Source organism: Ciconia boyciana, chromosome 33, assembly GCF_034638445.1.
Source record: "Ciconia boyciana chromosome 33, ASM3463844v1, whole genome shotgun sequence".
NCBI lineage: Eukaryota > Metazoa > Chordata > Aves > Ciconiiformes > Ciconiidae > Ciconia > Ciconia boyciana.
This window is the reverse complement of record NC_132966.1, coordinates 410,033-1,434,000: the sequence shown is the minus strand read 5'-3', so window position 1 is coordinate 1,434,000 and position 1,023,968 is coordinate 410,033. Positions and strand designations below refer to the sequence as shown.

Below are 1,023,968 nucleotides of genomic sequence, written 5' to 3'. Positions count from 1 at the left end.
TGGGCACGGATCCAAAGGTTCTAGGTCTGAAAATGACCAGCCTTTCCAGCACAGCCGTGTAACCTCCGCTCCCCTGTTTTTCAGAGGCTGTGTTCTTTCCATGGTGGTCTCTTGGCACCGTCCATCCCAACCTATGGCTCTGGTTACACTTTGGCTTTCCTGCAGGCTGCGGCTGCTGAAGTCACCCCCGTTGCGCCCCCGGAAAAGGGTTGGTGTTCAGCCAGGTCAAGTCCCTGGTCCTCCTCGCTGCGTGACCTCATGGCCGTTAGCTCTGGCGCAGAGAGGGGACGGTGAATGGGGGTGGTCTTTGGGCTGCAGGGTTGGTTTCTGCCACAGCCTGAGAGAAGAGTAACAACACTAGGTTTGTCCTTGGGAGCCGATCGGCAGGGGACGCGTCAGGGACGCTCAGCAGCTGTGCCCAGTGTATGGCCAGCAAGGACAAGGGACAGCCCCCTGGGCCCCCGGGGCACAGGGACTGCCTCGGGGCCAGCACCCCAAAGGCCTTCCTCCAAAGGACGCTGGGCAGAGGGGCGGCGGGCGGGGCTGCACATGGGTGGGTGGTCACCCCCATGGCACGGTGCCACCGCCCGGCAACGCCACAGTCACAGTGCCCCGGGGCAGGATAAAGGGGGCATCCTCCCGGCGCCACAGAGCTGGCCCGGGGGCAGCCCGCAGACATCCAAGAGGAAGTCCTTGAAGAGCTGGCAGAATGACTTGGAGGGGGCTGAGGGAGGAAGACAGGAGGCCGGATGAGGCTGCTGGAGATGAGAAGAACCAGCAAGAGTTGGCGGTGCCCGAGGCTATCGGGCCTTTTCAGCTGGAAAGTGGTGGCAAGAGCAAGGGAGTGTCTTCTTGAGGAGCACTGCAGAGCTCGCCGTCCTCATCCCCTGCGGAGCCAGTGGCAGCAGCCATAAGAAATGGGATGCAGAGATGTTGCCAGGGGTCCCAGTGCTTTGGAGCACGCACTGGTCTCCTGCCAGGTGCGGGAGGGATTCTTGCCCCCAAGATCGATCGGGCCGGGGGCATTTGGCCACTCTGGGAAGCCCCGGAGATGGCTCCAGGTTGAGGGAGAATAGGGCTTGGGCATCTCCTGGGAGGCGTGACCAGCCTGTGGGACGAGGAGGCAGGTCTTGCTCACATGCTCAGGGAATAGCCGATCGCCAGCTCTGGGGTCAGGAAGGAATTTTCCCCCGGGGCAGATTGGCACTGGTCCCCGGGGGTGTTTTGCCTTCCTCTGCAGCATTGAGCATGACCACTTGTCAGGCCAGGGCTCCTCCGGTCCTTTTTGGCTAGGTTACTGCCTGCTGCTCCTGCACCACGAAGATGGCCTCTCGTGCTCTGCAGCTGGGGGGAGGAAGGCTTTTTTTTTCCCCCAAGGTAGGCTAGCAAGTGTCCCCAGGGGTTTTTTGCCTTCCTCTGCAGCACTGAGCACACGGCCCCTGCCAGGGCTTCTTTGGGCCATTTTGGCTAGGTGCCTGCTGCTCCTGCTCCACTAAGGTGGCCCTCGTGCCCTGCATCCGGGGGGAGGAAGCTTTCTAGAGTCCCGGGTGGGCCGCCAGGGTGGCCCCCGGGGGTTGCTTCTTGTCCTCTGTAGCATTGAGCACAGCCCATTGCCAGGGTCCTCTAGGCCCTTTCGGCGAGGTTCTTGCCTGCTGCTTTTGCACCTCCACGGTGCCACTTGCGCCCTGGCTCCCTGGGACTCTCTTGCCCATTGCAAGTTTGCAGTGGGAGCCAGCTCTGCTCTTCCCTTGGCTCCGTTTCCCCAGGGGTTCTTGCTTGTGCAAAACAGCCCGTGCTTGGAAGGGCTGCAGGCTTGCTGCACCATCAGGAGCTGCCGCTTTGCAGCTCTCCCTGCATGCAATACAAGCGCGGGGCAGGCACGAGAGTGCTCGTCGTGCATCACTGGCCAAGAAGCGCAGCGGAGCAAGTTTTGGAAGGCAAAAAGGCTGCTTGTCATCGATATGGGTCCTGCTTTGGAAAATGCCCCACGGTACCACGCACCTCTTCTTCTTCGTCTTCTTTTGTGTGCGGTTGGTCCTGATCCTCATTCTTCAAGTCTTCACTCTTCAGGAAACAGGCGCTGCTTGGCCTGTATTCCTGCTGCCACTTTCTGTAGCTCTGTGACATGCCTTTGCCACACTGCAAGTCATCTTTTTTCAAGCAGAACTGAAGAATGCATCAGCCTGCTCCTGGCTACACCTGTGCCAGGTGTTAATGCTTGTGAGCATCAGCTCTGAAACAGATTCCGAAAAACACCATAAAATACCCTAAAAAACCAGAAAATGACAGAAAATAAGAGACAATGACATAAAATAAAATAAAATCTAAACATAAACCCCTGTTTCCACTTGTAATCTTTGTGATTTGTGCCCTTGAAAGTGTTTTTGGAGCTGAAATCCCCCTGGCATTTCAGGCAAATAACAGTCTCACTGTTACTCGACTCACGCTGAGCGCAGGCAATAGCATAGAATAGACTGGAACAGAACAGAATAGAATAGTTCTGCTCTGTTATGCATCTAGTTCTGCATGACAAGCTATGACCTAGGTCTGAGGGGCCCATCCAGGAGAGCAGCTCTCTGCAGTGCAGGTCCCAGGCCCATGCAGGAGAGAGGGGCAGAGACGGGCACAGCCACAGCATTGCTCAGGCAGGACCCGAAGGGCCCAGGCTGAGCTGAGACACCACGTCCCCTGGGCCCTTGGCAGGAGATGGTGTGGGTGGGGATCCCAGGGGAGGCCGGTCCCAGCCCTTGAGGCCTATGAGCACCCCCAGGACCCCGGCAGAAGTAGACCTGCACTGCTCATATGCTCTCCTTTAGACATTTACGGTGGGCCACCTGGGAGACAGAGTATTGGGCCAGATGGACCTTTGCTCCTCTTGTGCAGGAGTCCTGTTGTTCTCTGGCTCTTTTGTTTTAGTATCTTTTTCCCAGGGAAAGAGCTCAGGCATTTCTAAAAATGACTCCAGGGAAAAAAAAAAAGAAATCCATGGGGAAATGAACAGGTATTGCTCACAGCAAAGAGGCTCGCGACCATTTAGTTCAGGAGGACTTCATGCAGTTCAGACTGAGGGCTTGATCTTTGAGCCTCGCTAGTGTCAGAGATGTGGTTTTTTGCCATCCTGTGGTCACCCAGCTAAACCGGGTGAACACAGAAGACTTTCAAGAACCGCAGTTCCCACATGCTTTTTGCAAATTTGTTCAGGTGGTCAAATTATCTCGAGACCATCCGCAGCTCTCACCCCCATCAGAAGGTACATGCCTCCTTGCCACAATGTGACAGAGCCAACGCCTAGGATGGGACAGGGTTACCCATTCAGTCCCTTCTGTGAGTGCAGGCCTGGGAAGAAATGTCATCAAAAGTCATCACTTTGCCTTTGAGCAGAGGCTGAAGGAGCTGAGTTTGTTCAACCTGGAGAAGAGAAGGCTGAGGCGGACCTCATCGCAGCCTACCAGTAATTACAAGGAGGGTATGGACAATACAGAGCCAGGTTCTCAAACATGGTGCATGGTGGGAGGATGAAAGACAACAGGTGTTGGGTGAAAAAGGAGATATTCAATCCTGAGATAAGGAACAGACTTTTCACCAAGGTCAGGGTTAGTCCAGGTGCCAGCATGGAAAACTGTAGTTGGTTCTCACTGTCTCCTGGAACTGCCTTCACTGCCGCACAGACACGTGCGCTTTGCACTTGCTTAGCTTCGTCAGGCTGCAACACTCTGTATCTCACACTCTCAGAGCCCAGCTGCCAACTTTGAAACATCCAGCGATTGCGCCCACTACGAACGGTGCCACCACAGAAATCTGTAGCTGGTTCTCACTGTCTCCAGGAACTGCATTCACTGCCGCAAAGACACTCGCGCTCTGCACTTTCATAGCTTGGTCAGGGTGCAACACTCTCTATCTGTCTCCTGCACACCCAGCTGGCAAATACGAAAAGTCAAGCGATTGCTCCCACACAAAAGGTGCCAGCAGGGAAAGCTGTAGCTGGTTCTCACTGTCTCCTGGAACTGCCTTCACTGCAGCACAGACACTTGCGCTCTTCACTTGCTTAGGTTCGTCAGGATGCAGCAGTCTGTATTTCACTCTCGCAGAGCGCAGCTGCGAAAGTCGAAACGTGCAGCCATTGCTCCCACACGAAAGGTTCCAGCACTGAAAGCTGTGGCTGGTTCTCACTGTTTCTTGGAGCTGCATTCACTGCGCAAAGACATTCGCGCTCTGCACTTGCTTAGCCTCGTCTGGGTGCGGCAACACTCTGTATCTCACTCTCGCAGAGCCCAGCTGCAAAATTTTAAACATCCAGCGATTGCACCCAATAGGAACGGTGCCAGCACTGAAAGCTGCAGCTGTTTCTCACCGTCTCCTGGAGCAGCATTCAGTGAAGCACAGACACTCGCGCTCTGCACTTGCTTAGCTTAGTCAGGGTGCAACACTCTCTCTCGCACACCCAGCTGCCAAATCCTAAAGGTTGAGCAATTGCGCCCACACGAAAGGTGCCAACACGGAAAGCTGTAGCTGGTTCTCACCGTCTCCTGGAGCTGCCTTCACTGCAGCACAGACACTCGCGCTCTGCACTTGCTTAGCTTCGTCAGGATGCAGCAGTCTGTATTTCACTCTCGCAGAGTGCAGCTGTGAAAGTGGAAGCGTGCAGCCATTGCGCCCACACGAAAGGTTCCAGCACCGAAAGCTGTAGCTGGTTCTCACTGTTTCCTGGAGCTGCATTCCCTGCCACACACTCACGGTCTGCACTTGCTTGTCTTCGTCAGGGTGCAACACTCTCTATCTCACTCTCGCAGAGCCCAGCTGCCAACGTCGAAACGTCCAGCGATGGCGCCCACTACGAACTGTACCAGCAGGGAAAGGTGTAGTTGGTTCTCACTGTCTCCTGGAACTGCCTTCACTGCGGCACAGACACTCACGCTCTGCGCTTGGTCACGGTGCAACTCTCTCTCTCTCTCGCACACCCATTTGCCAAACTCAAAACGTCCAGGGATTGCGCCCACACGAAAGGTGCCAGCAGGGAAAGCTGTAGCTGGTTCTCACTGTGTCCTGGAGCTGCATTCACTGCCGCACAGACACTCGCGCTCTGCACTTGCTTAGCAAGAATACAGACCTTTCCTTTACGACTTCACTGTGGTTTGAAGTTGTTTTGAACACAGTGAGATGTAAACCAACACAATATTCTCATGATTAACTCCTTCCAATGAACTGATCATTTTGGCATTCTCAATATCTCCAGGGCAATAGACACCAAACAATAGCGGGACCACCTTTTTCCTCTCCAATATTACTGTCTGATCAACAAACCCCTTGTCTGGAGAGGTTGGATCCCTCCTCTGCCCTCTCTGGGTGTCTCGTCCCACTCAGTGGGTTGCGATAGGGGTGAATCTTTTCGATTCCCCGACGGTTTGTGTACCGACAAAGCCGATCTCTGCTCGGCAGAGCCACGTGGTCGGTAGAGTCACGAGAATGACTCAGAAGAACAGGCTGGCCAGCATCTTTATTAACTGGCGAACTCCACAAACGGACAAACTTAACGAACTGGCGAGCTTAACGAACGAACAAAGGCAATTGGGCAACAGAGCTGTTTTCTGGGCAACGCGTCACAATTTATCCCAAACTTGCATATATATTGGAAGAGCAGAGGAAGAGAGAAGCAAGAAAAGGAAAGGAAAAGAGAGGAGGAAAGAGAAAGAAAAAGTATCACCACCCTTGGATCCCACGATGACAATGACAGACGTGGCAATCCTCCAGTGGTGGGCGCGCGCACACTTCCCTGGGGGGGCATGTCTTTTATAAGCTAATCCCCGCCTCCAGGTACGCCCCATCAGGACTTACATGGTTCTTGTTCTAGAAAGTTCTCAATCTTCTGCGCAGGCGCTGGGGGAGGCGGGTGGTCACGAGGGGTCTCTTGGGCAGTTGCAAGCCCCCTTAAGGTCCGGCGGAACCTGGAACCGCGCGTCCTCCGTCGCGCTCCCCACGTGCCGCACGTCCTGCTCCCGCTCTTGCTCTCCCGCCCCGTGCTCGCCGACCTGCCGTCGCCATGCAAATAGCGCCTCAAGTCGCCACAATATTTGAGACATTAACTCTTTCAGTCTCTCACACTGGGGTACCCCCTGGCTGACGTTGGGGAGCGCTCCAGGTCCGCCTGACTACAGAAGCCAGTCAAACACAGGCGGTACAGTCAGGGCAACAGGCTTATTGTCCTGCTGCAGGCTGCTCTGGGCAGGTACAGGGCTGCTGGACCGGGACCCCCAGGAGTCCCAGCCTCATTCTTAGCTGTACCTTCTATCCCCTCTTTCCCCCTTTTTCCTGATGCTCCGCTTTCATGACTTTTGTCTGGTCGTTTTCCCCCTTAGTGTCTTACTAGCTTAACCCCACGCCAACTAGATTTCTTCTTTCGTGCTCTGCCAACTCCCAACACTTTCTCACTTCGTTACATGGTTAGTTTAACCTCGAGCCAGTGAGAGCTTCTGTAAGCAGTGAGACAGCAGACACCATTAAAAAAGCCTATCCTCGCTGCTGCCCACGCTAGAAATCCCGAGAAATCTCTAAAGGCGCAGAAAAGGAATAGCTTTGCTGCTGTTCAGATCAGTCAACCAAGTGAACACAGGGCTCAAGGACACACCGGAGGGCAACAGGGAGGCCCCCCATGGGACATGAGGGCAAAGGGGGGCCTGGAGGCACTCCGAGAGCACCCAGGTGCCCAGGGCTGAGCCGGGCCTGGGCCCGCCCAGGGGATGCCCTGCCCCTCCCTGCCCGGGCAGCCGGTCACAGTGGGGCCCTTTGTGACCTCACTTTGTGACAACCCACTGCCCTGCATGTGGTTGGCACAGCCACGGCCCCCAGCCCGCAGTGTCCGTCAGGACGGCAATGGGACAGGGCAGGAGCACGGAGCTGGCGAGGAGCCCCCGAGCGCAGCCCACGTCTTTCCCCGCCGCCCCTGGCGGCCCTGCGGTGCCGAGGCGTTTTGCCAAAGCTTCCCCCTCCCCCACCCCTACCCCTTTCCTCCATCCTGCAAGATGGCAGAGAGGCCCCCCAGCCGCCCCAAGGTGGCCTGGGAGGAGGATGAGGCTCCCCAGGAGAGCAGCTCTCCACCGGAGCCCAACGAGGTGGACATGGTCGAACCACTGCAGATTGGTGAGTGAGGGGTCCTGTTGCTCTGAGCATGGCTGGGGCCAGCGAGCGCACCCTGCTCAACGCCAGGATCACGCAGCGGGGGTCCCATGGGTGGTGGGCATGCTGCTGCCTAAATGCCGGGGATGCTCAGGCCTGAGACCTGGCCCCAGCACAGCCTCTCCCAAGGAGGGAGAGAGCAGAGGGGACCCAGTCCTGCTCCGGGGCATGGGCAGCGAGAGGCTGCTGGGCTGGCAGGAAGGAGCAATGCTGTGGGACAGGGACCTTTCCTGCCCGTCTGCAAGCAAGTTCCTCAGCCCGGGGCACTGGGGGCTTTCCCCGCCACGCCGTGCTCCAGCATCGCAGCCCATCTGCCGGGCTCCCTCCAGCCCTGACATGCACGGGAAGAATGCGCCAGGGGAGCAGGCACGGGGCTGGACGGAGGGCAGAGCTCCTTCCTCTGCTCTCTCCTGCTGCCAGACCCTCTCTACAGCCCTCCCTGCTCTCCTCCTTTATTAGATGCCACCTGGTTAGATCTCTACCAAAATGACGTTCAGGAAACCATGGACTTCATCCAGGCCTTTGTCAGCAGCCCGGAAAAGGTAACCGCAGCCACTTCCAACGTGACTGTGCCAGCGTCTGCTGACGGGGGCTCTGCTGCCGGGCTGCTGGAGGTGTGCTGGCTGGGCAGAGCCGCTTCTCCCAGGTCTCCCACACGGCACTGCACCCCCAGTGCTCCAGTCCCGCTGGCCGTGTGTCCCCCATCTCACGTTTGCCCGTTTGTCTCTCTGTTTCCCCGGCTGCCAGGAGGAGGGACAGAAGATGGAGTTCCTTCAATGCATCTGCATCCTATGCAGAACCACCAAGCGCTATGGCTTCACACAGCACCTACATGTCTTCTGCCACAGATACGAGCTGGCAGAGAATATCAAGGTGAGGGGACACCCGGTGGCTCTGGGGAAGGGGGCAAGGACCCCCAGCACTGGCACCCTGTGAGGACAGCGCTTGGGCAGGGTGAGGGTCTGGTGGCACTGGGTGCTGGCAGCTGCCAGGTCCCATCCCGCTTGTGCTCTGCAGGTGCTGCTGGAAGAGGAGCCCAGCGACCAACTGTGCACGGCGGTGCGGATGTATGCCATGCTTGCCATTGCCGAATTGAGGTACCCGCACATCCCTCCTGGGGACCCCTGCCCCAGAGGCCCGTGTCCACCTGCAGGAGGCCTTGAGGCACTGCTCCCAGCACCAGCGTCCGACTGGCCCCCCTCTCTCTCTGCAGCTCAGTGCAGACAGTGCTGGAGGGCAAAGAGAAAAGCCTCCTAGAAGCCTGCTTCTCGAGTGTCTTCTTGCTTCCTCCAAAGGAGGAAATGCAGCGCCTGGACACTTACCTCTACTTCACTGTAAGTGCTGGGTCAGCTGCAGGAGCGCCCAGTCCCTCTGGGCTGCTCCCTGGCCATCCCGTGCTGCGATATGACCAGAGATCCAAGGCAGGGCAGGGTCTCGGCTTTGCTTTCCCACCCTCATCCCTTCATCCCCTTCCCGTGGGCCTGGCCACATCCAGTGTCACAGGCTGCTCTGCCTGCAGCAGATTTTCTGCCCCTGGCTCTCTCCTGGGCACCACGAGGCAGCACGGGAGTCCTCCCTTGGCTCTGGGAGTGCAGATCAGTCTCCTGGGGGTGAGAGGGACAGCAGGAAACACTGCCACAACTCTGTCTTCCTTGCAGACCCTGAACGCCATGGACACCATGCTAGAGACGATGGTGCTCAGCTTTCCTGCCTCCAGAGTCAGCGAGGAGCTGCAGAATATCTTGCAGGTCTGGCATGTGCAAAGAGTGGGCTTCACAGGGGCTGTTCCTCACCCTGGGGGGAAGGGGGTGTCCACTCTTGCGTGGATGGTCCCTACCCCAGTGCCATGCAGAGACAGCATACCGCAGGGAGGGTGCCCACCTCCCTTGGGTAACCAGGGGCTGCCCACCAGGCTCTTCCGGAGCACAGTGGCTGCAGAGGGTGGCATCTGCCTTGCTGCCTGGCCACAGGGTTGGCCCGGGGCATTTGTCCCAAGCCTGCAAGCCTGCAGGCCCCTCTAGGAAGCCCACTACAGGCTTTGCTCGAGATCAGAGGAAGCCTTGACGGACTCTGCGAGTCCAGCCCAGGAGCTGAGCAGTGCTGCTTCTGCTGGAGCAGGTGTCTGCTCCCAGGGCACACCAGCAGCTTCTCTCTTCCCAGATGCTGCTGAACTTCACCCACTCTGAGACAGTAGCTGTGCGGGAGAGGGCCCTGGGGAGGATTAGTGCGCTCAGCTATTTGCTGGCCACCAATTCCACACTGGAGGTAAGGAGCCCGGCACCCTCCAGCCAGGCCATCTCCCCCTCCCCGCACACCAGAGCAGCCTGCAGCTCTCCCCGCGGGGGGCTGCTGCCCAGCTAGCTGCTTTGGGAGCCGCGGCCGGCATGGCCCCGCAAAGCCCTGACTCACCAGGCATCCAGACCTGGACACCCGCTTGGGTTCAGGGCTTTGGCACCAGCTGCCTGCCCTCAACCCTTCTGCTGTTCTGCCTCCCTCACCCAGGACTGGAACAACTTTGGAAGTGACACATACGACTCTCTCTGCAATGCAGACATCCAGATCCCAATCCTGGGACAGCTCCTGGGACGTCTCCTCCTTTTCCGATCTTCCAAGGACGAGACACTCTGTCAAGCTTTGGATGCTCTTTATTTCCTCTATGAATTCATCCGTAAGCAAAAAAGTAAGAGAAGCTGTGGTGGGCTTCACCCCTCCGCAACACGGACATCTCCTGATAGGTCTTCTTCTCTTCCTGACCTCCTTTGTCCCTCACAGCTGCTTCCCGTAGCATCGCAGCTGTCATTTTGCTGCAGAAGCTGAGTGCTCTCCTGAAGTCCAGGATCTGTTCTCTGCTGCTCTCCTTCCTCCCTCTTTCAGGATCTTGAACCCTGCTGTTTCGTGGTCCCCACAGCCAAAGCTACCATTGGTTTCCATGTCCCAAAGCCACGTCTTCCCTGGTAGCGAAGAGCAGATCCATCTGCGCATCACCCCAGCTGGTCGCAAGAAGTGCTTGTAGCAAGAAGTTATTCCTGATGCCCTCCAGAAATCTCCTGGACCGCTTGTGTCCTGCCATCTTGCAAGCAGAGCTCAGGACAGTTTGGTAAGCTTGCTGGCAAAGCTGCTGTGTCTTATTGACTCTTCTGTGTTTCCCCCGCTGTTTAGGCAGGTCAGTGTCAAAGGATGAAGCACAACAGCTCCATTGGGAACCTGAGACCACCTCCTGGCTGTATTCACCATCTGCCAGACTCTTTACCATGGTAATGAGCTCCCTCCTTGCTGGGACTCTTGTCCATGGCATCAGCAGGGGACTTGTGTGTGCAAAGGCATCCAGAATCAGTGGGGCTGGCGTGGCCTCACCGTCCCTGGTGAGAGGGTTCCCGCTGTCCCCGAGCGGGGACAATGCGAGGGCTGCACTCCAGTGTCACAGCAGCAGCTCCAGCCCTCCTGGCCACCAGCAAGCCCTGGTTCTCTGTAGGGCCAGCACACTGTGCCCACGAGCCCAACCCTCCTCCCTCACCCTGGGGGCCCTCTCTCCTCATCCTCCCCCGTGCAGTGACTGCAGCCCCTGCTGCCAGCTCTCCTGCGGGCACCGCCGCCAGCATTGCCGGGCATCTCTCGCCAGGGCTGCTCGCACTGCCTAGCTAAGCAGCACCATCAGGGCACTCGGCGTGACACGTCTTCACTCCCTTCCTTCCTCCCATAGGCCTTTGCAAAATACCTCCAACCTTCTGAGAGGACAGACATCGTCCTTGTGGCCATTGAGGCGATGAGAGACTCCAGCGTCTTTGACAAGGAGGCAGCAAGAAACATGCTGGATCTGGTCATGAGAAACCCTGACTTCTGGCTGGCGGATGTAAGTGGCTTGTGGCTGGATGGCCCTGCCCTTGAGCCCTGGCAGGCCTTGTTCCTCCCTCCATCCCTCCCTCCCAAACCCAGGTGTCTCGGGCACCTGAAGCCACCTGAAGCCAGCAGAGAGGGATGATGGGAAGGGCAGCTGAGGAAATGGCTGCACTCCAGTGGCAGCACCATCCTCACCTGTGTCCCCTCCAGGTGCCAAAGATCATGAAGTGCATGCACGAAAACCTGGAATGCATCAACAGGGAGTCAGCCCGGCAGAGCGTGCAGTCGCTACTTCTCCTGCTGACCGACCAGTACACCACGCAAGTGGTCGTCAGCCTGTTGAAGTTCTCTCCGCCAGGAGACAGGTACTGGCCCCAAAAGCCATGAGGCCTTGTTCCCTCAGGGGAGAGGGGCCTGGACGCTCTCTGGCTGCCAGACCCAAGGAATACTGCAGGACACCCCCGCAGAGCAGGGCTCTCCATCCCACCACGCTTTCCAGCCCTGCTGGGTCGGCCAGGCCCGCAGCAGCCAAAGCTGGCCAAGGCGGCCCAGAGCCACCACGCTCCTCCCAGCCCCACGGGGAACACCACCTCAGCCCTCTCCTGCCTGCCCAGGGCATCCCAGACAAGGGGCAGGGGCTGCGTAATGCGGGGCTGTCCCAGGCCATGCTGCTGTGGCTGAGGCAGCCCTGCTCACAGAGCGCTCTGGCTTGCAGCACTGGCATGGCCGTCTGGGAGGTGATGCTTTCCGTCCCCCAGACTTTGGAGAAGATCTTAAAGGAGCTCCTCCGCTTGCTCCGGGACCAGTGGTTGCGCAAGCTTCTCAGCTCCATCACAGAACCCACCTGCATCCCTACCTTGGCTGTGAGTTCTCAGAAAAGGCCTTGATCTCCCCCAGCGAGCCCTGCAGGCTCTGCCACTATCTCACTGCTGTGGTTGTTTCAGCTGATGGCCTCCCGTGAGTTTCAGTCAGAGGATCTTGGTGACGAGTCCCACGTCAAGAGCTATCAGAGGCATCCAAACCTGGTGATGGTCTCCCTGGTGCTCGGAGGCCTCATCACACTGTCAGAGAGACCTGACATGGTGAGCAGGGCATCGTCACGGGGAGCCACGTTAGCAGCTGGGAGCTGGGGCAGAAGGTAAGGCGGTGGCTTGGCCTTGGCTGGGAGTCAGGCGGTGGGGTGACTGCTCCAAATGCCCTCCCTGCCATGGTGGGCCTGGTGGCTGCCTGGGGAGCTTTCCAGGCATGGAGGGTTACCAAGCCATCTGCCCCTTCGGGCCTGTGGGAAAAGGGGGTGGCTGAGCAGGGGACAGGGAGGCTTTGCTGTCCTGCCCTCCCTGCCCTACCCCTGCTCTCCTGCGTCCCCATCAGTGTGCCCATGGCCACCGCCTGCCAGGAGGCTGCCACAGAGACTCCTGTGCCACCCCCTGCCAGGAAGCCAGACAGGAGGCTGGTGCTCGGTGACCAGAGCATTTTTGCCAGCGTGGTCTTTGACCGTTTCACAAAAAGGAAACTCTGCCTTTCATACAGGCAAGACAAATGCAGGTCCTCCTGCCACGCATCATGGAGGTGCTCCAGGATGGCAACACAGATATCAAGACGAAGGCCCTGGTGGTCTTCAGAAACGTGATGGGTCACCTGAAGAGGAAGGAGGCCAGCCCCTTCGCTGTGCAGCTGGTGGAGGAGCTCCTGCCCCTCTTTGACGATGTAAGGCTGATGTGGGAGACTGACCCCGCAGAGGGGCACCCTGCAAGGACAGCTGCCCTTCAGCCCAGCCCTGTGGGCAGCACTCGGAGCAGGGTCTGCTCCCCTGGGCTCTCGTGGGATGGCTTCGGGGCTTTGCAGCCCAGCAGGGCTTCTCCCTGCTGCAGGATCTGACCCCGCAGCATCTCCCCTCGCATCAGCCACAGTAACGCCCCTGCTCACCATGGGCAGGGAGCCGCTGTTTCTGAAGTCCACCTTTCCTCCTTCCTACCAGGAGTCCAGCCAGCTGCGAGAGCTCTCCATCAGCCTCTTCAGAGACCTGGTGGAGTCAGTGGTGGGGAGCAACAAGAGGAGGATGAAGAACGACATGTGGCGTGTACTGGTCCCACTCGTCCTTCGCATGAGCGACCAGACCGACAGCGTGGCCAAGGTACAGATTTCAAAGCTGACCACTGACACAGAGAAGGGCGTGCTGACACCACCACGGGTGGCCTGGGCATCAGGGGCAGGGGCTGCTGGCAGCTGGCAGCCCTCCTCCAGTGCAGCCCATAGGAAGGGTGCCTGCAGACCCCGTGCGAGCAGGGACAGAGAAGCTGGAGGGACATTTCCAACACCTGCCCTACCTGGTCCAGCAGGGCTCTGCAGCAGCCCGTGGCCACCGAGGCCTGAACACGCGTGTCCCTACAGGCTTCTCAGCTGTCCCTGCAGGTGCTGAAGGCCAGGGCTTTCAGCCTCAAACCCTGTCCCACCAGGCTGTGCCCAAGAGACCCCCAGATGTTTGGGCCAGGGCATGTCCCGTGTCCTAAGGCCAGGAACACCCCAGGAACAAAGCCAAGAGGAGGGGCACGCCAGGTCTCCTTCCCCAGGCTGTGGTGCCATCTCCCAGCTTCTGCTCTTCTGCAGGCCTCCGGGGAAGCCCTCCTTGCTGCAGCAGAGCTCCTCAAGTGGAAAGAGCTCAAACACCTGGTGCAGACACAGCAGACATGGAGGATTGGAGAGTGCTTGGTGAGCACAGCCCCCAAGCCCTGGGCTCCAGGCCTGTCCCCCCGCGCCTGGGCTGTGGGCTCTGCAGCTGTGCCTCACCTGCCCTGCTCCAGCCCGCAGCCCACAGCCTGGAGCTGCATCCTTGTTCCCTGGCCTCAAGGACACAGCCCCCAAGGGCTCTTCTCCACAGCCCTCTCCCCGCCCTGCACCCAGTGGGAGGGAGGGCTCTCAGCAGTGCGGGGTGCTGGGAGGAGGGTCTGCTCTGGCCATCTGGGGAGGCTCTGTGACATGCCCATACCCTTGTGCTCTCTCCAGCTGGTGCGGGACAGGAGCAGGGCTGAAGAATACTTGAATCGGAGCCTGCCCTACCTGAAGGATGCTCAGGCCACCTTGCGAGAGGCGGCCGTGAGGTTCATCGGTGAGCCACAGCCCCCGGGGTCCCTCTTTTGGCAGCCTGGCCCCACTCCCCGCCGCTGCACTGGCAGCAAGGAGCAGCCCTGTGGCTGCCAGAGCCCCCCGGCCGCCCCGTGCGGGGCCTTGGCCTCCCTCTCCCTCCCCTGCCCACGCAGGTGGCCCTGCTGGCCGCCTTGCTCTGTCCCACCCCCCTCGGCTACTGCTCTTCCCTGGGCTCAGCCCTGACAAGGGCGAGGAGGGCGTGCAGCCCAGCCGGCAGGGCCGGGGGCTGTGCTGCGGGGAGCGTGCTGGGGAGCAGGGGGTCTGACGAAGCTCTGTGCCTAGGGCTTGCCGCGCGGCCCCTCAGGGACCAAAGCAAGGAGAAGCTGTCTGAGATCTGCAGCGGTGAGTAGGGGCAGCGCTGTGCTGGCCGGGGCTGGTGGGGCAGGGGACAGAGCCTGGGCAGGGTGCTGCCGTGCCTTGCCCTGCCCCAGGGAAACGCTTCAGGGGCAGGGGAGCGTGTCAGGGGCACGTGGGGCATTCCTGCGCAGCAGCTCTCTCCTGGCCCGGGAAAGAGGCGGGTGGGCCTGGCATGGTAAGGAGGGGACGCCTGTGGGTCTATGCAGACACAGCCATTCATCTCGGCTCCGTTTCTTTCTGGCGCAGCCCTTCGGACCTTGGAAAAAGACAGCACGGCCTCGATCTGTTCCCTGGCAGCTCAGACCATCCTCATCCTGGGCCCTCCAAGGGTGCAGCGGACATCAGGACGCATCCTGCGAGCACTGCACTGCTGCTGCTGCTGCTGAGCCAGGCGGAGGTGCAGCTCTTCTCGGGAAAATGGCTGTATTTTAATAAAGCTGGAACAAGAAGCTCAAACCCATGGTGTCCTTCAGACGTGTAGCACCCTGATCGTGCTGAGCAACAGCGTCATTCCTGGCCTCTCCCGCTGCCTGCAGGACAGCTCCCCCGTCAGCACACCCTGGCCCCAGGCTGGTTTTACACCTTTACCCCTCGGTGAGGCTTTCCCCAGAAGAAGCCACATGTGTTCACCCCCTGGGGAAGTCTTTTCTTTAGGGAGGCAGAGGGCAAAGGGGAAATGGCAGCCCCCAAAGGAATCGGGCTTGCCCGGAGAGCTGCCTGACACCCACGCTTTCCAGCAGCTCCTGAGGCGAGGTGAGATGAGGCGAGGCGAGGGGAGGACCTTTAGCCTAACCTGCCCCTCCAGAGACATACCAGGGCAAGAAAAGATGCCCGCTCTCTACCAAGTTTGCAAGTCATCATTCATCATGGTATTCAGAGGTGGCCACCTTTGGCACGCTCTGGGCTTGCACGTCCTTGCTTGTGAGCCAGGGGAGAAGTTTCCCTGTGGAGAGAAAGGAGCTGTGCCCCTGTGGCCTGCCCCATCTCCTCTGGGGTGCTGAGACCAAGCTCCCAGCCCTGTGAGCAGCCAGGCAGCTCTGGCTGTGCCCCGTGCCATCATTAGGCAGTGGGGCCATCATGTGCCAGACACTCCGCAGCCACCTCCAGACAGGCTGGGTGGAGGGAGGACATCAAATCCTCAGCAGCAGAGAGCTCTTCACAACCCTGGCCAGCAGCTCCCTGCTCTGCCATCAAGCCCTTGGGTCCTTGGGAAAGCTCTGCTCTGCCGGCGCGCGGTGGCCAGTGCTTCAGCAGGGAGAGTAGGAGATGACGGACTGGGAGCCCCAGCGGGGCAGGGATGCCCCGTCACTCCGCTCTTCCCAGCAGCAGCAGCAGCAGCGCCAACAAACCTCGTCTGTGCTGGAGTCCAGCCCCTCTTGTCACCTGCACAGAGAGAGACAGCATTTTCAACGACAGCGATGGCCCAGCAGCTTTGTCTCCAGCACCGGTCTTGAGTTTCCATCAGGCTGTCAGAGCAGAAGGAAACTATCGCGTGGTCCAGAGCCCCTGAACCACGGGCTCGTTAAAGGCTTCAGTTAAAGCCTTCTGAGCCCCTGAACCACAGTTAAAGGCTTCGGGAAACACCTACAAAGCCCAAATGTTTCTGTTTATACCCAGTTGCAGAACTTGGAGAACGATGAGCTCTTCTTTCAAGACACATCTGGCTATTTCAGTCAAGATGTAGTTTTAGCTCCTACCGCATACTTCTCTTAAAAATGTTGTGTTTCTACAGTCTATTTCCTCTATCAGTGTTTGCCCTAAAAAAAAGGGGGGAAAAAAGACCAACTAGCACAAACACAAGCTGAAGAAGCCTGTTATGCCCAAGACAACAAAGGTTTTGCAGTATGGACAAAGTCTTCCAGATTGAAATGAAGGAATCTTATAAAACAGACAACTCAGCAGTTAAAACATAATGCTAAACAACCGTGATATCCAGCACGCTGCACACGTGCTGCAGAGAAGTGGTAGAAAATGCTGTAAGACAAAAACATTTACCTTCGCTAGTCTGCTTTTGTCATACTCTCCCAACGACGAGATTTCGCTGGAGAAAACGAGCCAGCGCTTCAGCAGCTGGTATTGTCAATTTTAACAGCTGACATTTAGAACAGAATAAAATAAAATAGAATAGAATAGAATAGAATAGAGTAGAATAGAATAGAATAGAATAGAATAGAATAGAGCAGAGCAGAATAGAATAGAGTAGAATAGAGTAGAATAGAATAGAATAGAATATTTCCATTGGAAGGGACATACAACGACCATCTAGTCCAACTGCCTGGCCACTTCAGGGCTGACCAGAAGTTAAAGCACGTTATTAAGGGCATTGTCCAAATGCTTCTTAAACACCGACAGGCGTGGGCATCGACCACCTCTCCAGTAAGCCTGTTCCAGGGTTTGACCACCCTCTCTGTAAAGAAATGCTTCCTCGTGTCAAGTCGAACTCTATTTTACGAGTCCCTTTCAGAGCACCACCAGCACCCCGCTCCCTTGCCCAGCTGGCGTACGTGAGCCCATTTGACTGAAAGGCTCCTCTCCCTTGTTGTCCTTTCCTCTCGGCTTCGCTTCCCTTCTGGGTGGCCACAATGCAGTTTTCCCGGTGGGATGGTCTGGAATCACAGGGCTGCTTCCCCGTTTTTGCTCATCACTCGCACTGCTAAATGCCTTGCTGGACTGACAGCTCTTGTCCCGGGGGAAACATGACAGGCGCTGCCCAGCCTGAGGGCTCTGGCAAACCTGACCACCACAGGGTCTGCAGCTCTGGTCCCTGGCTCCAGAAGCACCTGGAAGGGCAGCCCTGCATTTGCGCCCAAAACCCAGCAGGTATCGGCAAGGCGCTAATGGCAATTTCTGCACTCGAGGGAATGACGTGCGAGGCGGGGCAGTAGCTTTCCTAGATTTCTTCTTCTGAGGTGTTGGTGATGCTGGGCCAGTGCTTGAGCCTGGCAAAGCAGACGGACCTGTGGACAAAACGCTCTGTGCAACTACGAACTGTGGGAGAGTGGTTGAGTGACAAAGGGCACAATTTGATTGATGTGAGCATTCCAGCCTTTGATATGGCTGAAGAACCAGATGTCACGGTGGAATGTCCTTGAGATAAGGAAGAAAGCGGGAGGAGCACTTGGTAAACAAGATAAGCAGAACCAAGCCTGGGAAATGTCGACGGACCCCCTTCGCGTGAGCAGCGCGTGAACAGCAGCTTTGTACCAACCAAGTAACTGTTTTAGGTGCATGGACAAATGTAGTTATCCAATAGTATAGTTGTTATTAGCGCGTGCTTTGCTTGGTTGTCTATATAAACCTGTCGAATAGTCTAATTAAAGGAGAACGACCATACTCATATTGAGACTCATCGTTACTCCGGGTCCGTCTCCCACTCCGGCAGCGAACTATGGTCTGAAGTCCTCAGCAAAGACCTGGCTGTCCACCCTGAAGCTACGCTGTCAGGTTTGTTAGGCTGTGGAGCTCCACAGCAGCTGCCAGTGCCTGGTGGGCACAGAAGAGGACTCTTCAGCCAGGGGACCAGTCGCTGGCACTCGGCAGCTCGGTGCTGGCACAGAAAGGCTGCTGAGCTGTCAGGGTGGCAGCCACCACGGGGGAGCGCTAAGGGAGGGGGCTTCTCCACTTACCGCAGGTGAGCAGCTTTCATGGATGTGAGTAAAAGAAGTGTTTCCCGTTAGCGTTACAGCAACGGGTGGATTAAGAGTCCTGTTCTGCAGCTATGTTTTGGGAGGGCGGAGTGGTTTTTGGTTTTGTAAATACTTTCCCAAAGACTTTCTCAGGTGGCTATTAGATCGCAAAGAAATGCTTACACTCATCATCATTAGTAGTAGTATTATACCGCTGTCATCACCATCACAATTATCAGTCAAAACCTCCAACAGCTCAGTTGTAGAAGGCCCCAAAGAACATGCCAGAAAGAGCATTTCCAGCTGACGAGGGGTAATTCTGCTCCTGGGAAACACCATAGACCTGTTCCTTGAGGAGATACTGCAGCCACTCGACATTAGGTGCTCTGTTTGTATAAAAAGTCAATGTTACCACACGCAAGGCAAGCTCTTAGGGAAGGGCTGGGTGATTTCACTCCACAATACCTTGAAGCAAGTTGATTCGACCCTCCCACGCCTTCTCACCCACCTGTGGACAAGAACCACACCACGAGCGCGCACGTGGTCTGCTCAGCACCACGGAGATTTCTAGCAATTCTACAGCCTATGGTTTGTTTTTGCATGTTCGCAGTTTCTTAGCATTACAGGCTCTTTTGCTGGTGGGCTAGCAGGAAAAGCGGTGACACGTGGGGTGTGCCGGAGCCTTGTGGCCATCCTGCTCTTGTCATCTTCTGCCGATGGATCAGCTGTTATTAGCAGAGTTAATTATTAGCAGAGTTATTATCAGCTGTTATTAGCAGAGTTATTACCACCACCAATCTTGGTGGAAGCAACACATTCCTCAATTTTACTGAGGACTGGCTAAGCTTACAAAATTAAGCCCGATGAACCCTGGAAGAAATTTAATGCGTCTAACTCCAGAGCAAAACAGTAACCCCCAGGTCTCTTCAACAGAAATAGCTGGCTTTATAACAGCTGTTACTGGGAATCAGCTTCACCAGTCCCCCTTCACAGGAGTTGGCTACAGAGCAAGGGACGAACCCCCATGTACCCAGAGCAGGGGTGGAGGGTCCTGGCTGGTCAGGGCCGATGTCCGATTTCCAAGGCTGGGCTCACTGCCGTAGCCCCCGAAAAGAAGTCTTCCAATTCATTTCCTGACAGTGCATAGTACTCAAGACATCGCCAAGGAGGCAAAGTTTCGCACAGTTTAAGTGTATCTTGACTCCACAGCCTCCTCCTGGGGCCACCGTGGGGAGGAAGGGGAAGGGGAAATTCAAATTGTCCCTGCTCAGCCACGGGCATTCATGACCAGGGAATGATCTGGCATGGAGGGCCAGAAGGCCCAACTGCCGAAGGGCTTCAGGGATGCCAGGGACGGAAGGACTCCACGTCAGGGAGCAAAGTTTCCCTTGGTGATGAGATGAGAAAGGCCACGGCGTTGTCTTGGAGCAGCGGCGCAGGGCAGACGCCCAAGGGCCACCTTGGGCAGCAGAGCTGGCGCTGGGGGGTGATCCCAAGGCTGGGCTGAGGCGCCCCGTGATGATGCTCACAGGATTGGTGCAGGTCGGCCAAAAAGGCCTATAAGGTATATAAGGAACATGTAACGCATCAGCTCGACGTGCATCTTCGCAGACTCCTTGTACAACTGCTTATGGCGGTAGGACCCTGCCCGATGCATTGCTCCATCAAATCGTTTTATATTTAGCACCAATGTGTGTTTGATTTGCCTCAATAGCTAAAAAGACCGGCCAAGGACGCGGGGTGCTCTGAGGGCAGCAGCGTCCCCTACGAGCAGTACCCCCGATGACCCACCCAGTCGCAGAAAGCGAGATTATTGAAAAGATACACGCACTGGGAGTTAACGAGGAGGATTCTGATATTGATTATGATAACGAACCTTTTGCCCCTGCCCCAGCAACGCCGTCACCTGAGCCTAATCTGGATGAGGTACCTTGTAGTCTGTTGTTAAAACAACTCCCAGCGCCTGTCGGAGCAGCGGGAGATGCCCCCCCACCTTGGGTTACAACCCCCACTGTGTCATGTAGAATATAATGGAATGGAATGGAATGGAATGGAATGGAATGGAATGGAATGGGATGGAATGGAATGGGATGGAATGGAATGGGATGGAATGGAGAGAGTATTTCAATTCTCTTCAATAATAGATGCTGCCAGGCAACTGGAAGAACCGGGGGGATATAACCTTCCTCCTCCTTGGGTGGATACTGAGCCTGGCCTTATGTGACATGGTGGAACCCATGACTGGAAGACCACGATGGCTCGAGGGCTCCAGAAGCGGAGGGGCTTTATGGGAACCCCTGAGATGGCAGGCCACTGGAAGGAAGAGTGGGTAAGGATGGTCCCAAATGGCAAAGACAGGTCAGAATCATAAGAAACTAAGGGAGGAACAGCCAATTAAGGCGAACTAAGGGAGGAAATCCCAGCTGCCAGCCCAGGCAGGTCCGACGACCCCTCCCAAGTGGCCAAAATCTTTGGAATTAACAGTAGTAAAAGCCCTCGTATACCATTAGTGGCGAACGATAAACATTCTCTTTACTCATAGCCACAGGAGTCTCCGTATCAATGATTAAAGCTAAGGACAAGCCTGGCTTCACCCGGAAACCTTGAGAAAGGGTTTATACAACCAGGACTGCCGGAAAAGCTCCCAGCTGCTAGGATAAAGTTAACCCTGCCGAACCAAAGAACACAAAGGCCCACAGTGGCGCTCGGGCCCTTCCATATATTAGGCACGGATACAGCAAAAGTCCAAACCACGAATGCTCTTTTAGGCGCTCGGCGACCAAACCCTCAGATTCGAAACTCAACAGTCTCTATAGACAAAATGCCAACCGAGGGCTCGACTGTGGCTTTATTACAGGCTGCAGCTATATTGCCTAAAGGCAGCCAGGATTAAAGCAGCGACATCGCAGACCCTATGGCCTCGTGCTCAGCAATAAAAGCTGGGGGGAGGAGGAAGGGGCCGTGTTCGGAGGGATAGCGTTTGTCTGCCCAAGTCACCGTTAGGCTGACGGGACCCACCCGCGTCACCCCTCCGGTCCCGAAGTGTCCCCACCCATCTCAACCCACCCCCAGTCTGACACAGGGTGTCCCCACCCGTGTGTCCCCCCCGCAGTTCTGAGTGGAGCGTACCCACCCATGTAACCCCTCCGGTCTCGAGCAGGGCGTCCCCACCCGTGTCCCTCCAGTCCCAAAAAAAGTGTCCCCACCTGTGTCACCTCCCCCCCCCATATGATACAGGGTGACCCCACCTGTGTCACCCCCTCCAGTCCCAAGCGGGGTGTCCCCACCCTTGTCACCACTCCGGTCACTAGGAGGGAGTCCCCACCCATATCACCCCCCAGTCTGATGCAGGGTGTCCCCACCCGTGTCACCCTCAGTCCCCAGAGCCCCCACCCACCTCCCCGTCGTGCAGAGGACAGAGACCACCAGGCGCAGCCGAAGGCTCTTTACTCCCCAAAGAAGCCAACACCATGGGGTGACACCCGCTGTCACCAGCCGGGGGTACATGACACCGGGGGCGGGGGGTGGACCCCGGTGCCTTGCTCGGATGCGGGGGGACGGGATAGGGGGGCAGCTGAGGCGGTGCCCACCGGCAAGGGGGACCCATGCATCCGAGCGGCTGGGGGGCCAGGGCTGGCTCAGGGCCCCCCCATGTCCTCAGGGCCCCCCTCAGACCTTCTTCCGCTGCGGCCGCACCCTGGGGAAGAGCTGGGGGAGGGGGAGGCTGTCAGGGAGAGGGTGGCCCCCCCAGCCCCCCCACCCCCCCAGGACTGCAAGCCATGGAGGGGCCAGGGAGGCCATGAGATCCACTCCCAGGGCCAAGGAGGGGCTGTGGAGCCCATGGGTGCTGTGGGACCCCCCCGGGGGTTCATGGGTGCCGTGAGTGCCCCCCTGGGGCAGTGGGGTGGTGGCCATGGGTGCTGTGGCACCCTCTCGGGGCTGCGGGTGCTGTGGCTGCCCCCCCAGGGCTGTGGGGTGGCCGTGGGTGCTGTGGGACCCCCGCTGGGGCTGCGGGCGCTATGGCACCCCCCCACTCACCCCGAAGTAGTTCCGGGGGACGTAGCCCTCGTGGCCGTAGAGGGACCCCCACCACCAGTCGAGCTCCTCCTGGGGCTGGCGGCGCAGGACGGTGACAGGCTCGCCCTCGCGGAAGGACAGCTCGTCCCCGAACTCGGCGCTGTAGTCCCACAGCGCGTACACCACCCCGCTGTTCAGCACCCCCATGCTCTGCTCCACCTCTGCAGGGATGGGGACGTCAGCACCCTGGACCCCCCCCAGACACCCCCCTGTGGCACTGCACCCCCAGCACCCTCTTGCCCTGAGCCCCCCAGCACCCCGTATCCCCCAGCACCCCCACGGCACTGCACCTCTGGCACCCCATTGCCCTGAGCCCCCCAGCACCCCATATCCTCCCCAGCACCCCACGGCACTGCACCTCTGGCACCCCATTGCCCTGAGCCCCCCAGCACCCCGTATCCCCCCAGCACCCCGTGGCACTGCACCTCTGGCACCCCATTGCCCTGAGCCCCCAGCACCCCATAACCCCCCAGCACCCCCGTGGCACTGCACCTCTGGCACCCCATTGCCCTGAGCCCCCCCAGCACCCCGTAACCCCCAGCACCCCCGTGGCACTGCACCTCTGGCACCCCATTGCCCTGAGCCCCCCAGAACCCCGTAACCCCCAGCACCCCCGTGGCACTGCACCTCTGGCACCCCATTGCCCTGAGCCCCCCAGCACCCCGTATCCCCCCAGCACCCCCACGGCACTGCACCTCTGGCACCCCATTGCCCTGAGCCCCCCAGCACCCCATAACCCCCCAGCACCCCCACGGCACTGCACCTCTGGCACCCCATTGCCCTGAGCCCCCCCAGCACCCCATAACCCCCAGCACCCCCGTGGCACTGCACCTCTGGCACCCGCCTGCCCTGCACCCATACCCGAGCTGGTATCCCCTCCCAGTACCTGCACCACTCCCAGTACCCCTTCCCAGTATCCATATCCCCCCCGTACCTCCTCTCAGTACCTGCTCCCAGCACGTGTATACTCCCAGTACCCCCTCCCAGTACCCATACTTGCCCAGTACGCTTTCCCAGTACCCACACCACCCCACTATCCCCTTCCTACTCATATTCCTCCTCCCAGTACCCCTACCCCGCAGTACCGCCTCCCAGTACCCCCATACCTCCTCCCAGTACCCCTACCCCACAGTACCGCCTCCCAGTACCCCGTACCTCCTCCCAGTACCCCTACCCCACAATACCGCCTCCCAGTACCCCCGTACCTCCTCCCAGTACCCCTACCCCACAGTACCGCCTCCCAGTACCCCCATACCTCCTCCCAGTACCCCTACCCCGCAGTACCACCTCCCAGTACCCCCATACCTCCTCCCAGTACCCATACCACCCCGGTACTCCCTTCCCAGTACCCATATCCCTCCTCCCAGTACCCATACCACCCCGGTATCCCCTTCCCAGTACCCATACCACTCCAGTATCCCTCTCCCAGTACCCATATCCCTCCTCCCAGTACCCATACCACCCCACTACTCACTTCCCAGTACCCACATCCCTTCTCCCAGTACCCATACCACTCCAGTATCCCCCTCCCAGTACTCATCTCCCTCCTCCCAGTACACATACCACCCCAGTATGCCCCTCCCAGTACCCATACCCCCCACCCCGGTAACCATACGTGCCCAGTACCACCCCAGTACCCATACCACTCCAGTATCCCCTCCCAGTACCCATATCCCTCCTCCCAGTACCCATACCACTCCAGTATCCCCCTCCCAGTACTCATCTCCCTCCTCCCCGTACCCATACCCCCCGCCCCAGTAACCATACCACTCCAGTATCCCCCTCCCAGTACTCATCTCCCTCCTCCCAGTACCCATACCCCCGCCCCAGTACCCATACCACTCCAGTATCCCCCTCCCAGTACCCATATCCCTCCTCCCAGTACCCATACCACTCCAGTATCCCCCTCCCAGTACCCATATCCCTCCTCCCAGTACACATACCACTCCAGTATGCCCCTCCCAGTACCCATACCCCCCGCCCCGGTAACCATACGTGCCCAGTACCCCTCCCCGCACCCATATAGTCCCAGTGCTCCCAGTGCCCCCCATGCCCCGGTACCAGTGAGGTAGTTGTAGCAGTCGGCGTAGCCCTCCCGGTACGGGTCGCACTTCTCCACAGCCAGGCTGCCGTCGCTGGTGGTGGTGGCGAAGATGGCGGCGCCGTGGCGCACCAGGGCCACGCACACGCCCGTGTCGTTGCACGAGGCCGCGCAGTGCAGCGGTGTCCTGGCACCATCGGGAGGGGGGGATTTGGGGGGGGGACGACAGGGGGCAGAGGATGGGCTCCCTTGGGACCCCCTCCAGCGTCATAGGGATGAGGGAACCCCCGTGCCCGTCCCCGTCCCTCAGTTTTGGGGGGGGCGGGGCCCCCCGTCCCTCCCCATCCCCAGTCACCGAGGGCTGTCAGGGGATTACTGGGGTCCCCGATGGGGGATAATCCTGTCGATAATCCTGACAAGGATTTTTGGGGTGCCCGTCCCCAATCACACCGGGCTGTTGGGGTAACCGGGGTCTCCATCCCTGTCCCTGCTCACCCAGCGTCGTTGGGGGGGTTATTGGGGTGCCTGTCCCCCTCTGTCCCCAACCCCAATCACCCCAGGCTCCGGGGGATTATTGGGGCCCCCATCCCTGTTCCCCATGGCTGTGGGGGTCCCTGGGGTGCCTGTCCCCATTCCCTCTGGCTGTGGGGATCTGGGGGTCCCAGATCTCCCCACCCCTCCATGTCTGTGGGGTCCCCGTACCCCCACCCCATGCCAGTGGGCCCCCGTCCCCATCCCGCCAGCCGTGGCTGTGGGGTCCCCCGTCCCCCCACCCCCACGTGGGTGGGTCCCCATCCCCGTCCCACCAGCCGTGGCTGTCAGGGGAGTTGACGTTGGCCCCGCTGGCGATGAGGAAGTCGACGATGCTGTAGTTGGCGCCGCAGATGGCGTTGTGCAGCGCCGTGATGCCCTCGTCGTTGGGCTGGCTGGGGTCGTTCAGCTGGGGACACGGATGCCTGTCCCCACACCGCCACCCTCTGCCACCCCACTGCTGACCCCCAGCCCCTGCCACCCCTGAGCACCAGCCACGTTGCTCTCCCTGTCGCCCTGTCCCCCATCACCTTGTCCCCGCTGTCCCCCAACCCTTGCCACCCCAGCCCTCGTCCCTGCCACCCTCTTCCCCATCACCCTGTCCCCGTTGTCCCCCAGCCCTTCTCCCCGCCTGTCCCTACCACCCTGTCCCTGCTGTCCCCCAGCCCCCGCCCCCCCAGCCCTTGTCCCTGCCACCCCCTGTCCCCTTTCCCCCGTCCCACCTCAGCCACCGCCTGCTGCACCACGTCCAGCTCCCCGGTCAGGGCCGCATCCAGCAGCAGCACCAGGGGGTTGAGGCGCACGCGGGCCCCGGGGCGCCTGCGGGGCGAGGAGGGGTCGCGCAGGGCCGAGCGCCGCTCCTGCGGCAGCCGGGGGGTCAGGGGGGCCGGGGGACGCCGCCGGGGCACCCGGCGCCGTACAGCACCCGGGAGACCCTGGGGACACCTCCCGGGGCACCCGGTACTATACAGCATCCAGGGGACCCTGGGGACACCTCCCGGGGCACCCGGCGCCGTACAGCACCCGGGGGATCCTGGGGACACCTCCCGGGGCACCCAATGCTCTGTGGCACCTGGGGGACCATGGCAACACCTCCCGGAGCACCCAGTAATACATAGCACCCGGGGGACCCTGGGGACACCTGCCGGGGCACCCAGGCAACCCTGGGGACACCTCCCAGGGCACCCAGCGCTCCACAGTACCAGAGCCACCTTGGGGACACCTCCCAGGGCAGCCAGTACTGTACAGCACCCGAGAGACCTTCAGGACACCTCCCAGGGCACCCAGCACTCAGGGGACATTGGTGACACCTCCCGGAGCACCCGGTATTATACAGCACCCAGGGGACCTTGGGGACACCTCCTGGGACACCCAGCACTCTATAGCACTTGAGGGACCTTGGGGACACCTCCCAGGGCACGTGGTGCTGTACGGCACCCGGAGGACCTTGGTGACACCTCTGGGGGCACCTGGTGCCATGTGGCACCTGAGGGACCTTGGGGACACCTCCCGGGGCACCCGGTACTGTACAGCACATGGGGGACCTTGGGGACATCTGCCTGGGCACCCAGTATTCTACAGCACCTTGGGGACCACGGAGACACCTCCCAGGGCACCCGGTGTCATACAGCACCCAGGGGACCTTGGGGACACCTCCCATGGCACCTGGTGCCGTGCGGCACCTGGGAAACTTTGGAGAGACCTCCTGTACTGTACAGCACCTGGGGGACCTTGGGGACACCTCCCGGGGCAGCCGACGCCATAGGGCACCCAGGGCTCCTTGGGGACACTTCCCGGAGCACCCGGTGCCATACAGCTCCCAGGGGACCTTGGGGACACCTCCTGGGGCACCCGGTGCTGTAAGGCACCCGGGGCACCCTGGGGACACCTCCCAGAGCACCCGGTGCCGTGTGGCACCCGCAGAACTCTGGGGACACCTCCTGGCACAGCCGGTGCTGTACAGCACCTGAGGGACCTTGGGGACACCTCCCGGGGCATCCGGTGTCATACGGCACCCAGGGGACCCTGGGGACACCTCCCAGGGCACCCGGCGCTGTATGGCACCCAAGGGACCCTGGGACAGCTCCCGGGACACTGGTTGGCACCGCAGGGCACCCAGGGGGACCGCAGGGGCACCTGCAGGGCACGTCTGGTGACACCAGGCATTGCTTGCCATCTCTGGGGACACTGGGGGAAGCCCTGGGGACACCGGGCACCCCAGGAGACAGCACCCACTGCCTGGCACCCCAGGGGGCTCCAAGGGACACGGGGGGACACCAGGCACCGCCTGGGGACTCCAAGGGACACCGGGCACCGCGTGGCACCTCGGGAGGCCCCAAGGGACACCGGGCACCGCGTGGCACCCCGGGAGGCTCCAGGGGACACCGGGCACCGCGTGGCACCCCAGGGACCCCGGGGACCGCAAACACTTACCGGGGTGGGCGCGGGGCTGCTGGAGGACTGCGGCGGGGGGCTCTGGTGGGGTGGCCGGGCTTCGGGGGCCACCGGAGCAGGGGGTGGCAAGTCGGGCGAGGCACCGGTGTCGCCGGGGGCCGGGGGCTCGTCACGGCGGGGCGGGCGATGCAGGAGGCGGGTGATGAGCTGCTGGTACTGGCGGGTGCGAGTGGGCGGCAGCGCCGGCCCCGGGCTCTGCTCCATGGAGCCGCGGCGCTTGAGGGGCCGCGGCATCTCGGCCAGCACCCGCGCCACCTCCTCGAACTCGGGGACCCGCTGGGCCTCGGGGGGCAGCAGGGGCTGCAGCCGCGTGGGGCTGAGCGGCCGCTCCAGCCCTTCCGCCTCCGCACCCTGCAGCAGCCGCTCCAGCTCCGGCTCGCCCTCCGGCTGGACGGTCTCGGGGGGCACGGGGCGCCCCGATCCTGCGGGGGGGGGGCTGGGGTCAGGGCGCTCCAGCACCCCAGCGCCACGACCCCCCGCCCCGGGTGGGTCAGCACGTCGGAGCCCCGCAGGCCCCGCCGAAGCCCCCCACATCTCAGCATGCTGCAGCCTCGCTGCCCCCCCACGAGACGCCATGCCCCTCGTGCCGCAGCCCCCCGGTCCCCCCCAAACTCACGTCCCGCTGCCCGCTCGAGCCCCACAGACCCCCCCCCGCCCCGTAACCCCTATGTCTCCCCACCCCAGAACCGCACCCCCCGGCCCCCACCCCACGAGCACCTCACCTTCACCCCCGGGCAGCGCCGGGGGGACCTGGGGGAGCGCCGGGAGCTGGGGCTGCTTTTGGGGTGCACGGGGGCCGGCGGGGGGGGCCAGGGGAAGCCCCCGGGGACCGCCGACCCCCTGCTCCCAAAAAGCGTTTTGCAGCTTGAAGATCATGGAGAGGGGCAGGGGCTTGTGGCGGGGGGGTCGCCCACCCTGGGGGGGCACGGGGATGCGGGAGACGGGCTGCTGGGAGAAGTGCCAGCCGCGGGGCAGGGTGCCGGGTCCCGAGTGCCGAAAGGATCCCTCTGCCCGCCGCTCGCCCGCCAGCGGGGACACCTTGTAGTTACGGGGCAGCGTGGCGCTGTGCCCCCCGTAGGCACCATCCTGGGGGGCGAGGAGGGAAACAAGGCGTCGGGGAGGGAGCCAGCCCCCCGGCCCATCCGCCCCGGCCTCAGGCACCGGGGCTGGGGACGGTGGCCGGACCCCCCCGCCAGCGCCCACCTTGCCGTGCCCGCCGGCTGCGTCCAGGCTCGACTCCCTCCAGGGTGCCAGCGCCAGGCCCAGGGACGGCCGCAGCCCTGGCTGCCCCTCGCCGCTGCCTGGGGGGGGGACGACACCTCAGTGCCGTGCCAAGGTCGGGGGGACGCAGCCCCCGCCCCAGAGGCACCCCGACACACGCCCGCGTGGCACTCGCAGCACCCGGCACCCCACACCCGGCCCGGCAACCTTGGACCCCACCTCCCCCGGCAGCCCTAGACCACCCCCCCCGAAAGCCCTGGACCCCCCTCAGCACCCAAACCAACAGCCCCAGACCCCCACACGGTGCCCCCCAAGGCGTGGACCCCCAAACCAACAGCCCCAGACCCCCACACGGTGCCCCCAAGCCATGGACCCCCACATCTGCACCCAAACCAACAGCCCCAGACCCCCACACGGTGCCCCCAAGCCATGGACCCCACATCTGCACCCAAACCAACAGCCCCAGACCCCCACACGGTGCCCCCAAGCCATGGACCCCCACATCTGCACCCAAACCAACAGCCCCAGACCCCCACACGGTGCCCCCAAGCCGTGGACCCCCACCTCTGCACCCAAACCAACAGCCCCAGACCCCCACACGGTGCCCCCAAGCCCCCCAGCAGCCCTGTCCCCCCAAGCCCGCTGTACCCCGACGAGCACCCCCAGACCCTCCTGATCCCCCCCCAGGCCCAACCTGCCCCTGGACACGCCAGCAGCCCCTCAAGTCGCCTCGGGACCCCCAGCCCCACTGGAAGCTCTGTCCCCGCCCTGCCCCTCAAAATAGCCCCCCAGCCCCAAACTTTCTTAATACCCCTAAGCCACTTCAGATGCCAGCCCTGGTTTCCCCCAGCCCCCCAGGTCCCCCCCAGCCCCCCGGCTCACGGTCGTAGCCCCCCGAGCCGGGGGGTTTCTTCTCGTAGGCCACGTCCAGGTCGGACTCGTTCCAGCTCTTCTGTGGCCGCCGCTTGATCATGAGGTCATCTGGGGGGGGGGGGACACGATGACACAGGGACGGGGGCTGAGGGGACCCCCCCGGCACGGCCCAGACATACCCCACCCCCCAGGCCCTCAAGCTGGGGTACGGGGGATGGATGGGAGCACCCCAGGGTGGGGCGGCAGCACCCGGTGACAGGGACACCCTGGGACGGGGACAGCCCGGGGTAGGTTGGTGACACCCAGGGATGGGGACAGCCCAGGGTGGGACAGAAGCACCCCGGGACAGCTTGGGGACACCCCGAGATGAGAGATACCCCATGACAGGGGGTCACGCTGGGATGGGGACAGCCTGGGATGGTGGGGACACCCTGGGGTGGGGGGGACAACCCATGACAAGGACGTTGCAGGATGGGATGGGGACACCCCGAGATGGCGGATACCCCATGATGGGGTCACCCTGGGATGGGGACAGCTCAGGGTGGGTGGGGGACACCCAGGGATGGGGGACACCCCATGATGGGGTCACCCCGAGATGGGGACAGGAGCACCCGGGGATGGCTGGGGGACACCGGGGGATACCCCATGATGGGGTCACTCTGGGATGGGGACAGCTCAGGGTGGGTGGGGGACACCCAGGGATGGGGGACACCCCATGATGGGGTCACCCCGAGATGGGGACAGGAGCACCCCAGGATGGGGACAGCCCAGGATGGACTGGGGACACCCCGGGTGGCTCGGGGACCCCCTGGGACGGAGCACTATCTCACGGTGGGGCTTCCCGAAGAGGGACAGGAGCACCCCAAGACGGGGACACGTGGGGACGGGGACACCAGCCCCCCCTCCCCCCCAGCCCAGGGACTGTCCCCACCGCGTCCCCCCGCCACGGTGGCCTTACCCTGTGCCCTGAAGGTGACGGCGGGGCTGCTGATGGAGGGGTACAGCCCGTGCGCCTCGTAGGGCGGGGGCGCGGGGGGCCGGGGCGAGGGCGCCCGCTCGGGGAAGAACACGGGCCCCTCGCCTGGCCGGGGGGACCCCCCGAGCCCCAGGAACTCGTAGGGGCGATGGGGGCGCGGGGAGGGGGCTCGGCCCCCCGGGCTGGGCAGCGCCAGCCCCTCGTACGGCACCGCCAGCACCTTGGGGCGGGGCGAGGGGGCCCGATCCTCCCCCGGGAGGTAATGGGGGGTCCGGGGGGAGCCGGGGCGCCCCAACGGGTCCCCCGACAGCTCAGGGCTCTCCGGTGCCAGGCTCCTCCGGCCGAGGGGCGAGCGGGTCCGGCTGGGGCTGTACGGCTCCTGGGGGGGGCGGGGGGGCACCGGGAGAGGCGGGTTGGGTATGGGGGGGGGCAATGGGGTGCCCCCCCCAGTGCCCCCAGCCCCAGGTCCTACCTTGGGGGGTCCGGGGCCGTCGGTCCAGAGGGACTCGAGCTGCCGGGAGAGCTCGTCCACCTTGGCCACCGCCGTGTCCAGCTCCACCTGCTTCAGGTCCATGTGCTGCATGGCCAGGGCTGGGGGGCACGGACGTGGCGGGGGGGGTCAGGCTGCACCCCCAAGGGGGGTCCCCCCCCCGCTGCCCCCCCACTCACACTGGAAGGTGAGATCCAGCAGGTCCTGGGCGCCGCGCAGCCGCTCGCTCGCCATTCTGTCACCTGGGGGGGGGGACGGGGACACCCACGCAACGGGTGACCGAGGGTGGGGGGCGATGGGTGGGCACCCATGGGGGGGGCAGCCCTTCATCCCCACCCTGCGCCCCCACCCTGCGCCCCAGTCCCCTGGGAACGCGGGGAGCGGGGACGTGTTTCGACCCGCTCGGGGATCATCATCATCATCATAATTACTGGTAATTAATCCATCGCGAGGAGCGGGCGCCGCCCGCCCCCCCGGGGCAGGGCCATGGGTGGGGGGGGTGCACCCCACTGCTAGAGGCAGGGTGGCAGGACCCCCCCATTTCCACTGGGGTCACCCGGCGTGGGGGGCAGGAGGGAGGAGGCTCTGCCCCCCACGGAGAGGGGACCCCCGCCCCCCGCCCCACCGTGGGTGCCCCAGTGCCAGCGCGGGGGGGGGGATTTGGGGTGTCGGAGGGGCACCCTGTGTCCCCCGCGCCTGGGGACAGCAGAGGGGGGTTGGGGGGACCCCCCCCCAGCGCCACGGCCCCACCCAGGCGGCCCCACCCGGCCCTCGCCCCCGGGGAGACGGGGACGAGCCCCAGCTCGCCCCGGGTCGGGCGGCGAGACGGGAGGGGAGCTGGGAAAGAACCCAGGCGTCCGGGCACCCAAGGGTGCTCCCCCCCACCCAGCACCCTCGATCAGCCCCAGGCACCCAAGCACTCCCTGACCCCCTCAGCACCCCAAACCGGACCCAGGCGTCTGGGTGCCCAAAGGTGCTCACCCCCCCCCCAAGAGCGCCCTGAATCGGACCCAGGCACCCAAGGGTGCTCCCCAACCCCCCCGCACCCCGAACCAGACCCAGACATCTGGGTGCCCCAGGGTGCTCCCCATGCTGAGCACCCCGAACCAGACCCCAGTGTCCAGGCACCCAAGGGTGCTCCCCAACCCTCCCAGTACCCCCAAATCGGACCCAGGCACCCAAGGGTGCTCTACCCGCCCCCCAGCACCCCGAACCAGACCCAAGCATCCGGGCACCCAAAGGTGTGTCCCCCCAGCACCCTGAACTGGACCCAAGCATCCGGGCACCCAAAGGTGTCCCCCCCAGCACCCCGAACTGGACCCAAGCATCCGGGCACCCAAGGGTGCTGCCCCAGCACCCCGAACTGGGCCCAGGCACCCAAGGGTGCTCCCCAACCCCCCCCCAGCACCCCGAAACCAGACCCAGGGGTCCGCCTGCCCCCCCCCAGCCCCACGGGCCCCACGGGGGGGTCGGTACCTGGTGGGGTGCAGCGGGGTGCTGGCGGGGTGGGGGTCAGGGTGCCGGTGCCCGTGCAGCACCCGCGTCCCCGCGGCCTCTACGCCCAATTCCAGAGCGCTGGGTCACGCGGGGAGGGCGCTGAGCGGGGGGCCGCGCCCTGCGCCCCAGGGTGCCGGGGGTGGGGGGCGGGTCCCACGGGGAGGGTTCCCACGAGAGGGGGGCAGATCCCACGGGGGAGCGGGTCCCACGGGGCGGGGGGAAGATCCCACGAGGGGGGTCCCACGAGAGGGGGCAGATCCCACGGGGGTGGGGTGGGATCCCACGAGAGTGGGGCAGGTCTCACGGGGGCGGGGGACCCCACGAGAGGGGGGCAGATCCCACGGGGGGGGTCCTACGAGCGGGGGCAGGTCCCACGGGGGTGGATCCCACGACAGTAGGGCAGGTCCACGGACGTGGGGGGGGCCACGAGAGGGGGCAGGTCCACGGGGGTGGGAGGCGTCCTACGAGAGGGGGCAGGTCCCACGGGGGCGTCACGGGGGGGGTTGGGGAGTGCAGGGCCCCGGGGCTCCCCGCGCCCCCGGTACCTGCAGCGCGGGCGCCTCCCAGCCCCGCTCCCGCCCTCGCCCCGGCCCGGCCCGGCGGGCCCCGGTGCACGCCCGGAGCTGTGATCCGGGCCCACGCGGTGCCCCCGACCCGCGGGTGCCCCCGGTGCCCCCCCGCCCCCCCCCCGCCCGGTGGGGGCCCGGGGGGGGGATTGGGGGGGGGGGGGTTCTGCACCTTTAAACGGCGCCGCCAGCCGACGGCATTCCGGCCACGCCCACTTAAGGGCGGGGATAAGGGCGTGGCCCCGCCTTAGGTCCCGCCCCCCCATGTTCCCGCCGCCGGCCCGCACCAACTGCCCGCTGGGGATAGGGGGGGAGGGGGGCGCCGCTCCCGCGCTGAGCGGCTGGGTGGGCGCGCCCGGGGGCGGGGCGACGCGGTGCACGCGGCGGCATGGAGGGTGAGCGGGGGGGACGGCGGGGGGGACACGGGGGAGACAGGGGGACACGGGGGACACGGGGGACACGGGGGGACACGGGGGCGGGGGATATGGGGGTACCTGGGGTCGGGGGCTGGAGGGGATGGGGGGATATGGGGGGCAGGGGGGACACAGAGGGGACATGGGGGTGGGGGATATGGGGGCACAGGGGGTCGGGGGGCTGGAGGGGATGGGGGGACATGGGGGGCACGTGGGGTCAGGGAGGGGGAGGGGACGATGGGGGACATAGGGGTCGGGGGGCACACGGGGACATGGGGGGCCAAGGGACAATGGGGGGACATGGGGGGCTGCAGGGGACAACAGGGTCCAGGAGGGGCACACGGGGGCACATAGGGTCGGGAGGGGGTCTGGGGGCACACGGGGGGCCACGGAAGCAGGAGGGGGACGTGGGGGTCGCAGCGTAGCCCCTCCCAGCCCGTGACCCGGCTGTCCCCAGGGCCGATGCGGTTCCAGTGTCCCCCCGAGTTCGAGGCAGTGACCCCCTCGCCCCCCCCCGGGCTGCGGGGGGCGGCCCTGGGGGGTCCCTCCACCGAGCTCTGGCTCATCCGCGCCCCCGCTGACTTCTGCCCCGAGAGGTCAGCCCGGGGGGGGACGCAGTGACATCGGGGGGGGGGGAGGTGACAGTGCCATCGGGAGGGTATGGGAGGGCAGGGACAGCGGGGGGGTCACAGTGCCATTGGGGTGGGCACGGGGGGGGGTGGCAGGGCTGGTGACAGCAGGGTGGGCTCGGGAGAGGTGGCAGCGCCATGGTGGGGGGTGACAGCGTCAACGGCCGCGTCCCCCCCTCACCGCCCCGTCCCCGCAGCCTGGAGGGCTGCACGGTGCCGCTGGACGGCTGCGGGCAGCTCCAGCCCCCCGGGGACGGTGACAGTGACGGGCGGCTCTACGGGCTGCGGGGGGTCCCGGGGGGGGACGGCGGCCCCCTCCTTCTGGCCCCCCACTCCCCCGCCGGCCCCCTGGCCTGCGCCCCCCCGCTCCGCGGCTGCCTCGCCATCACCGAGAGCTTCGGGCCCCCCCCCGGCGTCCCGGTGACCGTCCCCACGCCCGACCCGCCGCCGGCCAAGAGGAAGAAGAAGAAGAAGAAGACGATGAAGGAGCTGCCGGAGGTGCCCGAGGTGTTGACCCCGGGGAGGGCAGCGCCCGGCGAGGGGGGGGAGCGCGGGCCGGGACCCCCCCCAGACATCGAGGTGACCCCCGGGGAGCCAGAGGTGCCCAAGAGGAAGAAGAAGCACAAGCGGGAACGGCCGGAGTGACCCCGGGCGCAGCGGGGCGTCCCCGTCGCCGTCTCCCCGTCCCTGTCCTCGCCCCCCCCCGAGGCCGTGTCACCGATAAACGCCATTTATTATAAAAACGGAGATTTGGGGGGCAGCCGCTCATTTGGGGACCTTGAGGAAGGGCTCGTGCAGGACGTCGAAGAGCCGCTTGGCCTGGGGGGGGGAATGGAGGGAAAAGCAGGGGGCGTGAGGGGGGCTGGGGTCGAGGAGCCGCGTCCCTGTGTCCCCTCGTCCCCGCGCCGCTCACCTTCTGGGGCCCGACGCCCGGGCAGAGGGACAGGTCCTCCCTGGAGGCACCCACCACGGCCGCCAGCGACTGCGGGGACGGGTGGGAGGGTGAGGGGCGAGGGGGGTGGGCGAGGGTCTCGGGGGGTGGGTGAGGGGCGAGGGGACGCGTCCCCGTCCCCGGCGTGCCCCAGGAAGGGCGGCGGGTCCCCACGGTGACTCACCCCGAAGGTGGTGAGGAGGCTCAGCGCGTCCGTCTTGTTCACCGACTTGACGCTGGTCAGGCAGTCGGTCATCTGGGGGCGACGGGGGGGGGTCAGGGGACCCTCAGGGTCCCCAAGGTCCCCAAATTGGGGTGCGGGGAGGGGGCGTAGCTCACCCGGGAGAGGAAATCCTGCTCCACCCGCTCCTTCAGCAGGTCGGGCGGCTTCTGCTCGTAGGCCTTGTAGGTCTCCAGGTACCGCCCGGCCTCCTCGGGGCTGGCGAGGGGAGAGGGAGTGGGTGGGGGGGCCACCCACGGGTGACAGCGGGGTCCCCCGCGGGGGAGGCAGGGACAGCCCCTACCTCCAGGCCAGCAGGAGGGTGCAGTCGGCCAGGATGCAGACCTTCGCCAGCTCCTTCAGCGCCTGGTGCGGGTCCTTCTGCGGCGGGGCAGAGCCGAGGGGCGCGGAGGGGACAGGGACCGGAGGTGAGCAGGGGACAGAGGGACGAGGACAGCCAGGGGACAGGGACGGAGGAGACAGAGGAGCCAGGAGAGCGAGGGGACAGGGACAGAGGGGACAGGGACCGATGGAACAGAGGAACCAGGAGAGCAAGGGGACAGAGGGACGAGGACAGCCAGGGGACGGGGACGGAGGGGACAGAGGGACGAGGACAGCCAGGGGACGGGGACGGAGGGGACAGAGGGACGAGGACAGCCAGGGGACGGGGACAGGGAGCCTCTCACCACGTCGACCTGGAGCAGCAGCAGCTGCAGCCCGTAGCTCCGGCCCAGGTGCCGCAGGCGGTCGTGGATGTAGCCGGGGTTGAGGTGGTGGTACCGCAGGCTGGGGGGGTGACAGCGGGGTCGGGGTGACGCCGAGGGGACCCCCCGGGGGACCCCCAGGAGCCCCAGCTCACCTCAGGAAGAGGGCGCAGGTGCTCTGGCCCAGGACGTAGTCGGGGACGATGTCCCCAAACTCCCAGGGGACGTTGCGGACGAACTTCAGCACCGGGTTGCCCCGCTGTGGGGAGAGCGCGGCGGGTCGGGGGGGGGGACGGTCCCCCGGTCCCCCTCCTTGCCCGGGGCCACCAGGGGCCCGCCCCTCCCGTGTCCCCGGACGCCGGGGGACGGTTCCCCCGGGATTGTCCCCGCGTCCCCTCCTCACCTGCCGCGGGCTGACCACGATGCTGCTGCTCTTGGCGCCCGGCTTGAGCGCGGGCAGGGGGGGCACCTCCCCGGGGCTGCCCCCGCCCGGTGCAGCCCCCCCCGGGGGGCCACCGCCAGCCTCGGGGACCGGGGGGGGCCGGGGGGGCCCTGCCGCGCTGGGGGGGACCGGGGCCGGTTCGGCGGCCCCGGGGAGGGCCGTGACGGCCGACGACTGCTGCACCACGTACTCGGCGTAGGAGCTGGGCCCCGGGGGCGGCGGGGGGCCCGGGGGAGGCCCGGGGGCCGCGGAGGGTTTGAAGAGCGACGGGACCTGGGGGGGGGGGGGGGTTGGAGCTCTGCGTGGGGCCTCCCACGCCTCCCCGGCCCCCGAGGCTCCCGTGGGGACCCCCCGGACCCCCGTGGGTTCCCCCGCGCTCCTCCCGGCCACCCACTGCCCCCCGCCCCGGTCACCCGTGGGCCCCCCCGCCGCAGCCTGCCCCGGCCGCCGGTACCGCGGGGTCGGCGGGAGCCTCCTGCCGCAGCGTGAACCGCCTCCGCTTCCCCGCCGGGGCCGGGGCCGGGGCCGGGTCTCCGGCCGCCTCCATGGCCGGGACGGGGGTCGCAGGCCCGGGCCCGGCCGGGAGCGGGGTCAGGGGTCAGGGGTCAGCGCGGGGGGCGCCGGAAGGGCTCCGGTGCCGCGGCAGAGGCGTGGCCACGGCGCAGCCGCTGCGCCCGCCACGCCTCCGCGCAGCGATTGGTCGCCGCGCGGTCAATCAAAAGGCGTGGCTCCGCCTTCTCAGGTGGTGCTCGCGCATGCGCACTGCGGCGCTCCCCGTACGCCCGGCCCGGGGCCGCTCTGGTCGCTTCGGTCCTCCAGTCTCGATGGTGGTGGGCGGGGGTTACGACGCTGGGGCCACGCCCCTCGGCGCGGGGCGCACGTGGGCCCGGTGCCGCGGGTGGGGGGGTGTGACAGCCCCGACCCCGCGTGTCCCCCGTGGGGGGGGGGTGTCCCCATCCCAGGCCGGGGATGTGGCAGCGGGGAACCCCGGGGACACAGGGACAGGACACGGGGGGGACCCCGGGGGACACTGGGGACATGGGGGGACCCCGGGGGACACCAGGGAGGGACTGGGGGGAACCCCGGGGGGACCCCAGGGGCCACTGGGGAAGGACACGGGGGGGAGAGACCCCAGGGGCTACTGGGGACACAGAAGGGGACCCTGGGGGCCACCAGGGTGGGACACATGGGGGACCCCAGGGACCACTGGGGGTCTGTGGGACCTCTGTCCCCACCCAGGGACAGAGGGACAGGACACGGGGGAGGGAGGACCCGGGGGGACCCCGGGGACACAGGGATAGGACACGTTGGGGACACTCCAGCACCTTTATTCCCCCGCACCCCTACAGCCCCCCCACACCCACCCCCTCCCCAAAAGCTGGGGGTTGCTGGCGGGGGGCGGGGGACACCGGGGGGACACCCCCCCAGGGCGTCGCGCAGGCGAGGCATGGCGGGGGGGGCGCGGGCCAGCACCTCCCGCTGGGTGCGCCGGTTCTGCCGGAGCGGGGCCCCGGTGCGCAGAGCCCCCCCCAGCAGCCCCCCGCCCCGCAGCAGCTCCGCTGTCATCCCCAGCCACCGGCTTTGGCACCCTGAGCTCCCTACCGGGGTGGCCATCGCGGTGGCGTCGTGGCGGATGGCGGTGGCATCGTGGTGGGGGACGGCGGGGGGCAGGGGCTGGAGTAGGAGAAGCTGAGCCGGGTGCCAGGGCCCCGGGGCGGCTCCAGGGGGCTGAGGGGAAGGGGGGGGTGAGCGAAGCCAGAGCCGACGCGGTGCCAGAGAAGTGCGGTGCCAGAGCAGCCCGGTGCCGGAGACACCCCGGTGCCGGAGCAGCCCAGTGCCAGAGCCACCCAGTGCCAGAGCCACCCAGTGCCAGAGCAGTTCAGTGTCAGAGCCACCTAGTGCCGGAGCAGCCTGGTGCTGGAGCCACCCAGTGCCGGAGACACCCAGTGCTGGAACAGCCCGGTTCCGGAACAGCCCGGTGCTGGGGCCACCCAGGGCCAGAGCAGCCCGGTGCCGGAGCAGCCCGGTGCCGGTGCTGCAGTAGCCTGGTGCCGGAGCAGCCCAGGGCCGGAGCCACCCAGTGCTGGGCTACCCAGTGCCAGAGCAGCCTGGTGCCGGAGACACCCAGTGCTGGAGCCACTCGGTGCCGGAGACACCCAGTGCTGGAGCCGCTCGGTGCCGGAGACACCCAGTGCCGGAGCAGCCCGGTGCCGGTGCTGGAGCCACCCGGTGCCGGAGCAGCCCGGTGCCAGAGCCGCCGGGTGCCGGCGTTGCCCGGTGCCAGACCCGGCCATGCGGTGCCATTACCTGGTTGTGGACGAAGCAGACGGGTGCAGGAGGGCGAAGGGGCGGCCGGGTTCCGGGGCGGTGAGCGGGTGCTGCGGCGGGGCCGGCTGGGTGCCGGGAGGCTCCTCCGTGTCCGCCTGCTCCGGCCCGCTCGGGGGCTCCGGCTCTGCCGGGGTGGGAGCGAGCCCCCGCTGCGCCCCGAGCCGCCCTGGGGACCCCCGGCCCGGGGGCCGGGGACAGGGACCCCCGGGCCGGGGACAGGATGGGGCCCCTACCCGAGAAGCCGGAGTCCTTCCCGGAGTCGCTGGCCGGGGGGGGAGGGGGGCTGTGGCCCCCGCCCGCCCCCCGTCTTTTTTGGGGCGACCCGAGGGGGGGGGGGAGCTCGGTGGCCACCCCCGCGGGGCGACACGGGGGGAAATGGGGGGGGTCCTGGGGGCACACGGTGACTGGGGGGGCCTGGGGGGATGTTGGTGTCCCCCAATGTCCCCATGTGTCCCCCCAATGTCCCCATGTGTCCCCCCAATGTCCCCGTGTTCTCCCATCCCCCCCCCCTACCCGCCCGGGTCGGGAGCCGGGGCCGGTACCGGGCCGGGGGCGGCGGCCGGGCCCGATCTGGGCGGTACCGGTGAGGGGGAAACCCGGTAACGGGCAGGGGGCTCCGGTACCAGGGACCTCCGGTACGGGCTGGGGCCTCCGGGCCGGAGGTGGCTCCGGTACCGGGCAGGGGACTCCGGTATCGGGGTTGGGGGCGCCGGTACGGGCTGGGGGCCTCCGGTACCGGGCAGCGGGTTCCGCTACCGGACTCGAGGGCTCCGGTACCGGCGGGGCCCCGGGCGCGGGTGCCAGCGGGCGGTGCCAGCTCCGTCCCCACCGAGCGCTCTCCGTGCCCCGCCCCCGCGGCGGACGGACGGCGCCGACGGCCAATGGGCGCGGCCGCGGCTCGGTGACGTGGCTACGGGCGCCACGTGCGGCCGCCGGGCCGGTGCTCCGCCACGTGAGGGGGCGGAACCTCCGCAGCACGTGGCCGCAGGGCGGTGCCGCCACCGGAGCCCCGTGACGGGCGGAACGGGACCCCCCCCCCCCCCCCGGGGCACCCCCAAAATCCGACCCCGTCCCGTCCCCCCCCAGGACCGAGCCGCCCCCTCCGGTAAACACGGGGAGGGACCCCCGGGACCGGGACCCCGCCCCCCTCCAAGCCCCAGGAGGGACCCCAGGGGGAAAGGGGTGCCCCCCCCATAGGGGAGCCCCCCAATAGGGGGGTTCAGGGTTCATCCCTGGGGGGGGGGGGTATGCCCAAAGGGGGAACCCCCCACCCTCGTCGGTGGGGGGGCACCCCCAATGGGTGGGGTGTTATCCAGCCCGTTAGACTACACTGTTAGACTGGGGGGGGGCACCCCAAAACAGGGGGCACCCCAAGGGGGAAGGGGGCCCAGAGGCGAAGCGGGAGGGGGGCTGTTGGGGTTCAATCAGCTCTTTATGGAAGAGGCGACGCCGTGACACTGTCCTACACACCGGCACAATGGGATGGAGCGCACAACGCTGACGGGACCAGGGGGACGTGAAACACAGCGGGGGGGACCCCGACCGCTCTCTGGGGGGGCCGGGGGGCCACCCCCCCACCCCCCAATCCCGCGGGTGATGGGGAGGGGGGGGAAAAATACACCCGGCACGGCCGCTCCCCCCATCCGGTGCCCGGCGAGGACGCCGGGTTTGGTAAAAACCGAGCGAGGGGGGGTTGGTTAATCCTTCTTCTTGTCCTCTGGTGGTTTCTCCTCCCCGGGGGCTCGGGGGACCCCGGCGGGCAGCGTCGTGGGGGGCTGCCGGGCAGGGGGGCCGGGGGGAGACCTGGTCCTCCCCGCTGACGCCGAATTCGTTGACGCGCGTGAGGTCGACCCGGTAGATCCAGCGTTGGTAGAGGTAAATGAAGAAGACGACGTCTGGACAGGGAAGGGGGAGGAAGAGAGGGGTGAAGGTCGGGGGGCGCAGAAGTGGGGTGTCCCCCCCAACCCTGGAGAGCTGGGGGCAACGGGGCGATAAGGGGGCGCAGGGGCCAGCGTGGACCCCCGGGGATTGGGACCACCCCCATAAGCACCAAGAGGGACCCACAGGGACCAGGTCCACCCCCATCAGCACCAAGAGGGACCCCCAGGCCCCCCCGGGGCCCCCGACCCCCCCAGGCCGCGCCGTACCGTCCCGCAGGCAGCCTATCCTGTACATCATGGGCATCTTGATGACGAAGGCGAAGAGGTCATCGATGAAGGTGTTGAGGGCTTTGTAGGTCAGCATCCGCCAGGGCAGGTGGGCGACCGACTTCAGCTTGTAGTTGATGAAGAGTTGGGGGGTCATGGTGATGAAGCCTGCGGGAGGGGGGGGGGGCTCCTCGTTAGCCTAACGAAGCCGTGCCGGTACCGGTGAGACACCCCACCACCACCACCGGAAACCGGGGAGCCCAGGCGGAGCGGGAAGGAACCCCAGAGGAAAAGCTGCACCCCCAGGGTGCAACCCGGCCCCCCCGCTCCTCTTCCTCGCGTCAGGGGGGATTTTCGGCGTCTCCCGGCACGAGTGCGGCACTCACCGAAGGTCAGGAGGAAGCCGTAGAGCATGCTCAGCACCCACGAGTACCAGCCCTTGTGCTCCAGGTAGAGCAGGCTGTACACGGCGTAACAGCCCAGCAAGGGGAAGAGAATCCACGAGAGGTACCGGAAAGCCATCTGGAGAGGCAGCGACACCCAAAAATTAGCCGGGAACGTGCCAGAGCACCGGCCCGGCGCTTCCCCGGCTCCCAAATCTCAAACCGAGGAGGGGCTGGGCAGTGCCGGCGGCTCATTTCACCGCCTGCCCCGCCCCGGGTGAACCCCGGGGGAGTTGGGGAAGACGAAGCGAGGAGACGCGTGCCGAGACATTCGGCCAAGCCGGCAGCCAGCTGGAGCCGGGCTCGGCAGCGCCGCACTGTCCCCGGCACTCGCCCCCCCGACTCACGTCGTCGTACACCTTCGTGGAAGACTCGATGTAGGTCGATTTGTCTTTGAAGGTTACGCGGGGAAAGACTCCTGCCACCTTGTTCTCGCGGTCCAGCTGCCAAAGGAGAGGGGAAAGGCGTCACCGAACAGGACTGGGGGCACTGCCGGAACCCTGCTGCGGCCGCGCCGGCTGCTTACCCGGACGTCCATGACCTTTGTGATCTTCCAGAGGTCGATGAGGAGCCCGATGAAGACGCTGACTTGCACCACGAAGTTGGTTTCGTTGTCCAAGATGTAGAGGAGGACGACGAGGGACTGGAAGACGCCGAAGAAGACGGAGCGGACAGAGAGCCCCTCCAGAGATTGCCGGCTGTTCCAGAACTGGATGTCTGTCGGGAAGGGGTCCAAGCCGTCACCCCGCCGGAGCAGAAGGGGAACCCCCCCACCCCACGCTGGAAGCTCCGGAGAGCTACCGTGGCACATGGCACGGCGGAGGGAGCGAGACAAGCAAGCGGTGCGATTGCCAGAGCCGAGCAGACACCACAAAGCGCCATCTGGCATCAGTGCAGGCAGCGGGGACCCAGAAAACCACAAGTTTCCGTCTTTCTGCCCTCAAATCGGCTCTGCGGCACGGAGGAGCGCGGCCGAGGAGTGCCGGATGCCTCGCCGCGCACCACAGCGGCCGCAGCCTGCCCAGGAGGCGGTTGGATTTGGCTACGGCTGCTGAAGATGTCGCAGCCGGGGAGAGGAAGGCTCGCGGCAGCACGTGGCGTTCAGCCAGCCGCAACCGCGCCGCAGCACGAGGACATCTGCTCCGCCACCGCCGCGGGAACGAGACGAGGCGGAGGCAGGAACGGGGAGAGGGTTTTAGGCCACGCCACCGCCTTCGCGTCCTTCCCCTCGCCGCAGATCCCCGAGGTTCTGCCGCGGCGCTCACCGTTTTTGAAGGCCAGGAACTCAAAGATGCTGTGGACGATGGAGACGACGATGGTCAGCGCCAGCAGGTAGGGGTTCGTCTCCAGGAGAGCAACCTGGAAGGGGCACCGAAAACCTCTCCGAGGCTCCGTCCCAGCCAGCACGCCAGGGTGAACAGGGAGGATCCAGGAGGATCCAGCCGGTCACGGGGCACTGGAGCACCGAGGAGGACGAGGGGTTTAATTCCTCTCTATCGTTACGGCCTCCAAGCTGCCTTCCCCCTAACGTAGCCGAGACAGGCAGCAGGCAGGTGCCCGCGCACCCCCTCCCTCTTCGCGTCGCAAAGGTAGTTAATAAGGAGCGGTCACAACGAGGAACGGGCATCGAACGCTCTTCCAGCGAGGCCAGGGACGGTCGTGACACGTGGGGGAAGGAGCTGCTACGAAAGAGAGGTCCCCATCTACGGGGGCGAGCAGGAGAGGAGGGAGGCTCACGAGCGGCTCTCACCTTCACCGAGTCCTGCTCCTCGTCCGACTGCTCGTAGAGATCCTCTCCCAGGAAATTCCAGGGGGATTTGGTGCTCTGGGCGGCGTAGAGCTGCCAGCGCCACAGGGAGAGCGGGCAGAAGGAGAGGCGGAAGGGCAGGCGCTGCAGGGTTTCGTTGATGGGGAAGTAGTCCTTCTGCAGGTTCCAGTAGTCGTTGAAGTAGAGGATGGGGTAGTAGTCGCCGCTGATGGCATCGAACTTCACATCTGGAGCCGGGGGAAAGAGCAGAGGGAAGGGCTGAGCAGGCGACAGGGAGCCGCGAGAGCCGTCGTCACCGTCATCCCCCTCGGCAGCCACCTGGGAGAGACCGAGAGGCTGCCGAACCCCGGCCCGGCCCGGCGCAAGCTCCCGGAGAGGTAGGGGGTCAAGCTGACGATGGAGAAACAAGCCCCCGTTCCCCACAGGAAGCCAAACACGTCCTCCGAGGAGAGGGGACAGCAGGGCCAGCCCCGGAAAGCCGCCCTCGGAGCAGGGGAGCCCTGGCGCGCCCCGGCCCTTACACTGGTCCAGGGGGGGCGGCACGCTGCCCTTCACCCAGGGCGTGTGGTCGTCCACCATGTTGATGGTCAAGTTGGGGTGCCAGTGCGAGATGACTTCCACGGGACCGTAGTCTTCCGCCCTCTGCAACGAGAATACCGCCGCCTCCGTCACCGGCACGGCGGCTGGCATCCCCCCACCTCGCCCAGCGTCAGCCCTCGACCGCCGTCCCCCCCTTAGACAAGGCAGCAAAGGCAGGGAGCGGGAAGGGGCAGAGCCAACCCTCCCGACCCAGAAATACTACGTGAAAATCATCCTCCTCTTCCTCCTCTGCGGAGCAGGAGGGACGTGCCCCAGGCAAGAGGAGTGTGCTGGTTTTGGCTGGGATAGGAGTTAAACCACGGGTTTAAACCCCGACTGAGGGGGGGGCGGGGGGGGAACCAACCAACAAAAAAACCCCCACAACACAAAAAGGAAGAGCTGGTTACCTTGATCATTTCGGGGTCTGCCTCCGTCTCACCCGTCAGGAGGTTCTTGGTTTTCTGGAACCGCCGGCGCTTGTATTTGTTGATCACTGGAAGGGAAGAGGAGAGGAGAGCATTTCCAGCTCCGCCCAAGAAGGTAGGGAAGGAAATCTAAGGAGGTTACGGCCTGCCAGGAGGGGAGCGGGACGTTTTATGACGGGCACGAGCTGATGGGAGAAGCCCGTTTCCCTCACATCACCCCCCCAGAACAAATTAATCCGTCCTGTCTCACAGATCTTCCAGTTATCAAAGGGAAAGGCTGTGTAGTTTGGGGACGACGAACCAGATTTAACAGCCAAACCTTTGGGATAATCGCATCGCTGTTGGAGGAAAGCACCTGAGATGAAGCGTCCGGATCTTCCTGTCCTGCAGGAAGACCTGAACGTGGCAATTCCTTCCTCTTCTCAATGCTGACGTGGTTCCGCACTCCCCGTACAGGTAGGGACCCCCCTCCCGCCCAACGTGGACGGAAACCAAGAACTCGCAGAGATTTAAAGAGGTTTTTCCTCCGTAGGTTCACAAAAGACAAATTCCAAGTGCGGAAAACGTCCAGCTCGGGGAGCAGCCGAGCCAGCGCGCCGGAGGCCGCAGGGAGTCAGATATTTGCCTTAATCTTCCCCTCCAGGCACCTGCCTTCGCTGAGCCAAAGACAGAGCTCAGCCTGACTCCTTCGGGCTCCCATTTTGACACGAGAACTGGGGTGCCCCTTTCCCCAGCACCACCCCGGGGCCGCCCCGCGCTGTACCCCTCCTGCCCCGGGGCCGTACTTCGTGACGTGTGGACCGTGGCGAGGCGCCTGTACAGGTTTTTCTGCCTGGGGTCGGGATGGAAGCCGCTCTTGGTGAAGTACACGTGGATGTAGATGGAGCCGTTCTGCTGGACGCTCTGAAATCACACCCCGACAAGGCGGTCACGAGTCGGATGCGGTCACAGCACGGCTGTCGTCTCCCAGCCGCGGTCACCGCCTCGGCGCCTACGTTCGTACAGCGCCCAGCACCGACGCCAACATCCTCCCGCAGCCATCGACCCCGTAGGAAACCAAAGCGTGAAGAAGCAGCCGCTCCCTCACGGCATCCGGAGGGCAGCACGCCTACGGCTTGCGCCCTGCGACGGAGCAGACCTCAGCTGCTGTACGGCTCGGGGCAAACCTGAAGCCTTTAACGACCGGTCACCAAAACGATGGTTTCGAGCCCCGTCACCTCCGCAGCCCGCCTGGAGAGACACCAGCCCGCTCCACAGGGTCTCACCCGCCGCCCGAAGCGAACGGGATATGGATAAAGGTGACGGCAGGGACACGCTGCGGCAGCCAACGCTGCTCCACGCCTCAGCTGCACTCGGAGCTCCCGGGATGGCTTCGAGCACGGTCCTGGCAATCCCCGCCAGCTCCTCGACGATTCCCCACCCGGCCTCAAACCTCCCAGAAAGAGTAGCGGGTGCACCCACCTGCGAAATGTCGACTTCCCCGTAGTGTTCGTAGCAGCCGTCGGCGTTCTCCCCGCTGGTCCAGTCCCCGTAGACAAGATCCCGCTTCTGCCAGAACAGCGCCGAGCTGACGTTGAAGTCCGTAAAGTGCTCGTGCTCCGAGATATAAACGTAGAGGTCCTGCGGAGAGAGGAGGACGTCGGCTGCCCGTGGACAACTCAGCCCGACGGCGAGATACCGGCGCCCGAACCGCTCCCGCTCTGCCGTACGGTGCCACAGCATTCCCTCCCAAACCGGCTCGGCACTCCGGTGAGCCTGAGAAATAACTCTTGGCTGACGCCGCACCGCCGGGACACCGCAGCCACAGGCAAAGCTACGATTTAGCTCCGTTAGATTTAAAATCTAGCTCGGCGCTAGAGCAGCAGGTCCAGCAACAGAGCCACCGCGCGGTCACCACGCTGCCGGTCACCCAGGACGGGATGGCGCAGCTTCTGCCGGCGTTACCATTAAAGTGTCCTTGGGGAAGAGGTTTCGGCTCGGGGCTCGCGGCGTCCCGCCCGCACTGCTCTGCTCCTGCGGCGCCGGCCCGCGGCGGAACCAGCTGCTGATGGCCCAGATGATGAAGATCCTGCAGGAGGAAGGGGGAGAAGCCGCTCAGGCGTTTTAGCCGCCCTCCCCAGCCGAATCAGACACGGCCTCCTGCGAACAAACCCCCTCCCCATTCCCTGGGGCGGGGAGGGGGGAAGTCGTTAGTGCCGGATGGACGAGTCCGCGTTTCAAAACTCGCCTTCTGTCACAGCAGGCGCGTGCCCTCGCGCGAGAGGTGCCGGACAGAGCAAACCGTTCTGGGCCAGTTCAGATCCAGCACGAGGCACGGCGGGAGCGCGCCAAAAGCGAGCAAAGGCGCCGGGAGCTCGCCTCAAAGACACAGCGGGAAAGTCACGCTCTGAGGTATCCCGGAGAAGGCTGCTAACGGGTGTGCAAGGCGTCCCTGGCACAGGATGGGGACACCGGGGCGTCCCCGGGTCCCGGCAGACACCCCGAGTCACGCACGTGAGGTGCTCAGCCCTCCGTAGGCAAATCGACGCCGAACCAAGGGGACGCCGAAGCCACAGGGCAAGGCTGGCTCCCACGCACGCCTGGCAGAACCAACAGCGTCACCTAACGAGCGAGGGGCAGAGCCCGGCGTGCTCCCGGCCATGCAGAGACCTTCCAGCAGAGCCCAGAGCAGCCCCCGGCTCGCTCGGCACCTCCAAACCCGCAGCCGTGACGGTTCCCGACTTCCGGCACGCAGCCGCAATCGCTCTCCAAAGCTCCCCGGGCTGCTGCCAGCGCAGAGACCGGGACAGGTCCCTTCCGCACGCTCTCCGCAGCCCTCTGCGAGCCAAGCCAGGCACCAGCGTTTAAGTGTATTAAAAGAAATCGAGCCTTCTTCCCCCATTTTGGAAGGTTTTCAGTAGCGCGTCCCGAGGTACAAGGGTTTCCGGCTCTGTTTTTCTTTGCGGGTAAAGCGTGAAGAGCCTTTCATACGTGCCCCAGGTGCCGTTAAATCAGACTTCCCCCTCCTGGCCTGCGCACAGACCGACCGGGTAACGAGCTTGGGAACGGTGAGCAGCACCAGCGACCGACCAACGTCCTGGGACAAGTGACGGGCACGGCCGTGCTTCCGTGCCATGGGCGGAAGACTCCGGAGACCCCAGGTCGAGATTTAGTTCAGTATAACTCTTCGTTAGGCCAAGCCGCAGCGTTTTGGAAAGGTCGAGAGCCCAAACAAGTCTCCCCGAGCGCTCCTGGACATGGCGCCGAACCGGAGGGAGCACGCAGGGCTCGGCACAGAGCCCGTGCTGCCGGCTTTTCTGCAGCCCCATCAGCGGTCGTAAATCCGTGGCTCAGAACATCGCCATTTGCTCAGGAAAGGCTTGAGAGGACATTTCTTCTTCTGCAGGTTTCGGGAACCAAACCGTCACGCTCTGCCTGCGGCACGTGGACGTCACCCGCTCGGGGTCAGGCGACGGGGCTGCCGTCCCCCGTGGGTGTGTGTTTTCCCTCACGCCTCCTCTGCCAGCCGACCGCGACGGGTGGAATACTTCCAAGCGCTTCCGAAGGCACGGCTCTGTTGGTGAGGAGACGACGTTGTGCTCTTCCCTCTGGCTTCGCCGGCCACAACACCGGATCTGCCGGGGGAGACGGTGCTTTGGAAAGGAAGAAACCTGCCCTAGGCGGGATGGGAAGGAGGAGAAGGACAGAGAAGAAGCGGAGCGGGAAGGCAGCTCGTAGATGCGAGGAGGAGTCACGGCTTCCGGGAAGGGATTCACAACCCATTCGGCAGCACCGGTCCGAGAGCTGAGACCTGCCAGCTCCGGCATCGGCCTCCTCACCGCAACGTAGGCGAGGCCAGGAACAGCGCATCCAAACAGCACGACGCCGGCTCCAGGCGTGCCGGCGAAAACGCCCTGACCTTCCCGTTCCCCGCGGGATCGGGATCCCCTCCTCACGGAAGCGGGAGCGACCCGGGGCAGGGGCTCAGCACCACGCTGGCAGCCGCCCGTGCCACGGCGCGGACTTTGGATCCCCTGCGGCGAGGTGCGGGGAGAGCCGGGAGCTCCTCGGAGGAGCCCAGGACGCGTCGGCTGCCCCTGCCCGGGGCGAGCCCGACCCCGGGCGTCCGGGGAAAAACCGGGAAGGAGCTCGAGAGCCCGGAGCTCTGGGAGAGCCCCCGGGGGGACAACAGCCCCACAAGGGACAGCCCCACGGGCTTCCCTCCTCCCGGCGGGACCCCCAAGATGTGGGGACGGGCAGCAGCGGCCTCCCACGCCCCGGGGACCCCGCCGCGCCCCCCGGTTTTGGGGCCCCGGTGCCACAGCGGGCTGGGGCACAGCCCCGGTGCCACGGCGGGGGAGGACGTTGGGCCGGTGGCACCGGGGGGGGGGCTCACCTGAAGAGGACGCCTTTGATGACCTGCCAGGCGTTGGGCGCCGGCTGCTGCCGCTGCGTCTCGGCCGCCGCCGCCTCGCCGCCACCGGCGCTCCCATTGCTGGTCACCTGCGGGGAGGAGGAGGACGCACGGTACCGTCAGCAGAGCGGGATCCGCCCCCCCGGGCCCGGCCTCCCCAGCCCCGGGCTCGGCCCGCCCGTACCTGCCCCGGGCCCGGCGCGGGCCCCGCCGCCGCCGCCACCTCCGTCCCCGGCGCCGCCATCTTCCTGCGCCGCCGCTCCCGCCGCTCTCGCGAGACCGCCGCGGCGGGCACGTGACGGCGAGGGGCGTGGCCGAGGGTGGGCGGGGCGAGGAACCTCTCCCCCCCCGCCCTCCCTCCGCAGCTCCCGGCCCCGCCCCCGCGGCGGCGCCGTCACCGCCGGCGGCCAATGGCAGCGCCACCCGCGCGGGGTTTCCCGGCCCCCCCCGCGGCGGTGACCTCAGCGGCCGCAGCCAATGGCGGCGCCGCCCGCGCGGGGATTTCCAGCTACGGCGGCCGCGCGGCCTCGGGCTCCGGCGGCGGGCGGGGGCGGGCGGGGGGCACCGGCACCGGCACCGGCGGCGGCCCCGGCGGGACATGGCCCTGCCGCTCGGTGAGCGCGGGGCCCGGCCCTGCCCCGGGGCCGGAGGGGGAAGCGGGGCCTGCCCTGGGAAGGGGGGCCGGGTCCCGCCTCGGGGGGACAACCGGGACCTGCTGCGGGGAGGGATCGGGGCCTACCCGGGGAGGGGCTAAGGTAGCCGCGTCTGCGGCAGGAGGGTCCCGGTCCCTTCGAGGGGGAGTGACCCCGGGGACCCCTGATCCCTGCCCGGGAGGGCGGTGACCGGCGGGGGGCGTGGTCCGGGGACCCCCGGTTCCCGCCCCGGGGGGTGGAGGGGCAGGTACTTGTTGGGGAGGGGTGGTCTTAGGGATCCCCTGACACCTCTTCGGGGGCGAGCCCTGTCCCCGGCGGGGTGTCATGGTCCTGGGGACCCCCTGATCCCGGCTGGGGGGCAGATCCCTGCTTTGGGTGGGTCCCGGTCCTGGGGATCGCCTAATTTCTGTCGGAGGGGGGGGGGTGATCCTGAGGATGCTCCGATCCCTCTTCTGGGGGGGCTCTGATCCTTTAATTGGGGGGGGAGGGGGGACAGTGACCCCAGTCCTGCTCCGTGGGGTGACGGTCGCGTGTCCCCACAGGAGCTGCCCTCCAGGATCCCGGCCTGGCCATGGCGCACGCCGCACCCGTGACCGGTAAGACCCCCCCCTCCCTGGATCCCGCTGTCCCCTCCCGGTCACACACCCTGGGGTGGGGGGGGCTTCACAGGGGGCTGGGACCCCCGGACCAGAGGAGATCCCAGCTTGGCCCCTGGGGGTCCCCCTCCAGGACCCCACGGCTCAGGGAGGTGCTGGAGGGGGACTGAGGGGGCGTTTTTTGCCTTTGCAGATGATTTAGGTGAGTGGATCCCGGGGTACGCGGGCAGCCGGTAAGTTTTGCCACGCGTTTTTTGGGGCGCCTCAGCTAGAGCAGGATCCCGGAGCCTCAGGTGCCGGAGCCGGCAATGGGGTCCATCTCCCCGCCGTGTGCCTGGACTGGCCAAATCCATCCTCCCCGGGGCCGTGAGCCGGATTTGGGGTGCAGAGCTGTGTGCCGTGAAGCAGCGAACCCCCCACGGGGGTGCGATGAGGTCCAGGGGCGTCTTGTCCCCCCCCCCAATGGCTGCTCCGTCCTCTGTCCTGAGCACAAAGGAGGCATTTGAGGGTGGAAACGAGGCAGGATCCGGCCGGTCCTGTCCCGTCCCCTGGCAAACGGGGGCTCGCGGCAAGCCCAGAGGGGTCTCACCGGGGACTCGGGGTCCTCCCCGTCCTGGGGCTGCCCTGACGTCCTCCTCGTCCCGCAGAGATCATCGAAGAGGTCATGAAGGAGGACGGTTTCCAGCCGGACCCGGCCCCCGTCCTGCCCAAAGCATTGTCCAAAGGCCCGGCCAAGCTGGTGGCCCGTGGCTCCAGCCCTGTGGTAGCCACCCGGCCGCTGCACCCAGCTGAGCCCTGTCCGCTGGCGGCCGGACTGGCACCCTACGGCACCACAGTGCTGCCGGCCGACACGCGGTCCCCGCAGCTCGCCCAGAGCCTCAGCACCCTCTCGCTGTCACCCAAGCTGGTGCCGCGGGACACGACGGGTGCTGGCGGGCGGCACCGCTGGTCTCCGGCCGCCGGGCACGGCAAGGACCAGCTGGAGGAGCTGCTGGAGCCGCCCAAGCTGGTGATCACGGAGCAGCCCAAGCAGCGCGGCATGCGCTTCCGCTACGAGTGCGAGGGCCGCTCGGCCGGCAGCATCCTGGGCGAGAGCAGCACCGATGCCAGCAAGACGCTGCCGGCCATCGAGGTGAGCGTGCCGCGTGGCCGGTGCCCGGCTCGAAGGCAGCCCAGGGCGGGCAGGCTGAGGCTTGGGGATGGCAGAAGGGTGCTGGGGGGCTGCCAGAGCCCCGTGGGTGGCAGGAGGATGCGGGACCCACGCAGGTGTTGGGGTGCTCGGTGCCCGTCCTTGGGCGTAGGGGTCTCCCGTGTTGCGGGGTGCTGATGGCTCGGGTCTCCCTGGCGTGGCGGGTGCCATCTGGGTACTGAAAGGTGCCCGACCCCCGTGGGGTGGTGCCAGAGCCTCGTGGGTGGGGGGTGGTTGGACCCGAGCAGGTGCTGGAGCCCATCCTGGGGTGTTTATTCCCCCCCCCGCCACGTCTCTGGGCATGGGCCCCCCCTGTGTTGGTGTACCCGGTGTCGCGCTGACGGCTCGTGTGTCCCCAGCTGCTGAACTGCCACACGATCCCCGAGGTGAAGGTGACGGCGTGCTTGGTGTGGAAGGACTGGCCCTACCGCGTCCACCCCCACGGCCTGGTGGGCAAGGACTGCAGCAACGGGCTCTGCGAGGTCGTTCTCAAGCCCCAGACCAACCCCAAGCACAGGTACGCGACGCCAGGATGAGTCCTGCTGCCAGCAGGGAGTTGCGCCGGGCCGGGGCAGAGACCTTGCACCGGGTCACCGGCATCGGCTCATGCTGAAGCCGGCGCCGGCAGGACGAGGGCTGTGTTTTGGGGGGTTCCCTGGGCAGCAGGAGGCTGGGAGGGGCAGGACACCTGGGTCTCCTGGGGTTTTGGATGGGGGGAGCCGCTTCCCCAGCACGTCTCTGCTCCCCGGCAGCTTTAGCAACCTGGGCATCCAGTGCGTGAAGAAGAAGGAGATCGAGGTGGCGATAGAGAAGAAGCTGCAGTTGGGCATCGACCCCTTCAAAGGTGGGGGGGCTCAAGCGGAGCCATTCCTGGGGACCCTATCGCTGTGGGGGATCCGTGGGGATGTCCCTAACCCCGCCATGTGGGACCGCTGACCGTCCCCTCTCCTCTCCCCTAGCCGGTTCCCTCAAGAACCATCAGGAGGTGGACATGAACGTGGTGAGGATCTGCTTCCAGGCCTCCTACAAGGACAGCTCCGGGCAGACGCGGCACCTCAGCCCTGTGCTCTCGGAGCCCATCTTTGACAAGAGTACGTGGTGGTGGGGGGGGCTTCATGTCCCCGGTGGGGCCACGGACCCCCCAGAGCCCTCCCTGCTCCGGGATGGGAAGGGTGGTGAGGCTGCACCAGTTGGTTTCTCACCGGGGCCCGGCTCAGGCCGCAGGGTTTGGCCAGGGTTGGTCCCACGTGGCCGGTGGGGATTTGTCGCCCATGCCCGGGGTGGGATGGTCACCTGCGTCCCACGGGGCTGGTACCCTGTTGGGAAGAGATGCTGCCGACGGGAACGTCCCCGGTGCCCGAGCCGGGTCCTGGTGCCCTGTCCCGGTCCGATGCCTGGTCCCGGTGCCATGCCGGGCGGTTTGGGAGCCGCCTTGCCGGCTCGCGGCCTGAGCCGTGATGCTTCCCGCAGAGTCCACCAACACCTCGGAGCTGCGGATCTGCCGGATGAACAAGGAGAGCGGTCCCTGTACGGGCGGCGAGGAGCTCTACCTGCTCTGCGACAAGGTCCAGAAAGGTACCGGGGGCGAGCTCGGAGCCCCGTGACCCAGAGGGCATCTTCGGGGGCCAAATTACCCCCCGGGAAGCCAGGATGGGGGTGAAGGAGGGGGAGGAATGCTGGAGCTGCTGGGAAGTTTTGGAGATGGGTCTAAATGGGGTCGGGAGCTGGGAGTTGCCACCTCCCCTGGGCTCCTAAACACCCCCGGGTGGCGGAGGAGGAACCATGGGTGCTGGAGGGGGGGACCGAGGGGGTCCTGCAGCCTCCCAGCCGCTCTGCTGTAGGGGAAGGGCCCCTGGGCTGGAGGGGGAGGACCCCAGCACCAGAGAGAGGACACCAAGTCACGACGGAGGGATCTTGGGTGCTTGTGGGAGGTGTAGAGGAGAGGAAGGGGGGACCTGGGCGCAGGAGAGGGGACCTCAGGGTGCTGGAGGGGGGACCCCAAGTGTCGGTAGGTGACTTTGAGGGCTGGAGGGGGGGACACCCCGCTGCCTCGCTGACACCACCCCCCAATCCCCGCAGAGGACATCGCGGTGGTTTTCCGGAAGGAGACGTGGGAGGCGCGGGCGGACTTCTCGCAGGCCGACGTGCACCGCCAGGTCGCCATCGTCTTCAAGACGCCGCCCTACCAGCACCTGGAGCTGGCCGAGCCCGTGGAGGTGGAGGTCTTCCTGCAGCGGCTCACCGACAGCGTCTGCAGCGAGTCCTTCCGCTTCACCTACCTGCCCAAGGACCACGGTACCCGCGCGGCCATGTGCCCGGGGAGGGGGACAACAGGCCACCGGGATGGGGACGGGACCCCAGGGTTGGGATGTGGCCCGGGGGATGGGGACGGCCCACGTGGGATGGGGACGTGCCACTCGAGAGTGGGGTGAGAGGGACTGGGGACACACTGTGGGTGATGATGATGATGGTGACAGCCCACAGGACTGGGGATGGGTCCCCAGGATGGGGACACGGAGTGGGGACAGGACCCCGGGGTTGGCATGGGGATGGCCCACGTAGGATGGGGACGTGCCACTTGAGAGTGGGGTGAGAGGGATTGGGGACACACTGTGGGTGATGATGATGATGGTGACAGCTTACAGGACTGGGGACAGGTCCCCAGGATGGGGACACGGAGTGGGGACAGGACCCCGGGGTTGGGATGTGGTCCGGGGGATGGGGACGGCCCACGTGGGATGGGGACGTGCCACTCGAGAGTGGGGTGAGAGGGATTGGGGACACACTGGGTGATGATGATGATGATGATGACAGCTTACAGGACTGGGGACGGGTCCCCAGGATGGGGACACGGAGTGGGGACAGGACCCCGGGGTTGGGATGTGGCCTGGGGGATGGGGACGGCCCACGTGGGATGGGGACGTGTCACTCGAGAGTGGGGTGAGAGGGATTGGGGACACACTGTGGGTGATGATGATGATGGTGACAGCCCACAGGACTGGGGACGGGTCCCCAGGATGGGGACACGGAGTGGGGACAGGACCCCGGGGTTGGGATGTGGCCCGGGGGATGGGGACGGCCCACTCGGGATGGGGCCAAGGCCCGCGGGACGGGGACGTGGGATGGCAGCGTCCCTGCCTGGGACAGGGACGAGGGCTGCGGGATGGCGACGGCTCTCTCCAGGCTGGGGACAGGCTGGGGACAAGGCTAACGGGGGAGACCCGGGGTGGGGGGGGACCCTGGCGCTCACAGCCCCCCCCGCCGCTCCCCGCAGACGCCTACGGGGTGAACGTGAAGCGGAAGCGGGGGATGCCCGACGTCCTGGAGGAGCTCTCGGGCTCAGGTGGGTGCCGGCAGGGACCCCCCAGGGAGGGGAGACGGCTTCATGGGGGGCACCCCAGCATCAGGGATCCCCCTTCCCAGGCCAGGGTGGGGGGTAGCCCCATGCCGTGCTGCTCCCCCTCACCCCGCGTCCCCCTCCCCGGCCCCGCAGACCCGTACGGGATCGAAGCCAAGAGGAGGAAGAAGCCGCCGGGATACATGGATCACTTCGCACCGCTGCCGGCGGCAGGTGGGTCCCCGGGGAGGGGGACGCGGTGGGGGGCGGAGGTTGGGACCCTGTTGGCGCCCGGGGCTGGGGGGGGGAGGGGGCTTGGCCGAGGTCACCCTGGGGTTGGGAGTGTCCCCTGCCCCCCCCCCTTGCGTGGGTCCTCCCAGACTTGGGACTTGTCCCTGGGGACCCCCACGACTCCAGGGTCACCCCCAGGGTTGGGAGAGGCCCCCCAAGACTCCGATGCCCCCCAGCCCCGCTGTTCCCCCAGGAGGGTGTTGGGGGTCGGTAGGACCCCCAGAGCCCCCCGGCCCCCCCCAAAAAAACCCTTCTCTCCCCCCCACAGAAGACGCCTTCGCCCTCTTCGCTGGGGAAGCGGAGCCCTTCGACGCCCTGGCCCAGCTCTACGTCCCCTTCGCCCCCGGGTCTTCGCGAGGGGCTGCCCCCCTACCCCCCACGGACTTCCCGCCCTGCCTGGGCCCCGAGCTGCTGGCCGAGCCCTACGGCTCGCCCCCCGCGCCCCCTTTCCCCCGCCGACCCCCACCCCACCGCCAGCCTGGTGGGCACCCACATGTTCCCCGGGCACTACAAGGAGGCCGACCTGCGCCTCGGGGACGTCTGAGCCCCCCACCCCCCAAAACCCAGCACGGACTTGGGGCACCCCAATACCCCCCTCCCCGAGCTGGGGGGGCTCCCCGTGCCCACACCCCCCTGCCCCGGGCCGGCTGGCCCCGCCGGGGCGGCGCGGAGCCCCCCGGGAAGGACCCCCCCCCCTCAGTTCAAGCCGCTTTGCACTATATTTATAGGGGGGGGGACCCACTGGTGGCCCCGGGGGGCTCGGGGTGGCCCCCGGGGGGGGGGACACACGTGCCACCGCCCCGGTCCCGCGGGTCCCTGTGCGCCGCGGACGGGGTGGAATAAAGCCATGGACACCATCGCCGGCCTGGTGCTGCCCCGGGGGGGCTGAGCGGGAAGGGGACACTGGGGCTACTGGGAGAACTGGTTCCCAGTGGAAGTCCCCGCTGGGAAGCCCCGGCCCCACCCCGGCACTGGGACTGATCCGGCAACAGGATGGCACCGGGACCAGGCTGGCCCAGTACGGCCCGGGGACTGGGACCAGCACCGGGACCAGGCTGGCCCAGTATAGCCCACGGACTGGGACCAGGCTGGCCCAGTATGGCCCGGGGACTGGGAGCAGCACGGGGACCAGGCTGGCCCAGTATAGCCCACGGACTGGGACCAGCACCGGGACCAGGCTGGCCCAGTATAGCCCACGGACTGGGACCAGCACCGGGACGAGCACCGGGACCAGGCTGGCCCAGTATAGCCCACGGACTGGGACCAGGCTGGCCCAGTATAGCCCGGGGACTGGGACCAGCACCGGGACCAGGCTGGCCCAGTATAGCCCACGGACTGGGACCAGGCTGGCCCAGTATGGCCCGGGGACTGGGACCAGCACCGGGACCAGGCTGGCCCAGTATAGCCCACGGACTGGGACCAGGCTGGCCCAGTATAGCCCGGGGACTGGGAGCAGCACCGGGACCAGGCTGTCCCAGTATAGCCCACGGACTGGGAGCAGCACCGGGACCAGGCTGGCCCAGTATAGCCCAAGGACTGGGACCAGGCTGGCCCAGTATAGCCCACGGACTGGGACCAGGCTGGCCCAGTATGGCCCGGGGACTGGGAGCAGCACCGGGACCAGGCTGGCCCAGTATAGCCCACGGACTGGGAGCAGCACCGGGACCAGGCTGGCCCAGTATAGCCCAAGGACTGGGACCAGGCTGGCCCAGTATAGCCCGGGGACTGGGAGCAGCACTGGGACCAGGCTGGCCCAGTATAGCCCACGGACTGGGACCAGGCTGGCCCAGTATGGCCCGGGGACTGGGAGCAGCACCGGGACCAGGCTGTCCCAGTATAGCCCACGGACTGGGAGCAGCACCGGGACCAGGCTGGCCCAGTATAGCCCACGGACTGGGACCAGGCTGGCCCAGTATAGCCCTGGGACTGGGAGCAGCACCAGGACCAGGCTGGCCCAGTATAGCCCACGGACTGGGACCAGGCTGGCCCAGTATAGCCGAAGGACTGGGACCAGGCTGGCCCAGTATAGCCCACGGACTGGGAGCAGCACCGGGACCAGGCTGGCCCAGTATAGCCCACGGACTGGGACCAGGCTGGCCCAGTACGGCCCGGGGACTGGGAGCAGCACCGGGACCAGGCTGGCCCAGTATAGCCCACGGACTGGGACCAGGCTGGCCCAGTATGGCCCGGGGACTGGGAGCAGCACCGGGACCAGGCTGGCCCAGTATAGCCCACGGACTGGGAGCAGCACCGGGACCAGGCTGGCCCAGTATAGCCCAAGGACTGGGACCAGGCTGGCCCAGTATAGCCCACGGACTGGGACCAGGCTGGCCCAGTACGGCCCGGGGACTGGGAGCAGCACCGGGACCAGGCTGGCCCAGTATAGCCCACGGACTGGGACCAGGCTGGCCCAGTATAGCCCTGGGACTGGGAGCAGCACCAGGACCAGGCTGGCCCAGTATAGCCCACGGACTGGGACCAGGCTGGCCCAGTATAGCCCACGGACTGGGACCAGGCTGGCCCAGTATAGCCCGGGGACTGGGAGCAGCACCGGGACCAGGCTGGCCCAGTATAGCCCACGGACTGGGACCAGCACCGGGACCAGGCTGGCCCAGTATAGCCCAAGGACTGGGACCAGGCTGGCCCAGTATAGCCCACGGACTGGGACCAGGCTGGCCCAGTACGGCCCGGGGACTGGGAGCAGCACCGGGACCAGGCTGGCCCAGTATAGCCCACGGACTGGGACCAGGCTGGCCCAGTATGGCCCGGGGACTGGGAGCAGCACTGGGACCAAGCTGGCCCAGTATAGCCCACGGACTGGGACCAGGCTGGCCCAGTATAGCCCTGGGACTGGGAGCAGCACCAGGACCAGGCTGGCCCAGTATAGCCCACGGACTGGGACCAGGCTGGCCCAGTATAGCCCGGGGACTGGGAGCAGCACCGGGACCAGGCTGGCCCAGTATAGCCCACGGACTGGGACCAGCACCGGGACCAGGCTGGCCCAGTATAGCCCACGGACTGGGACCAGGCTGGCCCAGTATAGCCCGGGGACTGGGAGCAGCACCGGGACCAGGCTGGCCCAGTATAGCCCACGGACTGGGACCAGGCTGGCCCAGTATAGCCCAAGGACTGGGACCAGGCTGGCCCAGTATAGCCCGGGGACTGGGAGCAGCACCGGGACCAGGCTGGCCCAGTATAGCCCACGGACTGGGACCAGGCTGGCCCAGTATAGCCCGGGGACTGGGAGCAGCACCGGGACCAGGCTGGCCCAGTATAGCCCACGGACTGGGACCAGGCTGGCCCAGTATGGCCCGGGGACTGGGAGCAGCACTGGGACCAGGCTGGCCCAGTATAGCCCACGGACTGGGAGCAGCACCGGGACCAGGCTGGCCCAGTATAGCCCAAGGACTGGGACCAGGCTGGCCCAGTATAGCCCACGGACTGGGACCAGGCTGGCCCAGTATGGCCCGGGGACTGGGAGCAGCACCGGGACCAGGCTGGCCCAGTATAGCCCAGGGACTGGGACCAGGCTGGCCCAGTATAGCCCACGGACTGGGACCAGGCTGGCCCAGTATAGCCCACGGACTGGGACCCGGCTGGCCCAGTATAGCCCGGGGACTGGGACCAGGCTGGCCCAGTATAGCCCGGGGACTGGGAGCAGCACCGGGACCAGGCTGGCCCAGTATAGCCCGGGGACTGGGACCAGGCTGGCCCAGTATAGCCCACGGACTGGGACCAGCACCGGGACCAGGCTGGCCCAGTATAGCCCTGGGACTGGGAGCAGCACCGGGACCAGGCTGGCCCAGTATAGCCCACGGACTGGGACCAGGCTGGCCCAGTATAGCCCGGGGACTGGGAGCAGCACTGGGACCAGGCTGGCCCAGTATCCCCTGGGGACTTGGACCAGCACCAGGACCAGCCTATCCCAGTATAGCCCAAGGACTGGGACCAGCACCGGGACTAGCCTGGCCCAGTATCATCCTGGAACTGGGACCAGCACCGGGACTAGCCTGGCCCAGTATCCCCCAGGGGCTGGGACCAGCATGGCCCAGTATAGCCCTGGGACTGGGACTGGGACCGAGACCAGCTGGGACCAGTATAGCCTGGGGACTGGGACCAGGCTGGCCCAGTATAGCCCGGGGACTGGGAGCAGCATCAGGACCGGCCTGGCCCAGTATCACCCTGGAACTGGGACCACCCCTGGGACCAGCCCGTCCCAGTACAGCCCGGGGACTGGGACCAGCCCCCGCTGCCCCGCCCAGCCCCAGGCCCCGCCTCCACTACCAGGCCCCGCCCCCCGGGGGCGGTACTCGGGGACCGCGCACCTTCGCCACTGGCCCCTCCCTCCCTTACGTCATCCGCCTGCCCCAATGCGCAGCGCCCTGGCCCCCTCCTCCGCCCCCTTCCCCGCCGCCTCACTTCCGCTTCCGGGTCGCTGTATGGCCGCTGGCCCGGCGGTGAGTGCTTAATGGCGGCGGGGCCGCCTCCCCCCGTGTGTCCGTTCCCCCCAGCAATCCTCCGGCGGGTCCCCCCCCGCCCGCCGGGGCAGCGGCCGCCGCTCACGGAGGGCGCGGTAGGGGGTTCCTCGCCCGGCCTCCTCCGCGGGTTGTGCCCCCGGCTCTCCCTTCCCCCCGCCCCGGGGGTCTCCGTGTCTCCCCCCTCCCCAGCCCCGAGAGGTGTCCGGTGTGTCCTCTCCCCCCCCCCCCCCGCCCCGGGAGATCTCCGTGTCCTCCCCAGCCCCGGGGGTGCCCGGTGTCCCGGCCCCCGGCCCCCCATCCCCCGCTGGGTGCCGGGGCTCCCCCTCCCCCGTCCGCTGCCCTCCCCCTCCCCGGGGTGCCCGGTGTCCCCTCCCCGTCACCCTGGGGTGCCCCCCCGTATCGCTGCCAGGTGTCCCCAGGCCACCACGTCCCGCCCTGTCCCCTAACGCAGCCCTCCACCCCCAGGCAGGGAAGAGCCGTCCCTGCTCCAGGAGCTCCTCTTCCTCCTCCTCCTCCTCCTCCTCCTCCTCCTCGGGGCCCGGTGGGAGCTCCCCCGGCCCGGTGGCAGCCGGGGGGACGCCAGGATGTGGCACGAAGCCCGCAAGCACGAGCGCAAGCTGCGGGGGATGATGGTGGACTACAAGAAGCGAGCAGAGCGTCGCAGGGAGTACTACGAGAAGATCGTGAGTGTCCCCGGCCTCGTCCCCTCCCCGGGGACAGCGGTGGCCCCCCGCACGCCGTCCCTCGATGGGCCCTGATTCGGGGCGCACCCGGGGCGTTTGGGAACCGTCCGGGCGCTTCGCGGCTCGTTCTGGGGTGGAAGAGGGATGGATGGATAAAGGAGCTGCGGCGCTCGCTGCCGGCTGCCTTCCCGGGGGACCCCACGGGGGTGTCCCTGGGTGGGTGCCCTAAACCCCCACAGGCAAAACAGCCCCCCTGTGTGCTCCCCGCTTTCTCCAAGGCTCAGGGATCCCCCTTTTCCCCGAGACGCGGGGCTCCTGCTCCCCCTTTTCCCCAAGACTCCTGCGCTGCCTTTTCCCCAAGGTTCAGGGCTCCTCCCCCCCTTTTCCCCGGGTCTCAGGGCTCCCCCTTTTCTCCAGCGCTGGAGGCTCAGGGCTCCCCCTTTTTCCCAAGGCTCAGGGCTCGAGCTCCCCCTTTTCCCCAAGGTTCAGGGCTCCCCTTTTTCCCCAAGACTCCCCTTTTCTCTGAGGCTCAGGGATCCCGCTCCCCCTTTTCCCCAAGGCTCAGGGCTCCCCCTTTTCCCAAGGTTCAGGGCCCCCCTTTTCCCCCAGACTCCTGCTCCCCCTTTTTCCCTGAGTCTCAGGGCTCCTGCTCCCTTTTTTCTAACCCTCGGGGTTTTTACTCCTTTTTCGTTTTTCTTTTTTTTTTTTCCCCCCCTAACCCTGGGGGGTTTCTGCTCCTCCTAGAAAAAGGACCCGGCCCAGTTTCTCCAGGTGCACGGTCGGGCCTGCAAGGTCCACCTGGACTCGGCCGTCGCGCTGGCCGCCGAGAGCCCCGTCAACATGTGAGTAGCCCCGTGCGGGGCGGGAGCCGTCTCCCGCTGCTCCCCGGGCAGCCCCAAGGGGTTTCGGGGGGAGCCGTCGGTGCCTCGCCGAAAGCGTCACCTTTTCCCGGGGCTCTCGCGCAGTCGCAGAGTCTTTGAGAGGTGCCGAGCCCGCCGGCGAGGGTTCAGGGGTGAATGCGGGGGGGTTTTGCCCAGCCGACGGCACGTCCCCGGCTGCTCGGCTCCTCGTAGTGCAGCCGGGTCCCTTCCGCACTGGGAAATAAAATCTGGGCCGGTTTCTGCTCGTCAAAGCTCTCTAAAAAGGACTCGGCTCCTCCTCCGCCAGAGCTTCTAGGAGACGCTGCTGCGGCAAACGAGTTGCTTCCCCCCTCCCCGCTCGGGAGTGACTAATGCAGGAGAGCCAAGCGTGCCCATCAGTGCTCGAAGGGGGGGTTTGTGCGGGTCTGGGGGGGCCCTGCTCCTCCCGGGGGGGGGCTTCCCAGCTGTCCCCCAGCCCTGACGACCTCTCTCTCCCCGCAGGATGCCCTGGCAGGGGGACACAAACAACATGATCGACCGCTTCGACGTGCGGGCGCACCTGGACTATATCCCCATGTACACCCCGCCCCTGCTGAACCCCATGTAAGCCGTGGGGCGCCGGGGCACCCCGCTTCGACGGGAGCTGCCGGGTCCGGATCAGGCCTTCTCGGGTCTGTTTTGGAGCGGTTGGCCGAGGTTTTGGAGCCAGCGTCACCTGCAAGCCTGGCCGGGGTCGCTGCAGAGCGGGCAGGGCTGCTTTTTAGACTGGGACCAGTGTAGAGATCCCAGTACAAGGAGGATAAGCTGGAGCGAGCGCAGAGGGATGGGTAGGGCTGGAGCACGGGGCGAAGGGAAACCCGACAGCAGCTTTTCCGTACCTAAAAAATTAGAGAGGATGGAGCTGAGCTCTTTGCAGTAAGAGGGTGCGATGACAAGGCCAAAATTTGAGCAAGGGAGTTAATTAAGCACCGACACGACCCCCAGAGGCCGGTGGGGTGTCTCTCTCTGGAGAGAGCGATGCTCAGCTGGAGCGGGCTGCTGTAGTCAGCCCTGCTTTGAGCAGGGACGGGGCAGAGGGCGGATTTGCCCCCAGGGCTGGGGCTGGGTCCGTGGAGAGCAGCCGCGTTCCCTTCCTGCCCCTGCTCGCCGCTGCTCTGGCACCTCCTGACCCTCTCCGGCCTCGGCGCAAGCTCTGGAGAGGAGTTTGGTCCCTTTGCTGGGTTTTTGAGGGAATCCCGGACCGGGATGTGATCCCCCGCCTGCAAACCCCAGCCCCGGTCTCTTCACGCAGCGAGGGATCTGATCTTGCTAATCCGAGCAGAAAGGGGCTGTGGTTTCTCCACCGTCCAAAATCCCTCGGGGAGAAGGGGAACCTCCATCTCCCCAGAGGCTCGTGAGCACCAACGGCTGCGATTTCCTCCTTTCCAGCTCCCCCGAGCAGGAATCCGATGAGAGAAAGTGCAACTACGAGCGGTACCGAGGCCTCGTGCAGAACGACTTTGCTGGCAGTAAGTGTCTCGTGCGGGCGGGAGGGTCGGGGCTGCGCCGAGACAGGGCGAGCCCCCGCGATTCCAGCTCATCCAGGGCACGGCTCGACGTGGCGCCAGCCGAAGGGCGAGGGGACGGTCTTGTCCCCGCTCTGGGGGTGGCGGAACGCTGGGGGAGCCGCGTCCCCGCTAACGAGCTGCGGTTAATCAGCTCTCTGAGCTGTTCTCTCTCGAGTGGGCGTAAAGCAAGCTGGTAACTTCTCTGTGTGGTTGCAGTCTCGGAGGAGCAGTGTCTCTACCAGATCTACATTGACGAGCTCTACGGGGGACTCCAGAAGCCAAACGAAGATGAGAAAAAGAAGTGAGTGTGACAAGAGGTGACAGAGGATGGTTGTCACGTCCCTGTCCTTGGGGGCTATGCTGGGACCGCGGCTCCACGGCCTCGGAAACACCCACTGTTCAACCGGTCCCAGTTTCCCCTTTACTGGGGTGGGACTGAGCAGCCACCGGCTGCAGTCCTCCCTCGGCTGCTCTCGGCGACGCTCTGAAGTTGTCCCCTGCGTCTCCGCGCTGAAACGTCCGTCCCGTCCTTGTCGCTGCGGCCGCAAGGCTGCCCTGGGGCCGAGCGGAGCTGTGGTGGCTGAGGAGGGAGGCAGAGGAAGGGCCGGTTTCTTCCCGAGGAAACTTTCGGTCCTGATGCCTTCTTGCCCGGCGTGGAGCTGCTGCGCTGGAGGGGAGAGGCGGGCAGGGGCTAAGCGTGTCTGTGCCCAGGCTGGCGGAGAAAAAGGCTTCTATCGGCTACACGTACGAGGACAGCACCGTGGCTGAGCTCGAGAACTCCTTGGAGAAGCGGGGGGAGGAGGAAGACTCCGAGGAAGACAGCAACACGGACGAAGACGAAGTCATCCCCGATATCGGTAACGGCCCTCCCTTGCCTCCCCCGGTTCGGCAGACGTGCCGAGCCCTGCCTTGCCGCCCCGGCGGGCTCGGGGTGTGCTGAGCTGCCCGCGCTCTGCCTGCAGATGTGGAAGTGGACGTGGACGAGCTGAACCAGGAGCAGGTGGCCGACCTGAACAAGCAGGCCACCACGTACGGCATGGCGGAGGGGGACTTTGTCAGGTACGGCTGGTGGCTGAGGCAGCCGGGGAAAGCCCCAGGAACTCAGCAGAGCCTCGCCGGGGCCTCCCCTTCTCACTGGGGGCTGAAGCCTTTGTGGACGTGCCTGTCTCTAGGATGGGGGCCCCCAAAAACCTCTCCCCCGAGCACAGGCTCCCTTTCTGGGTGCTGGCCGATGGGCTCTTATTGAGGGTCTCTCTTTTTTTGGCGGGGGGGGAAAAGGATGTTGCGGAAGGACAAAGAGGAGGCGGAAGCTATTAAAAATGCCAAAGCCCTGGAAGAGGAGAAGGCGATGTACTCGGTAAGGGGAGCTCCGGCACGCTCTGCCCCGTCCCGCGGCGAGCTTTCGCTGGCCGGGAGCCTCCCAGGGCACCGGGCTGGGCCGAGCGGGCGCCTTGGTCCCCCAGTGCTCGCAGAGGCACCTCTGCCTCCCGAGGGGGGGCCCGTAAACACCCGGGGTGGCTTCCCCCTGGCCGGTGCCATCTCTTAGCTCAGGCTGCTCTCCTAGGGCCGTCGCTCTCGCCGCCAGAGGAGGGAGTTCAGGGAGAAACGCTTGAAAGGGAGGAAGATCAGCCCGCCCAGGTGAGCTCCCTGGCCCGGCAGCAGAGACGGGGCTCCCGGAGCTCGGCCACGGCCCTGGTCTGCTCGGATCCCTCCCAGGCTGCTCCTCCCTGCTCCGTCCCGGGCGTCGTCCGTGCCCGTGCCAGCCTGCGTGGGGTCGCGGGGCTCCGTCCCCTGGTGCCATCCCGCCGATTTCCTGATTTCTCCTTCCCTAACGCTCGCTCCTTTCGCAGTTACGCACGGAGAGACAGCCCCACCTACGACCCCTACAAACGGTGAGCGGCCGCAACCCTGGGACGAGCGGGTTCTCCAGGCTGGGGACATCCCCTTCCTGCGGGTCCCTGTGGCCGGTGGGGAACCTGGCACCCGCGGTTTTTGGGAGGGAGCGTTTTCACCAGCTGACGCTGCCTCCCTCCTTGCCACCTCGCAGCTCCCCCTCGGAATCCACTTCCGAATCCCGCTCCCGTTCCCGCACCCCATCTCCCGGCCACGAGGAGAAGATCACTTTCATCACCAGCTTCGGCGGCAGCGACGAGGAAGCGGCAGCAGCATCCGCGCAAGCCGGCGGCGTCTCCGGAAAAGCCACCGCACTCGGCAAACAGCGCTCCGCCCCAGGGCAGCCGGGCAGCGCCGCGGCAGGTCATAGCACCTCGTCCCGGTCGGTAACTCTCCCATCCGGCTCGCTTTCCCAACCCTTACCCGCAGAGGCGCGGTGGCGGTGGGCCAGGCGAGCTGCCCGGCCCCTCGCGGGCACGGAGCCGGGCCGGCACTGCGTGGAGACGCTGGCAGGGGATGTTCTCGATGCCGTGGCCTGGCTGCTGGCGCTTCTCGAGGGGGCAGGGGGGAACGTGGTGGGAGGGAGCGGGTGGGTTCTCCGTCACGGAACCGTGCGGGACGTGTGCCTGCCCCGGTTCTGCTGCGGTGCCGGGGCACGGCTCGCCAGCTCAGAGAGGGTCTTTGTGGCATCTCCGGGTTTTCCTGGAGACGGGCAGGGTTGGGGGGCTGGAGTTTGGGTGTGAGTCAAGACACCTCCTGCCCTAAAAGAACGAGAGTGTCTGCCGGCTCCTGGAGAGCTCGGGGGGGGAGTCGGGGTGGCCGTCGTGGCTCCTTTCCCGGCACGGCTGGGGGTCCGGAGGCCTTGCTGCCCCCCGAGAGGAGGCCCTTGGCAGAGGGCTGAGCGGCTCTGGGGCCGTTCCGGCTGTGCCCGGAGGCAGGCTGCTGGCGTGGGGCAGGGGAGAGGTGCCCGCTCTCTCCTCGTAGCTCAGCCCCCGGCACCCACGGGTCCGGCCGTGCCCCTGCCGTGCGGTGCCACCCAGTGCTGGGGACAATGAGGGTCCCGGCCCCTCCTCGCTCGTCCTGTGTGCCAACAGCTCGTCCCGTCTGTCCCTTCCAGGAGACGCTCCTCGTCCTCCTCCACCTCCCCGTCCTCCTCCTCGTCTTCCAGCTCCCGCTCCAGCTCCCGCTCGCACCGAGGCGGCGGCTACCACCGCTCCAGCCGCTACTGCCGTTCCCACAGCCGCCGGTACTCGCGCTCCCGCAGCCGCAGCCGCCGCTACTCGGGAGGGGGCTCGCGGGACAGCCGGCGCCGCTCCAGATCCTATTCCCCCGACCGGGGGTATCGCTACAGCTCCCGCCGCCGCTCCAGGTGAGCTCTGCCCTCGGCTGTCCCAGTTTCTGCCCGTTTCACCCCAGTTCTTCACTGGGCTCCTCCGCGGTGAGTTTTGCCGGTGGCTCGTCACCCTCCCGCTCAGCCGGAGGCGGCGGTACCGTCCTCTCTGCCGCCTCTTCGGGCTGAACAAGCCCATGCGTCTCGGCCTCTCCCTTCCGCTTCGTGCTCCAGCCATTGCCAGACTGGTCCCAGTTTGTTACTGGGAATCCCACGCTGGTCCCCGTATCCAAAAAAGGTCTTGCCAGCGTTAGATAAAGGGGAAAATAATCCCGTTGCTCACCCTGCTAGCAGGTGGCTTCACCCCGTGGGCTGCGGGACGCGGTGCGCTCCCCCAGCACCATCTCCGCTCGCTGCTGGGGTGGGGGGGGGCCCCCAGTCAGCCTTTGGGAGCCTCCTGACACCCCCCTCCTTGAATCCCCATCCACAGGAGCCGTTCCAGGTCCGGGGAGCGTTACCGGCGAGGCGGCAGGTCCAGCCGACACTGGAGCAGCAGCCGGAGCAGCCGAAGCCCCAGCGATTCACGGAGTCGCAGCAAGTCGGTGTCTCCGGTGCGAGAGAAACCGCCGAGGCCCGCAGCGTCGCCCGCCGTGGGGGAGAAACTGAAAAAGTGAGGGAGGGGAAGGGCAGGGGGCACCGGAGGGGGGTGAGGGCCCCCCGTGCTGATCCCCCCGCTCTTTATTCCCCCCTTTTAGGGCTGACACTGCTGCTGGTAAAGAGACAGGAGCTGCCAAAGTCAGTAAGAATTTAACCTCACCTGTTTAATTGGCATCACTGCAGAGCAGGCTAAGGGACACGGTGGTGGACGGGCTGGCGGAGGTGCCGGGACTGAGGCCGGGTCCCCCCCCGCGACCCGTTGCGTCCCCCTCCTCGGCCGGGCGCAGGTCCCGCTCCCTCCTTGGAGCTGGGGGGCTGCCGGGCGGGAGCGGGGCCACGGCCGCTCGGGGCAGTCCCGGCTCCGGGCGGGTGGGGGGGAGCGGGGACCCCCCGGGATCCGGCTGGCGCTGGGTGCCGTCTGCGCCGAAGCCGGGGGCTGCCTGCCCTGCTTTGCTGGGTCCAGGCTGTCACCGGTGGCTGTCCCTGCGGCCGGTGGCTGTCCCCGCGCCTGGCGGGTCCTCATGCTGCTCTGGGGGGGGGAAGGCGGAGGCGGTGGCAGGGGGCTGGGGGAGCCCCTCGCCCCCCTCGGAGTGGGGCGGCCGGGCTGCTGACGGGGCGAGGGCACGGCTGTCCTCTCCGGCTCCGTCAGCCTCCCCGTGCCCTCGGGCTGTCCCCAGCCGCCCTCTGTCCCCAGGCCACCCTGTCCCTGGGGTCCCCAGGTGCCTTTGGGCCGTGCCCGCGTGTCCCCCAGCGTCCCCGGGTCGCAGGTGCCGCCTCCCGGTGCCGCGGGCGCTCTGGTGGGGAGCGGCTCACGCTTCCAACGCCGCCCTCAACCGCCAGCGTTTGTCCCCACAGCACCCACGGGTGACGCGCGAGGTCCCCGCTGCTCGGGGACAGGGTGCGGGGCATGAGCAAAGCCCCCAGCGACGTGGGCAGGGACGCCCGGACCCCCGCAGAGGGGCTCAGGGGGCGCACAGAAATGTCGCTGTCACCGCGGCAAGGCCGGCCGGCGCTCGAAGCCGGTGTCTGCCGTGGGGTGGGGGGAGCCTGGGGGGGCCCCCAGGCCGGGCCGGCGTGGCTGCACCGTGTCCTCGTCCCCCTCCCTTCACACGCGGCTCCGGTTTGGTTGCAGCCCAAGCTGACGCCGCAGGAGAAGCTGAAGCTGCGCATGCAGAAGGCGCTGAACCGGCAGTGTAAGCAGCACCCGCGTCCCCCCGCTGCGCCCGCCCCCCTCCCGGCCTCCCCCCATTTTATTTTATTTTTTTATATAGTTAAAGCCGATAAAAAGGCGGCGCAGGAAAAAATGCTGCAACAGGAGCACGAGAGACAGGTAGGGGAGGGCACGGGGAGAGCCGGGCTGGCACTGTGTGCCGGGACGGAGCCGGTTAACGGGAGATTCTTCTCTTGCAGGAGAGGGAGGACGAGCTGCGGGCCATGGCCCGGAAGATCCGCATGAAGTAAATCCTCTCCCGCCCCTCCGGTGGGATCTGGTGGGATCCGGTGGGTCTGGGCCGCAGCGTACCCCCCCCCCCCCCCCCCCCCGCCATTTTATTTCTCGACAGGGAGAGAGAGCGCCGGGAGAAGGAGCGGGAGGAGTGGGAGAGGCAGTACAGCCGGCAGAGCCGGTCCCCCTCCCCGCGCTACGGTGAGTGCCGGCGTGAGGGGGGCGGCGGAAAGGGGCTTGGGGGAGCCCCCCCCCATCATCAGGGCTTTGAGGGGCGGGAAAGAAAAGCTGGGGAAAAAAGGGTGGAAAAGGGGGGGCTGCGGTGGGTCCCGGCGTCACCTGAGTGCGTCCCCTCTGCCTTGCAGGTCGGGAATACAGCTCCTCCCGGAGGTACCGCCCCCCCCTCCCCCCCCACGGGTGGGGGGTCCCCGTGGCCGGGCTTCCCCGGGGACCCCCACTCTCAACCCCCCCTCTTCGCCCCTCCGCAGGCGTTCCCGGTCCCGCTCCCGGAGCCCTCACTACCGGCACTGACGGCGCCGGTTCCGCTGACGGCAAATAAAGATGGAAAACCTGAATCCTGGGCTTTTTTTTTTTTCTTCCCGCTCCTCCAGAGCAATTGTAATTCTGGTCAGAAAAGGGCAGAAAAAGGGGTTTTGGTTGGGTTTTTTTAATAATTAAAACCAATTCCTCCTCAGTCGAGGAGGAAGGAGTAGGCGAGGACGTCGGCGCAGCGCAGCAGCGCGGCCGCCTGCACCCCCAGGGGGGTCCGCAGGGCGTCCACCTGGAAAGCCACGGCCTCCACGTCGGCGGCACCGAAGATGGCGTCCACGCGGACCCCGGCCCGCAGGCAGAACCGCGTGGGGCGGCCCCGGGCGGCCGCCAGCCCCCGCAGGTACCGCTGCCGCAGGGCTGCTCGTACCCCCTGCGCCGCCGTGTCCCCCCCCAGCAGCGCCTGGAAGCGGGGTGAAGCGGGGCTGAAACCCCGGCTGCAGCCGTCGGGGCCCCGCGGCAGCCGTAGGACGCCCACCGGTACCGGTACCGGCATGGCGGCTCCTGGGGGGGGGAGAAAAGTGGGGGGTGGTCACCTGCAGGCCGCCCATGCCCCGTGTTTTCCTTCCCCCTTGAGGGGAGCTGCATCCCTGTGCCACCCCCCTTGTAGAGCCCCTGAACCCCCAATTCTGCCCCCCACAGCCCCCCAACCGCCTGCTACCCCACACATAGACCCCCAGGGCGCTCCACGGAGCCCCAAGACCCCCCAAAACCCCAAGCCGCCCCCACCCCAACAGCCCCACGCACCCCTCTGTGCCCCCCCATTGCCCCACAGAGCCTCCAACCTCCCCTCCCCCGAACTCTCCCTCCCCACAGGTCCCTGCCCCCATACATCCCCCAAGACCCCCTATAGAGCCCCCACAGCCCCATATGACCCCACAGCCCCGCTCCCCACAGGACCACAGTGCCCCTCGTGGAGCGCTCCCGCCCCTAAACCCCCCACGCCCACTGGGCCCCCACAGAGCCCCCACAGCTCCCCACGGAGCCCCCCGCCCGTAGGGTCTCCCGCTGCACCCCCACTCCGCTCCCACGGGGCCGCCGTACCGCCGGGCCGCCTTCCCGCTCACGCGTGGGGCTGCCGCGCATGCGCGCCGCGCCGCCACCGGAAGTGCGCCACGCTTCCCCGGGCCGCCCTTTACCGTCGCCGCAGATTCGTCTTAACGGGCGAGGGGGCGCCGGGGGGGGGGGCTGGGGGCTCACGGCCGTTCCCCGCGTGTCCCCGTTGCCGCCGCCGCTCCCGGTTGGCGCTGCCGCCTCCTCTGCCTCCTCCTCCCGCCCCCTCCCCGCCGTGGCGAAAGTGCGGCGGCGAACCGAGCGCTGCTCCCGCCGCCGGCCTGGACCGATTCGCTCCCGCAGATTCGCCACCGCCGCCCGCGCGGGTCCCGGCGCCGGAGCGGGGCTGAGCCCCGCGGCGCCGCCGCCTCGTCCCGTCCGCGTTTTTTCTCCTCCGCTTCCCCTTCCCTTCCCCGCTTCTCTCCGTCCTTCCCCGGCTCGCCTTCCTCCCCTCCCCGCGGCCGTGGCGAAAGTGCGGCGGCGGAGGCGCAGGGCGCTGGCGGGCGGCGGCGGCGGCTCCGCTCCGGTGCGCGGCGGCTGCGCCCCCCCCCGCCCGCCCCGCCCCGCCGCGTCGCGGCCCCTCAGCGCCGGGCGATGCCCCCGGGGCGGCGGTGAGGAGGGAGAGCTCCGCCATGGAGGCCCCGGGGCAGGGCTGCGGGCCGGCGGCCGCCCCCCCCGAGCCCGGCAACGAGGCCCCGCCGCCCGCTGAGGCCTCCCCGCCCGGGGCGGCCCGGGGACCGGAGGACGGGCGGTTGCGGCCCGGCGCTAAGCGGGTGACGTTCCCCTCCGACGAGGACATCGTCTCCGGGGCGGTGGAGCCCAAGGACCCCTGGAGACACGGTAACGGCCGGGGAGGGGGGGGTGGGCACCGGGCTGGGCTCCGGGGTCGGGGCCGGAGAGGCCGGAGCAGAGGCCCGGCTGCGGCCCCTCGGGCCCGGGGGAGGGATCCCCGGTTCCCAGCTGAAGCCGGGGTCGGGGGCCGGAGCGTGGCCTTCGGGACCCCCCAAACCCGTGGGCCCGGCCAAGCCACGGAGGCGAATCGGGGCCGACGGCGGGGAGCGGCCGCCCCCGTCCTCGCAGCCATCGCAGGCTTCGGCCGCGCTTCGGCCCGGAGGGGAGCTCCCGGCTTGGCCACCCTGCACCGGCATGGTGGTGATGGTCAGGCTCCGCCGGCGCGGTGGGAGAGCCCTGCCCGGCGCCCGGCTCTCCGGCCGGGGTCTGTGCGCCCACCGCCATCGAGGAGGGCGATGGTTCCGCGGCAGCAGCGTGGAGAAACCGGCGTCTCTTCCCCAAAGCGTTACCGGAGCTTCAGCTGCCCGAGGGAGGAGAAAGGGGATGACCTGGAGCTCCATCCCTCGAGGTCCCGAGGGTTTCGGTAACGCCACCGGATGCCAACGTCCACCCCAGCCCCTCCGGCAGCGCGGGGAGCTCGGCGCAGCGAGCGGACGAGCGTCGTGTTCCCGGGAAACGTCCCCGAATGAGGGGCACGGCCAGAACCTGAGCTCCGGCAAAGCACCGGCAGCCATTCTCCCGGTGTTCGTCAATCCGCTGCCGGTGGGTGCCAGACCCATCGGGGGCTCCGCTCGAGGCCCCTCTGCCGGGCTGGGTGAGGGGGTTTGGACCGGGATCCCGAGAATTGCGTGACGTGACCGGCTGCAAATTTCAGGACGTTCTTTATCCCGTACTGAAACACGGGAACTGGCTGGAGATACGGTATAGGACGTCGCGCTGCGCTACGAGCGTGGCCATCCCAAAAGCTCCTCGCAGGCCGCTGCTCGCCAGGGTTTGCGCCGTGAGCTGCGTTTCTCTGTCCCAAACCGAACCGCTGCGGTACCCGCCACCAAAAATCATCAGTCGCCGGCAGCCATGCCTCCTTTTTGGGAACCAAACAGGCCTTTCTTTTTATTTTTACTATGTCGCAAGCCAGAAATTGGGTTTTTCCTGAGTTTTTTCTAGTCGTGCGCCTCCCTGGGTGACGAGACCCGTTCCGGTTTCACCGCGCAGACATCGGACGTGGCCTAAAGGGCGCTGGATCTCGTTCTGTAGCACCAGTTAATTCTGGTTTTATTGCTCGGCGTTAGCCGGCTCGTCCCGAGGCAGTAACCCGTAGCCAGATGTCTCCGGCAACGGCGAAAAACCGCTCGCTAACACGATGTTGTTGTTTGTGTATCCCGCCGGCCGTGTTAATATGAAATTTCTGCCGCTCTGATCCTGCTCCGGATGGAGACGTGGTGTTTGCCTGGCAGAGCAAGCCCGGGGCTCGTCCCCCAGGCCCTTCTCCGCTGCTCCAGCAAACGGACGTCGTTTAGCGCTCTCAAACGAGCCGCTCTGTTTCCGCACGGCCGTATCCCAGAGGGAGATCCCAGATTCCTCAGCCGAGCTCGCCTTTCCCGAGGCTCCGGGCGTGCTGGCTCGGAGCTAAAAGCTTTCCCCGAAGGCATCGCGCCTTTTGGGTGTTGGGGACCTTTTCTTGAAAGCCGTTTAACCTCAGACTTCAGCCCCCGAAGGTGCCCAGCGTGAAGGGCCCGAAAGCAAATTTTCCCTCTGTAATTAGAGAGGAATCCCGTACGCTGCTGATCGTCCCGGCGCTGGGATTTGGGGAAGCCGGCGTCATCCGGGGCAGAGCCGGCATCCGGGACCTGCCTTTTCCTTGACTTTAGGAGCACGTTGCCCGTGACACCGCTTTTATTCTTCCTCTCACGTGTGGATAATAACTGTTTTTATTCGGGGCTTTATTTATCTCTCATTCATCATTCGTCGGCTGAAATTGCTCCGGCGGACGCGCCTCTGCTCGTTTGGCTTCCTTCTGGCTACTTGAATCCGAGCTCTCCTTCCCCGCCGGTACCGGCAGAGCCGGTTTTGCTGGGTGGCGAGAGGCTCGGCACTGCCGCTCACGCATCGGTTTGGGTCCTCCTCTCCGGTGCGCTTGCCACCCCGAAGCCCTCGAGGGCTTGGAAGAGGAAGGTAAGGACGGCGTATGGTTTACCACGAAGCTTCGCGCTACGCGACGCGAAGGAGGAGACGTGTTGACAGCATCGGTAGCGTCATTTACCAGGCAGCGGGGCTGTCTGCTCCCCGTTTCTCACCCCACGAGGCAGACGCTCGATTATTTTATAAACCGGCCATGTCCGAACGTCAGCAGTTCCCTCGCCTCTCGCAGAAACGCTGTGCTTGTACGCCGTGAGGCGGTCAGTGGCTTTATAGCATCACGTTTCTTACCGCATCAAGCACCGTGGCTTTTTTTTTTTAAATATTTCTCTTTTTTTACCTTCTTTTCCCGCCTTGGGACCATTGCACCTTTAAAGCATCCCGATCCGACAGCGCTACCTGAGCTCATAGATCAGTGGCCTCTCGACAGACCCGTGTCGGGTTCCGTTCGTCACTCCTTTCTGTGAAACCTTGCCGATTAGCATTAATTATTTCTACCTTTAATTCTTTATTGCCAGGCTGCGGTACCGGCCTCTCCGCCGCCTCGCCCGGATCGACGTCAGGTTAAATTACGACGCTTTCTGCTCTGACCTTGCTCTCCGCTCCTTCCCTGCAGCGGCCGCGTGGCCGGTGGCTCTCCGCCGGCCCCGTACCTCCGCCGACGGAGACCCAAAAGACCCAAAAGCTCGTCACATTTTTTCCCAACTTGTTTTCTGACAAACCCTGTCTTGATTTAAGCCCGCGCGAGTCCAAGGGGTTGGCTAGGATGGGATAGCTGCCGTCCGGCACCCCGCAGGCACGTGGTTTGTGGTGGTGCATTATTCGTTGGGAAATGAGCCAGAGCACAAGACGAGGGGGGGAAGTGCCCCCTTATTTCCTTTTCCCCCCCAACTCCTACGGCTTGGCCAACCGCTGTGTTAGAAAGCTCAGGAGCTCCGCGCTTGAGGAGAGGAGCCAGAGGGTTCCCTGCCGTCGAGACATGTCTTCTGCCGTCTCCGATGGAAAGCAGGGGAGGGGGGAGACATCCCCTTCGCCGGAGGAAGAGCGCATCCGGGTGTCGGGGTGACTCTGGCACTGCCTTCCTCTCCCTGCATCGGGACCCACCGGACCGAGAGCAAAGGAGCCGCTTGATTGCCGGCAAATTCCTCTGCTGGGGTGGGTTTTTTTAATGCTTCCCTAGAGAAGAAAATAATTTTCTTCCCGCTGCTGTTCCCCCTGCGTGGGAAGACGGGACGCAAAGCCTCGCCCGGGAGAAGCGGCAGCGGGATGCTCCCGAGCGGAGGCAAAGAGTGAGAGATCTCAGCTGGTGACCTCGGGGATGGAGGTAAATAATTTGATTTAAATCGTGTTAAAGTCGCCGCCTGATCGGATTTTGGGACGTACTCCCCGAGCAGCGCCAGGACAGGGACGTCCCGGCTGCCTACGTTGGCTCTCGCCTGCTTTTCCTTACGCTCTGCCTCGCAGGATGCGGCTCGGAGTCAGCGCAAACTACACAAAGTGCGGCCTGAGCCTGTGAAAAATCAGTTTTTCTCTTCCGTGGTGCGCAGGCCGAGAAGACGAGCTGACCGCAGCCGGCAGCTAATGCCGCCTGTTAATAAATAACGACCTGTTTGCTTTGGCGTCACGTCGTCCCGGGCTTGGACGTGGACGGAGGAGCAGGCGAAGCAAAACCCGCTGCGGGCAGAGCGGTTACAGGGCATGGAAATGCCGGGATTTAATAGGATTTAACGGTCGGTCCCCCCTCGGTGCCGCGCTTCCTCGCAGGCAGCGGGGCCTCTGCATCATCCCGATCCCCCAGGGGATTAAGTGCCTTTCGGGAGAGGTAAATCCCGAGGGATTTGGGGATCCTTTCCGGAGGATCCAGGTTTGTTGCTGCCTGAGTTGCAGCACCCCGGGGGGCTCCTCGTCGAGAACCGGAGCAAAAAAAAAAAGCCCCGAAGAGCTCGTAGTTAAGGGCAAAACACGTAAACGGTGCTTTTGGTGCCTGGGAAAAGGAGAGTGGCACGAGGCCACTGTCATCTCTTGCAGGAAGAAGTGTTATATGCATTTTAAACTTTATCCATGACTGTTTCTGGGTTTTCTTCTAAATTTTCCAGGCTTTCTCCCAGTGCTTCGTCAGCTGAGCGGCCGCGGTTTGTGTTTTCCGGTGCCCATGCCGTCACTGGAGCAGCTCCCGGTGAAGCCGGCGGCTGCTCTGCCAGGAGCCGTGGGCGAAAATTAGTAGAAAATTATCAGATGAAACACATCGAGTTACACAGGAGGCTGGGAAATACTCTCGTTATCGCTCTTCGGATCTTAATCCACCGAGCAATAATAAAGAGATTAATTACTAAGGTAGTTAACTCTGTTTGGGGATGTTAGCGCAGGGTTTTAAAATGGCAGCGGGGGTTAGGACGTGAGCGGGGTCAAAGCCGGTCGTGGTTTGAGTAGTAAATCTTAGTTCTTCGTCAGGGAAATGCGTTGACGTCTTGTGCAGCCGCTCTTCTCCGGGGGGAACCTGAAGCACCATGAGATGAGCTCTGGTTTCCATCTCATTTTGTCCTTTAACGTGGTTATTTTTGGGGCAGACTTTAAGGAAGGAGGGATCCAGGACGCTGTCGGGGGTGCTCCGAACGGAAACCTGCGCGGTCTCCAGCCTGCTCTTTCTAAAACCAGATATTTGAAGCCGCGGGTAATTCCACCCGAGCTAGGAGTCAGCCACGCTTTGCTTGCTCAGGTCACCCGCCCAACTGTGTGTAAATATGTATTTTATCAAACCTGTTTGCAGAACAGCTCTGCTTTTGTTTTACGGACGGCGTCGGCAGCGTAAAGCCCTTCTGCCAGCTCCGGAGCAGCTGAAAAACACGTGCCGTCCCGCCGGATCGGCCTCGGCCCTCGTCTGCCAGCCTGCTCTGCCAAAAAAAAAAAAAAAAAAAGCTTTTCCCAGAAATTTCAAGGGTTTTTAGAAGGCGGGTGTTACAGACACTGCAAATATTTGCTGGTGAGCCGCAAGACAGAGCTCAGGCAGGAAATATTAATACTGACTTGCAGGCTTCGTTACCACAAACGGGCAGGAGAGCGGCCCTTAGCGAAGGGGGAGAAGAGAAACGAGCAGGGATGGGACGCTCTAAAAAGCAGCGTGAAGATCCTTTTTAATTAAACCCCCTGATATCTAGCGAGGAAATTCCCTCAGAGGGTCTCGGTGCCGATCCTAAGGATGGATCGTTGGGGCAAAAGTGAGAATGTTTTTCATGGATCTGAGTTTTGGAAGAGCGAGGTGGCCTCAGAGCGAAGCCCGAGCTTTGCCGGAAGAACCGCCGCTGCTCGGTGTTGGCGTTGAACCTCCTTAACGGCTTCACGAGAGCAAAACCGAGATCAAATCCCAACCGCTCCTACCAGCAGCCCCAGCAAGATGATCCGGAGCCGCCGCGGAAGGGTTATGGACCAGCTGGGTGATCTCCTGCGGGGATCGCCGGTTACGGGGACGTGCGGAGCAGGTGCCGGGCTCGCCGGCGTTCTTGGTCTTGCCCGTACGGTTACGTTGCGACTCGGGGGGTAAACTCGGGGCGTTTTCCAGCACCCGGCAGATGCAGGAGCTGCGGGCGGGAACAGATGCGGCACTGGCGGTGAAGCCCGGAGAAGATCTGGGAGCAGCAGGTGAAAGATTCCTGCCGGTGATCTGGATCCGCTCGTGAGCCTCTAACCGCGTGGATGAAATCGTGCCGGGATGTTCTTCGGAAACAGGGAGTCGCTCCGGCCGCGTGGACCGCGCAGCGTCAGCACAGCTCTTGGCTCGCGCGGGACGGCGAGCTTCTCGGCGCACGTCTCTGCGTGAAGACGGACGTTGGACGCGGCTCGAGGGGACCACGAGATCCGTTACTTCTTCCCGCTGGGCTTCCAGCGAGGCTCGGCGAGCGCCGAGATGTGCCGGCACGTGCGCAGAGGGAAGCGGAAGCAAATCGCCATCCTCCAGCAACGAGGGTTGTTAAAATTTCGGACTTCCACCCAGGAGAGGGCAGAGTGAAGCATTTTACCGCCGGGAACTAATAAAAACTAGATTAGCGAAGCGTGCTTGAGTTCAGATTTGGGGAGAAATCCTTCAACCAGGACGCTTTGGAGCCGGGTTCGCAGACGCTTGGATCACCCCGTGCCCTTGCGCTCCCGGGGTGCTCGACCGCATTAGGACAGCGGCAACTCTCCTTCGCTCTCCTCGCTTTCCCAAAATCACGCTTGATTTTTTTTTTTTTTTTTGAGGAAAGCATTCACGTGGCAGATGGGATCCGAAATGTCGCAGCATGCTGCTAATCCCCTCGCTAACCTTAATATTTCTCTTATTTTTTTAGACGCGGGGCTCGCTCGGCCTCGGTGGATTTTTTTCCCCGGTGCCACCTTCAGCTCCCGGGGAATCGGCAACCCGGCGCATCCCCGCATCGCTTCGGAGGAGCGAATGCTTTCTGTCGCGTGGGGCTTTTGGGGTGTGAAAGCGGGTCTTAGGCTTCGCCTACTTAAGTGCTGGCTTGGGGTGCATTTAAACCTTTGCTGCTTTGCTCGGCCGGGTGTTAGTTGTCCCCGCAAACCTCGCCACGGTGGCCTGGAAAGGGTCATAGGGCTAAAAACTGCCGAAAAGGCATTTTTTTGGGTGGTGCAGCTGAGCCGGGGCACGGCGTTGCCTCTGCCACGTGTCGCTCTGACCACGTCCCGCTGCAGAGATGCCCGACAGGTTTGTTGTGAACAGGGAGAAGATTAAAATAGTCTTGTTGTTGTTGTTGTTATTTGGTTGGTTGTTTTGCAGCTGGCAGCGTGTTTAGGTTTTTATCGAGCTCTCTGGATGTCGTAATTGTCGGGGATGGGAGGGGGGGGTTGCTTCGTGCTCTGCCAGATGAGGTTCCCGGGGAATCTGGTTTCTCCAGATCGTCTTCCGACCGAGGATGGCCTTAGTGTTTATTCAAGCCGATCGCCGAACCGAAATCGCGCCAAAAGCGGAGGTGGGCATCGCCTCACGTGGCTAATGATCCCGCAGCAGCTCCCGCCGCCCGCGTCGGCTTCCCCGGCATCCGGAGCGGCGGCATTACCCGTGATTCAGGGAAGGCAGAAGCGGTGAGTAAATGCCGCTTGGCTGCTTGGAGCCGAGCTCGGCGGCGCCGAGGCGGTGACGGCAAAAGCACCCATCCTGCGGCTTCCAAACGAGGAGCTGAATTTCGAGGATGTATTTACCAAAGGATGACAAACTCTCGGAGATTTTAGCCGATGTCTCGCTGACTCGGGCTGACCCCCCAGTCCGCCGCACGCTGTTCCGGCTGTCTCCGGAAGCCGATTAGGGAAAATCTGGAGTTATACGTGGGGGTGGATGTTCCCTGTCTGGCTCCGTGCCCACACAGCGATCGCAAAACGATCGAGTGAAAAACCAAAGTTGAGTGAAACTAAAAGCAAGAGGAACGTATTTGACAGCGGTTTATTAACCACCGCAGCAACCTGCTGAGGGGGGTCGGGGTTTGTCGTCCCGTAACTCGTTCTACTCCCGAAAGAGCAGCTCTTGTGCCAAAACGCGGCTGGAGGAGGCAGGAGGTGCCGGCTACGCTCCTCCGGCCCCTCTTCTGCCCGAGCAAGACGGGGCTTGCTCCCGTAGACGTGTTCGAGCAAGCTCTGCTCAGGTTTTCCTTCATTCTGTTGCGTTTGAACATCCTTAATCCTTGTAATCCCCTTGCAGGCTCCTCTCCCGGCAGATAGTGGCGTCCGACGGGGAAACAGGGCCGTGTCGATCCCTGCGAACGCCGCCGTAACCTCACTTCTTACCCTGTACTTTTTCAGCCCAGAACGTGACTGTCGATGAAATCATGACCGCCTACAAGCAAGCCTGCCAGAAGCTGAACTGCAAGCAGATACCCAAACTACTGAAGCAGATACAGGTATAGCCGGTGGAGGTGCTGTCCCAGCACCGAATGATCACGTACACCCCTTGATTACACGACTCACCGTAGACTTTTACAGTCACCGGCGTGTCACACGGGAGCAAAAGCTCCCCTTTTCATAGCACGAGCAGGTTTCTGGGCAGGTGAAGCTTGCTGGAGAGAGCAAAAGTGAAGGAGCTTGCTCGCAAAATATTACGCGTAATTTAATGTGCTACCAGGCCCTGGTTTTTTCCCTGCTGAAGCTGCGTCCATCTCCTCGGGCTGCTGTGCAGGGGTAGCTCCAGCCCGGCTGGCAGCGGCGGGTGCTGGAGGTGGGCTCCGACGTCCCCGCTGCCCCCCTCCCGGCACGCCATCGAGCCAGGGGACGAGACTCGAACGGGCTCGTTTGCAAAGCGGTTTATACCTCGGATGTTATTTTAAATGGAAATCTGCGCACGCGGTCGGGGGCAGGAAGCCCGCAGGGAGACCGCGACGAGGGCTGTGGTTTTCCCTGCTCACATGGGGTGAATAAAAGTCCCATTGAAACGCTCAGGCCTGAGAGCAGCACGCTGGAGCACGATGTTCAGAGCTCTTCCCTTGGCCTGGGAGGGGAGAGTTTTGCTTTTTCACCCGCTGTGCCTTCCCCAAGCAGCTCCGGTGCCTTGACAGACCCTCATCTTCATCAGCCACCCTTCCTCAGAGAGCTCCAAGACCTTGTCCCGGGGAGAATCGCCAGCTCTCCCCGTGCATCCAGCCTGCAAAGCGCCGTAGGTGGCAGCTTTGCTTTCGAGTGAACCACGGGCTGGGAGTTCCCATATCCTCTCTTCATCTGGGGGAGGATTTGCCCGATTTGTCGCGTTACCTCGTTATTCTGGCACATTCATTCCCCTTCCCCCCCGCCCTCCTCCTCCTCCTGAGTATGAAATGCTGCGTTTTTTTTCTTTTGCAGGAATTTAAAGATCTGGCTCCCAGGATAGACTGCTTAGATCTGAAAGGTAAGCTCCTTTTCCATCACCAGGGGATTTTCTTTCTCTTCTGGGCAATCCCGGTGTTTCATTCCGTCGGTGCGGCTCTTGCTGGAGTCGCGGTCCCAGCTGGGGCTCTCGCAGGCTAGGGCGGGAGAGAGCCTTAATCCCAGCAAGAGCAGAAAAGTGAGTACCAGAGGTGTTTCTGTATGAGGAGTATTAACGTCCTGGTCGAGGAGCACCAAAACAGCAGCAGGATAGCTTCAGCGGCCCCTCGAGCAGCGGACTGTCCCTCACCACCTCCGAGCACCGTCCTCATCTACCCCCTGCCTCCCAAAACGGCTCATTCGGGGCACGAGTTAGGGCTGAGCGGAGCAGGTTTGGTGGAATACTTCTCCAACTGATATATCGAAACTCCTCGCCCGATGGGAAAACCGGAAAGGTGTTCCAGTTAATTCTCCTTACGGCAAACATCTTCGGGAACGATGGCTTTTGTGGAGCATCTCCCCTAGGTCCAGGAAGGAGAGGAAGAAGAAGGTCATCTTCACTTCCCTGCAAGGCAAATATTTTCCAGGGGGTTCTTCTAGCAGGTCGCTGCCTCTCTCCTCCTGCCTTCTGCTGGTCTCCTTCCCTTCCTAAAGAGCCTCTTCTCCCCCTCTGCGCTGGGGGCTGCCTCCCAAAAACAACCTGGCAGACCGGCAGCGAGAGCAGCCGCGGAGCAGGGATGCTCCCCAGCGCAGCCAGGGAGGAGATGGAACGGTCAGCGTTGGCCGGAGCGTTCTTCCTTCGTGGAGCGATGGTGTTGGCGTTGCTCCTCTCAGCGTCTGCCTCCCGCTGAGGTCCCGCCCGGGCTGTCCCCGTTTCCCACGACCCTCAACGGGTGTGTGAGTGGTTGGGGTTTGCTCCGGCAAACTCCAGCTTGGCTCTGGGGACAGAAGCCGTCTGCGGGGGCTGCAGCCTTGGGGTTTAATCCGTAGCACTTGGTGCCTGTTGTCGCTTATTCAGTGTTGGGGGGGGGGGAAACCCAAAGGTGGGGAACCACTTGGGAGCTGCTGTTATTGAACCCGAGAAAACACCTCGGGAGCCGGGCTGTCCGTGTCCTGAGCTGATTCGCCTGAAGGAGGACAGACGTGCTGCTGGAGGAGTAACAACACGAGCTTGCCCGAACGCCTCCCCACAAATAAAATCTTTTACAGGCCCCGTCACCATCATTTGGACTCAACTTTTGCCAGACGGGATTTTATCTTGACTTCTTACAAATTCCAGAGTCGTCGGCTGGCTGGGCAGCCGGAGCCCGCGTCCCCCTTCCCCTAGAAGCGGGGGTTTCTCGGAAGACCCCAAGCGATGCTGAAGCCCGGCTGCTGGTTGCTTTCTGCCGTTACACGCCACAGGACGCCGGCACAGCCCAGGCTCAGCCTTTAGCGAAGGGACCGTAGTCCCCCTCCGCAGCGCTTGCTTTGCCTGACCGTTTCCCCCCCCGGCACGCAGCCGCTTCTCCCCTGCGCTGGATCCCCCTCGCGATGGTTATCACAACAGAAACAAAGCTCTAGGTTTATTTTAAGCTGCGTTCCACCTTTTTCGCTCGAGCTGGCGTTGGACGTGGCCTCCTCTCGCTTTGAGACGTTGGAGGGAGCTGACGAGGGACCGCAGCTCGCCCCGGTCTCGTTGAGTGAATTCCCAGCTCCGCAGGGTGGGATCGGCCCGGGGCTTGGCTCCGGCGTGGAAAGGGCGATCCATTTGGGAAGCACAGGCTGGTTCCCCATCGCCGTCGCGGCTATACCAGCCAGGGAGGTGCCGGTGGGACGCGGGCCGGCGGGGCTACCGGAGACCCCAACGGGCCACCGTTTGCTGCTGCGTTTTCGGCTTTCGATGTTTCGGAGGGGATGGGTGGGGTTGCAGCGCGGAGGCGATGGTGCACCAGCCCGTTCTTCCTACGGCGGACAGGATCTGCTGGCGTTAGGAGGAAAGGTAGAGCTTCCACCGCCGCGTTTGCAGGTCCTCTCCTCCCCAAATACAGTTTGCCTGGCAGAATCACTCACTGGCAATCGATGCGGCGTCTAAAAGCAGCCAGCACAGATGGTTATTGGGGAAAAAGCCCCATTTTTCAACCAGAAGGAGCTCGTGCAGTGGTTTTGGGGGAGGCCAAGCCCCGTAAGCCAGCGGGGATGAGCTATCGTGGCTTGTCTGTGGGCTGGCCGGCACCTCGGGCCTCGGAGACTTGCTGCCGCGCAGGGCTGGTGAGGACGGTCCTAGGAAATAAGCAAATAAATAAGTAAATAAAAGCTCAAAGTCTTGGGAAATGTTCTCGGAGCGGCTTGTGCCAGCGCTTCCCTAAATTGAAACGTGAATAATTTAATTTGTCAGAGGCAGCAAACCAGCGTGCGTATTTACAACGTGCGGGTAGGGATTTAATTTCGCCCTCGTGGTGCTTTTATATAGCAAAAGGAGTAATCGGCCGGCCGTAAGTTCGTCGGCAGAGATGTTGGTAGCGTAATTCCAGCTGGACTGAAGCTGGCGAGGGGCTGGCTCGTTGGGAAGACGACTGTCTGCCCAGCGGCAAGGCAGAAATCCTGGCTTTCGCAAGCGTTGCCGCTGTGGCTGATCTGTGTTGGGTGAGCAACCGCGCTGGTTTTTAGGTGGGTTTCCAAAATCCTCCGAGCTTACCACGTGTAACCGAGCGAGAGACGTCCTTTCCGAAGTCTCCCTGTGGATCCCTCTCCCGGCTGCTGGCGAGCCCCGGCACGGCGTTCGGGGCTCCCTGCAATGGCCGGTCCCCGTCTGTTAACGAGAAATACCCATCCGAGGTGATGCCTTCCGCGCTGGGCCGGGCTCGCGTGAATAAATCAACGTGAACGCCCAAAATTGGGTTTGAATTTCCCTTCAGGCGGGGTGTTTGAAAGGTGCGCTGCCTCCGAACGGGGGAGAAAGCCGCCTTTCCACGTGTCCTCTGTCCTGCGGCTTGGGGCTCTCGAGTTCACGGCTGTACGTGCCCTGCGCGTTACGTGCCGAAGCACCCAAATTCACCTTATTCTGCTCTTTCCCCAGGGGAGAAGCTGGATTACAAAGCCTGCGAGGCGCTGGAAGAAATTTTCAAGCGGGTCCAGTTCAAAATCGTTGATTTGGAGCAAACGAGCTTGGATGAAGATGTAAGTGGCCGTGACCTCTCCCGGCTTCTCGTTCCTGTTTCGCAGCTAACGTGAACCTCACGGGTTTTGTTGTCGGTCCTTAGCTCCTCCTGAGCACTGGCTTATTTTTTTGGGTCTGTACTGTGTCACTGTACCCATTCCCTTTGTACCCGCGCTCTTATTTAGCGTGGTTTTATTAGTTTAGTAGACTATTATCTGTTGGTGCGGCATTTGCTGCTCCAAAGGGAAGAGGTTGACTGCTGGCTTTGAAGCCCAGATGGCCACGAAGCTCCGAGGCATTTTAAAGACGTATTTTAAAAGCTCTTCTGAAAGCTGAGGGGGTTGTGAGTAGCTCTCAGACGGCTTTTCAGGGCCGAGGACGAAGTTCAGGCTCTCTTCTGCACGTCCCATCCCATCCCGACTTGCCTTCCTCCTCCCTCGCAATGCCTGGGGCTCTGAGTTCAGGTCCCAGCGGGTAAGCGGAGGAGGTTAAAAATTAAGGAAGTGGTTAAAAATTATTTTAGCCAGCTCCGATCCTGAGTTCGCCTTGCCCCGGAGCATCCCCTTTCAGTCCTTGCGTCTCCAAGGTTCGTGTTTTTCCCGCGTCGTCCATCCCTACCCCGAACCTGCCTTCAGACCTGTCTTGTCCGTGTTTGCTTGGAAGCCCGTGATGCCTTTTTTTTTTCCCCCCCACTGCTTTTTCCCACTCGAGCAGCACTTTGGGAAGGCTCAGCAGCCACGAGCTTCTCGGGACCACTGCCCATGCAAAGTGGGGAAAAATGTGACTTGGACGGTGGCTCTGGTCCCACCCCGTGACGGTGCTGGCTCCGAGCCGTGGCGGTTTCTCGCTGACCCCGTCCCGTGCTGACGCAGCCGGCCGGCGTCCCGCCTGACTCGGGCACGATCCCGCTGGGCTGCCGGGGTGGCCGCAGGACGGGGCTGTTTGGGGGATGGATGAGGCCCCCGACGGCGGCGCGGACGTGCGGCCGCAGAGCAGGGACGGGCTGGCTGAGCTCGTGACATCTTTGGCTGTAAAACGATCCTGTGCTTCGTTCGACTCGTTATCTTGCGGGAGGAACAATTATACGTTAATAATTTAAACGTATCCCGTGGCTTCAGAGACGGACGGTGCGGGCAGAGGTTGTGTTAGAGCGAGGCCGTCTGCAGAGCGCGAGCTGTCCGACGTGTCTCCGCGTCTGCTGCCGGGGCAAAACATCCACGGAGGGTTAACACCAGCCCCCCGCAGCCCTGAGACCTCCCGCTCCTGTCCCCGTCCCCCCGATCCACTACGCAGCAGCAGTCTTTTTCCTCCGGGGACTTAATCACCCAGTACCCAGATTCTTCTCCTCCTCCTTTCCTGAGCACCCTCCTCTCTCCTGAGCACCCCGTTTCCAGCAGAAAGTCCTGTCGTTCCCCGAAGACCTGTTCTTTCTCTTGTTTGCCTTCATGCTGGTGTTTTCCAGTCCTCCAGGTCCCTCCGCATAATTTTTCGGGAAGCCTTGCAGCGCTTTTGTGGCTCTTCTCTGCCCGCTCCAGCATACGTTTCAGCTAATTTTCTCCAAAGAGGCTCATTATGTAATTAAGCAAATTGTTCCGCTTCTGCCGTAGGAGCTTTAGACATTTCACAGGCAAGAGTCCTGCTCTGCTAATCCCTTTCGCTCCTAACCCTGCTATAAGTCTTGGGTTTTATACCTTTTTTTTGGCCCGATCGGATTAGCGGGCGATTTCTTGGCTGGGGAAACGTCGCTGCTGCCTGCGGAGCTGGCCAACCCCGCAGGGAGCGGACAGGCGCTGAGCCGATAGCCCTGCCTCAGCTCAGGTTGAATATCCAGAAAAAATCCCAAAACAAAACCATTTTTCCATGTTCTTGGAAGCGTCGTTCCAGCGCCTGCGCGTCCCTGGTGCCGTAACCTGCTCCGACCGAGTTCGCTTTCTCTCCCGGTGCCGAGAGGGGCAGGGTGGGGGTTGAATCCCTCCATAAGGTGCCATCTCGGGTTCGCTCGTGGAAATCTTCACCCGCAGGCTTTACCCCGCGGGGCGGCTCTGCCGGCACAGCCTGCAGCGGGAACGGCTACACCGGAGCCGTCATCCCATCCCAGGCCTTGCTGGGTCCCTGTCTGCCCAGGTGACGGTCCCCGAGCACGTGCTCGATGGCGGGGGCACCGGGAATATGGCGAGATGCCCTTTTTTTTTGTCCTCCTGGAGTATCTGTGGGCAGAGAGACGCGGGGGGACCCAGCACCGTGGCCGGGGGAGCACAGGGGCTGCCGGGGGCTGGCACGGGGTGGGGGGAGACGCAAAGCCTGGTGCCAGCGGGCACGGGGACGGGCGGACTCGTCACCCGAGGTGCTAATTTGTTTGCGCTTGAGGTTGAAGGAAGGGCTGCCTTGGGGAGGGGGAATGCGGACTTTGTCTGCAAGAGCTTAATGGCGACGTACCGGAGCGGTGACGTGAGGTCGTGCGAGAGGCGTCCGGAGGAACCGGCCTGTGCCTGAGCCTCTTGCATCCCAGCCCAGCAAAACCTCTATTTTTTTTAATTTTTTTTTTCCTTTCAAATCTCGCTCAGCCTCTGCCCATGTGCTTAACGCAGCTTTTCCATCTGCCTTTGTTTTGCAGGGCGCCTCGGCGTTATTTGACATGATCGAGTATTACGAGTCGGCGACGCACCTCAACATCTCCTTTAACAAACACATCGGCACCCGAGGCTGGCAGGCAGCTGCCCACATGATGAGGAAGGTTTGTGCTCGCTCACGAATATTTTCAGCACCCACTTTAACTCCCTCTCGGGTGAGTCTCTCGAAAGACTCCTGTGTGCTTCCCGAGACCGTACGTGTGGTTTTGTGCTCGCCTGTCCAGAAAACCACCCGATTCAGAAAGACCTGGTTAGTCCAGGCTCGGAGGCAGGGAAAAAAAAACCTCACCCTTCCCACTTGCCACGGGGTTGCTTAATGCCTCGGCGAGCACCCCGAGCAGAGAAAATGGAAATGCAGATCCCAGCAAAAAAAAAAAAAAAAGAGCAGGCTGTTATTAGTGGTGTGCTTGCAGGGTCAGCCTCTGGAGCTGAGTAGTCATTATCTTTACGGCAGGATGACTAGTGCCGGTGTTTGACTTTTGCAGGGCTAATTAACCTCATTGTTCAGCGCTTGAATTCGCTCTGAAAGCCGAGCGCAGAGGAGGCAGCGTCCCGCGCCTCCTGCTCAGGGCGCGGCGCAAAAACCACCCTCGATCCGCAATTACCTCTCGACCTGCTAATTTGAATTTCGGCGTTACCGATGGTTCACCCGGCGCGTTGCACAACTCCGGTTGGAAAGCTGCGTCCCCGTAGCGTTCCCCGCCACGCAGGCGTCTTCCCGGTGGGGCTGATATTGGGAATTGGAGCTCACGCAGTGCAGGCAATGCCCACCCCGTGTTGTGGAAAAGCCAAATGTCACCAGGCGGTGCTGGCCGACCCCGTAGTGATGCTTTAAAACCGGCTGCGTGTACGGTGGTGCGGTGATTGAGCTCGAGACGCCCTTGGTACGGCTGCAGCTTGGGCCTCTTAATTTCTGGGTAGGCGAGGGAGAATCCAGAGGTGTGAAAGGGCTTATGTTAGGACGGAAAATGGTAAATCAGCCAAACGGAGGCCGTTGGCGTGCTGCAGATCTCGAGCAGGAACAGACGGCGTGTGCAAAGCCAGGGAAGGGTCTTAGGGCTTGGAAGCCAACCCCAGACAAGGGACACGTGGCTCGATGCCTTCCCAGACCCCGGATCCGGAGAGCTCAGGGCAGCACATCCTCGGATGTGTAAGGACGAGGGAAGCTTTTCTTTGGAGAACGTGAAGCTGCTACGGTCACCTGAAGCACATCCTCCCCGGTGCCGTAGCTCGAGGGTGACGGCAGACTCGGCACGGAGGCGATTCTCCGGGAGATAAGGTGTTTATCTGGAACGGTGTGGTTCGAGCGTGGAGCTCGGTGCGGGCTGTCCCAGCCCGTGGGGTTATCCGAGCGGTTCCTTCTGGCTCTTTGGCTTTTATCTGAAGCCCGTAGGGTGACCAAAACAATGTTTCGGATTAGCGTAAGTCATCCCAGGAGCTCTTACCTGAGCGGCCCGGTGGCCGGGATGGGACTTGGCCGGGAAAACAGCTTGGCCTTAAGCCCGACCTAGAAAAACAGCCAAAAAACCAGCAGCCGAGGCTGCGCGGGGCCGAGCGCCGATCCCTCTCGTGTCTTCCCCTCCGCAGACGAACTGCCTGCAGTACCTGGACGCCCGAAACACGCCCTTGCTGGACCACTCGGCACCCTTCGTGGCACGTGCCCTGCGCATCAGCAGCAGCCTGGTCGTCCTGCACCTGGAGAACGCCAGCCTCTCGGGACGCCCGCTCATGCTGCTGGGTGAGTCACCGGAGAGCGGGCACCGAGTTCGGGCATCCGCAGTGCCCGCCCGTGTCCCAGGACAAGGCGGGAATGCCGGGTGCACGGGGCAGAGCAGTGCCGACGCCGGGCTCGCCGTCCTGGCGACGCAGAGCGAGGTCTCGGGGCGGTCAATGCCAGCGCGGCGGCACCGGCGTCTGTCCCGGGTGGGAGGTCGGGTGTTTCTGTGCCAGCCCAGCCTGCGGGCAGTGGGTGTAAGGCAGCGCTGGGCAGCCCCCGTCGTTAAGCTAATGAATTAGCAATAAATCACGGCCGGGCTGGAGCGAATGGCAGTGTTGTGATAGCAGCGATGAGCTAAGGGCTCTGGCAGGGGAGCGTTTCTGGGGTTTAAGTGTTTATTAGGTTGGCCTAGCTGGAAAAAGGCGATGTGCTGGCGAGGGCACGTGCCGTGCGTGAATTGACAACGTCTCCGGCCACGGGCAGCCCCTTCGTGCCGGCACGAGCCGCCGCCGCTTCCCTTTGCGGGTGGGAGGGCAAACAGGGGCTTGTGCTGCTGGCCAAACACCTTGGAAATCCAGCCGGGGATTTCAACCGGCATCCCGACTGCGACCGCGGTGGGTGGCGAGGCAGCCGCGAGTGCGTGCACACGCTCTGTGGCACCGCCTTGGGCTCGGACGGGCGTGAGCGCTTGTAACGGCACGGCCAGGACGCTCCCGAGCCCGCGCGTTGTGACCGCTGGGTGACCGCGCGGGCACGCCAGCCGGCAGCGCCTCTTCTCCCAGCCCATCCCGGTGCGGGATGCGGGTTGAGGTGTTGGTTTTTTGCCTTTTCAGCCACGGCTCTGAAGATGAACATGAACCTGCGGGAGCTCTACCTGGCCGATAACAAGCTGAACGGGCTGCAGGACTCGGCTCAGCTCGGCAACCTGCTGAAATTCAACTGCTACATACAGATACTTGACCTGAGGAACAATCACATCCTGGACTCAGGTGAGGGCCCCTCGCCGCTCCTTCGGGCAGAGCCCCGATTCCCTGGAGTTTTCACCCGGTTTTAAGGCGGGGAGGAACTCGGCTACGAGACGCATTGCTCTGGGGGGGCCCCAAGCTGAGCCGAAGCAGGAGGGTTGCGCAGAGCAGCTTCAAAAGGATTTTGGCAGGGTAAAACTCTCGGTTTTTTAAAGCTAAGATCGTTGGAGAAACTTTGATTGCTTCCAAGGCCGGGCTGCGAGGTTCACGGCCGCTTCCGAAGGTAGGGAGAGATGGGGATGCCTCGTGCCTCGGAGTCACGTCTTTCAGCTCCCTCCATCTCTCGCTCCCATCTGGTTTTTCTCCTCCTCGCTCCCCAGAGCCAAACGAGCGGCCAAATCTAATATCAACCCAGGAATTGCGAAACAATTCCAGCCCGGACTTCAGTCCCGGCTGGTTCTGGTCGGCGATGCCGATTACTCAGCCGAGCGCAGCGGTTTGGCAGAGGAGCCGTGGTTGCTCCGAGCGAGCTGTGCCGGCTGCCTCCGGGTTGGGTGTAAAGGTAACCGAGCGTGACCGAGTCGGATGTCGCCGGCGCTGTTGTGGCCACCCATGCTCCCGGATGGGTCCCACCCTAAAGTACAAATATTAATTTGCCACCTTCCAGGTCAGCTGCCACGTCCCTCGCATCTTTGGGTGCTTAATAACGAGCGGCGCCGGGGCTGTACGTGTCGGAAGGCGCTTGCTGGGCGTTGCTGCGGGTTTCTGCAGCATCGCTGGCGTCGGGGTGCTGCGCGCTTATCAAATAAGTATGTTTGCAGCGATTTAAAATGCCTCGGCCTGGGCAGGATTGGACCAGGGAGGTGTACGGAGCGGTGGAGGATCCGCCTCTGCAAACCGCTCCGCAACCCCAATGTCTGGCGAAGAGGGGGGACGGTGACCCAAAGGAAGGAGCGCCCACCCTTCCTCCGGCCTCCGCCCGCGGCCGGGTGCCGCCCCGCGTCCCCCCCGGTGCCGCGAGCGGGCGCGGTGGGCAGGGGGTCACCCTGCGCGCAGCGCCAGCCCCAAGCGTCCCGTGTCCCCACGCCTCTGGCTGCCTCCCCGGGGGTTTTGTTCCCTTCTCCGAAGGCTCCGGCCTAGCGCCGGTTGATTTTATACGCCGAGAGGTTTAATTGCTTCTTTGCGCGCAGGGGAGCGATGCGCTTTGCCCGCGGCCGAGGTCAAACCAAGCAATTGGGGGAAGGGGTTTGGAGGGGGGACGGTGTTGGGAGGCGCTGCCGGCGCCGGAGCTTGGCGTAACGATGCCGTGGCTTTCTCCGTCGCTGCCTGGGCGCTGTCGTCCTGCCCGTCCGTCGGATCGGGCAGCGCCGGAGCAGAGGGACGGATCAGAGGAAGCAAGGAAAGCGCTGTTAGAGCTGGCAGGGGAGGGCTGACCCCCCCGGCTGTTTTCCAGGCTTGGCGTATATCTGCGAAGGGCTGAAGGAGCAGCGGAAAGGGCTGGTCACTCTGGTTTTGTGGAACAACCAGCTGACTCACACCGGCATGGCCTATCTGGGGATGACGCTGGTGAGTAGATCTCGGCACCTTCCTGGGGGTGATGGCTTACCGACGGGCGCTCGGCTTTGCTCTCGGTGACCGCCGGGGCCAGATCCGGGCGGTGGTGGGAGCGTACCGGCCGAGCGGGTCGGCACGACGTGTGCCCCTGGTGCTGCGTCAGAGGAGAATCTGTCCCTTGTCCCCCCTCCGCTGCTGCTCGGGCTCGGTTAGAGGAACAACCATGAATTAAACCCGCTCGGGCTTGGGACGGACCCGCCGTCCCGTCCGCCTCGAGCTGTTTTTCCCCTGGGTACCCGCAGCCTCACACGCAGAGCCTGGAGACCCTGAACCTGGGCCACAACCCCATCGGGAACGAAGGCGTCCGCAACCTGAAGAACGGGCTGATCGGGAACCGCTCCGTCCTTCGCCTGGGCTTGGCGTCCACCAAACTGACCTGCGAAGGTGGGTGGAGGCCGGCACCCGCCGGCTGTGCCGACCGCAGCCCCGGTTTGGCTGGCAGCTCACCCGTCGGAAGCTCTGCACGCCCCGCAGAGCTTCCCTTGCTCTAGACCAGCACGCTCTGGTCCTTGAGGAGGTGGCTCGGTCCGGCTCGGCTCAGCCCTGCGGCTGCGTGGGGTCTCTGCGGGGGACACGGCGCGGCTCTAACCAAAATGCCGCAGCCGGCCTGTCCAAGGCTGTCTCCTCCCGTGGGTTTGGTGCCTCTGGCGTCTCCTACGCCCCGCGGAAACCTTTTTGCTGAGCACGCAGGGTGCCTGGGAGCTGGCACCCAGCTCCCGCTGACATCCACCGTCCCTCCCAAAACACCGAGCTCCGCTAGACGCCACCCCGAGGAGCACCGTCAGGGGACCGGCGGTGTCACGCCTTGTTCCCTGCCCTCACCGGCGGCTCTCCTGTCCCGCAGGCGCTGTGGCGGTGGCGGAGTTCATCGCCGAGAGCCCGCGGCTGCTTCGCCTGGACCTGCGAGAGAACGAGATCAAGACGGGCGGTCTCATGGCGTTGTCGCTGGCTCTGAAGGTCAACCACTCGCTGCTGCGCCTCGACTTGGACAGGGAGCCCAAGAAGGAGTCGGTGGGTAACGCACCCCCTCGCCCACCCCTCTCTCGTTGAGTCCCCCCCGGCAGGAAAGCGCCATCCTCGAGGGTGACGCCTCCGGGCTTCCGCTCGGCTCCGCCGCTTTCCCGTTTTTCAGCTGAAATTAATTCCTGCCCAGCCTGCGGCCACGTGGTTTTGTGCAAAGCTCGGCCTGTAAGATATCGGCTGCTTCCCGGCCGGCAGCCCTGCACTGGGATGCTGAACGCACCCCGACACCACAGCTCGGGTCGGGGGGATTTCGGGGGGGTCTCCGATCCAGCCCCCTGCTCCGAGCCGGACCCGGCCAGCACCCGTCACTCGGGGTCCTGCTCCACTGAGTGTCGAGCATCCCCCGGGATGAGAATCCCACCATCCTGGCGGCGATCGCTTTGAGAAGCCCTTAGGGAACTCGATTCTCGGGCGATTTAATTGTTTCTTGGGGAAATATCAGTCACGTCTTACAGGGGTGGAGATAAAACCCACCCTGTTACCGCGTGCCTGGCTGGAAAATACACGTAAAGCCGATTGTTCCCAGACCGCCGATTCCTGAACGTTCCAAATAACTGAGAGTTTCTCTTCCCTCGCAGGTAAAAAGTTTCATCGAAACCCAGAAGGCTCTGCTGGCCGAGATCCAGAACGGCTGCAAGCGCAACTTCATCCTGGCCAAAGAGAAGGAGGAGAAGGAACAGAAGCTGCAGCAGTCGGCCTCCATGCCGGAGATCACCGTGACGGAGCCTCTGGAGGAGGGTCCGGCAGAGGATGGCCAAGACGACAGCGCCGCCTCCACTCCGGAAGAGGGGGAAGAAGCCGGGGAGACCCCGATGGCCTCGGAGAACGGGGATGCAGAGCCGGCGGAGGACGACGACAGAGGCGACGTGACGGACTCCGATTCGGACACGGACGAGGAGGCGGACGCTGGGTTAGAGACGAAGGACTTGAGCGAACCGCCGCGACGCCCCGACTCCACCGACGGTGTTACCGCGCCCCAGCCGCTGCTGTCCCCGGAGAGGCCGAGGGACCGGCCGCCCCCGCTGCACATCGCCGAGGAATCTCAGCGTGACGCCGGCACGGGGAGTCCAGCCGCCTCTCCGGCCTCTGCGCCCTCCCAGGGAAACGAGAGGAGGATTTCGGTTTCCAGTCCCGGGCGAGGCCATAAAATCTTTGTGGTGACACGAGTGGAGAGCCTGCCGGAGCGAGCCACCGATGCCGCGCGCCCACGGGAGGATGCCGATGCCGCCGCAAAACCCGCTGAGCTCCAGAGCCCGGCTCTGGCCACAAAACCTGAACTGCCGGCACCCCGGGCAAACAGAGCGGTTCCCGAATCCGCTGCCGGCTCGGCAACGGCGCCAGCAGCGCCGAGCGCCGGCTCCAACCCCGAGCGGGGCGACGCCGCGGCCTGCGAGAGCGCGGCCCACGACACTCCCCTCCCCAATGGGCTGAAGACGGATTTTGCGCGAGCGCTGCCGGAAGCGTCCTCGGACGGCGACGGGAAAATGGGGAGCTGCGCCGCCGAGCACGGTAAGAGCTCCAGAACCGAGCACCCCTCCGGCCGCTCTCCCCCAAAATCAGCGCGGCGGAGCCATTCCCCGTGCCGGCTCTTCCCGGGGCTTTAAATCCCCTGCTGCTTTCCCGAGGGGGGTGCCCACGGGTGCAGTAATTTGTTGCTGGGGGGGGGGCTTTTCCTGGGGGAGCTTTAACCCGAAGTGAATCTCCCCACACTTAAGAGCTTCGTTCTTTGAAGCACGCCTTAATTAGGCTCCCGAACGAGCTGAGCCCGTTGAGCCTCTTCGTTAGCGATCGGGCTAACGCGCCGCGTTCCCCCGTGCACATTTTTTTGGGGGGGGGAACGGGGAAGGCGGGCAGGCGAAGGAAACGGCGGCCTTTTGCTTGCAGAGCTGAGCTGCTGCAAGAACGAGCAGGAGCTGGAGGAGCTGCTCCTCGAGGCCAGCCAGGACGCGGGGCAGGAGCCGCTGTGACCGCAGGTGAGCGGGGACAGGGGCTGGGGACAGCCCTGGGAGCGTCCGCGGGGCCGGGGTCCCCATCGCCGCTCTCTCTCCTCTCTCTTTGCAGGTCCTCGGGGCCGCTCGGCGTCGAGGGGAGGCTCCGGCGTAGCTTTATTCTCTTCCCACTCCACGCAACGATTTAAGAAACCAACCTCGGGCTTCAGGACAAAGGGTTATTTTACAAATATTCCCCCCCCCCCCCCCCCCGAACAGTTTCCTGCCCCCAGACTCTTCCCCAGGCGCCCGACTCGCCTCCCCCTGCGCCGAGGGACCCTGCTGTGGCCCCAGGGCGACGGAGGGAAGGGAAGGAGAGCAGAGAAAAATGACCCAGACGGGGACGTCCCGGCTCCCAGCCGTCCCTGCCCTCGCTGGACACTACCTGACACCTTCGCCTTTTCTTTTTCTATCTTTCTCCGAGGAGGAGATCCCGCGCCGGGGCGAAGGCGCCACGGCCTCGGTCCCACCGGGGAGGTTAAAACCGCACACTACAGGGACCGAGGCGCCAGCGGCATGGTGGCACGTGCCGGGAGAAGGATGGAGGGCTGCGCGGTCGCGTGCCGTCGCCCGCGGGGGAGCCTCTTGTCACTAAAGATACCCAGGACAGGCTGCGTCCGCAGCCGCAATGGTTATTTATTTTTAAGTTCCTTTTTTTTTGTTTGTTTGTTCGTTTGTTTGTTTTCGGTATATATTTATCATCAGCTGCAAAGATACTGGGTGGGGATTTAGAGGATGGTGGTAGAATTAATTAATTCCTTCGGGGCTAACCTGCAACTGAACTCCTGCTCCTGGGCTGCCGGAAAAAAAAAACAACCCAGAAACACAAAAAGCGGCATTGGGGGAGCCCCCCCCTCCCCATGCAAACCCCCCCGCCGGGGGCTGCGGCTTCCAGAGGGGCCGGGGGGCTGCCAGGCCACGAGCCGCTTCCTCGCAGCCGGCTGTGCCGGCATGCCGTCTTCCCGGCGCGGTGGGGACCCCCCCCTTGGCTGGGGGGGGGGGGGGGTCCAAGGTGGGAACCCCCGGCCGTGGCAGGAGCCGGTTCCCGGCTGGACGGCGTCACCCGCGGCGTCCCCTCCCTCCCGCCTTCGGGAAATCGGGCCGGCGAGGGGCTGCCGCGGCCCCGGCGTGGGGTGGGCGTCCGCTTGGAGGTGACACCCGGGGGGCACCCCCCCCCCCCCACCTCCCTGCCCTCCCCAGGGCTCCCTCCGGGCCGGCGGCCGGTTTTCTCAGGGAGGGTGCGGGGTGGGGGGTCCTGCCCGGCGTCGCCGCCGAGGAGGAGGAAGAGGACGCATCGCTTTTCTTTCTTAAGTGCAATAAATCTATCAGGGAGCTGGGGCGGGGGGGGCTGCGGCGCTGACACTACGGCGGGGGGGGGCCGGCGGCCATCGATCTGCTGGTGTTCGTCATTTCTTTCTGTCGTGTATTTTTGTTAACACTGTTTTCTATTAAACGAGATCTGCATTCGTCACCGACTCCCCCCACCTCCCCCTCTTTTGGCTCATCCCGTCTCAAAAATCAGCTTTTTTTTTTTTATTTGGGGGGGGGGGTCTTTATGCCTCATCTGTCTCCAAAGTAAGAAATTAAACACAACACCCCCCACCCCCCAAAAAAAAAAAACAACCCCCCCCCCCCGGGGAGGATTTTCGGAGCAGGTGGGAGACGCCAGCCCTGAGCTCGTTGGGAATTAATTAACACCCAGCTCCTGCGCTGCTTTGGGCTGATTTCCCCCAAAATTGGCACCCACACCCCCCCCATTGTTTTTTTCCAGCCTCTTGCCCCCCCCCCCCCCAGCAAGGAGGACACGGGACCCCCAAAAAAAGCCTATTTGAGCTGAGACGCGGAACGGGAGGTTTAACTGGTTTATTATGGGATGACCCCCGCAGTCCCGGGGGCTTCACCAGCAGCTCCCGGGGGACGCGGCTCTGGGCCCCCCAGCACTGACCCCCGCTGCTGCTTTTTGGGCCCCCCATATTCCCCCCCCAGGGACCCACTCACCAGGGGACGGTCACCAAAGGGTGTCAGGGGGGTGGCAGCGGGTGCTTGGGTGCTGGGGTCCCAGGCCTGGGGGGTGTTGGGGTCACCCGGATGCCGGGGTCCCTGGGATGGCAGCGACCCCCCTCCCCCCCGCATCATCTCAGGGCTCCCCTGGTCTCCTCCAGTCTCTCCCAGTCCTGCCCAGTCTCTCCCAGTCAGCCCAGCTCCATCCCCCAGTGGCATTTTCACCCCCTGCAACGTCTTCTTGGGGACTGGGCGGGAGAGGAATTGTCCCCATCCCGTCCCTGTCCCCAAACAGGTCCCAAAATATGCCGGGGGAGGACAACAGGTCACGGGCATCCTCAGGCCACCGACCACGGGGACACCCCGGTGTCACCGATGTCCAAGCCTAGTCTGGGGACCCGACGTCCAGCAGCATCAGACCCGACGCCGGCATCACCGTCGCTCAGGGTGGGGACACGGGACGCCGCGGGACACCGGGGCGGCGGCGGCGGCTTTCTGCAGGCGGTCGAGGCCGCGCAGGAGCCCCATCTTGTGCCGGATGGAGTGGTCCAGGTTGACGGTGACGCCGAGGAAGGTGCGGGCGTCGTGGGCGGTGAAGGGGAAGTCGCAGGCGAGGAAGGTCTGGAAGAGCTCGGGGTCCCCGTCCAGGCTGAGGACGTTCTGCAGGGGCTGCCGCAGGGCGCTCAGCTCCCCCACGTTCTCCTGGAAGACGCTCCACAGGGATCGCGTGCCGAAATCCGGCGCCGGCTGGCTCTGCCAAGCGTCCTCCAGGCACTGCAGCGCCCAGCTCAGCCGGCACGGCCACTGGTCGGCCAGCACCACCCAAGCGGCGGCAGCGCGGGGCGAGGGGGCGTCGGGGGTGCCGGCGCGGTGCAGGAGGAGCCGTAGGGTGATGGGGATGGTGTTGACGATGCGGCGGACGTGGGCGCCGTTGGTGGGGAGGTAACGGGTGAGGGGGTCGGTGCCGTCGTGGAGGCAGCGGAAAGCTTCGTGGATGCAACGGACGGCTTTGGCGTCCGCCTCCCGCCGGCTGGGAGCCACCGGGACGCCTCGGCACTTGGCTTGGCGGCGTTCCACGTTGCTGGTGATGATGCGGTACATGAGGTCCTCCCGCGTCTGGACGGCGGCTTCCAGGCACCGCAGGCGGGAGCGGGCGCCCATCTCAGGGATGAAGAAGGGCAACGTCACTGTCCGGTTGAGGTAGAGGTAACCGTTGTCGGCCAGGCCCTTCATGCAGCCGGTCTGCTCCAGGCAGGGGACGATGACGCTGGGGTCCACGGCCAGGATGAAGATGAAGGGGGCGTTGGTGGTGGAGAGCAAGGTGTTCATGGCGTTGAGGACGCCGGCCACCTTCTCCGGGTAGCAGATGTCCAGGCTGGTGATCTCCAGCACCACGCGGAGCCGTCGGCGCTCAAAGATCTCCATGAAGGCCAAGAAGTCGACCAGCACCTCCACCTCTCTGCGCACCTTGCTCATGAAGCCCAGCTGGCTGGCGAACCTCTCGCTGTTGGTCAACCGCTCGATCTTCTGCTTCTCGCTGACCAACAGGTTCTTCAGGACGGAGAAAGCTCCCAGCACCAAACTGGAACCGGAGAGCGAGGTGATGGTGCTGCCCACCACCTTCAAGGCGTGGTGGTCCTTGATGCCGGGCACCAAGAGGGCCACCAGCAGGATGCTGAGGCCGGCGCCCAGGACGAAGAGCATCCCCCAAAGCTTGAGGCAGGTGCCCCTCTTGAGGACCCACTCCTTCTGGCTGAAGCCCGAGGCGAAGCGGGGCCGGGTGCCCATGACGTGGTAGACGCTGAGGGGCAGAGCCCCAAAATGGTGGCGGATGCTGTCGCAGAGGGTGGTGACCAAACCGGCCCAGAGCTTGTCGCAGCCGGCGTATTGCCAGGCGCTGAAGCGGATGAAGATGAACTCGATGTTCTTCCTCCTCAGGTGGCCCTCGGTGATGATGGGCTTGTAGAAGGCCAGGTACCAGAGGGCCAGCAGCAACCCCCAGCCCTCGGGGCTCCGCGGCTTCTGGTGGCTCCGGCGCAGCTCGGCCGCCTCCCGCTGCGCCATCTCCTCCCGCATGAAGCCTGGGGGGGACACGGGGATGAGGGACCAGGGGGTGGAGGTGCCCTGAGCTGTGGGGGGAGTGGGAGGGGTGCTGGTGCCGCCGGGACCCCGAATGGAGGGGAGAATGGGGTGGGGTGGGTGCTGGTGCAGTGGGGACCCCAAACGTAGGGAGACGGGGGATGGGTGCTCTGCAGGAGGGGCTTGAAACCCAGGGGAGAAACTGGGGTGGGGTGGGGTGGGGTGGGGTGGGGTGGGGTGCGATGGGGTGGGTGCCAGTGCAATGGGGGACCCCAAATCCGTAGAAGAAAACGGGGTGGCAGGACAAGCAACAGGGACCCCAAATCCGGGGTGCCAGCGGGCGGGGTGCTGGTGCCGTGGGGACCCCCAGCGCCCGGCCGGGGCTGGCTGGGAGGCTCTGGGGGGGTGACCCCTGGTGGCCCCGTGTCCCCACACCCACCGGTGACCTTGTCCATCAGGGAGTAGAGGCGGTGGCCGCAGGGGGCATAGAAGCCGACGGTGACGGGGGTGGCCGTGTGGCACAGCGTCTTGGAGAGGCAGCGGCAGTAGATGTCATCCTCCGTCAGCGCCTCTGGGGACAGGGAGGGGACAGTCGGGGTGACCCTGCGCCCCCGCCATGTCTGCAGGCACCGGGGAGGCCACCCCCCCCGTGGGGACAGGGGTGCTGCAGCCAAGGGGACCCCAAATTGGGGGGGGAGGGGCAATTGACTGAGGTGGGATGGGGATGGGGTGGGGTGGGATGGATGGAGTGGGATGGGATGGATGGGATGGATGGGATGGGATGGGGTGGGATGGGATGGGGTGGGGTGGGATGGGATGGGATGGGGTGGGATGGGATGGGATGGATGGGATGGATGGGATGGGATGGGGTGGGATGGGGTGGGGTGGGATGGATGGGATGGATGGGATGGGGTGGGATGGGATGGGATGGGATGGATGGGGTGGGATGGGGTGGGATGGGATGGATGGGATGGGGTGGGATGGGATGGGATGGGATGGGGTGGGATGGGGTGGGATGGGGTGGGATGGGATGGGATGGATGGGATGGATGGGATGGGATGGGGTGGGATGGGGTGGGGTGGGATGGATGGGATGGATGGGATGGGGTGGGATGGGATGGGATGGGATGGATGGGGTGGGATGGGGTGGGGTGGGATGGGATGGGGTGGGATGGATGGGATGGGGTGGGGTGGGATGGGATGGATGGGATGGGATGGATGGGATGGGATGGGATGGATGGGATGGGATGGGGTGGGATGGGATGGGATGGGGTGGGATGGATGGGATGGATGGGATGGGGTGGGATGGATGGGATGGATGGGATGGGATGGGGTGGGATGGGATGGATGGGATGGGGTGGGATGGGATGGATGGGGTGGGATGGGGTGGGATGGGGTGGGGTGGGGTGGGATGGATGGGATGGATGGGATGGGGTGGGATGGGATGGGATGGGATGGGGTGGGATGGGGTGGGGTGGGATGGGATGGGATGGATGGGATGGATGGGATGGGATGGGGTGGGATGGGGTGGGGTGGGATGGATGGGATGGATGGGATGGGGTGGGATGGGATGGGATGGGATGGATGGGGTGGGATGGGGTGGGGTGGGATGGATGGGATGGGGTGGGGTGGGATGGGATGGATGGGATGGGATGGATGGGATGGGATGGGATGGGGTGGGATGGATGGGGTGGGGTGGGGTGGGGTGGGATGGGATGGGATGGATGGGGTGGATGGGGTGGGATGGGATGGGGTGGGGTGGGGTGGGGTGGGATGGGATGGGATGGGATGGATGGGGTGGGATGGGGTGGGGTGGGATGGGATGGGGTGGGATGGATGGGATGGGGTGGGGTGGGATGGGATGGATGGGATGGGATGGGATGGGGTGGGATGGATGGGATGGATGGGATGGGGTGGGATGGGATGGGATGGGATGGGGTGGGGTGGGGTGGGGTGGGATGGGATGGGATGGGATGGGATGGATGGGATGGGATGGGGTGGGATGGGGTGGGGTGGGATGGGATGGGATGGGGATGGGACGGGACGGCCAGGCAGGGCAGGAGGGCCCCGCTCCCCCGCCGCCCCCGTACCTTGGTGCTCCCCGGGCTCCACCTCCACCAAGGCGCCGTCGCGGCAGGCGCAGGCGTCCCCCCCCGGGCCCAGGCAGGCCAGCCGCTCCTCGCAGCACCCCGAGGGTCCCGCCGGGCTCCCCCCACACGCCTGCGAGGAGGCACCCTGCCGGAGGGAGGGACGTGTGGCACCTGCTACGCACCCCGGGGACACCCCGGGGACAGGGGGACACGGGGACAGGGGGACGTGGGTACCCCACGGGGAAACGGGGACACCACAGGGACACAGAGACACGGGGACACAGGGACATGGGGTCACCATGGGGACACAGGGACATGGGGACACCGTGGGGACACAGGGACGTGGGGTCACCATGGGGACACGGGGACATGGAGACACCATGGGGACACAGAGACATGGGGACACAGGGACATGGGGTCACCATGGGGACACGGGGACATGGGGACACCGTGGGGACACAGGGACATGGGGTCACCATGGGGACACAGGGACATGGGGACACCATGGGGACACAGGGACGTGGGGTCACCATGGGGACACGGGGACATGGGGACACTGTGGGGACACCATGGGGACACAGAGACATGGGGACACAGGGACATGGGGACACCATGGGGACACAGAGACATGGGGACACCGTGGGGACGCCATGGGGACACAGAGACATGGGGACACAGGGACATGGGGTCACCATGGGGACACGGGGACATGGAGACACCATGGGGACACAGAGACATGGGGACACAGGGACATGGGGACAGGGTGACATGGGGACACCATGGGGACACAGGGACATGGGGACATAGGGATGTGGGGACACCATGGGGACAGAGCCACCTCATGGTTTTGGGGTGGTTTGGGGGGGTCAGCACCAAAACCCTGCCTTGAACTGGGTGACCCCAAGGGCCTGGGGGACCCCGTGTCCCCTCCCCGGGTGCCCCTGTGGGGACGATGGGGGGGACCTGGGTGACGGGGGTCTGGGAGGGGTGTGAGGGGGACTGGGCCAGACTGGGCCGCACTGGGCCGGACTGGAGCGGGGCGATGGGGACTAACCAGGACAAACTGGGGGGCCAGGCTGCAACCGGTGCTGGGGACACTGGGGAGCACAAGACAGCCTGGACTGGGAGCACTGGGGGCCATGGGGCAGGCTGCACTGGGGACACTGGGAGCCATGGGGCAGGCTGGACTGGGGACACTGGTGGCACTGGGACATCCTGAACTGGGGACTCTGGAAGAGCCTGTACGAGGGACACAGGGTGAGCCAGGACTGGGGACACCAGTGGCCATGGGCCAGCCCATACTGGGGACACCAGTGGCCATGGGCCAGCCCATACTGGTGACCATGGGCTGGCCCATACTGGGGACACCAGTGACCGTAGCCCAGGCTGTACTGGTGACCGTGGGACAGGCTATACAGGGGACACTGGTCACCCTAGCCCAGTCTATACTGGGGATACTGGTGACCATGGAACAGCCTATATAGGGGACACTGGTCACCATAGCCCAGTCTATACTGGGGATACTGGTGACCGTGGGACAGGCTATACAGGGGACACTGGTCACCCTAGCCCAGTCTATACTGGGGATACTGGTGACCATGGAACAGCCTATATAGGGGACACTGGTCACCATAGCCCAGTCTATACTGGGGATACTGGTGACCGTGGGACAGGCTATACAGGGGACACTGGTCACCATAGCCCAGTCTATACTGGGGATACTGGTGACCGTGGGACAGGCTATACAGGGGACACTGGTCACCCTAGCCCAGCCTATACTGGGGATACTGGTGACCATGGGACAGCCTATACAGGGGACACTGGTCACCCTAGCCCAGCCTATACTGGGGGATACTGGTGACCATAGTCCAGTCTATACTGGGGGATACTGGTGACCATGGGACAGCCTATATAGGGGACACTGGTCACCCTAGCCCAGTCTATACTGGGGATACTGGTGACCGTGGGACAGGCTATACAGGGGACACTGGTCACCCTAGCCCAGTCTATACTGGGGACACTGGTCACCCTAGTCCAGCCTATACTGGGGGATACTGGTGACCATGGGGCAGCCTATATAGGGGACACTGGTCACCCTAGCCCAGTCTATACTGGGGACACTGGCCGCCATAGTCCAGTCTATACTGGGGGATACTGGTGACCGTGGGACAGCCTATACAGGGGACACCGGTCACCCTAGCCCAGCCTATACTGGGGGATACTGGTGACCGTGGGACAGGCTATACAGGGGACACTGGTCACCATAGCCCAGTCTATACTGGGGATACTGGTGACCGTGGGACAGGCTATACAGGGGACACCGGTCACCATAGCCCAGTCTATACTGGGGATACTGGTGACCGTGGGACAGGCTATACAGGGGACACTGGTCACCATAGCCCAGTCTATACTGGGGATACTGGTGACCGTGGGACAGGCTATACAGGGGACACCGGTCACCCTAGCCCAGCCTATACTGGGGGATACTGGTGCCCATAGCTCAGCCTATACTGGGGACACCGGTCACCCTAGCCCAGTCTATACTGGGGGATACTGGTGCCCATAGCTCAGCCTATACTGGGGACACCGGTCACCCTAGCCCAGCCTATACTGGGGGATACTGGTGCCCATAGCTCAGCCTATACTGGGGACACCGGTCACCCTAGCCCAGCCTATACTGGGGGATACTGGTGACCGTGGGACAGGCTATACAGGGGACACTGGTCACCATAGCCCAGTCTATACTGGGGATACTGGTGACCGTGGGACAGGCTATACAGGGGACACCGGTCACCCTAGCCCAGTCTATACTGGGGGATACTGGTGCCCATAGCTCAGCCTATACTGGGGACACCGGTCACCCTAGCCCAGCCTATACTGGGGATACTGGTGCCCATAGCTCAGCCTATACTGGGGACACCGGTCACCCTAGCCCAGCCTATACTGGGGGATACTGGTGACCGTGGGACAGGCTATACAGGGGACACTGGTCACCATAGCCCAGTCTATACTGGGGATACTGGTGACCGTGGGACAGGCTATACAGGGGACACCGGTCACCCTAGCCCAGTCTATACTGGGGACACTGGTGCCCATAGCTCAGCCTATACTGGGGACACCGGTCACCCTAGCCCAGCCTATACTGGGGGATACTGGTGCCCATAGCTCAGCCTATACTGGGGACACCGGTCACCCTAGCCCAGCCTATACTGGGGGACACTGGCAGCTGGGGCCCCGCACCCTCCCCCCCCAGCACCCCCCAAACTGCCCCAGGGCCACCCCCCCCCCAGGCCTCATCCTGCCCCGTCCCCGTCCTACCCCGGGCAGCGCTGGCGGCTCCATCCCCGCCTGCCTCCGGCCACATCGGTCCCTGGGGCCGGCTCGGCGCCGGATTTATACGGAGTCAGGATCCGGCCCTGCCAGGATCGGCCGGGACGGAAATAATTAGGTGTGGATCGGGCAGAAATTCCGGCTGCGCCGGCGGGAGCTTGTCCTGAGTCAGGGCCCAGCAATGCCCGGCCAGATCCAGCCCCACGGAGGGACTGGGGTGTGGGTCGGGGTGGGGAGAGGGGGCTGGGGCCGGGTCCTGCTGGAGACGGGGGCTGGGGAGGGGCGATGGGGACGGGGGACATGGGGACAGAGGGGATGCAGGGACGGGGGGCTGGGGGGGTGCAGGGGATGGGGAGACTCAAGGGGACATGGGGATGTGGGGACAGGGGGATGCAGGGGACAGGGGGGGACAGAAGGGGTGCAGGGGACATGGGAGACCTGAGGGGACATGGGGATGCAGGGGACAGGGGGGCATCAGGGATGCAGGGGACGGAGATGCAGGGACAGGGGACATCAGGGATGCAGGGGACAGGGGCATGCAGGGACAGGGGGACATCAGGGATGCAGGGACAGGGGATGCAGGGACAGGGGACATCAGGGATGCAGGGGACAGGGGATGCAGGGATGCAGGGGACATCAGGGATGCAGGGGACAGGGGATGCAGGGACAGGGGACATCAGGGATGCAGGGGACATCAGGGATGCAGGGACAGGGGACATCAGGGATGCAGGGGACATCAGGGATGCAGGGACAGGGGACATCAGGGATGCAGGGGACAGGGGATGCAGGGACAGGGGACATCAGGGATGCAGGGGACAGGGGGATGCAGGGACAGGGGACATCAGGGATGCAGGGGACATCAGGGATGCAGGGACAGGGGGACATCAGGGATGCAGGGGACAGGGGGATGCAGGGACAGGGGACATCAGGGATGCAGGGGACAAGGGGATGCAGGGACACGGGGACATCAGGGATGCAGGGGACAGGGGATGCAGGGGACAGGGGGACATCAGGGATGCAGGGGACGGGGGGGATGCAGGGGACAGGGGGACATCAGGGATGCAGGGGACAGGGGATGCAGGGACAGGGGACATCAGGGATGCAGGGGACAGGGGCATGCAGCGACACGGGGACATCAGGGATGCAGGGGACAGGGGCATGCAGGGACAGGGGACATCAGGGATGCAGGGGACAGGGGGATGCAGGGACAGGGGACATCAGGGATGCAGGGGACAGGGGGATGCAGGGACAGGGGACATCAGGGATGCAGGGGACAGGGGATGCAGGGACAGGGGACATCAGGGATGCAGGGGACGGGGATGCAGGGACAGGGGACATCAGGGATGCAGGGACAGGGGGATGCAGGGACAGGGGGACATCAGGGATGCAGGGGACGGGGATGCAGGGACAGGGGACATCAGGGATGCAGGGGACAGGGGGATGCAGGGACAGGGGACGTCAGGGATGCAGGGGACAGGGGCATGCAGGGACGGGGGACATCAGGGATGCAGGGGACGGGGATGCAGGGACAGGGGACATCAGGGATGCAGGGACAGGGGGATGCAGGGACAGGGGACATCAGGGATGCAGGGACAGGGGGACATCAGGGATGCAGGGACAGGGGACATCAGGGATGCAGGGGACAGGGGACATCAGGGATGCAGGGACAGGGGGATGCAGGGACAGGGGGGACATGGAGGATGCAGGGACACCGGGGACACAGGGACCCCCGCCGCAGGCAGGGCCAGCCGCCGCGGGCAGAGCTGAGGGGACAGCCGCTGCCCACGACATGGCCACGCCACCGTCGCCGTGACATCACCCTGCCATCGCCGTGACATCGCCGAGGTATCGCCGTGACATCGCCGTGACATCATCGCCCTGCCATCCCCGCTTCCTGTGGCCGGTGGCTCCTGCCAGAGGAACCTGCTGGCCCGGGCACAGACGGCACCTGCCGGCCACCAGCACCGGTGACACTGCCCGGCCACCCGCCCTGCTCCCAAAAGTGGGGGTTTCCACCCCAAAACCAGCTCCAGCCCCCCCCGACCAGGAAAGGGTTAATGGGGGGGGGGGGGTGTGACTGGAACGGTCCAGGGGACACGGGGGACACCAGGGACATGGCGGGGCGAGGAAGACACGGGGCAGGGGGGACAGGGATGCAGGGACACGGGGACAGGGAGGGCACAAGGGGGACACAAGGAGCACAGGGGATGGAGAGGACACGGGGGACACGGACATTGGGGACACGGGGACACAGGGGACATGAGGGACAGAGAGGCAGGGACAGGGGGGATGCAGGTGACACGGGGACATGGAGGGCACAGGGAGCTCAGGGAACACAGGGGACATGGGGGATGCGGGGACAGGGGGACACAAGGGACAGGGGGACAGGGGGACACAGGGGACATGGGGGATGCGGGGACAGGGGGACACAAGGGACACGGGGACAGGGGACACAGGGGACATGGGGGATGCAGGGACAGGGGGACACAGGGACACGGGGACAGGGGGACACAGGGGACACTGGGGACACAAGGGACAAGGGGACAGGGGGACACAGGGGACATGGGGGATGTGGGGACAGGGGGACACAAGGGACACGGGGACAGGGGGACACAGGGGACATGGGGACACAAGGGACAAGGGGACAGGGGGACACAGGGGACATGGGGGATGTGGGGATGGGGGCACAAGGGACAGGGGGACACAGGGGACATTGGGGGATGCGGGGACAGGGGGACACGGGGGACACGGGGCCATACTGGGCCGGGTTGGACCCTGCCCGGGGGCGGGTGGCAGCGGTGGCATTTCCTCGCGGTGGCCTTGACACCCTGAAAAGGGTTGAGCAGCCACGTGTGTCACCAGGAGGGGGTGACCGGCGTGTCCCTGGGTCCCTCTGTCCCAGCACCCCCCAGACCACCCCCCCCGGCCCCACAGGGGACACTGGGGACACAAGGGGACGTGGGCGACACGGGGATGGGGAGTCCTGGCAGGTCCCCAGGGGGACACGGGGACAAGGGTGGCTGGTGGGTCCCCACGGGGACACGGGGACAAGGGTGACGGTGCCACCTCTGCGCAGGTGTCGCCGTGGAGAAACGAAAGTGAGGGTGGGGGAGGACAGAGGCCACCTGGGAGGGGCTGCACCCGCCCGCAGGATCCGGCCCGAGGGAGCACCGGCACCCAGCAACCCCCGCCCGGCACCCGCCATGGACCCCCTCCTCCCCATCGTCAACCCCGTGCGTGCGGCCCTATGGGGTCTATAGGGCCCGGGGCGGGGAGGGGGGATATGGGGCCAGAGGAGCTATATGGGGCCAGGGAGACCATATAGGGCCGGGGGGATTCTATGGGGCCAGGGGGATTCTATGGGTACAAGGGGGGACCCTATGGGGTCAGGGGTAGCCTATGGGGCTGAGAGGGATCCTATAGGGTCAGGGGTAACCTATGGGGCCAGGGGTATCCTATGGGGCTGGGGGACTCCTATGGGGTTAGGGGTACCCTGTGGGACTAGGTGTATCCTATGGGACCAGGGGGATCCTATGGGGACGGGGGACCCTATGGGGCCAGGGGTAGCCTATGGGGCTGAGGGGGATCCTATAGGGTCAGGGGTAACCTATGGGACCAGTGGTATCCTATGGGGCTGGGGGGACTCCTATGGGGTTAGGAGTACCCTGTGGGACTAGGGGTACCCTATGGGGCCAGAGGGGACCCTATGGGGCTGGGAAACCCTATGGTCCCAGGGGTAGCCTATGGGGCTGAGGGGGATCCTATGGGGTCCGGGGTACCCTATGGGACCAGCGGTATCCTATGGGGCTGGGGGATCCTATGGGGTTAGGGGTACTCTATGGGGCTGGGGGAACCCTATGGGGCTGGGAAATCCTATGGGGCAAGGGTACGCTATGGGGCCAGGGGGGACCCTATGGGGCCGGGGGTTCCTATGGGGTTAGGGGTACCCTATGGGCCCAGGGCTACCCTATGGGCCAGGAGGGACCCTATGGGGCTGGGCATCCCTATGGGGCTGGAGGATCTATACAGGACTAAGGGGAGGGGGCTATATAGAGTGGGGGGTGCTGTATGGGGCTGGGGGGCCAGCAGTGCCCTCTGGGCCCGGCCTGTCCCCCCCGGGGCCACCGTGACCCCCCGTCCCCGTCCCCACCCAGAGCGTCCCCTTCCTGGGGTACATCTTCGGGGGGCTGAGCACGGGGAGGATGGTGATCATCCAGGGGCAGGTCCGGCCCCAGGCGAAGAGGTGGGTACCCCCCCAGTGCCCCCCAGTATCCCCCAGTGCCCCCCAGTACCCGCCCCAGCAGCCAGCACCACAAAGCTGGCCGGGTGCCATGGGGAAGGGCAAAGGTTCGGTGCGGGCAGGTGGGGGAGAGCACGGGGGGGGTGCCCCAAACTGGGGGGGCTGGTGGTGTCCCCAAGCCGGGAGGGGGCTGAGGGTGCCCCCAAACTGGGGGGCTGGGAGTGTCCCCAAGCCTGGGGGGCTGGAGGTGCCCCCAACCTTTGGGGTGCGGGGGTGCAAGGGGTGCCCCACCCATGGGGGGTGGGGGTGCCGGGGGTGCCCCCAAAGTGGGGGGGCGGCTGGTGGTGTCCCCAAGCCGGGGGGTGGGAGTGTCCCTAAACCGGGGCGGGGAGGGCTGGGGTTGCCCCCCAACCTTTGGGGTGCGGGGGTGCAGGGGGCGCCCCCCAACCCACGCAATGTGGGGGTGCAGGGGGGGCCCCCACCCATGGGCCGTGGAGTTATTGGGGTGCCGGGGGTTCCCCCCCCCGGGCTGCGGGGGTGCTGGGTGCCCCCACCCACGGGTGCCGCTGTGCAGGTTCACGGTGGCCCTGCGCTGCGCGGGGGGGGACGTGGCCCTGCAGCTGAACCCCCGTTTCGTGGGGGGGCCGGTGCTGGGCTGCACGGCGCGGCAGGGGGGGCTGTGGGGGCCCGAGGGGCTCTGCCCCTCCCCCCGCCTGACCCGCGGGGGGGCCCTGGAGGTGATCATCAACAGCCAGGAGCACGGCTACCAGGTGGGACCCCCCCGCAGTGGGTGCTCGGACCCCCCGACCCCGGCTAGGGGTGCTCGGACCCCCCGACCCCGGCTATGGATGCTCAGACCCCCAGACCCCGGCTATGGGTGCTCGGACCCCCCGACCCCGGCTATGGGTGCTCGGACCCCCGCAGTGGGTGCTCGGACCCCAGACCCCGGCTATGGGTGCTCGGACCCCAGACCCCGGCTATGGGTGCTCAGACCCCAGACCCCGGCTATGGGTGCTCGGACCCTGACCCCGGCTATGGGTGCTCAGACCCCCAGACCCCGGCTATGGGTGCTCGGACCCCGACCCCGGCTATGGGTGCTCAGACCCCAGACCCCGGCCATGGGTGCTCGGACCCCCGCAGTGGGTGCTCGGACCCCCAGACCCCAGCCATGGGTGCTCGGACCCCGCAGTGGGTGCTCGGACCCCCAGACCCCGGCTATGGGTGCTCGGCCCCCCCGACCCCGGCTATGGGTGCACAGACCCCCAGACCCCGGCTATGGGTGCTCGGACCCCGCAGTGGGTGCTCGGACCCCCAGACCCCAGCCATGGGTGCTCAGACCCCCAGACCCCGGCTATGGGTGCTCGGACCCCGCAGTGGGTGCTCGGACCCCCGACCCCGGCTATGGGTGCTCGGACCCCGCAGTGGGTGCTCGGACCCCAGACCCCAGCTATGGGTGCTCGGACCCCCGACCCCGGCTATGGGTGCTCAGACCCCCAGACCCCGGCTATGGGTGCTCGGACCCCCACAGTGGGTGCTCGGACCCCAGACCCCAGCTATGGGTGCTTGGACCCCAGACCCCAGCTATGGGTGCTCAGACCCCGCAGTGGGTGCTCGGACCCCAGACCCCGGCTATGGGTGCTCAGACCCCCGCAGTGGGTGCTCGGACCCCCAGACCCCGGCTATGGGTGCTCGGACCCCCACAGTGGGTGCTCGGACCCCAGACCCCGGCTATGGGTGCTCGGACCCCGCAGTGGGTGCTCGGACCCCCAGACCCCAGCTATGGGTGCTCGGACCCCCGACCCCGGCTATGGGTGCTTGGACCCCCAGACCCCGGCTATGGGTGCTCAGACCCCCGCAGTGGGTGCTCGGACCCCCAGACCCCGGCTATGGGTGCTCAGACCCCGCAGTGGGTGCTCGGACCCCCGACCCCGGCTATGGGTGCTCGGACCCCACAGTGGGTGCTTGGACCCCCAGACCCCAGCTATGGGTGCTCGGACCCCGACCCCGGGCTATGGGTGCTTGGACCCCAGACCCCGGCTATGGGTGCTCAGACCCCCGCAGTGGGTGCTCGGACCCCAGACCCCGGCTATGGGTGCTCGGACCCCCATGGCGTGCACAGCCATGCTCCCACTGTCCCCACTGTCCCCTCCGTCCCCTCTGTCCCCTCTGTCCCCCCATCCCTGATGTCCCCCCTCCCTGACGTCCCCGCCGTCCCTGCTGTCCCCTCTGTCCCCAATGTCCCCGATGTCCCCCCATCCCTGATGTCCCCTCTCCCTGATGTCCCCGCTGTCCCCGCTGTCCCCGATGTCCCCGCTGTCCCCCCGTCCTTGATGTCCCCTCTCCCTGATGTCCCTGCTGTCCCCATTGTCCCCGATGTCCCCGATGTCCCCGATGTCCCCGATGTCCCCGCTGTCCCCACAGGTGGCAGTGAACGGGCAGCACGCGGTGGAGTTCCTGCACCGCCTGCCCCTCACCAGCGTCCAGGCCCTCGAGGTCACCGGTGACGTCACCCTCACCTGCATCACCTTCACCAGCCCCGTGAGCACCCCCAGCCCCACCCCGGGGTGCTGCAGGGCCCTCCAGGGGTGGGGACATCCAGGGCTTGGGGACATCCAGGGCTTGGGGACATCTGGGGGGATCAGGGACCCTGGGGCATTGGGGACATCCAGGGCTTGGGGACCTCAAGGGGGTTGGGGACCTCAAGAGGGTTGGGGACATCCAGGGGTTGGGGACCTCAAGGGGTTGGGGACCTCCAGAGGGTTGGGGACATCCAGGGGTTGGGGACCTCAAGAGGGTTGGGGACATCCAGGGGTTGGGGACCTCAAGGGGTTGGGGACCTCAAGAGGGCTGGGGACATCCAGGGGTTGGGGACCTCAAGAGGGTTGGGGACATCTGGGGGGATCGGGGACCCTGGGGCATTGGGGACATCCAGGGCTTGGGGACCCCAGGAGGTTGGGGACCTCAAGAGGGTTGGGGACATCCAGGGGTTGGGGACCTCAAGGGGGTTGGGGACCTCAAGAGGGCTGGGGACATCCAGGGGTTGGGGACCTCAAGGGGTTGGGGACCTCAAGGGGGTTGGGGACCTCAAGGGGCCTGGGGACATCCAGGGCTTGGGGACATCGAGGGGTTGGGGACAACTGGGGGAATCAGGCATCCTGGGGCACTGGGGACATCCAGGGGTTGGGGACATCCAGGGGGGACAGAGACCTCCATGGAGACATCTCAGAGGGTTGGGGACATCCAGGAGGTTGGGGACATCCATGGGGGGTTGGGGTCATCCAGGGCTTGGGGACCTCAAGGGGGTTGGGGACACCCAGGGGGTCAGGGGACACGCAGGGGTGGGTGACAGCGGTGGGTGACGTCCCCGAGCCGCGGTGGCCCCGTCCCCAGCTCCGTGTCCCCCTGCTCCCCCAGCACGCGGCTGCAGGTGTCAGGGTGCCAGCGCTGCCACCCCCGGCGACCCCCGTGAGTGGGGGGGGGTCAGGGGCTGGGGCACCCCAGGGTGGGGGGCTGGGGCGGGGGGGCCTCAGGGTGGGGGTGCTGGGGCAGGGGCACCCTGGGGTGAGCCCATGTGGGGTGCTGGGGGGGGCAGGTGGGTGTTCGGGTGCACAGGGGTGTGCGAGCACCCACGGGTGGGTGCACGGGTGCCTGCGAGCACCCACGGGTGTCTGCGTGGGTGACAGCGGGTGCCTGCGAGCACCCACGGGTCTCTGCGTGGGTGACAGTGGGTGCCTGCGAGCACCCACGGGTGTCTGCGTGGGTGCACGGGTGCCTGCGAGCACCCACGGGTGTCTGCGTGGGTGACAGTGGGTGCCTGCGAGCACCCACGGGTGTCTGCGTGGGTGCACGGGTGCCTGCGAACACCCACGGGTGTCTGCGTGGGTGACAGTGGGTGCCTGCGAGCACCCACGGGTGTCTGCGTGGGTGCACGGGTGCCTGCGAGCACCCACGGGTGTCTGCGTGGGTGCACGGGTGCCTGCGAGCACCCACGGGTGTCTGCGTGGGTGACAGCGGGTGCCTGCGAGCACCCACGGGTGTCTGCGTGGGTGCACGGGTGCCTGCGAACACCCACGGGTGTCTGCGTGGGTGACAGTGGGTGCCTGCGAGCACCCACGGGTCTCTGCGTGGGTGACAGCGGGTGCCTGCGAGCACCCACGGGTGTCTGCGTGGGTGCACGGGTGCCTGCGAGCACCCACGGGTGTCTGCGTGGATGACAGCGGGTGCCTGCGAGCACCCACGGGTGTCTGCGTGGGTGACAGCGGGTGCCTGCGAGCACCCACGGGTGTCTGCGTGGGTGCACGGGTGCCTGCGAACACCCACGGGTGTCTGCGTGGGTGACAGTGGGTGCCTGCGAGCACCCACGGGTCTCTGCGTGGGTGACAGCGGGTGCCTGCGAGCACCCACGGGTGTCTGCGTGGGTGCACGGGTGCCTGCGAGCACCCACGGGTGTCTGCGTGGATGACAGCGGGTGCCTGCGAGCACCCACGGGTGTCTGCGTGGGTGACAGCGGGTGCCTGCGAGCACCCACGGGTGTCTGCGTGGGTGCACGGGTGCCTGCGAACACCCACGGGTGTCTGCGTGGGTGACAGTGGGTGCCTGCGAGCACCCACGGGTCTCTGCGTGGGTGACAGCGGGTGCCTGCGAGCACCCACGGGTGTCTGCGTGGGTGCACGGGTGCCTGCGAGCACCCACGGGTGTCTGCGTGGATGACAGCGGGTGCCTGCGAGCACCCACGGGTGTCTGCGTGGGTGCACAGGCCCACGCGAGCACCCTGGCTCTCCCACCAAGCCCGCGGCACGCAGCACCCAGCAGGCTGGGTTGGGGGCACCCACGGGTGACAGGGGTGACCCAGGGGACACGGCCCCCCCCAGCACCCACTCTCCTCTCCCCACAGCCCTACACGCCGGTGACCATCAGCAGCCCGGTGAGCGCGGGGTGACAGTGGGTGACAGTGGGTGACGGCGGGTGGCAGTGGGGTGACGGTGGGTGGCAGTGGGTGACGGTGGGTGGCAGCGGGTGGTGGGTGGCGGTGGGTGACGGTGGGGTGACGGTGAGTGACAGCAGGTGGCAGCGGGGTGGCAGTGGGTGACAGTGGGTGACAGTGGGTGGCAGTGGGTGGCAGTGGGGTGACGGCGGGTGATGGCGGGTGATGGTGGGTGGCGGTGGGTGACGGTGGGGTGACGGTGGGTGGCGGTGGGTGGCAGTGGGTGACAGCAGGTGGCCGTGGGTGACAGTGGGTGACAGTGGGTGGCAGTGGGGTGATGGCGGGTGGCAGTGGGGTGGCAGCGGGGTGGCAGTGGGTGACAGTGGGTGACAGTGGGTGGCAGTGGGGTGACGGCGGGTGATGGCGGGTGACGGCGGGTGGCGGTGGGTGATGGTGGGGTGCGAGTGGGTGGCGGTGGGTGGCGGTGGGTGACAGTGGGTGGCGGTGGGTGACAGTGGGGTGACAGCGGGTGACGGCGGGTGGCGGTGGGTGACAGTGGGTGGCAGTGGGGTGACGGCGGGTGGCGGTGGGTGGCGGTGGGTGACAGTGGGGTGACAGTGGGTGGCGGTGGGTGGCGGTGGGTGACAGTGGGGTGACAGCGGGTGACGGCGGGTGGCGGCGGGTGGCGGCGGGGGTCCCCCCGGGGCCTGACGGGTGTCCCGCAGGGGGTCCCCTTCCACATGGCGCTGAGCAAGGGTCCCCTGGGCGTGATCCAGCCCATCACCATCGTGGGCACCGTGCACCCCAACGCCGACAGGTCGGGGGGCGGGGGGTCAGGGGGTGGGGAGGGGGTCAGGGGGTGGGGAGGTCAGGGGGTGGGGGTCAGGGGGTGGGGAGGGGTCAGGGTGCTGGGGGGGCTGGGGGGTCGGGGGGTGGGGAGGGGTCAGGGGGTGGGGGGTCAGGGGGCGGGGGGTCAGGGGCTGGGGGAGGGCAGGGTGCTGTGGTGGGGAGGTCAGGGTGCTGCGGGGAGGGGTCAGGGTGCTGCGGGGGTCTGGGGGGGTCTGGGGGGCTGGGGGAGGTCAGGGTGCTGCTGAAGGGGGTAATGTGGATGTAGGGGTCAGGGTGCTGCAGGGGGGTCAGGGTGCTGCAGGGGGGTCAGGGTGCTGCAGGGGGGTCAGGGTGCTGCGGGGGTCTGGGGGCTGGGGGAGGTCAGGGTGCTGCTGAAGGGGGTAATGTGGATGTAGGGGTCAGGGTGCTGCGGGGGGGTCAGGGTGCTGCGGGGGGGGTCAGGGTGCTGCGGGGGGGGTCAGGGTGCTGCAGGCTTTGGGGTGCCTGGGAGCCCAGGGCCGGGTGCCGGGTGCCGGGTGCCGGACGTGGCCCCCCCGGCGCAGGTTCCACGCCAACCTGTGGAGCAGCGGCTCGGGGGACGTGGTGCTGCACGTCAACCCCCGCCTGCGCGAGGCCGCGCTGGTGCGCAACACCAAGGAGCGCGGGTGCTGGGGCACCGAGGAGCGGCACGTGGCGGGCGCCATGCCCTTCCAGCGCGGGCAGCCCTTCCAGGTGAGCCGCCGCCTGGGCGCCTCCGCCGCCGGGGAGGTCCCGGTCCTAGTCCTAGTCCTGGTTCTGGTCCTAGTCCTGGCCCTGGCCCTGCTCCTGGTCCTGGACATTGTCCCAGTCCCAGTCCTGGTCCTGGTTCTGGTCCTGGCCCCAGTCCTGGTCCTGGACATTGTCCCAGTCCCAGTCCTGGTCCTGGTTCTGGTCCTGGTCTTGGGCCGGGGCCCAGTTCTGGTCCTGGTTGCAATCCCAGTCCTGGTCCTGGTTCTGGTCCCAGTCCCAGTCCTGGTTCTGGTCCTGGTCTTGGTCCAGGGCCCAGTTCTGGTCCTGGTTGCAGTCCCAGTCCCAGTCCTGGTCCCGGTCCTAGTCCTAGTCCTGGTCCTGGTCCTGGCCCCGGTCCTGGTCCTGGACATTGTCCCAGTCCCAGTCCTGGTACTGGTTCTGGTCCTGGTCTTGGTCCTGGGCCCAGTCCCAGTCCTGGTCCCGGTCCTAGTCCTAGTCCTGGTTCTGGTCCTGACCATGGTCCCGGTCCTGGCCCTGGCCCTGCTCCTGGTCCTGGACATTGTCCCAGTCCTAGTCCTGGTCCTGGTTCTGGTCCTGGCCCCAGTCCTGGTCCTGGACATTGTCCCAGTCCCAGTCCCAGTCCCGGTTCTGGTCCTGGTCTTGGGCCGGGGCCCAGTTCTGGTCCTGGTTGCAATCCCAGTCCTGGTCCCAGTCCCAGTCCTGATCCTGGTCCCAGTCCTGGTCCTGGTTCTGGTTCTGGTCCTGGTCTTGGTCCTGGGCCCAGTCCCAGTCCCGGTCCCGGTCCTAGTCCTAGTCCTGGTTCTGGTCCTGAACATGGTTCCGGTCCTGGCCCTGGCCCTGCTCCTGGTCCTGGACATTGTCCCAGTCCCAGTCCTGGTTCTGGTCCCAGTCCCAGTCCCGGTTCTGGTCCTGGTCTTGGTCCGGGGCCCAGTTCTGGTCCTGGTTGCAGTCCCAGTCCCAGTCCTGGTCCCGGTCCTAGTCCTGGTCCTGGTCCTGGTCCTGGCCCCGGTCCTGGTCCTGGACATTGTCCCAGTCCCAGTCCTGGTCCTGGTTCTGGTCCTGGTCTTGGTCCTGGGCCCAGTCCCAGTCCTGGTCCCGGTCCTAGCCTAGTCCTGGTTCTGGTCCTGACCATGGTCCCGGTCCTGGCCCTGGCCCTGCTCCTGGTCCTGGACATTGTCCCAGTCCTAGTCCTGGTCCTGGTTCTGGTCCTGGCCCCAGTCCTGGTCCTGGACATTGTCCCAGTCCCAGTCCCAGTCCCGGTTCTGGTTCTGGTCTTGGGCCGGGGCCCAGTTCTGGTCCTGGTTGCAATCCCAGTCCTGGTCCCAGTCCCAGTCCTGGTTCTGGTTCCAGTCCTAGTCCTGGTTCTGGTCCTGGTCTTGGTCCTGGGCCCAGTCCCAGTCCAGGTCCCGGTCCTACTCCTAGTCCTGGTTCTGGTTCTGGTCCTGGCCCTGCTCCTGGTCCTGGACATTGTCCCAGTCCCAGTCCTGGTTCTGGTCCCAGTCCTAGTCCCGGTTCTGGTCCTGGTCTTGGGCCGGGGCCCAGTTCTGGTCCTGGTTGCAATCCCAGTCCTGGTCCCAGTCCCAGTCCTGGTTCTGGTCCTGGTTCTGGTCCCAGCCCTAGTCCTGGTTCTTGTCCTGGTCTTGGTCCTGGGCCCAGTTCTGGTCCCGGTTCTGGTCCTGGTCTTGGGCCGGGGCCCAGTTCTGGTCCTGGTTGCAATCCCAGTCCTGGTCCCAGTCCCAGTCCTGATCCTGGTCCCAGTCCTGGTCCTGGTTCTGGTTCTGGTCCTGGTCTTGGTCCTGGGCCCAGTCCCAGTCCTGGTCCCGGTCCTACTCCTAGTCCTGGTTCTGGTCCTGGCCCTGGTCCTAGTCCTAGTCCTGGTTCTGGTCCTGGCCCTGGTCCTAGTCCTGGTCCTGGTTCTGGTCCTGGACATGGTCCCGGTCCTGGTCCTGGTCCTAGTTCTGGTCTTAGCCCTGGACATGGTCCTGGTCCCAGTCCCAGTCCTGGTGCTGGTCTTGGCCATGGTCCCAGTCCTGGTCTGGAATACGGTCGTGGTCATTATCCCGGCCTCAGGCCTGGTCCTGGTCCCAGTCCTGGTCCTGGTTCCAGTCCTGGGCACCGTCACCACCTTGGTCCTGGTCCCAGTCCTGGTCCTGGTCCCAGTCCTGGTCCTGGTTCCAGTCCTGGGCACCGTCACCACCTTGGTCCTGGTCCCAGTCCTGGTCCTGGTCCCAGTCCTGGTCCTGGTTCCAGTCCTGGGCACCGTCACCACCTTGGTCCTGGTCCCAGTCCTGGTCCTGGTCCCAGTCCTGGTCCTGGTTCCAGTCCTGGGCACCGTCACCACCTTGGTCCTGGTCCCAGTCCTGGTCCTGGTCCCAGTCCTGGTCCTGGTTCCAGTCCTGGGCACCGTCACCACCTTGGTCCTGGTCCCGGTCCTGGTCCTGGTCCCAGTCCTGGTCCTGGTTCCAGTCCTGGGCACCGTCACCACCTTGGTCCTGGTCCCGGTCCTGGTCCTGGTCCCAGTCCTGGTCCTGGTTCCAGTCCTGGGCACCGTCACCACCTTGGTCCTGGTCCCAGTCCTGGTCCTGGTCCCAGTCTCTGGTCCTGGTTCCAGTCTCTGGGCACCGTCACCACCTTGGTCCTGGTCCCAGTCCTGGTCCTGGTCCCAGTCCTGGTCTCTGGTTCCAGTCTCTGGGCACCGTCACCACCTTGGTCCTGGTCCCAGTCCTGGTCCTGGTCCCAGTCCTGGTCCTGGTTCCAGTCCTGGGCACCGTCACCACCTTGGTCCTGGTCCCGGTCCTGGTCCTGGTCCCAGTCCTGGTCCTGCCACCAGTCCTGGTCCCAGTCCTGGCCTGGGACTTGGTCCTGGTCCTGGTCCCAGTCCTGGTCCTGGTTCCAGTCCTGGGCACCGTCACCACCTTGGTCCTGGTCCCGGTCCTGGTCCTGGTCCCAGTCATGGTCCTGGTTCCAGTCCTGGGCACCGTCACCACCTTGGTCCTGGTCCCGGTCCTGGTCCTGGTCCCAGTCCTGGTCCTGCCACCAGTCCCGGTCCCAGTCCTGGCCTGGGACTTGGTCCTGGTCCTGGTCCCAGTCCTGGTCCTGGTTCCAGTCCTGGGCACCGTCACCACCTTGGTCCTGGTCCCGGTCCTGGTCCTGGTCCCAGTCATGGTCCTGGTTCCAGTCCTGGGCACCGTCACCACCTTGGTCCTGGTCCCGGTCCTGGTCCTGGTCCCAGTCCTGGTCCTGCCACCAGTCCCGGTCCCAGTCCTGGCCTGGGACTTGGTCCTGGTCCTGGTCCCAGTCCTGGTCCTGGTCCCAGTCCTGGTCCTGCCACCAGTCCCGGTCCCAGTCCTGGCCTGGGACTTGGTCCTGGTCCTGGTCCCAGTCCTGGTCCTGGTCCCAGTCTCTGGTCCTGCCACCAGTCCCGGTCCCAGTCCTGGCCTGGGTCTTGGTCCTGGTCCTGGTCCCAGTCCTGGTCCTGGTCCCAGTCCTGGTCCTGCCACCAGTCCCGGTCCCAGTCCTGGCCTGGGTCTTGGTCCTGGTCCTGGTCCCAGTCCTGGTCCTGCCACCAGTCCCGGTCCCAGTCCTGGCCTGGGTCTTGGTCCTGGTCCTGGTCCCAGTCCTGGTCCTGGTCCCAGTCCTGGTCCTGCCACCAGTCCCGGTCCCAGTCCTGGCCTGGGACTTGGTCCTGGTCCTGGTCCCAGTCCTGGTCCTGGTCCCAGTCCTGGTCCTGCCACCAGTCCCGGTCCCAGTCCTGGCCTGGGTCTTGGTCCTGGTCCTGGTCCCAGTCCTGGTCCTGGTCCCAGTCCTGGTCCTGCCACCAGTCCCGGTCCCAGTCCTGGCCTGGGACTTGGTCCTGGTCCTGGTCCCAGTCCTGGTCCTGGTCCCAGTCCTGGTCCTGCCACCAGTCCCGGTCCCAGTCCTGGCCTGGGACTTGGTCCTGGTCCTGGTCCCAGTCCTGGTCCTGGTCCCAGTCCTGGTCCTGCCACCAGTCCCGGTCCCAGTCCTGGCCTGGGACTTGGTCCTGGTCCTGGTCCCCATCCCTGTCACCACCCGGGTGCTCGTCCTGATCCCGGTGCTGGTCCTGGGCCCAGTCCCAGACCTGAGCTGGTCCCAGTCCAGTCCCAGTCCTGGTCCCAACGCAGCTCCTGGCCATGGCCCCGGTCTGGGGTGGGTGTCCCCGGGGTGGGTGTCCCCCAGGGGTGTCCCTGGGGGGAGGGGGTGGGTGCCTGTCCCCAGGGTGGGTGTCCCTGGGGGGGTGTCCCCGAGGCGTGGGGGACCCCAGGAGGTCCCCGTCCCCCGCGGTGACACCGGGGCCACCCAGCTGGAGATCCAGCCGCTGAGCCAGGCCTTCGCCCTGTGGGTGAACGGGCGCCACGTCTGCGACTACGGCCACCGGCTGCCACCGGCCACCATCGACCAGCTGGAGGTGGCCGGGGACGTCACCCTCGCCTGTATCAAGTGCTGAGCCACCCCGGGGGACACCCGCCACCGCCACCGGCCACCGCCACCGGCCACCGCCACGGCCACCGCCACGGCCACCGGCCATCGGGCACCGGGCTTGGGGACGGGGATGAGGGTGGGGCTGGGGACAATGGTGGGGAGAGGGACAAGGACAGGGGGGGGGACAAGGAAGGGGTGGCTCTGGGCACAGGGATGGGGACAAGGACAGCGATGGGGACAAGGACAGCGGTGGGGACAAGGACAGGGATGGGGACAAGGACAGGGGTGGCTCTGGGCACAGGGATGGGGACAAGGACAGCGATGGGGACAAGGAAGGGGTGGGGACAAGGACAGCGATGGGAACAAGGACAGAGGTGGGGACAAGGACATGGTGGCTCTGGACACAGGGATGGGGACAAGGACAGGGGTGGCTCTGGGCACAGCGATGGGGACAAGGACAGCGATGGGGACAAGGACAGAGGTGGGGACAAGGACATGGTGGCTCTGGACACAGGGCTGGGGACAGGGACAGGGATGTCTCCGGGCAGGGGCCACCCCAGGCCTGTCCCCCCTCGGTCCCCGCTGTCCCCGGGAGGTGCCACCAGGGGCCAGCGGGACCCCTCGGGGTCCCCATTAAACCGGTCGCCAGCGCTCGCCGTGTCCCCGTGTCCCTGGGGCGGGGCGGGGACATCGGGGCCTCTCTGCGACGGGGGACGTGGGGGTCCTGGGGGTTGGGGACACCAGGGTCCCCCCAGTGCCCCCCAGTCCCCTCCCAGTCCCCCCAGTCCCCCCCAGTGCCTCCCGCCGCAGCGCTCCCCCTCCCGCCGCCAGGGGGCAGAGCGCACCCACTCCCCGCTGCCCGCCCCGCGCATGCGCCGCCCGCTGGCAGCGCCCGGCCCGCCATGCCGAGTGAGGGCACTTCCGGGTGGCGGCCGCCCGTCACACGTGACGCGGCGCTCGCCCGTCATGTGATCTGCGGCGGCGGCAGGCAGGAGGTGGGGGATCCCCGGAGGTGGGGGGCTGAGGGGGTCCCCGTGGGGCTGGGGGGTCACTGTGGGGGGGTTGGGGGTCGGCGTGGGCGCGGGGGTGTGGGGGTCCCCGTGGGGCTGGAGGAGTCACTGTGGGGGGGCTGGAGGGGTCCCTGTAGGCGTGGGGGCGTCTGGGAGCGTCCCTGTGGGGCTGGGGGTCCCTGTGGGGGGCTGGGGGTCGGCGTGGGCGCGGGGGGTCCCCGTGGGCGTTGGGGGGTCACGAGGGGGGACTGGGGGTCCCCGTGAGCGTGGGGAGCGTCTGGGGGGTCCCCGTGGGGCTAGGGGGCTCACTGTGGGGGTGGGGAGTCACTGTGGGGGCTGGGGGTCCCTGTGGGGGTGAGGGGGTCTGGGGGACCCCATAGGGCTGGGGGGTCATTGTGGGGGTCTAGGGGGTGCCCGGGGGCTGGGGGGTCTCCGTGGGGCTGGAAGGGGTCACTGTGGAGGGCTGGGGGCTGCCCGTGGGGTTCGGGGTCCCCGTAGGGGTGGGGGGTCACTGTGGGGGTCAGGGGTCCCCGTAGGGGTGGGGGGTGTCACTGTGGGGGTCGGGGTCCCCGTAGGGGTGGGGGGGGGTCCCCGTGGGGGCTCCACGCATGGAGGGGGAGCAGCGGCCCGGCAGCAGCCCGGGGCCCAGCCCCCAGCGTGTCCCCCAGGTGGGGGCCACGGGGGGTGCTGCCCTTTGACCCCCCCGACCCCCCCCTCCCCCAGCCATGGCCACCCCCCGCCCCCCGCGGGTGGTCCCGGGCGAAGCCTCCGAGAGCGACTCGGAGCCGGAGCTGCCGGGGGGGGCGGCCGGGGGCACCCCCGGGGCCGGGCTGAAGGTCCCGGGCGAAGCCTCCGAGACGGACGAAGAGGAGGAGGAGGAGGAGGAGAGGCCGAAGACCCCCCCGGCGGTGCCGGAAGAACCGGCGGCGGTTTGGGGGCGCAGCCGGGGGGACCCCTCGCTGCTGCAGCAGCGGCTGCGGGAGGGCTCGGGGCGGCTGCGGGGGGCGGTGGGCAGCGCCCTGCGGCAGAGCTACGGCCGCGCCGCCCGGCACCTGGGGGGGCTCGGGGGGGCCCTGGGGCGAGCGCAGGCCGCCGCCGCCGCCGCCGCCCACTGCCTGCGCCTGGCTCGCCGCGACCTTCGCGCCGTAGCCGCCGCCGTCGACATCGTCACCGCTTGCCGCCTCCTGCCCGACATCCGGGAGCCGTTGCCGGCGCGTTGAACCGACGTCCCCGCGCCGAGGCACCCGACGCCCCGAAGCGGCACCGCGGCGGTTTCGGCGCAGAGACGCCTCGCCTGGGTCGCGTGCGGTGACGTCCTCGCCGGTGGCCGCCGTCGGCGCCGAACTGCGGGCCCCCCCCCCCCCGGGCCGGCTCCAGCCGCTCGTCGTCCCCAACCGCCGCCGTTTTGTGTGACGTGGAGCTGAATAAAGCCCCGGCGGTGGCACCGCCGCAGCGGGGACGGCCATGGGGACAGCGGTGTCACCGGAGGGGGGACGGGGACGCCCCGGGGTGTCAGGCCATGGAGCGGGTGACGTGGATGCGGTGGCCCTTGAGCTCGGTGGTGGTCCAGGGCCGTGTCCCGCGTCCCCCGTGTCCCCAAGCCCTGGCACTGTCATCTGGCCACGTCCCTCCCGCCGTGTCCCCAGCAGCAGGACACAGGGGAGGGGGACAGCGAGTGGGGACAAGGGGACAGTGACAGGGGACACACACGCAGGGGGTCCCCCCGCAAGAAGCAGGACACGCCATGGGGCCACACGAGAGTTTAATTGGGGGGGGGACACACGACACTCGCCCCACACCAGCTCTGTCACCCTCTGGGGACACAGGGAAGGGCGAGCGTCCCCGGGGGGAGTACGGGGTCCCTGGGGGTGACATGGGGGTCCCCAGGGGGGACACGGGGGGTCACGTGCGGGTGTCCAGCCTGTCCATGTACTCCTGCAGCGCCTGCAGCCGGGCGTCGATCTCGGCCAGGTCAGCCGAGGGCTCCTCGTGGCGGTTCTCTGGGGGGGGATGTTAAAAAAAAAGGCCTGAATTGGGGTGGGGGCACCCCAAAAATGCAGAGTGGGGTCACAAAGTGGGGGGCTCACCTTTACCGGGGCGCTTGTCAGCAGCGGTGCCCACAAGTGGCTTGTGGCCGGCGGGCGGGCGAGGGCCTGGGGGTGGAGGGAGGAGGTGGGGTGGCACCGGTGTGTGTCCCCCACTTTGGGGGTGCGGGGGGGGACACCCCAAAGAGAGGGGAGGGGGGTCCCAGGCTTCTGGGTGGCCACTCACCGCGCCGGGGCCGTTGCAGGACGAGGCGCTGAGGGGTCTGCGGGCGCGGGTCACCCTCTTGCCCCTGCCCGAGGGGGTGGGGGGACGTTAAGGGGTGCTCTGGGGGGGGGGGGCTCGGGGTGCCCATGCGGGGGACCCAAGCGCCCTGCCCTCCACCCCGGCGGTTACCTGGGGGGCAGGGGCTGGGAGCGCTCATCGGCTTCGCTGCCGGAGCTCACCGCCGAGCGCCGGCTCCGGATGCTTTCAGCTGTGGGGAGAAATTTGGGGGGGGGGGCAGGGGGCTCAGGGAAGGAGCCCCAGCACCCACTGGGTGCCCCCCACCCACCCCTGGCGCTCCCCACTCACCTGAGGAGCTGCGTCCGCGGCTCCTCACCGGGCTGGCGCTGCCGAAAGCCGCCCCGCGCCGCTGGCTGCGCCCAAGGGAGACAGCGGTGAGGGGTGAGGGGTCCCCCCCCAGCGCCGGGGGAGGGAGGGGACGGGGACGGTGACAACGCCGGCGTCACCGCTTACTTTTTGAGCTCGGCCTCCTTCTGCCGGCGCTGCCGGGCCCTGACGAAGGCGGTGGGGTCGAAGCGTGGTGGGCGGGGGCCTGGCGGGGAGGGGCCGAGGGGGCGGGGGTGGGGAGGGGGCAAACTGCGCATTCCCCCCCCTCTCTGTGCGTGTCCCCAAGTGTCCCTCACCTGCGGGCGACGGGGACCGGCCCCGGCTGCCACCGCGGCTCTCCCGGGACGCCGAACGCAGCCGGGTGCCGGAGGGGGAGCGTCTCTCCTGGGGGCGGAGGGCTGCGCCGGCGGGCGTCCGGTGGCTGCCGAGGGGACCAACGCCGTGAGGGGGTGACTGTGGCGGGGGGGGACACCCCACATTCCCGGGGGCCGTGGCCCCCCAGCCCAGCCTCACCCCCTCCTGCAGGCAGCCAGCTCGGCCGTCAGGCTCTGCACCCGCAGCTGCAGCCTCCGCTCCGACGCCTTCGCCTCCGCCAGCTGCGAGGAGGAGGAGGAGGAGGAGGAGGAGGGAAAACCACGCTGCCGGCAGCCCCCCCAACACCGCCACCGGCAGCCCCCCAACACCCTCGACCCACCTCGGCGGCGAGCTGCCGCTGCTCGCGCTGGTGCCGGGCTTTCTCCCGCAGCAGCTCGTCCTCCAACCGCCGCGTCGCTCGCCGCAGCGCCGTCGCCTCCACCGCCCGCTTCTCCTCCAGGGCCCGCCGCAGCCTGGGAAAGGGGGGGGTTTGGGGGGGGATGTGACGGCAAAGCGGGGGTCCCCCCAACCCCCCCCCAACCCGCTCACTCGTCCCGCAGCCGCCGGATCTCGGCGTCTCGGTGATCCTCGCCGTGCCGAGCCCGGAGCTGAGCCAGCTCCTCCCTCAGCTCCCGCACCAGCCTGCGCAGCGCGGCAGGATCCGGCCTCCCGGCGTAGGACAGCGGCAGCGGGTAGTGGATCCTGGAAAGGGCCGGGGGGTGAGGCCGGTGTCCCCCCCATGCCGCGTCCCCCCCGCCCGCTGTCCCCTCGTCACCTGTCGAACTCGACAGAGTAGACGAGGATGAGGTAGCGCTTGGCGCTGAGGGGGGACGCGGCGGAAGGGGGGGGCCGGGGGATCCCCCCCACTTTCCGGCTGCGCAGGGTCTGCAGGTCGGCGTAGGTGAGGAGCTCCAGGCTGACGGAGTCGCTGCTCTGCGGAGGAGAAAAGCGGGGGGCAGGGGGGGGCTCGGTGGGGACCCCCCGAAATGCGGCGGCGCTACGGGGGGGGTGGGGAGCCGTGCCGGCCTCACCCGCGTCAGCGCCGACTCCAACATGCTGCAGAAAACGCCAAACTGCTTGAAATTCCCCGTTTTGTGGGTCAGCTCCTCGATGACTGCGAGAAAAGGAGGGGCAGGGTCGGTGAGTCAGCGTCTGGGGATGGGGGTCCCCTCAATCCCCCCCCCCACCCAGGACTCACAGGCGGCGTCAAACTCCCCCTTCCACTGGTCGGCGGTGAGGGGGGCTTCCACTTCGACCCCCAGCGCCGAGGGGGCGAGGGTCAGCCGGACGGCGTGCCCCCCGTGCCGGAAGGCGTAGTCGGCCTGTAGGTACCGCGGCTCCCCCATGGTGCTGGGGAAGGGGGGGGGCACCCATGGGAGCCCCCCCAGAAGATGGGTGGGGGCACCCCTGGGAAAGGGGACCCGGGTCCCAGCAGCTCGGGGGGAGGGGGTTGGGGGGTGAATTTTGGGGGAGCAGGAGGGGAGGCCGCAGCACTGAGGGGGGCCAGCGGAGGGGAGCCCCAGGGATGTGGGGGGGGGGGGGCACAGAGGGACATGGGGAGCCCCGGGCTTTGGGGAGGCTGCTTGGGGGAGTGGGGGGGGCCCAGGGCTTTGGGGGCTGTTGGGGGGCTGCTTGGGGGACCCAGGGATTGGGGGGCTGCTTGGGGGAGCGGGGGGCAGGGTTTGGGGGGCTACTTGGGGGCACCCAGGGCTTTGGGGAGGCTGTTTGGGGGAGAAGGGGGGGTTCAGGGCATTGGGGGGGCTGATTTGAGGGGCACTGGGGGGCCGGGGGCTGTTCTGGGGGTACCGGGGGGGGGTCCGGGCCTGGAAGGGCTCTTTAGGCGGCAGATACCGGGGGAAGCCCGGCCTGGGGGGGCTGCTGGGGGCCGCAGAGCCCCCCCCGGACGGTCACCGGGCCGGAGCCCCGGGGACAGCCCGGGGGACGGCGGGGACAGGCCCAGGGACCCCGGTGCCGGCCCCGGTCACTCACCGCCCGCCGCGATCCGCCGCCGCCTCAGCCGCAGCTCCGCCCCCCGCAGCCCTGCCCCCGCCCCATTGGCCGGCCACGTCCCGTGCCGCCTTCTTATTGGCTGTCCCCGCCGCCTCTCACTTCAGTCCCCCCGCCTCCTTCCGGCTGAGGCTGCAGGCCGTTACTTCGCCGCCCTGCAGCCTCACGCTGCTATTGGCTGTCAGGCGGGGCCCGCCCCCACCTCCGCGGAACCATTGGTTGATGCGGCTGTCAGTCATTCCCCCTGAAAAAGGGGAGGAGCGACCCGCGCCTGTGGTGCCCCCTGCTGGGAAGGAACCGCGACTCCGCCCCGGGGAGGCCCCGCCCCCTTCAATTGATCACCGCGTGGCCCCGCCCCTTCCATTGATCACCGCGTGGCCCCGCCCCCTCCCATTGATAACTGTAACGCCCGCTTCGTTCACGCCCGCGGGGAGCAGGAACGGGAGGGGGGAGGGGGGGGGGGGGGACATGGAACAGGGGGCGGGGCATGAGGCGGGGCTGGGAGGGGAGGACACGATCAGGGGGCGGGGCACAGACCGGGGGGCGGGGCACAGACAAGGAGAGAAGCAATGGAACCTCGAACCAGTTTAATTAAGCAGGGACAGAGCGGGAGGGGGGCAGGACCCGCGACCCCCACCCCCGAGCACCCCAATATTTGGGGGTATCCCCTAATTGCAAAATATCCCCTGAAATGGGGGTGGGGGTGGGGCAGCCCCAAGGCCCCGAATCCCCCAGAAGGTTGGGGGGAGGGCAGCCCCCCCCCAAAATGGGGTGGGAGCAAATATAAACACCCCCAGCCCCCTCAGCGCACCCCCAAACTGCCCTGGGGTCTCCCAGCAGCCCCTCTCAGGCAGGACCCGGCCGTGGGTCTGGCCGTGGGGCCGTGTGTGGCCCCACAGCCCCGCACCCCCAACCTGGAAGCCGCGCACCCTGCACCCCCAAACCCCCACCCCTGCACCCCCAAACCATCACCCCTGCACCCCCACCCCTGCACCCCCAGGGGCACCCCGAGGACCGGACCCATAGGGGTCCCAGGACCCCCAGCGCCCCCAATCCAGGGATCTCCTCCCCCACCCCCGCGGCAGCGCTGCATTGTGGGAAACTCCCCCCTCCTCCCCTCCCGCCGCAAAGGCTGATGGGAATTTCCCTCAGCATCCCGCGCCCGGGGCATTGTGGGATAGCTCCCTCTCCCCGGGGGGGGGCTCAGGGGGGACATTGGGGGGGTCCCCCCCCGCCGTTACCGGGGCCATGACCCCCGATGCCCCCCCGGATGTCTCCTGGTCCGTCCCCGGTACCGCCGGTGCCCCACCCGGCCCCAACCCCATGGCGAGGAGGTCCGCGACCGGTACCGGGGATGGTCCCGGGGGCAGCGGCGGGTCCCGGAGGTGTCCTAGGGAGGGTTCCCGGTGGTCCCGGGGGGGGGTCCCGGGGCGTCCTCACCGCCGGTGTGGGAGCGCTTGGTGCTGGAAGCCTCCGGAGGGTCTCGAGCGGCCGCTTGCGGGAGACGGGCGGGTCGGGATCCACGGGGAACCGGCACCGGCACCGGCACCGGCACTGCCCGAGCGGCGGCAGCTGCGGGGCGGGGCCGGGGAGGGGGCGTGGCCATGGGGGCGTAGTCAAAGGGAGGGAGGCGTGGTCCGACAGCGCCCAGGGACGGGCGAGATCGCCCCGCCCCGCCGGTCCACGGCGTGGAGGGCGGGGATTGGGGCGGGGTCTGTGCCAAGGGGGCGGGGCCAGGCAGGGGTAGTACCCACCGGGGCGGGGGGGCGCTCCGGGAGCCCTGGGGGCGGGGCACGTGGGGCCCCGCCCACCGCGGCGGCAGGCGGGGCGCTGTAGCCCCGCCCCCTCTCCCTCGCACACGTGCGCGCCCTCGCGCGGGGGCTGCCGCCCACATGGGGGCTGCCCCGGCCACGCCCCTCCCGCTGACGGCCACACCCACCTGCTCCCGCGCACGCGCAGTCCCCCCCGCCCCGCGCCCTCCGCTCCGCGCGCATGCGCCACCCCCCCAGCCACCTCCCCGCCTTGCGCGCAGGCGTGCGCGCAGGCGCACTGGTCGCCGGCCCGCCCCGCGCAGGCGCACTGCTGTCCCCCCGCCTCGGTCCTCCTCCCGTCCCGCCGCGCTCCGGCGGCCCCTTTAAGGCGCGCGCGGCCGGTATGTAAACGGGGGGGGGGGACGACACACGGGCTGAGGGGACCCTGTGAGGGGGCTGAGCTGTGGGGACAACCGGTGAGGGGGCCCCGGGGGGCTGTGTGAGGGGAAGCCTCTGAGGGGGCTGTGCTGAGGGGGAACCACCGAGGGGACCCTTTGAGGGGCTCTGGTGTGGGGGACCCTCCGAGGGGACACTCTGAGGGGTCTTTGCTGAAGGGGGACTCTCTGAGGGGGTTCTGCTGTGGGGCGACCCTCCAAGGGGGGCTGTGCTGAGGGGGGGACCCTGTGAGGGGGCTCTGCTGTGGGGGGACCCTCCAAGGGGACACTCTGAGGGGTCTTTGCTGAGGGGGGGACCCACCGAGGGGACCCTCTGAGGTGTCTCTGCCCAGAGGGCCCCGCCCGGGGGTCCCGCAGAGGAGCACCCGCCGAGGGAGACCCCTCCGGGAAGGGGCCGCGCCGAGGAGGGGTCCCGGCGACCCCCCCTGCCCCCCCCGCCATGTCGTGGCGGCGGCAGTGGTGCTACCTGTGCGACCTGCCCAAGACGCCCTGGGCCGTGGTGTGGGACTTCAGCGAGGCCGTCTGCCGCGGCTGCGTCAACTTCGAAGGTGCCGACCGCATCGAACCGCTGCTGGAGGCCGCCCGGCGCCTCCGGCACAGCCACGCCGAGAGCCGGCACCGCGACGTCCCGCCGAGCCGTCCCGAGGAGACGACACCCGAACGTCGCGGCCCCCCGCCGCCGCCGGTGCCGGTGCCGTGCCGCCCGCGTGGAGCCGAGTGCTTGGCGGAGCTGAGCGAAGCCATGCGCGGCCGCGCCGAGGACTGGCCGGGAAAGCCACCGGCGGTGCGGGAACGCCTCGCCGCCCTTGCCGGCTGCGCTCCCTTCAACGTCCGCTTCCGGAAGGATCACGCCTTGGTGGGACGAGTCTTCGCCTTCGACGCCGCGCCCCGGCCCGGCTTCGAGTTTGAGTTGAAGCTCTTTGCCGAGTACCCCTGCGGTTCCGGCAGCGTCTACGCCGGCGTGCTGGGCCTGGCCAAGCAGATGTTCCAGGACTGCCTGCGGTCGCCCGGCAAAGCCATTTCCTCCGGCTACAAGTACCTGGAGTACGAGAAGCGCCAGGGCAGCGGCGACTGGCGGCTGCTGGGCGAACTCTTCACCGAAGCCGTCCGCTTCTTCCGCCACCCGCCGGCACCCGAAGCCTTGCCGCAGCAGCACCCGCCGCCGCCGCCGCGCCGGCGTCGCAAAGCGTCGCCGGAGCCCGAGGAAGCGCCCGTCGCTCGTCGCCCGGCAGAGGATTCGCCGGCGCCGCCGCTGTGCTGCGGGCTGTGCCGGCAGCGGTTGGAGGACACCCATTTTGTGCAGTGCCCCGCCGTGCCGGCGCACCGCTTCTGCTTCCCCTGCGCCCGCCGCGCCATCCGGGCGCGGGGGGCCGGGGCGGAGGTGCACTGTCCCAGCGGGGGCCGCTGTCCCCTGGCCGGCTCCGGCCTCCCCTGGGCCTTCATGCAGGGCGAGATCGCCGCCATCTTGGCCGGCGACGTCCGCGTCAAGAGGGAGCGGGACCCCTGAGGGACGCCTGCCCCCCGTGCCTCAGTTTCCCCTCCCCCCGTGCCTCAGTTTCCCCCTCCCCCCCCTCAGTTTCCCCTCCCCCCATGCCTGTCCCCCCTTCCCCTGTGCCTCAGTTTCCCCCCCCCAGGCCTTGTTTTGGGAGCCCGACCGCAGCCCGGGGAGGGGGTGACAGTGCCTGTCCCCTGCGGGGTGGGGTGGGGGTCCCCAAAACTCTGTTGGGTTTTTTTTGGTGGGGGGAGGGGCGGCTTTTGGGTCAATAAAGCGATGGTTTGGTTTTGGGGGTTGGGTTAAGCCGTGGTTTGTGGGGGGCGAGGGGGAGAACTGGGGTGCGGGGGGGGGCGTGGGGCAATTGGGGTCCCCCAGCGCGCCCCCGCGCATGCGCGCTGCGCCCCTCCCCGCGTCCTGGCGGGGGGCGGAGCCGAGAGAAGCCCCGCCCCTCGGCCTACAGCTCCCGGCGGGTCCATTCGCGCTGACGTTAGGGCGGGGCGTGGCTGCGCGTGCGCAGGGGCGAGCGGAGGCCGCCGAGCGCGCGGGTGGCGGTGAGGGGATGGGGGCTCTATAGGGGAGGGGGCTCCATAGGGGCCTGCAGGGCGGGAGGGGAGGTCTATAGGGCCCCGGGGGCTCCATAGGGCCCGGGCCGTGTGTAGGGAGCGGTGGGGCGCGGCGCGAGGCGGTGGGGCTCTATGGGGAGGAGGCCGTGTGGGGCTGGGGGGTATAGGCTCCTATAGGGGAGTCGGGGGCGGGGGAGAAGGGGCTCTATAGGGTCCTGGGCAGTGTGTGGGGGTGGGGGGACGTGGGGTGTGTGGGGAATTGGGCTCGGGGGGGAAGGGGAGGCCGTGGCGGGGCGGGGGCTATAGGCGCCTATAGGGGCGGGGGTAGGTGTGTCGGCACTATAGGGTGTGTATGGACACGGGGTGGGTGAAGATAGGGCGCCATAGGGGGTGGAGGTGTTGGGGGGGGGCTATAGGGCGTAGAGCTGTGTGGGAAACAGGATTCTATAGGAGGTGGGAGCCCCTGGGGGGATGTATGGAGGGAGGGCTTTCTATAAGGTGCTGGGGGGGGGGGGGGGGGGCTCTGTAGGGGCTGGGGCTGCGTGGGAATGGTGTTCTATAGGGTGGGTGTGATGGCAGGGCCCGGGGCAGGCGCTGCATAGGGGCCTGGGTTAGCAGTAACTTGGGGAGGGGACGTATGGGACATCCCAGGAGCTGTATAGGGCACTGCGGGGGCAGCTGGAGTATCCCAGGGGCCATATAGGGGATCCCAGGGGCTGTATGGCGCCTTTCTGTGCTGTATAGTGCAGCCCAGGAGCCATATACAGCAACCTGGGGCTGTACAGGGCAATCCAGGCACCATATAGGGCATGCGAGGGGCTATAGAGGGCATTTCTGGAGCCATATAGAGCATCCTGGGACCACACAGGGCATCACAGGGGCTGTATGGGACATCCCTGGGTCATACAGAGCGTCCTGGGGCCGTATAGGGCATCCCAGGGGCTGTATGGGGCATGTGTGCGCAGTATAGAGCATTCTGGGGCTGTATAGGGCATCCCAAAGCCTGTATGGGGAGTCTGTGGGTTATATAGAGCATCCAGGACCCATACAGAGCATGCCAGGGGCTGTATGGTATGTGTCTGTGCAGTATAGAGCATCTGGAAACCATATAGGTCATCCCAGGGGCTGCATGAGGCATCTCTGGGCAGTATAGAGCATCCTGGGGCCGTATAGGGCATCCCAGGGACTCTATGGGATGTCTCTGGGCAGTATAGGCCATTCTAGGGCTGTATAGAGCATCACAGGAGCCATATGGGGCATCTCTGGGCCATATGAAGCATCCTGGAGCCATATAGGGCATTCCAGGGGCTGTATGGGGCGTCTTTGGGCAGTATAGAGCATGTTGGGGCCATATAGGGTATGCCAGGGGCTATATGGGATGTCTCTGGCCTGTATAGGGCACCCCAGGGGCCATATGGGGCATCTCTGGGCAGTATAGAGCATCCTGAGGCCATATAGGTCATGCCAGGGGCTGTATGCGGCATCTCTGTGCAGTATAGAGCATTGTGGGGCCGTATAGGTCATCCCAGGGGGCTATATGGGGTATCTCTAGACAATATAGAGCATTCTGGGGCCTTATGGGGCATCTCTGGACCATATAGAGCATCCTGGGGCCATATAGAGCATCCCAAGGGCTGTATGGAACATCTTTGGGTAGTATAGAGCATGCTGGGACCACACAGGGCATCCCAAAGGCTGTATGGGGAATCTCTGGGCAGTATAGGGCATGGTGGAGCCATATAGAGCATGCAAGGAGGGTGTCTCTGGGCAATATAGAGCATCGTAGGGCCGTATAGAGCATCCCAGAGGCTGTATGGGATGTCTCTGGGCCGTATAGGGTATCACAGGGGCTGTATAGGGCATCTCTGGGTAGTATAGAGCATTCTGGGGCTATATAGGTCATCCCAGGGGCTGTATGGGGTGTGTCTGGGCAGTATAGAGCATCACATGACCCATGTGGGGTATGTCTGGGCCATATAAAGCATTCTGGGGCTGCATAGGGCATCCCAGGGGTTGTATGGGGCATCTCTGGGCAGTATAGAGCATGCTGGGACCACACACGGCATCCTAAGGGCTGTATGGGAAGTCTCTGGGCAGTATAGAGCTTGCTGGGGCCATATAGGGCATGCCAGGGGCCATATGGGATGTCTCTGGGCCGTATAGGTCATCACAGGGGGCGTATGGGGCGTTTATGGGCAGTATAGAGCATCCTGGGGCCATATAGGGTCACCCCAGGGGCTGTATGAGGCATCTCTGGGCAGTATAGAGCATCCTGGAGCCTTATGGGGCATGTCTGGGCAGTATACAGCACCTAGGAGCCATATAGGGCATCACAGGGACTGTATGGGATGTCTTTCGGCAGTATAGAGCATTTTGGGGCCATATAGAGCATTGCAGGAGCCATATGGAGCATCTCTGGGCCGTATAAAGCATCGTGCGGCAGTATAGAGCATGCTGGAACCACACAGGGCACCCCAAGGGCTGTATGGGAAGTCTCTGGCCAGTATAGAGCATTCTGGGGCCATATAGAGCATCCCAGGGGCCGTATGGGATGTCTCTGGGCCGTATAGGTCATCACAGGGGCTGTATAGGGTGTTTTTGGGTAGTATAGGGTGTCCTAGGGCCACGTAGAGCATCGCAGGACCCATATGGGGTATGTCTGGGCAGTATAGAGCATCCTGGGGCCATATAGGTCATCCCGGGGGCTGTATGGGGCATCTCTGGGCAGTATAGAGCATGCTGGGACCACACAGGGCACCCCAAGGGCTGTATGGGAAGTCTCTGGGCAGTATAGAGCATGCTGGGGCTGTATACAGCACGCCTGGGGCCGTATGGGATGTCTCTGGGCCCTATAGAGCATCACAGGGACCATATGGAGAGTGTCTGGGCCGTATAGAACATCCAGGAGCCGTACAGGGCGCTTGGGACAACCCAGGGCCCCTATAGAGCATCCCAGGTGCCGTATGGGGCCTTTCGGGGCCCTATAGGAGCCGCTGGGAGCCCTATACGGGGCCGTATAGGGTGTGACGCGGTCGTGCCCCCCAGGCAGGGCCATGGCGGGGCCGGGGGGGGCCGAGGGCCCCAGCCCCCGCATGAGCGTGGCCTCCCAGTTCTTCAGCGAGGAGGAGTGCGGCAGCGACGGCATGAGCACCTCCGAGCGGGTGGGGATCCACTGGGGGGATCCGCTGGGGGGGGGATCCACTGGGGGGGGCTGGGATGGGGGGGAAGGATCTGGGAGGGAGAAGGGAGGATCCCTGGGATCCAGGGGAATGGAGGGGGGATCCCCGGGATCTGGGGAGGGGCACGGTTGCTGGGATCCAGCGCGGTGGGGAGACAGGATCCCTAGGATCCCCGGGAGGGGGGGCAGGGTCCCTGGGGATGGGGGGTGGCAGGGTCCCTGGGATCTGGGGAGGGACAGGGGCCCTGGGATCCAGGGTGAGGGGGCAGGGGCCCTGGGATCCCCAGGGAGGGGGGGCAGGGGCCCTGGGATCCACTGGGGGAGACAGGGTCCCCAGGATCTGGGGAGGGACAGGGGCCCTGGGATCCCCAGGGAGGGGGGGCGGGGGCAGAATCCCCAGGATCTGGGGAGGGACAGGGTCCCTGGGATCCACTGGGGGATAGGGTCCCCCAGGATGGGGGCAGGATCCAGGGACGGAGAGGGTCCCTGGGATCCCTGGGGAGGGGGGCCATGGTCCCCTGAGATTGGGGGGGGCAGGATCCCCAGGATCTAGGGAAGGGGGGGAGTGGATCCCCAGGATGGGGGGAGGGAGAGGGTCCCTGGGATCTGGGGAAATTGGGGGGTGGATCCTGCCCCCCCCCCCCCCGGGGATCCACTCCCCTGGGGATCTGGCTGTGGTGACTTCCAAGGGGACGTGGTGGCTTTGGCCAAGGCGGGGGGGGCAGAGATCCAGTCTGGGGAGACGGCGGCCACCTCGAGGGGATCCAGCGGTGGCCCACGGCGGGGGGAGGGGGGTGGGACACGCTGGGGACGCTCGGGGGACCCCCCGCCCCGCAGGTGGTGGATCTCCTCAACCAGGCGGCCTTGATCAGCAACGACGCCAAGATCAACCTGCTCAAGCAGGTGAGCGGCGGGGGGGGGTGGCCCCGTCCCCGTGTCCCTGTGCCCGTCCCCGCGTCCCCACCGCGTCCCTCTGTCCCCAGGTGCAGGAGCTGATCATCAATAAGGACCCCACGCTGCTGGACAACTTCTTGGATGTGAGCGGGGGGGATCGGGGGGGTTGGGGATGGATCTCGGGGGGTTGGGGATGGATCCGGGGGTTGGGATGGATCCGGGGGATTGGGGATGGATCCAGGGGGGTTGGGGATGGATCTGGGGGGTTGGGATGGATCCGGGGGGTTGGAATGGATCGGGGGGTTGGGGATGGATCGGGGGGTTGGGATGGATCCAGGGGGTTGGGGATGAATCCGGGCAGGTCAGGGATGGATCTGGGGGTTTTGGGGTGAATCACGGGGTTTGGGATGGATCCCAGTGGTCTGGGATGGATCCGGGGGGGGCTGGGATGGATTTGAGGGGGAGTTGGGGATGGATCCGGGGGTTGGGGATGGATCCGGGGGGTTGGGATGGATCCGGGGGGTCAGGGATGGATCCAGGGGGTTTTGGGGTGAATCACGGTGGTTTGGGATGGATCCCAGTGGTCTGGGATGGATCCGGGGCGGGGGGTGCTGGGATGGATTCGGGGGGTTGGGGTGGATTTGGCGGGGGTTGGAGTGGATGCAGGGGTTTGGGATGGATCCGGGGGGGCTGGGGTGGATCCAGGGGTTGGGGAGGGATCCGGGGGGGTTGGGGATGGATCCGGGGGGGCTGGGATGGATTCGGGGGAGTTTGGGGTGGATCCGGGGGGTTTGGGGTGGATCCAGGGGGGTTGGGATGGATCTGGAGGGGTTTGGGATGGATCCAGGGGGGTTGGGATGGATCTGGAGGGGTTTGGGATGGATCCAGCCCGGTGCTGAGCCCCCCGTGTCCGTCCCCGCAGGAGATCATCGCCTTCCAGGCCGTCAAGTCCATCGAGGTGCGGAAGTTCGTGGTGGGCTTCATCGAGGAGGCCTGGTAAGGGGGGGTGGGGGGGTGTCACCCTGCGGGGGGCCGAGGCGGGCGGGTGGGTGGGTGCTGAGCACCCGCTCTCGGGCCCTGGGGCGCACACCAGCGTCCCCCGTGTCCGGATGTGCCCCATCCAGGGTTTTGGGGACACCGAGCGGATGCTGAGCACCCCTTTTTCCCTGGGAGACCATCTTGGGAGGTGGGGGGCCATGTGGGAGCACCCATTTGTGGCCCCCCCCCACCCATTTGTGTTCTCCCCCACCCGTTTGTGTCCCCTCCCCTCCAGCAAGCGGGACATCGAGCTGCTGCTGAAGCTCATCGCCAACCTCAACATGCTGCTGAAGGACGAGAACGTCAACGTGGTGAAGAAGGCCATCCTCACCATGACCCAGCTCTACAAGGTGGCCCTGCAGGTGAGGCACCCGCTGGAAAAGAGCACCCATGGGTGCTGGGGGATGTTTTAACCCCTCTCTCCCCGCAGTGGATGGTGAAATCGAAGGTGATCAGCGAGCTGCAGGAGGCTTGCTGGGAGATGATGGCGGCCATGGCCAGCGACATCATCCTCCTCCTCGACTCGGACAATGACGGCATCCGCACCCACGCCATCAAGTTCGTGGAGGGGCTCATCATCACCCTCTCGCCCCGCATGGCCGACTCCGACGTCCCCAAACGTCACGAGAACGACATCAGCCTCGAGCGCATCCCCAAGGATCACCCCTACATCAAATACAGTGAGGCCGCGGGGGCGGTGGGGTCTCCTCCGAGAGCCGGGGGGGGGGGACGCCCAATGAGCGCGCGTCCCCCGCCGTGTCCCCGCAGACGTCCTGTGGGAGGAGGGCAAGGCCGCCCTGGAGCAGCTCCTCAAGTTCATGGTGCACCCGGCCATCTCCAGCATCAACCTGACGGCCGCCCTGGGTTCCCTGGCCACCATCGCCCGCCAGCGGCCCATGTTCATGGCCGAGGTCATCCAAGCTTACGAGACCCTCCACGGTAAACACCATCTCACCGGCTGTCACCGGGTGACGGTGACGCAGGGTGGGGGGGGGTCCCGGGCTCGTCCCGCTCCCCTGGGGAGCCCTGGATCCCCAAGGTCCCCACGGCCACCTCCCAAGGTGGACCCAAACGTCCTCGGTCCCGGTTCCCAAGCACCCACCTTCCGTCTCACCGAGAACCCCGCTGCCACCCAAATCGGGGTGTCCCATGTCCCCAGGCGTCCCTAACGCAGTGTCCCCATCGTGTGTCCCCCCCAACCTTGCAGCCAACCTGCCCCCCACCCTGGCCAAGTCGCAGGTGAGCAGCGTCCGGAAGAACCTGAAGCTGCATCTCCTGAGCGTCCTGCGGCACCCGTCCTCGGGGGACTTCCAGCCCCAGATCACCACCCTCCTCGTCGACCTGGGCACCCAACAGGCCGAGATCGCCCGCAGCATGCCCAGCCCCCGCGACGCCCGCAAGCGACCCCGCGACGAGCCCGACGCCGCCCTCAAGAAGATGAAGATTGGTGAGACCCGGCGTGTCGCCCTTTGTCCCCTCCCCGGTGGCACTACGCACCCTCGGGGCTCTCCCAGCTCCCTCTGGGGCATTAAATGCCCCTCAGGTCCTCCCGGTGCCCTCCTGGGGACATTGGGGACAGGCGGTGACATTACAACCCTCCCCACCAAAGTCCTCCCAGTGTCACCCAGGGCCCTCCCAGTCCTTGCTGGGGTCGCACAGTGGCACTAGGTACCCTCGGAGCCCTCCCAGTCCTTTCTGGGGACAGGCGGTGACATTAAATACCCCTCGGGTCATCCTGGTGCCCACCAGGGTCCTCCCAGTCCCCGCCTGGGGACAGGTGGTGACATTACACCCCCCTAAAGTCCCCCTGGTGCCACCCGGGGTCTTCCTGGTTTCTCCTGGGGATGGGTGGTGGCATAAAATGCCCCCCAGGTCCTCCCAGTCCCTCCTGGGGTCCTCCCAGTTCCCCCCCCAGTGTCACTGGGGGTAGCTGTTGGTGGCACAGCACACCCTCGGGGTCCTCCCAGTCCCTCCTGGGGTCCTCCCAGTCCTTTCCTGGTCACACTGGGGATGGGTGGTGGCATTAAACGCCCCCCAGATCCTCCCAGTGCCTCCTGAGGTCCTCCCAGTCCCTTCCTGGTCACACGGGGGGTGGGTGGTGGCATTAAACACCCCCCAGATCCTCCCAGTGCCCTTCAGAGTCCTCCCAGTCCCTCCTGGGGTCCTCCCAGTTCCCCCCAGTGACACTGGGGGTAGGTGGTGGTGGCACAGCACACCCTCAGAGTCCTCCCAGTCCCTCCTGAGGTCTTCCCAGTCCTTTCCTGGTCACACTGGGGGTGGGTGGTGGCATCGAACACCCCCCAGGTCCTCCCAGTGCCCCTCAGGGTCCTCCCAGTCCTCTCCTGGACAAGGGTGGTGGCATTAAGCACCCTCCCAGTCCTCCCAGTCCTCTCCTGGGAACCACTGGTGGCACAACAGCCCCCCCCCCCCCCCCCCATGTGGGGTCTCCGCTGCCTGGTGGTGGCCGATCAACCCCCCGGGGACCTCCGTGGGACCCTGACCCCCCCATCCTGGCAGAGCCCCCCCTGGGCGAGGATGATGAGGACAAGGACCTGGAACCGACGACGGCGGCGGCACCCAAAGCGGCCGGCCAGACCAGCGTCCCCTCGGACACGGACATCACCGCCGAGTTCCTGCAGCCGCTCCTCACCCCGGAGAACGTCGCCAACCTGGTTAGGGACCGGGAACGCGGCGCCGGGGCGGATACGTCACTTTTTTTTGGGGGGGGGGGTCTAAGGTGGTGTCCCCCCCTCTTTTTGCAGGTGCTGATCAGCATGGTGTACCTGCCCGAGGCCATGCCCGCCTCCTTCCAGGCCACCTACACCCCCGTGGAGTCGGCCGGCACCGAGGCGCAGATCAAGCACCTCTCCCGGCTCATGGCCACCCAGATGACGGCGGCGGGGCTGGGCCCGGGTGAGCGGGGGTTGCGCGTGTCCCGGTTGCGTCGTCCCCTCCTTTTTCCTCCACGGCAGCGCTTTTTCGGGGTGCTCGTCCCTCCCCGTTTGTCGCGGACGGGGGCAGCGCGCCTCACTCGCCAGAGAGCAGCGGCGACGTGTTTTATCGAGGTAAAAGAAGGGTTCGGCAGAGCTGGAGAAGTCGGATGGAGCTTAACGGAGTTTAACAGTCGGGGTTCGTTAAGGTCGATGGCAAGGTTCGCCTTATTAATTACCGCACGCGAGGGGAAATTGGGTTAGAATCGAGTTAGAAGGATTCACGCGGAGACCGGAGACGCGACGAGTGAGGAGGACCCTTCCGTGGAGTCCCGAGGTTCAGAGCAGACCCTCTGGCTTTCTAAACTCCTTATTGAGCCTAAGCGCGGCTGGGTCCGATCTTAGTCTCAGGCTTTGCCAACCGTTTACGTCTAATTGAATTATCTATCCAACGTCATCGTAATATCGCGTAGCTACGTGGATTAGTAATGAATTAGCGTTAATTCTATAGTTATAGTGTCGTCAAGAGAGATGTCTTCGTTTTAGCTCAGTATCTTGTTCTCTACTTGGATTATCTTGCGTTTTTGCGTTTCAAAACGGTCTTTTGAAATATTTCCCCGCATATTTTCACTCCTTTCTACGTGAGCCGGGAGCTTTCCCGCTCGCAGGTTCACCCTGAGGAGGTGAGGCCGGTTGCTCCTTAACCCGAACCAAAGTACGGCGAGGAGTCAGGCGTCTCCGTCGCACCGTTTCAGGCGTGGAGCAGACGAAGCACCTGAAGGAGGAGCCGAAGGAGGAGAAGACGGCCAAGCCGGAGAGCGTGGTGATCAAACGGCGGCTGTCGGCGCTGGCCCAGGGCCAGGCCATCTCGGTGCTGGGTGCCCAAGGCTCGGCCGCCAACCTGCTGGAGGAGGAAGCCCCCCAAGCCAAACGTCGCCCTGAGCCCATCATCCCGGCCACGCAGCCCCGGTGAGCCCCCCCCGCCGCCTCGCGGCCCCCACGGGGGAGCACCCGTGGGTGCTGACGGATCCTTTCTCCCCCCCTGCACCCTCCTTCTCCAAGGCTGGCGGGCGCCGGCGGCCGCAAGAAGGTTTTCCGCCTGGGCGACGTCCTCAAGCCGCTGAGCGACGCGCAGATGGAGAAGCTGAAGCTGAGCGCCGTCAAGCGCATCCTGCGCGCCGAGCGCGCCGTCGCCTGCAGCGGGGCCGCCCAGGTACGCCCGGCACCTCCCCCGGCGTTGGAGTGAGCCCCCCCAAAATCTCACCCGGACCCTCTTGCTTCCCCCCGACAGGCCCGCGTGAAGATCCTGGCCTCGCTGGTGACGCAGTTCGAGGTGCCGCTGAAGAGCGAGGTGCTGGCCTTCATCCTCGATGACATCCGCGGCCGCCTGGACCTGGCCTTCGCCTGGCTCTTCCAGGAGTACAACGCCTACCTGAGCCGCTTCCCCGCCGGCAGCCTGGAACGCTACGACGAGTGTCTCATCGGGCTCCTCGCCGGCCTCCAGGAGAAGCCCGATCAGAAGGACGGGTAGGAACGGTGCCACCGGGGACGGGACGGTGCCACCGGGGACGGGACGGTGCCACCAGGGATGGGACGGTGCCATCGGCTGCTTTGTCGGGCTCCGGAAAGCCAGCACGGTGGGAGCCGCAGCTCTCGGGCCATCGACATCCCTCCAGATGGTCCCCAGGGTTGCCCGTGTGTGTCCCCACCCCGGCTGGCGTCCCCACCCCGGTGGCGTTCCCACCCCGGTGGCATCCCCACCCCGGTTGGTGTCCCCACCCCGACGCCGTCCGTTTCCCGACAGGATTTTCACCAAAGTGGTGCTGGAGGCGCCGCTGATCACCGAGAGCGCGCTGGAGGTCATCCGCAAGTACTGCGAGGACGAGGTGGGAGTTGGGGACACGAGGCTGGGGACACGGGGACAAGCCCCGGTGTCCCTCACCGCCATCCCCTCGCAGAGCCGGACCTACCTGGGCATGTCCACCCTGCGCGACCTCATCTTCAAGCGGCCGTCGCGGCAGTTCCAGTACCTCCACGTCCTGCTGGACCTCAGCTCCCACGAGAAGGACAAGGTACCGGCGCGGGGCTCGGCCACCAGCGCCCCGAGGGACGCTCCTGTCCCCGCAGCGGTGACACGGGGCCGCCCCGCAGGTCCGCCAGCAGGCCCTGCTGTTCATCAAGCGCATGTACGAGAAGGACCAGCTGCGGGAGTACGTGGAGAAGTTCGCCCTCAACTACCTGCAGCTCCTGGTGCACCCCAACCCACCCTCCGTCCTCTTCGGGGCCGACAAGGACACGGGTGAGTTTTGGGGATGGGGTGACGCCCCACTGGGGGAGTCCCCGGGGCTCCGGTGACGCCGTGTGTGACGCAGAGGTGGCGGCGCCGTGGACGGAGGAGACCATCAAGCAGTGCCTCTACCTCTACCTGGCGCTGCTGCCCCACAACCACAAGCTCATCCACGAGCTGGCCTCCGTCTACACCGAGGCCATCGCCGACATCAAGCGCACCGTCCTGCGGGTCATCGAGCAGCCGGTGAGACCCGCGACGGGGCGGGGAGGGGGGTTGAGGGGACGTGGGGGGACGCGGCGGCCCGGTGACGCCGGCGGTGGCTCTTCCGTAGATCCGCGGGATGGGGATGAACTCGCCCGAGTTGCTGCTGCTGGTGGAGAACTGCCCCAAGGGAGCCGAGACGTTGGTGACGCGCTGCCTGCACAGCCTGACGGACAAAGGTAGGGGACGGGGGGGGACGCGGCGGGGTGGCACGTGACCCGCGGTGACGTGCCGCCTCCTCCTGGCAGTGCCGCCGTCACCCGAGCTGGTGAAGAGGGTCCGCGACCTCTATCACAAGCGGCTGCCGGACGTGAGGTTCCTCATCCCTGTCCTCAACGGGCTGGAGAAGGTCAGAGTGTCCCCTCCCTCCCTCCGTGTCCCCTCCCTCCCTCCGTGTCCCCTCCCTCCCTCCGTGTCCCCTCCATCTGTGTCCCCTCCCCTCGCGTCCGCCCGCTGAGCGCTGCTGTTTGGGGTGCAGAAAGAGGTGATCCAGGCGCTGCCCAAACTCATCAAGCTCAACCCCATCGTGGTCAAGGAGGTCTTCAACCGCCTGCTGGGGACGCAGCACGGTAGGGGACAGGGACAGGGACAGCCCCGGGATGGGACACGGAGCCTGGCACCTCCCTGGGGACAGTCCCAGTGCTCGCTGTGGGGACATGGGGCCATCCTGGGGTGGGACATGGGACCTCCTTGGGGTGGGACACCATGGGACATCGCTGGGGACAGTCCTGGTGCTCACTGTGGGGACATGAGACCTTCCTGGGGTGGGACATGGGACCTCCTTGGGGTGGGACACCATGGGACATCCCTGGGGACAGTCCTGGTGCTCACTGTGGGGACATGAGACCTCCCTGGGGTGGGACATGGGACCTCCTTGGGGTGGGACACCATGGGACATCCCTGGGGACAGTCCCAGTACCTGCTGTGGGGACATGGGACCTCCCTGGGGTGGGACATGGGACCTCCTTGGCGTGGGACATCCCAGTGCCTGCTGTGGGGATGTGGGACCTTCCTGGGGTGGGACATGGGACCTCCCTGGGGTGGGACACCATGGGACATCCCTGGGGACAGTCCCAGTGCCCGCTGTGGGGACATGGGGCCATCCTGGGGTGGGACATGGGACCTCCTTGGGGTGGGACACCATGGGACATCCCTGGGGACAGTCCTGGTGCTCACTGTGGGGTCATGAGACCTCCCTGAGGTGGGACATGGGACCTCCTTGGCGTGGGACATCCCTGGGGACAGTCCCAGTACCTGCTGTGGGGACATGGGACCTCCCTGGGGTGGGATGTGGGACCTCCTTGGGGTGGGACACCATGGGACGTCCCAGTGCCTGCTGTGGGGACACGGGGCCATGCTGGGGTGGGACATGGGACCTCCTTGGCGTGGGACATCCCAGTGCCTGCTGTGGGGATGTGGGACCTCCCTGGGGTGGGACATGGGACCTCCTTGGGGTGGGACACCATGGGACGTCCCAGTGCCCGCTGTGGGGACACGGGGCCATCCTGGGGTGGGACATGGGACCTCCTTGGGGTGGGACATCCCTGGGGACAGTCCCAGTACCTGCTGTGGGGACATGGGACCTCCCTGGGGTGGGACATGGGACATGGGACATGCCACCTCCCTGGGAACGGCTGCAGGGACGCAGGGTGACCCCAGGGACAGTCCTCACCTCTGGGGCCACCACGGGGCGGGCCACCAGCCCTGCCACCTGCACCCCATCCCCACCCCGACCACCTGAGGGCCGGGGCCACCCCCGGTGCCATCCCCTCGCAGGTGACGGCGCCTCGACCGTGTCCCCGCTGAACCCGGGCGAGCTGCTGATCGCCCTGCACAACATCGACTCCTCCAAGTGCGACATGAAGTCCATCATCAAGGGTGGGTGACGCCGGCGGCAGGGCCGGGCGGGCTGGGGAAGGTGACGCGAGGTGGTGACGCCGCCTTGTCCTGTCTGCGTCCCCTGCGTCCCCGCAGCCACCAACCTGTGCTTCGCCGAGCGCAACGTCTACACCTCGGAGGTGCTGGCGGTGGTGATGCAGCAGCTGATGGAGCAGAGCCCCCTCCCCATGCTCCTCATGCGCACCGTCATCCAGGCCCTCACCATGTACCCCCGCCTGGGCGGCTTCGTCATGAACATCCTCTCCCGCCTCATCATGAAGCAGGTCGGGCTGGCTGTCCGGCTGGCTGTCCGTCTGTCCGGCCCGCCTCGGGGGGGGGGGGGAGCTGGTGGGCCCGGGGTGGGTGTTGGTTGGTCCTCCTGGGTGGCGGGGGCTGGGGGGGGGGGGGGCGCTGGTTGCCCCCTCCTGATGTCCCTCGGGGTGTCTGTCTGTCCTGTCCTGCTGTCCCTCTGGGTGTCTGTCCCTCTGGGTGTCTGTCTGTCCTGCCCCGCTGTCCCTGGGTGTCTGTCTGTCCTGTCCTGCTGTCCCCAGGTGTCTGTCCCTCTGGGTGTCTGTCTGTCGTGCCCCCCTGTCCCTGGGTGTCTGTCCCTCTGGGTGTCTGTCTGTCCTGTCCTGCTGTCCCTCTGGGTGTCTGTCCCTCTGGGTGTCTGTCTGTCCTGTCCTGTCCTGCTGTCTCTCTGGGTGTCTGTCTGTCCTGCCCCGCTGTCCCTCTGGGTGTCTGTCCCTCTGGGTGTCTGTCTGTCCTGTCCTGCTGTCCCTGGGTGTCTGTCCCTCCGGGTGTCTGTCTGTCCTGTCCTGCTGTCTCTCTGGGTGTCTGTCCCTCTGGGTGTCTGTCTGTCCTGTCCTGCTGTCTCTCTGGGTGTCTGTCTGTCCTGCCCCGCTGTCCCTCTGGGTGTCTGTCCCCCTGGGTGTCTGTCTGTCCTGCCCTGCTGTCCCTGGGTGTCTGTCCCTCTGGGTGTCTGTCTGTCCTGCCCTGCTGTCCCTGGGTGTCTGTCCCTCTGGATGTCTGTCTGTCCTGCCCCGCTGTCCCTGGGTGTCTGTCTGTCCTGTCCTGCTGTCCCCAGGTGTCTGTCCCTCTGGGTGTCTGTCTGTCCTGCCCCCCTGTCCCTGGGTGTCTGTCCCTCTGCATGTCTGTCTGTCCTGTCCTGCTGTCCCTCTGGGTGTCTGTCTGTCCTGTCCTGCTGTCTCTCTGGGTGTCTGTCTGTCCTGCCCCGCTGTCCCTCTGGGTGTCTGTCCCTCTGGGTGTCTGTCTGTCCTGTCCTGCTGTCCCTGGGTGTCTGTCCCTCCGGGTGTCTGTCTGTCCTGTCCTGCTGTCTCTCTGGGTGTCTGTCTCTCTGGGTGTCTGTCTGTCCTGCCCCGCTGTCCCTCTGGGTGTCTGTCCCTCTGGGTGTCTGTCTGTCCTGCCCTGCTGTCCCTGGGTGTCTGTCCCTCTGGATGTCTGTCTGTCCTGCCCCGCTGTCCCTGGGTGTCTGTCTGTCCTGTCCTGCTGTCCCCAGGTGTCTGTCCCTCTGGGTGTCTGTCTGTCCTGCCCCCCTGTCCCTGGGTGTCTGTCCCTCTGCATGTCTGTCTGTCCTGTCCTGCTGTCCCTCTGGGTGTCTGTCCCTCTGGGTGTCTGTCTGTCCTGTCCTGCTGTCTCTCTGGGTGTCTGTCTGTCCTGCCCCGCTGTCCCTCTGGGTGTCTGTCCCTCTGGGTGTCTGTCTGTCCTGTCCTGCTGTCCCTGGGTGTCTGTCCCTCCGGGTGTCTGTCTGTCCTGTCCTGCTGTCTCTCTGGGTGTCTGTCTGTCCTGTCCTGCTGTCTCTCTGGGTGTCTGTCTGTCCTGCCCCCCTGTCCCTGGGTCTCTGTCTGTCCTGTCCTGCTGTCCCTGGGTGTCTGTCTGTCCTGCCCTGCTGTCCCTCTGGGTGTCTGTCCCTCTGGGTCTCTGTCTGTCCTGCCCCCCTGTCCCTGGGTGTCTGTCTGTCCTGCCCCCCTGTCCCTGGGTGTCTGTCCCTCTGGGTGTCTGTCCCTCTGGGTGTCTGTCCTCTCCTGGTGTCCCCAGGTGTCTGTCTGTCCTGTCCCAGTGTCCCAAGGTGTCTCTATGTGGATGTCTATCCCTCTGGGTGTCTGTCTGTCCTGTCCCCCTGTCCCTGGGTGTCTGTCCCTCTGCGCGTCTGTCTGTCCCGTCCCTGTGTTCCCAGGTGTCTGTCCCTCCTGTCCCCTTGTCCCTGGGTCTCTGTCCCTCTGGGTGTCTGTCCCCCCCGTCCCTCTGGGTCTCTGTCCCTCCCATCCCACTCTCCCTGGCTGTCCCCCCACGGGTGTCTGTCCCCACGGGTGTCTGTCCCCACGGGTGTCCCTCCACACACACCCCCCCCCGGCTACCCATGCTCAGCCGCCACTCCCCCTGTCACCCCTGGGTACCAGGGCCGGGGGGGTGCCCCCAGGGCCCCCCCTGACCCCCCCTTCTGTCCCCCCCCAGGTGTGGAAGTACCCCAAGGTCTGGGAGGGCTTCATCAAGTGCTGCCAGCGCACGAAGCCCCAGTCCTTCCAGGTGGTCCTGCAGCTGCCCCCCCAGCTGGCCGCCATCTTCGACAAGTGCCCCGAGCTCCGCGAGCCCCTGCTCAGCCACGTCCGGGCCCTCACCCCCCACCAGGTGACACCCCCAGCCCCCCACCCCCAAGTGACCCCCCGGGGCGGGGGACACACACAGACACCACCACCCCCCCCAGCATGCCCCAGTACAGGGGGAGCCCTCCCAGTATGCTTGGGGGGCTCTCCCAGCATGCACGGGGGTTGGCGGGACTCCCAGCGTGCCCAGGGGTGTGGGGGGCGACTGTGCCCCCCACTGACCCTGTGCCCCCCACTGACTCTGTGCCCCCCCAGCAAGCCCACATCCCGCTCTCCACCATGGCCATCCTGGAGGCTTCCGCCCGCCACGAGCCCGACGCCCGGGAGGGGCCGCCCGGAGAGGTGGGGCGCGCGGAGTTTTGGGGGTGGGGGATATTGGGGTGCCCCCCCCCCCGGGGCAAGGGGCGAGGCAGGGGCCCCCCTCACCCCCTCCCTCTGACCCCCAGGAGAAGCCCCCGAAGCGGGCGAGCGAGGAGGAGGCGAAGGGGAAGGCGGTGCCCCCAGCCCCGGGGGGGGGTCCCAGCGCGGGGCCCCCCCCCCCCGAGGCACCCCCTGACCTGGGGGGGGCCGACCTCGAGCCCCCCCCCATCTTCATCAGCGTCCCCGAGGATGAGGAGAGCTCAGGGGAGCCGGGTCCCCCCGACGCCACCCTTGACCCCTCCGCAGCCCCCCAAGGTATGCACACCCCCCCCCAGCACCCTCTCTGCCCCCTCTTGGGGGGTCCCCATCTCTAACCCCCCTTTCTCTCTCCAGGACCCCCTGCCAGCACGGAGCCCCCCAGCCGCCCCCGGCCGAGGCAGCGCCCAGCAGCCCCCTCCTCGGAGCCGCCCCCCGGCACCCAGAGCCCCGAGGTGCCCCCCGGGGGGGCCCCCGATGCCCCCCCAGGGCCGGCCGAGAGCTGAGGGAGGGGGGCGGGGGGGCCCCCCCCCGCACCCTGGGGTGCTGCTGAGCTCAATAAAGGCGTGGGAGCAGCTCTGGGGCTGTGTCTGCTTTGGGGGGGCACCCTGGGCCCCCCCGCGGGGTGGGGGGACACCCCCCCCCCCCCCCCCCGGCACCCTGAGATGCTCGGGGTGCCCTGTAGGGGGCGCGGTGCCGGCCTGAGGCTGGGTGGGCGGGGTTTCGCGCCTCGGGGGCGGGGCTTGAGTGGCGGCGGGGGGGCGGAGCCTGGTTTCCAAGGGGGTGGTGCCGGGGTGGGGGCGTGGCCACGCGTGACTCAGCTCGTTGCCATGGCAGCGGCGGCGGCGGGCGGGGCGCTTCCGGCGGGCGGTGACGCCCTTCCGGCGGGAAGATGGCGGCGGCGGCCCCGGGGGCGGGCGAGGGCCCCGCGGCGCTCCCGGTGCAGCCGCTGGAGCTCAAGAGCCAGTTCCGCACCCGCGAGGGCTCCTACCGGCTGCTGGGCCCCGAGCCCCGGCCCCGCGCCGGCCCCGCCGCCGCCCCCGGGCCCCCCCCGCCCGCCGCCGGCCCGGGCCCCGCCGCCGCCGCCGCCGCCGCCCCGGGCCCGGCCGCGCTGCCGCCGGTGCGGTTGTCCATGGTGCGGCTGGCGCTGCCGCCCGCCGAGGAACCGGGGGCCCGGCCGAGCGCAGCCGGGTCTGCTTCAACCTGGGCCGGGAGCTCTACTTCTACGGCGGGGCCGGCTCCGGTGGTCGCGGCAGCCGGCGGGTAACGGGGGAAGCGGGGCCTCGGGGTGGGGGGGGGGGGGAGCCGGGGCGGCCGCTAACGGGGGGGCTGGGGACACGGGGGCTGGCAGGGGCCCGGCGGGTACCCACGGGTGACGGTGACACCGGGGTCGTCGGGCCGGTACCGGGGGGGCTGGGTGCAGTGAGCGCCGCAGCCAGCGGGGACAGCGACACCGGGGCCGGTAACGGTGACACTGGGGACAGTAACGGTGACCCCAGACCCCCTAGGAGCCACCTGGTAACGGGGACACCGGGGACAGTAATGGTGACCCCGGACCCCCTAGGAGCCACCTGGTAACGGGGACCGTGGGGATGGTGACACCGGGGACAGTAACGGTGACAGTGGGGACAGTAATGGTGACCCCAGACCCACTAGAAGCCGCCCACTAATGGGGACAGTGACACTGGGGACAGTAATGGTGACCCCAGAGCCACCTGCTAAGGAGGACAGTGGGGACGGTGACACCGGGGACAGTAACGGTGACCCCAGAGTCCCCAGGAGCCACCTGCTAGTGGGGACAGTGACACTGGGGACAGTAACGGTGACACTGGGGACAGTAACAGTGACACTGGGGACAGTAATGGTGACACTGGGGACAGTAACGGTGACCCCAGAGCCCCCAGGAGCCACCCGCTAATGGGGACAGTGGGGACGGTGACACCGGGGACAGTAACGGTGACACTGGGGACAGTAACGGTGACCCCAGACCCCCCAGGAGCTGCCTGATAGTGGGGACAGCAGGGACAGTGACACCGGGGACAGTAATGGTGACACTGGGGACAGTAACGGTGACCCCAGACCCCCCAGGAGCCACCCGCTAATGGGGACAGTGGGGACAGTGACACTGGGGACAGTAACGGTGACACTGGGGACAGTAACAGTGACACTGGGGACAGTAACGGTGACCCCAGAGCCCCCAGGAGCCACCTGCTAATGGGGACAGTGGGGACAGTGACACCGGGGACAGTAACGGTGACACTGGGGACAGTAACGGTGACCCCAGATCCCCCCAGGAGCCACCTGCTAATGGGGACAGTGGGGACAGTGACACTGGGGACAGTAACAGTGACCCCAGAGTCCCCAGGAGCCACCTGCTAGTGGGGACAGTGGGGACGGGGACAGTGACGGTCACCCCAGAGTCCCCAGGAGCCACCTGCTAATGGGGACAGTGGGGACAGTGACACCGGGGACAGTAACGGTGACACCGGGGACAGTAATGGTGACACTGGGGACAGTAACGGTGACCCCAGACCCCCCAGGAGCTGCCTGATAGTGGGGACAGTGGGGACAGTGACACCGGGAACAGTAATGGTGACACTGGGGACAGTAACGGTGACCCAGGAGCCACCCGCTAATGGGGACAGTGGGGACAGTGACACCGGGGACAGTAACGGTGACACTGGGGACAGTACCGGTGACCCCAGAGCCCCCGGGGCCCGGCCCAGGGGCGCGGTTGTCCCAGGCTGCTGCGTGACGGTGCCAAGGACCCTCCCTGGCTCACCGGGGGGGGGGGGCGCAGGGGTGTCCCTGCCCCTCCCGGGTGCCACCCCGCCCTCGGTGACGTCCCCGTGTCCCCTCCCGCAGTCGCTGGACCTGCACAAGCCCATCGACAAGCGCATCTACAAGGGGACGCAGCCCACCTGCCACGACTTCAACCAGTTCACCGCCGCCGCCGACACCATCGCCCTGCTGGTGGGCTTCTCCGCCGGGCAGGTCCAGTACCTCGACCTCGTTAAGAAGGACGCCAGCAAGCTCTTTAACGAGGAGGTGAGCCGGTAACGAAGGGGGGGACCGTTAACGAAGAGGGGCACACACCACCACCCCCCCCCCACCAGAGCCACCGTCCTCGGGCGCGGGGAGACACCGGGAGGGCTGAGGTTTCCCCTGAGAGATGGCGGCAGTCGTTAGGGGCCCGCTTCGTTAGGGGCCCGCTTCTTTAAGGGCCCGCTTCGTTAGGGGCTCGCTTCGTTAGGGGTCTGCTTCGTTAGGGGCTCGCTTCTTTAAGGGCCCGCTTCGTTAGGGGCCCGCTTCTTTAAGGGTCTGCTTCGTTAGGGGCCCGCTTCGTTAGGGGTCTGCTTCTTTAAGGGCCCGCTTCGTTAGGGGCCCGCTTCGTTAGGGGCCCGCTTCTTTAAGGGCCCGCTTCTTTAAGGGCCCGCTTCTTTAAGGGCCCGCTTCGTTAGGGGCCCGCTTCGTTAGGGGCCCACAATGGTTGTGCCCTTAGCGAGAGTCAGGGCTGTGCAGTGACACCGATGGGGGTCCCCAAATGTCCCTTTTGTGGCTTTGCCCTCAGTGACACCCCGGGGCTGTGCCACAGCACACCCTCCTGTCACCAAATGTCCCCATTTGTGTCCCCAGTGTGTCACTTTGGGCTTCACCCTCAGTGACACCCTGGGGCTGTGCTGTGACACGGATTCGGGTCCCCAAATGCCCCGATTCGGGTCCCCAAATGTCCCTTTTTTGGCTTTGCCCTCGGTGACACCCCAGGGTTGTGCCTCGGCCGCCGTTCCTGTCCCCAAACGTGCCACAGCCCACCCTCCTGTCCCCAGATGTCCCCACTCCTGTCCCCAGATGTGCCACAGGACACCCTCGTGTCCCCAGACATCCTCATTCATGTCCCCAAACGTGTCACTTGGGCTTTGCCCTCATTGACACCCTGGGGCTGTGCCGTGACGTGGATTTGGGTCCCCACATGCCCCAGTTCGGGTCCCCAAATGTCCCTTTTGTGGCTTTGCCGTCAGTGACACCCCAGGGCTGTGCCATGACACAGATTCGGGTCCCCAGATGTCCCTTTTTTGGCTTTGCCCTCGGTGACACCCCAGGGTTGTGCCTCGGCCGCCGTTCCTGTCCCCAAACGTGCCGCAGCACACCCTCCTGTCCCCAGATGTCCCCACTCCTGTCCCCAGATGTCCCCACTCCTGTCCCCAGATGTGCCACAGGACACCCTCGTGTCCCCAAACATCCTCATTCATGTCCCCAATGTGTCACTTTGGGCTTCACCCTCATTGACACCCTGGGGCTGTGCTGTGACACGGATTCGGGTCCCCAAATGCCCCGATTCGGGTCCCCAAATGTCCCTTTTGTGGCTTTGCCCTCGGTGACACCCCAGGGTCGTGCCGCGGCACTCACTTTGTGTCCCCAAACGTGCCTGTTCATGTCCCCAAAGTGCCAGTTTGGGCTTTGCCCTCAGCGACACCTCCGGTTTACGCCCCAGCACACGCTCGTGTCCCCGAACGTCCCCGTTTGCGTCCCCAAACATTCGAGCTCTGCCCTCAGCGACGCTCCGGGCCCGCGTCGTGCTGCCGATCCGTGTCCCCAAACACGCCGGGGGGCCCGATCCTGACACCCCCTCCCTCCCGCAGCGCCTGATCGACAAAACGAAGGTGACGTTCGTCAAATGGCTGCCGGAGACGGAGCGGCTCTTCCTGGCCTCCCACGCCAGCGGCCACCTCTACCTGTACGACGCCGAGCAGCCCTGCGGGGCCGCGGCCCCCCAGTACAACCTCCTGACGCGGGGCGAGGGCTTCAGCGTCTTTGCCTGTAAGAGCAAGACCCCCCGAAACCCCCTCCTCAAATGGGCGGTGGGCGAGGGGGCCCTCAACGAATTCGCCTTCTCGCCGGACGGGCGCTCGTTGGCCTGCGTCAGCCAGGATGGCTGCCTGCGCGTCTTCCACTTCGACTCCATGCTGCTGCAGGGGATGATGAAGAGTTATTTCGGGGGGTTGCTCTGCGTCTGTTGGAGCCCCGACGGGCGTTACGTGGTGACGGGGGGCGAGGATGACCTGGTGACCGTCTGGTCTTTCGCTGAGGGTCGGGTGGTGGCCCGAGGTCACGGTCACAAGTCTTGGGTCAACGCCGTGGCCTTCGATCCCTTCACCGGGGCGGCGCAGGCCCCCCAACCCCCCGAGCTGAGCGGGGGCGAGGAGGAGGACGAGCCCCCCGATCCCCTCGTCCGCCGCTCCCCCGCCGTCACCTACCGCTTCGGCTCGGCCGGCCAGGACACCCAGTTCTGCCTGTGGGACCTGACCGAGGACGTCCTCTACCCTCGGCCCCCCCTTTCCCGTGCCCGTACCCTCACCGGATCGGGGGACGCCGGCGTTCCCGTCCCGGGGCTGCCCCGTTCGCTCTCCCGCTCCAACAGCCTCCCGCAGCCGGCGGGCACGGGCTCGGCCCGCGGCCCCCCGCCCGACGTCCCCCCGGCCCTCAGCGTCGGTCGCTTCGCCACGTTGACGCTGCAGGAACGTAAGGGACCTTCCGGCTCCGAAAAAGAGCACAAACGTTACCACAGTTTGGGCAACATCAGTCGAAGCGGAGAGAAACCTCCCGGCGGTGCCGGATCCCGGGGACGGCTGGATACGGCCAAGGTGCTGGGAACGGCGCTTTGCCCCCGGATTCACGAGGTGCCGCTGCTGGAACCCCTCGTCTGCAAGAAAATCGCCCACGAGCGGCTGACGGTGCTGCTCTTCTTGGAGGATTGCATCGTCACCGCCTGCCAGGAGGGACTCATCTGTACCTGGGCACGGCCCGGCAAGGCCGTGAGTGCTCCGGGGGGGTCGGAGAGGGGGTCTGGGGGGACTCAGGGGTCCTGTCAGCAGCCTGGGGGTCAGAGAGGGGTTTGGGGGGCTGGGAGGGACACAAGGGGTCCCGTCAGCAGTCGGAGGGGTCGGAGAGGGGTTTGGGGGTGACTAAGGGGTCCCGTCGGCAGCCGGAGGGGTTGGAGAGGGGTTTTGGGGGGCTGGGAGGGACACAAGGGGTCCCGTCAGCAGCCTGGGGGTCGGAAAGGGGGTCTGGGGGGACTCAGGGGTCCCGTCAGCAGCCGGAGGGGTCGGAGAGGGGTTTTGGGGGGGCTGGGAGGGACACAAGGGGTCCCGTCAGCAGCTGGAGGGGTCGGAGAGGGGTTTGGGGGACCGGGGGGGAGTCAGGGGTCCCACCGGCAGCCTGGGGGTCAGAGAGGGGTTGGGGGCTGGGAGGGACACAAGGGGTCCTGTCAGCAGCCGGAGGGGTCGGAGAGGGGTTTGGGGGACTGGGGGGACTCAGGGGGTCCCAGCGGCAGCCTGGGGGGTCAGAGAGGGGGTTTGGGGGGACTCAGGGGTCCCGTCAGCAGCCGGAGGGGTCAGAGAGGGGTTTTGGGGGGCTGGGAGGGACACAAGGGGTCCCGTCAGCAGCCGGAGGGGTCAGAGAGGGGTTTGGGGGACTCAGGGGTCCCATCAGCAGCCTGGGGGTCAGGGAGTGGGTTTGGGGGGCTAGGGGGACTCAGGGGTCCCACCGGCAGCCTGGGGGTCAGAGAGGGGTTTTAGGGGGAACTCAGGGGTCCCATCAGCAGCCTGGGGGTCAGAGAGGGGTTTGGGGGACCGGGGGGAGTCAGGGGTCCCACCGGCAGCCTGGGGTCAGAGAGGGGGTTTGGGGGGACTCAGGGGTCCCATCAGCAGCCTGGGGGTCAGGGAGCGGGTTTGGGGGGCTAGGGGGGACTCAGGGGTCCCACTGGCAGCCTGGGGGTCAGAGAGGGGTTTGGGGGGACTCAGGGGTCCCATCAGCAGCCTGGGGGGTCAGAGAGGGGGTTTGGGGGACCGGGGGGAGTCAGGGGTCCCACCGGCAGCCTGGGGGGTCAGAGAGGGGGTTTGGGGGGACTCAGGGGTCCCGTCCGGCAGCCGGAGGGGTCGGAGAGGGGTTTTGGGGGGGACTCAGGGGTCCCATCAGCAGCCTGGGGGTCAGGGAGGGGGTTTGGGGGGACTCAGGGGTCCCGTCAGCAGCCGGAGGGGTCGGAGAGGGGTTTGGGGGACCGGGGGGGACTCAGGGGGTCCCGTCACCAGCCTGGGGGGTCAGAGAGGGGGTTTGGGGGGCTGGGAGGGACATGAGGGGTCCCATCAGCAGCCTGGGGGTTGGAGGGGCATTTTGGGGGGGCTGGGTGGGATGTGGGGGGTCCCGCCACAGCCTGGGGGGTCAGAGAGGGGGTTTGGGGGGGCTGGGTGGCCGCAGGGAGTCCCTTTGCCCGCCGTCACCCTCCCGTGTCCCCCCCCGGTGTCACCCACCTCCGCGGGGGCTTCGTCCCCGCACAGTGCCACATCGCCGGGCAGGGACATGGGGCGGGGGGGTCGGGGGGGGGGGTGTCCCCCCGGTGACTGATGTCCCCTTCCCTCGCAGGGACTGTCCTCGCAGAACGGCGGCTCTCCCAGCGGCACCGTGGTATAGCCGTCACCGTCACCCGGCGGTGTCACCGTCACCCGTACGTACCCCCGCGGGTGCCATCGCCCAGCCCCGCTCGAGGACACCGCTCCGTCCCCGTACTACTGAGCCCCCCGGGCGGGCCGGCAGGCGCCCCGTTGTCCCCACGGCCACCCGCTGTCCCCTGTCCCCGGCGGGGCGGTGGCACCGCGCCGGCGGGGCGCCCTGTGCCTTCGTCACTTTATGTCCCCGCCACGCCGCGGGGCCACCGGGCTCTGCCCCTTATTTATACTAAAGAGACTCTTTTCGCACTCGGGGTGGCCCTGACGTGTCCGGGGACGGGGACAGGTTGGGGACACCGGGGGCGGAGAGGAGGGGTGCCACACGGGGACGGGTGGGGGACACTCTGGGTGCCAGGTGGGGGGGCGGGGATGGAGTGGGGACGTGCCAGCACTGGGGACACGATGGGTGACACGTGAGGACACAGGGATCGACTGGGGACACGATGGGTGACACATGGGGATCCAGGACGGACTGGGGACATGATGGGGACACTCTGGAGACGTGATGGGTGGCACATGGGGACATAGGGACATGATGGGGACAGACTGGGGACATGATGGGTGACACATGGGGACACAGGGACAGACTGGGGACACGCTGGGTGACACATGAGGATGTGGGGACAGCTTGGGGACAGACTGGGGACAGACTGGGGACGCGATGGGTGGCACATGGGGATGTGGGGACGGCTTGGGGACAGACTGGGGACATGATGGGTGACACATGGGGATGTGGGGGACAGCTTGGGGACATGGGGACATGCTGGGTGGCACATGGGGATGTAGGGACAGCTTGGGGACATGGGGACAGACTGGGGACGCGATGGGTGGCACATGGGGATGTGGGGACAGCTTGGGGACATGGGGACAGACTGGGGACATGCTGGGTGGCACATGGGGATGTGGGGACGGCTTGGGGACAGACTGGGTGACACATGGGGATATGGGGACAGACTGGGGATGCGATGGGTGGCACATGGGGATGTGGGGACAGCTTGGGGACACGCTGGGGACAGACTGGGGACGCGATGGGTGGCACATGGGGATGTGGGGACAGCTTGGGGACACGCTGGGGACAGACTGGGGACGCGATGGGTGGCACATGGGGATGTGGGGACGGCTTGGGGACATGCTGGGTGGCACATGGGGATATGGGGACAGACAGGGACACGCTGGGTAGCACATGGGGATTTGGGGACAGACTGGGGACACAATGGGTGGCACATGGGGATGTGGGGACAGCTTGGGGACATGAGGACAGACTGGGGACACGCTGGGTGGCACGTGGGGATGTGGGGACAGCTTGGGGACACACCGGCTGCTGCGCAGGGACGTGGGGACAGAGCGGGCTGCGCCCAGTGCCACCCGGGCGACGCAGCGCTGCCGTCCCCTTGTCCCCAGGCCTTGAGGGGCTGGGGGGAGGACACCCCCCCACCTCGCCGCCACTTTGGGGTCCCCCCCGTGTCCCCGAGCACAGGGGCCGGTTGCAGAAACACAACTTTATTGTCACCTCTTGCCGCGGGGGGGGGGACAAAAACTGGGGGGGGGGAGGGGGCGAGAAGCTGGGGGAGGGGCAAAAAACGGGGGGGGGGGCAAGAAACTGGGGGTGGGGTATAAATAACGGGGGCTTAGTGCAAACGTGGGGCGTCCCTACAAATAAATTACTAGTGGGGGCGGTGGGGGCCCCCAGGGTGGCACGGGGGGTGGGTGCCCCCACCCACCGCGGGGGGTCGGGTCCCGCCGCCCCTCGTTGCCGGTCATGGGGGCAACGGTGCGACCCCCCCCTCCTGTGTCCGTGGGGAGGCCCGGACGCCTGGGGGCCCCCCCGTGCGTAGTGGTTATGGGGGGCTCTGTACAGCGGGGGGGTCAAGTGCAAGAATTGGGGGTGCCCTCAGGGGGGTCCCCGGGGCGCGGGGGGCGCAGGCCGGCGGCGCAGAGCAGCAGGCAGTCCTTGGTGGCACCGGGACGGGGGACCTGGGGACGGGGAGGGGGTCACGGCACACCGCGGTGGCACTGTCACCCCCCCCACGCACCCCCCCGCCCCCCCCGGTCCCCTCTGGCCGGCGGTCCCCCTCCTCCCCTCGTTGGGGACCCCCAGATTTGGGGGTGGCCCCAGGGGGTGGGGGTGCGGGGACGGGACACACGGCCTGGTTTGATGTGGCCTTGGGTGACAAATGGCGGTGAGCGGGGTGGCACTGCCCGGGGGGGGTGGCAGGGCCTTGGGTGACACGGCCTGGGGAGGTGGCAGTGCCGGAGGTGACAACCCAGGGGGGTGGCAGTGCCAGAGGTGACACTGCCCAGGGGGGTGGCAGTGCTGGAAGTGACAACCTGGGGGGGTGGCAGTGCCGGAGGTGACACTTCCCAGGGGGGCTGGCAGTGCCGGAGGTGACACTTCCCAGGGGGGTGGCAGTGGCAGAGGTGACAGCCCGGGGTGGCGGCAGTGCCGGAGGTGACACTTCCCAGGGGGGGTGGCAGTGCCGGAGGTGGCAGTGCCCAGAGGTGACAGCCCGGGGTGGTGGCAGTGCCAGCGGTGGTGGCAGTGGTGGCAGTGCCCGGGGCTGGGGGGGGTGTCCCAGCCATGGCTTGTCCCCTCCCGGGGCTGGTGGCCATGCCCGGGGGGGGTGGGGTGGTCCCAGCCCGGAGGGTGGCCATGCCCGGGGCGGCGGGGGGGGTGGCAGTGGCAGGGGGTGACAGTGACGGTGACAGTGACGGTGCCACGTACCCGGGCCCAGAGCAGCAGGTGCCGGGACAAGGGCACCCCCAGGGGGGAGCGGAAAAGCCGGGGGGGGGCCCCGCTGCCGGGCTGCGGAGAGAGCAGAGAGCGTCAGCGGCCCCGCACCCCAAACCCCCCAACCCCTGACACCCCCCAACCCCGAGCGCCCCCCCCCAGCCCCCCCAAACCCCCACACCCCCCCCTTACGTCCGCCGGGGGCTCTGCGGGGGGGGCCGCGATGGCGGGGGCTGCCCCGCACCTCCTGCAAGGGAAATTGGGGGGGGTCAGGGCTGGACACTCCCCCCCCAAAAAAACCCTTTTGGGGGTTCCCCATTTTGGGGAGGGGCGAGGCCCCGATCCCCTCAAACACCTTTTTTGTGTCCCCCCCCCCATTTTAGGGAGGACATGAGGTCCTCCCCCCAATACCCTTTTTGGGGGCCCCCCATTTAGGGAGGACATGAGGTCCTCCCCCAATACCCTTTTTGGGGGCCCCCATTTTGGGGAGGGCATGAGGTCCTCCCCCCCAATACCCTTTTGGGCCCCCCCATTTTGGGGAGGGGCGAGGCCTGATCCTCCCCCACACCCTGGGGAGGGTTTCAGGGGCTACCCCGGGGGATTGGGGGGGGGGGCACAAAGGGATTTGGGGGTCCTGGGGGGTCAGGGGGACGTGAGTGATTGGGGGGTCAAGCTCTGCCAGGGGACCCGGGGGGTCACAAGTGATTTGGGGGGTCCTGAGGGGTGTTGGGGGCACCCAGGACACTTAAAGGGGGCTGGGGGAATGTTGGGGGACCCGAGGGATTTGGGGGTGCGGTGAGGGTGCAGGGGGGCTGGGGGTGGTTTGGGGGTGCAGGGGGCCCTTGCCTTCAGGCGGGGGGCCGGGCCCCGGGGGGCTCCGCAGCCGCTGCAGCTTCGCTTCCAGTTCCAGGTTGCGGCTCTCGGCCTCCTGCAGGCGCCTGGGGCGGGGGGGGGCATGTGGGGACCCCCGGGGACACCCCCGGGGACACCCCCGGGGACACGTGGGGACCCCCCGGGGACCCCCCCCCACCCCCCGGTGTCCCTCCCCCGTGGCACGGTGTCGTACCGGGGGTCCCTGCTGTCACACCCCCCCCCCCTCTCCGTACCGGCTGCTCCCCGGTTGTGTCCCCCCGCCCCGGTGTCCCGTCCCCGTCCCCCCCGTACCGGGCCAGCCCCTGCCCCGCCGCCCGCAGCAGCCCCAGCTCCCGCTCCAGCGCCGCCCGCCCGCTCCGCTCCGCCGCCAGCGCCGCCCGCAGCTCCGCCACCGGCCCCGGCACCGGCACCGGCCCCGCCTCCTCCGGTAACGGCCCCGCCTCCTCCGCCACCGGCACCGCCTCCTCCTCCGCCACCGGCACCGGCTCCGGCCGCGCCTGCGGGAACCGCGTCTGCGTGGGGACCCCCGGCATCCCCCCCCCCCCTCTTTCCCCGGGGCACCGGGACCCCCGCCGCCCCCTCCCCGGGGCAACCCCCCTCCTCCCGGGGCACCGACCCCCCCTTCCAGCACCGGGACCCTCCGGATACCGCCCCGCCCCTCCCCGCCCGGGATCGGGACCCCCCCGCCCCCTGGGCACCGGGACCCCAACTCCCCCCCCACGTACCGGCGCCTCAGGGGGTGCCCGGGGGCTCCGTGCCCGGGGGCTGCACGGCCGGGGGCGGCGTCCGTGGGGGGCCCCTCGGTGGGGGACCCTTTGGGGGTGGGCCCGTGGGTGGGGGCGCCCTTTTGGGGAGGGGTCGCTGGGGATGTGGGGGCCTCTTTTGGGGGAGGGGCTCGGGATGCGGGTGCCCCTTTTTGGGGGGGTGCTCCCGTGGGTGGGGGGCCTGGGGTGGGGAGCCCCCAGAGGTGGGGGCTCCCCGAGGGGAGGGGGCCCTGGTTGTGGGGGTGCTCCCATGGGTGGGGGTGCCCCTGAAGGTGGGGGGTCCTGTGGGTGCAGGGGTCCCCTCGGGGGGTCCCCTCGGGTGGGGGCCCCCGTAGGCAGAGGGGGCCCTTTCTGGGGGGGGTCCCCGGGGGTGTGGGGACCCTCTGGGATGGGGGGACCCCCAGAGCTGGGGGGGGCCCCATGGCCGGGGGGGCCCCCGGGGGTGGGGGAGTCCCCCTGGCCGGGGGGGTCCCTATGGCCAGGGGGGTCCCCACGCCTGGGGGGGTCCCCGTCTCCGGGGGGGTCCCCCAGTCCCCCTCCAGCTCCGCGGCCATGTCCTGGTCCCACTCCTCATCCTCATCTTCCTCTTCATCCTCCTCCTCCTCCTCCTCCTCCTCCTCCCTGGGGCAGGGACACACACAAACACACACGGGGGGGTGTCTCACCTGGGGCCCCCCCCACAGCGACCCCCCCCCCAGGGGACTCCCCCAGCCCCCCCAATCTCTCCAGTGCCCCCACCACTCCCAGTTCCCCCCATCTTGTGTGCCCCCCCCCACCCCGAGACCCCCACCCCTCCCCATCCTGGGAACACCCCCCATGGGACCCCCCCCTCCCCGGGGACCCCCTCCAGCCCCCGTGCCCCCCGTGCTCACTCGGGGTCTCCGCGGGCGTACGAGTACCCCACAAAGGGCAGGTGCAGCCCCAGTTCGGGGGGTCCCAGGGGTCCCCGGGGGCTCCTGGGGGAGGGGTGTTAGACATGGGGGCACCAAGGGGGGTTGGGGGCCCGGGGGGCCCAGGATGGGGTCCCATGGGAGGGGGGTCCTGGGGATGGGGGTCTCAGGGGGTCCCACGGGGGTGGTCGCGGGGGGCCCGGGGGCTCCTGGGATGGGGTCCCGTGGGGGGTGGGGGAGGGTCCCCGAGGGGTGGCAAGGGATGGGGGTCCCACGCGGGGGGCAGGGGCCTGGGGATGCCCAGGGGGATCCCGGGGGTTCCATGGCGGGGGGCCGGGAAGGGGGTGTCCCGAGATGGGGGTCTCATGAGGGGGTCCTGGATAGGGGTGCGGGGGTCCCCGGGGAGAGGGGGCACTCCCGGGATGGGGTCCCGTGGGGAGGGGGCCCCGGGGGGGTGTCAAGGGACGGGGTCCCCGGGGTTCCCGGGACGGGGTCCCGTGGGGAGGGGGTCCCCGGGGGCTCCCGGGATGGGGTCCGGTGGGGAGGGGTCCCGTGGGGAGGGGTCCCCCGGGGGGGCAAGGGATGGGGTCCCCGAGGGGTCCCGGGACGGGGTCCGGTGGGGGAGGGGGTCCCCGGGAGGGCTCCCGGGATGGGGTCCGGTGGGGAGGGGGTCCCGTGGGGGAGGGGGTCCCCGGGGAGGGTGTCAAGGGATGGGGTCCCCGGGGAGGTCCCGGGATGGGGTCCGGTGGGGAGGGGGTCCCCCGGGGTGGGGGGCAAGGGATGGGGTCCCCGGGGGGTCCCGGGATGGGGTCCGGTGGGGAGGGGGTCCCGTGGGGGGTCCCGGGACGGGGTCCCGTGGGGGAGGGGGGTCCCCCGAGGGGGTCCCGGGACGGGGTCCGGTGGGGCAGGGGTCCCGTGGGGGAGGGTGGTGTCCCGGGGGGTCCCCGGGCTGGGTCCCGGGGGTGGGGGGCGCCCGGGGCCGCCGCCGCCGCCCGCACCGGCTGGCTGAGGCAGTCGTCCAGCACGTCGAAGTTGGAGGTGTCGGCGGCGCCGGCGGCGGCGGGGGCGAAGGGGGCGGCGCGGCGGAGCGCGGCCCAGCGCAGCCCCGCGAACAGCGGCAGCCGCCGGAAGTCGCGCGCCCCGCCCCGCCCCAGCCGCGCCTCCCGCGCGCACAGCAGCCCCGCACCAGCGCGCGGGCCGCCGCCGGCACCCGCGGCCACGCCCCCGCCACGCCCCCGCCGCCTCCGCCCCCCCCGCCGCCGCTGGCTCCGCCCTCTCCCGCCGCCGGCTCCGCCTCCGCTTCGTCCGGCTCCTCCGGTAGGTGGAGGTGGTCCTGGGGGCGGGGCCGGCCTCAGCCCCCGTGCCCCCAGTAACGCCCAGTAACCACCCGGAGCCTCCCAGTAACCCCCTCGGTGCCTCACAGTAACCCCCCCGGTACTCCCCGGTGCCTCCCAGTAACCCCCAGTTAACCCCCAGTAACCCCCAGTGCCTCCCAGTAACCTCCCAGTAACCCCCTCGGTGCCTCCCAGTAACCCCCCGGTACTCCCCCGGTGCCTCCCAGTAACCCCCAGTTAACCCCAGTAACCCCCAGTGCCTCCCAGTAACGCCCCAGTAACCTCCCAGTGCCTCCCAGTAACCCCCTCGTACCTCCCAGTAACCTCCAGTAACCCCCAGTGCCTCCCAGTAACCCCCGGTGCCCCCAGTAATCTCCCAGTACCCCCCAGTGCCCCCTGTAACCTCCCAGTAACCCCCTCAGTGCCTCCCAGTAACCCCCGTGCCCCCCAGTAACCCCCCAGTAACCCCAGAAAATCGCCGTGCCCCTAGTAACCTCCCAGTAATGCCCCAGTGACTCCCAGTAACCCCCAGTAACCTCCTAATAACCTCCCAGTAACCCCCCAGTGCCTCCCAGTCCCGCCCAGTGCCCCCCAGTGCCCTCCCAGACCCCCAGTGCCTTCCCAGTTCCCCCCAGTGCCTCCCAGCATCCTCCAGACCCGTCCCAGTGCCTCCCAATGCCCTCCCAGTGCCCTCCCAGCATCCTCCATACCCCTCCCAGTGCCCCCCAGTGCCTTCCCAGTTCCCCCCAGTGCCTCCCAGCATCCTCCATACCCCTCCCAGTACCCCCCAGTGCCTCCCAGTGCCCTCCCAGCATCCTCCAGACCCCTTCCAGTGCCCCCCAGTGCCTCCCAGTGCCCCCCAGTGCTTCCCAGCATCCTCCAGTCCCCTCCCAGTGTCTCCCAGCATCCTCCATACCCCTCCCAGTACCCCCCCAGTGCCTCCCAGCATCCTCCAGACCCCTCCCAGTGCCTCCCAGTGCCCCCCAGTGCCTCCCAGCATCCTCCAGACCTCTCCCAGTGCCCTCCCAGCATCCTCCATACCCCTCCCAGTGCTCCCCAGTGCCTCCCAGTGCCCCCCAGTGCCCTCCCAGCATCCTCCAGACCCTTCCCAGTGCCCCCCAGTGCCCCCCAGTGCACTCCCAGCATCCTCCAGACCCCTCCCAGTGCCCCCCTGTGTCTCCCAGCATCCTCCATACCCTTCCCAGTTCCCCCAGTACCCCCCAGTGCCTCCCAGTGCCCTCCCAGCATCCTCCAGACCCCTTCCAGTGCCCCCAGTGCCTTCCCAGTTCCCCCAGTGCCTCCCAGCATCCTCCAGACCTCTCCCAGTGCCCTCCCAGCATCCTCCAGACCCTTCCCAGTGCCCCCCAGTGCCTTCCCAGTTCCCCCAGTGCCTCCCAGCATCCTCCAGACCCCTCCCAAGTGCCCCCAGTGCCCCCCAGTGCCCTCCCAGCATCCTCCATACCCCTCCCAGTCCCCTCCCAGTGTCTCCCAGCATTCTCCATACCCCTCCCAGTACCCCCCAGTGCCTCCCAGTGCCCCCAGTGCCTCCCAGCATCCTCCAGACCCCTCCCAGTGCCCCCCAGTGCCTCCCAGTGCCCCCCAGTGCCTCCCAGCATCCTCCAGACCCCTCCCAAGTGCCCCCAGTGCTTCCCAGAATCCTCCAGTCCCCTCCCAGTGTCTCCCAGCATCCTCCAGACCCCTCCCAGTGCCCTCCCAGTGCCTTCCCAGTTCCCCCCAGTGCCTCCCAGCATCCTCCAGACCCCTCCCAGTGCCCCCCGGTGCCCTCCCAGTACCCCCCAGTGCCTCCCAGTGCCCTCCAAGCATCCTCCAGACCCCTCCCAGTGCCCTCCCAGTGCCTTCCCAGTTCCCCCAGTGCCTCCCAGCATCCTCCAGACCCCTCCCAAGTGCCCCCAGTGCCCCCAGTGCCCTCCCAGTGCTCTCCAGTGCCCTCCCAGTGCCCCCAGTGCCTCCCAGCATCCTCCATACCCCTCCCAGTGCCTCCCAGTGCCCCCAGTGCTCTCCAGTGCCCTCCCAGTGCCCCCCAGTGCCTCCCAGCATCCTCCATACCCCTCCCAGTGCCCCCCCAGTGCCCTCCCAGTGCCTCCAGTGCCTCCCAGCATCCTCCAGACCCCTCCCAGTGCCCTCCCAGTCCCCCCCCAGTGCCCCCCGCACCTGGAAGTGCAGGGTCTTGGCGTAGGTCTCCAGGACGGTCTCGGCGAAGAAGGGCGTGCGCCCGAAGAACATCTCGTAGGCCAGCACCCCCAGCGCCCACCAGTCGCACTCGGGGCCGTAGGAGCGGCCGGGGTCCTCCACCGCCAGCAGCATCTCGGGGGACAAGTAGTCGGGGGTCCCCACGGCCACCGAGGAGCGCACCTGGGGCGGGGGGAGAGGGGCGTGGGCCGGGGGGGGGCCGGGGACCCTCGGAGCGGGGGACGAGGGGGACGGGGGCATGGGAACAGGGGATGGGAGGACGGGGGGCGCTGGGAGGTGGGGACGGGGATGGGGACGTGGGGATGGGGAGATGGGGACATTGGGAGAGGGGACATGGACATGGGGAGAGGGGGACGTGCGGCATGGGGACATGGGGATGTGGGGATGGGGACATTGGAACGGGGACATGGGGACATTGGGAGAGGGGACGTGGGGCATGGGACATGGGGATGTGGGGATGGGGACATGGGGACATTGGAACGGGGGACATGGGGACATGGGGAGAGGGGACATGGACATGGGGAGAGGGGGACGTGGGGCATGGGGATATGGGGATGGGGGAGGGAGATGGGGACATTGGAATGGGGGACATGGGGACATTGGGAGAGGGGGACGTGGGGCATGGGACATGGGGATGTGGGGATGGGGACATGGGGACATTGGAACAGGGACATGGGGACATGGGGAGAGGGGACATGGACATGGGGAGAGGGGACGTGGGGCATGGGGATATGGGGATGGGGGAGATGGGGACATTGGAATGGGGGACATGGGGACATTGGGAGAGGGGGACGTGGGGCATGGGACATGGGGATGTGGGGATGGGGACATGGGGACATTGAACGGGGGACATGGGGACATGGGGAGAGGGACATGGACATGGGGAGAGGGGACGTGGGGCATGGGGATATGGGGATGTGGGGAGGGGAGATGGGGACATTGGAATGGGGGACATGGGGACATTGGGAGAGGGGGACGTGGGGCATGGGGACATGGGGATGTGGGGATGGGGACATGGGGACATTGGAATGGGGGACATGGGGACATGGGGAGAGGGGGACGTGGGGATATGGAACATAGGGTAATGGGGATCAGGCCCAAGGGGACATGGGGACATTGGAACGGGGGACATGGGACATTGGGAGAGGGGGACGTGGGGCATGGGACATGGGGATGGGGGAGATGGGGACATGGGGACATTGGAACGGGGGACATGGGGACATTGGGAGAGGGGACATGGACATGGGGAGAGGGGACGTGGGGCATGGGGATATGGGGATGTGGGGAGGGGAGATGGGGACATTGGAATGGGGGACATGGGGACATTGGGAGAGGGGGACGTGGGGCATGGGGACATGGGGATGGGGAGATGGGGACATGGGGACATTGGAACGGGGACATGGGGACATGGGGAGAGGGGGACGTGGGGATATGGAACATAGGGTAATGGGGATGAGGGACATGGGGACGAGGGGACATGGGGACATGGGACATTGGGAGAGGGAGACATGGAACATGGGGACATGGGGATGGGGAGATGGGGACATGGGGACATTGGAACAGGGGACATGGGACATGGGGAGAGGGGACGTGGGGCATGGGGACATGGGGATGGGGGAGATGGGGACATGGGGACATTGGAATGGGGGACATGAGGACATGGGACATTGGGAGAGGGGACGTGGGGCATGGGGACACTGGGAGAGAGGGACATGGGGACATGGAACATAGGAACATGGGGATGGGGGAGATGGGGACATGGGGACATTGGAACAGGGGACATGGCGACATGGGGATGAGGGACATGGGGATGTGGGGACATGGGGATAAAGGACATGAGGATGGGGGACATGGGGACATTGGAACAGGGGACATGGGACATTGGGAGAGGGGGACGTGGGGCATGGGGACATGGGGATGGGGGAGATGGGGATGGGGGGACATGGGACATGGGGACATGGGACGTGGGGACGTGGGGATGGGGAGGTGGGACATGGGGATGGAGGACATGAGGATAGGGACATGGGGACATTGGGATTGGGGATATGGGGACACGGGAATGGGGGACATGGGATGTGGGACATGGGGACATAGGGACAGGGGGCATTGGAGGGGTAACGGGGGCAAGGGGATGGGGACATGGGGACATTGGAACACAGGACATGGGGACATGGGGGAGGTGGGACATGGGGACATGGGGATAGAGGACATGAGGATGGGGGACATGGGGACACAGAGACAGGGGGCATTGACAGGTGATGGGGGACATGGGGTGGGGGAGGTGGGACATGGGGACATGGGGACATTAGAAACGGGGACATGGGGTGGGGAGGAGGGACATGGGGACATGGGGACATTAGAAACGGGGACATGGGGTGGGGGAGGTGGGACATGGGGACATAGCCATAGGGGACATTGGAACAGGGGGATATGGGGACATGGGGACATGACGGGGGACATGGGGACTGGGGACATGGGACTGTGGGGACAGGGATGGGGGATCCTCGGGGTACTCGTAGCGGGGTTGAGCTCCGGGTCACCCCCTGTCCCCCGTCCCCGTCCCTCTGTCCCCATGTCCCCTTGTCCCCGTCCCCACTCACGGTGCCATCAGGCCCCAGCTTGAGGCAGGAGCCGAAGTCCCCGAGGCGGACGTGGCCCCAGCGGTCCAGGAGGATGTTGTCGGGTTTGATGTCCCTGCGGGGGTGGGGACCTCTGTCACCCCCCATGTGTCCCCCCTCAAACCCCCCATGTCCCCCGAGTCCCCCCCATGTCCCCCATGTTGCCTCTCTGCTCCCTGTCCCTCCATGTCCCCCTTTGTCCCTCCATGTCCTCAGGTGCCCCTGTGACCCCCGTGTCCCCCCCATGTCCTTCCTGTGTCCCCATGCTCCTCCTTTGTCCCCTCCATGTCCCTCAGATCCCTCTCATGTCGCCATGTGTCCCCATGTCCCCTGTTTCCCTCCCCGTGTCCCTCCCTTGTCCCCCCACCCGTGTCCCTCAAGTCCTCACCTGTGTCCCCTGTGCCCCCATGTCCCTCCTATGTCCCCCCCGCTCCTCCTTGCGTCCCCCAGTCACCCCCGTGTCCCCATACCTGTGTCTCCCCCCGCCCCGTGCCATGTCCCACCGTGTCCCCATGTCCCCCCTGTGGCCCCAGCCATGTGCCATGTCTCCCCATGTCCCCCACATGTCCCCCACCCCATGCCATGTCCCCCTGTGTCCCCATGTCCCCCCATGTGGCCCCAGCCCCGTGCCATGTCCCCCGTGTCCCCATGTCCCCCGTGTGTCCCCAGCCATATGCCATGTCCTTCCGTGTGTCCCCATATCCCCCCATGTCTCCAGCCCCGTGCCATGTCCCACCCGGTCCCCATGTCCCCCGTCTGTCCCTAGCCCCGTGCTGTGTCCCCCCATATCCCCCCATGTGTCCCCAGCCCCATGCCGTGTCCCCGTGTCCCCCGCACATGTCCCCAGCCCCATGCCATATCTCCCCATGTGTCCCCAGCTCCGTGCCGTGTCCCTGTGTCCCCCCTGTGTGTCCCCAGCCCCGTGCCGTGTCCCTGCCTGTCTCCCCAGCCCCGTGCCATGTCCCCCCGTGTCCCCATGTCCCCCGTATGTCCCCAGCCCCATGCCATGTCCCACTGTGTCCCCATATCCCCCCATGTGTCCCCAGCCCCGTGCCATGTGTCCCCATGTCCCCCCGTGTGTCCCCAGCCCTGTGCCATGTCCCACTGTGTCCCCATATCCCCGCCGTGTGTCCCCAGCCCCGTGCCATGTCCCACCATATCCCCATGTCCCCCCGTGTGTCCCCAGCCCCATGCCGTGTCCCTGCCTGTCTCCCCAGCCCCGTGCCATGTCCCCCCGTGTCCCCATGTCCCCCGCGTGTTCCCCCACCCCGTGCCATGTCCCCCATATCCCCCCCGTGTGTCCCCAGCCCCGTGCCGTGTCCCCGTGTCCCCCCGTGTGTCCCCAGCCCCATGCCGTGTCCCTGCCTCTCTCCCCAGCCCCGTGCCGTGTGTCCCCGTGTGTCCCCGTGTGTCCCCAGCCCCGCGCCCACCGGTGGACGTAGCCCAGGCGGTGGACGGAGTCGATGGCCATCACCAGCTCGGCCAGGTAGAAGCGGGCCATGGCGAGGGGCAGCCGGTCCCCAAATTTGCTGAGCAGGGTCAGGAGGTCCCCCCCCACGTAGTACTCCATGACCAGGTACTGCGGGGACACGGGGGACAGGCGGGGCATGGGGACACGGGCGGGGCACAGGGACACGGGGATGGGGACACAGGAGTGGCATGGGGACATGGGGATGGCACAGGGACACGGGGATGGGGACACAGGAGTGGCATGGGGACATGGGGATGGCACAGGGACACGGGGATGGGGACACAGGAGTGGCATGGGGACATGGGGATGGCACAGGGACACGGGGATGGGGACACAGGAGTGGCATGGGGACATGGGGATGGCACAGGGACACGGGGATGGGGACACAGGGGATGGCATGGGGACATGGGGATGGCACAGGGACACGGGGAGGGGGACACAGGAGTGGCAGGGGGACATGGGGATGGCACAGGGACACGGGGATGGGGACACAGGAGTGGCATGGACATGGGGATGGCACAGGGACACGGGGATGGGGACACAGGAGTGGCATGGGGACATGGGGATTGCATGGGGACAAGGGGATGGGACAGAGGAGTGGCATGGGGACACAGGCATGGCATGAGGACATGGGGATGGCACGGGGACATGGGGATGGGGACACGGGCATGGGACGGGGACAGGAGATACAACCATGGCATGGGGACACAGGGGTGGCATGGGGACACAGGGGTGGCATAGGGACACGGGGGTGGCATAGGGACACAGGGGTGGGGACATGGGGACGGCATGGGGACATGGGGATGGGGACACGGGGATGGGATGGGGACATGGGGCACATGTCACAAGGCATGGCGTGGGGACGGGGGCTACAGGCACAGCATGGGGACACAGACATGGCCCAGAGACGTGGGGGACAGCGTGGCATGGGGACACGGGGGTGGGGACAAAGGCATCGCACAGGGACACAGGTGACAGCATGGCATGGGGACACGGGCACGGCAAGGGGGTCCAGGGAGGTGGACATGGCACGGGGACAAGGGGTCATGGCATTGTACGGGGACATGGGGACATGGCCTGGGGACAGGGGGACATGGGTATGGTGTGGGGACAGCGTGACATGGCCTGGGGACAGGGGGACATGGTGTGGGGACAGGGTGACATGGCCTGGGGACATGGGGCTCCCTGGGGGCACCCAAGGGTGCTGGGGGCTGTTCTCTGGGGACAGCCAGGGCTGTCCCCGGGGTGTCCCCATGAGGGGTGTGTCCCCATGAGGGGTGTCCCCAAGGGGGGGTGTCCCCAAGGGGGGGTGTCCCCAAGGGGGTGTCCCCTCACCAGGCACTGGGGGTCCTGGAAGGCGAAGTGGAGGCGGGTGATCCAGCGCTGGTCCCCCCGCGCCAGCACCTCCCGCTCCTCCCGGAAACAGGACACCTGGGGACAGGGGACACGGGTGGCATGGGAGTCCCCCCCCCACCCCCCCAGGGTCACCCCCGGGGTCACCCCCAGGCACTGAGGTCACCTCTAAGGTGTCCCCCCCCCTTTCTCAACCCCAGGCATTGGGGTCAGGGTCAGCCTTAGGGACCCCGTGTCACCCCCCGCCCAGTGCCACCCTCTCCGTGTCACCCCCCCAGTGCCACCTCTGTCCCACCCTCTGTCCCCGTCATCCCGTGTCCCCTGTGGGTCCCCAGGACCCCCTTGTCCCCCTCCCTCCCTGTCCCCAGGTCCCTGTGTCTCCCCCACATCCCCCATGTCCCCCACCCTCCCACCACCCCCGTGTCCCCCGTGTCCCCCGTGTCCCCCGTGTCCCCGCGTGTCCCCTCACCTCTCCGCGCCGCAGCATGTCCCACTTGTTCATGATCTTCATGGCGTAGATCTGCCCCGACTCCTTCATCCGCACCACGGCCACCTGCGGGGCCACCCGCGTCACCCGCGGTGTCACCCACGGTGTCACCCGCGGTGTCACCCGTGTCACCCCCCGGTCCCCCTCACCTCGCTGAAGGCCCCGCGCCCGATCACCTTCAAGATCTCAAAGTCGCTTCGCTGCAGCTGCAGCTCCTGCACCCGGGCGGCCACCGGCTCCACTGCGGGGGGCACCCATGGGTGAGGGGGGGGCAGGACCCATGGGTGGGGGTGTCAGCTACCCCGGAGGGGGGGGATTTTGGGGAGCAGCTCAGATTTGGGGGAGCGGGGGGCGCACAACCCTAATACGAGCCACTGGAGAAGCCACTGGGGGGTGGGGGCTGGGGCATTGGGGGGTGCATGGGGTTTGGGGGGTATTGGGGTACGGGGGGTGCCCAGGGTGGGGGCTGCTTAGGGGTGTGGCTGGATTTGGGGGGGCTGGATTTTGGGGAGCTCTGGGGGTTTGGGGTTGGCCTAGGGGGGCTGATGGGGTTTGGGGTACCCCGGGGAGTCCCTGGGGGGTCGGGAGCGGACTTAAGGGTGGGGGGGCTCTGGGGTTTGGGGGCCCAGGGAATTTGGGGGCCCTGGGGTGGGGGTGTCGGGGGGGACAGTGAGGTTTGAGGGGGTCCCAGGGGTTTTGGGGAGGGAGGTGAAGCGGCTGAGGGGGTGACAGGTCCCGGGGGTCAGGGTGCGGGGGGTGACACCCTCGGTGCGGCGGGGGGCGGCCGCGCACCCGCAGCCCATTTATGGCCGCGCAGCGATCGGCGCCCGCGGGGGGGCCGGGCCCGACGTGCCCAGAAAAGGAGCGGCGCCGCCGGCCCCCCCCGCCCCGGGACCCGGGCCACCGGGACCCCCCGACCCCCCCCAAAAGGGACCCCCGCGGCCGGCCCCGGTCCCACCGCTTCCCGTGCCGGACCCCCGGTACGGACCGCCCGCCGCTGTCACCCCCCCGGTGACACCCCCACCCCCCGGTCCTGCTCCTGACCCCCGTACCGGGCTCCCCAGTCCCAGCCGTGCCCGTCCCGGTCCCCGGAGCCCCCGGTCAGGGGCTCCCCGGTCCCGTACCCCCGGTCACATTACCCCCCCCGGTCCCGTACCCCCCAGTCCCGTACCCCCGGTTACATTACCCCCCCCGGTCCCGTACCCCCCAGTCCCGTACCCCCGGTTACATACCCTCTCCGGTCCCGTACCCCCGGTCATGGACTCCCCGGTTCTGTACCCCCCCAGTCCCGTACGCCCCCAGTCCCATACCCGCCCCTCCCCGGTCATGGACTCCCCGGTCCCGGACTCTCCGGTCACATACCCCCCGGTCCCGTACCCCCCGGTCCCGTACCCTCCCGGTCCCGTACCCCCCCGTCCCGTACCCCCGTCCCCTCCGGTCCCGTACCCCCCGTCCCGTACCCCCCCAGTCCCGTACTCCCCCCCCCAGTCTCGTACCCCCGGTCCCGTACCCCCCGTCCCGTACCCTCGTCCCGTACCCCGTCCCCCCCGGTCCCGTACCCCCTGTCCCGTACCCCCCAGTCCCGTCCCCCCGGTCATGGACTCCCCGGTCCCGTATCCCCCAGTCCCGTACTCCCCCCAGTCTCGTACCCCCGGTCCCGTACCCCCCGTCCCGTACCCCGTCCTGTCCCCCCGGTCCCGTACCCCCCGTCCCGTACCCCGTCCCGTCCCCCCCGGTCCCGTACCCCGTCCCCCGGTCCCGTACCCCCGTCCCGTCCCCCGTCCCCCGGTCCCGTACCCCCCCGTCCCCCCGGTCCCGTACCCCCAGTCCCATCCCCGGTCCCCCCGGTTCCCCCGCCGCTCACCCCAGCTCAGGAAGTCCCGGACGTGTCTCTCGCTCTCGCCGCCGGTGTCTCCGGTGCCGGTGCCGGTGCCGGCGGGGTCCCGGTGGCGCAGCCGGTGCCGCAGCCCCCCCGCCAGCCCCAGCAGCAGATCCAGCAGCGCCTCCAGCCCCAGCGCCCCCCGCCCCAGCGCCAGCTCCCGCAGCCGCTCCCGCCGCCCCGGGGGCGCCGCCATCGCCCGGCCCGGCGGGGCCGCTCAGCGCCGCCTCGCCCCCATCCGCCCACCGGCAGCGGGGCGGGGGTGGGCACGGCCGGAGCAGCACCTACGGCGGCGGGGACGGCCGGTAAGCGGCAGCGGGCGGGGGAGCAGCTGCCCGCGGGGCTGGGGGACCCCCTCCCCGGGACCCCCCCCCCCCGGGGCACCGGGACACCGGGCCCGGGGGACACCGACCCCCCCCCCCCCGCGACGCCGGGACCCCCGCTGGGACACCGTGCTACCGACCCCCGGGACACCGGTCCCGGGACACACCGCCCCCCGGGACACTCCGCTAGCGATCCCCGGGGCACCGGGACACCGGGCCCGGGGGACACCGACCTCCCCGGGACACCGGGACCCCCCGCTACCGACCCCCGGGGCACCGAGACACCTCCCCCCCGGTACACCGGGACCCCTCCCGCCCCGGGACACCCCGCTACCGACCCCGGGGCACCGATACCCCCGCCCCGGTACACCGGGACCCCCCGCTATCGACCCCCGGGGCACGGAGACCCCAGTCCCGGGGGACACCGACCCCCCGGGGCCGCCCCCGCCCCCCGCTGCCCCCCCGGTGCCGCAGCGCCCCCCACCGGCTGCCCCCGGCGCCTCCGCCGCTGCGGCCGCCGCGCTGCGCTGCCGGGACCGGGACCGGGACCGGGGCCGGGGCCGGGGCCGGGTGGGGCCCACCGGGAGGGGGGGGGGGGGCGGTGCCCCGCGCGTTGCCCTTTTAAAGCGCGCTGGGAGGGCGCCGCCGCCTTAACCCCTTCCTGCCCCTATAGGAACCCGTCCTGCCCCTATAGTGACCCGCCACGGACTCCCCGTCCCCTACAGAGACCTCACAGCCCCTCCCCCGTCCCCTATAGACCGCACAGACACCCCTCCCCGATCCCCTATAGACCTCACGGCCCCCTATAGCCCCCACATCACCCTATAGCCTCCTCCCCGCCCTGTATTTCCTATACCCCCCAGCAGTCCATCCTATACCTCTCAGCCCCGTACAGCCCGTCTACCCCTCCAGAGCCCCCCTCCTATAGCTTCTCTATCCTCCCCCATAGCAGCAATATCCCTAATGGCTCCTATAGCTCCTATATGCCCCATAGCACCCATACCCCTACGGCCCACTATACTCCTTATACCCCCCTATAACACCCATATCCCTATACCCACTATAGGACCCATACCTGCTATAGCTTCCTATCCTTACAGCTCTCTGTATCAGCCACACCCCCATACCCCCTATAGCTCTCTATAGCACCTCCTATAGCCCCTCAAGCACCCGTACCCCCTATAGCTCCCTATAGCCCCCCTAGCACCCATACCCTTATAACGTCTGTAGCACACATACCCCCTATGGCTCCCTATAGCCCCCGAGCACCCATACCCCTATAAGTAAGTCCTATAGTCCCCCATAGCACCCATACCCCTATAAGTCCTATAGCCCCCATAGCACCCATACCCCTATACCCCCTATAGCGCCCTGTACTACCATACTCCCTACAGCCCCCATAGCACTCGTATCCCTATACCCCCTATAGCACCTATAGGCCCCGTAGCACCCATACCCCTAATACCCCTATAGCACCTGTACCCCTATAGCCCCCATAGCACCCATACCCCTATAACTCCTATAGTCCCCCATAGCCCCCCGTATCCCTATACCCCTATAGTACCCATACCCCTACAGCCCCCATAGCACTCGTATCCCTATACCCCTATAGCCCCTCATAGCACCTGTACCCCTATACCCTCTATAGCCCCCATACTGCCGTGCCCTATACCCCCATAGCACTCATACCCCTATAGTCCCCTGTAGCACCCATATCCCTATACTCCCTATAGCCCCCCCGTACCACCTGTGCCCCTATACCGCCCATAGCACCCATGCCCCTATAGCCCCTATAGGCGCCCCATACTACCGTACTCTTTTACTCCCTATAGCACCCATACCCCTATACCCTTTATACCCCTATACCCCCTATAGTAGCCATAACCCTATAGCTCCTACAGCCCCTTGTAGCACCCATAGCTCTATACTCCCCACAGCACCCATACCCCTATACTCCCTATAGCCCCCCGTAGCACCGTACTCTTATACTCTCTATAGTACCCATACTCCTATACCGCCTATATCCCCTACAGCACCCATACCCCTATGCCCGCTACAGTCCCCCGTACCACCCATACCCCTGTAGCCCCTATAGCACCCATACCACTATAGCCCCTATAGCTCCCCGTAGCACCTATATCCCTGTACCCCTATAGCACCCATAGCCCTATACCCCTATAGCCCCCATAGCACCTGTATCCCTATACCCCTATAGCACCCATGCCCCCGTGCCACCCATACCCCTGTAGCCCCTATAGCCCCCATAGCACCCGTATCCCTATACCCCCTATAGCACCCATACCCCCCGTACCACCCATACCCTGTAGCCCCTATAGCACCCATACCCTATAGCCCCCGCATCCCTATACCCCTATAGCACCCATATCCCTATACCCCTATAGCCCCCCATAGCACCTGTATCCCTATACCCCTATAGCACTCATACCCCCCGTAGCACCCATACCCCTATACCCCTATAGCTCCCCATAGCACCTGTATCCCTGTACCCCCGCCTATATCCCTGTACCCCCTATAGCCCTATACTTCCCCCCCCCCAAAAAAAAGGCGAAGGCGCCGGGCGGGGCTGGGTGACCTTTACTCTGGGCGAGGGGAGCAGACGGGGGGGGGGGGGGCTGGGCCCCTATAGCGCAGGGGTGCGGCCATGGGTGCGGCCGTGGGTGCGGTCGTGGGTGCGGCCGTGGGGTGCGGGGCCCCCAAAAACGCGGGCGCCTCAGGAATACATGGTGAGCTGCAGCCACTGCGGAGAGAAGGCACCGGGGGGCTATAGGGGCTCTATAGGGGCTATAGGGGGCCGTAGGGGCTACAGGGGGGCTGGGGGCCACCCCAGGGGGATTTAAGGGGTCCCTGGAGGCTTTGGGGTCACCCTACAGGGATTTAGGGGGTCCCTATAGCGACCAGGAGCACCCCAAAGGAGCCCCCTATAGGATTGGGGTCACCCTAAAGGGATTTAGGGGGTCCCTATAGCGACCGGCAGCACCCCAAAGGAGTCCCCTATAGGATTGGGGTCACCCTAAAGGGATTTAGGGGGTCCCTATAGCGACCGGGAGCACCCCAAAGGAGTCCCCTATAGGACTGGGGTCACCCTAAAGGGATGTAGGGGGAGTTCCCATAGGGATCAGGGCCCCCCTATATGGATTTGAGAGGGCTCTAGAGGGATTGGGGGGGGGCTCTGCTGCGCTATAGGGGTGTTGGGTGCTCTATAGGGAGCTGGGGTGCTCTGTGGAGATTTGGGGACCCCCTATAGGCATCACATGGGGGGGCCTTATAGGGTTTTGGGGAACTTTATAGGGATTTGGGGGCCTTATAGGGATGGGGGGTCTTATAGGGATTGGGGGGCTTATAGGGTTTTGGGGGACCTTATAGGGATTTTGGGGGACCTTACAGGGATTTGGGGGCCTTATAGGGATTTGGGGGCCTTACAGGGATTGGGGGGGTCCCAAAACCATTAATGGTGACCTATAGGCATTTGGGGGGGGGCTTCATGGGGATATAGGGGCTCTGCGAGGATTTGGGGGTGCTCTATAGGGACCGGGGCACTCCATAGAAAATTGGGGTGCTCTATAAGGGCTTGGGGTGCTCTACAGGGATATAGGGCCTGGAGGGGCAGAGCCAGGGCGGGTTTGGGGGCCACCTCCTTCCCCCACCCCTGTGGGACCCCCAGCTCTTGGGGACCCCAAAAAGGACCAGGGGACCCCAAAACCACCCCTGGGGGGGGGGCACCCCAAAACCCCACCTCCTGGAGGCTGACGCGGATCTGCCCGCTCCCGTCCCGGTCCAGCGACTTGAAGGCACCTGGGGGGAGCCCCAAAAGCAGGGGGACCCCAAAAGCGGGGTCATCACCCTGCCACCCCCCCGCAGTCCTGTCCCCCCCAAAATTTTGGGGTCCCCCCTTACGGAACATGGCGTCGAGGCGCACGAGGCAGCTGATGAAGTTGTCGAAATCGAGGTTCCCCCTCTCGTCGCCGTAGCGACGGCCCAGGACCCCCCAAAGCGGGGGCGGCAGCCGGAAACCTGGGGGGGGGGGGGGGTGCCAACACATGACCTTTGACCCCAAAAACCTGCACCCCAAAACACCCCGCAGCTCCCCAAAATGGCCCCACGGCCCCACAATGTCCCCACCGCCCCCTCCAAAACCCTGGACCCCCCAAATACTCCCCAAAATACCCTGACCCCCCCAATATCCCGGCACCCCAAATATCCTGGGGTCCCCCAAATTTCCCCAGCACCCCAAATACTCCTGCCCCCCCAAATACTCTGGGCCCCCCCAAATTCCCCTGACACCCCCAAATACTCCTGGCCCCCCAAATACTCTGGGCCCCCCCAAATTCCCCTGACACCCCAAATACTCCTGCCCCCCCAAATACTCTGGGCCCCCAAATTCCCCTGACACCCCCAAATACTCCTGCCCCCAAATATCATGGGCCCCCCCAAATTCCCCGAACCCCCAAATTCCCCAGAGCCCCCAAATACTCCTGCCCCCCAAATACACTGGGCCCCCAAATTCCCTCGAACCCCAAAACACCCCGACACCCCAAATACTCTGGGCCCCCCAAACTCCCCAGACCCCCAAATTCCCCCAACCCCCAAATACTCCTGCCCCCCAAATATGGGGCCCCCCAAATTCCCCTGACACCCCCAAATATTCCTGCCCCCCAAACTCCCCAGACCCCCAAAATCCCCTGATACCCCCAAATACTCCCACCCCCCAAATTCCCCTGGGGCCCCCAAATCCCTCGACCCCCCCAGCCCCCAATGCCCCCCAAATTCCCTGCACCCCAAACCTGCGGCCTCGAAGGCCCCGGCAGCTCCTGCACCCCGATAGTGCCCGAGCAGTCGGTGTCGAACTGCTTGTAGATGCACTGGGGGGGGACACAGCAGTTTTGGGGGCCCCCTGTACCCCATATCCCCCCCCAATTTGCACCCCCCACCCCCCGTGTCCCCCGACTCCTCCCCTGCCCCAAGATTAGGGGACCCCATTGCCTCCACACTGCCCCCCTCCCCAATTTTGGGGTCCCCAGGGTCCTTGTGCCCCCCCAATTTTGGGGTCCCCCGGGGGTCCTTGTGCCCCCCCAATTTTGGGGTCCCCAGGGGTCCTTGTCACCCCCTCATTCCAAATTTGGGGGGTTTCAACGCTCTCCCCAGAATTGGGGGTCCCCCCATGCTCTCCCCCCCATTTGGGGGTCCCCACAGAGCCACGCTGCCCCCTCCCAGCATTTGGGGGGGGACACCCCATTTTCCCAACACCCCCCCAACATTTTGGGGGTCCCGGCAGGGCCCTTATCCCCCCCCCCCCCCTAAATTTAGGGGTCCCCCTTGGGGGGGGGGGGGCCCCACTTCTCCTACAACTCCCCAAGATTTGGGGCTCAGGGAGGAGGGTCCCCATTTCCCCTACACCCCCACATTTTGGGGTGCTCAGGCAGGTTCCTTATAGCCCCCCCTCACATTTTGGGGGGAGGATTTGAGGGGGTCCCCCCCCCGATTTTGGGGTGCCCCCCGATTTGGGGGTGCCCCCCCCTCACCTGCCACTTCTTGATGTTGTTCCACAGGTACTTGAACTCCTCGAAGCCGAGTTTCCCCGTCGTGTCGCTCTGGGGGGGTGGTCAAGGAGATTTTGGGGGGCAATGGGGACCCCCCCAAACTCCCTGCACCCCAAAAATTAACACACACCCCCCAAAAAAAAAAAAAAGGATACGTCCATCACGGCCACCATGCTGCGGCAAGTGTCGAGGCCAAAGCCGTCCGTCTTCAGGTCGGGATCTGGGGGGGGGAGATGATTTTGGGGGCCCCCGGATTCCCGCCCTCCCCACCCCCAAATTGCCCTCCCAAAGTTTTCAGCAAAATGGGAATGTTTTGGGGTGCCCCCCCGTGGGGATTCTCTAGTGGCTGCTATAGGGTTGTGCTCCCTTTCTCCCCCTTTTCCCAGCCCTGGTGATTTGGGGGTCCCAGGGCCCCCCAGGGTGTCACCCCCCAAGGTGTCACCTCCCCCCGGGTGTCACCCCCCCGTTTTTGGGGGGCACTCACGGCGGGTGACGACTTTGTTGAGGATGTTCATGAGCTCGGTGGGACTCACCTCCATGTCCTGCCAGAGACGGGCGTGGGGGGCCCGGGGTGCCCCCACCCTGGGGTGCCCCCCCAAACCCCTGCCCCAGGGGCCCCCACCCTGGGGTGCCCCCCCCAGACCCCTGCTCCAGGGTGCCCCCCCAGACCCCCACCTTGGGGTGCCCCCGACCCCTGCCCTGGGGTTCCCTCCACCCTGGGGTCCCCCCCTGGGGTGCCCCCCCGGGGTGCCGCCCCCACCCAGACCCCCACCCTGGGGTGCCCCCCAACCCCCACCCTAGGGTGCTGCCCCCCAAAACCCCTGCCCCGGGGTCACCCCCCGGGGTCACGTGTCCGCCCCCAGTGATTGGGGGCTCTGGGATCCCGGGGGGGATCCCGGGGATCCAGTGACCCACTGGGGGTTGGGTGCTGGGGGTGCAGGAGGGCGGGGGGGATTCGGGGATCCAGGGGATCCCGCAGGGTCTGGGGATCGGGGGGGATCCAGCGAGGATCCCCAGGGGGCTGGGGGTGCGAGGGGGGTGGGGACCCTGGGGGCTTTGGGGGATCCCGGGTAGCAGAGGGGGGATCCAGAGGGATCTGGGGGATCCAGGGGAGTCTGAGGGATCCAGTAGGATCTGGGGACCCCAGGGGGTTGGGGGATCCTGGGGGTCAGGGGAGTCCTGGGAGGCTGGGGAGGATCGGGGCGGGGGGGGATCTGGGGGATCCAGGGGATCTGGGGGATCTAGTAGGGTCTGGGGATCGTGGGGGGCTGGGGGTGCTCCCGGAGGATCCTGGGGATCTGGGAGATCCGAGGGGTGCAGTAGGGGATCCCTGGGGGCAGAGGGGTCGGGGGCTGTGGGGGGATCCTGGAGGGCTGGGGGGTCCTGGGGGGTCGAGAGGATCCCAGAGGCTTGGGGGGATCCCGGGAGGATCCCGGGGGTCTGGGAGATCCAGGGGGATCCAGGGGGATCTGAGGGATCCAGTAGGGGATCGCTGGGGGTAGAGGGGCTGGGGGGGGATTGGGGGATCCTGGAGGGCTGGGGGGGGATCCCGGGGGCCTGGGGGGATCCCGGGAAGATCCCGGGACTTGTGGGGATCCCGGGAGGATCCCGGGGGATCCCGGGGGATCCAGCGGTGACTCACGTCCCCGGCGAGCTGGGCGAAGAGCCGCCGGAACTGCCGCACCTCCTCGCTCTCGTTGGCGTCCACCGTGGAGATGTGGGTGCGGGGGGCTGGGGGGCACGGGGGGGGGGGTCAAGGGCACCCCAAACCCGGGGGGACCCCGCCGTGGGGATGGGGTCCCCGGGGTGGGGGACCCCGAAACCCGGGGGGGTCAGAGGTCACTTACTGGGGGCTCGGGGTTATACTGGGCGGCCGCTTCGCTGCGGGGGAGTCGGGGGTCAGAGCACCCGGGGGACCCGGCCCCGGTGTCACCCCAACCCCACGTCCCCAATGTCCCCGTGTCCCCAATGCCCCGAACTCGTGTCCCCCAACGCCGTGTCCCCAGTGTCCGCCATGTCCCCCTGTGTCCCCCCAACCCCGTGTCCCCCCACCCCACGTCCCCAATGTCCCCCATGTCCCCAATGTCCCCCAATCCCTTCCCCGTGTCCCCCCACCCCACGTCCCCAATGTCCTCCCATGTCCCCAGTGTCCCCCGTGTCCCCAATGCCTCCCCATGTCCCCAATGTCCTCCCATGTCCCCAGTGTCCCCCAATTCCATGTCCCCAATGTCCCTCCATGTCCCCCCATGTCCCCAGTGTCCCCCCAACTCCATGTCCCCAATGTCTCCCCATGTCCCCAATGTCCCCCATGTCCCCCAACCCCACGTCCCCAATGTCCCCCCCATGTCCCCAGTGTCCCCATGTCCCCCATGTCCCCCCAACTCCATGTCCCCAATGTCCCCCATGTCCCCAGTGTCCCCCCAACTCCACGTCCCCAATGTCCCCCCCATGCCCCCAGTGTCCCCCCAACCCCACGTCCCCAATGTCCCCCGTGCCCCCCAACCCCACATCTCCCATGTCCCCCCCACCCCACGTCCCCAGTGCCCCCCCACGCCGCGTCCCCCCGCGTCCCCAGTGTCCCCTCACCTGATGGCGCTGATGACGCCCCAGGACCCCCATGGCCCCCCGGCGCCGCCCCCGCCCCCCGCTCAGCAGCCCCCCAGCACCGAGCCGATGCCCCTGGGGAGCCCCCCGCCCCCCTGCCCCTGCCCCCCCAGCAGCCCCTTCACCAGGAACATGGTCCCCACCAAGGGGGCACTGGGAGCACTGGGGGTTACTGGGAGCACTGGGGGAGCACCGGGGGGTTACTGGGAGCGCCGGAGGGGGGTACTGGGGGTTACTGGGAGCGCTGGGGGGGCACTGGGGGGGTACTGGGAGCGCCGGAGGAGGGTACTGGGGGTTACTGGGAGCGCTGGGGGGGCACTGGAGGTTACTGGGAGCACTGGGAGACACTGGAAGAAAAAGAGAGAGCAGCGTTAGGTGACGTCACGCAGCACTATAGGCTCCTCCAGAGCCTATAGCCCCGCCCAGGCCCTACAGACACCCCCCCATCCTCCCTGGGCCCTATAGACACCCCTAGAGCCTATAGACACCCCCAGACCCTACAGGCTCCCATTTTCTATAGGCTCTCCCCAGGACCCACAGGCCCCCCAACAGCGTGGGAGCCTGACAGGTTCTATAGACCCTATAGAGCACTCCAGAGCCTACAGAACCCCAGCCCCTATAGATAACGTCCTGCACCCCCACCCAGCACTACAGAGCCCCCCGCGTCCTATAGACACCCATGGCCCCTATGGACACCCGGGACCCTACAGACCCTCTCCCCATCGCTGTGGAGCCGCCTCAGGCCCTATAGACACCCCTCGGGCCCCTATGGATCCCCCCACGCCCCTATGGATCCCCCAGCTCTATAGACCCCCCCGGGCCCTATCGATCCTCCCTGGGCCCTATGGATCCTCCCGGGCCACTAAGGATACCCCCGGGCCCTATAGATCCCCCCAGCCCCTGTAGACCCCCCGGCCCCTATGGATCTCCCCAGCCCCTATAGACCCCTCCGCGGTGGGGGACCCAGCCCCTCCCGGCTCCGGGGATTTCCGGAACCGGGCGGGGCCGGGGCTGAGTCACGGAGCCGTTGCAGGGGGAAGGACCGGGGAGCCCCGGGGGCCCGGGGGCTCCGGGAGGGGCCCGGTACCTGCGGGCCCTGCGGCGGCGGCGGTCGGGAGCGACTGCGGGACCCGCCCAGGGGGCGGCGCGTCCGGGGGCGCCGCGGGGGCGGGGCACAGCGCCGCGGGGCGGGGCATGGCCCCGGGGGCGGGGCACAGCGCCGCGGGGCGGGGCATGGCCCCACGGGGGCGGGGCACAGCCCCGCGGGGGCGGTGCATAGCGCCGTGGGGGCGTGGCAAGGCGCCGCGGGGGCGGGGCATGGCGCCGCGGGGGCGGAGCATGGCGCTGCGGGGGCGGAGCATGGCGCCGCAGGGGCGGGGTCAAGCAGCGCGGCGCCCGCGGGAAGGGGGCGGGACGAAGCCAAGCAGCCGTTGGGGGCGTGTCCATCCAGAGGGAAGGGGGCACCGCCCATCCGGTCGCGCGTGTGACGCCACAGTAGCGCGCCGGAACAAGCCGGTGTCCCCCCTCCCCCGTCCCCCCGGGGTCCCCAGAGGCCCCGGCCCCGCCCACCCCCGAGGTCCCCCCGTGTCGTGTCCCCCCACGACCCAGCCGTGGGGTCCCCCTGTCCCCCCGCATCCCAGGGCCCTCACAGGGACCCCACGCTCCCCCCAGGTCCCCCCGCAGCTTCGGGGTCCCCCCCCATCTTTTGGGTCCCCCCTGTCCTCCCCAGTTTTGGGGTCCCCTCCCCAGGCCCCCAATCTTTGGGGTCCCCTCCCCAGCTTCGGGGTCCCCCCACACCCCCCCGGTCCCCCCATCTTTGGGGTCCCCCAACCCCCCCCAACTTTGGGGTCCCCTCTTCAACTTCGGGGTCCCCCCATCCCCCAGCTTTGGGGTCCCCCCAACTTTGGGGTCCCCCCCACTCCCCCATGCCCCCTCAGCTTCGATGTCCCCCCCAGTTTTGGGGTCCCTCCCCAACTTTGGGGTCCCCCACACCCCCCGTGCCCCCAACTTTGGGGTCCCTCCCCAGCTTCGGGGTCCCCCACACCCCCCGGGTCCCCCCAATCTTTGGGGTCCCCCATCTTTGGGGTCACCCCCCATGTCCCCCCCAACTTTGGGGTCCCCCAACCCCTCCAACTTTGGGGTCCCTCCTCAACTTCGGGGTCCTCCCACCCCCCCAGCTTTGGGGTCCCCCCCAGTTTTGGGGTCCCCCGGAGCCGTGGGACGTACAAAGGTGTTTATTGGTGGCAGAAGCGGGTCCGGGGGACCATGCGGCAGCGGGGGGGCGGGGGGACACGGGGGGAGGGACATTAAAGCCACTCACACGATCGCGGGGAGGGGACGTTATTGCTACTGCGGGGGGGGGGGGGCGGGAGCACCTCCCGGACACCTGGGTCCCTTTTTTTTTTTTGGGGGGGGGGGGTGTCCCCTCAACCCCACTAGCAGCCGCTGGAGAATCCACCAAACCAGTATAAACCAGTTTTCCGTACCGCCCCCGGGGGTAATCAGTAGTTTCCAGAGTTAACGGCTCAGGAACAGGCTTGGGAAAGGGGCTCTGGCGTAAACCCCTCCTCCTCCAAGTGTAGTCAGTAGGTTCCAGTGTGAACGACCCCCAAAAAAAACGGGGGGGGGGGGCTTGGCACTGGCTCACTCCTCCCAAGAGTAATCAGTAGGTTCCAGAGTGAACAGGCTCGAGGAACCGGCATTGGGGGGCACAGATATCCTGGGGGCCCTGGCTTCAGTTCCCTATAACTAATCAGTAGGTTCCAGAGTGAACAGCCCAACTGCGGGGGGCACTGGCAGCAACACCCCACTGCTGTAATCAGTAGGTTCCAGTGTAAACAGGTAAACAAGTTGGGGGGTGGTCAGAGGGGCTGGTGTCAGCTCGCCCCATCACTCATCAGTAGGTTCCAGAGTGAACAGCCCAAAACAGGGGTTGGGGAGCCCAGAGGGGCTGGGGGGGTGGCAACAATGCCCCATCATTGTAATCAGTAGGTTCCAGAGTGAACGGCCCAAACCTGGGGTTAGGGGAGCCCCGAGAGGCTGGGGGTGGCAGCAATGCCCCATTGCTGTCATCAGTAGGTTCCAGAGTGAACAGCCAAAAAGAGGGCGGGGGGCAAAGGGGGGGGGCTGGCATCAACTCGCCCCATTACGGTAATCAGTAGGTTCCAGAGTGAACAGCCAAAAACAGGGCGGGGGGGAGGGGGCTGGCATTAACTCGCCCCATCACTGTCATCAGTAGGGTCCAGGGTGAACAGCCCCAAACAGGGGTGGGGGGAGGGGCCTGGCCTGAACCCACCCCCCCCAGCCCCCCCCAATCACTGTAATCAGTAGGTTCCAGAGTGAACAGCCCGGCGCAAAGGCGGGGGGGTGGTTCGGAGAGGGGTAGGGGGGTCACATCACGTCTCGCCGGGGGGAGGGGACCAAGGCACTGGGTGGGGGAGGGGCAGCGGGGGAGGGAAGGGGGCGGGGCAGCGAGGCGTGGGGGAGGGGTTAGGACTGCATCTCGGCCCGCAGCATCCAGGGGAACCAGCAGCAGAAGAGTAACCTGGGGACGGAGGGGCCACCGTGGGCACGGGGGGGGCACGGGGGGGACACGGGGGCACCCGGGGTGTCCCTGCGTGTCCCCTCCACTCCCCTCCCCTCCCCCACCCCGTCCCCCTCCCCTCCCCCACCTGGAGAAGGAGCTCTCGGAGGTGATGTCCTTGGGGGTCCGCACCGCCGGGAAGTTGCGCTTGGGCTGTGACACTGCGGGGACACGGGGGGGACACACGGACACGGGGGGGACACACGGACATGGGGGGACATGGACACGGGGGGGGACACACGGACACGGGGGGGGACACGGACACGGGGGGGACACACGGACACGGGGGGACACACGGACATGGGGGGACACACAGACACAGTCACAGCACCCCCCCACCCCCTGTCCCCAGGCTGGCCAGCCAATCAGTGCGAGGCTTCCCCCCGCAGCTGGCCAATCAGTGGGTGGGGGACCCCTAGCGGCTAGCTGGCCAATCAGCAGAGGACTGCGCTGCCCTGCTGGCCAATCAGCAGCAGCCTGTGCTGTCCCGCTAGCCAGTCAGCACAGGGATGTCCTGCGTGCTGATCAATCAGCTGCTCCTTGCCCTGCCAGCCAATCACCAGCAAGCCCGCCTCCTGCTGGCCAATCAGCAACGGCCCATCCCACCCTGGCCAATCAGCAGTCCCCCACCCCACCCACCAGCCAATCATGAGGGCCCGGCCCTGCCCGCCAGCCAATCTTGAGGGCCCCGCCCTGCCCACCAGCCAATCATGAGGGCGCCACGCTGCCCGCCAGCCAATCATGAGGGCCCGGCCCTGCCCGCCAGCCAATCATGAGGGCCCCACCCCACCCGCCAGCCAATCAGCACTCACCAGTGACCTGCTGGACCTTCTTTTCGGGGGCTCCGTCCCCCGGCTCCTCCCGGGGACCCCCGACCCTGCGGGGGGGGCGGTGTCACCGGGGGACCCGGGACCGAGTCCCCACCCCCCCGTGTCCCCCCGTGTCCCCCCAATGTCCCCACGTCCCCCCATACCCCCCCCAAAGGCCCCCTGTCCCCGTGTCCCCCAATGTCCCCCATGTCCCCCCACCTCCCTGTGTCCCCCGTCCCCCACCGTCCCCCACCGTGTCCCCCAATATCCCCCATGTCCCCCTCCGTGTCCCCCAATGTCCCCCATGTCCCCCAATGTCCCTCTGTCCCCCAACATCCCCCAACATCCCCACATCCCCATGTCCCCCCTCCCTGTGTCCCCTCCGTGTCCCCCCAATGTCCCCTGTGTCCCCCTCCCTGTGTCCCCCAACGTCCCCACATCCCCATGTCCCCCTCCCTGTGTCCCCCCATGTCCCCTCAATGTCCCCCATGTCCCCCCACATCCCCCACCGTGTCCCCCCAATATCCCCCATGTCCCCTCCGTGTCCCCCAATGTCCCCCATGTCCCCCCAATGTCCCTCTGTCCCCCAACATCCCCAACATCCCCACATCCCCATGTCCCCCCTCCCTGTGTCCCCTCCGTGTCCCCCCAATGTCCCCATGTCCCCCCACCTCCCCATGTCCCTGTGTCCCCCAATGTCCCCCTCCCTGTGTCCCCCAACGTCCCCACATCCCCATGTCCCCTCCCTGTGTCCCCCCATATCCCCTCAATGTCCCCCATGTCCCCCCCACATCCCCCACCGTGTCCCCCAATATCCCCCATGTCCCCTCCGTGTCCCCCCAATGTCCCCCATGTCCCCCAATGTCCCTCTGTCCCCCAACGTCCCCAACGTCCCCACATCCCTATGTCCCCTCCCTGTGTCCCCCAATGTCCCCATGTCCCCCCACCTCCCCATGTCCCCCCAATGTCCCCTGTGTCCCCCTCCCTGTGTCCCCCAATGTCCCCCATGTCCCTGTGTCCCCCAACGTCCTCACATCCCCATGTCCCCTCCCTGTGTCCCCTCCGTGTCCCCCAATGTCCCCCATGTCCCCCCACCTCCCCATGTCCCTGTGTCCCCCAACGTCCCCACATCCCCATGTCCCCCTTCCCTGTGTCCCCCAATGTCCCCCATGTCCCCCCACCTCCCCACCGTGTCCCCCAATATCCCCCACGTGCCCTCCCCGTGTCCCCCCGTGTCCCCCAATGTCTCCCGTGTCCCCCGTGTCCCCCCACGTCCCCGCTGTCCCCCGTACCTCTGCACGCGGGAGGGGGGGGCGAAGACGCCGTGTTTGGGGGGGCAGGAGAAGTACCGCACCCCGAAAACGGAGCCGTCGTGTTTCCCCCGGCCGAGTCCAGCTCCACCCCGAACCAGTACCCTGGGGACACGGGGGGCACGGGGGCACGGGGCCCGTGAGACGGGGGGACAGGGGGACACGGGGATGGGGGGACACGGGGAGCGGGGACAGGGGATGTTGGGGGACGGGGGGACATGGGGGATATTGGGGGACACAGAGGGGACACGGGGTCCTGGTGGGGGGAGGTCCCATGGGGGGTCCCAAGGGGGAGGTCCCATGGGGGGGAGGTCCCATGGGGGGTCCCTAGGTGGGGGTGTCCCATGGGGGGGGGGGAGGTCCCATGGGGGTCCCATAGGGGGTCCCAAGGGGGGTGTCCCATGGAGGGGGGAGGTCCCATGGGGGTCCCAAGGGGGGGTGTCCCATGGAGGGGGGAGGTCCCATGGGGGTGTCCCATGGGGGGGGGAGGTCCCATGGGGGGTCCCAAGGTGGGGTGTCCCATGGAGGGGGGAGGGGAGGTCCCATGGGGGTCCCAAGGGGGGGTGTCCCATGGAGGGGGAGGGGGAGGTCCCATGGGGGGTCCCAAGGAGATGTCCCATGGGGGAGGGAGGGATCCCTGGGGGGGGGGTTGTCCCATGCGGGGTGTCCCAAGGGGGGTCCCAAGGGGTAGATGTCTGGGGGGTGTGTCCCACCGGGGGTGGGGGAAGGTCCCATGGGGGCGGTCCCAAGGTGGGGGTGTCCCATGGGGGTCCCAAAGGGGGTTATGTCCAGGGGAGGTCCCATGGGGGAGGTCCCATGGGGGTCCCGGGGTGTCCCACGGGGGGGGATGGGGGTCCCGGGGGGATGGGGGTTCCCAGGGGGGGTCCCAGGGGGTCTCTCACCGGGGGCGAAGTCGGTGCGCCCGTAGAACCGGGCCCGTCCCGGGCGCTGTCCGGCCACCAGCACCGCGTCCCCCGGGGCCACGCGGCGCCCCTCCCGGTCCAGCCACGCCCCCCCCCGCTTCCGGGGGGCTGCGGGAGGGGCGGGGTCGGCCAGGCCACGCCCATCGCATGGCCACGCCCCCTCGCCGACACCGCCCCCAGCCCCTCCCGGTCCAGCCACGCCCCTCCATCAAGGGGTGGGGTCGTGCAGACCACGCCCCCCTACCTGACCCCGCCCCTTTCCCCTCCCAGTCCCAGCCACGCCCCCTGCCTGACCCCACCTCCCCCGTTCCACGAGCCTTCCAGGGGCGGAGTCAGGTGGGACACGCCCCCTCCCAGCCCCCACCCTGTCCAGTCCCGCCCACCATGGCACAGCTCCGCCCCTCCATTCACCCCACACCCCCCCAGGCAGCCAATCCCGAGGCTCCCTGCTGTCCACCAATGAGCATGGGGGGGGCGGAGCCAACGGGAAGGGCAGAGTAAAGGGGATCCGCTGAGGAGCGGCCCCGGGAGGAGGGAGAGGGGGGGGGGGAGACGGGGACGGGACGGGGACGGGGACGGGACGGGGGGGGAGGGACCCAGGTGTCCTTTGGGGACACGGGGGACCCGGGGTCCCAGGGTTCCGGGGGTCCCAGGCGTGCGGCCGTACCTCTCTTGTCCTTGCGGGCCTTGTGGGGGGCTCGGGCCGGGGGTCCCGGGGGCTGCGGGGGGACGGCGCCGGGGGCTGCTCCTCCGCCTTGGAGATCTTCGAGACGGAGGCGAAGACGCCTGCGGGCAGGTGCTGTCAGACCAGTACGGACCAGTATGGACCAGTACGGCCCAGTACAGCCCACTACCTCCCAGGGACACAGCAAACCAATCGAACACCCCCACCACCACAGTGAAGGGTCCCAGGCGACCCCCACCCCCCCCCCCCGCCGGGGACCCCCCACCCCAGGGACCGGGCTGTCCCGCCACCCCCCAGGGGACCCAGGCACCCATGGGTGTCCCCCAAGGGACCCAGGCGGCCGGGCCCTGCACCCCTGTCCCCTCCCGGGGTCCCCGGGGGTCCCCACCTTGTTTGGGGGGGCAGATGAAGTAGCGGACCCCCCCCACGCTGCCGTCGTTCTTGCCCTCGGGCTCGTCCAGCTCCACCCCCGCCCACTGCCCGCTGGCGAAGGCCGTGGTGCCGCAGAAGCGCAGGGTCCCCACCTGGGGGGGGGACACGACACACGGCACCCCTGGGTCCCCCCTGCACCCCCAAAACCACCTGTGCACCCCAAAACCCCTCTATCCCCCCAAAACTCCATTATTCACCCCAAACCCCCCATGTCACCCCCAATCCCCCCACGCCACGCCTGCCTCCCCGTGTCCCACCCAACACCACTTGGGTGCTGCCGGGCTCCTGCACCCCTGGGTGCCCCCAGCCCCCAAAACCACCTGTGCCCCCAAACCCCTCTATCCCCCCAAAACACCATTATTCACCCCAAAACCCCCATGTCACCCCCAATCCCCCACGCCACGCCTGCCTCCCCACGTGCAGCAGCCCACGGTTGCACGGGTGCTGCCTGCACCCCGCTTGGGTGCCCCCAGCCCCCAAAACCACCTGTGCCCCCCAAACCCCTCTATCCCCCAAAAACTCCATTATTCACCCCAAAACCCCCATTTCACCCCCAATCTCCCCAGTGCAGCAGCCCACGGTTGCACGGGTGCTGCCTGCACCCCGCTTGGGTGCCCCCAGCCCCCTGCACCACCTGTGCCCCCAGCCCCCAAAACCATTTGTGCCCCCCAAAACTCCATTATTCACCCCAAAACCCCCATGTCACCCCCAATCCCCCACGCCACGCCTGCCTCCCCGTGTCCCACCCAACACCACTTGGGTGCTGCCGGTGCTCCTGCACCCGCTGGGTGCCCCCAGCCCCCAAAACCACCTGTGCACCCCAAACCCCTCTATCCCCCAAAACTCCATTATTCACCCCAAAACCCCCATTTCACCCCCAATCTCCCCATGCAGAGCAGCCCACGGTTGCACGGGTGCTGCCTGCACCCCGCTTGGGTGCTGCCAGGGTCCTGCACCCCTGGGTGCCCCCAGCCCCCAAAACCACCTGTGCCCCCAAACCCCTCTATCCCCCCAAAACTCCATTATTCACCCCAAAACCCCCATGTCACCCCCAATCCCCCATGCCACGCCTGCCTCCCCACACGCAGCAGCCCACGGTTGCACGGGTGCTGCCTGCACCCCGCTTGGGTGCTGCTGGGCTCCTGCACCCCTGGGTGCCCCCAGCCCCAAAACCACCTGTGACCCCCAAACCCCCTCTATCCCCCAAAAACTCCATTATTCACCCCAAAACCCCCATTTCACCCCAATCCCCCCACGCCACGCCTGCCTCCCCGTGTCCCACGCAACACCACTTGGGTGCTGCCGGGCTCCTGCACCCTGGGTGCCCCCAGCCCCCAAAACCACCTGTGCCCCCAAACCCCTCTATCCCCCAAAAACACCATTATTCACCCCAAACCCCCACGTCACCCCCAATCCCCCACGCCACGCCTGCCTCCCCGTGTCCCACCCAACACCACCTGCGCCTCGCCCGGTGCCCTCGGGTGCCGTGTGTCCCCCCCCCCCGCCCCCAACGTGTCCCCCCCGTACCTTCCCGCCGTCGACGCGGACGCGGTCGCCCAGCTGGAGGCCGAGGCAGAGCAGCATGAGGTTCCCGGGGAGGTTGTCGTAGTTGGGCAGGGTGACGCGGGGCAGGCTGCAGCTCAGCGGGACGGCGTCCAGCAAGAGTCGCCGCAGCTCCCGCGCCGCCAACGCCGCCTCCGCCTTGTCCAGCGCCATGTCCGTGGGGTCCGGCACCACCTCGGCCGCCACCTGGCCCTTGCTGTTCTGGGGGGGGGGGGGGGGACGGGGAAGTGGGGGGCACGGTGTGGGTTTGGGGGTACGCAGTGGGATGGGGCACCTGGGTGTCCTCGCAGTCGTGTGTGTCCCCGTCCCCGTCCCATCCCGCCGAGACCCCCGTTAAGGCGATGCCCGCAATGACGGCCGTACCCCCGTGCCCCTCCGTACCCCCAAGAGCTCTGACACCCCAATATCCCCCAGCACCCCCAATAACCCCATCCCTCCCCGTACCCCCAACACCCCTGGACCCCTCCCAATAGCCCCAGTGCCCCTCAGCACCCCCAATACCCCAATCCCTCCCTGTACCCCCAATATCTCCCCCTGCACCCCCAATATCTCCCCTGTACCCCCAATCCCCTGAATAGTCTGAATGCCCCCCATCCCCCATCCCTCCTTCCCCCAGTCCCCCACTGCACCCCCAATCCCCCAGTTCCCCAGTCCCTCCCAGTCCCCCTGCACCCCAATCCCCCAACACCCCCCAGTGCCCCCACCCCCTCTCAGTCCCCCTGCACCCCTCAATCCCCCAATCCCCCAGTCCCCCCATCCCTCCATCCCCCCAATCCCCCACTGCACCCCAATCCCCCAGTTTCCCCAGTTCCCCAGTCCCTCCCAGTCCCCCTGCACCCCAATCCCCCAGTTTCCCCAGTCCCTCCCAGTTCCTCCCAGTCCCCTGCACCCCAATCCCCCCAACACCCCCCAGTGCCCCCACCCCTCCCAACCCCCCACACCCCTCAATCCCCCAATCCCCCATTGCACCCCCAATCCCCCAGTTTCCCCAGTTCCCCCAGTCCCTCCCAGTCCCTCCCAGTCCCCCTGCACCCCAATCCCCCAACACCCCCAGTGCCCCCACCCCTCCCAACCCCCCAACACCCCCCAATCCCCCCATCCCTCCCCATCCCTCCATCCCCCAATCCCCCATTGCACCCCCAATCCCCCAGTTCCCCAGTCCCTCCCAGTCCCTCCCAGTTCCTCCCAGTCCCCCTGCACCCCAATCCCCCCAACACCCCCCAGTGCCCCCCACCCTCCCAACCCCCCCACATCCCCCAATCCCCCAGTCCCCCCATCCCCCCCATCCCTCCATCCCCCCAATCCCCCACTGCACCCCCAATCCCCCCAGTTCCCCCAGTTCCCCCAGTCCCTCCCAGTCCCTCCCAGTCCCCCCAGTACCCGGAGGGCAGGGTCGGCCCCGTGCTCCAGCAGGCAGCGCACGGCGCCCAGGCAGAGGTTGGAGGCGGCGATGTGCAGGGCCGTCCCGTGGTTGAAGTCGCTGCAGGTCGAGTGCAGCACTGCGGGGGGAAACTGAGGCACGGCCGCCGGGGGACCCGGCCCCCGCCCCGGGGACACCGCACCCTGTCCCGAGGGGCCGAGGGGTCCGGACCCCCGCCCCCCCTCTTTCCCCGCACCCCAGTGTCCTGCACCCGGGGGACCCCAGTGTCCTCCCCCCCCCGGGGACCCCAATGTCCTCCCCCACCAGGGACCGCAGTGTCCTCCCCCACCAGGGACCCCAATGTCCTCCCCCACCCGCAGGGACCCCAATGTCCTGTCCCCAGGGACCCCAATGTCCCGTCCCCTGGGACCCCAGTGTGTCCCCCCCCCAGGGACCCCAATGTCCTCCCCCACCAGGGACCCCAGTGTCCCCCACCCGCAGGGACCCCAATGTCCTCCCCCACCAGGGACCCCAATGTCCTGCCCTAAGGGGACCCCAGTGTCCTCCCCCCCCGGGGACCCCAATGTCCTGTCCCCTGGGACCCCAATGTCCTGCCCTAAGGGGACCCCAATGTCCTCCCCCACCAGGGACCCCAGTGTCCTCCCCCTGCAGGGACCCCAATGTCCTCCCCACCAGGGGACCCCAATGTCCTGTCCCCAGGGACCCCAGTGTCCTCCCCCGGGGACCCCAGTGTCCTGCCCTAAGGGGACCCCAATGTCCTCCCCCAGGGACCCCAATGTCCTCCCCCACCAGGGACCCCAGTGTCATCCCCCCGGGGACCCCAATGTCCTCCCCCACCAGGGACCCCAGTGTCCCCCCACCTGCAGGGACCCCAATGTCCTGCCCTAAGGGGACCCCAGTGTCCTCCCCCGGGGACCCCAGTGTCCTCCCCCCGGGGACCCCAATGTCCTGTTCCCAGGGACCCCAGTGTCCTGCCCCCCAGGGGACCCCAATGTCCTCCCCCACCGGCGACCCCAGTGTCCCCCCCCCCGGGGGACCCCAGTGTCCTGCCCCTAGGGGACCCGTCCCTCCCTCTGGGGGACCCCAGTGTCCTGCCCCCCGGGGTCCCCCGTGTCGGGGTACCCCTCACCTCGGGGGGCGGCTGCCCGCAGGAGGGTGCGGATGAGCTCGGGGACGTCGAAGTAGGCGGCGTAGTGGAGGGCGTTCATGTGGGTCCAGCGGCTCCGCAGGGTGACGTCCCCCCCCAGCGCCAGCAGCCGCGTGGACAGGCGCACGGCCGCCGCCGGGTCCCCTGGGAGTGGGGACGGGGACGTCACCGGGGCACCCGGGGAACGGGGCTGGGGGGGGCGCTGGGGCTGGGGATGTGGGGACACTGGGGATGGGGGTCTGAGGGACGTGGGGACACTGGGGATGGGGGGACACTGGGGATGGGGGGACACTGGGGATGGGAGGACTCCGGGGATGGGGGTCTGAGGGACGTGGGGACACTGGGGACATGGGGACACCAGGCATGGGGATGTTAGGGACATGGGGACACTGGGGATGTGGGGACACCGGGCATGGGGGTCTGAGGGACGTGGGGACACTGGGGATGGGGAACACTGGGGACATGGGGACACCGGGCATGGGGGTCTGAGGGATGTGGGGACACTGGGGATGTGGGGACACTGGGGATGTGGGGACACCGGGCATGGGGATGTTAGGGACATGGGGACACTGGGGATGGGGGGACACTGGGGACATGGGGACACCGGGCATGGGGGTCTGAGGGATGTGGGGACACTGGGGACATGGGGACACTGGGGATGTGGGGACACCAGGCATGGGGACGTTTGGGACGTGGGGACACTGGGGACACCAGGCATGGGGATGTTAGGGATGTGGGGACACTGGGGATGTGGGGACACCAGGCATGGGGGTCTGAGGGACGTGGGGACACTGGGGATGGGGGAACACTGGGGACATGGGGACACCGGGCATGGGGGTCTGAGGGATGTGGGGACACTGGGGACGTGGGGACACTGGGGATGTGGGGACACCGGGCATGGGGATGTTGGGGACGTGGGGACACTGGGGACGTGGGGACACCAGGCATGGGGGTCTGAGGGATGTGGGGACACTGGGGACGTGGGGACACTGGGGACGCTACCGGAGCACCCGCACTGGGGACAGGGCTGGGGGGACGCTGGCATCGGGGGGACAGTGCTGCCGGGAGGGGCACTGGGACTGGGGACGCTGGGGACACTGGGGACACTGGGGACGTGGGGACACTGCCGCTGTGGGGACACTGGGAGGACGGGGACAGCGGGACCGGGGATGCCGGGGACACGGGGGATGTGGGGACACCGCCACTGGGGATGCTGGGACTGGGGACGCTGGGGACGCTGGGGACACTGGGGACGCTGGGGACACGGGGACGCTGGGGACACTGGGGACACTGGGGACACTGGGGACACTGGGGACGTGGGGACACCAGAAGTGGGGACGCGGGGACGCCCGTGCCACCCACCCACGCCGTGGGCGCCGGCCTTGCAGGCGTAGTGCAGCAGCGTCATGTCCGTCAGTCCGTCCCGGTCGTTCACGTGGCACCCACGGCGCAGGATCTGCCCAGTCGCACCAGTTACACACCAGTTACACACCAGTTACGCACCAGTTACGCACCAGTTACGCACCAGTCACCCCCCAGTAACTCCCCTGGGGCACCCAGTGACACCCCCAGGGCTCCCAGTGACCTCCCAGAGCTCCCAGCTCCTCCCCACTTCCCCTCCCAGTGCTCCCAGTTACCTCCCAGTTACCTCCCAGTACCCTCCCTACACCTCCCAGCTCCTTCCCAGTCCCCCTCCCAGTGCTCCCAGTGCTCCCAGTTACCTCCCAGCACCCTCCCTAGACCTCCCAGCTCCTCCCCACTTCCCCTCCCAGTGCTCCCAGTTACCTCCCAGTACCCTCCCTACACCTCCCAACTCCTTCCCAGTCCCCCTCCCAGTGCTCCCAGTTACTTCCCAGCACCCTCCCTACACCTCCCAACTCCTTCCCACTTCCCCTCCCAGTGCTCCCAGTTACCTCCCAGTCCCCCTCCCAGTGTTCCCAGTTACCTCCCAGTACCCTCTCTAGACCCCCAACTCCTTCCCAGTCCCCCTCCCAGTGCTCCCAGTGCTCCCAGTTACCTCCCAGCACCCTCCCTACACCTCCCAGCTCCTCCCCACTTCCCTCCCAGTGTTCCCAGTTACCTCCCAGCACCCTCCCTAGACCTCCCAACTCCTTCCCAGTCCCCCTCCCAGTGCTCCCAGTTACCTCCCAGTTACCTCCCAGTACCCTCTCTAGACCCCCCAACTCCTTCCCAGTCCCCTCCCAGTGCTCCCAGTTACCTCCCAGCACCCTCCCTAGACCTCCCAGCTCCTCCCCACTTCCCATCCCAGTGTTCCCAGTTACCTCCCAGCACCCTCCCTACACCCCCCAACTCCTTCCCAGTCCCCCTCCCAGTGCTCCCAGTGCTCCCAGTTACCTCCCAGCACCCTCCCTACACCTCCCAACTCCTTCCCACTTCCCCTCCCAGTGCTCCCAGTTACCTCCCCGTTACCTCCCAGTACCCTCTCTAGACCCCCCAACTCCTTCCCAGTCCCCTCCCAGTGCTCCCAGTGTTCCCAGTTACCTCCCAGCACCCTCCCTAGACCTCCCAACTCCTTCCCAGTCCCCTCCCAGTGCTCCCAGTTACCTCCCAGTCCCCCTCCCAGTGTTCCCAGTTACCTCCCAGCACCCTCCCTACACATCCCAACTGCTTCCCAGTCCCCCTCCCAGTGCTCCCAGTTACCTCCCAGTACCCTCCCTAGACCTCCCAACTCCTCCCCACTTCCCCTCCCAGTGTTCCCAGTTACCTCCCAGTACCCTCCCTACACCTCCCAACTCCTTCCCAGTCCCCTCCCAGTGCTCCCAGTTACTTCCCAGTACCCTCCCTACACCTCCCAACTCCTTCCCACTTCCCTCCCAGTGCTCCCAGTTACCTCCCAGTCCCCCTCCCAGTGTTCCCAGTTACCTCCCAGTACCCTCTCTAGACCCCCAACTCCTTCCCAGTCCCCTCCCAGTGCTCCCAGTGCTCCCAGTTACCTCCCAGCACCCTCCCTACACCTCCCAACTCCTTCCCACTTCCCTTCCCAGTGCTCCCAGTTACCTCCCAGTACCCTCTCTAGACCCCCCCACTCCTTCCCAGTCCCCCTCCCAGTGCTCCCAGTGCTTCCAGTTACCTCCCAGCACCCTCCCTAGACCTCCCAGCTCCTCCCCACTTCCCATCCCAGTGTTCCCAGTTACCTCCCAGCACCCTCCCTAGACCTCCCAACTCCTTCCCAGTCCCCCTCCCAGTGCTCCCAGTGCTCCCAGTTACCTCCCAGCACCCTCCCTACACCCCCCAACTCCTTCCCAGTCCCCTCCCAGTGCTCCCAGTTACTTCCCAGCACCCTCCCTAGACCTCCCAACTCCTCCCCACTTCCCCTCCCAGTGTTCCCAGTTACCTCCCAGCACCCCCTACACCTCCCAGCTCCTTCCCAGTCCCCCTCCCAGTGTTCCCAGTTACCTCCCAGTACCCTCCCTACACCTCCCAACTCCTTCCCACTTCCCCTCCCAGTGCTCCCAGTTACCTCCCAGCACCCTCCCTAGACCTCCCAACTCCTTCCCAGTCCCCTCCCAGTGCTCCCAGTGCTCCCAGTTACCTCCCAGTACCCTCTCTAGACCCCCAACTCCTTCCCAGTCCCCCTCCCAGTGCTCCCAGTTACCTCCCAGCACCCTCCCTACACCTCCCAGCTCCTCCCCACTTCCCCTCCCAGTGTTCCCAGTTACCTCCCAGCACCCTCCCTAGACCTCCCAACTCCTTCCCAGTCCCCCTCCCAGTGCTCCCAGTTACCTCCCAGTTACCTCCCAGTACCCTCTCTAGACCCCCCAACTCCTTCCCAGTCCCCTCCCAGTGCTCCCAGTTACCTCCCAGCACCCTCCCTAGACCTCCCAGCTCCTCCCCACTTCCCCTCCCAGTGTTCCCAGTTACCTCCCAGCACCCTCCCTACACCCCCAACTCCTTCCCAGTCCCCTCCCAGTGCTCCCAGTGCTCCCAGTTACCTCCCAGCACCCTCCCTACACATCCCAACTCCTTCCCAGTCCCCCTCCCAGTGCTCCCACTTCCCCCCCCATAGCACCCCTCATTCCTTTCCCCCTACCTCCACGGCTCCCCCAGCACCCTGACCCCCCAGCACCCTGACCCCCCCAGCACCCCGGACCCCCCCCAGCACCCCGACCCCCCACCTCATTGCCGATGACGTCGACGCTGTGCTGCACTTGGGGCACCCACTGGCGCAGGATGGCGAAGAGCTGGGGCACGGTGGTGCGGGGGTCCAGCAGGATCTCCCGGCACGCCGCGTCGTTCGGGTCGAAGAAGGTGAAGGCTGGGGGGGACACGGCGGAGGGGACACGTGGGGACACGAGGGGACACAGGGGGGGACACAAGGAGGGGACATGTGGGGACACGAGGGGACACGGGGGGGACACAAGGAGGGGACACGGAGGGGCACCCCGCGGTGCACAACCCCGTATCAGCCAGCAGAGAATCCCCACCTGGAGCCCCTTGCCACGGGGGGGTCTCTGTCCCCATGAGGGGGGGACTGTCCCCACGGCGGCGGGGACTGTCCCCATGGGGGGGTGTCACTGTCCACAACGGGGGGGCACCCAGCAGTGCACAACCCCGTAGCGGCCATCGGAGAATCTCCAGGAGTCCCACTGGGGGGTTCCCCGGTGCGTGCCTTTTTTTTGGGGGGGGTCCCCTGTCCCCACGGTGTCCCCCGTTCCCTGGGCAGGGTCCCCTGCCCCCAGAGGGGGTGGGTGTCACCCCCCCACACCCCATTGCTCAACCCCATAGCAGCCATCAGAGAATCCCTCTTGGGTCCCCTCCCAGCGCCCCCATGGGTTTTTTTTTGGGGGGGGTCCCCCTGTCCCCACGGTGTCCCCCGTTCCCTGGGCAGGGTCCCCTGTCCCCAGAGGGGGCGGGTGTCACCCCCCCACACCCCATTGCTCAACCCCATAGCAGCCATCAGAGAATCCCCTCTTGGGTCCCCTCCCAGCGCCCCCCATGGGGTGTTTTTTTTGGGGGGTCCCTGTCGCCATGGGGTCCCCTGGGGACACGCGTGACGAGCTGGGGGTCGCGGGGGGTCCCTCACCGTAGTCCTTGGGCAGGGGGCGGGGCGGCGGGGTGCACCACCGGCTTCTTGCGTCGCTCCAGCACGGGGCTGGGGGGCGGGGCGGGGGTCCCCCCGCGCTCCTTCGTCATGGCGGCGGCCTGGGGGAGGGGGCGGCTTTGGGGTGTTAACCCTCTCTTTCCCCTGCTGGGGGGGCGGAGGGGGAGGGGAGGGACTGGGAGGAAGGGGGGACGGGGGGGATACTGGGATGGGGATGGGGTGCTGGGATGGGATACTGGGATGGGGGTGGGGATACTGGGATGGGGATGGGGGTACTGGGATGGGGGTGGAGGGACTGGGATGGGGGGACTGGGATGGGATACTGGGATGGGGATGGGGTACTGGGATGGGGGTACTGGGATGGGATACTGGGATGGGGATGGGGTACTGGGATGGGATACTGGGATGGGGGTGGGATACTGGGATGGGGATGGGGTACTGGGATGGGGATGGGGTACTGGGATGGGGGACTGGGATGGGATACTGGGATGGGGATGGGGGTACTGGGATGGGGGTACTGGGATGGGATACTGGGATGGGGATGGGGGTACTGGGATGGGGGTGGAGGGACTGGGATGGGGACAGGGTTACTGGGATGGGATACTGGGATGGGGGTGGGGGACTGGGGTGGGGGGACTGGGATGGGGATGGCATACTGGGATGGGGATGGGGTACTGGGATGGGATACTGGGATGGGGGACTGGGGTGGGGATACTGGGATGGGGATGGGGTGCTGGGATGGGGATGGGGATACTGGGATGGGGGTGGAGGGACTGGGATGGGATACTGGGATGGGGATACTGGGATGGGGGTGGGGGACTGGGGTGGGGGGACTGGGATGGGGATGGGGTGCTGGGATGGGGACAGGGGTACTGGGATGGGATACTGGGATGGGGATGGGGTGCTGGAATGGGATACTGGGATGGGGATGGCATACTGGGATGGGGATGGGGGTACTGGGATGGGGTACTGGGATGGGGGTGGGGATACTGCGATGGGGATGGGGTGCTGGGATGGGATACTGGGATGGGGATGGGATACTGGGATGGGGACGGGGTACTGGGATGGGATACTGGGATGGGGGACTGGGGTGGGGATACTGGGATGGGGATGGGGTGCTGGGGTGGGGGGACTGGGATGGGGATGGGATACTGGGATGGGGACGGGGGTACTGGGATGGGATACTGGGATGGGGATGGGGATACTGGGATGGGGGTGGAGGGACTGGGATGGGATACTGGGATGGGGATACTGGGATGGGGGTGGGGACTGGGGTGGGGGACTGGGATGGGGATGGGGTGCTGGGATGGGGACAGGGGTACTGGGATGGGATACTGGGATGGGGATGGCATACTGGGATGGGGATGGGGGTACTGGGATGGGGATACTGGGATGGGGATGGGGTGCTGGGATGGGGACGGGGGTACTGGGATGGGATACTGGGATGGGGACAGGGTTACTGGGTTTCGATACTGGGATGGGGATACTGGGATACTGGGATGGGGATGCGGATACTGGGATGCGATACTGGGATGGGGGTGGAGGGACTGGGATGGGGACCGCGTTACTGGGATGGGATATTGGGATCGAGATGGGGGTACTGGGATGGGGGTGGGGACTGGGGTGGGGGACTGGGGGGATACTGGGATGGGGGTGGGGGACTGGGATGGGGACAGGGTTACTGGGATGGGATACTGGGATAGGGGTGGATGGACTGGGATGAGGACAGGGTTACTGGGATGGGATACTGGGATGGGGATGGGGATAATGGGATGGGGATGGGGATACTGGGATGGGGATGCTGGGATGGGGATGCTGGGATGGGGGACTGGGGTGGGGATGGGGATACTGGGATGCGATACTGGGATGGGGATGCTGGGATGGGATACTGGGATGGGGACGGGGGTACTGGGATGGGATACTGGGATGGGGACAGGGTTACTGGGATGCGATACTGGGATGGGGATGCGGATACTGGGATGCGATACTGGGATGGGGATGGGGATACTGGGATGGGGATACTGGGATGGGGGTGGAGGGACTGGGATGGGATACTGGGATGGGGACCGGGTTACTGGGATGGGGACTGGGATGGGGATGGGGGACCAGGATGCGGATGGGCCCGAGGTACCAGGATGCGGATGGCGCCGGGGCAGGGACGGGGACCCTGGGACGGGACCGGGACGGGGACACCGGGATGGGGACACCGGAGGGTGACGGGATGGGGAGGGGGGGACCGGAGGTGGGGGGGCACCGCGCTGGGGCCAGGCCGGGGCTTGGGGCCAGGGCCGGGCCGGGGCGCGGGGATGGGCTCGGGCCGGGGATGGGGATGGCGGTACCGGGATGGGGTGGGGTGCGGTGGGGTGCGGTCCCGGTCCCGGTCCCCCCCGGCCCCGGACCCGGCCCCCCCCCGCCCGGTACCTGCTGGGGACGCGGCCGGCGGGCTGGGCTGGGCGTAGCGCGCATGCGCGGCCCGCCCGGGGGGCGGGGGCTACGAGGGGCTGCGGGGCGGGGCCTGTGGGGGCGGGGCCTGTAGGGGCGGGGCGGGGCCGGGGCGGCCATTGGGGCGACAGGGCTGGCAGCTGGCTATAGGGGACTATAGGGGACTATAGGGGATGGAGAGTGGCTATAGGGGACCATAGGGGGATGATGAGCAGCTATAGGGGGTGATGAGCAGCTATAGGGGCTATAGGGGACCATAGGGGTGATGAGCAGCTATAGGGGCTATAGGGGACCACAGGGGATGATGAGCGGCTATAGGGACTATAGGGGACCATAGGGGGTGATGAGCAGCTATAGGGGATGATGAGCGGCTATAGGGGACCATAGGGGGTGATGAACAGCTATAGGGGCTATGGGGGACCATAGGGGGTGATGAGCAGCTATAGGGACTATAGGGGACCACAGGGGATGATGAGTGGCTATAGGGGCTATAGGGGACCATAGGGGTGATGAGCAGCTATAGGGGCTATAGGGGACCACAGGGGATGATGAGCAGCTATAGGGGGTGATGAGTGGCTATAGGGGCTATAGGGAACCACAGGGGATGATGAGCAGCTATAGGGGCTATAGGGGACCATAGGGGGTGATGAGCAGCTATAGGGGCTATAGGGGACCATAGGGGGTGATGAGCAGCTATAGGGACTATAGGGGGTGGAGAGCAGCCATAGGGGCTATAGGGGGTGATGAGCAGCTATAGGGGCTATGGGGCTATAGGGACTGCAGAGTAGCTACAGGGAACCATATGGGATGATGAGCAGCTACAGGACTGCAGAGCAGCTATAGGGCCTATGGGGGCTATAGGGGCTGCAGAACAGCTATAGGGGACCTGAGGGGGATGATGAGCAACTATAGGAACTATGAAGGCTATAGGGGATGATGAACAGCCATAGGTGGCTGTGGAGACTATGGGGGCTATAGTGGTACACGAGCAGCTATAGGGGCTATGGGGGGCATAGGGACCAGTAAAAGGGCTATGGGGGGGTCTATAGGAGCTGGCGCAGGGCTATAGAGGGCTATGGGGAGCTATAGGTGATGGGGAGAAACCATAAAGGCTAGAGATGGCCTATAGGGGCTGGAGAGGCACTTTGGGGGCTACAGATGACTACAGGCAGCTGTAGGAACTGGAGAGCACCTATGGGGATCTATATGCCCTGGGAAGGGGCTGCGGGGACTAAAGGGGGTCAGTCAGGGCCGGGTATGGGCTATAGGGGCCAGCGGCTCCCAGGGGTTGAGAGGGCCTATAGGGAGCTGCAGAGGAATGGTAGAGGCTGGAGAGCAGCTATAGGGGGGGCTATAGGGAGCTGGAAAGAAGCTATAGGTGCTGGAGAGGAGCTATAAGATTTGGAGCTGGAAGAGGGCTCCAGGGGGTGGAGACTGGCCATGGGGTGTATGGAGGCTATAGGGGACTATGGAGGCTGGAGAGCAGCTACAGAGAGGGGTACAGGGGGCTGCAGGGGGCTATAGGGGGTGTGGGAATGGCTATAGGGGCTGGGGGAGCTGTGGGAGGGGCTATAGGAACCCATGGGGGCTGTGGGAGGGGCTATAGGAACCCATAGATGCTGTGGGAGCTGTGGGAGGGGCTACAGGAATCCATAGGGGCTGTGGGAGAGGCTATAGGAACCCATAGGTGCTGTGGGAGCTCTGGGAGGGGCTATAGGAACCCATGGGGGCTGTGGGAGGGGCTATAGGAACCCATAGGCGCTGTGGGAGGGGCTGTAGGAGCTGTGGGAGATGTGGGAGGGGCTACAGGAATCCATAGGGGCTGTGGGAGAGGCTATAGGAACCCATAGGTGCTGTGGGAGCTCTGGGAGGGGCTATAGGGGCTGTGGGAGGGGCTACAGGAACCCATGGGGGCTGTGGGAGGGGCTATAGGAACCCCTAGGTGCTGTGGGAGGGGCTGTAGGGGCTGTGGGAGATGTGGGAGGGGCTACAGGAATCCATAGGGGCTGTGGGAGGGGCTATAGGAACCCATAGGTGCTGTGGGAGCTCTGGGAGGGGCTATAGGAACCCATAGGTGCTGTGGGAGGGGCTATAGGGGCTGGGGGAGATGTGGGAGGGACTACAGGAATCCATAGGGGCTGTGGGAGGAGCTATAGGAACCCCTAGGTGCTGTGGGAGCTGTGGGAGGGGCTATAGGGGCTGTGGGAGGGGCTACAGGAACCAATGGGGGCTGTGGGAGGGGCTATAGGAACCCATAGGTGCTGTGGGAGCTCTGGGAGGGGCTATAGGAACCCATGGGGGCTGTGGGAGGGGCTGTAGGGGCTGGGGGAGATGTGGGAGGGGCTATAGGAACCCATAGGTGCTGTGGGAGCTCTGGGAGGGGCTATAGGAACCCATAGGTGCTGTGGGAGGGGCTGTAGGGGCTGGGGGAGATGTGGGAGGGGCTATAGGAACCCATAGGCATTGTGGGAGCTGTGGGAGGGGCTACAGGAACCCATGGGGGCTGTGGGAGGGGCTATAGGAATCCATAGGCACTGTGGGAGGGGCTATAGGGGCTGGGGGAGCTGTGGGAGGGGCTACAGGAATCCATAGGGGCTGGGGGAGCTGTGGGAGAGGCTTTAGGGGCTGTGGGAGGAACTATAGGAACCCATGGGGTCTGTGGGAGGGGCTATAGGAGGGGCTACAGGAACCCATGGGGGCTGTGGGAGGGGCTATAGGAACCCATAGGCGCTGTGGGAGGGGCTACAGGAACCCATGGGGGCTGTGGGAGCTGTGAGAGGGGCTATAGGGGCTGGGGGAACCCATAGGGGCTGTGGGAGGGGCTATAGGAACCCACGGGGGGGGGGGTGGGGTGGGGTGTGGACAGTGGCCATAGGAGCAGAGAGGCTGCCATGATCTATGGGAGCTATAGGGGCAGAGACTACAGAGGGGGGTGTACGTAGAGACCCCTCCTATCTATAAGGCACAGGGGGTGTGGCCATTGCCAAGGGAACCACCCCTTTCCCTGCCATTAACTCTGGACCCTACTGACGCCTTGAGCCTGGCCACAAGCTGGCTGGAGGGGGGCCACCCCCAGGGGAGCCTGATGTCCCCAAGGCCACCAGCAAGGGCCACCCCCCCCCCCCGGTGTCACACACAGCCGCTCGCGTCCATCGTCCTTTATTAGAGCCAGGGGGAGGGGACGTCCCCGTCCCCAAATTCCCCTCCCCCCCCAGTATCACAAAATAAACCTTAAATACAAAAATAAAGTCTCCCCTCCCCCGGGACGCAGCACCCATGGGTGGGGGCACCTCAGCTCGGCCCCCCCCCCCCCCCCAAAAAAGGGGCCACCAAGGGGGTGACAGAGAGAGGGGTGGCACCGGGTGACACCCAACTGGGGTGGCCCCAGGGGGTTGGGGGGGTGGCCCCAGGGAGGGCCACCCGCCGCCCCGGCAGGTTGCCGGCGCCAGCGGTGCCACCGCGTCACGGCCGCTGCAGGCCGAGGCCACAAGTCGTCCCCGCGGGCGGTGACACGGCGCAGACCAACGCCGCCACCGCCTCCTCCTCCTGGCAGATGACGGTGACGGCGTCAGCGGGATCCGGTGTCACCGGTCCCGGCTCCAGACAGGCCTGAGGAGGGGGGGGGGGGGGAGGACACAGGGACACGATGATGACACAGAGGGGACACCGGGAAGTCCCCAACTCAGGGCCGCGCCATTTGGGGCCACCGCGGGGCCACCTCCCTCTTCCCCCGCCCGCCCCCCAACCCCGGCGTTCGAACCAGCGGCACCCACCGGGAAACGGCGTCACCCCCGCCCGCCACCGCCATCCCCGCGGAACGGCGTCACCCGCCAACGTCCCCAAGCGCGTCCCCGTCGTCACCTACCAGCTTGAGCCTCTCCTCGGAGAGCAGGCTCTCGCGGCGCAGCTGCTCCACCAGCCCCTCCATGGCCTCCAGCCGGGCCCGGTGCCGCCGTTGCCGCTGCTGCAGCACCTTCACCTTCCGCTGCAGCACCAACACCACGCCGACGAGTTCCTCGGTGCTCAGCTCGCCCGGCGGCGACGTCCCCGTCACCGCCTCGGACGCGACGGGGACGCTCGAAACGACGGGTGACCTCAGGGCGGAGGAGAGGACGGGTTCCGGCGCGGTGGCGGGCTCGAAATACCCCGGCGGCGGCACGGCGGCGGGTGGCTCCACGCCCGCGGCCTCCGCCCGCGGGCGCAGGGTGACGGTGTCGGGGACGGGTGACCGTCCCGGTGTCACCGGCTCCGCGCCGCTCGCCGGGAGGGGCTGCTTAGGGTGGGTGGCGCCCGGCGGCGCAGCGGGATTCTCCCGTTTCTGTGGGAAAAAAAAAACCAAAACAACCCCAAATCCCCGTTTCTGGAGGTTTTCGGGGCTGGGTAGCGGTGCAGGTTTCTCCCCCGAAGCCACCCAGCTCTGGGGACAAAAGCCACCCCGAGGTGACAACCCCCCTCCTGGGGACCTTCTAGACCTTTCCACGGAGCTCCTAAATCCCGCGGGAGGAACTTCTAGAACCCTCCGAGGAGCTTCCAGACCCCTCAGGGACAACCCGCCACCCCCTAAAGAGCTTCCGGGCCCTTCTGAGGGAGCTTCCAGAACCTTCTAGACCCTTCCAGACCCCTCCGAGGAGCTTCCAGACCCCTCGGGGACAACCCGCCACCCCCTAAAGAGCTTCCGGGCCCTTCTGAGGGAGCTTCCAGAACCTTCTAGACCCTTCCAGACCCCTCCGAGGGGCTTCCAGACCCCTCGGGGACAACCCGCCACCCCCTAAAGAGCTTCCAGCCCCTTCTGAGGGAGCTTCCAGAACCTTCTAGACCCTTCCAGACCCCTCCGAGGGGCTTCCAGACCCCTCGGGGACAACCCGCCACCCCCTAAAGAGCTTCCAGCCCCTTCTGAGGGAGCTTCCAGAACCTTCTAGACCCTTCCAGACCACTCTGAGGAGCTTCCAGACCCCTCGCAACCCTTCCGGGGAGCTCCGTGCCGCTTCCGGGGGACCCTTCCCTCTCCCGGAAGCTTCTAGATCCTTCCGGAGGAACATCTAGGGAGCTCCTAGGTGGTTCTAGACCCACCAGGGGGGATGTTCTAGACTGTTCTAGATGCTTCTAAGGGTTCTGCCGGGGGAGGGGGGTGGCGGCCCTCACCGGGGGCTGCGGGGGAAAGGGAGGGTGGGGACGGCGTCGGGCCGCAGGTAGCGCACGCCCCAGCGGTACTGGAAGCAGGAGGGTTCAAAATGGTCGCTGCAGAGGTGCTGGTGGCGGGTGGGCACCCAGTTCTCCTGCCGCATCTGCGCCAGCCATTGCCGCAGCCGCGCCGCATCCTGCAGCGGGAACCTGGGGGGGGGGGGGTGTTAATGGGACACTCAAAGCGGGGGCTGCCCCACCCCCTCCAGCATCCAGCCCCTCCCCAGGAGGCCCAAAGGCCCCCACTTTGGGTGCCCCAGCCCCATCTTGGGTGGCCCCACCCCAGGGTCCTCCCCCCACCCCCCCTCAAGGAAGCCACTCAGCCCCTCCCTGGGTGTAGGCTCCACTCCAGGCCCAGGCCCAGGCCCTGCTGAGGCCTAAGCCCAGGTGCAGGCCTCGCTCAGGCCGAGGCCCCACTTCAGAACCAGGCCCAGACTCAGACCCAGGCCCAGGCTCAGGCCTAAGTCCAGGCCCAGGCCCCACTCAGGCCCAGGCTCCACTCCAGAACCAGGCCCAGGCCCCGCTCATGCCCAGGCTCAGGCCTAAGCCCAGGCCCAGGCCCCACTCCAGAACGAGGCCCAGGCTCAGGCCTAAGCCCAGGCCCAGGCTCCACTCCAGAACCAGGCCCAGGCCCCACTCGGGCCCAGGCTCAGGCCTCACCCAGGCCCAGGCCCCGCTCAGGCTCAGGCCTCACTCAAGCCCAGGCCCCACCCCAGAACCAGAACCAGGCCCAGAACCAGGCCCAAGCCTCGCTCAAGCTCAGGCCTCGCTCAAGCCCAAGCCCAGGCCCCGCTCAGGTTCAAGTTCAAGTTCAAGTTCAGGCCCAGGCCCCTCCCCAGTGGGCGGGGCTAAGGGCAGAGGCCCCGCCCGCCCCTGCCTTCCTCCCTCCCCCGGGCTCCCCGGTACCGACTTGTAGAAGCTGAGCCGGCGGGCGGGCGGCCGGGCCTGCCCCGCCGCGTTGGAGCAGTGCGGGGCGCGGCAGTACTTGGGCATCGCCGCCGCCCGCTGCCGGCTCACGTCACGCGGCGGCGGCGTGCTGCGTCAGCACGCACGGCCGTCGCCGTAGCAACGCTTGACAGCCCGCCTTGAGGCCACGCGTGCGCACTGAGGAGGAGGGCGCCGTGGCCATGGCAACGGGGCCTACACGCCGGGGCGGTAACGGGGAACCCCCGTGGGGCTCCCCACGCCCGGGACGGCCCCATTCTCCCGGGCTGCGCCCGGGGCGGGGGACGCGAGGCCGTTTCCCACGCCGTTAATAACCCCCTTCGCCTGCCGCGGCGCCTTCATTGCCGCCGGCGGCCGCGGCCGGGCCGGTTGGGCCGGGTCCGCGGGGCTCGAACCCGCGAGCGACGGGGGGCGACGGGGCGGAGCCGGCGCCGGTCCGCCCCGCTATTGGCCGAGCGCGACGTTGAGTGGCAGGAACCCGCGGGGCGGAGCCTGGCCCCGCGGCGCCGCGCCGCTATTGGGCGAGGCGGGGGAGGCGGGCGGTGAGCGGCGTGGGCGGTGGCCAATAGGGAGGGGACGCCGGCTTTCCGCGCGCAGTTCGGAGCGGTAGCGAGCGGCGGCGGCGGCCCGGAGCCATGGCGGCGGCGGGCGGCGGGGCTCACGGCGGCACCGGGCCCGACTCGCCCCCGCTCTTCAACCTGCGGCGGCGGTCGCGGCACCAGGGCCCAGAAGAGGCGGTGAGGGGCGCGCGGGGCGGCCGGCCGTTGGCGGGGGGGCGTGGCCTCGGGAAGAGGGCGGGGCTTCCCTGTGGGGGTGAGAGAGGGCGGGCTTTGGTGGTCTCCATGGGGACGGGGCCTGAGAAGGGGCGGGGTTTGGGGGTCCCACCTGGGTGGGGCTTGTAGAAGAGATGGCTTTTTGAGGGCGTGTCCACGGGGGCGGAGCTTGGGGAGTGGGCGGGATTAGGTTTCCATGGGGCGGAGCTTCCGAAGGGGGCGGGACGGGGTGGGGGGTCCCTATGGGGGCGGGGCCGGATTGGCAGGTCCCTCATGGAGCGGGGGCGGGGCTGGGCCTGAGGAGGGGCGGGGCTTGGAACCATATGGGGCGGGGCCTATGGAGGGGAGCACTGGGGGGGTCTCCATGGGGGGGGCAGCGCTTCCAGCTTTGGGGTGCCCCCACGGGGATGGGGGGATGAAGGGTGGGACACAGAGGGGCCCATGGGTGCCCAGTGCTGCCCCAGGGCCACCCCTGGGGCTCAGGGTCCCACCCTGGCCCCATCGCCCCGCCCCCCCCTTCCCAGGGACCCCCATCTGCCCCCCGGCTCCTCCAGCCCCACGCCCGGGGGGGCTCCTTCCTCCTCTCCCCCAGGTGACGCTGGAGAAGGTGCTGGGAATCACCGCCCAGACCAGCAGCGGCTTGGCCTGCGACCCGGCCGCGGGGCTGCTCGCCTACCCCGCCGGGTGAGCGTCCGCGGGGACCCCCCGAGACCCCTCCGCGCCCCCCGAAATCCCAGCCAGGGAAAAACCTCCCCCCTTCCTCTCCAGGTGCGTCATCGTCATCCTGAATCCCCGGGAGAACACGCAGAGACACATCCTGAACACCTCCAGGTACCCCCGAACCCCTCCAGGTACCCCCCAAACACTTCCTGAACACCTCCAGGTACCCCCCAACACCTCCAGGTACCCCCCAAACACCTCCTGAACACCTCCAGGTACCCCCCAACACCTCCAGGTACCCCCCAAACATCCCCAGCTACTCCTGAACCCCTCCAGGTACCCCCAAACACTTCCTGAACACCTCCAGGTACCCCCAAACATCCCCAGCTACTCCCCGAACACCTCCCGGTACCCCCCAACACCTCCAGGTACCCCCCAAACACCTGCTGAACCCCTCCAGGTACCCCCAAACATCCCCAGGTACCCCCATCACCTCCAGGTACCCCCAAACACCTCCTGAACACCTCCAGGTACCCCCCAAACATCCCCAGGTACCCCAAACACCTCCAGGTACCCCCAAACATCCCCAGGTACCCCAAACATCCCCAGGTACCCCCAAACACCTCCAGGTACCCCCCAAACATCCTCAGCTACTCCCCAAACACCTCCAGGTACCCCCAGACATCCCCAGGTATGCCCCAAACACCCTCCGAACACCCCCAGGTACCACCCAAACATCCCCAGGTACCCCCAAACATCCCCAGGTACCCCCAAACACCTCCAGGTACCCCCCAAACATCCTCAGCTACTCCCCAAACACCTCCAGGTACCCCCCAGACATCCCCAGGTATGCCCCAAACACCCTCCGAACACCCCCAGGTACCACCCAAACATCCCCAGGTACCCCCAAACACCTCCTGAACACCCCCAGGTACCCCCAGACACCCCCAGGTACGCCCCAAGCACCCCCAGGTACCCCCAAATATTTCCAGGTACTCCCCAAACACCTCCCGGTACCCCTAAACACCTCCAGTTACCCACAAATCACAGGCTGTGTCGTACACAGGTTTCAGGAGCGACACTTGTGCAGCTTCCAGTATTTTTCCTCCCTTCTCCTTCCAAGAAAACCTCAGTTTTCCTTCCGGAGTAGCCCAGCTGTTAAAGAAAACCCAATATTTTGCAGGAAAACCCTGAGCGCCTTGGCCTTCTCACCTGACGGGAAGCTCATCGTCACCGGAGAGGTGGGTGCCACTTATTTGTAGCCACCTACACCCCAATTTTGGCTGTCCCGGCACCGGCGGGATGGAGTAGCCAGGATTATTCCTCCCCTGCTTTTTTGGGGTTTTCCACCCAATTTGGGATCGTGCCGGGAGGATGGGAACACCCTTTAGGGTCAGAGGCTGTGCCGGGTGGCCACGGGGGCTGGCGAGAAGTGGAAAGCCACCGCCACGCCGCCGTTTTCCCTGCGCAGAACGGCCACCGACCGGCCGTCCGCGTGTGGGACGTGGAGGAACGGGCGCAGGTCTCGGCGTTGCACGGTCACAAGCACGGCGTGGCTTGCGTCGCCTTTTCCCCCAGCGCCAAGTACCTGGTGTCGGTGGGGTACCCGCACGACATGGTGGTCAACGTTTGGGACTGGAAGGTGAGCTCTGGCTTATAGCAGCTTGAAATTCCCCAAATCTGGGGAAAAACAGCCCTTTTCTATCTTTTCTCACGGTCGCTCGTGGCTCCGGACTTTTGCGGGGTAACGCTTATTGTGCACAACCCGACCGCATCTTTCTTTCCGAGCAGAAAGATTCCCTGGTTGCCTCGAACAAGGTGTCCTGCAAAGTGACGGCCGTGTCCTTCTCCGAGGACAGCTATTTCGTCACCGTAGGGCACCGCCACGTCAAGTTCTGGTTCCTCGACTCCTCGAGGGAGCTGAAGGTGAGGGGAAGCCCTTTGCCAACGCCGTCTCACGGGGCGCGGGCGGCCGATGAAGCTGAACTGGGGCTGGACGCTGCTTAAATCATCACCAAAGCCGATGTGACGTGGGAGTGGGTGATTTCTATAGAAAGAACTGAAGAAACGCCAGGTTTTCCCCCCAAAATTCACGCTGCGTCATACCTGAATGTTGTTTTGCTCCGGTCAGCCGGCACTGGACCTCGAAGCCGTGGGCGCTTCGGCTCAGCCTGGAGCCCGGGATGCTCCAGCCGGCAAAACCCCATGTGGGTGCACGGCAGCTCTGCCGAGGAGCGCGTGTGGGCACGGGGACGCTGCCGACATCCGGTGCCGCGCCTGCTCCGGAGGGCTGGGATCCGTTTTCTTCGTTAACGTTCGTTAACGTCGGGGTCGGTGGCGCTACCCTGGTTTTGCAGATCAACGAGACGGTGCCGCTGGTGGGACGCTCGGGGCTGCTGGGAGAACTTCACGACAACGTTTTCTGCGACGTGGCCTGCGGCCGAGGGCAGATGTCGGGCAGCACCTTCTGCGTCTCCTCCTCGGGGCTGCTCTGCCAGTTCAACGAGAAGCGGGTGCTGGAGAAATGGATCGTTCTGAAGGTGGTGACGGTGGGGGGAATCCCCCAGACCCCCCCTTCCTCCGGGTTGAAACCCACCGGCAGGGACCTTACCCGCTCTGGCCGCAGGTCCCGCTGGCAAACTGCGTCTGTCTCAGCGAGGAGCTGATATTTTGCGGCTGCGCCGACGGCACCGTGAGGATTTTCCAAGCTCGTGACATGCGCTACCTGAGCGACCTCCCCAAACCTCACCCCCTGGGCGTGGATGTCACCCAGGCCCCCCCACCGAGGTACCGCACGGCCGAGGGGACGGCAGCGATCTCCCCGTCCCCTCGTCTGAACCGCCCGGCGCGGCTTGTCGCTGAACCGTGGGGTTTCGGACCCCACAGTTCTCATTGCTCGGCCTGCGAGCTTGTCTCGATGGAGGTCCGAGCTGAGACAGGTTTGAATCGGCGCCCGATTTTACGCGTGGTGAAGGACGGCGAGGGCGGGAGGGTGGTGTCAGGCTTACGGCGGGGCCCCGCAGCTTCGTTTTCCCCTTTGTTTCGGGGCTGCGTGTCGGGATACGGACGCCATTTCCTTTGCAAATCAAATCTGCCTCTGGCGGAGCGCTCGGTGGGCTCTGGAGGGGTCGGCCCCCCAAAACGCTGCGCCCTCGGGATGCGACCCGACTCCGTCTCCCTCTCCCTGAAGGCGACCGGACCTGGTCTACCCCGACACCATCGCCTTGGCCTACGACGCCTGCAACCGCTGGCTCTCCTGCGTCTACAAGGACCACAGCGTCTACGTCTGGGACGTTGGGGACCTGCGCAACGTCAGGAAGGTGTGGTCGGATCTTTTCCACAGCTCCTTCGTCTGGAGCGTCGAGGTGAGGGCGAGTGGGTCCCACGGGGGCGATTCGGGGCACCCGCAGCCCCGCTTTCCTTCCCCCCCCCCGCCCCCTGCAATGTGTAACCCCCCTGGGTGCAGGTGTACCCTGAATTCGAGGAGCGGAGATCCTGTCTGCCTCCCGGCTCCTTCCTGACGTGTTCCTCGGACAACACCATCCGCGCCTGGACCCTGGAAAGCGGCTCCGCGCGCCCCGTCCAGGGCAGCGCCTACAGCACGGTACAATGAGGGGGGGCTGCGTCCCACCTCCCTGCTCAAGGCAGCCCCCCAAAACCACGCCAGCAGCTGGGGGAGCTCAACCGGCTCCCTGTCCTCTCGTCTTGCGGGATTTGCCTCTAGAAAACGAGGTCGCTGGAGGTTTTGGGGTGGTTCCCGACAGCTTCTCGCCGCTCTGGGTACAGAGCTGCTGCCTGAGCGGGAGACAAGCAGGGATTTTTGGTGGGTTTTGGTGATTATAGCGAGCTTGGAAACTGCTTTCCGTTCTCCTGCACTCGCTGTTTCTGTCTGAAGGACCAAACGACACAGTTGCGCTTCTCAAATCCTGGTGTTTCCCGAGTGGGAAGCATGGAAAAATAAAGTGGGAAGCAGTTGGGTGACGTGGGTGGGTTCCTCTCCTCCCCAAAGAGCCGCCTGCGCTCTGCCGGGGGCCTGACCGTCCCCTCTCCTCCCGCACCAAGACCCTGCTGAACGTCGTCTACGTGGACAACAACACGCAGCACCTCCAGGACTCCTCCAGCGCGCCCGACCGAAGCGAGAACGTGGGTCACCTCGACATTAAATCCGGGGTGCGGGTGATGCAGGTCAGCCCCGACGGGGAGCATTTGGCATCGGGGGACAGAGGAGGAACCCTCAGGCAAGTGGCACCGCGCTCGGCCGACAGCCGAAGACGGACGGTGGCGGTTGGGTGCCTGGGTGGGCTCCCCGCCACTCGTTTTAGCCTTTTTCCGTGAGCATCTCCGAGCTCCCTCACCGCGTGCTGATGGTGTTCCTGCCCGGCTTCCCTGGTTATTGGGGGCCGAGCCGACGGTGCGCTTCCCTCGCAGGATACACGAGCTGCAGTTCATGCAGGAGGTGGCTAAAGTGGAGGCTCACGATTCGGAAGTTCTTTGCTTGGAGTATTCGAAGCCGGAGACCGGTAAGGCTTCATCCCGAAAGCTGCCGCCGGATTAGTCCTCGGGCATTGCCAGTGAGCCTTGGGGCTCAGCTTCCCCGTAACCGGCTCTTACCGATGGGGAAGCTTCTCCTTCACCAAACTGAGCTGAGGCATCCCGAAAAACGAGCTTTGCAGGGAAGAGTCTCTCCTCTGAGAAGCCACCGGGAGCTGCAGACAAGCCCCGGGGCCGCGCAGATTAAAACCCGGCTCAGCCTGTGCCGGGGGTAACCGTCCCCTCCAGGCAGCGGGAAGGACCTGTGCAACCACCTCCGTTTGCTCTCCCTTTAACACCCCGCCTAGAACCGGTTTACATCCAAATCTTTGCAGGGAATGACAGCAAATACACCATTTTGTTACCAAAAACCTTTAGCGCGATGCTATTTTAACACCCTCTCTTCCGACGGCTCCAGGAGCAGCGCTGCTGGCTTCGGCGAGCAGAGACAGGCTGATCCACGTCTTGAACGTAGACAAGAACTACAAGCTGGAGCAAACCCTGGACGATCACTCCTCCGCGATAACGTCGGTCAAATTTGCTGGTAGGTGGCTGAATTGCAGCCAAATTCCGCCCCCCCCCGTCGGGCTGCCCTTCGCCTTGTTCCGCCTTGAAGACGGGGTTTTTTGTCTCCGGATTTACGTACCTAAGCTTCAACGTCTGCGTTAGAGGGGGCTCCTCAGTAGAAAACGGGCGTCTCCAGACGAAGAGCACTGAGCCATCCATCGGAGGGGATCTACAGCAGGGGGATCCCACCCTTGGATTGCGTCTAGTTCTTAAAAAGAATCATTTTTTAATGAATTCATTCATAAAGAATCATTTTTCGCACTCACTCGGTGGTGAATTTGGAACGGACGCGATCTCTGACGGCCTTTCCCTGCTCTCTCTTCGCTCAGGCAACGGGGACATTCAGCTGATAAGCTGCGGTGCCGATAAAAGCATTTATTTCCGCAACGCTCAAAAGGTGGGTTAGCGGCGTCTCCATGGGGATCTGCTATTTCTCCCCGAAAATCGGACGGGCGAGAAGGCAACGTGGCTCTCCTCATCTCCCTACAGCTCCCGGATGGCTTCAATTTCGTTAGGACGCATCACGTCGCCGAGAAAACCACCCTGTACGACATGGACATCGACATCACGCAGAAATACGTCGCCGTCGCCTGCCAGGACAGAAACGTCAGGTGAAGGCGCTTGCCCGTGCCGGCTGAGGCTAAATCCGCGTCGGAGTCACCTTCCTCCTCCCAGCTCTGGTGTCCCCGGGGGGCTCGTCGCCGGCTTGACCACCTCCCGCTCCTCTCGCAGGGTGTACAGCACGGCCAGCGGGAAGCAGAAGTGCTGCTATAAGGGGTCGCAAGGCGACGACGGCTCCTTGCTGAAGGTAAGCGGGTGATTTCCACCACGCGCCGGTCGGCAGGGCGTCCGCGGCAGCTCCCTCGGCACAGGGAGGGTGCCGCGGTGGGGCAGGATTGTCGGCGGTGCCGAAGGGCTTGGGGCTGAGCTGTCGGTACCGTCGGGAAGAGCTGCCGTCCAGAGAGGCTTAATTAGGGCAGGCGAGGGGTTGGGGCGGCGAGGTCAGCTCGTTTTTTTCTGAAGGAAACGGGATTTCTTGCGGTTGCGGTTGGGATTTTTATAGCGTCCGGCGGGGCTGTAAAACCCCGCGGAAAGACGCCTGATGAGATAACGGCCGAGGTCCAGCCTCCCTGCGGCCGCGTCTTCCCTCCCCGCCACCAAACTCCGGTTAAACCAGGAAAATCAGGGCGGTAGGCGCATGCTGAGCTTCGCGCCCGCGGTGTCTGTGGCCGCCCAACAGCCGCGGGGCAACGGCGGCCCTCGTTTCGGGGTGAATTGGCTTAATTGGGGTGGGCGAGGGGCTGGGGCAGCGAGGTCTGCTCGCTTTTTTTCTGAAGGAAACGGGATTTCTTGCGGTTGCGGTTGGGATTTGGGTGCGTAAAAGCGATTTTTATGGCGACGCCAGGTTTCGGCGTGGCTGTCGCGGAAGGTGATGCTCGCGTTTGCGCTGGGCTCGAAGCCTAATTAGTCAGCTTCTGGCCACGGCCGACTTAAATGGTGTGCGCCAGCGTTTGGCTGGCCGGGCTGGGACTCAACGGTTGGTCTTTGCCCCTTCGCTGAGGGACCTCTATGAGCCCTCATCCTTTGGCCTCGTCCTCGTTGAGTCATTTGGACGTTGCCCCGGTTTATTTTCCTTGAAAACGAGTTTCGAGTTGGTTAGCCGGCGGGGCGGGGTGGTTAACGCTCTGGTACCTTCTCGGCGAGGTGACTGGTGGCGGAGCCGTTAACCGCCCGGGTTGGGTGGGATGGACGGCTCCGTCCTCGCTGTGGAGACGTTTCTGGTTGGCTTTTGCTCTGGTTGGGTTGAACGCCTCTGGGGCTGTTGGTGGCAACGCACCGGGAAGGGCTCCGGTTGGTCCATAAATATAGATCTATATAAATGTACGGACGTATACGTTGACTGCAGTCAACGGCTTGATGTCCAAATGGAGATCAGCGAAGAGCGGTGTCCCTCAGGGTTCCGTACCGGGACCAGTGCTGTTCAATACCTTCATCAACGAGCTAGACGGTGGGATTGCAGAGGATGCCAAGCTGAGCGGTGCCGTTGGTACCCTCAAGGGAAGAGCTGCCGTCCAGAGGGACCTGGAGACGTTGGCCAACGTCAGCCTCATGAGGTTCAACAAGGCCAAGCGCAAGGTCCTGCAGCTGGGTGGGGACAATCCCCGGTCCCAGCACAGGTTGGGGGATGGAGGGATGGAGGGATGGAGGGATGGAGGGATGGAGAGCGGCCCTGCGGAGAAGGACTTGGGGACGCTGGGGGGTGACAAGCGGGCCGTGAGCTGGCAACGTGGGCTCGCAGCCCAGAAAGCCGAGCGTCTCCTGGGCTGCATCCAAAGCAGCGTGGGCAGCAGGTGCAGGGAGGGGATTCTCCCCCGCTGCGTCCGGCTCTGGGGTCCCCAGCACAAGACAGACGTGGACCTGCTCGAGCGGGTCCAGAGGAGGCCACGGAGATGGTGCGGGGCTGGAGCAGCTCTGCCGCGGAGAGAGGCTGAGGGAGTTGGGGTTGTTCAGCCTGGAGAAGAGGAGGAGACCGTACTGCGGCCGTTCCGTCCTTAAAGGGGCGTGTAGGAAAGCTGGAGAGAGACTTTTAGCAGGGTCTGCAGTGACAGGACGAGGGACAACGGCTTTAATCTGACAGAGGGGAGGGTTAGGTTGGACAGGAGGAAGAAATTCTTTGCGATAAGGGTGGTGAGACACGGGAGCGGGTTGCCCAGAGAAGTTCTGGATGCCCCATGGTGGGAAGCGTTCAAGGTCAGGTTGGCCGGGGCTTGGAGCGACCTGATCTAGCGGGAGATGTCCCTGCCCACGCAGGGGGTTGGACTGGGTGGTCTTTGAAGGTCCCTTCCAACCCAAACCCTTCCGTGCTGCCACGAAGCTGCCTGGCTCCGCTTGCCTTCCCGCCCGCGGCCGAGCCCGACCCACCGCTCCTCTCCCCCAGGTGCAGCTGGATCCCTCGGGCACCTTCCTGGCGACGAGCTGCTCCGACAAGAGCATCACCCTCATCGACTTCCACTCCGGAGAGTGCGTGGCGAAAATGTTCGGCCATTCAGGTTCGGTTCCTCTCGGCAACCCAGGAGGTGCCCAGGAAAAGGGGAGACGCAGAGGAGAGCTGCCGGGAAGCCCCCAGCGCCGTGCCTACCCCGTTTGGCCGTGAAGCCCCCCCAAAAATGCCCCCACGCACCCGCTATATCACTTATATCTCCTAAACGAGCGCGGGGCTCGCGGTCCTGACGAGCAACCCCCTCCACGTTTCCTTCTCTTCGGCACAGAAATAGTCACGGGGATGCGGTTCACCTACGACTGCGAGCACCTCATCACCGTCTCGGGAGACAGGTAGGGGCCGGCGGACCTAAGAAATCGTCCGATTTACACCTCGCCCTATACGCCTCACCCTATACGTCTCGCCCTATACGCCTCGCGAGACACGACGGGAGAGGAATTGGCTTATTGAGAGCGCTGGGTGGGATGTACACACAGCGGGAGCGCTGCAGGGCTCGAGCGGATTAAATTAATTGAGAGATTTAATGTAAAGCTCCCCGTATCCAAAAGCTGGGGGCCACCTGACCCCCCCCCCCGCCTTCCTACCCCCAGCTGCGTCTTTATTTGGCACCTGGGCCTCGAAATCACCAGCAGCATGAAGCAGCACTTGCTGGAGCTCGACCTGCCGCAGCCAAAGCGGGCGAAGGAGCCCGGTCCCCCGGCGCAGCTCAGGTAACGGGGAAAAACCCCTCGCCCCCACATCCCACCCCGTTTTTGGCTTTCAGGGTGGGAGGGAGCTCGGCGGCCCCACCGTTCTCCTCTCCTCCAGGCGGGAGACCTACGTCACGATCCCCGGTGGGACGGCAGCCCCCGGTACTGGCGGAGCTTCCGACGAGGAGCGAGACGAGGCCTCGTCCCCGCAGACTCCCTCCAAGGAGGACTCGGAGCCGCGTGCGTTGCGGGCCGGGGTCCCTCTGCGGCTGCACCCCGTTTTCTGCTCGTCTTTCCTCCGAGGGCTGCGGCACACGGTGCCGCTCCTAACCCCGCTCTCCCCCTGCAGCTCCGGCGTGCATCCTAACCAACGGCAGGCTGCCCATGTGGGCAAAGAGGCTGGTAAGTCGCACGGCCGCACCGAGAGACGTAACTTAATTTAATTTAATTTAACGGGGCCGGATGAAGATCCCTTTGCTCTATCTCCACCGGATCCCCTCTCTTCTTTCCCCCCTTTCCAGCTGGGAGAGGTGGAGGACGGGGACAAGGCCAGCCCCCGGGGGAGCTACCGGCCGCGGGGACGATGGGCAGAGCGCGCCGAGAGGGGCCCCATCAAGACCCTGCCGGAGGCGGATCCCCCTTATTTCACCCCCCTCAAACCCCACCTCGAGGGCGACGCGGAGCTCGAGCCCGGCAGCCTGGAGCACCTCCTTTCAGAGGTCAGTCGCCCCTACCCCGAGCTACAACGGGCCGGACCCCGCGCCCTCGCCATCAACCCTCGCCGGACGCCGGTTTTAACCATCCCTGGAGATCCCCTGCCCGCCAGCGCCTGTTTTTTCCGGGAAAAATCCGGCTACAGACATCAGCTCCCCGTCTCCGGCAGGTGGAGAGCTCTCCTAACGACCTCGCTGAGGAATTCCAGCTCTCCAAGCTCTTCCCGGACAAGGAAACCAACGGCGGCCTGGAATCACCAGATACAACCGCGACCAGCCTGGAGGAGCTGTGCGTGCCGGAGGCGAGCAGGTAGGTGCCGGGCGGGGAAGCAAGCGCCACGTTTCACTACCGGTGTTAAACCAACCTCTCCCCGCTAGTTCAGGCTTCGCTTAACGTCACCGCGCCGAGTCCCGGCTCACGCCGAGCACCATCGCACTCTCATCCCCATCGCACCCTCTTCCCCGTCGTGCCTTTTCCTTTCGAGCCAAATTTCGGAGCATTTTGGCAATGCCGGAAAGCGCCGGCCCAGCAGCGCGGGGCTCCCCCGCTCACACCAAACCTCCAATCCGGCCCCTAAAGCCCCGTCGGGGTCGGAGGTGGGAAACTTTTTGGGTGCGACTTAACCTCGGTCCCAGCCGAGCACCCGAACGCGGGCGTGCGTGTCCCGGCTTGGAGCGATGGTGAGCGCAGAGCCGGTGGTGGCATCCGGTGCTCGGCCGCCACCGACCCGCTCGCCTTCCCTCAAGGCAACGTGTGATGGAGCTGCCGCTGTGTCCCGTGTACCCGGAGGAACTCGGGATCGCTCGGGAGGACGCCTCGTCCTGCGTTTCGCTCTGCCTGGGAACGCCGGCGCCTCGCTACCAGCCGGAAGGTAACGCCGGGAGCGCGGCCAGAGCTCCGGGAACGCGCCGTGAGCACCGGCTTTGCCAGCGCCAAACCCTTGTGACCGAGCAAAAAGCTTGGGGGCGGCTTTAGCTCTTGGGGGAGGATCAGAATAAAAACCGCCTGGTGCTAACGTTCGTCGCGGGGGGGCTTTCCTTTCCGGCTCTGTCCCGGCAGACGAGGACTCGGCAGACTCCGCCGGGGAGGTGGAGGAGCCGGAGGAGAATCCGCCGCCGAGCAGCTCCCTGCCCCAGACCCCCGAGCAGGAGAAGTACCTCAAGCAGCACTTCGAGACGCTGGCAGACACCGACGCCGGAGGTAACGGGAGAAACCGCGGGTGGACGGTGCCGGCACATTCGGCACGGCCGATCCGGGCGGATCCCAGCGATGGCCGAGCTAACGCTTCCCAACCTGCGGCCGCAGAGAAGTTTGACGGCTCCTTAAAGGATTTGAAACCGCCCGAACCTGAGGATGAGGAAAAAAACCTGTTCTTGAACCCGCGCTTGAGCATTTCAGCCCGGTTCCTCTCACGCTGCCAGAAGAACAGCAGGTGGGCGTCGGGTGCCGCGTCCGTCTGTCCGTCCGGGAAAGGGTTTCCCGCTCCCGATCCCTTCTTTTGTCCCACAGGCTGGTGGCCGCCTTCCCCCTGCGGGCACGGCCCCGGCCGCAGAGCCCTGCCCGTGCCCAGGAGCCGCTCAGGGACCCGCCGAAAACATCTGAGGAGATCCAGCAATGGGAGGCGAGTTGGTTTTGTGCCTTAGAGAGGGGAAAACGTTTGGGAGAAATACCCAAAAAACCACATTTTCGTTCCTCGGGCTGGACTAAGAGGCGCTTCCGTCAACTTTTTAGAAACCGCTGGATGAAAAACCTTGGGAAACAGAAGAAGAAACGGGCTCCGACACCGGGAAACCCACGGGTGAGTGTTTGAGGACACAGAGGGGCTTCCTTCGCCCCAAAACCCCCTCCCGCATGGGGACGAGGCGGCTTTTTGTCCCCTCCCCGAGCGGGGGACAAGGCTCACGGCAGCCGCGGCGTCCGCAGGATCCCACCTTCGCGTCGAGACCTTCACCGCGGCCCTGCGGCTGCTGCGGACCCACTTCCAGGAGACGCTGAGGCTCTACGACCAGGTCGGTGCCTCCCAACGGGGGGGAACCCCCTCGATTCACAGCGTTTTGGGGGGGTCATTTCGCTTCTCCCTCCCTTGGAGGACCAACCGCTGACGTATTTTGGCCACGTCCGTGGGGTCTGACCCCCAAAAAAACCCCGCCTCTCGTGGCTCAATTCAGAGCCGAGGCGCCGGTGGAGTGTTTTAACCACCCGGCAAAGAACCGCGGTGACAAAGGGACACCTCTCCCGCAGGTGACCCTCTGTGCCGAGGCCACCGAGGAGAATTTCCTCCAGGCGAGGACCGCTCTGGCCGATCTTTTCGGCTGGATGAAAGGGGAGCTGCGCTCCCGCGCCGTGACCCGCGACACCGACGCCGCCACCGGCACCGACAGCCCAGCACCGCCGCCACCACCGGACCCCGAAACCCTGGCGCTGCTCCGCACCTACTCCGACTCCCTCGTGGAGATGGTTCGGAGGCGGCTGGAGGGCAGCAGCCCTGAAACGCTTTAAATCGAGGTATCGGGGTGCCGCCCCCCCCTTCCTGGTTAAATTTTTGGGGTTTTTTGAGGCAATTCTCTAAGCTTTAACCGTTTTCGCGGCTCTTGGATGTATATTTTTCCTGCTCTGAGCCACCCAAACGCCCCGGCAGCCCCATCCCGTCCCGATCCCGACCCTGTTCCACGCCACCAGCAGCAGAGCGGGAGCGGCCGTCGCTGCTGATTTTAAAGTTTGTTAAAATAATAAACGTTTTTGAACCAAAGCGAAGGGTTTTGGGGTCGGTGGATTCGGCCCCCGACAATCTCACCACGACCCACGAGGCTTTCACGGGGCTGCAGGACGCCTGGGTGCCCCCGGCAGCCCCCTGTCGCACCAGGCGGCGATTTGGGGTTCGGGGAGGAGATGTGGGGTGGCTGGAGGGCGGTTCAAGGTACCCAGGGGGGTGATTTGGGGCCCAACCGGGCAATTTGGGGTACGGGAGGAGATTTGGGGCAAGTCAAGGCTTGACGGAGTGATTTGAAATGTGGTGGGGGCGATTTGGGGGCCTGGAGGGGGTGATTTGAGGTACCCAGAGGGCAATTTGAGGCCCAGCGGGGCATTTTGGGGTACCAGGGACGAAATCTGGAGCCCATCGAGGACAATTTGGGGCCCCACGGCTGCAATTCGGGACCCAAGGGGACATTTTGGGGTACCAGGGATGCAATTTGGGGCCCCACGGCTGCAATTCGGGACCCACAGAGACATTTTGGGGTAGCAGGGATGCAATCTGGGGCCCCGCGGCTGCAATTCAGGACCCACAGGGACATTTTGGGGTACCAGGGATGCAGTTTGGGGCCCAGTGGAGCCTTTTTGGGGTACCAGGGATGCAATTTTGGGCCCCACGGCTGCAATTTGGGACCCACAGGGATATTTTGGGGTACCAGGCATGCAATTTGGGGCTCTGCGGCTGCAATTCAGGGCCCATGGGGACATTTTGGGGTACCAGGGATGCAATTTGGGGCCCCGCGGGTGCAATTCAGGACCCATGGGGACATTTTGGGGTACCAGGGATGCAATCTGGAGCCCATCAAGGACAATTTGGGGCCCCACGGCTGCAATTCGGGACCCACGGGGACATTTTGGGGTACCAGGAATGCAATTTGGGGCCCAGTGGAGCCTTTTTGGGGTACCAGGGATGCAATTTGGGGCCCCACAGCTGCAATTCAGGACCCATGGGGACATTTTGGGGTACCAGGGACGCAATTTGGAGCCCATCAAGGACAATTTAGGGCCCCACGTCTGCAACTCAGGACCCACAGAAACATTTTGGGGTACCAGGGATGCAATCTGAGGCCCCGCGGCTGCAATTCAGGACCCACAGGGACATTTTGGGGTACCAGGGATGCAGTTTGGGGCCCAGTGGAGCCTTTTTGGGGTACCAGGGATGCAATTTGGGGCCCCACAGCTGCAATTCAGGACCCATGGGGACATTTTGGGGTACCAGGGATGCAATTTGGGGGCCAGTGGGGCATTTTGGGGTACCAGGGATGCAATCTGGGGCCCCGCGGCTGCAATTCAGGACCCACAGGGATATTTTGGGGTACCAGGGATGCAATTTGGGGCCCCACGACTGCAATTCAGGGCCCATGGGGACATTTTGGGGTACCAGGGATGCAATTTGGGGCCCAGTGGGGCATTTTGGGGCCCATCACACAAGATTTGGGGCCACTACGGATGATTTGGGGCCCCACAGGGAGACAGCCCCCCCCCCCCGCAGCTACGTGCACCCCAAAGCCCCCCACACAGCGCCGCTGCCCTCCCCCCCAAACCCCACGGAGCCGCCCCCCTCCGCCCCACAGAGCCGCCGACACATCCTACTGCCAAAAATAACCATTATTGTCACCAAAATGCCACCCCGTCGGGTACGTTGGGGACAGACCCGGGGTCAGGGGGCACAGGGGCTGCCGGGGGGGGGAGGTTTTGGGGTGACGGCCGCGATTTGGGGCGATTTTGGGGTCTGAGAGCGTCTCCGGGCGCCGTCACTCGGTCCAGCGATGGCCGCAGTGCGGGGCGGTACAGACGTAGTAGAGCCTCATGGCGTCCTGGGGGACGGGAGGAGGGGACGGTCACGGCGGCGGGGGGACACGCGGAGGGGACGGTGACGGCTTTGGGGGCGCGGGGCTCGGGGGGTCACCTCACCTCGGCTCTGGCGCTGTGTGACTGGAAGAAGACGGCTTCTTTGTGCCCACACCTGGGGGAGAGGGGGACAGCGGTGACGCAGGGGGACGTGAGAGCCCCGTGGGGGACATCGGAGCCCCACGGGGACACTGGTGCCACCGGGGGGGTGGGGACAGGACAAAAGGGGACACCGGAACCGAGGGGGGACACCAGAACTGAGGGGGGACGCTGGAGCGGCGTGGCAGTGGAGGGCCAATGTCCCCACAGGGATCCCCGTGGGAGGGGTCCCCGATGTCCCCACGGGTGTCCCCATATCCCCATGGGGGTCCCCACAGGTGTCCCCACGTCCCCACAGGGGGGTCCCCACGGGTGTCCCCATAACCCCATGGGGGTCCCCAACGGCCCCACAGGTGTCCCCATGTCCCCATGAGGGGGTCCCCACGCCCTCACGGGTGTCCCCATAACCCCATGGGGGTTCCCAACGGCCCCATAGGTGTCCCCATAGGGGTGTCCCCACACCCCCACAGGGGGGACCCCACGGGTGTCCCCACAGGGGGTCCCCACATCCTCACGGATATCCCCAACGGCCCCACAGATGTCCCCATGTCCCCACAGGGGTGTCCCCACACCTCCATGGGGGTTCCCACGTCCCCAACACCCCCACAGGTGTCCCCATGTCCCCACGAGGGGGTCCCCACAGGTGTCGCCATATCCCCATGAGGGGGTCCCCATGTCCCCAACACCCCCACAGGTGTCCCCATGTCCCCACGGGGGGTCCCCAATGGCCCCACAGGTGTCCCCATGTCCCCACAGGGGTGTCCCCGACACCCCATGGGTGTCCCCACGTCCCCAACACCCCCACAGGTGTCCCCATGTCCCCATGGGGTGTCCCCGACACCCCATGGGTGTCCCCACGTCCCCAACACCCCCACAGGTGTCCCCACATCCCCACGGGGGGTCCCCACATCCCCACGGGTGTCCCCATACCCCCATGGGGTTCCCCCTACCCCCCTGGGGGGCCCCAACACCCCCACAGGTGTCCCCATGTCCCCACACGGGTGTCCCCGACACCCCATGGATGTCCCCATGTCCCCAACAGCCCCACAGGTGTCCCCACGTCCCCATGGGGGTCCCCACGTCCCCACGGGTGTCCCCACACCCCCAAGGGGATCCCCAATGGCCCCACAGGTGTCCCCATGTCCCCACAGGGGTGTCCCCGACACCCCATGGATGTCCCCATGTCCCCAACAGCCCCACAGGTGTCCCCACGTCCCCATGGGGGGGTCCCCACATCCCCACGGGTGTCCCCATACCCCCATGGGGGTCCCCAACAGCCCCACAGGTGTCCCCACGTCCCCACGGGGGTCCCCATGTCCCCACGGGTGTCCCCATACCCCCATGGGGGTCCCCAACGGCCCCACAGGTGTCCCCACGTCCCCAACAGCCCCACAGGTGTCCCCACGGGGGGGGGTCCCCACGTCCCGGCTCACTTCTGGCAGGGGTGGTCCTCGGTGCGGGGCAGCGTGGGGTCCTGGGAGACGTCGGCGATGATCTGCGTGAGCTCGCTGCCAGGAGATAATTAGCGCCTTTAATTACCCCCAAAACCATTAATAACCCTGGTATCCCTCTCATTAATTACCCCTAATAATTATCCCTATTAATTCCCCACCACACTAATCACTCTTGAATTGTTTTACCGCCTCCCCTTATTAATTACCCACAAGTTGTCCCTCAATCACTCTAACTACCCTAATTATCTCTTTACTAATTATTATTAATTACCCAGGAGCTCTTCTCCGTTATTAACTACCCCCATTAATTGCCCTCCACTCATCTTCCCTCATTGTCTCTCCTTATTAATCATGCACTACCTCCCCCTAATTATTCTCTTACTAACGATCCTAATTCCTACTTTACTAATTACCTGCTTATTAATTACCCCACTGCTTCCTTTTAATTGGTTTTCCTTTATTAATTGCTCTCTATTAACATTCCCCCCCCCGCCCCAGGGTGGGAAACACTGGGACCGGGACCCAGGCGTCCGGAAGGGACCCAGGCATCCGGGACCGCTAACGAACTCACTCCGCTAACGAACTCACTCCGCTAACGAACTCACTCCGCTAACGAACTCACTCCACTTCGTGGGTGATCTTGTTGACGTAGATGCAGCTATTGTCGGCCTCTTGCTGGTAGTCACAGTTACGGCACTGGGGGAAGAGCGAGGGTTACGGACTGGTCCCAGTGCCCAACTGGGAGGGGCGGGGCACGGCCCCGTGAGGCGCTGGGACTGGTCCCAGTGCCCAACTGGGAGGGGCGGGGCACGGCCCCGTGAGGCGCTGGGACTGGTCCCAGTGCCCAACTGGGAGGGGCGGGGCAAGGCCCCGTGAGGCGCTGGGACTGGTCCCAGTGCCCAACTGGGAGGGGCGGGGCACGGCCCCGTGAGGCGCTGGGACTGGTCCCAGTGCCCAACTGGGAGGGGAGGGGCACGGCCCCGTGAGGCGCTGGGACTGGTCCCAGTGCCCAACTGGGAGGGGAGGGGCACGGCCCCGTGAGGCGCTGGGACTGGTCCCAGTGCCCAACTGGGAGGGGAGGGGCACGGCCCCGTGAGGCGCTGGGACTGGTCCCAGTGCCCCCGTGGAGACCGTGGGGGGTGGGCACAGCCCGCTGTGATGAAGGGACTGGTCCCAGTATGCCCCCAGCACTGGTCCCAGTGCCACATGGGGGCTGGGGGGCAGGCAGACCAGTACCCTGAGACTGGTCCCAGTGGTTGGGGGGCACTCACGGCGTAGAGCAGGATCCGGTTCTCCTTGTCCTCCTTGGGGTACAGCATGTTGTTGCTGGGGGACGGGGACATGGGGGTGTTACTGTGGGGTCTCTGGGGGCCCGGCCTGTTCCCAGGCCCACATTCCCTGGGGAAGGGGACTGGGGGCCCCGGGGGTATTTGGGGGCCTGGGGAGGGGTTGGGGGCCTGGGGAGTAGTGGGGTCCGGGGGCCCCGGGGAGGAACTGGGGGATCCAGGGGTGTTGGGGAGAACTGGGGCGGTGGGGGGGGGTCTGAGGAGCCCAGAGGGTGTCAGGGAGCCTTGAGGGGGGTCTGGGGGTCACGGGGGGGATCGGGGAGGCCCAGGACGTATTGGGGGGCAGGGGGTGTCAAGGAGCCCCGGGAGGTGTCTGGGGGCCCAGGGGGTATTGGGGAGCCTTGAGGGGGTGTCTGGGGGACCCGGGGGTATCAGGGAGCCCTGGGGAGTAATGGGGAGCGCGGGGGGGTACCGGGGAGGCCCAAAGGGGGTGTCAGGGAGCCCCAGGGGAACCTGGGGGGTGTCTGTGGGGCCCGGGGAGGGAATGGGGGAGCCCCGTGAGGGGGCCTAGAAGGCCCAGGGGGTATCAGGGAGCTTTGAGGGGGTGTCTGAAGGGCTCGGGGGATGTCAGAGAGCCCCCGGGAGAGGGTCTGGGGCGCCCGGGGGGTATCGGGGGGTCCCGGCGTCCCCTCACCACTCCTGGCAGAAGCGGATCCCCACGAAGCCCGGCTCGTAGGTCCCGTCCGCCTCCATGGCGGCCCCGCGCATGCGCACGGCGCCCCCCCGACGGCGGCCGCGCGGGGACAAACCAGGGCGGGGGAGGGCGGGACGGCGCCTGCGCCGACTCCGCCCCCCTTCTCGCGCGCTGCGCGCCCTCCCCCGTGACTCGCCCGCCCCGCCCCGCCCCGCCCTCCTCCCTCCGCCCCTCCGCCTCCAGAGCGCGTCGCTATTGGCGGTTCGACGGCGGGCGGGCAGGGCAGTTCCCTCGACCATTGGCTGGTCAGTGGCGCGCGGGGCGGTCCCTCGGCGCCGATTGGCTGGGTGGCGGGGGCGGGGCGAAAGCGTGGGGCGGGCCGAAGGTTCCAGAAGCGGCGGCGGCGGCGGCAGCGGGGCTGCACCATGAAGGCGGCGGCGGAGCCCGGGGCCGGGCCGGTGCCGGTCCTCGGGACGGGCTCCGTGTCGCTGGCGGTGAGCAGCAGTCTCAACGCCTTCCGCGCCCACAAGCGCTACAGCACCGGCCTCACCATCGCCGAGTTCAAGGTACCGGTACCGGGGCCCTCCTCTCCCTCACAGGCCCTGCCTCAGCTGGGACCCCCCCCCCCCCCCCGCTCTTCCTCCTTCCCCTCATGGGGACCGGGCCCGCTCCCTCCTCCTCACGGGGAACCAGGCCCCACCGAGTCTCCTTCTCCTCCTCACTAGAGCCTGGGAGCGCCCCCCCCAGCCCTCCCTCACTGAGGCTCGGGCCCCACCGGGAACCGCCCCACCGGGAACCGCCCCACCGGGGCCTGGGCCCTCCCCTTCCTCCCTCTCCTCCTCACCGGGGTCTGGGCCCTACCGGAACCCCCGTTCTTCCTTCTCCTCACCGGGGTCTGGGCCCCCCCATCCTCCCCTCCCCTCCTCCTCCTCCTCCTCACTGGGGCCTTGCCCTCCCCCCTTTCTCCCCCCTTCCTCCCTCTTCCTCCCCCTCCTCCTTACCGGGACACCCCCCCCCCACCTCACCGAGGCCCGGGACCCCCCTCCTCCTCCTCCTCACGGGGACTCGACCCCAACCAGGGCCATATCCCCCCCTCGCTGTCCCCACCCCGGGCCAGGATCCCCTCTCCCCTGCCTGGGGCTGGGAGGGGTGAGGACAGGGGCCGGGGAGCACCCCACTACCGGTGCCGGCTCAGCCCCCCCACCGGGATCCCCTGGGCCAGGACCCGCCCGGGGCCAGATCCTGCCACCGACCAGCCCCCTCCCCTCTCTCTCCCTGTTCCCCCCCCTCCCCAGTGCAAACTGGAGCTGGTGGTGGGCAGCCCGGCCTCCTGCATGGACCTGGAGCTCTACAGCGCCGAGGAGGAGCTGCTGGGGCGCCTGGACTGCGACGAGGCCCTGCTGGGCTCCTACCCCGTGGCCGACGGTTGCCGCGTGCACGTGGGTCCCATCTTCCCCGCCCCGCTTTTCCCCGCTTCTCACCCCAAAATTGCACCTTGAAACCGCCCCGTTTCTTTCCTTCTCACCCCAAAACCCCGTTGGTGCCTCTGCACCCCGTTTCTCACCCCAAACCAGGTCCTGTATCCCCGCCGGTGCTAGCACACCCCTTTCCCCCTTTTTTCACCCCAAAATGGGGCCCCCTTCGGGGGAGACCCTGTGATAACTCCCTGGGGGGGCCCCCCCGGCCCCCCCCCTCAGTAACGGGGTGCCGCAGGTGATCGACCGGAGCGGGGCGCGCATCGGGGAGTACGAGGACGTCTCGCAGGTGGAGAAGTACGAGATGGCTGAGAGCGACTATGAGAAGCGGCCAGGTGACGCCGGCGTCCCCGCGGGGATGTCCCCTCTGTCTGCGTGTCCCCGCGGTGTCAGCTCCCCGTCCCCGAGGGGATGTCCCCACCCCGTGTCCCCCGTGGTGGCACTCGTTCCATGCCTGCTGCGTCATAGATGTCACCGTCCCGTCCCCTGTGGTGGCACTCTCCCTGTCCCCACTGTGTCACCGCTACCCTGGTTGAGGTGACAATCCTCTGTCCCCCATGGTGGCATTCTCCCTGTCCCCACTGTGTCACTCCCCACGCAGTGGGGGTGGCACTTCCCCTGTCCCCCAGTTGAGGTGACCATCTCCTGTCCCCCATGGTGAATGACAGTCACCCTGTCCCCACCGTGTCGCTGTCCCTCCAGTTGAGGTGACAGTTCTCTGTCCCCTGTGGTGACACTGTCCCTGTCCCCACTGTGTCACTCTCACCTTAGTTGAGGTGACAATCTTCTGTCCCCTGTGGTGACACTCTCCCCGTCCCCACTGTGTCCCCCACCACCCTGGCTGAAGTGACCGTCTGCTGTCCCCTGCAGTGACACTCCCTGTCACCACTGTGTCACCCCCCTGGTTGAGCTGACCACCCCTTGTCCCCCATGGTGACACTGCCACCATCCCTGCCATGTCACCCCCGCCCCGAGGAGACGTCCCCGTCCCCGCTGCGTCACCAACCTCCATCGGGGACCTCTGCCACGCGACAGGGGGCTGCCGGCAGCTCTGCCGTGTCCCCTCCCTGTGGTGCCACGTGTGTCCCCGTGTCCCCGCAGAGTCCCTCCGGTCCTTCCTGCGACAGCGGAACTGGGGACGCTATGACACGGAGGGGACGCGGCGCCAGGCGGCCGAGCAGCAGCAGCGCCAGGCGCAGGAGGCGGCGCTGGCGGCCGCCCTCCCCCTGGGCGCCCGCTGCCAGGTCCGGGTGCCGGGACAGCCCTGCAAGCGGGCCACCATCATGTATGTGGGTACGTGTCCCCAAGCTGTCCCCAACCTGCCCCGCGTTGTCCCCAAGCCCCCCGCCCCGAGCACTGACCCACCCCCCCGCCTCCCCGCAGGCCAAACTGACTTCAAGCCGGGATACTGGGTGGGCGTCCGCTACGACGAGCCGCTGGGCAAGCATGATGGCAGGTAGGGTCCCCAAAATGTCCCCTAAGTGTCCCCTCTTTGGGGGGGGGTGTGTTTTTGGGGTGTCCCCCCGCAAACTCTCTTCCTCCCCCCCTCCCAGCGTGGGCGGCCGCCGGTATTTCGAGTGCCAGCCCAAGTACGGCGCCTTCGTCAAGCCCCAGAGCGTCACCCCCGGGGACTTCCCCGAGGAGGACGATGGCCTCGAGGACGAGCTGTGAGGGGACACCGGGGGGGGGACGGGGACACGGCGGGGAGGGTCACACTGGGGCACAGGGCAGAGGGGGGGGCCACGGGGGCACAGGGGGAGAACACCCTCAAATCTCTGGGTTTTTTCCCTTGTTTTGGGGTGTCCCCCACCCTGGCTTTTTCCCCTCCCTTCCTCGCAGTGTCCCCAGTGCTGTTTTCACCCCAAAATGCCCCAAAATCCTCCCCGGGACCCCCGATTCCCCCTCCCCCCTGCCTGGTCCCTGCTGGGCGCTGCCCTCCTGCGGGGGGCGGGGCTCCCGTCGCGGCCACGCCCCCTCTCTGCTGGAGGGGGCGTGGCGCGTACTGCATCCAGGGGGCGGGGCTTCCCTCGCTAGCGCCGCCCCCTCTCCCCGCTGGAGTGGGCGTGGCGTGTGCTGCACGCAGAGGGCGGGGCTTTCCACGCCGGCCACGCCCCCTCTCCCCGCTGGAGGGGGGCGTGGTGTATTGTGTGCTACTGCAAGCCAGGGGGCGGGGCTCCCCGCGCCGGCCACGCCCCCTGTCTCCGCTGGAATGGGGCGTGGCGTGCTGTGTGTGTGTGCTCCGCAGCCAATGGGTGGGCGCGCTGAGGAGGAGGCGGGGCCAGGAGGCGGTGCCGGAAGCAGCGGCCGGGCGGGTGAGTGGGGCCGGGGCGACCCTACAATAACACAACAACATTCCCCCCCCCCACGGTACCGACTCCCACTAACGCAGCGCCGTTTCCTCCCTCTCCCAGAGCCGCTGCCAGCGCTGCCCCCCCGCACCCCCGGCCCGGGGGTCCCCCCGCCATGTATCCCCCTCCCGGGGCCGGGGGGGAGGCACCGGTGGGAGACCCCGCCTCATAAAGTGGCGTTTTAAGGTGAAAAACGGTGTTTTGGCCATTTTTGTGCGGCGGAGGGTGGGAGGGGTGAAAGTTTTGGGGTGAATCGGGGCGTTTCCGGGCCCGGGCTAGCGGGACCGCCCGGTTCTTCCCGTCATGCCCAGCGCGTAGCCAATGGGAACGCTTCTTCCGCTCCGGAGAGGGCGGGACGCGACGCGCCGGCCTATGGCCGCGCGCCATCCCCCGCGGGGGAGGCGGCGACGGACGCGCTGCTGGCCCAATGGGCGCGGCCGCCGGCGGTGAGCGGCGGCAGCGGCGGCCAACGGGCGCTCGCCGGCGGCGCCGCGAAGACGGAGGGGGCGGGACGCGGCGGGGCCGCCATGGGCTGGTGGGGCGGCGCGGGGCGGGCGGCGGCGGCGCGGCGGGGGCTGCGGGCGGCGGCGGGGCGGGCGCGGGGCCCTCGGTACAGCCTGGGCCGGGCCGCGCCGCCGCCGCCCGCCGCCTCCGCCCTGGAACGGGCGGACGCGTGGCTGCTGCGGAAAGCGCTGGAGAGCGGTGAGGGGCGGGGCCGGGGGCGGGGCTGCGGCCGGGGCGGGGCCGGGGGCGCGCATCCTCCCCCACGCTGACCCCCCTCCCTCCCCAGGTCTCCTGTCCTGGTTCCGTAACGGGCTCCTGGCCACCGGCGTCGGCGTCATCTCCTACGTGCAGAGTGACACCGGCCGTGACGCCGCCTACGGTGGGGACAGGGGCGGGGCACCCCCGGGACACCCCCCCGGGACACACCCACCCTGGGGACACCCCCCCACACCCCCGGGACACCCCAACCCCTAGGGACACCCCCAGGGACACCCACGCCCCAGGACACCCCACCCCGGGGACACCCCCCACCCTGGGGACACCCCCAGGGACACACCCACCCACCCCTAGGAACACCCACGCCCGAGGGACACCCACCCTGGGGACACCCCCACTCCCCCAGACACCCCCAGGGACACCCATGCCCCAGGACACCCCCCAGGGACACCCCCACAGACACCCCCACCCCCACCCCTATGGACACCCCCACACCCAGGACACCCACCCTGGGGACACCCCCAGACCCCCAGGGACACCCCCACCCACCCCCAGGGACACCCATGCCCCAGGACACCCACCCTGGGGACACCCCCCCCAAGGGACACCCCCACCCACCCCTATGGACACCACCGCCCCCAGGGACACCCCCACCCCAGGACACCCACCCTGGGGACACCCCCACCCCCAGGGACACCCCCACCCACCCTGGGGACACCCCCACAGACACACACCCCCCAGGGACACCCCCACCCCCCACGGACACCCCCAGGGACACTCATGCCCCAGGTCACCCACCCTGGGGACACCCCCACGGACACCCACCCCTACGGACACCCCCACCCCCAGGCTGCCCCCCCCAGCCCCCCCCATCCCCATCACCCCCTCCAGGCCCCCCAGCCCCATCACCTGCCCCGCACCCCAAAACCAACCAAAATCCCCCAAATCCCGGCCTTCCCCTGCCCCCCTCCCCATTCCGGGCAGATTTTGGGGCTATTTCCTCCATTTTAGGGTCCCCGTCCCTTTGCGTCCCTCATTTTGCCCCATTTTGCCGCATTTTACCCATTTCTCAGTACGACAACCAAAAACCAATCGCTCGGGGGGGAGGCACCCCTCCACCTCCCCCCCGTAAACCCCTCTTTTTTTGGTGTTTCTTTCTTTTTTTTGTTGTTTTGGTTTTTTTTTTTTAAGGTTTTTTCATCCTGGGGGGCCTGTGCGTCTCCTACGGGGTGGGTTCGTACCTGGTGAACCTGGTTCTGCTGCGCCGCCCCATGATGCTGCCGGCGCCCACCGCCGCCGCCAACGCCGCCGCCGCCGCGCTCCTGGCCCTGCTCTGGCTCTGCGCCCTCTCCCTCTACGTCGGGCGCTTGGAGGTGGAGATCGTCCCCGAGGAACCCCCCGAAAAGTGACGGGGGGTGGGGGGGGACGCCCCCACCCCGCTCCCCCTCAGTGGTGGGGTGGGAAAATACCCCCTGGGGGATTGGAAACCGCCTTGGGGGGTAAAAATTAACGCAGGGGGTTAAACCCAGCCTGGGGAGGATTAAACCCCCCCGGAAGATTAAATCCCTCCCCAGGAGGATTAAACCCCCCAGGACGATTAAATCCCCCCCAGGAGAATTAAACAGCTCCTGGGAGGATTAAATCCCCCCCCAGAAGAATTAAACAGCTTCTGGGAGGATTAAATCTCTCCCCAGGAGGATTAAAAGCCCCCTGGGAGGATTAAATCCCCCCCCAGGAGGATTAAACAGCTCCTGGGAGGATTAAATCCCCCCCCAGAAGAATTAAACCCCTCCCTGGGAGGATTAAATCCCCCCCAGGAGCATTAAATCCCCCCCCCCAGGAGGATTAAACCACTCCCTGGGAGGATTAACACCTGCCCCCGAAGGATTAAAACCATCCTGGGAGGTTTAAACCTCCCCCCAGGAGGATTAAATCCCCCAGGAGGATTAAAAGCCCCTGGGAGGATTAAATCCCCCCCAAGAGGATTAAACCCTCCCTGGGAGGATTAAAACCACCTTGGGAGGATTAAGCCCCCTCCCTGGAGGATTAAATCCCCCCCAGAAGAATCAAAAGCTCCCTGGCAGGATTAAACCGCCCCCGAAAGATTAAAAGCCCTCTGGCAGGATTAAACCCCCCAGAAGGATTAACCCCCCAGGAGGATTAAGCCCCCGCCCTGAAGGATTAAAACTACCTTGGGAGGATTAAAACCACCCTGGGAGGATTAAATCCCTCCCCGGAGGATTAAATCCCCCCAGGAGGATTAAAAGCCTCCTGGCAGGATTAAACCGGCCCCCCTGAAAGATCAAAAGCCCTCTGGCTGGATTAAACCCCCCGAAAGATTAAAACCACCTTGGGAGGATTAAACCCCCCAGGAGAATTAAAAGCCCCTGGGAGGTTTAAACTCCCTCCAGGACGATTAAATCCCCCCGGAGGATTAAAAGCCTCCCCCGGGATTAACCCCCTAGGAGGATTAATTCCCCACCCCCACCCCGGGGAAGATTAAACTTCTCTCTGGGAGAATTAAAATTCTCTACAAGGATTAACCCCCCCCCCAAAGGATTAACCCCCAAAGGATTAAACCCCCAAAAGATTAAACCCGCCCCCAAAGGATTAACCCCCCACAAAGGATTAAACCCCCTCCCAAAGGATTAATCCTCCCAAAGGATTAAATCCCCTCCCAAAGGATTAACCCCCCAAAGGATTAAAACCCTCCCAAAAGATTAACCCCCCCAAAGGATTAAACCCCTCCCCATAGGATTAATCCCCCCAAAGGATTAAACCCCCCAAAGGATTAACCCCCCCAGAGGATTAACCCCTCCCAAAGGATTAAATCCCCTCCCAAAGGATTAACCCCTCCCCAAAGGATTAACCCCCCCAAAGGATTAACCCCTCCCAAAGGATTAAATCCTCCCAAAGGATTAACCCCCCCCCCCAAAGGATTAACCCCCCCAAAGGATTAATCCCCTCCCCAAAGGATTAACCCCCCAAAGGATTAAATCCTCCCAAAGGATTAAACCTGCCCCCAAAGGATTACCCCCCAAGGATTAAAACCCTCCCAAAAGATTAACTCCCCCAAAGGATTAAATCCCCCCCAAATTACCCCCCCAAAGGATTAACCCCCCAAAGGATTAACCCCCCCAAAGGATTAAACCCCCCCTCCCCAAGGATTAACCCCCCCCGGGGGGGGGGAGGGCAGATTAAAATCCAATTAAAGCCCCCCCGAGGGTCGGGATTGCTCACGCCCCCCTCCCCAGACGCCGTTTTTCTGCAAAAACCCCCACTTTTGGCTGCTTTGTATTTATTCACTCGCCGGGGGGGGGGTCAGCGCCTCCCGGGGCGTCGGCTGCACCCCCCGCCTTTGCGCCCTCGTTCCCGCTGCGAAAAAACGGGGTGGTTTTGGGGGTTTTTTTTTTGGTTTTTTTGAGTAAAACTCTCCTCCGCGTGGCTCCGCTCCGGGGTTTTTATTTAAAAATTAACATTTATCGGGGCACCGTGCCGGAAACGGGCGTTTTCGGCCCCATTTTTACGCAGCTCCCGCCGGCGGCGCGGGGAAACGGGGCGGAGGAGACGCGATGGGAAATAAAAAAGGTGGAAAAAAGCCCAATTTGTCCCCAAATCGTTCGCAGGGAGCCCGGAAAGAGGAAAAACCCCTCCAGTCTGCAGCCGATTTGCCCAAATTCCCGCTGATTCACCTGAAAATGAGTGTGCCCAGGCTGCGGAGGCCGGGCTGCCGCCGTTTCCCAGTTTGCAGGGTCTCCCCAGGCTGCAAACCCCAGTTTGCAACTGGTTCCCAGTTTGCTGCCCGTTCCCAGTCCGTGAAGCCCAGTTTGCTACTGGTCTGCAACTGGTTCCCAGTTTGCTGCCCGTTCCCAGTCCGCGAAGCCCAGTTTGCAACTGGTCTGCAACTGGTTTCCCCCCTTCCCAGCCCCCAGTTTGCAACTGGTTCCCAGTCTGCAGCGCCCAGTTCCCAGTTTCCTGCCTGTTCCCAGTCCGTGAAGCCCAGTTTGCTACTGGTCTGCAACTGGTTCCCAGTTTGCTGCCCATTCCCAGTCCGCAAAGCCCAGTTTGCAACTGGTCTGCAACTGGTTTCCCCCATTCCCAGCCCCCAGTTTGCAACTGGTTCCCAGTTTGCTGCCCGTTCCCAGTCCGTGAAGCCCAGTTTGCAACTGGTTCCCAGTCTGCAGTGCCCAGTTCCCAGTTTGCTGCCTGTTCCCAGTCTGTGATGCCCAGTTTGCTACTGGTCTGCAACTGGTTCCCAGTTTGCTGCCCGTTCCCAGTCCGCAAAGCCCAGTTTGCTACTGGTCTGCACCTGGTTCCCAGTTTGCTGCCCGTTCCCAGTCCGTGAAGCCCAGTTTGCTACTGGTCTGCAACTGGTTCCCAGTTTGCTGCCCGTTCCCAGTCCACAAAGCCCAGTTTGCAACTGGTCTGCAACTGGTTTCCCCCCTTCCCAGCCCCCAGTTTGCAACTGGTTCCCAGTCTGCAGTGCCCAGTTCCCAGTTTGCTGCCCGTTCCCAGTCCGTGAAGCCCAGTTTGCAACTGGTTCCCAGTCTGCAGTGCCCAGTTCCCAGTTTGCTGCCCGTTCCCAGTCCGTGAAGCCCAGTTTGCAACTGGTTCCCAGTCTGCAGTGCCCAGTTCCCAGTTTGCTGCCCGTTCCCAGTCCGTGAAGCCCAGTTTGCAACTGGTTCCCAGTCTGCAGCGCCCAGTTCCCAGTTTGCTGCCTGTTCCCAGTCCGTGAAGCCCAGTTTGCAACTGGTTCCCAGTCTGCAGCGCCCAGTTCCCAGTTTGCTGCCTGTTCCCAGTCCGTGAAGCCCAGTTTGCAACTGGTCTGCAACTGGTTTCCCCCCTTCCCAGCCCCCAGTTTGCAACTGGTTCCCAGTCTGCAGCGCCCAGTTCCCAGTTCACTGCCTGTTCCCAGTCCGTGAAGCCCAGTTTGCTACTGGTCTGCAACTGGTTCCCAGTTTGCTGCCCATTCCCAGTCCGCAAAGCTCAGTTTGCAACTGGTCTGCAACTGGTTTCCCCCATTCCCAGCCCCGTTTGCAACTGGTTCCCAGTTTGCTGCCCGTTCCCAGTCCGTGAAGCCCAGTTTGCAACTGGTTCCCAGTCTGCAGTGCCCAGTTCCCAGTTCGCTGCCTGTTCCCAGTCCATGAAGCCCAGTTTGCAACTGGTTCCCAGTCTGCAGCGCCCAGTTCCCAGTTTGCTGCCTGTTCCCAGTCCGTGAAGCCCAGTTTGCAACTGGTCTGCAACTGGTTTCCCCCCTTCCCAGCCCCCAGTTTGCAACTGGTTCCCAGTCTGCAGTGCCCAGTTCCCAGTTCGCTGCCCGTTCCCAGTCCATGAAGCCCAGTTTGCAACTGGTTCCCAGTCTGCAGTGCCCAGTTCCCAGTTTGCTGCCTGTTCCCAGTCTGTGATGCCCAGTTTGCTACTGGTCTGCAACTGGTTCCCAGTTTGCTGCCCGTTCCCAGTCCGTGAAGCCCAGTTTGCAACTGGTTCCCAGTCTGCAGTGCCCAGTTCCCAGTTTGCTGCCCGTTCCCAGTCCGTGAAGCCCAGTTTGCAACTGGTTCCCAGTCTGCAGCGCCCAGTTCCCAGTTTGCTGCCCGTTCCCAGTCCGTGAAGCCCAGTTTGCAACTGGTCTGCACCTGGTTTCCCCCCTTCCAGCCCCCAGTTTGCAACTGGTTCCCAGTCTGCAGCGCCCAGTTCCCAGTTCGCTGCCCGTTCCCAGTCCGTGAAGCCCAGTTTGCAACTGGTTCCCAGTCTGCAGCGCCCAGTTCCCAGTTTGCTGCCCGTTCCCAGTCCGTGAAGCCCAGTTTGCAACTGGTCTGCACCTGGTTTCCCCCCTTCCAGCCCCCAGTTTGCAACTGGTTCCCAGTCTGCAGTGCCCAGTTCCCAGTTTGCTGCCCGTTCCCAGTCTGTGATGCCCAGTTTGCTACTGGTTCCCAGTCTGCAGTGCCCAGTTTCCAGTTTGCTGCCGTTCCCAGTCCGTGAAGCCCAGTTTGCAACTGGTTCCCAGTCTGCAGTGCCCAGTTCCCAGTTTGCTGCCCGTTCCCAGTCCGTGAAGCCCAGTTTGCAACTGGTTCCCAGTCTGCAGTGCCCAGTTCCCAGTTTGCTGCCCGTTCCCAGTCCGTGAAGCCCAGTTTGCAACTGGTTCCCAGTCTGCAGCGCCCAGTTCCCAGTTTGCTGCCCGTTCCCAGTCCGTGAAGCCCAGTTTGCAACTGGTCTGCACCTGGTTTCCCCCCTTCCAGCCCCCAGTTTGCAACTGGTTCCCAGTCTGCAGTGCCCAGTTCCCAGTTTGCTGCCCGTTCCCAGTCCGTGAAGCCCAGTTTGCAACTGGTCTGCAACTGGTTTCCCCCCTTCCAGCCCCCAGTTTGCAACTGGTTCCCAGTCTGCAGCGCCCAGTTCCCAGTTCGCTGCCCGTTCCCAGTCCGTGAAGCCCAGTTTGCAACTGGTTCCCAGTCTGCAGTGCCCAGTTCCCAGTTTGCTGCCCGTTCCCAGTCCGTGAAGCCCAGTTTGCTACTGGTCTGCAACTGGTTTCCCCCCTTCCAGCCCCCAGTTTGCAACTGGTTCCCAGTTTGCCCTGCCCGACGCCCCCCCTTCCCCAAGAAGCTCCGCAGCGACGCCACAACTCAAATTCTTTTTTTTTTTTTTTTTTTGTCCTTCTCTTCCTTCTTTTTTTGTTTTTTCCTTGCTTTTTTTTTTTCTTTCCTCTCTTCCACCCAGCAGGAAAAGGGCCCGGCCGGACCCTCCGAGCCTTAAAACTTCATTTTTTTTTTTTGTTTTTTTTTTGTTTTGTTTTTTTTTCATGCACTAAATCGCATCGGCCCTGGAAAATACCACAAATTGTTAAAAACGTCCTTAAAAGAAGCAGAAAAGGCGACGTCTATCACCGAGAACTACGGGGGACAGGGGGGGGAAGGTTTGTTAGACCCTAAAAATACAACGGCCGACCCCTTCGCCCGCCAAAACCCCCCCAAAATTCCCTATTTTTGTTTCGTTTTGCGGAGGAATCGATTAAAGACGGGGCTTGGGGTGGGGTTTTTTTTTTTTGGGGGGGTGTATTTTGTTTTAATATACAGGGGCGGGGAAAAAAGCATAGTTTTTTTCATTATTTCAACAATAATTTACGTCCTGCTTGAAAAACACGACTATTTTCCGATACGACGTTCCTATCGTGTCGCAGTGTTACCCAAAAAAAATAAAAAGGGGCGGGGGGGGGGGGGGGGGAGAAAAACCTAAATACGACGGGGGTGGAAAAAAAAAAAATCCCCAAAATCGGGAGTTCTGTCCCAAAACCACAGCGGGTGAGGAGGAGGAGGAGGAAGAAGATGCGGCGGCGGGGAAGGGGGAAAATGGTTAAAACGTAGTGTTTTGCCCCATTTTTGGGGGGAGAAGCAGCGCCACGTCCAGCTCCCGGGTTGAGTTTTGCCCGATTTTGCCTTTTTTTCCCCCAGCCCTTCGCCAACACCCAAAAAAAAAAAACCAAACCCCCCCCAAAGCCCCTCCGGCCGTGCCGAAAGGCACCAAAACCCCGTTTTTTAACGGCAAAACCCCTCCGGGCGAGAATTGTTTTTTTTTTTCTTTTTTTGTTTTACTTTTCTGGGGTTTTTCTTCTTTTCGGGGTTTTCTGGGGCCAGTTTGATGAAAAATAAAAATAAAAATTAAAAAAAAACCCAAAAACGAAGCCGGCGGCCGCTATTTACACCAACACTTTTGTTTTAAAGCACGAGACTGGAGAAATTGGGGGGAAAAAAGCCCTTTTTGAGGGTTTCCGTGGGCCGGAGGAGCCCCCCGGGGGGGGAGGGGGGAGTGGGTGTTTTTGGGGGATTTAGGCTGTTTTTGTCACCGGAGGGGGGGGAAATTTGGGGCGTCTTAAAGTGCGAAGAGACCCAGGAGGGGCGGCGGGAGCCTTCCCCGTTGCTCTCCCAGTGGTACCGTGAAAATCCAGTTTAAAACCACCCCGGTACTGGGAGGAGGGGGGTCTGAGCCCCCCTTTTCCTGGGGGATCCCGGCGTCCGAGCCCCCCGTCCCCCGGGGGCACCCCCATCCCCCAAGGCACCCAACCCCCCATCCCCAGGTGTCTTCGTCGCAGCCAAATTCCGGCTTTTCTTCCCCAAAGCCAAACCCGTCGGGCCCAACCCCAAAATCAGCACCGGCTTTTCCGTAGAAAAACCCCAAATCCAGCCAAAAACGGGGTGTGGGGGAGGGGAAGGGGGGCAGTGGGCCCAACCCCCCCCCACCCCCACCCCCCCCCCTCCAGTAAGTGCTTAATGCCAAAATCCCTGGGGAGGGGCGGAAATGGTGGGGGAGGGTCCCGGCCAGAAGGCACCGCCGAGCACCCGCGAAGGCTTTTTGGGGGGTGGGTGGAAAGGGGGGGGCCCCCAGAGAGGTCCTGGGATTCGTCGGACGGCTCCCGGGATGCGCCGGGCGGCGTTGGATGAGCCTGGGGTCATCTCGGATGAAGTCTCGGGATGCGTTGGGCGAGGCCCGGGAGGCGTCGGACGAGCCTCGGGCCGCGCTGGACCACGTCAGGTGAACCTCGGGCTGCGCTGGAGAGGCCTTGGGCTGAGCTGGACCACGGTGGATGAGCCTCGGGCCACGCTGGACCACGTCGGGTGAGCTCTGGGCAACATCAGATGAGCCTTGGGCTAAGCTGGACCATGTTGGATGAGCCTCGGGCCACGCTGGACCACACAGGATGAGTTTTGGGCCACTGGGCCACATCAGATGAGCCTTGGGCTAAGCTGGACCACGGTGGATGAGCCTCGGGCCATGCTGGACCATGTCGGGTGAGCTTTGGGCAACATCAGATGAGCCTTGGGCTGAGCTGGACCATGGTGGATGAGCCTCGGGCCACGCTGGACCACGTCGGGTGAGCTCTGGGCAACATCAGATGAGCCTTGGGCTAAGCTGGACCATGTTGGATGAGCCTCGGGCCATGCTGGACCACGTAGGATGAGTTTTGGGCCACTGGGCCACATCAGATGAGCCTTGGGCTAAGCTGGACCATGTTGGATGAGCCTCGGGCCATGCTGGACCACACAGGATGAGCTTTGGGCCACTGGGCCACATCAGATGAGCCTTGGGCTATGCTGGACCATGTTGGATGAGCCTCGGGCCATGCTGGACCATGTCGGGTGAGCTTTGGGCAACATCAGATGAGCCTTGGGCTAAGCTGGACCATGTTGGATGAGCCTCGGGCCATGCTGGACCACGTAGGATGAGTTTTGGGCCACTGGGCCACATCAGATGAGCCTTGGGCTAAGCTGGACCATGTTGGATGAGCCTCGGGCCATGCTGGACCACACAGGATGAGCTTTGGGCCACTGGGCCACATCAGATGAGCCTTGGGCTATGCTGGACCATGTTGGATGAGCCTCGGGCCATGCTGGACCATGTCGGGTGAGCTTTGGGCAACATCAGATGAGCCTTGGACTAAGCTGGACCATGTTGGATGAGCCTCGGGCCATGCTGGACCACACAGGATGAGCTTTGGGCCACTGGGCCACATCAGATGAGCCTTGGGCTAAGCTGGACCATGATGGATGAGCCTCGGGCCATGCTGGACCATGTCGGGTGAGCTTTGGGCAACATCAGATGAGCCTTGGGCTATGCTGGACCACGCTGGATGAACGTTGGCCTAAGCTGGACCATGTTGGATGAGCTTTGGGCCATGCTGGGCCATGCTGGATGAGCCTTGGGCTAAGCGGGACCATGTTGGATGAGATGTGGGCCATGCTGGACCATGTCAGATGAGCTTTGGGCCACACCAGATGAGCCCTGGGCTACGCTGGACCACGTTGGATGAGCCTCGGGCCATGCTGGACCACAGCGAAGGAGCCTTGGGCTAAGCTGGACCATGCCGGATGAGCCTTGGGCTAAGCTGGACCACATCAGATGAGCCTTGGGCTAAGCTGGACCACGTTGGATGAGCCTCAGGCCATGCTGGACCACGTTGGGTGAACCGTGGGCTGCGCCGAACAAGCCTGGGGCTGTGCCGGACCGCACCGGATGAGCCTCGGGCTCCACCGCGGCATGTCGGACGAGCCCAGGGCCGTGCCGGACCATGCTGGGCGAGCTGGGGCCGTGCCGGATGAGCCGCGGGCCACGCCGGATGAGCTTCAGACGGTACCGGGCGAGCCGCCAGCTGCGTCCCGTGGGTTGCGAGGGGGTTTGGCAGCGCCGGGGCCGAGCCGAAAAGTCCAGGGGCAACCGGAGAAGCGTCCGATCTGCTGAGCGCCCCAGCACAGGGGTCCGCCGGCTCAGCCCCACCGTCCCGCGGGCGCCGGATCCGCTCCTCAACCCCCCGCCCAAACCGAAAGGTGGGGAAAAATCCTCCTGGGGCCCCGAGTCCGACCGCCCCGGCACGCTCCCGCCGCGCCCAAGTCTGCGCCGGGGCGGGAGAGGGCGAGCCCAAGCCCGGCGCTCGCTTCCCCGTCTCCGCCGGGCGCCCCAGACCAGACCAAGATTCTTGTGGGTTTTTTTTCCGGTTGGTTTTTGTCGTTTTGTTTTGTTTTGTTTTGTTTTGCGGCACCAGCTCACAGCGTGTGCTGCTCCGCGTGGAGCTGGGCCGGGAGGAGCGGCTGGACGGGCGACTGCAGCGACGGCGGAGGGGTCCGGGGAGGCGAAGGTTGAGCCGTGCCCGGCGTGGCGGGGAGGAAGGGGGCACCGGGGGGGGCGGTGGATGGCGAACCGGGAGCGGCGCTGTGGGGCTCGAGGATGGGCCGGTTGTAGAAAAAGAAGGGGCACTGCTGGATGAAGAGTTCGATGATTGTCTGGTAGGTGCGGGTGGCCGTCAGGGCGTCCATCGTGCTGAAATCGGGTCTCATCAGGGTGGGCCAGAAGCAGATGGAGAGGTTCTCGCTGGTCATCAGGTTCACCTGGGAGTTGTGGCTGACCCTGCGGTGGGAGAGAGGGGACAAGACGATGCCGGGGAGACGCCGTCAGGGACCCCGATTGCCTCGACACCATCCGGCTGCAGAGGCGACCCCCCAGTCCCGGCACTGAGGGGGCTTTGGGGTGCCCCAGAGCCCTCCCCACGTCCTGGGAACCCCGCTACGTACTTGCTCAAGTGCCCGATGACGTATTTGAAGACCTCGTAGTTCTCCTTGGGAAACTTCCTCAGCACTTCCTTCAGCGCGTGGAGTTTCTGCTCCCGGTCATTGATTTCTGCCGGGAGGGAAAGCGGAGTCGGGGGGCTGCCGCCGCAGAGAAACGCTCGCCGGGCATCGCAGCCGGTCACGGCAGCGTCCTGCCGCGGGATCCCTCCTCATCTTTGGGGCGGATTTGTGGGCCACCGAGTTGAGCGGCTCATCGGTCTTCCCGAAAATAAACCCGGCAAAAACCCGCGCTGCTCACGGGCACAGCATGGCATCGGGCGGCGATGCCGGGCCAGAGCAGCTCCGGCCAGAAACAGGCTTGGAGGGTGTGAATTAATAAGGAGACGTGCCCGCAAATGGGGTTTTATGATACGAATTAACGAGACGTGCCCGCAAACGAGCCGGTACGGTGTGAATTAATAAGGAGACGGGCTGGGCTGGGGCGGGAGGAGGGTTGGGGCCCCCCCGGCGGTACTCACTGTGGGCTTCCACCAGCTCAACCTGCATGGCGTAGGGGACCAGGGGCTCGGGCAGCTCGGAGAAGAAACTCTTCATGGCTCCGGCCACGGTGTTGACGGTGAAATCCTTCTCAGCCAGGTCCAGCCCGTGATCTGCAAGGAGAGAGTCTCGGGGTTACACCCCCAGGCTCGCCGTCGCACCCCGAAGCGCCGAGGGGTGCGGGAAGCCGACGGGGCGGGGGGGGGGGGGTTCGCCACGATGCGGCTCGGCGGAAAATCGCCTCCAGCCGCGGACCCGAATCTCCGTTTCGCAGAGGAGCCGAAGCCTGACGGCCAGCAGCTGCGCCAGCGGCACAAGGGGCATGAAAATGGATAAAACGCCCAGAAAAACGCGGGGACCGGAGAGTCCCGGTGCCCGGCGTCGCTCATTGGGATGGAACGGGGCAACGCGGCCACGTCGGCCTCGTCCGGGTTATAAAAACAACAGGGGTTAAGCGCATCCAAAGGTGTTTTCATCCTAAAAACACTTCGGCGGCGGGGGCGGGCGCGGGTTTTGGGGTGAGAAAGGAAGAATCTTGGCCGCGGAGGTTACCCTGGTCGAACTGCCGCTGCAGGCTCTCCATCTCCGACTTGTTGCCGCTGACGCGATAGATGCCTTCGGTGCTCAGCCCTGGCGAGGAAAAAGAGGAGATGTCGGTGCAAGGGGGGGCACGGGCAAACGGCGGGGGGGGGGAGCTTTAGGGACAACCCCCCTATAAACTCTTTAGAGGCATTAAAATCCATACGTCTCATTTGCTCCCCAAAGCCTGGAAGCAAGGAGACCCCAAATCCCTACCCTTCCGCAAAATCCCGCTCCTCCGGCAAATCCGACTTTAAACCCAGCCTGCGATCTCATCCTAATGGGGGGGGAAGTTCCCCCATTTATTATTTTTAACCTTTTAAACCCAGCGCCCTGCAGAGATCTTTGGTTTTTTGGGGTTTTTTTAATTCAAAAATTAGGAGTTACAGCGAGTTAACGTCAAACCAACCCGCCCGGAGCTCCACGCAGAATTTCTCACCCGGATTTATCTTTTTACCCCCCCATCGTATTTTTTTTTTTTACACGACTCCTCCAAACCTCAACCTCGATTTTAGGTGATTTATCCCCAGGGTAACGTTCAACTCCTGGCGTCGCTTTGTGCCCGTTTAAAGCGTTAAGGATTAATTCAAATTACGGCACGCTGCGATGACACCGACGGCCCTCCTGCAAGGAATCTTCACCCAAATAATATTCTTTTTTTTTTTTTTTCGGTGCGCAGTGGGGGGAAAAAGAAACGAACCCCGCTCTCCCCGAAGAGAAAACGCTGCCTGGATTTTCCAGATGGGAGACAAGGGGGTGAAGCGGCACCGGCTGTTTTTTCTCGGATGCGGCAGCGGCGTCGGCTCACGCTTTGCCATCGGCAAAAATAAATGCCGGAGAAAGGGGAAGCACCCGCTGCCCGATCTCCCCATTGCAGCTACCCAGAGCAAGAGCCTGACGAGGGAAAAAGCCGTCGGGAAAAAAAGCCTGGAGCTTATTTTCGGTGTTAATTAGGGCTGGCAGAGGTTGAAAACTTCACGCCGTACCCACCGACATCAACCGCTCGGAGGGAAAGGTGCAAGGTGGATCCCCAAAAAAACGTCCCACCCGAAGGCAGCCGGAGTTCGCCTGAATTATTTCAGCCCTTCGCCTCCGAGGCCGGGATGGGAACAGCAAACATCCGAGGCCAGCGTTTCTCCGGGCACGCTCGTTTTGCCAGGTAATAAAAAAAGGATCCGGGGAAGAATTTTACGCCTTCCCAGAAAAACCGCGGCGACCCGAGCTCGCGGTGCAGAAAAAAACCTCCCCGCGCGTCGCCGTCGTGCTCCAGCCTGCGACGAGAGACCTTCCCCCGGGCAGAAAGCTCCGCGGCCGGTCGCTCTTACCTGTTGCTTCGATGTACTCGATGCATCTCTCGATAAAGATGGGGATGGGTTTCTCCGGAGTCACTACGTTGGTCAAAGGCACCCCAAAATAGTTGCTTTCCCACGTCGTCTTCGTGATGGACGGCCGAGGTTTGGGCTTTGGTTTCTGCGGGAGAGAGCAGGAGCGGAGTTGAGGCAAATACCGCAAATCCGCCCGTTTATTTAAACGCTTAAATCCGCAAATCGACCCGTTACCACCGAGACAGGAAAGATGCGGAGGCTGCTCTTAAAACCTTGACACGGCGAAGGATATCGGCAGCCAAAATCCAGTTATTTCGGCAGGAGCGGCACAAACCGATCCGACGGGGAAAGCCGCGGCCCCGACAAACTCCCGCTGCTCCTCGGCCGACCGAACCACGACAGTAGTTCGCGGCGTAGATATCCGAGATATCCGTACCTCGCAGATATCCGAGCGTAGCCACGGATAAAGCCTAAAACACGGCGACCGCTTTGCCGGGCTGAATTCCCAGCTGGGCCAGGTCCAAGGGGAGCCGGGGCGGGGGGAAAAACCCTCCCGGAGATGCTCCCGCATCCGCGGCATCCTCACCGACAGCCACGAGAGCCGGATAACGTGCCGATGCCGGTGGATTGCTATTTATTCGAGTCATTTATTATTTATTCCAAAGCATTATTATTTATTCCAATGAATTGTTATTTATCCCAACGCATTATTATTTATTCCAATGCATGTTGTATTATATATTATTATTATATTAGGAATAAGACACTTATTCAAGCGGGCTGCCGTTATTATTTATTCAAATGAATTATTATCATCACAAATAACGTATTTATTGAAGAGAGAGGCGGAGCCGGCGGTTACAGACAGGGAAACCACTTCTCCCAACGCTCCCTTCCCCGCTACGGGACCTTAAACCTGACCGAAGGCTTTGCAAAGCTGACGGATTTCATCCCAAACGTCATCGCTCGCCAACATCTAAGGTGGAGCCTGCTGGATGTCACGGCCGAGGTGAAAAAATAAACAGCAGTGCCTGTTTATTGCGGCATTTTTGGCAGGAAAATAGGTGGTTTTGGCAGGAAAATAGGCATTTTGGCAGGAAAATAGGCATTTTTGGCAGGAAAATAGGCGGTTTTGGCAGGAAAATAGGCATTTTTGGCAGGAAAATAGGCGGTTTTGGCAGGAAAATAGGCATTTTTGGCAGGAAAATACGCATTTTTGGCAGGAAAATAGGCGTTTTTGGCAGGAAAATAGGCGTTTTTGGCAGGAAAATTGGCATTGTTGGCAGGAAAATAGGCGTTTTTGGCAGGAAAATTGGCATTTTTGGCAGGAAAATAGGCGTTTTTGGCAGGAAAATAGGCGGTTTTGGCAGGAAAATAGGCGTTTTTGGCAGGAAAACAGGCGTTTTTGGCAGGAAAATAGGCGTTTTGGCAGGAAAATAGGCGTTTTTGGCAGGAAAATTGGCATTTTTGGCAGGAAAATAGGTGTTTTTGGCAGGAAAATAGGCATTTTTGGCAGGAAAATAGGCATTTTTGGCAGGAAAATTGGCATTTTTGGCAGGAAAATAGGTGTTTTTGGCAGGAAAATAGGCGGTTTTGGCAGGAAAATAGGCGTTTTTGGCAGGAAAATAGGCGTTTTTGGCAGGAAAATAGGCATTTTTGGCAGGAAAACAGGCGTTTTTGGCAGGAAAATAGGCGTTTTGGCAGGAAAATAGGCGTTTTGGGCAGGAAAATAGGCGTTTTTGGCAGGAAAATTGGCATTTTTGGCAGGAAAATAGGCGTTTTGGGCAGGAAAATAGGCGTTTTTGGCAGTCTTTAGCTGAAAAAACCTCTCCGGGTGCAGAAGGGAACAACCAGAAAATGGGAGAACCCAATGGGACTTCACCCAGGGGAAGTTCACCCAACTTGGTGAACTTCTACGATGAAGTGGTCTGGTAGACGAGGGGAGAGCGGTGGACGGCGTCCGCCTGGGCTTCAGTAGGACCTCTGACTCCATCTCCAGGTTCTCCTGGAGAAGCTGCTGATGAGCAGAGGGTGAGGTGGGTTGAAGACTGGCTGAAGGTTCAGGCCCAAGGGGTGGTGATCAGCGGAGCAAAGCCCAGTTGGAGGCCGGCGCCCAGCGGCGTAGCCCAGGGGTCAATCCTGGGTCCAGTCCTGTCTAACACCTTCATGAATGATCTGGATGATGGGGCAGACGTACCCTCAGCAAGCTTGCAGATGACACCAAAGCGGGAGGAGAGGCTGATAGCCCAGAGGGTCGTGCTGCTAGCCAGAGGGACTTCGCCAGGCTGGAGAAATGGGCTGACGGGAACCTCGTGAAGTTCAACAAGGAGAAGCGCAAAGTCCTGCCCCTGGGGAGGAACAACCCGGCTGGAAAGCAGCTCGGCAGAGAAGGACCTGGGGGTCTTGGTGGACACCAAGTTGACCGTGAGGCGGAAGCTCATTGCAAAGAAGGCCAACGGTGTCCTGGGCTGTGTTAGACAAGGCGTTGTCAGCAGGTGGAGGGAGGTGATCCTTCTCCTCTGCTCAACGCTGGTGAGGACACACCTGGAGTGCTGGGTCCAGCGCTGGGCTCCCCAGTACAAGAGAGACATGGACATACTAAAGAGAGACCTCCTGGTGGCCTTTCCCTATATAAAGGGGCTTATAAGATGGAGAGAGACTTTTAGCAGGGTCTGCAGTGACAGGACGAGGGACAACGGCTTTAATCTGACAGAGGGGAGGGTTAGGTTGGACAGGAGGAAGAAATTCTTTGCGATAAGGGTGGTGAGACACGGGAGCGGGTTGCCCAGAGAAGTTCTGGATGCCCCATGGTGGGAAGCGTTCAAGGTCAGGTTGGCCGGGGCTTGGAGCGACCTGATCTAGCGGGAGATGTCCCTGCCCACGCAGGGGGTTGGACTGGGTGGTCTTCGAAGGTTCTTCCAACCCAAACCCTTCTACGACTCCATAGACAGTGCTTGGAGCAACCTCATGTAGTTGAAGATGTCCCTGCGCGTGGCAGGGGGGTTGGACTAGATGATCGTTGAAGGTCCCTTCAACCCAAACGCTTCTGTGATTCTACGACTCTATGGATGAGTGACCTGATCTAGCGGCAGATGTCCCTACTCATGGATCTTTGAAGACCTCTCCCAACCCAACCCATTCCATGATTCTACGATTAGGATTTTACTACTCAACTTCAAGGAACGAGCAAATAAACCCCGCAACGTGTCACCAAAGCAAAGGTGGAAACCCAAACGCTCCTCCAGCCCGGGCAAGGCGGTACCCGCCACCGCGCACCATCCCGTTGGCAAAACGAAGACGAAACGGCGACTTAAAAATAAATCCCCAAAATTAAGGGGGAGCGATTAAAATGCCGAGCACCCCTATTAGCGGCAGCGTCCGCTGTCTGGCCGCGTCCCTCGGCTTCCCCTTGGAAAAGGGGACGGGCTACAATACAGCACAGGAAGCGAAACCCGAAAACGCCGGCTGGAAACCCAAAAAACCCGGTTATAAACCCAAACAAGCCAGTTATAAAGCCAAACCCGTCCCGTCAGCGCAGCCTCTTCCCACACTCCTCTCGGCGTGTCCCACAGCGCGGGATCGAGCGTCACCGCAAGGGAAGTTTCTGCCTATGTGGGTATTTCGGGGAGACTCGAAACACCTTTTTTTTGGGGGAGGAGCCTCAAAACACCTTTTTTGGAAGGAGCCTCGAAACACCTTTTTTTGGGGAGACTCGAAACACCTTTTTTGGGGAGAAGCCTCAAAACACCTTTTTGGGGGAGACTCGAAACACCTTTTTTTGGGGAGGAGCCTCAAAACACCTTTTTGGGGGAGACTCAAAACATCTTTTTTTTGGGGAGGAGCCTCGAAACACCTTTTTGGGGGAGCCTCGAAACACCTTTTTTTGGGGAGGAGCCTCAAAACCTCTTTTTGGGGGAGACTCGAAACACCTTTTTTTGAGGAGGAGCCTCGAAACACCTTTTTTTGGGGAGGAGCCTCGAAAGACCTTTTTTGGGGAGGAGCCTCAAAACACCTTTTTGGCGGAGACTCAAAACACCTTTTTTTGGGAAGGAGCCTCAAAACACCTTTTTGGGGGAGCCTCGAAACACCTTTTTTTGGGGAGGAGCCTCGAAACACCTTTTGGGGGAGGGGAGGAGCCTCGAAACACCTTTTTTTTTTTTTTTTTTTGGGGGGGGGGGGCCTTGAAACAGCTTTTTTGGATGAGAGCAACCGGCTTTCCCCGATCCTTGAGGACCCCCCCCCCGAGCAGAAGAATCCAGGCGGCGCTTTCTTTAACGCAGCGAGCAGAAAGCGATGCTTCACCAGTTGGACGCAGAAGGGAAACCGAGGAAGCTCGCGGTACGACGAGGAAGCTCGCGGTACGACAGCGCAGGGACCGGGGTCGTTCCCGGAGGCCGAGGGCGTCGCTCCGGCCCCGTCCTCCCCGCCGAGGAGGATTTCGTTTTGCTCCTTCCTGCTTGGCAGACCCTTGCGGGCGGCTCTCCCTTTGTTTCCAGTGGAAATTAATAACGCCTCTTAATTACCAGGCGGCTCCAAGCAGGACGTCCAGCGGCTGCCGCTGCTCCCTCGGCCCCCTTCCTCCTCCTCTTCCTCGCACACGTATATACACCCACGTTGTAACGTATGTACGTATAGCGTACGTGCCTGTACAGATACATACACAACAATATATGTGTGCGCATATATTGTGCGTGTGTGTGTGTGTATAGTGTCTGTATGCGTATGTACATGTGTATAGCATGTGTGCATATGTATATATATGCGTCTATATGTGTGTGCATGTATATAGCATTTATGTATAAGATACGTGTGCATGTAATGCCTGTTTGTATACAATATGTGTGTATCTGTGTGTATATAATGTGTGCATGCATATATGTGTGTGTAAATACAGTATGTATGTGTCTATATGTGTGCATGCACATGTGTGCATGTATATATATGTGTGAGCATGCATGTGTGTGTATGTAATGATGGGTGTATATAATGATGGGTGTATATAATGATGGGTGTATATAATGATGGGTGTGCACATATGTATATGTGTGCGTGCGTATGTACATGCGTGCATACATAAGCGTGTGTATATAAGTGTATGCATATGTGTGTATATATAATGTATGTGTATATAAATATGGGTGTGCATAAAGCGTGCATGTATATATGTGTACATAAGTGTGTTCATAGTGTGCGTGCTTATAATATGCGCATGTATATATATGTGCATCTATATATGTATATAGATGTGTGCACATGTTTGTATGTATGTTACCTGTGTGATGTCTGTGAATGTATCTTTAACATGTAATGCGTGTATATTTAACACGTATGCATGCCTGTAGGCACGACACGCAAGTGCCTGTGTATGCGCCACGCATATGATATACCTGTACGTATATAAAGATTGCGGCTGTGTACATATATAACGTGGATCATATGTTTGTGCGTTGTGTGTATATACCTATACGTATATATGTACATATACACCGTGCGTGCGTGCTTGCTTCCATCCTGCCGCAGCGCCAGGCGCTTTCGTTCCCATGGACCACGCGAGCAGGACTTGGCTTCTCCATCCACGTCCACGTGCTGGAGCCAAGATGTCCGCCACGTCTTGGGGGGGGCAGGACGCCCACCACACGCCCAACGCCGCCACCTCACGCTCAGGGCTGCGTGGCTTTGACGGCCAACCGTTGGCCTTCGCGCGCCAAGGGCCAGCCTCCAACGGGCAAAGCTTGGCCTTCGCGCGCCAAGCGCCGGCCTCCAACGGGCAAAGCTTGGCCATCAGCGCGCCAAGCGCCGGCCTTCAGCGGGCAAAGCTTGGCCATCGGCGCGCCAAGCGCCGGCCTTCAGCGGGCAAAGCTTGGCCATCGGCGCGCCAAGCGCCGGCCTCCAAGGGGCAAAGCTTGGCCATCGGCCTGCCAAGCGCCGGCCTTCAACGGGCAAAGCTTGGCCATCGGCCTGCCAAGCGCCGGCCTTCAGCGGGCAAAGCTTGGCCTTCGCGCGCCAAGCGCCGGCCTTCAGCGGGCAAAGCTTGGCCATCGGCGCGCCAAGCGCCGGCCTTCAGCGGGCAAAGCTTGGCCATCGGCGCGCCAAGCGCCGGCCTCCAAGGGGCAAAGCTTGGCCATCGGCGCGCCAAGCGCCGGCCTTCAGCGGGCAAAGCTTGGCCATCGGCGCGCCAAGCGCCGGCCTCCAAGGGGCAAAGCTTGGCCATCGGCCTGCCAAGCGCCGGCCTTCAGCGGGCAAAGCTTGGCCATCGGCGTGCCAAGCGCCGGCCTTCAGCGGGCAAAGCTTGGCCTTGGCGCGCCAAGTGCTGGCCAAGAAGTCCAAAGACTACTCAACCACACAGCACCCCGAACCAACGGGCTCTTCCAAAACCAGTTTCACCCTCTAAAGAGCAGATCCACCATCGTGCCGAAGAGCAGCAGCGAATCCAGGTGGATTTAAGGCTGGTTTTGTAGAGCCGCGGCGCACGATGCGTCTAAAGAGCCTTGAGAAGAGCCGCCCAAAAGTGGCAACGGACAACTTAGACGTGTCCTCAACTTACCAGCGTCTTCTCTGGTCGGACACATCTAGCTTCACCCAATTTCTTTAAACGACTCTACGCCGATAATAGTAACTTTATGACGTTCATCCACGTTAAAGAGAATTTACAAGGCAGATAGAGGCCACGTTTCAAAGCACCCACGTTTCGGTGAATCGTACCTCAAAACTCGTAACTTCTGAGTGCGGAACGAACTTTCTTAGAAGCGCGTCGCGAGGATAAAGTCGTCAGAGGCAAACGCCCGCGGTGGAAACGACAGAGGTGATTTTGCTGTAGGACTGCAAGTTCACGCAGTCCACGCCAGCAGCGAGTTAACACACAATAAAAAAAATAAAATAAAGAGATTCTGCGCTCACCCTACTCCTCAATCAATCAGTAAACACATGAAAAACACGCCTTGAACGCGACGGCAGGGGCTCCCGCCCTCGTTCAGCCTTTACGCCTGGCGGTACGTCCCGACCTCTACCCCGCGAATCCCACGACCGAAGGGCAGAAAGCACCAGCCTACCTTCGTCGTCCTTCTCAGGCTGCGCAGGATGTTCCTCCTCCTCGGATCTTCGCCGTCGGCCGTTTCGTAGGGGATAACGGCATTATCGCCTTTATACCCTTGGGAAGTCTGGTCTTCCTCTTTCTTTCGAATAGGTCCCAGCTCATCGTCGCTCCCAACGCTGAAGCTGGTTCGGTAGCTAGCAAACCGGCCCAGCCTCGTGCAGCGCGTCCGATACAGCACGGGCTTGCTAACAACCGACACCTTGCGGCCCCGCTCCAGGGAGCTGGTGTCCATCTCGCTGTCCGAGCCGTTACCGCTGCCGTTCGATTGGGTTTTGTTAATGTTTCGGATGGTGATGATCTTGCCCTGGGTGCTGTCGTGAGGCACGGAGTAGATGTTCTCCTCTTCGTTTCTGGGTTTGACCACGGCGTCCATCGGCTCGGCGTAATCGGAAGGATCGAAGCAGTCGGTGGGCAACCAGCTACTAGAAGACACGGACTTCCTCTGTCCGTCCCGATGCCCCTGCTCCAAATACGACAGGTCCCCCTTCGTAATGTCAAAATGCACGGGGGGCTTTGGTTTCACCGGAGGAGGTACTTTGTTGTTCAGCTTGCTTTCAAAAGTGCTCATGACGGAAATGAAAGACAAGCCGTCGTTCCCCTCCAGCTCCATGGAAAGCTTCGAGTGGTCTTTGGGCAGGGCAGGCATGGACGTGTCCTCTCTGAAGGGGCTGTAGGTGGGGGGTTCAACGTCCTCCTCCGAGTCCTGCAGGTTGGAGTTGCAGAGAGGGGAGCCTGCTCGAGGCGAGTTGAACACCTCCTCCGTCGTGCTGCAGGCTTCGGCCACGTTGTCGTACATGTGGGTGGCTTCGATGATGTTTTTTTTCTCCACCACGTCTTTAAAAAACGAGTGGAAAATCTCCAGCTTATGCTGCGGCTGGCTACAAGGTATCGTGGTGAACTTGCCGTCGATCTCCTGGGCGATCTCCTCACCCTCGGTGAGCTGCTCTCTGCTCAAGTCGTTGTCCAGGATGTCTATGGAGCCGTCCGTGAGCGCCACGACCTGTATGGGGATGATATCCTGCACCTCGCAGAGAAAGGCACGTAGCATGGCCAGGGACGCCTTGCGTTTCGCCGAGTAAAAGACAATGTACCCGTGGACGAGCCGGCTTTTCCTAATGCTAAAAGAGGAATGGTAGGAAAGGAGGGAGAGCTCCACGCGCCTCTTGTGCGGCCCGATGGATAACTCGAGGAGGACGGAGCTGCTGCTGCCGCACTGCGAAGGTCTGTAGGTCTGGGACTGCAGGATGGGTAAAAGGATGTCGTCCGCGTTGAACGGATCGCCGCACATCAAGCACATGACGATGCGAAGGTCGACGTCCGCCAGGTCTTTGATGCTGGAGGTCGAGCTGACGAGGTTTAAGTTGCGTTTCGAGTCCAGCAGCCCTTTCAAAACCTGGCTGATCTGCTTCTCGTTGATGTTACGGCCGTACCCGATGCCAGCGGACGCGGGGTCCAGAAAGACGCACTGCAGCTTGCTCGCGATCTGCTGGCCTTGCTGTATCAAGCTATGTAGTGTCTCGCCACTGGTGTCCCCCCTCTTGTTAACGAGGATGAGCGTCAGAGGAAGGTGAACCAAGTGATTATCCCTCCTGCCGATGGTCGACTCTCTGCTCTTTTCGATGCTTTCCACCACGTAGGACAGCGACTCCTTCGAGTTGTAAAGGCAGAGACAACCGTGAGGCTGAAAGGTGGGTGTCTGGAAAGAGTTAACGGGGAGCCGGACGTTGCCCTCGATCGGCCTCAGGGACAGTTCGTACATCTTACCTTCGATCACGTACTTGTCGTCGTTGGTGCAGAGCGCCCGGATCTCGTTGGCCAGCTCGCGCGCCAAACCGTCCTTGCCGAGGATCACCAGGTTGATCCTGTCGATGTTGGAGTCCGAGAGCAAGTTCTTCTGGTTGCGTTCGGAGGGCCTGATGAAGCGGGAGCTGATCAGGTGCTCGATTTTAGAGTCTACGCAAACCGGGCAGCTCGGACACGTTTCCTTCGTCGGGTGGTACACAAAGTGGATATGTTTCAAAATAAGGGCGTCCCGCTCAGCCTGCAGCTTCTGCAGAGCTTTGAACCTTTGCTCTTCACCCAAGACGTCCTGAATGACGCCCATTTTCTCCTTGCTGGGTTTAGCGTCGAGCTCCAGTTCGTAAAACAGCTCCGAGTACTCCAAGAGCAGCTCCTGAAACTCCTCCTTGGCCTTTTCTATAATCTGTTTTTGGTGCTTGCTGTAGATATCCATATAAATAGACTCCTCCAGCCACATGTAAAAATCCTCGTTCATAATGAAACTGCGCGCTTCCTCCCAGGGCTTCCCGGGCGTGATGAAAGGGGAAGTCTCCAGGTTTTCTTTGAAAGCTCTTCTCATTTCTGCCCTTTTCCTCTCATTCCTCAGCTTTTCTAAATGAGCTTCGTAGAGCTGCTCGGCGGGCTGGGTCTCCATCAGGTCGAAGGGAATGCGCTCGTTCTCCATGTTGTCGATGTGGCTCGTGGCATCCCAGGGCGTCTCTTCCAGGACAATAAACCATTGCAGAAAGTCCGGCTTCGTCTCCAAGAGCTTCTCCACTTTTACGCAGCTCAGGTGATCTATTTCGTCCAGGTCCGGGATGAGGGCTTCAAACGCTTGAGGAAGCATGGCAAGATACATCTTCCGCCGGCGCTCTATGTGCTCCTGCTTGAGGCGGTGGACGTGCTGCAGAAACAGCTTTTTGGCTTTCTGCGTTCCTTCCAGGTAGACGTAATCCTGATATTCCGGAGAGGATTGCATCTTGCGGCTCACGTTCGACCACGTCTCGTTGTGGTTTTTGACGATGCGGCTGACCAGCCACTCGTACTTGTCTTTAGCAGCAGCTATCTGTTGACTTTGTTGTTTCAAAGCTTCGAAGTAGGGGATGATTTTAGTCTTTCCCCGGCTTTTATCGATCAGCTGCACTAAGGTGCTGAAAGCCAAGTCAATGTTCACATTGGATCTAGCCGACGTCTCCACGACCTGGAGGTTCTTTTTGCTTAAGGCAAAAGTATGTGCATCCCTAATGTACCGCTCCACGCCTTCGTCACACTTCGTCAGGACCACCACGATGGGCTTTTTTGTTTTCGCTAGTTGATTGTAAAGATTTGAAACGAATTTGAGCTGATCATCAAAGTTCCTGTTCATACCCCTGCTAACATCAATGCAGAGAAGAAAGCCATCCACCAGCAGCTTTCCATCCGGCATCTGTTTTTGTTCAAAGTCCTGTTCCAGCCCAAGCTGATCAGTGCAAAAGTACATGAGCTTTTCAGCCGACGCCAGTTTGGTCGCAGCAGCCCTCTTGATATAGGGCTGCAGGGCCGTGCTGCGGTGAGGCTGAAAGGTCTGGTCATCGATAAACTCCGTCTGTTCCACAACATGCATTTTACATTCGACGCAGTCCTCCAGGGAACGCACAACTTCCCCCCAGTAGAGGAAATGGTCATTATTGACCACCCTTCCCCCAAAGTCACTGGTGCTGAGAACCGAAGTGTGGTCCAAATGAAACTCATCCGCGCTGGGCCGTACAAAGCGGTTGCAAAGGCAGGATTTCCCAATGCCGCACTGCCCCTTCTCCTTCTCTGTCCCGGACAATCCCACCACGCTAATGTTATAGGTGGGAATGCGAACATCTTGCTTTCTTGCCATCATCATCATCCACACATCCTGTCCCAGTCAACTGCTTCCGAGAGGATTAGTGTTTCCGGCACCCGGTGCGACTTGGGAGCTCGATGGAAGGCGGGGTGACAGTTCTCAAGCCAGGCAGGGCGCCGGGGCGATGAAATTCGTCGTTCCCATCCTGTACGTACCAGCAGCGCTTCAGTTCTTGCTGGTCCCCGTCGTTGGACGGCCGACGTTTCCCCCTAGGAGAAAGAGAAAAAACCATCAGCGTTTCAGCTCAGGGACCCCAAAGCAGACCTAATTCTGCCTGTACCATTTTATACGCCTCGCACTCGAACGCTAGCGCCGACGCCGGGGAGATACCGGCAGCGGCGAAGATGCGCCAGCCGCAGCATCCGACCAAGCGCTAACCGCAGCGGGCACGGCTTCCCCACCGTCGTCGCAAGCGGCTTGTGGGCGCAAACCACAAGCCGACTGTGTTGCGAAGGCAGATCAAGGTCACGGTCTGCCCCCCAGCCGGGCAGGGAGCAAGAAAAATGGGTCAGCGGCGGAGGGACAAGACGAGGGGACGCACGGCGGAGCCTGGGGGAGAGGGTTTGTTTCGTGGGCGTTTCCGATTCAACGCCGAAAAGAAAGCGAGTAGAACAAACCGTCCCGTCTTTTCTTTGCCTTTTGACTTAAGATCAAGCGTAGCGCCGGCTTAACACCCGATACTGCTTCTACCGGGAGGATTACCTCTTCGCTCCCCACAGGCAGATGGGGTCTAATAGGATCAGAATAGTTTAAAAAAAAAAAAAAAGGCACAGAGATCCAACTAAAGCCTTGAGGAGGTGCCCAATGTGCCCAAAACATCAGCCGATGAGAGGAAGTCCTCCTGGACGGAGCAGCGCTCGAGGGAGGGACGATCCCAATTACTGCTCTTGAAACTATGAGGGTGGTGAGACACGGGAGCGGGTTGCCCAGAGAAGTTCTGGATGCCCCATCGTGGGAAGCGTTCAAGGTCAGGTTGGCCGGGGCTTGGAGCGACCTGATCTAGCGGGAGATGTCCCTGCCCACGCAGGGGGTTGGACTGGGTGGTCTTCGAAGGTTCTTCCAACCCAAACCCTTCTATGACTCCATGGATGGGGCTCGGAGCAACCTGATCTAGCGGAAGATGCCCCTGCCCATGGATCTTTGAAGGTCCTTTTCAACCCAAAACCTTCTGCGGTTCTATGAAACGCGGCAGTTGAGATCATTTGCTTTACAATCAAACAGCGGAAGAGTTTTCAGCTTACGGCAAACTCAAAATTAACTCGCGTGCAGATGACACCACGGGTCGTCAGAACAACCCAAGGAGCACGGCCTTCCACACCGTCTCCTCCGCTTTGATGTCTGGATGGTGCAGTTCTACCAGTTCCCCAGTTGGACTGAATCACACGACAGACAAAGGCTGCTGCGAGCCTGCCACGCTCTCGGGCGCTTTGCTTTCAAAAACCTACCCTCACGTTCATTTGATCTCAAAAAAACCCCCCCACGTTTCACCCCTCCGTGAGGTCACCCGCATCAGCCGAGCCACCAGGTTACACGATCCAAAGGCCACGAAGAAGAAATGGGTGTTTGGGCTTAAACGCAAGGATTTGGGGCATTTTAGGAGTTGGTCTGCAAACTCTTGGCTCTTCCATGGACGTGCTATTTCCCGCGGGAACATCACTTATCGGCGGCGCGTGTCACTCCTCAAGGTGAGACTCTTGCAGGTAAAAGGGTGTAACAGCCGCAGCACCGGTGCAATGTAAACTATGCTGCCGAGCCGCTGTCAAACCTTTAATTACTTCAAATAATTACTCATCGCTCAATTTGAAGGAACGCAGTTACTCCCCGGGAGGCCGGCCGGGGCTCGGGGCTGCTTGCGCGGCTTTTTCTGCAGCCCCGCCAGGAACACCGCTCTTCCTCCCGTGGTTTTCCTCAATCCTTGCCGTTTCTCCCCATTTTGGAGGACGAGCCCGGGCGGGTGCCAAGCACCCGGACCCCGTCGAGACACCAGCACGCCCCAGCTTACTCCTGGCGCTGTTTTAACTGGTTTGTCTGACTGGCGGCCGAACCAGCGAGCCGTTGTCTCCTCTCCGATGCTCCCGTGCTCTGGCCGGAGAGCCCAGCCGACGTGGCAGCTGGAAACAGGGCACGAGCGCCAGGACGGTGGAATTCCCTCCCGGTTGTAAATTTTCTCACCGCGTCCCAGTAGCAGAAACTCCCCAAAATGGGTCGTTTGGATCTTTGCAAAGATTGATTTAAGCTTTTAACCATCTGGGTCCGAAACGCTTAATCTCGTGCAACAGATGGGTTATCCTCGGGTGCGCCGCACGACGAACCATCTCCCCGGCTGTGTCCAGCCCTCTCGCGGACGTCAAACCACTTTCCCAAATTTCTGCAAAAAATAAAACCCCCTGGAGCTGCGGAGCCGCTGATTTCCGAGACCAATTCTGCGACAAGCGAAGGCAGCAACGAACCAAGCGTCCAACAAGGGCGAGGAAGGGCCGGCGTGGAGGATCCTGCACCGCTTCCCATGTTAATCCTTGGCGCAAAGCCGGCAATTTATTAATGAATTGCAGGACGTGGCTGGGCCGGGCGACAGCACCATCCGACGAGTTTCTGATTAATTTGGTGAAATTCAGGTTTTCCGTTCACTTCTGCCTGCCTTTTTCTCTTCTGTCGGCAAAGCTCACGGTACACAAGGTTGCAAAAGCGTTTCCACAACCGGGTTTCGGGAGCAAAAGCGAATTCCAGAAGAGGCAGCTCCTTCGGCTTCGCACCATCGCCTTCATCCTGCTCACGTTCGCTTGCACGAGCGTTTCCTACGCTGGCAAAAAGCAACAGACTGGGACATCCGAGCACATTGCGGGTGGGGCTTCCACACCAAAATTATAGAAATTAGATGTGGATAATAGTTCAAAAAAATCACCACGCATCCTATGCAACCCCTGAGAGTCATTTCCCCCGCTTCCTCCTGCGGATCAACTTCATACCTTTAAAATTAGGCTTTAATTACCTAAAAACAAACAAACAAAAAGGTTTCGGAAGCGCAGCGGTGTAAGAGCAGGTTTCGGGGGAGCGCTGGGACGGGCGGCGGGATCCGTCCTGGCCAGCACACGGGAGCCTGCCTGTTTCCACCGTGTTTTTCTGCCTGCGATGGGAAAGCAGCCAGAGGGATCAGCCCGGCGTCGGGATAAGGAACTCACCCCCAGATTCAGACCCAGGAGCCGCAGAAAGCTTCACACCCACCCTGTTTTGGGGTGCGCTCACGCCCTCAGCTCCTCGTCTAGCTCAGCCTAACGAAGCGACGTCCTTTCTCCTCTGCTCAGGGCACAGGAAGGGGAAAACCGGTGTCAAACGGTGCTCGCTTTCGTTTTCTCCCCTAAATCCCTGAGTCAGGAGTTACTCATTTACGCCACAAAGTCCAGCCTGGAGGACCAGGAAGAAGAAGGGACCCGCTCTGCTAATTCCAGCAAAGCGGGGGGAATTTAGCTCTTGTTTCCTCTTAAGAAGCTGGCAGCAGACCCAAAGAGAAGGAAAAAAAGAAAAAAAGAATTTTCCACCCCCAGATACCTGAAACCTGGGTATGACCACAGCCACCAGCGACGACAGCTCACGCAACCCTGACTGCCGATAAGCCTGGGTGGCTGCCGGCGCTAAACCCGGCTTTCCCCGCCAGTCCCCAACGCTCCCCGCGTGCGTGTGTCGCAACAGCCCCAGAATTAATAGTACGTTCAATTAAAGCAGCTTCCCAAACGCTATTAAACCGGAGACAAAGCTTTCTTCATGCTCTCTGCGGCGCTCACCAGGGTCACGAAGGCCCCGGCGGGCGCTGTGGGAGGAGAAACTCCAGCTTGTGACTCGAAAACCCCCAAGGGCAGGGGACCCGACGGCAGCGCGGATGCCGCCAGCCAGTTTTTGGCACGGCTTTTCATTTATTTAAGGGGAATGACCTCTGTGTTGCAGCTCTCTCTCCAGGTCGATGGGATCCTCTTCCTCCTCAACCCGCTGCCACAGACGCCCGGGGCACCGAGCGCTCTGCACAGCACGAAGCCAGGGGCAAAAATAACGGCAGAACCGGCGTTTCCGCTGGGAAATCAGATGGAATTAAATCCAGGGTGCAGAGGGTTTAAGAAGACACAGCTACGATCTCACCTACACCTTGTTTGCGGAGCGGTGACCGGCTGGACTGCAGCCTGCCGTGGGACAAGCCTCTCCGTCCCGCACGGTCCTGCACCCAGAACCCCTCCGAACTTGGCATTTTTAAGAAAATTAAATTTTAAATTAAATAAGCTAAGGCTCTAAATTAGAAGCTGGACTACGCAGAGGCAGAGACGACAAGAAATGGCAGCCCCGCAGGGCCTCGAGGGGACGCAGGGCATCTCCAGCGCTTCATTTTCTGGGTGTATTAACATCACACCAAAAAAAAAAAACCATCTGGAGCTGTCGGGTGACAGGGTCCCCCGGAGATCCCGCTGCTCCCCAAGCTCTACGTCTCTCCGGCTGCCGGTTAAACCACCTGGCGCCACGGACCAGCCTCAGACGCCAAACCTACGGTCGCTCTGTCCTCTGCAAGTGGCAAACCTGAACTTGCTCAAAGCCCTAAAAGAAAAAAAAAAAAAACCAAAGAAAACCAACCGTGAAGCTTAGAAACAAGAGGACTGGGTTCGGCGTTCCCTTTCCCTGGGAAAGGCACGCGGTACGATCCCACCACAGCAGGCGATTCAGGTAGTTCGGAACCAGCCGTGCTTATTCTCAGGCATTTCGGCGAACCCGGCCACGGCGTCATCGAAGCGCCGTGAAACGATCTGATGGCTTAAACGGTGGAAATACCTGGCCAGGAGCCAAGCGGCCTGGGCGCGCTCTCCCCAGCGGGATCATTAAATCTCTCGGACTAAAAGGAAAAAAGGTTGGAGGGGTGTGGAATAAATACGTGGTTAAACAGCATCTCAAAACGGGCAGGCAAAGGTTTTTCCGCAACGAGGCGGTAGCCAGGAGCATCTCGCAGCACAGCAAAGGCGCATCTGAGTCCGGGATAACGTTAAGCAAAAATTAATACACCTTGAGATTACAACCCCTTTCCAATAAACCGCTATTCCTCCATCGTAAGATAAATATCCTGGACGGTTATCCACAGCAAAATGACATAGCAAGGGATAAAAAATAATCTTTTTTAAAAAAAAGTGCCGTTTCTTCTCATGTAGGTATTTAAAAGTTTCCCTAATGCCGCCTTCAACACGAGGCGATGCCGCCGCGTTCGTCAACTCATAAAAAGGCTTTAAAAACAATTCAGTCATCCTGAGACAAAAGGCAAAGGTCAAGTGCTATCGGGATGGGGAAAGGGATACGCGGTGCTGCGTGAATATTAATCATCTCGTGCCGCACGCTCCCCTCCCGCAGCTTTCACCGTCAGCGAAGTGCCAGGCAAAAGCAACCTCTTACGGGGCTTGTTTTGGTTTGTTGGGTTTTTTTTTTGGTGTGCCGGCAGCAGAGACAGACTTGTTGATCACCGGCTCTCCGCAGACACGTAGGAAAGAACGATGGGTGGCAAGGCGCGAGCTCTCTGCGGGGACTTGAGCTTTTCTCCTAACGAAGGGGGTTTCACAAACGAGCAGACCGTTGGTTACGGCGCGGCTGTAACCCCCTTCCCCGGCCAAGGCCAGCTCCTCCAGCGGCGTTCCCGGCAGGAGAAGGGGAGAAACCAGCTTTGAGGCGGGTCGGTAGAAAGGCGGCGTTGGGTTGAGTCGTTGGCTCTGCCAACAGCTTCACAAGGACTCAGACCGCGGGGTTACACGTAGACGCTTATATATGCGTATATGTGTATGTGTGAATATATAGAGAGAGTCATAGAAGGGTTTGGGTTGGAAGAACCTTCGAAGACCACCCAGTCCAACCCCCTGCGTGGGCAGGGACATCTCCCGCTAGATCAGGTTGCTCCAAGCCCCGGCCAACCTGACCTTGAACGCTTCCCACCATGGGGCATCCAGAACTTCTCTGGGCAACCCGCTCCCGTGTCTCACCACCCTTATCGCAAAGAATTTCTTCCTCCTGTCCAACCTAACCCTCCCCTCTGTCAGATTAAAGCCGTTGTCCCTCGTCCTGTCACTGCAGACCCTGCTAAAAGTCCCTCTCTGGCTTTCCTACACGCCCCTTTAAGGATGGAACGGCCGCAGTACGGTCTCCTCCTCTTCTCCAGGCTGAACAACCCCAACTCCCTCAGCCTCTCTCCGCGGCAGAGCTGCTCCAGCCCCGCACCATCTCCGTGGCCTCCTCTGGACCCGCTCGAGCAGGTCCACGTCTGTCTTGTGCTGGGGACCCCAGAGCCGGACGCAGCGGGGGAGAATCCCCTCCCTGCACCTGCTGCCCACGCTGCTTTGGATGCAGCCCAGGAGACGCTCGGCTTTCTGGGCTGCGAGCCCACGTTGCCAGCTCACGGCCCGCTTGTCACCCCCCAGCGTCCCCAAGTCCTTCTCCGCAGGGCCGCTCTCCATCCCTCCATCCCTCCATCCCTCCCTCCATCCCCCAGCCTGTGCTGGGACCGGGGATTGTCCCCACCCAGCTGCAGGACCTTGCGCTTGGCCTTGTTGAACCTCATGAGGTTGACGTTGGCCAACGTCTCCAGGTCCCTCTGGACGGCAGCTCTTCCCTTGAGGGTACCAACGGCACCGCTCAGCTTGGCGTCCTCTGCAATCCCACCGTCTAGCTCGTTGATGAAGGTATTGAACAGCACTGGTCCCGGTACGGAACCCTGAGGGACACCGCTCTTCGCTGATCTCCATTTGGACATCAAGCCGTTGACTGCAGTCAACGTATACGTCCGTACATTTATATAGATCTATATTTATGGACCAACCGGAGCCCTTCCCGGTGCGTTGCCACCAACAGCCCCAGAGGCGTTCAACCCAACCAGAGCAAAAGCCAACCAGAAACGTCTCCGCAGCGAGGACGGAGCCGTCCATCCCACCCAACCCGGGCGGTTAACGGCTCCGCCACCAGTCACCTCGCCGAGAAGGTACCAGAGCGTTAACCACCCCGCCCCGCCGGCTAACCAACTCGAAACTCGTTTTCAAGGAAAATAAACCGGGGCAACGTCCAAATGACTCAACGAGGACGAGGCCAAAGGATGAGGGCTCATAGAGGTCCCTCAGCGAAGGGGCAAAGACCAACCGTTGAGTCCCAGCCCGGCCAGCCAAACGCTGGCGCACACCATTTAAGTCGGCCGTGGCCAGAAGCTGACTGGTGGGCTTCGAGCCCAGCGCAAACGCGAGCATCACCTTCCGCGACAGCCACGCCGAAACCTGGCGTCGCCATAAAAATCGCTTTTACGCACCCAAATCCCAACCGCAACCGCAAGAAATCCCGTTTCCTTCAGAAAAAAAGCGAGCAGACCTCGCCGCCCCAGCCCCTCGCCCGCCCCAATTAAGCCAATTCACCCCGAAACGAGGGCCGCCGTTGCCCCGCGGCTGTCGGGCGGCCACAGACACCGCGGGCGCGAAGCTCAGCATGCGCCTACCGCCCTGATTTTCCTGGTTTAACCGGAGTTTGGTGGCGGGGAGGGAAGACGCGGCCGCAGGGAGGCTGGACCTCGGCCGTTATCTCATCGGGCGTCTTTCCGCGGGGTTTTACAGCCCCGCCGGACGCTCCCCAGCCAAACCACCCGGCTCCCGAGGGGACCGGCTCCTCTCCTACCGGCATCAAGAAAACCCACCGTGGTTTGGGTTGGCAGAAAATTATCCAGGTATGAAAACCCGGATCTCTACCAGATGCTCACGGTTGGATCGCGTTGCTCCGGAGAGGACAAGCTTCCAAACTGGCATCCCCAAAACTACTCCGGAGCCAGGTAAAGCCCAAACCTCTCCAAAAATCACCATTTGCTGATACCTTGAGCCGGGCGATGCCACGAGGACAGAGGGAAAACCCACCTGGGGAGCAGACGCAGGCGCGGAGACACCGGGAGGGAACCGAGGCCGGCTGGGCAAGAAGGGGAAAAAAAACCCAAAACCTAAAGACTAAAAAAAAAAGAGCAAAGCGGGCGCAGAGAGGAAGGAAGAGCCGGAGCGCAGACACCGACACTCTCCGGGAGATGCTGCTCGCGCTACGCTCCGGCAAAGACTACCGTTTCGGATGTGCCGCTCCCGGAATCCTGTCCTCCGAGCCGGGACGAGGAGATGCGCGAACACCCGAGCAAGGAAAGTCCCAAAATCGGACGTTTCGCGCAGCTCAGAACCACAACACCCTTTTTTTTTTTTTCCCCAAGGCAGCAAAGGAAAAAATCAAAGCTCTCCAAGGCTCGGAGGTGAGCGGTGCCGCCCCGAAACCCCCAGGAACGCGGCAGGAGAAAGGAGGGGGATAAAAAAAGAAAAAAATTAAATTTATTTTCCCAAGCACCACCAAAAGCCTGACGAAGTGCGTTACCCTAATTAAGCTTTCCCAAATCGGGAGAGAATAAGAAAAGCAGCGGGAACCCCGGCGCAGGAGCAGGCGTCCTCCACGGCGCAGCCTCGGCGCCCAGCTCAGCACCTTTTTGGGTTTTTAATTTTAAAATCAAGCGGTTTCTCAAATCTGCCCCCCACCCCTCCCCGGGTCGGCGGGGAGAAAGCAGAAATCAATGAATTCAGGCCATTAAAAATTACATCACCAGCCGGCCCGAGCGCGCGTCAGGCCCGTCTTTATCTCTGCGGATTTAAATGCCAATTACCGGCGGCTCGTGCGGATACGGCAGCTCCTGGAGGAAAAAAAAAAAAAAAAAAAATTAAAAAAATAAAATAAAAATCAGTATCGAGAAATCAAAGCCCCCGTTTCCATTAAAAACCCCAAATATAAAGAATCATTGTGCAAAGCTTAATCTCCCGGCGAATGCCTTAACCGTTTCCCCGGCCCGCAGCCGGCGCCGTCAATTTATTACCGAATAAAAAGGCGTTTTTTTTGTTGTTTTTTTTTTTTTTTTTTTAATTGCCGGTGGGCATCGCCGCAATGACGGCTTCGCTCCGGGGGAGCCGGGGGCAGCTGCCGGCGGGTGGCTCCGGTGGAACCCCAACCTCGTCTTGGGGTGGGGGGGGGGGGGGGGATCGCTGCCGGTGCCGGAAAAACCGGAGGAACGCGGGTCAGCGGAGGAAGATTTCGGAAATGGGCCGGAAAAATGAAAGGGAGGGGGAAAAGGGGGGTTGCCACCCAAAAAGGCGGATGCTGGAGATGCCCCCCTCCCTAAAAGGGCGGGGGGGCACCCCGAAAAGGCGGCGGCACCCCGAAAAGCAGCCTGCGGCTTTGCCGGTGCAGGGAGGGGGAGACCCCCCCTCTCTCCCTCCCCTTTTCTTTTGAGGAGGGGGTTAGGGCTTGCCCCCCGCTCTGGGGGGGCTGAGGGGGGGGGAAGCCGGGTCCTGTGGCTGTCTCTGTTTTGGGGGAACCCCCCCCACGGAGCCCCCCCCAAACCCCAGCCCCTCCACGAGACCCTTCACAGGGGCACAAATCTGGGGGAGGGGGATACCTGCCTCCCTCCTCCCCTCCCCAAAGTGGGGGGACAGGGTGATCGCACCCCCCCAAAGGGGGGGAGCAGCCCCCATAAATGGGGGGCCTTGGGGATGGGGGAGAAGCCCCCAAGCTCTTAATGGGGGTCTGCACTCCCCCCCCCCCGAGGGGTGTCTCCTCCCTCCCCTCCCTTGCTGGTGGGGGGTCGCTGATGCTTTAAGGGGGGGGTCTCCCTCCTTCCCCTAACTTGGGGTACCCAGCCCCCCTTAAGGGGTCTCCCCTTCCCTCCCCCCCCCCCCAGCCCCCCCTAGCCGGGGGAGGGGGGGGCACCTTGCCCATAAGGGGGGAGGGGGGGGTCTCCCCTCCTAGGACCCCTCCCCTTAACGGGGGGTTGTCTCCTCTGCCCAGGGACTCCCCCCTCCCTGGACCCCTCCCCTTAAGGGGGGGGTCTCCTCTCTCCTAAAGGGGGGGTCTCCCCACCCCACACCTCTCCCCTAACGGGGGTCTCCCATCCCAGGACCCCTCCCCTACAAGGGGGGGCGTCTCCCCTTAAGGGGAGGGGGTCTCCCCTGCCCGGACACCTCCCCTTAAGGGGGGTGTCTCCCCTCCCCGAGAGGGTCCCCCCCCCCCCGGGGGTGGTCTCCCCTCCGGACCCCTCACGGGGAGGACCCCCAGGCCCAGGATGAGCCCCCACCCCGTTCCCCAAATGGCGGGGTTCCCCCTCCCCTCCCCGAGCTGTGGCCCCGCTCCCCTCCCGGCTCCCCCCGCCGGGGCTGTGGGCCGGCCCGGCGGGTCCGCGGCCGGCGGGGTGGGGCGGCCCCATTGTTCCCAGCCGGGGGTGGGGGGTGGGGGAACACGGGACCGTTCCTTACCGTGACGGCGGCGGCGGCGGCGGGCCGGGCCGGGGGCGGCGGGCGGAGGCGCCATGTCCCCCCTCGGGGCGGCAGCGGGGGGCGGCGGGCGGGGCGGGGGCGGCGGGGCCGCCGGGGCGGGCTCGGCCTGTAATGGCGGCGGCGCCTTCCTCCCCCTCCCCTCCTCCTCCTCCTCCTCCTCCTCCTCCTCCCCCTCCCTCCGCCTCCGCCTCCTCCCGCGCGGACGGGGGCGGGGGGCGCGCGCGGGGCGGGCGGGCGCGCTGCGGCGGCGCATGCGCGGCGGGCGGGGAGGGGGCGGAGCGATGCGGCAGCGCGCGGGGAGGAGGAGAAGGGGGAGAGCGTCGGGAGCGCGCATGCGCGCGGCGCCGCCCTACAGCCGCTGACCGCCCACCCCCGCCCCTCTCCACTCTCCCGGTGTCACCGGGGGTCCTGTCCGGGAGCGGCCGGGGCTTCACAGGGGCAGCCCCCGCCCCGGTAACCGCGGAGCCGGGGAGTCAGGCCCGGGAGGGGCCCCCGCGGCCTACGAGGCCTGGCCGCGCCGCGGCCGCCATTACCGCCGGGCGAGGCCGCCCCCTGCCGGCGGCGGGCAGAAGCGGAAGCGGGTGGTGCTGGGGGGGGTATATATCCCGGCATGCCCCGCGCCCGCGCAGAGCCCCTTGGGAAGTGTAGTCTGAGGACAGAGCCGGGAACTACGAGTCCCGGCGTGCCCCGCGGCCGGAGCGGATATCCGGTGGGAGGGCGGGAGGGAGGGAGCGGGCCGGCCCAAGCAGCGCCGCGGGGGGCAGGGGCGGGGCCCGCCATGGTGAGGAGTGGGGGGGGACACACACACGACACCGGGCCGAGCCCCGGCAGGGAGAGGCCTGGGGGCTCCCCCTGATGGTGTTTGGGGGCAGAGGCCTTGGAGGGGGATATGGGGGTGTCCCATGGGGCGGGGTGGCTTGGGGGGTCTATAGTGTGTCCCCTTATAGTGTCCCTATAGGGAGCGGCTTGGGGGGGGGGTATTGGAGCTCCCCACGGGGCAGGAGAGCTTCGGGGGGCTCCTATAGGGTACCCCATTATAGTGTCCCTATAGGGAAGGGCTGCTGGGGGCAGCTTGGGGGGGACCCCCATTATAGTCACCCTATGGGTGGGCCCAAAAAAAGAGGATGGGGGGGAGGAGGGAACCCCCAACCCCCTGCTCTGCCCCCCCCCAGCCCCAATCCTCCATTTTGTCCCCCCCTTCCCGGGGCAGATCCGCTTCATCCTGATCCAGAACCGGGCCGGGAAAACCCGCCTGGCCAAGTGGTACATGCAGTTCGACGATGACGAGAAGCAGAAGCTGATCGAGGAGGTCCACGCCGTCGTCACCGTCCGCGACGCCAAGCACACCAATTTTGTGGAGGTAACGACCCCCCAAAAAGCTCAAATTTCACCCCAAATCTCCCGCTTCCCCGTTTCCCTATCCAAGAGGTAAGTCTGGAGCGCCGGGATCAACCCCGAGGCCGAGCGTTGCGGGTTTTCCCAGCGGGGATGAAGCGTGCGGCCGTGTTGGGCTGCGTCCCGCTCCTCCCAGTCCTCCCAGTTCCCCTTTTTTTTTTTTTTTTTTCTTTTTTTAACACGCGTCTCCCCTCTTTCCTCCCAGTTCCGCAACTTCAAGATCATCTACCGGCGTTACGCGGGGCTTTACTTCTGCATCTGCGTCGACGTCACCGACAACAACCTGGCTTACCTCGAAGCCATCCACAACTTCGTGGAGGTGAGGCGACCGCCCCTCGGCTCCCGTTAATTTTTAATTAACGCACCCGCGCTAACGAACGTCGTCCCCCTCCCGCCGCCCTTCCTTATCGCCCGGTCGCGTCCTGCCCGTTCCTCCCTCCCGCAGGTCCTCAATGAATATTTCCACAACGTCTGCGAGCTCGACTTGGTCTTCAACTTCTACAAGGTGAGGAAAAAAAGGAGGGGTTCCCTCACGCCCTGAGGGGGGGGGGGGGAAGGTTTTGGGGGAGCCCCCACCCTAAATGGGGGTCCCGGGGATGTCACCTTACGCCGTTGGGGCCCGGCCGCAGGTCTACACGGTGGTGGACGAGATGTTCCTGGCCGGGGAGATCCGGGAAACGAGCCAGACCAAGGTGCTCAAGCAGCTCCTGATGCTGCAGTCGCTGGAGTGAGCCGGGACCAAACCCCCCCTCTTCCCCCCCCCCCCCCCAGCCTTCCTCCTCCTCCTCCTCGGACCCCCCAGGAGGGTGACACGGGGTTCTTAGTGTCGTGTGTGTCCCCACCCCTCCCCTCCGCGTCCCCCCAACCCCGTCGTCGTGTTGTGAATAAACGTGGCTGCGATGCGCCGGAGCCCCCGCGCCTGTCGGGGCCGGGATGGGGCAGACCTGCCGCCATTTTGGCACAAAATCGGGGGGGAGGGCACAAAGCCCCCCTTGCCCTGCTGGGGGTGGGGGCTCGGCCGGGACCCCACGGCTGGGCCAGCGGGGGGCAGGGGGTCACTGTCCCCCACCTCCGGTCCCTTCCCGCTCCTCTGGCTCTGTCGGTGGCCTTGTCGCCGCAGGGGGGTGGCCGGGGGACCCCAGGGGTGGCCCAGGGGACTTTTGGGGGTGGCCAGGGAGTCCTGGGGTACCCCAGGGTGGCTGGGGACAGGTAGGGTGGCAGAGGGACCCTCAGGGTGGGTGGGGGACCCCTGGGGTCAACTGGGGACCCTGAGGGTGGCCCAGGGGACCCCCCCAGGGTGGTTGGGGACAGGTAGGGTGGCAGAGGGACCCCAAGGGATGGCTGGGGGGACCCCCAGGGTGGGTAGGAGACCCCTGGGATTAAGTGGGGACCCTGGGGGTGGCCCAAGGGGACCCCCCAGGATAGCATGGGGACCCCAGGATGGGTGGGGGGACTCCTGGGGACCCCGAGGGTGGCTGGAGGTGGCCCAGGGTGGTTGGGGACAGGTAGGGTGGCAGAGGGACCCCCAGGGTAGGGTGGGGGACTCCTGGGGACCCCGAGGGTGGCCCAGGGGACCCCCCCACAGTGGTTGGGGACAGGTAGGGTGGCAGAGGGACCCCCAGGGTGGGTGGGGGACCCCTGGGGACCCCGAGGGTGGCCCAGGGGACCCCCCCAAGGTGGTTGGGGACAGGTAGGGTGGCAGAGGGACCCCCAGGGTGGGTGGGGGACCCCGAGGGTGGCCCAGGGGACCCCCCCAAGGTGGTTGGGGACAGGTAGGGTGGCAGAGGGACCCCCAGGGGGGTGGGGGACCCCTGGGGACCCCGAGGGTGGCCCAGGGGACCCCCCCCAAGGTGGTTGGGGACAGGTAGGGTGGCAGAGGGACCCCCAGGGTGGGTGGGTGACCCCGAGGGTGGCCCAGGGGCCCCCCCCAGGGTAGGTGGGGGACCCCTGGGGACCCCTGGGGACCCCGAGGGTGGCCCAGGGGACCCCCCCAAGGTGGTTGGGGACAGGTAGGGTGGCAGAGGGACCCCCAGGGTGGGTGAGGGACCCCTTGGGGTTAAGTGGGGACCCTGGGGCTGGCCAGGGGTGGCCCAGAGGGGACCCCCTAGGGTGACACGGGGACCCTGGGGGTGGCCCAGGCGGCGGAGGGACCCCCACGGGCGCCACGCGGGGGTGAGGTTTTGGCGCAAAGGAGCCCCGTGGGTGTCACAGGAGGGTTTATTGTCACGGGGGGGGGGGGGACACACAGACACAGGACACCCCACGGGGACACCCCCCCCCCTCAGTCCTGCCCCAGGCGCTTGACGGCGGGGTTGGGGTACTCGGGGTTCTCGATGGCTCCCGGCCCGAACTTCAGCTCGAGGAAAGCGCGGGCGTTGTTGGGCGCCATGGCGGTGAAACCGGCAAAGGCCATCGGCACCCGGGGACGGAGGAAACTTTCGGGGAACTCCACGTCCTGGGGGTGCCCCAACCACGTGTCCTTGGTCATCACCCCCCCGCGGGGGTAAAAGGGCCACAGGTCCACGTGTAACCGGTTGCTCCGGCTGTAGTGAACGCGGTAAAAGTCTCCCTCCGCCGCCTTCTCCCAAAGGAAACCCTCGGCGTCCTCCACCGGTGCCGCCGCCGCCGCCGCCAGCCACCGGCATTTACCCACGTCCTCCCGGTAAATTCCCAAATCCACGTCGTAATCCCACGGGATGATGTCCCCGAGGCGGGCGGCACCCAGTAACGACCCCCCCTCTAACCAGTACCGTACCCCGGCGGCCTCCAGCTCTCCGGTTACGTGCCGGGCGGTTTCCCGAAGCGCCCGTAGGCAGCACGGAGGGGTCCACCGCCCGGCGAGGAGGTACTGGGGGGTACGGGCGTGCACCGTGCCGAAACACCGCGCCGTCTCCTTGCCGCAGCCGTACCAGCGCTCCCGCCCGTCCGCCAGCACCTCCCGTTTGATACCGAAGTCGCGCATCAACCGGCGCTGCCGGGTTTCCGCCAAGTTTCCGGCTTTCCAGCGGCCGTGGGGGGAGATCGGAGGCCGGCGAGCTGCCGGGAACGCCGCCGGCATCACCCGTAGCCCCCAACCCCGGAACGCCGCCTGGATGAAGAGGGCGGTGGGCACCGGTCGCGCCAAGGGGAAGGGGAGAGCGAAGAGGTCGCGGGTGCGAAGCAGCAGCACCGCCGTCCCCTCCACCGCCCGGCAAACCCCCGGCGTGGCGGGGCCGTACCGCGCCGTCCACGCCCGCGGTTCCAACCGTAGCTCCAGACACCGCAACGGCGCCGATCCCACCGGCGCCGCCACCAACCTGGTGTCACCGGCGCCTTCTTCCAGCGCGTCCCGCATGCGCTCCAACAACCCGGGGACGGCGCGGGTGCCGTCGGGGACCAAAGCCACGTGGCGGGTACGGACGTGGAGCTCGGGACGTGCCAGCGGCGGAGGCCGGTCCACGGCGGGGCGTAACGGTAACAGGTCGACCCCCGCCGGTAACGGTACCGGCGGGTACGGCGCCGTTTCGGCGGCGACCAGCACCGGGACGGGTAAGGAGGCGAAGGATCGCGCCGTCCCCGCCAGGTCGTTCTCGAAGTCCTCGAAGTCGCGGAGGAGGACGGTGACACCGGGGACGCCGCGGGGGGGGCGGCAGGACGGCGGCGATGCCCCCGGCCCTCGCCAGGCGCAGTAGAGGAGGAGGAGGTTGAGGCCGATGGCCCCTGCCAGGGCGGCCTGGCACGGCGTCACCCGCATGCTGGCTCTTGGTGGCCCCCGCCTCGCTGGTGGTGTGGGCCCCCCCTCTCCGCCGCCGCCTTGTCCCCAGCCGGGTCCTACCGGTGCTGCCACACGTGTCACGAGCGCGGCGGTCTCGGCGCGGGCTGGCCGGCGGCGCTGGGGGGGGGGGAAGAGGCGTTAACGAAGGGAACTCATTAACGAGGGAGCCCCGTTAACGACCCCCCCCCCCCCCCCCCGGCGGCCCAGGGCATCCCCCCCCAGTGATCTGTTGCTGTGGCAACGCCACCCCCGGTTGCTATAGCAACGCTATACGGGCGCTATGCCCCCCCCCATCTTTAAGGGCAGCCCCTATAGATATGTGGGTTGCAGGCATGGCTTGCGGGCTCCTATAGGTGCTGGTGGGCTTCTATAGGTGCTGGGGGGCATCTATAGGTGCCGGGGGCTCCTGTAGGTGCCACACCTATATATGGGATGGGCACCTATAGGTGGCCCCGTGTAGGCCCAGATATACGCACCTGCACGTATAGATGCGTGTATGCGTGCCTATACCTGCAGCTGCGTGCATACGGGGACATACATTTATATAGCCCTCTATACTTGCACGGAATTGCGTATGTGCCTATATACCCCTATGTATCTGTGTATACAGCCCTATATACCTGTGTATACAGCCCTATATACTCCTACACGCTCCCCCTGCACCTGCCTGGTCACCCCTATAGGCACCTCTACCCACCCTGTACATCCCCATGCATCTCTGCACGCACCTATAGACACCCCTGGGCACCCCTATGTGCTCCTATACCTCATGTGCCCCTATATAACACGCTGTGGACTGCTTTACGCTCCCCTACGCACCCTGATACAATCCCCTATACATCTCCATACAGGCCGGAGAGCCCCTACGTGCCCCTCTGCGCCCCTATAGACACCCCTATGCAACACTCCATGCGTTCTCCTAGACCTGTGTGCATCGCCCTATGTACTCCTATACGTCCCCGTATACCCAGACACCTCGTGCACCCGTATATACACCCGTATATACACCCTAGGCACCCCCATGCACCCCTACACACCCCCTTGGCCCCATGCCCGCCATGCACCCCATCCCCTATACACCCCTATAGCCCTCCATACCTCCCCGTGCCTTTAAATGCTCCCATACGTCCCTCTAACACCATGCATATACGCCCCATAGGTCCCCATGCACCCCCATACCCCCTCTGCAACCCCCCTAAACCCCAGTGCACCCCATCCATTACACACCCCTATAGCCCCCATACGTGCTCTTGTCAGGTCCCCCATAGCCCCCTTGCCCTATAGCCCCCATCCCCTATAGCCCCAACAGCTCCCCGTGTCCCCCATCCCCTGCAACCCCTATAGCCCCTGTCCCCTATAGCCTCTATACCCCCATCCCCTGCAGCCCCATGTCCCCCCATCCCCTACAGTCCCTATACCACCCTTCCCCTACAGGCCCCTTGCATCCCCTATAGCCCCTATACACCCCATCCCCTGCAGCCCCATGTCCCCCGTCTCCTATAGGCCTCCCGCATCCCTTATAGCGCCTATACCCCCATCCCCTATAGATCCCCTGCATCCCCTATAGCGCCTATACCCCCGTCCCCTGCAGCCCCTCTACGCCCTGCCCCTATAGGCCTCCCGGATCTCCTGCAGCCCCGTGCCCCCTGTCCCCTATACACCCCATTCCCTATAGTCCCTATACCCCCTGTCCCCTGTAGCCCCTATACCCCCTGTCCCCTATACCCCTCATCCCCTATAGCCCCTATACCCCCCGTCCCCTATACCCCCTGTCCCCTATAGCCCCATAGCCCCTATACCCCCATCCCCTGTAGCCCCGTCCCCTATAGCCCCTATACCCCACGTCCCCTATACCCCCGTCCCCTATAGCCCCTATAACCCCCGTCCCCTGCAGCCCCCGTACCCTATAGCCCCCATAGCCCCTATACCCCCGTCCCCTATAGCCCCTATACCCCCTGTCCCCTATACCCCCGTCCCCTATAGCCCCTATACCCCCGTCCCCTATACCCCCGTCCCCTATAGCCCCTATAACCCCTGTCCCCTGCAGCCCCCGTCCCCTATAGCCCCCATATGCCCCGTCCCCTATAGCCCCCATACCCCCGTCCCCTATAGCCCCTATACCCCCGTCCCCTATACCCCCGTCCCCTATAGCCCCTATAGCCCCCATACCCCCCGTCCCCTATAGCCCCTATACCCCCGTCCCCTGCAGCCCCGTGTCCCCCCGTCCCCCGTACCGCCCGCGGGCGCTGTTGCCGCGGCAACGGCGGGCCGGCCCCGCCCCCCCACTTCCGGCTCCCTTTCTGGCAGGAAGCGGCGGCGGCGGCGGCCCCGCGGCTCCCTTTGTGGCAGCCGTGATGGCGGCGGGGCGGGCGGCGGCGGCGGCGCGGGCCCAGCCGCCCCCCGCCGGGCCCCCCCCCGCTCCTGGCCCCGGACCCAGCCCCGGTCCCGGCCCCGAACCGGCGGGCCGCGGCGGGCTGAGCCTGCCCGGTATCCTGCACTTCATCCAGCACGAGTGGGCGCGCTTCGAGGCCGAGAAGGGGCGCTGGGAGGCGGAGCGGGCCGAGCTCCAGGTACCGGCGCCGCGCCCGGGACCCCCAGCCCGGCCCCCCCCAGCCCCGCCGGGGGTTACCGGGGCCGCCGCCGCCGCCGCCGCCATCTTGGGAGGAAATGGCCGCCGGGCGGCGGGAGCGGGGGGCGGGCACCGGCGGCACCGGGGCGGGGGAGCGGGAGCCGGGACCGGGGACCCCCCCAGTCCCGGTATTGGGGATCCCCCGCGCCCCGCTGTGAGGGAACCCCCCGGGACCGGGAACCCCCAGGCTCGGGACCCCTCAGCCTCGGTGCTGGGGATCCCCCGGGTATTGGGGACCCCCCAGCCCCGGTATTGGGGACCACCAGGCTCGGGACCTCTCAGCCTCGGTGTTGGGGATTCCCCGGTATTGGGGACCCCCCCCACCCTGCTGTGAGGGACCCCCCCAGCCCTGGGATTGGGGACCCCCAGGCTCGGGACCCCCCAGCCTCGGTGTGAGGGGACCCCCCCCAGCCCTGGGATTGGGAACCCCCTAGCCCCGATATTGGGGATCCCCCCGCACACCCTGGTATTGGGGACCCCCACCCCCAGTATGAGGGACCCCCACACTCCGGTATTGGGGAACCCCACCCCTGGGATCAGGGACACCCCCCCCAGTATGGGGGACCCCTCCTGTGCCTGGGTATGGGGGAGCCCCCGTACTGGGGTCCCCCCACACCCCAGTATCAGGGACCCTCAGCCTCAGGACTGGGGACTCCCCTGCACCCCAATGTCAGGGACTCCCCTGCACCCCAGTACCGGGGACCCCCCAGCCCCGGTATTGGGGACCCCCAACCCTTATAACAGGGACCAGAGCACCCGCTGCGTCCCCTGCGCCCCAGTATTGGGGATCCCCTGCCCCCCAGTATCGGGGACCCTCAGCCCTGATGTCAGGGACCCCCCTGTGCCCCAATATTGGGGGCCCCCCTGCCCCTTGGTATCAAGGACCCCCAGCCCCAGTATCGGGGACCCCAGGCCTGGTATTGGGGACCCCCCCTGCACCCCAGGGTCCAGGATCCCCCAGCCCTGATACTGGGGACCCTCAGAGCTGGTATTGGGGACCCCCCCTGCACCCCAATATCCGGGACCCCCTGCGCCTCAGTATCAAGGACCCTCAGCCCCAGTATCGGGGACCCCCAGCACCCCAGAATTGGGGACCCCCTGCTCCGGTATTGGGGACCCCCTGTTCCCCAATGTCCGGGACACCCCAGCACCCTGGAATTGGGGACCCCCTGCTCCGGAACTGGGGACCCTCTGCCCCAGTATTGGGGACCCCCTGTTCCCCAGTGTCTGGGACCCCCCAGCACCCCAGAATTGGGGACCCCTGCTCTGGAATTGGGGACACCCCTGTTCCCCAATGTCCGTGACCCCTGCACCCCGATATTGGGGACCCCTGCTCTGGAATTGGGGACCCCCTGTTCCCCAATGTCCGGGACCCCCAGCACCCCGATATTGGGGACCCCCAGCACCCCAGTACTGGGGACCCCTGCTCTGGAATTGGGGAACCCCCCATTCCCCAATGTCTGGGACCCCCCAGCACCCCAGAACTGGGGACCCCCTGCTCCGGAATTGGGGACCCCCTGCACCCCAATAACTGGGGACCCCCACCCCAATAACGGTGACGGCGTCACCCGCCCCGCAGCACCGGCTGCGTCCCCCCCTGCTTCGGGGGCCCCCCCCACCGCTGGCACCGAGCCCCTGGCTGGTGGCACTGCTCTGGGGGCCACCGGTGTCACTGCTGGGGCCACCAGTGTCCCTGCCAGGACTGGCACTGAGCTCTGTGGCCACCGGTGTCACTGCTGGGGCCACCACTGTCACTGCCAGGACTGGCACCGAGCTCTGGGGCCACCAGTGTCACTGCTGGGGCCACTGGTGTCCCTGCCAGGACTGGCACTGAGCTCTGTGGCCACTGGTGTCACCCCTGGGGCCACCAGTGTCCCTGCCAGGACTGGCACCGAGCTCTGTGGCCACCGGTGTCACTGCTGGGGCCACCAGTGTCCCTGCCAGGACTAGCACCGAGCTCTGGGGCCACCAAGTGTCACTGCTGGGGCCACTGGTGTCCCTGCCAGGACTGGCACCGAGTTCTGGGGCCACCAAGTGTCACTGCTGGGGCCACCACTGTCACTGCCAGGACTGGCACCGAGCTCTGGGGCCACCAGTGTCACTGCTGGGGCCACTGGTGTCCCTGCCAGGACTGGCACTGAGCTCTGTGGCCACCGGTGTCACTGCTGGGGCCACCAGTGTCCCTGCCAGGACTGGCACTGAGCTCTGTGGCCACCGGTGTCACTGCTGGGGCCACCAGTGTCCCTGCCAGGACTGGCACTGAGCTCTGTGGCCACCGGTGTCACCCCTGGGGCCACCACTGTCACTGCCAGGACTGGCACCGAGCTCTGGGGCCACCAGTGTCACTGCTGGGGCCACTGGTGTCCCTGCCAGGACTGGCACCGAGCTCTGGGGCCACCAGTGTCACCCCTGGGGCCACCAGTGTCCCTGCCAGGACTGGCACCGAGCTCTGGGGCCACCAAGTGTCACTGCTGGGGCCACCGGTGTCCCTGCCAGGACTGGCACTGAGCTCTGTGGCCACCAGTGTCACTGCTGGGGCCACCAGTGTCCCTGCCAGGACTGGCACCGAGCTCTGGGGCCACCAGTGTCACTCCTGGGGCTGTCACCAAGCCTGGGGCTGGTGGCACTGCTCCGGGGGCCACCAGTGTCCCTGCCAGGACTGGCACCGAGTTCTGTGGCCACCGGTGTCACTGCTGGGGCCACCAGTGTCCCTGCCTGGACTGGCACCGAGCTCTGGGGCCACCGGTGTCACTGCTGGGGCCACCAGTGTCCCTGCCAGGACTGGCACCGAGTTCTGGGGCCACCAAGTGTCACTGCTGGGGCCACCAGTGTCCCTGCCTGGACTGGCACCGAGCTCTGGGGCCACCAAGTGTCACTGCTGGGGCCACCAGTGTCCCTGCCTGGACTGGCACCAAGCTCTGGGGCCACCAAGTGTCACTGCTGGGGCCACCAGTGTCCCTGCCAGGACTGGCACTGAGCTCTGTGGCCACCGGTGTCACTGCTGGGGCCACCAGTGTCCCTGCCAGGACTGGCACCGAGCTCTGGGGCCACCAGTGTCACTCCTGGGGCTGTCGCCAAGCCTGGGGCTGGTGGCACTGCTCCGGGGGCCACCAGTGTCCCTGCCAGGACTGGCACCGAGCTCTGTGGCCACCGGTGTCACTGCTGGGGCCACCACTGTCACTGCCAGGACTGGCACCAAGCTCTGGGGCCACCAAGTGTCACTGCTGGGGCCACTGGTGTCCCTGCCAGGACTGGCACCGAGCTCTGTGGCCACCGGTGTCACCCCTGGGGCCACCACTGTCACTGCCAGGACTGGCACCGAGCTCTGGGGCCACCAGTGTCACCCCTGGGGCTGTCACCAAGCCTGGGGCTGGTGGCACTGCTCCGGGGGCCACCGGTGTCCCTGCCAGGACTGGCACTGAGCTCTGTGGCCACCAGTGTCACTCTTGGGGCTGTCACCAAGCCTGGGGCTGGTGGCTTTGCTTCTGGGGCCACCGGTGTCACTCCCAGGACTGGCACAGAGTTCTGGGGCCACCAGTGTCACGCCTGGGGCCGTCACAGAACCTGGGACTGGTGGCACTGTTCTTGGGGCCACCAATGTCCCTGCCAGGACTGGCACTGAGCTCTGGGGCCACCAGTGTCACCCCTGGGGCCACCAGTGTCCCTGCCAGGACTGGCACCGAGCTCTGGGGCCACCAGTGTCACCCCTGGGGCCACCAGTGTCCCTGCCAGGACTGGCACCGAGCTCTGGGGCCACCAGTGTCACCCCTGGGGCCACCAGTGACACTCCTGGGGCTGTCACCAAGCCTGGGGCTGGTGGCACTGCTCCTGGGGCCACTGGTGTCCCTCCCAGAGCTGTCACCAAGCCCGAGGGCCATCCATGTCACTCCCAAGGCCACCTCCGGTGCCACCTCCTATCCCGGTGACCAGAGCCACTTGTCCCCGTGTCACCCACCCTCTATCCCCCCCCAAACGCCGTGTCCCCCCCCTGCAGCCCCCACCCTTGTCCCCTACCTTTTGCATCCGGGATGGGAGGGAGGGGGGGTTATTTGGGGGGGCAGCGGTGGCCCTGATGTCCCTTGTCACCGTGTCCCTTGTCACCGTGTCCCTTGTCACCGTGTCCCCGCAGGCGCAGGTGGCCTTTCTGCAGGGCGAGCGCAAGGGGCAGGAGAACCTCAAGACCGACCTGGTGCGACGCATCAAGATGCTGGAATACGCCCTCAAACAGGAGAGGTGGGGGGGGGACACCCCAAAACTCAGCGGTCCCCTCATTCCTTTTGGTGGTCACCGTCACCTCCTCGTGTCGGGGGGCCACCACCCCGCCTCGTTTTGAGGCCACCGTCACCTCTGTGTGTGTCCCCCCCCCCCCCCCTCCAGGTCCAAGTACCACAAACTGAAATTCGGCACCGAGCTGACGCCGGGGGAGAAGAAACCGGAGGGGACGGAGCCGGGTGAGTGTCCCCATCCCCGGGGCGGGGGTGACACGGGTGGCTTTTGGGGTGCCTGACCCCCCATGTCACCCCACGTGTCCCCCCTGCAGTGTCCAACGGCCCCGCGGAGGTGACATCGCTGGAGGGTGGCCCGCTGGCTTGGAAGGAGGGCCGGCAACTGCTGCGGCAGTGAGTGACTCGGGGCGGGGGGGGGGGGCGGGTTTTGGGGTACCCTGTGTGATGCGTGTGTGTCCCCCCCCCCAAACAGGTACCTGGAGGAAGTGGGGTACAGCGACACCATCTTGGACATGCGGTCGCGCCGCGTCCGCTCGCTGCTGGGCCGCGGCCCCCCGGCTCCCGGTAGCCCGCCGGCCACGGACGCCCTGCTGGTGCGGCGCATCGAGGAGCAGATCCAGAGGTGAGAGCTTGAAAGGTGGGGGGGTGGGGGTGGTTTTGGGGTTCACTGGGTGTCCCCCCCAAATTCCGACCCCGCGCTTCCCGCTCGCAGGAACGCCGGGAAGGAGACGGAGGAACGGGGGGGCGGGGCCTGGAGCAGGTCCCCTTCGCGCCCGGCGGCGAGGACGAGAACAGTGAGGAGGCCGAGGACGCCGAGAGCCTTCCCCCCCCCGCCCAGCCCCAGCACAAGAAGCAGCGAGTGAAGGCAAGCGAAATCGTGGGGAGGGGGGGGGTGTCCCCAAAACTGGGGGTCCCTCAAACTGGGTACCCCCAAAGGTGTCCTGGGGGGGCCCTAAATCTGAGGGGGTCCCCTAAATCTGAGGCATCGCCCAAACCTGGGGAGGGGGACCCTCAGGCCTGGGGCACCCCCAAACCTGGGGGGGGTCCCCTAAATCTGAGGCATCGCCCAAAGCTTGGGGGGGCCCTCAGGCCTGGGGCACCCCCAAACGTGGGGGGGTCCCCTAAATCTGAGGCATCACCCAAACCCGGGGAGGGGGGACCCTCAGGCCTGGGGCACCCCCAAACGTGGGAGGGGTCCCCTAAATCTGAGGGGGTCCCCTAAATCTGAGGCATTGCCCAAAGCTTGGGGTGGGGGCCCTCAGGCCTAGGGCAGCCCTCAAACCTGGGGGGGGTCCCCTAAACCTGGGGGGGGTCCCCTAAATCTGAGGGGGTCCCCTAAATCTGAGGCATCGCCCAAACCTGGGGAGGGGGGACCCTCAGGCCTGGGGCACCCCGAAACCTGGGGGGATCCCCTAAATCTGAGGGGATTCCCTACATTGGAGGCAACCCCCAAAGCTTGGGGAGGGTCCCTGAGGCCCGGGGCACCCCCAAACCTGGGGTGCCACCCAAATCTGGGGATCCCCTAAACCTCAGCATCCCCCCAAACCTGGGGGGGGGTCCCCCAAGCCTGGGCATTCCCCAAACCAGAGGGGGATCTCCCGAACCTGGGTGTCCCCCAAACCTGAGGGGATCCCCTAAATCTGAGGCGTCCTCCAAACCTGGGGAGCTCCCCCAAACCTGAGGGGTTCCCCAAACTTGAGCATCCCCCAAACCTGGGGTCCCCCCCAAGCTTGGGCATCCCCCAAACCAGAGGACATCCCCCAAACCCGGGGGTCCCCCAAACTGGGATGTCCCCCAAATGTGGGTGTCCCCCAAATGTGGGTGTCCCCCAAATGTGGGTGTCCCCCAAACCCGGGGGTCCCCCAAACCCCAGGGGGTTCCCACAAACCCAGCGGCTGCAGGGAGCAGCACTCGTGCCCCCCGTTTCCACCATCTCTCCCGGTGGCTTTGGGGGTCGCCCCCCAAACGGGCCGTGACCCCCCAATCCCCCCTCCTCAGCTCACCCCCAAACCCCTCCTGCCCGAGGTGGAGGATGAGGATGACGATGAAGACTCGGAGGACGCCCTCAACGAGTTCGACTTCCTCGGCTCCGGGGAGAACGGGGCCGGCCGGCGGGCCGGGGAGGGCGTGGAGCTCGGTGAGCAGGGCCCGGGGTGGAGCGGGGGGACCCCGGCAAATTTGGGGGACCCCCTTTGACCCCCCCCCCCCTTGTGTCCCCGCAGAGAGTCGCCGGGGCCGGCTGCGGGGGATGCTGGCCGACCTGCGGGACGTGGACGGGCTCCCACCGAAACCCGCCGCTGCGGTGCCACCGCGGCCTCACGAAGGTACGGTCCTGGGGGTCCCCGTCCCCCTGGGGGTGTCCCCGTGTCCCCTGGGGGTGTCCCCGTGTCCCTTGGGGGTGTCCCCGTGTCCCCAGCCGCTCTCCTCCGCAGGGTCTCTGGGCATCTCCTCCGACGTCTTCATCATGGACAGCATCGGTGGCGGTGCCGTCAGCCTGGGGGACCTGGCCGACCTGACCGTCACCAACGACAACGAGCTCAGCTGCGACGTGAGTCACCTTCCCATGTCCCCGTGGTGTCCCCAAACCTGCCCTGAGCGTCCCCTGGGCTCCGCTGTCCCCGTGGTGTCCCCAAACCTGCCCCGAGTATCCCCTTGGCGCTGTTGTCCCCAAACATGGCCGTGAGCGTCCCCTGGCCTCCACTGTCCCCGTGGTGTCCCCAAACCTGCCCTGAGCGTCCCCTGGGCTCTGCTGTCCCCGTGGTGTCCCCAAACTTGCCCTGAGCGTCCCCTGGCCTCCACTGTCCCCGTGGTGTCCCCAAACCTGCCCTGAGCGTCCCCTGGGCTCTGCTGTCCCCATCATGTCACCACCCCTGCATGAACATCCACCCTGGTCCCCATCACATCCCTTTGGTCCCACCCCCGTCCTCTCCTCGCCCTCTGGCCACCAAAACCCACCTGCCACAAGCCCCAGCCGTGACCGTGGGGTGCCACCGCCCCTTGGCCACTGTCCCCTGCCATTGTCCCCCCGTGTCCCCGCAGCTCCCGGAGGGCCGGGACGCCCTGAAGAAGACGTGGAGCCCCAAGTTCACCCTGCGCAGCCACTACGACGCCGTGCGGGGTCTGGCCTTCCACCCCGCCGAGGCCGCGCTGCTCACCGCCTCCGAGGACGGCACCCTCAAGCTCTGGAACCTCCAGAAACCCGTCGCCCCCAAAAAGTGGGTGCTGGGTGGGGGTGAGGGTGACAGAGGGGTGGCAGGGACGGGGACACCCCCCGGGGCGCAGTTGTCACCCCCTTCTCGTCCCCTTTCCAGGAACGCGGCGCTGGACGTGGAGCCGGTGTACGCTTTCCGCGGGCACAGGTAGGGGACGGGGACCGGGGCGCTGGGCTCGGGGCGGGGGACACGGGCCGGTCTGGGGAGAGCGGGTGGCTCTGGGGCCACCCCGAGGTCCCTGTCACCTCGTCCCCATCCCCGCAGGGGCCCGGTGCTCGCCGTCGCCATGGGCCGCGACAGCGCCCTGTGCTGCAGCGCTGGCGTGGACGCCCGCATCCGCCGCTGGCGCCTCCCCGACCTCGACATGGACCCCTACGACGGCTACGGTGGGTGTCCCCGCCCGGGGAGGGGGGGGGACACACACACACGGGGACGTGGCGATGGCGCAGGTGACATCTGCACCCGCTGGGTCCCCAGCCCCGCGGCGTCACCCCCTCCGGCTGCGGCATCACCCCCTTTGGCCGCGGCATCACCGCGGTGTCCCCCCCTGCCTGCCGTGCCACCCCCCCGGCTGCCATGCCACCTCCCCGGGTGCTGTCCCCTCCCGCCCCGAGGTGACGTTTCCCGGTGTCCCCAGACCCCGGGGTGCTCAGTGGCGTCCTGGAGGGCCACGGGGACGCCGTCTGGGGCCTGGCCTTCAACCCCGCCGGCGACCGCCTGGCCTCCTGCTCCGCCGACGGCACCGTCCGCATCTGGGACCCCCGGCGCGAGGACGGCGCCTGCCTCAGCACCTACGACGCCCAGAGCGGTGAGCCGGGCAGGGGGGCGTCCCCTCGGCATCGGGGATGTCCCCGCCACCCCCCTGTCACCCCTCCCTGTCGTGTGTCCCCCCCTCCCTTCTCCTGCAGAGCACGGTGTCCCCACCTCCGTCACCTTCTCGGTCACCCAGCCCGGCCACGCCGTGGCGGCTTTCCGGACGGGCGCCGCGGTGCTTTACGACGTGGAGGCGGCTCGACCCGTTTTGGTGCTCGAGGCCCGGCCGGGCGGCGGTGAGTGAAGCGTGAGGTGTTCCCCGTGTCCTTGTCACCGCCGGGGGCCTGATCCTGGTGTCCCCAACGCAGGTGGCAGCCAGGTCAACCAGGTGGTGAGCCACCCCTCGCAGCCCCTCACCATCACCGCCAGCGATGACCGCGGCATCCGCTTCCTCGACAACCGGACAGGTTGGGATGGGGGGGGGGGGGGCTTCGTTAGCCCTAACGAGGCTGGGGGAGGGGGTTGGGGACGTCCCTGTCACCGCTGCCACCCCCATTTCCCACCGCCAGGTAAAGTCGTGCACTCCATGGTGGCCCACTTGGACGCCGTCACCTGCCTGGCCGTCGACCCCAACGGTGTCTTCCTCATGTCCGGCAGTAAGCGTCCCTTGTCCCCAGCCCCATCCCTGTCCCCAGCCCCATCCCTGTCCCCAACCCCCTGTCCCCAACCCCATCCCTGTCCCCAACCCCCTGTCCCCAACCCCATCCCTGTCCCCAACCCCGTCCCTGTCCCCCTCCCCACCTCCGGCACCTTCCTGCTGCTCATCTGTGAAACGAGCGCGCCGGGTCTCAGCGCTCCTCGGCCACCTCTGCCTGTCCCCTCCCCGCTGTCCCCACCCCGGGGTGACCCAGGGACCTGACACCCCACCCTTTCCGCTCCCCAAATTCCTGCCCCCCCTTTTCTGTGTCCCCCATCCCCAAAATCCTCCCTTGAGACTCCCCAAACTCCTCCGTTCCCTCCCGCCGCCGGCCGGGCCTCACCCACCCTCCATCCCCTGTCCCTCCCCGGCTACCTGGGTGTCCCCAGGACACCTGGGTGTCCCCGTGTGTCCCTTGTCCCCCCCCCCAACCTCCTATTTCCCCCCCCCAACCCCTCGCAGGTCACGACTGCTCGCTGCGCCTGTGGCACCTGGCCCACAAGACGTGCGTGCAGGAGCTGACGGCGCACCGCAAGAAGCACGAGGAAGCCGTCCACGCCGTCGCCTTCCACCCCAGCCGCGCCCTCAGCGCCAGCGCCGGCGCCGACGCCCTCGCCAAGGTCTTCGTGTGACGCCGGGGACGGGGCGGGGTGGGGTGGGGGGGGGATGGACACGGACACGGGGGGCGGGGGGGACACACGCGGCCGCCGGGTGTGTGACGCAGAGGGGACGCGCGGCGGCGGGGGTGGCCTTTGTCGCCTTCCTCTCCCTCTCCTCTCGGGGAGCTGAGCCCGGCGGCTCCCTGCAGCTCGTGACGCCCCAGGGAGCCTGGCTGGGGGGGAGGGCAGGGGGCGCTTATGGGCTCTATATGCCCCTCTGGGGGCAATTATGGGCTCTATATACCCCCCAGGGGCAATTATGGGCTCTGTATACCCCTCTGGGAGCAATTATGGGCTCTATATACCCCCCTCAGGGGTAATTATGGGCTCTATATATCCCTGGGGGGCAGTTATGGGCTCTGTATACCCCCCCAGGGGCAATTATGGGCCCTGTATACCCCTCTGGGAGCAATTATGGGCTCTATATATCCCGGGGGGGGCAGTTATGGGCTCTATATACCCCCCCTCAGGGGTAATTATGGGCTCTATATATCCCTGGGGGGCAGTTATGGGGTCTGTATACCCCTCTGGGAGCAATTATGGGCTCTATATACCCCCCCAGGGGTAATTATGGGCTCTATATATCCCGGGGGGGGGCAGTTATGGGCTCTGTATACCCCTCTGGGGGCAATTATGGACTCTATATATCCCTGGGGGGCAGTTATGGGCTCTGTATACCCCCCTCAGGGGTAATTATGGGCTCTATATATCCCGGGGGGGGCAGTTATGGGCTCTGTATACCCCCCTCAGGGGTAATTATGGGCTCTATATATCCCTGGGGGGCAGTTATGGGCCCTGTATACCCCCCCCAGGGGCATTTATGGGCTTTACATACCTCTGCTGGGGGCACTTATTGACTCTATATACCCCCCCGGGGCAATTATGGGCTCCGTATACCCCCTGGGGGCACTTATGGACTCTATATACCCCCCCCCGGGGACAGTTACCAGCTCTATATACCCTCCTGGGGGCAGTTATGAGCTCTGTGGACCCCCCCGGGGGCACTTATGGGCTCTATATAACGCCCCGGGGGGGCACTTATGGGCTCTATACCCCCCCAGGGGCACTTAAAGCCTCTACGTGCCCCCCCGGGCCAGCTGTGGGCCCTGTCTCGTCCCTGGGGGGGGGCTCTCCGTACCCCCAGGGGCAGTTAAGGGCTCTGTGCCCCCCCCCAGGGCAGTTACGGCCTCAATCCACCCCCTGAGGCACCTATAGGATCTATCCACCCCGCGGGGGGGGGCACTACGTAACATATGGGCCTTATTCCCCCCCCGGGGCAATTATGGGCCTTATCCCCCCAGGGGCAATTATGGACCTTATAGACCCCCCTGGGGCTCTATATACCCCCCGGGGGGGGGGGGCGGCTCTCACGCCCCCCGCAGCACTACACCCCCCAGGGGCAGTTCCATCCTGAAGCCCCCTGGGGGGGCCCCCAACACTACCACAACCAGGGGCCCCCAAACCCTCCCGGGGGCCCCCTTGTATATGTTGTACAGCCGTGAAGCCCCCCCCCATCCCCTCGCCCCCATTGCCCCCCCCGGGGGCTTCTGTCACCGCCGCCTTATCACTGTGTGATAGTCCGGGCCCCAGGCCCCCTTTGCTCCCCCCCGGCCCCCCAAATTGCCCTTTTAACGCCGGTTGCTTTTTATTGTATATTTATTTGGTGTCTTTTTTGGGGGGGGGCGAAGAGGGTCGTGCCTCAATAAAGCCCTTTGCCAAGAGCCTTGCGCTGCTGCTGGGGGGTGGGGGGGGCACGGGACTTGGGACCCCCCAACACCCCTCAGCACCCCCGCCAGCCCCTAATACCCCAATAGCCCCCCCCCAGCACCCCGTGGCCCCCCTTCTACCTTGATGTCCCCTAACCCCCAAATGTCCCCCAGGCCCCCTTTGTGCCCCCCGACACCCTGATCCCCCAGCCCCTAATTGCCCCCCCAAAAGCCCCCCTTTAATTGACCCCTAATTTGTCCCCCCCAGCCCCCCTCTGCCCCTCGGGGACCTGGTGTGTCCCCCCCGGCTCCGGGGGCCCCACAGGCTGTGTCACCCCCTGTCCCCTCTGTCGCTGCCTGTTGTGTCCCCCCCCCACGTCCCCGCGGGGACACAAGGACGCGGGGTCCAGGACTGGCCATGGGGCTGGATGGGGACACCAAGGTCACGGGGGGGGACACATTGGGATGGGGACGGGGGGGGACACTGCGGGGGGGTCACAGGGCCGTGGGGACACGGGGGACACCGGGAGTCACAGGGACATGGGGATGGGGACAGGGGGACACCCGGAGTGACAGGGACATGAGGACATGGGGAGGGGACGTGGGGGGGTCACAGGGTTGGGGACAGGGGGACATGGGGATGGGGACATGAGGGTCACAGGGTGGGGGGTCGCAGGGACACAGGGGTAGGGACAGTGGGGAAATGGGGGGGGTCACAGGGCCATGGGGACACCTGGGGACACCCAGAGTGACAGGGACATGAGGACACGGGGAGGGGACGTGGGTGGGGTCACAGGGTTGGGGACAGGGGGACATGGGGATGGGGACATGAGGGTCACAGGACCAGGGGGGCCACAAGGCCATGGGGACAGGGCCATGGGGGTCACAAGGCCATGGGGGGGTCGCAGGGACACTGGGATGGGGACGGGGGGGTCACAGGGCCATGGGGACACAGGGGACACCAGGAGTCACAGGGTCATGGGGGTGGGGACAGGGGGGGACACCAGGAGTCACAGGGACATGATACCAGAATGGGGACATGGGGGGGTCACAAGGCCATGGGGACAGGGCCATGGGGGTCACAAGGCCATGGGGGGGTCACAGGGACACTGGGATGGGGACAGGGGGACACTGGGGGGTCACAGGGCCATGAGGACAGAGGGTTGGGGACATGGGGAGGTCACAGGACTGGGGGGTCACAAGGCCACGGGGGGGTGGCCCAGGGCGCTGCCGATGGGGACACGGGGAGGTGACACGTGACGGCGCAGGCACGGGGCTGGGTGTCACCAGCCCTGGCCCGGCCCCCCGTGTCCGCCCCCCGTGTCCGCCCCCCGTGTCTGTGTGTCCCCCCCGTGTCCTTTGTGGTGGCAGAGGACGATCGGGCCGGGCTGAGCATGAGGGTCCTGCGGGTACCGAGGGGGGGGCACACTATGGGGGGGGGGGGGCCTATGGGGGGGGCCCCTATGGGGGGGGCCCCCAGAGAGGTTTGGGGGGCAGGTGTGGGGTGTCCCTGGGAAGGGTCTTTTGGGGGAGGGGGCATGGGAAGAGCTGTATGAAGGGGTCACGGGGGGTTCGGGGGGGGACACCCTATGGGGGGGACACCCTATGGGGGGCACCTATGGGGGGCACCTATGGGGGCTGACTACAGAGGGGGATTTATGGGGGTGTCTCTCCGGGGAGTGCTGGTTTGGGGGGTTGTCGGGGGGTCCGGCTCCCCCTCCCCGACGACCCCCCACCAAGGCCACCCCCTGGGGCTGCTGCGGTCGCTGGGTCCCGCCGCCCCCCCCCGGCACCTCCACAACCGCGTCCAGGAGCACCAGAAGCTCTTCCAGGTGAGGGGGGGGGGGACACACACGACACCCCGGAATCCTGGGTCCCTTGGGGGGGAGGTGTCTGACCCCCCCCCCCATGTCCCTTGTCGTGTGTTTGTGTCCGTCCGTGTGTGTCCCCCCCCCAGGAGGACAACGGGCTCCCGGTGCATCTCAAGGGGGGGGCCATGGACTCGGCCCTCTACAGCCTCACCACCCTCATCTGCTCCGTGGGTACGGCCGGAGCCGGGGGGCAGGAGCCGGGGGGACACAGGACCCCTGGGGTCCCCTGGAGGGGCAGGAGCCGGGGGGGACACAGGACCCCTGGGGTCCCCTGGAGGGGACAGGACCCCGGGGGGTGGCAGGACCCGGGGGGACACAGGACCCCGGGGGGACACACACAGGACCCCTTGGGTCCCCTGAGGGGGGACAGGACTCCTGGGGGGACAGGACCCCAGTGGGGGACAGGATCCCTGGAGTCCCCTGGGGGGGACGGACAGGACCTCGGGGGTGGGGGGGACAGGACCCCTGGGGGGGCAGGATCCCTGGGAGAGGGGGACAGGATCCCTGGGGGGGGACAGGACCCCTGGGGTCCCCTGGAGGGGGAGACAGGACCCCGGGGGGGAACAGGACTCCTGGGGGGGGGACAGGATCCCTGGGGGGGGACAGGATCCCTGGGAGAGGGTGACAGGATCCCTGGGGGGGGACAGGACCCCTGGGGGGCAGGATCCCTGGGGGGACAGGATCCCTGGGGGGGGACACGACCCTGGGGTCCCCTAGAGGGGGAGACAGGACCCCGGGGGGAACAGGACTCCTGGGGGGACACGACCCCTGGGGGGGACAGGAACTCGGGGGGGACACACAGGACCCCTGTGGGGTCTCCTGGGCAAGGGGGGACACAGCACCCCTGGGGGGACACAGGACCCCAGGGGTCCCCGGGGGGACAGCACCCCGGGGGGTGACACAGGACCCCTGGGGGGGCCAGGACCCCGGGGTCCCCTGGAGGGGGACACACAGGACGCCTGGGTTCTATTTTTAGCCCTGGGGGGAACGCCCGCCCGGACGCCGGTCCCGTGGTGGGGGGTGGCTAAGGGGGACCGAGAGCCCGGACGCCAGGGTCCCCGGGGGGGGACAGGGGGTCCCCAGATGCCTGGGTCCCTTGGGGGGGACAGGGGGTCCCCAGATGGCCCCGGGGGGGTCCCTGATCTCCTGCCCCCCCCCCCCAGGCACTTGCTACTCGCTGTGGTCGCTGGCTCAGGGCTCGAAGCCCAAGAAGAATTGAGGGGGTCCTGGGGCCCCCCACCCCCCGGCAATAAAAGGCTCTGATGAAGCTGTCGGCCTGGTTGGGGACACCGGGGACACGGTGGGGGACACATGGGGACACACACGGGGGACACAGAGGGACAAGGGGGGGACACAGAGGGCCAAGGGGGGGGGCACAGAGAAAGCGAAGGGATTTTATTGCCCAACTCAGCGAGCGCCCGGTTGGGATGGCCACTGCCTCGGGGGGGGTCCCCAAGTGTCCCCAGGGTGTCCCCAGGTGTCCCCGTCCCCCTCCAGGGCAGGACCAGCCCCCCCTCAGGTGAATAAATAGTTTTGGGGTTAAAACCACCAGGAACGGGGATGGGGACAGGATGGGGACAAGGACAGAGGAGGGAGAGGGGCAGGGATGGGGACAAGGACAGGGATGGGGACAGGGTGGGGACAGGGACAGGGACAGGATGGGGACAGGGACAGGGACAGGATGGAGACAGGGACAAGAACAGGGATGGGGACGGGGATGGGGACAGTGACAGGATGGGGATGGGGACAGGGGTGGGGACAAGAACAGGGGGACAGGGACAGTGACAGGATGGGGACGAGGACAGGGGTGGGGACAGGGGTGGGGACAGGGACAAGGATGGTGTGGGGACAGGGATGGGGACATGGGCAGTGACAGGATGGGGACAGGGACAAGAACAGGGATGGGGACAGGGACAGTGACAGGATGGGGACGGGGACAGGGGTGGGGACAGGGACAAGGATGGTGTGGGGACAGGGATGGGGACATGGGCAGTGACAGGATGGGGACAGGGGAGGGGACGAGGACAAGGACAGAGAAGGGATGAGGACGGGATGGGGACAGGGGTGGGGACAAGAACAGGGATGGGGACAGGGCCAGGATGGGGACAGGGGTGGGTGGGGGTACTGGGACAGGGGACAAGGCCAGGGCCAGGGCTGGGGACAGGAGGGGACATCAGGGTGGCAGAGGGCCCCCCCCGAGCGTGCCAGCGTGGGTGGCCAGCAGCAGCTGGAGGGGCACGGGGGGTTCGGTGTCACCGTCCCCGTCCCCGTCCCCGTCCCCGTCCCCGTCCCCGTCCGGCCGCATCACCCGGTCGTGCAGGCGGCTGAACCGCCGGGCCCGCAGGCTGCGGGGGACAGAGGGGACACTGCGGGGACCCCAGGGTCCGGGGGACACCCCCCCCCTCCCCCCAGGCATCCGCAGAGGGGGGGGGACCCTGGCGCCCAGTATGAACCAGTACGTACCAGTACGGACGGCGCTCGTCGGGGCTGAGGCTGCGCCAGAGCTGCGCCAGCTCCCGCGTGGCCGCGGTGGACGCCAGCCCCGGGTGGGCACTGGCACCGTCACCGGGGGTGTCACCACCCCAGGACCCCCCCCCCACTGGTCCCCGTGTCGTGTGTGTGTCCCCCCCCCCCCAGCGCTCATGTCCCTCTCTGCTGTCCCCATCCTCCCTGGGGTCCCCATGTTGTCCCCAGGGTCCCCATGTCCTCCTGGGGTCCCCATGTCCCCCCTGGGGTCCCCATGTCCCCAGAGTCCCCATCCCCTGGGGTCCCCATGTCCCCCTGGGCTCCCAATGTCCCCATCCCCTGGGGTCCCAATGTCCCCAGAGTCCCCATCCTCCCTCGGGTCCCCATGTCCCCAGGGTCCCCATCCCCCTCGGGTCCCCATGTCCCCCCTGGGCTCCCAATGTCCCCATCCCCCTGGGGTCCCCATGTCCCCCCTGGGCTCCCAATGTCCCCATCCTCCCTGGGGTCCCCATGTTGTCCCCAGAGTCCCCATGTCCTCCCTGGGGACCCCAATGTCCCCATCCTCCCTGGGGTCCCCAGGTCCTCTCCAGGTCCCCATTGTCCCCAGGGTCCCCATCCCCCTGGGGTCCCCATGTCCCCCCTGGGGTGCCCATGTCCCCCTCCCTCCCTGGGGTTCCCATGTTGTCCCCAGGGTCCCCATGTCCTCCTGGGGTCCCCATGTCCCCCCTGGGGTCCCCATGTCCCCAGAGTCCCCATCCCCCTGGGGTCCCCATGTCCCCCTGGGCTCCCAATGTCCCCATCCCCTGGGGTCCCAATGTCCCCAGAGTCCCCATCCTCCCTCGGGTCCCCATGTCCCCAGGGTCCCCATCCCCCTCGGGTCCCCATGTCCCCCCTGGGCTCCCAATGTCCCCATCCCCCTGGGGTCCCCATGTCCCCCCCGGGCTCCCAATGTCCCCATCCTCCCTGGGGTCCCCATGTTGTCCCCAGAGTCCCCATGTCCTCCCTGGGGGCCCCCATGTCCCCCTCCTCCCCGGGGTCCCCAGGTCCTCTCCAGGTCCCCATTGTCCCCAGGGTCCCCATCCCCCTGGGGTCCCCATGTCCCCCCTGGGGTCCCCATGTCCCCAGAGTCCCCATCCCCCTGGGGTCCCCATGTCCCTCCTGGGGACCCAATGTCCCCATCCTCCCTGGGGTCCCCATGTTGTCCCCAGAGTCCCCATGTCCTCCCTGGGGACCCCAATGTCCCCATCCTCCCTGGGGTCCCCAGGTCCTCTCCAGGTCCCCATTGTCCCCAGGGTCTCCATCCCCCTGGGGTCCTCATGGTCCTCCTGGGACCCCAATGTCCCCATGTCCCCATTCTCCCCGGGGTCCCCAGGTCCCCATGTCCCCCCCATTGTCCCCACGTCCCCACCTGATGTAGGGTTTCCGGTTGAGGCGGCAGAACATGATGAACCCATTGACGCATTTCTTCTTGGGGCGGGGGGCCACCCTGTCCCCGTCCCCGCTGTCCCCGCGGTGTCCCCCCCATCCCCACGGCCACCCCAGGGGTCACCGGGCTGCCACCGGCCACCACCTCCTGCGGTGCCACCACTGGGGCCTGTGGGGACAATCGTGTCCCCTGGGGGTGACACCGGAGGGGGGGGGGGTGTGACACCAGAGGGGGTGACATCGGGGTGGGGGGTGACAGTCCCTACCTGTGGGCTGAGACAGACGTCTGCGAAGAGGGCTGGGGGGGGGGACACACGGTGACACCGAGCAGGGGACACATGCACACATTGTCACCCCCCGGCCCCCCCAAACCCACCTCGTGCCACGTCATCGGGGGGTCCCGGGGGGGGCGGCGAGGCCAGCAGGGAGGGGCTGAGCCCCAGCAGCCCCCCGCCTCGGGGGGGACAGGGGGACTCCCCCTTCCCAACCCAGTGCCTCCCAGTATGGCCCAGTAGGGCCCAGCCAGGGGCTGCTGGGCCCCCCCATCTCCTCCTCCTCCTCGTAGGGCACCAGCCGCTGCCTGGGGGAGCTGGGGGGGCGAGAGGGGAGGGGTCAGCACCTTGGGGTGCCCCCTGAAATGCCCCCCCAATGTCACTTACCCTCGTGTGGCCCCAGTGCTCGGTCCCACCTCCGCGGTGTCACCGTCACCGGGGCGGCCTGCGGGGATGGGGGGTGTCACTGAGGGGGGGGATTCCCCAATTGGGGGGTCCCCCAAATGGGCAGTGGGGCTTGGGGGGAGGAAAGGGGGGCAATGAGTGGAGGGTCCCTGGGGCGGCCCAAAAATTGGGGTGGGGGTCAGGGAGAGGGTCCCTGAATGGGGGGGGTCCTGGGGGTCCCCATTACCTGCCCCCCCCCGGGCGATGCTCAGGCTCCTCTGCAGGTGCCGGATGTACCCCAGGACGTGCTGCAGGACCTGCCCCTGGGGGGAGCCGTGGGGTGCAGCCCCCCAGCACCCAGCCCCCCCCCCGCCCCGACCTCCCCAGCACCCAGGACCCCCCGTCTCGCCCTCAGCACCCTGATCCCCCCCAGGACCCCCTGAGACCCCCCGGCAGGCTGCCCCCCCAGCCCTCTCCAAGACCCCCCAGCACCCAGGTCCCCACCCTCGTCACCCTGTGTCCCCCCCCCGCCCCCGTACCTGGGTGGGGCCCCCCACCGCGGGGCCACGGCACCATCCGGGCCAGGTCCCGCAGCAGCGAGCGCCAGTCCCGGCGGGGGCCTGGGGACACCGGGGGGGACATGGGGGACACCGGAGGTGGCACGGGTGGGGGACACCGGGGAGGGCATGGGGGGACACACACAGATGTGGGGGAGGACATGGGGGGGACACTGGGGGAGGGACACGGGGGGGACAGGGGGAGGGACACACGGGGGGGGGACACGGAGGGACACGAGGCGGGGGCGTGGGGGGCACGGGGAGGGGACACAGAGGGGACACCATGGGGCACTGGGGGCAGGGGCTGACACGGGGGGTGACACGGGGGAGTGTGGCGCGGGAGGGGTGTGACGGGGGTGACACGGGGGGTGACACGGGGGTGACACGCGGCGGGACGCGGTGCCCCCCGCCCCCTCACCGGTGGCTGCGGGGCGGCTTCGGGCCCTGGTGCTGCCCCCGGCTGCCGCATCTGCGGGGGTGAAGTGCCGGGGTCAAACGGCCCCAGGGGGTCCCAGACCGGGGGGGTCCCAGACCGGGGGGTCCCGGGGCTCAGACCCCGGGGGATCCCAGGCCCGGGGGGTGGGTGTCCCAAATCGAGAGGGGGGGCTCAGACCCAGGGGGATGCCAGGCCCGGAGGGGGGCCGGGCCCGGGGCGGGGGTCCCAGGTCGGGGGGCGGGTCCCAGGCCCGGGGGGCGGGTCCGAGGAATCCCGCGCTCGCACCTCGCCCGGGCGGCGCCGGCGCCAAGACTGTGGCGGGGCGTGGCCTGCACGGATGGGCGGAGCCCGCGTTAGCGACGCCTCCGGTTGGACGAGACTTCTGCCGGGGGGCGTGGCCTACGCGAAGCTAACACACCCCCCCGAGAGGGGCGGGGTCTCGCCGTGGCACGGCGCCGGGACACCCTGCGGGGCGTGGTCTCGTAGGGGGCGGTGCTAGCGCTAGCCCCGCCCCCGCGCCCTCCTCCCCCCCCCCCCCATTTTCTGACTCGGGGGCAAACGGAGACCCCGGGGGGGGGGGGATATGGACCCCGGGGGGGAGAGGGGCAGATCAGCCCGGGGGCCACAGAGGGTAACACCAGGTAGGAACGAACCAGCTTTATTGCCCCGGGGTGAGCACAGCACCTGGGGGGGGACACACACACATGACACCCCCCAATTCTGCCCCCACCCCCCCCCCCGGGGGGGCTCAGGCACCCCCAGGGGGAAGCACCCCCCAAATACCCCCGGGGGGGCAACAGGACAGGGAAGGAGTCCCTGTGTGAGAGCCGGGGGGGGGGGCACACAAGATGTTGGGGAGGGGGGCCCCCATAGGAAGTTGGGGGGAAGGGGGTCCAGCCCGAGGACGGCACGCGGAGGCTCAACACGCCGCCGCCGGCCCCCGGGAAACGCGGCGGGGCACCCCGAGGAGGGGGTCTCGGGGTGGTAGAGGATCCCAGGGGATCCAGGGAGAGGAGGCGGGGGGGGGCCCCGGGGTGGGGGGGGTCCCCCTATTTCCCGGCGCTGAGGGGGTTGCGCAGGACGACGATGACGGAGTCGCCGCGCAGGAACATTTTGGAGATGTACCGGTCCTTGTTCACCGGCTTGGATTTCTTCTTCCCCTTCCCGCTCTTGGGCACCTCCGTCCACATCTCCTTCACGTTCTCCAGCACCATGTTGCAGTGCCTGGGGGGGCGGACATGACACACACATTTGGGGGCCCCCCGCTCCTAGATATGAGGAGGGGGCTGCACCTTCCCTGAGGGGAGATGGAGGGGTTGCGGGGGAGCAAGAGGACACGGGGAGGAGATGGAGCGAGAGCAGGTGAAATTTGGGGGGGGGGGTCCTGAGGAGCAGGGGATGCCAGCAAGATTTTGGGGACCCCAAGGGGACCCAGCAGCACCGGAGGGACATGGTGGGGGGGGGGCACCCCAGCCAGGACACAGCAGGATCTCCAGGGAATTTGGGGACCCCAGGCGGGGCTCAAAGGGACGGTGGGGACACCGGAGGGGAACACGTGGGATCAGGGGGACGCTGGGTCACACCCGGGCAGGATATGGGGGTCCCCAGGGGGACCCTGCAGGACACTGGGGACCCCGGGGGCTCTTTGGGGGCCTTGGGGTAACTGATGGGGACATTGGGGACCCTGGGGTGACCCAGGGGGACACCGGGGACCCCGAGGGGAAGGAGCAGGAGCAGGGAGACCATGGGGCACATGAGGGTGACCCAGGAGGACGCTTTGGGGGTGACTCAGGGGGATACTGGGCACCCCGGAGGTCCCAGAAAGCGTTTTGGGGATCCTGGGGTGACCCAGGGGACATTGGGGAGCATGGGGGACCTCTGGGGGACACCGAGGAGCGTGGGGGACCCTGGGGTGACCCTGGGGACGGTGGGGAGTGTGGGGGGACCCTGGGGTGACCCAGGGGACACTGGGGAGCATGGGGGACCTCTGGGGGACACCGAGGAGCGTGGGGGACCCTGGTGTGACCCAGTGGGACATTGGGGAGCGTGGGGGGACCCAGTGGGACACTGGGGAGTGTGGGGGGACCCTGGCATGACCCAGGGGGACACTGGGGAGTGTGGGGGGACCCTGGCGTGACCCTGGGGGACACTGGGGAGCATGGGGGGACCCTGGTGTTACCCTGGGGGACACTGGGGAGCGTGCGGGGACCCTGCGGTGACCCAGGGGACGGTGGGGGGACCCTGGCGTGACCCAGTGGGACATTGGGGAGCGTGGGGGGACCCTGGCGTGACCCAGGGGGACACTGGGGAGCGTGGGGGGACCCTGGCGTGACCCAGGGGACATTGGGGACGGTGGGGGGACCCTGGGGTGACCCAGGGGACGGTGGGGACGGTGGGGGGACCCTGGGGTGACCCAGGGGACGGTGGGGGGACCCTGGGGGGGACCCTGGCGTGACCCAGGGGGACACTGGGGAGCGTGGGGGGACCTTGGGGGACACTGGGGAGCGTGGGGGGACCCTGGTGTGACCCAGGGGGACCCTGGGGAGCGTGGGGGGACCCAGGGGGACACTGGGGAGCGTGGGGGGACCCTGGTGGGACCCAGGGGGACCCTGGGGAGCGTGGGGGGACCCTGGCGTGACACTGGGGACGGTGGGGGGACCCAGGGGTGACCCTGGGGGACATCATAAACCCCGAGGATAACGGAGAGCAGGACCGGGGAGCCCCCGGGCACAGCGGGACACCCCAGACCCGGGCGACGTGACCCCCCGCAGGACACCAAGGACCCCCTCGGGGACAATTTGGGGACAACGCGGCGGACCTGTCGAAGGCCTTGACGCGTCCCAGGAGCTTCTTGTTGTTGCGGCAGTTGATGAGGACCTGGGTGTTGTTCTTGACGGACTGGGTGAGGACGGAGAGCGGCCCCGTGTTGAACTCCTCTTCCTCCCGCTTCTGCAGCTCCTCCGGCGTCATCTCGCTCTTGGGCTTGTTCAGCAGGCTCCTGCGCGGGGACATCGAGGGGACGTCGAGGGGACACCGAGGGGAGGGGGTGTTCGGATGGGGACATGGCGGGGGCGGGGGGTGCTGGGGGTGCAATGGGGGGCTAGGGGACACTGGGATGGGCAGGGGACACCGGGATGGGGAACAGGGGACACCGGGATGGGGAACAGGGGTGGCAGGGCACACCGGGGTGGGGAACAGGGGGTGGCAGGGGACACCGGGGTGGGGAACAGGGGACACCGGGATGGGGAACAGAAGGTGGCAGGGGACACTGGAGGTTGGCAGGGGACACCGGGATGGGGAACAGGGGACACCGGGATGGGGAACAGGGGTGGCAGGGGACACCGGAGGGTGGCAGGGGACACCGGAGGGTGGCAGGGGACACCGGGATGGGGTACGGGGGGTGCGTGGATGCACCGGCACTCGCAGGGGACACCAGGACAGGGAACGGGGGGCACCCGGGGACACGGGGGGTTGGCAGGGGACACCGGGCCGGGGACACCGGGGGTGCCCGGGGACACAGCGGCTGCCTGGGGAGACCAGGGCCGGGAAATCGAGGGTGCCCGGAGACACGGGGGACGAGGAACCGGGCGCTCAGGGAACACCGGGGACGACGCCGGGACCACGGGAGCCTCCGGGGCTGGACCCTGGGGGCGGCGAACCGGGGCCCGGGGGCAGCGCGGAGGCAGCAGGTACGGGGGACTCAGCCCGGCCCGGCCCAGCCCGGCCCCACACCCACCCCGACCCCGACCCCGACCCCGGCCCCCCCCGGCCCGGTCCCGGCCCCTCCTCACATGGCGGCTCCGCTCCGGTCCCGCGTCTCCACTCGCGCGCGCCGCCCTCACGTCCCGCTTCCGGGTCACGGCGCCTCCGCACCTCCATTTCCGGGTCACCGCGCCGCCGCGGGCGTGGAGAGGCCAAGAAGCATGCGCGGGGGATGTGGGCGGGGCGGGGAGGGGAAAGGGGCGGGGCGGAGGAAAAGGGGCGGGGCCGCGGCACGGCCACGGCGGCAGGATACGGGGGGGAGGGGGGCCTGGAAACAGCTGGGGGAGCTGGAAACGGTCATGGGGGCCTGGAAACGGTCATGGGGGCTGGAAACGGTCATGGGGGGCTGAGGGGTGTCCGGGTGGGGGGGTTTGGGGACCCCGTGGCAGGGGCTGTGCGGGGCCTGGGCCCCCAACCCGGCGGGGGGGTGCCGGGGGTTCAGGGAGGGGCCGGGGTGCAGGGGGCGGTGCCGGGGCAGCGGGCGGGGCTGGGGGCTGCAGCGGGGTCACGGACACCCGCGGAGCCCTGCCCGGTGTCCCCCGCCCCCTCGGAAAGGGCGGGGCGCAGGGGCGGGGCGAGGCTAGAGGGGGCGGGGTCTGGCCGGGTGCCGAAGGGGCGGGGCCTATCGGGGCGGGACTTTCTGGCCGGGTGCCAGGGGGCGGAGCTTAGTCGACGGGGGTGGGGGTGGGACCGGCGGCCGGGACTGGGACCCAGCGGGGCGGGGCCGGCGGGTGGTGGGCGTGGCCTCTGGGGGGCCTCGGGCTTGGCGGCGGGCCAGGGGCGGGGCCAACGTGTGGGGGGCGGGGCCGGGGCGGGGGCTTTGGCCGGCGGCCAGTGGGGGCGAGGAGGGGCGTGGCCCGGGGGCGTGGCCGGGGAGGGCGTGGCCGGGGAGGGGCTCGGCGCGGTGGGTGCGGGCGCGCAGAGGGCGGCGGCAGCGGCGGCCATGGACGGGCGGCCCGGGGCGAGGTACGGGGGCAGGATCCGGCCCCCGGGGCCGGGGGGCTGGGGGGCCGGGGGCGGGGCAGGGTCCGGCCCCGGGGGAGGGGTCCCGGGGCAGGGACCCCGGGGAGCAGGGCGGGGGGGCAGGATCCGGCCCCTGGGGGCGGCAGGATCGGGCCCCTGGGAGGGGTCCCGGGGCAGGGTCCGCGGGGTGGGCAGGATCCGGCCCCGGGGACAGGGACCCCGGGGAAGGGTCAGGATCCGGCCCCTGGGGGGTCCCAGGGTCCGGTCCCCGGGGGTGTGTCAGGATCCGGTGCCCTACGGTGAGGGGTCCCGGGGCAGGGACCCCGGGGTGGGGTGGGGGTCAGGATCCGGCCCCCGGGGGGGTCCCCGGGTCCGGTTCCCCGGGGGGTGTGTCAGGATCCGGCTCCTCGAGGGGGTCCCGGGGCAGGGTTCTGGCGAGGTCCCAGGGAGGGGGCAGGATCAGGCCCCCTGGGGGGGGGGAGTCCCGGAGCAGGGTCCCCGGGGGGGAGGTCAGGATCCGGCCCTTTGGGGGGCTCCCCGGGGGAGGGGTCCCCGGGGGGCAAAGCAGGGTCCGACCCCTGGGGGTCCCGGGGGCGATTCTTGGGGGGGGGGGGAGGGACAGGATCCGGCCCCTGGTGGGTGCGGGGAGTCCCGGAGGGGGGTGGGACCCCCCTGGGTGGGGACCCCCCCCCTCTGGGTGGGTGGGGGCACGTGGCACCCACCGATGAACGAGGAGGGGGGGTCCTCGCACGAGGGGCGGCAGCCGCGGGTGCTCGCGGGCGTCCTCGTGCACCCCACGCGTAAAGCTGGGCGTGTCCTCGTGCGAGCCTCGCGCGAGCCGCGTGCGTCCTCGTGCGTCCTCGTGCGTCCTCGTGCGAGCCACGCGGCAGCAGGCGGCCGCCCGAGGCCCGCGCCGGCCGCAGGAGCGGGGTGCCCGTGACGTCACGCCAGGGGTCCCCGCCTGGTGCACACGCGCGCGTGCAAGGACGAGGAGACCCCCCCCCCCCACCCCCAACCCCACCGGCGCACACGCGTGTGCGAGGCCCCGCGGTGCCGCTCGCCCCGGGGGTGGGGGGGCGGGAGCCCACGTGCGCGTGTGTGTACATCACGTGTGGCCTTGGCGTGACGTGGCCGGGGACGTCCAGCGTGTCCCCGTCCCCCCCCTCCCCCGGCACCCGGACGCCCGGGTCCCCTGCCAGGCACCCAAAGGGGGGGTGGCCCCGTGGGTCCCCTCGCCGGCTCAGTGGGTCCCCAGGGCCCCCAGGGGGGCTGCGAAAGGGACCCCGGCGTCCGGGACCTCCCAGCCCCCCCAGCCTGGCCCGGTGCTGGTCCCAGTCAGTGCCTGGTGCTGGTCCCAGTCAGTGGCCGGTTCTGGTCCCAGTCAGTGGCCAGTTGCTGGTCCCAGTCAGTGGCCGGTTCTGGTCCCAGTTAGTGCCTGTTGCTGGTCCCAGTCAGTGGCCAGTTGCTGGTCCCAGGCAGTGGCCGGTTCTGGTCCCAGTCAGTGGCCGGTTCTGGTCCCAGTTAGTGGCTGTTGCTGGTCCCAGTCAGTGGCCGGTTCTGGTCCCAGTTAGTGGCTGTTGCTGGTCCCAGCCAGTGGCCAGTTCTGGTCCCAGTTAGTGGCTGTTTCTGGTCCCAGTCAGTGGCCGGTTCTGTTCCCAGTCAGTGGCCAGTTGCTGGTCCCAGTCAGTGGCCGGTTCTGGTCCCAGTCAGTGCCTGGTGCTGGTCCCAGTCAGTGGCCGGTTCTGGTCCCAGTCAGTGGCCGGTTCTGGTCCCAGTTAGTGCCTGTTGCTGGTCCCAGTCAGTGGCCGGTTCTGTTCCCAGTCAGTGGCCAGTTGCTGGTCCCAGTCAGTGGCCGGTTCTGTTCCCAGTCAGTGGCCAGTTGCTGGTCCCAGTCAGTGGCCGGTTCTGGTCCCAGTCAGTGGTCAGTTCTGGTCCCAGTTAGTGGCTGTTGCTGGTCCCAGCCAGTGGCCAGTTCTGGTCCCAGTTAGTGGCTGTTGCTGGTCCCAGTCAGTGGCCGGTTCTGGTCCCAGTCAGTGGCCGGTTCTGGTCCCAGTTAGTGGCTGTTGCTGGTCCCAGCCAGTGGCCAGTTCTGGTCCCAGTTAGTGGCTGTTTCTGGTCCCAGTCAGTGGCCGGTTCTGGTCCCAGTCAGTGGCCAGTTCTGGTCCCAGTTAGTGGCTGTTGCTGGTTCCAGTTAGTGGCTGTTGCTGGTCCCAGTCAGTGGCCGGTTCTGGTCCCAGTCAGTGGCCAGTTCTGGTCCCAGTTAGTGGCTGTTGCTGGTTCCAGTTAGTGGCTGTTGCTGGTCCCAGTCAGTGGCCGGTTCTGGTCCCACTTAGTGGCTGTTTCTGGTCCCAGTTAGTGGCCGGTTCTGTTCCCACTCAGTGGCCAGTTGCTGGTCCCAGTCAGTGGCCGGTTCTGGTCCCAGTCAGTGGCCAGTTCTGGTCCCAGTTAGTGGCTGTTGCTGGTTCCAGTTAGTGGCTGTTTCTGGTCCCAGTCAGTGGCCGGTTCTGGTCCCAGTCAGTGCCTGGTGCTGGTCCCAGTCAGTGGCCGGTTCTGGTCCCAGTTAGTGGCTGTTGCTGGTCCCAGTCAGTGGCCGGTTCTGGTCCCAGTCAGTGCCTGGTGCTGATCCCAGTCAGTGGCCGCTTCCTCCCAGTTCCCCCAGTGCCACCAGCGCGGCGGGGGGGGGCGGGGGCAGCCAGCCTGTCCCGAGCGGGAGCTGCCAGCTCACGTGCGGGCTGGCCTCTCATTTGCATACATTCGCATGCATTTGCATGGCCCCGCCCCGCTCGTGGGTTCCCCCCCCCCCGTGTCCCCCGGCCGCGGCCCCCGGGCACGACGCCAGGGACAGGAACAGGGCGTCCCGGCCGGCCGCACGCACCCCGGCACGCACGGACACCGCACGCACCCGGACAGACGGACACGCACGGGACACACGGGCACACACGGGGACACGCGGACACACACACGGACACACACACGGACACGCACGGGACACACGGACACACACATGGACACTGCACGCACCCGGACAGACGGACATGCACGGGACACACGGGCACACACGGGACACACGGACACACACACGGACACGCACGGGACACATGGACACACACACGACACACACGGGACACACGGACACGCACGGGACACACGGACACACACACGGACACTGCACGTACCCGGACAGACGGACATGCACGGGACACACGGGCACACACGGGGACACACGGACACACACAGACGGACACGCACGGGACACACGGGGACACACACGGACACCGCACACACCCGGATAGACGGACACGCACGGGACACACGGGCACACACGGGACACACGGACACACACACGGACACGCACGGGACACACGGACACACACATGGACACTGCACGTACCCGGACAGACGGACACGCACGGGACACACAGGCACACACGGGGACACCGCACACACCTGGACAGACGGACACGCATGGGACACACGGGGACACACACGGACACCGCACACACCCGGATAGACGGACACGCACAGGACACACGGGCACACACGGGACACACGGACACACACACGGACACACACGGGACACACGGACACACACACGGACACACACGGGACACACGGACACCGCACGCACCCGGATAGACGGACACACACGGGACACACGGGCACACATGGGGACACACGGACACACACACACACACAGACACGCACGGGACACACGGACACACACGGGACACACACGGACACAGGCACGGACACCGCACGCACCTGGACAGACGGACACAAATGGGACACACAGGCACACACGGGGACACACGGACACACACATGGACACACACAGACATGCATGGGACACACGGACACACACGGACACACATGGACACGCACGGGACAGACACACACACGGACAGACACGGGACACACGGACACACACACGGACACTGCACGCACCTGGACAGACGGGGACACACGGGCACACACATGGACACACACAGACACGCATGGACACGCACGGGACACACGGACACACACAGGGACACCGCACGCACCTGGACAGACGGACACGCACGGGACACACGGGCACACACGGACACACACGGGACACACAGGGACACACACGGACACCGCACGCACCCGGACAGATGGACACGCACGGGACACACGGACACACACAGGGACACACGGACACACAAGGGGACACGCGGACACACGGACACACACGGACACGCGCATGGACACACAGACACACACATGGACACATGGAGACACACACGAACACCGCACGCACATGGACACACGGACACACACGGGTACACACACGGACCCATGGACACACACGGACACGTAGACACACAGACACACAGACACGCACATGCATGGACACACACACACATACACACGGACACATGGAGACACACGCACACGTGGACACACGGACACAGACACACGGGCACGCACATGCATGGGCACACACACAGATATGCACACACGGACACACGGACACACGGACATGCACACACGGACACGCACATGGACACACGGACACACACATGGACACGCACATGCATGGACCCGCATGGATACACACGGACAGACACACGGACACACGGACACACGGACATGCACATGCATGGACATGCATGGATACACACGGACACACATGGACACATGGACACACACACGGACATGTGGACACACAGACACACGGACATGGACACACACATGGACACACGGACACACACATGGACACACACATGCATGGACACACACACGGGCACGCACACAGGGACGCGCACATGGACACACGGACACGCACGGGTACACACACGGACACACACACGGACCCATGGACACACACGGACACGTGGACACACAGACACATGGACACGCACACACAGACACGCACATGGACACATGGACACGCACACGGACACGCACATGGACACACGGACACACACATGGACACGCACATGCATGGACACACACACGGATACGCACACATGGACACACGGACACATGGACACGCACATGCGTGGACATGCATGGATACACACGGACACACATGGACACACGGACACACGCATGGACATGTGGACACACAGACACATGGACACGGACATGGACAGACACATGGACACACGGACACACACATGGACACGCACATGCATGGACACACACACGGATACGCACACAGGGACGCGCACATGGACACACGGACACGCACGGGTACACACGGACACACACACGGACCCATGGACACACACGGACACGTGGACACACAGACACACGGACATGCACACACGGACACGCACATGGACACACGGACACACACATGGACACGCACATGCATGGACACACACGGACACGCACATGGACACACGGACACACACACGGACATGCACATGCATGGACACACACATGGATACGCACACATGGACACACACGGACACGCACATGCATGGACCCGCATGGATACACACGGACAGACACACGGACACACGGACATGCACATGCATGGACATGCATGGATACACACGGACACACATGGACACACGGACACACACATGGACATGTGGACACACAGACACACGGACACGGACATGGACACACACATGGACACATGGACACACACATGGACACGCACATGCATGGACACACACACGGATACACACACAGGGACGCGCACATGGACACACGGACACGCACGGGTACACACACGGACACACACACGGACCCATGGACACACACGGACACGTGGACACACAGACACACGGACACGCACACACGGACACGCACATGGACACACGGACACACACACGGACACGCACATGGACACACGGACACACACATGGACACGCACATGCATGGACACACACACGGATACGCACACATGGACACACGGACACACGGACACGCACATGCATGGACATGCATGGATACACACGGACACACATGGACACACGGACACACACACGGACATGTGGACACACAGACACGGACACGGACATGGAGACACACATGGACACACGGACACACACATGGACACGCACATGCATGGACACACACACGGATACGCACACACGGACACACACACGGACACACACGGGTACACACACGGACCCATGGACACACACAGACACGTGGACACACAGACACACGGACACGCACACACGGACACGCGCATGGACACACGGACACGCACATGCATGGACACACGCGGATACCCACGGACACATGGACACGCATGGACACGGATGCACACAGTCCCTCCCCCCCACGCGTGCACACACCCTCGCGTGTGCACACACATGCGCCCCCCCACATGCACACCCACGCATGTGCACACATGGGCACACGTGGGGACACACGGACACGCATGAACAACCTCCCCCCGCACACCCACCCACCCGCGGACACCCACACAGACACACCGCCCCCCCCGCACACCCACGGACACACCCATGGACACACAGACACACCCACACCCACGTGGACACACCCCCCGCACACCCACGGACACACCCACGCAGATACCCCCCCCCGCAGACACACCCACCCAGACACCCACGGACACACCCGTGAACACACAGACACACCCACACCCACGGGCACACCCACCCCCGGGCACACGCACCCCCACCCAGAAACACTTGGACACCCACCTGGACCCACCCGGACCCACCCACAGACACACCCCTGGACACACAGACACCCCCCCCAGCATGGACACACCCACGGACACACCCACGGACACAGACGCACACCCCTGCATGTAAACACCCACGGACACACCCACGGATACACCCACAGACCCACGGACACACCCAGACACCCACGGACACACCCACGGACACACCCACGGACACGCCCACGGATACACCCACAGACCCACGGACACGCCCAGACACCCACGGACACCCCCACGGACACACCCACGGACACAGACGCACACCCCTGCATGTAAACACCCACGGACACACCCACGGATACACCCACAGACCCATGGACACATCCAGACACCCACGGACACACCCACGGACACACCCACAGACACAGACGCACACCCCTGCATGTAAACACCCACGGACACACCCACAGACCCACGGACACACCCAGACACCCACGGACACACCCACGGACACAGACGCACACCCCTGCATGCAAACACCCACGGACACACCCACGGATACACCCACAGACCCACGGACACGCCCACGGACACACCCGGACACCCAAACACACGCCCACACACCCACCTGGGCACACCCCCCTGCACATACGGCCGGACACACTCACACACACCCAGCTGGACACGCACACCCGCATGCACACCCTGACGCACACCCGGACACACCCATACGCACACCGGGACACACTCACGCACACCTGGACACTCTCATGCACACCCGGACACACTCACACACACCCGGACACACCTGCACACACCAGGAAACACCCGGACACACTCGCACACACCCATACGCACACCGGGACACACTCACACACACCCAAACACACTCGCACACACACAGACACCCCCGCACACACCCGCGTGCACACCCTGACGCACACCCGGACACACCCAGACACACCTGCACACACCAGGAAACACCCAGACACACTCGCACACACCCATATGCACACCGGGACACACTTGTGCACACCCCTACGCACACCAGGACACACTCGCGCACACATGGACACAGTCACACACACCCAAACACACCTGCACACACCCTGATGCACACCCGGACACACTTGCACACACCAGGACACACTCACACACACCCGTATGCACACCCGGACACACTCACACACACCCAGACACACCGGGATACACCTGCACACACCAGGAAACACCCGGACACACTCACACACACCCCTGCACACACCAGGACACACTTGCGCACACCGGGACACACTCACACACACCTGGACACACTCACACACACCCGTATGCACACCCAGACACACTCACGCACATCCAGACACACCTGCACACACCAGGAAACACCCGGACGCAATTGCACACACCCATACGCACACCGGGACACACTCACCCACTCCCGGACACACCTGCACACACCAGGAAACACCCGGATACACACCTGGACACAATTGCACGCACCCATATGCACAGCAGGACACACTCGCACACACCTGGACACACTCACACACACCCAGACACACTCGCACACACCAGGAAACACCCGGTCACACACCCGGACACACCTGCACACACCAGGAAACACCCGGACACACAGTTGGACACACTTGAACCCACCCGGACACACTCACACACACCTGGACACACTCACACACCCCCAGACACACCTGCACACACACAGACACACACCCGGATGCACACCCCAATGCACAGCAGGGCGCACACACACACCCGCAGACACCCCTGCACACACCCGGATGCACACCAGGACACACTCACACACACCCAGACACACACACGCATGCACACCCAGATGTACACCAGGACTGGGACACACACCCAGACACACCCGGATGCACACCAGGGCACACCCTGACACACACCAGGACACACAGCAGGCACACCCGCACACACCCACGCACACCCGGATGCACACCCAGATGTACACCAGGACTCGGACACACCCCCAGACACCCCTGCACACACCCGGATGCACACCAGGACACACTCCCGCACACCCGCACACACCCACGCACACCCGGATGCACACCCAGATGTACACCAGGACTCGGACACACCCCCAGACACCCCTGCACACACCCGGATGCACACCAGGACACACTCCCGCACACACCCACGCACACCCGCATGCACACCCAGATGTACACCAGGACTCGGACACACCCTCAGACACCCCTGCACACACCCGGATGCACACCAGGACACACTCCCGCACACCCGCACACACCCACGCACACCCGGATGCACACCCAGATGTACACCAGGACGGACACACACCCGCACACACCCGGATGCACACCCAGACACACAGCAGGGCACACCCGCGCACACCCGCGCACACCCGCACCCACCCCTGCACACGCTTGCGGGCACCCACCAGGACACACCCACCCACCCACACTCGCACCCCTCCTCTCACACCCCCGCACACCCACACGCGTTGTCCCCCCATGTCCCAGCAGCGCCCTGCGCCCTTGGGGACAGTGTTGGTGTCACTGGGTGTCCCTTTGCCCACGGTGACGGTGTCCCCATGTCCCCACAATGGTGTCCCCAGGCTCGTGGTGACAGTGTCCTTGTCACCGGCCCGCGGTGCCGGTGTTGGTGTCACTGGGTGTCCCTGTGCCCACGGTGACAGTGTCCCCATGTCCCCACGTCCCCACGATGGTGTCCCCAGGCTCGCGGTGACAGTGTCCTTGTGCCCATGGTGCCGGTGTTGGTGTCACTGGGTGTCCCTGTGCCAATGGTGATGGTGTCCCCATGTCCCCATGATGGTGTCCCCAGGCTCGTGGTGACAGTGTCCTTGTGCCCATGGTGCCGGTGTTGGTGTCACTGGGTGTCCCTGTGCCCACGGTGACAGTGTCCCCATGTCCCCATGATGGTGTCCCCAGGCTCGTGGTGACAGTGTCCTTGTGCCCATGGTGCCGGTGTTGGTGTCACTGGGTGTCCCTGTGCCAATGGTGATGGTGTCCCCATGTCCCCGTGATGGTGTCCCCAGGCTCGCGGTGACAGTGTCCTTGTCACCGGCCCGCGGTGCCGGTGTTGGTGTCACTGGGTGTCCCTTTGTCCACGGTGACAATGTCCCCATGTCCCCGTGATGGTGTCATGGTGTCCCCTGGGCTCACGGTGACAGTGTCCCTGTGCCCACAGTGCCAGTGCGGGGGCTGCGGGTGCCTGTGAGCACCCATGGGTGCTGGGGGGTGCTGGTGCTGCGGGAGGAGCTGGGGGGACGTGGTGCGGGGGGTGGGGGCTGTGGGTGCAGAGTGGGTGAAGAGTGGGTGCAGCGTGGGTGCAGTGTGGGTGCCCGGGGTGCAGTGTGGGTGCAGTATGGGGTGCCCGGGGTGCAGCGTGGGTGCAGCGTGGGGTGCCCCAGGGTGCAGCGTGGGTGCAGTGTGGGTGCCTGGGGTGCAGTGTGGGTGCCCGGGGTGCAGCGTGGGTGCAGCGTGGGGTGCCCAGGGTGCAGTGTGGGTGCAGTGTGGGTGCCCCAGGGTGCAGCGTGGGTGCAGCGTGGGATGCCTGGGGTGCAGTGTGGGTGTAGCATGGGTGCAGCGTGGGGTGCCCCAGGGTGCAGTGTGGGTGCCTGGGGTGCAGCGTGGGTGCAGCGTGGGGTGCCCGGGGTGCAGTGTGGGTGCCTGGGGTGCAGCGTGGGATGCCCGGGGTGCAGTGTGGGTGTAGCATGGGTGCAGCGTGGGGTGCCCCAGGGTGCAGTGTGGGTGCCCGGGGTGCAGTGTGGGTGCAGCGTGGGGTGCCTGGGGTGCAGTGTGGGTGCCTGGGATGCAGTATGGGGGCCTGGGATGCAGCGTGGGTGCAGTGTGGGTGCCCCAGGGTGCAGTGTGGGTGCCTGGGGTGCAGCGTGGGTGCAGCGTGGGGTGCCTGGGGTGCAGTGTGGGGGCCTGGGATGCAGCGTGGGTGCAGTGTGGGTGCCCCAGGGTGCAGTGCAGGTGCTCAGGGTGCAGCGTGGGGTGCCTGGGGTGCAGTGTGGGTGCGTGGGTGCAGCGTGGGGTGCCCGGGGTGCAGTGTGGGTGCCTGGGATGCAGCGTGGGTGCAGTGTGGGTGCCTGGGATGCAGCGTGGGTGCAGTATGGGGTGCCCGGGGTGCAGCGTGGGGTGCCCGGGGTGCAGTGTGGGTGCCTGGGGTGCAGCGTGGGTGCAGCGTGGGGTGCCCGGGGTGAAGTGTGGGTGCCTGGGATGCAGCGTGGGGTGCCTGGGGTGCAGTGAGCGCAGCACGGGCGTGGTGTGGGTGCAGCGTGGGTGCAGTGTGGGGTGCCCGGGGTGCAGTGTGGGTGCCTGGGGTGCAGCGTGGGTGCAGCGTGGGGTGCCCGGGGTGCAGTGAGCGCAGCGCGGGCGCGGTGTGGGTGCAGGGTGGGTGCAGTGGGTGCAGCGTGGGTGCCTGGGCTGCAGCGGGGGATGCCCACAAGCACCCACGGTGCTGGCGGGTGCCGGCAGGTCGACGCCGGAGCTGCGGAAGGAGCGCTCGCGGGACGCGGCGCGGTGCCGGCGCAGCCGGGAGACGGAGGTCTTCTACCAGCTGGCGCACACCCTGCCCTTCGCCCGCGGCGTCAGCGCCCACCTCGACAAGGCCTCCATCATGCGCCTCACCATCAGCTACCTGCGCGTCCACCGCCTCCTCGCCGCCGGTGAGCCCCTCCCGCGACCCCCGTGGGACCTCCTGGGACCTCCTGAGGCCTGCAAACACCCATGGGACCTCCTGGGACCCCCGGGGAACCATGGGGCCTCTTGGGACCTTCTGGGACCCCCAAACACCCATGAGACCTCCTGGGACCTCCAGACACCCACAGGACCTCCTGGGACCTCCTGGGATCCCCAAACACCCATGGGACCTCCTGGGACCCACGGGGAACCATGGGACCTCTTGGGACCTTCTGGGACCCCCAAACACCCATGAGACCTCCTGGGACCTCCAGACACCCACAGGACCTCCTGGGACCTCCTGGGATCCCCAAACACCCATGGGACCTCCTGGGACCCACGGGGAACCATGGGACCTCTTGGGACCTTCTGGGACCCCCAAACACCCATGAGACCTCCTGGGACCTCCAGATACCCACAGGACCTCCTGGGACCTCCTGGGATCCCCAAACACCCATGGGACCTCCTGGGACCCACGGGGAACCATGGGACCTCTTGGGACCTTCTGGGACCCCCAAACACCCATGAGACCTCCTGGGACCTCCAGACACCCACAGGACCTCCTGGGACCTCCTGGGATCCCCAAACACCCATGGGACCTCCTGGGACCCACGGGGAACCATGGGACCTCTTGGGACCTTCTGGGACCCCAAACACCCATGAGACCTCCTGGGACCTCCAGATACCCACAGGACCTCCTGGGACCTCCTGGGATCCCCAAACACCCATGGGACCTCCTGGGACCCACGGGGAACCATGGGACCTCTTGGGACCTTCTGGGACCCCCAAACACCCATGAGACCTCCTGGGACCTCCAGACACCCACAGGACCTCCTGGGACCTCCTGGGATCCCCAAACACCCATGGGACCTCCTGGGACCCACGGGGAACCATGGGACCTCTTGGGACCACCTGTGACCCTCAGGCACCCGTGGGACCTCCAGGGACCCCAGACACCCACAGGACCTCCTGGGACCTCCTGAGGCCCCCAAACACCCACGGGACCTCCTTGGACCCCCGGGGAACCATGGGACCTCCTGGGACCTCCAGACACCCACAGGACCTCCTGGGACCTCCTGGGATCCCCAAACACCTATGGGGCCTCCTAGGACCCTCAGGGAACCATGGGACCTCCTGGGACCTCCTGGGACCCCCGGGGAACCATGGGACCTCTTGGGACCTCCTGTGACCCCCAGGCACCCATGGGACCTCCTGGGATCCCCAAACACCCATGGGACCTCCTGGGATGCCTGGGGAACCATGGGACCTCCTGGGATCCCCAAACACCCATGGGACCTCCTGGGACCTCCTGAGATCCCCAAACACCTATGGGACCTCTAGGGACCCCAGACACCCACAGGACCTCCTGGGACCCCAAACACCCATGGGACCTCCTGGGACCCTCAGGGAACCATGGGACCTCCTGGGACCTCCTGGGACCCCCAGGGAACCATGGGACCTCTTGGGACCTCCTGTGACCCCCAGGCACCCATGGGACCTCCTGGGATCCCCAAACACCCATGGGACCTCCTGGGACGCCCGGGGAACCATGGGACCTCCTGGGATCCCCAAACACCCATGGGACCTCCTGGGACCTCCTGAGATCCCCAAACACCTATGGGACCTCTAGGGACCCCAGACACCCACAGGACCTCCAGGGACCCCAAACACCCATGGGACCTCCTGGGATCCCCAAACACCCATGGGACCTCCTGGGACGCCTGGGGAACCATGGGACCTCCTGGGATCCCCAAACACCCATGGGACCTCCTGGGACCTCCTGAGATCCCCAAACACCTATGGGACCTCTAGGGACCCCAGACACCCACAGGACCTCCTGGGACCCCAAACACCCATGGGACCTCCTGGGATCCCCAAACACCCATGGGACCTCCTGGGACGCCTGGGGAACCATGGGACCTCCTGGGATCCCCAAACACCTATGGGACCTCCTGGGACCTCCTGAGATCCCCAAACACCTATGGGACCTCTAGGGACCCCAAACACCCATGGGACCTCCTGGGACCCCCAGGGAGCCATGTGACCTTTTGGGACCTCCTGGGACCCCCAAACACCCACAGGACCTCCTGAGACCCCCAGGCAACCATGGGACCCCTTGGGACCACCTGTGACCCCCAAACACCCATGGGACTTTCTGGGACCCCCAGGCACCCATAGGACCTCCTGGGACCCCCAGGGAACCATGGGACCTCCTGGGGCCTCTTGGGACCCCCAGGCACCCATGGGACCTCCTGGGACTCCCGGGAAGCCATGGGACCTCCTGGGACCCCCAAACACCCACAGGACCTCCAGGGACCCCAGACACCCATAGGACCTCCTGAGATCCCCAAACACCCATGGGACCTCCTGGGACCCCCGGGCGTCCATGGGACCTCCTGGGGCCTCCTGGGACCCCCAGGCATCCATGAGACCTCCAGGCACCCCAGACACCCACAGAACCTCTTGGGACCTCCTGAGATCCCCAAACACCTGTGGGACCTCCTGGGACCCCCGGGGAACCATGGGACCTCCTGGGACCCCAGACACCCACAGGACCTCCTGGGACCCCCAGGAAACTGTGGGACCTTTTGGGACCTCCTGTGACCCCCAGGCACCCATGGGACCTCCTGGGACCTCCAGACACCCACAGGACCTCCTGGGATCCCCAAACACCTATGGGACCTCCTGGGACCTCCAGGGAACCATGGGACCTCCTGGGACCCTCAAACACCCATGGGACCTCCTGGGACCCCTGGGGAACCATGGGACCTCCTGGGACCCATAGGCCCCCCCAACCACCCAGGGGATCCCCTGAGCACTCCCAGCACCCATAGGACCCCCCAAGCACCCCAGGCCCCCTGAGCTCCCCCAGCCCCACCCCCAAGCACCCACAGCCCCCCCCATTCACCCCAGACCCCCTCAGCACCCATAGCCCCCCACAAGCACCCACAGCCCCCTGAGCACCCACAGCCCCCCAAGCACCCCAGTCCCCCTGAGCACCCTGGGGTCCCCCAAAGCTCCCCAGCCTCCCCAAGCACCCACAGCCCCCCAAGCACCCCAGACCCCTGAGCACCCTGGGGTCCCCAGAGCTTCCCCAGCCCCCCCAAGCACCCATAGCCCCCCCCAAGCACCCCACTCCCCCTGAGCACCCTGGGGTCCCCCAAAGCTCCCCCAGCCCCTCCTCCCCCCGCACCCTAACCCCCCACCCCCCAGTGACGTGCCCATCCCCCAGGCGCCTGGGCGGCGGCGGCGGAGGAGGTGGATGGGTGCTACCTGAAGGCGCTGAGCGGCTTCGTGATGGTGCTGAGCGAGGCGGGCGACATGATCTTCCTCTCCGAGAACGTCAACCGGCTCCTGGGGCTCAGCCAGGTCGGGGTGGGGGCGAGGGGCACCCCCCAACTCTGCCTGCCAGGGGTCCCGGGGCACCCATGGGTGCAGGGGGAGGGGGGGGGGGCGGATGGGCGGCTGCTTGGGTAAGGCATGGAGGGTGCTCGTGCGAGGGTGCTCGTGTGAGGGGCAGGGTGCTCGTGCGAGGGTCAGGGTGCTCGTGCGAGGGTGTGAGGGGCAGGGTGCTCGTGCGAGGGTGCTCCTGCGAGGGTGCTCGTGTCAGGGTGCTCATGCGAAGGTGCGAGGGGCAGGGTGCTCGTGTGAGGGTGCAAGGGTCAGGGTGCTCGTGCGAGGGTGCTCCTGCGAGGGTGCTCGTGCGAGGGTGTGAGGGGCAGGGTGCTCGTGTGAGGGTGCTCATGTCAGGGTGCTCGTGCGAGGGTGTGAGGGGCAGGGTGCTCGTGTGAGGGCGCTCACATGAGGGTGCTCTTGCGAGGGTGCTCGTGTCTGGGTGCTCATGCAAGCGTGCGAGGGCCAGGGTGCTCGTGTGAGGGTGCTCATGTCAGGGTGCTCGTGTGAGGGTGCTCGTGCAAGGGTCAGGGTGCTTGTGTGAGGGTCAGGGTGCTCGTGCAAGGGTCAGGGTGCTCGTGTGAGGGTGCTCGTGCGAGGGTCAGGGTGCTCGTGTCAGGGTCAGGGTGCTCGTGCAAGGGTCAGGATGCTCGTGCGAAGGTGCGAGGGGCAGGGTGCTCGTGCGAGGGTCAGGGTGCTCGTGCGAGAGTGTGAGGGTCAGGGTGCTCGTGTGAGGGTGCTCATGTCAGGGTGCTCGTGCGAGGGTGTGAGGGGCAGGGTGCTCGTGTGAGGGTCAGGGTGCTCGTGCGAGGGTGTGATGTCAGGGTGCTCGTGTGAGGGTGCAAGGGTCAGGGTGCTCGTGTGAGGGCGCTCACATGAGGGTGCTCTTGCGAGGGTGCTCGTGTCTGGGTGCTCGTGCAAGCGTGCGAGGGCCAGGGTGCTCGTGTGAGGGTCCTCATGTCAGGGTGCTCGTGCGAGGGTGCAAGGGTCAGGGTGCTCGTGTGAGGGTGCTCGTGCAAGGGTCAGGGTGCTTGTGTGAGGGTCAGGGTGCTCGTGCAAGGGTCAGGGTGCTCGTGTGAGGGTGCTCGTGCGAGGGTCAGGGTGCTCGTGCGAGGGTCAGGGTGCTCGTGTGAGGGTGCTCGTGCGAAGGTGCGAGGGGCAGGGTGCTCGTGCGAGGGTGTGAGGGTCAGGGTGCTCGTGCGAAGGTGCGAGGGGCAGGGTGCTCGTGTGAGGGTGCTCATGTCAGGGTGCTCGTGCGAGGGTGTGAGGGGCAGGGTGCTCGTGTGAGGGTGCTCGTGTGAGGGCGCTCACATGAGGGTGCTCTTGCGAGGGTGCTCGTGTCTGGGTGCTCGTGCAAGCGTGCGAGGGCCAGGGTGCTCGTGTGAGGGTGCTCATGTCAGGGTGCTCGTGTGAGGGTGCTCGTGCAAGGGTCAGGGTGCTTGTGTGAGGGTCAGGGTGCTCGTGCAAGGGTCAGGGTGCTCGTGTGAGGGTGCTCGTGGGAGGGTCAGGGTGCTCGTGCGAGGGTCAGGGTGCTCGTGTGAGGGGCAGGGTGCTCGTGTGAGGGTGCTCGTGCGAAGGTGCGAGGGGCAGGGTGCTCGTGCGAGGGTCAGGGTGCTCGTGCGAGAGTGTGAGGGTCAGGGTGCTCGTGTGAGGGTGCTCGTGTGAGGGTGCTCATGTCAGGGTGCTCGTGTGAGGGTGCAAGGGTCAGGGTGCTCGTGTGAGGGTGCTCGTGCAAGGGTCAGGGTGCTTGTGTGAGGGTCAGGGTGCTCGTGCAAGGGTCAGGGTGCTCGTGTGAGGGTGCTCGTGCGAGGGTCAGGGTGCTCGTGTCAGGGTCAGGGTGCTCGTGCAAGGGTCAGGGTGCTCGTGTGAGGGTGCTCGTGGGAGGGTCAGGGTGCTCGTGCGAGGGTCAGGGTGCTCGTGTGAGGGTGCTCGTGCGAGGGTGCAAGGGTCAGGGTGCTCGTGTGAGGGTGCTCGTGCGAGGGTGCTCGTGCAAAGGTGCAAGGGTCAGGGTGCTCGTGTCAGGGTGCTCGTGTGAGGGTGCTCGTGCGAAGGTGCGAGGGGCAGGGTGCTCGTGCGAGGGTCAGGGTGCTCGTGCGAGGGTGCTCGTGCGAGGGTGCAAGGGTCAGGGTGCTCGTGTGAGGGTGCTCGTGTGAGGGTGCTCGTGCAAAGGTGCGAGGGGCAGGGTGCTCCTGCAAGGGTGCTCGTGTCAGGGTGCTTGTGCGAAGGTGCGAGGGTCAGGGTGCTCGTGCGAGGGTGTGAGGGTCAGGGTGCTCGTGTGAGGGTGCTCATGTCAGGGTGCTTGTGCGAGGGTGCTCACGTCAGCGTGCTCGTGCAAGGGTGCTCGTGTCAGGGTACTCGTGTTACAGTGCTCACGTCAGGGTGCTCACATGAGGGTGCTCGTGTCAGGGTACTCGTGCGAGGGTGCTCATGTGAGGGTGCTCGTGTCTGGGTGCTTGTGCAAGGCTGCCCGTGCAAGGGTGGTTGTGCGAGGGTGCTCGTGCAAGGGTGCTCATGCGAGGGTGCTTGTGCGAGGGTGCTCGTGTGAGGGTGCTCGTGTCTGGGTGCTTGTGCAAGGCTGCCCATGCAAGGGTGGTTGTGTGAGGGTGCTTGTGCAAGGGTGCTTGTGCGAGGGTGCCCAGGTCAGGGTGCTCGTGTCAGGGTACTCGTGTGAGAGTGCTCGTGCAAGGGTGCCCATGTAAGGGTGCCCATGCAAGGGTGCTTGTGCGAGGGTGGTTGTGCACGGGGGCTCGTGCAAGGGCACTTGTGCAAGGCCCTGTGCGAGGGTGCTGGTGCAAGGGTGTTTGTGCAAGGGTGCTCATGCGAGGGTGCTTGTGTGAGGGGGCTTGTGTGAGGGCGCTGGTGCAAGGCCCTGTGCGAGGGTGCTGGTGCGAGGGTGCTTGTGCAAAGGTGTTTGTGCAAGGCCCCATGCGAGGGTGCTTGTGCGAGGGTGCCTATGCAAGGGTGGTTGTGTGAGGGTGCTTGTGCAAGGGTGCTCACGTGAGGGTGCTTGTGCGAGGGTGCTTGTGCAAGGGTGTTCGTGCAAGGGTGTTCATGTGAGGGTGCTCATGCGAGGGTGTTTGTGCAAGGCCCTGTGCAAGGGTGCTTGTGCGAGGGTGCTCGTGTGAGGCCCCATGCAAGGGTGCTTGTGCGAAGGTGCTTGTGTGAGGCTGTTCGTGTGGGGCTCCGCGCGAGGGTGCTCGTGCGAGGGTGCTCGTGCGAGGGTGCTCACACGAGGGTGCTCATGCGAGAGTGCTCACGCGAGGGTGCTTGCACGAGGGTGCTTGCACGAGGGTGCTCGTGCGAGGCGTGCGACACCCCCCGACCGTGTCCCCCCCGCAGCTGGAGCTGATCGGCCACAGCGTCTTCGACTTCGTGCACCCCTGTGACCACGAGGAGCTGCAGGACGTGCTCAGCCCCCGGCAGGGTGAGACCCCCGGGCCCCCCAAACACCCCTGGGACCCCCCAGCGCCCCTGGGACCCCCCCAAACACCCCTACCCCCCAGCATTTCTGGGAACCCCCAAACACCCTTGGGACCCCCCCCAAACACCTCTGCCCCCCAGCACCCCTGGGTCTCCTGGGACCCCCAAACACCCCTGGGACCCCCCAGCGCCCCTGGGACCCCCCCAAACACCCCTACCCCCCCCAGCACCCCTGGGAACCCCCAAACACCCTTGGGACGCCCCCCAAACACCTCTGCCCCCCAACACCCCTGGGTCTCCCTGAGACCCCCAAACACCCCTACCCCCCCAGCACCCCTGGGAACCCCCAAACACCCTTGGGACCCCCCAAACACCTCTGCCCCCAGCACCCCTGGGACCCCCAAATACCCTTGGGAACCCCCAGCACCCCTGGGACCCCCAAACACCCCTGGGACCCCCAGCACCCCTGGGTCTCCCTGGGACCCTCCCAAACACCCCTACCCCCCCAGCACCTCTGGGAGCCCCCAAAACAGCCCTGGGACCCCCCCAACACCTCTGCCCCCCAGCACCCCTGGGTCTCCCTGGGACCCCCAAACACCCCTGGGACTCCCCAGCGCCCCTGGGACCCCCAAACACTCCTACCCCCCCCAGCATCCCTGGGAACCCCCAAACACCCTTGGGACCCCCCAAACACCTCGGCCCCCCCAGCACCCCTGGGACCCCCAAATACCCTTGGGACCCCCAGCACCCCTGGGTCTCCCTGGGACCCTCCCAAACACCCCTACCCCCCCAGCACCCCTGGGAGCCCCCAAAACAGCCCTGGGACCCCCCCAACACCTCTGCCCCCCAGCACCCCTGGGTCTCCCTAGGACCCCCAAAAACCCCTGGGACCCCCTCCAGCACCCTCCAAGGATCCCCAGAACCCCTGGGACCCCCCCAAACACCCCTGGGACCCCCAAACACCTCTGGAACCCCTCTAGTGCCCCCCAGCACCCCTGGGACCCCCCAAACACCCCTGGGACCCCCTCCAGCACCTCTGGGTCTCCCTGGGACCCCCCAAGCCCCACCCCGGACCCCCAGCCCCTCCTGACCGTGGGCCCCCCCCAGCGGTGCCGCGGCGGCGGGGGGAGCGCTCGGGGCGCAGCTTCTCCCTGCGGATGAAGAGCACCCTGACGGGGCGCGGGCGGTGCCTGAACCTCAAGGCGGCCTCCTGGAAGGTGGGGGACATGGGGGACATGGGGGACATGGGGACATGGGGACATGGGGACATGAGGGACGTGGGATGTGGGGGACATGGGGACATGGGGACATGGGGACATGGGGGGACATGGGGACATGAGGGGACGTGGGGGATGTGGGGGATGTGGGGGGACATGGGGACATGGGGGGACATGGGGGACATGGGGACATGGGGACATGGGGACATGAGGGACGTGGGGATGTGGGACATGGGGGACATGGGGACATGGGGGACACAGGGACATGGGGGACATGGGGACATGGGGACATGGGGGACGTGGGGACATGGGGACATGGGGGATGTGGGGGACATGGGGACATGGGGACATGGGGATATGGGGGTGTGGGGGACATGGAGACATGGGGGACATGGGACATGGGGGACATGGGGATATGGGGGTGTGGGGGACATGGGGACATGGGGACATGGGGACATGAGGGGATGTGGGGACATGAGGGACGTGGGGATGTGGGGATGTGGGGGACATGGGGACATGGGGGACACAGGACATGGGAGATGTGGGGACATGGGGACATGGGGATGTGGGGGGACACGGGGACATGGGGATATAGAGGTGTGGGGAGACATGGGGACATGGGGACATGGGGACATGAGGGACGTGGGACATGAGGGACGGGGGATGTGGGGATGTGGGGACATGGGGACATGGGGGACACAGGACATGGGGGATGTGGGGACATGGGGACATGGGGACATGGGGATGTGGGGGACATGGGGACATGGGGACATGGGGATATGGGGGTGTGGGGGACATGAGACATGGGGAGATGTGGGGACATGGGACATGGGGATATGGGGACATGAGGGACGTGGGACATGAGGACGTGGGGATGTGGGGATGTGGGGACATGGGGACATGGGGACACAGGGACATGGGGGATGTGGGGACATGGGACATGGGACATGGGAGATGTGGGGGACATGACATGGGGACATGGGGATATGGGGGTGTGGGGGACATGGGGACATGGGGACATGGGGACATGAGGGACGTGGGGACATGAGGACGTGGGGATGTGGGGGATGTGGGGAGACATGGGGACATGGGGGGACACAGGGACATGGGGGACATGGGGACATAGGAGATGTGGGGGACATGGGGGACATGGGGACATGGGGATGTGGGGACACGAGACATGGGGAGACATGGGGGACATGGGGACATGGGGACATGGGGGACATGGGGACATGAGGATGTGGGGAGATGTGGGGACATGGGGACATGGGGAGACACAGGGACATGGGGAGACATGGGACATGGGGATGTGGGGGACACGGGACATGGGGGACATGGGGACATGAGGACGTGGGGATGTGGGGGACATGGGGACATGGGGGTGTGGGGGACATATGGGGACATGGGGACATGGGGATGTGGGGACATGGGGACATGATATGGGGGGTGTGGGGGGACATGGAGACATGGGGGACATGGGGGACATGGGGGATGTGGGGGACATGGGGGACATGGGGACATGGGGGACATGGGGACATGGGGACATGGGGGATGTGGGGGGACATGGGGACATGGGGATATGGGGGTGTGGGGGGACATGGAGACATGGGGGACATGGGGACATGGGGGATGTGGGGGACATGGGGGACATGGGGACATGGGGGGGACATGGGGACATGGGGACATGGGGATGTGGGGGGACATGGGGGACATGGGGACATGGGGGACATGGGGACATGGGGACATGGGGGATGTGGGGGGGCACGGGGACACATGGGGACATGGGGGGGGTAGGGAGGACACGGGCGTGACAGGGGGACACAGGGACAGGGGGACACAGAGCAATGGGGGGGGCAGGCTGATGTCTGGGGCCACCCTGAAAAGGGGGGCCACGGCGGGGGGGACAACGACACACACGGGGGACACCCCCCCACGAGGGGGTGGCGGGGGGTCCGTAGGGGTCCCCCAACGTCGTCCCCCCCAGGTGCTGCACTGGGCGGGGCACATGCGCTCGTGCGCGGGGGCCGGGGGGGGGGACCCCCCCCTGCGCTGCCTGGTGCTGATCTGCGAGGCCATCCCCCACCCGGGGGCCATCGAGACCCCCCTGGGCTCCGGCACCGTCCTCAGCCGCCACTCCATGGACATGAAGTTCACCTACTGCGACGACAGGTCGGGGTGCCCCCCGAACCCCCAAACCCCCCCCAAAATCCCCACCCTCCGAACCCCGGCACCCTCAGGACCCCAGCAACCAACCCCCCCCAACCCTGCAGTACCCCGGCCCCCATGCAGACACCCAGCACCCTGACTCCCCAGCCCCCGAACCCCAAAACTCACCCCCCGAACCCCTGCCCCCCGGCACCCTGACCCCCCAGTCCCCGAACCCCAAAACTCACCCACCCCCTGAATCCCTGCCCCCCCAGCCCCTGAACCCCAAAACTCACCCACCCCTGAATCCCTGCCCCCCAGCACCCTGAACCCCAAAACTCACCCCCTGAACCCCTGCCCCCGGCACCCTGACCCCCCTGCCCCTGAACCCCAAAACTCACCCCCCGAACCCCTGCCCCCCGGCACCCTGACCCCCAGCCCCTGAACCCCAAAACTCACCCCCCCGAGCCCCTGCCCCCCGGCACCCTGACCCCCCTGCCCCCTGAACCCCAAAACTCACCCACCCCCTGAATCCCTGCCCCCCAGCACCCTGAACCCCAAAACTCACCCCCCGAACCCCTGCCCCCGGCACCCTGACCCCCAGCCCCCTGAACCCCAAAACTCACCCAGCCCCCGAACCCCTGCCCCCGGCACTCTGACCCCCAGCCCCCTGAACCCCAAAACTCACCCCCCCGAACCCCTGCCCCCCTGAACCCTTGCCCCCCAGCACCCTGACCCCCCGCCCCTGAACCCCAAAACTCACCCACCCCCTGAATCCCTGCCCCCCCAGCCCCTGAACCCCAAAACTCACCCAGCCCCCGAACCCCTGCCCCCGGCACCCTGACCCCCCGCCCCTGAACCCCAAAACTCACCCACCCCCTGAATCCCTGCCCCCCAGCACCCTGACCCCCCAGCCCCTGAACCCCAAACCCTTTAGACCTTGCCCCCCACCCCAGGACCCCCAGCACCCCAAGAGCCCCCCAGGCCCCTCTTGGGTCCCCCTCGACCCCATAAGTGCCCCCAAGACCCCTTAGGGGCACTCCAGCACCCCATAGGGCCTCCCCAGCACCCCATAGGGCCCCCAGCACCCCATAGGGCCCCCAGCCCTCCCCAGCACCCCAAGAGCTCCCCCGGACCTTCTTGGGGCCCCCTCAACCCCATAAGTGCCCCCCAAGACCCCTTAGGGGCACCCCAAGACACCTTAGGGGCCCCCCAGCACCCTATAGGACCCCCCCGGGACCCCATAGGGCGCCCCAGACTCCTCCAGGCCCCCAAGATCCCCCCAGGCCCCTCTTGGGGCCCCCTCGACCCCATAAGTGCCCCCAAGACCCCTTAGGAGCACCCCAGGAGACCTTAGGGCCCCCCAGCACCCCATAGGGCCCCCCAGGACCCCATAGGGCCCCCAGCCCTCCCCAGCACCCCAAGAGCCCCCCAGGACCTTCTTGGGTCCCCCTCGACCCCATAAGTGCCCCCCAAGACCCCTTAGGGGCACCCCAGGACACCATAGGGCCCCCAGCACCCCATAGGACCCCCAGGACCCCATAGGGCCCCCAGACCCCTCCAGGCCCCCAAGTGCCCCCCAGGCCCCTCTTGGGGCCCCCCTCGGGGCTCCTCAACCCCATAAGTGCCCCCAAGACCCCTTAGGGGCACTCCAGCACCCCATAGGGCCCCCAGCACCCCATAGGGCCCCCCAGGACCCCATAGGGCCCCCAGCCCTCCCCAGCACCCCAAGAGCCCCCAGGACCTTCTTGGGGCCCCCTTGACCCCATAAGTGCCCCCAAGACCCCTTAGGAGCACCCCAGGACACCATAGGGGCCCCCCAGCACCCTATAGGGCCCCCCCAGGACCCCATAGGGCCCCCCCAAGGGGCTCTCCCGGGGACGGGGAGGGGGGGTCCCCCTCGGCGAGCCCCGGGGGGCCCGGCTGAGTCGGGGTGCGCAGGATCGGGGAGGTGGCGGGGTACAGCCCCGAGGAGCTGCTCGGCTGCTCCCTCTACGAGTACGTCCACGCCCTCGACTCCGACACCCTCAGCAGAAGCGTGCACACCCGTGAGTGCCCCCCAAAACCCCCCCGGCACCCCAATATCCCCCTGGGAACCCCAACAACCCCCTGGGAACCCCAACATCCTCCCTGCACCCCAATATCCCCCTGGGAACCCCAAAACCCCCTGGGAACTCCAAAAACCCCCTGGGAACCCCACCAACCCCCTGGGAACCCCAGCACCCTCCCCTGCGCCCCAAAAACCCCGCACGAACCCCAACATCCTCCTGGGAACCCCCAAAACCCCATGGGAACCCCAACATCCTCCCGGCACCCCAATATCCCCCTGGGAACCCCAACATCCCCTGGGAACCCCAACAACCCCTGGGAACCCCAGCACCCCCCTGCACCCCAATATCCCCCTGGGAACCCCAACACCCCCTGGGAACCCCAGCACACCCCCTGCGCCCCAAAAACCCCGCACGAACCCCAACATCCTCCTGGGAACCCCAACAAACCCCTGGGAACCCCAACATCCTCCCTGCACCCCAATATCCCCTGGGAACCCCAACATCCTCCTGGGAACCCCAACACCCCCTGGGAACCCCAGCACCCCCTGCACCCCAATATCCCCTGGGAACCCCAACACTCCCCTGGGAACCCCAGCACCCCCTGCACCCCAACAGCACCCTGGGAACCCCAACATCCCCCTGCACCCCTGAGCACCCCAATATCCCCTGGGAACCCCAAAACTCCTGGGAACCCCAACATCCTCCCTGCACCCCAATATCCCCTGGGAACCCCAACACCCCCTGGGAACCCCAGCACCCCCTGCACCCCAACAGCACCCTGGGAACCCCAACATCCTCCCTGCACCCCAATATCCCCCTGGGAACCCCAACAACCCGCTGGGAACCCCAGCACACCCCACTGGGAACCCCAGCACCCCCTGCACCCCAATATCCCCTGGGAACCCCAACACTCCCTGGGAACCCCAGCACCCCCTGCACCCCAACAGCACCCTGGGAACCCCAACATCCCCCTGCACCCCTGAGCACCCCAATATCCCCCTGGGAACCCCCAAAACTCCCTGGGAACCCCAACATCCTCCCTGCACCCCAATATCCCCTGGGAACCCCAACAACCTCCTGGGAACCCCAACAACCCCTGGGAACCCCAACATCCCCTGCACTGCACCCCAATATCCCCCTGGGAACCCCAACATCCTCCCTGCACCCCAATATCCCCTGGGAACCCCAACATCCTCCTGGGAACCCCAACACCCCCTGGGAACCCCAGCACCCCCCTGCACCCCAATATCCCCCTGGGAACCCCAACACTCCCTGGGAACCCCAGCACCCCCCCTGCACCCCAACAGCACCCTGGGAACCCCAACATCCCCCTGCACCCCTGGGCACCCCAATATCCCCTGGGAACCCCAAAACTCCCTGGGAACCCCAACATCCTCCCTGCACCCCAATATCCCCCTGGGAACCCCAACAACCCCTGGGAACTCCAAAACCCCTGGGAACCCCAAACCCCATGGGAACCCCAACATCCTCCCTGCACCCCAATATCCCCTGGGAACCCCAACATCCTCCTGGGAACCCCAACAACCCCTGGGAACCCCAACATCCTGCACCCCAATATCCCCCTGGGAACCCCAACACCCCTGGGAACCCCAGCACCCCCTGCAATTCAACAGCACCCTGGGGACCCCAACATCCTCCCTGCACCCCAATATCCCCTGGGAACCCCAACACCCCTGGGAACCCCAGCACACCCCCGGCGCCCCAAAAACCCACACGAACCCCAACATCCCCTGGGAACCCCAACAACCCCTGGGAACCCCAACATCCTCCCTGCACCCCAATATCCCCTGGGAACCCCAACATCCTCCTGGGAACCCCAACAACCCCTGGGAACCCCAGCACCCCCCAGCGCCCCAAAAACCCTGCACGAACCCCAAGGTCCTCATGGGAACCCCAAAAACCCCTGGGAACCCCAGCACCCCCCTGCACCCCAATATCCCCTGGGAACCCCAACACTCCCCTGGGAACCCCAGCACCCCCTGCGCCCCAAAACCCTGCACGAACCCCAAGGTCCTCATGGGAACCCCAAAAACCCCTGGGAACCCCAGCACCCCCTGCACCCAAAAACCCCGCATGAACCCCAACATCCTCCTGGGAACCCCAACAACCCCCCGGGGACCCCAAAATCCTCCCTGCACCCCAATATCCCCTGGGAGCCCCAACATCCTCCTGGGAACCCCAAAACCCCCTGGGAACCCCAACATCCCCCTGCACCCCTGGGCACCCCAATATCCCCCTGGGTCACCCCTGGGCACCCCAAATTTCCCTCTGGGCACCCCTGGGCACCCCAATATCCCCCTGGGTCATCCCTGGGGTACCCTAACATCCCCTGGGCACCCCAACATCCCCTATGGACACCCCTGAGCACCCCAATATCCCCCTGGGTCACCCCTGGGCACCCCAAATTTCCCTCTGGGCACCCCTGGGCACCCCAATATCCCCTGGGTCACCCCTGGGGTACCCTGACATCCCCCGGGCACCCCAACATCCCCTCTGGGCACCCCAATATCCCCTATGGACACCCCTGGGCACCCCAACATCCCCTCTGGACACCCCTGAGCACCCCAATATCCCCTGGAGCACCCCTGGGCACCCTGACATCCCCTAGGCACCCCAATATCCCCTCTGGGCACCCCTGGGCACCCCAATATCCCCCTGGGTCACCCCTGGGGTACCCTAACATCCCCCGGGCACCCCAACATCCCCTATGGACACCCCTGAGAACCCCAATATCCCCTGGGTCACCCCTAGTGTACCCTGACATCCCCCCGGGCACCCCAACATCCCCTCTGGGCACCCCAATATCCCCTATGGACACCCCTGGGCACCCCAACATCCCCTATGGACACCCCTGAGCACCCCAATATCCCCCTGGGTCACCCCTGGGCACCCCAACATCCCCTCTGGGCACCCCTGGGCACCCCAATATCCCCCTGGGTCACCCCTGGGGTACCCTAACATCCCCCGGGCACCCCAACATCCCCTCTGGGCACCCCAATATCCCCTATGGACACCCCTGGGCACCCCAACATCCCCTATGGACACCCCTGAGCACCCCAATATCCCCTGGGTCACCCCTGGGCACCCCAAATTTCCCTCTGGGCACCCCTGGGCACCCCAATACCCCCTGGGTCACCCCTGGGGTACCCTAACATCCCCTGGGCACCCCAATATCCCCTATGGACACCCGTGGGCACCCCAACATCCCCTATGGACACCCGTGGGCACCTCAGTATTGCCCCTATCTCCCTCTGGGCACCCCAACGCCACCCTCCCTCGGGCACCCCGACCCCTCCCGGGTCACCCGTGGGGTGGTGGCCCCCACAGTGCTGAGCAAGGGACAGGCGGTGACGAGCCAGTACCGGTTCCTGGCCAAGCGCGGGGGGTTCCTGTGGGCGCAGACCCAGGCCACCGTCATCGCCAACAGCCGCAGCGCCCAGCCCGAGGGCATCGTCTGCCTCCACTTCGTCCTCAGGTGGGGGACGCGGGGGACACGGGGGACAGGGGACACGGGGGACACAGGGACATGGGGGGCATGGGGACACGGGGACACGAGGGGACATGGGGACACGGGGGACACAGGGGACACAGGGACATGGGGGACATTGGGGGACATGGGGGACATGGGGACATGGGGTGTCATGGGGGACACGGGGACATGGGGCAACATGGGGACACGGGGGACATGGGGACATGAGGACACGGGGAGACGGGGGACAGGGCGACACGGGGGACACAGGGACATGGGGGACATGGGGACACAGGGACATGGGGACACACGGGGGACATGGGGCGACATGAGGACATGGGGGACATGGGGACATGAGGACATGGGGAGAGACGGGGGACATGGGGACACGGGGGACACAGGGACATGGGGGACACGGGGACATGGGGGGACATGGGGCGACATGAGGACACGGGGGACAGGGGACATGAGGACACGGGGAGACAGGGGGACATGGGGACATGGGGGACACAGGGGACATGGGGGACATGGGGACATGAGGGGACACGGGGGACATGGGGGACACAGGGGGGACATGAGGTGACATGGGGACACGGGGGACATGGGGACATGAGGACACAGGGGAGACGGGGAGACACGGGGACATGGGGGACACGGGGGACATGGGAGGACATGGGGACATGAGAGGACACGGGGGACACGGGGGACACAGGGACACGGAGGGGCAAGGGGGACATGGGGACATGGGGGACATGGGGACACTGGGGACATGGGGACATGGGTACATGGGGACATGGGGGACATGGGGACACGGGGGAGATGGGGGACATGGGGACATGGGGACATGGGGACACACGGGGACACGGGGGACAAGGGGACATGGGGACACACAGGGGGACACAGGGACATGGGGGACATGGGGACATGGGGACACACGGGGGACATAGGGACATGGGGGACATGGGGACATGGGGACACGGGGAGATGGGGGACACGGGGACACGGGGACATGGGGACACACGGGGGACATGGGGACACGGGGGACATGGGGGGACAGGGACACGGGCCCTCTGCGCAGCGTTGGGTGCCCACGGGGTGTTGGTGCTGCGTAAGTGGTGCTTGGGGGGGGCAGCACCCCAAAACTCAGCCCCGAACCTGGTGACCAGGGGGTTGGCACCCCATAGTCGGTGTCTGGGGGGGGCAGCACCCCAAATCTCGCACCCCGTGCCGGGGGTGTGCACCCCATAAATGGTGCCTGGGGGGCAGCACCCCAAATCTCAGCCCCTGTACCCTGTGCTTGGGGGGGGTCAGCACCCCAAATCTCGCACCCCATGCTTAGCGGGGGTTGGCACCCCATAAATGGTGCTTGGGGGGCAGCACCCCAAATCTCGCACCCCGTGCCCAGTGCTGGGGGGTCCGTCCCCCCTCGCCAGCCCACGCGGGGCTGACGGCCCCCCCACAGCCGCGTGGAGCAGCGGGGGGTGGTGCTGTCGCTGGAGCAGACCCAAGGCCGGGGTGAGGGGCGCCGCCTGCCCCCCCCCGCCCCCGGCCCCGACACCCCCGACGCCGTCCTCAACCTCAGCCTCGGTGGGCACCGGTTGCGGCAAACTGGGAGCACTGGGAGGGGGCGATGTGGCTCTGGGAGGGGGCACTGAGAGGTGGGGGGCACTGGGAGCACTGGGAGGGGCGATGTGGCACTGGGAGGGGGCACTGAGAGGTGGGGGGCACTGGGAGCACTGGGAGGGGCGATGTGGCACTGGGAGGGGCACTGGGAGGTGGGGTGGGCACTGGGAGGGGGCGATGTGGCACTGGGGGGCTCTGGGAGCACTGGGAAGGGGCGATGTGGCACTGGGGGGGCTCTGGGAGCACTGGGAGAGGGCGATGTGGCACTGGGGGGCACTGGGAGCACTGGGAAGGGGCAATGTGGCACTGGGGTGGGCACTGGGAGCACTGGGAGGGGCGATGTGGCACTGGGAGGGGGCACTGGGAGGTGGGGTGGGCACTGGGAGCACTGGGAGGGGCGATGTGGTACTGGGAGGGGGCACTGGGAGTTGTGGGGGGCACTGAGAGCACTGGGAGGGGCGATGTGGCACTGGGGGGGCACTGGGAGCACTGGGAAGGGGCGATGTGGCACTGGGGGGCACTGGCAGCACTGGGAGGGCGATGTGGCACTGGGGGGCTCTGGGAGCACTGGGAAGGGGCGATGTGGCACTGGGGTGGGCACTGGGAGCACTGGGAGAGGGCGATGTGGCACTGGGGTGGGCACTGGGAGCACTGGGAGGGGGCGATGTGGCACTGGGAGGGGGCACTGGGAGGTGGGGGGCACTGGGAGCACTGGGAGGGGCGATGTGGCACTGGGAGGGGCACTGGGAGGTGGGGGCACTGGGAGCACTGGGAGAGGGCGATGTGGCACTGGGGTGGGCACTGGGAGCACTGGGAGGGGCGATGTGGCACTGGGAGGGGGCACTGGGAGGTGGGGGGTACTGGGAGCACTGGGAGGGGGCGATGTGGCACTGGGAGGTGGGGGGCACTGGGAGCACTGGGAGGGTGATGTGGCACTGGGGTGGGCACTGGGAACACTGGGAGGGGGCGATGTGGCACTGGGAGGGGGCACTGGGAGCACTGGGAGGGGGCACTGGGAGGTGGGGGGGTCACTGGGAGCACTGGGAAGGGGCGATGTGGCACTGGGAGGGGGCACTGGGAGGTGGGGGTACTGGGAGCACTGGGAGGGGGCGATGTGGCACTGGGAGGGGGCACTGGGAGGTGGGGGGCACTGGGAGCACTGGGAGGGGCGATGTGGCACTGGGAGGGGGCACTGGGAGGTGGGGGGCACTGGGAGCACTGGGAGGGGCGATGTGGCACTGGGGGGTCACTGGGAGCACTGGGAGAGGATCGTGGGGGCACTGGGGCTTGGTGCATGTGGGTCTGGGGGGCCTGGGATCTTGGGGGCTGTGGGGGCATCTCTGGGGGTCCCTGGGGCCTCAGGGGGTTTGGTCCCCCACCCCCGTGTGACGGTGTGGGCAGAGGTGGGGGGCTGTGGGTGCTGGGGGGGTCCCTGGGGATGCTGGGGGTTTAGGTCCCCACCCCATGTGACGGTGTGGGCAGAGGTGGGGGCTGTGGGTGCTGGGGGGTCCCTGGGGATCATGGGGGGGATTCCGGGGGTCCGCAGCCCTGCGTGATGCTGCGGGCAGGGGTGGGGGGATCTGTGGGTGCTGGGGGGTTTTGGGGTCCCCACCCCCCGTGGGGGTGGGGGCAGGGGTGGGAGGCCCACGGGTGCTGGCTTTCGTGCGGCCGGCCCACGTCCCCGAGGCGGTGCTGCAGCGGGACCCCCGGCGCTTCTGCTCCCCCGAACTCGCCCGGCTCCTCGCCCCCATCTTCGATCCCCCCGGTGCCCCCGCCGCCAGCCCCGCAGCCCCTCCCCGGTGAGTCCGGCCTCGGGGCTTTGGGGGGGGAGGTCCCAGCCAGGCTGGGGGGGCCTGGGGGGTCAACACCTTGGGGGGGTCCCTGGGAGGCCTTTGGAGGTCCCAGCCAGGCTATGGGGAAAGGGGGGTCCCTGGGGGAACAGGGGGGGTCCTGGGGTCCTTCCCAAGCTATGGGGGTCCTGGTGAGGCTGGGGGGTCCCTGGGGGGTCTTTGGGGTCTTGGGGGTGTCTGGGGGTGGTCCTGAAAGAATACAGGGGGCCAGTTTGGGCTTGGGGGGGGAACTTGGGGGGTCCTGGCGAGGCTGGGGGTCCCTGGGGGTCTTTGGGGTCTGGGGGGTCCCTGGGGGTGGTCCTGAAAGAATACGGGGGCCAGTTTGGGCTTGGGGGGGAACTTGGGGGGTCCTGGCCAGGCTGGGGGGGCCGGTTTGTGGTCCTGGGGGGTCCTGGGGTCCATGGCTGTTCCCCCCAGCCCCCGGGGACGAGCTGCTGTTCGAGGTGCAGAAGCTCTTTGCGGGGACCCCGGGGCCCGGCACGGCCCTGCAGGTATGGGGGGGCTGGCTGGGACCCCCGTCCGCCTCTGTCCCCCTGTCCCCCCCCGGACCTGGCCATGCCGGGGGTGTGTGTGACCCTGTCCCCCTGTCCCCCGTCCCCTCCCAGGACCTGGCCATGCCGGGGGGTGTGTGACCCTGTCCCCCTGTCCCCCTGTCCCCCCTGGACTGGCCATGCCAGGGGTGTGTGACCCTGTCCCCCCCCTGGACCTGGCCATGCCGGGGGTGTGTGTGACCCTGTCCCCCTGTCCCCCGTCCCCTCCCAGGACCTGGCCATGCCGGGGGGGGTGTGTGACCCTGTCCCCCTGTCCCCCCTGTCCCCCCCTGGACTGGCCATGCCAGGGGGGGTGTGTCACCCTGTCCCCCCTGGACCTGGCCATGCCGGGGGTGTGTGTGACCCTGTCCCCTGTCCCCCCCGTCCCCCAGGCGTCCCCCTGGACCTGGCCATGCTGGCCCCTACATCCCCATGGACGGCGACTTCCAGCTGGGCGGGGCCGAGGCGCCGCGGGGCGGGGCCCACGCCCTGCCGGCCCCGCCCCGCGGCCGCGGCCCGCCCCCGCGCCCCCGCGCCCGCAGCTTCCCCGGGCGCGGCTCCGCCCCTCCCGCCCCGGCCCCGCCCTCCCGCGCTGGGGCAGCGACCCCGCCCTCGGCCCCGCCCTGGCGCCCCGCCCCGCCAGGAAGAGGTGGGCGGGGCCGCGGGGCGGGGGCGGGGCTAAGAGGCGGGGCCTAGTGGGGCGGGGGGCTGATTGGGGAGGGGATTGGTGGGGTGTTAGGGGAGGGGCTTGTAGAGGAGGGGCTTGTTGGGGAGGGGCTGTAGGGGAGGGGCTTGCTAGGGGTGGGGCTTGTTGAAGCTTATTAGGGAGGGGCTAAGGGGCGGGGCGGGGCTTATTGCTGGGTAGGGCTGATGGGGATGGGGCTTGTGGGGACGGGGGCGTGGCGTGGGGGCGTGGCGTGGGTGGGCGTGGCGTGGGCGCGGTGTGACGGTGCCGCGCAGGGCGCGGGAGCCGAGCGGGAGGACGCGGGGCCCCTGAAGCGCCCCGAGCTCGACCCCACCTGCTGCCCCCCTCGGCCTGGTACGGGGGGACACGGGGGACACGGGGGGACACGAGGGGGGCGTGCACATGGGGGACCGGGCGTGGGGTCACGGGAGGGGACACAGGGGAAGGGGAGGGACACGGGCATGGGGATGGGGACACGAGGGCCGCGGGCGTGGGAGGAGGGGGTGGGGCGCAGGGACACGGGGGGACACACACGTGGGAACACACACACGGGGGGGGTGGCCGTGGGGACACACGGGGGGTGAGGGGGACACACGGGGGAGGGGACTGTGGGGACATGGGGGCAGGGGAGGGGACAGCCTGGGGGGGTGGCAGGGTGCCCTGTCCCCATGTCCCCCTCCCCGTGTCCCCACGTCCCCCGTGTCCCCGCAGGGGCTGCTGCTGAGTGGGGACGAGCCCCGGGACTGAGCCCCCGCCTGGGGCAGGAGCAGCCCCTCGGTGAGGGGGGCCCTAATGGGGGACCCCGTAAGGAGGGGTGGTAATTGGGGGGTCCCAAGACCTGGGGGGACACCCCCGCCCAATAACGGGGGTTTAATCTAATAAAGGGGGACCCAAAACCCGGGGGGGATCCCCAGTCTGGGAGGGGTGGAACCTGGGGAGACCCCCAAATCTGGGGGGGTGGTGGACAAAAATAGGAGGACCCCGATAACAGGGGTGAAATGGGGGGGGACACACAACCAGAAAGAGGGACCCCAAATTTGAGGGGAGAAATGGGAGGGTCCCCAAAATGGGAGGGGGCACAACCAAGGGTGCTGGGGGGCACCCCAATAATGGGTGTGTCCCCCCTTCCAGGGCTGCTGGCTGATGGCCTGGCCCTGCCAGGGCCCCCCGCGCCCTCCCCAGGGCCCCCCCCAGGAGGAGACCGAGGGGTGCCCAGGGGGGCCCCCCCCGGGCACACGTCTGGAGAGCAAGTGAAGGGGGGCCCGCCTGTGGAAGGAGCCCCCAAAAACCAGCAGCGGGTCCAAACCACCGACCCCCCCAACTTGATGGGGACCCCAAAACACCGCCCACCCCTACAACCCAAGGAGGGGGCTCTGAAACACCCACCCCCAATACCCAATGGGGAACCCTAAAAAAACCAGCCCCCCAAACCCACCCCACAAATGGGGGGCCCCAACCTGGCACACAGTGGGGCCCCCCAAACCCACGTCCCCGGTGGGGGGGCACCAAAGCCATCACCCCTCCCACAGATCTTGGGGTGCCCCCAGTGTTCCCCCCCACCTGGGGCCCCCAGTCCCCAACCTCCCCATTTATCCCCCCCCAAGTCCCCCATCCTTGGGGCTTTGACCTCCTGCCATGGGGGACCCCCCAATCTGCTCCCCCAACCCATGGGAGCCCCCAGACCCCCACCCATGGGGAACCCCCATCCCACCCCTTGGGGACCCACCTGGACACCCCTCCCCAGCTCTGGGGACCTTCTGGGAGGGCCCCCCCCCAGTTTGTGACACCCCCACCCCCAAATCCTCCTCCATAGGGGACCCACCCAGCCCCCACTTTTGGGGGCCCCCCAACCACGGGATTCCCCCCAATCCTCCCATGGGGCCTCCCAGGCCCCCCTCCTACCTCGGCCTGGCCCCCCCGGGGGGGCTCTTGGTGCTGGGCTGCAAATGCCCCTTTGGGGGGGTCCCGGGGACCCCCCTCAAATCTGGGACCACCGGGGCAGCGCCCCCCGGGGACCCCCTTTTATACTGCTCCGTCCTGCCCAGCCCCGGGGCTCCAGAGAGAGACGCTCTCGTGCGAGGGCCTCGTGCGAGAGCCGTCCTCATGCAAGGACCCTGTGCAAGAGCCGTCCTCGTGCGAGAGCCTTGTGCGAGAGCCATCCTTGTGCAAGAGCCTCGTGCGAGGAGCTTGTGGAAGAGCCTCGTGCGAGAGCCGTCCTCGTGCAAGGACCCTGTGCAAGAGCTGCCCCCGTGCAACAGCCTTGTGCGAGGGCCTTGTGCAAGAGCCGTCCTTGTGCGAGAGCCATCCTTGTACAAGGACCTTGTGCAAGAGCCGTCCTCGTGCGAGAGCCTCATGCGAGGAGCTTGTGCAAGAGCCTCGTGCGAGAGCCATCCTCGTACAAAGACCTTGTGCAAGAGCCGTCCTCGTGCAAGAGCCTTGTGCGAGAGCCATCCTCGTGCAAGAGCCTCGTGTGAGGAGCTTGTGCACAAGCCTCGTGCGAGAGCCATCCTCGTACAAGGACCTTGCACAAGAGCTGCCCCCGTGCAACAGCCTCGTGCAAGAGCCTTGTGCGAGAGCCATCCTTGTGCAAGAGCCTCGTGCGAGGAGCTTGTGGAAGAGCCTCGTGCGAGAGCCATCCTCGTACAAGGACCTTGTGCAAGAGCTGCACCTGTGCAACAGCCTTGTGCGAGGGCCTTGTGCAAGAGCCATACTTGTGCGAGAGCCTTGTGCAAGAGCCTCGTGCGAGAGCCATCCTTGTGCAAGGACCTTGTGCAAGAGCTGCACCCATGCAAGAGCCTTGTGCGAGGGCCTTGTGCACAAGGCACCCTCGTGCAAGAGCCTTGTGCAAGAGCCGCCCTCGTGCAAGAACCTTGTGCAAGAGCTGCCCCCGTGCAACAGCCTTGTGCGAGGGCCTGTTGCAAGAGACACTCTTGTGCAAGAGCCTCGTGCGACAGCCATCCTCGTACAAGGACCTTGTGCAAGAGCTGCCCCTGTGCACAAGCCTTGTGCGAGGGCCTCGTGCAAGAACCACCCTTGTGCAAGAGCTGACGCTGTGAACAAATCGTGTGCGAGGACCTTGTGCACGAGCCTTGTGCGAGAGCTGACCCCCTGCACAAGCCTTGCACGAGGCCCGTGTGCAAGAACCTCATGACCCTGTGCACGAACTTGTGCGAGGACCTCGTGCACAAGTGTCGTGCAAGAGCTGCCCCCGTGCAACAGCCTTGTGCGATGGCCTTTTGCACGAGCCACCCTTGTGCAAGAGCCTCGTGCGAGAGCTGACCCTGCGCACGAGCCTTGCACGAGGACCTCGTGCACGAGCCTCGTGCGAGGGCCTCACGCAAAAGCCGTTGGGGTGAGCCACCCTCGTGCAAGAGCTGCTCTTGTGCGAGAGCCCCACGTCAGCCGAGCTCGTGCGAGAGCCCTCCTCGTGCGAGAGCCCTCCTCGTGCGAGAGCCGCCCTCATGCACGAGGCCTCGCCCCCCGTGCCCCCCCCCCCCAAACCACCCTCGCTCGGCTCTTGTGCCTGAGCTGGGGGGGGGGGGGAGCTTGCACGAGGGGTCCGGCCCTCGCACGACGGCCCTCGCACGAGGGGAGGGCCGGACGCCGCTGCCCAGAGCCGCTGGGACCCACACGCACACCCCTGGCCCCCCCCGTGCGAGGCCGAGCACGCCCCTCCCCGCTGCCCCCCAAAATGTCGCTTTTGGGGGCCCTCTCCGCCCCCGCGCTCCTCCGCCGTCGCCCTCCCCCCGTGCGCTCGCACACGCTTGTGCGCGGGCCGCGTGCGAGGGGGGGGCTCACGCATGGACACACGCACACGCGCTCCCGTGGGGGTGTCGCACGGGGATGCGCCCGGTGTCACCCCCACCCCCCCCCGTGCACAGCCCCGCCCCCCGCCGTGCCCCCCCCCCCATAAACCTGCTCTGAACCCACCGAGGGCTCTGCCTCTGCCTGGGGGACACGGGGGACACGGGGTGATGGGGACATTGGGGACATGGGGACATTGGGGACATGGGGCAACGCGGGGGTGATGGGGACATTGGGGACATGGGGACATTGGGGACATGGGGCAACGCGGGGGTGATGGGGACATTGGGGACATGGGGACATTGGGGACATGGGGCAACGCGGGGTGATGGGGACATGGGGACACAGGGTGATGGGGACATGGGGGTGATGGGGACATTGGGGACATGGGGACATTGGGGACATGGGGCAACACGGGGGTGATGGCGACATTGGGGACATGGGGCAACACGGGGTGATGGGGACATGGGGCAACACGGGGTGATGGGGACATTGGGGACATGGGGACATTGGGGACATGGGGCAACACGGGGTGATGAGGACATTGGGGACATGGGGGTGGTGGGGACATTGGGAACATGGGGGACACAGGGTGATGGGGACATGGGGGTGATGGGGACATTGGGGACATGGGGACACTGGGGACACGGGGCAACACGGGGGTGATGGGGACATTGGGGACATGGGGACACGGGGCAACACGGGGGTGATGGGGACATTGGGGACATGGGGACATTGGGGACACGGGGCAACACGGGGGTGATGGGGACATTGGGGACATGGGGCAACACGGGGTGATGGGGACATTGGGGACATTGGGGACATGGGGCAACGCGGGGGTGATGGGGACATTGGGGACATTGGGGACATGGGGCAACGCGGGGGTGATGGGGACATGGGGGACACAGGGTGATGGGGACATGGGGGTGATGGGGACATTGGGGACATGGGGACATTGGGGACATGGGGCAACACGGGGGTGATGGCGACATTGGGGACATGGGGCAACACGGGGTGATGGGGACATTGGGGACATGGGGACATGGGGCAACACGGGGGTGATGGGGACATTGGGGACATGGGGACATGGGGCAACACGCGGGTGATGGGGACATTGGGGACATGGGGCAACGCGGGGTGATGGGGACATTGGGGACATGGGGCAACGCGGGGGTGATGGGGACATGCGGGACACAGGGTGATGGGGACATGGGGGTGATGGGGACATTGGGGACATGGGGACATTGGGGACATGGGGCAACACGGGGGTGATGGCGACATTGGGGACATGGGGCAACACGGGGTGATGGGGACATGGGGCAACACGGGGTGATGGGGACATTGGGGACATGGGGACATTGGGGACATGGGGCAACACGGGGTGATGAGGACATTGGGGACATGGGGGTGGTGGGGACATTGGGAACATGGGGGACACAGGGTGATGGGGACATGGGGGTGATGGGGACATTGGGGACATGGGGACACTGGGGACACGGGGCAACACGGGGTGATGGGGACATTGGGGACATGGGGACATGGGGCAACACGGGGGTGATGGGGACATTGGGGACATGGGGACATTGGGGACACGGGGCAACACGGGGTGATGGGGACATTGGGGACATGGGGCAACACGGGGGTGATGGGGACATTGGGGACATTGGGGACATGGGGCAACGCGGGGTGATGGGGACATTGGGGACATTGGGGACATGGGGCAACGCGGGGTGATGGGGACATGGGGGACACAGGGTGATGGGGACATGGGGGTGATGGGGACATTGGGGACATGGGGACATTGGGGACATGGGGCAACACGGGGTGATGGCGACATTGGGGACATGGGGCAACACGGGGTGATGGGGACATTGGGGACATGGGGACATTGGGGACATGGGGCAACACGGGGTGATGAGGACATTGGGGACATGGGGGTGGTGGGGACATTGGGAACATGGGGACACAGGGTGATGGGGACATGGGGTGATGGGGACATTGGGGACATGGGGACACTGGGGACACGGGGCAACACGGGGGTGATGGGGACATTGGGGACATGGGGACACGGGGCAACACGGGGTGATGGGGACATTGGGGACATGGGGACATTGGGGACACGGGGCAACACGGGGGTGATGGGGACATTGGGGACATGGGGCAACACGGGGTGATGGGGACATTGGGGACATTGGGGACACGGGGCAACGCGGGGGTGATGGGGACATTGGGGACATTGGGGACATGGGGCAACGCGGGTGATGGGGACATGGGGGACACAGGGTGATGGGGACATGGGGGTGATGGGGACATTGGGGACATGGGGACATTGGGGACATGGGGCAACACGGGGGTGATGGCGACATTGGGGACATGGGGCAACACGGGGTGATGGGGACATTGGGGACATGGGGACATGGGGCAACACGGGGTGATGGGGACATTGGGGACATGGGGACATGGGGCAACACGGGGGTGATGGGGACATTGGGGACATGGGGCAACGCGGGGTGATGGGGACATGGGGGACACAGGGTGATGGGGACATGGGGGTGATGGGGACATTGGGGACATGGGGACATTGGGGACATGGGGCAACACGGGGGTGATGGCGACATTGGGGACATGGGGCAACACGGGGTGATGGGGACATGGGGCAACACGGGGTGATGGGGACATTGGGGACATGGGGACATTGGGGACATGGGGCAACACGGGGTGATGAGGACATTGGGGACATGGGGGTGGTGGGGACATTGGGAACATGGGGGACACAGGGTGATGGGGACATGGGGGTGATGGGGACATTGGGGACATGGGGACACTGGGGACACGGGGCAACACGGGGGTGATGGGGACATTGGGGACATGGGGACACGGGGCAACACGGGGGTGATGGGGACATTGGGGACATGGGGACATTGGGGACACGGGGCAACACGGGGGTGATGGGGACATTGGGGACATGGGGCAACACGGGGGTGATGGGGACATTGGGGACATTGGGGACATGGGGCAACGCGGGGTGATGGGGACATTGGGGACATTGGGGACATGGGGCAACGCGGGGTGATGGGGACATGGGGGACACAGGGTGATGGGGACATGGGGGTGATGGGGACATTGGGGACATGGGGACATTGGGGACATGGGGCAACACGGGGGTGATGGCGACATTGGGGACATGGGGCAACACGGGGTGATGGGGACATTGGGGACATGGGGACATTGGGGACATGGGGCAACACGGGGTGATGAGGACATTGGGGACATGGGGGTGGTGGGGACATTGGGAACATGGGGGACACAGGGTGATGGGGACATGGGGGTGATGGGGACATTGGGGACATGGGGACACTGGGGACACGGGGCAACACGGGGTGATGGGGACATTGGGGACATGGGGCAACGCGGGGGTGATGGGGACATTGGGGACATGGGGACATTGGGGACACGGGGCAACACGGGGGTGATGGGGACATTGGGGACATGGGGACATTGGGGACATGGGGCAACGCGGGGGTGATGGGGACATGGGGGACACAGGGTGATGGGGACACGGGGTGATGGGGACATTGGGGACATTGGGGACATTGGGGACATGGGGCAACGCGGGGGTGATGGGGACATGGGGGACATGGGGCAACACGGGGTGATGGGGACATGGGGGACACAGGGTGATGGGGACATGGGGGTGATGGGGACATTGGGGACATGGGGCAACACGGGGTGATGGGGACATTGGGGACATGGGGACATTGGGGACATGGGGCAACGCGGGGTGATGGGGACATTGGGGACATGGGGACATCATTGGGGACATGGGGCAACGCGGGGGTGATGGGGACATTGGGGACATGGGGCAACACGGGGGTGATGGGGACATGGGGGACATGGGGACATGGGGCAACACGGGGTGATGGGGACATTGGGGACATGGGGCAACACGGGGTGATGGGGACATTGGGGACATGGGGGACACGGGGTGATGGGGAGATTGGGGGGACATGACAGGGTGATGGGGACATGGGACGGTGAGGGACATGGGGGACGGGGGGTGATGAGGACATTGGGGCACATGACAGGGCAATGGGGACATGAGGGGACATGGGGGACACAGCAGGGTGATGGGGGCGAAGGGAGATGGGGGCACATGGGGGGACGGGGGTGATGGGGACATGGAGGGACATGGAGGGGACACGGGTGATGGGGACATGGAGGGACATGACAGGGTGATGGGGACACAAGGGGACGGTGGGGGACACGGGGGTGATGGGGACATGAGGGGACATGGAGAGGACACGGGGGTGATGGGGACACTGGGGGGACATGACAGGGCGATGGGGACATGAGGGGACATGGGGGACACAGCAGGGTGATGAGGACATGGGGGGATGTGACAGGGCGATAGGGACATGAGGGGACACGGGGGACACAGCAGGGTGATGGGGACATAAAGGGACATGAGGGGACATGGGGGTGATGGAGACATGGGGGGACATAGGGGATAGTGGGGACATGGGGGGACACGATGGTGATGGGGACATGAGGGGACACAGGGGGACAAGGGGGGACACAGAGGGACACGGGGGGGCGTGGGGACCCCCGGGCGTTGCCTGCGGAGACCCCCGGGGCTGCGGGGGCTTGGAGGACCCGGGGAGGCTGCGAGCTGCACCCTGACCGCTCTGGTACCTCTTCGCCCCTCTCTATGGTCCCCCCGGTCCTCCCTCCCCTCTCTATGGTCCCGCCCGGCTCCGCCTCCCCCCCCGCCCCCCCTCGCGCGGCGCGCGCCCGTTTACGACACTGCCCCCTCCCGTCCCGCCGTCTTTGCGACAGCGGCGGCGGTGCTTGGCGGCGCGGCGGGCCGCGCTCCCGGCGGTTGCCAGGGCGCTTTACGGCCCGGCGATGGCGGAGGGAGAGCGGGCGGAGAGCGGCGGCGGCCCCGGCCCCGGGCGGCCCCCGAGCCCGGCCGAGCTGGAGCGGGCCGAGGCCCTCAAGACCCGCGCGAACGAGTTCTTCAAAGGTACCGGCGGGGGGGCGGGGCTGCCAGATAGGGAGCCGTGGGGGCAATGGGGTGCTGCCAGATAGGGAGCCATGGGGAGCAATGAGGGGCGGGGCTGCCAGATAGGGAGCCATGGGGGCAATGGGGGCTGCCAGATAGGGAGCCGTGGGGACAATGGGGGCTGCCAGATAGAGAGCCATGGGGAGCAATGAGGGCGGGGGGCTGCCAGACAGGGAGCCGTGGGGGCAATGGGGGCTGCCAGATAGGGAGCCATGGGGTGCTGCCAGATAGGGAGCTGTGGGGACAGTGGGGGCTGCCAGATAGAGAGCCATGGGGGCAATGGGGGACTGCCAGATAGGGAGCCATAGGGAGCAATGAGGGGCGGGGCTGCCAGATAGGGAGCCATGGGGGACAGTGGGGTGCTGCCAGATAGGGAGCCATGGGGAGCAATGGGGGGCTGCCAGATAGGGAGCCATGGGGGGCTGCCAGATAGGGAGCCATGGGGGGCAATGGGGGGCTGCCAGATAGAGAGCCATGGGGAGCAATGAGGGCGGGGCTGCCAGATAGGGAGCCATGGGGGGCAATGAGGGGCTGCCAGATAGAGAGCCATGGGGAGCAATGAGGGCGGGGCTGCCAGATAGGGAGCCATGGGGGGCAATGAGGGCGGGGCTGCCAGATAGGGAGCTGTGGGGGACAGTGGGGGCTGCCAGATAGGGAGCCATGGGGGCCAATGGGGGCTGCCAGATAGGGAGCCGTGGGGGCCAATGGGGGGCTGCCAGATAGAGAGCCATGGGGGGCTGCCAGATAGGGAGCCGTGGGGGGCAATGGTGGGTGGGGGCTGCCAGAAAGGGAGTCCCATGGTTCTCCAGGGGTCCCAGGAGGTCCCGTGGGTGTTTGGGGGTCCCAGGAGGTCCCATGGGTGTTTGGGGGTCCCAGGGGGTCCCGTGTTTCCCTGGGGGACCCAGGAGGTCCCATAGCAGTTAGAGGAGCAGGCTGCCAAATAGCGAGCTGGTTGGGGGGCAATTAGAGAAGAGACCCGCTGCCAGATTGGGAGCCGCCTGGAAAACGAGGGTCGGCGTCGGGAGGGGGGGGGGTGGGGTCGGGTAGGGGTGGGGGTGCCCCCCGCACCCCCCGCCAAGCCTCCCATCCGGCTGACGCCCGTCGGCGGCCTAGGGAAGGACTACGAGAACGCGGTGAAGTTCTACAGCAGCGCCATCGAGCTGAACCCCACCAACGCCATCTACTATGGGAACCGGAGCTTGGCCTACCTGCGCACCGAGTGCTACGGCTACGCCCTGGCCGACGCCACGCGCGCCGTCGAGCTCGACAAGAAGTACGTCAAGGGCTACTACCGCCGCGCCGCCAGCAACATGGCCCTGGGCAAGTTCAAGGCCGCCCTCCGCGACTACGAGATGGTGAGGCCGGGTGCCTCGGGGCACCCTTCCCCCCCCCCCCCCCCCCGGTGTCAGCATGTCCCCCGGGAGCTCAGGGGGAGGCTTGGGGACCCCCTTGGTGTCAGCGTGTCCCCCTCTGAGATCAGAGGGGGCTTGGGGACCCCCTTGTCACCTCCCTGGTGTCAGCGTGTCCCCCTGGAGATCAGGGGGGACTTGGGGACCCCCTTGTCACCTGCCTGGTGTCAGCATGTCCCCCTCTGAGATCAGAGGGGGCTTGGGGACCCTCTTGTCACCTCCCTGGTGTCAGCGTGTCCCCTTGGAGATCAGGAGAGGCTTGGGGACCCCCTTGTCACCTGCCTGGTGTCAGCGTGTCCCCCCCCTGAGATGGGGGGAGCTTGGGGACCCCCTCGTCACCTCCCTGGTGTCAGCGTGTCCCCCCCGAGATCGGGGGGGCTTGGGGACCCCTTGTCCCCTCCCCAATGTCAGCATGTCCCTTAGAGCTGGAGGAGGGGACCCTTGGGGACCCTCGTGTCACTCCTCAGCATTACCAGGTCCCCCAGAGCTGTGGGGACACTTGGGGACCCCCTTGTCCCCCTCTTCCCCACATCAGCACATGTCCCAAAGCTGTGGGGACATTTGGGGACCCCCTTGTCCCCCTCTTTGCCCACATCAGCACATGTCCCAAAGCTGTGGGGACATTTGGGGACCCCCTTGTCCCCTTCTTCCCCACATCAGCACATGTCCCAAAGCTGTGGGGACACTTGGGGACCCCCTTGTCCCTCCCAGCATCAGCCCTGCCCTCACATCCGCGGGTCCCTCTGTTCCTGTCCCCTCGCAAGGACACCCCATGGCAGTGGGGTGCTGGAGCCTGGGTGGCCCCCGTGGCCCTCGAGGGTCCCTGAGGGGGGGGTGTCCCCATCCCCTGACATTTGTCACCCCCCCAGGTGGTGAAGGTGAGGCCCAATGACAAGGACGCCAAGCTGAAGTACCAGGAGTGTCACAAGATCGTCAAGCAGAAGGCCTTCGAGCGGGCCATCGCCAGCGACGAGCACAAGCGCTCCGTCGTCGACTCCCTCGACATCGAGAGCATGAGTGAGCCCCCCCCCGCCCCGTAAGGGGACACGTGTCCCCCCCTGAGATCGGGGAGGGGGGGGGCTTGGGGACCCCCTTGGTGTCAGCGTGTTCCCCCCCTGAGATTGAGGGAGGATTGGGGACCCCCTCGTCACCTCCCTGGTGTCAGCGTGTCCCCCCCTGGAGATCAGGGGGGGCTTGAGGACCCCCTCGTCACCTCCCTGGTGTCAGCGTGTCCCCCCCTGAGGTCAGAGGGGGCTTGGGGACCCCCTTGTCACCTGCCTGGTGTCAGCGTGTCCCCCCCTGAGATCGGGGGGGCTTGGGGACCCCTTGGTGTCAGCGTGGCCCCCTGGAGATCAGGAGGGGCTTGGGGACCCTCTTGTCACCTCCCTGGTGTCAGCGTGTCCCCCCCTGAGATCAGGAGAGGCTTGGGGACCCCCTTGGTGTCAGCGTGTCCCCCTGGAGATCAGGGGGGGCTTGGGGACACCCTTGGTGTCAGCGTGTCCCCCCCTAAGATCGGGGGGGCTTGGGGACCCCTTGGTGTCAGTGTGGCCCCCTGGAGATCAGGAGAGGCTTGGGGACCCCCTTGTCACCTCCCTGGTGTCAGCGTGTCCCCCCCTGGAGATCAGGAGAGACTTGGGGACCTCCTTGGTGTCAGCGTGTCCCCCCCTAAAAACCAGGGGGGGGGCTTGGGGACCCCCTTGTCACCTCCCTGGTGTCAGCGTGTCCCCCCCGGAGATCAGGAGAGGCTTGGGGACCCCCTTGTCACCTCCCTGGTGTCAGTGTGTCCCCTCCTGAGATCGGGGGGGCTTGGGGACCCCCTTGGTGTCAGCGTGGCCCCCTGGAGATCAGGGGGGGCTTGGGGACCCCCTTGGTGTCAGCGTGTCCCCCCCTGAGATCGGGGGACTTGGGGACCCCTTGGTGTCAGCGTGGCCCCCTGGAGATCAGGGGGGGCTTGGGGACCCCCTCGTCACCTCCCTGGTGTCAGCGTGTCCCCTCCTGAGATCAGGAGAGGCTTGGGGACCCCCTTGTCCCCTCCCCAATGTCAGCATGTCCCTTAGAGCTGGAGGGGGGGACCCTTGGGGACCCTCGTGTCACTCCCCAACATTACCAGGTCCCCCAGAGCTGTGGGGACACTTGGGGACCCCCTCGCTCCCCACCCTGAGGGTCAGCACGTCCTCGTGTCCAACAAGATCCTTGTGTCCCCCAAAATCAAGGCACCCCTTTCTCCGCAGGCGGGGTGGGAGGAGGATTGGGCCCCGAGGGTCCTCGGTGACGGTTCAAAGTCCTCTCTGGGCTTCCCGTGGGTGGGCTTGGAGGTCACTGTGAGGGTCTCGGGGAGGCCTTGAGGGTCTTCAGCGAAGGCTCGAGGTCCCTTGGGAGGATTCTGGGGGGTCTCGTGAGGGTCTTGGAGGTCTCCGTCAAGGTTTTTGGGGTGGGGGTGAGGGCCGTGAGGGTCTCAGGGGGACCATGAGTGTCCCCACCAAAGGCTCAGGGTCACCACGGTGGTCTTGGGGGACTGTGAGGGTCCCCAGCAGAGGCTTGGGGTTCCCATGAGGGTCTTGGGGCCCCTTTGAGAGCCCCCAGTGGAGGCTCAGCGTCCTTGGGGGGGGGGGTCCATGGGGGTCCCTGCGAGGGTCTCGGGGGCCCAGCGGTGGCTCTGGGTCCCAACGGCAGCCTTGAGCTGTGGGGGCCTCCATGAGGGGCTTGGGGGGTCATGGGGGTCCTCATGAGAGTCCCCAGCAGAGACTTGGGTTGCCCAGAAGGGTCCCCAGGAGGGTCACCAGGTCCCCAGCAGAGGCTTGGGATCACCATGAGGGTCTTGGTGTCCCCGTGAGGGTCTCAGGGTCCCCATGGGGGTCTTGGGGTCCCCATGAGGGTCCCTGTGAGGGTCTTGGCACCCCAGTGAAGGTCTCAGGGTCCCCATGAGGGTCCCCATGGGGGTCTTGGTGTCCCCGTGAGGGTCTCAGGGTCCCCATGGGGGTCTTGGGGTCCCCATGAGGGTCCCTGTGAGGGTCTTGGCACCCCAGTGAAGGTCTCAGGGTCCCCATGAGGGTCGCCGTGAGGGTCTCAGGGTCCCCATGGGGGTCTTGGGGTCCCCATGAGGGTCCCCGTGAGGGTCTTGGCACCCCAGTGAAGGTCTCAGGGTCCCCATGAGGGTCCCCGTGAGGGTCTTGGTGTCCCTGTGAAGGTCTCAGGGTCACCATGAGGGTCCCTGTGAGGGTCTTGGTGTCCCCGTGAGGGTCTCGGGGTCCCCATGAGGGTCCCTGTGAGGGTCTTGGCATTCCTGTGACGGTCTCGGGGTCCCTGTGAGGGTCTTGGCACCCCAGTGAAGGTCTCAGGGTTCCCATGAGGGTCCCTGTGAGGGTCTTGGCACCCCAGTGAAGGTCTCAGGGTTCCCATGAGGGTCCCTGTGAGGGTCTTGGTGTCCCCTTAAAGGTCTCAGGGTCCCCATGAGGGTCCCCATGGGGATCTTGGGGTCCCCATGAGGGTCCCTGTGAGGGTCTTGGTGTCCCTGTGAGTCTCAGGGTCCCCATGAGGGTCCCCATGGGGGTCTTGGGGTCCCCATGATGGTCCCTGTGAGGGTCTTGGCACCCCAGTGAAGGTCTCAGGGTCACCATGAGGGTCCCCGTGAGGGTCTTGGTGTCCCTGTGAGGGTCTCAGGGTTCCCATGAGAGTCCCCGTGAGGGTCTTGGTGTCCCTGTGAAGGTCTCAGGGACACCATGAGGGTCCCCATGGGGGTCTTGGGGTCACCATGAGGGTCCCTGTGAGGGTCTCAGGGTTCCCATGAGGGTCCCCATGGGGGTCTTGGGGTCACCATGATGGTCCCTGTGAGGGTCTTGGCACCCCAGTGAAGGTCTCAGGGTCACCATGAGGGTCCCTGTGAGGCTCTTGGTGTCCCTGTGAGGGTCTCAGGGTTCCCATGAGAGTCCCCGTGAGGGTCTTGGTGTCCCTGTGAGGGTCCCTGTGAGGGTCTTGGTGTCCCTGTGAGGGTCTTGGTGTCCCTGTGAAGGTCTCAGGGTCACCATGAGGGTCCCCATGGGGGTCTTGGGGTCACCATGAGGGTCCCTGTGAGGGTCTCAGGGTTCCCATGAGGGTCCCCATGGGGGTCTTGGGGTCACCATGATGGTCCCCGTGAGGGTCTTGGTGTCCCTGTGAGGGTCCCTGTGAGGGTCTTGGTGTCCCTGTGAGGGTCTTGGTGTCCCTGTGAAGGTCTCAGGGTTCCTGTGAGGGTCTTGGCATCCCCGTGAGGGTCCCTGTGAGGGTCTCGGTGTCCCTGGCAGGGTCTCAGCGTTCCCCTGAGGGTCCCCGTGAGGGTCTTGGCGTCCCCATGAGGGTCTCAGGGTCCCTATGAGGGTGCCCAGCAGAGCTTTGGGGCCCTCATGAAGGTCTCAGGGTCCACCATGAGGGTCCTCAGCCGAGGCTCAGCATCCCCAGAAGGCTACCGGGGTTCATCAGGGGCCGCGAGCTTGCGGGGAAGGACAGCAGGGGCATGATGGCCTTTTGAGGACTCGTCCCCACCGTCCCCTCGTGTCATCGGTCACCGGGGGTGGGGGGGGGGTTGTTTTGCAGCCATCGAGGACGAGTACAGCGGCCCCAAGCTGGATGGTGGCAAGGTGACGTTGGCTTTCATGAAGGAGCTGATGCAGTGGTATAAGGAGCAGAAGAAACTCCACAGAAAATGTGCCTACCAGGTACCCCAGTTCCCCCAAACTCCCCCCGGTCCCCTGCCGGGCTCTGCCCTGTGTCCCCGAGTGCCACACGTCCCCCTCTTTGTCACCTCTGCTGACCCGTTGTCCCGGCAGATCCTGGTGCAGGTGAAGGAGGTGCTGGCCAAGCTCCCCACGTTAGTAGAAACGACGTTGAAAGAGGTGGGTGCCCCTCACCGGGTGCCGGTGCCGCTGGGTGCGTGTGTAGGGGGGGGGTGAAGTCCCCAAACGGTGACATTCCACCCTGGCTCATCCCAAACGCAGACGGAGAAGGTGACGGTGTGCGGGGACACCCACGGGCAATACTACGACCTGCTGAACATCTTCGAACTCAACGGGCTGCCCTCCGAGTCGAACCCTTACGTATCCCCCAGGAGGGAGCGGGGTTGAGCCACCCCCACCCTGGGGTCTCACCGGGATCAATCCCACCCCCGTGGTGGGGACACGTGTGGGGACGGGTGGCACGAGGGGACGGGGACCCGGGGAGTTGTTTTCCTGAACCGGCTGTAGATATTCAACGGGGACTTCGTGGACCGTGGGTCCTTCTCGGTCGAGGTCATCCTCACGCTCTTCGGCTTCAAGCTCCTCTACCCCGATCACTTCCACCTCCTCCGAGGTAACGCGGCCGCCGCGGGTGACGAGTCCTCGTCCCCCCATCCTGCCTTGTGGGGCCACGTCCCCTGTCCCCAGTTGTGGGGCCTCATCCCACACCCATGTCCCCTGTCCCCAGACGTAGGACCACGTGAGGCCACATCATCCGTCCCGGGTCGTGGGGCTGGGTCCCCTCTCCCTGGTTGTGGGGCCACGTCCTGTGTCCCCTGTCCCCTGCTGGGTTGCGGGGCCCTGTCCTGGGTCACGACGCCATGTCCCCAGCTGCGGGGCCACGTCCCCTGTCTCTGGTCCCGGGGCTGAGCTGTGGGGCCACGTCACTTGGGGACCTTGTGCCTTGTCCCCCGTCCTGGGGCCTCGTTCCCTGCCCATCTCACGTCCTCAGGACCGAGCCGTGGGGCTTTGTCCCCTACCCCGTGTCCCCGGGCCTGGCAATGCCACCGCGTCCCCGCAGGAAACCACGAGACGGACAACATGAACCAGATCTACGGTTTCGAGGGGGAGGTGAAGGCCAAGTACACGGCGCAGATGTTCGCCCTCTTCAGCGAGGTCTTCGAGTGGCTGCCGCTGGCCCAGTGCATCAACGGCAAAGTGCTGGTGAGGGGACACCGCCTCTGTCCCCCCTGTCCCCAAGGCCAGCCCCTGGGATGTCCCCAGCCCCGGACCCTGGATGTCCCCAGGGCTTTGCCTGTGAGCTCCCTGTTGGGTGGGGGGTCCCCAACATCCCCATCTCCGTGGAGTTGGGGTGATCCCCATCCCTGGTGGGGTTTGGGTGGGGGGTCCCCGCCATCTCCGTGGAGTTGGGGTGATCCCCATCCTGGTGGGGTTTGGGTGGGGGGTCCCCGCCATCTCCGTGGAGTTGGGGTGGTCCCCATCCCTCGTGGGGTTTGGGTGGGGGGTCCCCACCATCGCCATGGAGTCAGGGTGGTCCCCATCCCTGGTGGGGTTTGGGTGGGGTCCCCCCGCCATCTCCGTCTCCATGGAGTTGGGGTGATCCCCATCCCTGGTGGGGTTTGGGTGGGGGGTCCCCGCCATCTCCATGGAGTTGGGGTGATCCCCATCCCTGGTGGGGTTTGGGTGGGGGGTCCCCACCATCTCCGTGGAGCTGGGGTGATCCCCCTGCCTGGTGGGGTTTGGGTGGGGGGTCCCCACCATCTCCATCTCCATGGAGTCAGGGTGATCCCCATCCCTGGTGGGGTTTGGGTGGGGTCCCCCTGCCATCTCCGTGGAGTCAGGGTGATCCCCATCCCTGGTGGGGTTTGGGTGGGGTCCCCCCGCCATCTCTGTGGAGTTGGGGTGGTCCCCATCCCTGGTGGGGTTTGGGTGGGGGGTCCCTGCCATCTCCGTGGAGTCAGGGTGGTCCCCATCCCTGGTGGGGTTTGGGTGGGGGGTCCCCACCATCTCCATCTCCATGGAGTTGGGGTGATCCCCATCCCTGGTGGGGTTTGGGTGGGGGGTCCCCACCATCTCCATCTCCATGGAGTTGGGGTGATCCCCATCCCTGGTGGGGTTTGGGTGGGGGTCCCCGCCATCTCCATGGAGTTGGGGTGATCCCCATCCCTGGTGGGGTTTGGGTGGGGTCCCCCTGCCATCTCCGTGGAGTTGGGGTGATCCCCATCCCTGGTGGGGTTTGGGTGGGGGGGTCCCCACAATCGCCATGGAGTCAGGGTGATCCCCATCCTGGTGGGGTTTGGGTGGGGGGTCCCCGCCATCTCCGTGGAGTCAGGGTGGTCCCCATCCCTGGTGGGGTTTGGGGGGCACCCCGCCATCGATGTCCCCGGGGGCTTGTGGGGGGTCCCTGCCGTCCCCAGGGGCTTGGGCTCTCTTCCCTCCTCACCCCTGGGGTTGGTCCCCACCAGGGTTAGGATGAGGGGTGGTCCCTGCTGTCCCCATTGTCCCCGTACCAACGTGGCTTCTGTCCCAGATCATGCACGGGGGTCTCTTCAGCGAGGACGGCGTCACCCTCGATGACATCCGGAAAATCGAGAGGAACCGGCAGCCCCCAGACTCAGGTGGGACATGGACCCCAAGAAATGCCCCGTGTCCCCCCCATGTGGTGTCCCTGCCACCTCCAAGGGGCCGAGATGTCCCCACCCCGGGGTGACCGGGGGACCCTGACCCCCCCTTTGCTTCCCCAACAGGTCCCATGTGTGACCTGCTCTGGTCCGACCCGCAGCCCCAGGTGAGCTGAACCCCAGTGGTGGGTCCCCAAAACACCTCACCCCCCCCACCTTGGGGACGGCCACCGCCGTGTCCCCGCGGTCCCGGTGACGCTGGCCTTCCCGCAGAACGGCCGCTCCGTCAGCAAGCGCGGGGTCAGCTGCCAGTTCGGACCCGATGTCACCAAGAGCTTCCTGGAGCGCAACCGCCTTGACTACATCATCCGCAGCCACGAGGTGAAGCCCGAAGGCTACGAGGTGGCCCACGACGGCAAATGTGTCACCGTCTTCTCCGCCCCCAACTACTGGTGAGTGCCACCGAGCGCCTGGGGACAGGGGGATGCCACCGGGGAGGAGTGACCCCGTTGCGCCTGCTCCCTGGCTCACGTGCACCCTCGGTGTCCCCTCAGCCGGGTCCCTGGGTGGCCCCTGAGTCCCCTTGTCCCCTCAGCCGGGTCCCTGGGTGGCCCCTGAGTCCCCTTGTCCCCTCAGCCGGGTCCTCGGGTGGCCCCTGAGTCCCCTTGTCCCCTCAGCCGGGTCCTCGGGTGGCCCCTGAGTCCCCTTGTCCCCTCAGCCGGGTCCTCGGGTGGCCCCTGAGTCCCCTTGTCCCCTCAGCCGGGTCCTCGGGTGGCCCCTGAGTCCCCTTGTCCCCTCAGCCGGGTCCCCGGGTGGCCCCTGAGTCCCCTTGTCCCCTCAGCCGGGTCCCTGGGTGGCCCCTGAGTCCCCTTATCCCCTCAGCCGGGTCCCTGGGTGGCCCCTGAGTCCCCTTGTCCCCTCAGCCGGGTCCTCGGGTGGCCCCTGAGTCTCCTTGTCCCCTCAGCCGGGTCCCTGGTTGTCCCCTGTGCCTCGGTGTCCCAAAGCATCCCCTGTTCCCACCCCTGCGATGTCCCCATGTGTCAACATCCCTGTGTGGGGTGTCCCCAAGCACCTCTTCCCCTCCCCCCCAAACCTTGGTGTCCCTGAGCCATACCTCGGTGTCCCCCAAGCGTCCCCAAGCCTCCGTGTCCCCACACGGGGCTGTACCTCGGTGTCCCCAGGGGTTGTCCCTGCGCTTTGGTGTCCTTATACCAGGTTCTGCGCCTCCATGTCCCCAAGCGTCCCTGTCCTTGGGGGTCCCCAAGCCTCAGTGTCCCCATGGGGGGGGGTCGTGCTTTGGTGTCCCCAAGTGTCCCTGTCCCGTCCCCCCCAGCGACCAGATGGGCAATAAGGGCTCCTACATCCACCTGCGAGGCAGCGACCTGCGCCCCGACTTCCACCAGTTCACAGCAGTGGTGAGTCTGGGGAGGGGGGACACCCCCTCCCCCTGAACCTGGGGACCCCCCCACCCCCTCTTTGGGGACTCCCCCCCCCAAAAACCCTCCCTGGGGACCCCCTGAACCTGTGATCCCTGAAAGCTGTCCCCGGAGATGCCGGAAATCCTCCCTAGGGACACCCCCAAATCTGTGACCCGCAAACCCTCTTTGGTGATATCGCCCCCCAAATCTTGGACCCCCTCAACCCTGGGAGCCCCAAACTCTCCTTGGAGACCCCAAAACCCACCCTGGAGCCCCCCCAAAAAAAAAACTTCTACAGGTTCCCTGAACCTCCCAGGGACCCCCTCAATCCTGGGGACCCCCAAACCCTCTCTGGGGATCCCCAAAACCTTTCCCAGGCCCCCCCACTTGTGGGACTCCCCAAAACCCTCCCTCAGCCCCCTGACTTTCCAGTCGTCCCCCCCAGGGGACAAGGGGTCCCCAGGGGCTATTTGGGGGCTCTGGGGATGGGGGGTTATGGGGGGTTCACAGGGAGCTATTTGGGGGCTTGGGGGGGTTCACAGGAGCTATTTGGGGGCTTGGGGGCAGGGGGGGTTCACAGGGAGCTATTTGGGGGCTCAGGGGCTTGGGGGGTTCACAGGGGCTATTTGAGGGGCTTGGGGGGCTATTGGGGGTTCGTAGGGGCTATTTGGGGGTTCGGGGGTGGGGGCTATTGGGTTCATAGGGGCTATTCAAGGGGCTGGGGGGCTATTGGGGGGTTCATAGGGGCTATTTGGGGGCTCAGGGGCCTAGTGGGGGCTCTGGGGCTTGGGGGTTGCAGGGAGCTATTTGGGGGCTATTGTGGGGGTTGGGACTATTTGTGGGGCTGGGGGGCTATTGGGGGGTTCATAGGGACTATTTGGGGGGCAGGGGGGCTATTTGGGGGCTGTAGGGGCTAGTTGGGGGGCTGGGGGGCTATTGGCAGGGTTCCTAGGGGCTATTTGGGGGCTCAGGGGCTGGGGGCTATTTGGGGGGCTCGTAGGGACTATTTGGGGGGCTGGGGGGCTATTGGGGGGTTTCCATGGGGCTATTTGTGGGTCTTGGGGGTTCATAGGGCCTATTTGGGGGCTCAGGGGCTGGGGGCTATTGGGGGGGGTCGTAGGGGCTATTTCGGGGGCTGGGGGGCTATTGGGGGTTTCCTAGGGACTATTTGGGGGCTATGGGGCCAGTTGGGAGGGGTAACTACAGGAGGTACCACCCATGGGATTTTTTTTTGGGGGGGGCAGATTTGCCCCCCCCTCACAGCCTCCCCTTTCTCCCACAGCCTCACCCCAACGTCAAGCCCATGATGTACGCCAACACCCTGCTGCAGCTGGGCATGATGTGACCCCCCCATGGGTGCTACCCCCCCATGGGTGCTCCCCCCCAGGGTGCCCCCCTCCCCCAGCACCCCCAGGGGTTTTTAATATATTAGAAGATTGTATTTATTCCCTCCCCCCCCAGTGCTCCCAGTTTGCCCAGTTAGGGCAGGAGCTGGGGCAGCACCCTGGGGGGTGTAGGAGGAGGGGGGGGCTGGGGTGGGGGTGGGGGGTCCCTCTTGCTGGCATTACCCTCCCCCCCGGGGGGTGGGGGTGGGGCCTGCCCTTGTTACCCCTCCCCAACAAGCAATAGGTGCATGGAGGTGGGGGGGGGGGAGGGTTTGGGGGGGGGGGAGGGTTTGGGGAGGGGAGGGGTTTGCTCAGGATTTGCCCCTCCCCCGACCCACCCCATGGAGACCCCTCTCTCCCCCTTCCCCCCCCACCTCCCGCCGGGCGATTTTACCGTCTGTAATTAATGATGTTAAAATAAAGTAATTATTGTAAACTGGGCGGGGCCCCAGGCGTCCGCGGGCGTGGCGGGGCGAGGGGGCGGGGCGAGGGGGAGGGGAGGAGAAGTTCCCCCCCCCTCGCCACAGAGCCCAAATGCTGGGGCGGGGTGGGGGGGAGGGCCCTGTTTCCATGGCAACCAGCTTGCCCGTTGCCATGGGGATCCAGGCCCCCTTGCCGGCTGGTGCCCGTTGCCACGCCCCTGTTGCCACGGTGACCCGCTGGCTGTTGCCATAGCGACGGGAGTGGCGCTCCACCATTGGCGGGAGGGCGGGGAGAGCTGCCTGTTGCCATGGCGACCTTGCCACGCCCCCAGCAGAGTGGGCGGGGCTAGCGCCAGGGGGAGGAGCTCTCCGTTTCACGTGACGCAGAGGGCCTTGCCCTCTTCCGGGTCTTCCTCCGCCCGCGGCCGCCTTGGCGCATTGCGGCTCAGCGGCAACCAATCAGGGCGGCGCTCTCAGCCCGCCGCGCCCTCCCCAGCCAATGAGGCGGCGGCGCACAGCGAGCGAGTGGGATCCTTCCGCCAGGGGCGGGCCCTGACGGAGGCAGGGCCTGCGAGAGAGGCGGGGCCAGCGGAGGGATCCGCGGTGCCGCGGCCGCAGGAGCCTCCCGCCGCCACCGGAGCGCCATGGTCAGGGGGCGGCACCGGCGTCGCCATGGCGACGGGGGGCGCTATGGGGCGGGGGGGCGCACCGGGGTTGCTATGGCGACCAAGGGGCTGCTGGGGGGGGGGCGGCACCGGGGTTGCTATGGCGACCAAGGGGCTGCTGGGGAGGTGTCACTGGGTTGCCATGACAACGGGTCACCGGTGGTTCGGCGGGGGCCTGTGGGTGCTGGGGGGTGTCGGGGGCTGTGGGTGCTGAGGGGTGTTGGGGGACCGTGGGGGTGTTGGGGGCTGTGGGTGCTGGGGGTGTCGCGGTGTTGGGGGGCTGTGGGTGCCAGCGGGTGTTGGGTGCTGGGGGTCCCATGGGTGCTCCCTCACCCGTGTGTCCCCTCCCCAGGCTGACCAGCTCACCGAGGAGCAGATCGCAGGTGGGGGGACGCGGGGGTGACAACGGGGAAGGGGGCCCTGGGGGACACAACACTTGGGGGGCACTGGGGAGGGGAGGACACTGGGGGGGTGGTCAGTGGGGTAGGGGGACACAGCAGGGTGGGGGGTGACACTGGGGGGTTGGGGTGACAGTGGGACACCCAGGAGGGGACATTGGGGTGTTGTGGTGATGCTGGGACACCCAGGAGGGGACACTGGGGTGCTGGGGTGACAGTGGGACACCCAGGAGGGGACACTGGATTGTTGGGGTGACACTGGGACACCCAGGAGGGGACATTGGGTTGTTGTGGTGACACTGGGACACCCAGGAGGGGACACTGGGGTGTCGGGGTGACACCATGACACCCAGGAGGGGACACTGGGGTGTCGAGGGCGTGGCACCAGCGCACGCAGAGGGGCCACCGGCTGTCAGGGTGACACGAGTGCGCGGCTGGAGCCACCACCCGCGGCCACCCCCCCCCCCCCCGCCCCCGGCTGTCCCCGGCCCCCGCTGGTGACAGCGCGTGACCCCGTCCCCGCGGTGACGGTCCCCAGAGTTCAAGGAGGCGTTCTCGCTCTTCGACAAGGACGGGGACGGCACCATCACCACCAAGGAGCTGGGCACCGTCATGCGCTCGCTGGGCCAGAACCCCACCGAGGCCGAGCTGCAGGACATGATCAACGAGGTGGACGCCGACGGTGAGCCCCGCCTGTCCCCGCGCGTCCCCTCGTGTCCCCTCGCGTCCCCTCGTCCCCCTGCTCACTGTCTCTCCCTCGCCCCAGGCAACGGCACCATCGACTTCCCCGAGTTCCTCACCATGATGGCGAGGAAGATGAAGGACACGGATAGCGAGGAAGAGATCCGCGAGGCTTTCCGCGTCTTTGACAAGGTGGGTCGGGGACGGGGACGGGGGGATGGGCGAGGCAGCGGTGTCACCGCCGTGTCCCCAACCCCAGGACGGGAACGGGTACATCAGCGCGGCGGAGCTGCGGCACGTGATGACCAACCTGGGGGAGAAGCTGACGGACGAGGAGGTGGACGAGATGATCCGAGAGGCCGACATCGACGGTGACGGACAGGTCAACTACGAGGGTGAGCGCCGCTGTCACCCCGGGGGTCCCCGCTGTCACCCAGTGTCTCCTCTGTCACCCACAAGTCCCTGCTGGCGCCCAGTGGGACCCCGCTGGCACCCACCCGCGGGGCTCCTCATCCCCCGGTGCCACACCGCGTTCCCCGTCACCGTTGGCCTGGGATACCGCCGTGTCCCTTGTCACCACCGGCCTGGGACACCGCTGTGTCCCCTGTCACCCCTGAGAAGAGCCCTGTGTTGGGGACAGGGACACGGCAGGGACAGGAATGGGGATGGGGACAGCATCCATGTTTCCTGTCACCACAGACATGGGATCCCACCACGTTCCCCCATCTCCAAGCGGCCAGACCCCACTGTGTCCCCTCTTTCTGGGGACCCCACCGTGTCCCCTGTCCCTGCCAGCTTGGGACCCCACAGTGTCCCCTGTCCCTGCTGCGTCCCCCGTCCCCACGGGCTCTGCGGTGTCCCCTGTCCCCATTCCTGTCCCTGCTGTGTCTCTGTCACCAATGCGTCCCCTGTTCTTGCCGTGTTCCTGTCCGTGCCATGTCTCCATCCCTGCTGTGTCCCCATCGTGTCCTCATCCCCACCACGTCCCTGTCCCCACCGTGTCCCTGCCGTGTCCCCGTCCCCACTGACCCTCCCTCTCTCCTGGCAGAGTTTGTGCAGATGATGACGGCGAAGTGAGGGGACACGAGGCCACCGGGACCCGCCCCCCGCTGCCACCGCCTGTCCCTGCCACCAAGAGGTCCTCGGGTCCCCCCCTGCACCCCAAACCCACCATTCGGGGGCACCCATGGGGGCTCGGGGGGGTGAGGGAACCCCCCCAGCACAGAGAGACCCCAAATCCTCCATAGGGGCTTTGGGGGTGGGCATGGGGGGACCCCATTTCCCCATAGGGGGTTTGGGGGGGTCCGGAGCAGATCCGGGGTCCCCCTCCCCAGGGCACAGCAGGACCCTCTGTGCCCCAGGAGAACATTTTGGGGGCGTTTCAGGGGGATTTGGGGTCTCAGGAGGGTTGGGGATCCCCGGGTGTGGGGCACTGGGACCAGGCCCTGGTTTTGGGGCATTTGGGGGGGATTTGGGGCCCTTTTGGGGGGGCACACCAAACTCTGGTTTTTGGGGTCTTCTGGGAGGATTTTGGGCCTTGGGGGGGAAGTGGGACCAGGCCCTGGTTTTGGGGCATTTTGGGGGGATTGGGGGGGGCGGGACCAGGCCCTGTTTTTTGGGGTATTTTGGGGGGTTGGAAGTGGGGGGTCTGGGCGTCCCCCTCCTCCCCCGTCTGGGCGCTGTTGCGGGCGGCCGAAGCTGTGAAATAAACCGCTGGTTTTGCAGTTCCCGTGGCCTTAACGAGGCGCTGTAACGAGGGGCCCTAATGAGGGCCCTGACGCCGGTGGCACCCCCTGCATGGGGGGTGAGGGTGGGTTTGGGGGTGCCGGGGCAGCGCAGCGGTGCGTGGTCGTGCAGGTTTTGGGGGTGTTCGTTCATGTTGGGGTGTAGTTGGGGTGTAGCTGGGTGACAGGGGTGTAGTTGGGGTGTAGCTGGGGTGTATGGGTGTAGTTGAGGTGTAGTTGGTGGACAGGGGTGTGTTTGGGGTGTAGTTGGGGTGTAGTTGGGGGATGGGTGTGTTTGGGGGTAGTTGGGGGTACTTGGGGTGTAGTTGGGAGATGGGGTGTGTTTGGGGTGTAGTTGGGGTGTAGTGGGAGTGTATGGGTGTAGTTGAGGCATAGTTGAGGTGTAGTTGGTGGACAGGGGTGTGTTTGGGGTGCAGTTGGGTGTACTTAGGGTGCAGTTGGGGCGTATGGGTGTTGTTGGGGTGTTGTTGGGGGACAGGGGTGTGTTTGGGGTGCAGTTGGGGGATAGTTGAGGTGTAGTTGGGGTGTAGTAGGGCTGTGGGTGTGCAGCTGGGATTTAGGGGAGCAGCTGGGGTGTAGTTGGGGTGCAGAGGTGTAGCTGGACTGCAGTTGGGGTGTAGCTGGGCTGCACTGGCTGTGTCCGCCTGACGTTTGGGGATGGGCTGTTGGGGTGCGTGTGGGGCGTTGGGGACGTGTGTGTCGGGGCTGTGTGTCCCAGGGTCCCCCCAAAGCCAGTTGGGGGTGGAAGACAACCCCACCCATGGGTGCTCCTCTACTGATCCCACCCGAACACCGGCGTCCTCTACGAATCCACCGCCCCGACGCCTGGATCCTCTTCTGGTCCTTTGGGGTTCCACCTGACATCTGGAGGACCAAGATGTCCGAGGGTGGGGCTGTGGAGGACCCATGTATCTGGGGGCATCTTGTCCTTTTGACCTTAACCCCCCCCAAAAAAAATACCCCCCCTCGTCACAACCAAACCCATCATTTAATTCAGCGGAGGAGGTTCCCAACCGCTGCGGCGTGGCTGAGGGTGGTCCCGCTCCCGCCTTGCCTGGAGCTGAGACGTGGCCGTGGTGCTACGGGGTGGAACGGAAACAGGCTGCACTTTGGGGAGAAAAGCGGTGAAATCGGGCTGGCTGCGTTGAGGATGCGCGTTCTGGGATCTGCTCCCTTCTCTGGCGGGGTGTGACATTGTCCCGCCCCCTGCCCCCCCCCCCCCATGCAGGAAACCGCTGGTCAGCCTGGGATCAGTCCTGGGACCCAGGAGGGAATGATCCTCTTGGTGGCTTCAGTGGCCTTCTCTGGCCGTCAGACCTCTCCCAGGGTTCAACCCCTGAAGGTTCAACCCCTGAAGGTTCAACCCTCTCCCAAGGTTCAACCCTGTCCCAAGGTTCAACCACTGAAGGTTCAACCACTGAAGGTTCAGCCCTCTCCCAAGGTTCAACCCTGTCCCAAGGTTCAACCACTGAAGGTTCAGCCCTCTCCCAAGGTTCAACCCTGTCCCAAGGTTCAACCACGGAAGGTTCAGCCCTCTCCCAGGGTTCAACCATGGAAGGTTCAGCCCTCTCCCAGGGTTCAACCACGGAAGGTTCAACCCTCTCCCAAAGTTCAACCCTGTCCCAAGGTTCAACCACTGAAAGTTCAACCCCTGAAGGTTCAGCCCTCTCCCAAGGTTCAACCCTGTCCCAAGGTTCAACCACTGAAGGTTCAACCCTCAATGCAACCAGGCCAGGCCAACCTTACTCTTTTGGGAATACCCTTGGCGAGGACATTGCTTTCTCTTCCTCCACAGAAGTTTTTTTTTTTTTTTCACATCTTTTCCCCGTTTCTTCTTCTTTATGGCCCTTTGAAATCGGCCAAATTCCCTCTTCCCCACAAGGGAAGAAGGGTTGGGAGTCACCTTTCCCACAAACTCCTACAAAAGGAGAGACATCAGGTTAGGCAGACAGTGGAAAAACCAAAAAATTTTGAAAATGATTCATTGCAACATTTCAATGACTAAATGAAAAATTTCCTTGACCCAGGAAGGGGGGAAATTGGGGTTTTCCTGGAAAAAAAGGAAAGTCCTTACCATGTGCACCGGGATCAGAAACTTGACGTTTTGTGGGTCATACTCAAATGGCATTTCTGGAATTATTGATTCAAAAATCCCCCAAATTGACTGTTTTAGATCAAAGCAAGACCAGCGATTGTGCGATATCCTCAAGACATTCAGCCTTCAGCTCTTTTTTTTCTTCCAACAAAGTGAAGTACCTCATCCCTCCATTGCTCTTGCTTTTCTCTCCTTTTTTTCTCCTTTTCCACTTCAGCCATTTATTTTTTCTCCATCGTTTTGACCCAAGACGCTGGGAGGTCCCAAAGGTGTCACCGTGTGGTTTGTAGCACATTTTCTGCAGAGACACGCAAATGCAATCTGGTTTTGAAGTGATTTTTTTGCCGGTCGAGGTAAAATGGAAGCGCGTTTTTGCTGATCCGTGGTCTCGGTAGCCTTAAAAAGAAACTTTTCATCCTTTTCTGGATAAAAGTGAATGTGAGGAGCAATGTCAAAATATAGTGTTATTATAAAGTTTGTGAGAATATCAGCTTAAATAATAAATTATAAGGAGTAGCTTGCAGTTTTTAAAGGAAAATCCCAAAGAAGGAATTTAATATTCAGACACGCCTTAAGGGCTGCAGAATTGAGTTATGGAAAAATCGCTTTTTTAGTGTCTTAGTGCCACCGAGCCACATTGTGTACCTTGAACGCTCTGCTAGGATGTTCAGTGCTGGGCAATGGGGTTGGAGGACCACCTGGAGGACTTGGTTCCTCTTCTTCTTGCCTGGAAAAGCTGCCCAGACGTGGTAGGAGCTGCCTATGGATAGACGGTGGTGTGAGCAAAGGCAAAAAATTAAAAATAATAATAAAAAAAGAAATGAATCCTACTACCTACAACTTTTTGTGAAATTAGGGATGGAAAATGGAGGATTCCTGGGGAAGAAGCACATGGTGCCGAAAGCCATCCTTGTCCGTTGCCAAACCCGGTTGTGCTGGGGAAGAAGAAGAGGCATCCGATTTTCCAAGACTCACCAGGCGGGAGATCCCTCTTCCTGTGCTTTCTTCCTTGTTTCTTCCTTCCCATTTCCCATCTTGCTTCCTGGGAATTTATCTTGGGAAAGGAGGCAGAGAGGGCAATGCCCTCCTGAAAACCAACAGATCCCATTGGAATATTTTCTGGGATTATTCAAGCATGAAAACCACACGGATTTGCTCTGGTTGTGGATAAAAGCATCACCCATCTTGGCCAGGAGCTCCTCAGCCCTTCCCATGTCTTGTCGCACTCTTCAGTCCCGTGTTGCCGTGTGATTTTTCTCTTTTTTTTTTTTTTTTCTTCTTTTTTCTATTTATGTATTTTTATGCTATATTAAGAACTGAGGCTTGCTGGGAGGGATTTACCAAAGCTGAAAGCAACATCTCAGGAGCTTTTTGTACCCTGTTGCACCGTGACCATTGCTCCAAACCCTGAGCATGAATGAGAAACCCACGTGGATGGTCAGTTGTTGCATCACCTGTTTTATTGCTGGAACAAGTAACCTCTTCGCCCAACTTCTGCTCTTGGTTGGATCTTGTGGAGCCCTCTGAGGAAGACCCTGAGCCCAGTGTCACCTTCAGCTCCAGTCTGGAAGTCAGAAGGCAACAACAACTGGGACAATTGTCCCACGCTTCCCCGTAATGGAGCAAAAGGCAGGTGCCAGGAGAGAGCTACCAGGGAGATTTTCGGTGGCCTCACCTTGGCAGCTCCATGACACTGGTGGGGCAGAACTCCATCGCAGCTCGCTCTCCCTCCAAAATGACCAAATCCTTTGTCCTTGGCTTCTGCAACAGCAACGCATTGAGATGAGGTGGAGCAAACCCATCTCCCACACAAAGCCACAGCTTTCGGGAAGGTGAGCAAGATCGAGAAGGTACTGCCAACACCTTACTCTTTTAGACACCTTCTTCAGCCGTTGGAGATACACTTACATGAAGTGAATGATTTCAAAGGCATCCAGTTGCATCCATCCAATAAATTAGGTCTTCATAAAATCTCGTGGCTTTTTTGCCCCTGATGGAAAGGACGCTTACATCTTTGAAGACAAAGTTGATGGTATGACCCATGGTCAGGCAGTGGAAGAGGACAATGAGGGTCTCCTCAATACAAACCTTTGCCTTGGACAGAGGAGTGGAGGTTTTGAGATGCAATCGAGTAAAATTCATTGTACAAATTTGGGTCTCAAAACAGAAGAGGAAATACATAAGTGATGCAGTGGGTCGGTGGGTGATGGGAAAGTCTCAGTGGCTCCTAGACCTGCAGGCTACGTTGCTGCATAGCTGTCACCCCATGGGACATCTCGTCCGAGGGTTGATGTGTGCCCTCCATACAGAACTTCAAAGAGCCCTGAGACAGATATCCTCAGCGGCAGATGCTTTGGTGGCAGAGCAGTTCCTCTGGGGCACCAAAGACAATGAGGAGATGGTGTCACCCCAAAGAAAAGTCACCCAAAACAAAGAGCCTGGCTTCTGGTTGCTCCACAGTCAGTTGCAGAACGGACCAGTCATGGTCATGAATATAGTCATGCGCGTGGTCATGGACATGGTCATGGACTTGGTGACAGACATGGTTATGATCACGGTCATGGTCTTTTCTCTTGGCCACTTCATACCACCACCAAGCCCTCCCTCTCCCAAACATGCGGGCAGGGTGAAGTGGAGGTTTCCATCTCCCCACCAGGTATGTCCATGTCAGTATATGTCAGCCCATGAAGGTGCACCATGTTCTTGGGCAGCTGAAACCCTGGTTTGGTGGCAAGGAACCACTGATCCTTCCCAGTGGGCACTTTGACCTCAAGTGAGTAGAAAGTGCCAAGTCCAACTATCTTCACACCCTGGAGATGACAGAGAGAAGACATAATTATGGTTTTGCTGATTCTGATTTTGCTGATTCTTCAGAAAACCGTTGAGGTGGGATGAGACCTTTGGAGATCCTATATTCCAACCCTATTGCTCAAACAGGCCCAGCTGAAGCTGGTTGTCCAGGATTGGGTCCCGTTGGGTTTTGAATATCTCCAAATGATGACATGCTACCATGCGGGATGGTGCTTGGTACCTCCATGACCCCAGGGAAGCCCTTGCAGAAGCCCTACAGTCTTGAATTTCCCTTCCTTGTCTTTAAAAAGATTTGGGGAAGCCAAAGCCTGGAAAATGTCCCCCAGCTGGAGAAGACCCCAGAAGTTTCCGCTGAATGGGAGAAACCACAAAAACGTCCCATATCATCTGTTTGGTCTTTCCAACCTGGCTGTTGGGACCAGAGGTGGCCAAAAGGTGGCAAAAACATTCTTTGGGTTATATCTGGGACTTTTGGGGGTTATATCTTTGACCTTGATGGACCGAGAAGTCAGTCGGCACCATTTTGTCTCCTGTAGAGTCAATGTTCAATGGGGAGGCTTTTACCGGATCGGAAAGACCGATGTGCCCTTTGGTGGCACAGGGGGACAAGGACAAAGACACGTTGCTCTGCTCCCCCTTGTCCTTCAAAATTTCCTCTCTGACATAACTAGACACAGCCCCCCACCCCCAACCAGCAATGATTTCTGAAAAAAAGAAGAAAAAAAGTCAGACTCTCTGGCTCCAAAGGGACAGCACCGCATCAACATTGGCATTTCCAGATTGGGTGCTTTAGCATTAAAATTTCAATGTTTTTTGAGGAAAGAGCCCCTGGAGCTGTTACCATGGGTGGGGAGCATCCACAGTGTCAGCAGCTTGTGTGCATGGAGCCTTTTGCCCATTTGAGTGTTGATGATGTCACTGAGAGGGCGTTCCTCCACCTTGGATGTCTCCTTGCTTCAGGTTGGTATCAGGGTGAAAAAACAGGATTTTGTGTTTATCTTTTCCTCGGCAGCTGGAAGAGAGAGCCCTGAAGTGGCCTCGGGTTCACCGAGATGCTGGTTTGTACCATGATGCTGGTTTGTCCCACTGTGACCTGATCATGTCACAGTCGGATTCCCACCATCCCCTGTCCCAAGACCTGCTGGGATTGGCCCTGGAATGGGCCAGAAAGTGGTGGTTTAGGGTCCTTCAGGATGCCTGGATCCCACTCCTGATCGCTGGTTTCTCTTGGGGCCTTCGGAACACCTGGATGCCTGGGTTCCCCCCCAAGATGTGTGGATTCACTGAGGACCTTCAAGACTCCTGGACACCTCCTCCACTCCATGCCCTCAAGACCCCCCTGGACTCCTGGATCCACCCCTCCAGCCCAGGGAGTCACTTGCATAAGATAATGTTGGATTGGAAAGTTTGCTAAGTAAATGGATTAAAAAAAAAAAGACTAATTGCATAGGGATCATTTGCATATTAATAATTCGCTGAATTGCAAGCATGAAGGCTCAGAGCTTGGTCACCTCCGAATGTGGGTTTGGGTGGAAAAGGGTGAAATTTAGGGCTGGGTGTTGACGCCGCAGGAAAGGAGCAGGAGTTGCTCAAGCACTGAATGACCCTGTTTGGATGCATAAAAGGACAGAGAAAGTTGCACGAGGCTTTTTTTTCCTCATTTTTCTTCCACTTGGGTGTCCAAAATCCTGTTGCATGTGATATTTCTCACAACCGAACCACATCATTGATAGTCTCCTCCAGAAATGTCTGGAAATAAGGTTGCTTTCTTCCTTGAAAACCCTGGACCATCTCAGGATGTATTTTTGAAGCTTTGCACCCAAAAAGCTCATAAAAGTCCCAGGAACACCTAATTCTTCCCCTGTGTCAAAAGTGATGCAAAAATGCCCCCAATCCTCACTAAATGTAGCCCAAGAGCCCCCAAAGATACCAAAATCTGATGCGAGATCCCAAATGCTGCCTTATTGACACCAAAGATTTTGTTCAGACCCTGCTATAGTGCCCTAAAATAATCCCTAAATGCCCCCAAATTCTCCCACATCTGTCCCAGGGTCCCCACACAGCCCGTCCAAGCTCCGGCAAAGCCCACCCAAGGCCCTCGGACACTCTGGAGGGCAGCAGGGTGAGGATGGGAGTTTGGGTTAGGGTGAGGATGGGGATTTGGAGCGAGAGCAAGCGCAGAGCCCTGGTGTTGGTGGGGCGGCGAAGGGGCCACCAAGGAAAGGTGAGGGCCACCAACACCTTTCAGTCTTGGCCACTTCTGTTTGGGAGCCCTCGGAGGTGGTTGATGGTTTTGGACCTGGGTTCCATCTACGGTGAGGGGGTAGGTAAGGGTGAGCGTTAGGTGGTAGACCAAGCGCAGAGCCCTGGTGTTGGTGGGGCTGTGGTGAGGCTGATAAGTTATGGTGAGGGCCACCAAGAGCTTTCAGTCCCGGCATCTTGCATGTGGGAGCCTGTGGTGGTGGGTGTGTGTTTTGGACCTCGGCTCCGGCAAGGGTGAGGGGGTAGGTGAGGGTGAGGGTGAGGGTTCCTTCCCTTGGCAGCCCCTCCACAGCCCCACCAACACCGGGGGCTCTGCGCTTGCTCGATCACCTCACCCTCGCCGTGACGTGCGTGCCGAGGTGCTGGCAGCAGGAGCCATGGGAAGAGAGGCCTGCGATACCGAGTTCACAAAGAACATAGGGTTCCCTTCTTCTGGAGCAATATAGCCAAGTTTGTAACGCTTTGCGAGCAGATGGTTTCAAAATTTGCTATATGTGATTAGATAAAAGGAAGTCCTGAGACGCTGTATCCTTGAGTAGAACGGAGAAAGGAAAATTGTGCTAGAATAAGTTGGTTTTGTATATGCAAGAATGGCGTAACCAAGCCAAAAATGAACTGAGCATGCACGAAAACTGAGTTCAACCAGCGGACACGGTGAGGAAGACTATCAACAACCACCAGAGGACCCTGGAAGACCACCAATGGACATGAACGCGCAGGCATCAGGGACATTTACATACAATGAGTTGTAGGAAATAGTATGAATACGATAATAATTTCCCAGAAATCTAATGAATATGTATATTTTGACTGTATATAACTTCTGTAGTTGCGCAACTCGGTGCGCACATTAGGTGGAGCGATCCCCTGCGTGCCTGGCGCCGCAATAAAGAATGCCTGCTTTCTAAAACTCCAAATTGAGTTTTAGAGGGTTCTTATTTTGCCGATTTACGGTATCACCTGGGCTGCCCCAGGCTGGACACAGCTGCACTGTGAGGGACTCACCGCTGCCACGGCTGAGCCCGGCAGTGCCGCTGGGAAAGCGTCTGCACTGCATGTGGTCAGCGCAGCTGTGACCCCCCAGCCCGCGGTGTCCGGCAGGAGCTGGCGAGGAGACCCCGAGCACAGCCCACAACTTTCTCTGCTGCCCCGCAGCGCCGAGGTGTTTCACCGAAGCTTCTGCACCCTGGTGAGATCTCAGTGACATGTCCCCATTCTGCTCTCCGCAGGATGGCGGAGAGGCCCCTCAGCCACCCCTGGGTGCCCTGGGAGGAGGATGAAGCTCCTCAGGAGAGCAGCTCTCCACCGGAGCCCGACGACGTGGACATGGTTGATCCATTGCTGAGAGGTGAGTGAGGGGCCCTGTTGTTCTGAGCATGGCTGGGGCCAGCGAGCGCACCCTGCTCAACGCCAGGATCACGCAGCGGGGGTCCCATGGGTGGTGGGCATGATGCTGCCTGAATGCCGGGGATGCTCAGGCCTGGGACCTGGCCCCAGCACAGCCTCTCCCAAGGAGGGAGAGAGCAGAGGGGACCCAGTCCTGCTCCAGGGCACGGGCAGCAAGAGGCATCTGGGCTGGCAGGAGGCAGCGATGCTGTGGGACGAGGACTTTTCCTGCCCGTCTGCAAGCAAGTTCCTCAGCCCGGGGCACTGGGGGCTTTCCCCGCCACGCCGTGCTCCAGCATCGCAGCCCATCTGCCGGGCTCCCTCCAGCCCTGACATGCACGGGAAGAATGCGCCAGGGGAGCAGGCACGGGGCTGGACGGAGGGCAGAGCTCCTTCCTCTGCTCTCTCCTGCTGCCAGACCCTCTCTACAGCCCTCCCTGCTCTCCTCCTTTATTAGATGCCACCTGGTTAGATCTCTACCAAAATGACGTCCAGGAAACCGTGGACTTCATCCAGGCCTTTGTCAGCAGCCCAGAAAAGGTAACCGCAGCCACTTCCAACGTGACTGTGCCGGCGTCTGCTGACAGGGGCTCTGCTGCCGGGCTGCTGGAGGTGTGCTGGCTGGGCAGAGCCGCTTCTCCCAGGTCTCCCACACGGCACTGCACCCCCAGTGCTCCAGTCCCGCTGGCCGTGTGTCCCCCATCTCACGTTTGCCCGTTTGTCTCTCTGTTCCCCCGGCTGCCAGGAGGAGGGACAGAAGATGGAGTTCCTTCAACGCATCTGCATCCTATGCAGAACCACCAGGCGCTATGGCTTCACACAGCACCTACATGTCTTCTGCCACAGATACGAGCTGGCAGAGAATATCAAGGTGAGGGGACACCCGGTGGCTCTGGGGAAGGGGGCAAGGACCCCCAGCACTGGCACCCTGTGAGGACAGCGCTTGGGCAGGGTGAGGGTCTGGTGGCACTGGGTGCTGGCAGCTGCCAGGTCCCATCCCGCTTGTGCTCTGCAGGTGCTGCTGGAAGAGGAGCCCAGCGACCAACTGTGCACGGCGGTGCGGATGAATGCCATGCTTGCCATTGCCGAATTGAGGTACCCGCACATCCCTCCTGGGGACCCCTGCCCCAGAGGCCCGTGTCCACCTGCAGGAGGCCTTGAGGCACTGCTCCCAGCACCAGTGTCCGACTGGCCCCTCTCTCTCTCTGCAGCTCAGTGCAGACAGTGCTGGAGGGCAAAGAGAAAAGCCTCCTAGAAGCCTGCTTCTCGAGTGTCTTCTTGCTTCCTCCAAAGGAGGAAATGCAGCGCCTGGACACTTACCTCTACTTCACTGTAAGTGCTGGGTCAGCTGCAGGAGCGCCCAGTCCCTCTGGGCTGCTCCCTGGCCATCCCGTGCTGCGATATGACCAGAGATCCAAGGCAGGGCAGGGTCTCAGCTTTGCTTTCCCACCCTCATCCCTTCATCCCCTTCCCGTGGGCCTGGCCACATCCAGTGTCACAGGCTGCTCTGCCCGCAGCAGATTTTCTGCCCCTGGCTCTCTCCTGGGCACCACGAGGCAGTACGGGAGTCCTCCCTTGGCTCTGGGAGTGCAGATCAGTCTCCTGGGGGTGAGAGGGACAGCAGGAAACACTGCCACAACTCTTTGTCTTCCTTGCAGACCCTGAAGGCCATGGACACCATGCTAGAGACGATGGTGCTCAGCTTTCCTGCCTCCAGAGTCAGCGAGGAGCTGCAGAATATCTTGCAGGTCTGGCATGTGCAAAGAGTGGGCTTCACAGGGGCTGTTCCTCACCCTGGGGGGAAGGGGGTGTCCACTCTTGCGTGGATGGTCCCTACCCCAGTGCCATGCAGAGACAGCATACCGCAGGGAGGGTGCCCACCTCCCTTGGGTAACCAGGGGCTGCCCACCAGGCTCTTCCGGAGCACAGTGGCTGCAGAGGGTGGCATCTGCCTTGCTGCCTGGCCACAGGGTTGGCCCGGGGCATTTGTCCCAAGCCTGCAAGCCTGCAGGCCCCTCTAGGAAGCCCACTACAGGCTTTGCTCGAGATCAGAGGAAGCCTTGACGGACTCTGCGAGTCCAGCCCAGGAGCTGAGCAGTGCTGCTTCTGCTGGAGCAGGTGTCTGCTCCCAGGGCACACCAGCAGCTTCTCTCTTCCCAGATGCTGCTGAACTTCACCCACTCTGAGACAGCAGCTGTGCGGGAGAGAACCGTGGGGAGGATTAGGATGCTGAGCCATTTGCTGGCCAACTATTCCTCACTGAAGGTAAGGACCAGGCACCCGCCAGCCAGACCATCTTCCATTCCCTGCACACCAGAGCAACCTGCAGCTCAGAGGTGCCTGCAAGGGCACAGGTTTGGGTGCTCCACCAGCCTCTTGCTTCCAGGCACAGACCTTTTCACAAAATGGAAACTCTGTCTTTCAGACAAGCAAGAAAAATGCAGGTCCTCCTGCCAGACGTGATGGAGGTCCTGCAGGATGGCAATGAAGATATCAAGATGAAGGCCCTGGTGGTCTTCCGAAATGCGATGGGTCACCTGAAGAAGATGGAGGCCAGCCACTTTGCTGTGCAGCTGGTGGAGAAGCTCCTGCCCCTCTTTGATGATGTGGGAGCCTGAGCCCCGCAGATGGGCACTGGGCAATGACAGCTGCCCTTCAGCCCAGCCCTGCGAGCAGCACTCGGAGCAGGGTCTTCTCCTCTCCTTTCTCCCCCAGGCTCTTGTGGGATGGCTTCTGGGTTCTGCAGCCCAGCTTCTCCCTGCCAGCCGCTCTCAGAGCCCCAGGGGCTCCCCCAGCTGCGCTGCAGGGCAGGACCAGATGTTCTCCTCAGACACCGTGGCGAGGGGCCGAGGCTGAGCCAGCGGTTCATGCCCTGGAGGCATTGCTGAGGACCAGCCCAGTCTCCTCCTCAGCCCGTGGTGGAGAATGCGGGGTGGCTGGGAGAGCAATTTGAGGGACACTGCCTGAAGGAAATCTCTTGAGTGGCCTTTCACGAGCTCGGGGCTATTCAGCTGCTGCTGCAGATCTGGCCCACAACTCCAGTGTGCAGAATCCCCTCATGTCAGCCATGCTAACGCTGCTGCTCACTGTGGACAGAGAGCTACTGTTGCTGAAGTCCTACTGTGCTTCTCCCTGCCAGGAGTTCAGCCAGCTGAGAGCTCTTCATCAGCCTCTTCAGAGACCTGATGAAGACTGTGGAGTGGAACAACAAGAAACAGATGAAGAAGACAGTGTGAATGGGCCTGCTCCCGCTGTTCTTTCGCATAAGTGACCAAACCCAGAGCATGGCCGAGGTACAGATTTCAAAGCGGTGATGCAGGGAAGAGACCCCCAGATGTTTGGGCCAGGGCATGTCCCGTGTCCTAAGGCCAGGAACACCCCAGGAACAAAGCCAAGAGGAGGGGCACGCCAGGTCTCCTTCCCCAGGCTGTGGTGCCATCTCCCAGCTTCTGCTCTTCTGCAGGCCTCCGGGGAAGCCCTCCTTGCTGCAGCAGAGCTCCTCAAGTGGAAAGAGCTCAAACACCTGGTGCAGACACAGCAGACATGGAGGATTGGAGAGTGCTTGGTGAGCACAGCCCCCAAGCCCTGGGCTCCAGGCCTGTCCCCCCGCGCCTGGGCTGTGGGCTCTGCAGCTGTGCCTCACCTGCCCTGCTCCAGCCCGCAGCCCACAGCCTGGAGCTGCATCCTTGTTCCCTGGCCTCAAGGACACAGCCCCCAAGGGCTCTTCTCCACAGCCCTCTCCCCGCCCTGCACCCAGTGGGAGGGAGGGCTCTCAGCAGTGCGGGGTGCTGGGAGGAGGGTCTGCTCTGGCCATCTGGGGAGGCTCTGTGACATGCCCATACCCTTGTGCTCTCTCCAGCTGGTGCGGGACAGGAGCAGGGCTGAAGAATACTTGAATCGGAGCCTGCCCTACCTGAAGGATGCTCAGGCCACCTTGCGAGAGGCGGCCGTGAGGTTCATCGGTGAGCCACGGCCCCCGGGGTCCCTCTTTTGGCAGCCTGGCCCCACTCCCCGCCGCTGCACTGGCAGCAAGGAGCAGCCCTGTGGCTGCCAGAGCCCCCCGGCCGCCCCGTGCGGGGCCTTGGCCTCCCTCTCCCTCCCCTGCCCACGCAGGTGGCCCTGCTGGCCGCCTTGCTCTGTCCCACCCCCCTCGGCTACTGCTCTTCCCTGGGCTCAGCCCTGACGAGGGCGAGGAGGGCGTGCAGCCCAGCCGGCAGGGCCGGGGGCTGTGCTGCGGGGAGCGTGCTGGGGAGCAGGGGGTCTGACGAAGCTCTGTGCCTAGGGCTTGCCGCGCGGCCCCTCAGGGACCAAAGCAAGGAGAAGCTGTCTGAGATCTGCAGCGGTGAGTAGGGGCAGCGCTGTGCTGGCCGGGGCTGGTGGGGCAGGGGACAGAGCCTGGGCAGGGTGCTGCCGTGCCTTGCCCTGCCCCAGGGAAACGCTTCAGGGGCAGGGGAGCGTGTCAGGGGCATGTGGGGCATTCCTGCGCAGCAGCTCTCTCCTGGCCCGGGAAAGAGGCGGGTGGGGCTGGCATGGTAAGGAGGGGATGCCTGTGGGTCTCTGCAGACACAGCCGTTCATCTCGGCTCCGTTTCTTTCTGGTGCAGCCCTTCGGACCTTGGAAAAAGACAGCACGGCCTCGATCTGTTCCCTGGCAGCTCAGACCATCCTCATCCTGGGCTCTCCAACAGTGCAGCCAAGATCAGGATGCACCCCGGGAGCGCTGTGCCGCAGGTGCTGCTAAGCCAAGCGGAGGTGCAGCTCTTCTCAGGGAAAATGGCTGTATTTTAATAAAGCTGGAACAAGCCCAAACCCATGGTGTCCTTCAGATGTGTAACTGACACGCACCGAGGACAGGGCACAGGAAGGGTGGTCCCAGCTCCGGCCAGCCCGTGGGTCTCCATCCCAGCGAGGCCCCAGTGTCTGCTGTTGCTGCGTCGCCACTCCCCCGCACCATGATGGACTCAGGAGGGTTTCCAAGCAGCGTACAGAGGTGCCAAGGGGGCTAGAGGACAACTGCAGAGGGACTAGAGGACAAACAGAGTGCCTTGGTCACCATGAGTGCCTCAGAAGGGGTCCTTAGGCGATGAGAGGCCTCCTAAGAAGGCTAGATGAGCAACAGAAGGCTCTGGGGCATAACGAACACCTATGGAGAAGTGCTGAGGAGACTAAAGTGGTATTGTAGAGTCTAAGGGGCCAGATCCCAAGTCTAGTGGGGTTTCTTAGGGTGCTAGATGTCCTGCAGAGGGGTCTGGGGTGCAATGAAGGCCTCAGGAGGGGTCCTGCGTGGACTAGAGCGATCCTAAGACAGCTACAGGGCAAATGGAGGAGTCCTGTGATCAGACTGTGCCCGAGAGCCCTCCACTGGCCCCAGTGAAGGCCAACGGTGGGCTCTTGTGTATAATGAGGACCAAGGGAGGGTTCCTGAGGCTCAAAGGGAGGGTGCAAGGAGGCTAACAGAGGGGTGCTGCAGGGACCACGGGGCAAACTGAGGCCTCTAGAGCACATCAAAAGGCGCACTGGGGTGCTGAGAGATTCTGAGGGGGCAGCTGGGTCAGGCTGAGGCAACCCCAGGACAACAGAGGGTTCAGAGGGGACCAGTGGATAGAGGAGGGCTCTAGGCCTGAGGGGACTGGATGGGAATATGAACAAGTCTTGAGGGGATCCGATGGCAAAAAGACAGTCGCCCCCATCTTGAATTTCCAAGACAGCTAGTCCTTATCCATCTCTTTCCCAACTTGCCCCCAGTCCTCCCCATTTGCCCTCAACCAGGCAGCCCAGATGCCCACACCCAGCCAGCTCGGGCAGAGCAGAGCTCTGAAGGTGCCGGAGTGTGGTCACGCTGGGCAGTGGCTCCATGGCACCTCTCAGGCTGTCAGAGAGGGGGCACAGAGGGGCTGGCCCAGGGTCCTTTGGGCTTTTTGGGGGTTCCTTGGACTGCCTGTGTGGAAGAGACACACTGAGGCAACAGCACCGGGACTACAGCTCCGGGCACGTCCTGTGCACCAACATGGCCACACAGCAGGGCTGTTCCCAAAGACGGCAGAATGCCTTCCCGACATTCCCTTCAGGCCAACATGGCTGCCCAGAAATACCGTGCTGGAAGATTACAGCTCCCGGCATACTGAGGACTGCGGCCCTTAGAGTTGTATACTGCTGGATGCCATCCTCCCTCCTTCACTCCCGAAGCCTTCACAGAGGCCGGAGCGCAGCCCTGCCCCACCGGCGGTACCACACAGCCATCACCCGGGGGCAGCAGGCAACCGCGACGGCTGCGCCCCGCAGGCCTGAGCGCGCATGCGCGCAGCGCCTTCAGCACCGCTGGTACAGGAGCACTGCGGTGAAGTTCCCGCCCGCCGCATTGCGCATGCGCCCTGCTTGCGGTGGGTGGTGGCGGTGGCGGCAGCAGCGCGGCTCCGTGAGGGAGCGCGGCGGCCGCAGTGCGCATGCGTGGTGCCTGCGGGCGGGGGGCGGCGGCGGCGCTGGGGTCTATGAGGGAGCGCGGCGGGAGCGGGGCAGAGGGGACAACGCCCGCCATTTCACACCCCCCCCTCCTCCACCCTGATAAGCCCAGAAGCCGCGCTGGTAGCACCGGACTCCTCACGGGGGAGATGGCAGTCCCGAAGCAGAGAGCGAGGGATGGGCCGTTGTCAGCTGTGAAGAGCGGTGCTCCTCCACCTGCTGTCCTCCCACAGCAGGACGCGGAGCGAGGGGGCTGGCCGTGGTCTCCTGCGGAAGAGCGAGGTTCCTCCAAACTTCAGACACGTTCACCAGGAGAGGCCAATGCTCCGAAAGACAACAGCGAGGGGAGGCAGCAGGAATGAGGGCAGGTGAGAAGGAGCATGGCCTTTGCTGTGCCCTCCCCCCTCGGCTACTGCTCCGCTGTCGCCCCCCGCTCACGTAAGGTTGTCCTTTGCAGCATTCTTTCTGGGAAATTCCCCCATTTTTCCCCTCCATAATCTTTCTGAAGGAGTAATTGCTTCAGAAGCAGCCTCGTGCTGCTTTCCACATTTTCATGCTTCTATTACAGAGACATCAGGAGTTAAGAGTCATTCTCCAATAACCTCAACCTCAAAACAACCTAGGGAAACACACCAAACCCCAATTCCATTTCCAAGGGAGAAATATGTAAATCCACTATGTCCCTGCTATTGCATGCAGGCAAGGATGATGCTCGCACAGCTTATACTGGTTTGATGCTCTTCCCCTAATGATAAGATGGACAACCTGAGAACAAGACACAACGGCAGTTACAGAATGGACTAACACGCCGTCTCTGCCTGCGGTCCAAGAGCCAACAAAAGAGGTAGGCTAGGCTGCTGTGATACCCATGTTAGGTACATACACGCTATGAAGTGTCAAAATACAGCATTTGCAGCTACAGTCCCTGAACCCCACCTGATGCTGCTCAGCAATGCAGCATTTTCATATTTAACAAGTAGGAACCAAATAAAAGGGCATGACAGAAATTGCTACTGGCAGAAAATGGCAGGATATTACCAATAAACAGATTTAATGTACAGGTGGGTTGAGCCACTCATGATACTCATAGCAATCAGGCTGCAGTAATTAAGAAAACCATGTTCAAATTCCAGCATTGAATTTTGTGTCTGGCCAAAGAGGAATGAATTTGCTCTCTGGAAGAGTTGGGGATTGCAAGAGCATTTCAAATCAGTGACCATAGGCAGGTTCAGGTGGTTGTACCTTAGGAGTGCCAGTGATGAGTCTGCATCCCTGGAAGGCAGACAGAAGCCAGAGGAAAATCCTGGAAAGCACAGGCACCATCACCATCACCTACATAACAAGAAGCATCCATTTGCACAGTTGCACATACAGCTGTTTTGGTTTTTTTTTTTAAGAAAACTAACATGATTTTAGCTGCATAGTCTCACCTCACTGTCACAAGTGTACCTTGTAACAGAATCCTTTCAAATTACTTTTTCCTCCATTTATGTTTGAGAATCAAAACAGAACAGAGGCCTCAGCAAATCTATGCATCACAGAAATGCCAAAAAATGCCTCGTTCTTTGGCAGTTAGTAAGACTAACTATATTAAAATAGAGTGCCTAATTGCTGTGTAGTTAAACAGCTTTTGGCTGTCTGCCAGGTAACTTCCCTTGGTCCATTCTTTCATCTCCAAACAGGAGAAATATTTTGAGTCTGTTAAAGGGACAATCTTAGGATAAATATTTTTCTTTCTGTTAATTGCTAAGTTGTGACACAATCACCTTAAAACACACAAGCCAGTCACTCAGCTTGCAAGCCTCTCCTGTCAATTGCTTTCACATTCCATTTCTTGACGTTTAATAAATAAAAGGTATTCATGTTTTCTTTTGTTTTGCTTCTGAAGCCAAGTATCAAAATTACGCAAAAAAAATCACCAACCAATGAGGATGGCAGAGGGGACATTGTTTAGCTGAAGTCACCAGCTCCTTGTAGGCTTTGTAAAAGTTATTTCAAAACCTAAACTTTGGGCCCATCTCAATCTGACAGTATCCCTTGAAACAAAAGGAACGTTTCATTATTCAATATGATGCGTTAAAATGACTTGACCAGACACATTCACATAATTCATCTCTCAGCCACTTACATTACACTTCATGCATTATTACAGAAATAAGAGACTGATAGAAAAGCCATCTGAAGATGCAGTGTCACAGTGAGATAGCGCAGTGTGCCTCAGGACACGGAAACTTTAATCTGTGGGTCCTCAATCAACAAGTTAATCAACAAAAAAGAAAAAAAAATAACCTTCAGCAGTACGCTTTCAGAGAGGGAGACTATTGGCATGGTTTTCAGCATAGCAAAAACGTGCACAGTGAAACACATCTAATTTCAACCGGTTTGTGAAGTTTTACAATTTAGAAAGAACAAAACCAGGTCGTCTTCCTGCCCAAACAGAGGTAAATCTGACTACCAAGAACAAGAGGAGGTTTCTCAAAGGCACAGTCTCAACAGATAACAGCTGTTACAAAGCAAACAATACGAGTTCATGTTTCTGTGCCACTGAATAATTGAGAGAATATGCTAAAGTACTTAAAGTACTTTCAATTTTCTTTCTCTTTAAAGAGTGCCTTTTTTTTTTCCTGTGGGGAACCTCTACTGATTTTGCTTCTTTTGTGAGCAGCATGTATACAAGACACCTATGGCAAAAAATAACTCAGTACTGAGAAGCTAGTAACTTTTTATAACAAATCATTCCTTGAAGAGATGAGTAGTTTAAGCTGCTAAGTGACTCTGCCATGAGAGAGGAAGTCTGAGGATCCTGAGACTACAATTTTGCTCTTGATTGGTAACCAAATGAAAAAAAATAGTGCATTTCACCAAAGACAAACCTAGTAGAATTTAGCTATGCTGCTGCCTTGATACCAGAGGTGTATGCTATAAAAGAACCAGTAAAAAAATCTTGTAAATCACACACTTATATTTAATATATTGAAACAAAATAGTTAAGAATGCAAGAACTGTATACAGATTAAAAAAATATTTTTTAAACCATCTGATCTTAAAAATAGACAATAGTAGTGAAGCTTAAAATACAACCACTCGCATTAAAATGTTTCAAGCAATACCACCTTGGTGTGTCCTGTTCCATCAAATGGCCATTAAGATAACGCATCAGTTGTTAAAAAGGTTGTGTTGGTTGGAGTCACTTTTTCACAATCCAAATCTACAACAGTTTTTCCTTTGATGGAAGAGCCCGAGCATTCCTGGTGCAAACTTTCCCGCCTCTCTGAAAGTTTAGAAGTGGATCGAGCCATCGAGCCACTTTGGCTTCCATTGGTTTGAGAGCAGACATTATTAACTTTAGTGGTTTTATTTTTGTGGTGGTTGTTGTAGACTTTGTATTTCATGAGGAGGATGAAGATGAAAACAAGAACTGAAGCCACAATGATACCCCCAATAATGATGATCATGGTTCCTCCAAGAAACTGCGCGTGAAGGGATCGGCACTGTTTGTATTCTTCCTGCGTTGTGAACTGCACGCATCCGATCACTCTGGTTGCGGTCAAAGATGTCAATCCATCATCATAAACAGCAAGAACACAGAGGTCGTACTCACGTCCTGCAACCAGATCAGTCAAGAAGAAGGATTTACTAGCAGCTGGAATCATCCTGGAAGAGAAAATGAGTACAGTAAACATCCAAGTTGATTGAGCCTACGGAGAGCTCTTTTGACTATCAGTGTCACTGTAAGGAAACTAACAGAGCAGAAGATGAACACGGCAACCAGAACAAGCAGCAAAAAGCTAGCGTTCCCTAGGTTACTCAGTAGGGATAGAAAATACAGATTTTAGCAATGACAATATCTTTACCTTGGCCATTTCAAACAAACATAGACTAGAGCACACCTGCTTACCAATGGCCAGAGGAGAAGTCACACTTGAGCTATTGTTTTGATCTGCATTATCTTAAATTTCCACAGTTTCAGCATAAAAGGGCATAAGATGCCCTATGCAGAATATGGTCAGCCTTTTGAAAAACATAAAGGAACTGAAGCAACATACTTGAAGACTTAAATGGCAGAAAAGGATAAAATTAAACACTTTAAAATGTATTCTAGTAATTTTACATCCACAGGAAGCACATTGTGAAGATCAAGGGAGAAAGGCAAATTCAAACCTTTGGTCCACAGATTAACCTTATTTCCATCTTCTAACGGCTCTGTGATGCTCAGTGTCTCATAATCGGGCAACCAGTAAGAACAATCAGAGCAAAGCATACGCACTTGCAACTCAGCGGTGTCTTCTGTAGCCCAATAACAGCATATACTGACTTCCTTACCTTGATGCAACCCTATCATTGAGATGATTGTTCTATGTCAAGTCCAAATATTCCTTTACTGCAAAGTAGCATTGGTACTAAATCGACAGATGAGAAGGATCCCAAAAGAAGAGCTATATGCTACGTTACAAATTCCCACAGACCCCAGTCACGACCATACGAATCACAATATCTCAGTGCAGACCAGCTCTCCATATGTTTGGCTCAGATTCCTCACTGGAGTAAAGTAGCACCGTTGCAGAGGAGTCAGTGAAACTACATCCATTTATAGTGGGTGGGCACGTGGCCTTCTCCTGGCCACAAAGGTGGTGGTGGGGTGGTGACGGAGAAGACTAACCGCTTGTCATACAGTCTTTTCCAAGTAGTCATCCATGGGACTAAGGACTATACAATGCTTAGACTGGAAAGAAAGAAGAGCTAGACCTTCTAAAGGACATTCTCCAAACGCGTGGCTGCTACCACTTCGTTTGTAACAATTGAATTTCTGTGACTATGAAGAAACAAACCCACTCCCTTGGTGCACGTCGATGTACGTGCACCATCACAGATTCATAGAAACACTAAAGGAGGAGGCCCCCAGAGATCTCTAGCCCAGCTTCCCACGCAGAGCAGTACTATCACAAACAGCAGATCAGGTCAACCACGCTTCTGCCTAGCCAACACTTGAAAACCTTCCGTGAGCTCCCCAGGCACCATTCCAGCATTAAAGTACCCTCCCAGTAGATATTTTTCCCCTAATGTCCGATGTGAATTTCCCAAACCGCAACTCATAACCATTGCCCCAGCCTTAATTTATAACAGCAGCTTCACGACCTCCACAGAATGTGGCCACGTGCCAGGTTTTAAGGCTAACGAGATTTTTACTGCAGGGAAAAAACAGGGTTTGAGAGGGAACTACACAAAAGATTCATTTGTCAAATTGAAACACCCAAACAACTCCTAGCATGTATGTAATAAGAAATTTAATCCAACATTAATGTAGGAGGAAACGTGCAAAGCTAGCAACTGCTTCAGACCAGCAGAACAAGCCCTTGAAATTCCTCATGGCCACCGTTATTCATTCAGAGTGCAGGCAATACAGAATGAGGTCTCCCAGCTGCAAGCATTAACAACAGGCTCATCCCTTCTCTGCCCTGCAAGCGTTACTTTATGGAACAAGTGTTTTGTCGTGATTGTTACTTTACAGTTATACATCTCCTATACCGGCTCACCACTGAATCCTCAAAATACGTCATGCTCCTTGCTTTTTTCTTTCTTCCACAAATTTAATTCAGCGATGTCATTATATAACATTATACCGTGTCAAAGAAAACACCAAGGTTGTGTTGTCTCACTGGACCAGGACTCCAGAAAGCAGTTCATTGATCCTTGGCTTTTCCAGGTACAACTTTTGGTCGTGTGCAGCCAGTGATTCTTCCACACTCTCCACATGAACGTGGCTCTTGATGCTCAGCTGGCAGGTGTGGCTGGTGCTCCGCAGAGCGCCAGTTTGCTCTGTGGTTTGACATTCACCTTCCTAAAACATATACCATTATCATTTATCAAATACCTAATTAACTTTTCAGTCTTCTGTTCAGCCACATTTCATAGTGACCAAACATGACAAGAGACTCAGACTGGACTGCATTCCTCCCTCAGTTCAAACACCAAGTTACACTGAAACTAAGCAGAAGATTCTTGCTTGTCATACAAAAGGGATGCGACTGAGAAGATGAAGAATTTAATTGCTTGCCTTCAACACTAAAAGGCTTTGAAATCAGTCATGCCTCCCAGAAAAATACTGCTGGCAACTACATGGCGCGAAGTCTAAAATTGCTTGACATCAACAAAACTTGTCACCAAACCTCAGGGCCCAAATACGCAAAAAATTAAGGGATGTCAGAGATAACCTCTGCAGAAGAAGGCACCATTTAGAACACCAGCTAAGCAACAGGAATAGAAAGGAAACACCATACAGAAAGGATCTTTCTAGTCTTTAGGAGCCTGCCCATCTGTGAGAGGGAGGTGTAATTGCAAAAATTATGCAAAGTACTGTTTTCTAGCTTAATGTCCATATTATTTGCCTTATTCATCAGCCTTTGATGCTCACTTTTCTTCTTTCAAACAACTGTCTGCATTGCATTCTTGTCAGGATTATGTTCGGTATTGAAATTAGACTAATTACCATGGAAAGCTATGTACAGCATGTGCTGTGTTACAGCGTGCCCAGCTATTGCTGAAATATGTAGTCGCTGTCATCAAAAAGAGGAGTTCTAAACGAAGGCCTTTCTGATCTCCTGTGCAAATCATCTGTACAAATGTTGAATAAGACCAAATAGATATTTGATTTCTATCAGCTTTTCTGGTAATACAAGGCTATTTTCAGCTCCATTAATAAGGAGAAGTGTATAGTCTTGATAAGGTAGAAGATAAGGATTCTTCACTGGCTAAGCAGTTATTCACAGATATGTCTCCCGGGAAAGGCTATTTTGGCATATTTAGGAAGTTTCAAGGAAACCTCTACAAATGAGTAAGGACAGCTCACAACCGAGTAGGCAATCTGCCTACAGCCATGTCAGTAGTTAACCTCTGCATGCTTTCTCACTTACGCCTGCAGAACATTTACTTCTGCAGTACAGTCTAGTCTTCCCTATACCATATTTACTTGATTTCAGTAATCCTATAAATGATTGAATACTGGTGAAATTAAATCAGTTTGACAAATTAGCACAAGCTTGACCAGGCAGGTCTTCAGTGCCAGGCTGTGGCGAATGGCGAGGACTTGTAGGAAAGGCCAGAAAGCAGGTGGGTAGATATTGGGAGCAAGCGTATCTATCATCTGAAAACTTTATAATTCTACCAGAACCCGCCGACTACACTTTAGAAAATGGCATCTTCAGAACAAACATCTCCATTAGCACTTAGTTTGACCTAATAACATTTTAAGCAGCATTGACTATATTGTAGGTTTGTTATGAAATGTATTCAGGATGCCATATGATCCTTGACAACCCAAGTGACTGGGATTTAGGGGCACTGTGATTCTAAGCAGGGTAAAGCTTATCAACCTCTCAGTGGAATTATTCATCTCAAACTCAGAGCTTGCAGCAAAGTAATTTACTTAAATAATTAGCTTGCATGAAAGACATTTCCGAAGAGTGATACAGAAGCTAAAAACCCATGTCTGCCAGGAGATTCTCAAATCTCCCGGGATGCAAAAACCTTTTACTTAGCCAGTCTTTTGGGGGGTTTTGGTCTTTTTTTAATTCTTCAAGAAATGTTATGTTATTTCACAATAACTACCCATCAGTCTTTTCTCAAAAAACCTCTTCATTTACATTAGAGTTTCACCAGGAGCTAGCTTCCTATTACCTATAAAAGTGCCGAAACTGTGGTTTTTAGACACAATCCTGTCCAATTGGATTTTTGTAGCTGAAAGTATACTACCTTTTCTCTTACATCTCTAATGTCACTGAGTCTGCACGTGCTTGGTGTTGGCCCACAAGCACCATCTTTCAAAGGGATCAATAGCAGAACAGTAACTGTCAGATTTAAACGAACAGTGCTAACGTAACTGGTTTAGGAGCACTAACATCTATAAACCATAATCCGTGCCAGCGTTTCCCCTGCCATCTGTAGTCAGCCAGTAACAAGTAAAGCCCTTTGGTGAAAACTCAACTGTGAAATCTGCTCACAAAACTTCTGACAAAACATCGTTTTGTGAGATTGGAAATATTTCCTAGCAACGTTGTCAACAACAACAAAATCAACTGAGCAGCTCGAAATAGAGATGGAGTCTTTTGTTTGGACTCTGATAACGATGCTGCCTATAGGAAAATGTAATACTGTGGCCAGACTGCCTCAAATGAATCACTTTTACTTTGGCCAACCCCCCTGCTCCAAATCTAACATTACCATTTTGAAGGTTTGAAAGACCAGAATTTTTTTTCTGCCATTTCAGCTGTTCAATTGGGAGGGGAAGGGCGAGGGGGAAGGGAAGGGATGGGGAGTTTGAGGTGTTGGAGGGACCCCCGTGACAGGAGGTCTTTTTGAACTGATTCTGTCAACGAACTCCTGAGCACCCAGTTTACTCAGCTGATTAAAGGGATTAAAAAGCAATCAGTATAGAGTCTGTTTATTTCACAGAAACACCCACTGAGACCCAAATACGATCTATGACATCTGTGGAGGTAAAAACGACAACAAAGACCATTCTAAGACAGCATAAAATCCTAGACAGTTACTGAACACAGGCTGCTGGCTGCATTTTTCAAAAGAATTATTTTCACATGATTGATACTACAGGCTGGAAATGAAATGACCATGCACCAGAAGATACAGAGAGTTATGAAGCATTGATGACAGGTTTCTTATTTATAGAGCTTTCACACAAATCATGCCAAAATTTTCGATAGAAGCAATGACAGCAATTGATTCTTATTCATACTATTTAAAAACCCCCATACTTCTGCATCAACAGTACAAGAGGAAACAGGGATGTTTTCCTCCTCCAAAAAAAGCACAGCATCTTAAATGTTTGGGAAACAAGACAGTGATATTTCATGTTTGAATGATCTCTCCATAATGCAACAGCTACCATCCATCCTTTGCATCTGCAAGGTATTATTTTTATAAACTATAATGGATCTCCAGCAGCAATTGGTGCCAAAGTAAGAGGTTACACTGGGCAGCCTCATTAACAAAGATCACGGGGGCGTGGGAAGGAGGGGAATGACAATGGAGAAGTGACCTCAGTGGTTTGAGGAATCCCAAGTTTGTAAGGGTAATCCCGATTCACTCAGCACACAGTCAACTATGAGAACATAAGGCTTTTCCCCATAAAGGGAAACCTGAAGAAGAGGTTTCCAAGGAGAAACTCCCTGAAGAAGACTGCAAACTGCCATGACAACTGCTACGCTGCAAGATAAGGAAAAAAGCTACCAAAATTAAAGCCAAAGAGTGACAAATCATGTGATCCACTGTATTTACAGATGTCAGATGGCTCCCGTATTTCTGGACTTCTGTTGGGATATATCCTCTTTTTTTTGAGGAATGACTGCTGGCTAGATGAAGAAATGCAAACGTGACCATTTGTCCAAGATTTCCTCCTGATGAAAAGCCACCGCTCATGTGCAGTCTTGCTGGATAACCACGGCAATCCCGACATACTCCAAAATCACTACAGTTACTGCACGCACCCAGGGGAACTCCACCGGTTGAGAGGCATGTTGCACCACCTGCCAACCTGAGTCCATCCATACAGTGCATGTGCAGGGTCCAGTGTGTCAAGGGCACCCAGAAAGGAAACACAAAGTCTTACGGCACGTGCCTGACCGATGGGGAGCTATAAAACCTCTTTCAAACTTCACTGTTTGAAATCTAGCATGGTCCTGAGGCTTTCCATTGCACTGCGCTGAACTAATTTAAGAATTTTTGAGCAGACGTAGCGTGGCTGATTCCAACTGCTTTTCACGCAACAGATGTAATCATTGCTATATTGATCTGGCAATATATCACCTTTTCCCCAAGAGTGACAGCTCTGCCCTTTAAACAACGGTATTTTGTACTCCGTATTAAAAGTGGTCTGCCTCTCAATTTGTAAGTTTTTCTCTCAACAGAGAAAACAAGGACATATTATCAGCAGTTTTATGCAATATATAGTCTCTCAATTATCTATAGAGAAGCATCACTATTAAATACTCATCTTCTAATTTATAGCATGTAGTTGCAGCTAATTAAAGTTAGATGATCACTAGCTATGAAAGATTAAATTCAATGCTTAGGAGACTATTGCCTTTGATGTTATGAGATCCAGCTTCTAATTGACTAGGACATCAATCAGATTGTTATGAAGCATTAGTAATCTGCTGCTTATATCATTGTGGTACAAATTGAAGTTTATCCAGCCTAGCTCAGAAATACAAAAATCACGTTTTTTTAATTTGCTGGCCATTCGAGGAAGCACCGGCAGACAAAATAGGAGCACCTGCAGTTCCCTCCATGGGATTTTGAGTATCAGCTGCTGCCCAGCTTCTCTCTTGCACACCGAGGGAGGCTACAAGAGAAAGGTGGTCCAGGGTCCTGTGGAGATGAGCCTTTTATCCCATAACCTAACACAAGGCGTCATTTTCATAAAGATAGATATGACCTAGATCAGCATACTAAAAGAGGTGGATTTTCATCTATACGTACACACAAACATGTGTGCGCATCATGACAAAGCAGCAATAAAAATAAAATAGCGTGGCTTCTCTTCCAGGTTAATTATTGCTTTCTAAAGCGTGTATAATATTCGTCACTACTATTTGAGTATCAAAAGGTCAGTTCTGCTAATATCTCTTCCCCAAGGCTAGCACTGGAAACCTGGGCAGGACACTTGAGCAATGACAGTTAAACTAAAATTATAGCATTGTGAAGTCCAAATTGCACAGAAACTGTAATCAGCATCAAGACTGCAAGCTGTTTAAAGAATACAGATCCATTTATATCTCAGAGAAGGAAAAGCAGCACAAAGCGGCTATTACAATTCTTGATTCGCTCTATACATAGCTGTACAACAATAGTTTCTGACCTTTCTTCTGAAAACAAACAAGGCTCTTACTTTCAATATTGATGCTTTCCACAAATTGCTACCTGCACCTTAATTTACTGATTCTGGATTGTTGCTACTCATCTTGCCAGATGCTTCACTCTGATTCAATTTTCTTTCTCCATAACTAATGTCTGCCTTCAATTTTGCTAAACCCTGTCCCAGGAGATAGGTCAGTGTGATAGTTTCCATTTCACAGAAAGAGAGGAGTTAAGCGACTCACCTGAGACAACACAGTAACCGGCGGAGCCAGAAGCACAACTCCTGTTTTCCTTTCCGTATCCACCACTGGGAAAACCACTGTGTGGCTACGTGTTGTGAATCTCCCAAACTGGGAACAACAAGGAGCACTTCTGGTGCACGTATGTGCAAGTGTATGCAGGCGGCGTAACCGTGTGCAGGGTGCGTATGTTATTCTCACATACATGAACAGATAATTTGATTGCAGTCCAAAGGGAAAATTAGGAAGAATATCATCTCCCTCCCTTTACTTCCATAGGCTCCTAGCATGGGCACACATGAACGCACACTTACCCACAATTACCTATCCATAGGGAGAAGGAAATGGAAAGGTGAGGAAAAATAAAGGAGTCAAAGGAGCAACTTAAATTCTCAAGATAAAGCAAAGTTGCTATAGCAACTGCTCCTCCCGTGGTACCACTCAACTTGACGGAAGCGACAGGTTTCTGATGCATCCTGCACCACTTAATACTTTTTCCAGGCAGCAAGTTCTCGCCTGCCAGAAATAAATTACGCAGCGTGCTCTAGGTAGAAGGAAGCTTTTCACCTTCTGTAAAACTCCTTTGGCAGGACTGAAGCACTGCCACTGCTGGGTATGCTACTACGCATCTATTTACATCTTTGTATATAGACTGACTCCGTGAAACAGATGTTTATATACCTTACCAGAAACACGGAGTCTGAGGAGGGTCTTGATCATGCAAAGGATCAGCAAACAAATCTGGGGACTCCTGTTTCTCCAGCACACATGAACGTGCTCAACTTAAAACACTCCAACATTTATAGCATAACTTGAACTAGCAGTTGTTCAGATAACCACAAATGCAGAATTGCCACCCAATTACCATTGCTCTCACTTTAGCACAAAACTTCCTTTAAGGATCTATGTTTGATGATTACTCATTGTGAGAACGGAACGAGAACACACAGATTTTCATCTTTGAGAGGTCCGTTATACTACCGTCTATTACATTGTATTATTTGAAATCGCTGCTCTGCAGTTTGAAGCATCGAGTATTTTATGGTTTTGTACCAACCTGAGCCTTTTGGTTAACGGAATCTGGGCCAAGAAAGGGGCACGGAAACGTAGTATTCTTCCCTATTTCTTCTTTAGGAACGAGGCCATACAGCAGCAGCAGTATTCAACTCTACAGGTTTATTAACGAGCTACCACGTGAGTCACTCATTTATTTTTAGAGACTTTGTAAAGTTTAAAAGTCATTGAGAACTAATTGCTACAATTGCAAGAAGGCTGCCAACTCGGCTGACCAGCTGGTATGGCAAAGGATGAAAAATCCCATTAACAACTCTCTTATACTACTGGCCGTGCCTGCGATGCATCCACCAGCTCTTCCTGCTTCTCTCTTTGCTTGCTTCACTTTACTTTTTAGTGGGAGAATTGAATAAAATCCCTTTAGAAACCCCAGTCACAGCTATCGAGACATCTCTGCTTCACATTTCCCTTCATTTCGCAACTTTGCGGTTCTTTCAAACAGCAATGTCACAAATGTTCTCACAGCTGACAATTAAAAGAGGCTTCATCTTCCAGCCAGCTCCTCACCATCCCTGTCAGATACCAACAAGGCATCCTCCCACCCCCCCTCTTAGGAGACCCTTGCTTACCCTCACCGAGTCCTGCTTCCTTTCTAGCTCGTAGCCGTGACAACGGGAGGATGGATGACATCCTTCCTCAAAGAGACTCTGGGGATGGGCATTTTAACATGAGACTTCTAAAAATCCCAAGTGACTGTAAAGTGAAATGTCTGTTTCAAGGACTTCGTGCAATTTTCCTGCACAGCTCCATTTTTTGGGGTTTGTTTGTTTTTTGGTTTTGGGGGTTTTTTTACAAGAAATTGCTTGCAATGGTAGGTATTTGAAATAGGAATCCCAGTGGAACAACTATCCTATTTGCCTTTACTTGGAGGACTGCTTACTAAAGCAGTATATTTGAACCCAAACTTTCAGGTATGTTTCTAGAGCTTTTAGACGTAATTCTTCTTTCGCTTACTCCACTCCAAACTTTAGTGCAACCAGTGGCATTACGTTAGAAAATTCATTATCGCTCAGTTTAGAGAAGTTGTCATCCTTACGAAGTGCACAACTATGAAACATTAAATCCGAACCAAATGCTAGCTCCCACTTTCAAGTCATTCTACCCCTCCCTATCCCTTCCACCCCCAGTTAATCACAAACAAAAGCCTATAAACAGAAAGGCATAAAGCCTATAAACAGGCAGATAATCAGAAACTCAACCACCCCTGCACGGGGGAGCGGCTATAAACTTAATCTGCGTGCTGTCCACTGAGACTTAATATCAAAGAGTTATTCCCAAGTAAATTTCACCAAATAATCTCCAGCGGACAAATCAGTGCCTTTAAATATGAAATCCACACAAAATACATAACCTAAAACCTTCTGTGCAGTGTCCAGTTCATACCAGTGAGTTTTATCTCCATGACACCACAGAAGTGGAGAAAAGGAAGCACGCAGCGACTGATATGGGCTGAAGGTTTGGCATAACACGGTAAGGCCATATCCATATAGGCAGAATGTTGCTTTGGGCATCTCGATTTTTTCTCTCTTCCCCATATTTTTAAGTAAAATAATTACACTTAATCAGCATAAAAGGTAACTAAAATCTCCATCTCAATTTTCTTAAATGTTAACAACTAAGATATTGCTCATCAGCTTCACTTGGTCCATTAAACTGGACTATGAAACTTAATTATGTCTGTAAAGAGTTTAGAGATCTTCAAGAGGCAACACAGAAGCAGATGTATTACTAGTTTAAATAGTGTAACTCCTCAACAACGGGAGTTTAACAAGCAAAGTCTAAGGCAGCCATTGTTTCCTCATCCCCTCATTTACGGTTACTGCTTGCAAAACAGCTCTCATTACATGGAATATGTCAAACTATGCTATCCTTTTTTCTTACTTCCACTAGCTACTTCACTGAGGTATGAGCATGGGTATGCGAGCAGGGTTACCTGTACACTAGTATGTCATCAGCAGAACTGTTATACTGAATCTGGTACATTCGAATCCCAGGGAGGTGATGCTGAGAAGGCCACTGGATAAGAGCAGAGGATGACGTCAGCTCAGCAACCACGACCACCTTCTCTTGCTGAGCCTTCGTTTCATTTGGAAAGCTTGACTTGGCAGATATGAGAATATCCGAGGGGCCAGGCTCTGTGTCTTTATCGCAGTTGGTGCTGTTAGCAAGGTTAGGGTACGGGGTAACAAGGAGTTCGACTGGAGCCGTCGACTCTCCTGCAGCATTCGATGCTATGCAGGTAAATGTGCCCTTGTCAGTCAAAGAAGTAACCAAAATATCCAGAGTACCATTCTCATAAGAAATCGTCCTAGATGTGTTAGAGACCAGCTTCCCATCGGGTGAGATCCAGCGAACGTAGGGATCTGGATCGCCGACAGCTTTACACTTCAAAGAGATGCTTTGGCCTTCTGTCACTGTTAGTTTTGGGGTTCGGTGCGTTATCATTGGGGGTTCGCAGACAAATTCCTCCTCTTTAATAGACCAAAAATATTTGCCCATCAGTTCTGGTGGAGAGGCACAGGTTTCTAGATCATCTTCTCTGGTGAGACGTCTCAGCCACACGAGTTCGCAGTTGCAGTGCAAAGGATTTCCTCCGAAGCTAAGCACCAGGGACGACAGCGGAGATCCTTTAGACTTGGCATACACGGGTATTCTGGAAAACAAAGGATCAGGAGGGATCTTTTTCAACTTGTTGGAAGTCATGTCTAGACGGGCAAGTTTGTGAAGGTTTGAGAAGATTCCCTCTGGCACAAACTCAATGAGATTATGATCCAAACTGACCGTATTGACATTAGAAAGTTTGGCAATTGTTTCCCAAGGAACGTTAACGAGATTGTTGTAGGACAGATCCAGGTCTTCAATTGTTTCAATAAAGTCATCCAATGACCCAGGAGAGATATAGTTTAATTGATTGTTACTGAGTATTAAATGCCGAAGGTTAATTAAACCTTTGAAATGATCTTCATTGATGTAAGTCAGTCTATTACTATCCAAGTGTAAGGCGTGAAGGCCTTTAAGATCAAAAAATGCATAAGGCATGATTTGACTTATTGTATTCCTCGATAGTGTCAAATGAATTAGATTAGTCATGTTTGCAAAATCTTTTCTCCTAAGTGTAGTGATAAAGTTATCCATTAACCTTAGTTCTGCTGTTCTCCTGTCAATACTGGGGGGCACAAAGAGAAGCCCCGTCTTCGTACAGAGAATTGTGAAGGATGGAGACAGGTTTTGACACATGCATCTTTTGGGACACATCATGGCCTTCACAGCTGTGCTAATAACCAGTAGATAGACAACCAGCCTTTCCATCGTAAGAAAAATAACAGACCTAAAGGGGGAAAAAAAAAAAAAGAAATCCACGTAAATATATTTTAATTGGGCATTAGAAATAAGTTTACATTGAAGCTTTCATTACAAGTCCAGCTGGGCAAACTGGAAACACCTTCCGAGACAATATAAAATTACCTGCTAATATTAACTTGGATGTTTTTAGAGCTAAGAGCTTCTAGTTCTGTGCTAGTTTGGCTCCGCTCTCCTCCTGACAGCAACGCTTCAGATGGACTGTGAGGCAACACTCCATCACTACTGCTGCTCTGGGATGTGCTAACAGGGTTATCTACCTACTAGCAACTCTTCACAACCAACGGTGTTGACAGTTGTACTTTAATAGGTGGAACAAAGCAAGATGGGAAGCTGATACTTGGTGAGAGGAATGGGAGGGGAAAAAGCAAATAAAAATACAGGATTTTTTAGGTTAAAAGTACCATCTACATAACTTTCTCTACATACGTCTGACTCTTTGCGGGGGCTAGAACCTCATTTCAACCTGTATATCACTTCGTTACTTTGTGATTATGCTCCCCTCACTTTTTTGCTGTTATAGATGTCCAACAACTTTTTTGTCTTACCCCTCAAGCTCATCTATGCCCCTCCTCAGTCTTACCTGTCCCAAGCAGTGAGCTATTTGCAGAAATGCATGCTTTAAGGAAAAGGCTTTTTTTGCCCAGGAGGTGGCAGGGATCTAAAACTTCTACAGCAAATAAGAAGGAGAAATACCTTCAAAGGCATTTCTGAAAAGCAAGTCTGTGTTCAATCAAAGAAGCAGGTATATATTTTTTTCTGTGCGGCACAGGTATCAGCTTTAGAAAACTAAATTTCATAATTGCACATGGGTTTGGTCAATGAAATTATCTCTGTGAAATCTTGCGTATGCCAAGTTATTTCCCATTGTATCTGAAGTGCTTGCCTGCTATACCAAGGGTAGATTTTCATTTCTACTTTACCTCCAGCTGGCTGGAAAATTGCTAAGCATTAAGTGTGGTGACTCAAGCAACCATGAAGGCTAAAACTCCCAGTCTGCAATGTAAAGGACTCAAACTATGTGCTTTGTGCGAGTGTCCTGATACAACCCAATTCCAAACTCCAGCTGGCAAATCCTCCTCTGAAAGAAGGGTAGTGGTCTTTTTGCAAATGAGCACATGTAGTTTTACTTCACCTATAAGCTTCAGCACACTGGAGATCACAGCCACTTAAAGTTAGTTCCATGTGACAATTCCTTCATAAAATGCAGCGTAAAAATAATCAACTACTGCCTTTGAGAACAAGCAATGCAACACAAGACATGGTCCTCAGTTTAGCACAAAGTTGGAGACAACAGCATAATCTGCTGAGTCAGCTATCTGTAAAAGAGACTACCAAAGCCTTTGATTACAAGGGCACAATTTGCTGTAAGTCAGCAGATTCTTCCAGTGTGCTTCTTTGTGGTTTGGGTTTTTTTTGTTTTGTTCTGTTTTACTTTAATGATTTCCATAAATTAGAGCTCCTTTACAGGGCAACACATCTTTAAGATATAGAATTACCGTATCACGGTTGCAGAGTCTGGAAATTAGTTTGGTTAGATCAAATTTAAAGCTCCACAGAGGGGAAAAAAGTTATTAAAATTAACCCATCGCTTACACAGTATTACTACTTCAATTTGGAGAGCATGAAACTCAGGCTAAACCATGTGCTTACCTTTTAACCAGCGCTACGCATTCACTTAATTAGAGGTTAATCTTTAGGTATATGCAATTCTGATCAAGTCTCTGCGAAATATTTTGTAAAAAATAATAAAAAAAAAAAGAGACAAACCAATCAACCAGTCCCTCTCCAAAACCTCTGAATGGTTAGAGCACGTACAGTACGAGAGGCTGAGAGGACAGGGCTTAATCAGCCTGGAGAAGAGGCTTCAGGGACACCCCGTAGTAGGAACCTTCTCGTACCTCCAAGGAGTTTATCAAGGAGACGGAGCCAGGCTCTTCACAGCGGTTTGTGATAGGAGATCAAAAGACAAGGGGCAGAATTTAATACAACTGAGGTTCAAGCTGGATACAAGGAAAACCCCTTTTCACCGTGAGGACTGTGAAGCAGGTTGTCCAGAAAAGTTGCGGGATCTCCATTCTGGGATGAGGTGACTGGACAAAGCCCTGATCCCAGATCCCAGAGATCAAAGCTAGGATCCCAGAGCTGACCCTGCTTTCAGCAGGAGATGGAACTACAGACCCTCTGAGGCTTCTTCCCACCTGTGTTATCCTATGACCGGTGAATAACTCCACATTTTTCACATCTCGGCTGTAGCTCTACAAACCGTAGCCTCTGCCTGTCTGATTTAGTGCTGGTTTCAAATTCCAATTCTGAACATCACTTTTTATATTTGAGCGTGTCAGTTCTACGTAGAAAACGATAAATTTTCTGTTAAGAACAACTGAGTTATAGGAAAACAAATCCTACAGTAGAGTTTGCACAAAGCTAGTTCACTTTATACTTACAAGTTTTTCTAATAAGCATCTAATAAGCATCCTCTTAGTAATGTCCTGCTTCCTGATCACTTTTCTCAACAGCTTTTAAGATATTTAATATAGTGCATGACAAGCTTTATCTTTCAAATGTTTGCTTTTTTAAGAAACCCATTTCTACTGTCACTCCATCCTGCGCTCCGAACCCTTCTCGCCTCTAATGGCTCCATCTTTTCACTCCTGCTAGGTACAAATGATTAACGGATGCGCAATTATCCCAAAACAGGCTGCTGTGCAATATTGTAATTCCCTTGTTTTGTCATTAGCAAATATTAATGCAATTTTAATGGATTAACTGCCATCTAGGCTATAAGAAACCAGTACAAAACCACCTCACTTAAACCATTATTCTGTTAAAAAATAATTAAATGTTACTACTGTGAAACCATGGCACTAAAATTAATGATTTTAGAGCCAACAATGAACATAGTGCAATTACTCTTACAAACTATATAACAAGTCGCAAGGAAATTGTGACTCGTAAAGAAAAGCTGCATGTAAGTGAATTACCGCTACTGCTCCTGATTCTTGGTAAAAGCGGGTTTGGCTCTATCACCTAAAAACTGCATCAGGAACATACCCAATTGCATGATAATACAGTAGTATTTTTAAAGACAGTTTAATCCACACCACCTCAACAGAAGGCAGTAAAAGAAATAAATTTCATGCTTATAAGACTACCCACAGATCTAGGACATGGGGGGAAAAAAACTGCTCTGAACCGTTGCTTCTTGACTCATTTCCTCATTGACCATCTGCACGGTTGCAGCTTAAAGTTCATGCAAAAAAAATGGTTGAGGTAGTCACTTAATTCCAAAGTAATAAAGACTTCTAGAATAGAAGAGTTCCAGTTGGAAAGGACCTACAACGGGGGGGACATGTTCAAGATACGTGCTGAGAGACAGGGGTTTTTTTGCTGTTTTCCTGCAGCAAAACATTACTAGGTTACCATTCGCTGTCATTTGTAGTCTAAATGATATTTAAAGGAAGGGATATTTAATTCCAAACAAGTCACAGCTATTGACCTATTAACTTTGTTCTGTTGGAAAGCGTTCAGGTTGCCTTCGCTGTAAATATAACAGATTTTCAAGAGCTTTAAATTGGTACTATAGTATAGAGGTTTCTTACAGTCTGCAAAACACGCACACGCTTCGGTGTGAATAATGATGCGTAAAGATACTATTTTACCAGCTTTAAGGAAGAAATTCAATCTTCCAAAAGAACGGTCCTTTGCTAGGGAACAGCACCCTTCTCCAATACAACACACATTTATTTCAGCGTAATCTGTTTCCCCCTCTTGCACCTTGCTATTCATTTTACTGGAATTAGCAGCAAAATATATTCAAGTACATGGTTTCTATTCTATACTGGTTTACGCTGCATCTATTCGGCATTCATCCACATCTTTCAGCGGTGTTTAAGGGATGCAGCTTTTGTTGGGTTTTGGTTCACTCTCCACTGAATTGGGTTCCTGACTCGTGTGTAGAAGAACATAATCTCCAACCATTCTACACCCAGACCTATGCCACGTCTAATACTGTCATCGTTATCCCACCATCACCTCCGTCTTTGCCTGTGCAAAGACATGTCTTTCTGCTATTTTTGAGCACGCACTAAAGGCTTGCTAAATCTGTTATTCTCTTACCTACACCATTTAATTGCCTAGCGCTGGCCTCGCACAGTACCCTGAATACAAAAGCTGCAGCAGCATCAGCTTCTGATCGTACTCGGGTCTTTCTGAAAGAGACCTTGGCTCCCTACAGCACAGAAATATTGATACACAGAAGATGGCAAATAGATACTAGGTATTAGAAACACGTAGAAATTAGAAGATAGATGGAAATTAGAAATTATAGATCCCCTATTTCTTGCACCCTCATCAGGCAGAAACGCAGCCTGAGATGTATCATCCACGCGAGCATTGCTTTTCAAACAAATAAAATTAAATCTGGTACACAAGATATTTCTGCAGAGGCTATCCGCTGCTGAGTTCGGCCGGGATGAACAGACCATGCTCCTACATATTCCAAACGCAGATTTTTTGACTGTCGTACTGCCGTGACAACCTGTTCATTGCACAAGGCAGGTGCTCGCCATCTGCATCCGTAGAACAAAAAAAAAAAAGCTTTTTCTTGAGGGAGGCTTTATTATTACCCTTTTCTGATCCAGAATTAACCACCACATTGGAAAAAAAGTCTTTTTAATTTACAATAAACAATGTGCTTAATTTAGTGTCGCTTGCCCCACCTGTAACAGCAAGAAACACTTCCAATAAATGTTTAAGAAGTATCTTGCCCATTTTCCTTCCTCTTTTTTTTTTTTTTCTTTTCCAAGACCACTGGGAGTACATCTCTATATACACGTGGGCACAGAGCAGATTAGCTGCAAATCTGGTAGCCAGCATTTCTCCGAACCCAAATCACCATAATTAATATCAATACTAGGATTTTTTTGTATTTTTTTTTAATCTAGTTCACAGCATAATAGGAAAACCAAACCATTGAATATTAAAAATAACGAAATACAGAATATTTATTCTTTTTTCCTGGCATTTTTTTTTTAGACATGTCAACTGTGCAAGTGAACTCATTTGCCTTTTCCTTTATCACTGGAAGGTGGCACAAATAATGTCCACCTGTGCATGGTTATCGCCTGCCACTCCTCAAGTGGATGGCACTGGGGAAGTGTATTTATAACACACCCAAAAAAAAAAAAAAATCACATTTCCAACCCACAATATAGAGGGGCAGAATAAGAAAACCAGAAGTAAAAGCACAGCAATAACTTTCATCTCCGTGTTCATTTTTGCCTCACCTAATTCAGTCATCTGTCAAGTGTATTAGCAGACCTGAAAATCTTTTTTGTTTGCTTTGTTGTTGGGGTTTTTTTTTTGGTTGTTGGCTTTGTGTCCCCCCCAAAAAAAAAAAAACAACCCCAAACCAAACTGGTTTCTGTCCCATTTCCTAAACTTTAGTGCATACTATATACCGAGGAAGGTACAGAAGGAATTACCACCAAAAGGTTAAATGCTTTATGGATTTATTGTGTGAATATCTGCACTCCTTCCCTCTTTCTCCTTCCTTTCTCTAAGGGCCAAAGAGCTCATGATGAGCTGTGCAGATCTTTTTTTCCTCCACAGAAAATCCTGAACTGGAGCCATTTAATCTATGGTTGAGGTAGCCAGGACACCACTGTAAATTAGGAAACAGAAATAGCTCCTGTGGGTTTTGATGAATGGTCCAAGGTCTCCTGAAGATATACTTGATGAAAAGCAGAAAGTGAATTATATATTGATGTTTTATTTAAGGACAGAACAGCTTCTGGTGCAGAGAGCCTGGAGGTAATGCTACTTCAGAGTTACCACACTGATAAACGAGCTGTTCTTAGTCATGCTGTGTATCTTTTACAGAGGCTACTCAAACACAGCCAATATTAGCAATTAGGAGCATTCATTCTTTATTGGAAGATCTATTCTGAATTGCAGCACATCCCACCACCAAGTCCTAGCACATTATACCCAGTGAAGTGTTTCATTACGTGTAAAACCATATCGTTTTTATCTCGCTGGCTTCACCGTCTGCTGCTTGTACTGGGGAATTTGGTGCACAAACAGTTCCACCTTCGGCTGATGTGAACCTCGTGCTGCAGGTGATGCTCTGCTAGCGAGCACCTCTGAAAATCTGTGAGAATCACAGAGAATTTTCCTGTAATCCCCACTTGTGCAAGGACTGTTTGAGATCATCTGACTGTTAACATCCCCTATTTGACAACGAAGCTCTTGGAAATATATAAAGCACATCACTCTGTTGGGGCAGTGAATTCAAGATGAACATGCGGGTTTTTTGGATGTTGATTCTTTGATTTCTTAAGATGCACAGACAAGCACAATTAAGACCAGGACAGCTCTGTTCAAAAACGTTCCTTTGAGGGAAAGACATAATGATCGTAGTAGAAAAGTGCTGTATAGTTTAGATCACACCTTCTTACTCAGGAAAGGCAAATTAGATCCCTGATGGAACAGGTCCTTGGCCCCATTGGGTCTGGTGGATTAATGCCAGCAAAATCCCTGAAAGTTTGTAGCTCTGTATTAGAAAACAGCTCCTGGTCAGAACTTCCTACCAGGAGATGGAGAAGTTGAGGCCTTTTATCAAAGCAAAAATACTGCTCTTTAAATGCCTGGAAATTTAGGAAGAGAGGCATGATGGAAGCAGGGGACTGTTCTGTGTAAAACACCGTGCACCAACCACCGAAGAAAATCGCAGCTCCAGCTTTAAGACTCTCTCAGCTCCTCAGAGAGGTTGTTGGAGTTTTTATTTTAGGATAGTCTGGAAGCAATTTGGCGATATATTTTACAAGACTATAAAAAACACAAATGGCTCTTAACGACACTGAAAAGGGGAACTTTTGCTGCTTAAACCGAAGTAATCTTATTAGAAGGACCTGGGTAGACTTTTTGTGGATAGTTTCTAGACATACTTTAACCTCCGTAACATAAAATGCCATAAAATATCCCTCTCCGGGTAAAGAGGGTGGGAAGATGAGTCAAGGATCTTAAGTCTCCATCGCATATGACTCCATGCTGATATGGACAGTTAATATTTGCAGTACGGTTAATTGCCCCTCAGTTGTTTAACATCAAGTATTTGGATACACAATGAACCATCCCTGCACGCTCTGCAGTCTTGCCTAATCTGGTCACTCGAGCACGGTCCTAATTTCTAAGGTTAATTTAGTTTCCTATCATCACAACAAACTGTGATGCTTTCTAAAACAATTTTCCAAACAACCTGGCAACCTGTAGTCTTGCCACTTCACATCTCGCCTAAGCCTTTCATTGTTCCGCCCGGTATAAAAGAGGTCCGATTACGACCTTTCCTCCTTCTAAACCCAATTCCAGCATCCTGCCATACGTGGAAAACGACAAATTGATTTGAGAAGGTATTTAGCCGCAGAAGATGCTCTGGGAGATGGCGGGTAGCGTTGTTAACAGAATTCAGGATTCCTCCCTGCGGACCATGCTCGGCAGATGCTGTCGCAGCCCGCGCTGTACCACCACTCGTGTTCAGCTGTTGAGCTGACCCACCTCTGCCAGCTTCTTACCATCCCATAGCCTACTGTCAGCCCTTCAATTCCACGGGTTTCATGTCTTGCTGCATCCCAATCTCCAAGTAGAAAAGCCCTTGCAAATAAATATCAGCCTCAGGGATGCATATTCCAAAGGGAAGCTTCTGGGATCACAAAAATCAGGAAACAGAAGCACTTTGCTCCTGTGCCTGTCTGCCCTCAGGTCCGCAATGATTTAAATCATTAAGGGTGGAAGTGTGTGAACTGGATGCCCTGGCTTCGGCTGGGGATTTCATAAAGGCTTTGCAAAATGGATACAGAGAGATATGCACCACACAGAACAAAATTCATCCAAAGGCAGGTATCACATTCCCTGCTGCTTGCTCCCTTGCTAAAGGCCAACTTGCTACAGCCAGCCCTTAACAGTTCTGCTGGAGAGAAAAAAGAAAAAGATTTAAAAAAAAAAAAAAAAGGTATGCAGACTTGCATGCCTATGCAAACCCCCTGACATGAAGCTTTGTTAATGCACTTGCTGTTAACAGAGAGGGAGAAGGGACTGCCCAAAGCTCCACGAGACTCCGCGTAGAAGCCAGCGATCTAAGGCACCGGTGCTAAAAATAGCAAAAAGGGGCCAATTATGAATGGCACGCTGCCGAAGTGCCGCAGTGCCGGGAGCTGCGGCATCCCGATAAGCGTACCTGCGAGACACGGTGCATCTCCCTGCAGGCTTCAGAGCCAGATTACTGCTGCTTTGCCTAAAAAGACAAGCGCCGGGGTTTTCTGATTTGCACTGAAGCGATGCTCGCGCAGCAGCTGGATGAAATACAACCAACTCAACTTTGTGGCAGCCCTCAAAGAACTTGGCGACAAAACTCTTCGCGCTGCATTTGCATTTCCTACTTATGCTGGTGTCGCGTAGAGGTGACAGCCACTTTCTTCCATCGCAAGGCAGCTTTCAAGAAGGGTGTGTAACCATTGCAAGGGGCTATAACGGCCTCATGACCACTTCAGCCAAACCTGCATGAAACGCCCCCGAGATCACTTTCCATGACCTTCCACATTCAGGTTTACAAACCGCACGCATAATGCAAATCGTGCTGCGCTCTACGATCTGACGCAGAGGGGTGTCTACGCACCTCCAAAGTCTGATATTAGTGTGTTTTTTGGTAAAAGCACTCACAAAAGTATCAGCAAGGACAATTCACTGTGCACTTACTATATTAGCTATTGCAGTCTTTCAGAAAATAATTAAAAAACTTATTTACGATTTTTCCCTTCATGAGATTATCCACTCTATTCCAAACGATGGTTACAGAACACAAGCAAGTTCTGGCATGTCTGTCGATTAATTCAGTGCCACTAGCTGTTTATCTCGACAGGCTGCAGAAATGGGCTGACAGTTCTCATGAAGTTCCACAAAGGGACAAAGTGCAAAGTCCTGCACCTGGGGAAGAACAACCCCATGCCCCAGTCTATACCAAACAAACCTAGGGAGAAGTTTGTACGAAGATTTAAAACCAAGTGCTCTACAGCTCACTGCAAAAGCTTATCCGACACCAGCCTTGGTTGCAAGTAGAAATTGTCGCAGCACTTCAGTTTCGTGGCACCTCTTAAATGATCTCACTTTATCGGTCAAGACTGCTGTAGCAGCATTTTCCTTTGGGGTTGCTGCACACTAATAATTACAGTATTGCCACTAAAAAGCTACACGGTCTTCTAAAATATTCTGTACGAGGAAATAGGTTGAGACAGCTCTATTATGCTGTTAAAAAGACTCACAGATTCTCTTAAAGCAGTCTTAATGAAAGAGTGGAAACAAGCAGCGGCAGGAGGTCAAGACAGTGTCAGATGTGAGGAAGGGGGGAAAAAAAAACCCCTATTAGAAATTTATTACTCAGTCTTTGAATATGAGATGATTCTTCAAGCCACAAGAACTCACCCACTTTCTCTGCGAAACAAATGGAAAAATGCGTTTACTGTTCACCGAACCACGCTCAAAGGACTGACTTATTAATTGTGGGATTTTGATAGCGCTTAGGCCTTCTGCAAGCTATTCAAAAGGACCAATTTCATCGCACTAAGTCCTCTATCAATTACTCCCTTCCAGTGATGATTCATGAACTCTCGCATGTTTGATTTGTAAACCTCAGGGTGAGGAGTTTGCTGTTGGCAACGGGCAGTAGAAGGGGACAACGCAGTCATTTCCCGATGCCTCAAGGAGCGGAATCCCAGTTGCTATTAGCTGGGGATCCACCTGCAATGGCAACCTCTCAATTGCACAGCTGCTACATGAGCTTCCCTAACAGGGCTGTGAGAATCCTTCCGAGTTTAAAGCTGGAAGGCAAATGTTTGGGAAGTACTCGGAAAACTGCAGCGTTTTCTCTGCGGAGAAGAATCCAGAGTTCTGCACAATTATCTACTCACTTTATGAATTAATAAAACCTCCTGCTTAGGGAAGAGCTTTAGCATCGCAATTGGAAGCGGCAGGGCTGTGCCTGTGCACTGGGTCTCTGTTACAAGGCTGTAAAATGAAATCTTGGGTGTGCAGCTATGGTTGTACAACAAGATGCGCACGGTCCCCGGTAGGAAACTGCTCCAGGATACAGCAGAAAAAATACCAGCAGTTGGGCTTTACTCGCTTACTACTTGTATAAACATTCATATTGCAGATAACATCGCACCGTTGAAATGCAAACTAAACAAAAAACACCAAAACCCACGGCGCACAATACAGCAATTTCTCCCTACATAATACTACTTTCTGAAACCACTTCTGCAGGTTTTCCCATTCTCGCGATTGTTACGGACCGTTAATTCACAGTAACCAGACCACAGACATTAGGCGACTTGATATTATTTGGAAGTATATTCAGCCACGACGTTCAGTGAACTGCATGGAACGATCTGTTGAAGACTGACACCCTAAACCATACTATGACGGACTGAGCAGGGAACACAAAAAAATGTTGACCTTACTTGCAATCTCCTTCAGTGGCATTAAACATCCCGGAGAGTCACGTTTTGCATCACAGACACTATAAACTGCTATTGCTGCTGTTAAGAGAAGAACATCTACTTTTCCCAGAGCCATCCGCTGCCTCTACTTAGAAAGCATTTCTCAGCAATTCCCAGCGTCCTCTTAAAATGTCAGCACGGCGTCCGTCCCACGTGAATTACGACCTCAAACCAAACAGCGTTGTCTGCAGGCCAAGCCTGCATGGGAACCCACCGAGATGAACATAAGGACCGGCTGCAGGAGATGCTGCAGATGAGTCAGGTTGGAGCGCTCTTCGCTTTGAGTCACTGTTGAATCAACGTCGGATTGTGATACTAGGTGTCACGGTGCTGCCTTCTTAAAAAGAAATCATTATGCATCAGCTCTTCTCTCTCGCACTACTGAAAGAGGGAAAAGTGGGATTTTTATGAAGCGAAACACCAAGTAATGAAGTATCCACCTACTACTATTAGGCATTTGCTACGAGAAGATGTTCAACACTAAGTGTTACCAACTCAACTGTTTCCACAGCCCAAAATGTTTTACAATTGATGACAGCTAATGACACTTATAACAAGGCTGGCAGACAATAATTTCATTACAAATCCCATGCCACCACCGTTCCCACCATTCAAAGTCTAACAAGCATAAAATTGCATGCTCAGTGTGTATGCAGGCAGGTATGTCATTACTCTGACAAAGAAATGATAGTATTTGTAGACAGTGCGTTAACAAAAGAATAATATTCAGATGAAAATCACCTTTAGTTCAATATGAAGAAAGTGGGTTGTATAGAAGAATAGGTCTCTCTTTCTATAGAAATATTTCATTCTTCCCAAACTTCCCCTCTTCCCAGTAGCTGATTGAAGATTAGTCACTGAGCAATGGATTTCAGCGCAAGCGTTGTAAACCTAATCGCTCTCCTCCTTTCCAGCTCTGTACTAGGGAGCTGAGATCACCGTAACATCAAGATATATTTTTAATTTTTTTTTTCTTTATGTAATTCCTTTCATCTTTACACAGTGCAAAATAAATCAAGTTACCCCTCCACTAAAATGCTGTGGGTGCTCAAAATTTAATCCTTAAGAATAAGGAGGCTGCTTTTAGCAAGACTTTAAATAAATGTCTTTGCTTAAAAGGAAAGAAAGTGCTCTTTACATTGAAACTGCAGTCCTGCTCATTTGCATTTGCGGAATTAATGGGAACGTTCAGATTGGTTTAGTATTGATGCATTTGAACAACTCATTCGGTGCTGGCACTGACAGAGGTATACTTGAGAAAAATCAGTCTACTGGAATGGAAAGACTCTTCTGTAATCCAATAAAGCGTGCTTTATCAGCTGATCTCTGCAATGCATCACTGAAAGCCATTTTGTTAGCCACTGGGAAGTCTCTTGCTGCAAACTGGCAGCGATACTTTCTTGCTCTCCCTCTCAATTGCTGTTTCATCTCTCGAGAGCATGCAACTGCCTTTATCTCTGACAGCTCTGAGCATTTGTAAGGCAGCAGCACCTAGAGAGAACAACTATTTTGGGCTGCAAAGGGTATCAAGGTAAAAGCTAAGCACGTTCCTCTGAACATCCGATGCACCTCGCTTTGGAACAGGGCTTACGCATGACCAGCCCAGAGACAAGCAAAGATTGTGACTATAAGCAGAGGACTGCTTGGTTTGTACCACTCAACAACTTCCTTTTCTCTTTAAGGAAAACCACGTCATAATTTCTTTATCAAAGCAGCATCCCAAATTCTAGCTCATTTTGGGAGCCCCATGAGCTCTACTGCTGTCTAGACAATCCACCGTCTGCAGATAGCACGGCAAATACGGCAGGATGGCGTAACAAAATGCAAGCAACACACGATAGGGCTCTGCTTTTGCAACGCAGGCACAACATTCAGGTTTTATTCAGTGTTTCCCCATCGCCTCTACCTTCTGCCCTGCTGCCAGGACCTAAATCTGCAGCAGAGCTGGGAGAAAAAAAAAACAAAGCCAGTCTCGGTCGCGTGCTGCAGAAAGTAATGAAACCATATCACGAAGCCATGTATTCTTGCCCAGCATGAAGCAGTTTCCAAAGAGACTTATAAACCCCTCGGCATCAAGATTAATGACTTTTTTTTTAAATTGCAATTGTTCAGAACAATTGTGCAAAGCTTGCTGTGTGTTCCTGTCCTCCTGGCTTGCAATTTCTTCTGTTAGCTTAAAGCAGGATCTTTCTCTCCTGCCTTCCCTGATTAATGCAGAAAATCAGAAAGCCACAGGTGCCATGAAATCAGAAGTTTGTAGGAAAAAACTCCTCGCTGAGCACACTTGTCAGGGGATGCCAGATCAATCAGCATAGCAATAAGAAACAAGCCCAATGCAAACACATATATACAGCAGATATACAGACTGGTACTTTACTGTGCCCTACCCAAAGGTCTAAAATGACACTTTAAAAAGTGGAAAGTATTCTTGAGCCTTCGCGATAGTTGCTAACTCATCTATTTTCTCCTTGCTTGCCAAACGATTTAGCTTCACGGCCCAAAAATGCAGAGGGTCAGTGAACAGCTTCTAGCAATTGTCCCGGGATTACCAAAATGCAACTTCTTTGGTTCTCCCACAACCCAGCAGCCCTGCTCTTCCCTTCGCCTCAAACCAGCCTGACATCAAGAAGCCCTTTAAGATCGTTGTGCTTAAGTGCATCTCACCAGATAATTGCACCATGCAAGGAAGCGATGGAGTATTTCCCTTTATTAACGTAAAGCTACAGAGGTGGCTAATAATCCGGTATGCTTCTTATTAATCAATCCATGCTACACGTGGAACTTAGTCAGCAGGCTCTACCATCATTCTTAATTTGCCTTAATAATTGGGATGGTGTTCAAGAAGCATATTTGTGCTGCAGATATAAAATTCTTGTAGGAAGGCTGCCACAGAAGGCAAAGATGTGCGGAGAAGCAATTTGATCCAAATGGAGCATGCTGGATATATATTCTAAGATGACATATTAGTTCAAAAAAAAAAATTCATCGAGACAATTAACACACGCTTCAGACATCCATACAAACCAAAAATCTTCAGAGGAAGGTAGTTAATGTACCGCCACATGGTATATAATTATTTTATTCCGGCTTATACTGTGTTTGTCACTAGCCAGAGCACGTTGAAAAGCTGATACGCCGCCTTAGAAGGACAAAAAGGATGCTGAAAGTTAATCTAGACTGACATTTTTATTCAAAACATGAAAGATACAGCAGACTGGGGAAATAAAAGAAACTAGCATGTGTAAGTGCCATTTTGACCTTTGTAGATAAAGGATTCAGAAGTATTTGGGGGAGGCAAAAAAAAAAAAAATCAAGCTCCTCAAAGGTTGTAGCAAAGTAAGCATCAAAAGTTACCACCATTCCCTTCAGAAATAAACGTTCAATATTTAATTAGACAATAATCTGCCAAACAATGCTTAAAAGGCTACTCTTTTCCTTTTTGAAATATGAATCCCATGCAAGTGACCCCTCTACCACAAAAGAGACGATCCTTCTGTATCGCAATTAATTCCTGACCACTAAGCATCCCTCAGATACGACTCTGATTTTGGCTTCGCAGTTGAAGAGCAGGATTAAGAGATTTTTTTTTTTTTTAATTTTTTTTGTTTGCAGTCTTCCTACACGGGAAGACTCGAGTGCTCTGGCAAGACAGATGGACAGACATTTGGCAAGATCTGCAGCCTTCAACAGAAAGGGAACAAGTCTCTATAATCATACAAGCACATCTGCTATACAGGAGACAAAACCCAATACTGGCTAGAAAAGCAACCTTCTCTTGGCCTCTAGAGAGCACCTCATTTGTAAAATGCTCACAATCCTCCAAAAAGGACTGAAGTGGAGAGCGATGTACGGGAGAGTTGAGATTGCCAGGTGGCAAGTTTGTTTGTATCCTGCAAATAAGATGAGACGATGACGGAGTCCTACAACAACATCAAAAAGCAGAGGCGGGGGGTGGGGGGGGATAATAATTTAAAAATCAATCAATCAATTGCTGAAATGCAAAATTTACTCCAGAGCAGCCAAAAAGGACTGATAAAGTATTAGTCTTAAATCTGACTTTATCTTGCAGGAGATAACGGTTGTCTAATGAGACAAACCAACCACAAGGGTCTCTAAGCCTCTAGAGCTTTGCTTACTATGAGAATTAAAAATGACGAGGGGAGGAGGAGAGAATTTAAAAAAAAAAAAAGGCAAAACAAAGCCTGCGTTTTAGGTTTTGGTGGGTTTTTTGGTTGCGGTTTTTTGGTTGCGGTTTTTTGGTTGCGGTTTTTTGGATGCGGTTTTTTGGTTGTGGGGTTTTTTTGTTTGTTTGTTTTTTAAACTATTTTGAATTGGATTATAAAACTACATAATGTCTTCTTGCTGCTGGTATGCATAATACGCACCGCAGGAACTGTCAGCGAAGGCAGACTATTTACGAGGGCCAATTAACACTGTTTTGTAGCTTATCTTGATTTCTGCAGCAGAGAACGGCAGCCTCTTCATGATGAGGTAGTTTGTCTTTACGACCCGAGCAATAATAAACAAATAAAAAGCCTTCCATTTCAGAACAGGGCTAAGAAATACCAACTGAAACATGCTCGCTCTAACACCGAGATCTCGACCCTTAGCAGGCGCGCGGGGTGGATTCGAACAGTTAATTAATCACCCACCATCTACAGTGGCTGTTTCTGCAGAGCTCTGGTGTAGCTAAAAGGAATTTTTTTTTTTTTTCCCCACCAGAGAAATTCCTTAAATGACAGCTCTTGGAGACAAAGTATTTTTAGAAATGAGAAGTGCACTGCTGAGCATCTCCAGTGAATGTTTAATCAGTGCTCAGTGAGCCTGGCTGAATACGGTTTACAAATGTTTGTATCCAAACATGGATTTTTTTTTTTAATTAATTTATTTTTTTTAAACACATCCTATTTCTTCTCTTTATCTGAGGTCAAGCCTGTGACTAGAAAAAGAGGCGGAGAGTGCCTCTTACTTAACATCACCGGGTTATATCATGCCCCACCTGTGTCTTCTAGAAATTAGCTGCAGGTACACCTTCAAGCTGTTTATGTTGTGCATAAATAAGGACATCTAAGTCACCTCCTTTAAACACCTTATTCCAGTTAAATTGGAACAGATAGTCAACACCACCAAAAAAAAATCCACAACGTTAAAAAAGAATAACACACCATGATTTCCAACACTAAGAACTTACCTAATCCAAGAGGAAAATGAACCAGTGTTTCTGGGCAAGAGCAAGCACCGCTATAAATATTGAATAAGGGTCTCAACACTCTCATTCTCCCAAAACACTCTACAGTATGTGAATTAATATTAAAAATGGAAGACTATTTGGAATTGTCCAGCACACAAAGACTACACGAGCACCAGAAAGCTTTATTTTTCTCTCCAGCATCTGGCAAGCAAAAGGGAGTCCAGCTCCACGGGCATCATTATTTAGCGCAATTCCCACACGTAGAACTGGTATTCATTGGGAAACACTTTTTTGCCCCTCATATAACACACAGCAGGTATGTCATGCCTCTCAGCCGTTAAGTACGCTGCTATACGGCTCTCACGGTATTTGTAAATTCTCTCCCTTTCCCCATAAATATTTTATTTCACTGACAAGGTCTCATTTTATGCATGGGAACGATCAACTACGCCTGAACCATTCCTGACAGCTGTTGGTTTTTATCTTCAAAACCTCGTATATCATAGGAAACCTCCCCGCAGTGATCTTGACACCATCACGTACCTGATGGCAGCACACCAGATCTTACCATGCACTGAATTAAGACAAACAGGACCCTCTGCCTTCTCCAAGGAGATGTTCAACCTTTCTTGACTATATTCTGCATGGAGATGAGTAGCATCTCAGTAGAGGAAAGACATGGACGTGTTGGAACAGGTCCAGAGAAGGCCACAAAGATGATCAGAGGGCTGGAACACCTCTCCTATGAGGAAAGGCTGAGAGAGTTGGGGTTGTTCAGCCTGGAGAAGAGAAGGCTCTGGGGAGACCTTATTGTGGCCTTCCAATACTTGAAGGGGGCTTAGAAGAAAGATGTGGACAGACTTTTTAGTAGGGCCTGTTGCAATAGGACAAGGGGTGATGGTTTTAAACTAAAAGAGTTTCTAACTCTTTTACTTTTTACTCTAAAACTAAACTAAAAGAGATTCAGAATGGATATAAGGAAGAAATGTTTTATGATGAGGGTGGACCAGGTTGCCCAGAGAGGTGGTAGATGCCCCATCCCTGGAAACATTCAAGGTCAGGTTGGACGGGGCTCTGAGCAACCTGATCTAGGTGAAGATGGCCCTGCTCATGGCAGGGGGGTTGGACTAGATGACCTTGAAAGGTCCCTTCCAACCCAAACCATTCTATGATCCCAGTGCTGAATTAAGGTTTCTCCTTTCCAAGCGCACACCGGTTTGTACAGGGTTTTTTTGGAGCGCAAGCTAACTGCCATATTTACACTGCCACTTTCTTCATCACAACACTGGAAAGCATAAAAGGGAAAACCCCACACAACACAAACCCCTTTCCTGCAGAAATGTTTTAGCACTTCAGAGACTGGCTGTTAAAAGCATACTTCATCATAACCTTCCTCCCCTAATTAAAATCGCTTCCGCAGGCTGAGGAATACAAGGGTATGGCTGAACTCAACCGCAGATGTCTCCGGGATTTTTTGACCTTCCAGAAGCCTAGGATTGCTCTTGAAAGCTGAAAGGTTTCCAAACGTTACTACTTAAAACATAAAGAATATTGTTTTTTTCTGATACTGCCTTTAAATGCCAGGCCAGAGAAGCGCAGCGTCAGCATTACTGGTAATTAAATGCTTTGCAAAGATGTTCCACTTTGTGAAAAGCATTATGGAAATCCAAGCTGCTCGTTGCTGTAGGATAACAATCAGAAAACTCCAGCCCTTTTTTTTTTTTACTATATTCATGTAAAATTTTTTATGCTCTTCCAGATAGCACTAGTTTAGCAGACGTTAGAAGTTAAAGCACATCTGACACTGTACTTACCTTGGTGACCTCGAAACTTTGAGCTTTTTCACACGCTTCTAAGTTTCCTAAATGTTCTCCAGAGTTTTGGCTAATAAAAAAGCAACTGATGAATTAATCTTTAATGCTCCGTGGTCTTGGAGGCTACGTTCCTTCCCTAAAACCACTCCTAACCCTCTCTGCAGAGCAGAAATATGAAATGCATTAGAAGTGATGAACAAATGTACAATTGCCGAGATTGGACTGGAGAAAGAACCAGGAATTGAAGCAACGCACACCCCCAAGGGGTCAGAAAAGTAGCAGTGGCAGCAAGTTAAAAAAGCCAAGTACAGTGAAGTGCATTTGGGAATAAGCCTAACGAACCCTTTGCTATCTTCTTCTTTCATTTAATTCATTTGTCCTTGATCCATCTTGCTTTAAAATGAAAGTCTGAAGAACTACACAGCAATTCTGCAACAACTGCCAGCGTAAAACTTGTAGATATATTTTACTCACTGATGGAATGTGTGACCTGCAGGTACCGTATCTGACCAGAGTCACTAATCGTACATAAATTTTTCCTCTTTCATTAACAACGCTCAGTAGGATGTTCCAAATTCTGTAGAACTGCAGATTTTTAACAGGATGTTTCAGAGACAGTACTGAGATAGTAGTTTTTCTGGTGGTTTATTGAAACAATCTATACAATTAAGTCCATTCTGGTGAATTAATTATCCCAAACTGGAGTAAACTATTAATAAACTGAATTATTCATGATTCAGTTCCTTTGCAGTATCTAACGCATACACCCTCCCAGGTTTTGGTGAGGGTGCAGGAGAAGCATGTAAATCCTTTGCATACAAAGCCCCCAGAAATGCAAGTAAAAACAGAAGGTGGGAAAGAATCCCAACATCAACCCCACCTTTCAGTCACTGGATGCATGAACTTTGCCTGGTAGTTCAGCCGCAGGTTGCAGTAGTTGACCTCAGCCTTTTTTCTATCCACCTCCAGCATCCTGGAGCATCTTCCTTGAAGAGTTACAATATCTGTATCCAAGATGAGGCACACGTAACTATATATAACACAGCTTTATGTCGCTGCTGACAAAGTGCCCTTGCAACTACGCCCATTTGCTCACTGCTAAGTGGCATTGCCCATGGAGACCTGCATACACTGGACAAGATTTGCCCAACAAATCTGGCAGAGAACACAGAGGGTTTTTAAAGTAATTTTCTGAGTCATAAAACCTACTGATAACTTCCCAACAACCTACAGTGCCGAACTAAGCAATGCTGTGAGCACAGAAACCAAATATTAAAACACAAAATAGCAAACCTAATTACTTGATGGCAAACAAAATAGGTGTAGATGACCTTAACGCAGTATTAGTCTAGGGGACTATTCATCCTGGCTGTAGTGACTATTGCCTTTTCTAGTTGCAGCACTTCATGTGTTCCAGTTGCTATTTGGGGTCGATGCCCTGTTCTCCAAAAATTGCTTTCTTGCTCTAAAGGAAGATTGTTTTCTTTCACGTGAACTTAATACCAAAACGCTCATCTCTGGAAACTGAAGAGATGGTAGTTCAAAAACAACGGATGCTCGGCCAGCATTTTTTTAAGGGGGATTTTACTGTTATTTTAATTTGTGTGAACGACCAAATACAAGAACATCGCTCTAACGCCTTAATGAAATATAAAAGGGCCCCTATCCTGATGGAAAAGGGGGAGGCTTAACCTATTCTTCCTTCAAAGTGACCTTCAAGTTGAAGGTCAAACCTGTACTGCTCTGTGCTGCTTTTTGGGAGTCTCCTGCACTTCCATGAGTGGTTCATTTCAGTGCAGAGTCCTCAAGGTAATGGATTCTCCATTCACATTCACAGCGCAGTGTTGTGGACATCCCGAAGTGGCCATCCATCCCAAAATTAAGAGGTTATGTTCTCTTCCAGAATTGCACTTTATCAGAAGCATTAGGAGTGACAATATTGCAGCAGAGGCAGCAGCTGCAAGGATTGAATACGGAATGGTACAGCAAAGTAGAAAGGGCAGCCAATCTCAACATAATCTTCACAGAAGCTCTTCTTCTAAACCAGCCAAAAATTGTTAAGAGACTCGTTTTCTCCAGAAATTAAAAGTTGCAGACATAGCCACACAGGCTCCAACATCTAGACTAGATACAAGGAAAACTTTTTTTTTTTTTTAACACAATGAGGGTGGTGAAAGACTGGACCGGGTTGCCCAGAGAGGCGGTAGATGCCCCATCCCTGGAAACATTCAAGGTCAGGTTGGATGCGGCTCTGAGCAACCTGATCTAGGTGAAGATGGCCCTGCTCATGGCAGGGGGTTGGACTAGATGACCTTGAAAGGTCCCTTCCAACCCAAACCATTCTATGATCTACTGTATAACACAAGGTAATGTACCCCGAGTGCCCAAGTAGAAAGCTAAGGAAATAAAATTAATATAGATCTACCACACCATGCACCCCAGTGCTCATAAACCAGCTCCAAATGCCAGGCTCTTAATAGGTCCCATTCCCATTAGCAGGAATTATTTGTCCTGCCTGTACAAAAACACATTAGACCGACTGTATTTCCAGCTAAGCAGTACTTGAATATTTCCCTCAAGAATCCATCCAACTGAGCACCTGAGAAACGTTGGAGTCTCTCTGGTCCAAAATTCAGCATCCCACCAGGTATCGTGCAGAAACAGTATGTTCTGTTCAGCGGCAAAACTGGACCAAAAAATCCCCAAAATCCAGGAGTACTGGCCTAGTTAAAATGCCGTACCTATTTAATAGAAATTAAATCTTACTCGAGACTTCTGCAAAGTTGGTTTCTTTTCGTTTCACTGAAGCAGTGGCCCTCGAGATGGGAAATTCCTCATTTAGCTGCAATTCTGTGCAAACGAGCCTGTCCCTTGTCCTTCCCCTTGAGTGACAAGCGCTCAGCACAGGTTAGCGGCCGTAGTCACACCTGGACCTGATGGTGTGAACAGTGATTCAGATTTTGCAGACTATTCACAGCATGCAACCGTTTCCCTATTTCTTTCCCACTTTTCCAGTTCTTCTTCCTTCCCACTCCCCTTGAAGTTACTAAAAAAAAAAAAAAACAGAGCTCACCCCTCTGCTTTATTTATTTTTCACATCAGGTGTCTTGGTAGGGCGACATAAAAAATACCCTAAGAGTTATAAACTGTAAAGTTACTAGTTGGATTAATAATTTGATGCTTGCCAAATGCTGCGTTTAAAATCAGTCCTAAAAGAGATCCCATGCAATGAGATTTTAGTGCTCGTTGCAGGCAACAAAACCTTCACCTTGCCACCGGCAGACAGAGCCATTTACCATATTACAACACAGCAAGGCAGATACACTTTTATTTACGGACCCTGGAAGTTGTTCTCCTCCTGCCTCATCTCATTTTGCATGTAACTCTGGCAATTTAGTAAGTGATTGTTAGTTTTATGCTACTAGAGAACGGAAGAGTTCTCCAGGAGAACACAGATGTGCCAGAAACATTAAGAAAAACTCCAATACTTCATCGTTATGGGACAGGGCCGGTGGAAATCTTGGTTCTAGACATCTACAATCTATTAGTAAACGGCAAACCGTAAGGTGAGGTTGTCCAAAAGCAGGAAGCAATTGCCAAATATCATCCCAACCCCTATGGGTTGCAGAGTCAGGTCCTGCAGGTCTTCCAGGGTTCAGTGAAATACATGACTGCGTTGGTCCTTTCTGTTTTCTTAAGGAGGAGATGTCCGGACAATCAAAACAGTCCCGAGATGAAAAGAGGAAATTTCCATCCTAAAAAAGCTGCCGACAGCCGCCTGCAACAGCTTAGCATCGGGGATTTTGTGCCCTTCATCTCTTGCTTTGGTTTAGAGTTTTACTGGTAATGAGAGTTCACTGCAAGGTTAATTAGTGTCAAGATGCCACTGCTGGGGATCATTAGCATAGATGCATTAAGAGTCATAATTTTGAACTTACTTTTGGCCATATTGCAGCTCCCGGCACTGAACGGCTGGTATATATTTTTTAATTGCAGTATAACTTTGACATTTCACCATTAAGCGGACACGGAAAGGGTTATCATGAGTCAACAGCTAGATGGCAACATAAACCACAGCCACAGGAAAGTTAAGAAACGCTGAGGAGTTTTGAAACCTCTTAAAAAAAACCAAAACCTGTTGGTCTCAAAACTCCTAACAAATCTGAACAGGGTGACATTTCAGCTAAGGCCTTTTTGAAGTCTGATAGACAAGTTTAATTGCCTTACCGAGGAAGCCAATAACTGCAGTGGGTGGACTGAGTCGGGAACAGTGAGTTTGGAACAACTGAGCAGCAGCAGAATTTAAAGCCCAAGGTTCAGAAGAACAAACAAGACCAGGACAATAAGGAAGAGGAGGGCAGACTCCTAAATAATAATAATAAAAATCTATAGGATCCCCTCATTAGTTGGTTTAACCATTAGAAATAAAGGAAAGAAATAAGGTAGAAAGCAAAGAGTCGGGATGCCTTAAGCAGACCAACTTCTCCACATCTCTGTTGGGCAACAGGACTAATGTGAATTTTGATCGTGGCAAGGATGAAGGTGCTGGAGCACAACCGTGCCATACATGGCTCGTGGAGAGGGGAGTGTATTGCACCCAGCTGAGCTCACTGAAACTTCACCTTATTACCAGCAGTAGTTCAAAAATTGTATTTGTCCATCATTTTCAAACCTACAGAGCCCACAAGAAATCACCTTGGCTTCAAAGTTTGAACAATGCAGCTCATTAAGTCAGCAGGAAATGTGCAGCGTGCAGCATTTCCCAACCTGCTTGTGAATGAGCTAAGCAAACACAAAAAAAACCACAAGTCACCTTCTAGAAAATGACGGTTATCTCTAAGATCACATTCAGGGGGAAAGCCTTGTCCTCTGACCAACAGAATGGAGTTTGTCCTTAGGGCTCCCAAGACCAGAGGCAAATCATCTGCACGTTCTCTGTGCTAATTCTCAGAAAGAGATATTTCATTTTGGTGTCTGCTGCTAATATTTGGTCTATGCTATCCACTACTCGTATCTGTTTAGGTGAGTTTCACAGGATGCGTAGGTTAAAGGCTGTCAGCAGCCTTGTAATGGCTCTGTAGATCCAAAGGACCCGGACTCTAATTCTATTAGAAGGATTAAAGTGAAGCAAGAAAACTCACACAAAACAAATCCTTTGACTGCCAGCAAGAAAAGTCAAATGTTTCAGATGAAGAGTTCATAAGAGCTTGAGCAAAATATACTGGACCGGGTTTGAGGTCCACAGTGAGACGAGATTACGGAGGAATTAAGTAGCACTAAAGGCGATTTCCTTTCCAAAAGTCATACTCAAATCCAGAAATAGTTTGCACTAACGTATCCTCCTTTGTGAGCACCATAAAAGATTTAAGACAGGCAAAGTAAACCAACAGAATTAGGGGGCTTCAAAATAACAATTTCTTCCCAAAGCTCTTCTCTCAGAGACACAGCAACCCAAGCACACAAAGAGAAGTCAGAAATCGCAGAGAAAGTCTGAAATAGCATTGATGGTCAGCACCTAACAAAGCTTCCCCTAAATGCTGCGCACAATCAAGACGTCATGCTCCTTTGGTGCATGATCTTCAAACCTACAGCCCTTTATCTGTTGAAGCCCTGCTAAAACATTTCTCACAGCCAACTGATTTCATGTTCTTTACTGTCTTCTACTTTGGTAAGCAGTAATTCCCCAAGTTTTAAAACGTAGAGGAAAATGTCTACCTGTCAAACTAGATGAGAAGCAAGGATAAAATTAGGGGACAGCTAAAGAAATAAGAATCCAAACGTTTAATATTAGGAACCTAAGTCTTTCACAGCTAGTAGGTTTCTTGAGGATGTCTTAAGATAACATTTTCTGGATGTGACCTATATAAACTTGCACTGAGATTAATTAGGCAGAGATCTCCGACTGTAGAACTGCTTAGGGGCTTGAGTCCTGTGTGTGGCACAGGTATTTATTCCCCTTCCTTGCTCAGATGGAGAAATGCCCGGGTTAATCTTCTGCGCTGCAATAACCTTGTTTTATCTTCAGTGCCTGTCTCTTCTGTGCATACGCAAGCAGAACCTCGCGGCGCTATCAAAATAAGTAATAATAGTGTAGCTTGTTAAGGGAGCGAGTTGTACTAAATTAGTCTGAAGGCTCATGTCTCAATGAGGAAAAAATGAAGTAGCTACGATTTTAAGATCAAGCAAGATCAGACCTTTTCATCACATCTTTAGACTCTCAAATTCCGCTCTCGGAAAACCAGGGGCTATTTCACCAAGTACTCTGTCTTAAGGGAAAAAACCTTTGTTTGAAGTTTTCATGGATGGAACAGTTTATCTTCTGAATTGTTTCCAGCAAAGAACCCATTTCTGGTGTTATGCCCAGTACAAACAGAACAATAGATAAACAAAATCCCAACAGAAATTTAAGGACCTGCACACTTAGACTTAATAAATGGCTGCACTGCTCCAGTAAATCTAGGTTATTGCTGTAGTTCTAATTGTACTGAATATCTCTTAAACATCATTCATCTTCTAACAGTATCCTTCGCAAAAAAATGCACATGGCACAATAATAATAAAAACAACTCCCTGTGGTTAAGAGTCAGAGGAGATGACAGCTTAGGCCTAACAAACTAAGCTCGAGTCTGGAAGCTACAGATGTTTAAAGAGCCTGGGGAGGAGCATTCATCTGAAATGCAAAGGCAACTGCAACCACCATCTAACTGACTGCAGGCTTAGCAGAAACAAGACAAGAAATTGTCCACTCTTGAGATCCTCGGTGGACCCTAGTTTAAGGTTGACCTAGCTAAAAATTCCAACGTGAAGTCATTCAAGACACAGCTTGCTCAAGACTCCTCTCCTGTGTGCAGACTACTGTAAGTTCAGATGGTTTGCTTGGAAGCAGAGAGCCTGCTACATGTGCAACACGGATTGCTATCAAGCCTCCAAAATGCAAAAGCCAGACTTTGTCTGGGAAAGAGATACCAGTGCAGCTTTGCTCCTTTTGGGTAGGGCTCTACTCGGAGCGTGCAACCAAAGCTGGATCTTGAACCCGCTGCACAATGTCATGCGGGCCCCGTTTTTCTTGCAATGACAAAGAAATCGTCCCTCTGTTGAGCGATGCTTACATGTCCTCAGTTCCGAGAGTGTCACATTACATATCATACTGCCAAGGGCAAGATGAATTATCTAAATACTATAACGGATTAATGATCCTGGGAGCAGAGGGTAGTTCAAAGGCCAAAGCGGGACAGATAGTGTCTATCTCATCATTCTGTTTAGAGAAGCATCCAAGTCACATCTTTGACCAAGGCAAAGAAAATGTGTACTAAGCGGAGAGGTCACAATTTGCAATTCGTGGCGTATAATTACTGCAGCTGAAGAGGGCAAGGGTACAAGCACATGAAGAGGGCAAAGCAACAATCCTGGAGTGCATGGAGGGTGCTACAGCTGACGGATGCTCATTAAATGGGAAGAGAGAGGCATGATGCTTGTAGGGCTGTATATACTGAGTGAGCATAGCAAGCCCACACCTGACGGCTCAGCACATAACCCATGCCAAGCAGGTGAGTCCACAGCGAGCCCACGCCACAGGTAACCACTGCCAGAAAGCACTGGGGGCTGTTCTGCTATCCTCCTGTAGTGCAAAATGACCCCTCAGCTCACAGCCAGGTGCTCATTTAGGATCGCAAGTGCTGCTTTAACACATGAAAAGCACTATCCAGGCTGCAATCCTATGAAATTACAGTGGAGAGGGCTCATTAAGAGCCCTTTAGCAAGTTCTCCTGCTCTCACATAAATGATTATATCACCTTGAAAAGTGTTAATGAAACCCTTGAAGTAAAATTCTTCTGTTCTCCCAGGCAGAGAAAACGGTGCATCAGGTAAAGCTAAACCCTTTCTCTTTATCATTTAAGGACACGTCACTTTACTAAACAACCTGTGACAATGATGAATGAGAGCCATTTAAGTCCTTGACCATCACCCTCTCCCCCGTGGTACCCGATGAAGCCTGCACTGGGGTGGCAAGGGAAAACCAAGGTTTCTTCCAAGCCCATGTATTTGTGAGAAGTGCTACCCGCTGGGGTTGAAGAAGGAGTCTCAAAATGGAGAGACTGAACAGTTTTGATAAACATCATAAATCTGGCAAGCTTGCAAGCTCCCTCCGAATAAACATGATGACAAACTGGTACATCATCTGGCCGACTCTCAACACATCACTGTAGGGCATCACGGTTTATCCTTGTTCTGCAGACCCCAAAAGTCTCTGAAGCAGTTTAAAACTGGCACATCCAAAGCAGAAAATGAATCAGAAGACAATTCAGGAGGCTGCCCGAGCGTACTAGATGTGCGCCAAGGTAAGTCTGGGCTCTCGGCGTATGTGTCAGCATCAGCAATCACAGCATCCCTCCATGCTGTGGAGGAGAGTAGTTCTGGGGCGCAGCAAAAGTCACTGCACTAAAGGAGGAAAGAAAAAAAAAAAAAGAGATACCTATGGAAGCGAGTACCTCCATATGACATCCATTCTGGAGCCTGCTAGGAGATATCGTTCCAGCTAGAAGGACAACGTGGAAGGTCCTCTTCCCAGCAAACCCAGTGAAGGCATCTTCAGCGATTCTATCTCCATTCAGTCCCAAACCACTTGCTTTTCTCATCTTACTTCACCATCTGTGTGGGTGAGTAATGTCCCATTATTGAATGATAATACAGTTTCTAGCACACAAATAAATACTTTTTTTTCCTGGTTTACTTACTTTGTTTCCCCTAACCTAACATCCATCCTTGGTTATCTAATATGTTAAATATTTTCTTTATAAATGTCACATTTTTATGATGTAGGGAAGTGTGGAATATGAATTAAATGCCTGTCACAAAGCACAATCCAAAAGGAAATGAAAAAACTATACAAAAGACAAAAAGCTGCTGGGGAATGACTGCTCAATTTGTGACTTACAGCAATGGTTTACTTTTCATTCTGAAAAAAGAAAGGGAAGAGCACACCACGCAGAGGTGCCATAATCCAAAATGCACTGCCTTTACAAGAACACAAGCTATTTAATCTGAATTACATTCCTAGTAGATTATTTAAACTGCACTTAATCCTCGTGTGACCACTTTTAATCCCAGTTTAAATGGCTGCAAATCAGGATTAGCCAACTCCACTCATCTACAACGACTGAATGCATTTTAATTCTGAACAAAATCATCCACTTGGGGATTTATTTTGCTTTAACTCCCTCAAAGTTAAAGCCAATTACTTAATGCCACGCAGTTGTTGGCTTAAAAAGAAAAAAAGAATGACCAAGGAAAACATCTAACCTCTATGAGAATTGCTGTGATTTACCTAGCTGTGAAAGTTGACATTGTAAAGCAGGACAAGTTTGAGTCAAGAGAAGCAGCTCTGCCTTTCCACCTCTGCTTTGCGTACCCCACTTGTGTCAAAGCTACCAATATATTCCAAATTCCTGGTGCATTAACCCAGTTGAGACCTTTATTCCCATCTACCCCATTAAAATCCCAAACGTTTCCATTCTCATGCGAACTGACTCAATTCAGTCGTTCCCAAACCACCGGAGAACTCTGAAAAATTGTATTGTGTTTTGATAAGCAACTGTGCACGCCTAGAGAAGTCCCATAAAGAGTAAGAAAGGACATGTCTAAAGCCAGCTACGCTCGCTAACATCGTCATTCAGCCAGGAAGCAAAAAAGACTGGGAGAGGCGATGTCCACGTGCTGCGGAGACCACGTGCCCCCTGACTCGGCCATCCGAGCGTCCTGGTGTTGGACGGCTCTTCTGCCAAAGCTACGTGGGGCACTGGGCCATCATGCCGACAGGGCAGCAGCCAGGAAAGCTGGCTCAGATATTTACGGAGGCGAAAGTTGCCCTCTTGCTCTGCGCATCTCAACAGAAGACCACGAAGAGGATGACGTCCCAAACTCTTGACCGGGTTCATGGAAAACCACCAGGTCCGTAAGTTCCCTACCAGTCTTGGGATGTTCTCATAGCCCAAGTTCCAGCTTCACCTTCCCCAAAGTCTTCTGGAAACTCATGACAGTCCTCATGCATCCTTTATTTTAAAACCTCTCCCGAGGAAAGATTTTGCATCATCGGGATTCAAGTCATCCTCTGAGCTACCCCTCGTTCAGCAACATCCTCTTCTGGGAGCTGACAAGTATTGCGCCGTCGCTAGCTGGATGAGCTGACACAGCTGACAGGTATCAGGCAACTATACAATTACCATTAACTACTTCAACTATTTCCTTTTGCTTTTCCAGGGAGTCTAAGACATGCTTTTACTCTACACTTATCACAATAGTATCTCAAATACTTGCAGGAAGCACATTTCGCTGTCCCACTGAAAGGCATCATGTTTTGTTCTCTCCCCTTCTACGAAGGGAAAGAAGCATGCTTGCAAACAAAATCCAGCTTGTGCCAAGCTTCGTTAGTCTCTGCAGCTAATGACAGCCTCTTTGGGTCCCAGTTAGTGATTTATTTCCCCCCACACCTTCGAATTAACCTTAACCTGCTTCAAAGGTTAATAAACACCTTGACAGAAGAATCCTAGTGCTGAATTTTTGCAGCAATAGCCACACAAATGCCATTAGAAAACATATTGGAAAGGAAAAAAAAAAAAGTGGAAAAATTTAAAAGGGGAAAAAATAGGAAAAAAAATTTAATCCCTCAGATTCCCTCAGACATTTTACTGAGGGATGCAGATGCAAACTAGAAGCATCCAGTATAAACATATATTCTGCAAGACTTTTATAATAATACAATAAACATCTAAAAACCCCTGCTTTGACAGTCTCTTTTTCAGGACGATTTGATAAATAGGTGTTTTATAGGCACGATTTTAAAGGTTCATTTTAACACCATCTAAAAGGCAGCAACTATTGTATTACATGGCAGTCACTGGTGAATCAGCTTTTGTAAAAACCTTTGCAAACAGCTGAAAAGAAAGAAAATGAGATAGAGAAATAACGACTATTATACACCTCAAGAAAGCAACTTTAAAAGATGCAGCATATATCAGGAAAGGCATTACCATCCTCTTGTTAAATTCAAACCTGCTTTGAGATGCAGAAAAGTTCTTTTTTTTTCCAAAAGCACCGAGACAAAGGCAAATGGCTCCTAATAGAGCGTATGCCACAGAGAAAATGTAAATGTAAAAGCAGACCTGAAAGTCTAAGCACGATCTTATCTCTCAGAGCATTTCAGGGGAGGATTATATTCCAGTGAGTAAAAAGTAATGAAGACTGTGACACTGAGATTTACCGTAGCAGAGCAGAAGCTTCTTGATACCCCAGGGTTGCCGCGTCCGACTGAATTAGCTGCATTTCAACATCCAGAATCCTCCTGAACTGACCTTATTCTCAAAGTGACAATCTTCCCCAGACTGTAGCTGGTAAGCCTTGTACCGAGCAAAAGAAAAGAAAAAAGAAAAAGCCAAATTGTGCTGCTTTTCCAGCGGGTTAAGACTTGTGCGCAGAAAGCTTCCTCTGCGGCATTTGTAGGGCTGCACAGCAAGGCAGCGTGATCCCCATCAAATTTATTTGGTCCTAGCATTGCCTTGTTGCTTTAGTCTTTCCATATGCTCCTTGTATAATCGTTAATCCTGATTTTCCACTAAGCATCCATAGCCCTTACTGGATCCCAGTCGCTGCCTTTGCCAAGCAATGCAGCATCTTCCACTTTTCCTGCTTTCAGGAGATCTTATAGCAAACCCAAAGAGCTGAAGCGGCTTTCCCACAGCTACTGGAAACCCAAGGAAGCAATGCAGAGGCTTCCCCAAGCCTTGACCCCACCAGACCAGGTGAAGAGAAGCCATTTCCAAGCCCACGCCTCCACCGCTAGCGCTGACAGACGGCTGGTTCACTCCAAAGAGCTGTGAATGAACTCCTACATGAGCTTTGCCCAAAGACAATCAACCCCAGAGAGTAAATCTGATTTCTGTGTAATTAATAGACTCTGTAACCCATCACTCATGGCACCTATGGGCTGTCTAAATTCCATAGATGCGGAATTGCCTGCAGGCATCTCTCCAATACCGTGGAGTGAAGGGCTGGAGGCTGAGAACATTTAAGTGCATTTTGATAAACACTCTGGCCTCTTCCCCAGGTGCTGACACTTCTGGGCTTAATAGTGTTATCACCTTAATAGTGTTTGGATTTATTTCCTCACAGAGTCACAAGATGGGGGAGAAAGGTGCATCAGCAGCTCACAGCCTGCCAGTCCAAATAAGCCTCTCCTGGTCCTTCTCCGTGCCTCCACTACCAAACACGGATACTTTTCGAAGCATTCCTGCCAAACACCAGAAAGCCCCGCTCTCCTCAGGCCTGCTATGTAGGACTGACACCCCGTGCTTTCCAGGGGAGGGGTATATTCATTCCTTCTGAGAATAGTATGCTATCAAGCGTATTCCCTCTGGAGATGTCCTTGCAGACTCCAGGGACAGAGGAAATTTCCTGCTAAACATGCACAAAACTCTCCATCCAGTAAGCACAAAGCAGCAACAAGACCCACAGCTCTCATCAGGCCAACATATATTCATATAAAATAAATCCTTTTCCTGGCTACATACTGTGTAACAACAGGAAGAGCCACTTTAACTATCCACATCTCCATCTGCCCTTCTCCACACCACCCACACAAGCTATTTGCATATTTATTGCATATTTATATAGCACACCTCAGTGGGATGCTCCATGTGCCACCAACATACGTGTCCTTTTGGTCTCCAAGTCTACACATCCTTGTGTTCAACACCAGACCGAGACCCACACAACACACACCACGCCCCCGCAAAAAAGCCACGATAAAGGCACTGCAGAAGAAATATTACTGGGCTCCCTCCCAGAATGCAAAATATTTAGTGGATCTAGCTATAAACTGACCACATCTGCTGATGCCCATTATTTCCTCCTACGGTGTGCTGTCAGGCCATACAATCTGTTAGCTGTATATTTAATTGGGTCTCTGACTGCATGGTCCAAGAGCTGCTTACCTTTCAATATCTCATTTTGCTGAGAAAACAAAACGTTAGGATGTTTCATTTGCTATAGCCACTTTCATAGACAGCAGAATAAATGGACAAAAATCATTTAAAGACCACACTCTGCTTCCAGTGAACACTATGAAGGCAACCACAAGAGCCTTCCCTGAAAATTTAGCTCCATCCCCTTCGTTTAACCTTGCGGCAGCAACGGAGGTCATTCCCATGTGCCTTCAAACACTACCAGTTTTGAAGCATCACCAGTAGTTTGGCCCGTGCGGTTGCCCTGGTACATCCGTGAACCATGCCAGGCAGTGAAGCACGGATGCTCCAAGGTCTCCAGATGAAAGAATGAAGCTTTAAAGATCCACTTTGACACTCTGTAGGTGACATTATGTTCTCCTAGCACCACAGCAAGTGTAGAAGCCACCCAGGTCCCAAACAAGGTTGCTGCAAGGGGATATATAAGATCTTGCAATCTCACATAGTCACTGCTCAGAAACCATCACGCCCAATGAGTTCAACATCTTCCCTCTCCTCCTACCACCAACTCGGAAACAATGGGCCAAATAATTCCCATTCAGCCAGCACTTGAGACTTTCCAAAGAACACAAGGACATCCAAGCAGCATTAGTTCCTTGCAAATTGGGCTCGGGAGGTCTGAGTGGGAATAGGATCTCCTGCAAGCCCTCATATTATCCGAGGCAGGGAAGAAGCATTCCCTTCTTCATCAGCACAGCTCCAGCATCCCCAGTGGAGCACAGGATTGGAGAAGTCCGAACGGTCTCCAAGCAAGCTGAAAAACATCTACTTCAGGCACAGAGCTGCTCATGCTGTAATTCACTGAAGTGCAGCTGCATTAGCACAGCTCTGCACCCAAGGTTAATTATTTCTGGCTCCGTCAGGGCTGATTCACCTCCAGTGGCATGCTGACACAGCTGAACTTGGCTTCAGAAATAATTTTGAGGTTTCTGCAGCACACTGCATTGCACAGCGGAACCGTACCTGGAGTGGCTTTACTAGTTTTAGGGAGCGTGTGAACTGTTAAAGCCCATCTTAACTCGTTCTTCCTTAAAAGAAAGGATATGTGCCCGGACCTAGGCAGCTTCCAGGCCCCTCCAGGGAAAGATGCAGCCTACCCTTTGGTTGCCAGAGCTGCAAAGTTAAGCATCTTATGTAGGACAGCTGCAGATATAGCAAAAAAAAAACCCCAAAAACCAAAAACAAAAACCAAACCACCAAAACGAAAAAAAAAAACCCCAACAAATACACACAAAAAACCCCCAAAACAAAACACCACCAAAAAAACCCAACCCAAACGCCACCACACACACAACCACATCTTCACAAAGGAGAAGAAAAAAAGAAAAGCAAAAGAAAAAAGGGACACCCACCCACCCACCCCCTCCCCAACCCAGCAAATCAGAAGCATGACGAGGACTGTAGTTTTCGCTCTTCACAGACGGGGCTGATCTACATTTTAAAGCAAAAACTTCAAACAGATCAAGCCACTGATTCTTGCAGATATTCCCGACAGGCTCTTTTCCTCCATGCCCTATATCCAGCTCCCACTATTCCCATCCTCGTCTAAATAAAACACTGATTCTGAATTCTTCTCTCCAACCTCGAGGCCGCTCATTGTCATCTCTACCTCATTTTTAGGGATTTTTTTTTTTTTTTATCTTGCTGCAAAATAACAACCAAGGTGGCTTGGAAGCAATACGTAACATACTGGCAGAGAAAGGTACCACTTCAGTGGTATATCTATAAGTAATATATATTAACATCTGTGGCATAAAAGCAGATTTCATTTTGAATTAAGTGAAGGAGGAGGAATAGGACCCCTAAATGCCATTTGAACAATTCACAGTACCTCCGTTTTCTGCATCCTCCACTTTTCCGCCCATCTCAGCCAAATACTTGTCTGAAATCTGTAAGTTTGCCAAAGAACTCCCCGTCAGTGCTCATAGCTCTGCTAATTAGTAAGGTGTGGGTGCTAAATTGGAAGTTCAGGGGAAGAAATTATGAAATTAGCCAACAGGAATGAGTTCAGAAACTGCAGACAGCCCAGTGCTATTATAAAAATATTCCTAGAAGAGGCATTTTATTTCAGAGAAAAGCGAGCGAGCGAGCTAAGCGTCGATCTTCGGTTACATGAATGCAGGAAAAGCACCCAGTTTCATTTGGTTTTCCCATCCTGGCTCCTTTAGTAGCACTACTGATTTCCTCTGCTTGGGTATGATTAGTCAGGGGGTTGGGGAACCCCCTCTTTCTCTCTGATGGAACATAACTTGCAATTCAGATCTTAGTTACGGTGTCTCGAGGAAGAACGTTTTCATTAAAAAAAGAGGATTGCAGGAAAGAAACAAATTCAAGGCTTCAAAACGAGAATGAATTAAACCTCCACAAGTGCCACAAGCTGCAGGTTGAGGAGACCCTTCAGCTACCTTGAAAGAGAAGTGGTGTCATGAAGAACCAAAGCCCTGCCAAGCTTTTTCTTTGTATTTTGTCTTTGTATTTTATTTTCTTTCCTTAATACAAGTAATTTCTGGACAACACATCTAGCCTAGAAACCCTCTGACCTAGACAGAGATCCAGAAAAAAAAAAAAAAAGGCAAGATTCAACAAATCACATGCTGCTGACATCAGTCATCCTAAAATATAACTAAAGAAAAATGTGTCGGGTAAAACTTGACCTAAAGACACTCAGACGTGTGCTGTGGTAACCTGAGCATTTAATGAAGCATTAAGAACAAAAATTAGTATCTTGGAACAGCCCAAACAGCTCCAAATATTTAAGCATGGTAGGACAGCACCGCTGTGCCGTGCTCTGCTCGTGGCCATCCATAAGCAAGAAAACGGGCGGTTTTGGAAGGTTTAGTTCAAAAAGGTAAAGCAAGTAAAAGCCAAAAGGCAAAGAACCTGCAAGAAAAGGCAACAGCTTTCCCCGTGTTGCACAGCAGTCACAGACAAAGGTCCCTCTCCTACACGTCCCAGCCAACAACGGGTCAAGACCCCGGTCAAACGACTTCCTTCAACACAAGGCAGAAGCAGCCACGATCTCCTCTTTCTTCGCATTAATTCTATGGATAAGGCCAACTCATTTTGGCACAGGAATCCCGACGCAAAAATGCTGTGCTGTTACTCATTCTCATGCAAATATCCCTTAGAAATACAAAACCAGAGGGAACCCATGTACATACACATCCAGCCCTAGGGCATCCTGCTATTCAAGGGAATTCAAAGGATTAAGGAGCTGTGTTTTAGAAGGAAGCACTGGCCCTAAAAAAATAAAAATCTTACCATTTAGTTGCTCATTGGTGCTCTGGCAGCTCAGCCTGCTAAGAAAATATCCACAAATTCAACCTCTAGTTCCGTCTATGCAAAATCCCCCTTAAATCAGGCTAACTTAGCCCCCCTAGACCACACCTTTTATGCAAAAAAACACCCCCAAAACCAATCATATAAAACTAAGAACACACACTTTGGGCTTAATATAATACAGAAAGGCAGCACTAAGCAGGCACAAATACGGACAACTTAACGCTGATGACCTGGTTTAGCGTTGCTTATGTGTATTGCATTTCACGACAGAAAAATAAGAACAGGAGAAAAATGTGCCATCGCAGCAAAATCTGTAGCTCTGTAATGATCTCAGAGTGCCACGCAATAACACTATTCTAGGATTTCTCTCCGTTGCTGATGGCATAAATAATACTGGGGAATTCAGCGAAGGGGATCTGCTCTCAGGTGAATTTCAGAGTCTGTCATTTCAGACACAGAAATGGCTTCTAATTCCAGCGAGAGAAGGAAGAGCTATGAAAAAAGAAAAAAAGCTAAATAACCTGGCTTCTTCTGTAAGTGCTGAGAGGCTGCGTTCGCATCTGAAGGCTGCCACGTGCCTGGTCAGTTTGAAAGGAAAAGTCCAAACAACATGTCCTTACCCTCCATACACTTGAAACATAATTTCATGGGAAAGGAGGAGCGAGCTATGCTCTCCTACGTTACCTAGTGATTTTATACAGTAGATATTGAAGACTGAAAGCACTTGTAACACACTTTGCACGAAGAATACATGAATCTTGGTGTTTCACATGGACATCAACCCCCAGGCAAGCTCCTCGTAGCACCAGAAAACCTGTTCAACTTCCTCTTAAATCCCAGCTGTGGTTTAATGGATCATGAGAAGCTATGAAAATAATCAACCTCTGGTAGATGGAACAACCTTCCTCAAGACAGCATTACCCCCAACCCCTTTGATGGGTAGTGTGGAGCTCTACATACCACTGTTCATCCTACCCAGCGCGTTTTTCAGTTTGAAAAAAAGAAAAAAAAAGGAAATTGAATTGCTCCAAGAACCCTTGTCTAATAAAAAAAAGTGTCCCTAACAAGCCATCAGGGGAACAAGAACCACTCAAAGTGCCGTCGCTGTTTCGAGCGTGTTCAGCATGAAGGGAACCCATGCGTTCTTTGCACCGAAAAGAAGGGGTTTTGCACATATTTTAACCTCGGCAGCAGCTGAGCAGGACAGACGGCAGCTCCGAGCAAGGCTATTTCAGAATTCCTGAGAACGTCACCCGGGGAACCCGTGCCAGGAACCATGCTTCATTCCAGCTGGAAACGAAGAACGATTCTGCACCTCAAGTCTCTTGTGGTGGTGAAGTGGAGGGAGTAGAAAGAAATAGGTTCAATGCTAGTGACAAGTCTAAATAGATCAGTGTTTTAAAGCCACAAAGAAAAGGAAATATGTGGTTGCTCGACCCTGCTGTTTTTCACAGCAAAGAAATGCCTGCGAGCCCTCGACGGAGGGAGCCTGCTGCCCTTTTGCTACTGAACTTTGCAGCTCCCGAAGGATGCTCAGCTGCTTTGCAGCCATCACAGATCTCCTGCCAAGTGGCGGTGGCCTTTCCTTGCAGGGTCTTCTCCTAGAGAACAACCTTCATTACTTCCAGGCACAACAGGCCAACAGATCCAAGGCTCGCGGAAGAGAATCAGTGAGTGCCAAATGCAATTTCCTCAACCCTTTTTTCAGGTTTAACCAATATACTGGGCAGGGCTTATGCTTATAACAAGTATAGTTTTAAGTACGCCCACACACAGTATTTTGCAGACAGATTGGGGCTCACGCTCCCTGCGTTAGACATCTAAAGGACACGAACCAGCTTCCCAGCAGGAACCACCAGCTGTGGTTGATGGCAGCCCTAGCCCCAGCCAGTGCCATGCTTGGGGACACTGTCACACCAGGTTGAGTTTATGGTCATGTAGTTACACGACCTCCTGTCCAGACTTGGCTTGCAACCAGCACGGGCAGGCAAACGCAATGCTTCCCATCATTATTTATTATGCAGAAATATAAAAGCCTAGCACAGAGCACACCAAGAAAACACTACCGTTTTAACAGCTGTTACATACCATGAATCCACAGAATAATTTAGGTCGGAATGGGACCTCCAAAGGTCATCTAGTCCAGCCCCCAGCTCATGCTTCTCTCTGGCTTCAATCATGACCTGAAGTGATAGGCTAAGTCCAAACCGTTTTCAAAGACAGAAAAATGAGAAAGAAGCCCTTTCTGAACAAAAAGGTCATCTAGCAAAATACTCTAAGCCAGCAACACAAATAGAGGGACTTCAGCACGAACATGAAAGGTCTTCTTCCAATATGAAAGCCAGGCTGCACCTTCCAGCTCTATCTTGCATATAAATAAAGTCAAAGCAGAAGTTACATGACTGTTTTACTCTGATATACAGAAGATATTTTCCAGGCACTACGAACAGAAAGGCACCGATTCCCACAGAAACACTCCCCCTCGGTGCATTTTGAGACATGCATCTCCGCACCAACGCGCATTTCATTTACTGTTTGTCCACCATGGTGAGCAGATTTGCCCGGGCTTGAAATCAAGTTGCTGACTTCGCTAAACCAGACCCCGGAAGATATTTTCCAATCAATACACGTTATTTTCATCCCAGACAGGGCTCCCAGCATTCATCCCAGAAAACAGACAGGTAAATACACCTCCAAAATACAAAGCATATCTGTGAGAGTTGATTCCACCTCACGTTAGATACCAAAAAGAAAAAAACCTGTCAGCGACGTGGGCACAAGCTATTAACTCTTTTAGGATAGCAATTTAAAAGCTTTTTTACAAGCTGCCTGTCTGTCTCCCTCCCACCTCCTATCACTTCCACTCCGCCCCGCAACTCCAGAACTTCCCAACTCCTGAAGTTCAAAGGCAAGCGGAGGTCAACGTTACCTGCACCCTTTAAAGACCAGCGCAGCAAGAAATATCAAATTTGTGATGTGCACAAGTACCAGAGCCTGCTCTGATATTGCTGAGATTTTGAGTATTAAGGAGAGTCCTGAAGTCACGTACAATTGTTTCGATAAACTTAAGGATGAGAATTATACAAAGGTACCACAAAATGCTTCCTTTAGATACCATATGAAGGGTATGCTTGCAAGCACCTTAGACATAACAAGCTGCTAACATCGGGCAAGACTGAAGTTTAACAAAAACTCCCCACTTTTATATTACAAAGCCTGGCTGAAACCAGTTGGGGGTCACAGAGCACCCATAGGAATATTAATAATTCAGCTTGGAATAAGAAAAGTGAAAGCACAAACAGCAGGGAAAGGAGGAGATATTTGGTCTTTGCAGGATTGCACTCAGTGTGTATGACAGGGCTCAGCAGAGGTTCAGTGATCCTTGAAATTTGTCTGGAAGTGTGATTGTTGCTGATTAGAAAAGAATATGCACATATTTCAGAGACACTCTGCTTCACGGTGAACTCCTGTCACTTTGGGGCTAAGTGTTACCAGTTTTCCCAGACTAATTGCTCTTCTAGAACAGGACATGGAGTTTGGCATTGGATCAGAGAAGTGGAGATTCTTTGTTACAGAAAATTAAAAGAAATTTTTAAAAAAAAAATATCAGTGCAGCTTCTTTTTTGAGATTACAGAGTTTTCCTTTGTCCAGTATTCCCCACTGCAACAAAATTCCCTTTATTCAATCCACAGAAATGTTTCCCCTGTTACATTAGTGAAAAATCTTTCATGCAGATGACAATGATTTTCCTCCACCATTTTCTAAAATAAATTCAATGAGAAACATCTGCTGGGAATTCATGCTCTCTGCCCTGGGCAACCTACGAGCAGGCTGGCAACCAACGCTTGGGGGGGAAAAAAAAAATTAAAAAATCCCAATTTTGGACTGGTGAGTGGCCCATCTGTGAACCCCAAGGAGAGGCGTTCATCTTGCAGTGATCTGCCAGAAGCCTGCGTTTTATTCCCTCTCAGGGACAACCAACACATGAACCCTTCCCGGGACAGAGGTCAACTGCAACAGCAGGAGCAACACGTGGGAATCCAGTTGCAACCAAGTGGAGCTCAAGCAGCAAATAAAATACTACTTGGCCCACACCCGTGAATGAAGTTCACCTTCATTTCGACCATGACCATCATTACCTAAAACTCTTCTGTCATGGGGAGCAGGGATCAGCTGAGGCATGCACACATGCTCTCGTATCTGCAGATGCAATAGGAAGCGTTTAGCTTTTGTCCATCCATGTCCTACATCATCCAAAGACTCTGACCAAACAAGGAGCCCACCTGGAGAGCCACCTGCATCATCCTCATCTGAGTGTTCAGTGCTTCCTTGCAGTGTCCCAACCTCGGGTGCACAGAAAGCATTGGGGGGGGGGGGGGGGGGAATAAAAATCTATATCCAGTCATTTAATACCTAATTAATTCAAGCAAATTATATGGCGTGTTGTTTTTTTTTTAATAAAGGAGGGAGTAACCTGATCAGCCTGATTATACTGATGGGCCATGAAGCTATCACCATGGCATTTCATTGACAGTCTGTAGGAAAACCCACTCCAAACGCCCACCACCAGAACTGGTGAGTAGAGCTGGTTGCTGGTTGAAAAAGATGGGAAAAGCTTGAAGTTCCCCTGCCTATTTGTTGAATCTTCTAAAGAAAAAGAAGCTTTTGCAAGAAAGACAAAAAAAATCCAGCAGTTAGGACAGGGACATTTTCAGTAAATTCCATGTTGGGAAAAAACCCCAAAAGACAAAAGACAGAGGTCTGCAATTTCTCCCCTTCCTCCATACCAGGAGCTTCAGCTATGAAGGTCCTTTTTTGTCAGAGTGGTGAAGGGCTGATTTGGAACAACCCTCCCTCTGGACAAACTCTCCCCTCCAAAGGGGGTACCTTGGTGGTACAATTGCTTCCTTTTCAAAGCTGAATTCCAGATATCCAAAAAGAACAACTGCTTTGGAGAGAAACCAAAACCTTCCATCCCCAAAAAGGCCAAGACGTGATGAGACGTGTGACGTGAGAATGGTCCATGCTTATTTGGGAGCACGTTTCTCAGAAGCAACCCACCCCATTCGTGTCACTACCAGCAATGGCAGAACCCGCTCTACCCGAGCAGAAACTTTTGCTCTTGAGGCCAACAAGAGAGTTGAATACGCTGCTTCTGCTTTGCCTGCCAGGAGCCAACACCAACTAAGCTTCGGGCTGTAAACTCGCTAATTTAGCCTTCAAACAAGCTGCCATGCAAAGTTCCTGGCATCCACAGCGCAGGATCCCTGGAGACCTTTGTCTTGCAGCCATCCAGGCCCTTTGTCAGGTCTACAGGAGAATATGGTGCCAAAGGACACACTGGAACCTCTCCCTTGCTCTGCAGGCCAGGATTGTGGATCTCTTTCTAAAGAGCAATCCTCCACCCATGTCAGCGGCAACGAGCTTGATGCAAGAACTGTTTGGTGGAGTTTTCTGGCAGCAGGGGAGACGAGATGATCATAATAGTCCTTTTTCTAACCTAACAGTTTCCCCCCCGATGAACCCACGTTAAACACCTCATTTGGAGCAAGAACAAAAACTCCATGGTGTGCAACCACCAGCTCTGACCTGCAAACTGGAAGCGCAAACATCGCAAGCCAACCCGCCGGCAGGAATGCCGTCCTAATGATGCCCGTAACTCATCATTAAGCTCACACCCGCCAGCTCCAAGTAGGACATTACCTCCCGTGGCAACAAGGAGCATCCCAAACACGCCGCTTATTTCCGATGATAGAAGATTTTAAACAAAAGCATTGGCAACCCCAACTACAGGAGCGTGGGACTTTTTCCACCTTGCTCCACTACAAGCATTAGGTTACAACAATATGCAATCCACTTCTAAAAACATCCCGACAGCTCTGAAAACAGCACAGATCTGAAAACAGCCCTAGGAGCATCAGTGCAAAGCCCAGGTGGGGGATGAGATTTTTTTTCCCCACCCGGGGAAGGCGTGGGTCCAGCGTGCAGCAGCTCCGTCCCCACGTGCAGATCACCCAAGCCAGGCACGGAATGGGCCCTCTCGCGGTAAGCGCAGCAAGCAAGCACTGCGCTGGAGAAAAATCCTCCAGCCGCGGCACCAGACAAGCTGGTAGGTAGCAGAGAGAAAATGCTGCACTGCCTGCGGCGACGCTGGCAATCTCAGAGTCGCCCGGGTTACCAACCTGGAAAATCATACAGAAGATTAAGAACATATAATTTCATCCTAAATTATGTAAAGGTGGGGGGAAAAAAATAATGGCCAGTTGCCTGTGAATTATGATCATCCAGGCACATTAAAAAATTGAGCATTAAGTGCAACCACTCTTCACTGCTGCTTTTTTTTAAAAAAAACACGATAGGAGGTATTTTTAAGGTTTAAAAATAGATTAAGTACCCTACATGCTTCATACCAAGAGTTTTCACTCATATACCTCCAGCTGCAAAATGCAAAAAAAAAAAAAAAAAATTCAGCTGTGGTAGGAGATTCTGGGGCTCTTTTAGAGCAAAATCTTCCTTTGCTAAAACACAACCCCATTTTCAAACTGATTTTCAGGGTAACGAGGCCCCCAATTCCTCTGCTGCTCTGCTCCCCGGCATGCCGTCGGAGGAGGTTTCCTCCTGTTTGAGCAAATTCAGTCCAGCTCCACGGTCTATGCAGTCTTTTCACTATTTCGATTGCAGAGAATCACCTTAGCCAGTCTCAATGACAACGCTGTCACCCCCGACACAAGGCTACACACTCCTCTGTAACTGTAGTGTCAGTCACTCCACGCCAGAGAGCAAACGAGCCTAAAGGGTTGTTTCGCTCTGATGTTAACACCGGCTGCGATCGCAAGCTCGCCGTGGCCTTTTACACCCCTCCGCAACACGCCATCCTCGGGCTGTACCACCGTGTAAAGGACATGCCACGCTCGAGACCCTGCAAAAAAATAGCATCGCGAACCGAGCAGGTGTACGTTACCATCCAGATACCGCTTCCAGAAGCGAAGAAAAGGGAAAAAATAATAAATAAAACAAAAGCAAGATGAAAGCATGAGTAACCGTCATTTCAACGACTCCAAACTGCTCACTGGGAACCCTTCTGCCCTGTAAAAAATCCACTCCAGCCACCTGTGCTTCAAATTCGGTGGCTCAAGCTGCATTCTCACGGATCAACGCGTGCCTGCAACGGTAAGGGTGGATCCTACCTCTCGCTTTGGGGCAAAGCGTTAAAACCGAGCACAGCAGCGGAAGGCACATCTGACAATGACACTGCAATTTATCAAGAACTATTCGGGGAGGAGGGAAAAAAAAAAAAAAAAAAGAAAAAAAGAAAAGAAAATCACAAAACCATCGCTCTGAGCTGGCCCCTTCCATATTCTTCTTACCCTACACGATGCTGAGAGCGTTAAAAGCCAGAAAGTCCGGAGGAGAAATATCGGGGGCGGGTGGGAGCACCGGGGACGCTCGGGTGCGGCGGTGGGTAGAGGAGGATGGGGGGACCGGCGCCCCCCGCTCCCCCCCGGCTCCTTTCCCCCCCCCCCCCCCCCGCATCGCGGCGAGGCCGGCAGAGCCCCCCCGCACCCCCGGAGCCCCCCCACGCTCACCTCTCCCACGGCCAGCCTAGAGGGGCGGCGCGCCCCGCACGGCTCCGGCCGCTCCCCCGCCGCCCATGGCCGGTTGCCCTCCAGCTCCGCCGTTCTCCCGGCGGAGCAACCCGCACCGGCGGAGCCGGGCAGAGCCGCTGCCGCAGGGCCCGCCCCGCCCCGGCTACCGCGCAGCAGCAGCGGCGGAGGATGAGGAGGATGATGGTGATGAGGAGGAGGAGGAGGAGGAGGAGGAGGAGGCACGCTCCGCCCTACGACCGCAGCCCCGGTGCGGCGACCGAGGAGGGGAGACGCGGTGCCCACCCGCTCGGTACCCCCAGCGCATCCCGCTCCCGGTGGTCCAGAGAGCATCAGCATCCCCCCACCCCCGGGACCACCCCGGTGATGGGCAACCCGCTGCGAGCTAGGCAGAGCGGAGGAGGAATTAGGGTTGTCTGTTAATTGGTTGTTAATTACAAGGAGCTGGCAGGGGCTTCAGGTATTAAAAAAAAAAAAAAAAAAAGAAAGAAAGAAAAGGTAAAAACGGGGTTAAATGCCTTCGTTTGGTACTGGTGATGCCTAGGCGAGGCTAGTGGGAGTCGAGTCGGTCTCTTCTCCCAAGTAACAAGCGATAGGACAAGAGGAAACGGCCTCAAGTTGCCCTAGGGGAGGTTTAGATTGGATATTAGGAAAAATTTCTTCACCCAAAGGGTTGTCAAGCACTGGAACAGGCTGCCCAGGGAAGCGGTGGAATCACCGTCCCTGGAGGGATCTAAAAGACGTGTCGATGTGGTGCTTAGGGACATGGTGTAGTCGTGGACTTGGCAGTGCTAGGTTAACGGTTGGACTCGATGATCTTAAAGGTCTTTTCCAACCCAAATGATTCTGTGATTCTCTTCTGGTCCAGACCTGCAGAGCATTTTGGGGGCTTCAAAGGGCCAGGCTGGTTTGGTTCTTGGCCCACACCATGTATTGGCTCACGTTGCGCTTGGTGGAGCATTTTGGTTTGGTTTGTGTTTTGTTGTAACTTGAAGAGCGCAAATGCGGAGCAGGGATGTTGTCGGTCTGTCTCTATAGCTGGCTGCGTGAGCGGCGGGATGCTAGGTGGACCTCCGGCACGCAGGGTCGCTGTGCTTTCGCTCGGCTGCAGAAGTGGCTTCTCGTAGCGAGAAACTGCCTCTGGTTCTCAGGGGTGTGAAATCGAGGAGTAGGTAGTGAAATTCACGGAAGCAAGGAAAAAAAAAACCCTGCAAAATCCTCCCCTCGCTGTGCTGGAGGAATCTTTAGTCAAAGCAATGACAAACTCTCCAAATCCTTACTTCACCCCATGGGATTTTTAAACGTAATGGATGTAAAGACTGTGTTTTTAGGGGTTTTCTTTGTTTTAAGACAATACCTTGTCTGTTGATATGGATAATGGCTTACCACAAAGCAGACTCATCTACTAAATAACTTCATTACAGGAATCTGAACGGATTTCAGCCTGCCCTGTGGAAGGTTTGGGGAATGAGGATTGTTGCTATATCGCTACTCTCCCGTGACTCATGCCTTGATAATACCAAGTACAAAAAAAATATCTGGAGACGTGATTCATGCTCCTGAGGAGGCCAGGATAGGGCAGGCTACGATATTTACAGCGAGTAGCATCTTCCCCTTCGTGATGAGAGGTAGCTGTGTGCTTGCGCGTCAACATTTTCCACGTAGAAATGCTAATGACCCTAATCTGTGTATGCATGATGTTAATAACTGCATGGGGAATGCAGCTTCGGGCCGGGATGAGAAGTCCCTAGGTGTGCATGGATGAAAACTGGGTCTGAGGCTTCTTCTGTTTGGAGAATACTTATTGTATCTGACTAAATTGTGGCTGCAAGTCGTTTTCTAGTTTCCATATTGAATATTCCAGGATATATGAAATATCCCAGTATTCCATATTGAGTATTCCAGAGCACGAAGTGGGTCGTGCCTCCATCTCCTCCTTCCTGCAGGGACCTTCCACTGATCATCTCCATCCAGTGTTTTACAGTGGCTTTTAAGCCACTTCGTGGGTTCTGGGAGCAATTCGCTAATAACTTCCAAAGTTTTAGGAAGGAATTTGCCAGACGGGGAGGTGAGGATACAGCAGGTGGGTCAAGAAGTTGAAGTTGTTGGGTTTTGTTTCCCCTCTCTTGCTAAATTTTCCATCCAGTAAGACCTCTGGGTTACTAGACTTTTGCAGTCTGTCAATATTTTATTTTATTTTATTTTATTTTATTTTATTTTATTTTATTTTATTTTATTTTATTTTATTTTTTTAAACTATGGCATTAGGATTGTATTCTGGCTTCTCTGGGAATAGCCCACTGCTCTTGCAGCATTAGTCGTGTGTTAATGAGTGGTAAGGAGTCTTCTCTTTCTCTTTTCTTGCGTCTCCCTCTGAAACTCAAAGACCTTTTCCTGCTTCATCTCCAGCTGTCTTGGGGATTTTCTAGTCCACCTAGGCATGAGTATTTTTGCCCCTGTGTGCCAGGATCAAGGATAGAGCAGTGAACTCACTGTGAAAGTGATCCTTTACTGGGCATCTTTTAAAGATGCTCCTCAGCCAGTTCCCTCTGCATCTTCTTGAGCCCAGGATGGGAATTTTACAGGAGGGATCGCATGCTCCCAAGGCTGAGATGGCTTTCATGACTCTGCCCTTGATCATTCTGTGGGACTTCAGGCCAGGAATTCTCAGTCTTGGTTTAAGTTGGGTACAAGTGTCAGGTGTGAGGCAGTTTCTCCCCAAATTTTCTCAGGGCTGTGCATGACACTACAGTAAAGCTGGGACTAGAGGTTTTTGTATGCCGTTAATCCCTGCCCATGGCAGGAGTGTTGGAAGCAGATGATCTTTAAGGCCCCTTCCAACCCAAACCATTCTATGATTCTATGATTCTAATATATGGCTTTAAACACACAAATACAGGGCGACAACAGTTTGGCTGTGACCAGGGCTCTTGGTTGCCTTTCCATTTTAAATACTTTGCTCTAGTTTTTAAATGTTTCACTAAATTAGCGGTGTATCTGCCATGTTGGGGCATCTCATCATTAGGAGTAATTGCCGTGGAGGACCCCGTGTGTAATTAATGCCAGAGCGGTTTCCATTGGTTCGATCACTCTCCGCAGGACCTGACAAACTAAATGATGTTAGCTGGGATAACAAATACAAATGCCAGAGAAAATGAGTGTGCTATCTGTTGAGGAGCAGCAAAAAGAATTCATCTCTCTGGAGGGTGGGGAAGAGAAGTCGATAAGAAGGGAGTGGGACTGGTTTCCAGTCTCGACCCTTTGGACCTGCTCTTTGAGTCTGTGATAGGTGCAGCAGAAAGGAAAGAAGGGACAAGGTAGGTAGAGTTTGGTGATCCCTCTCTCCAGGGCAGTACCTCCAGGTATTTTTGGCTCGGTGGAGTGACCGGTGTCTCCGATGGAAATTCAGATTATGCTGGCAAGTGTGGAAGTGAAGATGTAAGGTATAACTGGAAGGGTTGGAGGAGGGCAGTCAAAATTATTTGGACCCTGTAACTTTTCTTCCTGACCTATTCTGGAAGCTGAAGATCTCCAGTGTGTTTAGGGTTGATCTGTGCCGGTCCTTGCTCACGCGTTGTGTGATTTGTTGGGTGAGGAGCAGCATGAGTTGGTGACAGCCCAAGTTGGTCCTTCCCAGAGGGGACCCTCGGGAGATGTTTCAAGCTTCCCGGCATCGCAATACCCGTGGTTAGCTCTGGTCCTGTTCTCTGCCCTGCAGAAGCAGCTCCTAATTCTCATAGTTCTTATACTGAAACAGTGTTTTGGAGAGAAATTGAGCGCTGTTTTTGTCAGAAAAATAGACTTTTCTGACCTGTAGATGTGTCTACACACATCTGTGTGTGTTTCTGACCTGAGTGTGCAGGGGGGGCATCATTCAATGCTGCATGGAGGCAAAATGCTGCTGAAGAGCAATTCCTTTCAAGTAAGAAAATTAAGAATTCCACAGTATATAACATTCTGTGTGTGGATGTACGAGCTGGTGTGATCCTACGTTGCTATTTGAAGGGGGCACGTGCCAGAAGAGACTTCATTTTACGCTGATATGAAAGCTGACAAGGGGGTGAGAGAAGGGAATTGTATTTTCCACCCCCAAAATAAGAAAATGTTGTTTACTGGCACTTGCATTTGATGTCACATTCTCTTATTCAAGGGGGTTTATTGCAGAAGTGATAAAAATCAATTTTAGATTTTTTGCCTTTTGTGGACACCCGTCTTCTTTGGGAAACAGCTGGTAGCAAAAAAAAAAAAAAAAAAAGGATGCACAGGATGAGGAAAACCCCCATCGCTATAGGGCGGTCCTGATCAGGACTGAGATGTATGTCAGCTGTCGTGCTGAGACTAAGGAGAAATGCAAGAAAGGGGCTATAGGAAGATGAACTGTCATGTGGGGATGGTAATGGACCACTTGCTGTTATTTCTATCCATGGGGAAGTATTTCCATCCATGGAAATAACCATTTCTGCTCCCTTCATTTGCAGAGGTACTCCTACACCGTACGGGCTGGCCAAGTTGCAAGTTCATCCAGCAAGTGCAGCTAAAAAGCTTTTCTGGGCCTGTTGTGTTCTTTGCATAGGGCTGAGTATCGAGGTCTTCCTACATCACCAGGTCTCTCTTTAGGCCTTGTCTTTAAGATCACGAGGTGCCTAATGCTGTGGGTACCAGCTCTATGGTCTTGACTTCTTTCCTGCTCCTGCCAAGCAAACCCCAGGAGGTTTGTGCTCATATCAGATGTTGCTTCCAGGTGCTAAAGCTGGGCACTTAAAGATGAAGTGGTGTTGTTGTGTGCAGAGAAGTCTCTGAAAACCTAAGGATGTATCCCATGCTGCGATGTGGAGAGCACACAACCGCTTCTTGGGGTAGACCTGAAAGGGCCCCTGGAAGATCTACGCCTGTGATGTCCTTGATTGCAGGAATGGAAACCTCAACTGGTTTTGCTTCCTCTGGGTACCTGAGTTGGTGGTGACCGGTCTCTCTCCAGGGGCAGCTCATGGCTGTGTTTAGCTCATCCTGGTGTGAGGCTGTGCTTGAATTGGAGGCACTGGGTGATGATGGACCCATGCTGTGGAAGAAAGCTGGACCAGAAAGGTGCTGAGAGATGTTGCTGAATTGCCCTGGGACCAACCTGTGTGTCCCATGGAGTATGGGATCACTATGGTCAATATGAGCCTGGTGCATGCAGTTCCAGCAGGATTCAAGAGCGTGGTGCGGTCCTGGTGTAGAGCTCATCTCCAAAACTGGGGTGCGTGACCCTGAGGTATCTTCAGATTCAGCTCTAGGCTGATGCCTACCAGAATGGTTTCTATCCATCAGGAATCTGTGCTAGAAGAGAGCTGGAGTATCAGTAATAAATCATCTATAATGCAATTGTATAGATAAACAAGGTAACTACCCACCTCTGTGTATTTATGAATGCATTGGAGAACGTGGTTTATCAGAGCAATTTGGGTTTTGGCTTCTTCAGTGCGTGCAGCAAGTTTCTGCCTTGTTTGGGGTCTTGGGCTCTCTTGATTCAAAGAGCTAATCCCCGAATGAGGATATTTCTAGGGCGATGTATATGGAATTGCCCAGCAAGAAAGGGCACCACTAATCTGATTCCTGGAATAATATGGGAAGGTGTTATGCTATTACCACGAGGTGCTTGCGACTGCCTTTACCAGCCTGCCAATTGCTCACTAGGAACTTCAGCAGCGATCGCTGTTTGGCCACGGCATAACCGCATGAATTCGGAGATGAAAGCGAGCGCGTGTCAAATCCAGGGCCTTGGCAGCAGGCAGCACAAACATCTGTGTGATAAGCCTCCAGGTAGGAAAAATGCCAAGGGAAGAAAACAGAAGCAACTCCTAGACACAATGGAGCGTGGATGTAAAAATACAACTTATGAATTGCACAGACAGATTGCGATCCAAGTACGGTTTATAGCTCCTGGGTTTTTTTTATTTTTTTATTTTATTTTTAGAAATCGTTGATTACTACAGGCTGAGGAACAATCCTTCCTAGCTGCTGCTGATGATCTTTTTTGTAAAATATACAGCCAGCCTCTCTGTTGAATCTGAACCAGCTTTTTGTGGTGGCGGATTGACTGTGAAGCTGAAGGTAGCAAAGTTAAACAGTGGCTCTGAGGTGCTCCAGTTACTTTTGGAGTCAGGCTTTGCCCCTTGCATCGCTTCTCCATGGTTGTTTCAGCCCCGCTGACCTCTTCTGGAACCGGTGTAGTCAGGATTTGGTTTTACAGATGCTGTCTGATGGGAGCGCTGCCAGCTATTTCCCCTCTCCAGTTGTGTGTTGTCCTAGAATAAGATCAAGAAAATACGTATCTGTTAATGTCTGTAGGCTGGAGGCATTTGAAATCGGGAAGAACCGTATTTCTTAGAGCTGCAATCGGAATTTATTTGCATCACTGATGACTTCAAAATTAGAAGCAGTTATTGGCGTCTGGCTTTCTGGAGGAGAGCAGAGACTGCAGAATTGCAGTTGCGACTCCTGTATAATGGATTTGGGGCTCGTCGTCTGCGGAGAAGGTGGGTTTTTTTGCTGCACAGGAGGAAGGCAGTGCAAGATTTTCAAATGCCTTGTTCAGTCAAAAATATTCCATTGGCATCAGCGTAGGAAAGGTATCCAATATAAACCTTAAATACTTGTCAGCTTGGTTCTTGCCTGTGGAAAACTGCAAATTAGGCCCTTTGGTTTAATAAACAATCCTTTGATGGAGGAACAACTAGGCAAGGTATTCTTGCTGTAACACTCGAAACAAAATAGGCGCCCTGCTGTAGAGACCTGGGGAGGTAAAAGCTCATCAGCGTTCTCACTATGAAAGGGAAACTTCTGCAGTCCAGAATACCTGCAATAAAAACAACAGGGTTTTTTTCTCGGGGTTTTTTTGTTGTTTTTTTTGGTTTTTTTTTTCTTTTTCAAGGCTTTTGAGTGGGTGTAAGTGGCTTCCATTTTTCAGATGTCTCATTTCAATACCTGGTTGCATCTGACCCTCAGAGGCGCAACTCTGAAGCACGGCAGTGGAAGTACCTTCGTGCCTTTAATCCTCGCGGCTGAACATAAACTGGTTTAAACTCTGTTCTGCATCCGTAAAATAAAGCAAGAGGGACTTACGTGGCCACTTTCGGGGCAATACACCTTCCCCTGCTACGTAAGGGGATATGTGCTTTCACTGCTGAGTTGACGGAGGACCATTGGCATCTCATTGCTTCTTCTGATGCCTGTCTAGACTGAACAGCCAGGTCTGAATAACGGGTTTAACTCATCCCCTCGGCACCCACTCTCCATCAAGCGTGAACTGTCACTGTGATAACCAATTGTCTGGTAACTCTCTGAAGCTCGGGAAAGAAGAGTTAGCGAGTCTTTTCAGTAAAATACTGTATTTCAGCACTTGTTGCCATGCCTTCAGGGCTGTCTCCTTGAGCTAATAACAGACTGAGAGTGGCTTTTTGGAAATGCATTGTGACACCTCCTTCTAGAGATGGCTGGATATCATATCTGTGTTCCTGCACGCTATGAATCATCGCAGATCAGAGCACTGTTCTCTGCTTAGGCTCCGGCAGCCTTTAAATGTTACAGGCTTGTGTGCCCGAGCAAGAGTCTGAGGGTTTTTCTAAAGCACCTGACCATGTCCTAATCTTGTCATCTGCCCTTTATCTTAGTTCCCTTTCTTTCTGGTTAATCCTTTCTTACCTTGAGTCCTGGGATCTTTGTGCTATATTACCAAGACAGAATGATGTCGGACGAATTGGTTGCCAAGCATTCCCTACTCCTCTTCTTCCTTTGGTGGCTCTTTATGAATGTAAGGAGGTCAAGAAATACCTTTTGGTCCTCTTGAGTGTCTCCTTTCCAACCACATCCACGTCTCCTGGCCTCAGTAAAGCCTCTCTGCTTTCAGACGAGGGGACTTCTCTGCTGACCCTGATGTTTTATTTCCTCCTAGGAGGAGGCAGGGGTTGGTGTGGGGCTGGTTCAAGATGTCACTTCCACGCTAAGCTTTCCTTTTAATTGCTCTTAGAAATGTTGACTGTTTTCATCTCAGTCTAATAATTCAATTGCTCTGCTGGTCTAGAGGAGTCTCTTCTGTAGCCAGTGATTTTTCTTCATTGCTGTTTTCCAAGAAGACGTAAGAAAAGGTTCTCTGTACGTTGGAAGGAATAACCAGGTGACCATTGAAACAATCATAAAAGATGACATTGTACCTTCTGTGGAGGATCGTGGGTTATTTTGCAATGAGCTAATGAAGCCTTGCTGCCAGGGCTGAGGTCAGTATTATCCACATTGAGAAGAAGATGTTAGCAGAGAATGCCTTCCCTTGTTCACCACCTCTTGAGCCTGTTCTTTTCATCTCCAATGAGCCATTCCTGTTGGAACTGATTTTTGATGTGGACTGGTCTCCGGACCCAACCTGTTGACCGCTTTGAGTTTTCAGTCAACTCTGAGGGTCCCAAAGAGCTGCTGAAGCAACGCCGTCCTGAAATTGTGCTAGCTCCTCAGGTTGCACTGGGGTATTTACTTCCAAAAGACTCCTCCACGTGTTGGCATCACCGTCAGAGGCCTCCTCAGCAAGTGAAATAGCTAACAAGAGTAGAGACGTTTGCTCCAAGTTAGGAATACGACTAGGTAGACACAAACACCTCTTGGGAGGTAGCTTTTACGTCTGAGAACTGGCCCCTGCTCTGCTAAATGGGAGTATGTAACACTGATGGATGCTTTTTTTTTAATTATTCTTTGTCTTTATTTTTCTTGTTAGTCGCAAATTTATTTTCTCTCATATTGAGATTTGTTATATACTTTCCATTCTTTTGGTCTGGTATTTTCTATTGCTTTTTTAATATATTTGGCAGTATAAGTTATTGCAGGAAAAATACTAGAACTCATCTTAGACTTAAAAAAAAATAAATAAATTCAACTTTCCAGACATTACAAGCTAATGCTGTCCTGCTGTACACAGCCTCTGCTCAGGGCACGGGGGCTGCATTGCGGACTTCAACGTATATTTGCCTCAATAGGGGCTGTCCCTTTGTGAAGTGCCATACACGTACCACATTGCAGTTGGTTACCATGTCAACCTCTGAATGATCCTTTTTTCTTTTTTTTTTTTTTTTTTTTTTGTATTGAAAGGAGAGAAGGTAGGTACATGAAGTCCATTGATCTCGCTTGCCACCACTCTTTCATTGCACTGAGCCTGCTTCTTCCTGGGGATGCTCAGATGTTAATGGAGGATTGCTTCTATATCCAACCTTTGAGTTTTATTTCTTCTCTGCTGTGTTTCTTCGTAGGGAACTGCAATATTCACCAGAAGGGAAAGCAATGTCATATGAAGACCAAATTGGCGAAATCTCTGTATGCACGTGTGATCCTCTTTGTCTGTGCCTCTTCTAGAGAAGCTGTTGTTGGTAGTGATGTAGGTAAATAGGTTCTAGTATAGACCCAAGGCATTGAAATGGGTTAGACGAGGCTTAGATTGGTTTGCCAGGGATTTACGTAGAGCTCTCAGTGACAGCGAGGTCTCCTGAGAAGACCCACTGCTTGCATCCTCAAGTTGTCTCATTGGGAAGCTCAGGGGTTTTTTTCACCTGGAAGCATTTGAACTGTGTGCCAGCAGTGCTGCAGATTATTATTTTTTTTACTAGGTCTTGGGTGTTTCCTCTTTATTGTGGCTCTTTGTGTATTGCTGGGATGGGGGGGAAAAGACCTGCTGGGGAAAGATTAGGCTTTGGTTTTGTTCTAGAAATCAAATTAGGTCTCTGAGACTCATCTGAGTGATATCTGAGGTAGATGAGTACCACTTACAGCAATGGACTGAGCATTCAGTCTACGATGTCTGCATATCAAAACTCATTTGTAGGGTCTGGTTTGTTTGCTCGTGTCACTTGATTACAAAGGCTTTTACTGCGGAACCAGCATCAAGATAATGGCAAAGATGTCAAGAAGACAGGAGGAGCAGAAAGTGCCTGACTTGCTTTGTTAGCGCTATTGAATTCAGTTGAATTAATCTCCCTCAATTTAATTTGTCGAGCAGTATGTGCAGGCACAACTAAGCATACCGTGTTTGGCTTTTTATCATGACCGTGCGACCCAACATGTTTAATATCGCAGAAGCAAAGCAAACAGAAGAAGGAATGCAGATATTGGAGGTGGAGAAGACCTGGGTAAGTCTGCTAATGAAATACTCTTCTTCACTTGTGTTCTGGCCTTGTTCTAGCTACCCATGAGAAGATGTATCTCCACCCAAGGAGACACTGTTCATGGGAGCCAAGGGTAAATACCCTGTATCCTTCTCCACACTTCATCTTGCTGTGGTTCTTGGTTTCTGCATGATTGCTAAAATAATAATTGACACTTAAAGGCTTGTCCAGTCTAGCCTATTCCAAACACTTGAAATCCAGAAAGTGGAGACAAAAGAAACCCCCCAACTTAAACTGTTTTGTAAAAATTTGCCTACTATTCACAAATTAAGTTCATTTTCCTTATGCATTTGCTCAGACATGATACGTTGCATCTTTGTGCTCACATACCGATGCCTATTTAGTTTGTAGGTAACAAAGCAAACATCTGCAATCACGTTGGCAGGGATTTCTTGTTTCACAGCTGGAAATTTGCTAGTTAACTCTCTTGTAAAGTCATGAAATAATTCAGTAGCAGAGTTGACTGAACTTTTTCCTATTAAATTCCAAAAGTGCCCAACCCAGCCACTTCCACGTGCATGGGCAGCATCAAGATTAATCTTGTATTATTGCTTATAGCCCAGCATACAGCAGTGAAGTCTGTACGTGATGAATAATGCGTCTCCATGCAATGGGACTAAGTTCTCTGACCTTTTGTTGTCGAAAGGCAATAACAAGTTGTGGGTTGACCCTGGCCAGCAGGTAAGGTTTTTGGCACTTTTTCCATCAAGTTGAGTTTTTAATTCCGTTGAAAGCCAGCTGGGCTATTTGCTGCTTGTGCTGTTACATGCTGCCTGCTCCAGTCGACTTGACAAACTACTCGCCTGAATTTTGTAAGACCTGTCCTTTGTAATAAAATCATACCTGGTGACTTAAGATTCTCTTTAACAGAAACTGAATCGGTACAGGATTGTGCTGCTTGTGGTTCTTTGCTAACAGCTGTTCCTTAATGTTCATCCAGGCTGTTGTTGGCTATGAGTACACTCCAAAATACCTGAGCGGTACCACTATTAACAGGTTTATTTTCCCCAGGCTGTAATAAAGAAAGGCAGTAGTATGTTTACTAGCAGCGTTTATGTCCCTAACATTAATATTTAAATTTTCTACCCCCATTAAGTTCTTCTCCAAACCTCAACGTGTATTGGAGGTGACTTCGGACAGGTGTTCAACATGGTAAGCCATGAAAATGCCTGACATTTCTCCATGCTGCGGTGGCCTCGGAGGACCCGGTAAAAGTTAGTGCATTGTGGCTGGCAGCAAGATTTTTATTTCAAAGGGAGCAGGGGAAGCAGTTCTGTTCTGCTGCAGTGAAATATCTGAGAATTGGAAACTCATCTAACGCTTCTCCCTGGAGAGTGCAATGGTTAAGGCCAAGTCTTGAAGCATCAAGCTCTGCTGTATGTGTACAAAAACCCAGGGATTTTAGTAATACACCGGGGTTGCTTGTCTGCCTCTGTCACCTCTGCAGTGTCCTATTGCAAACAACATTGGTTAAGGTAGAAGCACCTTATTCCCCTACTGATCTGAGCCACTGCTTTAATGCCGGAGGAAGAAATAGCATGGGCTCCGGCATGGGCAGCGCGGTTTTTACTGACTCTCGTGGTTTTTATTTGCCGTATCATGGAGTTTGTCTTGATTATCAGATGTGCTGCTCAAAATAAATTCAGTTGTGCATTGGAATTTTTCTCTAATGCTGCCCTGAAGCGGTCAGAAAGGATTTACAGGCTCATGCGTCAACCCTAGAGCAGGCGAAATTGTCTTTAAATGGGATTTTGAAGTGATAATCTTCCCTCTCAATAGAAGCTGTTTTAATTTTTCTTTCAGAAAGCAAGGTTGGGGGCCTGGTGGTGGCATATTGTGGCTTCGGTATTTAAGTAACACTCAGGGAAAGTAATTGCAAACACGGCTTCTGCCAGCGATTCCAATCAAGTAAGCGTTTAAGGTATTACTGCTGCATGCATTGTGCTACTGTTCACATTCTTAAGACTAATATGCCAGAATAATTGGAGAAACTGTTAATTCAGTCCTGGTTATTATTTTTTAAACAGGGCAGAACTTGCTTTAGGAATGCAGAAGGGACAGACGTACTCCAGCAAGGAGCTGAATATTTCTGAATATAATCTCCCATGATCGAGAGATGGGCATGGTTCCTGGAGAAAAGAAATAAAATCCTGAAGCGAAAAATCCTACATGCTATTGAAAAGCTCTGGAGAGGTAGGCTTGCAGGTTTTGTCTTATCAGTGATTGAGGCTAGAAAAGAACCTGGACAATAACTAACTGGCTCGTGCTCAGCTAGTTTCAGTTTGGTTTTTTGTTAGTATTTCAAAGATCAGTTTATTTTCTTTACTGGCAAGTTAAATCAAGTGAAATTGCGCGGCCATTTGTTAAGCCTATTTTGCTTTTTCGTTTCTACTAAGTCCATAGTTCCACTAACTTCCTTTTCTGGATGCTTCCCTTTTATTTTCCTTTATTTAATTTTTGTCACTTGGTTGTATGTTGTCTCTTGCCCACTTTTCTTGCTGCCTCAATCATCACCTCCAAATATCACATTTTAACAAAGTGCTGAAAGAATGACTTTAATTATTAAAACACCTCAAAAACTTGATACAAATGGAAGCGACAGGCGGGTGGATACTTAGGAGGGGTTGAAATAATGTTCAACTGGTTCAATTTCAGGATTCTGTAACACAATATCATTTAATAATACGGTCTGTCAGTTTGCTGTACAGAGGTGAGAAAAACCCCATAGCTTCCTTCCATGAAATACAAAACAGCTTGCTTTGGAGGTGGGTTGGTTTTTTTTCCCAACATGAACTTAACCCCCAAAAAAGAGAGAATTTGGGAGCAAAGTTGAATTTCTTTGAAAATTCGAGGTGGTGGTTCTGGTGTTGAAGGGCAAGGTTTAAAGCTTTAGGGATTCCCACGAGCATATGCTGTGCATCCTCACCTCTTATTGCTCTTCACTCTCTCTTTCATCCAAAGTATCGAAGAAAACCAGCAGCTGGGGAGAAAGAAAATCATTAATTTTCATATTATGCAAATCCCAAAGCCATGCAGTGACTGGTCTAGGGGAGGTCTTGGAAAATGGCTTTCCTGGGGCTGCAGTTGAGTAGAAACTGTGATGATCAGTAGAAAACAAAGAAAAACCTGTACAACTGTTGATAAGGAGAAGAAGCAGCGGTGCCAATGGTGCTTTGAGGAAATCTTTTCCCCGTTGATGATCTTGTTATCCATCTGCTTGGGAATGGGCATAATAGCATTAGCCATTACTTTCTTCAATAAAAATATAGAGGCTTGAGTGGAAGTGAGAGCTTGCTGCCAAGGCAGAGATAGGATGCAGTCCTGCAGCCAACACAGCTTTCTGAAGTCTTGTGACTTCAAGCCAGAGCAAATGGAGAAAAGCCACCTCCACCCCTTCCCTTCCACTTGTGCTCAGTAACACCAACACTTATCAGGTTAAGGCCAAAGTGAGGTGGGGATGGTCAGAGGCACCAGTCTTCAAGTCCCTCAAGACCATCTTGGGACAGTCGGAGTCAGGATGATGGTTACGTCTCGCTTGGCTGCAGCAGCAACGTGACCTCTATTAATTCATTCATGGAATATTCACATTCACACAGTGTAAGACCCTTGAAAGTGAACTGAAAGTGCTTTTTTTTTTTCCCCCCCCACTGGAGAGAGAAATACTGACAGTTCAGTTCCTGTTCAGTTTAGTCACTCACCTGCGGTCTAGAAGTGAGAAGAACCGTTTCATGTTCCTGATAAAATTAAGAGTTCTGTGGCAGATTATTCAGTCAGCAAGACTGGGAACCCTGACTTGCACATAAAATGCTGGTTGTAGTCGCATCACCTGCAAAGGGGAAGCCCGAGGGAAGTCCTGAGAAACAGGGAGAGGAGTAATTTACTGGTGGAAATCGTGCATTTTTCTTGAGTTCCTGGTGAGCGTAGGGATGCTCGACCCTCTGAATGTGAAGATGAGTTTATATTACTCTCACCTTCACAAGGAGCAACACACAATGGTTTAATTACTTTTTATGCTGCCGGAATGACGTAAAAGGGCATAATTAACCCAAATAAGACTTCTTGCTCCTCTTGCATCTAGATTTGGGTTTGCTCTACTTTTCACCAGTATTCATCAGCAGGGTCCTTAAATGAACGAGGACCGGGCTTACGTAAATGTATGCACAACTTGACCTCAAACATGAATATGCACTGCTTTTCAGTTGATTAGCGTGTAAGTATAGTTAACTGAAGGACTGGTAATGGGTCACGCGTTTCCTAGAGGAGGCCGTTCGTTGTAGTTTGACTTTGAAAGCAACTTGATTAACAGAATAGTATAATGGGGGAGAGAGAGAGAGAACTGCAGAGCAAAAAGACTTTCCCCCTTTTTACTTAATTATGAGCATTAGTTGAATGAGCATTGGAAATGCTCATATGAGCAATGGAAAATAGAGTTGTAAAGCTTTCCTTTCATGCGACTGTCTGATGCCCTAGAGATATTTTCCTTGCTCTTTTATCATTATAGCTAGGATCATCTTGTATTTTTAGTCTAATAGCTGCAGCTTAAGTAATTTGTATAATAGTTGGTAATAGCAGCTTATGCAAAGCAGGGAGCATATACCTTGTGAAGGAAGAATGTACTGCCCTTCCTTGTGAAGACAAAATTAAATTAATGTCTCCAAAATAACCCAAGTAGGAGAAGGGAATCCAGACAGCTAGATGGTCTGCAGTGTGACTATGGATCTACAATATTCCTATATATACGTGAAGAAGGGAAAGGCTTGCTCCATGGTGGAAGAGGTGCATAACTCCGTTCTGGAAGAGGCTTCCTTTTGAAGTCTTCAAGGGTGAATGCTTCTGATGGCAAGAACAACTCATGGTGAAGATCCAGTTGAATCCCCTAGTGCAAAAATTGTTATTAGCGCATAAAGAAACTCTGGAGTTATGGCAATGGTGGCATCTGCTATCACAGGATAAAGGGAGTAGGATCAGCTGAGGTGTAAAAGTCCACTAAGCGTATTCAGTGTTTGATAGGAACAGGCTGCCCAGGGAAGTGGTTGAGTCACCATCCCTGTGGGTATTTAAAAGACGTGTAGGGACATGGTTGGACGGATGGATCTGGTGGATCCATCTGGATTGATCTGGTGGATCTGGTAGTGTCAGGTTTACGGTTGGACTCGATGATTCTAAGGTGGTTCAGATGTGGATCCTGATGGCGACCATCTCACCCTGGGCTTTGAGTGACTGACACTTGCTCCGTGTCTTGCAGGTCTGCAGGTCATTGGCCTCGAGCACAGTTTTATTGCTTTGACTGAGGTGTTTGGCTAACGCATCTGGCTCTCAAGTGTCCTTCTGGCATCAAATGTAGGACTGCTCTGGGGAAGCATCAAAGTAGTATGGAGCAGTCCAGGGATTTTAGGCTTGCTGGTTGATATGTGTTCTTCAGGATGGCTTTCCCAAGCTTATCTCATCATGAAGTTGTCAAAAGGAGGGGCGTGAATATCCATATCAATTCACACACACTTTTTTTTTTCTTTTTCTTGAATTAGAGAGCAACATCAGTAAATTTTCCTGGACTGTGGAACATCTCATTGATATGTCAGTCCTACGGCTGGATTATATCCGGGCTACAAGGTCCTTTCTTTGATGTTAATGAAGGAGAAAACCTGAGGAGGGGGGGAGTGCCTTCTGCAGCAATGAAAAAATAATGTATTTCTTTCTCTAAGGACACAAAAGAGAGAACGCTTCAACCTCAGTATCAGATGCTAACCTTTGAACCTGAAAATGCGGAAGAAATGTACTTTTATTCAAGCAGTTTAGGGGAAAAAAAACTACACATAACCAGAACAGTGTTCATAATGTTGGTCCTTAAAATTTAGACCATGAAAACCTGCAGAGCTGCAGATGTTTGCATTAATTCTGTGGCAGGGATCTTCATTTAAAGTCCGTGAACGACGTGCACTTGTGCAGTCTGGAGGTAGTACGTAAAAGCCGTCAATCAAATGGGGGGAGGCGGGGCGCGGAAATCCAATAGTAAGCTCAGGATGGAAAGAAATCTATTCCCCGCTTTTTTCCCGCCTTATAATTTTTATTCCATTTTTCGGGAAACCGGCATATATTCTCTTGCTGTCCTGTGCAATTGCGGGATGGAAATTTAATGACGGGTAACTTCGAATTGGGTGTATCTGCATATGAAGCTCAATTTAGCATCCTAATAAAATCTAAGGTTTAAAATAAGATTTATTTTAAATAAGATTTATTTTAAATAAGATTTATTTAAAATAAGATTTATTTAAAATAAGATTTATTTAAAATGAAATGTACAAGGAGCCTATGACATGACCCAGAACACTGAAGCTGTCCCTGGTTTGAATCGTGTTCGTTACATGTTGCATAGGAATTAATAAATACTTTTGCTGACGTAGCAGGTTTGCTGGGTGATGCGATACAACCGTGAGCCTTTTTTTATCCAGGATTAATAATGAACTGCATAGAATCAGGATGGTTAAAAAAATAATAAGTAGTGCATGGGGTTTGTTTTTCATTTTTAAGACGGTAAGCATCAAGTTTCCCTCTAAAGGAAATGAGTCTAAAAGAAAATTTACGGCACTTGCATAGGCCATAGCTTTAGGAAGAGATTCCTGATAAATGAAGTATACACAAACCATTTTTTAATCTGTCTCTTCTGACTCGATTTGTATGCAGGAGGCGTTCACTCTGACGCTGAAGGTTATTCTATTTTTAACACCCTGCCGCTGCACTTTTTTTTTTTTTTCTTTTTTTTAAATAAGGAGAGGTAAGTTCCATAAACTACAAAATATTTTACTCCAAATATCAATTAAAAGAAAGGCTTTAAAAAAAAAAAACCACCACCACCAACAACCAAATAACCTTACAGGAGCAATACATACCCCAGACCAGGCTCTATTTCTTGACACACATTATTTTGACAGCACTTACAGCCCTTTTCTGAATACTTACGCTGTCTATCATCTATTTCCAAAAAGCTGGCTCCTTTTAAGGGTTTTACTTAGTGTTTCCATCTTATTGCTTGATAACTCATCCAAGATAACTACAGCAAGGAGGAGGAAGGTAGCTTTTCCTGGGAGAGCATAGGCAAAAACCCCTTGCATTTAGTTTTCTCGGCTGATGCAAGTTTTAACGTCACTTTTGCCAAGAGGGAGAGATGCTCTGCCCCGAGAGGATGGAGTAAGGGACTCTGCTTGCTGGTTTATGGAGAACACGTCGATGTCAAAAACCTTTTCACGTTGTTCGCAGCCGCCGAACGTAAAGGGAATGAAAACTAGGGCAGGCATAGCAAGTGCATATCCCGTCTCCTGCGAGTTGTTTGCTCAAAAAATGCGGCGTTGGCTTCTGAGCAGCTTTGAGACACTGGCATGAGTCTGTGTGAGCAGAATCTGTATTTTCCTGTTGTGTTTTTTTTTTTTTCCTCTCTGTGTCTTACAAAGACTAGATGGTCTAGTCTAGTTTGGGAAGAGACTGTACTAACAGCCTGGATCTTAACCCTGCTTGACAGTATAGCCCAAAGAAATGAAGCGGCCAAACCTATGTAAAATTCCCGTCAATAATCAGAAAAATTATTTTTGTTGTTGTTGTTTTGTAACTGTTTCTGTAAAAACTGGGCTTTCTGTAAAAGCAACATTGAGCATCCCAAACCTCATTCCCGCTACACCCACCCACTTTCACAGAGTATCTTGTTATCTCAGTAGATCATGGGGTTTTGGTAGCTTTTGCTGAGCGCCACTTGGATATGGAGAAGCATCCTGTGATCTGTGAAAATGCCCTGTCCTGAACTGAACTGCAGCAGGGAGGGGTTAGAAGAGTGGGTTTTTGTAAATTAATCCGCTTTCTCACATGCACAGAAAATGCCCACCCAGCGCATCCTCCCAGCACGCCACTGCAGGGCAAAGCCCCTTTTGTTTGCGTTACATGAAACTAAATTGCTTTTATGTTTAGCGGGAACTGAAAGTACACACAAAAAAATCTTTTATTTTAAAAAAAGAGACATTTCAAAGAGGCAGCTTCACAGTAATAACGCAGCAATTGCTTATTACTTAGGTTAATTAGCTAGTTACATCAACCAAGCATGACTTATGTAGACATCTTGCTTTATTTCTGGTAGCAGGATAGTGTGCCCATCCTAGGGTTTAAGTAAAATTAGGCTTACAACTAGGATTAAAAGTGCTATTGGGAAGGGTTTTCCATATTGTGTTTTCTGGATGTAACCAGCTTGATTATTCTAATTAGCTTTTCATACAGAGGGATTGAACACCTTGCTGTTGGGGACAGGTAGGACAGGAATAGTCATCAGGTCTGGCCAAGGTCCTGCAGGTAAGACCAAACTTGCTTTTGAAAATGAATACCCAACAAACCCAGGTGCTTCTATGTCAAGACGTGGGGGATGACATGTCCTGCTTTTGACAGCTACAAATTTTTACCTAACTCACTTAAACTTCATAACGGGGCTTAAAGTCATATGTTTGTACATGTGGGGTTGATGGTCTCTCTGGTAGCGGTCAATATTGAAAGAAATTCTCGGGGTCCTTCGCTTTCATCCTCATCCTCCAGAAAAAAGAGGTATATAAGTGAAGCTGATGAGGAATTTGTGTGATGTTCTTTACTTAAAGTGATTTGGGCTGTTGCTGAATTTGCGAGTGGAAAGGCCTTTGAACTATTTCCTCCTCCTCCCCACTACTGCCTTCTGCAAAATACATTTTTAATTTCATTTCTGAACTTGTACTGTCAATATTTAAAAGCTTAGGGCTCTTCATTAAATAGTGATACTGACTTTTTTTTTTGTTGGATTTTCTTCCAAAACACTAACAAAAGGGTTAGATTGCTTAGATAGCAGGAGCTATTATTTTGCAAGGAAAACCTATTGAACTTTTCTGAAGGTTTTCCACCTTCCTGACATTTTCACTGTCTAAACTAATTCTTACTTCCACTGTATTTTCATTTTATTATTACTCAGCTTAACTTTGTGTACTGGAGTCCATGCCTCTTCCATGCTCCAGTGCATTACAGATTCTTTTAAAGGCTTAGAGATCCTTTGCAAAGGCTTTGGGGTTGAACAGTGTATGGTAGCTGTGAATAATTATGACTTTACCCCACGTGACGGGAGTTTAACGAATATGTTTTCTTATCAAAGCCCTTTTTTTAAAAGTAAAAACATCAAATGGACTAGTAGGAAATCTAATTAATTTTTCATCATGTACAGAGTCTCTGGCATAATTACCAGAGTTGAGATTCCCCACAAGCCAAAGAATGAGCTGTGCCATGAATATTCATGCCGAGTGAAAATAGCAAGAATTTAGGGGCAGGTGTCAATTTTCATTGACTTTGGGAAATGATCGTAGATGCGGCAGCTTAGCCACCCGCGGTGCTGCTACGTGGCGTTGGGGGTGGCCGTCTCTGTGGAAGACACTGCAACCGGTAACATTTTTCGAACGGGAAAAAAAGTTGCGAAACCCCATTGAAATGAGAAATTTCGAAGGGAGCTTCGGCTCAGTAGGGTCGTACTTATTGTAAAATGGTTTTCCACCAATAAACGATGGCTTGAATGATGGATGAAAGCTCATTGGGTTGTTAATATCCCACTGTCTTTTTGCCCTTAGCTGGTTTTCATCAAAATACTTGACTTCTGAGCTTTCATCTGTTTAATATTTGGTATTGTAGCATCGTAATGTAGTTTGGATTCCTGTGCAAACAATGACCAGAAACCTGATCCTGAACATTTTTAGCCTGTTTACGGCATAAAAGCCTTTGGTCTATCTGCTACCTGAGAAATAAGCGATTTTACAGACTGAGAAGTAAAATTATGTTCTGTATTAAATAACTGCTTTGCTTCAGTTTTCTTCCCAGGAAGAACATCTACATGTGGCTGAATTGAATCCAGGACATTTGCAAAGAGCAAATATGGAGCTGAAAACCCATATTTTCATCCCCCTAAATCAATTGTTTTCTGGTTGTCATGGTATTAAAAGGAAATGAATTTCCAAATCAGGGGTAAAAGATGGATATGGATATTTATTTCTTATTCAAAAGCTCTTACCATGTAAGGTTATGGTGACTGATTGCTTGAATAGCTTAGTATAGAGACTGTCCAAGGCAACAGGCACCATGGTATGATGAAGTGTCTTAAGGATACACTTCAGGCCTGAACAGAGGAGTTTGCCCATGGTTTGGCCTGTATGCTACGCTGTATTTAAACGTCTGTAAAATATTCATGGTGTAAATGGAAATTGGCTGCTGGGTCTTGAGTTGGAGAGTGAATGCGAATTCATGTCCGTTTCCAAGTTTGTGTTAAAATGTGATTGTTTGTTGATAACTTTAATGGGATTTAATTAAGTGTACTTACAGGACAAGGAAAGGCCATATGGTCCCACTTATTATAAGCTGGTTTAACTTTTCTCAAGGATAATTAAAAACAACTGATGTATCTGCCATAATAACAACTGCAAAAATCAAGTGCTCTTCCTCCTAGCTTACTTATCACTAACCTCACAAGCAAAATTCTCCTTTGGGATTTAAGAGTAGGTAAAACTTATGTTACTACCCTTGATCAGTCTTCCAGATTGACCTGCCTGGTGTTTCAGTCGGAACTCCATTTTTTTGAAGGTAAAACAATTGTTCATCATTTGTATTGTGTGCAGACTCAGTTCCCACCTGAACTACGTTTCTGGGTAAGAGCTTTGCTTCATTTTACGTGGTGTTTCTTTGCATTTGAATGGTATCTCATATAACTGTTTTTATTCAATGTCGCCTTATAGCCTGCTCGCTCTTTAAAAGCCGGGCTTTACGTTTTGTCTAAGCCCACTTAAATTTTGACTGGATCCAGTACCGACCCTCAGCATGACAAGGAGATGCTGCTAGGTCACAGTTTCTGTTTCCCTGATTGTTAAATGACAGCTAGTTGCCTCTGCAAAAAATAAATTGGAGTACAGCATCTCTTCCAGAAATATCTAGTCTTGGTATCAAGACACAAGTGGCAAATCCTCTACCTCCCACGGTAGTTTTCTTCAAAGCTCAATCCTACTTATCGTTAAGAGCGTGAGCTTTGGTACTAATTTGAATCGCCGACTGCAGCTTCTAGGCATTGATTTGCAATACAGCTCCTTCCTCTGGTTTTAAAGATCCTTTAATACCTGGTATTTTCTCCTCTTTAAGATATGATGTGCTGTAATCAAGTCGTCTCCGGGTTGTCTGTGTGATAAATGGTGCAGGTGACATTCTTTGAGTGCAAAAGGCTTTTTGTAAGCCTGGCGCATAGATGTGGCTTTATTTTGCCTCTTCAACCCCTTTCTCCATGTGCCAAAAGCAGGAGGCTCTATTTTGATGTTGGCTTTGCTTACGTAGAGGTGTGTTGCAGAAGAGAACCTAAAAAAAATCCCGGAGCCCTGATACAGCTCTAAAGCTACCTAAAAAAGGGTCAACAGGCTTATCCCAAGAGAAATGGGGTGAGCCATGCCTTTTGCAAGCTGTGGGTTTCCAGCCCTAAAAGCACTGATCTTCTCAGGACCAGATGTTATGGGGGAGTAGAGGAAGCATCGCTAGAGCTGGCATGTTCTTGTCTAACTCCAGGCTTAGCACAGCTGCAGAAGCATCCTCTGCTGAGCAGCAAATACAGATGTTCACTGCCAAAGCCAGATGACCTCCGTATTCCTGCAGGGACACATGGTCACGTCACTTCTTGATCTCCCTTGGCGTTTGGTCCTCACCAACTGAAACGTGTGGGAAGTGGGATAACTGAGAGCATCTTTTAGACGTGCCAGGAGCTTGGGGAGTTATCTTAATCTGCTGTGGCAGGGTAAGGATGGCTGTGCAGCTGCTCTTCAAATGGCAGAGCTCTGCTGCAGCCCATCCAAGCAAGAGAAACTCTCCCGTTTGCCGCTTTCTGCAGCTTCAGTTGTCACCTTGGGTTATAAAGGGGGGGAGTGTGACTTTTCTAGCTCCCTAGGCCCCACTGGGAAGTCAGGACTTAGCTTTTGAAGAAGGGCTTGTCTTTTTTTTTTTTAGTTTTTTTTTTTTTTTGTAGTATTGTCCTGGAGGAAATCCTGCCTGCTCGTTGTGACAGCTGTCAATCATTGAGATCCGATTCTACTGTTGCTGTCTCTTTGGATCCAGCCCTGCGTTGCTTTAACATAAATTCTTCCTTGTGTAATATCTTGTGGCATTTTCAGCTGTTGCCCCCTATTTTCAGCTGTTGTCCCCTATTTTCAGCTGTTGCCCCCTATTTTCAGCTGTTGCTGCCTATTTTCAGCTGTTGCCCCCTATTTTCAACTATTTTCAACTAATTATGACTATAGTCATAACTTCCTTTGAAGAAACATGGGAGAAAAGCCTCTGAATAAAGGATTTTAAATGACTAAGCATGAAATAGGAACACAGCGTCTGGAATTATTGATCAATATGCCAGCGTGGAGACCAAAAAATTAAAGGTGGGGGGCAGCGGGGGGTTGTGTGCTTTTGTCGGGGCAGCAAGCCTAGAGGCAGCGTGAGAGCTCGAGCACATTTGTGGATGGACATGGAGAGGCATGTTATCGTTGCACTGTTTGAACAGAGATTTCAGGTTTTTTGACTCTGCATGTGTCCGTCAATAAATGTTTGAGAACATGAGAGAATTTAGAAGACGGCGTGTCTGGCTTCTTATTATCCTCCTTGGGTTTGTTGTGGCATCAGTTTTTACTGACACCGCGTTTGTAGCTCACCAAAGGATCAAGTTCTCTTAAGGAAATATTTGTATGAGCTTAGTGGGGGGTCAACTTTTAAGTATTTATGTGAGGTTTTGATTTTGCACATGGGGAAGAGCAGTAGGAAGGTTTCCTCTGTGTCTTGTCGTGACATTATGGTGGCATGCCCTGGAGCACTTGCGAACAGGATTCAAATAATATGCAGTGATTTTTTTTTTTTAATTTCTTTTTTTCCCTTGCAGCTCCAGGAAGAGAGAAAAACGCTGGGAAAAAAGTGAGTACAACTCTGTTGCAAGTCTATGAGCTTTTCTGGAGATGTGCTGGCACAGTGCAACGCCAGTACAAAGGAGACTTGCTGTCCTTTTGTCTTGTTTATTATTTCATCTTTTGGTCGGATGGTAGGAAGAATGTCATAGTTGCGGTGCTGTTGCTGTGCCGTGAGATGAGAGCCCCTCTCTGCCCTCTCCAGCAGGATTTAAGTTTTCAAATGCTTCTTTAAATCCTAAGCAACATCTTTTTTTATCGTTTCTTTCCCCCAGCTGGAGCGAGATGGTTTATTAAACAGAAGGAACAAATTGTATTTCATTGTAAAGTCACCTGCCATTTGCAAAAAAAAAAAGCAAAAGGAAGCAATTCAGCACTGCTGGGTTGTAGATCTTTGTTAATTGAAATGTCTCAAGGCTATCCTTCAAGTTCTTTATCCCTTCCCAGTCTCCCCACCTTCCCGTCCCTAGCTCTGAATGGATATCCTGCCCATTTAGCATGCTTTTTTTTTTTGAATGAGGTATATAAAAGTGCAAAAGACTATAAAATCTCTCTATAAAATACTCAGATGGAAGGAAAATGTAAAGAAACAGATGGAGCTTTTATAACATAACGTTTTATGGAGCTATAGAATTTTCACTAAAACATTCCTATGGTACAGAGAGGCTTTCTGGATAGCCACCCATCATATACTTTAGTAATGAGATGTTTGTTTTGAGGAGTTATTTTACGTAAAAAGATTCATTTTTTGTAAAGAGAAGGACTTAGCACTAGATGCATGAGATGCGCTCGCTGTGCAAAGTGGTCATGGCCCCGGAGCTACCTCTTCTGAAACACTAGCTGGCTCCTGCTGTCATTGCTCAGAGGCCCGTTGCATGATTCATCTGCTCCCTGCCAGACTGAAACAAGCTTTGGGGACAATTTTCCTTGGCGATGACAGGATTTTTCCCTCTTCTTGGAGGAGGGACTCACAGGCAGGAGCCGGGGAGGAAAGCTGCCTGGGGTGCTTTGTTGCAGGGCAGTGGGCTCAGCTGCTGAACAAATGTAGATGAGGTGACCAGAAGGAAGGAGAAAAGTAAGAAAAGGAAAAATGAGCAGTGTTTGTAACTCCGTGGATATATTTTGGGGCAGCAGCATCATGATGATCCCCACATTGACCTGTTAGGGGCCATAGGACCTCACGCAGTGGCTTTGTATTGAGCCAGCAACTTCTGCTTGCTGTAGCCTATTTGTCAGCAACAGCCTTTTTTTTTTTTTTTTTTTTTGTAGCAGCTAGGGACTTAGTCACACTTTGAATTAAAATAATTCAGGAGAAGGCCAGAAATCTGCAACATGAATGATGGCACAGACAAGTTGTTACCGCTGCTCCTACTAACTAGCAATATGTCTTTCACAGATGTCTCTTGGTGTGTCTTGCTCCCTTTCCCCCCCTCATCCTTCATTTTATTTACTGGTTCTCAGCCTTTGGTTGTTCCAACCGAAATATTTTAGGTATAAACTGGAGGTGATGTCTAATCATAGAATGGTTTGGGTTGGAAGGGACCTTTCAAGGTCATCTAGTCCAACCCCCCTGCCATAAGCAGGGCCATCTTCACCTAGATCAGGTTGCTCAGAGCCCCGTCCAACCTGACCTTGAATGTTTCCAGGGATGGGTTTTGGTCTTCCTACTTCAAGTGTTTTGGCCAAAGCCACCCAGTCTGTGGCAAAATTGAAAGGACATAGATCACCATCTCTTCTCCTTGAGGGTCAATAGTACCATTCGCTGGGATGTGAGGGTGTAACTGGCACCAGAGAGCTTCTGGCTCTGCTTGATGCCTGTTGCATTGCGGAGCTGCTTTAGAAGCTGAGATGTCCACCAGCTTGACCAACGGCCATCTCCGGGGTTGTGCTTGCAGCAAACACAACCGTTCATCTCATGTAACCCTTACGTGAGATCATGGGATTCATAAAAAAGATCGTTTCTGCTAGTTTGCCTTGTGGTCCTGAACTCATAGAAGTGACTTCAGTGACAGAAAGTTTAAATGTGTGGGGCTTCATTTTTGTTATTTTTACTGCAAAGCCGGAATTACCTGCTTATCTTAGATGAGCAAGAGGAGAACTAAGCTGTCAGGTCCTGTCTTTTTAAAGCTGTTGATATCTTTGATAAACAAGAGACCAAATGATCAGATGAGGGGGATTTTTATGCAGGGCTGGGCTAGCACAGTGAGCCTAACAGCTTGTATCTGTCTGCTTTCAGTGAGAATAAACTTTTTTTTTTCTATACCAAATCCTGAACTTCTTTCCAAACCATGTTTTGCTCTGTTGGTTTGTTCCTGCTGTCCCTTTCCACCTGACTGGCTTCCGCCCGAGGCAAGGAAAGTCTGCTTTGATCCGAAGCTTCAAGAGAAAAATCGCATTATCTTTGAAAAAATGTTGCTCACGTCATGGGTACCTGTGAAATTTTCATGCACTCTACCTTCAGCTGCCTCTCTGCAGATGGGACATAGCCACGGTGCTTCACCTTTCCTCCTCTGCCATTTACACCCGTGGGATGTAGGCTTACAAGGCAGCTGCCCAAAGGTAGATATTTTTCTATAAAACATCTGTCCTAAATAGGTGCTGACAATCAAGTCCCAGTGTGCTGTTCCTCATGACATAAAGTGTTTGGGGGTGACCGAGATAGCATGAATCTTAAGTAGTTCAACAGAGGTTGAAATGATCTTCCCATGGTTACGTGAACAGATAACTAACCCCATCATTTCTTAGTGTACCAACATTTTATCAATGGGGTATCCAGGCTTCTTCCTTTTTGCTTTTCAGGGTTCTTACTCATCCAGCAACTCACCCAAAATCTGTCCTGAGCCACGCTCTCCAAAGGGCTCCCCAATTCTGAGACCACTGGTCATATCTTGCTAAGATATTCTGGTCAATATCTTAGCAAGAAGCTTGTGTTGATCAAACGGGGGGAAGCAAAGGGGGTGTCCCCCCTTGGTGATGGGTTGGGGAGAGCATTGGGTCATGATGGGTACGCTCATCAGAGCATGCTCTGCATGCTGTTGGGAGCTCCTAGAGACAAGGTTCCCGGAAAGGTTGTGAGGGTTGTGAGGTACACTCAGAAAATGATGCAACGGAGGAGGAGTTTTGCTGGGAGGCTGGGGAGTGGCGATGGAACAGAGTAAGGAAAAGGCAGTGGAGGGTGCAGGAGAGGTCTAAGATGAGCTGATGACATGAAGTGGTGGTGTGACACTAGCACGGCTAAAACAGTGGAGCCATTTCTAGCAAGCCTGGCTTGTAATGAACACACGAAGCAACTGGGGAGATGGTGAGTACGCACTTGTGGTGGCTTTTGGGAAAGCAAGAAGATGTGCAAGGTGTTGAGGATGCATCTCTTATTAATGACAGTGGATGGGAATGCAATTAATATAACCTGTCTCTTGTCTTCCAGCACAGGACCCATCAGCAGACCCTGACCTCAGTCTTGTTGATCTGCGCTTGCAAAGAGGTTGGGGAGTCTCTGTCCTTGGAGATACTGAAAATCTGTCTGGACACGGTCCTGGGCAATCATCTCTGGGTGGCCCTGCTTGAGCAGGGGGTTTGGACCAGATGACCTCCAGAGATGATTTCCCTTCCAACCTCCACCAGTCTGTGATTCTGTGAACTTCACTGGAGGATGAAGAACAGAGGTTTGTGAGCCCCAAGGCTGTAGCAAAGTGACAAACCTCCGTCCAACCCCTGTGTGATGATCCTCATCATTACTGCTCCGCTCTAGTGTTCATCTTGGGCTGCTGTTCTTTGGGTCGCAGCCATCTGTTTGTTCCCTGTATACGTGTGTTGGTGTTTGTCAAGACTCTCACTGCAGTGAGGCATGCTTGGTGATGATGAGAAATAGCAGTTTTGCTTAATTACTGGCCTCTTAAAAGACCTGAGGATAACATCCTTATACGTGCACTTACACTTGGCCGCTCTTACTTTTGACCTCGGTGCTTATCTGCAGAGTTTTTCATTCTTTAATTGGTACCTTGGGGTGAATCGGGAGATGCACTGAGACCGAGCGGTCGCTTTTTCTTCCAGCCTGAGCAGAGTAGCCTGTGCCAAGCCCGTCCCACACCGGCGAGCAAGGCCAGGCTCTTAAATGTCTCTTGGAGCTGGCTGTCAGTCTGGAGCCTGCCTCCTGCCACGCTGGCACGGCCCTCTTGCTTATGGGTGAGTAGGCAAATTCCTGCGATGCCTCTCTTTGTTCATTCAGTAAAGGGTCCTCCTAAGCAAAGTGGCAGATGGTGATACCTCCATGCCAGGCAGTGATATTTGCAACTCGGTGGTGACTTCACAACACGGAGCAGTTTGCCCAGAAGTACGAGTTTGGCTTAAGTTCATTTTTTTTAATTATTTTTTTGCTGGATCCTGCACTAAAATTAACAGCATAACAGCCTTCACAGCATAAGATAAAGCCCCTAGCTAGGCTCTTTGCTAGGGTAAATCAAATTCTCCACGTTACATTGGCTTAACTTGACCTAGTTAAGCTTAAATACAATAAGTTAAGTACAAATAAGTTAAGGAAAGCTTAAATACAACCCAAATGGGCATTACTATTTTGGTAACACCTTTGAAATAAGAACTCAGTCCGGCCCAGGCTATTGCACTCAAAGGAGAGGGGAAGAATTGAACGTGGGTCTGAAGCTGGACTCTGTCCTTCCTGTAAAGATCCTGTTTTCAGGTGAAATGTATCTTTTTTTTTCTTTTCTTTTCTTTTTTCCTTCTTTTTTCTTGCTCTTTTGGGATGTCTTCCATGGATACGGATCCTCTGCCACAAAACAGATTGAAGATTCCCCCCCATCCCAAACCCTGCCTTGACCCTCCAGAGTGGGAGAAGGCAGCAATGAGCCATTTCATGGAGGACTTCTTGACTCTCTGCACCCACTTCTGGTTATTTCTGGTATTTTTTGTCCAACTTCAGACCGGTTGACCTCTTCGATTTGTCCCCAAAATATCTGTGCGCTTACTGGGACTTGAGCTCAGTGTTGTCCCCTGCTGCAGAGATGATTTGCAGCTCAACTCTCCCAATATCATAGAGCAAACAAACTTTGTCAAGTCTCCTGCGGTGCTTTGAGCTTCTGCCTTTGCGTGCTAGAAGAGGTGCTGGCCTCGTTTAGTAGTCTGTTGATTTATATGATGATGCTTTCTCAGTGTCGTTCTGCTTATGCGTCCGTTGTTGATGAGGTCAAGGTTTTGGACTCGGATGCTTTCAAAGGAGCTTAGCTTGCCTCCTTAGCACGTGCAACATGATGCCCACCTTGCACCCTGCATGTAGTTCATGAGATTTTATTGCATACATGCGATTCCAGCTATGCCAGCGGTGTGTTCATGCAATCTGGGCTCAGAGTGGTATATAGTGGTACTCATACACCTATATGTCTTATGCCTACGCCATGCCTCCAGGTGTTGCAACTCCTGATGGCCTACAGAAGGCACAAGAGAGTTGATTGGATTGGGAATCTCGTGGAAAACTGATGTGCTGGAGAAAGCGGAGCTGGCAGCAGGATACAGAGGGGTCTGACTGTAAGTGCCCTTACACGGCAGCGCTGTCGCTTCTTTCTCTCTATGCTTAGTGCCAAAAAAAAAAAAAAAGGAATCAAGGAGGTATCGTAGAGTCAAAGAGTTTGGAGCTGGAGTCTGTCCTGCGTGGTCTGGCTGAGGACATGAGCATTTTTCTCTTTGGAGACTTAAATAATAGCAAGGAGTTAAAGGAAAGGGTGCTGCCATGCTCCCAGGGCTGGCTGTCGATATTTCAATTTAACAACTGTGCTGTTTGCCATTCCCCAGCCTCTTTATGGACAATCTCCTCATTCCCAAAGTGAAGGTTGAGGTTTTCAGGATCAGAAAGCTCAGAAGCTGTTGGGCAAATACCTGGCTGCAAATAAATATTGAGAGTCGTATTTCTCTTGGATTGGTGGTTCACCGACAGCATCTTTTTTGGTTTTGTTTTGATTTTTGGTTTTGTTTTTCTTTTATTTCACAGGCAGAGCTAGTAGGTACTTTTTTCTGCTGACCGCCTGCTGAGAGTTTATGGCATTCAAGAAGACCTTTTTTTGGACAATTGAGCTAGGTCATCTTGTTTTATTTGCATTTTGATTAGCTACGTGGAGGTTATCTTTCCTTACAAAGCTCTGCACCACAGACCAGGTCAAAACCTGGGATCATTTATCGGAGATTTCCAAATGCCTATGGAGGTGTTATGGGGATCTTAATCACTCTACCTTTCTTCTGTTTGCTCTGCAAAAATCAGACCTTTCTGTCTTAACCTTGCGGTTAAAAAAGTTAAGGAGAACTTTCAGACTTTTTGAACCTGCTTTGCCAAGTGTTTTTACTTTTTCTTCCTTTTTCCAGCTGGCTACATCTTCCGGTCTGATAAACATGGCTATAAATTAGATCTCTTGAGTGTGTAGTTTTCAGGTGCTCTTTAACCTTTTTCTGCCTGAAAGTGCAGAGGATGCTTTTTTTTGCCGCGGGGGTCTTGTGGGCACAAAGGCAGGAAAGGGAAAAGGTGCTTAGATACAGTATAAATGGGAAAAAGTAGGAGAAAGCAGCAGGCTTGCTGCAAGTGCCCTGGGAAATAGGGAATCCGCGTGAAAAGATCATCTTTGGCCTGGACAGAGCCTGAACTGGAGTTCAAATTGCTGCTGGAAGAGCTGCAATAAAGTATGATTGCACTCTCTGCAGAGTTTCCCTATGTAGGGATAGAAGAAAGATTACTCATTCGGCGATCCCAGCGCATCCTTAAACATAAGGAAGAAGCTAATTTAAAATTCAAGGCTCCTGGGTGTTGTTTGGTTGTTTATTGCTGGCTTGAAACCCGGTACTCTTGCTGTGGCTATCATTGGTGTTGGCAATAGGAATAAATCAGACTGTTAGTTGACTTCCGTGGGTCAAGGACTTTGTCATGGCCAATAGGAAATATAAAGACCGAAGCCAGCGTTCACCCCTACTGATGTTATTGGAGACTTTATCGCATTATTTCTATTGCTTGGGGCACTAGACCATAGTTTATCTCCGCTGGAAACTTGGCTTTCTCATGAGCTTTGCTGAGCAGCATCAGCCTCCAACTTGCTCTGTAACGAGCAGCATCAGGCTTTAATGTTTTGGATGTGTAAAACAGGAATACTAACAAACCCCTACGTCTCCGCAATCCCAAGCAATGCAGCTGGGGATGGAGCTTCGAGTAATGCTGACCTACTTTCCCCTCCATTTGCAGATCTTAAACGGAGCCACATCTGCCGCAGCAGAAGTGCTCGTGGGTGAGGTGACTGATTTGGTGTTAGATATGTAAAAAGGGCTGGGAATAAAGGGACTTATATCATCCCACCGGCATTTTTGCTGCCTGATGCTGACTGTGGGGTTTTTTTTTTCCCCCTCCAGCCTACCTTTAAGCCACTTTCTCTTAATCTCTCATTTTCCAACCATTTTTAGTTACAAGAGCAAATGCAGTCAGAGCAGTGAGTGGCAAGCAGCACCTTCCCCTCCCCATTAAATGCACAAAAAGCAAAGCACGTGCTTCAGTGCAAGACCAAGAAGCCCAAACTGAGGTGCTCAAGGGAGGTAGTGGCAGTACTAACCTACCACGGCTCTGCACTGTGACCTTGGGTGAGATGAACCTCCACAATCCCAGGGACAGGAGGGCAGCAGCAATGGTGCAAGTGCCATAGGTCAGACTTTGCATCACTTGAGGAAGAGTATGGTCCTCACATTTCCAGGATGACTTGCCCAGCTGAAAGGCAAGCTGGATCCTGAGGGCTGCTGAAATTCGGGATGAGCGGTTGCATGACTGGCAAGTAGGTGGAGACGTTTCTAACTGGTTTAGCAGGGATCTGTAGGGTCATGGAAGGAGAGAAGGTTGCTTGGAGGTTGCCGTTAGGCTCCTTTGACCATAAAACAGGTGTCAAATGTGTCTTTAGGGAGATCTGCAAGGGATGGCCGTCCTTTGCCTTTCTGCCTCCTTGTAGGTGTGATCTGTCTTCGTCTGGCAGCCGATTCCCGTAGCCTGGTGTGATGCGTTCATGTGCTGCTCTTCTTGCTGGGTTCCCTGTTTCAGGGTGGGGAGGTGAAAAGGTTGGGGTTGGTACCTCTTGCTTGTTCTTCATCTTGTCATTTGCCAGCTCTCCCTGTTACTTTCCTCTCCAGCCTATTCTTTCCCTATTATTTACACAGTCATCCTTGAGTAAATGAAATAATTATTGTTTAGTATAAACAGTGCGAGGGTGCACCTGGAATACCAACGAAGGTGGAGGTTTGTCTCTTTGATTGTGCCTTTTGGTGACCACACACTCTCCTGGTTCTCTCTTGTTGATGGGTGCCAAAAGAAACACTGGCCCCTGCTCCTCGTGTGACATGCATTTCAGGATTTGGCCGGTGACAAGTCTTCTGCTGATGGATGGTGAACTTCTCCATCAGTTCATAGCCTATAGGCATTAGTACGTACCTCTCCAATAAAAACCCGCTTACCCTTATGCCTGCTGTGGTGTGGCTGTATCGTACAGGAGGAGGTGTCAGAGCTGTCCCTTGGCTAGGAGGATAAACCGCCTTGGTCTGGGGAGTCTTCTGCTAGCATAAACAGGATGGGTTGCATCTGGGGTAGCTTTAGCTGTTGTTGCATCCAGCATGGTAGATAGTGGTCAGGTCTAACTGTTCTTCAGTTTTCCCCTGTTGCTTGTAATAATTCTGGCATCAAGAGAGTAAATAACCTTCTTTACTTTGCCTTATCTTGGAATTTTTAATTTCCTTGGTGATGCAGCTTCTGACCTTAAGGTCTGATGCTACTGACTGAGCGTCTACAACACTGCAGCTCTTTGGGTAGGCTCTTGCTTTTGCCAAAGCACCTGGGTTAAAGACATTCCTGAGTTTCTCTAATCTGCTTGCTTTACTCTGCCAAGTAAAACCTTGTTCCAGACAAGGAGACAATACTAATTTCCAAGTCTTGGCTTTTTTGTGTTTTTTTAATTAAAAAAAAAAAAAGTAAAATGAATCATTCTGCATGTGAAACTACAGAATCATTTAGAGAAGAATTTGTACCGACTATGACAGGAGGCCTATTCAGTTGAATCAAATTGCAGATGCAGTCCCATTCATGTACTTTAAATGAATACTGTCATTTATCTTCATTAAGTGTGGAGCTGACTGTCACCGTCTGGATACTGTAGGACACTCACCCGTTCCCAGTGAGACCGGGAGTTGCCTTGGCACTTGCGACACGCCGTAGCTTTGCATGACTCTTTTTAATGCCTGCCCTCACCTTTAAGGGTGAACATTGGCTAATAAGGTGTGGTGCAAGTCTTTGTGCTCAGAGATCCAACAGGAAGAAACATTTGTGTGGTCACGGCTTTAAAAACTTCAAGAACTGGAGCTACCCAAAACTCTTCTCTTCCTATGGGGTAAGGCTTGCTGTTGTGCCTTGTTCCAGTTGAACCAGGTCCTCTAGTGAAGGACACGGGATGGCTTCTCAACTTATTTTTGAACTTAGAAAAATTAAGAAGAGCTTCCTCAGGAGGTTTTGGTGTGGGTTTTTTGGGTTTTTTTGGATGCCTGTAGGACATCTTCTTGCAAAGGTGGAGCTGACAACCTGCTGCAACGCGGATGGGACAAAATGAACCGTGAGACGGGTTTGAGGTTGAAATAAATTGGCAGAGCACGGATGCGTACGCAGGTGCTGGGGTTTGGGGAGGACTGCTGGAAGGATGTGTTGGGTGGCTTGTGTCTCTGCCAGGACTGGAATATCTGGGAGACCCACCCCATTGCAAAACAAGCATGGTGTGTCACGCTTTCCAAAAACTCTTGGGGAATAAGATGGTTTTGCCCAAGTTTAAGGCGTATGTAGGTCACTGTTCAAAATGATGTATGGTAACCTTGATGAATGTGTCGATTTGCACGTGAGTCACGCTGCCTGTTTGCAGCTGTGGGTGCTGTCTGGTAATGACAGCACCTACGTGCATGACACTGAGTTTTTTGGATATTCAGTTGCCATGGATCTGGAGTTGCTTATTATAGCTGCTACCGATAGAGCAGGTAATGGGCTTTTCACTGTTAACAACTCTATGTGTTTGCTTATTGCTGAGGGCTGGAGGCAACAGACTACCAGCAGAAAGGAGAGGGAGAATTATCAAAGCATGACCCATGGCTCACTGTTTTTTCTGCCGAGTGCTTGTTGGGTATGCGTGCTGACTAGTGCTAATACCTTTCGCGTGCAAGGCTTCCTCCTAAAAGCAGGTGCTCAAATCCTTGCCCTTTACCATCTTCCCTCTCTTGGCCGTTCAAACTGCAGACCTGCCTGCAGCATCCCAGAATTTGCATGCAAACCCACAATAATTAAACCCAAACTGATCTTGCCACCCTTTGGTAGCTAGTTCTCTTGCCTAACACGCTACCTTCCCTGCTCTAATGTATTTATTCAGGAGAGGTGAGGAATAGATCAAGATAAATAATAAATACGCTAAATAACTGAGCGTGCCTGCCAGTGATGTTTCCTAAAGACAGCAAGGAGTCGTAAACCAGTCGATGCTTCCGGTCTCCAGCAGGAAAGGTTTCCAGCAGGAAACTTCTCCATCAAGTGGAAGTAGAAAGACCTCGGTTTCTCCCTCCTGGTGGGACCGTCCCACTTCTGCAGTGCTTTAAGTGGACTTTATTTCCTTCCCAGAAAGCTGGGAGGGGATATCTTTCACAGGCAGAGTTTTTGTCTGTTGGTAACTAAACTGCGTGAGATTTACGGAGTTGGCTGCAGGAGGGGAAAGCTGTGCTTAGAACAATTTCTTCTGCTTTTAGTGCTAATGTATTTGTTTTAAATCTGGTTTTAAATCTCCTCTGGAGAATTCCAGCAAGTTCTGTGCGTATTTATGCAGAACTCTGATCACACTTGAAACAGTTATCGTACTAACTCCCGACAAATTAATTAAGTGCATCTCTAAATTTCTGGTAGAGTTCTAACAGCCTTTTTATTGTTCTTTCTAAGATTCAGATTAAAATAATCTTTAATGTAGAGACTCTATTGTAAACAATAATAAACTCCCACGGGGTTAGAGCAAAAAAAGGATTAAATCACCTTCTCTGCGCTTCTCAGAACCAGCTTCAGACCTGCCAGGCTTGTGGAAAAGCTGCTGTGGTGAATTCAGTTTGGGACTAGGGTCAAATGTTCTGAAGATGTTCCTCCACCTGGGAAGAACAACTCCATGCACCAGGATGTGCTGGGGGGCAACCAGCTGGAAAGCAGCTTTGCAGGAAAAGTCCTGGTGGACACCAAGTTGACCATGAGCCACCCATGTGCCCTTGCTGTGAAGGAGGACAAGGGTGTCCTGGGCTGTATTAGGAGGAGCGTTGCCAGCAGGTTGAGGTGGTCCTTTCCCTCTAACCCAACACTGGTAAGGCCAGTTCTGAGCTTGTGGAGTCTCCATCCTTGGAGACATTCAAAAGTGTTTGGATATGGTCCTGGGCAACCGGCTCTAGGTGGCCCTACTGGAGCAGGGGGGTTGGACCAGCTGACCTCCAGAGGTCCCATCCAACCTTGACCGTTCTGTGCCAGCTTTGAAGCAAGCTGCTGGATACCGTTCCAAGGCTGGGATGAGAAATGCCATGGTTGTTATGTACTGGGATACATCTTCGAGTCTCAAAGTTGCCTCATTTTTACTCAGACTTCTGGAGTTTGGTGCTTTTGCATGCAGAATAGTACCCATCCCGTTTCAGCTTAAACATAGGCCTTTAATCAATACTGCAAAAAAAGCCCTGAGAAATATGTACTGCTGGCTTTTAATTCTAAATAAATATTGTCCTCAGGAGCACATTTAAAGAAGGAATGATTCTTACAAGGCACAGCAGAGATGCTGATGTAATTTTCTGGTCTTCAGTGCCTGTTTGTCACACCATTTTGCTGTGTAGATTTAAAAAAAAAAAAAGGCAAAAAAAAAAAGCTAGCTTTTTAACTAGCGTATAGAACATGAGACTTATTAATAGCAGGTTGTGTGGAAGCTGTCAGCAGCCTGTTCTGGGTGACAATCTTTGCAGACCTCTCCTTGAAGGTCTCCTTGAAGGTCTGTCCACCTCCCCAGTCCTCCTCTAGCTATAGGAGGGCTCCGAGGGGGGGCAAGTCACTTTTTTTGGGAGGGTACCACAGCACGCTGATGTTTTGAAGGAGGCTTTTCGGTGTTTTAAATGCTGCGTGTCAGGCAGTCTGCTGCAGTTGGCAGTTCAAAGACCCAGCCTCTCCAAAATAATTCATCTAAGCTGTTGAACACTCTGGGGATTTAGGAGTCCTGGGTTTGCTTTCTGTTCCTGCTCCCAAGCCGTAAAATAAGGTTAACAATGCATCTGTCAGCCTCGCGGGGTAATTTCGTGGATTTTTTTTGTCCACACAGTATGTTTTGCATAACCTAATCGGGTGGTATTCATTTTTTCTAGACATTGCACTGTGCCACTTTTCCTTTCTCCTGAGGAAACATTGCGATGCGCTTAGCAAAACTCTGCCAAGAGCCCGGGGACTCTTGCAAGTGCAAGGTGATATCAAGAGAGTAAAATCCTTACCATCAAAGGAAATAGCATCTAGATAAGAGCTCAGCATCGTGCATTCTCCAAATTGCTTCTTCATGTGGTGCTTTGCCTGGTTTATAGGATAATATCCACCACCCAGTTGTCCCCATCTGCTATTTACAGGAGAAAGGGTCCATGCAAGCGTGACACCATCTCCCAGCAGAGCTCATGGACGCAGGTTTCCAACGCTTTCTCTTCTGCAGGTTGCAAGCATGCAGTAGAAAGGCATTTTGTATAAACACAGTTACATAAAATTACAACAATTTGCACAAGGGTATTTCATGTTGTGCATCTTCATTGTGGTGGTGGGTGCTGAGAGCGCTGTGCAAGGCAAAGGGGATGAGGGTAGTGCTCGATTTTTTTCCCTTGGGAAGAGAAGCCTCTTCTTGCTATCTTGCTGCTCCAGCCGCTGAAAATAAATCAGTTTGTTCGCCTGTGGCACCAATAAGTATGTGTCAATCAGGTAATGAAAAGATCCATTCTCACTTAATTTGCTTCGAAGCTGCAAGACTGCCTCTTGTACCTGCTGCAGCATCTTGTATTGGCCCTCATCGATTTTTCTTTTTCTTTTTCGTTTTTTTCCCCCCTCCTCAGCGATGTTACCTTTCATCTCGAAATCAGCCAGGAATAGGTAAGCTGCAGCGAGAAGTGGAATCTAGCCATATTTTTGTGGCCATTTCAAGGCACACGGGAAAGTGGCTGGAGAAAAAAATCCCCTTCTCATTTATTGGCTGGTCCCATGTTTCCTCAAAATGCTTGAGGACCTTGAAGTCATGCTGAGAAGGGTCGGAGTCTCTAGCACATACCTTCTCTTATTTAAGGTGTTCTCTTTTTTTTTGTTGACTGTACGCAACAACAAAATGTATGTTAGAACAAGGATTTGCAGCCTAACCTGTTTAAAGAAAATCAGCATTACTGTTCAGTGCAACTCCCTGTCGATCAAGTCTCGGATATTATCCCAAGCGTCAGCTCATGTTTAATCGCCTTGAAGATGACTGCTTATTGCAATGGCGTTTCAGGCTGTCCTGTAAAAGTTGCATGTTGATGATCTGCTTCTTATTAAACCCTGACCTTGTCATCCGGACCCAGGGACTTTTCTGCATCCAAGGAGGGAGCTGTAACGCTTTGCAAGAAGTTGAATGCATTTGCAGCTCCCTTGCCTAATACAAGTCAACATTATCCTCAACGGCATCTCTGGTATTTATGGCTGGTAGATCTCCGTAGCCTGAGGCTTGCTCCAGCGCAAGTTTTATCTCCACTTCAGACTTTGCTGCCTGCATGACAGCATGAGGAAGGTGCAGAAGCTTTTCTTCTGAAATACCTTAGAGGAGCTCTAGCTCACCTAGATCTAAGCTGTGCTTTGGATGGCATGCCTCGAAGTGGATGTGCATGCATAGCTTCTCTTCTTCCTTCAAGGAAGGCACAGCCCTTTAAATTTTAAGCCTTTTTCCATGCTTTAAGTAGAGCTGTGATTGAATTCTGGGTGTAAAACACCCCTTTGGAAAGCCCACGGTGCCAACGACGCGAGGCTGGGCAGAGTGCTGTGAGCAGACGAAATCTCATGCTCAGTTGATCACGTCTGGGATGCAAGACAAAAGCATCTCCCCAAAGCAAAAAAAAAAAACCAAACAGATACAGATTTGGTGGGTTTCTTTCTCCCATCCTCTATGGACACATCTGAGTTTGGCTGACGTTGGAAGGGCATAGCAGCCTTGGGAAAAGATGCCAAGAACCGTTCCCTGCTCTGACGTGGGTTTGGGATGGATTCTGCTCCCTAGATTTGGATCTGTGAGCATCCATGCTATGGGGCACTGATTTTTCTCTTCTTTGGCTTTGTCAGGCAGTTTCTTGCAAACTGACATGCAGAATAAAATATTCTGGAAAGCAGAATAAACCCGAACCCTTTGGGGGGCGAAGCTCTGCAGAGTGCAGAAGCATCATCTTGGTGACCTGGTGGCCAGTTCTCCCCTTGAATTTGGATGCTTTGAGACAGGAGGTGGTGTTTACCAGCTCCGCTGCGGAGCCTTTTCTCCGCCTTCCCACTGCAGTGCTGCCTCTGCCGGATCGCAGGCAGTGTCGAGGCTCCTCTCCCCGGGGACAGCTAGAGGTGGAGGCTGGCTTCGTGTTTGTTCTTGGCACGCAAGCTTCTCTCAGCAAACGCTCGGCTCTCGCGCTCTCAGGGGTACATGCTGCTAACCTCAAACTCATTCGAATGCGCCTGACGCCTTCCCATCCCAGCTCCTTTCTGTTTGATCTCGAAGCAATTAATTTCGTCCTTCAGCATCTCATCCTCCCAAATGAACTTCTTCCAAGTGGGCTAATTATATGCCCTCTTGTTATGGTTCTGGCGGTATCCTGGGGAGCACTCGCTTCTGTCCCCATTGCCACTGTGTCCCACAACTAGGCTGTTTTAAACCACCCGCCTGTTGCGCCCCGTTGCAGCCAGAAGGATTGTGAAGATGTGGCCGCTAATGCCACACTACTATCAGACCTTCAGGATGGAGGTTGCAAAGCCACAGAACCTGCAAGGTGCCCCCCAGGAAGGGGCAGCAGGTAGGCAAGGGCAAGGACCCACCATCTTTGAGTGAGGACCCACTGTTTTTGGGCGGCAAACTTCTTGCTGCCATAAATTTCAAGCAGCAGCCACGTTGCTGTGGTCATGAGTTTGAGAGACGTAGCAGCGATGCCTTTGCCGTGCCAAGGGCTGCTTCTACAACAACAGACCCATCGCTTGGTCCTTCTGGTCCTGTTTTAAGAGTGAATAGGGAAAGTCTGAGAAATCAGAGGTGTCTTGGGTTTGTGTCCTTTTCTAGTGCGGGAGAGAGGGTCCTTCAAGGTCAAACCACACCAGAAGGTGTGCTCCTCAGTGCTGATGGACATCAAGTCCATGGATCGGAGTAGGATGAAATAAACCACGTAGCATGGGTATCTCTTGCTCTACAGACTTGCTTCTATTCTTCAGTCTTGCCGGCGTAGACGTAGCACACCACCACATGGGCTCAGAAGGGGAAAATTCTTAGTTTGACTTTGAAATCCAATCTGCCTGACAGTGCCCTAGAAGTCAACTGAATTACCAGCCTCTGCAAAGCATCAATTAGAAGCACTTACAATAATATCACGTTGCCACAGGGTGGAGAGGTTGCCTCCTGGTAACTTAGAGCAGTGAACCCAACGGGGCTTTGAGCGTTATAGAATCATTTTGGTGTATTCAGTCTTTTGGGGCTATTAGTCTTGTTGGACTATTTTGGTTTGCAAGATGCAGTTGAGTAGGTGTTTTGCTGTTTCCTCTTTTGATTAGATTAATGAGACGCCGCATATGCGGCTCTTGTGCAATAAACCCCCTGCTAGCTGCTGTTTCATCTGCAAATTGTTGGTGAAGGAAAAAAAATTGTCTGTGGGCTGTGTTACTATAGAATGGATTTTAAAAAGCATTTTATTTTCTCCCTCTTTTAGTGACCTGTAGGTCGTATCTGGCAATAGTGGAGCAGGATCCAAATCGCAAAGTTTTTGGGGCTTTGCTAAAGGATGGTTTTAATTGGGAGAGGTAAGTATCTTGCCTTCCCTGTAAATCCTATTGCCTTTGGCTAAATTGCACAGTGAGTTAATAGAAAGTGTCTATAGACATTTGTAAGTAATTAAGCAATAATGTATGACTGTGTTTCATGTTCCCGGTGTGTGCTAAGGTAGAGATAGTATTTGAAGTAGCGCTGATTTCTACTGAAGACAGCATTTTCTAGACTGGCTTTCTTGTTTCTTCTCCTCCTGCACTGGAGGAAGGGCAGTGGATTAGTTAAAAAAATCACAAAAACCCAAATAATTAGTGCAGCTCTCGTCTGCGATGGGTTTACAGCCTGAGCATTGAATGAATTTGGCACGTAAGTGGCATTTCTAGGAGGATACTGAAAAAATTGGAAGCGATGCAAGGAAGAAACACCACCAGGACATGGTAGCTTACAGAAATGGCTGGAGAGAGATGGACTGGGAAAATGCCATCTGTTTAATCAACAAAAAAGGAAAAAACAGAATGGCTTGAAGTTGAGGGGGAAAATATTGTGTGAAAAGCCCTCTGACCCGCTGGAGTAAAGCACAGCAGGATCTGACAATTTGGAAGATAAAGCAAGACAAACTTGAAAGGGAAAAAAGTGTTTTTTAATGGAGCTGGGGCTGCCCAAAGGGACAACCAACTCAGTCTGAAAAGCTCAGGAGCTGGAGAGAAAAAAATAAAGCATCTTCTAGAAGATGTCCGAGTGCGTGCTTTTTCGCACAGTGCTGAGCAAATGGAAAACTTATTGGATTAATTAATCTAATAGCTGCAGTGCTGTCAGCGGTCAAAGCTCTATGAGAGTTTAGACATAAGCTGTCTCTTGTGCGGTCTTGTATTGGTGCCAGATGTGGCTCAGTGCGTATTGCGTGTCCCAGTCCAACATTGGACTCGTTGCCCCATTAGTACAGATGTGGGAGCTGAAGCATTGAGTCTCTCTGAGCCACTTGGTCATCTCCGCATCCTCCAAAATCTCAATTTTCTGGCATGAAAGGTCATGGTTTGGCCTCCAAGGTGACATCTTATTGGCTTTTTTTAGCACAGCAACTTCTGCGACCCAATGCTTGGTGTAGACCAGTGACACAGTGCAAGCCCGTGTGCATAGGGTTGAGTTGGTGTCTCCATTAAAAGCTGTCACTGAGTTTTACAACTGTTTCTGGGGTGGTTTTTGGTGATGTCTCATGTGGTATGTCTACCTCTTACCAGGTGCTAGCATAATGCAAGCAGAAACTCTTTAGTCTTGTTGATAACCAAAGGACCCGCAAATGTCTGTTCAACAAGCTGGAAATTCTCCTTTGGCTGTATTCAACTAGTGATTTTATTATTATTATTATTATTATTACTTTAATCAGTTTTGCAGTGGGCTGGAGGGGAGCATCCGTGGGCCTGTGCTATTGCACTACCCATATTTGATGTGATTGCTTCTAAGGCAGAATACTTTGACAATATTATTTTTTCTCCCTTGGAGTCAGGGGGAGGAAAAATTGTGGGTGGTTGAGCCCTCAACACGTAGTCGCTGAAGTGTTTCTGCTGTTTACATAGTGGCTAGCTGCAGATATTTTTCAAAGTTAAGGACTAATTAATTCTAGCTCTTGAATATAAGAGTAAACACAAAGGGAGTGCATATTTAATGCATTATTCCACAGCTGTAATTAAATTAAATGAAAGCAATTTTCCATCAGCTCAGGTTACATAAAAAGGGAAAAAATTCTTGGCTGGATTGCTGCAGCAATTATTATACGAAATTAAAACCCTTTTAGTGAAATAATCAAATGTTATTTTGTATTGGAAAAAAAACTTCCAGGATTTCGTTCCGAAAGCTGACAGGTTATTATGGATTCGAGGGTTGGCCTTGCAGGAGAAACAGGAGCTCTAATTGCAGTTTCACTTGCATTTAACGGAGCACCTGAGCAATTAACAGCTGCCGTACACAAGTGTGCAAGGGCTCCCGCGCTCTCCTCCTTGTTTCCATAGCCTGAAAGGGACTGTCGATGTTTAAAGCTGTGCTAAGGACTGATGATGGGCTAGGAGATATTGTAGGCATCTTCAGGGGGAGGTCTCTTGCTTAAAAACTGTGTACTTTGGGTTCCCCTGAACTGTGATTTCTCAGGGTGGCTTCTGAAAGGATTGGACACTTGCAGGCATGACACAAAAGGAGGATGGAAAAGACTTTTTCATTAATCTTTTGTTATTGCCTTAGAAGAGCCGTGCTGTAGAAGACTTCTCTTTTGGGGTAAGAGGTGGGTCAAGATCCTAGGCAGAGGCTTTGGTTGGTGCTCTTGACATCTCTGCTCTTGTTGCCATCCCTTCTTTATACTGGGATATCTCTGGGTCCAGCGAAGGGCTGGAGACCTCATGCTCAGCTTTCAGCTCAGCCAGAAGAAGAGAGATGGAGAGATCCTTGTCTCATGCTACGGTAGCGACTCGGAGCAGGGAGAGTAAGACCTCTTGTAGGTGCTTTGGGACCCACTTGCAGGCATCTCTTTGGTGAGAGAGGGGGTTTGGAGCAAGGACAACAGGAATCTTATCTCTGGGCTTGCTTATAGGGACCTCATAGGTTGAATAAGACTGTCTTATGGATGAGACAGACATTTTTGGTTGCAGTCTACCCTTTGGAAGCTTGTGATTTTAAGAAATAAATGCCATGCCATAGGCTGACATCGCACATCTCCATCAGTACTAAAACCCAACCTGGCTGGGCTGAGCAGAGTCCTAAGCTAGCAGGTGGCAACAGCAACATGGGCTAGTTAATAATTAAATGTTAATAAAGCCAGAAGTTCTGGAGCCACTTCTAAACTGAATACTAATTTTCGGTGAGCACGTAGAGCTCGTTTCTTGCCACATTTGCCCAGCAATCCTGAATTAAGTGAGTTTTTAGGTCTCAGAGTGGGTGACTGTTTGCTGTGGTGGTGGCGGGGTGAGGTTGTACCTGTCAGAGCAATGAATGACCTATTAGATCTTAAAAATTTCATCGCCTCCACTGAATATGCAAAGGGGACTCAGGTGCAGGCAGGCTTCAGACAGAGAAATGTCCGAGTCAATCATCCCTTTTAGTAAGATATTTAGGGGGAAATAAGACTGCAGTTTGTTGCTCTAAGCGAATTTTCCATCACGGCAACTGATTTGCCGCTCCCGTGTATGAGGAGCAAATTAAATCCTAAGTCGAAAACTTAAATGGAAGCATTGCCCTGTGAATTTTCCATTCCCTAAGCGAGCTGGCTCGTTTCTGCTCTATTTGTGTTCTTTTTATCAGGGTGCATGTGAGTAATAATTCATCCTTCTTTGTTAGCTGAACCTGGATCCCCTGCCCTCCTCATTGATGTACAGGTTGCTCTGTGGCAGGCTGAGAAATACAGCTTGTATGGAGTTGGGAGATGCGCTTAATTTGGCTGGGCTGGGTGGGAAACGGTCCCGTGGGAGCTTGATGGCTCTGTGCTGTCTCCTACACTTAATGGTAAGCCACGTCGTGGAGCAACGTGAGATCCTGGTCTGCATTAAGTAGTGGCGAGTCAAGAGATGACTATCAAAGCCCGGTTGTCGTTGTTGGGGTCTATAGTTTTGAAGCTGTAAGTAATTAGTGACAGCAGTGAGGATGTCGTTAACAGGGAGGAAACTATGCTGGTCAAGCAGACGTGGGCACTCAAGGTTAGAGAGATGCAATCCAACATGGGAAGCGAAAGCCACAACTAATGTTTCTGCCCTGACATTTTGTTTATTTGTTGGTATTAAATGGTTTGACCTTTCTGTCCTGTTTCCGTGCTCACTCCTTGTCTGCCAGCAGCTGATGCTCTCAGAAGAAATAAACAATTTGGATTATGAAAGAGGGAAAAGAAATGCCTGGACGACCTCTACCAGTGGTGCTCAGCTGTGCGAGAAGAAGGACCTGCCAAGTTCAAGGTCCTGCGGCTCTGGCTGGGTTGGGGATTGTGTGTTTTTGAGGTAATTTGGTTTAAATGAATTGTATTTTGGTTGGCAAGCATCTTGCTGATCTAGGAGGGGACTAGCATGGCAGTGCTGGATGTGCGCTACAGCAAACCCAGTCCGGTCCCCAGGGCTTCGTGCAGATGGCAGCGGGGAGGTGGATCAGCCGATGCAAATCAGCATCGCAGGCTTCTGCAGCGCGGTGCCAACGTGGCCAAAAACCATCTGGCAGCAGGGAGGGAAAGATGCTGGATGGTGTTTTGGTGCTGAGGAGTTGGCATCTTGTTCGAGTTTTTCTTCTTCCCCCTTGCTGGAAGCCTTTCTCTTTGCTTGACAGTTCATCCTCATCGCTGGTTTATACTTCAGCAGGTTTGTCCTGTCTGGAGGAGGTGACAGGAGCTGTGGGGAGTACAGAAGATCCAAATCTGTGGAGATAACAGCCTTTGCTAATTCAACAGCATCCCAGTTCACTGAAGAGAAGAAGAAAATGCTAGAATTTTGATCTGAAGAGTTTTAAGTCTTAGATTAAAATCCAGGTGTCATGCTCGACCTTTCATATCCTGTACCACTTTGGGGCTTGAGGAGTTTTCAGCAGCGCAGGAGCTGTTGCGTCCTGGAGCCCCTTTGCAGAACTTGTAGGGCACCCCAAAAGCATTGAAACATTCCCAAAAGTGTGGCCTCTGATGGGGCTGGTGGTGTGGAGCAGCTCTGGAGAGCTGGCACGCTGGCCAGGCACTTTCCTCTGATCTCCAAGCTGGATCTCTCACTTGGTTGGACCTCCACAGTGTTTTTTGGAGGAGATCCCCTTCCCTGCTCTTCCCTGCTGTGGTTGGAGACGTTTCTTGTTCAGTGCTGGGGGAGACTGACAGATGCTCAGGAAAATATGCAAGACCCATCATCTCCCCGACTTAACTGCCCCAAGAGTGGCCAAGCGCCAGCAAGGACCTCAGGGGTGGACACTACGCTGCAAGCATCTGCAGTTGAGATGTTTCCCATCTTTGCACCCTTACTCCCTGTCAATGCAGCGGAGGTAGCTACCTGTCTGTTGAGGGGCAGTGAGTGTGGGCAGGCTTGGTGGAAGAAGAGCCCAAGTCCTTTAAATTTGCTGCAGCATCTGTGCCTGAAGAGCACCAGAAGTAGATTTTGGAGGTGACACCAGTGCCGCCGGCTAGCACGGGTCTGCGCCCTCAGATTTGGCATCGCACTCTCCGTGCACTCAAATTAAGAGGTTTATTGAAAAACTGCTTCCAGCGACTCTGCAGTTATGCTTTCAAGCTACAGAAAGAGCAGGGCAGCACATGTTCTCCCCACTGCTTGGTCCTTTCTCTGGCCACCGTCTACCTGCTGAACTGTGCTTTTAAATACAGGCTACGCTTTCTTTGCCAGAAGTGCCTTTATAAAGGAGAGGAATTGAAGGCAAGTCCTGCTGACCTGTGCTGCTAAATTTACCTGCTTGCATGTGTCTCGTCTCATTACCAGAAAACCAGCGGGGATGTCCACACGTTTTCTGGTGCTGAGCCCAGAAGCTCCTGGAGGGCATGGCACAGCCAAGGGGAATGCTGAGCAAGCAGAAATTGCCCGGGGTTAGCCACAGCGCGGGTGCTTTTACCTCCCCTCTCTCTCAGTATTTCAGAAATAAAAGGGTTCAGCAATTTAAGGAGCTTTCTGGTGCACTGAGCAAACGCTGGGCTGCTTTGCTGGAAGCATCACCTGGCCTTTTCTGCATTTGTATACCTAGAGCGTGAAATATCTCGCTGTGTCAAAGGTGAATACTGCTCTGAATCTTCGGAGCTGGGTAATAAGCACAGGAAAGAGAAAGCGATAATTGCAACTGCTGATACGGTGTTCAGATCTGCAACAACGGCTTCTGTGTGTTCCCTGAAGCTTTGGTGAGAAAAGGGGAAAAATCCTTGGATTCCTACACCGTAAGGTGTTACCTCTTCTCTCCTCTCCTACGTGCAAGGGAAAGCGCACGAGCGCGCCGGGAATCTGGGTCAGCGTTTTGTTATAAAGGTACTTGCAGTGTTCGTGGGTTGGGACAGAAATGCAGCTAAGAATAAAAAAAGCAATGTTCCTGGCTTTGCAATGCCACTTCTCTTTGGCTTCAACGTGTCGTCTGAGCCCCTTCCCACGACGTAGCAAACTGTATGATAAACCAGCTGCAGGATGTTTGCTCTCTTGTTGCCTCCCCCAAGGGTGATGTGCAATGGTGTTTTGCTTTGGTAGGGATTTATTCCCTCTATCGTTTTAGTACATGGCGCTTTTTTATTATTATTATTTTTTATTTCATTCGGTTGGAGCAGAAAACATTGAGATTCGCAGCCCAGAAGTAGGAGTGATGCTGGAAAACCCAGCCCAGGGCCATTCTGCTTTAACAGGGGCAGCTCGCAGCTTTTTGTTGCAGCTGGTTGCATCCGTGGCCCCGCCGATGTTTCGTAGCATGATACCGACTTCAGAGTCTGAAATAACCATTATTGTGAGGACTGCGGATGGTGAGAATCCAGCCCGAAAGGACGCTGCCAGTCCCGCAGGCATCTCCCAGAGAGGCAGCCTCCAAGCCCGCGGTTTGTACCTGGGAACAGATGCTATTTCTGGGAGCTCAACAGCTAAACATAGCCCAGCTCCCTGCATTAAAAAAGCTGCCAGCTCCTTGATTTATGGGAGCAGTAGCTCTTGCTTAATGAGTGCAGTTGGGCAGCTGCCAGACCACAGCATATGTGGAAGCAGTTCCTTTCGGGGCGGGGAGAAAGCTGGAAGGGGGGGGATGCTGAGTGCTTGCAAGGGAGGTTTGACTCTCTGGTTGTCCCAGCTCCCTGCCCTATAAACCAACGCTGCAGGCAGAGCAGTTAGCTCGGCAAATCTCCTGCGTGCCTTGGGCGAGCTGATGGGTGAGCAGGAATAGATGGGCATGGGGAGGGGTTGTCTTCCCCAGGGGATGCTCCTGCTCTTCCCGGCTTGGAGAAGAGGTATGGCCGCTTATCTCCCTATAGATGTGCTCCCCAGTTAAACCAGGGCTTAACGCCCTCGAGATGCTCTCAGCTGTGCTGAGGCCACAGGGATCCGTGGCCATGTTCTGCTCCTCCATGATGTAGTTTAGAGGCTAGCAGCATGGATGGGAATTCATTTTCATTCCTTTACATCTGATCCTAATTGACTTCAGCTTGCGCTTGCCCTGCATAAAGCGATGGTCTAGACGCTGGAGCTGGGGTGAGAGGTGTCTTTACTATTTCCAGCTCTGGCATCACCCTAACGAATGACCTCAGAACGAGCTGCGTTCCCCGATGGTGTTACGTTCCCAGACCGCTCGCTTTTCAATTATTGCAGATATCCCAGCAGCAAACAAAAGATGCTCGCTCTCTCTGAAGGATTTGGGTGTTTTAAACAATGATCTTCATTGTCACTTTGGCTCTTCTGTAAATACTGTAACTAATGATGCATAATGAAAAATAATCTGTCGGATGCAGGCGGCTCTTATAAATACGGGAATTAAGGGGGATGAGTTGGATGCTTTGGATCGTGGATGATGAGTAACGAGATCCAAGCACTGCAGGCAACATCCAGACAAAGCTTCTTCCTTTATAGATTTTTATTAAAGGACATATTTACTCTGTGTAGGCCCAGGGCTACTTGCAGCTGTCAAGAGAAGGAGCGGGGAATGGATTAATGTCTTTGTAACACGTTCCCATTTTTGGTGGTTTTTTTTCAAGACTAGTCTGTGTGCTTCATCAATCCAAGGCAGTCTGTGCTGGAGAAGTTTTTAGGGCCGGGATATGAAGTTATCATAGCGTTGATGTAGAGCCCTACACAACAGGGCACCGAGCAACCTGCTTTACCTTTGGAGCTAGCCCTGCTTTGAGCGGCAGGTTGAGTTGGACACCTCCAGGTATCCCTGCCAGCCTAAATTGTTGAGTGATCCCATGATTTTCATATTTTTTGGTTACTTTTTTTTGCTTGAGGTTTGGAAGATTTATCTTGAAGGCCAGTCTCGCATCTCTGAGAAGGATCTGACACCCTTCGCATGCTTTCTGGGGTTTTGATCCTACTTACTTTTCTGCAAAATTCCCTTGTTTTTCCCAAACTGACTGTTTCTTTCCCCCTTGGCTGAAGTTGTAGCTCATGCCTGCATGAGAATCTAATTGCAAAAAAAAAAAAAGCCTCAATGTGAAACCTGAGAACATTATATTGTGTTTCAATTTGCGTGTGCCCTACTACAAAATCACACCTGCTGAGATGGTAATTGCTCACAGTATTTTAACGAACTAGAACAATATTTCTGTTTTCTTGGGCAGCTATTGTTGATCCTCCCCCCAAAAGCGACATATAAATAGGATTTTCCCTTGTTACTGCTTTCTTGGGGAAGAGGAGGGGAGGAACAAATGCTTTTCAGAACCTTTTGCTGGTATGCAATCTACAGCTTGAGTTGACTTCAGAGCTTCACCGTTGGTTGTAATTGCATGTGGTTGGCTTTTCCCTTAACAAGGCACGCTGAAAACACTTTACAAATATTCCTTTTGCTGCAAGGGGTGGACTTGTGCATCAAGCAAGTGGTATCCCTGAGACGAGAAGTAAGACTTGAACGCTCACCGCTCTTGGACAAGCTGTGGGGAAGGTGGTGATCTCAGGAGGTCTCCTTCTCTCCCAGTCTTGCACCGTGTCTTCAGCTCTCCTGTCCTTCTGTTGTCTGGGTTGTTTGGTGCTGACTTGCCATGCAAGCCCTTCAGGTGGTCTCTGGCCTTAAGTTTTGTAGGGTGTCATTACTTTTCCTTGCCTTAGGGAGCCAAGAGCTGTTTCTGGCAGGGATTCCCTCTGTCTGTGTCCTGTCTAGTCTTAATGGGGCTCCTCTTTAACTGCAAACTGCTAGTGCCACCATGATCCAAACAATCATAAATTACTGCTTGTCTGGATGTTCCTCCCTGCTAAACTGCAGTTTGCAGAGCACTGTGAATATATGTCGGACGATCCTGGCTCTATCCTTAAGATACCGTGATGCCGTCTGGGATGCTGTCACCTGACATTGGGTACCAGTCACCAATGCCCAGTTGCACGGGAGGGTGCTGGGTTGTGCAAGTGTATTTGGGAATGGGATGTACTGGAAGGAATGAGGGTGACTGATGGGCACGGTGTTGCTGGCTGCGTGGTGAGTGGGATGGAGTAATCAGCCTGTCGTCTTCCAAGGATTGATTGCACGCACGTGCGCGACTCTGCGGCTTTGCAGCCTTTTGCTTGAACACAGGGAAAAAAACCTGATTACTGTGCGATTCTGAGTCGGGAGGTCTGTCTTCTTCTCGGACCTGATTCTCTTGGTCACCTCAAGCAAATTGCTGTTATCTCTGCTCACACACAATACGGGATGATGGGGGTTGCTGAGTCTGGTTTGCTGCTGCAGCAGACGAGTCGCTCGTAGGCTCATGTTAGTAATTTCACAGCCTCACAGGCTGCTTGTTTATTTACTTTTCTCTTCCAAAAAACCTCCACAAACAATCCATAAATCTGCTCTGGTTTCCTTTTTTTTTTTTTTCAGAAGGGAAGCTTGGATTAATTGTGTGACTCATGCTTTTCCCAGAGAGCAAATAAAGGGGTGATGCAAGAAAAGTCGTGAAAGGAGAGGGCATTTGTCCACTTAAGAGCAAACTGGGTTTGTTAAAGATAGTGTTAGCCCATGAACTTGCTTCAAACTCATATAAATTATGCAAACCATAAGTTATAGATATATTTATTTCTATATAAATTATGTAGGACATGGGGTAGGGATGCAAACCTTAAAATTCTCCTAGGAACATGGCTCTAAATTGCAATAGCCTTCACGTAAGAGGTGGGTACTGTCTGTCCCGAAATTAATTGACAACGGTTCCTTTTTTGCAGACCGATTGGTACAAAACTGGCTCTAGATAGCTCTTGTCCTCTCTTTGTCTCCTCCACCTTCTCCCTCGAAGGCATCGCTGTGTTGTCACCCTGCCCCTTGCTTGAAATTTTGCTGGTCATTCCCAGCAATAGCAGAGGCAAAATTGAAACATCTGTCTCCTGCTATTTATTTACCTTCTGCAGATGAATTGGTCAAATCATTCAAGCTGTAGAATAACAGTGGAGAGCGTGGTAATGACTCTGGCAGTGGTGATCTGCTAAAGTGGGCAGATACATTATGGGATTGCTCGCCTGCCAGCGCCTTCTCTAGAGAAAATCGATGAGGCAATGGTAACAAACATACCTTCCTGATAATCCTGCAAAGACACATTAATGAGAGGTTGAAGGAAAAAAAAATCTGCTAAAGAAATGGCAGGTGAAATGTTGTGCATGCAAATGTCAAGGCTGAACAGAAATATGGTGTCTGTGGTTAACCTCAACGCTTGGGGCTGGAGTTGGGTATTAATTGATGAGCAACGGGAGGAACTAAAATGTGATGTGCATCTCTGCAGCTCCTTTAGCTGGACCATCGCCCAAGTCCTGGCAGTGACTTCGCTCAGTGCTGGTGTATTATTTTTTTGTTCTGGATCCCTTTTGGGTGTCAGTTGACCTTCCCACTAGCAAGTGCCGTTCTATCTTCCCATCTTCAGCAGCTGTAGGGCTGATGCACAAATCACACATCACATCTCAACAGGATATCTGGTGTTTGAGGACAAGGATTGTGTTTAGGTGAGCAGGGATTGCTACAGGACCACACACAGATGAACAAGATGGGGCAAGGAAGGGCCACAAATGGTTTTCAGTAAGTTTTATGCGCTTCTCTGGTGGCCCTGCTCAGGACAGTTGATGCTGCAGCTTCAGGAGGAGTTTTTCTTGTCTTGTGGTGGCACTTCAAAACCTAGTAGACCTTGCTCATCCTCAGACATGAAGTTACAGGAGAGAAAACCCTGCCCAGAGAGCTTACCAGTGACATGAACAGGATGAAAAACAGCAGATCAGGAGGCAGAGGCAAAGCTTTCCTATGTGCTCTTGTGTTAATTGGCAACTGCTGTAAGAGCTGATGAGATTGTGGACATGATGAGCTTGTGGACGTGATGAGCTTGTGGAGTCTTCCCTCTCTGTCTTGCTTTGACAGAAAGGGTCACACAGGGCAGAATTTCTCAGCTCAGTAGGTTTATTACCAGTCCTTACATTATACAGAGGAAAAAAACCCAACAACAATGCTATCCACGTTCAATCTTGCGTTGACATGGTGCCCTGGTGCTAGAGGATGGAGGCTCACCCTTCATGGGCAATATCTTGGTGTAAAGGATGCTGGAGAGCTGCGTAACACCACTGTGCTCCAAGTCAGAGCGTGAAAGACCCTGAAATCCCCAAAATGATGTTTGAAATGTCGAGAAGACAGGATTAAACCTCTTCTCCAAGCGATGGTGCTCACACCATGTGCTGAGCTCCCCCTTCCGCCGCCCACCACGGCATCTGGCTGGTGGCTCTTGCTGGGGTAATTGGGATTTGAACTGTACCCCAGTTCATTAAATGTGTTGCTTTATTTAGGAGGAGCTCTGAATCAAAGAAAAGGGGAAAAAAATCGATTTCTGTTCTTAATTCAGTCAAATGGGATTGAATTTGCACACAACTTTCTCATTCACCCAATTTTACTGCTCGAACTAAGGTGACATCTTGGGAAGAGCTCCTGCAAATGCTTAAGAAGGTTTTCAGCCCAGCCAAGCCAATTAGGTGGAAAAAAGACACTTTTCCCCCATCTCCATGCTGGGAATATATCATGAATGGTTTGGGGTGCTTTTCCCCCCCCTACTTTTTCTAATTTAAATACAGTTTTGTTTTTTGGGTTTTTTTTTAAGTAGGAAAAGTGTCATTTCCAGCAGTCTACACTTCTTCCATGCTTTAGTAATTTTCAAGGATTTACTTAAAAATGAGGGTGACTCAGGACCTTTTATTGTGTTTTATGCTGTACGAATTGGGGCTTCTCCCCCAAAAAAGGTGACAGGATCAATAGCCCAACGGACGTGCATCTACACCAATGCACGCAGCATGGGCAACAAACAGGAGGAGCTGGAAGCCGTTGTGCAGCAGGAAAACTATGATATGGTTGCCATCACGGAAGCATGGTGGGATGACTCGCACAACTGGAGTGCTGCAATGGATGGCTATAAACTCTTCAGAAGGGACAGGCAAGGAAGGAGAAGCGGTGGGGTAGCCCTGTACGTTAGGGAGTGTTTTGATTGTCCAGAGCTTAACGATGGTGACGATAGGGTTGAGCGTTGACAGGTAAGAATCGGGGGAAGGCCAACAAGGCAGATATCGTGGTAGGAGTCTGTTATAGAGCACCCAACCAGGCTGAAGAGGCAGACGAAATATTCTGTAAGCAGCTGCAAGAAGTCTCACAATTGCTAGCCCTTGTTCTCATGGGGGACTTCAGCTTACCAGATGTCTGCTGGAAATACAATACAGCGGAGAGGAAACGGTCTCAGAGGTTCCTGGAGCATGTGGAAGAATTTCCTGACACAGCTGGTGAGGGAGCAACTAGGGAAGATGCCCGCTGGACCTCTTGTTTGTGAACAGAGAAGGACTTGTGGGTGATGTCATGGTTGGAGGCCATCTTGGGCACAGTGATCACAAAATGATAGAGTTTTCAATTCCTGGAGAAGTCAGGAGGGGGGTCAGCAGAACTGCCACCTTGGGCTTCCGGAGGGCAGACTTAGGCCTGTTTAGGAGCCTGGTTGCCGGAGTCCCTCGGGAGGTAGTCCTGAAGGGCAAAGGAGTCCAGGAAGGCTGGACATTCTTCAAGAAGGAAATCTTTGAGGCACAGGAGAAGGCCGTCCCCATGCGCTGAAAGATGAGCCGGCGGGGAAGAAGACTGGCCTGGCTCAATAGAGACCTTTGCCTGGAACTCAGGAAAAAAAGAAGAATTTATGACTTTTGGAAGACGGAGTAGGCCACTCAGGAGGACTACAAAGATGTCATGAGGTTATGCAGGGAGAAAAGTAGAAGGGCCAAAGCCCAACAAGAACTTCATCTGGCTACTGCCATAAAGACAATAAAAAATGTTTCTATAAATACATTAGCAACAAGAGGGCTAAGGAGAATCTCCATCCTTTATTGGATGCCGGGGGAAACATAGTGACAAAGGATGAGGAAAAGGCTGAGGTACTTAATGCCTTCTTTGCCTCCGTCTTTAACAGTAAGACCAGTTGTTCTTGGGGTACCCAGCCCCCCGAGCTGGAAGACAGGGACGGGGAGCAGAATGAAGCCCCCATAACCCAAGAGGAGATGGTGAGCGACCTGCTACACCCCTTAGACACACACAAGTCTATGGGGCCGGACGGGATCCACCCAAGGGTGCTGAGGGAGCTGGTGGAAGTGCTCACCAAGCCACTTTCAGTCTTTTATCAGCAGTCCTGGCTAACCAGGGAGGTCCCAGTTGACTGGAGGTCAACAAATGTGATGCCCATCTACAGGAAGGGCCGGGAAGGACGATCCGCGGAACTACAGGGCTGTCAGTCCGACCTCGGTGCCGGGGAAGGTTATGGAGCAGATCATCTTGAGTGCCATCACGCGGCACGTACAGGACAACCAGGTGATCAGGCCCAGTCATCATGGGTTTATGAAAGGCAGGTCCTACTTGACTAACCTGATCTCCATAGGGACCACCATAGGTTTAGTGGTGGACTTGGCAGTGCTAGGTTAACGGTTGGATTTGATGATCTTAAAGGTTGTTTCCAACTTAAACAATTCTATGCTTAAAAGCACCCAGCTAGGTTGGGAACAAGGATTAGGTTGGGAACAAGGATTGGTTTAAAAAAAAAGTCATGTTAAAAATTATTCTCTTAATGTTTTATTGAAGTTCTTCTGGAAATTGGAGGACTCCATCCGCACGTCGAAGTGCTCGCTGTCATCTGTACCGCTTCGAAGTGAGTCTGGTTTTATTGTGATCATCGATTTGTCACCTCACCTGTGGGCGTATCTGGTTTATACCTCCAACAACTGGGTCTTGTTCCGCCTCTATCCACTGAACTACGAGATATCTCCTGTCTCTTGGGCACACATATATCCCTCAAATTCTCCTTTTTTTTTAATTTGCATCAAGAAATGCACTAGTAAACCTGCAGTATCTACTTTATCGCTTGTTCCTGTGAAATCAGAGTTAATAACTGGAGCAGTATGGTAAATGTCTGATTCTGCACAGGTTTAAAACTGTAATTAAACCATTCTTCAAGCTGTCCATCAAGCGCTCTCTGAATAAGAAGGGAAATTTTAATAGAATTGTCTGTGTAATCTTATTTCAGACTCTCCTTCCCCTTGCTGTAGCTGTAATTTAATTGCATCTGCTGCATATTTTGAACTTCTGCATCACCATCAGATATGCATTCTGGGGAGAAAAAAAATGGGGGAAAGTGGGTATGAGCAGACTCAGGAGCAGGGTGTATTTTGGGTTTGGTTTGTGTATTTTGGTTGTCTTGCTTCTTTTTTGAGAGTTGAGGATTTAGCAAGATGGGAATTGCATTTAAAATCTCCTCACCTGGTGCTACCTTTCCCTGCGCACGTGAATTTCTGGTTTTATTTAATGTTACAGCTGTCTCGTTCTCACCAAGCCCTAAGTTTTCCGGGCCATTCGGTTTACAAATTTTCTAACAAAATTGGAAAACAAATTTCCTAACCTGGTCGTAACAAGTTGGGTTATAACTTGGCAGAATCATGGCTGGTGCTAAACTTCAAAGGCAAAGCAAGGAAAAAAAAAAAAGGCAAAAATGGTGTGAATTGCCCAGGGTACTGCAGATGGGAAAGGAGGGGAGAAATGTCTATATAGGAAGACTTTCTGAAAAAAAAGAAGGCAACCCCCCCCCAAAAAAAAAAACCAACCAAAAGAAACACCTACACCCCTCGCAACCAAACAAGACAACAAAGCGGAAAAAAAAAAAGATTAAAAAAAGGAAAAAAAAACCCAAAACCAACCCCGGTGTCTGGAGGGTGCTGTCAGTAAAATGTTAAGAATTACAGCTAGGTAAGTGTTTAAAAGTAGAAAATCAGAGTTTCCACGCAGCAGCCGATTCATTACGGACTTGAAGCCCGTTTTCCCCCTATCCACCCTAGACGATGTGCCTTATGCATACCTAACTTGCTTTAATTTTTCTTTAAAAGCCCAACCAAAGCAATTTCCCAACTCAACCCACTCCTTTCAGGCAAACCAGTACCATGAATCACTATTTTTGGAGGAGTTTTCCTTTCCTTTTACTCACCATATGCTCCTCTCTCCCGGATAAGCTCTTCTGCTACAGATTTTGGTGCCCAAAAATAATAAATCTCATCTGCTGATGAAATTAGAGATACAAGATAATTAAGATTTCTAATATTTCTGTATCAGAGTTTTTCTTGTGCCGTTGCCCATTTGAGAACCACTTCTATATATCCTATTTCTTCAGTTGCAATACCAGCAAAGATTCACCTGCAGCAATCTTTTCTATTTTATTTTTTTCCCCAGGAATTTCCCTTGCTGGTCTGCTGTTTGCAAGCGCTGCTCTGCTCCTTGCACAATAACCCCCTCTTAAAATCAGATTTATGCCTTTTGTGCCTATGTAAGGATAAGCCAGGCTTCTGGGAGGCAGTTCACAGGTGTGCTGCTTTCCGGCTGACCTTGAAAAGCTCTCAAATAGCTGAGAAATTAGTCTTTAATGAATTGGAGAAGTGGCTAAGGGGGCTTGAGCTCATGCAGGAGTGATGGGAAAAGAGGGGCTTTTTCAGCTTAAGCCACACTTCTTGCATTTAGGCTTGTTTTATAGCTCACTATCCACTAAAATAGTAAATTTAACATAAAATGCAGGCAGAAGATGAGGCAGAATTTGTCTCTTCTTCATTCACCCTGCTGATGTACTATCTCCTGCCTGGGCTTACCTTGACTCAATATTACAAGAAAAAAAGGAAAAAAAATAGCGTGTCCTTTCTGAAAAACTTCCCTCGCCAAAATACCTAACCTAAAACATGCCTGAAAATCGGTTTGCAAGGAGGATATTGCATTGCCGCTTGCTTTGCACGTGGATCTTCTGTATCCAAGGGCAATGCAAGGTGTGACGGCACATTGGAAGGCGGCTTGCCAGGGATGAAGAGGACCACATCTCTTCTACCTCTTCTGTTGTCTCTGCTACTTCTGGTCTGGTTGCAAATACTCAGCTAAGGCTGAATGCATCTTTCTCTTCCCTAGAGCCACGGCAGCTGCAAGAGGCATGTCTGTCCGCTGGAATTAGCATTAGGGAGGGCAGCAGAGGTCGTAAATGTTTCTTGGAGCATTTTTTTTATCATTATGGACCTTGCAAAAAAAAGCGGACGAAGGACACGCAGCTGTGAAAGTGCGACATGAGAGCAGAAGGTGTGTTCTCCTCCTCTTAGTCCGTGTCCTTATTGGGTCCATATAAAGTTTTAAAATGCTGTCAGAACTCCTGCAAATTTGCAGTTTGTGGCCATTTCAACTCTGAAATGCAAGTTTCCTTCCTCTAAAGCATAGAGCAAGATGGGGATTAAAAAAACTTGCCCCCCCCTCCTTTTTCCCCACTTTCAAGGGATTTGTGGGTGACATTCACCCCCCCTCATCCCATCATCCCATCAGCATCTCGCGTCTGCGGGGGGAACCAGGGTGACTTCAGCTAAACCAAGTTGGTCACACCAGCGCCACGAATGATCGCTGAGCATCTCTAATTAAGTGTCCACAGCTTGAACTCCCCATGGTGCGTGTGGATGACTTGCAAATAAAAATGACAGGGAGGGTAGTTTTATCTCTCTCATACCAGCTTTTATTATTTCTCACTTAATTATGCACAAGGCTCTCCTGTGCTTAGCAAAGAGCCACGATTTTAGCGTTAATTACCTCGAATCCACGGCGCCTGTGGGTTATGCTTCCAGAAGACCTCCAGCAATGCTGCAAACCCCCCAAAAACCTCCCAAAAACCCAAAATAAAACAAAAAAAAATTCCAACCCCCCAAAAAACTTGCTGTTTAATCTGCACCACGTCAGTCATCTGAAGGCTTGATCTTTGGTGGGGGCAGGAATTAAGCCCAGCTCGACTTGCGTGGAAGGTGGTGGTTTCACAACAGCTGAAAGAGCAACCCGGTAGTTATTCTGAGTTGAAAGGATGCTGGACGGGAAGGTGGGAGTCCTGCCCTGAACTTAATTCTGCTTCAGAGAAAGAGATTTATTTACAGCTCAGCAAAAAGGCCAGGTGGTGGCAAGCAGCTTGGGTGCTCAGAGGTTCCTCCTGGCTTTTGCGAAGCTCCTGTTGCCTCCACGCTGCCTGATTTTCTATAGGGAAGAACAAGTAGCATCCCAGAAACAACTGGCAGCAGAAAGAAAATCCCATTTATCAGGCTATTTAGTGGAAAGCTGCCATGCTCAGTCTTTTTCCCCTCTCTTCAGACCTGGGCTAATTCTTCCCTAGCATGCACTGGGTGGCTTTCTGCAGTATGGGCTGCGGCAGGGAAGGTATAAAGAAAAATGTTTCTCTGGGCAGCTGTAACTCAGCTGATTTATCATATCTTTGAAATGAAAAAGCACAATTAAATGGCTACAGTGACGGAAAAATGTCATGCATTTCTAGCCCTTGATCTCCAGAGGTAAAAGCCTCTTTATTATCTGACGAAAATATCAGCTGTGTATAAGCTAAATGGGTCGTTAAATGTGCTATAAAGTATTTAAAAGAGCATTAAAGAAGAAAAGAGGGTTAGGTAGAGAGGGAGGGAAGAAAAATAGTATTGGAGAAGAAAGAAAAAAAAAATTTAAACGGGTGCATCTGTCAGAATCTGCATCTCCTGGTGATGGATCTGGCCAAACGTACGTGAAGCTCTGCTTCTTCCAGTCCTTGTCTCTACAACGCACAGGCTGTCTGCTTGTTGAGACGAGGTCTGGGATGCTGAACCTGATGCGACGGAGGCACGGTTCCCGGGAGGTCACCTGCCCTTTCTCATCCTCTCTGCGGGGGCTTGCCACGTCCCTCCTCAAAGATGAAATTTCCCCAGAGTTTTGGGTTTTTTCCCCCCATGGGTTTCAGAAGCCTTTGAAGAAAAAGGAGGAAAACATCCTTTCAACGACCCTTTTAACCTCAACAACCCCCAGGGTGGGTTCTTACTCACAGCTTGAGTAAAACCTTGAGTTTACCTTCACTCCTGTTCCCAATGCACGTGGGCATCAACGTCCCGCTCCTCATGCAGACACTAAATCGGTGTAAAGCAGGATGAAGTCTTTCCAGGTCTGTCGAGCAGCAAAAACCTGCTTTTTTTCTGATGTGGACGAGCACGCTGTGTGCATAACAATAAGAAATATCGGTCCCATCTGTGCAACACGGCGCTGTGTTTCCTTCCACGTCCATGCAGGTGCAAGCTGGGCTTCTTTTCAAATTGCAACCTGAATTTCCCCGGTTTGGAGGAGGTCTTTGAGTAGCCCCCTCAAAATCCTGACTCTGCAGCACAGGGTGAAACTCAATAATTGGTGCTCTGTGGTTTTTCAGGTGGAAGTAGACTAAACTAGTCCGCATTGCTGCTTTGCACCGGCTGAGCATCTGAATAAGAAGAAGAATCTGAATAACTGCAATTATAATACATTTGTGCAGTGTTTTGTTAGACCGAGGCTGCTTGGTCCTAAGCCAGGAGCGCTGCATGGAAAAGTTGATGCCCAGATCTTGGGAGGGACAATAAAGGCTGGAAAAAATTCATGGAAACGGTGAGGATGCTGAGAGTTCAAGGGCCAGAGCCAATTTTCAGAGCCTGTACAAGGATGCGCTCATTACTGTGGATTTCTCATCGCCCCATGCAGGGGGTTTGACAGCAAAGGGCAGGAGGCGGCTACGAGGACTCTTGCGAGCTCCCTTAGTTTGTTTTCTCTCTCAAGCTTGCCGGAGAAAGGGAAAAGTGGACTGAGATGTTGAAAAATTACATGCACCAGGTTTTTTTAACATGTGTGGATCCTTCTGCAGCAACTCGCGCAGGTTCCTCTTGGCCTTTCGAAATGAGGCTTTCGTAACCTTTAGAAATAAAAAGATGTTTTCAGCAAAGAGCTGCTGGAAGGATGACAAAATACTGAATCGTTCATCATGGTTTCAATCAGCTGTCATGTTGCATTACTATATATTCAGTTAATATGTGCTTCTTGAGATATCTATGCATACACGCTCCATGCAAAGGCTACAAAGGCAGAAGGTGTGTCCAACTGGACCGGTGGGACCAGTTGGACACAACTGGGACCTAAAATCCAACGTGCATGAAGTACAACAGGCAGATCACCGGTTCTGGTATGAAGATGATGAGCCTGGTGTTGGTCCTCCAGCTGAAATGATGCTTCACATATATGCTGTTCAATATGGTCTTTTTCACTGCAAAGAAACGTCAAAAGAGCAGATCTGGGCAACGTCCCACCTGCTTTTTACCTGCCCGTAGCGGCAGATGGCGAAGTCGCAAGGCATCGTTACGAAGATCTGCTTTGCCTCCCTGCAAACGCTGGGCTGTAACATCTCACTCAGCGTTTCCCACGGTGCTGGGAATTATAAAGTGGTTTTCTCTGCTGACTTTTAATAAAATGTTTGCTGCTAAACTGTGTTCTTTCTTCCTGCAGAGTTAATCCTTGCCCTTAAGAGCACACCGGTCTGTCATTCATCTGTTTCCAGGGCTTTGGCTGAACCATGGGCTGCTTGAGAAGCACCTAAGAAGCCTAGAAAACATGAAATCTTAATTTCAAGAGCAAGTCATGCTCCTCAGAGTCCCAGGATCTGATTTTTCAGAGGTGCTAGGCAGGTCCCTAGACCGGACCAACATGCATCAGTCATCTCTGAAGCCTGCTTGGGCTCACCTGCAGCTTCCAGGGATGGTTGCCCATCACCCTGACCATGGTCACCTGAGTAGGTCTTTAAAGACATGAAAGTTGGGTGCTAGACCCCCCGGTTGACTCCTCCTTGTCTTGACCCTTCAGATGTTTGGTTCAACCTCTCCAGGAGGAACTGGGTGGCTTCTTAGGAGAATTGAGGGCGAATGAGTAGAACTGGTTAATTAACATCAGAATTAGCTAACTGTCAGAAACGATGGAAAATGGTGGCTGCCCCCCAAAGATCTAAATCTTCCCTTTAGTTAAGCTTGTAACTACGCTTACCTTAAGTTTAGTCTGAGCTCCTAAGTCTGGGGGTAAATGGAAGAGATCCTCTGCCATGCAATACCCAGCAGGTTAAGTGGGATGATCCAGTACTCGTCACCAGCTTGACGAGCTGGATGTCAATCAGCGGCGAGGTTTTACGCTGCTGCCTATCGCCATAGCAGCCAGAGCACCCTGCATGCAAAATCAATACTAATTGCAAAATCTCTGGTGGCTCTTGGCACCTTGACATGGGTTTAGGAGCTTCATGCTAAGCGTGCCTCTCCCAAGGTTTGCCGTCAGGTTCATGGAGACGTTGATATCGGTGGTGTTCTTTTGCATGTGATTTTTTTTTTTTTTAATATATTTTTAATTATTTTTTTCCAGCAGGCTCCTCTTGCTGCCTGCAGAATCTGCCTTGTTTGTTTGCACAGCTTATATCGTGACACCGAGGTTATTTGACGGGTGGTTGTGGCCGCATCCTCTGCAGGCGGATGCTCTTCACTCTGCGGTAAGTACGGTCCACGGCTCACAGCCGATTGAAAGTCTTCAGCGGCTGCCACCTTTGTACCATCACTGAAGTTTAGCATTTACCTTTGACACCGCAAATTTACTCTCCCACAACCCTCATTTATCTGCAGAGATGGCATGCTGTGGATGATGAGACTGGGCGGATGGTGATGGGTTTGCAATGTTTGTGAATGGAGGCAAGCAGGACAGCGATAAGTATGTGTATATATATATATATTTAATTTTATATATACATATATGCTTACATATATATATAAAAGTGCTGAAAGTAGCTCAGAAGATGCAGAGGGAGAAGAAATCACCCTCAGGCTTTGCAAGAGTCTTAAATGGGTGCGTTTGAAAAAGCTCTGGAATAGAGGATGACGTTATTTGCAGCTTCTTCTGGAGCGTGATCTACTGTTCATAGGCTCAACCCCAATGAAAAACACCTTTTTGGGGCCCTCCCTGTAAATCCCGTTGGTGTTCTGCCAAAGGGTGCAACTCAGGGCTTGCAGCTCCGTCATGGCAGGTTCTGGAGATGTTTCTCCTCGTCCAGCAGCAGCAGCACAGGATGGTCCAGGCAGGAGCTCTTGCAGCTGCTCAGGGGTTTTTATTTCCAGAGCAGCTTTTCCTGAATAATCCCATTTTTGGAGACTGCTTAGAAACAGTAAAGTTCCTTAAATTCACCCCCACACACACTCTTAATCCAAATTAATCCGTGTGTGTAGACGAGTCCTCAGGCTACAGCCCTTCCCCTCCTCTCGTGCTTCGTAAGCATCTGGGCAAAGCTAATGAAACTGGACATCCCTGGTTTTTAAAAGCACTGTTCTCAGGATTATACTCTCTTATTGTCAGGTTAATAAAATGTTCTGGTTTTGATGTCCTTCCCTTGCTAAATAGTTTATGGGGGACTGTAAAAGCCTGCGTCCCCACCCCCAAAACTCTCTTCATTCCCTTCCCTATCTTGTCTCCTCTTAGGAGATGACAGATGCAGAGCATCGAAGCTGTAGAGCTGTTTAAAAAGATAATGGCTTTGGCAGAAATGGGCAGAGCTGGGGCTTTTTAGCGTGTAATTTTATGGACGTGAGTGTTAAAGAGCTCCAGTAATTTATTTTTTTTATGCTTGGGTTAATGAGCAGCCCCACTGAGAGCAGAGGTGCTCAGTAAAGTATAAAGGGTGAGACTTTTGGAAGGGAGAAAAAGGGCTTTGGGGCCAAATTGAGAATTTTTATAATTATTACTATTAATTTTTTAATTCATTATTCTTACTTAAATTATGTTTTTAGTGTATTATTGTTGTTGTTGATGTTGATGATGTTGATGATGATGCTGATGATGATGTTGTTGTTGATATTGATGATGATGTTGATGATGATGTTGTTGTTATTATTATTAAATTTTTTTTAAGGTTTGTTTTGTATTTGTTCTATACCCAGAAATACTTGCAAATACAGCAAAGAGCCCCAGACCCCAGAGCCACTGAAATCTCCTGTTGAATTCACCATTACCAGGACTTTCGGACCAAAGATGCTGCTGGAGCGGTAGGAAAGAAAAAGCTGATTTATCGGTGCAGCGACCCTTAAAAGGACCCACCTCCCCCATTCCTTTTTTTCCTTGATGCTCCGCTCGCCGCTGCCTGCGGTGAACGGGCTGGAGCGTAGCGACGCTGCGTTTCGGTGATGGTTTGGTTTGGTTTTTTTTCCCCTGTTACCTCTGGGGCGTGGAGGGCAGCTTTTACTACAGGAAGGATTTAGAGGCTGCTTGTGGGGTATAAAATAACTAATTCCCAGGCGATTTGTGACAAGGAGCTTGCACGGTCTCCTGAAAATGCTGATATTCCTGGGAAAAAGCAGGGATTTTTTTTCTTTTCTTTTTTCACCTTTTTTAATTTGTGCTCAGCTCAAAAAAAAAAAAAAAAAATGGAGAGGAGAGGAGAGGAGAGGAGAGGAGAGGAGAGGAGAGGAGAGGAGAGGAGAGGAGAGGAGAGGAGAGGAGAGGAGAGGAGAGGAGAGGAGAGGAGAGGAGAGGAGAGGAGAGGATGGGATAGGATAGGATAGGATAGGATAGGATAGGATAAGATAGAAAAAAAGGAGAACAGGGAAAAAAGGAGTTAAATTCTTCATTGATCTTTAATTCCAAGCAGATTTCCAATTTGTCTTCTGAAGATGTAAGGTAAACAGGATTGGAGAAGCTGTGGAGGGTATGGGCAAGAGGCTATAAATTACCATGGGGCAGAGGGAGCAGTCTCATATTTCACATTAGGAGATGATAGAGGGTTGGGTTGTGGGTTTGCGGGTGGTTTTTTTTTAAGATATAAACAGACTGAGTGAGGTATTGACCTTCAAGGCAGGGTGCAGAGTATCTAATTCCATTTTTTTTGAAGCAGTGTTTCTGCACAATCCCAGAAATCCACATAGACAGAGGTCCGACGAGCCTGGGATGCTTCAAAAACCACATCCCAGAAGTATTTGGTCCAGAGCAACCAGCATCTCAGCAAATAGCAGAGGGCTTGACTCCCAGTTTGGGGGTTTATTTCTCCATTCAAGGAGCGGGTGAAGCCCACTGGTTGGGGCAGAGAGCTGAGCAGAGTTTCCATCCTTGGAGATATCCAAAAGCCACCTGGATGTGGTCCTGGGCAACCAGCTCTAGGTGGCCCTGGTTGGACCCGATGGCTTCCAGAGGTCCCTTCCCACCTCAACCATGCTGTGACTGAGCGTCCTTTGGGATCCCTGGGCTCTCTTCCCATCACACTTGTGTTTTGGGGTCTGCACCACTGCAACTGTCGCATCAGGGGTGCACTTTTGGCGTGCCCAAGCCCTTGAGAAGTGGCCGTAGGTGACCACCTGGAGAGCCAAAGGCAGGCAGGTATAATGCCAGTTGCGTTGCTCCTACGTCTGCTTTTGCCCCGTTAAAACCCAGTCATTTTCAAAACTCTTGTAGGCTTAGGCTGACCAGGACAAAACTCATCGCATTTCCCAGACTGGGGATTTTCATTGCATTTTTGAAACCTCCAGTTGGATTTAGGACCCTCTTGCACGGAAGGAAAGCCTGATCCTGCAAGCCAGTGTCTGTAACAGCAGCGGCTTTGTGCGTCTGGGATGGAAAATTGCTTTTTTAGGATGCCATTTGCATTCTTCTCTAATCCAACATGATGTTTTTGAGGGACAAGACTGGTTTTGGGTCTGGCTGCGGCTTAGTTTTTATCCAGCATGTGCTCGCTGATCCATCCTCCTTCCTTATGAAAGATGGTCTCTGAGAACAGAAGGACTCATCTCCCCTTTTTGTGCATTTTAAATAACCTCATTAAGGACAAGGACTCTGCTAATAGGTAATTAACCCTGAATACTTGCATTTAAAAATAAAATAAAATAAAAATTGCATTATCTCTTGGAGCAAGTTGGTGAAACTCAGTCTGTTCTGACCATGCATATCCACCCCAGGGTTTTTTTATTTGTTTGCTTGTGGTCTTCACCTACCTGCTGGATTTGCCATTTCTTTTGCTTATTCAACAAATGCACGATGCTTTTCCAAAAAGGAACTGGCGGGATTGTCTCCTCTCGGAGATGTTACCCCGGCTTTCACGCGTATCAGATCAATACAGCGTTAGATCCGTACAAGCCTTTGAACAAGGGCTAAATTTGGAAGCTTTAGATGTTGGCTTGCAAAGCGACTGCTGTGCTAAATCATTACGCCTGTGCGTGCGTACAGTTTGTCATTCTGCGCGTGCTGCCGAGATCAAATCTTGTTGCTTTACTGAGGGGACAGGGAGATTGGATGAGGACGTATTTACGGTAGGATTATCTGGCTGACTATTGATTTTTTAAAAATTATTTTATTTTTTAATATTTTTTTTTTTTTCCGTGAGAGTAGTGTCCTGATTGTAGGCAAAGAAGGATTGGATCTGGGTACGAGTAAATCGGTGGCAGAAAGCAATGGTGCTGGAAAAAATCCTCAGTCTCCGTGGATTGTGGAAGACCATAGGGTCACTTGGATGGCTGCTCTTAGCTACAAGCTATGATGTACTTGTTAGCTAAAAACTATATTCTTGTGTACTTGTTATGTGTGGTCAGCATCTCTTGCTCTCCTCCTGCTTTCTCCCATGTCAAAGGAGCTGCATTTCCCCTTCGCAGGCTGCTTGGGTCTAACACGTAAACCACCGATGTGCTCCGGAGCTTTGCAGAAGGATCTACCCAAGGATGCACATCAGCACGTTATGGTCTGTCCGCTCTAGGGTTTGCTGAGCATTTCTCTCCCTGCAAGACCTCCCATCCTGGGCAAATACCCACAGATTCACGTCTGCAAGGAGGAATCTTGCACAGCTATCCCCACGGCTGCTTTGCCCATCGGTGCTGCCGTCACGTGTAAGTGTTTGCCCTATATTGGTTTCTAATTGTACTTTCAGTCTTTGGAAAGTAGCTGGGATCTAACGAAGGGTTTTTCTTAGCAAAAGTGTTGCGTTTCATTTGTGTTCTGCAGTGCAGGGAGATTGTCCTGGCTTATCAGCTGGGGTGGTGGCTTTGCAAGAAGAAATTGCAAGCTTCTCCCTTTTGGACTTGGAAAGCCCAGGAGGTGACTTGGCTCCTCCAGCCAGGAGCTTCATTTCCCTCACTTTGCTTCAAGCTCTGTGTCTTGCTGCTTCCTGAAGCATCCACCAAGGAGAAGTAATCATGGAAGAAAAGTTAACTGAAATTCCAGCTTTATTACCTGCCTCAGTGGGTCTCTGTCAACCTCCTACAACGCTGCTGGAGAAGCACCTGCAGGGTGAATTTGATGGAGATGTCAGCCTGGTTTGTGTATCTAATCGATCCTAAAGCTGCAATCCTATGGAAAGCACGGCGTGATGCTGCAAAACCGTACAGGCTGTTGAGGGGAGCGAAGGGGAGGGAAGCGAAGGGGAGCGAAGCTGGAGGGAAGGTGCTTGCAAAGCCATAGCAGGGTTGCAGGGGGTCAGTAAGCTGCAGGTCTGCATCTGCAAACACAGGAGAGGCACGAAGCAAAGCAAACAGTCCGTGCCCTGCAGAGTTTGGCAGATTTTAGCCCTGAATCCAGGAAGACGGGGAGAAAAAACCTGATTAATTAATAATTAAAATTATTTCCAAGCCCATTCTGATCAACTTCAAAGTACAGGAAGGGAAAGAAACTCCTGCTGCCCTGTCCCAAAGCGGGAAGGGTATGTGCACGAGGACACGTGCTTTTCCACAGGCTTTCAAGAGCTCTTGCATGTTATCACTGAGCACCCAGTCCTATGGCAAATCCAGAGGCAGAGGCTCTCCTGGTCGTGCCCTTGACTCCCAGCTCCATCACGCTGCTTCTCAGCTCTTGCTTTGTACAGGGAAGAGAAGACCCTCCGGTGACAGGTGAATGATGGCAGCTTAGAAACCATCTCTGATATTGTTTGGTCCACCCAAACTCACTGCTTTGGAGCTTGCCGTGCCTGTGGGATGCAAAGCACGGCGTTGCGGGAGAGGAAACGGCTTTTGCAAAGGGTTTGGGGAGCAAAACACCCATGCTGGTTGTTGCGTGACAGTGGCTGATGAGCAAAAGCTGCTCATGGCTTGGCTTGCTCTGCTGGAGATGGATGCTTTTGGGGAGGTAGGTGCGATCCTGCCGGTGACTTTTCTACCCTTGTGGGCTCTTCTGATGGCTGAAGATGGGAAACCCATGCTAGATAAAAGGTCTGGATCAAAATGGGAGGGTTTTGCAGCTGCTTTGCAGTGCACGAGGTCATGGTGCGAGGAAATCTTCATCCATGTCTTCTACACTGTGGTGAAATGCAGCTCTTATTTTGATGATGCTCAGCAGCTGCTTCACAGCTGCACGCAGGAATCTGCCATAGTCAAGTGACATTTTTCAGGGAATTTATCTCCAAGGGGAAGCGAGAGTTCAAAGCGAATCAGAAATGAAATGTCACTTGAAAGCTGTCGGTGCTGGCACGGTTGGGTTGAAACGACCGCGTTCAGGTTGTGCCCATGAACCTTTCAAAAATCCAGGCGAGCCTTTTGCGAAGCAGCCCAGAGCGCTCGTTGATTTTTTCTCATCTCGTTAAGAGAGAGATGCACGGTTGCTTTTCCTTTCTACGCCTCACTCCGCGTAACAAACCCGTTCTCTGACCGCTTAAGAGGTGGCGAGGACACTTTTAGCTCTGCAAAGCCCTTTCAATTAAGTCGGCGGAGGAGAGCCGAGCGACAAGATAAATGTGATGCTTCGTCTATTTAATCAAGCTTGTCTCCAGCCGCTGTTTGCTTATGCAAGGGTAGAAGTAGCAGACGAGGTCTCTTGTAGGTGATGGGGAGCACAGTGTCTATCCTGCGTGCCTTTGCTGGCTGGAGAAACCCGTTGCACGGGCATTCTCCAGGGGGTTTGCTCCTGTTTTATCAACAGATTTGGCAGGAAAACAGCTGATCCAGGGTGAATTCAGACTTTTTAACCTTTTTTTCCCTCCCATCTCCCTTGTAGCCACCCTGGAGGCATGGAGGGATGAAACCAGGGTCTGCTCTGCCCCTCCCTTGCTTTCCTCCAGGAGGACGGTGCTTTCCAACTCATCCAGGAAGCCAATTAAATTCTATTTATGCTACGGATAAGACATTTTTGAGGTTGGGACCTTCCCTGAGCTCGGTGCTTCCTGCAACTCTCAAACCTAAATCCTGAGCAAAGGGTCATCACTACGGAGCAAACACAACTCAGTTGGCTTGACCCAAATCCAAGCCCGTTCCCCTGATTCATTGCAGCTGAGCTAGAAAAGGTTTGTTGGCTGAGAAAAAAGACATCCTGGTGTCCCAGCCTGCCAAGGAAACCTTTCTCTGGGACCCTGAGGGATCACAGTTGGCTTTCTTCTATGGCTTTGATCAGTCATTCTCTTAATGTAAGCACTGAGAAGGGGGCAGCTTCTGCAGGCGATATTTGCGTGCTTGCGCACATAATTACAAATATAGGTGCATTTAAAAAAATATAGAGTGGTCCCTGGTGTGGAAATACTGTCTGAAGACCAAAGGCTTCTGCTTATGGATGAGCAGCCTTCACCCTGTTGCAGGAGGTGCAGTGAGACTCTAAGAAGGCAACAGTTTGAGGAACAATAACAGCAATCATGTCATCTCCAGGTCTATATTTTTTGGTCCCAGCAGTATTAAGAGATGTAAAAGTATATGACATGAAAAGACAGCGCCAACTGCTAGATGACTTATTTAGTCCAACCCAAAGCGAAAGCAAATTAAATTATTTGAGGCGTGTAGAGCTTTCTTGAAGGCACTTGGTATTGCAGGAGGCAGCCCGTGGTTGCATGGTTTGAGCATGCTTTTGGAGGACCACCCCACCTCCATTTCATGGGATGCACTGCCAGTCCTCACCCGTATCCACTGGTAAGGGAGGTAATTGCAGCAACAAGCCGATCTGGGGGACATTCAAACCAGTGGCATGTAGGAGCGGTATTAATGACAAGGCAATTAAGAAGACGAGTTTATGAGGCAGCTGTAGATGATAGCTTTATCCGAAGCTGTCTCAGAGAAGCCCATGTTAACCTGCTGTAGCCTGGCGTGCTTAGAGCAATAAAATATCTGGAGGTGTTGGACTGCCAACCAAGATTTTTCATGGTATGGATGCTCTTGCACAGGGGACAAACTGTAAGTGTTATCCAGAAAATATCCGTGCAGCTGTAGTAATAATTGGGTTCGGTTGCTCGGATGCTGGAGGGAGGACAATGGGAGGAGAAGAAGATGTTTGGGGTTTATTCCAGGTGGGGAAGCAGTTATCTGCAGCATTACGCCTTTGTTCGTTTGGTCACCTAATAGAAATGTGCTGGCGGAGGATAACTGATGGTCTCTGGAAGAGGTGATGTATATCACAACAGACCCGTGCTGCCAAACTTATGGCCTGCCGTATGTCAAGGCGTATATTTCCTCCTTGGTGTTGTCTGATGTGGAAGGTGGTTAATGATGCCCCGTCTCTTCCTACTGAACAAAGCAATTCACAACACGGTGCTGCTTGTGATGATGTTGGGTGGGGTTTTTTAGGCTGGACTTATAGGATGCTTGGGTTTTATTAAGAGGAGCTTTTGAGGCAAGGTTGGTGCTGTGCAGATGTAAGATGAGTGGTCTGGCATAGCAGGACGTGTACGACCCTTGGTCCTCTGAAAATCTGCCCGCTGATATATCCAGACTTAGAGCACGGTCGAGGTGGGAAGGGACCTCTGGACGTCATCTGGTCCAACCAGGGCCACCTAGAGCTGCTTGTCCAGGACCATGTCCAAACACTTTTGAATGTCTCCAAGGATAGAAAGTCCACCACTTCCTTGGGCAACCTGTGCCAGTGCTCGGTCACCCTCACAGTAAAAAAGTGTTTCTTGGTGTTCAAAGGGAACCTCCTGTGTTTCAGTTTGCCCATTGCCTCTTGGTCCTGTCACTGGGGACCACTGGGAAGAGCCTGGCTCCATCCTCTTTGCACCCTCCCTTCAGGTATTTATATACATTGATGGGATCCCCCTGACCCTTCTCTTCTCCAGGCTGAACAGACCCAGCTCCCTCAGCCTCTCCTCCAGTCCCTTCATCACCTCCATGGCCCTTCGCTGGACTCTCTCCAGTATGTCCATGTCTACTGGGGAGCCCAGAACTGGACACGGTACTCCAGATGTGTCCTCACCAGCGCTGAATAGAGAAGGACCACCTCCCTTGACCTGCTGGCAATACTCACCTAACGCAGCGCAGGACACGGTTGTTGTCCTTCTTTGCAGAGAGGGCACATTGCTGGCTCATGGTCAACTCGGTGTCCACCAGCACCCCCAGATCCTTCTCTGCCGAGCTGCTTTCCAGCTGGGTGACCCCCAGCACAGACTGGTGCATGGGGTTGTTCCTCCCCAGATGCAGAACTTTGCACTTCTCCTTGTTGAACTTCATGAGGTTCCTCTCCAGTTTTCAACTCAATGTCCTTGTTGACCACGCCAGACTGTAAACTGCTGCCATATCGCCTTTCTGTTGCAGTAGCACCGAGGAGAAGGAGGTGGAGAGGCGGGGAGGAGGTTCTCCAAAGAATCAGGACATAGAAGGACCTGAAGAACTCAATCTTGTGGTTTTTAGTGGAAAAGACTGTAGGATTTTAATCAGCAACTTGGTATTTGCCCTTTTGCCAGAGCAGGAAGATGCTTGACTCTGTCATGAAAACTGATAAATGTCAGAGACAGGTATTAGTTTTCCTGGGTCATCTCCATAAATTGGATGGGTTTGAGATGTGAAAGCATTAGAAGGAGAGGAGCATAAATGCCATATAGCTCACAGGGGAGGCTTGTGACCCTTGCTTTGTATGCGACGCAGGGAAAACCGGAGAGCTGCTATGAGCCTTGCGCCATTGCGATGCTCAGCTGCAGAAGTTACGTGACCTTTTGTAGGAAAAGGTGCTTTTGTTAAGCTGAAAAAACAGGAGATTTTTGATGAAAGGTGGGGAAAAGTCTGGAGGCTGCTGCTGCATGTGAGCTCTCCTGGTTTCACCTCAAAAAAAAAACCATGGAGAATATGTAATTGCTCTTGCATTATCCTCCAAGCCTGGGCCCCTCGATAGCCTCCTAATGAGCTTTCTGCAAGACCATGAGGAATATTACCAGTGGATTCAGTTGTTTGGAAAAGGCACCGAGGAGCGATGTCTCGCTCAAGTCATTGGTCCCTCTCACTGCTTACCATAATACTTTGATTTTGCTTGTTTTCTGTTATGCAAACTTTTCTCCCCATCACTAGGGTTTGTTGATCTGCAGCGTTAATTTGGCATGTCAGAGCAATGAAAAATGTATGCCTGCTCTTGGCGGCTTTAAGCCCAGACTTGTTTCCTCCTCTTACCTTATTTCTACTGTGATTATTATTCAGGACAGCAGTCGGGCTCCACAAAACTATCGGGAGGAGAATACAAACCAATATCTGAGGGAGGATTGATCTGCAGAACAGCCTCACCCCAAGGTTTGGTCTGCTAGGTGGGCTGTCCTCATCCTACATGGATGGAGCAGAGGAGAAGGTGGGGGGGCTGTCCTCATCCTACACAGATGGAGCAGAGGAGAAGGTGGGTGGGCTGTCCTCATCCTACACGGATGGAGCAGAGGAGAAGGTGGGTGGGCTGTCCTCATCCTCCATGGATGGAGCAGAGAAGAAGGTGGGGGGGCTGTCCTCATCCTACACAGATGGAGCAGAGGAGAAGGTGGGTGGGCTGTCCTCATCCTACATGGATGGAGCAGAGGAGAAGGTGGGTGGGCTGTCCTCATCCTCCACGGATGGAGCAGAGGAGAAGGTGGGGGGGCTGTCCTCATCCTACACAGATGGAGCAGAGGAGAAGGTGGGTGGGCTGTCCTCATCCTCCATGGATGGAGCAGAGGAGAAGGTGGGTGGGCTGTCCTCATCCTACACGGATGGAGCAGAGGAGAAGGTGGGTGGGCTGTCCTCATCCTACACGGATGGAGCAGAGGAGAGGGTGGGTGGGCTGTCCTCATCCTCCATGGATGGAGCAGAGAAGAAGGTGGGGGGGCTGTCCTCATCCTACACAGATGGAGCAGAGGAGAAGGTGGGTGGGCTGTCCTCATCCTACATGGATGGAGCAGAGGAGAAGGTGGGTGGGCTGTCCTCATCCTACACGGATGGAGCAGAGGAGAAGGTGGGTGGGCTGTCCTCATCCTACACGGATGGAGCAGAGGAGAAGGTGGGTGGGCTGTCCTCATCCTCCATGGATGGAGCAGAGGAGAAGGGGGGGGGCTGTCCTCATCCTACACAGATGGAGCAGAGGAGAAGGTGGGTGGGCTGTCCTCATCCTACACGGATGGAGCAGAGGAGAAGGTGGGTGGGCTGTCCTCATCCTACACGGATGGCGCAGAGGGGAGGGGACATCAGAGAGAGAAGATGATTTGGTGAGAGCAGTGAGAGGCAGCACATCTTGTAAAAAAAGTCCAGACAATGTCCTTGAATTGAACAGATAATGACTTCTACCGCTGACCTGCTGGGCTCTTGAGGGTGGTGAGAAAGTCCTTCACCCATAGACCCAGCATGACCTTGAGGACAACCCCCTCATCTCACCATCTTCCCCCTCCCTTAATTGCTGGGGAAGCAGTTGGATGCTGCCAAGAGCCTGTAAATAGCCTGTTTGTTCCTGGGCGAGGGTGATGGAGAGGGGGCTGAAAGGCGAGTCCTGTCCTCCCGAAGCAGGCTTGACATCTCGGAGGAGAAAATTTCCCTGTAATTGAAATCAAGGGAGGGGAAGACACAGTTTCCTTCTGTTTTGCTTCACAAGTGCAGATCAGCCAGCTCCTGCCCATCAATCACGTACGCCTGCCGACGCCGGGCTGCAAAAAGAAATCCCTGAGGCAGGCGGCGCGATCAATAGCGGCGGCGCGTTTCAGAGTCGGGGCGAGGAGGACAACATCACGGAGAGCTTGCGGGGGGGTGGGGAGCAGGTTGCTTCTTGATGCTGGTCTTGGGCAAAGAGTTGTGCTCCTACAAGGTATGAGACATGCACTGGAAAAATTGTAATTTTGAGTGACCAAGGCCAAGAGCGGAGGAAATTATTCATTCTGCAATGTCAGGGGGGAAAAAAAAAAAAATTCAGGCTGTCCAGAATTATTTTGCAACCAGCTGGAGCCCCTTTTGCTCGTCAAAGGGGACAGTAAAAGCTATTTGCATCTGCAAGAGCCAAAGCAGGGTGTAGAAAAATGCAAAAGCAAGGGGGGACCATCCCCTGCCTGGCACTGCTTCGAGGGCAGAGGAGATGCAGCATGAGGATCACGGGTGGTAGCGTGCGCTGAGGCATCTCCAAAAAACACATTTCAAGGGTGAGCATCCCCATGCGCCAAGGTCTCCAAGCAAGATCCCTGAATTTGGGTGGGCTTTTCCCAAGGAAGTCTCTCCCTCGGTGCCCCCGGTGCCTTTGCAAGCCCGGCTGCACATCGCATCAAGCAAAGTTCATGCAATAAGCGGGCTCCTCTCCAATAATGCATTGAGCAGATGGATTATAGGAAGGAAAGGGAAAAAAAATAACTAAAAAAACGCTGGCACATCCGCCGGCTGAAGTGTCAATTTGGTGCCTCTCCATCACCTACAGAAAGTAAATTCGTTTTCCATAGCATAACTTAGAGCAATCTCATTTCAGCCCGGCTGCTCAGCGGCAGGAGGTGTTTTTTTTCAGCAAGCTCAGCCTTCCCCGAGCATTTTTCTTCCAGGATGAGCATCCGGGGACCATAGGGTCATCGCTGCCGTTAGCAGCCTTCATCTCCCACAGTCGGTCCCCGACCGCCGCTCGGCCAAAGGAGTAATTTAAAAACCAACCTGTTTCATCCTCTCCCACGATCAGCATAAAAAATGCATGCAACATTAGACTTCCTTCATTATTCATTAGCGGCATTAATTATGCAGCCGTGCCACTTGAATTGTCTCTAGTAGAGGATACTCGCAGCAGGAAAAACTTTGCAAGACAAGCCAGCGCAGGGTGATACATCCCGTAAGAAGGATCAGAATATATTCAGGAGAGGAGAAAGCATGCAAAGGTCTCACGGCAGCCGATGCAACGGGGGAGAACAGCCTCACGCTCGAGGCTGCGATGCTTTCGGGAGCCACATTTTAATTTCTGGATCCTTCGTGACCTTCCCAGTTGAGTCTTACGGGTTTCATCCACGGTGGAGCCAAGAGATGCTCTACCCACTTTGCTTCTGCAGAGCTTCAGGAGGTGTTACGGTCGACCCTAAGAGGGAAAGCAGAGAGTCGCCATCACGCAGAGGTGTTGATTTCCTACCCAGGCAAGAGAAGGGAGCTTAAGGCTAATAAGGCTTAACGATCGTTCAGCGCAAATCTGGGAATTGATTCTTCGGTGAGTTACGGGCAGATGGCACAAGGCAGGGGAAAGCAAATCCTGCGAGAAGCGGAGAGAGCAGGATCCAGCCCTCCAAAGAAAAGCCTCTAGAGGGGGGTTAGGGGTGGGTGAGTGATGGAAGGGTCTTGGAAAAACAAGGAAACTTGGTTCTAGCAGCATTTCGGAGCTTGCAAGGCTGATTCTTGGACAAGTCCTGGCTCTTTGAATAGGAAAAGGTCCTCTCCGGAGCTGGAAACGATGCCTGGCGTGACCCTCTGGGTGCTCATTTAAGCATCAGGACACCTTAGGGGGGACCCCCAGGTCCCCTCCGACTCGTGGTCTGCAGAGGAACTGGGGTGCCCTTGCTCGGGGGGGTCCTGCAGATGCAGAACCCTGAGCTGGGGTGCAGGGATGAAACACAGGCTGGAGCATCCCTGTCCCCTCTGGTCACCGTCCCCATCACCAGCCCGTCCAGAGGAATTAATTGCTTGGTGGTGCAGCCTCCTCTGTGACAGCCAGAAGGATGGTTTGGTGGGGTTTGTTGGTTTTTTTCCCCCATTCCTCTTTTTTTGGGGGTGTTCAGCTTCCAAGGTCTTTCCTCAGCTGCTTTTTGCACCAAAAGTGGATTTTGGGAGCCTGGCAGTGAGCCAGCCCCAGAGAAACACTGGACCCAGATGAAGTCAGTGTGTGGGATGATGACAACCCATCTGCGAAATGATCTCCTCCCCATCCTGGTGGGACAGGGACCTCTTGTATGGCAACATCTTGCGGTAAGGTTTTGCTCTCTCTGCCCTATGCATCTCCCCCTGCGCAGAGCACGGACATCAACCAGCTGCTTTCAAAGGTCCAGCCCACCCAATAAACGAGTAATTAGTAATTAATTTGGAGCTGGCATTTCTGCATTCAGGGCCAAGGCATTTTTGGCAAACCAAGACCCATTTTTGGGAGGGGATCAGGCAGATTTTTGCAGCAAAGCGTTTGCTCCACAAAGGTGATGCTGGGAGCTGGTGAAACCCTTTGGAGGATGCAACGGTGAGAGGTGAGAGCGTGTGCGTGTCTACATACACACGCAAACACATGGATGTGTTATAAAATACGGCTCTTTCTGGCTCCTGCTTTGCTGCTGGCAGTAGCTGCTCCCCCACCCACTTGTCTTTCCTCCTTCTCCAGCTGCATAAACAGGCGCTTTGGAGACAGCTGAGCCGTCAAGCAGGCAGAGAGTCCGTGTCACGTAGAAAAATGGGAATAAAATTACCACCTGACAGGCTGGCATCACCTCGCCGCCGTCTATCCCCATCGCTGCGACGTGCCGGCGCTGTGTGCGTGGGAAATGGGATGGGGTGGGATTGCTCCTGAGCAGGGATGCACGGGGTGGCCGGGAGCATGGGGACGCCGACCCCAAAGTGCCCAGGATCTTCATCACCTGGGATGGGAGATGAACAGTTGCGTGTCAAAGTCCAGTGCTCTTCAACCAGGTTCCTTTAGATACTCCACACGAGGAGCGTTTAATGTTTTAACGCCAAATTTACTTATTTGAAGATACTTGACATTACAGGGGGGTTGGCTTTAGAAAAGTGAGCCAGCAGCCTACTGAAAAATGACCACACAAGTATAATAAAGCAATTGCAATATATGGCTGAATCGCAATACAAGCACGATTCCCATTACTGGTCTCTGGATGCTCACCAGTATGCCGCTGGGTGTCCCAAGTCAACAAGAAGGAAGACATGGGTTGAAGTTCCCTTCACAAATTTACTTATTTGAAGATATTTGATATTACAGGGGGGTTGGCTTTAGAAAAGTGAGCCAGCAGCCTCCTAAAAATCACAACACAATTGCAATATACAGCTGAATCGCAATACAAGCACAATTCCCGTTACTGGTCTCTAGATGCTCACCAGCATGACGCTGGGTGTCCTAAGTCAGCGCGAAGGAAGACATGGGTTGAAGCTCTCTTCAAAGCTCATTTTGCTGGTTGGTTAATTTTTATACTTTATGTTGGGCTGAGTCACACATAACCTTCCCCAGCGTTGGTCTAGCTTGCTCGGGGAGATAATTCTTTCTATGGATTATTTTAGGGAAGGCCAGTTGGCCAACTCAACTGATAGAGCCGTTTATTGACAACGAAGGCCACCCTTGGTCATTCTAGTGTTGATGGAAGTTCAGCTCCCTTTGCGGTAGCTGCGATCACCTCCTACTTTCTTTGCTGAGCTTCATGAGCACATCATCCTCATCCATCTTCTCTGAGCCTTCTTCCATCGTAGGAGTTGGTCGTGTGGTGCTGCGTTGGCTGCCCATCAGGTAGGACGTTGCTGATGGTTAACCCAGGGTCTGTGGGGTAGGAAGGACTTCAGCAGCAGACAGTGGTCCTGAAAGGTTGTCCTGGCAGTGGCAGCAGGAATGGCTCACCAATAAGTAACATAAATAGCCCAAACTGCCACGTTTCATGTGATTTTGGCTCATTCACTTGAGTCCTGAGGAGCAGATCATGAGCAGGAACCAAATCTCATCATTTTGTTGTAGGTCTTAGGATGCTTTATAAAGTCCCAAGTTCTGGATTCACATAATGTGATAATCTTTCCCCTAAAACCACGAATTTTTATTCCCACCCCACTCAACGCAAAGCACGAACCCTAAGGGATCGAGAAAGAAAAAGAAGAAATTCTTATCTCCTGCTTGATAAGACAATTTTGGGACCTTTGGGGAGCCTTCATGTCTCCCTGGTGGGTCACAGCGTAAGGGAAGGAGCGGGATGCTTGGACTTTGCCTGATTTTCAGCATTTTAATAAAAAGCAGAGGAAAGCTGGGAGCTTTCCATCAAGGAGGGAAAGGCTGCTCTCTGCAGGCTACGAAACAGCATGAGACACCTGGGCTGGGTCTTACACAACATCCAAAAGCCCAAACCCAGAAGGTCCCTCAAGGAGTGAATAATTTAATTCATTAGCCAAAAATTTAATTATTTTATTAGTATCATATATTTTTTTATTAGCAACAACATCAAAAAGAAACCCAACAAAAAACCTTGGAAACTCTTGGGATGGACAAATCAAACAGTAGATTTGGGAATGGAATAAGTGAGGGAATAGCAAGACTCTTGGGTCTGGCTTGTTTTGGGGAGGGCTTGGGACCCCCTTTTGCCATGGCAGTGATGTCGAGCAGTCCCGGGACTGTCGTGACATTTATTTGCCTCCTGTCCTCCCCTTATAATGACATTTCACACCTTATAATTGTCAAGTATCACATAAAAGCATGGAAGAAGCAGAGGAGTTTCCTCTTGAGAGCATCTTCCACGGACAAATGACTCGGATCCCTTTTCTCCTGGAAATTTAGATCTCAGTTTAAAAAAAATATACATATCTCTGCTTCAGTCCGTTACAAAATTGGCAGAATTCAGCTGGAAGAGGTTTTTCCCCTCTTTGGATCGCTATTTCACCTGAGGCTGATGCACGTTGTATCCAGGGGGAGAAATCCCACACCAGGCTTATGGTCCAACCATAAATCTCAAGTGGATGCTGAGTCAGCATCTCCACCCATCGCTGGGTCATTGGTAATTAATGATGTAATTATTAATGATCTACTTCCCCAGCGTGCACAACCTAAAGAGCTAGCAGGGGTGAATACCTGCTTGTAAATCTGTGATTTTTAAGGCTGGAGAAGAGAAGATGGATTTCTGCTGATAAATCTGGCTGCCAGCTCTGAATTTTAAGGCTGGAGAAGAGAAGACGGATTCCTGCGGATAAATCAGATGCTCAGGAACCCAAAAATGTGCCAAGAGAGGAGTGGGATGGGATGAAGTTTGCTGGCTTGGAGCTGAACCGGCACACCGGAGAGCATCGCCGCGTGGGGACAAGCTCCTGTGTCCTCCTACGTGCTCCACACTCATTTTTAATAGGTACAGACCACCCCGTTCCCACTTGACCTCTCGAACAATTAATTGAATTACTCCCAAACTACACGCAGTTTGTTTCAATTAGAGGCTAACGCGCCTGCCTCAACCTCCGGGAAAATAATAATAATAATAATAATAATGATAATACAAAATTGCAAAGAACAAATGAGGTCATTCACCAGGGTTGAAGAAGGTGGCTGGATAATTGCTCGGTGTGTGCAAATTGAGATTAAATAAAAAAAAAACCCCTCTCTGCTCGCCGTTGCTGGGAAAAAGCCCTCATTTGCAAAGGAAAAAATCTCATCTGCTTGTTAATTTTTTTTTTCTTTTTTCATTTAAGCGTTGAGCTTTCCTTGGGAGGGCTCAGCCCCTGTGCTTTCTTTTCTAGATGGTCAAAGTTCTTCCATCATTAATTAAAGGAGTTGTAAGAGGTGGTTTGATGCAGCATTGTTGGCTCCCAAAGAAATAGCCACCTCGATAGTATCGGCTTGTTTTTATCCAGTAAAGGCAACGCACAAGGGCCAGTTGGTGGGAAATGAAGCTCAGAAATTCAGCCTAGAAAGGAAACGTGCAGGTAATTAGCTGGCAGGGTAATTAGCCATTGGTACAGGCTTCCATGAGATGTGGTAAATCATCGTCTCCATCCCAGAGGGTCTTTCGGTAGATGAAAATAAAAAGGGAAAATTGTTTTCTTGTTGGAAATTTGTGATGATGGACTTCTCCAAGCTGAGGCTGGAGCTTGGGTTGAGGTGGATGCTCAGAAACAACCTTCAAAGGAGCTTCATGGGCAGGACGGGGATGTCCCAGTTGGGGGCAAAGAGCAGGCAGCAAGAGAAAATGCTCCAGCCAGGGCAACCAAGCTCAATAAAACACATTTATCCAGAAGGGAAAATTATTTCAATCATTAAAAGGCAAAAAAAATAGGGGAGAAAGGAGTTTTTGTGCATCAGGGCGGGAGTGCGGCATTATTGGCGTTGTTATAGGCTCTGTAGGTGCCATATGGTGAAATTATGAGGATCAGGGCCTTGCTCTTGGTCTAACTTTCTCTGGAAAGATGAAAAATCAGGATTCCCCCCCAAAATCCTTCCCAAATCCTGTTCTCAGCCTTCCCCTCCCCTGCACCATGAAGGATGGTAGATGGGGACCACCAACTGCTCCGGTGAAGCAGCCTCTAAGAGGACGAGCACGGCACACGGTGCAGCAGTCCCCACCTCGATCCACCCATTTAATTGTCCCGATTGAAAATTAAAGCTCACCCAGCCATCACTGTAAAGTTAATTAATGTTAACGAGCAACAGCCAGGTACACAAGGCTATTCTCAGCCCACTACAAGAGCTGTTCATCTGTGTCTCGCTCTTATGGGCAGAGACAACGTGAAGAGCAGCATCTCCGGCAGCTTTTTTTTAAAAAAAAAACAAAAAACGAAGTCTTCTGTTTTTAAACAACTTCTCGAACTCAAGTTTAAAGCTCAGGTTTACGGCAGCTCTGTGATGTGGTCAAACCATTCGCCACCTTCGCAGCGAGGACACGTTGCTGATGGTCAACCTGGTGGCCACCAGGACGCCTGGCTGAGGTTGCCCCATTATCCAGGTCATTAATGATGGTGATGACCAGGATCAGAGCCAGGATTGACCCCCCTGAGGTTACACCAGCAGCCAGCTGATGGCTTTAGACCACCCGGGAGCAAAACCAGGGCACAAGCGCGGTCTGATTTGATCCCAAACATCCCAGGGTTACCACGGGGATGGAAATTTGGAGGACTTCATTGAAATTCCAGCATTTTTCTCATGTAAGACTTGAATTTGTGGCTTTCATTAGTAAAGTAAATTAATCCCACTTCTTTATGGCCGCAGCAGCCTTATTTAATTTTCTGTTATGTAAACGACTTGCTCTAAGCTTAGTTTAAAAGCAACAAGGCTTTGCCGTGGCATTAAAGGCAAGAGTGATATTCTATTTTCTTCACAAGGGTGGTCAACAGCCAGAGCTGGTTTATATTTTATGAGCCTTAACGATTACCGCTGAGGACTGTTGGGTTCTTCTTATTAAGGGAAGAATATGAGGTTCGATTTATTGAAACCTGAGGAGTGGGTCTGGGCTGGTTGTGGGTGGCATTTAGTGGGGCCAGGTGGCCCAGAGCAAAGCTAAAGTCCCCCGTGGCACGGGAACCGGGGACCAAACTGCCATCAGCATCCTGGAAAGCAAAGCCCACCTTTTTGGGGGGAAACTGGAGGTTTTCAGAGCATCTTACGCATGTGGGACCTGAGCGGCGCGGACTTTTCGCTTCCAGAAACATCAGCCAGGCTCTAATTCACCCTCCATCGCATAACCTAACGAGGAGGGCAAAGAATTGGGGCTCCTGTAGCCGAAAACGGCAAAGCCAAACCCATCTGCTGCCTGTTGCCATGGCAGGAGCATCTCCCATCCCGCCTCACTGCCATAGCAACAAGGATTCGTTAGGAGCATCCCCCCCCCGCCACTAAATTGGGGGAGACGGCTCTTCCCGCACCCCGAAAGCGGGGTGGGATCGCGCCGAGCTAAGGGACAGGCAGCTGCCTGCGGTAAAGGCTCAAATTAGATTCCCCCTGCCCCAAACCAAATAATCTGCTCAGCAAATCGCCTGCTTAATTAATTTCTGCAAGTGCTGTGACACCGCCAGCCGGGAACTACCTGCGCCCGAGCGGTAATTAATTGCAGATAAACCCAATCAAGAAGGGGAGGACAAACAGCGAGTCGCGAATGGTGCGAGCTGCGAGGAAAAAGCGGGAAAAAAAAAAAGGAATAAAATCAATTTTAAAACGAAAAAAAGGGGATGAGGAAGCGCTCAGCGTCCTTCCCCTTTTTTCTCTTCCCCTCTGCCATCTGTATTATGGCCAGCAACATGTGCCGAGCCCTGGCGATCATCAATTCCTTCCAGAAAACGGTGGGGCTTAAAAAATTTAAAATCCCAGAAAACTCTTGGAGCAGCTCCTTACCCCAAAGCGTCATGAGGCCGGTTAAATCACGCTTATTTATTATTTGCTTCGCCTGGTGAATAAAATGCAACATGCCACAGAGCTAAAAATACCATCGAATCACTTTAATTAGAAGGGGCCCCGCTAATAACCCTGCTTGAACCTAATGCAGCGCACAGGCTGATAATTAATGCATTTAAAATGGGTTTAGACAGCTGATAAGTTCCTGTCGTCGCGGCATTTGCCTCCGCAGGGCGTGTGTGGGTGCAAGCCGCCGCAGATTTGCTTTTCTCCAGGTGTTTTCAGCCCAAAAAAAGCGCTGGAGCCAGCCACAATTCATAAGGCAACGTCTCTTATTACGTTAAGGCGGCATCTTCTCGCCGCATTGGGAGCGAGCGTCCTCCGAAGGGATGCTCAGGTCACTCATTATTAATATTGGGGGGTTTTGGGGGAGGTTTTTTGAGTCCTGGTGGTGGTAAAGTCCTGGCACGGGCCCCTCCGATGCTTTTCCCACAGGATACAGCAAGAAAAGACGAGGCAGGGATGACGCCGGTATAGGAGTGCCACACACTGGCTGTGCTGCGCCAGGCAGCATCGCAGGCCGGAGACCTCCCCGAGACGCCACAAACATCCCTTGTCCTGCAGCCCCCGATCTGGCTGCATCTGGGGGTGCAGACACTGAACCGGGCACCCACATGGGCAGGGGAACCCCAACCTCCAGCCACACACCCTGGGCCAGCACTGACTTTCTCCAAAAAGCTATTTATTTACATTTTTTTTTAAAAAAAAGGGAGTGAAATCAGGTTGCCCCTACCCGAGGACGACTGGCAGCATCAGTGATGAGCCACCAGAACACCCCTAAAACACCAAATCCCTTTTTGGAGGCCAGACTCACCCGAGAGCAACAGAGGTAGCAGTGTAGGGGGGCTTTCCCCCCGTTACGGGGGTCCCCTGGTCCTCCCAAGGGATGGGGAGGGACCCCGGCATCATGGCGCTCAGCACCATCTCCACCATCACCATCACCGGCCAGCGAGAGCATCTCGGCAAGCCCCGGTCACCGATGCTGCTTCTTGTGCCGGAGGATTTCCGTGGGGGTGAAGGTGAAATCCTGCTGGCAAACGTCGCAATGGTAGGACCTGTGCAGGGCGGAGGTTTTGGACAAGCTTTCGGCCGCTTCTTCCAGGGGGGCTGCGGGAAAACGCAGAGAAAAACGGGGATCAGAAGGAAACCAAAGCCCTGCGAGACCCTTTTCTTCCCCCCCCCCCCCATCGCACCCCCAAAATGTGGCCCTCGGTAGCATTTTGAGGGGGGCTGCTAAAAGCTGGCACAAGTACAGCCGGGCTCACCACCACCCCTTCTCCTTGCCCACGGAGCAGAGAGGCCACCTGGGCTCCCCCCAGGGAAAATCCGGCCTGGTTCTCCCCGATTGTCCCTTGTCACAGCTCCGGGTGGGGGGACACGACTCACCCTCGGAGGGCCGGCAAGCGTTTTCGTGGCACATGCGTTCCAGGGGGGTGAAGGGCATGTGGAGATCGCAGTAGGGACAGGTCCAGAAGCTCCGCAGGCAGTCGCTGTAGAGGTCCGTGTCCGTCTGCGGGATACGAAGGGCGAAAGGGATGTTCGGACTCCCTCGGTGGGGTGGCAGGCAGAGCAGGCAGGGCGGGAGAAGGGTGTACTCACAGCCAGGCAGTTGTAGGTGAGAAAGTCGGTCACCCTGTGGCCGCCTTTCACCTCGTCGGGCTTCATCTCCGTCCCCTGGAAGAGCCCCGGGAGCCGGGGAGCAGCAGCCACGGTTTGGGGACCGATGTAGAGGTTCTGTTTCTCCAGCCCGGTGAGCTGGTGCAGGCGGTAAGGCACCTGCAAGAGGACATGGGGATGTTGGGGGGACCGCACCAGCTCCCCTCATCCTCCTTTCTCAGCTGTCAACCTGATGCAAGGCACCGGAGATGGATTAAAACCACCTCCACGGCGGTTACGGCCACGTCACCTCTGTCTGCAGGAACTCCAGTAGCCCCCGGGTGAGCACGGATACGTCCCGGGAGTTCGGCCGGCGGCCCGACTCCTCTCCCCGACCTTCCAGCAGCTGGTGGAGGAGTTTTTCCCAGGCGGAGCGAAGCTGCAGGGCCGTGGAGAGCAGGCGCAGGGCAGAGTCCGCATCGGGGACGGTGATCTCCAGCCATCCATCCGCTACCAGCCGGGCGCAGTCCGCGCTGGTGTCCAGCGAACGGGAGAAGAGCAGGAGAGCCTGGAGGAGCAAAACGCAAACGGTTTGGGGTGATGAAGGCTACAGGAGGGCACGGAGAAGAAGAGGAGGGGAGCAAAGAGCCGAGCGCTTACCTGTAGGGCTGGTACCCGGACACAGTTCACCAGGTAGGGCTTGTTGGTCTCCAGCAGCGAGACAAAGGCAAGGAGCTGGTGGTGGCAGCTCAGCCCCTCCTTGAGGTCTGCAGGGGCAATAAGGGGCGTCTCAGCCGGCCCCCAAACCTCTCCCCGTCCCCAGTGCCCAGGATTTGCCAAACCCCGAGGCCGGCAGTGCTTTCACCCGACACGGAAAAAGCCAGGGAGAAGCAGAGCCAATTTCTCCAGGATTGGGGTTGTCCCACCTTTGGTCCCACCGCGCTCCGGTCCTTCCTTGGCGTGGAGCAGCTCCGGGCTGGTTGCGAAGACGCAGGTGGGATGAAGCACGACACCCTGCTTGTTTTTGGTGTGAAAAATCTGCAGCAAGAGGAGAACAAGAGTCAAGGGAGAGCGAGGGGCTGCAGGGTGGGGGACAGGGCAGGGGGAGGACACGGACCTGATCGGAGTCCTTGCGGCCGCTGTTGAGCTGGTCAGGCATGGCCAGCTGGGGGTAAAGCCCCCTGCACAGCACCAGCTTGAGCAGGGCAAGCTGCGAGGAGGAGAGGACTGAGCTGGATACGGCCTGGAGCTCCTCCACGTTGTGACGGAGCTTAAACTTGACGTCCTGCAGAGATAGAGAGAGCGTCAGGGGCCCGGATGGCCGGATCCTGCCTCCCAGGAGAGGAGATGGATGCGAAGGTCACCTGGATATCGATGCTGTGCTCCCCCTTCCCGCGGGTGCTGCCACTGTCGTCCTCCTCGCCGGAGGAACCGTCCACTCCGTCCTGCAGCCGCAGCACCTTGCGCTTCCGACCCTCCGTCTCTGTGTGGGAACGCCACAGCCGGTGCAGCTCGCGGCGTTCCCGGTGCCGGCTCTGCCGGCTGTAGCTGTCGCTGGGCTGGCTGGAGGCTTCCTCCAGCAGCTGGTGGTTTCGGAGAAGCTCCTGGCATGGTGGGGAGAGGGTTGCTGAGCCCCCACGGGCAGGAGATGAGCAGGCTGGGGGCGCGTGGGCAAATTCAGCTCTCCTCCACACCAGCAATGCCCTCCCCGGACCGAAGGCAAACTGCACCCCGAGGCCGGATCCTGCCCCCCTCACCTGAAACTGGCGCCGCAGGTTGGCAGCCTCGTAAAGCCGATGCTCCTCCAAGCCTCGCCGCCGGCACCATTTCCGAGAGCTGCCGCTCCGCTCCGATTTCACCTGCACCGGGACAGCACGACTCAGCCCCCAGCAGGGAGGGGCTGTCCTTCGCACTGCTCCCTGCACCCCAAAATCAGCCCCCACCACCTCCCAGCAGCCTCCTGCATGGACACAAGCACACCCCACGCCAAAACCGAGTCTCGCTAAACCCCAAATGTGGCTCATCTCCCCTCCTGAAGCAGGAATCCCACCTGGACCCACTCGTTGAAGACGTTGAGCAGCGTCAGGGGGTCGCCGTGGGGGCTCTCGAGGGGCCGTCGGGCCGTGGCGCAGTCGGGGTTGGGGTGAGCGGGTCGCAGGAAGGGGGATTGCACGCTCAGCGCCGCCGCCACGGTCAGGGTGGGCTCGGCCAGTCCAAACAGCGTGCCCAGGACCAGCATCTTGCCTGCGTGGTGAGGGCAGGGCAGGCAGTGAAGGCAGGGGAGACCCCCGCTCCTCGCACCGTCATCTCTGCTTCGAGGGGGGTGCCCCAAATTACTCACCGACCACCACGTCCACCGGCAGCTGGGCTAGCAGGTTGCCAATGGGCGTCAAGTCTTCAGCCTCGTCCAGGGCTCCCTGGTCCCTCAGGTACCGCACGGCCGTCTCCAGGCTGGACGAGGGAGGTGGCTCCAGGAAGGGGAAGGTCCGGGGGTCACCCAGCCCCATGCTCTTTAACTGAGAGAAAAGCACACGTACAACGAGCCCGGCGGTTTACAAAGCCCCACCAAGAGCCATCACACCCCGATGCTCGAGCCACAGCCTGGTCTCACGCTTGGCTGGCTGGGTTTCCCCACCGAGAGCTTCCCAAATCTTCACCGAGGAAACCCCAACTTTACCTGGAGCACCAGAGCATCAAGCGCTACCCGTTGGATCTCCGGCACGGGATAAGGGGAAAAGGCGTCGTAGTCGGATTCGGCATAGAGCCGGTAGCAGACACCAGGGCCGGTCCTGCCAGCACGTCCCTTCCGCTGCTCGGCGCTTGCCCGGCTGATCCAGAACTCCTGCAGCCGCTGAAGTTTGCCCTGAGGGTCGTAGCTCATCTCCTTCACCTTCCCTGGAAGGAGCAGGAGGGAAGGAGAAGCTCAGGGCAGAGCAGGAGGAAGGGAGAAGCTTTCCCACCAGCGGAGAGGGGCATCGGGAGGGGATTTTTACCAGAATCCAGGACGAAGCGCACGCCGTCGATTGTCACCGAGGTCTCTGCAATGTTGGTGGAGAGGATGCACTTACGGACACCGGGAGGGGGCACGTCAAACACCTGAACAAGGAGAAACGATCGTCCTATGTCAGTATGGCCATCCCCAGAGGAGGAAGAAGACAAATACAGGTTGCACCCATCGGTTGCACCCCGAAAGCACCTGCAATCAGGGCGCAGCCAGGCTGAGCTCCGAGATTTTTCGCTCTGTGATACGCCAGGGTGCCGAATCCCACCCCAATCTCAGGGTCAGACCCTCACCCACCTTGTCCTGCTCCGCGACAGAGAGGGTGCTGTGCAGGGGGAGCACAATCCAGCGCTGGGTACGCGCGGCGTAAGCCTGCGCCGCCTCCAGCACCGCGCCGATCTCGGCCACCCCGCTCAGGAACACCAACAGGTCCCCGCGTTCTTCCGGTGGGTACTTGTGGTCGATGGCTTGCAGCACCCGCAGGTACGGGAGGGGATCCAGGCGCTCCGATTTCCCCGATTTCCCGACTGCGGATGCTTCTTCCTTAGGGATGGGTTGGTAGATGACCTGCAGGAGCAGAGACAGGGAGGACGCTGCCTCCAGGTAAACACAGCGAGAGATTCACGCCCGCCCCGTGCTGGGATTCATCCCAAAAATCACCCTCTGTCCTCACCGAGATGGGGAAGATCCTTCCTGGCACCTGCAGCACTGGGGCACCCCCAAAGTACCCCGAAAACAGGCGGATATTGATGGTCGCCGACATCAGCACCAACTTAAGGTCCGGCCGAGCGGGAAGGAGCCGCCGCAGGACCCCCAGGAGGAAATCGCTGTGCAGATGCCGCTCGTGAACCTCATCGGCGATCAGGACGTGGTACCCGGGCAGCGTCGGCTCCCGCTGCACCTGCCGCAGCAGCAGCCCCTCCGTCAGGAAGACGATCTTGGTGGCGGGCGAGCGGGTGCTCTCGAAGCGGATCTGGTAGCCCACCTGCGGCAGGAAGAGCAGAACAGAATAAAATAGAATCAAATCGAATCGACCAGAATATTTCAGTTAGAAGGGATCACAACGATCGTTTACTCCAGCTGCCTGACCACTTCACGGCTGACCAAAACTTAAAGCGTATTACTAAGGATGTTTTCCTCTTAAACACCGACAAGCGGGGGGCATCGACCCCCCCACGCCTCTCGAGGTGTTTGACCGCCCTCTTGATAAAAAAATGTTTCCTAATATCAAGTCTGAACCTCTCTTGATAGAGCTTTGAATCTCTTGTCCCTGTAGAGACTCAACAGCACTTCAGTATCACCACCCAATTTGCATCCAGAGCATTGATAAAAATATCTTTTTTATATATATATATTGATATTTTTAATATTTTTTGAGCAGGATTGGCCCTAAATTGAAGCCCTGAGGAACAGCACTGGCAACCGGCCACCAGCCAGATGTAGCCCAGTTCACTACAACCCTTTCCTTCACCCAGTAGCACCCAGTAGCAGGGTAGGAAGAAACCAGCAGCGCTCAACGGCTCCCAGTTACCCCTAAACTGGCCAGGGAAATCGCCAGTCGCCGGCCCACGGAGCTCACCTGGTTTCCGTACTGGTGCAGGCTCTCGAAGCCCACCCGTTTGGCCAGCGAGATGCAGGCGATACGGCGAGGCTGGGTACAAGCCACGTGGCTATAACCGGCCGCCAGCAAGAATTGAGGCACCTGCGTGGATTTACCGCAGCCGGTATCGCCGGCGATCACCACAACTTGGTTTTGAGCCACGGCACGCAGGAGCCGGTCCCGGTATTGGGCGATGGGAAGCGCCGCTCGCTCCCGTTGGAGTTTGGCCAGTTTGGCGAAGCTTTGTTTTTGGGTGAAGTCCAGGTAGTGCAGCAAAGCGGCGCGAAATTCGGAGAGGCGTTCCTGGGGCACGCCGGAGTCTCCTCGCCGGCCTCGGATCACTCCCTCCACGTCAGCGCTCAGCACCGAGAGGTTGATGCGGTACCGGGGGTCGTATCGGCGGGGCAGGTCGAGGCGGCGGGCGGCGGCGGGGGGCTCTGCTTGGCCGCCGCGGCTGGGGGTTGGTTCGTGTTCGGTTCTCCGGCTCTGGAAACGCCGGAGGCGCTCGAAGAAAGCCCAGAAGTTGCGGACATCCTCAGAGCCGGCTCCGATGTAATCCTGCTCGCGGAAATACAGCTCTTCCAGCCGGCGCCGCGTGGCGGGGCAGTCCCAATCCCACTGGGAAGGCGAAAGGTCCCGCTCTCGCTGCCGGGATCTGCTCTCCTTCTCCGGTGGCATCTCCACGGTGGGGCAGCTGGTTCCGGAGCCGAGGACCTGTGCCAGGATGGCGGCTGGTGTGAGGTGGGGGTCCGTGCCCAGCCTCGGCTCATCCGAGGGGTCTGGGGGTGTTGGGGGAGCAGGGTGCGACCCTGCTTGGCCCTGGCCGTGTCCCCAGCCGTCCCTCCACACCGGTGAGCTCCACTACCACCAGAGCCACCTCCTTGCCCCCAGTCAGGACCCCCAGCATCCCACATATTCCAGGACCCCCCATACCCCAGCCTAATCCCCTAGGACTCCACATAACCCAGCTCAGCCCCCTGGGACCCCCGCACACCCCAGCCTAGACCTCTGGGTCCCCACACACCCCAGCCCAGACCCCTGGGCCCCCCATGCACGCTGTCCCAGCCCCCTGGGCCCCCCAAGCACCCCAGCCCAGCCCCCTGGGACACCCGTGCACCCCCATCCAGCCCCCTGGGACCCTCGGACACCCCATATCAGCCCCCTAGGATCCCTGTGCACCCCAACCGAGTCCTCTGAGACCCCACACACCCCAGCCCAGACCCCTGGGACCCCACAAACGCCTGTCCAGCCCCTTGGGACCCCCCAGAACCCGGCCCAGCCCCCTAGAACCCCACACACCCCATCCCAGCCCCTGGGACCCCATACACCCTGTCCAGCCCCTTGGGACTCCCCATAACCCAGCCCAGATCCCTGGGACCACCATGCACCCTGTCCCACGTCCATGGGACCCCACACACCCCAGCCCAGCGCTCTGGGACCCGCGTGCACCCCATCCCAGTCCCCTGGGACCCCCATACACCCTGTCCAGCCCCTTAGGACCCCTCAGAACCCAGCCCAGCCCCCTGAGACCCCCATGCACCCCATCCCAGCCCCTGGGACCCCCACACACCCTGTGCAGCCCCTGAGGACCCCCAGAACCCAGCCCAGCCCCTGGGACCCCCATGCACCCCATCCCAGCCCCCTGGGACCCCCACACACCCTGTGCAGCCCCTGAGGACCCCCCAGAACCCAGCCCAGCCCCCTGGGACCCCCATGCACCCCATCCCAGCTCCTTGGGACCCCCACACACCCTGTGCAGCCCCTGAGGACCCCCCAGAACCCAGCCCAGCCCCCTGGGACCCCCATGCACCCCATCCCAGCTCCTTGGGACCCCCACACACCCTGTCCCAGCCCTCAGGAACCTCACGCCGGGCCCGGCTCCCTGTGGACACCCCCCACACACGTCAGGCCGGCTCCCCACCGCCTCAGGCCTGCCGGGACCCAATTTCCTACCCGGCCCCGGCCCAGCAGGCCCCTCTCCGGCCCCGCTGCCTCCCCGGCAGCCGCTGCCCCGGGGCCGGGGCCGCCCAGGCCCGCACCCGCCGCCCAGGCCCGGCCCAGGCCCGGCCCAGGCCCGCACTCACCGGCCCGGCCCCGGCGCCGGGACGTACCAGACGCGGCCGCCAGAGGGCGCCCGAGCAGCGCCGCCGTGTGGGGAATGGGGCGTGGCTAAGAAAGGGGCGGGGAAAGGGGCGGGGCGTCATCGGAGCTGCCCGACGGGGCGGGCGGGGGCTGCGGGCAGCGCTGTGCCCCGCTGTCCCCAAGTGTCCCCAAGTGTCCCCCTGTCCCCAACCATCTCTGCTGTGTCCCCCTGTCTGCACTGTCCCCGACCATCCCCAGCCATCTGGGTGGTGCCCAGCTGTCCCCAACTGTCCCCGCTGTGCCCCACTGTCCCCACCATCCCCATGGTGCCCCACTGTCCCCACCATCCCCAACCATCCCCGCTGTGCCCAACTGTCCCCAACCGTCCCCGCTGTGCCCAGCTGTCCCCAGCTGTCCCCGCTGTGCCCAACCATCCCCATGGTGCCCTACTGTCCCCACCATCCCCAACCGGCCCCATCCCCACTGTGCCCAACTGTCCCCAATCATCCCCACTGTGACCAGATGTCCCCAACCATCCCCGCTGTGCCCCACTGTCCCCAACCTTCCCCATGGTGCCCCACTGGCCCCATCCCCGTGGTGCCTCACTGGCCCCAACCATCCCCGCTGTGCCCAGATGTCCCCAACCATCCCTGCTGTGCCCATCCCCGTGGTGCCCCACTGTCCCCACCATCCCCAACCACCCCCACCATGCCCATCCCTGTCATGCCCAACCATCCCCAACTGTCCCCATTGTGCCCAACTGTCCCCAGCCATCCCCGTTGATGCCCAACTGTCCCCAACCATCCCTGCTGTCCCCAGCCATCCCCACCATGCCCATCCCCATTGTTCCCCACTGTCCCCATCATCCTCAACCATCCCCACTGTGCCCAGCCCCATGGTGCCCCACTGTCCCCAACCATCCCCACTGTGCCCAGATGTCCCCAACCATCCCTGCTGTGCCCATCCCCGTGGTGCCTGCCCCCCTGTCCCCACTGTCCCCAACCATCCCCGCTGTGCCCGTGCCCATCCCCAACCACCCCAACCGTCCCCATTGCGCCCAGCTGTCCCCAACCCATCCCTGCTGTCCCCCTCGTGCCCAACTGTCCCCAGGGCAGGCAGCACCTGGGTGGTGAAAAACAGAGCCACCACCACCCTCCACCAGCTTCCAGCCCCACAAGGTGAAGCAAGACCACGGGGCAGAGTTTACCACCAACCGCAAGGACTTTCCAGGGGAGGGACACACTCTACGGCACTTATTGCATCACCCGCGAGCTCAAAATCTGCTGAGACAGCAAAAATCTTGCCCAATAAAGAACCCAAAAGGAGAACCAAGGGACTGAGTGTCTTGCTCAAGACTTGACGGAGCTTCAGTATTTATTGGCGACAGTGGACGCAGCTACGGTGAAGTCAGAGGGAGCGTGAAGGGCAGCCAGCCCCCCATCAATGGGGTGGACTTGAGTTTTTGGGGTGATGGGGGAAGGGGGTGAGCTTGCAGGTGGGCTCACCCACATCTTGGACCTCGCTGGGTGGTGGAGATGTGGGGCTGAGAGGGGTTCACAGGGCAGCACAGCTCTTATGGGGCTGAGACAGGGGAGGAGCTGGAAATAGGGTCCATGCTTGGGCTGAAGAAGCAGAAGAACGTGGTATTGCATGCAAGGACAAAGTCCTCTTGCTGCTGTCAGGCCACCGAGGAAGCCAGGAGGAGGTCCCCAGGGGTAGGTGGGCACACAACTTCCCCAGCCTGCGACCACATGGGGCAGCTAGCGGGGAAAGGGAGCGATGGAGGCATCTTCTTCTCTCTACGAGGCCCAGCAGGACCTCCAGGAGAGGAGGAGAAGGTGATGGCCTCAAGCAACACAAGCAATGTTCCCGCCCTGGAGCCACCTCACTCCTGGTCACACTGTGGTGCTGACACTTTGGTCGTCTATGGTGGACTTGGTCTTCATCCTGCTGTCCCCCATGGTGCTGGTGGGGTCGTCACTCAGCACACCCCGCAGCACGGCTCTCCAGGAACGCTGGAACTTGTCCTTGAAGTCCTGGCCCATGACGACATAGATGATGGGGTTGATGCAGCTGTTGATGTAGGCAATGCCGGCCACGATGGGGTCAGCTTCCAGGGCACCCTTGAACAAGCTGCTGTGAGGAAGGGTGGAGGCCAGGATCAACCCCACGATGTGGTAGGGCAACCAGCACACGAAGAAGCTGATGATGACCACCAAGACGAGCTTGATGGCTTTCTGGGAGCGGGCAAAGCCCTTGCTGTGGATGCGGGCCAGCAGGAGGCTGTAACAAGCCGTGATCACCACAAAGGGCACCAGGAAGCCACAGACGAAGCGGGTGACAGCCGTGATGAGCTCGGTGAGGTGCTGGTGGTGCCCCACAGCTTTGTAATCCAGGACGCAGGTGGTCTTCTCAGAGAAGGTGTCAAAACGGGTGGTGCGGAAGATGAAGGAGGGAAGGGTGAGGAGCCCAGCCAGGAACCAGGCGGCCGTGCAAGCCCCCCGGGCCAGCGCCAGAGTCCGGTGGTTTTGGCACCACACCGGCCGCATCACCAGGGCGCAACGGTCAGCGCTGATGGCCATCAGGAGGAGGACACTGGCGAACATGTTGAGGATGGTGAGGGAGGGCACCAGCTTGCAAGCGAAGCGACCCAACGGCCAGTGGTGGTCACGGACCAGCGGCAGGGCCAGGAAGGGCAAGGCCAGGCAGCAGAGGAGGTCGGCCACGGAGAGGTTGAGGAACCAGACGCCATTCACCGTGCGCCGCAGCTCGAAGGCGGTCACCCAGATGACAGCCCCATTGCCCAAGACACCCAGGAGGAAGATGAGGGCGTAGAGCACCAGGATGGCACGGTAGCTGTGAGGGACTTCAAAGCCATCGAGATCATATATGGGATAGTCATCCCAGTTGGAGTAATTGAAGGTGTAATTGGGCATTGAGAAGTTCATCGTCCACCAGCTCCCAACCTAGAAACCACACTCTGTTAGACCATCACTATGACACAATGGTTTGGGTTGAAGGGACCTTCAAAGATCACCTGGTCCAACCCCATCTCATGGGCGAGGACATCTTCTACTAGATCAGGTTGCTCCAAGCCCCATCCATAACATCAAAGAAAGGTTTGGGTTGAAGGGACCTTCAGAGATCACCTAGTCCAACCCCCTGTCATGGACAGGGACATCTACTAGATCAGGTTGCTCCAAGCCCTGTCCAACCTGACCCTGAAGATCCACAACTCCTCTGGGCGACCTGTTCCAGCACCTCACCACCCTCATCATAAAACATCTCTTCTTTCTCTCCGTCATCATCATCTCTCCCTCCATCCAACGGTCCTCTCCCCTCATGGAAAAGAGGCAGCACCTCCAAGACCAGCCCCGGTGAGATGCTCCTCAAGAACGTGTGGTGCAAGCACCCCAAACCGCTCAGCTTCATGGTTTCCCTGTCCCCCCCTGCCCCAGTCACCAAGGAAATAGGCATTTCCCCACTTCCTCGCTGAGCTGCCTTCAGCCGTGTGCCGCAAGAAGTTGGATGAGGAAATGGCAGGGGGGGCTGCAGCTCCGGCAGCTTCTCCAGCGTCTACTGGGTGGGTGCCGTGGGGGATGATTTGGGTTTGGCTCTCAAGCCCCGGGGGAGAAAGAGAAACCTCTCAGTGCCCAAAGCGTCACCCACACCAAGAGCAGGGGGGAAAAAAAAGCCGTGAAGGAGAAGGAGGAAACCACGATGAAGGTCTACGTGGAGGAAACCACGAAGGGTCCTCCGATGGCCGGCTGAGCAACCCAGATGCTGAGCAACCCGGGATGAAGGGGTAAGGAGGAGATAACGGTGTCTCCAACCATCACCCAACACCTAAAAAGAAGCCACAAAAACCTCACCGCACACCCTCAGTGGGGAAATTCCATCCCATGAGCAGAAGGATGGAGACTGCCTAAAGCCCGGCTTTACCCCCACGGCGCTGGATTTTTTTTTTTTAGGCGAAGGGAGAGAGTCTCGCCCATTGCGTGCCCCACCAGCCACTCACCTGGGTCCTCGCCGGCTGCGGCCCCGCTCCCTGGAGATGAGCGGATGGTGCTGGGCTTTTATATGGCAACGAACAGGAAGCAACACCAGGGGGATGGGGAAGAAATAAGCGGTGGAGGCAAAAAAAAGAAGAAGCCACCGGGTGGGCTGGGAGAGGCAGCAGGGCTGGGAAAGCTTCGTCTCCAGGTGTAATGAGGGGGGATAGCGCAGGCGGAGACCCCTTTGCGGCAGAGCCGAGGAGGGGGAGCTGGCGGCAGCGAGAGGAACTGGAAAACGAGGTGTCAACCCCAAAAAGGTGATTTTTTTGAGGGGTATCGGGCTTGTTTCAGCTCAAAGGCGATGCTGGGGAGAGCCCGGGGCATCCCTTGTCCGTCCCCATCCCACCGTGGCCGGGGAAAGCTGATGGGTTTTGTGGGGACCCCCCGGTCTGGGGGACATCACCAGCCACTGCCGCAGAGCCAGGGGACTTCTCTCCCAGCTGGGACCTGCTGCACCCTGAGCGTCCCCACCGGTCCCCGGGGACGCAGGGGGAATCAGGGGACAGCACAAAGTCCCCAGGGGGGATTAGGGAAGAGCCCTCCTGCTCTTACGCTCCTCATTTCACCCCAAAACCTCCTCCAGAGCCCCTGTGCTCCTCATTTCACCCCCAAAACCAGGAACCCCCCCAACAGATAACAGGCACAGGGGGCTTCACAGCCCCGGCAAAGCTCGGCAGCCCCTTCCCGCGGTCCGGTGTCTGCCGGGCAGCCCCTTGCCGGTGCCGGGACCCACCCAGCCTTGAGAAGGGGACACCCATGAGCAAGGGGGGGACCCCAACAGTAAGGGGGGGGACGGGGGACACACACACGCCTGCGAGCAAGGACCAGGCGCAAAGATGTTTTGGAGCTTTATTTTACAAAGAGCCGGTGGGATGAGGCAGCCCGAGGAGGGGTCAAGCCCACCCCTCCCGCCCAGCTCCAGGGCACGGGAGGGGAAGAAGGGGACCCCCCCCAAAGTGCCCTGCCACGGGCAGGAGCCTTGGGGGCAGCTGCCAGGAACTGGGGGTGCACAGCTGGAGCCCCCAAACCCTTTTGGGATCCTCTGCTCCTAAACGCCCCGACACCAGGCTCGATCCACCTCCTCCATGGGCGCAGAAGGGATTCGGGGACCCCCCCAGCAAGGGCCAAAGCCCCAGGGAGGTGCAGGCAGGTGAATTTTTTCTGCCCCCCCCGCCCCCCCTCGCCTCTCTCCCCGGGTTATTCCTGCCGGCTCACAGTCTCTAGAAAGCCGTAGCGGTCACGGCGGGAGCGACCCGGGTGACGGAGGGGCCGCTCGAGGACATCGGGACGCTTGGCCGTCCTGTCGAAGGAGAGAGAGAGAGAAGAAGGAGGCAGCGTGAAGGCAGCTGCCGGCCCCAGAGCCGCGGAAGAGCTCGGGGACGGGGGGTTCGGTCCCTGCCTGCGCCCTCCTGCCAGCCCCACCGCCGGGCGAGGGGCGTGTGGGGCAGCGCAGCCCCGCTGCCGGGTGCCCCATGCTCAGGCGCGGGGCCCGATTCCGCCCCAGGCAGCGGCGGGGAGCAGGGGGCTGGTGCTTTGCCCCTCTCCGAGCCCAGAGCGTTATCCTGGCTCCACAACTTCCCCCCGCCGTGGCTACAGGGAGAGACCAGGCCCTTGGGCTGTTTGGGGAGGGAAGAGTTTAATCCAGGACAGACAGACAGACAGACATACAAACGTCGCAGCCTCCCGGGCAAGCGTAGCACCCGCCAGCCTCCGCCACCCGACACGTTCCCGGGCTTTGCAAGGAACGGGATCCCAAAGCCGGAGATGCCGAGAGCAAAGCGCGGCAGCTCCGGGATGTTTTGCAGGTAGAGTCAGTCTGTCAGCAGGAGCGTCAAGAGCCGGCAAGCAGAAGTGGGAAGGACAGACAGACAAGACAAGAGCCCGGAGGGTGCGGGTGTCAGTCCCCCGTTAGCGGCCAGCCGGAGAAGGCGAGTTCTTACGGAAACGCACCCGCTCGAAGTCCGTTATCTCCACCGTGCCAGGGGCCATCTCTGCATCCGGCTGGTGGGGAAACGTTGCGGCTCCTGGGAGGGGAAAAACAAACAAAAAAAAAAAAAAAGAAAACAAATCGGGGTCTGAACCCCCTGGCTCGCAGGACCCCCCCAGCCTCGGGGGATGCGAAATGGGGAGGGTCCCCTGTGCTGCGTCATCTCCCCCCATATTCCCCTCGCCACCTTGCGTCCCGTCCTCCGCCGGGCTCCCCGCCGCCGCCTCCTCGTGCTTCTCCGAAGCTTCTTGCTCCGTCTTCGGCCTCGCTTCTTCCCCTTGGGGGGGCTCCGCAGGGCTCTGCACCCCCCGGGGGGGCCCAGCCAGCTCCACGGCGCTCAGCCCTGGGAGGGGGAAAGAGACAGTCAAGCCCCGGTTCGACCCCTTCCCTCGTCCTGCTGCTCCGGCTACGCATCCCCCCCAAATCCCAGGGGTTCAGCCCAGGTTTGGTGTCCCCCATCCAGCCCCAATTTGGGCAGAGCCCCCCCACCTTTACCTGGAATCTCTCCGGAAGCCCCTCTCGACTTGGGGACAGTGGGACCTGAAAGGGGACTGTCCCCCAGGCTGCTGCGGGGAGAGGCCAGGTCCATCTCCTCACCCCAGTCCGAGACGGGCCGGTGGCCTTCCACGGGGGAGAAGGGGCTCGGGGGGGTGCCAGCCCCCCCGTCTGGGGCGGCTGCCACGGTACTGGGGGGCACGCGCAGTTTGGGAGCCGCAGCCTGCCCGGCTCTGGGGGGCCGCTGGGCTTTGGGGGACGCACTGCGGGGTGCTTCATCCTCGCTCGACGACCCTGGGCTGCTGCCGCCTTCTTCTTCTTCCTCCTCCTCCTCTTCTTCTTCCTCCTCCTCGCTGACATCCTCCCACTGGTCCTCATCCTCCTCAGGGCTCAGGGAAGGGGGGGGCTCGGGGAGAGCCCTGCTCGGCGCTTCCTCCGCCTGCAGGCACGGGGTTGGGGGGTATCAGAGGGGAAGAAGGGCACTGCGGTGCGGCCAAACACCCGCCGGATCCCCCCAAGCTCTGCCCCGGCATTTTACCTTCTGGCTCTCGGCTTCCTCGCTCGGCGCCGGCAGCTCCTTCTCCTCCCACCGGTTATCGTGCATGCTGGAGAGGAAAAGAAAATCCCAGCGGCTCAGAAACCAAAATCCACGGGAAAACGGGGCTCAGAAAGGAGCCCCCTCCCCAAAATCCTCGCTGGGACGCGACCCCACCAACCTGTAGGGCTTGGTCCCGGCACCCTGGCCGCGGCCCCGGCCCTTTTTCCTCCGCTGGGTGCGATGCGGGGTGAGGAATTCCCCGAAGGTGGGAGGTTTGGGGGGAGGGCGCTTGTTTTCCTCCCCGCCGCTCGCTTCCGAGCCGGGCGCCGCCGCAGAGCCCTCCTTGAACCTAAGAAAGGGAACGGGTGACACCGGGGATGCCACAACCCTCCCCAAATCACCCCAACCCACCCCACGCTCCTCGTTACGTACATGCTATCCGATTTCTCGGCATCCCACTCCCGCCGCCACTGCCCGGTGGGTTTGCGGTGCCGTGCCAGGCGTTCCTGATCGATCTGTTCCCGTTCCTTCTTCCAGCGGACGTATTCAGCTCGCTCCCGACCCGTCATGGAAAGCGTCATGTCCAACGGCCCCCCAGCTTTCGGGCTGGAACGGCGTCCCTGCGGCAGAGACATGGCTCGAGCCCTGTCCCAACTTCTCAAACCCCGCCCGAGGTCCATCCCAGGACCCCCAAAAAACAAGGGGCAGGAGGTGGGGGGACCCACCGGGGTACGTACGGGGCCCTGCCAGGTCTTCTCATGCTCCATCCCCGCCTTGACTTTGTCGAAATCGGCTCCCCCCCAATTACGGACGTGCCGCCGGCTCCCCTCCTTACGATCGGCGTCCTGGAAGGGGCCGCTGCGACGCGGGTCGTCCAAGAAGTTGCGCACCGGGTTCTTCTCATGAAGCCCGTCCTGAGTCGGGGTGGGGGGGGAAGGGGGACGTTGTCACCCCTGGGAGGGGACACTCACGACCGACCGACCTCCCCCCGATCCCCTTGTGCTCCTCACCCGCTGGTTCCTCTCATACTCGGCGATCTTCACCATCTCCTCGTTCATCTTCTCGATGTTCTGCCGCCGTCGCTCTTCCCACTCCTGGCGAGGAGAAACCAGCTGCCTCCGGGGACAGGCAGCACCCCCACACCAACCGGTAACCCCCACCCCTGCACCCCTAGGACGTGGGGTGAACCCACTCAGCCCCCAAAAAACCCACCCCACCCCCAAAACACCCACCTTAGACTTTCGGTCGGGGCCGGCATCACCCCCCATCACCGGGCCGGCCGCTCCCCGGCCCCGCGAGCGCCGTCCCCGGCCGCCACGCTCCCCCGGGGCCACGTCATCGCCCCCCTCCCAAAATGGGTCGGTGGGGTGCTCTCCCCGCGGGGAACGGCCGGAAGGACGCAGGCCGCCGCGCCCCGAACTGCGGGGAGCAGTGCCGCGGCCGGGTTTCGGGGTACCCGATGGCTTCTTGTCCTTCACCACGCGCTTCTCCTGGAGGAAAGGAGATGGGGGGGTTCAGCAAGACTCACGGCAGACCCCCCCTGCTTGCCCCTGAACCCCAACTCCCCCCACTCACCCCGGGGGAGAGCATGACCTGGACAGTGACGGAGAGATCCTTATCCACCCATCTCCTCTCGGACTCGGCATCGGGGGGCCGTGCCCGGCGCAGAGCCGTCACCGCAATTCCCTCCTGCTCCGCTTTCTTCCGATCCTCCTCGATCTCCTGCCGCAGGGATACGGGGGTGAGCCAGGACGAGCCCCCCACCGTGTCCCCACATGGATTTTGGGGAGGTGAAAGACAGGACGCCCCCCCTAAACCGCCCTCCTGTCACCCCGTATTACGTTAAACCCCCCCTGCCTGCTATTAAGCCGCTGCAGGCAGGGGATTAGGGGCTGTAAGCGCCTTCCCTGCCTCTGCGCAGGTGGGGGGGGCAGGGAGGAACCCGGGGCCGAGTGCCCCGCACCTGATAACGCTTGATAAGAGCCTCGTTTTTCTTGCGCAGCGCCTCGATGCGCTTGTCCAGCTCCGCATCCTTCTCCTCCTTCGATCTCAGGTCCAGCGCGGCCGACTGAGGGCAAAGGGAGAGGGATGAGAGCGGGAACCGGCTCAACGCAGCCTCGGCTTGGTCAAGCCAGCCCCAGCCCGGCCGCCCCCTCCACCCCCAGCAGTGCCAAGCCACCCACACGGACCCCCGGAGCCCCAGCCCGGCCTGGCCCCCTTACCCAGCTCCAGCCCGGGCCCCCCAACAAGGTCAAGCCGCCCCAGCCAGCCCTCCAGAACCCCAGATTTGCCTCCCGGCAAGGCCCAACCGGTTCCCCGGAGCCCCAGCACGGCCAGGCCGCCCTCACCGGCCATCCGGAGCCCCAGCCCGGCCCCCTGGCAAGGTCAGGCCGCTCCAGGAGCCCTCCGGAGCCCCAGCCCGGCCCCCGACAAGGCCCAACCGGTTCCCCGGAGCCCCAGCCGCCCTCAGCCGGCCCTCTGGAGCCCCAACCCGGCCCCCGACAAGGCCTAGCCGGTTCCCCGGAGCCCCGGCCTGGCCCAGCCGCCCTCACCCGGCCCTCTGGAGCCCCAGCCCGGCCCCCGACGAGGCCCAACCGGTTCCCCAGAGCTCCTGGCAAGGTCAGGCCGCTCCAGGCGCCCTCCGGAGCCCCAGCCCAGCCCCCGACAAGGCCCAACCGGTTCCCCGGAGCCTCAGCCCGGCCCCCGACAAGGCCCAGCCGGTTCCCCGGAGCCCCAGCCTGGCCCGGCCGCCCTCGCCCGGCCCCCCGGAGCCTCAGCCCAGCCCCCGACAAGGCCCAGCCGGCTCCCCGGAGCCCCAACCCGGCCCCCCCGGAGCGGAGACCCCCCGGGCCGGGCCTCACCATGGCGGCGGCGGGGCCAGGCCGCACACGGACCCCCCGGGAACCGGCTGTCCCCGCCCACCCGCGCGTCAGAGCGACTTCCGTTTCCGCTGCGGGAATGGGGGGGGGGGCTTAAAAGGGCGATGGCAGAAGGAGGAGTGGGGCCCACCGTGGGGCTGTCTGTCGTCTGACTGGCCACCCGTGTGGCTGTCCCTCTGTCCCCTCCCTGACGTCTGTCCTGCCTCCCACTCAGGCTCGGTGACCGTCCCCATGCTGCCCCCTGCCTCGCTGGGGTCCCTGTGTCCCCTTGTGTCCCCATATCCCCATGTGTCCCCATGTCCCTGTGCTCTCCTGTCCCCGTGTCCCCATGTCCCGGTGTCCCCATGTCCCCGTGTCCCCATGTCCCCATCTCAGTGTGCCCTCAAATTCCCATGTCCCCAATGTCCCCGTGCCTCGATGTCCCCGTGTCCCCTTTTCCCACTGTCCTCATGTCCCTGTGTCCCCCTGTCCCCCATGCCAGCGTGTCCCCATGTTGGTGTCCCCCCACGTCCTTGTGCCCCCATGTCCCCCGTGTCCCCTGTCCTCCCACATCCCCTGTCCCCATGTTGCTGTCCCCCATGTCCCTGTGTCCCCTGTCCCCGTGTCGGTGTCCCCCACGTCCCCCTGTCCCTGTATCAGTGTCCCCCTGTGTCCCCACATCCCCGTGACCCCCTGTCCCCGTGTCCCCCTGTCCCCATGTCAGTGCGTCCCCATTTCACCGTCCCCCTGTCCCCCTGTCCCCCGTGTGCCCCTGTCCCGCTGTCCCCATGTCGGTGTGTCCCCGTGTCCCCCTGTCCCCATGTCGGTGTCCCCCATGTCCCCGTGCCCCCACATCTCCCTGTCCCCCCACATCCCCGTGTCCCCCTGTCCCCATGTCAGTGCGTCCCCATTTCGCCGTCCCCGTGTCCCCCTGTCCCCCGTGTCCCCCTGTCCCCATGTCGGTGTCCCCCACGTCCCCGTATCCTCACATCTCCGTGTCCCCTGTCCCCCACGTCCCCGTGTCCCCCCGTCCCCGTGTCGGTGTCCCCCCCGTGTCCCCCCGTATCCGCGTGTCGGTGCCACCCGCCTTCCCGCGCTCCCCCCTCCTCCACGGTGGGCGTGGCTCCCTGCATCCCCCCGCCCTGCCCCTCCCGCGGTAGGCGGGGCTGGAGGCGCGGCGTGGGCGTGTCCCTCCCCCGCCACGCCCCCTGGCTGTCTCCATGGCAGCTGCGGCTCTGGCCGCGGCGGCGCGCGGCGATTGGCTGGGCCGGGCCGGGCGCGCGGCGCCGGGGGGCGGGGCCAGGGGGGGCTCGGCCCTGGGCCGGGACCTATAGCCGGGACCTATAGCGGGATGCACCTGCCGCCGCACCAAGGGATGGAGCTAGAGCCGAGCCCGTAGCCGTACCTATAGCCGGACCCGTGGCCGTACCTATAGCGGCACCCATAGCAGTACCTATAGCGGTTTCTCTGGATGTACCCATAGCAGCACATATAGCCATACCCATGCGGGTACCCACCGGGGTACCTATAGCTGTACCAAAAGCGGTACCTATAGCCATAGCTATAGCAGTACTTATAGAGGTACCTATAGCGGTATCCATGAATGTACCTGTAGCGGGACCTATAGCCACACCTATGGATGTACCTATAGTGGTACCTATAGCAGTACCTATAGTGGTAACTATAGCTGTACCCATAGCAGTACCTGTAACCATACCTATAGTGGTCCATATGGATGTACCTACGGTGGTACCTGTAGCCATACCTATAGCTTCACCTACAGCAGTACCTATAGCCGTACCATTAGTGGTACCTATGTATATACCTATAGTGGTAGCCATAGGTGTTACCTATAGCCATTACCTATGGCTGTTCCCATAGCGGTACTCATAGCTGGTACCTATAGGTGTTACCTGTAGCGGTACCCATAGCGTTACCTAAAACGGTACCTATAGCCATTACCTATAGATGCACCCATAGCCGGTACCCATAGCCGGCACCTATAGCCAGTACCTGCAGCCGGTACCCATAGCCAGTACCCATAGTTGGTACCTATAGCCAGTACCCATAGATTGACCTGTAGCCAGCACCCATAGCCGGTACCTCCAGCTGTACCCATAGCTGGTACCTATAGCCTGTACCTATAGCTATACCCATAGCCAGTACCTATAGTCGGTACCTATAGATGCACCCATAGCTGTACCCATAGCCGTACCTATAGCCGTACCTATAGCCATATCTATAGCCATACCCATAGCTGTACCTACAGCCATACCTATAGCTGTACCTATAGTCATATCTATAGCCATACCCATAGCCGTACCCATAGCCGTACCCACAGCCGTACCTATAGCCATACCTATAGCTGTACCCATAGCCGTACCTATAGCTGTACCTATAACCATATCTATAGCTGTACCCATAGCCGTACCCATAGCTGTACCTACAGCCGTACCTATAGCTGTACCCATAGCCATATCTATAGCCATACCTATATCTGTACCTATAGTCATATCTATAGCCATACCCATAGCCGTACCCATAGCCGTACCTATAGCCGTACCCATAGCCATATCTATAGCTGTACCTATAGCCGTGCCTGTAGCTGTACCTATAGCTGTACCCATAGCCATATCTATAGCCGTACCTATAGCCGTACCTATAGCTGTACCTATAGCCGTACCTATAGCCGTACCCATAGCTGTACCTATAGCCGTACCCATAGCCGTATCTATAGCCGTACCCATAGCTGTACCCATAGCCGTACCCATAGCTGTACCTATAGCCATATCTATAGCTGTACCTATAGCCGTACCTATAGCTGTACCCATAGCCATATCTATAGCCATATCTATAGCTGTACCTATAGCCGTACCTATAGCCGTACATATAGCCATATCTATAGCTGTACCTATAGCTGTACCCATAGCCATATCTATAGCTGTATCTATAGCTGTACCCATAGCCGTACCCATAGCCATATCTATAGCTGTACCTATAGCTGTACCCATAGCCGTACCTATAGCCGTACCTATAGCCATATCTATAGCCATACCTATAGCTGTACCTATAGCCGTACCCATAGCCATATCTATAGCTGTACCTATAGCCGTACCTACAGCTGTACCTATAGCCGTACCCATAGCCATACCTATAGCCGTACCTATAGCTGTACCTATAGCCGTACCCATAGCCGTACCTACAGCTGTACCTATAGCTGTACCCATAGCCATATCTATAGCTGTACCTATAGCCGTACCTATAGCCGTACCTATAGCTGTACTCATAGCCATATCTATAGCTGTACCTATAGCCGTACCTATAGCCATACCCATAGCCATATCTATAGCTGTACCTATAGCTGTACGTATAGCTGTACCTATAGCCATATCTATAGCTGTACCTATAGCCATACCTATAGCTGTACCTATAGCCGTACCTACAGCTGTACCTATAGCCGTACCCATAGCCATATCTATAGCTGTACCTATAGCCGTACCTATAGCCGTACCTATAGCTGTACCCATAGCCATATCTATAGCTGTACCTATATCTGTACCTATAGCCATACCCATAGCCATATCTATAGCTGTACCTATAGCTGTACGTATAGCTGTACGTATAGCCATATCTATAGCTGTACCTATAGCCATACCTATAGCTGTACCTATAGCCGTACCCATAGCCGTACCCATAGCCATATCTATAGCTGTACCTATAGCCGTACCCATAGCCATATCTATAGCCGTACCTATAGCTGTACCTATAGCCGTACCTATAGCTGTACCTATAGCTGTACCCATAGCCGTACCTATAGCTGTACCTATAGCTGTACCTATAGCCGTACCTATAGCTGTACCCATAGCCGTACCTATAGCCGTACCTATAGCTGTACCTATAGCCGTACCTATTAGCTGTACCTATAGCTGTACCTATAGCCGTACCTATAGCTGTACCCATAGCCGTACCTATAGCCGTACCTATAGCTGTACCTATAGCTGTACCCATAGCCGTACCTATAGCTGTACCCATAGCCGTACCTATAGCCGTACCTATAGCTGTACCCATAGCCGTACCTATAGCCGTACCTATAGCTGTACCTATAGCTGTACCTATAGCCGTACCTATAGCTGTACCTATAGCTGTACCTATAGCTCTGTTCCCCCCCGTCCCCGCCGGTTCCCGCACGCTCGCGCGCTCCGCTGGATACAGCGCCGCCGCGGGCGCTGATTGGCTGCGGCGGAGGCGGCTCCGTCCAATGGGAGGGCGACGGCGGCGGCGCGCGGGCGGGCGAGTGGGGGGGGGGCGGGCGGCCGGAGGGCCCGGCCGGGGGGGCGGGGCCAGGGGTGACCGGCGGGGCAGGGGGCGGGGGCAGAGGTCAGGGGTCAAGGGTCAGGGCCGGGGGCCGGGGTTGTCACCGGGCAAAGGGACCCCTCGGCGGGGAGGGGGATTGGGGGGGGCCCGTGTGCGCCCCGTCTTTTGGGGGACCCGGGGTGGCACCGGATTTGGGGCGCGGGCCCGGGGGGCCCCGGGGGCGGCGGGGATTCGCCGCGGCGCCTGGTTGGCCCCTTCCCGCTGTTACCGGGGCGGCGGCGGCGGCGGCGGCACCTTCCCTGGAAACGGCGGCGGCGGCGGCTGAGTGGCTGCGGCCGCCCCGGGACCCCGCCCCGGCCGTGGGAGGGGGCACGCGTGGGGGCACCCATGGGACAGTGCGGGGGCGGGGAACCCCTGTGCAACGGGGAGCGGGGGCCGGGGGGTTCTGGGTTGCACCCCACGGGCCGTGACCGGTGGGGGTCCGGTTGGACCCCCAGCACCCACCGCCGCGAGTGTGTGCGCGGGGAGCAGGGTGAGGGGGGGCCCCACGGGTACCCCCGGCACCCCGCCCCCCCTGCGCCCACGCCCCCCACCCCCTCCCCCGGGGGGGGGATCCCCGACCGCCGCCGCACAAGCCCGAACTTGTCCGGGGCGGGGCGGGGCGGGGCGGGAGAGGGGCGGGGCGGTGACGTCACGAGGGGGCGGGGCCCTGCCCAGAGCGGGCAGCGCGGCGCGCGCTGCCAGACCGAGCCGGTGCCGGTGCCGATCGCAACCCTCCGCCCCGCACGGTTCATGCAGCTGCAGTGAGTGAGGGGCGGGGGGTCCACGGGGAGGAGGGGGGACACGCGTGGGGGTCGTGGGCACCCACACAGCGGGGGTGTGGGGGTGCGCGGCGTGGGGTGGAAAGCGGGTGGGGGGCAAGGAGCGCGCGGCGTGGGGTGGAGGGGGCGAGGTGGGGTGCGCGGCGTGGGAGCGGGACGAGTGGGCTGCGTGGGGTGCCCGCCGTGGGAAACGGGGAGGGGACGGGGGGCAACGTGCGGTGGTCCGGGCAGAGCCCCCATACCCCCACACACACCCCACACACCCACTCCACCCGTGGGGGTTGCCCTCCGTGAGGAGGAGGAGGAGGAGGGGGTGCCACGCGTGTCCGCGGCGTGTCGGGGTCGCTGCCCGGTTTGTTTACAAACACCGCCCGCTCCCGAGGGCGCCCCTGGTGGGCGCGCGGGGAGGGTGGGGGGCGCGCAGCGGCGTGGGGGGGTCCCGCCACGCGTGGGGTTCCCTCCACCCACCACCCCCCCTCCCCGAAACACACACACACAGCCCCACACCCACCCGTGTCCGCAGAGCCCCCCGGGTGCGATGGCCAGACCGCTGCGGGAAGGGAGCCTCGCCGAGCCTCCAGCCCCCCCCCTGCCTGCACATCCTGCCTGCGGGGGGGGCCCGCTGGCCCTGCCTGCACATCCTGCCTGCAGGGGGGCGGCGCTGGCCCTGCCCGCCCCCGGCCCCCCCCGCCGCCACCCCCGCCTGAGCTGCGCCTGTCCCGGGGCTCCCCCCCACCTTCGTTCTCTATCGCTGCGGGACGCGGGGACCCCCGCACCCGCCACCGCCCACGGTGAGTCCCGTGGGGGGGGGTGTCCACGCACCCGTGGGGGGGGGAATCCACGCACCCGTGGGGGGTGTCCGTACCCCGGGGAGGGGGGGGGTCCGTCCTCCCCAAGTCCCCACGGAGCCAGTTCGCTGCTAGCTCCTAAGGGCATGCCCCCGCCCCCACTCCCACTCGTGTTTTGGGGGGATGTCAGCTGCCTGTGGGGCCCCCCACCCAAAAAAAATAAGGGTGGGAATTGTTCTGGGCTTTCCTGTTGACGAGCCCCCGTATCCCGGCGCGGGCAGTGCAGGCAGCACTGCCCTGCCTGCTGCTTTGGGGAGGGGGGGGAACCTGACCTTGCCCCCCCCCCCCCCCCCTCCAGGCGAGTTTCAGCCCACGGAGGATGGGGCCCACGAGGGACCCCCCCAAAGTGGGGGGAGCCGGGGGGGGGCTGTCCCCAACGGTCACCTCCCCGGGGAAGCCCCCGGCCCGGAGCAGGAGCTGGGTGCCCGCCTGCGCCGCCTGGGCGACGCCTTCCAGCAGACCTACGAGCAGCAGGTAAGGGGGGGGGCACCCCAAAATTTGGGGGGGCGTCCCCAGGGACACTTTGGGGGCACCCCAAAATCCCGCATCTCTCCCCCCCCCCCCCATTCCCAGTGTTATTCCCCCCATTACCAGTGCTTTTTGCTCCCTGTGGGGATGGTGGTTGTTATTTGGGGGGGGGCAACCCCAAAATTGCGGGGTGACACCCCCAAAATTGGGGGGGAGGCATCCCCAAATTGGGGGGCTCCCCTAGGGACACGTTTGGAAGGGGGGGCACCCCAAAATCTCACCTCTCCCCCCCTGTTCCCAGTGCTATTCCCTGGGCTTTTTGATCCCTGTGGGGATGGTGGCTGTTATTGGGGCACCCCAAAATTGCCGGGGGCACCCCCAAAATTGGGGGAGGCATCCCCAAATTGGGGGGCTCCCTAGGGACACTTTTGGAAGGGGGCACCCCAAAATCCCACATCCCACCCCTATTCCCAGTGTTATCCCCCCCATTCCCGGTGCGATCCCCCAGCTTTTTCCTCAGTGCAGGGAAGCGGGGGGGGGCTGTTATTTTGGGGGGACACCCCAAATTGGGCGCCCCCCCAGAAAAAGGGAGCCGCCGGCTTGTTTGCACGCGCGCGTGCGAGCCAGCCGCTGACTCACAGCCTATAAATAGCAGCGGGTCTATAAGGCAGGGAGCCGCCGGCGGCGGGAGGGCGGGGGGACCCCTAAAACCCCAACCCCCTAATTAACCCCCCTAATTAACATCCCCCCATACACTAATTAAGACTCCTCGCCAGCAGCGGGAGCAGCGGGGCGGCATCGGCGGCGTTTTTTGGGGTCACCTCTACCGCCTGGTCTCGCAATTGCTGGGAGCCGTCTACAACCTGCAGGCAGCTGCCTTGCCCGCGCGGGAAGGCAACTAGCCCTGCCTGCACCCCTGCCTGCGCTCCTGCCTGCACCCCTGCCTGCGCTCCTGCCTGCGCAGACCGCAGCGGGGTGTTCTGTGTGGCCCCCCCCCCCTCCGCCACCACGGTGAAGAGAAGCTGCCCGGTGCTGCGGCTCATTGCTGCCCGCCCCCCCCCCCCCCCAATTTCTATTTATTTAATTTATTGGGGTTTTTTCGGGGGGGGGGAGGGGCGTGGGGAGCCCACGGGGGGGAGGGGGGACACGGGGGGGGCACCCCCAGCCCCCCCATACGGTGCTGCTGCGGTCACAGCCTCCCCCCAAAAAAAAGAACCCCACGGGGTGGGGGGCACATGGGGCCGCAGTGCTCTGTACATACTGTATGTTGGAGATGTATATAGGGAGGGGGGCTGTACATTATATATAGGGGAGGCAGTGTATATAGGGGGTGGGGGGATTGTATATAGGGGAAGACAGCGGCTGTATATGATCAGTTACTTTTTTGTACGTTTCTTTTCAATAAAATGAATTTAAGGAGAGGGTGTGCGGCCGCAGTGCTTGGGGGCTGGGGGTGCAGGGTTGGGGGTCTGTGGGGCTTGGGGGCTGGGGGTTTGGGGGTCCGTGGCATGTGGGGCTGCAGGGGTTGGGGGGCCATGGAGTTTGGGGGTGCAGGGTTTGGGGGTGCAAGGCTTGGGGGGCCATGAGGTGTGGGGGTGTAGGGTTTGGGGGTCCAAGGAGTTTGGGGGTCTGTGGGGTGTGGGGCTGCAGGGTTTGGGGGGCCATGGGGGGTGGGGGGCCATGGGGTTTGAGGCTGCAGGGTTTGGGGGCTGCAGGGTTTGGGGTGCAAGATTGGGGGGCCATGGGGTTTGAGGCTGCAGGGTTTGGGGGCCATGGAGTTTGGGGGTCTGTGGGGTGTGGGGCTGCAGGGTTTGGGGGCCATGGGGTGTGGGGGGCCATGGGGTTTGAGGCTGCAGGGTTTGGGGGCTGCAGGGTTTGGGGTGCAAGACTGGGGGGCCATGGGGTTTGAGGCTGCAGGGTTTGGGGGCCATGGAGTTTGGGGGTCTGTGGGGTGTGGGGCTGCAGGGTTTGGGGTGCCATGGGGTTTAGGGGTCCGTGGAGTTTGGGGGGGGTGTAGAGTTTGGGGGTCTGCAGGGTTTTGAGGATCCGTGGGGTTTGGGGGGCTGCAACACTGGGGGGCCGCAGGGTTTGGGGGTCCATGGAGTGTAGGGCTGCAGGGGTTGGGGGCTGCAGGATTTGGGGTTCCACAAGGTTTGGGGGTCTGCAGGTGTTGGGGTTCCATGGGGTTTGGGGATGCAGGTCCACAGGTTTGGGGGTCATGGGGTTGGGGGTCCATGGGGTTTGGGGGTGCAGGTCCACAGGTTTGGGGGTCATGGGGTTGGGGGGGTCCATGGGGTTTGGGGTGCAGGTCCACAGGTTTGGGGGTCCATTGGGTTTTTGGGCTGCAGGGCCGTGGCAGGCCACGGGGTTTCAGGTCCATGGTGTTTGGGGGTGCAGGGTTGGGGGTCCATGGGGTTTGGGGGTGCAGGTCCACAGGTTTGGGGGGTCTGCAGGGTTTGGGGGTGCAGGGTTTGGGGGTCCATTGGGTGTTTGGGCTGCAGGGCCGTGGCGGGCCACGGGGTTTCAGGTCCATGGTGTTTGGGGTGCAGGGTTGGGGGTCCATGGGGTTTGGGGTGCAGGTCCACAGGTTTGGGGGTCTGCAGGGTTTGGGGGTGCAGGGTTTGGGGGTCCATTGGGTTTTGGGCTGCAGGGCCGTGGCAGGCCACGGGGTTTCAGGTCCATGGTGTTTGGGGGTGCAGGGTTGGGGGTCCATGGGGTTTGGGGGTGCAGGTCCACAGGTTTGGGGGGTCTTCAGGGTTTAGGGGTGCAGGGTTTGGGGGTCCATTGGGTTTTTGGGCTGCAGGGCCGTGGCGGGCCACGGGGTTTCAGGTCCATGGTGTTTGGGGGTGCAGGGTTGGGGGTCCATGGGGTTTGGGGGTGCAGGGGGTTGGGGGGGTCCAGCCTCAGCTCGGCCCGTCCCCCCTGCACGCGTTACAGCCAGCACCAGCTCAGCTCCAGCCCCAAAGTAAACCACTTTTTAAAAATCAGCTTTTATTAACCCAAAAAAAAACCAAACCACCAAACCCACCCATACAGAACCACGGGGTGCCGGTGTACCCCAAATTTAGCCCGTTATCGCTGCGGGGGGGGGGTTCACCATCCCACCCACCCCCTCCAAACCCAAAGTGGGGGGGCTCGAACCCCCCCCCGAGCTCAGCTGGGGCCCAGGCACTCCACGATCCCGTTGCCTTTGATGCCGTCGAAGAAGAAGAAGTTGTTGTGAGGGGGATCCCGCTGGGACAAGGCCTGGGGGGGACGGATGGGAAATGGGGGGGGCAAGGAGAATTCGGTTACCGGAGAATTGGGGTTCACCCCATCACTGAAAAAATAAAGCATCGTGACATCCCCCCCCACCTCAAAAAAAATAAAAAATAAAACCCAGGCGCTACCTTGACCACCTCCTGGCCCAGGACGCCTCCGACCACGGCGCAGACGGGAGCCATTTCGGAGAAGCAGTAGCTGGAAGGAAGGAAGAGCAATTCAACGGCAAATCCCGGAGATACCGCGGTTTTCCCGAAAATAAAAAACTTCTGGCTCTCGCTAAAACACCAAGGTTTCCCCCTAAAAAAAAAAGGAGTCGGCGGTGGCAGGGACACGACACCGGCGCGTCCCCTTCGCGTGCTAAAAATAAGCTCCTCAAAATGCCGGCCCTGCATCCCGTTGTTTCCCCCCCCCGCCTCCCCGCGGCACATTCCCGCCATTCCCGGTGGGCAGCGTGTGGCAACATGCAGGCAGGGATGGGGAGGTCCCGGTGAATGCGCCGGAGGTGAGAGGGACCCTCCCGGGGTTGACACTGGGGTTCGGAGTCACCGCGAGGACACGGGCAATGGCGATTTCTCTACACCAAGGTCCCGGCGAAGCCGGCTGGGATTGCTTGGGATCCCAGCGGCGGAGAGAGCCGGAATCTGGCCCGGTGTCAAGCCCGGAGGCCTTGGGGAAGGCGGTGAACCTCCTCCAGCGAGCCGTTAATCCCCGGTGAGGATGACCCAGAGGAAAAACAAGGACACGCAGGGCAGGTGGCGGCTCAGGTCACCGCCGTCGTCCTCCCGGTGAGATTTGTGGCGAAATGGGTGTCGGGAGCTGCCGGAGCTTCTCCGGCACCCGACTATCCAGCAGGAAAGGTGTAATAATGGCTAACGAGGCGCCAGTGATGCGCTCGGCTCCCCACCGCACCTGACGAATTCATCCGGCAGCAGGTCGGCGCCGACCCCCAGTGCCTCCAGGACGTCACGGCGGATCTGGAGCAGCAGCTTCGAGTCCTCGGCGTAGTTCTGGGGTGAAGGATCCCGGCCGTTATCCGTCCGGAACTTCAACAACACTGGGAGAGGAAGAGAGAGAGTCATCCCGCTGCCAGCTCTGGGTGCCGGCACGCAGCTGCCGGGAGCTTTGCCACGCAGCTCTGCCGGCAATTCGGGAGAAGCTGAGGGGAGCAGCAGCTCCCCGTCTCTTTTAAGAGCTCCTCGGTCAACCCGCCGGCACTCCGAAGCGACCGCAAAGTGGGTTTGGGAAAGCTTGCGTCACCGGCCGACGCTCCCAGCTCTTCCCAAGGAAAAAGCCCGGCTCTGAAATGCTCCGGGGTGGCTCAGCTTAACCCGGATGCCTTGGCAGGAGCCAACGCCAGAGCCGAAAGCTTATGGTGAAGGAGAGCGACGAGTAAACGGGGCCCGAGCCTTGCGGCGGGGCACTTCCGTACCAGGGAAAAGGCTGTTTCCAGTCGCCCAGGTATTTTTAGCTCCCCGCTGTTACGGTAAAACTCCCCAAAAAACCACAAAGCCAACAACAAAAATCATCAAAAGCTCATTTTCACCACAGGAAGCGACTCACGCTCGCTCGCCGTGGCGGATCTCAGGGAGCGCACGCCTGGTTTGGCGACCGGACGAAGCCGAATTTCCTCGATGCCAGCGGGGAAAAGCAACGGGAATTAAGGAGGCAGGGACTTACCTTGGAGGAGGAAATAATCCGGGGTGGTGCGTTTCAGCGCCGTCTTCGCCTTCTCCCCGCTCCAGTCAACGGCCAGAGCTTCCTTCAGCTGGCAGAAAACCACCCGCTGCGAGGGGAGAGACGGCGTCGGTAGATGGGGGGTCCTTTGGCACAAGTGCGGCGCGAAACCCCCCTCATCCCGAGCGGTGTGTCCCCCCTTCCCCTGGCAAGGCAACCCAGCGTCAACCCCCCCCACCCCAGACCCCGTCTCGATGGCACGAGGGTCCCTTGACGGCACGAAGGTGCCTTTTGAGATGAGGTCGATAAGCGAGCGGTGACACCGAGGGCTGGGAAACGAAAGCCGCTTTCTCCTCATCTTCATCACAGGGAGGAAGGGGGGGAAATCAGGGAACGACACGCTGCCGCTCGTCTCATTTGCAGTGGCCGGCTCTTGCCTGCGTGTCCCTGTCCCCATTTAACTCAGCAAGGGGACCGGGGTACGGCGGCAGGGACGAACAGGAGAGCCAGGCAGCGGGAGCAGAAAAATAATTGGCTTTTTTCCACAAAGGGCAGGAGGGAGAGGAGAGGAGAGCGGGATCGCCCTCATCTTCACACAAGGACCTTGGCATCCAGGCGCAAAACCTTTGGGATCGCGTCTCCGCAAAGCTTAACCCAACGGGAGGACATCTCAGCGACCCGTTCTCCTCATTAAAACGTTTTAAGGTAACGCTAATAGCCCTCAGCGTCAAGAGTTTAGGATGGGATGAAGGTTTACTGAGCATAAACTCCGGAGTCTTTGGAAAAACCGGCTGTGAAGCTCAGAGGTATTAAATGAGGGAGTTTGAAACTCTCCCCGACGTCAAGTCCCCCTGCTCCCGCACGGATATGGGGAAAGGCTTGGCAGAGCCCCGGCCCTCTCTCGGCACGCGGGCTCTGGCATCTCAGAAACGGATCTGGAGGAATTTGCCGTATCCGAACCCGTCGCGTTCGGAATCGCCATCCCCCTGAATCGCGGGAGGGCGACAGCTGGTTCGATCGGCATCCGGGGAATATTCCCAGACCTTCCGAGGGGAAGCTGCACCCTCCAAGCGATGAGGGGGAGCGAAAGGGACACAAAAGGGCGTTAATCTGCTGGCTCAGCTCGCATTCTCCTCATAGCCAGATAAAGTCGAGGGGATTTCCACTCCTCCGTTAAATTTCCAGCTGGGAGACCAAAACAATGCCCAGGCTGGAGGCATTTAAATGTGAAAAGATTTTGCTTTGGAGCAGATTTTACCCCCTTGCCGCCCCCCAAGACATGGAAAAACCTTCCCGCCCCGAGCCGGGAGTCTGGCAGAAGCCACCCTGCTGTGGCTAAAGCGCTGCCCGGATAAACCCTCCGGCTCTCCCTCGGCCAAATCGACACGCTCTTTGGGTCTCGGATGTCTCCGCAGGGGTTTTTTCCACTCACCTTTTTCACCATGGTGGTCTCCGATGAGTCAAGTTTGGCTTTTTTGGTGTCTGGCCCATCTTCCACACCCGGGCTGACTTTGGCGACTTTGGTTTTCTCTCTACGAAGGGGGAGGAAAAAAAAAATGAAAAATTGAGCTCGCTTTGAGAAACCACAATCCTCGTTCATGCCGCTTGGCATCAAACAGTCTTTTATGACTTAAAATCTCCAGGGTCCCAAAAGCAGGCAGCCTCCCCGAGTGGGTGAAGGAAGCCAAAACACCCATGCCCTTCTCACGGGGCCGGTTCTCCTCTTGCCACCCGCTCCCCCAAAAGTCCCCCGACTCACTCCACGAATTCGTGTTCCCCGAGGTCGGCAAACATATAGCCGTGGTAGCCGAAAACGTCACCGGTGAAGAACTTGATGCTGTTCTTGTGGCAAATCTGATCGATCTTCACCATAACGTCCCGGGAGCAGCAGGTCAAGCAGACCTGCAGGCAGAGAGGGGTCGTTCTCAGTAGAAATTGAACAATTCCCCCCCCCTGAATTCCACCCTCATGGGGTTATTAGGGGTGTGTGAATTCTTCCCTGCCTTCCCGGGACAGCGGGGAAGGTTTTCCAGGTAGATTTGGCATTTCATTCACAGCGGGGCGTTAACGCTGGGGGTAATTATCAATTTTCCCCTCCCGTCACACAGGCTAGTTCCAGCAGCCTTCACTCCGGGGATAATTAGGAGGTTGGGGGATACGGCATCCCGTTTCCGGATAATTTTGGTGGGAACTGGGGGGACGAAGCTAAACATGGATATTTTGAAAGCTCAGGGCCTGTCTATCCTGGGAGCAGAGGAGGATACGTAGCCTGGGGTAGCTCCCCGCAGGGACACATTATTATAATCAGCGCTTTACGTTCCCCTCAACAGCTCCTGCCGCCCTGCAGTCGGGCAGGAGCAGGCAGCTGATCCATGGGAGCTACAAGACCCGGATGCGTTGTTGTTCCTCCTCCTCCCCTCGCTTTCAGAGCCGCTGCCGGATTTTTCACCATCCGACAGGAACGCTGAATTGGGAAGAAGCCACATTGGCTGCGGTTCCTACAACTACCAGCCCCATTCACACCCCAAAAAAAAAAGCAGGCAGCAGGCAGCCGCTGCCTGCTGCGACCTACGGAGGAGACCAGAAGGGGAACAGATGCCGTTTGCGAACAGTCAGGCAGCTCAACCTGTAACCGCAGCGCAAAAACCCGCGCCGACAACAAGCAGGCAGCTGCCCGTGGCTCAAGGATAGACGCTCTCAGCGCTAACGCAATCAGAATAAAAGAGCAATTAGTGAGGAGACTTAATAATAAAGTCAGCAAGCCCCTTCTCCTCCGACCTTTCTCTCCCCCCGCCGCACGTACTGCGTCGAACTGGGTGAAGAACTCTTCGGGCTTGCTCTCCACGCTCTCGGGGTCAGCTTTCACGTCCACCATAGGATTGAGGTTCTGCGCCCGCTCCAATGAGGCTTCGGCTCTGTTGCGGCCCAAGGAACCCACGGGGATGAGGAACTGAGCTCGCGTGTCCTCTTGGGAAACCTGAAACAGGGAAAAAAAAAAAATGGAGAGATGAGTCTTCCCATGGACTCAGGCAAGGTGGGAAAAGCTCCCAGGGAGAATTACAGCGGGTGCTTCACAAGCGGGAACTCACGCCTGGAAGGGAACAGCTAAGAGGTGCCATCCTCGCCGCAGGAAAACTCATCGCGAGATAACCGGAGGAAAAAAAAAAAATCTCTGGTTATTTTACGCTATTCTTCAATCCCCCGCAGCTTCGTAGCTCACTTCTCCCCGCTCCCGAGCTCGCAGCTCCCTCTTGCGCCTGAGGAGACGCCACGCCGTGACCTAGAGGCCACGCTTGCGTGAGGAACACGTTCAGCCGGCGCCGGCGATGTTTGCCACAGGGAAATAAAGCTCCAGATTGGGAATTAAAAGCCACCACAGAGTCTGTTTAGGGGCTCCGGGGTCCACGAGACTCACGGCAGGAGCTTTGAGCCCCACGTCTGCTTCACATACGCCTGCCAGCCCCAGATAAAACACGGGAAGGGGCTGTCCCGACGGAGATAGACAGGAGAGGGCTGGGTGGAGGGCTGCTAACGCCAAAGCCACGTGTCCCCAGAAATAAGCTGGCTTCTCAGAGTGGGGCGCAGAACCCGAGGACATCCAGAAAGCAAGAGGGAAGGCTGCAGTTCAGCCCCCAGCTCGAGAGTGGGCGGAAGAGCGCAGCCTGGCATTGAGCTGCCAGGCGAACGACTGGAAATGCAAACTCTACGCACCCCAAAATTCCATCCCAAGCAGAATATTTATCCCAAAAAGCAGCGAGTGAGTCCTCCAGTGCTGGCACCATACCGCACCAGGGTACGGTGAGTCTGGGAGCTTTGCTAAGCCCCAGCACCACAGCCAAGAGAAGCCGCAAGCTCCTCACCTGCTGATGGTCCAGCATGGTCAAGCCTTTGACTCCTGCCAAGATGAGATTCTTCGCCACTTCTGCTCCGAGACCCTTCATCCCCACCAGCAGCACCCGGGAAGCTCGTAACCTGCGACAGAAACACTCGGTCAGCGTTAATGGCTCGGCTGGAGCGTCCCCCGAGGGGTTGGGGTGAAGGGGAATCGGCACTCGGAGGGAAAACACGGCGGACAAATACAGCTGGACAGGAAAGCCACGCTCCTCGGCATCCCCGCCTGGGGAAAAGCAGGTTTAACACGATTTGGAAGCAAAGAGAGAAACACGCGGGCTGTCAGGAGTGGGTAATTCCGGAAAATTCACAGAAAAGAAGAGCATTTGCAGCTTTGGAAGAGGGAAGAACACTCAAGTCTCACGCTGCTTTTCAGCAGACGGGGTGGGGGAGGTTGCAGGTTCATTACAACGCATGCTTCGGGGTTCCTAATAGCCCCCCCAAAAAAGGGCTGAGGGCTGGAGCTGCACCGGCATGTGGATAAATTATAATTACTGGGAAATTAATACATTTTTGTGTATATTTATTCCAGCACAAAACCGTACTGCAAGTTTTAAGTTTTCCAAATAACTGACCAATATGTTTTCCCTGCCTTTTATCATTTAGATATATTCCCCCCCTCCTGCCTTGGAAGTCTGTTATTCATTAGTTTGTATCAGTTTTCCGACAAAATCAAGTTTACTCGGCACCAAGTGATAATCCGGGCTGTTAAATAGAGACTCCTGCTTTTTTGGCCTATTTTCACGCTCGTTTTTATCTGCGTCCAGATGTTCATCTTTGTATTTTGGGGTTGTTCCACTTTCTCCCGAACAAACCCCATCGCTGCTTCCCAGGGGAACACCTAAGAAATTTAAAACGGGCAGAAATCTGGACAGGCTGCAGAAAAGGACCAAAAAAAACCCAACCTTGAAAGCTGAAAAAAAAAGTTCTTAGAGAGAAAATAGGGGCTGAGCAAGAGGGTTTCTAGCAGGGAAAGACCCAGGAACCGGCGGGTGGGAGCAAATGCTTTGCAATTCCATCTGGGAATGAGTCGGAAGCTGTTTACCCCCCCCTCCCAGCTTCAACTCCAGGAGGCACAAATTTCAGTCACGTGCACTACGGCGAGTTTGGCTAAGCCTGAGTTTTGCATGGGGTCAGGCAGAGACCCCACAGACCCCCACAAGCCCCTATAGACCCTATATGTTTACATATCCACCACCAACCTCTCTCTGAAGCCCCTACAAAGCTCCTGAGGACCCCCCGCAGCGGCTGCAGTCACCACAGAAGCCCCTACAGGGCCCTCTCGCAATGCTGTAGGGTTCCCATAGTCCTCCACAGGTTCCTATAGGGCCCCCATAAGCCCCTCCTCACATTGCAGGGCCACTCCAGGCCCCTATAGGACCCCCCACAGACTCCTCCAAGGCCTCCATAAGCCCCTCCAAAGACCCCCTCACATTGCAGGGCCCTCGCCCAGGCACCTATAGGACCCTCCCTCACATTGCAGAGCCCCCATAAGCCCCTCCAATGCCCCCCTCACATTGCAGGGCCCCTCCAGGCCCCCCACAAGCCCCTCCAGGCCTCTGTACCTCATCCCAAGCTCTCCAGGCCTCGACAGGCCCCCTCACAAGCTCCCTTCACGTTTCAGGGCCCGCCCCCCAGGCCCCTATAGGGCCCGCCACAAGCTCCTATACACCCCCATAAGGCTCTCCAAGGCCCCCTCACATTGCAAGGCCCCTACAGGGCCCCCTGAAGCTCCTACAGAGCCCCCATAAGCCCCTCCAAGGCCCTCCTCACATTGCAGGCCCCTCCAGCCCCCCTCGAAGCTCCTACAGCGTCCCTCACAGTCTGTAGAGCCCCCATAACCCCCTCCAGGCCCCCATAGGGCCCCCCAGAAGCCACTCCAAGGGCTCTCTCAAATTGCAGGGCCCTTCCAGACCTCTATAGGGCTCCACACAAGCTCCACCAAGGCCCCCCTCATATTGTAGGGCCCCTCCAGGCCCCCCACAAGCTCCTACAGGGTCCCTTACAGGCCACAGGGCCCCCAGAAGCACCCCCCAGCTCCTCTAGGGCCCCCGCAAGCCTCTTCAAGGCCCCTCTCGGGCCTATAGGGCCCCCACAAGCTCCTAAAGGGTCCCTCACAGGCTGCGGGGCCCCCATAAGCCCCTCCAGGGCCCCGCAGAAGCCTCTCCATAGCCTTCCTCACATTGCAGGGCCCCTCCAAGGCTCTGTAGGCCCCCCACAAGCTCCTTCAGGGTCCCTCACAGGCCGCAGGGCCCCTAGAACTTCCCCCCCACCCCATCTAGGGCCCCCCACAGGGCCCCCCTCCGGTTACCCCCACGGGCCCCCAGCCCCACTGACCGCTTCTGGGCCTCCAGCCCCCATAGCCGGATCTGCCGGTCATACTGTGCCGCCTCCTCCTCGCTGATGCCGCCGGGGCCGCCCTCCTCCTTCTCCACCATCCCGCCGCCGCCGCCGCCTCACGGCCGGGGCAGCGCCCCCTGGCGGCCCGCGCGAACGCCGCGCGGCACCCGGCACCGCTCCACGTCCACTGGGGGGGGGGGGAATCCACGCCCTAGCACGGAAAACCCCCGCGGCCCCACGCCGCGGCCCCATAGGAGAACCACCTCGAGTGGCTTCTTCCGCCGTTCGGTCCCGCACTGGGGCGTGCGGCCGCGTCGCTCGACTAGGGACCTCCCCGTGTGTGCTCAGTTGCGCAGCTCTCCCCCCTCCCTCCCGCTCAGATGGACTCGTCCTCGCCTCACCTCCTCGGCACTTTTCGGACGTTCCCGCCATCTCCCGTTCACCTTCGGCAACCTCCGGCACCTTTCGCTGAGGAAGGAGGGGGGCGCTCGGGTTTTTCCGGCATCGCTCGGGTTTTTCCGGCATCATTCGGGTTTTTCCGGCCTCCGTGCGGGGCGCTGCCTCGGCGCGGCTGCGTGCCGGCGGGCGCCATTTTGTGTGCCTGCCCGTGGAGCGCGGGGCGGGCGGGCGGATAAGCTGGGCCGGGCCGTGCCGAGCCGACCCCCGCGCTGTACAGTGACTGTGCCCCCCTGTTCGCCCCCCCGCCCCCCTTGCCCATGGCCGTGGAGAGCCCGAGTGTCCCCCCCGCCGCCGCTTCCCCCCAGCCCGCACTCCACCCCCCCTTCTCCGTCCTGCCACCACCACGACAGCGGCAGCTGCAGCCTCCCCCCGCCGCCCCCGCCGCTCCAACACCACCCCGGCCCGGACGAAAGGTCCAGTAACCGCCTCTCCCGAGAGCCTCTCTGTCTGTCTGTGTCTGTCTGTCCGGCTCGCCGGACCAGGTTTGGGGGGGGGGTGGGAGACGCGGGGCGAACGGTGGTGGGGGTCGGGGGGGTGGAACAGGGCCTGAGGTGAGCGGGGAGCCAGGGCGCAGGCCTGAGGCGGGCGGGGGGTAGGCCTGGCTTTGGGGAGGGGGAAGCGGGGCCCGGAGGGGGCTGCGAGGAGGAGGAGGAGGAGGAAGCGGGGCCAGAGGCAGGGACAGCGGGGGATATTGGGGGGGGTGGGGGTGTCCTGGGTAGAGCAGGAGGCCGAGGGAGGAGGAGGAGGGGGCCGCGGCCTGGGTAGGGCCGGGCCCTGAGGGCAGCGCAGGGCCTGGGGTACCATGGGCGGGGGTGTTGGGGGGGGATTAGATGTGGTTATGAGAGGAGCGAGGGTCTGGAGGAGGCCAGGGAGAGGGGTGGGGGGTTCCTAGCTGCTTGGGGGGGCTCCTAGCTGCGTTTTTTTTTGAGGGTGTGGGGGGGTCCTTAATGAGGTCTTTAATGACGTTATTTCTCCTGGGCAGCGCTGGCCTCATTAACGTCCCCTTTGTCTTCCTGCCGCTTCTTAAAAATATTCCTTGGCTCAAACAGGGAGTGCAGGCGGGGGCAGGAAGGGACCGAGGGTTGGGGGTACAGGGGGGTGGGGGGCTGCAATAGCCTCCATCACCCCCCCCCCCGTTGATAGGGAAAGGCTCACCTCCAGTGCTCCTAGGTATTAAAAAAGTTTAAAAATATATCTATATATCCCCCAGGAACCCCCTCTTTCCTCTGAGATGTGTGTAAAGCACCTTCTTCCCCCTCCCCAACATAACTTTAGCCGTTTCCTTTATTAGCACTTTTTTTTTTTTCTTAGTTGAAACCATATAGCCAGAAAGTATCGGCAAAAATAAACAGCTTAAGTGTGTATGTCTGGAAAAAAAGATAAAAAAATAAGAGCGAGGTTTCCTGCCTTCCCACTCCCCTGGAGGGCAGGTGTGCAGTGCAGAAAGCTGCTTTTATGCATTAGCATGCCTTTGTCTCTGAGGAGGTTTGTTTTCCATGTGATGCAGGGTTGGGTTGGTAAGTAAGCTCTTTTATTGAATAATTAAATTATACTTTTTCCTGCCTTGCCCCCCCCCCCCCCGCCACCAAATAAGTCCTGAGATCGTCTGCAGGGTTCGTGTAAGCAGTGAGTTGATACCGTGTGTGTACAAACCAAGCAGAATCCTCCCCGCTTTGTAAAGACCCATAGAGTTGTGCACCCTGCCCGATGTGAATGTTTAAAAGACAAAAAAAAAAGTCACAAAAGCACACAATTTACTCCCAAATATGTCTGTTGTGACGTTTCCAGGTGAAGTAGCACTGAGATGCCTCAGTAAAACTCATACCACTCTGACCCTTGATGCCATCTAGACGTAGGATGTGGATCCATTGCTTTGTCTGCAGACTCCATCCTCATTCCATTCCGTTGACTGTAAACCAGCTGCCCCTGGGTGCGGGTCTGCCCATAAAGCAGAAAAAGATGTTAAAAAAGTTTTGTTAAACAACTCCAAAGTGTGTCAAAAAAAAAAAAGGTGTCAAAGAAAGCACCGTTTCCCAAATGTCATCACACATTTTTCCCCCATCCCCATGTACAGCCTCATGTCGGATAATTAGAGGAATTGAAGTAGCGACGTACAGTGCAAGCACCCAGTTTGTAACAAATCTCGTTAGCGTCCTCGATTTTCCTTCTTTTCTTTTCCTTTGTCGATCAGGTGCGTTATGAAAAGCTCAAGTTTGTTTCCTCACGCTACTTCACACGATTCAAGTTTGAAGTAAGAACACCATGCACAGTGCTGGGTATTTCTCCCCCTCCCCATCCAATTAATTTTGATTTCTTGGGTTAGTTTGTCCTGGAGACCAAAACCACACACTTTTGCCCCTTTTCATCCAGCTTACATTGTTCTCAGGTGGAAAACCCAGTGTTTCCTCTAAGCACACCGATACAGTTGTGTGAAATTGTGGTGGTTTGTTTCCCTCTTGTCTTTATTCCCTTAAAAAAAAAAAAAAAAGAAAAAGGTCTATACATCTGCTTAAACTGTAAACTAATGCAAGCACTTGTTATAGCAAATTAGAGGGCTTTTCGTTATAGGTTTACTTGCCTTCCAGAAAGGGGTTTTTACATAAAACAATATCCAGTGATGTCTTTTACGCCTTTTTGTCGCTGTTTTTAAATGTTTATGATGGGACCCTTATGGTCCCTGCACCTTGTGCGGCTTAACTTCACCACAAAATCATAAAGCTGTTTTTTTTTTTTTCCCCCTTTGATCAAAGGTCCACTATCAGAGCTTGAAAACGTTACTGGTCTGACCGAAATGTTTTTAGTTCAGAGAGAGTGGGACCTCATAGCATAGATTTTCCCCCCCTAATATATTAAGTTAGTAACTTTGTTCTGTTATTTTTCTAAATGTACGTACATGTTAAGCTTTATACTTCCACTCTTGATCCCGGAAAAATCCAAACTGCTTTTTGATTATCCGCTGCTAACGGCATAAGTGATTTTTTTATCCATACCAAGATGAGTTGGAAAGGACAGATGTGGTAGAAAAGAAAGAAAATAAGCTGCCGGAAAACTTTAGGTTAATTTTCTCCCTTTTGAGGGACAGAAGAACCAGGAACTGTTTGAATGTCAGGAGTTTTCAGGATTTGTACTGCCAAGTTTACAGGAGTTGTTGACTGGTTCCATAAAGCGAGTAGTATTTTTTTTTAATATAGTTAAATATTAGCAGCAGGAGTCAAACTTCTTGTTTGGGGCTTTTCCTTGTGCCTTGCTTCCCCTGACCCATTTTTAATTGGGCTTAGCCTCTTTCTAATGCTCACAATTTGCTAGAGATTACCTTTTTAATCGTGCAAACACACAGGCAGGCATTTAACATCGGTACCGTGAGTTAGCTGCCTGGAAAATCGGAGCAACTTCTGATAGCGAAGCACAGTACTCGCCAGGAATTTCTTTTTTGCAGGGAAGGGTTTTTTTTCTAAGGGCGTAATTGTTCGGCTGAGGCTCCTTGGGTCGAGCGAGGCTTTTGTTGTACCGGGTTAAAGGAATGGCTAAAGCAAATCCTAGACCCCAGCAGCTTTTTTTTTTTCAGGGCCTGGGACGTATCCCGTTGCTGTGGCATCAGCCGTGCTGTGGCAGCGAGGACGTCAGCGCTCAGCGTTAGGATTTCACTGAAGGATTCGGTTAGGAGGAGCGGGAAGGAGCTAACCTGCGAGCAGAGAGGACATTCAGAATTAGCAGCTGAGTCGAGCACATTCCCCGAGAAATCTTGAGTTGTGACCAAATAGCGTTTGAAAGTTTCCCTTAGTATAAACATCGCTTAAAAACATGGGTTTTAGGGTTGTCAGGAGGAGGATTTGCCCCGATTACAGCCAGGAGTGGGCTAAAGGGATTTCTCTCCAAGCCCCTTATAAATTGATACAACATTTTTGTTACCGTAATGAAAAAAAAACCCAAAACCCAACTATATAGAAGATATAAAAAGCTGATAAATTTTAATGACTTCTGCCCCAGTCTGCGCAGTTTGAATGAGGCAGCGTGGCCCCGCTGCCTTCAAAGCGATGCTTCTTTTATTTCTTGATTGATGTATTTCCCCTGGTTTCCACATGGAATAAAATGGAAGGCGGCCGCACTGGCGGGCCGGAGGAGAGCTTAGTTCCTTTGGGATTATTCTGGAATAATCAGTATTTTGGTGAAAGAATAGAGATCTCGCTGAATAATTTTCTCCGTTGCGGAGGGTGCAGGTGTGATGCTGGAGTAGGATACGTTTCCTCCGCGCAAGTTGTTGGTGAGGCAGTAAACTTCTGCTGAAGCGTTAAATGTGTGATTAATAACCTTTAGCTGGATGTAGCGGTCACTCTGAAAAGCCTGGCCTTGTGTTTTCACTAAGAAAACCTTAAAATGCAGAGAATGAGCAAAAAACTACATGTCTGTCCTAAAAAGAGCTCAATTCCACTCAAAGCACCGCAATATCCCTGCCCTATCGTACACGTGGAGGGGTCTGGTTTTAAATCCTGCTCTGAAATAGGTTGTGGAGAGTTGCTCTCAGATCCGCTCTCGCCAAAAAACCCACTCCCCCTCGAGCTCAGCCAGTTGGTAATGGTTAATTTTCAGTTTTTACTCGGTTTTATTGAGCTTATGATTTTAATTTGCCATCCCCCTGCCCCATAGAGTACGCTGTCATATACATCAGATTGTTAAAAATCAACTTTGAACTCTCACGGTCGCTCAGCTTGAGGCAGAAGGTATTTATCCTAAAGATACACACGGCGTGCACAGCTTAAGTCCCCGACAAGCATTTCACTTAAAATCACATAAAATTAGAAGCGAACATTTGCTTATCCTGAGATTAAATTGTGCAGATTTGCAATCCGGTGACTTCCAGAGCGTTTGCGCTTTATTTTCAAAACCTTCCCGCTGCATCGCTCGGAAAAAAAAGGCATTTTCACACACGCACCTCGCCCTGTGCTTTGCAACCCTCGAAGTTAAACCGAGATCTACCTTTGTACACAAACCCCCTTCCTGCTCTCGGCATCCGTGGATCCGCTCCGGCAAAACCAGATCACGCACCGGGCGGCCGATTTCACGGTCAGCTGCACCTCTTGTGCAAAAAGCCGTCGTATAAAGGAAGGTTTCTTCCAGCAGGTCAGCTATTAAATGGGGTTTTTTTAATAGGGGTATTGTATAGAAGTTACTCTGAAGTAGGTGTCTGTCTCACCTACATATATAGAGCAGGTGAGAGCACACAGAGCTCTTTCTTTTCTTAAAAATAGTAAAAAACGCTTTGTGTTTTTCCAGAGGATGGGAGCCGAGAGGCTTATTTGCAAAAGGGTTTCTTTCAGGTGTAACGAGCAAGGAGCGATAATATCTTTAATAGGGTTAGGAGGGTATATCAGCTGTAACTGATAGTAAATCTGCCGTCTGGGCCGCTCATTTGTCACTTCGTTACGCTCATTTCCAAATTTAACAAAGCCTCAGCTGTATAAAGTGACGTTATTTATTTTAAGATAATATTTTCAGTCTTGCGCTGCTCTTCAGTGGCCAGAGTATCAAAAAACCACTGAATTTTCTCATAGCACGTTCATCCCTACTATTTTTCCCATAGCAAAGTGCCCATGCTGTCGGTATGGCAGGATAACGATTGGAAAGGGCTTTTGTTTTTTTTCCAGGCGTCGTCACCGCCGTGTTACGTCATTGCCGTGGCGCTGAGGTCACAAACGCCGCGCAGGGTTCTTCCACGAGGATGTGTGCTGCGCCGGGGACCGTCCCCTATAGATCAGGCGGGCAGGAGCGATAGGAAAGCCCGAGATGAGCGCAGATTCGGGGAAGAATTTTCCCCCAGTCAGTGTTTTCGGCAATACCGATAGTTGCTTAACAGACATGGCTTCTTCACCACGTACCCGCAGCGACTCTCCACGGTGAGCCGTTCCCCGAAAATGCCCAACGTTGCTTTAATTGCTTTCATTTTTTTCCATCCAGCCTTAGAAATCGTTCGGTTGCTTTCAAAGAGCCTTACTCACCGGTTGCCGTATTTCGAATGACTCCGTTTCGTTGTGTTTTAAAACCATTAGGCAAACTCAATGCTTCGATAATACTTGCCTAAAACTTTTCAGAGCACTTGCCTAGCGCTAAATAAGCCCCACAGTCCCTCTGAGAGGTTGGTGTATCGTTCCTGGCCCAAACCTACTCAAAATCCGGCAGAACTGGAGTTAAAAAACGTCAGGAGATGATATTGCCCGTCTTAAGGTGTTGTTTGGTATCTAAGCGTCTGTATAAACATCAGTTCTCAGACTTTCCTTTTTTAGGAGACGTGTGTTGATTAAATAATTAATATTCATCTGCTAAACAGCTCAGCGATCGTTTTGACGGTTTGGCTTCATCCCGTCTCTTGGTGCTTTTCAAATAATCCTTGCGGCGGCCGCAAAATTTTTACGCTTTGTTCTTGGGAGCCTTTTTGGTCTTCGTTTCTGTAACCACGGCAAATTTAGTAACGAGATTGTCAATTGGGACGTGGCTCCAGGGGTGTAGTCTCCTCTAAACCTTGATATCGGACCAGAGCAACTCAAGGCAGGGTAAAAGTACCTGTACTATCCAAAATGAAGGGTAATTATCACTCCTGAAAATTGCAATTAAGGTGTTAGCGACATGCGTTCGTTCCTCTCTGAAGGCAGCGGGGAAGGCGGGGAGCGATCATGATCCCCAGCCGGCGAGGACTTCTGGGAGAGGGTAAATGATGCTAATTTCAATGGAGCGATGCCGAAGGGAATAGCCATTTTTTTACAAAGACGTATGGTGTGAGGGCATTTATTGGGCCTCAGCGGGCTTTATAGCAGCTCCTTGTTTCCTACCAGCCTGTCCCCTGCCCGGGGTGAGCTGTGCCAGTGTTTCACTTCGCTGTGCTCGCTGGTCCTCTGCTCATTAGGTTGCTGGAAACTGGATCCAGAAACCTGGTGGCATTTCTAGTTTGAAATCCATTTATTGATGAACCTGTCCCTCCAGGGAAAGGAGAGAGGCTTTGGTAGGACTTTTATTTAAGTATTGAAATACGCAGGTATTTAAATTCCTTTCCGTAAGCTTGTTTTGTTTCTGGTTTTACTTCTGCTCGGCTTTGTGCGGAGCGTGAGTTTCTCAGGTCTTGTTGCAAGACTGGATCTCGCTGAACACAAGCACCTGAGGGATGCTGCGTTCCTGCGACAGAAGTCATTTCCACTGATACTCGCCTTTAAAACTTATATATACACTTAGGAATTACGTGTCAGGTTTAAGAGCTTCATGAGTAATACTTAAGTGAGCTTGATTTTGGAGCTAGTCTGTTACTAAAACGGTGCAAGCGTAAACAAAAACAAGAGGGGAGCTTTGCATCAGAGTCGGACCGGGCAGCTGGCTCCAAGCGTTTGCTCTCCGCAATGCCGAAACCTCCCCAGGATGCTTCCTGGGGATTGTTAACGCTGGTTTTTGTAGTTTTTTTCACTGTGTTTCGGGAAATAATTCAGTTTTTCTTGGGTTTTTTTTTTTACGTAACCTGAGGTTATCAACAGGTCAGCTCGTTCACGCAGCACAGCTTTTTCCGAATGCCATCCATAAACCCCATTTCAGCTTCCAGACCTCCCTGAGAGCTACCGAGCAGCGGCAGCTCCTTCTTCCAGCCGAGCTGCCTTCACCGCAGCCAGCGACAGGGCACGGCACGGCATGGCACGGCACGCCGCTGCGGCTGCCATTCCCATTGTAGTGCTAAAGAGGGGACTTTATAGCAGCCAAAGAAGCCAGTCTTTCCATAGCCCCCCAAAAAACCCCAACCCGAGGGATGCGTGTCAAAGACTCACCTCCTATACGCTCCTAAATTGTTATTTGTGAACGACCGTGACGTATATAAACAAGCCGGCGTTTATGTTTTTAATTATAGCTTACCTTAACTGAAAAGGGAGGAGGAGACCCCGCTCTTGTTTTAAATTCCACAGCGACAAACTCGGGACCTGTCGCGAGAGAAGGAAAACGCGAGGGTGCCGTATGACACATTTAATCCATTGCGAGGTTGTAAAAAGTTTCTCATAACCCCTATCTGAGTAATTTTTAATTGGATTTAATTGAGCGGGGCTTGGGGAATCCTCTTGAGGAAGTTTCAGATTTGCTTTATCACCTCTGCTAACCACAATTGTGGGTGAATGGTAGCATGAGAAAGTGGAAATAACTGGGCACGCATCTCTAGATTTGGCAAACCAACGTGATACTTACTTATTCTTGTCTTCTAGAGGACCGATTCTTTTATTAAAACACCAATTTCAGTTTTTGGAGTGGACCGAATCTTTTATTAAAGCACCAGTTTCCATTCTCGGAGTTCATTCGCAGTACTTTCCTATTGAAGTTGAGCGCCGTAATGTTGTGGCTTTGGTTTGTTTTTTGCGAGATGCTTCTTCGCCGTGTTTAACTCCAGGCTGAGCGAAGAGCTTGAGCAGATTTCGGTGGCAGAGATGAACAGAATCTGTATTTGCGGTCAGATATTTAAAACCACGGTAACTAGGAATTTGTGAGCACTTTGGGAGCTGAGTGCCTGGCTGTCTGGTGAGCGGAGTAAGCAGGTTTTATTGTCTTTTTTTTTTTAATAAGGGGAATTAAACGTGCCTGTCTGCTTTACAGGGAGGATGGAGAACTGGAAGAAGGGGAGCTGGAGGATGACGGAGGGGAGGAGGCGCAGGATCCCTCCGAATCTCAAGAGAGGGGTCGGAAGGAGAAAGGGGAGAAGCATCACAGCGATTCAGATGATGAGAAAGCCCATCGACGGATGAAGCGCAAACGTCGGAAAGAGAGAGAGAAAGAGAAGAGGAGATCCAAGAAGAAAAGGAAATCCAAACACAAGGTGAGCCACGTGCTGCTTTTGCCTCCCCGCTCCTCCGGGATCCCAGCTCCGGTCTGCCTTCCTCTGCCATCAGGCATCTCCAGGGAATTCCTCCTCTAACATTATTATGGGTAGTTTGAGGCTCTTCCCCTAACGATAATTGCGAGGTGGGAGCGCTCGCAGGGTTTCTTGGGGTTCAGCTCCTTAACACCTTCCTCCTCTGAGGACTAGCAAGCGGGGCACTGAGGTCTGCGGGTAGGATAAAAATGCTACAGCACTCTCCTGTCCGTCTGAGGATGCAGAGCAGAAAGAAAACCGTTTTTGAGTGAGGGAATTACTTTGGGAATTACTTTGGAGTTAGGGAATTACTTCGGAGTTAGGTATTTACCTCAAAGGGGATTGCAGACTGCCATATTTGCAAAATCAAGGATGTTTGTTACTTAAGTTCCGAGAATTTCTGGAGTGCAGGAGGCGTATCGTGTCGGTCGTCATTAGATAACATGCTAACAGGCTTCCAGTTTGTAATTCAGTGAACACTGTGAAGATTTTGTTAAATAAAAAATGAGTTTCCTTAGGAAAAAAAAAAGACAAAGGGAGACTTAGTTGTGTTGTATAGAAAGGCCAGAGGCCTGGCAGCAGTGTCAGAGTCAGAGCTGGCCTGTAATAAAATTGCACCGCGTGTTTTCCTTGCCTTGCAGCGCCATGCTTCTTCCAGCGATGACTTCTCTGATTACAGTGAGGACTCGGACTTCAGTCCTGGTGAAAAGGGACACAGAAAATACAGGGAATACAGCCCTCCCTACTCTTCCGTAAGTACCTGCCAGCGGACCAGGAAGGGGAAGCTGCGCTCTGGTTCAGAGCCGCTGCAAGCTTTGAGCGCAGGTGCCTGTCTAGCTCCATCTACGGGCCACACGCTTTGGCTCTGGTCCTTTAGCCTGTTTATTTTTCACCTAGCTGTTATTTGGGGGCAGTTTTCTAATGATTTTTAAAAATTAAAGTCATGATATTAGGCTTGATACATTCCTTACCTTTATCACTAACCTCTCTTTCTTTTCCCAAAGTCCCACCAGCAGTATCCGTCCTCTCACGGCGCTCCCATGCAAAAGAAAAGCTATTCTAAAATGGAGAGCAAGAATTACGGCATGTATGAGGACTACGAGAATGAGGAGTACGGTCAGTACGAGGGGGAAGAGGATGAAGATATAGGGAAGGAAGATTACGATGACTTTGCGAAAGAGCTGAATCAATACCGGAGAGCGAAGGAAGGCTCTCACCGGGGGCGAGGTACGTCTGAACGTTCCTTTTTTCACCATATCTCTGACACTCGTTACCTGCAGCTCATTTAGCTGATCTGTGGCCTGACACATGCAGGAAGCTTCATGAAGGTGAACTGCCCTGCCTGCGTGAAGCCCTGCCTGCAGAGAGCCAGCTGCAATGGCCTAAACCACTCTTCAGTGTTAGTTTGTGACAGGGGAAAGTGTTTTTTCCTGTTTTCCACTCTGAGGGGAAAGCTCAGATCCCTGTGGATAATTTAACGTTTTAAATAAGCATTTTTCTTGCTAGCGTAGATTGTTTTAAAAGCACGTTAAGTGGTTGAAAACAGATAAAATAAAACAAAACTTTTATTTGAAAGGAAAATGAAGATGATTGATAGCTAACGAGTCTGATGATATCAATTCTGGAGTACGGAGACGTTACCAGTTAGACGTTACCAGTCTAACATACCTGTGCAGCAGCTGACGTGGCCACACAGCATTGGGGTTTTTTTTTTTAGAAAAAGGTTATCTTAAAAATCCATTCTTTTGGCATATTAAAAACTAATTGACTTAGAAACAAGTTTTTCAGATGCCGGTAATCCTGTACTGAAAGGTTATGATTTATTTTTCCTTGTCTGGCTTATTGATGTGCTATTTTCATGTACTTGAGGGGTGAAACACAGCACAAAGCCGACCCCATCCCTTTGTTTCGCCAGGTGGCCGTGGCCGAGGCAGAGGGTACCGAGGGCGAGGTGGCAGAGGGGGAATGAGAGGAGGCCGAGGCATGGGCCGAGGGAACCGAGGGCGAGGCAGAAGTGACCACCCTGAGGAAGAGGAGGAAATGTATGACGAAGAGATGGAAGTAAGTGCCGAGTCTCTGACCTGCTCCCAGGGAGCCACGGAGGCGAGAGAATATTTGTTTTCACGATCGGGATGCCTGCGTTTGAGCGGGAATGGGCTGCGCTTCATCCCCGCTCGCTAAAGGCACCGATCTTTCTCGTTTGCAGTACTGCGATAACGAGGAGCCCATCGGCGATGATGAGTACGACGACTACTCGAAAGAGCTGAATCAGTACCGCAGGAGTAAGGAGAATCGTGGACGGGGTGAGTGGGATAACGAGCTGCGCTGGGACGGTCCCTGCTTTCTGCTCTCTCACACCTTTTACGGAAGGAGAGAAATTAGAAACGAGGGGGCGTATTTCAGGTTTAAATCGAGGACGTGGTCGTGGCCCCAGAGGAAGAGGAAATAAAGGAATGGGCAGAGGACGAGGCAGAGGCGGAAACAGGAGCGGAATGGGGAAAGGTGGTGGAATGAATGAAGATGATGATTACTACGACGAGGACATGGGAGTAAGTAGCTCTTGTTTGTTTTCTAACGGCTTGCTGCAGTGCTGGATGCCCCCCTTTCCCCCATCCCCCTCTGTAAATCCAGTCAGGTTTCGAAGAAAGCCTTCGCAGGAGCAAAAAAACCTAACGGATCTTCCCGGGATCCACAAAAGTTGTCCCGTCTCTCAAGGGGATGGATGTTTCGGATTCCGATCCACTGACAGATCCCTCGAGCCATGCTGAGGAGCCTGCTAGGCTCAGCGCGCTTGTCTTTCCGTTTTTCATCCCAAATCTCAGTGTTTTTCCCTCTCAGATATGGCTGCGTAGGAAGTTTTAATTTCTCTCATGTGATCTGTTGCTTTGTATTTCAAATTCTTTGTCAACTAACATAATGTGCTTCTGATAGGATGGAGGAGGTGGTGGAAATTACCGGCGGAACGACCACGACAAACCCCACCAGCAGTCGGATAAGAAAGGGAAAGTGATCTGCAAATACTTTGTGGAAGGCAGATGTACCTGGGTAAGGGAATAATTCCAGAATATTTCTGTAGATCTCTTTATACACACACAGAACCGTCACTGAAGCGTCAGGTCCAGGTTTTAACCAATTTCAGGGCGGGATTCATGCCCACAAAGAGTATTTTGTAAAGAGTACACATCTCCTCGTCCGTCCTAGGTGTGTTCTGGGCTGCTGACAAACGCGATCATGCTTCCACCTGCTAACACGCTGTCGTGTTGTTTCCGAACAGGGCGACCACTGCAATTTCAGTCATGACATTGAACTACCAAAGAAACGGGAGCTGTGCAAGTTCTACATCACCGGCTACTGCGCCAGGGCTGAAAACTGCCCTTACATGCATGATATCCTTTTGGTTTTTAACTGTTTCATTAAGCCAGCCTTAGATCAGTCTCGTTTACTCTGCATAGATGCACATGGGGGGAGTCAGGAAGGGAAAAAAAGGCCATTCCTGGGTAACACGTCCTCCGCTGACAGGCTGAACGACCGGGGCCGCAGACAGCCCTCACAGTTCCTTCTTAGGGCTTCCTTCCTCACCTTTCCTGTTGAAGAGATGAGGTTTGCGGCCATTGCACCTACAGAAAGAGGGCAGAGAGGAAAGCAAGGCGTTTCTGGCAACGGCAGTTTAATATCAGTGTCGTGACCACAAAAATCCTACACGTTGAGAGCCACATTTCAAAGTGAAAAACATCTATAGCGTCTCTGGCTATAGGAGTAACTCCCTGTTGGAGTTTATTCTCCTTAATAAAAGATACGGGATTTCCCTTGCAAGCTGTTCCACACCACGGGCAACTGTATCAACGGGGATGACTGCATGTTTTCCCATGATCCGCTCACAGAGGAGACGCGGGAGCTTCTGGACAAGGTACAGGGGAGTCTTAACGCTGGTTCGGTGTCTGTTTTTCTTCCGTGGAAATAGATCCTTGCAGGTGGAAAGGGAGGAAAAGCTTTTCTGGAGCGTGTTGTTCGGCAGGGAAGCTCTGTGGATCTGCTCTTACTCCTTTATCTTCTCAGATGCTGGCGGATGACGCAGAAGCAGGCGCAGAGGATGAGAAAGAAGTCGAAGAGCTAAAGAAACAGGGCATCAATCCTCTCCCCAAACCACCCCCTGGGGTCGGCTTGCTGCCCACACCTCCTCGCCCTCCCGGACCACCGGCTCCAACCTCTCCAAACGGGAGACCGATTCCTGGAGGTCCTCCTCCCCCTCCGCCACCACCGCTTCCACCGCCGGGACCGCAGATGCCACCACCGATGCACGAACCTCTGTCGCCGCAGCAGCTGCAGCAACAACAGGACATGTACAAGAAGATCCCCTCGCTGTTTGAGATCGTCGTACGGCCGACCGGGCAGCTGGCGGAGAAGCTGGGTGTGAGGTGGGTGTCACCATCTCCAGGTAGCGGGGAGAAGGACGGGGATGGCAGATTTCTGTGTCGAACGGGGAGCTCTGCTCTAACGCCCTGACGCAGCCGCTAATGGTGGGCGTGAGCGCGTAGAAAAGAGGTTTTCTCTCCATTTTTGTGTCCGGCGCAGGTGCTGCTGCTCAGAGAGCCCTGAGTCCCTCCCTCCAGAAGTGGAGAGCGTGCATCAAAGCGGATTTTCTTTTGTTTTCTCTTTCAGACACCCAGGTCCACCTCCCCCCAGGTTCCCCGGGCCAGGAGGACCCCCAGGACCAATGCCTGGACCCATGCACCCCGACATGCACCCGGACATGCATCCTGACATGCATCCTGACATGCACCCGGACATGCACCCCGACATGCACCCAGATATGCACCCAGACATGCACCCAGACATGCCAATGGGCCCGGGAATGAATCCCGGCCCTCCGATGGGTCCTGGACCCCCCATGATGCCCTACGGACCGGATGATTCCCCCCACTCCGGCATGATGCCGCCTGTCCCACCGGCACAAGGTTTCTATGATAATTTCTACCAGCAGCAAGAAGGTCTGGAGATGGATCACGGCATGATGGGAGACCCAGGTACGTCCCGAGGATCTGCCGGGATCAGCTCTTAGGTGTTTTGCCGGACATGCCGGCTCGGGGACGGGTTGTTCCCGGGATGCCCGGGCACAGCGGCAGGCTGAGAGGGGAAAAACCGGGTTGTTTTTCGCAGCTTTGAGATTTTCTTTTAACACGTGATGATCTTTCCTCGGCAGAAGACTACGGTGGTTACGAGGATATGGAAGGGCCTCCGGGAGAGCACATGTTCCCTGATCCATCCTTGGATCACGATGCCTTGTGCGAAGGAGGCCCGCCCGGCTTACCGAAACCACCGGGCAGCATTCCCGATTTCATGCCATCGGCACAACGAGCGCTTTACTTGAGAATCCAGCAGAAGCAGCAAGAGGAAGAGGAGAGAGCTCGGAGACTAGCCGAGAGCAATAAGCAGGAACGTGAAAACGAGGAAGGCAAGTGGCAAAATAACGTTTTCCATTCAAAGCTGCACGTGCGTGGGGGGGAATAACTTGTATCTGCTGGGGTTTTGACCCACCTAGAGGTGTGATCTCCGAAAAAGAGGGGATCATCGGAGAAATGGGGGTGTTGGGGAGGAATTCTTTAGGGAACAAGGGATGCTGAGTGCCTCAAAGAAAATCTCCAGCGTCGAAAGAGCACGTTGCTGGTGAAGGAAGCGGAGCAGGTCTGCCGAAGAAATGGGAACAGCTGGCCAGAAGGTGAAGGAGATAGGGTTGCTGGCTTAAATTGTGGTGAAATAGGAGTCTGCTGCAGACAGGAGGAAGAGGAAGAGAGGGATGCTTACGGCTTTCTGGTAATTTGGGGCGTGAAAATGAGACCAGGGAGGCCGAGGCTGTCACACGTCGTCCCCCGTTTCGGCAAAACACAGAGACGGTTGGGAATTTGAGCAGCGTTGAGTTGGGAGGGGAGAGGGAACACATTTTGGGGACCTTTTCATTGGCGTCGCAGCTTGACCGTGTTTTAATTGCCTTTTATCAGCTGCTTTCTCTTCTCCTTCCTCCCAGGCGATACCGGTAACTGGTATTCCAGTGACGAAGATGACGGTGGAAGTAGCGTCACCTCCATATTGAAAACCCTAAGGCAACAAAGCTCCGGCAGACCTCATGCTCAACCCTCCCACGGAGAAATCGGGCCGCCCTCCGGCGTGAGCGACCCTCGCCTGCAAAAAGCCCAAGCAGGAGGGAGCGGTCGTCCTGCCGATCCACGTTTACGAGATCCCAGGCTTTCCCGAAACGCAGACCTTTCCGTCCCGTCTCTCCCCGGGGATTTGGGACCCACCGACCCCAGGCTCGCGCGACACATTCCCTCCTCCGTCCCCAAACCAGAAGCTCCTCATTCCAGCATCATCGGCGGTCAGAAACTCCCCCTGCTCCCCGAGGAGGAGGAAGGGGAAAGGGCTTTACGGGATAAACCAGTCAACATCCCCATAGATGCTCTCCCGGGCCATTCCCTGCGGGATCCTCGTTCCCAGCTGCAGCAGTTCAGTCACATCAAGAAAGACGTCGTCCTCAACAAACCCAACTTTGCCCGGATGATCCTGTGGAGCCCAGAGGATCTGATTCCTCTACCGATCCCAAAGCAAGAGTTTATTCCCGTCCCGGCTGCCCTTCAGTCCATGCCTACCCTTGATCCGCGTCTTAACAGACCCCAAACGGGTCTTTCCGATCCCAGGCAGAGGGGGGGAGCCGCGCCAGGGGACGCCGGTTCCTCTTCGGGCACCGGTCTCCCTGATTTCGAGCTCCTGTCGAGGATATTAAAGACTGTGAACGCCGCCGGCAGCCCGTCTTCCAGCCAGAGCGACAAACCCAGCGACCCTCGGATGCGGAAAGCCCCCGCCGATCCCAGGTTACAAAAATCTGCGGAAACGGGGGTTTCTAGAGTCCCTAAAACCGCAGAGCCGGCGTCTGTCGGCGATGCCGCCCCGGCTATCGCTCCCTACGACCCTCGACTGCTGACGGCCGGCGGGCTGAGCAAAGGCAGCGGGCAAAGCAGCGTGCTGAGCGCCATCAGCTTGTACGATCCCAGGACTCCGAGCTCGGGCAGCAAAGCCTCCGAGTCTCCTAACGAAGGTAGCTCATCCTCCAAATCCTCAGATTCCGGCAAAATCACCGGCAAAACCAAGGAACCCCTTTTCGTTCGGCGATCCGCCTTGGATCAACCCGAATCGGAGAAGGCGAGCGCCGAATCCGCTACGGACAGGTACAACAGTTATAACCGGCCTCGTCCCAAAGCTGCCACCGCCGCCGCCGCCCCCCCTGCCCAAGAAACGGCCCCCCAACCCGGGGTACACAACCTCCCGGTCCCCTCCGTTTACGGCATGGTCAAACAAAGCGCCAAATCGGGATCGGGAAGCCCGTTTGCGGGGAACAGCCCGGCGCAGGACGGCGAGCAGCAAGACGCCGCTTCCCTTAAAGATGTTTTTAAGGGTTTCGATCCCACGGCTTCTCCTTTCTGCCAGTAGTATTAAAAAAAAACCACCCCACCCACCCACCCCCCAAAAAAAAAAAAACACCAAAAAAAAAAAAAAGCAGCTCCCCCAAACCTTCCCGACTCTGCTCCGTGCATTGAATTAGCAGCGCACAGTGGTGGTAATTTGATTTATTTGGGGGTTTGGGGGGTTATTTTTTTGTTTGTTTTAATTCCATTAGCGCTCACTTTAGCCATATAACGTGTATATAAATCCTGGGTTCTGCTGTAACTAAAGAGAATTTCCCAAATGGCGTTTTAAAAGAAGAATCAAAGTCTCCCTCGGCGATAACAACCAACGTTTTTTTCTTTATTTTAGCGCTTTTTTTGCCTTCCCACCCCCCGAGCGGTATCATCCCGGGGAGGGGGGGACGCGGAAAAGAAATATTTAAATCTCCATATTTCAAACCCGTCTTCTCCGGCTCCGCTCAGGGAGGAAAAATTCCTGCGATTCTTCATTTCTTGCTTTAAAAAGTGGCGCCGATGGGTCGTGGGATTCATTTTTACACCGGAAAGAACTAAAAAAAATCTTTGTATTATAGTCTTTTTTCTAAAATTCTGCTGTGGCGAACGGGAATAACCATGAAAAAAAAAAACCACAAACACCCCCCCCACACCCAAAAAAAAAAAAACCAACCCCCCGTTGGTTTTGTAATTGGGGGGAGGGGGCGTTTCTGGTTTCTTTTGATTTGGGGGGGGGGGTTTAATCAGAAGTAAATATTTTTTACGCCGTTTCTTGGAGATTTTCAAGACAACCGGAGCTTCAAATCCCCGAGAAGGTGACAAAATATTTACAGCCCCCCCCAAAAAAAAAAAATTCTGCAGTCTACCAAAAAAAAAAAAGAAGAAAAAACCGATTTATATTCTTGAAATTAAATTATTAATCTCGAATCCGATTTCGCTCGTATTTTGCAACCCGAAAAGGGGATTTTTTTTGTTCCCCGCCAAAAAAAAAGGCAGGTCTGCGCTCGGAGGCTCTCGGTGCCTTTTTTTGGTTGGGTTTTTTTTTTTTTTGCCGTCACGGAGAGAGAATCCTTCCCGGAGCGGGATGGGATCGAAAACTACGTCTCCAAGCAGCCGGCACTTGAGGTAACGGCCGTCCGGCTCCTCCGACTTGCCCAAATCCCCCCAAAATTATTATTTTCCAGCGACAAACCCACCTATTTTTTAATCGCTCCTTCAACGATGGCTTTTTCTCAACCCGTCGCCCCACGAAATATTTTCCCCTCGGTGTTTCGAGCTTGCTACGAGCGGGGAAAGAACCGGAACTTTTTTGTAAAATGATTTATTATTATTTTATTTTATAGGGATTTAAAAAAAAAAAAAAAAAAAAAACCACAACAAAAACCAGCTATCGAAGCCGGTCGGGGGGGAGGGGGGGGGGGGTTCCACCTGCCGGAGGTTTCGAAGAAGAGCGATTGTAATAAATGTGTAAATAATTGTTTCAGAGTCGAGGTCGTTGATGGAAATACCTGGATTTTACCCCAAAATTTATATATGGGGTTTTTGCCCTTTTTTTCCCCATTTTTTTTCGGGGTATCTTCTAAATTCCATTGAGGAACCGATGGTTGAGCTTCAGCACCCTGGGGTTTAGGGTGCGTCCGGGGAGGTTTGGGGGTGCAGGTGGGGGTTTGGGGTGCATCCGGGGAGGTTTGAGGGTGCAGATGGGGGTTTGGGGTGCATCCGGGGAGGTTTGGGGGTGCCTGTGGGGTTTCTACGGTGCAGGTGTGGGGTTTGGGGTCCTTCTGGGGGCTTGGGGGTACAGGTGAGGGATTTGCAGTGCATCTGGGGGTTTAGGGGTGCAGGTGTGGGGTTTGGGGGTGCTTCTGGGGGCTTAGGGGTGCAGGTTGGGGGTTTGGGGTGCATCTGGGGGTTTGGGGTGCAAGTGTGGGGTTTAGGGTGCATCTGGGGAGGTTTGGGGGTGCAGGTAGGGGGTTTAGAGTGCGTTTGGGGGTGCAAGTGTGGGGTTTAGGGTGCATCTGGGGGCGTTTGGGGTGCGGGTGGGGGTTTGGGGTGTGTCTGGGGGTTTGGGGGTGCAGGTGGGGGTTTGGGGTGCATCCAGGGTGGTTTGAGGGTGCAGATGGGGAGTTTGGGGTGCATCTGGGGGGGTTGGGGTGCAAGTGGGGGGTTTAGGGTGTGTCTGGGGGTTTGGGGGTGCAGGTGGGGGTTTGGGGTGCGTCTGGGGGCATTTGGGGGTGCAGGTGGGGGTTTGGGGGTGCTTCTGTGGGGTTTGGGGTGCACGTGTGAGCGTTGTGGGGTGCTTCTGGGGGTTTGGGGGCATCTATGGGGTTTGGGGGTGCACCTGGGGGCTTGGGGCGTCTATGGGGTTTGGGGTGCACCTGGGGAGCCTTTGGAACTTCCAGGGGTGCATGGGGGGGTCCATGTGTATTATGGGGTTCCCAGGGGTGCATGTGGGGTTTTTGGGGTCCCCCCCACAGTGGGGTGCAGGCAGGGGGGTTTTGGGGTGTCCCGGACCCCCCACACTGTAGCAGGTGCCCCCCCATCCCACTGGGCACCCCAAAACCCTCCCGAGGAGACAGGGCTGGGGGAGCCCCCAGATGTGGGGGGCTGGTGAGAGTGGGGGGTTTGGGGGGCTTCTTGCGGGCAGCAGTTTGGGGGTACAGGGCCGTGCTGCCCAAGCCCCCCCCCCCCCCCCACATTTGGGGACCTGGCTCCTTCCCACCACAACCAGCAGGGGGGCCCCAAAACCCCCCTGCCCCCAATTCCCCCCCAGCTGCTGAAGAGCACCGTGTCGCTGCTGGATTTTGGGAGCCCCCCTCATACCCCCAGGGAGCTGCTCTCCCCCCCAAAGTTACATTCAATTTGGGGAGCCTCGGCCATTTTTGGGGTGCCCTGGCTGGGGTGGGGGGTAAGGGGGGCAGCACCCCAACATACCCCCAGGGGAGGATTCACGGGGCACCTGGCTCCATGGGGTGCCCCCCAGGGCTGCGGACCCCCAGCATCTTTTGGGGTACAGGTTGTGCCCCCCAGACCCCGTACCCCCAGACCCCCCATGACCCCAGACGCCCTCCCAGTACTCCCAGTTCCCCCTCCCCAGTATCCCCCCCCCCAATTTTGGCCCATTCCAATGCAATAAAAGTGATTGGGAGGGGGGGCCCAAGCATGGGGGATGGGGGGCAGCACCCCACTTTTTGGGGGGTCAGGATCCCTGCAGGGACAACACCCCACCCCCACCCCCTGGAACGGACGGACGGACGGGGGGCACTTCCTGGCCAGATGTTCCCAACATCTGGATTCTTCCATAAACAGCTGGTGCAGGGGGCGGGGGGGGGCTGAGAACAGGGCAGCTCATCACAGCAGTGACACAAAGTTGGGGGGTGACCTTGGGGACAAGGAGCGTGGGAGGGAGGGGTGTCATCTGTGTGTGTGTCCCCACTCGTGTCACCCCCCACCCGTGTCACCCCCTCACCCGTGTGTGTCCCCCCCAGTGCTGGGCTCATGCCTAAATATGGAGCTGGCGGAGGGCAACGCTTTGGGGGGGGGGTGTTTTGGGGGTTCCTGCTATGGGGCGGGGGTCCTGCTATTGGGGGGTCCTGCTATTGCTGGGGGGTCCCCAAATTTTTAGGGGGTCCCCGCCACAGGCCACCCCCACCCGTGCGGCACAGCAAGGTTTTATTCCGCGGGGGGCGAAGGATTTACATGGTGGGTGGGTTTAAATACTGTACAGCGGGTGCTGGGGGGGACACGACGGACAGGACACCCCTTATGGGCTCTGGAAGTGGGTGAACCCCCACCCCCACGGTCACGAGTGGGGGGGGTCACGGGGGGGGCGAGTTGGGGTCCTCCGGGCTGGGTTGCTGTAGGACTTGTTGCTTCGGTAGCCCCTTGAGTTGGGCGAGGAGCTCCCGTATGAAGTCCTGCTTGGAGGGGGGACGGGGAGGAGGGGTAAAAAAAGGGGGGGGGGATAATTAGGGACCCCCAAAAAAATTAACCCCCCAAGCTGCTGCCGGAGATAAGCGGGGGAGGAAAAGGCCCCCCCCGGAGGAAGCCGGAGCCGAATACTTTTGCCTTTTAAAGCCCGGTTGGAGCAGCCGGAGCTGGGAGAATGGAGGGGGGAAAAAGGGGAGGGGGGGGGGGTGGCAGCGTGTCCCCCCCACTCGTGTCACCACCCCACGCGTCCTCCCCCCACCCACCCCCATGTGGGACACCCCTGTGGGTGCGTACCTCGGTGTCGGCGGTGCACGACTTCAGGATGCCCTGGATGGATGGGGGGAAAGGGGGGGGGGGTGAGTGAGGGGGTGTCACGCGTGTGTGTCCCCCGCTCAAAACTCGCGTGGGGTGCCCCCCCCCAAAAAAAAACACCACCGCACCTGCAGTTTCTGGGCTCGCTCCTCGTCCGTCTCCAGCTCCAGGAGGTCGTCGATGTTCACCTCGTCCGGCATCTCCCCCTCCTGCCACGGGGGACCCCTGGGTGTCCCCCCCCACTCCCACGCGTGGGGGGAGGAGTGGGGGGGGTGTCCCCGAGCCCTCTGTGCACACTGTGTCCCCAACCCCTCCCCACCTGGCTCCCGGGTGTTCCCACGCACCCCCCCGCGGTGTGTCCCCAACCCCTCCCACATCTCCTGCGTGTCCCCCCACGTGTCCCGCGTGTCCCCCCACGTGTCCCGCGTGTCCCCCACCCCCCATACAGCCGGCATGTCCCCACCCCCCGCGTGTCCCAGCTGTCCCCAACCCCCTGCGTGCCTCCAACCCCCCGCGTGTCCTGCATGTCCCCGACCCCCACGCGTGTCCCCACTCCCCCACGCGTGTCGTGTGTCCCGCCCCCCCCCAGGCCAGCGGGATAACGGGACATCTGCTGCCTCCCATCTGTCCACCCTCCCTCCCTCCCCCCGGGGTCCCTCCGTGTCGTTCCCACGGGGGACCGGGTCCGGCACGTGGGGGGGGGACACTCGAGACCCTGGGGCGGTCCCGGTGCCGGTTCCCGGTACCGAGCATCCCGGGTGGGAGCCCCACTCGGGAGCGGCGTCGTGCCGTGCCGGTCCCGGGGCTGCCCCTGGGTGCTCTCCAGCCGGTCCCGGTGCCGGTCCCGAGCGTCCCGGGTGGGATGTCCACTCGGGACCGGCGTCGTGCGGTCCCGGTGCCGGTCCCTGGGACTTATCCAGCCGGTCCCGGTCCGGGTCCCGTTCCCGGTGTCACCCCTGGGTGCTGACCAGCCCGTCCCGGTCCCGGTGCCACCCCTGGGTCCCACCCAACCGGTCCCGGTCCCGAGCATCCCGGGAGCGCCCTCCAGCCGGGACCAGCGCCCTGCGGTCCCGGTCCCGGTCCCGTTCCCGGTCCCGAGCATCCCGGGCTCTCTCCAGCCGGGACCAACGCCCTGCGATCCCGGTCCCGGTCCTGGTCCCGGTCCCGTTCCCGGTCCCGAGCATCCCAGGCTCTCTCCAACCGGGAGCAACGCCCTGCGGTCCCGGTCTCGGTCCCGGTCCCGTTCCATTTCCCTTTCCCGGTCCCGGTCCCGAGCATCCCGGGCTCTCTCCAACCGGGACCAGCGCCCTGCGGTCCCGGTCCCGGTCCCGGTCCCGGTCCCGGTCCCGAGCATCCCGGGCTCTCTCCAACCGGGACCAGCGCCCACGGCCCCGCTCCCGGTCCCGCTCCCGTCCCTACCCGTCCCCGGTAGAGCTCCTCCAGCCTCCCGTCGATCCACTGCTCGGTGTCCAGCCGCCGCTGCAGCTCCCGCCGGTTGTACTTGACCGTGACCCTGGCCGGTCGCCGCTGGAGCCCGGGGCTGCGGGCGGGGGGCTGGGGGCGCCGGGCAGCGGGGGAGCGGCCCGGGGACCCCCCCCGCCCCTGCCGCCGCCCCACGCGGTTCGCCGCCATCGCTCGGGACGCGACGCCGGGGGGAGCCGGCGGCTATAGGGGGCGGGGGGGAGGGGAGGGGAGGGGCCGAGGGATGGCGGGGGAGGGGCTGCGCGGGGGGAGGGGGGCGCGGAATAGCGGGGAGCTCCCCTCCGCGCCCCTATGGAGACCTCTAGCGCCCACAGCTCCCGAACCCTATAGACCCTATAGCGCCCTACAGTACCCAGAGCTCCCCTAACCCTATAGACCCTATAGCGCCCATGAACCCTATAGACCCTATAGCGCCCTACAGTGCACACAGCTCCTCTAACCCTATAGACCCTATAGCGCCCTACAGCACCCACAGCTCCCATGAACCCTATAGACCCTATAGCACCCTGTAGCATCCACAGCTCTCCTAACCCTATAGACCCTATAGCGCCCTACAGTGCCCACAGCTCCCCTAACCCTATAGACCCTATAGCGCCCTACAGTACCCAGAGCTCCCCTAACCCTATAGACCCTATAGGGCCCATGAACCCTACAGACCCTATAGCGCCCTACAGCACCCACAGCTCCTCTAACCCTATAGACCCTATAGAGCCCTACAGTGCCCACAGCTAACCTAACCCTATAGACCCTATAGCGCCCTACAGCACCCACAGCTCCCCTAATCCTATAGACCCTATAGCACCCATGAACCCTACAGACCCTATACCACCCTACAGTGCCCACAGCTCCCCTAACCCTATAGACCCTAGAACGCCCTAGAGCGCCCACAGCTCCCATGAACCCTATAGCCCCTATGGCGCCCACAGCTCCCCTAACCCTATAGCCCCCTATAGCTCCCCCTAATCCTATAGCTCCCTATAGCCACCCATAGTGTCAGCAGCACCCCTTACCCTATAGCCCCTATGGTGCCCACAGCTCCCCTAACCCTATAGCCCCCTATAGCTCCCCCTAATCCTATAGCTCCCTATAGCCACCCATAGTGTCAGCAGCACCCCTTACCCTATAGCCCCTATGGCGCCCACAGCTCCCCTAACCCTATAGCCCCCTATAGCTCCCCTAACCCTATAGCCCCCTATAGCTCCCCTAACCCTATAGCCCCTATATTGCCTCCAGCTCCGCAACGGGCGTGGTTCAGCGCTTTTTCCCGCGCCGCATGCAAACGAAGAGGCGGGGCTTTGGCGGCAGCGCCCGGACGGGCGGAGCTTGGCGACGAGGCGGGGCGGAGCTTGGCGACGAGGCGGGGCGGAGCTTGGCGACGAGGCGGGGCGGAGCTTGGCGATGGGGCGGGGCGGAGCCTGGCGCCGGGGCGGGGCGGAGCTTGGCGATGGGGCGGGGCGGAGCCTGGCGCCGGGGCGGGGCGGAGCTTGCCGACGGGCCGGGGCGCACCTGTGCGCCGCGGGATAGGAGGGGCGGAGCTTGGCGGCGGGGCGGGGCGCACCTGTGTGACGTAGGCGGGCGGGGCGCACCTGTGTGACGCAGCGGCGGCGGTGGCCATGGCGCCTGGGCGGCTCCTCCCGCTGCTGCTGCTGCTGCCCCTGCCCGCGGCCGCCGCCATCGACGCCCGACCCGGCCCCAACGGGTCCCCCCTGCTCGGTAGCGGCCGCCTCCAGGCCCCGGGGCGGGGGCTTAAGGGGGGGGCGGCGGCGGACTTTGTGGGCCTCCTGGGGAGGCCGCGGCCTCCTGAGGGTCTTGGGGGTGGATCCTGAGGGGGAGCTCTGGGGGTCGCGGTCTTTGAGGGCCCTGAAGGGGTCCCGACCTTCGGGGGTCCCTGGGAGGTTTTGAGGGGATCCCCGCCTTGTGAGGGGGTTCTGAAGGCTTCTGGGGGCGGGCTGTGGGTTTGGGGGTCTGGGGGTCTCTATAAGGGTCGTGGCCTTTGGGGGAGACTTGGGGAGAGCCTGGGTGGGGTCACGGGCTTAGGGGGTGAGGCTGGGTCCCTGGGAGGGGCCCTGTGGGGTCACAGCATCAGGGGAGGGTCTCAGAACCCCTCTTAGGAGGGCTCTGGGGGCCAGGCTGTGCGGGGTCGTGGCCTTTTGGGGGGCTCTGGAGGGGTCGTGACCTTAGAGGAAAAGTCTGAGTGGGGTCACGGCCTCGAGGAGTGACCCTGGGTCCCTCGGGGGGACACTCTGGGGTGTCATTGCCTTGAGGGGGGGCGGGGGGGTCTCTAAACCCTCCTGGGGGTGTCCAGGCCCTTTGGGGAAGGAAGTCTGTGCTCATGGTGGGGAGCGGGCCCTGTTCCTCCTTCTCCAGGAAGAGCCTCTGTTCCTTTTTTTTTTGTCATTTTTAAACTCAAAAAAGCTCATTGTTCATTCCCTTCACGGGCAGGGGTGCGGGGGGGAGCCACCCCAGTGGCTCTGGTGAGTTGTGGGGGGGTCAAAAAGGGGTTTTGCCCCCCTCCCCCCCCAAGCCAACGCGCCATCGCTCCCTCAGCTCCAAACTTCCTCCTCGATGCGAGGAAATCTAAGCCCAAGCTCTCCCCGACACCGCGGGGTTGGTTTTGGGGTGTTTTTACGGGGGTTCAAAGCACCCCAATCCTTGGGGGAGGGCAGATTCAGCCCCCCTCACCGTCACAGGATCCGTCCCGCTCCCTCGGGATGAAGCAGCGGCTCTTTCCCCCGGCAAAAATCCGGATCTCGGTTATCCCAACCGACCCCGGCGAGCGGTTGGGAGCCCTCGAGGGAGCAAGTTCGCCCGGTTGCTGCCCTCAAATCTCCGTAAACAGGAAACGACTTGCACTTTTCAACCGAGTTCGTTACCTCGGCGGCTTAACGAGGAAGAAATTTGGGCCCTCCCCATGCTGCTGGAGTCCGATCCCGCTGGGATTTTCTCTTCCTGAGCCAAAAAAGTGGCTTTTGGGGTTGTTTTTTTTAAAAATATTTCATCACTTTCAGCTGGAAATCAGGTCCCAGCTGGATAATTTTGCGGCACCTGGAGTGGCCGTGGCCACTGGCCCGGCAAATCCGTGTGCCGCTGGCTCTTCTCCCCCCCTCAAACCTCAGCAGGACCCCAGGAGGTGTATTAATTTGGGGGGGACAGCACATAGAGCCCCTCCCAAAACCTCCACATGGCTCTCAGGGGCTGTACCCCCACCCCGTGATCCCCTTTGGGGTCCCCCCCCACCTTCTCCCGGCCCCCCGGGAAGTTGGTTTCACGAGGGGGGATTTCAGTAAAGCTGGAATTTAGGGATTTAGGCTCGGTTTTGTCTAAAACTGGAAGTTTCTGGCTCTTCGGTTCATTATTATTCTTGTTATTCGGTTTGTTATTTGGCTTAGTGTTGTCGGTTTATTCTTAGTATTCGGTTTATTCTTAGTATTCGGTTTATTCTTAGTATTCGGTTTATTCTTAGTATTCGGTTTATTCTTAGTATTCGGTTTATTCTTAGTATTCGGTTTATTCTTAGTATTCGGTTTATTATTTATTATCCCGGTGGATTTGCCTTCGCTCCGGCCCCAGAGCACCGCTCGCTGCCCGATTTCCAGGGGTGCAGGTGGGGGGGGGCTGATGGGTGCTTTTTGGGGGAAAATTCACCTTCCGGGCTCTGCCTCGTGCCGGGAATCGGCACAGAGCCGGGGTGCCGAGCCGGTAAATCCCTTCCCAGCCAATAAATCCCTTCCAAACCTGGGGGGGGGATTGTGTCTGCCCCCCCAAAATTTGGGGAAAACGGGGTTTGGTCATGGTGGTTAATGTCTTTTTTTTTTTTTTTTTTTCTCCCGGCAGAGCTCTGCTCGCTGCCCAAGGTGGTGGGACGGTGCCGGGCCTCGATGCCGCGGTGGTGGTTCAACGTCACCGGCGGCTCGTGCCAAAGCTTCGTCTTCGGCGGCTGCGAGGGAAACGCCAACAACTTCCTGACGGAGCGGGAATGTCGGGAGAGCTGCGTCCTCGGAGGGGGTGAGGTCACCACGGGGGGGACACGCGGTGCCGATCGCGGCCCCGGGGCGATCCGGGAATCATCCCGTCCCACCAAATTGGGTCGTTTTGGGGGTTTTTTTATCATTTTGGTGCCAAAACCCACCAAATTGGGCTATTTGGGGGTTGTTTTTCATTGCTTTGGCATCAAACGCCCCAATAGAACCCACCAAATTGGGTTATTTCATTGTTTTGGGGCCAAACACCCCAAAATAACCCACCAAATTGGGGTTTTGTTTGTTTGTTCTTTTTACTCTTGGCATCAAACACCCCAAAATAACCCACCAAATTGGATTACTTGGGGGTTTTTAACATTTTGGTGCCAAACACCCCAAAAAACCCCACTGAATTGGGCCATTTTGGGTTTTTTTAAATCATTTCAGCATCAAACACCCCAAAATAATCCACCAAATTGGGGGGGTTTATTGTTTTGGTGCCAAACACCCCAAAATAACCCACTGAATTGGGCCATTTGGTGGCTTTTTTAAATTACTTTGGCATCAAACACCCCAAAATAACCCAATTTGGTCGGTAATTTGTTTTTTTCTTTTATTGTTTTGGTGTCAAATAACCCACCAAATTTTATTATTTGGGGTTTTTTTATCGTTTTGGTGTCAAACACCCCAAAATAACCCACCAAATTGGGCCATTTTGGGTGTGTTGTATCATTTTGGCATCAAACACCCTAAAATAACCCACCAAATTGGGTTATTTTATTGTTTTGGTGCCAAACCCCTCCTAAATAACCCACCAAATTGGGTTATTTTGGTTTTTTTTAATCACTTTGGCATCAAACACCCCAAAATAACCCGCCAAATTTGGTTATTTTTTTGTTTTGGTGCCAAACACCCCAAAATAACCCACTGAATTGGGCCATTTGGTGGCTTTTTTAAATTACTTTGGCATCAAACACCCCAAAATAACCCAATTTGGTCGGTAATTTGTTTTTTTCTTTTATTGTTTTGGTGTCAAATAACCCACCAAATTTTATTATTTGGGTTTTTTTTTGTCGTTTTGGTGTCAAACACCCCAAAATAACCCACCAAATTGGGCCATTTTGGGTGTGTTGTATCATTTTGGCATCAAACACCCTAAAATAACCCACCAAATTTGGTTATTTTATTGTTTTGGTGCCAAACCCCTCCTAAATAACCCACCAAATTGGGTTATTTTGGTTTTTTTTAATCACTTTGGCATCAAACACCCCAAAATAACCCGCCAAATTTGGTTATTTTTTTGTTTTGGTGCCAAACACCCCAAAATAACCCACTGAATTGGGCCATTTGGTGGCTTTTTTAAATTACTTTGGCATCAAACACCCCAAAATAACCCAATTTGGTCGGTAATTTGTTTTTTTCTTTTATTGTTTTGGTGTCAAATAACCCACCAAATTTTATTATTTGGGGTTTTTTTTGTCGTTTTGGTGTCAAACACCCCAAAATAACCCACCAAATTGGGCCATTTTGGGTGTGTTGTATCATTTTGGCATCAAACACCCTAAAATAACCCACCAAATTTGGTTATTTTATTGTTTTGGTGCCAAACCCCTCCTAAATAACCCACCAAATTGGGTTATTTTGTTTTTTTTTAATCACTTTGGCATCAAACACCCCAAAATAACCCGCCAAATTTGGTTATTTTTTTGTTTTGGTGCCAAACACCCCAAAATAACCCACTGAATTGGGCTATTTTGGGCTTTTTTTCATTGCTTTGGCATCAAACACCCCAAAATAACCCACCGAATTGGGCTATTTTGGGCTTTTTTTCATTGCTTTGGCATCAAACACCCCAAAATAACCCACCAAATCAGGTCATTTTGTGTTTTTTTCTTTTTTTTTTTAATCGTTTTCCCCAGCTTCGAAGAAACCCGGCCATCGCGCCAAGCAAACCGATCCCGACTCCACCTACGATGGTAAAACCTCACTGCGCCGTTCGGCGCTGCCGAATTCTTTCTCCCCCCCGCTTCCTTGGGCAACGCCAGGAGAATTTGGGGGGGGTCTGCGCCCAACGTACCCCCCCCCAAATCCCCTGCAGAGCACTGCGCCGTCCCCCGGGTGACCGGCCCGTGCCGTGCCTCCTTCCTGCGCTGGTACTACAGCCCGGCAAACCAAACCTGCCGGCAATTCATCTACGGCGGCTGCCGGGGAAATAAAAACAACTACCAAAATGAAGAGGAATGCTTGAGCCGCTGCGGCCCCAAGCCAGGTGAGGGACAGCGGGACCATCCCCGAGTGGCCTTGGGGACATCCCTGTGTGTCGTGTCCCCCCCCCCACCCCGTCTCACTCCAGTTTCCCTCCCTGCAGAAGATACTGGTGGTACTGGTGCCGATTTCCACGGGGATTTCCTCTCTACCGAAGGTAAGCGCTGGCGGGGGTTCCGCTCCCCACCTCCCCCTGGTCCCCGTCACCCTCGGGGACATCAGTGACCTCTTTTTTGGGGGTGTCCCCCCCCCTCACACACACAGCGCTGGCACTGGGGGTGCTCCTGGCCATCCTGGCAGCCATTTTGTTGGGTTACGTGACGGATGTCACCCTCAAGACGTGCCGGAGAAAACCGGAGCTGCCGGCAGCAGGAATGGGCTGGAGCCCCGGGGACGACAAGGAATATCTGATGAGCAACGCCTACACCCTCTGAGGGGGGGTACCCCCTCTTTGTGGACCCCCCCAAGGCGGGAGACCCCCCCCAAAATGACTTCTCTGGTGCATTTTGGGCACCTCGCTTGTTCTTTATAATTACTTTTTTCTCTTTGTTGTTTTTTTTCAGGGTGGGGTTTTTCTTTTTTTTTAGAAAAACAGGGTTGTGGAGAATCACTAGTGGGGGGGGGTGTTTTTTAAAGTTGCCCCCCCCCCCCCCAACACCCACACCCCCTGGGGAAGGGGGGGTTTCTACCCCCTTCCCTGGCTCTTCCCACCCGGATTCAGCACCCCAAGGGAGCCGGGCCTCTCTCCCAGTGATTTTAGGGGGGATCCCAGTGATTTTGGGGGGGGTCCCAGTGATTGGGGGACCCTATCCCCTTGCTTTTGGGGGTGGGGGAGCATGTGGGGGTGTTTGCGATTGTTATGTCGAATCAACCAGATTTAGGGTTTAATAATTAATTTTGGGGGTGGTGTTGTGTTTTTTTTATACGTTACAGGGAATTTTTTTTTTCTCAATAAAGGGAGATGTCAACCACCCTCAGGGGGCTCGGGATTCTTGAGGTGGGTGGGGGGCACCCCAAAAGCACCTGGGGGGGGGGGGGGGGCTGGGGGGCTCAAACTTGGTGTGTGTGTGTGGGAGCTCTTTGATGGGGCTGGGACCCCCCAAGCCTGGCTGAGGCCCCTTTTGTTGGGGAGGGAAGGCCCAAAATGGGGTGCAGGTGTTGGGGGGGGGCACTGGCACCCCCTCCTGTGCACCCCAGCACCCCAAATCTGCTGGCTCAGCGAAGACAAACCCTGCGGCCCTGCCCTGGCGCCGGCTGAGCCGGATCCAGGACATGCCTGGGGGGAATGGGGAACCCCAACTTCCCCTTCTGGGGAAAAATTGGGGTGCTGGGGGGGGGGGGATAAGGGATAGAACTGTCCCTGGTTTAGGGGGGGGGGGCCTGGACCTTGCCCCCCAGCCCCTTTCACCCAAATATTGGGACCCCACCCCCTGGGAGGTGCCGCCCACAGGGCAAGGGTCCCCCCGCCCCGCCCCACGCACCCATAAAATCGGGGGGGCCGGGGCGACACTGCAGCCGCTGGCAGCTCCCCCCACCATGGACAAGCAGCACCACAAGGAGCCGGGCAAGAAGCACAAGGTGAGGGGCTGCGTCGACCCCCCCGCCCCGGGACCCCCTCACCCTGGGACCCCCATGACACACACCCCACCCCCTCCAAGTTGGGGACCTCCACAACACTGGGATCCCAAACCCTGTTGCCCCAGGACCCCCCCCCCCAATACAGAAACCCCCACCAGCCTGGGGACCCCCCCCAATTCCCCAGCACCCCCTGGGCACCCCAGGACCCCCCACCCCCCGCAAACCTGGGGACCCCCAAAGCCCCTATCCCCCCCTGTGCTCTAGGGCCACCCATGGCATCAGGGACCCCTCCCCAGCACCCCCACAGCTCAGGGACCCCCCCCCAGTCCCAGGGCCCCCACCTCACAGCTTGGGGGCCCCCACCTCACAGCTTGGGGAGCCCCCCCATGAACTGGGGACCCCAATATCCCAGAACCCCCATGGGACCTGGACACCCCCCTGCCCCTAAGCCTGGGGACCCCCATGGCACCAGGGTCCCACACCCTGCACCCCACAGCCCGGGGACCCCCTGCTGGGTGGGGGGCACCCCAGGGCCCCCAACGTCCCGTGTCCCGTCCCCCCCAGGACGGCCACTCCTCCGACTCCTCCAGTTCCAGCTCCAGCTCTGATGATGAGGGGAAGGTAAGGACAGAGACCCCCCACACACACACCCCAAAACCCTCCCCCTGCACCCCAAAACCCCCCGGGCTGTCCCCTGCACCCCATGGGGGTCACACAGCCCTGTGTGCCCCCTCCCCCCAGCACCACGGCCCCGGCCATGAGCACAAGAAAAAGGAGAAACTGCACAAGAAACCCAAGGAGAAGAAGAAGGAGAAGAAAAGTCACTGAGGGGGGGGACAGGAGGTGACAGGGGGGACAAAGCCCCCCCAATGCTGTGTCACCCCCTCCCTTCCCGTTAATAAAGAGCTCGAAGGCGTCACCGGCGCCAGAGCAAAGTCCACGGGTGTCACACCCTGGTGTCACTGGGTGGGTGGGGACACAGGGAACAAAGCCCCAGGGGTGCACCCCCCCCTCTCAGCACCCCAAAATCCTGAGGGGGGGGGGCTGGAAGGAGGAGATCCCAAAACCTGGTGGCTTTAGCTTGGGGGGGGACAACACACCCCTCAAGGGATGCTGCACCCCAAAAAGCAACACCCATGACATTGAGTGGGGCTCCCCAATATCCAAACCCCCCCCAAAAGTGGGGTAACCCCCCCAAAAAAAACCCCAGGGTATGGACACACACGCACTGCGCTTCCCCGGGCAGCATTTATTGAAGCAGCCGAGGGCAAAGCGGGGTTTAGGGGGCAAAGTGGGGTTTTGGGGGGCACAAAGTGGGGTTTGGAGGGGCTCGGGGGGGTAAAGTGGGGTCCGGGGGGGCCCCCCCCTCACCTGAGGAGGTGGTAGGTGAGCCAGTACATGAAGAGGGGCTGGGCGGCGGCGATGGCCATGGTCAAGTACATGCGCAGTTGGTTCTTGGCCCCTCGCACCAGGACCCCCTCGGCCGCCGCCTCCGACAGCAGCTTCAGCCGCAGCGTCCTGATCTGTGGAAGGGGGGGGGAGGCACACCAAAAAAAAGGGGTGAAGCCCCCCCAAAAAACACCCCCCCCCCTCCTTTTTCCCCCCTGCCCTGCACCCCCTCTTTACCATGAAGACAAAGATGCTGAGGCAGCACCAGCTCAGCACCACGTAGTAACCGGTCCGGCCGAAGAGGAGCCCGGAGATGAGGCCGATGATCATCCTGCCATCACCGGGGCGGGTGGGGGGGGTCAGGTTATTGGGGTGCAGCCCCCCACCCTAAAAAAAAAAAACAAAACCCACCCCAAACCCCCCTTTTCCAGCCTCCTCCCCCCTAAATCTCTCACCCCACGTATTTGTAGCCGGCGAAGGCGAGGAGGTCGATGGTGGTGAGGTCGGTGTTGACGGTGACGAGGTAGAGGCTGAAGAGGACGGCCAGCACCTCCACGATCAGCCAGGCCAGCGCCGAGCTCGCCTGCAAGCCCAGGCTGTCGGGGGAGAATCTGGGGGGGGGGACACACCTCAAATTTTGGGGGGGGCACCTCAAATTTTGGGCAGGCACAGCTTTGCCTGCCCCCCCCCCCTTTTTTTTTTTCAAGGGCACGACAGCGTCCTCACCTGTTTTGGGTGCCCAGCGCCAAACCGGCGACGAGGATGTAGGTGATGAAGGCCATCACTGTGGGGGTGGGGGTGTGTGTCACTGAGGGGGGACACACCGGGGACTGGAGCTGGGGAGGGGGGTGTCCCCAGGGTGGGGGGGACACACAAACGTACCCGGGATGTAAAGATCAGGGGCGTTGACATCGAAACGGGGGCGACCGGGGCGTCCTGCTGGTACCTCACCTGCCAGTCCTTGGGTGGGGGGACACACGCACCGTTAGGGCCCCCCAGCTCCCGGTACCGGCCCTCCCCTCCCCCCAGCCCCCGGTACCGGCCCCCCCCCTCACCTGATGCGCAAAGGGGAAGACGAGGAGCCCCAGTTTCCTGCCCACGTAGACGGTGTCCACGGCGAAATAATACTTCAGCCTCCCCACCGGGATGAACCGGTCGAGCTGTGTGGGTTAAAAAACCGGGAGGGGTCCCGGTAACCGGCCACGCAGCCCCGTGTCCCGTCCCACCCCCCCGCGCCCCGGTGCCACTCACGTTGCGGTCCACGATGTCGCGGCCCTGGCTGGCCAGGCTGCTGCCGTAGGCCACGGCCAAGCTGGACACCGGTTCGCTCAGGAAGGAAGCGGGAGGTGGGTACGGGGAGGAGGAGGAAGAAGAGGAGGCGGGCGGCGGCGCCCCGTAGCCCCGGCCCGGGTGGACCCCGCCGCCTCCCGCCGCGCTGGTATCATCGAAGAGAGGGTGGGGATCCGCCATACGCGGCGCCGCCGCCGGTACCCGGCGTTTGGGGGCTGCAGGGAGAGGAGGGGTGAGGCCGGGGGGGGGTGGGGGGGGGGGTCGGGACCGGGACCGGCCGCCCCCCGCCGCGCTCACGGTGCCGCGTCGCCCCGTCCAGCTCCATCCCGCTGCCGCGTCTCCTGCTTCCGCTTCCGCCAGCCACCGCGTCACGTGCCCCCCCGCGGCGCCGCTCTGATTGGACCGCCACGCCGGAAGTCGTTGGCGAGCGGCGCCACCGCCCCGCCTGGCTGCCGCCCCAGTACTGGCAGGTGACCGGAAGCGAGGTGAGGGAAGGGGAGGAGCCCGGGACGCCGTGCCCAGCCTCAAGATGGCGGCGCCTGCCCGGCGTGGTGTTGCCATGGCGACGGAGTAGGCCTGGGCGGGGCCTGGTGGTCCACGGGCCTGGTGGTCCCTACGCTGTCCCCAGGGCCTGGTGTCATGGCCACGGCGCTGGCCATGGTGTCCCCAGGGCCGTGGGGTCCCCAGGGCTGTCACCAGGGCCTCATGTCATGGGCACAGGGCTGGCCATGGTGTCCCCAGGGCTGTGGTGTCCCCAGGGATGTCCTCAGGGCCACATCTTCGTGGCCACGGGGATGACTGTGGTGGCTGTGGTGTCCCCAGAGCCGTGGTGTCATGGCCACAGGGCTGGCCATGGTAGCCATGGTGTCCCCAGAGCCATAGTGTCCCCAGGGATGTCCCCAGAGCTGTGGTGTCATGGCCACGGGGCTGGTCCTGGTGGCCATGGTGTTCCCAGGTCCATGGTGTCATGGCCACAGGGCTGGCCATGGTAGCCATGGTGTCCCCAGGGCCATGGTGTCCCCAGGGTTGTCCCCAGGGCTATGGTGCCATGGCCCCAGGGCTGGCCATGGTGGCCATGGTGTCCCCAGGGCTGTGATGTCCCCCAGGGATGGCCCCAGGGCTGCAGTGTCATGGCTAGGGGAATGGCTGTGGTGGCCATGGTGTCCCCAGAGCTATGGTGTCCCCAGAGCTGTTGTGTCCCCAGCACTGTCCCCAGGGCCTCATGTCATCGGCACAGGACTGGCCACAGTGTCCCCAGGGCTGTGGTGTCCCCAAGGATGTCCACAGGGCCACAGCATCATGGCCATGGGGATGGCGTGGTGGCCGTGATGTCCCCAGGGACATGGTGTCATGGCCACGGGGCTGGCCATGGTGTCCCCAGGGCCATATTGTCCCCAGGGATGTCCCCAGGGCTGTGGTGTCATGGTCATGGGGACAGCTGTGATGGCCGTGGTGTTCCCAGGACCATGGTGTCCCCAGCGCTGTCCCCAAGGCCTCGTGTCATGGGCACAGGGCTGGCCATGGTGTCCCCAGGGCTGTGGTGTTCCCAGGGATGTCCTCAGGGCCACATCTTCGTGGCCACGGGGATGACTGTGGTGGCTGTGGTGTCCCCAGAGCCGTGGTGTCATGGCCACAGGGCTGGCCATGGTAGCCATGGTGTCCCCAGAGCCATGGTGTCCCCAGGGATGTCCCCAGAGCTGTGGTGTCATGGCCACGGGGCTGGTCCTGGTGGCCATGGTGTTCCCAGGGCCATGGTGTCATGGCCCCAGGGCTGGCCATGGTGGCCATGGTGTCCCCAGAGCCGTGATGTCCCCAGGGATGTCCCCAGAGCCGCAGTGTCATGGCTACGGTGATGGCGTGGTGGCTGTGATGTCCCCAGGACCATGGTGTCAGGGCCACAGGGCTGCCCATGGTGGCCATGGTGTCCTCAGGGCCGTGATGTCCCCAGGGATGTCCCCAGGGCTGCAGTGTCATGGCTAGGGGAATGGCTGTGGTGGCCATGGTGTCCCCAGAGCTATGGTGTCCCCAGCACTGTCCCCAGGGCCTCGTGTCATTGGCACAGGACTGGCCGCAGTGTCCCCAGGGCCATGGTGTCCCCAGGGATGTCCTCAGGGCCATGGTGTCACGGCCACATGGCTGGCCACAGTGGCCATCGTGTCTCCAGGGCCTTGATGTCCCCAGAGATGTCCCCAGAGCCGTGGTGTCATGGCCCCAGGGCTGGCCATGGTGGCCATGGTGTCCCCAGAGCCGTGATGTCCCCAGGGATGTCCCCAGAGCCGCAGTGTCATGGCCACATGGCTGGCCACAGTGGCCATCGTGTCTCCAGGGCCTTGATGTCCCCAGAGATGTCCCCAGAGCCATGGTGTCATGGCCCCAGGGCTGGCCATGGTGGCCACATTGTGCCCAGGGCCATGGTGTCCCCAGAGATGTCCCTCAGGGCTGCGCTGTCATGGCCACAGGGCTGGCCATGGTGACCGTGGTGTCCCCAGGGCCACAATGTCATGGCCACGGGGCTGGCCGGGGTGTCCCCAGGGCCATGAGGTCCCCGTGGTGTCCCCAGGGCCATGGTGTCATGGCCACATGGCTGGCCATGGTGGCCATGGTGTCTCCAGGGCCTTGATGTCCCCAGAGATGTCCCCAGGGCCATGGTGTCATGGCCACATGGCTGGCCACGGTGGCCATGGTGTCTCCAGGGCCTCGATGTCCCCAGAGATGTCCCCAGAGCCATGGTGTCATGGGCACAGGACTGGCCGGGGTGTCCCCAGGGCCATGAGGTCCCCATGGTGTCCCCAGGGCCATGAGGTCCCCGTGGTGTCCCCAGGGCCACGGTGTCATGGCCACAGGGCTGGCAGTGGGGGGTCCCTGGTGTCCCCAAGGTGTCATCGTCCCTGTCCCTGCAGCCCGCGGAGGCCGGGTGGGGTCCACCGCGTCCTCGTCCCCACCCGTCCAGGGTCCCCCACGTGGGTGTCACCACCGTGCGCCCCCCCCCCGGCCCCTGACGTCACCGGGGCGGCCGCGGGAGGAAACCGCGGGTCCCGTGGCAGCGCGTGACGGTCCCGTGACTGATACGGGCGCTGGCGGCGGGGGGGGACGGACACACGGACACACGGACACCCCCTCTGTCTGGCGGGGGGTGACCCGGGGGGGCGGTTCGTGCCCCCCGCCTTGGCCTGGTGCCTGCTGACCAGTAAAACCAGTTGCACCCCAGTACTGGGCACCCCAGTAGGACCCCAATGTCCCAGTTGCACCCTGGTACTGGGCACCCCAGTTGCATCCCAGTATCGGTCACCCCAGTTGCACCCCAGTACTGGGCACCCCAGTAGGACCCCAATGTCCCAGTTGCACCCCAGTACTGGGCACCCCAGTTGCATCCCAGTATCGGTCACCCCAGTTGCACCCCAGTACTGGTCACCCCAGTTGCATCCCAGTACTGGGCACCCCAGTTGCATGCCGGTACTGGGCACCCCAGTAGGACCCCAATGTCCCAGTTGCACCCCAGTACTGGGCACCCCAGTTGCATCCCAGTATCGGTCACCCCAGTTGCACCCCAGTACTGGGCACCCCAGTAGGACCCCAATGTCCCAGTTGCACCCCGGTACTGGGCACCCCAGTTGCATCCCAGTATCGGTCACCCCAGTTGCACCCCTGTACTGGTCACCCCAGTTGCATCCCAGTACTGGGCACCCCAGTTGCACGCCGGTACTGGGCACCCCAGTAGGACCCCAATGTCCCAGTTGCACCCCAGTACTGGTCACCCCAGTTGCATCCCAGTATCGGTCACCCCAGTTGCACCCCAGTACTGGTCACCCCAGTTGCATCCCAGTACTGGGCACCCCAGTTGCACGCCGGTACTGGGCACCCCAGTAGGACCCCAATGTCCCAGTTGCACCCCGGTACTGGGCACCCCAGTTGCATCCCAGTATCGGTCACCCCAGTTGCACCCCAGTACTGGGCACCCCAGTAGGACCCCAATGTCCCAGTTGCACCCCGGTACTGGGCACCCCAGTTGCATCCCAGTATCAGACACCCCAGTTGCACCCCTGTACTGGTCACCCCAGTTGCATCCCAGTACTGGGCACCCCAGTAGGACCCCAATGTCCCAGTTGCACCCCACTACTGGGCACCCCAGTTGCATCCCAGTATCAGACACCCCAGTTGCACTCTGGTACTGGTTACCCCAGTTGCATCCCAGTATCAGACACCCCAGTTGCACCCTGATACTGGTCAGCCCAGTTGCAGCCCAGTCCCCCAGCTGCACCCCAGTACTGCGCATCCCAGTAGGACCCCAATCCCCCAGTTGCACCCTGATACTGGGCACCCCAGTTGCATCCCAGTATCAGTCACCCCAGTTGCCCGCCGGTACTGGGCACCCCAGTAGGACCCCAATGTCCCAGTTGCACCCCAGTACTGGGCACCCCAGTTGCATCCCAGTATCGGTCACCCCAGTTGCACCCCAGTACTGGTTACCCCAGTTGCATCCCAGTACTGGTTACCCCAGTTGCATGCCGGTACTGGGCACCCCAGTTGCACCCCTGTACTGGGCATCCCAGTAGGACCCCAATCCCCCAGTTGCACCCCGGTACTGGGCACCCCAGTTGCATCCCAGTCCCCCAGCTGCACCCTGATACTGGGCACCCCAGTTCCCCCAGTACCAGCCAACCCAGTTGCACCCCAGCACTGCACACCCCAGTGGGACCCCAATGTCCCAGTTGCACCCCGGTACTGGTCACCCCAGTTACCCCCCGTTACTGGTCACCCCAGTTACACCCCGTTCCCCCCCCGCCCCCCGGGGCGGGTCCCGGTGTGACCAGAGGCTGCGGTGATGGGCGCAGAGCCGGAGGCGACGGTGATGGGCGCGGCGTGGGGCCGGAACCGGAGCGGCCGGAGGCTACGGTGAGAGGCGTGGGGCCAGGACCGGGAGGAGGAGGAGGAGGGGGGGCGGTGAAGGGCCCGAGGCCCGAGGCTACGGTGAGGGGCGCGGGGCGGAGACCAGAGGCTACGGTGAGGGGCGCGGGGCCATGGGGCGCGGCGCGGTGCTGCTGGCGATCGCTTACGCGGGGCTGCTGCTGCTGGGAGCCCTGGGGCTGCAGGCGCTGGAGGGGACCCCCGGGACCCCCCGAAACCCCGGGACCCCCAACGCCTCCGAGTGGGACCTCGCCACCGCCCTCCTCTTCGTCACCACCCTCCTCACCACCGTGGGTAAGGGCAGCACCCCGGGGGGGCAGCGGGACCCCCATAAAATGTGGGACACCCCCCCGGGGGGCAGCGGGACCCCTGGGACCCCCATAAAATCTGGGACACCCCCGGGAGCAGCGGGACCCCTGGGAGAAGACCTGGGGCCCCCCCCGGGAACACTGGGACCCCCGTGAGCACCCCACCCTTGGGACCCCCCCCCGGGAGATCGGGGACCCCGTGTCCACCGGCACCCCTGGATCCGTGGGACCACCCCTGAGCACCGGGGAAGCCCCAGGACCCCCTGTGCACCCCAGGACCCCCCTGTGCACCCCATGACCCTCCATGCACCCCAGGATCCCCCTGCACCCCATAATCCCCAGGATCCCCCCCCTGCACCCCAGGATCCCCGTGCACCCCAGAATCCCCAGGACCCCCTGCACCCCAGGACCTCTGTGCACCCCAGCACCCCCGTGCACCCCAGAACCCTCAGGACCCCCTGCACCCCAGGACCCCCCTGCACCCCAGCACCCCGTGCACCCCAGAATCCCCAGGACCCCCTGCACCCCAGGACCCCCTGCACCCCAGCACCCCGTGCACCCCAGAACCCTCAGGACCCCCCTGCACCCCAGGACCCCCTGCACCCCAGCACCCCGTGCACCCCAGAATCCCCAGGACCCCCTGCACCCCAGGACCTCTGTGCACCCCAGCACCCCGTGCACCCCAGGACCCCCTGCCCCAGCACCCCGTGCACCCCAGAATCCCCCGTTCACCCCAGGACCCCCTGCACCCCAGGACCCCCTGCACCCCAGCACCCCCGTGCACCCCAGAATCCCCCTTCACCCCAGGACCTCTGTGCACCCCAGGACCCCATGCACCCCACAACCCCTCCCGCACCCCAGCCCCCTCCATGCCCCCCAAGACCCCCACCCCTCCCATACCACCCCTCCCTCCACGCCACCCACACCTCCATCCCCACATCCTCCCCCCCACCCCCCACCAGGCCCTGGGGTGGGTGTTGGGGGACGGGGGGGCACCCCACTAACCCCCCCATTCCCCCCCACAACAGGTTACGGCTCGGTCGCCCCCCTCTCGGCAGCCGGCAAAGCCTTCTGCATGGCCTACGCCGTGGTGGGCGTCCCCGTCACCATGTTGGCGTTGACCGCGACCGTCCGGCGTTTGGCGGGTCCCTTGGCCGAGCGTCCCCGGTTGTACCTCGAGGAGCGTTGGGGTTACAGCCGCCGCGGGGCCGCCCGCCTCCATTTTGTCTTGTTGGTGGGGGTCATTTTGGGGGGCTTGGTGCTTCTCCCCGCCGCCGGGTTCTACGGCCTTGAAGGCACCTGGACCTACTTGGACGCCGTCTACTTCTGCGTCATCTCCCTGTGCACCATCGGCCTGGGGGACCTGGTGCCGGCCGAGCGGCTGGGGCAGCCGCTGCGGCAACTCTACCAAGTAGCCGTAGCCGGTGAGCGGAGTTTGGGAAGAGGGGTCTTGGGGTGCTGGGGCGGCGGGGGTGCACAGGGGTGATGGGGTGCATGGAGAGCGTGGGGATTCTGGGGTATGTGGAGGGGCCTGGGGTGGTGGGGGGCCTGGGGATTCTGGGGTGCATGGAGGGTCCTGGGGTGCACAGGGGTCTTGGGGTGCTGGGGGGCCTGGGGATTCTGGGGTGCACAGGGTCCTGGGGTGCAAGGGGGGCCTGGGGTGCACAAGGGTCCTGGGGAGCTGGGGGGGCCTGGGGATTCTGGGGTGCACAGGGGTCCTGGGGTGCTGGGGGGCCTGGGGTGCACAAGGGTCTTGGGGTGCTGGGGGGCCTGGGGATTCTGGGGTGCACAGGGGTCCTGGGGTGCTGGGGGGCCTGGGGATTCTGGGGTGCATGGAGGGTCCTGGGGTGCACAAGGGTCTTTGGGGTGCTGGGGGGCCTGGGTGTCATGGGGTGCACAGGGGTCCTGGGGTGCAAGGGGGTCTGGGTGTCATGGGGTGCACAGGGGTCCTGGGGTGCAGGGGGGCCTGGGGATTCTGGGGTGCATGGAGGGTCCTGGGGTGCACAAGGGTCTTTGGGGTGCTGGGGAGGCCTGGGGTGCACAAGGGTGATGGGGTGCATGGAGAGTGTGGGGATTCTGGGGTACGTGGAGGGTCCTGGGGTGCACAGGGGTCCTGGGGTGCTGGGGGGGCCTGGGGATTCTGGGGTGCACAGGGATTATGGGGCACAGGGGGGGCCTGGGGATTCTGGGGTGCACAAGGGTGCTGGGTTGCATGGGGAGGCTGGGGATTCTGGGGTGCAGGGGGGGCCTGGGGTGCACAGGGGTGCTGGGGTGGTGGGGGGGCCTGGGGATTCTGGGGTGCACAGGGGTGCTGGGGTGCTGGGGGGGCCTGGGGATTCTGGGGTGCACAAGGGTGCTGGGTTGCAGGGGGAGGCTGGGGATTCTGGGGTGCAGGGGGCCTGGGGTGCACAGGGGTGCTGGGGTGCTGGGGGTGCCTGGGGATTCTGGGGTGCATGGAGGGTGCTGGGGTGCACAAGGGTCTTGGGGTGCTGGGGGGGCCTGGGGATTCTGGGGTGTGCAGGGGTCCTGGGGTGCTGGGGGGGCCTGGGGATTCTGGGGTGCATGGAGGTTCCTGGGGTGCACACGGCTCTTGGGGTGCTGGGGGGGCCTGGGGATTCTGGGGTGCACAGGGTCCTGGGGTGCAGGGGGGGGCCTGGGTGTCATGGGGTGCACAAGGGTGCTGGGGTGCATGGGGAGCCTGGGGTTCTGGGGTGCAGGGGTGCCTGGGGCGCACAGGGGTGCTGGGGTGCATGGAGAGCGTGGGGATTCTGGGCAGCAGGGGGGCCTGGGGATTCTGGGGTGCACGGGGGTCCTGGGGTGCAGGGGGTCCTGGGAAGCACGGGGTGCATGGGGTGCTGGGGTGCCGGGGGGCCTGGGGACTCTGGGGTGCAGGGGAGTGCTGGGGTGCACAGGGTCCTGGGGTGCAGGGGGTGCCGGGGTGCAGGGGGCTCCTGTGTATTCTGGGGTGCAAGGGGGTTCGGGGGGGGGTCCCGTCACCCCTTAAATTGGGGTGGGGGGGGGTGCTGAGCTCGGCTCCCCCCAGCCTACCTGCTGCTGGGCCTGACGGGCGTCCTGCTGCTGGCGCAGAGCTTCCAGCGCCTGGCCGAGCTCCACGGCGTCCCCGGCCTCGCCGGCGTCCCCCGTGTCCCCCGTGTCCCCCGTGTCCCCCGTGTCCCCCGTGTCCCCTTCCCATCGGCAGAAGGCGCCGGGTTGTTGGAGGGGATGAGGGATGGGGAGAAACCGGTTGGGGGGTCACGGGGAGGGGGGCCGTCAACGGGCAGCACCGGTGACACCCCGGGTACCCCCGGATGGGGACAGCGGGGGACACCAGGGGACACCGTGGGGGGGGGACAATAAAAGAGTGCCCAAGCCAGGTTGGCCTCAGCGTGTTCACCCCGTGGGCTTTGGGGGGGGGGGGAAGGACCCAGGCGTCCCGGGTAGCACCCGTTTTTGGGGTGTCGATGGGTGGGGGCATTTGGGGGTGTCTAGTTCGAGGGGGGCAATCTCATGGGGGCGTCCCCATCCCATGAGGGGTGTCCCAGTGCCGAGGGGGTCCCAGTCCTATAGTGGGGGGTCCCAGTGCCGAGGGGTGTCCCAATCCCATGGGGGGGGGTCCCCATCCCATGAGGGGGTGTCCCAGTGCCAGCGGGTCCCAGTTCCATGGAGGGGGTCCCAATCCCATGAGGGGTGTCCCAGTGCCGGGGGGTCCCAGTCCTATGGTGGGGGGTCCCAGTGCCAGGGGTCCCAGTTCCATGGGGGGTCCCAATTCCATGGAGAGGGTCCCAGACCCATGGGGGTTGTCCCAGTGCTGGGGGGGGGAAGTCCTATGGTGGGGGGTCCCAGTGCCAGGGGTCCCAGTTCCATGGGGGGTCCCAATTCCATGGAGAGGGTCCCAGACCCATGGGGGTTGTCCCAGTGCTGGGGGGGGGGGAAGTCCTATGGTGGGGGGTCCCAGTGCCAGGGGGTCCCAGTTCCATGGAGGGGGTCCCAATCCCATGAGGGGTGTCCCAGTGCCGGGGGGTCCCAGTCCTATGGTGGGGGGTCCCAGTGCCGGGGTTCCCAATTCCATGGCGGGGGGATCCCCCACTCTCAGGGGGGGTCCCAATCCCATGGAGGGGGGGGTCCTACTCCCAGGGCAGGGCCCAGCACCTTATGGGACTCAACCCCACGGGGTCCCAGCACCCCTGGGGGTGGGTGGGGAGGTCCTGGGGGGACCCCAATCCCCCCCAGCCCCCCCCAAAATGGGGGGGGGATGAAACCGCCCCGCAGGCACCCTCATTTTATAGAAAACCTTTATTCTGTAAAAGTGGGTGTGGGGGGGTCTCCAAACACATCCCTCACCCCCCCCCCCCGGGGATGTTCTACCGGGGGGGGGGGCGGCGGACACAGCCGGGCGCTGGCAGGGACACCCATGGGTGCCCCCCCAATGGTCCAGGGAGGGCAGGCAGGGCCCCCCCCTGGATCATATATATATATTTATATATATATACACACACAATAAATATGGGGCCCCCGGTGGGGGGTCCTCAGGCGCGGGGGCGTGCGGGCAGGCAGCGGGGGGGACAGCGCCGGGACGTGGCCGGGGGGCACAGGCAGCGGAAGGAGCCGGGGTGTTCAGGCAGCGGCCGGGCAGGCAGAGCGCTGCCTGCGAGCACTCGTCGATGTCTGGGGGGGGAGATGGGGGGTTATGGGGGGGAAATGGGTGCTGGGGAGGGGTTGGGGTGCCGGGGGGCGGTCAGGGGGTGGGTGTAGGGGAGGGGTTTGGGTGCTAGGGAGGAGGGTTGGGTACTGGAGAGGGGGCAGGGTGCCAGGGAGGGGGGCTGTGTGCTGAGGAGGGGTTTGGGTGTAGGGAGGGCGGTTTGGGTGCCGGGGGGTCTGGGTGCTGGGGAGGGGCGTCAGGGGGCTGGGGAAGGGGTCTGGGGGAGGGAGGGGGCTGGGTGCCGGGGGTGGGGTTCAGGGTGCTGGGGGTGGGGGTCAGGGTGCTGGGGGGTCAAGGTGCCCGGGGGGGTCAGGGTGCCAGGGGGAGACAGGGTGCTGGGGGTGGGGGTCAGGGTGCTGGGGGGGGGTCAAGGTGCCCGGGGGGGTCAGGGTGCCAGGGGGAGACAGGGTGCTGGGGATGGGGGTCAGGGTGCTGGGGGAGACAGGGTGCCGGGGATGGGGGTCAGGGTGCTGGGGGGGTCAGGCTGCGGGGTGGGGGGTCAGGGTGCCGGGGGTCAGGGTGCGGGGGTCTCACCGACGCAGTCCAGGGGGGTGGGGTCCAGCCGGTAGCCCGGGTCGCAGTCGCAGGTGAAACCGTCGCCCACCCGCACGCAGCGCCCGTGCTGGCACCCACTCAGCACCCCGCCCTCCTCCTCCCCCTGCAATGGGAGGGGGTCAGGAGGGGGGAGGGCCCGCACCCCCCCTCCCTGTACCCCCGCACCCCAAAAACTCACCATCATCTTCCTCCTCCTCCTCCTCCTCCTCCTCAGCCGGCTCCTCGATGAAGCCCCCGGTCCCGTGGGGTTGGTAGGACCAGGGGGGGCCGGGGTGGGGGTCGGGGGGCTCGCAGCGGGGGCCCCGGGGCCGGTGGGCGGGGGGACGCCGGGGGTCCCCAAAATCCTCGCCCTCATAGCGGGGGGGGGCGTAGAGAGGCTCCCCCCCGGGGTCGTAACCCCCCGCCGCCGCCGCCCCCGAAGCCGTAGGGGTCGTAGTCGGAACGGAGAAGCGGGGGGGCACGGGGCCCCCCAAAAATATCGGGGCCATAAGGGAGGCCGTAAGGGGGGGCGAAGTCGGGGGCGTATTCGTAGGAGGGGGCGCGGGGGGCCGTAGCTGGGGGCGCAGCACGTTGCAGAGGAACTCGAAGTCATCTGGGGGGAGAAGGAGAAGGTGGTTTTGGGGGACACCCCCCCCCCTTCCCCATGCAGCCTGGGGGGTCCCCCATCACCGGGGGGCTGCAAGGGACACCCCCCCCAATAATTGGGGGGTACAAGGGATTCCCCCCCCATCCTTGGGTGGCTGTGGGGATGCAAAGGGGTCCCCATAATTGGGGGGGGCTACAAGGGGTTCCCCCATCCTTGGGGGGCTACAAAGGGACCCCCTCCCATCACTGAGGGGCTGCAAGGGACACCCCCCTCCATCACTCAGGGGCTGAAGGGATGCAAAGGGGTCCCCATTACTGGGGGGGCTACAAGGGACCCCCCCATCATTGAGGGGCTGTGGGGATGCAAAGGGGTCCCCATTATTGGGGGGCTTCAAGGGACGCCCCCCCATCTTGGGGGGGACTGCAAGGGACCCACGGCCACTGGGGAGTGCAGGGGGTCCCCACATTGCCGGGGGGGTCAGCAGGGGTGCAAAGGGCTCCCCATTATGGGGGGTGCAGGGGGTCCCCATTATGGGGGTGCAGAGGGTCCCCACATTGCCGGGGGGGTCAGCGGGGGGTGCAAAGGGCTCCCCATTATGGGGGTGCAGGGGTCCCCGCATTGCCGGGGGGGTCAGCAGGGGTGCAAAGGGCTCCCCATTATGGGGGTGCAGAGGGTCCCCGCATTGCCGGGGGGTCAGCGGGGGTGCAAAGGGCTCCCCATTATGGGGGTGCAGGGGTCCCCATTATGGGGGTGCAGGGGTCCCCGCATTGCCGGGGGGTCAGCAGGGGTGCAAAGGGCTCCCCATTATGGGGGTGCAGGGGTCCCTGCATTGACGGGGGGTCAGCAGGGGTGCAAAGGGCTCCCCATTATGGGGGTGCAAGGGTCCCCATTATGGGGGTGCAGGGGTCCCCGCATTGCCGGGGGTCAGCGGGGGTGCAAAGGGCTCCCCATTATGGGGGTGCAAGGGGTCCCCATTATGGGGGTGCAGAGGGTCCCCGCATTGCCGGGGGGGTCAGCGGGGGTGCAAAGGGCTCCCCATTATGGGGGTGCAGGGGTCCCCATTATGGGGGTGCAAGGGGTCCCCGCATTGCTGGGGGGGTCAGCGGGGGTGCAAAGGGCTCCCCATTATGGGGGTGCAGGGGGGTCCCCACATTGCGGGGGGTCAGCGGAGGTGCAGGGAGGGGTCCCCATCACACGGATGCCAGGGGAGGCTCCCCCCCATCGCAGGGAGGGGGCTGCCAACCCAGCACCTATCGGAGGGAGCAGGGGAGGGGGGAAGATTTGGGGGTGCGGGCGGGGTCACCTGAGTGGCGGGCAGGGCAGAGGGCGCAGTCCATGCCCCAGGCCTGCCCGTACAGGCAGCAGCACTCGGTGTAGGTGACCTGCCTGTCCAGCCGGGGTCTGCCGCACACCAGGTCGACCCCCACCTCCTGCCAGCACACAGCCTGGGCAGCATCTATGGGGGGGGGACACACACACACCCACACATCATTAGGTGGGGGGTCCCTCGGGCCCCCCCCCCCCACCCATGGGTGGCGATGCTCACCTAGGTGGGTGTCATTGGCGACGCAGCGGCGCTGGGAGCCGTCCAGGATGAGCGGGGGGGGGCAGGAGCAGTAGTAGGAGCCCACCGTGTTGACGCAGCGGCCCCCCAGGCAGGGCTCGGCCTCCTCCGCCCCGCACTCGTCGTTATCTGGGGGGGAGAGGCAGGGGTTAGGTGGGGGGGGTGGGGTGCAGGCAGGGAGTGGGGTGTGGGCAGGGGGGGCAGGGTGAAGGCAGGAGGCAGGGTGCAGGCAGGGAGCGGGGCGCAGGCAGGGAGTGGGGCGCAGGCAAGGGTCAGGGTGCAGGCAGGGACTGGGGTGCAGGCAAGGGTCAGGGTGCAGGCAGGGAGTGGGGTGCAGGCAGGGAGTCAGGGTGAAGGCAGGGATAGGGGTGCAGGCAGGGATTGGGGTGCAGGCAGGGGGACAGGGTGCAGGCAGGTGGTCAGGGTGCAGGCAAGGGTCAGGGTGCAGGCAGGGATTGGGGTGCAGGCAGGGAGTCAGGGTGAAGGCAGGGAGTGGGGCGCAGGCAAGGGTCAGGGTGCAGGCAGGGACTGGGGTGCAGGCAGGGAGTCAGGGTGAAGGCAGGGATAGGGGTGCAGGCAAGGGTCAGGGTGCAGGCAGGTGGTCAGGGTGCAGGCAAGGGTCAGGGTGCAGGCAGGGATTGGGGTGCAGGCAGGGAGTCAGGGTGAAGGCAGGGATAGGGGTGCAGGCAAGGGTCAGGGTGCAGGCAGGTGGTCAGGGTGCAGGCAAGGGTCAGGGTGCAGGCAGGGGGTCAAAGTGAAGGCAGCAGGCAGGGTGCAGGCAGGGATTGGGGTGCAGGCAGGGAGTCAGGGTGAAGGCAGGGAGTGGGGTGCAGGCAAGGGTCAGGGTGCAGGCAGGGACTGGGGTGCAGGCAAGGGTCAGGGTGCAGGCAGGGAGTGGGGTGCAGGCAGGGAGTCAGGGTGAAGGCAGGGATAGGGGTGCAGGCAGGGAGTCAGGGTGAAGGCAGGGATAGGGGTGCAGGCAGGGATTGGGGTGCAGGCAGGGGGACAGGGTGCAGGCAGGTGGTCAGGGTGCAGGCAAGGGTCAGGGTGCAGGCAGGGGCTCAAAGTGAAGGCAGCAGGCAGGGTGCAGGCAGGGATTGGGGTGCAGGCAGGGAGTCAGGGTGAAGGCAGGGATTGGGGTGCAGGCAGGGGGTCAAAGTGAAGGCAGCAGGCAGGGTGCAGGCAGGGATTGGGGTGCAGGCAGGGAGTCAGGGTGAAGGCAGGGATTGGGGTGCAGGCAGGGGGTCAGGGTGCAGGCAAGGATGAGGGTGCAGGCAGGGATCGGGGTGCAGGCAGGGGTCAGGGTGAAGGCAGGGATTGGGGTGCAGGCAGGGGGTCAGGGTGCAGGCAAGGATGAGGGTGCAGGCAGGGATCGGGGTGCAGGCAGGGGGTCAGGGTGAAGGCAGGGATTGGGGTGCAGGCAGGGGGTCAGGGCGCAGGCAAGGATGAGGGTGCAGGCAGGGATCGGGGTGCAGGCAGGGGGTCAGGGCGCAGGCAGGGGGTCAGGGCACAGGCAGGGGATTGAGGTGCAGGCAGGGGTGCAGGCAGGGGGGCTCACCCACGCACTGCAGGTGCTCCTGCTCGTAGTAGTAGCCGCTGGGGCAGTAGCAGCTGAAGCCGGGGGCGGCATTGAGGCAAACCCCCCCCCGGCAGAGCTGGGGCCCGAAGAGCCGGCACTCGTCCACGTCTGGGGGTACGGGCAGCGTCAGGGGGTCCCCGGCCACGGGGGGCACCGGGGGGACCCCGGCGGGCACCGGGCCCGAGGCGGGCAGCACTCACCTGCCGGCGAGCCCTGGGGGCCGGTGGCGGCTCGGCCCTGCCCGTGCGGGCAGATGGCGAGGTGACCCTCTGGGTGGGGGGACGGCGGGGTCACCAACGCGGGTCCTGCCGGTGCACCCCGACCCTGCCCGCACACCCCGTCCTGGCCCCACGCACCCCCGACCCTGCCCGTACACCCCTTCCCCTGCCTGTACACCCCTTCCCCTGCCCGTACACCCCCTCCCCTGCCCGTACACCCCATCCTGGCCCCACGCACCCCCGACCCTGCCTGTACACCCCGACCCTGCCCGTACACCCCCTCCCCTGCCTGTACACCCCTTCCCCTGCCCGTACACCCCATCCTGGCCCCACGCACCCCCAACCCTGCCCATACACCCGTTCCCCTGCCTGTACACCCCTTCCCCTGCCTGTACACCCCTTCCTCTGTCCGTACACCTCCTCCCCTGCCCGTACACCCCTTCCCTGCCTGTACACCCCATCCTGGTCCCATACACCCCCGACCCTGCCCATACACCCCTCCCTGCCCGTACACCCTCTCCCCTGCCTGTACACCCCTCCCTGCCCATACACCCCTCCTGCCCATACACCCCTCCCTGCCTGTACACCCCTCCCCTGCCCATACACCCCTCCTGCCTGTACACCCCTCCCTGCCCATACACCCCTCCCCTGCCCGTACACCCCTTCCCCTGCCCGTACACCCCCTCCCCTGCCTGTACACCCCATCCTGGTCCCATACACCCCTCCCTGCCCGTACACCCCTCCTGCCCCCATGCCCCCCAAACAAGCCCAGGACGACGCCAGCGTGCCGAAGCCGAGGGCTGAACCCCCCCAATCGAGGGGGCTGGACCCCAGGACGGGGGGCTTCGAGGAAGGGGGACTGGGGGGGTCCTACCGGTGCCGGGGTCCGGGCAGGGCTGTGTGGGGCACTGGGTGCCCCAAGCCCAGCCCAGGCTGCAGCAGCATTGCTGCTGGGTGACATTGGGTGCCAGCACCCCACAAGCTTTGCTGAAGCAGGCGGCCGTGCCGGGGGGCCGGGGCGGGGGTTGGGGAGTCGGGGGGGGGCCACAACGCCCCGTCACGGGGTCGAATTCATCCCGGCTGTCGGGGCAGAGGCAGAGGAAGGAGCCTTCGACGTTCTCGCAGCGTTCGGCCCCGCAGACCCCCCGCAACGTCTCGCATTCGTCCACATCTGCAGGAAACAAGATTGGGAGGGGGTTTGGGGGGGGGGGGGGTCCCCATGTGTCGTCCCCACCTTCCCCCCCAAGTCCTGGCCATACCCACGCAGTGGTGGCCGTGGCGGGCGGTTTCGTAGCCCGGGTCGCAGGCGCACTGGAAGGAGCCGGGGAGGTTGTGGCAGGCGGCGTGGGCTCCGCACAAGGTCCCGTTAGAGCACTCGTCCACGTCTGCGGAACGGGGTGGGAGCGGTTTGGGGGGGGGGGGAATGTCCATGGTGGGTGACCCCCACCCCAGGGTGGTTATGAGCCCACCCTGGTGTGGGGCTTTTGCCTCTCGGGCACCATGGGGTGGTCCCTCGGCAGCCCTGTGCCCCACGGCATGGTCCTTCTGGACCCCACGGCATGGTTCTTGCTGTGTCCTGTGGCCCCTCTGCGCCCCATGGCATGGATCTTGATGTCCCCCATGGCATGGATCTTGATGTCCCCCATGGCATGGTCCCTCTGGACCCCATGACAAGGTCTTTGCTGTCCTCCATGGGCCTTCTGCAACCCTGTGCCCCATGGCAAGGTCCCTCTGGTCCTCTCTTCCCCACGGCATGGTCCTTGCTGTGTCCTGTGGCCCCTCTGCGCCCCATGGCATGGATCTTGATGTCCCCCATGGCATGGTCCCTCTGGACCCCATGACAAGGTCTTTGCTGTCCCCCATGGGCCTTCTGCAACCCTGTGCCCCATGGCAAGGTCCCTCTGGTCCTCTCTTCCCCACGGCATGGTCCTTGCTGTCCCCCATGGCATTGTCCCTCTGGACCTCATGGCATGGTCTGTCTAGACCTCTGCGCCCCATGGCATGGATGTTGATGTCCCCCATGGCATGGTGCCTCTGCCCCTCTGCACCCCATGGCATGGTCCTTGCTGTATCCTATGGTCCCTCTGCGCCCCATGGCAGGGATCTTGACGTCCCCCATGGCATGGTCCCTCTGCGCCCCATGGCATGGTCTGGCTAGACCTCTGCACCCCATGGCATGGGACTTGATGTCCCCCATGACGTGGTCCCTCTGCACCCCATGGCATGGTCTTTGTTGTCCCACATGGCATGGTCCCTCTGCTCCCCTCTGCCCCATGGCATGGTCCTTATGGGCTCTCTGCACCCCACGGCATGGTCCTTGCTGTGTCCTATGGTCCCTCTGCGCCCCATGGCATGGATCTTGATGTCCCCCATGGCATGGTCCCCCCTGGACCCCATGGCATGGTCCAGCTGGTTCTCTGCACCCCATGGCATGGTACCTCCGGACTTCTGCACCCCACGGCATGGACCCCCCCGTCCCCATTTCATGGTGCCTCTGCACCCCACGGCACGGTCCCTGCTGCCCTTCTGTGCCCCATGGCATGGTGCCCCTGTCCCCTACGGCATGGCCCCCTGCCCCCTCCGCACTCCCCATCCCGGCACTCACCGACACAGTCGCTGCCGTCACCGGCCCGGTAGCCGGGCTGGCAGTCGGTGACGCAGCGGTAGGAGCCGGGGATGTTGTCACAGCGCTGGGCACCGCAGAGGCTGGCACCGTACTCCTGGCACTCGTCCACGTCTGCGGGGACAGGAGGGGACATCCCGGGACCAGCCGGGGGACATGGCAGGCTGGGGACACCGGGGACCCCCCAGCCCCAGGACAGGAGCAAGCCCGTGCCCACCCCAGTCCCCACATCCACCCTGGTTCCTGCGCCCATCCCGGTCCCCGTGTCCGTCCCGGTACCGCCCGGTACTCACCAACACAGTCGCCGCCGTCACCGGCCCGGTAGCCGGGCTGGCAGTCGGTGACGCAGCGGTAGGAGCCGGGGATGTTGTCGCAGCGCTGGGCACCGCAGAGGCTGGCACCGTACTCCTGGCACTCGTCCACGTCTGCGGGGACAGGCCACCCTCGATGCCATCCCCACGGCCCCGGCAGTGCCCGTCCCCTGCCCGGCGTGGCCGTGGTCCCTCACCCTGGCACAGGGCCTTGTCGGCATCGGTGCGGAAACCCGCGGGGCAGTGGCACTCGAAGGAGCCGTCGGTGTTGGCGCAGCGGCCGCCCTCGCAGACACCCCCGCGCTGGCACTCGTCTACGTCTGCCAGGGAGCAGGGGGTGACGGGGGGCGTGAGTGGGACCGGGATAGACATGGGGACTGGGATGGGCGCGGGGACATGGGGACTGGGATGGGCAGAGGGACTGGGATGGGCGTGGGGACATGAGGACTGGGATGGGGACACGGGGACTGGGATGGGCAGAGGGACCGGGATGGGCGCGGGGACATGAGGACTGGGATGGGGACACGGGGACTGGGATGGGCAGAGGGACTGGGATGGGCGCGGGGACATGGGGACTGGGATGGGCAGAGGGACTGGGATGGGCGTGGGGACATGAGGACTGGGATGGGGACACAGGGACTGGGATGGGCAGAGGGACTGGGATGGGCGTGGGGACATGAGGACTGGGATGGGGACACAGGGACTGGGATGGGCAGAGGGACTGGGATGGGCGTGGGGACATGAGGACTGGGATGGGGACACGGGGACTGGGATGGGCAGAGGGACTGGGATGGGCGTGGGGACTCGGATGGGCACAGGGACATGGGGACCAGGATGGGCACGGGGACTGGGATGGACATGGGGACACGGGGACTGGGATGGGCAGAGGGACTGGGATGGGCGTGGGGACATGAGGACTGGGATGGGCAGAGGGACTGGGATGGGCGTGGGGACATGGGGACTGGGATGGGGACACGGGGACTGGGATGGGCAGAGGGACTGGGATGGGCGTGGGGACATGGGGACTGGGATGGGCAGAGGGACTGGGATGGGCGTGGGGACTCGGATGGGCACAGGGACATGGGGACCAGGATGGGCAGAGGGACTGGGATGGACATGGGGACACGGGGACTGGGATGGGCACAGGGACTGGGATGGGCGTGGGGACACAGGGACTGGGATGGGCAGAGGGACTGGGATGGGTGTGGGGACACGGGGACTGGGATGGGCACGGGAGACCAGCATGGGCACGGGGACTGGGATGGGGACATGAGGACTGGGATGGGCACGGGGACTGGGATGGGCGAGGGGACACAGGGACTGGGATGGGCAGAGGGACTGGGATGGGCATGGGGACTCGGATGGGCACAGGGACATGGAGACTGGGATGGGGACATGGGGACTGGGATGGATACAGGAGACCAGGATGGGCGTGGGGACTGGGATGGGCATGGGGACACGGGGACTGGGATGGGGACACGGGGACTGGGATGGGGACACAGGGACTGGGATGGGCATGGGAGACCAGGATGGGCATGGGGACTGGGATGGGCACGGGGACACGGGGACTGGGATGGGCGTGGGGACACAGGGACTGGGATGGGGACATGGGGACTGGGATGGGCATGGGAGACCAGGATGGGCACGGGGACTGGGATGGGCAGAGGGACTGGGATGGACACGGGGACTGGGATGGGCCCAGGAGACGAGGATAGGTAGAGGGACTGGGACAGGCACGGGGACCAGGATGGGCATGGGACCATGACAGGACCGGGGACCGGGGTGGGCGGGGGCACGGGGTGTCGCCCACCGGCGCAGGCGGTGCCCTGGGGGGTGCTGGCGTAGCCCTGGGCGCAGAGGCAGGTGTAGGAGCCCTCGGTGTTGAGGCACTCGCCGTGGGGGAAGCAGAAGTCGCCCTCCAGGCACTCGTTGACGTCTGTGGGCGCGCGATGCTGTCAGGGCGGCTGACGGGGACGCGGTGCCACCGCGAGGGTCCCCACTCACCCGCGCACGGCGCGCCGCTGGCGCCCGCCCGGTAACCGTGCTGACACTCGCAGCGGAAGGAGCCCTCGGTGTTGGCGCAGCGGCCGTGGGGGCCGCAGGGGGAGCCCACCGCGCACTCGTCCACATCTGGGGGACAGGAGGGTTACGGGGGGTCCCCCGTAGGATTTGGGGGTGCTCCGTGGCAGGAGGGGACGGGGTGGGGGTACCTGTGCAGCGCCCACGGTGGAGCTGGAAGCCCTCGCGGCAGGGCTGGCACTGGAAGGAGCCCGGGGTGTTGACGCACTCTTGGCCAGGGCAGGCCAGGTGGTTCTCGCACTCGTCGATGTCTGCGTGGGATGGAGGGGTCAGGTACCGGCACGGTGAGCCCGTGGTGTGGTGACCCCGTGGTGTGGTGACCCCGTGGTGTGGTGAGCCCATGGCATGTTGACCTCATGGCGTAGGGAGGCCACGGCATGGTGAGCCCATGGGACGGTGAACTTACAGCGTGGGGAGACCATGGCGTGGTGACCCAATGGCATGGGGAGACCATGGCATGGTGACCTCATGGCACAGGGAGACCTTGGCATGGTGAGCCCATGGCATGGCGAGCCCATGGCATGGCAAGCCCATGGCATGGGAGATCATGGTATGGTGAGCCCATGGCATGAGGAGACCATGGCATGGCGAGCCCATGGCATGGGGAGCCCATGGCATGGGAGACCACAGCATGGTGACTCAATGGCATGGGGGCATCATGGCATATTGACCTCATGGCACGAGGAGACCATGGTGTGGTGAGTCCATGGCATGGGGAGACCTTAGCATGGTGAGCCCATGGCATGGGGAGCTCACGGCATGGGGAGACCATGGTGTGGTGGTCCAATGGCATGGAGATCATGGCACATTGACCTCATGGCACGAGGAGACCATGGCATGGTGAGCCCATGGCACGTTGACCTCATGGCATAGGGAGACCATGGCATGGTGAGCCCATGGCATGGGGAGCTCACAGCATGGGGAGACCATGGTGTGGTGACCCAATGGCATGGTGAGCCCATGGCATGTTGACCTCATGGCATAGGGAGACCATGGCATGGTAAGCCCATGGCACGGGGAACTCACGGCATGGGGAGATCATGGTATGGTGACCCCATGGCATGAGGAGCCCATGGCATGGGAGACCACAGCATGGTGACTCAATGGCATGGGGAGATCATGGCACATTGACCTCATGGCACGAGAAGACCATGGAGTGGTGACCCAATGGCACGTTGACCTCATGGCATAGGGAGACCATGGCATGGTCATCCAATGGCATGGGGAGCTCACAGCATGGGGAGACCATGGTGTGGTGACCCAATGGCATGGTGACCCCATGGCATTTTGACCTCATGACATAGGGAGGCCATGGCATGATGACCCCATGGCACGTTGACCTCATGGCATGGTGAGCCCATGGCATGGGGGGCTCACGGTGTGGGAGACCATGGTACGGTGACCCCATGGCACGGTGAGCTCATGGTATAGTGAGCTCCTGGCAACAGTAACCCCATGGCAACGGTGACCCCATGGCATGGTGACCCCATGGCATGGTGACCCCAAGGCATGGTGAGTGAGCCCAAGGCATCTTGACCTCATGGCAATGGGAGACCTTGGCATGGAGAGGAGACCTTGGCATGGTGACCCCATGGCACGGTGACCCCACGGCATGGTGACCCCATGGCACGGTGGCCCTGTGGCACGGCGGCACTGTGACTCCACAGTACTGTGAGCCCACGGCACAGTGAGCTCATGGCACGGTGAGTTCATGGCACGGTGACCCCATGGCACGGTGGCCCCATGGCACAGTGAGCTCATGGCATGGTGACCCCATGGCACAGTGGCCCTGTGGCACTGCACTGTGACCCCACGGCACGGTAAGCTCATGGCACGGTGACCCCATGGCACGGTGACCCCACAGCATGGTGACCCCACGGCATGGTGGCCCTGTGGCACGGTGGCCCTGTGGCACGGTGGCACTGTGACTCCACAGTACTGTGAGCCCACGGCACGGTGAGCTCGTGGCATGGTGACCCCATGGCACGGTGGCCATGTGGCACTGCACCGTGACCCCATGGCACGGTGAGCTCATGGCACGGTGAGCCCATGGCATGGTGACCCCATGGCACGGTGGCCCTGTGGCACGGTGGCACTGTGACTCCACAGAACTGAGCCCACGGCACGGTGAGCTCATGGCATGGTGACCCCACGGCACGGTGACCCCACGGCATGGTGGCCCTGTGGCAACTGCACCGTGACCCCACGGCACGGTGAGCTCCCGGCACGCTGACCCCACACCACGATGTCCCCCACCCCATCGCGGTGACCCCCACCACAGCTCCCGCTCAGCCCCCCCGTCCCCCCACTCACCCTCACAGGGCTCATCCGGCGCCGACCCCCGGTAGCCGGCGGGGCAAGCGCAGCGGTAGCCGCCGGGCAAGTTCTCGCAGCGCCCGTGGGCGCAGGGCGGGGGGCTCTGGGCGCACTCGTCCACATCTGCAGGGACACGGGCTGGGCTCAGGCCACCCGAGGAACCGGGTGTCCGGGTGGGGGGCACCCAGGGTCCCCGCTGACCTTGGCAGTCGGTGCCGGCGGCGCCGGGGCGGTAGCCGGGCGAGCAGAGGCAGCGGTAACTCCCCACCGAGTTCTCGCAGCGACCGTTGGAGCAGGGCCGGGGGCTGCGCCGGCACTCGTCCACGTCTGGGGAGAACACGGGTGGGTGGGGGGTGCCCGGAGGGGTGGGTGCAGGGAGAGGTGGGTGGGTGTGTGGAGGGGTGGGTGGGTGCATGGGGGGTGGGTGCACGGAGAGGTGGGTGCCCAGAGGGGTGGGTGGGTGCAGGAAGAGGTGGGTGGGTGCGTGGAGAGGTGGGTGGGTGTGTGGAGAGGTGGGTGCCCGGAGGGGTGGGTGGATGCGTGGAGGGATGGGTGCACGAAGGGGTGGGTGGGTGCGTGGAGGGGTGGGTGGGTGCATGGAGAGGTGGGTGCGTGGAGAAATGGGTGGGTGCGTGGAGAAATGGGTGGGTGCGTGGAGAAATGGGTGGGTGCGTGGAGGGATGGGTGGGTGCAGGGAGAGGTGGGTGCATGAGAGGTGGGTGGGTGCGTGGAGAGGTGGGTGGGTGTGTGGAGGGATGGGTGGGTGCCCGGAGGGGTGGGTGGGTGTGTGGAGAGGTGGGTGCACAAAGGGGTGGGTGGGTGCAGGGAGAGGTGGGTGCACGAAGGGGTGGGTGGGTGCACGGAGGGGTGGGTGCCCAGAGGGGTGGGTGGATGCGTGGGGGGTGGGTGCGTGGAGAGGTGGGTGCCTGGAGAAATGGGTGGGTGCGTGGAGGGATGGGTGGGTGCAGGGAGAGGTGGGTGCATGAGAGGTGGGTGGGTGCGTGGAGAGGTGGGTGGGTGTGTGGAGGGATGGGTGGGTGCCCGGAGGGGTGGGTGGGTGTGTGGAGAGGTGGGTGCCCGGAGAGGTGGGTGGGTGCACAGAGGGGTGGGTACCCAGAGGGGTGGGTGGGTGCGTGGAGAGGTGGGTGCCTGGAGAAATGGGTGGGTGTGTGGAGAGGTGGGTGGGTGCATGGGGGGTGGGTGCCTGGAGAAATGGGTGGGTGCGTGGAGGGATGGGTGGGTGCAGGGAGAGGTGGGTGGGTGTGTGGAGAGGTGGGTGCCTGGAGGGGTCGGTGGGTGCCCGGAGGGGTGGGTGGGTGTGTGGAGAGGTGGGTGCACAAAGGGGTGGGTGGGTGCAGGGAGGGGTGGGTGCCCAGAGGGGTGGGTGGGTGCAGGAAGAGGTGGGTGCATGAGAGGTGGGTGGGTGCGTGGAGAGGTGGGTGCCCGGAGGGGTGGGTGGGTGCGTGGGGGGGTTGGTGCGTGGAGAGGTGGGTGCCTGGAGAAATGGGTGGGTGCCCGGAGGGGTGGGTGCGTGGAGGGATGGGTGGGTGCCTGGAGGGGTCGGTGGGTGCCTGGAGGGGTGGGTGGGTGCATGGGGGGTGGGTGCGTGGGGGGTTGGTGCGTGGAGAGGTGGGTGCCTGGAGAAATGGGTGGGTGCATGGAGGGATGGGTGGGTGCAGGGAGAGGTGGGTGCATGGAGGGGTGGGTGGGTGGGTGGGTCGAGGGATGGGTGTCCAGAGCGATGCGTGGGTGCATGGAGAGGTGGGTGGGTGCGTGGAGAGGTGGGTGGGTGCAGGGAGAGGTGGGTGCATGGAGGGGTGGGTGGGTGCGTGGAGGGATGGGTGGGTGGGTGGAGGGATGGGTGTCCAGAGCGCTGGGTGGGTGCGTGGAGAGGTGGGTGGGCGCAGCGGGAGACGGGTGCACGGAGTGCGTGGAGAGGTGGGTGCGTGGAGGGATGGGTGGGTGCACGGACAGACGGATGGAGGGGGAACCCCGGTCCCTCGCGCCCCCTCCAGCCCGGCCCCCCGCCCCCCGGCCCCCGCCCTCACCGATGCAGTGGGTGCCCTGGGTGCTCAGCCAGAAGCCGGGGTGGCAGAGGCAGGTGTAGCCGCCCTGGCGAGGGACGCAGCGCCCGGGGCCGCAGATCTGGGGGTTCCTCTCGCAGACGCTGCCGAGGGCTGCGGCAAAGCGGGGAGGGCGGGGGGGGGGGGCTCGGGCGCAGGTGGGCGCGCAAACGGCGCGCGCGCGCCCGTGCCCCTGCCCGCGCGCAACCGATCGCGCCCCCGTGCAACCATCCCGCGCGCGCGGCCGCAAGCGCGCAACCCGCGTGAAACCAGCGCGTGCAACCACGCGCATCCGTGAGCACATGCATCCACGCGCGCGGCTGCAACCGTGCATGCGCGCAACTCACGCGTGCAGCTGCAACCGTGCATGCGCACAACCCACGCATGCAGCTGCAACCACGCACGCAGCTGCAACCGTGCACGCGCGCAACCCACGCACGCAGCTGCAACCACGCACGCAGCTGCAACCGTGCACGCGTGCAACCCACGCACACAGCTGCAACCTTGCACACAGCCGCAACCGTGCATGCATGCAATCAATGCACGCAGCTGCAACCACGCACGCAGCTGCAACTGCACACGCATGCAACCCACACGTGCAGCTGCAACCGTGCACACGTGTAACCCACACACACAGCTGCAACCATGCACGCAGCTGCAACCGTGCACGCGTGCAACCCACGCACGCAGCTGCAACCTTGCACACAGCCGCAACCGTGCATGCATGCAACCAACGCGTGCAGCTGCAACCATGTCCACATGCAACCCACGCGTGCAGCTGCAACCGTGCACGCAGCTGCAACCGTGCATGCATGCAATCAATGCACGCAGCTGCAACCACGCACGCAGCTGCAACCGCGCACGCATGCAATCAATGCACGCAGCTGCAAGCGTGCATGCATCTGCAACCGTGCATGCATGCAATCGATGCACGCAGCTGCAACCGCGCACGCGCGCAACCCACACGTGCAGCTGCAACTGTGCATGCATGCAACCCACACACAGAGCTGCAACCATGCACGCAGCTGCAACCGTGCACGCGTGCAACCCACGCACGCAGCTGCAACCTTGCACACAGCCGCAACCGTGCATGCATGCAACCCACGCGTGCAGCTGCAACCGTGCACGCATGCAACCCACGCACGCAGCTGCAACCGTGCGTGCACGCAACCACGCACGCGTGCACCCACGCACACGCGCAACCGTGCATGCGTGCAAGCCTGCAACCGTCCCCCTCCTCTCCCCAGGCCCCCCCCTCCCCCCCCCAAACCCCTACCTGGGCCCGGCCCCTCCAGGGTGGGGAAGGGTCCCAGCGGCCCCTGGGTGGGTCGCGGCACCACAATGACCTCGGGGGCAGGGGGTGGCCTCTCGGGGACCAGCGGTGGCCTCGTGGGGACGGGTGGCATCCGGGTGACGGGCGGGGGACGCGGCCGCCGCTCCTCCTGCCAGCGGGCTGGGGGGCGAGTGGGGGGGGGTGTGGTGAGGGTGACCCCAGCAGGCGTGGGGTGCTGGGGGGGAGGGGACACACACGACATGGGTGCTCACGGGTGGCAGGGGGGGCGGCGGTGACAACGCGGGGACGTCCGAGGGGGAGGCGGGCCAGATCCTGCCCCAGGTAACGGGTGTTGTAGCGAAGGTCGGAGGCGGAGTAGTGGTAACCGGGGCCGGCCGGGCAGATCTCCTTGAACCCCTCTGCGATGGGGGGAGGGGATTGGGGGGGGTCACCCCCAAATCTGCACCCCAATGTCCCCCCCGGAGCAGCAGCAGAGCACCCTCGGAGCGTCCCTATGGATGGTGGGTGCTGGGAGGGGACCCAGGTATCCAGGGGGGGACCCAGGCGTCGGGGGGGGGGACCCAGGAGTCCGGGGAGGGGACCCAGGCATCTGGGGGGGACCCAGGCGTCTGGGGGGAGCCAAGTATCCAGGGAGGGGACCCAGGTGTCCAGGGGGTCCCAGGCATCTGGGGGACACCCAGGTGTCCAGGGAGGGGACCAAGGCATCCGGAGGGGGACCCCGGCGTCTGGGGAGGGGACCCAGGCATCCAGGGGGGGACCCAGGTACCCAGGGGGTCCCAGGCATCCGGGGGGACCCAGGCATCCGGGGGGGGACACCCAGGCATCCAGGGAGGGGACCCAGGAGTCCGGAGGGGGACCCCAGCGTCTGGGGAGGGGACCCAGGCATCCAGGGGGGGGACCCAGGTACCCAGGGGGTTCCCAGGCATCCGGGGGGGACCCAGGCATCCGAGGGGGGACCCAGGCATCCGGGGGACCCAGGAGTCCGGACGGGGACCCCAGCGTCTGGGGAGGGGACCCAGGCATCCGGGGGGACCCAAGTATCCAGGGGGGTCCCAGGCATCCGGGGGGGACCCAGGCATCTGGGGGGGACACCCAGGCATCCAGGGGGACCCAGGAGTCCGGAGGGACCCCGGCGTCTGGGGAGGGGACCCAGGTATCCGGGGGGACCCAGGTACCCAGGGGGGTCCCAGGCATCCGGGGGGGGTCCCAGGCATCCGGGGGGGGATGACACCCAGGCATCCCGGGGAGGGGACCCAGGTGTCCAGGGGGGGACCCTGGTGTCTGGGGGGGGACACCCAGGCATCCAGGGGGGGGACCCCACCATCCAGGGAGGGGACGCAGGCGTCCGGGGAGGGGACCCAGGCGTCCAGGGGGGTGCGTGGGGGACACAGAGCGGGGTGGGGGGGTCTCACCGGAGCCGAAGGGGGGGCAGCGGAGGCAGGTGCCCCCCCAGGCTTTGCCCACCCGGCTGCAGCAGCAGATCTGGCGGGTGATGTTGCGCAGGGTGGGGAGGGCGCAGCGTCCCTCCCGCAGGACGCGGTAGCAGGGCCCCCGCGCCTCCGAGATCACCTGGTGGGCTGGGGACGGGGGTCAGCGCCCGGCCCCGCCCGGCCCCGCCCGGCCCCGCCCCACCCCATCCTCATCCTCCTCATCCCATCCCAATCCCATCCCATTCCCAACCCCACTCCAATCCCACCCCATTCCAATCCCATCCCAATCCCATCCAATCCCAATCCCAGTCCCACCCCACCCCATCCCAATCCCAATCCCAATCCCAATCAGTCCCAATCCCAATCCCATCCCACCCCACCCCAATCCCAATCCCACTCCCAATCCCACTCCCACTCCCACTCCCAATCCCAATCCCAATCCCAATCCCACCTCACCCCATCCCACTCCCACTCCCACTCCCACTCCCACTCCCAATCCCACTCCCAATCCCACTCCCACTCCCACTCCCACTCCCAATCCCACCTCACCCCATCCCACTCCATCCCACTCCCACTCCCACTCCCAATCCCAATCCCACCTCACCCCATCCCACTCCCACTCCCAATCCCAATCCCACTCCCAATCCCACTCCCAATCCCAATCCGTCCCAATCCCAATCCCACCCCACCCCATCCCAATCCCACTCCCACTCCCAAACCCACTCCCACTCCCACTCCCACTCCCAATCCCAATCCCACTCCCACTCCCAATCCCAATCCCACCTCACCCCATCCCACTCCCACTCCCACTCCCACTCCCACTCCCACTCCCGCCTCTCACAGATGCAGCTGGAGCGGGAGGAATCCAGCAGGAATCCTGGCTGGCACAGGCAGGCGAAGCTGCCCCGCGTGTTGGTGCAGAGCCCGTTCTGGCAGAACCCCCCCTCCTGGCACTCATCCACGTCTGGGGGGAGGGCACGGGGGGAGGGGTCAGAGCCCCCCACCCCTTTACCTCCCCCTTTCACCCCCCCCCCCCCTTTCCCCCCCCCCAACTCACCCACGCAGGACCCATTGCTGCGCTGGAAGCCTTGGGGACACGGAGCATCCCGCTGCGGCAGGTCTGGGGGGGCAGAGATGAGACCCCCCCCTTTTGCTCCCCTCCCCCCCCTCCGTGTCCCCACCCCCCCACTCGTGTCCCCACCCCCCCCACTCGTGTCCTTACTGGGGTGACCGGCGCAGGGCTGGCACTCGTGGACCCCCCAGGCCACGCCGGCCCCCCGGCAGCAGATGTCCGGGGTGCGGAGACCGGGGAGGGGGGGGCGGCACTGCGGGGGGGGAGGGGGAGGGGGAGGGGCTGGGTCACACCCCACCCCCTCCGCCCCCCGGACCCCCCCCCATGGGTGGGTGAGGGGGGATGGTGGGGGGGGTCCCTCCCGGTGACTGCATCCCCGCACGGCGCCCGTGGCCCCGCCTGCTGCGTCCCCCAGCACCCAGCACCCCCCGGCACCCACAGCCCCACGTGCCACGTGCCAGCACCCACGGCCACCCAGCACCCACAGCCCCAGCACCCACAGCCCCCAGCACCCACGTCCCAGCACCCATGTCCCCATCCCAGCACCTGTGTCCCCCTCCAGCACCCATGTCCCAGCACCCACACCCCCTCGCAGCACCCACATTCCCCCCCAGCACCCACGTCCCAGCACCCACATCACCCCCAGCACCCATGTCCCAGCACTCAGGCCCCCCAGCACCCACATTCCCCCCAGCACCCACATCACCCCCCAGCACCCACATCACCCCCAGCACCCATGTCCCATCCCAGCACCCACGTCCCAGCACCCACCCCCCAGCACCCACACCCCTCCCAGCACCCATATCCCAGCACTCAGGCCCCTCCAGCACCCACATTCCCCCCCAGCACCCCCCTCACCCCCAGCCCCCACATTCCCCCCCCAGCACCCACGTCCCCATCCCAGGACCCACATCACCCCCCAGCACCCACATCGCCCCCAGCACCCATGTCCCATCCCAGCACCCATGTCCCCCTCCCAGCACCTATGTCCCCATCTCAGCACCCATGTCCCAGCACCCACACCCTCCCAGCACCCACATTCCCCCCCCAGCACCCATGTCCCCATCCCAGCACCCACGTCCCAGCACCCACCCCCCCCCAGCACCCACACCCCCCTCCCAGCACCCATATCCCAGCACTCAGGCCCCTCCAGCACCCACATTCCCCCCCAGCACCCACATCACCCCCAGCACCCATGTCTCCATCCCAGCACCCATGTTCCCCTCCCAGCACCCATGTCCCCATCCCAGCACCTATGTCCCCATCTCAGCACCCATGTCCCAGCACCCACATCACCCCCAGCACCCACATTCCCCCCCAGCACCCACGTCCCCATCCCAGGACCCACATCACCCCCAGCACCCACATCGCCCCCCAGCACCCATGTCCCATCCCAGCACCCATGTCCCCCTCCCAGCACCCACGTCCCAGCACCCACATCCCCCCAGCACCCACATTCCCCCCAGCACCCACGTCCCCATCCCAGCACCCACGCCCCAGCACCCACACCCCCCCAGCACCCCCACTGCCCCCCCAGCACCCCGGGGTGGGGGTCTCACCTCTCCCCCGCGCAGCTGCCGGAAGCAGTACCCGTACCCAGCCCCCTCCTCACCGGGGGGCACCCGGGGGCTGCTCTGCGCCAGGACGCGGTAGAGGGGTGCTGGGTGGGGGGCTCTGGGTGCTGGGGAGGCTCTGGGTGCTGGGGGGGTCTCCTCCTCCTCTTCCTCCCCCCCCCGCACCCGCTCCACTTGGTGGATGGCGACGGAGGCTTCGGGTGGGTGCTGCAGGTGGATGCTCACCATGGACTGGGCACCTGGGGGGTGTGTGGGGTGCTATGGGTGCTGAGGGGGTGCTATGGGTGCTGGGGGTGCTATGGGTGCTGGGAGGGGGCAGCACCCATTTACACCCCCCTCCTGCGAATCAGCGGTGATTTTGGGGGGAGGGGGGGGGTCCTCACCATCCTCTTCCTCCCGGTGGTTGGCCAAGGGTAGGGTGTAGACGGATTGGGTGAGGGCTTGGGGTCCCCCTGGATTTTGGGGGACCCCCCCGCCCCCTTGGGTGCCGTTAGCGGGGAGGTGACAGAATTTGCCGGTAAATTCGGGGGGGCACAGGCAGGCGTCGGGGCGAGCGCAGACCCCCCCGTTCCGGCACAGCAGCGGGCAGACGACTGCAAGGCAAAGCGGGGTGTCGGGGAGCAGGGGGGGCACCCCAATACCACCCCCCCCCACCCCAAAATCCCCGTGGAGCAGCAGCGGCCACCCTAAAAAAAAAAGAGGGTGGGTGGCGGGGGGGGGGGCAGCACCCCGATGCCTGCTCTCCCCAAACACCCCCCCATTAGGATTTGGGGGCGGGGGGGTCCCCCAAAATCCATCCACAGAACGCAAATATGGAGGGAAATGGCACCCAGGTGTCTGGGGAGGGGGGGGGGCACCCAAATGTGGGTGCCCCCTGCGCGGGGGGAGGGGCCCCCAGCGTCCGGGTTCCAATTTTTCTTGGGGCCCCACTGTTGATTTTTCCGAATTCCCGGTGTTTTCCGAGCGGGATCCGGCGGGGCCGATGAGCTCATGGCGCTGCGTGGGTGGGATGGGGCCCCACCCCCCGCACCCCCGTGACACCCCCACCCCCCAGCACCCAAATGGGAGGGAGCGGGTGCTCAGCAGGGAAAGGGGTGTTTTGGGGGGCCCCCCCCACCCTGAGACCCCCCCCGGGGGTGGGCTCGGCCTGGGTGCCCCACCCGGGGCAGGGGGGGGGTGGGGGGGGTGCAGGTGCACCCTGAGCACCCACCCGCAGCGTCCTGGGGGACCCCAAGTTGGGGGGGGGACCCCCGCTGTCTGCGGGAGGCAGCTGTGGGGTGCGGGGCCCCCCGCACCCCAAAGCCCCTGTGCCCCCCCGCAGCGTGCCGGAGCCCCCTGCACCTCAAATGTGCCAGAGCCCCCCCTGCACCCCAAAATCGCTTGGGTCTGCCAGAGACCCCCCTTGCACCCCCAAATCCTCTGGATCTGCCAGAGCCCCCTGCACCCCAAACCCCCTGCACCCCAAAGCCCCCTGCACCCCTGGGGTACCAGAGCCCCCGCACCCCAAAGCCCCCCTGCACCCCAAGTGTGCCAGAGCCCCCCTGCACCCCAAAATCGCCTGGGTCTGCCAGAGCCCCCCGTACCCCAAAACCCCTGCACCCCGGAACCCCCAAGCACCCCTGGGGTACCAGAGCCCCCGCACCCCAAAGCCCCCTGCACCCCAAGTGTGCCAGAGCCCCCCTTGCACCCCCAAATCGCCTGGGTCTGCCAGAGCCCCCTGCACCCCAAAATCCTCATAGTCCCCGGGTACCGGACCCCCGGGATACCGGACACCCCCACCCTGGGGTACCGGACCCCCGGGAATACCGGCCCCCCTCCCCGGGGTGCCCCTCCGTGGTACCGGGTTCCCCCCCGGGGTACCGGACTCTCCCCTCCCCGGGGCGCCCCCGGGATACCGGCCCCCTCCCCCGGGGTACCGGACTCCCCCCCCGAGTGTCCCCCGGGGTACCGGCCCCACTCCCCGGGATACCGGACTCCCCCCAGGGTGCCCCCGGGGTACCGGACTCCTCCCCAGGGTGCCCCCGGGGTACCGGACCCCCGGGATACCGGACCCCTCCCCTCGGGAATACCGGACTCTCCCCTCCCCGGGGCGCCCCCGGGAATACCGGCCCCCTCCCCGGGGTACCGGACTCCCCCCAGGGTGCCCCCTGATACCGGACCCCCTCCTCCGGGCTACCGGACCCCCTCCCCGGGGTATCCCCGGCGTACCGGCCCCCCTCCCCGGGATGCCGGACTCCCCCCCCCCAGGGTGCCCCCGGGGTACCGGCCCCCTCCCCGGGATACCGGACTCTCCCGCCTCCCCGGGGCGCTCCCCGGGGTACCGGACCCGTCCCCGGGATACCGGACCCCTCCCCGGGATACCGGACTCCCCCGGGTGCCCCCGGGGTACCGGCCCCTCCCCCGGGAATACCGGACTCTCCCCCTCCCCGGGGTGCCCCTCCGGGCTACCGGACCCCCCCGGGATACCGGACCCCCTCCCCGGAAATACCGGACTCCCCCGCCCCGGGGTGCCCCCAGGGTACCGGACCCCCCCCCCCCACCGGGGAACCGGCCCCCCCGGCACTGCCCCAGGCGGAAGCCGCTGTCCCCGGGGGGGCGGGCGCTCTCCAGGGCGGTGGCGTTGCCCGCGGGCAGAGATGGGCGCAGCGGCCACCGGAGCAACGGAACCGGCAGCGGGGGGGGGTGAAGAGCAGGCGGAGCCGGGCGGGCCCGGGCCCGGCCCCGGTCACCGGCAGCGCCAGGGAGGCGGCGGCGGCGGCGGCCAGGAGCAGCGCGGGGCCCATCACCGTCGCCTGGAGCCCCCGGGGCGGAGGAGGCGGGGAAAGGGGGGGGGCGGCGGGCGGGACGCCCCGGGGTGGGGCTGAGCAGCACCCACCCACCCGGCCACCCCCCCACCCATCGCACAGCCGGGCCCCGCGGCGGGGCCACGCGGGGGGGGGGACGGGGACACGGGAGGCGTGGGAGGGGACGGGGGGACGGAGGGGGGAGACAGCAGGTGGGGACAGGGAGACGGAGTGGGAGGGGACGCGGGGCAGAACACGAGTGGGGGCGAGGGAGACAGTGGGGGGACGGGGGACACTGGGGGGACGGAGGGGGACAGCAGGTGGGGACAAGGGACACGGAGTGGGAGGGGGACGCAGGGACAGAACACGAGTGGGGACGAGGGACACGGAGTGGGAGGGGGGACACGGGGCAGAACACGAGTGGGGGCGAGGGAGACAGTGGGGGGACGGGGACACTGGGGGGGACGGAGGGGGGACAGCAGGTGGGGACAAGGGACACGGAGTGGGAGGGGGACGCGGGACAGAACACGAGTGGGGACGAGGGACACGGAGTGGGAGGGGGACACAGGGCAGAACACGAGTGGGGGCGAGGGAGACAGTGGGGGGGACGGGGGACACTGGGGGGGACGGAGGGGGACACAGCAGGTGGGGACAGGGAGACGGAGTGGGAGGGGGACACCGGACAGAACACGGGTGGGGACGAGGGACACGGAGTGGGAGAGGGGACATGGGACACAACACGGGTGGGGACAAGGGAGACAGTGGGGGGACAGGGGACACTGGGGGGGACAGACGGGGGACACAGCAGGTGGGGACAGGGGAGACGGAGTGGGAGGGGGACGCGGGGCAGAACACGAGTGGAGACAAGGGAGACAGTGGGGGGGACAGGGGACACTGGGGGGACAGAAGGGGGACAGAGGACACTGGGGGGGACATGGGGGACAGGGGGGACACAGCAGGTGGGGACAAGGGACACGGAGTGGGAGGGGGACACCGGACTGAACACGGGTGGGGACGAGGGACACGGAGTGGGGGGGACACGGGACAGAACACGGGTGGGGACCTTGCCAGGGACATGGGACACCCAGATGGGGACACGGGACACAACACGGGTGGGGACATGGGACACAGAGCAGGTGGGGACCTCGCTGGGGACAAGGGAGAGGCAGGTGGGGGACACGGGGGACAGCAGGGGTGGGGACCTGGGAGGGGACAGGGGACACCCAGATGGGGACAAGGGACACCCAGATGGGGACGGGACACCCAGACAGGGGACACGGGAGGGGACAGGGACACCCAGATGGGGACAAGGGACACCCAGATGGGGATGGGGAGACACCCAGACGGGGACACGGGAGGGACAGGGGACACCCAGATGGGGACAAGGAGGGGACAGGGGACACCCAGATGGGGACAAGGAGGGGACAGGGGACACCCAGATGGGGATGGGGACACCCAGACGGGGACACGGGAGGGGACAGGGGACACTCAGACGGGGACAAGGGAGGGGACAAGGGACACCCAGATGGGGACAAGGGACACCCAGATGGGGACAGGGGACACCCAGATGGGGACAAGGGAGGGGACAGGGGACACCCAGATGGGGACGGGGGACACCCAGACGGGGACACGGGAGGGGACAAGGGACACCCAGATGGGGACAGGGGACCCCCAGATGGGGACAAGGAGGGGACAGGGGACACCCAGATGGGGACAAGGAGGGGACAGGGGACACCCAGATGGGGACAAGGGACACCCAGATGGGGACACGGGAGGGGACAGGGGACACCCAGATGGGGACAAGGGAGGGGACAAGGGACACCCAGATGGGGACAGGGGACACCCAGATGGGGATGGGGGACACCCAGATGGGGACAAGGGAGGGGACAAGGGACACCCAGATGGGGACAGGGGAGGGGACAAGGGACACCCAGATGGGGACAGGGGACCCCCAGAGGGGGACAGGGGAGGGGACAGGGGACACCCAGATGGGGACAAGGGAGGGGACAAGGGACACCCAGATGGGGACAGGGGACACCCAGATGGGGACACGGGAGGGGACAGGGGACACTCAAATGGGGACAAGGGAGAGGACAAGGGACACCCAGATGGGGACAGGGGAGGGGACAAGGGACACCCAGATGGGGACAGGGGACACCCAGATGGGGACAGGGGAGGGGACAGGGGACACCCAGATGGGGACAGGGGACACAGCCCAGGTGGGGACCTCGCTGGTGACAGGGGACACCCGGATGGGGACAGGGGGCACCTCCCAGCGGGGGACACCCCCAGAGGGACCCCACGGGGGGGGGACACGGACACGACACGACACACGTCACCACGACGCCACAAGTGTCCCCCCTGCCACCCCCCAGGACCCCACCGCGGGGCGGGGGGGGGGGACACACGGGGACAAGCCGGGCCCCATCGAGGCCCCCTCCCCACCCCCCCTGCCCCTCCCCCGCCGCCGCTGACATCACCCGCACGCCTGGGTCCCCTCCCGGGGGGGGGAGGGGGCGGGGGGGGGGAGGGGAGGATTTGGGGGTCCCTTTGTAGACACCCCCCCCGCCCATTTTGGGCAGCAGCCACGAGGCCACGGTGATGGGCGCCAGCCACGCACCGACGGGGTGGGGGAAGGGGGGTCCCTCCCTCCCTCCTCCCCTCCCCCCCCAGAACAGAAAGGGGGCCCCTAGGCTGCCCACCCCCCTCGGGGGCCCCCGCCCCCCAAACTGGGGGGTGACGTCACCCGGAAAAACGTCGTCATCCTCCAGCTGGAGGCACCGGCTGCGCCCCCTCCTCCCCCTTTTTTGGGGGGCGGCCCCACTTCACCCCCTCCTTTTGGGGCGGGGGGCACAGGCTGACCCCCCAGTATCGGGGGCAGGGGGAGGCCTTTCCCCCACGCTGCGGGGTGGGGGGGCTGGGGGGGGATCCCCGCGCCGCGGGACCCCGGCGGCGCCACGGCCTGGGGGGATGGGGACCCCAAATCCCCAGCGTCCCCCGTTTTTCCCATAGGATAACCCCTATACCCCATGGGGAACCCCATAGCCCCTAGGGTACCCCATATCCCATAGGATAACCCCCATACCCCATAGGGTGCCCCATAGCCCATAGGGACCCCTAAACCCCATAGGGTGCGCCGTATCCCATAGGATAACCCCCATACCCCCTAGGGTACCCCATATACTGAAGGGGATCCCCTATACCGTATAGGGGACCGCATAGAGAACCCCCACACCCCATAGGGGATCCCGTATCCCATAGGAGACCCCCTACACCCCATAGGGAAACCCCATAGAGAACCTCCACATCCTATAGGGGATCCCATATCCCATAGGAGACCCTCTATACCCCATAGGGGACCCCATAGAGAACTCCACACCCCATAGGGAACCCCATATACCATAGGAGACCCCCTATACCCAATAGGGGACCCGATAGAGAATAGCCACACCCCATAGAGGACCCCATATCCCACAGAGGATCCCCTATATCCCATAGGGAACCCATAGAGAACCCCCACACCCCATAGGGGACCCCATATCCCATAGGGGAACCCCAACCCCATAGGGGAGCCCATATCCCATACCCCTACACCTGATGGGGACCCTCGTACCCCATAGGGAACCCCTCAGAGAATCCCCACACCCCATAGGGAACCCTATATCCCATAGGATAACCCCCACACCCCATAGGGAACCCTATATCCCGCGGGAGAACCCCTGTATCCCATAGGCGAACCCCATAGGGAACCCCACGCACCCCATAGGAGACCCCATATCCCGCAGGGTAACCACTATACCCTGTAGGGGGAACCCCATAGGGGACCCCATATCCCATAGGAAACCTCCTATACCCCATAGGATATCCCATATTCTATAGGGGAACCACCAAACCCCACAGGGGACCCCATACCTCAACCCCCAACACCCAACAGGGGACCTCATAGAGAACCCGGACATTCCATAGGGAACACCATGACCCACAGATGAAGCCACTATACCCCATAGGGGAAGCCCATATCCCATAGGAGAACCCCTATACCCTAAAGGAATCCCCATAGAAAACCCCCACACCCCACAGGGGATCCCATATCCCATAGGAGACCCTCTATACCCCATAGGGGACCCCATAGAGAACCCTCACACCCCATACAGGACCCCATATACCATAGGAGACCCCTATAGCCCATAGGGAACCCCACAGAGAACCCCCCACCCCATAGGGGATCCCGCATCCCATAGGAGACCCCTATACCCCATAGGGAACCCATAGAGAACACCCACAGCCCATAGGGGACCCCATATCCCATAGGGGATGCCCTATACCCCACAGGGGACCCCATAGAGAACCCCCACACCCCATAGGGGACCCCATATCCCATAGGAGAACCCCTATACCCCATAGGGAAACCCCATAGAGAACCCCCACACCCCATAGGGGACGCCATATCCCATAGGAGACCCCCTATACCCCATAGAGAACCCATAGATAACCCCCACACCCTATAGGTGACCCCATATCCCATAGGGGACCCTCTATAACCCATAGGGGACCCCATAGAGAACCCCCACACCCCATAGGGGACCCCATATCCCATAGGGAACCCCAACCCCATAGGGGAGCCCATATCCCATACCTCTACACCTGATGGGGACCCCCGTACCCCATAGGGAACCCCTCAGAGAATCCCCACACCCCATAGGGAACCCTATATCCCATAGGATAACCCCCACCCTATAGGGAACCCTATATCCCGCGGGAGAACCCCTGTATCCCATAGGCGAACCCCATAGGGAACCCCCCCCACCCCATAGGGGAAGCCCATATCCCATAGGGTAACCACTATACCCTGTAGGGGAACCCCATAGGGGACCCCATATCCCATAGGAGTCCCTCTATACCCCATACGGGAACCCATAGAGAACCCCCAAACCCCATAGGGCATCTCATATCCCATAGTAGACCCCCTACACCCTATAGGGGACCCATAGAGAACCCCGACACCTCATAGGGAACCCCACATCCCATAGGACACCCCCTATACCCCATAGGGGACACCATAGAGAACCCCCACAGCCTATATGGGAACCCATATCCCACAGGAGACCCTCTATACCCCCATAGGGGACACCATATCCCATAGGAGACCTTCCATACCCCACAGGGGACCCCATAGAGAACCCCCGCACCCCATAGGGGAACTCATATGCCACAGGAGACCCTCCATACCCCATAGGGGACACCATAAAGAACCCCCACACCCCATAGGGGATCCCATAACCCATAAAAGACCCTCTATACCCCATAGGGCACCCCATAGAGAACCCCCACACCCCATAGGGGATCCCATATCCCATAGGGGACCCCCTATACCCCACAGGGGACCCCATAGAGAACCCTCACACCTCATAGGGGATCCCATATCCCATAGTAGACCCCCTATACCCTATAGGGGACCCATAGAGAATCCCGACACCCCATAGGGCATCCCATATCCCATAGGAGACCCCCTATAGCCCATAGGAGACCCCATATCCCATAGGGGACCCCCTATACCCCATAGGGGACCCCATAGAGAACCCCCACACCCCATAGGAGAACCCATATCCCATAGGAGAACCCCTATACACCCCATAGGGGACCCCATAGAGAACCCCCACACCCCATAGGGGATCCCATATCCCATAGGGGACCCCCTATACCCCATAGGGGACCCCATAGAGAACCCTCACACCCCATAGGGGATCCCATATCCCATAGGAGACCCCCTATAGCCCATAGGGAACCCATAGAGATCCCACACACCCCATAGGGTACCCCATACCCCATAGGAGACCCCTATACCGGCCCCCCCTCCCGCCGGCACCACCGGGGCCCCTCTGACATCAGCATGACGTCAGCAGCGCTCCCCCCCGTGGGGGGGCACTCACCGCGCGCCGCATCGGGACCGGAAGGGGGGGGTGGGGTGCGGGGGGGGACACGCGGGGACACGCGTGTGGGTGGGGGGGGCTTGTGCCCAGTGACCCGGCACGCGTGTCGGGGTGCACACGCGTGTCGGGGTGCACACGCGTGTCGGGGTGCACACGCGTGTCGGGGTGCGCACACGTGTGTCAGGGTGTGCGTACACACGTGTCAGGGTGTGCACACGCGTGTCAGAGTGCGCACACGTGTGTCAGGGTGTGCGTACACGCGTGTCAGGGTGTGCACGCGTGTGTCAGTGTGTGTACACACATGTCAGGGTGTGCACGCATGTGTCAGCGCGTGCGCGTGTGTGTCAGGGTGTCTGTACATGGGTGTCAGGCTGTGCACGCGTGTGTCAGCGTGTGCGCGTGTGTCAGGGTGTGCACACACATGTCAGTGTGTGCGCAAGCGTGTCAGGGTGTGCACACGCGTGTCAGAGTGCGCACACGTGTGTCAGGGTGTGCGTACACACGTGTCAGGGTGTGCACGCGTGTGTCAGCGTGTGCGCGTGCATGTCAGGGTGGGCGTACACGCGTGTCAGGGTGTGCACGTGTGTGCGCGTGTGTGTCAGGGTGGGCGTACACGCGTGTCAGGGTGTGCACGCGCGTGTCAGTGTGTGTACACACATGTCAGGGTGTGCACGCGTGTGTCAGCGTGTGCGCGTGTGTCAGGGTGTGCACACACATGTCAGTGTGTGCGCAAGCGTGTCAGGGTGTGCACACGCGTGTCAGTGTGTGTACACACATGTCAGGGTGTGCATGCGTGTGCGCGTGTGTGTCAGGGTGTCTGTACACACGTGTCAGGGTGTGCACGCGTGTGTCAGGGTGTGTACACACATGTCAGGGTGTGCGCAAGCGTGTCAGGGTGTGCACGCGTGTGTCAGCATATGCGCGTGCCTGTCAGGGTGTGCACGTGTGTGCGCGTGTGTGTCAGGGTGGGCGTACACGCGTGTCAGGGTGTGCACGCGTGTGTCAGTGTGTGTACACACATGTCAGGGAGTGCGCAAGCGTGTCAGGCTGTGCACGCGTGTGTCAGCGTGTGCGCGTGTGTGTCAGGGTGTCTGCACACGCGTGTCAGGGTGTGCACGCGTGTGTCAGTGTGTGTAGACACGTCAGGGTGTGCGCAAGCGTGTCAGGGTGTGCACGCGTGTGTCAGTGTGTGTAGACACGTCAGGGTGTGCGCAAGCGTGTCAGGGTGTGCACGCATGTGTCAGCCTGTGCGCGTGTGTCAGGGTGTCTGCACACGCGTGTCAGTGTGTGTACACACATGTCAGGGTGTGCACAAGCGTGTCAGGGTGTGCACGCGTGTGTCAGTGTGTGTAGACACGTCAGGGTGTGCGCAAGCGTGTCAGAGTGCGCACACATGTGTCAGGGTGTGCGTACACGCGTGTCAGGGTGCGTACGCGTGTGTCAGCATGTGTGCGTGTGTCAGGGTGTGCGTACACGCGTGTCAGGGTGTGCACGCGTGTGTCAGTGTGTGTACACACATGTCAGGGTGTGCACGTGTGTGTCACGTGTGCGCATGTGTGTCAGGGTGTCTGTACACACGTGTCAGGGTGTGCACGCATGTGTCAGCGTGGGCGCGTGTGTCAGGCTGTGCACACGCGTGTCAGGCTGTGCACATTCATGTCGGTGTGCACACGTGTGTCGGGGTTTGTGCACGTGTGCCGTTGTGTGCACGTGTGTCGGCGTGTCTATGCATGTGAGGGTGTGCACACGCGTGCCAGGCTGTGCACACACGTGTCAGGGTGTTTGCGCATGCGTGTCAGCGTATGCACGCGCATGTCAGGGTGTGCACACGTGTGTCGGTGTGCACATGCATGTCAGGCTCTGCGTACACGTGTCAGGGTGTGCGCACGCGTGTCAGGCTGTGCGCGCGCGTTTGTGTGCACACGTGTCGGTGCGCATGCATGTCAGGGTGTGCGCACACGTGTCAGGGTGTGCACACGCATGTCAGGGAGAACACGCATGTGTCAGTGTGTGCGCACGTGTGCCAGGGTGTGTGCACACGCATGAAGCTGCATACATGTGTGTGATGCTGCGTGCACACGTGTAAATCTGCACACACATGAGGCTGTGTGCATGCGTCAGGCGCGTCTGATGCTGTGCGCACACGCGTGTCAGGCTCTACGCACACGTGAAGCTACCGGCACGTCTGATGCCACACGCAAGCGTGTCAGGCTGTGCACAAGCGTGTGAGGCTGTGTGACTGCGTGTAGAGCTGCGATCATGCGTGTGCAGCTGTGTGCACGTGTGTAGAGCTGCATGCACACGTGTGAGGCTGTGTGCACGTATGTGAAGCTGTGTACAAGCACGTAAAGACGCGTGCAGACGTGTGAGGCCACGTGCACGCGTGAGAAGCTGTGTACAAGCATGTAAAGACGTATGCATGTGTTAGGCTGTGTGCATGCATGCAAAGCTGCATGTGTGTGATGCTGTGTGCACGTGTGTGAAGCCATGTGCACGCGTGTAGAGCTGCGTGCACACGTGTGAGGCTGCGTGCACGCACGTGAAGCTGTGTACAAGCATGTAAAGATGCGTGCACACATGCGAGGCTGTGTGCACACGTGTAGAGCTGCACGCATCTGTGTGAGGCTGCGTGCACGTGTGTAGAGCTGTGTGCACGCGTGAGAGGCTGTGTACAAGTATGTAAAGATGCGTGCACACGTGTGAAGGTGTACGCACGTGTGTGGAGCTGCACGCGTGTGAGGCTGTGTGCACGTGTCTGATGCTGTGTGCATGCATGTAGAGCGGCGTGCACGTGTGAGGCTGTGTGCATGTGTGTGAAGCTGTGTACACGCATGTAGAGCGGTGTGCGCACGTGTGAGGCTGTGTGCATGTGTGTGAAGCTGTGTACACGCGTGTAGAGCGGTGTGCGCACGTGTGAGGCTGTGTGCATGTGTGTGAAGCTGCGTACACGCATGTAGAGCTGCATGCACACATGTAAGGCTGTGTACAGGTATGAAGCTGTGTACAAGCACGTAAAGATGCGTGCACACGTGTCAAGCTGTGTGCACGTGTGCAGAGCTGTGTGCACACGTGTGAGGCTGTGTGCACACATGTAGAGCTGTGTGCACGTGTGTAGAGCTACATGCATGTTCCTGAAGCTGTGTGCATGTGTGTGAAGCTGCGCACACGCATGTAGAGCTGTGTGTATGTGAGGCCGTATGCACGCATGTGAAGCTGCGTGCACATGTGTAGAGCTGCATGCACACGTGTGAGGCTCCGTGCATGCGTGTGAGGCTGCATGCATGTGTGCGAGGCTGTGTACGTGTCTGATGCCGTGTGCACACGTGTAGAGCTGCATGGATGCGTGTGAGGCTGCATGCATGCGTGTGAGGCTGTGTGCACGCATGTAGAGCTACATACATGTGTCTGATACTGTGTGCACGCGTGAAGCTGCGTGCATGTGTGTGAAGCTGCGTGCACACATGTAGAGATGTGTGCATGCATGTAGAGCTGCGTGCACGCGTGTGAAGCTGTGTTCACACGTGTAGAGCTGCGCACATGCGTGCAGAGCCACGTACACATGTGTAGAGCTGTGTTCACGTGTAGAGCTGTGTGCATGCGTGTAGAGCTGTGTTCACACGTGTAGAGCTGCGTGTATGCGTGTGAAGCTGCGTACATGCGTGCAGAGCTGTGTTCACGGGTGTAGAGCTGTGTTCACGCGTGCAGCGCTGTGCACACGCGTGTGGAGCTGTGCACACGCGTGTGGAGCTGCGTGCACACGCGTGAGGCTGCCCACGCGTGTGCTGCCGTGTGCCCACCTCCGGCGCCGCCTGTCTGTGCCGTGCACACGCGTGTGCCGCCCACGCCCAGCCCTGTGTGCACACACGCGTGTGCCTGTCCCCGTGCTGTCCCCACCCCACTGCCGGGAGACTGGGCCCAGTAAGGGGGGGGCTGAGCTATAGGACTGGGGGGGCTATAGGGGGCTGAGCTATAGAACCAGGCTATAGGGAGGGCTGAGCTATGGGGCAGGGCTGGGGGGCTGAGCTATAGGACTGGGGGGCTATGGGGGGCTGAGCTATAGAACCAGGCTATAGGGGGCTGAGCTATGGGGCAGGGCTGGGGGGCTGAGCTATAGGGCTGGGGGGCTATAGGGGGGCTGAGCTATAGAACCAGGCTATAGGGAGGGCTGAGCTATGGGGCAGGGCTGGGGGGCTGAGCTATAGGGCTGGGGAGGCTATAGGGGGGCTGAGCTATAGAACCAGGCTATGGGGGGCTGAGCTATAGGGCTGGGGGGCTATAGGGGGGCTGAGCTATAGAACCAGGCTATAGGGAGGGCTGAGCTATGGGGCAGGGCTGGGGGGCTGAGCTATAGGGCTGGGGGGGCTATAGGGGGCTGAGCTATAGAACCAGGCTATGGGGAGGCTGAGCTATAGGGCTGGGGGGGCTATGGGGGGGGATGAGCTATAGGACTGGGCTATAGGGCTGGGGGCTATGGGGGGCTGAGCTATAGGAGGGGCTGAGCTATAGGGCTGGGCTATAAGGCCAGGGAGAGGGGCTATAGGGGGGACTGAGCTATAGAACTAGGCTATGGGGGGCTGAGCTATAGGGCTGGGGGGAGGGCTATAGCTATAGAACCAGGCTATGGGGGGGCTATAGGGGGGTTGAGCTATAGGGCCAGGCTATAAGGCAGGCTGAGCTATGGAGGAGGGTGGTATGGAGAGGTAGGGGCTGAGCTATAGGGTCAGGCTGCGCTATAGGGGCATAACGGGGGGTCTGGGCTATAGAGGGAGCTGAGCTATAGGGGGCACAGCTACGGAGGCATGGGGGGCTGAGCTATGGGGGTCACAGCTATAGGGGCCTTGGCTGTGGGGGGCATGGGGGCTGAGCTATAAGGGGGCTGAGCTATAGGGGGGCTGAGCTATAGGGGGGCTGAGCTATAGGGGGCTTAAGCTATAGGGGGCTTAAGCTATGGGGGCTGAGCTATAGGGGGCACAGGGGGCTGAGCTATGGGGGCCCAAAGGGCCTTGAGTAATGGGGGCTCAGCTATAGGGGCTCTGGGGGCCCGGGGTGGGGTGGGGGCCAGCTATAGGGGGCTGAGCTATAGGGGGCTGTGCTATAGGGGGCTGTGCTATAGGGGGCAGAGGGGCCACCCCCCGAGACGCCGCTGGGGGGGGACCCCCCAAAAACCAGAGGGCACGAAGCAGAGGGGAAGGGGGGTGTATGGATGGAGGGGGACCCCGAAACCCGCAGGCACCCCCCCCCCAAACGCCCCCCCCCTCCCTGAGTCCCTGGGGGGGGCCCCAGAAGGTGGGGGGCGGCGGGGCCCCCCCAAAATGAGGGCCCAGCGTGGGGGGGGGGGTCCTGCCCCCCTCAAAACGACGTCTCGTTGAGCCGGGATTTGGGGGTGACCAGGGGACGACGGCGGGGGAGGAGGAGGAGGGGGCCCCGAGGGGGGCGGGGGAGGGGGAGGGAAAATTTTGGGGTCGGAGGGGTGGGGTGGAATTGGGGGGCGCCGGGGGGTGGGTCGGCAAATTTGGGGTTTCCCCCCGCAACGAGAAGTTTCGGGGTGCTCGGGGGGGCCGAGGCGCTGGGCCAGCTCCTGGCACCGTTCGACGAAGCTGCCCCCCCCTCCCCGGGGGGCCCCGGAAAAGGGGGGGGCCCCGGAAAAGGGAGCCCGGAAAAGGGGGAGCCCCTTCAGCCCCCATAACGGGGTTGGGGGGGGCACCGTGGGGCTGCCCGTGGAGTTTCGGTGAAGGGCTCGGCGGATCCCCCCGGTGGGGCGGCTGCGACCGGAGGCTGCGGAGAAAAAGAGGGGAGGGGTGTGGGGGGGGAACCCCAAAACCTGAGGGGGGGGGGAGGGGGGGCTGCGGTGCTCCCCTACCTGGTGTTGGGGGGGCGGGGGGGGCCGGCGGGGCCGGTTAACGCCAAATCGCACTGATCCAGTTGCCGTAACAGCTCCTCTTCGGTCAAACCGCCGGCTTCTGCGCGGCAAAGGGTGAGGATCCGGGGTTTGGTTGGGGTTTTTTTTTAGGGGGGGGCACCCCAAAATCCCCCCCCCCCCGCAGGTACCTGGGGGCTTCCCCAACATCTCCATGGCGGTGGTGAGGTCCCACATCTGGACGCTGCCGTTGGCGTGGCCGGTGAAGAGGTACCGGCGCGGGCGGGAACCGATCCGGCTGGAGCCTTCGCACTCGTGGACGGTGAAGGCGGTGATGGCCGCGGCGTCGACCGAACGCACCTCGCAGATCCTGGGGCGCGGAACTCCGTGACACCCCCCCTCTCCATCACCCGGCCCCCCCCCCCGATTTTTCCGTCGCCGGCGGTGAATCCGGCAGCGCTCACCTTTTGCCGGTGGAGGAAAGCCGGACGAAGACCTGGCACGCATCCGGCACCACTCTTTGGATGAAAACCTGCTGCTCGTCCCGCTCGCCGAAGGGTCCTGCCGGCAAAAAAAAAACAAAACCAAAAAACCCCAAAAAACCTCAGCCCCCCGCCCTCCCGCGCCGGCATCCCGTCTCGCCACCAAACCCGGCGCCCTTTTTACCGATATCGGTGCCGGCGCCGCAGCCGGCGGGACCGTCGAGATCATCCAGGGAAAGGATTTTGAAGGAAGCCAACGGCGTCGAGCCGGGTTGGGTGGAAATCATCCCGCGGAAACGAGTCACCGTCCAGGTCCGGACGTGGTTGTTGTCGGCGCAAACTGGGAGGAGGGAAAGCGGGTGAGCGGCAAACGCCGGCGATTTCATCTCCCCGGCGGTGTTTTCCTCGCCCGGTGCTCACCGGAGATGAGGTGTTTCTCCGAAAGCATGATTTTGGTGACGGGGCTGCGGTGTACGGTGAAGGTTTGGAAGAGTTGAGGGCCGGAGCCCACGGTTTCGGGGTGCTGCACGATGACCCGGACCACGCCGGAGCTGGTGCCGTAGGCGATCTCGATCCAGTTCCCGCTGTCACCTACGCACACGATCCCCCCCGCCCCCCCCCAAATCATCTCAAAGCCCTCCCAGTTTGCCCCAGTAGCAAACTGGTGGGGCGAGGACCCCCCCCCCAGGGATGGCGGTGCGAGCTCTTACTGGTCTTGGGGGTGAGGTAGACGCTGAGGGCGGTGACGGCGTCTTCGGTGGGGTCGCGGTAGAGCTCCGTCACCAGCAGATCGTTGTCCTTCATGCGCAGGGGGAACTTCTGAACGTCTGGAGGAGGGGGGGGGACACGGACACACAGACACAGAGGGACGGTGACGGCGTTGCCGCCGGCCGGGGCGGCGAGAACCGCGTCATCGGCGCTCACCCACGTAGTAGATGGAGCCGTTGTTGCAACCGAGGAGGAGGAAGGTGCCGGCGGCGTCGTAGCTGTTGATGGGGACGACGTCTTGGATCTGCGGGAGGGATAAAAGGGAGTTTTGGGGACAATTCGGGGACAAGCCGGCGGCAGCGGCACCAGCGCTCACCTGCCAGTGCTTGGTGACGGCGTTCCAGACGCCGATTTTGCCGGTGTGGCTGGTGGCGATGAGTTGGTTCCCCACGAAGAAGAGGGCTTCCACCGGCACTCCCAAGTGGAAGACGCCTGGGCGAGGAGAAGACAACCAGGAGGAAGCCAACGAAGCCGGATCCCGCCGAGATCCTCGGAGGATCCTTGAGGATCGGATCCGGGAGGGGAGATCTCACCGATCTCGTTGCCGTTGCCGTCGGCTTGCAGGGCCCAGAGGATGATCTCGCTGCAGGACGCCACGGCCACCATCTTGTCGTGGTCACCCAAGGCTCCGCCGAGCACCTTGGCGTTGAGGGCCACCCGCTCGATCACCCAGTCCAAGCGAGGGCTGGAGAAGACTTGCTGCCACCCCGACGTCTCCTTCATCCTGGGGGACGAGGAGAAGACGGCAGAGGTGGCCGGCGGCGACGCTCGGGGACGCCGCCGGCACAAGACGGGGCGTCCGTGTCTCCCCCCGCCATTTTACCTGTAGCAGACGAGAAACTGGGCGTAAGCCACCGCGATCCAGTTGTGATGCCCGCAAACGAGCCGCACCGCTCCCGGTTCGCTCGCTAAAGGGAAAAACCCATCGGTAAAGCTCGTGCCGCGACGGTAAAAGCGGGGAAAAAAAACCAAAACACCCCAACTTTCCCGGTCGTACCGGTCCTTACCGACGGCGAGGGTTCGGTCTTCCAACAAGCGCCCCAACAAACCGGCGTTGCCCAAATTGGGGGGCATGGTGTTACTGCGTCGCACCGGGGCTCTGTCGGTCGTCGCCGGCAAGCGGGCGATGATCTGCGGCCCCGCCACGCTGTGCCGGTTACGGCGTTTGGCCGGTAAAACTGTTGAGGGGTGTGGTGGTGGGGGGGTGAGGAGGAGAATTTTTTTGGGGGGGGTTAAGGGGTGATTTCTCGCCACGCGGCACCGGATTTACCGGGGGGAGGCAGGTAGCCGTTGAAGAGGACGCTGCCGCAAGACGAACGGTCCAATTCCTCCCGCAGCTGCAAGCGGCGAACTTGGGGGGCGAAAAAAAGCCGTGAACCCCCAAAAATTGGAATATTTGGGGAACCCCCCCCCCCCCCAAAAAAATCCTCACCGAGAGGGGTGATGCCGTAAAATTGGGCTTCGTGGAGGAGGAGGGAGATGCTGACGCCTCGGGGGTCGAGCTCCTTCGTCCGGAGGAAGTTGAGGATGGGGGCGAAGACGGTGGGATCGCGGTCGATGAAAATCTGGGGGGTTTTTTGGGGGGGTGTGTTTGAGATATTCGGGACCCCCCCCCGCAAAAGGGGGATCCCCCTCCGTGGGGAGCTCGGAAGTGGGACTCACCGCTCCGGTTTCATCCTTCAAAGTGGAGATGCGGCCGCTCAGGAGGCTGGGGGGGGGACAGAGGGGATTTAGAGGGGGGTTGTGTGGACCCCCGGCTTGCCCAAGGTGGGGGGATCTGTGTGCCCGCCCGTCCATCCGTGTGTCCCCCCCCCCCAACCTGGAGAAGAAGGAGTCGGAGATCCAGGTCAGCGTCTGCCGGGAGGTGCTGAACCTGTGGGGAGGGCGGGGTCAGAACCGGGCTGGGGGGCAAAACCCGGGGGGGTGGGGGGCAGAAAACCCCGGGGGGGGAACCCGGGGGGCGGAAAACCCGGGGAGGGGGCGGAAAATCCCGGGGGGGGGAACCTGGGGGCCAGAAAAACCCGGGGGGGGGGCAGAAAGACCCGGGGGGCAAAAAGACTTCGGGGGCAGAAAGACCCTGGGGGGCCCCAAAATCCTCGGGGGCAGAAAATGCCCGGGGGGACACAGAAAACCCGCGGGGGAGGAAAACCCCGGGGGGGAGGCGGAAAATCCCGGGAGGAAACCCCCGGGGGTAAGAAAGACCCCGGGGGGGGCAAAGACCCTGGGGGCCCCAAAAGGCCTCGGGGGGATAAAGACTGGGGGCCCCCAAAACCTGGGGAGGGGGCAGAAAGACGCGGGGGGGGCGAAATCCTCGGGGGGTAAAGACCCTGGAGGGCCCCCAAAAACCTGGGAGGGGAGGGCAGAAAGACCCTGGGGGGACCCCAAAAACCTCGGGGGTCCTGGGGAGACTCAAGGAAGCCGAGGGGGGGGATCAGGCTGGGGGGTCCGGGGGGCCCAAGGGGTGGCCTGAGGGTTTGGGGGCCGGGAGAGCCCGGAGGGGCTCCAGGGAGGCGGAAGGGGGCGGGGGGTCACACAACCGGGGAGCCCGGGCGACACCGCGGGGGGACCCCAAAGTGCCGGGGTGGGGGGAGCGAGAAGGGGAACGGGGGACACCCGGAAGGATGAAGGGGGGGGACCCCGAGGGGACCCGGAAGGATAAAGGGCGAGGACCGAGGGGGCCGGGGGGGAACCGGGGGGGCACCGGAGGGGACCGGGGGGGTCCCGGGGGTCCCGGGGGGGCCGGGCCCACGCGCCTCTTGCCGCCCACGTTGAGCTGCACGACCTCCGCCCCGGGCCGCGCCGCCCCGCCCGGCGCCGCCATGGCCGCCCGGCACTGCCGCTTCCGCCCGGCTGCCACCGCCCCCGAGCTTCTCATTGGTCGATCCGCGCCACCGCCCCGCCCTCCGCTGCTCGTTATTGGTCCGGCCGAAGAGGCTCAAGCGGCCCCGCCCCTCGCCGCCCTTGGTTCCGCCCAGCCCGCGCCGAGCCTGCGCGTCCATTGGCCAAGCGCGTCGTCACTCAGGCAGAGAGGGTGGGCTTTGCAATCCCGAGCCCTCCCTCTCTTAAAGGGCCAGCAGCATCATTTGGTGGGGGGCGGTGGGGGGCAGCGGGGGGGGCACGAAGTGCATCGCCCCCCTCGCCCCCAGCCCCCCCCAGCCTCATTAAACCCCCCCAAGCCCCAGACACCCCAAAACCTCTCTCAACACCCCATTGCCCCCCGGATCCCCTAACCCCACCCCATGCCCCCCAGCTCCCCAACCCCCCCAATCGCCTCCCCCCCAAATCCCCCCCAGCCCCAGGGACCCGCCCATAGACCCCCCACCCCCAAAAAGCTCCCCAGGGATCCCCTTAACCCTCCGCAGCCCCCAAAACCCCTCCAATGACCCCCCAGCCCCCCCTGAACCCCCGGACCCCTCAGGGTGCCCCTCCCCCCCAGTCCCACACACGTCACGGGGGAGGGAACCCCGGGCTCCTTCCTGCTCCTTTATTTTGGGGGTGCCGGGGGTGCAGCGGGGGTTTATTACATTTATACAGTCACAGCGCGGCGATCGGACCCCGGGGGGGGGGCCCAAGGTGGGGGTCCCCAAGGTCGGGGTCCCCAGGGTTGGGGGTCCCCAGGGTGCGGGGGGTGTCAAGTGCTTGGGGTGGGGGGTGTTAAATTTTGGGGTTATTTGCTTGGCTTTTGTTAAAATCTTTATAAATACAAACTCTGCTCCCCCCCCTCCGCGATTTGGGGGGGGCCCCCCCATGGCTCTGTGTCCCCCCCCAGTGTTAAATTTGGGGTACCCCAGGGTGATGGGGTGCTTCAGGGTGATGGGGGGACCCCCTGGGTCTTGGGGACCCCCCTCCGAGGTGTTGGGGACCCCCCCTGGGTGCTGGGGACCCCCCCCGGGGTGTTGGGGTACCTCAGGGTGTTGAGGACCCCCCCCGGGGTGTTGGGGTACCCGAGGGTGCTGGGGACCCCCCCGGGTGTTGGGGACCCCCTGGGTTTTGGGGACCCCCCCCGGGTGTTGGGAACCCCCCCCCCGGCTCTATGGCTTGTGCACGGGAAAAGGGGGGGCCGGGGGGGGACCCCAGGGAGGGGGGCGAATTTGGGGGACAACCCAGTAGGTGCCCGGCACCGCCCCCTCCCCAAATCCAGGACTGGGGGGCACCCAGGATCTGGGGGGCACCCAAGATTTGGAGGCACCTGGAATCGGGGGGGCACCCTGGATTTTGGGGGGAAACCTGGATTGGGGGCACCCAGGATTGTGGGGGGCACCCAGGATTTGGAGGCACCTGGAATCTGGGGGGGGCACCCTGGATTTGGGGGGCACCCAGGATTTGGGGGGCACCCAGGCTTTGGGGGACCCAGGCTTTGGGGGGCACCCAGGACCTGGGGGGCACCCAGGATTTGGGGGGGGTCACCCAGGCTTTGGGGAGGGCACCCAGGACCTGGGGGGTCACCTCAGACCTGGAGGGGCACCCAGGATTTGGGGGGGTCACCCAGGCTTTGGGGGGCACCCAGGACCTGGGGGGTCACCTCGGACCTGGGGGGCACCCAGGATTTGGGGGTCACCCAGGCTTTGGGGGGGCACCCAGGACCTGGGGCGGGAGTCACCCAGGATTTGGGGTACCCACTGCTAGGGGTCACCCAGAATTTGGGGGCACCCAGGATTTGGGGTACCCACTGTTAGGGGTCACCCATGATCTGGGGGGGGCACCCAGGCTTTGGGGGCACCCCATCCCCACACACACTCCCCCCACCCATGGGGCGCAAAGGGGGTCCCCCACCCCCAACACGGAGCCCCCCGTGGGTGGGTCCACACCCGAGCTGGGTCCCACCACCCCCCCACCACCCCATGGGTGGGGACCCCAAAAATTGGGGGGTGTGGGGTGTGGGGGGGTCACTTCCGTCTCCCCGAGGTGCTGGGGCGCCGGTCGCCCTCCCGCCGGGGGAGACCCTCGTCGGTGGAGGAGGTGGTGAGAAGACCCTGGCTCCACCGGGCCACCTCGGCGTGCTCCTGGGCGCAGGCGGCCAGCGCCCTCAGCCACCCCCGCATGTCCTCCTGGACGGGGGGGACACACAGACACAGACGACACCCCAAAACCATCATCAGGTCCCCCCAAAACCTCCACGCTCCCCCCCCCACCCCCCCCAAAACCTCGTAGACCCCTACCTCATCCTTGGCTTGCAGGAGGAACTCGCTCCCGTCGCTGGTCCTACAAGAGAAGGACCCACTCAACGCACCCAACACCAAGAATTTGGGGGGCCCCCCACCCAACACCAAGAATTTGGGGGAGCCCCCAGCCAACACCAAGATTTTGGAGGACCCAACACCCAACACCAAGAATTTGGGGGACCCCCCACCCCACACCAAGAGTTTGGGGGACCCAACACCCAACACCAAGATTTCGGGGGACCCAACACCAAGAATTTGGGGGACCCAACACACAACACCAAGAATTTGGGGGAGCCAATACCAAGAACTGGGGGACCCCCCCACCCAATGCCAAGAATTTGGGGATGCCCCCACCCAACACCAAGAATTTGGAGGACCCAACACCCAACACGAAGAATTTGGGGAACACTCCCACCCAACACCAAGAATTTGGGGGACCCAACACCAAGATTTTGGGGGACCCAACACCCAAAACAAAAAATTTGGGGATGCCCCCACCCAACACCAAGAATTTGGGGGACCCCCCCCACCCAACACCAAGATTTTGGGGACACCCCCACCCAACACCAAGACTTTGGGGGACCCAACATCAAGAATTTGGGGGACCCAACACCAAGAATTTGGGGGACCCCCCCCACCCAACACCAAGATTTTGGGGACACCCCCACCCAACACCAAGACTTTGGGGGACCCAGCACCAAGAACTTGGGGGACCCAACACACAACACCAAGAATTTGGGGATGCCCCCACCCAACTCCAAGAGTTTGGGGGACCCAACACCCAACACCAAGATTTTGGGAGACCCAACACCCAACATGAAGAATTTGGGGGACACTCCCACCCAACACCAAGATTTTGGGGGACCCCCCACCCCACACCAAGAGTTTGGGGGACCCAACACCCAACACCAAGATTTTGAGAGACCCAACACCCAACACGAAGAATTTGGGGGACACTCCCACCCAAAACCAAGATTTTGGGGGACCCAACACCCAAAACCAAGAATTTGGGGACCCCCCACCCAACACCAAGAATTTGGGGACGCCCCCACCCAACTCCAAGAGTTTGGGGGACCCAACACCCAACACCAAGATTTTGGGAGACCCAACACCCAACACGAAGAATTTGGGGGACACTCCCACCCAAAACCAAGATTTAGGGGGACCCAACACCCAAAACCAAGAATTTGGGGACCCCCCCACCCAACACCAAGAATTTGGGGAACCCCCCACCTAACACCAAGACTTTGGGGGACCCAACACCAGGAATTTGGGGAGGCCCCCACCCAACACCAAGATCTTGGGGGACCCAACACCCAACACCAAGACTTTGGGGGACCCCCCACCTAACACCAAGACTTTAGGGGACCCAACACCCAACACCAAGAACTTGGGGGACACTCCCACCCAACACCAAGAATTTGGGGGACCCAACACCCAACACCAAGAACTTGGGGGACACTCCCACCCAACACCAAGAATTTGGGGACACCCCCCCCACAACACCAAGATTTTGGGGGACCCAACACCCAACACGAAGAATTTGGGGGACACTCCCACCCAAAACCAAGATTTAGGGGGACCCAACACCCAAAACCAAGAATTTGGGGACCCCCCACCCAACACCAAGAATTTGGGGATGCCCCCACCCAACACCAAGAATTTGGGGGACCCCCCACCCCACACCAAGAGTTTGGGGGACCCAACACCCAACACGAAGAATTTGGGGGACACTCCCACCCCACACCAAGATCTTGGGGGACCCAACACCCAACACCAAGACTTTGGGGACGCCCCCACCCAACACCAAGACTTTGGGGGACCCCCTCGACGAGCCCCCCAACTGACTTGAGTTTGAAGACGTTCTTCTTCTTCTTGTAGTCGCTGGCCACCTCGCTGGTGGAGTGGTGGAGGTTGAGGAGGGGCTCGCCGCCGTGGGTGCTGCCGGCCGCTTGTCCCTTGGCGTCCTTGTAGAAGCCCAGGTCGCCCTTGCTCAGGACGCAGTAGAGGTTCACCCAGGATCTGGTCGGGGTGGTGGGAGGGGACACAGGGACACACACGGGGGGGGTGGTGGCACCAGCGGGGGACGCAACGCTGCTGGAGGCGTTGTGTTGCGGGGAGTGCGCGAGGGCCGGGGCACCCGCTGTACTGGTGGACCTCCAAACCCTGGTGAACCCTCACCAGTGATGGATCTCCAAACCCTCGTGCTGGATCTCCAAGCCCTGGTGAACCCTATCCACTGATGGATCTCCAAACTCTTGTGCTGGATCTCCAAGCCCTGGTGAACCCTCTCCACTGATGGATCTCCAAACCCTCGTGCTGGATCTCCAAGCTCTGGTGAACCCTCACCTTTGATGGATCTCCAAGCCCTGGTGAACCCCCACCAGTGATGGATCTCCAGACCCTTGTGCTGGACCTCCAAGCCCTGGTGAACCCTCTCCACTGATGGATCTCCAAGTTCTGGTGAACCCTCACCAGTGATGGATCTCCAAACCCTCGTGCTGGATCTCCAAGCTCTGGTGAACCCTCACCTTTGATGGATCTCCAAGCCCTGGTGAACCCCCACCAGTGATGGATCTCCAAACCCTTGTGCTGGATCTCCAAGCCCTGGTGAACCCTCCCCATTGATGGATCTCCAAGCTCTGGTGAACCCTCACCTTTGATGGACCTCCAAGCCCTGGTGAACCCTCTCCACTGATGGATCTCCAAGTTCTGGTGAACCCTCACCACTGACAGACCTCCAAACGCTGGTGAACCCTCACCAGTGATGGATCTCCAAGCTCTGGTGCCCCCTCTCCATTGACGGACACCCCAAACCCTGGTGCATGATGTCCATTGATTGACCCACCAAGCCCTGGTGCACCATCTCCCTTGATGGACCTCCAAGCCCTGGTGCATGATGGCCATTGAAAGACCCTGGTGCACCCTCTCCATTGAGGGACCTCCAAACCCTGGTGCACCCTCTCCATTGACGGGTCTCCAAACCTTGGTGCATGATGTCTATTGATTGACCTTCCAAGTCATGGTGAACCCTCTCCCCTGATGGACACCCAAACCCTGGTGAACCTTCACCATTGATGGATCTCCAAGCCCTGGTCAACCTTCACCATTGATGGACCCCAAACCCTGGTGAACCTTCACCATTGATGGATCTCCAAGCCCTGGTCAACCTTCACCATTGATGGACCCCAAACCCTGGTGCCCCCTCTCCATTGGTGGATCTCCAAACCCTAGTGCAGGCTTGACCCTCCAAGTCATTATGGACCTTCTCCATTGACGGACCCCCAATCCCTGGTGAACCTTCACCATTGATGGACACCCCAAAACCTGGTGCATGATGTCTATTGATGGACACCCCAAGCTCTGGTGAACCTTCACCACTGATGGACCCCCAAACCCTCGTGAACCTTCACCATTGATGGACACCCCAAACCCTGGTGCCCCCTCTCCATTGATGGACCCCCAAATCCTCGTGCACGCTTGACCCTCCAAGTCATGGTGAACCCTCTCCCCTGATGGACACCCCAAAACCTGGTGCATGACGTCTATTGATGGACACCCCAAACCCTGGTGCCCCCTCTCCATTGATGGACCCCCAAATTCTCATGAACCTTCACCATTGATGGACACCCCAAGTCACGGTGAACCCTCTCCATTGATGGACACCCCAAATCCTCGTGAACCTTCACCATTGATGGACACCCCAAAACCTGGTGAACCTTCACCATTGATGGACACCCCAAACCCTGGTGAACCTTCACCATTGATGGATCTCCAAGCCCTCGTGCCCTCTCTCCATTGATGGCCCCCCAAACCCTCGTGCATGCTTGACTCTCCAAGTCACGGTGAACCCTCTCCATTGATGGACACCCCAAATCCTCGTGAACCTTCACCATTGGTGGACCCCCAACCCTTGGTGCACCCCTTCCTTCGCAGTCCCCCCCCTCCATCCCACCTGCCCCTCGTTGTCCCCCACCCACCTGTTGGACGCCTTCTTGTTGGGTCCATCGAGCTCGTGCTTGCGGAAGAGGAAGCCCTCGTGCTGCACCGTGTGGGTGGGGGGCGGCGGGGGCGGTGGGGCGCTGCCCTGCGCCGGGGCCGACCGCGACCTCCGCGTCTCCCCCGGGCCCTGGGTGGGGTCTTTGGGTCGCGGACGTCGGCGGGGTTTGGGGCGGTCGCGGGCGCGGGGCCGGTCGGGTCGCGGCATCCTCTCCGGCAGCCCCTCCGGGCCGGTGGGCAAGCGGGCGGGGGACTCCCGCTCCCGGGGCTGCGGGGGGCGATGGGTGTCGGGATGTGGCTCCTGGTGGCCACCCAAGGTGGGGACACCGAGGGGACACCAAGGGGAGGTCAAAGGGACACTGAGGGGACACCAATGTGATGGCAAGGGGACACTGAGGGGGCTCCAAGGGGACACTGAGGGGACACCATGGGGACACTGAGGGGGGTCCAAGGGGACACCATGGGGACACGGAGGGGACACCATGGGGACACCGAGGGGACACCATGGGGACACCAAGGAGACACCAAGGGGATGTCAAGGGGACACTGAGGGGACACCAATGTGATGCCAAGGGGGCACTGAGGGGGCTCCAAGGGGGCTCCAAGGGGACACTGAGGGAACACCATGGGGACACCATGGGGACACCAATGTGATGGCAAGGGGACACTGAGGGGACACTGAGGAGACACCAAGGGGACACCGAGGGGACACCGAGGGGACACTGAGCGGGCTCCAAGGGGACACTGAGAGGACACCAATGTGATGCCAAGGGGACACCAAGGAGATGCCAAGGGGACACCAAGGGGACACTGAGAGGACACTGAAGGGACACTAATGTGATGCCAAGGAGATGCCAAGGAGACACCAAGGGGATACCAAGGGGACACCAAGGAGGCTCCAAGGGGACACCGAGGGGACATCAAGGGGACACCAAGGGACATCAAGGGGAAGCTAAGGGGGCTCCAAGGGGGCTCCAAGGGGACACCGAGGGGACATCAAGGGGACGCTAAGGGGACACCAATGTGATGCCAAGGAGACACCAAGGGGGCTCCAAGGGGGCTCCAAGAGGACACTGGGGGGACACCAATGTGATGCCAATATGATGCCAAGAGGACACCAAGGGGACACCAAGGGGGCTCCGAGGGGACACCGAGGGGACACCAAGGGGACGTCAAGTTGCAGGCAAGGAGACATCGAAGGAGATGCCGAGGAGACACCAAGAGGACGCGAAGGGGACGCGAAGGGGATGCCAAGGAGATGCCACGAGGACACCAAGAGGACGCCAAGAGGAAGCCAAGGGGACACCGGGGGGACCAGTGACTCACCGGAGCCGGCAAGGGGCCACCCGCCTCCTTCTCCTGCAGCTGCTCCACGATGTCGGCCAGCGTGGCTTTGCTGTCGGTGAAGATTTGGGGGGGGGGTGGTGGTGTGGGGGTTCACGTCGGTCCCGGCCACCCGACGGTGACACCGGCGTCCCCGTCCCCGCGCTCACCCGCCGCCCTTGCCGTCTTGCCGCGGCGGCTCCGGCTCGCTGGATTCCTGCCGTTCCAACCGGCGCTCTCGCCGCTCCCGGCGCCGTTCCAGCAGCCCCGTCCTCCCCTCCCCGGGTTCGTCGGTTTTGGGGGGCACCGGGGTCTCACCGGCGGTGGCGGCGGGGGGCACCTCCCCCCCAGGACCCCCGTCCCCGGGAGGTCCTTGGACGCGGTCAAGCTTGGGCTGTAGGCGCTCGGGACGGAGCTCGTGACGCACGTAGGCGATGCGGGGCTCCAGCCGGCGGCTTTCGGGGCGCTCAGACCCCCCCGGCGACGGCGTTGACCCCCCCGGGGGTTCCCCCAAAAATTTGCGGCTCAGGAGCGGCGTCGGCGGCTGCTTGTTCTGCTCCGCTTTCAGCTTCTCGATCTGCGGGGATGGGGGGCGGTGGGGTGGAGATGGAGATGGAGATGAGGTGGGATGGAGATGGAGATGGAGATGGAGATGGAGATGGGATGGGATGGAGATGGGATGGGATGGAGATGGAGATGGAGATGGGATGGGATGGAGATGGGAACACGGATGGAGATGGGATGGGATGGGATGGGATGGGATGGGGATGGGGATGGGGATGGAGATGGAGAGGGAGATGAGGTGGGATGGAGATGGGAACAGGGATGGAGATGGGATGAGGATGGGGATGGGGTAGGATGGGATGAAGATGGAGATGGGATGGGATGGAGATGGAGATGGGATGGGATGGGATGGAGATGGAGATGGGAACAGGGATGGAGATGGGATGGGATGGGGATGGGATGGAGATGGAGATGGGAACAGGGATGGAGATGGGATGGGGATGGGATGGAGATGGAGATGGAGATGGGAACAGGGATGGAGATGGGATGGGATGGGGATGGGATGGAGATGGAGATGGGAAAAGGGATGGAGATGGGGATGAGGATGGGATGTGGAGGGAGATGGAGATGGGAACAGGGATGGAGATGGGATGGGGACGGGGATGGGATGGGATGGGATAGGATGGGATGGGGATGGGGATGGAGATGGAGATGGAGATGAGGTGGGATGGAGATGGGATGGGATGGAGATGGGATGAGGATGGGGATGGGGTAGGATGGGATGGAGATGGAGATAGGATGGGATGGGATGGAGATGGAGATGGAGATGGGAACAGGGATGGAGATGGGATGGGATGGGGATGGGATGGGATGGAGATGGAGATGGGAACAGGGATGGAGATGGGATGGGGATGGGATGGAGATGGAGATGGAGATGGGAACAGGGATGGAGATGGGATGGGATGGGGATGGGATGGAGATGGAGATGGGAAAAGGGATGGAGATGGGGATGAGGATGGGATGTGGAGGGAGATGGAGATGGGAACAGGGATGGAGATGGGATGGGGACGGGGATGGGATGGGATGGGATAGGATGGGATGGGGATGGGGATGGAGATGGAGATGGAGATGAGGTGGGATGGAGATGGGATGGGATGGAGATGGGATGAGGATGGGGATGGGGTAGGATGGGATGGAGATGGAGATAGGATGGGATGGGATGGAGATGGAGATGGAGATGGGAACAGGGATGGAGATGGGATGGGATGGGGATGGGATGGAGATGGAGATGGAGATGGGAACAGGGATGGAGATGGGATGGGATGGGATGGGGATGGGATGGAGATGGAGATGGAGATGGGAACAGGGATGGAGATGGGATGGGATGGGGATGGGATGGAGATGGAGATGGGAAAAGGGATGGAGATGGGGATGAGGATGGGATGTGGAGGGAGATGGAGATGGGAACAGGGATGGAGATGGGATGGGGACGGGGATGGGATGGGATGGGATGGGATAGGATGGGATGGGGATGGGGATGGGGATGGGGATGGAGATGGAGATGGAGATGAGGTGGGATGGAGATGGGATGGGATGGAGATGGGATGAGGATGGGGATGGGGTAGGATGGGATGGAGATGGAGATGGGATGGGATGGAGATGGAGATGGGAACAGGGATGGAGATGGGATGGGATGGGGATGGGATGGAGATGGAGATGGGGATGAGGATGGGATGTGGAGGGAGATGGAGATGGGAACAGGGATGGAGATGGGATGAGGATGGGGATGGGATGGGATGGGATAGGATGGGATGGGGATGGAGATGGAGATGGAGATGAGGTGGGATGGAGATGGGAACAGGGATGGAGATGGGATGAGGATGGGGATGGGGTAGGATGGGATGGAGATGGAGATGGAGATGGGATGGGATGGAGATGGAGATGGGAACAGGGATGGAGATGGGATGAGATGGAGATGGGAACAGGGATGGAGATGGAGATGGAGATGGAGATGGGATGACATGGAGATGGGAACAGGGATGGAGATGGAGATGGGGATGGGGATGGGAACAGGAACAGGGATGGAATTGAATGGGATGGGATGGAGATGGAGATGGGACCAGGGATGGAGATGGGGATGGGGAGGGGGATGGGGACAGGGATGGAGATGAGGATGGGCATGGGAAAGGGATGGAAATGGGGATGGGATAGAGATGGGAACAGGGATGGGGACGAGGATGAGGATGGGGACAGGGACAGGGATGGCGATGAGGATGGGGACATGAATGGGGATGGGATGGAGATGGAGATGGAGATGGGATGGGATGGGGATGGGGATGAGGACGGGGATGGACATGAGGATGGAGATGGGAATGGGGACATGGATGGGTACGGGATGGAGATGGGAACAGGGATGGAGATGGAGATGAGGATGGAGATGGGATGGGGATGGAGATGGAGATAGGGATGAGATAGAGATGGAGATGGGATGGGATGGGGATGGAGATGGGGTTGGAGATGATGAAGATGGAGATGGGATGGGATGGGATGGGGATGGAGATGGGGTTGGAGATGATGGAGATGGAGATGGAGATGGAGATGGGATGGGATGGGATGGGATGGGATGGGATGGGGATGGAGATGGGGTTGGAGATGGGGATGAGGATGGAGACAGGGATGGAACGGGGACAGGGATGTGGATAGGAACCGGGATGGAGATGGGAACCGGGATGGCGATGAGGATGGAGACGGGTACAGGGATGGGGACGCTGAGCCGGTGGCTGCAGCGGCCCCGGGGTGCGGGGGGCAGGACGGGGGGTGACATCAGCCCCCCCCCCAAGATGCCCGTACCGTGGTGAGCCGTCTCAGGGAGCTGAACCTCTCCTCCCAAGCGGCGGCCGCCTTCCGGAAAGCTTCGTGCCGCCGGATCAGCTGCTCCACCTCGTCCACGCTACTGCCCAGCTCCTGGCTCTTCAGCAGGGGCTCCTGGGCCGTCAGCCAAGCGTCGGCCACCACCGCCTCCTGGGCGAACTGGTGCACCTCCAGCACTGCCGGACAGACGGACGGGGCGGGCGGACGGAAGGACGCGCTCATGGCGGCACCGCCCCAAGAACATCCCCATCCCCGCGGCGGTGGAGGACCCGACCCCGCCGTCCACCTCCCCAAATTAACACCCCCCCACCCACCCGCCCGCCCACCCCGCCCCGGTGGGACTCACTCTGCTGCAGCCATTCCCAGTGCTTGTCCCACTTCTCCATCATCTCCTTCTTCTTCGCAAGCAGCTTCTCCACGTGGGTTTTGATCTGCAGGGATGGGGGAGATGGGTTGGGACACCCCAAAAGTTGCAGCCCCCCCCTTCCCCGATTGTCCACCCCCTCTCCGGCACCTCGTCGGCCGCCGGGCTCTTGCTGAGGATGAGGGTCTTGCCCAGCTCCAAGCAGGCGGCGATGCTCTTGCCGCGGGCTTCGATCTCGCTCTTGAGACCTTGGTGGTCGTTCATCAGCAGCTCCACCGAGGAGACGTCCCTAGGAGTGGGGATGGGGGCTGGGAGGGCGGGAGGGGATGGGGACACCCTCCCCCCCCCACCGGGATGGGAGAGGACGTGGGTCCTTGGCTCCATGGATGGGACAGGCCACGGGTCTTCAGGATGGGATAGGACACGGGTCCTTGGTGGCATGGATGGGACAAGACATGGGTCCTTGGGATGGGATGGGACATGGGTCCTCCAGATGGGACAGGACAGGGGTCCTTGGCTCCATGGATGGGACAGGACATGGGTCCTCAAGATCAGACAGGACATTGGGTCCTCAGGATCGGACAGGACATTGGGTCCTCAGGATCGGACAGGACACAGGTCCTTGGCTCCATGGATGGGACAGGACATGGGTCCTCAAGATCAGACAGGACATGGGTCCTCAGGATCGGACAGGACATGGGTCCTCAAGATCAGACAGGACATGGGTCCTCAGGATCGGACAGGACACGGGTCGGTGGTGCTACGGATGGGACAGGATGCAGGCCCTCGGGATGGGATGGGACACGGATCCTCCAGATGGAAGTGGACACAGGTCCTTGGCTTCATGGATGGGACGGGACATGGGTCCTTGGGATGGGATGGGACATGGGTCCTCTGGATGGAACAGGACAGGGGTCCTTGGCTCCATGGACGGGACAGGACATGGGTCCTCAAGATCAGACAGGACATTGGGTCCTCAGGATCGGACAGGACATGGGTCCTCCAGATGGGACAGGACACAGGTCCTTGGCTTCATGGATGGGATATCCATTATCTTCAGGATGGGATAGGACACGGGTCCTTGGTGGCATGGATGGGACAAGACATGGGTCCTTGGGATGGGATGGGACACGGGTCCTCCAGATGGGACAGGACACAGGTCCTTGGCTTCATGGATGGGATGGGACATGGGTCCTCAGGATCGGACAGGACAGGGGTCCTTGGCTCCATGGATGGGACAGGACATGGGTCCTCAAGATCAGACAGGACATGGGTCCTCAGGATCGGACAGGACATGGGTCCTCCAGATGGGACAGGACACGATTCCTTGGCTCCATGGATGGGATGGGACATGGGTCCTTGGGATGGGACGGGCCATGGGTCCTCTGGATGGAACAGGACAGGGGTCCTTGGCTCCATGGACGGGACAGGACATGGGTCCTCAAGATCAGACAGGACATTGGGTCCTCAGGATCGGACAGGACATGGGTCCTCCAGATGGGACAGGACACGGGTCCTTGGCTCCATGGATGGGACAGGACACGGGTCCTTGGCTCCATGGATGGGACAGGACATGGGTCCTCAAGATCGGACAGGACATGGGTCCTCCAGATGGGACAGGACACGATTCCTTGGCTTCATGGATGGGATGGGACATGGGTCCTTGGTATGGGACGGGCCATGGGTCCTCCAGATGGAACAGGACCTCCTTGGCTTCATGGATGGGACAGGATGTGGGTCCTTGGTATGGGACGGGCCATGGGTCCTCCAGATGGAACAGGACCTCCTTGGTTTCACGGATGGGACAGGACGTGGGTCCTCAGGATCAGACAGGACACGGGTCCTCGGGATGGGCCAGGACATGGATCCTCGGCACCACGGATGGGCCAGGACACGGTTCTCAGGGACAGCACGGGACGCAGGACCTCGGCGCAGCCCACAGCTCCTGCTACCTGGGCTTCTCTCCGGCGCCAATCTGGCAGAGGACGCCATCCATCCAGGCGAGAAGGTCTCTGACGGTGCCGATGAAGCGGATCTTATCGGCGACGCTGGCGACGTGGAGCCGGCACTCCTCGCACGCCGCCAAGAGCTCCTTCCACGCCCGTAGCACCTCCTGCTCCCTCCCGGCGATGGCCTCGGCGTTGTCCCCGGCGTAGAGGGTCCTCAACTGTGCCGCACCCTCTTGTAGCTGCCGGACTTGGGTCACCAACACCTCCACGTCATGCTCGAAGGCACCCAACGCCCGTTGCAAGGCGCCGGCCGACGTCCTGCCCTCACGGGCTGCCAGTTCAGGCAGGCGTTGCCTTTTCTCCTCGATTTGCCCCAAAACTTCTTTGCAATCGTTGAAGAACTTGTGCAATTCGTGGGAAGCCGCCAACATCTGGGCCCGGGTCTCCATCAGCTCCAGAAGGTCTGCCCAAGCTTCGTTCACCCCGTCCTTCCATTCGGCGATGGTGGCGGCGTCGGCGTGCCCGTAGTCAATCAGCTCGTCCACCATTTGGTTGACGGCGGCGATCCGCTCCTGCCCGACGCTGCCCGTCTCGCTGGCGAACTCCAGGAATTTCTCCTGGAGTAGCTGGGATGGGCAGGGATGGGCAGGGGTGAGGGGTGGGCTGCACCGGGCAGGGATGGTGCCCAGGACCCCACCCATGGGGCAGGGATGGTGCTGAGAACCCCCACCATGGGGCAGGGATGGTGCTGAGAACCCCCACCAGGGGGCAGGGATGGTGCCCAGGACCTCCACCATGGGGCAGGGATGGGGACAGGACCCCCACCATGGGGCAGGGATGGTGCCCAGGACCCCCACTATGGGGCAGAGATGGGGACAGGACCCCCACCATGGGGCAGGGATGGTGTCCAGGACCCCCACCATGGGGCAGGGATGGGGACAGGACCCCCACCATGGGGCAGGGATGGTGTCCAGGACCCCCACCATGGGGCAGGGATGGTGCCGAGAACCCCCACCATGGGGCAGGGATGGGGACAGGACCCCCACCATGGGGCAGGGATGGGGACAGGACCAGGATGGTGCCCAGGACCTCAACCATGGGGCAGGGATGGTGCCGAGAACCCCCACCATGGGGCAGGGATGGTGCCCAGGACCTCCACCATGGGGCAGAGATGGGGACAGGACCTCCACCATGGGGCAGGGATGGTGCCCAGGACCCCCACCATGGGGCAGGGATGGTGCCCAGGACCCCCACTATGGGGCAGGGATGGGGACAGGACCCCCACCATGGGGCAGGGATGGTGTCCAGGACCCCCACCATGGGGCAGGGATGGGGACAGGACCCCCACCATGGGGCAGGGATGGTGTCCAGGACCCCCACCATGGGGCAGGGATGGTGCCGAGAACCCCCACCATGGGGCAGGGATGGGGACAGGACCCCCACCATGGGGCAGGGATGGTGTCCAGGACCCCCACCATGGGGCAGGGATGGTGCCGAGAACCCCCACCATGGGGCAGGGATGGGGACAGGACCCCCACCATGGGGCAGGGATGGTGTCCAGGACCAGGATGGTGCCCAGGACCTCCACCATGGGGCAGGGATGGTGCCGAGAACCCCCACCATGGGGCAGGGATGGGGACAGGACCAGGATGGTGCCCAGGACCTCAACCATGGGGCAGGGATGGTGCCGAGAACCCCCACCATGGGGCAGGGATGGTGCCCAGGACCTCCACCATGGGGCAGAGATGGGGACAGGACCTCCACCATGGGGCAGGGATGGTGCCCAGGACCCCCACCATGGGGCAGGGATGGTGCCCAGGACCCCCACCAGGGGGCAGGGATGGGGACAGGACCAGGATGGGGATGGGACCCCCACCATGGGGCACTGAAGGTGCCCAGGACCCCCAGCACGGGGCAGGGTCCGCACCAGTCCCCCCGGCACAGGACAGGGACACCGCCAAGACCCCCGGCACGGAGCAGAGATGGCACCAAGCCCCCTCACCCAGGGCAGGGACTTCACCAGGACCCTCCCCAGCACAGGATGGGGACAACTCCAGGACCACCAGGTCACGGACAACACCAAGACCCCCCCCTGCTCCCCCCCCCCAACTTGACGCATCCCCCAACTGACCGTGACGTGCTCGAAGTCCTGTCCCAGCTCCGGTGAGCCGGCCACCACCTCCTTCTCGGCGATCCAATGCTCCAGCTCGTCCACCTCGCGGTTGAGCTGGTAGAGCCAATATTGCTGCTCCAACTTGGCCTTGCGTTCCTCCACCAGGTCCTTCAGAGACACGTACAGCCGGTCAACCTGCGACTGCCGCCTGCTGACCTGTTCGCTGGGCAAGGGACACAGCGCCCGGTGAACGCCAAAGACCCCGGCGGTTTGGGTTTGGAGGGGGGAAACGGTGGGGGGAAGGCGGGTGACGGAGGAGGTGGCACCCACCTTTGAGGGTGGCCAAGTTCTAGGAGGGCACGGCATTGGCGGGAGAGTTGGGCGATGGTCTCCTCGTAGTTCTCCACCGTTTGCTCCGTCAGGAGGTGCTTCTTGAGGAGCTGGAGGGTGCTCTGCTCATCCTTGGGGGGAGGAACGACACGTCGGTGGGTGGCTGAGACGGCGGGGGGGGGTCCTTAGCCGCTCTCCCCCACCTCAAGCCACCCCATCAGCACCTTCCCCTTCTCCTCGCTCATCAACAGCAGCTCTTGCTCGCCCAACCACGACTCCACCTCGGCCACGTCGAAGTAGTATTGCTCCAGCTGGTAGGTGGCATCCAACGTCTGCTGCCTGCGCTCTGCCTGCTCCTGCAGCTCCCCCCACATCGTCCCCAAACGTTCCAGAAGACGTCGGACCCCTTCGGCTTCGGGGCTTTTGATGGTGGCAACGGCTCCGGCGCGTTCCAACACTTCGTCCACGCGAGGACGGTGGACCTGGATCTCCCGGCGAAGGTTCTGGGGAGGGGTGGAGAAGAGGTGGGTGTGGGGAAAAAAAAAGGGGGGGGGGTTGTCCACCTCCGCCGCCTTCCCCGGCGTAGCGGGGCCGACCTGGTTCTTCTTGATGAACTGCTGGACCGTCTGCAGGTTGGTGCCGTGGTCCTTCAGCGTGGCCAAGGGCAGGCGGTCCTGCACCCACAGCTGGGGAGGGGTGGGATGGACCTCAGCGTCGTCCCGGTCCCCACCCCACCCCACCCCACCTCATCCCATCCCATCCCGTCCCATCCCCACGTACTCACCATCTCGTCCTCCAGCTCATGGCTGACCTGATGAACCTCCTTGGAAGCCAAGAGGATTCTCCGACGTTCTTTGAGGGGTTCGATCAAGCGGACGATGCGGGTCCCCACCGCGTTCTGCCGCTCGCCCACCGCCTGCCTGCCCGCTGCCTGCGCGGGCAGCGCCGCTGCCTGCACCTGCAGCTCCCCCACCTCCTTGTACCACTCCTCCACCTGCGACTCCATCGTCTGCGGAGGGGGGGGGACACCGGGATGAGACACGGGGGAAACTGGGGCTGAGACCCCCATCGCGACTGGTCCTCAGCCCTGGGGACAACCAGTGCCCAGCGCTGGGGTCAACTGGTGTCCCCCAACACCCGATGTCCACCCAACACCCGATGTCCCCCATAACCTGGTGTCCACCCAACACCCGATGTTCACCCCAACACCTGGTGTCCCCCATAACCTGGTGTTCCCCGTAACCTGGTGTCCCCCCAACACCCGACGTCCCCGTAACACCTGATGTCCCCCCATAACCTGGTGTCCCCCCATAACCTGGTGTCCCCCAACATCCGATGTCCCCCAAGACCTGGTGTCCCCCATAACCTGGTGTCCCCCCAACACCCGATGTCCACCCAAGACCTGATGTCCCCCATAACCTGGTGTCCACCCAACACCCAATGTCCCCCCAACACCTGGTGTCCCTCCAACACCCGACATCCCCGTAACACCTGATGTTCCCCCAAACCTGTTGTCCCCCCATGACTTGATGTCCCCCCAATACCTGATGTTCCCCAAGACCTGGTGTCCCCCAACACCCAACATCCCCGTAACACCTGACCCGTGTCCCCCCAACCTGGTTTCCCCCCATAACCTGGTGTCCCCCCATAACGTGGTGTCCCCCAAGACCTAGTGTTCCCCATAACCCGGTGTCCCCCAGCACCTGACATCCCCATAACAGCTGCTGTCCCCCAAACTTGCTGTCCCCCAACACCCGATGTCCCCCAAGACCTGGTGTGTCCCCCAAGAGCTGATGTCCCCCAACACCTGGTTGTCCCCCCATGACCTCGTGTCCCCCCAATACCTGCCGTCTCCCATAACCTGGTGTCCCCCCAACACCTGATGCCCTTCCAACACCCAGTGTCCCCTCAAGCCTTGGTGTCCCCCCAACACCCGACATCCCCGTAACACCTGACCTGTGTCCCCCCAAACCTGGTGTCCCCCATAACCTGGTGTCCCCCAAGATCTGGTGTTCCCCATAACCTGGTGTCCCCCAACACCCAATGTCCTGTAGCACCTGATGTCCCCCAACACCTAGTGTCCCCCCATAACCTGGTGTCCCCCCAACTCCTGATGTCCCCCAAGACCTGGTGTCCCCCAACACCCGACACCCCCATAACACCCGATGTCCCCCTAAACCCCGTGTCCCCCCATAACCTGACGTCCCTCCATAAACTTGATGTCCCTCCATAACCTGGTGTCCCCCAACTCCTGATGTCCCCAAGACCTGGTGTCCCCCAACACCCGACACCCCCATAACACCCGATGTCTCCCCATAACCTGACATCCCTCCATAAACCTGGTGTCCCCCAACACCCAACATCCCGTAACACCTGACCCGTGTCCCCCAAACCTGGTGTCCCCCAACTCCTGATGTCCCCAAGACCTGGTGTCCCCCAACACCCGACACCCCCATAACACCCGATGTCCCCCTAAACCCCGTGTCCCCCCCATAACCTGATGTCCCTCCATAAACCTGGTGTCCCCCATAACCTGGTGTCCCCCAACTCCTGATGTTCCCCAAGACCTGGTGTCCCCCAACACCCGACACCCCCATAACACCCGATGTCCCCCCATAACCTGACATCCCTCCATAAACCTGGTGTCCCCCAACACCCAACATCCCGTAACACCTGACCCGTGTCCCCCAAACCTGGTGTCCCCCCAACTCCTGATGTCCCCCAAGACCTGGTGTCCCCCAACACCCGACACCCCCATAACACCCGATGTCCCCCTAAACCCCGTGTCCCCCCCATAACCTGATGTCCCTCCATAAACCTGGTGTCCCCCCATAACCTGGTGTCCCCCCAACTCCTGATGTCCCCCAAGACCTGGTGTCCCCCCAACACCCGACACCCCCATAACACCCGATGTCCCCCATAACCTGACGTCCCTCCATAAACTTGATGTCCCTCCATAACCTGGTGTCCCCCCATAACCTGGTGTCCCCCAAGACCCACCTGCAGCCTCTTGAGCTGCCTGCTGACGCTGAGGAGGTCCGCTCCTGCCCCCACCGTCTCCAGCTGCTCCTCCAGCCTCCCCAACCGCGCCTCCATCTCGGCGTAGCTCCGTGCCAAACGCTCGGCAGCGGCGGCTTCCGCCAACCGCCGGCTCCTGGCTTGGCTGGTGGTCTCCAACTCCACCCAACATTGCCGTAACTCTTCCAGTTGACGCCGAACGGCGTCGCTTAATTCGGGTTTGGCGAGGACCAGTTCTTCACCTTCCTGGGGTGGGGTGGGGTGGGGGGTCAAGGGGTCCAGTGTCCCCCTGTCCCCCAGGAATTGGGGTGTTTTGAGGGGGGGGGGGGTCAAGGCCGTTGGCCATGGGGGTGGTGGATCTCCAGGCTTCGTGGAGAGCGCCCCTGGGGAGGGAGGGGGCGCAGGGCTTGGGGCAGGGGGGCAGAAAAAGGGGGTGCGGGGGGGATGGGGTGAAAGGGGGTGCAGAGAAAGGGGTGCAGAGAAGGGGGTGCGGCTGGTGGGGTGCAGGGAAAGGGGTGCAGGGAAAGGGGTGCAGCTGGGGGGACATAGTGAAAGGGGGTGCGGGGAAAGTGGGGTGCAGAGGAAGGGGTTGCAGCAAGAGGGGTGCAGGGAAAGTGGGGTGCAGAAAAGGGGGTGCAGCAACAGGGGGTGCAGCTGGAGGGGTGCAAGGAAAGGGGTGCAGCGAAAAGGGGTGCAGCAAAAACAGGGGTGCAGAAAAAGGGGGTGCAGCTGGGGGGACGTAGTGAAAAGGGGTGCAGAGAAAGAGGGTGCAGCAAGAGGGGGTGCAGCAAAAAGTGGGGTGCAGCAAAGGGGGTGCAGCTGGGGGAAATAGTGAAAGGGGTGCAGAGAAGGTGGGGTGCAGCTGGGGAGGGGCGCAGTGGGGGGCAGCAGAAGGGGTGCAGCAAAAGGGGTGCAGAGAAAGGGGTTCAGCAAAATGGGGTGCAGAGAAAGGGGGTGCAGTAAAGGGGTGCAGCGGGGGGATGTAGCCAAAGGGGGTGCAGCGAAGGGGTGCAGAGAAATGGGGGTGCAGAGAAAGGGGGTGCAGAAAAGAGGGGTGTAGGGAAAGGGGGTGCAGCCAAGGGGGTGCAGAGAAAGGGGTGCAGAGAAGGGGGTGCAGAGAAAGGGGTGCAGCCAAGGGGGTGCAGAGAAAGGGGTACAGAGAAGGGGTACAGAGAAGGGGGTGCAGAGAAGGGGGGTGCAGAGAAAGGGGTGCAGAGAAGGGGGTGCAGAGAAGGGGGTGCAGAGAAGGGGGTGCAGAGAAGGGGGTGCAGAGAAAGGGGGTGCAGAGAAGGGGGTGCAGAGAGAAGGGGGTGCAGCCAGGAAAATGCAGGCGGGGGGAAGGAGGATGCAAGGGGGTGCAGCCGGGGAAGGATGCGGGGGGGGATGCAGCGGGGGGATGCAACGAGCAGCGCTGCAGCCAGGGAAAGATGCAACGAATAAAGGGGGGCCCGCAACCACCACGTCACCCCCACCCCCCAGCAAACACCTCCCCGCAAAGCCCCTCCCCCTCCCCCGGCGAGGAAGCGGTTAAAGCTCATCCCTCCCCCCTTCCTCCATGCGACCCCCATTCCCCCCGCCCCCCCCGTTTTTCTCCCCCCCACCTTCTCGATCTTCTCCAGCCACTCTTTATTCTGCGCCAGCTCGGCCATGAACGCCTGGTGCTTCAGCCATGGTTTGGGGGCGGGGGGGGGGTCCTGGGAGGGGTCCCCGCCATCAGCACCTTCTCCCGGATCCAGCCATCCAGCTACGGTCGGGGTGGGGGGGGGGAGGGAGGGGGGGGGGTGTCTGAGCTTGTACCCCCCCCCAGGGGATCCCCAAAACCCTCGGGGGGGGTGAGGGGATGAGGTTGGGGCCTGTGGTCCCCTTCTATGAGGATGATGAGGGTGGTGGTGGTGGTGGGGAGGAGGAGGAGGAGGATGATGATGGTGGCATTGGCGTGATGCCGCAGAGTCTTGCAGCAGATGCCGGGCGGAGCGCGGAGGCCGGATCCGGCCTCCCCGGTAGCTGCGCCAGAAAAACCAGCGAGGTCTGGCCAACCTCCCGGCTGCCGTAACCGCGCCGGCGATGGAGACCACCGCAGCTCCCACCCCACCCGCCGGCGAAGCCCCCCGAGATGCTGAGGAGCATCTATAGGGGGGTGCGGGACCCCTTGGTCCACCTCCAAGAGGAGGCAAGGGGGGGTTTGGGGACACTTGGGGACCTCCCCCACATCCCCACCCCTCCCCAAAGCCACGGGCGACGTGACGCGGACCCCACCGAGGACGGCGTGGGGTGACACCATCCCACCAGCACCCAGTTGGGACCATCTGCACCACCCCCCCGCCCCCGCCCTCCTTCCTCCATGGGTAATTTGGGGGGCGGTCGTCAGGGGTTAGGGGGTGGCCCGTGGGGCAGGGGTCCGGGTCCTACCTCGTGGCAGTTCTGGAGGAACCGCTGCAGCTCGAGGTGGTCCTTGAGCCGCTGCATCCACTCCTGGGCCAGCCGGTAGTTGCGGTGGCTCCTGCGGGTGGGGTGGGCCCGGCTCAGCACTGGCCACTCGGTGACCCCCCCCCTCAGCACCCTAATTAAGCACCTAATTAACCCCCCACCCTCTGCAAAGCAAATTAATCCAAGAGGGAAACTGAGGCACGGGGTTGCACAGCCCCAAGCAGCCGCGGTGAGGATGCACCAGCAGATCCAGGTCCATCATCGGCCAAGGGGGGGAGGGGTCCCGGGTGCCGGCGGGGGGGGTCAAGCCGTTGCCATCCCGGCACCTACTTGGCACGGAGACCCTCCATCGCCTCGGCCACGCGGTCGCTGTAGAGGTTGTCTTGACGTTGGAGGCTCTCGCCGGCTTGGAGGGCCAGTTGGATCTTCTGCAGGTTGAGGTCCATGGTGGTGGTGAAGTCCTTGTGCTTCTTGATGGCGTTGTTCACCCCTTCCACCGTGTCGGGGAGCTCGGCGTGGACCAGGGCGGACTCCTGGAGAAGGGATGGAGGAGATGCCGGTGTTGGCTTCTCCATCCCTGGTCACCTCTTCTCCTTGCTCCATCCTCCCCAACTCAACCAGAAGGTCAACCGAGACCTTCTTCCACCCGTCTCTACCTGGTTGTAGAGGCTGGTCTCGCATTGCTGGACGTCCCGGAGGAAGAGGTGGAAGACGTGAGCTTGCACCAGCACCTCTCGCCGTGTCTCCCAGCTCTGCAGCAACTTGCCCCAGCCCGCGTCCAGCTTCTGCAGCCACTGCTGCAACGAGAGGTAGGGGACCTCCGTCTCCTCCAAGGCCAACAGGTCGCTGGCCGCCTGGATCTTGGCGTAGTCCTCCTCGTAGCCGTTGATCTCCTCCTTGAGGGCCGCGTGTTGGTTCAACAACCTCTCCGCTTCCGTCAAGCTATCCGGCACCTCCTCGGAGGCTACGGCCGCTTGCGTCTTCACCAACCAACCGAGGAAGTTGTCCAAGTCTTGGATGAACTGTTGCAAGCGACCGGCGACGGTCAAGGAGTCCTCGCACCCTTGCAACGCCCGCTTCAGGGCCTCCCACTCCTCGCTGATCTGCTCGAAGGGCAGCAGGATCTCCAGGGCTCTCCCGGGGTGGGAGGCAGCCAAGGCTTCGCCTTCCCGTTGAAGCTCCACCAACCGAGGTTCCAAAACCACCAGAGCCGCTTCCATGGTGGAGAGGCGGCGTTGCAAGGCCAACACGCCGCCCAGGTCGCCGCCGCCCGATTGCGTGGCTTCGATGGCTTTTCTCTTCTCCCGCACCTGCGCCTTCATCTCGCCGCACTCCAGCAGGTAGTTCTGGATCTTCAGGACGGAGCTGAGTTGACCCTTCTTGTGCTCCACCAGCTCCACCACCCGGTTCCACCTGGGGATGGGGATGGAGGTGGGACAAGACCAAGATGGAATGCTAGGACGAGGTCCCCCTTGGGCATTGCCAATGTTTGGGACAGGCTTGGACCATCGCACTGGAGAGCTGGACCCCATGGGGACGTCCCACCAGGCTGGAGTCTACAAGCAGCCCCGCACATGGTTCCCCCCATCCAGGAGCCCCCAAGCAGGATGAGGTCCACCTTGGGCATCCCTGACCCCCAGGATGGGCTTGGTCCATTGCTCTGGAGAGCTGGACCCCATGGGGACGTCCCACCAGGCTGGGAGAACCACAGGCTGGAGTCTACAAGCGGCCCCACAGATGGTTCCCCCCACCAAGGAGCTCCCAAGCAGGATGAGGTCCACCTTGGGCATCGCTGACCCCCAGGATGGGCTCGGCCCCACAGCTTGGCCCCCTCCCTACACCGATACCTGCTGTTGAGGTGGTCCTGGCAGGAGCGGACCTCCTCCGAGCTGGGATGGCCCCCGTCCACCAACTGCTGCACCACCTGGTTGACATCCAAGATCCGTCCCATGACGCTGTTCATCTCCTGGTCCAGGCTCTCAAACCTGGGGAGGAGATGTGAGCGGTGGGGTCCACGACGGGGCAAGGGACCCAGGCGTCCGGCCCCGTGCCCAACCCTCACACGCACCTATGTTGGACCACCTCAACCTCATCCAGCTCCTCCGGCACCTCCATCCTCTCCAACCACTGCTCCTTCTCGTCCACCCAGACCTCGCAGGCGTGGACCTCGCTGAACATACGGTAGACGGCCAAGGCGTCCTGCAACCACTGCTGCCGCAGCACGGCCACCTCGGCCACCTCCCCGTAGAGCTGCTCCACCTCCACTACCCGGATCTGCACGTCGACCCCTTGACGATGTTCGGGTGCCAGAAGAGCCAACTGCTTCCGGAGGGCCAACACGGCCGCCCGGTGCTTCTCCACCTCTTCCACCACTGCCCGGTGCTTCCGCAGAAGAGCTTGGGTGGAATAGTCATCGTGGCCAAAGTCATCGCTGGAGACGATGCGGTAGGTGTCCTGCAACCAGGCCACCAAGTCGTCCGTCTCGGCGCTGAACTGGTAGAAGTTGAGGGCCTCCTGCAACCGCTGTTGGTGCAACCCCGTCACCTCCTCCAGCTTCTTCCAGCGGAGGCGAACCTCCCGCATCTTCTCCTGGATCCCACCGGGGCTGAACCGTTTCTTGGCCAAGATCTGCTCGCCCCTCTTCATGCTCTGGTGCAACAGCGCCCGTCGGCTGCCCAGCTCGCCCAACATGCTCTTGTGCTTGTTGGTCAAGGTCAAGACGCTGCTCAGGTCCCGGCCGCAAGTCTTGGCGGCCAAGATCTGCTCCTTCTCGCGGATCCATGCCTCGGCCTCCTCCATCTCCTGGAAGAAGGCCCAGAGCTGGCGGGAGTCCTCCAGCTCCTTGCGTCTCTTGCCGGCCAGCTCCCCCAGCTCCTCCAGGCACGTCTGGACGTGGTTGACCCGGTTGCAGATGATCTGGGGGTCGCAGGGTTGGTAGCCTGGACCAAGAGAACCAGATCGTAGTGGTCTACATCACCCCGAAGACCTCGGTTGACCCCTCAGAAGGTCAAGCATCTCCCAGTCCTCGTGGTGCCCATCCCGGTGCCCCACGTTACCCTCCAGCTCCGAGAACTTGAGCGCGGCAGCGTTGAGTGCTTGCACCCGCTCGGTCTGGGCGGAGATGTCGGCCTCCAGCAGCCCGTGCTTCTGCAGCAGGTCCTCAACCTCCAGAAGATGCTTCCCCAAATCCTTGGAGACCAGCAGGACCTGGGGAAGGAGGCCACGGGGTCCAGAGCTGCCCACCACATCCTGCCCCGTACCCACCGTGTCCCCAAGCTCTACCTGCATCTCCTCCATCCAATCGATCATGTAGACCATCTCCTGGAAGATCTTCTGCAGGGCCAGGTTCTGCTCGAGGCGGGCGCGGCGGGCACGGACCAGCTCGGTCAAGAGCCCCCACTGCCGGAGGATGTTGTCCTTCTGGGCGCTGATACGCTTGGTGTCGTAGTAGCCCTCGGACTCCATCTCCATGGCCAGCTCCACCACCACCTGGATGCGCTCTTGGTAGGAGGAGATGTCGGCCTCGATGGCCTCGTGCTTCTTCATGGCGGCCTCCACCGCCGGCAGGTCGTAGCCAAAGTTGTCCTGGGGTGGGGGGAGATGCCGTCGGGCAGGGTGGACCCCTCCCCGGTCAATGAGGGAGCCCGATGAGGCTAGGCAGGAGGTCCCACCACCCAAGCGTTGGGTTCCTCACCCCCCCCCACCACCAGCGAGGTCATCCTGCCCCAGGGTGAGGGTCCCCACTGAGCCCCACCCACCCCATCCCACCTGCGAGACCAGGCGTTGGTTCTCGTTCAGCCACGTCTCCCTCATGACGGCCTTGTGGTCGAAACGTTGGGCCAGCAGCTCCAGCTTCTCCTGCCGGATCAGCTCGTTGCGCAACGACACCTCCCGCTCGTGCTCTGCCTTCTCCAGGCAGGTCCAGGCCTGAGGAAGGGGACACTGGGCTCACCGAGGGGGTCCCCGGCCCCTCTCAGGGACCCCCAGGATGGAGAGGTCGCCTCCGTCCCACCAGCACCTTATTGACGTCGGAGATGCTCTTGCCCTCGCTGGGGACGTAGAGCTTGCGGTTGTTGGCCCGTAGCTTGCTCTGGATGGTGAAGAGCAGGACCTCCAGGTTCCCCTTCTCCTGGAACCTGCGGGGTGGCAGGACCGGGTCAGGATACGGCCACGGTGTGTGTCCCCCCCACCGTGGTTGTCCCCCCACCACCCCAGCAGGTGCTCACTTGACGGGTTTCTCCAAGGTGCAGAAGGCGGTGAAGGCTTGGAGCTGCTGCTGCACCCCGGTCAGGGAGTTGGCAAACTTCTGGTTGCTGATGATGGTGATGGTGTGTTGGATCCAGGCCAGCAGCTCGGCCGCCAGCGCCTCGTACCGCTCGATGATGGCCTCGATCTCCATGGCCTGATCCAGAACCTGGTGGGAGAAGGGTGGGTCACCTGCCCGGCTCGGGTCTGCGTCCCACAGAACCTCCCGGAGCAACCATGCGTGGCTTGAGGTGCAACCTGCTTGTCCCAGCTCCTCCAGAGACCAGCACGGCTCTGCCCTTGCTGGTGCCCAGTGCAGCGAGGGATGGGACATCCCGTGGAGGCAGAGGTGGGACGTCCTCATGGACCAAAGCACGGGATATGTCATGGAGCAAAGCATGGGGCATCTCATGGAGCAAAGCATGGAACATCCCATGGACCAAAGGATGGGACATCTCATGGACCAAAGGATGGGACATCCCATGGAGCAAAGGATGGGGCACCCCATGGAGCAAAGGATGGAGACCCCATGGAGCAAAGGATGGAGACCCCATGGAGCAAAGGATGGGACATCCCATGGACCAAAGGATGGGACATCTCATGGACCAAACGATGGAGACCCCATGGAGCAAAGGATGGAGACCCCATGGACCAAAGGATGGAGACCCCATGGACCAAAGGATGGAGACCCCATGGACCAAAGGATGGGACATCCCATGGAGCAAAGGATGGGGCACCCCATGGAGCAAAGGATGGGGCACCCCATGGAGCAAAGGATGGGGACCCCATGGACCAAACGATGGAGACCCCATGGACCAAAGGATGGAGACCCCATGGACCAAAGGATGGGACATCTCATGGACCAAAGGATGGGGACCCCATGGAGACTCCCTGGGCCAAAACCCACCTTCCCGATGCGCTTCCCTTCCACAGCCAGCGCCTTCATCTTGGAGAAGTAGTGGTAGAAGGACACCACGTAGGTGATGATGGACTTCTCATCGGGGTCCTCCATGTTGACGTCTGGCGGGCAGTGAAGCGTCAGCCCCCGAGCCCCCCCTGGCTCCCCAAAGTCCCCCCTGACCACCAGCCCTGATTCACCAAAGCCCATCCCCAAGCCTGGGCTGCTCCCCTCAACCTTGACCCCCCCCTCCAAAAAAAAACCCAACCCTTTGAGGTGGAAAACGAAGCCGGTGGAGACACCCCACCCTGCGTGGACGGACAGACGGACGGACAGACACCCCCCCCATCCTGTCCCGTCCCTACCCTCGGGGTCCAGCAGCTTGCTGAGCCCCAGCTGCTGCTCAGCCGTGTTGAAGGCTTGTTGAAGGTTGTAGGTTGCGTTGGACTTGGTCAACTTGTGGAAGTCGATGAGGTCCGGCCTGCAAGCGGGACCACAGCCCCTTCGAGCACCCCCACCCCGCAGGGGGACCCCGGGTGTCCGGGTTGTCCCCCCCACCCTGCCCCTTCTCCCCCACGGCGGACCTGTGTTTGTGGATGAGAGCGTTGAAGGCCAACCCGTCCCTCCAACTGGTGGTGAAGTTCTGGATGTTCACCTCGGGGTAGCTGCGGGGAAAGAAAGGGGGGGTCACGCAGCGCTGGATCCGTCCCCCATCCGTGGGGCGGGGGGGGCCGTCACCGGGCCGGCGCGAGGAGGGGGTCACCGCTCACCCCGCCGTCTTCATCTGGCACCAGAGCAGCAGAGCGTCCTTGGCCGAGCGCGTCTCCCGGTTGTCTTCGGTCTTGATTTTGATCACCTGGATCTGGGGAAAGCCGAGGGGCACTGACGCACGACGGGGTCTCGGGGTGGGGACACTGTCCCCGGGGTGGGGACAGCCCTGCCCGGCTACCTGGAAGCGGAGGATGATGGTCCAGATGAGGCCGAGGGTGAGGCGGTGGTTGCCGTCCACGATGTCGTGGGAGCCCACGTTCTCCAGGTGCACCCGTTGCTCCTTGAGGAACTGCAACGCCTTGTCCACGTTCTCCAACGAGTGGATCCGCATCCGGCCCCGGGTCGGTTTGGGCTGCGGGAGACACCGGCACCCATCACCCCCACCTCACCGCCCACCTTGGAGAAGGTCCTCCCACCCAGCTCATCCCAGCTGGTGGTAGATGGGACCTGGGTGGTGGTGGTGGTGGTGGTGGTGGTGGGGAGGTCCCAGCTCATCCCACCTTGGTGGTAGATGGGACCTGGGTGGTGGTGGGGAGGTCCCAGCTCATCCCAGCCCAGTGGTAGATGGGACCTGGGTGGTGGTGGTGGTGATGGGGAGGTCCCAGCTCATCCCACCTTGGTGGTAGATGATGATGGGGAGGTCCCAGGTCATCCCAACCCGGTGGTAGGTGGGACCTGGGTGGTGGTGGTGGTAGTGGGGAGGTCCCAGCTCATCCCAACCCAGTGGTAGATGATGATGGGGAGGTCCCAGCTCATCCCAACTGGTGGTAGATGGGACCTGGGTGGTGGTGGTGGTGATGGGGAGGTCCCAGCTCATCCCACCTTGGTGGCAGATGGGACCAGGGTGGTGGTGGTGGTGATGGGGAGGTCCCAGCTCATCCCACCATGGTGGTAGATGGGACCTAGGTGGTGGTGGGGAGGTCCCAGCTCATCCCAACCCAGTGGTAGATGATGATGGGGAGGTCCCAGCTCATCCCAACCCGGTGGTAGATGGGACCTGGGTGGTGGTGGTGGTGATGGGGAGGTCCCAGCTCATCCCAACTGGTGGTAGATGGGACCTGGCTGGTGGTGGTGGTGGTGGGGAGGTCCCAGCTCATCCCACCTTGGTGGTAGATGGGACCTGGGTGGTGGTGGGGAGGTCCCAGCTCATCCCACCTTGGTGGCAGATGGGACCAGGGTGGTGGTGGTGGTGATGGGGAGGTCCCAGCTCATCCCACCATGGTGGTAGATGGGACCTGGGTGGTGGTGGTGGTGATGGGGAGGTCCCAGCTCATCCCACCTTGGTGGCAGATGGGACCAGGGTGGTGGTGGTGGTGATGGGGAGGTCCCAGCTCATCCCAACTGGTGGTAGATGGGACCTGGGTGGTGGTGGGGAGGTCCCAGCTCATCCCAACCCAGTGGTCGATGATGATGGGGAGGTCCCAGCTCATCCCAACTGGTGGTAGATGGGACCTGGGTGGTGGTGGTGGTGATGGGGAGGTCCCGGCTCATCCCAACCATGGTGGTAGATGGGACCTGGGTGGTGGTGATGATGGTCGAGGTCCTGGTTCTCACCAGCTGCTCCCCGGAGAGCACCTCCAGCAGCCGGGTGAGGACGTAACCATCACGGAGGTCGGCGTAGAGATCCCCGATGCGGCAGGAGACGCGGGCGAGGTGGGAATTCACCCACTTGGTGAAGGTCTTCTTCTGCACCGCGTCCCTCTCATCTACCCGAGGAAGGAACCGGCTTCAGCCCCGGTGCCGGCGTTGGCGGAGGTGGGGAGGGGTGGGGGGGGGACACCACCGGCGGGGACACTTTGCCGGGGCGGCGCGGCCGGGACCCACCGGCCAGGGCCTTGATGCGGGAGCACTCGAAGAGCTTGGCAGTGGCCGTGGCGTCGTCCCAGCCCCGCGCCTCGGGGCCCTCCCAGGGGCCGTTGTTGTTCTGCTGCTCCATGTTGTCCACCTCGGCCGCCATCGGGCTGGGGGGACACACGGACGGACACGGACACGCGTGTCACATGTGTGTGGGTGCGTGCACACGCGTGTTGCGGGGGGGCGGGGGGTGGGCGGGGGCAACCTTCTCCTGGAGCGGTCCTGGAGGTCCCCGGGGCGTTGGGTGAAGACCAGGAGAGCCCAGAGCCTTCCTGGGACCCCCCCAGACCCCCAGCACCCCATGGGGCCCCCCAGCACCCCCAGCACCCCATGGAGACCCCCAGCACCCCATGGAGCCCCCCCAAACACCCCCCAGCACCCCATGGAGCCCCCCAGCACCCCATGGGGCCCCCCAAACACCCACCAGCACCCCATGGAGCCCCCAGCACCTCATGGAGCCCCCCAAACACCCCAGCACCCCATGGAGCCCCCAGCACCCCATGGAGCCCCCCAAACACCCCCAGCACCCCATGGAGCCCCCAGCACCCCATGGGGCCCCCAAACACCCACCAGCACCCCATGGAGCCCCCAGCACCCCATGGAGCCTCCCCAAACACCCCCAGCACCCCATGGAGCCCCCAGCACCCCATGGGGCCCCCAAACACACACCAGCACCCCATGGAGCCCCTCCAAACACCCCCAGCACCCCATGGAGCCCCCCAGCACCCCATGCAGCCCCCAAGCACCCCCAGACCCCCAGCACCCCCAGACCCTCATGGAGACCCCCAGCACCCGCCAGCACCCCATGGAGCCCCCAAACACCCCCCAGCACCCCATGGAGCCCCCAAACACCCCCAGACCCCGAGCACCCCATGCAGCCCCCACGCCCCCCCAGACCTCCCCAGCACCCCCAGCACCCCATGCAGCCCCCCAGCACCCCTGGAAGACCCCCGAGTGTCCCTGGAAGGTGCCCCAGAGCACCCCATGAAGACGCCTCCCCCCAAAACATCACCTGGGACCCCCTGCAGCCCCCCAAACACCCCCAGACCCCCAGCACCCCATGGAGCCCCCCCATACACCCCATGCACCCCCCATGCACCCCCCCAGCCCCCAGCCCCCCATGCACCCCCGAGCACCCCCAGCCCCCCTGCAGCCCCCCAGCACCCCATGGAGCCCCCAAACACCCCCAGACCTCCCATCACCCCATGGAGCCCCTCAGCACCCCATGGAGCCCCCCATGCACCCCATACACCCCCCAGCACCCCCAGCCCCCAGCACCCCTCAGACCCCCAGCACCCCCTCAGCACCCCATGGAGCCCCCCAGCACCCCCCAAATACCCCCAGACCCCCCAGCACCCCCTCAGCACCCCATGGAGCCCCCATGCACCCCCAGCACCCCATGCACCCCCCAGCCTCCCCAGCACCCCATGCACCCCCATGCACCCCCAGCACCCCCTGAGCACCCCATGGAGCCCCCCGTGCACGCCCCAGCACCCCATGCACCCCCATGCACCCCCAGCACCCCATGCACCCCCATGCACCCCCAGCACCCCACACCCCCAGCACCCCCAGGCCCCCCATGCACCCCCGCACCCCCCCCCGCCAGCAGCAGGATCGGGCCCCTCCCGGCGGTCACCTTGGGGACCCCACCCAGGACACCCCCACCCCCACGCCGCCGCCGCCCCCCGCGGGTTCTCCCCCCCTCCCCGGTACCGATGCAGGAGCCCCTCCCGCTCCCGCTGCACCGGGAACCGGCGGGCACGTCCGCAGCGGGGCCGGTTCCCGGGGACCGGGGAGGATGGGGAGGGGGGGATGCTCGGGGGAGGACTCACGGTGCAGGGCGGGGGGGGGCTGCTGCCGGTGCTGCCGGTGCTGCCGGTACCGCCGGTGCCGCTGCCGGGGCTGCCGGTACCGCCGCGCCCTGCGCACCGAGCGCGCCGCCGCTCGTCCCCGCCGCCCCGGCAGCAATGGCGGGGCCGCGCCCCGGCCCCCCCCCGCCCCGGCCCCGTGCACGGCGCCGGGCTCGGCCCCGCCGCACCGGGAACGGGTCCGCCCCTCCCCCCCCGGAACCGGGACCGGGTCATCCCCACCCCCCCGGAACCGGGAACGGCGCGGGGGCACGGAGCGGGACCGGATGGACCGGGACCGTATGGAGCGGGACCGTATGGACCGGGACCGTATGGAGCGGGGGTGCACGAACGGGGGGTGCCCGGGCCAGGACCGTGAAAACCGGGACCGTATGGAACGGGGCTGCACACACCAGGACCATATGGAGCGGGACCGTATGGACCGGGGGTGCACGAACGGGGGGTGCCCGGGCCGGGACCGTGAAAACCGGGACCGTATGGACCGGGGGTGCACGAACGGGGGGTGCCCGGGCCAGGACCATGAAAACCGGGACCGTATGGAACGGGACCGTATGGAGCGGGGGTGCACGAACGGGGCGTGCCCGGGTCAGTATCGTGCAGACCGGGACCGTATGGACCGGGACCATATGGAGCGGGGGTGCACGAACGGGGGGTGCCCGGGCCAGGACCGTGAAAACCGGGACCGTATGGAACGGGGCTGCACACACCAGGACCATATGGAGCGGGACCGTATGGACCGGGGGTGCACGAACGGGGGGTGCCCGGGCCAGGACCGTGAAAACCGGGACCGTATGGACCGGGACCGTATGGACCGGGGGTGCACAAACGGGGCGTGCCCGGGTCAGTATCGTGCAAACCGGGACCGTATGGACCGGGACCATATGGAGCGGGACCGTATGGAGCGGGGGTGCACAAACGGGGGGTGCCCGAGCCGGGACCATAAAAACCGGGACCGTATGGAATGGAGCTGCACACACCAGGACCATATGGAGCGGGACCGTATGGACCGGGGGTGCACGAACGGGGGGTGCCTGGGCCAGGACCGTGAAAACCGGGAGCGTATGGACCGGGACCGTATAGACTGAGGGTGCAAGGATCGGTACCGTATGGAGTGGGGGTGCACGGACCGGGACCATATGGAGCGGGACCATATGGAGCGGGGGTGCACGAATTGGGGGTGCCCGGGCCGGGACCGTGCAAACCGGGACCGTAGACAGGGGTGCATGCACCAGGAACGTATAGACCGGGGGTGCACGAACAGGGGGTGCCCGGGCCGGGACCGTATGGACCGGTACCATATGGAACAGGACCATATGGACCAGGGGTGCACGAATGGGGGGTGCCCAGGCTGGGACCATGAAAACCGGGAGCGTATGGACCGGGACCGTATAGATTGAGGGTGCACAGACCGGTACCGTATGGAGCGGCGGTGCACAGACCGGGACCATATGGAGCCGGGGTGCACGAATTGGGGGTGCCTGGGCCGGTACCGTGCAAACCGGGACCATATGGACCGGGACCCTATAGACCAGGGGTGCACGGAGCGGTACCATATGGAGCGGGGGTGCATTGACCGGGACCGTGCAAACTGGGACCATACAGCCCGGGCATGCACGGAGCGGTACCATATGGACTGGTACCATATGGACCGGTACTGTATGGACTGGGGGTGCACACACCGGGACCATATAGACCGGGGATGCATGGACCGGTACCATATGGACCAGTACTGTATAGCTCGAGGGTGCACGGACCAGGACTGCATAGACTGGGGGTGCACAGAGTGGTACCGTATGGACTGGTACCATATAGACCAGGGGTGCATGGACCGGTACCATATGGACTGGTACCCTATAGCCCGAGGGTGCACGGACCAGGACCGTATAGACTGGGGGTGCACAGACCAGTACCATATAGAGCGGTACCATATAGCCCGAGGGTGCACAGACCAGTACCGTATGGACTGGGGATGCACACACTGGGACCATATAGACCAGTACCACATAAACCGGTACCATATAGACCGGGAGTGCACGTATCAGTACCATACAGCCTGGGGGTGCATGACTCAGTACCATATAGAGCGGTACCATATAGACCGGGGCTTGCACTGACTGGTACCGTATGAACCAGTACTGTATAGACCGGGGCTGCCTGGGCCGGTACCGTGCAAAGCAGGGGTGCACACACTGGTACCGTATAGACTGGTACTGTATGGACCGGGGGTGCACAGACTGGTACCGTGCAAACCGGGACTGTACGGATCAGGACCATATGGACCGGGGGGTGCACACACCAGGACCGTATGGACTGGGGGTGCCCGGGTCAGTAATGTACAGCCCGGGGGTGCCCGGGTCGGTACCATATAGACCAGTACCGTATAGACCGGGAGTGTCTAGGCCAGTACAATATAGACTGGTACCGTGTAGACCAGGGGTGTCTGCGCCTGTACCATATAGACTGGTACCGTATAGACCGGGGGTGCACAGACCGGTACCATGCAAACCGGTATCGTATGGACTGGGACCATATAGAATAGGGGGTGCACACACCAGTACCATATGGACCGGTACCATATGGACCAGGGGTGCCCGGGCCAGTACGGTACAAATGGGGGGGGCACAGACTGGTACCGTATGGACTAGGGGTGCACGGACCGGTACCATGCAAACCAGTACCATATGGACTGGGACCATATAGACTGGGAGGTGCACACACCAGTACCATGTGGACCAGTTCCGTATGGACCGAGGGTGCCCGGCTGGTCCTCTATAGACTGGTACCGTATAGACCAGGTGTGCCCAGGTTGGTACCATATAGACTGGTACCATATGGACTGCTACCATATGGACTGGGGGTGCCTGGGTTGGTACCGCATAGACCGGTACCATATGGACTGGTACTGTATGGATCGGGGGTGCCTGGGCCAGTACCATATAGACTGGTACCGTATAGACTGGGGGTGTCTGGGCCGGTACCATATAGACTGGTACTGTATAGACCAAGGGTGTCCGGGCTGCTACTGTATAGACCGGTACCGTATAGACCGGCAGTGCACGGACTGGTACCGTGCAAACTGGAACCGTATGGACCAGGACCATATAGACTGGGGGATGCACACACCAGTACCGTATGGGCCAGGACCATATAGACTGGGGGGTGCCCGGGCCAGTATGGTACAAACAGGGGGGGCACAGACCAGGACCGTATGGACTGGGGGTGCACGGACTGGTACCATGCAAACCGGTACCGTATGGACTGGGACCGTATAGATGGGGGGGTGCACATACCACTACCATATGGAATGGTACCGTATAGACCGGGGGTGCCCAGGCCGGTACGGTACAAACGGGGGGGGGCACAGACCGGTACTGTATGGACTGGGGGTGCCCGGGTTGGTACTGTATAGACTGGTACCATATGGACCGGTACCGTATGGACCGGGGGTGCCTGGGCCGGTACCATACAGACTGGTATCATATAGACTGGGGGTGTCTGGGCTGCTACCGTAGAGACCAGGGGTGTCTGGGCCAGTACCGTATAGACTGGTACTGTATAGATTGGGGGGTGCAAACCGGTACCGTATGGACCGGGGGTGCCCGGGTTGTACTGTATGGACTGGTACCATATGGACCGGTACCGTATGGACCAGTGGTGCCTGGGCTGGTACCATATAGACTGGTACCGTATAGACCGGCGGTGTCTGGGCTGGTACCATATAGACTGGTACTGTACAGACCAGGAGTGTCTGGGCGGGTACTGTATAGAACGGTACCGTATAGACTGGGGGGTGCACACACCGGTACCGCACGGACCGGGGGTGCCCGGGTTGTATTGTATGGACCGGTACCGTATGGACCAGTACCGTATGGACCAGGGGTGCCCGGGTTGGTACCGTATAGACCAGTACCGTATAGACCAGGAGTGCACAGACCGGTACCGTGCAAACTGGTACCATATGGACCGGGACCGTATAGACTGGGGGATGCACACACCAGTTCCCTATAGACTGGTACCGTATAGACCGGTACCATATGGACCGGGGGTGCCTGGGCCGGTATGGTACAAATGGGGGGGGCACAGACCGGTACCGTATGGACCAGTACCGTATGGACTGGGGGTGCCCGGGCTGGTACCATATAGATCAGTACCATATGGACTGGTACTGTATAGAGCGGTACCATATGGACCGGTACTGTACGGACGGGGGGTGCCCAGGTTGGTACCGTATGGACTGGTACCGTATGGTCCAGTACCATATAGACCGAGGGTGCCTGGGCCGGTACAGTACAAACGGGGGGGGTCACAGACTGGTATCCTATGGACCGGGGGTGCCCAGGTTGGTACCGTATGGGCTGGTACCATATACACTGGTACCATATAGACCAGGGGTGTCTGGGCTGGTACTGTATAGACTGGGACTGTATAGACCAGGGGTGCATGGACGGGTACCGTGCAAACTGGTACCGTATGGACCGGGACCGTATAGACTGGGGGTGCACACACCGGTCCCCTATAGACTGGTACCGTATAGACTGGGGGTGCCCGGGCCGGTACAGTACAAACGGGGGGGGAGGGGGGGCACAGACCAGGACTGTATGGACCAGGGGTGCCCGGGTTGGTACCATATGGACCGGTACTGTATGGACCGGGGGTGCCCAGGCTGGTCCCCTATAGACTGGTACCGTATAGACCAGGGGTGCCTGGGCTGGTATGGTACAAACAGGGGGTGCCCAGACCGGTACCGTATGGACGGGGGGTGCCTGGGTTGGTACCGTATAGACCAGTACCATATCGACCGGTACCGTATGGACTGGGGGTGCCCAGGTTGGTACCATATAGACTGGTACCATATAGACCAGGGGTGTCTGGGCCGGTACCATATAGACTGGTACCATATAGACCAGGGGTGTCTGGGCCGGTACCGTATAGACTGGTACCATATAGACCAGGGGTGTCTGGGCTGGTACTGTATAGACTGGTACCGTATAGACCGGGGGTGTCTGGGCCGGTACCATATAGACTGGTACCATATAGACCAGGGGTGTCTGGGCTGGTACTGTATAGACTGGTACCGTATAGACCAGGGGTGCAAGGACGGGTACCGTACAAACTGGTACCGTATGGACCGGGACTGTATAGACTGGGGGTGCACACACCGGTCCCCTATAGACTGGTACCGTATAGACTGGGGGTGCCCAGGCCAGTACAGTACAAATGGGGGGAGGGCACAGACCAGGATTGTATGGACCAGGGGTGCCCGGGTTGGTACCATATGGACCCGTACTGTATGGACCGGGGGTGCCCGGGCTGGTCCCCTATAGACTGGTACCGGTATAGACCAGGGCTGTCTGGGCTGGTACTGTATAGACTGGTACCGTATAGACCGGGGGTGTCTGGGCCGGTACCATATAGACTGGTACCATAAAGACCAGGGGTGTCTGGGCTGGTACTGTATAGACTGGTACCGTATAGACCAGGGGTGCCCGGGCCGGTACAGTACAAATGGGGGGGGGGGGGGGGGGCACAGACCAGGACTGTATGGACCAGGGGTGCCCAGGTTGGTACCATATGGACCGGTACTGTATGGACCGGGGGTGCCCAGGCTGGTCCCCTATAGACTGGTACCGTATAGACCAGGGGTGCCTGGGCTGGTACGGTACAAATGGGGGGGGCACAGACCGGTACCGTATGGACGGGGGGTGCCTGGGTTGGTACCGTATAGACCGGTACCATATCGACCGGTACCGTATGGACTGGGGGTGCCCAGGTTGGTACCATATAGACTGGTACCATATAGACCAGGGGTGTCTGGGCCAGTACCATATAGACTGGTACCATATAGACCAGGGGTGTCTGGGCTGGTACTGTATAGACTGGTACCGTATAGACCAGGGGTGCAAGGACGGGTACCGTACAAACTGGTACCGTATGGACCGGGACTGTATAGACTGGGGGTGCACACACCGGTCCCCTATAGACTGGTACCGTATAGACTGGGGGTGCCCAGGCCAGTACAGTACAAATGGGGGGAGGGCACAGACCAGGACTGTATGGACCAGGGGTGCCCGGGTTGGTACCATATGGACCGGTACTGTATGGACAGGGTGTGCCCGGGCTGGTCCCCTATAGACTGGTACCGTATAGACCAGGGGTGCCTGGGCTGGTACTGTATAGACTGGTACCGTATAGACCGGGGGTGCCTGGGCTGGTACGGTACAAACGGGGGGGGCACTGACCGGTACCATATGGACGGGGGGTGCCTGGGTTGGTACCGTATAGACCGGTACCATATGGACCAGTACCGTATGGACCGGGGTGCCCAGGTTGGTACCATATAGACTGGTACCGTATAGACCGGGGGTGTCTGGGCCGGTACCATATAGACTGGTACCATATAGACCAGGGGTGTCTGGGCCGGTACCATATAGACTGGTACCGTATAGACCAGGGGTGTCTGGGCTGGTACTGTATAGACTGGTACCGTATAGACCGGGGGTGTCTGGGCCGGTACCATATAGACTGGTACCGTATAGACCAGGGGTGTCTGGGCTGGTACTGTATAGACTGGGACTGTATAGACCAGGGGTGCATGGACGGGTACCGTGCAAACTGGTACCGTATGGACCGGGACCGTATAGACTGGGGGTGCACACACCGGTCCCCTATAGACTGGTACCGTATGGACCGGGGGTGCACACACTGGTCCCCTATAGACTGGTACCGTATGGACCGGGGGTGCACACACCGGTCCCGTATAGACTGGGGGTGCACACACCGGTCCCCTATAGACTGGTACCGTATGGACCGGGGGTGCACACACCGGTCCCCTATAGACTGGTACCGTATGGACCGGGGGTGCCCCCACCGCTCCCCTACAGATCGCTCCCCTATAGACCGGTCCCCTATAGCGGACCGGCGGTGCCCCCCGGCTCCCCCCTCGCTGGCCCCGCCCCGGGGGGCGGTGCCGGCCAGGGGGGGCGGAGCCAGCCGCGGCCGGGGGGCGGAGCCAGCCGCGGTAGCGCCGGTGGCACCCAGCGGCTCGCGCTGCCCGCTCGCCATGGCCACCGTCAGGAACGTCGCCATCTTCGGGGCCACCGGCAGGACCGGGCTGGCCACGCTGGCCCTGGCCCTGGAGGAGGGTGAGGGGGGGGAGTGGGGGACCCCGGCTGCGCCCCAAAACCCCGCGGTGGGGAGCGGGGCCGGGGGGCCGGGGGTCCCGGGGGTTTGGGGGCGCTGGGGGTCCCGGGGGTTTGGGGGTCCCGGGGATTTGGGGTCCCGGGGGTTTGGGGGGTCCCGGGGTTTGGGGGCGCTGGGGGGTCCCCGGGGTTTGGGGGTCCCGGGGGTTTGGGGTCCTGGGGTTATGGGGGCCCTGGGGGTCCCCGGGGGTTTGGGGGTCCCGGGGAGTTTGGGGGTCCCCTGGGGTTTGGGGGGCCAGGGGTTTGGGGGTCCCGGGGGTTATGGGGGTTTGGGGGCCAGGGGGTTTGGGGTCCTGGGGGTTATGGAGGGTTTGGGGGGTCCCCTGGGGTTTGGGGGCCAGGGGGTTTGGGGATCCCGGGGGGTTTTGGGGGCCCCTGGGGTTTGGGGGTCCCGGGGGTTTTGGGGGTCCCTGGAGTTATGGGGGGTTTGGGGGCCCCTGTGCCTATAGGGGTCCCTGGGACTATAGGGGTCCCTGGGGTTTGGGGGGTTTTGGGGGTCCCTGGGGTTTGGGGGGCCCCTGGGTGGTGCAGGGGGCACGGCCGGGGCCAACAGAGGCTATAGGGGGATATAGAGGCTATAGGGGGATATAGAGGCTATAGGGGGATATAGAGGCTATAGGGGGCAGCTGGAGCACATACGGGGCACGCACAGCCCAGCCAGGGCGTATAGAGCCCACTGGAGCATATGGAGCCTGTTGGGGGGCAGGTACAACCCCTCCGGACTCTATAGGGCCTATAGGTGGGGCAGCCCCGGCCCGTTGGGGCCCTATAGAGCCTACGCGGGGCCGCCCCAGCGTGCGTGGGGCAGATAGGGCTTATCTGGGGCAGCCGTGGCCTCCTCGGGGCTGATAGAGCCCATATGGGGCTGACAGAGCCCATATGGGGCTGATAGAGTCCATATGGGGCTGATAGAGCCCGTATGGGGCAGGCAGAGCACGTATGGGGCACACGTAGCCCGGTCAGGGCAGACAGAGCCTGTGTGGGCCATATAGAGCCTATACAGGGCATATGTGGGGGCAGGCAGAGCCCGTATGAACCATATAGAGCCTATATAGGGCAGATAGAAGTTATGTGGGGCAGACGGAACCCCTGTGGGGCAGATAGAGCCTCTGTGGGGCAGGCAGAGCCTATGTGGGGGAGATGTGGGGCGAGGCAGAGCCCCTAAGGGCCATATAGAGCCTATATGGGTCAGGCAGGGCCCCTATGGGGCACGCAGAGCCTATATGGGGCAGATGTGGGGCCAGGCAGAGCCCCTATGAGCCACATAGAACCTATATGGGGCAGGCAGAGCCCCTATGTGTCAGGTGTGGGGCCAGGCAGAGCCCGTGTGGGGCATATAGAGCCCCTATGGGGCAGATATGGGGCCAGGCAGAGCCCCTATGGGGCAGGCGGAGCCATTGCGTGGCAGGTGTGGGGCAGGCAGAGCCCCTGTGGGGCACGCAGGGCCCCTGTGGGGCAGGCAGGGCCATTGTGGGGCAGGTGTGGGGCAGGCAGAGCACCTGTGGGGCAGATGTGGGGCAGGCAGAGCCATTGTGGGGCAGGTGTGGGGCAGGCAGAGCCCCTGTGGGCCAGGCAGGGCTCCTGTGGGGCAGATGTGAGGCAGGCCGGGCCCCTATGGGGCAGACAGAGCCTCTATGGGGCAGATGTGGGACAGGCAGTGCCCCTATGGGGCAGACAGAGCCTCTATGGGGCAGATGTGGGACAGGCAGTGCCCCTATGGGGCAGGCAGAGCCTCTATGGGGCAGATGTGGGACAGGCCAGGCCTGTATGGGGCAGACAGAGCCCCTGTGGGGCAGATGTGGGACAGGCCAGGCCTGTATGGGGCAGACAGAGCCTCTATGGGGCAGATGTGGGACAGGCAGTGCCCCTGTGGGGCAGACAGAGCCTCTATGGGGCAGACCTGGGGCAGGCAGAGCCACTGCGGGGCAGGTGTGGGGCAGGCAGAGCCCCTATGGGGCAGATGTGGGACAGGCCAGGCCTGTATGGGGCAGACAGAGCCTCTATGGGGCAGATGTGGGACAGGCCAGGCCCCTGTGGGGCAGACAGAGCCTCTATGGGGCAGATGTGGGACAGGCCGGGCCCCTGTGGGGCAGACAGAGCCTCTATGGGGCAGATGTGGGACAGACCAGGCCCCTGTGGGGCAGACAGAGCCTCTATGGGGCAGATGTGGGACAGGCTGGGCCCCTGTGGGGCAGACAGAGCCTCTATGGGGCAGATGTGGGGCAGGCAGAGCCATTGTGGAGCAGGTGTGGGCCAGGCAGAGCCCCTGTGGGGCAGATGTGGGACAGGCCAGGCCTGTATGGGGCAGACAGAGCCTCTATGGGGCAGATGTGGGACAGGCAGTGCCCCTGTGGGGCAGACAGAGCCTCTATGGGGCAGATGTGGGGCAGGCAGAGCCACTGCGGGGCAGGTGTGGGGCAGGCAGAGCCCCTGTGGGGCAGATGTGGGACAGGCCAGGCCTGTATGGGGCAGACAGAGCCTCTATGGGGCAGATGTGGGACAGGCCAGGCCCCTGTGGGGCAGACAGAGCCTCTATGGGGCAGATGTGGGACAGGCCGGGCCCCTGTGGGGCAGACAGAGCCTCTATGGGGCAGATGTGGGACAGACCAGGCCCCTGTGGGGCAGACAGAGCCTCTATGGGGCAGATGTGGGACAGGCTGGGCCCCTGTGGGGCAGACAGAGCCTCTATGGGGCAGATGTGGGGCAGGCAGAGCCATTGTGGAGCAGGTGTGGGCCAGGCAGAGCCCCTGTGGGGCAGATGTGGGACAGGCCAGGCCTGTATGGGGCAGACAGAGCCTCTATGGGGCAGATGTGGGACAGGCAGTGCCCCTGTGGGGCAGACAGAGCCTCTATGGGGCAGATGTGGGGCAGGCAGAGCCACTGCGGGGCAGGAGCCTCTGTGGGGCAGGCAGAGCCCCTGTGGGGCAGATGTGGGACAGGCCAGGCCTGTATGGGGCAGACAGAGCCTCTATGGGGCAGATGTGGGACAGGCAGTGCCCCTGTGGGGCAGACAGAGCCTCTATGGGGCAGATGTGGGGCAGGCAGAGCCACTGCGGGGCAGGTGTGGGGCAGGCAGAGCCCCTATGGGGCAGATGTGGGACAGGCCAGGCCTGTATGGGGCAGACAGAGCCTCTATGGGGCAGATGTGGGACAGGCCAGGCCCCTGTGGGGCAGACAGAGCCTCTATGGGGCAGATGTGGGACAGGCCGGGCCCCTGTGGGGCAGACAGAGCCTCTATGGGGCAGATGTGGGACAGACCAGGCCCCTGTGGGGCAGACAGAGCCTCTATGGGGCAGATGTGGGACAGGCTGGGCCCCTGTGGGGCAGACAGAGCCTCTATGGGGCAGATGTGGGGCAGGCAGAGCCATTGTGGAGCAGGTGTGGGCCAGGCAGAGCCCCTGTGGGGCAGATGTGGGACAGGCAGTGCCCCTATGGGGCAGGCAGAGCCTCTATGGGGCAGACGCGGGGCCAGGCAGAGCCATTGCCGGGCCGCCGTGGGGCAGGCGTGGGGCAGGCCGGGCCCCCGCGGGCTCGGCCGGCCCCAGCGCGGCGCCGTCCCCAGGGCTGGCGGTGACGGCGCTGGTGCGGGACGCGGCCCGGCTGCCGGCCCAGCCCCGCCCCGTGCGCCTGGTGCCGGGGGACGCGCGGGACGCGGCGGCCGTGGCCGAGGCCGTCAGGGGCCAGGACGCCGTCGTCATCGTCCTGGGGACCCGCGGGCAGCTGGGTACGGGCGGCGCCCTCCGACCCCGCGCCCTCCGACCCCGTGCCCTCTGACCCCTGCGCCCTCCGACCCCGCGCCCTCCGATCCCTGCACCCCGATCCCACATTCTCTGACCTCTGCACCCTCCGACCCCGTGCCCTCCGACCCCCGCACCCTCTGACCCCCGCGCCCTCTGACCCCACGCCCTCCGACCCCATGTCCTCTGACCCCCTGCACCCTCCAAACCCGCATCCTCTGATCCCTGCACACTCCGACCCCTGCGCCCTCTGACCCCACGCCCTCTGACCCCACGCCCTCTGACCCCACGCCCTCTGATCCCTGCACCCTCTGACCCCCTGCGCCCTCTGACCCCTGCGCCCTCCACCCCCTGCGCACTCTGACCTCGCACCCTCTGACCCCAGTGCGCTCTGACCCCTGCATCCTCCAACCCCGCGCCCTCCGACCCCGCGCCCTCTGACCCCGCGCCCTCCGACCCCTGCGCCCCTGACCGTGCACGCACCAACCCCTGTGCCCTCCGACCCTGTGCCCTCTGACGCCACGCCCTCTGGCCCTGCGCTCTCCAACCCCGCATCCTCTGACCCCACATCCTCTGACCCCTGCACTCTCCGACCCCCTGCGCCCTCCGACCCCTGCGCCCTCTGACCCCTGCGCCCTCTGACCCCTGCGCCCTCTGACCCCCTAATTTGGGGGACCCCATCACCCTCTGACCCTACGACCAAGCACCCGAACCCCCATCACCCCTAAACTTGGGGGCTGCCCCTAACCCCTCCTCCCCCTAAAACTTGGGGGCTGCCCCTAACCCCTCCTTTCCCCTAAAACTTGGGGGCTGCCCCTAACCCCCCAACCCCCAAAAACTTGTGGGGCTGCCCCTAACCCCACCCTTCCCCTAAAACTTGGGGGCTGCCCCTAACCCCCCACCCCTGTAAAACTTGGGGGCTGCCCCTAACCCCCCACCCCCACAAACTTGGGGGCTGCCCCTAACCCCCTTCCCCTAAAACTTGGGGGCCTGCCCCTAACACCCCCACCCCCACAAACTTGGGGGCTGCCCCTAACCCCCTTTCCCCCAGGCCCCACCACGGAGTTGTCCGAGAGCACCGAGACCATCGTGGCGGCCATGAAGGCCCACGGCGTCCGCAAAGTGGTCGCCTGCCTCTCGGGTGGGTGCCCCCAACACCCAAAAATACCCGGGGTGGGGGGTGGGTGTCCCCTATTCTGACCCCCCCCCGTTTCTGCCCCCAGCTTTCCTGCTGTGGGACCTGCAGGAGGTGCCCCCCGCCTGCGGGCGCTGACGGAGGAGCACGCCCGCATGAGCCGCGTCCTGCAGGGCTCCGGCCTCGACTACGTCTGCGTCCTGCCCCCCCACATCGCCGGTGCGTGGGGACCCCCCAACCCCCAATCCCCCAAAACCCCCAAAACCCCCAAAACCCTCCAACACCCCCAATCCCAGCACCCCCCAAGACCCCCCAAAACCCTCCAGCACCCCCAACCCCCAACACCCCCCAAACCCTCCAGCACCCCCAACCCCTCAGTCCCCCAACCCCCCCAGTCCCCCAAAACCCCCAGCCCCCCAACACCCCCAAACCTCCAACACCCCCCCCTCAATCCCCCAACCCCCCAGTCCCCCAACACCCCCAAACCCCCCAACCCCCCCAATCCCAGCACCCCCAACACCCCCAATCCCCAAAACCTCCCCCAACACCCCCAAACCCCCCAAAACCCCCAATCCCAACACCCCCCAAGACCCCCCAAAACCCCTCCAACACCCCCCCCAACCCCCCAAACCCCCAACACCCCCAACCCCCAACACCCCCCAACCCCCAACCCCCTCAATCCCCCAACACCCCAACACCCCCTCAACCCCCCCAACCCCCAACACCCCCCAATCCCCCAAAACCCCCAGTCCCCCAACACCCCCCAAAACCCCCCAACCCCCCAATCCCCCAACACCCCCAAAACCCCCCAATCCCCCAAAACGCCCCAACCCCCCAACCCCAAACCCCAACACCCCCAACCCCCCCAGCCCCCAAAGCCCCCCAAACCCCCCAACCCCAGTGTCCCCATTATCTGCAGTCCCCCAGTCCTCCCAGTCCGTCCCCAGTCCCCCAGTGCCCCCCAGTCTCCCCGCTATCCCCTTATCCCCGTCCCCCAGTCTGTCCCCCAGTCCTCCCAGTCCCCCAGTCCCTCCATTATCCCAGTCCCCCAGTCTGTCCCACCAGTCTCCCCAGTCCCCCCGTTATCCCCGTACCCCAGTCCGTCCCCAGTCCTCCCAGTCCGTCCCCAGTCTCCCCATTATCCCAGTCCCCTGCTATCCCCATCCCCAGTCTGTCCCCCAGTCCGTCCCCAGTGCCCCCAGTCCCCCATTATCCTCATCCCCCAGTGCCCCCAGTCCATCCCCAGTCCCCCATTATCCCAATCCCCGTTATCCCAGTGCCCCCAGTCCCCCGTTATCCCTGTCCCCCAGTGCTCCCAGTCCGTCCCCAGTGCCCCCAGTCCGTCCCCAGTCCCCCTTATCCCCGTCCCCAGTGCCCCCAATCCCCGTTATCCCAGTGCCCCCAGTCCCCCGTTATCCCGTGCCCCAGTACCCCCAGTCCGTCCCCAGTCCCCCATTATCCCCGTTATCCCTGTACCCCAGTGCTCCCAGTCCGTCCCCAGTCCCCCAGTCCCCCCCAGTCCCCCATTATCCCTGTTATCCCTGTCCCCCAGTCCCCCAGTCTCCCCAGTCCCCCATTATCCCCGTCCCCAGTCCCCCAGTCCCCCCAGTCCCCAGTCCCCCAGTCTCCCCAGTCCGTCCCCAGTCCCCCAGTCCCCTCAGTCCCCCCAGTCCCCCCCCAGTGCCCCCAGTCCCCCAGTCCCCCCCAGTGCCCCCAGTCCCCCCAGTGCCCCCAGTCTCCCCAGTACCCCCCGCAGAGCACCTCCCCTCACCGGGGCCTACTCCGTGACCGTGGGCGCCGCCGGCTCCTCCCGCGTCATCTCCGCGCGCGACCTCGCGCACTTCCTGCTGCGCTGCCTGCGCACCGCGCGCTACGACGGGCAGAGCGTCTACGTCTGCGGCGCCTACCCCGGCCATTAACGGCCCGGAGGGGGGCCGGGGCTGGGGGGGGGGCCGGGATCGGGGGGTCCCTCGGGATCAAGGGGGACCCCCGGGATCAAGGGGGTCCCCGCATCTGGGGGTCCCCGGATCGGGGGGTCCCCGGATCAAGGGGGTCCCCGGATGGGGGGGTCCCTCGGGATCGGGGGGGTTCCTCGGGGTCGGGGGGTCCCTCGGGATCGGGACGGGGTCCCCGGATCGGGGGGTCCCTCGGGATCGGGGGTCCGTCGGATCAAGGGGTCCCCGGATCAAGGGGGTCCCTCGGGATCGGGGGGTCCCTCGGGATCAAGGGGGTCCCCCGGGATCAAGGGGGTCCCCGGATCGGGGGGTCCCTCGGGATCAGGGGGTCCCCGGATCGGGGGGTGCCCCCTTGCACCCCCGGGGAGATTAAATCCAGCTTTTTCCCAGCCCAGATCCGGCCTTTTCCTGTGAGCTGGGTTCTGTGGGGCTGGGGGGGTCCTATGGGGCTGGGACGGGGATATGGGGCTGGGGGAGTTCTATGGGGCTGGGAACAGGATGTGGGGCGGGCGGGGGGTGTCCTGTGGGGCTGGGAAGGGGGCGTGGGGCCCCGCCCCCACCGCCCGCCCCTTCCCGCGGGAAACGCTCCCGGCCGCGCCCTGTATGCAAATGAGCCGCCCGCACCGCCACCAATCAGACGCGAGCGCGGGCGGGGCCTCCCCTCCCCGGGCGGGGCTTTTACGCCTCCCTTTCCGTATGCAAATAACCTTCCCCACCCGCCCCGCCGATTGGCCGCGCGGCCGCAGGCCCCGCCCCGAAGAGCCACCGGGGCGTGGCTTAGACCTGGCGAAGGGGGTGGGCGGGATGCCGTCTTCTGATTGGCTGCGCGCCGCGCTCCGAGCCCCGCTGATTGGTCTCTGCAGAGCCGCCATGTAAATAAGGCGTCCCGCGTGTGGGAGGGGTTTGCGGGGGGTGTGTCCCCAATTTGGGGGTGCCACGCCCCTTTAAGACCACGCCTCTCACCACAACAGGGGCGCTGCCCCTTTAAGACCCCCCCAACCCCCCGCCCCCTCAGCCAGGCGGCAGCGCCCTCTGGCGGCGGGGAGGACGACCCCGCCCCGCCCTCAAGGCTCCGCCCCCGCGGCGTGCGCTCCCCGCCCCGCCCTCCCTCACGACCGCCGCGCGCGCGCCGGCGGCGGGCTGCCCTCGCGCCGCTTCGCCGCCCCCCGATTGGCCCGTGCCCTCGCGCCGCCGGGTGAGAGACCCCCCGCCCTCCCCGCGCCGCCTCAGTCTCCCCCGGAGGGTCGGGGGAGACGGACGGGGAAAGGGGGGTGCTGCTGCCGCCGCCGCCGCGCTCCTGTCGGGGCGGGCCCGGGCCTTGGGCCTGGGCTTGGGCCTGGGCCTTGGGCCTGGCTGAGCGGCCCGAGGGTCCCCGGCAACCTCCGGCTCCCCTCGCTTCCTTCTCCCCGCGGGCGGTGGCCGCCGCTGCCGGGAGTTGTAGTCCTCGGGTACCGCCTGCGGCCTGGTGGGAGTGAGGGGAGGGGGGGGACACGGGACTACAACTCCCAGCGGCTCCCGCGGTCGGGGGGGGGGGGCTGGGGGTCGGGGTGGGGGGGGGAGGCCTGGGCCTTCTTGGTGGGGGGGGGCCTGGTGCACTTGGGGGCCCTATGGAGGCCTTTGGGGGGGGGCCCTGAGGGAAAAGCTGAGGAAAGGGGTGTCCTCCCCCTTCCCGCCCTTTTTTGGGGGTGGGGATGCAGTTTCTGTGCCCTGTGGAGGGTTTGGGGGGGACACGGAGGGTTTGGGGGGGACAGCAGTGCTCTGAAGGGGGTCCCCCCCTCTAGCAGTGAAATCCCTGACTTGGGGGGGGGGGGGCAGATAATGAGGGAGGGGGCACCCTATTAAGGCCCCCCCCAGCACCCCCAACCTAATTGAGGGGGGGACATACACACAGATGACACTTTGAACTGATAAGTCAAAAAACCCCCCGGCAGCTGACGGGGGGACCCCCATGGTGCCAAGCATTAACGACCCCCCGCCCCGTTTTTCCCCCCATTTCCCTCCCTTTTATTGATCTTTTTCATTTTCTCCCTTTTATTGATTTTCTTTTTAATTTTCTCCCTCAGCGCTCGACGGGGAGCTCGGGCGGCGGCGCTCTCGGCAGGTAGCTCCTTTAAACCCCCCCCCTTACTGCAAATTTTGGGGAGAAAACCGGAGATTTTGGGGGTGCAAAAGGGCTCTGAAAGCTCGGGGGGGGGCTCAAAGACACCCACCCCCACCCACCCCCCCAGTGTTTTCCAGAGCTGCCTTCTCAGGGAGCAAAACTTGGAGAAGGCAAGTTGCCCTCTTTTTGAGGTAAAACCCTGGGGTTTTGGGTACGCCACAGGTCTGGCTTGGCTGCGCAATGGTGCTGGCAGCGAGGGGGGGGGACCCTGGGGTTGTATTTTGGGGGTGGGGGGGGGGGCCACGGTGTTTCCTACCGGGTAGTTACAGCTAATTATAAATTCAAGCCTTTATTAAGATTAAACTTAAGTTCTGGCTCCCCAAATTCCCCTTTAAAAAGAAATTCCCCTGGAATTATTTTTTTTTAAAGGGGGGGACAACCAGAAAACCCCCAGAAAAACCCACAGCCCCCCCCAAAACACCCACAGCCCCCCCCAAAAACCCCACAACCCCCCCCAAAAACCAGCCAGGGTTATCCTGAGCGCTCCCCCCACCCCAAACCCGAGCGTGCCGAAGCGAAACCGCCGCTGGATTTATTCCCTTTGTCCCCAGGATAAACAGGATTTGTTTGAGCTGGGAAGGGGGGGGGGGGGGAAGAGAGACGCAGATCCCGAAAGGTGGGATTTATTTTTCCTCGTTTAGTATTAAAAAAAAAAAAAAGGGTTTATTTTGCAAGATTTTGGGACGGGGAAGGGCAGGGGAGGGGGAAGAACCTGCGCAGGTGCCACGTCGGCAAGGAGCTTCATCTTTGCCCGGCTCCGTCGGGGAAATAATAATAAATAATAACAATAAAAAAGAAAACCCCTCCCCGAGCGTTGCGAAGTCTCCTCCTGCCAAGGTCGGGGCGGCAATTAAACGCAGGGAAAGGACGAGGATATTATGCAAATGAGCCTGGGGCAGCGTTTAGGGAGGGGGTGAACACCCCGAATTTCCCGGCCGTGATTTCGGCGCTGCAGTCCCGGTACCCGTTCCTCGTTTTCCTTAAAAAAAAAAAAACACCCCAAAAATCTCCCGCGAAACCTTCCCGCGGGTTATCGAAGGCGTCGTTTGGTTGGTTTTTTTTAGTATTATTATGATTGTGATTATTTTCTTTTTAATTAAATCCCCCTCGTCAAAACTTGCCTCATCCTGACCTATTTGCGAGGCCGAGCGGAGGCTGTTTGCTAACGAGGCGCTGCTAATGAGGATACGCTGACGGGCCGCGCTCGAGACCGACGTCCTCGCCGCCGCCTTTTCGCTTTAGTTAGGGATTTGGGGGGGTCCCCCCGCCTTCGCCTGCCCCTCCCCTCACCGATTTCACCAATTTGCCTTCATTTTAGCCGCTAACGAAGCCGCCGCTCCCCGGCTCTGGTGCTGCTTGGCTTTTTTGGGGGGAAAAGATGGGTTTTTAGTTGGTTTTGTTGTTTTTTTTGGGGGGGCGTGGTGGGGACACGAGCCCGGCGTGGATTTGGCTGCGCTTTCCCCGCCTGGCTCCTGCAGGTCGGTGCTTGCCGCTCGGGCGAGCGGCTCGGCTCGCTTTGCCCGCTGCTTGAATCCGTTGGCGTTTGCTTTTTTTGGGGTCGATTTTTTTTTTTTTCAGGCTTTTTTAACAACTTAATCTCATTTACAACCTCGCGCAGCGGCGCGATGGCCCCTTCCTCTCTCCCTACCCTTTCCCCAGCTTCCGAATCGTCTCTTCGTTCTTTTTTTCCGCCTTTTTTAAGCTCCTCGGAGCTTTTTTTTTTTTTGTGGAAAGCAGAAATCCCAAATCCCTGGGAAATACCGATAACGGGGCGACGGTTGAGGTGGGACCCCCCCCTTTGTAACGGCGTTCCGTCCTCCGGGAAGCGCCGCAGGTCGATCGCGCCCACGTGAACCCAACCCTTCCCTAGGTGAAACTTTAAACCCTTTCTTTCTTTCTTTTGCCTTTTAATCCAGAGTTCTTCCTCAAATTCGGACGCCGGGAACGCCGTCGGAGCCTTCCCCGCCCCGTCCCGTTTCCCCCCCCCCCCCTCGGTAAGAAGCTTCGCGCCCCTCCTCTTCATCGCGGCTGTTCCAACAGTCGGAGGCCGAGCCGAGCAGAAACAGTCGTCCCCTCCGGGCGAGGATTACAGCTCGCCCGACGTGTTTTTACAACGAGACGTAGCATTAAAAAAAAAAAAAATAGATTTCACCCAGCGAAGGGGCCAAATCCAGGGGGATTTCACGGGGCGGGGCCGCGTCTAACGAGCTCCCTTGTTCCGGACAATCGTTTCTTGAAATATCCCGGTGTTTTGGCCAACTCCATCCTCGGGCGCTGTCATTCCGGAACGAGATAGCCAAGAAATCTCCTTGTTGGCCCAGCCCTGAAGCCCAGGCAAGTAGGAATTTGTCCGTATTTATGGCAGTGCTGAAAAAACCTTGCGTTTGATTAGCGGTAATTAAGCCGTCTCCATCAGATAAAGCCTGGGGAGATGGATCGGCTCCTCCACGAGGTCCCGGTTCGGGTTTTATCCCCCTTTTTTTTTTTCCCCCCCCTTTCCCTTTTGCGCTGTGAAAATTAATGGCGTTCTCATTGCCCGGTAATGGGGATTATTTGGTTTTAACCGCCTCCTAATTAAGCGCAAAGTTGCCAACCTCATCGCTTAATTGCTTTGACTAATTTCTTCTCCACCTTGGCCATCGCTTGGTTTTAGTCTTGGCTCGTCCTCGGAGCTGGGTTTAGCTTGGAAAAGCCGGGGTGACCCCTAAACCCCCCCCCCCCCAGCTCCCGCAGCGTCTTTTGGGGCTGTTTCATCCCAAAAAAAGTCCCGGGATGATTGGGGGTTTTTTTAATTCTCTGGGAAGCGTGGTGGGAAGCAGCGACCCCGTGCCGAGGAGGAGAGGAGCCCAAATTTAAATTAAACCCAAAATTAAATTTTGGGGGTGATTTCGATCTCCTTTGGGGTCAAGCAGGAGGTAGAAAGGCTCGCGCGGGGCGTTAAATCTTTTTTTATTTTGCGTCGGAAATAGGCAGGGTCGGGATTTCTCCTCTGGCTCACGGAGATGAGCCTCGGCTACAGAAGAGTTAAAACCCCTCGCTTAATTTATCAAAAGCTCGTGGTTAATAATTAAAACCTCTCTCCCTTCACCCCCCCCCCCTTCCTTGTTAGCTGCGAAGGGCTGGGTCTTGCTTGTGCAAATTGCAGCTCCGGAGCAGCAGGTTTGAGCTCAAAAATCCCAATTTTAGGTTCCGCTGGGAGAGCGGGATTGATCCAGGGGTTGCTGTTTAAGCCTTTTTCCCGATTTATTACCCCAAATTATATCTGTGGGGCACGACGAAGCTCCTGGATCATCCCTTATCCCCGTGCCGGGGCTCCTTAGAAGGATTCGGGGAGCCGGCTCTGCCCGGTGCCGGCTAAAATAAAAAATTAATGCCCCGTAATTAATTTTTCAGGCTCGTTCCGCTTTCCCTCGGTGTGTAGAGGCTTTGTGGGGGGAGCGGAATGGGGCTGGGGGGGGGCTTTCCCCAGATTTTACGCTAAGAAATAGGATGAAATTCCCTCGTGGATCGATTCCTGCCGGAGCACGAGCCCGGCCGGGCGGATAACGGCGTCGTTAATTTGGGTTGCGGTGCTCCGGCGACGGAGAAATTCCATATGGGATGCTGGAAATGCCGGTGTGGGGGGAGATCCCGGGGAAAAAGTGGGGGGGTGTCTCCCCAAAAAACCGTGCTGCCGCGGAAATAACCGGGGAATAGACGCCACGAAAAACCTCGTGAGATGTTAAACCGCTATTTTTTCCCCTAAAAAGTAGCTCCGAAGCCGTAAGGAGCTGGGCGCGATGTATTTTTTCGCAGCCTGAGGAAGGGAGACCCCCCCAAATCCCCCCGGATGGGGCCGTACGACCGCGGGAAGGGGGGATCCATCGTCCCCGGCCACGGGTTTATGCTCCTGAATCCCTTTTTTTGGGGTTTTTTTTTTTTGGGAAGAGCATCCCGGGAATCCTGTATCCTCGTGGGTACGAACGGGGACGCGGTTCCGGAGCTCCCGGTGCTTCATCATCTTCCCTCTTCCTCTCGGCGGCTGTTGGCGAGAGATTAAGCGAGATTATTTCAAGAAGGTGATTAAAACCGTGGGGTTTGGGTTTGTTGTTGTTTTTCCTAGGAATAAAAAAAAATCCGGGGTGTCGCGGCGTCTCGGGGCGTGCGAATCGGGTTTGCCGCCGGAGGAGCGTCGGGAGCTGGTTTTTTGGGGCAGAAAGAGGGGATTTATTCCTAGCTGCCGTCGCGACGACGGCGGGTGATGCCGCGGTTTGCGAGATTAATCCCAAACCCTCAAATTTCCGGGAAATTGCCAGAAATTTTCAATTTTCCAGAAAACGCAGGGATTTTGAAATCTGTTCTGAGGATTATTATTTTTTTTTTATGCCTGGCGGCTCCGGATCCGGGTGGGATTTAATCTCCGACCCCTTCCCCAAATCAGGATGGGTTGAGGAGGAACTGGACAAACATCATCCTCCTCTTCCTCCTCACGCCCCGCTCCTGCCTGGCGAGGGGTGGAGTTTCCCTTGATGTTTTGGGGAGAATTTGAGCTGATTTTGAGTTGTTCCTCCCCAGATTCAGTGAATAAAAAGGGAGGTTTTGGGGTGCCGCCTCCCCGCGATAACCAGCGCCGCCGTGGGAAGAGGAGTTTTCTTTGGAAAAAGAGTTTTTCCTTGGGTTTTTATTTTTGGGATAAAAGGAAGCGCGTGTGTCTTGCAAACCTCAGAGGAGCCGGGGAAGGGGAGGTCGATGCCGCAACCCCAAAACCGGGCGTTATACCCCAAAAAGCCATCGAACCTCCATGGGGAGCCCCCGATTTCGCCCGCCCGGCTTTGCCCGAGGGCTGGTCAAGCTCCTTCCCCAGGGATGGAGGCAAATTATTGCCGGTGAGACCCCGCATCGCCAGCCGGGGACGCTCCTCCGAGAAGATCCGCCTTCGTACCTGCTGCCCGCTCGTTAGGCTGCGTTTAATTAAGGCTTTCGGGTATTGATTTAACATCCCCTCCCAACAGATGCGATCTTAGCCGGCTTGCGGCGTAATTAGCGGGGATTAGGCGAGCGCCGGACAGGAGAGGAGGCTCGGCCGCTGTGCCGGGGTAGGTTAATGCCAAACGCAGACAGATTAACGGTTGTCCGTCCGGCTGTCCGTCCCCAACGCGCCGGGGGTGAGCTGCCTCGCTCGGCCTCGGGGCTCCGGCTTCGCAAGATGCCGGTGGAGAAACCAGAGCAGGGGACCTGGGAAGAACGGACCAGGAGGAGGCTGAGGGACTCCAGAACTTTTCTGGCAATCTCTGTGCCCGCACCTCTCGAGCGGACGGACCTCAAGGAGCAAAATCCCTCGCAGTGTAGGAGAAGATCGGGTTCAGGACCGCCTGAGGAACCTCAACAGATCTGAGTCTGCGTGTTTCAAGACTCAAGGCAACCTGAGGAACCTCAACACATCTGTCTGCGTGTTTCAAGACCTCCCAAGGAACCTCAGCAGATCTAAGTGTACATATTTCAAGATGATCTGAGGAACCTCAACAGATCTTAGATAAGATAGAGCTTAGATAAGAGCTTAGATAAGATCTAAGCTTACATGTTTGAAAACCGCCTGAGGAACCTCAAGAGATCTAAGTTTACATATTTGAAGACCGCCTGAGGTCGTCTTTATCTGAGGAACCTCAACAGATAAAGTCTACGTATTTCAAGGCCGCCTGAGGAACCTCAGCAGATCTAAGTCTGCGTAATTTCAAGATGACCCGAGGAACCTCAACAGATCTGTCTGCGTATTTCAAGATGACCTGAGGAACCTTAACTGATCTAAGTCTGCGTATTTCAAGACCTCCTGAGGAACCTCAACAGATCTGAGTCTGCGTATTTTAAGACGATATGAGGAACCTCAGCAAATCTAAGTCTGCGTCTTTCAAGATGCAAGACGACCTGAGGAACCTCAACACATCTGTCTGCGTGTTTCAAGACCTCCCAAGGAACCTCAGCAGATCTAAGTCTACCTATTTCAAGATGACCTGAGGGACCTCAACAGATCTGAGTCTACCTATTTCAAGACGACCTGAGGAACCTCAACAGATCTAAGTTTACATATTTCAAGACCGCCTGAGGAACCTCAACAGGTCTGTCTGCCTATTTCAAGATGACCTGAGGAACCTTAACGGATCTAAGTCTGCCTATTTCAAGACGACCTGAGGAACCTCAACAGACTTATGGGGCACATCTGGCTGGCGAGCGGGCACCGGCGGCGCTCCTCAGGGCTCAACGTATTGATCAACCATCTGGAGGCAGGAGTTGGAGGCACCGTGAGCAAGTTTGCTGGCGATCCCCCCCCGGCAGGTGCCAGTGACTCTCTTGAGGGACAAGAGGCCTTGCGGAGGGATCTGGATAGATCGGAGCATCGGACAACGCCCTTAACTCGTGGTCAGGCAGTTGGACCAGATGATCGTGTAGATCCCTTCCAACTGAGATATCTATTCGACGTCCGTGGGACCTGAGGAGATGCGTCCCAGAGTCCTGAGGGAAATGGCTGATGGAGTTGCCAAGCCGCTCTTCCATGAAAGTCCCGGTGAAGTCCCCGGAGACGGGGAAACACGGCGCCCGTTTTTACAAAGCGTGGAAAGGAACTCGGCTCTGTGCCTGGGAAGATCATGAGAAGATCCTCCTAGAAGCTCAGCACGTGGAGGACAGGGAGGTGATTCGAGACAGCGCAGCGTGGCTTCACCAAGGGCAAGTCCTGCCTGACCAACCTTCCGCGATGGAGCATCATCAACGGTCAAGGGAAGATGACGCCGGGCGGCGCGGTTGACGACGCCCGAGGGACGAGATGCCGTCCAGAGGGACCTGGAGAAGCGCGGGTCCGTGTGGACCTCACGAGGTCCTGCAGCGGGGTCGGTATCCGTACAAGCTGGAGGGTGAAGGGATGGAGAATGGAGAAGGTCTTGGTGGATGAAAAGCCCAGAAAGCCGAGCGGATCCTGGACCGCAGCGGATGGAGGGGAGAAGATGGTGAGATCCCAGCTGGAGCGCTGCGTCCAAGGGTCCTCGGGACAAGAAGGACCTGTTGGACCCGGTCCGGAGGAAGCCACAGAGATGACCAGAGGGCTGGAACCCCTCTGCTGCGAGAACAGGCTGGGAGAGTTGGGCTTGGCCAACCTGGAGAAGGTTCTGGGGAGACCTCGTGGTGGCCTCGTGGTCCCACCTCGTGGTGGGACGAGCTTTTCGGCAGGGAGAGGACGAGGAGGAACGGTTTGAAACTCAAAAAGAGGAGAGATTTGGGCTAGAAGGAAGGGGAAATGGTTTACCTTGAGACGCTGGAAGAGGTCGCCCAGCGCGGTGGGACCGGATGGACCATTCGTGGTCCCTTCCCACCCAAACCAGTCCGTAATTCTGAGCAAAACCAGTTCCTGCAGAGCCCCCCCCCCCAAAAAAAAATAATCCCCCGGCGTTTTCCCCGCTTGCCACGCTTAACCCTCTGCTCTCTGCTGCAGGATGGCCCAGGAGACGCGGCAGCGCCCGACGTGAGCGCCGACGCCGAGGACAACCATGCGGCAGCAGCGCGGCGAAGCCGGCCGTCGCGGAGTTTCGCTCGCCGGCAACCGGACGGCGACGATCGAAGCCGTCCCGGCGTGGCAGCGGCAATGAGCGGCCCCGTCCCCCTGCCTCGCTTCGGCTCCGTCACCGGACCATGAGCTCCCACCGCCCCCCGCGGCACGACGGCGCCGATGCCGAGGGTTGCCCGCCGGCTTTTTGGGCGCAAAATGGCAGCGTGCCGACGGTGGGGGGCGAACCCCCTCGCTTGTCCCCCGCCACGCCGGCCGTGCCCAAAATGGGGGTGCGCGCCCGCATTGCCGACTGGCCCCCCAAGAGAGACGCCACCAAGGACCCCCCCGCCGGCACCAGCCCGTGCCGGGAGGCAGCGGGCAGCCGGGACGTCGCTTGCTGCCGGGGTTTTGCCGGTGGGCAGCAGCCCCTCACCGGCGTTTCGGGCTTCAAAGCCCTTCACCGCCTGGCGCGGCGGCGATCCAAGGACGTGGAATTTCAGGAGGGGTGGCCCCGTTGCCCGGCGAGGGGCTTGGCACCGCTGCGGCACCGGAGCAGCAGCGAGGTGACGTTGAGCGAGTGCGACCCGGAAGAGCCGGCGGAACCGCGGGGGACCAAGCTGGGGGGGAGCACCGGGCTTTTCCGCGAGTACGGCAGCACCTCCTCCATCGACGTGCAGGGCATCTCGGAGCAGAGTTTCTTCGATATGCTCAACGAATTTCGGACCAAGAAGCCGGATCGGCGGGCCGTGACGCCAGAACGCCTCGGGGAAACCGGTTTTCCTCCGGGATCGTATCCCGGCATCAAGACGGAGGGTAGGAACGGGCCCCGGGACGAGCCGGCGGCGCAATCCAAGGAGAAACCCCGCAGGAGGTGTCCCAAAGGCGATGCCGGAGGCGAATCCATCTTCAAGAAGCTCCGGAGCGGCCGAAACGAGGGAGAACCGGAGGAGCCGCGGGCGCCGGAGCCGGGCAAGGCCTGGGTGTGCCAGAAGAGCTTCGCCCACTACGACGTGCAGAGCATGCTCTTCGACCTCAACGCCGTGGCCGTCAACCGAGCTGTGGTAGCCCAACGACGAAACACCACCACGGGCGCTTCGGCAGCTTCGGCCGCCACGGTTCGTGCCGGAGGGTTGGGAGGTTCAGATCCGGCGTTTGCCAGTACCGAGGACCTCAACTGTAAGGAGAATTTGGAACACGACGTGGGGGATAACACCAGCAACGAGCTCCTCCTCAGCTGCCCCCATTTCCGCAACGAGATCGGCGGCACCGGCGAGCGCAACGTCAGCTTCTCCAAAGCCTCGGCGGGTTCCCCGGCGGTGCCGCCGGCCGAGGGGGGTTTCCCGGAGCCCACCCTCGACGGCCGTCCCACCAACGCCGGCGTCTCGGTGCTGGAAGTCCCCAAGGAGCTGCAGAGAAACCCCAACCGACTCAAACACTACAGCGTCGAGCATGTGGACCTCGGCGCTCGCTATTACCGGGACCATTTCCATGGCAAAGGTAGAGATTTCGGGGCGAGGAGACGGGATTTCGGGGGGGTTTGCGGGCTCACCCCGATGCCGACGCCGCCCCTCGCGGCCGGGGTTGGAGGGGGGGCACGACATGTTTTCTTAAAGCCCCCCAAATCCTTCCTGCGAAGCGGGGGACGCCCGGCTCCGTCCCTCTCCCCGTCCCGGGGCTGGGTTGGTAGGAAAGGACGCGGTGACGCCTCCCCCGCCCCGGCTCTTCCCTGTCCCCCCCCCACCCCGTGCCGCCTCCATCCCTATTTTTCCCGGCAGAACACTCAAATTATTTCGGGGTGGACGAGAAGCTGGGCCCGGTGGCCGTCAGCATCAAACGGGAGAAGCTGGAGGACCACAAGGACCACGGGCCCCAGTACCAGTACCGGATCATCTTCCGCACCAGCGAGGTACGTCGCGGTGGCGTTGGGGGGGTGAAAACCAGTGAAAACCAGTTCAGAAAGCAGGACTGGGAATGGGAAACGGTGCCCGTGGGTCCGTTGTGCCGGGCCTGGCCAAGGATCTCCCTTCCCGTCGGGTTGTGGGGTGCTTCACCCTCCCTCTCCCCCTATTTTTTCCGGGTGTCCCCGGGTTGTGGGGTGCTTCACCCTCCCTCTCCCCCTATTTTTTCCGGGTGTCCCCCCCCCTCCTCCAGCTTGTCACCCTGCGGGGCTCCATCCTGGAGGATGCCACCCCCACGGCCACCAAGCACGGGACGGTGCGGGGGCTCCCGTTGAAGGACGCCCTGGAATACGTCATCCCGGAGCTCAACATCCACTGCCTGCGCCTCGCCGCCAGCACGCCCAAAGTCACCGAGCAGCTCCTCAAGCTGGACGAGCAAGGGGTGAGCGGCCTGGGGGGGGACGAGACGGGGCCGGGGGGCCAGGGACGCATCGGCGGCCGTGGCTGACCGCCCCCCACCGATGCTCCCCGCAGCTCTGCCGGCGGCACAAGGTGGGGATCCTCTACTGCAAAGCTGGGCAGAGCTCGGAGGAGGAGATGTACAACAACGAGGAGGCGGGACCCCCTTTTGAGGAGTTTCTCTCCCTTTTGGGGGAGAAGGTTTGCCTGAAAGCCTTCAGCAAGTACGCGGCTCAGCTGGACACGAAGAGTGAGTGTAGGGGCGTAGGGGACGCGCGGGGGGGGTTCCCCCACCTACCTGACCGCCTGCTTTCCCCTCCCCGCAGCCGACTCCACCGGCACCCACTCCCTCTACACCACGTACCAGGACTACGAAATCATGTTCCACGTCTCCACCATGCTCCCTTACACCCCCAACAACCGGCAGCAGGTAACCCCCTGCTCCGGGGGTACCCCTTAAACCCCGCCACGATGCAGATTTGGGGGTTCTCCCGTCTCCTTCGGTGGTTCGGGGACCGTCTGTCCTTCCGGAACTTGCCCATCCTTCGCGTTATCGCTTCTAGCTGCTGAGGAAGAGGCACATAGGCAACGACATCGTCACCATCATCTTCCAAGAGCCCGGAGCTTTGCCCTTCACCCCCCAAAATATCCGTTCCCACTTCCAGCACGTCTTCATCATCGTCCGAGCCCACAACCCCTGCACCGACAACGTCTGTTATAGGTGAGCCCCGGGGCCGAGGGGTTCCGGATTCGGGGTGCGGCGGTAGCCGAGGTGGGGGGAGGGGGTTGCCTGGCCGGGGGTGGCACGGGGGGTTTTGGGGTTTCTCCCCTGGTCCAGGCTCTTTCAAGCGGCCGGGGCGTCGGAGTGGGGCGAAGGGAGTTAAAGCCTGTTGGTGGGAGGACAGAAGTGGGGTGCCCCAGGGCTCGGGGTTGGGGAAGGGGGAAAGGGGGACTGGGAAAGGGGGAAAGGGGGACTGGGAAAGAGGGAAAGGGGGACTGGGAAAGAGGAAAGGGGACTGGGAAAGAGGGAAAGGGGAATGGGAGTGGGGAAGGGGACTGGGAAATAGAAGGGGAAGGGGAATGGAAGGGAAAGGGGGACTGGGGAATGGAAGGGGAACAGGACTGGGACTGGGAAGTAGAAGGGGAAAGGGGACTGGGAATTGGGAAGGGGGACTGGGAATAGGAAGGGGAATGGGACTGGGAGATAGAAGGGGAGGAGGAAAGGGGGACTGGGAGTGGGGAATGGGAAGAGAACGGGGGAAGGGGAAGGGGAAATGGAGGACTGGGGAATGGGAAGGGGGACTGGGACTGGGAAATAGAAGGGGAAGGAGGATTGGAAAGAGGAATGGGGAAGGGGGAAAGGGGAATAGGAAGAGGACTGGGGAAAAATGGAAGGGGGACTGGGGAATGGGACTGGGAAATAGAAGAGGAAGGGGAAGGGGGAGGAGAAGGGGGAAGGGGACTGGGAATGGGGAATGGAAGGGGAAGGGGACTGGGAATAGAACTGGGGACTGGGGAATGGAAGGGGAATGGGACTGGGAAATAGAAGGGGAAGGGGAATGGAAGGGGAAAGGGGGACTAGGGAATGGGAAGGGGAATGGGACTGGGAAATAGAAGGGGAAGGAGAAGGGGGGAAGGGGGAAAGGGGGACTGGGGAACGGAAGGGGGAAAGGGGGACTGGGACTGGGGAAGGGGGAAAGGGGGACTGGGAAACAGAAGGGGAAGGGGGAAAGGGGGACTGGGAAACAGAAGGGGAAGGGGGAACGGAAGGGGAAGGGGGAACGGAAGAGGAAGGGGGAACGGAAGAGCCTATTTTGGCTAGAAGGGCCCTACGCCGATCATCTCGTCCAACTGCCTGAACCGCTTCGGGGCTGCCCAAAAGTCACGGCGGGTTGTTCAGGGCCTTGTCCGAAAGCCTCTCAAACCCCCCCGGGCTGGGGGCATCGACCGCCTCTGCAGGGAGCCCGTTCCAGGCACAGAAACGCGGCCTTGTGTCCAGGCCGAGCCTCCCCCGAGCCATCACGGCGAAGAACCGGCTGGTTCCGCTGGCTTTGATGTCCCCGGGGACGCCGTTTGCCCTCGCCGCTGGCTCCCGTCAAGCTGCTGATCCCCCGGATCCCTTTCCGCGGGGAAACGGAATATATCGGGGCCGGTTCCGATTGATATCGTTATCAAAAATCGGGAGGAAGGGATCGAGAGCGCCCTCAGCTCGGCGAGGACGCCGAGTCGGGCGGGAGCGGCGATCCGCTCGAGGGGGGGGAAGGCTCTCCAGCGGGATCCCGACGGGCCGGATCGACGGGCCGAGGCGATTCCACGAGGGCTCCCGCGTTTGAGTCGCGACAACGCCCGGCAGCGCCGCGGCCGGAAAAGGTCCGGCTGAAGATGAGCCGGCGGCGCGGCCGAGGCGGCCAACGGCAGCCTGGCTTGTATCGGGGAGAGCGTGGCCGGCAGGGCCAGGGCGGGGATCGTCCCCTCGAAGACGCCGCGGGCGGTTTTGGGCCCCGAGGTGGGGCTTCGGGCCCCCGGTTTTGGGTCTTTCTGGAGCCCGAGGTGCCGGAGCGCGGCCAGAGAGCGGCAACGGAGGTGGCGAAGGGTCCTCGTCCTCCTCCTCGCCGCGAGGAGCGGCCGAGGGAACCGCGCCGGGGGAGGTTTAGGCTGGACGCGGGGAAGGATTCCTTCCCCCAAAGGGGTGTCGAGCACCGGAACGGGCTGCCCGGGGAAGCGGTGGAGTCACCGTCCCCGTCCCCCGTCCCCGGGGGGATCTAAAAGACGCCTGGACGCGGCGCTCGGGGACGGGGCTTAGTCGCAGCTTTGCGGTTGGACTCGATCTTAAAGATCTTTTCCAACCCGAACGATTCTGTCGACACCGAGCGACCCTGACCTCTTTCCCCCTTCCATCTCCCAAGCGTGGCCGTCACCAGGTCCAAAGACGTCCCCCCCTTCGGTCCCCCCATCCCCAGCGGCGTCACCTTCCGGAAATCCGACGTCTTCCGAGATTTCTTGCTGGCCAAGGTGATCAACGCGGAGAACGCCGCTCACAAATCGGACAAATTTCACACCATGGCCACCCGTACCCGGCAGGAATACCTGAAGGATCTGGCCGAAAACTGCGTCACCAACACGCCCATCGATTCCGCCGGCAAGTTCAACCTCATCTCGCTGGCTTCCAAGAAGAAGGAGAAGACGAAAGCCCGGGCAGGAGCCGAACAACACAGCGCGGGAGCCATTGCCTGGCGCGTCTCCGCTCAGGATTTCTCCCGGGGAGCGGAAATCGCTTGCGCTTTGGGTATTTCGAACGAATTCGTCGTCCTGCTCGACCTCGGCGCCAAGGAGGTGGTCTTCAACTGCTTCTGCGGCGACGTCATCGGCTGGACCGCCGACGCTTCCACCGTCAAGATCTTCTACGGCCGAGGAGATCACATCTTCATCCGGGCGGCCGAGGGCGGCCCCGAGGACATCAAGGAGATCGTGCAGAGGCTGAAGGTGACCCTGCAAAAAAATAAAATTAAAAAAAAAAAAACAAAAAACCTTCACACCCCGCCACTGCCGCCATCCCCGGTGGTTTCTGTAGGTCCTACTTAAACTCAGAGGAGGTACTCGGGGTGTTTTGCAACGCGGAGGAGAGCTGGGCTGTGGGGAAAGGGGGGTGGCGGGCATCATCGGGGAAGGGGACGGCGGCGGGAGAAGGATTTGAGGGGCTCGGAGCCGCCTCCCCGCCGCCCGCCCATCGTTTTCCCCCGGCCGTAGGTGATGACGGACGGCTGCGAGACGGTGGACATGACCTTGAGGAGGAACGGGCTGGGTCAACTGGGCTTCCACGTGAAATACGACGGGACGGTGGCCGAGGTGGAGGATTACGGTTTCGCTTGGCAAGCCGGGCTACGGCAAGGCAGCCGGTTGGTGGAGATCTGCAAGGTGGCGGTGGTGACGCTAAGCCACGATCAGATGATCGACCTCCTCCGGACCTCCGTCACCGTCAAGGTCGTCATCATCCCGCCCCACGAGGACGGAGCCCCTCGCAGGTAGCGGCACCGCGGGGAAGGGAGGGGACGGGGGAGCCACCGTCGTCATCGTCACCGTCACCCCCCCTCCAAACCCGGCTTTTCTCCCAAACCCCCCCCCCCCCCCAAGGAGCCGGGGTTGGCGGGCACGGAGCCGGCGTCACCCACGGGGACCTTCCCGTCCCCGACGCGGGTTGGCAAAGCTTAATTAAAGCCAATTAACGACCGGCAAAACCGCCAGGCTTTGGGGAATATCCCCTTTCTGGTGCTTAATACACCGCCCCGGCCCGCTGGCAGGGTTCAGAGCCTTCGCCGGGGAAAGCCGGCTGCAGACCCCCTTCCCGGTGCATTTTGGCAGGTGTTTTTAGGTCGGGGCGTCCCGCTTTGCCGAGTCGGTGACATCCGCGTGCCGGGCGGTGAGACGAACCCACCGATATGATTAATTAATCATTAAATAGTAATTAAATAGCCGGGGGCGGGGAGGGAGGATGACGGCGTTGCTTTGCCCGGGATGGTTTTGGCTTCGCATGCCGTGAGCGCCGCCAGCGTCGTGCCGTGAGCACCGCCGGCGTCGTGCCGTGAGCGCCGAGCGCTGCCGGCTTCGCAGGGGCTGGGCCGAATCCTTGGAGATGAGCAGCGCGGAGCCGAAGGGAGAAGCGGAGAGTTTGCCATCCGGCTACCGCCCGCCGTACCGGAGCAACGCCGGCTGGCAATGGAGCGGGCCGGCCTCGCACAACGCGACCCCGGCGAGTAAATGGGCCGAGCCGCTGCCCCTCGGGCAAGCCATCGGCAGCCGATCGGCCAAGCAGCCCGCCGTGCCTTACCGGGAGCCGCAACCGCTGCACGGCAAGAGGTGAGATACCGCGACGGGGATGGGGACGAGGACAGCGGGCGAGCTTGCGGCAGGGAGCGGCTGCTCCGCGCGAATCCGGCTGTTGGCCGGCACTCCTCGGTCTTGCCCGCTCCAGCGGCGCCGGGAAAACCCCTTTATTTCCCCGCTTCTCCCCCCGCGTATCCGCGGAGCCAGGCCGGTCAGCTTTCCCGAAACCCCCCATCCCACCTCCTCCTCGCCGGCGGGAGCGGAGAGGACGCAACCGTACCGGCAGCCGTCTGGTAGCTTCTCCGCGCCGGGCAGCGCCGGGACGGCCTACGCCCGCTATAAACCCTCCCCGGAGAGGTGGGTGAGCGCTGCGGGGTCCCAAGGGTGCGAATTAAGGCGAAACCTCGGCGTGTTTTGGTGTTTTGGGGTGGGAGCTCGACCCCGTCCCCCCTTTCCCTTCGCAGGTACGTGGCCTCGCAGCGGCCGCCGTTGCCCTTCGAGCCGCATGCCGGCCACGACGGCCCCTCCAGCGGTGACTCCTCATCCGGAGGGCTCAGTAGCCATGAGAGCACCATGGAGCGGCACAAACCGGGTACGGGAGGGTGGGCAGAGCCCCCGGGGGACGCCCCGTCGTCACCGCCCCGATGGAGGGACCTTTGGGGCGGCCTCTCCGGTGACGCCGGCGGGTGGGGGAACTCGTTGCAGAGCCGTTGTGGCACGTGCCGGCGCAGTCCAGGTTGCCGGGGAGCGGCGGGGGCAAGCGATCCGGCAGGCAGGAGCCGACGGGCAAGGACTCTCCCAACCGGCACTCCAAGGTGAGCCGCTCCTCGCTGCGGCATCCCCGACCGGGCTCGGAAGCTCGTCGCGAACGAGCCCGGAATCCCCGACGGGAGATTTGGGGGGTGGGGGTGGGGGGGAGCAACCGGGGCGGCTCGTAGGAATTTCCCCCCCCCCCTCCCTGGTTTCGGGGAAGCCCAGACGCCGGGGTGACGGGCGACGGGGCGGTGGTTGTGGCTATCCCGGCAGGGTGACGCGCAATACTCGAGCCACTCCAGCAGCAACACGCTCTCCAGCAACGCCTCCAGCGGCAGCCAGAGCGACGAACGTTGGTTCGACGTTGCCGATCCCCACGAAACCGAAGCGGATCCCTTCGCCAAAGGCGGTTCCAGCGACAGCGGCATCGACACCGCGCTTTACGCCTGCGGCCCCACCGGGGGGGCCGGTCCCAAGCCCCCCCGCCCGGTACCGCAAAGGGACAAAGTCCCCAAAGCCTCGCCGACGTCCTACGCCGTTTTGCCGGATGACGGCGTCCGTCCCGGCGACAAAAAGAGGGAACCGTCCCCCACCGTCGGCACCGGCAGCCAGGGTAAAAGCTACCGGCACAAGGCAGGGACCCCGGCGCCTTCGGGGACCCCCGGAAGCAGCCCCGACCCCTTCAAACAGCCCGGGTGAGCCGCTCGCCCCCCCCCGCCCCCCACGCCGGAAAGGTGCCGCGTCCCCCCGGAGCACCCCAGCTTTTTTGGGGTGAGCCTCGCGGTGAACCTCGCTTATCTCCTCCCTCCGGCAGCTCGAACTCGCGGTTGGGCTACCCCGGCTACAAAACCCCCTCGAGCGAAGCCCCCGGCCCCCCACGCTCCCCAACTCTCCGCTTCCGTCCCCAAATCTTTCTTCTCCAAGCAAACGGTCAGGAATAAACACGCCGCGGGCTGGAAACGCGCCGACGAGCCCCCGGACCCCAAAAAGTAAGCGCCGGGGGGGGCCAAAGTGTGCGTCCCCCTTCCCAAGGGGGGGATTTTATGGCTTTGCCGGCAATCTGGGACCCCCCCCCCCTCCTAAAAAGCACCCGGAGGGTTTTTGGTGACCGCCGTCCCTCGCGCCAGGCAGGTGGACGCGAACACCAAGAACGTTTTTGGGCAACCGCGGTTGCGGGCGTCGTTGCGGGATCTGCGCTCCCCCCGCAAGAGCTACAAATCCACCATCGAGGACGATCTCAAGAAGCTCATCATCATGGACAGCGCGGCACCGGAGCCGGAAAGAGACGCGGTGAGCCGCGATCCAACCGCCGTCTCACCGCGGAGCGGGGGTCTCGGGCTGCGGGCGAGGGGGTCACCCCGCTTTTTTTCTTTTTTGCCCCCCCCCCTCCCTCCTTCAGTCACCCCAGAAGGGTCTCCAGCGGACGCTGTCGGATGAGAGCCTCTGCGGCGGGCGCCGGGACGCCGGTTACGCCGCCGGCGCGGCGTCCTTAGACACCGACGTCCTCTTTGCCGGCGTCTACCCCTCCAGCACCCTGCCCGGCCGCCGGCAGCACCCCCCCGCCGCCAACGGCAGCCTCGCCGAGAAGAAATGTGAGTCCAAAAGGGAAGTCGGGGTGCGGGGGGGGGTTGTGGTTATTTTGGGGGGGGGGGGAGTCGTTCGCCCTGATGCCGACTCCGTCACCGCAGCCGCCATCTCCGCTTCCGAGCTGTCCCTGGCCGAGGCGCGGGATAAACCCCCCCTGCGCCGCATCGATCCCGGGATGATGCCGCTACCGGATACAGCAGCCGGGCTGGAGTGGTCCAGCCTGGTCAACGCCGCCAAAGCCTACGAAGGTAGGGCTGCGTCGTCGTCGTGTGTCGTCCCCCCCCCAAAAAAAAAAAGGGGGGGGCACCCTTGGGTGTCACCCGCACCCCTTTTTTTTTTATTTTGGGGGTGGGGGGGCGGTGGGTGCTGAGGCGGCGGCTGCCTTCGCAGTGCAGAGAGCCGTCTCCCTCTTCTCCCTCGCCGACTCGGCGCTGAGCCCCGACCCCCCCGAGAGGCAGCCGGCGGCGCGGGGGGCTCCCCCCCTCAGGTAGGGGGGCGGAAAGGGGGGGGGATGGGGGACGACATGCGCGGCACCCTGGGGACCCCTCCCCTCCTCCGCTATGGGGCTGGTGGGGCACCCCGGGGTCCCATCTCCTTGGCTATGGGGCTGGTGGGGCACCCCGGGGTCCCCTCCCCACCTGTGGGGCACCCCGGGCTCCCCTCCTCAGCTTATGGGGCTGGTGGGGCACCCCGGGGACCCCTCCCCTCCTCCGCTGTGGGGCTGGTGGGGCACCCTGGGGACCCCTACTGGGGCTCTGGGGCTGGTGGGGCACCCCAGGGTCTTATCCCCTCTTTGGCTATGGGGCTGGTGGGGCACCCTGGGGTCCCCTCCCCTCCTCTGCTATGGGGCTGGTGGGGCACCCCAAGGTCCCATCTCCTCGTAGGCTATGGGGCTGGTGGGGCACCCTGGGGTCCCCTCTCCTCAGCCATGGGGCTGGTGGGGCACCCCGGGCTCCCCTCCTCGCCTGTGGGGCACCCCGGGCTCCCCTCCTCGGCTACGGAGCTGGTGGGGCACCCCGGGGTCCCGTCTCCTCAGCCATGGGGCCCATGGGGCACCCCAGGGTCCCCTCCCCTCCTCCACTATGGGGCCGGTGGGGCACCCCGGGGTCCCCTCCTCGCCTGTGGGGCACCCCGGGCTCCCCTCCTCTGCTATGGGGCTGGGGGGGCACCCCGGGGACCCCTCCCCTCCTCTGCTGTGGGGCTGGTGGGGCACCCCGGGGACCCCTCCTGGGGCTCTGGGGCTGGTGGGGCACCCCAGGGTCTTATCCTCTCTTTGGCTATGGGGCTGGTGGGGCACCCTGGGGTCCCGTCTCCTCAGCCATGGGGCCCATGGGGCATCCCAGGGTCCCCTCCCCTCCTCTGCTATGGGGCTGGTGGGGCACCCCGGGGACCCCTCCTGGGGCTCTGGGGCTGGTGGGGCCCCCCGGGCTCCCCTCCCCTCCCTTCCTGGGCTCTGGACCTGGCCCTCGTGGGGGGGCCCCCCCCGCCAGCGTCCCTCTGTCCCCCGCCAGCGTCCCTCTGTCCCCCGCCAGCCAGCCCCCCGCCCTGGACCTGCCGGGGAAGGTGTCCCAGCTGGAGGCCATGCTGAAGCAGCTCCACAGCGACCTCCAGAAGGTAAAAACCGGGGGGGGACGGGGGCTTTGCGGGCCACCCGTGTGTCGCGTGTCCCCCCCCCTTCGCCCACGCCGCCTTCGGGGTGTCACCACCCGCGTGTCCCCCCCCCTTGTGTGTTTGTGGTTTTTTTTTCCCGGTGGCCCCCAGGAGAAGCAGGACAAGGTGGTGCTGCAGGCGGAGGTGGCCACGCTGCGGCAGAACAACCGGCGCCTGCAGCAGGAGTCGCACTCGGCCGCCCGGCAGCTCCGCCGCTTCGCCCGCATCTTCTCCGGCGCCGTCGAGAAGGAGGAGCTGTGAGACCCCCCCCCCGGGGACAGTGACACCCCCGGGGACAGTGACACCCCCAGGGGACACGGCCACCCCTCCTCAGAGACAGTGCTACCCCCTGGGGATATGGCTCCCCCCCTGGAGATGCGGCCATCCCACCCCGGGGACAGTGACACCCCCCCCTTGGGGACACGGCCACCCCCCTTGGGGACACGGCCACCCCTCCTCAGAGACAGTGCCACCCCCTGGGGACATGGCTCCCCCCCCGGAGATGCGGCCATCCCCCCTTGGGGACAGTGACACCCCCCTTGGGGACAGTGCCACCCCCTTGGGGACACGGCCACCCCTCCTCAGAGACAGTGCCACCCCTGGGGACATGGCTCCCCCCGGAGATGCGGCCATCCCCCCTTGGGGACAGTGACACCCCCTTGGGGACAGTGACACCCCCTTGGGGACACAGCCACCCCTCCTCAGAGACAGTGCCACCCCTGGGGACATGGCTCCCCCCAGAGATGCGGCCATCCCCCCGGGGACAGTGACACCCCCGGGGACATGGCCACCCCCTGCGGACGCTGACACCCCCTTGGGGACAGTGCCACCCCCTTGGGGACAGTGCCACCCCCTTGGGGACAGTGCCACCCCTGGGGACACGGTGCGGCCACCCCCTTGGGGACATGGCCACCCCCGGGGACACGGCCACCCCTCCTCAGAGACAGTGCCACCCCCTGGGGACACGGCCCCCACTCCCCCCCGGAGATGCGGCCACCCCCTTGGGGACATGGCCACCCCCCAGGGACATGGCCACCCCTTCAGAGACAGTGCCACCCCCTGGGGACACGGCCACCCCCTCAGAGCCAGTGCCACGCCCTGGGGACATGGCCCTCCCCCTCCCCCCCTGGGGACAGTGCCACCCCCTTGGGGACATGGCCACCCCCCTGTGGACGCTGACACCCCCTCGGGGACAGTGCCACCCCCTTGGGGACGCTGACACCCCCGGGGACACGGCCCCCCTGGGGATGCTGACACCCCCCAGAGACAGTGCCACCCCCCGGGGACACGACCACCCCTTGGGGACATGGCCACCCCCACACCCCCTTGGGGACAGTGCCACCCCTTGGGGACACGGCCACCCCCCCCCCCCCTCCGGGGCAGCTGCACTGTGCCCATGGGACCAGGAGCAGGAGCAGCCCCAGAGGCCTTGAGGGCGTCTATAGGGGACTGAGGGGCTTCTATACGGGACCCAGGGGCTTCTATATGGGGCCGCGAGTTTCTATACGGGGTCACAAGCCATCCTATGGGGCTGCGAGCATCCATATGGGACTGAGGGGCATCTATACGGGGCTGCGAGCATCCATATGGGACTGAGGGGCATCTATACGGGGCCGCGAGCATCCATATGGGACTGAGGGGCATCTATACGGGGCCGCGAGCATCCATATGGGACTGAGGAGCATCTATACGGGACCGCAAGCCACCCTCTGGGGCTGCAAGCATCTATATGGGACTGAGGGGCATCTATATGGGGCCGTGAGCCACCCTACGGGGCTGCAAGCATCTATATGGGACTGAGGGGCATCTATATGGGGCTGTGAGCCACCCTACAGGGCCGCAAGCATCTATATGGGACTGAGGGGCATCTATATGGGGCCGTGAGCCACCCTACGGGGCCGCAAGCATCTATATGGGACTGAGGGGCATCTATACGGGGCCACAAGCCACCCTACAGGGCTGCAAGCATCCATATGGGACTGAGGGGCATCTATACACAGCCACAAGCTTCTATACAGGGCCACAAGCATCCATATGGGACTGAGAAGCCTTCCATACCGGCCAGGACCAGCCCTGTAGGGCCCGGAGCCTCCATATGGGGCCACGAGCATCGCCGTAGGGCTACGAGCCACCATACGGGGCCAGGACCAGCCCTGTAGGAAGAGAAGCAGCCATATGGGGCTGGGAATCTCCATACGGGACTGAGAGCCTCCATACGGGCCAAGGCCAGCCCTCTAGGGCCAGGAGCATCTATATGGGACCAGGAGCTACTATAGGGGACTGAGAGCATCTCTACAGGATCAGGAGCCACCATAGGGGCCTGAGAGCCTCCATAGGGGACCAAGGGCAGCCCTATGGAGCCAGGAGCCACTATATAGGGCTGAGGGCATCCATAGGGGACTGAGAGCATCTCTACAGGGTCAGGAGCCACCATATAGGGCCGAGGGCATCCATAGGGGCCCGAGAGCCTCCCTATGGGGCCAGGACCCACCACAGGGGGCTGAGGGCCTCCATATGGGACCACAAGCATCCATAGGGGACTGAGAGCCTCTATAGGGGACCGAGACCATCCCTATAGGGCCGAGGGCCTCTATAGGGGTCCAGGAGCCTCCATAGGGGACTGAGGGCCTCCCTCCAGGACCGAGCCCCCCCATAGGTGCCCAGTAGCCGCCATACGGGGCCGGGACCTGCTATAGGCACCCCTATAGGGCCAGGACCTGCTATAGGCACCCCTATAGGGCCGGGGGGGACACGACACACTACAAAGGCAATAAGGGGGTGAGGGCCCCCCCACCCCCCCTTTTTTTTATTTTTTTGGGTGCAACCTAATTAATAATAATAATTAATAATTAATAATATAATAATAATAATTCCGAGGCTGGAGGCGGAGCCTAACGAGCACTTTCTCCCCCCCCCGCCCCCCCCCCCCCCCCAAAAAAAAAACCCTTTAAAAAAACCCTGAAAAAACCCACAAAAAAATAAAAACCTAAATTATTTTTTAGAGGAATCGCGCCCAGAGCGGCTCAGGAAGGGTTAAACCCCCCAAAACCGCCCCCAAACCCCCCCAAAAACCCCCCGCCCCCCCCCCCCCAAATCATCTTTATAAAACTATATTTGTACAAACGGCGCCGTTTCCAACCTCGTTTTTGCCCTTTTTCCCCCATTTTCTCCCCGCGCCCCCCAAACCTGAAAAGGGGGCCCCTTCGCCTGGCCCCCCTTTTTCTTGCGCCCCCCAATTTTGTGAGAAGGGGATTGAAACCGCCCCCCCCCCCCCAAATCTGCTTTGGGGCTGGGAAGGCAAAAAAAGGGGGGGCACAACAGGGGACCCCCTCCATTTTGGGGGGTGCGGGGGGTCTCCCAACATTTTGGGGCGCGGGGGGCTCTCCCCTCGATTTTGGGGGGTGGGGGTCTTCTCTCCATTTTGGGGCGCTGGGGGTCTCCTCAACATTTTGGGGGTGCGGGGGGGTCTCTGTTCCATTTTGGGGGTCTCCCCTCCATCTTGGGGTGCGGGGGGTCTCCCCAACATTTTGGGGTGCTGGGGGGTCTTCTCTCGATTTTGGGGTGCTGGGGGTCTCCCTTCGATTTTGGGGTGCTGGGGGGTCTTCTCTCCATTTTGGGGTGCTGGGGGGTCTCCCCTCCATCTTGCAGCACGGGGGGTTCTCCCCCATTTTGGGGTGCTGGGGGGTCTCCCCAACATTTTGGGGGGTGTGGAGGGTCTCCCCTCCATTTTGGGGTACGGGGGGTCTCCACAACATTTTGGGGTGTTCGGGGGGTCTCCGCTCCGTTCGGGGGGGTCTCCCCTCCATTTCGGGGTTTGGGGGAGTCCCCCCTCAATTTTGGGGTGCAGGGGGTCTCCCCAACATTTTGGGGTGCGGGGGTCTCCCCTTGATTTGGGGGGTAGGGGGTCTTCTTTTGGGGCGCTGGGGGTCTCCCCTCGATTTTGGTGGCTGGGGGTCTCCCCAACATTTTGGGGGGTGGAGGGTCTCCCTCCATTTTGGGATCGGGGGGTCTCCCAACATTTTGGGGCGCTGGGGGAGGTCTCCCCAACATTTTGGGGCGCTGGGGGGGTCTCCCATTTTGGGGCGCTGGGGGTCTCCCCAACATTTTGGGGCGCTGGGGGGTCTCCCATTTTGGGGCGCTGGGGAGGTCTCCCCAACATTTTGGGGCGCTGGGGGGGGTCTCCCCATTTTGGGGCGCTGGGGGGTCCCCAACATTTTGGGGCGCTGGGGGAGGGTCTCCCCATTTTGGGGCGCTGGGGGGGTCTCCCCATCCATTTGGGGTCCCGGTGGGGGTCTCCTCTCCCTTTTGGCGGTACGGAAGTCTCCCCCATTTTGGGGTCCTGGGGGGTCTCCCCGTTTTGGGGTCCCTCCCCCATTTCAGGGTGCACAGACGAGGGGGGCGACTCTGCCCACGGTTTAATGCACGGACGCTCACAGCACACACCGACAACACCACGACGGGGGGGAACGTTTGATTTTTTGGGGGGAGGCACCCCACGACACGCGTGGGGTCCCCCACCCCCACCCCCATAACCCCCCCTTTTTTTTTTTTTTTTTTTTTTATCTTTGCACCAGGAACAACGAAACCAACCACATGGAGCAGCTCGGGGGGGGTCCTTCCCACTGCCCCCCCCAAAATAAATACCCCCATTTTGGGGGAGGGGGATCAGGGGTGCCCTCCCCCATTTTCTCATCATGCAACGTGTTGCCCCCCTTCCCCTTCCCCCCCCCTCCCCGGCTCCGTTATGGCTTTTGGCAGGATTTGGGGGGCGGGGGGATTTGGGGGTGAAGGGGGATTTGGGGGGCGGGGGTTTTGGGGTGCGGGGGGTCCAGCCACCCCGCCCCCCTAAGTTAGGGTGATGTAGGCTGACGCCTTCTCCTTCAGCTGCCGGAGACAGAGGTGACAGCTCCAGCTGCCTGCGGGGACACGACAGGGGGGGTGAGTTTGGGGACCCCCCCAAAAAAATCCCCCTCCCCTTAAATCACCCCAAAACTTCACCTTCGGGGGCTCCGCCATGGGGGGCTCAGGCAATACATGTGGTACCCCCGGTCGCAGTCGTCGCAGAAGAGGAGCTGGTCCTGGTTTGGGGGGGGGACGACACAGGGTAAAGAGGGGGTCAGTGATGTTGGGGTGCAGCGGGGGGTTTGGGGGTGCGGGGGGGTCCCTACGTCGTTCTCGGAGGTGCCGCAGAGGCTGCAGGACTTGCACTCGATGCACTGCCAGCGGTAGGTGCGGACGGCGGCCGTCATGTTGAGGGTGAACTGCAGGCAGGAGGGGTGCCCTGGGGGGGGGGGGGGGGGCGGGGGGGTCACCCCTGCTGCCCCACCCCCACCCCACCCGCACCCCCACCCGCACCCCCACCCGCACCCCCACGCGCGGCGGGAGCAGCCCCGGGTGGGAGAGCTGGGTGCGGTGAGGCCCCGAGCGAGCAGGAGCGCGCGGGAGCGAGCATGAAGGGGGGGTGAGTGTGCAGGAGGGCGCGTGAGCGTGCACGAGTGGGGGGTTGAGGGTGCACGAGCACGTGTGAGCGTGCACGAGCGGCGGTTTGAGTGTGCGTGAGCGTGTGAGAGCGTGCACGAGCGGGGGGTTGAGGGTGTGAGCGAGCACGAGCGCGCGTGAGCGTGCATGAGGGGGTTGAGTGGGCACGAGCGCGCGTGAGCGTGCAAGAGTGGGGGTTGAGGGTGCACGAGCGCGCGTGAGCGTGCACGAGTGGGGGGTTGAGTGCGAGCGTGCACGAGCGGCGGTTTGAGTGTGCGTGAGCGTGTGAGCGTGCACGAGCGGGGGGTTGAGGGTGTGAGCGAGCACGAGCGCGCGTGAGCGTGCATGAGGGGTTGAGTGTGCACGAGCGCGTGAGCGTGCAAGAGTGGGGGTTGAGGGTGCACGGGCGCGGGTGAGCGTGCGGGAGTGGGGGCTTGAGTGCGAGCGTGCACGAGCGGCGGTTTGAGTGTGCGTGAGCATGTGAGCGTGCACGAGCGGGGGTTGAGGGTGTGAGCGAGCACGGCGCGTGTGAGCGTGCATGAGGGGGTTGAGTGGGCACGAGCGCACGTGAGCGTGCAAGAGTGGGGGGTTGAGGGTGCACGAGCACGTGTGAGCGTGCACGAGCGGCGGTTTGAGTGTGCGTGAGCGTGTGAGAGCGTGCATGAGTGGGGGGTTGAGGGTGTGAGCGAGCACGAGCGCGCGTGAGCGTGCATGAGTGGGGGTTTGAGTGTGCACGAGCGCACGTGAGCGTGCATGAGTGGGGATTGAGGGTGCACGAGCGGGGGGTTGAGGGTGTGAGCGAGCACGAGCGAGCGTGAGCGTGCGTTGAGTGGGGTTGGAGTGTGCACGAGTGGGGGCTTGAGTGTGCACGAGCACACGTGAGCATACGCAAGTGGGGGCTTGAGGGTGTGAGCGAGCACAAGCACGCACGAGTGTGTGAGAGCATGCACGAGTGGGGTTTTGAGTGTGTGTGAGCGTGCCCGAGCACAGGCCGGTGTGCGTGAGCGTGCCCAAGCGTGCGCAAGCGTGCCGAGGGTGTTTTGTGAGCGTGCCTGAGCGCACATAAGCGCGCCTGAGCGTGTTTGTGAGTGTGCATGAGCACGTGTGAGCGCGCACAAGCGCGCAAGGTCTTTTGCGAGCGTGCCCGAGCGCAGGCCGGTGTGTGCGAGCGTGCGCAAGCGTGCCCAAGCGTGCTTTGTGAGTGTGCCTGAGTGTGCGTGAGCGTGCCCCGGTGTGTTTGTGAGCGTGCACGAGCACGTGTGAGTGTGCACAAGCGCACGAGGTGTTTTGCGAGTGTGCCCGAGTGCAGACTGGTGTGTGCCAGCAAGTGTGCAAGCGTGCCCAAGCGTGCTTTGTGAGCGTGTGCAAGCGTGCCCGAGCGTGTTTATGAGCGCGCACAAGCCCGTGTGAGCGCACACAAGCGCACGAGGTCTTTTGTGAGCGTGCCCGAGCGCGGGCCGGTGTGCGTGAGTGTGCCCAAGCGTGCGCGAGCGCGTTTATGAGTGTGTACAAGCGTGCCCAAGCGTGCTTTGTGAGCGTGCGCAAGCGTGCCCGAGCGTGTTTATGAGCGCGCACAAGCCCGTGTGAGCGCACACAAGCGCACGAGGTCTTTTGTGAGTGTGCCCGAGCGCGGGCCGGTGTGCGTGAGTGTGCCCGAGCGTGCCCGAGCGTGCCCGAGCGCGTTTATGAGCGTGTACAAGCGTGCCCAAGCGTGCTTTGTGAGCGTGCGCAAGCGTGCCCGAGCGTGTTTATGAGCGCGCACGAGCCCGTGTGAGCGCACACAAGCGCACGAGGTCTTTTGTGAGCGTGCCCGAGCGCGGGCCGGTGTGCGTGAGCGCGCGCAAGCGTGCCAGCGTGCCCGAGGGTGTTTTGTGAGCGCGCACGAGCACGTGCGAGCGCCCACAAGCGCACGAGGCCTTTTCCGAGCCTGCCCGAGCGCGGGCCGGCGCGCGCGAGCGTGCCGGAGGGTGTTTTGTGAGCGTGCCCGAGCGCGCGCGAGCGCGCGTCGGGGCGCGGGTACCGGCGCGTCCGCAGTCGGCGCAGGAGATGAGCTCCTCGGGGCAGCCCGTTTTCTTCGCGCCGCCTAGACAGAAATCACAGTAACCGTTTGGGGCCACCGGCCCCTCGGGGGCTGCGCGAGCTGAAAGGCAGCAGAGAGACCCCCGTCAGCGGGCAGGGGACGGGCAGGGGACGGGCAGGAGGGCAGGGGGACAGGCAGGAGCGTCAAGGGGCAGGCAGGGGATGGGCAGGAGGGCAGGGGGACAGGCAGGAGCGTCAAGGGGCAGGCAGGGGACGGGCAGGAGGGCAGGGGGACAGGCAGGAGCGTCAAGGGGCAGGCAGGGGACGGGCAGCAGAGGAGGCAGGAGGGCAGGAGTGTCAAGGGGCAGGCGGGACGGGCAGGAGGGCAGGCAGGGGACAGGCAGGAGCGTGGAGAGGCAGGCAGAAGGGGCAGGAGGGCAGGCAGGAGTGTTGGGGGGCAGGCAGGGTGGGCAGGAGGGCAGGGGGACAGGCAGGAGCGTGGAGAGGCAGGCAGGGGGGCAGGAGGGCAGGGGGACAGGCAGGGGATGGGCAGGGGGCAGGCAGCAGAGGAGGCAGGAGAGCAGGCAGGAGCGCCAAGGGGCAGGCAGGGAACGGGCAGGAGGGCAGGCAGGGGACAGGCAGGAGCGTGGAGAGGCAGGCAGGGGGGCAGGAGGGCAGGCAGGGTGTTGGGGACAGGCAGGGCATGGGCAGGGGGACAGGCAGAGGGCAGGGGACGGGCAGGGAGCAGGAGGGCAGGCAGGAGTGTTGGGGGGCAGGCAGGGCAGGCAGGAGGGCAGGCAGAGGGGCAGGGGACAGGCAGGGAGCAGGGGGGCAGGCAGCAGAGGAGGCAGGAGAGCAGGCAGGAGGGTCGGGGGGCAGGAGGGCAGGCAGGGGACAGGCAGGAGCGTAGAGGGGCAGGCAGGGGGCAGGCAGGAGGGTAAGGGGGACAGGCAGGAGAGTGGGCAGGGGGCCAGGCAGGGGATGGGCAGGGGACGGGCAGGGGGCAGGGGGCAGGCAGCAGAGGAGGCAGGAGGGCAGAAGAGCAGGCAGGAGTGTCGAGGGGCAGGCAGGGGGCAGAGGAGCAGGCAGGAGGGTAAGGGGGCCAGGCAGGAGAGTGGGCAGGGGGCCAGGCAGGGGGGCAGGAGGGCGGGCAGGGGGACAGGCAGCAGAGGCAGGAGGACAGAGCAGGCAGGGGGGCAGAGGGACGGGCAGCGGAGCAGGCAGGAGGGCAGGGGAACAGGCAGAGGGGAAGGCAGGAGGGTAGAGGGGCAGGCAGGGGAGCAGGAGGGGCAGGCAGGGGAGATGGGGGCAGACAGGAGGGCAGGCAAGCAGGCAGGGTGGGCAGGAGGGCGGGCAGGGGGTAGGAGACAGGCAGCAGAGCAGGCAGGGCAGGCAGGAGGGTCTGGGGACAGGCAGGAGGGCAGGGGAGCAGGCAGGGCAGGCAGGAGTGCAGGCAAGAGAGTGGGCAGACAGGGCGGGCAGGGGGACGGGCAGGAGGGCAGGCAGGGCAGGCAGGAGGGCAGGGGGACAGGCAGGGGACAGGCAGGAGCATAGAGGGCGGGCAGGGGGCAGAGGAGCAGGCAGGGCAGGCAGGGGGTGGGGGGCAGGCAGGAGAGTGGGCAGGGGGTCAGGCAGCGGAGCAGGCAGGGCAGGCAGGGGGGTCGGGGACAGGCAGGGGACAGGCAGGACCCCCCCCGCCCCCAGCGAAGCCAGGCCCCCTCCCCCCCCATCTCTCTCCTCCCCTCCCCCAGGGCCGCACCCCAATTGGGGTGACCCCCCCTCCCCCGCCCCCTTTGGGGGGTCGGCAGCCATGGGGGAGGGGGTGGGCTGGTTTGGGGGGAGGGGCGGGGTGGGGGAGGGGCGGGGGGAGGGGCTACCTGTGTTCCTGCGCTGGTTCTCGGGGACCCAGTTCAACTCTTTGTAAAACTCTGGGGGGCAAAGGAAGAGAAGAGGATGAAGCCCCCACCCCACCCCTCCCCCGCCCTCCCCCACCCCTCCGGGGTGCCGCCCTCCCCCCCCCCGCCGCACCCATCGCTCTTTGTGTGCGACGCTGCACGGCACCCGGTTGCCATGGAAACCGGTTGGAGCCAGTGGGGGGCTGGGCGCTGAGCCCCCCGATATCCCCCTCTCCCCCCCAGCACCCATGGGACCCCCAGGTGGGGCAGGGACCCCCAGGACCCCCCCCAGGTGGGGCAGGGACCCCAACAGCACCCATGGGACCCCAGATGGGGCAGTGACCCCCCTCAGCACCCCTGGGACCCCCAGATGGGGCAGGGACCCCCCTAGCACCCACGGGTCCCCCAGAGTGGGACAGGAGCCCCCCAGCACCCATGGGACCCCAGGTGGGGCCAAGACCCCCAGAACCCCCCAGATGGGGCAGGGACCCCCAGCACCCATGGGACCCCCAGATGGGGTAGGGACCCCCAGGACCCCCCAGGTAGGGCAGGGACCCCCTGGGGACAGGTCTGGGACCCCCAGGATGAGGATGGGACCCCCGGGATGGGACAGGGACCCCCGGGATGGGACCCCCTGGGGACCCCTGAAATGGGGATGGGACCCCCCAGAATGGAGCAGGGACCCCCCCGCGATGGGGCTGGGACCCTCGGGACCCCTGGGACAGGGACAGGACCCCCTGGCATGGGGCAGGGACCCCCGGGGTGGGGCAGGGACCCCCCAAGATGGGGATGGGACCCCCTGGGGACCCCTGAGATGGGGATGGGACCCCCAGGATGAGGATGGGACCCCCGGGGTGGGACAGGGACCCCCCGGGGTGGGGCTGGGACCCCCCAGGATGGGGCAGGGACCCCCGGGATGGGACAGGGACCCCCGGGATGGGGATGGGACCCCCTGGGGACCCCTGAAATGGGGATGGGACCCCCAGGATGGGGCAGGGACCCCGGGATGGGATGGGACCCCCTGGGGACCCCCAGGACAGGGCTGGGACCCCCGGGATGGGGCAGGGACCCCCAAAGATGGGGATGGGACCCCCCGGGATGGGGATGGGACCCCCTGGGGACCCCCAGGACAGGGATGGGACCCCCCAGGATGGGGCAGGGACCCCCCGGGATGGGGATGGGACCCCCTGGGGACCCCCAGGACAGGGCTGGGACCCCCGGGATGGGGCAGGGACCCCCAAACCCCCACCCCCACCCCCACCCCCGCTCACGCTTGTGGTGGTTCCTGCGGGGAGGGGCAGGCGCTCGCCGTGGTCCTCGCCCTCCTCCTCGGCCAAGTGCGTGTGGGTGTAATGGTAGCTCAGCCCCGGGCGGTTCTTGTAGCGCTTCCCGCAAACTGGGGGGGGCGGGGGGGGGTACAGGGCAAGGGGGGTCACCCCACCCTACCCCCCTCCCCCCGCAATGTCCCCGCGTGTCCCCCCCCGCGTCCCCACTCACTGTCACACACGTAGGGCTTGTCCCGGTCCTCCAGCGCGGTGGCATCCTGCCTCTTCCGCACGGCCCCCAGGCCGTAGGTCTGGGGAGGGGGGCACGGGGGGTGGGGGGTCAGGGCCTTGGGGACCCCCCCCCCTGTCCGTCTGTCCGTCCCGTCCCCCCATTTCCCCGCTCCCACCTTGCCCTTGGCTTTGTTCTTGCGGCGGGGGGGGTCGTCCTCCAGCTCGTCCCCCTCCGGCTCGTGGGGGAACTCGCCCGGGGGCTGCTTCTGCGAGAGGCCGGGGGTCAGGGACGGACGGACGGACGGACAGGGGGGCGGACAGGGGGACAGACAAGGGGACACCCCCCACACACACACACCTTTGCGGATCAGGGCCAGCCAGAGGCTGGAGACACGGATGGAGCGATGGGGACAGACGGACGGACAAGATGGCGGATGGATGGATGGACGGACAGGGGGACGGACGGACGGACAGGGGGGCGGACAGGGGGACAGACAAGGGGACACCCCCCCCCCACCACCACCAGCTTTGTGGATCAGGGCCAGCCGGAGGCTGGAGACACGGATGGAGCGATGGGGACGGACGGACAAGATGGCGGATGGACGGACGGACGGCAGGGCTGGCCAGGCCAGAGGGCCGGACGGGTGGACAGACAGACGGCTGGGGCGGGTGGCCTGGATGGATGGACAGATGGACAGACAGCAGGGCTGGGCAGGCCAGGGGGATGGATTGGGGGGGGGAGGGGGGCGTGGAAGGACAGACGGACGGACAGACAGACGGATGGATGGCTGGATGGACAGACAGATGGACAGACAGCAGGGCTGGGCAGGCCAGGGGGATGGCTGGATGGACAGACAGACAGATGGAGAGATGGCCTGGATTGCTGGACGGACAGACAGACGGATGGCAGGGCTGGCCAGAGGGATTGATGGGGGGGGGGGGGTGGAAGGACAGACAGGCAGATGGACAGATAGATGGACGGATGGATGGATGGCCAGACGGCAGGACTGGCCAGGCTAGGGGGATGGCTGGACGGACCGACAGACAGCCTGCCTGGATTGCTGGACGGACAGACGGACAGCAGGGCTGGCCAGGCCAGGGGGATGGCCGGGTCGGGTGGCAGGACAGACGGACGGATGGACAGACGGAGGGACAGGTGGCAGGGCTGGCCAGGCCAGAGGGATGGCCGGACGGGTGGGGCGGAAGGACGGACGGCCTGGATCGCCGGACGGCCGGACAGACGGACGCACCGGGCACTCCAGCGCGGGGTCCTCCTCCTTCAGCTCCACCTTCTTGTCCCCGGGCTCGGCGCAGAGCAGCGCCTCCAGCACCGGCCCCTCGGGGAGCCCCCCCTCCTTCTTCAGGGGGGCCTCGCAGTCTGGGGGGGAGGGGGGGTCAGGGTGGGGGGGGGGAGGGGGGTCCCCCCCGTCCCCTCCCCCGCGCTCACAGGGCCGCAGCCGCGGGTCCTCCAGGATGTTCAGCCGCCGCTTCTTGCGCCAGCAGCGCGCGGGGTAGGTGTAGATCTGCCCCGGGGCCAGGCCTGGGGGAGCCCCGCGTCACCGGGGGGCACCGGGGACCCCCCCTGGGGCCCCAGGCTGGCCTTGACCTTGACCCCAGCCCCGCCATGGAGCCCCCCCCCCACCCCGTGCCGCCAGACCCTGAGCCAGACCTTGACCCTGACCCCGACCCCAGCCTCTGAACCCCAATACCGGACCCCCCCCCCCCCAGCCCTCGAACTCCCCTCAGCCCCTCACCTCCACCCCTGACCCCCCCCCCCCAGCCCATGACCTTGACCCCAGCCCCCCCCCGGATCCCGCCAGACCCTGGCCCTGACCCTGGACCCCCACCCAGGCCTTGACCTTGACGCCAGCCCCCATGGAGCCCCTGTCCCACCAGACCCTGACCCCAGGGTCAGACCCTGACCTTGACTCTGACCCTGGACCCCAACCCTGGACCCCCACCCAGGCCTTGAACTTGACCCCAGCCCCCCATGGACCCCAGGGCCAGACCCTGACCTCGACCCTGAACCCCAACCCTGGACCCCCAACAGCCCCTCACCTCCACCCCTGACCCCCCAGCCCATGACCTTGACCCCAGGCCCCCTCCCCTGGACCCCCTGTCCCGCCAGGCCCTGGCCCTGACCCTGGATCCCCACCCAGGCCTTGACCTTGACCCCAGCCCCCCACGGACCCCCTGTCCCACCAGACCCGACCCCAGGGCCAGACCCTGACCTTGACCCTGAACCCCAACCCTGGACCCCCACCCAGGCCTTGACCTTGACCTCAGCCCCCCACGGATCCCCCCATCCCACTAGACCCGACCCCAGGGCCAGACCTAGACCTTGACCTTGACCCCAGCCCCTGAACCCCAATGCTGGACCCCCAACCCTGGAATCCCCCCCTCCCCAGCGCCCTTGACCTTGACCCCAGGACCCCCATCCCGCCAGACCCAACCCCAGGGCCAGACCCTGACCTTGACCCTGACCCTGAACCCCAACCCTGGACCCCCACCCAGGCCTTGACCTTGACCCCAGCCCCCCACGGACCCCAGGGCCAGACCCTGACCTTGACCCTGACCCCCAACCCTGGACCCCCCAACAGCCCCTCACCTCCACCCCTGACCCCCAGCCAGCCCTTGACCTTGACCCCAGGCCCCCACGGACCCCCATCCCACCAGCCCTGACCCCAGGGCCAGACCTAGACCTTGACCTTGACCCCTGCCCCTGAACCCCAGTACTGGACCCCAACCCTGGAATCCCCCAGCCCTTGACCTTGACCCCAGGACCCCAGAACTTCCATGTCCCCCAGACCCAACCCCAGACCCTGACCTTGACCTTGACCCTGAACCCCCCGGACCCCACCCAGCCCTTGACCTTGACCCCAGCCCCCCCCCGGGCCCCCCATCCTGCCAGCCCTGACCCCAGGGCCAGACCCTGACCTTGACCCTGACCCTGACCCCAGCCGCTGAACCGCAATATCAGACGCCCCAGCCCTCGACCCCCCTCAGCCCCTCACCTCCACCCCTGACCCCCCCTCAGCCCATGACCTTGACCCCAGACCCCCCAGGACCCCCCTGTCCCTCCAGACCCTGACCCCAGACCCTGACCCTGACCCTGACCCCAGACCCTGACCCCCAATCCCGGACCCCCCCCAGCCCCTCACCTCCACCCCTGACCCCCAGCCAGCCCTTGACCTTGACCCTGACCCTGACCCTGACCCTGACCCCAGTCCCTGACCCCAGACCCCGCTCTGGGACATCCCTGGGGTGCCCAGGGATGAGCGGGTGCCGGGGACGGTGGCCACGGGGGCTGGGGGTGGTGGCCACGGGCACAGGGGACAGTGGCCATGGGTGCATGGGGACACAACGGGTGCAGGGGACGGTGGCCACGGGCACAGGGGACGGCGGCCATGGGGGCATGGGGACACAGCGGGTGCAGGGGACGGTGGCCACGGGCACAGGGGACAGTGGCCATGGGTGCATGGGGACACAGCGGGTGCAGGGGATGGTGGCCACGGGCACAGGGGACGCTGGCCACACGCACAGCGGGACACGGTGGGGTGCAGGGGATGGTGGCCACAGGTGCAGGGGACAGTGGCTGTGGGTGCAGGGGGACATGGCGGGTGCAGGGGACGGTGGCCACGGGTGCAGGGGACGGTGGCCATGGGGTTCGGGCGCCCGGGGATGCAGCGGGGTGCCCGTGGCCGTGCCCACCGCCGCAGGCGGCCACGGCAGGACTCAGGGGCCAGTGGCCACGGGGAGTGGGTGGCCACGGGCGCAATCGGGATGCGGTGGGGTGCCCGTGGCTGTGCCCATGGCCACAGGTGGCCACCGTGGGGTGCAGGGGACAGTGGCCACGGGGACAGGGGGACACAGTGGGGCACAGGGGATGGTGGCCACAGGTGCAGGGGGACACGGCGGGTGCAGGGGGACACGTTGGGGTGCAGGGGACGGTGGCCACGGGCACAGGGGGACACGGTGGGTGCCGGGCATGGTGGCCACGGGGGCAGGGGACAGCGGCCACGGATGCAGGGGGACACAGTGGGTGCTGGGGATGGTGGCCACGGGGGCAGGGGGACACGGTGGGGCACAGGGGACAGTGGCCATGGGTGCAGGGGGTCATGGTGGGTGCAGGGGACGGTGGCCACGGGCACAGGGGACAGTGGCCATGGGTGCAGGGGGACACGGTGGGTGCAGGGGATGGTGGCCACGGGTGCAGGGGACGCTGGCCACACGCACAGCGGGACACGGTGGGGTGCAGGGGACGGTGGCCATGGGGGCATGGGGACACAGTGAGTGCAGGGGATGGTGGCCACGGGCACGGGGGACGGTGGCCATGGGTGCATGGGGACACAGCGAGTGCAGGGGACGGTGGCCACGGGTGCAGGGGACAGTGGCCATGGGTGCATGGGGACACAGCGAGTGCAGGGGATGGTGGCCACGGGCACAGGGGACAGTGGCCATGGGTGCAGGGGGACACGGTGGGTGCAGGGGACGGTGGCCACGGGTGCAGGGGACAGTGGCCATGGGGGCATGGGGACACAGCGAGTGCAGGGGACGGTGGCCACGGGTGCAGGGGACGGCGGCCATGGGTGCAGGGGACACGGTGGGTGCAGGGGACGGTGGCCACGGGTGCAGGGGACGGCGGCCATGGGTGCATGGGGACACAGTGAGTGCAGGGGATGGTGGCCACGGGCACAGGGGACGGTGGCCATGGGTGCATGGGGACACAGCGGGCGCAGGGGACGGCGGCCACGGGCACAGGGGGCCACGTTGGGGCGCAGGGGACGGCGCTCAGGGGGTTCGGGCGCCCCGGGGATGCAGCGGGGTGCCCGCGGCCGTGCCCACCGCGGCGGGACTCAGGGGCCGGTGGCCACGGGGAGCGGGTGGCCACGGGGCGGGGGGCTCACCGGGCCCGCGGTGGGTTTTCTCCATCCAGATGTAGCAGTTGTTCTGGGCGACGCCGGTCTGGGAGTCGAGGAAGGGCAGGCGCATGCTGCGCTCGGCGCAGAGCCGCGCGTTGTAGCTGCGGCAATGCTCCAGCGCCTCGCGGTAGAACTCCTCGCCGAGGCTGCGGGGACGCGGCGTCAAGGCGGGGCCCCCCCCGCCCCGCAAAACCTCCACCCCACCCCCAAAAGTCGAAAAACCCAGCCCCCAAATCAAAAAACACCCCGAACTCACCCCAAAATCAAAAAAATCCACCCCAAAGTCAAAAAAAACCCCACTCCAAAATCAAAAAGCCCCGCTCCAAAATAAAAACCCCACCCCGAAAATAAAAGACCCCACCCCAAAATAAAAACCCCACCCCAAAATCAAAAATCCACCCCAAAATCAAAAAACCCCACCCCAAAATCAAAAGCCCCACTCCAAAATAAAAACCCCACTCCAAAATAAAAACCCCACCCCGAAAATAAAAGACCCCACCCCGAAAATAAAAGACCCCACCCCAAAATAAAAACCCCACCCCAAAATCAAAAAATCCACCCCAAAATCAAAAAACCCCACCCCAAAATCAAAAGCCCCACTCCAAAATAAAAACCCCACTCCAAAATAAAAACCCCACCCGAAAATAAAAGACCCCACCCCGAAAATAAAAGACCCCACCCCAAAATAAAAACCCCACCCCAAAATAAAAAATCCACCCCAAAATCAAAAACCCACCCCAAAATCAAAAACCCCACTCCACAATAAAAACCCCACCCCGAAAATAAAAGACCCCACCCCAAAATAAAAACCCCACCCCAAAAGAAAAAAAACACCCCAAAATCAAAAATCCACCCCAAAATCAAAAAGCCCCACCCCACAATAAAAACCCCACCCCGAAAATAAAAGACCCCACCCCAAAATCAAAAAACCCCACCCCGAAAATAAAAGACCCTCCCCAAAATAAAAACCCCACCCCAAAATTAAAAAAAACCACCCCAAAATCAGAAAACCCCACCCCAAAATCAAAAAACCCCACCCCAAAAATAATAAAAAAAGAAAATAAAAAGCCCCACCCTGAAAATAAAAAACCCACCCCAAAAATAAACAACCCCACCCCAAAATAAAAAAAGCACCCCAAAATCAAAAACCCCACCCCAAAATACCCCCCCACTCCTGGACGCCCTCGCAGCGTCACGGGCTGTCACCCCCCGTGCACCCCAAAAGCAGCCGGAGCGTCACGGCCCCACTGCGGGTTCGGGGTGTCAGGGTGCACCCCCACTTCTGGGGATCCCCCCCCCAAAACACCCCCAGCCCCAAAAACCCCATCCTCGACGCCTCTCGCAGCGTCACGGGCTGTCACCCCCCGTGCACCCCAAAACCCCCCAGACCATCACGGCCCCACTGCGGGTTCGGGGTGTCAGGGTGCACCCCCACTTCTGGGGACCCCCCACCCCAAACCCCCCATCCTTGACCCCTCTCGCAGCGACACGGCCTGTCCGCCCCACCGTGCACCCCAAAACCCCCCGCCCATCGCAGCCTGCCTCCCCCACTTTGCACCCCAAAACACCCGGAGCATCACGGCCCCACTGCGGATCCGGGGCGTCAGGGTGCACCCCCACTTCTGGGGACCCCCCCCCAAAAAAACCCCATGCCCGACCCCCTCGCAGCATCACGGCCTGTATCCCCAACCTTGCACCCCAAAACCCCCGGACCACCACGGCCTGGCCCCCGCCCCCCCACTTTGCACCCCAAAACCACCCAGAGCATCACGGCCCCACTGTGGGGTCAGGGTGTCAGGGTGCACCCCACTTCTGGGGACCCCCCCACCCCAAAAATCCCCACCCCCACAGCGTCACAGCCCGTCTGCCCCACTGTGCACCCCAAAACCCCCAGGCCACGGCCTGGCCCCCCATCTCGCACCCCCCCGAGTATCACGGCCCCCGACCGGGGACCCCCACCCCAAAAGCACCCAGAGCATCACGCACCCACTGCGGGTTCGGGGTGTCAGGGTGCACCCCACTTCTGGGGACCCCCACCCCCAAACCCCCCCCACCCCCAAAAAAACCCCATCCTCGACGCCTCTCACAGCGTCACGGGCTGTCACCCCCGTGCACCCCAAAACCCCCAGACCATCACGGCCCCACTGCGGGTTCGGGGTCTCCGGGCGCACCCCACTTCTGGGGACCCCCCACCCCAAACCCCCGGAGCATCACGGCCCCGTCACGGGGACCTGGCCCCCCTTTGGCCCCCCCTTTGCCCCCGGGGACCCCAGCGTCTGGGGGGGGGGCAACTGGGACCCCAAAACCCCCCGGGGTGGGGAGGATGAAACGGGGCCCGGTACCGGGGGCGGGGGGGGGGGGGTAGTGCACTGAGCTGCCGGTGCCAGCGGGGGCGCCGGGTCCCGGACACCCGTGGGGGTGGGGGGTGGGGGTGGGGGGTCGGTGGGACGGAGCAGGGGGGCGGGGTTCGGCCCGGACGCCTGGGTCCCTCCCCGCCCCCAGCGCCGGACCGGCAGTGGGGTCGGGGGTGGGGACCGGCACCGGCACCGGGACCCTCCCCGCCGGTACCGGGGGCTCCATCCTCCACCGGAGCCGGGGATCCCTTTCCCGGTCGGGTCCCGCCGCTCCGGTACCGGAGGCTCCATCCCCGGCCGGGTCCTTCCCCGCCGGTACCGGGGGGCTCCGTACCCGGCCGGGTCCCCCCCCTCCGGTACCGGGGATCCCTTTCCCGATCGGGTCCCTCCGCTCCGGTACCGGGCATCTCTTTCCCGGCCGGGTCCCTCCCAGCCGGTACTGGGGGGCTCCATCCCCGGTCCGATCCCTCCCCTCCGGTACCGGGGGGCTCCATCCCCAGCCGGGTCCCTCCCTGCCGGTACCGGGGATCCCTTTCCCGGTCGGGTCCCTCCCCGCCGGTACCGGGGACTCCGTCCCCGGCCGGGTCCTTCCCCGCCGGTACCGGGGGGCTCCATCCTTCACCGGAGCCGAGGATCCCTTTCCCGATCGGGTCCCTCCGCTCCGGTACCGGGGGCTCCGTCCCCGGCCGGGTCCTTCCCCGCCGGTACCGGGGGCTCCATCCCCGGCCGGGTCCCTCCCCGCCGGTACCGGCGAGCTCCATCCCCGCTCGGTCCCTCCCTGCCGGTACCGGAGGCTCCATCCCCGGCCGGGTCCCTCCCTGCCGGTACCGGAGGCTCCATCCCCGGTCGGGTCCCTCCGCTCCGGTACCGGGGGGCTCCATCCCCGGTCGGTCCCTCCCCTCCGGTACCGGGGCTCCGGTACTCACCATTTGAGGGGCTTGTGCAGCGCCGTGGCCATTTTGCGCCGCCGGGGCCGCTCCGCCGCTCGGGCACGGGGAGGGGGCGGCGGGGTTCAGCCCCGGTTTTCCTCCGCCCCCCCCCCCCCCCCCAAATCCCCCCCCCCCGGGTCCGGCTCCGGTTCGCTCCCGGAACCCCCTGACCCACCGGGGAGGGGCCCGGGCCAGTTCTCCCCCCTCCCGGCCCGGTCCCGGTGCCCCCCGGTCCCCGCGGGTACCGGGAGGGGAGGGGAGGACCGGGGGGGTGGGGGTGGGGGGGCTGCGGGAGGGACTACATCTCCCGGCATGCCACGCCACGCCCCCCCATAGGGCGGGGGGGCTGTCAGTCACCCCGGGGGGGCGGGGCCTTGCCGGCTGCACCCCCATTTCGGGGTGGGGGAGCCTCCCCCATGGGGCCCACCCGTGACCCCCCCCACCCCACGGCTGACACGCCTTGGGGGGGGGGCCCACGGAGCCACCCGGGTCACGGGGACACGCGGGGGTGGGAGAGTGACACACGCCCCCCCCCTTGTGCCACCGTGACCCGGGCATGGGGACACGCGGGACACGGGGACACGCGGCGGGGGGGGACGACGACGGACAGTGACACCACCACCCCCCCCGTGCCGCCACGACCTGGACACGGGGACACGCGGGCCCCCCCCCCCCGAGCCACCGTGACATGGGCACGGGGACACGCGGGACACGGCGACACGCGGGGGGGGGCCGCAGGGACACCCCCCCCCCCGTGCCACCGTGACCCAGACACGCGGGAGGGGGGGGTGGGCCCGTGCCACCCCCCTGTGCCACCACGACCTGGACACGGCGACACGCGAGACACGCGGGGTGGGGGGCGGGACCGTGACGCCCACCCCCGCTCCGCCCTCCCCACGCAGCGCTGGGACACACGGACACGCCCGTCCGTCCCCCCCGGTGCCCGGTCCTCCCCCCCGTGTGGGTGTCCCCTCCCCGCTCCCCCGCCCGCTGCCGGTGCCCCCGTGCCGGTGCCCCCGTGCCGGTGCCCCCGTGTCGCGGCACTCACGCTCTCCGTGGGCCGTGCAGGGCCGTGGCCATGCCCCCCGCCGCCGCCCGGGCCGTGCCGCGCCCGGTGCCTCGTTCATCCTCGGGGGGGGGGAGTGGGGGGGCCTGGGGGGCGGCCCCATCCCAGCCCCGGCAGCCTGGGAAATGTAGTCCCGGGGCCGCGGACCCCCCGGGTGGGACCCCCCCCAGGCCGGCACCCCCGAGCCCTAGGACCCCCCATAGACCCCCTAAACTCCCCCAGCCCCTTCCCGATCCCCATAGACCCCCCAGAACCCTATAGACCCCCCGGTCTCCATTGATCCCCCAAACCCCCTAGACCCCCCAAAACCCCTCCCAGATCCCCATAGACCCCCCAGCTCCTCATAGACCCCCCTAGACCCCTATAGACCCCCCGGTCCCCATTGATCCCCCAAAGCCCCCTAGACCCCCAAACCCCATAGACCCTCCAGAGACCCCCCTAGACCCCTAAAACCCCTAGACGCCCCCAAACCCCATAGCCCCCCTGACCCCCTAGACCCCCAAAATCCCTTAGACCCCCTAGACCCCTCCCAGATCCCCATAGACCCCCATGGACCCCCAAATCCCCATAGACCCCCCGTAGACCCCGAAAACCCCCAGTCCCCCAAGCCCCATAGACCCCCAAAACCCCTAGCCCCCCAAGTCCCATAGACCCCCATAGGCCCCCCATATCCCCATAGACCCCCTAGACCCCCAAAACCCCAGCCCCCCAAACCCCATAGACCCCCATAGACCCCCATATCCCCCCAAAACCCCCTAGCCCCCCAAGCCCCATAGACCCCCCATAGACCCCAAAACCCACAGCCCCCAAACCCCATAGACCCCCCATATCCCCATAGACCCCAAAACCCCTAGACCCCCCAAGCCCCATAGACCCCCCATATCCCCATAGACCCCCCATAGGCCCCCCCATATCCCCAGAGCCCCCCCCAGACCGGCATCTGGGGAAACTGAGGCAGGGCCGGGGGGGGGGGGAGGGGTCCCTCCCGCTGCCGCGGCCCCTTTAAGAGGCGGCCGGGTGCCCGCCGGTTGCCATGGCAACGGCGGGTGCTCCAGTTCCTTATGCAAGCGCAGGCGAGAAATGCATATGGCCGGAGACGTATAGCGATCTATAGATAGCTCTGCCCGGGCAGCGCCGTGCTGCGGGTCTATAGGGGCCCCGCGGGTCTATAGGGGCCCCGCGGCCCCGCCCGGAACCGGGGCCGAAACTGGCGGGAAAAGGGGAAAAAAGCAAAAAAAAAACCCAACCCCAAAACCCCCAACCCCCCCCGATAAAAGTCCTCGCACGAGGGGCTCACATGAGGCTCAGCATGGCTTGCACGAGGGCCTTGCACGCCTCGCACGAGGGGCTGGCACGAGGCTTGGCACGGCTCGCACGAGGGCCTTGCACGAGGGGCTCACACGAGGCTCGGCACGGCTCGCACGAGGGGCTGGCACGAGGGGCTCAAATGAGGCTCAGCATGGCTCGCACGAGGGCCTGGCACGAGGGCCTTGCACGAGGGGCTCACACGAGGCTCGGCATGGCTTGCACGAGGGGCTGGCACGAGGGCCTTGCACGCCTTGCACGAGGGGCTGGCACGAGGCTTGGCACGGCTCGCACGAGGGCCTGGCACGAGGGGCTCAAACGAGGCTCGGCATGGCTCGCACGAGGGCCTGGCACGAGGGCCTTGCACGAGGGGCTCACACGAGGCTCGGCATGGCTTGCACGAGGGGCTGGCACGAGGGCCTTGCACGCCTTGCACGAGGGGCTGGCACGAGGCTTGGCACGGCTCGCACGAGGGCCTGGCACGAGGGGCTCAAACGAGGCTCGGCATGGCTCGCACGAGGGCCTGGCACGAGGGCCTTGCACGAGGGGCTCACACGAGGCTCGGCACGGCTCGCACGAGGGGCTCACACGAGGCTCGGCATGGCTTGCACAAGAGCCTGGCGCAAGGGCCTTGCATGCCTCGCACGAGGGGCTGGCACGAGGCTTGGCACGGCTCGCACGAGGGGCTGACACGAGGGGCTCAAACGAGGCTCGGCATGGCTCGCACGAGGGGCTCACACGAGGCTCGGCACGGCTTGCACGAGGGCCTGGCACGCCTCGCACGAGGGGCTGGCACGAGGCTCGGCACGGCTCGCACAAGGGGCTGGCACGAGGGACTCACGCGAGGGGCTCACACGAGGCTTGGCATGCCGTGCACGAGGGCCCTGCACACCTTGCACGCCTCGCACGAGGGCCTGGCACGAGGCTCGGCACGGCTCGCACGAGGGGCTCAAACGAGGCTCAGCATGGCTTGCACGAGGGCCTTGCACGCCTCGCACGAGGGGCTGGCACGAGGGGCTCAAACGAGGCTCAGCATGGCTTGCACGAGGGCCTGGCACGCCTCGCACGAGGGGCTGGCACGAGGCTTGGCACGGCTCGCACGAGGGGCTGGCACGAGGCTCAGCATGGCTCGCACGAGGGCCTGGCACAAGGGCCTTGCACGAGGGGCTCACACGAGGCTTGGCACGGCTTGCACGAGGGCCTGGCACGAGGGGCTCAAACGAGGCTCAGCATGGCTTGCACGAGGGGCTGGCACGAGGGCCTTGCACAAAGGGCTCACATGAGGCTCGGCACGGCTTGCACGAGGGCCTTGCATGCCTCGCACGAGGGGCTGGCACGAGGCTCGGCACGACTCGCACGAGGGGCTGACACGAGGGGCTCACACGAGGCTTGGCATGCCGTGCACGAGGGCCCTGCACACCTTGCACGCCTCGCACGAGGGCGTCGCACGAGGGCCTGGCACAAGGCTCTGCACACCTGGCACGAGGGCCTTGCACGAGGGGCTCAAACGAGGCTCAGCATGGCTTGCACGAGGGCCATGCACGAGGGCCTTGCATGCCTCGCACGAGGGCCTGGCACGAGGGCCTTGCACGAGGGGCTCAAACGAGGCTCAGCATGGCTTGCACGAGGGCCTGGCACGAGGGCCTTGCACGCCTCGCACGAGGGGCTGGCACGAGGCTCTGCACACCTTGCATGACAGCCCGGCACGCCTCGCACGAGGGCCTCGCACAACGCTATGCACGCCTCGCACGAGAGCTCTGCGCACCTCGCACGAGGGCCGCCACGCGCTATGCACGAGGGGCCTGGCACGAGGCTCTGCACGCCTCGCACGAGGGCCTTGCACGCTCGGCACCAGGGCCCTTGCACGCCTGCTTGCAGAGACACCCCCCCCCCCACGAGGCCCCGGCACGCTTCGCACGAGGGCTTCGCACGAGGGCTTCGCACGACAGCCTTGCACGAGGGCCGTGCAGGGGGCAGGGGTTGCACGCCCGCTGCCCCCCCCCCCCCCCGGGGGGGCGGGGTTCTGTGTTTTATATGAAATTAGAGAAAAATACAAAAATCTGCGTGTTTTAAGTTAAAAATAAAAAAAAAAAACAAACAAGAAAATTGGGGGGCCCCCCCCACCCCCCCCCCGGGGGGCCCCGCCCCCCCCGAGCCCTGGGGGGGGAAGGGGGTCCCCTATGGCAGCAGAGAGGCCCCCCCCAAGCAGCCCCCAAGGAGGGGGGCACTGGGGACCCCCAACCCTCACTTGGGGGGGGCACTGGGGACCCCCAACCTCGGGGGGGGGGATCGGGACCCCCCAACCTCACCTGGGGGGGGCACTGGGGACCCCCAACCTCACCTGGGGGGGGGGCACTGGGAACCCCCAAGTTTGCAGGGGGCCCGGGACCCCCGGCCTCACCCAGGGGTACTGGGACCCCCCCAGCCCTACAGCTGGGAGCCCTGGGGACCCCCAAACTGGAGGGGGATGGGGACACCCCGCCCCCCGCAGGAAAGGGGGTGCCCCCTCACAGCTCGATCTCGAAGGTTTTTGGAGGTCCCCGGCGAAGGGGTTGGGGGCGGGGGGGCCTTGGCCCCAGAGCCGCCCATTGCACCTCGAAAGGGTCCGGGGCGGTTTCGGGGGCCCGGGGGGCGGGGGGTGGCCAGGAGCCCCGGGGGGGAAGGGAGGTTGGTTTTGGGGGGGAGGGGGTCCGGCGGCGCAGAAGATGTTGGCCACCATTTGGGAGGGGTGATGCCCACCACGGGCACGGCGGGGGGTAGAGCCCCCGGGATTTGGGGGGGCAGGAAGACCCCCGGGGGGGCCCCTTCGTAGGGCAGGGGGTGGGGGGGGCATGGCCCCCCTCCTTGCTGCTGGGCCATGGCCGCCTTGGAGACCTCCTCCAGCCACCGCTCGGCCTCCGAGGGGTGCGGCGATGCCGGGGGCCCTGGGCCCCCCTCCACCCACGACGCTGGGCCTGCGGGGAGGAAGAGGAGGGATGAAGGAGGGGGGGGGAATGCGGGTGCTCCCCCCACCCCCACCCGGGACAAGCGGGGACCCCAATATAGGGGGGGGGGGTGGTCATTGTGGGGGGCTGCAGCCAGCAGAGGGTGTGGGGGGATGGGGAGCCCCCATACAAGCAGGGACCCCACTATATGGGGGGGGTCACTGAGGGGGTCTGTGCCCAGTGGGGATTGGGGACCCCCCATACAAGCAGGGACCCCAAAATATGGGGGGGCAATGGGGGATGCAGGAGACCCCCCTCACCGGACAAGCAGGGACCCCAATATATGGGGGGTGGGGTGTCGGGTGTCATTGGGGGGCTGCAGCCAGTGGGGGGGGGGGATGGGGAGCCCCCATACAAGCAGGGACCCCAAAATATGAGGGGGGGTCACTGAGGGGGTCTGTGCCCAGTGGGGGGATTGGGGACCCCCCATACAATCAGGGACCCCAAAATATGGGGGGGGCAATGGGGGATGCAGGAGACCCCCCTCACCAGACAAGCAGGGACCCCAATATATGGGGGGTCACTGTGGGGGTCTGTGCCCAGTGGGGGATTGGGGACCCCCATACAAGCAGTGACCCCAAAATACGGGGGGCCGCATGGGTGACCCCGAGCATCAAAGTTGGGGGGGGTGTTACCTGCGAGGCCCCCCTCGGCGGGGGGGTGGGGTGCCGTTGGGGTCCCCGGCGGGGAGCGGGGGGGCAGGCGAAGGAAGCGTCGATCTGACTGCAGAGATCGCTGATCCCATCGCTCGTCCCGGGGGGCGGGGGGGGGGCTCTCCGCCTCCGGCGCTACGAAGAGGAAGAGGAGGTGGAAGACCAGTGTGACACCCCCCCATACCCCCCCCCGGCGACCCTCACCGTGGCCTCGGGCCCGGTCGCCGTCCCGGCGTTGGAGGGTGGAGGGCAGCTCGTTCAGCCGCAGCGAGAGCTGCCGCTTGAAGGGGGAATTTTGCCGGCTGAGGCTCGGAAAACCCCGGAAAGATCCTTGCCGCACCAACTGCTCCAGGGGAGCGTGCCGGCGGGGGATGGCACGCTGCGACCCCCCCCCGGGACCCCCATCCAGCGGCGACGCCGCGGCAGCCGCTACCGGTGACGTGTTACCGGGCTGCGCCGGGACGGGGGTTTCGGCGAGGGGGGTTTCATCTGCGGGGAGAAATTGGGGAGCGGAGGGGTGTGGGGGGGAGGTGGTTGTTGCACCACTCCCCTTCTTGTTGCCCCCCCCCCACCCAAAGGTGCTCACCCGGTTTTTTGTCGGGGGCGCGGAAGGAGCCGTCGCGGGAGCAGGGGGCGCGGGAGGCGTCGAAGGCGGCGGTGAGGCCGCACTCCTTCTCCCGCCGCTGTTTGCGTTCCAGGCAGGCGGCGAAGGCGCAGCCCACGGCGTGGCTCAGCCGCTCGCCCTGCCCGGGGCGCGGGCACCGTCAGTGCCCCCCCCCCCCCGAGCCGGTGGGGAGCGGGGGATGGACGCCCGCCCAGGAGCAGCCCGTGTCCCCGATCCCGGAGCATCCCGTGTCCCCGATCCTGGAGCATCCCGCATCCCCGACCCCGCAGCATCCCGTGTCCCCAATCCCGGAGCATCCCATAGCCCTGATCCTCAGCATCCCATATCCCCATCCCAGCGCATCCCGTATCCCTGATCCTGAGCATCCCGTATCCCCAGTCCCGGAGCATCCGATAGCCCTGATCCTCAGCATCCCGTATCCCCAGTCCCGGAGCATCCCATATCCCAAACTCCGGAGCCTCCCGTATCCCCAATCCTGGAGCATCCCGTATCCCTGATCCTGGAGCATCCCATATCCCCAATTCCAGAGCATCCCGTATCCCTGATCCTCAGCATCCCGTATCCCCAGTCCTGGAGCATCCCACATCCCTGACCTTGAGCATCCCATATCTCCGACCCTGGATCATCCCATATTCCTGATCCCAGAGCATCCCGTATCCCCGATCCCAGAGCATCCCGTATCCCTGATCCTCAGCATCCCGTATCCCCAGTCCCGGAGCATCCCGCATCCCTGACCTTGAGCATCCCATATCCCTGACCCTGGATCATCCCATATCCCCGATCCCAGAGCATCCGGTATCCCCGATCCCGGAGCATCCCGTATCCCTGATCCTCAGCATCCCATAGCCCTGATCCCGGAGCATCCGGTATCCCTGATCCCAGAGCATCCGGTATCCCCAGTCCCGGAGCATCCCGTATCCCTGATCCTCAGCATCCCGCATCCCCGACCCCGGAGCATCCCATAGCCCTGATCCCGGAGCATCCCGTATCCCTGATCCTGAGCATCCCGTATCCCCAGTCCCGGAGCATCCGATAGCCCTGATCCTCAGCATCCCGTATCCCCAGTCCCGGAGCATCCCATATCCCAAACTCCGGAGCCTCCCGTATCCCCAATCCTGGAGCATCCCGTATCCCCGAACCCGGAGCATCCCGTATCCCTGATCCTGAGCATCCCGTATCCCCAGTCCTGGAGCATCCTGCATCCCTGACCTTGAGCATCCCATATCCCCGACCCTGGATCATCCCATATCCCTGATCCCAGAGCATCCGGTATCCCCGATCCCGGAGCATCCCGTATCCCTGATCCTCAGCATCCCGTATCCCCATCCTGGAGCCTCCCACATCCCTGACCCCGCAGCATCCCGTATCCCCATCCCGGAGCATCCCGGAGCCCCATCCCTGAGCATCCCGAATTCCCGACCCCAGAGCATCCCGTATCCCTGATCCTGGAACATCCCGAATTCCCGACCGCAGAGCACCCTGTATCCCTGATCCTGAGCATCCCGTATCCCTGATCCTCCACATCCTCTATCCCCGATCCCGGAGCCTCCCATATCCCCAATGCCGGAGCATCCGGTATCCCCGATCCTGGAGCATCCCGTATCCCTGATCCTGAGCATCCCGTATCCCCAGTCCCGGAGCATCCGATAGCCCTGATCCTCAGCATCCCGTATCCCCGATCCCGGAGCATCCCATAGCCCTGATCCTCAGCATCCCGTATCCCCAGTCCCGGAGCATCCCATATCCCAAACTCCGGAGCCTCCCGTATCCCCAATCCTGGAGCATCCGGTATCCCCGATCCTGGAGCATCCCGTATCCCTGATCCTGGAGCATCCCGTATCCCCAATTCCAGAGCATCCCGTATCCCTGATCCTCAGCATCCCGTATCCCCAGTCCTGGAGCATCCCACATCCCTGACCTTGAGCATCCCATATCTCCGACCCTGGATCATCCCATATTCCTGATCCCAGAACATCCCGTATCCCCGATCCCAGAGCATCCCGTATCCCTGATCCTCAGCATCCCATAGCCCTGATCCCGGAGCATCCCATAGCCCTGATCCTCAGCATCCCATAGCCCTGATCCCGGAGCATCCCGTATCCCTGATCCGCAGCATCCCGTATCCCCAGTCCCAGAGCATCCGATAGCCCTGATCCTCAGCATCCCGTATCCCTGATCCCGGAGCATCCCGTATCCCTGATCCTGAGCATCCCGTATCCCCAGTCCCGGAGCATCCCATATCCCAAACTCCGGAGCCTCCCGTATCCCCAATCCTGGAGCATCCGGTATCCCCAATCCCGGAGCATCCCGTATCCCCAGTCCCGGAGCATCCCACATCCCTGACCTTGAGCATCCCATATCCCTGACCCTGGATCATCCCATATCCCTGATCCCAGAGCATCCGGTATCCCCGATCCCGGAGCATCCCGTATCCCTGATCCTCAGCATCCCATAGCCCTGATCCCGGAGCATCCCTTATCCCTGATCCTGAGCATCCCGTATCCCCAGTCCCAGAGCATCCGATAGCCCTGATCCTCAGCATCCCGTATCCCCAGTCCCGGAGCATCCCATATCCCAAACTCCGGAGCCTCCCGTATCCCCAATCCTGGAGCCTCCCACATCCCTGACCCCGCAGCATCCCACAGCCCCACCCCGCAGCATCCCGGAGCCCAATCCCGGAGCATCCGGTATCCCTCATCCCGGAGCATCCCCTATCCCCAATCCCGGACCCTCCCGTATCCCAACCCCGGACCATCCCGTATCCCTATCCCGGCGCATCCCGCAGCCCCCCCCGCCCGGCACCCACGGAATCCTTGAGGGCCAGGAAGCAGTGGCAGATCCAGCGGCGCGTGGTGCCGTCCCGGCAGATGTAGGAAAAGGCTTTGTCGAAGTTGCGGTCGGGGGCGCAGAAGGAGACCTTCTCGATGGTCTGGTCGACGAGGAGGTCCTGGGGGGGGAGGGGATGGGTGGGGGGGGGGAGGGGGGTGTCACCCAGGACCCCCCCCCACCCTGTCCGGGGGGCCACCCCGGGGAACCCTCGGTCACCTTGGTCTTGTCGTCCACCACGCGGAGCCCGTCCGCCGAGACCCACAGCACCGACTTCACCGCTTTGCGGCCGCTCTGCGAGGGGTTGGGGGGGTCAGGGGGTGGGCGAGGACCACCCCTCCCCACCCCTTCCCCGCGGGGTGGGGGGGGGGGAAGGGATGAAGCGCTCACCGCCTTGAGCTTCTTGACGGCCTCCTCGCAGACGTGCATCCCCCGCGACTCGTCCACCTCCGCGTGCCCCAGGTACTGCGGGGGGGGAGACGCCCGTCACCTGGGGACCCCCGCACCCCCCGAAATGTCCCTGTGCCACCCGGGCCAGAGCAGCCCGGATCCCTGATCCCGGAGCATCCCAGATCCCTGATCCCGGAGCATCCCAGATCCATGATCCCAGAGCATCCCAGACCCCTGATCCCAGAGCATCCCAGACTCCCATCCCAGAGCATCACGGATCTCAGATCCCTGATCCCGGAGCAGCCCGGACCCCTGATCCCAGAGCATCCCAGATCCCTGATCCCAGAGCATCACGGATCCCTGATCCCGGAGCATCCCAGACCCCTGATCCCGGAGCATCCCAGATCCCTGATCCTGGAGCAGCCCGGATCCCTGATCCCAGAGCATCCCAGACCCCTGATCCCAGAGCATCCCAGATCCCTGATCCCGGAGCATCATGGATCTCAGATCCCTGATCCCAGAGCATCCCAGATCCCGGAGCATCCCAGATCCATGATCCCAGAGCATCCCAGACCCCTGATCCCAGAGCATCCCAGATCCCTGATCCCGGAGCATCCCAGATCCATGATCCCAGAGCATCCCAGATCCCTTGCACCAGAGCATCCCAGATCCCCATCCCAGAGCATCATGGATCTCAGATCCCTGATCCCAGAGCATCCCAGATCCCGGAGCATCCCAGATCCATGATCCCAGAGCATCCCAGACCCCTGATCCCAGAGCATCCCAGACTCCCATCCCAGAGCATCACGGATCTCAGATCCCTGATCCCGGAGCAGCCCGGACCCCTGATCCCAGAGCATCCCAGATCCCTGATCCCAGAGCATCACGGATCCCTGATCCCGGAGCATCCCAGATCCCTGATCCCGGAGCAGCCCGGATCCCTGATCCCAGAGCATCCCTTGCACCGGAGCATCCCACATCCCCATCCCAGAGTGTGCCATGGCCTGGAGCATCCCAGATCCTCTGCCCCGGAGCATCCCGCATCCCTTGCACTGGAACATCCCGGATCCCTGCCCCGGAGCATCCCGGATCCCTGCCCCGGATCATCCCAGATCCCCATCCCAGTGCATCCCAGTGCATCCCCTGGCCCGGAGCATCCCACACCCCCACCCCAGAGCATCCCATATCCCAGATCCCTGCCCTGGAGCACCCCGGATCCCCAACCCCACAGCATCCTGGATCCCTTGCACTGGAGCATCCCGGATCCCCACCCCAGAGCATCCCGGATCCCTGCCCCACAGCATCCCAGGTCCCCAGCCCCACAGCATCCCAGGTCCCCAGCCCCACAGCATCCCGGATCCCCACCCCAGAGCACCCCGGATCCCGGATCCCTGCCCCACAGCATCCCAGGTCCCCAGCCCCACAGCATCCCAGGTCCCCAGCCCCACAGCATCCCGGATCCCCACCCCAGAGCACCCTGGATCCCGGATCCCTGCCCCACAGCATCCCAGGTCCCCAGCCCCACAGCATCCCGGATCCCCACCCCACAGCATCCCAGATCCCCACCCCACAGCATCCCAGATCCCCACCCCAGAGCACCCCGGATCCCGGATCCCTGCCCCACAGCATCCCAGGTCCCCAGCCCCACAGCATCCCGGATCCCCACCCCACAGCATCCCAGATCCCCACCCCACAGCATCCCGGATCCCGCATCCCTGCTCTGGAGCATCCTGGATCCCAGATCCCTGCCCTCGAGCACCCTGCATCCCTGGAGCATCCCTTGCCCCAGATCACCCCACATCCCCCCAGATCACCCCACATCCCCTCCCGATCACCCCACATCCCCCCGGATGACCCCAGCTCACCCCACATCCCCCTGATCACCCCACATCCCCCCGGATGACCCCAGCTCACCCCACATCCCCCCGGATCACCCCCATCCCTCCCGATCACCCCACATCCCCCCGATCACCCCACATCCCCCCGGATGACCCCAGCTCACCCCACATCCCCCGGATCACCCCACATCCCTCCCGATCACCCCACATCCCCCCAGATCACCCCACATCCCCAGCCCCGTAGCCCCGGTGCCGAGGGAGGCCGTGGGGCTGCCCCGAGCTCCCCCCGCAGCCGCCATCTCCCAGCGTGGGTGGGGGGGTGTCCGTCCCGCGTGGGGGGGGGGGGGGTCCCGCGTGGGGGGGGTCCCACCCCGCTCACCCGCACGGGGAAGCTGCACTTGCCGCATCGCACGGCCTCCTCGTCCGCCTGCCACTGGTGCGGCCGTGCCGCCTCCGGCACGTAGGCCGGCTTCTTCCGACGCAGGCTCTGCCGCAGCTTGTTCATCGCTGACCCCCCAGGCCTGGAATTATGGGGGGGGCACGGGGTGAAGACCCCCCCCAGCTCACGGGGGCCCCTTCCCCAGGGCTGGTTCCTCCACAGATGGGGGTTTGGGGGGGGCTCCTGGCCCCCGCTTTGATCTCGGCAGCTCCAGACTGAACTGGGACGCTGCTCCCCCCCGCCCCCCGGTTATATTTAGCCCAATAAAAGCCCCCCACCCCGCAGAGGGCTGCGCCCCTGCAGAGGTTGGGGACATTTGGGGGGGGGGACACATCATGGCTGGAAGGGGAGCAGGGGCACTGGGGGGGTTGCACCCTGCAGAGGTTGGGGACATTTGGGGGGGGACATCATGGCTGGAAGGGGAGCAGGGGCACTGGGGGGTTGCACCTGCAGAGGTTGGGGACATTTGGGGGGACACATCATGGCTGGAAGGGGAGCAGGGGCACTGGGGGGGGGAGGCTGCACCCTGCAGAGGTTGGGGACATCGGGGGGGGGACTGGGGACATGGTGGGGGGCACATCATGGCTGGAAGGGGACCGGGGCCATCGCGGTGGGGGCAGCACGGCACGGGGGGCCGGGGAAGGCGGACCCGGCCGCCGTGGGGTGTCCGTGGGCAGGGGTCCCCAGGACCCCCCCCCCCAGCGCCGGGGCCACGGGGGGGCCAGGGAGAGGCCGCAGCGTCCGGGCTGTCTCAGCCCCGCAAGGGTGTGGAGTGCCACGCGTGGGCCCCCCACCGGGGTGGGGTGAGGTGGGGGTGGTGTGCGTGTCCCCCCGGCCCTGGGGGTCCCGCCCTGACGGAGCTGCTGGGCACGGACCGGGGGAACGCCCCCACCCCCCGGTTGCCCCACCCGTGGGTCGTGTCCCCCCCCGCCGCCCCCTTACCCGCCGCCGCGCCCGGGGCTCGGCCCCGTTCGGAGCCGCTCGGCCGCCTTCGGCCGCCTTCGGCCGCGTTCGGATCCGCTCGGCCCCGGGGCTGTGGCCACAGGGCTGCACGCACGCGCCTGCCGCTCCCCGCCCCCTTCATGCATATGCAAACAACGCCACGCCCACCCACCGCGCCCCGACCTACCCTAGCCCCGCCTCCGCTTTAAATATGCAAATGAGATCGACCCACCCGCCCCCCTCATGGCCGCCTCAACCATTGGCTGGCTGGCTCATGAATATGTAGATTAGCCACACCCCCTCGCTCCCTCCTCTCCCCGCCCCTCCTTCTGCCTCCCTGCGCTCCCATAAACCGCGACTCCCGCCCCAAAATTGGGGACCCCCCCCAAAATAGGGACCCCCCCCAAATTAACCCCGCCCCCCCAGAGGACCCCCCCCACAGGGGAGGGGTGTCCCCTCCACACACACTCCCAGCACCCAGTTGGGGGGTGATATATTCTTTATTGGGGGAGGGGGGGGGGGAGCCTTAGGGTGGGGGTCCCCCCGGTTGGGAAGGGGTCCCCCCAATTTTGGGGGCGTCCCAGTAGCGGGAGTAGCGTTCCTCGAAGAGGTCCCGGCAGGGGACGCGGCCCCCCAGGCGGGCACAGGCCAGGAAAGCCCCCGCCATTTTGCGGTGGAGGGAATAGGTTTGTTCGGGGGGGGGGGCCAGGCGGTGCCGCAGCATGACGGGGAGCAGCGCCTGCACCCGCCGGGCCGTCCCCTGCCCCCCAAAATCGAAGGGTTGCCCCCCCGAAAAAGCTTCGCCCAGGATCATCACCGCATCCACGTGGGCCGCCTCGAATGCCTGCAATGGGTGGGGGCTGAGGGAAAGAACACCCCCAAAAAAGGGGGAGGGCAACCCCAAAAAGGGGGGGGACACCCCAAAAAGGGGGGGGGACACCCCAAAAAGGGGGGGGGACCCCGCTCCCTGAGCCCCTCACCTTGGTCTCGAAGCCCGTAAGGAACTTGAGGTCTCGGGATTTCTGCAGCACCTTGGCTCGGTCCCCGTCGGCCGCAGCCCGGATCACCTGCGGAGGGGGGGGGGGGGGCACGGCCCGGTGGAGGGGTTTTTTGGGGGGCGGGGGGGGGATATGGGGGTACACCCCCCCCCTCCAGCACCCCGTACCTCGATATAGTGATCCGTGAACTCCTTGTCGAAGGAGCGGCTCGCCCCGAAATCCAACAGAGTCACCTGGGGGGCAAGGGGGGGTAGGGATGCTCAGGGGTCTGATTTGGGGTGAGGGGCTCTGTTTTGGGGGGCAAGGGGGGGTCCCCCCATCCAGCGCAGCCCCCCACCCTCTCCTACCGATGCTCACCCTGTGCCGGTCGGCGTCGTAGAGAAAATTTGCCCAGTTGGGATCCGTCTGCATGAAGCGAAACTCGAAAAGCTCCCGCAGGCAAAGGCGCAGGAGGTTGGCGCAGATCTGGGGGTACCGAGAAAATGGGCGGGGGACACGACACAGAGGGCTTAGGGGACAAAAATTGGGGTACACAGGGGTGCCCCCCATAATTCTGGAATGATTTACCTGGTCCCGCAGGTCCTGGGGGAGATCCTGGCACCGGTCGAGGGGAACGCCGCTCCCCAGTTCCATGGAGAGGACGCGAGACGCCGTCAGCTCGTCCACGACCCGCGGCACCGAGAAGAAGGGGTCGTCCCGCAGCAGACGCCTACGGGGCGGGAGGAGGTGGGCAGGGGACCCCCCCAAAATCCCCTTGACCCCCCCAAAGTGTGTCCCCCCCCCAAAAAAAAACCCTACCTGAAGGTTCGGGCGCAGTCGGCTTCCCGGTTGTAGTCGCATTCCCACTCCAGCTCCCTCTGCAAAACCTGCAGCGATTTATCGGCGAAAAGACCTGGGGAAAGGGAAAAAAAATAAAAATATTTTGGGGGACCCCCCCCCAAGAATATTTGGGGGTCCCCCCTTCTCTCCCAGGGGTGCGGCTCACCCTCCGGCAACGCCACGCTCATTTTGAGCAGGGAGAGGAGATTATCCACGTCGCTGCGGATGCTCCGGGCGATGCCGGGATACTGCGGAAAAACCGGGGTGGGGGGGGATATAAGCGGGGTGCGGGGGATATAAACGGGGTGGGGGACCCCTGCCCCCAAAATCCCCCCCTCCGGGGCTCACCTGGACCTTCATGGCCACCTCGGTGCCGTCCCGCAGCACCCCGAGGTGTACCTGCCCGATGGAAGCGGCGGCGAAGGGCGTCTCCTCGAAAACCGACATTTTTTCTCGCCAACCGGGTCCCAGCTCCTCCGCCAGCACTTGCTGCGGGATGAGGAGGGTGGGGGGCTCGGCCGACACCCCCAGACCCTTCTCCTGCCCCCCCCCACCCCCCCCAAAACCCAAGGGAGAGGCCCCTCGGCCCCGCGCTCCCCCCAAAAGCGGCTCACGGTGGTCTGCCAGCGCGGCATGAAGTCGGCGCTTTGCCGGACGCGCTCGAAGATGAGCTGGAGCTGCGGGCTGAGGAAGCTGGCGTCTGCGGGGAGGGGGGGGGGGGTGTCGGGGAGCCCCCTGGGACCCCCAAATCCTACCCCAAGGATTGGGACCCCCCCCACGCCTGGCTGCAGAGCCCTGGGACCCCCACATTCCACCCCAGCACCCGGGGACCCCCACATCCCACCCTGACTCCAGCCCCATGGCTTGGGACCCCCAAACCCCACCACGACCCCGGCACCCCCAAATCCCACCCTGACCCTAACTCAGTGCCCCGGGACCCCCAAACCCCACCCTGACCCCCATCCCAGCACCCTGGAACCCCCAAATCCCACCCTGACCCCCATCCCAGCACCCTGGAACCCCCAAATCCCACCCTGACCCCAACCCAGCACCCCTGGGACCCCCAAATCCCACCCTGACCCCAACCCAGCACCCCTGGGACCCCAAATCCCACCCTGACCCTAACTCAGTGCCCCTGGGACCCCCAAACCCCACCCTGACCCCCATCCCAGCACCCTGGAACCCCCAAATCCCACCCTGACCCCAACCCAGCACCCCTGGGACCCCCAAATCCCACCCTGACCCCAACCCAGCACCCCTGGGACCCCCAAATCCCACCCTGGCCCTAACTCAGTGCCCCTGGGACCCCAAACCCCACCCTGACCCCCATCCCAGCACCCTGGAACCCCAAATCCCACCCTGACCCCAACCCAGCACCCCTGGGACCCCCAAATCCCACCCTGACCCCAACTCAGTGCCCCTGGGACCCCCAAACCCCACCCTGACCCCAACCCAGCACCCCTGGGACCCCCAAATCCCACCCTGACCCTAACTCAGTGCCCCTGGGACCCCAAACTCTACCCTGACCCCCGTCCCAGCACCCCTGGAACCCCAAATCCCACCCTGACCCCAACGACCCCCAACACCCCACCCCAACCCAGCGTTCTGGGACCCCTACACCCCCCCAACACCATCCCCACCACCCCGGGACCCCAAACCCCACCATGACCCCAGCCTCAGCACCCCTGGGACCCCCAAATCCCACCATAACCCCAGGCCCAGCACCCGGGGACCCCCAAATCCCACCCTGACCCCAATCCAGTGTTCCTGAGACCCCCAAACCCCACCATGACCCCAGCACCCGGGGACCCCCCACCACACCCTAACCCCAGCCCCCTGGGACCCCCAAACCCCCGCCCCCAACCCCAGCCCCCAGGACCCCACACCCCACCCCAAGGCTGCTCTGGGCCCCCCCCAACCCAACTCCATGCCCTGCCAGGGGCTGGGGTGCCCCGGGGGGGGGGTTCCCTGTGGGGAAAGGGGGGGGTCCCCACCTTGGATGCTGACCATCTGCCCCAGCTTGAGAGCGGCCCCCCGCACCCGGCAGAGCGTGGCCACGATCCGCTCGGCGTTGGCTTCTGAGAGGAGGGGCTGGAGTCCAGCGGGAGCCGGTGGCTACCGGGGGGGATAAGATGGGTGAACCCTCGAAATGGAGGGTGAGGGGAGCAAAAAGGGGGGGGTCCCCATCTAATACACACCCCCCCCCCCATTCTGTACTCACCCCGGGGCTTGCCCTCACCACTCAGCCTCGCCCGCGCCGCCTGGGCCAGGGTCCCCACGCCGAGCCCCACGGCCAGTCCTGGGGGGGACACAGACCCCAGGGGGTCAGGACCCCCCCCACCGCCCTGTCCCCCCATCCCCCCCCAAATCCCAAGGCCACGCCCCCAGGAGACCCCTCCATCCTCCTCCTCCCTCCCCGGGGCTCCCCCACCCTGGGTCCCCCCCCCGGGGCTGAACCGTGTCCCCCCCGGGGCTGACCGGAGACCCGGGCCCCCCCGCCGCTTTTCCCCGTACCTCCGAAGCTGGCCAGCCGCCCGAGGCGGGAGACGGGCACCCGCCGCTCCCGGGCCCTCTCGCTGAGCTGGGGAAGGGGGGGTTCAGGTTGAGGGACCGGGACCGGTCCCGGGAGCCCCCCGAGTCCGTGCCCCCCCCCCCCCCCGACACACACCCACCTTCTGCCGGGGGGGGTCCGGGCGGCCTCGGGCCTCCCGCGCCCGCCGGGCCTCCTCGGCCGTCAGCCCCCGCAGGGCCCCGGCCCGGTGGAGCCCCCGTAGGGCTACGGGAGGGGGCTGAGGGCGGGCTACCGCCATGGGGTAGAGGGCGAGGTCAAAGGTTGCAGCCTCCGGTAAAGGTCAAAGGGCACGAGGGAGCCCGCTCGGCTCCGCTCCCCTCAGCCCGCTCCGCGCCATCTCGTCGCTTCCGGGTTTGAAGCCCCGCCCTACCCTCCGCCGCCAGCCAATGGGAGAGGCGGATCACGCGCGGAGGCCACACCCACGCGGGGGGGGGAAACGGAGTGCCGCGCATGCGCGGATGAACTCCCCATCTAGCACCCCACTGCGCCTGCGTCCCAGGACCCCCCCCCCCCGCCCCCCGCTGCCTCCCTTGCCCTGGGGACCCCCCAAAACCCACAGGACCCCCCCAGGGCAGCACAGCCGACAGTAGGGAACCCCCCCAACTCCTAGGGACTCCTCCTCCCTCCCCAGGTGAGGGGGGGCAGCCCCCAACTCCCCCCCAGGACCCCCCCAAAACCCCCAGGACCCCCCAGGGCAGCACAACCGACAGTGGGGACCCCCCTGTCCCCTGGGGCCCCCCAACCCCCAGAGAGACCCCTTCCCTCCCCAGGTGAGGGGGGCAGCCCCCAACTCCCCCCAGGGACCTCCCCAAAACCCCAGGACCCCCCCAGGGCAGCACAACAGACAGTGGGGACCCCCCTGCCCCCTGGGGCCCCCAACCCCCAGAGAGACCCCTTCCCTCCCCAGGTGAGGGGGGGCAGCCCCAGCTCCCCCAGGACCCCCAAAACCCCCAGGACCCCCCAGGGCAGCACAACCGACAGTGGGGACCCCCTCAGCCCCCAGGCCAACCCCCCCCCAAAACCAGCACACCCCCCCCCCCAGGCCACACCCCACCTCCAATCCTTAAAACCACCCGCTTTTATTTGGGGGGGGGCAGCAGGGGGGGGTCGGTTTTGGGGTGCAGCAGCACGGCCCGGCCCCGCAGCCCGGCCCCCAGCCCCCCCAGGGGCAGGACGTAGCGATGGCCGCCCCCGAGGCGGCGGGGGCTCAGCCCCCCCAGCTGAGCGTTGCTGCCGTGCAGCCCCCCCAGATCCCAAATTTGACAACGGGGGCTCTTCCCCTGTTGCGCCAATACCAGCACCCCCTCCGGTGACCCCAAAAATAATTCTTCCCCCCAAAAATCATTTCTTCCCCCCAAAACGACGGCGGGTGGAAAAGATTGGGGATTTCGGCGTCCTGCCGGTACGACGGGCTCAGCGCCGCGGTCCGGATGCCCAACAAAACGCCTGCGGGGGGGTGGGGGGGTGTCAGCGTCACCCTTGGGTCCCCCCCCGCTGAGAGGGTGACCCCCCAAAACTCAAGGGGGGTGCAAAGAGCCCCCCCTTACCCGTCAGCACGGCCCAGTGGGCTTTGTGGCCGCGGCGGTGGCAGGGCTCGTGGTTGCTGTCCTCGTCGTAGCTAACGGTGACGTTAAGGAGGGGGGGGGGTAACGGGGTGAAATGGGGTGCGTGCCCCCCCCCAAAATAAATACAGGAGGATACGGCACGAGGAGGGGGAGCCCCCCAACGAGGTGACGCAAAATTCGGGGGCGGTTGGGTCCCTCCAAGCCCCCCGAAAGCAGCTCGGCGCGACAAGGGAAGAGGTCCTGGGCCAGCGCCGCCATGTCAGCCGCTGCGGGGACGAAAGGGAGGGGGAGACGCCCGGCACTGGGACCCCCCCCAAAAAAAAAAGGGGTGCCCCCCCCCCCCAAAAAATAAAATACCTGAGAACATCTCGCCCTGGGCGGTGAAGCCGCGGTCCCGCGCCGCCCGCACCAGCTCCTCCAGCCCCACGCCGTGGGTGGGGGCCAGCAGCGAGGCCGCCATCCATAGGGCTACTAGCCCGCACCTGGGGGGAGCCACAGAATGGGGGGGGGGGAAGAAGCAGCACCCCAATACTGTGCCCTCCCCCCCCCCGCCCCCCCAACACTCACTGGGGTCCGTCCTGGATGAGGGGTGGTGCTGGGCGGTGGAACAGGAGCCATTTCAGGGGGCCGCTGAAGCTGGGGGGAGGCTCAGGGGGGGCACAGGGAGCCCCGAGGAGGGGGCCCAGGACCCCCCCGGTTCAGGCCGGGCCCAGGACCCCCAGACCCCAGTTCAAGCCAAGCCCAGGACCCCCCGGCACCCACCGGGTTCAGGCCAGGCCCAAGCCCCCCCGAGACCCCTACAGCCCGGTTCAGGCCAAGCCCAGGACCCCCCGGGACCCCGGTTCCATCCAGGCCCAGGACCCCACCCCGGGACCCCCGGGTTTAGGCTGGGCCCAAGACCCCCAGGGACCCCCCGGCTTCCAGCCAAGCCCAGGACCCCCCGGGACCCCAGACCCCCGTTCTGGCCGGACTCAGGACCCCCGGTTCAGGCCGGGCCCAGGACCCCCGGGACCCCCAGACCCCCGTTCTGGCCGGACTCAGGACCCCCCGGTTCAGGCCGGGCCCAGGACCCGCCCCGGGACCCCAGACCCCCGTTCTGGCCGGACCCAGGACCCCCGGGACCCCCGGTTCAGGCCGGGCCCAGGACCCCCGGGACCCCAGACCTCGGTTCAGGCCAGGCCCCGGACCCCCGGGACCCCAGCCCCCCCTCCCCGGACCCCCAGAGCCCGGTTCCGGCGGGGCCCAGCCCGCCCCCGGCCCTCACCTGTCCCGGCGCCGCCGCAGCAGCTCCCGGACGCCGCCGTCCTCCCCCAGCGCGGCCCCCGCCCGCTCCAGCGCGTCCCGCAGGACCCGGCCCGGGGCGGGGAGCGGCGGCGGCGGCGGCGGCGGGGGGGGGGGGCCGGCGGCGGCGGGGGGGCCTGGGCCATGCCCTCCGCGAGGGTCAAAGGGCGCCGGGGCGGAAACGCGGGGTCGGAGGTCAGAGGTCTCCGTTCCCGCCGCCGCCGGATAAGCCGTCCCCACTCTGATTGGCTACGGCGCCGGTACGCTCCGTGCTCTGATTGGAGGAGACGGCCGTGGGCGGGCGGGAGCGCTGTTGCTGCGTTGCTATTGGTTGGTTGAAGGCGGTGCACGCGGCTGAGGCGGCGGCGGGCGGTGAGGGGCCGCGGTGGGGCCGGGGGGGTTCAGGGGGTCTGGAGGGGTCGTGGGGGTTCAGGGGTCCTGGAGGGGTTGGGGGGGTCTGGAGGGGTCCGGGGGTCTGGAGGGGTCGTGGGGGTTCAGGGGGCCGAGGGGGTTCTGGAGGCGTTCAGGGGGTCCTGGGGGGGTGGTGTCCTGGAGGGACTTGGAAGAGTTCTGGGGGCCTGGAGGTGTCGGGGGGTGGAGGGGTTCACGGGGTGCCTGGAGGAGTCTGGGGGGCCTGGAGGGGTTCAGAGGGTCCTGGAGGGGTCGGGGGGGGGGTCTGGAGGGGTCCGGGGGGTTCAGGGGGTCTGGAGGGGTTCAAGGGGGTCCGGGGGGGCTGGAGGAGTTCAGGGGTCCTGGAGGGGCCTGGAGGAGTTCTGGGGGGCTGGGGCTATATGGAGGGGTTCAGGGGTCGGGGGGCTGGAGGGTCGGGGGGGCTGGAGGGTCTGGGGGCATTCAGGGGGCTGGAGGGGTTCAGGGGTCCTGGGGGACCTGGAGGGGTTCAGGGGGGCCTGGAGGAGTTCAGGGGGGTCTGAGGGGGCCTGGAGGAGTTTTGGGGGGCGTGGATAGGTCGGGGGGCTGGAGAGGTCTGGGGAGGCGGAGGGATCTAGGGAAGGACTGGAGGGGTCCGGGGGGCCTGGGAGGGTCTGGGGGCCGGGAGGGGCCCAGCCCGGAGGGGAGTCCCCAGGGAGCAGGGGGACCCGGTGGCCTGGGGGGGTACCCCATCCTTACAGGGGAGCCCAGGGTACTCCCCCCCCCTTTCAGCCTTTGCCCCTCCCTGGGCAGCTTCTCCCTCCCCCTCTGCTTCCCTCCCTCCCCCGGGCAGGGAGGGGGGTTAAAGGGGGGGGGGGGGGGGGTCTTTAAAGGGGGGGGCAGCCCACCTCCCCAGCCCTCAGCCCCCGCCCCAGCCCCCTTTCTCCCCACAGAAGGGGGGTGCCCGACATGGCGGTGCAGGACGCGCGCCCCAACCACACCATCTACATCAACAACCTCAACGAGAAGATCAAGAAGGACGGTGAGGGGGGGGGCTGCGTGTGTGTGCGAGGGGGGGGGTCTCCCCTTCCTCCCCGCTCACCTTCATCCTCCTTTTTCTTTCCCCCAGAGCTGAAAAAATCCCTTTACGCTATTTTTTCCCAATTCGGGCAAATTTTGGATATCTTGGTATCGCGGAGTTTGAAAATGAGAGGACAAGCTTTCGTTATTTTTAAAGAAATCAGCAGCGCTACCAACGCCCTCCGCTCCATGCAGGGCTTCCCCTTCTACGACAAACCCATGGTGAGCCCCCAAATCCCGTGGAAACCCCCCAAAAAACATTCCCGCTCGCCTTACCCCCCAAAACCATTCCCCTCACCTTACCCCCCATCCCCACGGAACCCCCCAAAACCATTCCCACTCACGTTACCTCCCCCATCCCCATGGAAACCCCCCAGAAACCATTCCCATTCACCTGATCCCCCCTTCCCATGGACCCCCCAAAAACCATTCCCACTCACCTTACCCCTCCCCTCCCCACGGAACCTCCCCAAAACCATTCCCGCTCACCTTACCCCCCCATCCCCATGGAAACCCCCCAAAAACCATTCCCATTCACCTTATCCCCCCACCCCATGGAAACCCCCCCCAAAAAAACATTCCCACTCACCTTACCCCCCATCCCCATGGAAACCCCCCAAAAACCATTCTCATTCACCTTACCCCCTGTCCCCATGGAAACCCCCCAAAACCATTCCCGCTCACCTTACCCCCCATCCCCATGGAAACCCCCAAAAACCATTCTCATTCACCTTACCCCCCCCATCCCCACGGAACCCCCCAAAACCATTTCCGCTCACCTTACCCCCCCCATGGAACCCCCCCCAAAACCATTCCCGCTCACCTTACCCCCCCCATCCCCATGGAAACCCCCAAAACCATTCCCATTCACCTTATCCCCCTCCCATGGAAACCCCCCAAAACCATTCCCGCTCACGTTACCCCCCCCCCATCCCCACGGAACCCTCCCCAAAACCATTCCCGCTCACCTTACCCCCCATCCCCATGGAACCCCCCAAAAACCATTCCCCCTCATCTTACCCCCCAAAACCATTCCCATTCACCTGATCCCCCCAAAACCATTCCCTTCACCTTACTCCCCCCATCCCCACGGAATCCCCCCCCTCCCCACGGAACCTCCCCCAAAACCATTCCCGCTCACCTTACCCCCCTCCCCATGGAAACCCCCAAAAACCATTCCCATTCACCTTATCCCCCCTCCCCACGGAACCCCTCCAAAACCATTCCCGCTCACCTTACGCCCCCATCCCCATGGAAACCCCCCCAAAACCATTCCCACTCACTTCACCCCCCCAAAACCATTCCCACTCACCTTACCCCCCCAAAAACCCTCCCCCCCATTTTTCCCCGCAGCGCATCCAATACGCCAAGACGGATTCCGACATCATCGCCAAAATGAAAGGCACTTTCGTAGAACGCGACCGTAAACGGGAAAAAAAAAAACCCAAAGGCCAGGACGCGCCCGCCGCGAAAAAAACCGGGGCCGGCAGCGGCACGCCGACGCCGGGAGGGGTTCAGGGAGCCGTGCCTGTGAGTTATGGGGGGACGGGGGGGGGTTTGGGGGTGTTAAATGGGTTTTTTTTTTTAATTTTTTTTTGCCCCCGCGTAGGGAATGCCGCCGATGAACCAAGCGCCGCGTATGATGCACCATATGGCGGGGCAGCCCCCCTATATGCCTCCGCCGGGGATGATCCCCCCGCCCGGTATGACCCCCGGCGGTATCCCCCGGGAGCTATGCCCCCAGCAGGTGATGCCGGGCCAGATGCCCCCCTCGCAGCCGGTGAGTATCGGGGTACCGCCACCCGCTCCTTTGCCCCCCCCCCCAAAAAAAAAAAAAAACACAAAAAAACGCCCCCGAACGGGCCGCAAAATCTAAAAAAAAAAATTAATTTTTGATTGGGGAGGGGGGTTGTGGCGGGAGGGGGCACACGAGCCTTTAGGGGGTTATGGGGGGAAGGGGGTTATGGGGGGGGGTTCTCTGGCTTGACACCCCCTTTTTCCCCCCCCCAAGCTGTCGGAGAACCCGCCGAATCACATCCTCTTCCTCACCAACCTGCCTGAGGAGACCAACGAGTTGATGCTGTCCATGCTCTTCAACCAGTGAGTTTTTTGGGGGGGGGGACACACGGGGAGGGGTTTTTTGGGGGGGGCTCTGCTCACAGCTGGGCCCCCCCCACCTCGCCCCAGGTCCCCCGGTTTCAAGGAGGTGCGGTTGGTACCGGGCCGGCACGACATCGCCTTCGTGGAATTCGATAACGAAGTGCAAGCGGGGGCCGCCCGCGACGCCCTCCAGGGCTTCAAAATCACCCAGAACAACGCCATGAAGATCTCCTTTGCCAAAAAGTGACCCCCCCACAGCCCAAAAATCCCCCCACACCCCAAAAAGCCCCCCCACACCCCAAAAATCACACACACCCCAAAGTCCCCCACCCCCAAAAAACCCCTCGCTGTCCCCCCTTCACCCCTTTTCCCTCCTCCCGAAGGTAAGTTTGCCCCGAGGCGGCCAACCCTTCGCCCCCACCCCTTCCTTCGCCCCCACCCCTTCTTTTGCCCCCCACCCCTTCTTTTGCCCCCCCCCTTCCTCGCCCCCCCCCCCTCCTCTGACCCCCGGAGGGGCTGGAAGTCCACACACCACACCTCCCCCCCCAGCATTGTACCCAGGGTCTCTCCGCAGACATTGCACCTGGAGCCTCTCCCCACCTTCACCCCCTCCCCAAAATAAACCCCCCTGTGGCCCACCGCTCGTTTGCTCTGCTGCCGGAGGGGGGGTTGGGGGGACACACATGGACTTGGAGAGGTTTGGGGCTGGGGGGAAGTTTGGGGCTCGGGGGACGGACCCAGAGCTGGGGGGAGTTTGGGGCTGGGGGGTCGGGGATGCGGGGGGGGTCGGGGTTGGGGCCAGGGTCAGGAATTGGGGGGGGGCTGGGGGGCCCCCGATCGTTTTGGGGCCGGGTGGGGCTTTAGGACCTAGGGATCCCGGCTCCCGTCTAGCCACGCCCACTGGCTCCGCCCCCGCGCCTTCGCCACGCCCCTTTCCCCTCAGCCCGGCTCCGCCTTTCTGCCGGGGTTCGCTTGTCTCCATTCCCTCGCCGCGCAGGCGCGTAGGACCCGGAAGCGGCTCGCCTGGGCGCCGCCATATTGTGTCCGTTCCCTTCCGTACGGCCCGGTGGCGGCGGCGGGGCCCGGCCCGGCGGCTCCAGCCATGTCCGAGACCTACGGTGGGTCGGTGTGGGGGGAGAGCCCGGGGGCGGGGGCTCCGGCCGGCCTGGCGGGGGTCGGGGCTGGGGGTCCTCGTAGGGAGCGGGGCCCAGTGGGCCCTATGTGGGATGGGGGGGGCGTGTCTTTGGGGCCCTATAGGGGATCTGGGGGCCTATAGAGAGGGGCTGTGGGGCCCTGTGTGGGGTGGAGGCCCCATAGGGAGCGTGGGGGCCCCTGTGTGGGGTGGAGGCCCTATAGGGAGCGTGGGGGCCCCTGTGTGGGGTGGAGGCCCTATAGGGAGCGTGGGGGCCCCTGTGTGGGGTGGAGGCCCTATAGGGAGCGTGGGGGGCCCCTGTGTGGGGTGGAGGCCCTATAGGGAGCGTGGGGGGCCCTGTGTGGAATGGGGGGGTGCCTATGGGGGCCCGAATGAGGGTTTGCGGGGCCCTATGTAGGATGGGGGCTGTATAGGGAGTGCGCTGGGCCCCTGTGTGGGATGGGGGGGGTGTCTGTGGGGCCCTATGTGGGATGGAAGCCCTATAGGGAGTGGGGGGGCCCTGTGTGGAATGGAGGGGGTGTCTAGGGGCCCTATAGGGGGTCTAGGGGCCCTATAGGGGTCTGTGGATCCCTGTGCGGGATGGGGGTGGTGTCTAAGGGCTCTATAGGGGTCTGTGGATCCCTGTGCGGGATGGGAGTGGTGTCTAGGGGCCCTATAGGCATTTGTGGACCCCTGTGTGGGATGGGAAGGGGGGTCTAGGGGTCCTATAGGGGTCTGTGGACCCCTGTTTGGGATGGGGGGGGTCTAGGGGTCCTATAGGGCTATGTGGTCCCCTGTGTTGGATGGGTTGGGTATCTAAGGCCTCTATAGGGGTCTGTGGACCCCTGTGTGGGATGGGGGGAGTGTCTCGGGGCCCTATAGGGGTCTGTGGATCCCTGTGTGGGATGGGGAGGGTCTAGAAGCCCTATAGGTGGTCTAGGGGCCCTATAGGGGTCTGTGGACCCGTGTGGAATGGGGGGTCTAGGGGCCCTATAGGGGGTCTGTGGACACCTGTGTGAAATGGGGGTGGTCTAGGGGCCCTATAGGGGTCTGTGGACACCTGTGTGGGATGGGGGCCCTATAGGGGACAGGGGGCTGCGCGGGGGGTCCTATAGAAGGTACGCGAGCTCTCTAGGGGGTCTCAGTGGGGTGCAACTGGGAGCATATAGGGCTCCATACCGGGCCCTGCACAGGGGATTGGGCCCTATAGGGAGTATCCAGCGCTCTGTGTAGGGGCACAGAGCGGCCACTTGAGGCCCCTATAGGACTGGGCACTTATGGGGCGAGCAGCCACCCCCCACCCCCTTTCCTCCCAGGTTCGTGTCACCCAGGAGGTGACACCCCACGCGTGCGGGACTTGGGGCCCTTCGGTGCTTCGGCTTCTGCCGGGCACCAAAATGAGAGCGAAAAACACTTCTCGGGGTGTTTTTTGGGTGGTTTTGGGTGTTTTTTTGGTGGTTTTGGGTGGTTTTCGGGTGTTTTTGGGTGTTTTTTGCTGCCTTTGAAGCAGGAGGAAGGCGTGAAATCGCTTCCCCAAGGTCGCTCCCCATCAGGCAGCTCGGCTTCCTCACGGCCGTTCCCCCGTCCCGCCGCCGCTCGACGCACCTTGAACCTTAAAAACCCTTTTCTTCTTCGTATTTTTAAATGTATTTAATCTTCCTCTTCAGATTTTCTCTTCAAGTTCCTCGTCATAGGCAGCGCCGGCACGGGGAAGTCCTGCCTCCTCCATCAGTTCATCGAAAACAAATGTAAGTTGGTTTATTTTGGGTTTTATTGCCGCTGCGGCGGGTCACTCCCGACCAGATCCGTCTCTCGGGCTGCTGGAAAACGCTGCCGAAATATTTCTCTGCGGGACCTTTTGCCAACGGAAAAAAAAAAAAAAAACAACAAAAACCCCAAAAAAAAAGTGTGGTTTTTTTTTTCTGGCGCCTCAACCTTTCCTTGCCAGCTCCAGCGATGGAAAAGATCTTTTACGCTTTGGTGGATAAACCCAGTTTTGCCACAAAGCGCTGAAATTTTGGCTCTCTTTTTCTAAAACCGTGGATTTTCTTTTGTAACGGGGCGGAGGAAGGCTTTGAGCCTGCTTAATTAGAAGTGAAATGCCAGGCACCCCTCCTCCTCGGCGCTCCCCGGGTTTAATTTCACGTACGCTGGCACGGTCCTCGCTTCCTCTCCGCAGCCGCTTGCGAAATCTTCTCGGAATGAGCTTCCTTTGCCGGGGAATAATCCGGGCGGCAAAGTCGCGCCAGAGCAGCTCAAAGCCGTGCGGAGAAGCTCTTATTTTTTCGTAGCCGGCCGGTAGCGCATCGGGCACCTCTCGTTTCTGCAGTCAAACAGGATTCGAACCACACGATCGGGGTGGAATTCGGCTCCAAAGTCGTCAACGTCGGCGGGAAAACGGTGAAGCTGCAGATCTGGGACACGGCCGGGCAGGAGAGATTCAGGTAAAAGAAAAGCTCGCGGTGCCGGAACCGTGCGCAAACGCTCGTTTTCAGCGTCCTCCGCTTTTTTTAGGTTTCTTTTTTTATATTTAAAATCCTTTTCCGGAATTAAATCGACCGCTTTTGGAAGCGCGGCTGCTTCGCTCGAAGCACGCGGCGCCCGAAACGCCGAGGGCGTCTAGAATCACGGAATCGTTCGGGTTGGAAAAGATCTTTAAGATCGAGTCCAACCGCAAAGCTGCGACTAAGCCCCGTCCCCGAGCGCCGCGTCCAGGCGTCTTTTAGATCCCCCCGGGGACGGGGGACGGGGACGGTGACTCCACCGCTTCCCCGGGCAGCCCGTTCCGGTGCTCGACACCCCTTTGGGGGAAGGAATCCTTCCCCGCGTCCAGCCTAAACCTCCCCCGGCGCGGTTCCCTCGGCTGCTCCTCGCGGCGAGGAGGAGGACGAGGACCCTTCGCCACCTCCGTTGCCGCTCTCTGGCCGCGCTCCGGCACCTCGGGCTCCAGAAAGACCCAAAACCGGGGGCCCGAAGCCCCACCTCGGGGCCCAAAACCGCCCGCGGCGTCTTCGAGGGGACGATCCCCGCCCTGGCCCTGCCGGCCACGCTCTCCCCGATACAAGCCAGGCTGCCGTTGGCCGCCTCGGCCGCGCCGCCGGCTCATCTTCAGCCGGACCTTTTCCGGCCGCGGCGCTGCCGGGCGTTGTCGCGACTCAAACGCGGGAGCCCTCGTGGAATCGCCTCGGCCCGTCGATCCGGCCCGTCGGGATCCCGCTGGAGAGCCTTCCCCCCCCTCGAGCGGATCGCCGCTCCCGCCCGACTCGGCGTCCTCGCCGAGCTGAGGGCGCTCTCGATCCCTTCCTCCCGATTTTTGATAACGATATCAATCGGAATATACTTTATCCGCGTAGCCGGAGGAGCAGAACTCGCCCGGCGATCGTGAAATAAGAATATTACCTCCCTGCTTGAGAAAAAAGTCCTAAAAACGCTGGTTTAGGGTCAGTCCTGTCCCTGCCCGAGCCGGCTGCGGAGCTTCTCCTGCCTTCCCGGCAGCGCAAGCCCACCGAGGGAGCCCCGGTTTCCTCAAACCCCGGGGTCGGGGTGTGTGGGGGGGTTCCCCCTGCGTGTTGCCTCCGCTCTCATCCTCCTCCTCCTCTTCCTCCTCAGGTCGGTGACGCGAAGCTACTACCGGGGCGCGGCCGGGGCTCTGCTCGTGTACGATATCACCAGGTGGGTCGCGGCATCCGCGGAACGCCGATCTCCTCGACGGCGGCGGAGGGGGGGGGTGGGGGAATTTGGGGCTCAGCACCCCCCCACCGCCGCCTCCTCTGCTCCCCGTCCAGCCGGGAGACGTACAACGCGCTGACCAACTGGCTGACGGACGCCCGCACCCTCGCCAGCCCCAACATCGTCATCATCCTCTGCGGGAATAAGAAGGATTTAGACGCCGACCGGGAGGTGACGTTCCTGGAGGCTTCGCGCTTCGCCCAGGAGAACGGTGAGGGACGCGGGGAGAAAAGTTTGGGCTCCCGCGTAGCGTCCCGGGGTTAATTACGGTCGAAGTAACGAGGATTTTCTGCTTCGCAGAGCTCATGTTCCTGGAGACCAGCGCCCTGACGGGAGAAAACGTGGAAGAAGCTTTCTTAAAATGCGCCAGGACCATATTAAACAAAATCGAATCGGGTACGGCAGCTCGGATGTGGCTGTTCCAGGGTGGGGAAGGGAGGTTTTGGATCCCAGGGGTGGAGGGTTTGGATCCCAGCAGAGGTTTTAATCCCAGGGGTTGGAGGTTTTGGATCCCGGCATAGGTTTTAATCCCAGGGGTGGAGGTTTTGGATCCCAGCAGAGGTTTTAATCCCAGGGGTTGGAGGTTTTGGATCCCGGCCGAGGTTTTAATCCCAGGGGTGGAGGTTTTGGATCCCGGGGATGGGGGCTTTGAATCCTGGCAGAGATTTTGAATCCCAGGGGTGGAGGTTTTGGATCCCGGCAGAGGTTTTAATCCCAGGGGTGGAGGTTTTGGATCCTGGCGGAGGTTTTAATCCAGGGGTGGAGGTTTTGGATCCTGGGGATGGGGGTTTTGAATCCTGGAGGAGATTTTGAATCTCAGGGGTGGAGGTTTTGGATCCCAGCAGAGGTTTTAATCCCAGGGTGGAGCTTTTGGATCCCGGCCGAGATTTTAATCCCAGGGGTGGAGGTTTTGGATCCTGGCAGAGGTTTTAATCCAGGGGTGGAGGTTTTGGATCCTGGGGATGGGGGTTTTGAATCCTGGAGGAGATTTTGAATCTCAGGGGTGGAGGTTTTGGATCCCAGCAGAGGTTTTAATCCCAGGGTGGAGGTTTTGAATCCCAGCGGAGATTTTGAATCCAGGGGTGCAGGTTTTGGATCCCGGCCGAGGTTTTAATCCCAGGGTGGAGCTTTTGGATCCCGGCCGAGGTTTTAATCCCAGGGTGGAGGTTTTGAATCCCAGCGGAGATTTTGAATCCAGGGGTGCAGGTTTTGGATCCCGGCAGAGATTTTAATCCCAGGGGTGGAGGTTTTGGATCCCAGCTGAGGTTTTAATCCCAGGGTGGAGGTTTTTGGATCCCGGCCGAGGTTTTAATCCCAGAGGTGGAGCTTTTGCATCCCAGCAGGGATTTTGAATCCCGGCCGAGGTTTAAACCCTTCCCCTCGCCCCCTCCCCGGCCTTTTTCCGTCCGCGCAGGTGAACTCGACCCGGAGAGGATGGGCTCAGGGATCCAGTACGGAGATGCCTCCCTTCGCCAGCTGCGGCAGCCCCGGGGAGCCCAGGCGCAGAGCCGGCAGCAGTGCAGTTGCTAAAGGCCCCGTGCCCCAGGTGAGACCCCCGCACCCGGGGGGGGCCGCCCGGCCTCCCCCCTCGCACGCCGGCCGGGGGAGAAGGGATCCGACGCCTCCCACCGCGTCGCTACAAACCTCTTTCCCTCTTTTTTTTCTTTTTTTGTTTCGTTTCTTTCCCCCACCACCACCACAGGACCACGTGCCTCGCTCGCCGAGCCCCCCCCTGCTTCCCCAGGAGCCCCCCCCCCCCAGCCCCCTCTCCTCCGTACCATCCTCTTCCTCCTCATCCGAGAAGCCCCGGGACTCTCAAGTTTACCTCTGTGGCAAACGCCTTGTTTTGATTGTATTTGACCGAGGTGGCTTCTGTCAAACTCCGCTCGTGTGTGTGTCCCCCCCCGCCGTGTCCCCCGGCCGGGGGGCTGCGTTGTGTCTATGCGTGTCATCGTCGTGTCCCCCCCCCGCCCCGAGCAGGTTGGGTTCTGTTCAGTTTGTTTAAAACAACAACAAAAAAAACCCATAAAAACCCCTCCTTCGAGATGCTACCGGCAGCATTTCGGGGGCGGGTGCCTGAATGAAGGGGGTCCCCACCTCACCCGGGGCGGGGGGGGGACGGACGGTCCCCGGAGGTGGCTCGTCCCCAAGCGCAGTGGGGACGGGGACGGGGTGTCCCTGCCCAGCCCCCCCTGGTTTTGCCTTTTTTTTGCGTGCGTGCTCTCCGTTTTGCATTTTTACTCTCCCCCCCCCCCATGAGAGAAAAGATTGGGGGGTTTTTTTGCCGGGGGGGGGGGGAATGATGTCATTAGACCCTCCGCTGTCACTTTTTTGGGGGGGACACACAGGGACTTTGCTTGCTGGAAGCTGCTCGCCTGTCCCCCGGCCCCCCCCTCACCTCTCCGCAGGGGTGTGTGTGTGTGGGGGGGGGCCTTCTCGGGATGGGGGGGGGTGTCCCCAGGTACGCAGGGGGGGTCGGACCCCCCGTTTTGGGGACAGCAGCTCCCTTCAGCTCCGTCCGCCTCCAGCCAGGTCCCCGTCCCCCACCCCGGCGGGGGGGGGTTGTGTTTCTGCTTCCGTTCGTGTTATTTATTGCACTTGCCGGGATGGGGGTGGGGGGTGGGGGTGTCCTGGGGGGGCCGGGGCCACGTCCCAGTTTATTTTTTTTTTTCTCTGGAAAAAGAAGAAAAAAAAAAAACCCAAAAAAAGCAAATTTCTCTCCCCTCCAGGCTGTGAAAATGTGATTCTCGTACATAAAGTATTAATGTTTTCCAGCGCGCGGCTCCGCTGCTTATTTTGGGGGGGGGGGACGGGACTGTGATGGGGTACGCCTGCCCCAAATCCCCCTGCCCCCCCCGAGTGTTGTTGGGGTGCAGGGGGTGGGTTTGCCCCCCCTTCCCCGAGCTGCAGCCCCTCAGCTTTTCGTGCCATGATATTGGGGGGTGCCCCCACCCCGGGGCATGTGCCACCTCCCCTGTCACCCTTGGGGTCCCGGGCTTGCTCCCAAGCCGGGGGGGACACCCAGTTTTGGGGGTCTGGTTGCCAGGCTAGCCCCCCCCCCCCCGCCCCCTAGGGCTGGGGGGGGGGGACACCAGACCATGGGTTGATCATTAACCATCAGCAAACGGCCGCAGGGGAACAGCACCGGGGACGCCGTCCGTCTGTCCGTCCTGGGGTGCGGAGCCCCCCCACTGGGGTCCACAGCCCTACCAGCTCCTTTGGGGTTGCTCAATTTGGGGGGCCCTATATCGCGAGGGGGGCCCCTATATCGCGAAGGGGGCCCCTATATCGCGAGGGGGGGCCCTATACGTCAAGGCGAGGAGGATGGAGGCGAGCGGGGTGCTGAGCATCGCGCTGGGTGTTGGGGCGCTGCTGCTTTTTTGGGGGCGACGGCGGCGGGGGGGGGACACGGACAAGCTGGAGCCCCCGGCCCGACCCCCCCCCTACCCTTCCTGGGGAACGTGCTGCAAGCGGAGGTGACCCAACTCATCGCCTCCCTCCCTAAGGTGAGTCCTGGGGGGGGGTGGGGGGGTCCCAGGGCTGGGCCCACCCCCAGCACCCCAATTTTGTCCTTCTCCCCCCAGCTCAGCGCGACGTACGGCCCCATCTTCGCTCTCCACCTGGGTTCCCGGCCCTGCGTCGTCCTCTCGGGGTACCGGCTGCTGAAGAAGCTCTCCGAGGAATTCAGTGGCCGCGGCGAGGAATTCAGTGGCCGCGGCGAGGAATTCAGTGGCCGCGGCGACTTCCCGGCCGTCCAGCAGTGAAGCCGCGGCAACGGTGAGACCCTGCGGTGCGGCCGCGGCGGGGTTTTGGGGAGCTGCCGGCAGTGCCTGATCCCCCCCCCCCCCCCACCTCAACAGACACTTTTGGGGTGTCCCCCCCCCTCCCCACCATCCAGGTATCGTCTACGGGAGCGGGGAGCGCTGGCGGCAGCTGCGCCGCTTCGCCATCGTCACCTTGAAGAGTTTCGGCGTGGGCAAGCGCGGCGCGGAGGAGCGGGTGGCCGAGGAAGCCCAGCGTTTGCTCCGGCACCTCCGTCGGACCCACAGTACGACCCCCCCACCCCACGCACAGCCCCCCTGGGGCTTTCCCCCCAAAACCACCACCCCCTTAACGCTGTGCCCCCCTCCACCGCCCGTTTCACCCGCTCTTCCTCCCGCAGCTGCTCTTCATCTTCCCCAACATCACGCGGTTCGTACCGGGGCCGCGTCGGCAGATCCACGCCAACTACCTGCGGCCGGCCGAATTCGTGGCGGAACGGGCGCAGAGGAACCGGCAGCCGTTGGACCCCCAAAACCCCCGGGATTTCATCGACTGCTTCCTCCTGAAGATGCCGCAGGTCCCCGCTTCATCCCTCGGGTGCCAAAACTCCCCCGCGGGGTGCCGAAACCGCCGCCGGCGTGCAACCAGAGGGATTCCTCGGCAGGAGACGGGGAACCCCGGCACGCATTTCACCGAGGACGCGCTCTCCAAGACCACCGTCGACCTTTTTTTTCGCGGGGACGGAAACCGTCAGCTCTACCCTTAAAAACGGGCTCCGTATCCTGCTCCGGCACCCCGAGGTGGAAGATATCGGTGACGGCGGTGACGAGGAAGGGGCCGGCGCGGTGCTGACCCCCCCCCAACCTTTCCATCCCCAGCCCGGCTTCAGCAGGAGATCGCCCGGGTGCTCGGCCGCCACCGCAGCCCCCGCATGGAAGATGGCGGCCGCGTGCCCTACGCCGCCGCCGTCCACGAGATCCAGCGTTTCGCCGACATCGTGCCCACGGGGGTAACCCCGCGCCACCACGTATGACGTCCAGCTTGGGGGGGGTACACCATCCCCAAGGTACCGCGTCTAGGGCCCCCCCGGCTTCACCGGGGCCCCCCCTCGACCCTCCTCTTCCTCGGCATCCAGGGCACGACCGTCATCCCGCTGCTCTGGCAGCGTGGGGAGCATCCCCCCCAGTAAAGCCACTTCGCTCTCCCCCACCCTTTCCACGGCTTCGTGGGGACCCCCTCGGGGTTACCGGCCCCGTCCCCTGTGGGGCAGGCGGCGGGGGGGGGGGCTGCGACGGGGCCGTGGGTTGCGCGGTGTTTTATTTGGGGACAAGCGGGGGGACACGCGGTAAAGGGGGGGTTTCCGTGCCGGGGTGCGATGCGGCATCTCGGGGGGGGGGGGTCTCAGAGGGGGAAGAAGCAGATCTCGAAGGGTCGGGGGACGTTCATGATGCCGCTGACGTCGGGGCGCAGGTCGAGGCGGGGGCGGCCGGGGGGGTGGCGTAGCTGGAAACGCTGGAGGATGGCGGTGAGGAAGAGGAAGAGCTGCGCCCGCGCCAGGCTTTCCCCCACGCACATCCGCTTCCCTGCGGGGAGAAAAGAGGGGTCACCTCGGGGGGTGTCCCGTCCCCCCCCCCCCCCAGCCCCACTTTGGGCTGTTACCCACCTGCGGAGAAGGGCATGAAGGCTTCGCTCTTCTTGAACCCCCCCTTTTCATCCAGAAAATGGCGGGGGTCGAAGGCTTCGGGGTTTTTGAAGTGCCGGGGGTCACGCAGGGCCGAGCTCAGGACGGGGTAGATGGTGCACCCCTGCGTGGGGAGATGGGGGGGCAGTTTAGGGGGTGCCCCCCCCCAAAAAAAAACAAAACCCCCAAGCGCAGCGGGGAGGGGACGTAATCAATAATTAACCGCGCCGTCGCTAATCGAAAATGGGGCTGTGCAACCGCCGATCGATGATTAATCGGCGATCGATGATTAATCGGCGATCGATAAGCGCCTTGCGCAATTAGCGGGCGAGGGCGAATCGTTAACGGTCAACGCTGAAAGCGCCTGGCGCAATCCATGCAATCGGTAACGGCCGATTAGCGGCAACGGTTAATCGATACGCAATTAAGGCGATGACGAAGAGCAGTCGTTAAGGGTTTCCGCCCGCGCAAGGGCCGCGCGATTAACGACGGGCGCTGGAATTTATCGCCAATGTGATAAATCGGCGGGGGAGCGCGGATTGATAATTAATGGGGAGCGATTTAATGAGGGCTTAGCCTCCTAACGAGCGGCACCTCGGGGATGGTGAAGCCCCCCAGCTGCGTGTCCCGCTTCACCGTCCGGATGAAGCCGAGGGGGACGAGGTCGAGGTATCGCTGCGCCTCGTGGATGAAGGCCTCGGTGTAGGGCATCGCTCCCCGGTCCCCCAGGGCGGGGGTCCGCTCCGTGCCCATCACCCGCTCGATCTCGCCCCGCACCTTCGCTGCGGAGAGAGAAGGGGGTCGGTGGGGTGTCCCCCGCCCTGGGGACCCCACGCCGGCGCCCCGTCTCACCGGCCGCCTCGGGGTGCTCCAGCAGCAGCAGCAGGCAGTAGCGGAGGGTGATGCTGGTGCTCTCCGTCCCGGCCACGAACATGTCGAAGAGCGTGGCATGCAGGTTCTCCGGCCGGAAAGCCGGCCCGGGGTTCCCCTTCTCCTGCGTTTGGGGGGGGGGGAGCATAAGGGGGTTCAGGCACATGTCCCCCCAAAATGATGCTTGGGGTCCTGGCCCCTCGTGCCTTCTCTCCCCCCCAAAATGATGCTTGGGGTCCTGTCCCCTGTCCCCCCAAAATGATGCTTGGGGTCCCGTCCCCTCGTGCCCCGTGTCCCCCCAAAATGATGCTTGGGGTCCCATCCCTTTATGTCCCCTGTCCCCCCAAAATGATGCTCGGGGTCCTGTCACCTTGTGCCCCGTGTCCCCCCAAAATGATGCTTGGGGTCCTGTCCCCTCGTGCCCTCTGTCCCCCCCAGAATGATGCTTGGGGTCCTGTCCCCTGTCCCCCCAAAATGATGCTCGGGGTCCCGTCCCCTTGCACCCCGTGTCCCCCCAAAATGATGCTTGGGGTCCCATCCCTTTATGTCCCCTGTCCCCCCAAAATGAAGCTCAGGGTCCTGTCCCCTCACACCCCGTGTCCCCCCAAAATGATGCTTGGGGTCCCATCCCTTTATGTCCCCTGTCCCCCCAAAATGATGCTCGGGGTCCCGTCACCTTGTGCCCCGTGTCCCCCCAAAATGATGCTTGGGGTCCTGTCCCCTCGTGCCCTCTGTCCCCCCAAAATGAAGCTCGGGGTCCCGTCCCCTCGCACCCCATGTCCCCCAAAATGATGCTTGGGGTCCCGTCCCCTCACACCCCATGTCCCCCAGAATGATGCTCAGGGTCCTGTACCTTCACACCCCGTGTCCCCCAAAATGATGCCTGGGGTCCTGTCACCTTGTGCCCTCTGTCCCCCAAAATGATGCTTGGGGTCCCATCCCTTTATGTCCCATGTCCCCCAAAATGATGCTCAGGGCCCCATCCCCTCGCACCCCGTGTCCCCCAAAATGATGCTTGGGGTCCTGGCCCCTCGTGCCTTCTCTCCCCCCCAGAATGATGCTTGGGGTCCTGTCCCCTGTCCCCCAAAATGATGCTCGGGGTCCCGTCCCCTCGTGCCCTCTGTCCCCCCCAAAATGATGCTTGGGGTCCCATCCCTTTATGTCCCCTGTCCCCCAAAATGAAGCTCAGGGCCCCATCCCCTCGCACCCCGTGTCCCCCAAAATGATGCTTGGGGTCCTGTCCCCTCGTGCCCTCTGTCCCCCCAAAATGAAGCCTGGGGTCCCGTCCCTTGCACCCCATGTCCCCCCAGAATGATGCTTGGGGTCCTGTCCCCTGTCCCCCAAAATGATGCCTGGGGTCCTGTCCCCTGCGCCCCATGTCCCCCAAAATGATGCTTGGGGTCCTGTCCCCTGTCCCCGAAAATGAAGCTTGGGGTCCCGTCACCTTGCGCCCCATGTCCCCCCAAAATGAAGCTCAGGGTCCCATCCCTTTGTGTCCCGTGTCCCCCTAAAATGATGCTCAGGGTCCTGCCCCTGTCCCCCAAAACGAAGCTCGGGGTCCCGTCCCCTCGCGCCCCGTGTCCCCCAAGCCCAAGCTCCGCGTCCCACCGCCCCCACCCCACCTGCTCCATCCTGCAGAGGAAAGCGTCCAGGAAATCCCGGGGTGCCCCCGAACCCAGGGTGGCCTCGTGCTCCGCCACCTTTTTGGCCAAGAAATTCTGGAGGAAGGAATTGTTCCGGAAGAAAGTTTGGTGCGGGCCGGGCAGGCGATCCATCAGACCGGGCAGGATGTTGTAGAGCTGCCGGGAGAGAGCCAGGCGGCAACGGTGACGACCAGGCGGCAACGGTGACGACGAGGTGGCACGGTGGCAACCAGGCGGCACGGCGCCGGCAATGCCAGAAGCGGAGGTGCCCCCCTTCCCCGCGCCCCAAACCCCTCACCTGCCCAGCGACGGAGCTCTCCAGGCGGAAATTTTCGGCGAGGCACCGGAGGACGCCGCGGTACTCCTCGTCGCCGTAGCCGAAGCGCTCGCCGAAGAGGATGCGGCAGATGGCGTTGCCCACGGCCGCGCTCAGCAGCGTGGCGGGGTTGAAGGGCTGCCCTGCGGTTTTGGGGGGGACGGTGATGACGGCGGAGCCAGACCACCCCCCCACCTCAGCCCCACCGCGATCCCACCGCGATCCCACCGCCCACCTTCGGTGCATGCCAGCTCCTGCAGCAGCATCCTCGTCTCCTCCTGGATCTGCTCCTCCACGCTCCTCTTGCCCATGCCGAAATCCCGCAGCGTGGTGAGGGTGAAGCGCCGGGTCTGCGTCCACGTCTCCCCGTTGCTCATGAAGAGACCGAGATTTTTGTGGTTTTTCTCCGCCAACGGGAACCGACCCCGGTCGGTGAATTCGTCCCCGCGGTTCACCAGCACCTCTCGTACCACCTCGTAGCCGAAGACCACCACCACCCGCTCCGAGCCGAACCGCAGGGCGAAGACGGGGCCGTACTTCTCGCTCAGCTGCGGAACCCAACGACGACCCCCAGCCCCGGTGTGGGTCGCGGCACCCCGCCGGGGGCTCTCGCCAGCGGCACCCCGGGGCGCTCGCCATCGGGGGGCTCGGCCCCCCCACTCACCTTGCGGAAGGTCTTGCAGGTGTCGGCAGCCCTGAGCTGCAGCAGGTTGCCGATGATCGGCAGCGCCAGCGGCCCCGGCGGGTAATTTCGGTTCCGCCGTTCATTTTTCCACCGGGCCACGAGAGCCGTGGCCGCCAAGACGAGGAGGAGGAGGATGATGGTGACGGTGCCCACCGGCTCCATGGCTGCTGGCGCCCGGCTCGGCGGCGAGGAGCAAAGTCTGCCGGCGCCGGGGAGGTCGCGGTGGCGAAGCCGGGGCCACCGGACGGTCGATGACCTCGGGGAGGTTTTTGGGCGGGCGCCCCGCTCGGGGTGCGCCGCAGGGACGGGCTGTTCCTGGAGCCGGGGGACAAAGGGGACCCTGCCCTCCCTGCGCCCCGCTGGGTGCCAGCAGCCCCCGGCACCCTGAGCACCCGGAGCTGGCCCTTCGCCTGCTGCAACCCCCGTCCCCTCGCTGCAACCCCCGTCCCCTCCTTGTTGCAACCCCATCTCCTCGTTGCAAACCCCGTCCCCCGTTGCAAACCCCGTCCCCCTGTTGCAACCCCCGTCCCCTCGCTGCAAACCCCGTCCCCTCCTTGTTGCAACCCCTGTCCCCCATTGCAAACCCCGTCCCCTTGTTGCAAACCCCGTCCCCCGTTGCAAACCCCGTCCCCCCGTTGCAAACCCCGTCCCCTCGTTGCAAACCCCGTCCCCTCGCTGCAACCCCCGTCCCCTCCTTGTTGCAACCCCATCCCCTGTTGCAAACCCCTGTCCCCCGTTGCAAATCCCGTCCCCTCCTTGTTGCAACCCCCATCCCCTCGTTGCAAACCCTGTCCCCTCATTGCAAACCCCGTCCCCCCGTTGCAAACCCCTGTCCCCTCGTTGCAAACCCCGTCCCCTCCTTGTTGCAACCCCATCCCCCTGTTGCAAACCCCGTCCCCTCGTTGCAACCCCATCCCCTCGCTGCAACCCCCGTCCCCTCCTTGTTGCAACCCCTGTCCCCCATTGCAAACCCCGTCCCCTTGTTGCAAACCCCGTCCCCCGTTGCAAACCCCGTCCCCCTGTTGCAACCCCGTCCCTCGCTGCAAACCCCGTCCCCTCCTTGTTGCAACCCCATCCCCCTGTTGCAAACCCCTGTCCCCCGTTGCAAATCCCGTCCCCTCCTTGTTGCAACCCCCATCCCTCGCTGCAAACCCCGTCCCCTCCTCGTTGCAACCCCGTCCCCTCATCGCAAACCCCTGTCCCTCGCTGCAAACCCCATCCCCTCCTTGTTGCAACCCCTGTCCCCCGTTGCAAACCCCATCCCCTCGTTGCAAACCCCGTCCCCCGTTGCAACCCCTGTCCCCTCGTTGCAAATCCCGTCCCCTCCTTGTTGCAACCCCCATCCCCTCGTTGCAAACCCTGTCCCCTCATTGCAAACCCCGTCCCCCCGTTGCAAACCCCGTCCCCTCCTTGTTGCAACCCCCGTCCCCTCGCTGCAAACCCCGTCCCCTCCTTGTTGCAACCCCTGTCCCCCATTGCAAACCCCGTCCCCTTGTTGCAACCCCATCCCCCTGTTGCAAACCCCTGTCCCCCGTTGCAAATCCGTCCCCTCCTTGTTGCAACCCCCATCCCCTCGCTGCAAACCCCGTCCCCTCCTCGTTGCAACCCCGTCCCCTCATCGCAAACCCCTGTCCCCTCGCTGCAAACCCCATCCCCTCCTTGTTGCAACCCCATCCCCCTGTTGCAAACCCCGTCCCCTCGTTGCAACCCCCATCCCCTCGCTGCAAACCCCGTCCCCTCCTTGTTGCAACCCCTGTCCCCCGTTGCAAACCCCGTCCCCCATTGCAAACCCCTGTCCCCCGTTGCAAACCCCATCCTCCCGTTGCAAACCCCTGTCCCCTGTTGCAAACCCTGTCCCCTGTTGCAAACCCCTGTCCCCTTGTTGCAAACCCCGTACCCTCCTTGTTGCAACCCCGTCCCCTCGTTGCAAACCTCATCCCCTTGTTCCAACCCCGTCCCCTCGCTGCAAACCCCGTTTCCTCCTCGCTGCAACCCCCGTCCCCTCACTGCAACCCCCCATCCCCTCGTTGCAAACCCCGTCTGACTGTTGCAAACGCCGTCCCCTCATTGCAACCCCCCGTCCCCCATTGCAAACACCATTCCCTTCTTGCAAACCCTGTCCCCTTGCTGCAAACCCCGTCCCCTCATTGCAACCCCCATCCCGTCGTTGCAAACCTCATCCCCTCGTTGCAACCCTCGTCTCTTCGTTGCAACCCCGTCCCCTCATTGCAAACTCCATCCCCTCCTTGCAAACTCCGTCCCTACATTGCAACCCCCATCCCCTCTGTGCAAACCCCGTCCGCTCGTTGCAAACCCCGTCCGCTCATTGCAACCGCGTCTCCTCGCTGCAAACCCTGTCCCCTCGTTGCAAACCTCGTCCCCTCGTTGCAACCCCCATCCCCCATTGCAAACCCCGTCCCCTCATTGCAACCCCCGTCTCCTCTGTGCAACCCCAATCCCCTCGTTGCAAACCTCATCCCCTCGTTGCAACCCCCCCGTCCCCTTGTTGCAACCCCCGTCTCCTCTGTGCAATCCCCGTCCCCTCGTTGCAACCCCTGTCCCCTCGTTGCAACCCCTGTCCCCTCGTTGCAAACCTCGTCCTTTCACTGCAAACCTCGTCCCTTCGCTGCAAACCCCGTCTCCTCGCTGCAACCCCCGTCCCCTCGTTGCAAACCTCATCCCCTCGTTGCAACCCCCTGTCCCCCATTGCAAACCCCGTCCCCTCGTTGCAACCCCTGTCCCCTCGTTGCAAACCCCGTCCCCTCCTTGTTGCAACCCCCGTCCCCTCGTTGCAAACCTCATCCCCTCGTTGCAACCCCCTGTCCCCCATTGCAACCCCTGTCCCCTCGTTGCAACCCCCGTCCCCTCGTTGCAAACCTCGTCCTTTCACTGCAAACCTCGTCCCTTCGCTGCCACCCCCGTCCCTTCGCTGCCACCCCCGTCCCTTCGCTGCCAGCCCCCTCCCTTCGCTGCCAGCCCCGTGGCCGGGCACGCAGCGTCCTTGGTGGCCGCCGGCAAGGTGCCAGCCATTTCTCCTGGCTCCGGCTACGGGGTTTTGCCCGGCCAGAGCACCCAGCGTCCCGCAGCCTTTGGACCCGCCTTGCCTCGGCCACTGGCCAGGGCGACCCTGAGCCCTCGGTCCCGGAGGTGGGGAGGGCAGCCCGGAGCCGAGGAGGAGGAGGAGGAGGAGGAGGACGAAGGCCTGGCAGCCCATGAGGCGTTGGCAACCCCTCGGCACAGCCTAAATGCTGGATCCGGCCCTTTGGATCTTGGGCTTGGCTGGGGGCTCTGCACGCTCTCTGCACACTCGGCACAGGGCTCTGCACGGCTCTGCACGGCTCTGCGCGCTTGGCTCAGGGCTTTGCAGGGCTCTGCACGGCTCTGCACGCTCTCTGCACGCTCGGCTCAGGGCTCCGCACGGCTCTGCACGGCTCTGCATGGCTCTGCACGCTCTCCGCACGCTCGGCTCAGGGCCCTGCACGGCTCTGCACGGCTCTGCACGCTCTCCGCACGCTCGGCTCAGGGCTCCGCACGGCTCTGCATGGCTCTGCACGGCTCTGCACGCTTTCTGCACGCTCGGCACAGGGCTTTGCAGGGCTCTGCACGGCTCTGCACGCTTTCTGCACGCTCAGCTCAGGGCTTTGCACGGCTCTGCACACTCAGCTCGGGGCTCTGCACAGCTCTCCACAGCTCTGCACAGCTCTGCGCACTCTCTGCGCGCTTGGCTCAGGGCCCTGCACGGCTCTGCATGGCTCTGCACGCTCTCTGTGCGCTCGGCTCAGGGCTTTGCATGGCTCTGCACGGCTCTGCACGCTCTCTGCACGCTCGGCTCAGGGCTTTGCACAGCTCTGCACGGCTCTGCATGGCTCTGCATTGCTCTGCACGGCTCTGCACGCTCTCCGCGCGCTTGGCTCAGGGCTTTGCATGGCTCTGCATGGCTCTGCACGCTCTCTGCACGCTCGGCACAGGGCTTTGCATGGCTCTGCACGGCTCTGCATGCTCTCTGCGCGCTTGGCTCAGGGCTCTGCACGGCTCTGCACGGCTCTGCATGGCTCTGCACGGCTCTGCACGCTCTCTGTGCGCTCGGCTCAGGGCTTTGCATGGCTCTGCACGGCTCTGCATGCTCTCTGCGCGCTCAGCTCAGGGCTCTGCACCGCTCTGCATGGCTCTGCACGCTTTCTGCACGCTCGGCTCAGGGCTTTGCGTGGCTCTGCATGGCTCTGCACACTCTCCGCACGCTCGGCTCAGGGCCCTGCACGGCTCTGCACGCTCTCCGCACGCTCTCCGCACGCTCTCCGCACGCTCGGCTCAGCCCCGCACCCTCTGCGCGCTCAGCTCGGGGCTTCGCACGACTTCGCACGCTCACCGCGTGCTCACCTCAGAGCTTTGCACGCTTTGTACACCCATGGGGTACGGGGAGGGGGCCCCGCGTCCCGTCCCCTCCCGCCCCGCGTCCCCCCCAAATGACGCTCGGCGCCCCGGCCCCCCACCCCACCCCCCGTGCCGCCCGGGCGACGCCACGACCGGTTGAGTTTGCCGGAAACTTTATCGAGCCGGTGCCTGCACCGGGGAGGGGGGGTCCCGGTAGCAGGGGGGTTCCCGGTACCGGGGGTCCCCGGTGCCGGGATTGGGGGGCTCAGCGGGCGACCATGCGGAGCTGGTAGAAGGGGGGGATGTTGGCGAAGCCGCTCTCCAGCGGGGCGGTGGGCAGCTGCGCCGGCGGCACCAGCGGCTGCAGGCGAAGGCTCTGCAGGATGGTGGTGAGGAAGAGGAAGAGCTCCATCCTCGCCAAGGCCTCGCCCAGGCAGATCCGCTTCCCTGCAAGAACGACGGGGCGGGGGGGGGGGTCGGTGGGACCCCCAAGGGGCGACGGGACCCCCTGGGGTGCAGGGGACCCCCCCCCCCTCTTTTTTGCCGGCGGTACCTGAGGAGAAGGGGACGAAGGCCTCGTTCTTCTTGAAGCGGCCGCTCTCGTCGAGGAAGTTTGCGGGGTCGAAGGCGTCGGGGTGTTTGAAGGCGTCAGGGTCGTGCAGGACGGAGCTGAGCAGGGGGTACACCTCGGTGCCCTGGGGGGACGGGGACGGGGGTCAGTGGCGCGGCACGGGGCGGGGGGACACGCGTGCGTGGGGCAGCGTGAACGGGGCGGCGTGCGTGCAGCAAGCGTGCGTGGAGCAGCGTGAACAGGGCAGCGTGCACGGGGAAGCGTGCGTGCAGCAAGCGTGCATGGAGCAGCGTGCACGGAGCAGCGTGAACAGGGCAGCAGCGGGCATGAAGCAGCGTGCAAGGGGAAGCGTGCAGCAAGCGTGCGTGGGGCAGCGTGAACTGGGCAGCGTGCACGGGGAAGCGTGCGTGCAGCAAGCGTGCGTGGAGCAGTGTGAGCTGGGCAGCGTGCACGGGGAAGCGTGCGTGCAGCAAGCGTGCGTGGAGCAGCGTGCACAGGGCAGCGTGAACAGGGCAGCAGCGGGCATGAAGCAGCGTGCAAGGGGAAGCGTGCAGCAAGCATGCGTGGGGCAGCGTGAACGGGGCGGCGTGAACGGGGCGGCGTGAACGGGGCGGCGTGCGTGCAGGAAGCGTGCGTGGAGCAGTGTGAACGGGGCGGCGTGAACAGGGCAGCAGCGGGCATGAAGCAGCGTGCAAGGGGAAGCGTGCAGCAAGCGTGCGTGGAGCAGCGTGAGCTGGGCAGCGTGCACGGGGAAGCGTGCGTGCAGCAAGCGTGCATGGAGCAGCGTGCGTGGAGCAGCGTGCACAGGGCAGCAGCGGGCATGAAGCAGCGTGCAAGGGGAAGCGTGCAGCAAGCGTGTGTGGAACAGCATGAAGAGGGCAGCGTGCACGGGGAAGCGTGCATGCAGCAAGCGTGCGTGGAGCAGCGTGAGCTGGGCAGCGTGCACGGGGAAGCGTGCGTGCAGCAAGCGTGCGTGGAGCAGCGTGCACAGGGCAGCGTGAACAGGGCAGCAGCGGGCATGAAGCAGCGTGCAAGGGGAAGCGTGCAGCAAGCATGCGTGGGGCAGCGTGAACGGGGCGGCGTGAACGGGGCGGCGTGCGTGCAGCAAGCGTGCGTGGAGCAGCGTGAACGGGGCGGCGTGAACAGGGCAGCAGCGGGCATGAAGCAGCGTGCAAGGGGAAGCGTGCAGCAAGCGTGCGTGGAGCAGCGTGAACAGGGCAGCGTGCACAGGGAAGCGTGCGTGCAGCAAGCGTGCATGGAGCAGCGTGCGTGGGGCAGCGTGCAAGGGGAAGCGTGCGTGCAGCAAGCGTGCATGGAGCAGCGTGAACAGGGCAGCATGCACGAGGAAGCGTGCATGCAGCAAGCGTGCACGGAGCAGCGTGCACGAGGATGCACGCGTGCAGCAAGCGTGCATGGAGCAGCGCGAAAAACGGGGCAGCGTGCACGGAGAAGCATGCGTGCAGCAAGTGTGCACGGAGCAGCGTGCATGGAGCAGTGCAAATGGGGCAGCGTGCACGGGGAAGCATGCGTGCAGCAAGCGTGCACGGAGCAGCATGCACGAGGATGCATGCATGCAGCAAGCGTGCACAGAGCAGCGTGAATGGGGCAGCGTGCACGGAGAAACATGCATGCAGCAAGTGTGAACGGAGCAGGGTGCATGGAGCAGTGTGAACGGAGCAGCGTGCATGGGGAAGCACGCGTGCAGCAAGTGTGCACGGAGCAGCATGCACGAGGATGCATGTGTGCAGCAAGCGTGCACGGAGCAGCGTGAATGGGGCAGCGTGCACGGGGAAGCACGCGTGCAGCAGGCGTGCACGAAGATGCATGCGTGCAGCAAGTGTGCATGGAGCAGCGTGCACGGAGCAGCGTGAATGGGGCAGCGTGCACGGGGATGCATGTGTGCAGCAAGCATGCATGGAGCAGTGTGCACGAGGATGCACGCGTGCAGCAAGCGTGCATGGAGCAGCATGCACGAGGATGCATGTGTGCAGCAAGCGTGCACGGAGCAGCGTGAATGGGGCAGCGTGCACAGGGAAGCACGCGTGCAGCAGGCATGCACGAGGATGCACGCGTGCAGCAAGCGTGCACGGAGCAGTGTGCACGGGGAAGCACATGTGCAGCAAGCGTGCACGGAGCAGCGTGCACGAGGATGCAGGCATGCAGCAGGTGTGCATGGAGCAGCATGCACGGAGCAGTGTGAATGGGGCAGCATGCACGGGGATGCATGTGTGCAGCAAGCGTGCACGGAACAACGTGCACAAGGATGCGTGCGTGCAGCAAGTGTGCATGGAGCAGCGTGCACGGAGCAGCGTGAATGGGGCAGCGTGCACGGGGAAGCACGCGTGCAGCAGGCGTGCACGAGGATGCACGTGTGCAGCAAGCGTGCACGGAGCAGCGTGCACGGAGCAGTGTGAATGGGGCAGCGTGCACGAGGATGCACGCGTGCAGCAAGCGTGCATGGAGCAGCGTGAACGGGGCAGCGTGCACGGGGAAGCACGCGTGCAGCAAGCGTGCACGGAGCAGCGTGCACGAGGATGCATGCGTGCAGCAAGTGTGCACGGAGCAGCGTGCATGGAGCAGTGCAAATGGGGCAGTGTGCACGGGGAAGCACGCGTGCAGCAAGCGTGCATGGAGCAGCGTGCACGGGGAAGCACGCGTGCAGCAAGCGTGCACGGAGCAGTGCAAACGGGGCAGCGTGCACGGGGAAGCACGCGTGCAGCAAGCGTGCACGGAGCAGCGTGCACGGGGATGCATGCGTGCAGCAAGCGTGCACGGAGCAGCGTGAATGGGGCAGCGTGCACGGGGAAGCACACGTGCAGCAAGCGTGCAGCGAGCAGCATGCACGAGGATGCATGCGTGCAGCAAGTGTGCACGGAGCAGCGTGCACGGGGAAGCACGCGTGCAGCAAGCGTGCACGGAGCAGCGTGCACGAGGATGCATGCATGCAGCAAGTGTGCATGGAGCAGCGTGCATGGAGCAGTGCAAATGGGGCAGTGTGCACGGGGAAGCACGCGTGCAGCAAGCGTGCATGGAGCAGCGTGCACGGGGAAGCACGCGTGCAGCAAGCGTGCATGGAGCAGCGTGAACGGGGCAGCGTGCACGGGGAAGCACGCGTGCAGCAAGCGTGCACAGAGCAGCGTGCACGAGGATGCGTGCGTGCAGCAAGCGTGCACAGAGCAGCGTGCATGAGGATGCATGTGTGCAGCAAGTGTGCACGGAGCAGCGTGCATGGAGCAGTGCAAATGGGGCAGTGTGCACGGGGAAGCACGCGTGCAGCAAGCGTGCATGGAGCAGCGTGCACGGGGAAGCACGCGTGCAGCAAGCGTGCACGGAGCAGTGCAAACGGGGCAGCGTGCACGGGGAAGCACGCGTGCAGCAAGCGTGCACGGAGCAGCGTGCACGGGGATGCATGCGTGCAGCAAGCGTGCACGGAGCAGCGTGAATGGGGCAGCGTGCACGGGGAAGCACACGTGCAGCAAGCGTGCAGCGAGCAGCATGCACGAGGATGCATGTGTGCAGCAAGTGTGCACGGAGCAGCGTGCACGGGGAAGCATGCGTGCAGCAAGCGTGCACGGAGCAGCGTGCACAAGGATGCATGCGTGCAGCAAGTGTGCATGGAGCAGTGTGCACGGAGCAGCGTGAATCGGGCAGCGTGCACGGGGAAGCACACGTGCAGCAAGCGTGCATGGAGCAGCGTGCACGGGGAAGCACGCGTGCAGCAAGCGTGCACGGAGCAGTGCAAACGGGGCAGCGTGAATGGGGCAGCGTGCACGGGGAAGCACGCGTGCAGCAAGCGTGCATGGAGCAGCGTGAATGGGGCAGCGTGCACGGGGAAGCACGCGTGCAGCAAGTGTGCATGGAGCAGTGCAAATGGGGCAGCGTGAATGGGGCAGCGTGCACGGGGAAGCACGCGTGCAGCAAGCATGCACGGAGCAGTGCAAACGGGGCAGCATGCACGGGGAAGCACGCGTGCAGCAAGCGTGCACGGAGCAGCGTGCACGGGGATGCATGCGTGCAGCAAGCGTGCACGGAGCAGCGTGAATGGGGCAGCGTGCACGGGGAAGCACACGTGCAGCAAGCGTGCAGCGAGCAGCATGCAGGAGGATGCATGTGTGCAGCAAGTGTGCACGGAGCAGCGTGCACGGGGAAGCATGCGTGCAGCAAGCGTGCACGGAGCAGCGTGCACGAGGATGCATGCGTGCAGCAAGTGTGCATGGAGCAGCGTGCATGGAGCAGTGCAAATGGGGCAGTGTGCACGGGGAAGCACGCGTGCAGCAAGCGTGCATGGAGCAGCGTGCACGGGGAAGCACGCGTGCAGCAAGCGTGCACGGAGCAGTGCAAACGGGGCAGCGTGCACGGGGAAGCACGCGTGCAGCAAGCGTGCACGGAGCAGCGTGCACGGGGATGCATGCGTGCAGCAAGCGTGCACGGAGCAGCGTGAATGGGGCAGCGTGCACGGGGAAGCACGCGTGCAGCAAGCGTGCATGGAGCAGCGTGAATGGGGCAGCGTGCACGGGGAAGCACGCGTGCAGCAAGTGTGCATGGAGCAGTGCAAACGGGGCAGCGTGAATGGGGCAGCGTGCACGGGGAAGCACGCGTGCAGCAAGCGTGCACGGAGCAGCGTGCACGGGGATGCATGCGTGCAGCAAGCGTGCACGGAGCAGCGTGAATGGGGCAGCGTGCACGGGGAAGCACACGTGCAGCAAGCGTGCAGCGAGCAGCATGCACGAGGATGCATGTGTGCAGCAAGTGTGCACGGAGCAGCGTGCACGGGGAAGCATGCGTGCAGCAAGCGTGCACGGAGCAGCGTGCACAAGGATGCATGTGTGCAGCAAGTGTGCATGGAGCAGTGTGCACGGAGCAGCGTGAATCGGGCAGCGTGCACGGGGAAGCACGCGTGCAGCAAGCGTGCATGGAGCAGCGTGCACGGGGAAGCACGCGTGCAGCAAGCGTGCACGGAGCAGTGCAAACGGGGCAGCGTGCACGGGGAAGCACGCGTGCAGCCGTCCCCGAACCCCGCGCGCACCTTGGGGATGAGGTAGCCGCGGAAGAGCGTGTCACGCGTGACCATGTGGGGGACGTTCATGGGGATGAGGTCGCTGCAGCGCTGGATCTCGTGGATGACGGCGTCCGTGTACGGCATCAGGCTCCGGTCCTCGATGTTGGGGGGCCGGTTGCGGCCGATCACCCGCTCGATCTCCTCGTACACCTTCTCTGCAGGCCCCGCGGGGACGGGGGTCTCACTCAGGGCCGGGGTGCGGGGGTCCCTAGGGTGGGGGGGGGGGAGGAAGGGGGTGACCCCGCTTGCCTTGCACGTCGGGGTGCTTCATCAGCACGAGGAAGCCGTATCGCAGGGTGGAGCTGACGGTCTCCGTCCCGGCGAAGAAGAGGTTGAGGGTGGTGAGCTCCAGGTTCTCCAGGTTGAACTCCGAGGAGGGGTTGGCCTTTTCCTGGGGGACACGGGGGGGGACACGCGCGGGGCCTGGGCGAGCGAGCCGGAGCACGCGGGGGAGCGCCCCGGGGTGTGCGAGGGAGCCGGGTGCATGGGATCACCCCAGGGTGCACGGGAGCACCCTGGGTTGTGCAAGGGAGCTGGGTGCACGGGAGCACCCCAGGGTGTACAAGCAATCTGGGTGCACGGGATCACCCCAGGGTGCATGGGAGCACCCCAGGGTGTACAAGGGATCTGGGTGCATGGGATCACCCCAGGGTGCACGGGAGCACCCCAGGGTGTACAAGGGAGCTGGGTGCACAGGATCACCCCGGGGTGCGCAAGCGATCTGGGTGTATGGGATCACCCCAGGGTGCACAGGATCACCCCAGGGTGCATGGGAGCACCCCAGGGTGTACAAGGGAGCTGGGTGCACAGGATCACCCTGGGGTGCGCAAGCGATCTGGGTGCACGGGATCACCCCAGGGTGCATGGGAGCACCCCAGGGTGTACAAGGGATCTGGGTGCATGGGATCACCCCAGGGTGCATGGGAGCACCCCGGGGTGCGCAAGCGATCTGGGTGTATGGGATCACCCCAGGGTGCATGGGAGCACCCCCGGGTGCACAAGCGAGCTGGGTGCACAGGATCACCCTGGGGTGCGCAAGCGATCTGGGTGCACGGGATCACCCCAGGGTGCATGGGATCACCCCAGGGTGCACAGGATCACCCCAGGGTGCATGGGAGCACCCCCGGGTGCACAAGCGAGCTGGGTGCACAGGATCACCCTGGGGTGCGCAAGCGATCTGGGTGCATGGGATCACCCCCAGATGCACAAGGGAGGTGGGTGCACGGGATCACCCTGGGGTGTGCAAAGGAGCTGGGTGCGCGGGAGCACCCCGGGGTGCACAGGATCACCCCAGGGTGCACGGGATCACCCCAGGGTGCACAGGATCACCCCATGGTGCACGGGATCACCCTGGGTTGTGCAAGCGAGCCGGGTGCACGGGATCACCCCGGGTTGTGCAAGCGAGCCGGGTGCACGGGATCACCCTGGGTTGTGCAAGCGAGCCGGGTGCACGGGATCACCCTGGAGCACGTGGGGGAGCTGGAAGCACCCTTGGGTGCCCAAGCGAACCCAAGGGTGCTCGGCCGCCCCACCTTCTCCATCTGGAGCAGGAAGCAGTCGATGAAATCCCGTGGGAGCCCGGGCTCCAGGGTCTCGGCGTTCCTCCGCACCCGCCGGGCGATGAAGCTCCTCATCCTCCCCAGCAGCTTCGGGATCTTGGTGTGGGGGCCCGGGAAGTGCTTCAAGAAGGTCTCACCCATCTCATAAAACTGCGGGCGAGGGGTCAACGCCGACATCGGGGACGCCCCCCCCCCAACCCACCCACCCAACCCAACCCCACCCGTTGCACCCTTTCCCGGGCCCACCTGCGACCAAGGGGTGCTGAGCTCCCGAAAACTCTCGCTCATCATCTGGAGCAGCTCCAGGAATTCCTTATCGCGGTAATCGAAGCGATTCCCAAAAACGATGGAGCAGATAACGTTGGAGACGGCGCAGCTCAGCAGGTACGCAGGGTCAAAGGGCTGCTCTGGGGGGGGGGGAAGGGGGGGTCAGCACCCAAGGGTGGCTCAGCCCCATCCTGCCCCCCCTCCCCGCCTCTCCCCGGCACCTTGGGTGCTGCGCAGCTCCTGCAGCAGGATCTGGGCTTCCTCCTGGATGCGGCTCTCGATGCTTTTCCGGCCCATCCCGAAATCCCGCAGCACCGTCAGGGAGAAGCGGCGCAGCTGGCGCCAGCGCTCCCCGTTGGCGAAGACCACCCCTGGGTGGGGGGGGGTGAGCACCCCCGTGGGGAGGGGACACCCAGCAGGGGAGGGGAGCACCCAGCAAGGGGATGGGGAGCACCTTGTGGGGAGGGGACACCCAGCAAGGGGATGGGGGAGCACCCCGTGGGGAGGGGACACCCAGCAAGGGGATGGGGGAGCACCCCGTGGGGAGGGGACTCCCAGCAGGGGAGGGGGAGCACCCAGCAAGGGGATGGGGAGCACCCCGTGGGGAGGGGACTCCCAGCAATGGGATGGGGGAGCACCCCATGGGGAGGGACTCCCAGCAGGGGAGGGGGAGCACCCAGCAAGGGGATGGGGGAGCACCCCGTGGGGAGGGGACTCCCAGCAATGGGAAGGGGAGCACCCCATGGGGAGGGACTCCCAGCAGGGGAGGGGAGCACCCAGCAAGGGGATGGGGAGCACCCCATGGGGAGGGGACTCCCAGCAGGGGAGGGGGAGCACCCAGCAAGGGGATGGGGGAGCACCCCGTGGGGAGGGACTCCCAGCAGGGGAGGGGAGCACCCAGCAAGGGGATGGGGAGCACCCCGTGGGGAGGGGACACCCAGCAGGGGAGGGGAGCACCCAGCAAGGGGATGGGGAGCACCCCGTGGGGAGGGCACCCAGCAGGGGAGGGGAGCACCCAGCAAGGGGATGGGGAGCACCCCGTGGGGAGGGGACTCCCAGCAGGGGAGGGGGAGCACCCAGCAAGGGGATGGGGGAGCACCCGTGGGGAGGGGACTCCCAGCAGGGGAGGGGGAGCACCCAGCAAGGGGATGGGGAGCACCCCATGGGGAGGGGACACCCAGCAATGGGATGGGGGAGCACCCCATGGGGAGGGGCAGCCAGCAGGGCAGGGGGGCACCCCATGGGGATGGGGGAGCACCCGTGGGGAGAGGACACCCAGCAATGGGATGGGGGAGCACCCCGTGGGGAGGGGCACCCAGCAGGGCAGGGGGGCACCCCATGGGGATGGGGGAGCACCCGTGGGGAGGGGACACCCATCAGGGGAAGGGGGAGCACCCCGTGGGGAGGCGACACCCAGCAGGAGGAGGGGAGCACCCATGGGGAGGGGCACCCAGCAGGGCAGGGGGGGCACCCGATGGGGGGCGGGGGAGCACCCACGCCCTCGGCGGCGGGCGCCCTCACCGTGCTGGCGGAAGGTCTCCTCCACCGTCGGCATGCGGCCGCGGCCGGCGAAGGCCTCGGCGTTCTCCACCAGCGCCTCCCGCACCGCCGCGTGCCCCCGCAGCACCAGCACCCGCCGGGACCCCAGGTAGACGGTGAAGACGGGGCCGTAGGTCCGGCTCAGCTGCCGGGACGGGCGCCGCGGTGGGTGCCGGGGCGGGTGCCGGGGCGCCGACGGCTCGCCGTCGCCCGCCCGCGCGCCCGCGCGCCCGCCCGCCGCCCTCTCACCTTCAGCAGGGACTGGAGGGTGCGGGAGGGGGAGATCTGCAGGAGGTTGCCCACGAGCGGCAACGCCGGGGGGCCGGGGGGCAAGCGGCCGCGGCGGCCGCCCCGCAGGGCGAGGCAGAGGAGGAGGAGGAGGGCGAGGAAGGCGAGGAGCAGGAGGAAGGCCATGGTGCCCTCGAGGGTCGCGCCGGCCCCGCCGCCGCGCGCCCGCCGGTATTTATGCCCCGGCCAGGGCGGTTGCACAAGCGGCCGCGTCAGCTGCCGCGCGGGGACGCGAGCGGGGACGCCCGCGGGCAGGGCCACCCGCCCCGTGCGTGGCCCCCGGCCCTGGGGCGTGGCCCCGTGGGTGTCCCCATGGATGTCCCCATGGCCCCGTGCGTGGCCCCGTGGGTGTCCCCATGTCCCCATGGATGTCCCCAAGCCCTGGTGCGTGGCCCCGTGGGTGTCCCCATGTCCCCATGGATGTCCCCATGGCCCCGTGCGTGGCCCCCGGCCCTGGGGCGTGGCCCCGTGGGTGTCCCCATGTCCCCATGGATGTCCCCAAGCCCTGGTGCGTGGCCCCATGGATGTCCCCCAGCCCTGGGGCGTGGCCCCGTGGGTGTCCCCATGTCCGCATGGATGTCCCCATGGCCCCGTGCGTGGCCCCGTGGGTGTCCCCGTGTCCCCATGGATGTCCCCAAGCCCTGGTGCGTGGCCCCATGGATGTCCCCAAGCCCTGGGGCGTGGCCCCGTGGGTGTCCCCATGTCCCCATGGATGTCCCCATGGCCCCGTGCGTGGCCCCCGGCCCTGGGGCGTGGCCCCGTGGGTGTCCCCATGTCCCCATGGATGTCCCCAAGCCCTGGCGCGTGGCCCCGTGCGTGTCCCCATGTCCCCGTGCATGTCCCTGTGCGTGTCCCCCAGCCCTGGCGCGTGGCGTCAGCCGTGGCCCCGTGCGTGTCCCCATGGCCCCGTGCGTGGCCCCATGCGTGTCCCCATGCATGTCCCCAAGCCCTGGTGCGTGGCCCCATGGATGTCCCCATGTCCCCATGCATGTCCCCAAGCCCTGGGGCATGGCCCCATGCATGTCCCCGTGTCCCCGTGCATGTCCCCAAGCCCTGGTGTGTGGCCCCATGCATGTCCCCATGTCCCCATGCACGTCCCCAAGCCCTGGTGCATGTCCCCATGCGTGTCCCCATGTCCCCGTGCATGTCCCCAAGCCCTGGTGCATGTCCCCATCCATGTCCCCAAGCCCTGGTGCGTGGCCCCGTGGGTGTCCCCATGTCCCCATGGACGTCCCCATGGCCCCATGCGTGGCCCCGTGGGTGTCCCCATGTCCCCGTGCATGTACCCAAGCCCTGGTGCATGGCCCCATGCGTGTCCCCATGTCCCCGTGCATGTCCCCAAGCCCTGGTGTGTGGCCCCATCCATGTCCCTGTGCCCCGGTTCACGTCCCTGAGCCCTTGCACATGTCCCCATCCATGTCCCCAAGCCCTGGTGCCCACCCTCCACACAGGGGTGCTCGCCGGGGGGCACCCCAGGCCCGGCCGGCCCCGTGGCCCCCCCAAGCCCCCCAAAGCCGGGCGGAGGGGTGGGCAGCGAGGAGGAGGAGGGTGGGTGCCCGCGGGGGCCGCGGCGAAGGGGCCGCTGTGACACCGGTCCCCCGGGAAGCGGCCACCGCCGGCGGGTGTTGCACAACCGGCCCAGCCCTCGCACGTGGGCCGGGGGGGTGCTGGAGCTGCGGCAGCGCCCGGTGCGCAAACACCGCCGGCACCGGCACGGGGCCCCCGGCCCGCAAGTGCATGGCCCCGTGCCTCACTCGGTGTCCCCGTGCCCTCGTGCGTGTCCCCGTGCCCTGGTGCATGTCCCCGTGCCCTCGTGCATGTCCCCGTGCTCTCAGTGCGTGTCCCCGTGCCCTGGTGCATGTACCCGTGCCCTCATGCGTGTCCCCATTCCCTTGTGCATGTCCCCTTGCCCTGGTGCATGTCCCCGTGCCCCTCGTGCGTGTCCCCGTGCCCCTCGTGCGTGTCCCCGTGCTCTCAATGCATGTCCCCGTGCCCCTCGTGCGTGTCCCCATGCCCCTCATGCGTGTCCCCATTCCCTTGTGCGTGTCCCCGTGCCCTGGTGCGTGTCCCCGTGCCCCTCGTGCGTGTCCCCGTGCCCCTCATGCGTGTCCCCATTCCCTTGTGCGTGTCCCCGTGCCCTGGTGCGTGTCCCCGTGCTCTCAATGCGTGTCCCTGTGCTCTCAATGCATGTCCCCGTGCCCCTCATGCGTGTCCCCATTCCCTTGTGCATGTCCCCTTGCCCTGGTGCATGTCCCCGTGCCCCTCGTGCGTGTCCCCGTGCCCCTCGTGCGTGTCCCCGTGCTCTCAGTACATGTGCCCGTGCGCTTGTGCATGTCCCTGTGCCCCTCGTGCATGTCCCCGTGCCCTCGTGCGTGTCCCCGTGCCCTCGTGCGTGTCCCCGTGCCCCTCGTGCGTGTCCCCGTGGCCCTCGTGCATGTCCCCGTGCTCTCAATGCGTGTCCCCGTGCCCTGGTGCATGTACCCGTGCCCTCATGCGTGTCCCCGTGCCCCTCGTGCGTGTCCCCGTGCTCTCAATGCATGTCCCCGTGCCCCTCATGCGTGTCCCCATTCCCTTGTGCATGTCCCCGTGCCCCTCATGCGTGGCCCCATGCCCCTGGTGCATGTCCCCATGCACGTCCCCGTGCCCTCACGCATGTCCCCGTGCCCTCGTGCATGTCCTCATGCCCCCCCTGCATGTCCCCATGCCCTCAATGAATGTCCCCGTGCTCCCCGTGCGTGTCCCCGTGCCCTGCTCCGTGTCCCCGTGCCCATGGGGCGTTAGCAAGGGGTCACAGGGGGGTGCGGGGACGCAGCCCCCCACCTCCGCACCCCCCGGGGCGGGGCAGAGCCCGGAGGGGACGGGGCAGCCCCGGGGAGGGGACGCAGGGGCAGGGGACAGGGGCTGGCGTCCCCCCAGCCTCCGCCCGCCTTAACACCCCCGGGAACGGCTCGGGTACGGCACGGCACGGCACGGCACGGCACGGCACGGCACGGCACGGTGCAACGTGGCACGGCACGGCACGGCATGGCGCAGCATGGCATGGCACGGCACGGCACGGCACGGCACGGCACGGCATGGCGCAGCATGGCATGGCACGGCACGGCACGGCATGGCACGGCACAGCATTGCACGGTACGGCATGGCACGGCACGGTGCAGCACGGAACGGTACGGCACGGTGCAGCATGGCACAGCATTGCACGGCACGGCACGGCACATCACAGCCCAGCACGGCACATCACGGCCCAGCACGGCACGGCGCGGCACGGCACGGCACAGCACGGCACATCACGGCACGGCACGGCCCAGCACGGCACATCACGGCCCAGCACGGCACGGCGCGGCACGGCACAGCACGGCACATCACGGCACGGCACGGCCCAGCACGGCACATCACGGCCCAGCACGGCACGGCGCGGCACGGCACGGCACAGCGGTCTGGCCCGGCCACGCCGGCCAGCTGCAGGGACACATGGCCCCGCTCGGCCTCGCCGCAGCTGGGCCTGCGCGTGCCGGCGGCCTGATGTCAACCTGCGCCGCGCCAAGGCTGCCGTCACCTCTGCCCGCACCGCACCCGGCCACAACCGCTGCCGGACGGGCGCCCGTGGCCCCCCGTGGCCCCCCACGGCACCCCATGGCACCCCACGGCCCCCACGGCACCCCACGGCACCCCACGGCACCCCACGCCGCGGATCCCCGGGTGGCGGACGCAGGGGGGTGGGTGCTGAGGGGTGCCCGAGGGTGGGTGCAGGGCTGGGGCGCAAGCGGGGGTCGCTTGTGCGCCCCAAACCCCCGGCGTACCCCGGCCCCGGTGGCCGCGGTGGCCGGGGAAGGATCGCGGCCCCTGGATCGGGCCCCGCTGGCCCACGGCCCGCGGCGTCACCGGGAGCACAGCCAGTTCCCAGCGGCGGGGACGGGGGGGGGGACGGTGACGTAACGCCGGTGGCGGCGGGGGGACACACACCCGGGGGGTCCGGGACCCCCAGCCCTGGGGTGACAACGACAGCAGCCTGGGGGGACCCCGGCTCCTGTCCCTGTCCCCACCCGGTGTCCCCATCCCCATGTCCCCAGCCCTGTCCCCACCTTGGGTCCCCAACGCTGTCCCTGTCCCCACCCGGTGTCCCCAGGCCTGTCCCCACCCCCGTGTCCCCACCCGGTGTCCCCACCCCATATCCCCAGCCCTGTCCCCACCCTGGGTCCCCAACACTGTCCCTGTCCCCACCCCCGTGTCCCCACCCGGTGTCCCTACCCGGTGTCCCCAGCCCCATATCCCCAGCCCTGTCCCCACCTTGGGTCCCCAACACTGTCCCTGTCCCCACCCGGTGTCCCCACCCCGTGTCCCCACCCGGGGTCCCCAGCCCTGTCCCCACCCCGTGTCCCCATCACTGTCCCCGTCCCCAGCACCATCCCTGTCCCAGCGGCATGTCCCCGCCAAGGGGTGCAAACTGGGTGCTGGGGGGTGCAAGGTGGGTGCTGGGGGGTGCAAGGTGGGTGCTGGGGGGACACAAAGTGGGTTCTGGGGTGCAAAGTGGGTGCTGGGGGGGTGCAAACTGGGTGCTGGGGGGTACAAAGTGCGTGCTGGGGTGCAAACTGGGTGCTGGGGGGTGTAAGGTGGGTGCTGGGGTGCAAGGTGGGTGCTGGGGGGTGCAAACTGGGTGCTGGGGTGACGTGGGTACTGGGGGTGCAAGGTGGGTGCTGGGGGACACAAAGTGGGTGCTGGGGGGTGCAAACTGGGCGCTGGGGTGACGTGGGTGCTGGGGGGTACGAAGTGGGTGCTGGGGGTGCAAACTGGGTGCTGGGGGGTACAAAGTGGGTGCTGGGGGGTGTAAGGTGGGTGCTGGGGTGACGTGGGTACTGGGGGGTGCAAACTGGGTGCTGGGGGGACACAAAGTGGGTTCTGGGGTGCAAAGTGGGTGCTGGGGGGTGCAAACTGGGCGCTGGGGTGACGTGGGTGCTGGGGGGTACAAAGTGGGTGCTGGGGGTGTAAGGTGGGTGCTGGGGTGACATGGGTACTGGGGGGTGCAAAGTGGGTGCTGGGGGGTGCAAAGTGGGTGCTGGGGTGCAAACTGGGTGCTGGGGGTGCAAACTGGGTGCTGGGGGGGGTGCAAAGTGGGTGCTGGGGGGGTGCAAACTGGGTGCTGGGGTGACGTGGGTGCTGGGGGGTGCAAGGTGGGTGCTGGGGGGGTACCACCCGGCCACGGGGTGCAGCTGGGGCCCCTCTGGAGCTGCACCCGCTGTTGGGGGGGGGACGGGACCCCGGGTGCCACCAGCCCGAAGCAGCGGCCCGGGGGCGGCAGGAAATTCCTCCGGCGCAGAAGCAGCTGCCGGGGCCAAACCCACGCCAACGCTGGCACGAGCCCCGGTGCCGCGGCCTCGCACGAGGCCGGTGGCGTCGCACGGGGCCCGACAACGTCGCACGGGGCTGGCGGTGTCGCACGGGGCCGGTGGCGTCGCACGGGGCCCGTCGATGTCACACGGGGCTGGCGGTGTCGCACGGGGCCGGTGGCGTCGCACGAGGCCCGACAACGTCGCACGGGGCCCGCCGATGTCGCACGGGGCGGGCTGGCGCGGCACAGGGCGTGTGAGCCTTGCACGAGGTGCGTTAGCCTCGCACGGGGCACGACGGTGTCGCACGGGGAGCGTGGACATTGCACGGGGCGTGTAAGCCTTGCACGGGGTGCGTGGGCGTTGCATGGGCTGTGCAAGCCTTGCACGGGGCACGCTAGCCTCGCACGGGGCACGCTAGCCTTGCACAGGGCACGCTAGCCTCGCACGGGGTGCGTGGGCATTACGTGGGGTGTGTCGGTGTTGCACGGGGCGTGCAAGCCTCGCACGGGGCACACTAGCCTTGCACGGGGCGTGTCGATGTTCCACAGGGTGTGTGGACCTTGCACGGGGCACGCTAGCCTTGCACGGGGCTTGCAAGCCTTGCACGGGGCACGCTAGCCTTGCACGGGGCACGCTAGCCTTGCACAGGGCGTGTAAGCCTTGCACGGGGTACATGGGCGTTGCATGGGGTGTGTCGGTGTTGCACGGGGCGTGCAAGCCTCGCATGGGGCACACTAGCCTTGCACGGGGCACACTAGCCTTGCACGGGGCGTGTCGATGTTCCACAGGGTGTGTGGACCTTGCACGGGGCACACTAGCCTTGCACGGGGCACGCTAGCCTTGCAGAGGGCCTGTAAGCCTTGCACGGGGTGTGTAAGCCTTGCACGGGGCGGTTAAGCCTTGCACGAGGGGCGTGGGCGTTGCATGGGGTGTGTCGTGCAAGCCTTGCACGGGGCACGCTAGCCTTGCACGGGGCACGCTAGCCTTGCACAGGGCGTGTAAGCCTTGCACAGGGTGCATGGGCGTTGCATGGGGTGTGTCGGTGTTGCACGGGGCGTGCAAGCCTCGCACGGGGCACACTAGCCTCGCACGGGGTACACTAGCCTTGCACGGGGCGTGTCGATGTTCCACAGGGTGTGTGGACCTTGCACGGGGCACGCTAGCCTTGCACGGGGCTTGCAAGCCTTGCACGGGGCACGCTAGCCTTGCAGAGGGCCTGTAAGCCTTGCACGGGGCATGTAAGCCTCGCACGGGGTGCATGGGCGTTGCATGGGGTGTGTCGGTGTTGCACGGGGCGTGCAAGCCTCGCACGGGGCACACTAGCCTCGCACGGGGCATGCAATCCTCGCACGGGGCACACTAGCCTCGCACGGGGCACACTAGCCTTGCACGGGGCGTGCAATCCTTGCACGGGGCCTGCTAGCCTTGCACGGGGCACACTAGCCTTGCACGGGGCCCGCTAGCCTTGCACGGGGCCCGTTGGTGTTGCACGTGGGCATCGCAGGGGCATTGCGGGGGGCTCGGGGGGACCCCAGGACCCCCACAGCCGGGGGGGGGGAAGACGCTGAGCCCGTGCAAACTCCCCACACCCAGGACCGGGCTCCCCACAGCCCTGGGGCCTGTCCCCCCCCCCGGGGACCCCGCTCGCCCCCCCCACCTCGGGGGCGTCCCCCCATTGCGGGGGGGGGCCCTGGGGTCCCCCCGGGGTGCTGGGTGCCCTCGGGGAGCAGGAACTGGGGCCGGGGGTAAAAATAACCGGGCTGAAAGTCCCGGGGGGGGAGCCGGATCCGGCCCGGGGGAGCCCGGGGGGCTGCTGCTCCCGCCGGCCCCTTCCCCTTTCGGTATGAGACAGGGAGGAGGAAGCACCCCAGCCCCCATGCCAGGGTGCCCCCACCCCCGCCTCCTCTCCCAGCCCTTTGGGGGGCCGGACACCCCTGGCCCTTTTGGGGGGGCTCGCCCCGGGGGGCTGCCAGGGCAGGGCTGGGGGCTCCTAGTGTTGCCTGACCCCCCGGTGTCTCCCATGTACAATTTGGGGTCCCCCCAGTCCCAGTTCGGGGTCCCCCCAGTCCATCCCACCCCAGTTGGGTCCCCAGGTCCCTTCAGCCCCCAGTCCCAGTTTGGGGCCCCCGGTCCCAGTTTGGGGCCCCCGGTCCCGGTTTGGGGTCCCCTCGTCCTGGTTCAGGTCCCCCCAGTCCCAATTTGGGGTCCCCCCGGTCCATCCCTCCCTGTTTCGGGGTCCCCTCGTCCCTGTCCTTCCCCCCGACCCCTGTTCGTGGTCCCCCGTTTCCCGCTCGATCCCTCCCCAGTTTGGGGTCCCCTGGTCCCAGTCCAGCCCCCCGGTCCCAGTTTGGGGTCCCCCAGTCCATCCCACCCCAGTTGGCTCCCCAGGTCCTGCTTCAGCCCCCAGTCCCGGTTTGGGGTCCCCTGGCCCAGTCCAGCCCCCCCGGTCCCAGTTTGGGGTCCCCCAGTTCATCCCTCCCCCTTTTGGCATCCCCCGGTCCCAGTTCAGCCCCCCACTCCCAGTTTGGGGTCCCCTGGTCCCAGTCCAGCCCCCGGTCCCAGTTTGGGGTCCCCCAGTCCATCCCACCAAGTTGGCTCCCCAGGTCCTGTTTCAGCCCCCCAGTCCCGGTTTGGGGTCCCCGGTCCCGGTTTGGGGTCCCCCACTCCAACCCCCCCGTTTCGGTGTCCCCCGCTCCCGGTTCGGGTCCCCAGTCCCGGACCGGCCCCCGCTCCTAGTCCAGCCCCCCGGTCCCCATTTGGGGTCCCCAGTCCCGGTTTGGGGTCCCCCACTCTATCCCCCCCCGTTTCGGTGTCCTCCGCTCCCGGTTCGGCTCCCCCGGTGCCGGTCCAGCCCCAGTCCCCGTTTGGAGTCCCCCGCTCCCGGTTCGGGTCCCCCGGTCCCCATTTGGGGTCCCCGGTCCCGGTTTGGGGTCCCCCACTCCACCCCCCCTTCGGGTCCCCCGGTCCCAATTCAGCCCCCCGGTCCCCATCTGGGGTCCCCGGTCCCAGTTTGGGGTCCCCCACTCCACCCCCTTCGGGTCCCCCGGTCCCAATTCAGCCCCCCGGTCCCCATTTGGGGTCCCCGGTCCCGGTTTGGGGTCCCCCACTCCATCCCCCCGCTTCGGGTCCCCGGTCCCAATTCAGCCCCCCGGTCCCCATTTGGGGTCCCGGTCCCGGTTTGGGGTCCCCCACTCCACCCCCCCTTCGGGTCCCCCGGTCCCAATTCAGCCCCCGGTCCCCATCTGGGGTCCCCGGTCCCGGTTTGGGGTCCCCCACTCCACCCCCCACTTCGGGTCCCCCGGTCCCAATTCAGCCCCCCGGTCCCCATTTGGGGTCCCCGGTCCCAGGTTGGGGGTCCCCCACTCCATCCCCCGCTTCGGGTCCCCCGGTCCCAATTCAGCCCCCCGGTCCCCATTTGGGGTCCCCGGTCCCAGTTGGGGGTCCCCCACTCCATCCCCCGCTTCGGGTCCCCCGGTCCCAATTCAGCCCCCGGTCCCCATTTGGGGTCCCCGGTCCCGGTTGGGGGTCCCCCACTCCATCCCCCCAATCCCGGTTCGGGTCCCCCGGTCCCAGTCTGGGGTCCCCCACTCCCGGTTCGGCTCCCCCGGTCCCGCTCCCCCGGTCCCGCTCCATCCCTCCCCGCTCCATCCCCCGCCCCCCGTCCCCCTCGGGCGCGGTCGGTGCGTCCCGGCAAAAACTTTCCTCCTCCTCCGCCATCCCCGTCCTTCCTCCTCCTCCTCCTCCTCCTCCTCCTCCTCCTCCCCCTTAACCCCTGCCCGTCCCGGCACCGCAGCCGGGCGGCTCCGTTCCCCTCCCGCTGGGTCCCGGTGCCGGTGCCGCTCCCGGTGCCGCTCCCGGTACCGGTACCGGTGGGGGCGATGGGGGCCCGGCCCGGCGCTGCTGGCGCTGCTGGCGGCCGCCGCCCTGGGCTCGGGACTGGCCCCGCCCGGTGAGTGGGGGTCCCCGGGGGGGGTGGTGTCCTGGGTGGGGGACCCCAAATGCGGCGGGGGTCCCGCTGGCTGAGCGGGGGGGGCGGTGGGAGAAGAGTTTGTTTTTGGGGTGGGGGGGTGGAGGGGAGGCCGGTTTGGGGGCACCCCTTTTCCGAGGGGGCCCTATGGGGGAGGCCCGCGGGGGGTCCTTTCGGGGGACCCTTTGGGTGGGGAGGACCCCTTTGGGGGGGGGGGAAGGAAGGGTCCTGGGGGTCCCCGCCGTGCCTCAGTTTCCCCGGGGGATGCTTCGGGGTCGCCCCATCTCCGCCCCTGCCCCATAGCGGGGTCCGGCCCCCCAGCAGAGAAGGGGGTCATTGGAAGGGGGGGCCACGCTGTCTTCCTTCCCCCCCCGCCGCCCCGGGGCCACCGCCCGTCCCCGCCGTCCCCGCCAGAACATCTGGGGCTGGTTATGGCGGGGGGGGTGCGGTGACCACGGCCGGGCCCCCCCGGACCCCCCCACCCCGGCCCCGGGGGGGGGGGCAGATGCCAGGGATGCCTGAAGGCTCCCGGGGAGCAGGGGGCCCCGTGGCGAGGCCGTGACCCCCCACTTCCCTTCCCACGCCCCGTCGCGACCCCCCCCCACACCCCGGCCCCCCAAACCTCCTGTTGGGGCAAGATCCCCCCCGGCACTTGGGGGTGCTCGGGGGCTGTGGGGCAGCCGGTCCCGGGTGGGAGGAGGGGGCCTGAGGAGGAGCAGGGGGTCCCAGGGGGCAGGGGGGCCCGGAGGGGAGGGGGTCCTGGGGGGCAAGTGGGGGTCCCAGAGGGTGGTGGGGGTCCCGGGGGTGGTGGGCGTTCAAGGGGCAGTGGGGGTCCCGGGGGCGATGGGGGTCCTGCTGGGGGTCCTGAGGGGTGGTGGGGGTCCCGGGGGCGGTGGGGGTCCTGCTGGGGGTCCTGGGGGCGATGGGGGTCCCAGAGGGCAGTGGGGGTCCTGGGGGACAGCGGGGGGTCCCGGGGGCAGTGGGGGTCCTGCTGGGGGTCCTGGGGGCGATGGGGGTCCCAGAGGGCAGTGGGAGTCCTGGGGGTGGTGGGGGTCCCAGGGGGCAGTGGGGGTCCCAGAGGGCAGGGGGGTCCTGGGGGACAGCGGAGGGGTCCCGGGGGGCAGTGGGGGTCCCAGAGGGCAGGGGGGGGTCCTGGGGGGCAGGGGGGAACTTGTGGGGCAGCGGGGGTCCTGATGGGGGCCCCGGGGTGTGGTGGGGGTCCCAGGGGCAGTGGGGGGGTCCTGGGAGGTGGTGGTGGGGGTCCCATGGGACCCCCGCCGAGCTCCCCCCCGGGTGTGTGTGCGAGTCCCCCCCCCAGCCCTGTCGTTCCTGGAGAACCCCTCCAACGTCACCTCCTCGCTGGGCAAGACGGTGCGGCTGCGGTGCCGGGTGCGGGGGGCCGGCGAGCCCCCCGAGATGGGCTGGCGGCGGGACGGGCACCCGCTGGAGCTGGCCGACAGCGACCAGGCCCAGGTGCCGCTCAGCGAGGACGTCTGGGTGGGCACCAGCCAGCTCAGGTGGGCCACACCGCGCCCGACGGCACGGCCGGGACCGCGTCGCAGCGTGCCGTGTCCTCCCGGGCCACGTCGGGCCACGCCGTGCCATGTCCCGCCGTGGCACGTTGCCCTGTGCCATGTCGTGCCGTGCTGTGCCACGTCCTGCCGTGCCATGTTGCCCTGTGCCATGTCGTGCCATGCCGTGCCACGTCCTCCCGTGCCGTGTCCTCCCGGGCCACGTTGTGCCACGCCGTGCCATGTCCCGCCGTGGCACGTTGCCTTGTGCCATGTCGTGCCACGCCGTGCCGCGTCCTCCCGTGCCATGTCGTGCCATGCTGTGCCACGTCCTGCCGTGCCATGTTGCCCTGTGCCATGTCGTGCCATGCCGTGCCACGTCCTGCCGTGCCGTGTCCTCCCGGGCCACATCGTGCCACGCCGTGCCATGTCCCGCCGTGGCACGTTGCCTTGTGCCATGTCGTGCCACGCTGTGCCGCGTCCTCCCGTGCCATGTCGTGCCATGCTGTGCCACGTCCTGCCGTGCCATGTTGCCCTGTGCCATGTCGTGCCACGCCGTGCCGCGTCCTCCCAGGCCGTGTCCTCCCGGGCCACGTTGTGCCACGCCGTGCCATGTCCCGCCGTGGCACGTTGCCTTGTGCCATGTCGTGCCACGCCGTGCCGTGTCCTGCCGTGCTGTCTTGCCCTGTGCCATGTTGTGCCACGCCGTGCCACGTCCTGCCGTGCCCTGTTGCCCCGTGCCATGTCGTGCCACGCCGTGCCGTGTCCTGCCATGCCGTGTTGCCCTGTGCCATGTTGTGCCACGCCATGCGATGTAGCCCCGTGCCGTGTTGCCCCGTGCCGTGTCGCCCCGTGCCGTGTCACCCTGTGCCGTGTTGCCGTGCCATGCCATGTTGTCCCATGCCGTGTTGTCCTGTGCCGTGCCATGCTGTGCCGTGTCGCCCTGTGCCACGCCATGCTGTGCCGTGGTGCCCTGTGCCATACCGTGCCGTGTTAGCCCGTGCCGTGCCATGTTGCCCTGTGCCGTACGATGCCGTGTTGCCCCGTGCCGTGTCACCCCATGCCATATCACGCCATATCGCCCCGTGCCGTGCCGCGTCGCCCCGTGTTGTGCCGTGTCACCCCGTGCTGCGTCACCCCGTGCCGTACCACGCCATATCGCCCCGTGTTGTGCCGTGTCACCCCGTGCCATGTTGCCCCGTGCCGTACCACACCATATCGCCCCGTGTTGTGCTGTGTCACCCTGTGCCACGTCACCCCGTGCCACGTCACCCCGTGCCATACCACGCCATATCACCCCGTGCCGTGCCGTGTCGCCCCGTGTTGTGCTGTGTCACCCCGTGCCATGTTGCCCCGTGCCGTACCACGCCATATCGCCCCGTGCCGTGCCGCGTCGCCCCGTGTTGTGCCGTGTCACCCCGTGCCGCGTCACCCCGTGCCATACCACGCCATATCACCCCGTGTTGTGCCGTGTCGCCCCGTGTTGTGCCGTGTCACCCCGTGCCACGTCACCCCGTGCCATACCACGCCATATCACCCCGTGCCGTGCCGTGTCGCCCCGTGTTGTGCTGTGTCACCCCGTGCCATGTTGCCCCGTGCCGTACCACGCCATATCGCCCCGTGCCGTGCTGCGTCGCCCCGTGTTGTGCCGTGTCACCCCGTGCCGCGTCACCCCGTGCCATACCACGCCATATCGCCCCGTGTTGTGCCGTGTCGCCCCGTGTTGTGCCGTGTCACCCGTGCCACGTCACCCCGTGCCATACCACGCCATATCACCCCGTGCCGTGCCGTGTCGCCCCGTGTTGTGCTGTGTCACCCCGTGCCATGTTGCCCCGTGCCGTACCACGCCATATCGCCCCGTGCCGTGCCGTGTCGCCCCGTGTTGTGCCATGTCACCCCGTGCCGCGTCACCCCGTGCCATACCACGCCATATCGCCCCGTGCCGTGCCGCGTCGCCCCGTGTTGTGCCGTGTCACCCCGTGCCGCGTCACCCCATGCCGTGCCGTGTCACCCCGTGCCGCGTCGCCCCGTGTTGTGCCGCGCGGTGCCCCACGGTGCGGTGCCCCACAGCATCCCGGCCGTGCAGCCCTCGGACGCCGGACGCTACCAGTGCTGGGCGCGTGCCGGCGGGGAGCAGCTCCTGTCCGCCGAGGCTCACCTGGAGCTGGCGGGTGAGCGGCAGCACCCATGGGTGGGGGGGCACCCTCGGCACCCCGCTGACCCCCCCACCCCCCCCAGGGCTGCCCTTCTTCTCGGAGGAGCCGCAGGACCTGGAGGTGGGGGTCGACACCCCCTTCAACCTCAGCTGCGGCGCTCGGGGTCCCCCCGAACCCGTACGCCTGCTCTGGCTGCAGGATGGGGCCCCCCTCAATTCCCTGCTGGAGCCCCTGGCCCGCGCCCCCTCCACGCTGGTGGTCCCGGGTGAGGGGGGGGCGCTGGGGGGCGCTGGGGGCACTGGGGGTACGGGGGTACGGGGGTATGGGGGATACGGGGGTATGGGGGCACTGGGGGGTACGGGGGACACTGGGGGTACAGGGGGTACGGGGGGTACGGGGGGCACTGGGGGTACGGGGGTATGGGGGTATGGGGACACTGGGGGTACGGGGGTACGGGGGTACGGGGGCACTGGGGGTACGGGGGACACTGGGGGTACGGGGGATACGGGGGTAATGGGGGCACTGGGGGTACGGGGGTACGGGGGGTACGGGGGGTACAGGGGACACTGGGGGTACAGGGGGCACTGGGGGGTACAGGGGCACTGGGGGGTACAGGGGGTACAGGGGACACTGGGGGGTACAGGGGACACTGGGGGCACTGGGGGCACTGGGGGTACAGGGGGTACACTGGGGGTACGGGGGACACTGGGGGTACAGGGGGCACTGGGGGGTACGGGGGTATGGGGGCACTGGGGGTACGGGGACACTGGGGGTACGGGGGCACTGGGGGCATGGGGGTACTGGGGGTACAGGGGACACTGGGGGTACGGGGGTACGGGGGCACTGGGGCACTGGGGGTACGGGGGTACGGGGGGCACTGGGGGTACGGGGGACACTGGGGGTACAGGGGGCACTGGGGGGTACGGGGGGTATGGGGGCACTGGGGGTACAGGGGACACTGGGGGGTACAGGGGGCACTGGGGGTACGGGGGACACTGGGGGTACAGGGGGTACAGGGGACACTGGGGTACAGGGGACACTGGGGGTACGGGGGTACTGGGGGTATGGGGGACACTGGGGGCACTGGGGGCACTGGGGGGTACGGGGGTACGGGGGCACTGGGGCACTGGGGTATGGGGGTACGGGGGACACTGGGGTACGGGGATACAGGGGGACACTGGGGGCACTGGGGGGTATGGGGGCACTGGGGGCACTGGGGGCACTGGGGGTACGGGGGTACGGGGGACACTGGGGGGTATGGGGCGCTGGGGGACAATGCGGAGGTTGGGGGGCAATAGGGGGCTGAGGAGGGGGGCCACGGTGGAGAGGGTTTGGGGGTGATGTGGGGGGTGCAAGGCTCGGGGGGGAGGCCGTGCCAGCCTGGCCCCGGTGACTCAGCGTGGGGTGGCCGGAGGTGACGCCGCTCTGAGTCACCCGGGGACCCAGGCGGCCTGGCAGCCCCCAGCACCCCCACCGCCCCCACCCCCGCTGCGAGCGGGACCCAGGGGGCGGGGGCTGCACCCCATGGGGCTGAGGGGTCTGGGGTCCCATCCTGCTCCCCTGCATGTGCCCCCCCAGCCCCCTCTCGTGGTGCAGCTTGCACCCCCTGGGCACGGCTCCCCTTGTGCACCCCCTGTACCCCCGTGACCCCCATCCCCCATGCACCCCTTTGTAACCCCTCATCCCCCTGCACCCCCATGCACCCCCCGTGACCCCCATCCCCCATCCCCCTTTGTAACCCCCTCATCCCCCTGCACCCCCATGCACCCTTTGTGACCCCCATCCCCATCCCCCCTCTGACCCCCATCCCCCTGCACCCCCATGCATCCCCGTGACCCCCATCCCCCCCCCTTTGTGACCCCCATCCCCCATCCCCCCAAGCACCCCCTCTGACCCCCATCCCCATGCACCCCCTGCACCCCCCGTGACCCCCATCCCCCATCCCCCCTCTGACCCCATCCCCATGCACCCCTGCACCCCCGTGACCCCCCATCCCCCATGCACCCTTTGCGACCCCCATCCCCCTCTGACCCCCATCCCCCTGCACCCCCATGCACCCCTTTGCATCCCCACCCCCATTCTGACCCCCCCCATCCCACCCCCATGCACCCCGTGACCCCCCATCCCCCATGCACCCCCCACACCCCTGCACCCCCACGCCCCCCCATGCCCCCACCCTCGTGCCCCCACAGCCGTGCTGGGGAGGAGGGGGGGGCACTAACCCCCCCAAATCCCCCCCAGGCCTGAACCGCAGCAGCTCCTTCTCCTGCGAAGCCCACAACGCCCGCGGCGTCACCACCTCCCGCACCGCCAGCGTCACCGGTGAGCGGGGGGGCACGGCCTCAGGGGGCCCGGGGGTCCCTCACCCCCATTTCAGTGGTGCCCCAGAGCCCCCGGAGCCTGGCGCTGCGGCGGGGGGGGCCGCGCTGGCTGGAGGTGGCCTGGGAGCCGGGGGCCAGCGGGGAGACCCCCTGCGCCTCTGCACCGTGCAGGTGGGGGCACGGGGGGGCACGGGGGTGGGGGCATGGGGGGACAGGACGTGGGGGATGGGGGATGGGGGGTGGGGGGTGTGGGGGTATGGGGGCATGGGGGACGGGGGACATGGGGACATGGGGGGTGTGGGGGTGGGGGTATGGGGGCATGGGGGGAACAGGGACATGGGGGTGTGGGGGTGTGGGGGGACAGGGACATGGGGACATGGGGGTGTGGGGGTGTGGGGGGTATGGGGGCATGGGGGGACAGGGGACATGGGGGCGTGAGGGTATGGGGGGATGGGGGATGGGGGGTATGGGGGGTGGGGACATGGAGGGCATGGGGGGTATGGGGGTGTGGGGGATGGGGGTATGGGGGGTGTGGGGGGTATGGGGGGGACGGAGGCATGGGGGATGGGGGTATGGGGGGTGTGGGGGCATGGGGGGATGGGGGGTATGGGGGACGGGGACATGGGGGATGGGGGCTATGGGGGGTGTGGGGGGCATGGGGGGCATGGGGGGGACAGGGGACATGGGGGGATGGGGGATGGGGGTGTGGGGGTATGGGGGGCATGGGGGGACGGGGACATGGGGGATGGGGGTGTGGGGGCATGGGGGGGACGGGGACATGGGGAGCGTGAGGGGTATGGGGGGTGTGGGGGGTATGGGGGGATGGGGGGCATGAGGGGTATGGGGGGTGTGGGGGCGTGGGGGGCATGGGGGATGGGGGTATGGGGGGATGTGGGGGGATGGGGGGTGTGGGGGCATGGGGGATGGGGGCATGAGGGGTATGGGGGTGTGGGGGGCGTGGGGGCATGGGGGGATGGGGGTATGGGGGATGGGGACATGGGGGCATGGGGGGACATGGGGACACGGGGGACATGGGGGATGGGGACATGGGGGGCATCAGGGGCATGGGGGTGTGGGGGACGGGACACGGGGGGGACATGGGGGGATGGGGGTATGGGGACATGGGGGGCACGGGGGGGACGGGGACACCGGGGGGGCGGCATGGGGGATGGGGGGATGGGGGACATGGGGGACAGGGGGGACAGGGACACGGGGGGCATGGGGGTGGGGGTGTGGGGCCACGGGGGGGTGGGGACGGTGGGGACGTGGGGGACACGGGGGGTACAGAGACACGGGGGGCACGGGGGGATTTACCCCGGGGGTGCACAGGGACGTGGGGCTGGGAGTGGCCGGGGACGTCACCATCGGGGTGTCCCCGAGGTCGAGGTGTCCTTGGGGTCCGGGGTGTCCCCAAGGCCGGGGTGTCCCCAAGATCGGGGTGTCCCCGAGGTCGAGGTGTCCTTGGGGTAAGGGGTGTCCCCAAGGTCGGGGTGTCCACGGGGTCCGGGGTGTCCATGGGGTCAGGGGTGTCCCCAAGATCAGGGTGTCCCCAAGGTTGGGGTGCCCATGGGCTCAGGGGTGTCCCCAAGGTGGGGGTGTCCCCGAGGCCGTGGTGTCCCCAGGGTTGGGGTGCCCATGGGCTCAGGGGTGTCCCCGAGGCCGGGGTGTCCCCAAGATCAGGGTGCCCACGGGGTCAGGGTGTCCCCAGCGGGGACATCCATGAGGTCAGGGGTGTCCCCAAGGTGGGGGTGTCCCCAGGGTTGGGGTGCCCATGGGGTCAGGGGTGTCCCCAAGGTGGGGGTGTCCCCACGGTCAGGGTGCCCATGGGCTCAGGGGTGTCCCCAAGGTGGGGGTGTCCCCAAGATCAGGGTGTCCCCAGGGTTGGGGTGCCCATGGGCTCAGGGGTGTCCCCAAGGTGGGGGTGTCCCCAAGATCAGGGTGTCCCCAGGGTTGGGGTGCCCATGGGCTCAGGGGTGTCCCCGAGGCCGGGGTGTCCCCAAGATCGGGGTGTCCACGGGGTCAGGGTGTCCCCAGCGGGGACATCCATGAGGTCAGGGGTGTCCCCAAGGTGGGGGTGTCCCCAAGATCAGGGTGTCCCCAAGGTTGGGGTGCCCATGGGCTCAGGGGTGTCCCCAAGATCAGGGTGCCCATGGGCTCAGGGGTGTCCCCGAGGCCGTGGTGTCCCCAAGGTTGGGGTGCCCATGGGGTCAGGGTGTCCCCAGTGGGGACACCCATGGGGTCAGGGGTGTCCCCAAGATCAGGGTGCCCATGGGCTCAGGGGTGTCCCCGAGGCCGGGGTGCCCACGGGGCCGGCTTAGGGGCTCCCCGATGCCGCGGCCCCGCAGGCGGTGGGGGAGGACGAGGACCTGAGCAGCGTCTCCCCGGGGGGCTTCTACAACCGGGTGGTGCCGGTGCCCCCCTTCGCCCACCGCATCGAGGGGCTCCGGCCCTTCGCCGCCTACCGGGCCCGGGTCTCCTGCCGCAGCACCCGCGGGCCCTCGCCCTGGACCCACTGGGTGCCCATGGCCACGCTGGAGGGCGGTGAGCCGGGGGGGGCCGGGGGGCCGGGGAGTGGGGCCCCATGGGGCTGGGTCCTGGGGGGGGGTTCCTATGGGGCTGGGGGCTGGATGTTGGGGTCCCTATAGGGGTGGATGTGGGGGGTCCCTATGGGGCTGGGGGCTGGGGGCGGGATGTGGGGTCCCCATGGGGCTGGGGGCTGGATGTGGGGATCCCTATGGGGCTGGGGGCTGGGGGGGCTGGATGTGGGGGTCCCTGGGGCTGGATGTGGGGGTTCCTATGGGGCTGGGGGCTGGATGTTGGGGTCCCTGTGGGGGTGGATGTGGGGGGTCCCTATGGGGCTGGGGCTGGGGGCGGGATGTGGGGGTCCCCATGGGGCTGGGGGCTGGGGGGGGCTGGATGTGGGGGTCCCCATGGGGCTGGGGGGCTGGATGTGGGGATCCCTATGGGGCTGGGGGCTGGGGGCGGGATGTGGGGGTCCCCATGGGGCTGGGGAGCTGGGGGCGGGATGTGGGGGTCCCCATGGGGCTGGGGGAGCTGGATGTGGGGATCCCTATGGGGCTGGGGGCTGGGGGCGGGATGTGGGGGGTCCCCATGGGGCTGGGGGCTGGGGGCGGGATGTGGGGTCCCCATGGGGCTGGGGGGCTGGATGTGGGGATCCCTATGGGGCTGGGGGCTGGGGGGCTGGATGTGGGGATCCCTATGGGGCTGGGGGCTGGGGGCGGGATGTGGGGGTCCCTATGGGGCTGGGGGCTGGGGGCTGGATGCGGGGGTCCCCATGGGGCTGGGGTGCCCATGGGCTCAGGGCTGGATGTGGGGGTCCCTATGGGGCTGGAGGCTGGGGGCTGGATGTGGGGATCCCTATGGGGCTGGAGGCTGGGGGCTGGATGGGGGGTCCCCACTGGGCTGGATGTGGGGGTCCCCATGGGGCTGGGGGCTGGATGTGGGGGTCCCCATGGGGCTGGGCGGCTGGCTGGATGTGGGGGTCCCTGGGGGCTGGATGTGGGGGTCCCTATGGGGCTGGGGGCTGGGGGGCTGGATGTGGGGTCCCTGGGGGCTGGATGTGGGGGTTCCTATGGGGCTGGGGGCTGGATGTTGGGGTCCCTGTGGGGGTGGATGTGGGGTCCCTATGGGGCTGGGGGCTGGGGGCGGGATGTGGGGGGTCCCCATGGGGCTGGGGGCTGGGGGCTGGATGTGGGGGTCCCATGGGGCTGGGGGCTGGATGTGGGGATCCCTATGGGGCTGGGGGCTGGGGGGCGGGATGTGGGGTCCCCATGGGGCTGGGGGCTGGGGGGCGGGATGTGGGGGTCCCCATGGGGCTGGGGGCTGGATGTGGGGATCCCTATGGGGCTGGGGGCTGGGGGCTGGATGTGGGGGTCCCCATGGGGCTGGGGGCTGGGGGGCGGGATGTGGGGGTCCCCATGGGGCTGGGGGGCTGGATGTGGGGATCCCTATGGGGCTGGGGGCTGGGGGGGCTGGATGTGGGGATCCCTATGGGGCTGGGGGCTGGGGGCGGGATGTGGGGGTCCCTATGGGGCTGGGGGCTGGGGGCTGGATGCGGGGTCCCCATGGGGCTGGGGGCTGGGGGCTGGATGTGGGGGTCCCTATGGGGCTGGAGGCTGGGGGGCTGGATGTGGGGATCCCTATGGGGCTGGAGGCTGGGGGCTGGATGTGGGGGTCCCCACTGGGCTGGATGTGGGGGTCCCCATGGGGCTGGGGGCTGGATGTGGGGGTCCCCATGGGGCTGGGAGCTGGGGGGGGCTGGATGTGGGGGTCCCTGGGGGGCTGGATGTGGGGGTCCCTATGGGGCTGGGGGCGGCTGGATGTGGGGTCCCTGCGGAGCTGGGGGCGGGATCCCCACCGGGGGAGGGGGGCCCCCCGGCTGACCCCCTCCCCCCCCCGCCCCCCAGTGCCGGGGGCCCCCCCCGAGAACGTGACGGCGGAGCGGGACGGCGGCCGGGCGCGGGTGCGGTGGGCGGTACCGCGGGGCGACCTCAACGGGGTCCTGCGGGGCTACCGGCTGGGCTACCGCCGCGCCCGCGCCCCCGAGGTGCGGCCCGCGCCCCACCGCGCCCCACCGCGCCCCACTGCACCCCGCACGCACCCCCTGCACTGCACCTGCGCCCCACCCCCCTGCACCCACTGCACCTCCTGCACCCCACTGCACCCCTGCACCCCACTGCAGCCCCTGCACCCCCTGCGCCCCACTGCGCCCCCCACACCCCCTGCATGCCCCTGCACCCCCCTGCACCTGCCCCCACTGCGCCCCACTGCGCCCACTGCGCCCTCCCCTGTACCCTCCCCTGCACCACCACCCCACCCTGCACCCCGCACCTGCGCTGCGCCCCACTGCGCCCCCACTGCACCCCTGCACCCCACTGCGCCCCACTGCAGCCCCTGCACCCCACTGCACCCCATTGCACCTGCCCTGTGCGCCCCACTGCACCCCCTCTGCGCCCCCCTGCGCCCCTCTGCACCCCACTGCACCCCTGCACCCCCTGCACCCCACTGCGCCCCACTGCGGCCCCTGCACCCCACTGCACCCCACTGCACCCCTGCACCCCACTGCAGCCCCTGCACCCCCCGAGACCTCTCCCCACCCCCACTGCACCCCCGCACCCCCGCTGGACCCACTGCACCCCTGTGCACCCTGTGCACCACCCCACTGCACCCCACTGCACCCCACTGCACCCCTGCACCACCACTGCAACCCTGCACCCCACGCACCCCCCCAACCCATTTCACCCCCTGCACCCCACTGCACCCCATTGTTCCCCCCCTTGCCCACCCATTGCTCACCCCATTGCCCCCCATAGCTCACCCCATAGCTCACCCACCCCATAGCTCCCCCCATGCCCATTGCTCACCCTTGCCCCCCATAGCTCCCCCCCCATTGCTCCCCCATAGCTCACCACGTTGCTCACCCTGCTGGCCCCATAGCTCCCCCCCATCATAGCTCCCCCATAGCTCCCCCATTGCTCCCCCATAGCTCACCCCTGTTGCTCCCCCCGTTGCCCCCCATAGTTCCCCCCATAGCTCCCCCCATAGCCCCCTGCTGCCCCCATAGCTCCCCCCCACAGCTCCCCCCGTTGCCCCCCATAGTTCCCCCATAGCTCCCCACGTTGCCCCCCATAGCTCACCCCATCGCTCCCCATAGCTCACCCCATTGCCCCCCATAGCTCCCCTCCGTTGCCCCCCATAGTTCCCCCCCCTCCCATAGCTCCCCCATTGCCCCCCATAGCTCCCCCTGTTGCCCCCCATAGTTCCCCCCATAGCCCCCCATAGCTCCCCCCCATAGCTCCCCCCCATAGCTCCCCCCATAGCTCCCCTGCTGCCCCTTAGCTCCCCCCGCGTCCCATAGCTCCCCCCCATAGCTCCCCCCATAGCTCCCCTGCTGCCCCTATAGCTCCTCCCATAGCTCCCCCCCCATAGCTCCCCACGTTGCCCCCCATAGCTCACCCCATTGCTCCCCCCATAGCTCCCCCCACGTTGCCCCCAGCTCACCCCATTGCTCCACAGCTCCCCCATTGCCCCCCATAGCCCCCCGTTGCCCCCCATAGCTCCCCCCATAGCTCCCCCCATTGCCCCCCATAGCTCCCCCTGCTGCCCCCCACAGCTCCCCCCCCCATAGCTCCCCCCAGCCTCCCCACAGCCGCCCCCGTGCCCCACAGGTGGTGCTGGATGTGGGGCTGGCGCAGAGCAGACGCTGCCGCTGGCGCCGGGGCAGAACCTCTCGGTGCGCGTGGCCCCCACACGGGGGCGGGGCCGGGCCCTGGAGCCTCCCCGGTCCGGGCTGCTCGCCCGTGAGTGACGGCACCCCCACCCCCACCCCCACCCCCACCCCCACATCCCTGTCCCCGTCAGCCCCACATCCTTGGCCCCAGCACCCCCATGTCCCCGGCCCCAGCACCCCCACGTCCTCGTCCCCATCCCCAGCACCCCCGTGTCGCCGTCCCCGTCACCCCATGTCCCCATGCCCAGCACCCCCCCGTCCTTGTCCCCATCAGCCCCACATCCTTGTCCCCATCACGCCCGTGTCGCCGTCCCCAGCACCCCCACGTCCCCATGCCCAGCACCCCCACATTCTTGTCCCCAACATGCCCATGTCCCTGTCCCCAACACCCCTGTGTCCCCGGCCCATGACCCCCGTGTCCCCATCCCCAGCACCCCCACATCCCGTCCCCATCACCCCCATGTCCCTGTACATCCATGTCCCCAGCACCCCATGTCCCCATCCCCAGCACCCCCACATCCCCGTCCCCATCACCCCCATGTCCCTGTCCCCATCACCCCCACGTCCTTGTCCCCAGCACCCCCACATCCATGTCCCCAGCACCCCCATGTCCCCATCCCCAGCACCCCGCGTCCTTGTCCCCAGCACCCCACGTCCCCGTCCCCATCACGTCCCCGTCCCCATCACCCCCGTGTCCCCGTCCCCATCACGCCTGTGTCCCCGTCCCCATCACCCCGCGTCCCGTCCCCAGCATCACGTCCCCGTCCCCATCACCCCATGTCCCCGTCCCCATCACGTCCCCGTCCCCATCATGTCCCCGTCCCCATCACCCCCACGTCCCCGTCCCCATCACGTCCCCGTCCCCATCACGTCCCCGTCCCCATCACCCCCATGTCCCTGTCCCCATCACGCCTGCGTCCCCGTCCCCATCACGTCCCCGTCCCCAGCACCCCTGCATCCCCGTCCCCATCACGTCCGTGTCCCCGCCCCCATCACGCCCATGTCCCTGTCCCCATCATCCCCACGTCCCTGTCCCCATCACGCATCCCTGTCCCCATCACACCCGTGTCCCCGTCCCCAGCACCCCCATGTCCCCATGCCCAGCACCCCATGTCCTTGTCCCCAACATCCCCACATCCCCGTCCCCATCACGTCCCCGTCCCCATCACGTCCCCGTCCCCATCACCCCCGTGTCCCCGTCCCCAGCACCCCCATGTCCCCATCCCCATCACCCCCATGTCCCCATGCCCAGCACCCCCATGTCCTTGTCCCCATCACCCCCGTGTCCCCGTCCCCATCACGCCCGTGTCCCCGTCCCCAGCACCCCCATGTCCCCGTCCCCATCACCCCCATGTCCCCATCCCCAGCACCCCCATGTCCCCGTCCCCATCACGCCCGTGTCCCCGTCCCCATCACCCCCGCGTCCCTGTCCCCATCACGTCCCCGTCCCCCGCGCCCCCCATGCCCGTCACACCCATCCCCTTTTGTCCCCGTCCCCCCACCGTCTTCCCCCTCAACGTCCCCTCGTCCCCTTGACGTCCCCGTGGCCCCACAGCCGGAGACACGCCTCTGGAGACGCAGCGGGGTGAGGAGCCTGCGGGACGGGAGGGGAGGAGGAGGAGGAGGAGGAGGAGGAGGAGGAGGAGGAGGAGGATGGGGATGGGATGGGATGGGATGGGATGAGGATGAGGATGGGGTGAGGAAGAGGAGGATGGGAGGAGGAGGAGGAGGATGGGAGGAGGATGAGGATCAGGATGGGGATGGGATGGGATGGGATGGGATGGGATGGGATGAGGAGGAGGAGGAGGAGGAGGATGGGGATGGGATGGGATGGGATGAGGATGGATGAGGATGGGGTGAGGAAGAGGACGGGAGGAGGAGGAGGAGGATGGGAGGAGGATGAGGATGGGGATGGGATGGGATGGGATGGGATGGGATGGGATGAGGAGGAGGAGGAGGAGGATGGGATGGGATGAAGATGAGGATGAGGATGAGAATGGCATGAAGATGGGGATGGGGCGAGGATGAGGATGGGGAGGGGGGGAGGATGAGGATGGGATGGGATGAGGAAGAGGAGGACAGGAGGAGGATGGGGATAGGATGGGCTGAGGATGAGGAGGAGGAGGATGGGGATGGGGTGGGGATGGGATGAAGATGAGGATGAGGATGGGATGGGGATGAGTGTGGGGATGGGATGAAGATGAGGATGGCGTGAAGACGGGGATGGGGCGAGGACGAGGATGGGGATGGGGTGAGGAAGAGGAGGAGGAGGAGGATGGGAGGAGGATGAGGATGGGGATGGGATGGGATGGGATGGGATGGGATGAGGAGGAGGAGGAGGATGGGGTGGGATGAAGATGAGGATGAGGATGAGAATGGCATGAAGATGGGGATGGGGATGGGGCGAGGATGAGGATGAGGATGGGGTGAGGATGAGGATGGGATGGGATGAGGATGAGGATGGGATGGGATGAGGAAGAGGAGGACAGGAGGAGGATGGGGATAGGATGGGCTGAGGATGAGGATGGGATGAGGATGAGGATGGGATGGGGATGAGCGTGGGGATGGGATGAAGATGAGGATGGCGTGAAGACGGGGATGGGGCGAGGACGAGGATGGGGATGGGGTGAGGATGAGGATGAAGACGGGCATGAGCGTGGGGACGGGGATGAAGATGAGGATGGGACGGGGATGGGGTGAGGATGAGGACGGGATGAAGACGGGGAGGAGGAGGAGGAGGGCCCGGCGGCGCAGGGCGCGGGGGCGGTGGCCGTCCCCCCCTGACCCCCGCCGTCCCCAGCAGTGCTCCCGGCGCCGGGGCTGGCCCGGGGCTGGTGGCTGGCGGTGCTGGCCCTGGCCGCGCTGGCGGGGCTGGCGCTGGCCCTGGGCGTCCTGGCGGCGCGGCGCCGGCAGAAGGAGACGCGGTTCGGGTGAGCGGGACCCCCCCCGGTGCGGGGACCCCCCCCCCCCGGCCCCGGCCCCGACCCCGGCCCCGGCCCCGACCCCGCCGCCTGTGTCCCCCAGGGAGGCCTTCGCGCCCCGCGGGGAGCCGGCGGTGCAGTACCGCGTGCGCAGCTCCTACGGCCGCCGCACCGCCGAGGCCACGCGTGAGTGTCCCCCGCCCTGCGCCGCGGCCCCGTGGCCCCGTGGCCCTGTGGCCCCATGGCCCCGTGGCCCCACGTCCCCATGTCCCCGTGGCCCCATGGTCCCCTGCACCGTGTCCCCATGTCCCCATGTCCCCATATCCCCATGGCCCCGTGGCCCCGTGGCCCCATGGCCCCCTGTCCCCATGTCCCCATGTCCCCATGGCCCCATGGCCCCATGGCCCCTGTCTCCCTGCCCTGTGTCCCCATATCCCCGTGGCCCCACGTCCCCTGCCCTGTGTCCCCATGTCCCCGTGGCCCCATGGTCCCCTGCACCGTGTCCCCATGTCCCCACGTCCCCACGTCCCCTGCACTGTGTCCCCATGGCCCCGTGGCCCCATGTCCCCACATCCCCTGTCCCCACGTCCCCACGTCCCCTGCACTGTGTCCCCATGTCCCCATGGCCCCATGGCCCCATGTCCCCGTGGCCCCATGGTCCCCTGCACCGTGTCCCCATGTCCCCACGTCCCCCTGCACTGTGTCCCCATGTCCCCACATCCCCATGTCCCCCTGCCCTGTGTCCCCATGTCCCCGTGGCCCCATGTCCCCATGTCCCCATGTCCCCACGTCCCCCTGCACTGTGTCCCCATGGCCCTATGTCCCCTGTCCCCACGTCCCCTGTCCCCCTGCACTGTGTCCCCACATCCCTATGTCCCCACATCCCCACATCCCCCTGTCCCCACGTCCCCACGTCCCCCTGCACTGTGTCCCCATGTCCCTATGTCCCCACATCCCCTGTCCCCACGTCCCCCTGCCCTGTGTCCCCATGTCCCCGTGGCCCCATGTCCCCATGTCCCCGTGGCCCCACGTCCCCATGTCCCCATGTCCCCACGTCCCCCTGCACTGTGTCCCCATGTCCCTATGTCCCCATGTCCCCACGTCCCCCTGTCCCCACATCCCCCTGTCCCTCTGCACTGTGTCCCCATGTCCCCATGTCCCCCTGTCCCCACATCCCCCTGTCCCCACGTCCCCACGTCCCCCTGCCCTGTGTCCCCATGGCCCCGTGGCCCCATGGTCCCCTGCACCATGTCCCCATGTCCCCACGTCCCCATGTCCCCTGCCCTGTGTCCCCATGTCCCCGTGGCCCCACGTCCCCCTGCACTGTGTCCCCATGTCCCTATGTTGCCATGTCCCCGTGTCCCCCTGTCCCCACATCCCCCTGTCCCCTGCACTGTGTCCCCATGTCCCCACGTCCCCCTGTCCCCCTGTCCCCACATGCCCCTGTCCCCTGCACCATGTCCCCACATCCCCACGTCCCCACGTCCCCCTGCACTGTGTCCCCATGTCCCCGTGGCCCCACGTCCCCATGTCCCCGTGGCCCCACGTCCCCCTGCACTGTGTCCCCACGTCCCTATGTCCCCCTGTCCCCACGTCCCCCTGTCCCCACGTCCCCCTGTCCCCCTGCACCCATCCCCAGTGCCATCCCCATCCCCATGCCGGGGGGTCCCTGCCTCGGTGCCCCCCAGTGCCACGGTCCCCGGTGGCGGTGGCAGCGGCGGTGGCAGCGGTGGCAGCGGTGGCAGCGGTGGCAGCGGTGGCAGCGGTGGCATCTCCCCGTCCCCGCAGTGAACAGCCTGGGCATCAGCGAGGAGCTGAAGGAGAAGCTGCGGGACGTCATGGTGGACCGGCACCGCGTGGCTCTGGGCAAGACCCTGGGTGAAGGTGGGTGCCGGTGGGGTCCCCTTCCTTTGGGGCACCCCCATAGCGGGGTGGCACCCCCCAGGTGGCACCCCCAGACCCCCCCCCCCGCCCTCCCGCAGGGGAATTCGGCTCCGTCATGGAGGGGCAGCTCAACCAGGACAACTGCGTCCTCAAAGTGGCCGTCAAGACGATGAAGAGTGAGCGCAGCCCCCGTCATCCTCCTCCTCCTCCTCCGGGACCCCCCCGGGACCCCCCTCTGACCCCCAGTTCCCCCCCCCAGTCGCCATCTGCACCCGGGGAGCTGGAGGACTTCCTCAGCGAGGCCGTCTGCATGAAGGAGTTCGACCACCCCACCGCCAGGAGGCTGATCGGTGAGGGGACCCCCCCGGGCCCCCCCGGGGGGCTGGGGGGGGCTGCCGGGACCCCCGTGGGGAGGGGGCCCCTGTGGGGAGGGGGCTGCTGGGACCCCCGTGGGGAGGGGGCTGCCAGGACCCCCGTGGGAGGGGACCCCTGTGGGGAGGGGGGCTGCCGGGACCCCGTGGGGAGGGGGACCCCTGTGGGGAGGGGGGGCTGCCAGGACTCCCATAGGGAGGGGGGACCCCTGTGGGGAGGGGGCTGCCGGGACCCCCATGGGGAGGGGGGACCCCTGTGGGGAGGGGGCTGCTAGGGACCCCCGTGGGGAGGGGGCTGCCAGGACCCCCGTGGGGAGGGGGACCCCTGTGGGGAGGGGGCTGCCGGGACCCCCGTGGGGAGGGGGGACCCCTGTGGGGAGGGGGCTGCTGGGACCCCCGTGGGGAGGGGGGGCTGCCAGGACCCCCGTGGGGAGGGGGGACCCCTGTGGGGAGGGGGTCTGCTGGGACCCCCATGGGGAGGGGGGGCTGCCAGGACTCCCATGGGGAGGGGGACCCCTGTGGGGAGGGGGTCTGCTGGGACCCCCATGGGGAGGGGGACCCCGGTGGGGAGGGGTCTGCTGGGACCCCCATGGGGAGGGGGACCCCTGTGGGGAGGGGGCTGCCAGGACCCCCATGGGGAGGGGGGCCCCTGTGGGGAGGGGGCTGCTGGGACCCCCGTGGGGAGGGGGGCCCCTGTGGGGAGGGGTCTGCTGGGACCCCCGTGGGGAGGGGGCCCCTGTGGGGAGGGGGCTGCCAGGACTCCCATAGGGAGGGGGACCCCGTGGGGAGGGAGGCTGCCAGGACCCCCGTGGGGAGGGGGGCCCCTGTGGGGAGGGGGTCTGCTGGGACCCCCATGGGGAGGGGGCTGCCAGGACTCCCATAGGGAAGGGGGACCCCTGTGGGGAGGGGGACCCCCGTGGGGAGGGGGCTGCTGGGACCCCCGTGGGGAGGGGGACCCCGGTGGGGAGAGGGGCTCCCTGTGGGGAGGGGGGGCTGCCGGGACCCCCGTGGGGAGGGGGGGCTGCCAGGACTCCCATAGGGAGGGGGGAGACCCCCGTGGGGAGGGGGGGACCCCGGTGGGGAGGGGGGGCTGCCGGGACCCCCATAACCCAGCAGGGTTGGGGACAGGGGGCTCGTCCTGGGCTCTGCCCCCCCCACAGGGCTCTGCCCCCCCCATAGGGGTCTGCACCCCCGTAAGGGTCTGTACCCCAATAGGGGTCTGCACCCCAGATTAGGGTCCGCACCCCAGATCGGGGTCAGTACCCCACATCGGGGCTGCACCCCAGATTAGGGTCCATGCCCCAGATTAGGGTCCACACCCCACATTGGGGTCCGCACCCCACATCGGGCCCGTGCCCCAGATCGGGGTCTGCACCCCAGATTAGGATCCGCACCCCACATCGGGGTCCGCACCCCAGATTAGGGTCTGCACCCCAGATTAGGATCCGCACCCCACATCGGGGTCTGCACCCCAGATTAGGGTCTGCACCCCAGATTAGGATCCGCACCCCACATCGGGGTCCGCACCCCACATCGGGCCCGCACCCCAGATCGGGGTCTGCACCCCAGATTAGGGTCCGCACCCCAGATCGGGGTCAGTACCCCCCATCGGGTCTGCACCCCAGATTAGGATCCGCACCCCACATCGGGGTCCGCACCCCACATCGGGCCCGCACCCCAGATCGGGGTCTGCACCCCAGATTAGGATCCGCACCCCACATCGGGCCCGCGCCCCAGATCGGGGTCTCCCCCCCCCGCCGTGTATTGGGGTCTGCACCCCCATCTTAGCGTGTTCACCCCATTGGGGGTCTGCTGTGCTTTTGGGGCGCGGGGGGGGGGTCCCGGGGGTGCCAGGCCCTGACCCCCGGGGCAGGGGTGTGCCTGCAGAGTTGGGGTGCGGAGGGGCTCCCCGCGCCCGTCGTCATCCTGCCCTTCATGAAGCACGGGGACCTGCACAGCTTCCTGCTCTACTCCCGCCTGGGGGACAGCCCCGTGGTCAGCCGGGGGTTTGGGGGTGCTGGGGGGCTGGGGGCTCGGGGGGCTCGGGGGGCCGGGGGGCTGGGGATCCAGGGGACTTGGGGTTCAAGGGGGCTGGGGAGCTGGGGGGCTTGGAGGGTCTGGGGGATGGGGGAGACTTGGGGTTCAAGGGGGCTGGGGGAGTCTGGGGGAGTCTGGGGGGGCACGGAGGGGTCTGGGGGATCTGGGGGCTCAGGGAGACTTGGGGTTCAAGGGGGCTGGGGGATCTGCGGGGACCTGGGGGGATCTGGGGGGCTCGCAGGGGCGGGGGGGCTGGGGATCCAGGGACTTGGGGTTCAAGGGGCTGGGGAGTCTGGGGGGTCTGGGGGGTCTTGGAGGGGTCTGGGGGAGCTGGGGGGCTCAGGGAGACTTGGGGTTCAAGGGGGCTGGGGGGATCTGCGGGGACCTGGGGGATCTGGGGGGCTCGCAGGGGCGGGGGGGCTGGGGATCCAGGGGACTTGGGGTTCAAGGGGGCTGGGGAGTCTGGGGGAGTCTGGGGGGTCTTGGAGGGGTCTGGGGGAGCTGGGGGCTCAGGGAGACTTGGGGTTCAAGGGGGCTGGGGGAGCTGGGGGACCTGGGGGATCTGGGGGGCCTGCAGGGGCGGGGGGGGGGGCTGGGGATCCAGGGGACTTGGGGTTCAAGGGGGCTGGGGAGTCTGGGGGGTCTGGGGGGTCTTGGAGGGGTCTGGGGAGCTGGGGGCTCAGGGAGACTTGGGGTTCAAGGGGGCTGGGGGAGCTGGGGGGCTTGGAGGGGTCTGGGGGATGGGGGAGACTTGGGGTTCAAGGGGGCTGGGGGAGTCTGGGGGGGTCTGGGGGGGTCTTGGAGGCGTCTGGGGGAGCTGGGGGGCTCAGAGGGGTCTGGGGGCTCTGGGGGCTCAGGGAGACTTGGGGTTCAAGGGGGCTGGGGAGTCTGGGGAGTCTGGGGGGGCACGGAGGGGTCTGGGGGATCTGGGGGCTCAGGGAGACTTGGGGTTCAAGGGGGCTGGGGGGATCTGCGGGGACCTGGGGGGCTCGGGGGGCTCGGGGGGCCGGGGGGCTGGGGATCCAGGGGACTTGGGGTTCAAGGGGGCTGGGGGAGCTGGGGGGGCTTGGAGGGGTCTGGGGGATTGGGGAGACTTGGGGTTCAAGGGGGCTGGGGGTCTGGGGAGATTTGGGGGCTTGGAGGGGTCTGGGGGGCTCTGGGGGCTCAGGGAGACTTGGGGTTCAAGGGGCTGGGGCATCTGGGGGCTCGGGGGGCTTGGAGGGCTCTGGGGGCTCAGGGGGTCCGGGGCCTCGGGGGGGGGCAGGGGGTCTGGGAGGGGTGTTTGGGGGCGCTCGGGGGTCCGAGGAGGTGGGGGGTCTGGGGACACGGGGTCCCTGGGGAGGGGGCCCCGTGGGCAGGCAGGGTGGGGTCGAGCAGGGTCCCCATGTCCCCCATGCCTCCATGTCCCCCCATGCCCCACACGTCCCCATGTCCCCCGTGTCCCCCGTGTCCCCATGTCCCCCATGTCCCCCATGTCCCCATGTCCCCCATGTCCCCCATGCCTCCATGTCCCCCATGCCCCACACGTCCCCATGTCCCCCATGTCCTCCATGTCCCCATGTCCCCCATGTCCCCCATGTCCCCATGCCTCCATGTCCCCCATGCCCCACACGTCCCCATGTCCCCCCGTGTCCCCCATGTCCCCCATGTCCCCCATGTCATGTCCCCATGTCCCCCATGTCCTCCATGTCCCCCATGTCCCCCATGTCCCCATGTAATGTCCCCCATGTCCCCATGTCCCCCATGTCCCCCATGCCTCCATGTCCCCCATGTCCCCCATGTCCCCATGTCCCCCATGTCCCCCATGTCCCCATGTCCCCCATGTCCCCCATGCCTCCATGTCCCCCATGCCCCACGTCCCCATGTCCCCCATGTCCCCGTGTCCCCCATGTCCCCCATGCCTCCATGTCCCCCATGCCCCACGTCCCCATGTCCCCCATGTCCCCATGTCCCCCATGCCTCCATGTCCCCCATGTCCCCCATGTCCCCCATGTCCCCATGTCCCCCATGTCCCCCATGCCTCCATGTCCCCCCATGCCCCACACGTCCCCATGTCCCCCCGTGTCCCCCCAGGCGCCGCCGCAGCGGAGGCTGGTGGGGGTCATGGCCGACATCGCGGCGGGGATGGCGTACCTCAGCCGCAGGAACTTCGTCCACCGCGACCTGGCCGCCTGGAACTGCATGTGGGGACCGGGGGACACGGGGACACGGGGGGACACGGGGACATGGGGGACATGGAGGCATGGGGGACACGGGGGACATGGAGGCATGGGGGACACGGGGGACATGGGGACATGTGGAGCATGGGGGACATGGAGGCATGGGGGCACGGGGGACATGTGGGGCATGGGGGACATGGGGGACACGGGGGACATGGGGACATGGGGACATGGGGACATGGGGGCATGGGGGACATGGGGGACATGGGGACATGTGGGGCATGGGGGACATGGAGGCATGTGGGGACACAGGGGACATGGGGGCACAGGGGGACATGGGGATATGTGGGGCATGGGGGACATGGAGGCATGTGGGGACACAGGGACATGGGGACATGGGGGGACATGGGGGACGGGGATATGGGGACATGTGGGGCATGTGGGGACATGGGAGGACACGGGGGACATGGGGACATGTGGGGCATGGAGGGACATGGAGGCATGGGGAGACATGGGGGACACGGGGGACATGGGGGACATGGGGGGACATGGGGGACATGGGGCATGGGGGACATGGAGGCATGTGGGGACACGGGAACATGGGGGACATGGGGACATGTGGGGCATGGGGGACACAGGGGGACACGGGGGATATGGGAGACATGGGGAACATGGGGACATGTGGGGACATGGGGGGCATGAGGGGACATGGAGGCATGGGGGGACACGGGGGATATGGGGGACACATGGGGACATGGGGGGACAGGGGGGACACGGGGATGGGATGGGGACAGGGCTGGGGACAAGGGGAGGATGAGAATGGAGGTGAGGATGGGGACACGGGGACGTGAGGGACGTGGGGACATGGGGTTGGGGACATGGGAACTGGGAGCAGGACAAGCAGGGGATGGGGACAGGGACGGGGACGTGGGGGTGGGGACGAGGATGGGGACGAGGCTGGGGACATGGGGACATGGGGACAAGGATGGGGACATGGGGACATGGGGACATGGGGACATGGGGATGGGGATGAGGCTGGGGACATGGGGACATGGGGACAAGGATGGGGACATGGGGACATGGGGACATGGGGATGGGGATGAGGCTGGGGACATGGGGACATGGGGACAAGGATGGGGACATGGGGACATGGGGATGGGGACGAGGATGGAGATGAGGATGGGGACATGGGGACATGGGGACATGGGGACATGGGGATGGGGATGAGGCTGGGGACATGGGGACAGGGATGGGGACATGGGGACATGGGGATGGGGACGAGGATGGGGACATGGGGACATGGGGACAAGGATGGGGACATGGGGACATGGGGATGGGGACAAGGATGGAGATGAGGCTGGGGACATGGGGACATGGGGATGAGGACAAGGATGGGGACAATGGGGATGGGGATGGAGACGATGATGGGGACATGGGGACAAGGATGGGGACATGGGGACATGGGGACGAGGATGGGGACATGGGGACATGGGGACGAGGATGTGAGGATGGGGATGGGGCCAATGGGGATGGGGATGAGGATGGAGACGATGATGGGGACATGGGGACGAGGATGGGGACATGGGGATGGGGACGAGGATGGAGATGAGGATGGGGACATGGGGACATGGGGACATGGGGATGGGGACCTGGGGATGGGGACAAGGATGGGGACAATGGGGATGGGGATGAGGATGGAGACGATGATGGGGACATGGGGACATGGGGACATGGGGATGGGGACAAGGATGGAGATGAGGATGGGGACATGGGGACATGGGGACGAGGATGGGGACATGGGGACATAGGGATAGGGACGAGGATGGGGACGAGGGTGGGGACATGGGGACGAGGATGTGAGGATGGGGATGGGGACAAGGATGGGGACATGGGGATGGGGATGAGGATGGAGACGATGATGGGGACATGGGGACGAGGATGGGGACATGGGGACATCGGGATGGGGATGAGGATGAGATGAGGATGGGGACATGGGGACGAGGCTGGGGACATGGGGATGGGGACGAGGATGGGGACATGGGGACATCGGGATGGGGACGAGGATGAGATGAGGATGGGGACGAGGGTGGGGACATGGGGACGATGATGGGGACATGGATGGGGACGAGGAGGGGATGGGATGCGGTCACGGGGATGGGGACATGGGGATGGGACGGCGATGGGGTGACGCGGCGGCGGGGTGGCGGGGTGACGCGGTGGCGGGGTGACGCGGTGACGCGGTGCCGCCGGCGTCCCCAGGCTGGACGAGCGCCTGCGGGTGTGCGTGGCGGACTTTGGGCTCTCCAAGCAGATGGGGGGGGCCAGTACTACCGGCAGGGCCGGGTGGCCCCCGTCCCCGTCAAGTGGGTGGCCCTGGAGAGCCTGGCCGACCGCGTCTACACCACCAAGAGCGACGTGGTGAGACCCCCCAAAACCCCGGGACCCCCTCGAGCCCCCCAAAAAACCCAAAACCGGGACCCCCTGGCCCCCAAAACCCCTGGGATGCCCCCTGACCTCCCCAGCCCCCAAAACCCCGGGACTCCCAAAACTGGGACCCCTGCCCCCAAAACCCCTGACCCCCCAAAAAACCTCCAACCCCCACTGACACCCCCAGCCCCCCCAAAAGCCCCTGACCCCCCTGAGCCCCCTGACCCCCCAGCCCTCCCAAAACCCCGGGACCCCACCTGAGCCCCCCAAAACCCCCGGCCCTCCCTGACCCCCCCCAGCCCCCCAAAACCCCGGGACCCACCTGAGCCCCAAAAAACCCGGGACCCCCACGACCCCCCAGCCCCCAAACCCCGGGACCCCCCTGACCCCCTCAGCCCCCTCCCAAAACCCCACCCCCTAACGCCCCAGCCGCCCCAAAACCCCGGGACCCCACCTGAGCCCCCAAAAATCCCCGACCCCCAAAACCCCGGGACCCCCTGAGCCCCCCAGCCTCCCCAAAACCGGGACCCCACTGGCCCCCCAGGCCCCAAAAACCCCCTGATCCCCCCAAAAACCTCCAACCCCCCGACACCCCCAGCCCCCAAAACCCCCAACCCCCTGAGCCCCCAGCCCCCCAAAACCCCAGGACACCCCTGACCCCCCAAAACCTCCGACCCCCCGACGCCCCCAGCCCCCCAAACCCTGGGACCCACTTGAGCCCCCAAAACCCCCGACCCCCAGGGGAGTGTGGGTGGATCCCAGGGGTGGGGGACCCCAGGGGGCGTGGGGGTCCCGGGGGATCAGGGGTGTGGGGGTCCCAGGGGGTGGGGGATCCCAGGGGGTGTGGGGTCCCAAGGGGTACGGGGGATCCCAGGGGGTGGGGGGATCCTGAGGGAGATCAGGGGTACAGGGGGTCCCAGGGGGTGGGGGGGATCCTGGGGGGATCAGGGGTGTACAGGGGGTCCCAGGGGGTGGGGGATCCCAGGGGGTGTGGGGTCCCAAGGGGTACGGGGGATCCCAGGGGGTGGGGGTGGATCCTGAGGGGATCAGGGGGTACAGGGGGTCCCGGGGGGTGGGGGGGGGGATCCTGGGGGGATCAGGGGTGTGGGGGGTCCCAGGGGGTGGGGGATTCCAGGGGGTGTGGGGGTCCCAAGGGGTACGGGGGATCCCAGGGGGTGGGGGATCCTGAGGGGGATCAGGGGTACAGGGGGTCCCGGGGTGGGGGGGATCCTGGGGGATCAGGGGTGTGGGGGGTCCCAGGGGGTGGGGGGGATCCTGAGGGGATCAGGGGGTACGGGGGTCCCAGGGGGTGGGGGTCCCAAGGGGTATGGGGGATCCTGGGGGATCAGGGGTACAGGGGATCCTGAGGGGGATCAGGGGTGTGGGGGGTCCCAGGGGGTGGGGGATTCCAGGGGGGTGTGGGGGTCCCAAGGGGTACGGGGGATCCCAGGGGGTGGGGGGATCCTGAGGGGGATCAGGGGGTACAGGGGGTCCCGGGGGTGGGGGGGGGATCCTGAGGGGGATCAGGGGTTGTGGGGGGGTCCCAGGGGGGTGGGGAGGTCCTGGGGGGGATCAGGGGTACAGGGGGATCCCAGGGGGTGGGGGTGTCCTGGGGGATCAGGGGGTACGGGGGATCCCAGGGGGTGCGGGGGGATCCTGGGGGGTGGGGGATCCTGGGGGGATCAGGGGGTACAGAGGGGTCCCAGGGGGTGCGGGGGATCCTGGGGGATCAGGGGTACGGGGGATCAGGGGGTCCCGGGGGTCCCCCAGGGGCTGGGGGGGGTCCCGGGGGGTCCTGTTGGGGACCGGCCCCGGGCGGATCCCGCAGTGGTCCTTCGGGGTGACGATGTGGGAGATCGCCACGCGCGGCCAGACCCCCTACCCCGGCGTGGAGAACAGCGAGGTCTACGACTACCTGCGGCAGGGGCACCGCCTGCGGGCCCCCCCGCTCTGCCCCCCCCACCTGTGAGTGCCCCGGACCCCCCACCCCCCGGGACCCCCCACCCCCCGGACCCCCCAATCCCCTGCCACCCCCCATGGCCACCGCCTGCGGGCCCCCCGCTCTGCCCCCCCACCTGTGAGTGCCCCGGGACCCCCCACCCCTCCCAGACCCCCCAATCCCCTGCCACCCCCGCAGCCCCCATAGCCCCCAGGGTCACAACCTGCGCCCCCCTCCTTCTCCCCCCACCTGTGAGTGCCCCTGGGGACCCCCGGGGACCCCCAGGACCCCCCGAGCCCCCAGGCCCTGGGACCTCGATCACCCCGAGTCCCCCAATCTCCTTGGGACCCCCAAGCCCCTGGGACCCCCCGAGCCCCCAGGACCCCCGACACCCCAGGACCCCCAATCCCCCTGGCCCCCCCCCAAGATCCCCAAACCTTTGGGACCCCTCTGAGCCCCCAGGCCCCCGCCACGAGCCCCTGGGACCCCCCGAACCCGCCAGAGCCCCTGAACCCCCAGGACCCCCTCCCCGAGCCCCTGGGACCCCCCAATCCCCGCACCCTCAATCCCCCCCAGCCCCCAATCCCCTTGCCCCCCCCCAAGATCCCCAAACCTTTGGGACCCCTCTGAGCCCCCGAGCCCCCCAACCCTCCCCCCAAAGCCCCCAGGTGCCTCAAGCCCCATGAGACCCTGACCCCCCCAATTTTTGGGGTCCCCCCCCCCAGGTACGAGCTGATGCGCCGGTGCTGGGCCGCGGACCCCGGGAGCGGCCGAGTTTCGAGGAGCTGGGGAGGGTCCTGGGGCGACCCTGCGGGGCTGCCCCCCCACCCCCCGACCCCTCTACGTCAATATGGAGGAGGGGGCGCAGCTGGGGCCCCCACCCCCAGCAAAGATGGGGGGATCCCCCGGCCCCCCTGCCCCCCCCGCCCGAGGGGCTCCCGGCGCTATGTGGTGTGCCCCCCCCCCGAGAGCGGCCGCCCCCGGGGACCCCCGGCCCCTTGCGCCGCCTCTGAGGAGGGGCTTGAGCAGCCCCCCCCCCAACCCCCCGGACCCCCCCCCGCAGCTGCCTCACTGCCAGGGCCCCCCGTGCCCCTCTGCTCGCTGGACAGACTCGGGGTGCCCCCCGGGGATGGGACCCCAGGTACTAGGGGAGCCCAGGAACCCCCTCGAGGAATTGACCCCCCGGGACCCCCAGGTACTAGGGAGCCCAGGGCCCCCCTGAGGTCAGGGACCCCCATGGGCCCCCCCAGGTACTAGGGGAGCCCAGAGACCCCCCGAGGGATGGGACCCCCCCAGGTACTCGGAGAGCCCTGGGACCCCCTGAGGTCAGGGACCCCCAGAACCCCCCAGGTATTAGGGGAGCCCAGGGACCCCCCGAGCGATGGGCCCCCCAGGTCCTAGGGCATCCAGGGACCCCCCGAGGACAGGGACCCCCAGGTCCTAGGGGAGCCCAGGGACCCCCCCCCCAAACGCAGGGACCCCTCCCCAAGCACCGAAGCCCCCCCCCCCCGGGACCCCCAAAGGCCAGAAGCCCCCCAGGACCCCCACCCTGCACTTTACGCGGCCTCGGGACCCCCGGGAGGGGGTGACCCCGTGGCCGCCCCCGGGGGGGTCGGGGGTCCCCATGCCCCCCCCCCCCAATAAACCCCCTTGTCCTGCACCCGCCTCGGCTGCTTTTGGGGGCTCGGGGGGGGCGTGGGGGGCTCAGGGGGGCGGGGTTTAGGGTTCGGGGCTGAGCACCCGCGGTTCGGGCCAATGGGAAAGCGGCGCTCTCCGCCCGCCAGCCAATAGAAGGCCGGCTCTCGTTGCTAGGCAGCGCGGGGCGGTAGCACGCGTAAACGCCGCCGGGCTTTCACCAATGGCGCCGCGCCCGCCCCAGCCCGCCCGCGGCTCCGCCAATGGGGGGAGGAAACACAAGGCCCGGCCCGCCCCCCGGGAGGCCAATGAGAGCCGCGTTGGATTCGCTCCGCCCTCCGTGAGAGAGCAGCCAGTGGGAAGTGAGCGCCTTCCCTGTGGGCCCGCCTCAGCGCTGACAGGCAGGGAAGCTATCCAATAGAAGGGCAGGCAGGGCGCGGCGCCGCTCTCGCCGCTATTGGCCAGAAGGCCGCGTGCGCCCGCCCTCTCCCCTTATCAATCAAGACGGCTCCCGGGGGCTGGCCCCAGCGGCACGGAGGGAGGAGACAACCCCCCGTCTAGCCAATGAGAAGCCGTGTTACAGCGTCACTCCCGCTCTCGCCCAATGAGCGCCCGCTTTGCAAAGCGGGACTGAGCGGGAGCTGGGCGAGAGAGGCGGGGCCGGCGCGGAGGGGCGGAGACAGCGCGGAGCCCAATGGAGAGGCGCGTTACAGACGATGGCGCGGCGGCGGGCCAATGGCGACGCGTTTTGCAGAGCGGCGCGGGCCGGGGAGGGGAGGAGGGCGATGGCGGCCATTTTGAGCCGGGCCCGTCGGTGGCGCCTCGATGGCCGGGCGGCCGCGGCGCTGAGCGGCGGGGCCATGGACGTGCGGCGGCTGCGGGTCAACGAGCTGAAGGAGGAGCTGGGCCGCCGAGGCCTGGACACCCGCGGCCTCAAGGCTGAGCTGGCCGAGCGGCTGCAGGCGGCGCTGGAGGCGGAGGAGGCCCGGCGGGGGCCCGGTGCGGCCGGCGGGGACCCGGCCCCCGATGGACACTGTAAGGGGCGCTCGGGGCCCCGCGCTGAGGGACGGGTCGGGTCGGGCCCCTTCCCCACTCCCCCTCGGGTGGCCTGCGGCGGGGCCCGGTTCCCCCCTTCCTCCAGGGGCCCGGCCCCCTTCCCTGAGGGGACCGACTCCCCGGTCCCCCCCAGGTCCCCCCTTCCCTGACGCCGGTCCGTTCTTTCCCTCAGGGGTCCGGTCTCCTCAGCCCCCCGCTTCCCTGAGGGTCCCGCCATTCCTCAAGGGCCTGAGCCCCACATTCCCTCAGGGGTCCGGTCTCCTCAGCCCCCCCCGCCCCCCCTTCCCTGAGGGTCCCGCCATTCCTCAAGGGCCTGAGCCCCACATTCCCTCAGGGTCTCGGTCCTCCCCTAATTCTTTCAGGTGGGGTCCCCTGCTTCCCCTCCCTGAGGGGGTCTGTCCACCCAGTTCTCTCAGGGTACCCCCTTCTTCTCTCTTCCCACAAGGGCTTGCCCCCCTGTCCCGCCGCCCCGGGGTTCTGGGTCCCCCAGGCTCCCCAATTACCTCCCCCACACCCCGGACACCCCTAACAGCAGCTTCACTTCCCTGAGAGCTGCTGGGGCCAAGCAGGGCCCCCCCTCATTCGTGCGGGGCCGGGCCACGTCCCAGCATCGTGTGTGTGTGTCCCCAGCTCTGATCTGGGGGTGCTTGGTGAGGAGCTGACCCCGAGGCGGGGGGGTTCGTCTCCTCTGGGCAGGCTGTCACCCCCAGAACGGTGCCGGGAGCTTGTGGGGGGGGGGGCTTTGCTGCTGCAGCTGTGGATCAGGGGGTGCAGAGCTGGTGGGGGGCCCCCCGTCCTCCCCCCCATCCTGGCGTGCCCACCCCGGGGAGCAGCGCTCCGTCGTCGCCGTTCCCGCGCCGGCGGCCGTTCCCCCTCGCGCTGCTCTCGCCGGGTGCTTCAAGTTCAAAACCGAACCCTTTTGCCGCAGGTGCCCGTCGGGGCGCGGACTCGCTGGCCGCCGTGCCCGGGGATCCCCTCGGTGAATTCGGGGTGACCCCGCGAGCGGGATGCCGGATCCCTCATCCCGCGCTGGTTCTGCTCATCCCCGCAGGGCCGCTGACGCCCACCGAATCCCCCTCGCGCCCCGTCCGTCCTCTCCTCCGAATAAACCGGTAACGCTTGACTTATTTTCCGCTTTTTTGTTTTGTTTTTTTTTCCCCTCTCCCCCCCGCCCCTCCTCGGAAGATGGCATCGACAACAACAGCCACGCGAGCGATCCCCAGGGCTACCAGCCGTACGAGCACGGCGGCCTCAAACCAGACGCCGAGCCCGGCTACGAGAGGAGAGCGTTGGACCAAGAACACCCCGTCCTGCACCAAGGTAGGGACCGGGGCGGGGGCCGCCGGCGGCACCGCGGCTGTGCCGGTTTGGCTCCCGCTGTTCCCACCCCGCTCGCTGTTCCGCCCTGCAGAGATGAAGCTGCCGGAAACGAAGCCAGAAGACCCCCCCGCTCCCGCCTACAACGTACCCCCTCCCAACTACAGTGCCCCCGCTCCCCCCTACAACATCCCTCCGCCCCCCACCTACAACGCACCCCCGGCCGGTTACGGCGCGCCGCCGACCGGCTACACCGCCCCGGCCTACAGCGCGCCGCCGGCCGGCTACAGCGCCCCGGCCCCGGGCTACAGCGCTCCCCCTGCCGCCTACAGCACCCCCAGCCTACAACACCCCCCACCCACCTACAACACCCCCCGCCTACAGCGCTCCCCCGCCACCTACAGCACCCCGGTCCCCCCACCTACAACGCTCCCCCGGGCGGCTACAGCGCGCCGGACCCCGCGCAGCCCCGGCCGCCGCTGCAGCCCCGCAAGCGGCCCTACGAGGAGCAGCGGGGCCGGGGTTATTACGAACATCGCGAGGACAAGAGGTGAGCGCGCCCCGAAATCCGGCGCCCCGAAATCTGGCGCGCCCGCGCCGCGCTGAGCCTTCCCCCGTCTCCCTTCCAGGGGCCGCTCGCCGCAGCCGCCCGCCGAGGATGAGGAGGAGGACTTTGACGACACGTTGGTGGCTATCGACACTTGTGAGCGCCCCGAAAACGGCGTGGCGGTGGGGGGGAGAAGCCCCCCCAAATTGCGGGGCCTGACGGCTGGCTTTTCCCCCCCACCCCTCGCCTCCAGACAACTGCGACCTGCACTTCAAAGTCGCCCGGGACCGGTACAGCGGCTACCCCCTCACCATCGAGGGCTTCGCCTACCTCTGGTCGGGCGCCCGTGCCACCTACGGCGCGCGGCAGGGCCGCGTCTGCTACGAGATGAAGGTGAGCGATGCCGGGTCCTGCCGTGGCGTCCCGGTGTCGGTGCCGCCGTCCCCAACCCGGTTTTTTGGGGTTTCCCCCCCCCCAGGTTAACGAGGAGATCTCCGTCAAGCACCTGCCCTCCACTGAACCGGACCCCCACGTGGTGCGGGTGGGCTGGTCGCTGGATTCCTGCAGCACCCAGTTGGGTAAGGGTGCAAGCGGCCGCCTCCGCCGGGGTTTTGGGGGCTGCGAAAGGGTGGGGGGGGGGTCCTCCCCCTACCCGAGTGCAGCCCAACTGTTCCCCTCCCCACCCAGGCGAGGAACCCTTCTCCTACGGCTACGGCGGCACCGGCAAGAAGTCGACCAACTGCAAATTCGAAAACTACGGGGAAACCTTCGCCGAAAACGACGTCATCGCTTGCTTGGTGGTGAGTTCCCCCCGCGCGCCGTTCCCCCACGCCTCACCGGCGTCGCCCGGCTTCCCCGGGGGTCTCACCGCCGTCCCTGCCGCAGGACTTTGAGTGCGGGGAGGAGGTGGAGATGTCCTTCATGAAGAACGGCAAATGGCTGGGGGTGGCTTACCGGGTGCGGAAGGAGCTGCTGGGCGGTCGGGCCCTCTTCCCCCACGTCCTGGTGAAGAACTGCGCCATCGAGTTCAACTTTGGGCAGAGGGAAGACACCTATTTTTCCGTCCCACCCGGTTTCACCTTCATCCAACACCTCCCCGTTGCCGAACGCGTCCGCGGCACCCTCGGCCCCAAGAGCAAAGCCGAGTGCGAGGTGCGGGGACGCCGGGATTGGGGCGCGGGGACGGTGACGCGGGGCCCGGTCGTGACGCCGCCGCCGCTTCTCCTCCCAGATCCTGATGATGGTGGGCTTGCCCGCCGCGGGGAAGACGACGTGGGCCGTCAAGCACGCGGCCGCCAACCCCTCCAAGAAGTACAACATCCTAGGAACCAACGCCATCATGGATAAAATGAGGGTGAGGCGTCACCCGTGTCCTCCCCACCGCGGCCGCCGGGTCCCCGGCCGGCGTCACCGTCCCCTCTTCCGTAGGTGATGGGCCTCCGGCGCCAGCGCAACTACGCGGGACGCTGGGACGTCCTCATCCAGCAAGCGACTCAGTGCCTCAACCGCCTCATCCAGATCGCCGCCCGCAAGAAACGCAACTACATCCTCGACCAGGTAACGGCGGCGGGGACGTCCCTCGGCGTCCCTGTCCCCGGGCGGGCGGGGGGTGACGTCCCTCGGCGTCCCGGTTTGCGGGGGACCGAGCCAAACCCGCCCGGGTGACGGCTCCGGCGACTCCCCGCGTCCGCGGAGAGCGTCGTAACCTCGCTCTCGCTTCGCTGTCCCCCTCCGCTTCCCGCTAAAAACGCGTATTTAGAAGAGAAAAGCCGCTTTTCTCCCTAAAACCGCGCCGGATGAGGGAATTGTCCAAAAACGGGTGTTTCTCTCCCCGCTTCCTCCGGTTTAGGGTGAAACACCCGGCCTCTTAAACCGCGTGTTTGCGGGGAGGGGGGGAAAAAAAACAAAAACCACCCAAACCCACAATAACAACTATTTTCCGCCCGTTCCCGCCGGCAGACCAACGTCTACGGCTCGGCCCAGCGCCGAAAAATGCGTCCCTTCGAGGGTTTCCAGCGCAAGGCCATCGTCATCTGTCCCACCGACCAGGACCTGAGGGACCGCACCGTCAAGCGGACCGACGAGGAGGGGAAAGACGTGCCGGATCACGCCGTGCTGGAGATGAAAGGTGGGGACCCGCGGGGCTGGGAGATGAGGAGGAGGTGGGTTTGTGGGGTTTTTTTTGGGGGGTGGGGGCTGTTTTGGGGGTGGTTTTGTTTTTTTTTTTTGTGTGTCGTTTTTTTTTTTTAGTGTTTTCATCCATTTTGGCGACGGCGCAGCTAATTTCACGCTGCCGGAGGCGGGCGAGTTCCTGGACGCGGTGTTGTACGTGGAACTGCAGCGGGAAGAGGCCGAAGCCTTGGTCCGGCAGTACAACGAGGAGGGCAGGAACGCCGGACCCCCCCCCGAAAAACGTTTCGACGGAGGCGGCGGTCGTCCCCCGTCGTTCCGCGGTCGCGGCGGAGGCGGCGGCGGTTTCCAACGCTTCGACGGACGCGGGGGGACCGCCGCCCCCGCCGCCCGCGGCGGCGGCGGCGGCTTCCAGAACCGCGGCGGCACCGGCGGCGGCAGCTTCCGCGGCGGCAACGGCGGCACCGGCGCAGGTAGGTACGCCCCACCCCCGTTATCTCGGGGTGCCCCCACCTCCCGCTTCCCCCCACTCCCCACACCCCAAATCTCCCGTAGGATTCAACCGCGGCGGTTACACCCCCAACCGCTGGGGCAACAACAACCGGGACGCCGCTGCCGCCGCCAGCAACAACCGGGGCGGTTACAACCGTAACGCCCAACCCGCCGGCGGCTACAGCCCGGCTCGCGGCACGACCGGCTACAAGACGAGCGGTGGCGGCGGTGGCGGCACCCCCAGCCGGCGCAGCCCCCGAGTTACGGCCAAGGGCAGCAGGTACCCCCCTTTTGGGTGCCCCCCAGCACCCTCACACCCGGCTCTAACCGCACCCCCACAGGGTGGCTACGGCCAGGGTGGCTACAACCCCCGGCTATGGCTACGGTGGCTACGGTGGCTACGGGCAGAGCTACCCCCAGCCCCCCGCCCACCGGGCAGAGCTACGGGCAGAGCTACGGGCAGTACCAGCAGGTGGGGGAGGGCACCCCTGGTTTTTGGGGGGGGTGACCCTGGTTTTGGGGGGTGACCCCTGGTTTTGGGGAGTGGGGGGCACTTGGGGAGGGAAAAACCCCGGTTTTGGGGGGGGGAAGGGGGGAGGGAAATGCCAATTTTGGGGTGGAAGGAGGTGGGGTTTGGGGTGAAACGGCAATTTTGGGGGGAAGGGGGAGATTTTGGGGTGAAACTCCCATTTTGGGGTGAAATGCCAATTTTGGGGTGGAAGGGGTGGGTTTTGGGGTGAAACTATTTTTTGAAGCAAGTTGATGGGATTTTGGGGTGAAACTCTGATTTTTTGAAGGAAGGGGATGGGATTTTGGGGTGAAACACCAATTTTGGGGAGAAAGTTGATGGGATTTTGGGGTGAAACACCAATTTTGGGGAGAAAGGGGATGGGATTTTGGGGTGAAACACCAATTTTGGGGAGAAAGGGGATGGGATTTTGGGGTGAAACACCAATTTTGGGGAGGATGGGGTGGGATTTTGGGGTGAAACGTATTTTTTGAAGGAAGGGGATGGGGTTTGGGGTGAAACTGATTTTGGGGAGGAAGGGGTGGGTTTTGGGGGTGAAACTCCTATTTTTTGAAGGAAGAGGGTGGTATTTTGGGGTGAAACACCAATTTTTGGGAGGAAGGGGTGGGATTTTGGGGTGAAACTCCCATTTTTGGGAGGAAGAGGTTGGGATTTTGGGGTGAAACTCCTATTTTTGGAAGGAAGTGGATGGGATTTTGGGGTGAAACGCCAATTTTGGGGAGGATGGGGTGGGACTTTGGGGTGAAACGCCAATTTTTGAAGGAACGGGATGGGATTTGGGGGTGAAATTCCCATTTTTTGGAGGATATGGCTTGGATTTGGTGAGGAAAATGCCAATTTTGGGAGGAAGGGGGTGGGGTTTTGGGGTGAAACTGGTTTTGGGAGGACAGAGATAGGATTTTTGGGGGGAAAATGCCAATTTTGGGGAGGATGGGGTAGGATTTTGGGGTGAAACTCCTATATTTGGGAGGACAGGGTGGGATTTTAGGGGTGAAACTGTTTCTGTGAGGATGGGGTTTTGGGGTGAAACTCCTATTTTTTTGAAGGAAGTGTGTGGTATTTTGGGGTGAAAACCCTTTTTTGGGAGGGCAAGGATGGGTTTTTGGGGTGAAAACCCCTTTTTGGGAGGGTGAGGATGGATTTTGGGGTGAAACTCCATTTTTGGGAGGACGGGGATGGCTTTTGGGTAGAAAACCCCCCTTTTGGGGCGGGCGAGGATGGGATTTTGGGGTGAAACCCCCTTTTTGGGAGGGTGAGGATGGGATTTTGGGGTGAAACCCCCTTTTTGGGAGGGCGAGGATGGGATTTTGGGGTGAAAACCTCTTTTTGGGAGCACAGGGATGGATTTTAGGGATGCAACTCCATTTCTGGGAGCATGAGAATGGGGTTTTGGGGTGAAACTCTTATTTTTTGGAGGAAGGGGTTGGGATCTTGGGGTGAAACTCCATTTTTGGGAGGAGGGGTTGGGATTTTGGGGTGAAACTCCATTTTTGGGAGGACGGGGATGGCTTTTGGGTAGAAAACCCCCCTTTTGGGTGGGGCGAGGATGGGATTTTGGGGTGAAACCCCCTTTTTGGGAGGACAGCGCTCCCACTGTGGGAGCAACCCCTCTTTTCCAGGCCGGATTTTGGGCCGAAACCACCCATTTTCTGCGCTTGTGGGGGGGGGGGGAACACCATTTTTGGGAGGATGGGGCTGGGAAGCCTCTGTTCTCAGGGACAGGATTTTGGGGGGTCGGGGGTCCTCACCCCCCTTTCCCCCCCCTCCCAGTATGCCCAGCAGTGGAGCCAGTACTACCAGCACCAGGGTCCCTGGCCCCCCTACTACAGCACCTACGACTACAGCGGCTACGGCAGCTCCCAGGGGGGGGCCAGCGCCCAGTGACCCCCCCCCCGCCCTCCCCCACCTCTTTCTGTGTGTGTGTGTCCCCCTCCCCATCAAAAAAAGAGTTGCTTTTTTTTTTTTCTCTCCGTCTGTTAAAAAAAAAATTATTTTTAACCTCAAAAGAGACTCAGATGGTCAGACACCCCCCCCCCCCTTTGGGTCACAACCCCCACCCACTTTTTGGGCCATGTTTCCCTTTTTGCGCCCCTTCCCCCCCTTTGTGCACCCATTTTCCTTATTTTTCACCCCGTTTTCAACCATTTGCTCCCATTTTTGGGGCTTCTGCCCCCTCCTTATTGGGCCCTTTTGGGCCCCCCCTTCCCCTTTTGCCCCCTCCCCTCCAGGTGGGGAACGGCTGTTTTACAAGAATTTTGCTCTTTTTTTTTCCCATTTTGGGTTTTTTTGGGGGGGGGGTTCGCCTCTGGTTTTTACTACCCCCCCCCAGGGGAGGAAAAGAAAAAAAAAATTAAAAAAAAAAAACAATAAAAAAAAGAGGAAAACGCCCCCAGCCCGCGGCTGGTCCTTTCTCAGACCCTGCCGTTTTGGGGTGGATTTGGGGCTTTTTGGGTGCGACCTTTGACCCTCGTCGCAAGGGAGGGGGAACCGAAGCGGCCCGGAACCTTCGCTGCGGGGTTGGGTGGGGTCGCGTTTCTCTCTCCCGGAAGTGACGCACCGGCGGGACGGAGGCGGTGGCGGGTGAGGCGCGGCGCGCGCGCGCGGGGGGGGGGGTGTCGCATTCAAACGGGGCCGGGTTGCGCCGCGCCGCGTCCGAGGGGTCTGAGGGGATTTGGGGGGACCCGGGCGGGGCTGGAGGGGTCCCCCCGCGATTCCCCCCGTCCCCCGAGGCCTGCGGGACACCCCCCCCCACCTTGTGGGTCCCGGTTCTTGGGGCTTCGGGGCTCTCCGGTCCCTGCGGGGTTCCCCCGGCTTCCCGGAGGGATCTGGGGTTCCCCCCGCCTTCTCTGAGGGATTTGGGGGTCCCCCCCCTCCTTCCCTGAGGGATCTGGGGTTCCCCCCACCTTCCCTGAGGGATTTGGGGTCCCCTGAGGGGTCCCCCCCTCAGTCCATGTGGCTTTTGGGGTCCCTTCAGGTGTCGTCCCCCCCTTTTGTGAGGAATTCGGGGTGTCCCCACCCCCCGAGAGATCTAGGGGGATCCCTCCTCATTCTGTGAGGCCTGAGGGGTCCCCCCCCCGCTTCCCTGAGGGATTTGGGGTTCCCCCCCTCCTTCCCTGAGGGATCTGGGGTCCCCTGCGGGGTCCCTCAGTCCGTGTGGCTTTTGGGGTCCCCTCAGGTATCGTCCCCCCTTTTCATCAGGTATTGGGGTCCCATTCCCCCCCCGAGAGATCTGGGGGGGTCCCCCCTCATTCTGTGAGGCTTTTGGGGCCCCTGAAATGTCCCCCCTCTTCCCTGAGGGATTTGGGGTCCCCTGAGGGGTCATTCCCCCATCTTCCCTTCCCCAGCCCCTTGGGGACCCTCCCTCTTCCTTGGGGTTCCCCCACATTCTTTTGGGGTGTGTCCCCCCCCTCCCCAGGGCAAGTGCTAACAGAGTCCCCTTGTCCCCAGGCAGCGCCCGCCAGCACCCGAGGGGCACCCCAAAACCGTGACCCAGCTCCCCTCCCCCCCCATGGCAGTGGAGCCGGAGCCCATGGCGGGGTGGGACCCCAAAAGTGAGGGGGACCCCGGTGTCACCGGGCAGGAATCGGACCCCACAGCGGCCGAGGGGGGCCCCGTGTCCCCGGAACAGGACCCACCGGTGGAAGAGGACCCTAAAACGTTGAAGCGGGACCCCGTGTCCCCGAAGAGGGACTTTGCTGCGACGTTGGACCCCAAAGTGAGGAAGCGGGACCCCAAAATGTCCAAGCAGGACCCCACGTCCCCAAAGTGGGTCCCCAAAGTGTCGAAGAGGGACCCCACGTCCCCCCCGCGGGACCCAGCGTCCCCAACGCGGGACCCCGCAGCGGAGGGGGACCCCCTCGTCCCCGAGGGCTTCCCCGGGGGACTGGGGGTCGAGCGCTGGCACCCCAAAACCGGCCCCCTGGGGCGTCCTCGCCGGCCCCCCGCCCGCACCCGCCTCCGCAACCGCCGCTACGCCGCCCTGCGACAGCTCATCCAAGGTTTGGAGGGGGGGGGGGTCCCCAATGTCCCTGAGGGGGGGTCCCTGAAATCTCCAGGAGGGTCTTTGGGGTCCCTGGGAGGGGAGGGGGGATCCCTGACATCCTCATGGGGTACCCGAGGTCCCTGGGGGGGTTCCCCACATCCCTGTGGGAACCCCCCAAGTCCCTGTCGGCTCCCGAAAGTTCCCCCAGGAGTTCCCCCAGGTCCCCACGGGATCCTCGAGGGCTCCAGGGGGGGTCTCCAGCTTCCCTTTGGGGTCCCCCCCCTGGTTTTCTGCAGGCTTTGGGGTTCCCCTAACTCGTCCCCTTTGGTTTTGGGGTCCCCCATTTCCCTTTGGACTTTGGGGAGCTCCGTTTCCTTTTGGGTTTTGAAGCCCCCGCCCCATTTCCCCTGGGGTTTTAGGCTTTCCCCCCCCCCATTTCATCTTGGGCTTTGGGGTCCCCCCTTTTCCCCATGGGTTTTTGGGGTCCCCATTTCCTTTTGGGTTTTGAGCCCCCCTTTCCCCTTGGGGTTTGGGGTCCCCATTTCCCCTGGGCTTTCAGGGACCCCCCCCATTTCACTTTGGGGTCCCCCATTTTTCCCCCTGGGGTTTCAGGTCCCCCGTTTTCCCCTGGGGTTTTTGGGGTCCCCCACTTCCTTTTCGGTTTTAAGGGCCCCCCCATTCCCGTTTGGGGTCCCCCATTTCCCCTGGCGTTTCAGGGTGTCCCCCCCCATTTCCCCTTGGGCTTTGGGGTCCCCCATCCCCTTTGGGTTTCGGGTCCCCCTTTTCCCCATGGGTTTTTGGGGTCCCCCATTTCCTTTTGGGTTTTGAGGCCCCCCCTGCATTCCCGTTTGGGTTTGGGGTCCCCCATTTCCCTGGGCTTTCAGGGTCCCCCATTTCACTGTGGGGTCCCCCATTTTCCCCTGGGGTTTCAGGGTCCCCTTATTCCCCCTGGGGTTTCGGGTCCCCCTTTTCCCTATGGGTTTTGGGGTTCCCCATTTCCTTTTGGGTTTTGAGGCCCCCCATTTCCCCTGGGGTTTTAGGGTCCCCCCCCATTTCACCTTGGGCTTTGGGGTCCCCCCCTTTTCTCCATGGGTTTTTGGGGTTCCCCATTTTCCCCCTGGGGTTTAAGGTCCCCCTCCTTTTCCCCCTTGGGTTTTTGGGGTCCCCCATTTCCTTTTGGGTTTTGAGGCCCCCCCATTTCCCCTGGGGTTTTAGAGTGTCCCCCCCATTTCACCTTGGGCGTTGGGGTCCCCCCCTTTTCTCCATGGGTTTTTGGGGTCCCCCATTTTCCCCTAGGGTTTAAGGTCCCCTCCTTTTTCCCCATGGGTTTTTGGGGTCCCCCATTTCCTTTTGGGTTTTTAGCCCCCCCATTTCCCTGGGGTTTTAGAGTCCCCCATTTCACCTTGGGCGTTGGGGTCCCCCTTTTCCCCATGGGTTTTGGGGTCCCCATTTCCTTTAGGGTTTTGCGGCCCCCCCCATTCCCGTTTGGGGTCTCCAATTTCTTCTGGGGTTTCAGGGTCCCCCCCCATTTCCCCTTGGGCTTTGGGGTCCCCCATTTCTTTTTGGGTTTAGAGCCCCCCATTCCCCTTTGGGTTTAGGGGCCCCCGTTTCCCCTTGGGCTTTGGGGTCCCCCATTTTTCCTCTTGGGGTTTAGGGTCCCCCCATTTTCTCCATGGGTTTTTGGGCTCCCCCATTTCCTTTTGGGTTTTGAGGCCCCCCCTGCATTCCCGTTTGGGTTTGGGGGTCCCCCATTTCCCCTGGGCTTTCAGGGTCCCCCTCCATTTCACTCTGGGGTCCCCCATTTTTCCCTCTGGGGTTTCAGGGTCCCCTTATTCCCCTGGGGTTTCAGGTCCCCCCTTTTCCCCCTTGGGTTTTGGGGTCCCCATTTCCTTTTGGGTTTTGAGGCCCCCCCATTTCCCCTGGGGTTTTAGGGTCCCCCCCCATTTCACCTTGGGCTTTGGGGTCCCCCCCTTTTCTCCATGGGTTTTTGGGGTCCCCCATTTTCCCCCTAGGGTTTAAGGTCCCCCTCCTTTTTCCCCATGGGTTTTGGGGTCCCCCATTTCCTTTTGGGTTTTGAGGCCCCCCATTTCCCTTGGGGTTTTAGAGTCCCCCCTATTTCACCTTGGGCTTTGGGGTCCCCCCCTTTTCCCCATGGGTTTTGGGGTCCCCCATTTTCCCCCTGGGGTTTCAGGGTCCCCTTATTCCCCCTGGAGTTTTGGTCTCCTCCTTTTCCCCCATGGGTTTTTGGGGCCCCCCATTTCCTTTTGGGTCTTGAGCCCCCCTTTCCCCTTTGGGTTTGGGGGTCCCCCATTTCCCCTGGGCTTTCGGGGTCCCCCCATTTTGACACCCCCCCCCCTTATCTCACCCCTCCCGCAGGCGGCGAGTACTTCAGCGAGGAAGAAATGCGAGCGCGGGAACCTCTGCTCTACCAGCACTACATCGGGCAATATCGGGGGGCCGAACCCCTCCCGGGGGACCCCTCGGCCGCCCCCCACTCCTTGGGGACCCCCCCCGGCCCCCAATCCCTGGCGGGGCTGCTGCTGCGCTCGGTGGAGGAGGCAGCCGTGCAGCAACGCCTGCGCCGGCAGCGCCTGCAGGACGGCGACAGCGGAGGTCAGCCCCCGTCCCCCCGGGGGATTATTTGGGGAAAGGGGGGGGGTCTCAGCGTGGCGTGGGGGGGGGGGGGTGCGTGTGTGACACTTTTTGCCCCCCCCCCCCAGATGAGGAGGGGGACTCCTCCCCGGACCCCTGGGTGCCCGATGCGGCCGAGCGGGCGATGCTGCGGGAGGAATTCACCAGCCGCATGTACCAGCGCTTCCTGGACGGGGAGGACGGCGATTTCGACTACAGGTGACGCCCCGTGAGGTTTTGGGGACCCCCCCCCCACACCCCCCGACACCAAAATCCCCCCGCTGAGCCCCCCTTGTGTCGTGTGTGTCCCCCCCCAGCCAGGTGGATGAGAACCCCGACTTGGACAACCTGGACATCGTCTCGCAGGACGCCGAGGAGCGATATTTCGACGAGGAGGAGCCCAGCGATGCCCCCCAGCTCGAATAGGGCCCCCCCCAGCACAATAAAGGTGACACCCCTAACCGACACCCCCCCCCTCCATGAGGCTGGTGGTGTGGGGCAGGGTGGGGGGGCACACGGGGGTCCCCCCCTCCCCGTCGGGGTGTTTTCCACAGGGAAGCCCCCCCCCCGGGGTGTGTGTTTGGTGTGTGTGGGGGGGGTGACCTCACCCCACATTCGTCATCGCTTCAGGGGGGGCCCCGTGAGTCACCCCCACCATGGGGGGGGGTCACCCCACACTGTGTGTGTCCCCCCCCACCTTCCCTGGCATCCGGCCTGGCCTCCTGCGGTTTCACATCTCCTCCCGTGCCCCCCCCACACCGTGACTGTGTCTCATGGTGAAGGGGGGGGGAGTCCCCGACACATCTGGGCCCCCCCCCACGGCTCCGGCCACAGCCCGGGGATGAGTGGCCGTGGGTGGCTGCCAGCCCCGGATGCCTGGGTCCACAGGGCACCGCAGCCCCCCTCGTGTCCCCCCCCTCCGCGTCTCTGGGGGGCTGTTTCCTGCCCCCCTCCCCGGAAAGTTATTTTTAATCCCGCCCTGGGGCCCTTCCACCCCCCCGGGTCTGGACAACCCCGGGGGGGGGGGGGGGGCCCGGCCAAGGGGGGCAGGATGCAGCCGTGGGGCACGGTGTGGGGGGGGTACAGGAGGAGCTTTTGGGGTCCCCAGCCACCCCTTTGGGTCCCTGTCCACCCCCCCATTTCTGCTCCCAACCCCCCAGCGAAAAAAAGAAAAGAAAAAAGCAGAAGTAGAGCCAAAAAAATCCCCCCCAAGAAAAAAAAAGAAGAAGCAGCTAAAAATTAAATAAGTTTTTTGCGGAGGCGCCAAGGGGGGGGTGAGGGCGGCGCCAGGGGGTCCAAGGGGGGATTTTGAGGGGGTCAGCTGCACTTGCAGGCGCGGACCACCATGTCGGAGAGCTGCTCCACCCGGGCCTTGCGCCCCACGTAGTAGACGATGGGCAGGGGGTCGAGGGTCTGGGGGACGCAGCACGGTGCCGCCGGGGCCCCCGGGTTGTGCTGGTTGTACAGCGCCAGCACCTGCGCCCCCCGCCAAGGGATGAGACCCCCCCCCCTCAAGTTAGGGCACTTGCCGGGGGAGGGGGGGCACCCCCATATCTGAGTGCCCGCCAAGCCCCTCTCCCTGCGGACCCCCGTGTCCCTCGGGTCCCTCCTGTCCCTGTGTGTCCCCCCCTCCACCCAGATGGAGGTCCAGGACCCCCAGGGACCCATGTGCCCCCCCCAGGTATCTGGGACCCCCAACCCCTCCTCTCCCCAGGGACCCAAACATCTGGGACCCACAGCCCCCCCCTCCCCAGGGACCTCCAGGACCCCCAGCCCCCTCTCCCCAAGGTGCCCCCCCCTCCCCAGGGACCCAAACACCCCCCGAGACCGAGCCCCCCCCCACTTTCCCTAGGTCACCCAGGTATCCGGGACCCCCAACCCCTCCTCTCCCCAAGGACCCAGGACCCCCCCTCCCCAAGGTGCCCCCTCTCCCCAGGGACCTCCAGGACCCACCCCCCACACTCCCCAGGGACCCAGACCCCCCACCCCACTTCTCCCCAGAGCACCCACGTACCCAGGACCCCCACACCTTCCTCTCCCCAAGGACCCAGGACCCACCCCCTCCCCAGCGACCCAGACCCCCCTTTCTCCCCAGAGCACCCACATATCCGGGACCCCCAACCCCTCCTCTCCCCGAGGACCCAGCACCCACATCCCCCTCTCCCCAAGGCTCCCACCCCTCCCAGCCCCTCTCCCCCAGCTCCCCCCCAGTCGCCCCACCCGCCCCCCAAAGGGCCCCAAGTCCCGGGGACCCCCCTCGCCCCCAGACCCACCTTGGTGTACTGGGTGTCGGCGCTCCAGATGTAGGGACAGGGCCCCATGCAGAAGTTGGCCATGTAGCCCTTGGGCTCGTGGATCCACTTCCACTGCAGGTCCTTGCGGAAGTCGATGTACAGCGGCCGCACGCAGCAGTTCTTCTCGTCCGTCCTGGGTGGGGTAAGGGGGGGGGAAATGTGGGTGTCTTTGGGGGTCCCCAGCCCTCCCTGGGGGGATCTGGGTGTCTTTGGGGGTCCCCAGCCCTCCTCAGGGGGGACACGGGTGTCCCTGATGGTCCCCAGACCTCATCGGGGGGACACGGGTATTCCCCGGGCATCTCTAGGCGTTCCTCAGCCCCCCCCCCCGGGGAGACGTGGGTGTCTTTGGGGGTCCCCAGCCCTCCTCAGGGGGTCCCAGGCATCCCTGGGGGGTCCCCAGACCTCCTCAAGGGGGTCCCAGGCATCCCTGGGGGTCCCCAGGCATCGCTAGGGGTTCCTCAGCCTCTCCCCGGGGAGACGTGGGTGTCTTTGGGGGTCCCCAGCCCTCCCTGGGGGGATCTGGGTGTCTTTGGGGGTCCCCAGCCCTCCCCAGGGTCAGGAGCCCCAGGCATCTCTGGGGGTCCCCAAACATCTTGGGGGGTCCCAGCCCTCCCAGGAGGACCCAGGCATCTCTGGGGTCCCTCAGCCTCTCCAGGGGGGACCTGGGTGTCTCTGGGGGTCCCCAGCCCTCCCCAGGGGGGACCCCCAGGCATCTCTAGGGGACCCCAAACATCTTGGGGGGGGGGTCCCCAGCCCTCCACGGGGGACCTGGGTGGCTCTGGGGTCCCCAGCCCTCCTCAGGGGGACCCCAGGCATCTCTAGGGGACCCCAAACATGCGCTAGGGGTTCCTCAGCCTCTCCCCAGGGAGACGTGGGTGTCTTTGGGGGTCCCCAGCCCTCCCTGGGGGGTCCCAGGCATCCCTGGGGGTCCCAAGCCCTCCCCAGGGTCAGGAGCCCCAGGCATCTCTAGGGGACCCCAAACATCTTGGGGGGGGGACCCCCAGCCCTCCCAGGGAGGACCCAGCTATCTCTGGGGGTCCCCAGCCCTCCAGAGGGGACCTGGGTGTCTCTGGGGGTCCCCAGCCCTCCCCAGGGGGGACCCCCAGGCATCTCTAGGGGACCCCAAACATCTTGGGGGGGGTCCCCAGCCCTCCAGGGGGGACCTGGGTGTCTCTGGGGGTCCCCAGCCATCCCTGAGGGAACCCGGGCATCTCTGGGGGTCCCCAGCCCTCCCCAGGGGGGACTCCCCAGCCATCTCTAGGGGACCCCAAACATCTTGGGGGGCACGGGGGACCGGGGCACCCACCCGAAGCAGTAGTCGGTGTCGAGGGCGCGGCGGCGGCGGGAGCTGTGGAGGTCGTTGGCGCGCTCGGGGGGCAGCAGCATGGCCAGGACGTAGGGCACGCGCCGGTGCTTCTTGGCGATGCCCTGCATGTCCCCCCGCTGCTGCTCGAAGCCTGCGGGGACAGGAGCTGGCACCAAAAACGGGGGGACACCCCCCCCCCCCCCCCCCCAAATTCCCATGGGGAAGCCAAAGCGGGGACCCCCAGTACCTTCGATGGAGATGCGCATGTCATCGGCGCTGCCGGGCCCCGGCTCGCAGGGACAGTGGACGCTCAGCTTGAACCTGCCCAGGGGCTCTGCGGGATTTAGGGGGGGGGGGGACATAGTGAGAGCGGCCGAAAAACTGTGGGGGGGGTCCCTAGGGATGGGGATAAAATGGGGGACCCCCCCCACGCTCACCGGTGCTGCTGAGCCACTGTTGGATGACGTCGGTGATGTCGAACCAGAGCCACTCTTCCTCCGCCGTCGCCCGCACCGAGCGCCCGTGCAGGTACCGCCACGAGGCGTTGCCGTAGCCCTGGGGTCCCCGACGCCGTGGGTGGGGGGGTCCCCAAAGTCCCCCGTGTCCCCGGGACACGGCCACGGGGGGTGGGGTGTCCCCGAAGCCGGCAGGGTCCCAAACCCCCCCACTGTGTCCCCAAACTGTGGCCAAGGGGTCCCCAAATCCCCCTCCCCCATGTCGCCAAACTGTGGCCAGGGGGTCCCCAAACCTGGAAGGGCCCCAAGCCATGGCCAGGGGGTCCCCAAACTGCAGCCATGGGGTCCCCAAACCTGGAAGGGCCCCAAACCCCCCACTGTGTCCCCAAACTGTGGCCAGGGGTCCCCAAATCGCCCCCCATGTCCCTAAGCCATGGCCAGGGGGTCCCCAAACTGCAGCCATGGGGTCCCCAAACCTGGAAGGGCCCCAAACCCCCCACTGTGTCCCCAAACTGTGGCCAGGGGTCCCCAAATTGCCCCCCATGGCCCCAAGCCATGGCCAGGGGGTCCCCAAACTGCAGCCATGGGGTCCCCAAACCTGCCAGGGCCCCAAACCCCCCACTGTGTCCCCAAACTGTGGCCAGGGGTCCCCAAATTGGCCCCCATGTCCCCAAGCCATGGCCAGGGGTCCCCAAACCTGGAAGGGCCCCAAATCCCCCACTGTGTCCCCAAACTGTGGCCAGGGGTCCCCAAATTGCCCCCCATGTCCCCAAGCCATGGCCACGGGGTCCCCAAACTGCAGCCATGGGGTCCCCAAACCTGGAAGGGCCCCAAACCCCCACTGTGTCCCCAAACTGTGGCCAGGGGTCCCCAAATTGCCCCCCATGGCCCCAAGCCATGGCCAGGGGGTCCCCAAACTGCAGCCATGGGGTCCCCAAACCTGGAAGGGCCCCAAACTGTGGCCAGGGGGTCCCCAAACCGCATCCACTGGGGTCCCCAAAGCCAGCAGGACCCCAAATCCCCCCCCATGTCCCCAAACCGTGGCCAGGGGGTCCCCAAACCCCGCACTATGTCCCCAAACCGTGGCTAGGAGGTCCCCAAATCCCCCATGTCCCCAAACTGTGACCAGGGGGTCCCCAAACCCCCCCATGTCCCCAAACCAAGGCCAGGGGTTTCCCCAACCGCCCCCATGTCCCCAGACCGTAGCTGGGGGGAGGGGGTCCCCAAACCCACCGTGTCCCCTCTGCACGCGCCACCCCCCCTGCCCGCGGCGTCCCCAACCCCTGTGTCCCCACGGCCGTGGCACCCCGCATCCCTGGTCCCCACGGTCCCCACGTCCTGCGTGTGTCGTCCCCCCGCCCCCCACACCCACAGGGCCCCCACGTCCCACCCGCAGCACCCCCCGTCCCCAAGCCTGCGTGTGTCCCCCCCACCCCACGCGTGTCCCCACCTGGTAGAGCTCGAGGCGCTGCTCGACCCCCAGGTTCTCGGCGCCCGCCCGCTGCCGCAGCATCCGCAGCTCGGCCCGGTGCAGCAGCGCCTCGTGCCCGATCTCCGCCCGCACCCGCGACGCGTTGAAGATGAAGAAGGTGCTGTGGCTCGTCGGGCGCCAGTGCTCCAGCGGGCCTGCGGGGACAGCGCCGGCATGTGCTCCTGCCCTGCCGAGCCCCGCCTTCCCCCCCGGCGTTCACTCTGGAGCGGAGTGACGGCAGCCACGGTTTGCTTTCTCCCCGGCCTGATTCCGGGGGGGGGGGGGGGCAGCATGGACGCCCCGAGGCTGTGGGTCAGCACCGCTCCCCCTGCCCCACCCAGGGGACCCAGGCGTCCCCACGCCCGCCCTCCCCTGGCAGGGAACCGTGGGCCCGGCCAGGCCTCCTCGAGCTCAACAAAGCTCCCTCAGAGCCGGGAATTACTCAGCAAACCACAACGTCCGGCACATCCCCGAGCGCCACCGCGGCCGGGAGGAGCGGCTGGGGGGACCCGGGCGTCCGGCCGAGGGGGGACCAAGGTGTCCTGTGGGGGCCCAGGCGGCCGGGGCGGGGGGGGGACCCCAACACCCAGCCGGGGCAGGGCGGGGGGGCACCCAGGCCTCCGGGCTGGGGGACCCGGGTGTCGGGGCTGGGGGACCCCAACACCCAGCCGGGGCAAGGGGGCACCCAGGCCCAGCCAGGGCAGGGGGCACCCAGGCCTCCAGGCTGGGGGGACCCCAACACCCAGCCGGGGCGGGGGGGGGCACCCAGGCCTCCGGGCTGGGGGACCCAGGTGTCAGGGCTGGGGGGACCTGGGTGTCGGGGCTGGGGGACCCCAACACCCAGCTGGGGCAGGGTGGGGGGGGCACCCAGGCCTCCGGGCTGGGGGGACCCGGGTGTCAGGGCTGGGGGGGACCTGGGTGTCGGGGCTGGGGGGGACCCCAACACCCAGCCAGGGCAAGGGGGGGCACCCAGGCCTCCAGGCTGGGGGGACCCCAACACCCAGCCGGGGCGGGGGGGCACCCAGGCCTCCGGGCTGGGGGACCCGGCTGTCGGGGCTGGGGGACCCCAACACCCAGCCGGGGCGGGGGGCACCCAGGCCTCTGGGCTGGGGGACCCGGCTGTCGGGGCTTGGGGACCCGGGTGTCGGGGCTGGGGGACCCCAACACCCAGCCGGGGCAGGGGGGGGCACCCAGGCCTCCGGGTGTCAGGGCCAGGGTGGGGGGGGGGGAGACACGACACCCAAGCATCCGGACACCGCTACCACCCTCAGCAGCACCCAGGCTCCCCAGCATCGCTCCCACGCGTGCCCCAGGCCACGGGTGCCCCCAGCAACGTGTGTGTGTCCCCCCCCCACCCCACGCAGGACCCCCCCCCGCCCCCACTCACCCTCTCCGGGGGGCTCCATGGGGAAGCGATGCAGCTCCTTGGCGTAATATTCATCGGGGTCGTCGGGCGGGCGCAGCCTCGCCCGCTGCCGCAGCAGCTCCCGGGTGCTGTTGTAGAGAGCCCGGACCTCCTCGGGCAGCGGCCGGGCCGGGGGCTCGGCGGGAGGTACCGGTAACCGGAGCTTGCTCAGGATCTGACCCCGCACCGCCTCGATGCGTTTCCTCCGCGCCGCCTCCAGGTCCAACGAGCGGCACGTGGAGAACGCCCGGGCCGCCCCCAGCACCGCCAGCAGCACGGCCAGCTCCATCCCCCCGGGACCCCCCAAACCCGGGACACCCCCCACCCCCTTTTTCTCTCTCCGGGTCACCCCGCGCCGCCGCCTTCCCCGCTCCCGGACCCCGCAACTTTTGCTGCCGCCGCCGCCGCCCCCCTCGCCGCCGCCGGTGTCCGGTGCTCGCTCCCCGCTCCCCGCTCCCGATCGTTCTTCCCCACCCGGCCCCGGCGGGTTTTGAGGCCGGCGGCGGTGGCGGAACGGGGCGGCCCCACCCAGGAAACGCCGTGGGGGGTGGGGTGGGGGACGGGACGGGGACCGGGGCCACCCCCTTCCGCTCGGCGGGCCCGGCCGGGGGCGGCGGGAGGGCCCGGGGGGGAACTGAGTCACGGCCGCTGAGGGGCGCGGACCCCCCCCCGGAGGGACCCAGGCGACCGGGACCCCCAGGAGGGACCCAGGCGGGCGGGACGCTCCCCGCCCCCCAGGACCCAGACGTCTGGGACACTTCCTCCCCTCCCCGCGAGGACCTGGGTGGCTGGGACCCCCCAAAGAGGGCGGGGACGCCCCTGCCACCCCAGGACCCCCCCCTCGCTGCCAGGGGGGACCCGGTCCCCCCAAAAAAGTCACAGGGAAAACAGACGTGGTGCAAAAAAGAGCTTTATGGGGGTGGGGGGGGGGACACGACCCGGGGGACCCCACGGCAAAAACTGTCCTGTGTCCCCCAACACTGACCCAGGCAGGGTGACGGGGTGGGGGGCTCCCAGGTGCCCGGTGTCCCCTCCTGGGGGACCCCGGTGTCCTGGCCTGGGGGGTGGGGGGCAAGTGTCCCCTTCCTGGGGGACCCTGGTGTCCGGTCCCCAGGGGACCAAGTGTCCCCTCCCTTGGGGACCCCAATATCCTGGCCTGGGGGGATCCCGTGTCGCCCCCTAGGGGGACAAGGGGGTCCTGGCCTTGGGGGGGGCAAGTGTCCCCTCTCTTGGGGACCTCGGTGTCCTGTCTGGGGGGATCCGGTGTCCCCTCCCTGAGGGACAATGGTGTCCTGGCCTTGGGGGGGCCCAAGTGTCCCCTCTCTTGGGGACCCTGGTGTCCTGTCCCCAGAAGACCCCCATCCCCTTGGCCCCAGAGGACCCCGGTGTCCTGGCCTGGGGGGGGGGGGATCCAGCGTCCCCTCCCTGGGGGACAATGGTGTCCTGTCCCCAGAGGACCCCAGTGTCCCCTCCCTGGGGGGTCCCCGGCCCGCTGTCCCCGCGTCCCCCCGCTAGCACTCGACGCCGTAGCGGCCGAAGTGCCGCAGGAGGACGCCGAGCTGCAGGTGGACGGTGCCGGCGGCCTCGGTGCGCAAGCGGAATCGGTCGGCGGCGCCGGCGGTGACGGCCTCGGGGGCTCGGAGTTGGGGACCCCCCCCCACCAGGCGTTGGCTCAACCGTTCCCGCCAAGTCCCCCGTGGGCGCCAGGTGACGCAGGCCAGCGCGTGGCACCCGGGGGTGGCCGGTACGTGGCAGAAACCGTAGCCCAGCACCTCGTTGCGCCCCAGCCCGTCTTGGTGCCAGACCTGCAGGTGCAGCTTGGGCCAACCTGGGGGGGGGACACGATGGGGACAGGGGGGCGTCAGGGACATCGGGGGGGACACACGGGGGACGTGGCAGGGGACGCTCACGGTACCTTGCAGCCCCTTGGTGGCAAAGTGGACGTCGAGGGGGTGACACCAATAGGCCACGTCGTCCGCCTGGGGGTCGTCCACTTGGGTCTGGCCGGACCCCAGCCCCGAAAGCAGCTTCCAGGCGCCGCCTGCGAGGGGGGGGGACACACACAGAGACAGAGGTGACGGCCACCCTGGTGTCACCCCCTCGCCGGTGTCCCCTAAAATCCCGGGGACCCCCGCTCACCGGCGTGCAGCCCCCACTTGCAGAAGAGGCGGCGCTGGGGGAAGCCGCTGGCCCCCACGATCTGCCCAATGACGTGCACCTCCGCCATGCCGCTGCCTGCGGGGACGGTGGCGGGGGGACGGTGGCGGGGGGGACCCCCCACGGTGCCCCGGCCTCCCAGCAGGGCTGCAGGCCACCCCCTCGTTGCACCCCCCATATCACCCCCGTTGCAGCCCTCCTTGCACCCCCATTTCTCCATCCCCCCATTGCACCCCCATATCCTCCAGTGCACCCCCACATCCCCATTGCACCCCGTTATTGCACGCCGAGAGCCCCCCACATCCCCATTGCACCCCGTTATTGCACCCCCATATCCCCCACTGCAGCCCCATAGCCCCCACATCCCCATTGCACCCCGTTATTGCACCCCCATATCCCCATCGCAGCCCCATAGCTCCCACTGCACCCCAATATCCCCATCGCAGCCCCATAGCCCCCACTGCACCCCCATATCCCCATTGCGCCCCGTTATTGCACCCCCATATCCCCATCGCAGCCCCATAGCCCCTCACTGCCCCCCACATCCCCATCGAAGCCCCACAGCCCCCACTGCACCCCCATATCCCCATTGCACCCCAATATCCCCCACCGCAGCCCCATAACCCCCATTATTGCACCCCAATCATTTCCCCCATGCACCCCCATACCCCCCAATCGCACCCCCGTTGCACCCCGTTATCGCACTCCCATTCCCCCCATTGCACCCCCATATCCCCCCACCGCACCCCCATTTACACACAGCCCCCCCCCCCCCACCCTGGTGCTCGGCGCTGCGCACTGTAGCCGCGCATGCGCACTGGGGCGCGCCAGCACCCACCCCTGCCTCGCGCATGCGCGCTGCGCCGCTCCCGGCCCCAGCTCGTCTTCCCCTCACTCACTTCCGGGACCCGTTGCCGCGGCAACGCGCGGTGCCAACGCCACCGTCCCATTGGCCACGCGGCTGCAAGCCCCGCCCAGGAGGGGGTGGACCCACGACCCCTGCTCGATGCCGCCATATTGGGAAGGTCACGTATAACTGAGGCGCCATTGTTGGATCCGCCATCTTGTGTGCACTGAGCGCTTCTACTACGCGCTCCGCCATCTTGAGAAGGTCACGGTGTGTGGCACCTATAATTCCGACGCTATTCTTGGGGCGCCATCTTGTGTGTACCAGTGAGCATCGTCATGCTGTACACTGTGGCCGCCATCTTGAGTGTACCAGTGTGAGTCTTGATGCGGTACACCGTGGCCGCCATCTTGGGTGTCCCCGTGGGGGGAAGCCAGGACATGTGTCCCCACGCGTGTCCCTGTGTGCCCCAAAACTTGGGGGTACGGGAACGCTGGGGGGGGCCCCTGTGCGGCGCTGGATGGACTCAGAGGCACAGCAGAGGGGAGGGGGGATCCTTTACTGACTGCTGGGGGGGGTGGGGGGCCAGGCCCAGTGGGGGGCGTGGGGGACAGCGGGGGACAGTCCGGCTGCCCCGGCGGGGTCCCCGGCGTCAGGACTTGGAGTATCTCCGCCGGACGGAGTCGCGGTAGAACTGAAAGATGGTGTCGGCGGCGCGCTGGGCCGCCGCGAGGCACTGCTGCATCTGGGAGGGGGAAAGCGGGGACCCCGTGGTGGGTGGGAGGGAGAGGCCCACCCCGTGGGGGGGGGTCTGCACCCCAAACCCCCCCCCCCCGGGGGTCCCTGAACCCCTCACCTCCTCCACGGAGCAGCTGCCTTTGGTGGTGGCCGTCAGCACCTTCCTCTCGGCGCTGTCGATGGCGAAGGTGAGGACGGCGCGCGCCTCCTGCGAAGAACGGGGCGGGGGGGGCGGTGAGGAGGGCTTGGGGGGGAGCCCCACGGGGTTTGGGGACCCCCCCACCGCCACCCCCGGTGCTCACCTGCTCCTGCCGGGTCGTGGGGTCGAGGACGATGGCACCGGTGGGGTCGAGGGCGCAGGTGACGCCGCAGAAGAGGGAGGAGAGGGGCAGCCCCGCGTCCAGCAGCCCCATGCAGGCAGCGTTGAGGCAGCAGGAGAGAAGCTGGGAGCGGGGGGTGTCAAGGGGGGGGGGGCAGGGAGGCCCCCAAACACAAACACAGCTCTAACCCCCCCCCTTTCCCCCCCAAAACACGGGCACCGGGCGGAGCTGCCCCCCAAGGATACGGAGCCGGCGTCGCTGAGCACCTGCAGGACGAGGGTGATGGCGGTGCGGGGGTGCAGCACCCCCAAAACCACCGCCTCGCAGGTCCGCCGCAGGAGCTGCTCCCGGCTGCGCTCCACCACGCCTGTGGACGGGACCGGGGAGCCGGGGAGGGCTCAGCCGGGGGGTCCCGCGGGGGCGGTGACACCCCGGGGACCCTCCCGGGATGGGGTCGGGGGGGGGGGGGGGACGGGACACGGACGGACCCACCTGGCAGCCCCACTTTGGGGCGCAGCAGCACCTCCAGCACCGCCCGGTCCGGGAGCTCCTTGCTGCCCTTCACCTCCGCGGGGCCGTAGAGCCCAGCCAGCACCGAGGTGTCGCCTGGGAAGGGAGCGGGGAGCGCGGTCACCGACGGGAGAACGCAGCAGGGGGGGACACCCGGCCGCGGGGCCGGGTTAGAGGGAGGGGGAGGCGGTGAGGGGAGGCCCCGCAGCCCGGCGCACCCTGCAGGAAGGCGGCCGAGCCGTCGGGCCGCGACAGCAGCCCCTGCTCGCAGGAGAAAGGCCGCAGGCAACACCCGCCACTCGCCGCCGCCATCTTCTCCTCCTCCTGCTCCGCCGCCGCCATGGCCGCCGCTTCCGCTTCCGGGGCGCGAAGACACGCCCCCTCCTCCGCGTCTGACCCCGCCCCTTAGCCTGAAACCCCGCTTCTGGTCACGCCCCTTAGCCTGGAACTCCGCCCCGGGCCCGAGGCCACGCCCCGCCGTTTGAGCACGCCCCGAGCCCCCGCCCCTGGCCTGAGACCACGCCCCCCGAAAACCCCGCCCCGGGCCCGAGGCCACGCCCCGCAGTTTGAGCACGCCCCGAGGCCACGCCCCGGGGCCGAGGCCCCGCCCCCGCCCTCGATGTCCCGCCCCGGGCCCGAGGCCCCGCCCCGCCGTTTGACCACGCCCCAGAAAGCCCCGCCCCTCAGAAGATGGCGGCGGTGGCGGCCTGGCGGGCGCTGCGGTGGCGGCTCCTGCGGACCCCGGGCCCGGGCCCGGCCCGGCGCCTCAGCACCGCCGTGAGTGGGGCCGGGGACCGGCTTGTCCCCGCCGTGTCACCCCCCCCGGGGCCCTCCACCCCCATCCGCGGGCCCCCACGTCCCCCCAGCCCGTCCCCATATCCCCGCGTCCCTCAGCCCCGTCCCGGTGTCCCCACGTCCCCGTGTGTGTCCCTTCACCCGGTGCCACGTCTCAGTGTCCCCACGTCCCACATCCCCGTGTCCCCACATCCCCGTGTCCCTTCACCTGTCCCCACGTCCCCGTGTCACCCCACCCCATCCCCGTGTCCCCACGTCCCCCCACCCCTGTGTCCCCACGTCCCTGTGTCCCCACATCCCCTTGTCCCCCAACCCCGTCCCTGTGTCCCCCGTCCCTGTGTCCCCCCACCCCATCCCTGTGTCCCCACGTCCCCGTGTCCCCCACGCCGTCCCCGTGTCTCCACGTCCCCGTGTCCCCCCATCCCCGTGTCCCCACGTCCCCGTGTCCCCCACGCCATCCCCGTGCCCCCCCATCCCCGTGTCCCCACATCCCGGTGTCCCCCCATCCCCGTGTCCCCACGTCCCCGTGTCCCCCCACGCCGTCCCCGTGTCCCCCCCATCCCCGTGTCCCCACGTCCCTGTGATCCCCCATGCTGTCCCCGTGTCCCCACGTCCCCCAACTCCATCCCCGTGTCCCCCGTCCCTGTGTCCCCCCACCCCATCCCTGTGTCCCCACGTCCCCGTGTCCCCCACACCGTCCCCGTGTCCCCCACGCCATCCCCGTGTCCCCCCCATCCCCGTGTCCCCACGTCCCTGTGTTCCCCCATGCCGTCCCCGTGTCCCCACGTCCCCCAACTCCATCCCCGTGTCCCCACGTCCCCGTGTCCCCCCACGCCGTCCCCCTGTCCCCACGTCCCACGCCCTCCCCGATCATTGGCCCTGCAGGGGGTGGGACAGGAGGGAGGCGCCTGGGGCCCCTTTTGGGGGGGTTTTTGGGAGCGGGACAGGGCCGGGGGAGCCGGGGACACCCAGGGGACATCCCGCTGTCGCTGTCCCCGTCCCCTGCCGCGGCAGGAGTTCCCCTCGCCGGAGGAGAAGCCGCAGTTCCCCGGCGCCTCGGCCGACTTCGCCGACCGGCTGGAGTTCATCCAGCCCAACGTCATCTCGGGCATCCCCGTCTACCGGGTGATGGACCGGCAGGGCCACATCGTCAACCCCGCCGAGGACCCCCAGGTCAGCCCCGCGGCTGGGGGGACCCCGAGGGGACGGGGACGGGGCGTCCCGGGCACGCGGCGCCCCGAACGCGCGACGTCTGGGGGCGGGACGCGCCAAACGTGTCGTGTCTGGGTATGTGACACCCCAAACGTGTCACGTTCAGGTGTGTGACGCCCTGAACACGCCACAGCCAGGCATGTGACACCCCAAACACGCAACATCCAAGCATGTGGCAACCTAAACGTGGAATGTGTGGGGACATGACACCCCGAACACGTAATGTGTGGGGACATGACACCCCGAACATGCCAGAGCCAGGCACGTGACACCCCAAACATGTCACGTTCAGGTATGTGACGCCCTGAACACGCCACACCCAGGCATGTGACACCCCAAACATGTCACGTTCAGGTGTGTGACGCCCTGAACATGCCACACCCAGGCATTTGACACCCCAAACATGCAACATCCAAGCATGTGACACCCCAAACACATAATGTCTGGGGACATGACACCCCGAACATGCAACATCCAAGCATGTGGCACCCCACACACGTAAGGTCTGGGGACATGACAGCCCGAACATGCCACACCCAGGCACATGACACCCCAAACACATAATATGTGGGGACATGACACCCCAAACATGCCAGAGCCAGGCATGTGACACCCCAAACATGTCATGTTCAGGTGTGTGACGCCCTGAACACGCCACACCCAGGCATTTGACACCCCAAACATGCAACATCCAAGCATGTGGCACCCCAAACATGTAATGTCTGGGGACATGACACCCCAAACATGCCAGAGCCAGGCATGTGACACCCCAAATATGTCATGTTCAGGTGTGTGATGCCCTAAACATGCCAGAGCCAGGCACGTGACACCCCAAACATGCAACATCCAAGCATGTGACACCCCAAACACATAATGTCTGGGGACGTGACACCCCGAACATGCAACATCCAAGCATGTGGCACCCCACACACGTAAGGTCTGGGGACATGACACCCCGAACATGCCACACCCAGGCACATGACACCCCAAACACATAATATGTGGGGACATGACACCCCAAACATGCCAGAGCCAGGCAAGTGACACCCCAAATATGCAACATCCAAGCATGTGGCACCCCAAACATGTAATGTCTGGGGACATGACACCCCAAACATGCCAGAGCCAGGCATGTGACACCCCAAACATGTCATGTTCAGGTATGTGACGCCCTGAACACGCCACACCCAGGCATGGGGCACCCCAAACACGTAATGTCTGGGGACATGACACCCCGAACATGCTAGAGCCAGGCATGTGACACCCCAAACATGTCATGTTCAGGTATGTGACACCCTGAACACGCCACACCCAGGCATGTGACACCCCAAACATGCAACATCCAAGCATGTGGCACCCCAAACATGTAATGTCTGGGGACATGACACCCCGAACATGCAATGTCCAAGCATGTGGCACCCCACACACGTAAGGTCTGGGGATACGACACCCCAAACATGTAATGTCTGGGGACATGACACCCCGAACATGCTGGAGCCAGGCTTGTGACACCCCAAACATGTCATGTTCAGGTATGTGATGCCCTGAACACGCCACACCCAGGCATGGGGCACCCCAAACACGTAATGTCTGGGGACGTGACACCCCGAACATGCAACATCCAAGCATGTGGCACCCCACACACGTAAGGTCTGGGGACATGACAGCCCGAACATGCCACACCCAGACACATGACACCCCAAACACATAATATGTGGGGACATGACACCCCAAACATGCCAGAGCCAGGCACGTGACACCCCAAATATGCAACATCCAAGCATGTGGCACCCCAAACATGTAATGTCTGGGGACATGACACCCCAAACATGCCAGAGCCAGGCATGTGACACCCCAAACATGTCATGTTCAGGTATGTGACGCTCTGAACACGCCACACCCAGGCATGGGGCACCCCAAACACGTAATGTCTGGGGACATGACACCCCGAACATGCTGGAGCCAGGCTTGTGACACCCCAAACATGTCATGTTCAGGTATGTGACGCCCTGAACACGCCACACCCAGGCATGTGACACCCCAAACATGCAACATCCAAGCATGTGGCACCCCAAACATGTAATGTCTGGGGACATGACACCCCAAACATGCCAGAGCCAGGCACGTGACACCCCAAATATGTCATGTTCAGGTGTGTGACGCCCTGAACATGCCAGAGCCAGGCACGTGACACCCCAAACATGCAACATCCAAGCATGTGACACCCCAAACACATAATGTCTGGGGACGTGACACCCCGAACATGCAACATCCAAGCATGTGGCACCCCACACACGTAAGGTCTGGGGACATGACAGCCCGAACATGCCACACCCAGGCACATGACACCCCAAACACATAATATGTGGGGACATGACACCCCAAACATGCCAGAGCCAGGCATGTGACATCCCAAACATGTCATGTTCAGGTATGTGATGCCCTGAACACGCCACACCCAGGCATGTGACACCGCAAACATGCAACATCCAAGCATGTGGCACCCCAAACATGTAATGTCTGGGGACATGACACCCCAAACATGCCAGAGCCAGGCATGTGACACCCCAAACATGTCATGTTCAGGTATGTGACACCCTGAACATGCCAGAGCCAGGCACATGACACCCCAAACACGTAATATGTGGGGACATGACACCCCAAACATGCTAGAGCCAGGCATGTGACACCCCAAATATGCAACACCCAAGCATGTGGCACCCCAAACATGTAATGTCTGGGGACATGACACCCCAAACATGCCAGAGCCAGGCATGTGACACCCCAAACATGTCATGTTCAGGTATGTGACGCTCTGAACACGCCACACCCAGGCATGGGGCACCCCAAACACGTAATGTCTGGGGACATGACACCCCGAACATGCTGGAGCCAGGCTTGTGACACCCCAAACATGTCATGTTCAGGTATGTGACGCCCTGAACACGCCACACCCAGGCATGTGACACCCCAAACATGCAACATCCAAGCATGTGGCACCCCAAACATGTAATGTCTGGGGACGTGACACCCCGAACACGCCACACCCAGGCATGTGACACCCCAAACATGCACCATCCAAGCATGTGGCACCCCAAACACGTAATCTCTGGGGACGTGACACCCCAAACATGCCAGAGCCAGGCATGTGACACCCCAAACACGTAACATCTGGCGACATGACACCCCAAACGTGCAACATCCAAGCATGTGGCGCCCCAATCATGCGCCAAGCAGGTCCAGGGTACCCCAAACCCATGACATCCACACGTATGACACCCCAGACCCGTGACATCCACACGTATGACACCCCAAACACGTGCTACCCCTCTACGTGGGACCCCAAACCCGCAGCACCCAAGCGCGTGACACCACCCCCCCCCCCCCAACGTGGGACGCACCACGGCCCGCGACACCCCACGGACACGGCAGCAAACCGTGTGACGCCACGTGTTTGGCGGGGGGTGTGTGGGGGGAGGGGGAGAGCGGGGGACACCCCAAAAAACCTCCCCCCCGTGTCCCCCCGCAGCTGCCCAAGGAGCTGGTGCTGAAGCTCTACAAGACCATGACGCTCCTCAACACCATGGACCGCATCCTCTACGAGTCCCAGCGCCAGGTAGCGATAACGGGGGGGGGGGGGACACACGATGACGACGACGACACCCCAAGAGTGGGACCCCCCAACACGCCGTGCCCCCCCCCTTCCCAGGGCCGTATCTCCTTCTACATGACCAACTACGGGGAGGAGGGGACGCACGTCGGCAGCGCGGCCGCGCTGGATGACACCGACCTGGTTTTTGGGCAGTACCGGGAGGCGGGTAAGGGGGAGCGGTCCCCAATTTGGGGGGCAGCGGGCTCGGGGCGGGGGGTTGTCCCCAATTTCATCGGTGTCATCTGGTGTGTGTGTCCCCCCCCCACTTCCAGGCGTGCTGATGTACCGGGGCTACCCCCTGGACCTCTTCATGGCGCAGTGTTACGGCAACACCAGCGACACCGGCAAGGGCCGGCAGATGCCGGTCCACTACGGCTGCCGCGACCGCCATTTCGTCACCATCTCGTCCCCGTTGGCCACCCAAATCCCGCAAGGTGCCTTGTCCCCGGCCCCCCGCCGCGTGTCCCTGAACACCCCCGACCCCCTCCCTCCCTTCCCCGCAGCCGTGGGGGCCGCCTACACCATCAAGCGCGCCGACGCCAACCGGGCGGTGATCTGTTATTTCGGGGAGGGGGCGGCCAGCGAAGGGGACGCCCACGCCGGCTTCAACTTCGCCGCCACCCTCGAGTGTCCCATCATCTTCTTCTGCCGTAACAACGGCTACGCCATCTCCACCCCGACCTCCGAGCAATACCGCGGTGACGGCATCGGTAAGGCGACGGACGCGGGGTTTTGGGGTTCAGGGCCCGCACCCCCAACTCACCCCCGCTCCCCGCAGCGGCGCGCGGCCCCGGCTACGGCCTGATGTCTATCCGGGTGGACGGCAACGACGTCTTCGCCGTTTATAACGCCACCAAAGAAGCCCGGCGGCGCGCCGTGGCGGAGAACCAACCCTTTCTCATCGAAGCCATGACCTACCGGTACGCCGGGGAGGGGAGCGAGGTGGGGTGACGCACCCCAAAAATACTTTTTTAAGGGGTTTTTTTTGTTTTTTTCTTGGTTTTTTAACCTCTTCCCCGGCAGCATCGGCCACCACAGCACCAGCGACGACAGCTCGGCGTACCGGTCGGTGGATGAGGTGAATTATTGGGACAAACAGGATCACCCCATCTCCCGCCTGCGGCACTACATGCTGAACCGGGGCTGGTGGGACGAGGAGGAGGAGAAGGGCTGGCGGAAGAGCTCCCGCAAGATGGTAATAATGGGGGGATCCCCTGGGATCTGGGGGGGGATCCCCGGGATTTTGGGGAGGGGATCCCTGGGATTTTGGGGAGGGATCCTCGGGATTTCAGGGAGGGGTCCCTGGGATGTTGGGGAAGGGGATCCTCGGGATTTTGGGGAGGGATCCCTGGGATTTCAGGGAGGGGATCCCCTGGATTTTGGGGAAGGGGATCCCTGGGATTTTGGGGAGGGATCCCTGGGATTTTGGAGAAGGGGATCCCTGGGATTTTGGGGAGGGATCCCCGGGATTTTGGGGAGAGATCCCTGGGATTTAGAGGAGGTGATCCCCAGGATTTTGGGGAGAGATCCCTGGGATTTAGAGGAGGTGATCCCCAGGATTTTGGGGAGGGATCCCTGGGATTTTGGGGAGGGATCCCCAAGATTTTGGGAAGGGGATCCTTGGGATTTTGGGGAGGGGATCCTTGGGATTTTGGGGAGGGGGATCCCTGGGAGTTTGGGGAGGGGGATCCCCGGGAATTCAGGAAGGGCATCCCTGGGATTTTGGGGAGGGATTCCTGGGATTTTGGGGAAGGGGATCCTCGGGATATTGGGGAGGGGATCCCTGGGATACTGGGGAAGGGAATCCCTGGGATTTTGGGGAAGGGGATCCTTGTGATTTTGGGGAGAGATCCCTGGGATTTTGGAGGAGGGGATCCCTGGCATTTTGGGGAGGGATCCCCGGGATTTTGAGGAGGTGATCCCCAGGATTTTGGGGAGGGATCCCTGGGATTTTGAGGAGGGGGTCCCCAGGATTTTGGGGAGAGATCCCTGGGATTTAGAGGAGGTGATCCCCAGGATTTTGGGGAGGGATCCCTGGGATTTTGGGGAGGGATCCCCAAGATTTTGGGAAGGGATCCCTGGGATTTTGGGAAGGGGATCCTTGGGATTTTGGGGAGGGGGATCCCCGGGATTTTGGGGAAGGGGATCCCTGGGATTTTGGGGAAGGGGATCCCTGGGACTTTGGGGAAGGGGATCCCTGGGACTTTGGGGAAGGGGATCCCCGGGATTTTGGGGAGGAAAAGGCACCGACGCTGCCCCGCAGGTGATGGAGGCCTTCGAGCAGGCGGAGCGGAAGCCGAAGCCCAACGTGCAGCTCCTCTTCTCCGACGTTTACCGGGAGATGCCGCCTCACCTGCGACGGCAGCGGGCGGCTCTGGAACGGCACCTCCAGCACTACGGGGAGCACTACCCCCTCGAGCACTTCGAAAAGTGACCCCCCCGCACACAAATAAACCCGGCTCTGCGCCCGCCCCGGCTGCTCGGTGGCTGCGTTGGCAAAGGGGATAGACCCCCCCCGGGGGGATTAATACCGATAGACCCCCCCGGGGGGATTAATACCCCGGAGAGGGGAATAGCACCCTTGGCGAGGGGGATTAATCCCTTTTGGGGGGGGTAATCCCCTTGGCAAGGGGGATTAATCCCTTTTGGGGGGGGTTAATCCCCTTGGAGAGGGGGGTTAATCCCTTTTGGGGGGGGTAATCCCCTTGGCAAGGGGGATTAATCCCTTTTGGGGGGGGGTTAATCCCCTTGGAGAGGGGGGTTAATCCCCTTGGGGGGTAATCCCCTTGGAGAGGGGGATCAATCCCTTTTGCAGGGGGTTAATCCCCTTGGCAAGGGGGATCAATCCCTTTTGGGGGGTTAATCCCCTTGGCGAGGGGGATCAATCCCTTTGGGGGGGGGTTAATCCCCTTGGCAAGGGGAATCAATCCCTTTTGGGGGGGGTTAATCCCCTTGGCAAGGGGGATCAATCCCCTTGGAGAGAGGGATTAATCCCTTGGGGGTAATCCCCTTGGAGAGGGGATTAATTGCTTTTGGGGGGGTTAATCCCCTTGGCGAGGGGGATCAATCCCTTTTGGGGGGGTTAATCCCCTTGGCGAGGGGGATCAATCCCTTTTGGGGGGGATCAATCCCTTGGGGGTGGATTAGCCCCCTTGGAAGGGGGAAATAGTCCCCCTTTAGGGGGGATTAAACTCCTTGAGTGGGTAATTAATCCCCTCGGAGGGAGGATTAATTGCCTTGGAGGGGGGCAAATACCCCCCTTTGGGGGGATTAAACTTCTTCAGGGGGCAATTAATCCCCTTGAAGGGGAGGATTAGCCCCTGGGGGGATTAAACTCTTTGAGGGAGTGATTAATCGCCTTGGAGGGAGGAAACACCCCGCTTCGGGGGGATTAAACTCCTTGAGGGGGCAATTAATCCCCTTGAAGGGCGGGATTAAACTCCTTGGGGGGGTAATGAATCCCCTTGAAGGGCGGGATTAAACTCCTTGGGGGGGTAATTAATCCCCTTGAAGGGCGGGATTAAACTCCTTGGGGGGGTAATTAATCTTGGAGGAGGGCTTTAACCCTCTTGGGAGAGGAATTAATCCTCCTGTGAGGAGAATTAGCCCCCTTGGAGGGGGAATTGACTCCCTTTGGGGGGGGGCTTAACCACGTTGGAGCAGGGAATTAACCCCCTTGAGGAGGGATTAAACCCCTTGCACAGGGATTAAATCCCTTGAGGGGGGAATTAAGCCCCTTGGGGTGCATAAACCCCCTTGGAAGGGGGAAGTAGCCCCCTCAGAGGGGGAATTAACCCCTTTTGGGGGGGATTAACATGGTTGGAGGAGTGAATTACCCCCCCTCAAGGAGGGATTAAATCCCTTGAGGAGGGATTAAACCCCTCGAGGAGGGAATTCACCTCCCTGAGGGGGGAATTAACCCCCTCGGGGGGTACTAAACCCCCTGGGGGGGGGATTAGCCGGTGCTTCCCTGGTTCCCCCAGGAGCCATTATGGGATGTCGTCCTCCCAAAACCCTCGCGGGAGCAGCTGGTTTCAAGCTGTGAACTTGGGGGGGGGGGTGTCCAGCACCACCCTGAATGGGGCAAAAAGCGGAGAAACCCGGTCGATCGCCGCCAAGAAAACCCAAATCCACGGAGGGAGGGGAGGCAGCGCACAGCCACCGCGCATTTAATGCTCCGGGGGGGCGGCGTGGCCCCCTCCGCACCCCAAAACCCTGTCGGCCTCAGGCGGGGGGGTTTTCCCCCCCCGGCGGTGGCGGTGGCGGTGTCTCCGTCCCCGTGCCGTCCCCAGGGTCCATGCCCAGGACCTGGCAGCCCGGCAGCATCTCCTCCAGCAGGATACGGACCAGCCCCGGGCTGGGCACCCGCACCCCTGCCACGTCCAGGCGCCGGAGCTCCCTGGTGGGGGGGGTGTGGGTACAGACAGAGATGGGGGGGGGGAAACTGGCACCGGGTGGGGGGATCCCCGTGGTCCCGTCTCCTCACCGGAGGTGGTGGAGGGTGGCCAGGCCCCTCTCGGTGACGCGGGGACACCGAGCCACCGACAGCTCCCGCAGGCTGTCCCCGAAGACGTGCAGCCGCCCCAGCGCCCAGTCGTCGAGGTGGGGGCACCCGCTCAGGTCGAGGTGCTGCAGCCGGGTCAGTGGCACTGGGGAGGCAGGAAGGTGGTTTGGGGGGGGTCCCTAAGGGGTTTTGGGGGGGCGGGGGCCGGGGGGGGGCTGTCCTGGGGCTCACCCAGGTTGTCCAAGCCGTTGTAGTTGAGGGGGGTGCCGCTGAGGTCCAGGGCCACCACGGGGACGTCGCGGAGGCGCAGCACCTCAGGGCGCCAGAGGCTGTCCGGCCGGATCCAGCGTTCCTGCCCCTCAAATCTATGGGGTGGGGGGGGTGGGAGATCAGGGTGAGGGCCCCCCCACCCCGGGGGGCAGCCCCGAAGCAGGGCAGGGGCTCACCTGACCCCCCCACCGCAGGACAGGGTGAAGACGGCGGCCGCCACGTTGTCACCGTAGGTGTCCCTGAGGAAGCCGCAGTACCTCGGGGGGCAAGAGCAGGGGTCTGCCCCTCTGCCTGTGCCCCACATATGGGGGCCGGATTCAGCACCCCCCCCCTCACACCCCACAAGTAGAGGGGCCCCAATCCAGCCCCTCTGCTCCTGCCCCACACATGGGGGACCCGACCGAGCCCCTCCACCCGCGCCCCACAAGTCGCGGGGGCCCCAATCCCGCCCCTCTGCCCGCACCCCACAAGCAGGGAGACTGACCCAGCCTCTCCGCTCCCACCCCACAAGTGGGGGGGGGCCCCGACCCAGCCCCCCCACCCCCTACAAGTGGGGGGGCCCCACGCACGCGTTCTTGCTCCGCAGCCGGTTCCGCTGCAGCCGCTCTCCCCAGGCCACCGCTGCCTCCACCTCGTAGAACCACCGGCCCAGCCGCTGCAGCAGCCCCCCCGCCGCCCCCCGGCTCTGTCCGGGTGGGGGGCGCGGGGCGGGGGCCCCCCGACACCCCAGGACCTGCGGGGCGGGAGCAGGGCCGCCTCAGCCCCTGCCTCAGTTTCCCTCCCATGCTCCCAAACAGGCTCAGGAGCCGCCAGCCGAGGGGGGAGTCACAGCAGGATTTAATTGGGGGGGGGGCAAAGCTGCTCCCCAAAGGGGGGCACACAGGAAAATTGGGGGACACACACACACACACGGCCAGGCCGGGTCTCATCCTTCTGCCTGCGCCCTGGGGTGCTGGTGTGTGTCCCCCCCCAAGGCCCCGCTCTCCAGGGGTGCCAGGTGGGGAGGGGTCGCAGGGGGAGAAAGGCTTTTAGGGGGAGGGGGGACTGGGATAGACACACACACACCCCCCATTTGCGCTGGGTCGGGGGGCCCAGCCGCCCAGGCCTGCCCCCCTCTTTAGGCCTCGGGGGTCCTGCGGAGGGGGCACAGGCCCCCCCAGCCCCCCGGGGGTCCCTGGGGTCCCCTCCCCGCTCCCCTGTCACTGTGGGGGGCCCTCGGGGGGGTGGGTGTGTGTCCCCCCCCCCAGGAATACGTCTCCAAGGCGACGGGCGGGCACCACCTACCGCCCTCAGCGCCGCCATCTTGGACGCGTCACGTGACAAGCCCCCCAGTATGCTCCCTCCGCGCATGCGTGGCAGAAATACCGCCCCGCCGCTCGTAGCCCCGCCCTCTAGCGCCATAGCCACGCCTGCTTGAGAGCGTAGCCACGCCCACAAAGTCCATAGCCACGCCTGCTTGATAGCGTAGCCACGCCCACACAGCCCGTTCAGTGTCGCCCCCTGGCGGTTCGGGGGTGTGATAGGGGGCAGGAGGCCTGGACCCCCCCCCGGGGGGGTCATGGGGTCGGGGGGGGGGACAGGACGCCTGGGGTCCCCCATATTGAAAGTGGGGTGAAATTGGGGGGGGGCAGGACGCCTGGGGGTCCCCATATTATTGGTGGGGTGAAATTGGGGGGCACGACGCCTGGGTTCCCCCGGGGGTCATGGGGGTCGGGGGGGCAGGACGGCTGGGGTGCCCCATATTGAAAGTGGGGTGAAATGGGGGGGGGGCAGGACGCCTGGGTCCTGTCCCCCCCCAGTGTGGCCGAGCAGCCTAGGGGTCGTGGGGGGGGGCAGAGGACCCCTGGGTCCCCTCCTCCCCCCGGGGACCCCCTGTCCCGGTGGGGTTCAGGGGGCGGGGGCAGCCATGCTGCCAGGCGGGCTGCGATGCGCTGCGGGCACGGGGGTGAGCTGGGCTGGCCCCCCCGTGTCCCCCCGTGTCCGTCTCCCCGTGTGTGTCCCCCCGTGTCCCCCCGTGTGTGTCCCCGTGTCCCCCCCGTGTGTGTGTGTCCCCGTGTGTCCCCCCGTGTCGTCCCCCTGTGTCCCCCCGTGTGTCCCCCCCCGTGTGTGTCCCCGTGTCTCCCCTGTGTCCCCCCCGTGTGTGTGTCCCCGTGTGTTCCCTCCCCGTGTCGTCCCCCGTGTGTGTCCCCCCGTGTCGCCCCCCGTGTGTGTCCCCGTGTGTGTCCCCGTGTCCCCCTGTGTCGTCCCCCCCGTGAGTGTGTCCCCGTGGGTGTGTCCTCGTGTGTCCCCCCCCGTGTCGTCCCCCCGTGTGTCCCCCGTGTGTCCCCCCGTGTGTGTCCCCGTGTCTCCCCTGTGTCCCCCCCGTGTGTGTCCCCGTGTCCCCCTGTGTCCCCCCCGTGTGTCATCCCCCCGTGTGTGTGTGTCCCCGTGTCCCCCCGTGTTTGTGTCCCCCCGTGTGTGTCCCCGTGTCCCCCTGTGTCCCCCCGTGTGTCATCCCCCCGTGTGTGTGTCCCCCGTGTCCCCCCCGTGTTTGTGTCCCCCCGTGTGTGTCCCCGTGTCTCCCCCGTCGTCCCCCCCCCGTGTTTGTGTCCCCCGTGGGTGTGTCCCCGTGTCCCCCCCGTGTTTGTGTCCCCCTGTGTGTGTCCCCGTGTCTCCCCCGTCGCCCCCCCCGTGTTTGTGTCCCCCCGTGGGTGTGTCCCCGTGTCCCCCCGTGTTTGTGTCCCCCCGTGTGTGTCCCCGTGTCTCCCCTGTCCCCCCGTGTTTGTGTCCCCCTGTGGGTGTGTCCTCGTGTCCCCCCGTGTTTGTGTCCCCCCGTGTGTGTCCCCGTGTCCCCCCGTGTCCCCCCCCGTGTGTGTCCCCCCTGTGGGTGTGTCCCCGTGTCCCCCCCCGTGTTTGTGTCCCCCCCGTGTGTGTCCCCGTGTCCCCCCGTGTCCCCCCCGTGTTTGTGTCCCCCCGTGTGTGTCCCCGTGTCCCCCGTGTCCCCCCGTGTTTGTGTCCCCCCGTGTGTGTCCCCGTGTCCCCCCGTGTCCCCCCCCCGTGTTTGTGTCCCCCCGTGGGTGTGTCCCCGTGTCCCCCCCGTGTCCCCCCTCCCCACTCACCTGGCGAGCGGCCCTCAGGGCCGGGGGGTCCCCGGGGCGGGGGGGGGCCATGTCAGCGCAGTGGGAGGCCCCCGCGATCAGCACCCCCGAGGGGCCCCCCCCCACGCTCAGCACGCGCCAGGGGTCCAGGGCGCCTGCGGGCAGCGGGGACCCTGGCACCCCGAAACCGTGTGGCACCCCAAAACGTGTGTGGCACCCCAAAATGTGTCACCCCGAAACTCTGTGTGTCACCCCGAAACCGTGTGGCACCCCGAAACACGCGTGGCACCCAAGCTGTGTCACCCCGAAACCGTGTGGCACCCCGAAATGTGGCACCCCGAAACGTGTCCCCCCAAAACTGTGTGGCACCCTGAAACCGTGTGGCACCCCGAAACGTGTGTGGCACCCCAAAACGTGGCACCCCGAAACCGTGTGGCACCCCGAAACACGCGTGGCACCCCAGCTGTGGCACCCCGAAACCGTGTGGCACCCCGAAATGTGGCACCCCAAAACGTGGCACCCCAAAACGTGGCACCCCGAAACACGCGTGGCACCCCAGCTGTGTCACCCCGAAACCGTGTGGCACCCCAAAACGTGTGTGGCACCCCAAAACGTGGCACCCCAAAATGTGGCACCCCGAGACGTGTGTGGCACCCCAGCTGTGGCACCCTGAAACTCATGTGGCACCCCAAAACGTGTGTGGCACCCCGAAACGTGTCACTCTGAAACTGTGTGGCACCCTGAAACTGTGTGGCACCCTGAAACACATGTGGCACCCCAAAATGTGGCACCCTGAAACTCTGTGTGTCACCCCAAAACTGTGTGGCACCCCAAAACGTGTGTGGCACCCCGAAATGTGGCACCGCAAAACGTGTGTCACCCTGAAACACGCGTGGCACCCCAGCTGTGGCACCCCGAAATGTGGCACCCCAAAACGGGGCACCCCAAAACGTGGCACCCCGAAACCGTGTGGCACCCCAAAACGTGTGTGGCACCCCAAAACGTGTCACCCTGAAACTCTGTGTGTCACCTCGAAACGTGGCACCCCAAAATGCGTGTGGCACCCCGAAATGTGGCACCCCGAAACATGTGTCACCCTGAAACGCGTGTGGCACCCCAGCTGTGGCACCCCGAAACCGTGTGGCACCCCGAAACGTGTCACTCTGAAACTGTGTGGCACCCCAAAACGTGTGTGGCACCCCGAAACGTGGCACCCCGAAATGCGTGTGGCACCCCAAAATGTGGCACCCCAAAACGTGTGTGGCACCCCAAAACGTGGCACCCCGAAACTCTGTGTGTCACCCCGAAACGTGGCACCCCAAAATGCGTGTGGCACCCCGAAATGTGGCACCCCGAAACATGTGTCACCCTGAAACGCGTGTGGCACCCCAGCTGTGGCACCCCGAAACCGTGTGGCACCCCGAAACGTGTCACCCTGAAACTGTGTCGCACCCCAAAACGTGTGTGGCACCCCGAAACGTGGCACCTCAAAACGTGTGTGGCACCCCAAAATGTGTCACCCCAAAACTCTGTGTGTGACCCCAAAACCGTGTGGCACCCCGAAATGTGGCACCCCGAAACGTGTGTCACCCTGAAACGCGTGTGGCACCCCAGCTGTGGCACCCCGAAACCGTGTGGCACCCCGAAACTCTGTGTGGCACCCCGAAATGCGTGTGACACCGGGAAACGTGTCACCCCAAAACGTGCGTGGCACCCCGAAACCGTGTGTCACCCCGAAATGTGTCACCCCGAAACTGTGTGGCACCCCAAAACGTGTGTGGCACCCCGAAACGTGGCACCCTGAAACGCGTGTGGCACCCCAAAAGTGGCACCCCGAAACTGTGGCACCCCAAAACGTGTCACCCTGCCTGTGGCACCGTTCTGTGCCACGCTGCGCCACGCTGTGCCATACTGGGCCAAACTGGGCCATACTGGGCCACGCTGTGCCACGCTGCGCCGTTCTGTGCCACGCTGTGCCAAACTGGGCCACGCTGTGCCATACTGGGCCATACTGGGTCACACTGTGCCACGCTGTGCCACGCTGCGCCGTTCTGTGCCACGCTGCGCCATACTGGGCCATACTGGGTCACGCTGCGCCAAACTGGGCCACGCTGCGCCACACTGCGCCACGCTGTGCCATACTGGGCCATGCTGTGCCATACTGGGCCATACTGGGTCACGCTGTGCCACACTGCGCCACGCTGCGCCGTTCTGTGCCATGCTGTGCCAAACTGGGCCACGCTGTGCCACGCTGCGCCACGCTGCGCCATACTGGGCCATACCGGGTCACGCTGTGCCAAACTGGGCCACACTGTGCCACACTGAGCCACGCTGCGCCACGCTGTGCCATACTGGGCCACGCTGTGCCATACTGGGCCATACTGGGCCACGCTGTGCCAAACTGGGCCACTCTGTGCCACGCTGCGCCACGCTGCGCCGTTCTGTGCCACGCTGCGCCATACTGGGCCACACCGCACCATGCCATGCCACGCCGCGCCACGCTGCACCGTGCTGCGCTACGCCGTGCCACGCTGCGCTGTTCTGTGCCACGCTGCGCCATACTGGGCCACGCTGTGCCACGCTGCGCCACGCTGTGCCAAACTGGGCCAAACTGGGCCACGCTGTGCCACGCTGCGCCGTTCTGTGCCACGCTGCGCCATACTGGGCCACGCTGTGCCACACTGCGCCACGCTGTGCCATACTGGGCCATACTGGGTCACGCTGCGCCACGCTGCGCCATACTGGGCCATACTGGGTCACGCTGCGCCATACTGGGCCACGCTGCGCCACGCTGCGCCACGCTGTGCCATACTGGGCCACGCTGTGCCATACTGGGCCATACTGGGTCACGCTGTGCCACGCTGTGCCACGCTGTGCCGTTCTGTGCCACGCTGCGCCATACTGGGCCATACTGGGCCACGCTGTGCCACGCTGTGCCATGCTGTGCCAAACTGGGCCACGCTGTGCCACGCTGCACCGTTCTGTGCCACGCTGTGCCAAACTGGGCCATACTGGGTCACGCTGCGCCACGCTGTGCCATACTGGGCCACGCTGTGCCATACTGGGCCATACTGGGCCACGCTGTGCCAAACTGGGCCACTCTGTGCCACGCTGCGCCGTTCTGTGCCACGCTGCGCCATACTGGGCCACACCGCACCATGCCACGCCACGCCGCGCCACGCTGCACCGTGCTGCGCCACGCCGTGCCGCGCCGCGCCGCGGTGGCCCGCGCCGCGCCGTACCGTTGACGAAGAGCACGCGGCCGGTGCCGGGGTGCGCGGCCCCGTAGAAGGCGTTGGTGAAGGCGACGGCGGCCCGGACACGTGCCGGGGCGATGCCGAAGACGTCGGCGCAGAGGCTGAGCTGCGCCCGCAGCGTCTGGAAGCGGGAGAAGGGGCACGCGGCGTCCCGGCAGCTGGGGACTGCGAACAAAGCGGGGGGACCCCGGTGACCCCCACCCCCACCCTGACCCCCACCCTGACCCCCACCCTTCCCGGCGCTCACAGAAGCCGAACTCGGTGCAGGTTTGGTAGAGCCAGAGCCGGCTGCTGGCCCCGGCCGTGGGGCGACGCAGGGCTTGCACGGCCGCCCGCCGCGAACTGGGGGTGCAGGGCAGCCCCCCGCGCCGCAGGGCCTGGGGGGGGGGGCTGGCTGCTCAGGGCTCCCCGAGCCCGGCGGCGGGGGGGCGGCGGGGGAGGGTGCCCGTGGGGTGCAGGAGGGTGCAGCGGGGTGCTGTGTCTGGGGTACGAGGGGTGCAGTGGGGTATGAGAAGTGCAATGGGGTGCAGGGGGTGCAAGAGGGGCAATGGGGTGCGAGAGGGGCAATGGGGTGCAGTGGGGTGCAGTGGGGTATGAGGGGGTGAAATGGGGTGTGAGGGTGGAAGTGGGGTGCAGGGGGGTGCAGGGGGTGCAGTGGGGTATGAGGGGTGCAATGGGGCGCAGGGGGGTGCAAGAGGGGGCAATGGGGTGCGAGAGGGGGCAATGGGGTGCAGTGGGGCATGGGGGGGTGCAATGGGGTGCAATGGGGTAGGAGAGGGGGCAATGGGGTTCAGTGGGGCGCAATGGGGCATGAGGGGATGCAATGGGGTGCAATGGGGTGCAATGGGGTGCAATGGGGTGCAGTGGGGCATGAGGGGGTGCTGTGGGGTGCAGAGGAGGTTGCAGCAGGGTGCAATGGGGTGCAGTGGGGCATGAGGGGGTGCAATGGGGTGCAAGAGGGGGCAATGGGGTTCGAGTGGGGTGCAGTGGGGTGTGAGGGGTACAGTGGGGTGCAGAGGGGTACAGGGGTGCAGTGGGGTATGAGGGGGTGCAATGGGGTGCAGGGGGGTGCAAGAGGGGGCAATGGGGTGCGAGAGGGGGCAATGGGGTGCAGTGGGGCATGGGGGGGTGCAATGGGGTGCAATGGGGTGCAGTGGGGCATGGGGAGGTGCTGTGGGGTGCAGGAGGGTGCAGCAGGAGTGCAATGGGGTGCAGTGGGGCATGAGGGGTGCCATGGGGTGCAATGGGGTGCAATGGGGTGCAGTGGGTTTCTGCAGTGGGGCATGAGGGGGTGCAATGGGGTGCAATGGGGTAGGAGAGGGGGCAATGGGGTGCAACGGGGTGCAATGGGGTGTGAGAGGGTGCAATGGGGTGCAATGGGGTGCAATGGGGTGCAGTGGGGCATGGGGGGGTGCTGTGGGGTGCAGGAGGTTGCAGCAGGGGTGCAATGGGGTGCAGTGGGAAGCGTGAGGGGTGCAATGGGGTGCAGAGGGGCAATGGGGTTCAGTGGGGTGCAGTGGGGTGTGAGGGGGTGCAGTGGGGTGCAGTGGGGTGCAGGAGGGTGCAGTGGGGTATGAGGGGGTGCAATGGGGTGCAGGGGGTGCAAGAGGGAAGCAATGGGTCGAGAGGGGCAATGGGGTGCAGTGGGGCATGAGGGGAGTGCAATGGGGTGCAATGGGGTGAGAGAAGGGGCAATGGGGTGCAACAGGGTGCAATGGGGCATGAGGGGGTGCAATGGGGTGCAATGGGGTGCAGTGGGGCATGGGGGTGCTGTGGGGTGCAGGGAGGGTGCAGCAGGGTGCAATGGGAGTCTGATGGGGCATGAGGGGTGCAATGGGGTGCAAGAGGGCAATGAGGGTGCAGTGGGGTGTGAGGGGTGCAGTGGGGTGCAGAGGGGTGCAAGGGGTGCAGTGGGGTATGAGGAGGTGCAATGGGGTGCAGGGGGTGCAAGAGGGCAATGGGGTGCGAGAGGGGCAATGGGGTGCAGTGGGGCATGGGGGGTGCTGTGGGGTGCAGGAGGGTGCAGCAGGGTGCAATGGGGTGCAGTGGGGTATGAGGGTGAAATGGGGTGCAAGAGGGCAATGGGGTTCAGTGGGGTGCAATGGGGCATGAGGGGTGCAATGGGGTGTGAGGGTGCAGTGGGGTGTGAGGGGTGCAGTGGGGTGCAGTGGGGTGCAGGAGGGTGCAGTGGGGTATGAGGGGTGCAATGGGGTGCAGGGGTGCAAGAGGGCAATGGGGTGCCGAGAGGGGGCAATGGGGTGCAGTGGGGCAGCAGGGGGGGTGCAATGGGGTGCAATGGGGTGCAGTGGGGCATGGGGGGTGCTGTGGGGTGCAGGAGGGTGCAGCAGGGTGCAATGGGGTGCAGTGGGGCATGGGGGGGTGCAATGGGGTGCAATGGGGTGCAATGGGGCATGGGGGGGTGCAATGGGGTGCAATGGGGTGCAATGGGGTGCAATGGGGCATGGGGGGGGGTGCAATGGGGTGCAATAGAGGGTAGGAGAGGGGGCAATGGGGTGCAACGGGGTGCAATGGGGTGTGAGAGGGTGCAATGGGGTGCAATGGGGTGCAATGGGGTGCAGTGGGGCATGGGGGGTGCTGTGGGGTGCAGGAGGTTGCAGCAAGTGCAATAGGGTACAGTGGGGCATGAGGGGTGCAATGGGTGCAAGAGGGGCAATGGGGTGCAGTGGGGTGTGAGGGGTGATGGGGTGCAGAGGGTGCAAGGGGGTGCAGTGGGGTGCAAGGGGTGCAATGGGGTGCAGTGGGGTGCAAGGGGTGCAATGGGGTGCGAGAGGGGCAATGAAGTTGCAGTGGGGCATGGGGAATTGCTGGGGTGCAGGAGGGTGCAGCAGGGGTGCAATGAGGGTGCAGTGGGGCATGAGGGGTGCAATGGGGTGCAGTGGGGTGCAGTGGGGTATGAGGGGGTGAAATGGGGTGCAAGAGGGGGCAATGGGGTTCAGTGGGGTGCAATGGGGCATGAGGGGTGCAATGGGGTGTGAGGGGTGCAGTGGGGTGTGAGGAGGTTGATGGGTGCAGTGGGGTGCAGAGAGGGTGCAGTGGGGTATGAGGGTGCAATGGGGTGCAGGGTGCAAGAAAGGGCAATAGGTCTTGGTGGGGCATGAGGGGGGCAAGGGGTGCAGAGGGGCAATGGGGTGCAATGGGGTGCAGTGGGGTGTGGGGGTGTGAGGGGTGCAATGGGGTGCAGGAGGGTGCAGTGGGGCGTGAGAGGGTGCAGTGGGGTGCAATGGGGTGCAGGAGGGTGCAGTGGGGCGTGAGGGGGTGCAGTGGGGTGCAATGGGGTGTGAGGGAGTGCAATGAGGCAATGGGGTGCATGGGGTACAAGGGGTCAGAAGGGGGTGCAATGGGGGCGCAGGAGGGTACCGAGGGGCCCAGGAGGGTGCGAGGGGTACAAGGACCCCCCCCACACCCCCAACCTTGTTAACCGCAACGAGCCGGCGGTACGGGGAACCGCGGCGGCCGTCGGTCATGGCCCGGCAAAGCGTGGCCACCGAGTCACCGGGCCGGTGGCCGTTGTACTGCACCGCCCCGGCGAAGACGTCGGCCACGTTCTCCGCCAGCAGCTCCCGGTCCCCCGGTTCCCGGGGGGTTCGGCAACAGGAGAAATCCCACGCCACCCCCGCCAGCCGCCGGCCACGCAACCGCCTGTCCAACGCCGCGAAGGCCGCTGCCACCGCGCCCAGGCACTGCCGGCATGGACGGGGGGGTCCCACCGTGCACCCCAATATCGTGGGGTCCCCCTTCAACCCCCTTTTGGACCCACCTCTGGGGACCCCCCCACTGTGGGGCTGGAGAGGGCGGCCGAGACAACCTGTGGGGAGATGGGACCCGAGGGGTTAATGCTGCCCCGGTTGGCGTTCGGGGGGGTCTGGGGGGGGTCCGGGGGTTTGGGGGGTCCAGGGGGGTTTGGGGGGCTCACCCGGTTGTATCCGGCGAAGTCAACCTGAGCGCGGACGGGAGCGGACGAGGCGACGGCGGCGGATACCAGGTGGGGAAACTGAGGCACGGGGTCACCCCCCCCCCAGTGGGGCCACCGGCCCCCCCCCCCCGCCCCCCCCCCGGGGTTGGGGTGGGGGGACGGGGACACCCAAGCACCCAGCCCACCTTGAGGCGCGCCCAGGCGGCGAGGGCGCCGGCGTAGGACCCCCCGAAACAGACCCAGGTGTGGTTGGGGCTGAGGCCCCACGCGCTCGTGACGTGGAGCCGGAAGGCGGCCAGGTCGGCCAGGCTGCGGGGAGGGGGGTGGGGGGTGGGTGAGGGGACCCCGTGTCTGGGTGCCCCCCCGAGCCCCAGCACCCCCAGCTCACGCCTGCTGGCTGGAGAGGAAGCGCAGGTCGGGGTCCCCGCCCGGCCCCCGGCTGCCCCCGTAGAAGCGATGCTCCAGCGCCGCCAGCAGCGCCCCGTGCGCCCGCGCCAGCTCCGCCACGTGGCCTGGACACGGAGACGGACATGGACACGGACATGGACACGGAGATGGACATGGACATGGACACGGACATGGATATGGACACAGAGACAGACGGACACGGACACGGACATGGACACGGATATGGACACGGAGACGGACACGGACATGGACACGGAGACAGAGATGGACACGGACATGGACACGGATATGGACATGGATACGGACACGGACATGGACACGGAGACAGAGATGGACATGGACACGGACATGGACACGGACACGGATATGGACACGGACATGGACACGGAGACGGAGACGGACATGGACACGGATACAGACACGGAGGTGGACACGGACATGGACATGGAGACGGACATGGATATGGACACGGAGACAGACACAGACACGGAGACGGAGATGGACACGGAGATGGACATGGACACGGACATGGATATGGACACAGAGACAGACGGACACGGACACGGACATGGACACAGACATGGACACGGATATGGACACGGACATGGACACGGAGACGGATACGGACATGGACACAGACATGGACACACAGGCGGACATGGATATGGACACGGAGACGGACACGGAGACGGACACGGACACAGACATGGACATGGACACGGACATGGACATGGATATGGACACGGATACGGACACAGACATGGACACGGAGACAGAGATGGACACGGACACGGACATGGACACGGAGATGGACATGGACACAGATACGGACATGGACACAGAGGCGGACATGGATATGGACACGGAGACAGACACGGACACGGACACGGACACAGACATGGACACGGACATGGACACGGATACGGACACGGATGTGGAGACGGACATGGACATGGACACAGACGTGGACACGGACACGGATTCGGACACGGATACGGACATGGACACGGAGACAGACACAGACATGGACACATCCTCATCCCCATCCTCACCCCATCCCATCCCAATCCCAATCCCACCCCAGCCCACCCCATCCCAATCCCATCCCATCCACCCCAATCCCATCCCAATCCCAATCCGAATTCCAATCCCATCCATCCCGATCCCACCCCAATCCCAATCCCATCCCAATCCCAATCCCATCCCAATCCCATCCCATCCATCCCAATCCAATCCCAATCCCATCCCAATCCCAATCCCAATCCCCTCCATCCCAATCCCAATCCCAATCCCATCCATCCCAATCCCAATCCCATTCCAATCCCAATCTGAATCCCAATCCTATCCCCCATCCCAATCCCAATCCAAATTCCAATCCCATCCATCCCGATCCCATCCCAATCCCAATCCCACCCCACCCCATCCCAATCCCATCCTAATCCCATCCCAATCCCAATCCCATCCCAATCCCATCCCCCCATCCCAATCCCAATCCAAATTCCAATCCCATTCCAATCCCATCCCAATCCCAATCCCACCCCACCCCACCCCACCCCATCCCAATCCCATCCCAATCCCAATCCCAATCCAATCCCATCCATCCCAATCCAATCCCAATCCCATCCCATCGCAATCCCAATCTGAATCCCAATCCCATGCCCCCATCCCAATCCCAATCCAAATTCCAATCCCATCCATCCCAATCCCATCCCAATCCCACCCCACCCCACCCCATCCCAATCCCATCCCAATCCCAATCCCACCCCACCCCATCCCAATCCCAATCCCAATCCCACCCCCCATCCCAATCCCATCCCAATCCCAGTCCCACCCCACCCCACCCCATCCCAATCCCAATCCCAATCCCACCCCACCCCCCATCCCAATCCCATCCCAATCCCAATCCCACCCCACCCCACCCCATCCCAATCCCAATCCCAATCCCAATCCCAATCCCACCCCACCCCCCATCCCAATCCCATCCCAATCCCAGTCCCACCCCACCCCATCCCAATCCCAATCCCAATCCCATCCCAATCCCAATCCCAATCCCAATCCCACCCCACCCCCCCATCCCAATCCCATCCCAATCCCAGTCCCAATCCCACCCCCCATCCCAATCCCATCCCAATCCCAGTCCCACCCCACCCCACCCCATCCCAATCCCAATCCCATCCCAATCCCAATCCCAATCCCACCCCACCCCCCATCCCAATCCCATCCCAACCCCAACCCCACCCCCGCCCCGCCCCACCCGTACCCCTGCTCAGCACCCCTGGGGCCATGCCGCTCTCCCCCCCGAGCAGCAGGAAGATGGGCCCGGCCGGCCGCTGCCAGAACTCGGGGTTGATCCAAAACCGCTGCGAGAAAGGGGGGGGCCGGGGCTGCGCTCCTGCGCGTGGGGGCACACGCGTGTGCGCACGCGTGTGCCACACGTATGCGACGCATGTGCCCCCCCCCCCCATTACCTGCCGGAGGCTGCGTCCCTCCAGGCGGTTGAAGTGGTCGAGGGGCTGGAGCAGGGACCCCTCAAGGGGGGTCCCCCCGTGTCCCCCCGCCGCCGCCCGGCTGGGGGCTGGGGACACGCGTGTCACGAGTGCGGCAGGGCTCAGCCCTGCCCGGCGCCCCGCCGGGGTCCCGGCGGCCCCACGGGGGGCCCGGGGGGCTAATTGGGGTCCTGGGGTGCTAATTGGGGTCCCAGCACCCTAATTGGGGTCCTGGGGTGCTAATTGGGGTCCCAACACCCTAATTGCGGTCCCGGGGCACTAATTGTGGTCCCAGCACCCTAATTGGGGTCCCAACACCCTAATTGGGGTCCTGGGGTGCTAATTGGGGTCCCAGCACCCTAATTGGGGTCCTGGGGTGCTAAATGGGGTCCCAGCACCCTAATTGGGATCCCGAGGTGCTAATTGGGGTCCTGGGGTGCTAATTGGGGTCCCACCACCCTAATTGGGGTCCTGGGGTGCTAATTGGGGTCCCAGCACCCTAATTGGGATCCCGGGGTGCTAATTGGGGTCCTGGGGTGCTAATTGTGGTCCCAGCACCCTAATTGGGATCCCGAGGTGCTAATTGGGGTCCTGGGGTGCTAATTGGGGTCCCACCACCCTAATTGGGGTCCCAAGACCCTAATTGGGGTCCTGGGGTGCTAATTGGGGTCCCGGGGTGTTAATTGGGGTGCTATGGCCCTAATTGGGGTCCCAGGACCTTCACTGGGGTCCCAGCGTCCTCACTGGTGTCCTGGGGCGCTAATTGGGGTCCTGGGGCGCTAATTGGGGTCCCAACACCCTAATTGCGGTCCCGGGGCGCTAATTGGGGTCCCAGCACCCTAATTGGGGTCCCAACACCCTAATTGGGGTCCTGGGATGCTAATTGGGGTCCTGGGGCGCTAATTGGGGTCCCAGCACCCTAATTGGGGTCCCGGGGAGCTAATTGGGGTCCTGGGGTGCTAATTGGGGTCCCAACACCCTAATTGCGGTCCTGGGGCACTAATTGGGGTGCCAGCACCCTAATTGGGGTCCCAACACCCTAATTGGGGTCCCGGGGGGCTAATTGGGGTGCTGTGGCCCTAATTGGGATGTCAGCACCTTCATTGGGGTCCCAGCGTCCTCACTGGGGTCCCGGGGTGCTAATTGGGGTCCCATCACCCTAATTAAAGGGTCCCCAAGGCCCCAGCTGGGGTCCCACAGCCCTGCTGGGTCCTGCGCTGGGACCCCCGGCCCCTCCACCCCCCACGACCCCCCCCAGCCCCCCACGACCCCCGCCCCCCCTCACCTGCCTCCATCTGCACCAGCAGCAGCAGCAGCAGCCGGGACATGGCAGGGCCGGGGCACCGGGATGGGACGACACCGGCACCGGGATGCACCGGGACACACCGGGACCAGCACCGGGACCCACTGGGACACACCGGGACACACCGGGAGCAGCACCGGGAGCAGCACCGGGACTCACCAGGGTGCACCGGGAGATGCACTGGGATGCACCGGGACACACCGGGAGCAGCACCGGGGACCCACTGGAACACACCGGGACACACCGGGAGCAGCACTGGGACTCACCAGGGTGCACCGGGAGATGCACCGGGACACACCGGGAGCAGCACCGGGACTCACCAGGGTGCACTGGGAGATGCACCGGGATGCACCGGGAGCAGCACTGGGATGCACCGGGAGAAGCGCCAGGACACACCGGGACACCCGGGAGCAGCACCGACACCCACCGACACCCACCGGGCTCCGCTCGCTGCTCTTATGGGATCCACAGACCCATCGTGGCGTGGGGGGGGAAGTTTCGGTTTCCCTTGTACCGGGAGGGGGGTAGGGGGGTGCTGGGGAGGCCGTGCACCCTCGCACGCGTGTGCAACGGGCGGTGCACCCCCAAACTGCGCGTGCAAGGGGCCGTGCACCCCCAAGCTGCGCGTGCAAGGGGCCGTGCACCCCTGCATGCGTTGCACACCCACCTGCGGGGCCCCTTGGCTTGTGCAAAGCCCCCCCCCTCCCCCCCCCCCCCGTGTGCGTGTGCAAGGGCCCACGCAGGCCAGCGCGTCCCCACGCCGCGTGGCGTCGGCACCGGCCTGGACACGTCCCTGTCCCCGTCCCACCCGGGGGGGGGCACAGGCAGCCCCCGCCCTGGCACCGCCGCCCTCCTTATCCCCTTCATTAGGGCCGTTAAACCGGGCTTAACCCTCTTCCCCGGTCTCCCCGGCCCCCCCGGCCCTGCTCAGCCCGGATTAGGCTCCATCTGCCCGGCCAGCACCCACAGACCTGCTGGCAGGGCCTGGGTTAACCCCCGGCGGGGGGGCAGGACCCCCACCTGCACAGCCCCCCCGCCCCTGGTGCACAGACACCCCCTCCGTGTGCAGGGACCCCCCCGGCACCTCCAGGGACCCCCATGTGCACAATCCCCCCAGGGCACCCCCAGGGACCCCCCATGCACAGACCCCCCCAGCCAAGCCCGGGGCACCCTCAGGGACCCTCATGTGCAGGGACACCCCCCGGGCACCCCCAGGGACCCCCATGTGCACAATCCCCCCAGGGCACCCCCAGGGACCCCCATGTGCACAACCCCCCCCAGGGCACCCCCAGGGACCCCCATGTGCGCAGACCCCCCCCCAGGGCACCCCCAGGGACCCCCATGTGCACAATCCCCCCCAGGGCACCCCAGGGACCCCCATGTGCACAACCCCCCCAGGGCACCCCCAGGGACCCCCATGTGCGCAGACCCCCCCAGGGCACCCCCAGGGACCCCCATGTGCACAGACCCACCCCCCAGGGCACACCCAGGGACCCCCATGTGCACGGACCCCCCCCCAGGGCACCCCCAGGGACCCCCATGTGCACAGACCCCCCCAGGGCACCCCCAGGGACCCCCATGTGCACGGACCCCCCAGGGCACCCCAGGGACCCCCATGTGCACAATCCCCCCAGGGCACACGCAGGGACCCCCATGTGCACAGACCCCCCAGGGCACCCCCAGGGACCCCCCATGCACAGACACCCCCCAGCCAAGCCCGGGGCACCCTCAGGGACCCTCATGTGCAGGGACCCCCCCCCGGGCACCCCCAGGGACCCCCATGTGCACAATCCCCCCCAGGGCACCCCAGGGACCCCCATGTGCAGGGACCCCCCAGAACACCCCCAGGGACCCCCATGTGCAGGAGACCCCCGGGGCACCCCAGGGACCCCCATGCATGGACATCCTCGCCCCACCAAGCCCAGGACACCCCAGGGACCCCCATATGCACAGACCCCCCAGCCAAGCCCGGGGCACCCCCAGGCACCCCCCTCAGGGCACCCCCAGGGACCCCCGTGTGCACAGCCGCCTCCCCAAGGCACCCCCAGGGACCCCCCATGCACAGACACCCCCCCAGCCAAGCCTGGGGCACCCCCATGTGCACGGACCCCTCCCCGGGCACCCCAGGGACCCCCATGTGCACAATCCCCCCAGGGCACCCGCAGGGACCCCCATGTGCACAACCCCCCCAGGCACCCCAGGGACCCCCATGTGCACAACCCCCCCAGGGCACCCCAGGGACCCCCATGTGCACAGACCCCCCCCCCAGGGCACCCCCAGGGACCCCCATGTGCACAGACCCCCCCCAGGGCACCCCCAGGGACCCCCATGTGCACGGACCCCCCCAGGGCACCCCCAGGGACCCCCATGTGCACAACCCCCCCAGGGCACCCCAGGGACCCCCATGTGCGCAGACCCCCCAGGGCACCCCCAGGGACCCCCATGTGCACAGACCCCCCCAGGGCACACCCAGGGACCCCCATGTGCACAGACCCCCCAGGGCACACCCAGGGACCCCCATGTGCACAGACCCCCAGGGCACCCCCAGGGACCCCCATGTGCACAGACCCCCCCCAGGGCACCCCAGGGACCCCCATGTGCACGGACCCCTCAGGGCACCCCCAGGACCCCCATGTGCAGGGACCCCCAGCCCATACGCATTGCCCCTATATGCAGACCCCAAGTGCACGCCCCCGAATGCACAGACCCCCAGCAAAACCGGGGTGCCCCCGGCCCCCCCGTGCCTGTCCCCCACGGGTGCAGCCCCCCAGGCCTGGCAGCTGCCCTGGCCCCACTCTGGGCCCCGCGTGGCCGCTTGCATCACCGGATTAGCGCCTAACGGATTTGCGGCGGCATTTCGGGGCGGATTTAGGGGTTAAAGGGAAATTGGGGGGGGGTGGGGGTTCCTCCTTTTTCAAAGCCCAGGTGTCCCCGGTGTCCCCTGGGGCCGGGACCCTCGTGCAAAGGGGACACGCGGGGTGCATGGGGGCTATGGGGCCGTATGGGGCTTCAGAGGGGTGCACGGGGGTCTGCGGGGTGCACGGGGGTCTATGGGGGTGCATGGGGGTCTGTGGGGGTGCATGGGGGTCTGCGGGGGTGCATGGGGGTGCATGGGGGTCTGTAGGGGTGCAGAGGGGGTCTATGGGGGGTGCATGGGGGTCTATGGGGTCTGTGGGGATGCACAGGGGTGCATAGGGGTCTATAGGGGTGCATGGGGGTCTATGGGGCAGCAGAGGGGTGCATAGGAGTCTGTAGGGGTGCATGGGGTCTGTGGGGCTGCAGAGGGGTGCATGGGGGTCTATAGGGGTGCATGGGGGTCTGTGGGGCCGCAGAGGGGTGCACAGGGGTCTATATGGGTGCACAGGGGCCTATAGGGGTGCACGGGGATCTATGGGGCAGCAGAGGGGTGCACAGGGGCCTATAGGGGTGCACAGGGCTGTGTGGGGGTCTATGGGGCTGCACAGATGTCTATGGGGCTGCAGAGGGGTGCATGGGGGGCCCTATGGGGGTGCGTGGGGCTGCACAGGGTCTATGGGGGTGCAGAGGGGTGCATGGGCGTCTATGGGGGTGCACAGGGGTCTATGGGGCCACAGAGGGGTGCACGGGGGTCTCTGGGGGTGGCACGGGGGGTCTCTGGGGGTGCAGCGGCCACCCCACGGGCAGCTGTCACCCGCCATCGCCCGACCAATTTGTCACCCGGCCCCTAATCCCTCTAATTCGCCCCCAGCCGGAGCCGCCCCATTTGCTAAATTAGATCAGTAAAAATAACCGGGGGGGGGGGCGGGGGGAGTTAAACGGGGGCCGGGACCCCCCGCAGGGGTGGGTCCTCCCCCGTCACCAGGTGCCAGGGTGGGGCCCGGACGCCTGGGTCCCTTCTGGGCAGGAGGTTTGGGTCTCTCACCCCAGGACGGGGTGACAGCGGGGGTCCCCCCGTGTCCCCCCCCCCAGCCCAGCTCCCTACCTGCTCCGCGCAGCCCCTCGTTAGCTGCTGGCGTTAATGAGAGAGGCAGAGGGCGTGGCCCCTCTTTCTTTTCCACTTTTTTTTATTCTTATTTCCTTTTTTAAAGCCTTTTCCTTCCCTCCGTGCGCTCGCCAGCCCCGCACCGAGCTGCACGGGGCGCGGGAGGGGGGGGGGGGAAGATGCAGCTCTGGGGTGGGGGTCGGGGTGCAGTGGGGGACGGGGACGCTCCCAACGCCGGCTGGAATGGGGGCCCACCCCGCTGCGCGTCCCACGGGGATGCTCCGTGCCACGAGGATGCTCCGTGCCACGGAGCTGCATCGCGTCACAAGGATGCACCAGGCCACGAGGATGCTCTGTGCCATGAGGATGCTCCGTGCCATGGGAATAGTCCGTGGTGCAGGGATGCTCCGTGCCATGGGGATGCTCCGTGGCATGGAGCTGCACCGCATCGCAGGGATGCACCAGGCCACGAGGATGTTCCATGCCGTGGGGATGCTCCGTGCTGTGGGAATGCTCTGTGCCGTGGGGATGCTCCGTGGCACGGAACTGCACCGCGTCACAAGGATGCACCAGGCCACGAGGATGCTCTGTGCCATGAGGATGCTCTGTGCCGTGGGGATGCTGGGTGCCATGAGGATGCTCCGTGCCGTGGGGATGCTCCGTGCCGTGGGGATGCTCCGTGGCATGGAGCTGCACCGCATCGCAGGGATGCACCAGGCCACGAGGATGTTCCGTGCCGTGGGGATGCTCCGTGCCGTGGGAATAGTCCGTGGTGCAGGGATGCTCCGTGCCATGGGAATGCTCTGTGCCGTGGGGATGCTCCGTGGTACGGAACTGCACCGCGTCACAATGATGCACCAGGCCACGAGGATGCTCCGTGCCGTGGGGATGCTCCGTGCCGTGGGGATGCTCCGTGCCGTGGGGATGCTCCGTGGCATGGAGCTGCACCACGTCGCAGGGATGCACCAGGCCACGAGGATGCTCCGTGCCGTGGGGATGCTCCGTGCCGTGGGAATAGTCTGTGGTGCAGGGATGCTCCGTGCCGTGGGGATGCTCCGTGCCGTGGGGATGCTCCGTGGCACGGAACTGCACCGCGTCACAAGGATGCACCAGGCCACGAGGATGCTCTGTGCCATGAGGATGCTCCGTGCCGTGGGAATGCTGGGTGCCATGAGGATGCTCCGTGCCGTGGGGATGCTCCGTGCCGTGGGGATGCTCCGTGGCATGGAGCTGCACCGCATCGCAGGGATGCACCAGGCCACGAGGATGCTCCGTGCCGTGGGGATGCTCCGTGCCGTGGGAACAGTCTGTGGTGCAGGGATGCTCCGTGCCGTGGGGATGCTCCGTGCCGTGGGGATGCTCCGTGGCACGGAACTGCACCACGTCGCAGGGATGCACCAGGCCACAAGGATGCTCCATGCCGTAGGGATGCTCCGTGCCATGGATGCTCCGTGCCATGAGGATGCTCCGTGCCGTGGGAATAGTCCGTGGTGCAGGGATGCTCCGTGCCATGGGAATGCTCTGTGCCGTGGGGATGCTCCGTGGCACGGAACTGCACCACGTTGCAGGGATGCACCAGGCCACGAGGATGCTCCGTGCCGTAGGGATGCTCTGTGCCGTGGGGATGCTCCGTGGCACGAGGATGCTCCATGCCGTGGGGATGCTCCGTGCCACGGAGCTGCACCACGTCGCAGGGATGCACCAGGCCACGAGGATGTTCCGTGCCATGGGGATGCTCCGTGCCTCCAGGACAGTCTGTGCCACGGGGATGCTCCGTGCCGTGGGAATAGTCCGTGGTGCAGGGATGTTCCGTGGCACGAGGACGCTCTGTGCCACGGAGCTGCATCACGTCACAGGGATGCACCAGGCCACGAGGATGCTCCGTGCCGTGGGGATGCTCCGTGCCGTGGGAATAGTCCGTGGTGCAGGGATGCTCCGTGCCGTGGGGATGCTCCGTGCCGTGGGGATGCTCCGTGCCACGGAGCTGCACCACGTCGCAGGGATGCACCAGGCCACGAGGATGCTCCGTGCCGCGGGGATGCTCCGTGTTGCCGGGACAGTCTGTGCCACGGGGCTGGTCCATGCCATAGGGATGCTCCGTGCCAGGATGCTCCACGCCATGCAGATACCCCGTGCCACGGGGATGCTCCGTGCCGCGGGGACAGTCCACGGTGCAGGGATGCTCCGTGCCGCGGGGCTGCCTCGTGCCGCGGGGATGCACCGTGCCATGCGGACGCCTCCTGCTGCGGGGCTGGGCCACGCCGCGGGGATGCTCCGTGCCACGCAGATGCCCCACGGCGCAGGGGTGCGCGGCGCCGGCTGCCGCCGAGCCTGCGCCAGCCGGGGTGGGGGTCTCGGGTGCTGGCGGTGGGGGCCGGGGCCGGTTCCCCCTCACAAGACCTGGAACTTCCAGGAGCTCTGGTCCTTGTAGTCCAGGCAGTCGGCGGCGTTGAAGTTGAGCTTCCAGGAGGTCGCCTGGTCCTTGTAGTCCAGGCAGTCGACGGGGCCGAAGCCCAGCCCGGTGGTGCCGTAGCCCTGCCCCGCCAAGCCGGCGGGCGAGGGGGCCAAGTGGGCACCCATGGCGGGGGCGGCCAGGGGGCTGAGAGCCGCCCCGGGAGCCCCCAGCTGCGGGTGCATGGGCGAGAGGTAGGAGCTGCAGTCCAGGCCACCGAAATAGGCGGCCGAGCCGGCGTAACCTTGACCGTAGCCGGCGGCTTGGCTGTAGGTGCCGGGGAAAGGTGCCGAGCGTGGCAAGCCCGGGGCGGCCGAGGAAGCCAACGGGTCCGGGACGGGCGAGATGGAAGCCGGGCTCCAGATGGAGACGGTAGCGCCGGTGGCGGAGCTGGGGGTGCCAGCGGGAGCGGTGGGTGGGGGGCTGTAGGGCCCGGCCGCCCCCGGCTCGGCGCCGGCCTCGCGGGCCGGGGAGCTCTTCTTCTTGGCGGGGCGAGCCTTGGCCTGGCCGCTGCTCTGCTGCTGCTGCTGCCGGCACTTGGCCCGGCGGTTCTTGAACCAGACCTGCGGGAGCGGGCGCTGAGCGGGGAAACTGAGGCAGGCGCTGGGCGGGGGGGGGCGCGTGCAAGGAGACGCCTCCCCTGGGCGTGCACGTGTGTGTGCGTGCAACGAGCTCCGTCCCCTGGGCGTGCACGTGTGTGTGCGTGCAACAAGCTCCGTCCCCTGGGCGTGCACGTGTGTGTGTGTGCGTGCACTGAGCCCTGTCCCCTGGGCGTGCACGTGTGTGTTCACGCACATGTGTGTGCATGCAATGCGCCGCCTTCCCTGGGCGTGCACGTGTGTGTGCGTGCAATGAGGTGCGTCCCCGGGGCGTGCACATGCGTGTTCACGCACATGTGTGTGCATGCAATGCGCCGCCTCCCCTGGGCGTGCACATGTGTGTGCATGCACGTGTGTGTGCATGCAATGAGGTGCGTCCCCGGGGCGTGCACGTGCGTGTTCATGCACATGTGTGTGTGCGTGCAATGCACCGCCTCCCCTGGGCGTGCACGTGTGTGTGTGTGCGTGCACTGAGCCCTGTCCCCTGGGCGTGCACGTGTGTGTTCACGCACATGTGTGTGCATGCAATGCGCCGCCTCCCCTGGGCGTGCACATGTGTGTGCATGCACGTGTGTGTGCGTGCAATGAGGTGCATCCCCGGGGCGTGCACATGCGTGTTCATGCACGTGTGTGTGCGTGCAATGCACCGCCTCCCCTGGGCATGCACGTGTGTGTGTGTGCAACGAGCTCCGTCCCCTGGGCGTGCACGTGTGTGTGTGTGCGTGCACTGAGCTCTGTCCCCTGGGCGTGCACGTGTGTGTGCATGCACATGTGTGTGCGTGCAATGCGCCGCCTCCCCTGGGCGTGCACATGTGTGTGCATGCACGTGTGTGTGTGTGCAATGAGGTGCGTCCCCGGGGCGTGCACGTGCGTGTTCATGCACGTGTGTGTGCGTGCAATGCACCGCCTCCCCTGGGCGTGCACGTGTGTGTGTGTGCAACGAGCTCCGTCCCCTGGGCGTGCACGTGTGTGTGCATGCACATGTGTGTGCATGCAATGCGCCGCCTCCCCTGGGCGTGCACATGTGTGTGCATGCACGTGTGTGTGTGTGCAATGAGGTGCGTCCCCGGGGCGTGCACGTGCGTGTTCATGCACGTGTGTGTGCGTGCAATGCACCGCCTCCCCTGGGCGTGCACGTGTGTGTGTGTGCAACGAGCTCCGTCCCTGGGCGTGCACGTGTGTGTGCATGCACATGTGTGTGCATGCAATGCGCCGCCTCCCCTGGGCGTGCACATGTGTGTGCATGCACGTGTGTGTGTGCGCAACGAGCTGCGTCCCCAGGACACGCGTGTGTGTGTGCATGCACGTGTGTGTGCGTGCAACGAGCTGCATCCCTGGGGCATGCATATGTGCATGTGCGCATCAGATCATGTCCCTCTGCTTGCACACGCGTGTGCGTGCACCAAGCTGCGTCCCCAGGAGCGTGCATGCACCGAGCCGCCTCCCCTCGACACGCACACGTGCGTGCATTGAATCACAACCCTGTGCCTGCTCACACGCGTGTGAGCACGGAGCTGCGTGCCCTGGGCGTGCAGGCATGTGCAAATCACCTTGCACGCTCCTGAGTGCTCGTACCCATGTGCACGCCTTCACACGTGTGCGCTGGCGCGTCCAGCCTTGTCGTGCCCTCCCCGTGCACACGAGGCCTCGCACATCCCCTGCGCGTGCACGTGGGGCCGTGCACACGAGGCCGTGCACGTCCCCTGCTCATGCCCGTGGGCCCTCCCCGTGCACAAGAGGCCTCGCACGTCCCCTGCTTGTGCACGTGGGGCCGTGCACAACCCTCCCCGTGCACGACCCTCCCCATGCACACAAGGCCTTGCACGTCCCCTGCTTGTGCACGTGGAGCTGTGCACGACCCTCCCCGTGCACACGAGGCCATGCATGTCCCCTGCGCGTGCACGTGGGGCCGTGCACGACCCTCCCCGTGCACACGAGGCCGTGCACATCCCCTGCTTGTGCACGTGGGGCCGTGCACGACCCTCCCCGTGCACACGAGGCCGTGCACGTCCCCTGCTCATGCACGTGGGCCCTCCCCGTGCACAAGAGGCCTCGCACGTCCCCTGCTTGTGCACGTGGGGCCGTGCACAACCCTCCCCGTGCACGACCCTCCCCGTGCACACAAGGCCTCGCACGTCCCCTGCTTGTGCACGTGGAGCTGTGCATGACCCTCCCCGTGCACACGAGGCCGTGCACATCCCCTGCTTGTGCACGTGGGGCCGTGCACGACCCTCCCCGTGCACACGAGGCCTCGCACATCCCCTGCGCGTGCACATGGGGCCGTGCACGACCCTCCCCGTGCACACGAGGCCGTGCACGTCCCCTGCTCATGCCCGTGGGCCCTCCCCGTGCACAAGAGGCCTCGCACGTCCCCTGCTTGTGCACGTGGGGCCGTGCACGACCCTCCCCGTGCACACGAGGCTGTGCACGTCCCCTGCTTGTGCACGTGGAGCTGTGCACGACCCTCCCCGTGCACACGAGGCCGTGCACGTCCCCTGCTTGTGCACATGGAGCTGTGCACGACCCTCCCCGTGCACACGAGGCCGTGCACGTCCCCTGCTCATGCACGTGGGCCCTCCCCGTGCACACGAGGCCGTGCACGTCCCCTGCGCGTGCGGGCGGGGCCGGGGCTCACCTGGACGCGGGACTCGGGCAGGTTGATCTTCAGGGCCACCTCCTCGCGCATGAAGATGTCGGGGTAGCGGGTCTTGGCGAAGAGAGCCTCCAGGATGTCCAGCTGCGCCCGCGTGAAGGTGGTGCGCTCCCGGCGCTGCTTCCGCGGCGTGGCTGCGGCGGGGTGGGGGGGTCAGGTGGTCACGCAGCCCGTCCCCGCGCATCCCGTGCGACCCCTGCGTGCATCCCATCCCCGTGCGTCCCACGCAACCCCCTGGTGCATCCCACTCTCGTGCAAAACCTCGGTGCAACCCCTGCAACCCCCCCATGCATCCCACCCTTGTGCAAAATCTGTGCAACCCATGCAAGCCCCCCCATGCAGCCCATCCCCATGCAAAACCTCAGTGCAACCATGGAACCCTCCCATGCAACCCGTCCCCGTGCATCCCACCCTCGTGCAAAACCTCCGTGCAACCCATGCAACCCCTCCGTGCATCCCGTCCTCGTGCATCCCATGCAACCCCCTGGTGCATCCCACCCTCGTGCAAAACCTCCGTGCAACCCATGCAACCTGTCCCCGTGCATCCCATGCAACCCCCTGGTGCATCCCACCCTCGTGCAAAACCTCCGTGCAACCCATGCAACCTGTCCCCGTGCATCCCACCCTCATGCAAAACCTCCGTGGAACCCACGCAACCCCTCCGTGCATCCCACCCTCGTGCAAAACCCCTGTGCAACCATGCAACCCTCGTGCAAAACCTCCGTGCATCCCACGCAACCCTCGTGCAAAACCTCCGTGCAACCCACGCAACCCCTCCGTGCATCCCACCCTTGTGCAAAACCTCCGTGGAACCCATGCAACCCCTCTGTGCATCCCACCCTTGTGCAAAATCTGTGCAACCCATGCAACCCGTCCCCGTGCATCCCACCCTCGTGCAAAACCCCTGTGCAACCCATGCAACCCCTCCATGCATCCCGTCCCCGTGCATCCCATGCAACCCCCCGGTGCATCCCACCCTCGTGCAAAACCTCCGTACAACCCATGCAACTCCTCCGTGCATCCCACCCTCGTGCAAAACCCTGTGCAACCCACCCTCGTGCAAAACCTCCATGCATCCCATGCAACCCCTCTGTGCATCCCACCCTTGTGCAAAATCTGTGCAACCCATGCAACCCATCCCCGTGCATCCCACCCTCATGCAAAACCCCTGTGCAACCATGCAACCCTCGTGCAAAACCTCCGTACAACCCATGCAACTCCTCCGTGCATCCCGTCCCCGTGCATCCCATGCAACCCCCCGGTGCATCCCACCCTCATGCAAAACCTCCGTGCAACCCATGCAACCCCTCCATGCATCCTGTCCCTGTGCAACCCATGCAACCCCCTGGTGCATCCCACCCTCGTGCAAAACCCCTGTGCAACCATGCAACCCTCGTGCAAAACCTCCGTGCATCCCACACAACCCCTCTGTGCATCCCACCCTCGTGCAAAACCTCCGTGCAACCCATGCAACCCCTCCGTGCATCCCACCCTCGTGCAAAACCCCTGTGCAACCCACCCTCGTGCAAAACCTCCATGCAACCCATGCAACCCCTCCGTGCATCCCACCCTCGTGCAAAACCTCCGTGCAATCCATGCAACCCCTCTGTGCATCCCACCCTCATGCAAAACCCCTGTGCAACCATGCAACCCTCGTGCAAAACCCCTGTGCAACCATGCAACCCTCGTGCAAAACCTCCGTGCATCCCACGCAACCCCTCCGTGCATCCCACCCTCGTGCAAAACCCCTGTGCAACCCATGCAACCCCTCCGTGCATCCCACCCTCGTGCAAAACCCCTGTGCAACCATCCCACCCTCGTGCAAAACCCCTGTGCAACCATCCCACCCTCGTGCAAAACCTCCGTGCATCCCATGCAACCCCTCTGTGCATCCCACCCTCGTGCAAAACCCCTGTGCAACCATGCAACCCTCGTGCAAAACCTCCGTGCAACCCATGCAACCCCTCCGTGCATCCCACCCTCGTGCAAAACCTCGGTGCAACCACGCAACCCGTCCCGGTGCATCCCACGCAGCCCGCTGTGCCCCCCGGGGAAGCACCGGCCGGCCCCCGTCCCGGTCGCGGGGCTCACCGGGGTAGCCCACGGCGGAGTGCAGCAGGTCCATGCCGGGCCCGGCCAGGCTCAGCCCGTTGACGGCGTAGTGGGGCTGCTTGATGTAGGACATCATGCTCCAGGCGGGACCCTCCGCGCCAGGCCCCGGCGCTGCCGAGGTGGGCTGGGCGCCGGCTGCGAGGGACACGCGGGGCGTCACGACCGGCACGGCGCAGCGTGGCACAGCACGGCACCGCACAGCGCGCTGTGGCTCGGTGCGGCACGGGACGGTGCAAGCGTGGCTCGGTGCGGGATGGCATGGCGCGGCACGGCACGGTGCAGCACGGCACGGTGCAGCGTGGCACAGGAGAGCATGGCACAGTGCGGGATGGCATGGTGCGGCACGGCATGGTGCGGCACGGCACGGTGCAGCGCAGCGTGGCACAGGAGAGCATGGCACAGTGCGGGATGGCATGGTGCGGCACGGCATGGTGCGGCACGGCACGGTGCAGCGCAGCGTGGCACAGGAGAGCATGGCACAGTGCGGGATGGCATGGTGCGGCACGGCATGGTGCGGCACGGCATGGTGCGGCACGGCACGGTGCAGCGCAGCGTGGCACAGGAGAGCATGGCACAGTGCGGGATGGCATGGTGCGGCACGGCACGGTGCAGCACGGCACAGTGCAGCGTGGCACAGGGGAGCATGGCACAGTGCGGGATGGCATGGCGCGGCACGGCATGGTGCAGCATGGCTCGGTGCAGCATGGCTCGGTGCAGCACGGCACGGCATGGTGCAGCATGGCACAGGAGAGCATGGCACAGTGCGGGATGGCACGGCGTGGCACGGCATGGTGAACAATGGCTTGGTGCGGCACAGCACGGCACCGCATGGTGCAGCACGGCACGGCACAGCGTGGCACAGGAGAGCATGGCACAGTGCGGGATGGCACGGCGTGGCACAGCATGGTGCAGCACGGCACGGCACAGCGTGGCACAGGAGAGCATGGCACAGTGCGGGATGGCATGGCACGGTGCAGGATATAACGGCACGGTGCCGGATGGCGCGGCACGGTGCAGCACGGCACAAGGATAGCACGGCACGGCACGCCGTGGCGCGGCACGGCCCAGTACGGCCCAGCCTGGCGCAGCACATCGCGGCACGGCCTGGCGCAGCGCGGCGCGGTGCGGCGCGGCACCACGGCACGGTGGCAGAGGGGGTGCGGGTGCAGGATCTGTCCCGATGCCCCCCCCCCGGTCCTACCTGTGCGCCCCGCGGTCCCCCGGCTCCGGGCGGGATGGGCACGGGCTGCGCTGCGGGGACAGAGGGACACGGTTGGCACCGGGGGGACAGAGCGGGGACCCCCTCGGGGACAGGGACCCCCCTTGGGGACAGGGACCCCCCTCGGGGACAGGGACCCGCACCCAGTCCCCAGTCGAGAGCACCAGCCGGGATGTCACCCGCAGCTGGTGGCCTTGTCCCCAAGCCAGGGGAGGCCGCTCCGAAGCCGGTTGCACTGTCCCCAAGGCGGTGGCTTGTCCCCACGCCGGGGGAGGACACCCTGGAGCAGGTCACCCTGTCCCCAAAGTGGGGACAAAGCCTGTGCTCAGCAAGGGGACCCGATCCCTGTGCTGGGGACAGAGCCAGCGCCTTGTCCCCAAGCTGGGGGTGGCCACCCCGGAGCCGGTCACTCCATCCCCCAGCTGGGGACAGAGCCGGTGGCTTGTCCCCAAGGCAAGGAAGGTCACCCCAGCGCCCAGATGCCATCTCTGAGGCAGGGGACGGAGCCAGCGGCTTGTCCCCAAGCCAGGGGACGTCACCCTGGGGCCGGGAACCCTGTCCCCAAGCCACGGACAGCGTCAGCGGCTTGTCCTTGACCGGGGGAGGCCACCCCGAAGCTGGCCACTGTCCCCCAGCCAAGGGACAGAGCCGGTGGCTTGTCCCCAAGCCAGGGGACACCTCCCCAGGGCTGGCCACCTCGTCCTCACGCCAAGGGACAGAGCTGGTGGCTTGTCCCCAAGCCAGGGGACATCTCCCCAGGGCTGGCCACCTTGTCCCCATGCCAGGGGACAGAGCCGGTGGCTTGTCCCCAGGCCAGGGGACATCTCCCCAGGGCTGGCCACCTCGTCCTCACGCCAAGGGACAGAGCCGGTGGCTTGTCCCCAGGCCAGGGGACACCTCCCCAGGGCTGGCCACCTCATCCCCACACCAAGGGACAGAGCCGGTGGCCTGTCCCCAAGCCAGGTGACATCACCCCGGGCTGCCCGAGCTGGGGACAGAGCCAGTGGCTTGTCCCTCACCCCAAACATCCCCGGTCCCGCTCGGGGACACCCTGAGACGTCCCCCCACCCCGCGGGCTGGTGCCTACCTGCGGCGGTGACGGTGGCAGCGGTGGCAGCGGGGAAGGCGTCCCCGCGGCGGGGGGAGATTTAAGTAGGGCCCGGCGTGATGTCACCCACCACCGCGCTGCCACTAATCCCCGGGGGGGTGACATTGGCCCCGGCCCGGGGCTAATCCACCGCTGCCGGCAATTAACGCTCATCCCCCGCGACGGGGGACGGGGGGGTCCCACTGCCACCCCCCCAAACACGGCGGGGGGGGGGTGTCGGGGTGCGCTCGGCCAGGGGACCCCGATGTCCAGTGGGGACCCCCACCCCGTTAACGGGGGGGACAACGAGCCGCTTTAATTAACGCCCCAACGGGGATGGGAGTGGCAGGATTGGGGGGTCAGGGCCCCTCCTTGGGGGTCACTTTGGGGACCTCGTGCCGGGGAAGGGGACACGGGGTCCCAGACGCCCGGGTCCCTTGGGGGTGGGGGGCCAGGCATGGGTGCCCTCCTGGGGTGGGGGGGCATTTTGCCCGCCCCCCGCCACCATGGGGCCCGGAGCTAATCCCAAGGACAGCTGCCACGTCTGAGCCCCGGGGACGGGGACACGTGGGGACGGACAGCGGGGTGCCGGGGACACGGGGACCCCCAACCGGGGTGCAGAGTTTGGGGGGGGGGTGGGCTAGGTGTGGGATGAAGAGGGGGGCCAGGAGGAGGAGGAGGAAGGGGGTCAGGAATGACCCCGTGGTGCTGCCCCCCAACCCTGGCATAGCCCCCAAGCCAGCACAGCCCCCAGCTCAGTGGGGTCCCCCCAAAATCCTGCATCCCCCCCCCCCAAACCCCGGTGGGGTCCCCCCACATCCCGGCGTGTGCGTCCCCCCCCCACGCCGCCAAGCAGCTGGGAGGAGAGTGTTGAAATCGGGATGATTAGTTTGTTTTTCAGACGCGGGGATTTGGGGCTGATTAACCCTAATCCCCGCGCCGAGGGGGGGCGGTCAGCCCAGATGCGGCCGGCGGCTGGGGGGGGGAGCACCGGGGGCCACCCCAGCCCCCCAAAACCACCCCACGGTGAGGGGGGAGCAGGGCCTCGCCCCGGGAGGGGGGCCCAGCCCCGGGGCTAATCGGTAAAACTTTAATCCCGGGGCAAGGCCGAACCCCAAACCCCTAATTAAACCCTAACGAACTGGGGGGGGTGGGGGGGGGCAGGGAAAGTGGCCCCAAAATGTAGCTGCTCGTTACCCTCGTTACTGGTAATTGGCTTTTTCGGGGTCCTTGCCGCCCCTCCCAGCCCAGTGGGGCCGCAGGGGTGTGGGTCGGCGCTCCGATTTCCCTGTTTCCGGAGAAAAATGCAATGGGTGAACACAGTTATACACTTATTTTTATAGCTGTATTTATATTAAAATTATAGCTGTGGTTATATTAAAATTATAGCTGTGGTTATATTAAAATTATAGCTGTGGTTATATAGATATATTTTATATAGATATATATATTAATATAAATACAGCTATAATTTTAATTATAGCTGTATTTATATTAAAATCGTATCTTTATATAAAAATTATATGTGTTTATACAAAAATTATATCTGTGTTTATACAAAAATTATATCTGTTAATTTAAAAATTATATCTGTGTTCATTTAAAAATTATATCTGTTCATGTAAAAATTATATCTGTGTTCATGTAAAAATTATATCTGTGTTCATGTAAAAATTACGTTTATATTAAAATTTTATCTGTGCTTATATCAAAATTACCTGTGTTCATACAAAAATTATGTGTTTGTATTAAAATTATATCTGTGTTTGCATTAAAATTATATCTGTGTGTGTATTAAAATTATATCTGTGTTCGTACTAAAATTCTCTCCTATGTTCGTACTAAAATTCTCTCCTATGTTCGTACTAAAATTCTCTCCTATATTCACACTAAAATTCTCTCTATATTCACACTAAAATTCTCTCTATATTCACACTAAAATTCTCTCTATATTCACACTAAAATTCTCTCCTACATTCGTATTCATTATATGCCCTTTATATCTATATAGACAAGCACCCTGTATTTACATTAAATAGATATTTAGCTAATACCTCTCTATAAAAGCACCCCTATACGAAAGCACGCCTATCGTTACGTAAAGCGTGTTTTCCACCTCTCTGTAAGAGCGCCATGCCCAGCACCGCTTTTTGAGGAGCAACGCCCCGATATCGCCATTTTTAAGGAGCGACTCCCCCTCGCTGGTGTTTTGGGGGAGGGCCTGCCCCCCCCCCCCCCCGCCCCGTTTTGGGGGGAGGGCACCCCGTCCTCAGCTGCCCGCCCCGTGGCCCCCTAATCCCGATTAGGGTGGCTCAGGGTGGGGGGGCTGCTGCCCCGGCTCTAAATTTAACGCCGGGGTGTCAGGAGCAATCACGTCAGCACCCCGGGGTAATCCGGCCCTCTGCCCCCTCCGAATCTCCCCAAAAAACAAAGGGAGAGGGGAAAATCCCCCCCACCGGACCCCAAATTAAGGCCCCCACACATCCCAGAGCCGCCCTGCGAACCGCAAAGTTTTGGGGCGCGGGAAGGGGATTTATTTATGATAAAGGAGAAGGTGGAAATGGGCGGGGCTGGGATTAATTAGGAAGGAAACGAGGGAGGATCCGGTCAACGTCGATGGGTTTTCTTTATTCCATTGCCACCACGGGGTGGAGAAAACGCGGACGGTACAAAGCTCGAACGCACGAAGGGGAAACGAGGCCGGGGAGACCGCAGCCCCCCACCCCGGGGCGCGGGGGAAAGGAGCGGGAATCGGAGCCGTCCCCACCCGGGGGGCTTCGAGAAGCTGAAGCCCCAAAGCTCCGCTTTCCAGGCCCAAAAAGACAGGAGGTTTGTGTAGAAAACCAGGGATTTCAAAAAACTGTCCCCACCCCCTCACACACTTCTATATATTTTTTTTTGCAGCTCGGAGAGGAAAAAAAAAGTGTACAAAAAAGGTGGTGGTGGGGGGAATAAATCCAAAAAAGTCTCGTAAACCCCTCGGAAGTTGTGTGTTGTTTTTGCCTGTATGTCGTGAACAGTCAGCTCTTGCGACGTGTCCCAGCCGCTGTAGCGGGAGCAGGAGAAACCCCCCCAAATGTATGTCCCTCCCCTCCCCTCCATCCCACCCCGAGTCTCTCCTACCGCCCGGCACCGGCCGCCCTAAGCCCGCTCGCCGCGGATGCGACGCGCCAGCTGGATGTCTTTGGGCATGATGGTGACCCTCTTGGCGTGGATGGCGCAGAGGTTGGTGTCCTCGAAGAGGCCCACGAGGTACGCTTCGCTGGCTTCCTGTCAGGAGAAAGCCACAGCCTCAGAGAAGGGGGATTTACAGGGAGGGGTGGAAACGTTTTGGGGTGACTTACGTGGCCCAGATATTCCCCCCCCGCCCCCGGCCTGGGTACCATGGCGTGGGCTGGGGTCTCACCTGCAGTGCCCCGATGGCAGCGCTTTGGAAGCGCAGGTCGGTCTTGAAGTCCTGCGCGATCTCCCTCACCAGGCGTTGGAAGGGCAACTTGCGGATCAGCAATTCTGTGGATTTCTGGTATCGCCGGATCTCCCGTAGGGCCACCGTGCCGGGCCTGCAAAGAATTTCAGCAGTTAACGTGATCAAATCGCTCTTGGGTGTAAGACAGCACCCTTGCTCTGTCACGGAGTCGCCCGCCCTGCCGGGCTGGGCCTGCGGCCGTGGCCAGGGGACCCCGAGCCCCCCGGCCCACGGTCCTCCGGGGGTGACATCAGCCCCGGTACCTGTAGCGATGGGGCTTCTTCACACCCCCCGTGGAAGGCGCGCTCTTCCTGGCGGCCTTGGTGGCCAGCTGCTTCCGCGGGGCCTTCCCGCCGGTGGATTTCCGAGCCGTCTGCTTGGTGCGGGCCATGCCGGACGGTCAGAGCCTGCCGAAGGGGAGAAGGCCGTGGTCGACTCCGGGGCCGGTGAGCGAAGGGCAAGACCGGCCGTTAGCGGCCGAGGGGCGGGGAGGAGCGGACGGTTGACCGCACCGGGCCCCAGCCCGCTTCTGTGGGGGACGAGGGGACTGCACCCCCAGCCTCGGGGTGGGGGGGGAGAACCGGGCTGAGGCAGAGCCGCCGGACCAGCGGATCCGCCGCCGGGCAGGGCCCGGGCGAGCCGCCATGGCCTCACCGCACCGCGCTGGGGGAGAAGCCCTCGCCGTCCCCTCAGCGCCCTCGGACTACAGCTCCCAGAAACCTCCGCGCCGCGTCACGTGCACCCCCACACCGCCCGGCTGATTGGCTGACGGCGCTCAGCCAATAGGCTCGCACGCTGCCAGCAGCGGGGAGGTGCCGTCGAGTCTCCCTTCTAGACGGACGCGCCTCTCGGCCTATCCCTTCCCGGCCTTCCAGCCAATCAGCGCCGCCGTCCTCCGCAGCCAACCGGCAGCCGGCGGCAGACGGAAGGCGGGACTGGGGGGGAAACGTCTCCTCAGACGACCTCGGCACCGGACCGCCCCCCCCCACCCCCCCCCGGCTCCTTCCCCCGGGCCGCCGTTACCGGGCACCAGCCCTGGCCCCGCCGTTACCTGCGTGCCCGGCTGGCGGCGGCGCTGGAGCCGTTGGGGGTCCCGCGGTGACGCTGTCGCTGCTCTCGCTCCCTTCCCGCCTTTCCCGGCAGAAAATGGCGGGCTCCCGGCGGAGGCTGTTTACCCGTCATGCACCGCGGCGGGGGCGGGGGAGGGAGGTCGGCTGAGGTGAGGCGGGCCGCCGCCATCTTGTGACCCGCCGCGGGGCAGGGCCCGGCGACGGCTTGGGCCGGCCTCTGGGCCCCAGCACCTGCCCGGGCCCGGTTTCCACCTCGGTGCGAGCCCTCGGTTGAAGCCAGACCGATTTTCTGTACCCACAACCCACCCACCACACACCCCCATCCCCGCGTTGAGCGGCCTCAGGAGGACGAGCGAGGGAGAGACTGTCACCCCCCTCAGCCAAAGGGAGCGTCCAGGCTGTGGTTCCCCTAAATACACCTTCAGGTAGCGCTTTACAGTTTCATACATGTCACTTGAGCACCACCACACTCACCATCGCAAATGGCGGGAAGGAGAAGCTGTAATCCTATTTTTAATTCACCTGCCAGCGCCTGTTGTCGCACCTTTCTCCAGAGAGAAGCCCGGCGCGAGGGCTGTCTCCTCAGGCTCGTCCACAGACGTGGCACAGCGGGGCGTACGAACCTCAACCACCACCACGGGGGCCAAAACCAGGTGAGGGGATCAAGCTCGGCTCGCTGTAGTCACCAGAGGGCATGCGTCCGCCACCGAGAGAAACCTGAACACCACAGTCGCAGGGAGAGATCCACCGCTTGATTATTTTTGAGGTCCAAACAAGGGGATATTATTCGTTAGGGAGCCCAGAGCAGGTGGAGGTGGGAGCCATCGGCCTCATCCGAGGGCGCTGCCCTCCTCGCTGCTTGGAAAAAACCCCACGCCGAACCAAAAAAACCCAGCCCGGCTCAAATTTTCCACTATTTTATTCCAGAAAGGCCACCGAGCCGTGAGAAAGTTACAGAAGGCAACTGGCATGGTGGGGTGGGAGCTTGAGGTCCAGCCACCGCCGGGCAGAGAGGGGAAAAGAATTAAAATTGCTGTATCATTTCTCCGTTTTTGAACTTTTTCTTTCCTATTTTTCAACCCGGCAGGCTCGGCGAAAGCTTTCTGTGCGCATGAGCGAGGGGGAAAAAAAAAAAACAACAAAAAAGCTCGACCCGGCTGAAAATAGGAGCGTCGGTGAAGGCGGTTAGTGCAGAGGGAAAGGACTGGGGGGGGATGAAGCTCGACGGCCGCCCACCGCCCTCGTGCCGGCATCCTGCGCGGTGTCTGGAAACAGCCCGGTGCCGGTGGACGTTTCGGCGGTTCCCGTCATGGAGCGCTCGGCCGGCGCGAGGGAGGCGGACACCGGTGGAGCTGCGGGAAGAGAACGCGGGGTCAAGAGGCGTTCCCGGTGCCGGCATCGTGCCGTCGGCATGGCCGCCGATGCCGTACCTTCGTTAGGGGTGCCGGGGTGAACCCCCGTGCCTACGGCAGGCGGGCTTTGATGGCGGCCACGATCTTCTGGAGCTTGGCATCGCTGTCGACGAACCCGTCACCGTTCTGGCGGAGGGAGAACGGCCACGTCCGAGGGTGCTCACGCACCCCGGCACGGCACCGGGGAAAGGGGGGTCACCCGGTGTGGCACCAGAGAAAGGGGGTCACCGGTGTGGCACCGGGAAGGTGTCACCCCAGTGTGGCACTGGGGAAGGGGGGTCACCCCAGTGTGGCACTGGGGAAGGGGGGTCACCCCAAATGTGGCACTGGGGAAGGGGTCACCCCGGTGTGGCACTGGGGAAGGGGGGTCACCCCAAATGTGGCACTGGGGAAGGGGGGAGTCACCCCAGTGTGGCACTGGGGAAGCAGGGGTCACCCCAGTGTGGCACTGGGGAAGGGGGGTCACCCCAAATGTGGCACTGGGGAAATGGGGGTCACCCCAGTGTGGCACTGGGGAAGCAGGGGTCACCCCAGTGTGGCACTGGGGAAGGGGGGTCACCCCAAATGTGGCACTGGGGAAATGGGTCACCCCAGTGTGGCACTGGGGAAGCGGGGGTCACCCCAGTGTGGCACTGGGGAAGGGGGTCACCCCAAATGTGGCACTGGGGAAGGGGGGTCACCCCGGTGTGGCACTGGGGAAGGGGGTCACCCCAAATGTGGCACTGGGGAAGGGGGGAGTCACCCCAGTGTGGCACTGGGGAAGCAGGGGTCTCCCCAGTGTGGCACTGGGGAAGGGGGTCACCCCAGTGTGGCACTGGGGAAGGGGGTCACCCCAAATGTGGCACTGGGGAAGGGGGTCACCGGTGTGGCACCAGAGAAAGGGGTCACCGGTGTGGCACCGGGAAGGGGGTGTCACCGGTGTGGCACCGGGGAAGGGGAGGGGTCACCCCAGTGTGGCACTGGGGAAGGGGGTCACCCCAAATGTGGCACTGGGGAAGGGGGGGTCACCCGGTGTGGCACTGGGGAAGGGGGGTCACCCCAAATGTGGCACTGGGGAAGGGGGGAGTCACCCCAGTGTGGCACTGGGGAAGGGGGAGGTCACCCCAAATGTGGCACTGGGGAAATGGGGGTCACCCCAGTGTGGCACTGGGGAAGGGGGGTCACCCCAAATGTGGCACTGGGGAAATGGGGGTCACCCCAGTGTGGCACTGGGGAAGGGGGTCACCCCAGTGTGGCACTGGGGAAGGGGGTCACCCCAAATGTGGCACTGGGGAAATGGGGGTCACCCCAGTGTGGCACTGGGGAAGCGGGGGTCACCCCAGTGTGGCACTGGGGAAGGGGGGGTCACCCCAAATGTGGCACCGGGGAAGGGGAGGGGGTCACCCCCGTGGGGCACTGGGGAAGCGGGGGGTCACCCCAGTGTGGCACTGGGGAAGGGGGAGGTCACCCCAAATGTGGCACTGGGGAAGGGGAGTCACCCCGGTGTGGCACTGGGGAAGCGGGGGGTCACCCCAGTGTGGCACTGGGGAAGGGGGTCACCCCAAATGTGGCACCGGGGAAGGGGGTCACCCGGTGTGGCACCAGAGAAAGGGGGTCACCCCGGTGTGGCACTGGGGAAGGGGTGTCACCGGTGTGGCACCGGGAAGGGGAGGGGTCACCCCGGTGTGGCACCGGGGAAGGGGAGGGGTCACCCCAGTGTGGCACTGGGGAAGGGGGGGTCACCCCAAATGTGGCACTGGGGAAGGGGGTCACCCCGGTGTGGCACTGGGGAAGGGGGTCACCCCAGTGTGGCACTGGGGAAGGGGGTCACCCGGTGTGGCACTGGGGAAGGGGGGTCACCCCAAATGTGGCACTGGGGAAGGGGAGTCACCCCAGTGTGGCACTGGGGAAGGGGGTCACCCCAAATGTGGCACTGGGGAAGGGGGGGTCACCCCAAATGTGGCACCGGGGAAGGGGGGGGTCACCCCGGTGTGGCACTGGGGAAGGGGGGGGTCACCCACCTTCTTGGAGTGGACCAGGCGTCCGCCCACCGTCACTTCAAACCATCCCGTCACCTCCCGCGTCCCCTGGCCGCTCTGTGGGGACACGGGGGGGGGTCACCTCGGCCCCTGCTCTTGTGTCCCCCCCCCCAGCCCCGCGCCCCCCCCTCACTCACCACCTCCAGCGCGCCCGGGAAGCGCCTCTCCAGCTCCCGCTTGAGCTGTTGGTACTGGAAGAAAAGGGGGGGGGTGTCACCCCCCTGCCCTTTTGGGGGGCACCCCCTGAGGAGGGGGGAAAGGCGGGGGGGGGGGCATGGCTCACCTTGGGGCTGTAGCCTCAGGCTCCGCTGCAGGGGGGGGTCAGTGGGACGGGGACCCCTGCAAAGGGAACCCCCCAGGGCACAGCAACCCCCCAGGGCACAAGGGACATCGCCTGCCCGGGCACAGGGCCCCCCCGCGGTGCACAGGGCCCCCCCACCGGGGCACAGGAACCCCCCCCGGTGCACAGGGCCCCCCTCCCGGTGCACAGGAAGCCCCCCCGCTGCACAGGACCCCCGGTGCACAGGGACCCCGCCCGCGGTGCACAGGGCCCCCCCCCCGGTGCACAGGGCCCACCCCCGGTGCACAGGGACCCCCGCTGCACAGGACCCCCCGGTGCACAGGGCCCCCCTCCCGGTGCACAGGGACCCCGCCCGCGGTGCACAGGGACCCCCCGGTGCACAGGGCCCCCCCCGCGGTGCACAGGGCCCTCCCCCGGTGCACAGGGCCCCCCCGGTGCACAGGACCCCCAGTGCACAGGGCCCAGCCCCGGTGCACAGGACCCCCCCCCGGTGCACAGGGCCCCCCGCGGTGCACAGGGCCCCCCGGTGCACAGGGCCCCCCCCCGGTACCAGTAGACCACGGAGACGCGGAGCGGCTCGGCCATGGCGGCGGCGGCGGCGGCGGCGGCGGCGGCTGCGCGGCGGCGCCGGTCCCGCCCCGGGCCGGGCCTGGGGGTCCCCGGGGGAGGGGGGGGGGGCCCCCCCCCCCCAACCCCCCCCGCCGGGGCGGGGCTGCCCGGGTGTCCCAGCACCGGGACAGCCCCCCCGGGCAGCGGGACAGGCCCCGCCCCGGCCCCCAGTATAACCAGTGACCCACACCAGTGTGACCAGTGACCCACACCAGTATAACCAGTGACCCACACCAGTGTAACCAGTGACCCACAGCGGTGTAACCTGTGCATCGCCCAGTATAACCAGTGACCCACACCAGTATAACCAGTGACCCACACCAGTATAACCAGTGACCCACAGCGGTGTAACATGGGCATCGCCCAGTGTAACCAGTGACCCACACCAGTATAACCAGTGACCCACATCAGTGTAACCAGTGACCCACACCAGTGTAACCTGGGCATCGCCCAGTGTAACCAGTGACCCACACCAGTGTAACCAGTGACCCACAGCGGTGTAACATGGGCATCGCCCAGTGTAACCAGTGACCCACATCAGTGTAACCAGTGACCCACACCAGTGTAACCTGGGCATCGCCCAGTGTAACCAGTGACCCACACCAGTATAACCAGTGACCCACACCAGTGTAACCAGTGACCCACACCAGTGTAACCTGGGCATCGCCCAGTGTAACCAGTGACCCACACCAGTATAACCAGTGACCCACATCAGTGTAACCAGTGACCCACAGCGGTGTAACATGGGCATCGCCCAGTGTAACCAGTGACCCACACCAGTATAACCAGTGACCCACATCAGTGTAACCAGTGACCCACACCAGTGTAACCTGGGCATCGCCCAGTGTAACCAGTGACCCACACCAGTGTAACCAGTGACCCACAGCGGTGTAACATGGGCATCGCCCAGTATAACCAGTGACCCACACCAGTGTGACCAGTGACCCACACCAGTGTAACCTGGGCATCGCCCAGTATAACCAGTGACCCACACCAGTGTAACCAGTGACCCAGTGACCCACAGCGGTGTAACCTGGGCATCGCCCAGTGTAACCAGTGACCCACACCAGTATAACCAGTGACCCACACCAGTGTAACCAGTGACCCACACCAGTGTAACCTGGGCATCGCCCAGTGTAACCAGTGACCCACACCAGTATAACCAGTGACCCACATCAGTGTAACCAGTGACCCACAGCGGTGTAACATGGGCATCGCCCAGTGTAACCAGTGACCCACATCAGTGTAACCAGTGACCCACACCAGTGTAACCTGGGCATCGCCCAGTATAACCAGTGACCCACACCAGTATAACCAGTGACCCACACCAGTGTAACCAGTGACCCACAGCGGTGTAACATGGGCATCGCCCAGTGTAACCAGTGACCCACATCAGTGTAACCAGTGACCCACACCAGTGTAACCTGGGCATCGCCCAGTGTAACCAGTGACCCACACCAGTATAACCAGTGACCCACACCAGTGTAACCAGTGACCCACACCAGTGTAACCTGGGCATCGCCCAGTGTAACCAGTGACCCACACCAGTGTAACCAGTGACCCACACCAGTGTAACCTGGGCATCGCCCAGTATAACCAGTGACCCACACCAGTGTAACCAGTGACCCACACCAGTATAACCAGTGACCCACACCAGTGTAACCTGGGCATCGCCCAGTGTAACCAGTGACCCACACCAGTGTGACCAGTGACCCACACCAGTGTAACGAGTGACCCACACCAGTATAACCAGTGACCCACACCAGTGTAACCTGGGCATCGCCCAGTGTAACCAGTGACCCACACCAGTGTGACCAGTGACCCACACCGGTGTAACATGGGCATCGCCCAGTATAACCAGTGACCCACACCAGTGTAACCAGTGACCCACAGCGGTGTAACCTGGGCATCGCCCAGTATAACCAGTGACCCACACCAGTGTAACCAGTGACCCACAGCGGTGTAACCTGGGCATCGCCCAGTATAACCAGTGACCCACACCAGTGTAACCAGTGACCCACAGCGGTGTAACCTGGGCATCGCCCAGTGTAACCAGTGACCCACACCAGTGTAACCAGTGACCCACAGCGGTGTAACCTGTGCATCGCCCAGTAAAACCAGTGACCCACACCAGTGTGACCAGTGACCCACAGCGGTGTAACCTAGGCATCGCCCAGTGTAACCAGTGACCCACACCAGTGTAACCAGTGACCCACACCAGTGTGACCAGTGACCCACACCAGTGTAACCTGGGCATCGCCCAGTGTAACCAGTGACCCACACCAGTGTGACCAGTGACCCACACCAGTGTAACCTGGGCATCGCCCAGTGTAACCAGTGACCCACACCAGTGTGACCAGTGACCCACAGCGGTGTAACCTGGGCATCGCCCAGTATAACCAGTGACCCACACCAGTGTAACCAGTGACCCACACCAGTGTGACCAGTGACCCACACCGGTGTAACCTGGGCATCGCCCAGTGTAACCAGTGACCCACACCAGTGTGACCAGTGACCCACACCGGTGTAACCTGGGCATCGCCCAGTATAACCAGTGACCCACACCAGTGTAACCAGTGACCCACAGCGGTGTAACCTGGGCATCGCCCAGTATAACCAGTGACCCACACCAGTGTAACCAGTGACCCACAGCAGTGTAACCTGGGCATCGCCCAGTATAACCAGTGACCCACACCAGTGTAACCAGTGACCCACACCAGTGTAACCAGTGACCCACAGCGGTGTAACCTGTGCATCGCCCAGTAAAACCAGTGACCCACACCAGTGTGACCAGTGACCCACAGCGGTGTAACCTGGGCATCGCCCAGTGTAACCAGTGACCCACACCAGTGTAACCTGGGCATCGCCCAGTATAACCAGTGACCCACACCAGTATAACCAGAGCATTCCCCCCAGTACAACCAGTGCCCCCGCAGTATCACCAGTGCCCCCCCCAGTATAACCAGTGCCTCCCCAGTATCACCAGTGCCCCCCCGAGTATCACGAGTGCGTTCCCCAGTATCACCAGTGCATCCCCCTCCTCTATCACCAGTGCCCCCCCAGTATAACCAGTGCATCCCCCAATATCACCAGTGCCCCCCGCAGTATAACCAGTGCCCCCCCAGTATCACCAGTGCCCCCTCCCAGTATCACCAGTGCCCCCCCCAGTATCACCACTGCCCCCCAGTACAACCAGTGCCCCTCCCAGTATCACCAGTGACCCACACCGGTGTAACCAGTGCCCCCTCCCAGTATCACCAGTGCCCCTCCCAATATAACCAGTGCCCCCCCAGTATCACCAGTGCCCCCACTATCACCAGTGCCCCCCAGTATCACCAGTGCATCCCCCCCCTATCATCAGTGCCCCCCAGTATCACCAGTGCCCCCGCAGTATCACCAGTGCCCCCTCCCAGTATCACCAGTGCATCCCCCACTATCACCAGTGCCCCTCCCAGTATCACCAGTGCCTCCCCAGTATAACCAGTGCCCCCCAGTATCACCAGTGCCCCCTCCCAGTATAACCAGTGCCCCCCAGTATAACCAGTGCCCCCATCACCAGTGCCCCTCCCAGTATCACCAGTGCCCCCCAGTATAACCAGTGCCCCCTCCCAGTATAACCAGTGCCCCCCAGTATCACCAGTGCCCCCCACTATCACCAGTGCCCCCCAGTATAACCAGTGCACCCCCAGTATCACCAGTGCATCCCCCTCTATCATCAGTGCCCCCCAGTATAACCAGTGCATCCCCCAATATCACCAGTGCCCCCCAGTATCACCAGTGCCCCTCCCAGTATCACCAGTGCATCCCCCCCACTATAACCAGTGCCCCCCAGTATAACTAGTGCATCCCCACTATCACCAGTGCCCCCCAGTATAACTAGTGCATCCCCCACTATCACCAGTGCCCCCCAGTATCACCAGTGCCCCTCCCACTATCACCAGTGCATCCCCCAGTATCACCAGTGAACCACACCGGTACCACCAGTGCCCCCCACTATCACCAGTGCCCCTCCCAGTATCACCAGTGCCCCCCAGTATAACTAGTGCATCCCCCACTATCACCAGTGCCCCCCAGTATCACCAGTGCACCCCCAGTATCACCAGTGCATCCCCCTCTATCACCAGTGCCCCCGCAGTATCACCAGTGCCCCCTCCCAGTATCACCAGTGCCCCCCCCAGTATCACCAGTGCCCCCCCACTATCACCAGTGCCCCCCAGTATAACCAGTGCACCCCCAGTATCACCAGTGCATCCCCCTCTATCATCAGTGCCCCCCAGTATAACCAGTGCATCCCCCAATATCACCAGTGCCCCCTCCCAGTATCACCAGTGCATCCCCCCACTATAACCAGTGCCCCCCAGTATAACTAGTGCATCCCCCACTATCACCAGTGCCCCCCAGTATCACCAGTGCATCCCCCCACTATCACCAGTGTCCCCCAGTATCACCAGTGCATCCCCCCACTATCACCAGTGCCCCCCAGTATCACCAGTGAACCACACCGGTACCACCAGTGCCCCCCCGCTATCACCCGCCCCTCGCCCCCGCGCAGCCCCCGCCCCTCCCGCCGGTGCCGGGCCCTCCCGGCGCGCTCCCGCCGCTCCCCGGGGCCGCGCACAGCCGGGGCCGCGCCGGGCGCTCCCGGGCGGGCGGCGCGGGCCGCGGCGGGGATGGGGCCGCGGCGCTGAGGGGGGGGGGCCCGGCGGGGCGGGGGGGGGCCCGGGCCGGCGCCCCCCGGTCCCGGCGCCATGGGCGAATGGACCATCCTGGAGCGGCTGCTGGAGGCGGCGGTGCAGCAGCACTCCACCATGATCGGCAGGTGAGCCGGGGGGCCCACGCACCCCCACGCACGCACCCCCACGCACGCACCCTCCCCCTCCCCACGCACCCCTTCCCCCTCCCACGCACCCCCCGGGTCAGCGTCCCCACGGCCACCGTGCCCACCCCCCCGCCCCCCGTGGGTCAGGAAGGGCGGGGGAGGGGGCAGGGGGGCCGTCACCCACGGGTGACAGCGGGTCTCCGTGGGGTGACAGCGGGTCCCCGCAGCCGAGAGGCTGGGGGGTGGCGGAGGGAGCCGCTGTCACCTCCCCGCTGTCACCTCCCCGCTGGCAGGAGGTGACAGCTGGGATAACGGGGACACTCAGGACAAGGGACAGCGTGGGGACGGTCACAGCCCGAGGGTCCCGTCCCACGTGGGGCTCGGCCCCGGGGGGGGGCGCCCCCTCCCCGGGGGGAGACGGGGCCCGCCGGCGGCGGACTGGGGACCAGCGGTCCCCGGGGAGATGCGGGGGGGAGAGGGGACACGGGAAGGTCCCCGCGTGTCCCCCGCCGGCGGGACGTGCCCAAACCAGTACCCTGAGTACCCCGCAGCTGCACCCGTGTCCCCCAAACCTGCACCCTGCGCCCCCAAAACCTGCACCTTGTCCCCAAACCTGCATCCCGTGTCCCCCAAACCTGCACCATGTACCCTAAAACCTGCACCTTGTCCCCAAAACCTGCACCCCAGGACCCCCAAACCTGCACCCTGCGTCCCCCAAACCCTGCATCCTGTATCCCCCAAACCTGCACTGTGTACCCCCAAATCTGCAGTGTACCCCAAAACCTGCACCCCGTGTCCCCCAAACCTGCACTGTGTCCCCCAAACCTGCACTGTGTCCCCCAAATCTGCAGTGTACCCCAAAACCTGCACCCTGTCCCCCAAACCTGCACCCCGTGTCCCCCAAACCTGCACTGTGTCCCCAAATCTGCACTCTGTGTCCCCCAAACCTGCACTGTGTCCCCCAAATCTGCAGTGTACCCCAAACCCTGCACCCTGTCCCCCAAACCTGCACTGTATCCCCCAAACCTGCACTGTGTACCCCAAAACCTGCACCCCGTGTCCCCAAACCTGCACCCTGTCCCCCAAATCTGCAGTGTACCCCAAACCTGCACCCCGTGTCCCCCAAACCTGCACCCTGTCCCCCAAATCTGCAGTGTACCCCCAAACCTGCACCCCGTGTCCCCCAAACCTGCACTGTGTACCCCCAAACCTGCACCCCGTGTCCCCCAAACCTGCACCCCGCATCCCCCAAACTTGCACCCCGTGTCCCCAAAACCTGCCCCTTGTCCCCAAACCTGCACCCCAGCTCCCTCCGGGCGCCTGGGGTGGGCTCCGACCTGCCGTGGGGCGCACGGGGCGGTGGGGGTCCCGCAGCCCCCCTGGGGGCGGGGCGATCGCCCCACCCCCGGCAGAGCCGCCACCGCCGCCGCGTGGGACCAGCGTGGACGGGCGCCGCGGCCCCGGGATGGGTGGAGGTCGGGGCGGTGGCAGGTGGGGCCTGGGAAGCACCCGGGGGGGGGGCAGGTGGGACCTGGGGGTCTGGGTTCACCCCACGTGTCCGGGTAGGACCTGGGGGTCCAGGTAGGACCCACGTGTCCAGGACCAGGTAGGACCAAGGTCTCCAGGTCCAACCTGGGTGTCCAGGTCCAACCTACACGCTGGGGTCGAGGTAGGACCCCCACGTCCACGTAGGACCCACATGTTCAGGTAGGACCCACACGTCCACGTAGGACCCACGTGTCGGGGCCAGGTAGGACCCCCATGTCCAGGTCCAACCTACACTTTGGGGTCCAGGTAGGACCCACGTGTCCAGGTCCAGGTAGGACCAAGGTCTCCAGGTCCAACCCACATGTCCAGGTCCAGGTAGGACCCCCATGTCCAGGTCCAACCTACACTTTGGGGTCCAGGTAGGACTCACATGTCCAGGTAGGACCCCCATGTCCAGGTCCAACCTACACTTTGGGGTCCAGGTAGGACTCACGTGTCCAGGTAGGACCCCCATGTCCAGGTCCAACCTACACTTTGGGGTCCAGGTAGGACTCACGTGTCCAGGTAGGACCCACATGTCAGGTCCAGGTAGGACCATGGTCTCCAGGTCCAACCTGGGTGTCCAGGTAGGACCCACGTGGCCTGGTTTGACCCATTTGTCCTTGTTCAACCCACGTATCCCAGCGTCCACATAGGACGCACGTGTCCATGTCCAGGTAGGACCAAGGTCTCCAGGTCCAACCCACGTGTCCAGGTCCAGGTAGGACTCCCATGTCCAGGTCCAACCTACACTTTGGGGTCCAGGTAGGACCCACGTGTCCATGTCCAGGTAAGACCAAGGTCTCCAGGTCCAACCTGGGTGTCCAGGTCCAGGTAGGACCCACATGTCCAGGTCTAACCCATGTGTCCAGGTCCAGGTAGGACCCACATGTCCAGGTCTAACCCATGTGTCCAGGTCCAGGTAGGACCCACATGTCCAGGTCTAACCCATGACTTTAGGTCCAGGTAGGACCCACGTGGCCTGGTTTGACCCACGTGTCCCAGTCCAACCCACGTATCCCAGTGTCCGCATAGGACCCACGTGTCCAGGTCCAGGTAGGACCAAGGTCTCCAGGTCCAACCTGGGTGTCCAGGTCCAGGTAGGACCCCCATGTCCAGGTCTAACCCACACGTCCAGGTAGGACCCACGTGGCCTGGTAGGACCCGTGCATCCGGGTCCGGTCGATGGCACCTCTTCCCTCCCTCCTCTCGAGCAGGATCCTGCTGACGGTGGTGGTGATCTTCCGCATCCTGATCGTGGCCATCGTGGGAGAGACGGTGTACGAGGACGAGCAGACCATGTTCATGTGCAACACGCTGCAGCCGGGCTGCAACCAGGCCTGCTACGACAAAGCCTTCCCCATCTCCCACATCCGCTACTGGGTCTTCCAGATCATCCTGGTCTGCACCCCTAGCCTCTGCTTCATCACCTACTCGGTCCATCAGTCGGCCAAGCAACGGGAACGACGCTACTCCTTCCTCTACCCGCTGCTGGAACGCGACGGCCGCGAAACCAAGAAGACCAAGACGGTCAACGGGGTGCTGGTCCCCAGCCCCGAGGGGGGCTGCAAGGAGGAACCCGACTGCCTGGAGGCGAAGGAGCTGCCCGGCCCGCCGCCGCGGCCCCCTCGCAGCTCCAAAGCCAAGCGGCAAGAAGGCATCTCCCGTTTCTACGTCATCCAGGTGGTCTTCCGCAACGCCCTGGAGATCGGCTTCCTGGCCGGGCAGTATTTCCTCTACGGCTTCAACGTTCCGGCCATCTTCGAGTGCGATCGTTATCCTTGCGTCAAGGAGGTGGAGTGTTACGTCTCGCGACCCACCGAAAAGACGGTCTTTTTGGTCTTCATGTTCGCCGTCAGCGGCGTTTGCGTCCTCCTCAACTTGGCCGAGCTCAACCACTTGGGTTGGCGCAAGGTCAAAGCCGCCGTCCGGGGGGTGCAGGCGCGGCGCAAGTCGTTGGTGGAAGTGCGCAAAAAAGACCTCTCCCCTCCCATCCCCGCGCCCGCGCTCGGCCGGACGCAATCCAGCGAGTCCGCCTACGTCTGAGCTGCCCCCGTGCCGGGGGGGGGAGACGGTGCTGTCGTGTGTCCCCCCCCGCCGAATCGCCGGGGTGTCCCCCCCCCCCCGACCTCCGGTTTGCCGCCGCGAGTCTCGGCGTCCGTCGACCTCTTCACGTCATGGTGCAAGCGGGGAGCGTGGGGCTGCAGGGGGGGGCCCCACGACCCGCACCCCGACGGCCTCCGGGCCGGGGGGGAAACGGGGGAGGGTGGGGAGAACAACGGGGTGGGGGGGTATTTATTTGGCAGAGGGGATGGGGGGGCAGAGCCCCCCCTCCAACCCCCAAAAATGTAAATAAAAGGGCTGGAGGGCCGAGCTGAGCTCTAACCGGCGGGTTGGGGGGTGTCGCTGGGTGATCCCCCCCCCCACAAGCGCGGCAGGGGAGGTCCCCGGTGCCGCAGGGTGCCCGACCCCCCCTTTTCCTCCCCCCCGGATTTGCAGCCCCTAATCCGCTCTCTAATAGCTCTAAAGAAGGGAAAGGGGCTGAGCCAGGCACCATCTGCCAGGGCCCCCCCCCGGGGGGGGGGACACACACACACGCACCGGCCCGGCGGGGCGGGGGGGGGCACCGCGAAGCCGAAGGAGGCGGCGCTGGTGCGAAGGGTTTTATTGGGACGCGTCGCCCGGCGGGATCCGCGGCTACAGCCTGCAACAGAGAGCGGGCGGTCGGGGAGAGGCCGGGGTGGGGTGGGGGGGGCCCCAGCCCCACGGCAGCCCCACGGCGGCCCCACGGCGGCCCCACTCACGTCACTTCCCGGAAGGCTCTCTTCTCCACGTATTTCAGGCGATATCTCCTCTTGAACCTGGCGGGAGACGGGAGGAAAGGGGTCAAAAATCTACTCCCAATCTGTGGGGCGGTCGATGCCCCCCTGTCCGCCCCCCAAGCTGGGCAGCTGCGGCCCCCCCCTCCGGCCCCCCCACTCACTTGGCCCTCTCCCGCGGCTCGATCAGGTTCCTCTTCTGCAGGCTCTTGAAGCGGTCGCGCAGGACGCTGCCCTCGGGCTGCAACGGGGCGGGGGGGAGACCGTTGGGGGGTGGGACGGGACGGGACGTTGTGGGGCGGGGGACCCACTCCCCCACCTCCCAGCCAGGTTTGGGGGGACCCCAGCAAGCCCCCCTCACCAGCGGGAGGGGAGCGGAGGAGCCATTTCACGCCCCACCAGCGCCGTGCCATGGGACGCGAGCGGCTGGGGAGGCGCTGCGGGGCGCGAGCGGCTGGGGAGGCGCCGGCACCCTCAGCACCCAGGCCCTCGCCTACGCGACGAGGCCCCGGGACCCCGAAGACCTTCACATTCGCAGCCCGAGGTGAGGGGGCTCCGAATCCTCGTAGCGCAAGGATGGGTCTCATCACGGGGCGCCGGCACCCCCTCCCCGGGGCGAGGACCCCCCCCCCCGCTCCCGGCAGCCCCCCAAGCGGGCGACCCACCTTCAGCCGGCGCAGGGACTCGGCCAGCTCGCCGCTCAGCTGCACTTCCAGGCTGGGATCCTCGTACCTGTGGGGAGGGGACGTACGGGGGGTGAGGGAGGGGACCCCGGGGTGTGTGGGGGGGTCCGCCAGCCCCCCCGCCCCCCCCACTCACTTGAGGCGCCCCAGGCGCCGGGGCAGCGCGTCCTTCGCCCGGCGCTTGGCCAAGCGCGCCTGCCGTCGCCGCAGCAGCTCCGCTTCCCACCGCGTCACCTGCTGCCGCAGCGAACGCAGGCGGAAAATCTCCTGCCGCCGGCACCGCGCCGCCTTCTCCCGCCGCTGCCGGGCCGCCTGCGGGCAACGACCGTGTCAGGACCCCCGGCAGACGGGTACCCCCCCCCACCCAGCGCACCCCACCGCCGTGTCCCCCCCCCCGCCGGCCGCCCCCGCACCAGGGCTCGGGCTTCCTTCTCCCGCCGGCGCTGCTGCTCCGTCTTCTTCTCCCGCCGCGGCGCCGTTTTCGGGGCGTCCTCGGGTTCCGCCGGCGGTGCCGGCGTCTCCCCGTCTTCCTCGTCCCCCGACTCCTCCAGCAGCCCCTCGCACTGCTCCTGGAAAACCGTCTCCTGGGGGCGAGGTGGGGGGGTCAGCACCCCACTTTGGGAACGGAGCCTCTCCCGTGCGTGTGTGTCCCCCCCCCCTCCCCAAACCCGTGGCCGTCTGTCCGGCGGGGGTCTCACCGCAGTGGGGAGCTCGGTGCCTGCGGGGATCCTCAGCTGCTTCTCCACCTTCTCCTCCGCCCTCTTCTTCCTCACCTCCACCTCGTGAGCCTGCAGCAGCAGCGCCTGCGGGGGCCGGCCACACCGTCACCCCCAAAACCGGGCATATCCCCCCCCCCATGTTCCCCCCGCCGTCCCCGGACCTGGTGGTCCTCGAAGGTGGGGTTGTAGGAGCCGCCGGCGGCGATGACCTCCACGGCGGGGACCTGCGAGGGCTTCGTCTGCAGCCTGGCGGGGCGCTGGGGGGGGGAACGCAGCCGGGGTGAGGGGTCCTGCCCGGGGGACCCCCCCCCGCACCCCCCCGCCCCAGCGCCGGGCTCACCTTCACCCGCTGCTTCTTGGTCTGCTGCAGGAACCAGCCGTCCTGCCCCGCCAGCGCCCGGTCCAGGGGGTCTGCGGGGACACCGGCACCCACCCTCACCCCACGGACTCGGGGTGATGCTGACCCCCCCAAAACCACGGGACGGCGAGGGGTGACCCCGACTCGAGGCTCCGGCCACGTTTGGTGAATAAAATGGGGGTCAATCCCCGTGCCGGACTGGTTTTCGCGCTCCCCCCCCCCCCCAATACCATCCCCATCCTCCCCGCGCTCCCCATTTTCACACAAATTTTGGCTTCCCGGGACAGAAATTGCTGCTAAAGCGGGGGAAATGCCCCCAAAACCGCCGGTGCCGGTGCCGATTCTTGCCGGTGTGTCCCCCCGCCGCCGCCCCGCTTACTATCGGCCGCCCAGATGTCGTAGAAGCCCCTCGCGGGGTCTGAGCGCCCCTTTTCCGGCACTTTCTCCGGCGGGGCCCCCCCTCGCTGCAGCCGGGCCCGCAGGCGCCGCTCGGCGCGGGGCAGCACCCCCTTTTCCGCCTGCTTTTCCCAAAACTGCCGTCGCCGCTTCTCCTTCCGCCCGTTGGGGATCTGGTGGGCCAAAATGCTGCGGGGAGAGTTGGGGTGGGGGTGTGGGGGGGTGTCAGCCGTGGGGGGGGGGACGACACACACGACACCCCGATGCTGCGTGTGTCCCCCCCCGCGCACTCACTCTTTGGGTGCCGGCACCTTGGAGTCGGGCCGCAGGACGAGGTCGACGTGCAGGGGCTTCTCCTTGCCCTTGTTCAGTTGCCGATCTGGGGTGCAGGGGGGGGACACGTGTCACCCCCCAAATGCTGAGGAAAGGAATGGGGGGGACGACACACATGTGGGGTGCTTCCCCCCCACCACCACCAAAAAAACCCCACCGCTCACCCTTCTCCGCGTTGCCTGTGTCCACGAAGAAGAGGCCCTCGTCCGGCTGCTCCGCGATCAGCCCCCTGAGGAGGAGCCCCCCGTCACCTCCGGGTGGGGGGCACAGGGGGCCCCCCCACAGCTCCCCCTTCCCCTAACAGCCCCCCCAAGGCTTCTAAAACCCTCCGGTGCCCCCCCCATCCTCAGGGTCCTCCCCTTTGCCCCTCACCCCCCAGTGTCACCTCAAGACCCCCTGAAGTCCCTTCACACGCAACCCAAGTCCCCTTGCGCCCCCGGGGCATCTCCCCACCTCCAGCCCCCCAGACCCCTCTCAGCCCCTACCCCTCGCTCACGGATCCGCTGGCAGCCCCGGGACGCCCCCTAGACCCCTCAGTCCCGGCCCTGGGCACCCCCGGGCCCCCCAAGGCCCCTCTGAGCCCCCAAACCCCCTCACACACCCCCCACGTCCCCCCACAAGGGCCCGCGTGGCCTCTGTGGGCCTCTCGCTCCCCAGGACCCCCGGGTGCCCTCAACTCCTCCCGAAGCCTCTCGTGATCCCCCCCGCCAAGAGACACCCCCGGGTCCCCCGAGGCCTTCGGGTCCCCCTGAGGCCTTCAGGCCCCGCCGGCCCCCTCCCCCCTCACCCCGTGGCCCGCTGCTGCAGCACCACATCCTCGAGGAAGTCGCCGATTTCGCGGCCCAGCCGCGCCTCGGGGCCGGCCCAGCGCTTCCAGCCCTTCTTGCGGTTGCGGGAGCCGCGGGAGCGGCGGCGGACGGTAGCGGGGTCCCGCGACCCGGGGCCCAGGCCCAGGAACGACGAGGATGCCGCGGGCGCCGCCATCTTGAAAGGAAAGGCCAGGCCGCCGGGCCTACCGGAAGCGCTGCGCAGCCACTTCCTGCCGCCATCTTGGGGAGGGCAGGGAAGGGCGGAGGCGCCATCTTGGGGGGGGGGGGGAGGGGAGGAGGTGCCATCTTGAGGAGGGCGGGGAAGGGTGGAGACGCCATCTTGGGGAGGGCGGGGGAGGGCGGAGACGCCATCTTGGGGAGGTCGGGGGCGGGCGGAGACGCCATCTTGGGGAGGGCGGAGCCGCCATCTTGGGAAGGGCCGTGTCCAGCTGCGCGGTGGGGGAGGGGCTCCAGATGTGCTCCACGCCCCCAGATGTGCCCCGAACACCCGGGGCGTGGGCCCGGGGGGGGCTCGGACCCCCGAGCCGGCTCCAGATGCGAGCCCAGATGTGCCCCCAGGCACCCACCCTGGCACACGCGTGCCCACGCACCCTCACGCCCGGACCCGCGTGGGCTCCCCCCTCCTCGTGCGTGCCCCTGCCTGCCCCCACGCGTGTGCGTCCACGTAGGCACGCACACGCGTGCGCACCCGCGCCCCCGTACGGCCTCGCACACCCACGCACACCCACCCGTGCCAGCACCCACCCGAGCACCTGCCCATGCGCCCACGCGCGCGTGCACACCCACGCGTGTGCGCGTCCCCACTCCCACGCCTCCTCCGTGCGCTGACACCCCGGGCTCCCCACGGGCACCCCCATGCAGCCCCGCCTTTGCACCCCCTTGCACACCCACCCCCACCCCATCATCCCCCTGCACCCCTCCCTTGCACACTCACCCTCTCGCGCCCCCCTTGCGCCCCCTTGCACCCCCTTTGCACACTCACCCCCTTGCACACCCCTCCCTTGCACCCACCCCCTCGCACCCCCTTTGCACACCCCCTGCACACCGCCCACCCATCATCCCCCTGCACCCCCCTTTTGCACACCCCTCCCTTGCATACCCACCCCCACCCCATCATCCCCCTGCACCCCCTCCCTTGCACACTCACCCTTCTTGCACCCCCTTGCACACCCCTTTGCACACTCACCCCCTTGCACCCCCCTTGGCACCCCCCTCCCCGCACACCACCCCCATCATCCCCCTGCACCCCCCTCCCTTGCACACTCACCCCTCTTGCACACCCCTTGCACACCCCCTTTGCACACTCACCCCCCTTGCACACCCCCTCCTTTGCACACCCCCTTGCACACCACCCCCCATCATCTCCCCTTGCACCCCCTCCCTTGCACACTCACCCCTCTTGCACCCCCTTGCACCCCCTTGCACACCCCTTGCACACTCACCCCCTTTGCACCCCCTTTGCACACCCCCTTGCACACTCACCCCCTTGCACACCCCTTTGCACACTCACCCCCTTGCACCCCCTTGCACACCCCTTTGCACACTCACCCCCTTGCACCCCCTTGGCACCCGCCCTCCCCGCACACCGCCCCCATCATCCCCCTTGCACCCCCTCCCTTGCACACTCACCCCCTTGCACACCCCTTGCACACTCATCCCCCTTGCACCCCCTTGCACACCCCTTTGCACACTCACCCCCTTGCACCCCCTTGCACACCCCTTTGCACACTCACCCCCTTGCACCCCCCTTGGCACCCCCCCTCCCGCACACCGCCCCCATCATCCCCCTGCACCCCCTTTGCACACTCACCCCCTTGCACCCCCTTGCACACCCCTTGCACACTCACCCCCTTGCACACCCCTTTGCACACTCACCCCCTTGCACCCCCCTTGGCACCTGCCCTCCCCGCACACCGCCCCCCATCATCCCCCCTGCACCCCCGTTTTACACCCCCCCCGCACCCCCCCTTGCACACCCCCCCAGACCCACAACCGCCGGGGCTCCGCGGGCCTCATCCTCTCTTTATTTGGGGCGACGGTGGCAGCGGGGGGTGGTGGTGGGAGACAGAGATCTGGGGGGGCCGGGGGGGGGTCACTCCGCCGACCCCTTGGGCCGCCGCTTGGAGGGGGGCACCAGGCGGGGGGGCAGGTCTGCCGGCAGCCCCCTCCCCTCCAGCTTGGCGCCGATGAGGTGCCCGGCCAAGGCGAACTCCTCGGCGTCCAGCATCCCGTCCCGGTCCACGTCGCTCAGCTGCCAGATGCGGCCCAGGACCGAGCTGGGCAAGTTGCTGCTGACCATCCAGCCCCGCGCCCGCCGCCCGCTCAGCTTCCCCCCCAGCGGGGCCAAGCCGTAGAAGATCTCGTCGTACTTGGCCTTGTCCTTGGTCACGACCCATTCTTCTTCTTCTTCCTCGCCTTCCTCTTCCTCCTCCGCCCCGCTGAAGGGACCCTGGCGGGTGCCGTCGAAGGCTCCCCCCTGCACCCCGGCGCCTTCGGGTGCTTCCAGCTCCTCTTGCCGCAGCAGCGGCATCAGGGCGGCGATGTCGGTGGTCAGCAGCTCATCCAGGGCCTCCAGCATCCGCGGCTTCAGCGCCGGGAACCGGGCGAAGTCGTGGACCAGCAGCAGCTCCTGGGTGATGGGGGGGAGACGGACAGGGGGGTCAGCACCCCGATGGGCACCCAAGGATGAGGGGCAGCATCCTGACAGACCCCCGGCACAGGGGTCAGCATCCCAGCACGGGGGTCAGCATCCGGCTGGACCCCCCGGCATGGGGCTCAGCATCCTGCCGGACGCCCGGCACAGGGGTCAGCACCCCGATGGACCCCCAAACATGGGGGTCAGCATCCTGACAGACCCCCGGCACAGGGCTCAGCACCCTGATGGACCCCCAAACATGGGTTCAGCATCCTGCCGGACCCCCGGCACAGGGGTCAGCACCCCGATGGACCCCCAAACATGGGGGTCAGCATCCCGACAGACCCCCGGCACAGGGCTCAGCACCCTGATGGACCCCCAAGGATGGGGGTCAGCATCCCAACAGACCCCTGGCACAGGGCTCAGCATCCTGATGGACCCCCAAGGATGGGGGTCAGCATCCCGATGGACCCCCGGCACAGGGGTCAGCACCCCGATGGACCCCCAAGGATGGGGGTCAGCATCCCAACAGACCCCCGGCATGGGGCTCAGCATCCTGATGGACCCCCAAACATGGGTTCAGCATCCCAACAGACCCCCAGCACAGGGATCAGCACCCCGATGGACACCCAAGGATGGGGGTCAGCATCCTGACGGATCCCCAGGACAGGGCTCAGCATCCCGATGGACGCCCAAACATGGGGGTCAGCATCCCGACAGACCCCCGGCACAGGGGTCAGCATCCCAACAGATCCCTGGCACAGGGGTCAGCATCCCGGCACAGGGCTCAGCACCCCGATGGACCCCCAAACATGGGGGTCAGCATCCTGACAGACCCCCAGCACAGGGCTCAGCATCCCACCGGACCCCCCGGCACAGGGCTCAGCATCCCGGCACGGGGCTCAGCATCCCACCGGACCCCCCGGCACAGGGCTCAGCATCCCGACACGGGGCTCAGCATCCCACCGGACCCCCCGGCCCGAGCGTCGAGCGATGCCCCCGGGTCCCCACCTGCATGCGAGCGCAGTCGGGGAAGTCTCCGGGCGGGATGTGATGCTCCAGCTGGATGCGGGCGAAGAGGAGCGGCAGTTTGGCGATCAGCTGCTTCTTCTTGTTGTCCTTCCCGAAGACGGAGGGCATCTCCTTCTTCAGGCGGCTGATGATGTGCGCGTGGACCTGGGGGCAAAGCGGGGGGGTCAGGGAGCCCGGGGGGGGTGGGGTGGGGGGGCTGGAAGGTGGAGGGAGTCCATGGCGTGGCACGGCGTGGCACGGGACGGCACGGGGTCCCGGACGCCTGGGTCCCCCCCGCGGCTGAGAGCCTCCGGCGGGAGAGCTGAAACCAGGGGAGCCCCACGGGGGGATGGGTGCCCACCCGCCACACGGCCCCATCCTGCCCCATTTCCACCCCCGTCCTGTCCCTCTCCCCATCCCCATCCCATCCCATCCCATCCCATCCCCATCCCATCCTCATCCTCATCCTCATCCTCATCCTCATCCTCATCCCATCTCATCCTCATCCTCATCCTCACCCCATCCCATCCCATCCTCATCCTCATCCTCATCCCATCTCATCCTCATCCTCATCCTCATCCTCACCCCATCCTCATCCTCATCCTCACCCCATCCCCATCCCATCCCATCCCCATCCCATCCTCATCCTCATCCTCATCCTCATCCTCATCCTCATCCTCATCCTCATCCTCATCCCATTTCATCCTCATCCTCATCCTCACCCCATCCCATCCCATCCCCATCCCATCCTCATCCTCATCCTCACCCCATCTCATCCTCATCCTCATCCTAATCCTCATCCTCATCCTCATCCTCACCCCATCCCCATTCTCATCCCATCCTCATCCTCATCCTCATCCTCATCCCATCTCATCCTCATCCTCACCCCATCCCCATTCTCATCCCATCCTCATCCTCATCCTCATCCTCATCCCATCTCATCCTCATCCTCACCCCATCCTCATCCTCATCCTCACCCCATCCCCATCCCATCCCCATCCCCATCCTCATCCTCATCCCATCCTCATCCTCATCCTCATCCTCATCCTCATCCTCATCCTCACCCCATCCCCATTCTCATCCCATCCCATCCCACCCCATCCCATCCCATCCCATCCCATCCTCATCCTCATCCCCATCCCATCCCCATCCCATCCTCATCCTCATCCTCATCCTCACCCCATCCCCACTCCCGCCCCATCCCATCCCGTGCGTGGCGGTGCTGGCCCCGTCCCCGTCCCCGTCCCCGAGCGTCGCGGGCAGCGGATGCGCCGCACAAAGGGCCGCAGCCGCAGGTGGCCGGATGCGATAAGGCCGGCGGGGGGGGGAAGAGGGAGACGGGGAATAACGCCAACCCCCCCCGCCTTCCTCCTGCCCCCCCGGACCCCCGTGGCCAGACGCCAGGGTGATGGGCTCGGCCATGGGGCTGTTTCAGCTCCCCCCCCCCAACCCGAAACCAGCCCCCCCGCAATCCTGGGGGGTCTCAGCATGGTGGCGGGGGCGGGGGGACCTGGCCTGGGAGCGGGGGGCGGGGGGGCACGTTAATTATTCTGTAATTACAGGGGCGGAAGGCGCTACCTCACGGGAAACCCTTAACGAGGAAGCCAGGCACAGGATGGGGCGGGGGGGACACGATGACGTCCCCCCCCTTGGCAACGGAGCCATTGTTGGAGGTGGCCGGGAGCCACCGGGGCTGCGGGAGCCCCTGAGCCACCTCCTGGGGCCAGGGAGGGGACCCCAAACCATGGGGAGAGCCCCAAGGAGTCCTGGTGTCCCCTTGGCTCCACCAGAGCCATGGAGAACCTCAAGGAGTCCTGGTGTCCCCTTGGCCCCACCAAAACCGTGGAGAACCCCAAGGAGTCCTGGTGTCCCCTTGGCCCCATCGGAGCCGTGGAGAACCCCAAGGACTCCTGGTGTCCCCTTGGCCCCACCAAAACCGTGGAGAACCCCAAGGAGTCCTGGTGTCCCCTTGGCCCCACCAAAACCGTGGAGAACCCCAAGGAGTCCTGGTGTCCCCTTGGCCCCACCAAAACCGTGGAGAACCCCAAGGAGTCCTGGTGTCTCCTTGGCCCCACCAGAACCGTGGAGAACCTCAAGGACTCCTGGTGTCCCCTTGTCCCCATCAGAGCCGTGGAGAACCCCAAGGACTCCTGGTGTCCCCTTGGCCCCACCAAAACCGTGGAGAACCCCAAGGACTCCTGGTGTCCCCTTGGCCCCATCGGAGCCGTGGAGAACCCCAAGGACTCCTGGTGTCCCCTTGGCCCCATCGGAGCCGTGGAGAACCCCAAGGACTCCTGGTGTCCCCTTGGCCCCATCGGAGCCGTGGAGAACCTCAAGGAGTCCTGGTGTCCCCTTGGCCCCACCAAAACCATGGAGAACCCCAAGGAGTCCTGGTGTCCCCTTGGCCCCATCGGAGCCATGGAGAACCCCAAGGACTCCTGGTGTCCCCTTGGCCCCATCGGAGCCGTGGAGAACCCCAAGGACTCCTGGTGTCCCCTTGGCCCCACCAAAACCGTGGAGAACCCCAAGGAGTCCTGGTGTCCCCTTGGCTCCACCAGAACCGTGGAGAACCCCAAGGAGTCCTGGTGTCCCCTTGGCCCCATCGGAGCCGTGGAGAACCTCAAGGACTCCTGGTGTCCCCTTGGCCCCATCAGAGCCGTGGAGAACCCCAAGGAGTCCTGGTGTCCCCTTGGCCCCATCGGAGCCGTGGAGAACCTCAAGGACTCCTGGTGTCCCCTTGTACCCATCAGAGCCGTGGAGAACCCCAAGGACTCCTGGTGTCCCCTTGGCCCCACCAGAACCGTGGAGAACCCCAAGGAGTCCTGGTGTCCCCTTGGCCCCACCAAAACCGTGGAGAACCTCAAGGACTCCTGGTGTCCCCTTGGCCCCATCAGAGCCGTGGAGAATCCCAAGGAGTCCTGGTGTCCCCTTGGCCCCACCAAAACCGTGGAGAACCCCAAGGACTCCTGGTGTCCCCTTGGCCCCACCAAAACCGTGGAGAACCTCAAGGACTCCTGGTGTCCCCTTGGCCCCACGAAAACCGTGGAGAACCCCAAGGACTCCTGGTGTCCCCTTGGCCCCACCAAAACCATGGAGAACCCCAAGGAGTCCTGGTGTCCCCTTGGCCCCACCAAAACCATGGAGAACCCCAAGGACTCCTGGTGTCCCCTTGGCCCCACCAGAGCCGTGGAGAACCTCAAGGACTCCTGGTGTCCCCTTGGCCCCACCAGAGCCGTGGAGAACCTCAAGGACTCCTGGTGTCCCCTTGTACCCATCGGAGCCGTGGAGAACCTCAAGGAGTCCTGGTGTCCCCTTGGCCCCACCAAAACCGTGGAGAACCCCAAGGAGTCCTGGTGTCCCCTTGGCCCCACCAGAACCGTGGAGAACCTCAAGGACTCCTGGTGTCCCCTTGGCCCCACCAAAACCGTGGAGAACCCCAAGGAGTCCTGGTGTCCCCTTGGCCCCATCGGAGCCGTGGAGAACCTCAAGGACTCCTGGTGTCCCCTTGTACCCATCAGAGCCGTGGAGAACCCCAAGGACTCCTGGTGTCCCCTTGGCCCCACCAAAACCATGGAGAACCTCAAGGAGTCCTGGTGTCCCCTTGGCCCCACCAAAACCGTGGAGAACCCCAAGGACTCCTGGTGTCCCCTTGGCCCCACCAGAACCGTGGAGATGACCCACGCGCCCAGCTGGCCGCACTCACCCTGACGAGCCGTGCCCGCTTGACGAGGTCATTGAGCTTCCTCAGGGCGGCATTTCGGGGCAGGTTCTGGATGTCCTGGAACAAGTCCTGCTCCTCCAGCTCAAAGAGCTGCCGGTTGTCGGCGATGAGGAGCGGCTCGGACCAGAAGGACCCGATGAAGACGCGCAGCACCTCGGGGGTGTTGAACACCTTCCCCAGGGACCACATCAGCGCCCCGTAGACGCGCATCAGCTGCTGCGTCTCCACCATGTCGGCCTTGTTCAGGACCACCCGGATCTTGTCCTCGTTGCCCTTGAGGGCTCGGATGGCCTCGGAGAACTCGTCCGAGATCTCCAGCTTGTGGGCGTCGAAGAGGAGGATGATGAGGTCCACGCGCTCGGCGAACCACTGCAGCACGGCCGGGAAGTCATAGCCTGGGGGAGGGGGGGGAGAGGGGGGGTTGGGGGCTCCGTGGGGCCGGGGGACCCCGCGAAGGGGGGGCTGCCGTGCCCAGGGTGCAGATGGTCCCACGTTGCCCCTGGAGGGGTCTGCGCGGAGGGGAACCCAAGCCTGACCCAACCCTGCCTTCAAACCCAACCCTAATCCCAACCCTAACCCCTAATCTAACCCCTAATCCCGACCCCAGCCTCAAACCCAACCCTAATCCCAACCGTAACCCCTAATCTAACCCCTAATCCCTAATCTAAACCCTAATCCCAATCCTAATCCCAACCTTAACCCCTATTCTAACCCCTAATCCCGACCCCAGCCTCAAACCCAACCCTAATCCCAACCCTAACCCCTAATCTAACCCCTAATCCCGACCCCAGCCTCAAACCCAACCCTAATCCCAACCCTAACCCCTAATCCCGACCCCAGCCTCAAACCCAACCCTAATCCCAACCCTAACCCCTAATCTAACCCCTAATCCCGACCCCAACCTCAAACCCAACCCTAATCCCAACCCTAACCCCTAATCCCGACCCCAGCCTCAAACCCAACCCTAATCCCAACCCTAACCCCTAATCTAACCCCTAATCCCTAATCTAAACCCTAATCCCAACCTTAACCCCTAATCTAACCCCTAATCCCGACCCCAACCTCAAACCCAACCCTAATCCCAACCCTAACCCCTATTCTAACCCCTAATCCCTAATCTAAACCCTAATCCCAATCCTAACCCCAAACCTAACCCTAATCCCAATCTTAACCCCTAATCTAACCCCTAATCCCGACCCCAACCTCAAACCCAACCCTAACCCCTATTCTAACCCCTAATCCCTAATCTAAACCCTAATCCCAATCCCAACCCCAAACCTAACCCTAATCCCAACCCTAACCCCAAACCTAAATCCTAATCCCAACCCTTACCCCAAAACCCAACCCCAACCTCAAACCCAACCCTAATCCCAACCCTAACCCCTAATCTAACCCCTAATCCCGACCCCAACCTCAAACCCAACCCTAACCCCTAATCTAACCCCTAATCCCGACCCCAACCTCAAACCCAACCCTAAGCCTAACCCTAACCCCTATTCTAACCCCTAATCCCTAATCTAAACCCTAATCCCAATCCCAACCCCAAACCTAACCCTAATCCCAACCCTAACCCCTAATCTAACCCCTAATCCTACCCTAATCCCAGCCCTAACCCCTAATCCCACCCCTAATCCCATCCCTACCTCCAAACCTAACCCCTAATCCCACCCCTAATCCCAACCCCAACCCGAGCCACCCCGCCTTGAGCGGGCCTTGCCTGGCCGCCTCCTCCCCCGCCCCCGCTGTCCCCCCCGCGCAGGACCCCAGCCCCCACCCCCACCCCCCGCAGCCGGAGGCCCCGAGAGCCTGGAAAAAAGCACCAAAAAGGGCGAGGGGGGGACAGAGCCCCCGCCCGGCCTTGTCCCTGTCCCCCCCCCGCCCCTCACCCCGACCTTGACCCCGTCCCCGTCCTTGACCCCTCCCCCCCGCGGCCCCCGTGCCCCCCCGTGCCGCGGCAGGGAGCGCCCAGCCAGGAATTTGGCTCCGACCCAGCCCCAGCCCAGCCCTGACCCCCCTTTTCCCACCCCCCTTTCCCAGCCCTCCCCCTTTTCCCAGACCCCCTCCCCTTTTCCCCAGCCCCCTCCCCCTCCTCTTTCTCCCCCCTTTTCCAGCCCCCTGCCCGCGGGGGTCTCCGCCAGCCAAGCCCCCCGCCACGGGGCTGTTTCGGGAGCCGGTGCCAGGGCTCTTGGCAGAGGCCGAAGGTTTTGGGGTGGGGAAGGAAAAGGGGGGCTCCGGGGGGGGCACGGCCTCCGCAGCGGGGCTGGAAAATTGGCGGAGGCCTTGGAGTTGTGGGGACCCCCGGGCTTGAGAAAGGGGTCCTGCCCGCCCCCCCCACCCCATGGGACCCCCTCGTTGCTCATCGCGGCCCTGGGGAGCAGTGGGTGGGGGTGCCACACCCCCCCACCCCCCCACCCCCCGGCAGCACCCATTGCGTCGCCTTTGGCACCCGTCGCTGGCGCCTCGCCCCACCCGCTGGCACCCGCTGCGCCCTGCCCCACCCAGCAGCACCCCGTTACGTCACTGGCACCCCCTTACAGCTTGCACCCCCCATTGCCACCCCCTTACGGTTCGCACCCCCCATTGGCACCCTGCACCCCCATTTGCACCCCATCGCACCTCGCACCCCCGTCTGCACCCACTTCGCTTCGCACCCCCAGCAGCCCCCCATTTCGTTTTGCCCCCCGCAGCACCCCAGTACCCTCTGCCCCCCGCAGCACCCCACTCTGACACCCCACCGCATCTTGCACCCCCCGCACCCCACGCCATCTTGCACCCCCCACCCCATCTTGCATCCCCACCCCCCATCTTGCACCCCCACACCCACCCGCACCCCACCCTATCTTGCACCCCCACCCGCACCCCACGCCACCTTGCACCCCCACCCGCACCCCACCCTATCTTGCACCCCCCCGCACCCCACGCCATCTTCCACCCCCACCCCATCTTGCACCCCCACCCCCACCCTATATTGCACCCCCCCGCACCCCACCCTATCTTGCACCCCCCACCCGCACCCCACGCCACCTTGCACCCCCCGCACCCCACCCTATCTTGCACCCCCACCCGCACCCCACGCCACCTTGCACCCCCACCCGCACCCCACGCCATCTTCCACCCCCCACCCCATCTTGCACCCCCACACCCACCCGCACCCCACGCCACCTTGCATCCCCCCGCACCCCACCCTATATTGCACCCCCCGCACCCCACGCCATCTTGCACCCCCCACCCCATCTTGCACCCCCACCCCCATCTTGCACCCCCACACCCACCCGCGCCCCACGCCACCTTGCACCCCCCGCACCCCACCCTATCTTGCACCCCTCCCCTTCCTTCGGGCCCCCCTCGCGCCCCCCCCCCCAGCCCCAAGCCCGCGGGGGGAGGCGGGGAGGAGGGCACCCCGCCCACGCGTGCCGCGGTCGCGGGTGGGCCCCCCCTCACCGCGGCAGACGCGCTGCTTGGCCCCCGAGAGGATGCCGGGGGTGTCGATGAGGCTGATGCTCTCCAGCACCTGGTTGGGGAGGTGGGCGCACATGAACCTGCGTGGGAGGAGCCGCGTTAGACCCCCGGCCCCCGGGGTTGGGACTGCCAGGGGTCCGCACCCACTCGTGTCCGGGGGCTCTCGGGGCCGGCTCTGACGGCGTCTTTCCGAGGCGGCCCCGGGGCGGGGGGGCTTGGCCGGCTGCGGGGCCGCATTCCTGACGCCTGGCTCATCCCCCCCCCACGGCCCCCGCGTGGGGCAGGGAGCGGACACCCCCCCCGGCCTTTCCACGGGGTGACCCCAAGTGGGACCCTCCCCAAGCTGCCCAGCCCCCGCGGCTGAGCACGGGGGGCTGCTGGGGAAAACGGGGAGCGGGGGGCCCCCACGGCCCCAGGGCTGAGCGGGGGGAGGGGCTGGTGGGGGAACACGGGGAGAAACAGGGAAAAACCGGGGAACTGGAGGGTGAAATGGGGGATCCCCCGCAGACGGGGGGTCCCGGTTTGGGGCGCTTTGCTGCAGCGAGGCTCGGTTTGGGGGTGTCCGTGGGGTGGGGGCCACTCGGGGAAAAAATAGGGGAAAGTGGAAAAAATGGGGAAAAATGGGGGGAAATGGAAAAAAATGGGGGAAAATGGGGAAAAAATGGGGAAAAAACAGGGAAAAATGGGAGGAAATGGAAAAAAAACAGGGAAAACCAGGGAAAATGGGGAAAATGGAAAAAATGGAAATGGAAAAAATGGGGGAAAACAGGGAAAAATGGGGGAAATGGGGAAAAATGGAAAAAATGGGGAAAAATGGGGAAAAATGGGGAAAAAATGGGGAAAAAACGGGGAAAAATGTGGGGAAATGGAAAAAAGTGGGGGAAAAACGAGGAAAAATGGGGAAAAATGAGGAAAAATGGGGAAAATGGGGAAAAAATGGGGAAAAATGGGGAAATGGGGAAAAATGGAAAAAATGGGGAAAAACGGGGAAAAATTGGGGGAAATGGGGAAAAATGGAAAAAATGGGGAAAAATGGGGAAAAAACGGGAAAAATGTGGGGAAATGGAAAAAGTGGGGAAAAAACAAGGAAAGATGGGGAAAAAATGAGGAAAAATGGGGAAAATGGGGAAAAAATGGGGAAAATGGGGAAATGGGGAAAAATGGAAAAAATGGGGAAAAACGGGGAAAAATGGGGGGAAATGGGGAAAAATGGAAAAAATGGGGAAAAACGGGGAAAAATTGGGGGAAATGGGGAAAAATGGAAAAAATGGGGAAAAACGGGGAAAAATGGGGAAAAATGGGGAAAGGGAAAAAAGTGGGGAAAAACAAGGGGAAAAATGGGGAAAAATGAGGAAAAATGGAAAAAATGGGGAAAAACGGGGAAAAATGGGGGGAAATGGGGAAAAATGGAAAAAAATGGGGAAAAAACGAGGAAAAATGGGGAAAAATGGAAAAAAATGGGGAAAAATGGGGAAACCCCAGGGAACTGGAAGGTGGAATCCGGGATCTCCCGGAGGCGGGGTGGGGGGTCCCGTTTTTGGGGCGCTTTGCTCCAGCGAGGCTCGGTTCGGGGGTGTCCGTGGGGTGGGAGCCCCTCGCCCAGCAGCCCGGGGGGCGATGGGGGACGCGGGGGTCCGCACTCACCGGTTGAGGAAGGTGTTCCCGAAGGGATTGAGTTTCCGGAAGGGTTTTTTGGGGTCGACGATGAGGGCGTTGCCCGGCGTGATCCCCTCCGTCTCCCCGTGCATGATGGCCACGAAGGAGTCGGTGGTGGGCTCGGGCCCGATGCGGCTGCCGGGGATGTCCTGCTCCAGCAGGTAGCGGATGAAGGTGGTTTTCCCGGTGGAATATTGCCCCACCACCAGCACCATGGGTTTGTTATCGAAATCGGCCTCTTCCAGCGCCGGCGAGTGGAAATCGTGGAAACGGTAAAATTCCTCCACCGGTAAAAGTTTCTTCTTGTAGAGGGTCTTCAGCCCCTCGGTGACGGTGTGGACCACCTCGGGGCTCTTCTTCTCGTTCTTCCGCATCCAGCTGAACATCCCGGCGATGGAGGGGGGGGGCAAGGCCTAGGGAGAAGGTTTTTTTTGGGGGGGGTCCCGAGCGGCACCCCAAAGTGGGTGTCCCGCGGAGGGGTGCTGGCGCAGGGGGCGGCTGGCTCTGCCCGGCTCAGCTGGAGGGCTGAGCCATGGGGTGCTGCGGGGTGCTGGGGTGCTCGGTGGGACCCCCCGCCCGTCCCGGGCTCCTCAGGGGAGAAACGCAGCAGAAATCGAGGCCGAAAAAGGAGGGTTTGGGGGTTTTGGGCCTTCCTGGCGAGGCTGGGGGCTGCGGCTCACAGGGCCGGGGGGGTTTCTCCTCTTCCCAGTGAGGAAACGGCCTTTTTTCCCCCAAAAAATCGCGGCGAAAAGCTGCCGGGGGGTCCCTGGGGAGAGCGGGGCTGCCGGCACGGCGTTCCAGAGCGAACCGCTGCTCCCGGCCGAAGCGCCTTGTTTCTTTTCTTCTTCTTTTTCTCCCTTTTTTCCTCTTTTTTTTTTTTTTTTCTTCTTTTTTTTTTTTGGGGTTGTTTTTTTTTTTTTAATGGGAGGAAAATCCCGTCCCGGCGATGCCGAAGGTCCCGCAGAAGATCTGAGCGAGGGCCGGAGGCGGCGGAGAGAAAAGGGCTGGGGCTGTGGGGCTGGGGGGGGAATATATTAACATAAATTATCGGGGGGGGGCAGCGGAGGCCGCCGGGGTTGAGACGGAGCCATAAAAGAAAAAAAATTAAAAAATTAATAAGGTTGGGAAGGGGCCGGGTTGGGGAGGGCTCGCGAGAGGCGGCCGCCGCGGTTCCTGTGCCGGACAGGCCTGTGCCGCACGCGTGGCTCGTTCCGCCGGGACACGGCGAAGCCCCCCCGAGACCCCCGGCCCTGCTGCGTGACCCCCACGGGGGTCGGGGTCCGGGGGGCTTCGCTGCGTCTCCGGGATTTCCCGTGGTTGCGGGATCCTCCCGGCTCTGCCGGCGGCTCCCCCCCGGCTCCCCCCCGCGGTTTCCTGGCACGATGCTGGTGGTGTCCCCCAGCCCCCAGCCCCACTCGTGGGTGGGATCCTGGTCCCGGGTCGTCTCCCCCAGCCCCACTCGTGGGTCAGGATTGGGACCCTGGGCGTCTCCCCCAGCCCCCCAGCCCCACTCGTGGGTCAGGAGCGGGGCCCTGGGCGTCTCCCCCAGCCCCCAGCCCCACTCATGGGTGGGATCCTGGTCCCGGGTCGTCTCCCCCAGCCCCACTCGTGGGTCAGGAGAGGGGCCCTGGGCGTCTCCCCCAGCCCCCCAGCCCCACTCGTGGGTCAGGAGAGGGGCCCTGGGCGTCTCCCCCAGCCCCCAGCCCCACTCATGGGTGGGATCCTGGTCCCGGGTCGTCTCCCCCAGCCCCACTCGTGGGTCAGGAGAGGGGCCCTGGGCGTCTCCCTGAGCCCCCCAGCCCCACTCGTGGGTCAGGATTGGGGCCCTGGGCGTCTCCCCCAGCCCCCAGCCCCACTCATGGGTGGGATCCTGGTCCCAGGTCGTCTCCCCCAGCCCCACTCGTGGGTCAGGATTGGGACCCTGGGCGTCTCCCCCAGCCCCACTCATGGGTGGGAGGGGGGGTCCCAGCGCCCCCAGGTCCCTCCTTCCCCTTCGGGCCTTTTCTCCCCACAACAGCCAAGGGCCCCCAGACCCCCCCAACCCCTCGGGCTCCCCCCAGAGCCGGGACCCTTCCTCCGCCCCACGGCCGCTTGTCGGTTTTATCCCGATTTCGAATCATTTTCCCGGTGCCGGGGGGGGGTTTGGGGGCGAGGTTGGGTGCTGCCGAAAGCAAGAGGGACCAGCGAGGCGGGCGCAGTTTTTAAAAAGAAGAGCGATTTAATTTACACAGAAGTACTAAATGTACATAATTCTTTAAAAAAATCGTTATACACAATAAATACAGTACAAAATTATTTTATAGTACTATATTTTGTTTCGAACTGTGATAGCGTTCACTGGTACCGGCGGGGCGGGAGGGGCGGGGGCAGGGGCTCGTCTGGGGTCCTTACCCCCGTCACCGCTCCGGGGCGAGGACGGGGCGGGATTTGGGGGACCCCTCTGTTTTTGCCTTCCCCCCCCCCCCAAGAATGGGGATTACCCCCCCCCCCGGGCAGCAGAGTCCCCCCAAAACGTGGATGAAAACGGGTGGGAAAGGGCTGACCCCCCCTCCCCGGGTGCAATGCAAGATCCCAATGGCCAAACCTGGATTTTTCTCCCCAAATTCTCTCCCCCACCCCCCACCCCCCGCCCGCGGCGCCGAACGGCCCTTTTTGGGTGAAAAGGGAAATCTGGGGTTTTCCAACGGATCCGTCTCGCAGAGAAAGGAAAAATAAGGAGCTAACGAGCCCGATCCACGCGTCCTTCTCGATTAAAAAAAAAAAAAAAAAACTAAACAAAAAACCCCAAACAATTTAATATACATTTTTATATATATATATGTATATATAAAAAAGAAAACGCCAAATATTTTAGCCTGGGAATCGTCGTCCCTTATTGCTACCCCGGCCGGGGGCTCGGGGGGTCCGGCCGCTCGGCGGCATCCGCCCGCGCGTCTCCAACGGTGCAGGAAAAAGACAATAAAAATAAAAATAATTAAAAATAATAATAAACCCCCCCCCCTTGGCTTGGCTCTCCCCAGCCGAGGGACCCCCCCAGCCCCCCGCGGCCGAATCCCGCGCTCCCCGGCTGCTCTAAGGCCTTTTTGGGTGAGAAAAGAGGAAAAGGGGGAGCGGGGACGCGGGCGGCCGGGTCTCCCGGTGTTCCCCGAAGGCGCGATGCGGGATGGGGGTTTTATTTTTTCCCCCGAGAGAAGGGGGCAAATGAAAAGCAGCGGGAATTTGTGGACTGAAGAGCGGGGGGGGGTTCGGCGGCCGAGCGTCGGTGAGCCAGCGCGCCGTGAGCAAGCACGTAGGAATGCCGAGCGCGCTCGCCGCCCGTTCCCAGGCTCGGGAAAAGCAGATTTATGGTTCCTTCTTGGAAAAATAATAATAATAAAAAAAATTTTTAAAAATATAGAAGCAAAGGGGAAAAAAAAAACCCAACAAAAAACAAAAAACAACCACAAAAAAACCCAACCAAGCACCCAAAAAAAGAAACAAATCCCGGGAGGGGCTGCGGGCTGCGCCCCTGGCTCCTCTCCAGCCTCGTCCCGGCGCTGGGCGATGCCACGCACGCTCCGGCGTTCCGGCACGCCGCGGGGGCCGGAGAGCGAGGGGAGCAAAACTCCAGCTTTGCTCTTTTCCTAGGTTTTTTTGGTTTGGTTTTTTTTTTTTTTTCCACCCTAAAAAAAAAAAAAACCCAACCAAAACCAACCAGCGGGGGGGCCCCGGCCTTGAAAACTGGCATTTGGTGGGTTTTGTGGTTTTGGGTTTTTTTTTGGCGGGTTGTTGGGTTTCGGCGGAGGGGGAGCTGCCGCCGGCCGGGGAGGAAGGATGTTTTCTGTTTCCAAGGGTGATCCCTCCCTGTTTACACCACCAAACCCCGCGCCGAGGCTCCCCGTCAGCGGAGCAGGGGAATCGCTTCCAGAGGGGGGGCGGCGGCGGGGGGGGGGAAGAAAAAATCATCATAACAATAAAAAACAACCCGGAAAAAGCTGCCGTTCAGACCCCGGTCGCTCTCGCCCCCTTCCCGCCGCCTCTGCCCTTCGTTCCGCCCCAGCTCTGCGGCGTTTTGCCCCCCGAAGCCCCGTTTCCCCGGGTTTTCCGAAGCGGGGGAGCGGCCCCTATACGTACCCCCCCCGCCCCCGCCGCTGTATATACACATACGTACACACACGCGCACCCCCGGCGCTCGCCGCTCATCTATATATGCGGATGTACGTATACGTATGCGTACGGGTTGGCGTAGGCGGCTGGGGGACGGGTCGGGCTTCGCAGGGGACAGTGGCACGCGCACCCGATGGCACTTGAGAGTCAAGGTTAACTTATTGCCTCCGAAAGGAAAAAAAAAAAGAAAAAAAAATTAAAAAAATCCAAAAAAACCCACAAAAAACCAAGAAACCGGGGATCGCGGGACAGGCGGCTTGCGGGCGCAAACACCGGGAAAACGGGAAAATAAAGCAGGAAAAAACCCGGCGTCCTCGCTGGCACCGTCTGGGCAGGGACGGCCTAAGGCAGAGCGGGGACGGACGGATCCTCCCCGCAGCTTCTGGCATGGGACAAAAGACTGATTTTTGGGAAGGGCGCGCTCGCGGCGCACAACCGCTCTGTTGTTTTCGAAAACTTCGAAAACTCGGCCTTCTGCGGCAAAGCCGAGGCAGAGCCGGGGGGCGACGGGGAAAAGCCGAGGCAGAGTGTCCCCCCCCGGCCCCTGCCAGCTCCCACCCTCCGGAGGGATTTGCTGCTCCTCCTCCTCCTCCGGGCATAAAACTCCCTGTAAACTTTGCTTTTCCTTTCAGCCATTAGTGTTTGTGTTTCCTCGCTTTTCTCCTCTAATTTTTTGTTTGTTTTTTCTTTTTTTTCCCCTTTGCTGACCAGCGAGAGGGTCCAAAAGCCCGCGCGGTATCGGAAATAACTTAAAGGAAGGATAAATTTTGCCCCCGGGGCAACGACTGCAGAGTCCTCTTTGGCCTCCCCACCGGTTTGATTCTCGCGACCTGCTCCGAGCTTACGGCCGGCCGGGGTGGGAGCAGGGTGGGGAGAAGGGGCGGGGGGGGGGGGAAGAGAGAATAGACCGATCGGATATTCATATTAGCGATTTGTTACAGAATCTAAATTACACAGCCGACAATACCTACGGGCCCCATCCAGTCCGCCCCCGGGCGCTCGGTCGCGTCGCGCTTGCCGCTCGTGAGGTGGGTGCGGGTGGTAAATCCAGCCTCCGCTCGCGCTTTACAACATCCAAACCCCCCCCCGTCTCTATAAACACTGGGGCGAAGCGTCCCCGCGACGCCCCTCCGTTCCCCGCTCCTCCCGGCCCAGGCCCGGCCCGTCGGGTCTCTGGGAGGTGGCACCGCCGTGGGGCTCAACCGCATCCAACCAGCAAGAGCTTCTTCTCCTTCTTCTCCTTCTCCTTCTTCTTCTCCGGTCCTCGCTCAGTGTCCCGCTGCCGCTCCGTTTGGTTCTCTGTTATCTGTTCAACGTCCTTGCTCCAAGGCCACCGTTGTGATTAGGGGCAAGGTAGGCGTCCGTACGGTGGACGGGCGAGGAGAAGGGGGAGGAGGAGGAGTTGTAGGAGGAGGAAGGCGTCCGGACGTTCTGGCCCCCAGTCTGAGGTTGCTGCAGGTTGAGGATGCTGTCGATGGCGCTCTGTAGGTGCTCGTTGAGGGAGTCGTCCTGGGGGCTGTCGCTGGAGAAGCTGGCGTTGTCCACCTCGAAGGACTCCGACTTCCTACGCTTGGCCGGGGGCAGCGGCACCTCCCAGGTGAGTTCCGAGCCCGAGCCCTGGTCGGGGGGCTCCGGTTTTATCATCCCGCGGTAAAACTCGTCCTCGACTTCCGCAAGCTCCTTCATAAGGCCACTGGTGGAGTCGTCGGTCTTCTGCGGGGCCGGGCTGTCCTGCAGGACCAGGGAGCGGGCGTCGCTCCTGTTGAAGAACAGGAGCTTGGAGCTCTCCTCCGGCCGGCTCTTCTCCGCGGCGGCCGCCGCCGCCGAGGGGCTGTCCTGGCTCTTGTGGGAGGTGATCACGCTCCTGGACCCGTCCTCCTGCTTGATGACGAGGGCGCCGGGGAGTTTGTCGGCTTTCGGGGCGCTCCCCTTGGGGCAGGCGTCGGCGGGCTTCTCGGCCACGAAAGCGTCCACGTTCTCGCGGTAAGTCTTGCGAAGAGGCAGCCGGCAGTAGGTCACGATGGGTTTCTTCTCGGCGGGAGCCGAGGTTACGTGGTCGACGGTCCCGTTCATCTGCCCGGCGGCGGTGGAGGCGGCGGCGGTGACGGCGGCGGAGCCGTGCGGGTCGGGTCCTTTGATGACTCGGCACACGGGGGGCGGCTGGTGCACGGGGTCCAGGGCGGTGTTGTGGACCACCTTGCTGAGGCCGGCCTCCTGCTTGATCTTCAGCTTGAGGCCGATCCGACTGCGCGCCTCGTAGGTTTTGATGGGGGGCTTGCTCCTCGAGGGCAAGGCGTCCTCGTCCCCGTCCAGGGAGGGGGAAGCCTTGGCCCAGGTGACCGACGGGGAGCCCCCGCTGTGCTTGATCACCAGCTTGGTGGGGTGGAGGGGGGGGGCCGTCTGCGCGGGGGGCACCTTCAGGCTCTCGGGGGCCGGCGCCACGCTGGAGACGGAGGCCAGGGCCGCCGAGGAGGAGAGGCTCTGCGAGCGGGAGGACGACGAGACGTACTCATCTGCAACGGAAACACCACGTCGGGCGTTAGCGCGAGCACGAAACGCTATCCCTTTATCAATTTTTTTTTAATTAAAAATTTTAAATATTTTTTAAATAAAATGTTTACATTTTAAAACAATACATTTTATTTTAAAATAAAAAAAATTAAAATAAAAATTTAAAATTAAAAAATTTAGTATTATTATCATAATATGACGGCAAAATATATATTCTGCAAATTTCCCTGCTTGTGCTGGGATGTATTTTTTTTTTTCCCCACAAGCTTTACGCCCCTCAGCCCCTCTTCCCTCCGAGAACTTCCCCTTCTTACGGAGTTCATCCCTCATTATCTCGCCCGGGGAAAGACGAGAGCAACTTAACCCAAACCTTTAATACAGAACCTCCGGAGCAGCCAGGAGCAAAGAGCAACGCGTCGGGAGCCTGAACGTTGCACGCGCTTTGCTTTAAGTTGAACGTTGCACGCGCTTTGCGTTAAATAAGATTCCGGCCACCGAGATCTTTTAACGCAGGAGCAGGCGGGGGAGAGTACAGACGGCAGCGGGTAACGCTCACTCTTATTTTCAACAGCTTTTCCCCCAAATCCCTGCTGACCCCGGTGGAAGAGGCTGACGCTGCCCTGCCCTGAGCATCGCAGGGGACGGGGACCCCCTGCCTGGCCTCTGAAGAGGAGGAAAACACCCAAACCCAAGCGCATGGTTATAAAAGGTGGACAAACGACAGAAAGAATTCGTCTCCCACCTGGTTTCTCCTTTGCCAATTGCTTGTCGAGCGCCAACATGGTCTTTTCCTCCTGTATAAACATGCGGTCGATCATCACCATCTCCGCGGAAGGACTGACTCTCTGCGGAGGAGGAACAGACGGGAGGAGGGAGAGGAGAGGGGCGGGGAGGAAGAGCGGCCGCGGTTACACATCACCACCTTAACACAGTCCGTTATTCTTCCAGATTTTTCCCATCCCCGTCCGTAACGAAGGCTCAATTCGGCAGAAGCCGAATCCACGGCACGGTAAACACCAACCGCTCGCAAAGAGCGGACCGAGCTCCCCCGTCTCTGCAACAGGCAGAGCCCGCAGCCCACCGCGGGGCCGCGCCGCACGGACGCCACGGCGCTGAACCTGAACCAGAAAAGCCGCGGATCGATCCGAGCAGCCCGCGGTGGGAGAAATAATTGCGTTTCCAGCCCCACGGGTCAGACTGGAGAAGGCAGAACGCCGGACTCACCCGAGACTCCTCTAAGAGCAGCAGGCGGTACTTGTTCAGCATCGCTTGCGTGCGCTTTAGCAGCTGGGTAGACACCACTTCAAACTCCTCGTCCACTGCGAGGAAGAGGAGAAAAGGAAGCCTGCGTCACAAGGCGAACGCAGATACGGGGCCGGTGGCTCTTTATTATTAACTTTTTCAGTGGACTCACCTGGGGGAGACCCTGAAAAAAGGGGCTCAGCGTAGTTTTTAACTGCTGTAAAAAGGGGTTCAGCGTAGTTTTTAACTGCTGAAAAAGGGCTCAGCGTAGCTTTTAATTGCTGAAAAAAGGGGCTCAGCATAGTTTTCAATTGCTGTAAAAGGGGGTTCAGTGTAGTTTTTAATTGCTGAAAAAAGGGGCTCAGCGTAGTTTTCAATTCCTGAAAAAAGGGGCTCAGCGTAGTTTTTAACCGCTGTGATTGTTAAGAATCGGCTAAGATCTGTTTTGATGATTTCTCAAAACACACAGAGGCTGTGACAAAACTCTAATGCAGCTTTCAACTATTCCAGGTCAAAAACCCTGGAAAACTTCAAGTATATCGTCTTGGGAATTCATGTTTTTCTAGAGCGAAGGCATAGATGGTTTCTCCTTTTTTTTTTTTTAGCGCTAAAACCCCCCATTTTTTTAGGGTTTTTAGGAACCTAAGGGTTTAGGAACCTAGGGAACCTAGGGTTTTAGGAACCCAAGATCGTTCCTCAGGGTTTAGCAGCCCCGGAGAGCCGCGTGCCGTCCCCGGGGAGGACCTACCCTTCCTGTAGTCTTGGGCAGAAGGCAGCATCCCCTGGTAGACGTGGTAGGGCAGGAGCCGCTGCAAGGCGTCGTCGAAGGAGCGGAACGACGTCTTGTAGTCGGGATGCAGCACCGCGCCCTGGTGTTTGTGCAGCTGCTCCAGGAAACTGCAAGGAAGGAGAGGAGGGAAAACTGCTGGGGGGGGGCGGGTGGTTTGACAGGCAAAATTCCCCGTTTCCAGCGTTAACGGCGTCACGGGGAAGAAGGGCCACGGAAACGTTAAGGAACGGAGCCGCAGCAGCGAGACGCTCTCTTGACGTTTTAATTTATCACTCACCAAGCTTCCTTGCTGGGCTGTAGTGTCGGGGCTTTCTTCAGGCCGAGCTTGCTGTCGTACTGGCGGGAGAAGAAAGGACGGGGGTGAGAGGGGACGCCGCGGCGGGTTTAACCCGCGCCGGCAGCTGGCCTGAGCCCGCGCGAGGAGAAACTCGCCCTCTTTTGAGGGAATTGAGCTACGGGAGCCAAATTGTGGAGAAACTGCTCGAGGAAGAAAGAAAACGGATCCAATTGGTTTAAAACGGGGGGATACCAAATATATAAGCGTATAAATTTGGTATACTTGTATTTTGGTATATTTAGCGTTCCCACATGAAGGGGACGTGCAAACCACCCGCGAATAAACCTCGCTTCTTTCAACGACAAAAGCGGACAGCCGCCAGTCCTCGCGAGGCGCGCCGCATCGTCCCGGCGAGATCGTTCCTCGGAAGAGCTCTCCGCAGACTCTTCCCTTAAAACCCGCCCCGCGCACGTCGGTGCGAGCTCACCAGCTGCTGGCTTTGCACGGGGACCGAGGGCACGAGCTGCGACAATCCTTTCCCAACGACCTGGATCTGCAAGGGACCTTTCCCGAGGTTCAGGCCCGAGACAGAACTGATCACGCCAGGCTTCGTCTGCGGAAGAAACGAAAAGAAACGGCTTTATTTAGAATCACGGCGTGATTTCACCAAATAACAACCGCCAAAACACGCAGCGAGAGGCTGCCTGCCGAGACGACGTTAGTCGCCGGCGAAAGAGCTCGCAGGCGGCTCAGGTGTAAATGCCCAAGTCTAAGATGTATTTTTGCATAAAACCAGAATTATTTTAATCTCTACTTCCAGAATTCTATGTCAACAGTCCTGACATCCCATTAAATCATCGGCAAGCGACTGATTCTCTTAAAGAGGAGGCACAAAGCTGCCCCCCTCCCCAAAGGTTTCATTAATATTGGTGGGAACGGGTAATTTTGTATCATCTTTAGAGGTTCACAGCACTTTAAAAGCGGGGAAAAAAAAATGTTTCTGGAAATTAGTTCTTCCTTTTTGACACAACAGAGGGGAACGCTGACAGATTTGTTTACTCTCAAGGTGGGAAAACTTTGGGATAAAATGGAAAACCAGGAAAGTGCTTCCTCACCTGAACTGGCTGCTGTATGGCGAGAGGCGTTCCTGACTTCCCCTGGGCTGCAGCCCCTTTCCCAGCAGAGATCGGTGTGGAAACGCTGGAGAAGGTTTTACTCTCTGCAGGAACCGGGGCGGTAATACCTAGCAAACGTAAACCAGACGGGGGTTTCGTGTTTAAGTTCAAGCCTAGATAATAAATAACGTCGCCCTGGATTCCCCCAGCACGTTTAATCACGAAGGACCGAGCTTTAGCAAAAAACCCGAGCGCTAACGAGCGGCACGGTTTGATCGCCCCAACCCTGGCTCCCCGCGCTGACACGTTTCACCCCACCGCCCTTTTCTCGCACGCGAAGCATTGCTTCAGCAGCTTGGCTCTCCCAAAACAAGGGCGATGCGATGCTCGTGCACCGCGGTGCTCGTGTACCACGATGCTCGTGCACCGGGACGCCCGCGTGCCGGGACGCTCGTGGTTTGGGATGCCCTCCCGTGTTTTTTTTTCCCTGCCTGAGAGTTGGAGCCAGAGGCACAAACCTGCGGTGGAAGGCGGGAGGGCGGCGGGCGCGTGGCTGTGCGCGGGGGCTGGCGTCGTCGTCACCGCCACCGCCTGCCCCTGGCCGCTCACCAGGACGGAGGAGGACGGGCCGCTGAACTGGCTGAGCGCAGGGGAAGCCTGGCTGGTGGGAGGCTGCTGCTTCGTTTGCAGGATGATCCCCTGGGGCACCTGCGTGGGATAAAAAAAACAAGAAACAAAAAAACAAAAAACCCCAGAAGTTGAAAACGTGCCCTAAACCCATCGCTTTTTCATCCGCGAGCACCATCGATTCAGCACAAACGCGTGAGGAGGGAAGGGATGGTTTGCTGCGCTGGCCCCGTGTCTGTCTCCCCAACCTCAGCGCTGGGAGACGGAGGCGAGAGAAGCCAAAAAGGCGCCTGCCGAGCTCCCCCCGTCCAGCTCCGCTGGCTCCCAGGGTCTAAACCACGGGAACGGGCCCCGTGCGCTCAAAAAAAAGCAAATCGGATCCTTATAAGGGGAGTTTGCTTTAAGTTAATACGCAGTTAAATAAAACCAAGCTCAAGCATTGCCCTTTTCATTCCCTGTTCCTCTTCCCCCCCCCTCCCCCCAAGCGAATACAAAATAAATAACTGCAGTTTAATTTTAGAAGCCTGTTTTTTTCGGGTACTTCACTGGGAAGTCCCTGACCCCCCCCTCTCCATCAGCGAGGCAGCGTTAACGAGGGCTGGACCGGTCCCTGAGCATCCCCCTGGAATACCTGCACCCCACAGACCCCGCCCGAACACCCGCACCCCCTCAAATCACAAACTCAGGCAGGATTCGACCCCTGCCCGGACAGGACAGGTCTGGGGGGACGCCTGTCAGGGGAGAACGGGGCACGCTTTTATTTCTGCGGTCGCCAACGCCTTTCTCCTCGTCTTATTTACAAACCACTACATAAATCGCATCCGTGGAAGACGCCTCTCCTACAAGCGCTATACCTTAAGGTATGCACGTGCGTTCTTGCGACGACAGGCGGCAGAGCCAGACGTAACCCATGGCACAAACCCGCTCGGCACCCCAAAAACCCCCGAAGAACGAGGGGGCTGCGCCGAGGAAGCAGCACCTGGTTCAGCTCTACGGCAGAAGCCCCCGGGACCTGCCTGGGAGGAACCAGACGGGTTTTGCTTCCGGATTTTGCCTTTAATCCCTCGGCTCCCCGACGGCGGGAGGCTCGCGGCCGCGCTTTGCCACGCTACCTCCCCTCCTGACCTACGCCCGGCGTGAGACCCTCGGCGGCACTTATTTACCTGCTGGAACCTGTCCAGTATTTGCTTCTGCTGAGGAGCGGGGTTGGGGATGGCCGGGAGGGTTTGGAATTGGCTCGGGACCATCGGAAAGCTCCTCTGCTGCTCTGCGGTTAGGTGGAGAGCGTGGGTGGGAGTGGGAGGTTTGATCTGGCCCTGGGATGGGAACTGCAGCTGGAAGTGGGGGGAGTGGGCGTGCTGGACCTCCGCCGGCGCCGGGAGCTGGACCTGGAGCTGCGCCGGCGGCGGGGCGGCTTCTGCCTGTGCCGGCGGGGGCTGGAAGGGCGGCTGGGGCTGGGAGGGTGGGCGCAGGGGGTGCTGCCCCCCCCCGCGGGGGGACGAGGCCAGCTGGTTCTGGATGACGTACAGGCCGGGCATGGGGGCCTGAGGGGTGCAGGAGCGGGAGAGCGGCTCGGAGGGGGGCCGGGAGAGGGTCTGCGGCTGGGAGGGGGGCCGGGAGTGGGGTCGCGAGGGGGGGCGGGAGAGGGGCTGGGGCTGGGAGGGGGGCCGGGAGGGGTGGGGGGACTGCATTTGGGAGAGGTGGGCGGCCGGGAGCTGCGGGCTGTCCCCCAGGGGAGGATGAGGTAGCGAAGGGGACGGGGAGGCTCCAGGGAGCTTCTGCTGCCCTGCAGGTAACTGAAACAGAGAAGGAAAGAGGAAGAAGTTAGTCGAAGCTCAGGAAGGAATCTTGCCCTCGCAGACGCCCACGGGTTTCTCGGCTCCGTCGAACACGACGGCGAACCGCGCAGGCAGGGCAAACCGCTCTGAAAGCGGCTTCGCAAATCGCTCGTAGAGCATCTCTGCCTCCTGCGGTAAGGAAGGCCCGGGAAAACGAGCTCCTGCTCTCGGTCTGCCCTAGCACCCTCCCTAAGCCCCCTGCGTAACGCTGCTGGGGCAGCCCCCGTCCCACCCGGGGATGCTGGGGGGCACGGCACCGCTGTCGGACCGGCCCAGCCCCGAGCGTGCCCCGGTGTCACTTTTTAAAGCATTTTTAGGGCCAGGATAAGGTAAAACTGCAGGAGGGCATCTACCCTGGCTTCGCTCGGGCTTCCAAAAGCAGCTCCGTGCCGCAGCCACGTCAGCTGAGGCAGGGACCCCCAGGCCGGGATGCCCAGCCCATCCGGCCTCTCCGTGAGAGCAGAGAAGCAGCGTTTTCTAGTTTTCTTCCCCAAAACCACTCTTAGCGCTGCCCCCAGGACTGGCCAGAGCGATGCTCGGACATATCCTGCCCTCCTTTCTCACCGCAGCCGATGCAAATCTGAGGCTGCCGCTCCCCTAGGGAAGGGGGTCCGTGGCCATCGGCTCCTCAGAGCGCTGCTGGAGCGGCTAATGCCGGCCAAGGGTTAACGAGGATGGCCCTAACAGCCCTCGCTGCTGTGAGTGCCCGCTCAGCATCCCGCTATTTAAATTTCTGGGGAGAGATTCACCCTGGGAGCTGCGCTCTCCCTGTGCCTCAGGATATCCCTCTGATTAACAGCAATTACAGTACTTCGTAACTACCAATCGCTATGGAAATATAAAGAATTGGGGAAAAAAAACCCCCAAAACGGTAATAAAGCCTCTGGCAGGGACAAAAACGTATCAGACAGCGGCTTGCGAGTGCGAAGGGAGAGAAAAAGAAAAAGCAACGCAGGGCGGCAGCAGCTTTCAGGGTTAGTGAGGACCTGCAGGCAAGCGAGTGGGAGCAGCCGGAGCTCGGAGGGGAGACGGACGGACAGAGGGACGGGCGGTGGGGTGACGGGCAGGGGGAGGAGAGCTGCACCTCCAGGCGGAGAGGGGACTCCCGCAGCCCCCCGATTTTGGTCGCAGCTCGCCCGTCTGCACGCCTGGGGCTGGGAGTTGTGGGTTTGGGGTGTAGGGGCTGAAAATCCCCGAACGGCTGGCCCGGCAGCGACGGCAGCTCGCCTTCGCCAAGCGATAAATTACCCGAGTCCGCTTAATCCTTGGCACCGAGCTGCCGGGTGCAGGAGGGAGCATTTCTCCCCTCTCCTTTCCACCAAGGCAGGCGGAGTGGAGCAAACCCGGCTGCTTCGCTTTGAAAACAAAACCGTGGCCGTTTCGTTGGCTACGTGCAGATCCAGCAGAGAAAACCGGACCGGAGGAAGAGCTTGCGGCACAGGCGATGTGCCCAGGGCCGGCCTAGAACAGCGGTTCTCCGGCAGCACCGTCTCCATCCTCGCAAGGATCCGCCACCCCGGAGCGGTTCGGCTGTGCCGGCAGTTTGGTGAACGCCTCCACGGCAGGACTCTGGGTCACCGCAAGCTGCCACGTGCGGCTTGACCGGCACCGAACGCTTGGGGACGGAGCCCTGTGGCTGGGGGAGAAGCGTCCCTGCAGCCACGTCTCCCCCCCATGGTGGTTCTCATGCCGGGTGATGGCGCTCGGGGGTCCCCGCTCCTGCCGAGAGAGGGGGAAAGCGGGGAAGCAGGGGGGGTTCTCCAGGGGACGGATCAGACAGACACTGGGGGGAGAAGTAGGACGGGGAGGGGACCGACGCAGGAGGGGCGAGGGCTATCTGGCAAGCCAGCGCCTGCTGGGGAGGGCTGGCTGGGAGCTGGGCTTTGGGGTTCGGTTCCACAGGCTCTGCCGCTGCCGGGCTCCGGTGCTGGGCCAGCTGCCGGCCGGGGAGCCACACCGGTGCTGCCGCTGACTATCGCCAAGGCCGGGACGCTGGTGGTGGCGCCCGGGGCGGTGGCTATGACGGGCAGAGGCGTTGGTGGGTGCGGTGGTGCCGCCGATTCGGTGCCCTCTCCCGCCACGCCGGGTAAAACTCCAGTTGCCGCCGGCTCCCGTCCAACACAGCGACCGCGTTTACGTGTTTAGCAGCGACCACGTTTATGGGTCCTCCCCCTTCGCCTGCCTCTCACCGCGTCCATCCCTGCGCTCTTCCCGGCACCGCTACACCTACTTCGTCGGCAACGCCGCAGGGCGGCTGCCGAAGAGAAAACCATGGCTGCTCTCGCCCCGGATGCGGGCACCGCATCTTCCAGGGCTCATGGCTGGTCCCGCTACGGCCGGCGAGGGAAACAGCTCTCTCTGGAGGTGGGAGAGGGACTTTGCAGGGCAAGGCGCAGGGTTCCGTCCTGTCCGACCACAGTCCGATAACGCAACCGCAGCAATATTTAGCACAATTGCAGATTTAGGTACATGCCGGCAAAAAGCCTACCGTGAAACGCAGGAGAAGCCCCGCGCCGTGACGACTACGAGTTAATGCTCTACCTGGCACCTCAACCCACGTTAAATGGCAAATCAAAAGCCGGAGGAGCCAGGGTGCACCGCGCGCGTGCCAGTCTGCCTGGTTTTAATTACGCTGAAATACCGCGAGGTGACTGTCAACATCAAGGCCAAATACCTAGAAAGACATATCCGTGCTACTAGTTATGCCAAAAAACGTTCAAATAGGAATTTTAAAGCTTCCCAGTATTGAAATAATAATAATAATAATAATAAAACAATAGTAGGGAGCACTCGCTCTCTTCCCATTTCTTTCTCTGCTAATTCAGGAACTTTGGTAGGTCGCGGACCAGCACCCACTTTTATGAATACGAGTTTAAGAAGAAGAAAAACACACAACGGTTCAAATCTGGCATCTAAACCGTCACCAAACGCTTTACCGGTGTAGGTAAGGCCAGATGGGACGTCCGCAGCCCTCGCTGGACTGACCTCGACCTCCTCGCGCCGGTACACGGGTGGGCCGCACCCCGCAGCAGGGACTCTGGCAACGAGACGCTGGGTGTTGCTGCCCCCCCCGGCTGCCGTCGTCGTTTCCAAAGCTGCCCAATTAATTTTAAAGGCCTGACTCGAGCTAACGAAGGTAGAAAACCCCGAGTGGGAAAGCAGGACCGACGCCGCGGGCTGAGCTCAACCCTGAGCCACAGACGGAGCACGGGGACCAGGCGGATGCCGGGTCCACGCTGACCCCTCTGTGCCGCGGTGGTGGCTTTGGGGACCTGGACGGACCCGTCACCAGCTCCTCCTTCCGAAGGCAAGGTGATGGCACTCGACTACACGCAGAGCGGCCCTGAGCCCCGCTCATTGCTCCCGGCAACTTTAAATTTAAACACCTACTGAGGAAGGGAATTGCCCTACGGTGGGAAGACAACACATAAAGAACGAAGACTACGCAGAAGCGCTTCTAGCACGTACGGCGTGTAAAGCGAGCCCGAAAGCGGGGCTCTCCAGAGCCCGCCGCGCTTGATGTCGGTCTCCAAACACCCAACGGGCTGCAAACACCGCGGCTACTGCCCAGAGGGGCTCTACTTGCCTGCTGTAGGAACATCTGCATGGAGTCCTGGTTGATGACGGCTCCGGCGGCCGCCTGCCCCAGGATGATCTTCTCCGGGCTGGAGGCCAAGCTGGGGCTGGGCTGGGAAGTCACGGGCTGCTGGGCGGGCGGTGGAGGCGGAGGCGGCGGCGGCACGTTGAGCTGGAGCGGCGCGGGCGGCTGGGAGGCGGTTTGGACGGTGAGGATGGAGGACTGGTCGGCACTGGGCAGCAGGCTGGCACCCGAGGCGGGCTGCGGCTGGACGAGGCCGGGGCTTTGGCTGCTGGTGGTGGCCGAGGCTTGGATGCTCACCGCCTGGCCGAGGTTCTCGGTGGCGTTGAGCATGGCCACCTGGTTGGGCAGCGTCACCCCCTGGATCACCGTCTGCCCCGTCTGGCCCAGCGAGGCGGCCACGGAGGGCTGGCTCTGCGTGGTCAAGCTGCCTGCCAGCGAAACGGGCATCTGGAAGAGAGCCGGCTGACCCACCTGGCCGGGCTGGAGCTGGATGGGAGCCGAGAGTATGTGAGCGGTGCCGTGGGCGTTCTGCGAGGTGAGCACCTGGCCCAGGTTCAGCTGGCTGGCGATGTTCTGGTTGGTGAGGATCTGGGCCGGCAAGGCTTGGTTGGTTATCAGTTGTCCGCCCGGCCCTTGGCTCGTTATGATATGGGCTTGCCCGCCGGGGTGGGAGGTGGTCAGGATCTGCCCTCCCATGTTGGCCTGCAAGGCCGAGAGCTGCTGGGGTATCTGCACGGCGGAGGCGCCTGCCAGCTGCCCGGGGAGGAGGAACTGGTTCTGGCCCTGCAGCATGGCCTGCGGGACGTGCTGGGCGGGGATGACGATGCTGCTGCCCTGGTTCAGCAAGTGGACGCTCATGGGCTTGCTGAGGGCTTGCTGCTGGGGCGGCGGCTGCTTGAAGACGTTGGCTGGAAGCCCCTGGGGGAAGCCCGACAGCACCACGTTCTGCCCGGGTTTGCTGGCCATGAACGTCAGGTTCTGCTGGGCCTTCTGCTGCTGCAGGGCGGCTTCGTTCTGGATGGTCAGGGTGGTGTTGTTGGAACCGAAGGGCTTGGGGGTGATCTGGTACAGTTTCTGCTGGAGGACCCCCGCGGGTTTGGGCTGAATCGGGGTGGGCGTCCTGTGAATGATGACGTTTTGGGCCTGCACCAAGGGGCTGCTCAAGTTCGAGGTGACGGTGAGCGGCTGGGAGCCTTGAGTCCCGGACACGCTCCCGAACATGGAGTTCCCGTTCAGCGTCGTGGTGGCCACCGTCGGCAGGTTCTTCTGGATGACGAGACCGGCGCTTTGCGGAGAGACCCCCGTCGAGGCGAGGGTGACCTGCTGCTGCTCGGGCGCCGTCTGGGTGATGTAGCTGCCAACGGGCATGGTGGCCACTTGGGAGGGCTGAACCTGCTTGGCGATGATCTGCTGCGCCGACTGGTTGATGGCCATCACTTGCTGCCCGACCACCTGAATCGGCCCGATTCCCAGCGTCCCGCTGGGGCTGCCGTTGGGCAAGCCCTGGAGGTTGGAGATGGGCTGGATGGTGACGTTCCCCAAGCCGACTTGCTGGAGGAAAGGCTGAACGCTGATGGCCTTGTTGACAACATCTGCGCCTACCGACTGCTGCACCAGGGCTTGGTGCGTCAGGACGGCGGGTTGCTGCAGCCCGATCAGGTCGGCCCCGCCGGAGAAGATCTGCGGGGTGCCGTCGGAGGCCGTCTGCACCACCGGCTGAAGGGTGGGAAGCTGGAAGGAGCCCAGGTCCAGCTCGGCCTCCGCCTCCAGCGTCTGCTCGGTGATGTTCGCCTCTTGCAGGCTCTGCTGGAGGATGTCGCAGGGCTGGTCCGAGTTCTGCAGGTTCGCCCCGCTGCTGGACGGTGACCCCAGGATGTCATCTTCTAAAAAGTCAAGGTCCACGCTGGTGGTGGGCTGACTCTGCTCGGTGCTCAGATGGTTGCCGGAGGACTCTTGTACGTGCAGCTGGGAGACAGCAGGTCAGAGGGGAGAAGAAAGAAGAAGGCATTGAGCTCAAGCACGGGGAAGAGGGCTTCAAGTCAACTGCTCAACAACTTTTGGGAGCCGCCTCGGCGAGGAGCGGGTGAACAGTGCCCTCGCTCAGTCTGCGCCTCGATTTGCTAAGCACAGAAAGCATTTTGGCATCCCCGGGAGAGCCTAAATTAATGCGCGGCGGCGTTTGGGAGCAGGCGAGACGGACCTCAAACGAGTCGCTGCAAGTGAGGGAGGGGGCCGATGGCAGAGCTGGTTAACGGCACCCCAAGGGTGGTTTAAAAGCTTTACGTTTCCACGCGTTAAGCCGTTCCAACGCCACCAGATATAAGAGTTCAGAATACGTTCCTTGCCTTTCTTACTCTTAAAAATTACGCTGTTGTCGGGATCGGAAGCGGAAATTTCATATTCTGGAAACAAGCCTAAAAACTCAATGAAAACCCAGCCCTTTTCGTGCGAGGGACGTTCAAGCAGCAGCTGAGTGAACTCAGAGACACGCTGCCGGGTCGCTATAGGCGGCTCTCCTATAGAGAGGGTGTAGGAAGGGTGTCCCTGGGCGAGCAGCTTGCAGACAGCAAAGGCTGCGCCGAGAAAACTCCCAAAAATAACAGAAAAGCGCCATGCAGCCTAACCTGGGACCCCACCAGCTCTGTGCCGTCAAAGTTTTGTAAAACACGGATCTACTAGGAAGTTAAAAGATAAAATAAAATAATAATAATAAAAAAATCAAAGTAGAAGTAAACCTCGACTGCTAAATAAATTTATTGGTTATAAAGCACTGGCAGCTTTACCCAGTCTGTAAAGAATAAAGTGCAACGGAGAAAAAAAAAAAAAAAAAATCAAGACTCTTACTACAATGTAACTGGAAATAGAGGAAAAAAAGGGGAAAAAAAAAAAGAGCCCTTCATGCTTGAATGTTATCCATGCAGAGTAACCCATGCTCTTGGGGGTAAAATAAAATAAAAAAAAAAAAGAGGATTTTCAGAATCTACTTCCACATATTTCACCTCCGCTGCGGCAGCGGCCTGCGAGGAAAGGGAGCGCTCCAGTCCAAGGGGAACTGAGAGGGGTTTTTCTTCTCACCAGCTTTTTAAAGCGTTCTTCCAAATTCTCTCTACCGCCTCTGAGGTGCGCGAGCAGGGTCACACCCTTCGCTTTCTTCGCCTGATTTTCTAGCCTCAAAGCAGGTCGAAAGCAGACTTTATATCTGCACGTGAAATCAACTTTTCTCCCCTGATATACGGGGAACCTGTTGGAGCTATTTCTCTATAAATCTTGGGGAATAATCCCTGCGTCCTGCCTCTTTTGCTAGACCAGGGAACCAGATGAAAAACAAGCCTGCGAAACACAAAAAAACGGGGAAAAAAAAAAAAAAGGAAAGGTTTCTAAGCTGACATTCCCCAAGTATAAATTAAAAAAATACATACCCCAGCACCTTCAAAAAAGGCACTGGCTGCATCTCCTGTGTTGTCCAGGAGATCATCACTGTCAATCTGTAATTAAAAAGATTTTATTTACTTTCTTTAGATATAGTATGGAAAAAAAAATGGGGAAAAAAAAAAAAATAAAAATGAGTGCGGTGCTGACGGGCAGCCCCTGGAAAGCGCTGAGCTCTCGCCCGGGGGCAGCGGTGGGGCAGCGTCCCTCCCCGTCCCCGTCTCCTGCTGGCAGGCACCCCATTTTGGCTCAAAGTGCCCCAAAACCCCGGCTGGCTGCTCCACACGGGCAGCGGCGGGAGCTGCCGGACCAAGAGCTGCCCAGTGCGCTTGGCCGGGGTCCTACGAAGTCCTAAAAACTAAAAGGATCCTGAACTTGGGGGTTTATTTCTTTAGAAAAACTCATTGTTGATCAAAAACAAAAAAAAAAAAAAAAAAGGAAGTTTGCGTTAAAGTTTCTGGTGAATAGAAGCAAGTTGTCGCTCACCTTTTCGGATCCATGTAAAAAATCGTTCAAGGCCTGAGGATCACTGCAAAACAACACACGAAACCGTTTAGGGATGCAACACGTGACCCGCTTTGAGGCGGGAGCGAAGCGCGTGTTTCTAATTAATGCATTAACATAACTTTGAACGCTCTTCAGTGCAATAGCTAATGATTTATACCGATTTATACTTCAATGGCTACGCTTCGTCACAGATATAAGTTAAGGTACAGGTGGTCAGGGAAGGTCAGTTTTCTTCTCCTGGCTGACTAACGCTGCCTTATTCCCCTTCCCCTGTTAATTCTGCAAAGCCCCAATTACCAACAGTTTCATAATCACAATAAAACCCCTTTGGAAAATCAGCCCGCCTTGGCTGTTGACAGGCAGTTTGTCAAAAAATCATTTGGGTGACCCGCTAACGAGCATCCCCAGCCCGGTGCCGCTGACGGCCAGCAAGGGTTGGAGTGCAAAAAAATATCATAGTTGTTGGCAAAATATCAGAGAGATGGGATTCATTCTCATTATAAGTGGGACAAGGGAAACGCGGGATGCACGGTCTGCTCTTTCCTCGCATAAAGTCGTGTAAAACCTCCTCCGGCACAGCCCTGAGCCCTCCGAGCTTCACAGAGGAAACAAAGACATAAATCAGGAGGGGGTTGTAAGTTTGGGAAGTTTCCAGACCCTTTGGAGCACACCTCGGATGATTTTTGGCTCTGGGAGACCCAGCCCGGTGACCAAGGGGGATGCGCCTACAGACCGAGCGTGGCAGAAGCCCCCTTCCCACCCCTACGCCTTCCCCAAACCAGCACGGCGATGAGGAACCGCTGCGGCATCCCGCTCACGGCGCGGTGCTACTTACCAAATTACATCTAGCAGGCACCGGCCGTCTTCATCATCCATGTCAACTGCAAAGAGCGGAGAGAGACCACGTTACCGTCAGCAGAGCAGAGGGGTTGGGAACTGCTCCTCGCTCCCTCCATCCCAAACACCGCGCTTTGCTTTTCCTCCCCATCCCCGGTGATGATGATGATGATGCCCTGCTGCTATCTGATGGTGGGGGACAGGGGAGCGGAGCAGAGGAGGGTCCACCACTCCGAGGGGCCTCAACCCGCTGCCAGAAACCCCGTGAAGTTCAAGAAGGTGCTGCAGGTGGGAAGGGTTGATCTCGCACGAGGGACAGGCTGGGGCCACCAGCCGAGAGAACAGCTCTGCAGAAGACGACTCCGGTTCAACGTCGGCCGGCGACGTGCCCTGCAGCCAAGCGAGTCCAGAGGAGGGTCACCCAGACGGACTGGAGCACCGAGCGGTGCAAGGTCAGGGCCCGCAGCAGGAAACATCACTCTCTGCTGGAGAAGCCGATGGTGGCAAAGCCACCCACCTCCACCATCATTCCTCGAGCAGCGGTTACGGGCGAGACAACTGGGAAGCCAAACGCGCGGTCAGCCAAGCCCCATAACCAGCAGCCGAGGGACCCGCTCATCCCTCCACCACGCTCAACCCTCCATCGTGGCTGCTCGTCCCTCCACCGGATAGATTTCACCGGCAGTTCTCCCAACTGGGGGTTAGGTTTCACTCTGAAACCCAAACCGGCAGGTTTTCGCCTTGTTTTCACCCCGCTGAGGGGGACTGGTGACCCCGGCCGGCTGTACCCGGTGTAGGACAGGCCCCGATCCTCAACGCTGGGAGCACGGGGCGGCAGCGTGAGCCGGATCCTGGCACCTGCAGGCACGGCTTGGCAATAACTCGTATTTAAAAACCACACATTCATGCATTTTTCTCCCTAAACTTTCACTGTGGCAAAACGTACTGGGAGGCGCTTTGCTTCAGAAGGTGGAATTGAGGATTTTCTGCCGATAACCTGAGATCTGGCCCCAGGCCACCTCCTCGCAAACCCCTTTTTATGACCAAGTCTAGAAAATGGTGGGGGCTTGGGGTTTCTTTTTGGTTGTTTCTCCTCTTTTCCTCAGATCTGCTCCGCAGCTGTGCTCCGGGCAGGGTTTGGAGGCGCAGGGGTATGAAACTCCCTAACGAGACTCCGCTAATAAAAATCAAGGCGGAGGAGAGAAGAAAGGTCAGCGCCCTCAGCTATAGCGAAAAAAAAAATGGGGAAACTCACTGCAGGATACACACACCTTGAACGGGCTGAAGTTTGGGGGTTCGAACAAGCTGACTCCAACAGTTGTCTGTCGGCTGTAATTATTTTCAGCACCAGCACATGAATAATCTAAATACGCCAGCGAAAGCTCCACGACCGCTCGACTAATTACTCTGGAGAAGACCGTAACCTGAAGAGCGCGCACCGCTCCGCATATAGAATAGAATGAGACCGTGTATTTTAATTCTTCCACTATTCCAGGCTTTCTGCTGAGTGTTTAGGAATAACGAAGCAACTACCGAAACGCAGAATGGAGATTTTCTCCACGTTCCAGCTGAAATCTCCCCCTACCCGACGGGCGCACGCCACGTCGCACCTCCCCAGGGCGGCGGAGCATCGCCTGCCGGGCTCGGGACGCACGCCGGCACTTCCAACCACGCACCGGGCAAACCGCCGTAATTCCTAAGGCTCAGCGCTGCAGAAACCATCAAAAAAATGATGATATTTATAAAGTTCTCCCCCCCATCTTCGGCTTTCTGCTACAGCCCTCGTGTAAGAGAGCCTCGGGGGGATTTATGAACTATGAGATGCTTCGCTGCTACCTGGATTTCTGCCTTGTCACTTGGCGATATTGATTACAGACGGCTCACTGGCTTGGGAGGAGGAAATTAAAACCGCTTTTTAAAGCAAGGACGTACGGCAGCCGTGCCAGGCGCACCTGCACGAAGAGCGGATCCTGATCCCGAACACACTCGATGGGTGTGCAGGAGTTAGGCTCACACGGAGCAAGGGCAAGATGTTATTAAATTAGACCGGGAATATTCCATATTATTTTTCACAGTGACGAAGCAGCGCGGTGCTGAGGTGGGTCAGGTCCATTGTCACTAACTGACAGACAGGGGCTTGCATCTTAAAAATTAAAAATAATAATAATAATAAAAAAGCTGTATTCAAAAGCAGACAAGAACCCCAGCGGTTCAAATTCTCACCGCAGGTATAAATAGATGATATTGCTTAAATATATGCAATAAAACCGCTTACTTTTATCCGTACCCCTCAGGCAAAGGGTGCTACAGAGGAGCCGACGGCGAGCATCCCCCCGGCCGTGTTTGAGGTCGACGCTCTGTTGCTATAGGGAAGGAACAAGTGTGATGTCATGAACCGCGAGCAGCATCATCACGGCAGGGCAGGGGAAGGCGCTGCAGGAACGTGACGGTGTCGGCTGGTAAAACGCGTTCGAAGCCAACAAAAAACTAGAGAAATAACGGATTTGTTTCACTGCTGGATTTGACGCATCTTTCCCCGTCGTCGGGGTAGAACAAAACCAAAGTATGCCAATAAGACCAAACGGGTGATTAACGGGTGACCCAAGATGGCCCATTTTTACCCCTTTTTAAACCACAAAATAACATCCCTGGGTTGGTTTCACTCGAAATACCAACTCCCTCAACCTCCAGCAGCTTTACTGCTCCCTACCCGGGCGAGAGCGGGGAGGACATCGCCCTCCCTCCGCCTCCAGCAAGGGCTCGCACGCTCGGCGTGCCTTATTTTTCATTTATTTCTACCTCCAAAAACACACTCGCCTACAGCACACGCGTTTTAAGACTCTACAAGTATTTAAAACTCTTTTGAGATGGGAAGCAGAGGGAAGAATTTCTTAATGTTGCGGGTGTGATACGAGATGATGCGGTCTCCCCCTTTAAGAACAGTAAGCGGAGATTCGAGATCAGCGGGGCACGGGAGCGTTCCACGAGCGTTAATGTAACTCTATACCCAGGAAATCATATTTGAGGCCCTTCAATGAAAAAAAAAAAAAAAAAAAGGGTGTCCTCGACATCCCAACGATTAGTTTGAATTATTCTTTAAGTGGGAAGTTACGTACGACACCGACACGTACCGCCGGTGGAAGGACGGGCTCTCGAGCCTCTCCGCACCGCAGTTGCGCGACGCTCGAGCTGCAATCTGCCGCTGAAGTAACCGTCCTTTAGAGAGAGCTCGGAACCTCCGAGGGAGCGCGGCAAGTTGATGCACAAAATACAAGAGGCCGGCAAACGTTCCAGCCAATTCGGTTTGCTGCGTACGCACAGCAAGCTTTGCGTAATTTCACATGTAAAGAGCCAGGTTTTACACCTTTAAAATGTAAAAAAAACCCAACCCTGTCATTACTTTGCTTCCGAAGAGCTGGATGAAATGGCTTTTATTGGGTTTTCTTGGGTTTTTTTCCCCCTCAAACTTGTAGAATTTATTTTTCTCCCTGTCGTTTTTGCCACATTCCGCTTCAGAACCGAACGACTTCGCCAACACACCCCACGCCACTTGCCCTGGCAGTGACCAGCCCACACGCTCCGCAGCCGTAGGGGACTTCAGGCCTTCAAAACGCTTTCGAACGTTAATCCTTGCATCGTTCTGCGAGGAACGTCGCAGAGCTGAAAACCTGCAAGCTGAGAGAAGTTTGGGAATCTACAATACTTAAGGAAAAAAAAAAAAGGCAACGTAAGCACTTACTAACATTATTTCATGTCCAAGTCACGCTCGTAACACTGCTGTCAAGGCGGAAAGTCGATTTTCACAACAGAGCGCCCTGTCCACCACGGATATATTTAGAGTATTTGGTAGTAGGACGAAGAGACAATGTGATTCAGCAAACGGGTCACGAGGTAAGAACTCCGAAGCCCTGGATCTATTCCCACTACTGACCTTGCCCGGCCCTTAACGTTAGCGTGCTTTCGGTCCTTTCCTCCTCTGTAAAATCAAAATCACGACTGCAGCGCTTCGGAAACGCGTCGGGATCGGCGGGTGAACATCCTTAGATAAACTATCTTAAATAAGCTCGTTTCTTTAATGCCATTAAACGCGTACCCGTGCATATAAAACACTACGGTGCTGTTTAATTAATCTGAAAACTGCAATAAACCTTCCAAGTATTTCCAGAGACGCGCTCCTCTCTCAAACCCGGGGAGCCGCCAGCCTGACAGGGTGTTTCAAGCAAACCCTGCTGCGATTCTCTTCCCCCAAAGTTATTTTAAGCATTTGATCCCATCTCGACACCACAATCAAGCGTTTCTGGTGTCACCCCTGGAAGATTTAGGATATTACACGCACATACGTGGTTACAACTGTGCTTACTCAGGCTTTGTAAATAATTTCAAAAAAGGGAGCTGGTAAAACACGTGGCACTTTGACTAAAGCCAACAAGTCACCTTCGGCGAAGCGTTTTTCTTTCCATTTGCAAGAGCCTAGTAAAGTACAGTAAAATGACAGGGGAAAAACTGCCTTCAGTGTTACCAGCCCACGTTCATTTTCATCTTCGACGTTACGTCGTCCCAGAAATTAACCCAGAAATAGAGACAGGGGAGAAAAGGCAGCCCAAAATCGCTGCTCTTTGCAGCGCGATGCCGGCCAAAAAGCGAAATAACCCTCTGAAAAACACGGCAAAAGGCAACGAGGAAACTTTCTAACGCATGACGATGGTTTACAGCCCCATTTTGCTTTCACGCTGGATGGCGTTTTTCCCCATTTTGTTTATGAGAACACAGCAGAACATATTTTTGGCAAAAGCTGTGTTTAAGTGTTTCAGTAACAGCTGTGCTCTGCGTGCCGAACTGACGGCAACAACATCAGACGCCGCAGCGTCTTCCGCGGATCCTCGCTCCGCTCCGCGCAGGGGATGCTTCGTGCCAACAGTAGCTCCGACTTGATTTTATTATACGATAACACTCGATGGCAGCCTATTTTTAGATCTCGCATGCACGCCACATGCTTGTGAAAGCTGGGAATGGTAGCGTGATGTAAGGAAAAGCCTTTCGCCGGCAGAAATGTAACGGGAAGGAAAACACCCAACTTTACATCCCGGTAAGCTCTTGAAAAGGAGACAGAAAAAAAACCAACCCACTTTGAAGAGATTACAAGCAGTTTTCCTTCTCCCACAGCAGAGGCAAGCCGCATCCCTCATTCCCAGATTATCCCGGTGAGGTCTCGTCAGGAAAAGCAACCCCTCTGTCAAATCCGGGAGAGATGAGGGCACGGACCGAGCGGGACCTGCAGAGCAAGGTCACCAGAAAAGGGAACAGGGTTTAGTATTTCCAGCCCGCTGTTTACCAACAGGAAAGACCTTTGCTGTCTCAAAAGCGCAATTTCCTCCTCGTACGTGCCCAGACTTTTGGCGTTTGGCGGCAAGAACCGCCCGGCCTCGCCTTGCAGCCCGGGGGTCACTTCCCTCTCCACGGCAGAGACGGCAGAGCTGGGTTTCGCTTTCGGTCTGACGAGCCTTGTCCTGACCGTACCCGCCAGTCTCCCACCTGCCAAAGGACGAGCCGGGACGGCTCGTTCCTGGACGGCGAGAGGGGCTCTGCGGAGGTACGGAGCAGAAGGATCGCCGGCACGGTTTCCCCGACGCTGCCCTGCGCCCAAGGGAGGCAACAGCTGGCGGGGACAGGGCAAAAATTGAACGCGATAACGGAAATAGGGGCCCTTTGGAGTCCTATCTGCAGCCTGCTCCTTAATTGTTAATTATTCTTTGTTTTACCATATTTAAGACACTACAATCATTATTCCTCTGTGATTTAGCTTCCCCTTGTAATTAGAGATAACAATTAGAATATATTTTGTATTACACCAGGAACATTTGAGATAACTCTCTGGAAAGCTGAGGACACCCCGGGCCGCCCAAAGAGCGGGAGCGGAACGAGGCTGCGGCTGCCAGCCTCAGACCTTCCCCGGCACAGGTAAATCACCGGGGTTGGCACCAAAACGGAGCTGCCATCGGCTTCAAGCCACAAATTACCTTTGCAAGACTCGGGGAAAACGGGTTTCCGAGCCCAGGAGCGATTCAGTTCGTGGTATTAGGGTGAAAAAAGGTCTCATCCTACTAACGAGAAGCAGCAGTTGTTAGGAGTAGATCTAAACGGCATCGCAAAGGTAAACACAAGTCACAGCTAACCCTGTCGACCTACAACGAGGACACGTAGGCGATCCACTCACAGCCCGGCCACGTCGTTAGGAAACCATGCTACAAAAGATCGTAATTAAACCCACCGCCCAGCCGCCTCTTGGCTCCAGCAGCACCCAGACAAGAGTGCTGCAACTCAGAGCCCTGCATCACGCAGCGTCAGAGCGGTGGTTGAAAACGGTTGACAAAATAATTAGAAACTCGTTTTCCTCCCTGCTTTCTGAGCCAAAAATTAACAGGCTATCTAGCAGAAAGACTTTTCCCTTCTTCTTCCTCGCCAGTCTCACCAGCAGCTGAAAGAAGCTTCAAAAACAGCTTGATAACAAAGCGATCTTAGCTGGCCTGGGCTGACCTGCGGGCTCGACCGAGACGGCAGAACCTCCTCCGGAGGGGCTGGATCCGGCGTCTCCAGTCCAGCCACGTCCACAATTCCGCCCCTTCGCTTCAAAACTATTAGGTATTTAAAAGGGCCCAGCGCCTGATGCGCTGTTCTCCACGTGAAAGCAAAAACGCTTTCACGTCTGGAGAATTTAGCTTCAGCGCGTCTCATCTCTGCTTTGAGAGAATAAATACTCCACGTTCACCGACACCACGGCGACAGATATAGAAAACCTCGAGCAGAAAGCAGCTCTGCGCGACTCACCCGGGGTTCCCTCTGACACTAACCACGACCTTTAAAACACGAGTTGCCTCAACATCAGTGAAAGTATTTTTTGTGGTTTTAACAAAGATACAGCGAGTCTCCGTAGAGAACGCACCCAGTTTTGTTGTAGTCGGGATGCCCGAGCAACCCGGCCACTTTCAGTGAAATTAATATTTATTACGATGAGCCCAGCTGTTGCAGGAGGAGGCTGGGGAGGGAGATTTCCCCGGCCAAGCGCGATGCTGCTCACGTCCTGCCGGCACCCAGAGCGACGCTGAGGCACCGACAGACACAGACGTGAACCTCCGTTCTGCACGAGCCGTTTTATTTCGTAGTCCGTTTTGGTCTGGAAAAAAAAAAGTCTTGAGAACGTTCACAAGGTAACAGAAATAAGTCACAATTTAAAGACGGACAAGGTAAAAATATGGAAATGTTTTTGTGGAATTTGGCTTCCACAAGCTTCGCTGAAGCTCCAGGTCTAACAAGCCTGAGCGTTTCTCCTCCAGCTTTCTGAAATGAGTCAATGATGAAGTTCTCTTGTGGAGTTCGTTCCCTTTCCCACAAGGCCAATGTCACTTGGCTTAGGGGGAAAGAGGACCAGGGAGCACGAGGGACACGTGGAACCAGAAAATGAGCAAGGAAGCGCACAAAAAAAATCACAATAGGCTCCAACCCTCCATTGTCTCAAACTCTGTGCAGTCTCGGCGAGGTGTAAACGTTATTAAACCAAGTGTAGGAAGCGGTAGCGTTTACGTCTCATTTACACAGCCATTAAGGACCTCGCAAGCGAGCGGTGGCGTGCCTCGGTGAAGCACCCCAGGACGATGGGGAACAGAGGTATCTTGGTATCGCTACCCAGGGACACCCTCGGCTAATCGGGCAGCCAGCGCTCGCAGCTCACAACACGGGGGTGCTGGAGAGAGCGCCGGCTGACGGGGAGGAGAGGCGAGACGTCAAAGCGCTACTTCACAAGTCATCGTTTGCTGCTGCTTCTGCTAAGGGATCTCCGTGCGGCTGCGGAAGGAGAGTCCAGCTGCAAAAGCAGCCCCAGATGTCCCTCGACTGTGAACAAGAAACACCCCTTCCCTCCCCGACACCGGCCACGTCTCTCGGCCCTTCAACAAGCAGCGCTGGGGCTTTTCTTACTTACTTACAGTCGCAGCCTCGTCTGTTAAGACTCTGCCAACGTATAGTCACCTTGCGGGGCGTTTTTCCCCACCCATACTTTTAAGACAAAACAAATACAGTTTTAAAATACACCTAGATGACTTAGCAGCCTTAAAAAAGACCTTCAAGGGGATCTGGCTGTTCTGAGAAATACAATTTTCCGAAGCTACTTAAGAAGCACAGTCACTTCAGAAAGTTTTACTCACATCGAGCAAACACTTTTTCCTTCCAGACAGAATCCCTTTTATTCTCTCCACATTTCGTGCTCTTACCGCAGAGTCAGATCGAGTTACACCTAGCGCACAAAGTTTATATCCTCAACACCAATTAAATGTTTTCTTTTCGGTTTTTAGGTTTTATTAACGTTTACTTTTATTCCTTCAATTTTCTCAGGCTTCCTCTTACCGAGGTCATTGATAAAAACACGCGAGGAGCCTCTGAAGAGCAGGGTCTGCTGAGAACACCAGCGCCGCTTTAAAACACGAGGGGGTTTTTTTGGAGTGAGGAAAACCAAACTGAAAAAGGATCAGGGAAGAGGGAGCAGAGGATATCCAAAACCACTTGCGAGTGAATTTACATAAAACAAAGGCAGCGAGGGAAGTACCGAGCGTTTCCTCGGCGCGCTCTTTCACGGCCAATCAATAGTTAATTTATCACCGACCTCCCGAGAGAACAGCGAAAGAAAGCAACGGGGAAAATAACTCGCTAAAACCGAGAGAGCCCGCTGAAGTTTCTCATTCCCAGAATCGGTTGTTTTGTAAGGTTTTGTTTGTCTCCGGCTTCAACGGCCAAATTATCCCCGTGACCCCTGGAAAACCTCTCCGATAATCACCATCGATTTTACCAGTTCCCCTTGCTGAGGGATGATGTACTCAGGACTTTACCGAAAGGGAGATGTTTTTATTTATATGAGGATAAACTCCAGAGTTGGAGGTAAACCATGAAACCAAAATTAAATCAGTAACGCGCAGCTGCTGTGCTTTCAGACACCCTGAGAGGTTCCAAGATGGGCTCGGCTACTGGCACCGGGGCCTCTCCTGATGGAAACCCCTATTTATCTTTACAGCACCATTAATTGAACTTTTGGACTTTTTCCAGGTTTGAGGATGCGCCGCTTATACTCCAGAAGGGGGGGGAAAAAAACCCCAAATACCCCTTTTTTGACAGCTCAAGGTGCAATCACAAATCCTATCAGCAACAACAGGAATTACAAGCGCGCGTATGAAAAGAAACAGCCCCTATTTCTCCGCTGTCATCCTCTTTTTTTCCAGCATCCCGGCAGATTTATCTATTATGCAAAAAAGAAGGTGCGCTGGGTGGGGGAGAAGGGCAAACCTCGCAACAACAAAAGCATCTTCCGGGGAAGAAAGCTGGAAATTATAATTTCCCCGTAGGGCCTGCATTGAGGGATTTGCAGAGTCTGCAAGAATCCTGCCGGGGAATCGAGGAAATCTCCATTTCAATGCAGGCTCTGCCAGAGGACCTGCAGGAATGCCGTGTCCTCTCCCAGCTGCTTTCACCACGCTTTCTGCGTCCGGCAGGATTTGAGGAAAGGATTGCTCCAGAAATCCATCCGGTGCTCGTGTTTCCAAGCAAACAAACCCCCAAAACAGAACTAAAACACGTATGTTTTATTTTCGCAGTACTAATAAATGTTTGAAATATAAAGAGTTACATGTGGGTTTTTTTTTTTCCTAGCAGAAACTTAAAAAAGGAACCAGCCCAGATTCTGAACATACCAACGACAAATGCCTATTTTTAACAGATAAACTTGGAATTAGCGTTCCCACATTTTGCCGCTCTCCCACCGGTTTCTTAACCCAACGCATCTCATTTTCACCATTTGGTACACGTCTTGCGCTGACTCGGTCCGGTCAAGTCTGTACGTCCTCCCCTGACCGTAACCACAAGGCAGCCGTCACCGCGTTAGAGGATACGGATATCCACGCAAGTCCCCTCCAGTAGGGAAAACTCTGTTTGGGATAGTTTTGGAGACGATGCCCTAATGAGCAGCTCGAAGTAATACGGGAAACGGCGAACGAGGTCCAATTTACACCCCAGCACAATCGTCGTAATTAGGGCTCCATACAGTATCCGCAGCCACTCAAGATGTAATTAAACCACCGTTTTGGCCCACAACACAAACAAAATCCACTGCTTGGAGCGCATCTCTCCAGGTTAAGATTTTTATTACCGCTATTCCTTAGCAAAAATATTAAAAGGCTTCAGACCTGCTTGGGAGCAGCCCTGGTCTGCCCTCGGTTTTTCCATCCCATCCCGCTACTACTCTTAGGGCTACACCCTCGTTTGCCTTGCCGTGACCTCGTAGGGACCCCGCTATGACCAAGGGACGGGAGGAGAGCACTCGTGTTTTACTAACCTCTTGTTTTTAGCAACTCTGTGCCAATTACGGATAGGAGATGAGATACAGAACATATTTGCTTTACGCAGTCATACTGTAAAGGAAAAAATAGAGAAGGACCATTATACCAACTACCCCAATAACCTACCCCCCCCCCCCCCAACAGCGTCAACGCGGGGCTTTTAACAGCAACGGGTCAATCTGAAGCGTTACGGAGCAAGTTCAAAAAGCCAAGACGGAATTCGACCAGGAACCAGAAATCCAGGCACTCCGGTGTCACTGTCCATCGTCCGTGCTCAAAACCAACACCCCAAATCGAGCGTTCCTGCCTTCTGGAATTCCTTAAAACCCTCCAAGCCCAGAGGGCGTTATTTCCCCTCAATGTTAATCTCTGTTCCTAAGAGGCACGAGTGAATTATTTAGGCTGCCAGTGCCGCCGCCGAGGATGCAGCACGCTGTCATGGATACGAGGCTGGTGGGATGCAGAACTGACCCCCTTAAAGAAGCCAAACTCCCTGCTCCGACCACCCACGCCGCAGCTCTCTGCAGCACCGCCACGCCACCGAAGCAGGCAAGATGCGTTTAAGTGTCTCCTTTCAATTCAAAACGGAAAATAAGCAGGTAAAAGCAGAGCAGCGCGAGCCCCCTTTTGCTGTGAAAGTGTCGAAACACGCAGCAAGAAGAGACCGGGAATAGATCGGTTGCCGTTCTTCGGCACCAGAAGGGATCCTACGCCAGGCACCCACCGCCAACTCGGTTTACTGGAAGTTTAAAGCAATAAATGAGCTTGGCGTGTATCCGAAGACGAACATCTCCGACCACCTATCCGACCTGCTGCCGATGACGACGCGTTTGTGAACGAGAACAGAACTGACGAGCAAAAGCGATCCCTCTTCCCCGTACATCAGCGTTCTTCGCGGACGTAGTATTAGCCATACATCGCCGCTTTCATGCGGGAAAGCAACCCCCGCAGCTCAAAGCGGAGGGATTGCCCGTTTTCTCACCATTTCCCAGGTTGCCGTCCTCACCGATTTTCTACCGTGACATTTATCTTCAAATTGTGCCCGACGCCCTCCGTTGTACGTGTCGCTGTTTCGGATGACATCAAAAGCGACCGGCGCTGTTTTAACACATTTGCCGGCCTGGCTCTTTTGAGGAGAACTTGAATTTTCCCTTGTCAGGGAGGACTGGAAATACACTTATTTTCAATTAAAGGGTTAAGATAGGAATTCCCAAGAAAACTTGCTACGCATAAGGAAAAGCAGCAGCTCTTGCAGCGCAGCGAGAGAGTTTAAACATACCGAGCATCTACTCGTACAAGAGCTAGAGGACAGAGAAGGATATTTAAAATTTCCCAGAAATGGACCAGGTCTGTGTACACCTTCTAAAATTAATTGGCCTAATCTGTCCTCGGTGGTGGATGCTGCCCTAAATATGAGTCAGTAGTTCTCAAAAGAGGGGTGCATCGATTCGCTCCCCGTAAAGTGTAATCCACACACACGCTCCGGCCGTAGGTCCCGGTACCGTTTTCTGCTGTTCATCTAACGAAAAAAAAAAAACCAACCCAGTGCGCATATTCTGGAAATTGGTGCTTAGTAAGAGTAATTAAGTAAATTACTTAAATTAAAAATTAAATAAGAGTAACTGGGCTGATGAGTTTAGCAGTTCTGTTATCAGCTACGGCGGCCAACAGTGAAATGGTAAGTTTTCTGATGCGCTGGTTGATAAACCTTCTCTTCCAGCTGACTCTAGAAATACAAACCCAGGGGTACAACAAAGCGGTCCGAACCGTCTTTGCCTGTCGTCGTTTCCCTCCGCTCTAGAAGTTCTCAGAAAATTTAAAACACGATCGCTCTCTGTGACAAACACCATGGAAATATAAAGCGTTAAAGAGCCTGCGGCATTTTGCAGTGAATTCAATTCAAATTCCTCCCGCGCTGTGAAGTACACCGGTAATATTATGCCCATTTTAGAGATTACGGCACTTCTAAAATTCCAGCCACGAGGAATTTAGGTTTCCAGCTTCCCCTGAAACTGGAGCGCCCAATTTCCTCAGGCTTCGCTGAGAAGAGACAGGAAAACCCCATCTTTTATTACATAAGGGGTGACTATCACATTTTTGAACAGACTCCAGGAGTTCCAATCCCACGAATCTCGAGTAAACAGTCACATCTGAGGTGACTAAGGTTACATTTTTTACATTAAGTATTCTCGTAAGAAAGTCCGGAGACCCTTGTCTCTCACTGCACCGTAGAATTCCTCCTTGTACGCTTCTGCGGAGGGCTCCCTCGCGATTAGCTTCCAAATATCCAGACAAACACCGCGCTCCGTGTTTATTTCAGCATTTGGTACTGTACCGATGCACGCGTGAAGAAACACGCGTCAGCCCAATCTTTAAACGCTCCGAGCGGTTGCAGGGCACTTCACTTTTCCTATTTCTCATGGGTAAGATGAAGAAATCGCGGCAGCGAGCTGCCGGGGCTCAAGAAGCTGCTGTTTCATCTCCAGCCCTCGGGGTGGGTACAGCAGGAGTGGCATGCCTGCTTCTCCATCCCGCAGGGACGGGACGCCAACAGCCGGACGGCCCCTGCCCCGACTCTTGGAGGAACCAGAGGCCACGCACCTTCCTCCAGGGATTTCTCCTTTTTTTAAGCCACAGAGATGATGTGAGGAAGGAAAAGGATTGTCTAACTCTTTTAGTAGATGCTCCTGAGCGGCGAAAGCAAGAGACTCGTAAACGAGCGATTGTGCACTTACATCCTCCTTCCCTGGGAAATTATCCTCAACAACAGAAAGCCGATTCCTAATTGCACACCCGAAGCTTAAAGCGTTTTATCACCGTTTCCATTTTTACAGGTGGAGAATCCGAGAGCGCGAGACTCCCCACTTCCCCCCCCCCGAGACTGCCCGGGGAGCAGCGGAAAGAGGAGGAAAACCCTGACTTTGGCTCCCTCGAGTCACAAACAGACGGCAGCTGCAGGTGGGGGCTGCTCGAGAGCAACCTTGGACGTTTCTCCCTACGGGAACACCGTTAAAAACAAAATAAAAATATTTGCATACAGCTTCTAGGTTAACTATTACTCCAAAAAAAAAAAAAGATTAGATCCACCAAAGGAAGTTCTCCTCCTATCTCGCATCACCGTAACTCATCCAGCATCGATCTCTTTTCACGCAGGGGACAACTCTTCCCTTCGCGCGGGCAGGAGGGACGAGACAACGCCGCGCCGAGGAGGCTCCCAGCGCTGCCCCGTCCCGAGGTGGGGACGGGAAACGTCCCATTTCTGGGTCAGGGAACCCTCTTCCTCGCACTGTCCCGGGCCGCCCGCCCTCCCCTCCCCCTGCGCAGGATTTACTTGGAGCTTTTTGCTTGAAATCATTTCCAGACTCGCATTCCCTCAACCGCAGCGGGAGGAGGAGGAGGAGGAGGAGGAGGAATACAATGGGAGGCAAAGTGCTCGCTTTTCGGGGAAGGAGGGGGAAACTTTCCGGGGCTGGAGGGGGGAGAAGAGGATGCGGGGAAGGAGCTCGGCAAACACTTGCCGTGCGGAGGAGAAACGCCGTTCCCGGTCTGGAAACACCACTCGGATTTACGAGCGGCTGTCGCGGGTTGGTTTGGCCTGCTTTTTGGTTCAAACTTACAGATACCGCTCATCGTTTCGTTGTCCGGCGTATCTTAAAGGTGTTTTTCTGCTAGGGAAAGGTATGACAGGCCGTGCGGACGCTCGGCCTCGGTCCACAGAAGAGGCAAATCAGACACGAAGGCAGGTCATCCCCGCACCTCCGGCCTGGAGGGAAGGCCTCTTCCACACCGCAGGTTTACCAGTGCCATGCCTCGGGCAGCAGATGCACAAAGCCAGGCCGGTTAATATGATAGTGGGGTGCTGGTTTGTATTTTTTTCAGGGGAGCAAATTTCAGAAAGAAGTAAGAGAAAAAGGAGAAATACACTCAACTACAGACAGTCCTACCAGGAAACAGGTCGGAACTCGCAGTGTCTCCCCAGAGGCTGGCTGAAAAGCCTTCAGTGGCAACCACTTTTAATGACAACTGATAAAAAAAATAAACGTCGACAGTTTCCTTAAGTTCTCCAACAATTTCATAGCGTTCTCTTCAGAAAATGCCCGAGAAATCATCGTCTGAAACGAGCAAAAAAAGCTTTTTGCAGGTGAATGCCTCATCACGCGCAGATCTATGACCTCCTCGTCAAAACCACGACGAATGTTTCAACTACTTATGGTAGCAGAAACAACTTTCAAACACGCGCTGAATGTAAACTCAAGTATTTTTGCCCTCCGCCTGCAGCCAGCCCGTCCTACGGCCTCCGCGGCTGCTCCCGCTCGCCTCAGAAGAGTCTTGTTTTCGCAGCTGATTTTCAGTTCTCTCCGGGCAGCAGCAAAAACGACAAAAATCAGGTCAATTTGCTGCCGGAGAAGGCAAGGAGCAAGGGGTGGGGGGAGCAGAGGAACCGGGGCTCAAAGGAAAAACGTTTGGAGGTTCAGAGGGGGACAGAGCTGCCCTGAACAGAGGCAGCCCTTGCCATTTCGTATTCATCCCGAGCCGGTCTCCACACCATTATTAAGCTCCGGTGCTTATGCTGCACAGGGAACGTGGCCGCGGGGAGCACGAGGGATGGCAAAGGTATCTTTCACCCTAATAAGCTTGGGCCTACAGGGCCCTGACGGAGGAAGACGAGGCTCCCGCTTGCACGAACGCACTACCACCAGCTCCCGGAGTGCACGACTGCTCCGGCACAGCCACGGCTTTAACTCCCTCTTTGGGGATTTTGAAATATTTCAGCTATCAAATAGCAACGTTCAAGACAAATCCATAGCGTAGCAGAGACCCAAACTGCATCCCAACAACTCCACGCTACCTATAAAACCCAAGCACAATTAAGAAATGTCGGGTCGCCGTTTCCGCTTCTTTGCAAACAGGGTAAAACTGAAGGGATGTTTTAGGGTTTGCTGGGAGAAAGAGGAAAGCAGCAGCTCTGGAGAAAGGCTGCCCAGGCGAGAGCTCTGCCTCCACCGCAGGGGCTAGGCCAGACCCTCCTCTCCGCCTGCGAGAGGCTGCGGAGAGGGGACGTAACCGGGGGATCTCCGAAGCGCAGGTCCTGCCCCTCCACGTGCTCCTGACCGAGGTTACGGGGACGGCCAGCGGTGTTAAAGGACACGTGAGCCTGGCTCAGTGTCAGGAGCAAAGCTACGCCTTCTAGTTCATTACTTCCTTGACGAGATAGGCCTCATCAGCTACCCCTTGCTCCGCGGTTCTGTCTCCCCGTAAAAAGCTCCTACAGGGAATACAGAACGGGTGCAAGATCCAGGAATTTGGGAGAGCCCGGTTCTGAGGCTGAGCGGGCACGGCAGGTAACCAGCGGCTGACAGCGAGGCAGAGAAATAACACATCTGCACAGACAGCCTGCGGCCACCGAGAGAGAGCCAAGCAAGGGCCGACACGTTTGCACCTCCACAGAGGGGCTTTTTGGGGCCCAAACGAAGGCGGGTAATGCAAGTCACGCACAACCAGGGAAGATCTGCTCCCGGAGTCGCCGCTTTTATTATCGAGTAGGGAAAGATGCAGTCTCGCCCGTAGCGGAGTTATGAAAACGCTCTCCTCGGGCTCTGTATCAGAACAGAAACGTCATTCCCCGATCACTCGAAGAAACAAACTCTCTGCAAAAAGACGATGACGCTAGGGGAAAGGGGGAAGGTGAAGGAGCCGTGTTTGAGTCTGCTTACGCCAGGATGGGCGAGAGGTGCTCGTCCGACAGCCCTGGCCACCGCAGCCCTCCGTTTATTTACGGAGCAGGTACGAAACGGGCAAGAAGAACAAAAGCTTTCCCCGCTCGGCTTCGCCAACAGGCCTGGGCTGGAAGGACCACCTCAAGAGATGAAACGACAGCTCAGTCTCCATAGCAATCACTTGCTCCGCCGATACCGCCAATAAGATCACCGACGCGCGGCCGCCGTCCTCGCGACGGGGACGGCTCAAGCCCTGCTCGCACTGGAGATTTTTTGGCACGTGTCGCTATTTTGCCGGTGAATTCTGGCAGAAAACGTCAGAAACCTCCCCTCTCCTCTGCGCCTCAAACTCCCTTCGCAGGCCTGAAACCGTTTCTAACCCTGCTGAGGATCGATGGGGCGTTTATTCTTAGCCTACGCTAACTTCCAGCGTTACAGGGCTGTTAATCAGGAGTCCTGGTAAACTCAACTTAGGCAACGTAATTAGCTGGCCGTGGTCTCACAGCTCGTCTCCCTGCAGCCCCCAGGACCCAGGAATTAAGGGACAAGCTTCCAGCCGGCCCGTTTTAGTACCCAAATTACAGTCAGAGGGAAAAGGCGAGTGCAACTGAAAAGGCGAGAGTGAATACGAAGCCGCTCACAGGCTAACAGCTGTATTTTAAAGCCGCGTGTTTTGACGTGAATATATCCATTCTGATGAAGCAGCAGGAAAAGGTTGTGCAAATGTAAAAATAAAAAGCCAGCGGAAGGGTACACGCTCAGAGCTCACCGGTTCATACGGAAATATCAAGCTCCACACCAAAATACCTGTAAACAGTCAGAGCGCGGTAACAGAGCGGCTCACGCCTGCAATGGCAATCTGCCCGTTCCTTAAATCAAAAATCCCACTCTGCTACAGGATGAAATTTAGCCACTACTGAGAAAAACCCTCCCCTGCTAACGCGACGATTTTGAGGCTGCCTTTTGAGCATTTCTCTTTCCTACGGAGACTTCAATTCAGCATTAAGTCTCCCACATCGTGAAAAGCCGAGTGGGAAAGAAACACCGAGTCACAAAGCATTCCCCTCAAGTTTTTCTTTTCCTCAGGAAAAAGAGGAAAGTGCTCTGAAAGTCCATCCATGCAACAGGAAACACCTTACACAAGATAACCGGCATAAAGCCCCCCCAAAAGCTCCATGTCAAACGCTGCTGCTCTCTAGATGCCCTCCCCGACTTAGAGAAACAGTCTCTTTCTACTCAAAAAAGACTCCGTGAGATATTTAAGGACAAGATCCCCATATTATTCAGGGTTTCCCTGCAACACAAGATGCGGAAGTGAATCCTTTTCATCCGCAGAGATCCCCAGTAAAGCCGAGGAGACTGGGGGAGAACGTGACATCGCAAGAGCGAGCCGTCAGCTCGCAGGCACGGAGGATGTTTACTTTATTTGTCGCCAAAACCTTTTCTGGTGCGAAGTATTTCTTTCGCACACGATGGAGCCCGGAGATTATTTCCCCTCTGGTTTTTATTAAAGTGACGGGAAGAAAGGACTTGCTCAAATATACTGCTGGAGAGAAAGAGGAGAACGGTTATCGTGCGCTTTCAGGTCACTGGATTTCTTCCCCGATATCTAAATCGCTGAATATTTTGGAAGAGAGAAGAGTGAATCTGTACAAATAGCGTTTTCTAGGGAAAAGCTCCAGCTCTGTAAGAAACGCACACCCCTACAGCGGACTGCACTTTCGGCCTCTGTACCCTTACTCGGGGGATCCTTGCCCGAGTCTGATCCTTACGCAGGGGACAGGCAGAGATCAGACAAGCGCATCGCTTAAAATTTCCCATGTTAAAGCTCTGAAATAAAGAACGCGCTTGGCTTTAAGACAGGGGATGCTACGGTAATCCGGATCCAAATAAACTAACGAGGCTACCGTGTTTTAGCCTCGATTCCTCCAACCGTTCCCAGCTGCCTGCTACGAGAAATCCGTTCCCAAGGAAAAAAAAAAAAAAAAAAGAAGGGGTGAACTTCCAGCTCCCAGCTGGCACAAGACGGTGGATCGGCACCAAAACGGCATTTGGCAAAAGGCAGGAGCGCGGTCGCTGCCGAGGAGCGTTCGTGGAAATGGCACGTGGGCCCGAGCTGCAGCCAGGAGGGATCAAGCCCTCTCCTCCCTCCGCAACCGGAACGCTGGTTCCCCTCCTCACCCCCGCCACTCCTCTGAAAAAGAGGGAAGAAACCGAGGATGGAGGGACAGCAGCTCACCGCCGAGCAGTTCCAGAAGCTGCGCCGGTCTGGGTTACAACCCGACAACCTGCGGCAGCGGGAGCTCGGGGACAGAGCACGGTGGCTGCCGGGGGTCTCGATAGCAAAGGACAACCGACAGATCCAGCACCGCGAGCGCCGGCTGCCCGTGCGGTTTGGGAGGGGTCCTTCGCCCGCCTGTTAGCCTGAAGTTCAACAACAAACGGCGTTGGGTAACGATCGGGGTAAGAGGGGCCCCCGTTACCTTGTCCTCTCATTCTGGAAATAAAATAATAACAATAATAGTAATAATAATAAATCAAAGATCAGCACAATTAGTTTACTTGTCAACAAACCAACAGCAAAAAAGTTAAATATTTTTAGCATTCAAATGCAAACAGCAAGTGTCAACACAGACGTCGGGGATGAGGAAGCAGCACAAAAATGACATCGTCGCGTCAAACCCGAGCCCCGCACAGCCAAAGGGGTGCCCCTTGGCACGGCGCAGACAGCTCCGATGGGCACCGCAGCCACAGAAATGCTGTCGGAGAGCACGACTGGGGCCATGGCCACTTAAGTCTGTCACACAGGACAAGTCCACACTTGCTACCAGGTCTTGCTGCACCTGAACTTGGGGGGGGGGAGGACGGGACGGGACGACAACAAACCCCAAAGTCCCCCCATGCCTCAGTTTCCCTTTGGGTCAAATACATCTTCCACCAGTTCAACTACTACTCTTCAGCGCAATAAAAAAAATGTTACGACGGTGAACAGCATGTCCGGGCATCCAGAGATGGCACCAGAAATGAGGGCGGGCGGGATATACGGAATTACCGAAAAGAGAGGGAAAAACCAGCCCGGAAGGAGAGCCGGTGTGCCGTATTCCAATAGCAAGAAAACTACGGAGTCCGCAGGAACCAAGACCACGACTGCACGCCCGGCATCGTTCACGCAAAAAAGCAAAGCCAAAACAGCATATAAATGGTAAATATATTTCGAAATGAAGCTGCGAGCGGCAGAGCAAATGAAAACTAGAAGAGAATTTGAAGAGCAACGAACTGTAGTTTATTCAGCTAATGTATTTTTAATGCACCGAGGAAAAACTTGGGAGCTGTAGCACGTCGTCAGGCCCCCGTTCGATACCAAAAGCCACGTAGTTACGTTCACCAGCAGAACATCCCCCCGGCACGGTGTTTTTCCCCCCCCGTAAACCACCGCCGAGGGGACGAAGCCTGGCTCGCAGCAGCAGGCCGGAGCACAAGTTTGCCATTGCCCGGGAGGGGAGCGGGCAGGACGGGCCGCCGGCGGCAGCCCCGGGCTCAGGGAGCCGCGGGCCGAGGGCTCTCGCAGCGTTCGCGACGCCTCGCCGGGCAGCGATGGAGGTTTGTAATCCTGACATTGCAAACCCTCCGCTTCCCCTCCCTGCCTGCGCTGCCAGACCCATCCCAGGGCATCCCTGCCTCTTCCCCAGGAGGAGGAGGAGAAGGAGTGGACTGGAGGGGGGGGGGGACGACACGACACGACACCCAGGCCGGCGGCAGCTCCGCAACCGAGACACGGCAGCCTCTCCCCGAGCCCCCCCCTCCTTCTCGCCCGGGAGGAGGTGGGGACGAGCAGGGCGCTTCCCGGAGGCGGCGGGGACCGGCGGAGGGAGGAGGAGGAGCGGGGGGGGCGGCTGCCGGCGCCCCCTCTTTTCGGTGTGGAGGTGTAGGGGGGTGCGGAGAGGGGGGGTACGGAGGGCGACGTCTCCTTTTGGGGAGGTACATTGTATTCCGGAGACGTGACCCGCAGCCGCCGCACCGGGAGGCTGTCCGGGGGCGGCGGGGCCGGGGCGCGGGGAGAGGAGGGGGGGGGAAAGAAGCGGCCGGGCCCGGTGCCCGGGGAGGGGGCAGCCCCCCCCCTACCCGCCGCCGCAGGTAGCGGAGTTAAGCGATTTAAAGCGAAATTGCTGCATTGTAAGAAACTCACCGTGATGTTTGAGCAGCAGTCGGCGCGGGGTCTCCCAGACATCCCCGCACGGGCTCCGGAGGCAGGACCCCGCCAGGCACCGACACATAGGGGTTCGACGCGCTGCCTGATCGCCGCCCGCTCCCCCCCCCACCCACCGGCGGCCCAGGCGGGGGGCGGCGGCGGCGGGGGCACCCCGGGCGGTGCGGGCGAAAATAAACGCACCCCCCCCCTTCCCCCCCCGCCAGCCCCCCCCTCCTCCTCCTCCCCGCATTTGCATACGCCACGCCCCCCGCCCCGCCGAGCTTCGCCCCGGGCCCGGCCTTGCTGGGAACGGCCCGGCAAAGCCCGGCCCGGGGGAGGGAAGGCAGGCAGGCAGGGCCGGGGAGGGGCGGGGGGGGCTCCTCCCGGCTGGGGGGACGCTGGGGAAGAGTCGGGGTTCGGGGTGGGGGGGACCCACCCGCCGAGTCAGGCCAGGCCTGGCGGGGCCTGCGGAGGGGAGGCCTCCGCGGTGTCACCCGGCCCCGGCCCGCTCGGGCAGCCGTCTCTGCGTGAAACGGAGAGAAATCTTGGGGTTACGGGGGTCCCTCGGCTGCGGTTGAGCCCCCCCCCCCCGTCCCCCAAAAAGGCTTTACCTGCTCGGCAACGCGGCCTCGCATCCGGGGCGTCCCCCCGTCCTTGTTGGCGAAGGAGCTCCCGCCTCGCCTCCCGCCGCGGTTCGTTAGCGGCAGGATCGGGCCCTGGTGGGAGAAGAGGGTGTTTAAACGCAATTAATGATTTTTATCGATCGAATCCAGCGAAAAAATGACCAGCCGACAGCGCTCACGACTGGATCAAGGCTCCAGCACGCACCCCGGGTTTCTCTTGGGGTGTTTTTAGAGGGAGGCTCTGCCAAACGCTCGGTACCGGCATCTGTACGGCAAAGCCACGGCTGGCGGGGAGAGAAAACCCCCCAAACTGGGCTGGCAAAGACCCCCGGGCAGCTCTGAGGAGCCAGTTTTTTAATTCCGGTTGACCCAAGATTTTTTTATAGATAAATAAACCAATAAAACACTCGCAATTATGTTTAATACACTCGGGACCGTGTCACCCGGACAAGGGACACACGCACAGGACACCAAAAGTATTACTGACGAGCAAAAACGGAGACGGCAACTGTAACCCATCTAATTTACATCAAAAAGTAGGTAAAAGTGGCTTTTTTCCCCCCCACAATTGCTGTGGAGATTCTGCCAGCATAAAATCACACCTTAATAAAATAAATTTCTCCTGCTAATTCCTGAATCCCGGATGAAAAATTTTAAAAAAAAGAGTAAAACCGGGAAGGGAGGAGCAATACACAGACTCCTCATTACTTATTTGTCACGGGCCTGTCCCGCCGCGGGGCTGATCCTGTGTTTTAAGTCGCAGGTCCAGAGCAAAGTGCGTTCAGAGACAGCGCTTCCGGGACGTAACACTTACTAAAAACCCACAAAGGATATCTTTTTATATATATTCCCTCACAAAGAAGCAAGCAATCGTATTTAACAAGTGTCGGTGTTGAAAGGCAACGCTTCAAAGCTGCTTCCTGCTCAAGGCAGACTGGGAAAAAAAAACCCCATTTGCCGGGTTTAGGCTGGATTTTTGTCAGCATAAAGCCCCAAACAGCGCTGGGCCGGCCTGCCTGCCGGCACACCCGGGCAGCCCAGCGCCCGGCCCAGCCCAGGGTCCTCGACATCCCAGTTACAAACTGGTTGAGCCGGCGAGGAGGCTCCGCTGGCGATTGGCGGGGTGCAGGCAGGGGTAGGCAGGGCCAGGCGCCTTGCCCGCGCCCTGATTAGGCGGGTTAAATGTGATTGACCAGTGCGAGTAATTAATCTGCGAGAGGCCGGGCTTGGGGCTTTGTTTATACCCCTGGATTGGCTGGATTTGAATTGGATATACGTTCTGTTCATACCTGGGTGGGACCTGGCGGGGGTTTATTTTGGTGCATTACGCTATCAAAGTGCGGCGGCAGCCCAGCCGAACGCCGTCGTCCACCGCCGCTCTTCTTCGCCGCCGTGGCTCTGCCGGAACGCCGGGCCTCACCGGGAGCCTTCCACCGGGTACGGTGCTGGAAGAGGGTCAGGACGCCGGGCTGTTATCAAAGAGGGGAAAAGAGATGAACCCCAACGTCAGTAACGCTTACAAAAAACCTTTAAGCCACACAACGCACCCTCGCACCCATTTCCTTTTTTTTTTTTCCTGGTCCCACAGCACCGAAACGCACCGTGCCCAAAAAACCCCACTTGGCAGAAAGCCGCCACAAGCGTTAATTCGACTAACCCACGGGACAAGATGAGCTCCTTTCCTGGAAGGATGATGCTATCAACAGCGCCCTCAAACCGCGGGGCCGATTTCCAAGCGGGATGCGTCGTAAGGAAGATTTTTGTCTCTTCCCGATGGCAACTTTACAACCAGCCCTCAGATAGCAAAAGAACTTTGAGCGTGGCCGATACGAGGGGAAGCCACAAGGAATTTCGCCGCAGCGACGTGCTGGGGCGTCACACCCCCCCATCGGACACGTTTCTGTCCCAGCTCAGCACTCCCTGGGGACAGAAAACTTCCCCAGGACAGCGGCCCTTAACAAGGCAAAAACCTCCAGCGGAGCGAAACGACCCACCAGTACAGCGCTCGAAGTTGGGTAAAACCCCTCTTGTGAAGAAATAAAGCGTCAGTCCCATCACGCAGCGCACGAATTAATTAGCGTTATACCCACGTGGACGTGAACGTTCACTCCGGAGAGGAACTTGGCATAGCGTAGTAACAAATAAAACCCCCCAAACACGGCTATTTTTAGGTTTGCTTGAAGTACACAGCTGATGACTAACAGAATTACGTACCACTTTTATGTAATAACACCGAATGCTTACAGGCTTGTTCATCTCCTCGCAGGTGATTCCTGCTTTAACCGCTAGACTGCAGCAGCAGGAGTTGCTGCGACACCTTCCCGATTTAAACCCACATAGTTTATTTACTTTTAGGTGACTTCTTTTTCTCTTAAATTGCTTTGCTAGGATCCAGGTGACTCCCAACGGCTGCTTCATCAGCCAGACCGAGACCATAATGCTGATAATAGAGCTTTTTCACTGGTACAGTTAAAGCATTATCAGAATTAAGGATGCAGCGATGGCCTAGCACTCGTCCTGGGACAGAAGGACGTCCTGCTAAAATTAACCAAAGTAATTTCCTTAAAATCATAACATGAAAGGAATAAATAGCAGGGGAAAAAAACAGAAAGGTACTGAAAATAACTCAGAGATGGTGCTTAAAGAGATCCTGATGAACTGCAATGCCCTACCTTTTTTCACTTTGAACACAGGGTTTCTTGGTGTTTTACAGCCACCGTTTATTGAGAGGTAATGGCTATCCTGTGAAGCAATATTCCCATTTCACATGGGAACATTCAAGTTGGGTAAATAACTTATCCAAAGCCAGCCTGCAAAATGTCCCGACAAAAGGCATGTTTGGGCATTCTTTACTCAAAGCTCAGCTAAAACCGTATACTCAGATTAGTCCTTTCCTACACTTTTCCTTCCTCAGCTTTGCCCCATAACTCATATTTCCAGCCCCTTCCTCAAGCCCCCCCCCCCCCCATCTCCCTCCATGCCCACCAAAACCCTACCCCCCTATTTCTTACCCAAACCTCCCCCTTTCACCATCCCCTACTTTCCTTAAGCCTTTATTTCACACACAACCCTTTCCACTCACCTCCCTCCGGGGCCACCTCTCTCACAGATGCCTCGCATCCCTCCAAGCCCCCTCTCCTTCACCTCTCCCCCCACGCTAACACCCGTTCCCTTACTCCCCTCTCACAAACTCGCTCCCACACCCCCACCTTTCCTCCCCTTCCACACACCTTTCCTCCCCTTCCACACCATCCTTCCCCCCAGCCCACCCATCTCTCACCCCTTCCCTCTCCCTCCTCTCCAACAAAATGGCGCCGCCCTCCACTCCCCTCCCGCCCGCCGTTTCCCGCCCCCCGTTTCCCGCCCCAGCACCCCCCCCCTCCCCGTCACGTGACGCCGCGCGCAGCCGCCCGGGGCTGAGGGCGGGGCGGTGCCACGAGGCGCGGCGGGCGCGCATGCGCTCGGCGGCGGGCGGGAAGGGCAGGGGCGCGAGACGACGGGTGAGGCGGCCGCGCTGGTGAGGGCCCCCCCCCCCCCGCTCTCCTCCTTTCCTCTCCTTTCCTCCTCTCCTCAGGCTCCCGGGCAGCCCCACACGGGCGGCTGGAGCCCCTTCCCCTCGAGGAGAGGCCCCGGCCCTGGGGCAGCCCCCGCCTCCCTCGTCCCCGTGCACTCTCCTCAGGGGAGCCCCCCCTCACCCCAAGCTCTGGCCCTCCTGCAAGGCTGGGAGCAGCGTTCCTGTCAGAGGAAGCCCCCTTCACTCCCAGCCCCATCCCTAGAGTGGCCCTACAGCCTCCTGCACGGCCAGGAGCAGCGTTTCCCTCAGGGAAAGCCCCCTTCATCCCCAGCCCTAGAGTGGCCCCACAGCCTCCCACAAGGCCAGGAGCAGCGTTTCCCTTAGGGAAAGCCCCCTTCATCCCCAGCCCTAGAGTGGCCCCACAGCCTCCCACAAGGCCAGGAGCAGCGTTTCCCTCAGGGAAAGCCCCTCTCACCCCCAGCCCCACTCTACTCCCCAGCCCTCCAAGCCTGCCTGGGGGGTCTCAGCAGCCCTGCTCTGCTTCAGAAGGCAGGGGTATGCCTTGTGTTTGCAACGGGAATCGAGATACTTCTGTTTCCTTCTCCGATAAGGTATGGTTGATGTAGGATCGATAGCCTGGTTGCAGTACTGGTTAGGGTCTGGTGAGTAACATCAAATCTGATTTAACTTTTCCTTTTTACATTTTGTTTAGGAGGCTCGTTGGCCTCACGCCCTCGAGTTTTGCTTTAGGTGGAAACGAAGCCCTGTTTAACTGGCCGTAAGGTCGGCGGCGGGCATGGACCAGTACCCCTTCGACGACGAGAACGCATTTCATTTGGAGATGCACCTCCCTGGCTTTTCCGAAAGCCAGGGGCTGGTCTGTAGCGAGGCTCTCGACCACGATTTGTGCCTAAATGCCAAAGACGTGATGTACACGGGGCTGAGCGGCTTGGACGCGGTGCCTGGCCTTCCAGCTGCGGATGCGGGCAGCGATGCTCTGGAGGCCGATTTAAACACGCTCTCTCTGTACCCGGCGAAGGCCTGCGGCTCTGTTCAGCTCCTTGACGTGTCTGACTCGGGGTCCTCGCAGCACGGTGAGCGCGCTGGACTCTGCCTTCTCTGCCAATTTGAAGGGTGACTTAGGGATGAAAGCAGCCGGAGTTATTTAGTAGCTTTATATAGGTGGCGGAGTCCATTACGTGGCAATGTTTTTGGGGTAAAGAGGTGGATATGTGGGGATTTTTTTAATCAGTAAGCACTTTGAAAATGTTTCTTGTTGCCTTTTACCTGTAAAATGACGTTCAAATTGATAAAGCTGTAGAAGATGATGATAATTATAACACCTCTCTCTGACAGGAATTTCACTTCTGTCCTGTTTTCTTAAAATTACACCCTAGACAGGAATAGGTTTTGTTTTTCTTTCTTTTTCCAAGAGTCCTTGCAACCTGCTCTCCAGCTGGAAATGGAAAATGCGAAGGCATTAAAATGATAGATTTGCTAACTACATTGCAAACATCTACATTACTGGCTTTCCCTCGAGCGGAGAAGAGACGTTCTGTTTAATTCTTTCTGCATTTCAAATTCTTTGTGAAATGGATTAAGCAGAATGGGCTTTTTCTAGGTCTGCCGTTGGAAGGAGAGCGCCGTTAGTAAAAGGCTCTTCTGGAGGGAATGGATGACTTAATTGCTAATGTATATAAAAGCACGCCCTGTTTGGGTGGCTTGAAAACAAAACAAATGAAAATCGGTAACTAGCAGCGCTGGAGTAAGAAAATGAGACTTTCTCCTAAGAATTGGGGCCTGATTTCTGCTGATTGGCCAATTAATAACAGCTTGTAACGGCTCATTTCCTACTGGGTGGGGAACCTTGGATTGCCTCCCAAAGTCCAATCCAGCGGGAAGTGACCGGGTTATCACCTAGGCAAATTGCTGTAGATAAGATACCTTGAACAAAGCGGGTAGGTTTTATCTCGTTCTCTCCCTCCTTTCCTCAGAAAGAGGACAAAATGGTAAAATTCGTTAGGAGGAGGTCCGAAGTGGGAAAGGACAGAACTTGGGCGAGGGTGGGACATGGGTTTAGGCGTTTGTGGAGAACCCTGGAAACAAAGCAGCTCCAGAGCTGCAAATTGTGAGGGGTGGAGCAGGTTTGTGGGACGTTCCTCCTCGTTTCTGTGCAGATACTCAGTCGTCACACTCAGGGGCCAGAGCCCTCCAACAGAAGAGTTATAAAAAGAGACATTTTTATTAGTACTAAAGGGGGAAGTGTGTTGTCGCAAGAGTAACCTGAGGATATCGCTTTCTCCCTCCCTTCAGAGCCGGGGCTTCCCACGCCGACGGGGCCGGAGGAGGCTGGAGGAGGAGGAGGAGGCAGATCTGCGGGGAGAGGAAGGCATGCCCTCGGCTCTCCTCAGCCCTCGCTGCCGGGCTGCAGCTGCTGCGGGAAGGTGTTTGGCAGCGCCAGCGCTCTCAGCAAACACTGCCTGACCCACAGCCAGAAACGGGAACACGTCTGTGCCATCTGCAGCAAGGCCTTTAAGCGGCCGGACCACCTGTACGTAGGCATTCTCCCCTAAAAGCGTGTAGAGTTGCTGCGGTCTTTCCCAAATATAAATAAGATTGGCTCCTGCGGTGCTTTATTCTCCCATTTCAGAAGTTACAGCATGTGTTAGTCTTTGTCGTGTTTTCAGGCTGGCAAACGTTGTGACGTTAGGTTACAAACCCACTTCCCTAGCAGATGCAAATTAGCTTTGAATTTCCCAGAGCGGGCTGGCGCAGGAAAAGCCTCAAAAGTGTGTCTTTCTGTCCAGCTGCAGAAAAATCTGTGCTACCGAGCCCTGCCACAGCAGCTTGGCTTCTTTTTTCCCCTCCTGTCTGATGGCTGGCTTGGGGGAAATCGTGTGGAAGGTGGTCACTGGAGAGTCGACTTCTGACTTTTGGCAGCCGCTCTTCTAGGAACTGTTGTGAAAGATTGCTTATCAATGCAACCGCTGCCCGGAATCCTACGCTGCCTGGTGCTGTAAAGCTTTTATTACGAGTTCTGAAAAGCTCTGGAAACCCCAGCAGATTATTGTAGGTCCGGTTTTTGGCGGTGGTAGTCAGGGGCTAAGTGAAACACCGTTTTGCTTTGTGTTAGGCCGGAGCAGTTGCTAACAAACCTATTCTCACCTAAAATGTGCCTTTATGAAGTGACAGCCTGCAACTTTACAGCCAGTTTCTTGCTGGTTTAGGTAACGTGCCTGCCTAATTTTTTCTCTCTCTCTGCCGCCCTACCGTTTTCTACTCTAAAACAAGAGAGGGTTGTAACCAGCCTTTAGCTTGTGCCGACTGGCATCGCTGTGCGCGCTTGCGGGCAGAACATGGGTTGATGTCCCTTCTGAGTTGGGTTCTGATTTGCTTTGTCCTTACCGTGCAGGGGGGGCTGATAGGCTGGGGAGATCCTCCTGGATTCGGGGAGGATTTCGGATCCCTTTTGAGTCGTGTTTCCGGAGAGAGGCCAGCGATGGTGATAGAGCGAGTGGGATTGTTCCGCGTCGCAGTGGGAAAAGCAGTTGAGGGTGCTTTAGTGAACCTCTTCTGAAGAGAGGCCAAATTCTGCTTTGATTTATGTCCCGTGCAGTGTCTCTGCCTTGAGGAGAACTGTACTAAACAGAAGGAGTGCAAGAGCCGCAGTAGCTTAGGTGCAGAATGCCTTCCTTTTTCAGTCGGAAACGCTAATACGCAATGTTTTCTTCTCTTGATCACCGCAGGAGCGGGCACATGTTGACGCATCAGAAAGTAAAACCTTTCGTGTGCCCAGAACGAGACTGCGACAAGAGTTACTGTGATCACCGTTCGCTGCGCCGGCATTACGAACTGCAGCACAGCTTGTGTGGCTCGAAGGAGGCTCCTAAGGAAGGTGCCAGGGGGGAATCCCCGCTTCTTTCCGGTCCGTATATCCAAGGCAGCGGGAAATCGGCAGACAGACTGACTGCACCCTCAGAATCCGGCTCTTTCCCACCCAAAAGAGACCTGCTGAGGTGTGTCGTGAACAGCTTTGCAAATCCGAAGCTTCCCTCGGCTGCCTTGTCCTCCGCAGAGCAGGCGGGTGTTGCCTTGACGGATTCCTCCCCAGCAAGCCAGGCCTCTTGCCTTGCATCTAACAGCAACGGACTTTCGGAGGTGGCGGGAGACGATATATCGAAGGATCGCCTCTCTTGCCCAAAGAGCGCCGCTTCTTCCAACGTCTGTGCCGTGATAAATCCTGGCAACGTGTTTGTGATTGCGCCGGGCGAGAATGTAGTTACCGATCGGACTGGTAGGTCTTTTATTTCAGAAGCCCCGCTCCCCTCGGAGCTGCAGTGTTATCCCAACAGCGCCCTGCCCTGTTTTCCTGTGTTCAGAGGGCAGAAGCCGTCTGCAAACCAGTTGAGCGGTAACTTTCAGTGGATAAGGAACGTGCCGGTTTGTGCTAAACCCAAAAGGAATAGCGTCTGCCTTGCTCGCAAGCCACCTGTTGCAGCGCAGGGTGTTTCAGAGGGGTTAGCTGGACCTTCCCGCACGTTCTCAGCCGCCTACGAGTGTCTGGATGCTTTGTCTTTCCCTGTTGCACCTTTTAAGGCCGAAGAGGACGCGCCGAGTGAGTCGACCCTTGGTTGTTTTGAGGAAGCCTTTCAGTCGGGGAAAACCCAGGACTTCCACCCATGGGAAAACGCCGGGGACTTGAGTTTTCCGGAGGTTCAGAAGTATGGCGTGCTGCAGAGCGAGACCAGGCAGCTCTTCCCAAAATCCCAGGAGCCTGCTGCCTGCCTGGAGCCGCTGCAGGTGCAGCAGCAGCTCTTCCAGGTGGTCACCGAGTCTCAGCAGGTCCTGTCTCATGCCCAGGCGCTGGCTCCGTCCCCACGGGTGGCTCCCGGGGCCGAGCACCTGCCGGCAAACTCCCTCCAAGCAGGGTTTCAGCAGCCGCCCCCCTCGGCTCCCCATCTGACGGAGTACGACCCTTCTGCATACCTGCAAAAGACCGTACCCCGGTTCCAGGGCGTTTCGTCAGACGGGGAGAAACAAGGACCGCAGGCAGCCCCTGCCTTTCCCTCCCCCGTGACAGAATACGCGGGATTAAGAGACTCCTGTGCCCCTAGGCAGCTCCAGTATGCAATGCCTGGAAGTGCCGTGGGAAGCCGCTCTTCCGGGAGGTCGAATCAGCTAGAAAACAAGGCTTCTGCATTTAAAAAAGAGAAGAGTAAAGATCACAGCACGGCAGCAGGCGGGAAACCGCCGGCGGGCGCTGGCCGCTCTTGGCGTCTGCCTGCTGTCCGCAGGGAGAAGCTGATGTTTGGGCCAAGCTGCGTGGCTCCCCCGAGTCAGGTAGCCATGGCGTCCTTCTCGCCGGCTCCCGCGGCTGGGGGCACGCGCAGGCTGACCATTTTCAACAGGATTCAAGTACGTCAGCGTGCTCTCTCTTCACTTCTAGCCATCTGTTATTTGAGTTTGTGTCTGGGAGCCGTTTACTCTCTTCCTGTGCTCTTTTAAGTGCTTTTTATTAGCGTAGACGGCTCTAGATTCACCACTAACAGTACTTAGCGCTTACGCAGCACTTGACACCTCCAGAGTGCTCTGAAAACCATTAACTAATTAATCCAGTGCCAAAGGTTTAGAAATAATTTAACGAGATCAAGTCTTGGGATATTTAGTAACGTGATACATAGCCTTTCACCCGGCTGCTTGGTCGGGCTTGTGCACAGGTCAATGATAATCGAAAGCTGCGATGTTCAGCGAGCTCGGTGCCCATGAAAGGGAAACCACGTTCTCGAGTGGGAATAATCGGTGTCTGGCTGCCCGTGGGAGGGCGGGGAGATTGAGAGTCAACCTAGAGGAGCTGCTCACCTTTAGAGATCAGTCTCTGGAGGTCAAAGTCAAAGTATGTTAACTGAGGGGAGTGTGGAAGCTCGCGTTACGGATAAATGTGCTGCGGCTGTTTTGGAGACTCAATATCTCCGAAGTTTGGGGCTGGTTTAAGTGCTTTTTGGTTAGTAATTGGATGTCAGGCTCACACGCAGGTATGAAAACACCTTGCCCTGTCCCGAGGGGCTTGCTGCTGCCTCCCGCCTGGGGCCAAGGGGACCGGCAGCCCCCAGGACTGCTAACATGCTGAGGTTAAACCCAGGCGGTGTTGCTCCCCTTTCCTTTCTGGCTCCTCAAAAAGACGCTCTGGGTGTTACTTCAGCGGTCAAGGTGGGAAATCCAGTGGCTTAGGGGACTCTTAGATTTCCATTCCTCTAACCCCGGGAGATTTTTGGGAGCCTGGGTGATGCACGGGACACGAGCGCGTCCCCGTCCTGCTCCCGAGTGCCCGTTGTTGATCTGCCAGCCTGGCGTTAGCAGAGTCGATGCCAGCAGCAGCTGGGGATCAGGATGATCCCGTCCTCCCCGCCTCACCGGAGCTCTGGAGCCGGGCACGTGGCACGGGAACCACGCGTGGCCGAGGAATCAGAGCGTGGCCGCCCCTGCGTGCAGCTTGCGATGGAAATAACGCAGTTTGATATCGCGTTGTGTAAACGGGGATTCCCGTTCGCTTGTGCGCTTACAGCGTGCGCGTGTATCGAAGTGTCACAAGGAGTATTTATTGATGACCGTGCAGATCCATGAGTTCGGTTAATGAGCATTGCTTTGCTGTGCAAGTGCAAAGTGTTATTTTCCTGGAGAAAACAGCTCAGATACTCCATTTCTTTTATTTTTGAAGACGGAATGACTATATTTTAAAGCTTTACTTGCAGGCAGAGTAACATCTGCTTTTGATTATTGTTTCTTTAACTGCAGGGTGGAAACATCTACAGCCTCACTCACGCAGCGAAGGAAGAAAACTCATCAGCTGGGTGGTAAGCAGGTTGCGCCGAAGTTGTGAGGGTGGTGGTGGTTTTCTGGAGCGCGTGTTAGCACCTAGACAGGCACGCTTCTCTTCCCCCGGGGTTGAGATTTAACATAGCCTTTTCATTTGGCTAGCTTTCGATTGTGCTAATTAATAAATTAGAACCACAAGGCTTTCGACCCGATTTCTAACTCGCAGTCATAAAACTCGTGCAGCAACTGAAGCGTGACAGGGAGGTAACTTGAGTGAAATGTTGAAGACTACGAAGGAGGTAGTAAGGAAGGACCAGTCTTGTTCTTTTCACGTGTTACAACAATAAAAGGCCAAAAGTTCACCAGGAAAGTAAAGCAACGGAAATCTGGGATAACGTTAAGGGATTCACCTCGTCGAAGGCTTTCCAGGTGGCTGGCGGGGGTACGGGCTTCACTCTCCACCGCATTCCTGGTGAGCAGTCTGCCTGTAAAGAGTTGTATCGCATTATAATCGTGGAGGCAGGCCCTGCATTGAGGTTTTAAAAGCGATTAGCTAATTTTACGGTTAATTATTTTTTTTAGAGTGAGTTTGTGACTGCGTTCTCTCAGCTGGAGAAAATAAACATGCTTCCCTCTTCTGTGGTAATTGCCACTTGCCTTTGGCGCAGGGACCGCACACCTCTGGTGTTTTCCCTGTACGTAAATCACGAGGGGGAGCTGCCCACAAACGATCCGTTTTTCCATTGGCGAAATGGGATCTTTCAGAAATTCCACGCTGTACGAAATGCGTGGTGTGGAAGAAAAACGCTCCTGGAGTTGTTCACGCGGGTCGTTCTTTTTTGGTGTCACAGTTAGAAAGCGATGTCTGTAACTTTGAAAGTAATTGTCCATTTGAATTTTTAATAATTGTCCAATTAACAATTCCTGTGACCACTCCAAAGAGAAGGTGTCTTAACCGCATCTCTTATTGAGGCTGTGTCGTTATAATGCTGGTGATTGACGTCCCGCCGGGGAGCTTTCTCTAGTTAACATCTTTTGCTGCCAAATGAACCGCAGAGATTTCCCAACTAGACATGAAATGAGCTCTACGGCAGGAAATGCAAGCATGGCTCTAACGTCGATAGTGATTACCTTCTTGTTTTTAAAAGTGGTTCAACTTCATAACGTTCATTTTCCATCCCTTTATCTCGATTTTTCACTTAGCAGTAAGACCGCTGCTGCTTCTACTGATGGCGGCGACTGCCAAAGCGGCGTTCTCCGCAAGAGCTGCGGTCAGCTGTTTTACACCGAGAACGGTCTGGAGAGCCGCGGGTGTTTTCCTGGTGAACAATGGCATTTGCCACAAAGGAAGGAGGAACAGCAGGTAAAGGGAAACCGAATCCCTCCGTGCTTGTATTGAACAGGAATTGGAATTAAGGTCGTGGGGGTTCTTTAAAACCTGCCTGTAGTGCGTGGAGATAAAAGGTGTGGAGCAACTCGCCCTTTGTCCCGAGAATTCAGATGAGTACCAGAGTGGGATCCGGCATCACGGTGCTGTCGAAGCCCTTTGAGTGGGTGTTACGTAGCGGGCGTTCTCGAATAATTGTACTATTTTGAAAGCTGCTGCTATTTCCAGCAACGTTCCTTACTCTACAGCTGTGAAGCCTGAGTGCAAAATGTAAACCTCACTGTTCTAGCTGATAGTGTGAACTTGGGAGCTCAGCTTTGCAAAAATAAGGAATTGGTGCCATCAGGATTCCTATTCTGGGCTCTGGCTAAATTACGTTGCGCTTAGAGAAGCTTCTTCAGCGTAGTAGCTCTTATTGTCATCATTATTTTATGTAATGGAGAAACCATTCGGAAGTGACTTGAAAGAATAGTTTGTGAGGCGCTTTGACGTCCTCGGATGGCTGACGCCAGAAGATACACCTCGTACCCTTGCTTGTGTTTGTGGTAAGGTGTGCGACGCAGGAGATGGAAACGCTCGGAAACTGTTGCTGGAGGCAGCAGGAGATGGAAACTGTCCCCTAAAACCCGAGGTGCCTTTAGAGGACGGCACAGTGGCTCCTCTGGTGATTCCTGTCTCCGTGCCGGTGACGGCTGCAAACTCGCAAGGAGGGAACGAGGTGGGTGGCGGTTGTATTCCTCGAGTATTTTAACGGTTTCGCGATAGCACCTTAGTTAGCCGACTGCGCTGGAATCGATTCTTTGAGCAACGGGTCACCAGCGTGCGAGTTTCACTGGCTCGGTCAGCAGCTTAGCGTTATGGCTCCCTTAAATCCCCCGAGTGATGTTCAAATAACACCGCAGTAGTGGACTAGGTGGTGATGCCGACAGTAATGGACTCGGTGAAGGTTCCAGGGTCCGTCCCAGTAATTTATTGGAAATAGTTAACCCATTAATCACCTTGAGTTGCATGAAAATAAAAGGTGACGTGGGAAGTATCAACAGTACGAGGCAGGACAGACACTTGGCATTAAAGCCTAGGAAAATACTCGAGGTGGCTTAAAGAATTTCAGGACTATTTCAGAATTTACTTCTTTCTCTGACTACAAAAAAAACTTGCAGAGGGTTCTTTTCAACAGTTCTTGTTCTCATGAGAGTGTCTGTTGGCTTCCCCAGAGCCATCTACGCGAGTAAGGACTAGAGCAGAGGGTCCTCTGGCTGCACTCCTCACACAGTTTTGGGCTTGGGTGGTCATTACTGAGCTCGGAATAATAAATCCTGACGCCGAGAGTCTAGAGGAAAACCAGATAAAAATCCTATGCAATTTCAAGCTTCCTTCTGTATCTTTTCAAGTGCCTTGAACTTGTTCCGCTGCTTTTCCGTGAGAAACGGGGCTTTGACGGTTTGTTTGGGATTGTTTGTCCAGGTTACTGAAAAGGACAGCTTGGATGGGAAGGACCTCAAAGAAACCTTGCACCAGAAAAAGGGAAAGAGGCCAAAATCCCTTTTTATCCCACTGCCGCCGGCCCCTGAAGCCCAGCCCGGGGTGGGAGGATGTTACCAGAGTCACCTTCGTTCGCCCGTGTTCCTGGTGGATCATCTGCTGAGAGACTTGTTCCAGCACTCCCCTTACACGCCACCGCCGATGCTCAGCCCCGTACGGGAAGGATCAGGCCTCTATTTCAGCACTCTCTGCTCTTCCTCTGCTAACAGTGATCCCAACCAGCTGTTCAGTGCTGTATTAGGTAATAAAATCCTAATGTCTGCACTCAACAGATAATAGAGCTGGAAAGGAATCCAGCTGGCTATTGCACAGGCTGCAAGAACGGAAAACCGACCCGCAGTCATTTTCCCCAAGATAGGTTGTAAATTAAAATGGTGTCCACTTTCCTGTAGGGTAAATGACTGCGTTGTATGCAGGCCAGTGGAAACAGGGATGTCCACATGCAGCAGTTTAAGTTACTCGTAAACCGATGACCTGATTTTATTGTACCTGTTTGTGGTAAAAATTTATCTTAATCTAAGTATTGAAAACACGTAGTGGTTACACCCAAACGATCCTGTCATAAAACTGCTGAAGACGCTGCAGCAGGCAGCTGCGTGTCAGGCAGCAGCCCAGGGAACGCGGTTTTCCTCCGGCTTTGGCTTCTGCTCGGTGGTTTGTCGTCTGTACTTATTGAGAGACCGCAGCCGAGTCGAGGAGTTGTGCCTATGACCATGGGCAGGCCCCAGCTCTGCTCGTGCCTTCCAAAGAAGGCTTTGAAAAATAGAAGTAGGTGACTTTGACTTTGTGATTCCTGGTGTGGAACAGGGGGTGTAAACAGCCTTCCGGGGCTTTGCTCCGATACTGGCTTTTGCTTATAAAAAATAGAGAACCGCTCGGTCCCTGCGCGGCCGACTTTGGACCCGGGGTGAAATTGTATCCCGATGGTCCCTCTCGAGAGCTTCCAAAGTGAGCAATTTCACCAAAACGAGGGGAATGCCGAGAGAATCGTTAGCGGTTTGCGACGATGATGTAAGGGAAGGCTAAAGGACGCTCTCGGCAGAATGATTTTTATCTTGAGCGGTTTTTTGTCTCTTTCAGGCAGAATGGACAGGGACTTTGGATTTTGTCTGATGAAGGATAACACCAAAATCAGCATTCAGCCGTGAGTTATGGCACAGCAGTTAGGATAACGGCAAACGTTTGGAAAATGGGTGATGAGGGAACTGCCGTGTGGCAGTCTAGTGTGTGGCTGGTCCAAGCGCGTGGGCTGTGCGGGCCTTCGGAGGTGACATTGACCTTCTCCCTCCCACGATCCCGTTGCTTGGCTGACTCTCTCGTTGTCCTGCGTTGCTGGTGAGATCGATCGCGGTTTTTTGGCCAGGTGATACCACGTGCTGGCCAGAATGAAGCTGCAACGAGATGCCCAGCACTATCCCAGTGAAGTACTGGCTTCATTTACCAGTTAGGCTGGCGTCATAAAGACAGACGCCCGTCTCCCTCGTCCTGCACCGTGTTCAGATGTCCTTTTTTGTCCGTGCTCGCAGCCTCCTCTCTTTTCTTGCCGCTCGCTATGAGTTGCAAAGAGAGCCTCACAAATTTTGTCAGGTCTTGAGGATGGGAGAACAAACTTTCTTGATTGACTGGGGGGCAAAAGGATTCCAGGGACAGCACGGTGATGATGTTAGGGCCAAGAAGTGACTGTGAAAGTTGTTAGAGGAGAGCTAGTCATGCTTTGCTGGGAAATGTCTTGCATACGTACCGTGTTTATTACAGCTGAGCCTTGCTCGTCACACGTCCCCTCTTCCTAAGCGTGCGTGTGCGTAACTGCGTGCTGTCGTGCTGGCTGCCTTCACAGCTTGCCTTCCTCACCTCCTTTTTCTTATTACTTTAGGCACATCAACGTTGGAAGTCGATTTCAGGCAGAGGTACCGAACCTCCGGGATCGATCGCATTTGGAAAAGGACGAACAGGCAGCATCGTTGGTGTGGAAGCCCTGGGGAGACATCGCAAGTAACCCGGAAACACAGGACAGAGGTTTCTTTAATGCTTTTCTTCCAAGGCCGCCCCCGAGATGCCAGGGTTCAAAAAGTCCACGTTTTCACAGCAGCTTTTTGTACGTTCAGATTCTCCCCCTTCTTTCCTTGACCACCTTCGCACGTGGCAGTGTTAGAGGGAAGGAGATTGCTCGGTTCTGGTAGAAGAGTGAACAGCTAACAACTGTTACGCTCTCAGTAGCATCTTCCATGAGAAATGATGAGGGGCATTTGTATCTGTCCCACCTCACCTGCAGCGACCTTGGAAGAGGGGAGGTTTGCCTCTGGAGTTCGTGGTCCCGAGGCTGTTCTTAAGGCAGAGACAGCGATACCTGGGTAGTTGGGACATTTTTTTTCTGAGCCTTGGTCTCCAGTCTGCACTTGCTGCGCTTGTCCTGTTTTCCCTCTCTTGTATCGCACCTTTTCTCCTTTCTTGACGGAAACTGACTTTCTCTTGGTTTTCCTTGCGTCTGTAGTAACAGAACTGCTCAACATGGCCTGCTCCAGCGTCATGCCGGGGGGAGGAACGAACCTGGAGCTAGCCTTGCATTGCCTGCATGAAGCACGAGGCAGCGTTCTGGTAAGAAGCCGCTGTTTGATCGTAATGAATAACGGACTAGGACAGCCTTTGTTACTGGTGCAAGATGGGAGTTGCTCTGAGTTTTCTATTCCACACACTGGAATCCGGTCTCTTGGCTGAACGTGCAGAGTTCTTGCGTGCTGCCTGTTGCCGCGGTCTGTGTTAACGTCTCTTGGGATCGCAGACCCTCTCCTGGTGTATAAATAAGAGCTTGTTTTGTCTCTCGTAAATTCTGTGACAATTTGGAGAATAAAAGTACTGCTACCCCAAACGCTAGGAGCGAAAGAACTGCCACATCAGATAAAACCCGTGGTCTGCTCTAGATAAACATCCTGTACTTGACAACTGCAGCGTCCCTAGGCGCTCCTTGCCGAGCAAACGCCTCCAGCCTGATCCTGGCCAAGCCCCGAGTGGGTCTGCTTTGCTCCCTCTTCTTTGAAGAAGGGATTTAACAACGCTCAAACGTAGCCAAGGACCGGGCGTACGCTGCGTCTCCACGAGGAGGCTCTACGAGCACGTCTGCTGCGGCAGGGACGGGCCGAGAATGACTCCAGCAGAGAGAGATCTTCTCCTGGAGGTGGGGTCCCCAGCTTGGTCCCCGGAGATCTCCTGAGCTTCTGTTTTCTTAAAACGTGTGGATTTGAGGAAATATTTCCATAACCTCCAGCGGGCTGAGGTGATCCCGAAGCACTGTTGCTAAGCGTTGAGCAAAATCTTCCTACAGTGGACTGAATCACTGAAGTAGTGAAATAGCTGAAAGCAAGACTTTACCTTTTTGCCCCTCCTGAGGGGGAATCTAAAGTCTTTTTATATTAAACCTTGCAGGAGGCTCTGGAGATGCTGCTTTTTGGGGCGCCTCAGAAATCTGAATCCCATCCTCTGGCTAATTATCGTTACGCAGGTAAACTGGAAGTAGAGCTTGTTCCTTCACCTGGAATGCGAACAGATACTGGCGTTCCCTTCCTGTACTCTGATTTACAGAGTTTCTTTTAAAAAATGTGTGAACAATGATTCGTGCTCTTTGGGGCAAGGAAGGTAGTAGCAAAGCGCTTCATTTTAATCTGTTTACGGTGCTTTTTTATGGGGGAATGCCTTGTTCTTGCGTTTCAACCTGCCGCTTGAATGTGCGCTGCCCTGCAGTGACACCCAACGGGAGAAGCACGCTGAAATGTGGCAATGCCAAATGCTCGTTGCCGTGCGCTCTTCCTTTCAGTTGTGCCCGTGCGTTACAGCGTGCAGGGCTCATCTGCCGGCGGTAATAACTGCTATTGCTAACGAATTTCCTGCTGTGTTTGCTAATTGCTTTCTGAAGGAGGAGAGACGTCAATACGTGAATAATAAATTGTGCTGATTTCTCTTGGGCCATCAGCGATCTAACAGTTTGCGTGTTGCTGGCTGTTCCTAGGTTCCGATACGTGGACGCCTCTCGAGAAGCAGTTGTTTAAAAAGGCTTTTTGTGTACACAAGAAGGATTTTTACCTGATACAGAAGAAGGTAAGGCCGTTAGACCGAGGTGGACCTCGGGCTGTTAGCGTTGACAGTTTGAACCCAGAAAGTCCTATTTTGAATTGTGTGTTGGAGTCCCGTTCTCTGAAACCTGGTGTTTGCTTCTTAATGCTAAAAAGCCACCGGCACAAGATGTTATTTGCCCTCATGTATAGCTACAACAGAATATTTAATACCTCTGGTGCAAAATACCAGAGAGATTAAAATAACAATTAAATGTTACACTGACCGCCTGCGTGGAACGTACGGTTCTGCCCTTCCAACGCTTCTCCACAGCCTTTTCAGAAGAGGAAGGTTTGTTTTCTGTCCGATCATGCCCGTACGGTGCGTTGCGATAACCGGAGAGAACGGAGGAAAGAAAAATGGATTTGTTGTATGTCTGTGCCTTAAATGCTTTGCTACAGTATCTCAGTTATAGATTCCTTTTGTTTTTCTCGCAATAGATTCAGACTAAGAATGTGTCCCAGTGTGTTGAATATTACTATATCTGGAAAAAAAAAATTAAATTTGGCTACAGTCGAGCTCAAGTAATAGAAAAAAAGGTCAAGAGAGACAAGGATGAGGTGGAAGAGACTGAAGACAAGGTAGAAAAACTGCCGGGGGTTTGTGCGAGATGCTGCTCCTCAATGAAACCCTCTGCCGATGCCCTGTGAAGGGTGCAGCAGATGCTGCTCAGGGAGAGGGCCTGGTTTTATTCTGCCACTGCTTCGATAAACTTATTCTGCAGGATAACTTTGCAACGACAAAGCACTATTCCGTAGTTAGCGCCATTCCTAAAATGTGCTCTTCCTCTTTACAGACAGTATTTGTTAACCGGCGCGGGTGCCAGCACACTTAAATAAGATAATTCCCAACTACTTACTAACATTAATAATCCTGTTCGCCTTAAACTTGTCGCTGGTGATTTTCAGGGATATTCTGTAATGTCCCAGTGCTCCGTAAAAGGAACTGCTGGTGACGTGGCTCTGCAAGGGGGATCGCTAGAACGTTCCTTGCCGGTAAAGAGGAATTTGGTTCACAGGAATATTTTTTTTGTGTGGTAGGAGCTGGGTAACGGTCTGACTTCAGTGCTCGGTAATTCTACGCCTTAGACCTGTTGTAGGGAGTTTTGTGGAGGAAAGCGCTATTCCACTTAGGGTAGTATAAATGAGGGGGTTTTTCTGCCAAGGGCTGTGTTTGCCCCCCCACCCTCACCGTCGAATTACAGCGGGTTTTCGCCTGTTTAGTGTTGGGAGGAGTTCACCTGGGCAGGCTTGGGCTGAGAGATGGTTTTGTGCTGGATGTAATGGTTCTAACAGCCTGGGCAATTCAGATTTGTCAAGCTGAACGAATTTTTGCTTTAGCTATCCACCTTTCGGAAGAGAAGGCAAAATTAACGAAGGCGCTCTGATTTACAGGCTGTTTGCAGCCCGAAGAAGAGGCACCGTCTTCTGCCTAAGGACGGCATGAAGATAAAGCAGAGGAGTTACAGAAAGATGCCCCGCAGCACGGGCAGTCCCTCCTGCGGTCCCCGTGAGTCTCCGTACCAGGCTGGCACTGCAGAGGGTCGGGGTGTGTTTCCGTGTAGAGAGTGTGAAAGGTAGTTATTAATCTTTGCTTGAGAAACCCGCTGCTTTTGGCTACAATTGATTTAAACTGTCAAAGCCACCCAGGGGGCGGAGGGGAAGCGGAGCTGGGGCAGCCCTGGGTTACCCCTGCTCCTCGGCCTTCTTGCCGTTTTGTTTGACTTTCAACCCAAAGATCTCTCTTGTTTAACCACTGCCATCCCACGCGGCCAGGGGTACCGGCAGGGCGAAGCAGTGGAACTGTGTCTCGCCACGCACCGAAACGTACAGAAACTCACAAAAGTCGAAATAATGAAGCTTGGTTTAACGGTGTTTATCGAATGAAAAAAAAAATAAAAATCCCCGTTTGTTTTCTAACTTCCAGGGTGTTTGACAAGGTAAAAGGTAGGAACGCTCATATGAAAAGCCATCGCCTGCAGGAGCAGGTAGAGCCTCTTGTGGAGATCAAACGGCCCTTGAAGCATTTTAAAAGTGAGGCAAAGATGGAAGAAACCCAGCTGCTGACCTCCTCCAACGGTAACTGGGAAACTGGGACTTCAGAGTACCACTGAGGTTCGTTTTCTCTGTTTAGAAAAACACGTAAACCTCCTCTAGCATCGGGGCAGTGGCTGAGCTCTGGGGAGGATTAGAGGACACGGGGATGCCCCCGCTCTTCGCTCCGATGCTGAAAAACCGCCTCAGCTTTTCCTGCCGTGGAAAAGCGCTTGGCGAAGCCGCGGAGAACGTTTGCTAAAGGGTTTCTGGGGGAAAAGCCGCAACTTTGTGTGTGTAGTGTGTTTTAAAAATTTATTTGGGTTTTCTCAGCAGTTAGCGCCAATGGCTGGTGTCGAGTTTGACAGACACGTGAAGGCATTGAGTGTTCCTTACTTGTATCGACACTGCAAAGACGGGCGCTAAATGGAGCGTGCGTGCCTGGCGTTGAGTTACAATTACGTATGGCCGGGAAAATAGGCAGTGGTTCCTGACTGTAAAATGGCTGTTGTACACGTGCTGGAAGCTCTTGACTTCTGCTTTTGTTTAAAGAAGTCCTTTGCCTCCATGTGAAACAAAAGTTGGGTGCCCTTGGCCCTTGCTTTTTGCAATCGGTTTTGGGGTGTGGTGGTGGTAGAAAGAAACAGAACAGGGAAAATCACGGAGAAATGGTCATCGGGTTTAATACTTTGTTTTGCCATGAAGTGATAGTCATGCACAGCATTTCGGATCAAACACAGCGCTCTTCTGATCCGAGTAAGGGTGGGTGTTTTTTTTTTTTAACGCGCTTTCTACTTAGCTCATTAAATTGGGTTCTTGAATAGCAGATGTAAAAGTTCTTGGACAGCTCTTTCTGGTTACGCTACAAATAATTAAATAATTAAAGCAAAACTCGTTACGCTTGGTTGGCGGCGCGAACGCGGCGTGCTACGCGTACATCGGTCTCGAAAGCAGAACCCGGGCCCCCGCTTCCACAGGCCCAGTCCCTCGGTGGGTGGGCAGGGGGGTGTAAGGAAGGATCCTTATTATTCCTAAAACTATCTTGAAAGTTAAAGCTTGAGACGGCAAACCGGCAGGGTCTGGGGACTACGCCGGGCTGCGGCTTCGAAGCTCCTTCGCTCTCTTTCCAGTCCAAACGCAAACGTTTCCCTATTCTGCTGTTGCCAAATACAAGGTACTGGCTTTTGTTGCGAGGGACGGAGCGGGAGCTGCCTGCGATGTGGCGGCATTCCCCGGTTTGTTTTACCACCGGGGAGCGCTCGGGCACTGCAGGGATGGACGTGGTGGGAGAATCGGGGCGGTTAAACCTGTCTGACCGTGGCTAGCTAGTGGCATCAGCGTTAGCCTTTCACGATACTTAAAGTACCGTGCCCCGTTGTGCGCTACTGCGCCGATTGGTGTGTGTTTGCGTGAGTAACGCTGCCTCGCTACGCTGCCTTTGGTGGTGAAAATGGGGGGGTTGATTAGTTCAATGAATGAAATATAAATAAGGGTCTTGTCTCCGCTGTCATTATACCAGGAGGGATAAAAGGCTTTTGGTTTTTGTTGCCGGGCCGCAAGATTTTCACGGCTTCGTGTTCACGTCCGGTACAAACCAACCTGTGTTTCAGTCCCCTTGTCTCTTTAAAGGACAAATCTTCAGGTCTGGGCATCGAGGACCTTTACCCAAAGCAGAAGGAGGCTTCGCAGAGTGGGTGCGAACCTTATCCTTTTGCTTCTTGTTGCTTGTATTTAAAAAAAAAAAAAAAAGTCAAAGGAACTTTTTTATCCAGCCCTTATGATTCCAAAGGGAAATCATATCTTTCCCTTATGATTCCAAAGGGAAGCCAGCTGCCTTCCGAAAACGAAGGCAGGCCTTTCGGTTGTGGTCATTTAAGTCGGCAGCAGCCCTGCCAGCAGACGGGAAAGCGGCTGTGAGGACTGAACGTTTTAGCAGCGACGCAACAGAAAAAAAGCTGCAAAGCTGGAAACGGGGCTGTTTCCTTTTAAAAAAAAAAAAAGTGGGATGTTGCAGCACTGAGCACTCTTAATTATATACGCATGTTAAATTACTGAGCTCTGCTTCCTAAAGAGTTGCTACAATTATAACTCGTACCCCAGAGGAAAACCCAGAGGTGATGTCAAGTTTAAGTCGATGTATCGATGTATCTTGTGGACGTTTTCCCCTTCCTTGCCAGCCGTGAGGACGGGACGCCCTCGCTATCCCTGCCCCGTTGCTGCAGGACGGGAACACGCTGACCCAGGCCCCCTTAGCTCCCCAGAGCCCCAACGCCCTCCGAGCTCCCCTCCTGTGGTCAAGTAACGCCCTGTTTGTGGGTGAGTTAGTAGTGTTGGCACGCCCGCGTCTTGTATCCACGTGGGACATCGATGTCACCGCGCCTGTGTTTGCGCTGGCAGCTCGGCGCCTGTCCAAGCCTGTTCTTAACTCCCGGCTTGCCCGCGCTCGGCGCTGTTCACGTCTGGAAAACACTCGGGCCTGAGTTTAAAAGAGCTTGAGGATGCCCTCAGGGCTTTAGGTCTGGCCCAGGCGCTCAGGTGTGCGCCCCGGGTGGCTCTGCTGTAGGCAGGGATGAGCAGAGATCTTGAGAACAGAGCGAATTCCTCGAGCCCGAGGAATAAAGCTGGGACTGCGGGCTCCGTGGAGGATGAGAAAGCGAGTGCTGGAAGGCGGCGTGTTCACACCTCCTCCTGAGCTCGCTCTTCACCACGGGGGTTGCCAAAGCGATGACAAAAAGGTGTAGGCAGGAGTTTGGAAAAATACTTGGCGCTGGCTGCCGCTGCCGTAGACGGGTGACTGAAAACCCCGCACGTCAGTCGAGCACCGGCTGACCCACGGCAGGGCTCCACGCGCCCGCCTCCGCTCCTGTCAGTGCAGGTTTCTGTTCCGGGTCTCGTTACTGTTTCTCATCGATTCTAAAAAGTCAAAATTTTGATGCAAGAACAGAATTTGGTCCAGGTTCTCCGGCGCCAGGACGGCTCGCCGATGCTCCAGGGTGCTTTCGCTGGCGGCGAAGGCCTGCTCGGGCAGCACGGCGGTCGCTGGGATGGCGAGGTACTGCCGGCTCAGCCGCGCCACGGCCGGGAAGCGATGCTCGTTGTTCTTCCACCAGTCCAGCGGGTTGGTGCTGCGCTTGCAGAGCGGCTCCACGATGTAGTTTTCCAGTTGCTGGTGGATCTCGGGCATGCTCTCCGTGGGGTCCTTCCCCAAAAGGATGTCGTACATGCTCTGTGACGGGGTGCTCGGGCATCTGTCCTTGTGAGCGGACGGCGCGTCTCCGCCCTCGGCTTTGTAATCCGCGTTTGGCGTCCAAAGCTGGGTAGCGGATGGGGACTGGTGGCTGAAAAGCTGCGACAGCATGCTTTTGACTCTCTTGTGCAGCTCGCTCCTCAGGCTGGGGCTGAGAAACCTCATCTCCTTGAAGCGCGGGTCCAAAAAAGAGGCGATAACAGCTGGACTTCCCAGCACCTTCTCATCCTCCGATAACCCCCAGCGCTGCGTCAGCTCTGCCCTGATGTTGCCTACCACCTTCTTGATGACGGCGCCGGCCTCTTCCGACTGCTGTCCGACGGCGGCGATGATCCCGTGGATGCAAGGCATCAGGGAAGATACGGACGCGTTCTGCTCCTCGCGCAGGAAGGACGTCGCGATCTTGATGGTCCTCATGACCGGTACCAGGTCCTGCAGGAGCTTCCACTGGTGGTCGGCCAAGTTCTGGACAGCCGCCGTGCCCTTGGGGTGTTCCTCCAGCACGGACATGATGGCCCACTTCAGGTCCAAGAGACTCTCGCACATCTCGATGGTGGTTATCCAGCGAGAGCCCACGTCCATCACCAGTTTCAGCTTGGTTTTGTTGATGGCTTCTAGCTTGCTGTTCAAGGAGCAGGTGGCTTTTGCATCCTGCTGAAAATACCTGACGATGCCGCGGGCGATGCTCAGGGCTTCTTGGACCTGCTCGACTTCCAGCCCCGCTTTGATGCAGAGGTGAAGGGTGCGAGCGGCGCAGCACAAGCTGCTCCAGCCGTACGCGTTCTTCAGCTGCCGCGAGTTCGCCGCCGTGCTCTGCGGGCTGTCGTGCATAACGCAGAAGACGGATTTGCTGGACAAGCCGAATTCGGAGAGGACGGCGTACAGCTTCTCCCCTAAACCGCCCTCCTCTTCCTCCTCGTGCACTTGCTGCGTCTCCATGGTGCACCGTGCCCGCCGCCACTCCCCGTCGATGAAGTTGGCGGTGATGGTCAGGTAGGTCTGGTTGAGCTGGGAGACCCAGAACTCCACGCAGACCACGATGGCCTGAGCCGTCTGCAGGTAGCGCTCCAGGTGCTGCTTCACCACGTTGTACCGGTGCCACAGCATGCTGGAGAGCTGCACCGGCGACGGGAGGGCGAAATTCGGCTCCAGGTACCCGACGAGGAGCCCAAACCCTTTGTCCTTGACCAGGGAGAGAGGGTGCAGGTCACGGAAGATCATCTCCAGCACCAGCTCCAGGATCACGTCGGTCCTGGGTTCCGAGCAGGACGCGGCGTGGTAGAGACCGCTTTCCGGTGTCGTCTGCCGGGAGCGTTTCACGGCGTTTTCCTGAGCCGCGTAGTCGGATTCGGAAGTCTGGTCGTCCTTGAGTTGGGAGAGCAAGGTGTCGCGGATGCTGTGCTTCCTCACCAGGTGCTCCCGCATGGTGGTGGTGCTGTTGTGGAAGGAGAGCTGCTTCTTGCAGACGTTGCACTCCACGTAGGCGTCTCCCAGCTTGGTGTAGTAGTTCCACACCTTGGACTTGCGCCGGTCGACGTAGAGCGCGGTGCTCGTGCCGTCCTGCCCGCCGCCTTTCTCTCTCTTCCTCCTGGACGAGGGCCCGAGGTTGGTGGCAGCCATGTTGTAGGTGTTGAAGACCATCGGCGTTTCCTCTGAGGAGACAAACGCAACACGACGTAGCCTCTACGATTGTAATTCCAACCCTCCCCTCGGGCCCGGTCCTCAACCAGAAGCGCCCTTCGGTCGCTGCCGCCGACCGCCTTCACGCCGTTTCCACTTTTGAGGGGAAAAAAAAAAAAAAATGAAGCCCGAAAGGCGCTCGTACCTTGTACCAACCGCGGGAGGAGAGGGAGAGGTGGCTCCTCCGTCGCCTCCTCCTTCGGCCGCGCCTCTCCGTCCTCCTCCTCCGGCTTAACGCATTTCTGCAAGAACTGAGACGCTCTGGTGGAGTTTACACCTGCCATGGACTTTTCCACGCTGGTGGAAAGATAAGGACCGTTAAAATAAGGCCGGCGGCTCTTCACCGCGACCGTCCGGCCGCTTCGTAACCGCTTCTTTTTCCCCGGGGACGCGCCGGCGGGGCGTAAAGCCGCTGCCGAAATAGTCCGGCAAGGAGGAAACCACCTCCTCCTCCTCCTCCTCTCCTCTTCCTCCTCCCCAAAGACCACGGCCGCCTCGGCTCTGCCTCACGCGCCCAGAAAGAAGGCTTGCCGCGCCGTTCCTTACCTCCTCTCCGCCGGCGCGAGGGTGGAGGAGACACGGTGGGAGGCTGCGGCACCGGCGCTGCCGGGCCGAGGGCTGACCGAGGAGCCCCCCGAGGCACCGCTGAGGTCACGGTGACGGCGGCTCCGGTTGTTTCACCTCTATAAAAACCTGTGTGAGCTTCCCGCGGAGGGCACCGGGATTTTACCGCGCCGGGCAGTGTGGCCCATGCCGGCTCCCACGGCCGATGGCGGCAAGCCGAGGGGTTTCGGGGCGGTGTCTGGCTTTTGGGGGGAGACCCTCTCCCCCCGGCCTCCCCCTCATCTCTGTCGCACCGCCGCCGTGGTGTGAACTCGGTGACGCGGTGAGCGGAGGCTCTGCCGGGGGGTCACGGTGCCGGAGCTCACCGTGCCGTCGCCTTCCCAGCCGCGGGCAGGTGCCGTATTCAGGGGATTCCGCCCCAAAAATGTTTTCCGTTGGCTGACGTGCTCTGCCGGCGAGCGTCTCGCCTCCCCTGCTGCCGAACGCTGCCGGCTGTCGGCGTTACATCCGGCACATGCCGAACGTAGCTTGGATGGGGAGATGAGGAGATCGTTAATGACCGGCCCCTCGTTAAATACTCACGCCTTCGTCAGCGGGGATGCGGGAGCCGGAGCGCTACCCTTTCACCGGGAAGTAATTAATCTAGGGCTCCTCTCAAAAGTTCCTGCGGTGGATGGCGGTGGTCGGTAGCGGCGGGAGGGCCGCGGCGCCAATCCCCACGCTCGGCCCCCGCTAATTAGCCGGGCCTTCGTTAAGTGCCGCTCAGGAGGAGTCGCCAGCGTGGCTCTGACCCCTCCGGGCCGCTGCTTCTCCCTTGTCACTACCGCTTCAGCTCAGGGAGAAACGGTGCCAGCCCTGCTACGCTGTCAAGTAGTTCAGTGATGTCAGCGTGACAACCGTGATGTCAGCGCGACGGCTGTGATGTCAGCGCGATAGCCCCTCGGTGAGTGCGGTGCCAGCGGGGCTGCGGACGCTCGCCTGACCCCCGCCTCCCTCAGGACCCTCTCCCCCCCCCCCCCGTCGCTAACACAGGCTGAGCTGCGGGTTCCAGCCCAGCGCATCAGCGCATCGGCCCCACGTCACTGTGACGCGTCAGAATGTCTGAAAAACACGAAAACGGCCCATTTTGGGGTCGCCCCCCCCGCCCCCCAGCTCCCCCGCCCTCCCAGTATGCGCCTGCTCCCCCCGGCCGCCAGGGGGCGCCGCCCCCACTCTCGGTGGGGAGAAGCGGAGGCAGCGCCGCCCCGCCCCTCCGCCTGCCTCACGTGGACGCCGCCCGCCAATGCGGCGCGCCGCCGTTGTCACGTGAGGGGGGCGCACGGCGGCGTCAGGTGAGGCGGAGCACCGCGGCTGCAGGCGGCCGCCATGGACCAGACCGGGAAGGAGAAGGAGGCTCTGCAGCTCCTGGCCGAGGCCGACAAGAAGGTCCGCGGCTCCCAGTCCTTCTTCGCCGGCCTCTTCGGGTGGGTGCCCGCCGCCCCGGGGGTTGGCCCCCCCGCCCCCCCGCGGTGTCTGACAGTGGCGGGGGGGGTGTTGGGAGCTTCTTGGGGGGGGGCTGTGGGGTGAGGGGTGGGTGCTGAGGGGTGTCATGGGGTGGGGGTCTTCGAGATGAGGGCGCTGGGCCCTGGGGGGCGGGGTGGGAGGAGGGGGGTACTGTGAAGGTGCTGGGGGGCAGAGAAGGGGTGTAAGGAGCTTCTGGGGGTGTTTGGGGTGAGGGTGCTGGGCCCTAGGGGTTTTGGGGTGAGGGTGGGCACTGAGGGGGTGCTGGGGGGTAGAGAAGGGGTGTTAGGGGCTTCTGGGGGTGTTTAGGATGAAGGTGCTGGGCCCTGGGGGGTTTTGGGGTGAGCCCTAAGGGGGTGTTGGGGGGCAGCGAAGGGGTGTAAGGAGCATCTGGGGGTCTTTGGGATGAAGGTGTTGGCCCCTGGGGGGGCTTTGGGGTGAAGAGTGAGCACTGAGGGGGTGCTGGGTGAGGGGAAGGGGCGTTAAGAGCTTCAGGGGTGCGCTGGGTGGGCACTGAGGGGGTGCCGGGGGGTGGCAGAGGGTGTTTGGGCACGTTATGGGGCGTGGGAGCTATGGATGAGGGTGGGGGAAGGCCGTTAAAAACCAGCAAGGGCTCTTATCGCCTCTCAATTCGTCGTAAACTCGTCCCTCGCTTTCGGCGCGGGCGTTACAACCAGTTCAAACGGGGTTTTTTAAACTTTAATTCCTGCCGTGCGCCGTGCTGGCTGGCGGCACGTCTCTGCGGGGGCTCCGAGGGAGTTCTGCTCCCCCCTGCCCCGCGTCGTACCGCAAAGGACAAACTCCGGGGGTTCGATTTGCCCCCTTTGTGCCGCTCAGGTTCATCTCTCTGCAAAGACCGGGCCTATTTCACGCCCGCGCTGGCTGACCAGGCCTGGCTTTAACTCCAGCTCTACATAACTGCGGTGCTAGGGGAGAAATGAGGGGTGCCCTGCGCTTAACGATGCAAAATTCAGCTTTAACCGGGCAATTTCATAAACAAGAGCGAGTCCGTTGCTTGCCCGATAAGGGGGAGGTTTGTTTTCCTTGGGCTGTGGTTGGGAAGGAGACGCTGGGGACGGGTTTTGTGCGTGAGCGGGACCGGAGCCGTGGTTTCTGCTGCCCTTCGCTTCGCTGTGCTGCCGCGTTTCCTTTGGCTCGCCCTCCTTAACGATATTTAACAGCTCCGAGTTAACGTGAGACGGAAAGCTCGGGCGTTTAGGTATTAAACAGTAATTTCTAACCGCAGTTGGGATTCTCTGAGTTAAAACGCCGTTTCGTAAAGCGCTGAGATCTCCCCGGCTGTCTCGAACGGCTTCAAGTCATCGTCAGCCCTGCGCACGTGAAGTCCAGCTGCCGAAATCCGCTGGATGTTTATTGCCCTTTTAGCCCGGTTATCGGCCGGCGTTCGGCGGAGACGGCATCGCCGGGAGCGCAGTTTGTTCCTCGGCTGGAGCGGCTGCCTTGATGCTTTCCCTCATTTTTGGGGGAGTGGGAGAACTTTGCTGCTCAAACCGATTCGAACTGACGGAGCTGCTGACTCTGGCGCGTCGCTCTTGCCAGCCCCTGCTGCGTCTCTAACTGCAGGTTTCTAGTAGGAGAGAGGAAACACGAGTAAAACTTTTTAACCCTGTGCTTAAAAAAAGCCCAAAAAACACAAACGCAACCGTAATGAGCTCCCTTGAGTCGCCAGCCGGGGTTTCTAGTCGGAATCGGCGAGGTCAGCAGAGGAACGAGCTGGGAGGAGGTGCTCGTGTGCCGCGGCCCCTGCGTTTTAAAACGGGCCGTTGTCGGATGAGCTGGCTCCCTCCCCGCTCCCCTCGGGCTGCCGGGCAGCCCCACAGCCTCTCCCTTCTCTGGGTTCTGGCTGCGGTGGTGATCGGGGAGGCTGTTTTGGGGGCCAGGAGGCTGTTTTGGGGACCGGGAGGCTCTTCCAGCAGGTGCTGGCTGTGTCCCCGGCAGCAGAGGGAGGCCGTGAGCCGGGGCTTTGCCGAGGGGAGCGGCGTGGGCTCGTTTGGGACGGGCACTTCGCCCCTTTTCTGCGGGAGGATTCCTCTGCTCGTTAATTATTAATTTAAAAAGCGTTTCTGTGAAGGACTGGCCCGGCTCCCGCTGTCTGCAGGGAGATTTAGAGGGGGGAAAGGTTGGGGTGCTTCCCCACGGCTGCGAGCACGATTCCTCTGGCCGTGCGAGCCACTGCGAGTTTCAGTTGGGAGCAAGCAGGCAGCAGTGATGCTTTTCTCTCCCCGTTGGCCTCCGTTTGAATTGCAGCTTCCCGAGAGAGTCTTGCGGGGGCCGGATCCCTCTGCCCCTCGAGCTGGGAGAGACTCGTCCGTGTCAGCAGCTCGCCCCAGGGAACCTCCCTTGCTCTTGTTGGCAGCTGGACTGGAGCAACGTGATTTTTTTGTTTTTTGTTTTTTTGTTTTCCGCTCGGGCACAGGGTTTGAGCTTCCCGGCAGGCATTTATGCAACTCTCGGCTTTCTTGTTTGCTTCCAGGGGCTCCTCCAGGATAGAGGAAGCATGCGACATCTACGCCCGAGCAGCCAACATGTTCAAAATGGCCAAAAACTGGAGCGGTACGTACGAGCTGTTTCCCTGGGCTGGGGGTGCAGCCTCCTCGCCTCCTCCAGGGAGGAGTGAACCCCTCTGGGTCTGAAAGCCGGCACAGGCTCAATGCCGCTGGCTTCTTTTAGCTCGATTTTGAGCAGGGTAACCTGCCTGCACCCAGCTTTCCCACCCCTAGCTCTCTGAAGCGGTTAAGACGATGCTCCCAAGCTTCCTCTCTCCTTCTCCAGCCGCAGGGAATGCCTTTTGCCAGGCGGCGCAGCTCCACCTGCAGCTGCAGAGCAAACACGACGCAGCCACCAACTTCGTGGATGCGGGCAATGCCTTCAAGAAAGCTGACCCGCAAGGTAAGCGGGAGTGTTGATCTGCTGGAGGGGAGGAAGGCTCTGCAGAGGGACCTGGACGGGCTGGGTCGATGGGCTGGGGCCAGTTGAATGAGGTTCAACAAGGCTCAGTGCCGGGTCCTGCACTTGGGTTGCAGCAACCCTATGCAACGCTACAGGCTTGGGGAAGAGCGGCTGGAAAGCTGCCTGGTGGAAAAGGACCTGGGGGTGTGGGTCGACAACCGGCTGAATATGAGCCAGCAGTGTGCCCAGGTGGCCAAGAAGGCCAACGGCATCCTGGCTTGTATCAGGAATAGCGTGGCCAGCAGGACTGGGGCAGTGATCGTGCCCCTGTACTCAGCACTGGTGAGGCCGCACCTCGAATGCTGTGTTCAGTGTTGGGCCCCTCACTCCAAGAGAGACATTGAGGGGCTGGAGCGTGTCCAGAGAAGGGCAACGGAGCTGGGGAAGGGTCTGGGGCACAAGGCTGATGGGGAGCGGCTGAGGGACCTGGGGTTGTTCAGCCTGGAGAGAAGGAGGCTGAGGGGAGACCTCATCGCTCTCTACAACTGCCTGGAAGGAGGGTGTAGAGAGGGGGGGTCGGTCTCTTCTCCCAGGTAACAAGCGATAGGACGAGAGGAAATGGCCTCAAGTTGCACCAGGGGAGGTTTAGACTGGATATTAGGAAATTTTACTTCACCAAAAGGGTTGTCCAGCACTGGAACAGGCTGCCCAGGGCAGTGGTGGAGTCGCCATCCCTGGAGGTATTTAAAAGCCGTTTGGGTGAGGTGCTCAGGGCCATGGTGTAGTGGTGGGCTTGGCAGTGTTAGGTTTATGGTTGGACTCGATGATCTTAAAGGTCTTTTCCAACCTCTACGATTCTGTGATTCTGTAAGGCCTCGATCTCCCTCCAGGCTCCCGAGCTGGGGTGGGCGACACGAGCACACGCAAAACACCCCGATTTCAGTTACCGGAGGCTGCGTGTCATGCGTATCTGCTGGGTTTTTGCCCGTTACCCAAGTTTTTCTCCTGGGTGTGTGTTATCCCGTCCTCTTGACACCTTTGGGAGCGAGCCGAGATGCTGTGGGCTGGATTTGACGTGCTTCCCCGAGCTGCGAGTCGCTCCGGTAGCTGACGGCAGGCAAAGTTCACCTCCGCAGCCAGCGTGCCTGCCAGGTGACGTCGGTTCCCCCCCTCCCCGGCTGCGGGAATCCCTGTGCCGCCCGCCGAGCCTGACTCTGAACATATGGCTTCAGCTGCAGCCGCAGAAGGGGTTTGGTCATGATTCACGCCCCGGGTGTGGATCCCGCTTCGTTTGGCTCCCTTCGCTCCAGCCTTAGAGCAGCTCCTGGGCTGTTGGGAGCCAAGCCTGGGGGGGGGGACAACGTTCTGGTGTCGATGGACCAGCTGAGAGTAAACGCTTCTCTGTTTTGGCTGGCTTCGGTGGGACAGGCGACGAGTTGGGGTGTCCTGCCTGTTCCCCCCGTGCGTGACTTGGATCCTAGCTCTTTTCTGCGCCATCCGTAGCGCAAAAGAGGGGAATATAGCGGTGGAAGCGACGAGCGCAGACCGTTAGGTTTAGGATACGAAGAGAGGAAGGTGTGCGAGAGTTGGTCTCGCTTTCCTTGCGTTTACCCGTGCCGAGGGGGGGACGCTTTGCTGTTCCTGGCAAGCTGACTTGCTAGTTACTGCCGCCCCCGGGGTTATCTGCGCCGGGGCCGGATCAGTTGGGGTGATTTTTAGAGAAGATAATGAAGTAACCTGAGGAGAAAACAAATTTAATCTCACGGAGGATTTGCTTAATCTCCCAGAGATTTGTGTTGTGATTATCCGCTTGCGCTGCTCTCGACCTGTGTTTTCCTCTCTCGGCTGGCTGTGCGAGCCGGTGTGCCGAAACGTGCCCGCTCCCCCCCTCCCCGGCACATTGTGGCTTTCAGTAAACCGGAGAGGGGAGGTAGAAGCTGAGCCTGCCTCTTCCTAACGGGGTAAAAACCTTCTGGAATACACGGGAATTCACTGTGGTGGGGATGGCTCTGTGCTAGACGGAGCCTTCTGGCAGGTGAGGTGTTCAACGGGGATGGCCAGGATGAAGACACAACCCTGCGGGTGGACGTGCGGAGAGAAAAACGTGGTTGAATACCGCCTGCGTGTCCACGAGTGCCTCTTCTTGGTGAACTGACCTCGTCCTCAGGGCTGGTTAAGGGTCCTGCAGCCCAAGGGGGACGTATTCCTGCCCTCGGAGCCAAGCGCCCGCGCTGGCATGGTCCCTCGGCTGCGACACGAGCTTGGGGTCCAGCCCCGCTCCCCTTCTCTTCCCTCCCGCTGCCCCCGTCTCTCCTCCACCGTGAACCGCCGTCCCACGTACCCGGGGCTGGATGCGGTGAAGACGCGGCTGTGACAGCCGTCAGTCAGATGGCAGCTCCTCGGCTGCTCGGCTCCCTGGTAGGGAACGCCGGGAGCCTGACAGCTGGGAGCAGTCAGAAAAAGATCCCTCTCCTGGAGCCTGGCATTTCGCTGCGGCAGAGTTCCTCCCACGCCTCTTCGGAGACGGCGAGGGGAAGGCACCTCCTCCTGAAATTACAGCAAAACGCTGCGGCTTCGGCCCCCCTGTCCTGCGCCGTGTGCGACCGACTGTGGTGGATCTGGGCGCTTGTCTGAGCGACGAGCGTGTCTCCCTGCGGTCGAAACACGACGGCGGGGGCCGGGGCTGAGTCGACGGCGGGTTAAATCCTTACCCCACGGTTTGGGGAGAGGCGGTGGGGGGCTCCTGGCTTGGTCGGGGGGGCTGTGGAGTCCCTTCACAGGGCCTGCATCCCGAACCCTCAGGGGGTCTGCGTCTGGAATGTCCTACACCCCAAACAAAGGCCTTTTGTTCTGGGAAACAAACGGCTTGCTCGTGTGTCCCAGCTCCCGGGCTGGCCAGGCGGCACAGGGCACGGGATGGAGAGGCTCTGGGTTCCGCTTTTCGCTACCCGCCTGCTCTGGGGACTTCGAGATGCGTCCTGTTCCCCTCCCCTGCTCCCCTCCGCCCCGGGGCACGGTGCACCCCGAGCAGAGCCGTGGCGGAAGCATCGGCACCCGGCAAGCCCGGAGGCTGCCGTTAAAGCCTAAGCCGCTCCCCGTGCCCCTTGGTTTAGGATAACTCCTGTCTGCAGCAGCGTTGGGGTTTCCAAACACGTGCAAAAGCAGAGCTGCCGATCTTGTCGCAGGTGGTCTGTGATCAGAGACCTCCGATACGGCTCCCTGGTGCAAACTGGCCGACTCTCTCCGGCTGCCGAACGCCGGGGCGCGGGGCCACGACGGTGCCAACGGAGAGAGTCTTTGATTTGCTCTGCCGTCCTCCGATGGTCGCTGCCGCCGCTCGCGTGCTCGCAGTTTCCCTCGAAGCCTGTAGCCTCAGCAGCTCCTCTTGAGTAGCTATTGATCTTTGAGCGTGCTATAAATACAGCTCCATCGCTTTGGGGAGGCTGGGAGCGGGAGGGAGGGGAGGCAAACAGCACGCCCCTGCTCACAAATCTCTTCTTTCTCTTCCCAGAGGCCATTAACTGTTTGATCAGAGCTATCGAGATCTACACAGACATGGTAAGCCCGGCAGCGCTCTTCTCGCCTCGTGTTCGCCGGGAGGAGGGAGGGTGGCGAGCCCGAAGGGTCTGACCCACCTCTCTGTGCCCTCGACTCAGTGGAATTGGGAGTCTCGGGCGTTTTTGAGCAGCTCGCTGGCGTTACACGGGGCTGAGGGAGGAGGACGGGGCTGAAACCGGCACCCAGTGAGACCTGGAGGCAAACTGGTGGTGGGCAGAGGCCGAAGCCTTCCCTTGAGCGCTGGGAACGGCGAGTTCGGCAGCGCTGCCTGCCCTCGGGGCCGCTCTCCTGTCGCCGGTGTGGGGATCGGCTCCCGTTGGGCTCGGAGCTCTCTTCCAAACACCCCGCCGAGTGCCAGCCCAGGCCTGCAAACTCCTTTCTCCTTCCAGGGTCGGTTCACCATCGCCGCCAAGCACCACATATCGATAGCAGAAATCTATGAGACGGAGCTGGTGGACATCGAAAAGGTAAACGCGGGGGAGAGAGGGGAACGCCGTAGGGCAGGGGCACGGGGAGGCACGGCTGCGCCTCCTCCGCCTTCCAGAAATGCCGCCTTCGGTTCAAGCGGGGGATTTGGAAGCGGTCAAAACCCGGAGGCTTCGCGGTTCGGGAGGGCTTTGCTGATTCACCGCGACCCCGGCGGATGAGCTCAGAGCTGTCACGCGTGCTCGGGGCGACGTACCCTCAGCAGGTCACCCTTTACCCTCAGGCTGTTCTTGCTTCTTCCCCAAAAACGTGCCCGCTGCTCCGCTGAGGTTTGCCGGCTGCCGCCGAGGCGGCTTTAAGCCCCAAATACCAGCGACGCTTCCCGGTGTGTGTCAGCCCTGCGCAAACCCGGGAAGACGCTTGGAACGGCCTCGACGCCGCAGCTAACGAAAGGGAAAAAAAAAAAACAAACCAACAAAAAACAAACCAAAAAGACAAGCTTTGGGCTTGCATGGGCGTCTGGGAAGGGCGAGAACAGTTTGGTCGGAGCCATCTGAGAAGAAATCGCCGCTACCGGTGGAGGTAGCAAAGCCCTCCGGCTTCCTGGAGGCTCAGGTGCCTGCGGGGTCCCGCAGGGCCGCCTCCACGGATGCCGTTCCTACTCCCGTGGCTCCGGATTCTGACTCAATGGGGGAGTTTTTTTTCTTTCCTGGAGAATAAACCAGGTTCATTTTAAAGGGAAACAAGTTTCCACATCCTGCGTGGATCTAATTCGGGCTTCCGCTCGCTTCCCGAGTTAATTTAGGGCTGTTCTCGACACTCCTCCCTGCAAGCCTCTCCGACGCCCTGCTTGACAGCTCCTGGGAATAACCCACAGCGCTGTCCTGCCCTGCCGGTCGCCGTTCCCCGATGAGCTGCTCGGAAAATAACGTAGGGATTTGCCCTCAGGCTGGGCTTCGGCGCTCCGGGGAAGGGCCGAGCTCGCTCGGCCGGATTCGCGAGCTCCCATCAGGAAAGCCTCCTCTTCCTCAGCACCGATCCGACGCGCTCCTTGGCAGCCATACGATTCGTCTTCAAATTTAGCTGCCCAGTAGGTCCCCAGCCTGTTGGCAGGAGATGGGTGTGAAACGCGCCCACGGGCAGCCAGGAGATGAGCCGCCCCCTTACAGAATGGGCTGACGAGAGAAAAATAACTTTCCCCTGGGGAGGGGAGCGTATCTTCGCTCATCCCGACAAACCTGCGACGCGCCGGGGCGCTCGCCGGCCTGGCATCTCGCTCCCCGCCTTGAAGATCCGGGCCCTCTTGCCGCACTGACCTTGTCTCGGCGGGGAGCTGCCGGCCGGTTGCCACCTTGGGATGGGAGCCGGCCGCGGCAGCCAGCACAGATGGCAGCGCGGGCAGCGGAAGCCGCGTGGGCGGCTCGGAGCAGGCGTGCGCCCTGCGAGGCCGGGCTGGGGAGGGTTCTCCCGAGCTCAGCATCGCTGCAGGCTCTGCAGCTCCCGTATCTTTGTGTTTTTTAACATATATATATATATGTCTTATTTTGTGGTGTGCTACGCCCTGACTGCGTTTGCTTTCCTCCTAGGCGATAGCCCACTACGAGCAGGCTGCGGATTACTACAAAGGGGAAGAGTCCAACAGGTAAAGGCCCTGCTGCCCTGCCTGCTCCCGGCGCCGCGGGAGCTGCCGGTGCAGCTCCCCGGGCGGGATCGGCGCTCCGGCACAGCCCGGGCTGGGTCAGGAAACAGATGGCGGCCGAGTTTCTGTCTCCAAAGCGACTTCCCCCCTCTGCAGCAAGCGGCGTTGCCCGTCTCCGCCGCTGCCCGCTTCCTTCCTCATCCTCGCCACCGGCTTCCGAGCCGGGACAAGGCCTGGCAGCGCCTGCTGCGTGCCGTGCCGGGGGGAGAGGAGAGCTCCCGGCGCCGCCGGGCTCTTCTGTGCTCGGCGGCTTGGTGGGACCCCAATTCCCCGCGCCCGGGTGGGGAGCTGGGGGGGTCGGCGGCGTGGGGCGGCCTCGCCGGTGGGGTCGCGGCTCCGTGGGCAGCGTGAGGCTCCCGGCAGAGCCGGAGTTTTCCCGGCTCTCCTTTCCCCGCAGCTCTGCCAACAAGTGCTTGCTGAAGGTGGCCACTTACGCGGCCCAGCTGGAGCAGTACCAGAAAGCCGTGGAGATCTACGAGCAGGTCTGTGCCTCCCCGTTGGGGTGGGAGGACGCGTCCCCCCCGCTCCTCTTGCACGACGTCCCCCCCTCCCTCTTGCACGACGTCCCCCCGCTCCTCTTGCACGACGTCCCCCCTCCCTCTTGCACGACGTGTCCCGCCTGCTGCGGGCCGCGCTTGGCAGGGGACGTCCCTCGCCGCAGCCCCTCCTGCGGGGCTTTTCCCTCCCAAATACCTCGGGAAAGCCCCAAGCCCCCCCTCGCCTTCCGCAGGTGGGCACCAGCGCCATGGACAGTCCCCTGCTGAAGTACAGCGCCAAGGAATACTTCTTCAAAGCCGCCCTCTGCCACTTCTGCATCGACATGCTCAACGCCAAGGTTGGGCCGGGGCCGGTTTGGGGTGGGGGCCGCTCTCTCCTACCCTCCGGGCTAGCGGCAGGGCCGGGACACTTGCCGCTGCTCTAAATCAGCTCCCAAAAGCAGCCCACCCGTGTGGGGTTCTCCCTTTGGGGTGCTCCTCCATCCCGTCCCCTCCACCCCGTCCCGTCCACCCCGTCCCAACCTCATCCTCATCCTCCCCTCCGCCCCGGCCCCTCCTCATCCTCCTCCTCCCCTCCAGCTAGCCGTGCAGAAGTACGAAGAGATGTTTCCGGCTTTCACGGACTCCAGGGAGTGCAAGCTGGTCAAGGTGAGCACCACCACCGCCTTCCCCCTCCCGGGGGGCCGGGCTCCGTCCCCCTCCCGCGCGCCACATCTGTTCTTGAGGAACGCGGGAGCGAAGCCGGAGCGAGCGGAGGTTTCTGGGACGTGAAACCCCGGAGGGTTCTCCCCTCTCGGGGGGGGGGGGGGGCTCCCCTCCTTCATCACCCCCCTCCACCTTCCTCTTCCAGAAATTGCTGGACGCTCACGAGGAACAGAACATCGACGGCTACACCGATGCGGTAGGTTTAACGCTGCTGCCGGAAAACGCGGGGAATTCGCCCCGAAGAGGAAGGGGAAGGAGCCCCCTCCTCCCCCCGCCTGCGCAGTCACCCCTCCCTCCTCTTCCTCACCCCCGCAGGTGAAGGAATACGACTCCATCTCCCGCCTGGACCAGTGGCTCACCACCATGCTGCTCCGCATCAAGAAAACCATCCAGGGCGAGGAGGAGGACTTGCGCTAGGCGGCCGAGCCCCCCCCCGCCCCCCCTGTTCCCGTTTGCCGGAGCCGCCCCCCCCCCGGCTCTGCCCCCTCTTCCTTGTACATGCCCCCCCCCTTCAGATATTTAATGGTGTAATATATTCCCTGGGAGCCTGGGCTTTGCGCCCTCCGCCCCCGCCTTTGCTCCGGGGGTCCCCCCGCTTTGTGTCCCCCCCCCTCGTCTCGTCCCCCGGGTGAGGAGGAGGAGGAGGGGGAGGGGGAGGAAGGCAGGCGCTGCTGCATGCGTTGGCGTCGACGGCGGGGCTCCGCTGGCTGTAGTGCATCCTCGCAAAGGCAAATAAAACGTTGCATGAGCGGAGACGGGCTGGGCGCTGCGTCCCGGGGGGGCTGCGGACCCCGGTTTGGGGGCTCCCTTTGCCCCCCCCCCCCCCCCAAGGGCTGACACAGCCCCCGGCCTCATTAAGGCTCCCTGGGTGTGTTAATTAACAAGTTCATTAATGTACGCTGCCCCACAGCCCACCCCGGGGGTCCCGGTTCTGCCCTGTGCCCCCCACCCGTGTCCTCTCCAAATCCCCCCCCCAGCCCTGGGGTCCCTGTTGTGCCCCATCGCCTCCCTTGGCCCCGCCCCTTCGCTAAGGCCCCGCCTCGGGGGTGGGGCTACAGCGCCCGCCCCGCCCCGGGAGGGGCGGAGCAACACCGCGCACACCCCCCGCCCAGGGGGCGGAGTCACACAGCAAACGCCCCGCCCCGCGGGCGTAGCGGCGGCGCCGTCTGGCGTCGCAGCGGTGACGTCACGGCGCGCCGGGTCGCGGAAGGCCCCCGGGCAGCGGCGGGGCGGGCCGCGGCGGTGCCGGTAGCCGGTGCCCGGTGCCGCGATGGCGGGTCGGTGCCCGCTGGTGGAGGACAGCTTCAGCCGGCTGGCCTCGCAGAGCAACGTGTACGGGCTGGCGGCGCTGGCGGGCGGGGAGGGCCCCGGCGGGCTGCTGGCGGCCGCGCTGAAGGGGAAGGTGATTTACTTCCGGTACCACGACCTCCGGCAGCGGCTGCGGCCCGTCGCCAGGGAGCTGCAGTTCACCTACATCCCGGGTCGGGGCTCCGGGGGCGCGGGGGGCGGTTACGGGGGTCAGGGGTCGTGGGGAGGGGTCATGGGGGTCAGGGGTCATGGGGGAGGGTTTACAAGGGGTTATGGGTCATGGGGGAGGGGTTATGGGGAATCAGGGGTCTTGGGGAGGGGTTACAAGGGGTTATGGGGTCATGGGGGAGGGGTTGTGGGGGTCAGGGGTCATGGGGGAGGGTTTACAAGGGGTTATGGGGTCATGGGGAGGGGTTATGGGGGTCATAGGTCATGAGGAGGGGTTACAGGGGGTCAGGGATGGGGTGCTGAGGGTCACGGGTGAAGGGACACGGGGGGCAGTCTACCCATTTTGGGGGTCAGGGGTCCCAGGGGGTCAGGGGTCAGAGGGCAGGGGCTTGGGGGCTGCTGGGGGGACAGGCCCCTGCGGGGTCCCAGGGGCTGGGGGTGTCCCGGGGGTCCCGGGGGTCCCAGGGGCCGGGGGGCTCTGGGGGTCCCAGGGGCTGTGGGGTTTCAGGGGCTGGGGGGTCCCAGGGGGTCCCCGGGCGTCCCAGGGGCCGGGGGTCCCAGGGACCGGGGGGGTCCCGGGGGGGTCCCTGGGGGTCCCGGGGCTCGCGGGGGCCGGAGCCCCCTCTGAGGGTCGCCCGCCGCAGTGGACGCCGAGATCGTCTCCATCGACTCCTTCCCCAAGTCTCCCCCCCAGCGCGGCCTCGTCGTCGGCATCACCTTCATCAAGGTGGGGACCGGGGGCTGGGGGCACGCGGGGGGACCCGGGGGCCGGGCGGGCTCCCACCCCCTCTGTCCCCCCAGGACTCTGGGGACAAAGCCAGCCCCTTCCTCAACATCTACTGCGACTACGAGCCCGGCTCCGAGTACGACCTCGACTCTGTGGCCCGTAAGTGTCCCCCCTGGCTCCGTGTGTCCCCCCCGGCTCCGTGTGTCCCCCCTGGCTCCGTGTGTCCCCCGTCAGTTCCATGTGTCCCCCCCGGTTCCATGTGTCCCCTCCGGCTCCATGTGTCCCCCCCCAGCTCTATCTGTCCCCCTGCCAGGCTCCATCTGTCCCCCCGCAGCTCTGTCTGTCCCCCTGGGCTCCATGTCTGCCCCCCCACCCAGGCTCTGTCTGTCCCCTCCGTGGGCTCTGTCTGTCCCCCTGGGCTCCATCTGTGTCCCCATGCTCTGTCTGCCCCCCCCAGGCTCCGTGTGTCCCTCCCAGGGCTCCGTCCGTGTGTCCCCCTGGGCTCCATCCGTGTGTCCCCATGCTCTGTGTGTCCCCCCGGGCTCTGTGTGTCCCTCCCAGGCTCTGTCCGTGTGTCCCCATGCTCTGTCTGTCCCCCCGGGCTCCGTGTGTCCCCCGGGCTCTGTCCGTGTGTCCCCATGCTCTGTCTGTCCCCCTGGGCTCTGTCTGTCCCCGCGCTCCGTCCCGTGTGTCCCCATGCTCTGTCTGTCCCCCCTGGGCTCCGTCCGTGTCCGCAGGAGGACGCAGCGGACGCCCGGGGCTCTCGCAGCCGGGGGCCGGGGGCCGCAGCCCCTCGCCCTGAGCGGCCTCTCCCCCCCCAGAGAGCTGCCTCAACCTGGAGCTGCAGTTCACCCCCTTCCAGCTCTGCCACGCCGAGTGCGTACCCCCGGCCCCCCGTCACCCCCGGCGCCCCCGTCACCCCCGGCGCCCCCGGCGCCCCCGTCACCCCCCGGCGCCCCGTCCTCGCAGGGTCTGCCTCGGCGACAAACCCGAGACCGTCTTTCTGCTGAGCGGGAACGACCCCGCCGTCCACCTCTACAAGGAGGTGAGCGCAGCCCCGCCGCCCGCTTCTTCCTGCTTTCCCCCCGCTTTCCCTGCTTTCCCCCCTTCTTCCCTGCTTTTCCCCACTTCTTCCCTGCTTTTCCCACTTTTTTCCCCGCTTTTCCCACTTCTTTTCCTCCTTTTCCCACTTCTTCCCTGCATTTCCCCACTTCTTTGCTGCTTTTCCCACTTTTTTCCTGCTTTTTCCCACTTTTTTCCTGCTTTTTCCCACTTCTTCCTTGCTTTTTCCCACTTCTTCTCTGCATTTCCCTCTTTTTCCCTGTTTTTCCCCACTTTTTTCCTGCTTTTTCCCACTTCTTCCCTGCTTTTTCCCACTTCTTCCCTGCATTTCCCCACTTTTTTCCTGCTTTTTCCCACTTCTTCCCTGCATTTCCCCACTTCTTCCCTGCTTTTTCCCCACTTCTTCCCTGCATTTCCCCACTTCTTTGCTGCTTTTTCCACTTTTTTCCTGCTTTTTCCCACTTTTTTCCTGCTTTTTCCCACTTCTTCCCTGCTTTTTCCCACTTCTTCCCTGCATTTCCCTCTTTTTCCCTGCTTTTCCCACTTCTTCCCTGCTTTTCCCCACTTTTTTCCTGCTTTTTCCCACTTCTTCCCTGCTTTTCCCCACTTCTTCCCTGCTTTTTCCCCACTTTTTTCCTGCTTTTTCCCACTTCTTTCCTGCATTTCCCACTTTTTTCCCTGCTTTTCCCCACTTTTTCCCTGCTCTTCCCACTCCTTTCCTCACTTTTCCCACTTTTTTCTCACTTTTCCCTTCTTTTTTCCCTTCTTTTTTCCCACTTTGTTCCCCACTGTTCCCCCCACTTTTTTCTTGCTCTCCCCACTTTTTTCCCCGCTTTTTCCCCATTTTCCCCACTTTTCCCCCTGCCTTTTCCCCATTTTCCCCACTTTTTCCCTGCTTTTTCCCCCACTTTTCCCCTGCCTTTTCCCCCATTTTTTCCCCACTTTTCCCCCTGCCTTTTCCCCCATTTTCCCCACTTTTCCCCCTGCCTTTTCCCCATTTTTTCCCCACTTTTTCCCCTGCCTTTTCCCCATTTTCCCCACTTTTCCCCCTGCCTTTTCCCCATTTTTTCCCCACTTTTTCCCCTGCCTTTTCCCCATTTTCCTCACTTTTCCCCCTGCCTTTTCCCCTTTTTCCCTCCCCCGCCCCTCCCGCCCGCTCTCCCGCAGAACGAGGGCTCGCACCAGTTCGAGGAGCAGCCGGTCCAGCACCTCTTCCCCGAGCTCCAGGAGCTGCCCAGCAAGTACGAGGGGGTCGCGACCCCGCCCCTCCCCCGCCCCTCCCCCCCGGCCGGGGCTCACCTCCCCCGCCCCCTCCCCCGCAGCGTCCTCTGGCTCGACGTCCGCAACGTCCCCGGCTCCGGCCAGCGCATCACCGCCTTCGGTTGCCAGAGCGGCTACGTCCGCGTGGCCCGGGTGGACCAGGCCAGCCGAGGTGAGAACCGGCTGCCGCCGCGGCCGCCGTCCCGTCCCCCCCCGCCGAACCTTTCCCGCTCGGAATCGACGATCCCGGCGCCGTTAAATCGGCCGCTACGGCGCGGTTTATCCGCTTAGCCCCGCGGCCAGCCGGGCGGATTAACGGGCTCGAGGGGGAGGGCGAGCCGTCGGCGGAAAACGCGTTCCGCGCCGTTTTCGGCTCCCGGATCCGATGCCGGATCCTTCGCGGAGAGCGCGGGATGGTGTCGGCGGCACCGGGAGCCCCGGCCCGGCCGGCGGATCGCGGTGGCAGCCGCTCTGTGCCGCAGCGGTGCTCCAGAGCTGGAGCATCCAGCAGGACGGTCCCGTCTCCAAGGTCCTGGTGTTCCCGCTGCCGTCGGAGCCGGGAGCCGGCACGGCCCAGGACGGTAAGGGGCCGGGGGACGGCAGGTCCCGCGCGGCACCGTGGCGCCGATCCCGGCCTGCCGCCGCACCGCGGGCTCTCCGGAGCTCCGTTTTTCTCCCCGGCTCGGAGCCGGTGGGTCGCGGTGTGACGCCCGTCCCTTCCACCGTCTCCTCCTAGGCGACGCCGTCGCCGCCCGGGGCTACAGCGTCCTCGTCACCAGCGCCATCGAGCTCTCCGTGGTGTACAGGTGAGCGCTGGGGCTGCGGCACGGGATCCTCGCCCCGCTCCTCTTCACCGCCCCGGTTCTTTGCCGTCTCCAGGGACGTGTTAACCAACGGATTGGGCGACCAGTTGATCTTACCGGCCAGCGACCAGTACGACAGCGTCCTCTGCGCGCTGGTCACCGACATCGACTTCGACGGCGCTTGCGAGATCCTCCTCGGCACCTACGGGCAGGTGGGTGATGTCATTTGCCGGCAGGGCGGGGGTCGCACGGCCCGGCACGGCTCTCCGAGCCGTGCCGGGCCGTGCGACCCCCCTCCACGCCGGCGTAGCTCTGCCGGCTTCCCCGCGTCCTTCTCTCCGCCGCAGGAGCTGCTCTGTTACAAATATTCCGGCGTTACGGGGAATCCGCCCGGTGAATTCCGGCTCCTCTGGACGCGGCGCTTCCCCAGCCCGCTTCTCTCCATGCTCTACGCCGATCTGACCGCCGACGGGCTCTGCGAGCTGGCCGTCGTCTGTCTGAAGGGACTCCACGTCCTGCAGGTGACCGTCACCCCACGGCGGGGCTTCCGCGGCCGGTCGCCCCACGTCTTCACCCCACATCTTCCCACGGCAGCACAGCCTGGAGCCGACGGCCCGGCGCGTCCTGGAGCGGCTCCGGTGGGAAGCGGAGCGCGGAACCCGGCGCGGGGCGGTGGCGGAGGAGTGACCCGGTCGCGGAGGAGGACGCCGAAGACGCCGGCCGGCGTTCCCCGGCCTCGGCGGTGGCAAGATCGCCGCCGGCTTGCGTGTACCCCGACCAATAAACGCGTGCCCGGCGTCGTGCCGCCAGCCCTGGCTTCTCCGGTGAACGCCGGCGAGGGCCGGGAAAGCTCCCCCGGCTCGGGGGGCACAGGACGTGGCCACGGGGTGGGGATGGCGGAGGGAGACCCCGGACTCGCCGCCGGACACCCCGTTTTTTGGGGTCGGACCCTTCACGCGCCTCCGGGACCCCCAACCTGCGGCTGGCGGCGTGCCGGGTGCCTCCGTGCCGGGTGCCTCCGTGCCGGGTGCCTCCCCTCCTCGCTGCGGCGCGGCGGCATCTGGTTCCTGTGCTAATTGTGCCAGAGCCGGGGAGGTGCCGGCACGGAGCCGCTGCCGGAGAGGCCGGGATCCGGCTGCCGGCGCTGCCGAAGAGCCCCCCGGGCGGGGAGAACCGGGGCTGAGGTGACGGGGGCAGCGGCTGGAGGGGGGGGCCCCCAGCCCCGTGGGTGGCGGGGGTCCAGGCTCCTTCGGGTGGGCTCCTTTTTGGGGACCCCCTCTTCCTTGGGGACCCTCCAGGGGGATCCCCAGCTTCCTGGGTGGGCGTGGCCAGTGGAGCCCCCCCCTTGCTCCTTGGGGGACCCCCCCCCAATAGGTTTGCATCACTGGGGGACCCCCAGCTCCTTGGGGACCCCCCGTAATGTTGTGTTAAGACCAGGGGGACCCCCCTAACGGGTGTGGGTGACCGGGGGGACCCCCCCAGCTCCTTGGGGACCCCCCCCATGGGTATCTGAGACCGGGGGGGCCCCCCCCAAGGGGGGCGGGTGACCGGGGGACCCCTGGGGGCCCCCCCAGCTCCTCGGGGCCGTCTCACCACCGCAGGGAACGACGTGCAAACCCTGCTGGGAAGGGGAAACTGAGGCAGGGCTGGGGTTGGGGGGGCGGGGGTGGCCCGGGGGGGTCCCGGGGGTCCGGGGGTCCGGGGGTCCCGGGCCTTCGGGCGCGGCGCTGTCCAGCGGCCGGCGGAGCTGTCCGCGCCCCGGTGCTGAACGGCGGCGGCGGCCCGGGGGTCCGGGGGGCTCGGAGGCCCCGGAGGAGGCCCCGAGGGGGCCGGGGGTCGGGGTGCCCGGGAGGGCGTCGGGGTCCCGGGGGGTCCCTTGGGGTCTGGGGGGTTCCGTCGGGGGCTCGGAGGCCCCGGAGGAGGCACCGAGGGGCCCGGGGGGACCGAGGGGCCCGGGGGGGGTCAGGGGTGTCGGGGAGGCGGTCGGGGGTGCCGGGGGTCCCTGGGGTGTCCGGAGGGGTTCCGGGGGCTCGGCGGCCCCGGAGGAGGTCCCGAGGGTCCCGTGGGGAGTACCGAGGGTCCCGGGAGGGGGTCAGGAGTGCCGGGGAGGGGTCGGAAGTGTCGGGGGTCCCGGGGGGTCTCGGGCATCCCCGGGGGCTCGGGGCTCCCGGGGTCCCTCTCCCCGCACCCCGGGACGCTGCCGCCCGGCACCGGCGCCCCCGTGCCCTCCCCGCCCAAGCCCCGGTGTGTGTGTGGGGTCCCGGTGGGGCGGGGAGGGGCGGGCGGTAACGGGGCCGGGCTCTCCCCCCTCCCCGCGCTCCGCCTCCGCCCCCCGGCCCCGCCGCCCCCGCCCGGCATCGCCATGGAGAAGTAACTCGCGGCGGCGGCGGAGCGGAGCTGGCGGCGGCTCCGGGGGGCACGGAGCGGAGCCGCAGCCCAGGTAGGAGCTGGGGTCCCCCCTTCACCCCCACACCCCCTTACCCCGGGGTCCCCCCTTCACCCCCACACCCCTCTTACCCCGGCCCCCCTTCATCCCCTCCACCTGAGGATTCCGCCCACCCCACGGAGAGGGGGGACGACGCCCCCAACCGCACCCCCGCCAGCGGGGATCCCCCCACCCCAACTTGCCCTGCCCGGGGTCCTCCCCCTTCGAGGCTCATCCTCCCCTCCACGACCCCCGCCCCGCGCGAACCACCGGAGCTCGGGGACCCCCTCTAAATAATTCACCACCATTTTTGGGGGAAAATGAAAGGTTTGGTGGCCGTAATGGTGGGAGCGCACGGGGGGGGGGCCGCGGAGATGGAGGGGGGGGGCTCGCTTCATATTCCCTAATCCCGGCTAAAATCATTAAAATCAACCCGCCGAGTTCTCCGCCGTAGAAACAGGTGGGATTTTTTTTTTTTGGGGGGGGGGGCTCCCAAATCTCGCCCAAATCCCCCCAAACCCCCCAAATCTCCCCCTTTTGGGACCACCGGTTCCATCACCCGCCTCCGCTCCCCGCGGTCGATTTATCCGGGGGAGAATCCGACTCGGAAAAGGATTTACCGTATCGTAAAGGCTGTTTTTTTTTAATTTTTTTTTATTTTCCCTCCCCCCCTTCCCTCCCCAATCCTGATGATGGTTGAGCGGATGATTAAAGCCGAAAAAAATGGGAGATGGGATGCGTTGGGAAAAGCCGGGTGGGATACGGATGCATCCCCTCACGCTCCCGCTGAGCCCCCGGCCCCGCTTGCCGGGGCCGGGGGCTCGGGCGGGAGCGCGGGGGGCGGAAAAATCCCCATTTTTCCACCCAGGTGGATGCGAGCGGCTTCTCGCTCATCCCTTTTCCCGGTTTTTTTTCCTGGGAATTGGGGTCCTGCCGGAAAAGGGGGGTCCCCTTCGGGGGGATGCGCTTGGATTATTCTGGAAGGGAAGAAATCGGCGGCTTCGTCCCAACCGGGGAGATCCCCGGGGACGGGGGGGACGGGGGGGGGATCCCCGTAAGGATGCTCGTCCAAAAGCGGCCGCCTTCCGTCGCTCTTCTCCCCCCTTTTGCTCTTCATCCTCCTCTTCCTCGACACCCTTCATCTTCGCATCCCCTCTCCGCTGACCACAGAGCGTCTCCCCGATTCCGGGCAGGGATTTTTCCACCCCGGATCCTGTTTTAATTCCCGGCTTTTTGGCCTCCGGCCCTCGCGGCATCTGGGGGTTGGTGCCACGGCCGCGGGGGCTCGGCGGCGGGGGCTGTAAACACTCGAGAAGTTTGCCGTCGTCCTCCCAAAAGCACCTTTTGAAACCCAAAGCCAACCCGCGCCGCCGGCCCGTTGCCGGCAAAGGCTTTGCCGGGAGGGGAACGGGCGCAGGCTGGGGATGGAGGGGTCGCCCCATGAGACGAGGGGTGCTCGGGGTGCTGGAGGAGGGCTCATTCCGGGTGCAAATCCCTTGGGAACGGCGAGTGGGAGCGCAGGGGATGGGGATGGGGACGGGGGACAGACCCCAACCGGGTCCCGGTGACCCCGCGGCACAAAGCCCTCGCCGGGATCTTTCTCATCCGCCCGGATCCCGTCGCTCCAGACGGTGGGAAACGCTCCGAGAGCCGCGTTGTCGTTTTGCCCACGGAATAAACCTCCCGGACAGTTTAATTGATGTTTCACCCAGACGCTGGTAATGAGGCTATTAAATTAATTACAGCGGCATTTGTGTCGGGAAGGGAGACGCCGGCTCCCCTGCCCTGGGAGGGCGCGGGTTTGGGGGTGGCATCGCTCCCCGCTGCCCCACTGAGCGGCTCCGGATCCGGAGTCGGGGGCTTTGGTGCAGCCTCGTGCTCTGCCCCACTCGGGGCTGGATCCGGCCCCGGCAGAGCTGGCGACGCCGATGGGCCGGGACCTGTCCTGGGGCTACAGTGGGACCGGTGCAGAGGGACTGGGGCAGGGGCAGGGGCAGTGGGGTGATTCAGTGGGGTGATGCAGTGGGGTGACGCAACAGGGTGGTGCGATGGGGCTGGTGCAATGGGGCCGTGCGATGGGGCCATGCAGTGGGGCCATGAAATGGGGCAGTGCAATGGGGCTCGTGCGATGGGGCCGTGCGATGGGGCCATGCAGTGGGGCAGTGCAGTGGGGCCATGAAATGGGGCCGTGCGATGGGGCTGCGCGATGGAGCCGTGCAGTGGGACCAGTGCAATGGGGCAGTGCAGTGGGGCCATGCAATGAGGCAGTGCAATGGGGCCGGTGCAACGGGGCCGTGTGATGGGGAAGTGCAATGGGGCTGGTGCAATGGGGCCGTGCAGTGGGGCGGTGCAATGGGGCTCTGCAATGGGGCCATGTGATGGGGCTGTGCAATGGGGCAGTGCAATGGGACTGGTGCAACGGGGCCATGCAGTGGGGCGCTGAAACGGGTCTGGTGCAATGGGGCTGGTGCAGTGGGGCCATGCAGTGGGGCAGGGCAGCGGGGCAGCGCACCGGGCCTGGCCCAGCTCTGCTGCTGCACGGCTGCACCCACCCAGCACCGGCGGCGGGTGCTGGCCCAGGGCAAGCTGGTGCCCCACGGCCCCACGCAAGGGGTCGGTGGCCACTGGGGGACCCGCGCCGGCTCCCTGCCGCCCCCGCTCCCCGCCGAGCCGTGGGGCCCGGCCGCCTCCACCGCCCCGGCCGGGCTCACGTCCCCGCGGCCGCAGTTGCCCCGTGGGGGGGAGGGCAGCGGCGCCGTGGGGCTGGCGGGAGGCACCGCGGGGGTGGCGGGGCCGGGCCCGAGCCCCTCCCGGGCGGTTTCGGGGTCCCCGTTCCCGCTCCATCACCCTTTTTATAGCCGTTCCCATCCTCTGTTGCCATGGGAACAACGCGGTTGCCAGGGTGGAGCCTGGCAGCGCCCACGCACCCCACGAGCCCCCGGTGCCGCGGGCGGCCACCGGCCCTCGCCCGCTCTGCCGGGGCGCGGCCGGCCCCAGCCCCACGGCTGAGCATCGCCCCATGGACGTGGTCCCCAGCCCCATGGCTCCATCCCAGTCCCACGGCTGAGCATCGCCCCACGGACGTGGTCCCCAGCCCCACGGCTGAGCATCGCCCCACGGACGTGGTCCTCAGCCCCACGGCTGAGCATTGCCCCACCGCTGTGGTCCCCAGCCCCACGGCTGAGCATCACCCCCCAGATGTGGTCCCCAGCCCCATGGCTCCATCCCAGTCCCATGGCTGAGCATCGCCCCACGGACGTGGTCCCCAGCCCCACGGCTCCATCCCAGCCCCACAGCTGAGAATCACCCCACCGCCGTGGTCCCCAGCCCCATGGCTCCATCCCAGCCCCACGGCTGAGAATCACCCCACCACCGTGGTCCCCAGCCCCACGGCTGAGCATCGCCTCCCGGACGTGGTCCCCAGCCCCATGGCTCCATCCCAGCCCCACGGCTGAGAATCACCCCACCACCGTGGTCCCCAGCCCCACGGCTGAGCATCGCCTCCCGGACGTGGTCCCCAGCCCCATGGCTCCATCCCAGTCCCATGGCTGAGCATCGCCCCACGGACGTGGTCCCCAGCCCCACGGCTGAGCATCGCCCCCCGGACGTGGTCCCCAGCCCCATGGCTCCATCCCAGTCCCATGGCTGAGCATCGCCCCACGGACGTGGTCCCCAGCCCCACGGCTCCATCCCAGCCCCATGGCTGAGAATCACCCCACCACCGTGGTCCCCAGCCCCACGGCTGAGCATCGCCCCCCGGCCGTGGTCCCCAGCCCCACGGCTCCATCCCCAGCCCCACAGCCGAGCATCGCCCCGCAGCCGCAGGCCCCAGAGGTGCTTTGGTGCAGAGCCGGGGCCGAGGCGGCAGAGGGGGATCGACGGCGTTTCCCACCTCGCCGGTGCTAACGAGCCCCCCCCCGCCCCCCCGCCTCTAACGAGGGTTCCCCGGCCCGGCGCTGAGCCCGCTCTCGCCCGCAGGTGGGACCGGCGGGATGGCGGCGCGGTGGGCGGCGCTGGTGGCCGCGCTGCTGCTGGCCGAGCCCTGCGCCCCCGAGCCGGCGGCCGAGGCCAACGGGACGTGCCAGGGCTCCAACCGCTGCCAGCCCGGCGTCCTGCTGCCCGTCTGGCAGCCCGACAACCCCTCCTTCGGCGACAAGGCGGCCCGCGCCATCGTCTACTTCGTGGCCATGATGTACATGTTCCTGGGCGTCTCCATCATCGCCGACCGCTTCATGGCGTCCATCGAGGTCATCACCTCCAAGGAGAAGGAGATCACCATCACCAAGGCCAACGGGGAGACCAGCATCGGCACCGTCCGCATCTGGAACGAGACGGTCTCCAACCTCACCCTGATGGCGCTGGGCTCCTCGGCCCCCGAGATCCTCCTCTCCGTCATCGAGGTCTGCGGTCACAACTTCCAAGCGGGCGAGCTGGGACCCGGCACCATCGTGGGCAGCGCGGCCTTCAACATGTTCGTGGTCATCGCCGTCTGCGTCTACGTCATCCCCAGCGGCGAGAGCCGCAAGATCAAGCACTTGAGGGTCTTCTTCGTCACGGCCTCCTGGAGCATCTTCGCCTACATCTGGCTCTACCTGATCCTGGCCGTCATCTCCCCCGGGGTGGTGCAGGTCTGGGAAGCCCTCCTCACCCTCATCTTCTTCCCCGTCTGCGTGGTCTTCGCCTGGGCCGCCGACAAGCGGCTCCTCTTCTACAAGTACGTCTACAAGCGCTACCGCGCCGACCCCCGCAGCGGCATCATCATCGGCACGGAGGGCGAGCTCCCCAAGGGCATCGAGATGGACGGCGGCTTCCCGGTCCCCGAACGCCGCGAGGCCGAAGGCACCGGCGTCACCGCGTCGCCCGCCCTGCCCGCTCCCACGCCGGAGGAGAAGGAGCTGGACGAGAGCCGCCGGGAAGTCATCCAGATCTTGAAGGACCTCAAGCAGAAGCATCCCGAGAAGGAGCTGGAGCAGCTGGTGGAGATGGCCAACTACTACGCCCTGCTCCACCAGCAGAAGAGCCGGGCTTTCTACCGCATCCAGGCCACCCGCATGATGACCGGCGCCGGCAACATCCTCAAGAAGCACGTGGCCGAGTTCTCCAAGAGGTCTTCCACCCTCCTGGAGGTGCCCTCGGACGCCGAGGAGGAGACCTGCAGCCGCATCTTCTTCGAGCCTTGCCTGTACCACTGCCTGGAGAACTGCGGCTCGGTGACGCTCTCGGTGGCTTGCCAACACGGCGCCGAAGCCAACCACACCTTCTACGTGGACTACAAGACGGAGGACGGCTCGGCCAAGGCGGGCTCCGACTACGAGTACAGCGAGGGGACGCTGATCTTCAAGCCGGGGGAGACCCAGAAGGAGCTGAAGATCGGCATCATCGACGACGACATCTTCGAGGAGGACGAGCACTTCTTCGTCCGCCTCCTCAACCTCCGGGTGGGCGACGCCGAGGGGATGTTCGAAGCCGATTCGGCCGAGCACCCCAAGGGACGGTTGGTGGCTCCTTTGGTGGCCACCGTCACCATCTTGGACGACGACCACGCCGGCATCTTCACCTTCCAGGATCGGCTGCTGCACGTCAGCGAGTGCCAGGGGACGGTGGAGGTGAAGGTGGTCCGCAGCTCCGGCGCCCGCGGCACCGTCCTCCTGCCCTACCGCACCGTGGAGGGGACGGCCCGCGGCGGCGGCGTCCACTACGAGGACGCCTGCGGGGAGCTGGAGTTCAGGAACGACGAGACCGCGTGAGACACCGGCACCGCGGGGGGCACGGGGGGACGCGGGGGGACGGATGGGATACAGGCGGACACGGGGGGACACGGGGGGACACGGAGGGGACGCGGGGGGACACGGGGGACACAGAGGGGACACGGAGGGGACACAGAGGGGACACAGAGGGGACACAGAGGGGAGACACGGGGGACACAGAGGGGGACACGGGGAGGACACAGAGGGGACACAGAGGGGACACACAGAGGACATACAGGGGGACACGGGGGGGACACAGAGGGGACACGGAGGGGACACACAGGGGGACATGGGGGGACACGGAGGGGACACAGAGGGGACACAGAGGGGACACACGGGGGACACAGAGGGGGACACGGGGGACACACAGGGGACACAGAGGGGACACACGGGGGACACGGAGGGGACACACGGGGGACACGGGGGGACACAGAGGGGGACATGGGGGACACAGAGGGGACACAGAGGGGACACAGAGGGGAGACACGGGGGGACACAGAGGGGGACACAGAGGGGGACACAGAGGGGACACAGAGGGGACACAGAGGGGACACACAGAGGACACACAGGGGGACACGGGGGGACACAGAGGGGACACAGAGGGGACACACGGGGGGACCCCGGGGCCGGGAGCTGCCCCACGTCACCCTGGGGACCCCACGGCCCCCTGGCGTGGATGCGCAACCCTCGGGTGCCCACCCCTCGCACGCCCACCCCTCGCACACCCACCCCTTGCCCCCCACCCCTTGCACCCCTTGCACGCTCACTCCTTGCACCCACCCCTTGCACGCCCACCCCTTGCACCCCTTGCACGCTCACTCCTTGCACCCACCCCTTGCACACCCACCCCTTGCACGCCCACCCCTTGCACCCCTTGCACGCTCACTCCTTGCACCCACCCCTTGCCCCCCACCCCTTGCACGCCCACCCCTTGCACCCCTTGCACGCTCACTCCTTGCACCCACCCCTTGCACACCCACCCCTTGCACGCCCGCCCCTCGCACCCACCCCTCGCACGCACCCCTTGCATGCCCACCCCTTGCACACCCACCCCTCGCACCCACCCCTTGCATTCCCACCCCTTGCACGCCCACCCCTCGCACACCCACCCCTTGCACGCCCACCCCTTGCACGCCACCCCTCGCACACCCACCCCTCGCACACCCACCCCTCGCACCCACCCCTCGCACCCACCCTCGCACACCCACCCCTCGCACCCACCCCTCGCACCCACCCCTCGCACCCACCCCTTGCACACCCGCCCCTTGCACACCCACCCCTCGCACCCACCCCTCGCACCCACCCCTTGCACACCCGCCCCTTGCACACCCACCCCTCGCACCCACCCCTTGCACCCACCTCGCACACCCACCCCTTGCACGCCCGCCCCTCGCACCCACCCTCGCACGCACCCCTTGCACGCCCGCCCCTCGCGCGCTCACCCCTCGCACACCCACCCCTTGCACACCCACCTCGCACCCACCCTCGCACACCCACCCCTCGCACACCCACCCCTCGCACCCACCCCTCGCACCCACCCCTTGCACGCCCACCCCTTGCACACCCACCCCTCGCACGCCCACCCCTTGCACACCCACCCCTTGCACACCCACCCCTCGCACCCACCCCTTGCACGCTCACCCCTCGCACACCCACCCCTTGCACACCCACCCCTTGCACGCCCGCCCCTCGCACCCACCCCTCGCACGCACCCCTTGCACGCCCGCCCCTTGCCCCCGCTGCCCCCCGTCACCCCCCGTCACCCCGGGGTCCCCCCGCGCCCCCCGCCCCGCTCCCGGCGCTCGTTAAGGCCTGACGAGGCGAGCGGGGGTCGCCCCCGTGGCCTCGCGGGGTCCCCCCCCGTCAGGGCCGCGGCCCAAGTCGAAGCCCGTGAAGAGGCGGCGGCGGCGCAGCGGGGGCACGGGGAGCGCGGGCACGGGGACCCACGGGGGCACCGGGCGGGGCGGGGGGGACGGAGGGAGGGAGGGAGGGACGGACGGACGGATGGAGGGATGGATGCACAGGTGGATGGATGGACGGAGGGATGGACGGATGGACGGAGAGATGGATGGATGGATGGATGGAGGGAGTGATGGAGGGATGGATGGATGGATGGAGAGGTGGGTGGATGGATGGATGGATGGATGGACAGATGGACAGATGGATGGATGGATGGAGGGAGGGATGGAGGGATGGATGGATGGATGGAGGGATGGAGAGATGGACGGACAGATGGATGGAGGGATGGATGCATAGGTAGATGGATGGATGGACAGATGGAGGGACGGAGGGATGGACAGATGGACGGAGAGATGGATGGATGGATGGATGGAGGGATGGAGGGATGGAGAGATGGACAGATGGATGGATGGAGGGAGGGAGGGATGGAGGGATGGATGGATGGATGGAGAGGTGGATGGATGGATGGACAGATGGACAGATGGATGGATGGAGGGATGGAGAGGTGGACGGACAGACGGATGGAGGGATGGATGCACAGGTGGATGGATGGACGGAGGGATGGACGGATTGACGGAGAGATGGATGGATGGATGGATGGACAGATGGACGGATGGATGGATGGAGAGGTGGACAGACAGACGGATGGAGGGATGGATGCATAGGTAGATGGATGGATGGATGGATGGAGGGATGGAGGGATGGACAGATGGACGGAGAGATGGATGGAGGGATGGATGCATAGGTGGATGGATGGATGGACAGATGGACAGATGGATGGATGGATGGAGAGGTGGACGGACAGACGGATGGAGGGATGGATGCACAGGTGGATGGATGGAGGGAGGGATGGATGGACGGACAGATGGATGGAGGGATGTATAGGTAGATGGATGGGTGGATGGACGGACAGATGGGTGGATGGGTGGAGAGACGGATGGATGGACAGATGGACAGATGTATGGATGGATGGACAGATGGGTGGACAGACGGACGGGTGGATGGTTGGACAGATGGGTGGTTGGACAGATGGACGGACGGACGGATGGACGGATGGACAGAGAGGGCTCTGGCTGGGCACTGCCACCCCGCGCTGGGGACACCCTGCGCCCGCGCTGACCAGCCCCGGCGCACGGGTGCCACGGGGCCGAAAGGGGACGGACGCGGCCCACGTGGCCACCTCCTGCACCCCCCGGGCGTGCCGGTGCCGGTGCCGGTGCCGGTGCCGGTGCCAGCGCCGCGTCCCCCCGTCCCCAGGAAGACGCTGCAGGTGAAGATCGTGGACGACGAGGAGTACGAGAAGAAGGACAACTTCTTCATCGAGCTGGGGCAGCCGCGCTGGCTCAAACGCGGCATCTCGGGTACGGGCGGGGCCGGGCGGGGCCGCCGGGGCTCTCGGGGGGCTGAGCCCCCGCAGCCTCTCACCCCCTCCCTCTCCCCTCTCCGCAGCCCTCCTGCTCACCCAAGGTAGGAGCCTTCATCTCCCCTCCTCCTCCTCGTCATCCTCGTCCTCGTCCTCGTCATCCTCGTCCTCGTCATCCTCATCCTCGTCATCCTCGTCCTCGTTATCATCCTCGTCATCCTCATCCTCGTCCTCGTTATCATCCTCGTCATCCTCATCCTCGTCCTTGTCCTCGTCCTCATCATCCTCATCATCCTCGTCCTCCTCATCCTCCTCCTCCTCCTCGGGCAGGTGCTGGCGGGAGGCCGGATCCTGCTGTCCCTGTGCCACATCCCTGCGCCACGTGCCACATACTGTGACCCCACGCTGTGTCCCCATGCCGCGTCCCCATGACCGCGCCATGTCCCCACACCCCATCTTGTGTCCCCGTGCCACGTCCCCATGCCTGTGCCGTGTCCCCATGCCACGTCCCCATGACCGCGCTGTGTCCCCATGCCCTACATCGTGTCCCCATGCCACGTCCCCATGCCTGTGCCATGTCCCCATGACCATGCCATGTCCCCACGCCCTACATCGTGTCCCCATGCCATATCCCCACCGTGCCATGTCCCCATGCCACGTCCCCATGCCTGTGCCATGTCCCCACACTCTACATCATGTCCCCATGCCACGTCCCCATGACCATGCCATGTCCCCACGCCCTACATCGTGTCCCCATGCCATATCCCCACCGTGCCATGTCCCCATGCCACGTCCCCATGCCTGTGCCATGTCCCCACACTCTACATCGTGTCCCCATGCCACGTCCCCATGCCTGTGCCATGTCCCCATGACCGTGCCATGTCCCCACGCCCTACATCGTGTCCCCATGCCATATCCCCACCGTGCCGTGTCCCCATGCCACGTCCCCATGACCATGCCGTGTCCCCACGCCCTACATCGTGTCCCCATGCCACGTCCCCGTGCCCATGCCATGTCCCCACACCCCATCTTGTGTCCCCATGCCATGTCCCCATGCCCGTGCCACGCCCGCACGCCGTGTCCCCACGCCGCGTCCCCACGCCGTGTCCCCGCAGCAGACGGTGACCGGAAGCTCTCCGCGGAGGAGGAGGAGGCTCGGCGCATCGCCGAGATGGGCAAACCCGTCCTGGGGGAGAACTGCAAGCTGGAGGTCATCATCGAGGAGTCCTATGACTTCAAGGTGACAAATGGGGACAGGGGACGGGGTGGGGGGGGGATGGGAATGGGGGCTGGAGGGACGTGGGGAGGGCCAGGGGACATGGGGAGGGGACCTGGCACGTCCTCACCCCCCGCTCCCCGCAGAACACGGTGGACAAGCTCATCAAGAAGACCAACCTGGCCATGGTGATCGGGACACACTCCTGGCGGGAGCAGTTCCTGGAAGCCATCACCGTCAGCGCAGGTGGGACCCCCGCCCTCCGTCCCCAGGGTCCCCCGGCCTCGACCAGCCCCGGCACGCTGCCGTGGGGACATCCAGCCCTGGGGACAAATGGCCACGGGGATGCTCCAGCCATGGGGACGTGGCTCTGGGGACAGGCAACCCTACGGCCGTGCCCCCTGGGGATGGCCGGCTCGGGGGTTGCCCACACTTGGGGACACACGTCCCTGGGGTCGTGCACGCTGGGGACAAGCACTCTAGGGCCATGTACCCCAGGGACACCACCCTGGGGCCAACACCCTGGGGACATCACCTCGGGGCCACCACCCTGGGGCAACTACCTTGGGGCCATTCACCTTGTGGCCACCACCCTGAGATCATGCACCTGTGGGACACCACCCTGGGGCCACCACCCTGGGGACAAGCACCTGGGGCCACCACCCTGGGACCACGCACCCTGTGGCCACCACCCTGGGACCATTCACCTTGAGGCCACCACCCTGGGACCACCATCCTGGGGCCACCACCCTGGGGCCATCCCCCTGTGGCCACCACCCTGGGACCACCACCCTGAGACCATGCACCCTGTGGCCACCACCCTGGGGCCACCACCCTGGGACCATTCACCTTGAGGCCACCACCCTGGGACCACCATCCTGGGGCCACCACCCTGGGGCCATCCCCCTGTGGCCACCACCCTGGGGCCACCACCCTGAGACCATTCACCTTGAGGCCACCATCCTGGGGCCACCACCCTGGGGCCATCCCCCTGTGGCCACTGCCCTGGGACCACCATCCTGGGGCCACCACCCTGGGGACATCCCCCTGGGGCCACCACCCTGGGACCACCACCCTGAGACCATGCACCCTGTGGCCACCACCCTGGGGCCACCACCCTGGGACCATTCACCTTGAGGCCACCATCCTGGGGCCACCACCCTGGGGACATCCCCCTGTGGCCACTGCCCTGGGACCACCATCCTGGGGCCACCACCCTGGGGACATCCCCCTGTGGCCACCACCCTGGGGCCACCACCCTGGGACCATGCATCCTGTGGCCACCACCCTGGGGCCACCACCCTGGGACCATTCACCTTGAGGCCACCACCCTGGGACCACCATCCTGGGGCCACCACCCTGGGGCCATCCCCCTGTGGCCACCACCCTGGGGCCACCACCCTGAGACCATTCACCTTGAGGCCACCATCCTGGGGCCACCACCCTGGGGCCATCCCCCTGTGGCCACTGCCCTGGGACCACCATCCTGGGGCCACCACCCTGGGGACATCCCCCTGGGGCCACCACCCTGGGACCACCACCCTGAGACCATGCACCCTGTGGCCACCACCCTGGGGCCACCACCCTGGGACCATTCACCTTGAGGCCACCATCCTGGGGCCACCACCCTGGGGACATCCCCCTGTGGCCACTGCCCTGGGACCACCATCCTGGGGCCACCACCCTGGGGACATCCCCCTGTGGCCACCACCCTGGGACCATGCATCCTGTGGCCACCACCCTGGGGCCACCACCCTGGGACCATTCACCTTGAGGCCACCACCCTGGGACCACCATCCTGGGGCCACCACCCTGGGGACATCCCCCTGTGGCCACCACCCTGGGACCACCACCCTGAGACCATGCACCCTGTGGCCACCGCCCTGGGGCCACCACCCTGGGACCATTCACCTTGAGGCCACCATCCTGGGGCCACCACCCTGGGGCCATCCCCCTGTGGCCACTGCCCTGGGACCACCATCCTGGGGCCACCACGCTGGGGACATCCCCCTGTGGCCACCACCCTGGGACCACCACCCTGAGACCATGCATCCTGTGGCCACCACCCTGGGGCCACCACCCTGGGACCATTCACCTTGAGGCCACCATCCTGGGGCCACCACCCTGGGGCCATCCCCCTGTGGCCACCACCCTGGGACCACCACCCTGAGACCATGCACCCTGTGGCCACCACCCTGGGGCCACCACCCTGGGACCATTCACCTTGAGGCCACCACCCTGGGACCACCATCCTGGGGCCATCCCCCTGTGGCCACTGCCCTGGGACCACCATCCTGGGGCCACCACCCTGGGGCCATCCCCCTGGGGCCACCACCCCAGGACCAGGCACCCCATGGCCAGGCAGCTCCGGGGCCACGTCCCCGTCGGGCTGACGGCGACCTTCCTCGGCAGGCGAGGAGGAGGAGGAGGAGGACGGGCGGGAGGAGCGGCTGCCCTCCTGCTTCGACTACGTCATGCACTTCCTGACGGTCTTCTGGAAGGTTCTCTTCGCCTGCGTGCCCCCCACCGAGTACTGCAACGGCTGGGCCTGCTTCGGCGTCTCCATCCTCCTCATCGGCGTCCTCACCGCCCTCATCGGCGACCTGGCCGCCCACTTCGGCTGCACCGTCGGCCTCAAGGACTCCGTCAACGCCGTCGTCTTCGTGGCTCTCGGCACCTCCATCCCCGGTGCGGGAGAGGGGAGGGGGAGAGGGGAGCGGGGACGGGGCGAGGGGTGACAGGGTGATGGGGTGACAGGGTGATGGGGTGACAGGGCGGGGGTGTGACAGGGTGAGGGGGTGACAGGGTGACGGGGTGATGGGGTGACAGGGTGACGGGGTGACAAGGCGAGGGGGTGACAGGGTGACAGGGCGAGGGGGTGACGGGGCGAGGGGTGACGGGGCGAGGGGTGACAGGGTGAGGGGGTGACAGGGTGATGGGGTGACAGGGTGACGGGGCGAGGGGTGACAGGGTGAGGGGGTGACAGGGTGACGGGGTGACAAGGCGAGGGGGTGACAGGGTGACAGGGCGAGGGGGTGACGGGCGAGGGTGACAGGGCAAGGGGTGACAGGGTGATGGGGTGACAGGGCGAGGGGTGACAGGGCGGGGGTGTGACAGGGTGACGGGGCGAGGGGTGACAGGGTGAGGGGTGACAGGGTGACGGGGTGAGGGGTGACAGGGTGAGGGGGTGACAGGGTGACGGGGTGATGGGGTGACAGGGTGACGGGATGACAAGGCGAGGGGGTGACAGGGTGACAGGGTGACGGGGAGAGGGGTGACAGGGCGAGGGGTGACAGGGCGAGGGGGTGACGGGGTGATGAGGTGACGGGGTGATGAGGTGACGGGGTGACGGGGCGAGGGGTGACGAGGTGCCGGCAGCGGGGATGGGGCTGCGGGTGCCCGAGGAGGGACCCGGTGACAGGGCACAGGCCCCCCGCGCCCATGCCCATGCCACCTCCTTCTGCCCCTGTCCCTTGTCCCTGCGTGACTCTGTCCCCGTGCCCACGCTGTGTCCCTGTCCCCGTGCCCCCATGGCCCCATGTCCCTGTGTCCCCGTGTCCCTGCGTCCGGGCCATGTCCTTGTGTCTGCATCCTCGTGTCCCCATGGCCCCATGTCCCCATCCCCATGTCCTCATGTCCACCCCATGTCCCCATGCCGTGTCCCCATTTCACCATGTCCCTGCGTCCCCTCGCCCACCCTGTGTCCCCATGCCCACGTCCCCATGTCCACTGTGTCCCCATGTCCCCATGCCCATGCCATGTCCCCATGCCCACCGTGTCCCCATGTCCCCATGCCATGTCCCCATGTCCCCACCATGTCCCCATGCCCACCGTGTCCCCATGTCCCCATGCCATGTCCCCATCATGCCTCTATGCCCACATCATGTCCCCATGTCCCCATGCCCACGTTCCCATGCCCACCGTGTCCCCATGTCCCCATGCCCACATCATGTCCCCATGTCCCCATGCCCACCCTGTGTCCCCATGTCCCCATGCCATGTCCCCATGTCCCCATGATCTCCCCATGCCCACCCTGTGTCCCTACGTCCCCATGCCATGTCCCCATCACGTCCCCATGCCCACCGTGTCCCCATGTCCCCATGCCCACATCATGTCCCCATGTCCCCATGCCCATGCCACGTCCCCACGTCCCCATGCCCACTGTGTCCCCATGTCCCCATCATCTCCCCATGCCCACCCTGTGTCCCTACGTCCCCATGCCATGTCCCCATCACGTCCCCATGCCCACCGTGTCCCCATGTCCCCATGCCCGTGCCATGTCCCCATGTCCCCATCACGTCCCCATGCCCACGTCCCCACGCCCACGCTGTGTCCCCGTGTCCCCGCGCCCACCCCGCCTCCCCGCAGACACCTTCGCCAGCAAGGTGGCCGCGCTGCAGGACCAGTGCGCGGACGCCTCCATCGGCAACGTGACGGGCTCCAACGCCGTCAACGTCTTCCTGGGGCTCGGCGTCGCCTGGTCGGTGGCCGCCATTTACTGGGCGGCGCAGGGCCGGGACTTCGAGGTGCAGACGGGGACCTTGGCCTTCTCCGTCACCCTCTTCACCATCTTCGCCTTCGTCTGCATCAGCGTCCTCATGTACCGCCGCCGGCCCCACATCGGGGGCGAGCTGGGGGGGCCCCGCACCCCCAAACTCCTCACCGCCGGCCTCTTCCTCGGCCTCTGGCTCCTCTACATCCTCTTCGCCAGCCTGGAAGCCTACTGCCACATCAAGGGCTTCTGAGCGGGGGACGGGGGCTGGCGGGGACGGGGACCGCCCGGCGTCACCCCACGGCGAGGGGGGAAGGGGTCGGGTCCTCCCCGGGGGGGCTGCATCCCCGCAGGGTCCGTCCGGTGTCACCAGATCCCCTTGGGGTGCACGTGCCCATGTCCCCTTGGCGTCCTCCTGGCATCTCCATGTCCCCACAGGGTCTCCATGTCCCCTTGGGGTCCTCCTGGCATCTCCATGTCCCCTTGGGGTCCTCCTGGCATCTCCATGCCCCAGAGGGTCCTCATGTCCCCTTGAGGTCCTCCCGGCATCTCCATGTCCAGAGGGTCCCATGTCCCCTTGAGGTCCTCCTGGCATCTCCATGTCCCCACAGGGTCTCCATGTCCCCTTGAGGTCCTCCTGGCATCTCCATGTCCAGAGGGTCCCATGTCCCCTTGAGGTCCTCCTGGCATCTCCATGTCCCCTTGGTGTCCTCCTGGCATCTCCATGCCCCAGAGGGTCCTCATGTCCCCTTGAGGTCCTCCTGGCATCTCCATGTCCCTGAGGGTCCTCATGTCCCCTTGAGGTCTTCCTGGCATCTCCATGTCCCACAGAGTCCCGATGTCCCCTTGAGGTCCTCCTGGCATCTCCATGCCCCAGAGGGTCCCATATCCCCTTGAGGTCCTCCTGGCATCTCCATGTCCCCTTGGTGTCCTCCTGGCATCTCCATGCCCCAGAGGGGTCCTCATGTCCCCTTCAGGTCCTCCCGGCATCTCCATGTCCAGAGGGTCCCATGTCCCCTTGAGGTCTTCCTGGCATCTCCATGTCCAGAGGGTCTCCATGTCCCCTTGAGGTCCTCCTGGCATCTCCATGTCCCCTTGAGGTCCTCCTGGCATCTCCATGCCCCAGAGGGTCCTCATGTCCCCTTCAGGTCCTCCCGGCATCTCCATGTCCAGAGGGTCCCATGTCCCCTTGAGGTCCTCCTGGCATCTCCATATCCCCTTGGTGTCCTCCTGGCATCTCCATGCCCCAGAGGGTCCTCATGTCCCCTTGAGGTCCTCCTGGCATCTCCATGTCCATGAGGGTCCTCATGTCCCCTTGAGGTCCTCCTGGCATCTCCATGTCCCCTTGGAGTCTTCCTGACATCCCCATGTCCCCTTGAGGTCCTCCTGGCATCTCCCTGTCCCCACAGGGTCCTCATGTCCTCTTGGGGTCCTCCTGGCATCTCCATGCCCCAGAGGGTCCCCATGTCCCCTTGGGGTCCTCCTGCCACCCCCATGTCCCCAGAGGGTCCCCACGTCCCCTTCCAGGGAGCTGCATCTCCACCAGGTCCTCCTGGCATCCTTGTGTCCCCTCAGGGTCCCCATGTCCCCTCGGGGTCCTCCTGCCATCCTCGTGTCTCCATAGGGTCCCTATGTCCCCTCAGGGTCCCCATGTCCCCTCAGAGTCCTGATGTCTCCAGAGGGTCCCCACGTCCCCCTGGGGTCCTCCCGCCATCCCCACGTCCCCAGAGGGTCCCCACGTCCCCTCGGGGTCCTCCCGCCATCCCCACGTCCCCAGAGGGTCCCCACGTCCCCCTGGGGTCCTCCCGCCATCCCCACGTCCCCAGAGGGTCCCCACGTCCCCTCGGGAGCCCCCCACGTCCGTCCCCCCCGCCCCGTGTCCCCCTGTCCCCTGGGTGTGGGGACGTGGAGGAGCCCGTCCCTGTCCCCCGTCCCACGCCGGGGCGGGGGGCACGCACGTGCGCAAGCCACGGCCGCTCCCCTGCACCCCAGGGGGACCCCAGGGACCCCTCGGCCACCTCAGGGACCCCCGGGGACCCCCCGGTGTCGCCCCGTCCCCGCAGCGGGGTCCGGGGGGGCCTTTTCGTACCGCGAGCGTTTTTTAAAGCCACCCCGGGGGAGGGGAGGGGGGCTGTTTTTAACCCCGATTTCGTAGCGGCTCGTCCCCCCCCGGGGAGGCCGGGGTGGGGGGGGGGGACAAGGGGGGGACAGGGGGGGACACGCGGGGGGGGGACACGCGTGGGGCTGTCGCTGTTGGTGCTGCCGCCAGCCCCGCCGGGCGCCGGCCCCAAAGAAACCCCCCGGGAAACGGCCGGGTCTCCGCCTCTCTTTGTCACCAGCGCCGGACACACGGCACCCACGGGCCACGGCACCCACGGGCCCACAGCCCCATGGCACCCACGGCACCCACGGCCCCATGGCACCCATGGCACCCACGGGCCCACGGCGACCATGGCACCCACGGCCCCACAGCCCCATGGCATCCACGGCACTCACAGCACCCACGGCCCCATGGCACCCACGGGCCCATGGCCCCACGGCACCCACGGTCCCATGGCACTCATGGCACCCACAGCCCCCACGGCCCCACGGCACCCACGGCCCCACAGCCCCCATGGCCCCACGGCACCCACGGCACCCACGGCCCCACAGCCCCATGGCATCCACGGCACTCACAGCACCCATGGCACCCACGGCCCCATGGCACCCACGGGCCCACGGCCCCATGGCACCCACGGTCCCATGGCACTCATGGCACCCACAGGCCCACGGCCCCACAGCACCCACGGCACCCACGGTCCCATGGCACTCATGGCACCCACAGGCCCACGGCCCCACGGCACCCACGGCCCCACAGCCCCCATGGCCCCACGGCACCCACAGCCCCACAGCCCCATGGCATCCACGGCACTCACAGCACCCATGGCACCCACGGCCCCACGGCACCCACGGTCCCATGGCACTCATGGCACCCACAGGCCCACGGCCCCATGGCACCCATGGCCCCATGACACCCACAGCCCCCACGGCCCCACGGCACCCACGGCCCCAAGGCCCCATGGCACCCACGGCACTCACAGCACCCACGGCACCCATGGCCCCACAGCCCCATGGCACCCACAGCACCCACGGCACCCACGGCACCCTGGCCATAAACACCCCATGCCGCAAGGCTGTACGGTGTGCCGTGGGGACGTACGGTGTGCCGGGGACATTCTCTTGGGGTTTGCGGGGTTCTCTTGGGGGTTTGTTGGGTTCTCTTGGGGTTTGTGGGGTTCTCTTGGGGGTTTGTTGGGTTCTCTTGGGGTTTGAGGGGTTCTCTTGGGGTTTGTGGGGTTCTCTTGAGGGTTTGCGGGGTTCTCTTGGGGTTTGTTGGGTTCTCTTGGGGTTTGTGGGGTTCTCTTGAGGGTTTGAGGGGTTCTCTTGGGGTTTGTGGGGTTCTCTTGGGGTTTGAGGGTTCTCTTGGGGTTTGTGGGGTTCTCTTGAGGGTTTGAGGGGTTCTCTTGGGGTTTGTTGGGTTCTCTTGGGGTTTGTTGGGTTCTCTTGAGGGTTTCTGGGGTTCTCTTGGGGGTTTGCGGGGTTCTCTTGGGGTTTGTGGGGTTCTCTTGGGGGTTTGTTGGGTTCTCTTGGGGTTTGTGGGGTTCTCTTGGGGTTTGCGGGGTTCTCTTGGGGTTTGTGGGGTTCTCTTGGGGTTTGCGGGTTCTCTTGGGGGTTTGTTGGGTTCTCTTGGGGTTTGTTGGGTTCTCTTGAGGGTTTGTTGGGTTCTCTTGGGGTTTGTTGGGTTCTCTTGAGGGTTTGTGGGGTTCTCTTGGGGGTTTGTTGGGTTCTCTTGGGGTTTGTGGGGTTCTCTTGGGGTTTGTGGGGTTCTCTTGGGGTTTGTTGGGTTCTCTTGGGGTTTGTTGGGTTCTCTTGAGGGTTTGTGGGGTTCTCTTGGGGGTTTGTTGGGTTCTCTTGGGGTTTGTGGGGTTCTCTTGGGGTTTGTTGGGTTCTCTTGGGGTTTGTGGGGTTCTCTTGGGGGTTTGTTGGGTTCTCTTGGGGTTTGTTGGGTTCTCTTGGGGTTTGTGGGGTTCTCTTGGGGTTTGTTGGGTTCTCTTGGGGTTTGTGGGGTTCTCTTGGGGTTTGTGGGGTTCTCTTGGGGTTTGTTGGGTTCTCTTGGGGTTTGTGGGGTTCTCTTGGGGTTTGTTGGGGTTCTCTTGGGGGTTTGTTGGGTTCTCTTGAGGGTTTGTGGGGTTCTCTTGGGGTTTGTTGGGTTCTCTTGGGGTTTGTGGGGTTCTCTTGGGGGTTTGTTGGGTTCTCTTGGGGTTTGTGGGGTTCTCTTGGGGCTTTGTTGCGTTCTCTTGCGGTTTGTGGGCTTCTCTTGGGGTTTGTGGGGTTCTCTTGGGGTTTGTTGGGTTCTCTTGGGGTTTGTGGGGTTCTCTTGGGGTTTGTGGGGTTCTCTTGGGGTTTGTGGGGTTCTCTTGAGGGTTTGTGGGGTTCTCTTGAGGGTTTGCGGGGTTCTCTTGGGGTTTGCATGGTTCTCTTGGGGGTTTGTGGGGTTCTCTTGCGATTTGTGGGGTTCTCTTGAGGGTTCGTTGGGTTCTGTTGGGGTTTTGTCAGGGTTTGTTGGGTTCTGTTGGGTTCTCTTGGGGGTTTTGTTTGGTTTTGTTGGGTTCTCTTGGGGTTTCCTTGGGTTTCGTTGGGGTTTGTGGAGGTTTTGTTGGGTTTCGTTGGGTTTCGTTGGGGTTTGTTGTGTTCTGTTGGGATTTTGTTGGGTTTTGTTGGGGTTTTGGGGGGTTTCGTTGGGGTTTTGTGGGGTTTCGTTGGGGTTTGTTTGGTTTTGTTGGGGTTTTGTTGGGTCCTGTTGGGATTTTGTTGGGTTTCGTTGGGGTTTGTTCGGTTTTGTTGGGGTTTTGTTGGGTTTCGTTGGGTTCTGTTGGGGTTTTGTTGGGTTTCGTTGGGTTCTGTTGGGGTTTTGTTGGGTTTCGTTGGGGTTTGTTCGGTTTCGTTGGGTTTCGTTGGGTTTTCGGCAAGAGGCCGGGAGGTTTCCCCTGACCGCTGCCCCCACTCAAGCGGACGCTGAGGGACACGGAGAGGGCGTACTCCTCGCCCTCGGAGATCCGCTCCGGCATCGTTGCCGGAGCTCAGGGCGTGAACCTTCCTGTAGCGACCCACGGCCACCTAGCCGTCCCCGGGACCCCCCCGCGCTGGCCGGGCAGCGGAGCTAATCCCGGGGGCCCGAGAGCGTTCGCTGCGCCCCGCGTTGCCGGAGCTCACCGCCTCTTCCTTTCCCTTTTTTCCAGCAGCGCCGCGCTGCCCACCCGGGGTCCTGCCAGAGGGGACGGGGACGGGGACGGGGACGGGGACAGGGACGGGGACGGGGACGGGGACAGGGGTGTCCCCAGGGGGCCCTGCCGTACCTCGGCCCCGCAGAGCGGCCGGATCTCCCGGTAGTTGGGGAAGCCCAGGAAGCGCTGCGAGGGCAGGGGGGCCAGGGGACAGGCAGGGGACAGGCAGGGGACAGGCAGGGGACAGGCAGAGGGGACAGGCAGGGGACAGGCAGGGGACAGGCAGAGGGGACAGGCAGGGGACAGGCAGGGCCGTGCCCGCCGCGGGGGGCTGGGGGGTTGTGGGGGTCGGGGTGCTGCTGAGGGTGATGCCCTCCCCCGCCGGGCACCCCCAGCACCCACAGGAGTGACGTCACCCGATGACACGGCCCCCCTGCCTTGACGCCGCACCTGTCAAGGCCCTGTGAGGTCATCTGTACGCTGTGATGTCACCCATCCCCCCGGCATCGTTCCCCGCCTTGGTGGCGCCCCATGGCGCCCCGTGGTGTTGTTCGTCCCCCTGTGATGTCACCCATCCCCCGTGATGTCACCTGTCCCCTCGTGGCGTCACCACCCCCCTTTCGGGCCCACGCCCCCAGTGATGAGGTCACAGTGATGTCATACCGCCACCACCCCCTCCCCAGGGCCCCCTCCCGGCCGCCGCTGCCCCGCCGGCCCTGCCTGTGACATCACCCCCAACACTCATGACGTCACCCACCCGCCCCTTTTGGACACAGAGTATGACGTCACGTCCAGCCCCGCCCCCCCCGCCGGCCCCGCCCGCGACATCGCCCCCGCCTTCCCGATGTCTCACTCCCCCGTGACGTCACCCCCACCTCGGCAGCCCCGCCACGATGACGCCACACCCGCCCCGGCCGGTACGTCCCGGTGACGTCACGCCGCAACCCTCCCCCGCGGGCGGGGCGCGGGGCGCGCCCTCCGCGCATGCGCCGCCCGGCAACCTCCCCCCCCCCTCCCCCCGCCCTCCCCGCGGCGCGATTGGCCGCGGTCGGCGTTGCCACGGCGACGCGGCGGCGGCCGTCAAGCGCGGCGGCGGCGGCGGCGGCGGCGGCGGCCGTGGGGCGCGGCGGCGGTGTCGCGCGCGGGTGCCGATTCATGGCGATGGCGGCGGCGGGGCTGGTGGTGAACGGGGCGGAGGGCGCGGGGGGGCTGAAGGCGGCGGCCGGGATGTACGAGCAGCTCAAGGGCGAGTGGAGCCGCAAGAGCCCCAACCTCAGCAAGTGCGGGGAGGCCCTGGGCCGCCTCAAGGTGCGGGGGCCGGGGGGCCGGGGCGTGAGGAGCGGGGGCCTGGGAGTGAGGGAGGCCTTGGAAGGAGGGGGGGCCTGGGAGTGAGGGGGCTGGGAGTGAGGGGGGGGCCCTGGGAGTGAGGGGGCCTGGGAGTGAGGGGGGTCTGGGAGTGAGGGAGGCCTTGGAAGGAGGGGGGCTGGGAGTGAGTGAGGAGGCCTTGGAAGGAGGGGGCTGGGAGTGAGGGGGGCCCTGGGAGTGAGAGGGGGCCTGGGAGTGAGGGGGCTGGGAGTGAGGGGGGCCTGGGAGTGAGGGGGCCTGGGAGTGAGGGAGGCCTTGGAAGGAGGGGGCTGGGAGTGAGGGGGGCCCTGGGAGTGAGAGGGGGCTGGGAGTGAGGGGGGGCTGGGAGTGAGGGGGGTCTGGGAGTGAGGGGGGGCTGGGAGTGAGGAAGACCTTGGAGGGGGCTAGGAAAGAGGGGGCCCTGGGAATGAGGAAGGGGCTCCTGGAGCTGGGGGGCCCTGATTTGGGGGGCCCGGGCTGAGCCCTCGGGCGGTGCTGCCGGAGCCTCGTCAGCCGGAAGCTTTAATTACGGGGGTGAGTCAGGAGGCGCAGCCCCCGGGCACCCCAATCCCCCCCGGTCACCCCTTAACTTCGCCCGGGAGCCGGGGCTCTGCCACCCCCGGGGGGGCTGAGGGTCTCTGTGTCCCCCCCGTTTGTGTCCCCTCATGTCCCCCCGTGTCCCCCCTCTGTTTGTGTGTGTCCCCACCATGTCCCCCTGTGTCCCCCTCCCTGTTTGTCCCCCCTGTTTGTGTGTGTGTGTCCCCCGTGTCCCCCCTCCGTGTCCCCCTCTGTTTGTGTCCCCCCGTGTGTCCCCCTCTGTCTGTGTGTGGGTGTCCCCGTGTCCCCCCGTGTCCCCCTTCTGTATGTCCCCCCCTCTGTTTGTGTGTGTGTGTGTCCCATTTCCCCCCCTTCTGTTTGTGTCCCCCCCCGTTTGTGTGTCCCCCCTTCTGTTTGTGTGTCCCCCCTTCTGTGTGTGTGTGTGTGTCCCCCCCGTTTGTGTGTGTGTCCCCCCCCCGTTTGTGCCCCCCTCCTTCTGTATGTCCCCCTCTGTTTGTGTGTGTGTGTCCCATGTCCCCCCTGTTTGTGTCCCCCCGTCTCCCCCCCTCTGTCTGTGTGTGGGTGTCCCCGTGTCCCCCCCTCTGTTTGTGTGTGTCCCCCCCTCTGTTTGTGTGTCCCCCCCTCTGTATGTCCCCCCCCTCTGTTTGTGTGTGTGTCCCCGTGTCCCCCCTCTGTTTGTGTACCCCCCCCTCTGTATGTCCCCCCTCTGTTTGTGTGTGTGTCCCCCGTGTCCCCCCGTCTGTGTGTGGGTGTCCCCCCGTGTCCCCCCGTGTCCCCCCCAGCTGGCCTTGCTGGACCTCAACTTCCTGCCCACCACCGGCTCCAAGCTGACCAAGCCGCAGCTCATCCTGGCCCGTGAGTATCGACCGCGGGGGGGACACGACCCCACCGACCCCCCACGGCCTCCGCGACCCCCCACGGCCTCCGCGACCCCCACCCCCTTTGTAACCCCCTTTTTCCCAGGGGACATCCTGGAGATCGGCGCCCAGTGGAGCATCCTGAAGAAGGACATCCCCTCCTTCGAGCGCTACATGGCTCAGCTCAAGTGTTATTACTTCGACTACAAGTAAATTTGGAGGGGGGGGAAGGGTCTGCGGCCCCTCTCTTTCACCCCAGCTGCCAACAGCCCCCCCTTTTTGCCCGTGCCCCCCAGGGAGGAGCTGCCGGAGTCGGCCTACAAGCACCAGCTGCTGGGGTTGAACCTGCTTTTCCTGCTGTCGCAGAACCGGGTGGCCGAGTTTCACACCGAGCTGGAGCGGCTGCCGGCCAAGGAGATCCAGAGCAACGTCTACATCAAACACCCCGTCTCCCTCGAGCAGGTGGGGGGTGGTTTTTTGGGGGGGGGGGTACAGGGGGTTTTGGGGGTCCTCAGGGCGCGAGGCGGCTTTTTTTTCTCTCGTAGTATTTGATGGAGGGCAGCTACAACAAGGTTTTCCTGGCGAAAGGCAACATCCCGGCGGAGAGCTACACCTTCTTCATCGACATCTTGTTGGACACCATCCGGTGAGCCCCCCCCCCAATGTCCCCGGGCCCCCCAAGTGTCCCCGGGCCCCCCATGTCCCTACCCCCCCAATGTCCCCAAGCCCCCCAGTGTCCCCCTGTCCCCTTCCTCACTGCCCCCCTGGAGAGCTACACCTTTTTAATCGATATCTTATTGGACACCATCTGGTGAGCCCCCCTCAATGTCCCCAAGCCCCCCTCAATGTCCCTGGCCCCCAAGTGTCCCTGGGCCCCCCCCATGTCCCTACCCCCCAATGTCCCTGAGCCCCCCAGTGTCCCCCTGTCCCCTTCCTCGCTGCCCCCCGGAGAGCTACACCTTTTTCATCAATATCTTGCCGGACACCATCCGGTGAGCCCCCCAATGTCCCTGGGCCCCCCAATGTCCCTGGGCCCCCCCAGTGTCCCTGGGCCCCCCCATGCCCCTACCCCCCAATGTCCCCAAGCCCCCAATGTCCCCCTGTCCCCTTCCTCGCTGCCCCCCGGAGAGCTACACCTTTTCATCGATATCTTATTGGACACCATCCGGTGAGCCCCCTCAATGTCCCCAAGCCCCCCTCAATGTCCCTGGCCCCCAAGTGTCCCTGGGACCCCCCCATGTCCCTGAGCCCCCAATGTCCCCCTTTCCCCTTCCTCACTGCCCCCCAGAGAGCTACACCTTTTTCATCGATATCTTATTGGACACCATCCGGTGAGCGCCCCCCCAGTGTCCCTGGGCCCCCAATGTCCCCGGCCCCCCCCCATGTCCCTACCCCCCGTCCCCTTCCTGACCGTGTGTCCCCCCCCCAGGGACGAAATCGCCGGCTGCATCGAGAAAGCCTACGAGAAAATCCTCTTCAACGAGGCCACCCGCATCCTCTTCTTCACCACGGCCAAGAAGATGACCGACTACGCCAAGAAGGTACCTGGGGGGGCGGGGGTGCCCTAAAAAAATCTGGGGGTGTCCCCAACCCCCCCCCCCACCCACTTTTTTTGGTTGTTTGTTGTTGTTTTCAGCGGGGTTGGGTGCTGGGCCCCAACAATTATTACAGCTTCAGCAGCCGGCAGCAGAAGCCGGAGGACGCCACCATCCCCTCCACCGAGCTGGCCAAGCAGGTCATCGAATACGCCCGGCAGCTGGAGATGATCGTTTAGGGGGGGCCCCCCCTTATGCCCCCCCAATTTTTCGGGGTGTCCCCCCCCCTTCCCCTTTATGTCGCCACCGATTTGTCAGCGCTTCGGGGTTTTTTGTTTTGTTTTTTTTGGGTTTTTTTAAAGTATTTAAAAGGCCGGGGGCGGTGGCTGCCACCCCGTGGGGGCTCAGGGGAGCCCCCCCGCCCCCCCTTTTTGGGCAGAATTTGGGGGGGTGCCCCCCTCCCCCCCCCCGGACGGCGCTTCAATAAAGCGATGGCTTCTTCTAGCAGCGGGTGCTGCCCTGGGGGGCTCAGCCCCCACACACACACACAAAGGGGGTTCGGGGGGTGTGGGGGTTTTGGGGGCTCAGGCGTCTCCTCCTTCCTCCTCCTCCTCCTCCTCCGGGGGGCTCGGGAAGTGCTCGCTGACGGCAACCAGGGACCCGGCCAGGATGAGGGGGGCCACCCAGGGGGGCGCGGCGAGGTGGTTGGCGGAGGGGGACAGCCTGGGGGGGACAAAGGGGGGGGTCAGTGTGGGGCGGGGGAGCCCCCAAACCTCCCCAGCCCCCTGGGCTGCCGCCCTCCCCTCCCACCGCTCTGGGGGCCGCTGGTGGTTCCCCCTCCCCATTTTGGTGGTGGGGGAGAGCTGGGGGTCCCTTTCAAGCCCCCCCCATTTTTGGGGTGTGTCCCCCCCTCCTCCTCCTCACCAGGCGCTGACGTTCCTGGGCAGGCGGGGGGTCCCGGTGCCGGCAGCGGCAGCGGCGGGGCAGGACCCCCCACTTGGAAGGGGCCCAGCGGGCGGGGGGCTGCGCCGGCGCTTCGGGGGCTCCAGGGCCCCCCAGTTTCTGCTCCACGGGGGCTCGGCCCGGGGGCCGGGGGGCCTTGGTCACCCGCAGAGGGGCTTCCCCGCGCCCCCCCCGCCTTGGCCTTCCCCCGGGGGGGGCAGCGGGACTGGGGGGGCTCCGGCGCCCTTGGGGACCCCCCAAAAGTGGGTGGGGGGCGGGGTCCCCGCGGCCCCCCCCGCGTGGGGCAGCGTGGGGCAGAAGACCCCCGGGGGGACCCGGGCCCCCCCCCCCTGGAAGGGGAAGGTGATGGGGGGCGCGGGGGGGCCCGGGGGGGGCGGCTGGAGCTGGAGGGAGCGCAGGCTCTCCAGGATGCGAGCCATGGCGGCCGGGGGCGGAGGGGTGGCCGCGGGGCCCGGGGTGGTGGCCACGGAGGGTGTGGTGGCCACGGAGGGCTGGGTGGTGGCCACGGAGAGCTGGGTGGCATCCGTGGGGCGCCGGGCATCAGCCGTGGAGCGCTGGGTGGCATTCTTGGGGCGCTGGGTGGTGGCCACAGAGGGCTGGGTGGCATCTGTGGGGCGCCGGGCATCAGCCGTGGAACGCTGGGTGGCATCCGTGGGGCACTGGGTGGTGGCCACAGAGGGCTGGGTGGCCACAAAGGGCTGTGTGGCCTCTGTGGGGCGCTGGGTGGTGGCCACAGAGGGCTGGGTGGCATCCATAGGGTGCTGGGTGGTGGCCACGAAGAGCTGGGTGGCATCCGTGGGGCGCCGGGCATCAGCCGTGGAGCGCTGGGTGGCATTCTTGGGGCGCTGGGTGGTGGCCACGGAGAGCTGGGTGGCATTCTTGGGGCGCTGGGTGCTGGCCACGGAGGGCTGGGTGGCATCTGTGGGGCGCCGGGCATCAGCCATGGAATGCTGGGTGGCATCTGTGGGGCACTGGGTGGCATCCATAGGGTGCTGGGTGGTGGCCACGAAGAGCTGGGTGGCATCCGTGGGGCGCTGGGTGGTGGCCACAGAGGGCTGGGTGGCATCCATGGGGCGCTGGGTGGTGGCCACGAAGAGCTGGGTGGCATCCGTGGGGCGCTGGGTGGTGGCCACAGAGGGCTGGGTGGCATCCATGGGGCGCTGGGTGGTGGCCACGGAGAGCTGGGTGGCATCCATGGGGCGCTGGGTGGTGGCCACGGAGAGCTGGGTGGTAGTCGTGGTGTGCTGGCCACCAACCTTGGGGTGCTGGACACCACCTGTAGGGCCCTGGACATCGACTGTGGAGTGCTGGATGGTGGCCACGGGGTGCTGGACGGTGGCCACGGCCGTGGAGCGCCGGATGGTGGCCACGGGGTGCCGGATGGTGGCCACGGGGTGCCGGATGGTGGCCACAGGGTGCTGGACATCAGTCACGGGGTGCTGGACATAAGCCGTGGGGTGACTGATGGTGGCCACAGGGTGCCGGATGGTGGCCATGGGATGCAGGACATCATCCATGGGGTGCTGGATAGTGGCCATGGGGCGCTGGGCATTGGCCACAGGGCACCAGATGGTGGCCGTGGGGCGCTGGCTGGTAGCCACGGGGCGCTGGACATCAGCCCTGGGGTGACCGATGGTGGCCACGGGGCGCTGGCTGGTGGCCACGGAGTGCTGGACATCTCCTCTGGGGTCACTGACGGTGGCCACGGGGCGCTGGCTGGTAGCCACAGAGCGCTGGACATCTCCTCTGGGGTCACTGACGGTGGCCACGGGGCGCTGGCCGGTAGCCACGGGGCGCTGGCCGGTGGCTGTGGCAGGCTGGAGGCTGTCGGGACCCCCGAGCTGCCCCCCGGGGGGGCCCCTGGGCCCCTCCCCCTGGGGGCCGCTGCCCCCCGCCGGCCCCCCCCAGCTCCCCTTGAGCCCCCTGGGCCCCCCGGCAGCGGCCTGGCCCCCCGGGGGGACTCCGGGCGGGGGGTCCCCGCGGCCCCCCCCGCGCCCCCCCCGGGGCCACAGGCTGGGGTCGCGGGGGACCCCCCACAGCCCCCCGAACCCCCCCGGGGCCGTGGGGAGGGGGCTGCCCCCCCAGCATGGGGTGGGCTGCGCTGCCAGCCCCCAAGCGGCTGGGGGGCTCGGGGGGCCCCCGGGCTCAGGGTGCCCGGGGGGCTGGGGCCAGCTCCGACTCGGCGTTGCCCATTTCGGGGGCTCCGGGCGGGCTCCTGGGGGGGGCTCTGGTGGGCTGCCCCCGGCATCCCCTCCCCGTCCCGTGGGGAAACTGAGGCAGGGGAGCTCCAGCCGCCCCCCCATCCCCTCCGCTCCCGCTCCCCTCCTCCCCCCTTTCCATCGCGTGGGGAAACTCGGGTGGGGAAACTGAGGCGGGGCTGCACCCCAACCCCCGGACCCCCTCCTGCACCCCCAATCCCCTCTGCCTCCACGGCCCCCTCCCCATCCCGGGGGAGACTCGGGTGGGGAAACTGAGGCGGGGGCCGCACTTCAACCCCCTGCACCCCCAATCCCCTCTGCCCCCACGCCCCCCTCCATCCCGCGGGGGCGACTCGAGTGGGGAAACTGAGGCAGGAGCTGCTGCCCGCATCCCCTCCCCCGCACCCCAATCCCTCCCCTGCCCCGGGACACCCCCCATTGCCCCCTCCCCCCAAACCCTCCCTCCTCCACCCCTTTGCCCCTCCCCACCCTCCCTTCCCCCATTGCCCCCCTTTTCCGACCCCCCCACTCACCCCCGGCCCTTCCGCGGCGGCTGCCAACGGCCGCAACGGCCCCGGGGGGGGGGGCTGGAACCGGTGGGGCGGGGCAGGGGGACCCGGGTGAGGGGTGGGGGAGTACGGGGGGGGGGCAACTCTCCGGCCCCCACCCCCCGCCGCAGCGGGGCACTAGGACCAAGCGGCGGCGCCGGCGGCAGCTCGGCTCCGGCTCCGCGGCTCAGCCCAGCCTCGCCCGCCGTGGTCAGTGGGGCCGGGGGCCGGGGAGGGGGACCCCACCCCGGGGGGGACACGCGTGGGGACCCCACGGCAACGCCTGTTCCCCGGGGGGCCCGCCGCCGGGGGATGGGACCCACGGGGGACACCCCGTTAGCGTGGGGGGTGGGTTTACCGGAGGGGGCGTGTTGGTAAGGGGGACCCGGCTGAGCCCCCGCCCCCCTTCCCGCGGGGACACCCACCTTTCCGCGTGGAAAGCTCTTTTCCGCGGGGGGACGCCCCGTTTTCCCCATTTCCCCCGCGTGGGGTGGGGGATGGGGGCCCCACTGTGGGCCGCTTCACGGGGGACGGGGGGCCGCGCTCTGCCGGGGGGCAACCCCTTTGGGGAGGGGTGCCTGCAGCCCCACCCCACCCCACGCGGGGCCGGGGCGCGCGGGGGGTTGGTGAATGAACCCCCCCGCCCCGGGGCGCGCGCCGCCGTTGTGAATGAGCGTCCGGAGCCATTCATAAATCCGGGGGGGGCGGGGGGAGCCGGGCCGCGCGGGGGAGGGGGTAAGGGGCGTCCGGCCGTGCCCCTCCCCACGCCCCCTCCCCTTGTTTATGGCGGGGACAAAGCCCCCGGTCACGTGCCCCCCCCCATTCACAAAAATCCATTGATGGGGCGGGGGGGGGAGGGGGCAGGACCCCTCCCCAGCCCGGCCTGCATGGGGGGGGGGGAGCAGGGGGCTGCGGGGAGGGGGTCCCCTGCTCTCCCCCCCCCCCATCCTCCCATCCCCGCACACCGCCGTTTGCCATGGCAACGCGTGGTGATGTCACGGATGCGCGCGCGGCGTGGGGGGGGGCCACTCGGCCGCCTGGGTCCTCGCCCCACGGGTGGCCGGCCCCGGGTGGGGTCCCCCGCGTGGGGTGGGGTCCCCCGCGTGGGGTGGGGGTGACGCGGTGTCCCCCCCCCCCCCCCAGGCACATGCTGCGGGTGCGAGCCGTGGTGATGACCCGCGACGACTCGAGCGGCGGGTGGGTGCCCACGGGCGGGGGGGGCCTCAGCCACGTCACGGTCACCAGCGCCCGGCGGCGGGAGGACGGCCACCGCCACCGGCAGTTCCTCATCCGCGGGGAGCGGCTGCGCGACCAGGCCGTACGTCGGGGACCGAGGGGACGAGGAGGGGGACACCAGGGTGGGGGGACAGCGGGGTGTGAGCTGGGGATGGGGGACATGGGGGGGACGTGGGACCGGGATGTGACGTGGGGATGGGGGACATGGGACAGGGGACCAGGGATGTGACGTGGGGATGGGGGACATGGGGACAGGGGACAGGGGACCAGGGATGTGACGTGGGGATGGGGGACAGGGGATGGGGACAGAGGACAGGGATGTGACATGCGGATTAGGGACAAGGGGACAGGGATGGGGACGTGGGACCGGGATGTGACATGGGGACGGGGGACATGGGGATGGGGACAGAGGACAGGGGTGTGACTTGGGGATGGGGACATGGGGACATGGGACAGGGGACCAGGGATGTGACGTGGGGATGGGGGACAGGGGACGGGGACAGAGGACAGGGGTGTGACTTGGGGATGGGGGACATGGGACAGGGGACCAGGGATGTGACGTGGGGATGGGGGACATGGGACCGGGATGTGTCCTGGGGATGGGGGACAGGGGGACGGGGACAGAGGACAGGGATGTGACATGCGGATTAGGGACAAGGGGACAGGGATGGGGGACAGGGGACCAGGGATGTGACATGGGGATGGGGACAGGGGACATGGGGACATGGGACCGGGATGTGTCCTGGGGATGGGGGACCAGGGCTGTGACACGGGTACAGGGGACATAGGGCTGGGGACAGGGGGATGGGGATGGGGGACCAGAATGTGACATGGGGCTGAGGACAGGGGGACAGGGACAGGGGTCTGGGATGTGACATGGGGCTGGGGGACATGGGGACGGGGACATGGGACCGGGATGTGACATGGGGATGGGGGACGGGGACGGGTACAGGGGACCAGGGATGTGACACGGGGATGTGGGACATGGGGATGGGGACAGGGGACAGTGATGTGGCATGGGGATTAGGGACAGGGGGACAGGGACACGGGACGTGCTGTGGGGATCGGGGACAGGGGGACGGGGATGGGGGACCAGAGCTGGGACATGGGGATGGGGACAAGGGGACGGGGTGGTGAGGACTGGGGCTGTGACACAGGGATGAGGAACATGAGGATGGGGACAGGGACACGGGGACATGGGACCGAGATGTGGGACAGGGGAGCAGGGATGGGGGCCTGGGATGTGACATGGGGACAGGGGGCTGGGATGGGGGCCCAGGATGTGACACGGGGCTGGGGACAGGGGGCTGGGGATGGGGGACATGGGGACATGGGGATGGGGGCCTGGGATGTGACGGGGGGCTGGGGACGGGGGCCTGGGATGTGACATGGGGACGTGGGGATGGGGGCCCGGGATGTGACATGGGGCTGGGGATGGGGGCCCGGGATGTGACATGGGGACATGGGGATGGGGGCCCGGGATGTGACATGGGGCTGGGGATGGGGATGGGGGACCAGGATGTGACGTGGGGCTGGGGACGGGGGCCTGGGATGTGACATGGGGACATGGGGACGGGGGCCCAGGATGTGACATGGGGCTGGGGACGGGGGCCCGGGATGTGACATGGGGACAGGGGGATGGAGATGGGGGGGCATGGGGACATGGGGCTGGGGGCCCGGGATGTGACATGGGGACAGGGGGACGGGGCTGGGGGCCATGGGGCCACGGGGCCACAGGGCCACGGGGCCGGGATGCGACGCGGGGCCGTGGCCGTGGCCGGGGCGGGGGCGGTGGCCGTGGCCGGGGGCTGACGGTGGCCCCCAGCCCACGCTGGAGTGCGCGCTGCGGCGGGACCTGGAGTACAACGAGGTGACCCCCACCTTCCACCACTGGCGCGTGGGGGGCAGCCGCTTCGGGCTGACCTTCCCCAGCCCCGCCGACGCCAGCGCCTTCCGCAGGGGCGTGCGGGGGGCCCTGCAGGCCCTGGCCGCGGGTGGGCACCCAGGGGACCCCGGGCTGGGGGGGCATGGGGGCAGCAGGGTGCGTGGGGACACTGGGGGCGTGGGGACAGCAGGGTGCGTGGGGACACCGGGGGCGTGGGGGTGCTGGGGGGCATGGGGGTGCTGGGGGGCTTGGGGACAGCAGGGTGCATGGGGACACCGGGGCGTGGGGACAGCAGGGTGCGTGGGGACACTGTGGGGCGTGGGGGTGCTGGGGGACTTGGGGACACCGGGGGGTGTGGGGGTGTTGGGGGACTTGGGGACAGCAGGGTGCTTGGGGACACCGGGGGCGTGGGGACACCGTGGGGCATGGGGGTGCTGGGGGCCTTGGGGACAGCAGGGTGCTTGGGGACACCGGGGGGCATGGGGACACCAGGGGGCGTGGGGGTGCTGGGGGGCATGGGGACACCGTGGGGCGTGGGGGTGCTGGGGGCTTGGGGACAGCAGGGTGCCTGGGGACACCGGGGGCGTGGGGACACTGTGGGGTGTGGGGGTGCTGGGGGACTTGGGGACACCATGGGGCATGGGGACACTGGGGTGCTTGGGGACTCCATGGGGCATGGGGGAGCTTGGGGACACTAGGGTGCCTGGGGACACCAGGGTGCTTGGGGACGCTGTGGGGCATGGGGACACTGGGGTGCTTGGGGACACCCACAGGGCATGGGGACACCAGGGTGCTTGGGGACACTGTGGGGTGTGGGGATGCCGTGGGGCATGGGGACACCGAGGTGCTTGGGGACCCTGTGGGGCGTGCAGGTGCTGGGGGCGTGGGGACACCGTGGGGCAGGGGGACACTGGGGTGCCTGGGGACATCGTGGGGCACAGGGACAGCAGGGTGCTTGGGGACACCATGGGGCGTGGGGACACCATGGGGCATGGGGACAGCAGGGTGCTTGGGGACACTGTGGGGCGTGAGGATGCTGGGGGGCTTGAGGGTGCTGGGGGCATGGGGACACCGTGGGGCATGGGGACACTGGGGTGCTTGGGGACACCCACAGGGCATGGGGACACCGTGGGGCGTGGGGACGCCGTGGGGCGTGTGGGTGCTGGGGCGTGGGGATGCCGTGGGGCGCGGGGACACTGGGGTGCTTGGGGACACCACAGGGCATGGGGACACCAGGGTGCTTGGGGACACCGTGGGGCGTGGGGGTGCTGGGGGCGTGGGGATGCCATGGGGCATGGGGACACCGCGGTGCTTGGGGACCCCGTGGGGCGTGGGGGTGCTGGGGCGTGGGGACGCCATGGGGCATGGGGACACTGGGGTGCTTGGGGACACCGTGGGGTGTGGGGACACTGGGGTGCTTGGGGACACCAGGGTGCTTGGAGACACCGTGGGGCGTGGGGACGCCGTGGGGCGTGTGGGTGCTGGGGGCGTGGGGATGCCATGGGGCGTGGGGACACTGGGGTGCTTGGGGACACCACAGGGCATGGGGACACCAGGGTGCTTGGGGACGCCGTGGGGCGTGGGGACGCCGTGGGGCATGGGGACACCGCGGTGCTTGGGGACCCCGTGGGGCGTGGGGGTGCTGGGGGCGTGGGGATGCCGTGGGGTGTGGGGACACTGGGGTGCTTGGGGACACCGTGGGGCGTGGGGACCCCGTGGGGCGTGCGGGTGCTGGGGGCGTGGGGACCCCGTGGGGCAGGGGGACCCTGGGGTGCCTGGGGACACCGTGGGGCACAGGGGGGTGGGTGACACTGTGGCAGTGGGCAGCGCGGGGCCACCGGGGCCGTGGGGACCCCGTTCACCCCGCCCCCCCCGTGTCCCCCCAGGCTCCCCATCTTCCTCCTCCTCCTCCTCCTCCTCCTCGGCGGGGGACGGGGGGGACGCGGGGGGTCGCAGCCCCGCGCCGGAGCCGTGTCCCCTCTCCCCCGGCGTCCCCGTGTCCCCCCGCCCCCGGCGTCCCCCGCGCCCTGCGCCCCGCGCCCCCCGCGCCCCTCGCCATCGTCGCCAGCGAGTCCTCGGCCACCGGCTACCGGCCCCGGGCGAGCCCCGGGCGGGCAGGTGGGCGCGGGGGGGCCCAGGCCGGGAGCCGCGGCCCAGTTTGGGGTCCCAGTTTGGGGCGGGGGGCGGGGCGGGGTCCCGCCTTGGGCTGGGGTCCCGGGTCGGGGGAGGGCGCTGGATCCCAGTTTGGGGCGCTGGTGCTGGGGGTGGTCCCAGTTTGGGGTGCTGGTGGTTGGGGGTCCCCGTGTGGGGTCCCAGTTGAGGGTGCTGGTTGGGGGTCCCGCTTTGGGGTCCCAGTTTGGGGCACTGGTTCCGGGGGGGAGTCCCAGTCCAGGCTGCTGGTGGTTGGGGGTCCCAGTTCGGGGTCCCAGTTCAGGGTGCTGGTTGGGGGTCCCAGTTTGGGGCGCTAGTGCTGGGAGGGGTCCCAGTCCAGGGTGCTGGTGGTTGGGGTCCCAGTTTGGGGTCCCAGTTTGGGACGCTGGTTCCGGGGGGGTCCCAGTCCAGGGTGCTGGTGGTTGGGGGTCCCAGTTTGGGGTCCCAGTTTGGGGCGCTGGTACTGGGGGTGGTCCCAGTCCAGGGTGCTGGTGGTTGGGGGTCCCAGTTTGGGGTCCCAGTTTGGGGTGCTGGTGCTGGGGGTGGTCCCAGTTGAGGGTGCTGCTGGTTGGGGGTCCCAGTTTGGGGTGCTGGTGGTTGGGGGTCCCGGTGTGGGGTCCCAGTTGAGGGTGCTGGTTTGGGGTCCCACTTTGGGGTCCCAGTTTGGGGTGCTGGTGGTTGGGGGTCCCACTTTGGGGTCCCAGTCCAGGGTGCTGGTGGTTGGGGGTCCCAGTTTGGGGCGCTGGTGCTGGGGGTGGTCCCAGTTGAGGGTGCTGGTTGGGGGTCCCAGTTCGGGGTCCCAGTTCAGGGTGCTGGTTGGGGGTCCCAGTTTGGGGTGCTGGTACTGGGGGGGTCCCAGTCCAGGGTGCTGGTGGTTGGGGGTCCCAGTTTGGGGTCCCAGTTTGGGGCGCTGGTGCTGGGAGGGGTCCCAGTCCAGGGTGCTGGTGGTTGGGGGTCCCAATTTGGGGTGCTGGTACTGGGGAGGGTCCCAGTTGAGGGTGCTGGTGGTTGGGGTCCCAGTTTGGGGTGCTGGTGGTTGGGGGTCCCGGTGTGGGGTCCCAGTTGAGGGTGCTGGTTTGGGGTCCCACTTTGGGGTCCCAGTTTGGGGCGCTGGTGATTTGGGGTCCCAGTTCGGGGTCCCAGTTCAGGGTGCTGGTTTGGGGTCCCAGTTTGGGGGTCCCAGTGTGGGGTCCCACTTTGGGGTCCCAATTTGGGGTGCTGGTGCTGGGGGCGGGGTCCCAGTTCAGGGTGCTGGTTTGGGGTCCCGCTTTGGGGTCCCAGTTTGGGGCGCTGGTGATTTGGGGTCCCAGCTTGGGGGTCCCAGTTCAGGGTGCTGGTGGTTGGGGGTCCAGTGGGGGGCCCCAGTTCTGGGTGCTGGTTTGGGGTCCCAGTTTGGGCGTCCCGGTTTGGGGTGCTGTTTTGGGGTCCCAATTTGGGGCGCTGGTGCTGGGGGCGGGGTCCCAGTTCAGGGTGCTGGTGGTTGGGGGTCCCAGTTGGGGGTCCCAGTTCGGGGTGCTGGTTGGGGTCCCACCTTGGGGTGCCATTCTGGGGCTCCCGGCTGCGCTTGCAGCCCCCCCGATGCCCTGGGGGGTCCCCTCCGCCGTTGCCATTTTGGGGGTGCCCCCGCCTGACGCCCCATCCCCAGCCTCAGCCGCTGCCGCTGGGGGAACCGGAGGAGCCGGAGACCCCCCCGCCCCGCCGGGAACCCCGACCCGCCCGCGGCTACGAGGACTACCGCCACGCCGGCGAGGCCGCCGCCGCCGCCGCCGCCGCCACGGCCGCTCCCGCCCGCGTCCGCTTCCAGAAGGATCCGAAGGGCTCCCCCTCCTGCCGCATCCACGGGGACCCCCCGCCCGGAGCCCCCTCCCGCTGCGTCTACTGCCGGGGGGTCTTCAGCCGGGAGGAGAACGGCCGCGGCCAGTGCCGGGACGCGCCGGATCCGGCCGGACGCTGCGTCCGCGGCCTGAGCTGCCTGTGGTGCGCCGAGAGCCTCCTCTACCACTGCATGGCCGACGCCGAGGGGGATTTCTCGGCCCCCTGCTCCTGCGGGGGGGGGCACCCCCACTGCTGCGCCCGCTGGCTGGCCCCCGCCGCCCTGGCGCTGCTGGTGCCGTGCCTCTGCTGCTACCCGCCGCTGCGCGCCTGCCACTGGTGCGGCGGCCACTGCGGCTGCTGCGGCGGGCGACACAAGGCCGCCCGGTGAGAGGGCGCGGGGACCCGGCCCGGGGACGGACCCAGCCCGGGGACGGCGCCAGGACTGGTGGCACCGGTGGCGATGGCACGGGGACGGCGCGAGGGACGGTGGCGATGGCACGGGATGGCGCGAGGACTGGTGGCACCGGTGGCGATGGCACGGGGACGGCGCGAGGGACGGTGGCGATGGCACGGGATGGCGCGAGGACTGGTGGCACCGGTGCGGGACGGCACGGGGACGGCGCGAGGGGCGGTGGCGATGGCACGGGGACGGCGCCAGGACTGGTGGCACCGGTGGCGATGGCATGGGGACGGCGCGAGGGACGGTGGCGATGGCACGGAATGGCGCCAGGACTGGTGGCACCGGTGGCGATGGCACGGGGACGGCGCAAGGGACGGTGGTGATGGCACGGGATGGCGCGAGGACTGGTGGCACCGGTGGCGATGGCACGGGGACGGCGTGAGGGACGGTGGCGATGGCACGGGATGGCGCGAGGACTGGTGGCACCGGTGCGGGACGGCACGGGGACGGCGCGAGGGGCGGTGGCGATGGCACGGGGACGGCGCCAGGACTGGTGGCACCGGTGGCGATGGCATGGGGACGGCGCGAGGGACGGTGGCGATGGCACGGAATGGCGCCAGGACTGGTGGCACCGGTGGCGATGGCACGGGGACGGCGCAAGGGACGGTGGTGATGGCACGGGATGGCGCGAGGACTGGTGGCACCGGTGGCGATGGCACGGGGACGGCGTGAGGGACGGTGGCGATGGCACGGGATGGCGCGAGGACTGGTGGCACCGGTGCGGGACGGCACGGGGACGGCGCGAGGGGCGGTGGCGATGGCACGGGGACGGCGCCAGGACTGGTGGCGATGGCACGGGATGGCACGAGGACTGGTGGCACCGGTGCGGGATGGCAAGGGGACGGCACGAGGACTGGTGGCACCGGTGCAGGATGGCACGGGCATGGGGCAAGGGCCGGTGGCACTGGCACGGGGACGGTGCCAGGACTGGTGGCACCGGTGCGGGACGGCATGGGGACGGTGAGAGGGACGGTGGCGATGGCACGGGGATGGCACAAGGACTGGTGGCACCGGTGCGGGACGGCATGGGGACGGCGCCAGGACTGGTGGCGATGGCACGGGATGGCACGAGGGCCGGTGGCACCGGTGGGGACGGCACGGGGACGGTGCGAGGACTGGTGGCACCGGTGGGGACGGCACGGGGACGGTGCGAGGACTGGTGGCACTGGCACGGGGACAACACGGGGACTGGTGGCACCAGTGCGTGCCAGCACGGGGACGGCACGAGGCCCGGTGACACCGGTGGGGACGACACGAGGACTGGTGACACCGGCGCGTGCCGGCACGGGGACCCCCCCCCGAGCCCCCCCCCCCCCCTTCTTTATTGACTCTGGTAATTTATGTTAATTTATTCGCCGGGGGCGGGGCCAGCCCCCGGTAATGGCGGCCCCCCCGCCGCTCCGCTGTAATTAAAGGGGCTTTCGGGGGAGGGTCTCCTCCACGTGGTTTGGGACCATAGCAACCGTCGCCGGGGCCCGCCCTCCTTCCTGATTGGAGGAGCGGCGGGGCCGGGAACGCCCGCGCCGCGCTCTGATTGGCTGCCACAGCGCCACCTCCCTTAGGCGGGAATAGGTTCGTCCTGATTGGCTACCGAAAGGGGGGTGGTGGTGGTGGTGGGAGGAGGGGGGATAACGAAAGGAAAACTCTCATTGGCGGTCGCCCCGCGCCCGGAGCCAATCGGAGCGGGGAGGGGGCGGTGCCGGGAAGGGGCGGGGGTGCGGCGAGGCGGGCGAGCGCCCCTTGCGGGCGGGCGGGCAACCGCCTCAGCATTGGGTCCCCCGGGGCGCGGGGGGGTCCCCTCGGGGGGGGCTGGGGGTCCCCCCGGGGCGGGGGCCGGGGGTCTCTGGGGGCGGGGGGTCCCCCCGGGGAGGGGCTCCCCGAGGCGCAGCGCGCCCAGGGCCCCAGCGGGGCGGCGCGGGGGCGCAGCCGGCGGGTCTCCTCCAGCAGCCGGTGCCGCTCCTGCGGAGAGGGGGGTCAGGGCGGGGGCTTGCACGGGGCTTGCACGGGGGCTTGCACGGGGGCTTGCACGAGGGTTTGCACGAGGGTTTGCACGGGGGGGTGCACGGGGCACTTGCACGAGGGGTTTGCACAAGAGTTTGCACGAGGGCTTGCACGGGGGTTTGTATAAGGCTTTGCACGAGGGTTTGCACGAGGGCTTGCACGGGAGGGGGGCACGAGGGTTTGCACGAGGGGCTTGCACGAGAGTTTGCACGGGGATTTGCACGAGGGGCTTGCACATGGGTTTGTACGAGGGTTTGCACGAGGGGCTTGCATGAGGCTTTGCACGGGGGGGGTGCACGAGGGTTTGTACGAGGGCTTGCACGAGAGTTTGCACGGGGATTTGCACGAGGGGCTTGCACGTGGGTTTGTAGGAGGCTTTGCACGGGGGGCTCTTGCACAGGGGTTTGCACAAGGGGTTTGCACGGGCGGGGGTTGCACGGGGGCTTGCACGGGGCTTTGCACAAGAGTTTGCACGAGGCGCTTGCACGAGAGTTTTCACAAGGGTTTGGGCGAGGGGCTTGCACGAGGGTTTGCACGAGGGTTTGTATGAGGGTTTGGACGGGGGGCTTGCACGAGGGCTTGCACGAGGGCTTGCACAGGGGTTTGCACGAGGCTTTGCACGAGGGCTTGCACGAGGGCTTGCACGAGGGTTCACATTAGGGTTTGCAAGGGGAGTTGTGCGAGGATTTGCACGAGGATTTGCACAGGGGCCTGCACGAGGATTTGCACGGGGGCCTTGCACGAGGGTTTGCACGGGGGAGTACACGAGGGCTTGCACGAGGCCTCGCACGAGGGCCCCGCCCGCCCGCGCTCACCTCCCGCAGCCGCTGCAGCAGCCCGGGGGGGGCCGGGGGGGTCCCCGGCTCCGTCTGCGTCCAGAGGTCCCGGCAGGACCCCCCCCCCCGGGCGAAGACCTCCCCTTCCTCCTCCTCCTCCTCCTCCTCCCCTGCGGGGAGCGGGGGGGGGGGGTCACACCCGGCGGGGGGTACTGGGGGGGTTACTGGGAGCACTGGGAGCTCACCTGAGGCGGGGCGGGGGGGGCTGCTCCTGCACTCGGCCCCCGCCAGCCCCTTGCACTGCTTGTGGCAGCGGGTCCCGCAGCCTGGGGGGCACGGGGGTGGGGGCTTGCACACGCGTGTGCGAACACGCCCCCCCCCCCTTGCACACTTACCCTGGCAGCGGTAGCCCTGCTTGGAGACGCCCCAGAGCTGGGGGGGAAGAGAGAGAGAGGGGGGTCAGGGGGGCCGGGGGGTCCTGGGGGGTGGGGTCCCCCGCGTGGGGGTCACTCACGAGGCCGTGGCACCCGTGGCAGGACGTGGGCTTCTTGAACGTGGCCTCGTGAAAATGGTGCGAGAGCTCCCTGGGGGCGGCGGGGGGTCAGGGGGCCCAGGCGTCCGGGACCCCCAAATCCGCCCCCAGCTGCCCCCCATCCCCCGGTGTCTCCCCCCACCACGTTTTGGGGACACGGTCCCCCCCCAATTTTGGGGACCGAGGGGGCTCTCCCCCCCAGTTTTGGGGTCCCAGGCGTCTGGAGGCTTTGACACCCCCTCCCAATTTGGGGTCCCAGGCGTCCAGGGGTTCTACCCCCCCAATTTTGGGGTCCGAGGTGTCCAGGTCTCCCCCCCCCAATTTTGGGGACCCAGGCGTCTGGGGCTTTGACCCCCCAGTTTTGGGGTCCCAGGTGTCCAGGCCCCCCTCTCCCAATTTTGGGGTGTCGGGGGGCTCACCCGTCCCGCTCTGCTGGCTCCGTCTCGGGGTGTCGGGGGTCTTGGGGGTGTCAGGGGTGTCAGGGGTCTTCGGGGTGTCGGGGTCCTGGGGGTGTCGGGGTGTCAGGGGGTCCTGGGGGTGTCGGGGGTCTTGGGGGTGTCGGGGGGTGCAGCCGTGGGGTCTCCCTGGGGGCTCAGCTTTGGGGGTGCCGGGGCCCCACTCGCCATCCCGGGGGTCTTGTCGGACAGGGGGCTGCGGGGGGCAGGGTCAGGGGTCCCCCTGTGTCCCCCCCCTGCCCCGCCCTCACCAGGGCCCTGGGGCTGTGGGGCTCGCGGGCGAGGGAGAGCTGGTAGAGCTCCTCCTCCGTGTGCGGGGTGTCCAGGGAGAGCTGGGGGCACGGGGGGCATGGGGGGACATGGGGGGCATGGGGGGGGACATGGGGGGACATGGGGGGACACGGGGGAAATGGGGGGACATGGGGGACATGGGGGGGACATGGGGGGACATGGGGGGACACGGGGGAAATGGGGGGACATGGGGGACATGGGGGGCATGGGGGGCATGGGGGACACGGGGGGGACAGGGGGGCATGGGGGGACATGGGAGGACATGGGGGGGACACGGGGGGACAGGGGGGACATGGGGGGGACATGGGGGCACGGGGGCATGGGGGGATGGGGGACAGGGGGGCATGGGGGGACACGGGGGAAATGGGGGGACATGGGGGACATGGGGGCATGGGGGGACACGGGGGGCATGGGGGGACATGGGGGAAATGGGGGGGGACATGGGGGGGACATGGGGGGACAGGGGGGCACGGGGGGGCATGGGGGATGGGGGACGGGGGGCATGGGGGACACGGGGGAAATGGGGGGGGGACATGGGGGGACATGGGGGGCATGGGGGGGACACGGGGGGCATGGGGGGACACGGGGGAAATGGGGGGGACATGGGGGGGACATGGGGGACAGGGGGCACGGGGGGCATGGGGAGGATGGGGGGCATGGGGGGGACACGGGGGGAAATGGGGGGGACATGGGGGGACATGGGGGGACATGGGGGGGACATGGGGGGCATGGGGGACATGGGGGGACACGGGGGGACAGGGGGACATGGGGGACATGGGGGGCATGGGGGGGGGGGACATGGGGGGGACACGGGGGGAAATGGGGGGACATGGGGGACATGGGGGGACACGGGGGGCATGGGGGGACGGGGGGCATTGGGGGACACGGGGGGGACACGGGGTGCCATGGGATAGGGGCACGGGGGCACGGGGGGCATGGGGGAACACGGGGAAATGGGGGGCATGGGGGGGCCATGGGGGGGCCATGGGGGGCATGGGGGACACGGGGGCCATGGGATGGGGCACGGGGGACATGGGGGACACGGGGGACATGGAGGGGCACGGGGGGCATGGGATGGGACACGGGGTGGCACGGGTGGGGACACACGGGGGACACACGGGGGTAGATGGGGACATGAGGGGCACGGGGGGACACAGGGGGGCACGGGGGGCACGGGGGGACACGGGTGGCTTGTGAGCGCACGCGCCCCTCGTGTGCGGCCTCGCAGGCGCCCTCGCTTCTTGCACCCCCCTTGCTCCCCCCTTGCCCGCAGCCCCTGCTCTTTGCACCCCCTTGCACCCTTTGCACCCCCACCCTCACACCCCCCTCGCACCCCCTTTGCACCCCCACCCCTTGCACCCTTTGCACTCCACCCTTGCACCCCCTTTACACCCCCACTCCTTGCACCCCCCTTGCACCCCCTTTACACCCCCTGCGCCCCACCCTTGCACCCCCTTTGCACCCCCGTGGCACCCCCAGCCCTTGCACCCCCTTGCACCCCCACCCTTTGCACCCCCTTGCACGCCCCCTTGCCCCCCTTGCACCCCCTCTTCCCCCTTGCCCCCCTTGCACCCCCTTGCACCCCCCTTGCACCCCCTTTGCACCCCCTTGCACCCCCTGCACCCCCAGCCCTTGCACGCCCCCTTGCCCCCCTTGCCCCCCTTGCCCCCTTGCCCCCCCAGCCCTTGCTCCCCCTTGCCCCCCTTGCTCCCCCTTGCCCCCCTTGCACCCCCTTGCCCCCCCTTGCCCCCCTTGCCCCCCAGCCCTTGTCCCCCCTTTGCACCCCCTTCCCCCTTGCCCCCCTTTGCACCCCCTTGCCCCCCTTGCCCCCCTTGCCCCCTTGCCCCCCTTGCCCCCCAGCCCTTGTCCCCCCCTTTGCACCCCCCTTCCCCCCTTGCCCCCTTTGCACCCCCTTGCCCCCCTTGCCCCCCTTTGCACCCCCCTTGCCCCCCCCTTGCCCCCCCAGCCCTTGCCCCCCCCTTTGCCCCCCCCTTGCCCCCCCGCGCTCACGGCCAGCAGCCGCAGGAGCTGGGGGTCGGTGCGGAAGGGGGGGGCCAGGCGCTGCAGCGCCCGCAGGTCCAGCGCGTGCCGGTAGAGCCCCTGCAGCTTGGGCAAGTTGAGGCGGCCGCCGGGCAAGCGGGCGGGCAGGGCGGCGTCCAGGGCGGCCAGGTCCTTGAGGTGCACGGCCAGCAGCGGCAGGCGGAACCCGCGGCAGGCCCCGAAGGCCCGCCGGTACGCCCCGAAGTTGCCCCGCGCCGACACCAGCTCCGCCATCTCCCCCAGGGCCTGCGGGCGCCAAGGAGGGGATCCCAGGGCCGGCCAGTGCCGGCCAGTGCCGGCCAGTGCCGCCCGAGCCGCCCGAGCCACGCGGAGCCACCCGGTGTCAACCGGTGTCAACCGGAGCCAACCAGTGCCACCCAGTGCTACCCAGTGCTCCCAGAGCCACCCGGTGCTCCCGGTGCCAACCGGTGTCAACCGGTGCCAACCGGTGCCACCTGGAGCCACCCAGTGTCAACCGGTGTCAACCAGAGCCAACCAGTGCCACCCAGTGCCACCCAGTGCCACCCAGTGCTCCCAGAGCCACCCGGTGCTCCTGGTGCCAACCGGTGTCAACCGGTGCCAACCGGTGCCACCCAGTGCCAACCGGTGCCACCTGGAGCCACCCGGTGTCAACCGGTGTCAACCGGAGCCAACCAGTGCCACCCAGTGCCACCCGGAGCCACCCAGTGCCAACCAGTGTCAACCGGAGCCAACCAGTGCCACCCGGAGCCACCCGGTGCTCCCGGTGCCAACCAGTGCCAACCGGTGTCAACCGGTGCCAACTGGTGCCACCCGGAGCCAACCAGTGTCAACCGGTGTCAACCGGAGCCAACCAGTGCCACCCAGTGCCACCCGGAGCCACCCAGTGCCAACCGGTGTCAACTGGAGCCACCCAGTGCCACCCAGTGCTACCCAGTGCCAACCGGTGTCAACCGGAGCCAACCAGTGCCACCCGGAGCCACCCGGTGCTCCCAGTGCCAACCGGTGCCAACTGGTGCCACCCGGAGCCAACCAGTGTCAACCGGTGTCAACCGGTGTCAACCGGAGCCAACCAGTGCCACCCAGTGCTACCCAGTGCTCCCAGAGCCACCCGGTGCTCCCGGTGCCAACTGGTGTCAACCGGTGCCACCCAGTGCCGCCCACTGCACCACCCCCCAGTGCCCCCCATTTCCCCCCCAGGCTCCTCAGTCCCTCCCAGCACATTCCAGTGCCCCCCCCAGTTCCCCCCGTGCCCCCCAGTCCCCTTCCAGTCCCTCCCCAGTGCCCCCCAGTGCCCCCCAGTCCCCCCATTCCCCCCATTCCCCCCAGTCCCCCCAGTCCCTCCCCAGTCCCCCCCAGTCCCTCCCCAGTGCCCCCCATTCCCCCCAGTCCCCCCCATTCCCCCATTCCCCCCATTCCCCCCAGTGCCCCCCAGTCCCCCCAGTCCCCCCCAGTCCCCCCATTCCCCCAGTGCCCCCCATTCCCCCCCAGTGCCCCCCATTCCCCCATTCCCCCCATTCCCCCCCATTCCCCCCAGTCCCCCCCATTCCCTCCCCAGTCCCCCCCCAGTCCCCCCCATTCCTCCCCAGTCCCCAGTCCTCCCCAGTCCCCCCAGTCCCCCAGTCCCCCCCATTCCCCAGTGCCCCCCATTCCCCCCAGTCCCCCAGTCCCCACCCCCAGTCCCCCCATTCCCCCCCAGTCCCCCCCAGTCCCCCCCCAGTCCCCCCAGTCCCCCCCAGTCCCCCCCAGTGCCCCCCAGTCCCCCCATTCCCCCCCAGTCCCCCCCAGTGCCCCCCCAGTCCCTCCAGTCCCCCCCATTCCCCCCATTCCCCCAGTGCCCCCCATTCCCCCCAGTCCCCCCCATTCCCCCAGTGCCCCCCAGTCCCCCCCATTCCCCCATTCCCCCAGGGCCCCCCATTCCCCCCAGTGCCCCCAGTGCCCCCCATCCCCCCCCAGTGCCCCCCCATTCCCCCCCCATTCCCCCCCAGTCCCCCCCCAGTGCCCCCCAGTCCCCTCCAGTCCCCCCCATTCCCCCCCATTCCCCCCAGTGCCCCCCATTCCCCCAGTCCCCCCCCCAGTCCCTCCCCAGTCCCCCCATTCCCTCCCCAGTCCCCCCCCAGTCCCCCCCCATTCCCCCCAGTACCCCCCCATTCCCCCCCCATTCCCCCCCCATTCCCCCCCCAGTGCCCCCCATTCCCCCATTCCCCCCCCATTCCCCCCCAGTCCCCCCAGTCCCCCCATTCCCCCCAGCCCCCCAGTCCTCCCCCCAGTCCCCCCCGTGCCCCCGGCCCCACCTTGGCCACGCGGGGGCAGCAGGGCGCGGGTCTCCCGCAGGCGGGCGATGGAGCTGTGGCAGAGCCCCCCACCACGGCCAGCAGCGAGCTGAAGCTCTGCAGCCCCGCAGCTCCTGCGCCCGCGCCGCCGCGTCAGCGGCCCCACGCGTGACCCGCACCCCGTCACCCCGCACCCCCGGCCCTGCACCCACGCGTGACCCGCATCCCCCGACCCTCACTCCCCGTGACCCCGGCACCCCACACCCCCGTGACCCCGCACCCCCGTGACCCCGCACCCCCTGTGACCCTGCACCCCCTGACCCCTGCACCCCCGTGACCCCTGGCACCCCACACCCCCTGTGACCCTGCACCCCGTGACCCCTGCACCCCCTGACCCTGCACCCCTGTGACCCCTGCACCCCCTGACCCCGCAACCCCTGTGACCCCTGGCACCCCACACCCCCCCGTGACCCCTGCACCCCCTGACCCTGCACCCACGCGTGACCCGCACCCCCTGACCCTGCACCCCCGTGACCCCGCACCCCTGTGATCCCCGGCACCCCCGTGACCCTCTCCCCCGTGACCCCGCACCCCCATGACCCCGGCACCCCCCGTGACCCCTCCCCCATCACCCCACACCCCCGTGACCCCCGGCACCCACCCGTGACCCCCGGCACCCCCGTGACCCCTCTCCCCGTGCCCCCACACCCCTGTGACCCCGCACCCCTGTGACCCCTGCACCCCCTGACCCCTCACTCCCCGTGACCCCGGCACCCCACACCCCCCGTGACCCGGCACCCCCTGACCCCGCACCCCCGTGACCCCGCACCCCCTGTGATCCCCGGCACCCCCCGTGACCCCTCCCCCGTGACCCTGCACCCCCATGACCCCCGGCACCCCCGTGACCCCCTCCCCCCATCACCCCACACCCCCCATGACCCCCGGCACCCCCTGTGACCCCTCCCCCGTGACCCCGCACCCCTGTGACCCCCGGCACCCACCCGTGACCCCCGGCACCCCCCGTGACCCCTCCCCCCGTGCCCCCACACCCCCGTGACCCCCGCACCCCCCATGACCCCCGGCACCCACCCGTGACCCCCTCCCCCGTGCCCCCACACCCCCCGTGACCCCCGGCACCCCCGTGACCCCCTCCCCCGGCACCCCATACCCACCCGTGACCCCCGGCACCCCCCGTGACCCCTCCTCCGTGACCCCGCACCCCCATGACCCCGGCACCCACCCGTGACCCCTCCCCCCGTGACCCCACACCCACCCGTGACCCCTGGCACCCCACACCCCCGTGACCCTGCACCCCCGTGACCCCTGCACCCCCCGGCCCCACCCCCTGTCACCCCACACCCACCCGTGACCCCCGGCACCCCCCGTGACCCCCTCCCCCGTGCCCCCACACCCCCGTGACCCCGGCACCCACCCGTGACCCCACCCCCTGCGCGCCCCCCTGCGCCCCTGCCCCCACCTGGGTGATGCGCGTGAGCTTGGCCACGGCCCGGGCGCGCTGGGGGGCCGTGGGCCGGCTCAGCACCAGCACCCGCACCCACCGGCAGACCCCGTTGCAGAGGCCCACGGCGCGCTCCAGGGCGGGGGTCCCCTGCGCCCCCCCCCGCTGCACGTAGCGCCGGCAGTCCTGGCCCTGCGCCCGCACCCGCGTCACCCGCGCCCCCACGGCACCCACGGCACCCACGGCACCCACGGCACCCACGGCACCCCATGGCACCCACAGCACCCACGGCACCCATGCCAGCACTGCTCCACAGCACCCACGGCACCCACGGCACCCACGCTGGCACTGCCCCACAGCACCCACGGCACCCAACGGCCATGCACTGCACCCACAGCACCCCACGGCACCCACGGCACCCACGGCACCCACGGCACCCACGCCGGCACTGCCCCACAGCACCCACGGCACCCCACAACCATGCACTGCACCCACAGCACCCCACAGCACCCACGGCACCCATGGCACCCACGCCGGCACTGCCCCACAGCACCCACGGCACCCATGGCACCCATGCCGGCACTGCCCCACGGCACCCACGGCACCCACGGCACCCACGCCGGCACTGCCCCACAGCACCCACGGCACCCACACCGGCACTGCCCCACAGCACCCATGGCACCCACACCGGCACTGCCCCACAGCACCCACAGCACCCACGGCCATGCACTGCACCCACAGCACCCCACAGCACCCAAGGCACCCCACAACCATGCACTGCACCCACAGCACCCCACAGCACCCACGGCACCCATGGCACCCATGCCAGCACTGCCCCACAGCACCCACGGCACCCACGGCACCCACGCCGGCACTGCCCCACAGCACCCACGGCACCCACACCGGCACTGCCCCACAGCACCCATGGCACCCACACCGGCACTGCCCCACAGCACCCACAGCACCCACGGCCATGCACTGCACCCACAGCACCCCACAGCACCCAAGGCACCCCACAACCATGCACTGCACCCACAGCACCCCACAGCACCCACGGCACCCATGGCACCCATGCCAGCACTGCCCCACAGCACCCACGGCACCCACGGCACCCACGCCGGCACTGCCCCACAGCACCCACGGCACCCCACGGCCATGCACTGCACCCACAGCACCCACGGCACCCACGGCACCCATGGCACCCACGCCGGCACCGCCCCACAGCACCCACAGCACCCACAGCCATGCACTGCACCCCCAGCACCCCCCGCTGTCACCCCGCGGCCCCCCATCAAGCACCCCGCAGCCCCCATCGCTGCACCCCCCAGCCCCCTGCCCCCCCACCCCCCGGCCCCCAGCACCCATGGGTGCCCCGGGCCCCACCGAGAGGCGGCAGAAGGCGCGGTGCTCCAGGCCGCTGAGGTGCCGGGCCAGCTCCGCCGCCTCCAGGTGGTCGAAGAGCAGCGAGACCTTGTGCTTGGGGGGCGCGGGGGGGCCCGGGGGGCCCGGGGGCCGGGGGGGGCCCGCGCCCGGGGGGCTCAGCCGGCCGGGGCCCGGGCGCAGCCTGCGGCGGGGGAGGGCGGGAGGGGGCTGTGGGGGCCCGGCACGCGCGTGTGCGCAGCCCCACGCCCTGCCCCACATATTGCCCGCGCACGCGTGTGCGCGGCGCCACACGCGTGTGCACAGCCCCAGACATGCGTGTGCACAGCCCCACACACGCGTGCACAGCCCCACACACATGCACAGCCCCACACACGCGTGTGCACAGCCCCAGACATGCGTGTGCAGCCCCGCACACCCACACACACGCATGGACAGCCCCACACACATGCACAGCCCCACACACATGCACAGCCCCACACACGCATGGACAGCCCCACACACATGCACAGCCCCACACACATGCACAGCCCCACACACGCATGGACAGCCCCACACACGTGCACAGCCCCACACACATGCACAGCCCCACACACATGCACAGCCCCACACACGTGTGCACAGCCCCACACACATGCACAGCCCCACACATGCATGTGCACAGCCCCACACATGCATGCACAGCCCCACACACGCCGGCACAGCCCCACACATGCGTGCACAGCCCCACACACGTGTGTGCACAGCCCCACACACATGCACAGCCCCACACATGCATGCACAGCCCCACACACGCATGCACAGCCCCACACACATGCACAGCCCCACACACGCGTGTGCACAGCCCCACACACACATGCACAGCCCCACACACGCGTGTGCACAGCCCCACACACGCGTGTGCACAGCCCCACACACGCGTGCACAGCCCCACACGCGTGTGCACAGCCCCCACGCACGGCCCCGCTCACACGCGTGTGCAGCCCCCTGCCCCCCCCGTGCCCGTGCCCCTCACGTGTGGCCGATGTCCAGCAGCCAAGCGAGGTCCCCGTGTCCCTCGTCGTCCCCGTGTCCCTCGTCCTCCTCGTGGTCCCCGTGGTCCCCGTGTCCCTCGTCCTCCTCGTGTCCCTCGTGGTCCCCGTGTCCCTCATGTCCCGCGTGTCCCTCGTGGTCCCCGTGGCCCCCGCGCCCCCCGCGCCGCGCCGCCCGCCACAGCTCGCCCAGCGCCTCGGCCAGCGCCGGCTCCAGCCGAAAGGCCTCGGGGTAGTGGGTGACCCAGTGCCTGCGGGACCCGTCCTCAGCGGGGACACGGGGACACGCGGGGGGGACACGGGGTGGGGGCTCGGGGTGGAGGGTGGGGACGCGGGGTGGGGACGTGGCATGGGTGACATGGGATGGGCACATGGGATTGGTGACACGGGATGGGGACACGGGGTGGGGACATGGGATGGGGACGTGGCATGGGTGACATGGGATGGGGACATGAGATTGGTGACACGGGATGGGGACACGGGGTGGGGACATGAGATTGGTGACACGGGATGGGGACACGGGGTGGGGACGTGGGATGGGGACGTGGCATGGGTGACATGGGATGGGGACATGAGATTGGTGACACGGGATGGGGACATGGGATGGGGACACGGGGTGGGGACATGGGATGGGGACATGAGATTGGTGACACGAGATTGGTGACACGGGATGGGGACATGGGATGAGGACATGGGACGGGGACACAGGATGGGGACACGGGATGGGGACACGGGATGGAGGATGGGGACATGGGATGGGGACACGGGGTGGGGACATGGGATGGAGGATGGGGATGTGGCATGGTGACACGGGATGGGGACACGGGGTGGGGACACGGGGTGGGGACATGGGATGAGGACATGGGATGAGGACATGGGACGGGGACATGGGATGGGGACACGGGATGGGTGACATGGGATGAGGACGTGGCATGGGTGACAGGGGATGGGGACACGGGGTGGGGACACGGGATGGGGACACAGGGTGGGGACACGGGGTGGGGACACGGGGTGGGGACACAGGACGCAGGATGGGGACGTGCAGCAGGGGCCAGGGGAGGACGTGGGCTGCAGAGCGGGGGGTCGACAGCCCCGGGGTGGGGCTGCGGGTGGGGCCAGGGGCCGGGTGGGGCCGGGTGGCGCCGGGGGTGGGGCCGGGGGTGGGGCCAGGGGCCGGGTGGGGCCGGGGGTGGGGCCGGGGGTGGGGCCGGGGCCGCCCCTCACCGCACGAAGAGGCAGAGGCGCAGCGCCCGCTCCTCCCGCCCGTCCCGCGTGGCCTCCCGGTAGGTGGCTGCGGGTTAAGGACCCTGCGTGGCACAGAGCCCCCCGCGTCCCCCCGTGTCCCCCCGCGTCCCCCCGCGTCCCCCCCCGGCAGGATATAGGGCCAGGAGGCGCTGGGCCAGCTCGGCCGAGGTCACGACCCAGGCGTGCACGGTCAAGGTCATGTCCACCGTGGGGTCCCCCCGCCGCGGCCGCCCGTCCAGGTCTGCGGGCGCAGCCGCCGTCACCCGTGGGTGCCACTGGGGGGGGGCTGGGGGGAAGGGACCCGGGGGACGGGGGGCACCGAGGGACACCGTGGCTGTGGGCAGGGGACATGGCACATGTGGCACCCGGGGGACATGTGGCACCCAGGGGCAGTGGCACCCAGGGGACATGTGGCACCCAGGGACAGTGGCACCCAGGGGATGTGGCACCCAGGGGATGTGGCACCCAGGGACAGTGGCACCCAGGGGACATGTGGCACCCGGGGGACATGTGGCACCCAGGGACACTGGCACCCAGGGGATGTGACACCCAGGGACACTGGCACCCAGGGGATGTGGCACCCAGGGGACATGTGGCACCCAGGGACAGTGGCACCCAGGGGACATGTGGCACCCGGGGGCAGTGGCACCCAGGGGCAGTGGCACCCAGGGGACATGTGGCACCCGGGGCGGTGGCACCCAGGGGATGTGGCACCCAGGGGATGTGGCACCCAGGGGACATGTGGCACCCGGGGCGGTGGCACCCAGGGGACATGTGGCACCCAGGGACACTGGCACCCAGGGGATGTGGCACCCAGGGGACATGTGGCACCCAGGGACAGTGGCACCCAGGGGATGTGGCACCCGGGGCAGTGGCACCCAGGGGCAGTGGCACCCAGGGGACATGTGGCACCCAGGGCGGTGGCACCCAGGGGATGTGGCACCCAGGGGACATGTGGCACCCAGGGACAGTGGCACCCAGGGGACATGTGGCACCCGGGGGACATGTGGCACCCAGGGACACTGGCACCCAGGGGATGTGACACCCAGGGACACTGGCACCCAGGGGATGTGGCACCCAGGGGACATGTGGCACCCAGGGACAGTGGCACCCAGGGGACATGTGGCACCCGGGGGCAGTGGCACCCAGGGGCAGTGGCACCCAGGGGACATGTGGCACCCGGGGCGGTGGCACCCAGGGGATGTGGCACCCAGGGGATGTGGCACCCAGGGGACATGTGGCACCCGGGGCGGTGGCACCCAGGGGACATGTGGCACCCAGGGACACTGGCACCCAGGGGATGTGGCACCCAGGGGACATGTGGCACCCAGGGACAGTGGCACCCAGGGGATGTGGCACCCGGGGCAGTGGCACCCAGGGGCAGTGGCACCCAGGGGACATGTGGCACCCAGGGCGGTGGCACCCAGGGGATGTGGCACCCAGGGGACATGTGGCACCCAGGGACAGTGGCACCCAGGGGACATGTGGCACCCGGGGGACATGTGGCACCCGGGGCGGTGGCACCCAGGGGCAGTGGCACCCAGGGACACTGGCACCCAGGGGCAGTGGCACCCAGGGGATGTGGCACCCAGGGACAGTGGCACCCAGGGGACATGTGGCACCCGGGGGACATGTGGCACCCAGGGACACTGGCACCCAGGGGATGTGACACCCAGGGACACTGGCACCCAGGGGATGTGGCACCCAGGGGACATGTGGCACCCAGGGACAGTGGCACCCAGGGGACATGTGGCACCCGGGGGCAGTGGCACCCAGGGGCAGTGGCACCCAGGGGACATGTGGCACCCGGGGCGGTGGCACCCAGGGGATGTGGCACCCAGGGGATGTGGCACCCAGGGGACATGTGGCACCCGGGGCGGTGGCACCCAGGGGACATGTGGCACCCAGGGACACTGGCACCCAGGGGATGTGGCACCCAGGGGACATGTGGCACCCAGGGACAGTGGCACCCAGGGGATGTGGCACCCGGGGCAGTGGCACCCAGGGGCAGTGGCACCCAGGGGACATGTGGCACCCAGGGCGGTGGCACCCAGGGGATGTGGCACCCAGGGGACATGTGGCACCCAGGGACAGTGGCACCCAGGGGACATGTGGCACCCGGGGGACATGTGGCACCCGGGGCGGTGGCACCCAGGGGCAGTGGCACCCAGGGACACTGGCACCCAGGGGCAGTGGCACCCAGGGGATGTGGCACCCAGGGACAGTGGCACCCAGGGGACATGTGGCACCCGGGGGACATGTGGCACCCAGGGACACTGGCACCCAGGGGATGTGACACCCAGGGACACTGGCACCCAGGGGATGTGGCACCCAGGGGACATGTGGCACCCAGGGACAGTGGCACCCAGGGGACATGTGGCACCCGGGGGACATGTGGCACCCGGGGCGGTGGCACCCAGGGGCAGTGGCACCCAGGGACACTGGCACCCAGGGGCAGTGGCACCCAGGGGATGTGGCACCCAGGGGACATGTGGCACCCGGGGCGGTGGCACCCAGGGGACATGTGGCACCCAGGGACACTGGCACCCAGGGGCAGTGGCACCCAGGGGACATGTGGCACCCGGGGCGGTGGCACGCAGCCCCCGTGGCCGCTGGCCCTCACCGAAGGCGTCGAGGCAGCGCTCCAGCAGCTGGTCCAGGCTGCAGGCCCGGGGCAGCTCCCACGCCGTGGGGCACGTCAGGTGCTGCCCCACGGCCGCCCCCTCGGGGGGCTTCCTGCGGCACCCCACGCTCAGCCCGCGCCCGGGGACCCCCCGGCCCCACGGTGCCGCCGTGGGGCTGGCCCATAGAGGCGCCGTGGGCCTGGCCCCACAGCCTTGCCGTGGGTCTGGCCCCATAGAGTTGCCATGGGTCTGGCCCCACAGCCTTGCTGTGGGTCTGGCTCCACAGAGTTGCTGTGGGTCTGGCCCCATAGAGTCACCGTGGGGCTGGCCCCACAGAGTTGCTGTGGGTCTGGCCCCATAGACTCGCTGTGGGGCTGGCCCCATAGAGTCACCGTGGGGCTGGCCCCACAGAGTTGCTGTGGGTCTGGCCCCATAGACTCGCCGTGGGGCTGGCCCCATAGAGTCACCGTGGGGCTGGCCCCACAGAGTTGCTGTGGGTCTGGCCCCAGGGCCTCGCCGTGGGTCTGGCCCCGTGGGTGTCCCCATCCTGTCCTCCCCCCCCACGCCGTGGCACTTCCCCTCCCGGCCCCTCTTGCCCAACGCTCTTCCGGGAGAGCCCCACGGGGACCCACTTGGGGGGCAAGACCGGTCCCACTTGGGGGGCAAGACCGGTCCCACTTAGGGGGCAGAGCTGGTCCCAGCTGGGGGCGGGGGCAGAGCTGCCTGTGTTGGAGGGCAGAGCCTGGTCCCAGCTTGGGAGGGGAACTGGTCCCGGTTGGGGGGCAGAGCTGGGGGCGGGGGGCAGAGGAGGTCACAGGGGGTCACAGCCCAGCCCCAGTTTGGGGCCCGGACTGGTACCAGTTTGGGGAGCTGAGATGGTGCCCAAAAGGGGGGCGGGGGGGGGCACAGCTTGGTCCGGGTGGGGACAAGGACGGGGGCGGGGGGGCGGGGGGCGCGCACCCACCTCTTGCTGTCCCTGGGGTCCATGGCTCGGGGGGGGAGGGGCTGGGGGGAGGGGAGGCCCCCGGGCCCGTGGGGCTGCGCAGGAGGAGCCCGGTCCGCGGGTGGGGGTGAAGAAGGAACTGCGGGCGGTGATGTCAGGGCGGTGTCACCGGCCCCGCGACAGGGAGGGGACCCGGCGACAGGGAGGGTGTCCCCCCCCCGTGGGGACCCCACCCCCTCCCCCCCCCGGTGCCACCCCTGTGTCCACGCTGTGACATGGGGACCGTGCGACGTGGGGGTCCCCGTGCCGTGGGGTCCCTCGTGCTGTGGGGGTCGCCGTGCCGTGGGTCACCCCGATGCCGTGGGTCACCCCAGTGCCGTGGGTCACCCCAGTGCCGTGGGGTCCCTCGTGCTGTGGGGGTCCCCGTGCCGTGGGTCACCCCAATGCCGTGGGTCACCCCGATGCCGTGGGTCCCCATGCCATGGGGTCCCTCGTGCTGTGGGGGTCCCCGTGCCATGGGTCACCCCGATGCTGTGGGTCACCCCAATGCTGTGGGTCCCCATGCCATGGGGTTCCTCGTGCTGTGGGGGTCGCCGTGCCGTGGGTCACCCCGATGCCGTGGGTCCCCGTGCTGTGGGTCACCCCGATGCTGTGGGTCACCCCAATGCCGTGGGTCCCCATGCCATGGGGTCCCTCGTGCTGTGGGGGTCCCCGTGCCGTGGGTCACCCCGATGCCGTGGGTCCCCGTGATGTGGGTCACCCCGATGCCGTGGGTCACCCCAATGCCGTGGGTCCCTGTGCTGTGGGGTCCCTCGTGCTGTGGGGGTCCCCGTGCCGTGGGTCACCCCGATGCCGTGGGTCCCTGTGATGTGGGGTCCCTCGTGCTGTGGGGGTCCCCGTGCTGTGGGTCACCCCGATGCTGTGGGTCACCCCGATGCCGTGGGTCCCCATGCCATGGGGTCCCTCGTGCTGTGGGGGTCCCCGTGCCGTGGGTCACCCCGATGCCGTGGGTCCCCGTGATGTGGGTCACCCCGATGCCGTGGGTCACCCCAGTGCCGTGGGTCCCCGTGCTGTGGGTCACCCCAATGCCGTGGGTCCCCATGCCATGGGGTGCCTCGTGCTATGGGGGTCCCCGTGCCGTGGGTCACCCCGATGCTGTGGGTCACCCCAGTGCCGTGGGTCCCCGTGCCGTGGGGTCCCTCGTGATGTGGGTCACCCCGATGCCGTGGGTCACCCCGATGCCGTGGGTCACCCCAGTGCCGTGGGTCCCCGTGCTGTGGGGTCCCTCGTGCTGTGGGGGTCCCCGTGCTGTGGGTCACCCCGATGCCGTGGGTCCCCGTGCCGTGGGGTCCCGCGTGCTATGGGGGTCCCCAATGGCATGGGTCACCCCGATGCCATGGGTCACCCCGATGCCGTGGGTCCCCCCGTTCCCAGCACTTGGGGGGCCGGGGGGGCCCTGTGGGGCCGCCCCCCCCCCGCAGCCGCCTGGGCCCCACGGCGGGGGGGGAGGGGCCCTGCCCCCAGCTGCCCTCATTAGCGCAGGGGTTAATTAGGGGCAGATGGGGGCGGGGCCTGGGCTGCACTGGGCTGCACTGGGCTGTACTGGGCTGCACTGGGATTCTCCCCCCGGGGACCCCCGTGGGGGGCGTGCGGGCAGTGCCCCCCCCTTTTCTTAAAGGGCCAGAGGCACCGGAATGGGCCGGGCCCCCCCCAACACTTCGGGGGGACCCCACGCCTCCGCCCCTCCCCCAGCCTCTCCGGCGGGGGAACCCGGGCGTGGGGGCCCCCCGCGTGGGGGCTGGGCGGGGGTCGGGGGGCGGGGGGGGTCCGTGCCTCAGTTTCCCCCGCCCCGGTCCCTCCCCCGTTACGTGGCGGCGGGGGGGCCGGGCCAGCGGCACCGGGAGGCGGCGGAGCCCCGC

At 62.0% G+C, this 1,023,968-nt stretch overlaps 78 protein-coding genes and 4 long non-coding RNA genes across 126 annotated transcripts; 39 read left to right on the top strand and 43 right to left on the bottom strand.

Annotated features, from left to right (window-relative positions):
• Positions 1-21,556: 21,556 nt before the first annotated feature.
• On the bottom strand, positions 21,557-33,074 carry PPP1R13L (protein phosphatase 1 regulatory subunit 13 like). 5 transcript variants are annotated; one of them, XM_072848844.1, is made up of 14 exons: positions 33,033-33,074; positions 32,274-32,372; positions 30,977-31,039; positions 30,780-30,898; positions 30,290-30,686; positions 29,341-29,439; positions 28,441-28,538; positions 27,960-28,323; positions 27,217-27,659; positions 25,506-25,643; positions 25,059-25,192; positions 24,273-24,439; positions 22,173-22,372; positions 21,557-21,842 (listed from the first exon to the last, which is right to left on the bottom strand). In XM_072848844.1, the coding sequence occupies exons 3-14, from the start codon at positions 31,029-31,031 to the stop codon at positions 21,804-21,806; spliced, it is 2,253 nt and encodes a 750-aa protein (XP_072704945.1). In that variant the 5' UTR covers positions 31,032-31,039; positions 32,274-32,372; positions 33,033-33,074; the 3' UTR covers positions 21,557-21,803. The 5 variants fall into 5 exon arrangements, with proteins under 5 accessions (XP_072704945.1, XP_072704947.1, XP_072704948.1 ...); XM_072848846.1 differs by having other exon boundaries at positions 32,274-32,352; positions 33,033-33,066; XM_072848847.1 differs by having other exon boundaries at positions 32,274-32,294; positions 33,033-33,055.
• Positions 33,075-33,112: 38 nt separating this feature from the next.
• On the top strand, positions 33,113-34,649 carry POLR1G (RNA polymerase I subunit G). 2 transcript variants are annotated; one of them, XM_072848853.1, is made up of 3 exons: positions 33,126-33,255; positions 33,731-33,869; positions 34,100-34,649. In XM_072848853.1, exons 1-3 carry the CDS (start codon positions 33,249-33,251, stop codon positions 34,545-34,547), a joined length of 594 nt encoding a protein of 197 aa, XP_072704954.1. In that variant the 5' UTR covers positions 33,126-33,248; the 3' UTR covers positions 34,548-34,649. The 2 variants fall into 2 exon arrangements, with proteins under 2 accessions (XP_072704955.1, XP_072704954.1); XM_072848854.1 differs by lacking the exon at positions 33,731-33,869 and having other exon boundaries at positions 33,113-33,255.
• ERCC1 (ERCC excision repair 1, endonuclease non-catalytic subunit) lies at positions 34,617-36,892 on the bottom strand. 3 transcript variants are annotated; one of them, XM_072848850.1, is made up of 9 exons: positions 36,654-36,892; positions 36,161-36,472; positions 35,913-36,016; positions 35,740-35,839; positions 35,358-35,431; positions 35,173-35,272; positions 35,018-35,089; positions 34,816-34,884; positions 34,617-34,721 (listed from the first exon to the last, which is right to left on the bottom strand). In XM_072848850.1, the coding sequence occupies exons 1-9, from the start codon at positions 36,744-36,746 to the stop codon at positions 34,668-34,670; spliced, it is 978 nt and encodes a 325-aa protein (XP_072704951.1). In that variant the 5' UTR covers positions 36,747-36,892; the 3' UTR covers positions 34,617-34,667. The 3 variants fall into 3 exon arrangements, with proteins under 3 accessions (XP_072704951.1, XP_072704950.1, XP_072704952.1); XM_072848849.1 differs by having other exon boundaries at positions 35,358-35,434; positions 36,654-36,890; XM_072848851.1 differs by lacking the exon at positions 34,816-34,884 and having other exon boundaries at positions 35,358-35,434; positions 36,654-36,891.
• Positions 36,893-39,036: 2,144 nt separating this feature from the next.
• On the bottom strand, positions 39,037-48,574 carry CLPTM1 (CLPTM1 regulator of GABA type A receptor forward trafficking). The gene is made up of 15 exons (XM_072848742.1): positions 48,467-48,574; positions 48,265-48,371; positions 45,834-45,957; positions 45,351-45,509; positions 44,675-44,792; positions 43,872-43,957; positions 43,407-43,527; positions 42,868-43,112; positions 42,383-42,476; positions 41,644-41,834; positions 41,465-41,560; positions 41,061-41,196; positions 40,675-40,842; positions 39,897-40,422; positions 39,037-39,097 (listed from the first exon to the last, which is right to left on the bottom strand). Exons 1-15 carry the CDS (start codon positions 48,524-48,526, stop codon positions 39,037-39,039), a joined length of 2,292 nt encoding a protein of 763 aa, XP_072704843.1. The 5' UTR covers positions 48,527-48,574.
• Positions 48,575-48,744: 170 nt separating this feature from the next.
• RELB (RELB proto-oncogene, NF-kB subunit) lies at positions 48,745-55,205 on the top strand. The gene is given in 13 exon segments (XM_072848888.1): positions 48,745-48,896; positions 49,478-49,531; positions 49,725-49,764; positions 50,179-50,663; positions 51,080-51,237; positions 51,473-51,564; positions 51,680-51,811; positions 52,191-52,295; positions 52,800-53,015; positions 53,995-54,063; positions 54,214-54,291; positions 54,617-54,789; positions 54,791-55,205. Coding segments are annotated over 10 exon segments (1,593 nt in total). The 5' UTR covers positions 48,745-48,896; positions 49,478-49,531; positions 49,725-49,764; positions 50,179-50,195; the 3' UTR covers positions 54,893-55,205.
• Positions 55,206-58,712: 3,507 nt separating this feature from the next.
• On the top strand, positions 58,713-67,815 carry CLASRP (CLK4 associating serine/arginine rich protein). 6 transcript variants are annotated; one of them, XM_072848887.1, is made up of 21 exons: positions 58,713-58,805; positions 59,292-59,509; positions 60,254-60,351; positions 60,871-60,972; positions 61,798-61,877; positions 62,133-62,217; positions 62,628-62,773; positions 62,879-62,975; positions 63,195-63,273; positions 63,481-63,554; positions 63,767-63,808; positions 63,964-64,191; positions 64,927-65,178; positions 65,630-65,809; positions 65,895-65,934; positions 66,929-66,989; positions 67,068-67,126; positions 67,207-67,253; positions 67,359-67,441; positions 67,606-67,630; positions 67,729-67,815. In XM_072848887.1, exons 2-21 carry the CDS (start codon positions 59,411-59,413, stop codon positions 67,769-67,771), a joined length of 1,920 nt encoding a protein of 639 aa, XP_072704988.1. In that variant the 5' UTR covers positions 58,713-58,805; positions 59,292-59,410; the 3' UTR covers positions 67,772-67,815. The 6 variants fall into 6 exon arrangements, 1 of the variants encoding a protein (XP_072704988.1); XR_012039997.1 differs by lacking the exons at positions 67,606-67,630; positions 67,729-67,815 and having other exon boundaries at positions 65,895-65,938; positions 67,359-67,394; XR_012040000.1 differs by lacking the exons at positions 67,207-67,253; positions 67,359-67,441; positions 67,606-67,630; positions 67,729-67,815 and having other exon boundaries at positions 63,964-64,172; positions 67,068-67,105.
• Positions 67,816-67,891: 76 nt separating this feature from the next.
• Positions 67,892-68,956, bottom strand: GEMIN7 (gem nuclear organelle associated protein 7). The gene is made up of 2 exons (XM_072848889.1): positions 68,834-68,956; positions 67,892-68,293 (listed from the first exon to the last, which is right to left on the bottom strand). Exon 2 carries the CDS (start codon positions 68,283-68,285, stop codon positions 67,932-67,934), a length of 354 nt encoding a protein of 117 aa, XP_072704990.1. The 5' UTR covers positions 68,286-68,293; positions 68,834-68,956; the 3' UTR covers positions 67,892-67,931.
• A 159-nt stretch (positions 68,957-69,115) lies between these two features.
• Positions 69,116-93,027, top strand: PPP1R37 (protein phosphatase 1 regulatory subunit 37). The gene is made up of 13 exons (XM_072848885.1): positions 69,116-69,682; positions 77,558-77,655; positions 78,587-78,632; positions 81,648-81,748; positions 84,343-84,462; positions 85,946-86,096; positions 86,909-87,064; positions 88,494-88,606; positions 88,897-89,038; positions 89,499-89,665; positions 90,256-91,186; positions 91,562-91,650; positions 91,739-93,027. The coding sequence occupies exons 1-12, from the start codon at positions 69,475-69,477 to the stop codon at positions 91,642-91,644; spliced, it is 2,316 nt and encodes a 771-aa protein (XP_072704986.1). The 5' UTR covers positions 69,116-69,474; the 3' UTR covers positions 91,645-91,650; positions 91,739-93,027.
• A 609-nt stretch (positions 93,028-93,636) lies between these two features.
• Positions 93,637-101,299, bottom strand: NKPD1 (NTPase KAP family P-loop domain containing 1). The gene is given in 5 exon segments (XM_072848812.1): positions 93,637-94,163; positions 94,165-95,747; positions 96,185-96,316; positions 97,835-97,979; positions 101,153-101,299. Coding segments are annotated over 5 exon segments (2,043 nt in total). The 5' UTR covers positions 101,177-101,299; the 3' UTR covers positions 93,637-94,004.
• A 15,934-nt stretch (positions 101,300-117,233) lies between these two features.
• Positions 117,234-118,824, top strand: BLOC1S3 (biogenesis of lysosomal organelles complex 1 subunit 3). 2 transcript variants are annotated; one of them, XM_072848875.1, is made up of 2 exons: positions 117,234-117,341; positions 118,080-118,824. In XM_072848875.1, the coding sequence occupies exon 2, from the start codon at positions 118,082-118,084 to the stop codon at positions 118,574-118,576; it is 495 nt and encodes a 164-aa protein (XP_072704976.1). In that variant the 5' UTR covers positions 117,234-117,341; positions 118,080-118,081; the 3' UTR covers positions 118,577-118,824. The 2 variants fall into 2 exon arrangements, with proteins under 2 accessions (XP_072704976.1, XP_072704977.1); XM_072848876.1 differs by having other exon boundaries at positions 117,298-117,358.
• Positions 118,825-119,149: 325 nt separating this feature from the next.
• On the bottom strand, positions 119,150-122,387 carry CCDC61 (coiled-coil domain containing 61). Its single transcript, XM_072848739.1, has 13 exons — positions 122,355-122,387; positions 121,564-121,715; positions 121,397-121,479; positions 121,141-121,298; positions 120,915-121,067; positions 120,706-120,838; positions 120,525-120,607; positions 120,308-120,432; positions 120,138-120,216; positions 119,973-120,037; positions 119,796-119,874; positions 119,444-119,691; positions 119,150-119,356 (listed from the first exon to the last, which is right to left on the bottom strand). The coding sequence occupies exons 2-13, from the start codon at positions 121,709-121,711 to the stop codon at positions 119,259-119,261; spliced, it is 1,452 nt and encodes a 483-aa protein (XP_072704840.1). The 5' UTR covers positions 121,712-121,715; positions 122,355-122,387; the 3' UTR covers positions 119,150-119,258.
• Positions 122,388-124,435: 2,048 nt separating this feature from the next.
• Positions 124,436-126,242, top strand: IRF2BP1 (interferon regulatory factor 2 binding protein 1). Its single transcript, XM_072848801.1, has 2 exons — positions 124,436-124,524; positions 124,913-126,242. The coding sequence occupies exon 2, from the start codon at positions 125,018-125,020 to the stop codon at positions 126,083-126,085; it is 1,068 nt and encodes a 355-aa protein (XP_072704902.1). The 5' UTR covers positions 124,436-124,524; positions 124,913-125,017; the 3' UTR covers positions 126,086-126,242.
• A 204-nt stretch (positions 126,243-126,446) lies between these two features.
• Positions 126,447-142,628, top strand: SYMPK (symplekin scaffold protein). Its single transcript, XM_072848738.1, has 27 exons — positions 126,447-126,624; positions 129,682-129,797; positions 130,652-130,717; positions 130,798-130,851; positions 131,631-131,704; positions 131,982-132,108; positions 132,177-132,426; positions 132,515-132,685; positions 132,954-133,193; positions 134,264-134,418; positions 134,509-134,659; positions 135,432-135,645; positions 135,739-135,889; positions 135,968-136,203; positions 136,481-136,562; positions 136,635-136,748; positions 136,828-136,975; positions 137,049-137,209; positions 137,298-137,406; positions 137,476-137,576; positions 137,706-137,796; positions 139,004-139,105; positions 139,202-139,389; positions 141,578-141,751; positions 141,982-142,068; positions 142,173-142,401; positions 142,480-142,628. The coding sequence occupies exons 1-27, from the start codon at positions 126,462-126,464 to the stop codon at positions 142,626-142,628; spliced, it is 3,903 nt and encodes a 1,300-aa protein (XP_072704839.1). The 5' UTR covers positions 126,447-126,461.
• Positions 142,629-142,978: 350 nt separating this feature from the next.
• DMWD (DM1 locus, WD repeat containing) lies at positions 142,979-149,873 on the top strand. Its single transcript, XM_072848870.1, is given in 5 exon segments — positions 142,979-143,303; positions 143,306-143,385; positions 144,988-145,170; positions 146,763-147,935; positions 149,542-149,873. Coding segments are annotated over 5 exon segments (1,773 nt in total). The 5' UTR covers positions 142,979-143,014; the 3' UTR covers positions 149,590-149,873.
• Positions 149,874-151,529: 1,656 nt separating this feature from the next.
• On the bottom strand, positions 151,530-152,585 carry LOC140645456 (uncharacterized). Its single transcript, XR_012039996.1, has 3 exons — positions 152,545-152,585; positions 152,347-152,427; positions 151,530-151,598 (listed from the first exon to the last, which is right to left on the bottom strand). It is a non-coding gene; the product is annotated as an uncharacterized lncRNA (long non-coding RNA).
• A 512-nt stretch (positions 152,586-153,097) lies between these two features.
• On the bottom strand, positions 153,098-167,136 carry DMPK (DM1 protein kinase). The gene is made up of 14 exons (XM_072848737.1): positions 167,040-167,136; positions 166,218-166,516; positions 164,503-164,594; positions 164,336-164,419; positions 163,849-163,944; positions 162,473-162,621; positions 161,025-161,118; positions 158,386-158,586; positions 156,167-156,212; positions 155,860-156,059; positions 155,155-155,255; positions 153,951-154,038; positions 153,517-153,722; positions 153,098-153,290 (listed from the first exon to the last, which is right to left on the bottom strand). The coding sequence occupies exons 2-14, from the start codon at positions 166,426-166,428 to the stop codon at positions 153,098-153,100; spliced, it is 1,761 nt and encodes a 586-aa protein (XP_072704838.1). The 5' UTR covers positions 166,429-166,516; positions 167,040-167,136.
• A 1,999-nt stretch (positions 167,137-169,135) lies between these two features.
• Positions 169,136-260,765, bottom strand: CAPNS1 (calpain small subunit 1). The gene is given in 10 exon segments (XM_072848795.1): positions 169,136-169,313; positions 170,310-170,368; positions 170,471-170,587; positions 171,358-171,372; positions 171,375-171,435; positions 172,096-172,164; positions 172,269-172,333; positions 172,598-172,655; positions 173,756-173,844; positions 260,759-260,765. Coding segments are annotated over 8 exon segments (468 nt in total). The 5' UTR covers positions 172,653-172,655; positions 173,756-173,844; positions 260,759-260,765; the 3' UTR covers positions 169,136-169,286.
• On the bottom strand, positions 178,113-191,704 carry CLIP3 (CAP-Gly domain containing linker protein 3). The gene is given in 16 exon segments (XM_072848736.1): positions 178,113-178,261; positions 178,389-178,461; positions 179,113-179,177; positions 180,402-180,495; positions 180,498-180,524; positions 181,322-181,450; positions 182,010-182,045; positions 182,048-182,128; positions 182,416-182,551; positions 183,987-184,223; positions 185,403-185,521; positions 186,533-186,694; positions 187,913-188,006; positions 190,687-190,826; positions 191,595-191,614; positions 191,616-191,704. Coding segments are annotated over 16 exon segments (1,557 nt in total). The 3' UTR covers positions 178,113-178,206.
• Positions 197,205-200,474, bottom strand: THAP8 (THAP domain containing 8). The gene is made up of 5 exons (XM_072848735.1): positions 200,146-200,474; positions 199,197-199,385; positions 199,017-199,104; positions 197,920-198,657; positions 197,205-197,663 (listed from the first exon to the last, which is right to left on the bottom strand). The coding sequence occupies exons 1-5, from the start codon at positions 200,226-200,228 to the stop codon at positions 197,517-197,519; spliced, it is 1,245 nt and encodes a 414-aa protein (XP_072704836.1). The 5' UTR covers positions 200,229-200,474; the 3' UTR covers positions 197,205-197,516.
• Positions 200,747-213,850, top strand: WDR62 (WD repeat domain 62). The gene is made up of 30 exons (XM_072848781.1): positions 200,747-200,917; positions 201,546-201,637; positions 201,722-201,784; positions 202,797-202,854; positions 203,085-203,255; positions 203,405-203,539; positions 203,971-204,153; positions 204,240-204,400; positions 204,804-204,978; positions 205,080-205,217; positions 205,676-205,851; positions 206,042-206,133; positions 206,562-206,687; positions 207,040-207,107; positions 207,200-207,321; positions 207,443-207,518; positions 209,649-209,760; positions 209,980-210,043; positions 210,302-210,421; positions 210,519-210,640; positions 210,750-210,802; positions 210,922-211,119; positions 211,284-211,423; positions 211,861-211,985; positions 212,174-212,314; positions 212,420-212,546; positions 212,624-212,735; positions 212,846-212,912; positions 213,038-213,123; positions 213,356-213,850. The coding sequence occupies exons 1-30, from the start codon at positions 200,816-200,818 to the stop codon at positions 213,611-213,613; spliced, it is 3,663 nt and encodes a 1,220-aa protein (XP_072704882.1). The 5' UTR covers positions 200,747-200,815; the 3' UTR covers positions 213,614-213,850.
• POLR2I (RNA polymerase II subunit I) lies at positions 208,639-219,375 on the bottom strand. 2 transcript variants are annotated; one of them, XM_072848782.1, is made up of 6 exons: positions 219,250-219,375; positions 218,541-218,595; positions 217,892-217,965; positions 217,249-217,323; positions 215,780-215,831; positions 208,639-208,792 (listed from the first exon to the last, which is right to left on the bottom strand). In XM_072848782.1, exons 1-6 carry the CDS (start codon positions 219,321-219,323, stop codon positions 208,712-208,714), a joined length of 411 nt encoding a protein of 136 aa, XP_072704883.1. In that variant the 5' UTR covers positions 219,324-219,375; the 3' UTR covers positions 208,639-208,711. The 2 variants fall into 2 exon arrangements, with proteins under 2 accessions (XP_072704883.1, XP_072704884.1); XM_072848783.1 differs by lacking the exon at positions 208,639-208,792 and adding an exon at positions 215,459-215,682.
• On the top strand, positions 219,631-225,016 carry TBCB (tubulin folding cofactor B). Its single transcript, XM_072848864.1, has 9 exons — positions 219,631-219,815; positions 220,545-220,688; positions 220,963-221,059; positions 221,826-222,017; positions 222,108-222,180; positions 222,278-223,036; positions 223,136-223,258; positions 223,863-223,955; positions 224,984-225,016. Exons 1-6 carry the CDS (start codon positions 219,675-219,677, stop codon positions 222,393-222,395), a joined length of 765 nt encoding a protein of 254 aa, XP_072704965.1. The 5' UTR covers positions 219,631-219,674; the 3' UTR covers positions 222,396-223,036; positions 223,136-223,258; positions 223,863-223,955; positions 224,984-225,016.
• TMEM160 (transmembrane protein 160) lies at positions 222,973-225,939 on the top strand. Its single transcript, XM_072848734.1, has 4 exons — positions 222,973-223,036; positions 223,352-223,774; positions 223,863-223,955; positions 224,984-225,939. The coding sequence occupies exons 1-4, from the start codon at positions 222,973-222,975 to the stop codon at positions 225,199-225,201; spliced, it is 798 nt and encodes a 265-aa protein (XP_072704835.1). The 3' UTR covers positions 225,202-225,939.
• Positions 230,415-258,469, bottom strand: ARHGAP35 (Rho GTPase activating protein 35). The gene is given in 9 exon segments (XM_072848892.1): positions 230,415-234,477; positions 234,479-234,679; positions 234,844-234,949; positions 235,359-235,490; positions 235,930-236,007; positions 237,282-237,426; positions 244,331-248,235; positions 256,698-256,724; positions 258,337-258,469. Coding segments are annotated over 7 exon segments (5,211 nt in total). The 5' UTR covers positions 248,030-248,235; positions 256,698-256,724; positions 258,337-258,469; the 3' UTR covers positions 230,415-233,627.
• AP2S1 (adaptor related protein complex 2 subunit sigma 1) lies at positions 256,973-260,661 on the top strand. The gene is made up of 5 exons (XM_072848732.1): positions 256,973-257,048; positions 259,530-259,717; positions 259,958-260,071; positions 260,198-260,257; positions 260,382-260,661. The coding sequence occupies exons 1-5, from the start codon at positions 256,973-256,975 to the stop codon at positions 260,481-260,483; spliced, it is 540 nt and encodes a 179-aa protein (XP_072704833.1). The 3' UTR covers positions 260,484-260,661.
• A 1,193-nt stretch (positions 260,766-261,958) lies between the features above and the next one.
• Positions 261,959-263,489, bottom strand: FKRP (fukutin related protein). Its single transcript, XM_072848879.1, has one exon. It carries the CDS (start codon positions 263,483-263,485, stop codon positions 262,034-262,036), a length of 1,452 nt encoding a protein of 483 aa, XP_072704980.1. The 5' UTR covers positions 263,486-263,489; the 3' UTR covers positions 261,959-262,033.
• A 2,323-nt stretch (positions 263,490-265,812) lies between these two features.
• Positions 265,813-277,019, top strand: STRN4 (striatin 4). Its single transcript, XM_072848857.1, is given in 17 exon segments — positions 265,813-266,076; positions 270,265-270,368; positions 270,513-270,586; positions 270,676-270,754; positions 270,834-271,006; positions 271,090-271,226; positions 272,360-272,498; positions 272,584-272,685; positions 272,794-272,909; positions 273,401-273,576; positions 273,673-273,720; positions 273,838-273,959; positions 274,211-274,381; positions 274,482-274,622; positions 274,695-274,793; positions 274,896-274,982; positions 275,486-277,019. Coding segments are annotated over 17 exon segments (2,154 nt in total). The 5' UTR covers positions 265,813-265,860; the 3' UTR covers positions 275,656-277,019.
• Positions 277,020-279,019: 2,000 nt separating this feature from the next.
• Positions 279,020-280,504, top strand: COX7A1 (cytochrome c oxidase subunit 7A1). The gene is made up of 3 exons (XM_072848731.1): positions 279,020-279,220; positions 279,346-279,430; positions 280,423-280,504. The coding sequence occupies exons 1-3, from the start codon at positions 279,020-279,022 to the stop codon at positions 280,476-280,478; spliced, it is 342 nt and encodes a 113-aa protein (XP_072704832.1). The 3' UTR covers positions 280,479-280,504.
• A 5,146-nt stretch (positions 280,505-285,650) lies between these two features.
• On the bottom strand, positions 285,651-288,740 carry SNRPD2 (small nuclear ribonucleoprotein D2 polypeptide). The gene is made up of 3 exons (XM_072848803.1): positions 288,591-288,740; positions 287,618-287,797; positions 285,651-286,023 (listed from the first exon to the last, which is right to left on the bottom strand). Coding segments are annotated over exons 1-3 (357 nt in total). The 5' UTR covers positions 288,593-288,740; the 3' UTR covers positions 285,651-285,848.
• A 722-nt stretch (positions 288,741-289,462) lies between these two features.
• On the top strand, positions 289,463-319,994 carry HIF3A (hypoxia inducible factor 3 subunit alpha). The gene is made up of 10 exons (XM_072848730.1): positions 289,463-289,527; positions 300,649-300,839; positions 304,085-304,221; positions 307,585-307,669; positions 308,773-308,882; positions 310,867-311,051; positions 312,969-313,075; positions 316,427-316,574; positions 318,031-318,155; positions 319,825-319,994. The coding sequence occupies exons 1-10, from the start codon at positions 289,505-289,507 to the stop codon at positions 319,992-319,994; spliced, it is 1,281 nt and encodes a 426-aa protein (XP_072704831.1). The 5' UTR covers positions 289,463-289,504.
• Positions 319,995-321,597: 1,603 nt separating this feature from the next.
• LOC140645420 (uncharacterized) lies at positions 321,598-322,621 on the top strand. Its single transcript, XR_012039983.1, has 3 exons — positions 321,598-321,610; positions 321,968-322,033; positions 322,388-322,621. It is a non-coding gene; the product is annotated as an uncharacterized lncRNA (long non-coding RNA).
• A 33-nt stretch (positions 322,622-322,654) lies between these two features.
• On the top strand, positions 322,655-324,954 carry LOC140645366 (uncharacterized). Its single transcript, XM_072848729.1, has 3 exons — positions 322,655-322,723; positions 323,070-324,125; positions 324,229-324,954. Exons 1-3 carry the CDS (start codon positions 322,655-322,657, stop codon positions 324,310-324,312), a joined length of 1,209 nt encoding a protein of 402 aa, XP_072704830.1. The 3' UTR covers positions 324,313-324,954.
• Positions 324,955-329,926: 4,972 nt separating this feature from the next.
• PPP5C (protein phosphatase 5 catalytic subunit) lies at positions 329,927-593,713 on the top strand. Its single transcript, XM_072848790.1, has 14 exons — positions 329,927-330,083; positions 331,236-331,477; positions 332,401-332,548; positions 336,101-336,222; positions 336,334-336,399; positions 336,502-336,600; positions 336,748-336,853; positions 337,301-337,443; positions 338,771-338,858; positions 338,988-339,028; positions 339,135-339,313; positions 340,195-340,276; positions 341,562-341,648; positions 593,705-593,713. The coding sequence occupies exons 1-13, from the start codon at positions 329,966-329,968 to the stop codon at positions 341,622-341,624; spliced, it is 1,497 nt and encodes a 498-aa protein (XP_072704891.1). The 5' UTR covers positions 329,927-329,965; the 3' UTR covers positions 341,625-341,648; positions 593,705-593,713.
• Positions 342,620-345,283, top strand: CALM3 (calmodulin 3). The gene is made up of 6 exons (XM_072848788.1): positions 342,620-342,733; positions 343,104-343,134; positions 343,688-343,831; positions 343,916-344,022; positions 344,090-344,225; positions 344,879-345,283. The coding sequence occupies exons 1-6, from the start codon at positions 342,731-342,733 to the stop codon at positions 344,905-344,907; spliced, it is 450 nt and encodes a 149-aa protein (XP_072704889.1). The 5' UTR covers positions 342,620-342,730; the 3' UTR covers positions 344,908-345,283.
• Positions 363,516-417,728, bottom strand: LRFN3 (leucine rich repeat and fibronectin type III domain containing 3). 4 transcript variants are annotated; one of them, XM_072848797.1, is made up of 4 exons: positions 417,576-417,728; positions 402,180-402,339; positions 374,706-376,100; positions 363,516-364,241 (listed from the first exon to the last, which is right to left on the bottom strand). In XM_072848797.1, the coding sequence occupies exons 2-4, from the start codon at positions 402,194-402,196 to the stop codon at positions 363,731-363,733; spliced, it is 1,923 nt and encodes a 640-aa protein (XP_072704898.1). In that variant the 5' UTR covers positions 402,197-402,339; positions 417,576-417,728; the 3' UTR covers positions 363,516-363,730. The 4 variants fall into 4 exon arrangements, with proteins under 4 accessions (XP_072704898.1, XP_072704900.1, XP_072704897.1 ...); XM_072848799.1 differs by lacking the exons at positions 402,180-402,339; positions 417,576-417,728 and adding an exon at positions 417,177-417,206; XM_072848796.1 differs by lacking the exons at positions 402,180-402,339; positions 417,576-417,728 and adding an exon at positions 394,571-394,639.
• Positions 496,343-505,259, bottom strand: DHX34 (DExH-box helicase 34). The gene is made up of 17 exons (XM_072848743.1): positions 505,127-505,259; positions 503,153-503,887; positions 502,247-502,558; positions 501,871-502,140; positions 501,566-501,668; positions 501,250-501,467; positions 500,914-501,088; positions 500,623-500,816; positions 500,330-500,431; positions 499,937-500,176; positions 499,690-499,857; positions 499,499-499,610; positions 499,233-499,339; positions 498,883-499,140; positions 498,576-498,752; positions 498,363-498,486; positions 496,343-498,083 (listed from the first exon to the last, which is right to left on the bottom strand). Exons 2-17 carry the CDS (start codon positions 503,849-503,851, stop codon positions 497,950-497,952), a joined length of 3,393 nt encoding a protein of 1,130 aa, XP_072704844.1. The 5' UTR covers positions 503,852-503,887; positions 505,127-505,259; the 3' UTR covers positions 496,343-497,949.
• Positions 506,606-509,992, bottom strand: C5AR1 (complement C5a receptor 1). Its single transcript, XM_072848749.1, has 2 exons — positions 509,274-509,992; positions 506,606-508,221 (listed from the first exon to the last, which is right to left on the bottom strand). The coding sequence occupies exon 2, from the start codon at positions 508,201-508,203 to the stop codon at positions 507,151-507,153; it is 1,053 nt and encodes a 350-aa protein (XP_072704850.1). The 5' UTR covers positions 508,204-508,221; positions 509,274-509,992; the 3' UTR covers positions 506,606-507,150.
• Positions 510,146-520,950, bottom strand: CCDC9 (coiled-coil domain containing 9). 5 transcript variants are annotated; one of them, XM_072848747.1, is made up of 14 exons: positions 520,835-520,924; positions 515,192-515,280; positions 514,294-514,398; positions 513,906-514,052; positions 513,563-513,820; positions 513,341-513,424; positions 513,056-513,244; positions 512,763-512,950; positions 512,509-512,679; positions 512,331-512,397; positions 511,793-512,231; positions 511,485-511,640; positions 511,261-511,334; positions 510,146-510,610 (listed from the first exon to the last, which is right to left on the bottom strand). In XM_072848747.1, exons 2-14 carry the CDS (start codon positions 515,192-515,194, stop codon positions 510,548-510,550), a joined length of 1,944 nt encoding a protein of 647 aa, XP_072704848.1. In that variant the 5' UTR covers positions 515,195-515,280; positions 520,835-520,924; the 3' UTR covers positions 510,146-510,547. The 5 variants fall into 5 exon arrangements, with proteins under 5 accessions (XP_072704848.1, XP_072704845.1, XP_072704849.1 ...); XM_072848744.1 differs by lacking the exon at positions 515,192-515,280 and having other exon boundaries at positions 520,835-520,950; XM_072848748.1 differs by lacking the exon at positions 515,192-515,280 and having other exon boundaries at positions 512,057-512,231; positions 520,835-520,950.
• Positions 524,611-532,965, bottom strand: SAE1 (SUMO1 activating enzyme subunit 1). 2 transcript variants are annotated; one of them, XM_072848871.1, is made up of 9 exons: positions 532,806-532,964; positions 530,438-530,549; positions 529,381-529,554; positions 528,337-528,479; positions 528,010-528,109; positions 526,581-526,686; positions 525,813-525,957; positions 525,029-525,098; positions 524,611-524,885 (listed from the first exon to the last, which is right to left on the bottom strand). In XM_072848871.1, exons 1-9 carry the CDS (start codon positions 532,904-532,906, stop codon positions 524,793-524,795), a joined length of 1,044 nt encoding a protein of 347 aa, XP_072704972.1. In that variant the 5' UTR covers positions 532,907-532,964; the 3' UTR covers positions 524,611-524,792. The 2 variants fall into 2 exon arrangements, with proteins under 2 accessions (XP_072704972.1, XP_072704973.1); XM_072848872.1 differs by lacking the exons at positions 525,029-525,098; positions 525,813-525,957 and having other exon boundaries at positions 532,806-532,965.
• Positions 533,557-550,402, top strand: ZC3H4 (zinc finger CCCH-type containing 4). The gene is made up of 15 exons (XM_072848772.1): positions 533,557-533,680; positions 538,910-539,158; positions 541,875-542,094; positions 542,772-542,882; positions 543,135-543,357; positions 544,046-544,191; positions 544,337-544,433; positions 544,534-544,679; positions 545,062-545,175; positions 545,405-545,516; positions 545,928-546,037; positions 546,187-546,545; positions 546,790-547,154; positions 547,331-547,582; positions 548,153-550,402. The coding sequence occupies exons 2-15, from the start codon at positions 539,049-539,051 to the stop codon at positions 549,607-549,609; spliced, it is 3,822 nt and encodes a 1,273-aa protein (XP_072704873.1). The 5' UTR covers positions 533,557-533,680; positions 538,910-539,048; the 3' UTR covers positions 549,610-550,402.
• On the bottom strand, positions 550,002-555,511 carry PPP1R14A (protein phosphatase 1 regulatory inhibitor subunit 14A). 3 transcript variants are annotated; one of them, XM_072848775.1, is made up of 5 exons: positions 555,237-555,511; positions 553,946-554,026; positions 553,800-553,832; positions 550,775-550,858; positions 550,002-550,132 (listed from the first exon to the last, which is right to left on the bottom strand). In XM_072848775.1, the coding sequence occupies exons 1-4, from the start codon at positions 555,447-555,449 to the stop codon at positions 550,811-550,813; spliced, it is 375 nt and encodes a 124-aa protein (XP_072704876.1). In that variant the 5' UTR covers positions 555,450-555,511; the 3' UTR covers positions 550,002-550,132; positions 550,775-550,810. The 3 variants fall into 3 exon arrangements, with proteins under 3 accessions (XP_072704876.1, XP_072704874.1, XP_072704875.1); XM_072848773.1 differs by lacking the exons at positions 550,002-550,132; positions 550,775-550,858 and adding an exon at positions 553,203-553,495; XM_072848774.1 differs by lacking the exons at positions 550,002-550,132; positions 550,775-550,858 and adding an exon at positions 553,216-553,492 and having other exon boundaries at positions 555,237-555,508.
• Positions 556,794-562,332, top strand: SPINT2 (serine peptidase inhibitor, Kunitz type 2). The gene is made up of 6 exons (XM_072848874.1): positions 556,794-557,012; positions 559,134-559,304; positions 561,178-561,234; positions 561,357-561,527; positions 561,627-561,680; positions 561,788-562,332. The coding sequence occupies exons 1-6, from the start codon at positions 556,913-556,915 to the stop codon at positions 561,955-561,957; spliced, it is 723 nt and encodes a 240-aa protein (XP_072704975.1). The 5' UTR covers positions 556,794-556,912; the 3' UTR covers positions 561,958-562,332.
• On the top strand, positions 562,998-563,940 carry LOC140645455 (uncharacterized). The gene is made up of 3 exons (XR_012039995.1): positions 562,998-563,101; positions 563,666-563,722; positions 563,843-563,940. It is a non-coding gene; the product is annotated as an uncharacterized lncRNA (long non-coding RNA).
• YIF1B (Yip1 interacting factor homolog B, membrane trafficking protein) lies at positions 564,331-566,222 on the bottom strand. Its single transcript, XM_072848873.1, is given in 9 exon segments — positions 564,331-564,624; positions 564,728-564,821; positions 564,946-565,101; positions 565,217-565,274; positions 565,373-565,414; positions 565,417-565,450; positions 565,546-565,650; positions 565,742-565,995; positions 566,078-566,222. Coding segments are annotated over 9 exon segments (927 nt in total). The 5' UTR covers positions 566,106-566,222; the 3' UTR covers positions 564,331-564,468.
• On the top strand, positions 570,799-574,350 carry LOC140645365 (potassium channel subfamily K member 6-like). The gene is made up of 3 exons (XM_072848728.1): positions 570,799-570,979; positions 572,022-572,417; positions 574,037-574,350. Exons 1-3 carry the CDS (start codon positions 570,799-570,801, stop codon positions 574,348-574,350), a joined length of 891 nt encoding a protein of 296 aa, XP_072704829.1.
• On the bottom strand, positions 575,968-597,739 carry LTBP4 (latent transforming growth factor beta binding protein 4). Its single transcript, XM_072848727.1, has 26 exons — positions 597,610-597,739; positions 595,340-595,642; positions 594,942-595,195; positions 593,533-593,635; positions 593,368-593,430; positions 593,152-593,274; positions 592,293-592,457; positions 591,132-591,278; positions 590,863-591,039; positions 589,572-589,700; positions 587,725-587,850; positions 587,521-587,646; positions 585,339-585,458; positions 585,133-585,258; positions 584,939-585,064; positions 583,326-583,448; positions 583,111-583,242; positions 582,800-582,931; positions 581,454-581,579; positions 581,069-581,365; positions 580,177-580,245; positions 579,956-580,084; positions 578,380-578,526; positions 578,137-578,289; positions 576,426-576,839; positions 575,968-575,975 (listed from the first exon to the last, which is right to left on the bottom strand). The coding sequence occupies exons 1-26, from the start codon at positions 597,737-597,739 to the stop codon at positions 575,968-575,970; spliced, it is 3,948 nt and encodes a 1,315-aa protein (XP_072704828.1).
• A 10,642-nt stretch (positions 597,740-608,381) lies between these two features.
• On the bottom strand, positions 608,382-613,619 carry SHKBP1 (SH3KBP1 binding protein 1). Its single transcript, XM_072848726.1, has 18 exons — positions 613,530-613,619; positions 612,596-612,649; positions 612,439-612,484; positions 612,209-612,341; positions 612,047-612,127; positions 611,784-611,954; positions 611,600-611,684; positions 611,310-611,500; positions 611,093-611,208; positions 610,933-611,020; positions 610,719-610,835; positions 610,429-610,599; positions 610,193-610,348; positions 609,991-610,087; positions 609,718-609,896; positions 609,530-609,629; positions 609,357-609,444; positions 608,382-608,399 (listed from the first exon to the last, which is right to left on the bottom strand). Exons 1-18 carry the CDS (start codon positions 613,595-613,597, stop codon positions 608,382-608,384), a joined length of 1,959 nt encoding a protein of 652 aa, XP_072704827.1. The 5' UTR covers positions 613,598-613,619.
• Positions 613,620-615,569: 1,950 nt separating this feature from the next.
• On the bottom strand, positions 615,570-644,551 carry SPTBN4 (spectrin beta, non-erythrocytic 4). Its single transcript, XM_072848855.1, is given in 36 exon segments — positions 615,570-615,824; positions 615,936-615,978; positions 617,787-617,960; positions 619,919-620,205; positions 621,264-621,333; positions 621,431-621,837; positions 624,615-624,811; positions 624,982-625,066; positions 625,150-625,288; positions 626,952-627,574; positions 629,080-629,284; positions 629,392-629,522; positions 629,616-629,894; positions 629,988-630,077; positions 630,176-630,400; positions 632,392-632,655; positions 634,011-634,117; positions 634,120-634,153; positions 634,819-634,909; positions 635,167-635,369; positions 635,493-636,249; positions 636,684-636,821; positions 636,905-637,775; positions 637,893-638,043; positions 638,119-638,421; positions 638,605-638,763; positions 638,855-638,972; positions 639,063-639,250; positions 639,989-640,101; positions 640,345-640,460; positions 640,564-640,644; positions 640,750-640,841; positions 640,929-641,102; positions 642,305-642,456; positions 642,575-642,711; positions 644,437-644,551. Coding segments are annotated over 35 exon segments (7,362 nt in total). The 5' UTR covers positions 642,708-642,711; positions 644,437-644,551; the 3' UTR covers positions 615,570-615,662.
• A 6,904-nt stretch (positions 644,552-651,455) lies between these two features.
• Positions 651,456-658,610, top strand: BLVRB (biliverdin reductase B). The gene is given in 6 exon segments (XM_072848881.1): positions 651,456-651,614; positions 655,234-655,395; positions 656,460-656,549; positions 656,632-656,661; positions 656,664-656,762; positions 658,302-658,610. Coding segments are annotated over 6 exon segments (624 nt in total). The 5' UTR covers positions 651,456-651,532; the 3' UTR covers positions 658,463-658,610.
• A 1,142-nt stretch (positions 658,611-659,752) lies between these two features.
• Positions 659,753-679,643, top strand: SIPA1L3 (signal induced proliferation associated 1 like 3). Its single transcript, XM_072848907.1, is given in 24 exon segments — positions 659,753-659,946; positions 660,562-660,599; positions 662,576-662,653; positions 668,119-669,669; positions 669,948-670,078; positions 670,324-670,512; positions 670,605-670,779; positions 670,856-670,959; positions 671,093-671,250; positions 673,436-674,012; positions 674,277-674,551; positions 675,138-675,383; positions 675,558-675,707; positions 675,815-675,942; positions 676,056-676,165; positions 676,377-676,798; positions 676,918-676,986; positions 676,988-677,092; positions 677,231-677,393; positions 677,503-677,695; positions 677,792-677,938; positions 678,081-678,177; positions 679,181-679,304; positions 679,452-679,643. Coding segments are annotated over 21 exon segments (5,067 nt in total). The 5' UTR covers positions 659,753-659,946; positions 660,562-660,599; positions 662,576-662,653; positions 668,119-668,315; the 3' UTR covers positions 679,602-679,643.
• Positions 679,644-684,334: 4,691 nt separating this feature from the next.
• On the bottom strand, positions 684,335-698,552 carry LOC140645362 (zinc finger protein neuro-d4-like). Its single transcript, XM_072848724.1, is given in 12 exon segments — positions 684,335-684,418; positions 684,509-684,621; positions 686,839-686,958; positions 688,715-688,765; positions 690,004-690,021; positions 690,024-690,128; positions 690,230-690,308; positions 690,405-690,494; positions 691,479-691,606; positions 691,676-691,768; positions 695,136-695,296; positions 698,431-698,552. Coding segments are annotated over 12 exon segments (1,074 nt in total). The 5' UTR covers positions 698,463-698,552.
• A 4,759-nt stretch (positions 698,553-703,311) lies between these two features.
• NUMBL (NUMB like endocytic adaptor protein) lies at positions 703,312-711,627 on the bottom strand. The gene is made up of 10 exons (XM_072848723.1): positions 711,502-711,627; positions 710,500-710,641; positions 708,283-708,357; positions 708,112-708,186; positions 707,873-708,013; positions 705,028-705,184; positions 704,646-704,930; positions 704,424-704,576; positions 703,544-703,758; positions 703,312-703,398 (listed from the first exon to the last, which is right to left on the bottom strand). The coding sequence occupies exons 2-10, from the start codon at positions 710,623-710,625 to the stop codon at positions 703,312-703,314; spliced, it is 1,314 nt and encodes a 437-aa protein (XP_072704824.1). The 5' UTR covers positions 710,626-710,641; positions 711,502-711,627.
• A 355-nt stretch (positions 711,628-711,982) lies between these two features.
• On the bottom strand, positions 711,983-716,324 carry COQ8B (coenzyme Q8B). The gene is made up of 13 exons (XM_072848787.1): positions 715,991-716,324; positions 715,833-715,899; positions 715,517-715,617; positions 715,313-715,409; positions 713,933-714,018; positions 713,667-713,807; positions 713,485-713,566; positions 713,298-713,391; positions 713,067-713,208; positions 712,857-712,964; positions 712,667-712,732; positions 712,482-712,568; positions 711,983-712,345 (listed from the first exon to the last, which is right to left on the bottom strand). Exons 1-13 carry the CDS (start codon positions 716,126-716,128, stop codon positions 712,028-712,030), a joined length of 1,527 nt encoding a protein of 508 aa, XP_072704888.1. The 5' UTR covers positions 716,129-716,324; the 3' UTR covers positions 711,983-712,027.
• Positions 716,325-716,950: 626 nt separating this feature from the next.
• ACTMAP (actin maturation protease) lies at positions 716,951-718,979 on the bottom strand. Its single transcript, XM_072848785.1, has 7 exons — positions 718,720-718,979; positions 718,023-718,091; positions 717,813-717,937; positions 717,592-717,721; positions 717,438-717,508; positions 717,240-717,336; positions 716,951-717,207 (listed from the first exon to the last, which is right to left on the bottom strand). The coding sequence occupies exons 3-7, from the start codon at positions 717,913-717,915 to the stop codon at positions 716,970-716,972; spliced, it is 639 nt and encodes a 212-aa protein (XP_072704886.1). The 5' UTR covers positions 717,916-717,937; positions 718,023-718,091; positions 718,720-718,979; the 3' UTR covers positions 716,951-716,969.
• On the top strand, positions 718,965-722,583 carry SNRPA (small nuclear ribonucleoprotein polypeptide A). Its single transcript, XM_072848784.1, has 7 exons — positions 718,965-719,108; positions 720,059-720,147; positions 720,235-720,407; positions 721,539-721,715; positions 721,795-721,965; positions 722,197-722,285; positions 722,373-722,583. The coding sequence occupies exons 2-7, from the start codon at positions 720,075-720,077 to the stop codon at positions 722,530-722,532; spliced, it is 843 nt and encodes a 280-aa protein (XP_072704885.1). The 5' UTR covers positions 718,965-719,108; positions 720,059-720,074; the 3' UTR covers positions 722,533-722,583.
• Positions 722,584-723,110: 527 nt separating this feature from the next.
• On the top strand, positions 723,111-729,920 carry RAB4B (RAB4B, member RAS oncogene family). Its single transcript, XM_072848861.1, has 8 exons — positions 723,111-723,403; positions 725,085-725,165; positions 725,747-725,861; positions 727,027-727,089; positions 727,203-727,357; positions 727,447-727,542; positions 728,561-728,692; positions 728,849-729,920. Exons 1-7 carry the CDS (start codon positions 723,388-723,390, stop codon positions 728,674-728,676), a joined length of 642 nt encoding a protein of 213 aa, XP_072704962.1. The 5' UTR covers positions 723,111-723,387; the 3' UTR covers positions 728,677-728,692; positions 728,849-729,920.
• A 551-nt stretch (positions 729,921-730,471) lies between these two features.
• On the top strand, positions 730,472-732,103 carry LOC140645425 (uncharacterized). Of its 2 annotated transcripts, XR_012039985.1 has the most exons (4): positions 730,472-730,652; positions 730,731-730,923; positions 731,045-731,194; positions 731,309-732,103. It is a non-coding gene; the product is annotated as an uncharacterized lncRNA (long non-coding RNA). The 2 variants fall into 2 exon arrangements; XR_012039984.1 differs by having other exon boundaries at positions 730,481-730,923.
• Positions 732,104-732,309: 206 nt separating this feature from the next.
• Positions 732,310-736,265, bottom strand: LOC140645360 (cytochrome P450 2H2-like). Its single transcript, XM_072848722.1, has 8 exons — positions 736,083-736,265; positions 735,654-735,966; positions 735,401-735,561; positions 735,082-735,258; positions 733,442-733,583; positions 733,184-733,371; positions 732,572-732,713; positions 732,310-732,491 (listed from the first exon to the last, which is right to left on the bottom strand). The coding sequence occupies exons 1-8, from the start codon at positions 736,263-736,265 to the stop codon at positions 732,310-732,312; spliced, it is 1,488 nt and encodes a 495-aa protein (XP_072704823.1).
• Positions 736,266-740,739: 4,474 nt separating this feature from the next.
• LOC140645359 (cytochrome P450 2G1-like) lies at positions 740,740-750,123 on the bottom strand. Its single transcript, XM_072848721.1, has 9 exons — positions 749,719-750,123; positions 749,452-749,614; positions 748,152-748,301; positions 747,910-748,070; positions 747,637-747,813; positions 746,354-746,495; positions 746,072-746,259; positions 741,028-741,169; positions 740,740-740,921 (listed from the first exon to the last, which is right to left on the bottom strand). Exons 1-9 carry the CDS (start codon positions 750,121-750,123, stop codon positions 740,740-740,742), a joined length of 1,710 nt encoding a protein of 569 aa, XP_072704822.1.
• Positions 750,124-755,301: 5,178 nt separating this feature from the next.
• Positions 755,302-786,284, top strand: AXL (AXL receptor tyrosine kinase). Its single transcript, XM_072848720.1, is given in 25 exon segments — positions 755,302-755,337; positions 758,658-759,033; positions 760,370-760,568; positions 762,633-762,733; positions 762,801-762,983; positions 764,960-765,040; positions 765,096-765,210; positions 767,358-767,382; positions 767,385-767,580; positions 769,467-769,606; positions 771,228-771,359; positions 774,089-774,219; positions 774,314-774,396; positions 775,999-776,094; positions 776,193-776,270; positions 776,354-776,369; positions 776,371-776,444; positions 778,339-778,460; positions 780,576-780,685; positions 782,921-782,973; positions 782,976-783,079; positions 784,917-785,053; positions 785,753-785,778; positions 785,781-785,871; positions 786,278-786,284. Coding segments are annotated over 25 exon segments (2,712 nt in total).
• Positions 786,285-787,440: 1,156 nt separating this feature from the next.
• HNRNPUL1 (heterogeneous nuclear ribonucleoprotein U like 1) lies at positions 787,441-795,102 on the top strand. The gene is given in 16 exon segments (XM_072848842.1): positions 787,441-787,697; positions 788,904-789,038; positions 789,130-789,455; positions 789,458-789,585; positions 789,665-789,738; positions 789,836-789,975; positions 790,061-790,160; positions 790,270-790,382; positions 790,468-790,734; positions 790,814-790,936; positions 791,011-791,139; positions 791,542-791,710; positions 791,862-792,185; positions 792,268-792,484; positions 792,546-792,676; positions 794,504-795,102. Coding segments are annotated over 16 exon segments (3,210 nt in total). The 5' UTR covers positions 787,441-787,447; the 3' UTR covers positions 795,088-795,102.
• A 243-nt stretch (positions 795,103-795,345) lies between these two features.
• On the top strand, positions 795,346-799,863 carry CCDC97 (coiled-coil domain containing 97). Its single transcript, XM_072848843.1, has 5 exons — positions 795,346-795,392; positions 796,181-796,731; positions 799,092-799,328; positions 799,436-799,565; positions 799,664-799,863. The coding sequence occupies exons 2-5, from the start codon at positions 796,242-796,244 to the stop codon at positions 799,770-799,772; spliced, it is 966 nt and encodes a 321-aa protein (XP_072704944.1). The 5' UTR covers positions 795,346-795,392; positions 796,181-796,241; the 3' UTR covers positions 799,773-799,863.
• Positions 799,864-800,641: 778 nt separating this feature from the next.
• TGFB1 (transforming growth factor beta 1) lies at positions 800,642-806,576 on the bottom strand. Its single transcript, XM_072848877.1, has 7 exons — positions 806,260-806,576; positions 804,852-805,027; positions 803,384-803,501; positions 803,194-803,280; positions 802,947-803,097; positions 801,620-801,773; positions 800,642-800,822 (listed from the first exon to the last, which is right to left on the bottom strand). The coding sequence occupies exons 1-7, from the start codon at positions 806,564-806,566 to the stop codon at positions 800,664-800,666; spliced, it is 1,152 nt and encodes a 383-aa protein (XP_072704978.1). The 5' UTR covers positions 806,567-806,576; the 3' UTR covers positions 800,642-800,663.
• A 913-nt stretch (positions 806,577-807,489) lies between these two features.
• On the bottom strand, positions 807,490-809,669 carry B9D2 (B9 domain containing 2). Of its 2 annotated transcripts, none has more exons than XM_072848884.1 (4): positions 809,334-809,669; positions 808,417-808,512; positions 808,193-808,318; positions 807,490-808,105 (listed from the first exon to the last, which is right to left on the bottom strand). In XM_072848884.1, exons 2-4 carry the CDS (start codon positions 808,502-808,504, stop codon positions 807,789-807,791), a joined length of 531 nt encoding a protein of 176 aa, XP_072704985.1. In that variant the 5' UTR covers positions 808,505-808,512; positions 809,334-809,669; the 3' UTR covers positions 807,490-807,788. The 2 variants fall into 2 exon arrangements, with proteins under 2 accessions (XP_072704985.1, XP_072704984.1); XM_072848883.1 differs by lacking the exon at positions 809,334-809,669 and adding an exon at positions 809,212-809,263.
• A 152-nt stretch (positions 809,670-809,821) lies between these two features.
• On the bottom strand, positions 809,822-811,222 carry EXOSC5 (exosome component 5). The gene is made up of 6 exons (XM_072848882.1): positions 811,068-811,222; positions 810,832-810,945; positions 810,585-810,706; positions 810,322-810,462; positions 810,138-810,227; positions 809,822-810,026 (listed from the first exon to the last, which is right to left on the bottom strand). Exons 1-6 carry the CDS (start codon positions 811,189-811,191, stop codon positions 809,934-809,936), a joined length of 684 nt encoding a protein of 227 aa, XP_072704983.1. The 5' UTR covers positions 811,192-811,222; the 3' UTR covers positions 809,822-809,933.
• Positions 811,223-811,521: 299 nt separating this feature from the next.
• BCKDHA (branched chain keto acid dehydrogenase E1 subunit alpha) lies at positions 811,522-818,978 on the top strand. The gene is made up of 9 exons (XM_072848891.1): positions 811,522-811,626; positions 812,659-812,817; positions 816,386-816,472; positions 816,566-816,674; positions 816,781-816,942; positions 817,012-817,218; positions 817,287-817,428; positions 817,532-817,703; positions 818,772-818,978. Exons 1-9 carry the CDS (start codon positions 811,540-811,542, stop codon positions 818,940-818,942), a joined length of 1,296 nt encoding a protein of 431 aa, XP_072704992.1. The 5' UTR covers positions 811,522-811,539; the 3' UTR covers positions 818,943-818,978.
• A 1,669-nt stretch (positions 818,979-820,647) lies between these two features.
• On the bottom strand, positions 820,648-822,639 carry DMAC2 (distal membrane arm assembly component 2). Of its 2 annotated transcripts, XM_072848810.1 has the most exons (6): positions 822,567-822,639; positions 821,852-822,015; positions 821,459-821,539; positions 821,244-821,377; positions 820,995-821,157; positions 820,648-820,907 (listed from the first exon to the last, which is right to left on the bottom strand). In XM_072848810.1, exons 1-6 carry the CDS (start codon positions 822,630-822,632, stop codon positions 820,733-820,735), a joined length of 783 nt encoding a protein of 260 aa, XP_072704911.1. In that variant the 5' UTR covers positions 822,633-822,639; the 3' UTR covers positions 820,648-820,732. The 2 variants fall into 2 exon arrangements, with proteins under 2 accessions (XP_072704911.1, XP_072704912.1); XM_072848811.1 differs by lacking the exon at positions 821,459-821,539.
• Positions 822,640-822,673: 34 nt separating this feature from the next.
• On the bottom strand, positions 822,674-835,772 carry PRSS16 (serine protease 16). The gene is made up of 11 exons (XM_072848719.1): positions 835,730-835,772; positions 834,219-834,350; positions 831,939-832,062; positions 831,736-831,859; positions 831,551-831,628; positions 831,395-831,442; positions 831,076-831,317; positions 827,864-827,958; positions 827,602-827,781; positions 824,381-824,514; positions 822,674-822,691 (listed from the first exon to the last, which is right to left on the bottom strand). Exons 1-11 carry the CDS (start codon positions 835,770-835,772, stop codon positions 822,674-822,676), a joined length of 1,218 nt encoding a protein of 405 aa, XP_072704820.1.
• A 6,206-nt stretch (positions 835,773-841,978) lies between these two features.
• Positions 841,979-851,063, bottom strand: LOC140645416 (homeobox protein otx5-like). The gene is made up of 5 exons (XM_072848813.1): positions 851,028-851,063; positions 848,726-848,775; positions 847,504-847,659; positions 845,395-845,546; positions 841,979-842,723 (listed from the first exon to the last, which is right to left on the bottom strand). The coding sequence occupies exons 3-5, from the start codon at positions 847,598-847,600 to the stop codon at positions 842,100-842,102; spliced, it is 873 nt and encodes a 290-aa protein (XP_072704914.1). The 5' UTR covers positions 847,601-847,659; positions 848,726-848,775; positions 851,028-851,063; the 3' UTR covers positions 841,979-842,099.
• A 1,854-nt stretch (positions 851,064-852,917) lies between these two features.
• Positions 852,918-854,469, bottom strand: LOC140645445 (histone H3.3A). Its single transcript, XM_072848862.1, has 4 exons — positions 854,348-854,469; positions 853,560-853,703; positions 853,237-853,390; positions 852,918-853,100 (listed from the first exon to the last, which is right to left on the bottom strand). The coding sequence occupies exons 2-4, from the start codon at positions 853,685-853,687 to the stop codon at positions 852,972-852,974; spliced, it is 411 nt and encodes a 136-aa protein (XP_072704963.1). The 5' UTR covers positions 853,688-853,703; positions 854,348-854,469; the 3' UTR covers positions 852,918-852,971.
• A 798-nt stretch (positions 854,470-855,267) lies between these two features.
• On the bottom strand, positions 855,268-858,786 carry SELENOW (selenoprotein W). Its single transcript, XM_072848863.1, has 6 exons — positions 858,648-858,786; positions 858,080-858,104; positions 857,934-857,987; positions 857,779-857,853; positions 855,797-855,904; positions 855,268-855,718 (listed from the first exon to the last, which is right to left on the bottom strand). Exons 1-5 carry the CDS (start codon positions 858,680-858,682, stop codon positions 855,830-855,832), a joined length of 264 nt encoding a protein of 87 aa, XP_072704964.1. The 5' UTR covers positions 858,683-858,786; the 3' UTR covers positions 855,268-855,718; positions 855,797-855,829.
• Positions 858,787-863,384: 4,598 nt separating this feature from the next.
• Positions 863,385-867,281, top strand: LOC140645418 (gap junction delta-2 protein-like). 2 transcript variants are annotated; one of them, XM_072848815.1, is made up of 2 exons: positions 863,385-863,525; positions 866,270-867,281. In XM_072848815.1, exons 1-2 carry the CDS (start codon positions 863,455-863,457, stop codon positions 867,096-867,098), a joined length of 900 nt encoding a protein of 299 aa, XP_072704916.1. In that variant the 5' UTR covers positions 863,385-863,454; the 3' UTR covers positions 867,099-867,281. The 2 variants fall into 2 exon arrangements, with proteins under 2 accessions (XP_072704916.1, XP_072704917.1); XM_072848816.1 differs by lacking the exon at positions 863,385-863,525 and adding an exon at positions 865,551-865,767 and having other exon boundaries at positions 865,843-867,281.
• Positions 867,282-867,701: 420 nt separating this feature from the next.
• NOP53 (NOP53 ribosome biogenesis factor) lies at positions 867,702-871,372 on the bottom strand. The gene is made up of 13 exons (XM_072848880.1): positions 871,148-871,372; positions 870,525-870,589; positions 870,322-870,406; positions 870,011-870,216; positions 869,614-869,684; positions 869,435-869,530; positions 869,253-869,357; positions 868,968-869,138; positions 868,691-868,866; positions 868,537-868,603; positions 868,036-868,112; positions 867,857-867,913; positions 867,702-867,756 (listed from the first exon to the last, which is right to left on the bottom strand). Exons 1-13 carry the CDS (start codon positions 871,342-871,344, stop codon positions 867,750-867,752), a joined length of 1,380 nt encoding a protein of 459 aa, XP_072704981.1. The 5' UTR covers positions 871,345-871,372; the 3' UTR covers positions 867,702-867,749.
• Positions 871,373-873,192: 1,820 nt separating this feature from the next.
• EHD2 (EH domain containing 2) lies at positions 873,193-884,570 on the bottom strand. The gene is made up of 5 exons (XM_072848856.1): positions 883,661-884,570; positions 881,999-882,096; positions 878,540-878,952; positions 874,837-875,001; positions 873,193-873,819 (listed from the first exon to the last, which is right to left on the bottom strand). Exons 1-5 carry the CDS (start codon positions 884,056-884,058, stop codon positions 873,283-873,285), a joined length of 1,611 nt encoding a protein of 536 aa, XP_072704957.1. The 5' UTR covers positions 884,059-884,570; the 3' UTR covers positions 873,193-873,282.
• Positions 884,571-886,195: 1,625 nt separating this feature from the next.
• Positions 886,196-926,554, bottom strand: BICRA (BRD4 interacting chromatin remodeling complex associated protein). 10 transcript variants are annotated; one of them, XR_012039982.1, is made up of 15 exons: positions 924,872-925,065; positions 904,591-904,636; positions 903,735-903,777; positions 903,239-903,304; positions 899,805-901,784; positions 895,544-896,176; positions 894,272-894,461; positions 893,754-893,881; positions 893,126-893,251; positions 892,639-892,697; positions 892,320-892,468; positions 891,554-891,648; positions 891,072-891,174; positions 888,786-890,331; positions 886,196-887,983 (listed from the first exon to the last, which is right to left on the bottom strand). XR_012039982.1 is itself a non-coding variant. In XM_072848821.1 (15 exons), the coding sequence occupies exons 3-15, from the start codon at positions 904,629-904,631 to the stop codon at positions 889,121-889,123; spliced, it is 4,824 nt and encodes a 1,607-aa protein (XP_072704922.1). In that variant the 5' UTR covers positions 904,632-904,636; positions 925,486-925,590; positions 926,100-926,554; the 3' UTR covers positions 888,433-889,120. The 10 variants fall into 10 exon arrangements, 8 of the variants coding, with proteins under 8 accessions (XP_072704922.1, XP_072704920.1, XP_072704923.1 ...); XR_012039981.1 differs by having other exon boundaries at positions 888,790-890,331; XM_072848821.1 differs by lacking the exons at positions 886,196-887,983; positions 924,872-925,065 and adding exons at positions 925,486-925,590; positions 926,100-926,554 and having other exon boundaries at positions 888,433-890,331.
• Positions 926,555-929,497: 2,943 nt separating this feature from the next.
• Positions 929,498-945,745, top strand: ZNF541 (zinc finger protein 541). Its single transcript, XM_072848809.1, has 16 exons — positions 929,498-929,622; positions 929,724-930,105; positions 931,325-931,562; positions 932,758-934,426; positions 935,804-935,862; positions 937,028-937,187; positions 937,762-937,929; positions 938,676-938,994; positions 939,834-939,897; positions 940,627-940,769; positions 941,245-941,348; positions 942,174-942,249; positions 942,754-942,842; positions 943,298-943,438; positions 944,252-944,433; positions 944,784-945,745. The coding sequence occupies exons 2-16, from the start codon at positions 929,808-929,810 to the stop codon at positions 944,968-944,970; spliced, it is 3,897 nt and encodes a 1,298-aa protein (XP_072704910.1). The 5' UTR covers positions 929,498-929,622; positions 929,724-929,807; the 3' UTR covers positions 944,971-945,745.
• On the bottom strand, positions 945,026-951,339 carry LOC140645411 (E3 SUMO-protein ligase ZBED1-like). Of its 3 annotated transcripts, none has more exons than XM_072848805.1 (4): positions 950,747-951,339; positions 950,364-950,500; positions 949,963-950,114; positions 945,026-949,789 (listed from the first exon to the last, which is right to left on the bottom strand). In XM_072848805.1, the coding sequence occupies exons 3-4, from the start codon at positions 950,099-950,101 to the stop codon at positions 947,757-947,759; spliced, it is 2,172 nt and encodes a 723-aa protein (XP_072704906.1). In that variant the 5' UTR covers positions 950,102-950,114; positions 950,364-950,500; positions 950,747-951,339; the 3' UTR covers positions 945,026-947,756. The 3 variants fall into 3 exon arrangements, with proteins under 3 accessions (XP_072704906.1, XP_072704908.1, XP_072704905.1); XM_072848807.1 differs by having other exon boundaries at positions 950,964-951,339; XM_072848804.1 differs by having other exon boundaries at positions 950,364-951,339.
• Positions 951,340-951,691: 352 nt separating this feature from the next.
• NAPA (NSF attachment protein alpha) lies at positions 951,692-962,429 on the top strand. Its single transcript, XM_072848808.1, has 11 exons — positions 951,692-951,844; positions 954,376-954,455; positions 954,675-954,791; positions 958,303-958,349; positions 958,739-958,816; positions 960,362-960,417; positions 960,872-960,956; positions 961,205-961,309; positions 961,551-961,619; positions 961,822-961,872; positions 961,992-962,429. Exons 1-11 carry the CDS (start codon positions 951,747-951,749, stop codon positions 962,091-962,093), a joined length of 888 nt encoding a protein of 295 aa, XP_072704909.1. The 5' UTR covers positions 951,692-951,746; the 3' UTR covers positions 962,094-962,429.
• A 405-nt stretch (positions 962,430-962,834) lies between these two features.
• Positions 962,835-967,806, top strand: KPTN (kaptin, actin binding protein). Its single transcript, XM_072848793.1, has 11 exons — positions 962,835-963,157; positions 963,797-963,879; positions 963,954-964,038; positions 964,701-964,755; positions 964,849-964,924; positions 966,109-966,373; positions 966,684-966,782; positions 966,938-967,007; positions 967,081-967,216; positions 967,352-967,525; positions 967,599-967,806. The coding sequence occupies exons 1-11, from the start codon at positions 962,947-962,949 to the stop codon at positions 967,689-967,691; spliced, it is 1,347 nt and encodes a 448-aa protein (XP_072704894.1). The 5' UTR covers positions 962,835-962,946; the 3' UTR covers positions 967,692-967,806.
• A 5,615-nt stretch (positions 967,807-973,421) lies between these two features.
• On the top strand, positions 973,422-984,459 carry SLC8A2 (solute carrier family 8 member A2). Of its 5 annotated transcripts, none has more exons than XM_072848832.1 (7): positions 973,422-975,172; positions 978,393-978,496; positions 978,585-978,602; positions 979,614-979,738; positions 979,861-979,960; positions 982,127-982,402; positions 984,083-984,459. In XM_072848832.1, the coding sequence occupies exons 1-7, from the start codon at positions 973,422-973,424 to the stop codon at positions 984,457-984,459; spliced, it is 2,751 nt and encodes a 916-aa protein (XP_072704933.1). The 5 variants fall into 5 exon arrangements, with proteins under 5 accessions (XP_072704933.1, XP_072704936.1, XP_072704937.1 ...); XM_072848835.1 differs by having other exon boundaries at positions 973,512-975,172; positions 979,617-979,738; XM_072848836.1 differs by lacking the exon at positions 978,585-978,602 and having other exon boundaries at positions 973,512-975,172.
• Positions 984,460-990,616: 6,157 nt separating this feature from the next.
• On the top strand, positions 990,617-994,159 carry PSMD8 (proteasome 26S subunit, non-ATPase 8). The gene is made up of 7 exons (XM_072848802.1): positions 990,617-990,778; positions 992,155-992,227; positions 992,336-992,438; positions 992,526-992,691; positions 992,775-992,875; positions 993,659-993,770; positions 993,866-994,159. The coding sequence occupies exons 1-7, from the start codon at positions 990,626-990,628 to the stop codon at positions 994,001-994,003; spliced, it is 846 nt and encodes a 281-aa protein (XP_072704903.1). The 5' UTR covers positions 990,617-990,625; the 3' UTR covers positions 994,004-994,159.
• A 3,445-nt stretch (positions 994,160-997,604) lies between these two features.
• Positions 997,605-1,005,491, top strand: SPRED3 (sprouty related EVH1 domain containing 3). Of its 2 annotated transcripts, XM_072848830.1 has the most exons (4): positions 997,605-997,683; positions 998,617-998,791; positions 1,000,535-1,000,579; positions 1,004,391-1,005,491. In XM_072848830.1, the coding sequence occupies exons 2-4, from the start codon at positions 998,621-998,623 to the stop codon at positions 1,004,946-1,004,948; spliced, it is 774 nt and encodes a 257-aa protein (XP_072704931.1). In that variant the 5' UTR covers positions 997,605-997,683; positions 998,617-998,620; the 3' UTR covers positions 1,004,949-1,005,491. The 2 variants fall into 2 exon arrangements, with proteins under 2 accessions (XP_072704931.1, XP_072704932.1); XM_072848831.1 differs by lacking the exon at positions 1,000,535-1,000,579.
• Positions 1,005,492-1,023,968: the final 18,477 nt, after the last annotated feature.

What these genes read in the sequence shown, in the direction of transcription:
- PPP1R13L (XM_072848844.1), bottom strand. Translation starts at nt 31,031, where the DNA reads ATGGCGAGCGAGCGGCTGCGCGGCGCCCAGGACCTGCTGGATCTCACC. An exon ending in GCAGCCCCGCGCCCACCCCG is followed by an intron (nt 25,644 to 27,216) that starts GTAAGTGTTTGC and finishes CGGCTGCCGCAG; the next exon opens with GAGCGGCGCTCGGCCCTGCG. An exon ending in TGCAGCAGGCGGTGGCTGAG is followed by an intron (nt 25,193 to 25,505) that starts GTGGGACGGGGG and finishes CCGTGTCCCCAG; the next exon opens with CTGAACGACCCCAGCCAGCC.
- POLR1G (XM_072848853.1), top strand. An exon ending in GCTGACTTCTGCCCCGAGAG is followed by an intron (nt 33,870 to 34,099) that starts GTCAGCCCGGGG and finishes CCGTCCCCGCAG; the next exon opens with CCTGGAGGGCTGCACGGTGC.
- ERCC1 (XM_072848849.1), bottom strand. Translation starts at nt 36,746, where the DNA reads ATGGAGGCGGCCGGAGACCCGGCCCCGGCCCCGGCCCCGGCGGGGAAG. An exon ending in AGGCTCCCGCCGACCCCGCG is followed by an intron (nt 36,473 to 36,653) that starts GTACCGGCGGCC and finishes CCCCCCCCCCAG; the next exon opens with GTCCCGTCGCTCTTCAAACC. An exon ending in GCCTCCTCACCACCTTCGGG is followed by an intron (nt 34,885 to 35,017) that starts GTGAGTCACCGT and finishes CCGTCCCCGCAG; the next exon opens with TCGCTGGCGGCCGTGGTGGG.
- CLPTM1 (XM_072848742.1), bottom strand. Translation starts at nt 48,526, where the DNA reads ATGGCGGCGCCGGGGACGGAGGTGGCGGCGGCGGCGGGGCCCGCGCCG. An exon ending in AGGAGCAGGACTCGGTGAAG is followed by an intron (nt 42,477 to 42,867) that starts GTGAGAGCCGCT and finishes TGCCCCTTCCAG; the next exon opens with GTTGCTCTCCTGGAGACGAA. An exon ending in GATAGGCTGCCTGCGGGACG is followed by an intron (nt 40,423 to 40,674) that starts GTACGGCGCGGC and finishes TTCCCTGTCCAG; the next exon opens with ACGTCGTCTTCTTCATTTAC.
- CLASRP (XM_072848887.1), top strand. Translation starts at nt 59,411, where the DNA reads ATGTGGCACGAAGCCCGCAAGCACGAGCGCAAGCTGCGGGGGATGATG. An exon ending in GCAGAACGACTTTGCTGGCA is followed by an intron (nt 61,878 to 62,132) that starts GTAAGTGTCTCG and finishes GTGTGGTTGCAG; the next exon opens with TCTCGGAGGAGCAGTGTCTC. An exon ending in GTCCCCCTCCCCGCGCTACG is followed by an intron (nt 67,442 to 67,605) that starts GTGAGTGCCGGC and finishes TCTGCCTTGCAG; the next exon opens with GTCGGGAATACAGCTCCTCC.
- GEMIN7 (XM_072848889.1), bottom strand. Translation starts at nt 68,285, where the DNA reads ATGCCGGTACCGGTACCGGTGGGCGTCCTACGGCTGCCGCGGGGCCCC.
- PPP1R37 (XM_072848885.1), top strand. Translation starts at nt 69,475, where the DNA reads ATGGAGGCCCCGGGGCAGGGCTGCGGGCCGGCGGCCGCCCCCCCCGAG. An exon ending in ACGCCCGCTCATGCTGCTGG is followed by an intron (nt 86,097 to 86,908) that starts GTGAGTCACCGG and finishes TTGCCTTTTCAG; the next exon opens with CCACGGCTCTGAAGATGAAC. An exon ending in CACCAAACTGACCTGCGAAG is followed by an intron (nt 89,039 to 89,498) that starts GTGGGTGGAGGC and finishes CCTGTCCCGCAG; the next exon opens with GCGCTGTGGCGGTGGCGGAG.
- BLOC1S3 (XM_072848875.1), top strand. Translation starts at nt 118,082, where the DNA reads ATGGCCACCCCCCGCCCCCCGCGGGTGGTCCCGGGCGAAGCCTCCGAG.
- CCDC61 (XM_072848739.1), bottom strand. Translation starts at nt 121,711, where the DNA reads ATGGGGGAGCCGCGGTACCTACAGGCCGACTACGCCTTCCGGCACGGG. An exon ending in AAGGAGGCCGAGCTCAAAAA is followed by an intron (nt 120,038 to 120,137) that starts GTAAGCGGTGAC and finishes CCTTGGGCGCAG; the next exon opens with CCAGCGGCGCGGGGCGGCTT. An exon ending in TGACAAGCGCCCCGGTAAAG is followed by an intron (nt 119,357 to 119,443) that starts GTGAGCCCCCCA and finishes ATCCCCCCCCAG; the next exon opens with AGAACCGCCACGAGGAGCCC.
- IRF2BP1 (XM_072848801.1), top strand. Translation starts at nt 125,018, where the DNA reads ATGTCGTGGCGGCGGCAGTGGTGCTACCTGTGCGACCTGCCCAAGACG.
- SYMPK (XM_072848738.1), top strand. Translation starts at nt 126,462, where the DNA reads ATGCGCGCTGCGCCCCTCCCCGCGTCCTGGCGGGGGGCGGAGCCGAGA. An exon ending in TGCTGGACAACTTCTTGGAT is followed by an intron (nt 130,852 to 131,630) that starts GTGAGCGGGGGG and finishes CCGTCCCCGCAG; the next exon opens with GAGATCATCGCCTTCCAGGC. An exon ending in GGCTTCATCGAGGAGGCCTG is followed by an intron (nt 131,705 to 131,981) that starts GTAAGGGGGGGT and finishes CCTCCCCTCCAG; the next exon opens with CAAGCGGGACATCGAGCTGC.
- DMPK (XM_072848737.1), bottom strand. Translation starts at nt 166,428, where the DNA reads ATGGCGGCGCCCCCGGGGCGGCGGGAGCGGCTGCGGGAGCTGGCGCTG. An exon ending in CGCCTGGGCTACGTCCACCG is followed by an intron (nt 161,119 to 162,472) that starts GTGGGCGCGGGG and finishes CCACCCCCGCAG; the next exon opens with GGACATCAAACCCGACAACA. An exon ending in GCGGGGCAGGGGCTGGCCCG is followed by an intron (nt 153,291 to 153,516) that starts GTACGGGGGGGA and finishes CCCCCGCCCCAG; the next exon opens with GCGCCTGCAGGAGGCCGAGA.
- THAP8 (XM_072848735.1), bottom strand. Translation starts at nt 200,228, where the DNA reads ATGCCCAAGTACTGCCGCGCCCCGCACTGCTCCAACGCGGCGGGGCAG. An exon ending in CCTTTCCCCCGCAGCCCCCG is followed by an intron (nt 199,105 to 199,196) that starts GTGAGGGCCGCC and finishes AGAACCACCTAG; the next exon opens with GAGCTCCCTAGATGTTCCTC. An exon ending in GCACGGAGCTCCCCGGAAGG is followed by an intron (nt 198,658 to 199,016) that starts GTTGCGAGGGGT and finishes GGAAGGGTCTAG; the next exon opens with AAGGTTCTGGAAGCTCCCTC.
- WDR62 (XM_072848781.1), top strand. Translation starts at nt 200,816, where the DNA reads ATGGCGGCGGCGGGCGGCGGGGCTCACGGCGGCACCGGGCCCGACTCG. An exon ending in TCAACGTTTGGGACTGGAAG is followed by an intron (nt 203,256 to 203,404) that starts GTGAGCTCTGGC and finishes CTTTCCGAGCAG; the next exon opens with AAAGATTCCCTGGTTGCCTC. An exon ending in CGCTGCCAGAAGAACAGCAG is followed by an intron (nt 212,547 to 212,623) that starts GTGGGCGTCGGG and finishes TTTGTCCCACAG; the next exon opens with GCTGGTGGCCGCCTTCCCCC.
- POLR2I (XM_072848782.1), bottom strand. Translation starts at nt 219,323, where the DNA reads ATGCGCGGGGCCGCCATGGAGGCGGACGGGACCTACGAGCCGGGCTTC. An exon ending in AAGATCACCCACGAAGTGGA is followed by an intron (nt 217,324 to 217,891) that starts GTGAGTTCGTTA and finishes ATCTCCTGGCAG; the next exon opens with CGAGCTCACGCAGATCATCG. An exon ending in GAGGACCACCCCTGCCAGAA is followed by an intron (nt 215,832 to 217,248) that starts GTGAGCCGGGAC and finishes CCTCTCCCCCAG; the next exon opens with GTGTGGGCACAAAGAAGCCG.
- TBCB (XM_072848864.1), top strand. Translation starts at nt 219,675, where the DNA reads ATGAAGGCGGCGGCGGAGCCCGGGGCCGGGCCGGTGCCGGTCCTCGGG. An exon ending in CGACTATGAGAAGCGGCCAG is followed by an intron (nt 221,060 to 221,825) that starts GTGACGCCGGCG and finishes GTGTCCCCGCAG; the next exon opens with AGTCCCTCCGGTCCTTCCTG. An exon ending in GGCCACCATCATGTATGTGG is followed by an intron (nt 222,018 to 222,107) that starts GTACGTGTCCCC and finishes GCCTCCCCGCAG; the next exon opens with GCCAAACTGACTTCAAGCCG.
- TMEM160 (XM_072848734.1), top strand. Translation starts at nt 222,973, where the DNA reads ATGGGTGGGCGCGCTGAGGAGGAGGCGGGGCCAGGAGGCGGTGCCGGA. An exon ending in CGGAAGCAGCGGCCGGGCGG is followed by an intron (nt 223,037 to 223,351) that starts GTGAGTGGGGCC and finishes GGCCCGGGCTAG; the next exon opens with CGGGACCGCCCGGTTCTTCC. An exon ending in CGGCCGTGACGCCGCCTACG is followed by an intron (nt 223,956 to 224,983) that starts GTGGGGACAGGG and finishes TTTTTTTTTAAG; the next exon opens with GTTTTTTCATCCTGGGGGGC.
- AP2S1 (XM_072848732.1), top strand. Translation starts at nt 256,973, where the DNA reads ATGACGGCTTCGCTCCGGGGGAGCCGGGGGCAGCTGCCGGCGGGTGGC. An exon ending in AGCACACCAATTTTGTGGAG is followed by an intron (nt 259,718 to 259,957) that starts GTAACGACCCCC and finishes CTTTCCTCCCAG; the next exon opens with TTCCGCAACTTCAAGATCAT. An exon ending in TGGTCTTCAACTTCTACAAG is followed by an intron (nt 260,258 to 260,381) that starts GTGAGGAAAAAA and finishes GCCCGGCCGCAG; the next exon opens with GTCTACACGGTGGTGGACGA.
- FKRP (XM_072848879.1), bottom strand. Translation starts at nt 263,485, where the DNA reads ATGCGGGTGACGCCGTGCCAGGCCGCCCTGGCAGGGGCCATCGGCCTC.
- COX7A1 (XM_072848731.1), top strand. Translation starts at nt 279,020, where the DNA reads ATGGGGGCTGACTACAGAGGGGGATTTATGGGGGTGTCTCTCCGGGGA. An exon ending in AGCACCAGAAGCTCTTCCAG is followed by an intron (nt 279,221 to 279,345) that starts GTGAGGGGGGGG and finishes TCCCCCCCCCAG; the next exon opens with GAGGACAACGGGCTCCCGGT. An exon ending in CACCCTCATCTGCTCCGTGG is followed by an intron (nt 279,431 to 280,422) that starts GTACGGCCGGAG and finishes CCCCCCCCCCAG; the next exon opens with GCACTTGCTACTCGCTGTGG.
- SNRPD2 (XM_072848803.1), bottom strand. An exon ending in CGCGTCAAGGCCTTCGACAG is followed by an intron (nt 286,024 to 287,617) that starts GTCCGCCGCGTT and finishes CCGCCCCCCCAG; the next exon opens with GCACTGCAACATGGTGCTGG.
- HIF3A (XM_072848730.1), top strand. Translation starts at nt 289,505, where the DNA reads ATGGACGGGCGGCCCGGGGCGAG. An exon ending in GGCTCCTGGGGCTCAGCCAG is followed by an intron (nt 304,222 to 307,584) that starts GTCGGGGTGGGG and finishes TCCCCCCCGCAG; the next exon opens with CTGGAGCTGATCGGCCACAG. An exon ending in TTCACCTACTGCGACGACAG is followed by an intron (nt 311,052 to 312,968) that starts GTCGGGGTGCCC and finishes CGGGGTGCGCAG; the next exon opens with GATCGGGGAGGTGGCGGGGT.
- LOC140645366 (XM_072848729.1), top strand. Translation starts at nt 322,655, where the DNA reads ATGGGGAACCCTAAAAAAACCAGCCCCCCAAACCCACCCCACAAATGG. An exon ending in GGGCCCCAACCTGGCACACA is followed by an intron (nt 322,724 to 323,069) that starts GTGGGGCCCCCC and finishes CCTCCTCCATAG; the next exon opens with GGGACCCACCCAGCCCCCAC. An exon ending in AGCCGCCCTCGTGCAAGAAC is followed by an intron (nt 324,126 to 324,228) that starts CTTGTGCAAGAG and finishes TCGTACAAGGAC; the next exon opens with CTTGTGCAAGAGCTGCCCCT.
- PPP5C (XM_072848790.1), top strand. Translation starts at nt 329,966, where the DNA reads ATGGCGGAGGGAGAGCGGGCGGAGAGCGGCGGCGGCCCCGGCCCCGGG. An exon ending in CCTCCGAGTCGAACCCTTAC is followed by an intron (nt 336,601 to 336,747) that starts GTATCCCCCAGG and finishes AACCGGCTGTAG; the next exon opens with ATATTCAACGGGGACTTCGT. An exon ending in TTCTCCGCCCCCAACTACTG is followed by an intron (nt 339,314 to 340,194) that starts GTGAGTGCCACC and finishes CGTCCCCCCCAG; the next exon opens with CGACCAGATGGGCAATAAGG.
- CALM3 (XM_072848788.1), top strand. An exon ending in CACCGAGGAGCAGATCGCAG is followed by an intron (nt 343,135 to 343,687) that starts GTGGGGGGACGC and finishes GACGGTCCCCAG; the next exon opens with AGTTCAAGGAGGCGTTCTCG. An exon ending in CGGACAGGTCAACTACGAGG is followed by an intron (nt 344,226 to 344,878) that starts GTGAGCGCCGCT and finishes CTCTCCTGGCAG; the next exon opens with AGTTTGTGCAGATGATGACG.
- LRFN3 (XM_072848796.1), bottom strand. Translation starts at nt 394,590, where the DNA reads ATGCATCCAGTGACTGAAAG. An exon ending in ATGCATCCAGTGACTGAAAG is followed by an intron (nt 376,101 to 394,570) that starts GTGGGGTTGATG and finishes TTCCCCCTTTAG; the next exon opens with GTCTGTTATTTTTCTTACGA. An exon ending in GATGACATACTAGTGTACAG is followed by an intron (nt 364,242 to 374,705) that starts GTAACCCTGCTC and finishes TTTCTCTTCCAG; the next exon opens with GATGATTCCAGCTGCTAGTA.
- DHX34 (XM_072848743.1), bottom strand. Translation starts at nt 503,851, where the DNA reads ATGCCACCGGAGAAGGAGAGCAGATCCCGGCAGCGAGAGCGGGACCTT. An exon ending in TCTTCAACGAGTGGGTCCAG is followed by an intron (nt 500,432 to 500,622) that starts GTGGGATTCCTG and finishes GTCCCGGTGCAG; the next exon opens with GTGAAATCGGAGCGGAGCGG. An exon ending in GCCGCAAGGACTCCGATCAG is followed by an intron (nt 499,611 to 499,689) that starts GTCCGTGTCCTC and finishes CTCTTGCTGCAG; the next exon opens with ATTTTTCACACCAAAAACAA.
- C5AR1 (XM_072848749.1), bottom strand. Translation starts at nt 508,203, where the DNA reads ATGAACTTCTCAATGCCCAATTACACCTTCAATTACTCCAACTGGGAT.
- CCDC9 (XM_072848744.1), bottom strand. Translation starts at nt 520,924, where the DNA reads ATGTGCAGGCAGGGGGGGGGCTGGAGGCTCGGCGAGGCTCCCTTCCCG. An exon ending in GCCGGGACCAAGCCCTACAG is followed by an intron (nt 512,398 to 512,508) that starts GTTGGTGGGGTC and finishes TTTCCTCTCCAG; the next exon opens with CATGCACGATAACCGGTGGG. An exon ending in AGGAAGCCGAGAGCCAGAAG is followed by an intron (nt 512,232 to 512,330) that starts GTAAAATGCCGG and finishes CCGTGCCTGCAG; the next exon opens with GCGGAGGAAGCGCCGAGCAG.
- SAE1 (XM_072848871.1), bottom strand. Translation starts at nt 532,906, where the DNA reads ATGGTGGAGAAGGAGGAGGGCGGCCCCGGCGGCATCAGCGAGGAGGAG. An exon ending in TCTTCACCCAGTTCGACGCA is followed by an intron (nt 528,480 to 529,380) that starts GTACGTGCGGCG and finishes CTCTGCCTGCAG; the next exon opens with GTCTGCTTGACCTGCTGCTC. An exon ending in TGGGCCAGGAGGTGGTCAAG is followed by an intron (nt 524,886 to 525,028) that starts GTAGCGCCTGGG and finishes CGTCCCCCCCAG; the next exon opens with GCCTTGTCCCAGCGGGATCC.
- ZC3H4 (XM_072848772.1), top strand. Translation starts at nt 539,049, where the DNA reads ATGAGCGCAGATTCGGGGAAGAATTTTCCCCCAGTCAGTGTTTTCGGC. An exon ending in CGCGGGAGCTTCTGGACAAG is followed by an intron (nt 546,038 to 546,186) that starts GTACAGGGGAGT and finishes TTATCTTCTCAG; the next exon opens with ATGCTGGCGGATGACGCAGA. An exon ending in GGAACGTGAAAACGAGGAAG is followed by an intron (nt 547,583 to 548,152) that starts GCAAGTGGCAAA and finishes CCTTCCTCCCAG; the next exon opens with GCGATACCGGTAACTGGTAT.
- PPP1R14A (XM_072848773.1), bottom strand. Translation starts at nt 555,449, where the DNA reads ATGGCGGCGAACCGCGTGGGGCGGCGGCAGGGGCGGGGGGGGTCCCCG. An exon ending in AGGAGCTCTACCGGGGACGG is followed by an intron (nt 554,027 to 555,236) that starts GTAGGGACGGGA and finishes CCCCCGTGGCAG; the next exon opens with GAGGGGGAGATGCCGGACGA. An exon ending in CGTGCACCGCCGACACCGAG is followed by an intron (nt 553,496 to 553,799) that starts GTACGCACCCAC and finishes CCCCCCTCCAAG; the next exon opens with CAGGACTTCATACGGGAGCT.
- SPINT2 (XM_072848874.1), top strand. Translation starts at nt 556,913, where the DNA reads ATGGCGCCTGGGCGGCTCCTCCCGCTGCTGCTGCTGCTGCCCCTGCCC. An exon ending in CAACGGGTCCCCCCTGCTCG is followed by an intron (nt 557,013 to 559,133) that starts GTAGCGGCCGCC and finishes TTCTCCCGGCAG; the next exon opens with AGCTCTGCTCGCTGCCCAAG. An exon ending in CCGCTGCGGCCCCAAGCCAG is followed by an intron (nt 561,528 to 561,626) that starts GTGAGGGACAGC and finishes CCCTCCCTGCAG; the next exon opens with AAGATACTGGTGGTACTGGT.
- LOC140645365 (XM_072848728.1), top strand. Translation starts at nt 570,799, where the DNA reads ATGGGGCGCGGCGCGGTGCTGCTGGCGATCGCTTACGCGGGGCTGCTG. An exon ending in CACCCTCCTCACCACCGTGG is followed by an intron (nt 570,980 to 572,021) that starts GTAAGGGCAGCA and finishes CCCCCACAACAG; the next exon opens with GTTACGGCTCGGTCGCCCCC. An exon ending in CTACCAAGTAGCCGTAGCCG is followed by an intron (nt 572,418 to 574,036) that starts GTGAGCGGAGTT and finishes GGCTCCCCCCAG; the next exon opens with CCTACCTGCTGCTGGGCCTG.
- LTBP4 (XM_072848727.1), bottom strand. Translation starts at nt 597,739, where the DNA reads ATGGGCCCCGCGCTGCTCCTGGCCGCCGCCGCCGCCGCCTCCCTGGCG. An exon ending in CTGCCGGTTCCGTTGCTCCG is followed by an intron (nt 595,643 to 597,609) that starts GTGGCCGCTGCG and finishes TTTTTTTTTTAG; the next exon opens with GGTGGCCGCTGCTGCTCCAC. An exon ending in CTCCCGCTCCAGCTGCATCT is followed by an intron (nt 592,458 to 593,151) that starts GTGAGAGGCGGG and finishes CCCCGTCCCCAG; the next exon opens with CCCACCAGGTGATCTCGGAG.
- SHKBP1 (XM_072848726.1), bottom strand. Translation starts at nt 613,597, where the DNA reads ATGGCGGCGCCGGGCGGGGCGGCGCGGCCCGGGGCGGAGGTCGTGCAG. An exon ending in CGGCAACGGCAACGAGATCG is followed by an intron (nt 611,209 to 611,309) that starts GTGAGATCTCCC and finishes CTCCTCGCCCAG; the next exon opens with GCGTCTTCCACTTGGGAGTG. An exon ending in CCCCGCCCCCCCAACACCAG is followed by an intron (nt 609,445 to 609,529) that starts GTAGGGGAGCAC and finishes TTTTCTCCGCAG; the next exon opens with CCTCCGGTCGCAGCCGCCCC.
- NUMBL (XM_072848723.1), bottom strand. Translation starts at nt 710,625, where the DNA reads ATGAACAAGCTGCGGCAGAGCCTGCGTCGGAAGAAGCCGGCCTACGTG. An exon ending in TGGTGGACGACAAGACCAAG is followed by an intron (nt 708,014 to 708,111) that starts GTGACCGAGGGT and finishes CTCCCCCCCCAG; the next exon opens with GACCTCCTCGTCGACCAGAC. An exon ending in CGACCGGGCCCGAGGCCACG is followed by an intron (nt 704,577 to 704,645) that starts GTGAGGGTCGCC and finishes TCCTCTTCGTAG; the next exon opens with CGCCGGAGGCGGAGAGCCCC.
- COQ8B (XM_072848787.1), bottom strand. Translation starts at nt 716,128, where the DNA reads ATGGCGGTAGCCCGCCCTCAGCCCCCTCCCGTAGCCCTACGGGGGCTC. An exon ending in ACGACGCCGACCGGCACAGG is followed by an intron (nt 712,733 to 712,856) that starts GTGAGCATCGGT and finishes CTTGCCCCCCAG; the next exon opens with GTGACTCTGTTGGATTTCGG. An exon ending in TTACGGGCTTCGAGACCAAG is followed by an intron (nt 712,346 to 712,481) that starts GTGAGGGGCTCA and finishes CACCCATTGCAG; the next exon opens with GCATTCGAGGCGGCCCACGT.
- ACTMAP (XM_072848785.1), bottom strand. Translation starts at nt 717,915, where the DNA reads ATGGCGGCCTCGCTGCTGGCCCCCACCCACGGCGTGGGGCTGGAGGAG. An exon ending in CCAGGGCGAGATGTTCTCAG is followed by an intron (nt 717,722 to 717,812) that starts GTATTTTATTTT and finishes TCGTCCCCGCAG; the next exon opens with CGGCTGACATGGCGGCGCTG. An exon ending in CCACTGGGCCGTGCTGACGG is followed by an intron (nt 717,337 to 717,437) that starts GTAAGGGGGGGC and finishes ACCCCCCCGCAG; the next exon opens with GCGTTTTGTTGGGCATCCGG.
- SNRPA (XM_072848784.1), top strand. Translation starts at nt 720,075, where the DNA reads ATGGCGGTGCAGGACGCGCGCCCCAACCACACCATCTACATCAACAAC. An exon ending in CCTTCTACGACAAACCCATG is followed by an intron (nt 720,408 to 721,538) that starts GTGAGCCCCCAA and finishes TTTTCCCCGCAG; the next exon opens with CGCATCCAATACGCCAAGAC. An exon ending in GGGTTCAGGGAGCCGTGCCT is followed by an intron (nt 721,716 to 721,794) that starts GTGAGTTATGGG and finishes GCCCCCGCGTAG; the next exon opens with GGAATGCCGCCGATGAACCA.
- RAB4B (XM_072848861.1), top strand. An exon ending in TCAGTTCATCGAAAACAAAT is followed by an intron (nt 725,166 to 725,746) that starts GTAAGTTGGTTT and finishes TCGTTTCTGCAG; the next exon opens with TCAAACAGGATTCGAACCAC. An exon ending in ATTAAACAAAATCGAATCGG is followed by an intron (nt 727,543 to 728,560) that starts GTACGGCAGCTC and finishes CCGTCCGCGCAG; the next exon opens with GTGAACTCGACCCGGAGAGG.
- LOC140645360 (XM_072848722.1), bottom strand. Translation starts at nt 736,265, where the DNA reads ATGGAGCCGGTGGGCACCGTCACCATCATCCTCCTCCTCCTCGTCTTG. An exon ending in AGAGCTCCGTCGCTGGGCAG is followed by an intron (nt 735,259 to 735,400) that starts GTGAGGGGTTTG and finishes CTCTCCCGGCAG; the next exon opens with CTCTACAACATCCTGCCCGG. An exon ending in CTTCATGCCCTTCTCCGCAG is followed by an intron (nt 732,492 to 732,571) that starts GTGGGTAACAGC and finishes TTCTCCCCGCAG; the next exon opens with GGAAGCGGATGTGCGTGGGG.
- LOC140645359 (XM_072848721.1), bottom strand. Translation starts at nt 750,123, where the DNA reads ATGGGGACATGGGGACACCCACGGGGCCACGCACGGGGCCATGGGGAC. An exon ending in CCCTCCAGTCCCTGCTGAAG is followed by an intron (nt 749,615 to 749,718) that starts GTGAGAGGGCGG and finishes CCGTCCCGGCAG; the next exon opens with CTGAGCCGGACCTACGGCCC. An exon ending in GAAGCACCCCGACGTGCAAG is followed by an intron (nt 746,260 to 746,353) that starts GCAAGCGGGGTC and finishes CGGGGCCTGCAG; the next exon opens with AGAAGGTGTACGAGGAGATC.
- CCDC97 (XM_072848843.1), top strand. Translation starts at nt 796,242, where the DNA reads ATGGCAGTGGAGCCGGAGCCCATGGCGGGGTGGGACCCCAAAAGTGAG. An exon ending in GCAGGACGGCGACAGCGGAG is followed by an intron (nt 799,329 to 799,435) that starts GTCAGCCCCCGT and finishes CCCCCCCCCCAG; the next exon opens with ATGAGGAGGGGGACTCCTCC. An exon ending in GACGGCGATTTCGACTACAG is followed by an intron (nt 799,566 to 799,663) that starts GTGACGCCCCGT and finishes GTCCCCCCCCAG; the next exon opens with CCAGGTGGATGAGAACCCCG.
- TGFB1 (XM_072848877.1), bottom strand. Translation starts at nt 806,566, where the DNA reads ATGGAGCTGGCCGTGCTGCTGGCGGTGCTGGGGGCGGCCCGGGCGTTC. An exon ending in CATGCGCATCTCCATCGAAG is followed by an intron (nt 803,098 to 803,193) that starts GTACTGGGGGTC and finishes CTGTCCCCGCAG; the next exon opens with GCTTCGAGCAGCAGCGGGGG. An exon ending in GACACCGACTACTGCTTCGG is followed by an intron (nt 801,774 to 802,946) that starts GTGGGTGCCCCG and finishes TACCCCACCCAG; the next exon opens with GACGGACGAGAAGAACTGCT.
- B9D2 (XM_072848884.1), bottom strand. Translation starts at nt 808,504, where the DNA reads ATGGCGGAGGTGCACGTCATTGGGCAGATCGTGGGGGCCAGCGGCTTC. An exon ending in CAAGTGGGGGCTGCACGCCG is followed by an intron (nt 808,319 to 808,416) that starts GTGAGCGGGGGT and finishes CCCCCCTCGCAG; the next exon opens with GCGGCGCCTGGAAGCTGCTT. An exon ending in TGCCACCAAGGGGCTGCAAG is followed by an intron (nt 808,106 to 808,192) that starts GTACCGTGAGCG and finishes TCCCCCCCCCAG; the next exon opens with GTTGGCCCAAGCTGCACCTG.
- EXOSC5 (XM_072848882.1), bottom strand. Translation starts at nt 811,191, where the DNA reads ATGGCGGCGGCGGAGCAGGAGGAGGAGAAGATGGCGGCGGCGAGTGGC. An exon ending in CCACGACCCGGCAGGAGCAG is followed by an intron (nt 810,228 to 810,321) that starts GTGAGCACCGGG and finishes CGTTCTTCGCAG; the next exon opens with GAGGCGCGCGCCGTCCTCAC. An exon ending in GCAGCTGCTCCGTGGAGGAG is followed by an intron (nt 810,027 to 810,137) that starts GTGAGGGGTTCA and finishes TCCCCCTCCCAG; the next exon opens with ATGCAGCAGTGCCTCGCGGC.
- BCKDHA (XM_072848891.1), top strand. Translation starts at nt 811,540, where the DNA reads ATGGCGGCGGTGGCGGCCTGGCGGGCGCTGCGGTGGCGGCTCCTGCGG. An exon ending in TCTACGAGTCCCAGCGCCAG is followed by an intron (nt 816,473 to 816,565) that starts GTAGCGATAACG and finishes CCCCCTTCCCAG; the next exon opens with GGCCGTATCTCCTTCTACAT. An exon ending in ATCGAAGCCATGACCTACCG is followed by an intron (nt 817,429 to 817,531) that starts GTACGCCGGGGA and finishes CTTCCCCGGCAG; the next exon opens with CATCGGCCACCACAGCACCA.
- DMAC2 (XM_072848810.1), bottom strand. Translation starts at nt 822,632, where the DNA reads ATGCGCGGAGGGAGCATACTGGGGGGCTTGTCACGTGACGCGTCCAAG. An exon ending in CGGCTGCGGAGCAAGAACGC is followed by an intron (nt 821,540 to 821,851) that starts GTGCGTGGGGCC and finishes TTGCCCCCCGAG; the next exon opens with GTACTGCGGCTTCCTCAGGG. An exon ending in GCCACCCTCCACCACCTCCG is followed by an intron (nt 820,908 to 820,994) that starts GTGAGGAGACGG and finishes CCCCCCCACCAG; the next exon opens with GGAGCTCCGGCGCCTGGACG.
- PRSS16 (XM_072848719.1), bottom strand. Translation starts at nt 835,772, where the DNA reads ATGTCCCGGCTGCTGCTGCTGCTGCTGGTGCAGATGGAGGCAG. An exon ending in GACGGCCGCCGCGGTTCCCC is followed by an intron (nt 827,959 to 831,075) that starts GTACCGCCGGCT and finishes CTGCACCCCCAG; the next exon opens with TTCGCGGCGGGCGGCCGTGC. An exon ending in CTGCACCGAGTTCGGCTTCT is followed by an intron (nt 827,782 to 827,863) that starts GTGAGCGCCGGG and finishes CTTTGTTCGCAG; the next exon opens with TCCCCAGCTGCCGGGACGCC.
- LOC140645416 (XM_072848813.1), bottom strand. Translation starts at nt 847,600, where the DNA reads ATGATGTCCTACATCAAGCAGCCCCACTACGCCGTCAACGGGCTGAGC. An exon ending in CTCCGCCGTGGGCTACCCCG is followed by an intron (nt 845,547 to 847,503) that starts GTGAGCCCCGCG and finishes ACCCCGCCGCAG; the next exon opens with CCACGCCGCGGAAGCAGCGC. An exon ending in TGCCCGAGTCCCGCGTCCAG is followed by an intron (nt 842,724 to 845,394) that starts GTGAGCCCCGGC and finishes CCGCTCCCGCAG; the next exon opens with GTCTGGTTCAAGAACCGCCG.
- LOC140645445 (XM_072848862.1), bottom strand. Translation starts at nt 853,687, where the DNA reads ATGGCCCGCACCAAGCAGACGGCTCGGAAATCCACCGGCGGGAAGGCC. An exon ending in AAGAAGCCCCATCGCTACAG is followed by an intron (nt 853,391 to 853,559) that starts GTACCGGGGCTG and finishes AATTCTTTGCAG; the next exon opens with GCCCGGCACGGTGGCCCTAC. An exon ending in CTGCCATCGGGGCACTGCAG is followed by an intron (nt 853,101 to 853,236) that starts GTGAGACCCCAG and finishes TTCTCCTGACAG; the next exon opens with GAAGCCAGCGAAGCGTACCT.
- LOC140645418 (XM_072848815.1), top strand. Translation starts at nt 863,455, where the DNA reads ATGGGCGAATGGACCATCCTGGAGCGGCTGCTGGAGGCGGCGGTGCAG. An exon ending in CACTCCACCATGATCGGCAG is followed by an intron (nt 863,526 to 866,269) that starts GTGAGCCGGGGG and finishes CCTCTCGAGCAG; the next exon opens with GATCCTGCTGACGGTGGTGG.
- NOP53 (XM_072848880.1), bottom strand. Translation starts at nt 871,344, where the DNA reads ATGGCGGCGCCCGCGGCATCCTCGTCGTTCCTGGGCCTGGGCCCCGGG. An exon ending in CTGCAGCAGCGGGCCACGGG is followed by an intron (nt 870,590 to 871,147) that starts GTGAGGGGGGAG and finishes GCTCCTCCTCAG; the next exon opens with GGGGCTGATCGCGGAGCAGC. An exon ending in GAGCCGCGGGAGAGGGCCAA is followed by an intron (nt 867,914 to 868,035) that starts GTGAGTGGGGGG and finishes GTCTCCCGCCAG; the next exon opens with GTTCAAGAGGAGATATCGCC.
- EHD2 (XM_072848856.1), bottom strand. Translation starts at nt 884,058, where the DNA reads ATGTTCAGCTGGATGCGGAAGAACGAGAAGAAGAGCCCCGAGGTGGTC. An exon ending in CAAGCAGCGCGTCTGCCGCG is followed by an intron (nt 878,953 to 881,998) that starts GTGAGGGGGGGC and finishes CCCCTCCCCCAG; the next exon opens with GCTATGACTTCCCGGCCGTG. An exon ending in CCGACTGCGCTCGCATGCAG is followed by an intron (nt 873,820 to 874,836) that starts GTGGGGACCCGG and finishes CCCATCACCCAG; the next exon opens with GAGCTGCTGCTGGTCCACGA.
- BICRA (XM_072848817.1), bottom strand. Translation starts at nt 924,959, where the DNA reads ATGTGTCGGTGCCTGGCGGGGTCCTGCCTCCGGAGCCCGTGCGGGGAT. An exon ending in CCTTTTTTGAAGGTGCTGGG is followed by an intron (nt 901,785 to 903,238) that starts GTATGTATTTTT and finishes GCTGTCTCCCAG; the next exon opens with CTGCACGTACAAGAGTCCTC. An exon ending in TGCCCAAGACTACAGGAAGG is followed by an intron (nt 891,649 to 892,319) that starts GTAGGTCCTCCC and finishes TCTTCCTCGCAG; the next exon opens with TGGACGAGGAGTTTGAAGTG.
- ZNF541 (XM_072848809.1), top strand. Translation starts at nt 929,808, where the DNA reads ATGGACCAGTACCCCTTCGACGACGAGAACGCATTTCATTTGGAGATG. An exon ending in ACTCGCAAGGAGGGAACGAG is followed by an intron (nt 937,930 to 938,675) that starts GTGGGTGGCGGT and finishes TTGTTTGTCCAG; the next exon opens with GTTACTGAAAAGGACAGCTT. An exon ending in AAGCACGAGGCAGCGTTCTG is followed by an intron (nt 941,349 to 942,173) that starts GTAAGAAGCCGC and finishes TAAACCTTGCAG; the next exon opens with GAGGCTCTGGAGATGCTGCT.
- LOC140645411 (XM_072848804.1), bottom strand. Translation starts at nt 950,101, where the DNA reads ATGGCAGGTGTAAACTCCACCAGAGCGTCTCAGTTCTTGCAGAAATGC. An exon ending in CCTCCCGCGGTTGGTACAAG is followed by an intron (nt 949,790 to 949,962) that starts GTACGAGCGCCT and finishes TTGTCTCCTCAG; the next exon opens with AGGAAACGCCGATGGTCTTC.
- NAPA (XM_072848808.1), top strand. Translation starts at nt 951,747, where the DNA reads ATGGACCAGACCGGGAAGGAGAAGGAGGCTCTGCAGCTCCTGGCCGAG. An exon ending in CCGTGGAGATCTACGAGCAG is followed by an intron (nt 960,957 to 961,204) that starts GTCTGTGCCTCC and finishes CGCCTTCCGCAG; the next exon opens with GTGGGCACCAGCGCCATGGA. An exon ending in GGGAGTGCAAGCTGGTCAAG is followed by an intron (nt 961,620 to 961,821) that starts GTGAGCACCACC and finishes TTCCTCTTCCAG; the next exon opens with AAATTGCTGGACGCTCACGA.
- KPTN (XM_072848793.1), top strand. Translation starts at nt 962,947, where the DNA reads ATGGCGGGTCGGTGCCCGCTGGTGGAGGACAGCTTCAGCCGGCTGGCC. An exon ending in CGACCTCGACTCTGTGGCCC is followed by an intron (nt 964,039 to 964,700) that starts GTAAGTGTCCCC and finishes CTCCCCCCCCAG; the next exon opens with AGAGCTGCCTCAACCTGGAG. An exon ending in TTCCAGCTCTGCCACGCCGA is followed by an intron (nt 964,756 to 964,848) that starts GTGCGTACCCCC and finishes CCGTCCTCGCAG; the next exon opens with GGTCTGCCTCGGCGACAAAC.
- SLC8A2 (XM_072848832.1), top strand. Translation starts at nt 973,422, where the DNA reads ATGGCGGCGCGGTGGGCGGCGCTGGTGGCCGCGCTGCTGCTGGCCGAG. An exon ending in TTCAGGAACGACGAGACCGC is followed by an intron (nt 975,173 to 978,392) that starts GTGAGACACCGG and finishes CCCCGTCCCCAG; the next exon opens with GAAGACGCTGCAGGTGAAGA. An exon ending in TCTCGGCACCTCCATCCCCG is followed by an intron (nt 982,403 to 984,082) that starts GTGCGGGAGAGG and finishes GCCTCCCCGCAG; the next exon opens with ACACCTTCGCCAGCAAGGTG.
- PSMD8 (XM_072848802.1), top strand. Translation starts at nt 990,626, where the DNA reads ATGGCGATGGCGGCGGCGGGGCTGGTGGTGAACGGGGCGGAGGGCGCG. An exon ending in AGGCCCTGGGCCGCCTCAAG is followed by an intron (nt 990,779 to 992,154) that starts GTGCGGGGGCCG and finishes TGTCCCCCCCAG; the next exon opens with CTGGCCTTGCTGGACCTCAA. An exon ending in GCCGCAGCTCATCCTGGCCC is followed by an intron (nt 992,228 to 992,335) that starts GTGAGTATCGAC and finishes CCTTTTTCCCAG; the next exon opens with GGGACATCCTGGAGATCGGC.
- SPRED3 (XM_072848830.1), top strand. Translation starts at nt 998,621, where the DNA reads ATGCTGCGGGTGCGAGCCGTGGTGATGACCCGCGACGACTCGAGCGGC. An exon ending in AGCGGCTGCGCGACCAGGCC is followed by an intron (nt 998,792 to 1,000,534) that starts GTACGTCGGGGA and finishes GGTGGCCCCCAG; the next exon opens with CCCACGCTGGAGTGCGCGCT. An exon ending in GGGACCTGGAGTACAACGAG is followed by an intron (nt 1,000,580 to 1,004,390) that starts GTGACCCCCACC and finishes CCCCATCCCCAG; the next exon opens with CCTCAGCCGCTGCCGCTGGG.